Source organism: Mobula birostris, chromosome 2 (genome assembly GCF_030028105.1).
Source record: "Mobula birostris isolate sMobBir1 chromosome 2, sMobBir1.hap1, whole genome shotgun sequence".
Lineage (NCBI taxonomy): Eukaryota > Metazoa > Chordata > Chondrichthyes > Myliobatiformes > Myliobatidae > Mobula > Mobula birostris.
This window is the reverse complement of record NC_092371.1, coordinates 227148215-228168470: the sequence shown is the minus strand read 5'-3', so window position 1 is coordinate 228168470 and position 1020256 is coordinate 227148215. Positions and strand designations below refer to the sequence as shown.

At 41.9% G+C, this 1020256-nt stretch overlaps 5 protein-coding genes across 9 annotated transcripts; 4 read left to right on the top strand and 1 right to left on the bottom strand.

Moving 5' to 3' along the window:
- The first annotated feature begins 87473 nt into the window (after nucleotides 1-87473).
- On the top strand, nucleotides 87474-733799 carry nkain2 (sodium/potassium transporting ATPase interacting 2). The gene is made up of 7 exons (XM_072279168.1): nucleotides 87474-87978; nucleotides 329700-329837; nucleotides 376875-376955; nucleotides 607600-607800; nucleotides 693558-693618; nucleotides 708792-708873; nucleotides 732116-733799. The coding sequence occupies exons 1-7, from the start codon at nucleotides 87925-87927 to the stop codon at nucleotides 732123-732125; spliced, it is 627 nt and encodes a 208-aa protein (XP_072135269.1). The 5' UTR covers nucleotides 87474-87924; the 3' UTR covers nucleotides 732126-733799.
- Nucleotides 733800-761860: 28061 nt separating this feature from the next.
- Nucleotides 761861-884634, top strand: rnf217 (ring finger protein 217). Of its 2 annotated transcripts, XM_072251577.1 has the most exons (6): nucleotides 761861-762921; nucleotides 838443-838676; nucleotides 843926-844090; nucleotides 847654-847855; nucleotides 871332-871403; nucleotides 880822-884634. In XM_072251577.1, exons 1-6 carry the CDS (start codon nucleotides 762172-762174, stop codon nucleotides 880893-880895), a joined length of 1497 nt encoding a protein of 498 aa, XP_072107678.1. In that variant the 5' UTR covers nucleotides 761861-762171; the 3' UTR covers nucleotides 880896-884634. The 2 variants fall into 2 exon arrangements, with proteins under 2 accessions (XP_072107678.1, XP_072107680.1); XM_072251579.1 differs by lacking the exons at nucleotides 871332-871403; nucleotides 880822-884634 and adding an exon at nucleotides 855177-855242.
- Nucleotides 884635-917996: 33362 nt separating this feature from the next.
- LOC140210279 (uncharacterized) lies at nucleotides 917997-963492 on the top strand. Its single transcript, XM_072279156.1, has 11 exons — nucleotides 917997-918565; nucleotides 924315-924368; nucleotides 925042-925134; nucleotides 925225-925303; nucleotides 930293-930407; nucleotides 936554-936738; nucleotides 937421-937575; nucleotides 941486-941648; nucleotides 943873-944031; nucleotides 947398-947565; nucleotides 961957-963492. Exons 2-11 carry the CDS (start codon nucleotides 924343-924345, stop codon nucleotides 962152-962154), a joined length of 1341 nt encoding a protein of 446 aa, XP_072135257.1. The 5' UTR covers nucleotides 917997-918565; nucleotides 924315-924342; the 3' UTR covers nucleotides 962155-963492.
- Nucleotides 963493-976344: 12852 nt separating this feature from the next.
- On the top strand, nucleotides 976345-1003865 carry tpd52l1 (tpd52 like 1). 4 transcript variants are annotated; one of them, XM_072251575.1, is made up of 8 exons: nucleotides 976345-976545; nucleotides 983720-983820; nucleotides 985322-985470; nucleotides 995682-995783; nucleotides 996065-996097; nucleotides 999109-999199; nucleotides 1002631-1002691; nucleotides 1003193-1003281. In XM_072251575.1, exons 1-7 carry the CDS (start codon nucleotides 976488-976490, stop codon nucleotides 1002655-1002657), a joined length of 561 nt encoding a protein of 186 aa, XP_072107676.1. In that variant the 5' UTR covers nucleotides 976345-976487; the 3' UTR covers nucleotides 1002658-1002691; nucleotides 1003193-1003281. The 4 variants fall into 4 exon arrangements, with proteins under 4 accessions (XP_072107676.1, XP_072107673.1, XP_072107674.1 ...); XM_072251572.1 differs by lacking the exon at nucleotides 999109-999199 and having other exon boundaries at nucleotides 1003193-1003865; XM_072251573.1 differs by lacking the exon at nucleotides 999109-999199 and having other exon boundaries at nucleotides 983703-983820; nucleotides 1003193-1003865.
- An 11-nt stretch (nucleotides 1003866-1003876) lies between these two features.
- Nucleotides 1003877-1019928, bottom strand: hddc2 (HD domain containing 2). The gene is made up of 6 exons (XM_072251576.1): nucleotides 1019812-1019928; nucleotides 1018073-1018194; nucleotides 1015005-1015107; nucleotides 1011692-1011760; nucleotides 1009765-1009903; nucleotides 1003877-1004236 (listed from the first exon to the last, which is right to left on the bottom strand). Exons 1-6 carry the CDS (start codon nucleotides 1019881-1019883, stop codon nucleotides 1004121-1004123), a joined length of 621 nt encoding a protein of 206 aa, XP_072107677.1. The 5' UTR covers nucleotides 1019884-1019928; the 3' UTR covers nucleotides 1003877-1004120.
- Nucleotides 1019929-1020256: the final 328 nt, after the last annotated feature.

Genomic DNA, 1020256 nt, shown 5'->3' with positions numbered 1-1020256 from the left:
GGGTACGGCAGGGAGAGTTTTTCTTCCTTCTCCCATCTGCTTGAGATATGGGACATTTGAGAAACTTTGAACTTTACTGTGCTCATGGACTTCTTCATCAAGTTATGGTATTGTTGCACTGTTTGTAACTATATGTTATAATTATGTGGTTTTGTCAGTTTTTTCAGTCTTGGTCTCTCCTGTGTTTTGTGATATCACACCGGAGGAAATAATGTATCATTTCTTAATGCATGCATTACTAAATGACAATAAAAGAGGACTGCGTGTCCTCATAATCTAAAAACTATACACAATGCACAAGGTACAGGTTCACCAACCCCTGATGAAGCTGCAACATAGCATCCCATCTCCGACACTCAATGCCTTGTCTGAAGGCTAACATGCCAAATGCCTTCACCACCATGTACAGTTGTGATGCCACTTTCAGGGAATTATGTACTTGTAATGTTAGACACAAGACATTCTGCAGGTGTTGGAAATCTAGACTGAAGCACACAAAATGCTGGAGGAACTCGGCAGGTCAGGGCAGTATCCATGGAGGGAGATGTTCGGCACAACTTTGTGGGCTGAAGGGCCTGTATTGTGCTGTAGGTTTTCTATGTTTCTATGAGATGAACGGACGATGTTTCAGGCTGAGACAGTTACGAGGACTGTCTTGGCCCAAACAGTCAACTATACATTTCCCTCCACAGATACAGCCTGACCTGCTGAGTTCCTTCAGCTTTTTGCATTTGTGCTTGTGTAACGTTCCATTATATTGGTTCGTATATGTCTAGGGGAAATCCCACCCAGCACCTGCCTCAATGCTCCCCACAGGGTCGGTTGCCGCCCGAATCAAGCCCAAACATCAATCATCAGCCAGCACACCCAGTAAATTTTAACAAGTACACTTTATAGATATTACTAATTCTATGACATTAATATAAATTCGATACAGAAAGGGAAGTAATGAAAAAAAGGGCGCCAAGACTTATCAAAGTCCAAGTTCTTCGCGTACAACCGTCGGAGCTCAATCAATTCCTGACGACCACCCGGATCCTGTCGACTCACAGCTTGGGACCACCCGGAATGATCGACCGGAGCCTTTCCGCACGTCCGCCGTCCTCCCTGTCTCTCCTCCGACTCCCCGTCTCTCCGCCGTCCTCCCCGTCTCTCCACCATCCTCCTCGTCTCTCCTCCGTCCCCCCCATCTCTCCTCCGACTCCCCATCTCTCCTCCGACTCCCCGTCTCTCCTCCGACTCCTCATCAAAAACCCCGTCCACCGTCCTCCCCGTCTCACCTCCGGCTCCCCGTCAAAACCCCGTCTCCCCGTCTCTCCTCCAACTCCCCGTCTCTCCACCGTCCTCCCCGTCTCTCCTCCGACTCCCCGTCTCTCCTCTGACTCCCCGTCTCTCCTCCGATCCCCCGTCTCTCCACTGTCCTCCTCGTCTCTCCTCCGACTCCCCGTCTCTCGGCCATCCTCCTCGTCTCTCCTCCGACTCCCCCCCAAAAACCCATCCGCCGTCCTCCTCGTCTCTCCTCTGACTCCCCCTCCAAAAACCCCATCCACCATCCCCCCCGTCTCTCCTCCGACTCCCCCCCAAAAACCCCGTCCACCGTCCTCCTCGTCTCTCCTCCGACTCCCCGCCAAAACCCCCGTCCACTGTCCTCCTGGTCTCTCCTCCGACTCCCCCCAAAAACCCCGTCCACCGTTCTCCCCGTCTCTCCTCCGACTTCCCGCCAAAACCCCCGTCCACCGTCCTCCTCGTCTCTCCTCCGACTCCCCGTCAAAACCCTCGTCCGCTGTCCTCCTGGTCTCTCCTCTGACTCCCCCCAAAAACCCCGTCCACCATCCTCCTGGTCTCTCCTCCGACTCCCCCCAAAAACCCCCGCACGTCTGCCATCCTCCCCGTCTCTCCTCCGACTCCCCGCCAAAACCCCCGTCCACCGTCCTCGTTTCTCCTCTGACTCCCCGTCTCTCTTCTGACTCCCTGCCAAAAACCCGTCCACCGTCCTCCTCGTTTCTCCTCCGACTGCCCACCAAAATCCCGTCCACCGTCCTCCCCGTCTCTCCTCCGACTCCCCCCAAAAACCCGTCCACCATCCTCCCCATCTCTCCTCCGACTCCCCGCCAAAACCCCCCGCACATCCACCATCCTCCTCGTCTCTCCTCCGACTCCCCCCGAAAAACCCCCGCACATCCACCGTCCTCCCCGTCTCTCCTCCAACTCCCCCCCAAAACCCCGTCCACCATCCTCCCCGTCTCTCCTCCGACTTCCCCCTAAAAACCCCATCCACCGTCCTCCTCGTCTCCTCCGACTACCCCCCAAAAACCCCATCCACCGTCCTCCCTGTCTCTCCTCCAGCTCCCCCCCGAAAAACCCCATCCACTGTCCTCCTCGTTTCTCCTCCGACTGCCCGCCAAAATCCCACCCACCGTCCTCCCCGTCTCTCCTCTGACTCCCCCCCAAAACCCCGTCCACCGTCCTCCCCGTCTCTCCTCTGACTCCCCCCAAAACCCCATCCACCGTCCTCCTCGTCTCTCCTCCGACTCCCCCCCAAAAACCCCATCCACCGTCCTCCCCGTCTCTCCTCCGACTCCCCCCCAAAAACCCCGTCCACCGTCCTCCTCGTCTCTCCTCCGACTCCCCATCTCTCGGCCGTCTTCCTCGTCTCTCCTCTGACTCCCCGTCTCTCCTCCGACTCCCCACCAAAAACCCGTCCGCCGTCCTCCTCATCTCTCCTCCGACTCCCTGCCAAAACCCCGCCCACCATCCTCCTCGTCTCTCCTCCGACTTCCCCCCAAAAACCCCATCCACCGTCCTCCCCGTCTCTCCTCCGACTCCCCGCCAAAACCCCCGTCCACTGTCCTCCTGGTCTCTCCTCCGACTCCCCCCAAAAACCCCGTCCACCGTTCTCCCCGTCTCTCCTCCGACTCAGACACAGACTCCCGGGGTCAGACACAGAGAGGAGCTGTGCTGACTGAGCTGGGAGAAATCGAGGCAAAACTACTGGATAGAGTTCGTGGAATACTTTGGAGGTGGCTCTAAAAGTCTCTTGGACAACTGAGTGAGTGACAGCACTGGTGTGGAAACTTGGTGTGGAGTTTTACTGCCAGTTTGGGCTGGGTTTGTTGGCGGCTGCTAACTGTGTAGCTCCCAGCTGCGGCCGCTGGCAACTCGCCAGGAAGCCGGTTCGCTCCAAAACCGGAGGCAAACGCCGTCGTTCCCCCCAATTGACATCGGGGCAACGTTTCTCCTCCATTGTTTTCCTGATTTTCGTCCGGTGTTGGTGCCGGAACATCTGGAAGGACGTTTCGGCCTCTCTCGGCCTGGGTCTCTGCAAGTCCGACGGAGCCTTTCCTGGCGTCGAGCCAGCGAGGAACTGTCGACTGCAAACTTTCCCGGCCAGTTATTCGACTCGTTCCAGGACTTCTAACCGGCACCGCTGTAGGATTCTCAGACTGGAAAGAGCGCCAGCATGCCGGACCGGTCTCCAGGGAGTCGCGGGCCTTCGGGGAGTTACGCAAGGGCGGCTGCCTCCCCGGCCTCGGACAACGCCCTGTTTCGGTCGGTGAAGGTGGAACGTGGGGTGCAATGTATTTTGCGCCCTGGAATGACACTAGAAAAGTGTACGGAGGCAATGGAGGACCTTGTTGGGAAAGGTGGTATTCTGGCCACCGAGAAGGAGTTCGGAAAGGCGGTGTTTTATCTGGCGAATGAAGAGCTAGTGCACCGGACCCTAAGCAGGGGAGTCACGGTAGACAACATCTTTTTACCTATGGAGCTGGTGACGGCCCCCACGCAACGTATCGTGCTTGGGCATGTTAAGCCTTTCATTCCAAATGAGGACTTGCTTTCCCCACTGGCCCATTTAGGGCAAGTAAGGTCGGAGATCACTGCCATCCGACACAAATTTAAGAGACACACCCTCCGCACTGTAATCTCTTTCCGGCGTCAGGTATTCATGCAGCTGGAAAGGGAGGACGATGTTGAGGGCCGGCTTACTGTCCGGCATGAGGGAGTGGATTATCAGGTGTACTGGAGCTCCGAGCGCCCGCGGTGCCATGCGTGCAGGGAGGTGGGGCACTTTCGGAGGGACTGTCCTGCCGCCCGGAACCCGAGGGAGCCCTTTTCGGGCACCAGTGCCCCAGCTACCTCTGCCCCTGATCCTACTCCTGCGCGTGCGTCTGCGCCTGCATCTGATCCTGCCCCCGCCCGTGATCCTGCCCCAGCCCCTCACCCTGCCCCTACCCCTACCCCTGTCCCTACTTCTACGGTTGGGTCGGTCCCTGCTCCTCTCCCTGTGGTTCAGGTGGGGGACGGGGTAGAGTCTGTGCGGATTAAGAAGGCAAAGGGGAAATCCAAACACAGTAAGAAGCGGGCCTTTGAGGCCGCAGAGCTCACGCCCATTTCGCCTGAAGTGGAGCGTGGGGCTCGGGGAGGTGCGCAAGCAGACGGGGCGATGGAAACAGAAAGCGCCGCCCCATCGGTGAAGCCTGCACCTGTGTGCTCCTCCGGCGTGAAGAGGAGAAGGGAACGTTCCCGCAAGAGAGCAGGGGATGTAGATGCGGGGGAGTCCCAGGAAGGGTTGGGAATCCGGGTAGGGGTTGTTTCTAAACCTGAGTCCCCAGATGTAGCCACCAGTCCTGGGGTAGATGGTGTGGTTGTGCAAAAAGCTTGTGATAGCCCTGTTTGCACGAATGAGACAGCCCTGGAGGCCTCCACCCAGGACCTACAAGTCAGCGCCTCTCTGGAGGCCAGTGTACCGAATAATGTAAGGGGAGATGAGACAAAGCTCTCTCATTCTCAGCACCAGGCTGCTTGTAAATCCCTTGGACCAAAGGTACCGGGTTCCCCTCTATGCCTGCCCCCTGGGGAGGGTGATTTTCTGTGCACGTCGACCCCAGCAATTAATGACTTGCAGGGAGTCCCTGGGGATTGTCCCTCCACTGTCGCAAATGTGGATGAGGCTGATGCGACGGTGGAGCGGGCAGGTAAGAGCGAGGTGCCCGCTGCGCGGTATGGGTCACAAGCGCAGCCATCTATTGGAACATGCGGGGAGGCCGATGGGGATTCCGCCTGCAGTGACGGGTTGGAGGGGGACTCTTTCGATAGTGAAATAATGGACATCCTCACCCCTCCTGAGAAGTCCCCATTGATACCTGTAGAGGAAATTAAGCATTTTATTCTCACCTCTGAGGGTGCCAAGCACCGGCCTCAACTAGCCTCGCTACGCTGGCCCAGCATGCCGAGGCTGGTGAGGTCCCTGCGAGTCATCCTCGGACGAAAGGGAAAGGGAAAGAGGAATGCGGTGGCGGGGAACGACAGACGGCAACTAAAATCTTTCCTAGATGACCTAGTAAGGGACATTAGAGGGAGAAGCAGCCTTGCTCCTACGGGGGATGGTGGGTCACAGGGTGTCGCTGGTACCGCTCGAGCCCGGAAGGCAAAAAGTAACCTTGCTTTCTTTCCGGACAGTGTGGTGGAGGGTGCCTCCGCTCTCACCGAAATGGGCACAGCTGCTGAGACCTAGTGTGCTCCCGCCATGAAGCTTACCATAGCTAGTCTCAATGTAAACGGCAGCAGGGGTCCTCTTCGCAGGCATAACAATCTCTCAGCCCTCAGGGATGGGCGGTATACGGTGAGTTTCCTGCAGGAAACCCATACCATCCCTGGGGATGAGTCTGTTTGGCTCCTGGAGTGGCGGGGCGGGGTCTACATGAGCCACCTCAGCTCCATTTCTAGCGGGGTGGCGATCCTGTTGGCCCCGACCTTCCAGCCAGTAATTGAAAGAGTCCAGGACATTGTGCCCGGCCGTCTGCTCCACCTGGTTGTGCGCCTGGATGGCGTACCATTGCATTTTATCAATGTGTATGCTCCCAGGCGCAGTGTGATGCAGACGCGCCTATTCTGCCAGCTGTCCACCCTGCTGAGCTCCATCGATCCTGGGGATTGCGTCATCCTCGGGGCAGATTTCAATTGTACCCTCGAGGCGGAGGACCGTTCGGGCCTCCAACGCGACCCAGCATCGGCAAAAAAGTTAAAGGAGCTAGTCGGCTCCTTTGACTTGGTGGACAGCTGGCGGAATCTTCACCCCAACTCTAGCGCCTTCTCGAGAAGGTCTAGAGAAGGAGGTTCCAGGATAGACCGCTTTTACATCTCTCGGGCCTATGTCTCCCGGTGTCGTGCTCGGATCATCACCTTGTGTGGATGGAATTTATTCCACTACACGCTCGGGTGGGATCCGGGTATTGGCATTTTAACAACCGGCTGCTGGAGGACAGCCGATTCCGGGATTCATTCCGAGCTTTCTGGGTCTCCTAGAAGGAGAGGCGGAGAGAGTTCTGCTCCCTACGGCTATGGTGGGATGTGGGCAAAGCCCACATCCAGTTTTTATGTCGGGAGTACACTAGGGGGTCGACAAAGAGGCGGAGCTCTGAGGTTGAGCGGCTTGAGAGAGCGTTGCTTGACATGGAGTCCCGCCTCGGTCCGACCGCTGGAGACCAGCAGCTGTGGCAAGAATACCAGGAGAAGAAGGACGCACTAAGGAACCTGCAGCTCCAGCAGTCCCGAGGTGCGTACGTGAGGTCACGGATCCAAATGCTGCAGGATTTGGATCGTGGCTCACCCTTCTTCTACTCGTTGGAAAGGTGGCAGGGAGTTCAAAAGCAGCTAGTGGAGCTGCTGGCTGCCAATGGCTCCTCCATCACGGACCCTGATGGAATTAACAATGAGGTCCGTTCATTCTATCGGTCCTTATTCTCGCCTGATCCGTCAAATGCGGAGGCGTGTAATGAGGTCTGGAAGGATTTGCCTAAGGTCAGCCCAGAGGACGCAGTGCGTCTGGATGCCCCCCTGACTCGGGAGGAGCTGTCCACTGCCCTTCGGCAACTCCGGAGGGGCAAGTCCCCTGGTTTGGATGGACTGAGTGTTGAGTTTTATCAGGCTTTTTGGGATGTCCTGGGGGATGATTACAGCCTTGTCCTAGGGGAGAACCTAGCCACCGGAGAAATGCCCCTCTCATGGCGAAGAGCTGTTGTGCTCCTACTGCCCAAGGAGGGAGACCTCCGCCTGCTAAAGAACTGGCGGCCGGTCTCCCTCTTGTGCGCGGACTACAAGATCTTCGCCTGGGCAATGGCCAACCGTCTGGGTTTGGTAATTGGACAGGTGGTCCATCCTGACCAATCTTACACAGTCCCGGGCCGCTCCATCCAGGACAATGTCCACCTAGTACGGGACCTGATCCACCTACTCCAGGAGACTGGGACCCCGGCAGCGTTTCTTTCTCTTGACCAGGAGAAGGCTTTTGACCGGGTGGACCACAGTTTCCTGGTGGGCACCCTGCAGGCTTTTGGGCTCGGACCACACTTTGTGGCCCGAGTTCAGCTCCTGTACTCTGCCGCAGAGTGCCTAATTAAGATTAACGGATCATTGACAGGACCTATCCACTTCCGAAGAGGAGTGCGTCAAGGGTGCCCCATGTCCGGTCAACTGTATGCGATCTGTGTCGAGCCATTCCTCGGCCTTCTTCGGCGAAGGCTGACAGGTCTGGTTCTGCGCGAACCGGACATGGGGGTCATCCTCTCGGCCTACGCCGATGACGTACTCCTCATGATGACAGACCCCTGTGACCTGCGGAGGATGCGCGAGTGCCAAGATGTTTTCTCGGTGGCATCCTCCGCCAGGATCAACTGGGCGAAATGTTCCGGACTCTTAGTAGGCCAGTGGCAGGTGGACTCCCTGCCGGAGGAGATGAGAGCTTTTGAGTGGAGCACCAGACGTCTTCTCTATCTGGGAGTCTACCTGAGTCCTTCTGGGGAGACCTGGCTGGCGAACTGGCAGGACCTGGAGACAAAGGTCATGGCCCGGCTAGGGCGCTGGTCAGGCCTTCTCAGGGTGCTTTCCTATCGAGGCAGGGTGGTGGTCATAAACCAGCTGGTGGCCTCCATGTTGTGGTACCGGATGGTCACCTTGGCCCCCCCCTGCCCCTTTTGTCGCAAGAATGCAGAGGAAGCTAGTGGACTTCTTCTGGGGAAACAGGAAGCACTGGGTCTCTGCAGCAGTTCTGAGTCTCCCAGAAGGAGAGGGCGGACAGTCGCTGGTGTGTGTACACACACGACTGGCGGCTCTCCGCCTCAGGACTCTGCAGAGATTCCTGTACGCCGAGCACCCTCCCAGGTGGCACGTGTTGGCGACTTTCTTCCTCCGGAGGGGCTGCTGTCTTGCCGAAGATATGCAGCTACCACCGGCGGGCGTCAGCCGTGCTGCTTTGCAGAGGCTGCCCGGCTTCTATCAGGACCTACTGAGAGTCTGAAACATGGTTGCCTCAGGCCGGGAATCCCCTCCTCTGGCAGAGGGCGGGGTCCTGGCCGACCCTTGCCCTGTCTCAACGGATATCAGTGCGGCTCAGGTGTGTGGAACGACTCGGGCTGAGCTGCTCGTCAGGCCCAGGCCCCGCAGCCTTACCCGAGAGATGAATCCACACAACTTGAGCCGTCTTTCATCGACACCCACAATCCCATTCAGGGATGCAGGCAGGACGTACCTTTATGGGGTGCTGCTCCACACCCTCCACTTCCTAGCATTTGTCCACCGTCCCGACACGCCACGGCGGTCGGTCTTTCCACCTGGAGGTGAGGGGGGTCCCCAATGGAAGTCCCTCTACAAGGGAGTCCTTCCCATGCACCTTGGGGATCTCGGCTGGAGGGTGCTGCATAAAGCGGTGCCCTGCAATAAGTTCTTTAGTTTGTACACGGATCTCCCAGCCGCGTGTCACTTCTGCAGGCTGGAGGAGACCGTGTACCATATGTACGTGGAGTGTGTGAGGCTGCAGCCCCTTTTCACGTATTTGCATGGGCTGCTTCTCGCCTTCTGGTTGCATTTCAGTCCCACCCTATTCATATATGGTCATCCAGTAAGGAGGGGAGCACAGAGGGATGAGGATGTCCTTGTCAACTTGCTCCTGGGGCTGGCGAAAGTTGCCATCCGTGGCTCCTGGAAAAGGGTGGCAGGAGGTTCTCCACGGGCGGACTGCCTGGCTATGTTTAGGGGGTATGTTCGTGCCCGGGTGAATATTGAAAAGGAATACGCACAGTCCATGGCGACCGTAGAGATGTTGCGGGACCGTTGGACACCGCGGGGTGTAAATGCCATCATTGATGAGGATGGCAATATATTGGTTTAACATGTATTGTCTGTTTGTAGTGTAGTAAATGTGTTAGTCACTGGGTTTGTAAATATTGTATAGCACTGACATTTTTGTAATAAAGAATTTTGTAAAAAAAAACCCCGTCCACCGTCCTCCTCGTTTCTCCTCCGACTCCCCGCCAAAAACCCGTCCACCGTCCTCCCCGTCTCTCCTCTGACTCCCCCCCAAAACCCCGTGCACTGTCCTCCCCGTCTCTCCTCCGACTTCCCCCTAAAAACCCCGTCCACCGTCCTCCCCGTCTCTCCTCCGACTACCCCCCAAAAACCCCATCCACCGTCCTCCCCGTCTCTCCTCCGACTCCCCACCAAAACCCCCGTCCACCATCCTCCCCGTCTCTCCTCCGACTCCCCGCCAAAACCCCCGTCCACCGTCCTCCCCGTCTCTCCTCCGACTCCCCGCCAAAACCCCCGTCCACCGTCCTCCCCGTCTCTCCTCCGACTCCCCCCAAAACCCCGTCCACAGTCATATGATACAGCATTGTATCGGAAAACAAAACGATACATGACCACCCATTGGTTAACAGCATCCTGCTATCGCTAATAACCCAAGCAAACTGTCTAGTTAGAGACTTTCTCAGCATTCCCCAGAAAGCCATTTTAAATTTAACAAAAAAGAAAGACCCCGTACACTCTCCCCCCACCAATAAAAGTCATGCCCTCATGACGTTAACAGAGTTCACCAGTACTCCTTGTAAAACACAAAACCAACCCAGGTGCATAAAGCAGTGACATAACTTTCCAGGGCAGTAGAGATCACACCCTGTTCTCCTGGCGCTGTATAAGTTAGTCTCTCCAGGGGATGCCTACTCCTCTGAGGCCTCTGGACTTCCTCTGCTGACTCTCCCTGTTCGGACACCCCAGGTGACCCCCCGGACCTATCTGTCGGACCCTCCCCCTCACCTGGACCCCTCAGCCCCTGTGATCCCTCTGCCTCAGGTTCTGGCTCCACCCTCTCCTCCCCCAATCCCAGCTGTAATACAGGCGGCTCTGCAACACCCTCCCTCAGTTCCCCTAACTCTGTGATGGAAGGACCAGGAGCCTCTTCTCCTGGCACCAGGGAATCAGCGAACGGAAACAGGTACCACACGTCTGAATCATCATCTTCCGATGACGTATCCCTTTTCGGGGTGGGGACCAGCCCCGTCTCCTTCACAGTGGGCTCTTCCCTTGCCCCGCACCCTCACAGAGTCCTCGTACTAGGCGTAAACTCCCATTCGGGCTCTGGGTCTACCTTTACCTCCCGACCCAGAGGCAACAGGTGGTTCTGATGGAGTACCTTGACAGGCCCCTGCCCGCCCTCAGGTCTCACCCGGTAAACAGGGAGATTCGGCATCTGACTCTCCACCATGTAGGGGGTGGCTGCCCAACGATCCCCCAACTTGTGCTTACCAGGTAGTCCTATATTCCGGATAAGTACTCCATCTCCCAGCAATAGCTGTACAAACTTTACTTTCTGATCATACCTCTTCTTATTCCGCTGATTCTGCTTGGTGGCTGCCGCCTCAGCCAACTCGTACGCCCTTTTCAACTCTCTCCTCATATCGGACACGTACTTCAGACATGGCTTTGAAGGTATTTCACCCGCTTCAATCCCAAAACACAGTTCAATGGGCAACCTCGCTTCCCGTCCAAACATCAGATAGTAGGGCGAGTACCCCGTAGCATCATTGCGAGTACAATTGTAACAATGAACCAAATGGGCGATGTGCTGACTCCACTTACTCTTCTGTCCAATCTCCAAAGTGCCGAGCATGTCCAGCAGGGTCCGGTTAAACCTCTCGGGCTGAGGATCACCCTGCGGGTGATAGGGGGTAGTCCTGAATTTCTCAACCCCAAGCATACTCAGTAATTCATGGATAAGCCTGCTCTCGAAGTCCCGTCCCTGATCACTGTGGATCTGCCGGGGAAGGCCATAATGAACAAAGTACTTCTCCCATAACACCTTCGCCACTGTAGTCTCTTTCTGATCCTTAGTAGGAAAAGCCTACGCATATCTAGTGTAGTGATCCGTGAGGACCAAGACATTCGCGGTATTGCTGGTGTCCGGCTCAATAGACAGGAAATCCATACACACCAGGTCCATGGGTCCCGCACTCTGCAAGAGGGATAACGGAGCCGCCTGCGCAGGCAAGGTCTTCCTCCTGATGCAACGGCTACAGGTCTTACAGTATTCTTCCACCTCCCCCCTCATCCAGGGCCAGTAAAACCGGCCTTTGAGTAATCCATAGGTCTTCCCTACCCCCAAGTGCCCGGAATCATCATGTAGAGCCTGGAGCACAGTCCTCCGATACTTTTCAGGCATGACCAGCTGCCAGCGCCGGGGGTGGTCCGGAGGCGACGTGACCCGGTACAGGACATGGTTCTTCAGCTTCAACTGAGGCTACTCCTTCAGTAGTGGGGGAATAGAGGCATGCTTCGCCTTCTCCACCTGCCCCATATCACCCTGGCTAACCGTGTACCAGATAGTGCCAATGCTCGGGTCATCACGCTGAGCCCCCTCCACTTCCTGGGGGCTCTACTCCGGCAGCTGCCTGTTCCTCAGAGCAGTCAAATTACAGTAAACAGTGGGTAGCACGTCATTGTCAACCCCCAATTGATCTACTGCCTGATTCCTTCCCATCTCTGCTCCTACTTCCCCGTAGCTCCCAACTTGACACATGGCCTTTACTCCCTGGTTGGGGACACTCTTCCACTCCTCGGCCGTGCCCGACTCTTCATGCGCCCGACGAGACAGGGCATCTGCATCGATGTTCCGACTCCCCGGCCGGTACTTCAGGCTGAACTCATAGGCAGGCAAGGCCGCTAACCACCAGTGCCCAGTAGCGTCCAGCTTTTCCAAGGTCAGGATATAGGTGAGGGGGTTGTTGTCAGTTCTCACCCCAAACTGGGCCCCGTATAGATAGTCACTCAACTTGTCCACCACCGCCCATTTCAATGCCAAGAACTCCAGCTTGTGAGTGGGATATTTTCTCTCAGATGGCGACAAGCTCCGGCTGACAAACGCCAGCGGCCTAAATCCATTGCCCTGTTCCTGGTACAGGACAGCCTCCAGACCCTCGTGACTGGCATCAGTGTGCAGAACATACGGCTTCCGGAGATCAGCAAAAGCCAACACTGGGGCCTGAGTCAGCGCCCTTTTTAGAGATTGGAACGCCTCCTCACAGTGAGCATCCCACCTCGATCCAAAAGGCTCCCCTGGGTTCAAGTATCCTCCTACCTCCGGCCCTCAGTCTCCCTTCCTTTTCCTCCCCACAGGTGGATAACCACACAACAGCTGGTTCAATGGGTGACTTATTTTCGCATATCCTTTCACGAATCGCTGGTAATATCCGCAAAACCCCAAAAACGAGCGTAAGGCACTCACCTTCTGAGGTCTCAGCCAGGTGGTTACTGCAGTTATCTTACCCGGATCCGTGGCCATTCCATTTCACGAGATTATGTGCCCGACATAACTGTCCGATGTCTTACAGAACTGACATTTATCCAGGGGAAGTTTTAACCCTTCCTCCTTCAGCCAGCTCAGCACCTTCAGCAGCCACTCCTCATGTTCCTCCAACATAGATCCAAACACTATCAGGTCGTCCAGGTACACCAATACCTCCAGCTGGACTCCAGTTCTTTCCCACATCTTCTAGCTATAAATTCTACCTGTCCAATACCTTTAATCATACTCAACCCTCGCACTAGTACATCTGCCGGAATGTGAAACTCGACCCCACTTAGCACACATGCCTGATTCACCAGTACCTCCTCTAATTCACACCAACTTACAATCGTATCTCGATCCACCTTTGCACCATTTAACGCAACGACTATACAGCTTTACCCAGATCCGGACGGTAGCCCCCACCTGTACCGTCCAGTTATATTGGCTCGTATATGTCTAGGGGAAATTCCACCCAGCACCTGCCTCAACACTTCCCACAGGGTCGGTGGCCGCCGAATCAATCCCAAACATCAATCACCAGCCAGCACACCCAGTAAATTTTAACAAGTACACTTTATAGATGTTACTAATTCTATGACATTAATATAAATTCGATACAGAAAGGGAAGTAATGAAAAAAAAGGGCGCCAAGGCTTATTAAAGTCCAAGTTCTTCACGCGCAACCATTGGAGCTCAATCGATTCCTGACGACCACCCGGATCCTGTCGACTCACGGCTTGGGACCACCCGGAGTGATCGATTGGAGCCTTTCCGCACGTCCGCCGTCCTCCCCGTCTCTCCTCCGACTCCCCGTCTCTCCACCGTCCTCCCCGTCTCTCCTCCGACTCCCCGTCTCTCCTCCGACTCCCCGTCAAAAACTCCGTCCACCGTCCTCCCCGTCTCTCCTCTGACTCCTCGCCAAAACCCTGTCCGCTGTCCTCCTCGTCTCTCCTCCGACTCCCCCCCAAAACCCCATCCACCGTCCTCCCCGTCTCTCCTCCGACTCCCCCCAAAAACCCCATCCACCGTCATTCTCGTCTCTCCTCCGACTACCCGCCAGAAACCCCGTCCACCATCCTCCCTGTCTCTCCTCCGACTCCCCGCCAAAAACCCCCGCACGTCCACCGTCCTCCTTGTCTCTCCTCCGACTCCCCCCAAAAACCCCAACCACCGTCATTCTCGTCTCTCCTCCGACTACCCGCCAAAAATCCCGTCCACCGTCCTCCCCGTCTCTCCTCCGACTCCCCCCAAAAACCCCGTCCCCAGTCATATGAGACAGCATTATCATCCGAAAACAAAACGATACATGACCACCCATTGGTTAGTAGCACCCTGCTGTCTCTAATAACCCAAGCAACTGTCTAGTTAGAGACTTTCTCAGCATTCCCCAGTATAACATAACAAAAGAAGCCATTTTAAATTTAATAAAAAACAAAGACCCCATACACTTGCATTCCTCGTGCCCTCTGTTCTACAACACTCCCAGGGCATTACCATCCACTGTCAAAGCCCTACCCTGGTTAAACTCCCCAAAGTACAACTCGCAGCACTTAAATACATTGAACGCCAGTTACCACTCCTTGGCCCACTTACCTAACACTCCACTCTGCTCCTTAAAGCTGATCATAGAATCATTTACGGCAAAGAAAGAGACCACTTGGGTTCAGATTCATCATGTCCATCAAAACATACAGTGAACTATGTCATTTGCATTAACCAACAGCACAACAATGTAATTTTTCATTGATTCTATTTTATTCCTTTATTCTACTGTGAATGGCTGAATGAAAATGAATCGCAGGTTAGTAAATGCTGACATAAATGTACTTTGATAATAAATTTACTTTGAACTCTGAACATAAGGATGTACAGGGAAAGCTCACGTGTTGCCACACATTCTGGTGCCAACATAGGATGCCTAATATGTTCAGCAGAACAACACAGGCAACAATAATACAATACCATCGACTAAACAAAGCAAACCAACAGCAAAACAAGTCTCTTTTCTCCCTCCCACACATCCATTCAAGCTGCCTCCAGGTCTCCAGCTTCTAGTCCCTGGCCCGGACTCACAGAGACCAGCCTCCATCTTCCAGCTTCCCCTGACCAATTAGGTCTTGACTTCAACACTTCACGACTACGGCAAGAAGAGGCATCTACCCTAATCTCATTTCATAGTTTTCAATCCCTTGTCTTTTTGCTAATGGTTTATACGATCATCCAAATAATCTGAAAAGCAGTAACTATTCTGTCTTTATTATACTTACAAAATGTTTTCAGACCAAACTTCAGTGTGGAAAAGTATTATCCTCCTCTCCCTCTAATGTTCTAAGCAAATACTTTAATTATTTACTGTCTAGTTATTAACTTTTCTGCAATGCAAAATAGTTTCTACCCATTCTGTTTTTTAATTTTATACACCTTAATTAAATCTTCCCCCAGTACCCTTTTTCAGATATTAGCTCACCAAATCCTTTACGCTAACAGTATCTGCCAATTCTATGATATCAAACACCAAGAAAAAAAGAAAAAGACGTCAAAGTAAGAATTGAGTTTATTGTCACATGCACACATAAGGTTCAGAGGGCACAGCCTCAGAATTGATGAATGTCCACTTAGAACAGAGATGAGGAAAAATTTCTTTAGACAGAGGGTGGTGAATCTGTGGAATTCATTGCCACGGTTGGCTGTGCAGGACAAGTTGTAAGGTATATTTAAGGCGGAGGTTGATAGGTTCTTGATTGATCAGGGTGTCAAAAGTCACGGGGAGAAGGCAAGAGAATGGGGTTGAGAGGGATAATAATTCACCCATAATGCAGAGTCAATGGGCCAAATGGTTAATTCTACTCCAGTGTTTTACGGTCTTATGGTAAATTGAAAAACACAAGCAGCAGCAGCAGCAGCATAGACACACAAGGTCAGACAAAGAACATTCTTAAGAAGAACACAATTTAAATATAAATTAAGAAAGAACAGAAAAATATCAAGTCTATTGTGGTGCAAAGTGGTCAAACTGGCTACAGTGTCACTAAACTCAGGTGGAGAATTGGGTTATGCCAGTTGGTTCAAGAAACAAATTAATTGAATTGAATTGACTGTTTCTTACAGCCTTCACATACATGAGGACTGGAGGGAATTAGTGGGTTTTCAACCTGAAGTACAGCAAGTCAAAAGCCAACAGACTGATAGAAACTCCATCACTACATGCAGATTTGCTTCCAAGTCTTGCACTATCTCAACTTGAAAATACATTGCCTTTTCGTCTTCAAAGTCTGGTCCAAGTCCAGGAATGTTCAACCCAGCAACACAGAAGGAATAAGATGGACAGCAATGATTCAAGAAGGCTATTCATGACCACATTCGTATGAACAATGTAGAATAGGCAACAAGAACTGACCTTGCCAGTAATGCTCACATTGTGCAAATGGATAATTGAAATATACGAGCAAGATTTCTAAACCCCTCACTATGCAGGAGTCAACAGCCCATTTGGTTAGAAATCAAACATTGTTTACATTACAGCCAAGTGGGAGGAATGGAGAGAACAAACTCAATGTCTACGGTATGGTGGAGACCAAGAGAGATTAATTAACACAATCACAAATACAGGATTTTGACCCTAAACATCAACAATTCCTTCCAACCCCCTACAGATTCTGTTCGACCCATTACTTTCCTCCAGAAGATCGTTTCCTCCAGATTCCAGCATCTGTCACTTGCATCTTAAGGTACTTCTATACTCCTTGTCTGTTCTTCCCTGTTCTTCCCTGTCTATCTAATGGTCACACATCCTCTTCCTACTTGCACATACTTCAGCAATGTGGGGTGCATGAGGGGTAGCCAATGTTCAAGCAACACTGCAACAATTAGACACAAAATTCTCTGCAGACGCTGGGGTCAAAGCAACACGCACAACACGCTGGAGGACCTCAGCAGGTCGGGCAGCATCCGTGGAAATGAACAGTCAATGTTTGGCATGAACATTGAAATCTCCAACTTTTGGTAATTCCCTCCCCCTCCCTTCCCCTATCCCAGTTACACTCTGCCCCCTCCCCAGCTGCCTATCACCTCCATCATGGTTCCGCCTCCTTCTACTACCCATTGTGCTTTCCCCTATTCCTTCTTCACCTTTCCTGCCTATCCCCTCCCTGCTTCCCCTCCCCCATCCCTTTATCTTTCCCCTTACTGGTTTTTCACCTGGCACCTACCAGCCTTCTCCTTCCCACACTCACCCACCTTCAGTCCTGACGAAGGGTCTTGGCCCGAAACGTTGACTGTTCGTTTCCATGGATGCTGCCCGACCTGCTGAGTTCCTCCAGCGTGTTGTGCGTGTTGCAACAGTTAGACAAGTAGAAATGCATCAGTGGACATGTTGCAAAATGGAGGTGGTGAGGTATTGTGGGATGTGACCACAATCCTTTTGTAGTTTCATAAACAGAACTGATCAGCTAAGTCCCTTATCAGCACTAAGGCAGTTCAAACTGAATATACAAAGTCACCTGATGCACAGTCTGAACACTACAGCCTTTTGTTTTGGCTCTGGGACAGTGGACAGGATGATTGGTAACCAACATAGGATGACCTAGTGCTGTCTATCATCTACACAGAAAGTAATCAAAATATTATATGTCATTATGGGTATGCATGTAATCAATTGTTAGTATTGGTCTATAGCCAGCAGTGGATGAACTGGAAAAAATATATAATAAAAGATGCTTTCCTTTGTTCTGTAGAGAAGTCATCTAGAGCACACATCACTGTATGTGATATACACATTCATAAAAATACCTATGAAATAGAAGTTTGACGCTTGAAACAGACATGGGTCCCATATGATTCTCAGCCTTTGATTATCATAACTGGGGTCTTTCTTTCCGAATACATGAGCAATGTGGCTTCCAACCTTGTGAATACATTGCAGCAACTCTAGCAGATCCTCATATTCTGAAGCCTACAATTGCAGCTGATCCTTCCTTTGCATCCGTTCTCCTGGACACAAATAGAATGTTTGAGTCCCACATGGTGAAGATTGTGTCTTTAACAGTTCCATGGTACCTGATGTTACCTCAATATATCAGAGTAAACTAAGGTTTGCACAATCCTAAACATGGGAAAACCTGCAGGTGCTGGAAATCCAACGCAACACACACAAAATGCTGGAGGAACTCAGCAGGTCAGGGGAGCATCCTCAATGTCATTATTTCAGAGGACCTATCTTGGGCCCAGGACGGAAGTGCAATTACAAAGGAAGCGTGGTGGCACCTCTACTTCCTTAGGAGTCTATGAAGATTCAGCACGACATCGAAAAATTTGACAAACTTCAATAGATGTGTGGTGGAGAGTATATTGTCTGGCTAAATCACAGCCTGGTATGGAAACACCAATGTCCTTGAATTGGAAATCTTACAGAAAGTAGTGGATACGGCCCAGTCCATCACAGGTAAAGCCCTGCCCATCATTGAGTGCATCTACACGGAGTGTTGTCGCAGGAAAGCAGCATCCATCAGCAGGGATTCCCACCACCCAGGGCATGCTCTCTTCTCACTGCTGCCATCGCAAAGAAGGTACAGGAACCTTAGGACTCATACCACCAGGTTCAGGAGCAGTTATTACCCCTCATCCATCAGGCTCTTGAACCAAAGGGAATAACTTCACTTGCCCCATCATTAAAATGTTCCTACAACCAATCGACTCACTTTCCAGGACTCTTCATCTCATTTCTTGATATTTATTACTTAATTATTTATTATTATTATTTCTTTCCTTTTGTATTTGCACAGTTTGTTATCTTCTGCACTCTGGTTGAATGTCTAAGTTGTGTGGTCTTCCATTGATTCCGTTATTGTTACTACTGTATTCTATAGATTACTTGACCATGCCTAAAAGAAAATGAATCTCAACATTGTATATGGTGACATATACGTACTTTGACAAAAAATTTACTTTGAACTTTGAGATGTAAAGCGATACTGAGGGATGAAAATAACCGTTTTTGCTTGCACATTGCTGAGAGTGTTAATGATACAAAGTGTTGTGAGATGGAATAGAAATTGCTGATGATACTCACAATGTCAATGGAGAGAGAAAACATTTTTATAACATCATCAGAATATTAATCACTAATAAACAATTTAAATCATTGTAGCATGAGAGAAATGTATTTTTTTTGGAGATAGAAGATGGTAAGAGACCCTTTCAGCCTATCAAATCTGTGCAGCCCAATTACACCAATGTGGCAAATTAACTAACTAACCAGTACATATACACATCATCGAAGATCTTACCTGGACTGTACACACCGGCTGTCTGGTAAAATAAGCACAACAGCATCTCTTCCACCTTTAGCGACTGAAGAAGTTCAGCATGAGCCCCCAGTACTCAACAGCTTCTACATGGGCACCACTGAGAGCATACTGACTGGTTGTATCACCGCTTTGGACGGGAGCTGTACCAACCTTGATCGCTGGACACTGCAAAGAGTGGTAAGGACAACCCAGAGCATCTATGGACGTGAACCTCCCCCATTGAGAATATTTACAGCAGCAGGTGCATAAAGAAGGCCTGGAAGATCATCGGGGACACCAGTCACCCCAACTATAAACTGTTCCAGCTGCTTTCATCTGGCAAACGGCACCCTAGCATTAAAGCCAGGACCAACAGGCAGCTTCCTTCTACAAGCCATTAGGCTTATAAATTCACATCTCTGTACATTGCGATGAAGTCATAACGCAAAGATCTTTACTCCCTCAGGTTGTGGGATGGATGTAAGATTTAAATAAATTCAAATTAAAAATCTTTGGAATGTGGGAGGGAACCCACATGGCCACAGGGAGAATGTGCAAAAAGTCGTTACAAACAGTGATGGAATTGAACAAGGAGCACAAGTACTTGGTTATGCTAACTCTCTATGCTACTGTACTGCTCCCTGTATTGGGGAAGGGATTCTCTTCTAATAAAACATGAAATTAATGTCTCGAGTTTCAGTTATTACAGTATTTATTTTTTTATTGAGATACAGACATTTATTGAGAAGACCTTTCTAGCTGCGTCTCCGAGCAATCCCCCAATTTAATCCAAGCCTAATCAAGGGACAATTTACAATGACCTACCACCTACCAGCTGGTAGGTCTTTGGACTGTGGGAGGAAACCGGAGCACTTGGGGGAAGCCCACGAGGTCATGTGTTCGCAAAGGTAGCGACAGTAATGGAGCTGGAATTGCTGGTACGATAAAGTGTTATGCTAACCACGATGCTACCATGCCATCCCTCGGATTGATTTTAAATAATCTTATGATGCTGTTCACAGAAGGGGAGTTCCATCTGCTATACCGATTGCATTGTCTCTCAACCTAAATCAGTCCTGCCAAAGAGTTTCGGCCCGAAACGTCGACTGTACTCTTTTACATTGATGATGCCTGGCCTGCTGAGTTCCTCCAGAATTTTGTGTATGTTGCTCTTTAAATTCAGATTACTTCATGACTTGTTTGTACAGTAATTTATGGCTGGGTGAAAATTGGCTGCTACATTTCTGCGTTATAATAGCGAACATGCTGAGGAACTACAAGTACTTAATTGGCTGTGAATTGATTTGGGACATGTTGATAAATGCAAATGCTGCACTTGAAAGAATAACAATGCATTTCTATAGTCCGTCTAACTCAACCAAATTACCAGAAAAGCTTCACGTTACAGTTACCAAATACATTTTGACATTAAGCCACTTTCCAACTACGTGAGAGGTATTAAGATGGACGATCAAAAAGCTTGGTGAAAGGGGATGGTTTTAAGGAGAGTCTGAAAGAAGAATATGGAATTTGAGTGTGGAAAGATTAAGGGACACATTCCAGACTTTAAGGCCCTGGCCTCGCCAACCAGGTTAGAACCAGTTTAACACACAAAATGCTGGATGAACTCAGCAGGCCAGGCAGCACCTACGGAAAAGAGAAAACAGTCAATATTTTGGGCCGCGACCCTTCTGCAAGTGTCCTTTGCATTTTGTTTGTGTTGCTTTAGATTCAAAGTACATTTACTATCAAAGAATGTATGCATTATACAACCTTGAGATTTGTTTGCTTACAGGCAGCCACAAAGCAAGGAGCCTGAAAGAACCCAATTAAAAATAATAAAATGAAGACAAACACTTGATGTGCATAGAAATGGTGGGGGGGGGGGGGCGGGGGACACGCGAATCATGCAAACAATAGAAGCAAGCAGCAACATTATGAACCACATTGAGTCCTTAGATTTGAACCTTGAGTAGCCCAGAGCAGGCCCAAGCCTCAGTATCAGTCCAACATATTACCCGGCACAGATCACAGCAGCTGGGGGCAGTCTTCATAGCCTCAGTGCCATGAAGAGAGGAGTGAACGTCGTGGGAGAGTGGACGAAATCAGCTCTCACCTCCGAACCCAATGCCCTGTCTTTCCAGTATATTGTTTAAATTGTCCAAACAGCATATCATGCCTCACACTGGGACCTAGCCTCCGCTGCAGCAAAAGGTTCCAGGCCTAGAACACGTCAACCAGCAACTTGCTCCAGGTCCAGGTTTTGCCTCCCAGCCCGAAGCTGTTCTCGATTTCTCCAAATCGGCTCAGTGGTTAGAGTGATCCAACCTGACTCCCGGGCCAGTCGTACAGGCATTGGAACTTCTCTGCCTCGACTTCTCCTCTCCAAATGGCTCACTCCATCTGTGTTGATTCTGCAATGTACCAGCTCGGTTCATCCCTCGAATTCACCTCACCTTTGCTCATCTCTTCATTGTTTGCAGTGATGATTTACTACAATTTACTTCAGAAAAGATGTTATTAATTATTGTTTTTTGTCCAATTTCTTACTTTGTGAACTGATGCATGCGTTTGGTAGCGCCATATTAAACCCGATTTCCAACATCTGCAGATTTTCTCATTTTTATTGAACCTCCTTGACTGGAAAAGTTGCACCTAAAAACATGCAAATCCAGGAGATGGGGGAAATAGTGGGATTGGGAGATCCAATACTCCCTATTTCCAGTTATTTACTGCACTGTAAAAAGAAAGACTGCAATTCCTGGCATCTGAAACTCACTCAGAAGATGTTGGATACTCATAATGAATCAATCAACATCCACAAAGCGAAAAGATCACTTTGTGATTGGAATGGAGATATGTTGTCAGAATTATTCCAGGTTGAATTCATCCATTTTGTGTGTGTTGCTTTGGAATTCCAGGTCCTATTTATGAAATTATTCTGTTTAATGTGCAAAGCTCTTTTGATAACTTGTTGGGTAAAGGCATATCTTGGTGCAATAATATGTCATACAGACAAGATAGAGCAATATCTGATTTATTATTGTCCTGATTGGGTGAAATTCAAGGTTTTACAAGTGATCTCTATATTAGGATAATTGGCCAAGGCTGTTGTAATTGATGGCTATCTCATTATCTCAACTGTAAAGATTATTTATGTGAATTTTATGTTGAGGAGGTAAAAAGGGAAATTTTAAAATGGAAGTAACTATACAATACACGATGTTTTTATCACCATTCTCTGTTGTCCTCATCAGATTCAATGGTTGAGGGTACTGTGAGCAGATTATTGCTTAGTGTGCTACAGGCTTGCAACATACGACCTTGGCATGTTATTCTCTAGATAAGTAAGAACGACAGACGATGGGGAATGATAAGTGTACCACAATATCTGACACTCTTACTAATTTCACACTGAATATTTGATGTGGGCTTAATGTTGACAAAGAATCATATTAAAGCATTCATCTCCAAAATTTCAGATACTATAAATCTGGAAAAAAATTATAATGTATATTTAAGTAGAATCAGGTTTAATATCCTTTAATTTCTTTGGTGTCCACATTTCCGAGGATCTCACCTGGTCTCTGAACTCCTCCATCCTGAACAAAAAGGCATAACAGTGCCCTTATTTCCTGCGGAGCGTCAAGAAAACTCACCTCTGTCCCAGGGCACTGACGGACTTTTACCACTGTACCATTGAGAGCATACTCACCAACTGCATCTCAGTGTGGTATGGCAATTGTCCCGTATCGGACCGCAAAGCACTCCAGCGTGTGGTAAAAACTGCCCAGCAGATTATCGGCATGCAATTGCCCACCATTGAGAACATCTACCGTAAACACTGCCTGGGCAGGGCGAAAGGCATTATCAAGGATGCATCTCACCCTGACCATGGACTTCTAACTCTCCTCCCATCTGGTAGGCGCTACAGGAGCCTCTGCTCCCGCACCAGCAGACACAGGAAGAGCTTCTTCCCTGAGTCTGTGACCCTGCTGAACCTCACATCACAGCGCTAAGCAGTACTGCACTCATATTGTACTGTCTCGGTACTTTTATATTTGTGTGCTGTAGCACTTACTTTTTATTCGCAGTTATTTTGTAAATAACACTATTCTTTGCATTTCTGGTCAGATACTAACTGCATTTCATTGGCTTTGTATCTGTACTCGGCACAATGACAAAAAGTTGAATCTAATTTAATCTAATCTAATATCACTGACATACAAGGGGTGATTGATAAGTTCGTGGCCTAAGGTAGAAGGAGTCAATTTCAGAAAACCTGGTACATTTATTTTTCAACATAGTCCCCTCCTACTTTTACACACTTAGTCCAGCGGACGTGGAGCATACGGATCCCTTCTTTGTAGAAGTCGGCATCTTGGACCTCCAGTAAGTGGTCTACAGCAGTGATGATTGATAAATTTGTGGCCTAAGGTAGAAGGAGGTGAATTATACAGCTCCCGTTACATGCACGTGCAGTTCAACTCTTTGAGTGATTATACAAAAAGTTTGAAGTTAATAATTCATCTCCTTCTACCTTAGGCCACGAACTTATCAATCACCCCTGCTGTGGACCACTTTCTGGAGGTCCAAGACGCCGACTTCTACAAAGAAGGGATCTGTATACTCCACGACTGCTGGACTAAGTGTGTACCTGTAGGAGGGGACTATGTTGAATAATAAATGTGCTAGGTTTTTCAAAATTGACTCCTTCTACCTTAGGCCACAAACTTATCAATCACCCTCGTATATCATGAAATGTGTCCTTTTGCAGCAGTAGTGCATTGCAATACATAAGAACAAAAAACTATAAAATACAATAAGTGTATGTCTAAAATTAAATTAAATAAGTAGGGCACAAAGAGAGCAAAAACTATAGTGAGGTCGTGTTCATTGGTTCATTTTCTATTCAGAAATCAGATGGTGGAGGGGAAGAAACTGTTTCTGAAATGTGGACTATGTGTCTTCAGGCCCCTATATATCTTCCTTGATGGGAGCAATGGAAAGAGGACATGTTCTGGATGACGGGGGTCCTTACTGATGGATGCCACCTTTTGGAGGCATGGCTTTTTGAAGGTGGTCTCTGTGCTGGGGAGAGTTGTGCCCTGGATGAGCTTACAACTCTCTGCCACTTTTTACAATCCTGTGCGGTAGTCCCTCTGTATCAGCTGGTGACGTAACGATTTAGAATGCTCTCCATGGTACTTCTGTAGGCATTCATGAGAGTCTTTGCTGACATAGCAAGTCCCCTCAATCTCCTAATGAAATATAGCCGCTGTTGTGCCTTCGTTGTAATTGCATGAATATGTTGGGCCCAGGATAGGTTTTCAGAGATGTTGACATTCAGGAACTTGACACTGCTCTCCCTTTCCATTACTGATCCCCCAATGAAGTCTGGTATGTGCTCCTCGACTGCCCCTTCCTGAAGTCCACAATCAATTCCTTGACCGTACTGACACTGAGTGCGAGTTTATTGATGCAAGACTACTCAACCAGCTGGTCTATCTCACCCCTGCATGGCGCCTCATCACCATCTGAAATTCTGCCAACAACCTTGCACTCCGTTCTGTCATCAGCAAATTTATAGATGCACTTGAGCTCTCAGACCATAAGACATGGGAGAAGAGCAGCCACTCAACCCATCGAGTCTGCTGATTTATTATCTCTCTCAACCCCATTCTCCTGCATTCTCCCTGTAATCTTTGACACTCTGATTAATCAAGAAACTATTAACCACCATCTTATGTACACCCACTGACTTGGCCTATGAAGCATTCTGTGGCAATGAATTCCTCTTGCTAAGGAAATTTTTCTTCATCTCTGTTCTAAATGGATGTCTTTCTGTTCAGAGGCTGTGCCCTCTGGTTCTAGACTCCCCCACTACAGGAATCATCTTCTCCACATCCACTCTGTTTAGGGCTTTCAATATTTGATTTGCTTCAGTGAGATCCCCCTCATTCTTCTAAACTCCAGCAAGTATAGGCTCAAAGCCATCAAATGCTTTTTAGATGTTAACCCCTTCATTCCTGGGATCATTCTCGTGATTCTCCTCTGAACTCTCTCCAATGGCAGCTCATCTTTTCTTCAAAAAAGGGCTCAAAACTGCTCACAAAAGTTCATGTGCTGTTCGATGAATATCTTCTAAAGCCTCAGCATTATATCCTTGCTTTGGTAGTCTAGTCCTCTCTAAATGAATGCTAGCATTGCATTTTCCTTCCTTACCACTAACTCAACCTGCAAATTTTCTTTAGGGAATCCTATTCAAGGACTCTCAAGTCCATTGCACCTCTGGTTTTTGAATTTTCTCCTCATTTAGAAAATAGTCCATGACTTATTCGTTCTGCCAATGTGCATGACCATACACTTCCCTTCACTACTCTATATTCTATATTCAACTTTTTTGCCCATTCTCCCAATCTAAGTCCTCCTGCAGACACCCTGTCTCCTCAATACTATCTATGCCTCCACCTATCTTCATAATGTCTGCAAATTTGTCCACAAAGCCATCATTTCCTTCATCCAAATCATTGACGCATACTGTAATGTGAAAAGAAACAGACCTAACACTAACCCCTTGGGCACACAACTAGTCATTGGCAGCCAATGAGTAAAGATCCTTTTTATTCCCACTTTATGCCTCCTGCCAGTCAGCCAATCTTCTATTACTGCTGGTATCTTTCCAGTAATACTGTTAAGCAGCATCATGTGTGGTACCTTATCAAAGACCTTCTGAAAATCCAAATAAACACCTTCCACTGACTCTCCTTCATCTATCCTGCCTGTTATTTCCTCAAAGAACCCCAATAGACTTGTCAAGTGAGGTTTCCCCTGAAGGAAAGCATGCTGACTATGGACCATTTCATCATGTGCCTCCAAGTACCCGAAACCTCATCCTTAATAGTAGACTCTAACATCTTTCCAACCACTGAGGTCAGGCTAGCTGGCCGATAATTTCTTTTCTACTGTATCCCCCTCATCTTATACCGTGGCATGACATTTGCACATTTCCACTCCTCCAGAACCATTCCCGAATCAAGTGATAACTACTAATGCTTCCACAATCTCTTCAACTACCTCCTTCAGAACTCAGAAACTCAGGGGTGTAATCCATCTGGTCCAAGTGATTAATCTACATTCAAATTTTTCAGCTTCCCAAGCACCTTCTCCCTAGTAATAGCAATGGCACTTACTTTTGCCCCCTGGCACTCTCACATTTCTGGCAATTTGCAGTGTCTTCCACAATGAAAATTGATGCAGTTCATCCACCATTTCTTTGTCCCCTACCTTTCCCTAATCAAATCCGGCATTTTCCTGTGATCTAATATCCATTCTCTCTCTCTCTCTTTCATTTTTTATATATCTGAAAAATCTTTTTGTACTCTTTTGTATTATTGGCTAGCTTACATTCATATTTCATCTTTTCTTCCTTTATGACTTCTTTAGTTGCTTTCTAGTTGGTTTTTAAAAGGTTCTTAATCCTCTACATTCCCACTAATTTGTAGTACATTATTTGCCTTATCTTTTGCTTTTACACAGTCTTTGACTCCTTGCCATGCACAGTTGCCTCATCCTCCCTTTAGAATACTCCTTCATCTTTGGGACTTATCTATCCTGTACCTTCTAAATTCAGAAACTCCAGCCATTGTTGTTCTGTCCTCATCCCTGCTAGTGTCCTATTGCAATCAACTTTGGCCAGCTCATCTCGCTTGTCTCTATAATTCCCTTTACTCCACTGTAATACTAATACATTTGATTTTAGCCTCTCTTTCTTGAACTGCAGGGTGAATTATATCATATTATGATCACTGCCTCCCAAGGGATCCTTTATCTTAAGGTCTCTAATCAAATCTGGGTCATTACATAACACTTTGAATTGTTAACCCAATCCTGAATTGACATTGCCTAGTGGGCTCAACCACAAGCTGCATTGAATAGCTGCCTCGTAGGCATTCAACAAATTCCCTCTCTTAGGATTCAACGCCAACCTAATTTTCCCAGTTTACCTGCATATTGAAATTCCTCATGCCTATCACAGCATTGCCCCTTTACAGGAAAGGAGAAGATGGCAGCACGACGCAACTCACAGCGGCCGCTCCGGTGGTGATGTCTGTTATTTGTCAAGTAGGGTGCCGTGCACAATCCTGATTTGATGGAGACAGATGTGAGAGCACGGAGGAACATCTGGTGAAACTTCTGAAATACCTGCTTCGCTGCTGCTGCTACTGTGTGGTCCAAAATCTCCAGAGGAGAAGGCCTCGAGTCCTCTGCTTTGCTTGTTGCTTGGCGGCCGGGGCAGGGTTGAAGTGCTCGATGCTCGGTGTCAAAGGGCTGGTTGGAGGCTCGAAGTTTTCGGACGGACTCAGAGTCCGCTGCGGTCGAGTGCTTCCAATGGTGCTGCATCGGCAAGTTGGCGGTGCTTGAAGGTTCATGGCACGGAGAGTTTCTCCCTTCTACCATCTGCATGAGATGATGAGGCTATCGGAACCTTGAGACTTCTTTTTACCATGCCCATGGTCTGCTCTTTATCAAATTACGGTATTGCTTGGCACTGTTGTAACTAGATGTTATAGTTATGTGGTTTTGTCAGTTTTAGTCTTGGTTTGTCCTGTGTTTTCTTGTGATATCATTCTGGAGGAACAATGTATCATTTTTTAATGCATGCATTTCTAAATGACGATAAATGAGGACTGTGTGTCCTCATAATCTAAACTAATCTAATCTACATGCTTTTTCTATCTCCTGCTGTAGTTTGTATCCTGCATCCAGGCTACTGTTCAGAGGCCTGTATATAACTCCCATCATGGTCTTTTTGCCCTTTCAGTTTCTTAACTCTACTCACAAGGATTGTATATCTTCTGATCCTATGTCACCTCTTTCTGAAGATTTGATTTCATTCTTTAACACCCAAGCTGCCCCACCCCCTTTGCCTCTCTGCCTGTCCATTCGATACAATGTGTATCACTGGATGTTAATCTCCTAACTATGATCTTTTTTCGGCCATGACTCACCTATGCCCACTATATCATCGCTGCCAATCTCAAACTGCGCTACAAGATCATCTACTTTATTCTGTATACTGTATACATTCAGTATGATTCTACCCCCACGACTGTGTGTAGAGAGTAGAGCAGTGGGCTATGTGTGCTTCCTTGAGGTGCACCAGTGTTGATTGTCAGTGAGGAGGACGCATGTTTTCTGATCCTCGGACTGTGGTCTCCCAGTGAGGAAGTCAAATTTCCAGTTGCAGATAGAGGTACCAAGGTCCAGGTTTTAGAACTTATTGATTAGAACTGAGGGTATGATTGTGTTGAATGCTGAGCTTTAAATATAAATGGCACCTGATGTAGATATTGCTATTGTCCAGATCATCCAAGGTCAAGTGGAGAGCCAGTGACGTTGCATCCACTGTAGACATATTGAGGCGACAGGCACATAGCAGCAGGTCCAGGTCCTTGCTTAGGAAGGAGTTGAATCTGGCCATGACCAACCTCTCAAAGCACTTCATCACTGTAGATAAGAGTGCCATTGGGCAACAGTCACTGAGGCAACTTACCCTGCTCTTCTTGGGCACTTTTGTTGCATTTTTGAAACAGGTGTGAAGCTCTGACTGCAGCAGTGTGATATTGAAGATGTCCATGATCACTCCCACCAGTTGGTTGGCACAGGTCTTCACAACCATAGCAGGTACACCATCAGGGTCTGACTCCTCACAAAATTCTCCCTCTTGAAAAGGAAGAGTGGTCGGACATCAGCCTTCAAGACAGAGATCACTGAGCTACCAGATGCTGCAGGGATTCACACAGGTGTAGTTTTGTTTTCCCTTTCAAAGTGTGTGTAAAGGCATTGAGCTCATCTGGGAGTGAAACATCACGGCCATTTATTCTGTTAGGTTTCATCTCATAGGAAGTAATGGCCTGCTAACTGACCCAGAGCTGACGTGCATCCAAATCTGTCTTTAACTTTAATCAAAGTTGTTCTTTTTTTCTTAAAATAGCTTCCATAGTTCATACCTGGACTTCATATATAGTTTTTCATCATTGGTGTTGAATGCCATAAACCTAGCCCTCATCAGACTACGAATCTTCTGGTTCATCTACGGCTTTTTGTTTGAGTGTGTCCAGCATGTTCTCGAAGGCGCGCACTCATCCACATAGATCTTGATGAAGTCGGTGACGACTGAGGCGTATACATTCAGATTTGAAGATCAATCCCAAAATATTGTCTAGTGTGCTGACTCAAAGCAATCCTGTCAGTGCTCATCTGCCTCTTTTCTTAATCCTCACCACTGGTGCTTCAGTCTTTAGTCTCTTCTTATACACCAGGAGTAGAAGTACAGCCAGCTGATCGGACTTTCCAAAGTGTGGGTGTGGTATGGCACAATTAGCATTCTCGATGGTGATATAACAGTGGTCAAGAGTCTTGGCTCCTCTGGTTCCACAGGTAATACATTAGTGGTAGTTACTCAGAGACTTCTTCAAAATGGCCTGAATGAAATCTCCCTCAATACTGTAAATCCCTGGCTAGATGTTCCAGGTTGGATAAGCAGGATTGAGACAGAACTGTCACATCTGAGATGGAGAGAATGAACTTTACCAGTGAAAATGTGATAATTTTATATTCAAAAGCAGATATTTTTCCAAATGCATTGGTTAGAAGAGATTAACATAAAAATCATACATTTAGATTCCATTGCTTAATCAAATGTCATTTATTTTGTATTCATCATATCAGATTCAAGCAAAAAACAATCTGAAAAGTCCCAAGTATATGAAGTCACTGTTAAAATATTTGACACTCATTAAAGTATTTTGATAAATAGTAAAGTTATTGTAACAAATTCTATATGAATACTGGAGGTGGCAGTATTAGAATGGGCATAGTCAACCGCTGGTGCATACAGTATTTGTGCCTCTCTCAAAAATAGAATGAATTGTGTCAGCAACACGAGCAACGAACATTTGCCAAAAATAGAACTCATGGTTTGCAGAAAATTGCCAACATTATTTACATTGAATTTCAAGTTGTTACGTAAATATGCTCAGCAGGTGATTTCAACCCTTTTGTTAAGTTCTCTGTGATTATAAAATGTTTCTGACATCACCACACCATCTAAGAAGTTTTGTAACTGCAGAGTTTATTTGTGGTGTGTAAATTGAAACTTGGTTATTATAACTTAGAAATTCGAAACACGTAGGTAAGTATGCTCTAAAAGGGTTGTATCTTTCTCACAAGATATTCATGCACAAAGCTAATTTCTCTCAAGTATCAATCATTCAAGCTGTGCCAATTACAACCCTTTACCTTTGTGGACAAATTAACCACAAGTAATTTCATGACTTTTGTGCATTAAAAGAATGTGATCCATATAAATTAACATCATAGCTGCAACTCTGAAAAGGGAAGTGATTGGTTTTATCAAAGCACAGTAACCAGAATCTTTTCTCAAGCCCATCACTCCCACTGGGGCAACTTGCCGGTCATCTTTTGGTTCCTAAGTGTAAACCATCTTACGTCTTCTAAATGAAGATTCTTCTATTATTGACAGTTATTTTAGTGTTTGCACTTTGTCACATGAAACTTCTGTCACAATTTTGGGATTGTTACTTTAAATCCTAACACCGTAATCATCCCATAACAATAAACTTTTGTAAGAATTGACTAAAATTAGCTTTAATGCGCATTCATTAAAATAGACTTCATTAAGGTTCAAGTTTCAAGATTGTTTAATGTTATTTTCAGTACACAAGTGTAAAGGAGAACAAAATAATTGTTACTCCAGATCCGAATGTTGCAGATAAAAAACACACTTAGATAAAAGGATGCAACAATGAAAATAGCACAATACATATAGATATACAGTATAAATACATTATAATCTATTACGAAGTTTTACACTACCTTGTCTAGAATACAGAAGCTAAAAGTTTCAATTGGGAATGCTAATCACATCACATTTTCTTTCATAATGATGGGGAAATTGACAGCACTTTCTGGCATTAATCTGCAGTTTCTGGTGTCTACATAAGTGCAAATAAACACAGACAATCAGAAGCTGATGTACAACACAAAGGTATGAGTAAATAGCAAACTGAGTTATAATTTCTGAACGTCTGTGATTCTGGAAAAAGTAACATTAGTATCTGTATTATCACTTGTTAAGAATACCATTTGTCAATATAAAATAAAGAAAAATACTTTTACTTTTTGCATGCTTACAATATTTCAGCTTCTACCATATATTTTTTTAAATCCACTAATTGCCTGAAAGGTCAAATAAATTATAACTTTTTTCAACTTTCCAGTCTGCTGTCTTGGAGAATTCTTGCCTGGGCAGCTTGATGATATCACTATTTCTGGATGCACAAGTGCCCAACTGATGGTATGTGACATGTTTGCTGATATACCAGTCAATCATCAGAATATTAGCTTGTCTAAAAGCATTTGACCACAAGAGGGTGGCTCTTCTATCTTCATTACAGCTTACCAGAAAGCAATATTGTGTCTTTGATTGATGACTAATCTCACAAGTTTTGGAGTAGAAAAACAATCTTTATAACTGTATTGAGCCAAAACAATCCTGTTAAGTTTATTAGGTTGAATTCTCTCCCTGTAAGCATGTGGATTTTCTTTGGGTGCTCTAGTTTCCACCCACACTCCAGAGGTACCGGTTAGTAGGTTAATTGGTCATTGTAAATTGTCCTATGATTGCTCTGGGGTTAAATAGAGCAATCTCAGGACAATTCAGGTCACTGGGTGGTGTGGCTCATTAGGCTAGAAGGTCCTGCTCCACACTGTGCCTTGAAATAAAATAAATAAGTAATTTATAGATACATAAATAAATAAGTGATTTATAGAGAGATGTAGAGTCACAAAAATCATACAACATGGAAAAATACCTTCATTCATTTGAAAAGTGATTTACATGAATCTGACACAAATGCCATTTTATTCTCCCATGTTCCCATCAACTTCTCCCAGATCCTCCCATGAATCAAAACACTAGAAAGAATTTACATGGGCTAGTGAAGCTACCAATTTCCTTTTCTTTCGGGATTTAGGAGGAAATTGGAGCACCAGGAGAAAGCTGTTGGTCATTGGGAGAATGTGAAACCTCCACACAGACAGCTCTGTAGGATGGAATCATATTTGGGTTGCTGGAATTTTAAAGCAGCAGCTCTGTTAGTTGCTCTATTAGGGTCCCCTCTTCCTTCCCTTTCTCCTATGGTCCACTCTCCTCTCCTATTAGATTCCTTCTTCCCCAGCCCTTGTCCTTTCCCACCCACCTGGCTTCAACTATCTCCTTCCAGCTAGTCTCCTTCCCCCACCCTTATATTCTGGTATCTTATTCCTTCCTTCTCAGTCCTGAAGAAGGGCCTAGGCCCAAAATGTTGACTGTTTATTCCTCTCCATAGATGCTGCCTGACCTGCTGAGTTCCTCCAGCATATTGTGCGGAAGCTCTATTAGCTGCTGTTACTTTACTAATGAAACAAAAGAATGAATGAATTGTTTCTACCACACTGACTCCTAAATCTCTAGCTATTATGTACATCCCATTACCTGATTGGTACTCTATGTTCCATGGAAGGAAATATCAGGGAAATTACAATTTAAATTAGTAAATTTTACATTAGATTTTCTATAATGTGTAGCAACATCTTAACAACTGTAGTGTTTCATTGTGAAAATTAATGTCTCAGATTTTTCATAGTGAAGAACAGTGTGTATTAAAATATAACGGTATTGGGGGTAAGGTATTGGTGTGGGTGGAGAGTTGGTTAGCAGACAGGAAGCAAAGAGTGGGAATAAACGGGACCTTTTCAGAATGGCAGGTGGTGACTAGTGGGGTACCGCAAGGCTCAGTGCTGGGACCCCAATTGTTTACAATATATATTAATGACTTGGATGAGGGAATTAAATGCAGCATCTCCAAGTTTGCGGATGACACGAAGCTGGGTGGCAGTGTTAGCTGTGAGGAGGATGCTAAGAGGATGCAGGGTGACTTGGATAGGTTGGGTGAGTGGGCAAATTCATGGCAGATGCAATTTAATGTGGATAAATGTGAAGTTATCCACTTTGGTGGCAAAAATAGGAAAACAGATTATTATCTGAATGGTGGCCGATTAGGAAAAGGGGAGGTGCAATGAGACCTGGGTGTCATTATACACCAGTCATTGAAAGTGGGCATGCAGGTACAGCAGGCGGTGAAAAAGGCGAATGGTATGCTGGCATTTATAGCGAGAGGATTTGAGTACAGGAGCAGGGAGGTACTACTGCAGTTGTACAAGGCCTTGGTGAGACCACACCTGGAGTATTGTGTGCAGTTTTGGTCCCCTAATCTGAGGAAAGACATCCTTGCCATAGAGGGAGTACAGAGAAGGTTCACCAGATTGATTCCTGGGATGGCAGGACTTTCATATGAAGAAAGACTGGATGAACTGGGCTTGTACTCGTTGGAATTTAGAAGATTGAGTGGGGGATCTGATTGAAACGTATAAGATCCTAAAGGGATTGGACAGGCTAGATGCAGGAAGATTGTTCCTGATGTTGGGGAAGTCCAGAACGAGGGGTCACAGTTTGAGGATAGAGGGGAAGCCTTTTAGGACCGAGATTAGGAAAAACTTCTTCACACAGAGAGTGGTGAATCTGTGGAATTCTCTGCCACAGGAAACAGTTGAGGCCAGTTCATTGGCTATATTTAAGAGGGAGTTAGATATGGCCCTTGTGGCTACGGGGGTCAGGGGGTATGGAGGGAAGGCTGGGGCGGTGTTCTGAGTTGGATGATCAGCCATGATCATAATAAATGGCGGTGCAGGCTCGAAGGGCCGAATGGCCTACTCCTGCACCTATTTTCTATGTTTCTAACCAAATAGGCAACACTTTGAAGCAGAGCTTAAACATCTAGTGTTCAGAATCAGAAACAGGTTTAATATCACTGATATGTGTTGTGAAATTTGTTGTTTTACAGCAGTGGTACATTGCAATACATAAAATAAATGCTAAATCACAACAAGAAATAAATATTAAAAATTAAATTAAATATGTAGTGCAAATAGATGGAAAAAATAGTGAGGTTGTGTTCATAGCTTGGATCATTCTCCATTCAGGAATCTGATGGCAGAAGGGAAGAAGCTGCTCCTAAAACTTTGAGTGTGTGCCTTCAGGTTCCTGTACCTCCTTGCTGATGGTAGAAACGAGAAGGGGCATGTCCTGGATGATGAGGGCTCTTAATGATGGATGCCGCCTTTTTGAGGCATCACCTTTTGAAGATGTCTATGATGTTAGGGAGGCTAGTTTTCATGATGGACCTGGCTGAGTTTGCAAACCTCTGCAGCTTTTTCCTATCCTGTAGAGTGGCCCTCCCACATCATTCAGTGATGCCGCCAGTTAGAATAATCTCCATCATACATATGCAGAATTTGCAAGAGTCCTTTGTGACATGCCAAATCTCCTCATGCTCCTTATGAAATACAGCCTTTGACATGCCTTCTTTGCAATTGCATCAATATGTTGGGCCAAGGATAGATCCTCAGAGATGCTGACATCCAGGAACTTGAAGCTGCTTACATTTTCCACTGTTGACTCTTTGATGAGGACTGGTATGTATTCCCTTGACTTCCCCTTCCTGAAGTCCACAATCAATTCCTTGGACAAACAAGAGAAAATCTGGAGATGCTGGAAATCCAAGCAACACACACACAAACACGGGATGTTTCAGATCACGTCCATGATATCCTGCGGTGGGAGGGAGAACAACCCAGAGGTCGTGGTACATATTGGTACCAATGACAGAGGTAGGAAAAGGGAAGAGGTCCTGAAAACAGACTACAGGGAGTTTGGAAGGAAGTTGAGAATCAGGACCACAAAGGTAGTAATCTCGGGGTTACTGCCTGTGCCACACAACAGTGAGTACAGGAATAGAATGAGGTGGAGGATAAATGCAAGGCTGAGGGATTGGAGCAGAGGACAGGGATTCAGATTTCTGGATCAGTGGGACCTTTTTTGGGGTAGGTGTAATGTGTACAAAAAGGATGGGTTGCACTTGAATCCGAGGGGGACCACTATCCTGGCGGGGAGGTTTGCTAAGGCTACTGGGGAAAGTTTAAACTAGAATTGTTGGGGGTGGGAACTGAAATGAAGAGACTGGGGAAGAGGCAGTTGGCTCACAGATAGAGAAAGCTTGGAGACAGTGTCTGAGGGAGGATAGGCGGGTGATAGAGAAGGGATGCACTCAGACCAATGGTTTGAGATCTGTCTATTTAACACAAGGAGTATTGTGAACAAAGCGAATGAGATTAGAGCATGGATTCAGTACTTGGAGCTATGATGTGGTGGCCATTACAGAGACTTGGATGGATCAGGGACAGGAATGGTTACTTCAAGTTCCAGGTTTCAAACATTTAGGAAAGGACAGGGAGGGAAGCAAAAGAGGTGGGGGTGTGGCACTGTTGATCAGAGATAGTGTCACGGCCGCAGGGAATTGGGATATCATGGAGGGATTGTCTATGGAGTCTCTGTAGGTGGAGGTTAGGAACAGGAAGGGGTCAATAACGTTACTGGGTGTTTTTTATAAGCTGCCCAATAGTAACAGGGATATCGAGGAGCAGATAGGGAAACAGATCCTGAAAAGGTGTATTAATAACAGAGTTGTTGTGATGGGAGATTTTAATTTCCCAAATATCGATTGGCATCTCCCTAGAGTAAGGGGTTTAGATGAGGTAGAGTTTGTTAGGTGTGCTCCGGAAGGTATCTTGACACAATATGAAGATAAGCCGACAAGAGGAGAGGCTATACTTGATCTGGTATTGGGAAATGAACCTGGTCAGGTGTCAGGTCTCTCAGTGGGAGAGCATTCTGGAGATAGTGATCATAATTCTATCTCCTTTACAATAGCATCGGAGAGAGATAGGAACAGACAAGTTAGAAAAGTGTCTAATTGGAGTAAGGGGAATTATGAGGCTATCAGGCAGGAAATTGGAAGCTTAAGTTGGGAACAGACGTTCTCAGGAAAAGTACGGAAGAAATGTGGCAAATGTTCAGGGGATATTTGTGTGTAGTTCTGCATTGGTACATTCCAATGAGACAGGGAAGTTATGGTAGGGTACAGGAACTGTGGTGTACACAGGCTGTAATAAATCTAGTCAAGAAGAAAAGAAAAGCCTACAAAAGGTTCAGAGAACTAGATAATGGTCAAGATAGAAACCATAGAAACCATGGAAAAACTAAAGCACAGAAACAGGCCTTTTGGCCCTTCTTGGCTGTGCCGAACCATTTTCTGCCTAGTCCCACTGACCTGCACACGGACCATATCTCTCCATACTCCTCCCATCCATGTATCTGTCCAATTTATTCTTAAATGTTAAAAAAGAACCCGCATTTACCACCTCATCTGGCAGCTCATTCCATACTCCCACCACTCTCTGTGTGAAGAAGCCCCCCCTAATGTTCCCTTTAAACTTTTCCCCCCTCACCCTTAACCCATGTCCTCTGGTTTTTTTCTCTCCTTGCCTCAGTGGAAAAAGCCTGCTTGCATTCACTCTATCTATACCCATCATAATTTTATATACCTCTATCAAATCTCCCCTCATTCTCCTACGCTCCAGGGAATAAAGTCCTAACCTATTCAACCATTCTCTGTAACTGGGTTTCTCAAGTCCCAGCAACATCTTTGTAAAACTTCTCTGAACTCTTTCAATCTTATTTATATCCTTCCTGTAATTTGGTGACCAAAACTGAACACAGTACTCCAGATTCAGCCTCACCAATGCCTTATACAACCTCATCAAAACATTCCAGCTCTTATACTCAATACTTTGATTAATAAAGGCCAATGTACCAAAAGCTCTCTTTACGACCCTATCTACCTGTGACACCACTTTTAGGGAAATTTGTATCTGTATTCCCAGATCCTTCTGTTCCACTGCACTCCTCAGTGCCTTATCATTTACCTTGTATGTTCTACCTTGGTTTGTCCTTCCAAAGTGCAATACCTCACACTTGTCTGTATTAAACTCCATCTGCAGCCCATTTTTCCAGCTGGTCCAAGTCCCTCTGCAGGCTTTGAAAACCTTCCTCACTGTCCACTACACCTCCAATCTTTGTATCATCAGCAAATTTGCTGACCCAATTTACCACGTTATCATCCAGATCATTGATATAGATGACAAATAACAATGGACCCAGCATTGATCCCTGTGGCACACTACTAGTCACAGGCCTCCACTCTGAGAAGCAATTCTCTACTACCACTCTTTGGCTTCTTCCATTGAGCCAATGTCTAATCCAATTTACCACCTCTCCATGTATACCTAATGACTGAATTTTCCTAACTAATCTCCCAAGCGGGACTTTGTCAAAGGCCTTACTGAAGTCCATGTAGGCAACATCCACTGCCTTCCCTTCATCCACTTTCCTGGTAACCCCCTCGAAAAACTCCAATAGATTGGTCAAACATGACCTACCACACACAAAGCCATGTTGACTCTCCCTAATAAGCCCCTGTCTATCCAAACGCTTGTAGATTCTGTCTCTTAGTACTCCCTCCAATAACTTACCCACTACCGACGTCAAAATTAGCGGCCTATAATTTCCCGGATTAATTTTCGATCCTTTTTTAAACAATGGAACAACATCAGCCACTCTCCAATCCTCTGGCACCTCACCCGTGGACACCGACATTTTAAATATATCTGCCAGGGCCCCTGCAATTTCAACACTAGTCTCCTTTCCGAGGAGATACTCTGTCACTATTCCGAGGGAATACTCTGTCAGGTCCTGGGGATTTATCCACTTTAATTTGCCTCAAGATAGCAAGCACCTCCTCCTTTTCAAGCTGTACAGTTTCCATGATCTCACTACTTGTTTCCCTTAACTCCATAGACTTCATGCCAGTTTCCTTAGTAAATACAGATGCAAAAAACCCATTTAAGATCTCCCCCATTTCTTTTGGTTCCGCACATAGCCGACCACTCTGATCTTCAAGAGGACCAATTTTATCCCTTACTCTTAATATACCTGTAAAAGCTCTTTGGATTATCCTTCACTTTGACTGCCAAGGCAAACTCATGTCTTCTTTTAGCCCTCCTGATTTCCTTCTTAAGTATTTTCTTGCACTTTTTATACTCCTCAAGCACCTTATTTACTCCCTGTTTCCTATACATGTCATACAACTCTCTTCTTCTTTATCAGAGTTGCAATATCCCTTGAGAACCAAGGTTCCTTATTCCTATTCACTTTGTCTTTAATCCTGACAGGAACATACAAGCTCTGCACTCTCAAAATTTCTCCTTTGAAGGCTTCCCACTTACCGATCACATCCTTGCCAGAGGACAACCTGTCCCAATCCACGCTTTTTAGATCCTTTCTCAGTTCTTGAAATTTGGCCTTCTTCCAGTTCAGAACCTCAACCCTAGGACCAGATCTATCCTTGTCCATGATCAAGTTGAAACTAATGGTGTTATGATCACTGGAACCAGAGTGTTCCCCGACACACACTTCCGTCGCTTGTCCTAACTCGTTTCCTAACAGGAGATCCAATATTGCATCCCCTCTAGTTGGTACCTCTATATATTGATTTAGATGGGAAGTTGATTGGTGAAAGAGGCAGAAGGCCATGGAAGAAAAAAGAAAAGGTGGGGAGGAGCACCAGAGGGAGGCGATGGGCAGGCATGGAGATGTACTGAGAGAGAAAAAGGGGGATGGGAAATGGTGAAGAGCTGGGGGGGTATTACAGGAAGTTTGGGGAATTGATGTTCATCCCATCAGGTTGGAGGCTACCTAAATGGAATATAAGGTGTTGTTCCTCCAACCTAAGTGTGGCCTCATCATGACAGTGGAGGAGACCATGGATGGACATATTGGAATGGGAATGGGAAGTGGAATTTAAATGGGTGTCCACTAGTAAATCTCGCTTTTTCTCGCAGAGGGAGCGCATGTGGTCAGTGGAGCGGTCATCCAATCTACGTAGGGTCTCACCGATGTACAGGAGGCCACACCCGGAGCACCAGACACAGTATATGACCCCCAACAGAATCACATGTGAAGTGTTGCCTCACCTGGAAGGACTGTTTAGGGCCCTGAATGGTAGCGAGGGAGGAGGTGTAAGGGCAGGTGTAGCATTCGTTCCGCTTGCCAGGAGGTAGGTCAGTGGGGAGGGACGAATGGAGAAGGGAGCCGCATAAAGAGCAATCCCTGCGGAAAGCAGAAAGTGGGGAACGAGGGAAAGACGTACTTGGTGGTGCGTTCCTGTTGGAGATACTAGAAGTTTTGAAGAATTATGTGCTAGATGCAGAGGCTGGTGGGGTGGTCGGTGAGGACAAGAGGAACCCTATCGCTGGTAGGGTGGCGGGACGTTTGGTCTTACTGACATTGAGTGTAAGGGTGTTGTTATGACACCAGTCAACCAGCAGATGTACCTCACTCCTACTTGCCTCTTTGTCACCAATCAAGATTCTGCTAACAACAGTTGCATCATTGGCAAATTTATCAATGGTGTTTGAGCTGTGCCTAGCCACAAGGTCATGGGTATAGAGGGTAGAGCAGTGGACTAAACACATGTCCTTGATGTGCATCGGTGTTGATTCTCAGCGAGGAGGAGATGTTATTTCCAGTCCTTGGCTGAGTATCCAATTGCAATATAGAATTTTCAATGAGTATAAACAAACAGGGAAAAACTACATTTTCCAATTAACCTTTGTCGGCTTTACTGAGCACCATATAATGAGCAGCACATAAATATATGCTCAAGCTGAAATATATAAATGAACTTATTTAAACATTTTTATTGCTTTATTATCTGTTAGCCAAGAAATTCAATCACACAAGAAAATATAGTGTGTGTTAAAATATTGCCTTGCTGGCAGCCAGTGTTTGACTATCCTGGTGCTATCACTGTGTGATTTGCATTTCTTCACCTCTCATAAAGAGTTGAGAGCTAAGGGGATAATAACCACAACATATTTTCTCATTAAATTGTAAGTGCAAGTGAATTCAGGAATCACTACATTAATTCAAAATAACTCATACTAATACACATCATGACTTCACTTCTTACACGGCACTTAATCCGGCTCCTGCTGCAAGTCATTGTGCACCTTGGGAAGCACTATCGAGAACGTTAGCATGTCTGGAGACTTGGTGCAGCCACCTCAAGAGTTTGGTGGGAGAGGATCACAGTTTAGGGTTCTTCTGTAACTGGACAGGGTAGGGCTAGTGTGGGTGAGGAAGCCCTTCAATTATTGTGGTAGAGTACTATCCCTTAATGCCACATGAGCGGCATTGGTCCTATTGATTTTAGGAAATGTAATTGACATTAAGAATGAAAAGGCATTGTACAGTTTATTCTTGTAAATATATTTTTTATTATGAGTAAAGTTTATTTTGTTGAATAAAATATATCTTTAGCTCATTCCCTCAGGATTCTGGAGGAAAGTCAATTAACAAAACTTTGTTAAATCAAAAAACATACAGGCAAAAAGAAAGCATTCTGGCTTATAGGTTAAACTTAGATACCGTCCAGTTCTCCACTGGAACATTTGTGTCAACACACATTTGTTACGTGTTATAATTCTTAAGGGACTGCTCACCCAGTATGTTCTCAGTCAAGAGACCAAAATAACTGCCCAGGTTCTGTGCACTTTGACACCCAGGTACCAGGAATAACCCTGCAGGTAACAACTCCACAGCTCAGCAACAGGCAATGGGAGAACCACAACCAGATAGCACTGAGACAAAGTTTCTGGGTCAGGCTGACGAAAAAATCTGTTTGTGCATCACCACTGTTCAGAGTGGTTGTTGAATGCGTCACTCTCTCTGTTCATCCATGTCAAAACTGTACAAAGGCAGCCCTTGCCTGCATACCCACATCTGAGTCTGCAGCTGAATGTGAGTCCACTGGAGAATGGAAGCTGAAGAATAGAGACTGTCTTGGGGTTAGAAGATTGTATATACACATGGGTAGGAAGGAGGAATGGGGCTTATTTTGCTGTTTATATTGATTTACCTTTACAACCTATTGTATGAAAAGCATATTGAGCCTGCATCTAATGCATGAAAAGTGCTGTATAAATATAAGTTATTATTATTGTTTACAATTCTTCTCTCCTTAGTTTTCCATTGTAATTGTAGCTTATCCCTTTGCAACTTTCCTTGACCACCATTAGTCTGATTTGCTCTGATCTGCCTAGTCTTACACATAGAGTTCCTATATCCATGGTTGCAGTAATGAAGAGTTTCTTGTTATCATCACATACAGTGTCTGTAAAAGTATTCATCATCCCCCCACCCCCGCCCCCCTGGAAGTTTTCATGTTTTATTGTTGTACAACATTGAATCACAGTGGATTTAATTTGGCTTTTTTGACACTGATCAACAGTAAAAGACTCTTCTGTGTCAAAGTGAAAACAGATCTCTACAAAGTGATCAAAATGAATTACAAATATAAAACACAAGATAATTGATTGCGTGAGTATTCACCGCCCCCCCCACCTTAATATGACACTTCAAATCATCACTGGTACAGCCAATTGGTTTTAGAAGTCACATAATTAGTTAAATGCAGATCTGTTTTTGGAGACCTGTGTGCAGTCAAGGTGTTTCAATTGATTATAGTAAAAATACACCCCTATCTGGAAGGCACAACTGCTGGCGAGTTAGTATCCTGGCAAAAGCTACACCATGAAGACAAAAGAACACTGCAAGTAACTCAGTGAAAAGGTTATTGAAAAGCACAAGTGAGGAGATGGATACAAGAACATTTCCCAGTCACTGACTATCCCTTGGAGTATGGTTAAGTCAATCATCAAGAAATGGAAAGTGTATGTAAAACTGTCTAGAGCAGGCCATACTCAAAAACTGAGTGACTATGCAAGAAGGAAATTGGTGAAGGAGGCCACCAAGAGACCTGTGACAAATCTGGGGGAGTTACAAGCTTCAGTGGCTAAGAAGAGACAGACTGTGCATATAGTTGTTGCCCGGGTGCTTCACCAATCAAAGCTTTATGGAAGAGTGGTAAAGAACTGTTGAAAAAAACTCACATGAGGTCTTGGCTAGAGTTTGCCAGGAGCCATGTGGCAGACTCTGAAGTTACCTGGATGAAGATTCTATGGTCTGATGAAACCAAAATTGAGCTTTCAGCCTAAATGCTATGTTTGGCACAAGTCAAACACTGCACATTATCAAAAAGACACCATCCCTACCATGAAGTATGGTGGTAGTTGCATCATTTTGTGGGGATGCTTCGCTACTGCAGGCCCTGGAAGGCTTGTGAAGGCAGAGGGTAAAATGAATGCAGCAAAATACGGGGAAATCCTGGAGGAAAACCTGATGCAGTATGCAAAAGAATTGCAACTAGAGAGAAGATTTGTTTTCCAGCAAGACAGTGGCCAAGTCAGAGTCCAGACCTCAATCCGATTGAGAATTTATGGCTGGACTTAAAAAGGGCTGTTTATTCAGGATCCCCATGCAACCTGACAGAGCTTAAGCAGTTTTGTAATGGGGAAAAATTGCCGTGTCCAGATGGGCAAAGCTGATAGAGACCTATCTATACAGACTTAAGCCTGTAATTGCTGCCAAAGGTGCATCTACTAAATACTGACTTCAAGGGGTTGAGTAATTATGCAATCAATTATTTTGTGTTTTATATTTGTAATTAATTTAGATCACTGTCGAGATCTGTTTTCACTTTGACATGAAAGAGTCTTTTTCTATAAACATGCATATAACCATATAATTATAGGAAAAGGACAATACTTTATACTTTATACTTTATTGTTGCCAAACAATTGATACTAGAACGTACAATCATCACAGCGATATTTCCCGCTCCCTGGATTACAAATCGATAGTAAATATTAAAAATTTAAATTATGAATCATAAATAGAAAATAGAAAAATGGAAAGTAAGGTAGTGCAAAAAAACCGAGAGGCAGGTCAGGATACTTGGAGGGTACGGTCCAGATCTGGGTCAGGATCGGTTCAGCAGTCTTATCCAAGTTGGAAAGAAGCTGTTCCCAAATCTGGCTGTATGAGTCTTCAAGCTCCTGAGCCTTCTCCCGGAGGGAAGAGGGACGAAATATTTCTCTGAACCAGGGTGTAAAGCACAATAGTACACATAACACATGATAACATGAATATAAGGATAATATTTACATTGGAATAACATTAATAACAAACTAAAGTGCATTAATATTAAATATTGTAAGGTATGGAACAGACTAACCAGTGACACTTTGAATACGATGCAGCAGGGAGTTCAGAAGCCTAATGGCCTGAGAGAAGAAACTATCTCTCATCCTGACCGTTCCTGTTTTTATGCATCGTAGTCTCCTGCCTGATGGTAGAAAGAGGATGCTGGATGGGTGGATGGGATCCTTAATAATAGTATGCAGCGCTCCTGATAAACGTCCTCGTTGGATGATAGGGAGACCCCTAAGATCCTCTCAGCTGTTCTCACAGTCCTTTGTCGGGACTTCTGGTCCGATGCTCGACTGCTCCCATACCAGGTGGAGATGCAACTTGTTGGGATGCTCTCAATGGTGCTCTTGTAAAATGTATTTAAGATAGTGGGGGTGGGAGCCTTGCTTGCCTCAATCTTCTTAGAAAGTGATCTAGGTCTAGGTCAGGGGTTTCCAACCTGGGATCAACAGACCCCTTGGTTAATGATCCATGGCATAAAAAAGGTTGGAAACCCCCAGTCTTCATAGTATAGGAACTATTCCCATTGACTGAAGAGACAAAAACTAGAGGACATAAGGTGAAGGTGATGGGAAAAAGAAGCACAAGGAAAATCACTTGTACACAGTGAGTGTCAGGGGAATAGTGGAGATTGATTCAATTATGTGATTTTAAATGGAACTTGTTAGGCATTTGTAAGGAAAGATTTGCAGAGCTAGGAAAGGAGAGCATTGCATGGAGGATAAACTGCAGTGAATAGAGTCCACATCAAATGAATGGACTGAATGATGTCTGTCCACGTTCTAACATTGCTGTATTTCTATTGGGTTAGAGTCATAGAGTATGACTAAACAGAAAGAGGCCCTTTGAATTTATGGATCTGAATTTTCAGATCCCCTGTTCTACCACACACCATGTAAATCCTACCCTGGTTTGTCCTGCCAAGTTGTAACACCTCACACTTCCCTACAGCATCTGGCATACCTATGACTTCTGTCATACAGTTATAGAATCATTGAACAACAGACTACAAAAGCAGGCCCTTCAGTCCATCTAGTCCACGCTGAACTATTAATCTGCCTAATCCCATCGATGTGCACCTGGATCATAGCCCCCCCCCATACTCTTCCCATCCATGTACTTGTCCAAATTTTTCCTAAGTGTTGAAATTGACTCCCATTCTCCACATGCTGACAGCTCGTTCCACACTTGCACCACCTTCTAGTGAAAAAGACCCCCCCCATATTTCCCTTAAATATTTCACCTTTCACCTTTAACCCATGACCTCTAGGTGTAGTCATATTTGACCTCAGTGGAAAAAATCTGCTTGCATTTACCCTATCTATACCCCTCATAATTTTGCATACATCTATCAAATCTCCTCTCAATCTTCTCTGATCTAGTGAATAAAGTCCTTACCTATTCAACCTTTCCATCTCACGCAGGTCCTGGAGTCCTGGTAACATGCTGGAAATTTTTTCTCTTTCAATTTTATTTGTATCTTTCCTGTAGGTAGGTGACCAAAACCATACACAATACTCTAAATTAGACCTCACCAATGTCTCAAACGATCTTTACCATCTCAAGTACTGTACTCAATACATTGATTTATGAAGGCCAATCTGCCAAAAGTTCTCTTTACGACTCTATCTACCTTTGACACCACTTTGAAGGAATTATAGTCTGTTTTCCCAGATCTCTGTGTTCTACCACATGCCTTAGTGCCCTACCACTCACCATGTAAGACCTATACTGGTTGGCAATACCAAAGTTCAACCCCTTACATCTGTCTGCATTAAATTTCATCTGCCATTTTTCTAGCTAATACAGACCCTACTGCTAGCTTTGATCATCTTCATGGTTCACGACACCCCCAATCTTGTTGTCATCAGCAAATTTGTTGATCCAGTTCATTGATAAAAATGCCAAGCAACAATGCACCCAGCACTGATCCCTATGGCACTCCACTAGTCACATGCCTCCAGTCAGAGACACAACAATCTGCAACTACACTCTGGCTTCTTCCATGAAGCCAATGTCTAATCCAATTTATTACCTTATCTCGAATGCCAAGTGACTTGATCAATCCCTAATGCGGGACCTTGTCAACGGCCTTGCTGAAGTGCTTATAGACAACACCCACTGCCTTGCCTTCATGAACTTTCCTGGTAACTTCCTCCTGGTTAGAGCCACGTTGACAATCCCTCATCAGTCCTTGTCTATCCATCCAAATATTTACAGTACCTTGTATTCATGCCCCAACCCTTTGTTCACATAAATTTGATCAATTTAACTGAGAATTTTTATTTGTGAATCACATGCTCCAAAAAAACCCAGGAAAATTATAAAGCATGAAAAACTAAAAATTCAAAAGCTGAAATGTCAGAAGTATTCATCCCTTTGCTCAGTACTTAGTTGAACCATCCCTCACAGATACTACAGCCAGTAATCTTTTTGGATAAGTCCCTATTAGCTTTGCACAATGTGAAGGAGCAATATTTGCCCCTTACAAAATTGCTCAAGCTCTTCCAGGTTATTTGGGGATTGTGGGTGGGCAGCAATCTTGAGGTCATGCCCAATTGGATTAAGGACAGGACTCTGAGTGAGCCACTCGTGGACATCAATTTTGTTCATTTGAAGCCACTCTATAGTTGTTCTGGCAGTGTGCTTTGGGTCATTGTCCTGCTGAAAGACAAACTTCCTCCACAGTTTACACTTTCCAGCAAAGCCTAGCAGGTTTTTATTTAGGATTTCTCTGTTTTTAGCAGCATTAATCTTCCCATCAATCCTGACCAGATTTCCAGTCCCTGCTGCTGAAAAGCATCCCCATAGCTTGATGCTACCTCAATCATACTTTACAGTTGGGATGGTGTTACCTTTCTGATACACAGTATTAGATTTATGCCACATGTACCACTTAGTGTAGAGGCGAAAAAGTTCCATTTTAGACTCATCCAACCCCAAAATCTTCTTCCACGTATTTACAGTATCTTCTCAGAGATGCTTTGCAAAGTCTTGACAGGCAAGGAAATGATTTTCGTTGCCACTCTTCCATAAATACCATTTTTGTGCAAGACCTTAGGGGTTGTGAAACCATGGATCTCATCTCCAGTTGCAGCCACTGACCTGCTGCATGTCACTCAGAGTGAATGCTGCTGTTAGAGTAGCCTCTCTTACAAGTCCCATTCTTCTCTGGCAACTACATTTAGGGGTGTGGCCTGAACTAAGCAGTGTAGTTGTGGTTTCATATTTTTTCCACTTCTTCATAATGGTCTACACTGAGCTCTGAGGTATGTTCAGTACCTTTGAGATGACCGTGTACCCTTCCCCAGATTTGTGCTTCTCTATATTATCTTGAATGCTCTTTTGACTTCCATTTTGGTTTGGTCTGTTGAAAATTGACCATACTGTTGGAACTTACAGAGGGAGTATGAATTCATTGAAAACAGCAGATATCTCCAAAATTATGCATCAACAAATTGTGTAAGTTGGTAAGGTAATACACAGTATTGCATCTGAGGAAAGTTAGTGTAGGAATTACAAAAGGGATGAATACTTTTACAGTCTCACAATTTTGGTTTTTAATTTTTAGTAAGTTGTTAAGTGTTGACAGGTTTTGGAATTTATTCTTTTCATTTAACATTATATACAAATGTTTTGTAGATTAGCTCAAAAATCCTAATTCAATATATTTTAAATTTAGAAAATGTGAAAAGAGTTAGTAGGACTGAATACTTTTTTACGGCACTGTTTATATCCGGTATCGTAGAATATCTTCCAATAACTACCCACTACAGATGGCAGGCTTACTGGCTGACAATTTCCTGGCTTATTTTTAGAGACTTTTTAAACTATAGAACTTCAACAGCTTACCCTGCAATTTCTGCACTAGCCTCCCTCAGGGTCCAGAGGAACACCTTTCCAGGCCTGGTGATTTGTCCACGCTAATTTGCCTCAAGACCGCAAACACCTCCTCCTCTGTAATCTGTGTACTGTTCATAACCTCACTGCTACTTCGCTTCACTTTTATAGACTCGATGTCTATCTTCCACGTAAATACAGATGCCTAATATCCACTTGAGATCTCTTGCGTCTATTTCAGCTCCATATATAGATGACCACTCTGCTCTTACAGAGGACCAATTTTGTCCCTTGCCATCCTTTTGCTCTCAACATATCTGTAGAAACCCTTGGGACTCTCCTTCACCTTGTCTGCTAGAGCAACTTCATGTCTTCTTTTAGCCCTCCTGATCTCCTTCTTAAGTGTTCTCAGGCTCTGTGGCTCAGAAGGGGAGAAGAGGAGTAGAGTAATGATTGGGGATTTCATAGTTAGAGGAGCAGGCAGGAGATTCTGTGCACGTGAAAAAGACATCTAAATGTGTATGGAGCTGGAGGAGGTAGTGGAGGTACTTAATGAATACTTTGTTTCAGTACTCACCATTAAAAAGGACCTTGGCAATGGTGGGGATGATTTACAGCGGACGGAAACGCTCGAGTGCATAGACAGTAAGAAAGAGGATGTGCTGGAGCTTTTAAAAGGTATTAAATTAGATAAGTTGCCGGGACCAGATGAGATATACCCCAGGCTACTATAGGAAGCGAGGGAGGAGGTTGCCAAGCCTCTGGTGATGATCTTTGTATCATCAATAGGGACAGAAGAAGTATCAGAGGATTGGAAGGTTGCAGATGTTGTTCCTTTGTTCAAGAAAGGAAGTAGAGAAAACCCAAGAAATTATAGACCAGTGAGTCTGACTTCAGTGGTGGGCAAGTTGTTGGAGAAGATCCTGAGAGGCAGGATTTATGAGCATTTGGAGAGACATACTGTAATAGGATAAGGGATAGTCAGCATGGCTTTCTCAAGGGCAGGTCATGTCTTACGAACCTGATGAAATTCATAGAAACATAGAAAACCTATGCTGTGCCCACAATTCAGGCCCTTTGGCCCACAATTCTTTCAGTACATAACAAACACATTGATGAAGGTAGAGCAGTGACTGCAGTGTATATGGACTTCAGTAAGGTATTTGATGAGGTTCCCCATGCAAGGATCCTTCAGGAAGTAGGGAGGCATGGGATCCCTGGAGACCTTGCTTTGTGGATCCAGAAATGGCTTGCCAACAGAAGGTGGTTGTAGGTGGTTCGTATTCTGCATGGAAGACAGTGACCAGTGGTGTTGCACAGAGATCTGTTAGAAACATTAGTTTCAAAGTAATTAACATAGAAAACCTACAGCACAATACAGGCCCTTTGGCCCACAATGCTGAGCCAAACATGTACTTACTTTAGAAATTACCTCAGGGTACCCATAGCCCTCTATTTTTCTAAGCACCTTGTACCTATCCAAGAGTCTCTTAAATGTCCCTATTGCATCCACCTCCACCACTGTCGCCGGCAGCCCGTTCCACGCACTCATCACTCCCTGTGTAAGAAACGTACCCTTAACATCTCCTCTGTATCTGCTTCCAAGCAGCTTAAAACTGTGCCCTCCCGTGTTAGCCATTCCAGCCCTGGGAAAAAGCCTCCCACTATCCACACGATCAATGCCTCTCATCATCTCATACACCTCTGGCAGGTCACCTCTCATCCTCCATTGCTCCAAGGAGAAAAGGCCACATTCACTCAACCTATTATCTGGTAATTTTTCACACAAGAAGTGGTGGGTCCATGGAATGCACCGCCAGCAATGGTACTTCTATAGTTGTACTGTGGAGAGCATTCTGAAAGGTTGCATCACTGTCTGGTGTGGAGGGGCTACTGCACAGGACCGAAAGTGGTTGCAGAAGGTTGTAAATCTAGTCAGCTCCATCTTGGGCACTAGCCAATAAAGTACACAGGACATCTTTAGGGAGCGGTATCGCAGAAAGGCAGCATCCATTATTGAGGACGTCCAGCACCCAGGGCATGCCCTTTTCTCACTGTTACCATCAGGTAGGAGATACAGATTCAGGAACAGCTTCTTCCCCTCTGCCATCCAATTCCAAAATGGACATTGAAGCTTTGGACACTACCTCACTTCTTTTTTAATATATAGTATTTCTGTTCAATATACATAATTGATTTACTTGTTTATTTATTATTATATTTTATTTTATTTTTCTCTCTCGCTGCTAGATTATGTATTGCATTGAACTGCTGCTGCTAAGTTAACAAATTTCACTTCACATGCCGGTGATAATAAACCTGATTCTGATTCTGAGAGGCAGATATAATAGAGTCTTTTTAGAGACTCTTGGATAGGTATAAGGAACTTAGAAAAAAAGAGGACAATGTGCTAGGGAAATTCTAGGCAGCTTCTAGCGAAGGTTACATGGTCAGCACAACTTTGAGGGCTGACTGTCCTCTAATTTCTGTGTTCTTTGCTCTACGCTCTATGATGGTATTTTGTCTCCGAGGCACCAAGGTCAGGGATGACTGAGATCAGATTCATGCATTCTAAAGGGGAAGGGAAGGAGACAGAAATCATGGTACATATTGGCCCCAATGACATAGGTAGATAAAGGGAAGAGGTCCTGAAGAGAGATAGCAAGGAGTTAGGTAGATAGCTGTAAAGGAAGACCTCCAGGGGAGTAATATCTGGATTGCTGCCCATGCTACATGCCAGTGAGGGTAAGAATAGGATGATTTGGCAGACTAAGGTGTGACTGAGGAATTGGTGCACAGGGAAGGGTTTAGGTTTCTGAATCATTGGGATCCCTTCTGGGGAAGGTATGACCTATACAAAAAGGACAGTTTACACCTGAATCTGAGGGGGAACAATATTCTTGAAGGCAATTTAACTAGAGTGGTTGGAGGGGGTTTAAACTAATTTGGCAGGGGTATGGGGACTGGAGTGATAGGTCTGAGGGTGGGGCAGCTGGTATACAAGTTGATGCAGTATGTGATGTGACTGTGAGGAACAACAGGCAGATTATAGAGCAAAATTGCGATCAGTGGGAAATGTTTAAGTGTAACATGGGGAAAAAACTGAAAGGGGCACTGAGCATGGGACTGAAGGTATTATATTGAAAGCATGCAGTATACGGAATAAGGTCGATGAATCTGTAGCACAGATGGAGATTGGCGGGTACAACGTTCATTGAGCGTGGCTGACAGAAGAACATAGTTGGGAGGTTAACATCCAAGGATACACATTGTATTGAAGGGACAGGCAGGTAGGCAAGGTGGGATGGTTCTGGTGGCAAAACTTGAAATCTAGTTCTTTGAAAGAGGTGACATAGGTTGGGAAGACACACGAGGGGTGATTGATAAGTTTGTGGCCTAAGGTAGAAGGAATTAATTTTAGAAAACCTAGCACATTTATTTTTCAACATAGTCCCCTCCTACATTTACACACTTTGTTCAGCAGCCGTGGAGCATATGGATCTTGGACCTCCAGGGGTGATTGATATGTTCGTGGCCTAAGGTAGAAGGAGATGAGTTATACAGCTCTCATTACATGCATGTGCAGTTCAACTCTTTGAGTGATTATGCAGAAAGTTTGAGGTTAATAACTCATCAGGGGTGATTGATAAGTTCATGGCCTAAGGTAGAAGGCGATGAGTTACTAACTTCAAACTTTCTGCATAATCACTCAAAGAGCATGTGCATGTAACAGGAGCTGTATAACTCATCTCCTTCTACCTTAGGCCATAAACTTATCAATCACCCCTCATATAATCCTTATGGGTAGAGTTAAGAAGCTGCAAGGGTAGGAATGCACTGATGGGAGTTATATAAAGGCCCCTGAACAATAGACAGGTCATGGTATACAAATTTCAATGGGAGATAGAAAAAGTATGCAAAAAAGTCAATGTTACCTTGGTCATGAGAGACTGAATATACAGGTAGATTGGGAAAATTAGGTTGGAGCTGGATCCCATGAGGGGGAATTAATAGAATGCATCTGGGATGGCTTTTAAAGCAGCTTGTGGTTGTGTTCATTAGGGGAAAGGCAATTTTGGATTAGGTGTTATGTAGTGACCCAGATTTGATTAGGGAGCTTAAAGTAAAAGGACCCTAAGGAGGCAGTGATCATAATTTATCCTGCAGTTGGAGAGGAAGAAGATAAAGTCAGATGTATCAGTATTACGGTGAGGTAAAGGGAATGACAGAGGCATTAGAGAGGAGCTGGCCAAAGTAGTTTGGAAAAGGGACACTAGCAGGGACGACAGAAGAACAGGAATGAGTTTCTGGGGGCAATTCGAAAGGCGTAGGAGAGATATATGCAAAAGGTGAAGAAGTATTCTAAAGGGAGAATGAGGCAATTGTGGCTGACAAGAGAAGTCAAAGACAGCATAAAAGGAAAAGAGAGATTATATAATATAACCAAAATTAAAGGATTGGGAAGCTTTTCAAAACAAACAAAAGGCCACTGAAAAAGCCACAAGGAGAGAATAGATGAAATATGAAGATAAGCTAGCCAATAAAATAAAAGAGGATACTAAAGTTTTATTCAGATATATACTGTAAAGTGTGAAAGAGAGCTGAGAGTGGATGTTGGACCATTGGAAAATTATGCTGCAGAGGTAGTAATGCAGGACAAATAAGTGGCAGATAAGCATTTTAATAAGCATTTAATAGGAACTTAATAAGCATTTTGCGGCAGTATTCCCTGTAGAAGACACTAGTGGTATGCCAGAAATTTGAGAGAGTCAGGGGGCATAAATGTGTATAAATACAATTACTAAGGAGAAGGAGTTTTGGAAGTAGGAAGGTGAGATGGACCAGATGGACTACAGCCTAGAGTTCTGAAAGTGGTAGCTGAAGAGATTGTGGAGGTATTAGTATTATTTTTTTAAGAATCACTAGATTCTGGTATGGTTCTGGAGAACTAGTAAATTGCAAAGGTCACACCACTCTCTAAGAGGGAGTAAGGCAGAATATAGGAAACTATAAGTCAGCGAGTCTGACTTCAGTGTTTGGGAAGAGGTTGGAGTCCATTATTAAGAGTGATGTTTCGGAATACTTAAAGGCATTTGATAAAATAGGCCAAAGTCAGCATGGTTTCATTGAGGCAAAATTGTGGCTTACAAATATTTAGGAATTCTACCAGGCAGGCAGGATAGACAAAGGAGAGTCAGTAGATTTTGACAAAAGGCCTTTGACAAAGTTCCGTGCATGAAACTGCTTAAGAAGATAAGAGCTTAGGATCTTACAGGACAGATACCAGCATGGTTAGAAGTTTGTTGACTGGGAAGAGGCAACGAGTGGGGAAAAAGGGGGCCTTTTCCGGTTGGCTGCTGGTGCTAGATTTGTTCTTCAGGGGTCTGTGTTGAGACCACTTCTTTTCACATTATATGTCAATGATTTGGGTGATGGAATTGATGGCTTTGTGGCTAAGTTTGGGGATGATACAAAGATAGGTGGAGGGGAAGGTAGTGCTGAGGAAGCAGGGGGTCTGAAGAAAGACTTACACGGATTGGGAGAATGGGTAATCAAGTGGCAGGTGGATTATGGTGTAGGGAACTGTATGGTCATGCACTTTTGTAGAAGAAATAAAAGGGTAGACTATTTTCTAAGCTGGGAGAAAATTCAAAAATCAGAAGTGTGAAGGGTTTTGGAAGTCCTTTTGCATGATTCCCTAATGGTTAACGTGCAGGTTGAGTCGGCGGTAAGGAGGGCAGATGCAGTGTTAAAATTCTTTTCAAGAGGACTAGAATGTGACAGCAATGATGCGATGCTGAGTCATAACTAGTCATTGATCACACCATACTTGCAGTATCATGAGCTGTTTTGGGCCCCTTATCTAAGAAAAGATGTGCTGGCATTGAAGAGGGTCCAGAGGAGATTTACAAGAGTGATTCTGGGAGTGAAAGACTTATACATTGAGAAATGTTTGATGGTTCTAGGCCTGCGCTCACTGGAACTCAGAAGGCATAAAATAAAAAACAGTCACACCAGCTTTCAATTAGCAATAATTCTCCAGAAATTCCTAAGGGCGATCCTTTCTCTGCCAGGGATGAGGACTTTGGAGCTTCCATTGGTGTTTCTGTATCTCTGTGATTTTATGGGATGCGATTGCGAGCCTCATTTCCAACCCTCCTCCTTTCACAGCTCTGCGTGAGACTGTCCATAGCAGAGATATCGGAGAGTACACCAAGGGAAAAATTGGAGAAAATATTCCACAATTTGGGAAGAATACTTGGATATTTTGGGGAATTTGCACAGGAATGACTGGGGACACAAACATCTGTAAGAACAGCTCACCAGAATTGTTTTCCTTTTCGATTATTACGGGAGGCATTTTAGATGTACCTGTCTTGCTACAGTTAATTTCATCCAAGTTAATTAGCTTCCTCTAACCCAAGTAGTTTGTCAATGTCATGATAACCTGTCCACAGAACCTTCTGACGGGTATTGAAGGATTTCAGGGCCATCTATATTTACATATTTTATTTTCACCAGTAAATAAGCAGGCCACTACATTTACCTTTTCAATGTTTTCTTGAATACAATATTTACATTGGTAAGTTACTTACTTAAGCCCATCACCCATAATGAGGCAAAGGCCACTGACAGCAGCTCATCAGAGTCCTTTGTCCTGGGCCAGTCTTTTCAGTTGACCCCAGGTGTAACACATCTCCGTCTTCTAGACTAACATCTTTCCTCTCTCAGGGATGAGGTCTTTGGAGCTTTTGTGGCATTTCTGGTAGCTCTGGTTTTTATGAGGTCGCTCGCCCCATGTCCAACCGTCCTCCTTCCACAGCCAGGATTGAGACTGTCCATGACAGGGTTATTGGAGTGGACGCCAAGGAAAACATTGGGAAACATATACTACTGGTCATCTCGGGACATCGGAGTTCGGAGTTCAATTTCTCTAAAAAGTTTGTATTTAGAGACAGACCGGTTAATAGGTTATTTGCTCATTGTTGATTGTCCTGGGATTAAGCTCGGGATAAATTGGTGGGTTGCTGGGCATTGTTGCTCATTAGGATGGAAGTGTCTGCTCCATGCTGGTATCTCTAAATAAAATACTAAAATAATCTCAATACCAACACTATAACAAAGCAAAAATTGGCATTCTCCAGGCATTCATGGCAAAGACATTTGGCTATATACATGCAATTAGAATGATTACAGTTGGTAGAACAGATTGCTTTCTACATTATGCTCCTATAATGTTGTGAAGCTGAAAGAGCTCCTTACATTAATTCAGGAATATTGCTATTCAGAGCTACCTAGATCCCATAACCAACCATGATATTGCAGAGCAAACAGATTTTGTTGTGTAATCTTCTGCGTGATTTAGTATTACGCCAACTGTGCATTCAAGTACCCCAAAGCTCCATGGACAATAATTGAAGAATAAAAACAAATACAAGAAATGTAAATCATTTTAATATGCATTCTTCACAATGCCATTAACGCTTAATCCAAATGTTAATTTCCTGCTTCTGCAATTTACTTATTCATACCGAGATAAACGAAACTGTGCCATAATCACTGTTTAAAAACATAGTACTTCCCAAGCTTTTCCCCATAATGTTTGCCAAATGCATAGTGCTGAGCAAAAATGAACATAAATAATAACTACAAAAATGAAGAAGGTCTAAATATTCATATCCTTGATTCTGAATGTGGAATAAAATCTGTTCCAACTAAAGATTAATTGTAAGATGCACTGAGAAATTGTAACCAAATGTCATGAAAAAATGTAGCTGTAAAATTGTAACTTAATTAGCATATGCAGATATAAAATCTAATAAAACAGGCTGGCTATTAGCATATACAATTAGGGATGGAGGAATATGCCAAAGTTGTCATCTTTAAATTATTCATTATGCATCCAAGTTAAGTTTAACATCATCAATGCCAGTTGATGATATGAATGCTAGGCTAAAAGTTGGATCTTGTTGCACCAGTTTATGAATCTGAGCTAAGCTACTGAATGATAGAATGGAGAGTTAGAAGAATCTTAGTAAAGTATAGAGAAGGTTCTGAAAATAAAAAATACAAATTCTGGACACCTGAAATTTTTTAAAAAGCACTGGAAACACTTCAGGCAACTGGATCTGAGCAGAGAGAAGCGAAGTTAATATTTCAAGGTGGGGACCCTTTGTCAGTAATGAGAAAGACAGGTTAAGCTAGTTTTTGTTCACAGAAAATGGGGGAGGGTTGGATGGGACTCTAGAGCAGAAAAAGTTAACATTTCAGGGTAGAAACCCTTTGTTACAATAGATTTTTTAAAAAATCCTTTTTAACTCACTACCACATCACAGCCTTTCATGTGTTCTCCGTTTTCCCAGTTCCACCCAAGTGTTCAGCACAATATTGTGGACCAAATGGTCTGTTCTTGTGCTGTCCTGGCCTGTGTTCCATGTTTAAGTGTCTTTAACATGCTACCTGACTCACTGAGTACTTTAAACATTTTTCTGAGAATATCTCATACATTGTGAAAAGCAACATACCACTTTACTCGGAATTCTTTTATGTTTCATATGTACCTGGAATTATATCACTCAGTACAAACATATATATCTTACTAAATGTATCAGTGGGTGAAAGTGGGTAATTCAAATTAAATTCCCTCCTAGTAAAACCACAATGAGGTCTTGTACCAAGGAAGATCTCAGCTACAAGATTTTCAAAAAAAAAATTATAAAAATATCACAGTCTGCTTAGTTATTTTGAACAGAATGAATTGGTGTCTCAGAAGGGTCCAGAGGATACAAAACAAGGAATCGAAGGAGGCCTTACACATTAGGGAAAATCTGCAGATGCTGGAAATTCAAAGCAACACATACAAAATGCTGGAGGTACTCAGCAGGTCAGGCAGCATCTATGGAAAAAAGTAACAGTCAATGTTTCCGGCTGAGACCCTGCTCCAGGACTGAGAGGGAAGGGGGGAGATGCCTGAATTAAATAGCGGAGGGAGGGGAAAGAGGCTAGCTGGAAGGTGACAGATGAGGTCAGGTGGGTGGAGAAAGGTCATGGCTGGAGAAGAAAGAATCTGATAGGCAAGGAGAGTGGACAATAGGAAAAAAGGGAGGAGGAGGGGACCCAGGGTAAGTATTAGGCAGGCGAGAAGAACTAGAAGGCCTCAGTGGAGAATAGAATAAGTGGGGAGGGGAGGGGCTTTCTTATTTCCCCCTAACATAGACGGCAATTCAGTCCAGTGTGTCTCTCCTGGATTTCAGAGCATTTTTATTAGTCTCATTCTCCCATTGATAACCATGTAGTCTATTCCCATTCACATGCCCGTCAGCTCCCCATTGACTCATCCACCACCCAGCTACACTGGGGATAATTTACAGTAACTAATTAACTTAAATAGTATGGATAATGAGTTTGGGGAAACTTCAGCAATCGTGCAAACTCCGCAGACGCTACCAGATGTCAGGATCAAAACTGGGTCCCTGAAGTTGTGACGTAACAACTGCTGTACATCTGTGCTGCCCTTAGTATTTCATTTAAACAATATTTGAAACTGAAAGTGTTGTCTTTCAATTTATATTTCCTTCAGTCAATATGCGCTCTCTATTAATACTAGAATAACAACATAATTATATTATCATAAACAAGGGTGGAAACGAGCAAATTAACAACAAAAATCATTGTAAGGGAGCTAAGAAAATTATTTACAGGCCCCAGATGCACAATTATGTGTACGGTAAGATGAATGATTATGTCAGCAATATAAGCCACATAATCAAACAAAAAATGGATAATAAACTTATTATAACAAAAATCAATGACTTTTCTTATCACAATCTAGCTTGTACTCCCACTCCCTCCTCCTTCTTATTCTGACTTCTTTGCACTCACTGTGTTTTCAGTCCTGATAAAGAGTCTCAGCACAAAATGTCAACTGTTTATTCATTTCCATAGATGTTGCCTGACTTCCTGAGTTGCTCCAGCACTTTTTGTTACTCTGCAGATGACCCTACTGAGTATTTCTAGCATTTTCTGCTTTTGTTTTAGACTCCTGCTGTTTTTCAAAAATTTCACCTGGATATCCTTCTCAGAAAGCACATACGGTAGTAGGTAAATACATTTTATGCAATGCAAAGGCAGTCCTAACCTGAGATAAAGATTTATTACCAGGGAGATTTGTGGGCTAACAACTGATATTCTCCATTGGCTCCAATACATGCCCACAAAATACGCATGGCCTGAGAACTTTGATGACCATGAGAACTCAACTTTACATTTCCGCATTTCTGACACTTCTCTCCCCTTTCTCAATCTCTCTGTCTCCATTTCTGGAGACAAACAGTCAACCAACATCTTTAAAAAGCCTACTGATTCTCATGGTTGTCTTGACTACACCTCTTCCCACTCAGTCTCGTGTAAAAATGCTGTTCCATTTTCTCAGTTCCTTCACCTCCACCGCATTTGTTACCAGGACAAGACTTCCATTTCCAGGATCTGAGATGTCATCCTTCTTCAAGGAAAGGGGTTTCCCTTCGTCCACCATTGATGCTGTTCTCACCCACATCTCCTCCATTTAGAAACATAGAAGCATAGAAAATAGGTGCAGGAGTAGGCCCTTCGGCCCTTTGAGCCTACACCGCCATTCAGTATGATCATGGCTGATCATCCAACTCAGAACCCTGTACCAGCCTTCCCTCCATACCCCCTGATCCCTTTAGCCACAAGGGCCATATCTAACTCCCCCTTAAATATAGCCAATGAACTGACCTCAACTGTTTCCTGTGGCAGTGAATTCCACAGATTCACCACTCTCTGTGTGAAGAAGTTTTTCCTAATCTCGGTCATAAAAGGCTTCACCTTTATCCTCAAACTGTGACCCCTCATTCTGGACTTCCCCAACATTGGGAACAATCTTCCTGCATCTAGCCTGTCCAATCCCTTTAGGATTTTATACGTTTCAATAAGATCCCCCCTCAATCTTTTAATTTACACTCACCACATCTTTCTATCACATTAGTAGGGATAGGTTCCTCTTGTCCTCACCTTTGCACCCAACACATCATTCTCCACAACTCCTGCCATCTTCAACGGGATCCGACCATCAAACACATCCTTACCACCCCTACACTCTTTGCAGAAATGGCACCCTTTGTGATACCCTTGTCCATTCATCCCTACCCAATAGTCTGCCTCCTGGCATTTATCTCCGCAAGTGACAGAAATGGGAGGAGAAGATGGCAGCGCGATGCGGCTCGCAGCGGCCACTCCGGTGGCGATATCTGTTATCTGTCAATTAGGGTGCCATGCACAATCCTGATTTGATGGAGACAGACGTGAGAGCATGGAGGAACATCTGGTGAAACTTCTGAAATGCCTGCTTCGCTGCCGCTGCTACTGCGTGATCTAGAATTTCCGGAGGGGAAGACCCCCAGTCCTCGGCTTTGCTTGTCGCTCGGCGGCTGGGGCAGGGTCGAAGCGCTCGGCAGAGGATGGTGCTCGGTGCTCGGTGTCGGAGGCTCGAAGTTTTCAGACAGACTCAGAGTCGGCTGCGGTCGGGTGCTTCCAATGCATCGGCAAGTTTGCGGCACTTGGAGGTTCATGGCAGGGAGAGTTTCTTCCTTCTACCGTCTGTGTGAGATGGCCCATGCTCTGCTCTTTATCAGATGTTATAATTATGTGGTTTTGTCAGTTTTAGTCTTGGTTTGTCCTGTGTTTCTGTGATATCTTTCCGGAGGAACATTGTATCATTTTTTAATGCCTGCATTTCTAAATGACAATAAATGAGGACTGAGTGTCCTCAGAATCTAATAATCTAATCTAATCTAAATGCTACACTTGCAAATTTACCTCTTCCCTTACGTCCTTTGAAGGCCCCAAACAGTTCTTCCAGGTGAAGCAGCACTTCACCTGTAAATCTGTTGGGGTCATCTACTGAATTGAATTGATTTGAAATTGACTTTATTTCTTACGTCCTTCACATATGTGAGGAGTGCAAATCTTTATGTTAAATCTGCATGTGAATGTGCAATGTACAAATTATAGTAATTTGTTATAAATAGTATGTACAGTAAGATATACAACAAAACAGTCAATGAAGCTTAGAAGTACAATTGTGTCAGTATGAATTAATCAGTCTGATGGCTTGTTGGTCCTGGCTTTTATGCTGCGGTACCGTTTCCCAGATTGTAGCAGCTGGAACAGTTTGTGGTGGGGTGACTTGGGTCTCCAATGATCTTTCAGACCCTTTTTATGCACTTGTCACTGTAAATGTCCTGAATAGTGGGAAGTTTACATCCACAGATGTGCTGGGCTGTCCACACCACTCTCTGCAGAGCCCTGTTAACTGATGCTCCTGATGTGGCCTCCTCTACGTTCATGAGACCCAACATAAATTGAGGTATCGCCTTGTCAAGCACTTCGGCTCCATACACCAAAAGCAGAATTTTCCAGTGGCCAACATTTTAAATACCTATCCCCAATTCCACTTCTAACATGATGGTCCATGGCTCTTCTTTTGCCATGATGAAGCCATCTTCAGGGTGGAGAAGTATCACTTCATGTTCTGACTAGGTGAGCCTTCAACCTGATGGCATGAATTGAGGAGATGGAGCAAAGTTAAGATGGCGCTAAACGGCAACTCCTTTGCTTGCATCTTCAGAAACAGCTCCATTTCCATCTTTAATATCTTTATTTTTCCCTTCCAGGGTTCTTTTGAAGACCCTGACCTGGAGTTACGAGCTGACTTCAGTTCTTTGCAGGAATGGGACCTGTTCTCAGGGTTTCAGGACTGGCCATTGTTCGGCAGGCCAAGGGTTCGGCCTGAGAGCCCAGCCCAAGTTCAGACACCAAAGATCTCGGGGCTCTGGAGACGGGCAGATCAAGGGTCGTTGTCACAGCAGGAGACCCGTGTGTCGTTGGGGGACTCAGGATATCTGCTGTGGGCCCATAGACCCAGGATCCTTGTGATCTTCAGGCACAGAGCTCGAAAGGCGATGTAATGGACTTTTAACATCATAAACCAGTGCGTTGTTTGTTATGTCTCCCTGCTCGCTGGGAAAATGGAAACACCTTTCTCTCCCTTATTAGGAAGAGGGAGAATCTGCGGTATATCAAATGCCGGGTGTAACGCAAAGACTTTGAGGTAAGTACAAGTCTGTGTCTTTGCTATTGCTTTGCTCACGCTTGAGAGCTCGGTGACGGTGCCGATGCTCGCTTTTTTTGCCAGTGGGGGAGGGGGGATTGTTGCTCACTGCCGCTTACGTGTGGGAGGGGGGAGCTGGGGAGGGACTGTGGGGTTCTCACCTTTAACTGTCATTCATTCTTTGGGGCACTTCTCTGTTTTCATGGATGTTTGCAAAGAAAAAGCATTTCAGGATGTATATTGTATACACTTCTCTGACATTAAATTGGACCTTCGAACTTTTGAAACTTTGAACATCAACTTCTCCTTCCGGTAATTTTTTTCTCCTTCTCTTTCCCTCTACATTATTACCCCATTTTGGCTTCTTACCTCTTCTCCTCACCTGTCTATCACCTCCTCCTGGTGCTCCTCCTTCTTCCCTTTCTCCTATGGTCCAGATTCCTTCCTCTCCAGCCCTTTACTTTTCCCACCCACATGACTTTACCTATCACCTTCCAGCTGATCCTCCTTCCCCTCCTCCTATCTTTTTATTCTGGCATCTTCTCCCTTTCTTTCCGGTCTTGAGGAAGGGTCTCAGCCCAAAACATTGACTATTCATTCATTTCCATAATGTTGCCTGACCTGCTGATTTCCTCCAGTATTTTGTGTGTGTTGCTTTGGATTTCTAGCATCTGCAGAACCTTTTGCTTAAACTCAATGTTTCTTGAGCACTTCAGCCTGCAGGCTTCTTTAATTTCAATGAAGCTAAATCTATATGATATTTAGTAGCTAATCTGGGACACGTCAGCTTATGACCATGGGGTGATGTAGAGTGAAATAAATCTACTAATTATCAGAAAAATGGGAAAATGAATTAAAAGTCCTGAAACAGTAGAATATACTAATAGGCATCCGTTAGTCTCATGAGACCATGGATTTGCGCCTTGGAAGGTCTCCAGGAGGCAGGCCTGGGCAAGGTTGTATGGAAGACTGACAGTTGCCCATGCTGCAAGTCTCCCCTCTCCACGCCACGGATGTTGTTCAAGGGCACTAGGGCCGATTCAGCTTGGCACCAGTGTCGTTGCAGAGCAATGTGTGGTTAAGTGCCTTGCTCAAGGACACAACATGCTGTCTCAGCTGAGACTCGAACTAGTGACCTTCAGATCACTAGACCAACGCCTTAACCACTTGGCCACGTGCCAACACAATATACTGTACTGTGCAAAAGTCCAAGGCATATATACTGTATATGTTAAAGGTACTGTAGTAATCTTGTGCACTGTAGTGCACTATACTGGTGCCACAAAAAAAAACCCATGGCATATGTGAGGGATCCTACACCTGATCCTGATACGGGTCTCTATTGAGGACTGAGAGTGGGAAGGGGGCAGGGAGAGGGGGATCCTGATTGGGAAAAGGGGAAGGGGAGGGGAGGGAGCAGGAAGCACCAGAGAGATATTCTGTAATGATCAATAAACCAAGTGTTTGGAACCAAGTGACCTTGCCTGGTGTCTCAGGGTTGGATGTGTCTGTACTCATGGCACCCCCTGCCCCGGCACTCCTTCTCTGTCATCTGTCCCACACCCCTCCACCCTCGTCATTCCCAATATCATTTTCTCCCATCAGATTTACAAACTCACTGTCCACTCCAACTATATATGCCTAAGACTTTTGCACACTAATCTATTTGCTTTTATAACACAAATATTTATTTCCCCTCTGTCTTCACAAGAGAGAAAGCAGCACTCCACGTGCAGCCATTTTCCCAGTTTCCAGCAACTCAAGACACAAGCAAGGCTTGTACTTTACTAAAATAGCCTTTCATTAATACACCAATTTTAACACAGAGGCTCCTAGCAAGATGATGGTCATTTGGCAAACAATATACTCCCCATTCCACTTATTTTCCACATTTCCTTTTCGCTAGTCAGTCTGCTCTTTCTTAAACAAGTTGCTGGTGTTGTTCACTGACAAACGCAAAAAGCTCTCTTTGTCAAAGGAACTATGTAACTTGAAAGTAATTAAACTGTTTGCTTGTGTGAACAAATTTCTACTCAAATGACCATGATCTCATAATGGTGAAACCCCTTCATAACCACTGAAATAAAGTAATTTTCCATGGATTGCAAAACTCCATCAGGAAGAATCTGCAATAGAGACAGAAAATGCTTAAAAGACCCACAACCGCAGCCCGTATCCTTCATGGAAACAACTGCCCCCTCCCCTTTATTCCCCGTTCCTGTTTCCCTCTCTCATCTATCTCCTTACCTGCCTATCACCTCCCTCTGGTGCTCCTCTCCCTTTTCTTTCCGTTTTGGGCCCTTCATCTAAGAAAAGATGTGCTGGCATTGGAGAGGGTCCAGAGGAGGTTCACAAGGTTGATTCCAGGAATAAAAGGGTTATCATACAAGGATCGTTTGATGGCTTTGGGCCTGTCCTTGCTGGAATTCAGAAAGATGAGGGGAAGATCTCATTGAAACCTTTTGAATGTTGAAAGACCTAGACAGGGTAGATGTGGAAAGGATGTTTCCCATGGTGGGAGAGTCTAGGACAAGAGGGCACAGCCTCAGGATAGAGGGGCGCACTTTCAAAACAGAGATGCGGAGAAATTTCTTTAGGCAATGGGTGGTGAATTTGTGGAATTTGTTGCCACGTGCAGCTGTGGAGGCCAGGTCTTTGGGTGTATTTAAGACAGAGATTGATAGGTTCTTGATCGGACTTGGCATCAAAGGTTATGGCGAGAGAAGAAAATTTTTAAAAAGGATCAGCCATGGTTGAATGGTGAAGCAGACTCAATGGGCCAGATGGCCTAATTCTTCTCCTATATCTTATAGTCTCAGTATCTGAAGATGACATGTGGATTGCCTTCAAGAGAGTGAGTCTAAGAAAAGCATCCAGTCCGGATGGAGTACCAGGAATGAAGACCTGTGCTGACAACTGGTTGGTGTGCTCACTGATATCTTCATCCTCTTGCTTAGGCAATGTGTGATACCCACCTGCTTCAAGAAGGCTTCAGTCATACTGGCACCCAGCGTTCTCTCTAACTTGTAATGATCAGTGTGCGCAAAAATCTTGTGCTGTGCAAATTTTTTGCCCAGTCTAACAATGCGTGGGCACTGAATAATTTCTTTAATAAAAGTAGCATAAATAAGCCAGTCCTAAAATCTACAGACAAATCATTGCAAGCTTTACGTTGTCAACGCTGTCGGCATCAGAAACTGGAAAAGAAAATGTGATTGTATATGATCGTGAAATATACATAACATGCCAATGAAGTAGAGGGTGACAACCTTTCGTGCAGTTTAAATTCCTTTGCGTGCTAGTAGCAAAAAGTGAATGCACATGCACACCTTAGAGGGAACGTTGTTGTTACCCAATAAGAGCAGGGTAACCTATCTCAATGACTAAACACAAAACAATCTGCAGATGCTGGGGTGAAAGCAACACTCACAATGCGCTGGAGGAACTCAGCAGGTTGGGCAGCATCCGTGGAAAAGATCGGTCGATGTTTCGGGCCGGAACCCTTCATCAGGACTGTTCCGGCCTGAAACGTCGACCGATCTTTTCCACGGATGCTGCCCGACTTGCTGAGTTCCTCCATCACATTGTGACTATCTCAGTGACTGTTGTCCAGTGACACTACATCCACAATGATGAAGTGTTTTGAGAGGCTGATGTTGAAATGTATCAGCTCCTGTCTGAGTGGTGACTTGGATCCATTCCAATTTGCCTACCAGCACAAGTCCACAGCAGATGCCACTTCATTGGCTTTTCACACAACCCTGGATCATCCGGACAGCAAGGATGCATACATCAGGATGCTCTTTATTGATTACAGCTCAACATTTGATACCATCATCCCCTCAAAACTAATCAGTAAACTCTAAGACCTGGGCCTCAGAGCCCCCTTGTGCAATTGGATCCTGGATTTCGTCACTTGCAGACCCCAGTGAGTTCAGATTGGCAAAAACATCTCCAGCACAGCTGCACCACAGGGTTGTGATCTTAGACCTCTGCTCTCCTCACTTTACACAATATGGGTAACTACAGCTCCAACACCGTATTTAAATTTGCTGATGACACCACTGTTGTGACCATATCAAAGGTGGTGATCAATCAGCGTACAGGGAGGAGAATGAAAACTCGGCTGAGTGGCGTCATAACAACAACCTCTCACTCAATATCAGCAAGATCAAGGAACTGATTCTAGACTTCAGGAGAGGGAAACCAAATGTCTATGAACCTGTACTCATCAGAGGATCAGTGTTAGAGAGGGTCAGTAAATTTAATTCCTGTGTGTCACTATCTCAGAAGACCTCTCCTGGACCCATCATATAAAAGTAATTGAAAAGGAAGCATGACAGCACTTCTACTTCCTTGAGAGATTCAGCATGCCATCTAAAAACTTGACAAACATCTATAGATGTGTAGTGGAAAGTGTATTGGCTGGCTGCATTACAGCGTGGTATGGGAACACTAATGCCTTTGAGCAGAAAATCCTACAAAAGGTAATGAATTTGCACCAGCACATCACAGGCCCTCCCAATCATTGAGCACATCTACATGAAACTTTGTCATAGAAAAGCAGCACCCATCATCAAAAATCCTCACCACCCAGACCATGCTCTTTTCTCGCTGCTGCCATCAGTTAGAAGGTACAATTGCCTCAGGACTCACACCACCAGGTTCAAGAAAAGTTACTACCCCTCAACCATCAGGCTCTTGAACAAAAGAGGATTCCATTTCTGGTGTTCCTACAACCGATGGTCTCACTTTATGGACTGTTTATCTTGTTGTTTCATGCTCCCATTATTTATTTATATTTGCATTTGCACAGTTTGCTGTTTATTGATCCTGCTTACAGTTACTGTTCTACAGATTTGCTGAGTATGCGCGCTGGAGAAAGAATCTCAGGATTCTATGTGGTGAGTTGTATGTACTCTGATAAATTTTACTTCGAACTTTGAACCTTCTGTTTTATTTAGTTGTATAAGTCATTGCTGAGGCCTAATTTGGAATATTGTGTGTAGGTTTGGTCACCTACCTACAAGAAAGATGCAAATAGGGTTGAATTACAAGGATGTTACTAGGATTGGAGGGCCTGAGTTATAAGGAAAGATTGAATAGGTTAGGACTTTATTCCTTTGAATGTAGAAGATTGAAGGGAGATTTCATGCAGGTATACAAAATTATGAGGATTATAGATAGGATAAATGCAAGTAGGCTTTTTCCACTGAGGTTGGGTGGAACTATAACTAAAAGTCGTGGGTTTAGGGTGAAAGGTGAAAAGTTTAAGAGGAACGTGAGGGTAAACTTCTTCACTTAGAGTTTTGTGATAGTGTGGAATGAGCTGCCAAGGCAAGTGATGCATGCAAGCTTGATTTCAACACTTAAGAGAAATTTGAATGAGGACAGAGGTGGAGTTAAAATGGGAGTAAACAGCGCTTCCTTTGCTTGCATCTTCAGAAACAGCTCTATTTCCATTTTTAATATCTTTATTTTTCCCTTCAGGGTTCTTTTGAAGACCCTGACCTGGAGTTACACGCTAACTTCGGTTCTTTGTGGGAATGGGACCTGTTCTCGGGGTTTCAGGATTGGCCGTTGTTTGGCATGCCAAGGGTTTGGCATGACAGTCCGGCTCATATTTGGAAGCCTAAGATCTCGGGGCTCTGGAGACGGGCGGATCGAGGGTTGGTGTCACAGCAGGAGACCTGTGTGTCATTGGGGGAGTCAGAAAGTCTCCTGCTGTGGGCCCGAAGACCTGAGATCTTTGTGATCTTTAGGCACAGAGCTCATAAAAAGTGACGTAACGAACTTTTAACATCATAAACCAGCGAGTTGTTTGTTATGTCTCCCTGCTAGCTGGGAAAATGGAAAATGCAGACACCCCGTCTCCCTTATTAGGGAAAAAGAGAGAACCTGTGGTTTGTCAAATGCCAAATGAAATATGAAGTCTTTGGGGTAACTGCAAGTCTGTGTCTTTGCTATTGACTAGCTCACGCTTGAGTTTGATGCTTGCTTTTATTTTGCTGGTGGGGGGGAGGGGGGATTGTTGCTCGCTGCTGCTTACACGCGGGAGGACGGAGGGGGGACTTCTGGGGTTCTCACGTTTAACTGTCATTCATTCTTTGGGGCACTTCTCCGTTTTTGTGGATGTTTGTGAAGAAAAAGCATCTCAAAATGTATATTGTATACATTTCCCCGACATTAAAGTGAACCTTTGAACTTTTAAACTTTTGGATGTCTTGGTCCGGATCGGGGTCCCTTTTAAATTTACCTTGTTTACGTTACGATCCAGACCGTTGATTCCCTGTTTTCCCGTGTCCCTCAACTTTGGTGATTAGAGGCAATGAACGCTCGGCTGAACTGGTAGTTTATAGTCTCCGGCTTTCAGTCGTTCGGTGCGGGAGTGTTTGCAAAGTCATCCAAGGTACGGTGTGCCGATGTCATCTGGCCGGAGCAAGCCTTGTCTCTGCCGAAGCGAGTGCCGATAATTCGCCTTTCTTTACCGGAGCAACCCTGTCCAGTTACCTCGCCAAAGCAAGCCTGCAAAGTTTCCTCACCGAGGTGGGTCCGTCAGTTAACCCGCCGGAGGGAATCAAGAACCGCTGTCTACTGTTCTCGGGCCGAGCCGAGAGCTCGCCACGACCCGGAGGCTCCAAGTCAAGTCCTGGCCCCGGCGGCGTTCAAGCACCAAGTGAAGTCCTGGCCCCGGCGGCATTCAAGCATCAAGTCAAGTCCTGGCCCTGGCGGTCTGTGATTCCTGTCCTACTCCCTTGTCTGAATCCCTTCTCTGCCCCTCTCGCCTCTAGCCCTTGTCTGCAGCCCCCACCTGCACTTCGGTCTAGTTCCATCACCAGAGCTAGATAGGTACTGTCTGGTGTTCATTCGTGTTGGTCTTGTCTTGTCTTGTCTTGTCCTCGCCTCCGTGGGGTAGGTCAGGCCGTCTTGCCGTTGTCCTGCGGGGAGTCATGTCTTGACTTGTCTTGTCCTCGCCTCCATGGGGTAAGTCAGGCCGTCTTGCCGTTGCCCCGCGGAGGGTCATGAGTCCCGGCCCTATGTCCTGTACCCAAGGAGGGGTCCCGACTCTGTGTTCTGTGTATGTGTCCATGGTTCCATGTATCTGCTCTCCTGAGACCGAGGCTCTGTTTTCCATGTTCCTCCTCTCCCTAGCCCATGTCATGTCCATGCCTGGTTCTGGAGTCCGAGCCTGAGGCAAGACCCAGGTACTGGGTCCTTGCCCAGTCTCGGGCTCAGAGTCCATACCCTAGCCTCTTCATGTCTCCTCTAGTTCTGGGAGCCGATTCCGAGTCCTAGCCCAGACCCTTGGTCCCAGCCTGGTCGTAGTCCTCAGTCCTTGTCCAGTTCGCTACTCCTGCTCCTGCCTAGCTCTCATGGTATCGAACAATAAACTAAATCTAAGTAACCTCACAAGATGTGTCTTGCATTTGGGTCCACCCTTGCTCCCTATGCCCCCACCCATTGTGACATTGGAACATGAATTGTAGAGGTATGGAGGTGAATGGAGTAGTTAGCTTAAATGGTTCAGTACAGACTAGATGGGCCGATGGGCCTGTTTCTGTGCTGTACTTTTCTATGACTTTATTTCACAGTTTGTTGTTTGGCCACATCTAGAAACTCAGTTTTGACACACACTGTATTGCACAATAAGCAAAATACAAGGTCTTTGGCAATGAAACTGGGATGTAGCTGCTTGAAGAAGATTCAGGGCTGAGGTAAAAAAGAACAACGTTCACTAGGTAGAGTGCTAACATTGGCATGGGAGATATTTAGGGACTCAAAGGTATGAGAAACTGCAGATTGTGAATAGTGATTTAAGAGTTAGGATACAGTAGGTGTGATAGTCTAGTCCATGTTATGATTTTCAAAAAAGGTTTTTAAAGTTGCTACAATTGAGGTAACAAGGCAGGATACAGAACAAGGTTTACATGAAAAGAGAAAAACAATAATATTAATGGCAGTAAAACTAGGAACATATGGAACACCTGAGTGTTTATTAGTGCCACAAGTCCCTTGGGAGCACTTGTCAAAACTTTGAAGGAGCATGTTAATTTAGTACCTTCAAGCATTTTCCTGATTTATATTTTGACATATACAACCAGAAACCAGAACAAATGGTGAAGAGGTGCAGTAAAGAGTGATATTTTTTAAGATTATGTACTGTGATGTTGATTAGTGTGTAAATTGATTACAGAATTCAGAGCTGCTTGATGTAGACAGTTTCTGTTCAAGTGAGCATGTGAGTTTGCCTGTACTCTGAAAATGATATTCCAAAATATGGGATGAGCTACAGTTGTGGTGTAATTCAAGAGGAGAACGATAATGGTTGTGCTTCCTGTTTTTTTGCCTGCAGCATTGTATCAGGTGGTCACAAGAAGCATCTTTGGCATGATATTCTTGGGTCACAAAGACATGAGAAGCACTAAGGACCCATGCCTCCAGGTGGAAAGTCAGAGTCCATAAAGTAATAAAATTCATGCCAACCATTGCAATCTCCCTGTTAGTCCAAAATACGTGTGTTCTGCCCATAATCCTCAAAGTCCTACCCCTCCATGTACCTATCCAAATGCCTCAAATGTTGTAATTGTATTCACCTCAAGCACTTCCTCTGGCAGCTCATTCCAGGTACTCAGTACCCTCTGGGTAGGAAGTTACCCCTCAGTTCTCTTAAATCTCTCCACACTTGGCCTCCATGGCTGCCTAATTACCTATAATCTTCTTAATTTTATAAACTTCTGAAGTCACCTTCTTTCTGTGCTCCAGGGAGAAAGATCTATTGTGGCTAGCTAAGGTTCTCTCATCTGGATAACATCATTCTAAATCTTTTCTGCACCCTCTCCAGCTTGACAATGCCTTCCCTATAGTGTGTATGAGGTAAATGGAGAGATTTAAAAATGCTGTCATGACAACACCACAACAACAATGCTTTTTCTGCTTCTGCTTGGTACTACGCAAGCACTGCCAGACAGTTGTTACCAGGCGCAGTCGGTGCGAACGGCGTGAGGGTTAAATTGTAAAGTGAGCTTTTTTGACTATTTAAAAATGCTGTCATGACGTGCTGGAACAGATGGCTGCAGCAAGGCATTTCGTTGTTTTCTTGAACGTGACCCCCCACACACCCTAATGTAACATTGTATGGAAATACAAGATAACACTGATGCAGCCATGTTTTATACATTTAACAAGGTGCTTTATTAATGCAACAGAGTTAGTTAGTTTTTCAATGTTTGTCGTCAGCCGGGTCATACTGTCCGTGAATTCCCTGTCGGTTGTCTCCATACGCTCCAGTATTTGTTTTTATTTAGTTTTAAGTCCTTCTGCGTGAGAGCCAAGAGCAATTCCTTTTAAGTTTTTCTACTCTGTAACTGGGCAAATGTGCACTAAGTATACCATTTCCTCTTCGCTTGTTTTTTGTGTGTCCTGTGCATGCCCAGTAGAGGAGATTCGCCCAAGTATCTGTGTTAGTGTGGACAGAGATATTTTGAAAAATGCTTAGTGTGTACGCCTGTCGTTTTTACTCAAAACCAGCGTTTTCAAAGTTATCCGGCGTAGTTTGGATGTAGCCTAAGTTTATGTGACGCCTAACATTAGGAGGTGTTGATAGTGAAAAGGTTATCATAGATTAAAGAAGGGTATCTTGGGTGTGACAAAGGTCAGTAAAAAATCTCATCTTTGAGGCACTCAGATGAGATTGATCTAGATGAGATTAATGATAAGTATATCCAACTCCATCTTGAGGTCCTTCACCCAATCTGTCAGGAGCTGATGCTAAGGCACTTCCCACAGATGTAGTCATCAGAAAGACCACGAGTTTCCCTGACTTCCTACAACTTGCAGGAGGAGCATTCCACTACGTTATCTACTATCCTGCCAACACGGAATCTGGTACTAAGGATCAACAGCAAATTAAACCTTACCCGTGTATCCATGCCAAAGCCTTTTTAAAGATTCGCTCTCACTTCCTACTTTTGGGCTACTTGCTCAGCTCCTCCCAAGGGCTCAGCCTCCCACTCCTAGAATGGCCACTCTTCTTCTTGCAAAGTTTCATGGCAGTTGGCAGACCAACATTAGGTGTATTACCGCCACCTACTGAGTTGGAGTGTAGAGCAAAGAGACAGGAAGTATATCCACTAAATCACCCCTTCAGAAAAAATCTCAAATAATATCAAAAAGTCTAATGCTTTACCAAAAGTCAAACACACATATATACATTACATTGGCAGTGATATCCTATGTTAAACTGTGTCCATTAGACCATAGGATTAAGAGATGTAGGAACAGAATTAGGCAATTCAGCCTATCAGGTCTGCTTTGCCATTTGATCATGACTGATCCATTTCCCATTCAACCCCATTTTCCAGCCTTCTCCCCGAAGCCTTCTCTGACTTATTAGTAATCTATCAACCTCTGCCTTAAATCCACCCAATGATCTGGCCTCGACAACTGCCTATGGCAACAAGTTCCACAGATTCACCACCCTTTGGCTACAGGAAAATTTTCCCCATTTCTATTCTAAACAGATGTCTCTCTGTTCTGAGGCTGTGCCCTCTGGTCCTAGACACCCACACTATACGAAACATCCTCTCCACATCCATTCTATCTCAGCCTTTCAATATTCGAAAGGTTTCAGTGAGATCCACCCCCGCCCTATTCTTCTAAACTCCAGTGAGTACAAGACCAGAGCCGTCAAATGCTCCTCATATGTTAACCCTTTCATTTCTAGGATCACTCTCATGAACTTCTTCTGGACCTTCTTCAATGCCATCACATCTTCTCAGCTCACAATCCTGCAAGTGCAGTCTGACCAGTGCCTTATCAAGTCTCAGCACTGACACAATCTGCAAGCTAACCATTAAGAAATCATGCACGAGAACTCCTAAATTCCTTTACACCTCTCACTTTTGAATTTTCTCCCCATTTAGAAAATAGTCCTCACTTATATTCCTTCTACCAAAGTGCATGACCATACACTTCTCAACACTGTATTCCACCTGCCACCTTTTTGCCCAGTCTCCTAATCTGTCTAATTCATTCTGTAGCCTCCCTGCTTCCTCAACACTACCTGCACTTACACCTGTATTTGAATTGTCCACAAACTTGGCAACAAGCCCATCAATTCTGTCATCTATGTCATTGACTTATAACATGCAAAGAAGCAGCCCAAAACTATCCCTTGCAGAACACCACTGGTCACCAGCAGGACCAAAAAAGGCCCCTTTTATTCCCACTCTTTGCCTTCTGCCAGTCAACCTATCTTCAATCCATGCTAGTAACTTCCCTGTAATACCATGTACGGCAACATCCACGAATTCTCCTTTGTCTATCCAGCCTATTACAGAGTCCATAAAAAGTATTCACCACCCCCTTGGGTGTTTTCATATTTTATTGTCTTACAACATTGAATCATAGTGAATCTTGGCTTTTTTTGACACTGATCAACAGAAAAAGACTCTTTTGTGTTGAAGTGAAAACAGATCTCTATAAAGTGATCTAATTTAATTACAAACATAAAACACTAAATAATTGCTGCATAAGTATTAACCCGCTTTAGTATGTGGTTAGTATAGGGAGAAGAGTAACTGACATGTTTCAGTATCATCATGGAATAAAGGGAATTACAGAGGCATGAAAGAGGAGCTTGCCCAGGCGGGTTGGAGGAGGATACTGGCGGGGATGACAGCAGAGTAGAGAGGGCTGAAGTTTCTGGGAACAGTCCACAAGGCAAAGGATGGGTATGTCCCACAGAGGAAGAGGTTCTCAAATGGCACTGTGGCTGACAAAGGAAGTTAAGGACTGTATAAAAGCCAAGGAAAGGGCATATCATGTAGCAAAAGTGACTGGGAAGTTGGATAATTGGAAAGCTTTTAGAATCAAACAAAAGGCAACTAAAAAAGCTATAAGAAGGGAAAAGCTGAAATATGAGGGCACATTAGCCATTAATATAAAGCAGGATACCAGAAGTTTTTTTCAGTTATATAATGAGTAAAGGGGAGGTGAGAGGTGATATGGGACCACTGGAAAATGACGCTGGTGAAGTAGTAATGGGAGGCAAAGAAATGGCAGATGAAATTAATGCAACACACACAAATTGCAAACACAGATTGATTTCTGGGATGGCAGGACTTTCATATGATGAAAGACTGGATGAACTAGGCTTATACTCATTGGAATTTAGAAGATTGAGGGGGGATCTGATTGAAACATATAAAATCCTAAAGGGATTGGACAGGCTAGATGCAGGAAGATTGTTCCCGATGTTGGGGAAGTCCAGAACGAGGGGTCACAGTTTGAGGATAAAGGGGAAGCCTTTTAGGACCAAGATTAGGAAAAACTTCTTCACACAGAGAGTGGTGAATCTGTGGAATTCTCTGCCACAGGAAACAGTTGAGGCCAGTTCATTGGCTATATTTAAGAGGGAGTTAGATATGGCCCTTGTGGCTAAAGGGATCAGGGGGTATGGAGGGAAGGCTGGTGCAGGGTTCTGAGTTGGATGATCAGCCATGATCATGCTGAATGGCGGTGCAGGCTCGAAGGGCCGAATGGCCTACTCCTGCACCTATTTTCTGTTTCTATGTTAAAATGCTGGATTTTGTGTGTTGCTCGGATTTCCAGCATCTGCAGATTTTCTCTTGTTTGTGAGATAAAATTAATAAGTACTTTGCATCTGTCTTCACTGTGGAAGACACTAGCATTGTGCTAGAGGTCCATGAGTGTCAGGGAGCAGGAGTGAGTGCCATTGCTATCACAAAGGAAAAAAGTGCAAGGCAAACTCAAAGGTCTTCAGGTGCACCAGTCACCTGAACCAAATGAACTACATCTCAGAGTCATGAGAGAGGTTGCTGAAGAGATAATAGATGCATTGGTTTTGATCGTTCAACAATCACTTGATTCTGGCATGGTCCAGGAGGACTGGAAGATTGCAAATGTCACTCCACTCTTTAAGAAGAAAGGCAAAAAAAAGGAAATTACAGGCCAGTTAGCCTAATTTCAGTGATTGGGAAAGTGTTGGAATCTATTATTAAGGATAAGGTAATGGGGAACTTGGAGACTAATGATAAAATGTCAAAGTCAGCATGGGTCCTGTAAAGGGAAATCTTGCCTGTTAGAGTTCTTTGAGGAAGTAAGAAGCAGAGTGGACAAAGGAGAGTCGGTGACTGTCACTTACTTGGAATTTCAGAAGGCATTTGATAAGGTGCCACACATGAGGCTGCTTAACAAGATAAAATCCTGTGGCATTACAGAAAAGATAATGGAATGGTAGAATAATGGCTGACAGGCAGGAAGCAGTGAGTGGGAATTAAAGAGCCCTTTCTGGTTGTTTGTCGGTGACTAATTGGGACGGCTACCTTTCACATTGTTTGTCAATGGTTTGGATGATGGATTTGATGGATTTGTGGCAAAGTTTGTGGATGATACGAAGATAGGTGGAGGAGTAGGTAGTGGTGAGGAAGCAATGAGATTGCAGCAGGATTTAGACAAATTGGAAGAATGGGCAAAAAAAGTGGCAGATGGAATACAGAGTTGAGAAATGTATGATAATACATTTTGTTAAAAGGAACAATAGTGTGGACTATTATATAAATGGGGAGAAAGTGCAAACATCAGAGGTGCAGAGGGGCTTAGGAGTCCTTGTGCAAGATTTGCGGAGGTTAATTTACAGGTTGAGTCTGCGTAAAGAAGGAAAATGCAATGTTGGCATTTATTAAAAGGAGAATAGAATATAAAAGCAAGGAAATAATGCTGAGCCTTTATAAGAAGCTAGTCAGCCACTCTTGGAGTATTGTCAACTGTTTTGGGCCACATATCTCAGAAAGGATGTGTTGCCAGTGGAAAGAGTCCAGAGGAAGTTCACGAGGTTGATTCTGGGAATGAAGGGGTTAACATACAAGGAGCTTTTGGCAGCTTTGAGGCTGTAGTCACTGGAATTTAGAAGAATGCATGGAGATCTCATTGAAACCTACTGAATGTTGAAGGGATTAGATAGGGTGGATACAGAAAGGATGTTTCCTATGGAACTAGACAGCACAGAACTAGAGGGGAGACCCTTTAGAATAGAGGTAAAGAGGAATTTTTTTTGCTGGAGAGTAATAAGTCTGTGGAATGCTCCACCGCAGGGAGTGGAGGCCAGGTTCGCGCATATATTTAAGGCTGTAGTTGCTCGTTTCCTGATCTGTCAAGGCATCAAAGGATATGGCGAGAAGGCAGCTGTATGGACTTGAATGGGATCTGGGATCAGCCATGATGGAATAGCGGAGCAGACTCAATGGGCTGAATGGCCAAATTCTGCTCCTATATGGTTTTATGGTCTTACGGACATACTAGATCATCACTGGTGTAGCCATTTGGTTTTAGTTTGGTGAAATGGAGATCACCTGTGTGCAGTCAAGGTTATTCAATTGAATGTATTAAAAATACACCTGTATCTGGAAGGTCTAACTGCTGGCCAGTCAATATCCTGGCAAAAACTACACCATGAAGCGAAAAGAACCCTCCAAGCAATTCTGTGAAAAGATCATTGAAAGGTTACAATGACTGCCAAACATAAAACCAAAGATACACAGTAATGGCTTAAGTTAATGTCCTGGAGTGGCCAAGTCAGTCTAGACCTCAATCCAATTGAGAACTTGTGGCTGGACTCGAAAGGGGCTGTTTAATCATGGACCCCATGCAATCTGAGAGAGCTTGAGCAGTTTTGTAAAGAAGAATGGGGAAAAATTGCAGTGTCCAGATGTGCAAAGCTGATCGAGATCTATCCACACAGACTCAAGGCTGTTATTGGTGCCAAACATGCATCTACTAAATACTGACTTGAAGGGGGGAATACTTATGCAGTCAATTATTTTGTGTTTTATATTTGTAATTAATTTAGATCACTTTGTAGAGATCTGTTGTCCCTTTGATATGAAAAAGTTTTTCTGTTGATCAGTGTCAAAAAAGCCAAATTAAATCCACTGTGATTCAATGTTGTATAAAATTAAAACATGAAAACTTCCAAGGGGGTAAATACTTTTTATAAGCACTATATTTTCTCAAAGAATTCCAACAGCTTTGTTATGCAAGATTTCCTCTTAAGGAAACCTTGGTGATTTTGGCCTATTTCCTCATGTGTCTCTATGTACCCCAAAATCTCATTCTTGATAATAGACTTCAACTTCTCTCAAACCACTGAAGTTAGGCTAACAGGTCTATAATTTCCTTTCTTCTGCTTCCTTCCTGTCTTGAAGAGTAGAGTGATACTTGCAATTTTCCAGTCTTCTGGAAATATTCCAGAATCTAGCGATTCGTGAAAGATCATTACTAATGCCTCCACAATCACTTCAGCCACCTCTTTCAGAACCCTAGTGTGTAGACCATTTGGTCCAGGTGATTTTTCAGCTTTCTAAGGACCTTCTCCCTAGTAATAGCAATGACACTCACTTCTGTTCCCCGATAGTCTCACATTGCTAGCTTTCTGCTGGCAGATTCCACAGTGAAGACTGACACAAAATACTTAAGTTCATCTGCCATTTCTTTGTCCCTATTGCTACCTCTCCAACATCATTTGCTAGCTGTCCAATACCCACTCTTGTCATTTCATTTTTCAGTCGTTATATATCAAAAAATTATTTTGTATTCTCTCTTATTATTGGCTGGCTTACCTTCATACTTAATCTTTTCTTTACGATTTTTTTCAGTTGTCTTCTGTTGGTTGTTAAAAGCCTTTCAGTCCTCTACTTTCCACTAATTTTTGCTGTATTTTACACTCTCTCTTTTCCTTTTATGCTATCTTAGACTTACCGTGTCAGCCATGGTTGCTTCACCCTCCCTTCAGAATATTTTTTCATCTTTGGGATGTGTCTATCCTGTGTCTTCTGAATTGCTCCCAGAGGCTGTTCTGCCGCCATCTCTACTAGTGTCCCTTTCCTAATCATCTTTGGTCAGCTTCTCTCTCATAGAACATAGAACATAGAATAGTACAGCACAGTACAGGCCCTTCATGCCACAATGTTATGCTGACCCTCAAACCCTGCCACCCATATAACCCTCCACCTTAAGTTCCTCCATATACCTGTCTAGTAGTCTCTTTAATTTCACTAGTGTATCTGCCTCCATCACTGACTCAGGCAATGCATTCCAACCACTCTCTGAGTAAAAAACCTTCCTCTAATATTCCCCTTGAACCTCCCATTCCTTACGTTAAAGCCATGTCCTCTTGTATTGAGCAGTGGTGCCCTGAGGAAGAGGCGTTGGCTATCCACTCTATCTATTCCTCTTAATATCTTGTATACCTCTATCATGTCTCCTCTCATCCTCCTTCTCTCCAAAGAGTAAAGCCCTAGCTCCCTTAATCTCTGATCATAATGCATACTCTCTAAACCAGGCAGCATCCTGGTAAACCTCCTCTGTACCCTTTCCAATGCTTCCACATCCTTCCTATAGTGAGGAGACCAGAACTGGACACAGTACTCCACACGTGGCCTAACCAAAGTTTTATAGAGCCGCATCATCACCTCGCGACTCTTAAACTCTATCCCTTGACTTATGAAAGCTAACACCCTATCAGCTTTCTTAACTACCCTATCTACCTGTAAGGCAACTTTCAGGGATCTGTGGACATGTACCCTGAGATCCCTCTGCTCCTCCACACTGCCAAGTATCCTGCCATTTACTTTGTACTCTGCCTTGGAATTTGTCCTTCCAAATTGTACCACCTCACACTTCTCCGGGTTGAACTCCATCTGCCACTTCTGCAACCTATCAATGTCTCTCTGCAATCTTTGACAATCCTCTACACTACCTACAACATCACCAACCTTTGTGACGTCTGCAAACTTGCCAACCCACACATCTACCCCTACATCCAGGTCATTAATAAAAATCACGAAAAGTAGAGGTCCCAGAACTGATCCTTGTGGGACACCACTGGTCAAAACCCTCCAATCCGAATGTACTCCCTCCACCATGACCCTCTGCCTTCTGCAGGCAAGCCAATGCTGAATCCACCTGGCCAAACTTCCCTGGATCCCATGCCTTCTGACTTCCTGAATAAACCTACCATATGGAACCTTGTCAAATGCCTTACTAAAATCCATATAGATCACATCCACTGCACTACCCTCATCTATATGCCTGGTCACCTCCTCAAAGAACTCTATCAGGCTTGTTAGACACGATCTGCCCTTCACAAAGCCATGCTGACTATGCCTGATCAGACCATGATTCTCTAAATGCCCATAGATCTTATCTCTAAGAATCTTTTCCAACAGCTGTCCCACTACAGACGTAAGGCTCACTGGTCTATAATTACCCGGACTATCCCTACTACCTTTTTTGAACAAGGGGACAACATTCACCTCCCTCCAATCCTCCGGTACCATTCCCGTGGACAACGAGGACATAAAGATCCTAGACAGAGGCTTAGCAATCTTCTCCCTCACCTGATGGAGCAGCCTGGGGAGTATTCTGTCAGGCCCCAGGGACTTATCCGTCCTAATGTATTTTAACAACTCCAACTCCTCCTCTCCCTTAATATCAACATGCTCCAGAACATCAACCTCACTCATATTGTCCTCACCATCATCAAGTTCCCTCTCATTGGCGAATACCAAAGAGAAGTATTCATTGAGGACCTCACTCACTTCCACAGTCTGCAGGCACATCTTCCCACCTTTATCTCTAATCGGTCCTACCTTCACTCCTGTCATCCTTTTGTTCTTCACATAATTGAAGAATGCCATGGGGTTTTCCTTTATCCTATTCACCAAGGTCTTCTCATGCCCCCTTCTTGCTCTCCTCAGCCCCTTCTTAAGCTCCTTTCTTGCTTCCCTATATTCCTCAATAGACCCATCTGATCCTTGCTTCCTAAACCTCATGTATGCTGCCTTCTTCCACCTGACTAGACGCTCCACGTCACCCATGGTTCCTTCATCCTACCATTCTTTATCTTCCTCACCGGGACAAATTTATCCCTAACATCCTGCAAGAGATCCCTAAACATCAACCACATGTCCATAGTACATTTCCCTGCAAAAACATCATCCCAATTCACACCCGCAAGTTCTAGCCTTATAGCCTCATAATTTGCCCTTCCCCAATTAAAAATTTCCCTGTCCTCTCTGGTTCTATCCTTTTCCATGATAATGTATTCAGGAATGTTTCCTTTATCAGTACATGGAAGTCCTAATGAGATAGTGTGCAATACTAGGTCGGCTGTTGGGGGATGTGACAGGGCAGGTGACAGAAGTTTCTGTAGGGGAACACCTTACATCTAATGCTGACAATGCCATTAGTGTCTAGGTAATTATGGACAAGGATGAGATGCCAGAGTATTGGAGGGTAGCTAATGTTCCATTGTTTAAGAAAGGCTCTAAGAATAAGCCAGGGATTTAAAGGCCAGTGAGCCTGACATCAGTAGTGGGAAAATTGTTGGAAGGTATTTTAAGGAACCGGATATATAAGTATTTGGACAGACCGGGACAGATTAGGGTCAGTCAACATGACCTTGTGCATAGTAAGTCGTGTCTAACCAAACTTAGAGTTTTTCAAGGAAGTTATCTCGAAAGTTGGTGAAGGCAAGGCAGTGCATGTTGTCTACATGTAAGGCTTTTGACAAGGTTCCACATGGGAGGTTGGTCAAGAAGATTCAGTTACCTGACTTTCAAGATGAGGTAGCAAATTGGATTAAACACTGGCTTCACTGAAGAAGCCAGAAAATGCTTGTCGATGGTTATCTCTCTGACTGGAGACCTGTGACTAGTTGTGTGCTGCAGGGTTTGGTGCTGTGTCCACTGTTGTTTGTCAGCTCTATCAATGACCTGGATGTGAACTGGATCAGCAAATTTGTGGATGACATCAAGATTGGGGTTGTAGTGGACAGCGAGGAAGACTATCAAAGCTGGTGGCAGGATCTGGACCAGCTGGTGAAAAGGGCTGAAAAATGGCAGATGAACTTTAATGTGGACAAGTTTGAGAGATTGCTCCTTGGGAGGACCTACAGGGGTAGGTCTTACACAGTGCATGGTGTGGCACTGAGGAGTATGGAAAAATAGATGGATCAGGGAATACAGATCTATAATTCCTTCAAAGTGGTGTCACTGGTGATAGGGTCATGAGGAATGCTTTTGGCACATTTCCCTTCATAAATCAATGTATTGAATAGAGGAGGTGGGGTGCTAAGTTGAAATTGTATAAGACATTGGTGAGGCCTAATTTGGACTACTGTGTGCAATTTTTGTCACCTACCTACAAGAAAGATGTAAGTAAGACTGAAAGAGTACAGCAAAGATTTACAAGGATGTTGCCAAGACTGGAGGGCCTGAGTTATAGGGAAAGATTGAATATGTTAAGACACTAATCCCTAGAACGTAGAAGATAGAGGGGAGATTTGATAGAGGTACACAAAATTGAGGGGTATAGATAGGTTAAATGCAAGCAGGATTTTTCTACTGTGGTTGGTTGAGACTAGAATTGGAGGTGAAAAGTAAAATGTTTAAGGGGAACATGAGGGACGACATTTTCATTCAGGATGGTGTGAGTGTGGAATAAGCTGCCAGTGCAAGTGGTGGAAACAGGGTTGATTTCAACATTTAAGAGAAATTTGGATAGGTACATAGATGGCAGGAATATGGAGGGCAATGGTTCAGTGCAGGTCAATGGGACTTGGCGGATAATGGTTTGGCAAGGGCTAGATGGGCTAAATGGCCTGTTTCTGTGCTGTAGTTTTCTATGAGTCTATGATTGCATTGCTGGTGGTTGTAGAGATTGGTAAAATAGGAATATTTATGAGACACTTAGATGGACACATGGATGTAAGAAAAATGAAAATTTATGGGCTGTGTAGGAGGAAAGATTAATAGATTGTAGATTGATAGTGTAAATAGGAATATAAACCAGCACGATGTTGCATGCCAAAGGGTCCGTATTGTATTGTTCTATGCTCTAACTCTTCTTTAAGAATAATAGTAGTAATATATACTCAGTGGCCACTTTATTAAGTACACCTGCTTATTAATGCAAATATTTAATCAGCTTGTGTAGCCAAGTTTCCATTGAACTCAATATATAAGTTTGCTGATGACATCAAGATTGTAGGCCGTATCTTGGGTAACGATGAGTTTGAGTACAGAGAGGAAATTAAGAACCTGGTGGCATGGTGCAAAGACAGTAACCTATCCCTCAACGTCAGCAAGACGAAGGAATTGGTTGTTGACTTCAGAAGGAGTAGCAGACCGCATGACCCCATTTACATCGGTGGTGCGCAAGTGGAACAGGTCAAAAGTTTTAAATTCCTCGGAGTCAATATCACAAACGACCTGACTTGGTCCAATCAAGCAGAGTTCACTGCCAAGAAGGCCCACCAGTGTCTTTACTTCCTGAGAAAGCTAAAGAAATTTGGCCTGTCCCCTAAAACCCTAATTTTTATAGATGCACCGTAGAAAGCATTCTCCTAGGGTGCATCACAACCTGGTACGGAAGTTGCCCTGTCCAAGACCGGAAGAAGCTGCAGAAGATTGTGAACACTACCCAGCAGATCACATAAGCCAATCTTCCGTCATTGTACTCACTTTACACTGCACGCTGTCGGAGCAGTGCTGCCAGGATAATCAAGGACACGACCCACCCAGCCAACACACTTTTCGTCCCTCTTCCCTCCAGGAGAAGGCTCAGGAGCTTGAAGACTCGTACGGCCAGATTTGGGAACAGCTTCTTTCCAACTGTGACAAGACTGCTGAACAGATCCTGACCCGAATCTGGGCCGTACCCTCCAAATATCTGCACCTGCCTCTCGGTTGTTTTGCACTACCTTACTTTCCTTTTTCTATTTATGATTTATAATTTAAATTTTTAATATTTACTATCAATTTGTACTCCAGGGAGCGGGAAGCGCAAAATCAAATATCGCAGTGATGATTGTACGTTCCAGTATCAATTGTTTGGTGACAATAAAGTATCAAGTATAAAGTATAATCATGTGGTAGCCACTCAATGCATAAAAGTGGTTTTGATGTTTTTCAAACCAAACAGCAGAATGGGGAAGAAATGTGATTTAAGTGACTTTAACCATGGAATGAATGTTGGTGGTAGATGGGTTGGTTTGAGTATCTCAGAAATTGCTGATATTAACTCATAAGATGTAGGAGCAGAATTAGGCAATTTGGCCGATCCCTGATCTTCTGGGATTTTCAAACACAACAGCCTCTAGAGGTTACAGAGAATGGTGCAAGAAACAAAATACAACTAGTGGGTGGTAGTTCTGTGAATGAAAATGCCTTGTCAGGCAAGAGAAAATCGGCAGATGCTGGTAATCCGAGCAACACATAAAATGCTGGAGGAACTCAACAGGCCAAGCAGTACCTATGGGAAAAAAAAATACAATTGATGTTTCGTGAGAGAGGGAAATGGCATGAAGATTGATTTCTCAAAATTCTGGTAATGGTCCCCACTCCCCCCTTTCATTTCTCATACCCTTTTCCCTCTCTCTTTGCCTGCTTATTGCCTCCCTTTGGTGCTCCCCCTTTTATTTCTTCAATAGCCTTCTGTCTATTTCACTAATCAACTTCCCAGCTCTTTACTTCATCCCTCCCCCTCCTGGTTTCACCTATCACTTGGTCGCTCTCTCTCCCCATCCTCCCACCTTTTTAAATCTAGCCTCAGCTTTTTTTTCTCCAGTTCTGCCAAAGAGTTTTGGCCTGAAATGTCGATTGTATTTTCTTCTATAGACACTGCCTGGCCTGTTGAGTTCCTCCAGCATTTTGTGTGCGCATAATTGCCAGACTGGTTAAAGCCGACAGGAAGGTGACAGTAACTCAAATAACCATGCACTACAACAGTGGTGTGCAGAAGAGCATTGCTGAATGCACAACATGTTGAACCTTGAAGTGGATGGGCTACAGCAGATGAAGACCAAGAACATACATTCCGTCGCCAAGTTTCTTGGTACAGGAGGTATCTAATAAAGTGGCCAAAGAGTTTTCATGACACTATCTGCCAAAATCAACTGATAAAAGCATTTATTTACTTAAAGGTAAAGATACTGATAAAGTTGATACCAAAATCAACTGATAAAAGCATTTATTTACTTAAAGGTAAAGATACTGAATGCAAGGGTGGGTTGGCAAGTTTGCAGACGACACAAAGGTTGGTGGTGTTGTAGATAGTAGAGAGGATTGCCGAAGATTGCAAGGGGACATTGATAAGATGCAGGAGTGGGCTGAGAAGTGGCAGATGGAGTTCAACCCGGAGAAGTGTGAGGTGGTACACTTTGGAAGGACAAACTCCAAGGCAGAGTATAAAGTAAATGGCAGGATACTTGGTAGTGTGGAGGAGCAGAGGAATCTCGGGGTACATGTCCACAGATCCCTGAAGTTGCCTCACAGGTGGATAGGGTAGTTAAGAAAGCTTATGGGGTGTTAGCTTTCATAAGTCGAGGGATAGAGTTTAAGAGATGCAATGTAATGATGCAGCTCTATAAAACTCTGGTTAGGCCACACTTGGAGAACTGCGTCCAGTCCTGGTCACCTCACTATAGGAAGGATGCGGAAGCATTGGAAAGGGTACAGAGGAGATTTACCAGGATGCTGCCTGGTTTAGAAAGTATGCATTATGATCAGAGATTAAGGGAGCTAGGGCTTTATTCTTTGAAGAGAAGGAGGATGAGAGAAGACATGATAGAGGTGTACAAGATAATAAGAGGAATAGGTAGAGTGGATAGCCAACGCCTCTTCCTCAGGGCACCACTGCTCAATACAAGAGGACATGGCTTTAAGGTAAGGGGTGGGAAGTTCAAGGGGGATATTAGAGGAAGGTTTTTTACTCAGAGAGTGGTTGGTGCGTGGAATGCACTGCCTGAGTCAGTGGTGGAGGCAGTTACACTAGTGAAGTTTAAGAGACTACTAGACAGGTATACGGAGGAATTTAAGGTGGGGACTTATATGGGAGGCAGGGTTTGAGGGTCGGCACAACATTGTGGGCCGAAAGGCCTGTAGTGTGCTGTACTATTCTATGTTCTATGTTCATCTGTTAGTCTTGCAAGACCATGGATCTGCACCTGGAAATTCTTCACTCTCCAGGGTGCAGGCCTGGGCAAAGTTGTATGGAAGACCAGCAGTTGCCCATGCTGCAAGTCTCCCCTCTCCACGACACCGATGTTGGCCAAGGGAAGGGCAAGGGCCGATAGAGCTTGGCACCAGTGTCGTTGCAGAGCACTGTGTAATTAAGTGCCTTGCTCAAGGACACAACACGTTGCCTCAGCTGGGGCTTGAACTCTCGACCTTCAGATCGTTAGTCGAATGCCTTAACCACTTGGCCACGTGCCCACAATTCAGCAACTAAAAACAAAGGTGATATATTATATAAACTAGTCTAATCTACATGAATTTGATAACCAGTTTAGCATTCTTAATATAAAACTACCTAATGATGGACTTTTAATTTGTTATTACCTTGTCCAAGTTTTGGTTATGAATGTGTTCAACAAGATGACATGTTCCAAATGCATTTCACACTGACATCCTCTAACTAACCAAACACCAAAAAGTCAGAAAAAGTTTGCTAAGGTAAAAGCAATCAAAGCCTTTTGAAAATGTTGGTTGGTGTAGGAAGATAATGTTATGCTACAGAAATTTAACAAGCTTTGTGTAATATTAAATTATATACAAACGTAGTACTTGATTGGACACGAGCACTTTTGGTGACTAAAAGTTCACTTAAAATCACTTATTATGCATAGGTTCACAAAGAGCAACAACTTGTTTGATTAAGAAAAATCTAATGACTCAGATTTTCTCAGTCTGTTAATGTTAACTGCTTCTTTCTCAATTCTTGACTGGTTTATTATGGTCAGACTTAGCATTTGATATTTAGTACATTTGCTGCAATAATCATAGGCAAATGCACACCAGTCAATGCATGAATTTAATTTTTAGATGGCAAAACCAAACTCCAGAGAGTTGTTATAAATGTCAGCATGGTAGGTATGATAAGCTTACTTTATGCTGACCTAAGAAATCAAAGTGAAAATATAATTGCCAGAGCACAATACATTTATAGAAAAGCAAATACTGTTTTGATTCCAGCTCCAAACGTCAACACTTTCTTTCCTCCCACTATTGCTGTTCAAGTTCTTCCGGCAGATTGTATGTTGCATTCATACAAAATATCGTCATTCTATTTTAATAGAGATGTTAATTTATTTAAAATAATTGAGTTATAAATATCATTAAAACTGCAGGTGGAGGAACACATTAAATGTCAGTTTCATACTGGGATATAATTTCTACATGGTGATCTCATTCAACATATATCAGCCTTCAAGGTGCGGTGAGAAATCTTTCAGTGTATTTTATATAAAGCAGTCTTACTAATGCATTCTCATAATGCATAATACATCTAATATTTCCCGTATAAATCCTTTCAAGACCAAACTGGTTTTCTTATTAAATGCTTTCGCTAAAAGACTACAGATACAAAATGATTCTTTTCAATTACAGTACTAGAATCTAACCTTTAAATCTGTCCTCTTATGGTAACACTAATGCTAGATCGTTATTTTAGTGACAGCTAGTTAACAAGTACTCACTATAGGTTTATGATCTTGTGTAGATTGAAGCACAATTATTCTTACCAGCGGTTCTTTAAGATTGTAATGGGGACAAGCTCACACTAGATATTAAATGTTCCCGATGACGCGCGCCTCAAATAGCCTCTGACAACCAAGTCCAGCTTCTGGCCTTCACGTGTGGCTTAGCTACTAAGCCCCCTGGAACCGTTTCTACACTCAGAAGGGGCAAAGGCGGGTGAATGGCGCCTTGAAACCAGTCGCTTCGGGCAGTTAGGGCTCGTTAGCCGTGGTTGGCAGCTCATCTGGGAGAAGGAAAACTCTGGTCTCGAACCCCCGCTGCCTTGCGGCTATACCCACTTATGGGGAAGGCTTCACGAGTAAATCCCCAGGGAAAAATCCGGAGCTAGAGTCCATAAGGATATCCTACATTGAGTTTAATGCTGACTGGCAACTCCCGCGATGCTGCTGGTACCGAACTGAATCGGTCTCTACCGTTCCTTTGGGTTCATCAGATGGGTGGAGAGGGGAGCTTACTCGATGGGCAACAGCTTGCTCTCCATATCGTACTGCCCAGGCTTGCGTATCTAGACAGCTAGGACGCAAAACCCATGGTAACTCCGACCGACGGAGGCCCTCACCTCACCCCACCCCTCATTCTCACCAGCAGTGACGTTTCATTCACCACAGAATACAATCTTCCAGGAAATTTGACAATCTGATTACCAGAATTTAGCATGGTTGAACGAACAACACCCCATTTCTAAACCTACAGGGTAAATTTTTCATCATATATTTTCACAATTAATTCAACTGGGGTTTAAGTTGAACCAGTTCCCGTCTCTCGTGCTACCCCACGTTTATTAAGGCTGTTGTTTTGCTATTAGTTGTGATGTGTTGTCTGATTATAAGTGTAGCTGTAACGAAACATGCTTGCAGCTGAGCAACTGGGTCACAGTTTTTGGTCCTGCCGCCATTGGACTCTGAAAGACTAGGTCGTCTGTAACAGCCTCTCAAAGGCTTCAAATAATGCATTAAGGAGGAAACATGAGTGGTATTGGTAAGAGATTACATTGAGCTGATGGCACCCTGGCTCTTGAGAAAAACCGCTATCAATTGCATTCATTGTGAATGACGAGTATTTTGAGGGGGAAAACTGCAAGTAGATTGCATGCAGGGACGACTTCAATGGCGTTTTCCAATATTGTCAGTGTTGAAATGGCCGGGAGAGGTCGCTTTAACAATCAGAAGTAAACTGCGGCCTCGACTGACAAATAGTTTCAATCTGAACCAATCGATATCCACGATAGTCATTGATTATACGTAACTAAACGGCGTAGGATGTACTTAACGAAAGGACATCAATTACAAATTACTATACTGCATTAAGACAACAGAACAAATCATATATGGATTAGACAGTGGCTGATACCTTAAAGAACTAGACTCCAAGATCATTATGGTATAACACTGATAATATCGATATTATTCCAGGCAGTCATCTTTGATCAATCACAAACGATTACCAATTTGTTAGACATTTTTCGCAAGTTTGCTTTACTATTTATTTCTGCACTTTTTTTTGGGGGGGGGGTACTTAACTCTTCCGAAAGAACTGGACATTTAGCGTTTACGTGCGGAAGTAAGGATTAGACAAATCAAATCCTTTTAACACACGTCAAGTAGAGATGTACAAGCCGAACAGGCATTAAACAATGTACAGATATTTGACAAGAAATAATGTATGTACTCCGTTGTAAATAAACCCCTCAATAGGTGTGAAAAGGGATTTTAAGACTGGCATTCCCACGTTGTAATAACGTTCTGAAGCTTGATAAGTAATTTTCATGCAGAGGAATCAACGCTACATTTTCACTTCTTTTATCCTTACAAAAGATCGTGGAGTAATTTGGGCAGAACAGCATTCGTCATTAGAACACCTTTAAAAAGCATGATTTAATTGCTTTAAAAAAGTATTACAACTTTCTAGCTGGGGTTTCTGAGATGCACAGGAGTTCGGCGAGTCATTGGTTTAATTGTTCGTGATACAACCTCTCCATCATTAATAATGAAAACAGTACTGGATATGTTTCTGGATAAATAGTTAATTAAATGTGGTACTGACCATAGATTACGATCTAAAGCACACACGATACACGATCAATTTCTTGATTAACGTTCTTAATTGAAATTAGATAATCTAATTGTGGAAAGGGGTTTGCATCAGTGTGAAATATGTCCAAGACTAAAGATATCGCAATCGTAGGAATCTCACTTAGCTTCTTAAAACACTCGTGGAAACTGAAGACGATGGAATAATATATATTTTAAAAAAACTGTTCCATGCTATATGTTCCATTTCAAAGGCGTCCTATTACACTCAGATACGACGGCAAGACTCTGATTTCCACAAGGCGCTGACACTGTGTGCCTTTTGCTAATTTGTAGTGGCAGATGGCATATCTGCGGTTGCTGCATGGTGCCCCTGCCTGTGTTATCTCTATTGCTCTTCCTAGTCGGGTGAGAACGAAGAAGAAAATAACTGGAGGACATCGGACAAGCTGTCAGAGAGATTAATCCAGCCCTGCTAGCAGATTCGCTCCTGCCTGCCACCTCGGCAGGAGCGAGGTGGCAGTACACGGCTCCATTTCAGTGCTCGCACCAAGCGGCTCGAACAGAGCGAGAGGCTTGCAACAACCAGACAGACTGCGATCTGGGTTCGTTCAATCATCTCGCATCAGCCGTCCCCCAAATCCCCACGCCCCCACCCCCCTCTCCCGCCACCTCCGAGTCGCGGCGTCAGCACAGCTGCGAGCTGGGAAATAATTCACCCCACAAACCATCGCCAGCGGTTAGCGTCAAAAGATAAAAAAAAGACGGCTTGCCGCTGACACTCCTCTCTTAAGTAAATGATCGAGAAGTGGCCCAGAAACCAGCGTGGATGCTTACACAACAACAGAAAGAGTTTTTTTTTATACACATCCCAACTGCCACCTACCTCCCCCACGCCTTTCGCAACCCCCCGCTCCCAAACCCCTTTCCTCTTCGCCTGCCTTCCTGACGACTCCCGTGGCAGCGGTGCAGGTTGTGTGGCTGGCTTAACCCGGCGATGGTGAGCAGGAGCCGCTGCGCGCCGTAAGCGCCGCGGACGGCGGGCGCTGCCCAGCCCGGCGCTCGCTCGCTCACTCACTCAGTCGGCGCGCACACAGCCGCCAGGTGTTGCGGAGCCCGACAATCGGAGCGGCGGGGAAGGCGCAGAGGGAGAGACCGAGGCACCGGCACGGCGCGAGGGAACGGGTGCTCCGGACCCTCCCTTCTCCAACCATGGGCTGCTGCAGCGGCAGGTGCACTCTCATAGTCATCTCCAGCCTACAACTAGTAAGTGGAACCAGAAACTTTTTTTTCCTTAAAAAAAAATACATTGATATCTTCTGGCATATTTGAAAGAAATTCCGGGGTTTTTCCACTCTCTTACAACATTTATTCTTGTGTATCTGGTTTTAGCAAAGTGGATGAAATAAACACTGAAAACTTTTTACGATGTAATTTTCAGGGCTTAAATATAAAAGAATATGACATCTTTGTTACAAGCACGCTTGGTTAGTGCGAAAAACTGTTCTTTGTGTTAAAACGCAAACTCACGTAAAACAGGTATTCAGCGAATGTCGGTGAAGTTTACCAAGGAAATCTGATATAAAGTGAGATATAATGCGTGAAGTATTTATAAGAAGCGCTGATAATTTTTAGCTGTTTGCTTTTAGACAGAGACATCACGAATTTTACCGTTATCAATAACGTGGATGGTTTAGGTCCGGTCTTTTAGCAGGTCACATTTTGGACGATAGTACTGAGTTGTATAATAAGCACTGATAATGACGTTCGCTGTCCGGCCGCACAACTGTTTTATTTCCAGGTTATTTTAGTTTTGACTCGGGCACCTCAACAGCCACAGTGTAGATGGTAAATCTACACGCCAGCTTCCACTGATCTTCCGATTGGATTTGCTGTCAACTCTGACAGTAGCATTGTGTTGGTGCTCTATTGTATTGCAACTAAACGATAGATGTGGTCAAGTTGTGTACTGGCCATTCATTGCATAACACCTTCAAATAATATGTCTCCAGATACACATGCCTGACACCAAATTTCAGAAACATACATTGAAATCTGCACCTCGGCAAGAGAATTCCAAGAGGACTGATGATATGCTTTACACATCCCAAACTCCAAACAAAAATAATCAATTCATCAGAACTTGTGGACTCTGTTCAAGATAGAGATGGAACATCTAGGCCCAAGAACATTGAAGTCACTTTGACAAGGAACGCATGCAAACAATGGAAGGGTTGCAAGACATCCGAAATGAGCCCAGCCATTCACCCTGGTGAGCATCACCTGTTCCACTTGTGGCTGGGCCTGTGGATTACACATAGAATTCGTCAACCACCCCAGGACCCACAGAACTAGCAGGGAAGCATGTATCCTTGACCCTAATCCACTGCCTACCAAGGAAAATAGATAAAATGATGCAATAACTTGTAAGCTCATTCCATTTCTCCCATCCCACGGTAATTACATCATATATTATCTCCCAGGAAGCTGATGTTCATGAGACTAGAAAGTTTTAATGGTGCTTTAAATTAATTTGCTTGTAGCTGATGTAAAAATAGAAGATAACTTTCTGACATTTGAGACAACTGTAACAATTGATATTGCTGATTTGGTGCCAGGATAAGGTTTTTTTTGCCAAAGGGGACCTAAATTGTTAAAAGCACTTACCGATTTCTCGAAATACCAGGCATCGTAAATCTGGTCCTAAATAGACTAGGAGCAGTACAATGTTATTTTAAGCTGTCGTTTGCTCACTGAACCAAATTGATGCATCTAACTGTGCCTTATTTCTCTGTCAAAAGTTATTGCAATGGTGTCCTCTACATTTAAAAAACAGTAGAAGCAGTATTCATTTTGAGCCACAGGGGGCCACTTACTTCAGTCTTAAAACCACTTCACTTGCACAGTCTCCTGTAATGAGGACGTACTGGATAGATGAGTGGCACCCACTCAGTGGAAACTATCAGGCCATCTTGCTTTTTGTGAGGAAGTTTGTCTGTATAATCATGGCATATCATAAAAAGGAGCTGTGTGAAACTTGTTAATTCATGCAGATATGTTTGAGCACGAGATACTTGTCATTTTGCAAATCTTTGAGATGTTTTTGAAGTAAAACGTTGACTGCATCAAAAGCAAGTTGAAAACAAAGTTGTTGCATGTAATGTTCATTAAATTTAAGGTCTTTTTTTAATTTCTAATTTCTTTCTTTCTATGGATTAAATTATTGGAGTGCATGGCACCCTGGTTCTACAATTTGTCAAATAATCCCAAGGTATGAACTAATGATTTGAAAATGTGAGTTCAAAATCTTGCTCAGTTCAAAGGCAATTAGGAATGAATGATACAAGCTTAACTTGCCAGATCACACAAATTCAATGACTGAACAATAAAAGAGCACCAACTAATTCTGGTATTTAAAATGAATATTAGTTGTGATATAAATTATATATATTGAATTTTATATTTGTTGAAAAAGTAAAATGAGAACCAAAGTACATAGCATTATTATACATAGCAAATATGGAGGGGGAAAATGGTAAGTAGGTGTTTTGGCAAAATTCACAGAAGATCAAGAGGAATGGAGATAATGAAATTTGAACTTCATAGAAATCAGAATGCGAATTAAGTTTCTGGAAAATGAACATCCTGCAGTTATACTGACAAACAAGTTGCTTGCAGATCAACAGAATGTATGAAGCTGCTGTGAAATTCTATTATTGATATCAGCAACAGATATCTGTAGTCTCTTTCTGTGAAAGTATTTTGTCAGTATTATAGGCAGTTACATGGTGTGTGGATTTTGTTCTCTGTAATCACAACTTGCATCTTTCCTCTTCAGGAATCTCTTGGGATGGAGGATGATTTTTCTTCTGTTCTACTTCTGTGAGGTCTAAGGCGGTTCTTTCGGTATCTTCTGGGGCAGTTGTGTGGATAGTGCATGAGGTGGTTTGCTGGTTCAGCTACTTACACAGTGCCTCCGTAAGCCCCTTTTTCATAGCACTGAAGTTATCTATACTATCCCAAATTCTCCTTCTCCTTCTCCATTTTCAGTGGACCTAGATCACTAAAATCAGTAGGGATGTTGCATTTCTTCAAGAAGGACCTGTGCATAATATTTCCTCTTTCTGCCTCATAATTTCTTCGCGAAGTCAAAGTCGACAGCGCATGACGTTCATGAGTTACATCAATGGATGGATAGGCAAAAGCTTTGAAGAGTTTATTTTAACTTCTCAGATAAAAGACAGATAGAAGACCTTGATTGCCCATGTTATACGACTCATGTTATAATGAATGAATGAATCTCTTCCCATGACAAGAATTAGGATAGAGTGCCCATTTTGGTTATCTGGTGGCAGGAAAATGAATAACCTGGTCTGCCCTCCAGTGCCAACCAGTACAACTGCACCTTAGTACTGTGGGTGGTTGTCTGAAGATGGACACTCACAATTGTTCATTTGTTCTAACGATGAGCATGAAGGATTTTGCTGAGCTGGCACCAGCATTAATTTTTCCATTCCATATGATATCTAGTCCAGTGGTAACATGAGTTTTATGTTAGGTCTGTGGTCACGAGCACCGTACTGTCTTCAATCACACAAAGGCTGTGCTAGTGCATCAGAGGCAGGGGTGAGTTTCATCATTGGTATCTGACTTCACACAAAAAATGGCTTCTGATGTGTGAACAGCCCCATGTTATTTTTTGTCAATGTACTGTCATTAACTTTTATTGGAGGAGAATACTATGTGAATCAGGGGCAGGTTGTTAGAACATCATTTTATCTTTGGATGCTGAGTGTAAGGTTCATCCTCTTGTATACTTCAGTGAAAGCATTGACAATGGCTTGGAACTCAGTACTAAACATGCTAATGACTGGGTAATCCCAGGAGTAGACAAAGTGAATGAACTTGTCTGCATTCTTAGTGATTCGTCCTGCAAAATTGGTGAATGCCTTCAGCTCACTGCAGTAGAGAACCATATTACTGTACTGCTATCATCAGTGTATGCATCCAATCCTGGAAACTTCAATCAAAACCAGGAAGGGTTCCTACTCTGACTTTGAAAAGATACTGGGTGTTCCAAACAATGATTCGATGCTAGCTTAGGAAGGGACACAACCACCTTACAAGGATTGATCAACAGGGAACACATTGGAAAGGCTACTAAAGCAGGGTCCTCCCCAGGACAAAATACTTGTAGCATGACTGGCTATAAGGAGCACGTATTTTTATCAAGGAGTTAAGCAGTTTGTAGCATCTACTCAAAAAAAACAACCTTGATTAGAGTCCAAGCACAGGGAATTATTCTGTATGATGCACCCTCTGATCCAATCCAATAATGATGTTCAAATAGTCAAATAAATGTACTTGATCCTTTATTAGCAACTAGCAAAGCATACAATTTTGAAACAATTACACTAATGAAACTAAAACTGGTGATCGTAAGCGTATTTAGATGAAGTTAAGGGATTTCAAATGTAATTAGGTGGTCAACAAAAGATATGACACCCAGTGGTCCCCAGCTTAAAACAGCCCAAAACGAAGCATGAACACATAACTAAACTCTTCGGTTTTACCACGCCCCCACCCACATGACTAACTACTGTAATGAACGTATCAAATGCACAGCACAGAATACAATGCAGATAGAAAACAATGCATGGCTCCTTAACAGTTATTATTGTGGCAGCATCCTTTGTCTAAGTGAGAGAAAAAAAACAAACTGCTGGAGTAACTCTAGGCCTTCTAATCCAGAACATTCAAAATGTCACTGTTTTACAGAGAATGGAGTTTCCACCCCATTGCTATTGATAAAGCTCTCACACTCTGCTCTATCTCCCACACTTCTCCCCTCACCGCCCCCCCCCACCACTGAGGCATAAGAAGGATTGAGTTCTCCTCACTGTCATCCATTTCCACACCTGTCTCTATCTGCTCATCACAAACATTCCTTCCACTGGATACCATTCCCACCTCTCTCCCTTTATTCTATGATCTACTGCCCTCTCCTATCAGATGCCATCATTAAGCCCTTTGTCACTTCAATCTACCGCCTCCTAGCCTCTGCCATCATCCACATTCTCCTCCCTCTCATATTTGTCTATCCGCCCCCTCGCCTGATCAACCTGTCACCTGCCAGCTCTTGTTCCACCTCTTCACTCCAGATTTTTTAACAGTCCAGGCGAAAGGTCTCAACCTGCATCATCAATTGTCTATTTCCCTCCATGGATACTGCTGTGTTCCCCCAGTAACATTGTTGTGTTGCTCAAGGAACTTGATGATGGAAATGGACAGCCAATGTTGTGTTGAGACCCTTTATCTGGACTTGGTAGCTCAAGATTTTGGTTCCAGCTCTGTCTTTTTCTCTCTCCAGAATCCAGCTTCTACATTGTCTTGGACTCATCAAACCCTAGAATGGACCTCCTTATATAGGAAAGATGAACTTCTGATCTCTCAGTCTATCTCATCTCATTGCTCTTGTACTTTATTTGTCTACCTGCACTGTACTTTGCAACTGTAACACTGTAGTCTGCATTCTTTTTTTCCTTTTTATATGCCTTAGGGTACTTGAGTATGGAATAAACTGTCTGGGTGGCATGCAAACAAAAGCGTTCACACTGTATCTCAGTACATGTGACAATAATAAACTTATTACCTACCTCGCATGTCTCCATTGTCCAATCACTGGTATCTACAGAATTACACCATATCCAGGAGAGGGACTGCAAAGATATCTACACTCAGTGGCCACTTTGTTGCATACACCTGTAGGTTAGTGCAAATATCTAATCACCCAATCATGTGGCAGCAACTCAATGCATAAAAGCATGCTGGCATGGTCAAGAGGTTAAGTGGTTCAGTTGTTGTTCAGACCAAACATCAGAATGTGGGGGTGGGGAGAGAAATGTGATTCAATTGCTTTTGACCATGGGCTGATTGTTGATGCCAGACAGGATGGTTTGAGCGTCTGAAAACTTGCTGATCCCCTGGAATTTTCATCACAACATTTTCTAGAGTTTACAGAAAATGATACAAAAACAAACAAACAAAAAATCATCCAATGAGGAGCAATTTTTGTGGATGAAAATGCCTTGTTAATTAGAGAGGTCAGAAGGGAATGTCCAGACTGGTTCAAGCTGACAGGAAGGTGACAGTAGCTCAAATAGCCATGTGTTACAACAGTGGTGTGCAGAACCACATCTCTAAATGCACAAGACATAAAAACTGGAAGTGAATGGACCACAACAACAGAAGACCACACCAGGTTCCACTCCTGTAGCTCGTAGTGGCCACTGAGTGTCGTGTCAGTTGTGTGAGTGTATATCATCTGTGCTTTGGCATCACTGTAGTACTGACCTCAATTAATCCACTGTATTGTCCTGATCCAAAACCATCACCTTCTACCCAAAAAGTTCACTGTCAAAGCTCCCAAGATCCCAAAAGAGGCAGCTCTTCTCAGATTGTACCTCAACCAGCCTGTCAGCTCCACTGCCTACAGAAACAGTGATACGTCTGCAGCCTATGGACTGCTCTGAATTCTTTCATCTTTGAAGAGAATTTGTAGCTTTTTCTAACAAGAAGAATTAGATCTAATCTGATGAGAATTATCGTGAGATTAAGGAGGTAATTAATCACAAATGTAAGCATTCCTTGTTTCGAATAAGAAACAACTTGTGTATTATCCAGATGGCAGTTAATTTCATGAAGATATAATATTAACTTCTAAATAGAGCACTTTTCTCAATTACATTTTATCAATGATTATAACACTTTATACATTATTTAAAAATTTCAGACTTAAGAAGGTAGATAAATCTTTGACATAAGCTCCTTCAATTTCCTATGTGAAAATTGTGCCAATTCTCCTGCTTTTTCTCTTCACTGAACAAAAAATAAGACCATTGGCACTGCAGCAGATGTTTGTGGCATCCTGCTCCCAGTCATGACTGCAGATACTTGAAGGCATTGACTCTTAACTGGCTTCTGAATTCTGAATTCAGGGTGGCTGGAAATGGACATTAAATTCTAATTTTTGCCAGCAATGTTCAAGATGGCTGAATGCATGCATCAGCATGTGTGTGCAGAAAGTTATTTATCTATTTGTTGCTTCACAAACTACCATATGATTATGAAGACAAATTGTGAGGCATCTGTACTTTTTGTGCACCAACTATGTTGTTCAGATGACTTGAAGAACTTTGTTGCAGGTGATTATTTGACATTAAGGGATCTCATAAATGATCATAGACTATTGCTGAGCCTGTCAAGAATATATCCTATCTGTAGATTGTAACATTTACTTGCCGGATTGGTATGGTCATGCTCTTGTGGAGTATATAATATGTTAACATCTTTCATGGACTAGAATATGTTTGCTTAATTTGACCCTGTTTCAGATTGGGGAAAAACTCTGATAGTTGGAAGAAAACCTTAAAGTTGCTTCTAGATTGAGAATCAGAATCAGGTTTAATATCAGTGGCAAACGTCATGAAATTTGTTGCTTTATGGCAGTAGTACAGTGGAATAAGTAATAAAAAAATTAAGAAATATATACTGTTTTGGTCTTGCCCTCTTTTAGATAAATATTGGAAAGATATTTTTGATATTATTTCAACAGTTTTGGGTATTAATTTAAAACCTCACCCTATTACTGCCATTTTTGGATTACCAATGACAGATGTTGGTCATTTATCTTTTCAGCTTGCCGTTTGATTGCATTTGTTACACTAATAGCGAAAAGATCCATCTTACTTAAATGGAAAGGTTCTGATCCTCCTACTACTTTTCAATGGTTTTCTCAAACTATATTATGTTTAAACCTAGAAAAAATTAGGTGTGGTATGGTTGATTCTTCAGTTAAATTTGAAGAAACCTGGAGACGGTTTATTCAACATTTTCATATGATGTAAGTTGTGCCTTTCAAAACCCTTTTCTTTTTTAATAATCTTTTGTTTATCTATGGAGGAGCGGAGTTAATGACAAATAATGTTCTTATCCGAAGGAATAGGACATCCCAGCTTTGTTTTTTTTTCAGTTTAGGGGGTTCTCTATAAAATTCTTTTTTCATGTTTAATTACTTAGAGATCGGGAGGCTTGAATTATATATTTTACTTGAATTATGCTTGTACATGTTAACCATTATCAATGTTATACCAATCTCTTTGTATCATTAATATTGTTATGTATATTAATCTGAAACATAATAAAAAGATTATGTGGGCATGTGGCCAAGTGGTCAAGGCATTGGACTAGCGACCTGAAGGTCGTGAGTTCGAGCCCCAGCTGAGGGAACATGTTGTGTCCTTGAGCAAGGCACTTAATCACACATTGCTCTGCGATGACACTGGTGCCAAGCTGTATGGGTCCTAATGCCCTTCCCTTGGACAACATTGGTGTCGTGGAGAGGGGAGACTTGCAGCATGGACAACTGCTGGTCTTCCATACAACCTCGCCCAGGCCTGCTCCCTGGAGAGTGAAGGCTTTCCAGGCACAGATCTATGGTCTCGCAAGACTAATGGATGCCTAAAAAAAAAATAAAATGATTGAAAAAGAAAAAAAAATGAAATATATACTGTATAATCAAATTAGTGGAAAAAGAGAGCAAAAATAATAGTAAGGTAGTGCACATGTGCTTATTGTCCATTCAGAAAACTGATGGTAGAGGGGAAGAAGCTTCTCCTAAGATGTTGAGTCTGTGTCTTCAGGCTCCTGTACCACCTCCTTGATGGTGGCAAAGAGAAGAAGGCATGCCCTGGGAGAAGGTGATGCCTGCTTTTTGAAGATGAACTTGATGCCAGTCTGATAAGCCAGTCTGATAATGAGCAATTCCAGGCCTTGTCATTTTATTTTCTGATGTTTTGTGAAGATGTGTAGGTTGCTGGGGAGGCATTAGTAATAGTCTTCCATGAATCACTAGATTCTGGCATGGTCCTGGAGGGCTGGAAATTTGCAAGTGTCACTTCATATTCAAGAAGGAGCTAGAAGCTGGGAAAAAAAGGAAATGATGGGCCAGTTAGCCTGGCGTCAGTATTTGAAAGGTGTTGGAGTCAATTGTTATGATGAGGTCTCAGGGTACAGTACATGATAAAAATAGGCCAAATTCAGCATGGTTTCCTTTAGGGAAAATCTTGCCTGGCAAATCTATTGGAATTCTTGAAAGAAACAACATGCAGGATAAAGGAGAATTGGTGGATGTTGTGTAGTTGGATTTTCAGAAGGCCCTTGACAAGGTGCCACACATGAGGCTGTATAACAAGACAGGATCCTACTGTAAGACAGGAAAGATACTAGCATGGATAGAGCATTGGCTGATTGGCAGGAGGGAAAGAGTGGGGGAAAATGGATCTTTTTCTAGTTGGCTGCAGGTGACTAGTGGTGTTCTGTGGGGGTTGGTGTTGAACTTTTCACGTTGTATGTTTTAATGTATTTCAATGATTTGGATAATGGAGTTGATGGCTTTGTGGCCAAGTTTGGGGATGATATGAAGATAGTTGGAAAGGCAAGTAGTATTAAGAAAGGAGGGGGTCTGTGGTAGGGTAGGTTAGGAGAATGGACAAAGAGGTGGAAGGTGAAACAGTGTTGGGAAGTACAAGGTCATGCACTTTAGTAGAAGGAACAAAAGCATAGACTATTTTGTAAATGGGCAAAAAGTTTCAAAAATCTGAGGCGCAAGGGGACTTGGGAATTGTCAAGCAGGATTCCCTCAAGGTTAACTTGCAGGTTGAGTCACTGGTGAGGATGTCAAATGCAATGCTAGCGTTCATTTCGAGAGGACTAGAACATAAAAGCAATTGATGTAATATTGAGGCTTTATCAGGCACTGGTGAGGCCCCATCTGGAGTATCATGAGCAATTCTGGGCCCTTTATCTAAGAAAGGATGTGCTGGCATTGGAGAGGGTTTGGAGGAGGTTCACAAGAATGATTCCAGGAATGAAAGGGTTATCATATGAAGAGTGTTTGATGACTCTAGGCATGTACTTGCTGGAATTTATAATGATGAGGGGGATCTGTTTGAAATATATCAAACATTCAAAGGCTTAGAGCGGATGTGTAGAGGATGTTTCTTAGGACCTCAGAATAGAGGGACAGACATTTAGAACAGAGTTGAGGAGAAATTTCTTTAGCAGAGGGATGTGAGTCTGTAGAATTCATTGCCACAGGTGGCTGTGGAGGCCAGATGATTGGGTGTATTTAAGGTGAAGGTTCATAGGTTCTTGATTAGATGCGGCATGAACGGGAGAAGGCAGTACACCAATGTTGAAAGAGAGAAGGCAGTACACTAATGTTGAAAGGGAAAATGGATCAGCCATGATAAAATGCTGAGCAGACTTAATGGGCCAAATGGCTTAATTCTGCTCCTATCTCTTATGATTTTATGGTCTTATGGAAAATTCTATGCAAAATGCCCTCTCTTGAGCAGTCTCTATAAGATATTAAAACTTATTGTACATGAACTACATGAATTTAAAGCATCAAAATATTTCTTTTAATAACATAGTATAATTGTAAATGTTTTATTTATACTCATTATATACAAGATCATTTTATTTTACTTTCTTCCTGTGCTCTGTTTTACATAAACTTAGGGATGGACCTATGTATAAACACATCAAAAATTAGTTATGACCTCAGATTTGACCATTGCTTGATTCATAATTTTTATATCTCTAACCAATTGATTCTGCTGAAAACTTTCCTCACAGATAACTTTGTAGTGCTTGCCTGTAGTTAATCTGCACTGGGCTTAAAATGTAAGATTGAGTCTTTGCTTTTCTGCAGATTGCTGCCGAGGCTGATCTTTCATCCTGCTCTGCAATTTCTTAATTACTGAAAAAGGATTTATTAATGATGCCCAGAAACTTTTTAATCTTTTGAGGTTGTCCCTGTAATATTAATTTTTCCATTCCTTGGATTTGATTTACACACTTATTTTCTCTTCCACAAGGCTTCATTTGGAATATAAATAACAATACAATTAATTTAGTTTGACATATTCATTGCTATTAGCATAATACCCATCCTAACTGATACAAAACTGGTTTACAGTTTTATGCCAAAAGTTGGAAATCATCTGAACAATTGAATCAAAACATTTTTTCTGCTTAATATTATCTATGGACTAAGTCAAAAAAACTCAAGGAAAATATTTCACCCTGAATGTTATTGTTTCAGGGAAAACATAAAAGACTACCTTTTCAAAAATTATACAAAATACACCAAACCATATGAGGAAGATTTTAAGTACTCTCCCACAGATCACTGCAGTGAAACTGTGGTAAACCATGTATATATGTTGTAACTCGGTTACCTGTCTGGACACACACCTCTGCTGACTGCCCCTGTGGCTCCTCTGACTGCCCCTGTGGCTCCTCCCACAGAGTCCTGTATAAAGGTGTTCGCCTTGCCCCTCCCCCCTCAGTCCGGGGGCAGACACTCACTGTGGAGGTATTATTGTACAGCGAATAAAAGCCTTTCAGTATTTTACCAAACCTCAGTCTTTTGGAGTAATTGAAGGTGCTTCAGAAACATTGAGATGATTAGTTGGCTAAGTTAACTTGTCGACCCTATGGATATGTGCAAGTCTTATGCAGCGTTGTAGCTTATGGTGGTTAGTAACTATGATGGTAGACCATAAGACATAGGAGCAGAACTAGGCCGTTCAGTCCATTGAGTAAGCTCTGCCATTCCATTGTGGCTGATCCTGGATCCCACTCAACCCCATATACCTGTCTTTTTGCTATATCCTTTGATGCCCTGCAGTCAGGAAACTATCAACTTCTGCTTTAAATATACCCACAGACTTGATCTTCACCACAGTCTGTGGCAGAGCATTCCAGGGATTCCCTACTTTCTAGCTAAAAAAAAATTACTCCTTACCTCTATCTAAAAGGTTGCCCCTCAATTTTGAGGTTGTACCCTCTAGTTCTGGATACCCCCACCGTAGGAAACATCCTCTCCACATCCACCTTATCTACTCCTCTTAACATTCATAATGTCTCAATGAGATCCCCCTGCTTTCTTCTAAATTTCAGTGAATATAGGCCCAAAGCTGCCAAATGCACCTCATATGTTAACCCCTTCATTCCCGTGAATCATTCTCATGAAGCTCCTCTGGACTGTCTCTAATGACAATGCATCCTTTCTGAGATATGGGGCCCAAAAACATTGACAACAATCCAAGTTCGGCCTGACTAGTGTCTTATAAAGTCTCAGCATTATCTCCTTGCTTTTATATCTTATTCCCCTTGAAATGAATGCCAACATTGCATTGCCTTCTTTACCACAGACTCAACCTGTAAATTAACCTCAGCGAGTCATGCACAAGGATTCTTAAGTCCCTCTGCACCTCTGATGTTTGAATTTTCTCCCCATATAGATAATAGTCTGCACTATTGTTCCTTTTACCAAAATGCATTATCGTACATTTCCCATAACTGTATTGCATCTGCCACTTGTTTGCTCATTCTTCCAATTTGTCTCAGCCCTGCTGCAATTGCATTGTTTCCTCAGCACTACCTACCTCTTCAGCCATCTTCATATCATCCACAAACGTTGCCACAAAGCCATCAAATCTACTATCTAAATCATGAATAAACAAGGTGAAAAATAGGGTTGTCAGATTATGACTCCTCAGGAACATAACTAGTCACTGGCAGCCAACCATAAAAAACCACTTTTATTCCCACTCACTGCCTCTTGTCTGTCAGCCATTCCTCTATCCATGCCAATATCTTTCCTGTAACGCCAAATGCCTTCTGAAATTCCAAGTAAATGACATCTACTGCCTCTCCTTTGTCCATCCTTCTTGTTACTGGCTCAAAAAGCTCTTAACAGATTTGTTAGGCAAGATTTCCCTTTACAGAAACCATGCTGCTTTTTGCATATTTTATCATTAGTCTCCAAGCACCCTGAAACCTCATCCTTAAAAATAGACTCCAACACTTCCCCAACCACTGAGGCTCGGCTAACTGGCCTATAATTTGTTTTCTTTTGTCTTCCTCCCTTCTTAAAGAGTGGAGTGATATTTATAATTTTCCAGTCATCCGGAACCATGCCGGAATCAAGTGATTCTTCAAATCATGACCAATGTATCCATTATCGTCAGCAACCTCTCTCAAGGCTCTGGGATGCAGTCCATCTGGTCCAGGTGACTTTTCCATCTTAAGACCTTTGAGTCTGCCTAGCACTTTTTCCTTTGTAATAGCAATGGTCCTCACTCCTGCTCCCTGACAGTGACAGATCACTGGCACCCAGTGTCTTCCACAGTGAAGACTGTTGCGAAGTACTCACTAAGTTCATTTGCCATTTCTATGTCCCCCATTACTACCTCACCAGTATCATTTTCCAGTGGTCCAATATCAACTCTCATCTCTCTTTTACTCTTTATATAACTGAAAAAACTTTTAGTATCCTGCTTTATATTATTGGCTAGTTTTCCCTCGTATTTCATCTTTTCCCTTCTTAAAGCTTCTTTAGTTGCCGTTTCTTGGATTTTAAAAGCTTCCCAATCATCCAACTTCCCACTCACTTTTGCTACCTTATACAGTATGCCCTTTCCTTGGCCTTAATGCAGTCCATAGCTTCCCTTTTCAGCCACAGTTGCCTGCCCCTGCCATTTGAGAACAACTTCTTTTGGGTTCATATCTATCCTGCGCCTTGTGAACTATTCCCAGAAACTTCAGCCATCTCTGCTCTGCCATTATCCCTACCAGTATCCTCCTCCAATCCACCCGGCAAACTGCTGTCTCATGCCTCTCTACTTCCCTTTACTCCATTGTGTTACTGATACATGTGAGTTAGGCTTCTCCGTCTCAAACTGCAGTATGAATTCAATCGTATTATGATCACTGCCTCCTAATGGTGATGAAGTATTGGTGTCTTGTTTTCTTGGCAGATTTAAACGTAGCAAATTTTTGTTGTAAAATGAATATGAAAATTCAGAGGATGGAAAATGTCAGTGAAGGTTACCTTGGCACATCACAATAATTTGGAATTCCACACCTTTTATCATGAACAGGCTTTCTAGACAGGGAGCATAATTGAGGAAGTGATGGTGTGGATCAGGTAGATATCATTCTCACATTATTATTTCCTTGTAGGTGATATGAATTCTAGCGAAACATCACATTATGTACATGTAGATGTTATAAAAGGAATTTAATCTGCAATTTATATGTTTGAATTAATTTCACACCTTTGGGCTTTCAGTGGGAAGACTATACTGACAGTTAATATTAATATTGAGGCAGGCAATGTAATGTTCTAATGACTCCCTTAAGTTGTCAGAAAATCATTGTGGCTTGACTCAGCTTTCAGATGAGCATGAGCAGCTAAAGCTTTTGACTGAAAATTTCTTTTTAAAATTTAGTACCAGTGACACTATGAGAAATCCACACCAGGAGGAAGAATATGCAGACGTCATAAAATATTAACTTATTTTATTACAACATAATTTTTAAGGAGATGCAAGACTGCAAATGCTAGAATCTGAAGTCACATATGCTGGAAGTGGATGTTATTTGAAACTGGAAAATTGATTGTGTTGTAGACTATCCAGGCTGAATACGAGGAGTTATCCCTCTAGTTTGCTGTAAGCCTCATCCTGGCAATGGAGTAGGCCAAAGATGGGCAGGTCAGTGGTGGAATGGGAAAGGATGCATCTAGAACCTTGGAATGGCCATGGCAAAAAGAATGGAAGTAATGTTCAAGTTAGTCTCCTCCTCTGTGTTTGGTCTTGTCAAAGTAGAAGCTGCCACATGGTAAGCTTTTCAAAAAAAACCCAATAATTTTGTATTTAATTAGAATTTTCAGATAATAAAGTGTGTTACTGAAACAACTAATTGTTCAGTTAGCCAACACCAATAAACTATATTCTCTTCACTGGAATCTCAAAGTTTACAGACTACTTTCCTCCACTTCCCACAAGAGCTTCAGTTTTAAAAGTACTGACAATTTATGATCATGAGAAATGATTGCAAGATCACAATCAATAACAATTCTAGGTTACACTTCTAACATGGAATAACTATGGTTTGGAACTGTGCATTTCAATTTGTGTTATGTCAATGATTTCAATTATCAATGAATTTTATTTATATAATAATGTGATTCAGTGAGAGGATAAGTTGTGCTGCAGAGAGTCCTTGGAGAATTTTGTTTTAAGGTGCCTAATCCTTTACAACATCTATCCCCCTGCTTTTCTTAGTGAATACAATACAGACCCAGTTCCCATTCTGTCTGTAAAATGATCAAGTATGTTGTAATCAATGCAAGGCACTCTTTGAACATATACTATCTGTCATGAGTTGAGTTTGTTGTTTTCACTCTCCTTTGAACAATACTCTGACTTCTGTGTCCTATAGAGGAGCTCTTTGTTGTAGGATATGTGGAGGATTCTTGCAGTTTATACATTTTGTTGTCAAAGTTAAGGACCCCCACCACCCAGGACATGCTCTCTTCTCACTGTTACCATCAGAAGGAGGTACAGAAGCCTGAAGGCACACACTCAGTGATTCAGGAACAGCTTCTTCCCCTCTGCCATCGGATTCCTAAATAGACATTGAACTCATGAACACTACCTCACTACTTTCTCAATCTGTTTTTGCACTACTTATTTTAACTGAATTGTTTAATCTACATATATATAATTACTGTCATTCAGTTTTTTTTCCTTTATTTACCATGCATTGCATTGTACTGCTGCTACATATTTAACAAATTTCACAATGTATGCCAGTTATATTAAACCTGGTTCTGATTCTATACAACTTAACTTTTAGACTAGATAATGATCATAAAGCAATTCCAGCCCAAGGGTAGTAAAGCTAACCACATCCAAAATCTGGTGTAGTCTTTCCCTGAGCAGAATGCTTCAACTAAGAATGGTGTCAAACACTGCACTGGTACAAACGTCTCCATCTATAGGATGCCTTGTAATAAGATTATAAGATGAGGCATACTAATCATTATACCTTACAGCAGTAGCTGTGGATGGAATCTGCTAATTAAGGGTCAAAAGTATCGGAGTTTACTGCAGAGAAGGGGACTATTCAGTCTGTGTTCTCAGTGCCAGTTCTTTGTGGGAATAATCAGCCTGACTGCATCTGTATGTTTTTGCATCAAATGTGTATAAACAAAGAATATTGTAATCTATGCATCAGTGATTGCCTCTGGCAAGCTTTCAGTGCTGTAACATTTTTTCAGAAAGAAATGTCTCCTACTCTTTCCCCTTACTCTCTAATGGATAATTTGAAGCAGATAATTCCTCAGTGCTGATTTCAGTACTTCAGTACATTGTATTCAGTTGGGTATGTCACATATCCTCCCTTTCACTTATATTAGTATTTGGAAACTAGGGTGATAGAAATATACAGCACAGAAACAGGCCCTTCAGCCCATCTACTCCATGCTGGAATTTAAACTTCCTACTCTAATTGACCTGCACCCGGGCCATAGCCCTCCAAACTCCTACCATCCCATGTACTTATTCAAATTGCTTTTACACGTTGAATTCAAAGTTGCATGTGCCACTTGTGCTGGCAGCTCATTTCATGCTTTCACAACCATCTGAGTGAAGAAAACTTCCCCTTATGTTCACCTTAAACTTTTCACCTTTCACCCTTAACCCATGACCTCCAGTATAACCTGATCCAGGATGCTCGAACTTTTGAGCAGTGAAACATTAAAATATGTATGTAATGGAGCATGAAATCTTAGAAATTTTAAAAAATGCTATGTTGTAACAAAAAGTTTCTGCTTAATTGTAAATGAAAATTACTTTGGAAAAACAAACGAGAAGCCATACTAAAAATTTAATTAGTTCAGTTTTGTTTAAGATTGTGAGAAGGAAGCGGGAGAGATTTTTGTTGTTACATAATTTAAGAAGTAGACAGAAAGACAGAGACTAGCCATGTTGCATTTGGTTATATCAGGGGATGGACTCATCTGATCCAGAATGTCAATAGTATCTGAGTGGAGGGAATTGCATTTATACCGGAAAGGATATATTGACAAGGCACGGTGAAGGTTGAGGAATAAGAGTACACAGATAATTATAAAAATTCAGGTAGGTTGGGCAAATATCCACTTTCTGTGGTGTATGATGTTCAGGTCCACCATGCGTTCCCCCTCATTAATTGTCAAGTTCTCTAATTCACCATATTTAAATGCTTTTACCATATCATAGTATATGGTAATGTAGCAGTCAGTGCAATAGCTAGCAACAACTGATTAGGGATCTGATTCCCACTGTTGTCTGCAAGGAGTTTATACGTTCTCCCTGTCTCTGTGTGGATTTTCTCCAGGTGCTCTTGTTTCCTCCCTCATTTCAAAGACATATGGTTAGGGTAAAGCCTGATTTATACTTTTGTGTTAACTCAACGCCGTAACCTATGCAAGTGGCCTACGTGCGTGGTGAGCATTTATACTTGTGCGTTGGTGTACCTGCATCGCTCTGCAATTCGCGCATGTCATGCATGTGCACACAGCTGCTCTTGCAAGGCTTCATGGTCATGGTAGTCTTTCTCAGGGTAAACAACAAGTGAGCGTCTTTTTTTGTAAAAGCGAAGTGTGTCCTCCATAATTTCGGAGGTCTGTAAAACTTTATGGAAAGCATTGCAGCCAGAGTAGTTCCTTCCCTGCCCTTCAGTCGCCCAATGGGAAGCTATTGCAGCGTAGGAGGAAATGCAATGCTACCAAGCAGACCAATCACAGCTGTTGCAGTCTGCGTTGCTGCGACGCGTAGTTACATTTTAGGAGAGGTGCGCGTCGCAGCAACGCAGGCTCTCATGTACAGTTCCGCGTCAGCTTTGCGTAGGGTTTGCGGCGACGTAGTACTTACGGCGACGCGTTGGCGCAGAAGTATAAATCAGGCTTTAGTAAGTTCTGAGCGTGCCATGTTGGTGCCCGAAGTGAGGCATTGCACTGTATGTTTTCCAATCACAAGCATGAGAAAGTCTGCAGATGCTGGAAATCTGAACAACACACCCAAAATGCTGGAGGAACTCAGCAGGCCAGGCAGCATCTACGGAAAGAGTATAGTTGACGTTTTGGGCTGAGGGCCTTCATCAGGACTGGAGAAAGATAGGTGAATAGTCAGACTTAGAAGGTGCGGGGAGGAAAGGAAGAAACACAAGGTGATAAGTGTAACCGGTGGGGGAGGGGGGTGAAATAAAGTGCCGGAAAGTTTATTGGTGAAAGAGATACAGGGTTGAAGAAGAGGGAGTCTGATCGGAGAGGACAGAAGGCCATGGAAGAAAGAAAAGAGGGTGGAGCACCAGAGGGAGGTGATGGGCAGGTAGGATATAAAGTGAGAGAGGGGAATGGGAAATGGTGAAGGAGGGTGGGGGAAAGTTACTGGAAGTTCGAGAAATTGATGTTCATGCCATCATGTTAGAGGCTACCCAAACGGAACATAGTGTTGCTCCTCCAATCTGAATGTGGCTTCATTGTGACAGTAGAGGAGGCCATGGACTGACATGTTGAAATGGGAATCCAAAAGGGTGGTCACTGGGAGTTTCTGCTTTTTCTGGCAGACGGAGTGTAGGTGCTTGGCGAAGTAGTCTCCCAATCTATGGAGAGTCTCACTGATATGCAGGAGGCCACACCGGGTACACCAGACACAGTATATGACCCCCAACAGACTCACAGGTGAAGTGTCACCTTACGTGGAGGGACGGTTTGGGGCCCTGAAAGGTAGTGAGGGAGGAGGTGTAGGGGCAGGTGTGACAAGAGTTATGCTCCTATCCATTGGAAAAAGCTGGATCTTCCAGTGGGCACCCATTTTAATTCCTCTTCCTATTCCCATTCAGATTCCCATTCCACTGTTGTGATGAGGCTACACTCAGGCTGGAGGTGCAACACCTTATATTCTGTCTGGGCAGCCTCCAATCTGATGGCTTGAACATTGATTTCTCAAATTTCCGTTAATGCCCACCCCCCCCCACCCTCCTTCACAATTTAAAAGTTGCTGGTGAATGCAGCAGGCCAGGCAGCATCTCTAGGAAGAGGTGCAGTCGACATTTCGGGCTGAGACCCTTCGTCAGGACCCTGACGAAGGGTCTCGGCCCAAAACAGCGACTGTACCTCTTCCTAGAGATGCTGCCTGGCCTGCTGCGTTCACCAGCAAACTTTCTGTGTGTTGCTGGAAATTCCAGCATCTGCAGATTTCCTCGTGTTCGTTCCTTCACCATTTCCCCATTCCCTTTACCCTCTCTCACCTTATCTCTTTACCTCTTTACCTGCTCATCAACACCCTCTTCCTTTCCTTTCTTCCATGGCCTTCTGTCATCTCCTATCAGATTCACCTTTCTCCAGCCTTGCATCTCTTTCACCAGTCAACTTCACAGCTCCTTAATTCACGTCTCCCTCCTTCCCAGTTTCACCTATCACCTTGTGTTTCTCTCTCCCTCCCCTCTCCCCACTTTCTAACTCTGACTCCTCGTCTTTTTTTCTCCAGTCCTGATGAAGGGTCTGGGGCCCGAAACGTTGACTGTACTCTTTTCTAGATGATGCTGACTGGCCTGCTGAGTTCCTCTGGCATTTTATGTGTGTTCACTGTATGTTTTGAGGTTTTAAAGTATGTGTGACAAATAAAGCTAATCTGCATTAACTGTACTTTACATCTATTCCTTTTTGCTGTTTATTCAATGAATTTCTAGCTTCTAATGGACTTCTTTTGTATAATTTCATACCCAGGATCTACCCTTGGTATCCAATACTTCTAGACTTCTGTCATTACTTCCCTTGCTTCCAGACGTCTTTATGAACAATATTTTTTTTCTGCTTACCCAGGATCGGGCAACAGAAACTGCTACTAAGGTGCCTAAGCCCATGTTGTTGTATATCATATTAGACTGCATTCATCAAAGCCAATTGACAATTATCAATATAATTTATATTTTAGTAATTGCTATGCCCAGTAAATGACCAACATTCTGGTGGTTGGAGCCCAATCTTTGATAAGAAAGATGGTTGTGTTTCTTGCAGGTCATAATCTCCATTTTGGGAAATGACAGCAGAAGTTCAACCAATTTCAGCTGTTCCATCAATGATCTTCTTCCACCATAGGGTCAGATCTGGGGATGTTTGCTGATGTTTAGACTCTATTTGATTCCACTTGAAACTCCCTAGCTCAGGGATTCCCAACCTGGGGTCCACAGACCCCTCAGTTTATGGTAGGGATCCATGGCTAAAAAAATTTTGTAACCCCTGCCTTAGCTATTGATGTCAGAAGGCCTAAAAATCATTCAGGTATGGACTCATAAGTGGTATAACAATTGGCCATAAAAGTGCCAAGCATTGACCAAGCAAAAAAAAGAGAACCAAATCACCATCCGTTCACATGCAATAGCATTATTATCAGCAAGATCTCCAATTGTCACTCCTGACCACAAATTAATGGACTAGTCACATAAGTATCACGACTGAAAGAGCGGACAATAAAATGGATTTTCTATGTTGAGGGAATTTCCGTCACTAACAAGACATAAATTAAGAAACATGACTGCAGTTCTGACAGTTCACAGAAAATAATACCATCCTGGATAAAGCATTCGATTAATTGACACTCCATCCACAACTTAAGTATTTAATTTCCTCCATCATCAGTGCAACATAGCTGCAGTATGTACTGTCTACAGAATGCAATGCAGTTAATTAACTAGGTTACTTTGACAGCAGCTCCTTCTCCAGTACCAAGGACAAGCTCAGCAGGTGCATGGGAATACCACTTACAATAGTTTTCCTCTGAACTATGCATCAACCTATATTACTGTCCTTTTGGCTGTTGCAAGATATAAATCCTAGTATTTGCTCCTCTAGCATTATGGGGTACCTTTTCCAGAAGGACTTCGGTGTTTCAAGGAACTAGTTTAATACTATTTTTGTTTAGGGAGGGGAAATAAATGCTGACTTTTCCAGAGATGTTCTGAGCACGAATAAAGAATTGGATAAATATATATCTCTCACATAATGAATTTATTGTGGAATCCTTTAATAGATGATATTGTATAAAATTTCCTATATGGAAAAACTGGTTTGGCTTTAAATTGTACATGAGTTTCAGTTTTAAATTTATAATAAATACATCCCCATTTAGGATCCTTGTGCATTTAACAACACCATAAAGAATAGCTGAGAACATGAGTGGAAATTGTAATTGGGATTATGAGCACAGCTTTGCATGCTATCACTCTTGCATTGCTTTTGGCATCTGTTGCTGCTTAGAACAGAGTTAACAGATTTGCACCTATTTGTCGGCAATTGCTTATAAGATGTGACTCTAATGTTGCAGAAGTTCATTTTCAATAGTAGAAAGGTGTTTGACACAAAAACTTCCACACCATTAAAAGAAGAGTGCAAGTCATTTCCAGGTTACAAACAAATCTCTTATGACCACCTATCCATAGAATCGATCTATATTATTAAATTCAGAAGTCCAATGTGCAGTATATTTATTCCTTTGAATAAGTAAACTATTTTCATCTCTCCACTTTAGTAATTTGCTTTATTATGAGTCTTATTCATTTTGATGCCTTTCATTACAATACTGTTGAGGTATGGTTAATGTATTGAGTGATTTTTGTGTATTTTCCAAACTTCAACAAAATTTACTTAAAAATGGATAACCTCTTTCGCTGAAGTTTTCTTAAATCATAGCAGTAAAGGTATATCAAATTTAATGTTGAAATTACCCATCTAATATTAAATGACCAGTCTGTGAAATTAAATGCTCAATGAATTTTACCCTAAATCATTTTGTGTAATACATAAATCCTCTGCGGACAGGTAGAATTACCTCCAGATCCAGAAGTAACTGTTGTACAGAAGTAGTCATTCACTTCATCAGAACATTTTACTTTTCTAAATCAATCCTAATGATGCATGAAATTCAGCAGTATCTGTCCCATCTTTTAAAGTATCCAAAAGAAGGTAAAATGAGGCATTCACCAGCAACTTCTATGTGTCTTGCTTGAAATTCCAGCATCTGCAGATTTCCTCGTGTGTGCGTTTTTAAAATGGCGAAGTGTAGATTTAGAGGAAGCCTTTGGAGCAGTTGGCATCTCAGAAACTATGGATCTCTGGATTAAACTGATGTATATTTGCTGTATACTGCAGTGCAATTTACAATTATTGGGGTATTGTTCATCTCATCTTTATACATGCACTGAAATATGACCAATATTTCAGAGCTTCACACTAGTATTACACCAACTGATAAATATGATGCCTATATCCTTCCTCTTTTTCACCTAGAAAATTCATGGAGCTGTACCATGTCTGTGTGCTTTCTGCTTTCATCTTCATCACCTGCCTTCTCACAGTCCCCTTGGAATTTTTTTTTAACTGCATGTTTCCAGTTATGAATGACAAAGTAGTGGGGTGAACTGTGCTGTCATTCGCACTGATTCACTTTGGCATGTAAATATGGAGAACTTCCAATGGAGATAATTTAAGTTTTAAGAACTGTCAGAAATAGCAGGTTTGGTCTGTAATTTCAGTAAAAAGTGGCAGAGGTATTGTTCCAATATTGTTTAGAAACAGATTGTTTGATAGAAACAGGAATACTAATTTACATTTATACAGTATTTTTAAAGTAGCAAAATATTCCAAAGTGACTGACTAGAGCCATATATTTGTATTAAAGACAGATCTTAATTTCGCAATGAGGTATTTGAATGTAGAGATTGAAAACTATATTAAGGAGCATCTTAAAGAAGCGATAAAATAGCAAGTTCAGAAAACTCTTTCCAAAACTTCAGGCATCTGAAGCACAGCTTCAGAGCAATAATATAACATTGTGAATGTCAGGAATGCCAGCACTTGAAAGAGGCAGAGATTTGCGGAACTGGGGAGAGTAGGGAGGAGTGAGAAACTGAAAATGCGGGTGAAGATTTTAGTATTGAGTTGCTATGGAATCAAGAACCTAGTTAACAAGTGAAGGTTGGGATTATGCTGTTGATGTGGAGTTCAACCATAATCAAACTAAATGGCGGCACAGATGCACTATTTTTATGCTAAAAACCAACAAAAACAAATTTCTCTGATATTTTCTCTGACCAGAATTTCACAATCTATATGCTACTAAAACTCGCATGCTCTGTTTGCCTGTTTGTGACCTTCAATTAGCGCAAATGGTGCATTACAGCGGCACTTTTTTTGGCTAAATCTAATTAAAATGCGCTAATTTACAGAATGCAGGCAAAGTTCAGGGTTATATATTCCTATAAAATTGCTCATTCACCAAAAACCAACAGGCTGCCTTTCACCCGAGACCCTATCGGCCATCATGGAAATCGGGACGCCATAGCCTGACGCATGCGCACGGCCAGCCTCAGCTGCGCCTCACGACGCTCACAGAGCCGCTTCCACCTTCCATGGAGACCGCAACGCCACAGCCCGACACATGCACACAGCCAGCCCCACAATGCTCACAGCAGCCACACCAACCGCAGCAAAAGGGCAGGGCTATCATGTCCATTTAGGAGAGCACCAACCACATCATCAAGAAAAATCAGCATCCTTTGGTGTTACTGCTTCGTATCTTCTATCCAGCATAAGGGGTAAAAAAAAAAAAAAAGGTCAGCCTAATTATGCTGTGTGGAAAGGGAAAGGCGACATTACGGATTATGGTCAAGAGATGATGCCAAACGTCGTCGGGAAGCGGCAAGGAGAGCGAGAGACCAAGAATTGGATGAGGCCAGGGCCGCATGACTCCAGGACCAAAGAGTCAGGATGAAAAAAGATGAGAGAAGAAGAGACAGAGGAGGAGAGGCATGCACATCTCCAGGATCAGAGACAAACAACAAACAGCAGAAGAGATGAAGAGATGGGGGATGAAAGGACTGCATGTCTCCAGAATGACAACGAGAGGCACAAGGGTGGCAGATAAACCAGAAATGATGCCATCAAAAGTGTCCTTCGTTAAATGACGAGCAGCTATATTTGCTTTGCTATGTGTCATTCTTCTTTAATAAACTGAGGTTTTCTACTTTAGTTTCCAAAGCAAGGCATACCAGTAGCATTCAGGGAAATTTAATGTTCATTCTGGTCACATCAGACTGCACTACCCTTCTTTCAAAGGGTGCCCCAATGGGTCACTCCGTTGTCTAGTAGCATCTAATGTTTGTGTGTTTTCCACATATTTTTAAGGTCTGCATAGGCACCATCTTATCCATACATAGCCTTACTCTTTATGTCTCAAGGAATGTGTTGTCTTTAACCATAATTCAACCCCTACAATATTATACAATAGTAATATATTTTGATCTTAGTCCTGCACTGAGGTCTGTATTAGCTGAGGTTGGTGGCCTCGTGTGAAACATTTATCATTATCAAATTATTAGATTTTGTAACAGCTTCTTTCCCATCAGATTTCTGAATGGTCCATGAGCACTACTTCATCATTCCTTTCTTACGTAATATTTGTTTATTTCTTAATTTTTAATAATTTTTGTCTTTCGCATTGCACTACTGCAACAAAATAACACGTTGCACGTCATGTAAATCAGTAATTATAAACTTGATTCTGATTAAATTTTTGTGTTATTTTTGCAAGAGCAAGGTTTTTTTGGTTATATAGTAAGCACGGTGGTAGCTATTGTACTCATTATATTATAATCTCTGTAGTTTATAATAAAATAATTTTAAAAAACTATCTTCAAATTCCATGAATTGCAAAGTGAGCAACACAACTGAATATTTCTGAAATGTTAGGCTAAGTTGGAGAATAGCATCAAGTCATGTGTGCAAGGATAAAGGATCTGCCATCCAAATCACTAAGCACTCAATGTGAGGTAGAAGAATGTAAAATTGGCATTCCAGTTTAGTAATTTGGATACTTATTGCTTCAAAGGAGTTATCTTTTAAGAGAGTTACTGGTTAGATACATATACAAAAATATGTATGTACATTATTCAATCGGAGTAGAGCTATAGCTTTGTTCTCTGCAGTGCAAGAATTCTTGCAGTAAGGAAATAGAACTGAAAGTTGTATTAAGTAGAGAAGCTTACATATATTAATTATACATTATTAAAGAGAAATTTTAAAAAGTCACTTTTCAGGTAGTTATTTAGTCTGTTATCCCCATGATAAATGTTTAAAGAAAGCAAATCATAACAAAAGATGACTACCCAAAAGCTCTGAAATTATGCACCATCCTACTTGGAGGATTGAAATGCAAAATTAAATACCTTAAGATGAAATCTATTCAAAGTATAATTAAATTATTTTCTTGTGAGCAACAAATGAAATGTAATTTTAAAGCTGTAATAGTTATACAAGTTATCTTGTGGAGGAAAACATGGCTACTGTAAAAGTTTTTTAAGGCAAAATAAGCTCTAGTCGTATATTTGTTAAAACCATCGACAAAGCACATGAGAAATCTATCTTATGCCAGGACTGCTGAGTTCCAAATTAGATTAGAGTAGTGACTTGGATTTTCCCGAGAATTGTCAGCACTTGCACAACAACACCTTCTCCCGCTGGCGTCAGGAAATTCAGACAAGCGTGGAAGCCCTGAATTCTCTAATAGAAGTTTGCTGGGCTTCTGCAGATATCATTAAGCCCAGTGGTGGAGCAACAACTTGTAGTGCTGGAAAATTGATATGCTGAACTGTCACACTATCAGGGACCGTGGTAAGACCATATATTCTTTTGAATTGAGATTTCTTATATTTATGTCAGCTGTTTCAGCGTTTTAAAAATACTTTTTTAAATATATATTTTAATAATTTTGAAATATTTAAAATAGCTTGATTAATTTTTAAATAAATTTTGAATGACATGTTTCTGAACTTTATATGCAGCCTGCTAAGCAGGGGGATTATGCTCATAAATATGGGAAAGTTTAGGACTCCCATATGAATGTAGCAACTCTGAACTTACCGAACAAGCATTGCTGGTATTTATCCAGCTGAGTTCCGTTGTTTGTATTGTGGTAGCACGGTGGCATAGTGGTTAGCACAATGCTTCACAGTGCGGGCATCCTGGGTTCAGTTCCCACCGCTTCCTATAAGGAGTTAGTACATTCTCCCCATGATAGCCTGGGTTTTCTCCTGGTGCTCCAGTTTCCTCCTACAATTGAAAGATTTACTGGTTGGTAGGTTAATTATGTTTATTTTTAAAAAGGGTGATATTTAAAAATTGTTTTGTTTATTTTAACAGTGCACATGCCGTAGGAATGGTGAACAGTTTTAATAGACAGCAATTCTGAGCCTATGGTTTTACCACTTCTCAGAGATTCTCAGGGAAGTTTCATGTGTGGGGCTATATTGCTCAGCTACATCTTTCAAGACCTGCTGCTTGTAAGATTGTCCTTGGTATCTGAAACAGCTAAGTTTTAAATGGCAGCAGATGGGAATGACAAGAGCGAGTTGTGGACACCACTCAAGAAATTCCAGGCTTGAAAAGGATAAAGGTATTGACTTAGATTGAATCCAAGGAATCTTATGAAGCTGGATACATTTGATGTTGCCTCCCCTTGACCCCATCTATAAAAGCTCATGTGATACTTAAGCAGATCTAGTGCCTTGCTTTGTCATGGAATTATTAATTTGACATTAGCTGCAGGTAAGCTAAAGAAATGGGAACATAAAATGTTCTCTGTATAGTGACAGATGTTCATTACAAGCTAAGGAAACTACAGCTTTGAAGCTGGTGTGTTGCTGCTATCTTAATAAATTGTATCAGGTAAGTTATCTGTTGCAAAGTTACTATCACACGTTTGTGACTTCATTTGAAAACCTGCTGCAAGGATAAGATGAAGTTTGTTATTTTTAGCTCTCAATCTGAGTAAGTTACACATACACCAGTGTAGCAGAATCCAAAGTACATGGCACATGTGATGACAGTAGGGTATATGGAAGTCACAGGATTTTGGAAGAATGGTTGAATTTGTGAATTTGCAGAAGCATAGAAAAAATGGGAGATAATCCTTGAAATCAAAATTAGTGCATACAAAACTGAAATTCAATATGAGCTGGCAGGTAAAGTCATGTAGACTGTTTTGGAAAGATGAGGAAATATAAGAGCAAAAGGCATTAATGTTTATCTGCTGTAAAGGAGCATATTTTGATATTAACAATATTGTGGATAGTGTATATACTCAAATAATAAAATAAGGTAATCTATAAAAGGTCATTTATTAATCAATGAAAGCTCTAACACTTGGATCATTGTCCGTTCAGAAATATGATGGCAGAGGGGAATAAGCTGTTCATGAAACGTTGAATGTGTGACCTCACGCATCTGTACCTCCTCCCTAACAGTAGCAATTAGAAGTAGACATGTCCTTAATGATGGATGCCACCTTTCTGAGGCATTGCCTTTTGAAGGTGACCGTGATACTGGAGTGACTATTGCTGTTGTCTAGGTGGCCCAAGGACGAGGGAAGAGCTAATGAGATTGCATCTGCTCTAGACCTATTGTGTCAATAGGCAAATTGCAGTGGGTACAGATCCTTGTTCAGGCAAGTGTTGATTCTGGCCATAACCAATATTCACTTATGGCACTGGCTATAAGTGATTGATGAAGAACAAAGCATTTCATTACAGTAGATGTGATTGCAACTGGGCAATAGGTGTTGAGACAGCTCAAACTGCTCTCCTGGGTTTCGGTATGATTAGCTCCTTTTGAGGCAGGTGGAAATCTGCATCTGCAGCAGTGAGAAGGTGTTCTTCAACACTCTCGCCAGTTGGTTGGCACATGTTTCCAGTGGTATATCAGGTATACCACCAAGACCTGAAACCTTGAAAAATATGTTCTGTCATCAGCCTCCAAGACAATCTTAGAGTTTAAGGAAGTTGCCTGGAAAGTTGATGAAGAAAAGATGGTAGATGTTTACATGGACTTCAGCCAGGCCTTTGCTATAGTTCTGCATTGGAGAAGACAGTGGTAGTAAATGGTTGCCTCTCTGACTGGAGGCATGCGACTAGTGGTATGCCGCAGGGATCGGTGCTGGATCCTTCGTTGTTTGTCATCTATATCAACAATCTGGATGATAATATGGTAAACTGGATCAGCAAATTTGTGGGTGACACCAAGGTTGTAGGTGTAGTGGACAGCAAGGAAAAATATCAAAGCTTGCAGTGGGATCTAAACCAGCTGGAAAAATGGGCTGAAAAATGGCAGATGGAATTTAATGTAGGCAATGTGAAGTGTTGCACTTTGGGAGGACAAACCAGGATAGATCTTACACTCTAAGTGATAGGGCACTGAGGAGTGGGGAAGAACAAAGGGATCTGGGAATACAGATTCATAATTTCTTGAAAATGGTGTCACAAGTAGATAAAGTCATAAAGAGAGCTTTTGGCACATTCACCTTCATAAATCAATGTATTGAGTATCGGAGTTGGGATGTTATGTTGAAATTGTATAAAATGTTGATGAGGCCTACTTTGAAGTTTGGTATGCAGTTTTGGTCATCTACCTACAGGAAAGATATCAATAAGATTGAAAGAGTGCAGAGAAAATTTACAAGGATGTTGCTGGGACTTAAGGACCTAAGTGATGGGGAAAGGTTAGGACTTTATTCTTTAGAACAAAATGGTAGGGATGAGCCATGTTTTTGTGAAGCAAAGTACCTTGTAGTTTCTGATGTCCCTTTGGGACTGCAATCTTGCTCTCAGGACTTCAGTTTTATTTTCCAGAGACTATACATTCATCAACAAGATAGCAGGAAGTGGTGGTCTAAGGGTCGTGCATTTCAATCTTACTTGCAGCCCAGCATGCTTTCCATTTCCTTTAAGGGGCACTACAGTCGTGACCCGAGCCTACAGTCTGGGGATGGCGATATTGAGTATCAATAGGTTTTTTAAACTTCTTAAAACAATCTTGCTTACTGAAGTACCCCGGCTGTGACTGCGGATTTCAGCTGTAGTAGTTCTAAACGGGAATATTAGATGATTCCCTCTGGAATTGGCACGCAAAGAGTTGCCACTTTCTGGCGTCGTCTGATTATTTCAAATCATGAGCCCAACTTCTATGAATTAGGCTAGGATTAAATCGGGGTTGCTGAGCAACAGGACTGAAGGGACCGAAAGGGCCTAATCCACACTCCATCTCAATAAATAAGCAAACAAATAAATAAATAAAAGCTGATGTCATCAATTGAATTTAGATATACCAGCCAACACGTTAATTTTGTTGAGGAACTAATGTTAATATTATAACTAACGTTATAACAAGTATACTTGAAGTATAGTCATATGAGGAAATTTCCAGGAAGACAGGGTTATTGCTATCTAGGACATTTTTAAAGACTCTTGGAGTTCATGTACTGAATTGAATGAGTACTTATATCAACATATCTCAGTCATCATGGAGCAGGTAAAATAATAATAAAGAACAACTTACAGACACAGGAAATTCCGCAGATGCTGAAATCCAAAACAGCATACACAAATTGCTGGAGGAACTCAGCCTGTCAGGCAGTATCTATGGAAATGAACAGCAGTCAATGTTTCAGGCCGAGACCCTTTTTCAGGGCTGGAGACTCAAAACAAAGTCTTGACCCAAAATCTTGTCTGTTCATTTCATTTCCATAGGTGCTGCCTAACCTGTTGAGTTCCTCCAGCATTTTGTGTATGTTGCTTTGGATTTCCAGCATCTGCAGAATTTTTTGTGTTAATAAGTTGTTCTTCATTATTATTTTACCAGCTACACGATGACTGAGATATGTTGACATAAATCCCCATCCAATTCAGTACATGAACTAAAGTAGACTTTAAAAATGTCCTAGGTAGCAATAATGCTGTCCTCCTGGAATCTCATATGACCATAAGAAGAAGAAGAAAGCCCTTAACTCCGCATGGAGTCATCAGTAATCACAGGACGATTTACAATGACCAATTAATCTACCAACTAGTACACTACTAACTGTTGTGCAGGCAAACGGATGGTCAACATTTTGGGTGAAAACCCTGCATCAGGACTGGGAGTGCTGAGGGAAGACAGCCAGTAGATAGATACAGGAGGGATGTGTGAAACAGAGGCTAGTGGATTGTAGGTGGAACTAGATGATAAGGGAGGAGATTTTGGGCAGATGGAACTGGGTGGGGGAGGGGTAAGTGTTGACACAAGCTGATAGGAGATGGGTGGAAACATAAGAAATAAATGAAAAATTAGCTGGAGAGAACCAGTTGGTGCCAGAGAAGCAGGGAAGATAGAGACAGACATAACGTGGTAGGTGGAATCAGATTAAATTAGATGCTGGGCAGAAGATCTCAGATGGGAGAGTGAATAGGAAAGGTAAACAAAGGGAGGAGAAATTTGGATAAGCAAGAATGCGGGAAACAGGCAGATGGAACCTGAGGGAAAAGGAAAAAGTGAACAGATGGAGAGAAACTCCAGGGGGAACTGATGGGAGCGCAAAAGGAACACGGGGAGTATGATTCCAGATACTGGAAATTCCATTGTTCATACATGAGTATCGTAGAGGAATCTGAGTTGCTGTTCTCCTAGTTCAGGGATTCTACGTACTCCTTGCTTAGCAACTTTGGCCCATGGCATAAAAAAGGTTCAGAACCTCCGTTCTAGTTTATATTTGGTGTCACTGTGGCAGTAGAGAAGGCTTTGGATAGACAGGCTTTGGTGTGGGAATGTGAAAGGGAGTTGAACTGTAAGGAATTCATCTGATTCCATCACCTCCCCCACCTCTCCTAGAACTGTACTATGGATATCAACTACTTTCTTTATTTAAAGGAAAACCTTCCCCGCTGATCTCACTTAAAACTCCTTCCTTTTACCGTAACTCTCTTGTAAAAAAAAAAACCCCTATCAAGGCAAAAGGATCTATCTAGCCCGTCTGCACCTACTATAACTTTATGTACCTGTACCAAGCCACCTCTCAGCCTCTTTTGCTCCAGTGAATCCAAGCCCACCCTATCCAAGCTCTCCTCACGATCAAAGCACTCCAATCAAGGCAACATTCTTTGAATCTTTTCTTCACTCTCTCCAATGTAATCATATTCTTCCTATAGTGTGGCAGTCAGGCTGCACACAGTACTTCTAAATGTGGTAAATTGGCAATTTCATCTTTTGTGTTCTAATATTCTATGCTCTGATTCATGAAGGCAAGAATTCTACACATAATCTTTCACACCCTATTTATCTGTGTTGTCACTTTCAGGGACCTATGGAAATGAAACCTAAGATCCATATATTTGTAACTTATTTACTGTCGATGTCCTATCTTTCTTGATTTCTCAAAATGCATAATCTTACACATGTTGGAATTAAATTCTATCCATCTTGTCTTCTGCATGTGAGGCATACAGTACCAAACACTTCAAAGAAGAAGTCACTGAAATGGATAAATTGAAGTGCTGTCACCAAGTGTGCTCATATATAAACATTGTCTGCACACTATAATTTGATGATGGAGGTTGGAGTGATCTTGGTTCTGGAATGGATGGAGTCAGTGGAAGTTGAGCAGTTTCCCATTGGTCTTGTTGAGCATATCTACATGAAATGCTGTCGCAGCAAAGAAGCATCCATCTTCAGGGACCCCAGCCTCGCAGGACATGCTCTTTTCTCAATGCTGCCATCAGAAAAAAAAGGTACTGGAGCCTCAGGTCTCACACCACCAGGTTCAGGAACAGTTATTATCCCCCAACCATCAAACTCTTGAACCAGAGAGGATAACTTCAATCAACTTCACTTTTCCCATCATTGGAATGTTACCACAATACCCAATATTCTTGATATTTACTGTTTATTTATTTATTTATTATTATTTCTTTCCTTTTGTGCTTGCACAGTTTGTTGTCTTTTGTACACTGGTTGAACAGCCTAGCTAGTGCCGTTTTTTGTTGATTCTGTTATGGTTGTTATTCTATGGATTTATTGAGTGTGCTGCAAGAAAACGAATCTGTGGGTTGTATATGGTGATATAGATAGAAACATAGAAAACCTACAGCAAAGCAGTAACCCAGCTTTGGTGGAGCCTGGTCCACACTGGGATTAGGTTTGTGATTGACCTGATAGTTATGATGCACTTTTTTTCTCCGTACCACCATCAGGAAGGAGCCTGAAGATCCACACTCAGCATTCTAGCAACAGCTTTGTTCCCTCTGCCATCAGATTGGTGAATAGTTCTTGAAAGCTACTTTTCCATTCCTCTTTCACACTATATTTTGTAACTTATAGCCATATTTTATGTCTTGCATTGTACTGTTGTCACAGAACAACAATATCTGTCAGTAATAATAAATCTGTTTCTGATTATTGATTCAGATAAAGTTTCATAGGCAATATAACTTAAATATTATAGAGTTGGACAAATATGATGGAGAACAACTATTGTAGTTGTACTAAGTATGAGGTCCGTATTGACAAAACATTATTCAAAGGCAAACAGTAGCATTAGTGTCATGGTGCAATGCAATGTCAGGCCATTGACATCAAGTTGATCTGATTGCCTACAGGAGTAATATGGCTAATGTTGTTCTTGGCCACTTATATTGTGGTGGGGAATGTACTGATCCTTCTTCTGTCAGTACAGTGAACATGGAAACTATTTTTAAATGAGCGGCACAACGCTTTACGGTTCCAGTGACCTGGGTACAATTTTCACAGCTACTTGTAAGGGGTTTGTATGCTCTGCCCATGACCATGTGGGTCTTCACCAGGTGCTCCAGATTCCACCCCACAGTCCAAAGACATACTGGTTGGCAGGTTAATTGGTCATCATACGTTGTCCCATGATTAAGCTTGGATTAAATAGGGGAAATGCTGGACAGCGTGGCTGAAAGGGCCATATGGGCTTATTCCACACAGTATCTCAATAGTAAATAGATAAATAAATATGATGGTCTGACATGTATCAGCATACTATTTAAATAATAATGGAAAATGCAAATAGTTTTTACAGCTACCAAATAATTCCAAGGAAGCATGCAAGATCCTAAAGCTTTAATTTAGAATACTGTAGCAACCATCTTTAGCAAGAGACAGGAATAAAAATTGGTTTGAGATTCACTAAACAGAAATTATACCTATCATTGCAGCAAAGCATACAGCCTTTTGTCATTTGCAATTCTGAGAGATTGCATGAACTTAATTATATTTACAAAATCAATTTTCCAATCAAACCAGTTCAAACAGATCTAAGTTGAAGAACTGAATTATTGTTTACAGAAACTCTGATAGAGTTTTCTTTGTTATTGCTGTTATTATTGTTAATATTATTTTTATTATTGGGTGAGATGGAAAAAGTTGTATTTCTTTGTGATACCTTCAGAGTCACATTAAATTAATTTAATTAGAGAAAATCCATACAGTATTTTTGATGGAATCAACTCAACAATTTAAAAGAGAAAGATAACTTAATTATTAATTGTGAGGGCTTTGATACAAAATTTACTTCAATGTTATTAAGGCTTTTATCAATTGATTAAACTAATTGAAGTACCATGTGCTTTTGTTTGGCCTCAGGGTAATATTATACTAAGAGATATCAAGAACGCTTGTAACCCAGCTGATAGTTTGACTGGAATTCCATTTAATTTTGAGAATTAGATCTAATTTACAGTAGGTCAAAAGGTAGCAATTGAGAATTTAAAAAAAGCTTTTCAGCCTCTTCTGATTCACCTTGTAGTGTGTAGGATGTAGTAGCCACCCAGGCTAAGTCTGTGAAGTTCTGAGGAGCTCTTCTGTTTCTGGTCCCCACAAAGAAAAAGTAAAATCTTCTTTCATGTTTTCTTCAGCCATTACCAACTGATAGCACATGCTACATCTAAACCTGCAGAGGTTTCCAAGAGGGCAGCTAATCTTAACAATCACAGACACATGTCAATTAAATTGCAATATGCTTTATAGGGAGTGAGTGTTCACTTTTGGGACAGTGAATATGGAAGAACAAATGGTTAAAGGCATGCATTAAGTTCAACGGAGATGTGAAGGGCAAGTTTTTTTTTACACAGAGAGTGGTGGGTGCCTGGAAGGCACTGCCTAGGGTGGTGGTAGTGGCAGATACATTACACATTTTTAAGAGACCGTTCGATAGAAACATGAACAAGAGGGAAATGGAAGGATGTAGATTTTGTGCATGCAGAAGAGGATTGGTTTAGTTGGCAACTTGATTACTAATTTAAGTTCAAAAATAAATTTATAATCTAAGTACCATATAGAACCCTTCAATTCCTTTTCTTGTGGGCAATCACAATAAGTACAAGAAAAACAATAGAATCAATAAAAGATCACACCCAACAGGCCGAACAACAACCAACGTGCAAAAAAACCAATGCATGGTGCCATTACAAAAAAATAGGAGAAAATAAAATAATAATAAGTAATTAAGCAACAAAAATCAAGAACATGAGCTGAAGAGTCCTTGAAAGTGAGTCTAGTTCAGTGGGAAGAGTTCAGTGATTGGGCAAGTGAAGTTATCCCCTCTAGTTCAAAGCCTGATGGTTGAGACATAATAACTAGTCCTGAATCTGGTGGAATGTGTCCCGAGATCCTGTACCACCTTCCTGGTGGCAGCAACGAGAAGGGAGCACGGCCAGAATGGTGAAGGTCCTTGATGATGGATGTTGTTTTCCTGCGACAGCGCTCCATGTAGATGTGCTCAATAGTGGGAGGGCTTTACGTGTGATGGACTGGGCTGTATCTGATACTTTTTGTCAGCTTTTCTGTGCAAGGGCATTGTGAAATTTCAATACCAGACTGTGAGGCAACCAGCCAATATAATCTCCACCACTCATCTATAGAAGTTTGTTAAAGTTTTAGATGAGACATGCCAAATCTTCACAAACTTCTAAGAATGTAGAAGTGCTGCCATCCTTTCTTTGTAATAGAAAGTGCTGGAACCTTTGGCTATTGCACTTCGTGAAGCTAAGAATATTCAAGGAATTTCTATAAATGGGATGGTTCAAAAGATTTCCCTTTATGCTGATGATCTCTTAGTTTATATTTTGAATCCTGAAGTATCTATTCCTAGTTTATTGAAATCATTAAATGAATTTGGAAAGTTTTCAGGATATAAATTAAATCTGCATAAAAGTGAATTATTTCCTTTAAATGATTCTGCTTTTATATATGATATTCCTTTTAAAGTTATGGATTCTTTTAAATATTTAGATATTATCATCACTAAAAATTATGGAGACCTTTATGGACTTGCTTGCTGAACCCAGGACAGATCCTCTGAAATGATAACACCAAGGAATTTAAAGTTGCTGACCCTGTCCACCTCTAATCCCCTGAAGTGGACTGGCTTATGGACCTCCTGTTTCTTCTTTCTGAAGTCAATAATCATCTCCTTGTTCTTGATAACATTGAATGAGAGGTTGTTATTGTGGCATCTCTCAGCCAGATCTTCAATCACCCTCCTATATGCTAATTTGTAATCACCCTTGTTTTGGCCAATGATAGTGGTGTCATCAGCAGACTTAAATATGGAATTGGAACTGCGCTTAGTCTCTCAGTCATAAGTATAAACCAAGTAGAGCGGAAGATAAGCACACTACTTGTGGTGCACCTGTGCAGAGAGAGATTGTGGAGGAGATGTTGATACCAATTCAAACTGACTGGGTTTGCAAGTGAGAAAATTGAGGATGTATTGAGGTCTTGAAGCCTATTGATTAGTTTTGAGGGAGATGATAGTATTGAATGCTGAGCTATAGTCAATGAAGAGCTCCTGATGAATGTATCTTCAGATGTTCTAGGACTGAGTGAAGAGCCAATGAAATGGCATCTGCTCTTGACCCGTTTTGATGGTTGGTGAATTGGAGAGGATCCAAGTTGCTTCTCAGGCAGGAGTTGAAATATTTCATCACCAACCTCTCAAAGCACTTTATCAGAGTGGATATGTGCTACTGAATGATAGTTATTGAAGCAGGTTACCATGTTCTTCTTTGGTACCGGTATAATTGAAGCTTGCTTGAAGCAGATGGGTACCTCAGTTGGCCAAAGCAAGAGGTTAAAGATATCAGTGAACACTCCAGCTACTTGATCAGCGTACCCCATCTGGGCTGGATGTTTCCCAGCGGTTCACCCTCCTGAAGGATGCTCTCAAGGCAGTCTCATACACTGGGTTGTCGGAGGCTGATGAGAGTTTTGAAGGTCAATGGAAGCATAGAAGACATTGAGCTCACCTAGGAGAAAAGTCTTGTTGTCACCTATGTCGCTTGGTTTCACTTTGTAGGAGGTGACAGCATTCAAGCCCTGCCACAGCTGTTGAGCATCCCTCAGTGATTCACGCTTGGGCTGGGATTGTCACTTCACATGTGAGATGGCTTCCAGAGATCGTACTTGGACCTCTTATATTTAACTTTGTTGCCAGACCTAAATGCCACTGTTCTGGCCCTCAGCTGATTGTAGAGCTCAGGGTTCATCCAAAGAAGACTCTGAAATATTTTGTGAGGATACAGTTATATCTATAACTGTTATTATAAAGTCTGTGACAATCGTGGTGTAATTGTTCAGATCCTTTGATGAATCCTTTGTTTAGCGCAATATTGTGGGCCAGAGGGCCTGTTCCTGGATTGTAATGTTCTGTATTTATATCAATAAGCTGTTCAGTAAAAACTGTTCCATAATTTGGCATGATTGGTCCACCATCTCCATAATTATGGAAATGTTGCCTGTCAATTCCCTCTGGTAAGCAGCAGGCAGAGGAAGTTAAAGTCTTCCTCCTGGCTATGATAATGTAGATCACAAGCAATTCAGGCTAGTTATGGAAGTGATGTTTGGCATTGCTAATAATTGATCAGCCCTTTGGCCCACAAAGCTGTGCAGAACATGTTCTTATCTTAGAAATTATCTAGGATTACCCATAGCCCTCTATTTTTCTATGCTCCATGTACCTGTCCAGGAGTCTCTTAAAAGACCCTATCGTATCTGTCTCCAACACCGTCGCCGGCAGCCCATTCCATGCACTCACCACTCTCTGCATAAAAGAAACATACCCCTGACATCTCCTCTGTACCTACTTCCAAGCACCTTAAAACTGTGCCCTCTTGTGCTAGCCATTTCAGCCCTGGGAAAAACCCTCTGACTATCCACATGATCAATGCCTCACATGATCTTATGCACCTATATCAGGTCACTTCGCGTCCTCCATCACTCCAAGGGAAAAGGCCGAGTTCACTCAATTGTCATGGACCGGCAACAATGAATATAGAAATGAGTCAGGTTTTATAAACAAATAAACATTTATTAAATTCTGCTCAACATTAGTAAAAAGATAAACAAATGAAAACCTTAACTGGAAGTAAACTGCTATGCAGCCATTTAACAAACCGCCAAACTCAGTACTAGTTCTTAAAGCAGTAAATGCGAACACAGTATTGAAGTGGTAAATTGGAACACAGTTCTTAGAATGGTAAATTTGAAAATCCAAGAGATTTATAGAGTCAATTAGGAGAGATTTTCCTGAAGTAAAGAATTCCTCAAAGACTTGGCATTACTGCTGATACCAGCCGGAATCTGCTTTGTCCGCAGGATTCACGACGACGGAAATAAAACGGTTTGAAGGAACTGACCTTTTCCTCTGTAGAATAGACACTGCACAACCTTTTCTGCTTTAGCAGAGGTTATCTCATGCAGATCACTCTTTCTTGAACAGAGATTCAATAATGGTCAATCCTCTCCAATACTGCCGAATGATATCAGCTTTATGCGACTCATTCAGGTTCTGTACCTTAGTAATGTCTTCACTGTCCAATACTTCTGAAAAGGCACACCAACAAAGCTGGCAGCTATTGGTGAAACTGCCGGCCCAACACGTCTGTACCTTAAGTAAAACTCCATTTTAAAACCAAACTGCGTCACCAGGGGTCTCCCTTTTATATACCTGTTGAGAACAGATCATCATATGACCTCACTGGCAGGAAAATTACATCATATGACCTCCGCAAGACCATTACATCATCCTCATAAGACAGTCACAAGATATCCATGAAGTATGTAACACAATCTATTCTCACAAGGCATGCTCCCCAATCTAGGCAACATCCTTGTAAATCTCCACGGCACCCTTTCTATGGTTTCCACATCCTTCCTGTAGTGAGGCAACCAGAACTGAGCACAGTACTCCAAGTGGGGTCTGACCTGGGTCTTATATAGCTGCAACATTACCTCTCAGCTCCTAAACTCAGTCCCACAATTGATGAAGGCCAATGCACCGTATGCTTTCTTAACCACAGTCAAACTGCGCAGCAGCTTTGAGTGTCCTATGGACTCGGACCCTGATGTCCCTCTGATCCTGCACACTGCCAAGAGTCTTTCCATTAATACTATATTCTGCCATCATACTTGACCTACCAAAATGAACCAGCTCATACTTATCTGGGTTGAACTCCATCTGCTACTTCTCAGACTGACAAGTCAAAGAGATACAAGTTCATTGCTAATTCTTGGGGCTTCCCGAGTTTGGCACAAGAATATGCTATAAACTGAAGACCCCAGAATTAATCAGGTTGGACAAAAAACACTGAAGTTATAGGTAGTGCACTTTAATAATCTGCAAGATTTTAGCAGGTGAAACACTGCTGCAAATGCTTGACTCTTTTAAAAAAAAAATTAAATCTGATCTCTATGATCTGTACAAGTTGGATAACTTCAAGGAAAGATTCCATATATGCTCTTGTTTAGGTTTTTCAGTGGTTTATGTTGAATAAAAAAATTAGGGTAGAACTCAAAATTGTCAGACAAATGGCTCTCTTTAGCATATAATATACATACATACGTTTAGCACATTTTTAACATGGGATTCTGTATAAGTGAAATTACCTTAGCTATTATTTTGATGCAATTCTCTGGACATAAGAACCATGGCATAGAAGAAAATTTTACTGAAGAAACAAAAGTTCTGCACAAGTCTTCAGTGAACAAAAAGGCATTGTGAAAATTGGGGAAATTCCTCGGCTTTCATTCATTTATCTGGCACTTTCTATAACTGATTGAACAAAATATTGCAGGTGTATTGACTGCTTAGTCCAACGATTGTTTGTGAATTTAGACTGTAGGCATAATTTTGTAAGAAAACATACTCATTATAGTTTGGGTTTTATTTTCTGTATAAGAGTTAATTAACTTGCTTTGCTAAACAAAAGTATAGCGTACCTTAGCAATTAAAAATTGTAGATAAGAATATGTTCTATCATTTCACCCTGTTAATTGTGCTAATTTACTCTCACCAGCTCCGGCTGTAGTCATTACTGTCAGTTATTCTATTGAATAGTGACTGGAACCAACAGTAAATGCCCTATATAAAAGTTTACTGCATAAAAAGAACAGGTTATCACCAATTAATTTTATTTACATATGATTAATATTGCCACAATTGAGATGTGGATGCAATTGAATTATAATTCTCCAAAATGATCATTCATTCATGTCATGCAGCACATAGAATGCTCTTCATCCCATGATGCCTCAATTAGCCGTGATGCCAATTGAAATTAAATCCATCTGCCTGTGCATTGTCTAAATCTCTCTATTTCCTGTCTGTCCATATCCCTGATCTGATGCCTCTTCAGCATTATCATCATACCTGCTTCTGCCACTGCCTTTGGCAGCACATTCCAGGAACCTACCATTTTCAATGAAATAAAGGTTGCCTTGGAAATATTTAACCTTTCCTGTTCTCACATTAAAGCTCGAGTATTTGACATATACACCCTGGGAAAAAAATTGACTATCTAATCTTTTGATGTTCAGTCAAGTCCAACTCTTCGTGACCTTATGGACCACATAGGGTTTTTGTGGCAAGATACGGAAGTAGATTGCCAGGCCTTTCTTCTGAGGTTGGGACCTGGCTGGATTTGAACTCATGACCATCTGCCTTGAAGTCCAGTGCTGATGCTACTACACCACCAGCTGGCCTATCTATTCTACCTTTCCCAATTTAATACACTTTTATCTGAGATGGTTCCCATCCCTCTGCTACATAGCTTGAACCCTTCTGAGTGGCACCAGCAAGGGTATTAGTACCTGCCCCCTTAAGGTGGACACAATCTTTTTTTTCAGCTCTACTTTTCTTGGATAATCCAAATATCTGAAGTCTTACCTCCTGCTCCAGCTTTTTAGCTATGTGTTTAACTTTATTATCTTCCTATTTCGTGCTTCACTAGCACAAGCACAAGGAGCAATCCCAAGGTTACATCCATGGACCTGCTGGTTTTGAACATTCATCTTAACTCCTTAAATTCACTTCGCAAAATCTCACTATTCTTCCTGCTTATGAGATATACAGTGTTAAAAAATGCGAAATAAAATTAGTTACAAAGGTTTACTAAAAGTAAAAGATACAATTATTCATACAGATAGACATTAAACATTAATCTTATATCTTCATGGAAAAACAGACTAAGCAGTTAGCCTTCAAATTTAAAAAATCTTTGTGTTTCAGCATTCAAATGAAACCATTCGAAAGATCCATCTTCAATGAGATTCTCAGTCAAACTGGGTAGCCAAGGGACGGGTTAAAACCCTTATTAAAAAAAATTCCAACAGAGCTTATTTAAACTTAGCACATTCCTACATAACTTCAAGCGAATAATCTTCGAGAATCTTAATATTCCACCCTATAACCAATCATGCCCCTTCGACAGGATTTGCGAGTTAAAAGTTTCTCATTTAATCTTGTGTCTTCATGTAAGGAGAAACTAAACAGCTAGCCTTCAGATTTAGCCTTCAAATTTTAAAAACTTTTGCGCTTCAACAGTCGAGCGGAACCATTTGAAAGAACCCTTTTTATGTGTGATTCTGAGCTGGGGTGGGTAGCGAAGGGAAGGCTTGAAACCCTTATTAAAAAGCTCAGACATAACTTCTTTGAACTTAACACGTTCCTGCATAACCTCAAGCGAATAAACTTTGACAATTCTAATCTTGCGACCATTATAGTCAATCATGCCTCTTCGACGAGATTCGTGAAATGAGAGTTCCTTTGTTTTGAATTCCTGAAAATATATTATTACTGATCTTTAGACCTCTGTTAGGAGGTCTAAATGCAGGAGATCTGTGAACTCGATCGATCATAGGCACAAATGTCAAAATCTCCGGAAATAATCCTTGCAAAAAGTTTTCAAAAAAACTCCATAGGATAATGACCTTCGATTAATTCTTCGAGACCCAGAACCCGTAGGTTGTTCCTTCTACTTCTATTTTCTAGGTCGATAATCTTCTGTCTTAACTTTTCATTGGACTTTGATTGCTTTTCACAAAGCTTCTGCAATTCATCCATTACCTTTTCCAGAGTCAACAAATTTTCCTCATTATTTTACTTATTTTACTTATTTCTAAATGATTGCTAGTGATGGAAATCCAGCTGGATTATAATCAATAAGCTAGTTTTCAATAGACAGAGGAGGTATTGCAAATGCTGGAAATCTAGAGCAATATACACAATGTGCTGGAGGAGCTTGGTAGCCAGGTGGCATCTATGGATGGGTATAAGCATTCAATGTTTTGGGCTGAGACCCTTCATCAGCACTAGATTTTAAAACTCTGCATTAATGGAGTAGATACTGCTTCTCTCCCTGTCTTACCAAGCATCCTCCCCCAGATATCACAGGCTTGGAGCTGGCACCTTCCCTTCCTATTTTTGTGGGAGTTGATCAGACTTCCATGGTTACCTAGTCTTTAATCAGACATTTCAGGCAGCTTGGTACTAGATGCAATGTAAGAAAAACACACACCAGTTCTCATAGATGGGTCAGAAGTGGAAAAGGTGAGCAATTTTCCTAGGTTCCTATGTGTCAATATCACTGAGGGTCTATCCTGGACCCAACATATCAATACATCTACAAAGAAGACACAACACCAGCTACATTTCATGAGTTTGAGGAGATTTGGTATGTCATCAAAGACACTTGCAAGTTCTACAGATGTACTATGGAGTGCATTCTGACTGGCTGCATCACCGTCTGGTGTAAAGGATCAATATAAGCTGCAGAGAGTTGTAAACTAAGTCCGCTCCAGCATCGGCACTAGACTCTGTAGTAACCAGGACATCTACAAGGAGTGATGCCTCAGAAAGGTGGCATCCATCATTAAGAACCCCCATTTTCCAGGTCATGCTGTGTTCTCATTGTTACCATCAGGAAAGAGGTACAGAAGCCTGAAGGCCTATTTAGTGACAAATTGAACCTCGCTAACCTCCTAGGAAAGTAAAAGCGCTGGAATGTTTTCTTTCCGGATTGCATCTATGTGCAGGGCCCAGGACAGGTCATTTGATATGCTAATAGTCGAGAATTTGCTGCTTTGTAAAGCTGCCATTCTTTAACTGGATGGCCTTTGAATAAAGTTTAGATTTTAATGTATCCCAATCTTTAATCTTGTATTTACTGTCTCTGACAATCAGCAGGTTGACAAATATTGCAGTGTTTTCACACCATTCTGGGAGTCAATATGTGCTGCTAGGTTTGCACTTGAAGTGTAAGGTTATAAAACCACTATTTCTATTCTTCACAGGTCTGCTGAATTATGATTATATTAAAATGCTTAAATTGTCACATATTATCACAAAGAATAACTTGGCAACTGAGTTGCAATTTTGTTTATCATTATAAAGTATTTTAAATAATTGTTCTATCCATTTTTATTCTGAAATTCAAGTTATAACGGGAATTTAATATGTAACACTAAATAATGCTTCAACTCCCTGGTGTGCACCACAAAGAAATTCTCTTAACTGTCCATTTCTAACACTTTGCTTGCTGTAAGTCTTCAGTTTTGCTTTTTAATTACAAATAATATGCTGAAATGTTTTATCAAACAAGTAAATGTCACCTGGTGTTACTCACAATGAGTCATATATTTCACATTTCATAATAAGATTTCATCATTTTGAGGCTTGACTACTGACTTTTGGAGATTAAATAACTGATTCTATTTCTATTAGTACATATCCTGTGTTATGCTTGTGGTCCATTGGGATTTGATTGTATCCCACATTCTGCTATTATTCTATGATAACTGTAAAAGATTGACCTTTATACTTTTTCTACTGTCTCCTATTGCTTATAATTGGTGCGTTGGTGTTAATATGAATTGTTCACCATAGGTGGAGAATTGTGAGGCAAGTAATAGAAAGGCAAGAGGCAGCTGTGAGATGTCCTCAGCCTCTAGCAGCTGTGCAAATAGTCAGGCCAGTCTCCTTGTATAATTCCACATAATAGTTCCAAGATTTACTCTTATTTCAATAAGAGTCTGTTCTATTTATTCAGATAACATTCATACTTCAGAGATAGGTGAGTTATTTTGTAAAGTTAAAGTAGAGATTCGTAAAATTCCTCTAGGTTCTGGTACTTGGAAATAGTAGGGTGGGACAATGGATATTCTGGTCCCACTGAGACATTTCATGGCTGTGGTAGCATTAGAAAATACAGAAATTTGTTGTCCTGAAATTTGGTAGAGTTCTGGATTTTGATGCCACTGCATTAAAGCTGCTGCAATCTACAGTGGTTTGGTGGTGAAGGAAGAGAAGTCGGCCATTAGACTCTCAAGCCTCTTTGACAGTTCATGGCTAATCTACAACTCAACTCAACTTTTCTCCATTCCATTAATACCTCTGGCTAACAAAAATCAATCAGCTGCAATTTTAAATTTATCTTTTATCCCAAATCAAATTATGTTTGTGAAAAAGAGTTCAAGATTTTGAAGTTGGAAGCATTTCCTAATTTCACTTGTCAAAGGCCTGCCTTCATTTTGTGCACAATGCCATAGACTATATTTTCCTCAACAGGCAGAAATAATTTCCGTCTCGGATTGTGAAATTCTCAATTCGGCCATTCCTTTACCAAACTCAGGATCTGCAGCTTTTGTAACTTCTCATAGTATTTTACAACTTAGAATCCAAAAATGATATTGGTGAATCTGTGCCAATGCATTAAATAATATTCTGCTAATAGAGTACACAGGCATTGTTGGTGCTAGATCGGCAGATTACTGGACAGTTGGATATTAATTCAACTATTGCTCCAACACATTTTAAATTGCCTTATTTTAGATCAGGAGTTTCCAACATGGGTCCATGGACCTTTTGCTTAATGGTATTGGTCCATCGCATAAAAAAAAGTTTGGTGTCCCCTGTTTAGATATTACACATACAGAAGTGCAGTGAACTTTCACGTAAATAAGACCATAAGATATAAGAGCAGAATTAGGCCATCTGGCCCATCGACTCTGCTCCACCATTTCACCATAGTTGATCTAATTTTCCTCACAGCCCCAATCTACTGCCTTCTCCCCATATCTCTTCATGCCCTGATCAATCAAGAATCTTAACAACCTCTGCCTTAAATGTACATAAAGACCTGGTCTGCACAGCTGTCTGTGGCAAAGAATTCCACAGATTCACCACTCTCTGGCTAAAGAAAAGATGCTCCTCTATTCTGAGGCTGTGTCCTCTAGTCTTAGACACCCCCACATACAAAACATTCTCTCCACATCCAATCTATCAATGCCTTTCACCATTCAATAGGTATCAATGAGCTCCCCTCATCCCACCCATTCTTCTGAATTCCAGCAAATACAGGCCCAGAGCCATCAAACGCTCTTCATATGACAAGCCATTCAATTCCAGAATCATCTTTGTGAACCTTCTTTGAATCCTGTCCAGTTTCAGCGCATCCTTTGTACGATAATGTGTCCAAAACTGTTCACAATACTCAAAGTGAGCCCTCACCAGTGCTTTATAAAGTCTCAACATTACTTCCTTGCTTTTATATTCGAGTCCTCTTGAAATGAATGCTCACGTCACATTTGCCTTCCTCACCATGGACTCAACCTGCAAATTAACATTTTGGGAATCCTGCACAATGACTCCTAAGTACCTTTGCACCTCCAGTTTTTTGTATTTTCTCTCCATGTGGACAATAGTCAACCCTTTCATTTCTCCGAACAAAGTGCATGACCATACACTTCCCAATACTGCAGTCCATCTATCCATTCTCCTAATCTGTCTAATTCTTTCTGTAGCCTCTCTACTTCCTCAAAACTGCCTGCTCCTCCACCTATCTTTGCATCATAGGCAAACTTTGCAAAAGTGCCATCAATTCCATCATCCAAATCATTGACATATAATGTAAAAAGAATCAGTCCCAACTCAGACCCCTGTAGAGCACCACTAGTCACCACCAGCCAGCCAGAAAAGGCTCCATTTATTCACACACTTTGCCTCCTGCCAATCAGTCACTGCTTTATCCATGCTAGAAACTTTTCCTGTAATACCATTGTTAAGCAGCCTCATGTGTGGCACCTTGTCAAAGGCTTTCTGACAATCCAAGTATAGAACATCAACAGATTCCCTTTGTCTATCCTGCTTGTTATTTCTTCAAAGAATTCCAATAGATTTGTCAGGAAAGATTTTCTCTTAAAGAAACCATACTGACTATGGTCTGTTTTATCATGTGTCTTCAAGTACCTCAAAACCATATCCTTAACAATCGACTCCAACATCTTCCCAACCTTTGAGGTCAGACTAACTGGTTTATAATGTCCTTTCTTCTGCCTCTCTCCCTCTTGAAGAATGGAGTGTAATTTGCAATTTTCCAGTCTTCTGGAACCATTCCAGAATCTAGTGATTCTTGACAGCTCATTACTCTGCCTCCACAATTTCTTCAGCCACTTCTTTCAGATCCAGGTGATTTATCTACATTCAGACCTTTTAGTTTCCCAAGAACCTTCTCGCTAGTAACGGTAACTTCACACACTTCATGACCCCTGACATCTTCCAGACCTCAATTTGACCTCCACTGTTCCCGTTAATTGCCATCTCTTAATTACATTACGAACTGAGGAGACGGGTACCTGAAAACGCTTTGCTATCTTATAGCCTTCTCCTGCTTTGTGGGCATCATTTATTTTAATTTTCAGAGTGCTAGGCAGCTGCTTAGAGGAGCCCATGGCTGCTGACTGTTGGGACAAGGTTTGAGGAGTCAGGGTATTTAAAAGCTTTGAAATTTGCATCACCTGGCCTTTCCTAAAGATGGCTGTGAACAAGCCATAGTCCTAACAAGCTAATTAAGGTCTGAGGCCTTGGTAAAAGTTAGCTGAGAGCTCAAATCTCTAGGAGTGCCCAAACTTTTGCATGGTGCTCCTTTTTTTTCACTCTAAAATTGTACAAAACAAAAATAATACACTAATCTCTCTTAACATGTTACAAAGAATGTTTCATCTTTAACTTTATGACTTTTGGAGATCAGTTCATCTTCTACTCACTTAACTATTCACAGTAAGAGAAATTTTGACCGGGGTGCCCAAACTTTTGCATGCCACTGTATAATCTTTTTTCAGTCATGATTCAGTAATGCCTTCAACATCATGCTTGCCAATCTGTAACTGTGCTACAAGTTCATCGACCTTATTCCATATAATGTGTGCATTCAAATATAACACCTTCAGTCCTGTATTCACCGTTATTGATTTTGTTCACCTTTTACGTTGCAACTGATTCTGTTGACTGCAATTTTGCCCTATCATTAGCATCTTCTTGCTAGGAGTCTCAATACACATTGCCTCTGTTGTAAACCTACTATCTCATCATAATCTTCAGTACCCCAAATACTTAAATCCGTTAAGTTATTAATTTTCAACAGAACATAGGAACCAAGGTCCCACTGAGATGCCAGGGTGTGTGAGAACCAGAATTCCAGTGTGCTATTGTGATTGCAGGATCCAGGGCACTGGTGTGGTACAGTGAGTGGAGTATCGAGGGCTCCAGTGAACCAGAGAAAGTGGGGGAATCCAAGGTCCTCATATGTTATAGGGTGTCCAGGAACCAGGAGCAAGTGCGGGAACCTAAGGGTACTGGTGTGTTGAGGAAAGCATGAGACTGGGAGTGCAGAACGTTTTGAATACTTAGCTGGCCGATTTCCAGAACTTTACTGTATTTTGGACATAAATTGTCCCTCAATAATAACTCCATTCCTCTCTCATCAGGTACAGTCTGAACTGCTGATATTTCTAGCTTTCTCTGTTTTCATTTCCTATCTCCAATCATCAAGCGTCATTTAAGGGCATTATATCATAGAAACATAGAAAACCTACAGCACAATACAGGCCCTTCAGCCCACAGAGTAGTGCCGAACATGTCCCTACCTTAGAAAATACTGGTGTTACCCATAGCCCTCTATTTTTCTAAGCTCCATGTACCTATCCAAAAGTCTCATAGGAGACCCTATCGTATCCACCTCCACCACCGTTGCCAGCAGCCCATTCCATGCACTCACCACTCTGCGTTTAAAAAAAAAACTTAGCCCTGACATATCCTCTGTACTACTTTCCAGCACCTTAAACCTGTGCCCCTTTATGGCAGCCATTTCATCCCTGGGATCAATGCCTCTTATCATCTTATACACCTCTATCAAGTCATCTCTCATCCTCCCTCTCCCCAAAGAGAAAAGGCTGAGTTCACTCAATCTGTTTTCATAAGACATGCTCCCCAATCCAGGCAACTTTCTTGTAAATCTCCTCTGCACCCTTTCTATGGTTTCCACATCCTTCCTGTAGTGAGGCGACCAGAAATGAGCACAGTATTCCAAGTGGAGTCTGACCAGGGTCCTATATAGCTGCAACAATACCTCTTGGCTCCTGAACTCAATCCCATGATTGATGAAGGCCAATGCACCGTATGCCTTCTTAACCACAGAGTCAACCTGTGTAGCCGCTTTGAGTGTCCTATAGACTCGGACCCCAAGTTCCCTCTGATCCTCCACACTGCCAAGAGTCTTACCATTAATACTATATTCTGCCATCATATTTGACCTACTAAAATGAAACATTTCACACCTATCTGGGTTGAACTCCATCTGCCACTTCTTAGTCCAGATTTGCATCCTATCAATGTCCCGCTGTAACCTCTGACAGCCCTCCACGCTATCCACAACACCCCCAACCTTTGTGTCATCAGCAAACTTACTAACCCATCGCTCCACTTCCTCATCCAGGTCATTTATAAAAATCATGAAGAGTAAGGGTCCCAGAACGGATCCCTGAGGCGCACCACTGGTCACCAGCCTCCATGCAGAATATGACCTATCTACAACCACTCCTTTTCTTCTGTGGGCAAACCAGTTCGGGATCCACAAAGCAATATCCCCTTGGATCCCATGCCTCCTTACTTTCTCAATAAGCCTTGCATGGGGTACCTCGTCAAATGCCTTGCTGAAATCCATATACACAACATCTACTGCTCTTCCTTCATCAATGTGTTTAGTCACATCTTCAAAAAATTCATTCAGGCTCGTAAGGCATGACCTGGCCCTTGACAAAGCCATGCTGACTATTCCTAATCATATTATACCTCTCCAAATGTTCATAAATACTGTCTCACAGGATCTTCTCCATCAACTTACCAACCACTGAAGTAAGACTCACTGGTCTATAATTTCCTGGGCTATCTCTACTCCCTCTCTTGAATAAGGGAACAACATCCTCAACCCTCCAGTCCTCCAGAACCTCTCCCATTCCCATTGATGATGCGAAGATCATTGCCAGAGGCTCAGCAATCTTCTTCCTCGCCTCCCACAGTAGCCTGGGGTATATCTCATCCGGTTCCGGTGATTTATTCAATTTGATGCTTTCCAAAAGCTCCAGCATATCCTCTTTCTTAATATCTGCATGCTCAAGCTTTTCAGTCCACTGCAAGTCATCACTACAATCACCAAGATCCTTTTCCATAGTGAATACTGAAGTAAAGTATTCATTAAGTACCTCTGCTGTTTCCTCCGGTTCCATACGCACTTTCTCACTGTCACACTTGATAGATCCTATTCTTTCACGTCTTATCCTCTTGCTCTTCACATACTTGTAGAATACCTTGGGGTTTTCCTTATTCCTGTCCGCCAAGGCCTTCTTATGGCCCCTTCTGGCTCTCCTAATTTCCTTCTTAAGCTCCTTTCTGTTATCCTTATAATCTTCTAGATCTCTAACATTACCTAGCTCTCTGAACCTTTTGTAAGCTTTTCTTTTCTTCTTGACTAAATTTAGTACAGACTTTGTAAACCATGGTTCCTGTACCCTACCGTCACTTCCCTGTCTCATTGGAACGTACCTATGCAGAACTCCACACAAATGTCCCCTGAACATTTGCCACATTTCTTCCGTACATTTCCCCGAGAACATCTGTTCCCAAGTTAAGCTTACAATTTCCTGCCTGATAGCCTCATAATTCCCCATACTCCAATTAAACACTTTTCTAACTTGTCTGTTCCTATCTCTCTCCAATGCTATTGTAAAGAGATAGAATTATGAATCTCCAAAATGCTCTCCCACTGAGAGATCTGACACCTGACCAAGTTCATTTCCCAATACCAAATCAAGTACAGTCTCACCTCTTGTAGGCGTATCTACATACTGTGTCAAGAAACCTTCCTGAACACACCTAACGAACTCCACCCCATCTAAACCCCTTGCTCTAGGGAGATGCCAATTGATATTTGGGAAATTAAAATCTTCCACCATGACAACTCTGTAATTATTACACCTTTCCAGGATCTGTTTCCCTATCTGCTCCTTGATATCCCTGTTACTATTGGGCAGCCTATAAAAAACACCCAGAAGAGTTATTGATTTTTTCCTGTTCCTAACCTCCACCCACAGAGTCTCCATAGACAAATCCCTCCATGACGTCCACCATTTCTGCAGCCATGACACTATCTCTGGTCAACAGTGCCACGCCCCCACCTCTTTTGCCTCCCTTCCTGTCCCTTCTGAAACATCTAAAACCCCGCACTTGAAGTATCCATTCCTGTCCCTGAGCCGTGCAAGTCTCTGTTATGGCCACCACATCATAGCTCCAAGTACTGATCCATGCTCTAAGCTCATCCACTTTGTTCACAATACTCCTTGTGTTAAAATAGGAATATCTCAAACCGTCGATCTGAGCACATCCTTTCTCTATCACCTGCCTATCCTCCCTCTCACACTGTCCCCAAGCTTTCTCTATTTGTGAGCCAACCGGCTCTTCTCCAGTCTCTTCAGTTCGTTTCCCACCCCCCAACAATTATAACCATATAACAATTACAGCACGGAAACAGGCCATCTTGGCCCTTCAAGTCCGTGCCGAATGCTTACTCTCACCTAGTCCCACACATCTGCACTCAGCCCATAACCCTCCATTCCTTTCCTATCCATATATCTATCCAATTTAACTTTAAACGACAACATCGAACTTGCCTCAACAACTTCTACTGGAAGCTTGTTCCACACGGCTACCACTCTCTGAGTAAAGAAGTTCCCCCTCATGTTACCCCTAAACTTTTGCCCTTTAACTCTCAACACATGGCCTCTTGTTTGAGTCTTCCCTACTCTCAATGGAAAAAGCCTACCCACGTCAACTCTATCTATCCCCCTCATAATTTTAAATACCTCTATCAAGTCCCCCCTCAACCTGCTAAGCTCTAAAGAATAAAGACCCAACTTGTACAACCTTTCTTTGTAACTTAGGTGATGAAGCCCAGGTAAATTCTAGTTTAAACTTTCCCCAGTAGCCTTAACAAACCTTCCCACCAGAATCACAGTAGTTTAACTTCTATCACCTGTGTTCTCCACATCTATATATAAAATCAGCCTTCCAATAGCCACTTTATTTATTGTACCCTTGCATAATACTTTAATGAGGTATCTCAAGGACCACCAAGCTCCCTGGATTTGCAGTCCTTCTATCATTTAACATTTTAAGAACAGCTATCCGTCGTGGGTTACTTCACAACCTAGTGACTTAGGTTTTCTGAGAAACCTGATCAGAAGTCATTGACCTGACCAACACGCACACCACGCTGGAGGAGCTCAGCAGGTCGGGCAGCTTCCATGGAAATGATCAGTCAACGTTTTGAGCCGAGACCCTTCATCAGGACTCATTGACCTGAAACTTTTGTTTCATTATTCCATAATACTGAATGTTTTTGATTTTATATTTATTGTGTTTCTTTTTGTATCACCTGAATCTCCTGTAATCTTTGTCAATTTGTGTGCAATACAGCATATGAGTGGCAGTAAGAGAGGAAAATCATGTCATCTAGTGCTTCTTAAGAACTTTGTCAAGGAAAGCTGAGAACTTGCAGATAGTGGATTCCCAGTTTATTATCTGTAAGACTTCGAACAGATCTAACATTTGTGCAGTTGGAACTCCTTATATTCTGAAAATCTCTGTAAATATTAAATGCAGTCTTTTGTGTTTGGTCCTTTAATGTACATCTCTGAATGGGTTGGGTAGCTGTTTTTCAAGCAGAGCACACAATAAGTAGGTTGTGAATACTTCCTAGGGTTGCCAACTTTCTCACTCCCAAATAAGAGACAAAAGTAGCAGTCAAATACGGGATACTTGTGTTTACCCCTAAGAAAGACTACTATGACCATGAAACCTTGCGCGGGCACCTGTGTGCGCATGTGTGACGTGCGCATGTGTGACGTGCACATGCGTGTATGTGCCGATTTTTTTTTTTTCTCTACAAATCGGTTTCTGCTTAATCTTCCGGATTCTATTAAGTGAAACTACACTGTACATACATTATTTATACTTTATATAGGCTGTGTATTTATCATATCATTCCTGCTTTTACTATATGTTAGTGTTATTTTATGTTTTATGTGTTATTTGGTATGATTTGGTAGGTTATTCTTTGGGTCTGGGAACGCTCAAACATTTTTCCCATATAAATTAATAGTAATTGCTTCTTCACATTACACCATTTCGGCTCACGAACAGTTTCATAGGAGCGCACTACTTTAGCGGGGGGAATATGGGACAGGAGCGGTCCCATATGGGACAAACCAATTTAGCCTAATATACGGGATATCCTGGCTAATACAGGACAGTTTTGCAACCCTACCCAACATCCTTACCCCTACTACCACTTTCTCCATCTCCATTTCTCTCAGTTATTAAGGGATTACACATTCTGTTTGCTGACTAAAGACAACAAGAAGTAAGTAAAAATTAGAGGCTGCAATACAAACCTTTTAATTTAAAGAAAAGGCAATTTATCAGTTTTTATGAAGGCCTTTTGTCACTTTGTTTAATTTCAGCCTAATTTTCCTGTCTTTTTTGTGACTTGAAAATCATATAAAATTTATGCCATGTAGTTTATTATTATTTAATTTAAAAAGAGTACTCCAGCCTAATTTCTTCCCCCCACCCCCGCCCCCACCTTCCAACACTTGGTTTGTACCACCGCAGGTCATCACTCTTCAAGTGCTTCATCCATGTACTCTTTAAACATAATGATGTTTTCTGTTTCTCCAACCTACCTGAGCAATAGGTTCCAGACCCCCACAACCGCCTGGGAGAAAACAGTTTTCCTCATCTCCCCTCTAATTCCTCAGCAAATCCCTTTACATTTTTGTTCTCTTGTGATTAACTCTTCTGCTAAAAGAATTTTCTTTTAATCTCTCCTAATCTCTCATTTTTTTAAATGTCAAGACTGGCTTAAACCTCCCCTGATTCGAAAAAGACAGCATTAGCTTACCCAATCTTTCCTCTGAGCTACAATTTTTCATTCCTGACAAAATGATCATAGATCTCCTTTGCACTCCCTCTAGTTCAACTCTCTGTTATGAGATGAAAACTGTATGTAGGACTCAAGCTGTGGTCTAACTGTGCTACATAGTTCCAGCATAACCTGTTCCCTTTTTTATTTTATCCCTTGGATGTTGAAAGAAAACTTCTCCAAGAGCCTATCTTACTGACTCTTCCGAACAAACATTCCACAATCTCTATGTTCCTTAACAATGTTCTGCCACTTGTAGTGTGTTTCCTTACCTTGATGTACCTTCTTGAACGCGTTCCCTCTCCGTTCTCCGGAGTAAATTCCATTTATAATCAGCTCTTTAAAAATGGATGTATTGTTGTACTAGAGTAAACACAGGCAAGTGAGCATAGGGAAATGATTGAAATGTAGTTGAGATATGCAATGTGGAACATTATTTTGGTCGAGCTTAATTTAGTTCTGTCATCCTATTAGTCTGAGAAAATGGAAGCAATGAAAAGTCAAGGGAGAAAGTAGTGATCCCAAATGTGTCTCATTTCTTCATTAAATTTCATTTGCTGCTTTTTAAAGATTTAAATCATGAATAAATGTTACAGCAAATAAGGAACTTGGTATTGAACTCTATGTCACAAAAACTTTATCTTCTAGTCACAAAACACCTATCAATCTTTTCTTCAATTACTGTGTTGGTTTTGGATTTAAATTGGCACCACCCCATCCACACTGTGATCATTTACATTTTGATCAGCTTGCCATATGGCATCTTGTCCATAATCCTTTTCCTTTTATAGTCTTTACTTGGTCAGTGTATGAAATGGACAGCAATCTAAGCCTGTCAGTTTGCTTGGCTTGTTTCCTTAGTGTTTGACAGCTGCTAGCAATTAGAAATTTAATACATTCTATCTGTGTTTCTGGTAATAATTAGCTTGTTCTGTCAACACAACACAGATGATAATGCATTGATAATTAGTTATAGTTTATTTGGAAAAAAGTTACATATTTAAAGGGTAGACAACCCAAGACTTTGTGGAGGTGTGTGTCCGAGGAAGTTTGTTCATGATTTTTCAGAATGTGAAGCTATGTCACTGCCCATGCATCAAGAAACACAGTTTAGACAAAGGTACATTTTGTGTTTATGCACTTACTTTTCTTTACATAAATTCTGTGAGAGCACTTTTCATTCAATCTCCAAATATATTTGTGAATTTGGTAAGGGTGAATTTCATTACCTGACTAACTGTAGTGCTAGGTCACCCATAGAGTTAAATCATAGAATGTATTGAGAATCCAGTGATTTTCCCTGAGTGTAAAATTGGCCATCCCTGCCAGTTTTAAAGTCACTGCCTTTCAATCCTGATAACTTAAATAGGAGCAGCAAGCAGGGGGTATCTACGGCAATACAGGTCGACCTTCACTAATCTGACTACCTGTATTCTGGTTCCTTCGATAATCCGTACTGATTTCAAATTTTCCGCGCAACTGTAATATCAAGTTTTCCGGGCCACCGTACCAATCTGCTGCGCATTGTTTTGGTTGCGCTAGATCTGCTCACATGTTGGCATGCTCTTGTAAGCACAGACAGGTGATTCCTGCTTGTTTTCCTGCACTTATTAATATCATTTGCATGAGGCGTGGCCGCCGGGCACCCGCGCACTGCCCTCTGGCGTCGCCCAGCCAGCGTTCTGTTCTCTTCTGCCTATAACCTCAGATCAGACGTGGCGACCCACTGAATTTAAGCATATTACTAAGTGGAGGAAAAGAAACTAACGAGGATTTCCTCAGTAACTGCGAGTGAAGAGGGAAGAGCCCAGTGCTGAATCCCCCCTTCAGAAGGAGAAGTGCTCAACTGTTCTGTATAAGTTAATTCCTGTACATTTACCTGTACCCTTAATTTTATCTGTGCCTGTACAGAATATTACTTTTATTAAAATTTCACTTGCTGCTCATTTAATTTTCACTAATCCGGCACTCCTCAGGTCCCAATGGTGCCGGATTATAGAAGGTCGACCAGTATTTCTCATTCAGTAATGAAAATTAAAATTCATTTGTTTCTGAATACAGCATGTAAAGTTCAAAGAGCCCAAAAGCAAGTCTATCACCTGGGTGTTAAAAACACTTTTATCTCTTGCATCTATCTGCAGTGGAGTATGCACATGGGTGTTAATAAAATTATACAGGATATTTTTAAAGTTACTGCATTTGTATTGCAGAGTGTGAGCCGAAGGTGAAGGGCTGAGGTAAACCCCAGCGGCGAGGGGTAGAACAGCCCAGCCCGGGTGCAGAGCGCCTCAACGTCACCTCCTTGTCAGCTGTGGCTTCGTTTTGTTTCGCTCTCCTGTCTGTTGGGTTGTTTTTATTTTCAGTTTCATTTGCGGAGCGATGGTGGCAGCAGCCATTTGAAGGCCACGAACTGATCGATCACCCCTCGTACTCTATGTGTGCCCGAGATGGAGCTGGCTGAGCCTGCAACCGTCTGCAGCCTTTTGTGATCCACAGGAGTGATGCAGCCAGTCAGAATGCGCTCCAGTTGCTTCAGTCTGTATTAGTCTCATATACTATAAAGCAGCTGGGAGGTGTGGTCAGACATGCTGCATTCTGATCCCGGAATATGTGCCAGCAAAGGATTCGGGACAAACTATTCCAGTTTGCAAAAGTTAACCTTGTGGGAGATCCCCTCTGACTTCCCTGGAGCAGCACCTGTCCTTGCAATCGTCCCTTGGTCCTAACATGGTGATCATTTTCTCAAGGCAAATGGTGACCCACTTAACACTAAGACAACAACCCCATACAGGAGGGTGCTCATGTTCTCAGTATAATTTATACTGAGTTCATTCACTGTTGTTTGGTTCTCATTGGAACTTCAGCCTCTGCACCCATTGTATTCTTGTATTCTCCATGCGGCCTTCATGGAGCTGGGCAACACCAAGTTGGAGCTGCTGGGCGAGCGCAGCCCGCTCCTCGGCTTCCTCCGCAAGAACCCTGGCGGCGGCATCCACCACATTTGCCTGGAGGTGGACCACATGGCTGCCGTCCTTCAGCAGCTGCGGGCCCAGCAGGTGCGTACTCTGATGCCGCCTCTTGGTGAGGCCAGGGCCCGGCCCCGGGCCGCCCGCCGCCACTGCACCGTTGGCAGCCTGCAGCCAGTGCGAGGCGGCGGTGGGCGGAGGGGGCGAGGCCCGAGGCCTGGAGCTGGCCTGCCGCTCGTCGCGACCGCCGCTGCCCGCCCCTGCCACCTGGTACAGCTAGCGCAGCGGCGAGCTGCGAGCCCACTTCCATAGGCCAGTAACCAAGGTGATCATCCCAACGGCGGAGCAGGCGGAAGAGGAGACATCTCCCAACGGCTGCAAAGGCGGATGAGGATGCCCAACAATGGGTAGGGAGGCTTGCGAGCACGCCGCAAGAACTGCCGTAGACCCACAACACTCAGGGCTTGTCTACCTAGCGTGTGAAGCCTGGATTCGGCGGACTGCGCGGAAGAAACCATCACTGGTTCAACGGGCAGAAAGGCGATTCTCAGCAATGCATCGTGGAGCGCTAAGAGGGCACAGTGAGACACACAGAACACTGCTGGCCATCCACTGCATCCTGACCTATCTCCAGCCGTCTCGACTATGTCTTGCCACTGGGTCTAGATCGGCCGGGACGAGAGAGTGAGGCTGACGACGTGCGCAACTCTCCCTCACTTTAATCCAAGTCAAGCGCAAGTCATGACTTCAAACCCAACGCGCAACCTAAAGTCCTGTGGCGATGGGGGAGTGGCGAAGCAGCAGGTACGGATACACTGGAAGCTGTAGTCACAAACCTGCACACAGGCGGCCCAGGGCATAGGGTCGCTCTCTACTGGACTGAAGCAGCAGTTGAGTTCGGCAGCCCCCTGGGTGTCTGAGCAGCCCTCTTTAGGATCGCTTTGCTCACCTCCACGGAGGAAGGGGCTGGAAAAGGTGCCTCAAACATAGTCTGCTTCACTTCACCCTGGCCAGCTTGCCGCGGCTGGTGGGGATCCCTCATAGCGGTCGACCTACAACAGTGAAGAAGAAAGTGATGGTGCTCAACCTTGGCACATGGAACGTGAGAACTCTGCGAGATAACATCAAGGCAGACAGACCAGAGAGAAGAACTGCACTGGTTGCAAAAGAGCTAGCTCGCTACAACGTGGACATAGCAGCTCTCAGCGAAACGCGCCTAGCAGACAAGGGCCAGCTGACAGAACGTAGTGGTGGGTACTCGTTCTTCTGGAGCGGTCGCAGCAGTGCTGAACGACGGGAAGCAGGCGTGGGATTTGCCATCAATTCTAACCTCGCCCGTAAACTCACCAAGCACCCAGAGAGCATCAACGACCGCCTGATGACACTTCCGCTCCCACTTGCAAACAAGAAGAGTGCTACGCTGATTAGTGCCTATGCTCCCACCATGACCAACCCAGATGACATTAAAGACAAGTTCTGTGAAGAACTCGACGCCCTCATCTCAGCAATCCCACAGTCAGAGAAGCTCATCGTTCTTGGGGACTTCAATGCCAGAGTAGGGACAGACTACCAAACCTGGGAAGGGATCATTGGAAGACACGGAACTGGCAAGTGTAACAGCAACGGCGTTCTGCTCCTCAAGACATGTGCCACACACAACCTTGTCATCACCAACACCCTGTTCCGCTTACCCACCCGTAAGAAGACGTCATGGATGCACCCACGCTCGAAGCACTGGCATCTGATTGACTACATCATCACCAGGAAGAGGGACAGGATGGATGTCAGAGTGACAAGAGCCATGTGTGGTGCCGACTGCTGGACCGATCACTGCCTCATTGTGTCCAAGTTCAGGCTTCGCATTCTGCCCATGAGAAGACCCCAAGGGCAGAAGACTGCAAAGAGGTTGAATGTCTCCAAGCTGAAAAGCAGCAGGGTTGCAGAAGAACTTGCTGATGACCTTGAAGGAAGACTGCCAGACACACCACAGGATGACGGGACCAGCGTTGAGGAACAGTGGACGGCCTTCAGAGACGCTGTCTACACTACCGCCCTCGAACATTTCGGACCAGCAACCCGAAGAAACCAAGACTGGTTCAATGAGAATGATGAAGAAATGCAGGCACTACTAACAGAGAAACATCAGCGTTACAGAACGCATCAGAACGACCCCACGTCGCTAGCCAAGAAAGATGCTTTTTCCAACGCAAGAAGAAAGGTGCAGAAAAAACTTCGCGAGATGCAGGACAGCTGGTTCAGCAAGAAGGCCGATGAAATCCAGGGCTATGCAGACAGCCACGACATAAAAGCGTTTCTACGATGCGTTTAAGGCTGTATACGGACCCCAGTCCTCCGGCTCCTCACCTCTCCTCAACGCAGATGAGACGCAGCTGCTGACAGAGAAGAAGCATTCTGGATCAGTGGGCTGAACACTTTAACAACGTCCTTAACCGCCCTGCCAACATCAACAATGAGGCCATTGCCCACCTGCCCCAGGTAGAGATCAACAAGAACCTCGACACCCTCCCCACAGTAGATGAAGTCAGGAAGGCAGTGAAGCAACTCTCCTGTGGCAAAGCGCCAGGACCCGATGCAATCCCTGCTGAGGTATACAAAGCAGGAGGCCCTGTCATGATGCAAAAGCTGATGTACTCTTCCAGTCCATGTGGAAAAAGGGACAGGTCCCGCAACAGCTGCAAGATGCCAGCATAGTCCACATCTACAAGAAGAAAGGCAACCGCCAGTCTTGCGACAACCACCGAGGCATCTCCCTCTTGTCCATTGCGGGGAAGATTCTGGCCCGCGTCCTGCTCAATCGCCTTCTCCAACATCTTGAGCAAGGTCTGCTCCCAGAAAGCCAGTGCGGCTTCCGTGCTGAACGTGGGACCGCGTACATGATTTTTGCTGCGCGCCAACTCCAGGAAAAATGCCAGGAGCAACACAGCGACCTCTTCGTGACCTTTGTCCATCTAACCAAGGCTTTCGATACGGTCAGCAGAGAAGGCTTGTGGAAGATCATGGAGAAGTTTGGCTGCCCCAGCAAGTTCATCACAATCATCCGGCAGTTCCACGACGGTATGATGGTGAAAGTTCTGGATGACGGCGACGAGTCGGAGGCCTTCCCAGTGACAAATGACGTCAAACAAGGCTGCGTTCTTGCCCCGACTCTGTTCAGTATGGTATTCTCTGCCATGCTGACAGATGCCTTCCGTAACTACGAAGAAGGAATCCACGTCAGGTACAGGACTGACAGCAGGTTGTTCAACCTTAGGCGCCTGCAGGTAGTTACAAAGGTGCGAGAGACTGTCATCAGAGACTTGTTGTTTGCTGATGACTGCGCACTCAACGCCAGTACAGAGCAGGAGATGCAGCGTGAAATGGACTGCTTCTCACAAGCCTGCGACAACTTCGGTCTCACTATCAACACCAAAAAGACCGAAGTTATGTACCAGCCTGCCCCAGAAAAGCCATACCAGGAGCCGCGCATCACGGTGAAGGGCCAGAACCTCCAGGCAGTCGACAACGTCACCTACCTGGGCAGCATACTCTCTCGCGCAGTGAATATAGACGCTGAGGTTAACAACAGGATTGCCAAAGCCAGCGCCGCCTTTGGGAGACTCCGTGAGAACGTCTGGGAGCGGAGAGGACTCAACCTTACCACCAAGCTGAAGGTCTACTGTGCAGTGGTCCTTACCACCCTCCTTTACACCAGCGAGACCTGGACTGTCTACAGCAGACACGCCAAACAGCTCAACCACTTTCACCTGAGCTGTCTCCTCAGACTCCTCCACATCAGCTGGCAGGATAAAGTCCCCGACATGGAAATCCTGGAACGAGCTGGGCTCTGCAGCGTCTACACCCTCCTGCTGAAAGCCCAAGCCAGGTGGGCTGGACATGTGGTCAGAATGTCAGACAGCCGATTGCCTAAGGAGACGCTGTACGGAGAACTGTGTCAGGGCAAGCGCTCAGTTGGGGGGCAGAAGAAACATTACAAAGACTGCCTCAAAGCGTCCCTCAAAGTCCTGGGTGTCGACATCAACACGTGGGAGATGCTTGCCCTGGACCGTCCAGCTTGGCGCAGCAAGATCACCACAGGAGCCTGTGCAGCTGAAGTCAGGTGCATCATCGAGGCGCAACGAAAGCGTGCTGTGCACAAAGCCCGAGCAGCATCCACTGCCACGACAGCACCCACCCACTTGTGTCCCACATCTGGGAGAGCCTTCAGGGCCCGGATTGGCCTCATCAGTCACCTCCGGACCCACAGCCACCAATCTCCCATTTGACTTTGAAGCCAAGGTCATCTTCGACTACGAAGGACGAACAACAACAATATAAATGTGTGGCAGATTGCACATACTGCATAATAAAAACTGTTTTACATAATTCACAAACACCACCATGAGTTGCTGTGTTCACTTTAAGAGACAGTGACTGACACAATAACATCAGTGTAAGCCGACTGCTTTTGGTTTGTTCTTAATGGAAGTAAAGGGCTATGGCTTTTCTTCAGCACATAAAATAACTATCATATGTTTTATTCACAAAACCCTACAGTATGGCAGTCCTGAGCTTCCAGATTGTTAGAAAGGAATGGCAACAGGGAGGATTTCTGGGGAAAATTGGAGCCATTTAGTTTGCTGTCCACTGACACAACCTGCTTTATTGAGGTCTTCTATTTTCATTTCTAATCTTATGCCTTTCTTGAGGAAAATTAACTCTAGGATCAGAGTCTCAACTTGTACTGTAAATGCTATTCATATGGATTCAATTAAATTATAATCTCAATAAACTAGTTCCATCACAATTATAATTTGGACTTTTATGCAGAGAGATGTTTGAATAAGACTATACATTCCCAGTTCCATATGTACCTATCTAACTATAGTCAGTTACCTGAAATGTTGTGACTTCACTTTTCTGTGACACCCCAGCCACTTCCTAATTCTCATCTAGAGTGTCCCGTGAAAGTATTCAGCCCCCAACCCCTTGTTCACATAAATGAGTCTTACAAATCGGGAGTTTGATCAATTTAACTGAGAATTATTAGCTGTGAATCACATTCTCTTATTTTTCACAGTAGAGCCCAAAAAGCAGGGAAAATTGTAAAGCATGAAAAGCAAAAGATTCAAAAACTGTAATGTCAGCAGTTCAGAAGTATTTATCCCCCTTTGCTCAGCAGTTAGTTGAAACTCCTCTCATAGCTATTACAGCCAATAGTCCTTTTGGATAAGTCTCTATTTGCTTTGCACAATGCGATGGAGCAAGATTTGCCCATTCCCCTTTGCAAAAATTGCTCAAACTGTGGCAGGTTACTTGGGGAGTAGCAGTGGACAGCAATCTTGAGGTTTTGCCAGAAATGTTGGGTTGTGTTAAGGTCAGGACTCTGAATAGGCCACTCAAAGACATCAATTTTTTTTCATTTGAATCCACTCCATAGTTGCTCTGGTGGTGTGTTTTAGGTCATTGTCCTGCTGAAAGGCGAACTTCCTCCCCAGTTTTAAGCTTTCTGGCAGAGACTGGTTTATGTGTTGCTCCTCAGTTACGTGATCTGAAAACAGGGAATCATTTTCCTTCGCAAACACGAGGAAATCTGCAGATGCTGGAAATTCAAGCAACACACACAAAATGCTGGTGGAACGCAGCAGGCCAGACAGCATCCATAGGAAGAAACACAGTCGACGTTTTGGGCCGCGGCCCTTCGTCAGGACTAACTGAAAGACAGTTAGTCCTGAGGAGGGGTCTCGGCCCGAAACGTCGACTGTGTTTCTTCCTATGGATGCTGTCTGGCCTGCTGCGTTCCACCAGCATTTTGTGTGTGTTGCTGCAATCATTTTCCATGGTTTAAGTAGGCAACCCTCAGGTTTACCACGCCAGCAACAAATAGTCTGCCTGAGGAGTTCAGTGGTTGAGTAGCATCTGTGGGAGGAAAGGAACTTGTCTAAATTTCAACAATTCCCTTTCTCCAGTAAATTATTAGTTGCTCCAGATTACAGATTGAAGAGTCTCTTGTGTCTCTTCCTCACCAGCACCTCTTTTACTATTTTTGAATTATGAAATTATTGTCAGATATACAGTATTGGATGAGAATTAATTTTTCTCTGCTAGGAGTTGGGAAGGCTAAAGCTATAATTTTCTATGCCCATTATTGAATTGAATTGACTTTATTTCTTACATCCTTCACATACATGAGAAGTAAAAATCTTTCCGTCTGAATGTGCAATGTACAGATTATAGTAATTTGTAATAAATAGTATGTACAGTAAGATATACAACAGAACAGTCAATATAACTTAGAAATACTATTGTGTCAGTGTGAACTAATCAGAATTATGCACTCCGTACCCTACCAACATGACCTTATTTTTCTTCCTGGAAAATCTTGAGGCGAAAGTAGACTATCATGGTCGAGGTGTCATCCTTGATCCACATTTGAGAATCTGATCACAGATAAGCTGTTTCATCGCTGAAGTGCTGTTTCTAAAAATGTCTTGAGTTCTGCCTCAACTCATCTGCTGAGACTCCCACGAATATATTTTTGTCCTCACAATGTGGTCTCCACGTAGAACAAACCAGATGCAGATAGGCTACTTTGTGGAATCAATTGAGCTAGTTATTGACTGAAGGGGGAAGAAACCAGAGGCCCATAAGCCAGTCCTCATTATGGGATTGGAGGTTAATAGGGTCAGTTACATTAAATTCCCTGGTCTTTTCATATTAAATTATCTATCCTAGGACCAGCACATAGATGGCATTACAAAGAAGGCCTCTACTTTCTTAGAAGTTGGCACTGATTCAGCATAAGATCTAAAATTTTGACATACTTCCATAGATACTGGTTGCATCACGGTCTGGTATGGAAACACCAATACCTACAAAAACCTACAAGAAGTGGTGGATGCAGCCCAATTCATCACAGGAAAAGATCACCACACCATTTAGCACAGCTACAAGGAGCACTGCCACAAGATTGTAGCAACCACCATCAAGGACCCCCACCATCCTGGCTATGTGCTTTTCTCACTGCTGCCATTGAGAATGAAGTATAGGAGCTTGAGATCCCACACCACAAGGTTCAGGATCAAATCTCACCCTTCAAGATCAGGCCCCTGAACCAACGTGGATAAATTCACTCAACTCAACCTTGAACAGATTCAACAACCCATGGACTCACTTTCCAGGACTCTACTTTATACTTTATTGTCACCAAACAATTGATACTAGAATGTACAATCATCGTAGCGATATTTGATTCCACGCTTCCCGCTCCCTGGATTACAAATCAATAGTAAGTATTAAAAATTTAAATTATAACTCATAAATAGAAAAATTGGAAAAATGGAAAGTAAGGTAGTACAAAAAAAAACGAGATGCAGGTCTGAATATTTGGAGGGTACGGCCCAGATCCGGGTCAGGATCCGTTCAGCAGTCTTATCACAGTTGGAAAGAAGCTGTTCCCAAATCTGGCCGTATGAGTCTTCAAGCTCCTGAGCCTTCTCCCAGAGGGAAGAGGGACGAAGAGTATGTTGGCTGGGTGGGTCGTGCCCTTGATTATCCTGGCAGCACTGCTCCGACAGTGTGTGGTGTAAAGTGAGTCCACGGACAGAAGATTGGTTTGTGTGATGTGCTGCACCATGTTCACAATATTCTGCGGCTGCTTCTGGTCTTGGACAGGACAACTTCCATACCAGGCTGTGATGCACCCTAGAAGAATGCTTTCTACGGTGCATCTATAAAACTTAGTGAGGATTTTAGGGGACAGGCCAAATTTCTTTAGCTTAGGAAGTAAAGGTGCTGGTGGGCCTTCTTGGCAGTGAACTCTGCTTGGTTGGACCAAGTCAGGTCATTTGTGATATTGACCCCGAGGAACTTAAAGCTTTTGACCTGTTCCACTGGTGCACCACCGATGTAAATTGGGTCGTGCGGTCCACTACTCCTTCTGAAGTCAACAACCAATTCCTTCATCTACATCTCTACAACTCATGTTCTCAGTATTATTTATTTATTATTGTTTATTTCTTTTTGTATTTTCACAGATTGTCTTTTTATTATATATTGGTTGTTTATCAGACTTTGTGTAGTTTTTTCATTGATTCTATTGTATTTCTTAGTTCTATCATGAATGCCTGTAAAAAAGAAATCTCAGAGTAATATATGGTGACATATAGGTACTTTGATAATAAATTTACTTTGAATTTTGAGCTTTAAACAGTGGTGACCCTAAGCTTCCTTCCTCTCTTCAAATTAAAATGATCTGTTTCCTTTCCAGGTTGGATAAATGACCCTTGACCCTGATCTGTTTTTCTTTACACAGATGCTGCCTGATCTGAGTACTTTCAGCATTTTCTGCTTTTTTAACTTTGGATTTCTAGCACCAAAAGTTTGTTTTCATTTTCATAAACATCTTTGTTGCTAACAGCCATAGCTATTTAATGTGCAATTGATTGGCCTCCATCATTCAACTCTCAAGAAACTTGAGTTCATTTAAAACCTGTTCTACCCACTCTTTTATTGATTATTTGCTTTGCTGCAGTAGCTCCCATTTAAACAGTGCTCTAATGTTAAAATTTTCTTCCTTGTTTTGAAACCTCTCTTGGCCCTTTACCAATGCCTGTGTCATTTTCTCTAGCTGTACAACCATTTAGAGTACACTGCCTCTCCACTTCTAGCCTCCTGAACCTCCACAAATTTAGTTGCATCATTGTTGCTGACAAAGCCATTAGCTTGAGAGTTACCTCCTTAAATCTTTCATATCTTTCTTTCACCTTTCTCACATTGAAACCTAATTCCTTAGATTTTTAATTATCTGCCATAGTCTCTTTCTATATCTAGTGAAGCACTCGTGATAATTTCTTACATTAAATATACAAAGTAAATAAATGTGTTTGCAGTGCTATTCAATATCCACGAAGGTAGCTTTATTTCCCTTGATGAGAGTTATTTTTGCCTGCAGCTTGCATGGCATGAATGTTCCTGGCCATTTATCAATACGAGGTTGGATGTTGTCTGTGACTTGCCACAAGCAGGAATGGATTTCTGTAATATCTGAAGTACTTGTGAATGGAGCTGATTAGCAGAGCATCATCAGTAAATTTCCTCACTCCTAATCTTATGATAGAAAGATGATTGATGAAGCTGAAAATGGTTGATTGCTTGATGCTGGCTTATTATTGTTTTGACATTACCTGTAAGTGTGCCATCCTTTGTCAGTTTTCTTCATTTAGTTCAATTGTAATTTTTATTGCTTCTGCTGTCTGTCATAGCTGCAACAGCCACTTTGCTGCAGAAGATCTACCAGCTACTGCAGCTTAACATCATAGACTGCAGTAGCTTTTTCCAGAAGTTGCTTTGATTCGTTCCATGGAATATTTATTTTACTTAGTGACGCAACATGGTAACCGGTCCTCTGGACCAATGAGCCCACGATGCCCAAATACATTCATGTGACCAATTAACCTACTAACCCACACATCTTTGGAATGTAGGAGGAAACTGGAGCACACAACAGCAGAAACCCACATGGTCACAGGGAAAGTGTAGATTCTTCTTACAAACAGTGGTGGGAACTGAACCCTGCTTGTTGGCACTTTAAAGTGTTACATTACTATGACACACACACATGAAAAGACTGAGAGCAGGGAATGCTGCAAAGACAATGGGATCAGATAATATTCCAGCTATAGTAACGAAGACCTGCACTCCAGAACAAGCTGCTCCTCTAGCCAAACTGTTTCAGTCCAGTTGCAACACTCACCTCTATGGAAAATTGCCTCGTTATATCCTGTTAACAAAAAAAAAACACATTTGAAATAAAATCCAGCAAATTGGCATCAAATCAGTTTACTTTCAACCATCAGCAGAATAATGAAAGCTGTCATTGAAATTTTTATGAAGCTGCACTAACTTAACAATATTGTACACTCTGATAACACACATCAGAGTTGATGGTGAACACAGCAGGCTAGGCAGCATCTCCAGGAAGCGGTACAGTCGACGTTTCGGGCCGAGACCCTTCGTCAGGATTAACTGAAAGAAGAGCTAGTAAGAGATTTGAAAGTGGGAGGGGGAGGGGGAGATCCAAAATGTCTTCTCCTATCATTTTGGATCTCCCTCTCCCCCTCCCACTTTCAAACCTCTTACTAGCTCTTCCTTCAGTTAGTCCTGACGAAGGGTCTCGGCCCGAAACGTCGACTGTACCTCTTCCTAGAGATGCTGCCTGGCCTGCTGTGTTCACCAGCAGCTTTGATGTGTGTTGCTTGAATTTCCAGCATCTGCAGAATTCCTCGTGTTTGCGTTGTACACTCTGATGCCAAGTTTGACTTTTGTCTGAATGATTCAGCTCTAGGCTTCCTCAAACCTTTGACTAAATATGGACCAATGTGCTGAATTCCACAGATATGTTGAGAGTGATTATGCTTGACATCATTATTGATTTCGACTGAGTATGATATCAAACTGTCTGGTAAAACTGAAGTCAGTAGGCATGAAAAGAAAACACTCCGGTGGTTTGAGTCATTCCTTGCACGAACAAAATGGTTTAGATTGTTAAAGGTCAGTCAACCTTGCGGAAGTTCCTCAAGACATTGTCATGGATCCAATTATCAGCAGCTGTTTCATTAGTGGCCTTCCTTCCTTCAAGAAATAATGTACTTACTTACATATTGCCCATTACACCTCAGAAGGTGTTCAATCTTCCTTCATCATGTTGGTAGCTTCCTCTCGGTTTTCACTGATGTCAGTCATGCAAGTCCCAGGTGGACACTCAGGTATACCATCATACTCAGATATAGAGAGATTCTTCATTGCTGTTTCCACAACAATTTTGTTTTACCAGTCAAAGTTGTTAGCCCTGAGCTGAACCCCCAAACCTGGAGGACCCTTGGACCTCTCTTAGTCTGGCTTCTGCCCTTTGACCTGTTTGGCAAGGTTGACCCTGCCAAGAGCCAAAGCATAATGCCCTGGACTCAAGCCAATATTGCCCTGTGGGTCCTTAATGCACACAAGCCTCCAAACCGTGACAAGGTTGTGGACTTCTTGGACATTCAATAAGTAAGATGTGGGAATATTCATTGATGAATTCAGAGTTGTCATTCAACTGTTTTGGAATGCCTCAGCAAAGAAAATAGACTTTGCTGGCATGCAACAACACTCAGCTCAACATCCAGGCACAGGTTGAAATCATGCTGGTCCTTCATTATGTCTAGTCGTAGATTCTGTACTGCTCTCCTGCAGCACGTGGAAACATAGTGCAATGAATCTAAAACAACTGAAGGGAATTCAGCAATTCAAGAAGGCTGTTCACACCATCTCCTCAATAGCAATTAGTAATAGGAACTGAATGCTGAGCTTGCCAATGACACCAAATCCCAGATCACAGAAATGAATCAACAAAAATTACTTGGGTTAAATATTTTTGAAACACTTCTTTCCAGAATTTCAGGCCACCCCCAGGCTCCTGAAAACTACAGCATATTCTGTCTATTCTGCAGTGCAAAACAAACAAATGAAAGCTACTTTTGGCACTCTTGACGTTTCATCTCAGGAAACCATATCTCAACAGGAGACCAGTGAATGCAACAGCAGTGTCTAATTCATTGCTTTCAATGGAAGGCAAGCTGAGAGCTGAGAATAATGCCTTTCAAAAAAAGCTCAAAATTGAAGCAATACAGGAGGAGAAAAGTAAAATCCCAGTAACCAGTCCTTCCAGGGGAAAAATATTGACATAGAAAGGGTAATTTTCATTCAAAAATATTTGTCTTTTTTTCATTATATGATTGAAATATTATTGGATTAGTAGTTACCCTGCATATACAGTGCATTAAAAAGAATTCACCCTGCTTGGAAGGTTTAATGTTTTATTGTTTTAAAACATTGAATCACAGTGGATTTAGTTTGGCTTTTTTTGATACTGATCAACAGAAAAACTCTTTCGTCATGATGAAAACAGATCTCTACGAAGTGATCTAATTTACAATGAGAAAACACAAAATAATTGATTGTATAAGTATTTACCCCCTTTAATATGGCACACTAAACCATCACTGGTACAGCCAATTGGTTTTAGAATGTATATAATTAGTTAAATGGAGATCACCTGTGTGCAGTCACACTGTTTCAATTGACTGTAGTAAAAATACACCTCTGCATTTTGAATTCTCTCACCATCTAAATAATAGTCTGCCTATTTTAATTTCATTTGCCACTTCTTTGCCCATTCCCTTAAACTATCTAAGTCTCTGCAGGCTCTCTCTTTCCTCAACACTACCCGCTCCTCCACCTATCTTTGTATCATCGGCAAATTTAGCCACAAATCCATTAATCCCATAGTCCACATCATTGACATACTTTGTAAAAAAGCAGCGGTCCCAACATCGATCCCTGTGGAACTCCTCTAGTGACCAGCAGCCAGCCAGAATAGGATCCCTCTATTCCCACTCTGTGTTTTCTGCCGATCAGCCAATGCTCCACCCATGCTAGTAACTGTAATTCCATGGGCTCTTGTCTTGCTAAGCAGCCCCGTGTGCGGCACCTTGTCAAACGTCTTCTGAAAATCCAAGTACACTACATCTACTGCATCTCCTTTGTCTACCCTGCTTGTAGTTTCCTCTGAAAATTACAGTAGGTTAGTCAGGCAGGATTTTCCTTTCAGGAAACCATGCTGACTTTGGCACCTCTTCAGCATGTTACTGTATCTGCCTTCTGAACTCTATCAGCAAGTACTTTCCTGTCTGACACTTTGAAAATCTACCCGGTTGATCTATCTCCACCAACCACAATTTCCACCAGAACATTTGCTACCTAGCCCTCCTTCTCTATGTTCCCTGTCTGACATCACTACTTGCATCTTCCACAATCACCTTCCTTAATGAAATTTCAGATATAACTATCAATTCCCACCTATGCTGATGGTTCTACAGGCTCTCAAAGGTTCTTTACAGCAATTCGCAAGGAGTGCATCATTTTCTTGATGTGAAGCTCTTCAGGTTTACATCTTTCTGATGCTTTGCTTCTTGCAGGAAGTTGACAGGTTTGCTGAAGGAGAGATTAGTCTTCTGCTTTAACCAATGTAGTGTAGATGATTCAACATTGACAGGAAGTTCTAGACCAATAAAAATAAAGTTGGCAGGAGAAATTCTTGTTAATAAGGCTTGCCTAATTGGAAGAAACCTTGTGCCATTGTCTTGAAACAAAAACATTGAAGTGTCACAAGTTATTCAAGGGCATGGGATAAATATTCCTTCCTATTTTTATCAGCAGATGAGAATTTGCTGTTTAATGCTTTAAGTATCTTGTCTAACTAGCATATTTCAAACAACACTCACAAAATGCAGGAGGAACTCAGCAGGTCAGGCAGAAAATGAATAAACAATCGCTGTTTCGAGCCAAGATCTTTCTTCAGCACTGAGTAAGAATGGAGAAGAGGCCAGAATAAAAATGTGCGCCCCTCCTTTTTCAAACAACGTTTGTTTCAAACAATTCTGCTTAAAATCCTCATTTAAAAAGTATTGAATCAGAATCTGGTTTAGTATCACTGTCTTAAATAGCATGAAATTAGATTTTTTTAATGACAGGAACACAGTACAAAGACAAATTACTATAAATAAGAAAATTATCAAGTGCAAAGCAGAATGAAATAATAAGGTAGAGTTTGTAGGTTCAGGGATCATTCAGAAATCTGATGACTGAGAGGAAGAAACTGTTCTTGAATCATTGAGTTTGGGTCTTCAGGCTTCTATAGCTCTTCCCTAATGATGAGAAAGGGGCATGTCATGGATGGCTAGCGTCCTTAATGATGGGTGCTGCCATACCAAATCTCTTCAAACTCCTAATGAAGAAACACACACAAAATGCTGGAGGAACTCAGCAGACCAGGCAGCGCCTATAGAAAAGAATAAACAGCCAATGTTTCAGGCTGACACTCTTCATCAGGACTCAGAGCTGCTTGTGTGCCTTCTCTGTGATTCCAGCAATATGTTGGGCCGAGGACAGATCCTCTGAGATGTTGACAACAGGAACTTGAAGCTGCTCATCCTTTCTACACTGAACACTCAATGAGAACTGTTACGTGTTCTCCTAACCTCCCTTCCTGAAGTCCATAATTTACTCCTTGGTCTTGCTGACATGGATTACAAAGTAGTTGTTGTGACAGCACTCAACCATCCACTCTATTTCATTCCCGGAGGCACCTGGATGCCTCCTCATTGCCATCTGAGATGTTCGTGACAAGAGTGCTGTTATCTGCAAGTTTATAAATGGTGTTTGAACTCTGCTTAGCCTTGCAGTCATAGGTGTAGAGAGAGCAGAGCAGAGGACTAAGTGCACATCCTTAAGGAGTGCCTGTGTTGATTGTCAATGATGAACAGATGTTATTATCATGCACACTGACTGAGATCTCCCAATAAGAAAGTCGAGGATCCAGTTACAGAGGGAGGTACAGAGGCCAGGGTTCAGGAACTTGCTGATGGTATTGAATACCAAGCTGTATTTTATCTTACCAAAATAAAATTGTATTCACAAGTATAAACCATGCAATGCCTTCTCATTCTTTCATTCATAAGTATGTTAAATTAAATATTTTAAAACCAATGGCACCGTTGCCACCCATGTGGCCCCCTGAGGTGGTGCACTACTACAATCCCAAACCGGCCCAGGTGCTTCCCCACCGAGTCCTTATGGTAGCTGTTCCAAACTTCAGTGAAACCTTCAGAAAATACTCCTGTAGCCTGGAATATGCTGGTTGGCAGCATTCCTCTATGGATGTCGAGCTGTAATTGATAAACAACAGACTGATCTACGGCTTGTCTTTGTCAAGATGCTCCAGCGTGGAGTGGAGAGCCAGTCAGACTGCATCCATAATAGATTTGTATCCAGGTCCTTGCTCAGGCAGGAGTCAATTCCAGCCATAACCAAGTTTTACCAGTCGATTGTCATTGAGGCAGCTCGCCCTGTTGTTGGGCACTGGTAGAATTACTGCCCTTTTGAAGTAGGTAGAAACATCAGACTGCAGCTGTGAGAGACTGAGTATGTCTTTGAATGATCCAGCCCATTAGTTACCACAGGTTTTAGGTAACTGGCCAGGGGCACAGTATTCACCCTCTTGAAGAATGTTCAAACATCAGACTCCGAGCCAGAGATCACAGAGTCACTGGATGATGTGGAGATCCACACAGGTGTAGTGTTATACTCCCTTTCAAAGTATTCATGGCCTACAGAGAGGAAGTGGAAGAGCTCAAGGCCTGGTGCCGGCCAATTCATCTATTCCTTAATGTCAACAAGACAAAGGAGATGGTTATTGACTTCAGGAGAACTTGCACCACTCACACCTCACACCCCCTTAACATTGGTCACACAGCAGTGGAAATTGTGAGCAGTTTCATACATCTGGAAATGCACATCTTACACAGCCTCTTATGGTCCCAGAACACATCCTACACAGTCAAGAAAGCTCCTCAGCACCTCTACTTTCTGAGGAGGCTGAAGTGTTTACACATTCATACTCGCGTCCTTCTACAGATGAACAGTAGAGAACATTCTATCAAGCTGCATCACTGCTAGATACGGGAACTGCACAATGGTGGACAGGAAGGCTCCACAACGGGTAGTCAAAACTGCCCACTGGCACCAGCCTATCCACAATCAAGGCCATGTATACAAAACGGTGCTGGAAAAGGGCCAGTAACATTATGAAAGATCCCACACACCCTGCCTATGGATTGTTTGTCCACCCTTATCAGGGAGAAGGCTACATAGCATCCATAAACTCAAAGTCACTTACTTTCCCCAAGCAGTAAGTCTGATCAATACCTCCACTGACTAACTAATATATTATTTCCCACCAGTCACCTTATGTACAGCTGGTGTCACTTTATCGGCATACAATCAATCTGTGTAGATTTTTTCCATCCACTTCCCTCTTAATCTATTCCCTACTCTGTCCTCTTATCTCATCCCCCCCACCCGACTATTTCCACCCCCTGGTGTCCCTCCTCCTTTCCTTTCTCCCATTATCCACTCTCCTCCCCTATCAGATTCCTTCTTCAGCCCTTTACCTTTCACACCCACCTGGCTTCACCCATCACCTTCTAGCTAGTCCTCCTTCACCTCCCCACACCCTTTTATTCTGGCATCTTTTATTCCAGTCCTTGAAGAAGAGTCCTGGCCCAAAATGTTGACTGTTTATTCATTTCTATAGATGCTGCTTGACCTGCTAGGTTCCTCTGCCATTTTGTATGTGTTGCTCTGGAAATCCAGCATCTGCAGAAACTCTTGTGTTTATATTGTGTGTTTTTATATTAGTATTATTCTTGCATTCTTCATCTTTTCTATTATTTATGTTTTACATCAGATCCAGAATAACAATTATTTCATTCTCCTTACATTTGTGTACAGGAAATGGCATTAAACAATCTTGGATCTTGAATGCATAGAAGGTGCTGAGCTCATTGGGAAATGAAGCATCGCACCATTTACACTGTTGGCTTTAGCCTTATAGGAAGTAATGGTATGCAAACCCTGCCAGGCTGTCCTGCATCCAATTGTGTCTCTAATTTAACATAGAATTGCTGTTTTGCTCTCATGATAGGTTTCTGTAGGTCATGGTAGGACTTCTTGTAGGATTCTGTATTACCCGTCTTGAACATCACAGATCTCGCCTTCAGCAGACTGCAAGTCTGGGCCACTTAACTATAATAATTGATTCTTGTTTGCTGCACAGTTTAAAGGCAGAATTATACAACTAATACTGATTTATTTGATGAAATGCAGATAATATTAGTGCTGTAATTAATTTTAACATTTGTGATTATCTTCAAGGTAGCTGACATTTTAGATTTGTTAACAGAATTCAAATAATAATAACCGTGGCAGGAAACATTTCTGCAAGGTTCTGTTCAGTTGTATTTAATTACTATCTAATCAAATAACTTTAATGTACAGCATTACAGCACAGACAGGCTTCACTGTTCAGATTATAAAGTGGTATTGAAAAGCAGAAAAGCTCCAGATCCTCAAAGCCTGAAAATGAAGCAGAAGTTGCTGAAAAGATCAGGCAGCATCTGTGGAGATAGAAACAGAGAGTAGTTCAGTAACTGTAGATACTGTACAATCTGACCTGCTGAGTCTTTCCAACATTTTAATTTATTATAATGGTAGCAAAGATTTCCTTCTGCTAAATTTGTTCTTTGTTTGTAGTATCTCATGTGGTGAGACGCTGCTGATGCTGAGTATTTATGTTTCTCTTTTGCAGCTGTTTCCCCTCAGGAGTACACCCACATAGAATCATCTTTCATTGTGGTAATTTTAATTTTAGATGATGGAGTAGAAAGTTACTTCAAATCAACTTGCCATGAAAGACAGGAGAACAATATGTTATCACCTATTTTACCTTGCAGCTCTAAGCATAAACACCCCCCTTCTTCCACAGTCACTCTTTAGATTCAAAACTATTTTAAATATAAAATGTTTTTCTTGATCCCAAACAAAATTCAGTCAATTCCATTGTTTATAGGTCATGATGATAATCCACTTTTTATTATCACCAAAAATGAACAAGTATGAGGTTTTCAATTTACTCTCTCTCACTATTATCACTGGTAGTGATCTGCCTTCAGGTAATGAGGGAGAGTGAGTAGATTAAATACTACAGTGCTCTTTAGAGGAACAAATCCTTATAATGACATTGTTCTGTGGAGATAAAGCTGCAATGAAGCAAGAGCATGTCTAAAATAAGCACAAAGTACTCTCCATTGGGTGATGGAGTTTAGATTATGACTTAAATTCTTATCTTTCATGAAATAGAATTCCAACTATATATAAGATAAAATGTTTTTCAGTGTCACTTTAATAAATCCCAATTACTGGAGATTGGCTTCTCCTGGAGCCTCACTTTATTTTCAGTATAACTGAGCTCTTGATCTATCTCATTTGTTCACTGGTACTGTATATCCAAGTGGCCTATCATTTGGGAGTGTGAGGATTAAAAAGAGCTCATGAACTTTTGGAACTTTTCGGTGGGCTGAATCCTTCACACGAAGTCATTCGTTGGTAAGGCAGTATGAGGTTTAAAAAGAGGTCGGGGTCTTTCAGAACTTTTCCGTGGGCTGCAGTTATAACAATCTCTTGGGCACGCAGCAGGGGCCAATAAAAAGAAGCGAGGTGTAAGTAGAGTGGCCATTGTTGGAGTGGTTATTGCGTGAGTAGACAGTGTTAGAGTGGATAGGCTTTGGCTCAACAGGCTTCAGAAAGGGCAGGTGCATGCTACAACTTAAGCCTGAGAAGTTCGAGGTATAACAAGTACAGGTAGGATGGTAGTTAAGACCATGGAATGCTCCTTTTGGGGTGTGGTCAAGGAACTGGAGCTGGATGTACTCAGGACCATCCAAGGGACTGAAAACCTCATAGATGAGACTTTTAGTAAGGTGGGCACACCCAGAGTGCAATCTTAAGATGGTAGTTGGGTGACCACCGGGAGAAGGAAAGGGAGTAAGCAGTCAGTTCAGGGTTAACCTGTGGCCATTCTCCTGAGCAACAAGTATACCCCTTTGGATACTGCTGTGGTGGGGTTGAAGTACTTAACAGGGTATAGGAAGCAGCAACAGCCAGTTCAGTGGAACTGTGGACAGCTCTGAGGCTCAGCAAGGAAGGGTAAATTCAGACAGAATGATGGCAATTGGAGACTTGATAGTTAGGACGGTAGTTTTTTTTTGACCGCAGGCTGGCATGTTGACTCCCAGTTTTTAGAAACATAGAAAATAGGTGCAGGAGTAGGCCATTCGGCCCTTCGAGCCTGCACCGCCATTTATTATGATCATGGCTGATCATCCAACTCAGAACCCCGCCCCAGCCTTCCCTCCATACCCCCTGATCCCCGTAGCCACAAGGGCCATATCTAACTCCCTCTTAAATATAGCCAATGTACTGGCCTCAACTGTTTCCTGTGGCAGAGAATTCCACAGCTTCACCACTCTCTGAGTGAAGAAGTTTTTCCTAATCTCGGTCCTAAAAGGCTTCCCCTTTATCCTCAAACTGTGACCCCTTGTTCTGGACTTCCCCAACATCGGGAACAATCTTCCTGCATCTAGCCTGTCCAATCCCTTTAGGATTTTATACGTTTCAATCAGATCCCCCCTCAATCTTCTAAATTCCAATGAGTACAAGCCCAGTTCATCCAGTCTTTCTTCATATGAAAGTCCTGCCATCCCAGGAATCAATCTGGTAAACCTTCTTTGTACTCCCTCAAAGGATGTCTTTCTTCAGATTAGGGGACCAAAACTGCACACAATACTCCAGGTGTGGTCTCACCAAGGCCTTGTACAACTGCAGTAGTACCTCCCTGCTCCTGTACTCAAATCCTCTCGCTATAAATGCCAGCATACCATTCGCCTTTTTCACTGCCTGCTGTACCTGCATGCCCACTTTCAATGACTGGTGTATAATGACACCCAGGTCTCGTTGCACCTCCCCTTTTCCTAATCGGCCACCATTCAGGTAATAATCTGTTTTCCTATTTTTGCTACCAAAGTGGATAACTTCACATTTATCTACATTAAATTGCATCTGCCATGAATTTGCCCACTCACCCAACCTATCCAAGTCACCCTGCATCCTCTTAGCATCCTCCTCACAGCTAACACTGCCACCCAGCTTCGTGTCATCCGCAAACTTGGAGATGCTGCATTTAATTCCCTCATCCAAGTCATTAATATATATTGTAAACAACTGGGGTCCCAGCACTGAGCCTTGCGGTACCCCACTAGTCACCGCCTGCCATTCTGAAAAGGTCCCGTTTATTCCCACTCTTTGCTTCCTGTCTGCTAACCAATTCTCCATCCACATCAATACCTTACCCCCAATACCATGTGCTTTAAGTTTGCACACTAATCTCCTGTGTGGGACCTTTTTAGGGTCCAGGCTGTCCCAGAGTGGCTGTAGAACCAGAGATCATAGTGCATATTGACATCAATGAAATGGGTAGGAAAGAGGTCCACTGCAGTGAGTACAGGGAGCTGGAGAAGAGGCTGAAGAGCAGGATCTCCAAGGTAGTAATCTCTGGAATACTCCCAGTACTACGTGCTGGTCACAGCAGGAATAGGATGATAGTAACAGATGACGAAGTGGTGTAGGAGGCAGGGTTTCAGATTTCGGGATCATTGGGATCCCTTCTGGGCTGTTATCTATACAAAAAGTATGGGATACTTCTGAACCCAAGAGGGATCACTGACCTTGCAGGCAGGTTAGCTAGAGCTGTTGAAGAGGGTTTAAATTAATTTTGGAACTGGAGTGATGGGGTGCTTGGTATACAAGTAGATGCAGTGTGTAGCAAGTCTGTGAGGGAGAACAGGCAGAGATAGCAGAAAATTGCAGTCAGTGAGATGAGTTGAAGTGTAACATGGGGGCAAACTTGAAAAGGATGATGAATACAGGACTGAAGGTGTTACTTTTGAATGCACACAGTATACAGAATAAGGTAGATGATCTTGTAGTGCAGTTAGAGATTAGCAGGTGGGCATCACTGAGCCGTGGCTGAAAGAAGATCATACTTGGGAGCTGAACATCCAATGATACATATTCTATCAAAAGACGCAGACAGGTAGGCAGAGGGGATGCGGTGGCTCTGGTGGAAAAAAATGAAATCAGATCCTTAGAAGGAGGTGGCATAGGATTGGAAAATGTAGAATCCTTGTTGGCAGAGTTAAGAAAATGATAAAAAGACCATGATGGGCATATATAGGCTTACCAGTAGTATCCAGGATTATTAATTGATCAGGGCATGAAGGAATTCAGGGGGAAAGTAGGAGGTTAAGGGTGAGAGGAAAAATAAATCAGTCATGATGAAATAGCAGAATAGACTTAATGGGCTAATTAACCAAATTCTGTTCCTATATCTTATGGTCATATGGTCTTATTACAGTGAGGAAAAGGAAATTACAGAGCTATGAGAAGATCTGGCTATGGTTGATTATTAGGGATGATGACAGAACAGCAGTTGCTTGAGTTTTTTGGGTCAATTCAGAAGGCTTAGGATAGATACACCTGAAAGATGAAGTATTCTAAAGGGAGGATGAGGCAACTATGGCGGATGAGGAAAGTGAAAGGCAGTATAAAAGGAAAAGATAATGCAAATAACTTAGCAAAATTAGTAGGAAGTAAGAGGATTGGGAAGATTTTAAAAAGCAAGAGAAGAAAAGTAAAAAACCATATGGAGAGAAAAGATGAAATATGAAGATAAGCTAGCCAATGATATCAATGAGGATACTGAGAAGTTTTTTTCAGATATGTAAAGAGTAGAAGAGAAGCGAGAATGGATATCAGTGCTGATAATGACACTGGAGATTTCATAATTGGGGACAAGGAAATGGTGGACAAACTGAATAAGTGTTTCATGTCAGGCTTCACCATGGAAGACGCTGGCAGTATGCCAGAAACTCGAGAGCGTTGGGGCAGAAGTGAATATAGTTTCTGTTACTAAGGAAAAGATACTTGCGTAACTGAAAGGTCTGGACTAGATAGACTACACCCCAGGGTTTTGAAAGAGGGAGCTGAAGAGATTATGGAGGCATTAGTAATGATCTTTCAAGAATCACTAGTTTCTGGAATGGTTGCAGAGGACAGGAAAATTGCAAATATCACTCCACTCTTCAAATTGGGAGGGAAGCAGAAGAATGGAAATTATAGACCTGTTAGCCTGACGTCAGTGGTTGGAAAAAGTTGAAGTCTATTATTAAGAATGAAGTTTCAGGGTACATGGAAGCACATGAGAAAATAGACCGAATTCTGCATGGTTTCTTTAGGCTAAAGCTTGCCTGACAAATCTGTTGGAATTCTTTAAGAAAAGAATAGGCAGGATAGGGACAGGAGAGTCAATGCATGTTGCTGTACATGAGATGCTTAACAAGATAAGAGCCCATGGTATCCCAGGAAAGACGCTAGCATGGATATAAGATTGGCTCAACGGCAGGAGAAGGCAAAGATTGGAAATAAAGTGGGACTTTTCTGATTGGCTGCTGGTGATTACTGGTGTACAGCAAAGGTTGGTATTGGCACCACTTCTTTTCACGTATATGTCAATGATTTGGTTGATGGAATTGATGGTTTTGTGGCTAAATTTGCAGATGGTACAAAGGCAGGTGGAGGGGCAGGTAGTGTTGAAGTAGGAAGTCAGCAGAAGGATTAGACAGATTGGAAGAATGGAAGATGGAAGATGGAATATAGTGTAGGCAAGTGTATAGTCATACACTCTGGTAAAAAGAATAAAGGCATAGACTAATTTCTAAACTGGGATAAGTTTCAAAAATCAGAGGTTCAAAGGGACTTGGAAGTCCTTTTGCAGGATCCCCTGTAGGATAACTTGCAGTTTGAGTCAGTGGAAAGGAAGGCAAATGTAATGTTATCATCCATTTCGAGAGACTAGAATATAAGAGCAAGGATGTGATGCTGAGGCATAGGTCAAACTGCACGGAGTATTGTGAGCAGTTTTGTGCCCCTTATCGAAGAAAGTATATGATGGTATTGGAGAGGATCCAGAGGAAGTTCATAAGAATGATTCTGGGAATTAAAGGGTTAATGTATGAGGAGCTTTTAGTGGTTCTTGGCCTGTAGAAGCTGGAGTTTAGAAAATTGGGTAGGGGGAATCTCATTGTGACCTATCACATATTGAAAGGCTTCAATAGATTGGATGTGGAGTGGAGGTTTCCTGTAGTGGGGGAATCTAGGACCAGAGGGCACAGCCTCAGAACAGTGGGATGTCCTTTTGGAACAGAGATGATGAGGGATTTCTTTAGCTAGAGCAGGGGTTCACAACACTTTTTTATGCCGCGGGTCAATACCATTAAGCAAAGGATCCATGGACTCCAGGTTGGGAACCCCTGGAGGTAGTGAATCTTTGGTGTTAATTTCTATGGACGACTGTGGTCATTGTGTATATTTAAAGCAGAGGTGAGAGATTCTTGACTTGTCAGTGCGTCAAAGGTTACGGGGAGCAGATAGGATAATGCTATTGAGAGAGATAATAAATAAGCAATGATGAAATGGAGGAGCAGACTCGATGGGCTAAATGGCCTAATTCTGCTCCTATATGGTCTTACCATTTTTGATTTTTACATTAGAATGTAAGTTATAATTAGGTTATCCACTAACCTCTAAATTATTTTAACAATGGCTTGATTTTATTGCATAGAATTGAATGTTTCATGACATTTTGTTTTTATAAATAAACGTAGAAACATTAATCAGAAAACCTACCTTTTGCAGACCTCCTACTTCCTCAACACCACTCGCCCCTCCACCTACCTTTGTATCATCTGCAAATTTAGCCACAGAAACATCAATTCCATCAACCAAATCAAAAATATCTGAAATGGCTTTTGAAAGCTGCTTGCTTCAATATTGTTTTGTTTCAGTTACATTATATGGAAATGGATGCTGGGCAGTATACCCAATCCTTAATCTCATGAATCACAACACATGGTGAGTGAGTCTTCATACCAAAATACCTTGTGGAGAGAGATGTTGTTGGTTGCACAAGTGTGTAATGGTGCTTCAGAATTGAACAGATAAATATCTGTCTTTGTTGTGGCCTTTTTCCTACATTAGCATACACCATAATTGAGAAGGGAGACTCATTTGTAAGTAACTAAGTGAGACTACTGCAATTTATCCCAACTCCGATCTCTGCAGGCTGTTAATCTGATTCATGAATTGGAAAAATAACCAAATCCTTAATGCCTTTACTGGTTTCCCAAGTTTAGGGTGTTACAAATGGGGCCTACCCATTTGACTACATATCTTAATGCATTTAAAAAACAGACTTCTGGATTTGATGTGATAAAAATCTGAAACTACTGTAAATCTTTTGGCAAAAGCATAACCCTGATTATCAATCAGTATGCAATTGTTTGTGAATATCATTTAATGTTGTTGACTCTGACAGTCAGTTTATTAATATTGGGGAAATGCTGACAGCCAGTGATTGACCAAATTTTATTGGGTCTTTGCTGGACAGGACCTAACTAAGTTTTTTTTAAACATTGTAAGGCCAATTCCATTTATCGCTGTGCAGAAAGGTGACTGCTTAGAAGAGCCATGAAGGGTTTAGAAACATAGATCTGGAAAAGTACAACTGACATTTCTGTGTCCAGCGAATTTACTGTCATTTTTGAAATATCTAAATATTGCATCTATGTTAAGTACGTGTTCCATGTTTAATATCTCATAAAGTTAACTATTGTCGGGAAATATTTGATAGCTGACACCCAATAGTTAATATAGGATTTTACATTCATAATGCATTTAAACATAATACCTTGCTATGAATAGCCCTAAAAAATGCATTACCACAGTGCCTAAATTAGAATTTATGTATTTTCATGATTCTGAGGAGTTACTTGCAATATTACTTTTGTAATTGCAACAAGATTCCATGAAGCAAAACTGAGAAACTCCAGATGTTGGAAATTTAAAAACAATCAGAAAGTTCAAACTCAACTTTAATTATCATTCAACCATACATGAATACCCATGAATTCAGCCAAATGAAACAGTGCTCGTCCGTAGCCAAGTCAATCATTCGCTGTTAGACTGCAAACTGCCTTCGTGCATTGAATATGATGCCTTTCTGTAGAAGGCAGCAACACAGTCCACACAAGGTCAAACTCTTCTACTAACAAGCAACTGGCTGATGGGTTAGACCCGCAGTACTTGAAGTTCTTAATAACCGGTATTGTCTTGCCATCGTAAAAAGATGTTTATTGAATGGTGAAAGGCCTTGATAGAGTGGATGAGGAGAGGATGTTTCCTATGTTGGGAGAGTCCAAGACCGGAGGACACAGCCTCAGAAAAGAGAGGCCTCCTTTTAGAATGGAGAAGAGTAGGAATTTCTTTGGCCAGAGTGCGGTGAATCTGTGGAATTCTTTGCCACAGGCATCTGGGGAGGCCAAGTCTTTAAAGTCTTTAAGGCAGAGGTTGATAGGTTCTTGACTGGTCAGGGCATGAAGAGATATGGGGAGAAGGCAAAAGATTGGGGCTGAGAGGAAAATTGGATCAGCCGTGTTGAATGGCCAAATTCTGCTCCTATATCTTATGGTCTTTTTATAACACTATGATAAATGTACTTTGACTTTGACAAAAATGCCTTTGGTTGACCCTGGAGAGACTGTTGAACCCAAGCACACCGCCATCTTACTGGAAGTTAGATAAATATTCAAAAGGCAAACAATATTTCTGGGTAAAGAGAGATGACATTTCAGATCAATGATCTTTCAACAGAATTTCTTTTTATCTGAAATGTTAACCTGTTTTTTTTTCTCCTCATAGATACTATCTGACATGTTGAATATTTCCAGCATTTCTTGTTTTTACTTCAAAGTAAAGATGGAAGCAAATCTGTTTGATATCACAAGCTAATAACAAAAAAGTGAATTTTTGACTGACATCAGAGGGAAAGCTCCAGCAAATTTGACTATGGTTTATTTGCTACTATTCTGTGTCTTAATTCAGATTGACATTGACAACACCATTGTAGGTTGTACTCCACCAAAGCTGGAATATTTCTTTAGTATAGTAAATGGATAGTGACATTTTCAGTATTATGGTACCTGACTGAACAAACTTCCTTGTATGTTAAAAAGGCTAATTACTCAAGCTTGAACTATCTCCTTTTGTCCACTAGGATTTAAATTGAATGATATTTGAGTACATTCTCAGATGAATACTTCACCAATAAGTTCAAAAGAATGTAAAAATTGTTAGAATAATTATATTTTCTACAGACGAGGGAATTGGACGCAATTTGCATTTGATAATTGGTTCATTTCATGTTCAAATGGAAAGTATGGAAAGAATAGAATTATCAACAGCTATGAAATTTGTTGATCTACATAAGTTATGGCTGACTGCTGAATATGAGAATGCATTATGCCAGTAGCTTACCATATTTGAGCTTTCTATGTACGTAGGTAGAAATAAGTGGAATACAGACCCATGCAGGAATGCAACACAGCAATGTCCCCACTTGCACATTGTTTATAATTCTATTCCATCATGGCTGATTTATCATCCCTCTCAACCCCATTCTCCTGCCTTGTCACTGTAACCTTTGATGTGCTCACCAATCAAGAATCTATAACCTCTGCTTCAAATATATTCAATGATGAGGCCTCCACAGCTGCTCAGAATGAGTTCCACAGATTCACCACCCTCTGGCTAAAGAAATTCCTCCTCATCTTTGATCCAAATGGACGTCCCTCTAATCTGAGGCTGTCGCCTCTGGTCCTACTCTACGGGAAACTTACTCTCCACATCCACTCCATGCAGTAAGTTTCAATTAGATTCCCCCCCACCCCCCCCATTCTTCTAAACTCCAGTGATTACAAGCCCAGGGCCGTCAAAGACCGTCAGATGTTAACCCTTTCATTCCTGTGATCATTCTCGTGAACCTCCCCTCATACAGTGCCTTGAAAAAGTATTCAGCCCCCATGACTATTTTCACATTTTACTGTCTCATTTTCTAAATTTAAAATATACTGAACTAGGAATTTTTGAACTAATCTTCAAAACATTGTGCATCATGTCAAATCAAAAGTGCCAAAACCTGTCAACAATTTTCTAAAAATTAAAAACCAGAATTGTGAGGCTGAAAAAGTATTCATTATCTTTGTAATTACTATGCCAACTTTCCTTGGGTGCAATACTGTGTATTACCTTATGAACTCAGCCAATATTTTGATGTAGGAAATTGGAGGATCACTTGATTTCAATAGATTCACAAGTATGAAAACATCCTGTCTGTAAGGTCCAACATTATGGTACATTTTCAACAGACCAAACCAAAATTAAGACAAAAGAATATTCAAGATTCAAAAAACTAGGTAATGATAGAAGATTATGAGGCTAGCAGGAAGACGTTTAAGAATGAAATTAGGACAGCCAGAAGGGGCCATGAGAAAGCCCTGGCGAGCAGGGTTAAGAAAAACCCCAAGGCATGTGAAGAGCAAGAGGATAAGACGTGAGAGAATAGGACCAATCAAGTGTGACAGTGGAAAAGTGTGTATGGAACCGGAGGAGATAGCAGAGATACTTAATGAATACTTTGCTTCAGTATTCACTATGGAAAAGGATCTTGGTGATTGCAGGGATAACTTACAGTGGATTGAAAAGCCTGAGCATATAGACATTAAGAAAGAGGATGTCCTGATGCTTTTGAAAAGCGTCGAGTTGGGACCGGATGAGATGTACCCCTGGCTACTGTGGGAGGCAAGGGAAGAGATTGCTGAGCCTCTGGCGATGATCGGGCAATCACCGATGGGGACGGAAGAGGTTCCGGAGGATTGGAAGTTTGCGAATGTTGTTCCCTTATTCAAGAGAGGGGTTAGAGATAGCCCACGAAATTATAGACCAGTGAGTCTTACTTCAGTGGTTGGTAAGTTGATGGAAAAGATCCTGAAAGGCAGAATTTATGAACATTTGGATTAGGCATAATATGATTAGGAATAGTCAGCATGGCTTTGTCAAAGGCAGGTCGTGCATTACGAGCCTGATTGAATTTTTTGAGGATGTGATTAAATGCGTTGATGAAGGCAGAGCAGTAGATGTAGTGTATATGGATTTCAGCAAGGCATTTGATAAGGTACCCATGCAAGGCTTATTGAGAAAGTAAGGACGCATGGGATCCAAGGGGACCTTGCTTCGTGGATCCAGAACTGGCTTGCCCACAGAAGGCAAAGAGTGGTTGTAGATGGGTCATATTCTGCATGGAGGTTGGTGACCAGCGGTGTGCCTCAGGGATCTGTTCTGGGACGCCTTCTCTTTGTGATTTTTATTAATGACCTGGATGAGGAAGTGGAGGGATGGGTGAATAAATCTGCTGATGAGACAAAGGTTGGAGGTGTTGTGGATAGTATGGAGGGCTGCCAGAAGTTACAGCTGGACATCGATAGAATGCAAAACTGGGCTGAGAAGTGACAGATGGAGTTCAACCCAGATAAGTGTGAGGTGGTTCATTTTGGTAGGTCAAATATGGTGGCAGGATATAGTATTAATGGTAAGACTCTTGGCAGTGTGGAGGATAGGAGTGATCTTGGGGTCCGAGTCCATAGGACACTCAAAGCTGCTATGCAGGGAGTGGTGAGTGCATGGAATGGGCTGCCAGCAACAGTGGTGGAGGCGGATACGATAGTGTCTTTTAAGACACTCCTGGTAGGTACATGGAGCTTAGAAAAATAAAGGGCTATAGGTAACCCTAGGTAATTTCTAAGGAAGTACATGTTCAGCAGATGTATCAAGCTGTAGGTTTTCTATGTTTCTATGTTTCTCTAAGATAAATTATGGTAGAGAAGCACAAATCTGGGGAAGGGTACAAGATTATCTCAAAGACACTGAACATTCCTTGGAGCTTAGTGCAGTCCATCGTGTAAAAGTGGAAAAAGTACGAAACCACAGCCACACTGTGGTCAGGCCACCCCTTTAAACTTAGGCACCAGAGAAAAATGGCAGTTGTAAGAGAGGCTGCAGTGACGCCAGCAGTCACTGAGTGAGCTGCAGAAGACAGTGGCTGTAACTGGAGATGAAGTTCATGGCTCCACAATCTCTGAGGCTTTGCATTTAAAAATGTATTTATGGAAGTGTGGCAAGGAAGAAGCCCTGTCTAAAAAAAAAAGCATATTCTTGCCTGTAAAAATATGTTGGCAAGTGTTGATTAGAAGATGATGTAAAGATGTGGAAGAAAGTCTTGTAGTTGGATGGGACTAAAGTGGAATGTTTTAACCTGAACTCTTGAGTTGTACATGTGGCGTAAATCTAATACTGTACATCAGCCAGGTAATGCCATTCCTACTGGTAAAGTATGTTTCAGGTAGCATCATGCTTATGGGGATGCTTTTCAGCAGCAGTGACTGGCAATCTGGTTAGGATTAATGGGATGATGAATGCTGCTAAATTTAGAGATCCTGGATAAAATCCCATCAGCCTCTGCCAGAAAGCTTTAACTGGGCAGGAAGTTTGTCTTTCAGCAGGACAATGACCTCAAGCAATGCGAGATCAACGATGGAGTGGATTCAAATGAAGAAAATTGATGTCCTCGAGTAGCCCAGTCAGAGTCCTGACCTTAACCTGATCGAACCTCTCTGGCAAGACCTCACGATTGCTACTTCCCAAATAACCTGGCACAGCTTGAGCAATTTTGCAAGGAGGAATAGGCAAATTTTGCTCCATAACATTGTGATTGTAATAGACTTATCCAAAAAGACTACTGGCTGTAATGGCTGTGAGAGGTGGTTCAACTGAGCAAAAGAGATGAATGCTTTTGAAATACCAACATTTCAATTTTTGAATTTTTATTTTTTCAGGCTGTGCAATTTTTCCTGTTTTCTGGGATTCTACTGTGAAAAAAGGAGCATGTTCAAAGTACATTTATTATCGAAAGGTGTATACATTATACAACCATGAGATTCACCTCCTAACACCTTCTGGCTCTCCTAATTTCATTCTTAAACTCCTTAGCCTTATAATCTTCTATTTATTATCATTCAGTCACTTGCGAGGGGGGACATAGAATCAGGAGATGTAGAGTCAGTATGAATAGAACTGAGAAACTGTAAGGGCAAAAAGACCCTAATGGGAGTTATCTACAGGCCCCCAAACAGTAGCCTGGATATGGGGTGCAAGTCAAATCAAGAGTTAAAGTTGGCATGTTGCAAAGGTAATACTATGGTTGTTATGGGGGATTTCAACATGCGGGTAGACTGGGAAAATCAGGTTGGTACTGGACCCCAAGAAAGGGAGTTTGTGGAGAGACTCAGAGATGGATTCTTAGAGCAGCTTGTATTAGAGCCTACCAGGGAGAAGGCAATTTTGGATTTAGTGTTGTGTAATGAGCTAGATTTGATAAGGAAACTCGAGGTAAAGGAGGCAGTGACCATAATATGATAAGTTTTAATCTACAATTTGAGAGGGAGAAGGGAAAATCGGAAGTGTCAGTATTACAGCTGAACAAAGGGGACTATGGACCCATGAGGGAGGAGCTGGCCAAAGTTGACTGGAATGATACCCTAGCAGGGATGACAGTGGAACAACAATGGCAGGTATTTCTGGGAATAATACAGAAGGTTCAGGATCAGTTCCTTCCAAAGAGGAAGAAAGATTCTAAGGGGAGTAAGAGGCAACTGTGGATGATAAGAGAAGTCAAGGACAGTATAAAAATAAAAGAGAGGAATTATAACATAGCAAGGATGAGCGGGAAGCCTGAGGATTGGGAGACATTTAAGGAGCAACAGAAGATAACTAAAAAGGCAATATGGGGGAAAAGATGAGGTACGAAAGTAAGCTAGCCAAGAATATAAGGGAAGATAGTACAAGCCTCTTTAGGTATGTGAAGAGGAAAAAAATAGTTAAGACTAAAGTTGGGCCCTTGAAGACAGAAACGGGTGAAATTATTATGGGGAGCAAGGAAATGGCAGGTGAGCTGAACAGGTACTTTGGATCTGTCTTCACTAGGGAAGACACAAACAATCTCCCAGATGTAATAGTGGCCAGAGGACCTCGGGTAACAGAGGAACTGAAGGAGATTCGCATCAGGCAGAAAATTGTGTTGGGTAAACTGATGGGACTGAAGGGTGATAAATCCCTAGGGCCTGATGGTCTGCATCCCAGGGTACTTAAGGAGGTGGCTCTAGAAATCGTGAACGTATTGGTAATCATTTTCCAATGTTCTATAGATTCAGGATCAGTTCCTGCCGATTGGAGGGTTGCTAATGTTATCCCACTTTTTAAGGAAGGAGGGAGAGAGAAAACAGGCAATTATAGACCAGTTAGTCTGATATCAGTGGTGGGGAAGATGCTGGAGTCAATTATAAAAGATGAAATAACGGCATATTTGGATAGCAGTAGCAGGATAGGTCCAAGTCAGCATGGATTTACGAAGGAGAAATTATGCTTGACTAATCTTCTGAAATTTTTTGAAGATGTAACTACGAAAATGGACAAGGGAAAGCCAGTGGATGTAGTGTACCTGGACTTTCAGAAAGCCTTTGATAAGGTCCCACATAGGAGGTTAGTGGGCAAACTTAGAGCACATGGTATTGGGGGTAGGGTACTGACATGGATAGAAAATTGATTGGCAGACAGGAAAGAAAGATTAGGGATTAACGGGTCCTTTTCAGAATGGCAGGAATTGACTAGTGGGGTACCGCAAGGCTCGGTGCTGGGACCGCAGCTATTTACAATATACATTAATGATTTAGATGAAGGAATTAAAAGTAACATTAGCAAATTTGCAGATGACACAAAGCTGGGTGACAGTGTGAAATGTGAGGAGGATGTTATGAGAATACAGGGTGACTTGGACAGGTTAGGTGAGTGGGCAGATGCATTGTAGATGCGGTTTAATGTGGATAAATGTGAGGTTATCCACTTTGGTGGCAAGAACAGGAAGGCAGGTTACTATCTGAATGGTGTCAAATTAGGAAAAGGGGAAGTACAACAAGATCTGGGTGTCCTTGTTCATCTGTCACTGAAAGTAAGCATACAGGTACAGCAGGCAGTGAAGAAAGCTAATGGCATGTTGGCCTTCATAACAAGGGGAGCTGAGTATAGGAGCAAAGAGGTCCTTCTGCAGTTGTACAAGGCACTGGTGAGACCCCACCTAGACTATTGTGTGCAGTTTTGGTCTCCAAATTTGAGGAAGGATGTTCTTGCAATGGAGGCAGTGCAGCGCAGGTTCACTGGGTTAATTCCCGGGATGGCGGGAATGTCATATGTTGAAAGATTGAAGCGACTGGGCTTGTATACACTGGAATTCAGAAGGATGAGAGGGGATCTGATTGAAACATATAAGATTATTAAGGGATTGGACATGCTAGAGGCAGGAAACATGTTCCCGATGTTGGGAGAGTCCAGAACCAGAGGCCACAGTTTAAGAATAAGGGGTAGACCATTTAGAACGGAGTTGAGGAAATTGGCACTGAGCCTGGCGCTGTTGTGCCGGAGAAAAGGAGGGAGAAGAGAAATGCGGTAGTCGTAGGGGATTCCATAGTCAGGGGAACGGACAGGAGATTTTGTGAGCCTGATAGAGATACCCGCATGGTGTGTTGCCTCCCAGGTGCCAGGGTACGGGATGTCTCGGATCGGGTCCTGAATATTCTGAAGGGGGAGGGTGAGCAGCCAGTTGTCTTGGTACATGTTGGTACCAATGACATAGATAGGACAAAGGAGGAGGTCCTGAAGAGAGATTTCCAGGAGTTAGGAAGGAAGCTGAGAAGCAGGACCTCCAGGGTGGTAATCTCGGGATTGCTACCTGTGCCACGTGCTAGCGAGGGCAAGAATAGTAGGATCAGGCAGATGAATGCGTGGCTGAGAGAGACTGGTGTAGGGGGCAGGACTTCAGATCCTTGGATAATTGGGATCTCTTCTGGGGGAAGTATGACCTGTTCAAAAAGGACAGGTTACACCTGAACCCGAAGGGGACAAATATCCTGGCAGGAAAGTTTAATAGAGCTGTTAGGGATGGTTTAAACGAATTTGGCAGGGGTATGGGAACCAGAATGACAGAGCGGAGGAAGGGGAAAACAGAAATAAATCTAAGATAGTGAGCAGTAAAGATGTCAGGAAAGACAGGCAGGTGATGGGGCAAATTTGTAGTCATTGGGATGAGTTGCAGTGCAATAAAGTTGCAGTGAAATCAAAGTGAAAAGTATCAAATACTGGTCTTAAGGTGTTATACTTAAATGCACGCAGCATAAGGAATCAGGTGGATGATCTTGTCGTACAGCTGCAGATTGGCTGGTATGATATTATGGCCATCACTGCGACCTGGCTAAAGGATGCATGTCTCTGGGAGCTGAATGTCCAAGGATACACGGTGTATCGGAAGGATAGGAAGGTAGGCGGGGGTGGGGGGCATGGCTTTATTGGTAAGAAATGATATTAAATCATTAGAAAGAGGTGATATAGGATCGGAAGGTGCAGAATCTTTATGGGTTGAGCTAAGAAATAGCAGGGGTAAAAGGACCCTGATGGCAGTTATTTATAGGCCTCCAAACAGCTGCAGGGATGTGGACTACAAATTACAACTGGAAATAGAAAAGGCTTGTCAGAAGGGCAATGTTATGATAATTGTGGGGGATTTTAACATGCGAGTGGATTGGGAAAATCAGGTCGGCACTGGGTCTCAAGAGAGAGAATTTGTAGAATGTCTGCAAGATGGCTTTTTAGAATAGCTTGTTGTTGAGCCCACTAGGGGATCGACTGTACTGGATTGGGTATTGTGTAATGAACCGGAGGTGATTAGAGAGATTGAGGTGAAGGAACCCTTAGGAGGCAGTGATCATAACATGATTGAGTTCACTGTGAAATTTGAAAAAGAGAAGCCGAAATCTGATGTGTTGGTATTTCAGTGGAGTAAAGGAAATTACAGTGGCATGAGAGAGGAACTGGCCAAAGTTGACTGGAAAGGGACACTGGCGGGAAAGACAGCAGAGCAGCAGTGGCTGGAGTTTATGCGAGAAGTGAGGAAGGTGCAAGACAGGTATATTCCAAAAAATAAGAAATTTTCGAATGGAAAAAGGATGCAACCGTGGTTGACAAGAGAAGTCAAAGCCAAAGTTAAAGCAAAGGAGAGGACATACAAGGAAGCAAAAATTAGTGGGAAGACAGAGGATTGGGAAGTTTTTAAAACCTTACAAAAGGAAACCAAGAAGGTCATTAAGAGGGAAAAGATTAACTATGAAAGGAAGCTAGCAAATAATATCAAAGAGGATACTAAAAGCTTTTTCAAGTATATAAAGAGTAAAAGACAGGTGAGAGTAGATATAGGACCGATAGAAATTGATGCTGGAGAAATTGTAATGGGAGATAAGGAGATGGCAGAGGAACTGAACGAGTATCTTGCATCAGTCTTCACTGAGGAAGACATCAGCAGTATACCGGACACTCAAGGGTGGCAGGGAAGAGAAGTGTGCGCAGTCACAATTACGACAGAGAAAGTACTCAGGAAGCTGAATAGTCTAAAGGTAGGTAAATCTCCTGGACCAGATGGAATGCACCCACGTGTTCTGAAGGAAGTAGCTGTGGAGATTGTGGAGGCGTTAGCGATGACCTTTCAAAAGTCGATAGATTCTGGCATGGTTCTGGAGGACTGGAAGATTGCAAATGTCACTCTGCTGTTTAAGAAGGGGGCAAGGAAGCAAAAAGGAAATTATAGACCTGTTCGCTTGACATCGGTGGTTGGGAAGTTATTGGAGTCGATTGTCAAGGATGAGGTTACAGAGTACCTGGAGGCATATGACAAGATAGGCAGAACTCAGCATGGATTCCTTAAAGGAAAATCCTGCCTGACAAACCTGTTACAATTTTTTGAGGAAATTACCAGTAGGCTAGACAAGGGAGATGCAGTGGATGTTGTATATTTGGATTTTCAGAAGGCCTTTGACAAGGTGCCACACATGAGGCTACTTAACAAGATAAGAGCCCATGGAATTACGGGAAAGTTACATACGTGGATAGAGCGTTGGCTGATTGGCAGGAAACAGAGAGTGGGAATAAAGGGATCCTATTCTGGTTGGCTGCCGGTTACCAGTGGTTTTCCACAGGGGTCTGTGTTGGGGCAGCTTCTTTTTACATTGTACATCAACGATTTGGATTATGGAATAGATGGCTTTGTGGCTAAGTTTGCTGACGATACGAAGATAGGTGGAGGGGCCAGTAGTGCTGAGGAAATGGAGAGTCTGCGGAGAGACTTGGATAGATTGGAAGAATGGGCAGAGAAGTGGCAAATGAAGTACAATGTTGGAAATTGTATGGTTATGCACTTTGGCAGAAAAAATAAATGGGCAGACTATTATTTAAATGGGGAAAGAATTCAAAGTTCTGAGATGCAACGGGACTTGGGAGTCCTCGTACAGGATACCCTTAAAGTTAACCTCTAGGTTGAGTCGGTGGTGAAGAAAGCGAATGCAATGTTGGCATTCATTTCTAGAGGAATAGAGTATAGGAGCAGGGATGTGATGTTGAGGCTCTATAAGGCACTGGTGAGACCTCACTTGGAGTACTGTGGGCAGTTTTGATGGCCTTATTTAAGAAAGGATGTGCTGACGTTGGAGAGGGTACAGAGAAGATTCACTAGAATGATTCCGGGAATGAGAGGGTTAACATATGAGGAACGTTTATCCGCTCTTGGACCGTATTCCTTGGAGTTTAGAAGAATGAGGGGAGACCTCATAGAAACATTTCGAATGTTGAAGGGCATGGACAGAGTGGCTGTGGCAAAGTTGTTTCCCATGATGGGGAAGTCTAGTACAAGAGGGCATGACTTAAGGATTGAAGGGCGCCCATTCAGAACAGAAATGCAAGGAAATTTTTTTAGTCAGAGGGTGGTGAATCGATGGAATTTGTTGCCATGGACAGTAGTGGAGGCCAAGTTATTGGGTGTATTTAAGGCAGAGATTGATAGGCATCTGAGTAGCCAGGGCATCAAAGGTTATGGTGAGAAGGCGGGGGAGTGGGACTAAATGGGAGAATGGATCAGCTCATGATAAAATGGCGGAGCAGACTCGATGGGCCGAATGGCCGACTTCTGCTCCTTTGTCTTACGGTCTTATGAGGAAAAACTTTTTCACAGGGAGGATTGTGGATCTGTGGAACGCTCTGCCTCGGAAGGCAGTGGAGTCCAATTCTCTGAATTCTTTCAAGAAAGAGTTAGATAGAGCTCTTAAGGCAGCGGGGGGATATGGGGAGAAGGCAGGAACAGGGTACTGATTGTGGATGATCAGCCATGATCACAGTGAATGGCGGTGCTGGCTGAAAGGGCCGAATGGCCTACTCCACCTATTGTCTATTGTCTAACAGGTTGCCATGAAACAAAGAAATCGAGCTGCCTTGATTAGCCCTGTACCCAACCTTTACCCAGTGCTTAAATCATCATCTAGACATTGGGTTCAGTTGCTTCGATGTGCTCTGGGCCCTGGAGCCCGCCACGTCGATTCAGCTTATACCTGAACTTTCTGATTCAGCCTAGCGCTTAAATTGGGCATGTCTTCCTCACTCTCAGCAATGAGCCCTCCATCTCGCCTTGTCTCAGTTCTGCCACATCAAATTACCTCAAAGTCCAAAGGGAAGTTACAGACTATTGCTTGTGAAGATCGTCTGCCAGAAAAAGTGATTAACAAAGTATTTATTTGTTTTTTTTTTGTTTCATTGGCCACCATCCAGAAGTCGCTGAAATTCACCAGCACCATCTTACACTGCATTCATAAATAAAAATTCTCAGTTAAATTGATCAAATCAGAATTTGGTTTATTATCATCAGCATGTGTCATGAAATTTGGTAACATAGCAGCAGCAGTTCAATGCAACACATGGTAATATAGAAAAAAATTATATATTTAATATGTTAAATAGATTAAAAGTAATGCAACAATAGAAATAATATTATATATATTCTTTTAAAAAAGGTAAGGTTGTGTTCATGAGTGCAATGTCCATTTAGGAATTGTATGGCAAAGAGGAAGAAGCTGTTCCTGAATCGCTGAGTGCCTTCAGGCTTTTGTACCTCCTTCCAAGTGCCTTCAGGCTTTTGTACCTCCTTCCTGATGGTAATAAGAGAAGAGGGCATGCCCTGGGTGACGGGGGTCTTTAATAATGGACGATGCCTTACTGAGGCACCGCTCCTTGAAGATGTCTTGGAAATCCTTGGTTAAAAACTACTTATTTATGTGAACAAAGGGTTGGGGGGGGGGGGCGGTGAATGCTTTTAGAAGGTGTTGTACATTAACCCTTTCATTCCTGGAATCATTCTTGTGAACCTCCTCTGGACCCTCTCCAATGCCAGCACATCTTTTCTCATATAAAGGGCTCAAAACTCACAATACTCCAATACTCCAAGTGTTGTCTATTAATGCTTTATGAAGCTTCAGCATCACATCTTTGCTCTTATATTTTAGTCCTCTTGAAGTGAAAGATAACATTGAATTTGCCTTCCTTACAATCAACTCAACCTGCAAGTTAAATCTTTTAGGAAATCCTGCATAAGGACTCTCAAGTCTCTTTTCACCTATGGTTTTTAAATTTTCTCCCTATTTAACAAACAGACTATACCTTTTCTTCCTTCTACTAAAGTGCATGACTTCCCAACACTGTATTCCATTTGGAACTTTTTTGCCCATTCTCCTAATCTGTCTAAGTTCTTCTGCAAACTGTGTCCTCTCTGTTACCTTTAGAGCATGCAGGACTTTATATTGAATAACTTCTGAATTATCTGAGCATGGAATAAATTGGCATAGGACTGATAAGATTGGAGAAAAGAATGTTTGCCTTAAGGATTAGCATGGAATGAGTGAGTTCCAGCTTTAAGGGTGTCAGTAGTGGGGAAACGAGGAGCAGGAGTTTTGGACCCATGTTGGGACCAGTTTTCCAGCGGGCCACATAACTACGAAATAGGGAACTTTGAGGGTGGTGATAATGTGGAACAAGCTGCCAGTGGTTGTTGGTTCAATTTCAACAATTAAAATAAATTTGGAGAAGTGCATGTTTAGGAGGGGTACAGAGGGCTATGCCCCAGGTACAGTATAATAGTTCAGCATGGACTAGATGGTCAATGGGCCTGTTTCTGTGCTGCGGTGCTCTATGACTCCAAGCAAAAATATTTTGTTTTAGATTAATTAGCTGGAATAATATATCCAAGTTGTGAAAATGTGGTAAATGCAAGAGTAGATACAAAGCTAAAGAGAAAGGTACAAATACAGGAAATGATGAACTGATTGACAGGAGGAGACAGAGAAAACAAAAGTGAGAATACATCGGCAGACAAGGCTAGATGTTACAAAAACAATAAAAGAATACTGTAAAACTAAAAGGCCTATCTCTGAATGCACAAAGCCTTTGAAATAAAATAAAAAGAGTCCAAAGAAAAACAAATTAGCATGATATGCTAGTTATTAGAGATGACTGCAGGACAATGTGGATTTGGACCTGAGTACTAAGAAACATGCACTTAGGAAGGACAAGAAAAAAAAATAAAACAAGCCAAGGATCAAGTAGTGATGATCTTAAAGCAGTCTATAGGAATGCTAAACTCAGAATAATATGATGTAGGAGCACTTTAAGTAGAATTAACAATACAGGCAAGAATTCACTTGGAGCAATGTACAAAGCCCTTAACAGTAACCACACGGTAGGTCAGAGTACAAAGGAAGAAATAACAGAAGGTTGTTAGAAAGATATAATAATGATAATCATGAATTAGTGACCTCGTCGTGATGGCATACCTCCGTAGCAGAGATCATAGTATAATTAAATTTTTACATTCATTTTGAGGGAGTGAAGAATGAATTCAAGAAAGGTACTTTAAACTGAAATAAGGGCAATAATGAGGGCACAAGAGCAGAGTTAATTAAAGTGATAAATTGGCTAATATCCATCATGTAATATGTTAGAAGTTACTAATAAACACATTATTGCTGGACACTAAGAACATTCAAGGAAATCAAAGTCTCCCTGGTTTTTTGGAAGGGAATTGTGTTGGTCCAACTGATTGAAGTTCTTCAAACATCTTACTTCTTCAAAGATGTAAAGAGGAACTGCTGGATATACTATGCTTAGATTTCAAAGATATCTAATAATGTAACACATCAAAGATTATTGTATAAAATAAAAGCTCACAGTGTGAGAGGTAACATTTTGGCCTCAGAATCAAAATCTGGTTTAATATCTCCGGCATATGTCATAAAATTTGTTGATTTGTGGCAGCAGTACATTGCTATAGATAGTAATAGAAACATAAATTACAATAAGAATAAATAAATAAATATAATTAAATATGTAGTGCAAAAAGAGAAGGAAAGGAAAAAAAAACTGAAGAAGTGTTCATGTATTCAATGTCCATTAAGAAATCTGATGGCAGAGGGGAAGAATATTGATTGTGCGTCTTCAGGCTCCTGTACCTCATCCCTGATGGTAACAATGAGAAAAGGGCATGTCCTGGGTGATGGGTGTCTTTAATGATGGATGCCGCATTTTGAGACATCGCCTTTTGAAGGTGGCCCGAATAGAAGATTTGAAGACAGAATATAATATTAATTGTAAGACTCTTGGCAGTGTGGAGGATCAGTGTGGAGATCTTGGGGGTCCATATCCGTAGGACACTCAAAGCTGCTGTGCAGGCTACCAGTGTTGTTAAAAAGGCGTACGGTGTGTTGGCCTTCATCAACCATGGGTTTGAGTTCAAGAGCTGTGTGGTAATGTTACAACTATATTAAGACTTTAGTTAGACCCCACTTGGAGTACTGGGTTCATTTCTGGTCACCTCTTTACAGGAAAGATGTGGATAATATAGAGAGCGTGCAGAGAAGATTTACAAGGATGTTGCCTGGATTGGGAGAGCATGCCTTATGAGAATAGGTTGAACGAACTTGGCCTTTTCTCCTTGGAGTGATGGAGGATGTGAGGTGACCTGATGAGGGGGCATAGCTTTAAGGTGCTTGGAAGTAGGTACAAGGGGAATGTCAGAGGAAAAAATTTCACACAGAGAGTGGTGGGTGCGTGGAATGCACTACCAACTAAGGTGGTAGAGGCAGATACAATAGGGTCTTTTGAGAGACTCTTAGGTAGGTATATGGAGCTTAGGAAAATAGAGGGCTCTGCGATAGGGAAATTCTAGGCAGTTTCTATAGTAGGTTGCATGGTTGGCCCAACATTATGTGCTGAACGTCCTGTAATGTGATGTAAATTTCTATGTTAACTGATATGAAAGGGAGAGTGGATATACAAGGTATTTTTGAACTTCGCAAGTTTTAATGATTATGTGCCACACAACTGGGCGATGGTACTTTATTTTTTACGATTTGTATAAGTTACTGAAAAAAACTGAATGTGTTGTTGCTAAGTTTGGTGATGAGCAAAGATAGACAGGAAAGGAGGTTATGAGTCTTTAACTGACTGGGCAAAGACCTCAAAATGGAATATTACATAGATAAATGTGAAATTGTCCATATTGGCCTGAAAACTAGAAAAAAAATAAACATTTTATCTGAATTGTGAAAGATCACAGCATTCTGAGATGAAGAGGGATCTGGGCATAATTCACAAAAGACTAGTATGCAGGTAAAACAAGTAACTGGGAAAACTAACAGAAGGTTATTATTTATTGCAAAGTTTTTGCATACAAAATTAAGGTAATTATCTTTCAGTTTATATGGACTGCATCAGAAGTACTGTAAACATTATTGGTCGCCTTATTTGAGGAAAAAAGTAAATGCTTTGTCAGAGAGTCATAGTCAAGGTGTTATAAAGCAAAGAAACAGTCCCTTTGGCCTAATTCATCCTTGCCGACCAAGATGTCTACCTGAACTTGACCCATTTGCCTGTGCTTGGCCTATATTCTCCTCAATTTATCTTCTCTACTTATTTCTCCAAATTTCCTTCAAATGTTGTAAATGCACCTGCCTATGCTACTTCATCTGTCTGCTCGCTTCATGTACCCACCACATTCATAAGGAAAAAGTTGTCACTCAAGTCGCTTTAAACCTTTCCCTTATCATCTTAAAATTATGCCCATTGATTTTGGACTCCAATAAAGGAAAAAGAATGTGACAATTCACCTTACCTTTTACCTCTTATATGGTCACCCCTCACTTTCCCACAAGCCATGGAAAAAGAAAGGAGTCTCAGTTTGTCCAGCCTCTACTTGTAATGCAGACCCTTCTGTCCTGGTAAGATCCTTGTGAATCTGACCTGCACTCTTTCCACCTTAATTATACAGCTGGGCAATAAGAACTGCAAACGATATTCCAAGAGTATTCTCGCCAACAGATGTGTTATTGTAATATCTATTGTTCTAACTGCTCGAATTGATGAAGGCAAGCATTATAAATGGCATCATTATCACCACCTCTGCTTTCTCTGAAAGTGTAGGCATAAATAAAGATGGTGGTACTGAAGTGGAAATGTATATAGAGAAGTGTTCACCATACCAATTTTGTTTATTTATTTAGATATGTAGCATGGAACAGGCCCTTTTCAATGCAGCTCAGCAACCCACCTATTTAATGCTGGCCTAATCACAGGACAATTTACAATGACTAATTAACCTACTGTCTTTGGACTCTGGGAGGAAACCAGAGCACCCAGAGGAAACCCATGCGCACACAGGATGAACATACCAACCTTCTTACAGGGGTGGCCAGAATTGAACTCCTCACTCTGACGCCCCAAGCGGTAATAGTGTCGCACTAGCTGTTAAGATGCTGTGGTGCCCTAGTCACATCAACCGTGTGAGAGTGAACTGTGGACCCCGTGGATCCATTCAATGGGCCTAATTCAGTCTTATATCCCGTAGGCTGGCTCATCTTGACTCCATGTGATCTAAACTTCAGGGCTAGCCTACCATGTAGGACTTTGTCAATGGCCTTGCTAAAGTCCATGTTCCACCCTGCTTTTTCTGTGCTTCCTAGCAGGAGTTTTAAATATAGATTTTGTAAAAAAGCTTTTGGTGTTTTTAATGCTTTTAAGAGTCATTTTAGTCAGACACACAAGGTCAACATTTGCCTTTTCAAAAACGCAGTCAGATTTGTGAGACAGAATTTCCCATGCACAAAGGTTTGATGACTATTTCTAATCGATCCTTCTGTTTCCAAATGTTGATAGAATCCCTTCCATTAGCCTTCCCACCACTTATATTATGACTTGTGATTCCCTGGCTTGCATTATAGTATTTTTGAAATTAAACACATCTAGCAACCTCAAGTCTAATCCATAGCTAAAAAATGATTAAAAATGTACCTAACCCATGGCTAAAAAATAATGCAAGTATACGACCATAAGAAATAGGAGCAGGAGTAGACCATCTGGCCCGACGAGTCTGATTCACCATTCAATAAGATCATGGCTTGATCTTGAGGCTATGTCCCCTAGTTTTAGTCTCACCTATCAGTGGAAACAATTTTCCTGCCTCTATCTTATCTATCCCTTTCATAAGTTTAGATATTTCTACATGATCTCCTTTCATTCTTTTGAATTCCAGCGAGTACAGTCCCAGGCAACTCAATCATTCCTCATAGTCTAACTCCCTCAGCTCTGGAATCAACCTGGTGAACCTCCTCTGCAAAGTCAGTATATCCTTCCTTAAGTAAGGAAAACAGGACTGCGCACAGTACTCCAGGTGCAACCTCACCAGTATCCTGTATAGTTGCAGCATAACCTCTCTGCTCTTAAATTCAATCCCACTAGCAACGAATTCCAACATCCCATTTGCCTTCTTGATAGCCTGCTGCACCTACAAACCAACGTTTTGTGATTCATGCACAAGCACTCTCAAGTCCCTCTGTACAGCAGCATGCTGCAATCCTTTACCCTTTAAATAATAATCTGATCTTCCATTTTTCCTTCCAAAGTGGATGACTTCACATTTACTAATATTGAACCTCATCTGCGAGATCCTTGCCCACACACTTAACCTGTCTATGTCTCTCTGCACATTCTCCGTATCTTCTGCAGAATTTGCATTTCCACTCAATTTAGTATCATCAGCTAACTTAGATACTCGGTCCCCTCTTCCAGATCGTTAATGTATATCGTGAACAATTGCGGGCCCAGCACCAACCCCTGTGGCACACCGCTCACTATTGATTGCCAACCAAAGTAACACTCATATATTCCAACTCTCTGCTTTCTATTCGTTAACTAATCCTCTATCCATGCTAATACATCACCGCCAACTCTATGCATCCTTATCTTATGGATAAGTCTTTTATGCAGCACCTTATTGAATGCCTTCTGGAAACCCAAGTAAATACTGTCCATTTGTTCCCCTCTGTCCACTGCATTCATTATCTCTGCCAGTGCTCTAGCAATTTCATCTTTAGCTTCCCACAATGTTTCAGAATACCATTGTTCAAGCCTTAGGGATTTATCTACCTCAATATTGCTGGAAGAACACCATCACAGTCTCTTTTGCAATACAGATGCATTTTTAAAAAGTATTCTGGAATGATACCTGCAGGGGGAAAATTGTCATTTGAGGAAATATTTTTGAGGTTAAGCTTGCATCTGGTGGAGGGTAGAAGGATAGGAGGGTACTTGACCGAAACCTCTAAGATCATAAATGACCTTGTCAGTGAGATCACTGACATGTCAGCCACAAGCACACTATGACCACATTGAGGAAATGCAATAGACAGAAACAGAAACCAGTCACATGACAGCACCTCCTGAACATTTTTCCATCTGTACATGGTAAACCCCTAGGGCCCAACAAAGCTGCAGAGGAACTGATAAGGATGGGGAAGATTTTTCCTGTTATGTAAGTATCTAGAATTTGCTACTTTATCCATAAATATAAATAATCTCTATTGATAAATAAAATATCATTCAGTTCAGAGAGGTAAGATTTTTTTTGTTCCTTGGCAAGTTATGAGTCTTTGAAAATCTTCCAGAGTCAGCTGGAGGTAGAGTCTTTCCATATTTTTTTAGACAGTGGTAGAGAGATTCTCAATTAGTAAGGCAGATAAAGGCAAAAATATGGAGTTGATGTTACAGTGTCATCTGCCATCATATTGAGTGGAACAGCAGGTTCAAGGGACAAATGGTCCATTCCTGCACCTAGTTCACCTTTAATAAATGCAGAAAGAAGTGGAATGTGGGGTGAAATCTATTCATATGAAAGAATGACAAGGCTCTGAAGAATAATCAAAATTTTATTTTATAAAATGCTGTTTGGAACAGATTTAAATTATATGAAGCCTGTTTAACATTTCTAAATCTTTATTTATAACATCTGAATGTTTCAGGAATACAAGGAATAGTGGTAGTAGGGCATTTAGTCCTTCAAGCCTGTTATGCCATACAATGTTTCAAATGATAGCATCTGCTGTCTTTTCCTCATGCCTCCTAATACTTTGATTCTAAAAATTCTATCAGTTAAAATCTTAAGATTATCATGAGCTGTACTTTCAGTTGCTGTGTATAGAAGTCTGACAAAATTTCTACCACCCTCTACATGTAGAGCATCTCTATCTTCTTTTTGAATCAAAAGGGAATTCTCTTTATCTTCAACTTCCGAATCAGCAGAAATGCTTAAGCCTTCACAGCAGTTCCCTGTGAGATCCTGAAAATTTCAATCAAATCACCTCTTAACCTTCAAAATTCCAGGAAATATAACTAATTTTTGTCATCTCTTCTCATAGCATTATATCATCATTAAAGATCATGACATATGCCATTGATATTAAATCTGATTCTGATATTAAACTTGGTTCTGATTTACTGTGTTTCTTCATCCTGTCACTTCAAAGTTGTTACAAAGGATCGTCTATACAACTTCCATTGAAGTCCTAAATCCCTTTCTCCTACTTAATTCAACACATTAAATCGCTGCTGTAAGCTTAAGTTGCCATGGTAAGGAAAAACAAGTACCCATGCTAGAATGCACAAAGATGTGATTTTTCTGAAGTAGTTATTGTTTTTATTGCTTCTCTCTTCAGCATTTTTATTCCGTTTTGCAGCTTTTTAAATCCTGAGCATGCATGCTTATTTGAGATCCCTGTACACATAATTACATTTAGAATGTTAGTAATATTCTAGAATTGTATAATCATTGATATATTGACACCGAGTAAAAACTGTAGGAACAGACACATCACTGGTGACCTCTTAGCCTGTTTCTTGTCGCTATGTGATGAAAATAGGTAATCACATCAGTGCTGTTGCTTTTCTGTAGAACGGTAGATAGAAACTGGCAGCTTTGTTAAAATGTACATCAACCATTTGAGTACAATGGTCGAAACTCCAGATGATGCTTTTCCAGCCAGCAAAATACAGAGAGCATACCATTTCATCAAGCCTGTGAACTTACTGCCTCTGCCAGGATAAGGGATTGTGAAGAATCCTTGCCAAATTTGGCTGCCTAAAAAAATGTTGATGCTGCAGAGCTTTCTCAGTGTGAACAACTGAATGATCATGCAATTTTGGAACATTATATTCCAGAAAGTGCATTAGTCATTGGAAATATCCAGTCAACTTAATTATGTGTGTGAGATCATCACAATGTCTCATTCTCCATCTGCTGCATAATGACATACACGCTATGATCTTCACCAATGGTTTCATCATGTTTGTTCCCAGTTTAGACCATATCAATCCACCTACATTTTTTCTCCAGTTGTCCTAGCTGCAGCACTTTACCCTGTCTTCAACAAACATCCTGCTGGAGTGAAGTAAGTCTGCATATCATTCAACATTAATCTCTTCTTAAGAACCATCATCATTGTAGACTTAGTTATTGATTTACAGTTTAAAGACAGAACTTGAATGTGTGCACTTGGAGGTCAATTGCCAACGTTTGTTGTTGGTCCACTGACTATGGACCTTAGAATATGTATATGAAAAGACAAAGATGTTTTACTAACCTGCATGCAACATACAACCCCTAAGTTGAGATCCTGACCAAAATTGTTCACTTGCCATATATCTTTTGAACAACTCTTAGTGAGGTCAGAAATAAATGTCAAAACTCAACACCATTCCCAGTTTTCAGGTGTGGCTTTCAGATATCACAAAAATAATGGTTGAAGACTAAGACCTCAAACTCAACTGCAAGCTGAGTGTCTACTGAACAGTAATAATTTAATTTCCTTTCTATGCTGACAACTCAAAGCACTGTAGAAGTACCGACAATGGTAATTCAGCAATATCTTCGAAAGTCTTTGACAAACAAGACAACACTGTAACAGACTCTTACAGATGTACTGCTGAGATTATCCTGGCTGGTTGCATTATGGTCTGGTATGGCAGTTCAAATGTGCAGGATCATGAGAAGCTGCAGAAAGCAGTGGACTCTGTCCAAAACATCACTAGCACATCCTTTCCCACCATTGGTAGTATCTACAGTAGATGCTTCCTCAGGAAGGCACCATCCATCATCTGGGCCATATCATCTTTTTGCAACTACTATCAGGTAGGAAGTACAGAAGGCTGAAGTCTCACACCATGAGTTTCAGGAACAGATACTTCTCTTCAACTCTTGTCTCTTGAATCAACCAGCATAACCCTAAGCACAAGAGTTGAGCAACACCATAACCATTTTGATCATTTTGCACTAAAATGGATTTGTTTGTTCGAATTGTTATCCTTATGTAAAAATTGTTATGCCTATGTATAATTGTTTCATTTATGTTCTTGTGAATGTTGCTTATCTGATTCTATACTGTATGGCTGTGATGCTGCTGTAAGTAGGTTTTTCATTGTGCCTGTGCATGCATGTGCACGTGAAAATAAACTCGACTCTGAGCCATTGTCAATCATCTTTCCTGAGTCAACATCTTGACCATTGAGGCCGTGATCATGTTCAACCAGCTCAGCTGGGTAGGCTTCTTGATCCACATGCCTGATGCCCCAATCTCAAAACAAACAAAGTTCCATCAAAGAAAATGATTCTGAGCAGAACAGAGAAGAAATGTTTCAAAGGACCTATCAGAAGCACTTTTTAAATAAAAAGATAGCATCCGGTGTGAACATATAGAATCCAAGCAGAAGAAATGAACTAGAATCTAATTAATCCACCCATTCACTTAACATGTTCAACGTGCTATATACTAGGATCTACATACCCTGATCAGAACATAATCACCACAGAAACCGTAGTGAAAGCAATCATCCTTGATTTTGAGGGACTGCCTGAGAAGAAGATGGAGACTCGTGGTAGATTTTGGTAGTACTTCTTGCAAAATAAAAATGGCAGGAATCCTTAATAATCTCTGTGCCAAGACTCTGTGGAGATTACTGCCAGTGTAGATTAAGGAAGTCTCACCCGTGATGGTTGTTGAACTTCCTTGTGAGTTTTCTCCCTGAAGTATAGAAGTGTATCATTAAAAACATAGATGTAGTTATAAATTAGCCATTTCACAATGACGGAGTGTTTTTAGAGCTTTCTTACTGTTAGCGAAGCATAATGAGTACACTACAATATTATGAAGCAACAATACTCACCTAATTCTCTTTTCAGTTGTAAGCTTCCTGAGGTTATCTATACTGTCTGTTCATTATCCTTACTATTTGCATTGAAGCAAATGAACACATATGCCATCAAGGGTCTTTGGGTACAAAGGTGACATAGAGGATGAGATACCAGATTAGTAATTAAAAGGTCTTTTTATCCCCTGGCCAAGATGTTCCAGAATGAATTGCAATATAATATTAAACCAATAATCTTCTTGCTGATGCACAGTTCTGGTTACATCAATACATAGCCCTTAATAGTCTTAACAATTGATGGAATTGTCAGAAGGTCATTGTCTCAGAATCTAGCTGTAAGTGTTCCTCAGGGCAATAAATTAGGTGGCTGCAGCATTTAAATTCAGGTAATAGCTTTCAAATAAAATAAAATGCAGGTTTCCCCCGCCATCCGAAGGTAGAGCATTCCTATGAAATGGTTCATAAGCCGAAATGTCGTAAAGCAAAGAAGCAATTACCATTTATTTATATGGGAAAATTTTGTGAGTGTTCGCAGACCCAAAAATAACCTACCAAATCATGCCAAATAACACATAAAACCTAAAATAACAGTAACATATATTAAAAACAGGAATGATATGATAAATACACAGCCTATATAAAGTAGAAATACTTTTCCATAATCATTACTGAACTGTTCTCCGTAGCGAAAATCTCACTCAAGCACTGTCGGCAGAAAATCTCACGCAAGTGCTGTTGGCAAAAAAACGGCGCAAGCGCTCTCCAGTAACCTTTAAGCTATGAAGCCACCAAATCATACCAAATAACACGTAAAAATACACAGCCTATATAAAGTAGAAATAATGTATGTACAGTGTAGTATCACTTACCAGAATCGGGAAGACAGCGCCAAGCACACGGATGATGGTGTGTTAGACTGAGTCGTCGCAGGTTGGGTGGTGCAGTGGCCCCCACCCTCCAGGCTGCCGAGCGATTCATTGCCGCGAAGCATACAGGGGTGCAGCGGTAGCCAGGAGGCACACAGCACATCTTTAAGAAAAAAGCCGAAACAAACGTGAATTAATTAGGTGCTGCCCAGCACGTAATTGTTGGCCCAGATCAGTGCCGATTTCCGGCGGCACCTAATTAATTCGCATGTTTATTTCGGCTTTTTTCTTAAAGGTGTGCTGTGTGCCTCCCGGCTACCGTTGCATTCTCCGCGAATCGGTATCTGTCCGTGGCCTGGAGGTTGGGGTGGTGGGACACTGGGGTGTTGTCTGTTTCCATTAGAGCAGGCAGCTCACCTTCTCCTATGACTGCTCGCCTCGATGTTGAAGGTCGAGGTTTGTCGTCTGCTGTGGCTGATGTGGAAGGCTTGCTTGACTGCTGAGCCTCGTGCATTTTTCTATCACACAGTTCTTTGTAAGGACTCAAGACATCCTGCAAATATCCCCTAAACTGATGTACCCTTTCAAAATTAAAGTCGTACTTTATCATTACTTATTTGATTTCGATTGTTATCCTTTTTTCTTCCAATTGCATCAGCTCTTCATCTGTCAGTTCTTGGTCATGGGATGCCAAAACCTCTTCAACATCATGTTTGTCAGCTTCCACAAGCCAAACTCACTTTGTCCTTACTTCGTTCACCACGATTGAAACACTTAATTATGTCTAGTTTTATACTAAGTGTAACACCCTTACGAGCTCTTTTAGGCTTTTCTGATACCATAGAACTCATCTTGCAAACGGCTGCTCACAGGCACGTGTTAAAGCAATGCCGTTCCGAATCCAGGGAGAGCGGCTGCTCAGGGCGCGCGCTGCCTTTTATCGCGCGCTGAATTTTTTATCGCATGCTGCTTTTTTTATCGTAACAGTGAAAATGCCTTCTGAGAGCGAAAACAGGGTACTAATGTAGATCTTTCGTAACAGTGAGGTTTCGTAAAGCAAACGTTCGAAAAGCGGGGGACACCTGTAATTTAAAAATATGGACCACAAACCTACCAGATTTTAACTATTGTCATTCAGGGCAGGACCACTTGTGTAGTCTGGGCTAGATGGTGATTCCAGACCTGCCAAAGTTAATTGACTTAAATGTCCTCTGAAATAGCTGAGCAAGCCATCTGGGATTATCAATAAATGCCAGCCTTTCCAGGAATTAGTGGATCCTGAAAAATGAGTAATGGAATGATAGATTTTGTGGACATAGGACTGACAATAATTACAATGGTGAATCCACAACAATAACCTATAAAACAAGAAAATAATCAGAACACAGATCTGCACGATCAACATCAATGGCTCTTAGGGGATTTTCAGTATTTGTATTGGTTTTAGCACATATTTTATTGTGATTGCTTGCACAATAGACTTCTGTGAATATTTTTGTTTAACTATGCAATCTCTAACTGGGAAACAAACATTTTCCTATAACAGTTGTTTAGTTTTCTTAATAACAAAAAGGTAAGGAAACTAATAGCTACTGACCTATCGGTGAGGAGAATGTTGGAAGTAAAGTACTAGAGCACTTAGATTATTAGGCAAAGTGAAACATGGTTTTATGAAGGGGAAGTCTTGTTTGACTAAGTCATTGGAGTTACTGAAGAAGCAGCATATGTTGTGAATAAAAAGGAACAGGTGGATTTATTTTACTTGAAATTCCAGAACATACTGTACTTGACAAGGAGTGATGCAGTAAGTTCTTAAAAAAATCATGGTCTAGCAAGTAACTTATTCATGTGAATAGAAGATCTATTTTATTTCATGAAACACAGCGTAGACGAAAGTGGCTGTTGTTTTCTGGTTAGCAAGAAGTATAGTCATATACCACAGGAATCAATTTTTGAGTTTCAACTTTTGTTAATACATTTAAATGTCTGGGAGGAAGAGACAGTAAGTCTGGTTGCTAAATTTTCAGATGATGCATATATAGTAAGTTGTGAAGAGGACAGAAGGAGGCTGCGAAGTGGTATGGAAAGAATGTGCAAAGATCAAGAGTTTAAGTGGGAAAATAGGAAGTTATTTTAGATGGAAAATTATAACATTTAATATGTAAATATGACCATAAGACCTTAAGATATAGGAGCAGAATTCCTATATCTCCGTCACTTCATCGTGGCTGATCGAACTTTCCTCTCAGCCCTATCTCCTGCCTTCTCCCCATATCCCTTCATGCCCTGACTAACAAAGAATCTGTCATCCTCTGCATTAAATATGCCCGATGACTTGGCCTCCACTGCTGTCTGTGGCAGCGAATTCCACAAATAAAGTACAGAATATAGTGTAAAAGTGTAAAGAACACAGTGTAAAGTACAATGTACAGAATTCACAGATAAAATGTGGAGAGGTTGCAATACTCTGAGATGCATTGGTTCCTGGGAGCCCTGCTACATGATTTGCAAGAAGCTGCTGGTAGCTACAGCAATTCAGAGAGCAACTGGAGTATTATTGTTAATTGCACAGGAGATTGAATAGGCATTAAGGTATATGGGGAAATGGGTTAGAACACATTAGAAGTTGGATCCTTACTTGAGGAAATATGTAAATGCATTGGAAATGGGCGCCACAGTAATGTAACGGTTAGCCCAATGCTATTATAGCTTGGGGCATTTCGGGGATCAACTCTGGTGCTGTCTGTAAGGAGTGTCCAGGGAGGGGTAGCACCACTGGTGAAAGGGCTTGTCATGTCTATTCCAGGGCCTTACCTCAGGTCCACACTGGGTACTCATCTCTCACCTATGGTTCCAAGTAGCTGTTTGCATGCGACAGTGGCCACACCCTGGTATACCACTTCGACAGCTGGGCTAAAACAGGTGAGGGTAGCCGGTGGTCTCTTACCCTGATGAGGTAGGGACATGCCTGTCCTAGCATGTGAAGTCAGCTCTGACGGACTGAGTGAATAAGATCTACAGTGAGATCCTACAGCCAGGAAGGTGGTACTGTAATGCTACATGGACCGTGAAGGGCATGACAAGGTGCAGAAGACATCATGGTCATCCACTGCAACAAAGGAAGACCTCAGTTTGTGACGCTTGTTCATACTACTGAACTTCTGAGATCGAGAGTGGAACTGCCCCAGTGCAACAGTTTATCCGCTTTAAAAACTCTCACACACAGGTCACCTGACATCATTGGACACCATTGTTGTTACGGGTTAATCGGGTTTGTCAGGAGTTGCTGGGGCAGTGAGGCTTGAAGGGCCTACTCCACGCTGTATCATGAAATAAACAAATGAAATTACTAGTTAAGAGATGGTTTATTTGATTGAAATTGGAATAGGTATGTTGTCTTATGAGGAAGGATTAGATTAGATTATGAGGACACGCAGTCCTCTTTTATTGTCATTTAGTAATGCATGCATTAAGAAATGATACAATATTGCTCTGGTGTGATATCACAGAAACACAGGACAGACCAAGACTGAAAAACTTAACAAAATCCTCATAATTATAACATATAGTTACAACAGTGCAATATTACCATAACTTGATGAAGAACAGGCCATGGCACAGTAAAAAAGTTCAAAGTCTCTCAGAAGTCCCACATCTCACGCAGACGGGAGAAGGAAGAAAACTCTCCCTGCCATGCTCGACCACAGTCTGACCCTGAGTCGTCCGACAACTTTGAGCTCTGATCAGCCCTCCAACACTGAGTACGAGCACCATCTCTGCCGAACGCTTCGACCTCAGCCTTAGTCGCCAGCAGCAGGCAAAGCTGGGGAATTTTGGAGCCTTCCCTCCAGAGATTCTCGATTGCACAGTAGCAACGGCAGCAAACTGGGCATTTCAGAAATTTCTCCAGATGCTCCTCTGCTTCTCATGTCTGTCTCCATCAAATCAGAATTGTGCACGGCATCCTACTTGCAAATACGATACCATTTCACCGGAGAGCTGCGCGCGCTGCGTCGCGCTGCCATCTTCTCCTCCCGCCAATTTAGGTAGGCTAAATTGGATGCCCTTGAATAGAAAATCCTACACAAAGTAACGGATACAGCCCGGTCCATCACGGGTAAAGCCCTCTCCACCATTGAGCTCATCGACATAGATTTTTGCCGCAGGAAAGTAGTGTCCATCATCAAGGACCCCCAGCACTCAGGTCATGCTCCTTTCTCAATGCTGCCATCAAGAAGAAGGTGCAGAAGCTCCAGGACACATACCAGCAGGTTCAGGAGCAATTATTACCTCTCAACCATCAAGCTCCTGAACTAGAGGAGATGGCTTCACTTGCCCCATCACTGAATTGTTCCCACAACCCATGGATTCACTTTCAAGGACCCTTCATCTCATGTTCACAATATTTATTGCTTATTTATTATTATTATTATTATCATTATTATTTCTTTCTTTTTCTATTTGCAGTTTATCATCTTTTGAAGACTGGCTGTAGGCCCAGTAGGTGGGGTTTCTCTTTATTTCTATTATGGTTATTGGATTTTTTTTAATATGCCCACAAAAAAATAAATCTCTGGGTTGTATATGGTGACATATATGTACTTTGATAATATTGAAATGAATGTTCCTGAAGGTACCTGATAGGGTGGATGTGCAAAGGATGTTTCCTCATCCCAAGAAATTTGCAATGAGGAGCCACTGCTTTAAAATGGTTGTTCATTAAAGAGAAGATAAGATTTTTTTTTTTGCTTACTGAGCCACAAGACTTTGAAATTCTCTTAAAGTGGAATAGAAGCGAAGTCTTAGCATGTTTTGTCAAATATGACATTATCTTGACAATCAACAGAGCAAAATGTTATTGGGGATAGGTGGAATGCTTTTGGGTTATCTATAGATCATCCACGGTGTTATGGTGGAAGAGGTTTAGAGTCGTGTAGGCTATCTGAGTCTCAATTTGTATGTTCTTGTTCCTTTATGGCCACCATGCGCAATACATATTCAGAATCCTGGCTGTGGGATCATCTCATAATGCAAGAGCCGAAGTAGGTGCAAGCATGATTCCATCATAGTCATAGTCATACTTTATTGATCATGCACTTTGTTCAAGTGTATCTGTGTGTATGCAATTTCACGGAAGGTGGTACTGTGGCTGAGCTGGATTCAGGCTCCAGTCTCTGAGGGGGTGTGAATTCAAATCCCACCACTGCCTCAGTACAAATCTTCATTGTGCTTTTAGGCATAGTAGTTAGCGTAACACTATTACAGCACTAGCCACCCAGGTTCAATTCCCATCACTGCCTATAAGGAGTTGTATGATCTTCCTGTAATGTAGGTTAGTTGTTCACATAGGTGTAATGGGGCAGTGTGGGCTTGTTGGACCAGAAGAGTCTGTTACTGTGCTGTATCTCAGGGAAAAAAGGGATACGGTTCCCTTTCTGTGACTAAATTCTGACATGTGTAAGATCAAAGACTTTATTGATTTATTGCAGCTTTATTTAACTTTGTGGTTTTCTTTTGAGACTGTCTTTCTACTTGTGTAACTAATATGCTGTACTGTGACCTTTTCCTTATGATTAGTGGGTTGGTTGTAGTCATGGCACATCTGAGATTCACAGTGTGAAGAACTGACATCACAGCCAACTGAAATTATGTAGAAAGTCTTGTTAACATCCTAAAACTTGAATATCCTAATAACAGGATTCTTAGAACTGTCACTGATGTGGTACCATTGTAAGAGAATATTCTGGCATTTCCTCACTGACTTAGAGTAAAACAAAAATGTAAATCACTGAAGGTTTGTTTGCTAATGATGCAGCTGGGTACACTGATGTGCAAATTTCAAATGTAAACCTCTACCTGTAACTGGTAAGTGTCAGTTATGTGGATTCTGACCCACTGGGTCTTTTGAATGATAAGCCGTAGCAAAGTTGTCCAGCTTTTCACACAACCATATTTTAGCAGCACATTCCATTTTGTAAGGATAATTATCACCACCATTATAGCACTTTTTAATGGTTTGCTTATCTTGCTGATGATAATCATTCTCAGTGGCCAATTGTTTTGAGTAAAAGTTTCTGCCCTCCCTGATTCTACTCACAACTGTATCTTGTGGGGGTCTTCCTACATCTATTAGAGTCATAGAGTTGTAGAGCAATGAAAAAGGCCCATCAGCTCACTGCATCCATGCCAACCATCATGCCCATCTATCCTAATCCCACTTCTCTACATTAATCCAATATCCTGCTATGCCCTGCTCTCTCTGAAAGTGAAAATGAAGTACCAGCTAAAACAGCATGGGTAATTTGATTTCATTTCCATAGGCTTTCCATTGACGTTGCTTTACCAGGCAGATGGCAGAGAGGAACAGCAGTTGGCACTCCTTACTCATAGCTCCAGGGAGCCAGGTTCAGCTCTGACCTTGAGGGTTGTTGGTGTGGAAATTGCTCATTCTTCCTGTGACTGCATGGTGCTCCTGTTTGCTCCCCAAAGACGTGCTAGCAAGTTAGTTGGAGTTTATTTAGCTTAGTGTTTTTGTTTTCATGTTCAAATAACTAATATGCTCACCTGTGACCTTTTCTTAATAAAGAATTAGGGAAAGAGGAGGTGTTGGCTGTCTGGAGGCACATAAAGGTGGATACATTTGCAGGGCCTAGGACACTGTGTGAAGCAAGGGGGAGAAATTGGTGTTGGTTTATTATTATCACATGTATCAAGATGCAGTGAAAACCTCAGTTTTGCAAGCTATCCATACCGATCAATTCAAAGCAGAAGTACTTTGAGGTAATTGCAGAAAAAGTGCGGTTCAGGTAGACGATAAGGTGCAGGGACCATGATAAAGTAGACTGTGTGTCAAGCTATCCAGCCTTAACATACACAAGGTCTCATAACTGCCAGACCATGGTAAAGATTTTTATAGAGAAAAGAGATAAATTTTTTAGAGATAAGAGATACCAGAAGAATGGAGGTTGGCAAATGTTATGCCTTTATTTAAGATGGACTCTAAGAATAAGCCAGGAAACTATAGGCTAGTGGGTTTACGATCAGTGGTGGGAAAGATATTAGAGAGGTTTCTCAGTGACAATTTCTACCTGTATTATGAAAGTCAATTAGGGATAGTTAGCCTGGCTTTGTGTACATATCTATCCCAGAATAAAGAATTTCAAAAAGATGGTAACCAAACATCCAATAACCCTTTTGTAGCTCTGGAAATGTTGCTTATCAGGTCCTTGGGACTTATCAGCTTTCAGTCTCAGTAACTTCTCTGTTTTTTTTAAACTAATGAAGTCTCTCAGTTCCATTTTCTCACACGATCCTGGGTTCCTTAATATTAGTGGCAGTATTTTTGTGTGTTCTGTTACAGTAGATTCCGGTGAATTGGGACACATCAGGACCAGTACATTTTGCCCAATTACGCGGCTGTCCTAATTAGCCGAAGTGTTGTGGAAATAGAAACAGGTAGAAAGCTGAACAGCAGGACTTCCACAGTAACAATCTCTGCATTGCTGCCTGTAGCACACACCAGTGAGGGTAAGAATAGGGTGATCTGGCAGATGAATGTGTGGCTGAGGAACAGGTGCGGGGGGCAGGATTTCAGGCTTCTGGCTCATAGGGATCGCTTCTGGGGAAGGTACGAGCTGTAAACATGGGAAGGGTTACACCTGAACCCGAGAGGGACCAATATCCTTGCAGGCAGATTTGCTGGTGCTGTTTGGGAGGGCGTAAACTAATTTGGCACAGGTATGGGAAGCAGAGTGATAGGGCTGAGGATGGGGCAATTCGTGCACAAGTTGATGCAGTGGGCATTGAGGCTGTCAGGAAGGACAGCAGAATAAAGTGTAAAATTGAAGTCAGTGGGATGAGTTGTAGTGTAACATGGGGGCAAAATCAAAAAGGGTGATGAATACAGGACTGAAGGTGTTATATTTGATTGCACACAGTATACAGAATAAGGTAGATGATCTTGTAGCATATTTAGAGATTCGTAGGTATGATGTTGTGGGTATCAATGAGTTGTGACTGAAAGAAAATCATAGTTGGGTGCTTAACATCCAAGGATGCACATTGCATTGAAAGGACAGGCAGGTAGGCAGAGGAGGTGGGAAAGCTCTGTTGGTAAAAATTGAAATTAAATCCTTAGAAAGAGGTGACATAGGATTGGAAGATGTCGAATCCTTGTGGTACGGTTAAGAAATTTGTTGTTCCTTTCCACACCTTGTGGCGCATTGGGTGGCAACTTCGCCATTCCTTTAGTATTTGCCTGTTTTTATACAAGGCTGAGTTGTAGCTTGGTGCTCAAGCCAGCACAGGTGGAATGTGTGCAAAGATGCAGCCAGATTCAAACCTGCAACCATTTGTCTTGAAGTCCAGTGCTGATGCCATGACCCTACTAGCCAGTTATAGTTAAGAAACTGCAAAGGTAAAAACATCCTCATGGCAGTCATGTACACTAGCCAGGATGTGGGCTACAAATTAGCATAAGACCATAAGACATAGGAGCAGAATCAGGCCATTTGGCCCATCGAGTCTGCTCTGCCATTCAATCATGGCTGGTCCTTTTTTCCACTCATCAGCCCCACTCCCCATAACCTTTGATTTTGTGTTCAATCAAGAACCAGTCAAGCTCTGCCTTAAATACACCCAATGACCTGTCCTCCACAGCTGCCTGTGGTAATAAATCCAACAAATTCACCACTCTGGCTAAAGAAATTTCTCCACATCTCTGTTTTAAATGGACGCCCCTCCATCATGAGGCTGTGCCCTCTTGTCTTAGACTCCCCACTGTGGAAAACATTCTTTTCACATCTACTCTGTTCCAGGCATTGCAACATTCAAATGGTTTCAATAAGATCACCCCTCATCTTTCTAAAGCCCAGTGAGTACAGACATAGAGATAACTCTTTCGTTCCTGGAACCATCCTTGTGAACCTCCTCTGGACCCTCTCCAACACCAGCACATCTTTTCTTAGATGAGGGGCCCAAAACTGTTCGCAATATTCAAGGTGAGACCTCACCAGTGCCTCTTAAAGCCTCAGCATCACATCTGTGCTCTTGTATTCTAGACCTCTTGAAATAAATGCTAATATTGCATTTGCCTTCCTTATCACCTTCGGGGTGTTCTGCACAAGGACTCCCAAGTCCCTTTGCATCTCAGAGTTTTGGATTTTCTCCCCATTCAGACAATAGTCTGCACATTTATTTCTACTAGCAAAGCATATGACCATGCATTTTTTTGCCACTCTCTTGCCCATTCTCCTAATCAATCTAAGTCTTTCTGCAGCCTACCTGTTTCCTCAACACTACCTGCCCCTCCACCAATCTTCGTTTCATCTGTAAGCTTGGCAACAAAACCATCTATTCAATCATCTAAATCATTTGTATACAGCATTAAAAAAAGCGGTCCCAACATCGACCCCTGTGGAACACCATTAGTCACTGGCAGCCAACCAGAAAAGGATCCTTTTATTCCCACTCACTGCCTCCGACCAATCAGCCAATGGTCTAACCATGCTAGTAACTTTCCTATAATGCTCGTAACTTGGTAAGCAGCCTCATATGTGGGACTTTGTTGAAGGCCTTCTGAAAGTCCAAATATACAACATCCACTGCATCCCCTTTATCTATCCTATGTATAATTTCCTCAAAGAATTCCAACAGGTTTGTCAGGCAAGATTTTCCCTTAAGGAAACCATGCTGACTTTATACTATCTTCTCCTGTGTCACCAAGTACTCCATAACCTCATCCTTAACAATTGACTTCAAAATCTTCCCAACCACTGAGGTCAGGTTAACTGGTCTACAAATTCCTTTCTGCTGCCTTCCTCCTTTCTAAAAGAATGGAGTGACATTTGCAATTTTCCAGTCCTCTGGCACCAGAAATTATGTTTCTATATTTTTACAGTCAATCAACAGAACACGAAAAATGATTTGCGCTGTAGATAACTATCAGGAACTAATACACACTTTTATAGTACTGTAGAACACTACCAATACTTCTACAATACTATAAAATGCTTAACTGAGTAACAATTCATATATTTAAATGAAATAGAACACTACCAACAGCTGTAATTTGTTCTATAGTTCATTTAAATATATAAATTATTACCCAGTTAAACAGTAGTTTGTCTTTTTTGTACTTTTTAACTATTAGACCATAAGTCCATCAGTGATAGTAGCAGAGTTAGGCCATTCAGCCCAATGGGTCTGTCAGCAACTTCACCATGGCTGACCTATTGCCCCTCTCAACTCCATTCTCCTGCCTTCTCCCTCTAACCTTCCATTTCCTGACTAATCAGGAACCTATCAACCTCTGCCTGAAATACATCCAATGATCCGGCCTCTGTAGCTACCTGTGGCAAAGAATTCCAGAGATTCACCACCCTCTGGCAAAATAAATTCATCCTCATCTCCATTCTAAATGGATGTCCCTGTATTTTGAGGCCATGCCCAGTGGTCCTAGACTCCCCCACCAGAGCAAACAGCCTTTCCACATCCACTCTATCTAGGCCTTTCAACATTTCGTAGGCTTTATCGAGGTCCTCCTCCATACTTCTAAATTCCAGTGAGTATCAAACGTAGAACCAGAGCCATCAAACACTCCTTATGAGATAAACCTTTCAATCTTGTGAACTTCCTCTTAACACTCTCCAATATCAGCACATCCTTTCTTAGATAAGGGGCTTACAACTGTTCACAGTACTCCAAGTGAGGCCTCATGAATGCCTTATAAAGCTTCAACATTACATCTTTATTTTTATATTCTAGTCCCCTAATAAAAGCTAACCTTGAATTTGCCTTACTCATCACTCACTCAACCTGCAAGTTAACCTTGAGGGAATCCCGCACAAGGACTCTCAAGTCCCTTTGCACCTCAGATTTGAGAATTTTCTGCCTGTTTTGAAAATAATCTACACTTTTTTTCCTTCTACCAAAGTGCATGACCATACATTTCCCGACACTGTATTCCATCTGTCACTTCTTTGCCCATTCTCTAAATCAGACTAAGTCCTTCTGCAGCCTTCCTGTTTCATCAACGCTACCTGCTCCTCTATTTATCTTTATATCGGCCACAAATCTATCAATTCCATCATCCAAATTATTTTCACCAGCAGCCAAGCAGAAAAAGTCCCCTTTATTTCCACTCTTTGCCTCCTGCCAATCAGCCAATCTTTTATCCAAGCTAGTATCTTTACTGTATCACCATGGGCTCCTACCTTGTTAAGCAGCCTTATGTGCGGCACCTTGTCAAAGGCCTTCTGAAAATCCAAGTACACAACCACCACCAATTCTCCTTTGCTTGTTTTTTCCTCCAAGGATTCCAACAAATTTTCAGGCAAAACTTATCCTTAAGGAAACCATGCTGACTATGGCCTATTTCATCATGTGCCTCCAAGTACCCTGAGAGCTCATACTTAACAATCGACTCCAACATCTTCCCAACCACTGAGGTCAGGCTAACTGGCCTCTAATTTCCTTTCTCCTGCTGTCCTCCTTTCTTGAAAAGTGGAGTAGCACTTGTTCGGCTTGCAAGGATATGTGCCAGGAGGGAGATCAGTGGGGAAGAATGAATGGGCAAGGGAATCGCATACGGAGCAACCCCTGCAAAAAGCAGAAATTGGGGGTGGGGGGAAAGAGGGAAAGATGTGCTTGGTGGCGGGATCCCGTTGGAGATGGCAGAAGTTTGGGAGAATTATGTGCTGGATGCCGAGGCTGGTGGGGTGGTAGGTGAGGACAAGAGGACCCTATCCCTGGTAGCTGGGCGGGAGGATGGGGTAAGAGCAGACATGCGTGAAATGGAAGAGATGTGGTTGAGGTCAGCATTGATGGTGGAGGAGGGGAAACCCCTTTCTTTGAAAAGGAGGACATCTCCTTCATTCTAGAATGAAGAGCCTCATCCTGAGAGCAGGTGCGGTGGAGATGGAGGTATTGAGAGAAGGGAATGGCGTTTTTACAAGTAACAGGGTGGGAAGATGTATAGTCCAGGTAGCTGTAAGAGTCTGTGTGTTTATAATAGACATCAATAGATAAGCTAAGCTGTCTCCAGAGATAGAGGGAGTGAGATCGAGAAAGGGGAGGAAGGTGTTAAATGTTGAAGCTCCAGTCAGACTCACGACTTGCAGTTTGTAAGACCAGCGCTCTAACTTTTGAGCTACGGAGTCCTTCCAGGAGAGGTGACATTTCACCTGTGAGTTTGTTGGGGGTCAAGTACTGAGTCCGGTGCTCCTAGTGTAGCCTCCTGTATATCAGTGAGACCCAGCGTATATTGGGAGACCATTTCGCTGAGGACCTACATTCCATCCGCCAGCTGAAGCAGAATCTCCCAGTGGCCACTCATTTTAGAAGACAAACATAGAAAACATAGAAAAACCTGCAGTACAATACAGGCCCTTCGGCCCACAAAGCTGTGCCGAACATGTCCCTACCTTAGAACTACTTAGGCTTTACCCATAGCCCTCTATTTTTCTAAGCTGCATGTACCTGTCCAGGAGTCTCATAAAAGACCCTATCTTTTCCACCTCCAACCCCACCGCCGGCAGCCCATTTCCATGCACGCACCACTCTCTGCGTAAAAAAAACTTAACCCTGACATCTCCTCTGTATCTACTTCCAAGCACCTTAAAAATATGCCCTCTTGTGCTAGCCATTTAAGCCCTGGGGAGAGGCCTCTGACTATCCACACGATCAATGCCTCTCATTATCTTGTACACCTCTATTAGGTCACCTTTCATCCTCCATTACTCCAAGGAGAAAAGGGCAACATCCTTGTAAATCTCCTCTGCACCCTTTCTGTAGTTTCCACATCCTTCCCGTAGTGGGGTGACCATAATTGAGCACAGTACTCCAAGTGGGGTCTGACCAGGGTCCTATATAGTTGCAACATTACCTCTCAGCTCTTAAACTTAAACACGGTTGATGAAGGCCAATGCACCATACGCCTTCTTAACCACAGAGTCAACCTGTGTAGCAGTTTTGATGTCCTATGGACTTGGACCCCAAGATCCCTCTGATCCTCCACACTGCCAAGAGTCTTACCATTAATGCTATATTCTGCCATCATATTTGACCTACCAAAATGAACCACCTCACACTTATCTGCGTTGAACTCCTAGATAAATGAATAAAATGCAAATTGTAAATGAATAAAATCAGTGCAGACATCTAGTTCAAGTAATGGACTGTCTTCATACAATGAGGATGACTGCATCCTCAAAGTCTTCATTTTCATTTTAATGTTCAACATAATTGTCGATTCCTTCACAATTCCTCACTTGTTGAAGTAGTGGAATGGATTTATTTTCACTTCTAGCCTTTTCTGATGTCTCAAAGCCTGAATGTTTAACACCGCGATGAGCAAAACAGTTCAGAATTGTCTTACTGCTTATTTCTCACCAACTATCACTGACAAAAATCACTGCTTTATGGATACAAACACATGCAACTGCTGGTTTTTCAAAGCTGATTGCTCTGAGCATGATATACTGTCTAACAGCGTGTGTGACTGACACTAGTTAGAAACTGTTTGGCAATAGTCTCCTGTCCTAATGAAGCAGCATTGTGTCCCAAATAAGCAAAGGGAATCCAGGCTCAGTACTCAATTTATTATAGCTCTTTAAGAAATAAACAGCTGTCCTGATTAACCAGTAGCCCAATTAACCAGAATCCACTACATTTGTTGAATTTCTCTGCCGTTTCCTTATTCCCCATAATGAATTCTCCCTTCTCTATCTGTGAGAAACTAATATTTGCCCTTGTTAGTCTTTTTCTCAATATTTGAGTCTCTTGGTACTTCTGGCAAATTTATAAGCCTCTTGTTTTAATTTTAAACTAGTTTTAATTACTCCTATTCAGCCAGACAGACCATGCTCCCTGTTGGGCTTTTGTGCTTCGAAGAATAATATATCAACTACATTTAATTCTTCCCTATACCTTCATAGTTTGTGGTGATTTTAAAACTATTGGATTATCATAAAAGACAATCTAGTTCTCTGATGTTCCACTTCAGGGAAGTAAATTTACCATCCTTACCCAGTCTAGCTATATGTGACCCCAGACTGTCAATATGGCTGACTCCTTGCAGACATCTGAAGTTACCAAAAAAAAATCACTCTGTTTGAGAGGGTTATTTGGTTTGAACAGTAGAACTGACCTTGTCCAGTGTCATCTATATCCTGTGAATAAATAAATAAATAACATTGTTCTTCACACATTTTCCATTACAAAACAGGATAATGGATTATTTTCAAACCACACACTACCCAATCCAAATTTAAATATTTGGAATGGAAACCAATTAGTTTTATGGCAGATTCTTAAAGGAAAATATTACATCAAACTGATGCTAATTAGAGCTGTCCAGGAAAATTAAGTAGTGCATTGAGATTAACACAAAAATAAACTAAGACGTTGGAATTACATGACAGAGAACAATGGGCGCTTGAACATTTTGATCTGTGTGTGGCTGTTATTGTTCATGGAAAACAGGCTCCTCTCAGTTCAGTGCCAGACTGGGAGGTCTGTTTGGTATGTAGAGTAGAATTTTGAGATCCAAATTCCACCATCACTACATCAATCTACTTTCTCCCCCCCGCCACCCACCCCCCAACCTCCAAGGCATGACACCAATCCTTCAGTTCCTTTCTACCCATATCCTTCTCAAAAGCTGAGATCCTGTGCTTTCTTTCACCCTGACCATAAGACCCTGAGCCTTTGTACAATCTTCTCAGTACAGCAACAGAAATTAGATTATGAAGAGACGCAGTCCTCTTTTACTGTCATTTAGTAATGCATGCATTAAGAAATGATACAATATTTCCTCTGGTGTGATATCACAAAACACAGGACAGACCAAGACTGAAAAAAACTAACAAAACCACATAATTATAACATATAGTTACAACAATGCAACAATACCATAAATAGGAAAACAGATTATTATCTGAATGGTGGCCGATTAGGAAAAGGGGAGGTGCAACGAGACCTGGGTGTCATTATACACCAGTCATTGAAAGTGGGCATGCAGGTACAGCAGGCGGTGAAAAAGGCAAATGGTATGCTGGCATTTATAGCGAGAGGGTTCGAGTACAGGAGCAGGGAGGTACTACTGCAGTTGTACAAGGCCTTGGTGAGATCACACCTGGAGTATTGTGTGCAGTTTTGGTCCCCTAATCTGAGGAAAGACATCCTTGCCATAGAGGAAGTACAAAGAAGGTTCACCAGATTGATTCCTGGGATGGCAGGACTTTCATATGAAGAAAGACTGGATGAACTGGGCTTGTAGTCGTTGGAATTTAGAAGATTGAGGGGGGATCTGATTGAAATGTATAAGATCCTAAAGGGATTGGACAGGCTAGATGCAGGAAGATTGTTCCCGATGTTGGGGAAGTCCAGAACGAGGGGCCACAGTTTGAGGATAGAGGGGAAGCCTTTTAGGACCGAGATTAGGAAAAACTTCTTCACACAGAGAGTGGTGAATCTGTGGAATTCTCTGCCACAGGAAACAGTTGAGGCCAGTTCATTGGCTATATTTAAGAGGGAGTTAGATATGGCCCTTGTGGCTACGGGGATCAGGGGGTATGGAGGGAAGGCTGGGGCGGGGTTCTGAGTTGGATGATCAGCCATGATCATAATAAATGGCGGTGCAGGCTCGAAGGGCCGAATGGCCTACTCCTGCACCTATTTTTTCTGTATAAGTCCATGAGCACAGTAAAAGTTCAAAGTCTCTCAAGTGTCCCACATCTCACGCAGATGGGAGAAGGAAGAAAAACAACCCTGCCATACCTGATCACAGTCCGACTCTGAGTCATCCGAAAACTTCGAGCTCTGATCAGCTCTCCGACACCGAGTACTGAGCACCATCTCTATCCGAACGATTCGACCTCTATCTCGGTCGCCAACAGCAGGCAAAGCCGGGGATTTTGAGGCCTACCCTCCAAAAGATTCCCAACCGTGCAGTAATGACAGCAGCGAACGAGCGTTTCAGAAATTTTTCCAGATGTTCCGCTGTGCTTTCGCGTGATGGTCTGAGCATCACGTCTTTGTCTCTGAAAATGTGCAACATTCTACTGGGTGAACTAGATTTCTAGATACCGTAAATGTCTGGAAATTGTCAGGGAGAACCAATATTTTTAGGAAAAAATCAAAACATTTTGCTTTTGTTTTCTGAAACTGGATTTCTGTGTTTATATATTCTAGGAAGACAACTATTGTACTATTTCAGCATAGTGGATTTCCTTGTCAGTAGAAATACAACACAAAATATTTCCTGACATAGCTGTCAATGAAAGTTTGATGTACCTCAATTAGCTGGTGGTCCAAAATAATTACAGTACGTTTCTTACCAATAAATATGGACAACAGTAGGCATCTTTCCAGATGCTCACTGGCATACATTCCTGCTTTAAGCAGCAACATTCAAGGAATACCGAAATCTGCTACCTCCAAATACCAGAAAATGCAGCATGTGGCAATGTTTTGGTTGTCCTGGTTAACTAAGTTGTTTTATGAAGATATAACACTGAAGATTCATCCATCTAAGAGATTAGGATTTTAACAGTGTGTTGATGGCGTTTTTCAGTCCTTGAGCAGGGTCTAGCCTCGTGTGAGTTTCTATTCATCAACAGCTGCATTTTTAAGAACTTCAGGAAGTTGGTATGCTGACCAATGTGATAACAAAAACAGCACAAACAGTAAAGTTTCGATGTGGGGAGCTACCTCCACAGCAGGTTAATACCTGCATTATAAAGGAAATCAGATTTACCCTATTTTAGAGCCTCTCTTTTTCATAGATTTGAACGACACTTGTATTTTCACGACCTTACACCAAATCCTAATACATTCACGTCAAAAAACTGCCTCACTGGTGTTCACATACTTGCATTCTTGTTCACCACACACCCACACAGACTCGGGTATACTATTCCCTGACTCTCCCTGGGTTGAAGGTTTCAGATGTATTGCCTATCACTGGGGTATGGGACTCACAGACAGTAACTTTAACTGGAGTACAGTACCACACTGAATCCACTGGGAAGCAAGTCTACAGACATTAACTTACTGGGGTTTGGGCCCCACAGACACCAATTCTCATGCCTTCACATCTGCCTGTTGTCCCCCAGAGAAAGCAGGATCTCCCAGCGGCCACACATTTTAATTCCATATCCCATTCCCATTCTGACATGTCTATCCACGGCCTCCTCTACTGTCAAGATGAAGCCACACTCAGGTTGGAGGAACAACACCTTATATTCCGTCTGGGTAGCCTCCAACCTGATGGCATGAACATCGACTTCTCTAACTTCTGCTAATGCCCCACCTCCCCCTCGTAGCCCATCCGTGATTTATTTTTATACACACATTCTTTCTCTTACCCTCCTTTTTCTCCCTCTGTCCCTCTGACTATACCCCTTGCCCATCCTCTGGGGATCCCCCCCTCCCCCTTTTCCTTCTCCCTGGGCCTCCTGTCCCATGATCCTCTCATATCCCTTTTGCCAATCACCTGTCCAGCTCTTGGCTCCATCCCTCCCCCTCCTGTCTTCTCCTATCATTTTGGATCTCCCCCTCCCCCTCCCACTTTCAAATCTCTTACTAGCTCTTCTTTCAGTTAGTCCTGACGAAGGGTCTCAGCTTGAAACGTCGACTGTACCTCTTCCTAGAGATGCTGCCTGGCCTGCTGCGTTCACCAGCAGCTTTGATGTGTGTTGCCTGTTTTAGAATCCATTTGCCACAACTTGGCATAGTCATTTAATCTGAGTGCTTTTGTGCTGCAACTCGCTCCAGTTTTCCTGCCTGTAATAATTTCCTGCATGTTTGTTCTTCTTTCCAAAATGAATGGCACATTTTGTCAAGTTCTACTGCATTTGCCAAGTTTTGTTCACTCATTTAACCTTTCACTATCTCTCTGTAAACTGCCTGTATTCTCCATGCAACTGGCCTTCCCGTCCACTCTTGTGTCATCTGGAAATTTGGCTAATGTGAATCCATTTCTTTCCTCCAAGTCAATACGATGTATTGGAAACAGCTACGATCCCAGCAGTGTTCACTGTGGTATCCAATCTGAAAATGATTCTCTGATTGCAGTTTACAGCTTTCTGCTTGTTAGGCAATCCTCTATTCAAGCCAATGGCATACATTACCATGTACTTTTTTTTTCTTAATATTTTGTGTAATTGTGGAACCTTGTGCTTAAAATCACCTGCTGCATTTGCACAAATGCGAATAGAATAAAATGAAATTTCTTTTTAATGACAACTATCATCCAAAATTGAATTTTTGTTCTTCATCAGTTCTCAACAAATTGGCCCATTAAACATCAGAGCAGTCTTTTAAAACAACCTCTGCTCCACCTTGCTTTGAGAGCTAGACAAAATGTTTATGCAGTGTTTCATTGGATGACAGAAAAAAGATCTAGCAATCTTGTCATATTTTAACGAAAATGCCAAGGAATAGAATTAATGTTGGTCATGTGTTAATTTTTTGGTTGAATGCTTTATTTACCTTCTGTTCATCCAGGTTGTACGTGGAATCATAAGGGCTGACTGTACTTGCCAGTATTCCCAAACTGAAGGGAAGCACTAGATTTAATTTTCACACTTCAGGCCACTGACATCTTATGAAAGCATTTTAGAAGTGAAATCTGTCATGGGAGAAAACAAGCAGCGTTCTGCAGTGCACTGCTCTTTTGAATTAAATTTACTGAGTTTCCTGTATAATAGTTAGAAAACAAATTAATCAGAGCTTCGGAAAGTAAATTACAAATGCATTTTTGCATCTTAATTTACCACAACTAGGTATTATGTATGGAATTAAGGACAACAATGGTTCTTACAATATGAGACATTACAGAAGTATTTCCCAAGGCATTTCACTTGACAGGCAGAATTCACAGAAGGGGGCCGGTTTGAAACTACACAATAGTTTAACACCTCAAAATCAGTTCACTTTGCCTTTTAGGCTCCACTTGATGCCTCTTTCAAACAGGAAAAAACTTTCCATCCCTGTACTTATTATTTGCTTAGTAATACACGCAAAATGCTGGCAGAACTCAGACAGCATTTATGAGAATGAATAAACAGTCGACACTTTGGGCCAAAACCCTCCTTCAGGACTGGAAAGGAAGGGGGAAGATACCAGAATACAAAGGTGGGGGGTGGGAAGGAGTATGACAGGTCTCACGAATGTAGCAAAAGTCACATCAGGAGCAGCGGACAAAATAGGCAAACCCAGTAGATTCACAGATGAAGTGTTCTGTCACCTGGAAGTATTGTTCGAGGGCCTGAATGGTAGTGAGGGTGATGGTGAATTGTCAGTTGTAGGACTTTGGCCACTTGCAGTAATGGGCAGGTGTAGCACTTGCAATGAATTACGACTTCTCTCATGCACCTGTTTATACATTTTCTTCAGTTCCATAATGATTTTTCATAATCGAAGACCAGCAACTCCTTAAAACATCTGCCAAGTCTAGCATTGTTCAAAGCCTCCATACACAACACTCCTGTGCCTCCAACTTCATTTTTTTCTAACTTTTTTGCATTGCTGTACTTTACTGATATTTTATATGTGCTTGCTAGCTTGTATGTGCTATGTGTGCTTTGTATTATGTTTGACTGTTGGTATTGTGTCTTGCACCTTGGCCCCAGAGTAACACTGTTTCATTTAGCTGTATTCATGGGTATTAATGCATGGTTGAATGACAATTAAACTTGAATTGAACCATTATTGCAAGGTTTTAGACCCAACTACTATTGTACAAGTTATATTACCATTGCAAGCCTCATCTTGTTTGTTTGGAGATGGCAGTCAGGGCAGCTTTATGTTCTGTCTAGTGGATGTGGGTGATCAGGGTCATCGGTGATGATTCTTGTGGGAAATGTCCAGCTGCAGGTCCTAGCTGACCACATCAAGTGGCTGGAGCTGTAGTTGGACTCCCTCAGAAGCTATGAGGATGATAGATAGGAGCGTTAGTGATGAGGTCACACTGAAGGTACAGCGAGCAGGCAGTTGAGGGGATGATGGTGTTGAATACCAAGCTATAATCGATAAACAGCTGTTTGACGAATGTTTTGTTGTTATTTAGGTGCTTCAAAACCAAGTGGAGAGTCAGTGAGAATGCGGTCCGCTCTACAGCTTTTGTGTCAGTAGGTAAATTGCAGCAGATCCAGGTCCTCACTCAGCAGGAGCTAATTCTAACCATAACACACCCCTCGAAGTACTTCATCGTGGTAGACATGTGTTTTCCTGGTTGATAGTCATTGAGGCAGCTCACTCTGCTCTCGGGCACCAATATGAATTATGAAGCAAGTGAGAACATCAGACTGAAGTAGTGAGAAGTTGAAGACTTCCTTGAGTTGGCACTTATATTCAGTACACTACCAGACTCACGATTGAGGCCTGACCTCTTGAAGGATATTCTGACATCATCCTCTGAGGCGGAGATCACAGATCACTAGATGCTGTGGGGATTCGCACAGGCATAGTGTTATTCTCCTTTTCATAGTGTGCTTAAAAGGCACTGAGCTCATCCGGAAGTGAAGCATCAGTGCCATCTATGCTGTAAAGTTTGGCCTTATAGGGAGCAATGACATGTAAACCCTGCCACAGCTATCGTGCATCTGATTTTGTCTCTAATTTCACACTGAATTGCCTTTTTGCTCTCATAATGCCCACCCATCGGTCATACCTGAACTTCTTTTTCGGTTCTGGACTGCCAGTCTTGACAACCACAGATCTAGTCCTCAGCAGGCTGTGAATCTCCTGGTTCATCTATGGCATCTGGTTTGGGAAGGCTCAGTATGTTCTTGAAGGTAGGTACACATCCACATGGGTCTTGTTAAAGTCAGTGACCACAGGTGTGTTACAGGGATCAGTGCTGATCCCTTGTTGCTTGTCATTTAAGTAATTTGGATGGGACCGTGGGTGGCATGATTAGTACCAAGATCAGTTGTATGGTGGACAGTGAAGAGGGTCATCACAGGTTACACAATCTAAATTAACTGGGAAAGGAATGACAGATGGAACTTAACAGAGTTAAGCTGATGTCAGGATGCTGTTCGCAACTATAGCTCCGCATTTAACACCATCATTCCCTCAATCCTGATTGAGAAGTTACAGAACCTGGGCCTTTGTACCTCCGTCTGCAACTGGATCCTCGACTTCCTAACCAGAAGACCACAATCTACTGACATATGCCTCTGAATACGATTGCCTGCATGTTTATCTCACATACAGTACTGTATGAGACACATACATAGAACTAGGGTGCCTAAGACTTTTTCAGAGTACAGTGTTTGACAATGTGAAGTGCAGAGCGAATTTGTAAATCTGGTGGGAGCAAAAAATATTGGGAATGGTGAGGGTGGAGCACTGCAGGAGTGGTGTGGCATGGGTGCCAGGGAAGGGGTAATGGGGAAGTGGAGAGGCACGGGTGCAGACACACCCAGCCTTGAGACACCAGGCAAGGTCATTTGATTCCAAGTAATTGGTTTATTGATCATTACAGAATGTTTCTCTGGGGCTTGGTTACCCCTCCCCTTTTCCCTATCATGATTCCCCTCTTCCTGCCCCCTTCCCACTATCAGTCCACAACAGAGACCTATATCAGAATCTGGTTTATCATCACTCACATATCATGAAATTTGAGGCAGCAGTACGAAGCAATATGTAAAATTAATACAGTGCTGTGCAAAAGTCTTAGACACCCCAGCTATGTGTGTTTTTGCACAGTAATGTACATTTTTCTCTCAGTGATGAAATTGACATTTGCCTTGCTTGCAGATACTCTTTGTGACTTCACCCACACTCACGCCAACTCATGAACTTCTCAAATTTCTGATTTTTTTAAAAAATAAAGTGATATCTCCCTACTTAAAGTACCTTGGGTCAAGAATGATGAGTTCAGAGAAGGACATAAAGATACTGAAGGCACTGGCGTGGAGGGCTATGAACAACGTGAAGGAAATCGGGAAGTTGAACCTGACCAGAGGGCTTAAAAAGAGGATTTTCACAGCAGTCATAGAGTCCATTCTCACGTACGGATGCGAGACGTGGACACTCACCAAGACGATGCGAAAGTCTCTAGATGGTTGCTATACATGAATGCTCCAGATGGCTCTTGGTGTGAGTTGGCAACAGCACATGACGAACGTCTACCAATGCTCGCCACTAAAATCAAGGCGAGAAGACTGCAACCAGTGGGGCACTGTCTACGCCACCCCGAGCTACCTGCCAGCCTAGTCATCAAATGGGAGCCCAAGAATGGGAGGATGAACCGTGGATGCCCTCCCAAGACTATGGTCAACACGCTCCTAGAAGACAGCGGTGTGGCTAATGTAGATGAACTGAACACACTGATGAGGGAGAAGTGGAGAGTCCGTCATCGTGCCCGACGCCAGCCCCCTAGGCCTGAGTCGACGTAGTAGTAGTAGTCCCTACTTTCCTGCTAAGATTTTGAACTGCTTCATACAGTATATCCTTTTCTGGTGAATTTCTCATATTTCTGCATTAAAGTCACTCAGAAGTAGATTTTTGTTTGCTCATTGGGTGCCGAATAAAGGGAAAACTGTTCACAACTTTTTTGAGCCTATTTTTTTCTTTCTAAATAGCACTCTAACCTTCTCCATAACATTTACAAAGCAACTAATTCAACATGTATTTTGGCTGAAAAATAGGTATTGAAGGTCAGGATTCACTTCATTATTTCCCACATCAGATTTTCAGAGAAATGTGATGCTAGCCATATTGATTCAGCAAAGCTTGTATATACTTGGAGGACACCTGTAATAGCAGAAGGCTTGTTAATATATTAAAATATGACTCTGTAGTGTGTTCGTAATACCTTTTTAAATTGAACTTTTTCCATCCAATATTCCTGGCACAGGCAATTAATAATCTGGCACATTAAAGATATTTAAAGGGATATATTGCACTCAGGTCAATCCACATTTAATGATTTTCGACTGTCTGTGAACATGCATGTGTTCACAAGCTGCATTTGCCAAACTTACCAGTTTGATTTTAATTCCATATTGTTCTGCTCAACTTAGGATCATGGACTTTGTTGAAAGTATAGGAACTTATGCTGATCTTTTATGGAGCCCTGTTTTGCATTCAGTACTGGTCAATCTAATTTTGGTAAAATGTAAAGGTCCTGACGAGGATGCAAAGGAAGTATACCAGCCTGATTAGAAACAAAGAAAGCCTGCAGCACAATGCAGGCCCTTCAGCCCACAAAGCTGTGCCGAACATGTTCTTACCTGAGAAATTACCTAGGGTTACCAATATCCCTCTATTTTCCTAAGCTTCATGTACCTATCCAGGAGTCTCTTAAAAGACCCTATCGTATCCGCCTCCACCACCGTCACCGACAGTCCATTCCATGCACTCATCACTCTCTGCATAAAAAAACCTACCGCTGACATCTCCTCAGTACCTACTTCAAAGCACCTTAAAACTGTGCCCTCTTGTGCTAGCCATTTCAGACCTGGGAAAGAGCCTCTGACTATCCACACGATCAATGCCTCTCATCATCTTTTACATCTCTATCAGGTCACCTCACATCCTCTGTCACTCCAAGGAGAAAAGGCCGAGTTCACTCAACCTATTCTCATAAGGCATGCTCTCCAATCCAGGCAATATCGTCATAAATCTCCTCTGCACCCTTTCTATGGTTTCCACATCCTTCCTGTAGTGAGGTGACCAGAACTGAGCACAGTACTCCAAGTGGGGTCTGACCAGAGTCCTGTATAGCTCCAACATTATCATTAGGTTTTAGCTACATGTTTACTTCAAGGGTCACATGTTAATGTTTTTGGAAAAAATGAGTATGTATAACATTAGCGGTAAGAGTTGTGAACATTTACATTGAAGCTGGTCACAATCTTCCCTCAGTATGGGTCTTCTGCGGTGCTCATAGATCTAAACATACAGCAATGTTGTAATAGACTGCTTCCCTTCCTTAAATACTTTCATACAAATGGGGAAATTTAGCAGTAATTAGCAAAAAGTATGTAGGAACTGCAGAATGGTAGTTCAAAGTAGCTTCATTTGGTTGTGCTGTACTTTGGTGAGTAAAGGAAACGTGGGTAAGATGGCCAAGCTCTGTACAATGTTTATACAGTATTCTAGGCTTACTGTACACGTATTTTTTTGTGCCTGACCACATCGTGACCAGAATCTCTGGCAGCTTGATATGAAGGACGTTGGCTCACCTTTTTGTAACTGCTTCTTTTGGATGTGTAGATAGATTTCATGCAAACATGCAGTAGTTATGGGGGATTCCATAGTGAGGGGAACCGACAAGAGATTCTGCGAGCCGGACAAGGATACCCGGATGGTGTGTTGTCTCTTTGGTGCCAGGGGTACAGGATGTCTCAGATCGCGTCCAGAGTATTCTGAGGAGAGAGGGCGAGCAGCCAGAAGTCTTGGTACATGTTGGTACCAATGACATAGACAGAAAAAGAGAGGAAGTCCTGAAGGAAGATTACTGGGAGCTAGGAAGAAAATTGAAAAGCCGGATCTCCAGAGTAATAACCTCAGGATTACTGCCTGAGCCACGTGCTAATGATGGTAAGAATAGCAGAATTAAGCAGATGAATGTGTGGCTAAGTAACTGGTGCAGGGGGCAGGGCTTCAAATTCTTCAATCATTGGGATCTATTTTGGGGGAGGTATAACTTATACAAAAACGGTGGGTTACACCTGAACTCAAAGGGTACTAACATCCTCGCGGGATTGTTTAATATAGCTGTTAGGGAGGGTTTAAACTAAGTTGGCAGGGGGAAGGAAACCAGGGTGTTAGGGTCGAGGAAGAGGAAAACAGAAATAAATCAAAGATACTGTGCAGCAAAGATGGCAAGGACAGGCAGGTGAATAGACAGGATAATTTGCTGTGCGATAAAAATATAGCAAAATCAGTAACAGATACTGATCTAAATGTACTGTACTTAAATGCACGCAGCATTAGAAATAAAGTGGATGACCTTGTTGTGCAGCTACAGGTTAAAAGATATGACATTGTGGCCATCACCGAGTCATGGCTAAATGATGGATGTGATTGGGAGCTGAATGTCCAAGGATACACACTGTACAGGAAAGATAGGAAGGTAGGTAAAGGGGGTAGCGTGGCCCTGATGGTAAGCAACGATATCAAATCACTAGAAAGAAGGCGCATAGGATCAGAAGAGGTAGAATCCTTATGGGTCGAGTTAAGAAATGGCAAGGGTAAAAACACACTAATAGCAGTTATATACAGGCCTCCAAACAGCAGCTGGGATGTGGACTACAAGTTACAGCTGGAAATAGAAAAAACGTGTCAGAAGGAAAATGTCAAGATAATTATGGGGGATTTTAATATGAAAGTGGATTGGGAAAGTCAGGAAGGTACTGGATCTCAGGAGAGGGAGTTTGTAGAATGCCTACATGATGGCTTTTTGGAGCAGCTTGTCCAGAAGCCCACCAGCAGACCGGCTGTTTTGGATTGGGTGCTGTGTAATGAACCTGAGGTGATTTGGGAGCTAGAGGTAATGGAACCCCTTGGAAGTAGTGATCATAATATGATTGAGTTCAGTTTCAAATTTGAAAAGGAGAAGCTGGTATCAGGTGTATCGATATTTCAGTGGAACTGGGGAAATTACAGTGGTATGAGAGAGGAACTGGCCCAAGTCAATTGGAAAGGTAAGCTAGATGGAGGGACGGTAGAGCAGAATTGGATGAAATTCCTACAAGAAATAAGGAAAGTGCAGGAAAAATATATTCCAAGAAAAAAGAAATTCATGAATGGAAAAATGGCACAAATGTGGCTAACAAGAGAGGTTAAGGCAAAAATAAAAGCAAAAGAAATGGCATACAAGGAAGCAAAAATTAGGGGAAAACTGAGGACTGGATGACTTTTAAAAACTTTCAGAAGGAAACTAAGAAAGTCATTAGGAAAGAAAAGATGAATTATGAAAGGAAGTTGGCAATTAACATAAAAAAGGATACTAAGATTTTTTTAAATACATGAAGAGTAAAAGAGTGACACGGGTAGATATAGGAGAGATTGAAAATGATGCTGTAGAAATTATAATGGGTAACAAAGAGATGGCAGAGGAACTAAATGAGTATTTTGCATCAGTCTTCACAGTGGAAGACACTAGTAACATACCTGATAGCCAGAGGTCTCAGGGAATAGAATTAGATGCAGTCAAGATTACTAGAGAGAAAGTGCTTGGGAAGCTCAATGGACTAAGAATAGATAAATCTCCTGGACCGGATGAGGTGCACTCATGGGTTCTGAAGGAGGTGGCTTTGGAGACTTTGGAGGCATTGGAAATGATCTTCCAGGAATCAATAGACTCTGGCATGGTTCTGGAGGACTGGAAGGTCGCAAATGCAGTTCCGTTGTTTAAGAAAGGAGGGAAGCAGTAAAAAGAAAATTACAGACCTATTACAGGACCACAATCCCTTATCCGAAATCCTCGGGGCCCGTTGCATTTCGGAATTCAGAATTTTTCGGATTTAAGACTCCCCTCCCCCACTCACGATACCAAAAAACACGTATGCTCAAGTCCCTTATTTAACCTGGATCAGTGCAGTGGACTTTAGGACCCGGCGGCACACCAAACCTATGCACATCCTCCCGTATACTTTAAATCATCTCTAGATTACTTATAATACTTAATATAATGTAAATGTGATGTAAATAGTTTTTTATACTGTATTGTTTAGGGAATAATGACAAGAAAAACATTTATTTCCAACAAAAACATTCAATAAAACATAAAAATATACAGCTTCAAACGAACCGAATCAAACACATGGTAAATGGTTTATTGGAATAAATGTAGAACTTCACTGTCACTATCACTATAAAACTTCAGTAACTTGTCTTTCTGTTTATTTATTTCATATACAGTGGTAGTTCTGACACTATTTTCTTCAGTAAGATGCCGCACAGACACACCACGATCAAGCTTCTGCAATAACTCCACTTTCTGCGTTATTGATAATGATAGATGCTTCCTTCTCTTTTTCTCATTGTTACCCATAGGGGTATCTGCAGCTCTTTTTGACATTTTCACAGTGAAATTAAACACAAAGTCAACAGTGAACACAAAATATCAGCGAACAGCAAATGCATGTGTAACCAATACGAGTGCTGAGCCACATCCGACGTCTGGCGGCCTCTGCTAGTGCTGACACGTCACACTTGAGTGATATCAGCTGTTGGCAAAAAAAACTTTGGTTTTCAGAGCTTTTTGGATTTCAGAATTTCGGATAAAGGAGTGTGCACCTGTAGTTTGACATCGGTAGTTAGAAAGTTATTGGAGTCAATTCTCAAGGACGAGGTTATGAACTACCTCAAGGTGCATGACAAGATAGGCCCAAGCCTGCATGGTTTCATGAAGGGAAGCTCCTGCCTCTCCAACCTATTGGAATTTTTTGAGTTAATCTCAAATAAGATTGACAAGGGAGAGGCTGTGGATGTTGTGTATTTGGATTTTCAAAAAGCCTTTGATAAGGAGCCGCATAAGAAGCTGCTTAATAAGCTGAGAGCCCATGGAATTATAGGAAAGATATTGGAATGGGTGGAGCATTGGCTGATAGGCAGAAAGCAAAGGGTGGAAATAAAGGGATCCCATTCTGATTGGTTGCCGGTTACTAGCAGTGTTCCGCAGGGGTCAGTGTTGGGGCCGCTTCTTTTTACAATGTATATCGATAATTTAGATTATGGATTAAATGGTTTTGTGGCTAAGTTTGTGGATGGCACCAAGATAGGTGGAGGAGCAGGAAGTGTTGAAGAAACGGAAAGGTTGCAGAGAGACTTGGTCAATTTAGGAGAGTGGGCAAAGAAATGGCAGATGAGATACAATGTTGAGAAATGTACGGTTGTACATTTTGGAAGAAGAAATAATCGGGCATACTATTATTTAGATGGGGAGAAAATTCAAAAATCAGAAGTGCAAAGGGACTTGGGGGGTTCTTGTGCAGGATACCCTAAAGGTTAACCACCAGGTTGGAATCAGCAGTAAGGAAAGCAAATGGTATGTTGGCATTCATTTCAAGAGGAATGGTGTATAAGAGTAAGGAGGTGTTGATGAGGCTCTATAGGGCACTAGTGAGACCTGATTTGGAATACTGTGTGCAATTTTGGGCCCCCTATCTTAGAAGGGATGTACTGATGTTGGAGAGAGTTCAGAGAAGATTTACATAGTCATAGTCATACTTTACTGATCCCAGGGGGAAATTGGTTTTCGTTACAGTTGCACCATAAATAATAAATAGTAATAGAACCATAAATAGTTAAATAGTAATATGTAAATTATGCCAGTAAATTATGAAATAAGTCCAGGACCAGCCTATCGGTTCAGGGTGTCTGACCCTCCAAGGGAGGAGTTGTAAAGTTTGATGGCCACAGGCAGGAATGACTTCCTATGACGCTCTGTGCTGCATCTCGGTGGAATGAGTCTCTGGCTGAATGTACTCCTGTGCCCACCCAGTACATTATGTAGTGGATGGGAGACATTGTCCAAGATGGCATGCAACTTAGACAGCATCCTCTTTTCAGACACCACCGTCAGAGAGTCCAGTTCCATCGCCACAACATCACTGGCCTTACGAATGAGTTTGTTGATTCTGTTGGTGAATCATCTACCAGGATGATTCCTGGAATGCATATGAGGAGCGTTTGTCAGCTCTTGGACTGTACTCATTGGAGTATAAAAGAATGAGAGTGGATCTCACAGAAACATTTCAAATGTTGAAAGGGTTGGACAGAGTATATGTGGAAAGGCTGTTTCCCTTGATGGGTGAGTCCAGAACAAAAGGCCACAGTCTTAGAATTAGAGGGTACCCATTTAAAATGGAGATGAGGAGAATTTTTTTACCCAGACTGTCGTGGATTTATGGGATTGTTTCCACATACAGCTGTAGAGGCCCGATCATCGAGAGTGTTTAAGGAGGAGATTGATAGGTATCTAATTAGTCAAGGTATGAAGAGATATGGGGAAAAAGCCGAAAATTGGAACTAGATGGGAGAATAGTTTAGCTCATGGTGGAGTGGCGGAGCAGACTCGATGGGCCGAATGGCCTACTTCTGCTCCTTTGTCTTGTGATCTTGTGATGCAGGAAGAAAGAAAATCTTAAACACAAGCGATTTTGCAGATGCTGGAAGTCCAGAACAAAATGCTGGAGGATCTCAGAAGGTCAGGCAACATTTATGTGAGAGAGTAAACAGTCAACATTTCAGGCTGAGACTCTTCTTTAGGGGTCTCGACCTGCCATATTGACTGTTCATTAATTTCCTCAGAAAGAAAATGTTAGGTTGGGGCAGTGAAAGTTTCTTCATCTCTGCTTGTTCGAGCAGAGAGAAGTACAAATGGAGGGGAATAATATTATTAATTAAAAATATGGAACTCGCATTGAGTCTGGAAATAAATTCAGTAGACCAAGCAGTGTACTTGGAGAAATATAGTGGGTAGGAAAGTCTTGTGAATGCAAGAGAGTAAGGATTGTGAGAGGAAATACTCTAGATAATCTGGTTAGCTACTTGAATTCCAGCCAAATTTAGTTAATTTACATTGTCATAACATACCACATCTTTCAATTAGTAACACACAACTCATTGCTAGCAAGACCTCTCTTCTACTTTTTTTTAATTCACTTACAAAACCGAGGTCACAGCCTCTAAAGCAACTTAAGCTTGTCAAAATTTAGTTTGGGTGATGGGAACCAATCTATTCTTTCAGAGGTGACTCCCACCTTTAAATGATCAGATTCTACGCTTGCATCTCCCCTCAATAACTCCTGCGCACCGCTCCTCCCCGCACTCAGCACAGCTTGCCACTGGGATTCTGACAATAAACCAGATGATTCCAATAAGGAACTGTGGTTCATGTTGGTCAGACCTCCTTCTGAGGTGATTGAGTGCATATTCAGGCCATGTCATTCTGTCGGTGCTAAAATAATGGTGTTTTGGATTACTTGTGTTTCATCTCCTGCTTTAAAAAGACTACACCAATGGTTTAGGTATCATCATCGCCAAAAATAACAACATTACTTGTTATTTGTATCTGTGGACTCACTGCTTGCTCCAGTCACTCATTAACCCCACAGATGAGTTATGAATAAAGGGCTTTTTTCTGTATCAATTGTTAAGTCAGTGTTTGACAATGTTTTCTAACATATTAGTACAATATTGCTTCAGTCATCATGGTGATTTTCCTGTAAAGCTAAATAATTTGACAACTGGCAATAAAATAGCACTCAGAAAATTCACATCCATTTAATATAGGATCATATTACCATCTGAGAGATGAAAGGACATTGTTCCAAATGGAACAAAAATCTGCTGAAAAATAATTTTGCTGTAGCATCCACTCTGCTTAAGAACAGACTTTCAGAATTTATAATGATCAAAACTGGGACTTACATGGATCAAGTCCTCTTGAGTAATCTGATGTTGACTAGTAGTCACAACAAGCATATCAACAGTCTTAGTTGCTGACATGTATAAGGCCACAAAAGGCATATAAAGCGTAAAATGAATCTCTCAGAGTTATTAAGAATAGCTGAAGGGGCGATGAAGGGAAAATTGCTTGGCACTCATTTTGTTTTTTTTTGAGGAGAGAACAAAGACAAAACAAAGGCAAAAAGACATGAATTGAGGTAATTTCTGTGACAGTGACATACATCATGAACATTTCAAAATGATTAGAATAAGCCCATTGTGTATTTGCAAACAATAAACTTAAAGGAATTGACTTTTTCAGTATTGTGATTAGCATCTTGACTCACAATTAGCTAAAGTGGTTACAAATAATGGAGTGGTAACATTAATGTTACATTTATAGATGACAGCAGTTGAATTTCCATAGGGATTCTTTCTCTTGTCCGCAGTAACTTTGGTGTATAGAGTACAGAAACAGCAGAGAAAAGCAATGTTGCTATATTCCACTCGAAACCAGTCAGATTTTCCATCAAAGTAATGGTTAATCAGAAGGATGTCAAGGGAAATACAATTGGGACATGTTCATGGCAAAATTGATTGACTTTATAAATTATAACTTGTAAAGTGAATTGATTTAAAAATATGCATTTACTATTTTGGCTGTTCATATTATTTACAATTAAAATAATTGCCTCTTTTTACAGATGTTTTAAATTGAATAACATTATATAATTACTTTTAAACATGTCAATTATTAATTTCTAACCCTGACATAGAATTTCTGTCATGTAGTCCAGTAATTTATGCAATATGCTTTGGAATTTTATGAGAACTGAGCAATAAAGGTATTGGTGTACTTTGTGCATCAGTAATGGCAGTTCCAGAATTTTTTTCAGATTTCTCTGGATGTTCATATACAGTATAGGGCTGTCACTTGGGATATCAATCTGTGAATGCAGATTTGGCCCAAGCTGGCAAAACCCTGACCCTGCTCCATTGCCTTCACCTGTGCCATACCCAAACATGCAATCCATAGTCTAACTTGTCCCTCTGAGGTTTTTCAGCATTGGGAACCTGTAGAGAAAAGGCTTTTGCCTGTGCTCGTTCCTCTGGTCCTGATTATAATAGAAATTTACAGCCTCAGCTTTTTGGTAGAACAACAAAGGTCCTTTAAATAAAACTTCTATAAGGATCTTGTGTAAATTCTGTACGTGACTTGAGACCCATAAGACCTATGAGTTGAGTAATGTTGAATGGTCAAGGCCTATAACAACTATTTTAGATAGATAGATAGATATACTTTATTAATTCCGAGGGAAATTTGGTTTCGTTACAGCCGCACCAACCAAGAATAGAGCGTAAATATAGCAATACAAAAAACCCCAACAATCAAACACCAAAATGCAAACTATGCCAGATAGAAAATAGTCCAGGACCAGTCTATTGGCTCAGGGTGTCTGACCCTACATGGGAGGAGCTGCACGTTCGATAGCCACAGGCAGGAACGACCTCCCGTGCCGCCAAGTGTTGTATCACAGTTGAATGTGGCCGAAGTCCAACAGTAAAAAGTTCAATATCCAGTCTGCAAACACATTCCTCGATCGTAATATACCCCAGATTGCACCATCCGTTGTTAGCCAGAACAGTAAGCACCGAACTCCTTTACACTTACCGCTCTCAGTGCACTTCCGGTCAGTCGGAACGGTATTACCCACCGAACTCCTCTTCTCCAAAAGTCTCTGTAGTCTCGACCCGGTCTTCTTTCCTCGGGTTTGTGATCCCCCTCTGTGTGTTTTCCTCCAGATTTCAGCAGGGGTGTCCACCGCTCTGTTCGCTAAGCCGGCTGGTCTTTGCTGGTCCGTGAAATACACAATGCGACCTTGCTTCTGTCCCGCGTGTCGAGATGTAACCATTTCCAGCGCTAAAGAAAACCCAAATAAAACTCTCTACCAGCATGTTAGAGAGGGTGCAGCTTCGATGTGTGACCGTGAGAAAAAAATACAAAAAAATAACATCAATTAAAAAGTAAGAAGAAGAAAGTAAGAATAGATCGGAATGGCTGTACCAGGCTGCATGCACAACCGGCGCATGCGCACTAAGGAGTGGGTCTTCAGGATGGAGGAAATGTATAACATGCCAAAGAGAAATGCTATTGATGCCATGAAAGGTGTTGACCTTGATAAAATCCTGTCAATAAAGAAGTAGTGATGAGAAAACTTGTGTGTCTAATAGTAGGTGTGTTCCCTGGTCCTGATGGAATGCATTCCAGGGTATTGAAGGAAATGGCAGAAGTTATAGTAGATGCATTTGTGTTAATTTACTAAAATTCTCTGGACTGGCAGGTCCCAGTGGATTGGAAGACATCATTGTTTAAAAAAAAGAATGTAGGCAAAAGGTAGTTAACTATAGGCCAATTAGCTTAACATCTACAGTTGGCAAAATGCTTGAAGCTATCATTAAGGAAGAAATAGTGAAACATCTGAATAGTGTTGGTACACTCAGGCAGACACAGCAAGAATTCAGGAATGGGGTGTCCTTTTTGACAAATGTACTGGTGCTCATTGATGGTATAATAAGCAGAGTGGATAGAGGGGAACAGTCGGATGTTGTATACTTGGATTTCCAGAAGGCATTCAACAAGGTGCCACATGAAAGGCTTACCCAGAAGATAAGGACGCAGTGAGTTTGGGGTAATATATTATCTAGGATAGCGGATTGGTTAATCAGTAGAAGGAAAAGAATTGGGATAAATGAGTGTTTCTATGGTTGGCAGTCAGTGATGAGTGGAGTGCTACAGGATTTGGTGCTGCACCTGCAACTATTCATGATATACAGTACATTAACAATCTGGAAGAGGACACAGAGTGTAGCTTATCTAAGTTTGCTGATGGCACTAAGTTGAGCAGAAAAGCAAATTTTGTAGAGGATGCGGAGAGTCTGCAGAGACTAATCAAGTGGGCAAGGATCTGGCAGATGGAGTTCAACATTGGTAATGCTAGGTCATCCACTTAGGAAGGAAAATAAAATATTAGGTTATTATTCAAATGATGCAGCATGTTCTTATGTAAGGGTCTTGGGAATGTTTGTGTATGAATCAGAAAAGATTGGTTTTCAGATGCAACAGTTTATCAAATAGTACGTTGGCCTTCATTGTAAAGGTATTGAATTTAAAAGGAGGGAGGCTTTGCTGCAACTCTGCATGGTATTGCTGAGGCCACAACAATGTGCAGTTTTAGTCTCCTTACTTGAGGAAAATTACACTGGCTTTGGAGATGTTGTGGAGTAGGCTCAGGAAATTGATGAGATGACGGGTTAGCTATGAGGAAAGACTGAGTCACCTGGAACTATATTTACTGGAATTCAAAATTTTGAGGGAGAATCTTGTATAAATTATGAAAGGAATAGATAAGATAGAGGTAGGAAAATTGTTTCCACAGGTAAGTGAGGGTAGACTTAGGGGACATAGCCTCAAGAGTTAGGGGAACAGATTCAGCATGGAGGCTTTTCCTAGAGAGCAGTGAATCAGTGCAATTTTCTGCCCAAGGAAGCAATAGGTTGCTTTGACCTGGATGGTGTGAAACATTTTGGATATTGTTGGCTTGACACTCAATTTGATCAAGTGGAGAATTATTCCATCACCCTCCTAATTTGTACCTTGAATATGATGGAAAGGCTTTGGAATATCAGGAAAGGAGGCATTCACCACAGAATATCTATTCTTTTACCAGCTCTTAAAGATACTAACATGAGGAAATCTGCAGATGCTGAAATTTCAAGCAACACACTTAAAAGATGCTGGTGAATGCAGCAGGCCAGGCAGCATCTATAGGAAGAGGTACAGTCAACGTTTCGGGCCGAGACCCTTCGTCAGGACTAACTAGTTAGTTAGCCCTGATGAAGGGTCTCGGCCCGAAACGTCGACTGTACCGATTCCTATAGAAGTTCTTAAAGACACTGTTAGCTTGGCTGAAACAGTTGGTTTTCTGAGTCAATTGTGTCCCCAGAATGTTGATCACTCTGTGATTACAGTCAAGGGTAGGTGGTTTGAATCCTTTGGAGACTGTTATTGAATTTACTTTTTGCACAGATATTCCCTACTACCTATAAAATCTTGTCCTCATGTTCCATAAATGTTAAAATCAACACATCAGACTCAACAATGCATTTAAGTTTCTTTAATTGATGCTGGTGCAGGTTCAGAATTGTTTGGAGAGGTAATATCTTGCATTATTTCCAGCTTTGCATTAATGCCAAGAGACCACAGCCGAAACTAAACTTGGCTCAGGAGTTGGATCATCACTCCGAACAGAAGAGTGGACATTAGCGATCCCTTAGATTCAATTTAAGTCAATACTCTTTGAAAGAATAGATCTTATAAGCACACAAAATTTAAGGGAATCCTGTCTTAAATGGGAATGTTCTAGCTGTCGGAGAGTAAACAGTTTCCATTTCTGGCTAGAACAATTAAATCAATGGAAGTAAAATATCCCAGGTCTGTCTGCAGTGAATTTTGACTTAAAGTGCTTCCTCACCCATTCAAAACGTATACACATTTAATATTGAAATGTCTATCACAACTCCAGTGAAATATTACAGAGCAGTAAGATTTTCCCATTTAACCCTGGGCAATATGACATTACAGGCCATTAGCATTAAAGTGAATTTTCTTTCCAGTTAATCTGTCTCTGAAATGTTTTTTTTACTGTTCACTGGATTTGTAGCACACAATGGGAGTTGTTAGCCACTATTGATTGATTTTGATCATCTATAACAACCAGGTGGTGATGTTTTACTTCCCAATCATTTTGATCAATAATAGATCAATAATAGGGTAAACCTAGATGTCTGACATATATACAAGTTATTGAGGTTCTTTGATGTGAGCATAAAATTGATCAATTACTCACTAATACATTTTCTTTTGCTGATTATTCTTCCTAGTGCTGGTCCCCTATCCATCCTTTACTCCCTTTCTTCTCCCCTCTTTCCTCCTCCCAGAATCTCTTTATCTTGCATTTTAATCATTTTAGACCTGGTGATGTAAATATCAAAGGTTGATTTTATTATCAAAGTATGTATACAGAATACAATTCTGAGATTCGTCTTCTCTAGATACATGAAAAAGAAATGAAAACTCTCAAATCCCAACCCCATTTTTGCTCAAAAATTAATAGATCGCCCACCCAAAAAATGGCAGCTAGAACATTAAACCCCAAGCCCCCCCAAACCCCTTCGTCACAAAATACTAGCATTTCACCCGCAAGGAAGAGAAAACAGCAACAATAACATCAAAACCCCAACCACTTCTCTTGCACACAAAAAACTAACAGATCTCCCACATGGAAAAACACCGACAAGAACATCAGACCCCAAATCTCCAACCCCTCCCTCGCTTATCACCCACAAGGACATCAAACCCCCAACCCGCCAATCGGCAACTAGAAAGAAAACACAGAAATCTGAAGGAGACCAATATAAACTACAGTCCACTCTAATAATCACATAAAGCTCAGAACTTTGAAAACATCTTCCATCAGCATCAAGGAGAGTGATGCTTATAAGTTTTTATGTGGGGTATTATACTGAAATGGCTACACATATAGCAACTATAACTGGATTATCTCATGCTAACTAAAGAAAATTTGCATAACTCATCAGAAAGAGGAAGCATTAATTACAGAGGCGTTAACAGAATATGTTGGAATCAGTAAGATGAGATCACAGGCAGCATGTAGATCCAAAAGCGGTATGTTCCAAATGCTAGAAATCTAAATGGAAGAGGAAATGGAAACATGCAGCAAATTGGGAGCATTTCAGAACAATTCAAATTGAAGGTCAACCTCCTATGAAATCATAAAGCTTTCTTTGCCTCTGTAGAGGTGGAGGACTGATTGCTGATATTACACCATTGGAAGCTCAGTCTCAATAAAACCATACCTGATTTCTGATTTTAAGTTCAAGTTTAATCTTGAATACAGCCAAACAAACAGTGTTTCTCTGGGACCAATGTGCAAAACACAATACCAACAGGACAGAGCACACACCACATATAGTTACAATAGCAGAAAAAACATACAGTCACAAAAAGTAGGCATCAAAGTTGCTGGTGAACGCAGCAGGCCAGGCAGCATGGTGCATGGGATGTTTTTCTTATCCAGCTTGTCTTCCACTGAGTGAACACTGGATGACAGCACCAATGGGAGGGGCCAGTCCCGAATGCAGTACGGATTCCAGCATGCCTACAGAGGCCTCTGTTCTCCTGGCCAACTGCAAAAGGCAATGACCAAGGCAATGCAGTACTCCAGTTGTTGGCCGTTAGACCAGAAGCATTCAATTATATATGAATGCTTCTTGTCCAAGATCCTATTTCAGCCTTGAGTAAGGGCAACTGCCAAAAGGCAAACAATATCTGTGATCATTTAGAGCTATCCCACAACCCTACTGTGTGCTATCTCTGTTGTTTGATTGCTCTTTATATTCTAAACTTTGAATGTTACCTAAATAATTGCAACTGCACAATGACTTATTTTTAATTAGGCAGTATGGGTCAATTAATTAACTGCACAGGTTTGATATGTGCTGTTTGCAACAGCTGGTAGTCTGTACCCTATCATCTTGTGAAAACTATCAAGATAATGCTACCTTTCCACAAGAAAAGTAATCTAGATGTTCACTCTTACAAAGAGTGTCACTTCTTTGACGATGTTGTGCGTGGCAAACTCTGTGATGTTATTTTTTGAATATAGCTTGAAAGTATTTAATGATATGAAAGCTACATGATATATTATTATTCACTCCTACAGCAGGAACTATTTGTGTCGCAGTTGCTGTCTGCAGACCATCGTGCTGAAGGTAATGGAGTAATATGGCAACCTGTTTTGTGAAATGGAAGTATTGAAGGCAGATCAAACCTGATGTATCTGGATAAATATACAAGGGTCAATAAACGCATGTCATAAGTCCTGAAAAATGCCTATGAGGTCATCATAAACTCATTCTTCTTCCCTGAAGGATGCAGTACATTCATAAATGAACAAATAAGAAATTCCCATGTTGGGAAATTACTTGATACTACCAAAATGCCTACCACAAGTAGAAATACTAAAGGAAAGCATTGACAGCACGTGAAACTGGTAGAGTTTCCAGCAAAACAATGTATGTTCAAAATCTGTCTAAAAGTAGAAGAGAGTGCTGATCACAACACTCTCCTGTTGACCTATAGGAAAACAAGTTTTACAAAGTTAGAGACCTAAATCCTCGACAAACCCTTTGCATGTATGCTAAACAGCACAAGGTAGATATTCAGAGTCTTTCTGTTTTGTCAGAAGTTTGGTGTAAGAGACCTGTTAATTCTTTAGTTTAAGTTTAGCTCATATTTACCTTCAATTGGCTCCAGAAATCGGGCATTGGGAAACGAGGCAGGTTTTGAAATAGATTAATGTGACTGCATATTTAGATTTTTGATGAGCGCTTCAAGGGTTACTTCTAATCTTTCCCTGTAGGGGTTCCAAACCTGGGGTCCACAGACCCGTTGTTTAATGGCATTGGTCCATAGTATGAGAAAAAGTTTAGGAAATTTTTCTTCCCAGTAATGGAAAAAACAATGGCTTAGTCTTCAGATTCCACTCCTGCTTGGAGACAAGCGGATCACTACGTCACAAGAGTTCTCTAGCAATTCTGAATGCAGGAAGTATGTGTTGATTGAACCCCTTATGCTCCATTTGGTCACAGAAGCTTATAAAATATGGTAAACATTCAAAATGGACACCATTATGGCACTCTGTGGTTCCACATGACCTCTGGCTTCCAATTTCAAAAGATGGATGATAAGTTGGATTTAGAATGTATGCTGGGAACTGGGTAATTTTCCACACCACCAATAGCATAAAGGTTTGTCACCAATGAATACAAGATCAGGTGAAAAAATTTCATTGTAAATCAAACCATTCTCTAAGTTAAAGTTCCAGCCAAATATCAACAGAAGTTGTCGTGAGTAAAATTTACATACTCATTTCTAACACCAGTATTTATATGAAACAGCTATAAATCAACCACTGAATGTAGATTCATTATTTTGTCCCAGTATGGAACACCAAGTGAAACGTTTGGAGAGGTATAATATGATTAGGAATAGTCAGCATGGCTTTGTCAAGGGCAGGTCGTGCCTTACGAGCCTGATTGAATTTTTTTATCTAAACACATTGATGAAGGAAGAGCGGTAGATGTAGTGTATATGGATTTCAGCAAGGCATTTGATATGGTACCCCATGCAAGGCTTATTGAGAAAGTAAGGAGGCATGGGATCCAAGGGAACATTGCTTTGTGGATCCAGAATTGGCTTGCCCACAGAAGGCAAAGAGTGGCTGTAGACGGGTCATATTCTGCACGGAGGCCGGTAACCAGTGGTATGCCTCAGGGATCTGTTCTGGGACCCTTACTCTTGGTGATTATTATAAATGACCTGGATGAGGAAGTGGAGGGATGGGTTAGTATAAGTTTGCTGATGACACAAAGGTTGGAGGTGTTGTGGGTAGTGTGGAGGACTGTCAGACGTTGCAGCGGGACATCAATAGGATGCAAAACTGGGCTGAGAAGTGGCAGATGGAGTTCAACCCAGAAAAGTGTGAAGTGGTTCACTTTGGTAGGTCAAATATGACAGCAGAATATAGTATTAATGGTAAGACTCTTGGCAGTGTGGAGGATCAGAGGGATCTTGGGGTCCGAGTCCATAGGATGCTCAAAGCAGCTGCGCATGTTGACTCTGTGGTTAAGAAGCCATACGGTGTAGTAGGTAGCATCCGTTAGTCTTGCAAGACCATGGATCTGTGCCTGGATCCTCCAGGACGCAGGCCTGGACAAGGTGGTATGGAAGACCGGCAGTTGCCCATGCAGCAGGTCTCCACTCCCCATGCCGCCGATGTTGTCCAAGGGAAGGGCAAGGGCCGATACAGCTTGGCACCAGTGTCGTCGCAGGAGTTGCCAGAACGAGGTTGAAGGCAACGTCGGATTGCCTTAGGGACTCCAGCTCCGGATTTGCCTTCAGGGTTTACTCCCAAAGCCTTTCCTATGAGTGGGTATGGCCGCAAGGCAGTGGAGGTTTGAAATCAGAGTTTTCCCTCTCTTAGATGGACTGCCTTCCCAGGCTGACGAGCTCCATCTACCCAAAGCACTGGTTTTAAGGCACCAGGACCCGTCTTCGCCCCTTCTCCTGTCAGTAGAAACAGTTCCGCCGGGCTTAGAGGCTAAGCCACATGAGAAGGCCAGGAGTTAGAGTAGGTTGTCACAGGCTATTTGAGGTGCATGCCGTGAGGAGCACTTTTAGGTAGTGGGAGCTTGTCCTCGCTACCATTCCTCGGCTTGACCTTGGAACCATATGGTGTATTGGCCTTCATCAATCATGGAATTGAGTTTAAGAGCTGAGAGGTAATGTTGCAGCTATATAGGACCCTGGTCAGACCCCACTTGGAGTACTGTGCTCAGCTCTGTTCGCCTCACTACAGGAAGGATGTGGAAACCATAGAAAGGGTGCAGAGGGGATTTACAAGGATGTTGCCTAGATTGGAGAGCATGCCTTATGAAAAAAGGTTGAGTGAACTCGGCCTTTTCTCCTTGAAGCAACGGCGGATGAGAGGTGACCTGATAGAGGTGTACAAGATGATGAGAGGCATTGATCATGTGGATAGTCAGAGGCTTTTTCCTAGGGCTGAAATGGCTGCCAAAAGAGGACACAGGTTTAAGGTGCTTGGGAGCAGGTACAGAGGAGATGTCAGGTGTAAGTTTTTTTTACACAGAGAGTGGTGAGTGGGTGGAATGGGCTGCTGGCAATGGTGGTGGAGGCAAATATGATAGGGTCTTTTAAGTGACCTTTGGATAGGTACATGGAGCTCAGAAAAATAGAGGGCTATGGGTAACCCTAGTAATTTCTAAGATAGGGACATGTTCAGCACAACTTTGTGGGCCGAAGGGCCTGTATTGTGCTGTATGTTTTCTATGTTTCTGTAAATTTGATCATGTAGCACCATTTACTTCAGTGTGAGATAATTAAAGTTAATTTTTTCTGATCCAGTCTGGATGGTCCACTGGATGCTTCCATCTTGAACTGTGCATTCCTGATGTGATTTCAGTGTCTGATATTTGTCAGATTAATTCGCTTCCTGTGTACACGTAAAAATTAGATTATGTTGCTCCAAGGTGCTAAAGTCATCCCCAGAATGTTTTCAGTATATTGCCCCTGACTGCAAACTCACTAAGAGGGACGATTTTTTTTTTTTGGTTTTAGGGTGCTATCGATATCTTCTCCTCTCCTTCCCAACCGGCATTAGCATCAACCTTTCTCCCCAAATTACAAACCGCAGTTTACCCTCAATTGGTGAGGTCCTAATTTGATCTTCTCCACGTGCCTCATATTGTTAATTGCTATTCACAGCAATCTCCACCTTGTTCCACCAAACACACAAAGTGGCATTCAGTTAGCCAAGCCACCTCCCCTCATCATACTACAGACTCTTGTTCAGGCTTATGATGTCTTAACCTTTTCCAAGCCTTCAATATCTCTGCCTCCCCATCTCACGATGCCCCAGCTGTGCTCTAACTGCAATATTTTTCCCTTTCACCTTCCCTAACTCAACCCTCACCCAGCCCTGTTACCTTGTGCTGGTTGTGACTAAAGTTTGAAATGGTCGGGGTTCACTATACAATGATAAAGCTTATCTTTTATAGTTTTTCACCATTTCCAGGTTTGTCTTTGTGCCACTATAATGCTAGATATGTTGTTTGTAACTTAATACAGGTTCTTGGTTCTTGATCCTCCAAAATATTCCGCATGGAATTTAAACTGGGGGTGGCGGAGGGTGGGCTTAGGAAGGAGATTTTTGAAGAAGAAAAGCTGCCTTAAATTTAATTGGGTTTGATTGTATGACTGTGTTAGGATGAAGATGCTTTAATTGTGTGGGGGAAACTTCACTGACTAATTTCATTAGTTAGTTACTTAGCTAGCTCAAGATCTAATTGATCTCAATAATTAACATGTAAGAAGACAACCATAATGTCATTAAACTAATTTCATACCATTTACTGCTTTCTATTTAGATAATGCATTAGATATATAAATGTATTGGCATGCAAAACATCGTTTTAATTAGGAAAAGCATTAGTGTACTTCTACTGTTTCCTGAACTGGATCGACACATCTGCTCTTATAGAAGAATGTTCAATTGGCTATATGCTCACTGGTGGCTATAGGCAGCTATATTCCTGTTTCTCCCCCACAAGCAATGACTGATAACATAAACTGTTAAATTTAGTGTGTTCACCTTGCACCAGCTGGGCTTTCCAGAAAACAGTGGTGCGCTGTGCGCTGAGACATAGAACAGCAAGGTTCAGGTCCGCAGGAGGAACAGGGCACAGAGCTTAAATTAGCTGCAAGCAATTTCAAAGAGAACAATAGTGATGTGAGAATGCAGTGTTGCCTGCTTGCAGTGGATGCCAGGGATGTCCATATAAATACAAGATTCACTTAGGTTTATACCCATAGAGCTACATTGTAATCATAGTCAACAGCCAGTAGTTAGTGTGACCAAGCAATCACTTCTTGCACGTGTTCCACTCCACCCAGCAAAATCATGTATTAAAGATATTGACATACAAAATCACTTAGGAACCAAAAACAGGTGAAGTATACAGGTTAGTAGGTTAATTAGTCACGAGTCTAATTAGCTGGTGTGGGCTCATTGGACTGGAAAGGTTCTGATACCATGCTGTTTCTCCAAATTAAAAAAAAACAGAGCAACCTGCTGTTGTTTAAAAGGAGAGTAACTTTCTTTTGAAATCAACTCTATATAAATAGTAACCCTAATTGCATGTATCTCTCAGGCTCTCCATTAGCCGGGGTCGACCATGAACGTTGCATGTCAACTGTCTACGTGATTTGCAAGCCAGTATGCAAGTAAGGGCGGCATGATATGGAGAGCAAGCTATTGCCCATGCAGCAGGCTCCCCCTCTCCACACAGCTGACGAATCGGCAGAAACCGATACAGTTCGGCACCAGCAGCATCACAAGAATTGCTGGTCAGTGCTGAACTCAATGTAAGACTGCCTTAGGGACTCCAGCTCCAGATTTCTCCTCAGGGTTTACTCCTGATGCCTTCCCCGTGAGTGGGTACAGTCTGGGTTTGAGATCAGAGTTTTCCTTCCAGATGAGTTGCCAACCACGGCTGACTAGCTCTATCTGCCCGAAGCAACTGGTTTTAAGGTGCCAGTAACCCGCCTTTGCCCCTTCCCCTGTCAGTAGAAGCGGTTCCACTGGGCTTAGTACTAAGCCATATATGAAGGCTAGGGGTTGAATTGGTTGTCAGATGCTATTTCAGTCGCAGGCCATTGGAAACATTTAATATTGGGAGTTCATCACCACTACCTCCCATGTCTATAACAACCACAAAGATGTGCATACACTGTTCTTATACCTGTAAAATACCTCTATCATTCAACTACCTATTTATTCCATGCTCCTGTACAGGTCTAAAATCACTGACTGCTTTGGCTACCACCTTCTTTAATTTATTCATTTTTTTTACTGTGAGCATTATTGGTAAGGCCTGCATTTATTGAGCCAGTTGCCCATAACAAAAATTATAGTGACACAATGCTCTCAAAATTCTGCAGTCCTTCTGGTGAATGTGGTCGTATAATGCTGTTGGAGAGAGACTTTTATCGTTTTGGTCAATAGTAAAGGAGGAGTGATGTACACCCAGATTAGGGAGGTGAGCTACCTGGAAGGGATCTGGTCTTGTTCTCCTTGGTGGTACAGATCATGGGTCTCAGGTGATAACTTCAGTGCATTTTGTAAAAAGTACACGTTGAGACTGGTGTGGAGAGAATTAATGTTTAGGGAGGAAAATGGGATATTGGTCAAAAGGGTGACATTATGCTGGATGGTGTCAAATTTCTTAAATATTGCTAGGGCTGTACTAATTCAAACAAGCGAAGATTATTTTGTATTGTAAATAACGGTGAAGATGTTGGGGAGAAATCATTTACTACTGGATATATAGCCTTTGACGTGCTCCTGTTGCCACAATATTCATGTGGCTCATTCAGTTAAGTTCTAGACACTAATGTCACTAACACTGATGGTGATCATCAAGGGAAGGTGGTCAGGCTCAGCCTTATAGAAGGCAATTGCAGTCTAGCCTTTTGGTGCATAAATTTTCACTTGACATTTGCAAACTCATGCTAATTGAGTCAAGTTCTACTGCATAGATGGAAGACCATTGATGAAGCAGCTGGAGATCGTTTGAATTAGGAATATTTCCAATGTTGACCAGATACAGATCTTGTGTTTCTGTGATATCATACTGAAGGAACATTGTATCATTTTTTTAATGCATTCACTTCTAAATGACAATAAACGAGGACTGAGTGTCCTCATAATCTAATCTAATACTAAAATAATTGACTCCCCTCTTCCTTAATACAGTGGATAACTCCAAATATTGGAGTGTCTTTCTCATTAATGTCCATTGACTTCAGTTTAACCAGGGCACCTGGATGCTACATTCAGTGAAATGCTACCATGATATTAGGGGCATTTATGTTTTTTATCACATCTGGAATTCAGCTGTTTGGTTCATGTCTGAAAGAAGATTGTGATGAAGTCTGTACGAGTGCTGCCATTGAAGCAGACCTGTGTATCAATAAGCAGTTCATTGGATTGGAAGGGTCTTCAGAATCAGAATCAGGTTTATTATCACCGGCATATGTCGTGACATTTGTTGACTTAGCAGCAGCAGTTCAATGCAATAAATAATATAGAAGAAAAATAAATAAATAAATAAATTGCAGTATATGTATTTTGAATAGATTAAAAAATCATGCAAAAACAGAAATAATATGTTAAAAAAGAGAGGTACCGTTCAAGGGTTCAATGTCCATTTAGGAATCTGATGGCAGAGGGGAAGAAGCTGTTCCTGAATCACTGCGTATGTGCCTTCAGACTTCTGTACCTCCTACCTGATGGTAACAGTGAGAAAAGGTCATGCCCTGGGTGCTGGGTATCCTTAATAATGGACGCTGCCTTTCTGAAACACCTTTCTAAAGATGTCCTGTGTACTTTGTAGGCTAGTACTCAAGATGGACCAATTTGCAACCCTTTGCAACTCCTTTCGGTCCTGTGCAGTAGCCGCCCCCATACCAGACAATGCTGTAGCTTGTCATAATGCTTTCTACAGTACATCTATAGAAGTTTTTGAGTGCTTTTATTGAGATACCAAATCTCTTCAAACTCCAAATGAAGTATAGTCACTGCCTTGCCTCCTTTATAGCTGCATCGATATGTTGGGACCAGGTTCGGCCCTTCGAGCCTGCACCGCCATTCTGAGATCATGGCTGATCATCTACTATCAATACCCAGTTCCTGCCTTGTCCCCATAACCCTTGATTCCTCTATCCATAAGATACCTATCTAGCTCCTTCTTGAAAGCATCCAGAGAATTGGCCTCCACTGCCTTCTGAGGCAGCGCTTTCCACACCTCCACAACTCTCTGGGAGAAGAAGTTCCTCCTCAACCCTGTCCTAAATAACCTACCCCTTATTCTTAAACCATGCCCTCTGGTACTGGACTCTCCCAGCACCTGGAACATATTTCCTGCCTCTATCTTGTCCAATCCCTTAATAATCTTATATGTCTCAATCAGATCCCCCCTCAATCTCCTTAATTCCAGCATGTACAAGCCCAGTCTCTCTAACCTCTCTGCGTAAGACAGTCTGGACATCCCAGGAATTAACCTAGTGAACCTACGCTGCACCTCCTCCACAGCCAGGATGTCCTTCCTTAACCCTGGAGACCAAAACTGCACACAATACTCCAGGTGTGGTCTCACCAGGGCCCTGTACAAATGCAAAAGGATTTCCTTGCTCTTGTACTCAATTCCCTTTGTGATAAAGGCCAACATTCCATTAGCCTTCTTCACTGCACTTGCTCATTCACCTTCAGAGACTGATGAACAAGTACTCCTAGATCTCTTTGTATTTCTCCCTTACCTAACTCCACACCGTTCAGATAATAATCTGCCTTCCTGTTCTTGCTCCCAAAGTGAATAACCTCACACTTATTCACATTAAACGCCACCTGCCAAGTTTCTGCCCACTCACCCAGCCTATCCAAGTCACCTTGAATTCTCCTAACATCCTCATCACATGTCACACTGCCACCCAGCTTAGTATCATCAGCAAACTTGCTAATGTTATTCACAATGCCTTCCTCTAAATCATTGACGTAAATCGTAAACAGCTGTAGTCCCAATACTGAGCCCTGTGGCACCCCACTAGTCACCACCTGCCATTCTGAGAAACACCCATTCACTGCTACCCTTTGCTTTCTATCTGCCAACCAGTTTTCTATCCAAGTCAATATCCTCCCCCCAATGCCATGAGCTCTGATTTTACCCACCAATCTCCTATGTGGTACCTTATCAGATGCCTTCTGAAAGTCAAGGTACCACATCCACTGGATCTCCCGCGTCTATCTTCTTGGTTACATCCTCGAAAAACTCCAATAGATTAGTCAAGCATGATTTGCCCTTGGTAAATCCATGCTGGCTCGGCCCAATCCTATCACTGCTATCAAGATATGCCGCTATGAGGATTGGTATGTGTTCCCTTGTCTAACCTTTTCTGAAGTCCACAATCAGCTCTTTCATCTTACTGACATTGAATGCAAGGTTTTTGCTGCAATGCCACTCCACTAGTTCATGTATGCCTTCTTAGCACCATTCCACTGGTTGGCATATCTCACTCCTGTATGCCCTCTCGTCACCATCTGAGATTCTACCAATTATGGTTGTATCATCAGCAAATTTATAGATGGTATTTGAGCTATGCTTAGTCACATAGTCATGTGTACAATGGTATGCAAAAGTTTGGGCACCCCTGGTCAAAATTTCTGTTACTGTGAATAGTTGAGTGAGTAGAAGATGAACTGATCTCCAAAAGTCATAGAGTTAAAGATGAAACATTCTTTTCAACACTATAAGCAAGATTAGTGTATTATTTTTGTTTTGTACAATTTTAGAGTGAAAAAAAGACAAGGAGCACCATACAAAAGTTTAGGCACCCCAAGAGATTTGAGCTCTCAGATAACTTTTACCAAGGTCTCAGACCTTAATTAGCTTGTTAGGGCTATGACTTGTTCACAGTCATCATTAGGAAAGGCCAGGTGATACAAATTTCAAAGCTTTATAAATACCCTGACTCCTCGAACCTTGTCCCAACAATCAGCAGCCATGGGCTCCTCTAAGCAGCCACCTAGCACTCTGAAAGTTAAAATAAATGATGCCCACAAAGCAGGAGAAGGCTAAGACAGCAAAGCGTTGTCAGGTAACCGTTTCCTCAGTTCATAATGTAATTAAGAAATGGCAGTTAACTGGACCGGTGGAGGTCATGTTGAGGTCTAGAAGACCAAGAGAACTTTCCAAGAGAACTACTCGTAGGATTGCTAGAAAGGCAAATCAAAACCCCCATTTAACTGCAAAAGCCCTTCGGGAAGATTTAGCAGACTCTGAAGTGGTGGTGCACTGTTCTACTGTGCAGCGACACCTGCACAAGTATGACCTTCATGGAAGAGTCATCAGAAGAAAACCTTTCCTGCATCCTCACCACAAAATTCAGCATCAGAAGTTTGCAAAGGAACATGTAAACAAGCCTAATGCATTTTGGAAACAAGTCCTGTGGACTGATGAAGTTAAAACAAAACTTTTTGGCCGCAATGAGCAAAGGCATGTTTGGAGAAAAAAGGGTACAGAATTTCATGAAAAGAACACCTCTCCAACTGTTAAGCACAGGGGTGGATTGATCATGCTTTGGGCTTGTGTTACAGCCAGTGGCACGGGGAATATTTCACTGGTAGAGGAAAGAATGAATTCAATTAAATACCAGCAAATTCTGGAAGCAAACATCACACCGTCTGTGAAAAAGCTGAAGATGAAAAGGGGATGGCTTCTACAACAGGATAGCGATCCTAAGCAGACCTCAAAATCCACAATGGACTACCTTAAGAGGTGCAAGTTGAAGGTTTTGCCATGGCCCTCACAGTTCCCCAACCTAAACATCATCGAAAATCTGTGGATAGATCTCAAAAGAGCAGTGTAAGCAAGCCGGCCCAAGAATCTCACAGAACGAGAAGCCTTTTGCAAGGAAGAATGGGTGAAAATCCCCCAAATAGGAATTGAAAGACTCTTAGCTGGCTACAGAAAGTATTTACAAACTGTGATACTTGCCAAACGGGGTGTTACAAAGTACTGACCATGCAGGGTGCCCAAACCTTTGCTTCAGGCCCTTTTCCTTTTTTGTTATTTTGAAACTGTAAAAGATGGAAATAAAAAAGTAATCTTGCTTAAAATATTAAAGAAATGTGTCATCTTCAACTTTGTGCCTTTTGGAAATCAGGTCATCTTTTACTCGCTTAACTATTCACAGTAACAGAAATTTTGACCAGGGGTGCCCAAACTTTTGCATGCCACTGTATAGAGAGAGTGGAGTAGTGGGCTAAGTACACACCCTTGAGGTGCACCAGTATTGATTGTCTGTGAGGAGGAGATATTATCAGCAATCTGCACAGATTGTGGTCTTCTTGTTAGGAAGTCGAGGATCCAATTGCAGAGGAAGGTACAGAGGCCCAGGTTCTGTAATTTATCAATCAGGATTGTGGGAACGATGGTGTTAAATGGATAGTATTCATTACATTATCAATGAGGTTCAAGATTGATTTATGTCATTTTCAGTACACAAGTGTAAAGGAGAATGAAATAATTGTTAATCCAGATCCAAAGGAAGACGAAAAAACACAATAAGATAAAGAACACAAGAATAAAAAAAACACAATACAGGTGTCCCCCGCTTTTCGAACGTTCACTTTACGAAACCTCACTGTTACGAAAGACCTACGTTAGTACCCTGTTTTCGCTAACAGAAGGTGTTTTCACTGTTACGAAAAAAATCAGCACGCGAAAAAATCAGCGCGCGATAAAAGGCAGACACACCCTGAGCAGCCGCTTTCCCCCGGATTCGGAACGGCATTGCTTAAACACGTGCCTGTGAGCAGCCGTTTGCAAGATGAGTTCTGAGGTATTGAAAAAGCCTGAAAGAGCTCGTGAGGGTGTTACACTTAGCATAAAACTAGACATAATTAAGTGTTTTGACATGGTGAACGAAATAAGGACAACGTGAGTTTGGCTTGTGGAATCTGACGAAGATGATGTTGAAGAGGTTTTGGCATCCCATGACCAAGAACTGATGGATGAAGAACCGATGCAATTGGAAGAGGAAGGGATAACAATCGAAACCGAATGCAGTAGCGAAATGAACGTGAAGCAACTGCGTGAGATTTTTGCTGCAATGATAAAGTATGACTTTAATTTTGAAAGGGTACATAGGTTTAGAGGATATTTGCAAGATGGTTTGAGTCCTTACAAAGAACTGTATGATAGAAAAATGCGCGAGGCTCAGCAGTCAAGCAAGCCTTCCACATCAGCCACAGCAGACGACGAACCTCGACCTTCGACATCGAGATGGGCAGTCATAGGAGAAGATGAGCCGCCTGCTCTAATGGAAACAGACGACGAGATGACACCCCAGTGTCCCACCGCCCCAACCCCCGGGCCACGGACAGGTACTGATTTGCAGAGAATGCAGCGGTAGCAGGGAAGCACACAGCACATCTTTAAGAAAAAAGCCAAAATAAACATGCTAATTAATTAGGTGCTGCCCCACTTGTAAATCTCGGCCCAGATCAGAGGCGATGCAATCAGCAATCGGCACTGCTCTGGGCCGACAATTACGTGTTGGGCAGCACCTAATTAATTAGCATGTTTATTTTGGCTTTTTTCTTAAAGATGTGCTGTGTGTCTCCCAGCTACCACTGGACCCCTGTGTGCTTCATGGCAATGTATCGGTCAGCGGCCTGAAGGGTGGGGGCCACTGCACCACCCCAACCTGCGATGACTCAGTCTAACACACCATCATCAGCGTGCTCTGCACTGTCTTTCCAATTCCAGTAAGTGATACTACACTGTACATGCATTATTTCTACTTTATATAGGCTGTGTATTTTTACGTGTTATTTGGTATGATTTGGCAGCTTCATAGCTTAAAGGTTACTGGAGAGCACTCGCACCGTGTTTTTGCCAACAGCGCTTGCATGAGATTTTCTGCCGAGAGCGCTAGCGTGAGATTTTTGCTTCAGCGAACAGTGCCGGCAATGATTGTGGAAAAGTATTTTTAATTTATATAGGCTGTGTATTTATCATATTATTCCTGCTTTTACTATATGTTACTGTTATTTTAGGTTTTATGTATTATTTGGCATGATTTGGTAGGTTGTTTTTGGGTCTGCAAACGCTCACAAAATTTTCCCATATAAATAAATGGTAATTGCTTCTTTGCTTACGACATTTCAGCTTACGAACCGTTTCATAGGAACGCTCTACCTTCGGATGGCGGGGGAAACCTGTAAATATAAGTATAAAAGGTAACTTGTATACACTGATTACATGTCCATAAAGTGAAGTAGTGGTGGTTGAGGGGTGGAGGTGTTGATCAGCCTTACTGCTTGGGGAAAGTAACTGACTTTGAATTTGGTGGTCCTGGTGTGGATGCTTTGTAGCCTCCTTCCTGATAGGAGTGAGAGAAACTGTCCATAAGCAGGGTGGGCGGGATCCTTCATGATGTTACTGGCCTTCTTCCAGCCCCTCTCTGAATATATGTCCTTGAAGATGGGTAGGCTGGTGCGGGTGATGCATTGGGCAGTTTTGGCTACATGGTGAGCGCAGTTTCCATATCATGTGGTAATGCAGCATGATAGGACAATCTCTACTGCGTATCCATAGAAGGAGGTGAGTATGGATATGCACAGTCCAGCCTCCTCAAAAAGTAGAGGCATTGGTGAACTTTTTTGACTTTGTGTTCTCTGACCATGAGAGGTTGCGTGAGATGCACACTCCCAGGAGTTTGAAACTGCTCGCAATTTCTGCTGCTGTGCTGCCAATATAAAGAGGGGTGCGAGTGGTGTAAGTTCTCCTGAAATCGATAACCATCTCATTTGTCTTGTTGACATTAAGGAAGAGGTTATTTGCCTGATGACAGCCTTGAGCTCTTCCATCTCCTCTCTGTAAGCTGTTTCATCATTGTTGGTGGCAGACCCTTCCACTGTTGTGGTATTGGTGAACTTAACAATGTGGTTACTTGGGTGTCTGGCCGTGCAGTCATGTGTGAGTAGAGTTGTACAGCAATGAGCCTAGCTGACACCCCTGGGGTGGGGGGGCACCTGTGTTGAAGGTGATAGAGAGGGAGGAGAATCCTGTCTATCTGAGGCCTGTTGGTTAGGAAGTCCAACCCTTATTTGCAGAGTGGTGTATTTAGACTGAAGAATAAGAGTTTGTTCACAAAGTCCGTTTGACAATAGTGTTGAGTGCTGAACCGAAATCCAGAAATAGCATTCTAACATGTGTCAAGGAGGATGTGCCAATCAACTGTCCAGCTCTTGGCTCCATCCCTCCCCCTCCTGTCTTCTATCATTTTGGATCTCCCCCTCACCCTCCCACTTTCAAATCTCTTATTAACTCTTCCTTCAGTTAGTCCTGACGAAGGATCTCGGCCCGAAACTTCGACTGTACCTCTCCCTAGAGATGCTGCCTGGCCTGCTGCATTCACCAGCAACTTTTATGTGTGTTGCTTCTAACATGTGTCCTTGTTTTCTATCTGTGTCAGGACCAGGTGCATGACAGATGCTATGACAGCTGTCATAGAGAGGTCCTGTAGAGAGACATACTGGTGAGTGTACAGTGTGGCTAGAATAGAGTTTTTGATCTGTGCCACTCAGTCGTTCAGAGCATTTCATGATTATTGGTGCCACCGGATGGTAGTCATTTAGTTCTGTAAGTGTAGAGTTCCTTGGTACAGAGACGATGGTGGCTGATTTGAAGCATCTGAGGACTGCAGCCTGGATGAGTGAAGTGTTAAATAATGTCCGTGAATATGTCAGTGAGCTGGTGTGCACACTCTCTGAATACTTGGCCTGGGATGTTGCCCAACCAATGATTGGATGGTAATACAAATTGGATTTGTTTTGCCCTTTTTTTAAATGATGTACTTTGGCAATTTTTCACTGTTGAGTAGGTGCCAGAATTGTAACTGGAGTGGAATAGCTTCAAGAGATTAGTGAGAGATTGAACTAGTTTTGGACTACAAGTCCTCTGAGGATTTCATAATTTACTAGCCTGTACATAAAGATTTCATTTTAGTTGTCGACTGGCCCAAGGTTTATATTATGAAATACAGACTGTTCCTAGGATTTTATTTTGAAATAAAGTAATTTAACCTATTACATATTCCAAGCATTAATAAATATGAATCTATCCAGGTACGGTCTAATTTAAATGATGCTTCATTAATATTTGAAATGAATATTTTCTTATACAAATATTTGTTTTCAGTATTAATGCATTTAATGCACACTTTTAATCAAGAATCCAAGTAAAAGTAGAAATAATAGGTATATGACATTGTTCTCGGTTTCCTTTTCCTCTCCGTTAAGATGCTGAACAATAGATTGAAATTTGTAGTGGACTTCGTTTCATTTTGTTCTAATTGTGTTCTTTCTTGGCAAATAATGTGTATAATTTATGTTTCACTTGTGACTGCTGCTTATATGATGCTTAATGCCGTAACACATGGGAACAGAATTGGGCCATTTGTCCCATGGAGTCTGTTCTGCCATTTATTACCCCTCCATTAGGGCTGATTTATTATCCCTCCAAACCCCATTCTCCTGCTTTCTCCCTGTAACCTTTGATACCCTTGCTAAAGAAGAATTTATCAACCCCTGCTTTAAATATACCCAAATGACTTGGCCTTCACAGCTACAGTATCTACTGCAATTAATCCTACAGACTCACCATCATCTGGCTAAAGAAATTATTCCTCACCCACATTCTAAATGGATCTCTTTCTATTCCAAGTTTGTGCCCTGTGATCTTGGAAGCCTCTTTTATTGGAAACATTCTCTCCATGTCCACTTTATCCAGGCCTTTCAATATTTGATAGGTTTCAATGAGATCCCCATTCATTCTTCTAAACCCCAATGAGTACAGGCTTAGAGCAATCACAGCTCCTCATAAATTAACTATTTCATTCTCAAAATCATTCTTGTGAAACTCCTCTCGACTCCCTCTAATGCCAATACATCCTTCTTTATTTAAGAGCCCCAAAACTGCTCACAATGCTCCAAGTACAGTTTGGCCAATGACCTATAAAGCCTCAGTATTACATAGAAACATAGAAAACATAGAAAATAGGTGCAGGAGGAGGCCATTCGGCCCTTCGAGCCTGCACCGCCATTTATTATGATCATGGCTGATCATCCAACTCAGAACCCTGCACCAGCCTTCCCTCCATACCCCCTGATCCCCTTAGCAACAAGGGCCATATCTAACTCCCTCTTAAATATAGCCAATGAACTGGCCTCAGCTGTTTCCTGTGGCAGAGAATTCCACAGATTCACCACTCTCTGTGTGAAGAAGTTTTTCCTAATCTCGGTCCTAAAAGGCTTCCCCTTTATCCTCAAACTGTGACCCCTCGTTCTGGACTTCCCCAACATCGGGAACAATCTTCCTGCATCTAGCCTGTCCAACCCCTTTAGGATTTTATATGTTTCAATCAGATCCCTCCTCAATCTTCTAAATTCCGATGAGTACAAGCCCAGTTCATCCAGTCTTTCTTCATATGAAAGTCCTGCCATCCCAGGAATCAATCTGGTGAACCTTCTTTGTACTCCCTCTATGGCAAGGATGTCTTTCCTCAGATTAGGGGACCAAAACTGCACACAATACTCCAGGCGTGGTCTCACCAAGGCCTTGTACAACTGCAGTAGTACCTCCCTGCTCCTGTACTCGAATTCTCTCGCTATAAATGCCAGCATACCATTCGCCTTTTTCACCGCCTGCTGTACCTGCATGCCCACTTTCAATGACTGGTGTATAATGACACCCAGGTCTCGTTGCACCTCCCCTTTTCCTAATCGGCCACCATTCAGATAATAATCTGTTTTCCTATTTTTGCCACCAAAGTGGATAACTTCACATTTATCCACATTAAATTGCATCTGCCATGAATTTGCCCACTCACCCAACCTATCCAAGTCACTCTGCATCCTCTTAGCATCCTCCTCACAGCTAACACTGCCGCCCAGCTTCGTGTCATCCGCAAACTTGGAGATGCTGCATTTAATTCCCTCATCCAAGTCATTAATATATATTGTAAACAACTGGGGTCCCAGCACTGAGCCTTGCGGTACCCCACTAGTCACTGCCTGCCATTCTGAAAAGGTCCCGGTTATTCCCACTCTTTGCTTCCTGTCTGCTAACCAATTTTCTATCCACATCAATACCTTACCCCCAATACCATGTGCTTTAAGTTTGCACACTAATCTCCTGTGTGGGACCTTGTCAAAAGCCTTTTGAAAATCCAAGTATACCACATCCACTGGTTCTCCCCTATCCACTCTACTAGTTACATCCTCAAAAAAATTCTATGAGATTCGTCAGACATGATTTTCCTTTCACAAATCCATGCTGACTTTTTCCGATGATTTCACCGCTTTCCAAATGTGCTGTTATCACATCTTTGATAACTGACTCCAGCAGTTTCCCCACCACCAACGTTAGGCTAACCAGTCTATAATTCCCCGGTTTCTCTCTCCCTCCTTTTTTAAAAAGTGGGGTTACATTAGCCACCCTCCAATCCTCAGGAACTAGTCCAGAATCTAACGAGTTTTGAAAAATTATCACTAATGCATCCACTATTTCTTGGGCTACTTCCTTAAGCACTCTGGGATGCAGACCATCTGGCCCTGGGGATTTATCTGCCTTTAATCCCTTCAATTTACCCAACACCACTTCCCTACTAACATGTATTTCGCTCATTTCCTCCATTTGACTGGACCCTCTGTCCCCTACTATTTCTGGAAGATTATTTATGTCCTCCTTAGTGAAGACAGAACCAAAGTAATTATTCAATTGGTCTGCCATGTCCTTGCTCCCCATAATCAATTCACCTGTTTCTGTCTGTAGGGGACCTACATTTGTCTTTACCAGTCTTTTCCTTTTTACATATCTATAAAAGCTTTTACAGTCAGTTTTTATGTTCCCTGCCAGTTTTCTCTCATAATCTTTTTTCCCCTTCCTAATTAAGCCCTTTGCCCTCCTCTGCTGAACTCTGAATTTCTCCCAGTCCTCAGGTGAGCCACTTTTTCTGGCTAATTTGTATGCTTCTTCTTTGGAATTGATACTATCCCTAATTCCTCTTGTCAGCCACGGGTGCACTACCTTCCTTGATTTATTCTTTTGCCAAACTGGGATGAACAATTGTTGTAGTTCATCCATGCAATCCTTAAATGCTTGCCATTGCATATCCACCGTCAATCCTTTAAGTGTCATTTGCCAGTCTATCTTAGCTAATTCACGTCTCATACCTTCAAAGTTACTCCTCTTTAAGTTCAGAACCTTTGTTTCTGAATTAACTATGTCACTCTCCATCTTAATGAAGAATTCCACCATATTATGGTCACTCTTACCCAAGGGGCCTCTCACGACAAGATTGCTAATTAACCCTTCCTCATTGCTCAAAACTCAGTCTAGAATAGCCTGCTCTCTAGTTGGTTCCTCAACATGTTGGTTCAAAAAACCATCCCGCATACATTCCAAGAAATCCTCTTCCTCAGCACCTTTACTAATTTGGTTCACCCAATCTACATGTAGATTGAAGTCACCCATTATAACTGCTGTTCCTTTATTGCACACATTTCTAATTTCCTGTTTAATACCATCTCCGACCTCACTACTACTGTTAGGTGGCCTGTACACAACTCCCACCAGCGTTTTCTGTCCCTTAGTGTTATGCAGCTCTACCCAAATCGATTCCACATCTTCCTGGCTTATGTCCTTCCTTTCTATTGTGTTAATCCCATCTTTAACCAGCAACGCCACCCCACCTCCTTTTCTTTCATGTCTATCCCTCCTGAATATTGAATATCCCTGAACGTTGAGCTCCCATCCTTGGTCACCCTGGAGCCATGTCTCTGTGATCCCAACTATATCATAATCATTAATAACAATCTGCACTTTCAATTCATCCACCTTGTTACAAATACTCCTTGCATTGACACACAAAGCCTTCAGGTGCTCTTTTACATCTCTCTTAGCCCTTATACAATTATGTTGAAAAGTGGCCCTTTTTAATGCTTACCCTGGATTTGTCGGCCTGCCGCTTTTACTTTTCTCCTTACTACTTTTTGCTTCTACCCTCACTTTACACCCCTCTGTCTCTCTGCACTGGTTCCCATCCCCCTGTTGTGAACTAACCTCTCGCCTAGCCTCTTTAATTTGATTCTCACCCCCCAACCATTCTAGCTTAAAGTCACCTCAGTAGCCCTCGCTAATCTCCCTGCCAGGATATTGGTCCCCCTAGGATTCAAGTGTAACCCGTCCTTTTTGTACAGGTCACGCCTGCGCCAAAAGAGGTCCCAATGATCCAAAAACTTGAATCCCTGCCTCCTGCTCCAATCCCTCAGCCACGCATTTAACCTCCACCTCATCGCATTCCTACTCTCACTGTCGTGTGGCACAGGCAGTAATCCCGAGATTACTACCTTTGCGGTCCTTTTTCTCAACTCCCTTCCTAGCTCCCTCTATTCTCCTTTCAGGACCTCTTCCCCTTTCCTACCTATGTCATTGGTACCTAATATGTACCACGACCTCTGGCTCCTCACCCTCCCACTTCAGGATATCTTGAACACGATCAGAAATATCCCAGACCCTGGCACCAGGGATGCAAACTACCATCCGGGTCTCTGGACTGCGTCCACAGAATCGCCTATCTGACCCCCTTACTATCGAGTCCCCTATCACAACTGCCCTCCTCTTCCTTTCCCTACTCTTCTGAGCTACAGGGCCGAACTCTGTGCCAGAGGCACGGCCACTGTCACTTCCCCCGGGTAAGCTGTCCCCCCCCCAACAGTACTCAAACAGGAGTACCTATTGTTAAGGGGCACAGCCACCGGGGTACTCTCTATTACCTGACTCTTCCCCTTCCCACTCCTAACCGTGACCCACTTGTCTGCCTCCCGTGGCCCCTTTACATCCTTTGTTTCTCACTCTAAACCTATCAAAATGAATGCTAAAATTGCATTTGCCTTCCTTACCACTGACTCACCGTGCAAGTTAACCTTTAGTGAATCCTGCACAAGGAGTCCCAAGTCCCTTTGCACCTCTGATGTTTGAATTTTCTCCCCCATTTATAAAATAGTTTGCCTTTATTCCTTCTACCAAAGTGCATGACCATGCACTTCCCTACACCATATTCCATCTGCCACTTCTTTGCCCATTCGCCTAATCTGTATAATTCTTTCTGCAGACTTTGTCCTTCCTGAACACGACCTGCTCTTCCACCTATCTTTGTATAATCTGCAAAACTGGCCACAAATCTATCACTTACCCATCACCCAAATCATTGTTATATAACGTGATAATAAGTAGTCCCAACACTGACCCCTGCAGAATGCCAGTGGTCACCGGCAGATAACCAGAAAAGGTCCCCTTCATTCCCACTTTTTGCCTCCTGTTAGTCAGCCCATCTTCTATGACTGTGATGTAGTTAAGTTATTCACTGTACCTCTGCATACATGTACTTACCTATATGACGGTAAACTCAACTTTGACTCTAAATGTGACTTTAATTCAATCTAAGAACAAAGGTACTTTATTAATTAAAACAATTTTATTTTCCTTTCTGTAGCTTTTCCCTTAGTGACAGAAAGATTTTCCACACTTAAGCAATCTTACAAAAACACATGGAGCAGTTTCTCCCATGAACCAGTTATCTTAGTGTTTTTTAGAGCTCAGTACCAGGTCCTTCTTGTGCCACCCATTTACACCCATGTGACCAATTAACCTGCTGTTCCATACATCTTTGGAATGTGGGAGGAAACCAAAGCACCTGGAGGAAGCCCATGTGGTCATGGAGAGAACATACAAACTCCTTGCAGACAGCAGTGGGAATTGAACCTGGGTCACAGACGCTGTAATAGTGTTACACTAATGGTTATGCTACCATGCCACCCCAGTGCTGCCATGTAATATCATGCATGTTCTGCAATATTCAATTTTTGCATACATCAAGTAATTTCTAACTATAGTTCCAAATTTTAGATGACAGATCTAAACTCAGACCTGCTGTATAGAGTAATTTATTTCACTCTGTGTTGAGATTAGGAAGAGTGCATCTAAGTAAGAAAGAGCTGAGATTTCTTATCTGACTACTTTTATAAGATTACAATGTATGCTTGAAATTATGTGTGCCTCAGGTAAATTAGATTTTCTCATTATTGTTAAGTCCTTTCACACTTAATGAATTTTTAGTCTTTGTAAATGGTTTTTCAAAATTCAGGTAAGACTGAAATAATTATTACTGTAAGTATGCAGATCTCACTGTGCACTTTTTGCTTCTGCCCGTGAAATCAAATTTTTACAAAATCACTCATTTAATAAATGTCTGAATCAGGAATTTCATTAGCAAGTTATAAATAATGCAGTGGGAAAATGGCGATCAACAAATTTCAAACAAAGATTAAACATCAGGGGAGTATTTTCAGATATGGTGCTCCCAGCAGTAGTAGCATATTCAGATAGCAAATTTTACTAATTCAAGGGTGCAAACCTTATGATTTTCTCTCAATTAAAATTAATGGAAAGAAAATTGCAGAGTGCATGCATAAATTTTCCCAAGATGCTCTCTTATACAGTGGTACTCTCTGCAAGTAATGCCAATTTAATTATTGATTCTGACTGTTCATAAAAATGATGCAACATCAGTCAGTTGGAAAAACATTGAGAAAAGTTGCTGTAGCTAGTAACAACATCCTTCGTTGTGGAGTCTGGATGTGAATATGAAAAGCAATTCAGACTGCATGCAAATATGCTGTATTTTATAAGTTGCCACACTAGGTAGTATTATGAAGAAATTCTGTGGATGCTGGAAATCCGAAGCAATACACACAGAATTCTGGAGGAACTCAGCAGCATCCATGGAAATGGGGGGGTGGGGAGGGAACATAGACTCAGACCAAAAGAGGCCTGCGTCGGGCATTTTCATGCCTTACAAACCACAGATTGGAAGTCTGTGTGGGGCATCACTCCTCGCACAGACACTAGGGCAATGGGTAGTTAAGTGCCTTGCTCAAGGACACAAACACGCTGCCACAGCTGAGGCTCGAACTAGCGACCTTCAGATCACTAGACGAACACCTTAACCACTTGGCCACGTGTTCTGGGTCAAGACCCTTTCTGCAGGTATACTTCAGTATTTGCATAAATATTCTAATCACAAATGAATCAAAGTGAACCAATTGCCAGAACTATAAGAGGGATTAACCTTTGTGACCTTGTCCTTATCACTTTGCCACAGATAACATTTCAGGAAGGTGAGTCCACCACACAGTCCTTGGTTAGGTGTCACATTGGGAGGAGTGATAGGAGTCTCACTGGTAGGAGTGTACACCATTCCTCATCCATAAGTAGATGTCCCATTTTCTCCAAGGAACACCCTACAGGTTATGTGTACAAAATATGATAGATTTATAACACATCTGACAACTCACAGCTGGGGTTTCCTGAAGACCTGTCAGGAGCAGTATAATTGTATTCTGGTGATCTCATGGCTCAGCATATCCCTCAGTCTGCCATTACTAAGGAACCATCCTGGGCTACTGAGGAATGCAGAATAGCATTCTGGGAGCATCAACATGGATACATAAAAATGTGGAGACAACTTGCCAAAGCAGCAACAAAATTCAAAGTCCATGCTAATCAACAAAATAAGCATGCAATTAATGTAACAAGTGATCTCACAACTAATAGATCTGATCAAATCTATCCTGCCACATCCTATCATGAATATTGATGCTAAGGGGGAAGCTTGAAGTAACTTCTCCATCTTAAACATTAGAAGGGCCCAACTTGTGTGTGTTGAAGACAGACAAAATCATTCACAATCATCTTCAGCCAAACATGCTGAGTAGATAAGGTATGTTGGCTACTTTGCAAGAGTCCTATCATCTTGAGCCACATTGAGTCACACCACATGATATTAAAAAAATGACTGCCAAAATCAAAAGCTATATCCATCTTCAGAGCTGCAGAGCTGAAAGTCTGTGACCTTCATGGTTGTATATATATGACACTGTGTTCAGAAAATGAGATATTGATGTGAGGCTTGCAGAAGAGGTCTGTGTGTGATGTTGTGGTGGAACATGCAAATAGAGAATTTGTTTTAAAGTGATGGGGTGGGTGAATTCAATAACATGAGATGATAGTACTTAGTTAGTGGGTAAATGCATTTGAAGATGCATTGCACGTTGCTTGGGAACTCACGTAAAGTTAAGTTTTGGCAGCATCCAAATTCTTAGGACATGACTTTCTAGGAATAATAACTATAGTTATTTGCTTCATTGTCTGTTCACAAAATTGATAGGTAAAGGAGTAAAGGACTACTGTGAGAAGATTGGAGAATGTAGTTGAAAAAAAATCAGACAAGGTTGAGTGGCAGAACAGACAATGAATCAATTGGCTTAATTCTATTCCTAAATCTTATAGCCTTAGGGATTACCATGAGCCTGGAAGACCTCCAATTTGAGATTCGATACCTCTCATATCTTCCACCTCTTTCCACCATGAAGTGCACATATACACTGAACTTCCTTGTTTCATGCTGCACAGGTCAGATTCACTACCTGCATGGTCTGTGGTCACCTTCTAAAGTTTCTACTAAAACTACTACTACTACTACTACTACTACTACTACGTCGACTCAGGCCTAGCGGGCTGCCGTCAGGCACGATGACGGACTCTCCACTTCTCCCTCTCCCTCATCAGTGTGTTCTGTTCATCTACATTAGCCGCGCCACTGTCTTCTAGGAGCGTGTTGACCATAGTCTTGGGAGGGCACCCAGGGTTCATCCTCCCATTCTTGGGCTCCCATATGATGACTAGGTTGGCAGGTAGCTTGGGTTGACATAGACAGTGCCCTGCTGGTTGCAGTCTTCTCGCTTCGATTTTAGTGGTGAGCATCGGCAGGTCGTCAGGGAGCTCAACGTTCGTCATGTGCTGTTGCCAACTCACGTCATGAGCATTCGTGTATAGCAACCATCTAGAGACTTTCGCATGGTCTTGGTGAGTGTCCATGTCTCGTATCCGTACGTGAGAATGGACTCTATGACTGCTATGAAGATCCTCTTTTTTAGCCCTCTGATCTAAAGTTTCAATGCACCTATTCTTCAGAGACGCAGGCTAACTTTGAGCTGTGCAGGCTTGCTTAAAATATAGACAGCAACATGGATGGTAGCCCCATGTTATAATATTTTGTCAGTCAAGTTGGTGCTGAGGAATTGCAATTATTGAAATAGACTGGTTACATGGAATGGACATGCCAAAATGACCTCAATTTAATTACACTCCTATTTACAGAACTATTTTTGGAGAATATCAAGTATAGTTCCTAAAATTAAAATCATGAAGGGACAAGTCACCTGCATTGACAAACAGATTCCTGCAAGCATTCGTAACTGGTTATGCAAATAAGTGCTTAAAAAGGAAATTGCATAGAATTTCTTAAATTTTATGTGCAAATAGAACTTCTGGTTACTATGTTGTTTTAGGTTGTTATAACTACCCTACTGAAATGAGCCAGTCTGCATAATTTTTACCGTATATGTGACAACTGTTACACTGTACTATAGTGCACGTTGCACCACAGCCTTGGGCTTGTAGACCTTATGAACTTTGTCTTTGACATACGCACTAACGCCAAAGTCAGGTAAGTCTTGGTTTTAGGACTAGTTAAGGGCCATAGGCAATTGGGCAGTAGCAGGGAAGCTCTATAAGGTGGAGGTTGGATGGGAATTGGATAAAATATACCCAAAACTTGGCTGTGGACACCAAGTCCTTTGGGTATATTTAAGGCCGAGTTTGATAGATTCTTGATTAGTCAGGGCATGAAGGAATCTGGAGAAATGGCCTAATTCTGCTTCTATATCATATGGTCTTATGGAAAGTAGCAGAGAGAGGGAGGATTAATCAGGCAATTTTGGAATAAAACTGAGTTATTGGTGCGTGTTGGAAGGTAGCTAGCAGTCATGACTGCTGGAATTTGTTTGCAAGATTCAGCCCGATGAAGATGGGGGGGTGTGGTGATCAATGTAGTGATTGGTCAGTAGTGAAAAGGGAAAAGTGACTGCAAGGGCAAGGCTAGAGATTGTTAGAGGGCTGGTCTAGAGATGGTGGTGTCAAAGGAGGTTGGAGAGGTTAGGGCTGTGATTTGGGATTAGGATGTGAGCATCAGATTTTTTTTTTTTTTGAATTAGCCTAAAAAATACAGGCAGGTTCTATCAACATGTCATTTAATAAATGGCAGCACAGATTGTATAGCATCTGCCTGTCAACCTAGATCTTTGCATTCAAGTTTATAGAATGGGATAAGAACCCACAACTTTCCAACTCGAAGACAAAAGCATCTTGCTGAGTCACAGCCAACCCCTGATGCTATCGCTGTAAGTAACAACAAAAGCCCTAAATCTCCTTGTACCTTCTGCTGCAATGATCAAAAGTGTGGAGAAATATCTATTTATGTGTACATACCAGGTCTGAGTAATGTCAGCAGCAGAATGAAGTTTATTAATACTAACATATGTTATGAAATTTGTTGTTTTGTGGCAGCACTTTAGTGCAATACATAAGATTACTATAAGGTTCACATAGATAGATAGATAGATAGGTAGATAGATAGGGCAAAAGAGGTTGTGTTCACAGACAGTTCAGAGAGAAACCAGCTATTCCTAAAATGTTGAGTGTAGGTCTTCAGGCAATTTCACCTTCTCCCTGATGGTATGTCCTGGGTACTGTGGGTTCTTAGTGTTGGATGCTGCCTTCTTGAGGTGCTACCTTAGGAAGATGTCCACGATGGTGGAGAAGCCAGTGCCTGTGATGGAGCTGACTGAGTCCATAGCCCTTTGTGGCCTCTCTCCATCCTGAAAAAGTTACATTGATACTTTACTAGAAAAGTTCAGTAGCCTCCAGGACTCAGGGTTGAGGAGGCTCTCAAATCATGTGCCTTGAATTTTGATGTTTGAGTTTTGGTATTACAGTATTATTTATTTTCAAATTTTGATAATATAAATAGTTGGAGGAAGAGCCCGAGTCAGAATCAAGAAGAATGACTGATGACCTTTCAACAAAAAGGGTCTACAAGAAGGGTCAGAGCCGTCTCTATTTCCTGAGGAGACTGACGTCCTTTAACATCTGCCGGACGATGCTGAGGATGTTCTATGAGTCTGTGGTGGCTATCACGTTTGCTGTTGTGTGCTGGGGCAGCAGGCTAAGGGTAGCAGACACCAACAGAATCAACAAACTCATTCGTAAGGCCAGTGATGTTGTGGGGATGGAACTGGACTCTCTCATGGTGGTGTCTGAAAAGAGGATGCTGTCGAAGTTGCATGCCATCTTGGTCAATGTCTCCCATCCACTACATAATGTACTGGGTGGGCACAGGAGTACATTCAGCCAGAGACTCATTCCACCGAGATGCAGCACAGAGCGTCATAGGAAGTCATTTCTGCCTGTGGCCATCAAACTTTACAACTCCTCTCTTGGAGGGTCAGACACCCTGAGTCAATAGACTGGTCCTGGACTTATTTCATAATTTACTGGCATAATTTACATATTACTATTTAACTATTTATGGTCTATTACTATTTATTATTTATGGTGCAACTGTAACGAAAACCAATTTCCCCTGGGATCAATAAAGTATGACTATGACTATGACTATAATATAGGAATATCCAACACACATACCTCTCTGTACATTACTTCAGATAAGAGTGGTATCCCAGTATCATTCATTTATCCAAGAAATCTGCTTTCATTCGCTAACATTTATAAGAATGAAGTGATTGGTGTTACAGGCAACAACCTCACCTTTATAGTCATTTTCTCCATTTTTTCTGTGCAATTATGTGTGTTTTTGTCTTTTTGATTTTCACATCTTCCATTTGCCACTAAGTTCAGTGCACCAGCACACTTTGGTGATTGAGGGAAAGGTTAATCAAAGGTCAAGGCATCAGATCCGGTACAGAACCTAGTCTGTCAGGCAGTTACGATCATATCATTTTCTATTTGCTTGTGAGATTCAGATGGCACCAGATAAATTACCATTGGTGCTGTCTCAGCAAAAATCATCCACATTCACCAGAAGAAAGGAGAAACAAATCAACACCGGCGTCCTATCTCAGGCCAACATTCCAGTATTGAAGCACTAGCTATACTCTGGCAAATACATCAACAAGGCCACATTGTTTATATGCCTATTGCCAGATTTCCAAAACATATGCCCAAACTGCCTCATGGGAAGATATCACAAGAAGTACAGAGAAAAAGATTCCAGGATGTGTTGAAAGCTTCCTTGCAGAAATGCAACATTCTCCCTGAGTCCTGGAAAATTCTAACCCATGACAATTCAAACTGGGGAAGGGGGATTGTTCTGAGAACATCAAGCTATAAGTCAGTCGGACTCAACAGTCCTGCTGAAAGGAGCCACCATCCCTACTCATCCTATCACATGCCGAATTGGATATCAACTGCTCCATTAGTGGAAGAGACTCTGGTTCCTACATTAGTCTCATTTGCTATCTCAGAACCTACAAAACCAGAGTGAAAGCAAGTCTTCGTCAAATACAAGGCAGAATTAAAAAAGAAGATGGCTTACGCAAAACTGCATGTCACAGGGCTCTCCAAAGTGCCATGTATACCTTGCTGATAGATTAAATTTTACTCGTGTAAGATCATGATGCCTCTTTTGAGTGCTGCTGCAGAAATGATACTTATTGGTAGATGTGAACCAGTGGAAGCTTGCCTTGCTTTTGAAATGATCCTGTCCTAACAGATCATGTGAAAGTTGCTATTTTCTTTGTTTAAATTTTAGTTATGTACTTAACCAAGAAAGATATTTTTGGATATTCTTCAAAAAATATATTATCCATTGAAAATCCACATCATAAATCTAATTCCATTTTATCTACTGAATGTGGTCTTTTAGTGGGCAAGGTACTCTATTGTTGTAAAATCACCCAAGTGAACCAAAGGGTTTTTCTGACTTCTACATTTAAGAAGCACTAGTTAAGGGGATCTCTAAGTTTGGTAAATTTCTTAAGGGATTGGCACACGTAGGGCAGAGGAGAACATTACAGCTGCAGAATAACGTACCAGTCTCCCACTGGAAGGTGTAGTAGCCATGGATCTATTTCCTGTCTGTATTTGTGTTGCGCGTTTATTATGGATAAGTTGTCACCTGGGCTGAGACATGGTAGAAGTGAAGAATATGGTTACGCATTCATACTTTGTCCTTAGTCAGTTTTAGTTTGGTTGGTTCAGAGTGTAGGTCGGGGGAAATGATATTTTTTATTGATCACTAATCTTTTAAATACGCTAAAATCGCGAAAGCTCAAGTACATTTGAGTATGCTTAGACTACGTTTTTCATTACATCACTAGTTTTAGTTTCATTCATTTTTTTATCATGACAAGATTATTTGTTTTTGCTGGTATCTTAATAAAGGAAGAAACGTACTTTCTTTGTTATTCTTGGAACATGTCAGTGTCAGAGACACTCCCCTCCCCTCCCGCTCCCCCCACCCCCGTGCTTAGTCTCTGAGCAGTTTTGGTTTGTTTTAAATGCTGAGTTTCATTGTTAAAAGAGTGGTTTCATACCGGTAAGACAGATGGTTTCTTGTAATACAGTTCAATGTGATATTGTCCACTTGAATCATGCCACTATGACTCTGGAATATTAGAAGTATTTATCAGGGTGGCAAAATACACGTCACATTAGTTTTTAGGAAAACTCTAACTCTAGTTCTGGAGTTAGAAAAAGATGCACACTGTATTTTGGAAGATTCCTATAATGTAAAATTTTGTACAACTATACTATATATTCTTTAGATTGTTGTAACATGTACTCAGACTTTTTAGAAACTTGAGATTTTAACAAAGAGTAATAAATTAAATGTGAAAGTAGAAAATCATTCATTGTAATAGACATAATTGCATAGAAAAGACCCTCTGAAAATAGGTTATCTCCTTAAGCAGTCTTCATTGACTGTCAGGAACTGAGAAATTAGTGTCTTAATGATTGGTGACAATGATCTTGAAAAGTCACTGGGAATGAGTGAAATTACTTTCGTATTTTGGCAGTGACTGTTCTGTCAGTGCTCATATTCAATAGTTCAATAGTTCCATTTAATATCAGAGAATATATACAATATACAACCTGAAATTCTTGTTCTTTGCAGACGTCCACAAAAGCAGAAGAGTGATTGAGCTATTGTTACATTTGCTTTCTTTTCAAAACTTTTTGTTAACTACCTATTACAAAGGATTTGAGCATCTTATCGACTCACATTTTCGGTTTCTTTTACTGGAGTGTATTTTACTGAAATAGATAAGAGAATAAATTCAGGTATATATTTTTAAATACGTTCTTTGATCTTGCTCTGAGATACTTGTATAGTTTTGATTTGTTGTTCCATTTACCTGACTACGACAACACTACCCCCACCTTCAGTAACTTTTCATTGAAAATCTGTCTATTTTTGATGTGTAATTGAACTGAAAATGGTCATGGCAGTAAACATTTGACAAAATATTGTCTTGTGTGACTTAGAAAATTTTGATTCTGTGACTTAGGTAATTTATTTTTATCTATACTACCGCATTGCCCAAATGCCTATTGTCTAATACTAAACCCCACTAGTCATGCTGTAGGTCTTTAATCAGTACTTCTCAAATAACTGGAACACATCGAGACCAGTACATTTTGGCCCAATTAACTGTCCTGTCACAATTAGCGAAAATTTCATGGAAATAGTTAAAAAGGTATTTAAAAAAAAAGACAAACTACTGTTTAGCTGCGTGGCAAATTATGTACGTAAATGAAATACAGAACAAACTATAACACTGCCCATGTTACTACAGTACTATAAAGCTTTCTATTAGCTATCAATGGATGTATTTGCCCAGAGTATGCTCCCGTGTTCTGTAAATGAACAAAATCAGTACAGACTCTTAGTGTAAAAATGGACAGCCTTCATACAATGCTTTCAACAATTGCATCCTCCAAATCTTCATTTTTATTGTAACATTCAAGATGATTGTTGATACCTTCAAATTCTTTGTAGTTCCTCATTTGTTGAAGTAGTGAAATCATTTCATTTTTACTCTCGGCCATTTCTGACATCTCCGAGCCCAAATGCTTGAAACCATAGTGAGTAAAACAATTCTGAAGTTACTTACTGCTTATTTCTGACCAAATATCAGTGACAAAAATCACTGCTTTTTGAACACAAACACACACAACTGATGCTATTATGTAGGAATGCTGTTCTTGGACAGCAGTTTAGCATTCAACACCATTATTGCCCCCACCCCCAGGCTCGACAAGAAGCTCAGAGACCTTGGCCTGCGCCCCGTCCTGGAATTCCTGTCAGGTCACTGGTAGGTGCTAAGGATGGGCACCCTCACCTCTGTCCCTCTGCCCTTCTGACCCTCAAAACAGGAGACCCCCTAGGCCTGTGTCGTGACCCTCTCCTCTACTCTCTATACACCCACGACTGTGTTGCCATGCACAGGGCCAATCTCCTGATCAAATTTGCAGATGACACAACATTGCTAGGCCTTATTTCCAACAATGAAGAGACAGCCTACAGAGGAGAAGTCAGCACCCTGACACAATGGTGGCAAGAAAACAAGCTGTCCCTTAATGTCGAATAAACAAAGGAGTTGATCATGGATTAAGGGGGGAATGGAGACAGGCTAGCCCCTATTGACATCAATGGGATTGTATTTGAAAAGGTGAGTAGTTTCAAGTTCCTCGATATGCACATCGCGGAGGAGCTCACCTGAATTGTACATGGCGACAGTGTGGTGAGAAAAGTACAACAGTGCCTCTTTCAGCTGAAGAAGTTTGCTTTGAGTTCCCAAGTGCTCAGGACTTTCTACAGGGGCACCACTGAGAGCATCCTGACTGGCTGTGTCATCACCTGGTACAGGAACTGTACGACCCTCCATCGCAGAGCACTGCAGAGAGTGGTGAAGGCAGCCCTGTGGATGTGAATTTTCCTCTATTCAGGACATTTACAGCAGCAGGTGTGTAAAAAGGTCCCAGAGGATCCTCAGGGACTCCAGATACCCCAGCCACAAACTGTTTCAGCTGCTTCCATCTGGCAAACGAGACTGCAGCATTAAGGACAAAACCAACAGGCTCCGGGACAGCTTCTTTCACCAGGCCATCAGATTTATCAATACACAATACATATCCTCCCACATTTCCCTTCCTTAATGTTAGTACATTGCGACGGAGATGCATCATTACGAGTTTTACTCCCTTGTGTTGTGAGGTGGATGTGGGAAATAAAATAAATTCTAATTGTAATTCTAAATCTATTTAAAAACCATTTGCCCTAGCACAGTGTAGTGTTTAATGCACACAATGCTTGAGACTGATGTCAGTTAGAAACTGTTTAGCAACAGTCTCCTGCCTTAATTGTCCCAAATAAATGAAAGGAATCCTGGTTATTTTCTTGATTAGTTTTTTTTCTTTAAGAGTGGACCCAAAATAACTGGCTCCACGGATTAACCGATGGCCCAATTAACCGTAATGCACTGAAAATTGAATTTTGCAGAACTGATTCTTCAAAGGCACTTTATTCCACAGAAAAGAAAATGCTGGCAGATGTTTAAAGCTCTACCAAAAAGTCCATAATAAAATCTTGCAATGCAATCAGAAATAACAAGAAATTGTCTGACAGTATAAATTCAGTGTGAAACCATGCTATCATGAAACTTGACTGTTGGAAGTCAGTACAGAATGATACAAACTCGTCAAATGTCAGTCCCAGTTGTGATTGCCCTCTGTCTCTGCATCTAGTAACTTATAGTGGATATGAATTACTTTGAATCTATCCTGAACAACTGTGTTGAACAGAACTTTTTATTCTTGTTAACACTGCAAGTACAGGATTGACATGGTGTGGCACAGTAGCATAGTCATTAGAGTAATGCTATCACAGTGTCAGCAATCCAGGTTCAGTTCTGCTCCTCTTTGAGCGACAAAGGAAGTCATTCCTGCCTGCAGCCATCAAACTTTACAACTCCTCTCTTGGAGGGTCAGACACCCTGAGCCAATAGGCTGGACTTGTTTCATAATTTACTGGCATAATTTACATATTACTATTTAACTATTTATGGTTCTATTACTATTTATTATTTATGGAGCAACTGTAACAAAAACCAATTTCCCCTGGGATTAATAAAGTATGACTATGACTATTTCCCTCTTCTTTTATTCACCACACTGGCCTCTTATCACTTCCCACTGGTGCCCCTCCTCTTTTTCTTCCCCCTATGGCCCACTCTGCTCTTCTATTAGATTCCTTCCTCTCCAGCCCTTTACCTTTCCCATCCACCTGGCTTCACCTATCTCCTTCAAGATATTCTCCTTCCCCCCACCCCACATCTTTTATTCTGCCGTTTCTGCCCTTTCCAGTCCTGAAGAAGGGTCTCTGCTCAACTGTTTGTAAATTTCCATGGACGCTGGCTGACCTGCTGAGTTCCTCCAACATGTCTAAGGAGTTTGTATGTTCTCCCCATGACCTCGTGGCTTTCCTCCCGCATTTCAAAGAATGCATGAGTTAGTGGGTATATTGACCACATGAGTACATTTGGGCAGCACAGGCTCATTGGGCTGAAAGAATTGTAGCTATAAACATAATTAAAATCTGATATATAAGAAGCTCGTTCTGCTTAAAGTAAACTTAATGAAATAAGGTTATTTAGAAAACTTAGAAATAAGATTTCTAAATAATCTTAGAAACCTTAGAAAAACCCATGGCATTTAAAATTTACAAGGCTGATGAATTCTACAGTTGGTCAATTCACTGATCGAGCCCTGACACTTCCCAGCACTTACACTGACCCATCCCTTACACAGTCCCATTCCTTATACTGACCCACCCCTTACACAGTCCCATTCCTTATACTGACCCATCCCTTACACAGTCCCAACCCTTACACAGTTGCATCCCTTATACTGACGCAGCCCTTTCACTGCCCAGGTCTTTACACTGACCCAGACCTTACACTGACCCCGTCCTTATACTGATCCAGCCCTTACAGTGACCCAGTCAACATTATTTTCAAATAATACAATTGGCAAAGTAAAAACTAAGAACAAAAGAATTGTAAGAGAGTGGCTCACCTGGCCCATAAATAGCTTCATCAAGAACTCTGATGTTCTACTTTAGCTACAGTTTCCTATGCAATCCCTATATATCTCTTCATTCCCTTAAGTGTGTAGAAACCTATGGAAATCTACACTCAGTGGCCATGTTATCTGGTACACCAGTTTACATGCTCATTAAGACCATAAGATATAGGAGCAGGATTAGGCCATTTGGCAGGTTGAGTCTGCACCACCATTTCATCATAGCTGATCTATTTTTTTCCTCTCAGCCTCAATCTCCTGCCTTCTCCCCGTATCCCTTCAAGTCCTAACCAATCAAGAATCTTCTGCTTAAATATACATAAAGACTTGGTCTCTACAGCTGCCTTTGGCAAAGAATTCCACAGATTCTCCACACCCTAGCTAAGGAAATTCATAGAACATAGAAACACAGAAAACCTACAGCACAATACAAGCCCTTCGGCCCACAAAGCTGCGCCGAATATGTTCTTACCTTAGAAATTACCTAGGGTTACCCATAGCCCTCTATTTTTCTAAGCTCCGTGTACGTATCCAAAAGTCTCTTAAAGGACCCACTCGCTTCCGCCTCCACCACTGCCATCGGCAGCCAATTCCACGCACTCATCACTCTCTGCGTAAAATACTTACCCCTGATATCTCCTCTGTACCTACTTCTAAGCACCTTAAAACTATGACCTTTCGTGCTTGCCATTTCAACCCTGAGAAAAAAAACCTCTGACTATCCACATGATCAATGCCTCTCATCATCTTGTACACCTCTATCAGGTCACCTCTCATCCTCTGTCACTCCAAGAAGAAAAGGCCAAATTCACTCAACCAATTCTCATAAGGCATGCTCGCATTCCAGGCAACATCCTTATCAATCTCCTCTGCACCCTTTCTATGGTTTCCACATCCTTCCTGTAGTGAGGCGACCAGAACTGAGCACAGTACTCCAAGTGGGGTCTGACCAGGGTCCTGTAGAGATGCAATACCTCTTGACTCTTAAACTCATTCCCATGATTGATGAAGCCCAATCCACTGTTTGCCTTCTTAAACACAGAGTCAACCTGCTTCCTTCTCATCAGCGTTCTAAAGGGATGCCCCTCTCTTCTGACGCTGTGCCCTCTGATCTTAGACTCTCCCACTGGAACTATCCTCTCTATATCCAATCTATCAAGGCCTTTCATCATTTGATAAATTTTCACTTGGTCCATAAGACCATAATACAGGAGCAGAATTAGGCCATTTGGCCCATTGAGTCTGCTCCACCATTCAATCATGGCTAATCCTTTTTTTTTCTCCTGCTCAACACCAGTTCCCAGCCTTCTCCCTGTAACCTTTGATGCCATGTTCAATCAAGGACCTATCAGTCTCTGCCTTAAATACTCCCAATGATCTGGCCTCTACAGCTGTATGTGGCAACAAATTCCATAAATTCACCATCTTTGGCTAAAGCAATTTTTCACATCTCTGTTTTGAAAGGGCGCCCTTCTATCCTTTCCATATCAACTCTGCCTAGGCCTTTCAACATTTGAAAGGTTTCAATGAGATCTGCTCGCATCCTTCTGAATTCCAGAAAGTACAGACTCAGAGCCATCAAATATTCCTCGAATGATAACCCTTTCATTCCTGGAATCATCCTTATGAACTTCCTCTGGACTCTCTCCAATACCAGCACATCTTTTCTAAGATGAGGGGCCCAAAATTGTTCACAATACTCAAGGTGAAGCCTCACCAGTGCCTTATAAAGCCTCAGCATCACATCCTTGCTCTTGTATTCTAGATCTCTTGAAATAAGTACTAACATGGCATTTGCCTTCCTCACCACCAACTCGACCTGCATTAAACTTTAGTGTGTTCAGCACAAGAACTTCCAAGTCCCTCTGCATCTCAGATTCCTGATTTTCTCCCCATTTAGAAAATAGTCCACACATTTATTTCGCAAACAACAGGAATTCTGCTGGAAATTCAAGCAACACACATCAAAGTTGCTGGTGAATGCAGCAGGCCAGGCAGCATCTCTAGGAAGAGGTGCAGTCGACGTTTCAGGCCGAGACCCTTCGTCAGGACTAGGCCTGCTGCGTTCACCAGCAACTTTGATGTGTGTTGCACACATTTATTTCTGCTACCAAAGTGCATGACCATGCATTTTCCAATGTTGTATTTCATTTGCCACTTTCTTGCCCATTCTCCTAATCTGTCTAAATCCTTCTGCATCCTACCTGTTCCCTCAACACTACCTGCCCCTCCACCAATGTTTGTAACATCTGCAAACTTGGCAACAAAGCCATCTATTCCATTATCTAATTCATTTATATACAGCATAAGAAGAAGTGGTCCCAACACCGACCCCAGTGGAATACCACTGGTCACTGGCAGCCAACCAGAAAAGGATCCTTTCATTCCCACTTTCCACCTCCTACCGATCAGCCAATGCTCTAACCATGTTAGTAACTTTTCTGTAATACCATGGGCTCTTAACTTGGTAAGCAGTCTCATGTGTGGCACCTTCTCAAAGGCCTTCGGAAAGTCCAAATATACAACATCCACTGCATCCCCTTTATCTATCCTACTTGTAATCTCCTCAAAGAATTCCAACAGGTTCCTCAGGCAGGATTTCCCCTTAAGGAAACCATGCTGACTTTGTCCTATCTTGTCCTATTTCACCAAGTACTCCATCACCTCATCCTTAACAATTGACTCTAACAGCTTCCCAACTATTTTGGACAGGCTAACTGGTCTATAATTTCCTTTTTGCTGCCTTCCTCTTTTCTTAAAGAATGGAGTGACATTTGCAATTTTCCATTCCTCTGGTACCACGCCAGATTTCAATGATTTTTGAAAGATCATTTCTAATGCCACCACAATCTCTAATGCTACCTCTTTCAGAACCCTAGGGTGCAGTTCATCTGGTCTGGGTGACTTATGTACCTTTAGGTCTTTCAGCTTTTTGAGCACCTTCTCTCTTGTAATAGTAACTTCACCCACTTCTCTTCCTTCTTATACTACAACATCAGGCATACTGCTAGTGCCTTCCACAGTGAAGGATGATGCAAAATACTCATTTAGTTCATCATCCATCTCCTTGTCCCTCATTATTATTTCTCCTGCCTCTTTTTCTAGTGGTCCTATATCTACTCTCATTTCTTTTTTATTTTAAACATATTTGGAAAACTTTTACTATCCACTTTGATATTATTTGCTAGCTTGCTTTCATATTTCATCTTTTCCCTTCTAATTACTTTTTAAACTGCTCTCTGTAAGTTTTAAAAAATTCCCAATCCTCTATCTTCTCACTAATTTTTGTTTTCTTTTGCTTTTACAATAGCTTTGACTTCCCTTGTCAGCCATGGTTGTACTATTTTACCATTTGAGTACTTCATCATTTTTGGAATACACATGTCCTGCACCTTCCTCATTTTTCCCAGAAACGCATGCCATTGCTGCTCTGCTGACATCCCTGCCAGCAGTTCCTTCCAATTTACTTTGGCCAACTCCACTATCATACCACTGTAATTTCCCTTACTCCACTGAAATATTGCTACATCAGACTTTACTTTCTCCCTATCAAATTTCAAATTAAACTCAACCATATTGTGATCACTGGTTCCTAAGGGTTCTTTTACCTTAAGCTCCCTAGTTGCCTCTGGTTCATTACACAACACCCAAACCAGTATAGCTGATCCCCTAGTAGGCTCAATGACAAACTGCTTTAAAAAGCCATCTTTCAGGCAATCAACCCACTCCCTCTCTTGAGATCCATTACTTACCAACCTGATTTTCCCAATCGACCTACATGTTAAAATCTCCCATGACTACCATAACATCGCCCTTTTGACTCGCCTTTTCTATTTCCTGTTATAACCTGTGGTCCACCTCCCAGCCATTGTTGGGAGGCCTGTACATAACTGCCATCAATGTCCTTTTACCCTTGCAGTTTCTTAATTCAACCCACAAGGATTCAACATCTTCTGATCCTGTGCCACAACTTTCTACTGATTTGATGCCATTCTTTACCAGTAGAGCCACACCTCCCCCTCTGTTTACCTTCCTATCCCTCCAATCTAACACGTAACCTTGGACATTCAGCTCCCAACTACAACCATCCTTCAGCCACGACTTATTGATGGGTACAACATCATACCTGGCAATCTGTAATATTGCAACAAGATCATCCACCTTATTTCTTGTACAAACGTTTGTACTACGCGCATTTAGATACAACATCTTGAGTACCATATTTGCGATTGTTTCTGATTGTGCATCCCTAATGTTTTGACACTCAGCCTGTTGGCTGCAACTAAGTCCCATTACCTGCCTGTCCTTCCTGACAGTCTGACAGCATACTATCTTTACTTTTTTACCATCCATCCTATACTGAGTCCCTTCACTCCGGTTCCCACCCCCCCCCCGCCCACCAAATTAGTTTAAACCCTCCCCAACAGCTCTAACAAACCTGCCTGTGAGACTATTGGTCCCCCTCAGGTTCAGATGCAACCCATCACTTTTGAACAGGTCATACCTCCCCCAGCAAAGATCCCAATGACCCAAGAACCTGAAGCCCTGCCCCCTACACTAGCTTCTCAGCCATGTATTTATCTGCCAGATCATCAGGTCACCCCTCATTCTTCTAAATTCCAGTGAATACAGGCCTAGAGCCAACAAATGCCCTGCATGCAAATATCTAATCAGCCAATCATGTGGCAGCAACTCAAGGCATAAAAACATGCAGACAAGGTCAAGAGGTTCAGTTGTTGTTCAGACCAAACCTCAGAATGAGGAAAAAATGTGCTCTCAGTGACCTTCACTGTAGAACGATTGTTGGTGGTGCCAGATGGGGTAGCTGGATTATCTCAAATTTTCACACATAGCAATTTTTAGAGTTCATAGAGATTGTTGCGATAAACAAAAAAAAATCCAGCAAACATATCAAAAGGATGAGGTGTTTGGATGTAATGGATAGTGGGGTCTCTTCCTGCTGGTGCTGGGGTTGAGGACTAGAGGTCACAGGGATAAAACAAAAGAGAAGCAACATAACACTGCTGGAAACTTGAATCTACTCCTCAAAGATATGGTAAGGGTAGGTGTCATTGTGGCCATCAATAATGAACTGGAGAAGACATTCAGTGGGAGAAAATGCCTTGTTAATGGAAGGATGGTGGTCAGACTGGCTTAAGCTGACAGGAAGGAGACAGAAACTCAAATAAACATGTGTTGCAACAGTGGTGTGCAGAAGAGCATCTCTTAACACACAACTCGTCAAATCTTGAGTGGTTGGGCTACAGCAGCAGAATACCATGAAATACATGCTGTGGCCACTTTATTAAAGAAAGAAGTACCTTCTGAACCCCATAGTGACCACTGAATGTATTTTTAATGAATTGAAATGGCTAAGCCTCCACCGCCCTTTAGGATAAGGAATGTTAAGGATCCACTTTATGTCAGTCCCAGATATCCTTGTTCTGAGACAGTGACTCATGATTTTGGAGTCATCACCAAAAGGAGATATTCTTTCTACATCTGGACTGTGTTAACTCATAAAGACACTGACAGAAAAATCACCAAGTCAGACTAAATAAAATCCAGCAGACTAAAATAAGTAAAGCTCCCTGAATAGTTTTGATGAAATGTGGATGAAAGAAGCATAACAGAAGTCATAGGAAGAGGGAAATCATATGGAGGCATTAATAAACAAGGCAGAAGTGACTGTGTGGGATGAGCAGAATATATGTGATGAATTGGAGGAAGATAATGTATTTAGCAAGGAGATAAAGCTGAAAGTGGATGGTGAGGATAAGGATAATGGTGGGTGAAAATTGGAAAAAATGCTGCTATATAATGATAGAAACTAGATAAATAAGAACCAGAGGAAGATGCAGAAGATGATAGGAGGAAAACGTTGGTGATAAGGTAACACTTCAGATGGCAGGATGAGATTTAAGTTACATTAACAAATATCTGATAAAACTCACTAGTGTTATTTCATTTGTCACAGGATGCTGCATCCAGGTCAGATCCTTCCTATCAGCTATTTTACAGCTTTGGAAAAATCAGCTCTATGTAATTGCCACTTTAAAATACATACCTTTGGCTGCCTTCACCAATTATTTAGCACCACCACAAATTGGTGCAAAATGTGGCCCAAATTCTTGGCAATCTCCTCCTGTCCATTCCATTTGACCTAATATCTCCTGCTTAACAGATATCAACAAACAAAAGGAGAAAAAAACTAGAAGAAATCCAAACACTGTCAACAAACAAAACTATTTGTGCCGCTTCACAATACCTTTAGAAGTGAACATTTTTATTTGAAATTTTGATGTAAATTTTCATACACTTGTACAATTTCCACCTAATTGAAAACTCTGCAAAGATCAAAAATGAGACTCATAATGCAGTAAGACAGCAAATCACATTTAGTTGGAATTAGTATTCTGTTCTGTGCCAGAAAGAGTATTCTCATTAGATCCACAGTAGCAACATATAGAGACGCAGTAATGTACTTTACGAGTACCACTCTTTACAAAAAAAAGACACTAAATAGCATTGGTAAATAGTGTTTTGTACTAATCAATATGCTTCAATCCTGGGCCTTCATAGCTACCTCTGCAAATAGATTCATGATGTTGGGAGGCCACAGGTAATGAAGATCAGTAATAACATCTCCTTATTGATAATCAGCACAGGCACACCTCGATACATGCTTAGACCCTGCTCTACATTCATGACTCTGTGACTCAAACACCTATAAATTCGACAATGTTGTTGACAGAATCTCAGATGGCACTGATGAGGCATACTGGAGTGTGATTGATCAAGGTATATAAGAAAGGATGAGGTGCTTGGATAGTGGGGGGCTGTTCCTGCTGGTGACCCTGTTGAGGATTAAAGGTCACGGGTATAAAATACAGGATATTCAATATAATGCTGTTGGAATCTCAAATCTACTACCCGGAGATATGATTGGGGTAAGTGTTCCATTGTGACCATCACAAATGAATTGGATAAATATGTGGTTAAGAGAAATATTGAAAGAAGGAGATTTGGGTGGGTGGAGAGGTGGAATGAGAAAGTTGTTCTTGTGGAAAAATAGAGTGGATACAATGGGCTTGAATGATTGTCTGTATAAATTTCTCATATCCAACCATCGCAAACCTTAAATTCATCAATAACTTCGCTCTCTCTACCCTCAGTGGCCACTTTATTAGCTACCTCCTGTACCTAATGAAGTGGCCACTGAGTGTATGTTTTTAACCTTCTGCTGTGTATATACGTATACTCATCCTTATGAAAGGCAGAATTAGTTTCCTCTGTCTCTACCTTTGTATTTGTTATCAGTCTTATGTGCCCTTGATTCATAAAAACACTTTGGAAGTATGGTTACCATATTGAGTGATTTTCATATATTTTCTGATGTACAGGTAAAATCAACTTATAGATGTTTGTAAAATTGAAATCTGTTTTTTATCCAGGGACAGTCTGTACTTCTGAGGTTTTCTTAAAATGTAGCTGTAAGGAAATATCAAATTTAACTTTCAAATTATCTGTCTAATATTAAATGACCAGTCTCTGAAATTAAGCACTTAATGAATTTTACTCTAAATCATTTTGTGTAATATATCATATCAGTCCTCTGCTGACAGGCAGAATAACCTCCAGATTTAGAAGGATCCTTCATATTGAAATAGTCATTTATTTCATCAGAACATTTCACTTTTCAAAATCAATCCTAATGATGCCTGAAAACTGACAGCATGTGACCCATCTGGTCCAAGGGATGATTCAGCTATCTCTGAATCACTGACTCTCATAATAAGGTAGAGATATGAAAACTACCTTTCACTTTATGATATGGCTGGAAGGCTTCATTGTGACTCCACACATAATGTCATCACAGCGATTTAGAGAACACAGGAGAGCAACCACTGTTTTAAATTTGAGACATGCGGGCTTCTTTCATAGACAAATCGCTACTGCTTTTATTACTATTTTTATTTTGTTTCTTATTCTTCAAGGAAAATTAGCATCTAATTAACAGGTACAAAAATGCAAAGCAATGGTAGCTCTTTGAATGTGCTTAACAACAATTTCCATTTATAGCACACTTTTAACAAAAAAAAATGCCTGAGCCATTTCAGTGCAGTGTTGAGGCAGTAGCCCAAACAGGAAAGGCAAAGCAACATAGGACTTCTACTACGAATGGTAGGGCACTAGGGAGTGTAATGGAACAAAGGGACCTTGGAGTACAAGGTGTATAGTTCATTGAAAGTGGTGTCACAAATAGATAGTGTAATGAAAAAGGCATTTAGTACATTGGCCTTCATCAGAGAGAGGATTGAGTATAGATTTTGGGACGTTATGTTGTAGTTGTGCTAGTCATTGGTGAGGCCGCACTTAGGGTGCAGTGTACAGTTTTGGACATCCTGTTAAACCGGAAAGACTGTGGTAAATACTTACGATGATATTTCCAAGACTACAGGCCCTTAGTTATAGGCACAGGTCTTTATTCCTGGTATTGCAGGAGAGTGAGTGGTGACCTTATAGATTATGAGAGTAGATAAGGTGGATGATAGCAGTCACGGTAGGGGAGGCCAAAACGAAGAAGTATAGGTTAGGGTGAGAGGGGAAGAATTTAAATGGGATCTCAGGGGCAACTTTTTCATTCAGAGGGTGGAGAGTATATATAGTGTATTGCTAGCTGAGGGAGATACAACTGTATCATTTAAAAAGCTCTTGGCTAGACTTGTGGAGGGGCAGGGGTTAGAGAATATGGGCTGAATGCAGGAAATTGACATTAGCTGGGTGGGCACAATAGTCAGCATTGACATAGTATTCCTCTATGACTCTCAGAAGATTAGACCAGCTAATCAAATGCTTAGTTACAGAGCCAGATTTTAAGGAACACATTTAATAACATGTAAATATAATAAATTAGGTATTGAGAACTTAGGGCCAAGGTGACTGAAACCATGGTCACAATGTTGCAACAAAGGGAGTAGGAAGTGGACAAGGCACTGGAATTGGAGAAATCTTGTGTTGGCACTGGATGGCAGAGATTATAGAGACAGGTGAAGTGAACACATGGAGGTTGAAGAAATTAAAACTGAACAGTTGCCAAAATCAGTCAGCCAGTACAGGAGTGATGAGTGAATGTGAGTTAAAATATGCTCAGTGGCCACTTTATCAGGTACATTGGTACATATGCTCTCTAATTTAAATAGCTAAGTACTCAATCATGTGATAGTAACTCAATACACAAAAGCATTCAGACATGATCAAGAGGATTAGTTGTTGTTCAGACCAAACATCAAAATTAGGAAGAAGAAATATGATCTAAATGACTTTGACTGGAGAAGGGTTGTTGATGCCAGGCGGGATAGTTTGAGTGTCTCAGAAACCGCTGATCTCCAGAGATTTTCATGCACAACAGTCTCTAGAGTTTACAGAACATGCTGCGAAAAACATGTCATCCAGTGCATGGCAGCGCTGTGGGTGAAAATGTCTTGTTAATCAGAGAGGTCAGAGGAGAATAGCCAGACTGGTTCAAGCTGAACAGGAAGGCAACAATAACTTAAATAAACTTGTGGAGTGTAGGAGAGCATCACTAAACACACAACACATTGAATCTTGAAGTGGGCAGTCTACGGCAGCAGAATACCACACCAGGTCCACTCTTGAACTTAATGAAGTGGCCACTGAGTGTGTGTTGGACATGTGAATACTGGGTTGATGTCTTCTGGAAATCTGAATCTGACAGGAGAGCTGTGTTACATGTAAGGCTAACAATCATTTTTATTCAGTAACTCTGGGCATTATTATCAAATTCAGGATTTATTGACCATCACTAATCACCATTGAGAAGGTAATGAATGAGCATCCACAATGCTGTTTACTAAGATTCTCTCCCAAGTTTCCATCTCTCCTGTTTATTGCCTGTGTTTCATTTATCCCTGCATGGGAGAAAATTTAGTACGTGGAGCAGCTGATTAGTAATACTCAGTCTTAACTCGGGAGTTAGACAGTTCCAGATTCAGGGAAAGGGGCAATTGAGGTGCATCAAATGCAGCAGCAGTGTTCAAGCACTCCTGCTCACTTGTCAAGAAATAAATTCCTCCAGCAGATTTAGAATTAAATTAAATCAGTGCTGTGTTATTTAATTATAACATATCAAAATTCAGTTGTACTTGCAATTAATGTTGTGTTGAATGTGTGCAGTGCATTTTAAGATGCTTTATTTCAGTATTTTATATTCTGTTTAATGAGGGTATGTCATAGGTTAACTAAATTGTATGCATGGAATATAAAAGAAGCTAGTAAACTTTGATTGCATCTTTGCCACAAGCAAAGAAGAAAGTAAAGTATAGATTCAAAGTACATTTATTATCAACGTATATATGCAGTATATAGCCCTGAGATTCATCTTTCCACGGACAGACATGAAACGACAAACACCATGGAACCTGTTCAAAGAAAACATCAAACACTCAATGCGCAACATATTGCGCAAATGGCAAAAAAAAAGATCTTTATTTACCTGTTTAGCAAGAACCAATGGAAATGTGAAGAGACCAACTAGCCATTTTGATGACGTCCACAATAAGGATCAGCTGCATTGCCATGCAGTAGATACAATGGTCAAACGTGTGGGAACACCTGACAGATAGTTTCTATCTTATAAAGAACTGGTATAAGTTAGTTAAAAGGAAATAATTTCTTCAGGCATGGCAAGTCAGCATAGGTGGAAGTTCCTGAGAATGGATTTGTGCAGGCTCTTTCCTCTCGGAAAGTTGACAGCAAAAGCCTGCGAGACAACTAACAGATCAACAATTTGGGTTTGAAAGAACAGTGGTGCCTGCTGTCCAAACAGCGCACAAATGAGTTAACATTTGTCATGTATTGTATCTTTGCCCAGTTGATTATAAAAATTGCTTGCCTTAACCCTCCATAAATCCTTATTTCATCCAACTAAATTTATTGTCAGATTATTTTACAAAATCTGGGGTAATAATGGTATTGCATCTAGAATGCACAACAATGAATACCACCTTGCAAATTTAAATATGATTTCACCCAACTTAGGACAACAGCTCGGAAGTCTAATGATCGACACTTTGAAATTCTATGAAAATTCCTTACAAAAGGGTAATGAAACAAATTCTAACATTTTTTTTCTAAATATGAAGACTCAGTTGTTGGCAAAGTTGAAAAAGCTAGTCACAGGAAGGGACATCTGCCCCTCAAAATCAGAGCATTATTTCATCCAATGTAGCACGAGGTATATTCTAAAAATGAAAGTTTGTTGTGATAACTGGATGTCAATTTATATTGCTCTAAGATATTACTTAGGGAACCGCACAGAGAAATGTTTGTGGGCTAATCATCTTTCTCTGCTTTAGCAAGTTCTCTCAGCTGTAGTATCAAGAGTGAAGCAGTTTACAAACAATTTCAATGTTAAAATGAGGTGAAACAACCCATATATCAGCCCATGCTGATTTTGGAACTATCCAGGTTGGGTTGGCACTTAGTAGGTAACATGGTGCTCTCAAAGCTTAGTCATGATCATTTCAAAATTTCTCATCATTTTCAGTGGTACCATTCCTCACATATCCTGAAATCACTATTAACCAAGAATAGAAAGGACCTATTCCGTACTGTTTCTCTAACTAAAAATAAATAAAACCTTGGTTGGATCAGCTGCGTTAAAACTATAGCTGGAGGTAAAAGGCAGAGGCTAGGTACTTGGATTAGTAAAGTGAACCATGAGTTACAATATTCTCCTCACACGATTGATATCAGAAGCAAAATGGAATACTCACAATTTAGTCCAGTGTATGTTACTGCAACATTAATTGGAGAACTTCAACACCATTCAGGGTCGAATAGTTTGCATATTCAGTAACCTTGCCTCTAGATTCTATGTCCAACTCTTCCACTACTAACAAACAAGGTTTGCACAGTTTGCTATCTTCAGAATGCAATGTAGAAACCTAGCAAGTTTACATTGAAACTGTTACTTGCACTCTTTCAGCAAAAAGGACAAGAGAAGTAAAAGATGTGTGAAAGCAAGCAACTTTAAATTCCATTCAGAATCAGAATCAGATTCAGGTTTAGTATCACTGTATATGTCATGAAATTTGTTAACTTATTGGCAGCAGTACAATGCAATGCAAGATAATAGAGAAAATAATGAATAAGTAAACCAATTACAGTAAGTATATATGTATATTAAATAGTTATATTAAAAATAGTGCAATAACAGCTACAGCTTATTAGGAAAAGTGAGCAGGAGATAAATAGGAGCTACAGGGAGTTAGTCACCCTGAGGCTACAGGAGTTAGATAAGCGGGTGACTGTCAGGGAAGGGAAGAGCTCAGATATTAGAGAGTATCCCTGTGGCCATCCCCCTCTGCAATCATCATCTCGTTTTGGATGCTGTTGAGGGGTGTGACCTGACAGAGGACAACCACAGTGATCGGGTCTCTGGCACCGAGCCTGGTTCTGTGGTGCAGAAGGGAAAAAAGAAGATGAGGAATATGGTAGTCATAGGGGATTCCATAGGGAGGGGAACACACAGGAGGTTCTGTCAGCCTGATAGAGATGCCCACATGATGTGTTACCTCCCAGGTGCCAGGGTACGGGATGTCTCAGATCGAGTGCAGAGTATTCTGAAGGGAGAGGGTGAACAGCCAGAATTCTTGGTACACATTGGTACCAATGACATAGGTAGAAAAAGGGAGGAGGTCCTGAAGAGAGAGTTCAGGGAGTTAGGTAGGAAGCTGAAAAGCAGGACCTCCAGGGTAGTAATCTCAGGATTGCTGCCTGTGCCACATGCTAATGAGCGCAAAAATAGCATGATCAGGCATATTAATGCGTGGCTGAGAGACTGGTGTAGGGGGCAGGGCTTCAGGTTCTTGGATCATTGGGGCTTCTACTGGGGGAGGTAGGACCTGTACAAAAAGGACGAGTTATACCTGAACCCAAAGGGGTCCAGTATCCTAGCAGGCAGATTTAATAGAGCTGTTAGGGAGGATTTAAACTAATTTGGCAGGGTGATGGGAACCGGAATGATAGGGCTGAGGAAGGGGAAAACAGAAATAAATCAAAGATAGCATGTAACAGAGATGATAGAAAGGACAGGCATGACACATAATCATAGCCGGTGGGATAATTTGCAGACCAATAGAGGCATGGTGCAGTTAAAACAGAAAGCGATGAAAACTGGACTGAAAGTGTTATATTTGAATGCACGCAGCAAAAGAAATAAAATGGATGATCATGAAATTCAGCTACAGATTGGCAAGTATGACATTGTGGCCGTCTCTGAAACTTGGCAAATTGCAAATGTTACTCTGCTATTTAAGAAAGGTGGGAGGCAGCAGAAAGGAAACTATAGACCTGTTAGCCTGACGTCAGTGGTTGGAAAGTTGTTGGGATCGATTGTTAGATTAGATTCAACTTTATTGTCATTGTGCCGAGTACAGATACAAAGCCAATGAAATGCATTTAGCATCTGACCAGAAATGCAAAGAATAGTGTTATTTACAAAGTAACTGTGAATTAAAAAGGTGCTACAGCACACAAATATAAAAGTACTGAGACAGTACAATACAGATGTGATACTGCTTAGCACTGTGATGAGAGGTTCGGCAGTGTCACAGCCTCAGGGAAGAAGCTCTTCCTGTGCCTGCTGGTGTGAGAGCGGAGGCTCCTGTAGCGCCTACCAGATGGGAAGAGAGTAAAAAGTCCATGGTTAGGGTGAGATATATCCCTGATAATGCTTTTTGCCCTGCCCAGGCAGTGTTTATGGTAGATGTTCTCAATGGTGGGCAATTGGGTGCCGATAATCCGCTGGGCAGTTTTCACCACACGCTGGAGTGCTTTGAGGTCTGATACAGGACAATTGCCATACCACACTGAGATGCAGTTGGTGAGTATGCTCTCAATGGTACAGCGGTAAAATTCCGTCAGTATCCTGGGACAGAGGTGAGCTTTCTTCATGCTCCGCAGGAAATAAAGGCACTGTTTTGCCTTTTTGATCAGGATGGAGGAGTTCAGGGACCAGTTGAGATCCTCAGAAATGTGGACACCAAGGAATCTGAAGCTTGATTACACGCTCCACTACAGTTCCAGTGATGTAGATGGGAACGTGAGTGTGACTCCTGGCATACCTGAAGTCCACAATGATCTCCTTGGTCTTCTGGGTGTTCAGGACCAGATTGTTGTTGGCACGCCACGCAGCCAGGTGCTGGACCTCATCCCTGTAGGCCATCTCGTCATCCCCTCTGATCAGGCCAACCACCGTGGTGTCGTCTGCAAACTTGATTATGGAGTTAGAACCATGTACAAGAACGCAGTCATAGGTGAAAAGGGAGTACAGAAGAGGGCTCAGAACACAGCCTTGAGGCATGCCGGTGTTCAGGGTGAGAGTGGAGGAGGAGAGGTTGTCTAACTTAACTGATTGGGGTCTGTTAGTCAGAAAGTCCAAGGTCCAATTGCAGAGTGATACGCTGATACCAAGCTGGTGAAGTTTGGTGATGAGCTTGGAGGGGATCACAGTATTGAATGCCAAACGACTGTCAATGAACAGCATTCTGACATAAGAGTTGGGGCTGTCCAGGTGGGTCAGGGCAGAGTGAAGTGCCATGGAGATGGCATCATCTGTTGACCTGTTGGTGCGAGAGGCAAATTGATGGGGGTCCAGGGTAGAGGGCAGACAGGATTTCAGATGTGATAGAACCAGTAAGGATGAGATTATGGAATATCTGGAGGCATATGACAAGACAGGCCAAAGCCAGCATGGTTTCCTGAAAGGAAAATCCTGCCTGACTAACCTGCTATAATTTTTTGATGAAATTACAAGCAGGGTAGACAAAGGAGATGCAGTAGATGTGGTGTACTTGGATTTTTAGAAGGACTTTGACAAGGTGCTTCGCAAGGTAAGAGCCCATGGAATTACAGGGGAGTTACTAACATGGGTGGAGCATTGGCAGAAAACAGAGAGTGGGAATAAAGGATTCTATTCTGACTGTCTGCTGGTTAACAGGGGAGTTCCACAGGTGTCGAGTGTTGGGACTGCTGCTTTTTAACGATGCATGTCAATGATTTGGACTATAGCATTAATGGATTTGTGGCTAAATTTGCCGACGATACAAAGATAGGAGGAGGAGCAGGTAGTGTTGAGAAAACAGAGAGCCTGCAGAGAGACTTAGATAGTTTAGGGGAATGGACAAAGAAGTGGCAAATGAAATACAATTTTGGAAATTGTGTGGTCATGCACTTTGGTGGAAGGAATAAGAGGGGCACACTATTATTTAGATGGGGAGAAATTCAAAATGCAGAGATGCAAAGGGACTTGGTAGTCCTTGTGCAGGATTAAGACAAATGTAGGTCCCCTACAAACAGAAACAGGTGAATTGATTATGGGGAGCAAGGACATGGCAGACCAATTGAATAACTACTTTGGTTCTGTCTTCACTAAGGAGGACATAAATAATCTTCCGGAAATAGTAGGGGACAGAGGGTCCAGTCAGATGGAGGAACTGATGGAACTACATGTTAGTAGGGAAGTGGTGTCAGGTAAATTGAAGGGATTAAAGGCAGATAAATCCCCAGGGCCAGATGGTCTGCATCCCAGAGTGCTTAAGGAAATAGCCCAAGAAATAGTGGATGCATTAGTGATAATTTTTCAGAACTCTTTAGATTCTGGACTAGTTCCTGAGGATTGGAGGGTGGCTAATGTAGCCCCACTTTTTAAAAAAGGAGGGAGAGAGAAACCGAGGAATTATAGACCGGTTAGCCTAACATCGGTGGTGGGGAAAATGCTAGAGTCAGTTATCAAAGATGTGATAACAGCACATTTGGAAAGCGGTGAAATCATCGGACAAAGTCAGCATGGATTTATGAAAGGAAAATCATGTCTGACGAATCTCATAGAATTTTTTGAGGATGTAACTAGTAGAATGGATAGGGGAGAACCAGTGGATGTGGTATATTTGGATTTTCAAAAGGCTTTAGTCTGCAAACTTAAAGCACACGGTATTGGGGGTAAGGTATTGATGTGGATAGAGAATTGTTTGGCAGACAGGAAGCAAAGAGTGGGAATAAACGGGACCTTTTCAGAATGGGAGGCAGTGACTAATGGGGTACAGCAAGGCTCAGTACTGGGACCCCAGTTGTTTGCAATATATATTAATGACTTAGATGAGGAAATTAAATGCAGCATCTCCAAGTTTGCGGATGACATGAAGCTGGGCGGCAGTGTCAGCTGTGAGGAGGATACTGGGAGGATGCAGGGTGACTTGGATAGGTTAGGTGAGTTGGCAAATTCATGGCAGATGCAATTTAATGTGGATAAATGTGAGGTTATCCACTTTGGTGGCAAAAACAGGAAAACAGGTTATTATTTGAATGGTGGCCGATTAGGAAAAGGGGAGGTGCAACGAGACCTGGGTGTCATTATACACCAGTCATTGAAAGTGGGCATGCAGGTACAGCAGGCGGTGAAAAAGGCGAATGGTATGCTGGCATTCATAGCAAGAGGATTCGAGTACAGGAGCAGGGAGGTGCTACTGCAGTTGTACAAGGCCTTGGTGAGACCACACCTGGAGTATTGTGTGCAGTTTTGGTCCCCTAATCTGAGGAAAGACATCTTTGCCATAGAGGGAGTACAAAGAAGGTTCACCAGATTGATTCCTGGGATGGCAGGACTTTCATATGATGTAAGACTGGATCGACTAGGCTTATATTCGTTGGAATTTAGAAGATTGAGGGGCGATCTTATTGAAACGTATAAAACCCTAAAGGGATTGGACAGGCTAGATGCAGGAAGATTGTTCCCGATGTTGGGGAAGTCCAGAACGAGGAGTCACAGTTTGAGGACAAAGGGGAAGCCTTTTAGGACCGAGATTAGGAAAAACTTCTTCACGCCGAGAGTGGTGAATCTGTGGAATTCTCTGCCACAGGAAACAGCTAAGGCCAGTTCATTGGCTATATTTAAGAGGGAGTTAGATATGGCCCTTGTGGCTAAGGGGATCAGTGGGTATGGAGGGAAGGCTGGTGCAGGGTTCTGAGTTGGATGATCAGCCATGATCATAATAAATGGCGGTGCAGGCTTGAAGGGCCGAATGGCCTACTCCTGCACCTATTTTCTATGTTTTCTATGTTTCTATGTAATACTGAGGCTTTATAGGTCATTGGCCAAACTGTACTTGGAGAATTGTGAGCAGTTTTGGGGCCCTTAAATAAAGAAGGATGTATTGGCATTAGAGAGAGTCGAGAGGAGTTTCACAAGAATGATTTTGAGAATGAAATAGTTAATTTATGAGGAGCTGTGATTGCTCTAAGCCTGTACTCATTGGGGTTTAGAAGAATGAATGGGGATCTCATTGAAACCTATCAAATATTGAAAGGCCTGGATAAAGTGGACATGGAGAGAATGTTTCCAATAAAAAGGGGCTTCCAAGATCACAGGGCACAAACTTGGAATAGAAAGAGATCCATTTAGAATGTGGGTGAGGAATAATTTCTTTAGCCAGATGATGGTGAGTCTGTAGGATTAATTGCAGTAGATACTGTAGCTGTGAAGGCCAAGTCATTTGGGTATATTTAAAGCAGGGGTTGATAAATTCTTCATTAGCAAGGGTATCAAAGGTTACAGGGAGAAAGCAGGAGAATGGGGTTTGGAGGGATATTTTCTATGTTTCTATAGCCTAAAGGTTAACCTCCAAGTTGAGTTGGTGGTGAAGAAGGCGAATGTAATGTTGGCATTCATTTCTAGAGGTATAGAATATAAGAGCAGGGATGTGATATTGAGGCTCTATAAGGCTCTATAAGGCACTCGTGAGACCACACTTGGAGTATTGTGTGCAGTTTTGGGCTCCTTATTTTCAAAAGGATTTACTGACGTTGGAGAGGGTTCAGAGAAGATTCACAAGAATGATTCCAGGAATGAAAGGGTTACCATATGAGGAACATCTGGCAGCTCTTGAGCTGTATTCCCTGGAGATCAGGAGAATGAAGGAGAATCTCATAGAAACATTTTGAATGTTAAAAGGCCTGAACAGATCAGATATGGTAAAGTTATTTCCTATGGTAGGGGAGTCCAAGACAAGCGGGCACGACTTCAGGATTGATGGACGTCCATTTAGAACAGAGGTGCGAAGAAACTACTTTAGTCAGAGGGTGGTAAATCTATGGAATTTGATGCTATGAGTGGCTGTGGAGGACAAGTCATTTGGTGCATTTAAGGCAGAGATAGATAGGTTCTTGATTAGCCAGGGCATCAAAGGGTATGGGGAGAAGGCAGGGGAGTAGGGATGACTGGAAAAATTGGATCAGCCCATGATTGAATGGCGGAGCAGACTCGATAGTCCGAATGGCCTACTTCTGTTCCTATATCTTATGGTCTTAACAGAAATTATATTAAAAAAAATGAAGTAGTGTTCATGGGTTCAATTTCCATTTAGAAGTCAGATGGCAGAGGGGAAGAAGTTGTTCCTAAATCGCTGAGTGTGTGCCTTCAGGATTCTATACCACCTTGCTGATGGTAACAATGAGAAGAGGGCATATATTGGGTGGTGGGAGTCCTCAATAATGGACACTACCATTCTGAGGCACTGCTTCTTGAAGACGTCTTAGATATTACAGAGGCTAGTACCCAAAATGGAGCTGACTAATTTTACAACTTAGTGTAGATTATTTTAATCCTGTGCAGTAGTACCCCTCTGCACCCCAGCTCATACCAGACCGTGATGGAGCCTGTCAGAATGCTCTCCATGGTACATCTGTAGAGGTTTCTAAGTATCTTAGTTGACAAACCAAATCTCCTCAAACTCCTAATGAAATATAGCTGCTGTCTTGCTTTCTTGATAGCTTCATTATCTCATTCATGTACGCCTTGTCGTCACCATCTGAGATTCTACCAACAATGATTGTATTATCAGCAAATTTATAGATGGCATTTAAGATATGCCTAGCCACACAATCATGGGTACAGAGTGGGTAGAGTAGTGGGTTAAGCACACATCCCTGAGGTGCGCCAGGGTTAATCATCAACAAGGAGGAGATATTATTACCAATCCACACAAATCGTAGTCTTCTGGTCAGAAAGTCGAAGATCCAATCGACTTAGGCATATGCTTCTGTTCCTTTATTAAATGAGTTCCCATGAAAATCAAATTACTTTTAAGATTTCAAATGATTTTGCTAAAGCTCGATGGCTGTTTCTACTTCTAAGTGCTTACTTTGTTCACATAAGAATCATATTGCAAAGAAACCAAGTGAATCACTCTTCATTAGCATGCACAAAGATCAGAAGTGACAGATTAATTGAACATCTCATAGCCAATGATTTTCAAATGAACTTGTTAACTTGCAATACTGTAATTAAAAATTAAACTAGTTTATTATGATTTTACTTCTTTAAGCACTAAAACTATCTCGTTAAAATTCATTTGTTTTACTATCATGAGAATTGACAATTAATTTTAAAAAATACCATTAGGTAGCATTCAGTTAAGTATGAACAGTTAGGCTTTTCATTGTTCAAAAACTGGTTAAAATATATTTTTCATGAACTTTCATTGAAACAGTAATTATAATATCAATTTCAGATTAATATGCTTTTTAGAAGGAACATCAAAAATGTACCCAATTATAACACCTTTGTAGCATTGATATAAACATTTATGTAGGGTGAGACAGTCATAAGAATCATTCTAGATAAATACTTGATTCACTAGGCCACTGACTTGGTGAGAAGAAATGGGATTAGTATCGATAGGTACAAAGGGTGGCATGGATGTTTTGGCTGAAGGGACTGTTCCATGTTGTACCATTGTATGATACTATTGAACTGAAACTCATCAATTAACTAGGAGTTATTTTACAGATATACGATTGTAAATTTGTCTGTGGATTATGGAAAGAAACTTCTTGAAAATAACTGAGTAGCAATGTTGTAAAGTTAGTTTCTAATCATAACTCATATATAACTTTGGCATGAGAGATATATGAGCAAGCATATTTCTCTGCTTGTCATCTCCAGGCAATGTCTAGTTCAGCATAACTGGGCCTATGCTGAGAGTCCTTGAAACCAAGTTTCAGAAAAGCTGGTGGTCAATATCAAAGGGCATAGCTGAGCAGAGGGTTTTGCATTGCATTTATTTTCATTTCAGTAAAGCAGAAGAACGTTTCTTGTCAACACCAGTGGAGTGCTCCATAATGTTGCTGTTAGAAGTGATACACACATGAGCAACAGTTCTACACTAAAGTCACATGACTGTTTTGTCTGCACCTCATGTTTAACTTGGTAGGTCACATGCTAATAATGTAAAGGACAATCTGAAAAAAACTTAAGAGTCAAAGAGTCATTGAAAACTACAATATTGAAACAGGTATTTCAGCCCATTAAGTCCATGCCGAACCATTTAAACTGCCTATTCCCGTTGACCTGCACCGGGACTATAGCTCTCTGTACCAGTCCCCCATTAACCAATCCAAACTTCTCTTAAATATTGAAATTGAAATTGCATCCATTACTTGCACTGGCAGCTCCACACTCTCACCACCCTCTGAGTGAAGATGTTTCCTCTCAAGTTCCCCTCAAATACTTCACCTTTCACACTTAAGCTATGACCTCTCGTTCTAGCCTCACTCAACCGCAGTGGAAAAAGCCTGTTCGTATTTACCCAATCTATACCCTCGTAACTTTGTATACCTCTATCAAATCTCCCCTTAGTCTTCTACGTTTTAGGGAATAAACTTCTAACCTAATCAATCTTTCCTGCTAACTCTGGTCCTCAAGTCCTGGCAATATCCTTCTAAATTTCCTCTGTACTCTTTAAATCTCATTTACATCTCTCCTGTAGGTATGTGACGAAAACTGCACACGATACTCCAGATTAGGCCTCACCAATGTTTTATGCGACTTCAACATATCATCCCAGCTTCTGTACTCAATACATTGATCTCCGAATGCCATTGCGTCAAAAGCTTTCTTTCTGACTACCTACCCGTCACGCCACTTTCAATGAATTATGGTCCTGTATTCCCAGACCCCTTTCTTCGACCGCACTCCTCAGTGACCTACTGCTCACTGTGTGATACCTACCCTAGTTGGTCCTCCTACCTTGCAACACTTCACACTTGGCTGCATTAAATTCCATCTGTCTTTTTTTGCCTCTTTTTCCAGCTGGTTCAGATCCCACTGCAAGCTCTCCCACTACTAATGTAAGGCTCACTGGCCTATAATATCCTGGGTTTATTCTTAGAACTTTTCTTAAACAGCGGAACAACATTAGCTGTCCTCTAATACTGGTGGATGGACTATAATATGGCCCCTTTTCCATGGTTATAACTTTCTTATTCCTCATTTCCAAGCATAAAACCTCACTAGACAAGTTCTCTGTTCTGAGTGAGCTCTGCCATGACATTTTCCCTGACCAGTAATGCCACCTTTCCCCCTTTTAATCACTCCTGTTGTATCATGTCTAAAACAACAGAACTCCAGAATACAGAGCTGCCCGTCCTGCCTCTCCTGCAACCATGTCTCCCTAATAGCTATAATATCATAATTCCTTGTGTTAGTCCATGCCCTGAATTCATTTGCCTTTCCTGCAGTACTTCTTGCTTTGAAATATATGCAACTCAGGACACAATTCCCACCATGCTCAACATTCTGATTCCTGATGTTCTCTGCGGTCTTAACCACATCCGTATCCACAACCAGCCCACAATCTGTTCTGCCACTCTGTTCCCCATCCTCCTGGAACTCTGGTTTAAACCTTTCTAACCCCCTCCTGTACATTTCTAGCAAACCTTCCCAAGAGAATATTAGTCCCCCTTCACTTCAGGTGCAACCTGTCTCTTCTGTACAGCTTCCACCTTCCCTGGAAGGGAGCTCAATGATCCAAAATTCTACACCAACTACTTAGCCACATGTTGAACTGTATGATCTTCCAAGTTCTGGTCTCACTAGCCCGTGGCACGGGTAGCAATCATGGTATCACAATCCTGGAGGCCTTAACCCCCTGAGCTCACCCTGCAAACCTCAGTTCTCTTCTCATCTATGTCATTAGTACCTACGTGGACTATGACCTCTGGCTGTTCACCCTCCCATTTAAGAATCTGAGGACTCGACCCGAGATGTCCAGGACCTGGTGCCTGGGAAGCAGCATACCATCCAGGAATCTCATTCTCAGCACAGAACCTCCTTTCAGTACGCCTAATTAATCAATTCCCTATCGCCACAGCTCACCTTTTCCCGGCCTTCCCTTCAGAGCTACAGAGCCAGAGACCTGACCGCTGTGACTTTCCTCTGCTAGTACATCTCTTCCAACAGCATCCAAGGTTTTGAGGGGGATGGCCACAGGGGTTTTCTGCAATGGCTGTTTAGCTCCTTTCACCTTCCTGACTGTCATCCAGTTCCCTGTGTCCTGCACCTTGGGTGTAGCAACCTCTCCACATGTCCATAAGACAGAGCAGCAGAAGTAGGCCATTCAGCCCGTCAAGTCTGCTCCGCCATTCAATCATGGGCTAATCCAATTCTTCCAGTCATTCCCATTCCCCTGCCTTCACCCCATACCCTTTGATACCCCGGCTAATCAAGAACCTATCTATCTCTGCCTTAAATACACCCAGTGACTTGGCCTCCACAGTGGCTTATGGCAACAAATTCCACAGATTTACCACCCTCTGACTAAAGTAATTTCTCCACATCTCTGTTATAAATGGATGCCGGTTCAATCCTAAAGTCGTGCCCTCTTGTCCTAGAATCCCCTACAATGGGAAATAACTTTGCCATACCTAATCTGTTCAGGCCTTTTAACATTCTGAATGTTTCTATGAGATTCTCCTCTCATTCTCCTGAACTCCAAAGAATACAGCCCAAGAGCTGCCAGACATTCCTATAGGGTAACCCTTTCATTTCTGGAATCATCCTTGTGAATCTTTTCTGAACCCTGTCCAATGTCAGTATATTCTTTCTAAAATAAGGAACCCAAAACTGTACACAATACTCCACGTGTTGTCTCACGAGTGCTTTATAGAGCCTCAACATCACATCCTTGCTTTTATATTCTGTACACTAGAAATGAATGCCAACATTCAATCACCCCCTGAACCTCTTCCAGATCCAGTGCTAATTCCTTAATATGGAGTGTTAGAAGCTGCAGCTGGATGCACTTATTCCAAGTGAAGTCATCAGGGACATTGGAGGTCTCCCTGCCTTCCTACGTCCTGCAAGAGAAGCAGTCAGTTATCCTGTTTGGTGTCTCTACTCATATCTACTGCTCTAACTGTGTAATTCTAAAGAAGGAAACAATAAACAAACTGAAAATAAATCTACCTTCAGCTTTTCACCTTGTCTCACTCAAGCCACTCCTCGTTGAAGCCTTGAAGAGCGTAAAGCCTGAAATCCCCAATCTAACACGGTCCACTCTAACAAAGGCTGCTCTGCTTGCCCCTGCCTTATTTTTATTTGACCTTGGTAATGAATCCTGATCTCTGATTGGCCGCTGTTCAAACCCAAAACTCATGCAAAGCGCTGCTTTATAGTAAACACTCACCGACCGATGTGAAACCTCTTCTCTTTTTCCCAATCTCTGACTGCTATTGAAATGTTGAAACTCCTGAGAATTGCTGCTTTTTAATGCACTCTTGCTGACGTGTGAGTCACCTCTTCTCTCACTCCTGATCTTGGATTCGCCACTGCTCAAACACCGAAACTCGCACGAGCTGCTGCTTTTTGATGCACCCTCACTGACCTGTATGAATCACCTCTTCTCTCGCTCCTGAACTCGGATTACCTGTGAGTATGTTCCCAGGGTCTTTATGATATGTTACCTATGATCACACACCAACAGTGCATCAAGGGAGTAGAATTTATTGTTCCATAAAAATGACAGCATTCAAATCAGATGCACCCAAATTAATGTAGCTGTAGGTAACTTCACCCTGCAACTTTCAGTGCAATGAAGGTCATATGTCAATTTATCTCTGGAAACTGGGATTGAATTTAAACTGAAACCTGAGAAAATCTGAAGATGCTGGAAATCCAAAGCAACACACAGAAAATGCTGGAGGAACTCTGCAAGCTAGGCAGCATCTATGGAAAGGAGTAAACAGTCGATGTTTCAGTCCGAGAACCTTCTTCAGGACTGGAAAGGAAGGGGAGAAGTTAGAGTAAGAAAGTTGGGGGAGGAGAGGAAGAAGTACAAGGTGGCAGGCAATAGGTGAAATCAGGATAGGGGAAGGGGTGAAGTAAAGATCTGGGAAGTTGGTGAAAGAGATAAAGGGCTGGAGGAGGGGGAATCTGATAAGAGAGGATAGAAAACCATGGAAGAAAGGGAAGGGGGAAGAGCACCAGAGGGAGGCGATGGGTAAGTAAGGAGATAAGGTGAGAGAGGGAAACAGGAATGGGAAATAGTGAAGGAGAGGAGGCAGGAGCGATTCCGGAAGTTTGATAAATCGATGTTCATGCCATCAGGTTGCAGGCTATCTAGACGGAATATAAAGTGTTGCTCCTCCAACTTGGATGTGGCTTCATTGCTGCTGTAGAGGGGATCATGGACTGACATGCTGGAATGGAAATGGGAAGTGGAATTGAAATGAGTGGCCACAGGGGGAACCCGCATTTTCTTGCAGACAGAGCATAGGTGCTCAGCAAAGCAGGCTACCAATCTACGTCGGGTCTCACCGATATAAGTCATTGGTCCTACCAGTCTATGCTGGGTCACACTGGGAGCACCAGATACAGTAGATGATCACAATAGACTTACAGGTGAAGTGTCGCCTCACCTGGAAGATCTATTTGCAGCCCTGAATGGTAGTGAGGAAGGAGGTGTAGGGACAAGTGTAGCACTTGTTCCTCTTGCAAGGATAAGTAACAGGAGGAAGATCAGCGGGGAGGGATGAGTGGACAAGGGAGTCACTTTGGAAGCAATCCCTATGATCCCACCAGTAAGTTATATTTTTTAGATTATGAGGACACGCAGTCCTGTTTTATTGTCATTTAGTAATGCATGCATTACGAAATGATACAATTTGTTCCTCCAGAATGATATCACAGAAATAATACATATAGTTACAACAGTGCGAGCAATACCGTAATTTGATAGAAGAACAGACCATGGGCACAGTAAAAAAAAAGTCTCAAAGATTCTCGAAAGTCCCATCATCTCACGCAGATGGTTGAAGGAAGAAAACTCTTCCTGCCATGAGCTTCCAGTGCCGCAAGCTTGCCGATGCAGCATCCTGGAAGCACAGTCTGACTCCAAGTCCGTCCGAAAACTTCGAGCCTCTGACCAGCTCTCCGACACCAGGCACCGAGCACCATCTCTGCCGAGCGCTTCGACCCTGGCCGCAGCAACAGGCAATAGGCAAAGCCGAGGATTTGGGGTCTTCCCCACCGGAGATTCTCAATCGCACAGTAGCGGCGGCAGCAAAGCAGGCATTTCAGAAGTTTCTCCAGATATTCCTCTGTGCTTCTCACAGCTGTCTCCATCAAATCAGGATTGTGCACAGCATATGATATCAATTCGGAGCAGCCGCGCGCACTGCGTTGCGCCGCCATCTTCTCCTCCCCTCTAACTTTTTAGATTAAAGTTATGACAGGAGCAGCTGGGAGATTTCATGGCCTTTATTGGTGAAGGCATTTCAGATGTTGGTCTTCTTTGAGGTAGAACAAGAGATTTGTTCATTTACCTGTTGCCCATTTGTGGATATGACTTTGAGTTGAGTGTGTTTCTTTCACTCTTCCTCCTCCATCTCCTTGGAATCTGTTGAATTTGGCTTGCTCTGCTGTCTCAGTCATGCTCATTTTTTTTTTACATCAGATCATCTCAATCGAAACAGCAGCCTATTTCACTGCATATTTTTAAACAATTAAGTCAAGTCTACATCCAGTAAGTCGTCTGCAACTTTAGTGAAGCACAGGTGACCTCCCATACACCATTGTATACAGCCTGAAGAAATAAACAAGCTATTAATCAAAGATGCTTTCGAAGATTTTGATGTGGACAATGTGACCTTCAGAGCATGCTCAGCTATCAAAGGTTAAGACTAGGTAGGCCAGAATATACCATTTGAAATGAGTCGATGTTGTGTCAAATTGACTTTGCATACTGACAGCATTTTCTTCCTGTTCTGGAGACTGCAAGCAATCATTAAATGCATGAGTGCAAATTCTTTTATCACTTCCCACCAAAATGCACCTGCACATCTTGGATACATTTCACAAAAAAAAAAGACCAATTATGCCTTAAATAATGGAGCAATGAAGCCCAATTTGCCCTCCCCATCTGATGGTTTTTAGTTTTCTTTTTTTGCCATTTTAATCCCTGCACATTAAGGAAGATAGGAAATCTGGTCAGATATTTTGAAGGATACCATTAAATGCTGGCTTAACTTTTTTTTTAAATCATTGATAATCCTGATATAACTTTATAAAATTATGTGAGGTAAATATAGCATTTTTCCCCCAGGGAAGAAATATCAAATACCGTATGAGACGGAATAGTATTAAGTTGAAAGGGGGAAAGTTAACAGAAGTTGTGACAGGCAGATTTTTTGCTCAAAATGATAGATGCTTGAGCAGTGATGGTGACACAATAGTGAATTGATTAACTTGTTTATTTGTTATTATTAATATTATTATTATTTAATTTATTATTAGTAGTATTTTTTCTCTGCTAGAAATTTCAATGTCTGAAATTTCAAATTTCATGTCACATGCCGGTGATAATAAGGGAGGGGGGAGGGAACGTCGACTCAGACCATGAGAGGCCTGCGTCGGGCATTTTCATGCCTTACAAGGCGCAGATTGGAAGTCTGTGTGGGGCGCCACTCCTCGCACAGACTAGAGCACTGTGTGGTTAAGTATCTTGCTCAAGGGCACAAACACACCACCACAGCTGAGGCTCGAACTAGCGACCTTGAGATAACTAGACGAACGCCTTAACCACTTGGCCACGTGCCCAACACAATAAACCTGGTGATAATAAACCTGATTCTAATTCTATTTCTGAAAATTGAAGGCATTCAGAGACCTATGAACATGCAGTGAATGGGCAATACAGATCTCGTGTAGGCAGATGGAATTAGTTTATTTTGGCATCATGGTTGACAAAGGTACTACAGGTCAGAGGGCCTGTAACTGTGCTGTACTGTTCTATGAATATTCATGTAAGTATGAACAAGGGGAATCTTTTGTAAATAAGCAGTGGAATTCATTAAAAACCATAAAGTGGTATATTGCAAGCTAATATTATTGTCAATCTTTTTTCAAAATAAAACATTCACAATAAAACCATGCACAAGGCACGGTAGTGTAGTGGTTAGCACAGGATTACAGATTATAGCTCCAGCGACTTGGGTTCGATTCCCGCCGCTGCCTGTAAGGAATTTGTACGTTCTCCACATGACCATGTGAGTTTCCTCCAAGTCCTCCGGTTTCCTCTCACAGTCCAAAGACATAGCAGTTGGTAGGTTAATTGGCCATTGTAAATTGTCCTGGTGTCAGGCTAGGGTTAAATTGGGGTTACTGGGTGGTGTGGCTCGAAGGGCCAAAAGGGACAATTCTGCACTGTATGTCAATAAATAAAAAGTAACCAGTGAAAACTAATGAATTTTTCATGTAATAATGTAATACAAACTTAATTACAAAATTAGCAGTCATCAATAGGACAGAATGATAGACATGACATGACAAATTTTCTCAGGGAATGAAATGCTGCCGCACAGCTAAGGGAGACTAATGTCATGGAGAGATCTGACACGAAAAAAATCAGGTAAAGGTGTGCAAGGTGAAAAAGAATAACTGGAAATATGCATGGTTAAATTCAAGTAAGTCAAGTTTATTGTCATGTAACTATATACATGCATATAATGTATATAACCACATAATGTACATAGAAACGAGATGTTTCTTCGAACCAGGGTGTAAAGCACAGTAGTACACATAACACACATAGCAGACAATAACTTATGAAGGTAAGGATAAAATCTACAGTAAAATCACACATAAATAACTAAGGTGCATTAATATTAAATATTGTAAGGTGCAGAACAGATTAACCAGTGACAGTTCGAATATGATGCGGCTGACAGTTCAGAAGGTTAATGGCCTGAGGGAAGGAGCTGTTTCCCGTATTAACAGTTCTTGTTTTTAGGAAGCATTTGTAGTTTCCTGCCTGATGGTAGAAAGTCAAAGAGGCTGCTGGATGGATGGGTTTGATCCTTAGTACTAAATGTCCCTGATGAGTGGTAGGAACACCACAATGATCCTCTCAGCTGTTCGCACAGTCCTTTGTAGGGGCTTCTGGCTGCTCCCATACCAGATGCAGATGCAACTTGTCAGGATGCTTTCAGTGGTGCTTCTGTAAAACACAGTTAAGATGGCAGTGGGGGGAATCTTGCTTGAGTAAATCTCCTTAGGAAGTAGAGGTGCTGCTGAGCCTTTTTATTCAGGGAGGTGATATTAAAGGACCAGGAGAGGTCACCTGTGATGTGAACTCCCAGGAACTTGGTGCACTTAACTATCTCTGTAGGGGAGCCATGTATTCGCAGAAGAAGGTGGTTTGTCTGCACCTTCCTGAAGTCCACAATGATTTCTTTTGTTTTCTCCTCATAAAGGCTTAGGTTGTTCTCTCACACCAATCCACCAGTTGCTCCGCTTTCTCTCTATATTCTGTCTCTTCATGATTCTTGATGAAGCCAACCACTGTTGTGTCATCGGCAAACTTGATGACATGGTTTGAGCTGGGTCCTGTGACACAGTCATGCGTCAGCAGTGTGAACAGCAGCGGGCTGAGCATACAGCCTTGGGAGGTGCCAGTGCTCAGTGTAATGCAGACATCCCAACCTGCAAAAACTCATTTCAGGGAAGTAGCACCCCCGCCCCCCGCAACCCCATATTCCCCCCCCCCCCCCCCCCCCCCGGTCGACCTCCAAGAGTGTATGGAATACTTTGTTTGGTGATTTTGTCTAATCTGTAAACCAAGTTGGGTATATGCAGAAAATGTGACATTAAAATATGTACTTATATTATATTATCATATTTATTCTATTACAACTTTAAGCAAGTCTGCAGGGAGTTTGGCCTCATCACGTAGGACATCAATAGAGTAGCTCCTTAGCAGCTAGCCAGCTAGTTTAAATAATGTTAGCAATGCTAATGAACGAATGACATCTGTTAAACTCACCTCAACATGTCTTTTATATTTTAACCCACCATTGGCAATAGAAAAGTCACTGTTGCAAACAGTGCAGCGAGCAACACTGTCATTATTTTTGACGTCGACTATAAAGCCCGCCCACAGAGAAACTGATAGGTCTACTCAGCACAAAGAGACACTAATCAGGATGCTCCCTTTCCCTCTCCCTCTCCCTCATCGACTTCCAGGCGTCAGGGAGCCGCTATCAATATGCGGGAGACTCCCAGAACTTCCGGGAGAGGTGGGATGTCTGGTAATGTGACGAGAGATGTTGCTGCCCACACGGACTGACTGTGGCCTTGCTGTTAAGAAGTCCAGTATCCAGTTGCAGAGGGAGATGATGAGACCCAGCGAGGACAGTTTCCCCTGAAGTTTCTGGGATAGGGTGTGTTGAATGCCGAACTGAAGTCTATAAACAGCAGTCTGACATATGAGACCACATTTTCCAGGTGGGACAGGACAGAGTGAAGGGCAGAGGAAATGCATCATCAGTGGATCGATTTGAGCGATAAGGAAACTGGAAAGAGTCCGATATAACCGTGAGAAAGGCATTAATGTTCTCCATGACTATGTGCTCAAAGCATTTCTTAATGATTGATGTTCATGCCCCCGGATAATAGTCATTTAGGCAGGTTACCTTTGCCGTCTTTGGCACTAGAATAATGTTGAAAACCAAGGGGGCAATGGATTGTTCCAGAGAGATGTTGAATATATCTTTCAGCACCTTCGTCAGCCGGGCTGCACAGTCTTTCAGAACTCAAACTGGTATATTATCGGGCCCCACAGCTTTGCGTGGGTTAATTCTGGCCAGGGTCTTCCTCACCCCAGCTTCAGCCAGATGGGGTGGGGGTGCCTTCCTCACCAGCACTTTGTTCTGCACATGAAATCAAGTGTTGAAGACATTCAGCCTCTCAGTGAGTGAAGCATTCTGGTCACTGATGCACAGAGTAGTCTTGTAGTCTGTAATCCTCAGAGTTCCCTGCCACATGCACCTCATGTCTCTGGTATCGCAGAAGAGGCTGTAAATTTTCTGAAAATGCTCCCATTTTGCCTTCTTGATGGAATGGGAAAGCACAGTTCTTACTTCTTTGAGAGCTGTCTTTGCTTAGAAGGTTAAATATTGAAGAACTATTTTCTCTCTTTCTCTAGGGAGCACAGTGATTCCAATTGTGGATTTTGAGAGTAATTTTAATTAATGAGTTACTGTATTAGGGATTAGGCATCTGAATATTTCCTCAGGGGATGAAACAAGTGAAGTTGGCAGGGTTGATGTTTTCAAACAAACTCTGCATAAGGAATGTTCAGCCAAGTAACTTTGTCCATGGTCTCTATGCAAATAAAGTGGCATTTACATTTAGGTTGTGAAATTGAAGCTAGTTCTGCCTCAGTAAAGAAACTTTGAAACTCTTGATATGATTTAAGGTGAGTACCCCTTTAATGGTCTGAATAGGCTGATGAAGTGGAACTCTCAGGCCAACATTCACCCCAAAACCATGAAGAGTGGAGTTAAAATATCAATTAATGGAGTGGTTAAAGGGCATGATGGTTTTAAGTATGAAGGATGTCTAGTATGCAGTCAAAACAGTGAGGCAATATTACTTTCAGCTTAATTTGCTATTCATAGCCTGCTAAGGAACAGATTCATTATTATTAAAACTCCATTGGACTTAAAGCACTCTGTTAAACTTGGAGTACATGATGGTTTTTGCTTACTGTCCAGAATATTTTACTGAGCCAATTAGTGCTGAATCTGGGGCAGTCTCTCTTCTGCAGACGAACGTCCGCTGGGAACTGAATGGAGTCCATCACACTGATTTCACTTATGACTTTCATCCCATCTGTCTGTGTTGTATTCAAACTACTGTCCCAGAGGTAAAAGGACAGTTCCTAATGGCATATTTAACTAATCATTTTTCTAATTACATTTCTGAAAAGGTTAATCAATGCTGTCTGCTGTATGTCTATTTAAACAGCACAATTGTACTACTTTAATTCAGTTTCCAGGAGGCTGGTGTCCATAAACTATATTGTATACTGCTAATTGCTTTTCTTTATCCTAGCAGAGGATTAACATTGCATTCCAGAAGGCCAAATGTACTGGGATAACAGAGCCAGATTAATATTGACATCACTTTATGAATGCTAGACTTAAAAAAATCTAAGTTAAAAAAATTTTAAGATAAAATCAGAACCATAGCACAAGCCAAATCTGTCACACATTGTGATTCAATGTTAATAGCTCTGTTGTAATATATTTCATTACAGTACATAAAAAAGTCCTGACTGGAGGAGCGGAAAACAGAAGAGGCCCTTCCGGAGTATAGAAAATGTATGGAAGGCATAAAAAAAAGAAATTAACAGGGCAAAGAGGGGACACAAAATATCACTGGCAGGCAAGATTAAAGGAAATCCCAAAGCATTTTATATGTACGTTAAGGACGAGGATAACCAGAGAGTGTGGCCCATTAGGGATCAAAATGAATAGAGCGAGGACAAAGAAGCAATCTTAAATGAACACTTTATATCTGTACTCACTACGGAGAAAGGACATTGTAGTTTATGATGAAATTCAAGGACTTTTTATCATTAAAAAGGAAGAGGTATTAAATGCCTTAGTGGGCTTAAAGGTGAGTAAATCTCTAGCTCTGATCCAGGCTGCTATGAGAGGTAAGGAAGCAGATTGTTGGGACCCCAAACAGATTTTTTAATCTCTGGCCACAGATGTAATGCTATGCAAGATGACTGGAGGACTGCAACGTTTATTCAAGAGTGGCAGCAGGGATAAGTCAACAAACTACATGCCAGTGTGTCTAATGTCAGTGACAGACAAGTAATTCATCTACACTTGCAAATGGATGGATAAATCCAAGATAGACAGCATACTTTTGTTGGAGGGAGGTCCCATCTGACCAACTTGATTGAAGTTTTCAAAGGTATATCAAAAATGTGAGCAAAAAAATCAGAGCAGTGTGATTGATCAACATGGACTTCATTATGACCTTTGTCAATGTCTCACATGAGAAACTGGTCCTAAAGGTTACAGTCCATGGCAAATTGGATCCAACACAGCTTGATATAGGAGGCAGAAGGTGATAGAAGTAGTTGTGTCTATAAGCTTGCAATCTCTAATGTAGCACAGGGTTCAGTGCAGGCATTCTTGGTGTTTACTATAATACATTCTGACCCATCCAACACAGGTGCCCCTCAGGGATATGTACTAAGCCCCCTCCTTACTCTCTGTATACCCATGACTGTGTCGCCAATCACAACTCCCAAGCTGCTAATTAAATTTGCTGATGACACTACACTGATTGGCCTAATCTCAAATAATAATGAGGCAGCCTACAGAGAAGAAGTCATCACCCTGACACAGTGGTGTCAAGAAAACAACCTCTTTTTCAATGTCGCAAAAATAAAGGAGCTGGTTGTAGATTACAGGAGGAATGGAGACAGGCTAACCCCTATTGACATCAATGGATCTGGGGTTGAGAGGGTGAACAGCTTTAAGTTCCTTGGCATACACATCACCAAGGATCTCACGTGGTCTATACGTACTGGCTGTGTGGTGAAAAAAGCACAACAGTGCCTCTTTCACCTCAGACAGTTGAAGAAGTTTGGTCTGGTTCCCTAAATTCAAAGAAATGTTTATAGGGGCACAATTGAGAGCATCCTGACTGGCTGCATCACTACCTGGTATGGGAACTGTACTTCCCTCAATCGCTGGACTCTGCAGAGAGTGGTGCAGACAGCCCAGTGCATCTGTAGATGTGAACTTCCCACTATTCAGGACATTTACAAAGACAGCTGTGTAAAAAGGGCCCGAAGGATCATTGGGGACCCGGGTCACCCCAGCCACAAACTGTTCCAGCTGCTACCATCCAGGAAATGGTACTGCAGCATAAAAGCCAGGACCAACAGGCCCTGGGACAACTTCTTCAACCAGGCCATCAGACTGACTAATTCATGCTGATACAATTGTATTTCTATTGTAACCCTAGGTTCGGCTAGCGGCTTTATCCAGGGGAAGACAGCCACTGGCCCGGCCAAACTTAAGAAATCTTGTTTGTGTGGATGCTGCGTGATGTGTTCCCCTGTTACAAATCAGTACCACGAAATAATGAACAGTACACAATATGCAATTAAACAATTGAGCTTTATAATTCTAAATTTGACTATATGTTAGTAAAGAAACAAAAATGGAAAAGGGCCCATTCTCATGGAACAGTCTAATGCACAACGTTGGAGCTCACGGTTCCGTCCCCGTCGACCTCTTCCAGGCGTCACTGACCCTCGGATCCCCGCTCCAAGTCCACTCCGTCTACCAACTCTCTCCATTCATGTCTTCTGTCTTCATCTCTCACCGACAAAGTGACTGCAAAACCCTTCGCTCAGATGGAAAGAAACAACAGGCTTCTCATTGGATGGCGCACTTTCCAAAGCCCCTGTTATCTCTAGTCATAACCCAAACATTGCTGCTACAGAGAAACCATTACATTAGCAGTGAAACATTACAGAGTGGCCATTATATTAGCAGTGAAACCTTACATTGCGTTACACTATGTTATATTGACTATCCTGCTGTGCATACTATCTATTATAAATTGCACATTGCACATTTAGACAGAGACGCAACGTAAAGATTTTTACTCCTCTTGTATATGAAAGATGTAAGAAATAAAGTCAATTCAATTCAATTTAATCCAATATGAATGCAGAAGGTATGATTAGTAACACACACAAAATGGTAGAGCAACACAGCAGGCCAGGCAGCATCTATGGAAATAAATCAGCAGGCAACATTTCAGGCTGAGATCCTTCTTCAGGACTGGGAAGGAAGGGGGAAGAATAAAAAGGTGGGGGGCGGTGAAGAAGATAGCTGGAAGGTAATAAGCCAGGTGGATGGGAAAGTTAGAGGGCTGAAGAAGGAATCTGGTAGGAGAGAAGAGTAGAATGTGGGAGAAAAGGAAGGAGGAAAGACACAAAGGAAGCCTGTCCAGTTCTTTATACCACTCGTAATAAAGTAGTCAGTGAGGTAGATCACATAGAGGCTGAAGTAATTCTTTCCAAGGTTGAGTGGAGTTCATGAGCAACACCAGTAGTCCCAGTAGCCAAGAAGGATGGGCCTGTCTGGATCTATAGTGATTTTAAGGTTGCCATTCACCCAGTACTGAACATAAATCAATACCCTCTGCCCAGGATAGATGACATCTTTGCAAACCTTTCTTCAGAAAGATAATACAGCAAAGTGGAGTTAGCTGAGGCTGATCTACAGATGGAGATGGGAGAAAAGTCCAAAGTATTTCTCACCTTAAGCATTCAGAAAGGGCTTTGTCGCTATAATAGACTTATTTTTGGTGTAGTATCTGGACCTGGATTTTGGCAGAAGGCTATGGACCTGTTGCTATAAAACTGCTGAGGTAGTCAGTGTTACCTGGATGACATCATGTAAGGATGACAAGGAACATGTCCAAAATCTCAAGACAGTTGTTAAGAAGATTAGAAGATTATGGGCTTAGAGCTTGATGCAATGAGTGTGAATTCTTTAAACCAAGCATCACTTACTGTGGTCACGCCATTGGACACACAAGAATTACACCAGTAGGCTGAATAAATTTAAGTAGTGGCGGATGCCCTAAGGCCAAAGGATATATCACAGTTGCAGTCCTTTTTAGGATTTTTCAATTTCTATAATGAGTTGGGATGTAATGTTAAAATTGTACAAGGCATTGGTGAGGCCAAATTTGGAGTATTGTGTACAGTTCTGGTCACCAAATTATAGGAAAGATGTCAACAAAATATGGAGAGTACAGAGAAGATTTACTAGAATGTTACCTGGGTTTCAGTACCTAAGTTACAGAGAAAGGTTGAATAAGTTAGGTCTTTATTCTTTGGAGCATAGAAGGTTGAGGGGGGACTTGATAGAGGTATTTAAAATTATGAAGGGGATAGACAGAGTTGACATGGATAGACTTTTTCCATTGAGAGTAGGGGAGATTCAAACAAGAGGACATGAGTTGAGAGTTAAGGGGCAAAAGTTTAGGGGTAACACAAGGGGGGACTTGTTTACTCAGAGAGTGGTGGCTGTGTGGAAGGAGCTTCCAGTAGAAGTGGTAGAGGCGGGTTCGATTTTGTCATTTAAAAAAAAATTGGATAGGTATATGGACAGGCAAGGAATGGAGGTTTATGGGCTGAGTGCAGGTAGATGGGACTAGGTGAGAGTAAGCATTCGGCACGGACTAGAAGGGCCGAGATGGCCTGTTTCCTTGCTGTAATTGTTATATGGTTATAAGTTCATGCCAAATCTGTCTACTGTGCTCCACCCCTTGAAATTATTACTACAGATTGGGAAGAAGTGGCATTGGACAAATCAATGTGAAGTGGCTTTTGAAAAGGTAAAGGTAATGATACCATCAGACACTGTACTTACACATTATGATCCATATTGTCCAGTGAAACTTGCCTGTGATGCCTCACCTTATGGTATAGGTACATTCATATCATATGTTATGAATGATCAAAGTGAAAGCCCCATAGCTCTCACATCCTGTTCCCTTACTACTGCAGAAAAAAAATTACACACCAATTGACAGAGACGCTTCAAGTCAGATTTGGGATATAAAATATTTCAACCACTACTTCTATAGGAGAGAGTTTACCCTTGTTACTGATCATCAGCCACTAGTGTCCATTTTACAGTGATGGGCTGTTTTTTGGTGGAGAGAATTATAAGATTAACTTCAAGAAGACAACTAATCATGAAAATGCTGATGGATTGTCCCATTTACCCTTTGAAAGGGAAATACTTGAAAAATTTACAAAAGAGGACACTCTTCTTGACATATTCTCCCTATTGCACATAGGAAGTCTCCCTATGACAGCAGAGACGACCCAAAGGAAAGCCGGAAAAGATCCTACACTGTCTCAGGTCTACATGCAACCCCAAATCATTGGAACATGTAGCAGAAAAATCATTTCCCTCATCTTCACAGGTGCAGGGATGAATTTCCCTTGATGGGGGTTGCCTTATGTGGGGATTGAAAGGTGTTGTACCCTTCAAGCTGAGAGCTAAAGAGTTTGAAGGAGCTACTTGCCGGTTATCAAGGCATGGTCAAAATGAAAGCATTGGCTCAAAACTTTGTCTGGTGGCCTGGGACCAATCAGCAGATCGAGCAGCTTGTCATGCCCCATGGGCTTTCAAGAAGCCAACACATGCAGAAGATGCCAAGAACAGTTCTTCACCACATTGCACTGGCAGAGGATTCATGTGGATTTTGCTGGACCATTCCTGCGCACAAATTTCTTGGTAGCAGTGGATGCTACTACAAAATGGCTAGAAGTGGTATCAATGACATCTACAACAGCCTCATGTACTGTAGACGTTTTGAGAAGTGTCTGCTCATGAAGTGGTGTTCCAGAATACTTAGTCAGAGACAATAGAGCACAACTTGTTGTGGAACAGTTCCAGGTATTCCTGAAAGTGAATGGAATATGACATATTACATCTGCACCATAATACCCAGCTACAAATGGCTAGTTTTGTCCAGAATCTAAGGAATGTACTGCAAGCAGTGTCAGCAGAACACACCACATTGGTCAGAAGCTCACCAATTTCCTCCTTGCATATCGCAATGCAGCACAGTCCACAACCAACAACTCAGCAGCTTTGCTGTGCCTGGGTCATCTCTTGCACTCTGATTTGAATCTATTCAAACCAAACTCAGAAGGAGTATGCAGGACACACAGCTGAGGCAGATTGAGGGCTCTTCAAACAAGGTTCGATGTTTCACTGCTAGAGAAGCAGTCCTGGTAAGGGACTACAAAGGTGATCAAAAGTAGATACTTGGTAAGATTAAGGACAGAACTAGACCACTCTCCTACACAGTGGAGATTGCATCTGATGTCATCTGGAGATGACACATCAATTAGCTGAGGAGAGCTGAGTCAATTGCTGGAGAAGAATGGTATCCAAAGCCATCAGAAACACTTTCTGCAGCCCCTGAGTCAACTGCTACAACCACCACGGAGGAGGTCCCGGAACCTGAGATAGTTTCACAGCCAGGAGTTTCACCTGCCAAAGAGAGTAGGAAATCATCTAGTGATTAAATCCTTAAGCCTGATTGGGACAATTTAAAATTTGCTATGCTCTAGATGTCTATATAGTGGTTGTATTATATAGCATACTATGTATGTATGTACAGTGCCTATAAAAAGTATTCAACACCTCCCATCCCCACCCCAGAAGTTTCCATGTTTTATTGTTTTACATTATATCACAGTGGATTTAATTTGGTTTTTTTGACACTGATCAACAAAAAAAAGACTCTTTCGTATCAAACTGAAAACAGATCTCTACAAAGTGATCTAAATTAATTACAAATATAAGACACAAAATAATTGAATCAGAATCAGGTTTATTATCACCGGCATGTGACGTGAAATTTGTTAACTTACCAGCAGCAATTCAATGCAATACATAATTTAGCAGAGAAAAACATTAATAATAATAATAAATAAAATAAAAATAATAATAAATAAACAAGTCAATGGATTACGTATATCGAATAGATTTTAAAAATTGCAAAAACAGAAATACTGTATTTTAAAAAAAAAAGTGAGGTAGTGACCAAAGCTTCAATGTCCATTTAGGAATTGGATGGCAAAGAGGAAGAAGCTGTTCATGAATCATTGACTGTGTGCCTTCAGGCTTCTGTACCTCTTAACTGATGGTAACAGTTAAAAAAGGGCATGTCCTGGGTGCTGGAGGTCCTTAATAATGGACGCTGCCCTCCTGAGACATTGCTCCCTAAAGATGGCCTGTGTACTTTGTAGGCTAGTGCCCAACATGGAGTTGACTAGATTTACAACCTTCTGCAGCTTCTTTCGGTCCTGTGCAGTAGTCCCTCCATATCAGAGAGTGATGCAGCCTGTCAGAATGCTCTCCACAGTACAACTATAGAAGTTTTGGAATGTATTTGTTGACATGCCAAATCTCTTCAAACTCCTAATAAGGTACAGCCACTGTCTTGCTTTCTTTATAACTGCTTCGATATGTTGGGACCAAGTTAGATCCTCAGAGATCTTTACACCCACAGTCTTGAAGCTGCTCACTCTCTCCACTTCTGATCCCTCTATGAGTATTGATATGTGTTCCTTCATTTTACCCTTCCTGAAGTCCACAATCAGCTCTTTCATCTTACTGACGTTGAGTGCCAGGTTGTTGCTGCGGCACCATTCCACTAGTTGGCATATCTTTCTCCTGTACACCCTCTCATCACCACGTAAAATTACCAACAATGGTTGTATTGCCAGCAAATTTATTGATGGTATTTGAGCTATGCCTAGCCACACAGTCATGGGCATAGAGGGAGTAGAGCAGTGGGCTAAGCACACACACCTGTGGTACGCCAGTGTTGATCTCAGCGAGGAGGATATGTTATCTCCAATCTGCACAGACTGTGGTCTTCCGGTTAGGAAATCAAGGATCCAATTGCAGAGGGAGGTACAGAGGCCCAGGTTCTGCAACTTCTCAATTAGGATTGTGGGAATGATGGTATTAAATGCTGAGCTCTAGTCAATGAACAGCATCCTTACATAGGTGTTTGTGTTGTCCAGCTGGTCTAAAGCCGTGTGGAGAGCTATTGAGATTGTGTCTGTCGATGATCTATTGTGGCGATAGGCAAATTGCAATGAGTCCAGGTCTTTGCTGAGGCAGGAGTTCAGTTTAGTCATGACCAATGCCTCAAAGCATTTCATCACTGTTGATGTGAGTGCTACCGGGCAATAGTCATTAAGGCAGCTCACATTATTCTTCTTAGGCACTGGTATAATTGTTGCCTCTTTGAAGCAAGTGGGAACTTCCACCCATAGCAATGAGAGATTGAAAGTGTCCTTGAATACTCCCGCTAGTTGGTTGGCACAGGTTTTCAGAGCCTTACCAGGTAGTCCACCAGGACCTCCGCTTTGCAAGGGTTCAATCTCTTTAAAGACAGCTTAACATCAGCCTCTGAGACAGAGAACACAGGGTCATCAGGTGCAGCAGGGATCTTCATAGCTGTAGCTGTGTTCTCCTTGAATACTTGATTGCATACGTATTCACCCCCTTGAAGTCAGTATTTAATAGATGCACCTTTGGCAGAAATTACAGCCTTGCGTCTCTTTCTTGAAAACAGATCTTTCTTGAGACTTTATGTGTTTTTTATATAGGGAAGAGCTCCTCTACAACCCACAACTTCAATCTCATCTCATTGATTGGAACTGACTCCAAATAGCTTCTGTAGAAGGCATTACCCCAGAGGTTCACATTCTTTTTCCAACAAATGCATGTAATATTGGATCATTTTTCTCAATAAATAAATGAACAAGTATCATTTTTGTGTTATTTATTTAATTGGGTTCTCTTTATCTAGTTTTAGAATTTACATGGAGATCTGATCTCATTATTTATGCAGAAATAGAGAAAATTCTGCAGGATTCGCAAACTTTCTAGCACCGCTGTATATTGGTAATGCTTTCATTTATTGGCTAAGACATTCAGTATGAAAGTTGGGATATCATGTTACAGTTGGAAATAACATTGGTTAGGCCACACATGGTGCACTGGGTGCAGTTCTGGTTGTCACCCTGTAGGCAAGATGTAATTAGCTAAAGAGGGTGCAGAAAAAAAATCACAAGGATGTTGCCGTGACTAGAGGGCTTGAGTACTTAGGAGTGATTAAGTAGGTTCTGTCTGATTTCTCTGGAGTGAAAGGGGCCGAGAAATGTCATGGTATATCATTATGAGAGGCATAGATAGGATTGATAGCCAGAATGTGTTACCCATAGTGGAGTGACTAAAGCTAGAAGGCATAAGTTTAAGATGAGAGAGGTGTTGTTTAAAGGAGATTAAAGGATAGTTCTCGTTGTGGGATCAGTATAGATAAACAAGATGTAGACATGATGGCCCAAAAAGTCCGATTCTATACTGTACAACTCCATAACATTTAATTTGTTCCACTTTCTCACTCTTTTGCCATATCCTTGCATTTTAGAATCTTTGATCATTTATCCATTTCTATTTTGAAATTGCTAGTAATTTTCTCCCCCATTCTAATTCCCAATTAGTACCACATAGGAGTTTTTACCTATATCAATAGGTATTGATTCTTTAGTCACTCATTTGAAGACTGTGTCCTTTGATACTAATGCCTTTGCTAATGGAAATGGTTTCATTTAATTTTATTAAATTCTTCACGTGTGTAGGACCAGGGAAATTATAATCCGCTTTGGACCTGTTTCGCCATTAAGCAAATTGCATTGGGTTGAGGTTGCCTGGGAGGCTGGAGTTCTTAAAGCACATCATGATGATGGATGTCAGAGCCACCAGGCCATAGTCATCAAGGCCCATTACCTTATTTCACTTAGGTACAAGTATAATAGTGGTCTTCATAAATCAGATGTTTTCTCCAGGTTCATCTCCGTGAGACGGGTTTTTTTGTCTGCCAAACTGGCTGTAGTTTCAGAAGTTTTGAAGGCTGTTGGGATGTATGGTGACATTCCAATTCTTTTCTGTTCAAAGTATGCACAGGAAGGACTCTTGTCAGCAATGCCGCCTGACACGGTTTTGTAGCCATTGTAGAATGCAAGTCTGGAACAGCTGGTGGCTGATCTGAGACTTGATTTTGGGTTGGTATTACCTATTAGCGTCCCTGGTAGCACTTTGAGAATCATATCTTGATCACTTTTATAGGTCAGTGCAACCTGATTTGAACAACGCAGACCTGGACTTCAGTAGTGAGTAGATCTCCCAGTTCATCCATGGTTTCTGGTTTAGCAAAACCCAGAATGACCTTTGTTATACAATCCTCGACATGCTTTCTGATTAAATCCATGATTATCTTGGATGTTGAGCCTCTGAATCTGGACCAGTCTACTGATTCAACACTTTCTGTACCAGATCCTCATTTTTCAGCTTCTGTTTATATGCAGGGAGAAGGAGCAAAACCTGGAGGTCAGATTTATCCAAAGGTGCGTGAGAGATTAGCTCAATAGGCATCAATTTTCAAGGGTGTTTTCACGAACAGGAAGTGTGCTGATCATATTTTTGTAATGTACTCTTGAATTTGGCCTGTTTGAAGTCACCAGCTATGATGAAGAAGATCTCAGGGTGTTGCATTTCAAGACTGTTGATCATGGAGTTTAGTTCATTGAGTGCACATTTCACATCTGCATGGGTGGAACGTAGATTGCCATCAAGGGAGCTGAAGTGAATTCACATGGCAGATAGTATGGACGACACATAACTGCTGGATTTTCCAAGTCAGCTGAGCAGGAATTCATTAGCACTATCACATCTGAGCACCACAAGGTGTTAGCTGATAAGGATGCAGACACCTAGGACATGATACAGTCAATATAGTGAATTGAAACCACCTCAGGTTGCATGATGCAGTCAGCTGAAGCAGCTGTAAGCCATGTTACAGTGAGACAAAAGTTAGAGCAGACTCCTCTTAGTTCACTTTGATAGTTCAGTCACAGTTTTAGTTTTTAGCCTTGTTCCCAATAGCCTGGGCATTAGATATGTTGGCAGGTGGGGACTTGATGCCATGTTGCTTCAGTCTGACCTGCACCCCAGCCCTCCTACCATGTTTCTGAGGTAAGTGGCTACAACTGGTTGGTTCTGGAACTCCTGGAGTGGAGTTACCTGGAGAGGAAGGTAAGTGAGTGCTTAAGGACACACCTAGAAAACCTAGAGTGGATTCATCTGGATTGGAAGGCAAGTGATACCACCTACAATACTGAAATAGATTCAAGTCTTCAGTGTACATTGACAAAAAATTGTGATCTACTACTGAATTAGCAAGGAGATCAAAAGCAAAATGTAAAACACTGAAGGAACTCAGCAGGGCAGAAAACATCTATGGAGGGAAATAGACTGTCGAAGTTTTGGGTTGAAACCCTTCATCTGGACTGGAAAGAATAGATGAGATTCCTGATATAAACAGGTGAAGGGAAAGAGCGGAACAAGAGCACAGTTGTGATAGAAATCTAACAGGGAAGATACACATATCCTTTTGGGTTAAAATGGTAGGGTAGGATAACTTACAAAGAAGTTAACCAGTAAGGAAAATAGTAAGTATATGAAATACTCAACCGATCTAATACCAGAGGTTGGAAAAGGAACAAAGTTAACATTTGATGTCATTGAGTTATGGTCATAGAAAATTACTGCACATAAACAGTCCCTGCGGCCCATCTAGACCGTGTCAAATCATTTAACTACCTAGTCCCATTGACCTCCACCCAGACTGTAGCCCTCCATTCCCCTCCCATCCATGTACATATCCCAACTCTCTTCACAGTCTCATTTCCCTCTGAGTAAGAAGTTTCCCCTCATTTCCCTTAAACATTTCACTTTCACCCTTAACCCATGACTGTTATTTGTAGTCTCACCCAACCTCAGTGGAAAAGGCCTGCTTGCATTTACCCTATTATACCAGAGGAAATAATGTATCATTACTTAATGCATGCATCACTAAATGACAATAAAAGAGGACTACGTGTCTTCATAATCTAATATGTACTTTGATAATAAATTTACTTTGACTTCAACTTGAGAGGCTTGCTGGGTTTAGGCCTCATCAATCAGGTACAGCACTCTCTCAGTGTTACTACTGAAATGAGGGCCTCATTTCTGTCCTATGTGCAGTTTTAATTACCTACCTTCAGGAGAGATATAAACAAGGTTGAAAGAATTTGGAGAAAATTCACAATTATGTTGCCGGGTCTGGGGGACCTGAGTTGTAAGGAAAGATAGAATAGGTTAGAACTGTATTCTTTAAAACATAGAAGATGAAGAGGAGATTTGATAGAAGTGTACAAAATTATGAGGGGTATAGATAGGATAAATGCAAGCAGGCTTTTTCCACTGAGGTTGGGTGGGACTAGGACCAGAGGTCATTGGTTAAAGGTGAAAGGTGAGAAACTTAAGCGGAACATGAGGGGAAACTTCTTCACTCGGAGGGTCGTGAGAGTGTAGAAAGAGCTGTCAGTATAAGTGGTGATTGCAAGCTTGATTTCAACATTTAAGAGAAGTTTGGAAAGGTACATGGAAGGTACATGGATGGTACATGGAGGGCAATGGTCCCGGTGCACATCGATGGGAATAGGTGGTTGAAATGGTTTCAGCATGGACTATACCTCTCATAATTTTGTATACCTCTATCAAATCGACCCTCAGTCTTCTACATTGTAAGGAATAAAGTTCTAATCTATTCAGTCTTTCCTTATAATGCAGGTCCTCCCATCCTTGTAAATTTTCTCTGTACTCTTACAATCTTACATCTTTCCTGTAGGTAGGTGACGAAAACTGCATACAATACTCCAAATATCGGCTCACCAACATCGTATACAACTTTAAGATAACATCCCAACTCCTGTACTTAATGCTCTGATCTCTGAAGGCCAATCTGCTAACAGATTTCTTTACAACCCGATCTACCTGTGACACAACTTCCAAAGAAATTTGGACTTGTATTCCCAGATCCTCATCCTTTTGTTTTATACAAGCCACTTCTATTGCTAATAGCCATTAATGTAATAACTTTGGATGAGAATGCTTGGGCGAGAAAAAATATATACATTTTCAGAGAAATGAAGCAATGATAAATTACTTGGCCTAGCTAATGGAAGTTGAATTTAAACCAAGCCATGACTAATGGGGCAAAAAAAGCATTCACACACAATCCTTACAATCATGTCACTGTTAAGTGGTTTCAGCTTCAGGGCTGTCACACCTCAAGATGTTATATTCAGAATGTCACACCTCAGTTTATGACACATCTGTGCAGCAAAAATGGGAATGAAATAATCACATTTTTAATGTTTTAAAAATCTAATTAACCAAATGTGAACAGATCAATAAGTAGCAAAATGTACTGAGAAGGAACGAATAGATAGTCAGAAAAAAAGACCAAATCTCTTAATTTCTTTCAGACCTCCTGTTCAGTAATTAACTAGTTTTGAAAACGGATCGCATTGCACAACTAATTTCTAGAATCTATTTATGTTGGCCATTTTCATCCTTCTCAAAATTAAATGTTTAAAGATAAAAAAACATTAGTATAGCTAACTGAACTTGAAAAAAGAAATTGCACTCAAAATTACACATATTTATGTGCATTTTCTCCTTGAGTTAAGAGCATTTTTATAGATCATAACAATACATTCATATTGAAGAAAAAAACTATAGATTATAAAGATCATCATAAGAATGACTGCACTTATTATTTCTTTCAGTTGCCATAGTAATAATATTTAAGTCTTATACCAGCAACTACACAATATATAATCTTGTTTTGAACTCTTGAAGGCTTGTCTATAAAATGATGGTAACTGTCATTCAGACTTTTTACTTACATTGATAATTTGATGCATTGTAAATCACCAGGACATAATAGAACATAATAATAGTTGAAGACAACTTGGCCACTAATTGTTCAGTCTAAGTGTGAGGATTTTAAACCTTGGGTCTTTTGCAACACAGATAGAAGGGCACGAGGTTTTGTAGTGAGAACTCCCTCTACATTTTACTAATTGTTAACAATGCAAATTAAACTTTTACATGTTTAAATAAGACTAAAAGTTCAAGCGAAAGAATGGCTCAATTGGATTTGTAGATCAGCCAATTAGGTCAAAATAAATAGATGCTGTCTAAATAAATTTAAATGATACTTGTACAGAATATCAAATATTCTTTTCTCATTAAGCTCACCAGTAGCCTCCATACTTTAGAGGTGAAGTTTAACATTAGCACATTTAATATTAAAAAATGGTATTTAACAGAAGTAGACATCGATAGATTCCACATAGAAATGAAACAGAAAGAATGTTGTGCACTACATTAAATGGCACGTATTATGACTAGCAGGCATTGTTGACCTAGTCAGTACTGAGAGAATCAGAGAGATAGGGTTGAATAGGGAAGGGTGTGGGTAGAAATGACTTATATCTATAATGTTTGATATAGGAACCTCATTTTACACCATACCTCATTTTCAATAACTTTGACTTTGAAATAAACTCATTTCACTCACATAATTGGAATCTGTGATTAGAAACAGAAAAAAAAAACAGGCCCTTGGGCCCACAAAGCTGTGCTGAACGTGTCCTTGCCTTAGAAATTACCTAGGGTTACCCATAGCCCTCTATTTTCCTAAGCTCCATGTACCTATCCAGGAGTCTCTAAAAGACCCCATCGTATCCATCTCCACCACCATCGCCGGCAGCCCATTCCACACACTCACCACTCTGCATAAAAAACTTACCCCTGGCATCTACTCTGTACCTACTTCCAAGCACCTTAAAATTATGACCTCTTGTGCTAGTCCCTCACCAGAGAAACCTCCCCTTAATCGGACCATTCTGATTGGATGGCACACATTTCTCCTCTCTCTTATCTTCAACAGTAACCCAAAATGCATTGAAACAAAACAGTCTGCTCTGACAGAGCTGCCAAAATGTAATACATACAGCATAACAGTAAAAATATGAACTAGGGCATTACACTGGTAAATATTTCATGAACTTAGGTTGAAACACCTAATACCAGAGGGCATGCATTGAAGGTGAGAGGGGGTAGGTTCAGCAGGAGGTGAGCTGTAATGTTTTTATTCAGAGAGTCATGGATGACTGGAATGCACTGCCTGGTATGGTGGTAGAGGCAAATACATTAGAGCCTTTTAAAAGATGTTTGGATAGGCACATGAATGTAAGGAAAATGGAGGGATATCATGTAGGTAGGAGGGATTAGTGTTTGGGTGTTTTTGATTTGCTTTTTAGCTGGATCAGCACAACATTGTTGGCTGAATGGCCTGTTCGTGTTCTGTACTCTTCTATGTTCTATGAATGTCTTATAATTATTAGCAGAGCACAGATGACTTGCTTTCCTTGTTAGTTCTGGAAGTTTCACAGATTTTGCCACAACTGCTGTTGGTGGTGTTTACTGGGTGGATCTTCTTTGGAGTATTGTACAGTCTTTCTATTTTTTTGCCCATGACCATGACCTTCAAGTGCCCCTGTGTTACATACTTAATGTCCTCACTGTTCTTTTCCTGCTGCAAGATCATGGCATTGGTATTCCTAAGAGTCAGTGTGAATTCTGCACATTACAAGGAGACCTTCAATGCACATTTTAAATATTTATATTGTCCACCAGGATATCTTTAACTATATTGGAGCTCGGGATCAAAAACTTGTTTCAGGACGCTGGTGTTGGACATGCAGATAACGTGGCCCACCCACTGGAGATTGTTGATTATGGTTAATACCTCGATATGTATCCTAATACTGGTTCATCTGTGCTAATTTTGCAGAGACCGCATTGGTGGTGCTTCTCCAGTGATTAGAGAAGCATACTTTAAATTCTCTGTGACTCTTAAGGTTGTATGGAAGACTGGCAGTTGCCCATGCTGCAAGTCTCCTCTCTCCAAGCCACCAATGTTGTCCAAGGGAAGGGCATTAGGACCCATACAGCTTGGCACCGGTGTGGTCGCAGAGCAATGTGTGGTTAAGTGCCTTGCTCAAGGACACAACACGTTGCCTCAGCCAAGGCTCGAACTAGTGACCTTCAGATCACTAGATGAGCACCTTAACCACTTGGCCACGTGCCAACACAGTTGACAATGAAAAACACAACTATATAAATTCTTTAATTAAATAATTTTATTTTGCTCTTAGCTACAATAACAAATTTAACAACTAAAAGAATGAAATCTGACTTCTCTATTTGTTTCTCCACTAATAAATTAATATATATCATTCAACAATAGGCAGCTCTGCTTGCGTATACTTAACCACACAGCTTTTAGCCACTGGGGAGCCCCAGCACTTCAAGAATATAAGTACAACAGTCAGTTCCCACAAGTACACATTCTCCACCAGAAAAATCTAAAGTCATACTGTTTTGTAGTGGTACAGTCCTCAAAGCTACAACTTCAGCATTATTTTCATAGAAGCATTTGCTAACCCTTCTAGCAATCTGGCCAAACTGCACAATTCCATTATCACACTCCCTGTGCCAGACATACCTGCAGGAATTGCAATTGCAAAGAACATGTCCGTTTGACTGATTTCTCTCTTATTATGCTTTAGAACATGTAGGACTGTATAGGTATGGTATATACTCAGTATGGTGTATACTCAGTGTCTACTTTATCAGGTATACCTGTACACCTGCTTGTTAATATAAGTATCTAATCAGCCAATCATGTGGCAGCAACTCAATGCGTATAAGCATGAAAACCTGATTAAGAGGTTCTGTTGTTATTCAGACTAAATATCAAAATGGGAAAGACATGTGATTTAAGTGACTTTGATTATGGAATGATTGTTAGTGCTAGACAGGGTAGTTTTAGTATCTCAGAAACTGCTGATCTCCTGGGATTTTCACTCACAACATGCTTGCAGAGAATGGTGCGAAAAAAAAACAAAAAACAGTGAGCAGCAGTTCTGTAGCTATATAGGACCCTGGTCAGACCACACTTGGAGTACTGTGCTTAGTTCTGGTTGCCTCACTACAGGAGGGATGTGGAAACCATAGAAAGAGTGCAGAGGAGATTTACAAGGATGTTACCTGGATTGGGGAGCATGCCTTATGAGAATAGGTTCAGTGAACTCGGCCTTTTCTCCTTGGAGCGACGGAGGATGAGAGGTGACCTGACAGAGGTGTATAAGATGATGAGAGGCATTGATCATGTGGATAGTCAAAGGCTTTTTCCCAGGGCTGAAATGGTTGCCACAAGAGGACACAGGTTTAAGGTGCTGGGGAGTAGGTACAGAGGAGATATCAGGGGTAAGTTTTTTACTCAGAGAGTGGTGAGTGTGTGGAATGGGCTGCCGGCAACTGTGGTGGAGGCGGATACGATAGGGTCTTTTAAGAGACTTTTGGATAGGTACATGGAGCTTAGAAAAATAGAGGGCTATAGGTAAGCCTAGTAATTTCTAAGGTAGGGACATGTTCAGCACAACTTTGTGGGCTGAAAGGCCTGTATTGTGCTGTAGGTTTTCTACATTTCTATGTTTCAATAAAGCCTTGTAAATGAGAGAGGTCAGAGGAGAATGGCCAAAATGATATAAGCTGACAGGAGAGCAACAGTCACTCAAATAGCCATGCTTTATAACACTAGTGTGCAGAATAGCGTCTCTGAATGCACAAACACGTTGAACCTTGAAGTGGATGGACTACAGCAGCAGAAGACCACAATCATACAGAAATATCCCCAGTGATCAATTTATTAAGTACTACAAAACCTACATAACAAGAGGTTGTACACCCTTGTAGAAACTAGGGGTAGGTTTGATGTCCAGAGATAGAATTAACACCATTCAGAGCAGGTTATATAAAATAATAGTTGTGATCAGTAAGGATACCATCATTACAAGAGTTGTTCCCAAGCTGAAGTCAAGAATTGTTGGAGTTCTGAAAACAAAGGACCCTGTTGGTTGGTTGATCCCCAAGCCATTGGTCAGGAGTAGGGGTGGTGGAGTATGGCAGGTGTCACTCTGAGGGTCATACTATCCCTCAAAGTACCTTATTATTATGGGAGGACAGGTTTATTGGCATTGACGAGTGGCAACTACTATCAAAGACTAAACAAGACAACACTTCATCTCAATTGAGAGTGACAGGGTGCAGCTGAATGCCCCCTTCCCTGTAGAGTGTACAGGAATGAGTGCGTACCCCCGACAGCTGGTTAGGTCAGCATTCATACCCATACCATGCTTGGCCATTTTGTTATAATATATTCAGCCTTTTGATGGCTATTACAACAAGGAAATCACTAATTCTCCTTCATCTTACTGCAGAGTGCCCACTGGGATTCCAGTGGTCACAGTCCACCCAACCTGAAAATGAATCATTAATTTCTGTTCTGTCCATTAACCCATCCTCAATCCACACCACTACATTAGCCCAAGTATCATTCATGCTCATTTTGTTTAATAATCTTTTGTTTGACACCTGATCAAAGGCCATCTGAAAGTTCAAATGCACCACATTAATTAGTCATCCTTATCTATTCTGTTCAACCTGAAGAAAATTCCAACCCATTAGTCAACCATTATTTCACGTTCGTTAATCCATGTTATCTTTTACCAGTCCTAATATTATTTTGGTAGTTCCCTATTATCACTTCCTTAATAGTTCCCAGCATTTTCCCTGACTGATGTCAGGCTAACTAGTTTTTGTTTCTCTCCTTCCTTTGTTAACTATTGTAATTTTATTTGCTATCATTCCAACTTTGGAAATCATTTGCAGCTTACTTTATTCTGAATTAATACGTAGTTCAAAATTGAACTAAAGAACTTTCAAACAATATACAAAATTCCATCATTATGATTATACTCTAAAGGCCCCCTAACGAGCAGATGATCAATTAACCTTTCTCATTCCAAACCTACATTTGCTCATCTACATTCCTTTCTCATCTACAATCTACTGTAAATTCATTTACTTAGATCAGAGGTTTCCAACATTTTTAATGCCATGGACCAATATCATTAAGCAAGATATCTGTGGACCCCAGGTGAGGGTCCCCTGATTTAGATTATAGATCTAAAATAGCTTGCTCCCTCATTGGTTTTCAGCATACTTACTGGGGAAGTTCCATCTGATATACCCTGTGAACATATCTTTCATGCAATCATTGTCAATTTGGTGTGCCTAGAATTTATGAATTTTTGGAAGATGGCAACCAATATGTCCATTATCTTCACAGCTGCCTCTATAACAGTACTGCATGATGCACATCATTACGTCTTGGGGATTTAAAAGTCTTCAGTCGCATTCATTTCTCATGCTGAATTCTTCAAGCTTCTCTTTTTCTCTAGATCTGTAGCTGTCCGCCACTCCGAGGACATTTTCCATGTGAAGTTTCTTTGTCCTTATTCCCTGATACAAGTTCATCTGTCTCTTGGGATGCACACTAACATTTTCTTTTTATTTTCTTCTTATGTCTCTATGAAACTCTGATAGTGTGTGTTTATGCTAGCAAGTGACTACTCTCATATTCTGCTTTCTTTCCTTAATTGTGTCCTGGTCTTCAGTCACTGAATTTTGATTTTTTCCCCAACCTCTTTTTTTTGAAATCATAATATATTTACCCTTTGACTTAATACTATCGTTACCTTTAGCCTTAACGCAATTAATTTTCCTGCTGAGTTTCTTTGCCTTTAGAAAATGTACATTATGTTACTGGTATTAATTATTTAAATATTGTTTGTTACTGATTTACAATATTGCATGTAGTTTCAAAATCCACTGTCACATGCTTTTGTTGTTTACCTTATTCTGAATTAAGATAGTTGTTCCAGATTCAACTAATGATCTGTAAAAATAATTACAAAATTCTATTATTATGATTGTACTCTAAAGACCTCCTAACTGACAGATTATTGATAAAACTTCTTTATTCCATAATTGTAGATCTAAAATAGCTTGTTTCTTTGTTGGTTCTCAATATATACCACTTAGTGGGGGATTGGAAAAGCATTTAATACACTCTACAAATTTATCCTTCCTGCAATCATTGCCAATTTGCTATGCCTAATATATTCAAGTTTCAGCTTTGTTACAGCCAATGAATATTTAATCAAACACAATAATTATCTGACCATATATTTTGAAAGTCTACAATTAAACTAAAGTCCCCTGTGATTATTTAATTATCCATGTTGCATGTGATTCTAATTTCTTGATGTATACCGTTTTACAAAGCTGTTATTGTTTGAGGGCCAATGCACAAATTTCACTGATATTTTCTGTACCTTGCTTTTTCATAATTCCACCCAATATGATTCCACCAGGATTTACTGATTTAAGATCCTTCCAATCTATTGCATTAATGCTTCCTTTAATATTAAGCTATCACTCTTCTCTTTCTGTTTTGCCAATCTCACCTAGTTGAACTTTTTTTACTTAGTGGAATATTTAATTACTATCCATGGACACCTTGCAACCACATCTCTCTATATATTGCTTTTATATTGTACTGCTTTTTGAGTGATTAATTAATTCTTTTTAATTGCCTCTCTTGTTAGATAGTATTAATGTTCATGTAAACAGTCTTCAGTTTTGTCATTGCACCACTATTCCTTGCTCTGACTCTAATTGTCAGTTTACTGCTATCTTGACATATACTGTCCCTTGCTGAAAGAATCTGGTACTCGTTCGCCACTTTACCCCCCACCGCACCACCCTCTTGTTTCATCCTTCCTTTGCCTTTCTACATTTCCTCTCACCAGAAGCTTAAAATACCAGTCATTTGATTTATTTGGACAACAGGTTGCAGCCCAATTCAAAGGAAGAACTCCCTCTTTCCACAGTACTGGTATTAGTGCCTCACAGGTTGAAACCCATTTTCAATGTTTTATTTGAGCCATGTGTTGAGCCATGATGGATCTGATTTGATAGACTTATTTGTAGCTTTTTGATTTGGTAAACCAAAGGTTATCATGTACGTGGCCGTGTTTTATGGTTTGGGCAATAACTGCTGTTTTCACTTCAGTAGAACATCTCCCTTTATCTTATCTATGTCATTGGGTCCCATACAGATCATAACAGCTGGATCACTCCCTCTCACTCAAAGTTCTTGTCCAGGCCCAAGTAGATGCCCTTACGTCTGATCAATGTTGATGACATGGCCTTCATGGATAAGACATGTGGTTGCAGAGAATAGCATCTTCCCATCTAACTATAATGCATTTTCTTATCACCATATTCCTTTGTATATGCTGTACTAACTTGAACTGTACCCTGTACCACAGTGCTGAGATCACTAGTAAAAGTGACCATGCTGCAAAAATTTCATCAGTTTGGAGTGAGACCCCAAAGATCAGTATAATATCAATCAGCATAATACCCTAACATATGAATTAAAATGCATCCCCATATTTGGCTAGGTGTTCTACCTGTGCAGTATTATTTTTGGAAACAGCAGTGGGTGAGCAGACAGTTACCTCAAATATCTTAGATACATCTTATGTAGAACTTCAGCAGTAGTTTGATTACCAAAACAACACACACAAAATGCTAGAGGAACTCAGCAGGTCATGAATAAGGACATGAATATGCAGTCGATGTTTCAGGCTGAAACCTTTCTTCAGACCTGAGAAGGAAGGGGAAAGATACCAGAATAAAGATTGTCAGGGGAGGGGAACAAAGTGAGCTGGAAGATGATAAATTAAGCCAGGTGGATAGGAAAGGTCAAGGGTTAGAGAAGAAGGAATCTGATAGGAGAGGAGAGTGGATCATAGGAGGAAGGGAAAGAGAAGGGGATTCAGGGGCAAGTATAGGCAGGTGAGAAGAAGTAAAAGGTCAGAGTGGGGAATAGGGGAAAGGGGGGGTGGGGGCAGGTTGGAAATGTTTTTTATCAGAAGGAAAAATTGATATTCATGGTATCAGGGAAGGCTACCAAGATTAAATATAAGGTGCTGCTCCTTCACACTGAGGGTGGCCCCATCCTGGCACAAGAGGAGGCCGTTGATCGACCCATTGGAATGGGAATGGGAATCAAACATAAGATGTTTGCCCACTGGCAAGTCCTGCTTGTGGCAGATGGTGCAGAGCTGCTGGATGAAGTGGTCCCTCAACCTACAACAGGTCTTACCTACTGCTCACAGGGATAAATGTCGGGAGGACTTGCAGGTGCGGCACCAATTCACCCGTGAATCTGTTGGAGTTGCCTATTGTATGCTGTGCTCCGCTACATTAGTGAAAGCCATCATAAATTGGGGATCGCTTTGTTGAATACCGTCATCCCTTCAGCCAAAATCAGAATTGTCTGAGGGCTAATCATTTTAATTCCAATTCCTTGTCCTTTACCACCCACCTGGCTTCACGTCTCACCTTCCAGCTAGCCTCTTTCCCCTCCCCTCCCCTCCAACTTTTTATTCTGGCATTCTCCCCCTCCCTTCTCAGTCCTGAAGAAAGGTTTCAGCCCAAAACGTTGACTGTCTATTCATGTCCGTAGATGCCGTCACACCTGCTGAGTTCCTCCAGCATTTTGTGTGTGTATGCTGCTTTGGTTCTAGCACCTGCAGACTTTCTTGTGTTTATGCAATAGCTTGATATACAGTCTTCTTACAATTTAGAAGTTTTTTTAACCTTTGACGTAAGCTGATGGATCAACCGTTCATTTTAAATACCATTTAATTCAGATTTTTATCAGTTTGAATACTACAATGAATAGGGTTCCAGTATTTTTCCTTGTCTTCCTTCTGAAAGAGATTACCTCCACCTTTACTGAAATTTGGTCTGGTGGAAGAGAAAGGAATTCTTAACAAAGTATGATATAGGTTCCAACTTAAGTGCTATATATTCTGGTACAAATTAACATCACACTTTTCACATTTGATTTCAGAAACATGTTGCCTTTTCAGAATGTACTATGGGTTCAATGCATAAAATTCCAAAATATAACATTGATAAGCCACCTCATCTTTTAAAATATTGTTCTTATGAACTTGGTTCATTTTCTGACTAGTCTCTAAGTTCATTAATCAATAATTTGTAAGCAGCTATCATCCTTCAAAATTTGCAGTTTCACAAACTGAAATCTTAATCTTTGAACTGACATCTGTTTACAAAAACACAAAGAATTTGTAGATGTTGGTGCTTTGCTTCTTGTTACACTGCATTAAGCAACAGCTTGATTTTAAAAATGTGCAATTTCAATCAGCCTCAGGAGTGAAGCATATAATTCTTCTTGACAGCCAATCAGATACCTATATCTAGCAGCTAGATAAGGTCAGATTGTAACTATTCATTGTTATCAATAAGAAATGCATGTGTATATGATTTAGTTGAAGTTAAGATTTTAAGTTTCTTTGTAGCTTGTCATCTGTAAGAATCCAAGTGACTTATCTAAAACATAGAAAATTAATTGTTAATGACAGAGATTCGACAGAATAGTAGAGTAATTGGTTAACAGGCACAAATGAGATATTCAATAATTTCTACTGAGACAGCTAGTCAAAGTAAATTACTGTAATCATTGTGGATAGACTCTGCAAACAAGTGAGGGGAAATCTCCAGCAGGGACTGATGCCTTCTTCTATTTTGAAGGTCATTTCCTACACTTGCCTTGTTATCCAATATTATAATGAACTTGGTAGACCGCTGCCTGTAAGGAATTTGTACATTCACCCCATAACTACATGAGTTTCCTCCAGGTGCTCCAGGTTCCTTCCACAGTCCAAAGACATACCGGTTGGTAGGTTAACTGGATGTTGCAAATTGTCCCATGACTAAGCTGTGTTGAAATCGGGGGATTGCTGTGCAGCGTGGCTCAAAGGGTCTATTCTGCGTGGTATCTCAACAAGTAAATAAATAACCAAGTGATTGAAGTCCAGGATTACTGATAAATTATCTTCAGCATCAGGCATTGTTAATTTTTTTTTGTCAATGGACGAATATACACTTTCTCTTTACATGGGGATGAGAAATCACTCTTTCTCTGCTGCATTTGAAAGCTTATCCTCTGACTCCTTTCCCACTAACTCAGTGAATCCCTGGGGCTCTATATTGTTCACATTGCCTTCTTTCATCATATCAATGAGCACCTCCACTTGTTTTCATGCTTGATCTATTATCTTACTGATGATTACCCTTGCCATCACCTTTTTTTGTACTGCAAGCTCCTGGCTGTACAAAACCTCCAGTCACTTTTCCTTGCAGACACTGATTGTTACGGTTATTTCTTGCATGCTCTTTTCACATTTCTAACCAAGCACGATAAGTTCTCACTTGTGATGACTCTGCGCTTAGTACTTCTTCATTGACCATCATAATTCTTTGTCTCACTCTATTCTCAGATTTAACTTCCACATTTATTTTTTTCCAGTTGACAAGCTTTATTTTCATCTGGCCGTTTTTCTATCTCAATTCTCAACCATTTCTAATAAATCTACAGTACTATCCAAAAGTCTTAGGCATATATGCATGCATATATATCTATCTATTTATAGAAGTATATTTGCTTCTGTTCTTCTGTTTCCCACAACCTTCCTATTTTAATCAATATACAGTAATGGACAAAAGTCTTAGGCACCCGAACTCTATATATATATACGCTTAAGACCTTTGAACAGTACTATATGCATGCCCATTATTCAATGATTTGTCCCATATTTGTAGTATACCTACAAGAACATTCTTATTATCTCAGAGGCAATTTTTATCAAACGTGGCCTTCAATGTCTTCTAAAGTTATCTCTATCAATCTAATCAATGAGAGTAATCAGTATCCTGCACTGAATCTAGTTCCAAACTGCCTTGAACAATTAATCTAATGAATATATCAACAAATCTAGATGGCTGATAAATTTCTGGAGGCATTTTGCCACCTATGTTCATTCTCCATTTATTTTACTTTTTACTTTCTGTGGAGATACAGAATGGAACGGGCCCTTCTTGTGGAGATGGAGAAAGGAACGGGCTCTTCCTGTAGAGACAGAGAATGGAACGGGCTCTTCCTGAGGAGATACAGAATGGAATAGGCCCTTCTTGTGGAGATGGAGAATGGAATGGGCCCTTCCTGTAGAGACGGAGAATGGAACGGGCTCTTCCTGAGGAGATACAGAATGGAACGGGCCCTTCTTGTGGAGACGGAGAATGGAATGGGCCCTTCCTGTAGAGACGGAGAATGGAACGGGCTGTTCCTGTAGAGACAGAGAATGGAACGGGCTCTTCCTGAGGAGATACAGAATGGAACGGGCCCTTCTTGTGGAGACGGAGAATGGAATGGGCCCTTCCTGTAGAGATGGAGAATGGAACGGGCTCTTCCTGAGCAGCTACAGAATGGAACGGGCTCTTCCTGTAGAGACGGAGAATGGAACGGGCTCTTCCTGTAGAGACGGAGAATGGAACGGGCTCTTCCTGTAGAGACGGAGAATGGAACGGGCTCTTCCTGTGGAGACACAGAATGGAACGGGCCCTTCCTGTGGAGATGGAGAATGGAATGGGCCCTTCCTGTGGAGACACAGAATGGAACGGGCCCTTCCTGTGGAGATGGAGAATGCAACTGGCCCTTCCTGTGGAGACACAGAATGGAACGGGCTCTTCCTGTGGAGACAGAGAATGGAACAGGCACTTCCTGTGGAGACACAGAATGGAACGGGCTCTTCCTGTGGAGACACAGAATGGAACGGGCTCTTCCTGTGGAGATGGAGAATGGAACGGGCCCTTCCTGTGGAGACACAGAACGGAACGGGCCCTTCCTGGGGAGATACAGAATGGAACGGGCCCTTCCCGTGGAGATACAGAATGGAACGGGCTCTTCCTGTGGAGACACAGAATGGAACAGGCCCTTCCTGAGGAGATGGAGAATGGAACGGGCCCTTCCTGTGGAGACACAGAACGGAACCGGCCCTTCCTGGGGAGATACAGAATGGAACGGGCCCTTCCTGAGGAGATACAGAATGGAACGGGCCCTTCCTGTGGAGATACAGAATGGAACGGGCCCTTCCTGCCCAAAAAGCTGCACTGCCCAGCAACCCTCCTATTTAATCCCAAATATGGAAAAACCTGTAGATGCTGGAAATCCAAAGCAACAGACACAACATGCTAGAGGAACGCAGCACTGTCAGGCAGCATAGATGGAAATGAATAGATAATCGGACAGACACAGTCAAAAAGAAGGGTCTCGGCCCAAAACATTGGCATCTGTTCATTTCCATAGATGTTGCCTGACCCGCTGAGTTCCTCCTGCATTTTGTGTTTAACCACAACCTAGTCACAGGACTATTTACAATGAGCAATTAACCTACTAACCGATACGCCTTGGGACTGTGGGAGGAAACCAGAGCAACCTGAGGAAACAGATGCTCTCACAAGGAAGGAAGTATGAACTCCTTACAGAGAACACCAGAAATGAACTCTGAACTCCAATGCCCCGAGTCGTAATTATGTTGTGCTAACCGCTCTGCTTCCGTGGCACCCTACTTTATTTAGAACTGCAAGCAGCAATGCCATTTCTGAAGCTGGATCAGAATTCTGGTCATCGAGTATGTTGGCATTGTGTTGCAAGGCCTGAAGAAGCCCTGTCTATGTTGACAGTGGCTAAACTGTACTGATCACTGATTAGAATGCAAACAAGAACTATTTACATAATGCATCAAAACAGGCATATTAGACACGGTGAGATCCCATGGCTACTACTTTGATGTGGAAGAAGAGAGGAATTAAAAGAAAAGAGTGTTCAGTCAACCAAAGAAAAGCATTGTTAGAGGGGGACTGGTTGGCCCTCCATTGAAGCAACAAGCAGACACCAGGCCATCCTGGTACTGGATGAAGGTGTGAGGGGTTTTGACATCCTAAGTGAAAATGAGCCACTGTGACCAAGAAATTGGAACCTGTGAGAAGTCTAAAGAACACCAGTGATGTTACACATCAACATGGGATAAGGCTAAACAAGAAGAGGAAATAAAGTGTGAAATATGATAAGTTTTGTGGGACAAGAAATGCTTGCAACAATATGTAGACTCACACAGTCCTCCCTCTGAATCTTACAATTGAAAGATTCTTATGAAACAGGGAAAGGGCAGAGGAATAGAGTCAATTGGTTAACTCTTTCCAAGAGCAGTAGTAGGTAAGGTTCCAGTTTGCTGAGAACTATGATTCTTACGACCCTTTGAGCTGTGTTTGAATTTTCCAAGCTCCTCGTGAAATCCTAGGATTTGATTCTGGGACACTGATATAATTTATCTTTCTATATCTATTTTCCCAATTCAGCACTTGTCCCTGTCCCTGCTTTCAGGAAATTAATTCTTGCTGATACATCATTATCTGCCTGACTTTGATAATGGTCACCTTAATAATCTCTGAACTCCTAGAATTTTTAATTGGCTTTCCTTTTTGTTTTTTTAGTATGTGTGCTCTTTTCCTGTCTTTTTTGTTTTCCTTCCATTGAATTGTGTGTAAAGAAAGGTATTTCATATATTTCATTACTCCAAAAATTTATTATGTCAAGTTAGTCAATCTAATGATAATTTTGTTGCAAATATTCCTTCATTAGTGACCATCTTAAAATGACATTTATCATTTGTATATTTGTATACTTCCACTTTGATGGTGTCTATCAATTTGAACTGTTGTCCTAGAGAACTCTAAAAATTCCTGAAATAATTATAAGTAGGAAATAGAAACTGGAGTAGACTTTTCAGACCCCATGCTTGATCTAGCAGTCAGTAATATTGTGGCTTATGTTTTACCCCAGTATCACATTCAACCACCAAAAATTAGTTCTACTTGCAATATGTACATCAAAAGATACGAACAGTGAAATGTGTCACTTGCATCAAATCAGATCTAAAAATACACCTATTGCTTTATATCATTCAGCTAACATCCCAATTTCTTACATGTTCTGATCCACGTTGGTACAATAAGATGGCATTAACTTTGGGAACCACTATAATTAATTTTTCAGCAACATGCAAATAAAATTTGCTTATTTTCAGTGTGAAATGAAATTGTGAGCATTTCAGGTCAAAACATTTTACTGGAATTTAACTGGAAGCTAATTGTTGCACAGATAACTTTGAGGGTGCGATTTCCTTTGGAGAATGGAGCGACAAAATGTGCCACTCTCCACTCGCCCCTCTCCCTCAACAGTCACAGCGTAGCCATGTTTGTAAAGCAATGCCTTCAATATTTATAAAGGGATCCTAATAGAGTAAATCTCAGCCAATGGGAACCACACTCACCAAGCCCCCTTTGACATTTTTAAATGTAGCTTTTCTCACTGAGCCCCCAAATTATGTCCACAACCTTGCTGACCTTGTACTACTCTTCCATCATGCCAGCATTACATCCTAATGATATCCCTGATCTCTGGACACCCCTCTCATACATGAAAGTTCAAATCTCAATATAAATTTATTATAAAATATTGCCATATACTATGTTGAGATTCATTATATGGAGGCACTTACAGGAAAAAAGGAATACAATAGAATTTTATGAAAAACTATACATAAACAAAGACGGACAAAACCAACCTGAACAAGACTGAATCTTGTAATGGTGAACCTGTGACCAGAGCAGTCATCGGCATATTTAAAGGCATTGTGAGTTACTTAAAATTAAATGAGAAAAGAAGATGTTCTGTTGATAATCAACTACCATAGTCTTCTATTGTTGAAACAGTATCTTTTATCTGGAAAATAATCACAGACATCCCACCTCTCCGGGAAGTTCCGGGAGTCTCCCGCATATGAATTGTGGCTCCTTGTTGCCCGCAAATTATATACAATATCACGGAAATTAATTTTTTTGAGAGCGAGCGAGAGAAAGCAAGCGAGAGCGCAAGAGCAAGCAAGCGAGAGCACGAGAGCAAGCAAGCGAGAGCGAAAGCAAGTGAGAACGCGAGAGAGGGCGCGAGAGAGAAAGCAAGCGAGAGCGCGAGAGAGGGCGCGAGAGAGAAAGCAAGCGAGAGCGCGAGACAGCACACAAGCGACTACAAGAGAAAGAGAGCGTGAGCAAGAGAGAGAGCGAGAGCGCGCCATGGCAGAGTGTTCCAAAAAAAAAGAAAATATAAAACATATGTCACCCCAGACTACACTAAAGTGTACCCCTGCCTAATAGGGGTCAAAAATAATGACAGTGTTGCTCGCTGCACTGTTTGCAACAGTGACTTTTCTATTGCCCATGGTGGGTTAAGACTCTAAAAGACATGTTGAGGTGAGTTTAACAGGTGTCATTCGTTCATTAGCATAGCTAACATTATTTAAACTAGCTGGCTAGCTGCTGAGGAGCTACTCTGTTGCAGACATTCCACCTCTCCTGGGAGTCTCCCACAAATTGATGGTGCTACCTCCCTGAAATCAGTTTTTGCAGGGTGGGATGTCTGTAATCATATAATTCACAAAGGTTTTGAGGGCAAATAATCCTGCAACATACCAAACATACAAAATGGTGCTGGTGAAGCTTAGCAACTGTTTGTTGGTGGCAATTAAAAACAAAGAAAACAGCTAAATACTTTATTAATCATTCGTTTTCTGGGAAATGATCACTGCAAACAACTCTGTTACTTCTCTGACAGAGTTGAGCTTTTGAACAGCCTGTATGACCTGTTTTTTTTGCAGTGTGAACTGCAGTCTCAAAGGTGCAGGAGTTGTGGCAAAGTGTGTATAGGCGAATCGAGGTGGTGGGGTCCAGGCCTGACAATGGGGCATGAACCAATGTTTGGCCGTTGCTGAAGCGAACTTGGAGGCAATTTGATGGGGCGGAACCAAGGAGAGGTGAGACAGAGTCACAGCGGAGCCTCGGCCCAAGGGCAAGGGAAGACACGAGATTTAATCTATTTAAGCTCTAAACCGAATTGGAAAGGTCAGGTACAGGCCGAATTGAGCTAGTGGGGATCAGGCCCACCAACATATTGAAGCCCAGGTCCAATACTGAGGAATGAACAGAGAGTGGATAATTTAAGCGCTGGGCCAGATTGCAATGGTCAGGTTGTTGGTGCCAGAGGCAATGGACAGGCTGGTTCAGCTTACTGCTCTGCGAGGTTTGGTCACCTATGCACTGAATTTCAGTTCGGATGAGTAAACCGTGCACTGAACTGAGGTTGTGGCCTGCAACTAACGGGCTTCTGCGGACTCACTTTGGTGAATCTCAGCTCTGAATGCTATGTGCTTACTTTTATTGTTTGTGCAATCTGTTTTTTTCTCTCTGCACATTGGGTGCTGGGCAGTCTACTGTTGTTTTAATGGGTTCTGTTGGGTTTCCTTGTTTTGTGGCTGCCCATAAGGAGACAAATCTCAAGGTTGCATACTTTGTTAGTAAATGTAGTTTGAACTTCGAACGTGAAAGTTTGACTTTATTCTCAAAGTATGTATATGTCACCATATCCTCTGAGATTCATTTTCTTGCAGGCATTCACAGCAGAACAAAAAAATACAATAGAATCAATGAAAACTTTACTTTTCATTGATTTAATTGTCCATGATGGCATGAGATGTCACTGGTATTTTACTTTTCATTTGTATCTTATAAAAACAGGGCTCAAGAAGTTCCAGTATGTTTCTAGAATTCAGCCTGCTGATAAGCAATAATGGGTAAAAATTTTAAAAGTTTTTTTTTAGTTGATAAACATTCATATTCAAGATACAACAAATAATGATTCTTCAGCTTTTACCATCAGTTACGACTTGAAGTGGGGATTGTATGTAATATCCCAGTGTCTGCACAGATGATAAATAACATGTTCCAGTGAAACCAGCTGTGACCACAGTGCCATTATAAATCCTTGGAATTTATGTCCTGCTAAAACTTTGCTGCTATTGTATTCATCCCAATATATTTGTTGCATTTAAAAATCTACAGAAATGTCAGCCAAAGTTTACACCATCAATCTTCTCTGTAGTTGTTATATCCAGGCAACCAACACAGATCATGAAATATTGAAGATTCTTCCATGTTACTTGTTAAGTCCTTATGAGAACACATATGGGTTCAGTACATGTGAGTGAGTATGCATTTGATAAGTGGATCCCAGCTGAGTGTCTTGAACCAGATATCTTTGGTTGCCTGCATTTACTTGGGAAACAGATGGAGAAACATTCGTTATTCATTTGCCTTCTGTTTTTTTATAAGCAAATAAGACATGGGACCTCGACTATTAATTATAGAAGGTGTAATATTAGACGGGTATGCAGAGAGTGACAGATTTACTTTATAATTTTTTGGAAATTAGCTATATTTTGCTTTGTTTTGTAATACAATTCTATGATTTTATGGTGTTATTCATTTTAGATACAAAGTCATACTGTGTGTTACAATCTATTTCCTCAAATTATGGCAATTCTTGCTTAGCTAATGAATGGATGAAGAGACAAAGCAGCTGGTCTCTTGCAATTAGCTTCCTCCTGAGCAGTCTGGGAAAATGGCAGAAAGCTAATATATAATATTTGTAAATTATTCTTTTATGGAAACCTAACTTTGTTCATTATACCAATGCACATGCATAAACAATATATATGAAAATCATGAAATGTGTTATATCTGCTCGTTAGAGAAATGGTATAGTTGGACAGTCTTCTGCTCATTTGGAGAAATAGCACTAGTGTCTGAAACTACTTATTTCACAAGTCACAGTTAACCTTTGACACTATATATATTACACGTGACCATAAATTGACAGAACTGATAATGTTGCTTTGTTGACTTAAGCAGGCAAAAGACAAAGTTGATCTGTGTTTAAAATTTAACAGCGATGTAAATGCAGCATCCAAAACATGAAGATACAAATTTAAGTATGCATGTTCCTGTCAAATAAATTACTAGCAATGTTTCATCAGTCATAATCCCAAAGCATTTCCCTCATGCCTATACAGTTCCTGTTTAAAAGTCTTGATTGGTTCTGATTCAACCAGAATTATAGGCAGTAAATTCCAGATCATAACTATTCTCAGCATGATTTTAAAAGGATTTTTTTCTCACAGACCCATTGCCAACAGCAGTCCTTTTCCCCTCTGTATCATTTGCCCAAAACTATAAGTCAATGCTTGCTGTTTCTTAGCAATCTACTAATTGGGACAGTTTCTGTCTAATTACCCTAACTAAACCAGTCATGATCTTACAGCCTTCTATCAAATCTCCTTGGAACCTTCTTTACTCCAAGGACAAGCTTGCCTTCTCCAGCAAAAGCATCCTGTCCTTCAACATAACAATTATTCTGCTAAATCAGTTCTACATCCAGTACATTTTCATATCCTCTCTAAAACATTGGATGCAGTCATGAGTTGCAGTATAACCAGCTAGTTTATTTGGTTTAACTAATTCAATATCTTAACCCAGAAGATGAACTGTAATTGCAGTTCAGAAGGCAGATCAGGTCATTTACTTCTGAAATTAATTGAATTCTGTTGCAAAGAAATAGATTAGAAATCTCCCCTTCCTAATTGGACTGCTTCTGTAGAAACTGCTGTGAGTGAAAGGGAGAACCTTTCTTTTCCCTATATTGTGGAAATTCCAGAACCCATATTCCAGAATAGCACCACAGATGGGGTCTCTCAAGCAAGTCGTAGTCATAGTCATAGTCATACTTTATTGATCCCGGGGAAAATTGGTTTTCGTTACAGTTGCACCATAAATAATAAATAGTAATAGAACCATAAATAGTTAAATAGTAGTATGTAAATTATGCCAGTAAATTATGAAATAAGTCCAGGACCAGCCTATCGGCTCAGGGTGTCTGACCCTCCAAAGGAGGAGCTGTAAAGTTTGATGGCCACAGGCAGGTATGACTTCCTATAACGCTCTGTGCTGCAACTCAGTGGAATGAGTCTCTGGCTGAATGTACTCCTGTGCCCACCCAGTGCATTATGTAGTGGATGGGAAACATTGACCAAGATGGCATGCAACTTAGACAGCATCCTCTTTTCAGACACCACCGTGAGAGAGTCCAGTTCCATCCCCACAACATCACTGGCCTTACGGATGAGTTTGTTGATTCTGTTGGTGTCTGCTACCCTCAGCCTGCTGCCCCAGCACACAACAGCAAACATGATAGCACTGGCCACCACAGACTCGTAGAACATCCTCAGCATCATCCGGCAGATGTTAAAGGACCTCAGTCTCCTCAGGAAATAGAGACAGCTCTGACCCTTCTTGTAGACAGCCTCAGTGTCCTTTGACCAGTCCAGTTTATTGTCAATTCGTATCCCCAGGTATCTGTAATCCTCCACCAGGTCCACACTGACCCCCTGGATGGAAACAGGGGTCGTGAAGGACCCAATAGAATTCAGCACATTTGTGAATATAATAAAGGGAATAGATTGTCTATTTTAATTTCTCCACCCCTAACTTTCATCAATTTTCCAACAGCTAGCTGTCTATCTGCAGCTCTGGGTAATGGCCTCTGTTCCAATAAGAACAAATGGTTTGGGGATCTAATAATCACCTCCTTTTTGAAATGGCTCTGATAAGGCATTTGCCGATTGCTTTCATCCCCTTCTGGTAAGCATGCAAAATAGACTGAGATCGATAGAGATTGTGGATAGAAAGAGATAAACAGATCTGCTTAAGAGAAAATAACATCTATTTCTTTCCGTCTCTTGCTGCTCATTTTAGAAGGTTGTTTGACAAAAGGTACAAGTTATGAATATCACCAAATCTCTGAATCTTTAAAGAGTCAAAACTCAATGGCCTGTGGTGTTTATATGTTAGCAAGCAGCACTGAGAATGGATGGTTTGCAAATTGCTGGTTGCCCTGTTTATTTTATCACAAATAGAAGATCATCAAGTTATGCGCCATGATATTGCAGTTGTACAAGATGTTGACGAGGCTCCACCTGGACTATTGTATAAGTTTTTGTCACCCTGTATTAGGAAAGGTATTGTCAAGCAGAAATTTACAAGGATGTTACCTGGTCTAGAGGGTTTGCATTATAGGGAGAGGCTTGTCACGCTTAATCTTCATTCTTGGAGCACAGGAGAATGAGAGATGACCTCATATGGATGTGGATACAAGACAAGAAGAGAGAGATCTAAAAGATCTGAGAAGTAACTTCTTCACACAGAAGGTAGTGTGTAACTAGAATGAGGATGTGGTTGCAGCAGGTACAATTGCAACATTTCAGAAGCACTTAAGGAAGTACCTGGAGGGGAGGGCTTATGGGCTGAACGGGGAAAAACTGGAACTAACAGGGAAATGCTGTGGTCAGCATGGACTGGAAGGGCTGAAGGGCCTGTTTTAACCTTGCATTGCTCTATTACTCTCTCTCATTCTCCCATTGATGGGCGAGAGTTTGTTGCCGATTCTCAGGTCGGAGAACTTGGAGAGAAGCAATGTGGCAAACTTTAACACCAGTGAGTTGTTTTGTTTTTGGTGGTCTCCCACTCACTGTGTGGCACCAATATGTCCCTTTATTAGGGAGAGAGAGAGAGCTTGTGGGATGTCAAATTGTCAGGTGGGTGATCTGTACTGCAGATCATGGCCTCTCTTGGGGGCTTTGCTATTGCTTGCTTGGTGGGTGGTGGGTGCTGATGCTTCCTGCTGGAACAAGTGGGGAGGGGGGGGGGTTCATGCTTTGCTGTTGCTTGTGCTTGGGAGGGGGGGGAGAAGGGGGCTTTGTTCCGCCATGTGAAAAAGAGTGAGAATGTGAGAATGTGTCAGTGATTGCCTTAGTTTCAGTTCTCAGTGATCTGTCTTTTATGATCAGATATTTGACAGGGTGTGCACATTGATGCTTAGAAGTATGGACAGTAATACAATTGTACACGGTGTTGCTAAAGACAGTCTTGGAGTTCTGCATGCAATTTTGGTCCCGTTACCTAAATCGATTATTTGTACATAATAAGCTAACTCCTGGATGAGAGCAGTATTCTATCAGAGAGACTAAACAGGCTGGGTTTGATTTCAGCTTATGTCATTTAACAAAGTCAAGACTGATAAGCATCACACTCCATATTCCTGCCAATACCCTCTATTCTTACTACAATTTATGAAACAAAAATTATCTATCATAAATTTAAAATTAACAAAGCCGTTATCAGAAGACAAAGCTAATTATACATCTTCCCATTCATGTAGTATTTCTTTTTTAACATCAGTCCCAAAAGACCTAACTCCAGTTTTTAGTCTGTGCTATTCCTAATCTTCAAAACCTACAAAAATTATTTGTCTGTTCATTGAGTGACCAGTAGCCATCTTCTGTTCCTTATCATCTCGTGTTCTTTGATAAATTATTTGGTTTCATTTCTAGAAGACTCCATCCCTCTTACCTTGTATGAAATGGAATGGAACTATTCATAACCCTGATATTATGTTTGACAAAGAGTTAACTTTTGCACAACATGTTAGTGTTCTTGTCATGTTTGCCTATACCCATGGTGGTAGTATTTCCTAAATCAGCCCATGCCTTAGTGCACCGAAATCTTCAGATGTGCCTTCATTAAATCTGGGCTTGACTTACCTTGTCCAAAATTTTGGTACTCTACTCTATTATTTCATTACAGGCCCACAATATTCCTGTAGATGTTGGAGATCTGGATCAACGCTCGCAAAATGCTGAAGGAGCTCAACAGTGTGTATGGTGGAAAATGAACAGCTGACGTTTTGGGTTGCATCAAGTCCTGATAAAACAGTGATCATTTGTTTTCCTCCATGGATGCTATCTGACTGGCTGAGTTTCCTCCGGCATTTTGTATGTGTTGATTCTGATATTATGTGCTTTGTTGTCAATTTTATGTGGTTGATGACATGCCTATGAAGCATCTTCAGATATTTTAAATCTATTTTTAATTTACTTACTGAAATTATTGTCAAGTTTCAACTGTTATATCTGACATCATCAATACTTCCTGGAAATCTATATAAACAACACCTACTGATGCTCCTTACTCAATACTTTAGTCATCACTTATATAACAAAAATGAACTCTGCAAAGGGAATGTTTTGCAATTTCTAAAACATTCTTGGCTTTCTCTTATCCACTGAAACATCTCAAGATGTTCAGTCTTTCTGTCCTTAATTATAGATTCTTGTAAAATCCCAGCAGCAGATGCTGGGTTAATTGGTCCAATTCTCTAGTTTCCAACTCCCATTGTTCTTAAGTGAAATTGCAGTGGCAGTTTCCATATCTGAAGAAACATTTTCCAGATTGAAAGAAATTTGTGATATTGTTTTTGAGGCTTCTTGTAATTGCACATCACAATTCTAGTGGTTTGTCACTTGTTAAGTGAATACTACAATGATCTCCTCCCTTGTGTTTCTGAGTTGTGGAGGCTCCCCTGGTTACACTATGAAATGAGACATCTCTGCTCTATTCATCTCTTTAATATATCTTTGGAAAGTCACAGCACTGTGCTCTCTTCTGTTAAACCAATAGTCCTTGACAAGCCCCAATAAAGTGCACACTAGTTTCTGTGATCCAAGGCACTTCGCTTTTAAGTGGTACAGAATAGATTTGTACTTCACAGTTCAATATTAAGTAATGCTGAAACCACAAACAAATGGGTCACTTACCCCCATTTGACAACATGGTTGTGTCTGGTTGAATATTGAAACTCTTTCGATGAGTGCCACATATATTAGGCATTCTATCTTAATAAGAAAAATGAGCACTTGTTAATACATCCTTGTGCCCATTCGCAAGAGCTATCCAATATTGTCATTCTAAATATCAGATGAAAAGTCATGTTTTATTTACATTAATCTCATTGAATTTTCATGATAGACAAATAAAGCAGAAATAAAAGTGATATGTTTGAAGTGTAACACCAAGCGTTGGCGCGTGGCCAAGTGTTTAAGGTGTCAAGGTCTAGTGATCTGAAGGTCGCTACTTCGAGCTTCAGTTGAGGCAGCGTGTTGTGTCTTTGAGCAAGGCACTTACCCTCTGCGACGACACCGGTGCCAAGCTGTATCGGCCCTAGTGCCCTTCCCTTGGACAACATCGGTGGTGTGGAGAGGGGAGACTTGCAGCATGGGCAACTGCCAGTCTTCCATACAACCTTGCCCAGGCCTACGCCCTGGAAACCTTCCAAGGCGCAAATCCATGGTCTCACGGGACTAAGAGATGTCTATAACACAACTTTAATTATATATCACATTTGTTAACTTTTAGTAAGATGAAAGCCTTTCACTTATAATTCAAAATGTTAATGTTATTCATATTCCTATTTGAAAAATTCTTTATGAGTAATGCATTTTAAACTTGAGATATTCTTTGAAAACTAGTCTTAAAGAAGAAACAAAAGTGGTGTAACTTCTGAGCAAGATAGAAATGATCATGCTGTGATGTTGTGTGGTTTGGGATATCTGTCATTCGTGGTGCACCACAGGAATTGACCTTGGGACCTTTATTGTTTGTGGCATATTTTAATGTCTTGAATGTAAAAAATATGATTAGTAAGTTTTCAGATAACATGGAAGTTAGTGGTATGGTGAATAGCGAAGATGGTTCGTTAAGGCTACAGCAGAATATAAATCAGATGTTAAGCTAGTCAGTACCTTGACATTTAATATCGACAAGTATGAGGTGATGCTTTTAGGAAGTCAAGTAAGAGTAGGACATATAAAGTAAATAGTAAGTTGTTAAAGAATTTTGATGAACAGAGGGAGCTTGGTGTTCAAGCGCCTAATTCCCTGAAAGTGGCAACACAAGGAGATAGGATGCTTACCTTCATGGATCTGGATAGTGCATATAACAGTTGTAATGTCAAGTTGCTCCTTTACAAAATACTCCTTAGACCGTATTTAGAGTGCAGTTCTGGTCACGAGACTAAAGGAAGAATGTGTTTGCAATAGCGAGACTGCATGAGAGATTTAACAGGATGTTACCTGGGAGTTGGAGAAATTCAGTTGTGGTGTGGGATTTGCATCTACTAGGATGAAGGGGGCTGACAGTTCATCTGATAGAGGCAGAAGAAGTCAGAATTATTTCCCATGACTAGAATATCAAAAAAGAAGACAAAATTTTACGGTTAGAATAAGAAATTTTAAAGGAGATTTGAGGACATAGTTTTGTTTAGCACAGAGAAGTGATTAATATCTGGAATTTGCTGCCAAAGGAAGTGGTGCAGTTGTATACCATCACTCCAGTTAAGTGACATTTAGACAGACACTAAAATTAGGGAAGTCATAGAAGGAAAAAAGCCAAATGTGAACAGATAGAATTAATGTGAATGGTCAAGAAGATTAGCACCACATGCTGGGACAAAGAGGGTGATCCTCTGCAATACAACTCTACAATTCAATGCTAATGTTTCTTTACTATATTTTTTGAACAGGTGTTTGTGTTGGAGAGACAGATCTTTGATTTCCTGGGCTATCAATGGGCACCTATCCTGGCAAACTTTTTGCACATTATCACTATCATTTTTGGCCTATTTGGGACTATCCAGTTCAGACAGCAATATGTTATCAGGGTGAGTAGAACATTTAAAATTCTAAAGTCTATCAACTGTATCAAGAGATATGGAGGGAAATAGTTCAAAAAAGACTATTATGTTGAGTAGTAACTGGATTAGAAAATTAAGCAGAACACATCACATGTCTGTTTGCTTGGTCTTTGAGTTAGTCTCTTGAATCATGTTTTAATTTTCCATTAATTAAGTTTCAAATATAGTTAAACAATAAGATGCCTTCAAAGATTGATTATAGTTGTGTATTGTTGTGAATTATTATTTAAACTGGTTTCCATGAGTTTATAAGTAGATAACAAAAATTATTGAAGTTTCAAGGTATGATTTAAAATACATATCTATATATGTCAAATCTGAGTATTTGTAAGATTTAAGTTATTCACAACACTGAATTGCATGCAGTATCACTGCATTCAGTATTAATAAACAAGAGTATATTTTGCTGCAGAAACCGAAGTAGATGCTACTGTAAATGCTCAAAATGCACTGAAAAAACTCTGCAATGTCACATTGCTCAACATCCCACTCATGATATTTATTTATTTATTGGGATTCAACGCAGAATAGACCCCTCCGACCCTTTGAGCCGCAATGCCCAGCAAACCCTGATTTAACCCTGGCCCAGTCTCAGGACAGTTTACAATGACCAACTAACCTACCAGCTGGTTTGACTTTGGACCTTGGGAGGAAACTGGAGTACCTAGAGGAAACCTTGCAGGAATGGGGAGAATCTTAATGATCACCATAATGACCTATTTTTAAATGAAAATAATATGGTACATACTTGGCTTTTCTGTTCAGAGCAGTAAAATTATAGAATTCTAATACTGGTTGGGTTGATGGCAAATGTTTTACAATACTGGAAGACTCAGCTTAATTTTAACAATTCTTGTGTTGTAGAAATATTTTCATTTACTTTCTAATGTTATTTTCTAACAGCGATAGTTAAATTCATTTCTTTTGTGGATATCAATATTTATCAGTGCCAGAAGACTGAAATATAAGGAGAAATTTGGAATAAAATTCAAATTTTATAGAAGTCTTGGAATATTGATTTGGTGACATTGGAGATGTAGAAATACTTGAAATATTGATTTGGTGACATTGGAGATGAGAGAAACAGTCATTGGACTAAATTGAACTGACCCCCACCCATGCCTGACTGTTTCTACATGTGCTAGCCCAGCAGACATTGAACCCTTAGCAGCTGTGTGGTTTGTAATGCAGATTCAGGGTCAGTGAAAGGCACTTTCGTGCAACACGTTGGTCAGCAAGCATTGAAAAGGGCACTGACGATGGTAGTTAAGGCACAGCCTATGTGTGACTCTGATGTTCAACTGACAACTTATGTAATCAGAAGTCTTTTCATTGTTTAAACTGTCTGCGATGACCAAAAATATAATTTAAATATAAAATTATAAAAAATGCTTTTACTTAAAGACTAGGTTATTATTAATTTAGAATAAAAATTAACATTGAAATAAAAACACTGATAAATTTACCTGTGAATTACCATTTCAACTGAATGGAGCTTTGTTAATGCATCAGGTATGGCTGGCATGAAGCTGAGGTCCCAGGTACAAAGTGTACCTGGCTCTTTGGCAAATTCTGAAAGAACCATACCTTGGTTCAATTAAAAGTTGAGGTGTTAGGGAAAGGAGGTGTAAAGAAGTCCAGCATTTAGAAATAATAACTAAGCAGGGCACCACGGTAGCATAGAGGTTAGAGTGACACTAGTACAACTCAGAGGTCAAAGTTCAATTCCAGCGTCATTCTGTAAGGAATCTCTGTACTTCCTCCCTGTGGAATGCAGGGCTTTCTCCAAATCCTCTGTTTCCTCCCACAGTCCAAAGACATACCAGGTAGGTTAACTGGTGATTGTAAATTGTCCCGTGATTAGGTTAGGGTTAATTGGGTTTGTCGAGAGTTGCTGGGATGGCATGGCTTCAAGGGTCTACCCGACACTGTATTGCTAACTAAAACTTCATTAATGCTAGTGAATCTCCACATAAACTCTTCTTGGGCTTCATTACAAACTCTTCCATTTTCATCATGCCAAGGTATATCTAGTATGGTGATATATACGCTCCATTCCCATCATCCATCCCTGTAACCCACTCTGAATTTGGTGTCTCCACTGCAGAGGAGACTACGTTTATGAATACTGTATGCAGTCCAAAGATTTGAACGCGAGGCAAATGAATTACTACTTCATAAGGAAGGACAGTTTCGGACTCTAGATGGTAGAAGGGAAAAGGTAAAAGGGAAAATTGTATATTGGGTTCAAGATAAGACCCTATAGAAAAAGTTGTTCTCAGGCCCAGACTGGACTTTGGTTGACAGTGCTCAGATCAGGTTTGGATCGGGTTTTAATTTTGTTCCAACTTCAAAATTAAACTTGACAGATTCCCACTGGATTTCATAATTTTATCTCCTAAACAACATCAAAGAGATTTTGGGTCATGACTTTCTGTTTTCAAACTTTTTATTTTTCTCTTACGCTCCCATCTTTTTCATATTTTTGCTCTTTTGGGGTAATGCGCAGCAATGATTAAAAAGAAGCAAGGATTTTCATGATCACCTATGAACTTGTGTGCATTGCTGACACGGCCAGCATTTACTGCCCATTTCTAATAACCAGAGAAAATGTGCTGATGAGCTGTCACTTTGATTCGCAGTGGCTTGTGTGATGAAGATGCAGCTGAATCGGAAATATTTAGACCCACTGATGAAAAAGGATCAGTAACACATGTCCAAATCTAAATGGTGTACAGTCTGGATCAGAACTCACAGCTGTTCCCATATGTCTGCTGCTGTTGTACTTTCGGGAACACTGTTAGTGAAGCCTGTAAAAAAGTCTGGTTGCTGCATTTTGCAGATGATATACATTACAGCTATAATGCATCAATGATCGTGAGAGTAAATGGGTTTCAGTCAAACGGACTGCTTTGTTTTGTCTCCAGCCCCTTGGTATGAACATAGATTTCTCCAACTTCCGGTAATTCCCTCCCCCTCCCTTCCCCCCATCCCTATTTCACTCTGCCCCCTCCCCCAGCTGCCTACCACCTCCCTCATGGTTCTACCTCCTCCTACTACCCATTGTGCTTTCCTCCATTCCTTCTTCACCTTTCCTGCCTATCACCTCCCTGCTTCCCCTCCCCCACCCCTTTATCTTTCCCCTTACTGGTTTTTCACCTGAAACCTACCAGCCTTCTCCTTCCCATCCTCCCCCCACCTTCTTTATAGGGCCTCTGCCCCTTCTCCCTTCAGTCCTGACGAAGGGTTCCGGCCCGAAACGTTGACTGATCGTTTCCACGGATGATGCCTGACCTGCTGAGTTCCTCCAGCGTGTTGTGAGTGTTGCTTTGTTTTGGATGCTGTCCATTATTCTTGGAGCTGTGCTCATGAGCCAAGAATAAATGAGGAGCTCAAAGAAATTAGCGTTATGAAAAAAAAGTCTTGGAGAAATAAATTGGACTGAAAGCCAATCAGTCACCTCAAAGGTGACCTGCTTCCTGGGATTTTGAAGGAGGTAACCATGGACATAATGGAGGCACAGACGGTTGGGTCTAAAGGCCCAAGATGGTGCTTGCGAGGCACAACAACTTTTTGCAAGCAGTTAACAAAACTAATTATTCCACTAAATATAATTTTTCTGAACTATAATCACTGCAATTCATAAACTGCAATGTCCCTTTGGGAGTTGAGCTTTTGAACTATCTGTACAGCCTGGCATTTTTTGGTATCCTGAAGGATTTGGTGAACTGGACTCTCGAGTATGCAGGTACGGCCAGAGCGGCCATTGCTGAAGTGGACTTCGGGCCAGATTGAAACTTCGGGTCGGATTGAATTGGCATTGAACTGACGCTTAGCCAATTTACACACTGATCTAGATTTAAAACATTAAGGCATTGAGGCCGAGGGCGAAGAGTGAACCAGTGTTCAACTCACTACTCCGTGAGGCTTTACTGGCATCAGCGCTGAACTGAATCTGTGGCTCTGGACTCGCTTGTATCTGTGTTTCATGTATTATTGCTTTACATTTTTATTCTTTGCAGAATTTGTTCTTTTTCACACATTTGATGCTCGATGTTCTTTATAGTGTGGTGTTTTATGTAGATTCTACAATGTTTCACGGGTTTGTAGCTGCCTGAAAGAAGAAGAATCTCAAGGTTATATACAGTATACATACTTTAATAATAAGTGTACTTTGACTTTGACTGTGCATAGATTCTAAAGCATTTCTCACAGAATGGAGGTGTTACATGTCCAGCAACAATGGATATTAAATTGAGTCAGGTCTTATAAACAAACAACGATATTTATTAACCTCTACTCAAAATATCAAAAAGTAAACGAACGACTAACTTAACCGGAAGTTAACAGGCGACTATATCGAATGAACAGTCAAACTTATAAACTGTTCTTAAAGAGTTCTCATCTAAGCACATACTTAAAGTGCTAAATTCAAAAGTCCATGTGATTTATACAGTCATTAAGGAGAGACTTTCCCGAAACAAAGATTTCTTCGAAGCATTGACGAATCTGTTGATCTCAGCCGAGAGATGTCTTGTCCTAAGAAATCACGAGGAAATAAAGGAACTGGCCTTTTGATTGGAGGGTGGTCGCTGCACAAGCCTTCCTGCCTTGGCAGGAGTTTTACTCTAACGTGCATGCCACAATTCCAGAATGAAGATTAAAAAAGTCCATCATTCCCAAGAAGCTGAACGACATTAACGTAACCCAATCCTTTGCTCGGATAACTCTGGTAACGTCTTCACTCTCTGACACTGGACTGTAAAGGAGAACAAAAGTGCAACAAACAAAAACTGGCAGCGGTTTTCAAAACTGCCAGCACAACGTTACACTAAAAATAAAAATGAGAACTGCGTCACCATGGCAGCTTTTTCTTTTATACCGCGCCATCACGTGACATCACATCATCCCACAGTCACGAGACAATTACATCATCCCACTGTCCCGTGATCAAACTGTGGGCATGTAACAAGAAAAAACAATAAGCCTAACATTTCTGGAAACAGGGTGAGAGAAAACATGCAACTAAATCAGTTAGCTTTACCGCAGCAATAAGGGAGGTGTATGAATCTATTATAACTGTTACGTACCCCGTAACTGGGTTGCCAAACCAGCAGACATGGATCACTCAGTTGGAGTCTGGATTACTAGAACTAAGAAAGTTTTATTAAAGAAACAAGCAACACAGTACTCTAATCAAAAGGATAATAAATGCAACAGTTCAGCAATGATAAACACACATGTACACAGAATTAGGATAACAGAATCAATCAAGCTGTATTGTCGTCTAGGGGTAAATGACCAGTTTCAAAGTGACGCAAAGTTCAGTTCAATTAAATTCAGTTCAGTTCGCAGTAATCACGGCCATGGGAGATGGACAGTGGGGAGAAGGAGAGAGGGAGCAAAACGAATGAATATTCAAACGGCTTCCACACAGACCTTCGATATTCTTCGCAGTCAGCTTTCGGGCGAGCCCTTTGTGATGTCTTCTGAGGTCACCGACCGTGACCCCTCCATTTCCATATAGGATCGTTTCTCTGCGGTGAACCTGGCACCCAGGCAAGGGCGAACACACACACCAGGTTCCCGCCGATCGTGCCTTTTCACCCTGTGCGTTTATGGCTTGGTCCCGCGACCAGCCTTCCAAAACTTCTCACCGACTTATGGGAGGCGCACCGCTTCCAGGGTCTCGTTACCTCGTGGTGTTGTGTCTCTTAGCGAACCTGTCCCTTTTTATCTCCCTGCTGGGGTATTGCCTGTCCATCACTTCAAACAGTTCAGGGTTCAAAGGGGGAGCCGATCTTGACAGCTCTCCTTCCGTTAAACTCTCCCGTCCCTTCATTAACATCTCCAAATGCTGCTCCATTGTTTTCCTTATCTCTCTTTCTCCTGAAGACAGGTGGCAGACCAACTGCTGATCCCACTGGTGCCAGCACAGGCCAGCTAACATCTTAATCTATGTGTATTCTCATCACATAACCTATTGCTGAAGAAACTCTAAAAGAATTGGGAAGAGTTTTCTTTGATAAAAGGGAAAGAGAGGTTGACAAATTGTTTAGGACTATTTGAGGTTGTAACTCACAGAATAGAATGGATGACTTGGTTAATTGGTTAATTTTGACCTTCAGAAGCCATTGATAAAGTGCAGTGCGGGAGATCATTTAAAAAGAAACATCTTGTACAGTGTTGGAGCAAGGTATTGGTACCAATGTAGGATTGGTTAATCATAGAAACATAGAAAACCTACAGCCCAATACAGGCCCTTCGGCCCACAAAGTTGTGCCGAACATGTCTCTACCTTAGAAATTACTAGATTTACCTATAACCCTCTATTTTTCTAAGCTCCATGTACCTATCCAAAAGTCTCTTAAAAGACCCTATCGCCTCCACCACCATTGCTGGCAGCCCATTCCACACACTCACCACTCTCTGAGTAAAAAATTTACCCCTGACATCTCTTCTGTACCTACTCCCCAGCACCTTAAACCTGTGTCATCTTGTAGCAACCAATTGGCAGAAAACGAATCGGCAGAAAACTCAGATTGAGACATTTTCAAATTGAGAGGACGTGACCAGCGGAGTACCATTAGATCAGTGCTGGATTTCCATCTGTTCACAGCTTATTTCACTGGGAAAATGTAATCAAGCAATATATCTAAATTTGCTAATGGTACAAAATAAGTGCTCATGGGGAGGAGGTAAAAACGTTTCTAGGTGATTGAAATAGGCTAAGTACCAAGGATATTTCAAAAAGACTATAATGATGAAAATTAGGAAGTTGTTCATCTTGGTGAAAATAAAAACACACAGTACTTTCATAACTGATGAGAGCTAGAAAAGTGCTGCCTTTCTGGGGTGACATCAATGTCCTTGTTGACAAATCACAGAGAGTTTAATATGCACGATACCAGACAGCTAGGAATACTGACAGTATATTGCCCTTTATTGCAATATTTCCCTCTTGCTCCAATTATTTAAAGCCTTAGACATACCACACCAGGATTATTGTACAGATCTTTCACCCTATCTAAGTAAGGATGTACTTGTGAAAGAGAGGGTGCAGCATAGAATTTACTGTTTTTCTCCAAAGGTGGTGTGAGGAGAGTTTAGTGGTCTATACCTCAATAAAATCAGAGAATCATAGAGAGGTACAGCACAGAAACAGGCCATTCAACCCATCTAGTCTGTGCCAAGATTTTCAAACTGCCTACTCCCATCGACCTGCACCAAAACCATATCCCTGCTATCCATATACCTATCCAAACTTCCCATAATGTTGAAAACTTGGTCGCATGCGCCACTTGTGCTGGCAGCTCATTCTACACGCTCACAAACCCTCTGACTGAAGAGTTTCCTCTCATGTTCCCTTTAAACTTCTCACCCTTCAACCTTAACCTGTGACCTCTGGTTGTAGTTCCACCCAACCTCAGTGGAAAAAGCCTGCTTGCATTTACCCTCATAACTTTGTATACCTCTATCAAATCTCCTCTCAATCTTCTACGTTGTAAGGAATACAGTCCTAATCTATTCAACCTTTCTTTATAACTCAGGTCCCCCAGACCCAGCAACATCGTTGTAAATTTTCTCTGCACTCTTTCAACCTTGTTTACATCTTTCCTGTAGGTACATGACCAAAACTGTACACAATACTCCAAAATTGACCTCACCAACATCCCATGGAACTTCAACATAACATACCATCTTCTGTACTCAATACATTGATTTATGAAGGCCAATGAGCCAAAATCTTTCTTTATGACCCTATCTACCCATGACGCCACTTTCAATGAATTATGGACCTGTATTCCCAAATCCAAAGGTTGTCATAGCCGAGGGTTGTGGTGGGAATAAGTACCCACTACCTATAAAATGCTCCAAATGGCATGCATCATGAACAGCCTCTGACAACCAAGTCGAATTCTTGGTCTTCACATGTGGCTTAGCTATTAGGACCGGCGGAACTGTTTCTACTGACAAGAGAAGAGTCAAGGGTGGACCATTGGTGCCTCAAAACCAGTTGCTTCGGCAGGTGGGGCTCATCAGCCTTGGAAGGCAGCCCGCCTAGAAGAAGGAAAACTCTGATTTTAAACCTCCATTGCCTTGCGGCCATACCCACCCATGGGAAAGGCTTTGGATGTAAACCCTGAGGAAGAAATCCAGAGCTGGGTTCCCTAAGGCTCACAGTCATCAGTGCCCAACCATTCACTGTGTAAGACCTACCAGGGCTGGACTTACCTAAGTGGAAAACATTTCTCACACCTATCTGCATTAAATGTCATCTGCCATTTTTCAGCCTGTTTTTCCAGCTGATGCAGATCCCACTACAAGCCATGATAGCCTTCTTCACTGTCCACTACACCTGGCCATGGAATCCTTGCTTAATAGTATTGGTCCATGGCATGAAAAAAGTTGGGAACCCCTAATCTGCACAGTAAGATATATTCAATGTCTCTCTTGCCTGAGGCCTGTAGAACCAGGGGTCAGCCACTCAATACAGACTTGAGAAGAAACGTCTGCACGCGGAGAATTGTGCATCTATGGAGTTTGCTAACCAAGAAAGCAGAGCAGACTAAGTTGCTGAGAATATACAAGACAGAGATCAATCAACTTTTAGATATTAAAGGAATTGTAGATTAATGGTTTAGAGCAAAAAAGTGGCACTGAACATCAACCGTTGAATGGTTATTGAATGGTGCAGTAAACCCGAATAGCCCCAGCTGATTCTTTTTCATGTGTTGTTATGCTCCTATGAATGACTTTTGTAAATTCTAATGTTACATGCTAGTTGAACGGAATACTTATTTTCTCAATATCTTGAAGGTTTACTGTTGATTGAGATTCAATTTGTTTGACTGACCTGTTTTTTTCTTTAGAATGTTGAAGTTGTCATCTCTAGATACAGTGCCATGACTCTGGCTGAGCATGAAATCTTTAGTTATCCACTTAGCCTTTCAAGTTCTTTTAAACAACACGTGGTCAGGATGGGTTCAGTAGGAGGATGTAGGTGGTTGCAGATACCTTGTTGCAGCTAAGAAGTAGATTTCCCATGCACAATTAACATAGGCATTAATAGGATCAGCATGATCCAATCAGACAAGGCTAGCAGAAAGTTAATATTATATATTGATTGGTGCCATCCACTGCCTAGTGTGAATGCCTCCAGTGACGGTGCCAGGCTGGGTTGAGCTGTTTTCACTAATGTTAGTGTTCATGGTTCACAAATCAGGTTCAGAAGCTATTTGTTATCTGATACAATGATAAATCCAATGATAGGCTTCCCAGTGCTATAGTCTATATCTCACTACTGACACTGTTCAGTTGTAGAGACTCAAGCAATTCATGGTATTCAATGCAAGTTTTCCTTTATTTATTAATTTTAAATGGTTTTTCGGGGGAAAATGGTAAAAGGCAAAGTTCCTTCCCCCTGCACTTTGTTTGGCACATGGCACGGCAGCCTTGCCATTTCTCCAGTGTCTGTCTATTTGACAAAGCCACATTGGTAGCTCGACACTCAACCAGCACAGACTGAAAGGGTGCAGAGAGCCAGCTGCATTTGAACCCGGGGTCTCTTGTTCTGAGGTTCGGATGCAGATACCACTGTACCACTACACCACAAGCACATTTGGAAAATGGCAGCAATATTATATAACTTTATATAACTCATTTATATAACTTGATGTGTAATATTGGATGATTGCACTAAAGCACTAAAGTTCTCAACAGGTGATATGTTGACTATCTTCAGCATTTTCCAATTTTATTAGTAGAGTTTTTTGAAGATTCATAGGAAAATTAAGGATATCACCAGGCAGATCCACAGCAGACTAAATGTACTGCAACACACATCAAAGTTGCTGGTGAACGCAGCAGGCCAGGCAGCATCTCTAGGAAGAGGTACAGTCGACGTTTCAGGCCGAGACCCTTCCTAGAGATGCTGCCTGGCCTGCTGCGTTCACCAGCAACTTTGATGTGTGTTGCTTGAATTTCCAGCAACTGCAGAATTCCTGTTGTTTGCGACTAAATGTACTGCATAGCCTCATACTATTCTATCCGATTAAATGCTTGTGATTTGAAATAGAGGAAGAAGGGATAAATTAGTCCAGTTAATCCTGCTATCCTGGCTGCTGCTTATTAAGTTCCTGAAAAAAATCCTGCAAGTAAGCTCAGTTTTCATATGTTTCATTCTAAAACCTTCCACAACTAATCTATGTTATGATAACAGCAGGGGAAAAGGAGAGTAAAATAACTGTAGATTTTGTACTTGGACTGAGGAAATCTGCCCCTGACCTGTCATACATTTCAAACCTTTGCTATATTATTTTCCTCCAGCATTTTTGAATACTCTGTCTTGCACTTGATTCCCTATAGACCCCATACAACATTTACGGCTGGTTCTTGTACCGCTATGCTTAATTATGTAACTGCATCATTAGTGGTGTTTTAAAGCACACTTTACAATAGAATGTTAAATAAATTATCCATTCCATAATTGAAACTTAATTGTAGATTTCTTAAGACTAGTTCCTGTTACAATTTACTTTGAAGGCTTTACTATACACTTGCAATATTATTGGCCTATTGGTGTTCTGATGCATGCTTAGAGTTCTGTTCACTGGCATACAGATGAAAATGGCCTGTTTTGTTTACTTGTAATACAGACCTTTATTTTGTAATGGGTTGAGACCTCAGTGCTTTCAGATTTGGCTGTTAGGGTGGAGACAGTTTTGTGATCAGATAAGAACAAGAGGCAGATGACTGAGCATTAGGAGGGAGGCGGGTTGATAGTGGGCATGATTTTGCAGTCGAGGCTAGTTGCAGAATATAGTGTTGAGATTCTAAGGGCATGGTAACTTTTTAATAGAAAGCGCACTTGCAACTGGTTCAAAGTGCTGGACTCCACACACTGGAGGCAGCTTGGGCAGTACCCTTTTGGTGCTGTTGAAGCAGATTTCACAGTGGTAGGAATTTCTGGTTCTGTATGAGTGGACTACACTTGTCTGCAGGCCAATTATGTGTCATTGGGTGCCTCAGAAGTAGTGTCAAAACTCATATTTCCTACTTTTGAAGGTCACCGCATGTACAGTATCAGAATACATCCATACGTGTACCTGTCATTTGGGTTGCACAGTGGTTCAGAGGGAGATGCTGCCTGCTCTCAGCTCCAGGGATCCAAGCTCTGATCCTGTGAAGTATGTGTGAAGTTTGCATTGTTTCCCTTGCGATGACGTGGGTTTTCACCCAAGCATCTGCTTTCTTCCCATGTCCCAAAGCTGTGTTGGCAGATTAACTGGTGTCATTAAAATTTCCTTCTGAGAAAGTGGCTGGGAAGATAACCAGGGGACAGTTGATTGGCATGTGAGAGTAAATTGATTGCACGAAGAAAGTGAACGAAAAGGACCTAAGGGAATGTTCTGACAGCTGACATAGATTTGATGTTGCAAAAGCTCTTTTTCTGCATTCTGAAGGACTATTCAATATAAATATTAAATAATTATGGGAATTATGCTTATATGCCCAAACATAGTCAGCTTTTTCCTATAAAATCAGATCCGATAGAACATATAAATGCTGTGCTCTGCAATAAGCTATCTAAACGAAGGTGTTTAATGACACCAAGAATAAAACAAGATATGCAGAAATACTCGGTAGGTAAGGCAGCGGTTGTGAAGAGAGAAATATCTAATGTTTCAAAAGTGACCCCTTATCTGTTTATATCTCCACTGTTAGTGCCTGGCCTGCTGAGTGGTTCCAGCATTTTTACAGAACATGTTTTCAATGTCCATTACACTATCACATCAGTGAATAAGTTGCAGACTGGACAAAGCAAGACGGATGCATTATAATAAGTCTATGTTAATCTGTAAGACATAGGAGTAGAATTAGGACATTTAGCTCCATTGAGTCTGCTCTGTCGTTCCATCATGACTGGCATGTTATCCCTCGCAAACCACATTCTAACCTTCTCCCCATGACATTTGACACCATTACTAATCAAGAACCTATCAACCTTTGCTTTACAACCTCTGTTACATCAGAGAGTCTACATAACTATTGTATTAAGGCAAGTGAACTATGCAACATGCAGTGTCTACTTACAAAAGATCAGTTGCAAATTACAGTAAACTGAGCATGTGAACTGAAACTATAGTAAAGTCTCCAAGATAACAGCAGAATAATTTCTGCAGAAAATTATAGTCAATGGAGGATTAGTTACATAATGCAAATTGCGTGTGTAAAATTAATGGCAGATGTTTACAGCATCATGGGTTTTAGATGTGATTTGCAGGGATTTATCTACATTGGCCATGAAGATAGATGTCACTATGTATAGCCGTGAAAGCATTTAGTTACAAATACTTCACGAGGAAGTCATGCTTGTGTATATCAGGAAATCCCTACACCTGTTCACCCAGAGAATTTTATGCCTTAAGCAATTGCTTCGGGGAGGAAAGGAAGCACAGAGGTAGAATGGTGAAAGTGATGAGTGAAAATATAAATGAGCTCCCAAACGATAGACAGTATGGATGATATTGCAGTGAAGTTGCAGTTATTAAAATGTGTGAATCTTTTAATTAGTGTAAGCATGTCACTAAAATTGTAATGAAGTGGAATCACATACCAAAATGCCAGTCTTGTCAGAAATTATATGTAAAATATCTATGTCCCATGATGTACCGTATGAGGTATTTGTAATATTAGGAATACTGATCAAATTATTACTGTATAAAACCTGCCCATAAATTCAAAATAAAATACTGAATTATTTAGAGGTCGATCAGTCAGTCAGTCAGTCAGTCAGTCAGTAGGTGCCGTCCCGAATCCGGGGCTGGTGGCTATGCACCTCTATCTTCTTCGATCTTGCATTCTTTTTCTGGCCTCAGCATAACTCAACCCAGTCCATTGCCTCACATTATCGTACCAGGAGAAGGCTCAGGAGCTTGAAGACTTGTACGGCCAGATTTGGGAACTGCTTCTTTCCAACTGTGATAAGACTGCTGAACGGATCCTGACCCGGATCTGGGCCGTACCCTCCAAATATCTGGACCTGCCTTTCGGTTTTTTTTGCACTACCTTACTTTCCATTTTTTCTACTTTCTATTTATGATATATAATTTAAATTTTTAATATTTACTAATTTTTACTATTTTGAATATTTAATATTTGTGATCCAGGGAGCAGGAAGCGCAGAATCAAATATCACTGTGATGATTGTATGTTCTAGTATGAATTGTTTGGTGACAATAAAGTATAAAGTAAAGTAAAGTGGTTTGCTGCCTTCCTCTTTCCCTTTTTCCTTCTATCATCCCTTCCTATAACAATTTCTGCAGTCCACCACCTCTTAACAAGTGCCCGGCATATTCCAGCTTCCTTTTCTGCACATTCTTCAGCAACTCCTTTTCTCTCCTCACTCTCTTCAACACTTCCATATTACTGACCTTCATCACCCATCTAATTTTCTGCATTCTCCTTAAGCACATTTCAAATGCCTCCAGTCGTTGCTGCGCTTCCTTGCATAAGGTCCATGATTCGACTCCATACAACAGACTGCTCCAGATGCAGCATTTCCAAATTCTACAACGCAGCCCAAAGTCCAACCTCTTGCCACACAGCACGTCACTCAGGCTCCAGAACGTTGATCTTGCAATCTCAATTCTTCGTTTAATTTCTGTATCACATTTCCCATCCTCTGTGACCATCTGTCCCAAGTACACAAACTTCTTGACTTGCTCCATGCCTACGCCGTTAATTTTGATACTGATTTTGGGGACTTCTTTCTTCCGTGATACTACCATCATCTTTGTCTTTGCAGCATTTATTTTCATTCCAAATTATTCACCTTCAGCATTTATCTTATCTACTATTCTGAGTAACTCGTCCTCAGTCTCGGCTAACAACACTGAATCATCTGCATATCTCAAGTTGTTCACCGTCACTCCACCAATTTGGACACCAGCTTCATCGTTCAACACCCTGAGGATTACCTCTGAGTAAATGTTAAATAATAAAGGGGAGATAATGCAGCCCTGGCGAACCCCTTTTTGGATCTCAACTTCCGGTGAATTCCCACCACTAGTTCTTATTACTGCCTTCTGATGCCAGTAAAGACTCACAATCAGTCAAACGTCTTTCCCATCCAGCCCCAATGAGTTCAGGCAATTGACCAGCTGTTCATGATTGACTCAGTCAAAAGCTTTTTCGTAATCCAGGAAGCACATGTAAATGTCTTTTTTTTTCTAGGCCTCGTTCCACAATCATTCGCAAATTGAAAATCCCTTCATGGGTACCCTTACCCGGTATAAACCTGCTCTGGCACTCATTAATTTCATTAAGAACTGTCCTTTTTATTCTGCTTAGAAGTATTAATAACAAGATCTTGGAGGCATGACTTATAAAACTTATAGTTCTAAAGTCTGAGCATTTCATGCTCTTAATTTTCTTTGGGATCATGACAAACTCTGACACCACAAAATCTGTTGGCCACTTTCCTGTTGAGTAGATTGTATTGCAAAGCCTCGTGATCTCCTCAAGCTCTGAGTCGCCAAGGCATTTCAACATTTCAGCTGTAATACCATCTACACCACAAGCTTTACCAGTTTTTAACTTTCCAATGGCTGCTCTTACTTCGGCACCAAAACTTCCGGACCTTCCATGTTCTTCTCACTCACTTGATCATTTCTAGCATCGTAGTACAATTCCCTAATAGATTCCATCCATCTACTTTCCACCTTGTCATTCTCAAAGAGTAAGTTCCCATCTTTGCTTGAATAATGCCAGTCCTTGATTGTTTCTTGTTCCTGTTGGTCATCTCTGCAATCTCCCTGTGCATATCCCTTAATGGTGCAACATGTCCATGGTCTCTATCTTTTCACAAAAGACAGATATTTAGAGGTACAGCACAGTTAACAGGTTTTTCCAACTCAACATGTCACCATCATCCAAATACACTCATTGTCTGATGAATCTAATAACTCATAGGCGTTGAAATGTGGGAGGAAACTGAATCACCCAGAGAAAATCCATGTGATCATGGGGAAAATGTACAAATAAACTCATTACAGACAGCAGTGGAAATTGAACATGGATTGCTGGCACTGTTATAGCTATGCTGCAGTGCCAACCCAAATTCTGAAATTAATTATTTCAAACTTTTTTCATCCTAAATATGGGATGGATAATAGTGGTGACTACTTCAGGTCTATAAAACTATATAACTGGGAAAATTAGATTGGTGCTAGATTCCAAAAAGGGGAATTTCTAGAATGCCTGCGTGATGGCTTTTTAAAGCAGCTCGTTGTTGAGCCCACTAGTGGGTCAGCTATTCTGGATTGGGTGTTGTGCAATGAACCAGAATTGATTAGAGACCTTAAAATAAAAGAACCATTAGGGAAAGTGTTCATGATAGATTGAATTCACTCTGAATTTTGAAAAGGAGAAACAAAAGTCAGATGTTTCAGTATTACAGTAGATTTTCATGTTTGACAAATCTTATTGAATTTTTTGATGAGGTTACTAGGAAAGTTGACGAGGGTAAAGTGGTGGATGTTCTCTATATGGACTTCAGTAGGGCCTTTGACAAGATTCCACACCGAAGGTTAGTTAGGAAGGTTCAGTCGTTAGGTATTAATATCGAAGTAGTAAAATGGATTCAGCAGTGGCTGGATGGGAGACGCCAGAGAGTAGTGGTGGATAACTGTGTGTCAGATTGGAGGACGGTGTCTAGTGATGTGCCTCAGGGATCTGTACTGGGTCCAATGTTGTTTGTCATATATATTAATGATCTGGATGATGGAGTGGTAAATTGGATTAGTAAGTATGCAGATGATGCTAAGATAGGTGGAGTTGTGGATAATGAAGTAGGTTTTCAAAGTTTGCAGAGAGATTTACGCCAGTTAGAAGAGTGGGCTGAAAGATGGCAGATGGAGTTTAATGCTGATAAATGTGAGGTGCTCCATTTTGGTAGGACTAATCAAAATAGGAAATACATGGTAAATGGTAGGGCATTGAAGAATGCAGTAGAACAGAGGGATATAGGAATAATGGTGCATAGTTCCCTGAAGGTGGAATCTCATGTGGATATGGTGGTGAAGAAAGTTTTTTTTTGGTATGCTGGCCTTTATTAATCAATGCATTGAGTATAGGAGTTGGGATGTAATATTGAAATTATATAGGGCATTGGTGAGGCCAAATTTGGAGTATTGTGTACAGTTTTGGTCACTGGATTATAGGAAAGATGTCAATAAAATTGAGAGAGTACAGAGAAGATTTACTAAAATGTAGACTGGGTTTCATCTCCTAAGTTACAGAGAAAGGTTGAACAAGTTGGGTCTTTATTCTTTGGAGCGCAGATGGTGCACACACCAGGGTTCTGAGTAACGTGGCAGATGAGATTGTGGAGTCATTAGTAATGATCTTTCAAGAATCATTAGATTCTGGAATTGTTCTGAAAGACTGGAAAATTGGAAATGTCACTCCACTCTTCAAGAAGGAGGAAAGGCAGAAGAAACAAAATTATAGACCAGTTAGTCTGACCTCAGTGGTTGGAAAGATGTTGGAGTCGATTGTCAAGGAAGGAGTCGCATGGTACTTGGAGGTACATGATAAAATAGGCTGTAGTCAGCATGGTTTCCTCAAGGGAAAATATTGTCTGACAAATCTGTTGGAATACTTTAAAGAAGTAACAAGCAGAATAGAAAAAGGAGAACCAGTTGATGTGCATTTGGATTTTCCAGAAGGCCTTTGACAAGGTGCCACATGTGAGACTGCTTAACAAGCTATGAGCCCATGGTTTTACAGGAAAGATTCTACCATGGATAAAGCAGTATCTGATTGGCAGGAGACAAAGAGTGTGAATAAGCATAGACTTTTTTGGTTAGCCGCTAGTAGTGGTGTTTCATAGGGCTCTGTGTTGGGACCGCTTCTTTTTACATTATATGTTAATGATTTGGGTGATGGAAATTATGGCTTTGTTGCAAAGTTTGCAGATGATTCAAATATAGATGGAGGGGCAGGTAGTTTTGAGGAAGTGAAGAGGCTACAGAAGGGCTTAGACAGATTAGTAGAATGGACAAAGATGTGGCAGATGAAATACAGTATCGGGAAGTGTATGATCATGCACTTTGGTGGAAGAAATGAAAGGGCTGACTATTTTCTAAACAGAGAGAAAATACAACAAATAGAGGTGCAAAAGGACTTGGGAGTGTTTGTGCAGGGTTCCCTAAAGATTAATTTGCAGGTTAAGTCTATGGCAAGGAAGAAAAATATGATATTAACATTCATTTCAAGAGGACAGAAATATAAAAGCAAGAATGTAATGTTGAGACTTTACAAAGCACTGGTGAGGCCTCACTTGGAATATTGTGAGCAGTTTTGGTCCCCTCATCTTGGAAAGGATGTGCTGAAACAGGAGAGAGTTCAAAGGAGTTTACAAAATAATTCTAGGATTGAATGGTTTGTTATATGAAGAGTGTTTGATGGCTCTGGTCCTGTATTCACTGGAATTCAGAAGAATGAGGGGTGACCTCATTGAAGCCTACCAAATGGTGAAAGATCTTGATAGAGTAGATGTGGAGAGGATGTTTCCTGTGGTGGCTGAGTCTAAGACTAGAGGACACAGCCTCAGAACAGAGGAGTGTCCTTTTAGAATGGAGATGAGGAGGAATTTCTTTAGCCAGAGAGTGGTGAACCTATAGAATTCATTGCCACAGGCAGCTGTGGAGGTCAAGTCTTTATGTATATTTAAGGCAGAAGTCCATTGATTCTTGATCGGTCAGGGTATGAAGAGAAATGGGGAGAAGGCAGGAGACTGGAGCTCAGAGGAAAATTGGATCAGCCACTATGATATAACAGAGCAGACTCGATGGGCCATAGGACCTAATTTTGCTCCTATATCTTATGGTCTAATGCTCTTATGATATATGACACAAATTAATGCCACTGTTTATCCACATTTTTGGAGTGAATGGCAATGATTTTTATATACCAACTTATGTGCTTGGTAAATTGATTACTTCTGAAAGACATAATATTATGGATATGGAAATCAAAATTTTCTACTTGAAAGACTATCACAGTAGCTGGTTTGTGAGAGTGAGGGAGTGACCCTTGAGCCAGCTTCATTATTCTATAAGTCTACAGCTAATTTTCTATTTTCTATCTCTGTTCTATAACTCCTTGTTCCTCCAATGTCCAAAATCTTTTGATCTCAGTTTTGAAATGCAATTGATTACTAAGCATTTTTGATGAAGCATCTTCTGAATGAAGGAATATCCTTATTTCTGACCAGAAAGGCCAAATTTTATGTTCAGTGTATGACAATTAGTTTTAGACTCCAAAACTAGGGGACTATCTTACTTAATATGCTGAAATAGGCCATTTAACCCCATTGGGACAAGTTAGCTTTAGGTAGAACAATTCTACCCGTCCTCCTCAGAATCAATATCAGAACCAAAGAAAACCAAAAATGCCATAAATTTGAAAAAGAAAGTATTTGGAGGAATGTATATGGAGTGGGAATCAGTGGTACATTCTTTACGCAGAGTGGTGGGTGCATGAAACGCCCTGCCATGGTTGGTGGTAGAGGCATAGGGGTGTTTAAGAAACTCTTAGATAGGTACATGGATGATAGAAAAATGGAGAGCTATGTGGATTGACCTTAGAGTAGTCAAAAGTTTGGCACAATAGCATGGGCTGAAGGGCTAGTACTGTGCTATATTATTCTATGTTCTATGAAAGAAGTGCTGGGAACACTTTGCAAGTTGGGTAGAAAAATTGCTTTAAATCTGAGACACAAAATACTCTGCAGATGCTGGGGTTAAAATCTGAGATCTTTCTTCAAAGTTCAAAGTAAGTTTATTATCAAAGTACATATACATCACCATATATAACCCTGAGATTCATTTTCTTGTGGGCACACTCAGTAAGTCCATTATAGAACAATAATTATAATAGAAACAATGAAGGACCATACCAACATGGGTGTTCAACCAAAGGCACAAATTGTGCAAATACAAAAAGAAAGACATAGTAGCAATAATAATAATACATATCCACGTACAACTGAGACCACTCAAGCAGTTAAGAGAAGAAAGACAGGCAGAAATGCTCATTAGAAGTAAACTAGTAAATTAGAAGTAAAATAATGTATATATACTACCAAATAACGGAACTTGTAACTGATACGACAGGATACAGGGACAAATTTTATCAACAGTTTATAGTATATTCTCACTCCATGCAAGTAAATGCACGATGAACAGCATATCAATGAAGAGTGATAGTAAAAAGAAAGCTTAATCCGTATAGATATATTAAACCAAATAAAATATGAATTTCCACAAGAGCTAGAAATAAACCAACTTAAAGACCACAACAATACTACGCAAGAAAATAATGAAGTTGCAACCCACTGAAGCACTGATCAACATACAATTATTTCAACTGCTCCACACTCGGATGATAACAGCGATAAATGGTTCTAAAACCTCCACAAAATGTTGATGATGAAGCTGAGTTTACAGACAAAGTTATCATAATATATAACACCACACTAACAAAGTGCAAAACCCAACAAAAAGACCCTACATATGGAAACAAAATAAGTCATCAAAATTTACAAGGTTTGTTGATAATCTTAACAATATTATATTACTATAACATTTAGGAAAACTTGAAGCATTTGAAGAACTACACTCAATAACATACTGTGCAGCATTAACAGCAGTGCAGTGCAATGGCTCCGAAGTCGAGGCACTGATTAATAGAAACCCAAAACTGAGTAATGAAATGAGAACAACAAAATGACAGAAAAGATTAAAAAACAAAATTGAAACCTTAAGAGCTGAAATAGCCCACCTAATGGAGTCTAAAAAGGATAACCCAAGCAAGAAAGTTAAGAGAAAAACTAAGGAAATATAAGGTCCATACAAGATCAGCCTAACAAAAGCACAGTAGACAAAGAAAACAGAATTATCAGTTAAGAAACAATGAAAAAGGTTTGTGTAGGACATTTTAAACTAAAGTCATTGCACCAAAATGTTACCAACCCCAGCACAGAATTATCAACAAACACAAGAGATAATGAATTTTGATCCAATATCTTGTCAAACAGGGTGACGCATGATCAAGAAGAAAGCTGGATTAGCTGAAAAAGAATGTAAACACACGATTGAAGAAACGTAAATACCTGTGGTTACAATGAATATACTGGAAGAGGTTATAAAAATACCCCCAACTGATAAGTACTGGAAGCAATAATATTTAAAATTATCAAACTAAAAATTGTACTTGCCTTCATCCATACCTTTTAATGCATATCCACAATTTTCTTAAAAGTCCTGAAAAAGTGCCTGAATTTTTCACAGAAGGTAAAAAATATCTTTTACCTAAAGGGGAAATCACGAAAGATACATCAAAATATCATACTATCACTTGTTTCCAAACTATACATAAAATTGTAACATCATGTATCTCACAATTAATCATCATTCACTTACATAACCACAATATACTTACAAAAGAGCAGAAAGGATGCCGTAAGGCTATGAAAGGACGTACTGTAAGAACAACTGATAATAGATTCTGTAATTCTAAATCAAACCTGGCAGAGGAGCTGAAATCTTTCACGTTACTATATTGATTAACAAAAGACATATGACTCTGTCCCATACTCATGTTTAATAGAAGCTCTTAATATATATAAACTACACCCAATACTTGTGAAATTCCTGCAACATCTGATGAAACATCGGCGTACTGTAATCACCTTATCAAAATAATCCCAGGCATTTTCCAACACAACTCTCCATAGTCCCCTATGGTTCTGTCTAGCATTAAAGCCACCCTCTAATTTACTGAACTAGACAAAAATTGGATATCAAATTGGAAACAACAATGAGCTATACCTTAACACATATTTTATACGTGGATGATTTGAAACTTTTAGGCTCGTTCATCAGTTAAGCTAAAGTAATTAATTCAAGTAGTAGAACTATTTTCAAAAGATATAAAAATGAACTTTGGCCTGGATAAGTGCAGAACATTAAACATAAAGAAAGGTGTAACAGAGCTAATAGAATACATAACAGAGCAGCAGGATACAATACATATGATGGATGAATATTAAATATACGAGTATCTGGGATATCAACAAGGAAAAAAAAGATCATAGCATGATAAAGGAAAAACTTTTGACAGAATTTACTTCAAGGCTTAAGAAAATCTGCCAAACAGAGCTCAGCAGTAAAAATATAACAAAGGCAATAAACACTTTCACTATACCTATATTAATGTATTCTTTTGGCAAAATACCTTGGTTCAAAACCGATCTGGAAAATTTAAAATGAAAAATAAGAAATGAAATGACAAATTTCATAAATCATTATGCACATTCGAATGTGCTTAGATTGCCAGTACCTAGGACAGAAGGGAGAAGAGGAATAACAGACTTTAAAAATCTACGCAACAGTCAGATAAAACTTCTAAGCATATACTTTCATCAATGAAAACAGGAATCAGCACTCCACGCAAGCACATGCAATTCCAATAAGAAGTATACACTACTAAACTTAAATGAGACCATAACCCAGAAAAATGAAGACATTATCACGATTGATGAAAGGGTTATCCAATGGAAGAGCATGACACTCCATAGAAGACATCCCCATGACTGGAGCAGACTAGATGTTGACAAAGGAAGCATTGAATGCCTGGCTCAGAGTTGGAGTCCTTTTCTCAGGAACGGGAGGGTTTCTTGTGGCAATATAGGACCAGGTGGTTAACACAAAAAAAAAAATCAAAAATACATAATTAAAGTCCAACAAATTCAAGGTGGTAAATGTAGAAAATGCTGAGAAAAACCAGAAACAATCAAACACATTACAGGATCCTGTAGCAGTTTAACACAATCTGATCACTTACACAGGCACAATCAAGTAGCAAACATCATTATTCAAAAACTTGCTTTAAAATACAAACTCATAAATGAAATCACACCCTACAAGCCTGATCCAGATTTAGAATCAGAGTTCTACAAATTATATTATCTCTGATCAGTCATTACAGATAGGACAATCCATAATAATACAGGATAAACAAGCAAAGACAACTTATTAAATAGATATAGCCATTCCAAACACCGATAACCTACAGAAATCAGTAAGTGAAAAACACTACAAGTATACTGAATTAGAAGAGGAAATTGAAAGAGTTTGGAGCATGAACAAGGTACATATTGTTCAGATCTACAACTGGTGTCATCCCAAAGGCACTACACAACAGCAGTAGAATAGTACAAAAGTTCTTAGCAACTGACAAATGAGCATGCTTGGCTATGCCCATACCTCAGGTTTTACCAGCTTGAGCTGAGAAAAAACATAAAGAACAATAATAATAAATAGGAAATAAATATGGAGAACATGAGATGAAGAGTCCTTGAAATTGAGTCCATTGGTTGTGGAAACATTTCAATGATGGGGCAAGTGAAGTTGAGTGTTGTTGCTCCCTTTGGTTGAAAAGCCTGATGGTTGAGGGGTAATAACTGAATTTGGTGGTTTGAATCCTGAGGCTTCTGCACCTTCTTCCTGATGGCAGCAGTGAGAAGAGAGCATGTCTTGGGTGGCAGGTGTCCCTGATGATGGATGCTGCTTTCTTGCAACAATATTTCATGTAGATATGCTCAATGGAGGGGTAGGGCTTTACCGTGATAGATTGGGCTGTATCCTCTACTTCTTGTAAGATTTTCCATTCAAGGGTATTGATATTTCCATACCAGGCTGTGATGCAGCCAGTCAATACAGTCTCCACTACAGATCTATAGAAGTTTGTCAAAGTTTTAGATGACATACCGAATCTTTGCAAACTCTTCAGTAAGTAGAAGCATTGCTAGCTTTCTTCATAATTGCACTTACATTCTGGGCCAAGGATGCAAGAGGTTAGAGATCTCAGTAAACACTCCAGCCAGTTGATCAGCACAGTTTTTTAGTACTTGGCCAGATGCTTTTTGTGGTTTCACCCTTCTTAAGGGAGAAGTTCATCCGAACTTAGAAAAAGAGAAAACAGATTAGTTTTCAGTTGCAGACAAGGTGAGGGTTGGGAATAATAGGTGTGCAATTGAAAAGGAGGAGACAAACAAAAATTGTCCTTTTTTCAGTGTGATTAACTGTCTGATGAAAGAAATAAATACTAGTAATTGGTGAAAAACCATGCTACTGATTTTGATTATTATGTGCTATTTTCCAGTGAGTTTGTGGTATTCTGTGATTTCGTGGATTCATGGTTCAGAATTAATTTTTGACCTTTTTTTTCCAATGAGAAAGCTTGTATTTGAGTAATTCCTTTGATTTTCTCTGCTGAGTTGTGGAAGCACTGACAGATGTGGTCTTCCGAAATAATGAATGGACAGTTGTTTTGCATTGAAGCTAAGACATGAGATGACAGTGATGGGGTTCACCACCAGCAACAAGAAGCCAACATACAGAAAGGAGCTGGAAGAGCTTTAGGCCTGATGCCAGGCAAATAACCTCTTCCTTAATGTCAATGATTTTTGACTTCATGAGAACTTGCACCACTCACACCGCCCCTTTACATTGGCAGCATAGAAGTGGAACCTGATAACAATTTCAAACTCTTGGTAGTACACGTCATGCACATTCTTTCCTGGTCCCTGAACACCTCCTACACTGCCAAGAAAGCTCAGCAATGCTTGGCTGAAGAGAGCTGGACCTTGCACATCCATACTTATGTCATTCTACAGATGCACAGTAGAGAGCATCCTAACAAACCGCATCACTACTTGGTATGGAAACTGCACTGCGGCAGACAGGAAGGCTCTATAATGGGTAGTCACTGGCACCTTATGTACACCCTAGTGTCACCTTATGGACACCAATCAATCGGACATGTTGTTGATAGAACCATAGAACATCGAACATTACAGCACAGAAACAGGCTTTTTGGCCCTTCTTGGCTATGCTGAACCATTTTTCTACCTCGTCCCACTGACCTGCACCTGGACCAGATCCCTCCATACACCTCCCATCCCTATACCTTCCAAGTTTTTCTTAAATGTTAAAAGTGAGCCCGCATTTACCTCTTCATCTGGCAGCTCATTCCACACTCCCAGCACTCTCTGTGTGAAGAAGCCCCCCCTAATGTTCCCTTTAAACTTTTGCCCTTCATCCTTAACCCATGTCCTCTGTTTTTTTTTCTCCCCTAGCCTCAGTGGAAAAAGCCTGCTTGCTCTATCTATACCCATCATAATTTTATATACTTCTATGAAATCTCCCCTCGTTCTTCTATGCTCCAGGGAATAAAGTCCTAACCTGTTCAACCTTTCTCTGTAACTGAGTTTCTCAAGTCCTGGTAAAATCCTTGTAAACATTCTCTGCACTCTTTCAACCTTATTAATATCCTTCCTGTAATTTGGTTACCAAAACTGTACACAATACTCTAAATTCAGCCTCACCAATGCCTTATACAACCTCACCACAACATTCCAACTCTTATACTCAATACTTTGATTTATAAAGGCCAATGTACCAAAAGCTCTCTTTATGACCCTATCTACCTGTGACACCACTTTTAGGGAATTTTGTATCTGTATATCCAGATCCCTCTATTCTACTGCACTCCTCAATGCCCTGCCATTTACCTTGTCCTTCCAAAGTGCAATACCCCACACTTGTCTGTATTAAACTCCATCTGCCATTTTTCAGCCCATTTTTCCAGCTGGTCCAAATCCCTCTGCAAGCTTTTAAAACCTTCCTCATTGTCCACTACACCTCCAATCTTTGTATCATCAGCAAATTTGCTGATCCAATTTACCACTTTATCATCCAGATCATTGATATAGATGACAAATAACAATGGACCCAACACTGATCCCTGTGGCACACCACTAGTCACAGGCCTCCACTCAGAGAAGCAATCCTCCACTACCACTCTCTGGCTTCTTCCATTGAGCCAATGTCTAATCCAATTTAACACCTCTCCATGTATACCTAACGACTGAATCTTCCTAACTAGCCTCCCATGCAGGACTTTGTCAAAGGCCTTACTGAAGTCCATGTAGACAACATCCACTGCCTTCCCTTCATCCACTTTCCTGGTAACCTCCTCAAAAAACTCCAATAGATTGGTCAAACATGACCTACCATGCACAAAGCCATGCTGACTCTCTCTAATAAGTCCCTGTCTATCCAAATACTTGTCGATCCTATCTCTCAGTACTCCTTCCAATAATTTACCGACGTCAAACTTACTGGCCTATAATTTCCCGGATTACTTTTAGAGCCTTTTTTAAATAACAGAACAGCATGAGCTATCCTCCAATCCTCTGGCACCTCACCCTAAGATACCGACATTTTAAATATATCTGCCAGGGCCTCTGTCAATGAGCTATATTAGGTATTTATGTTTATTGGGTTTTTTATTATGTATTATTATTATTATGTTTTTTTATCTTTTGTGTGCTTTTTGTGCGGCATCAGGTCTGGAGAAACAATTATTTTGTTCTCCTTTACATTTGTGTACAGGGAATCTTGAATCTTCCTCTTAAATTTCTAGATATTGAAAAATATATTTCACACATTAATAAAACTGTGTACAGGGATGTGACTTTTCTTGAATGTAAAGATCTATTTGGAATCCAGATGCAGCAATGAAGTAATCAACAAATAGAAATGATTCTGGCTAAAAACACAAAACCAAATTCAAAACAAATTAACAAAAGCGTAGAATTGAAAAGTAAATCAAATTCTACTTCTTTCAAAATCTTCATTCTGGTTTTTAACATCTGAGCAGATTACTGAAGTGGTTGGCTTGCTGGATTGCTTCGCTTTTAACTCCTAACCTTATTTCCTGGTTGAGGTACAACACTACTGCCAGAAGATTATCCCTTGATACCTATACTGCTTAAATCTTAAACACCCTCCCATAAATTATTCAGCTTCCTCCCTTCCTTTAAAGATGTACATTTTCAATCATATTTTGGTCACTCCTAATATCTGCTACTTTAACCATCCATATTGTTAACTTTTTGTGTGCTTTGTAATGATTTTGTGCTTAATCTACAATTTAAACATGATTTTGTTGTGGTGTAATACTACTATGTGTACCAAGATCTTTGAATTATTTTAAGTAGTTAATGGAAGTCATAGAAAAACTATTTTATTTTGTCATTTCAAGGAGAGCTGCATTTTCTCAACTGCAGTATTTCCTTTCAATAATAATTTCTTTAAATAAAATAAAGCTAAATTGATTATTTATACTTTCAGTGAATACTATACATGAAAGTACCCGTAAAGCTTTCCGAAGATCAAAAATACACTCGTAAGAAATTGTCTAACAAATTAAAGATCACAAGGTGCAATTTTTAACATCTGGTCAACACAAGACATAGGAGCAGAATTAGACCACTTAGCCCATCGAGTCTGCTCCGCCATTTCATCTTGGCTGATTTACTATCCCTCCCAACCCCATTCTTCTGCCTTCTCCCAGTAAGCATTGTTGCCCTGACTAATCAAGAACCTGTCAACCTCTGCTTTAAATATACCTAGTGACTTGGCCTCCACAACCATCTGTGGCAATGAATTCACCACCCTCTGGCTAAAGAAATTCTTCCTCATATCTGTTCTAAATGAACCACCCCTATCTGAGGCTGTGCCCTCTGGTCCAAGGCTCCCCACTATAGGAAACAGTATAAAGTATGAAGTCAATTAAACATTCCCCATCCGAGATGAATATTGGGATACACACTGGATTTAGCTCCCCCACCCCGCCACACTGGTAGTGGGTCACTCACTATATCATAGAACATAGAACGTTACAGCAGAACACAGGCCCTTTGGTCCACCATGTTGTGCTGACCTTTTAACCTACTCTAATGTAAATTTAACCCTTCCCTGCTACAAAGCCCTCTATTTTCCTATCACGCATATGCCTATCTAAGTGTTGGCTGATGTCCAGATTGGGGATGCAGGATTTTCTCTCCTGTGTGAAGTCTCAATTGGTCGCCCTCGCCCCATAGTGCCTGCAAAGCGGAGGCGTACTATTTTTAACTCCATTCATGGCCTCTCGCATCCAGGCGGGAAGTCTTCACAGAAGCTGGCTGCTTTCAGGTTTGTGTGGCACGGCCTTAGGAAGCCGTGTGAGACTGGAGAGCAGCCTGTGTTGTGTGTCAGCGGGAGAAAATTAACCATGACGTTTGGACACCATCTGCACCTTTCAAGATCCCTGAGCCACATCAGTGTAGACCTCATTGGTTCTGTCCCCACCACCCACTCCCCCCACCCCCGTGGTTTCACACATCTCTTTACCATGGTGGCCAGAAGTTGTCCCTCTAGCTTCAACGATGGCTGCGGACATGGCTCGAGCATTCATCAAACCTGAGTCACTCGGTTTGGCACCCCATCTGATATTTCTTTGGACCGCAGCTTCCAATTCATATCAGACTTCTGGGTCTCAATGGCAAAAACATCAATATCTCCTTCCGGTATTTTTTCCCCTCCCCATTCCCTCTTCTCACTGGCCTATCACCTTCCCCTGGTGCCCCTCCTTCTTCCCTTTTTTAATGGTCTACTCTCCTCTCCTATCAGATTCCTTCCTCTCCAGTCCTTTACCTTTCCCACCCACCTTGATCTACCTATCACTTTTCCAGCTATCCCCTTTCTCCTCCCAAACCTTTTTATTCTGGCATCATCCCCTTTCCTTTTCAATCTTGATGAAGGGTCTTGGCTCGAAATATCATCTGTTCATTCATTTCCATAGATACTGCCCTGCCTGCTGAGTCGCTGCAGCATTTTGTGTGTGTAGTTGTAAGCTATGTTTAGGTTCCAAAATTCATTTGCCTAAGAAACCAAATTTCCAGGCTATGACTTGCACTTGCTATGTTATGTCAGACACTGCACTTCGGATTTTACCCCATTCATTAGTGAGTATAAATCCTGTTACTCTTCACTTCTGGTGCTGTGGGAGGAGCAAGCAGATTGCAATGGATCAAGAAGGCAAGTCACATCCAACTTCACTCGGAAAGTCTGTGATGGGTAGTGAATCATGGCTTTACCAGCAACACAGCCATTCCATTGACAAACAGAAAAATGTGTGTTCAGCACCACTAAATGTAAAATTTCATTTCTGGGAATGAAGCAAGCAGGAAGTCAAGAATGAAAGATTGGTGAAAGTGTGCATGGACTCCTGTTAATGCACAAAATTCCCATATGTGTGTCCCTGAAGACTGAAAACCCAGCTCATTGCTTCATTCTATAATCAGGATCATATCTCTGCATTGCATCAGGTGGTGCAATGGCCTGGTTAAGATTTTTACTGCTAATGCCGTAGGATACATCATTTAGTAGCTTTCTGTAGAAGCAGTGTGTCCTGCTGCTATAATATTTGGGTTTTAGCTAAAGATAAAGGGCTATGATGTTCAGCATAGGAATGACGTAGCAGCCGATCAGGATGGTGGAATTGGGAGAAGGTTCTAGAGAAAGCTGGGTGGAGAGACATTTGCAACTGACACTAGTGGGGTTTGTGGTCCTTTTGGCGGGAGATGCAGAGAGAAGATTGGGAGAGACGGCCATAGGATTCAATCTGACGGGAAGATGCGATTGCAAGGAGTGCTTCGCGCAATGTAGGAGTCCAAGATGGGAAGTTCTACTGGTGATTCGTGAGACAAATTCAATGCTGTGAGTAACGGTCATACCCAGCTTTTGGACAATAAGAGCTCCAGCACATGTGCACACTTAGACTGGTTTAACTAATACGGCAAGAGGTGGGAACCGGAATGATAGAACTGAGGATGAACCAGCGGGTTTACAAGTAGATGATAGGTGTAACATGAATGTAAGGAAGAACAAGCCAATAACTGGGTACAAATGCAGACGGAGCAAAGAGTTAAACTAGATTAGATTAGATTAGATTAGATTGAAGGTGCTGTATTTAAATGTGCGTAGCATTTGGAATAAGGTGGACAAATTCATGGCACAATTAGAGATTGGTTGGTATGATGTTGTGGGCATCACTGAGTCTTGGCTGAAAGAAGGCCATAGTTGGGGACTTAACATCAAAGGATATACTTTGTATCAAAAGGACAGGCAGGAAGGCATAGACGGTGGTGTGGCTCTGTTGCTAAGAGCTGGAATTACATCCCTAGAAAGAGGTGACTTAAGGTCAGAGAAAGTGGAATCTTTGTGTGTGGTGTTAAGAGATTGTAAGGGTAAAAAAAAACATTATGGGAATCATATATAGGTTTCCAAATAGTAGTCAGGATGTGGGGTTGAGATTGCAAAGGGACAGTCCAGTGGCTGTTAGCAGATAGTGTTGGGAAATATATGATAATGTATTTTGGTAAAAGGAACAGTATGCAAACTATTATCTAAATGAGAAGAAGGTTCACACATCAGAGATGCAGAGGAACTTAGGAGTCCTCGTGCAAAACTTCCAAAAGGCTAATTTACAGGGTGAGTCTGTGGTAAAGAAGGCAAATGCAACGTTGACATTTATTTCAAGGGGAATAGAATATAAAAGCAAAGAGTTAATGCTGAGCCTTTATTAGACGCTAGTCAGGCCGCACTTAGAGTATTGTCAACAGTTTTGGGCTCTATATCTCAGATGGGATGGGTTGTCATTGGAGAGAGTCTAAAAGAGGTTTACAAGGATGATTCCATAAATGAAGGAGTTAATATATGAGGAGCATTTGGCAGTTTTGGGCATGTACTCACTGAAATTTAGAAGAATGTAAGAGGGGATCTCATAGAAACCTACTGAATGTTGAAAGGACTGGATAGGGTTTATGTAGAGAGGATGTTTCCTATGGTGGGGGTATCCAGATCTAGAGGACACAGCCTCAAAATTGAGTAGCGACCCTTTAGGACAGAGTTAAATAGGAATTTTTTTTAGCCAGAAAGCAGTAAATCTGTGGAATGCTCTGCCACAGACTGCGGTGAGGCCCAAGTCTGCGCAGATATATATAAGGTGGAAGTTTACTTTTTACTTTTACTTTTACTTTACTTTATTGTCGCCAAACAATTGATACTAGAGTGTACAATCATCACAGTGAAATTTGATCCTGCGCTTCGCGCTCCCTGGATGACAAATCGATATTAAATATTAAAAATTTAAATTATAAATCATAAATAGAAAAGGGAATGTAAGGTAGTGAAAAAAAAAAACAAGAGGAAGGTCCGGATATTTGGAGGGTACGACCCAGATCCGGGTCAGGATCCATTCAGCAGTCTTGTCACAGTTGGAAAGAAACTGTTCCCAAATCTGGCCGTACGAGTCTTCAAGCTCCTGAGCCTTCTCCCGGAGGGAAGAGAGACGAAAAGTGTGTTGGCTGGGTAGGTCGTGTCCTTGATTATCCTGGCAGCACTGCTCCGACAGCGTGCGGTGTAAAGTGAGTACAAGGACAGAAGATTGGTTTGTGTGATGTGCTGCGCTGTGTTCACGATCTTCTGCAGCTTCTTCCAGTCTTGGACAGGACAACTTCCATACCAGGTTGTGATGCACCCTAGAAGAATGTTTTCTATGGTGCATCTATAAAAATTATCAGTCAGGGCATCAAATGATATGGTGAGAAGGCAGGTATTTGGGGTTGAGTGGGATCCAGGATCAGCCATTATGAAATGATGGAGCAGACTCGATTGGCTGACTGGCCTAATTCTGCTCCTATGTTTTATGGTTTTATGGTCTATCTGTAATGGGCCCTTTTCTTTTTTTCTTATTTTTCCCTCAAATAAGTGTCTGATAAAGCTGAAATTAGTAAATACTCTTCCTTTATAATAGAATGCAGTATACAATCTGTTATTTCTTGTTGACTGATAATTGTGTACAGGCAGTATTTACACAGTAATCGCTCAAATCGAGGTTCCGTTAATCGAAACATCCCAACTTTCTTGTTTGGTTGGACCCAAATCATGCCAGCCCTGGACATATATTGTTTAAGAAATGTGGCCTTCTCACCAATGAGTCCAGTGGCTGTTCGCAGAGCGGACTAACGAGTCAGGTTTGTATAGGAGTATGGTGATGGCGGGGGGCATATTTGTGAGGGCTATCATCCGGTGATTCACCGAAGGCTGTGTAATTGCAGTTAAGAACTGATTAAGTGGTTTGCGTGTTTAAGCCTGTGTTTAAAGTAATGTTGGGGAAAGTGATTCAGGTACCTTATTATGGATGCCACAGGGATTAAACTTTGGTGTGATTCAAAGAGATTACCCACAAATAATGCTTGTGGTCTGAGTGGGGTGGATACCTGCAGCCCTGATGAATTGCTAATTAGAGTGTTAAATTCTGTGAAAGTTACGCTGTTTGAACGGCGTTTTGATCAATCGGCGGGTAAGGATGTCGTGTTAGTCCAGACTAGCGGTGACGTGACTGACGTTGCATTGCCTAGTGAGGAAGAGCCATGGGCAGTCCATATTTTTAGAGAAGGGGGGCATGTAACTGAGGGTGAACACCTTAAAGGCAAGTTGTTCCCGTTTCTGCAAAGTGAGGGGAAGGAATTGCCTGACATGAAAAGTCTGATGAATCCTTCAGCTAGTGGTGAAACTTCTGAGCTGGTTTCGGCAATTATATCACTGGTAGATAAATACCAAAGTGTACCGGAGGAAAGTCAAAGTTATCGTAGGCTGAAAATGGTCTCGGGTGTCAAGCCCACCCTCAATGGGGAGGAGGAATGTGAGACTTGGGTGGTTACTGGATGAGAGGCAGTGCTCAGATTATATGAAAGAACAGTGACTGATAGAGAGTCTTAAAGGTCCAGCTGCTGAGGTATTGAGGGCCTTAAAGGCAGAGAACCCATTGGTTATGTCCATGGGCTATATGCAAGCTTTGGAAAGCGTTTTTGGCATAATGAACAGCCCAGCAGGGCTTATGATGAGGTTCAGGCACACATTCCAGAAGAAAGGGGAGAAACTTTCTGCCTACATCATCTGGCGCAGGAGGCAGCTGCATCACTTGTGTTATAAAGGGGCCATTTAATTAGATGAGATAAATCAATTAAGGATGGAGCATGTGGTGAAGGGGACACAGTTACGTGACATGATTACTTTAAGCATTCGAATGTCTCAGAAGATGTGTCCCTTGTTGAGATGATCAGAGAAGTAAGAGAGGAGGAAAACATGATGGAGAAGCGGGAGGCCTCCATCAGCAGGACAAAGCCCTCAGTAATAGCCTCAGTTGCTGAAGTGACCCCTGATGCCACACAAGCGGGGTTTTGCAGGAAGTAGTGAAAAGCCTGCAAGCAGAAGCATCTTGGTTGATGTCAGCTAGTGCTGCCACCAAGTGTGACAAGTCCGATAGGAAACTGAGCCCACTGGTAAGACGTAAGCAGAGAGCTGCTACTAACCAGGAATAGACCAGTATTTTCTGCTACAACTGTGGTGAGGATGGACATTTCAAGTGGGAGTATGAAGGACTGAAAAACCTTTGGAGAGGAACCCAATGGTTATTTTAACAGAAAAGGAAGTTGGGAAACTTCAGAGGGACCCAGTAAGGAAATGTCCTGGTGTCTTGGGGGAAACACATTGCAATCAATGTATCAAGGAAAACACTAAAGCGCAAAACCTTATTCCTGAAGGCTACTGGGGCCAAGCTCTGGTGTATCCATACGGATTAAGGGCAATTATGCCAGAGCTATACTTGACACAAGTTCTCAGGTTAATCTATAGATCCTTTTACAACTGGTATTTGACACATTTATCATTGACACCACTCAGTGCGCTAGAAATTTGGAGCCCTAGTACTGATGACCACCCTTATGATGGTTACTTGTCATTGAAACTGTAGCTTTTGGAAACATATGTTGGAGTAGCTGAGGTCTTTGATGCATCAGTGTTGGTCTGTCCAGACCCAGTTGAAAAACATGAAGCTTCCATTATTGTGGGAACAAATACTCCCATTATGAGAAAGCTTGTGGGAGCCTGCAAGGAGTGAAATGGAGAGAAATTTTTGAGCACCTTGTCTATCCACCCAGCGTTCAGAGCTGTTTTTGAAAAGGTGCAAGTTTGTCCTAAGCAAGGCCAGGGCATGATAGAGCTGTGGATCATTTGGGAGCTCCTGGCTGTGCCATTCCACAAGCCTATTACAACTTGACCGCAATGGATACGAAGCAGTTGCTTGTCTTGAGTCCTGCAGAACTCGCAGCAGTCCAGCCAGATGACCCTCGTATAGTTACCATTTGGTCATTTGTTACAAGAGATATGGCCCATGTTGAAAAGACGAAACACCTTACCATACCCTACTGATGAGATAATGGAACAAACTGGAGTTGAAGAACCAGGTTCTGTACAGGGTCACGTCTCCTCCAGACAGGCCTTGGTATTCCCAGTTGATTTTGCCTGAGAACCATCGGAAGATTGTGTTGAAGTCACTTCATGATGATTCAGGTCACCTGAGGTCATTTCCTTTCCATAGAGCCTGATTCTAGCAATGCTGTGAATGTCTTGGCCATCACGGATCACTACACTAGATATGCTCAAGCCTTCCACACAAAGGATCAGAGAGCATCCACAGTTGCCAAAGTATTATGGGAAAAGTATTTTGTTCATTATGGCCTCCTAAGAAGAATACACGGTAATCAGGGAAGGGATTTTTGAGAGTAGACTCATACATGGGTTGTTGAGCATGCATGGAGACGAGAAGTCAAGGACAGTGCCCTTATCATCCTCCGGGTGATCCCCAGTCTGAAAGGTTCAACAAGACATTTTTAGACATACTTGAAACCCTCAATATCAGCAAAAAGAATAAATGAAGGATTGATATTGGGCATTTGGTCCACTGTTGCAACTGTGCAGAGAATGAAGCAACCAGATACTTAACATACGATCTGTTGTATTTGGGTTTTTAGCGCTGGAAATAGTTACATTCCGACACGTCTCATTAGCGGGACAGAAGCATGGTAGCATTGTGTATTCCAGGGACCAGCTGATTACGCTTATGCCGGCCGGTTTAGCGAGCAGAGTGGCGGACACCCCTGCTGAATTCTGGAGGAAAACACACAGAGGATGCAGAGGGGGATCACAAAGTCGAGGAAAGAGGACCGGGTCGAGACAACAGAGACTTATGGAGAAGAGGAGTTCGGTGGGTAATAAAATGGACGAGTTCACGGCACTAGCCAGGCGTCAGAGAACATTTCGGGAGTGCAGTGTTATGTGTTTCACTGGAACGGGGCTGCACGAGGACATACTCGATCAAAACTTCTCTATGGACGGCTTCCAGACCGCTCGGGCTGACCAGAAGTGCACTGAGAGCGGTAAGAGTAGAGGAGTTGGGTGCTTATTGTTCTGGTTAACAATAGATGGTGCAATCCGGGTCATATTACGATCGAGGAACGTGTTTGTAGACCGGATACTGAACGTTTTGCTGTTGGACTTCAGCCATGTTCCACCGAGATACAACACTGGGCGTCACGGGAGGTCGTTCCTGCCTGTGGCCATCGAACTTGCAGCTTGTCCCGTGGAGGGTCAGACACCCTGAGCCAATAGGCTGGTCCTGGACTTTTTTCCATCTGGCATAGTTTGCTTTTTGTTGTTTGATTGTGGGATTGGAGCGGGATACTGGCGGAATAAAGGTGGCTGAATTTTCTGGGAATTGTTCGCAAGGCACAGGATGGGTATGTCCCACAGAAGTTGCTCTCAAATGACCGGCGTAGGCAACCGTGGCCAACAAGGGAAATTAAGGACTACGTAAAAACCAAGAAAAGGGCATATAAGGTAGTAAAAGTGAGCGGGAAGTTGGATGATTGAGAGACTTTTAAAATCCAACAAAAGGCAACTAAAAAAGCTATAAGTAGGGAAAAGATGAAATATGAGGGCAGACGAGTGAATCATATAAAGCAGGATACCAAATGTTTTCTTGTTATATAAAGAATAAAAGGGAAGTGAGAGTTGATATTGGACCATTGGAAAATTATGCTGCTGAGGTAGTAATGGGGGACAAAGAAATGGCAGAAGAACTGTGGAAGACACTAGCCAGTGGTCCATGACTGTCAGGGAGCAGGAGCAGGAGTGAATGCCATTGCTATTACAAAGGAAAATGTGCCAGGTAAACTCAAAGTGGGAATAGAAAGGGCCTTTTCTGTTTGGCTGCCGGTAACTAGTGGCATTCCTCAGGAGTCTGGATTGAGACTGCTGCTTTTCACATTGTTTGTCAGTGATTTAGCTAATAGAATTGATGACTTTGTGGCAAAGTTTGAAAATGATACGAAGATAGTTGGAGGGATAGATAGCGCTGAGGAAGCAATGCGATTGCAGCAGGACTTAGACAAACTGGAAGAATGGGCAAAAAGTGGCCAATGGAATACAGTGTGGTAAAAGGAACAATAGTGCCCGCTATTATCTAAATGCGGAGAAGTTTCAAGCATCAAAGGTGCAGAGGAACTTAGGAGTCCCTGTCAAGATTCCCAGAAAGTTAATTTACAGGTTGAGTCTGTGGTAAAGAAGTCAAAACAACATTGTCATTTATTTCAAGGGGAATAGAATATAAAAGAAAGGAGATAATGCTGAGCCTTCATAAGACACCAGCCAGGCCGCACTTGGAGTATTTCAACAGTTTTGGGCCCCATATCTCAGAAAGGATATGTTGTCATTGGAGAGAGTCCAGAGGAGGTTTACGAAGATGATTCTAGGAATGAAGGGGTTAACATATGAGGTACATTTGGCAGCTTTGGGCCTGTACTCACTGGAATTTAGAAGAATGCGTGGGGACCTACTGAATGTCGAAAGGACTGGATAGGGTGGATGTGGAGAGAATGTTTCCTGTGGTGGGGGAATCCAGAACTAGAGGGCACAGCCTCAAACTTGCAACCTTTTAGTACAGAGTTATGGAGGAATCTTTTTTAGCCAGAGAGTAGTGAATCTGTAGAATGCTCTGCCACAGACTGCGGTTGAGGCCAAGTCCGTGGGTATATTTAAGGCAGAAGCTGATTGTTTCCTGATCGGTCAGGGCATCAAAGGATATGGCAATATGTATGGGGTTGAGTGGGATCCGGGATCTGCCATGATGGAATGGCAGAGCAGTCTCGATGGGCTGAATGGCCTAATTCTGCTCTGATGTCTTATGGTTTTCTGGTCTAAATCAAGGAAATGAGAGAAGATATGATCAAAATGTTAGGTTCTCTCAACTGATGCCAGGAGACAGAGTTTTAATAAGGAATCTGGGGTTGAAGGGAATAAGGGGTGAAGCGAGAAGATAGGCATGGCCCTGTTAAAATTCTCCATTTGAATCACCTTTCACCCCTAGGGCAGCAGGTACATTATGACGCAGAGTCTGACATGGACCCTACACCTAGTAGGAGAAACCTACACCTAGTGCGCAGAAGGAAGAGAACAGAAAGGCAATCAGCAGAAAGTCCTGAAAAGGACCCGACCACTGATTGCTGTATGGACTCAGAGGACGAGGAAATGCTGCTGTGGTATATGTTATGTGACAAAAGAACCAGTTATCAGAAGATTGATGCCAATAAGAGGACAATGGGGGAACATGCAAGGTGCTAATAAGAGAGAGACGAGAGAGATTACCGAAAGGAGACACGGCTCTGAGTATTGTCAGAGACCGGTGACTTTGAACCCTGAACTGTTTGAAGTTTGATGGACAGGCGATACCCCAGCAGGGGGATAAAAAGGGACAGGTTCGTTAAGGCGAGACACACGACTCCACGAGGTAACGAGACCCTGAAAGCGGTGTGCCCCCACAAGTTAGTGGGAGTTTTTGGAAGTCTGGTGGCGGGACCAGCCATAGACGCACAGGATAGAAAGGTACGGGTCGGCGGGAACCTGGTGTGTGTGTCCGCCCTTGCCTGGGTGCCAGGTTCACCGCAGAAGAACAATCATATCCGGAACGGAGGAGTCACAGTCGGTGACCTCAGAAGACATTACGAAGGGCTCGTCCGAAAGCTAACTGCGAGGAATATCGAAGGTCTGTTTGGAAACCGATTTGCATATTTATTCGTTCTCTCTCTCTCTCTCTCCCCAACGGCACGACGGCGATTACTGCGAACTGAATTGAACTGAACTCTGTGTCACTTGATGACTGATCGTTTTACCCCTAGACTACGATAGAGCTTGATTGATCCTATTATCCTAGTTCTGTGTACATGTGTGTTTTATCACTGCTAAACTGTTGCATTTATATCCTTTTGATTAGAGTACTGTGTTGCTTATTTCTTTAATAAAACTTTCTTAGTTCCAGTAATCCAGACTCCAACTAAGTGGTCCATTTCTGCTGGTTTGGCAACCCAGTTACAGGGTACGTAACAGTTACCATATACAAACTCCCCAGGAATTAATGAAGAGATTCCTGAATCTTCCATGACTTAGGGGTATTTGGCAGGAACTAGCAGTGGACATGCAGACGCGATGCTAGACGGTGAAGGGGAGCTGGGCTACGATGTAATTGGCAGATAAAGCTGAGCTCAGTCAGGTAACAAGGGGAGCTGAGTTACCAGAAGGCATGAGTATTGGATCTATCTCCATAACGAGATTTGTTACTGCCATTTACAAAGGGGTTGGGGGTCCTGAACTCTCAAAATTCATTTGAATGCTATGTTATTAATAATGGTTGGATAAACTTCGAAGTCATGAGGACTTGGCTATTTTTGGTGGCAGGGAAACGTCATGCCCTGGTTAAAGTTTTTTCTCTAATGCAATGGGGTATTTTATTTAGTAGCTTTCTGCAAAAGCAGTGTGTCCTGCTAATAAAACATTTGGGTTTTAGCTAAAGATAAGAGGCTATAATGTTCAGTTTAGGAATGTTGTGTTGGCGAGTCAGGATGGTGGAACTGGGAGAAGGTTCGAAAGAAAGCTAGGTGGAGGTTTGTGAGGAACACTGGCGGATCTCATGGTCTTTTTGGTGGGAGATGACACCAAAGGAGAAGATCGGGAGAGACGGCCGTAGGGTTAGATCCGATGGGAAGATGCAATTGCGAGGAGTGCTTCGCGAGACGAAGGATTCCAAGATGGGAAGTTTGACTGGTGATTGGTGATGAGAATTCAGCACCATTGTCCAGCTTTTGGACTATACGTGCTTCAGCACATGTGCACGTTTAGACTGGTTTAATTGTAACCATCTCTTTTATTTTTTTCTTATTTCTCTCTTAATAACTGTTTGATGAAGCAGAAATTAATAAATCCACTTTCTTTATAATTGTTTGTGATGTACGATCAGTAATATCTTGCCTTTGGATAATTGTGTACGGGCAGTATTGACATAGCATTCACAGAAATCGAGGCTCCCTTAATCGAAACATCCCAACTTTCCTGTTTGGTTGGACCCAAATTATACTGTCCCTAGAGGTATATTGTTTAAGAAAGAAGGCCTTCTCACCACTGAATCCAGTGACTGTAAGCAGAGCCAGCTAACGAGCTAAGTTTGCATTTGAGCTCGGTGAGGGGGGGTACAGTGAGATGTTCAGTGGCAAACATGTAACCAATCAACACACTCAGAACGCTGGCAGAACTCAGCAGGTCGAGCAGTTTCTATGAAAAAGAGTAAACAGTCGACAATTCAGGCCGAGACCCTTCCTCAGGACTGAGAAGGAAGGGGGAAGATTCCAGAATAAAATGATGGGGAGGGGGAGAGAAAAGAGGTTAGCTGGAAGATGATAGGTGAAGCCAGGTAGGTGGGAAAGGTCAAGGGTTGGAGAGGGTCTGATAGGAGAGGAGAGTGGGAAAAAGGAAGGAGGAGGGGACCTAGGTGGAGGTAATAGCCAGGTGAAAAGCGAAAGGTCGAAGTGGGGAATAGAAGAAGGGGGTGGACCAGAAGGAGAAATCGATATTCATGCCATCAGGCTGGAAGGTACCCAGACAGAATATAAACGGCTGCTCCTCCACCCTGAGGGTGGCTTTATCTTGGCAGAAGAGGAGGCCATGGATTGACACGTTTGAACGGGAATGGAAATCAGAGTCAAAATGTTTAGCCAGTGTGACCAATCACTTATTTATAATTTTCACAGGCATATGCTATTTTTTATCAAGTATGAAATAAACACTAGTTGACATTCTTCCCTGGCAAATAAATAGGGACACTTTCTTGAAACAAGGAGTCAAAACCAACATCCAGTTATTTATAAACGCCCCCAGAAATCTGAGAGTAAGTGAACTCATAAATCTCGTTTTTCAGTAGAGAGAAACACTATTTTGTTCATAGCACCTTTGTTCCACCTTGTGCCATCAATGATATCGTTAAGAAAATAAAAGTCTTTGATAAATTATTTATTGTACAGTATTGGCATATGACATTATTACCATATGCTCAATGCCCACCTTTTTAGGTACATCTGTACTCCCTGTTAACACAAGTATCAGCTAATCATGTGGCAGTGACTCAGTACATAAAGAATTGATTCAGGGTTTAAGTTGTTGTTCAGACCAAACATTAGAATGAGGAAGAAATGTTATCTAAGTGACCTTGACCGTGCAACGTTGTTGGTGCTCAACGGAGTAGTTTGGGTATCTTAGACACCATTGATCCCCTGGGATTTTCACATGCAATTGTCTAGAGTTTACAGAGAATGGCGCAAAAAAAAAACATCCAATGAGTGGCAGTTCTGTGGGCGCGAATATGGTGGATCAGAGAAGAATCACGCTGAATCACACTGACAGGAAGGCAACGGTAACTCAAATAACTACACATTACCACAGTGTGTGTAGAAGAACATTTCTGAATGTACAAGTCAAACCTTGAAGACCACGAACGTACACTCAGTGGCCACTTTATCAGGTACAGGGGGTACCTAATAAAGTGCCAATTATTAATGAAAACTTATTTACCTGCCACACTTCTCTGAAAGTAGACTGTTAGAGTTAATCTTTAATATATCAAGGGAAGTTTCATAAGTTATACAAACAATTTAAATAATTATTGTTTAAATCTTTAAATAATAATACAGATCCATAATTCATTGAAAGTGGTAGATAGGGTCGTAAAGAAAGTTTTGGCACTTCATAAATCAAAGAATTCAGTACAGGAGATGGGATGTTATGTTGAAGTTGTTTCAGACATTGGTGAGGCCTAATTTGGAATATTATGTGCAGTTTTGGTCACCCACCTACAGGAAAGATGAAAATAAGGTTGATGGAATACCGAGAAAATTTACAACGCTGTTGCCAGGACTGGAGGAAAGATAAGTTATAAGGAAAAATTGACTAGTCAGGACTTTATTCCTTGGAACAGAGAAAATTGAGAGGAGATTTGATGGAGGCATACAAAATTATGATGGATATAGATAGGGTAAATGCAAGCAGGCTTTTTCCACTGAGGTTAGGTGGGACTACAACCAGAGGTCACGGGTTAAATGCAGAAGGTGAAAAATTTAGGGGAATATGAGGGGGAAACATCTTCATTCAGAGGGTCTTAAGAGTGTGGAATAAACTGCCAGCACAAGTGGTGCATGCAAGCTCAATTTAAGTTTGGATGGGTACATAGATGGTAGGGGTATGGAGGGCTCGGGTCCCACTGCATTCGAAGGGAGTCGGCAGTTTAAATGATTTTATAAACACAAGAAATTCTGCAGATGCTGGAAATACAAAGCAACACACAAAATGCTGGAGGAATTCAGCAGGTCAGGCAGCATCTATGGAAATGAATAATCTCTTGATTTTTCATGCCAAGACCCTTCAACTGGACTTCAGATATTGAAACTTTTTAATGTAGTGGGCCAAAGCTATTCAGTTCAAAACTGCTAAACCGATACCAAAAAGAATTTCCATTCTGACATGTCTATCCACGGCCTCCTCTACTGTAAAGATGAAGCCACACTCAGGTTGGAGGAACAACACCTTATATTCCGTCTGGGTAGCCTCCAACCTGATGGCATGAACATCGACTTCTCTAACTTCCGCTAGGCCCCACCTTCCCCTCGTACCCTATCTGTTACTTATTTTTATACACACATTCTTTCTCTCACTCTCCTTTTTCTCCCTCTGTCCCTCTGAATATACCTCTTGCCCATCCTCTGGGTCCCCCCCCCCACTTTGTCTTTCTTCCCGGACCTCCTGTCCCATGATCCTCTCGTATCCCCTTTTGCCTATCACCTGTCCAGCTCTTGGCTATATCCCTCCCCCTCCTGTCTTCTCCTATCATTTTGGATCTCCCCTTCCCCCTCCAACTTTCAAATCCCTTACTCACTCTTCCTTCAGTTAGTCCTGACGAAGGGTCTCGGCCTGAAACGTCGACTGCACCTCTTCCTACAGATGCTGCCTGGCCTGCTGCGTTCACCAGCAACTTTGATGTGTGTTGCTTGAATTTCCAGCATCTGCAGAATTCCTGTTGTTTACCAAAAAGAATTTCCTGATTTCTCAATTTTAAGGCATTTAACAGTAATTTGTAACCGCTAAAGTTAGATACTGTATTTGATTTATTCCATTTATCCTTACACTTCAAATGAATTGGAAAAATAATTCTCAGATAAATTTTTTTCATTAATCATGAGGCTACTAGAGGGAGGGAAACAATGGGCACAGTAAGAAATCACTTAATTTTTGTCAAAAGCAAAACACTGTGCATGAAGAAAATCTAAAATAATAACAAAACAAGCAGGAAGCACCAGATGGGTCCAGCATCATCTGTGGTGACAGAAAGTGATTTAAAATTTGAGATTGATAACCTGTCATCAGAACTTGAGGTTAAATTCAAGTTCAAATTTAACCATACACATATACAGTACTTATCGAAATATCTTTTCAATGTCATTATCGTACTTGCCTCAGCTACATCCTTTGACAGTTTATTCCATTCGCGTACCACCCTCTGTGTGAAGAAGTTAGCACTCAGGTCCTTTTTAATTCTTCCCCATCTCATCTTTTGACAGCAATTGATAGATCTAATATAGAAGTGAACTGTGACAGTGTCAACAGCATCAGAGACAACCTGTGCTACACGGAGCATAAACAAAAAAAACAAACAGAGCATCCGAGCAACAGCAGACCAATACCACAATCAGCGTCAAATGCGTGCTTTTGAACTGAAAAACACAAAACAAACCCACTGCTATTCGCATTACATAGACAGCAATACCAAAAGATACACCATTATTAAAGTCAAATAAGGCAAACAACAGATGCAGGGCTTTACCAGGAGTTGGACAAATCGTACCCTGACCATGCAATACCTCAATTAATTCGGCTTTTGAATTTAAAACAAAAATCAACAGAATCACCGCAAAACCAGTAGGCTTAGTAGCAGTAAGTGTAATGTTTTAGGATTTGCAGGAAACATAAGGACCATGGAGTATCCACCACAAAATAATAATAATAATCAGCCCAAATTTTTTTAAAAAATCAACCGCACTCACCATTAATGTTTTCAGAGAAGCACAACCCGTCTGTTGTGATTGGTGGCAAAAACATGAATAATTTTCTGGATGTCAAGTGCTTTGGTCCTCCAGCTGTTTATGGCCAACAGAGCCAAGTTGCTGTTCTGAGCATCGCCGCTGCTATTCCTTAAGTAGTCTTGACGCGTCTGAGGCAAGAGAAACTCCGTTTGCATGAGGCAGATGTAACAGGCAGAGTCAGTGATATGCAGATTAGTTTGTATAACTCTATAAATGCATCGCGGTAGGGTCTCATTAGAGCTAGAAATTCCACTGTGCCATTCACTGTCTGTCCTTGCTTTTGTTTTATTTCCAGCAGACGCCAAACCTGATGTAGCTCTGCAGTCAGGTTCACTTCAGTCACCCCATAGTATTGGGCCACTGGCTAAAGACAATTCTTGTCTAGGAAGTACTTGTGTTTGGGACTCAATGCTGAGACTCCAGTCAGAACACCCCCAGTCTCAATTGAGAACCGTCTTTTCATTTCAGTCAGAAGTCTGTCTATAACTGGATAGAAACAGTGGTTGCGAAGGTCATCAGAGGATATGACAAGTGTGCGTTCAGTTTGGGCCTCAACAACAAAATCATGTAGGCGGCGGGGTGGCTGGGCCTGTCTCCTTTCATGTGGTCTGCTCTGTATACCAGTCTTGACGCACAGGTCCCTAGCTCTTGTCTGAATTTCACTCCATGATTCCTCTCCCCGTTTTGCTGAGAGTGCATCGATAACAGACTGAGCCAAGTCCACAGCGGATGAAAGCTCCAAACTGGGAGATCGTAGCTGGTCTGACATGAACTTTGTGACTCGGAATAAATCCTCAAACAGAGTGAGAAGTAAAGCAAATCAGTCCATTTACAGCTCTGGCCTCCATTTTCCTCCGTGCATTTGGTTGACCCATAATATCCTGTAGTGTAGCTAGAATGGCAGGGAGTGATTTCCTTATAGCCCACAAAGCTGTATACTGCCATGCCCAGTGTGTATCTGACAATTTCTTCAACTCCACGGGCTGTGCAGTTGATTCCAGTCCTCTCTGTTTCTTCATGAAAAGATCGTGGGCAACAGAGATTGAAAAGAAGTTGTAAAGCAGCTGCACAGTTTCAAAAAACTCACCCGCTTGTGGTGCATTGCTCACAACATCCACTAAAACAAGGTTAGGTCTGTGAGCATGGCAGTGTATATGTAATGCCTGTGGGACCGCTTTCCTGAAACTCTCTTGTACCCCGTTATTTGCACCTGGACATCACTGCTGCACCATCATAACACTGACCTATACACGCGTTCTTATCAGTAACACACTGGGCGAGTGTCTGTTCAATGCTTTTAAGAAGCGACTCTGCGTCCAACCCTTCTGCTAGAGTGAAGTGCAAGAATTCTTCAAGCACTGTTTTGTTATTCAAATACCGCACCACCACTGATATTTGCTCCTTTTTACTCAAGTCTTTACTTTCACCCACGATGATGGCAAAATATCCAACCTTCTTGATTTCTGCACTTATTTGACGTCTGACCATATCTGCCATAATACCCATAATTTCACTTTGGATATCGTGATGAGTGTTTTTTGCATTTCCAGAATTGTCCTCTATTTTTTTAGCTACAGTCTTATCAAATTTCCCGATTACATTGAGTAACTCAACAAAGTTTCCCCTATCGCCAGATTCATCATTCTCCCGGTGTCCTCGCTGTGCAATGCCTTGGCACGCGGTATAGCGTAGAGACTCAACCACTGCTCACATATACTCACGATTTTCTTGGACAATCTTTGCATGTCCTTTATCAAGCATATTTCCCAATCTTGAACCATCTTGTTTTCTCAATCTGAATTCGGCCCATGCCTCTATAACAAACTTATGAGCTGCACTTACATGGTGGGTTTTGAAAGCTGTTGTAGCTTTCCGCCAGTTGCGGTAGCCGGTGACAGTAAAGGTTGACTCAGAATGGAACCCATGTCCTCCACACAGGAAATGCCTGCATGCGAAGCAGAATGTAGCATCTTTTGTGATTGAATATTCCAGCCAGGAGTACAGGTCAAACCAACCAGGAATACTCCTTTGCCGATTGCCAAACTGTTGCGAAGGGTACTTTTTCGCTGGCCGACAGGGTCCTTCCTCAGGCTGCTGGGTAACATCGCTAACCGTATTCCCACTCGCACTAAGAGCAGCTTCATCCACGTTCTCTTCCGAATCCCGCTCCATTTCTTGTTCCTCTACTTCACCCTCACACTCCTTCGATGAACTGCTGTTGTCCTCATCCGCACTTACTTTCTGCATGTCACTTTCAATTAAGACAGGTTCAGGCTGAAACGCCACTGATTCCTCTGGATAAGGTCGTTTTCTGACTAAAAATCGATCCATTTTTCATGCCGGCCAAAATAATGCATGTGCCAGGCCCATGCTCGCTTGTAAAAGCACAGTGTGCGCGTGTGGCATCCATTAGTCTCGTGAGACCATGAATCTGCACCTGGATGTAAACTATCAATCTCTCGCGTGGGTGAAAGTGAGTGACATTACCACCTTAAGTGATCTTAGATCAGCTTAACTGATCTGAGGATAGCAATGGCAAGACATTGCCAATGAACGAATAAGCAGAAGTGTAGAGTGGATCTGACAGAGTTTATAACGTTATTGCTGCGTGAGTGCTATGGTAATTGGGGGCGCTGTTTCACTAGATCAGCTGGAGAAACAAGCTGTATTCAAAACTATACAGAGAAAGCAAAGCAGCTGCAGTTAATTTCTTGGTGGTGCTATGGTGGTGCTATTGCAATTTCTGCTGGGGCTATAGCCCCAGCTAGCACCAGCTTAGCGCCGCCCCTGTTGACAGGTACTAAGATGCAGTGAAAAACTTATCATGCATACTTTTATACAGATAAAATAATTACACAATGCATTGAGCCAGAGTAAGGTAAACAATAGCAATGCAGCCTGAAGTGTAAAAGCCATCAAAAAAGTTCAGTACAGATGAACGATAAAGTGCAAGATCATACCAAGATTGATTGTGAGACCAAGGCTCCATCTTATTGATTCTACTGGAGCAAGTGGGGGGAGGTGGGAGGGAGGACTTTGTGGTTCTAATGTTTTCTGTCGTTCATTCTTTGGGGCTTTTTTTCTATTTTGTGGATGTCTGTGAAGAGTTAGAATTTCAGCTTGTATATTGTATGCATTCTCTGACATTAAATTAAACCATTGAATCATTGAAGAGGTTCATTCAAGAGTGTGATAACAGTGGAAAAGAAGCTGTTCACTACATGCAGATATTATTTATTCTATTTGTTTCTGAAGTGTAACGAATCACAATCCTATATCCAATAAACTAAAGGCGTTTTTACTGACATTAAGTTAATTAAGAAAATGAAGAAAAGTTCTATTCCAATGTTTATTAATGTCCATAAAATCCTTAGTTTTATTAAATTTTTACAATAAGATTTTTAAAGCTGTTCATAACATCCATAAAGTATGATTTTAAAAAATTACAAAATATTATAATATCTCCATCAGGATTGAACAGCTTGTCATATGAAGAGCATTTGATGGCTTTGGGTCTGTAATCAATAGAATTCAGAAGAATGAGGGGTGACCCATTGAAATCTATCAAATGGTGAAAGACCCTGATAGAGTGGATGTGGAGAGGATGTTTCCTTTGGTGGGAGAGTCTAAGACCAGTGGACACAGTCTCAGAATAGAGGGGTGTGAGAAGGAATTTCTTAGTCCAGAGAGTAGTAAATCTGTGGAATTTGTTGTCACAGGCAGCTATGGAAGCCAAGTCTTTATGTATGTTTAAGGTAGAAGTTAAAAGATTCTTGATTCGTCCAGGTGTGAAGGGATGGCGGGGGGGAGGCAGCAGATTGAGGCTGAGAGAAAAAATGGATCAGCGATGAAGAAATTATGGAGCAAATTCATGATGACTTAATTCTATTCCTGTATCTCATGGTCTTTTGGTCTTATTCCTCATATCAGTTTTACAGAATGAAACCAACATCTGTTTGAAAATTAATGTACTATGTAAAAGGCACATTGCATCAGTGATGATCCAGGGCCAACACATGTTGTACAATAGACCAACTGCAGCAATGCACCACTGTGTATGTGGCTGATTGTCTGGCACAGGAGAAGTGCATGAGACCTTTCCTTTGCTGGATTGGAACAGATAGATTAAGGATCTTGAGACTCAGCTGGGACTGTGTTTGAAAAGAGCTTGGGAAGGAGAAGGTGGCAAAATAGAGGGACAAGCTTCACAGAACTCGTATTGAACTGTTCAGGATTGATGGGGCTGTTAGTTGGATAGAGGTGCAATGCTTTCAGTCATGCTGATACGTGTGGTTAGGGTGGGCTCCAGTAAAGTTGGCAGATAGGTGGTCACGGCAAGGGGAGATAAGGGATGAGTTCAGATCTTAAAGGGGACGAATCATGAGAAGGACAAATGGTGAAGGAAAACTTCGGTGCTGCATGCTGGATTACCTCCTTGTGTAAGCATATTACACACAAGGTAAAGCAGAACAAATTTAGCAATATTTGTGACCCATGCAATAATAATTGCATTTACTTATCAGATTGTTGATCGCATACTTTCTTGTTACCCTCAGTAATGGGTATTTTAGATAATAATTTACATCTTTATATTTATAAGCAGCATGATCTTTTGTATTCACTGTAAGGCATCTTCAAATCAGTGACTTTACAATGTTTCTCTCCTTTTGTCCCCTCCACTGAAGTATGCCATCTGGATGGTCCTCTGGATCACATGGAACGTGTTCGTTATCTGCTTCTACTTGGAAGTTGGAGGCCTCGCAAAGGTAATTAACCACCTGACGTTCCATAGCTGTTCACACTCTACCATAAGAGAAACTACTAAATGCAAGTTTTGATTTCTTTGAAATGTTTTTTTTTATCCCCTGAGGTAATTTTAAAGGTGATCGTACTTCTGACTAAGTTCATACAATAGTATCATGGATTTGTTATGTGCAAACATTATTATGACAGGCAGATACAAGGTACTATAAACCTGTTCAAGCATATGAATCTGTAGGAAAAGAGTGCCTTTAAAACTTTTTGATGGTATAAGTTCTAAATATTTCATTGCATTGTGGTGGAATTGCACACATGTATTTTCTCCTTTAGGCAAAGAAGTTCCTTTGGTTGCTGTGTACAATGCTTTTATGTAGACAACTGGATGAGTGCATTAATGCTCGAGTGATAAGTGCCACTAGGGGCTGAGAGATATTGATGATGAAACCACAAAGCAATAAATTAGGCAGTGCAAATATTTCATTCAGTTACAATGAAAAAATAATGAATAGACTATAACTTAAAGCATGAATTGAGAGAAAATGGTCTGAAAAATCTAAGCTCAACCATCCTTAGTTAAGGGATAGTTCTGCGGTGATTTGTCACATGAAGTTGATTACTGTAATCAAGATCATATTTTTCAGTTGGTATAGTTCTTGCCAGATGTCTGTGATAAAGCATTCTGCTTTGGCAGGCTGAAATTTTTACCTCATCCTGCTCCACAGGTTTCTTCTGATGACTAACAAAAGCCTAGTGCCCAGAGAATGAAGTCCTAATCTCAAGCCAATTCTTCTTCATCTGACAGAGTGGCGCCTGATTACTTTGAGATGATACTGATTCAAAATAGTTAAACTGCAGTTGTCAATATTAAAACACATCTGCCACAGCGTTCCCCAATTGCTTCTCAATCAGTCTGTAATCCACTTTTTTTTTCAGCTATAGCTCTAAGACCTACACATATCTTCCTGTCAACCACAAGTCTCCTGATTGCATACTAGTTAGTTCCACAGGGATTAGAATTTAGGCTGTCACTCTTCATCTTTCATAAGATATTTTGCTGAAGGCACTGAAAAAAGCATTTGCAAATTTGTGGATGGGGTATAGATAGCCTTACTGAAAGTATTTTTGTGCTCTTTAGGGGTTCTATCTATACAGTTTCACAGAGAAATTGCTGCATTTGGGTTTTAAGCAGAACATGAAAAAATGTAGAGCAGAGTTCAACGTGTGGCAGGTGGAGAGTTGCACAGTTGGGATCTTTGAAGGATATGCAAGGGTGGATTCATTTGCCTTGCTGTATCGTTCATAGATTTATTGATTTATTTTTGTACACAAAAAATAAGAGCAGGAAAATACCACTAGTTCTCTCAAGCCTTCTATGCCATTCATTGTGACCATGGTTGACTTATGCTGCCTCAACCACTCTTTTGTTCCAGCTCTCTTTAAATCTTGGTTACTGGATCTTTCAAATACTTATCCATCTCCACCTTAAATTTATCCAGTGATCTAACCTCCATCACCCTCATTGACAAAGAATTTCAGAGATTAATTACCATCTGAGAGAAGAAATTTTCATGCAGCTCAGTTTTAAATGAATTGGCCCTTATTTTGTAGTTATGTTTCATTATTTGTGACTCTCCCAAGTGTATGATGTTTAGGACTTAAGGTTGCTTAGCACTATGGGCCAATTGTCAATAAGAAGTTAACTTTCTGAACAGTTGCTCATTAATATCAAGGGAAATACAGCTAACTCAGAAATAAGTTTCCACATTTAATCCTGGAATCTTCATTTTCTGAAGTCTGTACTTTTAGACAGGTGCTTTCTACTGCTCCCACACACAAGAAAAGTCAACAGTGATAGAAGAATTTTCTCTGTGCCCAAATACTTTCATGTATTCTGTATCAGTGAACAAAAACTTACATTACTGAAATCATGATGACAACTGCTTGAATTTAAAATAGCAAATTTCAAAAGATCCTCTTTTGAACTAGTGCAGAGACTAGCTGGTGCTTTTTTTTCAGTGATGGCAGAAAATATCAGAATTTTCTGGAAGTAATAATGCTTGTTACTTCCAAGGTATGTTTTGTTTTTCTTTAGTTTCTGGCTATTGCATAGGCTTTTTAGGTTAAGCAAGGCCAGAAGTCTTCTGAAGTAATCAAACCTTTGTGACATAATTCTGACCAAGATTCAGATATGATTTCATGACTCCATTCATCAGCAAACTGGGGGCACCACAATAGCATAGTAATTAGCACAACACAATTACAACGTGGGGCTCAGAGGTCAGAATTCAATTCTAGTATCCTTGGTAAGAAAATTTGTACTTTCTTCCCATGTGCACATGGGTTTCCTCTGGTGCTCCAGTTTCCTTCCACAGTCTAAAGACATCCCTGATTAATGTGTTAGTTGATCATTGTAAATTGTCCTGTAATTACGTTAGGATTAAATTGATGGGTTGCTGGGCAATGCAACTCGGTGGGCCAAAGGGCCTGTTCCATGCTGAATCTCTAAATAAACACAATAATAAATAAATAAAATGTTATTAGATTAGATTATGAGGACACTCAGTCCTCGTTTATTGTCATTTAGTAATGCATGCATTAAGAAATGATACAATGTTCCTCCAGTATGATATCACAGAAACACAAGACAGACCAAGACTAAAACTGAAAAAAACCACATAATTATAACATATAGTTACAACAGTGCAAAGCAATACCATAATTTGATGAAGAACAGACCATGGGCACGGTAAAAAAAAAGTCTCAAAGTCCCGATAGCCCCATCATCTCACGCAGATGGTAGAAGGAATAAAAACTCTCCCTGCCATGAACCTCCAGCACCGCAAACTTGCCGATGCAGCACCCTGGAAGCACCCAACCACAGCTGACTCTTGAGTCCGTCCAAAAACTCTGAGCCTCCGACCAGCCCTCTGACATCAAGCACTGAGCACCATCTCTGCCAGGCACTTTGACCCTGACCCTGGCCACCAAGCAACAGGCAAAGCCGAGGATTCGAGGCCTTCCCCTCCGGAGATTCTCGATCGCACAGTAGCAGCGGCAGCAAAACAGGTATTTTAGAAGTTTCACCAGATGTTCCTCCGTGCTTCTCATGTCCGTCTTCATCGAATCAGGATTGTGCACGGCATCCTACTTGATAACTGATATTCCTTCCGAAGTGCCTGCTGCGCGCTGCGTCGCGCCGCCATCTTCTCTTCCCTTATTCTCATTAAGTAGCTCTACCTCTGTTTAATTAGGTAATTCATTGGAATTACAAGTTCATAGCAGCACAGAAGGAAACCATTTGGCCCATGGAATCAATGCCAAGTATAAATTATTCCTAACTGTCTTCTCAGAGAAAATTTATTTCATTTTAATTCTTTTCCCTAATTAGAAAAATTATTCTTGGTATTTGTCTGAGGCTGCCATTTCTGTTCCAAAAAATACTATTCTTGTTAAGTTTTGCTCACAGGTGAAAATATTGCATAAAATGATTATAATTTTATTTTTATGAAATATGAGAGTTGAAAATTATAGAGGTAGGTTACTTAGGCAGGGGCACTGAGTTTCTGTTGGAGAATCTGACAAGCAAGCACACCCCTAATTCGGTTCCATTCTTTAAAGACACATTGCACTCATGAAAGTTAATTCCAAATCTGCTACACATTACCTTTAAGGCATCTGTTAGTATTGCGAGACTTCACTCTCCAGGGTGCAGGCCTGGGCAAGGTTGTATGGAAGACCAGCAGTTGCCCATGCTGCACGTCTCCCCTCTCCATGACACCGATGTTGTCCAAGGGAAGGGCTAGGGCCAATACAGCTTGGCACCAGTGTCGTCGCCGAGCACTGTGTGGTTAAGTGCCTTGCTCAAGGACACAACACGCTGCCTCAGCTGGGGCTCGAACTCACAACCTTCAGATCTCTAGTCGAATGCCTTAACCATTTGGCCACGTGCCCACTACACATTACCACCATGTCAGTAAATGGTACTCAAATATGTCAGATCAGCTGCAGAATTCCTTTAGTTGTCAGTGTAAAGGATATAATATCTCAAAGGGACATAAAATCATTGCTGACAGAGGAAAGAAGCTTATTGGTAATATCAAATCGACATGGATATAGGCTACACAAAAGTGCGCAGCTGCAGAAAAGTGCCTTGCCCATTTATGTGCCCTCAAAATTCTAATCCAACGTATTTCTCCTCACAGCAACTCAGCTTGTATAGACACCCTCTCCGGTGACCTTGCTGTCTCACAAATCCCAACATTTCCTGCGGAGGTATTTTCATATATTCTGTACTTGTATTGTATTTCCAACAAGACACTTAGAATGTCTTTCTGTGGCAAATACTCATTATTCCCTCCATTACCAATCTTCCTGCTATTATGAAACATCAAACTATCTGATTTCCATGTCTACAACATAAGACCATAAGATATTAGAACAGAATTAGGCTAGTAGGCCCATCGAGGCTTCTCCAGCATTTGATCATGGCTGATCCATTTCCCTCTCAACCCTATTCTCCTGCCTTCTCCCCATAACCTTTCACGCCCTGACTTACCAAGAATCTATCAACCTTCACTTTAAATACAATCAATGGCCTGGCCTCTACAGCAGCCTGTGGTAACAAATTCCACAAATTTACGACCCTCTGGCTAAAGAAATTCCTCCTCATCTCCATTCAAAAAGGGCTTCCCTTTATTCTGAGCTTGTGCCCTCAGGTCTTAGACTCCCCACTAAAGGGAAATCTTGGAAATGAACCAACAAGCTTTGAGTGCACATACACTTTGTAAGCACAGGTACCTGCTAAATTCTGCAATATAGCTTTCATCATGGAGGCTTAAAAGGCTGAAATCTGAAACTAAACAAAAAAAACTGAGCTGCTGGAGAAATTCTGCCGATCAGGCAGCATCTGTGGAGGGAAATGGGCTCTTGATGTTTCAGACTAGACCAGATGAAGGGACTTGGCTGAAATATTGACTGTCTATTTTGCTATCCAGATGCTGCCTGACCCATTTAGTTTCTCCAGAGGTTTGCTTCTTGCTCTTACTCTCATCATGCCTCTTTTTCATTGTCATACCATAATTGAAATGAATCGATAACTTCACTTAGCCCTAACTGACTCCAGCAATTTGTTTCAGAAAGTAGGTTGAAATACAACTGGTACAATTTAAAAGATTCTGTCTCCATAGTGCCTTTTCTCATAGAAGGACAATAGTTTACCTGTGACTTGATCTTGTCCATTACTTTCCTTTATCTATCCCTTATTACTGTACTTTACTTTATACTTTATTGTCGCCAAACAATTGATACTAGAACGTACAATCATCATAGCGATATTTGATTCTGCGCTTCCCGCTCCCTGGATTACAAATCAATAGTAAATATTAAAAATTTAAATTATAAATCATAAATAGAACATAGAAAAATGGAAAGTAAGGTAGTGCAAAAAAAGCCGAGAGGCAGGTCCGGATATTTGGAGGGTACGGCCCAGATCCGGGTCAGGATCCGTTCAGCAGTCTTATCACAGTTGGAAAGAAGCTGTTCCCAAATCTGGCTGTACGAGTCTTCAAGATCCTGAGCCTTCTCCCAGAGGGAAGAGGGACGAAAAGTATGTTTGGCTGGGTGGGTCATGTCCTTGATTATCCTGGTAGCACTGCTCCGACAGCATGTGGTGTAAAGTGAGTCCAAGGATGGAAGATTGGTTTGTGTTGTGCTGCGCCATGTTCACGATCTTCTGCAGCTTCTTCCGGTCTTGAGGAGGACAACTTCCATACCAGGTTGTGATGCACTCGAGAAGAATACTTTCTACGATGCATCTATAAAAATTAGTGAGGGTTTTAGGGGACAGGTCAAATTTCTTTAGTTTTCTCAGGAAGTAAAGGTGCTGGTGGGCCTTCTTGGCAGTGGACTCTGCTTGGCTGGACCAAGTCAGGTTATTTGTGATATTGGGGCCCTTATCTCAGAAGAGATACTTCGGCATTGGAGAGGGTCCAGAGGAGGTTCATAAGAATAATCCCAGGAATGAGGAACATTTGATGGTCTGGACCTGTATTCACTAGAGTTTAGAAAAATGAGGGGAATGGCATTGCAACTTATCAAACATTGTAAGTGGATGTGGAGAGAATATTTCCCATAGTAGGTTTGTCCAGAACCACAGGGCACAGCTTCAGACTAGAAGGATGTCCCTTTAGAACAGAGATGAGAAGGAATTTGTTTAGTCAGAAGGTGGTGAATCTGTGAAATTCATTGCCACAGACAACTGTGGAGGCCAAGTCATTGGGTATATTTAAAACAGAGGTTGACAGGTTCTTGATTAGTCTGGGCATCAAAAATTATGGGGAGAAGGCAGGAGAATGGGGTTGAGAGGGATAATATATCAGCCATGATGGAATGGTGGAGTAGACTCGATGGGCTAAATGGCATGTTTCTGCTCTCAAGTCTTATGGTATTGGTCCTCTGCACCAAATTGCTGATTGCAGTCAATCCTCCAAAAAAAATCTGATACTTGTACTTTCAGTTTTATGCTGCTGTTATGCCCTACTCTGTATGGTCTGAATGTGATGAATTCACTCATAACTGCACGCGCACGTGCGTACACACAAACACACACACACACACACACACACACACAAACAAACCTGCTTTGTAATACCTGTGTTGATCTTTTCCATCAGTTGCAAGTATTCCCCAGTATTTTCTGTGAAATTATTTTAAGGAATTCAAATTGTTACAATCAGTAACGATTAAAAATTAAAACGTAAGAAAATAAATTCATCTTTTTTTTAATAGTTGAAGGTTGCTGATCTACAGCTTCATTGTAAAAATTTATATAATTATGGAATTACTGCTAAAAATGTTACTGTCTCTACAACAAACACTTAATTAAGGTCATTCAATGACTGCAAGTCAGTACCACTGTCATATCAGTTACATTGAATGATGGTTCTCATCCAATTTACTATGGGTCATTCTCAGAGACATCAACCAATTATTCAGTGAACAACCACCCTGCATATTCCCTGAACGTAAAGTCACACTTAATGTTCAAAGTCAGAGCAAAAGGTTGTTAATTATGAACACTTTAAAATACATAATAAATCACCTTATTTTTACATAACACATTGTAATCTGCATCCTGCAATGTTTATCATCATCTTTTGATTGCTTGCAGCAACGTCCTTGATAACATGAATTTACTTGAGAAATTTGCAGAGGATATTTATTAATGATTCAGCTCATATACATTTACTTTGGTAATTTTTTAAAAAGTGAGCTCCACTTGCACAAGAATTAAATTGGGATGGACGTTTTTTAATTCTTCTTTGTTTAGGATCAGGCTATTGTTAACAATCTATCATTTTTTTTATTCACCTTTAATTGTTTGGGAGACGGTGGTGAAGACCTATCTCCTTGAGGTATTGCATGAAGGTGCTCCCTTAACAATATTAAAGTAGTTCCAGGGTTCTGACCCAGTGACAAAGCGAGAATGGCAATAATACTCTGTCAGAATGGTGTGTGACTTAGAGCGCAGGTTGATTTGGTATGTTCCCATATGCCCGAATCCCTGTCAGTTTTGTTTTTTAGGTATTACTGCTTTAATAATTGTTGTCATTATTGTTACATGTATCAAGATACAATGAAAAACAAGCTGTACATATAGATCATTTCATGGCATTGAGGTAGTACAAAAGAAAAGCAATAACAGAATGCAAAATACATGTGTTATGATTACAATTACAGAGAAAGTGTAGTACAGGTAGACGTAATGAGAGCCATAATGACGTAGACTGTGAGGTCAAGAATTAATTTTTATTGTACAATTTAATGGTCTTATAACAACTGGATAGAAACTGGCTTTTTTCTCTGCTGCCTTATGGACTAGGATAGAAGAGAAAATGACTGGGGCGGGAGGGGTCTTTAAGTGTTTTTTGGAATGCCTCTTATGCAGCTGGTGTTGAGGGCAGCAAAGAAGGTCCTCCATCTCTGGCAATGTACAGGACTTCCCTCATCATGTCAGTAGCTTCCTCTCAGTTTTCACTACTGTCAGTCATGCAAGTCCCAGGTGGAGACTCAGGAATACCATCATATTCAGATATAGAAAAATTCTTCATTACTGTTTCCATAACAATTGTGTTTACCAGCCCTGAGCTGACTCCAGCCAACATAGCTCTCCGGCTCATTCAGACACACAAGGTTGTGGTCCTCTTGGAGGGACTTTGATTATGTTTGCTGCTTTTGTGAGACAATGAGAAGTATAAACACAATTCATGGAAGGGAAGGTGGTTTTCATGATGGACTGAGCTGTGTTCTCATTTACCATATAACTATATAACCATTACAGCACAGAAACAGGCCATCTCGGCCCTTCTAGTCCATGCCAAACTCTTACTCTCACCTAGTCCCACCGATCTGCACTCAGCCCATAACCTCTCCATTCCTTTCCTGTCCATATATCTATCCAATTTAACTTTAAACGACAACATCGAACCTGCCTCAACCACTTCTGCTGGAAGCTCGTTCCACACAGCTACCACTCTCTGAATAAAGAAGTTCTCCCTCATGTTACCCTTAAACTTTTTCCCTTTAACTCTCAACTCATGTCTTCTTGTTTGAATCTCCCCCATTCTCAATGGAAAAAGCCTATCCACGTCAACTCTATCTATCCCCCTCATAATTTTAAAAACCTCTATCAAGTCCCCTCTCAACCTTCTACGCTCCAAAGAATAAAGACCCAACTTGTTCAACCTTTCTCTGTAACTTAGGAGATGAAACCCAGGCAACACTTCTGTAATTTTTTTAGTATCTTTGGCTCATTAGTCTCTTATGCATCTGAAAAAGATGATTCCTGCACTGCATCGATAAGAATTGGTAAACATCAACAGGAACATGCTGAACACGTTCACCCTGGAACTTAACCATTTCCACCTCAACACCATTGTTATGTGCAGGGATGCTTTGACCCACTTCCTCAAGTCAATGAACAGCTCTTCCTTTTTGCTGATATTTGAAGAAAAAGTTGTTGTCAGTTGTCTCTTCAGCTCCCTCCTGTACCACATCTCAAAAATATTTTGAATAGAGTTGTCAAGGTAATTTGTGTCAGTAACTGACAGAATTTTGGTAGTTGTGCACCCTACACCTATTGTGCCCTGGTCACAGAGGTAATGGATGTTTAAGGTGGTGAATGAGATGCCAATCAGGTATGATATTTTGTTCTGGATGGTGTTGTGTTTCTTGAGACTTACTGACACTGTACTCATCCAAGTAAATGAATTGAGTATTGTCCCCTTTTCAGGACACATATCCAATTCTGAAGTTTTGATAGAGAGAAAGTTGAAGGTAGTTGGCCCTAGGCCACTGTCTGAGGAACTTCTCTGAAGAGGCCCTGGGCAAGTCTGATTGATATCCATCAGCCTCTTCCTTTATGCAACATCTTAATCCAATCAATGGAATATTTTCTCCTTGATGTCAATTGATCAGTTTACCAAGGCTCTTTGATTCTTCAGTTCTCTTCAGACTCTTCAGTTATAAACTGTCTTGATTTCAAGAGCAATTGCATTCATCTTACCTATGAGAGTCAACTTCTCAAATCAAGGCAAGTGTGAGCTCTGAAGAGAAGTCATCCTGGCGAAAACCAAACCAGCAATCAGAGCAACTTAGTGCTGCATGATGGCATCATCAATGGTTGCAATTAATGACATCATTGATGATTGAGTCAGCTAATTGGGATGGTAATCCATCTGATTGAAGTTGGCTGGCTTTTATCTGAACAACATAACATCTCAGCAGTTTTCCTACCTAGCTGGTAGATGCAGTTTTGTAGCTGAACAGTGTAGCTAAGGGTATAACTAGATCTGAAGCTTCAGTGAAACAGATAAGATTTTGTATTTATTACTTACAGCTATTTCTTAAAATTAATTCAACATTTTTCCCAAAATTATGTTTAAGGGAATATGTCACTCCTGTCTGCATGGCCAAATATATATTCAAACACACGGTATATGGTTAATTGTTAAATGGCTCCTCAGCTGATGTAAGTTCAGAAATTCCATAATACGATCACTTTGGAAACATTGGGCTTGCAGAGTCTGAAGCCTTACCAATATTACTCAACCCAAGTACAAGTTTTCAGTCACTTTTCAGCCACTATCAACATATATTTATCCTTATTTCCAGAACAGACTTTAAATATGCAGTTTACTACTTTATATACTCATAGATTTAATTTTCAAAGGGTATGCCTCTGTTGCTGTTCATAAATTGACAAGAATACTGTGGACGGCATTCCATCTGGTTGCATCACCATCTGGTATGAGGGACCACTGCAGAGGATTGGAAAAAGCTGCAGAAAGTTGCAAATTTGGCCAGCTTCAGCATGGGCACCAGCCTCACCAGCGTTGAGAATGCCTCAGCATGGCAACATCCATCATTAAGGACCTCCATCACCCAGGACATACCCTCTTCTCATTGCTACCATCAAGGAAGAGGTAGACAATGTTGAAGACACACACTCAGCATTTTAGGAACAGCTTCTCCCCCACCACCATCAGATTTCTGAATGGACAATGAGCCCATGTACACGACTTCACTTTTTTTTCCCTCTCCTTTGGCATTACTTATTTAATTTTTGTGTGTGTGTGTGTGTATATATATATATATATTTCGTAGAAGAATGAGGGGAGATTTGATAGAGGTATATAAGATTGTGATGGGTATAGATAGAGTGAATGCAAGCAGTCTTTTTCCACGGAGGCAAGGGGAGAAAAAAACCAGAGGACGTGGGTTAAGGGTGAGGGGGGGAAAGTTTAAAGGGAACATTGGGGGGGGACTTCTTCACACAGAGAGTGGTGGGAGTGTGGAAATAGCTGCCAGACGAGGTGGTAAATGTGGGTTCTTTTTTAACATTTAAGAATAAATTGGACAGATACATGGATGGGAGGTGTATGGAGGGATATGGTCCGTGTGCAGGTCAGTAGGACCAGGCAGAAAATGGTTCGGCCCAGCCAAGAAGGGCCAAAAGGCCTGTTTCTATGCTGTAGTTTTTCTATGGTTTCTCTATATATATCTTATTGAAATTTATAGATTTTTTTATGTACTGCTGTCACAAAAGAACACGCGTCATGACATATGCCACTGATATTAAACCTGATTCTCATTCTACAACCAACCAACAATTTAACTATGCTACTGCAACGTATCAAAAGTGGTGCTGTTGCAAAATGCTGCTTTATTACAATATGATTCTCATCCAATCAGCATTTAAGTAAATTTTAGTACAGTATACAGTTAGTTACACAAGAACAGTTTACACTATTCAAGTAACTGGTTCTCTCATCTCTTTTCTGTCCATGGGTAAAATAAATGTAAGCGTCTTTAATGGCTCTTGAACAACTTGGCCCTGACTACAGTTTGAAAAGAAAGTTTGCTAATCAATGTAAGAAACAAACTGTTCTCAGGAGAAAACTTTGCATTCTCTCACTTCCCTTCTATTGTTGCAAAAGCAGCAGCAAATGGTTGGCATAAGACATAGGAGCAGAATCAGGCCATTCAGCCCATCGAGTCTGCTCCACCATTCCATCATGGCTGATCCCAGATCCTAATCAACTCTATAGATCTGCCTTATCACCATATCCTTTGAGGCCCTGACCGATCAGAAAACAATCAACTTCTGCCTTAAATATACCCACAGACTTGGCCTCCACGGCAGTCTGTGACAGAGCATTCCACAGATTTACTACTCTCTGGCTAAAAAAATTCCTCCTTACCTCTGATCTGAAAGGTCACACCTCAAATTTGAGGCTTTGCCCTCTAGATCTGGATACCCCCACCGTAGGACACATCCTCTCAACATCTACTCTATCTGAACCTTTCAACATTCAGTAGGTTTCCCACATTCTTCTAAATTCCAGTGAGTACAGGCCCAAGATTGCAAAACTCTCCTCATATGTCAACCTCTTCAGCCCCAGAATCATCCTTATGAACCTCCTCTGGACTCTCTCCAATGACAACACATCCTTTCTGAGATATGGGGCCCAAAATTGTTGACAATACTCCAAGTGCAGCCTCAGCATTATCTCCTTGCTTTTATATTTGATTCCCCTTGAAATAAATGCCAACATTGCATGTGCCTTCTTTACCACAGACTCAACCTGTAAATTAACCTTCTGGAAGTCTTTCACGAGGACTCCTAAGTCTTTCTGCATTTATGGTGTTTGAACCTTCTCTCCATTTAGATAATAGTCCACACTATTGTTCCTTTTACCAAAATGCATTATTGTAGATTTCTATGGTAGCAAATCAGTTAGTGCAATGCTATTCAATTCTGGCACCATTCTGTAAGGAGTCTCTGTCTGCCTTCTGTGGAATGCATGGGTTTTCCCCAGGTGCTCCAGTTTCTTCCCGCAGTTGAAAGAGGTACAAGATCAAGCAACACACACAAAACGCTGGAGGAACTCAGCAGGCCAGGCAGCATCTGCAGAAAAAAAGTAGAGTCGACATTTCAGGCCGAGATCCTTCAGCTGAAATGTAGACTGTACTTTTTTACATAGATGCAGCCCAGCCTGCTGAGTTCCTCCAGCATTTTAAGACCATAAGACTATAAGATATAGGAGCAGAAGTAGGCCATTCGGCCCATCGAATCTGCTCCGCTATTCAATCCTGTCATATCCGGATCCAGATTATAAATTGCGTTATATATACAGTACTGTGCAAAAGTCTTTGGCACCCTAGCTATATATATGGGCCTAAGACTTTTACACAGTAATGTATATTATATAACTACATTCCAGTAATATATTGGCAACACCTTCGCCCAGGGAGCAGGGAGGAGGGAAACCCAGTTACTTCTGTTTCATGGTGTCCTGAGATAGAGAGGGAAATGCATCTATGAATGTCACGCAGTCTGAGTGGATAATGTACCTGTCATCTTTGAGTAACTGGCACCGTGTCCAAACTATCAGATATGAATGTGAGACTTCGGAAACCTACGCATATCACCCTGTAGAACACATAATTCCAAGTCTTTATTTACAGAGATTGCTGTTATGTAATCACAGTTCAAAGTTAAAAGTAAATTTATTATCAAATTATCAAAGTATGTGTCACCATATACTATCCTGTGATTCATTTTTACAGGCATTTACAGGAAAATAAAGAAATATAATAGAATTTATGAAAAACTATAAAGAAAGAAAATGATCAACAACCCAATAGTACTGGGAACTTGTAGGTTGTAGAGTTCTCGAAAGTTAGTCAATCTGTTGTGGAGTCAGTTTGGTGTTGGGATGATGAAGTTTCCTATGTTGGTTCAGGAGCTTGATGGTTGTAGTTAATAACTGTTCCTGAACGTGGTGGTGTGGAACCAAAGGCTCCTGTCCCTCCTGCCCTATGGTAGTAGGGAGAAGAGAGAATGGCCCGGATGATGTGGATCGTTGATGATTGATCATGGCAGCACTCCTTATAAATATGCTCTATGATGGGGAGAGCTTTGCCTGTGAAGGACTGGGCTGTATCACCACTTTTTGGAGACTTTCCTGTTCCGGGACATTGGTGTTTCTATACCAGACCATAGTGCAACCAGTCAGGATACTGTCCGCTGTTCATCTATTGAAGAGTATCCAAGTTTTAGATGACATGCCAAACTTTTAAGAAAGTAAAGATACTGCCATGCCTTCTTCATGATGGCACTTATGTGCTGATCCCAGGACAGATCCTCTGATATGGTAATGCCAAGGAATTGAAAGACTCCCCCCATCTCTGATCCTCTAATGAAGACTGGCTCATGGACCTCTAGCTTCTTCCTCCTGTATTCAATTATCAGCTTTTTTGTTTTGCTGACATTGAGTGAGAGGCTGTTATGGCATGTTACGTACCAGCAGCAATAGACTACAAACTAAGTTGGGGTTTAATGTTAAACCACTGTATTTATTAGTATCTACTCAAAATATAGAAAATTAAACAAGCTACTTTTCGAAACAGAAGTTAACAGTGTTATGCGCTTGTGGTTCCCAAACCATCAAGCTTAGGAATAGTCCTTAAAGTTTTAAGATGGCAAGCTGAAAAGTTTCAGCTATCCACGGAATAGGTGAGGGGAGAAACTTGTAAATCCACATTAAAATGCAACGAGGAGGCGATCACGAAGAATTCCACAGGTTCCATGCTGGGAAAACAGAGTAACAGTCTCAGAAGATCTCAGCCGTTGAATTGTATTCTGAAATCCACGTAGAGATATTACAAGGTGACAGTCAGAAAATATTCCTTAGCACAAGTGGACACCAGATAACACATCTGAATCCATGTAAGGGTTAACGAAAGTGGTTGCCACAGAATACTCAAAAAAAATCCACGTATGGATCATAAGAAGTGACAGTCACATATCCAATATGCACTGTGTGCCACTCATTCACCCAATTCTTTGGGCATGGGAAAGTATCAAACTTCACCCATTACTGTAGCGAGCTCCTGCTCGCAGTCCGAATTCTTAATTGTCATTCATTCATTCTCTCTCTCTCTCTCTCTCTTTCTCTCTTCCCCCACCCCACCCCCCCCAGCAGTCTGTCCACATTTTGTTATACTGGCATCATACTCCCACCTCATCCAGACACTTAAAGTGATGCCCACTGTAAACAAAACCCGTGGTCACCTAACAGGTATCACTCAACTAGATCTTCATTCTCCCTCCTATATGCTGATACATAGAATATAGAACATAGAACAGTACAGGCACTTCGGCTCACAATGTTGTGCCGACCCTCAAACCCTGCCTCCCATATAACCCCCCACCTTAAATTCCTCCATATACCTGTCTAGTAGTCTCTTAAATTTCACTAGTTTATCTGCCTCCACCACTGACTCAGGCAGTGCATTCCACGCACCAACCACTCTCTGAGCAAAAAGCTTTCCTCTAATATCCTCCTTGAACTTCCCACCCCTTACCTTAAAGCCATGTTCTCTTGTATCGAGCAGTGGTGCCCTGAGGAAGAGGCCCTGGCTATCCACTCTATCTATTCCTCTTATTATCTTGTATACCTCTATCATGTCTCCTCTCATCCTCCTTCTCTCCGAAGAGTAAAGCTGTAGCTCCCTTAATCTCTGATCATAATGCATACTCTCTAAACCAGGCATCATCCTGGTAAATCTCCTCTGTACCCTTTCCAAAGCTTCCACATCCTTCCTATAGTGAGGTGACCAGAACTGTGGCCTAACCGGAGTTTTGTAGAGCTGCATCATTACCCCGCGACTCTTAATCTCTATCCCTCAATTTATGAAAGCTAACACTCTATAAGCTTTCGTAACTACCCTATCTACCTGTGAGGCAACTTTCAGGGATCTGTGGACATGTACCCCCAGATCCCTCTGCTCCTCCACACTACCAAGTATCCTGCCATTTACTTTATACTCTGCCTTGGAGTTTGTCCTTCCAAAATGTACCACCTCACACTTCTCCGGGTTGAACTCCATCTGCCACTTCTCAGCCCACTTCTGCTTCCTATCAATGTCTCTCTGCAATCTTCGACAATCCTGTACGCAATCCACAACACCACCAACCTTTGTGTTGTCTGCAAACTTGCCAACCACCCTTCTACCCCAACATCCAGCTCGTTAATAAAAATCACGAAAAGTAGAGGTCCCAGAACCGATCCTTGTGGGACACTACTCATCACAATCCTCCAATCAGAATGTACTCCCTCCACCACGGCCCTCTGCTTTCTGCAGGGAAGCCAATTCTGAATCCATCTGGCCAAACTTCCCTGGATCCCATTCCTTCTAACTTTCTGAATAAGCCTACCATGTGGAACCTTGTTAAATGCCTTACTAAACTCCATGTAGATCACATCCACTGCACTACCCTTATACGCTACCACCTTTGATTCAGCCAACAACAGTGGTATTATCAGTATGCTTAAATATGGCAATCATAGGTATTACATAAGTAAAGCAGGGTGCTAAGCACACAGCCTTGTGATGCCACTGGTCTGATGGTGATTGTAAAGGAGATGTTGTTGCCAATCTGTTCTGACTGGTGTCGATGGGTTGTGATGCATTTCGCAATGTTCACAGTTGTTGGTGTTGGTGATGCAACTGAAATTCATAAAATATGATCAGAATGTTTGCCATCCAGCATCTTGGTCCTTAGTGCTTCTCTCTTGACATTGAATGCCATGGTCAACCTCTGTCAAAGAGAGACAGGAGGGCCCACAGAAATAGAACACTTCCCTTCTCCTCAAACTCCCGAACCTCCAGAGAACAGAGCAGTCCACTCTCTGTGCAATGTGTCATTTTCAAAAGGTCAGCCTCAAGGCTCGAAAGCCAGGCATCTGCTACAGTTCGAGGTTTCACAGGATCCTGGGTTTTATTGTTGATATCTTCATCATATCGCTCAGAAAAATTATGTGGAAAGTCATATTGGTCAGACTTTCTCCTCTACAGTCACAGTGCACCTCCTTCCTTATGGAGCAGGAGTAACTTTATAGCCATATAACCATATAACAATTACAGCACGGAAACAGGCCATCTCGGCCCTTCTAGTCCGTGCCGAACTCTTACTCTCACCTAGTCCCACCGACCTGCACTCAGCCCATAACCCTCCATTCCTTTCCTGCCCCTGTAGCTGTCCAATTTAACTTTAAACGACAACATTGATCCTGCTTCAACCACTTCTGCTGGAAGCTTATTCCACACAGCTACCACTCTCTGAGTAAAGAAGTTCCCCCTCATGTTACCCCTAAACTTTTGCCCTTTGACTCTCAACTCATGTCCTCTTGTTTGAATCTAACCACTCTCAATGGAAAAAGCCTATCCACTTCAACTCTATCAATCCCCCTCATAATTTTAAATACCTCTATCAAGCCCCCCCTCAACCTTCTACATTCCAAAGAATAAAGACCCAACTTGTTCAACCTTTCTCTGTAATTTAGGTGATGAAACCCAGGTAACATTCTAGTAAGTAGCTGGTTTTAAGGATACAGGAAATCTCAAAAAAGTCAAAGTCAAAATAAATTTATTATCATAGTACATACAGTATACGTCACCATATACAACCCAGAGATACGTTTTCTTGCAGGTAAGTACAGGAAAATAAAGAACGAAATACACTTAAACAAAAACTGATAAACAGCCAATGTGCAAAGGAGGACAAATTGTGCAAATTAATAAAAATAAATAAATAATGCTGAGAACACAAGTAGCAGAGTCCTTCTACATACCCTCAGCAGGTAAGGACAATATATCTTTCTCCAGTCCTGCTGAAGGGTCTCGGCCCGAAACTTCGACTGTACTTTTTTCCATAGATGCTGCCTGACCTGCTGAGTTCTGCCAGCATTTTGTGTGTGCCGCCTATATCTTTCCCTTTTATTCTTTGTCCATTTTGGACAATTATCACTCTCTTCAATAGACTAGGTCATCTAAGTCTAATCCAGGGGTTATTTCTCAATAACCAATAAAGAGGAATATTAAATAATAATACATTCTCATTCTCTTAGAGGTTCCAGCCTCCTGTCTAGTTGGAGTGGATGTAAATATACAACATATGATCTTGACATGAGGTTATTTACTTTCTCTTTGCACTACCTCAATTCATCAGAGACGTGAGCTTTTCCCAACTTGGTTTTCAATTCTTTGATGCTCAGTGGTTCAAAGTTTGGACACAGTATTACCAGCACACACTTCTTTTCACAACAGCTACACAGTTGTAATGATAGCTGATGGATTTTGCAGTAAATAAAAATAAAGATTGTTGGGCAATAAACACAAATAATGACACAACTTAATCTATTTATTTAAAAATACATACTGAAAATCTTCTTGCTTTGAAAGCTTGTGCTGATGTACATAAATGAATCCATGAATGATCTATAATAGTTGTTGTTGCTTCTCTAGCTGCAGAAGTATCCAGTCTATGAAACAACACACACAAAATGTTGGAGGAACTCAGCAGGCTAGGCAGCATCTATGGGAAAAGAGTATACAGCCTCAGGACCTGATGAAGGGTCTCGGCCCGAAATGTCGACTGTTTACTCTTGTCTATAAATGCTGCCTGGCCTGCTGAGTTCCTCTAGCATTTTGTGTGTGTTGCTTGGATATCCAGCATCTGTGGATTTTCTAGTGTTTGTCAGTCTATGGAACAGTTTTATCATTGATGGACTGATTCTAAAGTAAGTACATGTTCGGAACAGCATTGTGGGCTGAAGGGCCTGTATTGTGCTGTAAGTTTTCTATATTTCTATTGTAGCCCCCCCCCCCACCAGCCACCCTCAGAGTTGCTCGGCTCGCTGTCATCTCGGGAAACAGCCTCGGCCCCGCCAAACTGGGTAATTAGTTTGTGTGGATGCTGTGTGATGTACCCCACCCCGCCCAAATAACAGACAATACACCAGATACGATTAAATGATTTACAGTTTATAGATATTACTGGAACTATATAATTAAGAGAGAATAAAATATAAAAGGAAAATAAAAGACGCCACACTTATCAAAGTTCAATCTCTTCATGCACAAAACAGTTGGCGCTCAAGGACCTTCTTCTTCACCCTGCGACCCCCCTCGGACCACCTCGACCGGCCGCCTGGGACCAACAACGGTGGTCGACCAGACGCTCCACACGAGTCAGTCTCCGTCTCCTCGCCGAATGCCCCTCTCGGGGTCCGACCCTGTTAGCGGACTCACAGCACATCGTCAATCCTCTGTCTCCCTCTCCCGCCTTCTGCCCCCAAAACCCCGCGCATACAGTATCTTCAAATACACCAAAAACGTAACAATTATCCCAATTAGTTAATAACATATTTCTTATCACACTGGAAACCAAAACAAGCTGCTAGCGCAAACTTTCTCAGTGTTTAACACAACAAAGCCGCTTTCCCCACATTAACATAACAAAGATGCCATTTTAATTAGCCTCCGCAGTAACATAAAAGTCGAAACCCCCTTACACTCTCCCCCCACCAAATAAAGTCATGTCCTCATGACTTCTAAATAACTCGCCAACCAGTCCTGCAGACACACAACACACACATACACAGATACACACAGTGACAGTGCTCCCCAAACAGTGGACCTTACTCCTGTCCCACGGGCGCTACATAGGCCAACCTATCTGGGAGCTTCTTAACCCTCCAAGACCTCCGTACCCCCTCACCTAAACCCAAAAGGCTCAGACACTACTAGGGATACCTCGGGCCCGCTTGCCAACTCCTCTCTCACTCAGGCCACCACTATAGCTCGGGGCCCCCTGTCCCGTGTCCGGAGCCCCGCCTCTCCTCTTTCCTGATCCTGCCATAACTCAGGCTGCCCACAGCTAGCCCTCCCCACTACACCTGACTCAGTGGGAGAAGAGCCAAGGGTCTCTCCCTCAATCACGGGGAAGTTAGCGAAAGGCATCATGTACCACATGTGCAGCACATCTTCCTTCGAATCCGTATCCTCCCTCATTCCTTCGATCGGTAGCTGCTGTTTGAGTTTCTCCAAACTGAAACATTTAGCCGGGGCTACCCCTTCAGCCTCCTGCAGTCGAGACGTCAGCTTCTTCGGGGACTCCTTCAACTGTCGCCACAGCCTCAGCAGTTCTGACTCAGGGTTCCCGGCCATCTCAATCTGGGACGCAGTTACCCCACAAGCTTCTTCCACCCTGACCTGAAAAGCAGCAGTTAAAGAATGTTCAGCCTCTGGTTGTTTCTTCCCGAGGACGTCTTCCAGGTCAACTTTCAGTTTTTCCACTTCATTTAAACTCGCGATAGTCACCTTCAGGTTCCTTTCAAGCGTCCGCCTCCATTTTCCGAGATCTGTCCTCCATTTCTTCACCTCCTCGGGAGTGTAGTCAAACTCCCCTCCCTGGGCTCTCGGTTTTCTGTTGACCTTAGTCAGAACACTTCCTTGATCTTCCCCAACTTGTAAGTCTTCCAATCTGTTCTGAATGGACGTCTTGAGTTTCTGCTGATCCCTTCGAAGGTGGGTCATTGTTTCTTCTCGCTGGATTAATTCATCAGTACATGACCGCAGTGTGATGCAAATCCCCTTGCTTCCCTGTCTCTCATTCAGATTGACGACCTGGGTTTCCATCCCCCGGTCCACCACCGTCTGTCCCAACACCAGGAAGTTCAACTGGTATGTTGGGTCATTTTTTTCACATTACACCAAACTTCTCTGGCCAAAAACTCCTCCACATTTGACACTTCGCTTCGGTCGCCCGGGCTCAGCCACTCGCCTCGCCTCATAGTCCCCGCAGGCGAATCCAAGCTCTAAGCGGTCATCCACATACGTCAAAACTCCACACACCTTCACTTCCCCCATGGTTTTCCTCATGCCCCGCGGGAAGGATGCAGGGGCTCCAGATATGCCCTTGGGCATCTTTTCGGATCAGAAGAATCCTAGGGAACTAGTAACAGCCATCTTCAGCTCAACAGCCGCACTCCTCAGGATCTGGCAACATCCACCCCTCAGATGCAGCACATTAAACCACATCACGTAATCCACACACACGCTGCCTTCATCTTCCACGCTGCTAGGGTACAGTTGCCACGACCTCCCTCTCACTGAGCTGTCTTCAGCATCAACTCCCCTCCCTCGTGGTGGTTCGGAGCATCTACTAAGAAGGTCTCACCCTCAGCTACTTTCCCCAAGCCGTACCACCGCTGGGTCTCGTATAAATTCGGTACCAGCTCAAGGCTGCTACACACGTCCTCAGAAGCAACTCGACACGCTGGGTTCCCAGCAAATGTCTCCATGACTTCCAGGGTCATTAACCAATCATCGTCTTCTGGATAACTACTGCCACTAGTACCCAAAGTCTCTGGTGCCCTTGTGGTTGTCAAGGATAAATGCTTCAGACACCGGTTGTAAAACGAACTGTACAACAACTTGATCTGTGCCCGGGGTCGAGGATAGCTTTAGCATCGCTTCCCTCTATCCATAGCGACACCCTGGGGCATGGCCCCTCTAAGCCTTCAGGAATAGGGTCTTTTCCTTTCGGAAGTTCATTGGTACATTGCTGGGAGCGTGCTTCCCCAGAGACCCCAAGCCGTTCCCCCCACTGGGCCTCCACTAAGTTTCTCGATCCCTCTCTGATCAGCTGAACGACTGAAGGAGGGGCTGATCCCCTGAAATGATCCCCCTGGCACTGCAAGCAATTTAGCCACCCTCCTAGCCAGAGAAGACACACTGAAAACTTTCCCCCCTCTTTCAAGTAACTGACAGCTGTCACTACGGTGTAAGTGAACCTGACAGGTCTAACACCGTCACCAGCCCGCCTACTGAAACTTTCAACCAATCTCTGTCGCTCTTCCTCAACCGAGCACTGCCACTCATCTAACAACTGTGAGATCCGCTCCACCCACGTCTCACACGCCTCCTCCCCTCTTGGGGTGGACACTATCCCAAGTGCCAGGCAGAGCCTGCCAGAGCTAGAACATTTATTCGCAGACCCTAACTCCAAATCAGACCACTCTTTCCTCTCTCTCCCAACCACATGGACAGCCCCGAGTGCCACCTCCAGCTCGTCAATGCCAACCTGAACTCAACCAAAGACCTCACCCACAACGCATACAGCAATCACCAGCAAATAACCCACAGAGACACACATTACAGATTTAAACAGGGCACCCACACAGCATACCAGCAGACTCAATCCCGGACGAGGCCCCACAATGTAGCCCCCCCCCCCCCCCCCCGCCCCAAGCCACCCTCAGGGTCGCTGGGCTCGCTGTCATCTCGGGAAACAGCCCCGGCCCCGCCAAACTGGATAATTCATTTGTGTGGATTCTGTGTGATGTACCCCACCCCGCCCAAATAACAGACAATACACCAGATGCAATTAAATGATTTACAGTTTATAGATATTACTAGAACTATATAATTAATAGAAAATAAAATATAAAAGGAAAATAAAAGGCGCCACACTTATCCAAGTTCAATCTCTTTATGCACAAAAACCGTTGGAGCTCAAGGACCTTCTTCTTCACCCTGCGACCCCTTGGACCACCTCGACCGGCCGCCAGGGACCAACAACGGTGGTCGACCAGACGCCCCACACGAGTCCGTCTCCATCTCCTCGCCGAACGCCCCGCTCGGGGTCCGACCCCGTTAGCGGACTCACAGCACCTCGTCCATCCTCTGTCTCCCTCTCCCGCCTTCTGCCCCCAAAACCCCGCGCCTACAGTATCTTCAAATACACCAAAAACATAACAACTATCCCAATTGGTTAATAGCTCCCTCTTATCACACTCTAAACCAAAACAAGCTGCTAGCGCAAACTTTCTCAGCGTTTAACACAACAAAGCCGCTTTCCCCACAGTAACATAACAAAGACACCATTTTAATTAGCCTCCGCAGTAACATAAAAGTCGAAACCCCCTTACACTATGTTTCTATGACTGTTTATTATAACAAAGAAGATTCCCAGGATTCCCACTTCTGCTCTGGGTGTCAGCTGTGGGAATCTTGTGAATCTTCCAGTCTCCCAGATGGCCACATCTGCACCAGGGCACTGAGATGCAGCTTCTAAGAGACTGTGTCAGGGATCTGGAGCTGTGGCTTGATGACCTACAGCTTAATAAATTACCAGTAGGCTTGAGGAAATTACAAGTAGGCTAGACAAGGGAGATGTCAGTGGATGTTGTATATTTGGATTTTCAAAAGGCCTTCACACGTGAGGCTACTTAACAAGATAAGAGCCCATGGAATTACAGGAAAGTTACATACATGGATAGAGCGTTGGCTGATTGGCAGGAAACAGAGAGTGGGAATAAAGGGATCCTATTCTGGTTGGCTGCCGGTTACCAGTGGTGTTCCACAGGAATCAGTGTTGAGGCAGCTTCTTTTTACATTGTACATCAACGATTTGGATTATGGAATAGATGGCTTTGTGGCTAAGTTTGCTGACGATACGAAGATAGGTGGAGGGGCCGGTAGTGCTAAGGAAACGGAGAGTCTGCAGAGAGACTTGGATAGATTGGAAGAATGGGCAGAGAAGTGGCAAATGAAGTACAATGTTGGAAAGTGTATGGTTATGCACTTTGGCAGAAAAAATAAACGGGCAGACTATTATTTAAATGGGGAAAGAATTCAAAGTTCTGAGATGCAACGGAACTTGGGACTCCTCCTACAGGATTCCCTTAAAGTTAACCTCCAGGTTGAGTCAGTAGTGAAGAAGGCGAATGCAATGTTGGCATTCATTTCTAGAGGAATAGAGTATAGGAGCAGGGATGTGATGTTGAGGCTCTATAAGGCACTGGTGAGACCTCAGTTGGAGTACTGTGGGCAGTTTTGGTCTCCTTATTTAAGAAAGGATGTGCTGACGTTGGAGAGGGTACAGAGAAGATTCACTAGAATGATTCCGGGAATGAGAGCGTTAACATATGAGGAACATTTGTCCGCTCTTGGACTGTGTTCCTTGGAGTTTAGAAGAATGAGGGGAAACCTCATAGAAACATTTTGAATGTTAAAAGGCATGGACAGAGTGGATGTGGCAAAGTTGTTTCCCATGATGGGGGAGTCTAGTACGAGAGGGCATGACTTCAGGATTGAAGGGCGCCCATTCAGAACAGAAATGCCAAGAAATTTTTTTAGTCAGAGGGTGGTAAATCTATGGAATTTGTTGCCACGGGCAGCAGTGAAGGCCAAGTCATTGGGTGTATTTAAGGCAGAGATTGATAGGTATCTGAGTAGCCAGGGCATCAAAGGTTATGGTGAGAAGGCGGGGCAGTGGGACTAAATAGGATAAAATGGATCAGCTCATGATAAAATGGCGGAGCAGACTGGATGGGCCAAATGGCCTACTTCTGTGTCTTATGGTCTTAATAGGGAAAGTAAGCAGGGGATAGATAGGAGCTACAAGGAGTTGATCACCCTGAGGTTGCAGAAGTTAGATAAGTGGGTGACTGTAAGGGAAGGGAGGGGAAGAGCTCAGTTAGTAGAGAGCACCCCTGTGGTCATACTCCTCAGTAATTGTTATCCCTTTTTGGATGCTGTTGAAGGGGGTGACCTGACAGAGGACGACCATGGTGATCGGGTCTCTAACACTGAGCCTGATTCCGTAGTGCAGAAAGGAGAGAAGAAGATGAGGAATGTGATAGTCATAGGGATCTGTGGCTAAATTTGCCAATGGTACAAAGATAGGTGGAGGAGCGGGTAGTGTAGAGGAAACAGAGAGCCTGCAGAGAGACTTAGATAGGTTAGGGGAATGGACAAGGAAGTGGCAGTTAAAATACAATGTTGGAAAATGCATGGTCATGCACTTTGATGGAAGAAATAAATGGATGGACAGACTATTATTTAGATGGGAGAGAATTCAAAACGCAGAGATGCAAAGGGACTTGGGAGTCCTTGTGCAGGATACCCTAAAGGATAACCTACATGTTGAGTCAGTGGTGAAGAAGGTGAATGCAATGTTGGCATTCATGTCTAGAGGTATAGAATATAAGAGCGGAGATGTGATGTTAAGGCTCTATAAGGCAGTCGTGAGACCGCACTTGGAGTATTGTGTGCAGTTTTGGGCTCCTTGTTTTATAAAGGATATACTAACTTTGGAGAGAGTTCAGAGAAGATTCACAAGAATGATTCCAGGAATGAAAGGGTTACCATATGAGGAACGTCTCGAAGCTCTTGGGCTGTATTCCCTGGAGTTCAGGAGAATGAGCGGGGATCTCATTGAAATATTCTGAATGTTAAAAAACCTGAACAGATTAGATATGGCAAAGTTATTTCCCATGATAGGGGATTCTAGGACAAGAGGGCACGACATCAGGATTGAAGGACATCCATTTGGAACTGAGGTGTGGAGAAATTACTTCAGTCAGAAGGTGGTAAATCTGTGGAATTTGTAGTCATGAGCAGCTGTGGAGGCCAAGTCCTTAGGTGTAGTTAAGGTAGAGATAGATAGTTTCTTGATTAGCCAGGACATCAAAGGGTATGGAGAGAAGGCAGGGGAGTGGGGATGACAAAGAATTGGATCAGCCCATGATTGAATGGTGGAGCAGATTTGATGGGCCTAATGGCCTACTACTCTTACATCTTATGGTCTTATGGGTAAAGTTCAACATCTGACCTTTTAAATGGTCTTGACCGCATTTCTCTAGCCTACAGCTCAACTGAGATATCGCTGGCCCACTTTATGTATCTTCAGGCGGATAATCAGATATTGCCTGAGTTATGATGATCTCAAACTTACCTATTGATCGCAGCACTTGAGGTTGTACCTAAACAATAGGCAATTGACCTTGGTCGTTAATCCATAATGAAAATGGTAGAAGCAGATCAAATGAAAAAGAAGTGTAGACAGTATCGAGCGGAATATCTGAACTATGAATTTATACCAACACCAAGCAAACAGCAGCAGCCAATGTGTCTGCTGTGTGAAAAAGTTTTTTTTTTCAAATGAGGCAATGAAACTATTCAGTCTCCTTGAACATTTGAAGAGATCAAGCAAACAAGAACTTGGCTTATTTTCAGTCGCTTCATGAAAACGTTGAGAAATGAAAACAAAAATTAAAGCATATTTGCAAGCACTTCACAACAAATCAGTGATGGTTTGCATGCTTCCCTTAACATTTCATTGCTTATTTCTAAATCTGGACAGCCCCAAACAACTGAACAAGAACTGATTCTGCCAGCAGTAAGGGAGGTTCTGAGTATGGTTTTGCATAAGTCAGCAGACTGAAGCGATCCAGCTCAGTGAAAACTGTACAAAGATGAATAGATGAAATGTCTGAGAATGTGGAAGACACATTGTGCAACATATGTAGGACAACAGAATTTGCTCTGCATTTGAATGAGTTGACTTTTCTTCTTGGTTATGTTTGCTTCATAAAAGATGAAAGCATTGTTCAAGAGTTGTTCAAGGAGTCTAGAAGCAGATATGAGGGGGGAGTCAATATTTTGGATGATTCAGCAATTTTTCAAAGAAAGACATTTTGCTCACCATCATTTTTGCTTGTGGAACAGATGGGGCACCATCAATGACAGGACACCATCTTGAAAAAAGCTGCAACTAACATATTTACCATTCACTGTGTAATTCACAGACAACATATTGTTTCAAATAAACCCAAGTCACCAGCTGCACGAATCATTAAATACTGTTATCGACAGCCTTGCATTGAGAATGATGAAGAGCTTGAACGCTTGCTGTTGCACACAGAAGTCAGGTGGCTCTCAAAATTAAAGTACCTGAGACACTTTTATACCCTTTTTAAAACTGTGATATAATTTTTTGAAGACTCAAATACTTCATTCAGTAATCAGCTGAAGAGTATCAACATGGCATTGCTTATTTCAAAGGTCCAAGGTACAATTTAATGTCAGAAAAATGTATGCAATATACATCCTGAAATGCTTTTTCTTCACAATCATCCACAAAGACACAGGAGTGCCCCAAAGAATGAACGACAGTTAAATGTTAGAACCCAGCTCTCCTCCTCTCGCGCGTAAGTGGCAGCAAGCAACATTCCCCCAGCCCCACCGGCAAATAAAAAGCATTGGCACTGCCACCGAGCACTCAAGCGTGAGCAAAGCAACAGTAAAGACACAGACTTGCAGTACTCCAAAGACTTCGCGTTTCACCCGATATTTGACATTCCACAGGTTCTCTCTCTCCCTAATAAGGGAGAAAGCAGTGTTTCCATTTTCCTAGTGAGCAGGGAGACATAACAAACAACCCGCTGGTTTACGGTGTTAAAAGTCTGCTATGTCACTTTTCTCAAGCTCTGTGCCCAGAAAATCTGGGCACACATTCACAGATATTCTGAAACTCCGACGACACACAGCTCTCCTATCGTGACACCGCCTCTTGATCCACCCATCTCCAGAGCCCCGAGATCCCAGGCTTCCAAATCCAAGCCAGACTCTTAGGCTGAGCCTTTGGCGTGCCAAACAACAATGACCGGTTGTGAAACCCTGAGAGTGGGTCCCATTCCTGCAAAGAAACCTAGTCAGCATGTAACTCCAGGTCAGGGTCTTCAAAAGTACAGGAAAAATAGAGATATTAAAGATAGAAATTGAGCTGTTTCCAAAGATGCAAGCAAAGGAGTTGCCGATAGGCGCCGTTAATCCTCCTAAACTCCACCTCCTATTTATCAGAATTATTCAAAAGGTTTAGTTGCAAGGAAATGATGTGGATCTTATCAAAGATGGCAGATGGAGTTCAACCCGAAGAAGTGTGAGGTGGTACACTTTGGAAAGACAAACTCCAAGGCAGAGTACAAAATAAATGGCAGGATACTTGGTAGTGTGGAGGAGCAGAGGGATCTGGGGGTACATGTCCACAGATCCCTGGAAGTTGCCTCACAGGTAGATAGGGTAGTTAAGAAAGCTTATGGGGTGTTAGCTTTCATAAGTCAAGGTTTAGAGTTTAAGAGTCATGATGTAATGATGCAGCTCTATAAAACTCTGGTTAGGCCACACTTGGAGTACTGTGTCCAGTTCTGGTCGCCTCACTATAGGAAGGATGTGGAAGCATTGGAAAGGGTACAGAGGAGATTTACCAGGATGCTGCCTGGTTTAGAAAGTATGCATTATGATCAGAGGTTAAGGGAGCTAGGGCTTTACTCTTTGGAGAGAAGGAGGATGAGAGGAGACATGATAGAGGTGCACAAGATAATAAGAGGAATAGATAGAGTGGATAGCCAGCGCCTCTTCCCCAGGACACCACTGCTCAATACAAGAGGACATGGCTTTAAGGTAAGGGGTGGAAAGTTCAAGGGGGATATTAGAGGAAGGTTTTTTACTCAGAGAGTGTTTGGTGTGTGGAATGCACTGCCTGAGTCAGTGGTGGAGGCTGATACACTAGTGAAGTTAAGAGACTACTAGACAGGTATATGGAGGAATTTAAGGTGGGGGCTTATATGGGAGGCAGGGTTTGAGGGTTGGCAAAACATTGTGGTCCGAAGGGCCTGTACTGTGCTGTACTCTTCTATGTTCTATGTGAAGTCAAGTTAGTTGTCTCCATATTTCTGTCCAAGTTTACCCTATTTAAGTACAACATTGGCCGTCACAACCTTTCCCAGTTTCCGAGGCTCTCAATTGGAAAAATTCCAGATGATGATCTTCAAGTACACTGTGCACACCTGGGTAAGCTGCCGAAAGAACGGAGAGATTTCAGCATCTTCTCTCAGTCCAAATTCCAGATTGGGCAATAAATCTATTCCTGAACACTTGTAATGAGGAATTAACAGGAAGGGTGGGGGAAGAAGTGAACTCCCTACAAAACGACTGAGCTGAAGCCGACATTCAAAAAATCATATCAAGACTTTTGGGTGCAGAAAGCTCTGAATGTTATCCTGCACTGTGGAAAAAGGTCAAGATGTTCTTGATTGCCTTTCCAACATGATATTTAGTGGAGCACAGTTTCAGTGCAGTCACTCAACTTCTTTCAAAGGAATGAAATAGACTGCAAATTACTGAACGTGGGGATCTGAGACACCTTCTGAGTGACATTCAGCCTGATGTTGAAAAGCTGATATCACTGTACCAAGCCCATCCATCTCACTGAAAGGTGAAAAACCAATGCAGTTATGAATAGTTAGACTGCTATTGTACTCTCTAAAATTGTTAATGAAAATTGCTTTTACTGTAATTAAATAAAGAAATAATTTTATTTGTAGCTTTAAATAGATTTAATTTTTTTTGCAGTTATTTGTCACTGCTTTGAAATTACAGTTCCTGTTTTCTTTCACTCTGTATTGTAAATCAAAATCTTTCATAGTTTTTGTGTAATGGCTGGAAAGGGAGTGGATGTGGATGTGCTCTGGGAGTTAAGGGTGCAGTAATACAAAAGAAGTTTGAGAACCACTGATTTATATGAATACCTTGAGCATGCAAGACCTACACTTGGTAATTATCCAAGACGGGAGGAGAAGATGGCAGTGCGATGCAGCGCGCGCAGCTCTCCGGTGAAATGATATCGTATTTGTAAGTAGTACGCCATGCACAATTCTGATTTGATGGAGACAGACATGAGAAGCAGAGGAACATCTGGAGAAATTTCTGAAATGCCCGGTTCGCTGCCGCTGCTAATGTGCGATCGAGAATCTCCGGAGGGAAGGCCCCAAAATCCCCAGCTTTGCCTGCTGCTGGCGACCGAGGCTGAGGTTGAAGCGTTGGGCAGAGATGGTGCTCGGTACTCGGTGTCGGAGGGCTGATCAGAGCTCGAAGTTTTCGGATGACTCAGAGTCGGACTGTGGTCAGGCATGGCAGGGAGAGTTTTCTTCTTTCTCACGTCTACATGAGATGTGAGTCTTTCGAGAGACTTTGAACTTTTTTACTGTGCCATAGCCTGTTCTTCATCAAGTTGTGGTATTGTTGCACTGTTGTAACTATATGTTATAATTATGTGGTTTTTGTTAGTTTTTCAGTCTTGGTCTGTCCGGTGTTTCTGTGATATCACACTGGAGGAATATTGTATCATTTCTTAATGCATGCATTACTAAATGACAATAAAAGAGGACTGCGTGTCCTCATAATCTAATCTAATCTAATCTAACCATTTTTTTCTTTCCTTGGATGTTTGTAGCAACTCAGTCATACCAAATTATGGATTTCTGGCTCTTGATTGGATAATTACCCTAATGAATCAGGAAGCTAGGGTTATTCATGGTCTTATTCCAAGAATTTTTATAGGTTTTAAAGAATTGTCTTAGTGAGTCAGCTAATGTCTTTATCTGTAATTTACAGCCTAAAACTCATTTCAGAGCTCGAATTGGACAACAGTTGATAACTAGAAATTCCTGATGACTGTATCTCTGGAAAGTATACTCAGCTATAGCTCCTGAACATGTGACAATAATAAGCCAATTCCACTTCCAGTTCTAGCCACGATTTCATTGAATGGGGAGCATGTTTTAAGGGGCTGCATGCCCTAGCCCTGCTCCTGTTTCCTGAATTCTCTTAATTTCTCAAGTAGCTATAAAATGTTATATTTGGGAAAAATGATATTTATATTATACTCTTCATGGGAGAAGTTTTCTTTGATTGCTGTTTCTAAATGTGTCCCAGAACATCAAATGTTGTAGAAGCTCAAGACATACTGATAGATTTTTAGATAGTAAGGCAATCAAGGAATGTGGCATAAGTACTGTAAAATGGTGTTGATGTAAGCATAATGATCTTCATGATCATTAACAAAGAACAAGGAGCTATTTGGCTTACTCTTGCTTCTATTTCTTAGGTCTTTAGTCAGTGGAAGCAAATATGAAGTGGCTAAAAACAGCAGTTGATAATCTTGCAAGCGTAGCACAATGCACAAAGACTATGATTTACTTCTGATTTTGTGTGGCTAAATCTAAATAACTAATGCAAATACCTTCATATCTGATGGCCTACCCTTCCCTTAGAAGGATTGGGTTGTTCGCTGGCAAAGTTGTACTTGTTAAGTGGAAGGCCTTCAATAGTGAATTTTTCCAGAGTATGTTATATGTTCCTATCAGATTAAAAGGCAAGGATAACAGGTTTAGGGAACCTTGGTTTGTGAGAGATATTGAGGCCCTGGTTAAGAAAAAGGAGGAGGTACATAGCAGGTATAGGCAGGTAGGAACAAACGAGGTGCTTATGGAGTATAAGAATTACAGGAGAACTCTTAAAAGAAGGGATAAGGTTGCGCTACAGAGAAGGTGAAAGAGAATCCTAAGGGTTTCTACAGATATATTAAGAGCAAAAGGATTGCAAGGGACAGTGTTGGTCCTCTAGAAGATCAGAGTGGTAGTCTATGCATGGAGCTGGAAAAGATGGTGGGATCTTAAATGGTCATGGACCCGAGACAGAGTATAGTAGAGGAGGTGTTTACTGTCTTCAGGCAAATTTAGGTGGCTAAATCCCCAGAGTCTGACATGTGTTCCCTTGAACCCTGTGAGAAACTAGTGCAGAAACTACAGTGGCTCTAGCAGAGATACTTAAGACATGTTTAGCCACAGGTGAGGTGCTGGAGGATTGGGGGACAGCTAAAGTTCTTCTACTGTTTAAGAAAGACTCTAAGAATAAGCCAGAAAATTATAGGCTGGTGAATCGGACATCAGTAAGGGGAAGTGGTGGACTTCCAGCAAGATGGCGGCCCGACTGCTTACAGCGGCTTCTACAGGGTCAACAAAAGCTGCCACTGTTCCACTTAAACATGCTTCTAATAATTGCAAGATCTTCCTATACATTAAGAACTTGAAATACTGCAGGTTTACATCATCGGCGGGTTGCTCGTCTGTGGAGATAATGAAGGAGCTGCACAATGTGTTGCTGCCTGACTCGATGGAGGCTCACAGTCGTAGCAAATTGCTGTCATGATCGCTTTTCTTGTGATCACAAGACCCCTTTGGACATTGTTAATCTAGCGTGCCACAAGTTCAATTCCCTGATTTATTAGATGAGAGCAGGAGTGGATGGAGGAGGGGCCTACCTTGAAGAAGTTTAGATTTCCCTTCGACGGGAGTTCAGTGAAAGCCTTTCTCACTGCTCCCTCTCTGTGATCTCTGCTGCTCTCCGACTCTTTGACCACGTGCTTCTCTCTCCCCTCCACCCACCGTTTAAACCCACTCCTCATCTTTCTTTCTCCAGTCCTGCCGAAGGGTCTCGGCCCGAAACGTCGACTGTACTTTTTTCTATAGATGCTGCCTGCCCTGCTGAGTTCCTCCAGCATTGTGTGTGTGTGTTGCTTCGATTTCCGGCATCTGCAGATTTTCTCTTGTTTTTGAGGTGACCCCTGGCCCCAGTCATGGCGAGGACTTAGGCCCGAAGGCCCGAAGCCCCGGTGCCACCTGGAGCAGGGGGTCAAAGCCAATGCACTTCACCGGGGCTGGTGAAGTGAGTCCAGAGTGGTTGGAGCTGCCCTCCCAGGGTTTCGCTCGGCAGAAGACAAGATCTGTTGTGGTAACTGCAGATTTTTTTTTTTGGCTACACTCATTGGGCTCAGGGACTCAAGCTGTGGGGTCACTTGCTTTTCAGCCGCCGTGGGAAGAGGCGTCCAATGCAGTGCACTCTACCAAGGGCGGCACAGCACAGTTCAAATGGACTGAGGGGTCTGGACTATATACATATATATTTGTCTGGTGGGGTTTTTACTAATAATTCTATATGTGCTTGTATATGTGAGGATTGGGCCTCAAACCAATGGATTTGCCTAGTGGGAGTCGGGTGGCAGGGCGAGGACTGGGCCTGAAAGCCATGGTGTCTCTAGTGGGGGTTGGTGGCCAGTCGACAGATGATACTGGTGGACTGGAGGGTATCTGGACTTTATATATACATGCATATTCTGTGTCATTGTATTTTTACTGATATTCTATATGGGTTTGTTGACTTGTATGTGCGAAGACTGAACATCAAGCAGTGGCGTCACAGGAGGAAGGGTGTGGGGGGCATCAGGACTCTTATTATGTGACTGTGATCTTGTGTGTGCTTACTGTGTGTCTTGCGCCTTGATCCCGTCGTAACACTGTCTCCTTTGGCTGTAATAATGAGTATTCATGTATGGTTAAATGACAACTAAACTTGAATTGATTGGAAGTTATTGAAAGGTACTCTGAAGGATTAGATATGTAAGTATTTAGATGGACATGGACTGTTTAAGGATAGTCAATATGGCTTTGTGCATGGTTGGTTGAGTATAGCCAAACTTACTGAGTTTTTCGAGGAAGTTGATGAAGGCAAGGCAATGGATGTTGTCTACCTGGACTTTAGCAAGGCCTTAGGCAAGGTCCTGCATGGGAGGTTGGTCAAGAAGGTTCCATCACTTGGAATACCAGATGACGTAATAAATTGGATTAGACTGGCTTGGCGGAAGAAGACAGAGAGAGGCTGTACTGTAGATAGTTGCCTCTCTAACTGGAGGAAATGACTAGTGGTACGTTACAGCATTCAGCGCTGGATCCACTGTTGTTTATCATCTGTATCAACAACCTGGATGAAAACGTGGTAAATTGGATCACCAAATTTCCAGATGACACCAACACTGGAGATGTAGTTGACAGCAAGGAAGACTATCAAAGCTTGCAGCAGGATCGGGAACAGCTGCAGAAATGGGCTGAAAAATGGCAGATGCAATTTAGTGCAGACAAGTGAGAGGTGTTGCACTTTGGGAGGACCAACCAGGGTAGTTCTTACAGAGTGAGTAGTAGAGCATTGCAAAGTGCAGTGGAACAGAGGGATCTGGTAATACAGGTCCATTATTACTTGAAAGTGGCATGACAGATAGAGTCATAATGAAAGGTTTTGGCATGTTGGCCTTCATAAATCAATTCATTGAGAACAGGAGTTGGGATGTTTGTTGAAATTGTATAAGATGTTGGTGAGGCCTAGTTTGGAGTACGGTGTGCAGTTTTGGACACCTCCCTACAGGAAAGATGTAAATAATTGAAAGAGTGCAGAGAAAATTTACAAGGATGTTGCTGGGATTGGAGGGCCGGGGTTATAGGGAAAGGTTGAATAGGTTAGGGCTTTATTCTATAAAATGTAGAAGATTGAGGGTAAATTTGAAAAAGGTATATAAAATTATGAGGGATATAGGTAGGGTAAATGCAAGCAAGCTTTTTCCACTGAGGTTGGGTGAGACTAGAACTAAAGATGACAGGTTATGGGTAGAAGGTGAAATGTTTAAGGGGAGCTTGATGGGGAACTCCTTCTCTCAGAGGGTAGCAAGAGTACGAAACGAGATGCCAGTATAAGTGCTGGGTTTCAAGAGAAATTTGGGTAAGTACATAGGTGGGAGGGGTATGAAAGGTGCAGCTCGATGGAACTAGGCAGGTTAATGGTTTGTCATCACCTAGATGGGCTGAAGGGCCAGTTACTGCGCTGTAGTGGTCAATAACTCTTTGAGACCCCCCATTGATTTCCTGAAAGGGAGGAGATTGTGAGACGCTTCCCTTCAACTATACATTCAGGTCTAGCTGAGAAACTGCAATCCCGTTTATTTGAATTAGGTCACTAAGCACTGCAGAAACATTTGTCCAACTTCAATTTATTTGTTTTTTTTTAAAATTATATCTGTTTGAATGTTTTTAAATTAATATTTTGATGTTTTGCAACGTTTTATTTTTTAAATTATTTACACGTATATCAATTGTTTTTTTTTACCCTTTAATTGTCATAGACACTTAAAAAATGGCCCTCCACACTTGTCATTGGTGATTGCACTCTTCCCCTCTTCAGGCACTTTTAGTGTACAGATCAGTTCATCTGGTCCTTTGCACTTGTAGGTGGGTGTTTGGAGAGCAACAGAGGTGAGTCTGAGCAGTAGGTTAGTTCTAGCATATACTAGCAACGGGGTGACCCGCTGGAACACCCCTTGAGAGAAGGGTAGTGCAGTCTGATGTGACCAGAATGAACATTAAATTTTCCTGAATGCTATTGGTATCGCTTTGCTTTGGAAAGTGAAGTAGAAAACCTCAGTTTATTAAAGAAGAACGACACGTAGCAAAACAAATATAGCTCTTCCTCATTTAACAAAGGACACTTTTGATGGCATCATTTCTGGTTTATCTGCCACCCTCGTGCCTTTTGTTGTCATTCTGGAGATGTGCAGTCCTTTCATCCCCCGTCTCATCATCTCTTCTGCTGTTTGTTCTTTGTCTCTGATCCTGGAGACGTGAATTTATCAGCTCCTTTTTCTCTTCCTCTCTCCTCTTTCTGTGCCTGTTTCTGTCATTCTGGAGACGTGCAGCCCTTTCATCCCCTGTCTCTTCATCTCTTCTGCTGTTTGTTGTTTGTCTCTGACCCTGGAGATGTGCATGCCTCTCCCCCTCTGTCTCTTCTTCTCTCATCTTTTTTTGTACTGACTCTCTGATCTTGGAGTCGTGCGGCCCTGGCCTCATCCAATTCTTGTTCTCTCCCTCTCCTTGCCGCTTCCCAACGACATTTGGCGTCATCACTGGACCATAATGTCGCCCTTCCCTTTCCACGCAGCATAATTAGGCTGACCATTTTTTTTTACCCTAATGCTGGATAGAAGATACGAAGCAGTATCACCAAAGGATGCTGATTATTCTTGATGATGTGGTTTGCGCTCTCCTAAATGGACATGATATAGGCACCACTGTCCTTTGACTGCAGCAAAGGGTTTTATGGGTACCTTGAAGTACGTCACTACAATAAGGTTTAATTATCTCTTATTGATGGGTGGTAGTTAGACCTGTCCCAATCCTGCACATGCTGATGGTGATTAGCAGAATGTGACCCCTCAAAATAGAGCTGCCCTGCCCTTATGCTCCGGTAGGTGTCGCTGCTGAGGCTGGCTGTGCGCATACGTCAGGCTGTCGCGTCCTGATTTCCATGATGGCAGATCAGCTCTCAGGTTAAAAGGGAGCCTGTTGATTTTTTTGCAAATGAGCAATTTTATACGATATATAACCCTGAACTTTGCCTGCATTTTAATTCGATTTAGCCAAAAAAAGTGCCGCTGTAATGCACCGTTTGCGCTAATTGGAGGTCACAAGCAGACAAACAGACAGACAGAGCATGAGAGTTTTAGTAGTGTATAGATTCAATGTGATCATAAGCTCTAGACATCATATTAACTTATTCATTCACAGGACATGAACTTGCAAGTGCACCAGATAGGACATTTTTTACACATACAAAACAAAATTTCCTCATAGTCACATTGAATACCATCCCTGATCCTGTGAAAATCTGGGATCAGTAACTATCCATAACTACTTCTCTCTTACCATTTTTAAAAAGAAGAGCAGCTTTAGGAGAATCAAATGAATACCAATATAATACAATGAAGTAAAATGTAGAGACAAGTTCTGATGAGAAATTGTTTCACATACTGTATTTTCCTTTTCAAAACTGTAAAGAATCAGACTTTCTATTTACAATAAGAGCTTAACTTTGGGTATTGCCCTTGAGTGAGACTGCTCCTATGAGAAGGCAGCTGTCTTTGATTTATGACCTCTGGGCCATGTGACTGTTTCAATAAAACTCCAGGTACAAACTACACCTAGACTGAGCTCTGCAGGAGCCTCTGTTGAGGGCATTAGTGGATTAAAGTCCTATGATCAACTTGAGTTGGTGCTTAATTAAACTTGCTTCATGAGCCTTTGGTAGCTAGTGGACAGTCACGGATCTATTTGGTTTGGGAACAGAACAATGTATTGCAATTGTTATTGGTATATTGTTATCGCCTTGTACCAAGATCCCTCCCCATCCTGTCTTCTCCTATCATTTTGGATCTCCCCCCCCAACCCCACTTTCAAATCTCTTACTAGCTCTTCTTTCAGTTAGTCCTGACGAAGGGTCTCGGCCCGAAACATCGACTGTACCTCTTCCTAGAGATGCCGCCTGACCTGCTGCGTTCACCAGCAAATTTTATGTGTGTTGCTCGTAAAAAGCTTGTCTTGAGTACTGTTCATACGGATCAATCAATTACCTAGTGCATTGAGATAGAATAAGCTAAGCCAATAGCAGTGCACAATGAAGTGTAAAAGCTACAGAGAAAATGCCATGCCGGTAAACAATAAAGTGCAAAATATTGATCATCATCATTATTATGTGCCTTGTTGTATGAGTCTATCCATGACCATGATTGTTCTTGGGAAATATTTCTGCAGAAGTAGTTTGTCATTGCCTTCTTCTGGGCAATGTTGTTACAAGACAGGTGACCCCCAACCATTATCAATTCTCTTCAGAGACTGCCTACTTAGCATCAGTGGTCACATCACCAGGACTTGTGATATGCACCAGCTGCTCATGTGACCATCCACCTGACCTTGATCGGGAGCAGCGTGGGTGGGGGGGTCCGCAGGTACTACACCTTGTCCAAGGGTGACTTACTGGCTAACAGAGGGAAGGAGTACCTTACACTTCCATGGTAGAGATGTATTTCCACCCTGATACTAACAAAGTAAATTGCAAGGTCAAAAGTTGATCTTACTATAGAAGTGCATTCAAAAGTCTGATATCAGTGTGATTGGAGCTGTCCTTGAGCCTGGTGGTAATGCTTTCAGGCTTTTGTATCTTTTGCCCGATAAGAGAGGGGAGAAGAGAGAATGTTTGAGGTGGGTGGGATCTTTGATATTGTTGGCTTCTTACCTAAGGCAGCGAGAAGTATAGACAGAGTCCATAGAGTGCAGGCAGGTTTCCATGATGTGCTGAGCTGTGTCTGCTATCTTGCAGTCACATGCTGTGCATTTGCCATACCAAGACTTTATGCATCCAAATAGAATGTTTCCAATGGTGCATCAATAAAATTGGTAAGGGTTAATGGGGATAAGCCTCCTATAGAAGTAGAGATTGGTGACTTTTCTTGGCTGTGACATCAGAGTGGTTGGACCAAGACAGGTATGTACCGTATATGGTTGTATCAGGCAATATTAAGTTCAGCCTGATTGGGTCACCCAAAAGTTGTTTTCAGAGGGGACTGTGGCTGGTGACAAACAATCATTAAACAATGAGTCTGCTCAGATTCACTTACTAAGTTTGATATAACCCCAGGAAATCTAGCAACGGTCAGGACAAAACAGAGCTTAAATATTTCACAACACCTTTAAACTAACATATGGCTAGAGAACATTGATTAGAACAATAGAACCATAGAACACTACAGCACAGAAAACAGGCCATTCGGCCCTTCTAGTCTGTGCCGAAACTTTATTCCGCTAGTCCCATTGACCTGCACTCAGTCCTAACCCTCCAGACCTCTCCCATCCACGTATCTATACAATTTGTTCTTAAAACTTAAGAGTGAGCCCGAATTTACCATGTCAGATGGCAGCTCATTCCACACTCCCACCACTCTCTGAGTGAAGAAGTTCCCCCTCATGCTCCCCCTAAATCTTCCCCCTTTCACCCTAAAGCCATGTCCTTTCATGTTTATCTCTCCTAATCTAAGTGGAAAGAGCCTACTCGCATTTACTCTATCTATACCCCTCATAATTTTGTAAACCTCTATCAAATCTCCCTTCATTCTTCTACGCTCCAAGGAATAAAGTTCTAACCTGTTCAATCTTTCCCTGTAACTCAACTCCTGAAGACCCGGCAATATCCTAGTAAATCTTCCCTGCACTCTTTCAATCTTAATGATATCCTTCCTATAGTTAGATGACCAGAACTGCACACAATATTCCAAATTTGGCCTCAACAATGTCTTATACAACCTTGCCGTAACATCCCAACTCCTATACTCAATACTTTGATTTACGAATGCCAGGATGCCAAAAGCCTTCTTTACAACCCTGTCTACATGTGACACCACTTTCAGGGAATTATGTATCTGAACTCCCAGATCCCTTTGTCCCTCCGCACTCCTCAGTGCCCTACCATTTACTCTGTATGTCCTACCTTGACTTGTCCTTCCAAAATGCAACACCTCACACTTGTCTGCATTAAATTCCATCTGCCATTTTCTAGCCCATTTTTCCAGCTGGTCCAGATCCCTCTGCAAGCTTTGAAAGCCTTCCTCTCCATCCACAACGTCTCCAATCTTAGTGTCATCAGCAAACTTGCTGATCCAATTTTCCACATTTTCATCTAGATCATTGATATAGACAACAAACAACAATGGTCCCAGCACAGATCCCCGTTAATCAGGACCGGAATATAGGTGATAAGTCAACTGTAAGTCACTTTTAAGTGGCTAATGCACTCAATTTTGTTTCTAAAGGGGTTTATCTAACAAATTTAATAACAGTGATTCCCAAACCTCCGGGACACGAACCGATACATTGCCGCAAAGCATGCAGTAGTGCAGTGGGAGCCGGAACGCACACAGCACATCTTTAAGAAAAAAGCAGAAATAAACAAGCTAATTGATTAGGTGCTGCCCGGCACGTAAATGTCGGCCCAGATCAGAGGCGATGCAATCAGCAATCGTTTCTGATCTGAGCCGACATTTACGTGCTGGGCGGCACCTAATGAATTGGCTTGTTTCTTACTGCTTTTTTCATAAAGGTATGCCAGGTGCGTTCTGGCTACCGCTGCATTCTTCGCGGCAATGTATCGGTCTGTGGCCCGGAGGTTGGGGACCACTGAATTATAAGTCAATAGCATCATAACATTTTAAGTAACGTTTGGATATTAAACACACAGTGCATATTTTCCTTGTACGAACATAAAATCATTGCAACACACCAATATCGCTGAATCAGTGGGAGCCCTGGGCTTGTTTTCCTGCAACAAGTTGGTCCCATCGAGGGGTGATGGGAGACAGCGATACTCGAAGGGGGTTCCTTATGTCCAGTCTATTCCGCAATTTAGTTTTCGTTGCATTTATTGCAGAAAACTCCGCTTCACAGCGATATGATGTTGGAAATGGAAGCAATGTTTTCAGTACCTTCGTGGCTATCTCAGGATATTCAGCCTTGACTTTGATCCAGAATGCCAGCAGAGATGTTATGTCAAACACAAACACGAGGAAATCTGCAGATGCTGGAATACTTTTCAGCCCGTCGTCATTTGCAAGCTCGAGGAGTTGATCTCTTTCCCGCGCTGACATGGATGATTCACCAAAAACATTCACAAATGGGTCACGGACCCATTCCTTTGCACTTCTTGGGTCACTGATGACCTCGCGTGCATAATGACCTCACATGCGTTCAAGTTCAACAGTGGGCGTCACAGGAAATGAGGAAAGGTGCAGCTGACTCATATCGCCAAATCATATTGTTTTCTCGCCGCCCGGTAGCACATACTTTGCGGCCCGGTGGTTGGGAACCACTGTTCTAGGGGACTCATTTTGTCCCTTATTATCCTTTTACTCTTAATATACTTGTAGAAACCCTTCGGGTTTACCTTCACATTATCTGCCAAAGCAACCTCATGTCTTCTTTTTGCCTTCCTGATTTCCTTCTTTATTATTTTCTTACATTTTCTATACTCTTCAAGTACCTCATTTGTTCCTAGTTGCCTATACCTGCTATACACCTCTCTCTTTTTCTTAACCAAATTGCCAATATCCCTTGAAAACCAAAGTTCCCTATGCCTGTTAAATTGGCCTTTAATCCTGGCAGGATCATGCAAACTCTGCACTCTCAAAATTTCGCCTTTGAAGGCCTTCCACTTACTGAACACATCCTTGCCAGTAAACAACTTATCCTAATCCATTCTTCCTAGATCCTTTCTCATTTCCTCAAAATTGGCCCTTCTCCAATTTAGAACCTCAACTCGAGGATGAGACCTATCCTTATCCATAATTAACTTGAAACTAATGACATTATGGTCACTGGACCCAAAATGTTCGCCTACTCATACTTCTGTCACCTGACCTGTCTGGTTCCCTAACAGGAGATCAAGTGTTGCATCCTCTCTCGTTGGTACCTCTATATATTGATTTAGAAAACTTTCCTGAACACATTTGACAAACTCAAAGCCAGCCAGCCCTTTCACAGTGTGGGAGTCCCAGTCAATATGTGGAAAGTTAAAATCCCCTACTATTACAATGTTCCGTTTCTTACATCGGTCTGCTATCTCTCTGCAGATTTGCTCCTCCAATTTTCTCTGACTATTGGGCGGTCTATAATACAACCCTATTAGTGTGGTCACACCTTTCCCGTGCCTCAGCTCCACCCATATGGCCTCTGTAGACAAGCTCTCCGGGCTGTCCTGTCTACGCACAGCTGTGATATTCTCCTGACTAGTAATGCCACTCCTCCCCCTTCATCCCTCCCCCTTTGTCACGTCTGAAACAACGGAACCCCGGAACATTAAGCTGCCAGTCCTGCCCTTCCTGCAACCACGTCTCAGTAATAGCAATAATGTCGTAACCCCACGTGCCGATCCATGCCCTAAACTTACCTGCCTTATCTACAATACTCCATGCATTGAAATAGTTGCACCTGAGAACATTTCTATCACATACAAACCTTTGATTTCTGTCTATACTTGCAGTTCTCGCATGACCTTTATCCTCCTCCACTTCACTATCTGTTCTAACACTCTGGTTCCCTTCCCCCTGCAAATCTAGTTTAAACCCCCCGGAGCATTACTAGCTAACCTTCCCACAAGGGTGTTAGTCCCCCTCCAGTTCAGGTGCAACCCATCCGGTCAGAACAGGTCCCACCTTCCCTGGAACAAGGCCTAATTGTCCAGAAACATGAAGCCCTCCCTCCTGCACCAACTCCTTTGGCCATGTATTTAGCTGCACTATCTTCCTATTTCTAGCCTCACTAGCATGTGGCACGGGTAGCAATCCTGAGATTGCAACCCTGGAGGTCCTGTCCTTCAACTTTGCACCTAACTCCCTAAATTCTCTTTGCAGGACCTCCTCCTTCTTCCTATCCACATCATTGGTCCCTACATGGACCACGACATCTGGCTGCTCACCCAACCTCTTGAGAATACTGAGAACTCGATCCGAGATATCACAGACCCTGGCACCAGGGAGGCAACAGACCATCTGGGATTCTCAATCCCTCCCACAGAACCTCTTAGCTGTCCCCCTAACTATTGAATCCTCTGTCACTACTGCTGTCCTCTTTTCCCTCCTTTCCTTCTGAGCTGAGGGTCCAGTCTCGGTGCCAGAGACGCAACCACTGCAGCTTGTCCCTGGTAAGTCATCCCCACCAACAGTATCCAAAACTATATACTTATTATTGATAGGAACGGCCACAGAGGTACTCTGCTAATTCTGTCTATTCCCCTTCCCTCTCCTGACAAGTCACCCTGTCTCCTGACTTTTTGGGGTGACTATCTTCCTGTAACTCCTGTTTATTTCTGCCTCTGCCTCATGAATGATCCGAAGTTCATCCATCTCGAGCTCCAGTTCCCTGACTTGGTTTGTCAGGAGCAGCAGCTGGATGTACCTTTTACAGGTATAGTCATCAGGGACAATTGTGCTCGCCCTGACTTCCCACATACTGCATACGGAGCACTCGACTGTCCTAACTGCTGCCTCCGTTACCTACTTCTAAGTTAATTAGATTAATTAAAGGAGGTTACCCGGCCTTTCCTTCCTACTCTTGTCTCCCACTTCTCCATTGCCTGCTCCTACGACACCCGCTCCATTAATCTGCTCGCTTTTTAAACTCTCCCGCTGTTCTCTCAGGCTGACCTTCACGCGCTTGCGCAGTCGTGTCCCGTTCAAACTGCCGAAGGAATGATTATCTCACAAGGCAGAGGAAAACATACCCTAATAAATGTCTTACTTTAATGTTAATGTCATTTGTAAAAAAAAGCAGAAAGGTGTATACCTTAAATGAATGAAGTGACCCACTTTTGCAATATCCTGGAAAAGAAAGATGAAATGTCTGGTCAGCATAAATTAAGTTTTCAAAACAGAATGGCTCATAATTTTAAAATGCTAAGTGCATATTTTGCAGATATCATTAAATTCAGGTTCAGACATCAGGTTTTGTTGTCTATAAGCACAAAACAAATATAATACATTCCATCAGCATCAATCCTCACAGAGAAAAATAATTTCCTATTATAATATTGACAATAGTAGCCCCAATGCCATATTTAAGTTTGTCAATGACACCACTATCATTGGCCGAATCAAAGGGTGTGATGAATCAGCACATAGGACGGACATTGAAAATTTGGCTGGGTGGTGTCACAACAGCAGCATCCTCTCACTCAATGCATGACAGCAGCTCTACTTTGTAAGAAGCTTGCAAAATTTGGTATATCATCTAAAATTTTGACAAATGCCTATGGATATGTATTGAAAAGTGTATTGACTGGTATGGAAACGCCAATGTCCCTGTTTGGAAATGCCCACAGAAAGTAGTGGATATGGCCAGGTCAATCACAGAGTGCTGTCACAGGAAAGCAGCATCCATCATCAAAGAGCCCCACAATCCATCCATGCTCTTTTCTTGCTGCTGCCATCAGGAAGAAGGTACAGGAGCCTCAAGACCTGCGCTACCAGGTTCAGGAGCAGTTAGCACCCTTCAGCCATCGGGCTCTTGAACCAGTGGGGATAACTTCACTCAACTTCACTTGCCCCATCACTGAACTGTTCCTACAACCTATGGACTCACTTTCTAGGTCTCTTCAACTCATGTTCTCGATATATAATGCTTATTTATTGATTTTTTTCTCTTTCTTTTTGTCTTTTCACCGTTTGTTGGGTTTTCTTCCACATTTGTTGTTGTCTGTCATTTTGAGTGTGACCGTTCATTGATTCCATTGTGTTTCTTGTAGTTACAGGTGTCCCCCGCTTTTCGAACGTTCGCTTTACGAAACCTCACTGTTACGAAAGACCTACGTTAGTACCCTGTTTTCGCTTTCAGAAGGTGTTTTCACTGCTACGAAAGAAAAGCAGTACGCGGGGAAAATAAGTGCGCAAAAAAATCAGCGCGCGATAAAAGGCAGCGCGCGCCCCGAGCAGCTGCTCTCCGCCGGATTCGGAACCGCATTCTTGCCAGCATTGCTTTAACACGTGCCTGTGAGCAGCCGTTTGCAAGATGAGTTCTAAGATACTAGAAAAACCTAAAAGAGCTCGTAACAGTGTTACACTTAGCGTAAAACTAGATATAATTAAGCGTTTCGATCGTGGTGAACGAAGTAAGGACTAAGTGAGTTTGGCTTGTGGAAGCTGACGAAGATGATGTTGAAGAGGTTTTGGCATTCCATGATCAAGAACTGATAGATGAAGAGATGATGCAATTGGAAGAGGAAAGGATAACAATTGAAACTGAATGCAGTAGCGAACGGACCAAAAGTGAAGTCGTCCAGGAACTGAATGTGAAGCAACCGCGTAAAATTTTTGCTACAATGATAAAGTACAACTTTAATTTTGAAAGGGTACGTAGGTTTAGGGGATATTTGCAGGATGGTTTGAGTCCTTACAAAGAACTGTATGATAGAAAAATGCGCGAGGCTCAGCAGTCAAGCAAGCCTTCTGCATTAACCACAGCAGACGACAAACCTCAACCTTCGACATCGAGGCAGGCAGTCATAGGAGAAGATGAGCTGCCTGTTCTAATGGAAACAGACGACGAGATGACACCCTAGTGTCCCACCACCCTGAGATTCACGGAGAATACAGCGGTAGCCGGGAGGCACACAGCACATCTTTAAGAAAAAAGCTGAAGTAAACATGCTAATTAATTAGGTGCCGCCTGACACGTAATTGTCGGTCCAGATCAGAGACAACGCAATCGGAAATCGGCACTGATCGGTTGTATAGGATGACATATATGTGTGTGTGTGTGTGTGTGTGTGTGTCTGTCTATATATATAGTAAATTTACTTTGAAGTTTGAACTCTGATTCAGTTTTATGTATACATGAAGAACCAGCTTTAGGCATTTTAAATGCATCTTTTTGTTTGTGATAGCTGACAGTCTGATGCATTTGAGGTCATGGATTGTGTATGTCAAGAATTTTCCAGGGTGTTTATCTGCCTGGATAAGTAATGTCTAGGGCAGAGCTGTCAAATGATACCTAACTCATTCTGAAAGTAAAATATGATTAGCGTGAAAGGAAACCTTAGGGGCCAGAGAAACAACATTTCAGTGCAATATCCCCTCAGCTGTTTTTAGGTTTCTGCACGCGTCAGTGACTGAGACAGACATCAGAATATAGATCTATGTTGGAATCATGGAATTGGGTGCAGAGGGATTTAAGATTTAATAAAAATAGACTGTACCAAGGTTCTACAATATTCAAAAATAAAGCCTGCAATATTTGTTACAGAGGTGAATGCATCACGGGTATGCCATGCATTTTCTTTAAATGCCTTTTTTTTATTATTGTTATAAATTTATCCTTAAGGCTACATGTAGTGAAATACAGTTAGATTAGCTTCAAAATTAATGGCCACGGAAATTAATTTGAAATGGTTAAGGTTCTGGTTCACTGCCAGTGATGAAGAATTTTGCTAGATAAGTTTCCTAACAATATGTTTTATTAAATATTTTGGGGCATAGTTAATTAAAACGTTATGTGGCAGAAAGGCCAGTATAATTGATTAAAAAGATGCTGTTGGTGGAGCTAAGAGAGGACAGTGTGTGTAAAATGTTCTTCCTGGTCAACATTTCTTTGGTGTAGGCCAATAAATCTTTTCGACCATGGTAACTCTAACCATTGCATCTTCCTCCATAACACAGGACAGATAGATTGGTGGGATTTGTCAGAATTGCTATGATATTTAAACTTTTTGCCATCAATGTAAAGCATGTCTGTGTGAGATTGATTTACATTACTTTCCAGGCTTGTATTTGTGCTGTAGTTCACACTGTACTTTGAAGGGATCATTTGCTGACCACAGCCAATGACTTCAAGGAAAAATCTTTTTAAAAGGCACATTTATCCAGGCCTCCATCCACACTGATAAACAAGCATACAAATGTAACGTTAAACTTGAAAGCTCATTGGATAGATATAGATTTAGTATTCTTTCAGTTTTGGCATAATAGTGGAAAAAGGTCCAAAAACTCATCAGTCTCTACTCAGTAGCTGAACACGTGCACTCTTCTGTAGAATAGAATTCTAAAGTTTGGTCAAACGTCAGTTAACTGAATTTGCAAACTAAATTTTTTATCTTCTACCTAGTTGATCTATTTCATATCTAAAAGTAAATCTCACATATTTCCAACTCAGCAGGTCAGGCAGCATCTATGGAGGGAAACGAGACAGTCTGAGGTACCCACCAGCTTCAAATAGGTTTCAGTTATACCAGTGCCTAAGAAGAATGTGCTAACCTGCCTCAATGACTATCATCCAGTAGCACTTGCAACCAGAGTAATGAAGTACTCTGAGAGGTTGGTGATGAAACACATCAACTGCTGTGTGAGAAGTGACTTGGATCCCCAGCAACAGGTCAACAGCAGATGCCACTTCATTTGTTCTTCACTCAACGCTGGAACATCTGGGCTACGAAGATGCATGCTTCAGGATGCTCTTCATTGACTACAGCTCAGCATTCAATACTATCATCTCCTCAAAACTAATCAATAAACTTCAAGAACTTGGCCTCAATACCTCCTTGTGCAACTGGATCTTTGATTTCCTCACTTGCAGACCCCTGATTGGCAACAACATCAACAGGACCCACACCACCAGGTTCAGGACAGTTATTACACTGTAACCATCAAGCTCTTCAATCAGTAGGGATAACTTCATTTGTCACATCACTGAACTATACACACCTCCCAGAACTCTACATCTCATGTTCTCGATATTTATCACTTATTTATTTACTGTTATTATTATTATTCTTTTTTCCCCTCATTTTTTTTATATTTGCAGTTTGTTGTCTTTTACATAGAACATAGAATAGTACAGCACACTACAGGCCCTTCAGCCCACAATATTGTGCCAACCCTCAAACTCTGCCTCCCATATAAGTCCCCACCTTAAATTCCTCCATATACCTGTCTAGTAGTCTCTTAAACTTCACGAGTGTACCTGCCTCCACCACTGACTCAGGCAGTGCATTCCACGCACCAACCACTCTCTGAGTAAAAAACTTTCCTCTAATATCCCCCTTGAACTTCCCACCCCTTACCTTAAGGCCATGTCCTCTTGTATTCAGCAGTGGTGCCCTGGGGAAGAGGCGCTGGCTATCCATTCTATCTGTTCCTCTTGTTATCTTGTACACCTCTATCATGTCTCCTCTCATCCTCCTCCTCTCCAAAGAGTAAAGCCCTAGCTCCCTTAATCTCTGATCATAATGCATACTCTCTAAACCAGGCAGCATCCTGGTAAATCTCCTCTGTACCCTTTCCAATGCTTCCACATCCTTCCTATAGTGAGGCGACCAGAACTGGACACAGTACTCCAATTGTGGCCTAACCAGAATTTTATAGAGCTGCATCATTACATCGCCACTCTTAAACTCTATCCCTCGACTTATGAAAGCTAACACCGCATAAGCTTTCTTAACTACCCTATCTACCTGTGAGGCAACTTTCAGGGATCTGTGGACATGTACCCCCAGATCCCTCTGCTCCTCCACACTACCAAGTATCCTGCCATTTACTTTGTACTCTGCCTTGGAGTTTGTCCTTCTAAAGTGTACCACCTCACACTTCTCTGGGTTGAACTCCATCTGCCACTTCTCAGCCCACTTCTGCATCCATCAATGTCTCTCTGCAATCTTCCACAATCCTCTACACTAACTACAACACCACCAACTTTTGTGTCGTCTGCAAACTTGCCAACCCACCCCTCTACCCCCACATCCAGGTTGTTAATAAAAATCACGAAAAGTAGAGAACAGATCCTTGTGAGACACCACTAGTCACAATCCTCCAATCTGAATGTACTCCCTCCACCATGACCCTCTGCCTTCTGCAAGCAAGCCAACTCTGAATCCACCTGGCCAAACTTCCCTGGATCCCATGCCTTCTGACTTTCTGAATAAGCCTTCCGTGTGGAACCTTGTCAAATGCCTTACTAAAATCCATATAGATCACATCCACTGCACTACCCTCATCTATATGCCTGGTCACCTCCTCAAAGAACTCTATCAGGCTTGTTAGACATGATCTGCCCTTCACAAAGCCATGCTGACTGTCCCTGATCAGACCATGATTCTCGAAATGCCCATAGATCCTATCTCTAAGAACCTTTTCCAACAGCTTTCCCACCACAGACGTAAGGCTCACTGGTCTATAATTACTTGGACTATCCCTACTACATTTTTTGAACAAGGGGACAACATTCGCCTTCCTCCAGTCCTCCGGTACCATTCCCGTGGACAACGAGGACATAAAGATCCTAGCCAGAGGCTGCGCAATCTCTTCCCTCACCTCATGGAGCAGCCTAGGGAATATTCTGTCAGGCCCCGGGGACTTATCCGTCCTAATGTATTTTAACAACTCCAACATGTCCTCTCCCTTAATATCAACATGCTCCAGAACATCAACCTCACTCATATTGTCCTACTATCATCAAGTTCCCACTCAATGGTGAATACTGAAGAGAAGTATTCATTGAGGAAGTATTCATTTTGAACATAGATGTCCTGTTAGGTCAGTCTTTCATCAATTCTATTGTGTCTGTTGTATTTACTGTGAATGCCCACAAGAAAATGAATCTTTGATAATAAATTTACTTTGAACTTTGAAATGAACAGTTGACATTTTGATCTAAGACCCTCTGCAGGATTGGAAAGAAAAGGAGCAGAATCCAGAATAAAAGGGTGGGAGCAGAGGGGGATGAGCATGAGCTGTTGATTTCAGACGAGAGTGGGAGGTAGGAAGGTGGGGACTGTGCGAGAAGGGAATGATATGAGAAGATGCAGGGTGTTAGGTAGAAGAGGCAAAGGGCTGAGGAAGGAAAAAACCTTCAGTCAATTGCTTCTTCAGCCCTGTTATTTTGAAAAATTCCTTCTTAAACTTTTTGCCTCTATTCTTTATCCTCCGATTCACTTAGTATCCAAAAATTGATCAGTCTCAGCATGAATATTGTCAACCATAGAGCACTCTGAGCCTTCGGAAGTATAGAATTTGAAGGAGTTCTATCTTTCTCATCCTAAATGCCCATTTGCTTTTCCTTAGACTATGCTCCTGGTTCTTGACTCTCCACTGAACAGAAATGATTTTTTCAACAACTGCTTTATCTCTCAGTGCAGCTGATGTATTTCAATAGATCATTGTTCATTCTTCTAAATTCTAATTAGCACAGGTCCAGCTTCCTCAATCATTCTTAACAGGAGACACCACCTAATCTGAGGAACCAGTCTTGTAAATCGACTGCTGCTGGCTCCAAGTCCAAAAACTGTTCTCTCAGCCTTTGAAAGTTAGTCTCCACAAGAGGTCTCACCAAAACCCTGTGGTGAACAAACCCATTCTCCCCACCCCCACTTACTTTAATACTTCAAACCTTTCTAATAAAGATTAGCACATGAACATTCAATTAGCTTCCATATTGCTTGTTGTATTTGCATAATTCATTTATGTGTGTGAGTTGACAGTCAATGTTTGCATGTACACTAGTTTTCCATTGTTGAAAAAAATCTGCATTTTTTTTTCATATCGAGCACAGCATACCCATGTGATACTCCGTTGGCAATTCTTTCACCTATTTGTATGCATTGCAGCCTTTTTGTTTTCTCCTCACATATTTTTTTCCACTGAGCCTTGAATCATCAGCCACCCTGAAAAATTCCCAATCTGTTTTTTCATCTAATTTTTAGCAGCTGATGATACCTCTGTAATACATATAGCAGTTCCCTCAGACGAGATTTTTATGCATATGTGTGCAGTAATGTGGATCGAAGATGTCAAGTTCAAGTTCAAATTTAATTGTCATTCTCCCATACATGAATACCCTTGAATACAGGCAAGCAGAACTGCATTACTCTGGGGCCAAGGTGCAAAACACAGTGTCAAACACAGCATAAGGCACCTATAGCATATTTAAGATAGGAAGCATACATAAGATACCAGCAAAATATGGTCATACAAAAAATATATATAGTCCAACACCCTGAGTCCATGAATGCTGCAACAGTTTGCAGTTGAACACAATAAACTTGTCTTCTGCCAAGTAAACACTGGGGGGCAGCATCAACTTCAACTCGAGCACCACACCACAACCCTGGCACTCCAGTGGAGCACACCGACGCCAATGTGTCTCTCCTGGGCATACACAACCATGTAAGCCATCACTCCAGTGGCTGTGTCAAAGCTTCAGTAACACTCTATTGTGTTGAAATCAGCCATTCAGCAGCTTCAGAAAATGAGGCATTGGAGATCAGCAGAGCTTTAATCTCTACCATTGGAAACCTTCAGATTACCTGGTAATAACATCAAACATAAGACAGCAATATGGCAAACACCATTCAAATTCTGAAGGTTACTTTCATTGCTGAGCACTGTAAAATCTGAACAGTGAACTGAATTGAATTGAATTGAATGGAATTGAATTGACTTTATTCCTTACATCCTTCACATACGTGAGGAGTAAATATTTTTACATTACATCTCTGTCTAAATGTACAATGTGCAATCTTAGTAAGTTATAATAAATTATAATAAATAAAACAGTCAATATAACAGAAATATACTCAAATCAGCGTGAGTTAATCAGTCTGATGGCCTGATGGAAGAAGCTGTCCTGCAGCCTGTTGGTCTTGGCTTTTATGCTGCGGTACCATTTCCTGGATGGTAGCATCTAGAATAGATTGTGGTTGGGGTGACGTGGGTCCCCATTGATCCTTTGGGCACTTTTTTCATACCCATCTTTGTAAATGTCCTGAATCATGGGAAGTTCACAACTACAGATGCGCTGGACTGTCAGCACCACTCTCTGCAGAATTCTGCAATTAATGGAGGTACAGTTTCCATACCAGGCAGTGATGCAGTCAGTCAGGATGCTCTCAATTGTACCCCTGTAAAAAGTTCTTAGGATCTGGGGACCCATACCAAGCTTCCTCAACTGTCTGAGGTGAAAGAGATGTTGTGTCTTTTTCACCACACAGCTGGTGTGTTCAGACCATGAGATGTGGATGCCAAGGAACTTAAAGCTGTTTATTGTCTCACCCCAAATCCATTGATGACAATAGGGGTTAGTCTGTCTCCATTCCTCCTGTGATCCACTACCAGCTCCTTTGTTTTTGTGACATTGAGGGAGAGGTTGTTTTCTTGACACCACTGTGTCAGAGAGATGACTTTCTCCCTGTAGGCCACCCCGTTGTTGTTTGAGATTAGGCCAATCAATATAGTGTCGTCGGCAAATTTAGTTAGCAGATTAGAGCTGTAGGTCAGGGTTCCCCAACTTTTTTTGCACCGCGGACCGGTTTATTATTGACAATATTCTTGCGGACCGGCCGAACGGGGGCGGGGCAGTAGGGTTGCCAACGGACAAGAGTAGCAGTCACATACGTTGTGTTTACCCCGATAAAGACTACCATGACCATGAAGCCTTGTGCGGGCACCTGTGTGCGCATGCGTGACATGTACGTGCCGATTTTTTTCTACAAATCGTTTTTGGCGATTCCGTTCAGTGAAACTACACTGTACATACATTATTTCTGCATTATATAGCCTGTGTATTTATCATATCATTCCTGCTTTTACTATATGTTAGTGCTATTTTAGTTTTTATGTGTTATTTGGTATGATTTGGGAGGTTATTTTTTGGGTCTGGGAACGCTCAAAAATTTTTCCCATATAAATTAATGGTAATTGCTTCTTCCATTTCCACCTTAGCAGGGGAAATACGGGACAAGGGCAGTCCCGTATGGGACAAACCAATTTAGCCCAATATACGGGATGTCCCGGCTTATATGGGACAGTTGGCAACCCTGGGGGGGGGGGGGGGGGCGGGCGGGGGATGTGGTGTTAATCACGACCGGAATATAGGTGATAAGTCAACTATAAGTCACTTATAAGTGGCTAATACACTCAATTTTGTTTCTAGAAGGTTTTATCTAACGAATTTAATATTAAAAACACCGCATATTTTCCTCGCATGAATATAGTGATAAGTCAATTATAAGTCACTCATAAGTCAATAGCATCGTAACATTTTAAGTAACATTTGGATATTAAACACACAGCACATATTTTCCCCGTATGAACATGTAAAATCATTGCTACACACCAATATTGCTGAATCAGTGGGGAGCCCTGGGCTTGTTTTCCTCCAACAAGACAGTCCCATCGAGGAGTGATGGGAGACAGTGTTACTCAAAGGGGATTCCCTATGTCCAGTCTATTCCACAATTTAGTTTTTGTTGCTTTCATTGCAGAAAACCCTGCTTCACAGAGGTATGTTGGAAATGGAAGCAACGTTTTCAGTGCTTTCGTGGCTATCTCAGGATATTTAGCCTTGACTTTGATCCAGAGTGCTGGCAGAGATGTTATGTCAAACATACTTTTCAGACCGTCGTCATTTGCAAGCTTGAGGAGTTGATCTTCCTCCCGCGCTGACATGGATGACGCGTACATAATGACCTCGCGTGCGTTCAAGTTCAACAGTGGGTGTGACACGGAATGAGGAAAGGTGCAACTGACTCGTATCGCCAAATCATATCGTTTCCTCACGGCCCGGAGGCACAGGCTTTGCCGCCCAGTACCGGTCCACAGCCCGGTGGTTGGGGACCACTGCTGTAGGTGGTGACACAGTCATGAGTATACAGGGAGTAAAGGGGGGTGAGACCTAGTACACAGCCCTGAGAGTCTCTTCTGTTGAGAGTCAGAGGGGTGGAGGTGAGAGAGCCTATTCTTACCACCTGACAGCGATCTGAGAGGAAGTCAAGAATCCAGCTGCACAATGCAAGGTCAAGGCCAAGGTCTCTGAGCTTCCTGTCAAGCCTGGATGGAATTATGGTGTTGAATGCTGAACTGCAGTCCAGGAATAGCATTCTCACATGAGCATCCCTCTTCTCCAGCAGTTCTATCTGTGTACCATGCATACCAGAAGGAGACGTCCATCTCATGCATGAATGGTATTCTTATATGGTGATATTTGCTTGGATAAATGCATGGAGCATTGTGCCGGAATTAGACAAGTCCATGCAGACTTTAAAATGTGGGTTGCATGTTGTTCATATGAGTACAATATTAATTAGGTAGAATAGTACTCTTGGCACAATCTTCCATTATCCAACTGATCTGCAACTAAATGTGAGGCTGAGAAGGTGTCTAGTAAATAAGGAAAAGGTTTAGAATTGGCCACTCAACTCAAATCATTCCCACATCCTACTTGCTTTTCCCCAATCTGCCCACTCCCAATCAATTACCTACATTCAGCTTCCTGTTCTAGTATCCTGAATGTCAAGTACAGATTTACCAGACCTTAACAGATGTTTTCCAAAGCGATCATAGCAGTCAGAGCAGGGCTCCAACAACCCTCTGCTTCTGCTGAACAAGACAAAGTGCTAAAAGGCAAAGAGTAAAAATTTATATTTGCACAAAGGTGTGCACACATTTTTTTTCTCTACCCTGTGTGACTGATATATTTCATTTTTCTACTTGTGCCACATATTTTTGCTCATTTTGCTCATTTTTAACTCGTAGCTTGTCAGTTGTGTGGTTAAAATGGCTTTTGTAAGCGATTGTCAGATGCTTGCATTGGTGGAGTATAGGTGAATCTTGCACTTATGAGGGCATCCCGGGCAGCGGTGTGATGCATTGTATATTCTTGCTCTTTTTCTCCTCTTCAGAACTGTCAAGCGGGCAAGTAGGAATCCAGTTCCTCGTTGATATTGTGTTAGAAACGTAGAAACATAGAAAATAGGTGCAGGAGTAGGCCATTCGGCCCTTCAAGCCTACACCGCCATTCAGTATGATCATGGCTGATCATCCAACTCAGAACCCTGTACCAGCCTTTCCTCCATACCCCCTAATCCCTTTAGCCATAAGGATAGAAGTTGACAGTTGACCTTGTTCCAGCAAGTTGCAAATATCTGTCAACTCCCAATGCTATGGGCTTGGCCATCTGAGATGCTAGGGTTCTGGCACTTTATGGTCTACTTGTTCAGCAGAGGATGGTTATGCTTTTCAGATCTACACCAACTACATAGGCCAGCATGCTTTGCACCATTTTAAAGACAATCTAATGACTGTTATACCTGTAATTGTCATTAAGGTACTTGAAACAAGGCTGAATGTAAAGTGTTGATTAGGAGTGGATAGGTTGAATTGGATATGGGGCATTTCTTCTTCTTCTTGGGCCCTTAGCTCCCAGTGAAGCATAGGCCATCAATGACCTCCCATGTCCATCGTCCAAATGGTTGGAGTTCATCAATATTTCTACAATCCATTCATTGTACCTACTGTACAGGGGATTGGCCTATACAGCTTCAGCAGAGCTCTGTTGGCTGGCCTTACCCATTTCCACCCCTCATGACGGGCGTGTAGGGTTGGACTTTGAGAGGTGAGACATTTTAGACTGTGTTAAGAATTGGCTTTATTGAGCAGCACCTCTCTGGTGTGCTCTCCGACCTCTGGAGATACAGGTCCATGATGAGCAGGCTGTACTGTTTCCTGCTGCTGGTGTGGCTGCTTGACGTCTTGGTCCAAAATAAGACAGCACACCCAGAACCTTGCTGATCGGACCAACAATCTGTAGATCCAAGCAGCAAACCTCTAAAGTACACCAAAGGCCTCTAAAGACTTCAATCAAAAGTACATAAAGCAACCAGTCAGCACAAATACTGTGAATAAAATCTGGCAAAGAAGCAGATTAAAATAGTCAGTATTTAATGACATATTTCCCTGTGAGGACTTCAGCTCCATTCAGTTGCCCTGGTAGTCTCATCTAACTTTAACTGGTCACTTCCAGGATGCCCAGTAGATGCACGCAGCTGAAGTTAAGCTCGGGAATCAATGTCACCATTGCTCTAATTGAGTGATTACCTTGCTGAAATTGACAGCTTTCCTCTACTAAGAGATTGTGCTGGGCAAACTGGAATGAGCCTTGGAGGCTGAGAGCTAAAGCTGGCTTCTTGATGCTTTCACATCTTTTCAGCATTTTGACTCTTACCTGCAAGCAAACTCACTAGTGCGCCCACGTTAAATTGTATCCCGTGAGTCAGCAACAGAAATCACACATAATTAGACTCATTGAAAAGTCTCTAGTCCCTGGATTGTCTAATGTAATAAATACCTGAACAACGGGACACAGTCATTGCAAGCTCACCGTTCTGTTATCTGAAATACCTGAGCTCGGGCCCCAGCAATTCCTAATTAGGTGGATGGTTTCTGTGTCTTTTGGACCAGATGATCAAGATTATTAAGTGACTGTTAAAGAAAAAGAATGCTTTTTTTTTCTGCTCTTCTGACCAAAGTGCATTATCTCACATTTTCTTAAAATATATTCCATCTGCCAATTTTTTCTCTGCATGCTTGACTTGTCAATAGTCCTCCGCACACTTTGTGTTCTTCTTGTAACCTATTTTTCCATCTAGCACTTCGCAATCAGCAAAGGTGGATGTATTACACTTTATCTTTTGATCTAATTCGTTAGCATAAATTGTGAATAGCAAAGGGAACTGAGAAGATAGTTGATAGGAAATGATATCTATATTCAGCTTTTACTAGAGCTGTAGCTCATTTGTTTTTGTGGTCTATACTGACAGCAAGATTAACTATGGGGAATTTTATCATTTTCAGCTGATGCTTTATTAAATTCTATCCTTCATAGGCAGTTGAATTTAATCAGAAAGGAGCAAAAGGTGCATTTAATGTCAGAGAAATGTATACAATATATATCATGAGATGTTTTTCTTCGCAGACATCCACAAAAACAGAGAAGTGTCCCAAAGAATGAATGACAGTTAAAATGTTAGAACCCCAAAGCAGCCCACAACTCCCTCTCCCACACACAAGCAGTAGCAGGGCAACAACCTCCCCCCCACCCCCACCAGCAAAAAAGCATCAGTACTCTCCACCGACCACTGAAGCGTGAATCAGAGCATCAATAACAACACAGACGCGGTACCCCAAAAACTGCTTGTTCACCCAATAATTTAACATATCACACGCTCTCTCTCTTCCTAATACGCAAAAAAGAGAAGTTCCCATTTCACAGCGAGAGCGGAGTCATAGCAAACAACTCACTGATTTACGATGTCAAATAAGGAGGTAGGAAAACAAATTGTAAGAGATATTGGAATCAATTCAAAAGATGTTTGAAGTTTTGAAATTCAGGAGCAAAGTGGGCCCGACCATAATTAAACTGTAAATGGAAGGAAGGTAACAGCAGGCTTGTTGAAATAATTACTTTGCACTAATCATGTCCACAGAGGAAAAAATTTGAATACTGGATAATCCTGGGAAACCTGATCTGAATTAGTGACAGAGATCAGCAAGGTTATTGAGAGCTGAATCGCAATATGGAGAAACTTATGCCATTATTGAACAACATTTGAAAAACAAGTTCATCAGTAGTTAAGAATCTTACTGTTTTCTTGGCTAGGGAATGTACTATTAGTTTGGAAAAATGGAGATGTCATTCTGCTTTTCAAAGGTAAGAAAGAGAAAAAAAAAGGGAATTCTACTTGAGGCAGCCAGACATTATGATTGGGGAATGAACTTGACTAGAGTTAAGGATAGAGTGACTGAATTCACAGGTGGAGAGGGTAGCAACTATAAGTTCCTCGGTGTTATTATTTCAGAGGACCTGCCATGAGCCCGGTATGTAAGTGCGCTCATGGCAATGCCTCTACGTCCTTAGGAGCTAGCAAAGATTTGGCACGACATCTAAAACTTTGACAAACTTCTATAAATATGTAGTCAAGAGTATATTGACTGGTTGCATCACAGCTTGGTATGGAAACACCAAGGCCCTTGAATGGAAAATCCTGCAGAAAGTAGTGGATGCGACCCAGTTCATCACGGGCAAATCCCTCCCTACGACTGAGTTCATCTACATGGAGTGTTGTTGCAGGAAAGCAGCATTCATCATCAGGGACCCCCGCCTACCCAGGACATGCTGTCTACTCACTGCTGACATCAGGAAGAAGGTACAGGCGCCTCAGGATTCACCCCAACAAATTCAATTATTACCCCTCAACCAACAGGCTCTTCAACTAATGAGGGGGATAACCTCACTCAACTTCACTTACCCCATCATTGAAATGTTCCCACAATATCTCATTGATTCTATTCTGGTTATTATTCTATTTTGGAATTATTGAGTACACTTGCAAGAAAATGAATCTCAGGGATGTAGGTGGCGACATAGAAGTACTCTGGTAATAACTATTCTTTGAACAGTGAACCATACGAATTTTTCAGATGATCAGTAAGGTACAATAGATTTGTAAAGGACACCATCTTTTGAAGAGATGACAGAGGGATAAAGATGTTAATTATGTTAATTTCAAGAATTCACTTGATAAAATCCCTTGGATTTGCTGAATTTAAGAAATTGGAAGCAAATCATTGACTGAGTTAAGATATTAACTAGAATACTCAGATACTCAAATTAGTAGGCTATGACTAGAGATGTACCACAAGTATTTGTGTTGGACCATAATTATTTACCATATTTATGAAGAACATAGATGTTGAAATAAAAACCCACGTATCTGGGTTTAACACTAAAAGTAAAATAATCGTTATTGTAAGGAAAGCAGCTGAATGTGTTATATTGCCAGATCATTTTAAAAGTTTGAAGTAAATAAGGAAGCTGATAAATATGATAATGATATCTGACTCAGGCCTAAAGAGGATAAATCTTTAAACCTGATTAAATACCAGATGCCAATAGACTTGCAGATCTGTATATAAAGCTCATTAAGATCTCAAGGGCCAGTACAAAAACTAATCAACAAATATGGATTACAAAGGGGTTGGAGTTCAGCTAGAGTTCTACAAACCCTTAGTTAAGCCAGACTTGGAAAAGTATGATCAGATCTGGGCACCACACCCTAAAGGAAAATAGCAGTGTCAATAACATCTGTACTCCAAGAGTTATCAGATGAAATTGTTGGAATTATATTCGCACTTTATGGTATTTGACTGATAGTGAAGTAATTTGATTCTGTTTTTTTTTAATTTTAGAAGGAAATGTAAATAGATAATGACACTCTCAACACCCTGGAGAAACTCAGCAGGTCAGGCTGCATCCGTTCCAACAGGACCCCACCACCATGCACATCCTTTCCCTCTCCACCCCTCTCCGCTTTCCGCAGGGATCGGTCCTTCCGCGACTCCCTGATCCACACGTCCCTTCCCACGGATCTCCCACCTGGCACTTGTCGCTGTAAGTGCTACACCTGTCCCTACATTTCCTCTCTTGCCACCATTCAGGGCCCCAAACAGTCCTTCCAGGTGAGGCAACACTTCACTTGTGAGTCTTTTGGGGTCATCTATTGCATCCGGTGCTCCCGGTGCGGCCTCCTCTACATTGGTGAAACCCGACGCAGACTGGGGGACTGCTTCGTCGAGCACCTCCGCTCCATCCGCCACAACAGACAAGATCTCCCAGTAGCCACCCACTTCAACTCTGCTTCCCATTCCCATTCCCATTCAGATATGTCCATACATGGCCTCCTCTACTGCCATGATGAGGCTAAACTCAGGTTGGGGAGCAACGCCTCATATACCGTCTAGGTAGTCTCCAGCCCCTTGGTATGAACATAGAATTCTCCAACTTCCGGTAATTCCCTCCCCCTCCCTTCCTCTATCCCTATTTCACTCTGCCTCCTACCACAGCTGCCTACCCTCTTGGTTCCACTTCCTTCTACTACCCATTGTGTTTTCCTCTATTCCTTCTTCACCTTTCCTGCCTATCACCTCCCTGCTTCCCCCCTCCCCCACCCCTTTATCTTTCCCCTTACTGGTTTTTCACCTGGAACCTACCAGCCTTCTCCTTCCCACCCTCCCCCCACCTTCTTTATAGGGCCTCTGCCCCTTCCCTCTTCAGTCCTGACGAAGGGTTCCGGCCCAAAACGCCGACTCATCGTTTCCACGGATGCTGCCCAACCTGCTGAGTTCCTTCGGCGTGTTGTGAGTGTTGCTTTGACCCCAGCATCTGCAGGGTATTTTTTGAATAGATAATGACATTTTTTGCGTGTACTTTAGAAGTTGAGAGTATTATCTAAAATTTAAAGCCAGGCCTTGCCAGAATATGTTTAGGTAATACTATGGCACATCGCTATGCTTGTAATATTCTTCCAAAAGGAACAACTGATGATATGGAAGTTTGTACTTAGATATTTGCAAATTAAAACAAAATTTGCAAGTGGCGCAAAGACTAGTATATGAAATTCAGTCACTGAGCAGCCATGATCTCACTGAATGGTAGACAGGCCATGGGGCTAAATGGTCTGTCCCTAGTCCATGATCTTGTAATACACCCATGGGCCTTAATTGAAAGAACACTTGCTCCAGTGGCTCAATAAATGACATCAGGTCCAACAGTTATTAAGAATTCCTTTGGAGTTATACAACTAAGTATAAACTGTGATTTATATAGTGCTAAGAATTCTGATGATGTGATTTGAAGCAGATCTTTTGGATTGATCTCTTCATGGCTTTTCCTTTTGGATTTCTCTCAGGAAAAACATGAAAAATAGTAGATTCGATACTCCATTTTCTTTATATAAAGTCTTAGCTATGGCATTTGTCAATGTGGAGTGGAGAGTGCATTCGTAAATCTGGTGGGGGCAAAGGATGTTGAGAATGGTGAGGATGGAGCACCACAGGGAGGGGTGTGGGTCAGATGGCAGAGAAGGAATGCCTGGGATGGAGGGGTGGCATGGATGCAAAGACACCCAGCTCCAAAACATCAGGCAAGGTCATTTGATTCCATACTACTGGTTTATTGATCATTACAGAATGCCTCTCTGGTGCTTCCCGCTGCCTCCACTGTCTCTTCCCCTTTTCCCAACCATGATTCCCTCCCCACTCTCAATCCACAATAGAGACCAATATCAGAATCAGGTTTATCATCATCCACATATATCATGAAATTTGGATTTTTTTTTGCAGCAGTGGTGCAGGACAACATATGAAATAACTGTGCAAAAGTCTTTGACACCCTAGCTCGGTATATGTGCCTAAGATGTTTGCACAGTACTGTATAGGCAAGGTCCTTTATTTTTAAGTTAGGAATATGTGAAAGTGTTGCCATTGTATCTATTAAAGCAAGCTGTCCCACATATAACTTAAATTGAGAAAGCCACAGTTCTGCTAGTTGTTATTACAGTAACAATAGGTTATAATCCCAGTGCTTTAGTGATATTAAAATAACTGAAACCTAGCTTATATTTAAAAAGCAATAGCAAGTCAATTAACAATCTGCATCACATACGGTATATTTCTTGAAATAAGTCACATGCTTCTCCATCTGCACTGTGAACTGAAATCAGGGATGGTTATGTTGATCAAGGGATATTGTCTTCTGTTGTCTTGAATTTTAAACCATTATAGATTGCAGCAATTATTTAATATTGGTTTAAATGAAATTAATTTGATAGATGAAGTAAGATTTGAAAAATTGCATCTGTTGAATTACACTGCAATCAGCTTTACAATGTGAATGCCATTGTGAATTTGTTACTTCTGTTAATTCCGAAATGTATCAGAATCAGGTTTATTATCACATCCTGATATGACATGAAACTTTTTGTTTGCGGCAGCAATACTGAGCAAAGACATAAACCAGGTTTCGGTTACAAAATAAATTATATAGTGCTAAGGAGGAATAATGAGTTGGTGTTCATTCAGAAGTCTGATGGCAGAGGGGAAGAAGCTGCCTAACTTGTTGAGTTCCTCCAGCATTTTGTGTGTGTTGTGATAAATGACTAAGGTTAAGCATCTCCAGTGCTAGACAGAAGTTGACAAGAAGTGATCAGTAAATTATTGGACAGAGCCATTGGAAGTTCAAAGGTTCAAAGGTTCATTTGCTATCAAAGTGTATAACTCTGAAATTCTTCTCTCCAGGTTAATCACTGTTTTATGCAGAAAATTATCAGATTAAGATTTTGCATAGTTACCTTAATTCATTAACTTATTCATTGAGATACAGTGCAAAATTGGCCCTTCGAGCTGCACTGTCCTGCAATCCTCCAATTCAAGGAACAATTCAACTACCTTAATCAAGGGGCAATTTACAATGGCCAATTAACCTACTAATATGTACATTTTTGAAATACGGAATAAAACCTTAGCACCTAGATAAAACCCACACATTCCATGGGGAGGATGTACTGACTCCTTACAGATGCCACTGGAATTGAACTCCAAACTCCGACGCCCCAAGTTGTAATAGCGTTGTGCTAACCACTATGCTACCGTGGCACCCATTAATTGCTGCGGCTTACAGCATAGAAAAAGACCATTTAGTCAATCAGTGCAAGTAAGGTGATTGATTCATGAGCAAAGGAAAAGCAACTTCATAATGTTATATTATTTAGGTGGCGAATAGCGTAACACTACTACAGTGCCAGTGACCCGAGTTCAAGTTCACCACTGTCTGTAAGGTGTCTGTGCATTCTCCCTGGGATCACATGGGTTTGTGCTGTGTGCTGAGTTTTCTCCCACATTTCAAAGATGTGCACTTAGTAGGTTAATTGGTTACATGAGCGTAAATGGGTGGCGCAGGCTCACTAGGCTGGAAGAGTCTGTTACTGTGCTGTATCCATAAGTAAAATAAAATAAATCATCTAAGCAAGTTCTGCAGATTTTATTAAGTAAATATTGTCATACCAGTTCTATGTACAATGCCATAAATTTTGTTCTTGTATCTGAAATGCCTGAAAATAGGAGCACACATAAATTATAATATTTTTTCATAATGATTATGTCAATAACTTTGCAGGTCACATGACTATCAGTGACATTATTCTTGGAGTATCATATTTCTTTTGTATGTCTGCATACTCCTTCTACGGATAAAGTTTCAACTTAGTTCTACAATTCAAATTTCCCAGTTTCCAAATGAGTTAAAATCAGTCCATCCTTTTGTTACATGTCATGTCGCATGACGCAGCGATCATGGTCTTTTCATGACCATGATTGTTCTCGGCAAGTGTTTCTACAGAAGTGGTTTGTCATTGTTTTCTTCTGGGCAATGTCTTTACAAGAAGCGTGAACACAGCCCTTTATCTTCAGAGATTGTCTGCTTGGTGACAGTGGTTGCATAGCCAAGGCTTATGATATACACCAGCTGTTCATATGACTGTCCACCATCTGCTTCCACAGCTTTACTTGACCCTGATCGGGGGGCTAAGCAGGTGCTACATCTTGCCCAAGGGTGACCTGCTGGTGAGCGGAGGAAAGAAACGCCTTGCACCTCCTTTGGTAGAGACGCATCTCCACCCCGCCACCCAATGGAGTCAGTAGTTTACAGGAAAAGAGTTAACGGTTTTAGTTCAGATGCCACCATAAAACAAGTAGAAATAACAGAACATGTTAAGAAATGGAGATTAAATTATGCCAATTTTTTATTCTAAAAAGAGAAAGAAAACAGTAAATGTTTTCAAACATTAATTGACTAAAAAGGCTTTGCCTCCTGTGGTTGACACTAAGAATTGAAAAGAAAAAGAAAGTACAATTCCTTCACACATTAATCTTGCCTTCCAGAATGTGAGATGAGATATACTTGATATTGGCAACCATGATCTCCTGCTGGAAACACGCTTGACTAGCCTCATGTTGTGAATTCTGACAGCACAAACACCAGACAGAAACAGCTGTCAAAAAAAAATGCAATTTCTTCAACATTCAATGCAGATTTTGCAGCTTTTTCGAGTGGTAATGATGTTGTGAAGGACTTGATGTAGGCAGGACAGGAATGAATAATTTGATCAAAACATCTTGCTATTTATTTCATTTGTAACTGATGTATAACCAATTGCTTTCTAGCTACAGCTGAATGTAGGAAAAGTAGCTGTAGTGTTTTTTTCACTTTCCTGCCACTTTCTATCAACATGAATCGCATACATTGGCATCAGAATTAATCAGGGTATAGACTTGGCTCCATGTGAGCCAAGGCCAATAAGATCAGCAGGAAATATTTTTCTGTCCTTATTGAAATACTCACTTCACGATACTGGTGTTGATCACTTTACCATGTGAATGTCTCAGTTTTGAGTCTAGCACCTTGCATTAGCTCTCAGGTTAAGTCCTGTGTCACAAGTTGCTACTAGCTGTGGAGAATTGGATCATAAAACCTCTATTAGGTTGATATCTGGAATGGCAAACAAAAATGCTAACAAATTTAGAAGTGTGAGTACAATGCAAATTGATTGGAAGCCATACCATACTGAAGCAGAAAGCAGAAGGCCCTTTGTGTCCAGTCTGGCAATTAAGTAAGATCATGGCGAATCTGTTTTGACGTGCTACTTGCCTGTACTAATCCTATCCCTTAACATCCAAAAATCTATCAACTCTTTCTCTGCTATTTAAGAAGGGTGGGAGGCATCAGAAAGGAAACTGTAGACCTTTTAGCCTGACATCAGTGATTGAGAAGTTGTTGGAATCAATTGTGAGGCATGAGATTACGGAGTACCTCGAGGCACATGACAAGATAGGCCAAAGCCAACATGGTTTCCTGAAAGGGAAATCCTGTCTGACAAACCTACTTCAATTCTTTGAGGAAATTACAAACAGGGTAAACAAAGGAGATGCAGTAGATGTGGTGTACTTGGATTTTCAGAAGGCCTTCGACAAGGTGCCGCACATAAGGCTGCTTAGCAAGATAAGAGCCCATGGAATTACAGGGAAGTTATTAACGTGGGTGGAGCATTGGCTGGTTGGCAGAAAATAGAGAGTGGGAATAACGTGATCCTATTCTGGCTGGCTGCTAGTTACCAGTGCAGTTCCAAAGGGGTTGTTGTTGGGACCACTGCTTTTTACGATGTATGTCAATGATTTGGACTATGGTATTAATGGATTTGTGGCTAAATTTGCCAATGATACAAAGATTGGTGAAGGAGTGGGTAGTGTTGAGGAAACAGAGAGCCTGCAGAGAGACTTAGATAATTTAGGGCAATGGGCAAAGATGTGGTAAATGAAATACATTGTTGGAAAGTGTATGGTCATGCACTTTGGTGGAAGAAATAGACTATTATTTAGATGGGGAGAGAATTCAAAATGCAGAGATGTAAAGGGACTTGGGAGTCCTTGTGCAAGATACCCTAAAGGTTAACCTGCCAGTTGAGTTGGTTGTGAAGAAGGCAATGTTGGCAGTCATTTCTAGAGGTATAGAATATAAGAGCAGGGATGTGATGTTGAGTCTCTATAAGGCACTCGTGAGACCACACTTGGAGTACTATGTGCAGTTTTGGGCTCCTTATTTTAGAAAGAATATACTGACATTGGAGAGTGTTCAGAGAAAGTTCACGAGAATGATTCCAGGAATGAAAGGGTTACCATATGATGAACGTCTGGCAGCTCTTGGGCTGTATTCCCCAGAGTTCAGGAGAATGAGGGGGGATCTCATAGAAACACTCAGAATGTTAAAAGGTCTGAACAGATTAGATATGGCAATTTCCCATGGTCAGGGATTCTCGGACAAGAGGGCACGACTTCAGGACTGAAGGATGTCCTTTCAGAACAGAGAAATTACTTTGGTCAGAGGGAGGTAAATCTGTGGAATTGTTGCCACGAACAGTTGTGGAGGCCAAGTCACTGGGTGTACTTAAGGCAGAGATAGATAGGTTCTTGATTAGCGAGGGTGTCAAAGAGTATGGGGTGAAAGCAGGGGAGTGGGGATGACTGGAAGAATTGGATCAGCCCCTGATTGAATGGCAGAGCAGACTCAATGGGCCGAATGGCCTCCTTCTGCTCCTATATCTTATGGTCTTAAACCAAGGAGATGATCGTCGATTTCAGACGGTCTCAGCCTGAGCACACACCCCTCAGCACCAGCGGCTCCACAGTGGAGAGAGTGGAGAGCATCAAGTTCCTTGAGGTGCAGATCTCGGACAATCTCACCTGGTCCAGGAACACCACTGGGATTGTGAAACGGGTCCAGCAGAGATTGCACTTTCTGAGGAAGCTTAAACAAGCATCACTCCCCACTAACATCTTAACTACATTCTAAGAGGGGTGGTTGAGAGTGTGCTGACCTTTTGCATCACAACGTGGTACTCCAGCTGCAGTGCTGTCGACAAAAAAGCCTTGCACAGGGTGGTTAGGGGAGCAGAGAAGGTTATTGGGGTCTCCCTACCTTCTGTACAAGACCTCTTTCAGAGTCGATGCCTCCAGAAGACACGGTACGTCATTAAAGACCCCTCACACCCTCTCCATGAACTGTTTGTTCTTCTGCCATCAGGCAAATGTTACAGGAACATCAAAACTATAACCACAAGACTACTAAACAGCTTCCTCCCACAGGCAGTCAGACTGCTAAATAGCTGCTCCACCCGACTCTGCTTTGGACACTTTTAACTTGCACTGGACACTTATAACTTGATTTTAACTGACATGTGGCTGTTGTGTTTTACTATTTTATTATGTTTATTATTTAGTGTTGCGTTTGTTATGTTATGATTGCACTGCTCCTGGGAAACGCTGTCTCATTCTGCCCTGCAGAGCTGATGTACGGTTAGAATGACAATAAAGTTTTTTGAATCTTGAATCTTGAATCTTATGGTCATATGGTGTTTCTTGCATATATCCAGCAACTGAGACTACATGATATCTTGGTTAGAGAACTCCAAAGATTCATAACCCTCTGGATGAAGTTATCTTTGTCGATCTCTGTCCTGAATGGCTTTAAAATCTCTGGTTTTAGATATCCTGCACTGCATTTATCTTGCATCCACAAAAAAAAAACTGAATATGCTGGGTTCCCATTGTACAACAACACAAATGAACACAATATATACAAATTGGTACTTCATTTTCAAGTACACATTGTTCTAACACCATCAGCATTTCAAAATCACAATGACATTTAGAAAGTGACGAACTTACTGTGTAAAAGAACAGAAATGGATATTTTTATCAGTTAACATGACATGTCAATGTGATTGTTTTTTTGAATAATAGAAACCAGTATTTCTAGCAATTACTAACGTACAGAGATATGGGCAATACATGCTTTTCATTTCATTTTTTATATAATTTTGTTGTTCCTACCTTTTTCAATTCTGTCATAATCACAAGATTGAGATTTTTAGAACAGAGATGAGGAAGATTTTTTTTAGACCAGAGCTGTGGGATCTGTGGAATGCTCTGCCGCAGACTGATGTGCAGGCCAAGTCCATGCATGTATTTTAGGCGGAAGTTGATCATTTCCTGATTGGTCAGGGCATCAACGGATATGGCGAGAAGGCAGGTGTATGGGATTGAGCGGGATCCATGATCAGCCATGATGGAATGGTGGAGCAGACTCGATGGACTGAATGGCCTAATTCTGCTCCTGTTATGAACCATCTGATAGTATTGTGGAATGCTGTTCAAAACACAATGAAGGAAAAAACGGCAATGCCATTCTACAAGATAAAAATAGCAAACATACTTGTATGTAGAAACATCGAAAACCTGCAGCACAATACAGGCCCTTCGGCCCATAATGCTGTGCTGAACATGCACTTACTTTAGAAATTGCTCGGGTTTTCCATAGCCCTCTATTTTTCTAAGTTCCCTGTACCTCTGCAGGAGTCTCTTAAAAGACCCTATTGTATCCCCGTCACCGGCAGCCTATTTCCATGCACTCACCACTCCTGTAGTGAGGAGACCAGAAATGAGCACAATACTCCAAGTGGAGTCTGATCAGGGTCCTATATAGTTGTAACATTACCTCTTGATTCTTGACCTCAATCCCACAATTAATGAAGGCCAATGCACCGTATGCCTTCTTAACCACACAGTCAACCTGCATGGCAGCTTTGAGTGTCCTATGGACTAGGACCCTACAATCCCTCTGATCCTCCACACCATTAATACTATATTCTTACCATTGCTAGAGTCTTACCATTAATACTATATTCTGCCATCACATTTGACCTACCAAAATGAACCACCTCACACTTATCTGGAATGAACTCCTTCTGCCACTTCTCAGCCCAGTTTTGCATCCTATCGATGTCCTACTGTAACCTCTGACAGCCCTCAACAGTATTCACAACACCTCCAACCTTTATGTCATCAGCAAATTTACTAACCCACCCCTCCACTTCCTCATCCAGGTTATTTATGTTAAAAAATCACAAAGACAAGGGGTCCCAGAACAGATCCCCGAGGCACACCACTGGTCGCCGACCTCCATGCAGAATATGGCCCGACTCTTTGCCATTTGTGGGCAAGCCAATTCCGGATCCACAAAGAAAGGTCCCCTTGGATCCCATGCTTCCTTACTTTCTCAATAAGCCTTGCATGGGGTACCTTATTAAATGCCTTGCTGAAATCCATATGCACTACATCTACAGCTCTACCTTCATCAATGTGTTTAGTCACATCCTCAAAAAATTCAGTCAGGCTCATCGGCACAACCTGCCTCCGACAAAGAATTGCTGAGAATTCTTAATCATATGACATCTCTCCAAATGTTCATAAATCCTGCTTCTCAGATCTTCTATATCAACTTACCAACCACTGAGGTAAGACTCACTAGTCTATAATTTCCTGGGCTGTCTCTACTCCCTTTCTTGAATAAGGGAACAACATCTGCAAACCTCCAATCCTCCAGACCCTCTCCCGTCCCTATTGATGATGCAAGAATCATTGCCCGAGGCTCAGCAATCTCTGCCCTCGCCTTCCATAGTACCCTTGGTTATATCTCATCCAGTCCTTGTGACCGATGTGGCAGATAAGTGAGGTGGTTCATTTTGGTAGGTCAAATATGATGGTAGAAGATAGTATGGATGTTAAGACTCTTGGCAGTGTGGAGGATCAGAGTGATCTTGGGGTCCGAGTCCATAGGACACTCAAAGCTGCTACGCAGGTTGACTGTGTGATTAAGAAGGCATACAGTGCATTGGTCTTTATCAATCGTGAAACTGAGTTCAAGAGCCGAAAGGTAACATTACAGATATATAGGACCCAGGTCAGACCCCACTTGGACTACTGTCTGCAGTTTTGGTCACCTCTCTACAAGAAGGATGTGGAAACTATAGAAAGAATGCAAAGGAGTGCAGAAAGAGTGCAAGTATTGTTTATTCCAGGGACCAGCTGATTGAGCTTATGACCGTCCGGTTTAGCGAGCAGAGCGGCGGACACCCCTGCTGAAATCTGGAGGAAAACACACAGAGGACGCAGAGGAGGATCACAAAGGCAAGGAAAGAGGACTGGGTCGAGACTTATGGAGAAGAGGAGTTCAGTGGGTAATAAAATGGACAAGATCACGGTGCTAGCCAGGCGTCAGAGAACATTTCGGGAGTGCAGTGTTATGTGTTTTACTGGAACGGGGCTGCACGAGGACATACCCGATCAAAACTTTTCCATGGATGGCTTCCAGACTGTTCGAGCTGACTGGAAGTGCACTGAGAGCGGTAAGCGTAAAGGAGTTGGGTGCTTACTGTTCTGGTTAACAACGGATGGTGCAATCCGGGTCATATTACGATCAAGGAACGTGTTTGTAGACCGGATATTGAACTTTTTGCTGTTGGACTCCGGCCATATTCCACCGAGGTACAACACTGGGCATCACAGGAGGTTGTTCCTGCCTGTGGCCATCAAACTTTGCAGCTCCTCCCTTGGAGGGTCAGACACCCTGAGCGAATAAGCGGGTCCTGGACTTATTTCCATCTGGCATAGTTTGCATTTTGTTGTTTGATTGTTTGTGGTTTTTGTATTGCTATATTTATGCTCTATTCTCGGTTGGTGCAGCTGTAACAAATCCCAATTTCCCTCGGGATCAATAAAGTATATCCATCTATCTATCTATCTATCTAAGTATGTTGCCTGGATTGGGGAGCATGCCTTACGAGAATTGGTTGAGTGAACTCAGCCTTTTCTCCTTGGAGCAATGGAGGATAAGAAGTGACCTGATAGAGGTGTATAAGATGATGAGAGTCATTGATTATGTGGTTAATCAGAGGCTTATTTCCAGGACTGAAATGGCTGACACAAGAGGTCACAGTTTTAAGGTACTTGGAAGTAGGTACAGAGGAGATATCAGGGGTAAGTTTTTTACGCAGAGAGTGGTGAGTGCGTGGAATGGGCTGCCAGTGGCAGTGGTGGAGGTGGATACAATAGAGTCTTTTAAGAGACTCTTGGAGCTTAGAAAAATAGAAGGCTACAGGTAACCTTAGGCAATTTCTAAGGTAAGTACATGTTCAGCACAGCATTGTGGGACAAAGGACCTGTATTGTGCTGTAGGTTTTCTATGTTGCTATGTTTTTATCCAACTTGATGCTTTCCAAAAGCTCCAGCAGATCCTTTTTCTTAATGTCTATATGCTCAATCTTTTCAAACCACTGTAAGTCATCCCTATAATTGCCTAGGTCCTTTTCTTTAGTGAATACTGAAGCAAAGTATTCATTAAGTATCTCTGCTATCTCCTCCAGTTCCATACACACTTTTCCACTGTCACACTTGATTGGTCCTATTCTCTCACATCTTATCCTCTTGCTTTTCACTTACTTGTAGAATGCCTTTGGGTTTTCTTTAATCCTGCTCACCAAGGCCTTTTCATGACCCCTTCTGGCTCTCCTAATTTCCTTCTTAAGCTCCTTCCTATTAGCCTTATATATTCTAGATCTCCTACAATACCTAGCTCTCTTAGAGATGGTATATATAATTATCTGGATAGACAGGGTCTGATTAGGAACAGTCAACATGGATTTGTGCGTGGAAGGTCATGTTTGACAAATCTTATTGAATTTTTTGAAGAGGTTACTAGGAAAGTTGACGAGGGAAAAGCGGTGGATGTTGTCTATATGGACTTCAGTAAGGCCTTTGACAAGATTCCACATGGAAGGTTAGTTAGGATGGTTCAATCGTTAAGTGTTAATATTGAAGTAGTAAAATGGATTCAGCAGTGGCTGGATGGGAGACTCCAGAGAGTAGTGGTGGATAACTGTTTGTCAGGTTGGAGGCCGGTGACTAGTGATGTGCCTCAGGGATCTGTGCTGGGTCCAATGTTGTTTGTCATATACATTAATGATCTGGATGATGGGGTGGTAAATTGGATTAGTAAGTATGCAGATGATACTAAGATAGGTGGAGATAGGTGGATAAAGAAGTAGGTTTTCAAAGCTTGCAGAGAGATTTAGGCCAGTTAGAAGAGTCGGCTGAAAGATGGCAGATGGAGTTTAATGCTGATAAATGTGAAGTGCTACATTTTGGTAGGACTAATCAAAATAGGACATAGATGGTAAATGGGAGGGCATTGAAGAATGCTGTAGAACAGAGGGATCTAGGAATAATGGTGCATAGTTACTTGAAGGTGGAATCTCATGTGGATAGGGTGGTGAAGAAAGCTTTTGGTATGCTGGCCTTTATAAATCAGAGCATTGAGTATGGGAGTTGGGATGTAATGTTAAAATTATACAAGGCATTGGTAAGGCCAAATTTGGAGTATTGTGTACAGTTCTGGTCACCGAATTATAGGAATGAGGTCAACAAAATAGAGAGAGTATAGAGAAGATTTACTAGAATATTACCTGGGTTTCAGCACCTAAGTTACGGAGAAAGGTTGAACATGTTGGGTCTTTATTCTTTGGAGTGTAGAAAGTTGAGGGGGTACTTGAGAGAGGCATTTAAAATTATGAGGGGGTTAGATAGAGTTGATGTGGATAGGCTTTTTCCATTGAGATTAGGAGAGATTCAAACAAGAGGACATGAGTTGAGAGTTAAGGGGCAAAAGTTTAGGTGTAACATGAGGGCGAACTTCTTTACTCAGAGAGCGGTAACTGTGTGGAACGAGCTTCCAGCAGAAGTGGTTGAGGCAGGTTCGATATTGTCATTTAAAGTTAAATTGGATAGCTATATGGACAGGAAACAAGTGGAGGGTTATGGGCTGAGTGCAGGTCAGTGGGACTAGGTGAGAGTAAGCGTTGGGCATGGACTAGAAGGGCCGAGATGGCCTGTTTCCGTGCTGTAATTGTTAAATGGTTATAAGCTAACAACCAATCAACATCGGAAGAACAAACTTTCCAATCATTATCATGTCATCTTTGAGAGATTGGTGTGTGAGATTCGGATCCCAAGTTTTTCACATTAGAACTAAACTTTGAAACACTTTGCCTGTCACTTTGGAAACACCTTTAAAAGGCAGCAAAGTATTTCAGTGATTTCCACACATAAATATATAAGCACTATTGTTACATCTTTTACAATGGATTTCTGACACAATTAAGTATGTATTTATATAATCCAGACATCCCACCTCTCCCGGAAGTTCCAGGAGTCTCCCACATATTAATAGTGGCTCCCTGATGCCCACAAATTATATACAATGTCCCAGAAATTGATTTTTTTGAGAATGAGTGTGAGAGAACGCGCGAGAAAGAGCGAGAGAGCGAGCGCAAGAGCAAGAAAGCAAGCGTGAGAGAGAGAGAGAGAGAGAGAGAGAGCAAGAAAGTAAGCGCGAGAAAGCGAGCACGAGTGAGAGCGACCAGGAGAGAGAGCGCGAGAGTGAGAGCAAGAGTGAGAAAGCAAGTGCGAGTGAGAGCAACCACGAGCGAGAGAGCGCGCGTGCGAGAGAGAGAGAGAGAGAGCAAGAGCAAGAGCGAGAGAGTTCCAAAAGATGTCAGAGTGGCAGACTGTTCCAAAAAAAGAAAATATAAAACGTACTTCACCCCAGACTACACTAAAGTGTACCCCTGCCTAATCGGGATGAAAAGTAATGACAGTGCTGCTCGCTGCACTGTTTGCAACAGTGACTTTTCTATTGCCCATGGTGGGTTAAGACTGTAAACGACATGTTGAGGTGTGTTTAACAGGTGTCATTCGTTCATTAGCATAGCTAACGTTATTTAAACTAGCTGGCAGCTGCTCACGAGCTACTCTACTACAGACATCCCACCTCTCCCGGAAGTTCCTGGAGTCCCCCGCAAATTGATGGTGCTAACTCCCTGAAATGAGTTTTTGCAGGGTGGGATGTCTGATAATCAAAGCTGGGTATTTTGAGGATCTCCTGTAGGCATCCATTTTCTGTCAAATTTATATTAAGTTGCTTTTAGCTATGTGTTCTGAGTCTTGGTACTGAGCTTACAGAATTTGTTGATATATGCATTGAGAATTTTAGATGGTTAAATCTATTTGAGCAGGGTTACAATTGATAAGATCAAGATCTTGCAACGCACATCAAGGTGGCTGGTGAATGCAGCAGGCCTGGCCTGCTGCGTTCACCAGCAACGTTGATGTGTTTTGCTTGAATTTCAAGCATCTGCAGAATTCCTCGTGTTTGCGAGATCAAGATCTTCTCTTGCTGGAAGGCTTGGTTCAAACAGAAAGAGGAGATGTGGAATTGAATTTACAAAACTTTAAACTCCAATTGTTTCTGGACTTCTGAATTCTGATCATGAAGTTACTGAATGAGAACAATGGTTGTCTAGCATGTAACCTCAGAGCTGACATTTTGTCACCTCAACAAAAAATCTCACTGTGCTTTGAAACAATGTGTGTTTGCGCTGCTTTAGTGTGGCTAGAAATTCCTGGATGAAGGATGTCCTACACAACTGGTGGAAAAAGTTTACACTCTATAATTTTTTTGTGAATTGCATCTGTGATGACAAGTTTTCTTTCTAGTGTAAAGTAGTAATAAGCTTATTTCATTACTGATTCAAAGGTAGGAAATAAAACTTGACACAGGAATAAGTACACATTTAATGGCAGCTTTGAATGATGTGTTAGGAGATACAAATATAAATAGAAAAGCTGTAAAAATATAACCTTCAGCAAAAGATGTTTGGGACTGTGAGCTCATTGATAGTGAAAGGTCTTTTCCTGTGTTTCATTATTTCAATTCAATCTCTTGATAAAAGATTTAATTAGACAGACCACACATAGGAAACAAGTTTCATCTCAGTGTCACAGATATAAAGATGAGAACTTATTCTTGCTCCAAACGGGATGGAGTTTTTCATTATAGTAGAAACATACCTGTCACTACTACTCAAACATGATCAAAATTTCTCACCACCTTTGAAATCATAAACAAAATCGGACACCCAGCCCTCGATGAGACAAAAATGAACAGCAAACCTCTGTCATAAAAGTGAAAGTCCATGTTGAGTTTGCCTTCATCTTAAACATGTCAGCTAGAAAGTACAACTACAGATTCACACAGCATAAAAACAGGTGAATTTGCTACCTTCACCTATTCTATTTTACCTGTCTAACCATCGCATGGTGTAAAATCTCAAACACCCAGAGAAGCTTAAATTGACAGATTTCCTGAGGAAAAAGCTCCCCCACCCCCATCTCTTCTCCCCCTCCCATTCTGGCAATGCATTTCATCCTGTCAGGATAACTTGGATCTAGTTTCATGGTGCCCAGACATTTTGATGGTTTTAATCTCCCATTTACAGTCACAACAATAGATTAATATTTCTCTCCTGTAGAATAATAATATAATTCCTGTGCAGAGTTCTGTTTGTCCTTCACGTCTTTAAAACCTCATATTTGTTAACTAGTGTTAAACACTTCGTGATTCCTGTTACAGTCTAAAGCCAGACCATTACTACTCAAAAAAAAAAGATGGTGAAAAGGTGGAGTCAAATGGAAGGGTCTTTGGCCGAAACATCAACATTTTATTCTTTTCCATAGATGCAGCCTGTCCTGCTGAGTTCCTCTAGCATTTTTTGTATGTCAAGGTGCTGAAAATATTTTGATAACTGACTCTTCAAACAGAAATATTATGACATTGAAAGAAAAACCACCTTTGAAAGAATAGTTATGAATTTTTCATGCATCTCCTGTTGTCAACTTTGAGTGACTATTCCCATGTTAAAATGGATTGCACATCATTCATATAAAATTTCATCAAAATCAGTTGAAGAATTTGGAAGGCTGCAATGAATTTGTGTTTTAATTATAGCTAAGTATTATTGAAGTCAAGTGCTGCCTGCTACTTCTCGGTCTTTTACGTCTGTGGAGCTATTTCATTTTACACTAGGAAGATGCGTTGGACCAATTACCATTTGAGCTGGCAGATGAATCAGGTCACACAAAGTTACTGGAAAATAATTAGTTAGTCCTGGCAGCCCATGCTACGTGAGCAATTACTACTTCATAGCTGATAGGGGTCTGCATACGAAATAAATATTTCTTTGTCTGAGAACAGATTAAGGAAGATAGTTAAGTTTTGTAATTTCAAAACATTAATTTTATTCAAGAAAGACACTGGAGTCCGAAAATGTGGATCTATCTTAGAGTTTACTTTAAGTGAGGTGCACATATATCACGTGGTGGTGTGATGATGTATGCAGATAACATATTTTTACATATAACCCAAAATAAATTATTTAAATGAATAAGAATGCTTATTCTAATACAAGATTACTCAGTGTTACTTAAATACACAACAAAGATGACCTTTATTTTAAATGGTACCCAAATTAGATCCCAAAAAACAAAATTCTAGTGTTTGGTTTTAGAAAGTTCTTCTGGGTCTTCCAGTTGAATCTTGAATGTTTAACAGTGTTTGGAGTGGGGAGCTGCCAGGATGAAGTTTTTTGAATCAGCAAGTCTGGCTGTTCAAGTTTCCATGCAAGTTATAAAATCTTGTCTTCATGGCATGTGTAGTTGTGGTTTGACAGGTTTCCTGCCTGCTACTCAGTCCAACTGACACTGTTCCAGAACAGGCCACAATCACAGCCAAAGGATAGGAACTACAAAACAACAAATTTCATGACATCGGGGAGTTGTGATGCTGGGAATTCCTAGCCAGATTGATCTTCCATGTGGCATCCAGTGATGGACCAAAGAGATACCTGGCATTCAATAAATTCTGATTTACGGTGGATATAGTCAGTGTTATGTACTTTCGGCCACAACCTATGAAATTCAACCCAAAAATCTTCATTTGTCATTTGTCCTTGTGACATATAGTGGTTGATAAAGAATCCCCATGATTTATACAAAGGATGTTGATAAAGATGTTTAGAATCACAACCTCGAGCATAAAATTTTCTTATTTCCTTTGAGCATAAAATTTTCTTATCTCCTTTGAGCATAAAATTTTCTTATCTCCTTTGATTATGCAACTTTATTTCATGAAGAGGAAGTACAGTTGGCATTTTTCAAACTCCTGAACAAATCTGGCAGACATTACTTGAGTTACCACCACACCACATTTATATAAAACCTAATGTTTGATAGAAAACACTAGATTCATATTTTTATCGTTTAGTTCGCAAACCATAACTACAACAATTGTTCATCCCAGTTTGGAAAAAGAATAAATCAAGGAAGGTAGTGCACCCGTGGCTGACAAGAGAAATTAGGGATAGTATCAATTCCAAAGAAGCAGCATACAAATTAGCCAGAGAAAGTGGCTCACCTGAGGACTGGGAGAAATTCAGAGTTCAGCAGAGGAGGACAAAGGGCTTAATTAGGAAGGGGAAAAAAGATTATGAGAGAAAACTGGCAGGGAACATAAAAACTGACTGTAAAAGCTTTTATAGGTATGTAAAAAGGAAAAGACTGGTAAAGACAAATGTAGGTCCCCTACAGACAGAAACAGGTGAATTGATTATGGGGAGCAAGGACATGGCAGACCAATTGAATAATTACTTTGGTTCTGTCTTCACTAAGGAGGACATAAATAATCTTCCAGAAATAGTAGGGGACAGAGGGGCCAGTGAGATGGAGGAACTGAGCGAAATACTTGTTAGTAGGGAAGTGGTGTTAGGTAAATTGAAGGGATTGAAGGCAGATAAATCCCCAGGGCCAGATGGTCTGCATCCTAGAGTGCTTAAGGAAGTAGCCCAAGAAATAGTGGATGCATTAGTGATAATTTTTCAAAACTCGTTAGATTCTGGACTAGTTCCTGAGGGTTGGAGGGTGGCTAATGTAACCCCACTTTTTAAAAAAGGAGGGAGAGAGAAACCGGGGAATTATAGACTGGTTAGCCTAACGTCGGTGGTGGAGAAACTGCTGGAGTCAGTTATCAAAGATGTGATAACAGCACATTTGGAAAGCGGTGAAATCATCGGACAAAGTCAACATGGATTTGTGAAGGGAAAATCATGTCTGACGAATCTCATTGAATTTTTTGAGGATGTAACTAGTAGAGTGGATAGGGAGGATCCAGTGGATGTGGTATATTTGGATTTTCAAAAGGCTTTTGACAAGGTCCCACACAAGAGATTAGTGTGCAAACTTAAAGCACATGGTATTGGGGGTAAGGTATTGATGTGGATGGAGAATTAGTTAGCAGACAGGAAGTAAAGAGTGGGAATAAACGGGACCTTTTCAGAATGGCAGGCGGTGACTAGTGGGGTACCGCAAGGCTCAGTGCTGGGACCCCAGTTGTTTACAATATATATTAATGACTTGGATGAGGGAATTAAATGCAGCATCTCCAAGTTTGCGGATGACACGAAGCTGGGTGGCAGTGTTAGCTGTGAGGAGGATGCTAAGAGGATGCAGAGTGACTTGGATAGGTTGGGTGAGTGGGCAAATTCATGGCAGATGCAATTTAATGTGGATAAATGTGAAGTTATCCACTTTGGTGGCAAAAATAGGAAAACAGATTATTATCTGAATGGTGGCCGATTAGGAAAAGGGGAGGTGCAACGAGACCTGGGTGTCATTATACACCAGTCATTGAAAGTGGGCATGCAGGTACAGCAGGCGGTGAAAAAGGCGAATGGTATGCTGGCATTTATAGCGAGAGGATTCGAGTACAGGAGCAGGGAGGTACTACTGCAGCTGTACAAGGCCTTGGTGAGACCACACCTGGAGTATTGTGTGCAGTTTTGGTCCCCTAATCTGAGGAAAGACATCCTTGCCATAGAGGGAGTACAAAGAAGGTTCACCAGATTGATTCCTGGGATGGCAGGACTTTCATATGAAGAAAGACTGGATGAACTGGGCTTGTACTCATTGGAATTTAGAAGACTGAGGGGGGATCTGATTGAAACGTATAAAATCCTAAAGGGATTGGACAGGCTAGATGCAGGAAGATTGTTCCCGATGTTGGGGAAGTCCGGAATGAGGGGTCACAGTTTGAGGATAAAGGGGAAGCCTTTTAGGACCGAGATTAGGAAAAACTTCTTCACACAGAGAGTGGTGAATCTGTGGAATTCTCTGCCACAGGAAACAGTTGAGGCCAGTTCATTGGCTATACTTAAGAGGGAGTTAGATATGGCCCTTATGGCTACGGGGATCAGGGGGTATGGAGGGAAGGCTGGGGCGGGGTTCTGAGTTGGATGATCAGCCATGATCATAATAAATGGCGGTGCAGGCTCGAAGGGCCGAATGGCCTGCTCCTGCACCTATTTTCTATGTTTCTATGTTTCTATAAATATGCTTCAATCTTTCCAAAAAGTGATTGCAGTTGCTTATTCCTGAGACCAAATGCAAGGTGCCAGACTGAAAACTGAGACATTTGCATGTAAGGTGACTGCTGCAGCACCACCACCACCATCGTGAAGGGAGTATTTCAATAAGGACAGAAGAATATTTCCTACTGATCTTACTAACCTTGGTTCACATGTAAGCTTGTCGCATGGGGCCTAATGCTGTTTACATTTCAGGATCGAATAGAAAAATACATTGGTTAATACTTATGTATAAGGCATTCCCATGACAACTAATTTAAGAATTGCATTTAATATAATCACTCAGATGACTTTATTTACATGCAGTTTTTGTCTCTGAATCAAATAGTGTTGTTTTTGGTCTCATCAGCCTTCATCATAATACGAATAATGTTTATACGGTTAATATTTGCAGTGAATTTGTAATAAACCATTCTGAACAATATGTTTCATTATAATGCAAGGTTTGGTTTGTTTCTCAATCTTTTGACTGGAAAAAATAGATTTTACTTTCTCCTTTCACCTTTAGTTTTCATTTCCAAAATGGTTGGTATACTCTGCCAGTTTGGTTTTAAAACTGTGGAAGGTGGAAATTACCTCTCACCCAACTCACCTGTTGTGACCTTGCATGTCCATTAGACCATAAGACCACAAGACATAGGAGCAGAATTAGCCCGTTAGTCATGCAATTTATTATTTGTTGCTATAAATTGAAACTACTGTGCAATCTAATGCTTGAAGAATGATTATTATCTGTCAGACATCAAGTTGTGGGTGTCAAACGTTTTCCCAATTTAATGCTAACAATACTGAAGATCACTCGTGCTACTTCAGAGGGTGGCAGGGAAATGCCATAATTTTGCTCCTAAGCACTGACACCCTGAGCTGATCTGCAAATCACATTCATCATTTACCAAGGCTGCTTATTTTCACCTTCCAGATATCCCCTTCTAAAGCAAATGACACCCCAAAAAGAGAAACTTGTGTTCGTGCTGAACATCTCATACACTGATCATATCCAAAAGTGATATGCAGCCTGTGGATTAAATTGGAAATTTAGTCAATGGTGTAAAACTCAAGGCAGTTGCCGTAATCAAAAGAAAATCTCTCAAATGCCAAGATGTTTCAAAGTGCTACACAGACAATGGAATAATTAGGGAATTTTGTCAGTGGTGTAAGATGTGTAGCAGCTAATTTACTCAAAAGAAAACCCCACAAACAGCAGGATGATAATGACTAGGCAATCTTCTAAATAATACTGAATGATGGATAATTATTGGCCAAGACACGAGGGAATCTCCCCTGCTTTGCTTCAGAATTTTGCTCTAGGATGTGTTTCTCTTTCCCCTTAAAAAGCTGTCAGGTCTCTGTTAAATATCTCATTCAGAATACAATAATCCCATCAAAACAATGCTGCATTTGTCTGACAGTCTTGATTTTTTCTATTCAATTCGATGAAATGGGTATGAATCCACAATTCTTGAATTCTTATACAAGAGTGCTACCAACTGGGCTTTGTCACAAACGATCCTCCCCCATGCCTTTGCCACAAATTGACATATTCAGTCTGCATTTAACCTGATGGGGGTTTACTGTGAGAACATCCTGGGTATAATCATCCTAATCTTTATTGGTGAGCCCCTCTGCTGCAACAGGAACTTCTACAATATAAATCCATATGTAAGGGAGAGACACAAGCATTGAACATGAAGAAATAGTAAAAATCAATCAAGCTATGAAAATATTATAGTGATTAAATTTTTAAGATAACAGTTACAATTAACAATAACATAAACATGTTCAGTCATTTGAATCAAAGCTTAAGAAGAATGTAGATTCTGTTTAGCGATCTTTTTAACTTCTTTTCCACAATCACCTGTGAATATTTTGTTCCACAGAAGGCTTAGTGCCTCATGGATAACTGAAGGGGTCTTGAATCAGGAAAAGCCTTGCAATCATGCACTCTGCCGTTATGTTCCATGTGAAGAAAATCAGAAAAATCGAGAGGTAGATTGCAGGGATTGGAATATGTCACCCACAGTCATGGGAAAGTTGGGACAAGGGGTCTTAAATTACATGGAGAGTCAGTGATCGAAAGCTTTGATGAATGATATTTTCATAAATGTTGGCTCAGACAGTTCCAAATCATTATGTGCTTATAATGATGCAGTGTGGAAGAGAGACAGGAACATAAGTTATGTAGTTAGGAAAATACAAGCAGCCTGTATTGAAATAGAGGACGGGGGACATTGGGGTGGGTTAAGATTTTCTGTTGCAAAGACTCAATTTATTTGTTTTTCTTAAAGGAACTTTACACCCTTAATAGATCTCAAGTTACATGGTAAAACTATTAAACAAGAGTCAGTGGTAACATCTCTGGGTATATGGATGGACAGAAGGCTAACATGGAAAATGCATGTGAATAAAATTCTGGAGAAGTGTAAAAAAAGCCCTTAATGTGCTCGGATGTTTAGTTGGGTGTGGCTGGAATGCGAGCAGGGGGTCATTTAAACAAATATATATTGTGTTAATCATATCTGTCTTTCATTTTGGATGTGTTGCTTATGGATTAGCCTCACCAGCGGTCTTAAAGCCCCGAGATAAAGTCCCATCACAAGCGTTGTTGTGGTGCTGTCCCCAATTTAAAAATGGTAAAAATGGATGAAGTACATTTACATCTATGCAGGGTACAGATAGCAATGGTTTATTGGGTTAATGTAAAAGGACACAAATTTGGTCATCCAATATCGCCAATGTTAATAGAGTGCTGGGAGCACTCTGTTTGCAAGGTTTTCAATTTTGGATGGATAGGAAATGAATGGACAAAAAATATTGGGTTGTCTAATGTGGAATATGGTCCCAGTGTACCCCTTTCTATTGCATCTCCATGGTTTTCCCATTTGTCTGTGATTGATTTGAGCTTTCAAGAAAAGATCAAGATGAGAAGTGATTATGTATTAGTGGCACAGGAAATTCAGCAATATATGCAAGGCAGGATTTATCAACATTTGGAAAGGCATAATATGATTAGGAATAGTCAGCATGGCCTTGTCAAAGGCAGGTCGTGCCTTTGAGGAGGTGACTAAACACATTGATGATGGTAGAGCAGTATATGGATTTCAGCAAGGCATTTGATAAGGTACCCCATGCAAGGCTCATTGAGAAAGTAAGGAGGCATGGGATCCAAGAGGGCATTGCTCTGTGGATCCAGAACTGGCTTGCCCACAGAAGGCAAAGAGTGGTTGTAGACGGGTCATATTCTGCATGGAGGCCGGTGACCAGTGGTGTGCCTCAGGGATCTGTTCTGGGACACTTACACTTCGTGATTTTTATAAATAACCTGTATGAGGAAGTGGAGGGATAGGTTAGTAAATTTGCTGATGACACAAATATTGGGGGTGATGTGGATAGTGTGAAGGGCTGTCAGAGGTAACAGCGAGACATCAGCAGGATGCATAACTGGGCTGAGAAGTGGCAGATGGAGTTCAACCCAGATAAGTGTGAGGTGGTTCATTTTAGTAGGTCAAATATGATGGCAGAATATAGTATTAATGGTAAGACTCTTGGCAGTGTAGAAGATCAGAGGGATCTTGGGGTCCGAGACCATAGGACATTCAAAGCTGCTACGCGGGTTGACTCTGTAGTTAAGAAGGCGTACGGTGCATTGGCCTCCATCAATCATGGGATTGAGTTTAGCAGCCAAGAGGTAATGTTGCAGCTATATGGGACCCTGGTCAGACCCCACTTGGAGTACTGTCCTCATTTCTGGTCGCCTTACAACAGGAAGGATGTGGAACCATAGAAAGGGTGCACAGGAGATTTACAAGGATGTTGCCTGGATTGCGGGGCATCCCTATGAGAATCAGTTGAGTGAACTCGGTCTTTTCTCCTTGGTGCGATGGAGGATGAGAGGTGACCTGATAGAGGTGTATAAGATGATGAGAGGCAATGATCATATGGATAGTCAGAGAATCTTTCCCAGGACTGAAATGGCTAACACAAGAGGGCACAGTTTTAAGGTGCTTGGAAGCAGGTACAGAGCAGATGTCAGGGGTAAGTTTTTTCCTGCAGAGAGTGGTGAGTGCATGGAATGGGCTGCCAGCAACGGTGGTGGAGGCAGATACTGTCAAGTCAAACTAGAGTTTCTAGAAAGTATTGGGACCCAGAGACAAAAGAAAATAAAATATAAAAGTAATAGCAAGAATCCACTGATAGATCGGATGAAACCCTCTGCCTGAGTGCTGCTTCTGCCCGGAACATCGGGAGGACCTGGCAGCATCACAGCGGCAGTCTGGGAACAGCGTTGGAATCTGCGGTAAGATGCTGAACTTTAAATAACTCGAGAGACTGTTTCATGGAAAAGAGCACTGCTGTTGCTGTGTTTTGGTTTAGCGCGAGCTTCAAGTCACGGGGATCATCACACGCAGGCGCTTCTGGGAAATGGCACGAGGTTTAAGAAGAGCTCGGGAACCTTCGGGAAGGGTCGCCCGGTTTGAAAACATAACGGTCTATTAGAGAGCGAAGAGGTACAGGTTGAATCTGTCTACAAAGTCCGGAGAGGCAGCCAGTTTTTTCACCCAGTGACTAATGTCTAAAGGCTGATTTATACTTCTGCGTCAAATGGATGCTGTAACCTACGCAAGTGGCCTACGCGCATTGTGAGCATTTATACTTGTGCGTTGGTGTGTCTGCGTCGCTCTGCAATTCAGGCACGTCACGCATGCGTACACACCTGCCCATGCAAGGCTTCATGGTCTTGGTTGTCTTTCTCGGGGTAAACAAGTTTAAAGCGAGTGTCTTTTTTCGTAAAAGCAAAATGTGTCCTCCATAATTTTGGAAGTCTGTAAAGTTTTATGGAAAGCACTGCAGCCAAAGTTCCTTCCCTGCCCTTCAGTCAGCCCAACGGGAAGCTATTGCATTGTAGGAGGCAATGTGATGCTATCAAGCGGACCAATCACAGTTGTTGCGGTCTGTGTTGCCGCGATGTGTAGTTACATTTTGGGAGAAGTGCGCGTCAGGCTATGGCGTAGGGATCCGCGTAGGCTCTGCATAGGGTTCACGGCTCCGCCATAGCTACGGCATCGATTTGACACAGAAGTATAAATCAGCCTTAATAACTAACAACTAGTGACTAATGTCTAATGTCTAGTGACTAATGCCTAATGACTAATGTCTTATGACTAATGTCTAATGGCTAATGGCTAATGGCTAATGGTTGATGGAAATGATGGAACTATTAAACAGCTGCACTTGTGGAAAATAAAAGGAGGTAAAAGGAAAAGTTGTTTGGTCATTGAGTGGAATCCAGTTAAAAAAACCTTCGGGTTAGCACATTCGATCTCTTTCAAGTGGGGAAGCTGCACAGGTTCAAAGAAGGAAACAAAATCCAACTTGACAGTGAAAAAACTGGTTGACCAGGAAACTGGAGGACCAGGAAACAGAAATCTGGGAGCTTTGAGCTGGAACAGCAGGAGCAATAACCCGGAATCCTGAAAAAGGAAGAAAATCAAGTTAAGATAAAACAACATCAAAGCACCATTAAAAAGTTGTCCTTACCTTCTCACTTGTGAACAGCCTGCAGAGGAAATCAAACATGGCTGATCAAGCTATTGGGAAATCAGTTGAGCAACTCAAGGTAGAGTGAATAACAGCAAGAAGATTATTTTCTCATCTAGTCAACAGTATTACCAGGACCTATGAAGACATGTCTGAAGAGGAGCTCAGAGTCAGTTTCAATAAACTCACGATAGAAGACGAGAAAGTCATGGAAGCCAGTGATGATGTGGAGGCCGGACTCATTGCAGAACTGGAGGTGGAGCTGAACACAGAGGAAGTAGCTGTGATAACTGAACAGCAAAAAGCCAACCTGGCAAAGACAGCAGATGAGTGTGAGTTTAAACTAAAGGAGGTCAGAAGCCTAATCCAGGAGACTCTTTGGACCAACTTTGGAAATGTTGAATTGTTCACAGCACTACAAGCAGCAGAGGATGAATATAAAATCGTCGCTGCTGTACAACTCGATAGCAACCAGGAGGCGTATGACTTCATGCTTAACCGTCTGCAAGGACTGGTAAAGACGGCGAAGGAGGTGCATGCTCGGTGGAAACGATGGATCCCGCCAGAAGGACCTTCAGAGTCACCTAAAGGGGTTCGAACTCCACATCCCCAAGTTGGTTTCCAAGAAGGCCCATTTCGTACAGGCAAGGAGAAAGGAGGATGCTGAAAGACCAATACCGACGGCGTTGGGCATTACCTCCAATTTTCCCACATGAGCCATCAGATTGAAACCGACAGCCCTTCCCAAGTTTACTGGCAGCAAACATGATTTTCACAGGTGGAGAAAGGACTGGGAAGCCCTCCAGAGGCAGGGAGAGCTGACCAATTCAAGAGAGATGAAAAAGGTTCAACTACTGGACAGTCTTGACGGAAAAATCAGAAGGGCCCTTCGCCTCACTACTTACAACACTGCAGATGACATCTTCCGTGTTCTAGAATTCTGCTATGGAAATCAAACGTGCATTGCTATTGAAATAGTGGAAGAGTTACAGAAAATGCCAGCTGTCAGATGTCATCAGTCATGGAAAATAGTGGAATTAATTCAAACTGTGGAGAAAGCACTTCAAGACTTGAGTGACCTTGGAGACACAGGTGCTATCAAAAGTCTGCTGGTGACAAAATCAATTGAAAAGAAACTTCCAGAAACTCTCAAAAAGGAATGGCCGGTCTGTGTCGCTGACAGGAAAATTGCTGTGGCACCAGATAATGAGTTTGACAGTCTCTTGGACTTCCTCAAAGGGCAAGACAGCATATATGAGCAGCTCGAGCAACTGAGGGATGGAGAGCCAAGTAGAAGAGAAACCAAGGCTGAGCCAAGACATGCCATGACCAAGTCTACCAAGTCAGGCAATGACCATGCAGAGTGTGTAGTCTGCGATGATGGAAAGCACAAAAGGAAGCTCTACTTTTGCAAACAGTTTCGAGCGCTAAAGCTACCAGAGAAAAAGGCTGCAGTAAGAATGCAAACAACAGGAATTCTGCAGATGCTGGAAATTCAAGCAACACACATAAAAGTTGCTGGTGAACGCAGCAGGCCAGGCAGCATCTCTAGGAAGAGGTGCAGTCGACGTTTCAGGCCGAGACCCTTCGTCAGGACGAATGGAAGGAAGAGTGAGTAAGGGATTTGAAAGCAAGAGTCTTCCTTCAGTTCGTCCTGGCGAAGGGTCTCGGCCTGAAACATCGACTGTACCTCTTCCTAGAGATGCTGCCTGGCCTGCTATGTTCACCAGCAACTTTGATGTGTGTTGTTATGGCTATCAAACATTCTTTGCAAATAGGATCGGAGAGTTTCAAAACAGCACAGGGATCCAGGACTGGTGGTGGACTCCTGGTCCGCAAAATATTGCTGATGTAATCACCAGAGGAGCCAGCCCTCAAAACCTGGATGAAGACTCAGAGTGGCAAAATGGGCCAAAGTTTTTGAGTTTGCCATTAAATGAGTGGCCGATGAAATCAGCCAAAGAACTAGCAGCCACCACCAGGGAAAGCATCAACAAGTTGCAAAAGAAGGCATTTGTTGCTGCTTTGACAAGGGCCAAGACAAAGAAACAAGAACCAGCACAAAAACAGTACCAGGTCAAAACAGAACAATGGAGACCGCCTGCAGCGTCAGCCATCCAAAGCCTTGTGGACATCAAGCGGTTCAGTGTTCTAACTCGACTAGTCAAAACAGTTGCATGGATCTGGAGAGCAGCAAAAAATTTCATTGGACAAAATCAAGGCGTGGACAGTCCTAAGTGGGAGGCGGTTTCTTTGGCAGGGGTCATCTCAGTAAGGGAACGAGAAGATGCTCTAAGAGACATTTTTCTAGCAACACAAGAGGGCACAACCTTCCCGAGCACCACTACAGAAAGGTTGGTAGTCTACAAAAACCAAGGCTCTGAGCTGTTGGTTTGCGGTGGCCAAGTGCAAATCTTCAAAGAAGATCAAGTTGGTGTCCCCATCTTGCCCTATGATGCCTGGGCGTCCACAGTGTTAACTCCGGAGGCCCACAATGAAAGTCATGATGGAGTGGCTGGAACCTTGCTCAAGATGAGAAGAAAGGCATGGGTCATAAGGGGAGGAAAATTGCCCAAAAAGTTGCCGATGGCTGCATGCTCTGCCGGAAGGCAAAAGCAAGGAAATGTCAATAAGTAATGGGTGACTTGCTGCCAGAAAGAACTGAACCTGCTGCAACGGTGAACCTCTTTGGATCCTACCAAGTAAAAGATGACATCAAGAAAAAAGTAATACTGAAAGTCTGGGGAGTGGTCTTTTGCTGCATGGCCAGCAGAGCCATCCACACAGAGTCAGTAAACACGCTATCAGCCGAAGGATTCCTGGTGGCCTATCAAAGGTTCACAGCAATCAGGGGACATCCAAGAAAGATCTGGTCAGATCCAGGCATCAATTTCATTGGAACAAAACCAGTCTTGGAGGAGCTGTACAGATTTTTGGACAGCCTGAGCAAAGCAGCCCTGCAGGAGACCGTGGCAAAAAATGGAACAGAATGGATGTGGAAAATCCTTCCGCCTGATTCTCCACACAGGAATGGTGCTGCAGAAGCCGCTGTATGCATTGTAAAGAGAGCACTCCAGAGTCTTGGGAAGGAGCCTGGGCTCAGTTACAGCGAGTTCCAGACAACTCTTCACATAGCAGCCAATCTTGCCAATGAGTGTCCAATTGACACCAGGGTACGAAGCCGGGAAGACTGTATTCAATATATCACAGCCCACACTCTTCTACTCGGTCGAGCATCTCAAAGCGGGGATTTCAGAACCTTTTACTTTTCCAGCTACCCCTACAAAAGACTCCGAGCAATGCAGTTAGAGGTGACCAAGTTCTGGAGGTGCTGGAGCCAACTCGCTGGTCCTAATTTGTTTGTCAGGAGCAAGTGGCATACCGCACAGAGAAACGTCACTGTTGGGGACATCATCTGGTTAAGCGACCAAAATGCACTGAGAGGACATTGAAATTGGCAGAGTCGTCAATGCTAATCCAGACAGCAAAAGCATCATGAGGGACATCAACGTTAGGATCTTTCCAAGCTACAGTGTTCCTGTGACAAAAGCTCTGAAAATAAAAACAAGGCATCCAATCTCTGATGGGAAAAAAGACAGGATCCAAGCCATCATCCTTCACAGGGACGTCAGACAGCTGGTTGTCTTACTACCTGCTAAGGAATAAATGGAAAGTCAAGTCAACAATACGTCGTAAGAACACCGAACTGGAATGACCAAGTTTGCCTTTGAAGCTGGCGATCTCCCCGGTGTCTCCAAGGGAAGATCGAGTAGGAGGTGTCAAGTCAAACTAGAGTTTCTAGAAAGTATTGGGACCTAGAGGCAAAAGAAAATAAAATTTAAGAGTAATAGCAAGACTCCACTGATAGATCGGATGAAACCCTCTGCCTGAGCGCTGCTTCTGCCTGGAACATCGGGAGGACCCGGCAGCATCACAGCGGCAGTCCGGGAGCAGCGTTGGAATATGCGGTAAGATGCTGAACTTTAAATAACTCGAGAGACTGTTTCATGGAAAAGAGCACTGCTGTCGCTGCATTTTGGGTTAGCGCTAGTTTCACGTCACAGGGATCATCACGCACAGGCGCTTCTGGGAAATGGTGCGAGGTTTAAGAAGAGCTTAGGAACCTTCGGGAAGGGTCGCCCGGTTTGAAAACATAACAGTCTGTTAGGGGAGTGGAGAGGTGCAGGTCGAATCCGTCTACAAAGTCCAGAGAGGCAGCCAGTTTTTTCACCTAGTGACTAATGTCTAATAACTAGTGACTAGTGACTAATGACTAATGTCTAGTGACTAATGTCTAATGACTAATGACTCATGACTAATGTCTAATGACTAATGGCTAATGGCTAATGGCTAAAGGTTCATGGAACTAATGGAACTATCAAACTGCCGCACTTGCGGAAAATAAAAGGAGGAAAAAGGAAAAGTTGTTTGGTCATTGAGTGGAATCCAGTTAAAAAACCTTTGTGTAGACGCATTCAATCTCTTTCAAGTGGGGAAGCTGCACATGTTCAAAGAAGAAAAAGAAATCCAACTTGACAGATACAATAGGGTCTTTTAAGAGACTCCTGGATAGGTACCTGGAGCTTAGGAAAACACTGCTATGGGTAACACTGGATAATTTCTATAGTAAGTACATGTTCAGCACAGCTTTGTGGGCCAAAGGGCCTGTATTGTGCTGTAGGCTTTCTATGTTTCTATGATTCTTGATCCACTGACAGGTCATTCAGGTAACTATTAAGAAAAGATTATGAAAGAATCCGTTTCCATGACTGAAATGGTTGCTATCAGTTTAACCTTAGAATGGTTCGAAAAAGTATTGATTATGTACTTCTATGCTCGGATTCGTTCTCAGTCTTGATAACTATTAAAGCAGCCATTTCAAATTGTAGGTCAGACATTCTTCTTGAGATTTGACATCGGGTTAAGGCTGTAGGGTCTAGGATCGTGTATACAGAAATGAGGTGGCAGACATCCTAGCCAAGCAATCACTTAAAATTAAGGATATAAATACAGTGGTACTTTTGCATAAAGGGAGGTGAAAGTCATAATTAAAAAGTATGTTCAATCATTGTGACAACAAATTTTGGATAAGGAATATAAAGGATACCATTTATATAAAGTTCAGAGAATGGTATAAAAGGAGGGAAGAAGCTATTCTGACATGTTTGTGTATTGGACACATTAGTTTGAGAATTAGTGTGCAAGATACAGGCATTTGTAGGGAGAGCACTTGTCAAGAAACAGTGCAGCAAATATTGTTTGATTGCAGTTTCTATGAGGTGCATAGGAAACATCTAATTGTTAAATTGAGATTTTTGGGCAGACACAGTATAACATGGAAAGTTTGTTAGGCTATCACTGCCTTCATAGTGTATATACTGTAAGTGTGTATTTGACTTTCTGAAACACATTAGTCTTTTTAATATTATCTGAGTTTTTTGGGGGGATGGTGGAGGAGGGGGTAATTTAGTGAGTATACTTCCTGTCTCTTTGTTTCACACTCCAATTTAGTAGGTGGCAGTAATGTACCTTATGTTGTTCTGCCAACTGCCATTAGACTTTCACAAACATGAGAAAATCTAATGATGCTGGAAATCTAAAGCAACGCACACTTAGTGCTGGAAAACTCATCAGGCCTGGCAGCATTAAACTTTACAAGAAGAAGAAAAAGGAGAGGATCAGAAGATTAAAATATCAGCCTGAGATCAGTTGGTAAATACGTCAGAGCTAATCAACTGACAGATAAGTTGAGAAAGAAATTAACAAAAGGTTTGGGACCAAGAAGCTGGCAGAATAGTTGAGATAAGGGTTTTAGGATTCCATTTGGGATTTGTGGTTACTTGAGCTTCAAGATTTTGATATAATTTTTCACACAATGCACAGAACTGATGTGGTTGTTTTCATTTGTGCTTGGGTGTACATTGCGTCAGTCACTTGATGTGTGTGCTATAGTCAAATTTGGGCTAGGATTGTAGGAAGGTCAAAAGATGTCCATTGTCGGTTTGGGAGCAAGGTATAAGTAACAATCTTTAAGGGGATGATCATATCATAGTCATAGTCACACTTTATTGATCCCGGGGGGAAATTGTTTTTTGTTACAGTTGCACCATAACTAATTAAATAGTAATAAAACCATAAATAGTTAAATAGTAATATGTAAATTATGCCAGGAAATAAGTCCAGGACCAGCATATTGGCTCAGGGTGTCTGACCCTCCAAGGGAGGAGTTGTAAAGTTTGATGGCCACAGGCAGGATTGACTTCCTATGACGCTCTGTGTTGCATCTCAGTGGAATGAGTCTCTGGCTGAATGTACTCCTGTGCCCAACCAGTACATTATGTAGTGGATGGGAGACATTGTCCAAGATGGCATGCAACTTGGACAGCATCCTCTTTTCAGACACCACCGTGAGAGAGTTCAGTTCCATCCCCACAACATCACTGGCCTTACGAATGAGTTTGTTGATTCTGTTGGTGTCTGCTACCCTCAGCCTGCTGCCCCAGCACACAACAGCAAACATGATAGCACTGGCCACCACAGACTCGTAGAACATCCTCAGCATCATCCGGCAGATGTTAAAGGACCTCAGTCTCCTCAGGAAATAGAGACGGCTCTGACCCTTGTAGACAACCTCAGTGTTCTTTGACCAATCCAGTTTATTGTCAATTCATTTCCCCAGGTATCTGTAATCCTCCACCATGTCCACACTGACCCCCTGGATGGAAATAGGGGTCGCTGGTACCTTAGCTCTCCTCAGGTCTACCACCAGCTCCTTAGTCTTTTTCACATTAAGCTGCAGATAATGCTGCTCACACCATGTGACAAAGTTTCCTACCATAGCCCTGTACTCAGCCTCATCTCCCTTGCTGATGCATCCAACTATGGCAGAGTCATCCGAAAACATCTGAAGATGACAAAACTCTGTGCAGTAGTTGAAGTCCGAGGTGTAAATGGCGAAGAGAAAGGGAGACAAGACAATCCCTTGTGGAGCCCCAGTGCTGTTGATCACACGTACTGTGATCTGCCAGTCAGGTAATCAAGAATCCAAGTCACCAGGAAAGCATCCACCTGCATCGCTGTCAGCTTCTCCCCCAGCAGAGCAGGGCGGATGGGGTTGAACGCACTGGAGAAGTCAAAAAATGTGACCCTCACAGTGCTCGCTGGCTTGTCCAGGTGGGCGGAGACGGTGACATCCTCAACTCCTAGTCGGGGCTGGTAGGCGAACTGGAGAGGATCTAAGTGTGGCCTGACCATAGGCTGGAGCAGCTCTAGAACAAGTCTCTCCAGGGTCTTCATGATGTGGGAGGTCAATGCCACCAGTCTGTAGTCATTGAGGCCGCTGGGGCGTGGCGTCTTCGGCACAGGGACGAGGCAGGACATCTTCCACAGCACAGGAACTCTCCGGAGCCTCAGGCTCAGGTTGATGACATGGCAAAGTACTCCACATAGCTGAGGAGCACAGGCTTTGAGCACCCTGGTACTGACACCATCTGGTCCTGCAGCCTTGCTTGGGTTGAGACGTTTCAGCTGTCTTCTGACCTGTTCAGCTGTGAAACCCACCGTAGTGGTTTCGTGTGGGGAAGGGGTATAGTCATGAGAGCAGGGTGGGGAACTGTTAGGAGGGGTAGGAGGGGAGAGTGGAATATGTGTTGGTTGGGGGCTGACAACAGATGACTCATGTGGGGGATGGGCAGGGGCCACAATGTCAAATCTGTTGAAGAACAGGTTAAGTTCATTGGCCCTGTCCACACTGCCTTCAGCTCCTCTGTTGCTAGTTTTCCGGAACCCAGTGATGGTCCTCATCCCACTCCAGACCTCTCTCATGTTGTTCTGCTGGAGTTTCCAATCAAGCTTCCTCCTGTACCTGTCTTTAGCCTCCCTGATTCTGGCTTTCAGGACCCTCTGCATTGCCCTCAGCTCCTCCCTATTTCCATCTCTAAACGCCCTCTTTTTAGCATTCAGGATGTCCTTAATGTCCTTTGTTACCCATGGCTTGTTATTTGAATAACAAAGGACAGTTCTTGTCGGAACATTGCAGTCCACACAGAAGTTAATGTAATCAGTGATGCACTCTGTGAGCCCATCAATATCCTCTCCATGTGGCTCACAGAGCACTTGCCAGTCTGTCACATCAAAACAACCCTGGAGCGCCTCATAAGCCTCCTCCGACCATTTCCTCACTGTCCTCGAGTTTGCAGGTTTACTCTTCACCAGAGGCACGTTGCAGGGTTTTAGATGCACCAGGATGTGATCTGACCTTCCCAATGGGGGGAGGGGAGAGGACTGTATGCATCCTTAATGTTAGCATACATCAAATCCAGAGTCCTCTCCCCTCTGGTTGTACAGCTCACATACTGTGTGAAGTTGGGCAGTGTTCTAGCCATGGTAACATGGTTGAAGTCACCCGAGATGGTAATGAGGGCACTCGGATGCTGGGTTTGTAGTCTGGCTATGACGGTGTAAATGATGTTACACGCCGACGTCGGGTTGGCAGAGGGAGGGATGTATACAACAATCACAATTGCATGCGAGATTTCCCTTGGCAAATAATATGGCCGGAGCCCAACAGCAAAAAAGTTCAATATCCGGGCTACAAACACGTTCCTTGATCGTAATATGACCAGGATTGCACCATCTGTTGCTTACCAGAACCGCAAGCCCACCTCCTTTACGCTTACCACTCTCAGTGCAATTCCGGTCAGCTTGAACGGTCTGGAAGCCCTCTATGGAAGCGTTTTGATCAGGTATGTCCTCGTGCAGCCACGTTTCAGTAAAACACATGACATTGCTCTCCCGAAACGTTCTCTGACTCCTGAGAAGCGCCGTAAATTCGTCCATTTTATTACCCAGCGATCTCACATTGCCCATGATGAGAGAGGGGAGACACGGCTTATAACTTCTCTTCTCCATAAGCCTCTGTTGTCTCAACCCAGTCTTCTTCTCTTGCCTTTTTGATCCCCCTCTGCATCCTCTGTGCGTTTTCCTCCAGATTTCAGCTGGTCCCTGGAATAAACAATGCGACCATCCTGCTGCCACGCTAATAAGATGTGACAGAATGTAACTATTTCCAGCGCTAAAAGACAAATAAAACTCTCTCCACCAGCATGTTAGAATGTTAGAGAGGGTGCAGCTTCAACGTGTTACCATGAGAAAAAAATACAACAAATAACCTAAGTTAAAAAAGTTTAAAAAGTAAGAAACGGAGCAACTGTAACAGGCTGCATGCACGACCGGCGCATGCACACAAAAAAAATGTGTCCGATATTATGATTGAAACCTAGATTGGCTCATCTAAATCACTTTCTTTTATATGTGCAGTCCATCATGCTTGCTGATCAGACAGATACAAATGGATTTTACACAGTTGTTGTCAAAAGATGTGTCTTTTGCTATTATTTCACATGTATGAAGCCTCCATGTATAATGCATCATTTGACGAGACCTCCAGTAAAAACTAGAGCTTCAAGATTTTGATATAATCCTTCATGTCGTGCACAGAACTGGTGTGGTATATGGAAGAACTTATAGGTTGTAATCTTGATCTTTCACTTCTTCATAAACTTTAACCAGGTTGGTTCAGGAGGTCACGAAAGGAGCAAAACTCAGAAGCTAGAGTGGAGATTAAATGTGTATTGGTTATTCACATAATATCTGTGAATTAATTCAAATCTTGACACTTATAAGGGAAGAAACGTTTGTACATATTTTTCAGGTAGTTAGAGGGTAGAGTAGCATCATGTTTGAATTAATCACTTAACCAGAGACATGACTATGACTCCACATGTCAACAGGGGAACTTATATAAAAATTAAATAAACCTGGAAAAGTTAGTTTCCCTTAGCAATGAAGGCCATTCATTTTCTGGAAGTTATCCAAAAAATACTCACTCGGCTAACATTGCAGGCAGCTGAAATTGGATCAGAATACTTTGAAATTTAGAAGATTAAGGGGTGATCTTATAGAAAGATGTAAGATCCTTAGAATGTATGATAGAATGGAGATATTTCCAGTAGTGGGAGAGTCTTGAACAAGAGGTCATAGCTGCAAAAATGTGGTCATTTAAAATGGATCTGTGTGGCAAATCTCTGGTGTTCTCCATTCCAGAGTATTATGTTGGCTGGATGCTAAAAAGAATTGATAAGGTTTTTGAAAGATTGGGGAATTAAAAGCTATGGAGAACTAGCACAGAAGAGGAGTCGAGATTTAGGGAGATTAGTCATGATCACTTTGATTGGCAGGACAGGCTCCAGATGCCAGATTGCCTTGTCCTTTCCCTATTTTCTTCTATACTTTATTGTAATGGAAGAACCATTTGGTTAACAGATCTCCTTTGGTGAAAATAATCTTCTATCCTTACCTATTCTCTTCTACATGTGAAGTGAGACTTGCATGATTATGATTGACTTGTAACTATATCCTCATTTCAGCAACCAGCCTGGACTGAACGATATATGCTGGGTTTTGGCAATGCATCCACATTCTGTGAGCAGAGAAATAACATTTCACAAATCCCAGCTACTTACTCAGTAAGTAGATTTTGTCACCTTAACTGCCAGTCAACCAAAACCCCGATGTGAGCTGACACAATTACTTAATTTTGCAATTATAAGCAAAGTGAAGTCTTCTTTGCCTGTGAGATTATGGTAATTAATAGATGATAAATGATAGTGATAACAAAATAAAATCATGAAAGTGCATTTTAATTTGTTGTATAGACTACTAATAAATTAAACTTATTTGTATGCTGAAATTGCTCTGGCAACTTGAAAAGAGAATCGAAGCAAAGTATAAAATGGCAACAACCTACCAATGGAATAGTGCCACTACTTCCAGGTAAAATTCTCTATCAGTTATTAATTGTCCTATAAAATCAATTCATTAAATAAAAGAAATGATTAAGTGTACCATAAAGTTGAACTCCTCCCCAAATACTCTAATCCCTGCATTGAATGCATACCATTTATGACAAAATAAACTTCAATTAAGAGTAAATGGCTTTATTTAACCAAAGTCCACAAACAGAAGGAATGATATAAGACTTGACATTTTCTGAGAGTAATTTTCAGACTTGTTAGCTTCGAGATAGGATTCTCACCCGTCGGAAGAGATTCATTTTCATGTGGACATTTAGAATCAGAATCAAATTTAATATTACTGGCGTATGTCGTGAAATTTGTTAAATTTGTGGCAGCAGCACAGTGCAATACATAATAATAGAGGCAGTGCTCATGGTTTCAATGTCCATTTAGGAATCAGATGGCAGAGGGGAAGAGGCTGTTCCTGAATCACTGAGTGTGTGCCTTCAGGTTTCTGTGCCTCCTTTCTGATGGTAACAATGAAAAGAGTGCATGCCCTGTGTGGTGGGGTTCGTTGACGATGGAAGCCACTCCTCTGAGGCACCGCTCCTTGAAGATGTCTTGGATTCTATGAAGGCTAGAATCCATGATGGAGCTGACTAATTTTACATCTCTCTGCAGCTTACAACAATCCTGTGCAGTAGCTCCCACTCGCACCCCCATACCAGACAGTGATGCAGCCAGTCAGATAACATCTGTAGAAGTTTTGATGACAAACCAGATCTCCTCAAAATCCTGATGACATGTAACCGCTGTTTTGCCTTCTTTATAACTGCATCAATATATTTGTACTAGGTTAGATCCTCAGAGATAGATCCACAAGTAAATACAAAAAAAGCAGTAGAATTCATGAAAAACCACACACAGCAAAGACAGACAAACAACCAATGTACAAAAGGCAACAAACTCTGGAAATACAAACATAGAAAAAAATAATAACAGATTATAACTATCAAGGACATTCATTGTGGGTGAGTGAAGTTATCCCCTTTGGTTCAAGAGCCTGATGGTTGAGGGGGAATAACTTTTCCTATCTGTGTACTTGAATTTCCAATATCCGCAGATTTTCTCTTGTTTGTAACTTTTCCTAAGCTTGGTAGTGTGGCACCTGAGACCCCGGTACCTCCTTCCTGATGGCAGCAGTGAGAAGAGAGTCTGGCCTGGATGGTGGGGGTCCTTGATGATGTTTGCTGCAATCTTGTGGCGGTGCTCCTTGTGGATGTGCGAGCTGGTCCCAATTTCCTGGATTCAGCTCATACCTTCCCCTCTGCCATCCAATTTTTGAATGGACTAATTCATCAACACTATATCACTGCATTATTTCCTTTCATTTTGCATTACTTATTTATGTGGAGAGAAGAAAATAGGAACTTAAGCAAATTGGTGCCTGATGGTCAACATGGACTCAATACACCGAAGGGGTTCTTTTCTATGTTGTATGATACTATGACTCTATACATGAGCTAAGTGGAGGGGTTAAGCTTACGTGTCATAATTCCCATGGAGAAAATACTATTGGCCCTTGTTAGGATGATGATTATAGAGGCTGTGTCCAACTATGCAGCAGTAAGGTTGTTCTTTTTGAAGAGCAGAAATATCACATGTTGCTCATCAGTGCCAGATAATAGAATTGCTCCCTGAGCAATCTGTGCAGAGTTGGCCTTAACCAGAGAGCTCTCCTCTCCTTTCTCCCTCTATTCCTCCTCCTCCTCCTATTTCTGTCAGCAACTACTCCTGCCCTGCATACCCCTCCAGGTCATTGCATGTGAATGAACTTGGTATTAATCATTCTACTCAGTATCATGGGAATATATTGCAAACTAGCTTCACTTCTTAAATATCCAAATCTTAAAATATGACAGTTTTTGTCAATATTTCTTCCAAAATATTCAGTAGTCCTGTTGACATAACATTCATATTATTATGCAACAGAACGTCCATGGACCTAGAAACATAGAAACATAGAAATCTACAGCATAATACAGGCCCTTCAGCCCACAATGATGTGCCATACATGTACTTACTTTAGAAATTACTTAGGGTTGCCCGTAGCCCTCTATTTTTCTAAGCTCCAGGAGTCTCTAAAAAGACCCTGTCGTATCTGCCTCCACCACCATTGCTGGCAGCCCATTCCACACACTCACCACTCTCTGCATGAAAAAAACATGCCCCTGACATCTCCTCTGTACCTATTTCCAAGCACGTTAAAACTGTGCCCTCTCATGTTAGCCATTTCAGCCCTGGGCAAAAGCCTCTGACTATCCACATGATCAATGCCTCTCATCATCTTATACACCTCTATCAGGTCACCTCTCATCCTCCATCGCTCCAAGAGAAAAGGCAAAGTTCACTCAACCTATTCTCGTAAGGCATACTCCCCAATCTAGGCAACATCCTTGTGAATCTCCTCGGCACTCTTTCTATAGTTTACTCATCCTTCCTGTAGTGAGGTGACCAGAACTGAGCACAGTACTCTAAGTGGGGTCTGACCAGGGTCCTATACTGCTGTAACATTACCGTTTGGCTCTTAAACTCAATCCCACGGTTGATGAAGGCCAATGCACTGTATGTCTTCTTAACCACAGAGTCAACCTGCGCAGAAGCTTTGAGTGTCCTATGGACACGGACCCCAAGATCCCTCTGATCCTCCACACTGCCAAGAGTCTTACCATTAATACTATATTCTGCCATCATATTTGACCTCCCAAAATAAACTACCTCACACTTATCTGGGTTGAACTCCATCTGCCACATCTCAGCCCAGTTTGGCAACCTATTGATGTCCCACAGTTACCTCTGACAGCCCTCCACACTCTCCACACCCCCCCACCCCCCCAGCCTTTGTGTCATCAGCAAATTTACTAACCCATCCCTCCACTTCGTCATCCAGGTCACTTACAAAAAGCACGAAGAGAAGGGGGTCCCGGAACAGATCCCTGAGGCATACCACTGGTCACTGACCTCCACGCAGAATATGACCTGTCTACAACCACTCTTTGCCTTCTGTGGGCAAGCCAGTTCTGGATCCACAAAACAAGGTCCCCATGGTTCCCATGCCTCCTTACTCCTTGCATGGGGTACCTTATCAAATGCCTTGCTGAAATCCATATACACTACATCTACTACTCTACCTTCATCAATGTGTTTAGTCACATCCTCAAAAAATTCAATCATGCTCGTAAGGCACGACTTGCCTTTGACATAGTCATGCTGACTATTTCTAATCATATTATGCCTCTCCAAATGTTCATAAATCCTACCTCTCAGGATCTTTTCCATCAGCTTACCAACCACTGAAGACTCACTGGTCTATAATTTCCCAGGCTATCTCTACTCCCTTTCCTGAATAAGGGAACAACATAAAACATAGAATAGTACAGCACAGTACAGGCCCTTCAGCCCACATTGTTGTGCTGACCCTCAAACCCTGCCTCCCATATAAGCCCCCACCTTAAATTCCTCCATATACCTGTCTAGTAGTCTCTTAAACTTCACTAGTGTATCTGCCTCCACCACTGACTCAGGCAGTGCATTCCACGCACCAACCACTCTCTGAGTAAAAAACCTTCCTCTAATATCCCCCTTGAACTTCCCACCCCTTACCTTAAACCCATGTCCTCTTGTATTGAGCAGTGGTGCCCTGGGGAAGAGGCACTGGCTATCCACTCTATCTATTCCTCTTATTATCTTGTACACCTCTATCATGTCTCCTCTCATCCTCCTTCTCTCCAAAGAGTAAAGCCCTAGCTCCCTTAATCTCTGATCATAATGCATCCTCTCCAAACTGGGCAGCATCCTGGTAAATCTCCTCTGTACCCTTTCCAATGCTTCCACATCCTTCCTACAGTGAGGCGACCAGAACTGGACACAGTACTCCAAGTGTGGCCTAACCAGAGTTTTATAAAGCTGCATCATTAAATCGCGACTCTTAAACTCTATCCCTTGAAAGCTAACACTCCATAAGCATTTCTTAACTACCCTATCCACCTGTGAGGCAACTTTCAGGGATCTGTGGACATGTACCCCCAGATCCCTCTGCTCCTCCACACTACCAAGTATCCTGCCATTTACTTTGTACTCTGCCTTGGAGTATGTCCTTCCAAAGTGTACCATCTCACACTTCTCCGGGTTGAACTCCATCTGCCACTTCTCAGCCCACTTCTGCATCCTGCCAATGTCTCTCTGCAATCCTTGACAATGTGCAACCCTCCAATCCTCCGGAACCTCCCTCATCCCCATTGATGATGCAAAGATCATTGCCAGAGGCTCAGCAATCTCCTCCCTCGCCTACCACAGTAGCCTGGCGTATATCTCATTCAGTCCCGGAGACTTATCCAACTTGATGCTTTCCAAAAGCTCCAGCATGTCCTCTTTCTTAATGTCGATATGCTCAAGCTTTTCAATCCACTGTAAGTCAACCCTACAGTCGCCAAGATCCTTTTCTGTAGTGAATACTGAAGCAAAGTATTCATTAAGTACCTCAGCTATCTCCTCCAGTTCCATACACACTTTTCCACTGTCACACTTGATTGGTCCTATTCTCTCACGTCTTAACCTTTTGCTCTTCACTTACTTGTAGAATGCCTTTGGGTTTTCTTTAATCCCTCACCAAGGTCTTCTCATGACCTTTTCTGGCTCTCCTAATTTCATTCTTAAACTCCTTCCTGCTAGCCTTATAATCTTCTGGATCTCTATCATTACCTAGTTTTTGGAACTTTTCGTAAGCTTTTCTTTTCTTCTTGACTAGATTTTCAACAGCCTTTGTACACCACGGTTCCTGTACCTTACCATCCTTTCCCTATCTTATTGGAATGTACCTAAAAAGTACCTATGCAGAACGCCACGCAAATATCCCCTGAACATTTGCCACATTTCTGCTGTACATTTCCCTGAGAACATCTGTTCCCAATTTATGGTTCCAAGTTGCTGCCTGATAGCTTCATATTTCCCCATTTCTCTATTTGTAAGCCAACCGCCCCTTCCTCCATCTCTTCATTTCGGATCCCACCCCCCAGGAATTCTCGTTTAAACTCTTCCCAATAGCCTTAGCAAACCTCCTGGCCAGGATATTAGTCCCCCTTGGATTCAGGTGCAACCTATCCTTTTCGTACAGGTTGCACCTGCCCCAAAAGAGGTCCCAATGATCCAGAAATCTGAATAACCTGCCTCTTGCTCCAATCTCTCAGCCATGTATTTATCCTCCACCTCATTCTATTCTTATACTCACTGTCGCGTGGCACAGGCAGTAATCCCGAGATTACCCTCTTCCCTTAGTTTGGTACCAATGACATAGATTACTCTCTATGTCATTGGTACCAATATGTACCACAACCTCTGGCTGTTCACCTTCCCACTTCAGGATATCGTGGATGCAATCAGAAGCATCCCAGACCCTGGCACCTGGAGGCAAACTAACATCCATGTTTCTTTCCTGCATCCAGAGAATCATCTGCCTGACCCCCTAACTATAGAGTCCCCTATTACTGCTGCCTTCTTTTCCCTACCCTTCTGAGCCACAGGGCCAGACTCTGTGCCAGAGGAACGGCCACTGTTGCTTCCCCCAGGTAGGCCATTCCCCCCCCAACGGTACTCAAACAGAAGTACTTATTGTTAAGGGGAGTAGCCACAGGGGTATTCTCTAGACTCCTCCCCTTCCCTGTCCTGACTGTTACCCACTTATCTGTCTCCCGAGGCTCCGGTGTGACTACTTGCCTATAGCCCCTCTCTATCAACCCCTCATTTTCCCCGACCAGAGGAAGATCATCAAGCTGCATCTCCAGTTCCCTAACATGGTGCCGAAGGAGCTGCAGCTCAACACACCTGGTGCAGATGTGGCCATCCGGGATGCTGGGAGTCTCCCGGACATCCCACATCTGGCACCCAGTACAGAACACTGGCCTCACGGACACACTTCTTTTTTCTATTCCTCACAGGCAACTTACCTCACCTCAACCTATTTTCGCCAAAGCCCGATTGAGCCAAAGCCCCACCTCTCTGCCCAGATAACTAGGTCAATGGTCGCTCCTTTGATAACCACTCTGCTAGGCAGTGTCTCCCTTTTATGCCTGAACCTTCCCTGCTATTTAACTCACGATTAGCGCACCGGTTATAGCTACTGATAGGCCACGTACAATGGATTAACACTCTCCTTTTTAAATAACCACTGCTGACCTGCGAGAAATCCCTCTTGCTAAAGCTCTCTTGACACCGCTGACAGACCACGTACAAAGATATTCCCACAGATCTTCTACGAAAAGTATGCAGAGAACATTTTACTGAATAGTTCATGAAAATAACTGGAAAGGGTCTCATAGGATGGCCATATTTTAATGTAGACCATACATTAATCTCTATTAATCATTTTGTTTGCAACATTAGAGTATAATCAGAAGCTTAACTATTATGCAGGTGGATTGGTAATCTTCAGCACTTAGCATTCTTACCAAAATAATTGAAAATTAAAAAGTCAGTTTCAGAGTCAGAATCAGGTTTATTATCACTGGCATGTGTCATAAAATTTGTTAACGTAGCAGCAGCAGTACAATGCAATACATGATAATATAGAAAGAAAAAATATAAATAAGTAAATCAATTACAGTAAGTATAATATGTATATTAAATTGTCAGGTTAAAAATTGTGCTAAAAAAATTGAGGTATTGTTCATTGGATAAAGGATGGCTGCCATTGGGAGTTGAATGTCCAAGGGTATATGGTGTATCGGAAAGATAAGCTCGTAGCTAGAGGGGTGGTGTGCCCTGTGTATAGGAAATAATATTAAATAATTAGAAAGGGATGGCATGGGATCGGAAGGTTTAGAGTCTCTCTGGGTTGAGTTAAGAAATAGCAAGGAGTAAAAGGACCCTAATGGCAGTTCTGTACAGGCCTCCAAACAGCAGCCAGGATGTGAATTACAAATTACAGCAGTAGATAGAAAAGGCATGTCAGAAGGGCAATATCGTGATAATCACTGGGGATTTTCACATGAAAGTGGATTGGGGAATTCAGGCCTGTACTGGGTCTCAACAGAGAGAACTTGTAGGATGTCTAAGGGATGGCTTTTTAGAATAGCTTGTTGTTGAGCCCACCAGGGAATCGAGTGTGGGGGATTGGCTGTTATGCAATGATCTAGAGGTGATAAGAGAGCTTAAGGTTAAGGAACCTTTAGGGAACAGTGATCATAACATGATCGAGTTCACTTTGAAACTTGAGAAGGAGAAGCTAAATTCCAATGTGTCGATATTTCAGTGGGATAAAGGAAATTACGATGGCACAAGAGGGGAACTGGCCAAAGTTGACTGGAAAGGGACACTGGCAGGAAGGACAGCAGGGCAGTAACGTCTGGAGTTTCTGCGAAAAATGAAGGAAGTGCAGGGCAGATATATCCCAAATAAGAAGACATTTTCAAATGGAAGACGGGCACCACGGTGGCTGACAAGTGAAGTCAGAGCCAAAGTAAAAGTAAACGAGAGGTCATACATGGAAGCCAAAGCTAGTGGGAAGACAGAGGATTGAGAAGCTTTTAAAAACTTGCAGAAGGAAACTAAGAAGGTCATTAGGAAGGAAAAGATGAATTATGAAAGGAAGCTGGCAACTAATATCCAAGAAGATACTAAAAGTTTTTTTAAGTATATAAAAGGTGAAAGAGAGTTGATGGTAGATATAGAACCAATAGAAAATGATGCTAGATTCTAATGAGAGATGCAGAAATGGTAGAGGAACTGAATGCGTATTTTGCATCAGTCTTCACAATGGAAGACATCTGCAGTATACCGGATTCAAGAGTGTCAGAGGAGTGAAGTATGTGCAGTGAAAATTACAACTGAGAAGGTGCTCAGGAAGCTTAATGGTCTGAGGGTGGATAAATCTCCTGGACCTGATGGAATGCACCCTCAGGTTCTGAAGGAAGTAGCTGGAGAGATTGCAGAAGCATTAACAATGATCTTTCAAAAATTGATAGATTCTGGCATTGTACCGGATGACTGGAAAATTGAAAGTATTACTCCGTTATTTAAGAAGGGTGGGAGGCAGCAGAAAGGAAACTATAGACCTATTAGCCTGATATCAGTGGCTGGGAAATTGTTGGAATTGATTGTTAGGGATGAGATTACGGAGTACCTGGAGCCACATGACAAGATAGGCCAAAGCCAGCATGGTTTCCTGAAAGGAAAATCCTGCCTGACTAACCTACTGCAATTGTTTTGAGAAAATTACAAGCAGGGTAGACAAAGGAGATGCAGTAGGTGTGGTGTACTTGGATTATCAGAAGACCTTTGTCAAGGTGCCACACATGAGGCTGCTTCGCAAGAAAAAAGCCCATGGAGCTACAGGGAAGTTACTAGCATGGGTGGAGCATTGGCTGATCGGCAGAAAACAGAGAGTGGAAATAAAGGGACCTTATTCGGGCTGGCTGCCGGTTATTAGTGGAAATCCACAGGGGTTGGTGTTGGGACTGCTGCTTTTTATGATGTATGTTAAAGATTTGAATTGAATTGACTTTATTTCTTACATCCTTCACATACATGAGGTGTAAAAATCTTTATGCTACGTCTCCATCTAAATGTGCCATGTGCAATCATAATAATTTATAATAATTGATAATAAATAGAACAGTCAATGTAATATAGAGCACACCCAAATCAGCATGAGTTCATCAGTCTGATGGCCTGGTGGAAGAAGCTGTCCCAGAGCCTGTTGGTCCTGACTTTTATGCTGTGATACTGTTTCGTGGATTGTAGCAGCTGGAATAGATTGTGGTTGGGATGACTTGGGTCCCCAATAATCCTACAGGCCCTTTTAACACACCTGTTCTTGTAAATGTCCTGAATCATGGGAAGTTCACAACTACAGATGCGCTGGGCTGTCTACACCACTCTCTGCAGAATTAACGAAGGTACAGTTCCCATACCAGGCAGTGATGCAGCCAGTCAGGATGCTCTCGATTGTGCCCCTGTAGAAACTCCTTATTGATTTGGGGGCCCATACCGAACTTCCTCAACTGTCTGAGATGAAAGAGGTGCTGTTGTGCCTTTTTCACCACACAGCTGGTATGTAGAGACCACGTGAGGTCCTCTGTGATGTGGGTGCAGAGGAACTTGAAGCTGTTTAACCTCTCAACCCCATTTCCATTGATGTCAATAGGGGTTAGCCTGTCTCCATTCCTCCTGTCATCCACAACCGGCTCGTTTGTTTTTGCGACATTGAAGGAGAGGTTGATTACTTCACACCACTGTGTCAGAGAGATGACTTCTTCCCTGTAGGCCACCTCATTGTTGTTTGAAATAAGGCCAATCAGTGTAGTTTCATCGGTAAAACTATGGGATTGATGGATTTGTGGCTAAATTTACTGATGTTGCAAAGATAGGTGGAGGAGTGGATAATGTTGAGAAAAAAGAGATCCTGCAGAGAGAGTTGGATAGTTTAGGGGAATGGGCAAAGAAGTGGCAAATGAAATACAATGTTGGGAAGTGCATAGTCAGGCACTTTAGTGGAAGAAATAAACGGGCAGACTATTGTTTAGATGGGGACAGAATTCAAAATGCAGAGATACAAAGGAATTTGGGAGTCCTTGTGCAGGATACCCTAAAGGTTAACCTCCAGGTTGATTCGGTTGTGAAGAAGGCGAATGCAATGTTGGCATTCATTTCTAGAGGTATAGAATATAAGAGCAGGGATGTGATGTTAAGGCTCTATAAGGCACTCATGTGACCACACTTGGAGTATTGTGTGCAGTTTTAGGCTCCTTATTTTAGAAAGGATATATACTGACACTGGAGAGGGTTCAGAGAAGGTTCACGAGAATGATTCCAGGAATGAAAGGGTTACCATATGAGGAATGTCTGGCAGCTCTTAGGCTGTATTCCGTAGAGTTCAGGAGAATGAGTTGGGGGGTGGGGGGGAAGGGATCTCATAGAAACATTCCAAGTGTTAAAAGGCCTGAACAGATTAGATACAGCAAAGTTATTTCCCATGGAAGGGAAGTCTAGGACAAGAGGACACAACTTCAGGATTGAAGGATGTCCCTTTAGAACAGAGATGTGGGGAAATTTCTTTAGTCAGAGGGTGGTAAATCTGTGAAAACTGTTGTCACAAGTGGCTGTGGAGACCAAGTCACTGGGTGCATTTAAGGCAGAGATAGATAGGTTCTTGATTAGCCAGGGCATCAAAGGGTATGGGGAGAAGGCAGGGGATTGGGGATAACTGGAAAAATTAGATCAGCCCATGATTGAATGACAGAGCAGACTTGATGGGCTGAATGGCCTGCTTTTGTTCCTCTATCTTATGGTCTTATGGTCTTATGGTCTTGTGGTTCAATGTCCAAATCAGATGGCAGAGTCGAAGAAGGTGTTCCTTAATCGCTTAATGTGTGCCTTCAGGTTTCTGTACTTCCTTCCTGGTGGTACAATGAGGGCACGTCCTGGGTGATGGACGGCATCATTCCGAGGCACCACTCCTTGAAGATGTCTTGGATACTACAGAAGCTAGTATCCAAGATGAGGCTGACTAATTTTAATTTTAACTTTCAATTTAGTGAATAATTTCAAAATTCCACCAGAATAAAAATACCAGTAAACCAAGAAAGAGATTTTTTCTGAATTTCTTTTTCAGATTTTGCTTCTAATAGTGTTAATAAAAATAACACCCTCTAGCAAAAATGCTTTATGTACATGAAATGAAAAAAAAATGTTGGAGACGATAGCAGAATCAGTGGAGAAAAAATAAAGTTAATGTTTCATGTCTATAACCTTTCATTATACTTGAAGTGAGAGGATTAAGTCTTAATGAAGGGGAGGGATGGAGAAAACAAAGGGAATTATCTAATGGGGGTGCAGTTCACAACAGTCCAGATGACATGAATGCTGTTGGTAGCTTTGAAGAGAGGATGCTGAATTTTTGCTAATCACAGCGGACCTGTCTGGAGAGCACAGTAACAGAGAGAGATGACTGATGGAAGAAGAGAGGGGAGAAAAAGCAAGAATTGGAATACAAGATGCACAACACAACAGATATCTGAAATGGAAAGAGAATGATGAAAACACCTGGCAGATCAGGTCACATCTGTGGAGAGAATAAAACTAAACTTATATAACTAACACACACACACACACACACACACACACACACACACACGTCCTGATGAAGGGTCTCGGCCCAAAATGTCAGCTCTCTTTATTCCTCTCTAGAGATGTTGGTCTGACCAGCTGAGTTCCTCCAGTATTTTCTGTGTCTTAGTCCAGATCTCCAGGGTCTGCAGAATCTCTAGTGTTCATATCACGGGTAGACGACCACTCCTCAGAATTGACCAGTTTTGATACAACCAGGAAAGATCGGTTATTTGAACTTGATGAATTCAATGTTGAGTCCCAGGGACTTTCTGGAAGATGGGATGCTTTTCAAAATTTTGGCAGGTTTCATTGAAACCGTCAGAAACAGAGGAATGTAGATGACTTCTCCCATATGTTAAATTGAGGTTTTAGGCAAATGTATTTTGTTATGGGCTCTATAAGTATTACCAAACACTGTTGTTGTTGTTGTTGTTGTTGGTGGTGGTGGTGGTGGTGGTGGTGGTGGTGGTGGTCCTTCGTAGTCGAAGATGACCATGGCTTCAAAGTCAAATGGGAGATTGGTGGCTGTGGGTCCGGAGGTGACTGATGAGGCCAATCTGGGCCTTGAAGGCTTGCCCACATGTGGGACACAAATGGGTGGTTGCTGTCGTGGCAGTGGATGCTGCTCGGGCCTTGCGCACAGCACGCTTTCGTTGCGCCTCGATGATGCGCCTGACTTCAGCTGCACGGGCTCCTGTGGTGATCTTGCTGCGCCAAGCTGGACAGTCGAGGGCAAGCGTCTCCCACGTGTTGATGTCGACACCCAGGCCTTTGAGGAACGCTTTAAGGCAGTCTTTGTAACGTTTCTTCTGCCCCCCGACTGAGCGCTTGCCCTGACACAGTTCCCCGTACAGCAGCTGCTTAGGCAATCGGCTGTCTGGCATTCTGACCACATGTCCAGCCCACCTGGCTTGGGCTTTCAGCAGGAGGGTGTAGACGCTGCAGAGCCTAGCTCGTTCCAGGATTTCCGTGTCGGGGACTTTGTCCTGCCACCTGATGTGGAGGAGTCTGCGGAGACAGCTCAGGTGAAAGTGGTTGAGCTGTTTGGCGTGTCTGCTGTAGACAGTCCAGGTCTTGCTGGCGTAAAGGAGGGTGGTAAGGACCACTGCACAGTAGACCTTCAGCTTGGTGGTAAGGCTGAGTCCTCTCCGTTCCCAGACGTTCTCACGGAGTCTCTCAAAGGCGGCACTGGCTTTGGCAATCCTGTGGTTGACCTCAGCGTCTATGTTCACTGCGCGAGAGAGTATGCTGCCCAGGTAGGTGAAGTTATCGGCTGCCTGGAGGTTCTGGCCCTTCACCGTGATGCGCGGCTCCTGGTATGGCTTTCCTGAGGCAGGCTGGTACATAACTTTGGTCATTTTGGTGCTGATAGTGAGTCCGAAGTTGTCGCAGGCTTGTGAGAAGCAGTCCATTTCACGCTGCATCTCCTGCTCTGTACTGGCGTTGAGTGCGCAGTCATCAGCAAACAACAAGTCTCTGATGACAGTCTCTCGCACCTTTGTAACTACCTGCAGGCGCCTAAGGTTGAACAACCTGCAGTCAGTCCAGTACCTGACGTGGATTCCTTCTTCGTAATTATGGAAGGCATCTGTCAGCATGGCAGAGAATACCATACTGAACAGAGTCGGGGCAAGAACGCAGCCTTGTTTGATGCCATTTGTCACTGGGAAGGCCTCCGACTCGCCGCCGTCATCCAAAACTTTCACCATCATACCGTCGTGGAACTGCCGGACGATTGTGATGAATTTGCTGGGGCAGCCAAACTTCTCCATGATCTTCCACAAGCCTTCTCTGCTGACCGTATCGAAAGCCTTGGTTAGATCGACAAAGGTCACGAAGAGGTCACTGTGTTGCTCCTGGCATTTTTCCTGGAGTTGGCGCGCAGCAAAAATCATGTCCGCAGTCCCACGTTCAGCACGGAAGCCGCACTGGCTTTCCGGGAGCAGACCTTGCTCAAGATGTTGGAGAAGGCGGTTGAGCAGGACGTGGGCCAGAATCTTCCCCGCAATGGACAAGAGGGAGATGCCTCGGTGGTTGTCGCAAGACTGGCGGTTGCCTTTCCTCTTGTAGATGTGGACTATGCTGGCATCTTTCAGCTGTTGCGGGACCTGTCCCTTTTTCCACATGGACTGGAAGAGTACAGTCAGCTTTTGCATCATGACAGGGCCTCCTGCTTTGTATACCTCAGCAGGGATTGCATCGGGTCCTGGCGCTTTGCCACAGGAGAGTTGCTTCACTGCCTTCCTGACTTCATCTACTGTGGGGAGGGTGTCGAGGTTCTTGTTGATCTCTACCCGGGGCAGGCGGGTAATGGCCTCGTCATTGATGTCAGCAGGGCGGTTAAGGACGTTGTTAAAGTGCTCAGCCCACCGATCCAGAATCTGCTTCTTCTCTGTCAGCAGCTGCGTCTCATCTGCGTATACAGCCTTAAGCGCATTTTCTACAATGCTCTTAAGGCTGTATACGGACCCCAGTCCTCCGGCTCCTCACCCCTCCTTACCAAACACTACAGTGGTAATGAAGTCAGCATGATGTTTACAGAGCAGGACGATTATCATTTTGGTTACTGTACAGCTCAAGTTTTATGATATACTGCTGTTTGAATTGCAAGGGTGCAGCCAGCTCTTCCTCTTCATATCGGAGAAGTGAATGGTGTGGTATATTTGTAAGGCATATGATGTAAAATCATCACTATTTATGTGAAGTGAGCATGTATCAGTAGTTAATATTCCAGAAAAAAATCACAAGAATATTACCAGGAATGGAAAGCCTGAGTTAGAAAGAGGAACTTGATAGGCAGGGGCATTTTGCCTGGAGCATTGGAGATATTCCACAGTTTAGAAGGATGTAATGTCATGAACCGTCCAAGTTCCAGGCTCCACAATGAGTTGATGAGTTTGTGTGAGCACAAATAATTAAAAAATGAGGAAAGTTTCAGGCATCAGTAACTTCTAATGATAAAGCCAAGGGACATGCTTTAAGGTGATTAGAGGAAAGTAATAGGAGTAGGCAGTTTAATTGATTCGACATGGACTAGATGGGCCAAAGGGCCTGTTTCCGTGCTGTACTTTTCTATGACTCTGAGATTTCAGGTTTTTTTACACAGGGAGAGGTGTGTTTGTGGAATGTGCTGCAGAAGTGATGGTAGATACAGATACATTAGGGACATCTAATAGACTCTTAGATAGATAAAGGTTAAAACCAGTGTAGCACAGTACGGGCCTTTCAACACAACATCGTTCTATGTTCCATTTTCTAGTCTGCATCTTAAGGGGAAGTGTTGGGTATGGGAATTTTTTTTAAGTTGGAAACTTGAGTGTAGTGTCGCTGTTAAGGGTGGAAATGGGATGAAATGTTGACATAATCACAGATAGGCTCAGAAGCCATTGAAGGGTGTATAATTCAACATGTGAGTCATCAGAGCCTGCCCAGAAAGGATAGAATTTTCTTTATGGCACCTCAGTCCTGGACTATTTTTGACTATCACCTTCAGCATAGATTCGTGTGAAGCATAAATAATAAATGAATCCGGTGTGAGTTGTTAGCCACAAAGTACCGCGATTTGATCTGGCTTGCAGGATTGCAACCTTAATGGAAAAAGACTACAAGTGCGAGAAGCAACAAAAAAATCCAATCCATCAGTAAGCACACATAGTTTTGTGCCTATGGTCCAAAGTCAGTCAGTATGTTCTGCTTCAGAAATACCACATGGACACAGGGGCCATCAATCTTTGTTACAGGTAGAACTGCAGCTTTTTTCCCAAGGACATTTCTTAATAACCTGAGCTGTTATCTTTCTGGATATCCATCCCATAGGATGATGATGGTTCCTTTCAGTCAGTTAGTGGGGTTTGATATGATACCTCACTCCTCAGAAAGGAACAGCATGTGCGAGTGGATTTTAGGTGAGTAGGGGTTGCACAGGTCCAGACCCACCCTCTTGACATCCCCTCCCAGATCCAGCGGCATGGTGGAGTCCAAGATGGCTGGGGGAAGTTCTGTTGCAGAGAATGGCCAGACCAAGCTTCGATACAAGGGGTGCCCTTTCCGCGCTTCACGGCATGCGTTTGCTAGATGGCCGTTGACCTTACGAGGGGGTTCATCCGCCCTTTGACAGGTCTTGTTTTCCGTCCTGCAGGGTGTCCAGCCACCCTCCTCGCCAGGCAAGTCTGGTGGGGGAGCCTGTTTAGTTGCCGACCACCTGACCATGCGACAGGTAGTACTGGGTTACATGGTACCAGTAGCACTCAGATGAGTGACCTGACTGAGATGTTATAAAAACCAGAAGAAAAAGCATATAATAGTTTGCAAATCCAAATAAGCATCAATGAACAAAAGCAATTTTATCAATGTAATACAGATACAGTGAGTAAGACTGTACCATATCAAAACCCTGCAAACAATGCATAATGTCACGTGTGCAGCATCAATGCCATAAGTGGCAATGGTGCGAAAGAACAATTTTAAAGATTCACTTGCCAGTTTTGATGATTGACACGGAGGCAGTTGATTCCACCTCCTTCAGAAGTGGAGTGAAACCAATAGAAAACCCATGATCCATGAAGCAGAAGTGAAGTGCTGAATACCTACTGTTTCATGACAGTACTGCTGGGGTATTGAAGCTGACGTGTGATACCTCAAATGATAGAGTTACAGATTATTTAATGATGATTCTGATGAGGGTAGTGAAGGCATTATTTTCACATCAAAGCTCATGGATAGCCCAGCTGTAGAAGTTACTCAGGTGACACAGGAAGAGGTGTTCCTTGAACAAGTCTCTAATATGCTGTCTGAGACTGAACAGCGTTTTCCAAGGTAACTATTTGTAAATCACCTCTGAATACACTACAACCACATTTTTAGCAGTATGAAGGTCCTGCCAAAGAAGTTAGTTAAAGGAAGCATTAATGAGATCTGGTTGAGATATAGAATGTTTTCTTCCAGGCATGGTTTTAATTTTAAAGGTGTTTGCTAGTCTTATTTTGTTTCCATTCATAGAAGTTAAAAGGGAGCACTGTGGCAGCATTTGACTTCAAAGTGTGGTATATACTGGAAATATTCTCTTGACGGTGCAAAACAAATGCAGTGTATATATGCCCCTCCGACAGTTTAGTGGAAGAAATAATTTTATGAAACACCTGCTGTAGGTCATGCTCTCTTTTCACTTCTGCCATCAGGAAGAAATTATAGGAGCCTCAGGATCACACCACCAGGATCAGGAACAGTTATTACCCCTCCACCATCAAGCTCATGAATGAAAGGAGATAACTTCACTCGCCCCATCATTGAACTGTCCTCACAACCTATGGACTCACTTTCAAAGACTGTTCATCTCATGTTATTGATATTTATTGCTTATTTATTTATTTCTTATTATTACTTCTTTCTTTTCTTGCATTTGCAGCTTGTTGTCTTCTGTACACTGGTAGAACACCCAAATTGGTGTGGAACTTCATTGATTCTATTATGGATTTATTGAGTATGCCCACAAGAAAATGAATCTCAGTGTTGTAAACAGTGACATAATGTAGTATGATAATAACTTTAGTTTGAACTTTAGTTCATTGACCAAAGATGTCTAACCTGGAGATGAAAATTTTCAGTGCACTGTTGATGTCTTCTCGTATGGTGACAAAATATTTGCAAATGGATTGCCAAGATCAGAGAACACCTCAACCCAACCATGAGAAATTTTTGTTGTGAACAAAACATTTCGGTATTGTAAATATGAACGCTCAACAAACCAGACGTTACATCTTCCATGATGCTAATTGTGAGAGAAATATGGTCAAGAATAGTAGAAGCATTATACATTGTTTCTCCAAAAAGGAAGAGTCTGTAATGTCCACAGTATGTTCTTGTATAAGGAAATAATAAGGTTAGAATGTCAAAGAAGTCCTCCTTTATTGAAGATAAAGCAGCACTCAACTAATTTAATGTATCAAAAGTCATATGACGAAGTACATATAGATGTTATAGGTGTAGACGTACCCAGTATATGCAGTGAGGACGCAGGGAGGGCTTGATCCAACAGAAATCATTTTCTGGAGAAAGAGTGACAAAGCAATCTTGTTTGGCTCCTGAAGTCTCTGGAAGGGCTCCTAAACCTACTATCCCCTGACAGTGAAGTGCGAGCCATCACATTGAGTGTTAGCTGACTTATAAAAATAAATGAAAATAGAGAAAGGTAGCTAAGAAACAAAAGAAATAGGAGCAATGGGAGGCTGTATAGTCACTTGATCTTACTCCACCATTAGGTGGGATCATAGCCGACATTCTACACTAAAAAGAATATTTCCCTTGATTTCTTCAATGCCCAAAAAGGCATCAGTCTTAAATATACTCAAAATTTGAGCATTAGCAGCTATTTGGCATTGAAGTTCAACAGACTAAATACTTCCTGGTTATCCTCACTTTAATTATGAATGGATGAGCCCTCATCCTAGATATACGGGCCAGAATTAGTAATCAGAGTTTAACTACCCTCGTTTGTCACAGACCTGCAAGAGAAAAAAAAATCTGTTTAACTACACTCATGTGGACCGTTCTCCCTGTACGTGTGTGTAGGGAGACACCACAATTCACAGCGAGGCCATGTGTAGCAATGTGTAGCCCAATGCACAAAACAGTTGAAAGAAATAATTCTAAACCATTAATAATCTTTAACAGAGTAACAGATTAATACCATTTGAAAAACAAGTACTGACACAATTATGTTTAAATGATCTGAAATCAGATTTTTCTTTTAAACTTTTTATTAGTTTATAGAAGAATACAGAGTACAAGAAGGTGTATATAAAAGGTCAAAAAAAATTTTAAGAACTACCAATTGCATTATATTTATTCATAATAACAATCTTATTACCCTGTATTCATGTAAGTTAGTCCAGTGATGTTGTGAGGATGGAACTGGACTCTCTCACGGCGGTGTCTGAAAAGAGGATGCATGCCATCTTGGTCAATGTCTCCCATCCACTACATAATGTACTGGTTGGGCACAGGAGTACATTCAGCCAGAGACTCATTCCTCCGAGATGCAGCACTGAGCGTCATAGGAAGTCATTCCTGCCTGTGGCCATCAAACTTTACAACTCCTCCCTTGGAGGGTCAGACATCCTGAGCCAATAGGCTGGTCCTGGACATTTCATAATTTACTGGCATACTTTACATATTACTATTTAACTATTTATGGTTCTATTACTATTTATTATTTATGGAGCAACTGTAATGAAAACCAATTTCCCCCGGGATTAATAAAGTATGACTATGACTAGTCAATAGTTATAATGAAATATACTAATTTATTACAAAAAAAGAGTCTAACCCCTACCGAAGCTGTTTATTAAGGAGAAAAAAGGTAAAATAACTTCTCATATAATAAAAAATTAATAATAGCCAACATCTGAATTTAAACAACGAATTGAGGGTTTTGAGAGTTTTGAAAATAATTCAGAAAGGGTCCCCACAATGTTTGAAAGTCTTGACGAGATTCAGAAATTGAACAACGAATCTTCTCTAAATCTAAGCATGACATAACGTCGCATAACCATTGAGCATGAGTAGGAGGAAAAACATCTTTCTATTTAAACAAAAGCGCCCTCCTAGCTATAAGAGAGCTAAAGGCCAAAATATGTAAATCAGATGTCTTCAGCTTGATATTTTGTCCTGCAACAATACCGAATAGGGCCGTCAGAGGATACGGCTTAAAATTGACTTTGAAAAGTAAAGAAAAAGTTTGAAAAACTCCCTTCCAATATTTTTCAAGACACGGACAAGTCCAAAACATATGAATTAATTAAGCTCCTCCATTATTACATCTGTTGCAGTGGGGAGATATATCCGAATAAAAACGAGATAGCTTATCGTTAGTCATATGGACTCTATGTACCACCTTAAATTGTATGAGGGAATGGCGAGCACATAGCAATGAAGTATTAACAGTTTAAAAATTTCATTCCAAGTTTCCTCAGATATTGATGTCTGTAAATCTTGTTCCCAGAGATTCTTAATTCTGTCTAAAGGGACCTTCCTCGTCTCCAGTAACATAGCATAAATATTAGAGATTGAACCATTATGAAAGGGTCTCAACTTAAAAATTATGTCTAGTAAGTTCTTGTCTGAGCTTATAGGAAATGTGCATAATTGAGATCTTAGAAAGTCTCTGATTTGTAGATATCTTAAAAAGTGAGTTTTGGGTAAGCTATGTTTAGCTGACAATCGCTCAAATGAGAAAAGAGTTCCTCCAACAAACAGATCCTAAAAACATTTAACACCCAACCTGTCCCATTCTTTAAAAACTAAATCAGGGTTTAAAAAAAATTAGAATAAATGGGACTAGAAAGGAGAAGTCTCAATAAACCAAAATGTTTTCTAAATTGTATCCAGATCCTCAGTGTATGTTTAACTATTAAATTATCAGTTAGTTTACTTACAGGTAAAGGAAGCGAGGATCCAAGAAGAGAAATAATAGAAAATTTATTAACAGAGTTAGCTTCTAAAGAACCCCATACCGGATAGTCTACATGATTAATATAATATAGCTAAAATGTAAGATATCATATATTAACTGCCCAGTAATAAAACCTAAAATTAGGTAAGGCTAAACCTCCAGACTTTTTAGGTTTTTGAAGATGAACTTTATTTAAACGAGGATGTTTATTTTTCCATATATAGGAGGATAAAATAGATTGAAGAGAGTCAGAAAAGGATTTAGGAATAAAAACTGGTTAAGCCTGAAAACGATATATAAATTTAGGTAGAATATTCATTTTAATAGAATTAATTCATCCAATCAATGATATTGAAAGAGGTGACCAATTTAAATTACTGTTTTTTTCAACTACCAGCATTCTTCAAACCCTTCCCAAAGTTCTTCCTTCAGTCCTGACGAAGGATTTCGGCCCGAAACGTAGACTAATCTTTTCAACTGATGCTGACTGACCTTCTGAGTTCCTCCAGCACATTGTGAGTGTTTCTTTGACAACAGCATCTGCAGATTATTTTGTGTCTAGACAGGTAACCCAGTTACAACCTATATAAATATGGTTTACCACAAGTCCCAAGGTTGCAAGTTCCCAGGCACAGATATATGCATCCCTCTCCATCTTATGAACACGGGACATGCCAATGAACATTTAGGAGTCCAGTGGGGTGGATTTGCCCAAAGATGCAGAGCTGCAGGCATCTTCTGCTCTGTGGGGTATTTGGTTCATGCCACTTTTCCAACTTCTGCACTGCTTGGGTTATAAACATTTCAGAGGAACAGGATCCTGTTGTAAACCGGGGATGATCTGTATCTCCTTGGGTGAGCAAAAAAAAATTGATGCAATGGGTCTCAGGAAAACTTCCCTACTCTTAGAGCTTTGGTCTCCTTTATCTGAGGATATACTTTGTGTATGAAGAAGAACGTACTTGCTGTGGAAAGAGTGTAGCAAAGTTTTACGGAACTGATATCTGGAATGACAGGACTGATGTAGGAAGGAAGTTTGGACAATGCGAGAGTTTAGAAGAAAGCAAGGGAACCTGAAGGGAGATAATAAATTTCTGTTGGGACTGGACAGTCTAGATGCAGGAAGGATGTTGCCAATAGGGTGAATGGTGGGAAAACCCTGTACTAGGGTTCTGAGTCTGATGAAGGGTCTCGGCCCAAAACATCGACTGTTCATTCCTTTCCATGGATGCTGTCTCGCCTGCTGAGTCCCTCTAGCCATTTGCGAGTGTTACACTGGATTTCCAGCGTCTGCAGAATCTCTTCTGTTTAGTGTGCAAGATTATGAGTAAGCCATTTAAGGCAGTGATAATGAAAAATTTCTTCACCCACAAAGTAATTGGCCTGTGTAATTCTCTGGCACAAAATACAATTGAAGTTAACTTTTAAAATATATTCATTTAGGACTCAACTAAAGTTCTCGTGGAAAAATAAATCAAGGGATATGGGAAGAACGCAGGAGGGAGCGCTGAACCCTTTTGTTTAAAGATTAGCTTTTTTGTCTCATGTGCTTATATTGAAATATACAGTTAAAAATGTCATTTGCTTCAATGACCAACACAATCTGAATATGTGCTGGCTGCAGCCCACAAGTGTCACCATGCTTCCAGAGCCAACACAACATGCCCCCAGCTTACTAACTCTAAACTGCACGTCTTAGGAATATGGGAGGAAACTAGAGCACCCAGAGGAAACTTTCATGGTCACGGGATTTCATGTTGAAATGTGGAACAGGATCAAAGGGTAGACTGGCCTTTTCCTATTCCTGTTTTGTATGTTAACCCTCCTACAATTGATGCTATCATACTATTTGCCTTTTTAATTGCTTATGTCTTTCAGTATGAAAGAGGACTGGAAGAATGCAAGTGTCACTCCACTCTTTAAAAACAGAGGAAGGCAAAAGAAAGGAAATTATAGGCTAGTTAGCCTAACCTCAGTGGTTGCGAACATGTTGGAGTCTATTGTTAAATATGTGGTTTCAGGGTACTTGGAGACTAATGATAAAATAAGTCCAAATCAGCATGGTTTCTATGAAGGGAAATCTTACCTGACAAACCTGTTAGATTTTTTTCGAGAAAGTGACAAGCATGGTGGACAAAGGAGAAGCAGTGATTGTCATTTACTTGGATTTTCAGAAGGTGTTTGATAAGGTGCCACAGATGAAGCTGATTAACAAGGGAAAATCCTATGGTGTTACAGGAAAGATACTGGCATGAATAGAGAATGGCTGGCAGGCAGGAGGCAGCAAATGGAAATAAAGAGGGCCTTTTCTTGTTGACTGCCAGTGACTAGTGGTGTGCCTTAATGGTCAGTATTGGAACCACTACTTTTCACCTTGTTTGTCAGTGATTTAAATAGTGGAAGTGATGGTTTTGTGGCGAAGTTTGTGGAAGATACAAAGACAGGTGGAGGGGGGAGGTGGTGCTGAGGAAGTAATGCGATTGCAGCAGAACTTACACAAATTGGAAGAATGGGCAAAAAAGTGGCAGATGGAATACAATGTTGGGAAATGAACCATAGTGCATTTTGATAAAAAGAACAACAGAAACCATAGAAAAACTACAGAACAGAAACAGTCCTTTTAGCCCTTCTTGGCTGTGCTGAACTATTTTCTGCCTAGTCCCACTGACCTGCACACGGACCATATCCCTCCATACACCTCCCATCCATGTATCTGTTCAATTTATTCTTAAGTGTTAAAAAAGAACTATTATCTAAACGGGGAGAAAATTCAAACATCAGAGGTGTAGAGGGACTTAGAAGTCCACCTACAAGACCCCCAGAAGGTTAATATACAGATTGAGTCTGTGGTAAAGAAGGCAAATGCAATGCTGATATTTATTTCAAGAGGAACAGAATATAACAGCATCTGTTAATCATAAGTTGGAACAATTTGATTCATACTGGGAAAAATGGTTTAACTACATAACACCTCATAGGCCTGATTTTATTCTCACAAGTCAATGAATATGTTGTAAAAAAAAATCACTCCCTACTTTGTACATAGTTTTCTTCTTTTGATTTTTCTTTCTTTCCTCTCCTTTCCATAAGTGTACACCTCAGATAAATATTATGTGGAGAGTTGTGACAAATATGACTATATGATATATATGTACAGTATCTGAAATACATCTTATGGAAATGTTTGTTTGATGATGAACTTCAATTAAAACTAAATTACAAAAAAAATATAAAATCAAGGACATAATGCTGAGGCTTTATAAGACAATAGTCAGGCCATACTTGGAGTATTGTCAACAGTTTTAGACCCCATATCTCAGAAAGGATGTGTTACAGTTGGAGGGAGTCCAGAAAATGTTCACACAAATGATTCTGGGAGTGAAGGGGTTGACATATGAGCAGAGGTTTGCAGCTTAGAAGAATGCGGGGGTGGGGAGATCTCATTGAAAGCTATTAAATGATGAAAGGACTAGCTAGGGTGGAGAGGATGTTTCCTGTGGTGGGGCAATCCAGAACCAGAGGGCACAGCCTCAAAATTGAGGGGTGACCTTTTAGAACAGAGGTAAGGGGGAATTTAATTAGCTAGTGAGTAGTGAATCTGTGGAAAGCTCTGCCACAAACGGCAGTGGAGGCCAAGTCTGTGGGTATACTTAAGGTGGAAGTTGATAGTTTTCTAATCGGTCAGGGCATCAAAGGATAAGGCAAGAAAGCAGGTGTATGGGGTTGAGTAAGTTCCAGGATTAGCCATGATGGAATGGCAGAGCAGATCCGATGGGCTGAATGGCCTAATTCCACTCCTGTTTTATGGTCTTATGACTTTCATTATCAGATAGGCTGAATAGCCGAACAGTATACAGTTATTATGTCCTTCAGATTTATATTATTAGTAAACTAAAGGCTTAAATGTTTTGAAAAAATATTAATAAGAGAAAATTGATATAATTTGCAGATTAGAAGCAGGACTTAATCTAGAATAGTAACTACTTGGTTATGGTTATGGCGTAATTGGACTTATTTTTCAATAGTATAAGTGTTAAATGAATCTTTCATTTGTCTCTTTTACTGAACAATTGTCACTCAACACAGAGCCTTAGTAGAGGAATACATCAAATGTTCTTCAGTGTTGACTAAGGATCACCCAAGTATGCTAGCTGCATTGCAAAACTGTCAGAAATCTTAAGTTTATACAATGCATACTTAAAAGGCGAGTAGCCCATAAATTTCAGGTTGCAAGATACTGCAGATGTGGCAAATGCCATAGGTATATGAAAGCTTGCTAATGATTGAACTATATTTGACTACAAAAATGCTTATGGCACACTACAAGTGATTCAGAAGGTCATTAAGGAATATAGTACTTGAAGTTTTCTCTGCAGTGCGTTGAGAAGTAAGCCCAAATATTTCAGATGGTCAAAATTGTTAATAGGAGCTCATCCACACACTGAAAACTGAATGAGAAAGAATTCTCTGAGCTCAGAAAAGATAGCTGAGATTAAGCTATCCTATGGTTGAGCAAGGCATAGATATCATAAAATTGTTACCACAAACCTGTTGCATCTAGATTGCTCCACATGCAAAGCACACAGATAATCTTCAATCACTCAGAATCTGAGCCAATTTGCTGAGGAGCCTGCTTAGTTATTTTCCCATTGATAGATCATAGAAGAGAAAATGAATATTTCAATTTATTTGTTGAGTTATTTTCAAACTCTTAATATCTAAAAATTACTTCAGGAAAAAACAGCAAATGGCTGAGGTGAGTTAGATATAAGGACTGTATTCGTTGAAGATAATGAGTGCAATGAAATGTTCACTGCAAAAGATGAACATCAGAAAAAATGTACATTTTAACATATTTTTGTAAAGTCAGAGAAATACACTGACTACACACAATCCTTCTAATACTGAAACTTGTCACTTAATATAAATTGTTACCCTGATGCTGCTCTAAGGGTAAGTGCACCTTTTGTAAGAGGTGCGAAACTTCACTAAAATAAATGCAAAACATCCCAATTCACTTCCAGTGAAGAGCATGTGGCAGCATTTGTCCCTCAGGCAGTATAATCAAAATTTACTGGATAACACTTCATCAACTTTCTAACATTTCATTATATTCTGGAATATATATATTGTGTTTATTTCTGAAGGAACAGTGATTCTATTTGAAAGTAATTTGTTGCCTCTTTGCACAAAAATATCAGGATATATCGGAACAAAATCAGAAAATAAACAGCAAGAAAACTGAAATAGATGAGTTGGAGGTGTTCATTTAAAATCATGAGTTTACTCCATCATTCATTGACCATGACTGATCTATAACCTAACTTTATAGACTTAGATTTATTTTTGTACAATAAATGTAAAACGTTTGGTTAAAAAAAGCCTTTTTCAGATATTATTAAGAAAGCATAAGCATCAAAAACATTGGTCATAATAAAATATCTTTTTAAATTTACCTTTATTCCATAGCATGAATTTTAAGTCATTTCACAGGAAAGAATGATAATTAGGACTAGAACATAAAAGCAAGGATGTAAAGATGTAATGTTGAGACTTTATAAAGCACTGGCAATGCTTCACTTGGAGTATTGTGAGCAGTTTTGGTCCCTTATAATAAAAAGGATATGTTGAAACTGAAGAGGGTTCAAAGGAGGTTCACAAAAATGATACCAGAATTAAATGGCTTGTCATATGAAGAGCGTTTGATGGCTCTGGGCCAGTATTTACTAGATTTCAGAAGAATGACCAGAAGACACAGCTTCAGAATAGAGGGGCATCCTATTAGAATGGAGATGAGGAGGAATTTCTTTAGCCAGAGAGTGGTGAATCTGTGGAATTCTTTGCCACAGGCAGCTGTGGATGCCAAGCCTGCATGAATATTTAAGGCAGAGGTTGATTTCTTGATTGGTCAGGGCATGAAGAGATACGGTGAGAAGGTAGTAGATTGGGGCTGAGAGGAAAATTAGATCAGCCATGATGAAATGGCAGAGTGGACTCAATGAGCCAAATGGCCTAATTCTGCTCCTATATCTTATAGCCTTAATTAAAGCTAATAAAAATCGCAATGAAGAATTTGAATGCCAGGATCAGGCAACTGTCATTAGTATTTCATGATTTGTTTTCAAATCTCCTAATCTGTTTCTATCTTCTGAAATCTAATTGCCACTTTAAATTAATTTTTCAAATTCAAGAAAATATAACTCAAGTTTATGCAATTTAACTAATTTAATATTTTATCCATGCTGTTATAGTCAATCTGCATTGTACTGTTTCAGGTGAATTGTGATCGCTTTGCAACAGAGTCACTGTGTTCAAAATCCTGGAATTATACACATCGGAACCTGTCATTACATTCCCTTACAGTCCAGATTTGCTGGGATTTCTGTAGCTTCATTGCAAAGATTCATCTCAGCAAAGCCTTCTGTCGAAACTTGACCCAGCATTCCTGGGGTAGAGCCTGAGTCTACTGAACTGCCAGTCATCTGCTGTGATTCTAGCTGCTCTCTTAACGAAGCTAGAAGAACAGTGAGATAGGTCATGTTCAACAAACCTATGGAAATGAGTATTATTGACGAGCTGAGGGTAGTGATTCCAAGAGCTAACCACGGTCAAGTACAATCTCCTTCTTAGGTATCATGCTCAGATCTGGACATGATATTCTAAGTGGTGCTTTATGATAGTTGTCCATAACTGAAGATATCTGAGAAACATGGCCACTTTATTAGATACACCTGTACACTTACTCATTAAAGCAAATATCTAATCAGCCAATCACGTGGCAGCAACTTAAATGCATAAAAGCATGCAGACACGGTCAATAAGTTCAGCTGTTGTTCAAACCAACCATCAGAATGGGGAAGAAATGTGATCTAAGTGCTTTTGACCATGGAATGACAGGTGGTGCCAGACAGGGTGGTTAGAGATTTTCAGATACTGTTGATCTTTTGGGATTTTTCACACACAGTAGTCTCTAGATTTTACAGAGGACAGTGCAAAAAACAAAAAAAAAATCCAGTGAGTAGCAGTTCTGTGGTTGAAAATGCCTTATTAATGAGAGAGGTCAGAGGAGAATGGCCAGACTGGTTGAAAGCTGACAGGAAGGCAAGAGTGACTCAAATAACCATATGTTACAACAGTGGTATGCAGAAGAGCATCTCTGAATGCACAGCACATCAAACCATGAAGTAGATGGGCTACAGCAGTACAAGAATCCCACTTTATTAGGTATAGGACATACAAATGGAAAGAAGAGAAAAGATGTTAGTTTTAACTGGCAAAGTGGCTGGAGAAGAATTAGAAGGATAAAGGAACATTTCTGTTAGGCTGAGACCTGGATGAAGATTTATCAACCATAAATATTGATTCTGTATTGCTCTGCACAGATGCTGCCTAATAATTTGCTGAGTATTTCCAATATTTTCAGTTTATATTTCAGATTTAGAGCATTAGCAGTTGCTTTCGTTTATTTTGAAGTGCTTTAAGAAGTTCCTATTTTCATGGATGTAGGACCATGGTTCAATGTAATTCTTTGTGACTTCAGCCGAGACCTATCCTGCATCCTCTTCTGACAGGTATATCTGCTCTACGGGCCTGCACTTTAGCTTCTTTTTGACATGGCACATATGAATCAGCTATCAAAACCTCATGATTAGCAGTTACAGGTTTAGAACAATAAAGCATAAATGTGCCATAACCTATATTACTCCCTTTAGACATCCCAATAGTATATTTCCACAACCAATTGCTCCTCTAGTCAATCATCAACAAAGCTTTTTAATCTGGGGCAGACACTCTGCTGTCTTGATACTGTCGGCTACTCACCACACTGTTTCTTCCTGTAGGACCTGAGCACATTGCTCAGCTGAGAGCCCAGTCCCAGCACATCACTGTGAAACAGCTGAGTAAAGATTAAAGACTACACATACAAAACGCAGGATGAACTCAGCAGGCAAGGCAGTATCTATGGAAAAAGAGTAAACCATTGACGTTTCCGGCCGAAACCCTTCTTCAGGACCCTGATTAGTTGATTTGTCACATGTACATTGAAACGTTCAGTGAAATTGAATTGAATTGACTTTATTTCTTACATCCTTCACATACGTGAGGAGTAAAAATCTTTACGTTACACCTGTCTAAATGTGCAATGTGCAATTTATAGTAACTTGTAATAAATAATATGTACAACAGGACAGTCAATATAACATAGAAATACAATTGTATCAACATGTATTAATCAGTCTGGTGGCCTGGTGGAAGAAGCTGTCCTGGCCCCTGTTGGTCCTGGCTTTAATGCTGCGGTACCATTTCCCGGATGGTAGCAGCTGGAACAGTTTGTGGTCGGGGTGACTCGGATACCCAATGACCCTTCGGGCCTTTTTAACACACCCACCTTTGTAAATATCCTAAATAGTGGGAAGTTCACATCTACAGATGCGCTGGGCTGTCTGCACCACTCTCTGCAGAGTCCTGTGATTCAGGAAAGTACATTTCCCATACCAGGCAGTGATGCAGCCAGTCAGGATGCTCTTAACTGTGCCCCTATAGAAAGTTCTTAGGATTTGAGGGCCCATACCAAACTTCTTCAATCGCTTGAAGTGAAAGAGGTGCTGTTGTGCCTTTTTCACCACACAGCTGGTATGTACAGACCACGCGAGATCCTCGGTGATGTTTATGCTGAGGAACTTAAAGCTGTTCACCCTCTCAACCCCAGATCCATCTTTGAAATCCACGTACGTTAAAGGAAACAGGAGCACCTGAAGAAATCAACATAGTAACCGAGAGAATGTACAGAATCCTTACAGGCAGCAGTAGGAATTGAACCCCTGTAAAGCATTAGGCTAACTGCTATGCTAATATGCCACCCCATATATAAAAGCTAACTAGTTACTAACATCCTGTCTGGACTTGCAGAAACACTTTGACAGTCAGTGAGGCCCTGCAGCCGGGAGCTAAAAGACACACCTGGGAACCATTTAAAAAATTATAATTTAGAAACGAAGATGCTAGAAAATAACTGCACGCACTTAAAAGCAATCAAACTAAATTAAATTAAACTAGATTTAGGTTAAATTAATTCAATCAAATAGAAAGCTCTGCTTATCTTTCTCTTGGCAGCTGATTTATTCCATTTAATGGGATTGCTGCACTTGCACCAGGTTTAACCTGGCGCAGGCTCAGCTGGCAGGCTTTCCACTCCGAGCTGGTAAGTCTGTGCAAGTTTGCACTTGCCCCTGAGGTGCCGTGCGAAGACAGCTGACGCCACAGACTGTAGGAAGGAAGACTTAGGCTGCTTCAGGATTGGATACCAGGAATTCTACTGATTAGGATGGTAATTTCTGATATTGATGTCCGTGTCCCATAATTTTTTGGCAGAATGTCTAATAAACTAACCTTCTGTGATCCAAGAAAAGCATTTTTGCAATCACAGCCATCATACTGTCTTCTGTTAATTTATGAACCAAATTGATAGAGTGCATTTTAAATGCCTTTCCCAGAAGTTACCTCCTATTCAGCTGTAACATTTTTTGAGGCTTTCTCTTGCATCGGAAGTATCCATAACCTAGGCCTGTGTACCTCCCTCTGCAACAGGATCCTTGACTTCCTCACAGGGAGACCACAGTCTGTGCGGATCAGAAATAACATTTCCTCGCCAACAGTCAACACCAGTGCACATCAAGGATGTGTGCTTAGCTCACTGGTCTGCTTTCTCCACATCCATGATTGGCTAGGCACTGTTCAAACACCATCTATAAATATGCCAATGACATAATTATTGTTGGAATAACTTCACATGGTGACGTGGAGACGTACACGAGTGAGAAAGATCAGTGTCGCAGTAATAACCTTGCACTCAACGTCACTTAGACTAAGGAATAGATTGTGGACTTCAGGAAGGGGAAGTTGAGGGAACACACACCCGTCCTCATCGAGGAATCAGAAGTGGAAAGGGGGAGCAGTTTCAAGTTCCTGGGTGTCAACATCTCTGAGGATCTATCCTGGGCCCAACATACTGATGAAATTATGAATGTACCATATAGCCTACTGTATAATATAGGACTACTTTATGTTGTAGTAATACTTCGTATTGAGCATGCACTATTAGGCGCGTATTGATCTGTACATGTGTGATCAGTTCAGTTTCAGTTAGTAAAGAACCCTGTTGATTTAGCTTCCGTCTCCAGCACTTTATCTGTAGTTTTGTTGTGTAAACCGGCCACATACACAACAAATTGGCGACGAGGTTAATGAACCTACATCATATCGGAATGCCGCGTTATAAGTGATAACGACACTTGGAAGAAGAGAGCAAGGTATGAGCCAAGGAGCGGGAGAAGGAGACCGCGAGTCGGAAAGGAATTGGAGACACAGTTGGAGCGGCAGCACGTCAGGAGACCAAGAGACCACAGCCAGCGCTGACCCCAGGGGCTGAGGGTCTGTCTGCCCCAGAAGGGAGGTAAAAAAAAAAGGAGCGACACACGTATCTAGCCAGAGTACGCTTGCGACGCTAACAAAAAAAAGTCACGTGAGTCAAAAAGAAAACAAGGGACCGGGACTAAATTAACAAGGGACTGAGGCTAAATTAACATAACAAGGATGGCATTAATTGGAACCATTACAGCATTTGATAGTGGCATTGAAGACTGGGCAATTTATATTGAAAGAATACAGTTATATTGTGATGCTAATGATATTAATGAAGAAAAGAACGCCAGCGTCTTACTTAGTGTAATGGGCACGAAAATGTACGGCCTGCTACGGAGCTTGTTCAAAAGCCTGAAAAGCCAGCTGACAAAACGTTCAAGCAAATGGTAGACATTCTCCAACAGCATTTAAACCCCAAACCGCTGGGAATTGCTGAAAGATTTAAATTCCATAAATGGAATCAGAGCAAAAATGAAAGCATTTCTGAATATTGTGCTGAATTGCGCAAATTATCAGAACATTGTCAATTTGGAGCTGGTCTATCAGACCCATTGAAGGACAGATTAGTGTGTGGCATGCACTGTGAAACCACAAAGAAGCAGCTCCTGCGTGAAAAAGACCTTCCATTCGAGAAAGTGCTAAACATCTCAATATCATTAGAAACAGCAGTACGAGGTGCTTCCGAGATACAACAAAAATCTATAGAATATGCCACAAATAAAATGTCACTGAACAGAAATGAAGGAAAGAAATGTTACCGTTGTGGGAACAGGTCACATGACCCTGATGATTGTTGGTTTAAAGATGAAGAATGCAGAAACTGTGGCAAACAGGGCCACATTGGCAGAGTATGCAAAGCTAGTAAACAGCAGAAAAAGGACAAAATACAACAATGTGCACAAAATGAAAGAAAATAATGCTGATGAAAACTACTCAAACAAAAGTGAATTGTCTTGTCTGCAACTTCACAGTGTGAAAGACACAGATGATCGAAGAGTAATATGGATCACTCCACAAGTGGTGGGCGTGAGACTGAAAGTGGAGTTGGACACAGGTGCAGCTTTAACAGTAATCTCTGTACACAACTACAATCGACTGTTTTCTCACATACCTCTGAAATGAACTAAACTACTGCTAGAGACTTAGACAGGACAGAAAGTGCATCCCGAAGGTAAAATTAATGTGACAGTGACCTATGGAGACAAAACACAGCAGCTGAACCTCTATGTACTGAAGAATGGAGGACCACCATTGCTGGGACGTGAATGGCTCAGGAAAATTCAGTTGGATTGGCATACCATCAAGGCACTAGATGTGTCAGCAAAGGAGGGCAGCAAGACCACATCTGAGAGACTGTCACAAATACTTGCTGACTCTGAGGAAGTTTTCATGAAAGGAATAGGAACACTTCGGGTCATGAAGGCAAAGATTGAGATTAAGGAAAATGCATGTCCAAAATTTTACAAAGCCAGACCAGTGCCATATGCAATCCGTCCTACAGTAGAGGCAGAGCTGAAAAATCTGGAGCAGACTAGGGTCCTATTAAAGGTTGGATTAGAGTGCATGGGCCACACCCATTATTCCAGTGATGAAGAAAACCTCCAGCACAAAACCAGGAAAACCAAGCAAGGTGCGCATATGTGACTGTCAACCCAGTTCTCCGCACAGTACAGTATCTCGTACCCTGTACTGAGGACATTTTTGCTTCCCTATCAGGAGGGGAACATTTCACAAAAATTGATTTGACCCAGGCTTACTTCCAAATGGAAAACGAGGAAGCATCCAAGAAATAAGTGACAATAAATACACACAAAGAACTTTACCAGTACAACAGGTTGGTGTTTGGGATAGCATCAGCGCCTGCAATCTGGCAAAGGGCAATGGACCAGGTCCTGCAGGGGATTCCAGGGACTCAATGTTACCTGGATGACATCATTGTCACCGGCAAAGATGATGACGAACATCTTTCTAACCTAAAACAAGTGCTCACCAGGTTACGAGAATGTGGGCTCAGAGCTAATTGACAGAAGTGTGAGTATTTCAAAAAGGAAATCTCATACTGTGGGCATGTGATCAACAAGGATGGCTTACACATGTCCCAAGACAGGATAGAAGCGGTGCTTAAGGCACCACCACCTGAAAATGTGTCTCAGCTGAGAGCATATCTTGGACTAGTTAACTATTACCACAAGTTCTTGCCTAACTGATCCACAGTCCTACACCCACTAAACGTACCATTACAGACAGGAACACAATGGAAATGGACTGAGAGCTGTGAGAAAGCGTTTCAAGAAACTAAAAGACTCATAACTTCAGAAGGAGTGCTCGCGCACTTTGACCCTTCCTTACCAATTCGACTAGCATGTGATACCTCGCCCCATGGGATAGGAGCTGTGTTATCACCCAAGTTTCCAGATGGCTCAGAAAGACCAATAGCCTTTGCCTCAAGAACGCTAACTTCAGCTGAACACAACTACACACAGATTGACAGAGAGGCCCTAAGCCTCATGTGGGGAGTCAAGAAATTCAGTCACTACCTGTATAGCCAAAAGTCTGTTGACTCACCATCAGCCTCTCATGTCAATCTTCAACCCAAGGAAAGGTGTTCCAGTGATAGAAACATAGAAACATAGAAAATAGGTGCATCAGTAGGCCATTTGGCCCTTCTAATGACAGTACAAAGGCTACAGTGATGGTCCCTTTTCTTAGGAAGTCACAGGTATGACATTGAACACAAGGGGACCAAGCAACATGGCAATGCAGATGGTTTTTCACGTTTACCACTGCCCATTTCTGAGGTAACTACGCAAATGGATTCAGCACGGTCTTTCACACAACACTGGTTGAACAATTACCAGTAACAAACAGCCTCATTGAAAGGGAAACATGCAATGACCCTATGTTGTCAAAAGTGTATGACATCACGGTAAAGGGATGGCCAGCGCGGGGTAATGCACTGTTTCCAGCCTTTTCAGCGAGGAAGGAGCAGTTGTCAGTGTCGAAGAACACTAATGTGTGGCTCACAAGTTGTGATTCCTCCCAAGCTACACTCCAGAGTGCTGGAGGTACTGCACGAAGATACTGTGAAGATGAAAAGTCTTGTCTATGCCTATGTATGGTGACCAGGAGTCGATAAACAGATTGAGGACGTGACCAAGAACTGCTCTGGATGTCAAAAGATCCAGAACACACCACCACAAGCCCCCCTCCATCCATGGGAGTGGACCTCATCACCATGGCAACGAGTGCACATTGACTTTGCTGGACTATTCATGGACTCTATTTTTTTAATCGCCATCAATGCACATTCCAAATTGGCCAGAGGTCATCAAAATGAAGTCAACCACATCAGAAAAGACCATTACAGTTCTGAGGACCATGTTCACCAGGAATGGCATACCAGAACAAATCTGCACAGACAATGGACGACAATTTGTCTCTGAAGAATTCCAAAACTTTATGCAGAACAATGGAATCAAGCACTTTACATCTGCCCTTTATCATTTATCCACAAATGGCTTGAAAGAAAGATTCATACAGACATCCAAGAAAGCCATCAAGGCAATGGACAGCGAAAATTGACCACTACAACACAAGATAGACAGCTTCCTCCTTGCCTATCGTAATGCAGTACAAGCAGCCACTAATCAGACTCCAGCGATGATGTTTCTGAACAGGAACCTGAGGTCCCACATGGACCTTCTCAAACCAGATGTACGGCATGAAGTGGAGAACAGACAGTTCAAACAATTGAAGTCAACATGGAGTTTCAGTGTAGGACAGTCAGTTCTTGCACTTGATTACTAGACTGAGAAGTGGCAGCCAGGTATAATTTCCGCCATAGACGGACCACTGATGTATAGAGTACAGGTGGGATAGAACGTATGGAGATGTCATGTGGTCCAAATCCTGGATGCTCAGGTGAAAAACTCAACAACACCTTGCCCGGACTCCCATGACATAGAAACACATCATGTGGATCCAATCCTGAATGCTCTGGTGAAAAACACAACACCTTGCCCGGACATAGAAACAAATGCTCCTGATGTGACCACATCAGCCTCCTCCACAGATAAGCCTGTCATCAGTGCTGAGGACCCACCTGATGTACCTGTGGAGACTCATTCCCCAAAGCAAACGTTTCAGGGCAGATGTTACCCGAGGAGGCAGAGAAGACACACCCCCTCTGCCACCAAAGACTTGAGTTATAATTGTTATTATTATTATTACATTACTTTATTATAATTTGATATTATTAAGTTACTAAGTAAACAATTGGTAAGCATTGTATGTTAAGGGTACACATATTTGTTTAGTGTAGTGCCCCCAGTAAAACAAAAGTTGATACACTATTAAAATAAAAGGGGAGGAGTGTACCATAGTATAATATAGGACTACTTTATTTTGTAGTAATACATCGTATTGAGCATGTGCTATTAGGAGCGTATTGATCTGTACGTGTGTATTCAGTTCAGTTTTAGTTACTAAAGAACCCTGTTGATTTAGCTCCTGTCTCCAGTGTTTTATTTATAGTTTAGTTGTGTAAACCGGCCACATACACAACAATGAAGAATACACAACAGCGGCTACATTTCATTAGCAGTTTGAGGAGAATCGGTATGTCACCAAAGGCACTTACAAATTTCTACAGATGTACCATGAAGAGTATTCTAACTGGTTACATCACCGTCTGGTATGGAGGGGCTGCTGCACAGGATCGGGAAAAGCTGCAGGAAGTTGTAAACTCAGCCAGCTCATTGGTGGGCACCAGCCTCCCCAGCATCCAGGACACCTTTAAAAAGGCGCCATCCATCATTAAGGACCCCATCACTCAGAACACACCCTCTTCTCATTGCTACCATCAAGGTGGGGGTACAGGAGCCTGAAGACACACACTCAAACGTTCAGGAACAGCTTTCTCCCTTTTGCCATCAGATCTCTGAATGAACAATGAACTCATGAACGTGACCTCAGTATTTTCCCTCTCTTTTTGCACTATTTATTTAATTTATTTTTATATATACAGGTGTCCCCCGCTTTTCGGACATTTGCTTTACGAAACCTCACTGTTACGAAAGACCTACATTAGTTCCCTGTTTTCGCATTCAGAAGGTGTTTTCTCTGTTACGAAAAAAATCAGAACACGAAAAAATCAGCGCGCAATAAAAATCAGAGTGCGCCCCAAGCAGCTGCTCTCCTCCAGATTCAGAATGGCATTCCAGCCGGCATTGCTTAAACACGTGCCTGTGAGCAGCCGTTAGCAAGATGAGTTCTAAGGTATCGGAAAAGCCTAAAAGAGCTCGTAAGGGTGTTGCACTTAGCGTAAAACTAAACATAATTAAGTGTTTCGATCGTGGTGAATGAAGCAAGGACAAAGTGATCTTGGCTTGTGGAAGTTGACAAAGATGATGTTGAAGAGGTTTTGGCATCGCATGACCAAGAACTGATAGATGAAGAGCTGATGAAATTGGAAGAGGAAAGGGTAACAATCGAAACCGAATGCAGTAGCGAACTGAACGTGAAGCAACTGCGTGAGATCTTTGCTGCAATGATAAAGTATGACATTAATTTTGAAAGGGTACGTCGGTTTAGGGGATATTTGCAAGATGGTTTGAGTCCTTACAAAGAACTGTATGACAGAAAAATGCACGAGGCTCAGCAGTCCAGCAAGCCTTCCACATCAGCCATAGCAGACGACGAGCCTCGACCTTTGACATTGAGGCGGGCAGTCATAGGAGAAGATGAACTGCCTGCCCCAATGGAAACAGACGACGATGAGATGAAACCCCAGTGCCCCACCACCCCAACCCCCAGGCTGCAGAAAGATACCGATTCGCGGAGAATGCAGCGGTAGCCGGGAGGCACACAGCACATCTTTAAAAAAAGCTGAAATAAACATGCTAATTAATTAGGTGTTGCCTGACACATAATTGTCGGCTCAGATCAGAGGCGACGCAATCGGCAATCGCCTCTGATCTGAGCTGACAATTACGTGCTGGGCGGCACCTAATTAATTAGCATGTTTATTTCGGCTTTTTTTTTAAAGGTGTGCCGTGTGCCTCCTGGCTACCGCTGTACCCCTGCATGCTTCGCAGCAATGTATTGGTCAGCGGCCTGGAGGGCGGGGGCCACTGCACCACCCCAACCTGCGACAACTCAGCCTAACACACCATCGTCAGTGTACTCGGCGCTGTCTTCCCGATTCCCATAAGTGATACTACACTGTACATACATTATTTCTACTTTATATAGGCTGTGTATTTTTACGTGTTATTTGGTATGATTTGGCAGCTTCATAGCTTAAAGGTTACTGGACAGAGTGTTTTCACCAACAGCGCTTGCGTGAGATTTTCTGCCAAGAGCGCTTGCACCATGTTTTTGCCAACGGCGCTTGCGTGAGATTTTCGCTACGGACAACAGTGCAGCAATGATTGTGGAAAAGTATTTCCAGTTAGGCTGTGTATTTATCATATCATTCCTGCTTTTACTATATGTTACTGTTATTTTAGGTTTTATGTGTTATTTGGCATGATTTAGTAGATTATTTTTGGGTCTGCGAACACTCACAAAATTTTCCCATATAAATAAATGGTAATTGCTTCTTCGCTTTACAACATTCTGGCTTACCAACCGTTTCATATGAACGCTCTACCTTTGGATGGCGGGGGAAACCTGTACTTTTGATTGTAATTTATAGTTTTGTTTACTATGTATTGCAATTAATGCAGCCACAGAACAACAAATTTCCCAACATATGCTTGTGATATTAAACCTGATTCTGATTCATTTGCAATGCTGAAATTGGACTTTAAGTAGAACTAATTTCTGATGTTGCTGCATGAGTCTTTTTCTTTCACAATTATCTATTGTTATTCTGCCCCATCTCTTTCTTACTGTCTCAGGCACATTTCAAATTTCTGCTTAAAAGCATTAGTGCTTTCTGCTTCAGCCACTTTATGTGTTTGCAGGCTCCATGTTGTCTTCATTCTTATCGGATCGGCACCTTTCCTTGTTGGAGAGGCTTGTGAGTTCCTGATCCCAAGAGCGAAGCCGTCTGGATCTTTGCTGCTGGTAAGGTCATCCATGGTGGTGAGATGGAGACAAAAAGCAATCCACCCAAGACCTCAACATGTTGGAAAATGATGACATCACAACATCAGTGAAGGAGGAAGGTTGCACCAGTGAAGACTACTTGCACTCCAGTCAAGTCAATGACCATGTAGTAGCTGCCACACATCAGCCTCCCCACGTTAAACAAAGTCATGCACAAGTGTTCTCTGTTAAGGGAATAGCCCCTTTGGAGACCATCGTACTTAACTCGAGTGATTGCAGTTCTACGACTTCTACTATTGTATCATCTGTTTGGAGAAATTTCATTTCAGTTGTTTTTCTGATCTACTTGTGGCCTTTTTAATTGCTTAATTCTAGACGGGCCACAAAACTACTCAATTGATGTAATTTGTTTATTTGAACATCAATGTCATCTATACATATATAGATACATAGAATAGTACAGCACAGTACAGGCCTTTCGGCCCACATTGTTGTACCGACCCTCAAACCCTGCCTCCCATATAACCCCCCGCCTTAAATTCCTCTATATGCCTGTCTAGTAGTCTTTTGAATTTCACTAGTGTATCTGCCTCCACCACTGACTCAGGCAGTGCATTCCACGCACCAACCACTCTCTGAGTAAAAAACCTTCCTCTAATATCCCCCTTGAACTTCCCACCCCTTACCTTAAACCCATGTCCTCTTGTATTGAGCAGTGATGCCCAGGGGAAGAGGCGCTAGGTATACACTCTAGTCATTACTATAATGAGAACTAATTCACAATTGCAGGACTGGACCTAACATTGATGAGATTTTATTCAATATTGATTGTCTAGATTTGAAGTTCAAAGGCCCTGGTTTTGTGTGGTAGTCAGTTCGGTTTACAGACAACTGCATATTAATCAAAGACTTTCAGAGTTTGGATGTGAATTGCTCACAAATTCTTTGGGGACGTAAGAGATTGCAAATACTGAAACTGGAGTGAAAACACAAACAGCAGGACAAACTCAGCAAATCAAACAGCATTAATGGACCCTCCACAGATGCTGTTTGACCTGCTGGGAACATCTAGTAGTTTGTTTCTTGCTGACAATTTTATTCCTTTTTCCAGCACTGCAAACAGTATTTCAAAATTGTATTTTTGTTATTTTATATATTTGTCATGTGACATTGACTTTGCTTCCATCTGAGATATAATTCTTTCAACAGTAAAACCATTAAAACCACCAGTGGTGTTCATCTCCCACATATTGCATCAGGATTTGCTGAATATTGCTATTGAAACTGCATCTGATCCTGGATTTCCTCATATTTGCTGTTGAATGCACAAGGTTTACACATGCTGACAGACATGGAAGGTCCAATCCATCAATTTGCTCCACCACTGAACCTGGTGTGCGTCTCACAATGGAGCTTAATCTTGCTTGGATTCCCCAGCATTACAACTGTGAAATTATTTCCCAGACTTTTGCCTTGATACAAGCTCCAAAATCCGATTTATTTCTGTGGAGAATATAAAGCTGATATCTTGGAAGTAAAAAAATCAATTACTTCTTTTTCAGTATTTGGTCATTTTACTATATTCATTTTTAAGATTGTTTTAAATGTTTATTTGAGTGTACTAGTTTATTAGCTAAACGTCAATTACAGAATTTTACAACCAACCCAATTTTGCTTTTGCTGAAATTCTTTCGGAGGAAATTTGGGCGTGGGCTTCTTCACCCCACCTTAGAACATAGAACAATAGAGCAAAGACCCTTTGGCCCACAATGTTGTGCCGATCTAATTAAATTAGTGATCAAATAGGCAACCTAAGTAATGCTTTCTATCTAAACATCTCTAAGAGTCTGTAATGTATCTGCCTCTACCACCAGTCCAGGCAATGCATTCCAGGCACCCACCACACACTGTGTAAAAAAAAACTTGCCCCTCACATCTCCTTTGAAATTACCTCTCTTACCTTAAATGTATGCCCTCTAATATTAGACACTTCAACCTGGGAAAAAGATACCGTCTGTCTACTCTATCTGTGCCTCACATAACCTTTTAAACCTCTATCAGATCTCCCCTTAGCCTCCGCCACTTCAGAGAAAACAACCCAAATTTGTCCAACCTCTTGTTATGGTACATCCTGTCTAATCCACACATCGATTGTTTTGTTGAGTTCAGGAGTTGGAAAGCCCTAAAGTTAAACCCTCTGCAATCAGTCCAGGTAAGGGCAGGGTTGGAAAGACTATTTCTAAGCAAAGAAAACACTTCAGCAAAATTCAGTTCCATAGTTGTCAGTAAATCCAAATATGCAGGAGATAAATGAAACCATTGACTGATCTTACTTTTACAACTGATGACCAAAACTGAACTTCTGACCCCACAACTCTAAATTTTGACTCTAAATCTTTTCCCCTTGTCACTTACCTGCAACAAATTTAATCATGATGGCATTGGATCCAATATATCATTCACAGATAGAACGTGTAGTACTTACACATGTATTCCCTTGGCACATCTTTGTATTTTCTCTTCCAGAAAATGAATTATTGGTTTTATTTCCAACTTTTGTTGCTAAGCTTTTCTCATTCCATCTTGACATTTGTTTCCTTTTCCATGAGTATTGCTCAACTGCTCAACAGGGCATTGATAAGACCATAGGTCAGAGGACAGAATTTAGCCATTCAGTCCATTGAGTCTGCTTCGCCATTCAATCATGGCTGACTTATTATCCTTCTGAACCCCATTCTCTTGCCTTCTCCCAGTAACCTTTTAGGCCCTTCTTAATCAAGAACCTGTCAACCTCCTCTTTAGCAAGACGTATTATTACATATATTATGTCACCATATTTGTCCAAGCCACAATAGTGTAGCCATTAACACCACAAACAATCACCGACAGAGTCCAACTTTGGCCATTGTGGGTAAGGAGATTGTATGTTCTCCCTGTGACCATGTGGAGTTTCTTCAGGGGCTCCGGTTTCCTTCCACTTTCCAAAGACAAATTTAGGGTTCATAAGTAAGCTTTTCTGATGATACATTCAAATCTGGAGCAAGAGAGGAGGAAACTCACAGGTCCATGAGTGAGATTTAAAAAGGAGCATTTGTGGGCTTTTGGCATTTTCCAGTGGCCCAATCAAATCACGATTCATTAGTAAGGGTAATTAAAAATAAGGAAGGGACAAGTGGAATGGCTATTCTATGAGTGAGCCAGTGTTAGAGTGGAAAAGATTTGGCTCATCGGGCTTCAGCAAGAACAGGCTTAGGCGAGGTAAGTATCTAATAAGTTTCTTCTTTATTCTTCGTCTGTTTGTACTTAGTTGGAGCAGAGAGAATGGCTCCCTGGGCTGTGTTGTGTTCTTTGTGTGAGACGTTGGAATTCTGGGAGACCTCCAGGTTCCCGGATTAGCACGTCTACAGCAGGTGCACAGAGCTACAGCTCCTCAGAGAATGTGCTAAGGAACTGGAGCAGCAGCTCGATGACCTTCAGGTCATATCGGAAGCTGAGGAGGTGATAGACGGGAGCTGCAGGGAGGTAGTTTCCCATAGGTTGCAGGAGGCAATTACCATGATGACTGTCAGGAGAGGAAAAGGAAATGAGCCTCCAGAGCAGAGTGCCTTGGTGGTTGTTCCCCTCAATAATAAGTGTACCATTTTGGATACTTTTGGTACTGTTGAGGGAAGCTGCAGCAATTGAATCTCTGAAACTGAGTCTCAGAAGGATAAGGGGGAGAAGAGGACTGCAAAAATGATGAGGGATTCCATAGTAGGAGGAGTTAGACACGAAATTCTGTGGGCACGATAGAGACACCCAGATGATATGTTGCCTCCCCAGTGCCAGAGTCAGGAATGTCTCAGATCAGGTCCAAGGCATTCTCCAGGGTGAGGGTGAGCAGCTAGAAGTCTTGGTACAAATTGGCACCAATGAAATAGGTCACAAAAGGGAGGAAATCATAGAGTTATAGAGTCACAGAAAACTACAGCACAGAAATAGGCCATCTGGCTATTTCAGTCTACACCAAACTATTTAAAATGCCTAGTCTTATTGACCTGTACCCGGTATATATCTCTCCATACTTCTATGTACCTATTCAAACATCACTTGAATGTTGAGATAGAAATCTCATTCAGCACTTGCTTTGGCAGCTTATTCCACACCCTCACCACTCTCTGAACAAAGAAGTTTCCACTCATGTTTCATTTAAGCATTTCAACTTTCACCCTTAACCCAGGACATCTGGTTGTAGTCTGACCCAACCTTAATGGAAAAAGCCTTCTTGCATTTACCCTATATACATCTCCCATAATTTTGTGTACCTCAATCAAATCTCCCCTGAATCTTCTATGTTCTAGGGAATAAAGTTCTAACCTATTCAATCTTTCCTTACAACTCAGATCCACCTGAGGTCCTTCAACAACGTCCTTGTAAATTTTCTTTCAATCTTATTTACAACTTACCTGTAGGTAGATGACCAAAACTATACTCAATACTCCAAATTAGACCTCACTAACGTCTTATACAACTTCAACATAACATCCCAACTCCTGTACTCAGTACCTTAATCCATGAAGGCCAATATGCCCAAAGCTTTCTTAACGACCCTATATACGTCTGATGCCATTTTCAATGAATTATGCACCTGTATTGCCAGAACTCTTTGTTCTACCGCACTCCTCAGTGCCCTACCACTCATTGAGTAAGGCCTACCCTTGCTGGTCCTCCCAAAGAGCAACACACCACACTTGTCTGCATTAAATTTCATCTGCCATTTTTCAGTCCATTCAGATCCCGTTATAAGCTATGATCATCTTCCTCTGTGTTCACTTTTTGTATTATCTTTGTGTCTTGTCATCCGCAAATTTGCTGATCCAGTTAACCACACTATCATCCAGGTCATTGATGTACAGTGCCCATAAAAAGTTTCATCCCCCTTGGAAGTTTTTATGTTTTATTGTCTTACGACATTGAATCAAAGTGTATTTTTTTACACTGATCAACAGAAAGAGACTCTTTCATATCAAAGTGAAAATAGATCCTACAAAGTTAAAATCGCATGATTAGTTAAATGGAGATCTTTTTTTGGAGACCTGTGTAGTCAGGTGTTTCAATTGATTGTAGTAAATATACACCTGTATCTGGAAGGGGCAATTGCTGGGTGAGTCAGTATCCTTGCAAAAACTACACAATAAAGGCAAAAGACCATTCCAAGCAACTCGGCGAAATCATTATTGAAAAGTACAAGTCAGGAAATGGATACAAGAAAATTTCCAAGTCACTGAATACCCCTTGGAGCACAGCTAAGTCAATCATCATGAAATGGAAAGAAAATGGCACAGCTATAAATTTGCCTGAATGACTGTGCAAGAAAGGGACTACTGAGAGAGGCCACCAAGAAACCTATGACAATTCTGGAGAAGTTACAAGCTTCAGTGGCTGAGATGGGAGAGACTGCGCTGACAATAACTGTTCCCTTGGTGCTTCACCAGTCACAGCTTTATGAGAGGGGCAAAGAGAAAGCTACCATTGAAAAAAAACTCACATGAAATCTCAGCTGGAGTTTGCCAGAAGACATGTGGGAGGCTCTGAAGTCAGCTGGAAGAAGTTCTACGGTCTGATGAAACCAAAATCTAGCCTTTTGACCATCAGATTAAACTCTATGTTTGCTGTAAGCCAAATGCTGCACATCATCAAAAACACACCATGCCTGCCGTGAAGCATGGTGGTCGCTGCATCATGTTATGGGAATGCTTCACTGCAGCAGGCCCTGAAAGGCTTGTGAAGATAGAGAGTAAAGTGAATACAGCAAAATACAGAGAAATCCTGGTGGAAAACACAATGCAATCTGCAAGAGAACTGTGACTTGGGAGAAGATTTGTTTTCCAGCAAGACAGTGACCCCAAACATAAAACCAAAGATACACAAGAATGGCAAAAAAAAACAACGAAGTTAATGTAATTTCTTGGAGTGGCCAAACCAGAGTCCAGGCCTCAATCCAATTGAGAATTTGTGGTTGGACTTGAAAAGAGCTGTTCACTAACAATCGTCAAGCAATCTGACAGAGCTTGAGCAGATTTGTAAAGAAGAAAATTGCAGTGTCTGTTGAGTGAATGAAGTCACGGGAGAAAATTATTGGTAGATACAAAGAAGCTTATTTTTTCGACAAAACAAGGTGCAGCAGGCATCATACAGAGATGTTTTTGGTTAAAAGGTCTACTGGCCCGATGTTAGGTTTGATATTTTATGTGCCAAACATCAAAGAACAACTCCATATTTACAATTTATGAACAATGCTTTCTTTGAAACTACATACAACCTTCATACCTCTTGCATGCATACCATAGGCATCCAAATTAATTTTTATTAGCATTGTCTGGACTGGGATTCACAACTTTTAGGAACCCATTGTTTACAGCTGCACTCCAAATTAAATCCAAAACGCATTTTCAGATGTGAAGATAACTATAAAAATCCAAAACCCAAAAATCACTCTAACAGTGTCCAGATGTGCAAAGCTGATAGAGACCTATCCACACAGACTCAAGGCTGGAATTGCTGCAAAAGGGGCATCTACTAAATACTGACTTGAAGGGGGTGACTTTTTATGCAATCAATTATTTTGTGTTTCATATTTGTAATTAATTTAGATCACTTTATAAAGATCTGTTTTCACTTTGACATGAAAGTATTTTTCTGTTGATCAGTGTCAAAAAAGTCAAATTCAATCCACTGTGATTCAATGTTGTAAAACAATAAAACATGAAAACTTCCGGGGGGGGTGGTGGTGAATACTTTTATAGGCACTGTAGATGACAAACAACGGACACAGCACCAATTCCTGCAGCACTCCACTAGTCACAGGCCTCCAGTCAGAGAGGCAACCATCTACTACCACTCTCTGGCCTCTCCCCAAAGCCAATGCCTAATCCAATCTACTACCTCATCCTGAAAGCCAGGTGACAGAACATTCTTGACTGACCTCCCATGTGGGACCTTGTAAAATGCCTTGCTGAAGTCCATGTAGACAAAATCCACTGCCTTGCCTTCACCAACTTCCCTGGTGATATCCTTGGAAAAGCTCTATTAGATTGGTTAGACTCAACCTACAACACACAAAGCCATCCTGAATATCCCTGATCAATCCCTATCTATTCAACTACTCATGTATCTGATCCCTTAGGATACCTTCCAACAACTTTCCTACTACTGATGTCAGGCTCACCAGTCTATAATTTCTTAAACAGCGGAACAACATTGGCTATCCTCCAAACCTCCAGTACCTCACTTATTGTGGATGATTTAAATATCTCTGTTGCAGCCTCTGCAATTTCTGCACTTGCCTACCACAGGGTCTAAGGGAATACCTTGTCAAGCCCTGAGGATTTTTCCACCCTAATTTGCCACAACACAGCAAACACCTGCTCCTCTGTAACCTGTATAGGGACCATGAACTCGTTGCTGCTTTGCCCACTTCTATAGAGTCTGCGACCATCTGCAAAAAAATCAATTTGAGATCTCCCCCATCTCTTCCAGCTCCATGTATAGGTTACCATTCTGATCATCCAGAGGTCTAATTTTGTCCCTTCTAATCCTTTTTGCTCTTAACATATCTGTAGAAGCCCTGAGAATTCCCCTTTATCTTGTTTGCTAGAGCAGCTTCATGCATTTTTTAGCCTTCCCGATTTCTTTCATAAGTGTTCTCTTGCATTTCTTGTACTGCTCAAGTACCTCATTTGTTCCTACCCCACCCCCATGCCTGCGATGCACCTCCTTTTTTAAAATCTTAACCAGGGCCTCAATATCTCTTGAAAACCAAGGTTTCCTAAACCTGTTATCTTTACCTTTTATTCTGACAAACCCATACAGGCTTTGTACTCTCAAAATTTTACTTTTGAAGGCTTCCTGCTTACCAAGTACACCTTTGCCAGAAAACATCTGTTTCAATCTACTTGCCAGATCCTTTCTGATACCACCAAAATTGCCCTTTCCCCAATTTAAAATCTCAAAATTTCATGAAGAGAGAATTTAGGCAGCTAGGTAGAATGCTGAAAAGCAGGACCTCCAGGGCAGAATTCGCTGGATTGCTGCCTGTGCCACGCGCCAGTGAGGGTAAGAATAGGATGATTTGGCAGATGAAAGTGTGGCTGAGAAACTGGTGCAGGGGTCAGGGTTTCTTATTTCTGAATCATTACCTCTTCTGGGGAAGGTATAGCCTTTACAAAAGGGACGGGTTACAACTGAACCCAAAGGGTACGAGTATCCTTATGGATAGATTTCCTAGAACAGTTGGGGAGGATTTAAAGTAATTTGGCAGGGGCATGGGAAACTGTGTGATAAGGTTGAGAATGGAGCAGTTGGTTTACAAGCAGAGACAACGTGCAGTGAAACTGTCAGGAAGGACAGGGATATGATAGGGTAAATTTGCTGTCAGTAGAATGAGTTGCAGTTAACAGGGGAACAAAATCAAAAATGGTGATGAATACAGGACTGAAGGTGTTATATTTGAATGTACGCATTATAAGCAATAAGGTAAGATGATCTTGTAAAGCATTTAGAAATTGGCAGGCATGAAGTTGTGGGCATCACTGAGTTGTGGCTGAAAGAAGACTGTAGTTGGGAGCTTAATATCCAAGAGTAAAAGTTGTATCAAAAGCATAGGCAGGTACTCAGAGGGGGCGGTGTGGGTTTGTTGGTAAAATATGCAGTCAAATCCTTAGAAAGAGGATGTTGTTAAGGAGCTGCAAGGGTAAAAAGACCCTAACAGGAGTAATATACAGGCCTCTGAACACTAGTCAGGATGTGGACTACAATTACAATGGGAGATAGAAAATGCATGTCAAATGAGCAATGTTACAATAGTCATGGGGTATCTTAATATGCGGGTAGATGGGAAAATCAGGTTGGTGCTGATTTCGGTTCCTCAGAGAGAGAAATGGAGAATGCCTATGAGATGGCTTTTTTAGAGAAGCTTGTGGTGCAGTCCACTAAGGGATCAGCTATTCTGGATTGAGTGTTGTGCAATGAACCAGATTTGATTAGGATCTTAAGGTAAAGGAGCCCTTAGGAGGCATAATGTGATCAAATTCACACTGCAATTTGAGATAGGGAAGCTAAAGTCAGATGTATCAGTATTACAGTGGAGTAAGGAGAATTACAAAGGAATGAGAGAGGAACTGGCCAAAGTTGATTTAAAGGGGACACTAGCAGGGATGACAGAAGAGTAGCAATGAGTGAAGTATCTGGGAGCAATTTGAAATGTGCAGGATAGATGGATCTCAAAGAAGAAGTATTTTAAAGGCATGGTGACATAGCTGTGGCTGACAAGGGGAATCAAATCCAACATAAAAGCCAAAGAGGAGGCATATAACCGAGCAAAACTTAGTGGGAAGTTAAAGGATTGGGGAGCTTTTAAAAAATAACAGAAAGCAAATAAAAAAGCCATAAAGAGTGGAAAAACGCAAACACGAGGAATTCTGCAGATGCTGGAAACTCAAGCAACACACATCAAAGTTGCTGATGAACGCAGCAGGCCAGGCAGCATCTCTAGGAAGAGGTACAAAGGGGTCCTGACGAAAGGTCTCGGCCCGACTGTACCTCTTCCTAGAGATGCTACCTGGCTTGCTGCGTTCACCAGCAACTTTGATGTGTGTTGCAAGAGTGGAAAAATGAAATATGAAGGTAAGCTACTCAATAAAATCAAGGAGGATTCCAAAAGTTTTTTCAGGTATTTAAAGAGTAAAAGAGAGACAAGAGGAGATATCGAAACACTGGAAAATGACACAGGAAAGGTAGCAATGAGGGACAAGGAAATGGCAGATGAACAAGTATTTTGTATTCACTGTGGAAGACACTATCAGTATAATGGAAGTTCAAGAGTGTCAGGGGACAGATGTAAGTGCAGTTGATATTACTAGGGAGAAGGTACTTGAGAAGTTGAAACTTATTAATGTAGATAAGTTACCTGGACCAGATGGGTTCAAAAAGAGGTAGCTGAAGAGATTGTGGAGGCATTTGTAATGATCTTTGTTTCTTCACAGTATTCTGTCATGGTTCCAGAAGACTGTAAAGTTGCAAATGTCACTCCACTCCTTAAGAAGGCAGGGAGGCAAAAGAAAGGAAATTATAAGCCATTTAGCCTGACCTCAGTGGTTTGGAAGATGTTGGAGTCGATTTTTATGGATGAGTTTTTTTCATACTTCGAAGCACATGATAAAAGGGACCAAAGTCAGCATGGTTCCCTCAGGGGAAAATCTTGTCTGACAAATCTATTGGAATTCTTTGAAGACATAACAAGCAGGATAGGGAAAAGAGAATCAGTGGATGTGTACTTCGATTTTCAAAAGGCCTTTGACAAGGTACCACGCATGAACCTGCTTAGCAAGATAAGAGTCCTAATATTATAGGAAAGGTTGTAACATAGAAAGAGCATTGGCTGATTGGCAGGAGACAAAGAATGGTATAAAGGGAGACTTTTCTGATTGGCTGCCCTTGACTAGTGGTCCACAGTGGCTGGTGTTGGGACCACTTCTTTTTACATTATATGTCAATGATTTGGATAGTGGAATTGATGGCTTTGTGGCCAAGTTTGCAGACGATACAAAGACAGGTGGAGGGGCAGGTAGTGCTGAGGAAGTGGGGAGGATACAAAAGAACTTAGAATGCTTAGGAGACTGGACAAAGAAGTGGCAGATGGAACACAGTGTCAAGAAATGTATAGTCATGCAATTTGGTAGAAGGAATAAAAGCATAGACTATTTTCTAATTAGGGAGAAAATTCAAAAATCCAAGTTGTAAAGGGACTTGGTAGTCCTGGTGCAGGATTTCTACAGATTAATTTGCAGGTTGAGTCAGTGGTGAGGAAGGCAAATACATTCATTTCCAGAGGGCTGGAATTTCAAAGCAAGGATGCATGAGAGGTTAATAATCAAATTACAAAAGGTGGGGATTCACTGTAAGGTATATGAATTGGTGCCAAAAAGGCTCAGAAACAGAAAACAATGAGTTATGGTGAGAGGATTATTTTCACACCTAGAAAATGTTAAAAGTGGTGTTCCGGTTGGTTTTGGGGCCGCTGCTGTTTTAATTTGCATTAATTACTTGGATAAGCAGACAACAAATAAACGAATGAAGTTTGCCGATGACACAAAATTAGGGGAATGGGCTGATAGCATTCAAGCAGCAGAATCAATACAGTTAGATCCAAACAAAACCCAGATGTGGGCAGGTAAAGGGCAGATGAGATTTAATGTAAGTAAATGCAAAGTACTACATATAGGAAGCAGAAATATTAGATTTAAATATGCAATGGGGTGGGGGTCTTGAGTTAGAAAGTGCACTGTATGAGAGGATTTGGGCATCCTGTTAGACTCATGCAGACAATGCACAGTAGCAATTAGGAAGGCTCATCGAATGTTAGGCTATATAATGCGCTCAGTGGAGTTCAAGTCAAGAGATGTTCTCCTTAAGCTGTATAATGCGTATGTGAGGCCACAACTTGAATACTCTGTATAATTTTGGTCCATATTGTGTGAGGGATGTGAGGGCACTGGAAGGAGTCCAGAGAAGGGTGACTAGACTCATTCCAGATCTGCAGATTATGAGCTATGAAGAAAGATTGAAAGAATTAAAGCTTTTTAGCGTAAGTAGTCATGGAATGAGAGGAGACATGATAGAAGTGTTCAAAATTATTAAGGGTATAAGTAAGGTGGATACCAACTGTTACTTCAGAACTTATCCATCAACAAAGACACGTGGCCATAGGTGGAGACTGGTTATAGGGAGATTTCAGACTAACATCAGAAAGCATTTCTTTACACAGTGGGTTGTGGACACAGGGAACAAACTACCTAGTTACGTAGTTGAGAGTAGTGCCTCAGAGACTTGCAAATCTAAACTTGATTGTTATTTCAACACACTATGTAAACAGGAATTTGGCAAGCTTTGTTGGGCCAAAGAGCCTGTTCTTGTCAAAAACTTTCTAATGTTCTAGTGGTGTTAAGGTAAGTAGTGGCCATGCTATGTTGTGACCTGAAGCATCGCAACACTTCAATAGGTTTCTTTCTTTTCAAATCTTTTTATTATTATATTATTCAAAAAAGATACACGAGTACATCGAAGTAACAACACTTACAATGTCTTAAGGAAAAAAAACTATATTAAAGATTGGAAAATTTTGTGACAATAAAAAAACCCTACTAAGCATGGGGGAAAAACTCCATTAGGTGTACAACCCCGGAGCCATGCGTCATGCAAAAAGCTTCTAAAAGTAAACATCAAACCGCCAGCAATAAAGAAAAGTATACCAAAAAATTTACAATTAGATCATGAAGAAAATCTATCGATTAGCTCAAATGATAATAACGAGCAAATGAGCCCCATCTTTTCTCAAAGTCAAATAACTTCAATAGGTTTCAATAGGTACATATAATGTCAGAGAAATGTATACAATATGCATTCTGAAATTCTTTTTCTTTGCGAACATCCACGAAAACTGAGGAGTGCCCCAAAGAATGAATGACAGTTAGATGTACACATAAGCAGCAAAGCAACGTCCCCGTCCCCCACCAGCAAAAAAGCATCGGCACCCTCCACCGAGCACTCAAGCGTGCAGCAAAGCATCAATAAAAACACAGACTTGCAGTACCCCGAAGACTACTCGTTCACCCAGTAATTCGACATACCACTGGCTCTCTCTCTCCCTAATAAGGGAGAAAGAAGTGACCATGTTTCACAGCAAGAGGGGAGACATAACAAAACAACTCACCGATTTATGGTGTTAAAAGTCTGTTGCATCGCTTTTTTCGAGCTCTGTGCCCAAAGAACTCGGGTCTCTGGGCACACAGCCAGCAGCCAGCTCACTGCTTTCAATCCTCGATGTACTCCCATGATATATCAGGCGGCGGCACCGACTTCATATCTGCCTGCCTCCAGAGCCATGAAAATCAATGACCCTGAAGACGTGCTAGACTTCCAAGTTGCATCCTTGGGATATCGAAAAGTTGTCGGTCGTGAGGCCCTGAGAGTGGGTCCCATTCCCACAAAGAACTGAAGTCAGCATGTCGCTCCAGGTCAGGGTCTTCAAAAGAACCCTGAAAAGGGAAAAAAGAGATATTAAAGATAGAAATACAGCTGTTTCTGAAGATGCAAACAAAGGAGTTGCCGTTATGCACCATCATCCCAAGCTCCGCCCTCCGGAGCTGTAGATTCTTGTAGGCTGCCCCTTGCACATCCTCAGATTGTGTTGGTCATTGATGCAACAATGCGTTTTATTGTGTGTTTCGATGCTTTGAAGTACATGTGACAAACAAAGCTAATCTTTAGAACTTTATCTTTAGTCATGAGTTCACACATGACATACAATTATCATTATCATTCCCTTTGACGTAATATTCAAGAGTTGACAGTGAAGCAGATGGTACGTAGTTTGCAACTCATCAGGGTCGCACATCAGTAAGTAACTGCTACTGTAATTCAGTTGCTACTTCATTGATTTTCAACCACTACCAGTAGCATAAAAGTAATTTGAAGTATTCTGCATTCACCATGCTTCAAGGACTCCAGCTGGACACTGCGCCGTCCGGCAATGTGACTTAGGAACCATAGAAACCATAGAATAACTACAGCACACAAACAGGCCTTTTGGCCCTTCTTGAGTGTGCCGAACCATTTACAATACAAAAGTATTCTTCAGTTGTAAATTTGTCATTCTTCTGGTTCTGGAGTGGATTTCGCTGATGGTGTATAAAAAGCTAAGTTGTTATCAGTCAGCACTGGGCCATATTGCGCAGAAACAACAAAAGGTAAGTAAAGCAGCTGAATGTAAAGCATTAAAGTACCACTGGAGTAGTCAGTTGGATTTTTAAGGTTTGTGCTTCTGCTTAATTTGCCTCTTATTGCTTAGATGATAGTCATTCTGAATACTCCAAAGACAGTTGTTTTAGTCATATTGATTGTAAGAATCATAAAAATATCAATAATTTCTTTCATTTAATCCATCATAAATTTAGAATCCATTCCCATAAGTCCTAAATGTTGCAGAAGTTCAAAGTAAATTTATTATCAGAGTACATATATGTCACTATAGCAGCAAGCACAAAATGCTGGAGGAACTCTGCAGGTCAGGCAGCGTCTACGGAAATGAATAAACAGTCGATGTTTCGGGCTGAGACCCTTCATCAGGACTACTTCTTCCTGAAGAAGGATCTTGACCCAAAATGTCTGCTGTTTATTCATTTCCATAGATGCTGCCTGACCTGCTGAGTTCCTCCAGCATTTTGGGTCTGTTGCTTTGAATTTCCAGTATTTGCATAATTTCTTCTGTTTATGATATCTCACTGTGTACTACCTTGAGATTTATTTCCTTGCAAGTATCACAAAGAAATACTACATCATCAATGAAAAATTACCCACAAATAAAGGCTTACAAATAACTAATGTGAAATGAAGACAAATTATGCAATTATAAAAATAAGACCATAAGACTTCCCATCTCTGTTCTGAATGGGCATCCTTCGATCCTTAAGTCATGCCCTCTCGTACTAGACTCCTCCACCATGGGAAACAACTTTGCCACATCCACTCTGTCCATGTCTTTCAACATTCGAAATGTTTCTATGAGGTTCCCCCTCATTCTTCTAAACTCCAAGGAGTACAGTCCAAGAGCGGTCAAACGTTCCTCATATGTTAACCCTCTCATTCCCGGAATCATTCTAGTGAATCTTCTTTGAACCCTCTCCAAAGTCAGCACATCCTTTCTTAAATAAGGAGCCCAAAACTGCCCACAGTACTCCAAGTGAGGTCTTACCAGTGCCTTATAGAGCCTCAACATCACGTCCCTGCTCCTATACTCTATTCCTCAAGAAATGAATGCCAACATTGCATTCGCCTTCTTCACCACCGATTCAACCTGGAGGTTAACCTTAAGGGTATAGAAACATAGAAACATAGAAAATAGGTGCAGGAGTAGGCCATTCGGCCCTTCGAGCCTGTACCGCCATTTATTATGATCATGGCTGATCATCCAACTCAGAACCCTGCACCAGCCTTCCCTCCATACCCCCTGATCCCCGTAGCCATAAGGGCCATATCTAACTCCCTCTTAAATATAGCCAATGAACTGGCCTCAACTGTTTCCTGTGGCAGAGAATTCCACAGATTCACCACTCTCTGTGTGAAGAAGTTTTTCCTAATCTCGGTCCTAAAAGGCTTCCTCTTTATCCTCAGACTGTGACCCCTCGTTCTGGACTTCCCCAACATCGGGAACAATCATCCTGCATCTAGCCTGTCCAATCCCTTTAGGATTTTATACGTTTCAATCAGATCCCCCCTCAATCTTCTAAATTCCAACGAGTACAAGCCCAGTTCATCCAGTCTTTCTTCATATGAAAGTCCTGCCATCCCAGGAATCAATCTGGTGAATCTTCTTTGTACTCTCTCAATGGCAAGGATGTCTTTTCTCAGAGTAGGGGACCAAAACTGCACACAATACTCCAGGTGTGGTCTCACCAAGGCCTTGTACAACTGCAGTAGTACCTCCCTGCTCCTGTACTCAAATCCTCTCGCTATAAATGCCAGCATACCATTCGCCTTTTTCACCGCCTGCTGTACCTGCATGCCCACTTTCAATGACTGGTGTATAATGACACCCAGGTCTCATTGCACCTCCCCTTTTCCTAATCGGCCACCATTCAGATAATAATCTGTTTTCCTATTTTTGCCACCAAAGTGGATAACTTCACATTTATCCACATTAAATTGCATCTGCCATGAATTTGCCCACTCACCCAACCTATCCAAGTCACCCTGCATCATCTTAGCATCCTCCTCACAGCTAACACTGCCTGCACGAGGACTCCCAAGTCCCATTGCATCTCAGAACTTTGAATTCTCTCCCCATTTAAATAATAGTCTGCCCGTTTATTTCTTCTACCAAAGTGCATAACCATACACTTTCCAACATTGTATTTCATTTGCCACTTCTTTGCCCATTCTCCCTATCTATCCAAGTCTCTCTGCAGACTCTCTGTTTTCTCAGCACTACCGGCCCCTCCACCTATCTTTGTATCATCAGCAAACTTAGCCACAAAGCCATCTATTCCATAATTCAAATCACTGATGTACAACATAAAAAGAAGAGGCCCCAACACGGACCCCTGTGGAACACTACTGGTAACTGGCAGCCAACCAGAATGAGATCACTTTATTCCCACTCTCTGTTTCCTGCCAATTAGCCAACACTCTATCCACGTATGTAACTTTCCCGTAATTCCATGGGCTCTTATCTTGTTTAGCAGCCTCGTGCTGCACCTTGTCAAAAGCCTTCTGAAAATCCAAATACACAATGTCCACTGCATCTCCCTTGTCTAGCGTACTTTTAATTTCCTCAAAAATTGCAATAGGTTTGTCAGGCAGGATTTTCCTTTTAGGAAACCATGCTGAGTTCTGCCTACCTTGTCATATGCCTCCAGGTACTCCGTAACCTCATCCTTGACAATCGACTCCAACAACTTCCCAACCACCGATGTCAAGCGAACAGGTCTATAATTTCCTTTTTGCTTCCTTGCCTCCTTATTAAATAGTGGAGTGACATTTGCAATCTTTCAGTCCTCCAGAACCATGCCAGAATCTAATGACTTTTGAAAGATCATTGCAAATGTCTCCGCAATCTCCACAGCTACTTCCTTCAGAACACAAGTGTGCATTCCATCTGGTCCGGGAGATTTATCTACCCTTAGACTATTCAGCTTCCTGAGTACTTTCTCTATCGTAATTGTGACTGAGCACACTTCTCTTCCCTGCCACCCTTGAGTGTCCGGTATACTGTTGATGTCTTCCTCAGTGAAGACTGATGCAAACTACTCATTCAGTTCCTCTGCCATCGCCTTATCTCCCATACAATTTCTCCAGCATCAATTTCTATCGGTCCTACACCTACTCTCACCTGTCTTTTACTCTTTATTTACTTGAAAAAGCTTTTAGTATCCTCTTTGATATTATTTGCTAGCTTCCTTTCATAGTTCATCTTTTCCCTCTTAATGACCTTCTTAGTTTCCTTTTGCAAGCTTTTAAAAACTTCCCAATCCTCTGTCTTCCCACTAATTTTTGAAGTATGCCCTCTCCTTTGTTTTAACTTTGGCTTTGACCTCTCTTATCAGCCATGGTTGCATCCTTTTTCCATTCAAAAATTTCTTCTTTTTCAGAATATATCTGTCTTGCACCTTCCTCACTCCTTGCATAAACTCCAGCCACTGCTGCCCTGCCGTCCTTCCCACTAGTGTCCCTTTCCAATCAACTTTGGCCAATTCCTCTCTTATGCCACTGTAATTTCCTTTACTCCACTGAAATACCCACACATCGGATTTCAGCTTCTCTTTCCCAAATTTCACAGTGAACTCAATCATGTTGTGAGCACTGTCCCCTAAGGGTTCCTTCACCTCAATCTCTAATCACCTCTGGTTCATTACACAATACCCAATCCAGTACAGCCGATCCCCTAGTGGGCTCAACAACAAGCTGTTCTAAAAAGCCATCTCGTAGACATTCTACAAATTATCTCTCTTGAGATCCAGTGTCAACCTGATTTTCCCAATCCACTTGCATGTTAAAATCCCCCACAATTATCATAACACTGCCCTTCTGGCAAGCCTTTTCTATTTCCTGTTGTAATTTGTAGTCCACATCACTGCAGCTGTTTGGAGGCCTGGATATAACTGCCATCAGGGTCCTTTTACCCCTGCGATTTCTTAGCTCAACCCATAAAGATTCTGCACCTTCCGATCCTATGTCACCTCTTTCTAATGATTTAATATCATTTCTTACCAATAAAGCCACGCCTCCCCCTCTGCCTACCTGCCTATCCTTCCGATACACCGTGTTTCCTTGGACATTCAGCTCCCAGAGACATGCATCCTTTAGCCACATCTCAGTGATGGCCACAATATCATACCTGCCAATCTGTAGCTGTACGACAAGATCATCCACCTTATTCCTTATGTTGCCTGTATTTAAATATAAAACCTTAAGTCCAATATTTGGTACTTTTTGCTTTGATTGCACTGCAACTCATCCCAATAGCTGCAAATTTGCCCCATCACCTGCCTGTCCTTCCTGACATCTTTACTGCTCACTATCTTAGATTTATTTCTGTTATCCCCCTCCTCCACTATATCATTCTGGTTCCCACCCCCCTGCCAAATTAGTTTAAACCCTCCCTAACAGCTCTATTAAACCTTCCCACCAGGATATTGGTCCCCTTCTGGTTCAGGTGTAACCCATCCTTTTTGAAGAGGTCATACTTCCCCAGAAGAGATCCCACTGATCCAAGAATCTGAAGCCCTGCCCCCTGCACCAGTCTCTCTGCCAGGCATTCATCTGCCTGATCCTATTATTCTTGCCCTCACTAGCATGTGGCACAGGTAGCAATCCTGAGATTACCACCCTGGAGGTCCTGCTTCTCAGCTTCCTTCCTAACTCCTGGAAATTGCTCTTCAGGACCTCCTCCCTTTTCCTATCTATGTCATTGGTACCAACGTGTACGAAGACAGCTGGCTGCTCGCCCTCTCCTTTCATAATATTCTGGACCCAATCCGAAACATCCCGTACCCTGGCACCTGGGAGGCAACTCACCATGCGGGTATCTCTATCTGGCTCACAGAATCTCCCGTCTATTCTGCAAGTAAATAATTCTGAGAACATGTGTTGTAGAGTCCCTAAATGTGAGTCCACAATTTGTGGAAACAGTTCAGAGTTGAGGTTATTCGCGGTGGTTTAAGAGCCTGATGGTTGAAGGGTTAACAAGCATTCCTGAACCTGAAGGCTCCTGAACCTGTGGGACCTAAGGCTCTTTACCTCCTTCCCAATGATAGCAGTGAGAAGAGAGCATGGCCTGAATGCTGGGAGCCCTTGGTGGTGGATGCCACTTTCTTGTAACAGTGCTCCTTGTAGATTAGATTATGAGGACACGCAGTCCTCTTTGATTGTCATTTAGTAATGCATACATTAAGAAATGATACAACGTTCCTCCAGTCAATGGTGGAGAGAGATTTACTACTTTTTGTAGGCATTTCCATTCTTGGGCACTGGTATTTCACAAAAACTTCGGAAGTTTCTGGAGTTTTTCTGCATGTGTGAACCTAATACTGATCACCTGCAATAGCTTCAGTTAACTTTTCCTTTACCATTTGTCTCATGTTTCCAAAATCAAATACCTGTAATTTATTTTTCAATTCCATCACAAGGCATTCCCAGTTGCATTAAATTGAAGTCTCAAATCTACTTACATCAGATACCTTGAAAGTACCTTGTTCTGAGTTTTTCTAAGTTCTTTATCTTTTTAAACTTTTTTTTTAAATTGTCATGAAATTTGCTCCCCTATCCTTTTGACAAGGTTTGACTGCATTCCGTTTTACTTCTCTGATATTTTTAAGAATCGATTCTCAATTTATTCTCTTTTTTCATATCTGTAAAACCCAAATTACTGTCCTGCTCTGCACAGTTTCTGTTTAAACACCCTCAACCATTCAAAGTTCAAAGTAAAAGTTATTATCAAGGTACCTATATGTCACCGTATACAACATTGAGATTCATTTTCTTGCGGGCATACTCAACAAATCTACAGAATAGTAACTATAACAGGATCAATGAAAGATCAACCGGAGTGCAAACGGCAGCAAACTGTGCAAATGAAAACATAAATAAATAGCACTAAGTAACAGGGACATGAGTTACTGAGATAAAGAGTCCTTAAAGTGAGACCATTGGTTTTAGGAGCATTTCAATGATGGAGCAAGTGAGTGTAGTTACCCCTTTTTATTCAATAGCCTGATGGCTGAGGGGCAGAAAATGTTCTTGAACCTGGTGTTACAGTTGCTATACAACTGTAAAAGATGTTTACGAAAACAGAAGGGCTTAAATTTAAGGAGGGAGGCAAAAGATTTAAGGGGGATTTTTGGGATAATATTTTCAATACAGTAATTTTTGATATCTTGAATGTGATGCTAAGGAGGTGATGAAATCAATTACTATGTTTAAGAAACACTTAGGCAAATAGTTTATAGGCAAGTACAATGCAGCTAAAAGGATACATTCCTAATGCAGGCAAATAGAATTAGTATCATCATTGTTATTGTGTGCCATGTCATATGACATAGGCAATCATGGTGATCATGATTGTTTTCAGCAAATTTTTCTACAGGAGTGGTTTGCCATTGCCTTCTTCTGGGCAGTGTCTTTACAGGACGGGTGACCCCAGCCATTAGCAATAGGCTTCAAAGATTGTCTGCCTGGTGTCAGCGGTGTGGCGGGGGGGGATCTTAGCAGATGCCACACCTTGCCCAAGGGTGACCTGCAGGCTGGAGGATTTAAGGAGCACTTTACACCTCCTTTAGTAGAGATGGATCTCCACCCCGCCACCCATAAGCATAGTGGGCAAAAAGGTTATCTCGCATGTGGTGGGCTTGAGGATCTGTTTCTGTGCTGTGTAACTCTATGACTCTCTCACTAATCAAATTTAGCTGATGATCTGCCTAGCAATTTACCAACTAATATCTGATGATCTTCTCTGATACAGTAACCTTGGTATTTATAGTCAGAAAATTGTATCAACTTTCCAGCATTGATTCAAGATTCAAAAAACTTTATTGTCATTCTAACCGTACATCAGCTCTGCAGGGCAGAATGAGACAGCGTTTCCCAGGAGCAGTGCAATCATAACATAACAAACGCAACACTAAATAATAAACATAACAATAAATAGTAAAAAAACACAGCAGCCACATGTCAGTTAACATCAAGTTATAAGTGTCCAGTGCACGTTAGAAGTGTCCAAAGCAGAGTCAAGTAGAGCAGCTATATAGCAGTCTGACTGCCTGTGGGAGGAAGCTGTTTAGTAGCCTTGTGGTTTTAGTTTTGATGTTCCTGTAATGTTTGCCTGATGGCAGAAGAACAAACAGTTCATGGAGAAGGTGTGAGGGGTCTTTAATGATGTACTGTGTCTTCTGGAGGCATCGACTCTGAGAGCTATAACTTCTCCCAGCCAGGCTGGTTTTATTTGAACCAACTTTGTGTTATAAAATATAGTGATTTATATCAAAGATCTAGGAGTAAAATTCAACTTTGGCAGGAGTACAAAATGCATTGCTAAAAGATCAATTACTCATTCTGCTCCCTGCCTGATTTTCTTTCCCGTTACTTCTGCTCTTAAAAAAACAATATGTTGTGCAGGTTGATTCATACTTTCTGTTCTGAACCCCCAGCAGTATTACCACATTTGGAGAATCCATGTTAGTATTGTATCATCACCATCACCATCTGAGGAATATATCTCTACTACTGTCATATTTAATATCCTTTCTCTAAACCATGTAGAATTCAACCATAGGGATAATAACATTTGTTAAAAGCACCATTATGAAGCTCTTTACTATTTTTTGACAAACAGCCAGCACTTAAGCAAGCATAAGTGAACACTGACTCATTGGCATACAGGTGGCAGTAAATCATTTTGAAATGTTAAGTGTATTTACTTATTAGAACTGTTTAACGATCTTTCAAAGCTCCAGTTCTTCTCTATTTTATCAAAGCTACAGGTGTTCCTCTGCCTCACGAAAATATGATTGATTTGTAAATTTGTGTTACTCAAGCTTTAATGTCACTGCTGGAATATGTTAATTAATTTTATATTTTATTGATGCCAATTTTTTTCATCCATTTTTCTTCCCACTCTGCTCTGTCCTGTGACCAGGGGTTCCTGCCGGGGAAGAGTTAAAGGGCAGTAGTTACCCATCTTCTTTATCTCATGCTAAATTAATGCATGCCTTTTGTTGTACCAAAAGGTTTGCTTCCATGCTGTATAACTCTACAACTATGACAAGTCCTTAACTTCACCTATCACTTGAAAATGTGCCAAAATGGAACAAAATATATTCTCTTCACACAGAATATTGATGTTTACATTATAATACTGATCTATATTTTATTGGGAGAAACCTGCTAGCTTACTTGTTGCTATTTTATGTAGTGCTGCCACTGACTGTTCAAAAGACATTAATTACAATATCCATTCTCACAGATATATTACCCACCTCTTTTTAAGTTCCTACAGTTTTGCTAGCTTTATCCATCATGGGCCAAATGGAGTATTATATGCCTTTGTGGTCACTCAGCTATAGAAAGGTTGTCATTAAACAAGAAAGAGTGCAGAATAGATTGGCAAGGATGTTACAAGGACCAGAAGGATTGATAGGGTGGTAGGAACAGGAGGAAGAAGTAAGAAGCTGGGAGGCAGAGGGGAAGGACTGAAGAAGAGGAGAATGGATCATGGGAGAAAGGGAAGGAGGAGGGGCACCAGAGGGAAGTGATGGGCAGGTGAGGAGAAGAGAAGGGGTAAGAGGGGAGCCAGAATGAGGAATGGAAAAGTAGAGAAAGGGGAGAGGGGGAAAATTACTGGAAGTTAGAGAAATTGATGTTCATACCATCAGGTTTGAGGCTACCCAGATGGAATATCAGGTGTTGCTCCTCAAACCTGTGTGTGGCCTCATAGTAGATGATAGCCTCATATCCATGGATTGACATGTCAGAACGGGGAAAGAAATAAGAATCTTGTCTACTTTGAAGATTCTTACTGGTTTACTGCAACAAAGACTGTTAATTGTATATGAAGAGATAAGAATGCAGGACAAAAAGCATCATGTCAATGGAAAATCTATTGAAGGATCTCTTTCATTATTATTAACAAATACTGAAACAAGTAAATCTTAAGGATAACAATTTTCTGTCCTTTTGCTGCAGTGAAACTTGAGGGTTAGCTAAAGTATTGGCTGCATCAGAGTGAGCTTTTGTATAACTCATGGAAGATTAGTACTTAACTATGCTGAAAGCAAATAAAACTGTACTTGCAATTACCTCATTGAACCAGTGTAAATTACTAATCAAAACTACCCTATGTATCCTGTGTTGGATGAGATCTACTTCTATTACTAATTTAGGTGCTTTTAAAGGAATTGGTGCATTGCGTAATAATATTAATCTTACACAGCTTTTAACCTTTAGCCTGCTTAACAAATACAATTTCTGTTGAGCTCACGTTGCACACAGTGATTAATATTTTGGCCGTAAAACAAAATACATGAAATAAAGTGTTTTATGTCAATGAAATGACATCATTATTTTAAAACAGGTGCAACTGCTCCTTCAATTAACAAAAAACACTTCAACAAACTGAAGCAGAAAAAAATATCACATTATTTTCACCATCCAGACAGTTGCATTTCCTGCTGTTAGATTTTTTTTACTGCCAGTATCAAAATTTAAATACATCAGAAAACTGAGGAGAAACCAAATATGTGAAGTGTAAAATCCAAATGGAATAATTGAAGCTTCACGGACAAGAAGCATATTTGCAAGGATAACCAAATGGGAATTTATTTTTTGCTTGAACCATTTTAAGTCCTTAATTTCATTTCCACCAGTGGTACTGAGTGTATATATTCTAATGGACTGATAATGCATATTGCATTGGTTTAAAGAGAGAACACTGAAAAAGAGCAATCACCATTGTTGATAATGCAGTAAATGAATCTTCTCTGCATGATTAGAGTCCTTGAGAATGAGTTTACAGCTCACGGTGCACATTAGATTTAATAAAACTGGATTACGCACTAATATTTCCACAAACTCATTTCATTTAAAGCCTTTACTTCCACCAAATCCCACCAGTCTGTCACCTTTAATAAAAACAGAAAATGCTGCAAATAATCAACAGGCCAGACTGCATATGTGATAAGCAAAAAGGTCTGTAACCTTTTCCCTAATTGATATAAAATTATTGATTTTTAAAAACTGTCTCTTCGATAGTTTAATGTCGTGAAGTTTTAGTAACTGACTAAGTTAATTGTTCTTTTTCTCATACATGGAATGTTTAACAGATTTTGTTGTGTGGGATTTTCATGGATTCAATTGTTTCTTTGTTTTGTGACTGCCTAGAAGAAGATGAAACTCAAGGTTGTATGTGGTATTCATACTATAATAATAATTGCAATTTGATCTTTGGGTTTTCATCTGAAGTACTTCAGCAATGACTCTAGTCCCATTACGCTGAACACAGACACTCCCCAGAGTTGTGTGCTCGGCCTGCTGCTGTTCACACTGCTGATGCGTGACTGCTGCAGGGTCCCAACAGGCAGGATAGACAAAGGAGAATTGGTTGATGTTTTGTACTTGGACTTTCAGAAGGCCTTGGACAAGTGCGACATCTGAGCCTGCTTAACAAGCTAGAAGCCCAGGGTATTACAGGGAAGTGTCTCACATGGATAAAGCAGTGGCAGGAAGCAAAGAGTGGCAATAAAAGGAGCCTTTTTTGGTTGGCTGATGGCGATCAGTGAAGTTCTCAGGGGGCTGTGTTGGGACTGATTATTTTTATGTCATATGTCAATGATTTGGATGATGGAATTGATGGCTTTGTTGCAAAGTGTGCAGGTGATATGAGGATAGTTGGAGGGGCAGGTAGTTTTGAAGAAGTAGGTAGGCTACAGAAGAACTTAGACAGATTTGGAGAATGGGCAAAGAAATGGCAGATGGAATACAGTGTAGGGAAGGGTTATGATCATGCACTTTGGTAGAAGAAATAAAAGGATAGACTGGTTTCTTAATGGAGAGAAAATACAAAAAACTGTGGTGCAAAGGGATTTGGGAGTCCTTGTGCAGCTTTCCCTAAAGGTTAATTTTCAGCTTAAGTCTATGGTGAGGAAGGTAAATGCGATGTTAACATTCATTTCAAGAGGACCAGAACATAAAAGCACGGATGTAATGTTGAGACTTTAGCTCAAACTGTGTTATCAAGTTGGCGGTGACACAACAGTGGCTGGCCTCATCAACAACAGCAATGAGTCAAAGTACAGAGAGGAAGTGGAGTGGACTGCTGCGAGAAGAGCAACCTAAGTCTAAACATGGAGAAGACCAAGGAAATCATTGTGGATTTCCGGAAGGTGCCGATGAATCATCTCCCTCTGTGAATCCATGGCTCCTCTGTAGCGAGAGTTAAATGCACCACATTTCTGGAAGTTCACGCTAGGGATGACCTCACCTGGTTCCTAAGCAGATTGAGGCAAGTGAGGCTCCCCTGCTCCATCTTAACTGAATTTTACAGGAGCACCAAAAGAGCGCCCTGACAAGCTACATTTCCAACTGGGTATAGGAGCAGCCGAGCATCGGACTAGAAGTCCCTACAAAGGACTGTGAGAACGATTGAGAGTATCATAGGGATCTCTCTACCATCCATGGGGGACATTTTCAGGAGCGCTGTGTATGCAGGACCCTTAGTTATTAACAAGGATCCCACTTATCCATCCAGCATCCTCTTTGACTTTCTACCATCAGGTAGGAGACTCCAATGCATAAAAACAAGAATGGTCAGGATGAGGAACAGTTTTTTCACTCAGGCCATTAGGCTTTTGAACTCCCTGCCACATCACATTCAAAGTATCACCCATTAATCTGTTCCGTACCCCACATCTAATTTTTATAGATGCACCGTAGAAAGCATTCTTCTAGGGTGCATCACAACCTGGTATGGAAGTTGTCCTGTCCAAGACCGAAAGAAGCTGCAGAAGATCATGAACACAGCGCAGCACATCACACAAACCAATCTTCTGTCCTTGGACTCACTTTACACCACACACTGTCGGAGCAGTGCTGCCAGGATAATCAAGGGCATGACCCACCCAGCCAACACACTTTTCGTCCCTCTTCCCTCCTGGAGAAGGCTCAGGAGCTTGAAGACTCATATGGCCAGATTTGGGAACAGCTTCTTTCCAACTGTGGTAAGACTGCTGAACAGATCCTGACCCGGATCTGGACCGTACCCTCCAAATATCCGGACCCGCCTCTTGGTTTTTTTGCACTACCTTACTTTCCATTTTTCTATCTTCTATTTATGATTTATAATTTAAATTTTTAATATTTACTAATTTTTACTATTTTTAATATTTAATATTAGTAATCCAGGGAGCGGGAAGCGCAGAGTCAAATATCGCTGTGATGATTGTACGTTCTAGTATCAATTGTTTGGCAACAATAAAGTATAAAGTAAAGTAACCTCTCATACTGAACCAATGGCAAAAATTGAGGCAGAATGTCATTGTTCATTAAGTCAAAGTAAGTTAAAGTATTTCAGAGAGGAACCTTGGAGTAAAGAGGAAGCATGGATAGAAGATTTCCATAATTTATTTGTGAAATCCAGTAAAGTGCCTTAAAGCCAAACCCCTCATAGAAGATCTCCTTGGCTTCTATCTTCCCAGCTTCTGGTTATTTAATGTATGTACTAATTCTGGCATATCTGAGAGACCTAGGATGGATGAATGGGAACACTAGCATCCTTCAGCAGAGTGATGACAAACATGGGGTCATTGATTCAAAGAAATTGGTAAAAGATTAAAGGGAAAAGGGTGATATTCTTCTTCATCCAGGGAGCTCGCTGCCTTAAAGAATGTTACCTTGCAGCACTGTTTATTTAATCATTGTTCATGCTCATGGAAAGTGTATGATATATCAAATTCAGTGCTGGTTGAGATAGAATTACTCAGTCTAATTCCAACTCTAGGCCTATCACTCTGCAGGTCATTGTTGTTCAAGCACAGATCCTAGTCCCTTTTTAAACATTTCTGCTTCTAACGTACATTCAGATAGTGAACTTCTCTGGTTGGAAACTAAGTTTATCCTTTCCCTTTTAACTTTCCACTAATTTCATTAAATCCATGCCTCTCTTATTTGTGATTACTCCACAAAGAGAAATAGATGTTTCTATTTACTCTTCCTAGTTCCCTCATAACATTATGCACCTCATTTAAGCATCTCCTCAGACTCGTTTATTTCAAAGAATACAGGAATCAGAATTAAAATCAGGTTTATTATCACCCTCATATAAAGTTCAAGTTCATGTCAAGTTTACTGTCATTTAACTATACATGTATACCATCAAACAAATCAATGTTTCTCCAGACCAGGGTGTAAAGCACAGTACACATCATACACATATAACACACAGTAACTTTAATAAGGGTAAAATATACAGATGACTTCTGCATAAATAAACATATTAAAGTGCATAAATTACATATTGTAGGGTACAGAACAGATTAACCCAGGGTGCTTCGAATGTGATAAGGCAGGGAATTGGCCTGAGGGAAGAAATTGTTTCCCATCCTGACAGTTCTTGTTTATATGCATTGGAGTCTCCTGTCTGATGGTAGGATGTCAAAGAGGTTGCTGGATGAATGGGTAGGGTCCTGATAATTGTCCCTGATAGGTGGGAGGGACACCCCTATGATCCTCTCAGCCATTCTCACAGTTCTTTGTAGGGACCTCCATCATATCATATTTCATATTTTGTAAAATTTGTTGTAATTATGCTAGCAATACAGAGTAATGCATGTAAGATTATTGCAAAACTACACTGAGAATTACAAAACAATATATAAGTATTGCAAAAAGGGAGCAAAAGTGAATTAGTCCATGGTCCATTCAGAAATCTGATGGCAGAGGGGAAAAAGCTGTTCCCAAAACATTGCAGTGTCTCATCAAGTTCCTGTATCTCCTCCCAGATGGCAGTAATGAGAAGAGGGCATGTCCTGTTTGTAAGGGTCCTTAATGATGGATGCCACCTTCTTGAGGCATCGCCTGTTGAAAATATCCTCGATGGAGGACCCTGTGCAACTGTTTCCAATCCTGTGAGGAGACTGTGGTCAGGTGGTTTTCTTCACAGCGTCTGCTTACCAGTCCTGTACACATCTGCAGTGCAGTCACAAGTTTCCACAGGACCCATGTGAAATCAACAAGTTATTACTGGTATTGGTATTGGTTTATTATTGTCACATATACCAGGACACAGTAAAAAGCTAGTGTTGCATTCTGTTTATACAAATCAAATCATTACCATAAGACCATAAGACAAAGGAGCAGAAGTAGGCCATTCGGCCCATCGAGTCTGCTCCGCCATTTTATCATGAGCTGATCCATTTTCTCCTATTTAGTCCCACTGCCCCGCCTTCTCACCATAACCTTTGATGCCCTGGCTACTCAGATACCTATCAATCTCTGCCTTAAATACACCCAATGACTTGGCCTCCACTGCTGCCCGTGGCAACAAATTCCATAGATTCACCACCCTCTGACTAAAAAAATTTCTTCGCATTTCTGTTCTGAAAGGCCGCCCTTCAATCCTTAAGTCATGCCCTCTTGTACTAGACTCCCCCATCATGGGAAACAACTTTGCCACATCCACTCTGTCCATGCCTTTTAACATTCGAAATGTTTCTATGAGGTCTCGCCTCATTCTTCTAAACTCCAAGGAATACGGTCCAAGAGCGGACAAACGTTCCGCATATGTTAACCTTCTCATTCCCGGAATCATTCTAGTGAATCTTCTCTGTACCCTTTCCAATGTCAGCACATCCTTTCTTAAATAAGGAGACCAAAACTGCCCACAGTACTCCAAGTGAGGTCTCACCAGCGCCTCATAGAGCCTCAACATCACATCCCTGCTCCTATACTCTGTTCCTCTAGAAATGAACGCCAACATTGCATTTACCTTCTTCACTACTGACTCAACCTGGAGGTTAACTTTAAGGGTATCCTGTACAAGGACTCTCAAGTCCCGTTGCATCTCAGAACTTTGAATTCTTTCCCCATTTAAATAATAGTCTGCCCGTTTATTTTTTCTGCCAAACTGCATAACCATACACTTTCCAACATTGTACTTCATTTGCCACTTCTCTGCCCATTCTTCCAATCTATCCAAGTCTCTCTGCAGACTCTCTGTTTCCTCAGCACTACCGGCCCCTCCACCTATCTTCGTATCGTCAGCAAACTTAGCCACAAAGCCATCTATTCCATAATCTAAATCGTTGATGTACAATGTAAAAAGAAGCTGCCCCAACACTGATCCCTGCGGACCACCACTGGTAACTGGCAGCCAACCAGAATAGGATCCCTTTATTCCCACTCTCTGTCTCCTGCCAATCAGCCAACGCTCTATCCACGTATGTAACTTTCCCGTAATTCCATGGGCTCTTATCTTGTTAAGTAGCCTCATGTGTGGCACCTTGTCAAAGACCTTCTGAAAATCCAAATATACAACATCCACTGCATCTCCCTTGTCTAGCCTACTGGTAATTTCCTCAAAAAATTGTAATAGGTTTGTCAGGCAGGATTTTCCTTTAAGGAATCCATGCTGAGTTCTACCTATCTTGTCATATGCCTCCAGGTACTCTGTAACCTCATCCTTGATAATCGACTCCAACAACTTCCCAACCACCGATGTCAAGCTAACAGGTCTATAATTTCCGTTTTGCTTCCTTGCCCCCTTCTTAAATAGCGGAGTGACATTTGCAATCTTCCAGTCCTCCGGAACCATGCCAGAATCTATCGACTTTTGAAAGATCATCGCTAATGCCTCCGCAATCTCCACAGCTACTTCCTTCAGAACACAAGGGTGCATTCCATCTGGTCCAGAAGATTTATCTACCTTTAGACTATTCAGCTTCCTGAGTACTTTCTGTATCGTAATTGTGACTGTGCACACTTCTCTTCCCTGCCATGCTTGCGTGTCCGGTATACTGCTGTCTTCCTCAGTGAAGACTGATACAAAATACTTGTTCAGTTCCTCTGACATCTCCTCATCTCCCATTACAATTTCTCCAGCATCATTTTCTATCGGTGCTATATCTACTCTCACCTGTCTTTTACTCTTTATATACTTGAAAAAGCTTTTAGTATCCTCTTCGATATTATTTGCTAGCTTCCTTTCATAGTTAATCTTTTCTCTCTTAATGACCTTCTTGGTTTCCTTTTGTAAGGTTATAAAAACTTCCCAATCCTCCATCTTCCCACTAATTTTTGCTTCCTTGTATGCCCTCTCTTTTGCTTTAACTTTGGCTTTGCCTTCTCTTGTCAACCACGGTTGCATCCTTTTTCCACTCGAAAATTTCTTCTTTTTTGGAATACACCTGTCTTGCACATTTCTCATTTCTTGCATAAACTCCAGCCACTGCTGCTCTGCTGTCTTTCCCACCAGTGTCTCTTTCCAGTCAACTTTGACCAGTTCCTCTCTCATGCCACTGTAATTTCCTTTACTCCACTGAAATACCGACACATCAGATTTCAGCTTCTCTTTTTCTAATTTCACAGTGAACTCAATCATGTTATGATCACTGTCTCCTAAGGGTTCCTTCTCCTCAATTTCTCCAATCACTTCCGGTTCATTACACAATACCCAATCCAGTACAGCCGATCCCCTAGTAGGCTCAACAACAAGCTGTTCTAAAAAGCCATCTCGCAGACATTCTACAAATTCTCTCTCTTGAGATCCAGTGCTGACCTGATTTTCCCAATCTACTCGCATGTTAAAATCCCCCACAATTATCATAACACTGCCCTTCTGACAAGCCTTTTCTATTTCTAGTCGTAATTTGTAGTCCACATCCCTGCAGCTGTTTGGAGGCCTATAATTAACTGCCATCAGGGTCCTTTTACCCCTGCTATTTCTTAGCTCAACCCATAAAGATTCTGCACCTTCCGATCCTATGTCACCTCTTTCTAATGATTTAATATCATTTCTTACCAGTAAAGCCACGCTTCCCCCTCTGCCTACCTTCCTATCCTTCCGATACACTGTGTATCCTTGGACGTTCAGCTCCCAGAGATATGCATCCTTTAGCCAGCTCTCAGTGATGGCCACAATATCATACCTGCCAATCTGTAGCTGTACAACAAGATCATCCACCTTATTCCTTATGCTGCGTGCATTTAAGTACAACACCTTAAAAGTATTTGATACTTTTTGCTTTGATTACACTGCAACTTTATTGCACTGCAACTCATCCCAATGGCTACAAATTTGCCCCATCACCTGCCTGTCTTTCCTGACATCTTTACTGCTCACTATCTTAGATTTATTTCTGTTTTCCCCTTCCTCCGCTCTATCATTCCGGTTCCCATCCCATTACGCAACGTGTTGAGCCAGTATTAGGTCAAGCGATAACAATGGAGAATAACATAAAAACTACAAAGGAGTGCATTGCAGGTAAACCATGAAGTGCACAAGGTGGATTGTGAGGCCAAGAGTCAAACTTGTCATACACGAGGTCTAAGAACAGTGGGACAGCAGCTGTCCTTGGATCCGGTGGTGTGTGCTTCCAGGCATTTGTTTTATCTACCCGATGTGAGAGAGGAGAAGAAAGATGGGGGGGCAGAGGGGTGGTCTTTGATTATGCTGGCTACTTTACTGATGCAGCAAGAAGATCTTACGGAGTTCATAGAGGGGAGGCTATGTTCTGTCATGTGCTGAGCTGTTTTGTCATGTACAGGGTAGTTTCCATATTAAGCTGTTATGCATCCAGACAGAATCTTACAGCATACTGTAGGGCCCCTGATCCATTCACGGACTTCGGGATTTTACATTAAAATGTAATGCCTTACTGCTCAAAAATAGGATATGATGTGATCTAATTTCTAGTTTCAGGGTTGCCATCAATCTCACCCTGTTAGAATGTGAGTGCTGTTACTGTTAATGCAAATTCTAGGTCAATGTAATTTTTGAAATAATGTCATCCTTCATCACTTCAAGTACATTATCTGATATGATTGTCATTCTCCTGTATTGCTCAGTTACGTCTTTGTGTTCCAGTCGTGCAGTCTTCTAATGGATGAAGAGGAACATTCACAGGATATGCGATAAAGCGGATTGTAATAACTGAATATTCAACATGGCTCAGATCGTAGTTTTCTTGTCCCACCAGTGTGATGCTTGTGGGACAACATCCACTTTAGTGGCTGAGCATTAAAAATTGAGGTGAATACTTTGGTAGGGTAAGAGGTCATTTTTAAAGGTAGGAAAACAATCTAAAGCCCTATCTGGATCTGCCACTTAGGACTATAACCTGTGCAACACAGACACAAAATGCTGGATGATTTCAGCAGGCCCATAGGACATAGGAGCAGGTTTAGGCTGTTCAGTCCATCTGTCTGCTCTGGCTGATCTATTACCCCGCTCAACTCCATTTTCCTGCCTTCTTCCCTCAACTACATGCACAAAAATGCTGGAGGAACTCAGCAGGCCAGGCAGCGTCGATGAAATAGAGTAAACAATTGATGTTTTAGGCCAAGATCCTTCATCAGCTATCACCTTCTAGTTCACCCTCCTTTTTATTATAGCATCTTCTCCCTTCTTTTCCAGTCCTGAAGAAGAGTCATGCTTCTAAACTCCCAGCAAGTACAGGCCAAGAGCTATCAAATGCTTCTAATATGTTAACCCTTTCATTCCTGGGATCATTCTCATGAACCCCTTCTGGACCCTCTCCAATGCCAGAACATCTTTTCTTAGATAAGGGGCCCAAAACTGCCCTCAGTACTCCAAGTGAGACCTCACCAGTCCTTATAAAGCCCAACCATTACATACTTGCTTTTGTATTCTAGTTCTCTCAAAATGAATGCATTTGCCTTCCTTACCACCCACTCAACCCAGAAGTTAACCTTTAGGAAATCCTACGCAAGGATTCCCAAGTCTCTTTGTACCTCTGATTTCTTAATTTTATCTCTGTTAAATAAATACTTTATTCCTTCTACCAAAGTGAATGACCATGCATTTTTCTACACTATATTCCATCTGCCACTTAATTGTCCCCATTCTAAATCCTTCTGCAGACACCCTGTTTCCTCAACAATACTTGCCCCTCTACCTATCTTTGTAGCGTTCACAAACTTGACCTTAAAGCCTGCAATTCCTTCATCCAAACCATTGACATATAATGTAATCAGAAGCGGTCCCAACATTGACCATTATTTACTGGCAGCCAACCAGAAAGGTCCCAGTATTTTCCCCACTCGTTGCCTCCTGCCAGTCAACAAGTCTTCTGTCCAAGCTCTTTCCTGTTCAACCGTGGGCTCTTATCTTGTTAAGCAGCCTCCCTCAGACCTTGTGAAAGGCCTTCTGAAAATCCAAATGAAAAACATCCACTAACTCTTCTTTGTCATCCTGCCTGTAACTTCCTCTAAGATTCCAAAAGATTTGTCAGGCAAGATTTACACTTTAGAAAACCTTGCAGACTTTGACCTGTCTTATCATGTGCCTCCAAGTATCCTGAAAACTCATCCTTAATATAGACTCCCAACATCTTTCCGACAACTAAAGTCAGGCTAACTAGCCTATAATTTCCATTCTTCTGCCTCCCTCCCTTGGTAGAAAGTGGAGTGACATTTGCAATTTTCCAATCCTCCAGAATCATTCCAGAAGCTCATGATTCTTGAAAGATCATTACAAATGCCACAACAATCTCTTCAGCTATCTCCATGGTCCAGATGACTTAACTACCTTCGGGTTTTTCAGCTCCCCAAGCACCCTCTGCTTATGAATAGCAATGACTGTCACTTCTGCTCCCTGACACTCTCACATTTATGGGATTCTGCTAGTGTCTTCCTCAATGATGCAAAATACTTGGTAAGTTGTTAATAAGATTAGGTCCTTATGGAGAGAAATAAACAGTTGGCATTTTGGGCTGAGACCCTTCATCAGGACTAGAAATGAAGGGGGCAGAAGCCAGAGTAACCCTCCCATCCTAAACCTCACTCTGCTCCCACAGTTTTGCGTCACTTGCTGTTTAAGACCTTCATATTCTAGTTTCTGCCCCCACTTCTTTTCCAGTCCTACTGGAGGGGCTCAGATCGAAACATGGACTGCCTATTTTCCTCCATAGATGCTGCTTGTTCTGCTGAGTTCCTCTAGCATTTTGTGTGTGTTACTCCAAGAATTCCGGCATCTGCAAAATCTCTTGTATTTCTCTAGGGCTGTAACTTAAAGTCCAATTTAATTTTTAAAATCCCATGCTATTATTTTGAAGGAGAGAAGATGAGCTGCACAGCATTGTAGCTGATATTAATTCCTAGATCAACATAAAAAATTCCTAATTGTTTGATCACTTGTAAGTTGATGTTAGTGGATTTGTTGTGTTTAAGTTGGCTTCTTTTGTACATTGCAATAGTAACCACTTTCATAAAGAATTTATTTTGCTGTAAAGCATATTGGAATTGTCTGAAGCATGAGAAAAGCACAGCAGTTATGGAGTTGTACAGCATAGAAACAATCTTCAGCCTATCACATCCATATTGTACTTATCACCCATCTACTCTATTTGCCTGCATTAGGATTGGATCTTTCTATGTATTTAAGTATCTGTCTAAATGTCTCTTAAATGTAGAGATTGTATCTTTTACCACCACCTCATCTGGTGGCACATTCCCAACATCAACTGCAGTCTGTGTAAAAATACTTCACCTTCAAATCTCCTTTAAGCTCCTTCAGCTCACCTTAAATCTATAGACTCTTGTTTTTGATGTCAAGGTAAACGTTAAGTTAAAGTCAAATCATAATTGCACCACGGGGAAAAAAAAGGTTTTGATTATTTACCCTATTTGTGCTTCTCGTGATCATTTCTACTTGCATCAGATCATCCCTTAGCTTGTTCAATTTTGCCCCATAACTAAAGTTGTCCAATCCATGCAACATCTTGGTGAAGCTCCTCTGCACCCTGTCCAATACAATCACATCCAGAACTATACATGTGTGGCCTAATCAGTGTTTTTCCAAAGTTGCTGCATAATATCCCAACTCTTGCATTCTATATCCCAAACTGTGAAGGTTAGTATGCCATGGCCTTCTTTACCACCCCGTCGATCTGTGGTCCCCCTTTCAGGGAGATATGGACTTGGACCCCAAGCTCTTGCTAGTCATCAATATTCCGAGTCATCAAACACCTTTGTCTTCTTTGCACGGATGTGCTCTAGATTATCTGTGTAGCCCTCCTAAACTTACTGTGAATACAGGGAAGTGTTCAGTTCATATCTGTTATTTATGTGTGAGAAGTATCTTTATATCTTGTTTCTCAGAGGGTTGGATTTCAATGTTTAAGAGAAGTTTGGACGGGTAGATGGAAGGCTATAGTCCCAGTAAGGGTTGATGGGAATAGGCAGATTAGATGATTCAGTGTGGTCCAGATGGGCTGAAGTACAGTGTGCTGTACTTTTCTATGACTCTATGATTCAAATCACTCCATCTGGCACCAACAATTATTCCATAGTCAAAGTCACATAGGTCACATTTATTCCTTATTCTGATATTTGGTCTGAACAACAACTGAATCTCTTGGCCATGTCTGCAGACTTTTATGCATTGAGTTGCTGCCACATGATTGGCTGATTCGATATTTGCCCCAATGATCAGGTTTACAGGTGTACCTAATAAAATGGCCATGGAGTATAAGAACTATATGTAACTTCTTCCTGAGTGTATTTAATAATTTAACTTCAAATTCTTTGAGTGGTATAGAATGAAAACTGAATCACTGTCAGGGAAAAGAAATTCCTCCTCATCTCAGTCTGAAATAGCTTCCACTTATACATAGAAAGTGACTCCTCCCACGATCTGAAGTATTCTTTCTGCATCTAATCTGTCCAGTGACGTTAGAATTTTGTAGTTCCCTTGAGATTCTTTCTCATTCTTCTAAACCATTGAGTGTAGATGACTGAGAAAGTACTTTCTTCACCACTGCATGGGTATGGAGAGGCTAGGAGAGATTGTTGGTGATAGGGTTGCCGAGGAACTTGAAGCTGTTGACCATCTCTACAGCAGCTCTGTTGATGAGGATAGAATTGTGTTCACTACCCTGGCTCCTTCAAGGCCAACAACCTGCTGTTTCATTTTGCTGACATGAAGAGTGGGATTGTTGTTCTGACACCATGACACAGGATCTCTTTTTTTGTACTCCACCTCATCCTTTATGTTGACCTGGCCTTTGACAGCGATGCCGTCTGAAAACTTGAAGATCAGGTCAGTGCTGTATTTGTTCACACAGTCATGGGTATACAGGGAGTAGAGCAGGATACTGAGTGCACAGCCCTGGGAAAAACCAGTGTTGAGTGTCAGGATAGATAAATTGTTGCAACCAATTCTAACTGCCTTTGGTCCTCCAAGAGGACCACAACCTTGTCATAGTTTGGAGGCTTACATGCCTCAATGATCTGAAGAGCTACATTGGCTGGAGTCAGGGATTTATGCTTTGACTCCTGATAGGGTTACTCATGCCATACAGGTCAAAGAGTGGAGGCCAGACTAAGAGTGGTCCACTGGTCCTCCAGGTTCTAGGGTTCAACTAAAGTCTAACAACCCTGACTGGTCAAACAAAACTGTTACGGAAACAGCAATGAAGAATTCCTTCTACATCTCTGTGCGGCAGTATTCCTGAGTCTCCATCTGAGATTTGCATGGTTGACAGCACTGAAAACCGAAAAGAAGGTACCAGCACAATGAAGGAAGCTTTGAACACCGCCAGAGATGGAGGACCTTCATTACTGTCCTAAAAGCTAGCAGGCATAACAGGGAATAAGTAAGTTTGGTCTGCCAGTCAGAAAGTCTAGAAGCCAGATAGGGGCTTTAAGACAAAGGTCAATAGTTTCAAGCTGAGCTTACAAAGTATTATGGTGTCAAAGGCTGAGTTGCATTCAGTGAATAAAATCCTTGGTGAGTACAAGGTCGGTCAGTGGTTGTTTTCTATGCACCATGATTTTGGGTGAGCTTGGAGGTGGATGGCTTATCAGTTATTCTAGTGCTAAGTACTAAACTTAATGAAGAGCTACCTGTGCTGAAATATCAGCACCAGATTCTCTGGCTTAACACCTGGTCGAAGAGATCCCTTTCATGCTCTGTTGAAGCGGGTCTCATTATGGGAGTTTTGAATTGAGTCATCCAACTCAGAATCCTGTACCTGCCTTCTCTACATACCCCCTGATCCCTTTAGCCACAAGGGCCATATCCAACTCCCTCTTAAGATTAGCCAATGAACTGCCCTCAACTGTTTCCTGTGGCAGAGAATTCCACAGATTCACCACTCTCTGTGCGAAAAAGTTTTTCCTCATCTCAGTCGGAAAAGGCTTGCCCTTTATCCTCAAACTGTGACCCCTCGTTCTGGACTTCCCCAACATCGGGAACAATCCTCCTGCATCTAGCCTGTCCAATCCCTTTAGAATTTTATATGTTTCAATAAGATCCCCCCTCAATCTTCTAATTCCAGAGAGTATAAGCCTAGTCGATCCGGTCTTTCATCATATGAAAGTCCTGCCATCCCAGGAATCAATCTGGTGAACCTTCTTTATACTCCCTCTATGGCAAGAATGTCTTTCCTCAGATTAGGGGACCAAAACTGCATAAAATACTCCAGGTGTGATCTCTAAGGCCTTGTACAACTGCAGTAGTACCTCCCCGCTCCTGTACTTGAATCCTCTTGCTATGAATGCCAGCATACCATTCACCTTTTTCACCGCCTGCTGTACCTGCATGCCCACTTTCAATGACTGGTGTACAATGACACCCAGGTCTCGGTTCACCTCCCCTTTTCCTAATCGGCTACCGTTCAGATAATTTTCTGTTTTCCTGTTCTTGCCACCAAGTGGATAACCTCACATTTATCCACATTAAATTGCATCTGCCATGAACTTGCCCACTCACCTAACCTATCCAAGTCACCCTGTATCCTCTTAGCATCCTCCTCACAGCTAACACTGCTGCCCAGCTTCGTGTCATCTGCAAACTTGGAGATGCTGCATTTAATTCCCTCGTCTAAGTCATTAATATATATTGTAAACAACTGGGGTCCCAGCACTGAGCCTTGCGGTACCCCACTAGTCACTGCCTGCCATTCTGAAAAGGTCCCGTTTATTCCCACTCTTTGCTTCCTGTCTGCCAACCAATTCTCTATCCACATCAATACCTTACCCCCAATACCATGTGCTTTAAGTTTGCACGCTAATCTCCTGTGTGGGACCTTGTCAAATGCCTTTTGAAAATCCAAATATACCACACCCACTGGTTCTCCTCTATCCACTCTACTAGTTACATCCTCAAAAAATTCCATGAGATTCGTCAGACATGATTTTCCTTTCACAAATCCATGCTGACTTTGTCTGATCATTTCACCACTTTCCAAATGTGCTGTTATCACATCTTTGATAACTGACTCTAGCATTTTCCCCACCATCGATGTCAGGTTTACCAGTCTATAATTCCCCGGTTTCTCTCTCCCTCCTTTTTTAAAAAGTGGGGTTACATTAGCCACCCTCCAATCCTCAGGAATTAATCCAGAATCTAAAGAGTTTTGAAAAATTATCACTAATGCACCAAAGGATGCAATACTTGCCACATGAGGGGGGATCTCAATTAAACCTATCGAAGGTTGAAAGTACGAGATAGACTGAATGTGGAAAGGATGTTTCCAATGGTGGGGGAATCTAGGACTAGAGGGCACAGGCTTGGAATAGAGGGATTTCCATTTAGAACAGAAATGAGGAGGAACTTCTTGAACCAGGTAGTGGTGAATCTGTGGAATTCGTTGCCACAGATGGCAGTAGAGGCCGGGTCACTGGGTATATTTAAGGAGGAGGTTGATAGGTTCTTGATTAGTCAGGGCATGAAAGGTAACAGGGAGAAGGTGGGAGAATGGGGTTGAGAGGGAAATGGATCAGCCATGATGAAGTGGTTGAGCAGACTCTCCTATATCTTATGGTCCTTTGGACTTATCATATGCCACAGTGTATGTCCAGTCACCTCCTTGTATCTCAGGTTCACTTGAAATTTCACAGTAAGTTCACAATTGATTTTTCTTTTAAATTAAATCACGTAACATTCATAAGTATGCCATTACACAATTCAATCTTTCAGCCAATGTGGATCTGTTGCTAACTAAATTGGAGAAGCCTCACTGAAATGAGCAGAGTCAGTAGCAGGAAAGTATTTAATTTGATGTCAAAGCATATATTGAAGGCAATCAATGAGAGAAAAGAAGATACAGTTTGATACCATCTGATTCAGAAAAAGACGTAAACACTGTATTCTCAAATTTAAATTGATTTAAGAAGTGCTCCTTAATAATAGTGAATGACTCTCTATTATTTTTGCAGTGTAATCTACACCAACCTTGTCTCTTCAGCTTGTGAATTTTATCCCCTCTTGTGTACAATATTGCATAAGCATGGAAAATGTTCTTCAAAGGAAAAGAAAAATTAATCATGAATAGCTTGTGCTTAGTCACTCAGCAAGCTCCTCTGCGGGATTTTTACACATGGGCTAATGGTTGTGCAGGGCCAGCACTGTTGCCCAAAATGTGTGATAGCCCAATCCGTTTCAAGCCAACTTGTTGGTTTCATAGACGTAACAAGCATAACAGAACTGTGGAGTTGGATAGGACAAGATAACAAAATCTTTCCATCCTGTTGACTTCACACATGGAGGGTGTGGAGCAGGAGCAAGAGATCCTGAAAAAAATGAAACCTTGAACTAGAATTAATGAAACACTTTAGTTTCTTCCTGTGACAGGTTCTGTTAGACGTACAGTTAATAAAATGAAAACAGTCTATTAAAGTACTTGAATTTATATAGCTTTTTCATGATATCATGCCACCTAACACTTTATTTCCAATGAAATATTTTGAAGTACAACTATTATTGTACTCAAAAGTAATTTCCAGGACCAGCAAGTGCACTGCAGTTTTTCACAAATTGCAATTAACTTATCAGATCATCTGATTTACTGATAAAGGTTAGTGGGTAATCAAAACTGTTGGCAAGAAGCTCCCTTCTTAACTTTGAAAAGTACTTGAAGAAGCTTATTTCCACCTGAGGGCATACGTAGGGCTAGCTTTGTTGCTTCTTTGGAAATTATTTCAGACAACCGTGCATTTTTTTCAATAGCGTCCATGCCTTAATACATTTTTTAATATTACTGTTGTTTTAGATCTAACAGAAATAATGACTAAGTTTTCATTCATGGGGAAGGAAAAAGACAAGATTGAAACATGTTTGTCGAAAACTCAAATAAAGAAATTCCGAAGTTTCTTAGCCAGAAATGGTGAAACTCCAGAACTGAAAATTAGGGCGCTGTGGATGAAGGTTGAAGAGATACTAGAAAAGTCACTGAAAGCACGTGGGGTGGCGCAGTAGCATAGTGGTTAGTACCTGCAACCCTGGTTCAATTCCCACCACTGTCTGTAAGGAGTTTGTATGTTCTCCACTTGACCCCATGGGTTTCCTCCCACATTCCGAAGACGTACCAATTGGTAGGTTAATGGTCTTGTGATTAGGCTGTAGTTAAATCAGGGGTTGCTGGGCAGCGTGTGTCAAAGGACACACTGCATCTGAATAAATAAATTAAAAAGAACGAAGGCTAAATTGCCTGGGTAAAATGAAGAAGAAAAGGATTTAGATAAAGTAACCTATAGAGCCCATTACTTACTAGACTAGATAAAGGCATGTGGCATATATTTTATTTAGTACTGAAATGCAAGTCTATGATATAGTCACCTTCTCTCCACCAACCACTGCTTCAGGGCTAATTGTGGGTCTACTTGTCCAAAGCTGAAGCCAGTGAAACCAATTATAAATTAATACCCCTACAATTAACACATTGTCCCTGCTGATAATGAATCGCATTAATAAAGCCAGAAACACAAGAGATTCTGCAGATGCTGAATATCCAGAGATCCAAACTCAAAATGGTGGAGGAACTCAGCAGGTCAAGCAGCACCTATAGAGGGGAATGAATGTTGCCCTTTCAGTCTGATAGTCCTGATGACGAGTCTTGCCCCGGAATGGTGACTGTTCAAAACAGAAAGCTAATTTCAAAAGAATTATCCTGCCCATAGTAGGAACAGCTGTGATTCTGATTAGTGTATAAGTTTTTAAAATTCTAAGTATCAAAACGGCGGAGTTGATACTGCCTGTGTTTCTGCCAATGGATTTTTCTTTCCTATTCTCAGCAAATGGGTATGTAGCAAAATTGTAAGTATCGACCATAACCAGTTGCCCAAAGGATATGGTATTGACTCTCTTCTTCAAGCACTGTAATCTTTGTGGTCACGATACTCTCACAATAGTATTAGTGAATTACAAGGTATTGATGTAGGAACTCCAATAAATCACAAAGGCAAAATAGTATGAAATTTAAAGTGAACTTCAAGGTGATGGTATTTGCAAGGTAATGCTGTTCTTGTTCTTCTTGATAGAGTATGTAATCATATTCCTCATCGCCCTCAGTACAAATGTCACAAAGAAGCAACTTCAAAACTGTCAAACCCATTTTACACATAATCTAACTCTAATAACTTACACTCCAGATATTTTTTTTGCTGATTTTTTGAAAAGGCTGTATATAGTGACAACACTTTTAGCCAAAGTGGAAATGTTTTGAGTAATCCTCTGTCAATTAACTGTTGGAGTTGGATTTATGTAATTGAAGTTTAATCATGCTCTGCAGGTTGTATTTTTCTGGAGGTGAGTTTCTGTATTTTATTTTTCCACCACTCTGTAAGTTAATAGACCACCATGCAATAGATTGTTGCCATGTACTACCTTATTGACACTCCAGTTCACTTATGCATTGTTGCAATAGATATGCTTTTATAAAAGTTGCCTTGTCTTCTCAGTATTTTATCATTTGCAGTTGTTGTGCTGCCCTTCTTCATACAACCTCTCCTTTGATGCTTTCTCATGGTATCTGCACTACCAATTTTAAATCAGAATACACTCTATTATGCTGCCTTTAGAAACGCATTTCAATCACAGTCGGCCTCCGTATCCACGGGTTCCGCATCCGCAGATTCAACCAACCGCGGATCGAGATCGGAAAAAAAACCCGAAAGTTCTCTCTCTTTCTTCTTATTCCCTAAACAATACAGTGTAACAACTATTTACATAGCTTTTCCATTGTACAGGTTTCCCCCGCTATCCGAAAGTAGAGCATTCCTATGAAACATCTCGTAAGCCGAAGTGGCGTAAAGCGAAGAAGCAATTACCATTAATTTATATGGGAAAACTTTTTGAGTGTTCCTAGACCCAAAAATTAACCTACCAAACCGTACCAAATAACACATAAAACCTAAAATAACGCTGACATATAGTAAAAGCAGGAATGAACGACAAATACACAGCCTATACAAAGTAGAAATAATGTACGTACAGTGTAGTTTCACTTACCAGAATCGGGAAGACAGCGAGCACACTGGAAGGTTCACACATTTTTCTATCATACAGTTCTTTGTAAGCACTCAAAACATCCTGTAAACCTGCCCTAAACCTACGTGCCCTTTCAAAATTAAAGTCATGCTTTTCTGCAATCATTGCAGAACTGTCAATCATAGCGAAAATCTCACGCAGTTCAAAGCTATGGCGGCTTGATAATGAGTGTTTGTTTTGCTGAGAGCAAAACAAACGCTGAATGCTATTTTCGCTTTTCGCCACTCTCGCTACTCGGGGTGCGGGCTGTCTCTATAACAGCTCGCTGCAAAACAAACGCTGAACCCTAGTTTCGTTTTTCGCCACCCTCACTGCTCGGAGTTCGCGGAAGAGCTACGATGGTTGCGTCTGTACTGAACATGTACAGATTTTTTTTCTTGTCATTATTCCCTAAACAATACAGTATAGCAACTATTTACATAGCATTTACATTGTGTTAGGTATTATAAGTAATCTAGAGATGATTTAAAGTATACGGGAGGATGTGCGTAGGTTATATGCAAATACTACGCCGTTTTATATCTGGGACTTGAGCTTCCACGGAATTTGTTATCCACGGCGGGGGGAGGGTGGTTCTGGAACCAAACCCCTGCAGATACGGAGGGCTGACTGTATTTTAATACCGAAGTCCTGCACTCTCACAAATGATTGCCTACCCATTAATAAATGTAGACACTGAATAATACAACAGACTTAATTTCTTTCATATTTTAGTTTAATCACTTCAGAAAAGGATTAGGCCAAAAACTGAAATAATTGGAAGTGCTCATATTTATGTGTACATTTGTGTTTAATTTTTGCTACCATAAGCAATAGTGTGGCTTTTGGAGCTACACTATAAAATAATAGTGCTCCTCGGTCCCTGTGTCTCTGATGTCATGGTAACTCACCTCAGCAGTCTGTATTTTTCTTGACCTCACTAACAGTGGTAATTTGTCATTAGCGAACACAAATGGCATTGTTGCCACCATTGTTACTGCGGGCCGTAGTTCTGAATGGGAGAGGTTAACATTTTGTTTAACATCAGGCTAGATTTTCCCAGCTAAAATGGTAGTGTGAATAGAATCCAAATTGGCTTCACCAAATAAAAAGCAGATGAAAACAATTGAAAACGAAATTTTTTTAATGGAATTGGAAGAGGAGGACCCGATTAGATACCTATTTCAGAATGCTGGCACAGGTGTAATGGAGTGTATAACCTCATTTAGTGCTATAAAATTCAGTGATTCTTTGAAAGTTAAGGGCACCAGCAGAATCAGAATCAGGTTTAATATCATCGACAGATTTGTTAACTTTGCAGCAGCAGGGCAAGGCCACACATGATAATAGAGAGAAAAAGCAAACTGTGAGTTACTGTGTGTGTATATATAACATTACAGAAACAAATGTGGTTAACTTAAATTAGTAGTTCAAAAATAAAAATTAAAAAAAAGTATTAAGGTGGCGTTCATGGGTTCAATGTCTATTCAGTATTCAGAGGGCCAAAGGGAAGAAGCTGTTCCTGAATCGCTGAGTGTGTGCCTTCAGGCCTCTGTATGGTAGCAATGAGAAGGGGGCATGTCCTGGGTCGTGGAGGCCCTTAATAATGTACGCGGCCTTTCTGAGGCACAACTCCTAGAAGATGACCTGGATACTTCAGAGGCTAATGCTCAAGATGCAGAGTGACAGAGCGAAGCCTAAATTTAAACCTCTATCTCTGGCATTGGCCAATTGATCACTACCAAAATCCATTTAGAGGTAATTATAGATTACTGGTTATTTACCAGTCTGACTTTTAAGGGAAAAAAGTTCTTTAAAGTAGGAAATAAATGCAGAAACTGTGACAAACAGTTACTGTGGTTGTTTTAATATTGTGCTTGTTCTATTTGCTTGCAGTATATTGGCGAGTCATTATCTTGCATGGATTGTTTTAAATTAACTTCAGTTTAATTGGCGAGAATATTATTCAGTGCTTTTGCTAAACAGCCAAAAGGATTAGATGGAATTCCCTTCAGAACTCAACCTTCTGCAAAGAACATCCCTGATGTGCCACTTTCATCAGTTGCCATGACTACGTTAGCAAATGGCTGAATTAGAAAGTTGCTGTTTCAGAGAACATTTGCTAGCAGAATACATTAACAAATTTGAAATTTAGATTTAAATTTGTACACAACAAAAAAATCAAATTATGCTAAATCATACTTAGAACTACAGATCTTTTTCTTACTGGACTGTACTCCTGGGCTTACAAATGTTCGGACTACACATTCCTGTACCCCCCACCAAATAAATACCTGAACACATAACTGCTGGTTGGCTAGCAGTTCACTTACGTTTCTGAAGAAGTGGCTGCAGCCTTCATGGATGATCAGTTGTGATCTTTTACTAGAATTTGCTTAAGTTCCAGAAAGGTCCCAGTAAGACTGGAAACACACATCTCTATCATCATTATTGAAAAAGGGGGGTGAGATAAATAGGCTGGTAGACCCAGCATTTCTCATTTGAAAAATGCTGGACCCCATTATTAAAGAAGTAGTAACAGTACTTTCTTATTTACTTACTGCCCTGTACACTGTTGGCATTGAGAGCAACAATGAAGTTTCTCAAACTCTGGCAGTGTTCAGGGCTTCCTTCATCACATCAGCAGCTTCCTCACAGTTTTCACTTGTTAGTCATGCAAGTCCCACCTGGAGTCTTAGGAATACAGCCACACACAGATGTAGGAGGATTCCTCGTTGCTTTTTCTGTAACAATTTTGTTTTAACAGTCAGGTTTGTTAGCCCTGAGGTGGACCCTTGAATCTGCAGCACCAGTGGACCAATCTTAGGCTGGTACTTACCCTTTGACCTGTTTGACATGGGTGACCATACCAAGAGCAAAGCATAAAGCCCTGACTCCAGCCAACATAGCTCTCTGGGTCATTGAGGCATGCAAGCCTCCAAACCCTATGGCAAGTGTGTGATCCTCTAGGAGGAGTAAAAGTACACTTAGAAAATAATAACACAATTTGGCAGAATCATCATGATTTATAAAAGGAAAATCATGTCTGAATTGCATTGCAAATATAAGTCACTGGTTGGAAAAAGGGGAACCAATGGATGTTCCAAAAGGAATTCAGGGTTGTTCTACAAAATAAAAGTTTACTCCACAAGAAGAGGACTCAGTATATTAGAGACACAAGAGAATGCAAGTGATGTAACCTGCAGAAAAAAAAAACAAACTGCTGGAGGAACTCAGCAGGTTAGGAGCATCATTGCAGGCAGAGGGATTGTCAACATTTCAGCTCGAGATGCCACATCTGGACTTGTGGTATTGCAGGTAATATAATAATAATAAGTTCTTTATTGATCATGAGTGGGAAATTATTTCATTACAGCAGCAACACTTAAAGACACACTTAGCAATAATAATAATGATAATAATAATAATATTGAATAAGACTCATGACTATTGCTCTAGGATTGGTGAGATGACACAAAGTAAAGCACACAAAATGCTGGAGAATCTCAGTTGGTCAGTCAACATCTATGGAGAGAGGAATAAACAGATAATGTTTCGGGCCAAGGTTCTTCATCAGGACGGGAAATGAAGAGGCAAGAAGCTCTGGAATAAGAAGGTCGGGGAAGGGGAGGGGGTAACAACAGGCAAGTGATAGGGAAGTCAGGGTGGTGGGGGAGGAGGGATGAAATGAGAAGCTGGGAGGTGATTGGTGGACCAGGTAAGAGGCTGAAGGAAGAACGAATCAGATAGGAGAGGAGAGTGAACTATAGAGAAAGGGAAGGATGAGGGGCACTAGAGAGAGTGAAGGAGAAGGGAAGGAGTAAGAAAAAAAGATAGAAGAGGGACCCAAAATGGGAACTGAGAAAAGAGAGAAGAGGAAGGAGAAAATTTACTAGAAGTTAGAAATATTGGTGTTCATGCCCTCAGGTTGGGGGCTACCCAGACGCGTCGTATTCCATCTGCTGGAGGTGACAAAGGGCAGAAGAAGAAGGAATCTGATAGGTGATTACCCCTTTACCTCTTCCACCTATCAACTCTTAGTTTCTCACGTCTCAGTCCGAAATGTCAACTGTTTATTTCCCTGCCCAACTCACCGAGTTCCTCCAGTATTTGTGCGTGTTGCTCAAGATTTCCATCATCTGCAGAATTTCTTGCATCCCCAAGATTTTGATTGATGGACTTGTTGCCACATTTTCGGTTTGGTCCCAACAGGAATAGCAGTATTCCACTGAGTATTATGCAGGATGCGTCTATAGTCCATCATTCTTAGTTTTATTTGAGACTTTCAGTTTTGTCTTCAGTTTCATCGGTTTCGCACAAAAAAGAGTCTGCTGTTTTTTGTTTGTTCACCAGCTTTGAAATTCTGTAAGAGTTGTCTCTGCTCTTATAACTCCATTGAGATCACTACAGCAAACTAGTAAAAATGTGAGTTTCCAGCCATTTATTCTACTGCTTTGGAAATGTTTCCAGTTCCCTCTGCAATTTTGGCAAAAGATTACTCCAAAATCTACTTTCAGAAGCCTAATAGTTCCTTCTTACAATGCCAGAAAAAAAGTGATGTTTCTTTGAAATTAGCCTGAACTCGGTGAGCAACACACACAAATACTAGAGGAACTCGGTGAGCTGGGCAGGGAAATAAACAGTTGACCTTTCGGACTGAGATATGAGAAACTAAGAGCTGATAGGTGGAAGAGGTAAAGGGGTAAGCACCTATCAGATTCCTTCTTCTTCTGCCCTTTGTCACCTCCAGAAGATGGAATACGAGGCAGGTGGGTAGCCTCCAACCCGGGGGCATGAACACCAAATTTTCTAACATCCAGTAAATTTTCCCCTCCCCCTTCTTTCTTTTCTCATTTCCCATTTTGGGTCCCTCTTCTCTCTTTTTTTACTCCTTCCCTTCTCCTTCACTCTCTCTAATGCCCCTCCTCCTTCCCTTTCTCCATAGTTGTGAAACTGCAGATGCTGGGAATCTGAAATAAAACCAGGAGTGTTAGAAACACTCAGTAGATCAATTATCATCTGTGGAAACAGAAACAGACTTAACATTTGTAATAATTTAAAACAGATCCTTTTACTTGGAATAGGATTGTCTGTTCATAGAACTCATAATGAGCAAGTAAATAAGTAAAACATAAGGTCTTAATTCCTCCATGAGGTATAGAAGCATACAAATGTAAGCCATTAAGGAAATGTGATAACAATTTCTTTTTTAAAGATGAGCATTCCAATTGGTAAAGTCTTGGCTGATAAGGTTGTTGGAAATTGGCAAGACTAGCTCAGTAGAAACATAGAATCCTCCCTAGATATCTATAATAAAGAAATAATTAATTTTAAAATTGTAGCTGATTGGTATGCATAGATTAGAAAAGAATTGCAGGCTTTCTGGATTATTTAAGTGTGAACAGTGATCAAGCTCATCAGACTTCTGTCCTCGGAGCAGAATTGCAATCAGTGGCCAAGAATATCTGAGTCTTTAGGCCAGGCCTAATAAATTGGAGTCCACAATGAGCAGGAAGGCATGAGACTTGCTACTGTATGAATTATTCTGTACGCTTCTTTAGATTTCATGTCTTGTTAATGGTTTGCATCACTTAGTAGAAGGACATGGGACTTGTCCTTGTATCAATTATTTTACATATTGTTTTAGACTTACTGTTTCATATATACTTATGTTTCTTTTTCTTTATCACTTATCATACACTAGTAAAATACTCTGCAGCAAATTTGGAGTATTCCTTCTACTTCATCAATCTGAATCCTCAAAAACCTGTTTATCATTCCCTTACAATGTTTCTGAAGTCTGATATAAGTGATTAACCTTTCCTTTGTCCACATTTGCTGCCTGATCTGTGAATTATTTCAAGTGTTGTCGTACCCATTTACAGGAAGCTTGAATCTGGATTTTCCTGTGGAATTTTCATTATATTAGAAATGCTTTTCTAATTAAGTCTCTCAAAAATTACATTATCACTTGTGTAAGATGCAAAATTTATCTCAATTTCACATTTCTGAAAAACAGTAGTTCTAATCTACTCAGAGAACTACTGTCTTTAACTAACTCTTCAGGTGCTCAGCTGGGCATCCCAAGTAGGAGGATCAAGAAAACAGGACTGTTAATGGGTTGAATATTTGAGATATTGGTACCTTGAGGGTATTAATTTTATCAGAGGGATGGAACTTTGAGAATCAGAGAAGTGGAACCTCAAGAAATGAGAGGACCGGACAATCAGGGTATTAAGGCATTGGAGATGGTCAAATCATCTCAGGCTTCAGGATAGTTGATCATATGGTTAGGGAATCAATGTCAGTTGGAACCAAAGGATCAGAAGCAGAAAAGATAAGAGTTATCCAGAATTGGAGCCTGTCATGTTTATTCATAAAAAAGGACAAACAGTGTGGGTCAAAACTAGCACATCTTTATTCACAAAAATGGCATCAGCCAGATACAAGCACATGCAACCAACTCACCAATGTCACTTCCAGTTCCAGGTGAACCATGTGGATAGCACGCTGGGAACTGAAGTTCTTTGTTATGTATGCAAATAATAACACATCTTCCCCCTTTAAAGACTAGTCTCCAGCCCCTTGGTATGAACATAGAATTCTCCAACTTCCAGTAATTCACTCCCCCTCCCTTCCTCTATCCCTATTTCACTCTGCCCCCTCCCCCAGTTGCCTATCACCTCCCTCATGGTTCCGCCTCCTACTACCCATTGTGTTTTCCCCTATTCCTTGTTCACCTTTCCTGCCTATCACCTCCCTGCTTCCCCTCCCCCACCCCTTTATCTTTCCCCTTACTGGTTTTTCACCTGGAACCTACCAGCTTTCCCCTTCCCACCCTCCCCCCACCTTCTTTATAGGGCCTCTGCCCCTTCCCTCTTCAGTCCTGACGAAGGGTTCTGGCCTGAAACGTTGACTGATCATTTCCACGGATGCTGCCCAACCTGCTGAGTTCCTCCAACCTGTGCATTTTTCCTCCAAAATGAACTACCTCACTTATCTGGATTGAACTCCATCTGCCACTTTGCATTTTTTTTATAGGCTGCCCAATAGTAACAGGGATATTGAGGAGCAGATAGGGAAACAGATCCTGGAAAGGTGTAGTAATAACAGAGTTATCATGATGGGAGATTTTAATTTCCCAAATATCGATTGGCATCTCCCTTAGAGCAAAGTGTTTAGATGGGGTGGAGTTTGTTAAGTGTGTTCAGGAAGGTTTCTTGACACAATATATAGATAAGCCTACAAGAGAAGAGGTTGTACTTGATCTGGTATTGGGAAATGAACCTGGTCAGGTGTCAGATCTCTCAGTGGGAAAGCATTCTGGAGATAGTGATCATAATTCTATCTCCTTTACATTAGCATTGGAGAGAGATAGGAACAGACAAGTTAGAAAAGCATTTAATTGGAGTAAGGGGAATTATCAGGCTATCGGGCAGGAAATTGGAGGCTTAAACTGGAAACAGATGTTCTCAGGGAAAAGTACGGAAGAAATATGGCAAATATTCAGGGGATATTTGTGTGGAGTAGTTCTGCATAGGTATCTTCCAATGAGACAGGGAAGTTATGTTAGGGTACAGGAACGGTGGTGTACAAGGACTGTAATAAATCTAGTCAAGAAGAAAAGAAAAGCTTACTGAAGGTTCGGAAAGCTAGGTAATGTTAGAGATCTAGAAGATTATAAGGCTAATAGGAAGGAGCTTAAGAAGGAAATTAGGAGAGCCAGAAGGGGCCATGAGAAGGCCTTGGCGGACAGGATTAAGGAAAACCCCGAGGCATTCTACAAGTATGTGAAGAGCAAGAGGATAAGACGTGAAAGAATAGGACCAATCAACTGTGACAGTGGGAAAGTATGTCTGGAACCGGAGGAAATTGCAGAGGTACTTGATGAATACGTTACTTCAATATTCACTATGGAAAAGGATCTTGGTGATTGTAGTGATGACTTGTAGCAGACTGAAAAGCTTGAGCATGTAGATATCAAGAAAGAGGATGTGCTGGTGCTTCTGGAAAGCATCAAGTTGGATAAATCGCCGGAACCGGATGAGATGTACCCCAGACTATTGTGGGAGGCACTGAAGGAGATTGCTGAGCCTCTGGCGATGATCTTTGCATCATTAATGGGGACAGGAGAGGTTTCGGAGGAGTGGAGGGTTGCGGATGTTGTTCCTTTATTCAAGAAAGGGGGTAGAGATAGCCCAGGAAATTATAGACCAGTGAGTCTTACCTCAGTGGTTGGTAAGTTGTTGGAGAAGATCCTGAGAGGCAGGATTTATGGACATTTGGAGAGGTATAATATGATTAGGAGTAGTCAGCATAGCTTTGTCAAGGGCAGGTCATGCCTCACGAACCTGATTGAATTTTTTGAGGATGTGACTAAACACATTGATGAAGGAAGAGCAACAGATGTAGTGTATATGGATTTCAGCAAGACATTTGATAAGGTACCCCATGCAAGGCTTATTGAGAAAGTAAGGAGGCATGGGATCCAAGGGGACATTGCTTTGTGGATCCAGAACTGGCTTGCCCACAGAAGGCAAAGAGTGGTTGTAGATGGGTCATATTTTGCATGGAGGTCGGTCACCAGAGGTGGGCCTCAGGGATCTGTTCTGGGACCCTTACTCTTCATGATTTTTATAAATGACCTGGATGAGGAAGTGGAGGGATGGTTTAGTATGTTTGCTGATGACACAAAGGTTGGAGGTGTTGTGGATAGTGTGAAGGGCTGTCACAAGTTACAATGGGACATTGATAGGATGCAAAACTGGGCTGAGAAGTGGCAGATGGAGTTCCACCCAAATAAGTGTGAAGTGATTCATTTTGGTAGGTCAACTACAATGGCAGAATATAATATTAGTGGTAAGACTCTTGGCAGTGTGGAGGATCAGAGGGACCTTGGGATCCAAGTCCATAGGACACTCAAAGCAGCTGTGCAGCTTGTCTCTGTGGTTGGGAGGGCTTATGGTGTATTGGCCTTCATCAATCGTGGAATTGAATATAAGAGCCGAGAGGTAATGTTGCAGCTATTTTATATAGGACCCTGGTCAGACCCCACTTGGAGAACTGTGCTCAGTTCTGGTTGCCTCACTACAGGAAGGATGTGGAAGCTATAGAAAGGGTGCAGAGGAGATTTACAAGGATGTTGCCTGGATTGGGGAGCATGCCTTATGAGAATAGGTTGAGTGAACTCGGCCTTTTCTCCTTGGAGCGAAGGAGGATGAGAGGTGACCTGTTAGAGGTATATAAGATGATGAGAGGCATTGATCGTGTGGATAGTCAGAGGCTTTTTCCTAGGGCTGAAATGGTTGCCACAAGAGGACACAGATTTAAGGTGCTAGGGAGTAGGTACAGAGGAGATGTCAGGGGTAAGTTTTTTACTCAGAGAGTGGTGAGTACGTGGAATGGGCTGCCGGCAACGGTGGTGGAGGCGTATACGATATGGTCTTTTAAGAGACTTTTAGATTGGTACATGGAGCTTAGGAAAATAGAGGGCTGCAGGTAAGCCTAGTAATTTCAAAGGTAGGGACATGTTCGGCACAACTCTGTGGGCCGAAAGGCCTGTATTGTGCTATAGGTTTTCCATATTTCTATGTTTCTAATTTATCCAACTTGATGCTTTCCAAAAGCTCCTGCACATCCTCTTTCTTAATATTTACATGCTCAAGCCTTTCAGTCCACTGCAAGTCATCCTACAATTGTCAAGATCCTTTTCCGTAGTGAATACTGAAGCAAAGTATTCATTAATTACCTCTGCTATCTTCTCCGGTTCCATACACACTTTTCCACAGTCACACTTGATAGGTCTTATTCTCTCATGTCTTATCCTCTTGTTCATCACATACCTGTAGAATGCCTTGGAATTTTCCTTAATCCTGCTCACCAAGGCCTTCTAGCCCCTTCTGGCTCTCCTAATTTCATTCTTAAGCTCCTTCCTGCTAGCCTTATAATCTTCAAGTTCTCTATCATTACCTAGTTTTTTGAACCTTTCGTAAGCTTTTCTTTTCTCCTTGACTAGATTTACAACAGCCTTTGTACACCACGGTTCCTGTACCCTACCATCCTTTCCCTGTCTCATTGGAACACGACTAAATATCCCCTGAGTATTTGCCACATTTCTACCGTACATTTCCCTGAGAACATCGGTTCCCAATTTATCCTTCCAAGTTCCTACCTAATAGCTTCATATTTCCCCTTACTCCAATTAAACGCTTTCCTAACATGACTGTTCCTATCTCTCTCCAATGCTATGGTAAAGGAGATAGAATTGTGATCACTGTCTCCAGAATGCTCTCCCACTGAGAGACCCGACACCTGACCATGTTCATTTCCTAATACCAGATCAAGTACAGCCTCTCCTCTTGTAGGCTTATCTACATATTGTGTCAGGAAACCTTCCTGAACACAACTAACAAACTCCACCCCATCTAAACCCCTTGCTCTAGGGAGATGCCAATCAATATTTGGGAAATTAAAATCTCCCACCACGACAACCCTGTTATTATTACACCTTTCCAGAATCTGTCTCCCTATTGATGCCCCTGTTACTATTGGGTGCTCCTTTTCTGCAGCAGTGACACCATCTCTGATCAGCAGTGTCACACCCCCACCTCTTTTGCCTCCCTCCCTGTCCTTTCTGAACCATCTAAAGCCTAGCACTCGAAGTAACCATACCTGCCCCTGAGCCATCCAAGTCTCTGTAATGGCCACAACATCATAGCTCCAAGTACTGATCCATGCTCTAAGCTCCTCCGTTTTGTTCATGATGCTTCTTGCATTAAAGTAGACACATCACAAACCATCAGTCTGAGCATATTCCTTCTCTCTCACCTGCCTCTCCTCCATCTTGCATTTTCTCCAAGCTTTCTCTATTTGTGAGCCAACTGCCTCTTCCTCCGTCTCTTCAGTTCAGTTCCCACCCCCAGCAAATCTAGTTTAAACTCTCCCCAATAGCCTTAGCAAACCTTCCCGCCAGGATATTGGTCCCCCTCTAATTCAAGTGCAACCCGTCCTTTTTGTACAGGTTGTGCCTGCCCCAAAAGAGGTCCCAAATGATCCAGAAATCTGAATATCTGCCCTCTGGTGCAATCTGTCAGCCATGTATTTATCCTCCAGCTCATTTGATTCCTATATGCACTGTCACGTGGCACAGGCAGTAATCGCGAGATTACTACCTTTGAGGTCCTGCTTTTCAACTTCCTTCCTAACTCCCTGTAGTCTGTTTTCAGGATCTTCTCCCTTTTCCTATCTATGTCATTGGTACCAATATGTTCCACAACATCTGGCTGTTCACCTTCCCACTTCAGGATATCGAGGATATCGTGGATGCGATCAGAAACATCCGCAGACGCTGGCACCTGGGAGGCAAACTACCAACCGTGTTTCTTTCCTGCGTCTACAGAATCACCTGTCTGACCCCCTAACTTTAGAGTCCCCTATTAAAGCTGCCTTCTTCCTTTCCCTACCCTTCTGAGCCACAGGGCCAGACTCTGTGCCAGAGGCATAGCCACTGTTGCTTCTCCTATGTAGGCCGTCTCCCCCAACAGCACTCAAACAGGAGTACTTATTGTTAAGGGGGACAGCCACAGGGGTACTCTCTAGTATCTGACTGTTGCCCTGCCCTCTCCTGATTATTACCCACTTATCTGTCTCTTGAGGCCCTGGTGTGACTACTTGCCTATAGCTCCTCTCTATCACCTCCTCACTTCCCCTGACCTGACGAAGGTCATTGAGCTGCTGCTTCAGTTCCCTAATGTGGTCCTTAAGGAGCTGCAGCTTGACATACCTGGTGCAGATGTGGCCTTCCGGGAGGCTGGGAGTCTCCTGAACTTCCCACATCTGACACCCAACACAGAACATCGGCCTCACAGACATACTTCCTGTTTCCATTCTTCACAGGTAACTTACCTCGTTACAACCCATTATCGCCGAAGCCGGAATGAGCCAAAGCCCGGCCACTCTGCCTCAGATCACTCCGTCGATGACCGCTCTGCTGGGCAGTGTCTCCCTTTTACCTGAACCTTCCCTGCTATCTAGCTCACAATTGGTGCTCTGTTGACATCACTGATTGGCCATGTACAATGGACAAATGCTCTCAAAGCTCCCTTGTTAAATAACTGCTGCTGACCTGTGAGATTAGAAAGGCAGGCTCTGTTATAGGAGTCAAACTGAACACATGGGAGAATAAAGGACCCTACAGAAAATCCTGGCAATTCTGGACAAAGTTCCTCACCCTCTGCATGCCACCTTGGCTGAACAGAGGAGCACTTTTGGTAACAGATTAAGACAACTGTGCTGCTCCAACGAGTGCTATATGAGGCCATTCTTGTCAATCGGCATTAACAAACCTTCCCGCCAGGTATTTGTCGTCCTCCAGTTCAGTGTCAAACTGTCCCTTTTGTACTGGTCCCACCTTCCCTGGAAAAGAGCCCAATGGTCTGAAAATCTTATACCCTCCCTCCTAGAGCAACTTCTTAGCTACATATTGAACTGTATAATTTTCCCAGTTCTGGTCTCTCTAGCAGATGGGATGGCTGGCAATCCTGAGTTCACAACCATGGAGGTCCTGCCCTTCAACTAAGCACCAAACTCCCTGAACTTCCTATGCGGAACCTCATTATTCGTCCTACCCATGTCATTGGTACCTACATGGTCCAAAACGTAGACCATAAGGCCATAAGACATAGGAGCAGAATTAGGCCATTCAGCCCATTGCATCTACGCCTCCATTCCACCATGGCTGATCCCAGATCCCAATCAATCCCATACAACTGACTTCTCGCCAAATTCCTTGATGCCCTGACCAATCAAGAAACAATCAACTTCTACCTTCAATATATGCATGGACTTGGCCTCCACCGCAGTCTGTGGTGGAGCATTCCACAGATTAACTATTCTCTGGCTAAAAAAAATTCCTTCTTACCTCTGTTCTAAAGAGTCACCAATCAATTTTAAGGCTGTTCCTTCTAATTTTGGATACCTCCACCATAGGAAACATCCTCTCCACATCTACCCTATCCAGTCCTTTCAACATTTGGCAGCTTTCAATGAGATCTCCATGCATTCTCCTAAATTCCAGTGAGTACAGGCCCAAAGCTGCCAAACACTCCTCATATGTTAACCCCTTCATTTCCGGGATCATCCTCGTGAACCTCCTCTGAACTCTCTCCAATGGTAACACATCCTTTCTGAAATATAGGGTCCAATTTTTTTGACAATACTCCAAGTGCGGCCCGACTAGTGCCTTATAAAGGCTCAGCATTATCTCCTTGCTTTTATATTCTATTCCCCTTGAAATAATTGCCAACATTGCATTTGCCTTCTTTACCACAGACTCAACCTGTAAATTAAACTTCTGGGAGACTTACACGAAGATTCCAAAGTCCCTCTGCACCTCTAATGTTTGGCCCTTCTCTCCATTTAAATAGCAGTCCACACTGTGTATTTTCATACATTTCCCAACACGGTATTCCATCTGTCACCTTTTTGCCCATTCATTCATTGTCTAAGTCCTGCTGCAATCGCATTGCTTCCTCAGCGCTACCTACCCCTCCATCTATCATCCCCAAATTTTGCCACAAAGCTATTAATTCCATTATCTAAATCATTGGCAAACAGTGTGAAAAGTAGCGGTCCCAATACTGATCCCTAAGGAACACCTCTAATCAATGGCAGCCAACCAGAAGAGGCCCCTTTTGTTCCCACTCATTGCCTCCTGCCTGTCAGCCATTCCTCTATCAATGCCAGTATCTTTCCCGTAACACCATAAGATTTTATCTTTTTAAGTGGCCTCATGTATGACACTTTATCAAATGCCGTCTGAAAATCCCAGTAAATGACATCCACTACTTCTCCTTTGTCCAACCTGCTTGCTACTTCCTCAAAGAACTCTAACAGATTTGTCAGGCAAGTATTCCCTTTACAGAAACCATGCTGATTTTGACTTATTTTATAATTGGTCTCAAAGTACCCCAAAACCTTATCCTTAATAATTAGATGCCAACACTTTCCCAACCACTGAGGTTAGGCTAACTGGCCTATACTTTCTTTTGCCTTTCTCCTTTCTTAAAGTGTGGAGTGACATTTGCAATCTCACAGTCTTCCAGGACCATGCCAGAATCAAGTGATTCTAGAAAGATCATGACCAATGCATCCATTACCTCTTCAGCAACCTCTCTCAACACTCTGACATGTAATCGATCTGGTCTAGGTGACTTATGCACCTTAAGCCTTTTGAGTTTGCCTTGCATGTTTTCCTTTGTAATTAGCAATAGCACTCATTTCTGCTCGCCGACACTCACAGACCTCTGGCACACTGCTAGTGTCTTCCACAGAGAAGACAAATGCAAAGTACCCAATAAGTTCACCTGCCATTTCTTTTTCCCCCATTACTACATCACCTGCATCATTTTCCAGTGGTCCAATATCAACTCTCACCTCCCTTTTACTCTTTATACAACTGAAAATTTTCTGGTATCCTGCTTTATTTTATTGGCTAGTCTGCCCTCATATTTCATCTTTTCCTTTCTTATAGATTTTTTAGTTGTCTTTTGTTGGATTTTAAAAGCTTCCCAATCATCCAACTTTCCACTCACTTTTGCTACCTTAAATGCCCTTTCCTTGGCTTTCATGCAGCCCTTAATTTCCTTTGTCAGCCATGGTTGCCTACCCCTGCCATTTGAGAACTTCTTCCTCTGTGGGACATATCTATCCTGCAGGACATAATTTCTGGCTGATCACTGTCCCACTTAAGCATGCAGAAGACTCGATCTGAGATATCCCAGACCCTTGCACTCCCACCTTGGCTGAACAGAGGAGTACGTTTCGTTGTAGACTAAGACAACTGCGCTGCTTCAAAGAGTGCTATATCAACTCATTCTTACCCTTTAACCTTTCTACTTCTCTTCTCATATTGGAGGTACATGGAGCTTAGAAAAACAGAGGGCTATGGGTAACTCTAGGTAATTTGTAAAGTAAGTAAATGTTCGGCACAGCATTGTGGGCCTGTATTGTGCTGCAGGTTTTCTATGTTTCTCTGTTTCTATAGAGCCTGTTGGCATCACCTGAGTTGATGCCATTGCCCCAGAACACCACCACATAGAAGATTGTACTGACCACGACAGATTGGTACAACATGTGAAGGAAATGCCTGAATACTCCAAAGAACCTCAGTCTCCTCAGGAAGCAGAGGTGACTCTGGCCCTTCTTGTACACTGCCTGTGTATTGGTGATCCACTCAAGTCTGTCATCCAGGTGCACCCCCCAAGAATTTGTGGGTCCTCACCACATCCACGTCCTCACCATCAATAGTAATAGGGAACAGTGTAGGCTTAGAATTCCTAAAGTCCATCACCATCTCCTTTGTCTTACTGACGCTAAGTTGCAGATGATTGGGCTTGCACCATTTGACAATGCTGAAGTCAACAAAATGAGTTGCAGCATAAAAGGCAGGCAAAATTGAAAAGGGTGAACACAGGACTGAAGCTGTTGTATCTGAAGGAATGCAGTATACAGTATAAGGTGGACGAACTTGCAGAACAGTCGCCGAATGGCAGATATAATGTTGTAGGCATCACTGAATCATGGCTGCAAGATTATATCTGGGAGTGTAACATTTAAGGACACATGTTATATCGAAAGGTTAGGCAGGAAAGCAGAGAGGTCAGCGTTGCTCTGTTGGTAAGAAATGAAATCACATCATTAGAAAGAAGTGACAGGGGGTCGGAAGATGTTGAATTATTCTGGAACTGCCAGGGTAAAAAAAGCCCTGATGGAAGTTGTATACAGCACTCACCCAGACCCCACTCTCTCACCCTGAAAAGTAGTAAGGATGTGGTCAACAAATTATAATGGGAGATAGAAATGCATGTCTTAAGGACAATGTTACCAATTGTCATGGGGTCTTCAATATGCAGGTAGATTGGGAAAATCAATTGGTGCTAGATTACAAGAGGGGAAATTTCTAGAGTGCCTACGAGATGGCTTTTTAGAGCAGCTCATGGTTGAGCTCACTAGAGGATCAACTATTCTGGACAGGGTGTTGTGTAATGAACAAGAATTGATTGGAGAGCTTAAGAGGAAAGTGATCATAATATGATTGAATTCACCCTGAAATTTGAGAAGGAGAAGCTAAAGTCTGATATATCAGTATTATAGTGGAGTAAAGGGAATTACAGAGACATGAGAGAGGAGATGGGCAGAATTGATTGGAAAAGAACACTGGCAGGGGTGATGGCAAAGCAGCATTGACTGGAATTTCTGGAAGCAATTTGGAAGTCACAGGATGACACAACAATGGCTAACAAGAGAAGTCAAAGCCAACATAAAAGCCAAAAAGAGGGCTTATAATAGAGCAAAAATTAGTGGAATGTTAGAAGATTAGGAAGCTTTCAAATGCCAATAGAGGCAACTAATAAAGTCATTAAGAAAGTAAAGATGGAATACGAAAGTAAGCTAGCCAATAATATTAAAGAGGATACCATAAGTTTCTTTAAATGCTTAAAGTGTAAAAGAGAGGTGAGAATGGATATCAGATTGCTGGAAACTGATGCTGGAGAGGTAGTAATGGGGGAAAGGAAATGGCAGACGAACTGAATAAGTATTTTGCAACATTTTTCGCTGTACAAGACACGAACAGTGTGGTGGAAGTTCCAAGTTTCAGGGGTTATGAAATGTGTGACATTACCATAACTAGAGAGAAGGTTCTTGGGAAACTAAAATGGCTGAAAGCAGATAAGTCACCTGGAAGAGATGGTATACACCCCAGTGTTCTGAAAGAGGTGGCTGAAGAGATCATGAAGGCATTATTAATGATCTTTCAAGAATCACTAGAGTCTGGAATGGTCTGGAAGACTGGAAAAATGCAAATGTCACTTCACTCAAGAAGTGAGAGAGGCAGAAGAAAGGATACTATAGGACAGGTAGTCTGAACTTAGTGGTTGGGAAGATGTTGGTGTAAATTATTAAGGATGACATCTCAGGGCACTTGGAGGCACATGATATTTAGGCTATAGTCAGTATAGTTTCCTCAAGGGAATATCTTGCCTGAAAAATCTGTTGGAATTCTTTGAAGAAATAACAAGCAAGATAGCCAAAAGAGAATTGGTTGATGTTATGTACTTGAATTTTTAGAAGACCTTTGACAAGGTACCACACATGAAGCTGCTTAACAAGCTACAAGCCCATTTTATTACAGGAAAGATTCTAGCATGGATAAAGCTCTGGTTGATTGGCAGGAGGCAAAGTGTAGGAATAAAGGGAGCCTTTTCTGGCTGGTTGCCAGTGACTAATGATGTAGTACAGGGGTCTGATTCTATTTATGTTATATGTCAATGATTTGGATGATGGAATTGATGGCTTTGTTGCAAAGTTCGCAAATGATATGAAGATCGGTGGAGGGGCAGGTAGTTTAGAAGAAGTAGAGAGGCTACAGAAGGACCTAGACAGATTTGGAGAATGATCAAAGAAATGCAGATGGAATACAGTGTTGGGAAGTATATGGTCATACACTTTGTAAGAAGAAATGAAAGGGTTGACTATTTTCTAAATGGAGACAAAATACAAAACGTTCAGGTGCAAAGGGACTTGGGAGTCCTTGTGCAGGATTCCCTAAAGGTTAATTTGCAGGTTGGGTCTGTTGTGAGCAGGACAAATGCAATGTTAGCATTCATTTCAAAAGGATTAGAATATAAAAGCAAGGATGCAATGTTGAAACTTTATAAAGCACTGGTGAGGCCGCACTTGGAATATTGCGAGCAGGTTTGGGCCCCTTATTTTAGAAAGAATGGGCTGAAACTGGAGAGGGTTCAAATCAGGTTCATGAAAATGATTCCAGGATTGAACGGCTTGTCATATGCAGGGTGTTTGATGGCTCTGGGCCTGTATTCACTAGAATTCAGAAGAATGAGGGCTGACCTCATTGAAGCCTATCAGATGGTGAAAAGCCTTGAATGAGTCGATGTGGAGAGGGTGTTTGCTCTGGTGAGTCTAAGACCAGAGGACATGCCTCTGAATAGAGGGGCATCCTTTTAGAATGGAGCTGAGGAGGATTTCCTTAGCCAGAGAGTGAGTGGTGAATTTGTGGAATTCAGGCATCTGTGGAGGCCAAGTCTTCCTGTATATTTAAGGCAGAGGTTGGTAGATTCTTGAATTGTCAGGGCATGAATTGATATGGGGGGAAGATAGGTGATTGGGGCTGATAGGATAATTGTATCAGCTGTGATGAAATTGTGGAGCAGACTCGATGGGCCAAGTGGCCTATATCTTATGGACTTATGGTCCTATGGTTAATCAAGAAATGAAAAAGAGTGAGGTCAATGCAATGATTTGAAGACAAGACCTGAAGGTTATAAGTTAAATTTTCAAACAAATAAGGTGCTATGCAGTAAATCATGCTTGTCCCAGAAACAACCAAAGACAGCCTTAACAGCAATATCATTTGATATGATTCTGATGTATAAATCACTGCAATCTTTCAAATATGACTGGCAGCAGCTGACAAGCATCAAATATTTCTGCAGTGATGTAAGGCAGTGCTACGCAATCCAATTTCTAGGCTGTATCTTTCTCTTTTTTTTACAATAGATGAAGAGGTATTCATTTACTAGATGTTCCTAATGTAAAATTTCATTACCAACAAGACCAGTATTTGGGTGAGATTTTTCTTTTATATTAGGTAAAATAGCATTAATACAAAGTAGTAATTAATTGATTTCTTTAACCATTGTTTCAAGTATTTTAAGACGAATGGTCCTTCGATATTTTTCCCTGCTTTTCTAGTATTTCTAACAACTTGTTTGATGTAGGTAGTGTTTTTTTTAAAATTATATGACATCTATTTTTTTTTACCATTTGGTATCTGTTAGATTCACAAATTTCCTGTCATCACACTTGGCAGATTTGAAATTCAGAATCAGAATCAGTTTTATTATCTCTGACTTAGCACCTACTGCCTGGTGTTTTGGGCAGCAGTGAAGGTCCTCCATCTCTGGCGATAGTTAGGGCTTCCATCATCGTGTCACTAGATTGGTTTTCACTGCGGTCTGTCAAGCATGTTCTGAGCGGAAACTCAGGAATACCATCACACTCAGACGTGGAAAGATTCTTCATTGCTGTTTCCATAACAATTTTGTTTTACCAGTCAAGTTCGTTAGCCCTGAGCTGAACCCTTGAATTTGAAGGACCGGTTGACCATGCTTAATCTGGCCTCCACCCTTTGACCTGTTTAGCATGGCTGACCCTACCAAAAGCCAAACCATAAAGCCCCAACGTAGCTGTCTGGATCATTGAGACATGCAGACCTCCAAACCACGACAAGGTTGTGGCTCTCCTGGAGGTGTTTGGCTTATAACAGGTGGTAAATGGTAAAAAACTAAGGTTCAGTTTAATCATGCAGAAACAAAACACAATTTGCATAGAAGTATAGCAGGTTCCCTATTGATTGCTCCTTATGTGAAACTAGTTAAATAAATGGTTACATTATTATAAGTGGAATTGATGCTTTTCATTTGCCACAAGCTGCATTGAATCACTGTTAAATTGTACCTGTGTGCAGCAATTGTTATCTCAATGTATACTGTTCATGAACTTAGAAAATCATCAGAACCTCAATCATAATTGAAAGCATTGATAAATTTGGAGAAAATTGAGAAAATTAATTCGTGCTCAAGAATCACATGTTCGTTCTCCTATTCTCAAATATTCAAGTGCTTTTATCACGAGCATTGCTGCAGCAGAGAAATGCACCATTGGCTTACTACGTGTGCTGGAACAATTATACTTCCAATATTAATGAGCTGTATTTACATAAAACTGCTAACCAAATAAATGTTCCAATATGTTTCATAAAAATGCACAGAATCAGAAGCTGAAAGAGGGCAGCATTGATTAAGAGAGGTGTCAAATGATTTGGCGGAAGAGATAGCTTTTAAGTGGTGAGATAAAGAAGCTGTAAATATTAGAGGAATTTAGAGAAAAGAACAGAGATTAAAGTCTCTACCACGAGATGTGGGATGAAATTTTGTGGAATGTCATGAGAGGTCTAGGTGAGGATGATAAGGACCCAAGTGCTGGAGTATTGAAGACGAGAATCGAGACACAATTTTGAGACTGAGACAAGTACAGGGTTCTTGACTAGATGCCAGAAGAGAACCTGATGAGAGTAGACAAGAATCCAAATGAGACAGAAATTCTAAATGCAATCGCAGACTGAACCAAAGTTGAGCTGACGATTGAGCACCGAACCTGAGTTCAGTTGCTCTTTAAATATCCAAATCTTGGCACCAAATCATGACCGCCAATTAGTGGAGCAGGCCTGGATCTTTAAAGGAGCCGCGCCACTTATCCATACTCTGGAGAATCGGATAACTAAATCATGGAGGCTGGCACATGTGGGTGCGTACCGTAACACAGAGGGCTTGAATCAAAAGACAAATGATACCTGCAAAGTCAACCAGGGAACAGAATGGCCTTGAATTTAATTTAATACACAGAAAGGCAGGTCGTCCTTGAAAATCAGAAAGCATGGTTATAATAGCAAGTAGAACTTAGACTAGGAACACTTTTAAAAAATTGGTAGGTGGTGTGCAGTGAGGGTGGGAAATCAGGGTAAAATGAAATAAAAGCTGGAACAGAAATAACTATACTGTATTTTCATTTGAGATCTGTATAAAAATTCCAAGAGGTATAGACATGCATTTCTTCTCCCTGTTGATCCATCTCATGATCAGTTGGGTCTTTCATCAGTAAGACTACTTTAAATACAGAAGGGAGTAGGAATGAGCCTTCTGTTTATGTAATGCTTCACAGTGCCAGCTATTAGTGATCAGGGTTCAATTCCTACTGCTGTCTTTAAGGAGTTTGTATGTTCTCCCCCGTGACTGCATGGGTTTCCTCCGAGTGCTCTGGTTTCCTCTCACATTCTAAAGACGTATGGTTAGGGTTCGTGGGTTGTGGGTATGTCATGTTGGCAGCAGAAACATGGCGACACCTGCGAGCTTCTCCCAGCACAATTCTCAGACTGTGTTGGTCACGTACATGTGACTAATCTGTTTAACCCTATCGATGATATGTTAAGTGTCAAACATTGTAGGTCTGCTTTTTGTTCAGTTATTTCAAACACCCTCCAATGTACGCTAAGCTCTTGTCACTGGACAGGAGACACTCACTTTTGTTCCATTTCCATACTCATTAGACATAGGAACAGAATTGGGCCATTTGGTCCAGCAAGTCTACTCTGCCATCCAATCATGGCTCATTTACTATTCTTCTCAACCCCATTCTCTTGTCTTCTCCCCATAACCATTGACGTCCTTACTAATCAAGGAACTGTTAACCTCCACGTTAAATATATCCAATCACTTGTAACCAATTCACATTTAACACAAAATCTATACCTTAAACCAAATCGTTCTTGTCATATCAAAATAATTGATTCAAGGAAATGAGCTATTTGATCTCGATCAAAGACGTCAAGAGTGATTGTGTGAATGCAGGCCCCAACCAGTGAATCTTTCAGGTGGGGCCACATACTGGGCAGTAATGGCTGTGCTTCCCATGGTGTTCTGTCAATTATGAGTGGAAAATTGTAAAGAGCGGATGTGATTTCCTGATGTGCTCTATTAGGCAAACCTCCCTGCAGGATCATAGATTCATAAAATTGACCCTGTAGAGTAGTTGTTAAATAACTGAAATAGAAATTCAATCTTTGCAGTGTGTGGCAGAGTTCAACTTCCAGTATCCCTTCCAAAGAAGTCAGACAGTTTAAAACTAAAACAGAAAAAGCTGGAAACACTCGGCAGGTGAGGTCGCCTCTGTGGGAAGGGAAAGATAGTCAAGGTTATCTATTCAATAACTGAATGAGAGTATAGATAAGATGTTACAGCTGGCTGGACTCAGTGTTGGATTCTAGTACTTGAAGTAACTTGAATTCTTCTTCTGTATCAGTTTTTCCCATCCTCGTTTTTGGGAGTGAAGAAAAAACCCAACTGGACATGTGAGTCATGTCGTCCTACTCTGCATTTTGAACTCCCACATCCTTTTATCCAGGACAAAGAAAATAAAAACTGCATTAGTATTACAAATTGAAAACACACACTCAACATTATTGGAACAGTTTCTTTCCCCTCGCCTTAAGATTTCTGAACGGCCTATGAACTCATGAAAACTGCCACACATTTCCTCTTCTGCACTACTGATTTATTCTTTACAGTTATTTTAACATATAGTCATAGAGCACTACAGTGCAGAGACAGGCTCATTTAATCTATCAAAACTATTATTCTGCCTGGTCCCATTGACCTGCACCTGTACCATAGCCCTCCATATCCCTCCCACCTATGTACTTATCCAAACATCATCTGCACTCTTTCCATTGATTTTCACATTTGACAATTATAGTTAAAAGCAGCTGTGAAAGAGCTGCAGTTATAACAGGATGCATAACACAGGTTGAGAAACTGGGAGCAGCAGAGGAATGAAAGATCAATCCACCCCTCCACAATATAGCTTTTGTATGAAAATATCCACTCCAATTGTTCTTAATGTACAAGAATGTCATGGTTTACATTTCATCCTCTACAATTACACCATATTATTTGAAAAAGAATGTTGCAAAAGAACTAACTGTGTGGATGAGTGTGTGCCCACAAAGACTTACTGTACATTCCCAAACCAAAAGCCGTGGATGAACCAGGAGGTACACCGTCTGCTGAAGGCTTGATCTGTGGCATTCAAGTCTGGCAACCCAGGCCTGTACCAGAAAACCAGGTATGATTTGCAGAAGACTATTTCAAGGGCAAAGGGACAATTTCAAATGAGGTTGGAGGTGACATTGGATGTATGACAACTCTGGCAGGGTCTGCAAGACATTACTTCCTACAAAGCAAAACCAAATAGCATGAATGGCAGCGACGCTTCACTACCAGATGAACTGAACGCCTCTATGCACGCTTTGAAAGGGAGAACACAACTACAGCTGTGAAGATCCCTGCTGCACCTGATGACCCTGTGATCTCTGTCTCAGAGGCGATGTTAGACTCTCTCTAAAAGGAGTGAACCCTCGCAAGGCAGAAGGTCCCGATGGAGTACCTGTAAAGGCTTTGAAAACCTGTGCCGACCAGCTATCAGGACTATTCAAAGACATTTTCAACCTCTCACTGCTACGGTTGAAAGTTCCCACTTGCTTCAAAAAGGCAACAATTATACCAGTGCCTAAGAAGCATAATGTGGGCTGCCTTAATGACTATCGCCTGATAGCACTCACATCGACAGTGATGAAACGCTTTGAGAGGTTGGTCATGACTAGACTGAACTCCTGCCTCAGCAAGGACCTGGACCCACTTCAATTTGCCTATCGCCACAATAGATCAACGGCAGATACAATCTCAATGGCTCTTCACACGGCCTTAGACCACCTGGACAATACAAACACCTACGTCAGGATGCTGTTCATCGACTATAGCTCAGCATTTAATACCATCATTCCCACAATCCTGATGAGAAGTTGCAGGACCTGGGCCTCTGTACCTCCCTCTGCAATTGGATCCTCGATGTCCTAACTGGAAGACCACAGTCTGTGCGGATTGGTGATAACATATCCTCCTCGCTGACGATCAACACTGACACACCTCAGGCGTGTGTGCTTAGCCCACTGCTCTACTCTCTATATACACATGGCTGTGTGGCTAGACATAGCTGAAATACCATCTATAAATTTGCTGACGATACAACCATTGTTGGTAGAATCGCAGATGGTGACGAGAGGGCATACAGGAGTGAGATATGCCAACTAGTGGAGTGGTACCGCAGCAACAACCTGGCACTCAACTTCAGTAAGTGGAAAGTGCTGATTGTGGACTTCCGGAAGGGTAAGATGAAAAAGCACATACCAATCCTTAAAGGGATCAGAAGTGGAGAGAGTGAGCAGCTTCAAGCTCCCGGGTGTCAAGATCTCTGAGGATCTAACCTGGTCCCAACATATCGATGTAGTCACAAAGGAGGCAAGACAGCGGCTATACTTTATTAGGAGTTGAAGAGATTTGGTATGTCAACAAAAACACTCCAAAACTTCTATAGTTGTACCATGGAGAGCATTCTGACAGGCTGCATCACTGTCTGGTATGGGAGGGGGTGCGGCTACTGCACAGAACCAAAAGAAGCTGAAGTGTGTCGTAAATTTAGTTGGCTCCATCTTGGGTACCAGCCTACAAAGTACCCAAGACATCTTCAAGGAGTGGTATTTCAGAAAGACAGTATCCATTATTAAGGACCCCTCAGCTTCTTCCCTTCTGCCATCCAATTCCTAAATGGGCATTGAACCTGTGAACACTGCCTCACTTTCTTAAATATATATTATTTTTGTTTTTGCATAATTTTTAATCTATTCAATATGCATTATTGTTTTACTTGTTTATTTTTTATTTTATTTTTCCTCTCTCTGCTAGATTATGTATTGCATTGAACTGCTGCTGCTAGGTTAACAAATTTCACGTCACATGCCGGTGATAATAAACCTGATTCTGATTCTGAAGACCATAAGACTATAAGATATAGGAGCAGAATTAGGCCATTTGGCTCATCAAGTCTGCTCCACCATTTTATCAAGGCTGATTCAATTTTCCTCTCAGCCCCAATCTCCCCATATCTCTTCATGCCTTGACGGATCAAGGATCTATCAACCTCTACCTTAAATATGCTTAAAAGCTTGGCCTGCACAGCTGCCTGTGGCAATGAATTCCACAGATTCACCACTCTGGCTAAAGAAATTCCCCTTCGCCTCCATTCTAGAAAGACACCGCTCTATTTTGAGGCTGTTTCCTCTGGTCTTAGACTCGCTCACCACAGGAAACATCCTCTCCTCATGCACTCTATCAAGGCCTTTCACCATTTGATAGGTTTCAATGAGGTCACCCCTGATTCTTCTGAATTCCAGTGAACTACCTAGCCTTTGAACACAAGAAGCTAGAATCTTTTTTTAATAGACATGCCGAAAGTTTATTGTTTGAAGAAACAGTACTGAATAAATTGCAGAAGTCTTAAGTTCGCTCCATATTGATACAGATCCATAACACAACACTGAAAGGCAGTGTCCGTTATTAAGGACCCCCAACACCCAGGGCATTCTCTTTTCTAATTGTTACCTTCAGGTAGAAGGTACAGAAGCTTGAATGTACACACTCAGCGATTCAGGAACAGCTCCTTCCCCTCTGTCACCCGATTCCTAAATGGACATTGAACCCATGAACACTACCTCACTTTTTAAATATATATTGTTTCTGTTTTTGCACAATTTTTAATCTATTCAGTAATTGATTTACTTATTTATTTTTTTTTACTTCCCCCCCCCTTCTATATTATGTATTGTATTGAACTGCTGCTGCTAAGCTAACAAATTTCATGACACATGCCAGTGAAAATAAACTTGATTCTGATTCTGATTTGAACTGTCCTTAAGTTGAGGGTCACTCAAAAACATTGCATGGCTGAGTCTCTTGCATCCTAGAAGGCATCCACAGGTTAAGGTACATTATCATGAACCTATGGTGAACTCCACTCCATCTGGCAGGGGAACACAAGATTGTCAAGCTGAAATCTTTTTTTTCTAGTACTGCAGTTTAATAAAAAAATTCAGGTCCAGAATTAAATCAGGATTTGTTATGGCCAAAGGAACCCAATTTAAGGTGGAATTTATCAAGCAATAGTAAAGCAAGGCAACTGGATGTGCTGTGTTGTCGAGAAGACATCCGAGAGTTAACTGAAGAAGCCTCTCAGGTGAGTGGCAAAACATCTTCTAGACAACACAGCAAGTCTAGTTGCCTTGATTTACTACTGCTTGATATACAATGACCTGGATGACTGAGAGCCTCCATAGACCATGGGTGGAATTGGATCCATCTCTATTATTAACATCACCTCTGCAGCAAAAAAAAAACTTGAATCAGTATCTCCCTAGTTCTAGGGTGTACAGTAGATTGTACTAAACCCATGATTTACCCTCACTTCAAAATTACAGTACTGAACAGCTGACTAAAACTAGTTCATACAGTAACTGCGTTTAAATAAGATACCATTGAATGGCATTAGTATTTTGAAAATATGCTTACTGCAGAACATGAGCAATATTGTGCTGAATTACTATATTGTTTGAATTTTAATGAAGATGACAATAATAAGAAATATAATACAGAACCTAATAATGTAATTCATATGAGAGTGCTTAGGACCCTCTGGACTATAATTCTTCATTTTACATTCATCAAACAGTAATTATAACTGACCCTTCCTAGTCTTTAGTAATTACTGCTGTGCTGCCTTTTCCCTTCACGTAGACTCAAATTGCTATAGAGATATGACAAGCCAGAACAGTCAAGTCACTAAAAACAGACCATTTTTCAATGGCTAACTGACCTTGACGTGTTGTGAATGCATCGTGAATTTCTCTGAGGAAAGTGATTAATCCTGTCAGTTGTGACTTAGACTCCAATATTACTCGACACTAGGCGTTTTGTAAGTTTCAACATTATTGAGGTGAACAAAACTTGGGAACCATGGTGGCATACCAGTTAGTGCGATGCTGTTACAGCTTGGGGAAACAGAGTTTGGAGTTTTCTAAGGAGTTTGTACGCATGATTCCCCGTGAATGCACGAGTTTCCACTGGATGCTCCAATTTCCTCCCACAGTCCAAAGACACTCCAAGTTGGTAAGTTGATTGGGCATTGTAAAATGTCCTGTGATTAAGTTGGGCTTAAAACTGGTGAGTCGCTGGTGGCAGAGCTCGAAGGGCCATATCAGTCTATTCCATGCTGTATCAATCAATCAATCAATAGATAGATAGACAGATAGATAAATAAGTAAGTAAAGAGAAGGCACTTGCCAAACCTACAATCTACAGTATATTGTCTTCACTCTTTTGTAACAATTGAAAGTATAGACTAGGCTGTCACAATGCTGCATCATATATTGGCAAACTCACGTTGGAATGAGATTTTTAAAATAATGCAGTAAATTAGGTTAAAACTATATTATAATAATGTGATAATGGTTTCAAAGTTTAATGTAAATAAACTGACAATGCTGGATATTCTCATCTGGTCAAAGTGTATCTACACAATCTCAAAGTAGAAGGACATCCCTTTAGAACATAAATGAAAACGAATTTCTTTAGCCAGAAGGTGGTAAATCTGTGGAATTCATTGCCACAATGGCTGTAGAGGACAAGTCATTGGATATATTTAAAGCAGAGGTTGATAGGTTCTTGATTAGTAAGGCTATCAATGGTTAGAGAGAGAAGGCAGAAGAATTAGGTTGAGCAGAAAAGTTAATCAGCCATGTTTGAATCACAAACATGAGAAAATTTGCAGATGCTGGAAATCCAAAGCAATACACACACAATGCTGGAAAAGAGTAAATAGTCCACTTTTGAGCTGAGGCCCTTTAGATGCTGCCTGACCTGTTGAATTCCTCCTCTATTGTGTGTCTGTTGCTTAGGATTTCCAGCATCTGCAGATTTTCTCTTATGTTTGTGGTCTTAAATCTAATAAAATGAGAAATAGAAGCAGGTGTAATCCATTTGACCCCTCATGCCTGCTCCACCATTGAAAATGATTACGGCTATTCTTTTGATCAGCACCATTCTTCTTAATTCCTTTGTTTGCGAACAGTTGAACTTCACCTGCTATTCTTGCAAGGAGGGAGTATGTTTTGATACTTTCTCAGAGCTGGGTTGACAACTGAATTTTGGCAGAATTGAAGGACATATCCATCAGAAATTGGATATTATGGAATACAGGGTCCAACCTGAGGAACCAGCTGCTCTGTGAAGCAAAGTTTTCAATAGAAAACTGTGTGCAGAGAGGCAATGCTGTGGTGCTTTCCAAACCCAGGCTAGGGACATTGTTAAAAACAAGGAAAATTCATTCAGTCAAGCACAAGATAAAAGGCCATAGCAAATATTTTACAACTACTATGGACAACAATATGAGAAAAAGTATACATAATGTGGACCAGAAGATCATTATTACAAAAACTGCACTATGTAGAGGGCACTGAAAGCCTGTTGAGGGGATGATATGTGCAATGTAGTGCTATAACAAGAGTCAGATTCAAAGTATTAGTTGAACGCATTGTGTGTAGTACCAAATAATGCAAATTCTGTGGAAGGAACACTCGGTGAATATATCTTAATTAAGATATTATATCAAACACATCCACTCATGCTTCAGCTTGATTCTGGAGTATTGTATAACATCTTCTTAAAGCAATGCAACAACCTAAAGGCTCTTAAGTTAAAATATACTGTCTGTTAATATAAAACAGGTTTACGCTGATGCTACCTGGGAAATGCTGTGTGGAGATGATGAGACATATAGATGAATTTCATTGCAGTACACCAGAAGTATATCACACTCTCTTTTATAGGTAATGTATGGTGGTGGTGGTGGTTGGTTGTCCATCTCATCCAACGATGAGAAGAAACCTGTGCTAGAGAGTTTTTAAAGTGGAAAAGCCATTACGCAGGGCTGGTTCCACTCTCCCAATCTCAGAAGACTAGGTCCAGAGGTACAATCAAGTGTTACAAACTGGGGTCTCCCTTAGTTTTGCAGCGGATGACGATGTCTCGTTCTGTGCCTTGTCATGCCCTTCACTCTCCAGGGAGCATTGCAGAACCACATTCCTGGCTGCCCAGTCTGCCAGAGCTGGCTTTGCAAGTCCCTGTCTTCACTGGAGAATGAGGCCACTGGCTACTGTAACCTGGTTTAGCCTACCTGTCAAAGTGGTGTGACTGGGTGTGGCCACTATTGCATGCAGGCAGCTTCTTGGAGCCACAGGTGAGAGCTGAGTGTCCGGAGGGGATCAAAGGTGAGCGAGCTGCCCCAGAATGGACACAACAAGCCCCTTCACCAGAGATGCTAAGCCTCCCTGGACACCTCATACAAGGCAATATATAAGGCTGATAAAGGGACACTGCAATAGGATCCTGCAGGTGCCCAAAGGAAGACAAGCACAGTACCACCAACAGTGAGAACTGGCAGCATTGTGAGGATTAAAACACTCATCAAACTGAGACCTGAGAAGTCAGAAAGCAATTGTAATCCAATCTGCACCAAATTTCAGTTCATACAAGACAGCAACACAAACTGGGCCAAATCCGGAAAGATGATCCATTGACCCCAGTATTATCTCGAAGACTCTCTGCCAAAGTAAAGCAATGACTAGACAGATATGTTGGAATTTTTTCATTATTATAAAACAGATAAAATATCTGTCCTTCATGTAATATACATCTCTGTATATCATAATGATGGAGAAGATTTCAGATCACTCTGTTTAGAAACTGCCTGCTTGTCCCTATGAAAAAGCAATAGAGCAGAGAAGGGAGACATATTCCTTTATACATTCTGTTTATCAAGCAGTTTTGTTTTGTATATATCTTACTGATGTATACTTCATTCTCTCAATTATAAAGGATGAAATTTTATTTGCCTTTTTAGAAACTTTCTGCATCTATCATTAAGTCATAGAAAAATACAGCACAGAAACAAACCCTTCTGTGCCGAAGCATTTAAACTGCCTACTCCCATCGACCTACATCGGGACCATAGCCTCCCATAACCCTACTATCCATGAACCTACCCAAACTTCACTTAAATGTTGAAATTGAGCTTGCATGCACCACTTGTGCTGGCAGTTCATTCCACACTCTCACAACACTCTGAGTGAAGAAGTTTCTGCTCATAAGCAACACACACAAAATGCTGAAGGAACTCAACAGGCCAGGCGGCATCTATGGAAAAAAAGTACAGTCGATGTTTTTGGGCCAAGACCCTTCGGCAGGTTTCCCCTCATGTTCCCCTTAAACTTTTCACTTTTCACCCTTAACCCATAACCTCTAGTTGTAGTCTCACCCAACCTCAGTGGGAAAAAGCCTGCTGGACAGTTTAATGATCCATGGCTCAATGTCTATTTGGGTGTTAACTTTTCACCTTTTCAGAATTACTCCATTTTGTCTTTTTTAGATCTAATTATATGTGCTCAGACTTGCCTCTATTAATATGATTTGCCCCGATTTTCCGCATTTACTTATTCTATTAACTCCTCTTCGTGACTTAATTCTTCCCTAAATTGCTTCCAATGCCACCTCCCCTTGTGTCATTGGCAAACTTAGATATTTCCACCTCCAATACAGCATCAGTTCAGTTATAAGTGCAGTGCATTGCTGCAATGCAATCCTAGCAACGACCCTTGAAGAACATCACCAGGGGCGCTCAGAGTTTCTGCCTATTATCTCTCTTGACTCCTGTCACTCAGTCCCGTTACAAGTCAGGTTATTAATCTTCCTTCACTTCCATGGGTTTCAGTTTTAAGTCACAGCCTTTTATGAAACCCCTTATCAGTTGCCTTGATCTACATTCGTTTGTCCAGTACTGTCCAATAATTAATAACTTCTTTAAAAAGTCATTGTTCGTGACCTATCCACTAGCCTCCGTAATATCCAGCACATCTTCAAGGAGCAATGCCTCAAAAAGGTGGTGTCCATCATTAGTGACCTGGCTCCACCCAGGTCATGCCTTGTGCTCCTTGCTACCATCAGGAAGGAAGTACAGAAGCCTGAAGACACACACTCAACTATTCAGGAATAGCTTCTTCCCCTCTGCCATCCAATTTCTGAATGGACATTGAACCCACACATTTATTTATATTTTTTCACTATTTATTTAATTTAACTATTATCGATATATGTGTGTAGATATATATGTAATTCAGTTTTTTTCTATTATTATGTATTGCATTGTACTGCAGCCACAAGGACAACAAATTTCACGACATATGCCAGTGATATTAAACCTGATTCTGTTCAATGTTTGCTCCAGCATAATATACAGAATGCTCTTTCTGAATATAAATATGAATGCAAGGTAATCATTCAGTGTGTGGGCAGTTTCTGATTTTCATTTACATTGCTGTTACACTTACACTGCAATCCAGTTTTAAAAAGCCTTAATTTCTTCTAACCATACTCATTTTCCTTTTGTCAATTATGAAATGTGTCCAAAATGCTCAGTGATGACTGCAGATTGTCATTTTAAAAAATCTTCAAAGAAGAAATTATCAGACCAGAGCCAAAAAACAGTAAGTGCCCATTTCTAAAAGCATTCGCTTAATTGGAGCATTTGTTTGAGCATATATTTCTTTGAATGCATATGTTAAAAATAGCAGTTGGCCAAAAAACAAAATTGATCTATAAGGAATGCTCAAACATATTTATTAGATTTTGCGTGCAAAGAGCTAGAAGAGATAATCATTCTATATCCATTACAATTTTCAACCAACAACAACATATTGAGTTTCTCAGATGCCTCCTTACATTCTACGCAGCCCATTTCAGGCCTGCCATTCTTTGAGCATCAGATATACACATACAGTAGTATTATTCCCCAAACAGATCTCATGAAAAAATGCATCCATGTGCTTTAGAAGAGACAAGATATTATATTAATTTGATACATTCCTAGTATCCTATAATTTATCTTCATTAAGAGTCCTGTAGTATATATTATTCCTTCTCAATAGAGCAACATTCTGCAAATCATATGAAGGACACAGCATACCTAATTTTCCCAAGAGCTCGGACTTGGCTACATTTCCAATTCATCACAAAATAATGCCATGCATTCTTTCTGTTGTCCCTGAAGACTTGGGTTAAAATATTTTCAGTAAACTAAGTTTGATTATTCTGTCTAGAAGAGCACTAAACAAAATATGCTGTTGATATTGAAAACAAGAATGTACAATGCTTAATTAAAGAAATTATAAACAGAGGGGGAAAAGGACTAAGCTCACTATTTTCACACAGATGAAAGGAGAAAGTAAGCTGGTTTGGACCAGTACGGGTAAGAAAGTGGCTGACTCACTTAATACAAGCAACATACACAAAATGCTGGAGGAACTCAGCAGACCAGGCCCCATCTATGGAAAAGAGTAAACAGCCTATTGATGAAGGGTCTCGGCCTGAAACTCGACTGTTAACTCTTTTCCATAGGTGCTGCCTGGCCTGCTGAGCTCCTCCAGCATTGGACATGTGTTGCTTGGATTTCCAGCACCTGTAGATTTTCTCTTGTTTGTCATTTAATACAAGTTGGTTAAATAAGCACTATTAATAATACAACTGTCATGTAACAAAATTAAGTTATTTTCACTCCTATCTCAATGTCAAACACAGCTCCTATCCTCTTTGCAGTAATCTTATAATGTAATATTACCATATGATTATGTTGGTGTATTGATATGTTAATATTAAAATTTTAATCCAAACTTACGTTCAATGGTATTGAAGCATCATCAAATATTTAAAGGCTCTCTTTCACAACAGAATTAGAACAGACTCAGAAGGGCTTTCTTCAAATAAATCAGTTGAAAACTAGATTTAACAATCGGCTCAGAAGTGTGTGCATCACAATAAGTTCATGGTGTGGTTTACTAAGATCCTATTTCAGTCATCCTCCTCCATCCTTTAGCAATTTTTCCCAGCAACTGTAGAAGGTGTAGTTTGTGGCTGTACAATTTCTCACTTTCCACCATCCAGTGACCAAAACTTTATACTTTATAATTTGTTGTCGCCAAACAATTGGTACTAGAATGTAAATCATCACAGCGATATTTGATTCTGCGCTTCACACTCCCTGGATTACAAATATTAAATATTAACGATATTAAAAATAGTTAAATTAGTAAATATTAAACACTTAAATTATAAATCATAAATAGAAAATAGAAAAATTGGAAGTAAGGTAGTGCAAAAAAACTGAGAGGCAGGTCCGGGTATTTGGAGGGTACGGCCCAGATCTGGGTCAGGATCCGTTCAGCAGTCTTATCACAGTTGGAAAGAAGTTGTTCCCAAATCTGGCCATACGAGTCTTCAAGCTCCTGAACCTTCTCCCAGAGGGAAGAGGGACGAAAAGTGTGTTGGCTGGGTGGATCGTGTCCTTGATTATCCTGGCAGCACTGCTCTGACAGCGTGCGGTGTAAAGTGAGTACATGGACGGAAGATTGGTTTGTGTGATGTGCTGCGTGGTGTACACGATCTTCTGCAGCTTCTTTCGGTCTTGGACAGGACAACTTCCATACCAGGTTGTGATGCACCCTAGAAGAATGCTTTCTACGGTGCATCTATAAAAATTAGTGAGGATTTTAGGGGACAGGCCAAATTTCTTTAGTTTTCTCAGGAATAAAGGCACTGGTCGGCCTTCTTGGCAGTGAACTCTGCTTGGTTGGACCAAGTCAGGTCACTTGTGATATTGACCCCGAGGAACTTAAAGCTTTTGACCTGTTCCACTTGCATACCACCGATGTAAATTGGGTCGTGCGGTCTGCTACTCCTTCTGAAGTCAACAACCCATTCTTTCGTCTTGCTGACGTTGAGGGATAGGTTATTGTCTTCGCACCATGCCACCAGGTTCTTAATTTCCTCTCTGTACTCAAACTCATCATTACCCGAGATACGGCCTACAATTGTTGTGTCATCAGCAAACTTATATATTGAGTTCGGTGGAAACTTGGCTACACAATCATGGGTGTACAGTGAGTACAGCAGGGGGCTGAGTACACAGCCTTGTGGGACACCAGTGCTCAGAGTGATTGTAGAGGAGAGCTTGTCCCCTATTTTTACAGCCTGGGTCCTATCTGTGAGGAAGTTGACGATCCAGCTGCAGATCTGAGTGCTAAGATGAAAACAGCTCTTCAGATGAAAATTATCATGTGCACCTCTTCCATCCTCATCTACTGCTTTTGGCAAGGCCACCATCTACATCCTGTTTATATTTCGCTGTCCATTTTAACTCTTCTTCATGTTCCCACACTGACTTGTCAGCTCTTCTCCACTCCCATTGCCAGGGTGAGGGGTCAGGCCAAACAAGAACAGTACCTCATATTCTACAGCCCAACGGTAGGAGTATTCAATTTTCCAAATTCAGGTTACGCACCATGGGTGAAGAACATACAGTAACATTTTTTGACCGATGGTGGGGGAAGAAAATACGCTGGAACGTTCATTATTGTTGAGTTTGCAAGTGCTAACATTCGCACCAAACTATGATCTGAGGCACTAACTGCCCTCTCAAGCTGCTAATTCACTTTCTTTGGAAGAAACACTTAGTGATCTAGGCAACATTAATCTCTCAGACAAGATCAGTAAATCAAATTATTTGAGTATAGGGATTGTGTTCTTCATGCACTTCTTACATAAACAATATGCAAAAGACAAGAACAATATGGCCTTTCTATATCAGTGTACGTGGAAGTATAGGATGCCTATAAGGTGCTACATTCATAGTGACTAACTATACACTGAGAGGGATAACATACAGCATTGACACCAGAAGTTGTTGCTACAATAAATGGATGACAAGAAGGAAACCCAAGTACATTGAAAAACAAATATAAATGTGGTGAAACACCATTTTAACATATCTGTACAAAATGGACGACAAGCGATGTTGCAAACTTAGTCAAAAAGAAAAAAGTGTTTAGGAATCTGAAATCTGTTAGACCCTTGAGAAGTAGGAGATGACTTTAACGGAGAATTGGAACAGCTGAAAGAAGGAATGAAATGTCTCTGGAAAGTGGAGTTAAAGAGAATCTTAACGCATTTGATGCATATATTGAAAACAAGGGAGAGGTGAGGACCACTCAAGGAGTGGAGTGCTGGGGGTGCTAGTATACTGTTTAGAAAAAGTGGGAATGGTTCCGAAATGAGTAATTTGCATCCCTATATATCAAGGAGGAGAGGGAGGACAGCAAAATCAAGAAGGAATATACTGATATTCTTTGTCTATTTCTCTCACTTCCCTGCCTGAACTTGACCTGTCAAAATGCCTCTTGAAAATTACTATTGAATTGAATTGACTTTATTTCTTACATCCTTCACATACACGAGTAATTGATTCATGAGCAATCATAGTAATTGATAATAATTTATAATAAATAGAACAGTCAATGTAACAGAAATACACTCAAATCAGCGTGAGTGGATCAGTCTGATGTCCTGGTGGAAGAAGCTGTCCCAGAGCCTGTTGGTCCTGGCTTTTATGCTGAGGTACCATTTCCCAGATGGTAGCAGCTGCAATAGATTGTGGTTGTGGTGACTTGGGTCCCCAGTGATCCACCGGGCCCTTTTCTCACACCTGTCTTTGTAAGTGTCCTGAATCATGGGAACTTTAGAACTACAGATGCGCTGGGCTGTCCACACCACTCTTTGCAGAGTCCTACGATTGAGGGAAGTACAGTTCTCATACCAGGCAGTGATGCAGCCAGTCAGGATGCTCTCAATTGTGCCCCTGTAGAAAGTTCTTAGGATTTGGGGGCCCATACCAAGCTTCCTCAACCATCTGAGGTGAAAGAAGTGCTGTTGTGCCTTTTTCACCACACAGCTGGTGTATGCAGAGCACGTGAGGCCCTCAGTGATGTGGATGCCAAGGAACCTAAAACTGATTACCTTCTCAACCCCAGATCCATTGATGTGTCCACCGAGATACAACACTGGGTGGCAAGGGAGGTCATTCCTGCCTGTGGCCATCGAACTTGCAGCTCCTCCCGTGGAGGGTCAGACACCCTGAGCCAATAGACTGGTCCTGGACTTATTTTCCATCGGGCATAGTTTGCATTTTGTTCTTTGATTGTTTGTGGTTTTTGTATTGCTATATTTATGCTCTATTCTTGGTTGGTGTGGCTGTAATGAAACCCAATTTCCCTCGGGATCAATAAAGTATATCTATCTATCTATCTATCTGTCAATAGGGGTTATCCTGTCTCCATTCTTCCTGTAATCCACAACCAGCTCCTTTGTTTTTGAGACATTGAGGGAGAGGTTGTTTTCTTGACACCACTGTGTCAGAGAGATGACTTCTTCCCTGTAGGCCAGGGGTCCCCAACCTTTTTCGCACTGCGGACCGGTTTCATATTGTCAATATTCTTGCGGACCGGCCGACGGGTCGGGGGCGGCAAGGGTTGTCAACGGACAAGAGTATCAGTCAAATACGCTGGGTTTCAACGAGAAAGACTACAATGATCATGAAGCCTTGCGCGGGCACCAGTGCGCATGCGTAACTTGCGCATGCGTGTACGTTATTTTCTACAAATCGTTTTTGGCGATTCTGTTCGGGGGGAGGTGTTAATCACGACCGGAATATAGATGATAATTAGCTAATACACTCAATTTCATTTCTAAAAGGGTTTATCTACCGAATTTAATATTAAACACACAGCGCATATTTTCCTCACATGAATATAGTGATAAGTCAATTATCAGGGGAGCTTGAAGTAAACGTTGAACGAACTTCCAGCAGAAGTGGTAGAGGCAGGTTCGATATTATCATTTAAAGAAAAATTGGATAGGTATATGGACAGGAAAGGAATGGAGGGTTATGGGCTGAGTGCAGGTCAGTGGGACTAGGTGAGAGTAAGAGTTCGGCATGGACTAGAAGGGCAGAGATGGCCTGTTTCCGTGCTGTAATTGTTATATAAGTCAATAGCATCATTACATTTTAAGTATCATTTGGATATTAAACACGCAGCACATATTTTCCCCGTATGAACATATAAAATCATTGCAACACACCAATATCGCTGAATCAGTGGGAGCCCTGGGATTGTTTTCCTGCAACAAGACGGTCCTATCGAAGGGTGACGAGAGACAGCGATACTCGAAGGGGGTTCCTTATGTCCAGTCTATTCCACAGTTTAGTTTTCGTTGCATTCATTGCAGAGATACGTTGGAAATGGAAGCAACGTTTTCAGTGCTTTCGTGGCTATCTCAGGATATTTAGCCTTGACTTTGATCCATAATGCCGGCAGAGATGTTATGTCAAACATACTTTTCAGCACCCCGTCATTTGCAAGCTTGAGGAGTTGATCTTCGTCCCGCGCTGACATGGATGACGCGCGGGTAATGACCTCACATGCGTAATGGCTCAACAGTGGGCATGACAAGGAACGAGGAAAGGTGCAGCTGACTCCTATCGCCAAATCATATCGTTTCCTCGCGGCCCGGTAGCGCATGCTCTGCGGCCCGGTGGTTGGGGACCGCTGCTGTAGGCCACCTCATTATTGTTTGAGATAAGGTCAATCAATGTAGTGTCATCAGCAACTTTAATTAGCAGGTTAGAGCTGTGGGTCTAATCGTTACCCATGACTGTGGCGACACAGTCATGGGTAAAGGAGGGGTCAGTACACAGCCCTAAGGGGCTCCTGTGTTGAGAGTCAGAAGGATCCAGCTGCGCAAGGCAGGGTCAAGGCCAAGATCTCTGAGCTTCCTGTCGAGCCTGGATGGAATTATGGTGTTGAATGCTAAACTGTAGTCCAAGAAGAGCATTCTTACATAAGCATCCTTCTTCTCTAGATGTGTAAAGATGGCATGTAGAGCAGTGGCTAATGCATCATCTGTCGATCGGTTGTGTCGGTAGGCGAATTGTAGGGTGTCCAGTGTGGGTGGTGGCATGCCGCAGATGTAGTCCTTGATCAGCCTGTCAAAGCATTTGCCTACTGTTGAAGTGAGTGCAACAGGACGCCAGTCGTTCAGGCATATTACCTTGGTCTTTTTTGGTACAGGGATAATGATGGATAATTTGAAGCAGGAGGCCACTCTACACTGGGAGAGGGAGAGATTAAAAATGTCTCTAAACACACCTGTCAGTTGTGCTGTGCACTCCCCGAGTACTCACCCTGGGATGGCGTCTGGTCCCGCAGCCTTGCGACTGTCCACTCTTTGGAAAATTCGGCATACCTCAGCCTCAGAGATGACCAGGTTGCAGGTTGTAGCAGTGGCTTTCCTCGGAGGCTCAGAGTTAGCGACATTGAACTGAGCGTAAAAGCAACTGAGCTCATCTGGGAGAGAGGCCGTGATGTTGGCAACACCATTACGTTTGGCTTTGAAGTCTGTGATGGTATGCAACTTTTGCCATAAGTCATGTGTGCTATTTGTTGTGAAACTTGACTCAGTTTTGTCCCTGTTTCACAGCCTTGATAGCTTTGCGCAGATCGTAGCTGCTTTACTTGAGCTCCTACTGACTGCCGGCAGCGTAAACTCTGTGTCACATGGTAAGTGCTGTTCCCAAGGAATTATTGATTCAGGGTTTCTGCTTCAGGAAGACCCTGACTGACTTCTGGGGGACAACATCATCAATGCGTTTCCGAACGAAGCATGTGACGCCATCCGTGAACTCGGAGACATTCTCATCATGGAAAACATTCCAGTCGACGTCATCAAAGCAGTCCTGCAGCATGGAGGCCAATTGGTTGGACCAACAGTGGATGGTTTTAACTATGGCCACCTCTTGTTTCAGCTTCTGTCTGTACTTCAGCAAAAGCAGGATCAAAGAGTGATCTGATTTTCCAAAAGTTGGGCGAAGGAGAGGTTTGTAAGTGTTGCAGAAGGGAGTGTAGCAGTGGTCAAGTGTATTATCTCCACGAGTGCTCACCTTGATGTGCTGACAAAACTTCGGAGAGACTTCTGTCAGCGATGCTCGATTAAAGTCACCGGCGACGATGAAGGCAGCCTCTGGGTGTGCAGTCTCCAGCATACAGTTCCTTGAGAGCCAGGTCAGTATCAGCCTGCGGTGGAATGTACACCGCTGTGATGATAACAGCTGTGAACTCTCCAGGCAGCTAGTAGGGTCTGCACAACAGCACCAGGTATTCTGGGTCTGGGGAACAAAAAGATTTGAGGGCATGCACATTCTGGGGGTTGCACCAAGAATTGTTGACCATAAAGCATACCCCTCGTCCTTTACTCTTCCCAGAGAGGTTTCTCGACCTGTCCGCCTGGAACAGGGAGAACCCAGAGGGTTCGATAGCGTGGTCTGGTATCTCCTCCTACAGTCAGATCTCCACAAAGCACAAAACATTGCATTCCTTTGTTTCCTTCTTATAGGAGATTCTGGCTCTCAGTTCACACAGCTTGTTGTCCAGGGACTGAGCGTTAGCCAGGAGTACGTTAGGGAACAGCAGCCGATTAGTACGCTGTCTCAGTCTCACCAGGACGTCAGCACTTTTCCTTCGCCTCTGGCACTTCTTCCGAGGTGGTGGCGGTGTAAGAGATGAGTGTCCCATGGATCACGCAAGCAGAGGTTCCCAGTGTAGGAAAGGCGGCACATAGTGAGTAAATGCCATCTTTCCGATGTTCAGAAGGGTCAGTCTATCGTATCTGATGTGACTATCAGCTACTTGAACAGAAAATGCAAAGAAAATTGTAGAAATTAGTAGTATATTGTAGATTTGGGACGGAGCTCCCAACACGGCCACCTTACGTGGCACCATCTTGGATGACACTATTATATTTGCTTCCACCTCTTCTGGCAGAGTGTTCCAGGCACCAGCTACTCTCTGTGCATATAAAATAAAATAATCTGTTCTACGTCCTGTGTTCAATATCCCTTGCTAAAATTCCATGCTAATTTTTAATCATGCAATGCTTGGTTTCCTTTTAGGAGCCTACGATTTAGAGCGAAAGTAAACAACTAGAGAAGAAACCCTTTCCATCAATTTAAGACCATAAGACATAGGAGCAGAATTAAGCCACTCAGACCATCAAGTTTGTGCCGTCATTCCATCAAGGCTGATTTGTTATCCCCCTCAATCCCATTCTCTTGCCTTCTCCCCATAACCTTTGACACCCTGATTAACCAAGAACCTACCAACCTCTGCTTTAAATAAATTCAATGACTTGGCCTCCACAGCTGTCCATGCAATGAACTCCACAGATTCACCATCCTCTGGCAAAAGAAATTCCTTCTCTCTCTGTTTTAAATGGACGTCCCTCTATTCTAAGGCTGTGCCCTCAGTTCTTAACTCACCCACTAGAGGAAACATCCTCCCTACATTCACATTGTCCAGGCCTTTCAATATTTGATAGGTTTCAATGAGATCCCCTTTCATAAACACCAGCAAGCACATGCGCAGAGCCATCAAATGCTCCTCATACGTTAACCCTTTCATTCCTGAAATCATTCTTGTAAACCTCCACTGGACTCACTCCAATGCCATCACATGTTTTCTTGGATAAGGAGCTCAGAACTCCTCACAATACTCCAAGTGTGCTCTATAAAGCCTCAACATCACATTGTTGCTCTTACATTTTAGTCCTCTCAAAATCAATGCGAATATTGCATTTGCCTTCCTTACCACTGACTCAACCTGCTGTTAACCTCAAGGAATTGAGCACAAGGACGCCCAAGTCCCTTTGCACCTCTGAGTTTTGAATTTTCTCCCATCTTAGAAAATAGTCTGTACCTTCATTTCTTCTACTAACGTCCATGACCATACACTTCCTTACACTATATTCCATCTGCCACTTCTTTGTCCATTCTCCCAATCTGTCCAAGTCCTTCTGCTGACTCCCTGCTTTCTCAACACTACCTGCCTCTCCATGGATCTTTGTATCATCTGCAAACTTGGCCCCAAAGCCATCAATTCCATTATCCAAATCATGGACATATAACATGAAAAAGAGCAGTCTAAATACCAACCACTGTGGAATACCACATGTCACCATCAGCCAACCAAAATAAGCCCCCTTTAATCCGACTCTTTGCCTCCTGCCAATTAGCCGCTCTTCTATCCATGCTAATATCTTTCCTGTAATACCATGGGTTCTTATCTTGTTATGCAGCCTCATGTGTGGCACCTTGTCAAAGGGCTTCAGAAAACCAAGTAAACAACAGGCATTTTTTGAATGTTGTTCACTTTGTCTATCCTGTCTATTATTCCCTCTGTAACACCTCCTGAGATCCTTATTTTCATGAGTTATAAACCAGTAGGGCATGTTAACTGAAGGGTTTGTTTTGATTAGCCTAGCTAGTGATTGTCTTACTGTTGGGGTTGTAAATGGTGAACTCCCAAGAACTGCAGAATGATAGGGTAATGTCATGGTCCGGTCCGAAGTCCTCATTCAGGTTCATGGTCCGGTCCGCAGACTCCAGACTCTGGGTCTTCCGGCTGTCCCTGGTTTCGGTTGGACTTAACCATAAGCACCTGATGCTCATCTTGGGTCTGGAATATAAGTCGCCCTGGGATCCACTGTGGTTCCTGGGTTGTCTGGTTGGTCTCCCCTTGGAGCATTCCATGGTGGAAGGCTAGTGCAGTCATTGGGATATGGATTTGGCTGTTCTGTAGCCTGCTGAGATTACTGGCTGCCTTGAGTCTTGAAGCCACCCTGGACCTAATTCCCTTCCTGTCCCTTGCCTCTGTTGGGTAAGCCAGGCTGATTGCTGTTACCCTGTGGTTGGGTCTGTCCCTCCCTGTCCCTTGCCTCTGTGGGGTGGAGTCCTGTGTCCTGCCCAAGAGTTGCCTTGAAGTACCCTTGCCCTGTCAAGCCCTTGTCTAGCCTCAAGGAACCTAAGCCTTGAAGAACCCCAGCCTCGCCACGTCTTTGCCTGTTCTCCAGGAACCCCAGCCTCGTCATGTCTTTGCCTGTTCTCCAGGAACCCCAGCCTCGTCACATCTTTGCCTATTCTCCAGGAACCCCAGCCTCGCCACGTCTTTGCCTGTTCTCCAGGAACCCCAGCCTCCAGCCTCAAGCCTTGTCCAGTTCTGTAGTCATGTCATGTCGTTGCCTAGTTCTGGGGTCTGAGCCTGAGGCAACACCCAGGTTCTGGCTCCTTGTCCAGCCTCTGGCTTGGAGTCCAAGCCCAGGCTCCTAGTTCATAGTTCCTTTTCTGGGTTCCCTGTTCCTAGCCAATGTCCTAGCCCAAGTCTGTGTTCTTGTCCCAGCTAGTCTGCATCCAGTCACATCCCTACTCTGGTCCTAGTCCTGTTCCTAGTACTTCAGTGTCTGTGTCTTGCATTTGGGTCTGTTCCCTATGCCCCCCACTGTGACAGGCAATGTGTGTGAGCTACTGAGGAAATGAGACCAGGGACTGAACGAGGAGGAGTGACTAACCAGGCAAAGGGGCAAGGTTTGCGAGAGAATTAGCATTGCCAACATGTTCTGTCATATCACTTCCCACCTCTTTTGGATTGTACAAGGTGGGCAATCGGGAGAGATAGTCTGCCATGACGTGGTGCTGACCTGCCTTATGACGGATGTTGAAAAGGAACGGTTGTAGAACCAGGTACCATCTCATGATGTGTTCATTGTGGTATTTCAGAGTGGATCCAGGTGAGTGCTTTGTGGCCAGTCTCCAGAACAAATTCTCTGCCTAGCAGGTAATACCGGAGGCTCTCCAAAACCCATGTTATGGCAGGAGCTTCCTTCTCAACAGTAGAAAACCTTGTCTCTCATGATAGCAGTTTCCGACTAAGGTACAATACCAGCTGTTCTTCTCCCCCTTCCCCCTGGGCCTGGACTGCTCCAATCCCCACTGCTGAGGTGTCCACTTGGATGGTGAATGATGTGGTGATGTCTGGGCTGCTGAGGAGCAGCCAAGAACACTAAACCTCCCTCAGAGTCACAAAGGCTTCCTCACATTCTTTAGTCCACTGGACCGGATTCTTTGCAGACTTCAGCATCAGTCTGTTAGTGGGACTGCCAAGATGGAAAACTGAAGGCTAAAATACCGATACCACCCGATTAACCCCAGGAAGGATCAGACCTTTTCCATCGTGTAGGTCCGGGGTTATTTCTGATAGCCTTGACCTTGTTGACGAGGGGCTGAACTCGTCCTCGCCCTAGCTGGTAGCCCAGGTATCATGTCTCAGCGCAGGCCCACTCGCAGTTCTGAATGTTCAGTGTCAAGCCAGCGGCTGCAATCTTCTTCAGGACATCTTCAAGATGCTTCAGGTGGTCCTCCTGGCTGGTGCTGAAGATGACCACATCATCCAGGTAGGCTGCACAATGCTTCTCACATCCTCTCAGCACACGGTCAATCAGCCGTTGGAAGATCGCTGGGGCTCCGTGCAGCCCGAGCGACATGACAGTGAAATGAAAGAAGCCAAGGGGAGTGCTAAATGCGGTGTATGTACAAGAGTCTTTTGCCAGCTGTATCTGCCAATAACCCTTGCAGAGGTCAAAGGTGTTATAAACTCGGCATGGAACCTTTCCAGCAGCTCATCAATCAGTGGCAAGGGGTAGGCATGGAACTTGGAGATGGCATTAATTTTTTGGAAGTCAATGAAAACCCTCAGGGACCCATCAACCTTTGGCACACTCACCACTGGGCTGCACCACTCACTCTCAAAGGGCTCAATCACTCCCAGGTCCAGTATGGTGCGGATCCTAGCCTTGAGTGGTTCCACCAACCTGTCTTGGACTTGATAAGGTTGCTGCCAGATGGGGTTGTTGTCCTTCAAGTGAATGGTGGGTGCTGCCATTGGAGTTCAGCCAGAGTAGGACTGGAAGTCTTGGTTCAGCCCCTCCTGTTGTTCAGGGGTCAGACGGCCCAGGTTGGCATTGGAGAAGCACTCCAAGACTGCAGGTCTTCAGACATCTCTCCCCCATCTTCCTCCACTTGTTGGACCATCAAGGAAAACCAGGCCCCCTCTTTTCTTCCACTCCCTCAGCAGGTTGACATGATATGCCTGCGGAGCCTTTCCTTTCCCCAGATGGAGCACTTCATAGGTGACTGGACCTTACTGCCTTGGGACTCCAAAAGGCTCTTGCCATGTAGCCAGGTTTGTTGGTGGAGATGGGAAGTAGCAGAAGGACCTTCTGACCGAGGTGAACTCATAATGCCGTGCCTTACAATCATACTATCTCTACTAATTCTGCTGAGCTCTCTCCAGATTGCACCAAGCCTCCACTCTGTAAGCCTCCAGGCAATCCCTCATTCATAAGACATAAGAAAAAGCCCTCACCTGTGCTGCCTTGGGGCTTGTCCTCCCACTGGTGGCAGAGCAAATAGAGGGGGCCCTGGATATCCCACCCATACAGGAGCTCAATCAGGGAGAAGCCAGTCAATGCCTGGGGAACCTCCTGATTTGCAAAAAGGAAGAAAGGCAGCCAATTATCACAGTCTCTTCCTGTGTCAGACACAAATTTCCTCGGCATGTTCTTGAGCTTTTTAAATTGGAGCTTTTAAATATGTAGGTAAGCAAGTGGTGTGAGATCAGTTGGAAATTTAGATCACAATAGTGACTCCCTTGTTCAGAGTTTAATATACAAGCTTACTTGTTCTGCTATTAATTTTGAAGATTGATGGATATACGAAACCCCCATGATACTTAATGAAGACAACAGCTGGTGTGTTCCTTGTGAAAGTATTGAACTTTCTCCGACACTACACTGCAATCCTGGAGGTGAGAAGGGTGTTATTTAATGTCACTGCCATTCCCCTCCACATAACACATGAGACACCTTTCCATTATTATTCCTATGGGCACCAGTACTTTGCTGCACTATGAAGGTCACTTTGATGTGAGATCATTCTTTTTTGCTTCCTTTCTTTTGATGACATTGTCTACATCTATACTTTTTTTTTTAACTGTGCTGCAAAATTGCTTTATGGATACCTGCCAGTCAATTCACTCTGCCAAGATTAACTCCTCTTAAACAGTTGATGTTTCAGGCAGAGACCCTTCATTAAGACTGTCTATTCCCCTCCATAGATCTTTGAAAATTACTTTTTAAACAGCTCAGGAATAAATATGCAGCCAAATCTTTAGTCCTTGGCTATCACAAGTCTGAAATTAGGTCTGTCAATGAGCCAGCATTTTATCGTACTGCAAGAAAACTGGATATCACTGATAAACAGAAATAATCCGAATTTAATGTCTCATCAGCCACATTCATTGATTGCTTTCAACATCTTTCTTTGCTTGTTTTATCCATTTTGTTTCCTTCATCTTTTTTGTTCCACACAAATAAAATTTATGAGCTGTGGTTGGAAAAATAATAAATTAACTTTACCAGCATATTTATTCCTGATCTGTTTAAAAGTCATTTTTAATAGGCCTTTGGGAGGGAGTAAACAGTCATTATAAAGGATCTTGGCCCAAAATGTCAAATGTTTCCTCCATATATCCTGCCTGACTTGCTGAGTTCCTCCAGCATTTTGTGTGTGTATTGCTGGTAGAAAATCTTATAAGTCACACAGAAAGCGTGAGAAGCATCCCATGCGGAAACAACTTCAGTGTTTCAGGTCAAGGACCTTTGATCAGATCTTGAGAAAGGAGAAACGAGATACAGAAAGGGAAGAAGAGGAAGGATAGGAAGGAAAGCTTGTGAAAACATGCACACTGAACTTGTCTAGGCAACAATTACTTTAAAAACAGCAGTTAGAAAGGAAGGAGAAAGAAATCGAAACAGAAAGGTACAGATATGTACATCTGTGGAGGGGTAAAGAGGCTGGTGAGTGCCAACGAAGGGTCCCGGCCGGAAACGTCGTCTGTACCTCTTCCTATAGGTGCTGCCTGACCTGCAGCATTCACCAGCATTATTTGTGTGGTTAGTCAGTATTGAGTTAAGGGAGAGGTCAGGTATCGAGGTCTTAGTGAAGCATCTTATTGGGGCATCAGCCAAATGTTGGAATCTCGCACTCGGTCTGGAGTTCATAAGACAGTACCGGGTCCTGTTGGCAATCATGCTCTTTTGTGTCTTCAGGTTAGTTCATTATTGGTATGTGAGAATGGAGGGAGATTAACATTTCCTGCATAAGGAGTAGTGTACAGACATAAGCAAAAAATATTTGTGAAAACTGCCACTTGGTTAATTAGATAGTATGACAGGGTGGACATGTGACCTTCTGTCAACCACATCTCTATGACATTTTACGTGATATGTTCTGAGAAGTCATGCATTGCAATCAGTACATTCCATTCTTTTGATATCAAGCAACTGATAAAATGTTTAAATGTAAGTTACTACAATCTTCAGCAGCACCCCATACATCAGTGAATAATAATTTCCTGAACATTGTATGACTTAGGTTGTTTTGTTCTTCAATAATAACAAAACAACCTGTGAAATCTTTTACTCAGGTTCTAACTTAAGACAGCAAAGAAGCTTTTCTACTGAACTCTGGCCCAAATTAAATTTTATCTTTCTTCATTCATTTACTAACTTAAACATCCAATTATGATTTTTTTTCCGGAAACTCGCTAAGTAATGACTCCTGCTTGCCTCATGCTAGTTGTGAATTAACCCATGGAAGACGACCCTGTAGTTTGTCAAAGACTTTTTCTACACTGTGATCCCACATAATTCTTGAGGTGTATTCCCATGTACAATGGAGCTTTAAACTGTCTCAATATAGCATCAGTCATGTAGAAAAATGCATTACAGGCAGTGTTATTATGCAGGAACTCTGGTGTGAATCCAGCAATAAATTGTCCCATGGCTCAATGTTGAGATGCTGCCAGTTGAAGCTACTGTTCGGCTGGCCAGGGCTGAGATGTGGACCATCATTGGTTGGGACAGGGAGCTGCAGCATGTATTGACAAACCATAAGATATAGAAGCAAAATCAGGCCATTTGGCCCATCAAGTCTGCACTGCCATTTCATCATGGCTGATCCAATTTAACTCTCTGCTCCAATCTCCTGCCTTCTCCCCATATCTCTTCATGTCCTGACCATTCAAGATTCTGTCAACTTCTGCCTTAAATGTACATAAAGATTTGGCCTCAACAGCTACCTGTGGGAAAGAATTCCACAGATTCAGTACTCACTGGCTAAAGAAATTCCTCCTCATCTCTGTTCTAAATGGACACTTCTCTATTCTAAGGTTGTGTCCTCTGATCTTAGATTTTCCCACCATAGGAAACATCCTCTCCACATCCACCCTATCAAGGCCTTTCACCATTCAAAAGGATTCAAAGAGGTCACTCCTCATTCTTCCGAATTCTAGTTAATACAGGCCCAGAGCCATCAAACACTCTTCTTATGACAAGCTATTCAAACCTGGAATCATTTTTGTGAACCTTCTTTGAACCCTCTCCAGTTTCAGCACATCCTTTCCAAGATAAAGGGCCTAAGACTACTAATAATACTCCAAGTGAGGACTCAGCAATCACATCTTTGCTTTTATATTCTAGTCCTCTTGAAATTAATGTTAACATTGCATTTGCCTTCCTCACCACATACTCAACCTGCAAATTAACTTTTAGGGAATCCTGCACAAGGACTCCCAAATCCCATTGCACCTCAGCTTTTTGTATTTTCTCTCCATTTAGAAAACAGTCAACCCTTTCATTTCTTTTAGAAAAGTGCATGACCATACACTTCCCAGCACTGTATTCCATCTACCATTTCTTTGGCCATTATTCAAATCTGTCTATGTTCTTCTTTAGCCTCTCTGCTTCCTCAAAACTGCCTGCTCATCCATCTATCTTCATATTGTCTCCAAACTTTGCGACAAAGCCATCCATTCCATCATCCAAATCATTAAGCTATAGCATGAAAATAATCGATCCCAACACAGACTTCTGTGGAAAACCACTAGTCACTGGCTACCAGCCAGGAAAAGACTCTTTGCCTCCTGTTTTATCCATGCTAGAATATTTCCTGCAATACCTTGGGCTCATAGCTTGATAAGCAGTCTTATGTTTGGTACCTTGTCAAAGGCCTTTTGAAAAGCCAAGTACACAACATCAACAAATTCTCTTTGGTCTATCCTGCCTCTTATTTCGTCAAAGAATTCCAACAGATTTGTCAGGCAAGATTGTTCCCTTAAGGAAACCAACCTGACTACAGCCTGTTTTATTATGTGCCTCCAAGTACCCTGAGACCTCATCCTTAATAATAGGCCCAACATCTTCCCAACCACTGAGGTCAGACTAATTGACCTATAGTTTCCTTTCTTCTGTCTCTCTCCCTTCTTGAAGAGTGGAGTGACATTAGCAATTTTCCAGTCTTCTGGAACCATTCCAGAATCTAGTGATTCTTGAAAGATCATTACTAATACCTCTACAATCTCTTCAGCCTCCTCTCTCAGAACTTTGAGGTGTACAGTATCTGGTCCAGGTGACTTATCTACCTTCAGACCTTTCAGTTTCCCAAGAATGTTTTCTCTAGAATCATCTGGATCCTCCTCTCACTCGCAGCAGGCTAAGATGAAAACTGCCATCTCCCTCTCTTTCTGTTTTGGTTTCGCAGTTCACCAAAGCCTAGAGATTGCTCCATGTTAACGAGGTCAGTTGCCACCACTTGGCTTATAACTCAGGAGGTATCCTTGGAGTTGGACAGCCAAAGAGCTGAGGAAGCAGCAACTTTCATCACATCCAACAAGAAACCGTATGTCCCGGGCAGTCTGTTAACACATAGAAGAGGTGCTGTCAGTTCTTCACCATGTTGTCTACGGTACAGTCAAAATCACACGTCTCAGCAATGAGTGGCTACACTGACCCATGCAACATCAACCTTCTCAGGAGGGCAGCCTCTCCATACTAAGCCTTGGGGATTCAACTCTGGGAGAATTCCTGTGGAGGGAAAAAGTGATTTGCACCAGATTGCCAGTACTGCAATGTACAGTGCACAGGGTTATTTTCGGAATCAGATTCAAGATCAAGTTTTTTGTCACTGACATGCGTCATGAACTTTGTTGTCTTGTTGCAGCAGTGCAAAGCAACAAACAAAAATCATTATATGTTACCATAAGAACAGAAGATCAGAAGATATAGGAGCAGAATTAGGCCATTTGGCCCATAGACTCTGGTCCGCCATTTCATCATGGCTAATCCAATTTTCCTCTCAGCCCCAATCTCCTGCCTTCTCCCTGTATCCCATCATGCCCTGACCAATCAAGAATCTAATTATAATAAAGATGTAAAAATATAAATAAATGGTGCAAAGAGAAAGCACAAGGTAAGGTAGTGTTCATGGTTTCATAGACTATTCAGAAATCCGATGGCAGAGGGGAAGAATTTGCTCCTAAAACGTTGAGTGTGTGCCTTCAGGCTCCTGTACCTCCTCCTTGATGGTGGCGATAGGAAGAGGATATGTCCTGGGTGATAGGGGTGTTTAATGATGAATGGCACCTTCTTGAGGCATTGCCAATTGAAGATGTCCTGGATGGTGGGGAAGCTCGTGTCTACGATGGTGCTGGGTGAGTTTGCAACCCTTTGCAGCTTTTCCTAATCCTGTGCAGTGCTGTCTACATACTAGATGGCGATGGGACCACACAGAACAACCTCCACGGTACATCTATAGAAATTTTTCTAAATTTTTTGATGACAGACCAAATCTCTCAAAGACTTTTAAAGTAAAGCGAGGGCTGGAGGAGCAAAAGATCTGTAATAAGTTGGTAACACGAGGAATTCTGCAGTTGCTGGAAGTTCAAGCAACACACATCAAAGTTGCTGGTGAACGCAGCAGACCAGGCAGCATCCTTTCTCTCTCCTTTTTCTCCCTCTGTCCCTCTGACTATACCCCTTGCCTATCCTCTGGTTTTTCCCCCCTCCCCCTTTTCTCTCCCTCCTGTCCCATGATCCTCTCATATCCCTTTTGCCAATCAACTGCCCCGCTCTTGGCTCCATCCCTCCCCCTCCTGTCTTCTCCTATCATTTTGGATCTCCCCCTCCCCCTCCCCCTCTCAAATCTCTTACTAGCTCTTCTTTCAGTTAGTCCTGACGAAGGGTCTCAGACCAAAACGTCGACTGTGCCTCTTCCTAGAGATGCTGCCTGGCCTGCTGCGTTCACCAGCAACTTTGATGTGTGTTGTAATAAATCGGTACTCTGTGGGAGAGCGCTAAGCAGGGTACTTGTATAATTCATCGCAGCTCATTTTAAGATTTTTCCCAAAAACCTTGTGATGTTCCCTGCATTTTTCTGCTTCTAATGGCTGCTGAGGAAAATAGGTGCAAATACCTTTTTAGACGTGGCTGAAATGTCATTGCAAGTTTTGAAATTTTAGGTGGTGGCCTTTACAGCTACTCTGGCTGTTCAGATTACTTTTTGATAAGTTTAGTACTTAAAGCTGTGTGATTTTTAACAAGCTTCATTTTGCCATTCTGTTAAATGCATTTTAAGTTTTGTAGTTCTAAAAGAACCCTGTTTATGGAGTAACATGGTTGCATTATGGTCAAGGTTTTTTTCTTGTTGTAAATGTTCACAGAACACCTCATTACCTTTATCTGAAGGGCAGTGTGGTTTCTTTTCAAACTGACTGAACGAGTTTAATTCTCTTAAAATTTCTTCCATTTTCTTACAGCATGTTTATTTTTTCATGTGTTCATTAACACAAATCATTTTCATTATATGCACATTGTTTAATTCTTTACAATATTTCTTGAACTACTTTACACCTTTTAGTTGCAAGAAGGACAAAGGAATTATGATAATTATTTATCACTTAGTTATATACAATAGCGCTTATGAATTTGAGTAAATTTTCACAAGATGTCTTCCAGAATTGCTATGACAATATTTTCAGCACTTCTGACCACTTAAGGAAAAATAATTACCAGCCTTCTAGATTTGGTTAAAATTGACTCAGCGCATGGGAACTGTTTTCATTAAAATACGGTCTGTTATAGATCCCTGGCTGGGTGTTCACATCAAGTAGAAAAACTATTTATTCAATGTTTTGATCTTTTACTACACCAACACATGAATTCTATCAAGTAATGCCTTTAAATGAAAGTTTAACTGTATGAAAAGTTGTATGAATAAATTATATCATGTACAGGAAAATCACATTAAATATATGAAACTGGCATATTTTTATGAAAGCAACTCTATTAAATGATCTTTCAAAATCACTTCCTTGCTTTGAACTATCAAACAAAATGATAAATAATTTTTTTGAAATTGTATCAACAAAATTAAGAATTTTTTGAAATTCCATTGTGAATTCAGTCTGTTTTGCAAAATCCATTGAATTATATTACCACTCACTAATTTAAACTGGCAGTCATTACTTTTTTGTTTCAATACTGAACAATGGGACATCAGGGCAACATAGTGGGTAGCACGATGCTGTTACAGCCTGGGGCATCAGAATGCAAAGTTCAAATCCAGCGTCCTCTTTGTACGTTCTTCCTGATGAGCATCTGGATTTCTTCCCGGAGCTCCAGGTTTCCCCCACAGTCCAGAGAGGTTAGTTTGTCATTGTGAATTGTCCTGTGATTGGACTAGGGTTAAGTCAGTGAGTTGTTGTCAGCAGAACTCAAAGGGCCAGAAGAGTCTGTTCCACGCTGTGTGTCTAAATAAATAAACGATTGCATTATTGGGCAGAGTTATGAACTGATATTAGTACATTATCTGTATTTTCAGTTTGATTTTTGGTTAAAATGAACATAGTATCATTATGCAGCCTAGATATTTGGTTTGGGATGATAATTACATTTTGTGCATCATTTCTATTTTTCACACCCTGAATTATTTTTGCTGCCATATCTTATATCAGATCAATGGATGAAGGATAGATCTGATTTCCTGCTGTATCTGATTACACTAGACAGAACCTTTTGAATGGGTAGATTCTCTCTAATATCTCCAATTATATTGTGCTTTGTGCACCAGCCTGAAGCTATATTTATAGTTCCATAGCCTCGGACCCTGCAGATCTCCTTCCGTTAAATGTTAAGAATACAGCAAATAACTCAGCTGGTTTACAGAATCTAGCATTTCCTAATGGGTGATTGAGCTTTTATTTTGACATCTTAGCTTTATGAGGTTAGCAGCTTCCCTTATCATTCCACATACCTAGGAAGATAGAGAAATATATGGTCTGATTCTTGATAATATTTATTGTGTATTAATTTTCATTTATGCTGCAGTTTGAGAGGTATACCTTTAGAATAATCCTTGCACTTAATTCCTTGGACAGGAAGTAGAAGATTCTCAGTGACATTGAATTCTAATATAAAAAAGAATTGTGTTAGGAAAAGCAGAATTTTGTGTGGAATCTTCATCCAGTATGGTGGTGTGAGTTTTTCTTTTGCTCCCCTGATTATATTAACCAAATAATCTTGATTTTTTTTACTGTGCCATGAAAAAGTAGTCAGCCCCCACAGCTCTTTTCACATTTTACTGTCTCATTTTCTAAGTTTAAAATGATATTGAAGTAGGATCTTTGAGATAATCTACAAAACATTGTGCATCATGTCAAGTCAAAAGAAAAGTTCGAAAGCTTGTCAACAATTTTCAAAGAAATGAAAACTGAAATTGTGAGACTGAGAAAGTATTCAACCCCTTTGTATTTACTACACTAACTTTCCTCAGGTTTCCTTACTAACACACCCAATTTGTTGATGTAGAAAATTAGAGTATCACTTGAATAAATGCCCCTCTCTCTGTAAGCTCCGTTGTCTGGTTCATTTTCAATAGACCAAACCAAAATGAAGACAAAAGAACATTCAAGGCAAGTCAGAGAGATGAAATGGGAATGGAAATTCTGATTCCCATTCCTGTTCCAACATGTCTGTCCATGGCCTCCCCTGTGCAATAATGAGGTCATCATCAGGGTGGAGAGCAACACCTTATATATTCCGTGTTGGTAGCCTCCAACCTGATGGCATGAATATTGATTTCTCCTTCTGGTAAAAAAAAATTCCCTCCTCCTCCCCTCTTCTTCTATTCCCCACTCTGGCCTCATACATCTTCTCACCCGCCTATCAACTCCCCCCCCCCCCCCCAGTGGCCTTCTCCTTCTCTTTCTCCTATGGTCCACTCTCCTCTCCTATCAAATTCCTTTCTCTCCAACCCTTTACTTTTCCTACACATCTGTTTTCACCTTCTAGCTATCCTCTTTCCCCCACCCCACCATTTTATTCTGGCATCTTCTCCTTTCTTTTCCAGTCCTGAAGAAGGGTCTCGGCCCAAAACGTCGACCGTTTATTCATTTCCATAGATACTGCCTGATCTGAGTTCCTTCAGCATTTTGTATGTGTTGTCAGGGAAATGATAATAGAGGAGCACAAATCTGGGGAAGGGTACAAGATCATCTCTTTCTTTATTAATCTTTTTATTGTGGGCACGTGGCTAAGTGGTTAAGGCATTGGACTAGCAACCTGAAGGTCGTGAGCTCGAGCTCCAGCCGAGGCAACATGTTGTGTCCTTGAGCAAGGCACTTAATCACACATTGCTCTGCGACGACACTGGTGCCAAGCTGTATGGGTCCTAATGCCCTTCCCTTGGACAACACTGGTGTCGTGGAGAGGGGAGACTTGCAGCATGGGCAACTGCTGGTCTTCCATACAACCTTACCCAGGCCTGCGCCCTGGAGAGTGAAGACTTTCCAGGTGCAGATCCATGGTCTCGCAAGACTAACGGATGCCTTTACTTTATTCATTTAAAAGGAACATAATTCTCCTCTTGTTTGTGTTTATCGCAAATATATATATCAATAACAATACCAACAGAGATTGAAATAGACATTATCAAAATCATACATAGTGTTAAGCTAGTATATAATATATAATAAAAAAAGAAAACGGCAATTCTCCTCTTATCAGTTCATGAAGAGGAAAGAAAAAAAATTAGAATTTTAAATGAAGAAAAAAAAGACCCCCACTACACTATACAAAAAAAGGAAGAAAAGGGACTGGGCAGTCCATTCTGAGGAAACAACCAAAAAAAAGAAAAACCTTCTGATCAAATCTAAAACTTCGAAAAAAAAATTGGAGGAGTAATAAATCAAATTAAATGAAAATATTGAATAAAAGGTCACCAGATTTGCTCAAATTTAAAGGATGTATCAAATGTCTGACTTATTTTCTCTAAACTTAAACAGGACATAATGGAGGAAAGCCAATAAAAGACAATAGGTGGATTAGCAAGATCATCTCAAAGGCACTGAACATACCTCGGAGCCCAGTGCAGTCCATCATGAAAAAGTGGAAAAATTATGAAACCACTACCACACCATGTAGGTCAGGCCACCCCTCTAAACTTAGTCACAGGAGAAGAAGGCACTTGTAAGAGATGCCAACAGTCACTCTGAGTGAGCTGCAGAAGTTAGTGGCTGTAACTGGAGATGAAATTCATGGCTCCACAATTTCTAAGCCCTCACACAAATAGGGTATTTATGGGAAGAAGCCTTGGCTAAAAAAAAACATTTCCTTGCCAGTAAAGACTTCACACAGCATCACTTAGAAGATACTGTAAAGATGCAGAAGGCCTTGTGGTCATGAGACTAAAATGGAACTTTTTGGCCTCATCACTAAGTGGTACTTGTGGTGTAAATCTAACACTGTGCATCAGCCAGGTAATGCCATCCCAACTGTAAAGTATGGTGGAGGTAGCATCATGCTGTGAGGATGCTTTTCAGCAACAGGGACTGGAAATCTGGTCAGGATTGATGGGAAGATAAATAACAGAGAGATCCTGGTAGCCTCTGCTGGAAAACATAAACTGCAGAGAAAATTTATCTTTCAGCAGGACAACTACTCAAAGTCCACCATGAGAGCAACCATAGGGTGGCTTCAAATGAAGAAAATTGATGTCCTTGAGTGGCCCAATCAGAGTTCTGACCTTAACCCATTTGAACATCTCTTGCAAGACCTCAAGGTTGCTGTCCACCACCACTCACTAACTAACCTGGCACAACTTGACCAATTTTGCAGGGAGGAATGGGCAAATCTTGTTCCATCACGTTTTACAAAGCTAATAGAGACTTATCCAAAAGGACTACTGGCTGTAAAAGCTGTGAGAGGTGGTTCAACTGAGTACTGAACAGAGGGGGATGAATACAAATTTTCTTGTTTTTTGGACTCCACCGTGAAAAAAGGAGCAAGTGATTCACAAATAAAAATTCTCAGTTAAACTAATCAAAATCACTGGTAGTAATACTCATTTATGTGAACAAAGGGTTGGGGACTGAGTACTTTTACAAGACAATGTAGAGGGAGTTTCTTGTCATTTTCTTTGGAATTTGTCATTTCCTTTGGAATTTTACCAAAGGCACTCCAATGGCTGAACATTTGTCTGGTCAGAATAAACATTGATTCAGCTTCAGTCTTTACCCAATGATTGAACATTCAGAAAAGATAATTATTGGGACATTTAAGAGGCACAGACATACTGCATGGAAATAGGCGCTTCCACCCACCAAGTCTGTGCCCACAATCGTACACCCATTTATACAGATCTCATTGCCAGTCTCAATCTATTCTCCCCCCTCCATCCCATCAACCCTTCCAGATTGCGCAACGCAACAGGATAATTTACAGTGATCAGTTCACTTACCAGCGTATATGTTTTTGGGTTGAGAGGGGAAACTGGAGCAGTCAGAAGAATCTAGTGCAGTTACTCTAACTACACCAGAGGTCAGAATGAAACTTGGTTGCTGGAGTGTACACCAAGAGATTGATAGCCTTTCTATAAACAATCCAAGGAGCCTCCCTCTCAGAAAGGGATGCTTCACTGTGCACTCTGATGCTACATCACTGGATTTCAAAGTTCAAATTACATTTATTATCAAAGTATGTACACATGTACAAAGTATGTATACAACCTCAAGACTTGCCTCCTTACAGGCAGCCACAAAACAAAGAAACACAAAAGAACCCATAAAAAAGATCAATGTGCAAAGGGGAAAAAAAAATTGTGCTAATAATAAAAGTAAGCAAATGGCATTTAGAATGAATGTGAGCCCTCAGACACGAAGCCCAATGCAGACCACAGCCTCAACCTCAGTTCAGCATAGAGCAGAGTAAACATCATGGAGCCCACAGACACGAAGCCCAGAGCAGACCCAACCTCAATACAGTACAGAGGGGATTAATGTCATGGAGTAATGAACAAAAACCAGCCCGACCCATGCCTCTGCTCCCGACACCCTGCCTTTTCAACCTATCTGGTCAGGCGTTTAAACCCTCCAAACATCGGGTTGTTAATCATTCTTTATTATTTTATATTTCTGCAGTCTTTTACAAGCTTATTACTCATTGAATTTGGTAATGAGGTAAATCATGAGCCCAAAAAAAGGGGACATGAGATAGTGACAGAGAGAATTAAGGAAAATCCAGAGATTTTGTCAGCATAGTTAGGGGTAAAAGAGTAACTAGAGAGAGAATAAGGTTGTTCAAAGTCAAAGAGGATATCTTTGTGTGGAGCTAAAGGAGATGGATGAAACCCTTAATAAGTATTTCTCCTGTTTCTACCATGGAGAAAGATATTAGAACCTCAGAACTACGAGGGGTGATTGATAAGTTCATGGCCTAGAGTAGTGGTCAATTTTAGAAAACCTAGCACATTTATTTTTCAACATAGTCTCCTCCTATATTTACACACTTAGTCCAGCGGTCAAGGAGCAAACGGATCTTGGACCTCCAGAAAGTGGTCCACAGCAGGGGTGATTGATAAGTTTGTGGCCTAAGGTAGAAGGAGATGAGTAAGAGTTGAACTGCACAAGCGTGTAACAAGAGCTGTATAACTCATCTCCTTAGGCCACAAACTTATCAATCACCCCTGCTGTGGCCCACTTTCTGGAGGTACAAGGTGCCAGCTTCTACAAAGAAGGGATCCGTATGCTCCACATCCGCTGGACTAAGTGTGTAAATGTAGGAGGGGACTATGTTGAAAAATAAATATGCTAGGTTTTCTAAAATTGACTCCTTCTACCTTAGGCCACAAACTTATCAATCACCCCTCACAGGTGAAATAAATGGAGGCGGAGGGGAATCTTACAGATAGTCTGTGTTATAGTAGAGAAGGTGCTGGATGACTTAAAACGTATGAAGGTACACAAACCTCCAGTGCCTCGCCATGTACAACCAAAACAGTTGTGGGAGGCTACAGAAGAAATTGTGGGAACCCCGGCTGAGATATTTACATCATCATTAGCCACGGGTGAGGTTTTGGTAGAATGGAAGGTAGCAAATGTTGTGCCTTTATTTAAGAAGGACAGCAAACATAAACCTGGGAACTATGGACCAGTAGGTCAAATATCTACAGTGGGTATGATAGGTAAGTTCCTGGAGAGGATGTTATGGGGTAAGACATATGTGCATCTAGAATGATGGGTTCATCATCGTGAGGGTATCATGTTTTACAAATTGATTCAGTTTTTCAAAGTTCGAAGTAAATTACTTATCAATGTATAAGTATATGGTATTGTCACCATATACTACCATGAGATTAATTATCTCGTGGATATTCTAAGAAATGCAGTGGAATCAATGATAGAACTAGGGACATAGCCTCAAGATTCGGGGGAGTAGATTTAGGATGGAGATAAAGAGGAACTGCTTTTTCAACGGGGTGATGAATCTGTGGAATTCTCTGCCCAATAAAGTAGTAGAGGCTACCTCAGTAAATATAATTAAGACAAGGCTGCGTAGATTTTTGCACAATGGGGTTTTGGGGGTAAAGGCAGGTAGGTGGAGATCAGTCCATGGTCACATCAGCTGTGATCTTATCGGACGGCGGAGCAGGATTGACGGGCCAGATGGCCTAGTCCTGCTCCTATTTCTGATTTTCTTTATGTTCTTAATACCAGACCCAATAAGACAGACTAACAACAAATGGACAAAATGATAACAAACTGTGATAATGTATGAAAGATAATAAATAAGCAAAAAAAAAGAGAACATGAGATGAAGAGCCATTGAAAATCGATTGTGGGAACAATTCAGTGATGGAGTGAGTGAAGTTGAGTGACATTATCCCCTCTGATTCAAGAGCCTTAAAGAACTTAAGTAGCAACATTTTTCGCACAAAATGGGGTTCAAAAAAGTTCAAATGAAGCGATTTTCTTGTTGTTACTTCATTGTACTTTGTGAAGATAACTCTTCAGAAAGAAAATAATCTACACATAATTATGTTGCCTTTTGAAGAACAAAACAAGTTCTCAATCTTAAGTGATACAATGAAAGATGGGAGTGCTTATAATGTTACATTTGTCACAAAAAAAACTTTATACAAGGCATATACAGTATAGTTTAAAAGCTTCCATTTCTAACTTTAAGCAGGAAAAAAAATCAGATTAAGAAAGTTAAATGTTTCACCAATTTTAATGACACCCACATTGACTCTACAGCACATTTCCTTGTTTCTGATGCCTATTTGCATCCAATTGTCTATTGCGGATGAACATCACTGAATTATTTTTTTTCAAAGGACAAATAGCTTTTTGCCACAGGGTTTATATCAGAAGAAAAAGCAAAATAATGTGATATATAAAATTTCTAGAATATTTGATTAGAAACTTTGGGCCACACGGTAATGTGGCAGGTAACATAATGGTATTACAGTGTCAGCAAAACAGATTTAATTCCATCGCTCTCTGTAAGGAGTGGGACATTCTCCCCATGACCATGCAAGTTACCTCAGGGTGCTTCAATTTCCTCCCACATTTCAGAGACGAATGAGTTAACAGGGTACAAACATGACAAAATCTGCAGCTGCTGAAAATCCAAAACAACACACACAAAGAGCTGGAGGAACTCAGCAGACCAGACTGCAACTATGAAAAAGAGTAAACAGACAATGTTCCAGGTCGAGACCCATCTTCGGGACTCAGGTTAACAGGTTAATTGGCCACAGAATTGGGTAGAGTGAGTTTTTTGAGCTGGAAGGGGCCTGTTACCATGCTGTATCTCTAAATAAAATAAAAATCCTATTTATGGCCAATAATGTGCGGAGATGAATTTAATAATAATGAGTGATAAGTTAACTTAACTAATTCAACAAGGGCTTAAAACCATTGTATTTTTCTTTTGCAGGATACCAACCTGATTATGACCTTTAACATATCCAAGCATCGTTCCTGGTGGATGGAGAATGGACCAGGATGTGTGGTGGTGACAATAACAGATACCCCAGAATGGGTGCCAGAGGATCATCGTTACATTTATGTCAGAGGCTGCCTGCTGGGATACCAGTATATAGAAGTGGCACACAGTTCACTACAGGTTATCCTTGCAGTAAGTACCAATGTCTTTCAGTAGATCATGTAATATAATTTATATGGTGAGGGAGACTCGGCCATTTAACTGCTGTAACTTTGGCAGAGGAGACACGGGTATCCTAGAAGATTAATCTACGGAGATCCTGCAGTTTCCTCACCAAGGTCACTTTAGTCAAATGGAAGAATCAACTACCAATCCACCTGAAATTCAGCCCTCATGTTCTGTTCTTCCATTGAAGAACCCTGGTGAGAATCTAACATTTCCATTAATTCCATTGCATTTCTTTATTCCACTGCAAGTGCCTGCAAGTAACTATATCTCACTGTAGTATATAGTAGCATATCCATTCTACTGCCCTTGCAGTGCGCATCTACAGAGCTATGCAGTGAGTTAAACAACTTCTCAGAAATCACCCTTGACAGGAGATTTCTTCAATGTTTATTTTGTGATATCTCTTACTTGTGGAATTGCAGAAAGTAAAATAAAAATTAAGTTCAGTACAGAATTGTTGTGTGCCAGAATATACAGATACAACCAATTATTCTAACAAGCAGTGTTAGCCAAGGTAACACAAAATACTCCATAACTATACCATGTAAACAAGAGTAAACCTATGGTGTAACAATAGCTTAACAGTGATAAACAATAAACATAATACTTTCTTCAAAATATCCCGACAAAATGTTTACCATTATCATCAATAACTTAAAACTCACAGATACTGCTGTTTCAAGGGCAAATAAGTAGAGGATGGAGATGTATGTCTTTCCAGCACGTGCTTCAAATTAAATCAAAAACTAACCCACAGAAACTAAGCCGCGCAGGATAAGATATTTAAAAAAACTAAGTACAGAAAGTAATGTTCCTACAAACCAAACTGTGCCTCTAGAGGCCAGAACATAGGTACTTTGATAATAAATTTACTTTGAACTTTGAACTCATTGTTGTAAGAGGTTTTTCCAAAGTGTATATGAGTTGGAAAGGTTTTAAAAATTATGCAAGTTAGCAAATGTGATTATGCAATATTTAAGAGAGTTATAGAAACAGTAAACGACAGACTTTGGTGGGTAACTAGTTTTGTCATCTTGGAAGTGATGAGTCTGTTGTTAGGATTTTGTTTTGGCGGTGATATTCTGGCAGAGCCAAACTGGAATATTCTGGTTAGTTTTCTGCCATTGACAGAGAACCCACCATGAGCAGAATATTAGAGTCCATGCCAAACTGTTATTCTGCTTAGTCCCAGCAACGTGTACCAGGACCAAAGCCCTCCTTACCAGTCCCATCCATGGATTTATCCAAACTTCTCTTATTCCCACCATGGTTCTCCCCGTGACCACATGAGTTTCCTCTGATTGCTCCGATTTCCTCCCACAGTCCAAAGATGTACCAGTTCATAGACTAATTAATGATTGTAAATTATTGCAGGTTGACTCTGTGGTTAAGAAGGCATACGGTGAATTGGCCTTTATCAATCGTCGAATTGAATGTAGGAGCGGAGAGGTAATGTTGCAGCTATATAGGACCCTGGTCAGACCCCACTTGGAGTACTGTGCTCAGTTCTGGTCGCCTCACTACAGGAAGGATGTGGAAGCCATAGAAAGGGTGCAGAGGAGATTTACAAGGATGTTGCCTGGATTGGAGAGCGTACCTTATGAGAATAGGTTGAGTGAACTCGGCCTTTTCTCCTTGGAGCGACAGAGGATGAGAGGTGACCTGATAGAGGTGTATAAGATGATGAGAGGCATTGATCGTGTGGATAGTCAGAGGCTTTTTCCCCAGGGCTGAAATGGTTGCCACAAAAGGACACAGTTTTAAGTTGCTGGGGAGTAGGAACAGAGGAGATGTCAGGGGTAAATTTTTTACGCAGAGAGTAGTAAGTTCGTGGAATGGGCTGCCAGCGACAGTAGTGGAAGCGGATACGATAGGGTCTTTTAAGAGACTTTTAGATAGGTACATGGAGCATAGAAATATAGAGGGCTATAGGTAAGCCTAGTAATTTCTAAGGTAGGGACATGTTCAGCACAACTTTGTGGGCCAAAGGGCCTGTATTGTGCTGTAGGTTTTCTATGTTTCTATGTAAATTGTCCTGTGATAAGGTTAGGGTTAAATTGGGCGTTACTGGGCAGTGTGGCTTGAAGGGCCTATTCCGCACTGTATCAAAATAAACTTAAAAGTAAATAAATAAGTTAACTAAAATGTTGCAATTGAACCTACAACCGCCTCTTCCGCTGGCAGCTCATTCTACTCTGGCACTAGCCTCTGAGTGAAGAAGTTCCCCTTTCTTTTACTGATTGCACTGCAGTAGGATCACTTTACATACCAGAAGCACACGTGACTGAGCTTAAAGACAAGAAACCAGATCCCAGTGATGTCCTCAGAATCTCTCTGGAGGTGTAAGAGGCCACTGACCTTCTAATTGTTACTATTTGCATCTCCTGAGAACTTGCATCCTCCATCGTATATTGGCTGAAGGAACCAATGGCAACACTGGTATCAAGGAGAGAAGTGCAGTCCCTATGTCTCCATTACCATCATTTATAAATCTTGGAGAAATGAGAAGCCATTAGCAATCCTATTTGAGACAGAGAAGTAGTTTAGGTTCTTTCACATTCTCCTATGATTCTAAACAAGATAAAATCTGCAGATGTTGGAAATCTAGCCAACACACACACAAAATGCTGGAGGAACTCAGCAGACCAGGCGGCACAGTCGACATTTCAGACTGAGACCCTTCAGCAGGACTGTGATTATGCTTAGTCTTGATCAGGATCATGGAACAGAATCCCCATCTTGGACAGATTACAGCTTTAGGGACAGGAAGGAGAGTGTAAGATGGTGTGCTTGAAGCTTAGCATGAATATGGTATATTTAAAAGATGCCGTGTGAAATTGTAATAATATGGTCACAGAGAGAAAGATGTTGGAAGATTGGATCTATAACAGAATCAATGTTGAAATGATAAGAGGATTGAAAATATCCATGTAGTAATTTTAAAGGAATTGTTGGAATTATGGGACATTTAATCGGAGCTGGGGTCCCAGCCTGATGGTATTTGCACTGGATTTGTAAAAGAGCAGAATCTTGCACAAACATTGAAGTATTACAGAAAGTGAAGCTGGAGGCTCCAGAAATTCTGAATTCAGCAATGTCCTAAGAATTGAGACCCTTGCACTTTCAGGCTGATGTTCAAGAATTAGGACTTCCTAAGGCAGGGGTTCCTAATCTGAGGTCCATAGACCCTCGGTTAATGGCATGTGTCCATGGCATCCAGAAGGTTGGGAACCCCGGTCCTAAGGCAAAGTAAATGTTTTTCCAAAGTTGGTCCTGCCACGGCTGTGAACAGTATCAAGACATGCTCCATAGCAAGCTGGTACAACATTCCTCCTGGGATTTGGAACAAATTGTGTCTTTGAATATGGTGTCCTCTCTAGAGATTGGGACCAATTTGAGATCCAATGGACACTTGATTGTTGATCATCCAACATCTTGCAGCAGGCAAGGTAACAGCAAGTCAGTCCCCAGTGAATCTGTTCCATGAGTTTGCTGAGTGTTTTTTTTTGTCCTTGTATCCTATTCAAGTGTCAGAGAATAACCTATTGTCAAATTGTTAAGGAATATCAATGCCAAAAGCTTCTGATGGATGAATCAAATACCAGAACTGCAAGGTAGGGGAGGTAAATTATGACAAATATAAATAAACGACTATCTCATTTATTGGCTTCAGTGCAAGGAGTTTGAAATTCAGCCAGCAACAGGAGTTTATTCTGAGCTATGTTCAGGTTAAAGATCATTTCAATTTCAGGGATGAGTAAATAGTTTTGTATATATTTCAAACAAGCTCCTCAGTTGATGAACTTTGATTGTCTCAAGCATTAGATTTCTATTTTAAAGTACATCCCCACATTATGCCTATCATTATATAGGTATCCCATTAAACAGGGTACTGGGAGTAATGCATTCTTTGTGTCCTAGAATCATCTGTCAATCACTTTCTAACGTACTGTAGGGTAGACAAAACTCTCTAGCAAGTTCTATGCCAAAGTAATGAATCAAGACAGCAGGCAACAGTTAGTCGTATGTCATAATTGTTAAATGGCACCAGCCAATATAGCATTTGTTGCATTCTTCCCTTCATAATGAAAAGGAAAACGTCCAGGGTAATTGCTCTCTCTGTGAGTTGTTTACTTTAACATGGCTTTTAGAGATACTAGACGGTCCTTCTGGAAATGTTCCTGCAGCAGTTCCTTTCATGTACAGTACTTTGTAAATCTGACAGGAGCAAAGGATGTTGGGAATGGTGAGGGTGGAGCGCTGTGGGGGGGTGGTGTGGGACAGATAACAGAGAAGGATTGCCGGTGGGGGTGAGGGGTGGTGCAGATGCAGACACCCCCTGCTCTGAGACACCAGACAAGGTCATGTGATTCCAAACTATTGGTTTATTGATCAGTACAGAATGCCCCCCCACCCCCCAGTGCTTCCCACTTCCTCCCCTCTCCCTTCCCCTTTCCTCAACCGTGATTCCCCTCTCACTGTCCCCTTCCCACTCTTAGTCCTTAATAGGGACTCATATCAGAAACAGGTTTATCATCACTCACATATGTTATGAAATTTGGTTTTTTTGCAGCAGTACAGTGCAATACATAAAATACTACATTATTGTACAAAAACCTTGGGAACCCTAGCTGTAGATATATATATATATATATATACACATCAGACTTTTGCACAGTACCGTGGATGCCTTTTTCCATTATGACCTCATCTGATAACAGGGTGTGATGTGCTGGGTCGCCATTGCCTTCTTCTATAACAGGTGTCAGTCTGACAAAGGCTTCATTCTCTTTTTTTCAGCGCTGAGCCATCGTTATCTCTGCCTTCCTTCTTTTTAGCCATGTCCACTTGTATTCCTGATCCATTTTACATCCCTGGTCTCCTAGTTCCATAAACAACATCTGCAAATTCTCTTGTAAAATTTGCAGCCAAAGTGGACCTTTATCCATTCCACCTGCTACCCTGTACTAATTTCAGATGTCAAGTGTTACCTTTCTGGTCAATTGCAATCAGCTTCACTTCAGATCTCTCTAGATTTCTGTGGGGATAACCACTGTCAGAGACCATCTTCCAGCAGGCTTCAGTGTAGTCTTTTTAAAAGTTTGACAGCATTTGTTGTAGCTGTGTATTCTCAGGGTGGATGTCCTGCTTTAGAAGGACATTGCTTACTGCTCCACGTCAAGCAACGGTGATATTAGTTGTCTATAAAGAATGTGTCCCTGTTTGACTTCTAGGAAGATTGCAATATACTGTAACATATCTAATGTATTCTTTAGGGCCTCGTTTGAGGGCTATTATGTTTTGGTTTAATTACCTTCCCTTAATGAAGAATAATTTGCTTTCTTCTCCTCTGCTTATCTGCAATTGCTTGATATTGAATGCAAGCTTTTCACCCCCATTCTTTAGATGGCTTGTTTTCCTCAAAATCTTACAACTTGGGCATCTTTTATCTGTTCAATTGTTCATAACCTCCAACGAATGATAGATCTTTATATTCTTCAGCCTGTTTCCACACGTTAATCAGATTGGGAGGAATCACATCTGTGTGATATTTCAATTCAGAATCTAAGTTTCTTCACCCAATACATTGACATCATGTCACAGTATCTTCTTCCCTTCACTGTCTACGTCACTGCAGGTAGTCACTTAAACTAACAGCCAAAGATATTTTGTTTAGAGACGAATTAATAGAGGCAGAAAGCAGTTTTCTGCTGCACATCTTCTTCAGAGTTAAACACCCTCCAGCAATTTCTGCACTAAAATAATGTTTCAATTACACAGAGCAGTTAGTCATATGCTGCAGTTCTTAAAGAGGTAATGAGCAGAAAAATACACTTGAGACAACAAAGGGCTCAGAGCAAGCTGTGGCCTCTTTATTCAAGGGTTCCTCTCAGAGTGCCATTCTGCCAGCTTATATGATTACTTGCATACAAGCAATCTTCGCAACCCTGGAACGAGTCAGCCTTTTAGTCCCATGAGCAGCCCAAGAGTACTTCCAATTAGTGGAGTGGTATATAAGCTATAGCAGCTGGCAGTTCAGTTTGTCATATGACAATTATTTAAGGATTAGCACCCATACACCAACAATTATCATTCATAACCAGTACTACATATAAAGCATGCACAAACTATGGAAATTATGCCAGGTGACATACTTCTATATTCAAAAGCATTTTAGTTCTGTTCAGTTCCTTTAGTTAGGCATATTCTTTTGCTTCCATACCCCAGAGTCACATTGTATTCCAAACTACCTCAGAAAATTCTACAAGGAAAGCACTCAGTAAACTGTGCTATTCAAAATGGTCTTGGCTGATTCAGTACCCTATTATACCCAACAGTATCTAACTCTTGCTTGCATATTTTTAGTGATTTGTCTTCAGCTACTTTGTGGTAGAGCAGTCCAAATGTTTAACACAAGAGGATCTGCAGATGCTGTTAACCCAGAGCAACACACACAAAATGCTGAAAGAACTCAGCATGGCAGGCAGCATCTATGGAAAGGAATAAACAGTCGATGTTTCAGGCTGAGGAACTTCATCAAGACCCAAATAGTCGACGTTTTGGGCCAAGGCCCTTCGTCATAACATTATTCCACGTTTATCACCTTCTGGATGAAGAAATTTCTCCGCATCAGTCTCAAAGGGCTTATCCATTATCCTTAGACTACAACCATGGTCCTAGATTCTGCTGCCATTGGAAACATCTTTTAGCCAGTTCTTATGAAATCACCTCTTATTGAACTTCTAATGAGCAAAGGCCCGATGTGATCCAGTCTTCATAATATGCATAAGGAGGTCTCCACTCTTACAAAAAGAGAATTTCTACTGGGATTTGAGACACTCAATATTCTTACACAGATCCAGGGAAAAGTTAAGACCAGTAATCTGGAAAACTTAAAAGAAATATGAAATTCATAAAGGAAACCATGCTTTGGAGGAATGTCAATTCAAAGATAACATCAAAATCAGCCTGAAGAAATTCAACATTACATCTAAAAGCTGGGAAGGCATCACACTTAATGGATACACTTGGAGAAAATCAAGAGGGAGCTGCAAGAGGGAAATCAAGAGGTTCACCTCCTGCTCAGAGCAAAAGATTCAGCCTTCGTGTCTGGAAATCGGGAGACTTACAGCTCAGCCAGGGCCAACCTGAGGAGGGGAATCTTTCAGGCTGAACACATATACAAACAGAGAATCGAGGAGCATTTCAACTCCTCGGATCCCGGGCGCATGTGGCATGTCATGCAGGTCATTACAGACTTAACAAACCACCTAGTACTGTGCCCCCCTTCCAGCTCTGCTTCCCTCTCTGATGAACTCAATTACTTCTACGCTGGCTTTGACCGAGAGAACAAGAAGGTCACCCTCAAAGCGGATCTCTCACCTGGTGAACTGCCTCTCTCACTTTCCACCTCCAATGTTTGCACCACCCTGAGCAGGGTGAATGTACAGAAGGCAGCTGGTCCGGATGGAATACCTGGCCATGTGCTCAGAGTCTGTGCAGGGCAGTTGGCCAGGGTCTTAACAGACATTTTTAATCTGTCCCTGGCCCAGGCAGTTCTCCACACAGGCCTCAAGATCACTACCATCATGCCAGCGCCGAAGGATTCCACTGCCACGGGCCTGAATGACTTCCGTCCAGTTGCACTCACCCCCATCATTGCAAAGTGCTTTGAGAGACTGGTTCTGCCACATCTGAAATCCTGTCTGCCCACTACCCTGGACCCCCATCAATTTGCCTATCGCACCAACAGGTCAACAGAGGAAGCCATCTCCACGGCACTTCACTCTGCCCTGACCCACCTGGACAGCCCCAACTCTTATGTCAGAATGCTGTTCATTGGCTTTAGTTCGGCATTAATACTGTGATCCCCTCCAAACTGATCGCCAAACTTTGCCAGCTTGGTATCAACTCATCCCTCTGCAATTGGACCTTGGACTTTCTGACTAACAGGTCCCAATCAGTTAAGTTAAACAACCTCTCCTCCTCCACTCTCACCCTGAACACCAGCGTGCCTCAAGGCTGTGTGCTGAGCCCTCTTCTGTACTCCCTTTTCAACTATGACTGTATTCATGTACATGGTTCTAACTCCATAATCAAGTCCGCAGATGACACCACGGTGGTTGGCCTGATCAGAGGGGATGACGAGACGGCCTATAGGGACGAGGTCCAGCACCTGGCCCATAACAACCTGGCCCTTAACACCCAAATGACCAAGGGGATCATTGTGGACTTCAGGCATGCTAGGAGCCACACTCACGTCCCCATCTACATCAACAGAGCTGTAGTGGAGCGTGTATCCAGCTTCAAATTCCTTGATGTCCACATTTCAGAGGATCTCACCTGGTCCCTGAACTCCTCCATCCTGGTCAAAAAGGTGCAACAGCGCCTTTATTTCCTGTGGAGCATCAAGAAAGCTCACCTCTGTCCCAGGAAACTAACGGACTTTTACCGCTGTACCATTGAGAGCATACTCACCAACTGCGTCTCAGTGTGGTATGGCAATTGTCCCGTATCGGACCACAAAGCACTCCAGCATGTGGTGAAGACTGCCCAGCAAATTATCAGCATCCAATTGCCCACCATTGAGAACATCTACCATAAATGCTGCCTGGGCAGGGCGAAAAGGATTATCAAGGTTGCACCTCACCCTAACCATGGACTTTTTACTCTCCTCCCGTCCGGGAGACACTACAGGAGTCTCTGCTCCCACACCAGCAGGCACAGGAAAAGCTTCTTCCCAGAGGCTGTGACCCTGCTGAACCTCACATCACAGCGCTAAGCAGTATTGCATCCATATTGTACTGTCTCAGTACTTTTATATTTGTGTGCTATAGCACTTTTTATTCACAGTTATTTTGTAAGTAACACTGTTCTTTGCATTTCTGGTCAGATGCTAACTGCATTTCATTGGCTTTGTATCTGTACTCGGCACAATGCCAATAAAGTTGAATCTAATCAAATCTATTTATACGAGAACGAATCTCCGTTATGCTATGGAGAATAAGCAGCAGCTGCAAAAGGAGAGAATGAACAACCAAAATATGCAATCACTAACCACAGCCACAACTTACTCTTGACAATGCTGCACCAGAATATGTGGGTCCCAGATCAGCCTCTACAACCACCCGAGGATCCATCAATAGACAACCCCTTAAGTCAGGGATTCCCAACTTTTTTTAATACCATGAACCAATACTGTTAAGCACGGAGCCACTGAACCCCTGCCAGATGAACATCATACTCAATTCAAGTGATCACATGACTATGAAGCAATTGAAGCACTCACTGTGTGGCACTAACATCACATTGATTGAAATCAGCTCAGAGCTGATCTGCCAACTCAGATGCAGGCAATGTGTCATCAGCATTAGGAGAATGATATTCCACCATAAATTCATAAGACCATGGGACATAGGAGCAAAATTAGGCCACTCAGACTATCACATCTCTTCTGCAATTCCATCACAGCCGATCTATTATCTCCCTTAACCCCATTTTCCTGCCTTCTCTTCATAACTTCTGACATCTTGACTAATCAAAGAACCCATCAACCTCTGCTTTAAATATGCTCAATGACTTGGCCTCCACAGCCATACAGGGCAATGAATCCACAGCTTCAGCACTCCCTAGCTAAAGGAATTCCTTCTCATCTATTTTAAATGGACATCCCTCTATTCTAAAGCTGTGCCATCTGGCCCTGGACTGACCCACTATAGGAAGCATCCTCCACATTTTCACTCTGTCTGGCCCTTTCAATATTCAATAGGTTTCAAAGAGATCCCCCACTCGTCCTTCTAAACTCCAGCGAGAACATGCCCAGAGCCTTCAAACATTCCGCATGCATTAACTTTTTCATTGCCAGAATCATTCTTGTGAACCTCCTTGGACCCTCTCCAATGCCAGCACATCTCAAAGCTAATGGCATGCTGGCCTTCATAACAAGGGGAATTGAGTATAAGAGCAAAGAGGTCCTTCTGCAGCTGTACAGGGCCCTGGTGAGACTACACCTGGAATACTGTGTGCAGTTTTGATCTCCAAATTTGAGGAAAGACATTTGCTATTGAGGGAGTGCAGCGTAGGTTCACAAGGTTAATTCCCGGGATGGTGGGACTGTCATATGTCAAAAGATTGGAGCGACTGGGCTTGTATACTCTGGAATTTAGAAGGCTGAGTGGGGATCTTATGGAAACATATAAGATTATTAAAGGATTGGACACGCTGCAGGCAGGAAGCATGTTCCCGCTGATGGGTGAGTCCAGAACCAGAGGCCACAGTTTAAGAATTAGGGGTAGGCCATTTAGAATGGAGCTGAGGAAAAACTTTTTCACCCAGAGAGTGGTGGATATTTGGAGTGCTGTGCCCCAGAAAGCTGTGGAGGCCAAGTCTCTGGATGCTTTCAAAAAAAAGAGATGGATAGAGTTCTTAAAGATAGTGGAATCAAAGGTTATGGGGATAAGGCAGGAACTGGATACTGATAGTGGATGATCAGCCATGATCACAGTGAATGGCGGTGCTGGCTCAAAGGGCTGAATGGCCTACTCCTGCACCTATTGTCTATTATCTTTTCTCAGATAAGCTCCTCACAATACTTTGTGTGGTCTAACCACTGCCTTATAAAGCTTCAGTATCACATCATTGCTCTTATGTTCTAGTTCTCTTGAAATGAATGCTAAAATAGCATTTGCCTTCCTTAACACTGACTCAACCTGTAAGTTAACCATTAGGCAATCCTGCACAAGGACTCCCAAGTCCCTTTGCACATCTGATTTTTGAACATTCTCCCTGATTAGAAAATAGATTAATACCTTTATTCCTTTTACCAAGGTGCATGACCATACACTTCCCTACACTGTATTCCATCTGCCACCTGTTTGAACTTTCTCCCAATATGTCTAAGTCCTTCCATAGACTCCCTGCTTCCTCTACACTAACTGCCCCTCCATGTTTCTTGGTACTGTCTACAAACCTGGCCACAAAGCCATCAATAACATGAAAAAAAGTGATCTCAATACTGACCCTGCAGAACACCACTAGTCACCAGCAGCCAACCAAAATAGGTCCCCTTTGTTCTCACTCTTTGCCTCCTGCCAATCAACCAATCTTCTATCCTTGCTGGTATATTTCCCTTAAAACCATGGGCTATTATCTTGTTAAGCAGCCTTCTGTACAACACCTTGTCAGAAGCCTTCTGAAAATCCAAGTAAACAATGTCCACTGACTCTCTCTTGTCTATCCTGCCTGTCATTTCCTCAAAGAACTCCAGCAGATTCGTCAGACATGATTTCCCCTTAAGGAAACCATGCTTGCTTGTGCCTACTTTATCATGCCACCAAGTATCCAGAAAACCCATCCTTAATAATGGATTCCAACACCTTCCCAACCAGTGGGTTCAGGCTATCTGGCCTATAATTTACTTTCTTCTGCTTCCCTCCCTTCTTCAAGTGTGGAATGATATTTGCAGTTTTCCAGTCCTCCAGAGGCATTCCAGAACCTAGTGATTCTGGAAAGATCATTATTAATGTCGACACAAACTCTTCAGTTACCTCTTTCAGAACCCTCAGGTGCAGTCCATCGGGTCTAGGTGACTTATCTACCTTCAGACCTTTCAGCTTCCCTAGCACCTCCTCCTTAGTAATAGGAACTGCAGTCACTTCTGTCCCTCAACATTCTCAAATTTCTGGCATACTTTTAGTATTTTTCCACAGTGAAGACTGATCCAAAGTACTTATTAACTTTGTCTGCCATTTCTTTGTCCCCCATTACTATCTCTCCAGCATCATTTCTCATTAGTCCAATATGTACTCTCACTTCACTTTTAATCTTTATATATATGAAAAAAAATGTTGGTATCATCTTAATATTACTAGCTAGCTTACCTTCATATTTCACCTTTTCTCTCCTTCTGGCTTTTTAGTTGCCTTCTGTTTGTTTTCAAAATCTTCCTAATCCTCCATCTTCCCACTACTTTTTGTTATATGTCCTCTCTTGCTTTCATGCAATCTTTGACTTCCCTTGTTGGCCATGGTTGCTTCATCCTTCCTTTAGAATACTTCTTCATCTTTTGGATGTGACTGTCCTGCACCTTCCAAATTCCCTCCCGGAAACTCAAGCCTCTGCTGTTCTGCCATCAACCCTGCTAGTGTCCCTTTCATTCAGCTTTGGCCAGCTCCTCTTTCATGTCTCTATAATTCCATTTATTTTAACACTAATACACCTGACTATCTTCTCCCTCTCAAACTGCAGCTTGAATTCTACCATATTATGATTACTGCCTCTTTTAGAGCCCAACAGATCTCATTCTACAATTAATATCAAGGAAGAGGACTGACTTTATTTCAGTGAGTGCAAAAGGCATTCTAGGAGCAGCACCAATTATATCTAAAAGGTGTGCCAACCTGGGCAAACTTCAGCACAGGATAGATTGTACGTTAAACTACAGAAAAAATCCTTGAAAAACAATAGTGATCCCACAACCAATGCCAAAGTTTCTGCCATTTAAATTCTGAATTATGGTGGACAGTCTACAACTAATAAAGCAAAGCATTTTCAAGGATGATTCCATCTTCAACTACAGCAAAACCCAGCATAGGAGTGCAAAAGACTTGCAACCCTCTTCAGCCGCAAGTGCACAGCTGTTAATCTATCTGAGCTTCCTACCAAGGTCACCACCATCATAGAAGCCAGTCATAAAGAAATGGGTTGGAGCACTGGATTCGGCAAAGGCCACAGGATTAGACACATCCCATCTGCACTACCTAACACATTCTGCAGAACTAGGTTCACCTCCAGCCAAACCATTCCAGTACATTTACAACATTGGTATCTTCCTGATGGAAAACTGTGGAAAATTGCTTGGTTACTTCCCATCCACAAAAAGCTGGTCAAAACCAGACCAACTAAATACCCTTACTAATAATATCCATCCTTGCTCACACTGGGGTTTAACAAGTCCAGCCTGGGTTCAAGTGTGTACAATAGAACTAAATTCCAAAGCTGAACCGAGAGCAGCTGGTAACAAGGAAGTCAATGGGAAACAAGAGCAAAGATTCCTATTGGCTGGTTATAAAAGCTCCTGATTGTGATTGTTGGAGGCCATTTCCAGGATTGTTGCAGGATTTCCTCAGGGGAAAGTCATATGACCATTGGCCCTCAGTTGTTTTTTCTATAACCTTCATTGACTGATGATTAGATGATCAATTTCATTCCAGCCCCCTTAGCAAATGAACTAGCCCATCCCTGCATGCAGCAAGACTTCAACAATAAGCCTCAGCTGAAAAGTGACAAGTAACATCCAAATTATAGCAGGTGTCTTCTCCTCAGGTTGGGTGAGAATAGAACTAAAGGACATAGGTTTAAGGGGAAAGATGCAATATTCAAGGTGAAATTGGTAGGTACACAGAGGAGAAGGGTTTGGAGGGTTATGGTCCAGGTGCTGGTAGATGGGTCTAGGCAAAAGATCAGGTCAACATGGATTGATTGGGCCAAAGGGTATGTTTCATTTTTGTAGTCAAACACTCAGTATCACAACTGAATATCGAGCTAGAATTATCCACGTTTAATATTTTATGGTATTAATATCATTGAACCAACTCCACACACCCCCACCCACCGTCCCATGACTAATATTGTGAATGTCTCCATTGACCAGAACTCAACTGTATCAGTCCACTAAATAACTTAACTACAAAAGCCAGTCAGAGATTTGGTGACTAAGATAACTAACATACCTCTTGATATCTCAAAGCCTACCCACAGCCCATTCTAACAAAGGGTCATTGACCTGAAATTATTCCTATGTTTCTCACTCTGCAGATCCTGCCAATTTTCAGTCTGGTATCCAAGTAATGCTTTTCCTTTAAGCAGGACAAAGTCTGCAGATGCTGGAAATCCAAAGCAACGTAGACAAAATGCTGGGCTGAAGGAAGGCCTCAAAGCACTAACTCTAGTCATTTCCACAGATGCTGCTCGACCTGCTGAGCTCCTCCAGAATTCTGTGTTTGTCTTCTTTCTTTTAATCTGTCTCCTCCCCTTAATAATATATGTGATGTCAGAGCCTAAGTAAGTTCACTATTATTTTGGCTATTTGCATTGGGGTACAAAATATGAATGTTGCAGTAACATAAGCAAAGAAAAATGGATCATATTAAGTAAATTGTAAGAAGGATCCCCTGTCGTGATATGGGTTTACTCCAATCATGTTGATTAATTTGCAGCCAGGGTGTTAATTTCAGTTTTGTCAGTTGCTAATTACAATGTTAGCTATAAATCAGAAATGCTGTCATCGTGTTCACTGGAGGCAAACAGAATTAGGGGTCCCAATGTCATAACTTCATAGCACCATGTAGAGGCAGGTTGCACTCATTAAAAGAGAAGCATATTATGACTGTTTAAGGTCATGAGTTTATTTTCCCCTTTGGTGGACTGCAGAAGACAATGCTGAACAGTTAGGTTTATGGAAGTTTCTCTGGAAATCTTGAACAGATAGGTTGAATGAAGGAGAGATGTCCTGTCATCTTAGGAGGCTGGAAACTCTCCAGACAAATGACAGTGTCAACAGATAATGCCAAGAGATTAGTTCTACGGAGATGGATGGAACGCAAGAGGACCTTAATGACCTTATACAAATGGTCAAAATCAGAGAATGCATTTTCAAATGCCATTCCTCAGCAACTGCACCACTTGATTCATTAATTGCTCCATTTATCCAATTAGTCATGACTCATCTTCCAACAATTTCTACTAATTAGGATTCATACTTGCATACTTTTAGCCTCATGTACTTAAACGGTGCAAACATCAAACCCACACCTCACCGCTTGTGTGATAGCCACTTGATCAGAAATTACTGCACAGTGGGAGGTAACAGGGAGTAATAGGATGGGGAGAGCTGTGCTTGCATGTTCTAATCCTCCAGGGGGAAATGAAGCTGGTCCCTATGTTGTGGGTTATTGTTGAGGTCCATGGCCTCCTCTACTGCCATGATAATACCACACCAAGTTGGAGGAGCAACATCTTATATAACATCTGGGTGGCCTCCAACATGATGGCGTGAACATCAATTCTTTAATTTCTGGTAATTATCCCTTCCCCCTTTCCTTCACCATTCCTCATTCGTGTTTCCCTCTCACACTTTCTCTTCTTACCTGTCCATCACCTTCCTCTGGTGCTCTTCCCCATTCCCTTTCTTCCACAGACTTCTGTCGTATCCTATTAGATACCCCTTCTTCAGCCCTTACCTCTTCCACCAATCAACTTCCCAGCTCATTTCTTCACTCCTCCCCCCTCTCCTGGTTTTACCTATCACCTGCCACCTTGTACTTCTTCCTCCACTCCCCCCGCCTTCTTAATCTAACTTCTCCCTTCTTTCTAGTCCTGCTGAAGGCTCCCAGTCTGAAATCTGGACTGTTAACTCTTTTTCCATAGATGCTGCCTAGTCTGCTGAGTTCCTCCAGCATTTTGTGTGCGTTCCCTTGAATTCCCAGCATCTGCAGATTTTCTCATGTTTGAGGGCATGCTATGTTGGCACCAGAAGCGTGACAACACTTGCGGGTTGGCCCCAGTGCAATCCTCACTGATTTGATTTGATGCAAAACAACACATTTCACTGTGACAAATAAAAAACTAACCTCTTAATCCACTATGATATGGAATATGAATGGAAATCCAAGAACCTGTGTTTTGTTTTATAGTTTCCAAAACCATTAAAATAACTCAAAGGAAGATGCGGGGAGTCTGAAAAATGGGTCTTTACTTTAAGTGAGGTGTGCATGTATCACGTAGTAGTGGGATGACATAAACATGTAGGAGAACTGTGACAGATGGACATAGTCAGTTGTGTTATCAGTAACCTCTCATTCTCCCTCTTTCTGTATCTGCATGTGATTTTTTTAAATATAACCTGTAATTAATTATTTAAACAAACAAGAATGCTTAATCAAACAAACATTTATATATTTATACAAAATTGAAATATTAAATACACAACAACTTGGAGGAAACTAACTAGTCAAAAGAGAGCACACCAACCCTCTACATACAGCAGGTAAGGAACAAACCCAGGTCATTTTAGCCATGCTTGCAGGTCCAGCGTGCTACCCATCTGCTTTATAGAATTGCTTGTGGCAGCACGTCACTTGTTCCACGCCTGTTCCGCTTGTGAGTGAGAAGTGGTTTTACACTGGAGTCTTGAGCCATGTGTTAGCAAAAAGCCATTTTCACGCAGCGATCTGTTACGTGTTGGCGGTTTACACAAAGCACACCCATGAAGTGCATCAGGACTGCTTCCAGAATGCTATAGAGTAAGTAACTACCTTTGTTTGTTAACAGAGCAGTTTTCCATTAAGGCAGTCAAATCCGCTTTAGTTTGTTACGTGGCAGAGCGCACATGACAGCCATGCAAGACCAAATTCATGTACTCAATGCCATCTGGCTGTATGGAGAATCTTGAACCCTTTAGAAACTCTCAAGGTTTCTGCACTTACTTCTCTCTGACAAGAAGAAGTGACATCATTTGTTTCTGCATACAGGCCCCAGCAGTCACTCTGAAGCAAGAGTGCACTGCAACATAAACGATAATTGTTTAATCTCCAGCAGCAGCTTGGAAGGAATGAAGATCTTAACTGTTCAGAAGCAAAGGCACTACGGCAGTCCTCATCTACTCTGTCTGAGGGTTTAGTTCTGGGCTGCAACATGTGGCAGGTTTTAGAAGAAACTTTTTTTTTCATAGTGTGCATTCTTCAAACTTTGGTTATTGCCGAAGCCTGGGTAGGGAAATTACATTCTTAATAACCACTCTGATTATACCTCTGTCTGAAAACCCTATTGGCTCTTCTTCCATTTAAAAATGTTATCCTGCTCTGCAAAGAGTATGTTCATTCTTCAAGCCATGCTTAATATCAAGAGGAATCTCTTTTTGTCCCTCACTTCTAAAAACTTTAAAGATATCAAAATCATACTTCAGTGCTTGCATGTATAAAGTTTACTAAGTTTTTAAAAATTTTTGTTGTTGAGATACAGCAGGGGATAGGCCCTTTGAGCTATGCTGACAGCAACCCCTGATTTAATCCTAGCCTAATCAGCGGACCATTTGCAATAACCTATTAACCGCCAACCGGTATGTCTTTGGACTGTGGGAGGACATGGGGCGAATGTGCAAAGCCCAGGCAGTGTCAGGAATTGAACCCAGTCACTGGTACCGTAAAACATTGTGCTAACCACTACACTACCATACCATCCCAAGACTGCAGCAACAGACTAAAAACACAGTAAATTGTGAAGATCCTTTCAAAATCACTTGTCATCGTTAATCATTGTTCAGCTACAGCAGGTTAAGAAAGTATATCGCCTGGAGCATAGAGCTCCAATATGTCAGGGCTGGAAACTGATTGACATCTTGATCTGCCTTGTCCGCATGCTTCCGGCAGACAGGAGGTATGCACATGCTGACTTCTTCACAATTGCAGCATTGGCTACACCATCCATCATATGTGCACTAACCGCAGAGATCATTTTTGGGATTTAGCAAATATCCCTCAAGAATTTAATAATACAAGTAAGAGAACACACACAAAATGCTGGAAGAACTCAGCAAGTCTGGCAGAATCTGCAGAAAGGAATATATAGTCAATGTTTCAGTCCAAGACCCTCCATAAGACTAATGATTATTTTTAATTTTTTGACGTAATTAAATGTGCGGGGTGGGGGGAGATATTGAAGTGAATTGAATTGAATTGAACTGACTTTATTACTTATATCCTTCATGTACATGAAGAATAAAAACTTTTACATCTCTGTTCAAATGTGCAAAGTGCAATTATAGTAATTTATAATAAATACTATGTACAACAGAATAGTCAATATAACATAGAAATACAGTTGTGTACGCATGAATTAAACAGTCTGATGGCCTGGTGGAAGAAGTTGTCTCGGAGCCTGTTGGTCCTGGCTTTTATGCTGCGGTACCATTTCCCAGATGGTATTACAGATATGTTAATGTTAATTTCTTCTAATGTACCATGTACCATGGAGAGCATTCTTACTGGAATCATCACCGTCTAGTAGCGTGGGGGTGGTGCCGGTGGGAGGGGGACTACTGCACAGGATCAAAGTAAGCTGCAGAGAGTTGTAAAATGACTCAGCTCCATCCTGGGCACTAGCCTTCGTAGTGTCCAGGATATCTTCAAGGAGGCAGCATCCATCATTAATGACCTGCTCCACCCAGGACATGCCTTCTTCTCATTGCTACCATCAGGAAGGAGGTGTAGAAGCCTGAAGGCAAACACTCAATGATTCAGCAGCAGCTTCTTCCCCTCTGTTTGAATGGAGATTCAACCCATGAACACTACCTCACTACTCTTTTATTTCTATTTTTTGTGCACTACTTATTAATTTAACTATTTAATTATATATATTCATACTGCAATTCAGATTTTTTCTGTTATTATGTATTGCATTGTACTGCTGCCACAAAGTTAACAAATTTCATGACATGTGCTGGTGATAGTAAACCTGATTCTAAATCTGACTAAGTCTGCAAATGAGTAACCATTATGGGTCATGTCATTGCATAGATCCTGGACCCAGACAGAACCAAATGGACCCAAATAGTCCTGCCAAAAGGTCACGGCCCAAAATGTCAACTGTTTACTCTTTTCCATAGATGCTGCCTAGCCTGCTGAGTTCCTCCAGCATTTTGTGTGAGTGTTGCTTGGATTTCCAGCATCTGCAGATTTTCTCTTGCTCCCAAATAGAAATAGTAGTTTTACCTTCATTGTTACCAGATGTCCAAATCTTGAAATCCTCAATATTTAATACCCACATAGAGGGTTTGGCTTCCCTACCAGAAAACTATAGGATTGGTTTGATGAAAACGTCTGCAATATCCAGCAGCACATGTAGGCACTCAATGCATGGCATTCTGGTGGCAGTCCTGATGATACATCAGTTCTATAGACGTGGCCTGTAGGAGTTACATTTCCATGTAATAAACACATATATGAGCTGGAAATTCCATCATGCATTTTTTGTGAATAAAAATAGTTATACACACTTCTGAAAGCTGACATCCAACAAAAAAAATCTCGACCTAAGTCGCAGGAGGTGGGTGGAAACAGCAAAGAAAATCGAAAGACTCACTGTTACTCATGACGCGTGTATTTTTCAGTACTTTCAAGACATCCACAGCCCACACACTGAAAGGTTCAGCCACGTAAAAGCTAAGAATAGAAGAAAGTACCCACTGGAAGGAGTATTTTGGAAAATTCCTCGTGAAGCTCCTCAAATGATGCAATTCTTCTTGACTCACTTCCTTAGCACGTTATCTGGTCCAGTCTTGCTGTCTCTGAATTTCTCTTGCCTCTTACCAATTTTTACTGATGTGCCACAGAAAATATCCAATCAAGATGCCTTATGAGAATAGGCTATGTGAACTTGGCCTTTTCTCCTTGGAGCAGCAGAGATGACCTGATAGAGGTGTAGAAGATGATGAGAGGCATTGATCGTATGGATAGCCAGAGGCTTTTTCCCAGGGCTAAAATGGCTAACATGAGGGGGCATAGTTTTAAGGTGCTTGGAAGTAGATACTGAGGGAATGTCAGGGGTAAATTTTTCACACAGGGAGTGATGGGTGTGTTGAATTCACTGCCAGTGATGGTGGTAGAGGTGGATACAATAGGATCTTTTAAGAGACTCTTCAATAGGTACATAGAGCTTGGAAAAATAGAGGGCGATGTGGTGGGAATTTCTAGGCAGTTTCTAGAGTAGGTTACATGGTTGGCACAACATTGTGGGCCGAAGAGCCTGTAATGTGCTGTAGATTTCTATGTTCTATGTTCTCTGTAAGATGCTCTGCAGCTTGGTATAGCGGCTGCCTACACCTAAACCACAGGAAATTGCAGAGAGTTATAACCACAGCCAGAGCATCATTCAAACTAGTCTCCCCTGCATTGACTGCTGCCTCAGAAAAGCAGCAAACAAAATCAAGGACCTCTTCCACCCTAGTCATTTTCTCTTCCCATCCTTCTGGTCAGGTAGAAGATACAAAATCCTGGGAACACAAACAACCAGACTTAGGGGCAACTGCTATTCCACTATTAGACTACTGAATAGACCTGCCATGCACTACATATATGAACGCTTGAAATGTTGATCTCCCAATCTACCTCACTGTGGACTGCACTACAATTTGTCTACCTGCACTATACTTTCCCTGTAAATGCAACACAGTATTCTGTACTATCCTTTTTTCTCCCTCAATGGAATTGTATATGGCATGATGATCTGTCTGGATGGCATGCAAGACAAAAGCTGCAAGGTAATGCTTTAGTGCGATAATAGTCCAGAATATTGTGTTCATGTCTGGTCACCTCATTAGGGGAAGGATGTGGAAGCATTCAGAAGGTGCAGAGGAGATTTACCAGAACACTGCTGGATTAAAGATCATGTCTTTTGAGAATCGGTTGAATGAGCTAGGGCTTTTTTCTGTGAAGTGAAGGAAGATGAGACGTGACTTGATAGAGGTGTACAAGATGATAAGAGGCATAAATCAATGTTATTGATTGATGCCATGGACTTTCTCCTAGGGCAGAAATGGCTTATACAGGTGGGCATGATTTTAAGGTCATTGCAGGAAAGTGTTGCGGAGATGTCAGAGGTAGCCTGCTTACACAGAGTGGTGGGTGCATGAAACACCTTGCCAAGGTGATGGTAGAGGCAGATACATTTGGGACATTTCAGAAACTTTTAAATAGGCACATGGATGATAGAAAAATGGAGGGCTACGTAGGGGGAAAGGGTTAGATTGGTTAAAAAGTCATCACAACATTGTGGGTTAAAGGGCCTGTACTGTGCTGTAATGTTCTGTATGACAATTAAAATATCAATACCCAAACTGACAAGACTTTGAGAGGGCAATATGACAATTGTAAAATACCAAAAAGTCTGGATCACACAGTTTTTAGAAGACATTCTAAAGCTTATCAGAGAGGAACTTTAGATACAAATTTATAGCCTTATCTCCATCATCTGGGAACAGGAGGATACACAAGGGGACCTGAGAGGTTCCATAATCAGGGTCATCTTCAAGAAAGGTTATCACTCTCATTAATATCTGCCACAGGGAAAGTTATCATAAGAATCATCCTCATCCCATTGGTGAAAGATCTTGTCTCTGAATCCCAAAGACAGAACCCACAAAACTAGTAGAAGCAAATTAATCTCGATCCACAGGGAATGCCTCAAACGGAGACCTGATGATGACTTTAGCTGGCTTCCATTTATTGCTTTTCTTTCAGCTTCACTTGTCTCATCATATCTCAGTGGACTTCCATTTTTCTGCAACGATAAAGCTTCATTCTGGTTTACATAAATCTGTTCATTACTGATGCTGAGGATGGGAACCTGCTGCAAATGTAATTAGCTTTTGAAGCCAAGTGTAACATGCTGTAATGTAAATAAGTCCCAAATACCAAAAAACAACCAGCAACTATCCCTGGTGTTCCACACAGAAAACCGAATTGACTCTCTCCGAAAAGGTTTTTACAGAATTAGTCCTGACCAAGGGTCTCGGCCTGAAACGTCGACTGCACCTCTTCCTACAGATGCTGCCTGGCCTGCTGCGTTCACCAGCAACTTTGATGTGTGTTGTTTACAGAATTAATATTGTTTTAAGTAAATGATATAGACATAAAAAACAAATACGGCATGCCAAAATGCATCTTGGCTCAATTATTTTCTAATTAAAATGGGAAACTATGTACCAAAATGAACTAGAACCAGCTGATTGTAAATGTGCTTATTGCTCATTCTCTGAAGGTTAGGTTATCATGATTATGATGACTCTTTTGATATTTGTCTGATGTGTAAAGTTTTCAGTGAGAAATGTCACCAATCTGATTGACAAAGTAGATCTTGTGGGAATAGTGGGCATAATGTTTTTCAAGGGCAGAGCCTACTTTATATTGGTGATGAATCAGACTGTGCTGATAAGAGATGGGGATTATGCTGTCTGATATGTGGCATTTCCTTTAGGATAAAAGGAACACCCCATGCTTGCAATATTCTTACTTCTCGCTCATTTGTACAGCTGTACACGATAGTCAATTCTTTCATTTTCCACTTGCCTCAGGACATAATTAAATTACTGCATGAAGCTTATGTTATTGATGTGAGGGATAGAAATTCAGAACATCAGAAGGCAAAGCTTTGGAGATAGGATTTTAAAGTTAATCCAAAATAAACCATCTGCCTAAATTTCTATAAGCATGAAAACTGCATGGCATATTTATACTTCATAATTTATGTGGTATTACTTTCTTAATGTTGCCTTGTTATGAACAGACAGAATATAGTTAATGTTTCTGTTCCAATATTGCTTCAGAGCAAACAGTCTGCTGCTGTAAATTCTGACAGAAGTAACTTTCATATCTACTCTTCTTAATGAGATTAGTAAAAATGAAATGTGTATGCTTTGTTAGCATACTTACAGCACATATCTTCATTGATATACAAATCAAGATCCAGATTACAAATCTAATCTATTAAACCATATCAAATGTGACAGAAAGCCACGGTCTTACAAGAAGCCCTTAAAGATACTCCAGTCATTTGCCTGCCAGTTGGAACCTTACCAGATTGCCTCGTGCTAGTCAGTGGATCTGAAATGAGAATCAAATCTAAATTTGATTCAGGAGTCATACTAGCGCACGGCTTCCCAATGTGGACCCCTTGCTTAATAGTTTTGGTTAGGAACCACTGTATTCGCGCATATAGATCTGCTGAGCATCCCTTCACCAACTGCAAACACATTTTGACCAGAAGTTGACGTTATTGTGTTTAAAATAATACTGGTATGAAATCACTGTGCAAATATACTTCAATACCATGTATGGGAAATCTTTAACTTCCACACATATTGTTGCTAGCTGCAATCCACATGAGTGAAGCCCACGCTCTTCTGAGATTGAAACCTGACATGAAAGTCACCTGATTTGCCCAGTGCAGCTCAGCATTTGTGCAAAGGCAAGAAATTCTTTGGCTCCTAAAACCTCCAACTGTTCAGGTTTGCTAATGCAGTAAGGAAGAGCATTCACGGTGCTTACAGCCAAAAAGCACAATAGAAATTATCTGCCAGTCTGTGAGCAGCAGTCACTGTGGAGAAAACTGATAATTTTGAAATTCATTTGCACCGATTTCAGGGCAATTAACTGTTGTTACACATCTCGATGATTTTATTTTGAAAGGTTCTGAAAAGCTTGCGATGTTCAGCAACAATGTTGAAAGAAGTGTTGCCCATCTCTCTTGTTCAGTGCCACACGGTTTTAGAACAGCGTGCTTTACTGACAAGCTCTAAATCCATTCCTCGCAGCTGCACAGCAGCGACCTCATCAGGTAATCTTTAAAGGTACAGATGCACAGAACACAACCAGCTCTCTTCCAGTTGCACAGGACATCCTTGAAGATGGGGAGCACAAGACCTATTGGCACAAACAAATGATAGTAGTCAAGGTGAGTTGATGCTATTTAAGACTGTGCCTTTAAATTTGGAGCTCTTGTTTTCTGACACCTATACATGCAATATAATTGTTTTTTCTCTCACACAAAACCTGCTCCTTTCTTTCTTCTCTTTTGTTCTGCATTTCACACACATCAAAGTTGCTGATGAACGCAGCAGGCCAGGCAGCATCTCTAGGAAGAGGTACAGTAGACGTTTCAGGCCGAGACCCTTCGTCAGGACTAACTGAAGGAAGAGCTAGTAAGAGATTTGAAAGTCGGAGGGGGAGGGGGAGATCCGAAATGATAGGAGAAGACAGGAGGGGGAGGGATGGAGCCAAGAGCTGGACAGGTGATTGGCAAAAGGGATATGAAAGGATCATGAGACAGGAGGCCCAGGGAGAAAGAAAAGGGGGAGGGGGGGATAACCCAGAGGATGGGCAAGGGGTATAGTGAGAGGGACAGAGGGAGAAAAAGGAGAGAGAGAAAAAGAATGTGTGTATATAAATAAAGAATGGATGGGGTATGAGGGGGAGGTGGGGCATTAGCGGAAGTTTGAGAAGTCAATGTTCATGCCATCAGGTTGGATGCTATCCAGACGGAATATAAGGTGTTGTTCTTCCAACCTGAGTGTGGCTTCATCTTTACAGTACAGGAGGCCGTGGATAGACATATCACAATAGGAATGGGACGTGGAATTAAAATGTGTGGCCACTGGGAGATCCTGTGCCTCTCTCCCTCTCCCATGTCGTGCTGCCCTACCTTGTGTTCCCTTTCCCATAATCTGCTGCTGTCTCACACTCTCTCTCCCATCACCTGCTGCTCTGCCACTCCACCTCTCTATATCTCTCTATATCTCACTCTATCTCTATATCTATCTCTCTTTCACTCTATCACTCTCTCTATTTCTCTCTCTATCTCTCTATCTTTATCTCTATTTCTCTCTATCTCTTTATCACCCTCTCTGTCTCACTCTCTCCAACTCTCTCTTTCTATCTCTATTTCTCTCTCTCTGTCTCTCTCTATCTCTTTCTCGCACATCAAACGGCTCTGCCCTCTTTTCTTGCTCCATTCCCTGCTATGTGTCTTTCTTCTTCTATTCACAATTCATTCACTGGACCAGCATATTCACTCACACATCGAACATTTTGTCCAATTTATGATTCGGATTCTCTCACTGAAACCCAGAAAATCAAGAATCAACTTTATAATAGATAGAGGGTGTGGTGGGGGGGGGCACTAACTAAAATGGATGATTAGATTACTTGTCTGGGGGAAGAAACTTTTAAGATGGTGTGTGTGACGGGATCCTGAATTATTCCTTATGAACTGTGCTTTTTAAAAAGAGAGAGAGAGAGCCGCACAGCACGAACACCTTGTTATTAAGAGAGAGAGAGGTGAAGACTGCTCACAGTTTGTTTGGAATTTCTGCAAGGACACTGCCAGCTTCTGAGAGAGAAGGGAGGAGCTACTTGATGGACGGCTGGTGGTCAGCATGCTGAGATAACTACAAGGTCATCTGGTAGACAGACAGACACATGATTTTGGACACTGGTTGAGCTTTGTTGTGCCCACAGAAAGGTGGGTTTTTGGAGGATTTATTAGGAGAATCGATCAGTGGCTCTCGCAGCGTGGAAAAGATGTGACGGGTGGGAAGTTATTAGTGTGTCCAACCTTCACCTGGGTTGATAACTCCCTCACAGAAGACGGTCCCCTTGTTGTGGTCACATCCAGTGACTTCTAAAGGATTTCGGAGGACAACAGGAAGAATCAACGGCATCGGCTTATTCGAACAACCACAACACCTCTCTCTCTCCATCTCTACTCAATACCACGAACTGAACTGAATTTTACCCATCACTGTAAGACTGTATCCATTTACCCCGAGGCTGAAGAAGCTTGGTTTTTATATTTCCACATTTATATACATATAATCATTGCTACCCTGTTTGGTATATCTGAATTTATATTACTGTATTGCGTAGTTACTAATAAATAGCGTTAGTTAACAGCAATACCAGACTCCAAGGTGTTTTTCACTTCTGCTGGTTCTTTAACCCGTCACGGGGTACGTGACAGTGTGAAGTTATTGTTTAATAACCTGATAATGCTTTTCAGAAGGGAGCTTTTGAAAAAGGCAGTGGGTGGTGTCTGCAATGATTTTTCCTGCCCACTTCTTTGTCTTGAAAACCCTGCAGTGATGGTAGACTGCAGCCATTTACCTTTTCTGCTGACCTGACAGTTTGCTGTGGTATTCGTAGACTGGTTATTTGTCAGTCTTTTTTTTAATGGTTTTTTTTCAATTATTCTACTTTATTCCTTTGTTCTACTGTGAATGCCTGCATGAAAATAAATCTAGGTAGTGTAGGGTGACATATACATATTTAACAATAAATTTACTTTGAGCTTTGAGCTTTAACAGTAAAATGCTAAACACGGCCATATCTGTTTCCTCAGGTGGATGAAAGGCATAATTTTCAGGCACCTCAAAGTTCAAAGTGAATTCATTATCTAAGTACATATATGTCACCATGTACCAGCCTGAGATTCAGTTTTTTTTTAGATTATGAGGACACGCAGTCCTCTTTTATTGTCATTTAGTAATGTATGCATTAAGAAATGATACAATGTTCCTCCGGTGTGATGTCACAGAACCACAAGACAGACCAAGACTGAAAAACTGACAAAAACCATATAATTATAACATATATTTACAACAGTGCAAGCAATACTGTAACTTGATGAAGAACAGGCCATGGGCACGATAAAAAAGTTCAAGGTCTCTCGAAAGTCCCATCATCTCACGCAGACGGGAGAAGGAAGAAAACTCTTCCTGCCATGAGCCTTCCAGTGCCGCAAATTTGCTGATGCACCATCATAGTCATAGTCATACTTTATTGATCCCGAGGGAAACTGGTTTTCATTACAGTTGCACCATAAATAATAAATAGTAATAAAACCATAAATAATGAAATAGTAATATGTAAATTATGCCAGGAAATAAGTCCAGGACCAGCCTATTGGCTCAGGGTGTCTGACCCTCCAAGGGAGGAGTTGTAAAGTTTGATGGCCACAGGCAGGAGTGACTTCTTATGACGCTCTGTGTTGCATCTAGGTGGAATGAGTCTCTGGCTGAAAGTACTCCTGTGCCCAACCAGTACACTATGTAGTGGATGGGAAACATTGTCCAAGATGGCATGCAACTTGGACAGCATCCTCTTTTCAGACACCACCGTCAGAGAGTCCAGTTCCATCCCCACAACATCACTGGGCTTACAAATGAGTTTGTTGATTCTGTCGGTGTCTGCTACCCTCATCCTGCTGCCCCAGCACACAACAGCAAGCATGATAGCACTGGCCACCACAGACTCATAGAACATCCTCAGCATCGTCCGGCAGATGGTAAAGGACCTCAGTCTCCTCAGGAAATAGAGACGGCTCTGACCCTTCTTGTAGACAGCCTCAATGTTCTTTGACCAGTCCAGTTTATTGTCAATTCGTATCCCCAGGTATTTGTAATCCTCCACCATGTCCACACTGACCCCCTGGTTGGAAGCAGGGGTCACCAGTACCTTAGCTCTCCTCGGGTCTACCACCAGCTCCTTAGTCTTTTTCACATTAAGCTGCAGATAATTCTGCTCACACCATGTGACAAAGTTTCCTACCGTAGCCCTGTACTCAGCCTCAGCTCCCTTGCTGATGCATCCAACTATAGCAGAGTCAGCAGAAAACTTCTGAAGATGACAAGACTCTGTGCAGTAGTTGAAGTCCGAGGTGTAAATGGTGAAGAGAAAGGGAAACAAGACAGTCCCCTGTGGAGCCCCAGTGCTGCTGATCACCCTGTCGGACACACAGTGTTGCAAGCACACGTACTGTGGTCTGCCAGTCAGGTAATCAAGAACCCATGACACCAGGAAAGCATCCACCTGCATTGCTGTCAGCCTCTTCCCCCAGCAGAGCAGGGCGGATGGTGTTGAACGCACTGAAGAAGTCAAAAAACTTGACCCTCACAGTGCTCGCTGGCTTGTCCGGGTGGGCGTAGACACAGTTCAGCAGGTAGATGATGGCATCCTCAACTCCTAGTCGGGGCTGGTAAGCAAACTGGAGGGGATCTAAGTGTGGCCTGACCATAGGCCGGAGCAGCTCCAGAACAAGTCTCTCCAGGGTCTTCATGATGTGGGAAGTCAATGCCACCGGTCTGTAGTCATTGAGGCCACTGGAGTGCGGCGTCTTCAGCACAGGGACGAGGCAGGACATCTTCCACAGCACAGGAACCCTCCGGAGCCTCAGGCTCGGGTTGAAGACATGGCAAAGTACTCCACATAGCTGAGGGGCACAGGCTTTGGGCACCCTGGTACTGACACCATCCGGTCCTGCATCCTGGAAGCACCCGACCACAGTCTGACTCTGAGTCATCCAAAAACTTCGAGCCACCGACCAGTTTCTTGCAGGTTACTCAGTAATTCCAAGAACCGTAATAGAATTGGTGAAAGGCCTCACCCAACAGGATGAGCAACCAGTGTGCATCAAACCAGTCAGTAATGGCTAATGTGGCGATGTTCTCTATGATGATAGTGTAGAATTGTATATACCACCAAGTTCTGGGGAAGACGGAAGATGGAAGATGGTCGTGGTGCACATAGGTACCAACAATATAGGAAAAAAACAGGATGAGGTCCTACAAGGTGAATTTAGGGAGTTAAGAGATAAACTAAAAAGTAGGACCACAAAGGTAATAATCTCTGGATTACTACCAGTGCCACGTGCTAGTCAGAGTAGAAATAGGAGGATATATCAGATGAATACGTGGCTTGAAAAATGGTGCAAGGGGGAGGGATTCAAATTTCTGGGGCATTGGAACCAGTTCTGGTGGAGGTGGGACCGGTACAAACAGGACGGTCTGCACCTGGGCTGGACTGGAACCAATGTCCTCAGGGGAGCATTTGCTACTGTTGTTCAGGAGGATTTAAACTAATGTGGCAGGGGGATGGGAACAAGTGCAGAGAGACAGAGGGCTGTAAAATGAGGGTAGAAGCAAAAAGTAGTAAGGTGAAAAGTAAAAGTGGCAGGCCGGCAAATCCAGGGCAAAAATCGAAAAGGGCCACTTTTCAGCATAATTGTATAAGGCCTAAGATGTTGTAAAAGCGAGCCTGAAGGCTTTGTGTGTCAATGCAAGGAGCATTCGTAACAAGGTGGATGAATTAAAAGTGAAGGTTGTTATTAATGAATATGATATAGTTGGGATCACAGAGACATGGCTCCAGAGTGACCAAGGATGGGAGCTCAACATTCAGGGATATTCAATATTCAGAAGGGATAGACGTGAAAGAAAAGGAGGTGGGGTAGCATTGCTGGTTAGAGAGGAGATTAATGCAATAGAAAGGAAGGATATTAGCCGGGAGGATGTGGAATCGATATGGGTAGAGCTGCATAACACTAAGGGGCAGAAAACGCTGGTGGGAGTTGCATACAGGCCACCTAACAGTAGAAGTGAGGTTGGGGATGGCATTAAACAGGAAATTAGAAATGCGTGAAATAAAGGAACAGCAGTTATAATGGGTGACTTCAATCTACATATAGATTGGGTGAACCAAATTGGTAAGGGTGCTGAGGAAGAGGATTTCTTGAAATGTATGTGGGATGGTTTTCTGAACCAACATGTCAAGGAACCAACTAGAGAGCAGACCATTCTAGACTGGGTATTGAGCAATGAGGAAGGGTTAATTAGCGATCTTGTCGTGAGAGGCCCCTTGGGTAAGAGTGACCATAATATGGTGGAATTTTCATTAAGATGGAGAGTGACATAGTTAATTCAGAAACAAAGGTTCTGAACTTAAAGAAGGGTAGCTTTGAAGGTATGAGAGGTGAATTAGCTAAGATAGACTGGCAAATGATACTTAAAGGGTTGACAGTGGATATGCAATGGCAAGCATTTAAAGATCGCATGGATGAACTACAATAATCGTTCATCCCAGTTTGGCAAAAGAATAAACCAGGGAAGGTAGTGCACCCGTGGCTGACAAGGGAAATTAGGGATAGTATCAAATCCAAAGAAGAAACATACAAATTAGCCAGAAAAAGTGGCTCACCTGAGTACTGGGAGAAATTCAGAGTCCAGCAGAGGAGGACAAAGGGCTTAATTAGGAAAGGGAAAAAAGATTATGAGGGAAAACTGGCAGAGAACATAAAAACTGACTGTAAAAGTTTTTATAGATATGTGAAAAGAAAAAGATTGGTTCAGACAAATGTAGGTCCCTTACAGTCAGAAACAGGTGAATTGATCATGGGGAACAAGGGCATGGCAGACCAATTGAATAACTACTTTTGTTCTGTCTTCACTAAGGAGGACATAAATAATCTTCTGGAAATAGTAGGAGACCGAGGGTCTAGTGAGATGGAGGAACTAAGGGAAATACATGTTAGTAGGGAAGTGGTGTTAGTTAAATTGAAGGTATTAAAGACAGATAAGTCCCCAGGGCCAGATGGTCTGCATCCCAGAGTGCTTAAGGAAGTAGCCCAAGAAATAATGGATGCATTAGTGATAATTTTTCAAAACTCTTTAGATCCTGGACTAGTTCCTGAGGATTGGAGGGTGGCTATTATAACCCCGCTTTTTAAAAAAGGAGGGAGAGAGAAACCGGGGAATTATAGACTGGTTAGCCTAACATCCATGGTAGGGAAAATGCTCGAGTTGGTTATCAAAGATGTGATAACAGCACATTTGGAAAGCAATGAAATCATCAGACAAAGTCAGCATGGATTTGTGAAAGGAAAATCATGTCTGACGAATCTCATGGAATTTTTTGAGGATGTAACTAGTAGAGTGAATAGGGGAGAACCAGTGGAGGTGGTATACTTGGATTTTCAAAAGGCTTTTGACAAGGTTCCACACAGGAGATTAGTGTGCAAACTTAAAGCACACGGTACTGGGAGTATGGTATTGATGTGGATAGAGATTTGGTTGGCAGACAGGAAGCAAAGAGTGGGAATAAACGGGACCTTTTCAGAATGGCAGGCTGTGACTAGTGGGGTACCGCAAGGCCCAGTGCTGGGACCCCAGTTGTTTACAATATATATTAATGACTTAGATGAGGGAATTAAATGCAGCACCTCCAAGTTTGCGGATGACACGAAGCTGGGCGGCAGTGTTAGCTGTGAGGAGGATGCTAAGAGGATGCAGGGTGACTTGGATAGGTTAGGTGAGTGGGCACGTTCATGGCAGATGCAATTTAATGTGGATAAATGTGAGGTTATCCACTTTGGTGGCAAAAACAAGAAAACAGATTATTATCTGAATGGTGGCCGATTAGGAAAGGGGGAGGTGCAGCGAGACCTGGGTGTCATTATACACCAGTCATTGAAAGTGGGCATGCAGGTACAGCAGGCGGTGAAAAAGGTGAATGGTATGCTGGCATTCATAGCAAGAGGATTCGAGTACAGGAGCAGGGAGGTACTACTGCAGTTGTACAAGGCCTTGGTGAGACCACACCTGGAGTGTTGTATGCAGTTTTAGTCCCCTAATCTGAGGAAAGACATTCTTGCCATAGAGGGAGTGCAAAGAAGGTTCACCAGATTGATTCCTGGGATGGCAGGACTTTCATATGATGAAAGACTGGATCGACTAGGCTTATACTCACTGGAATTTAGAAGATTGAGGGGGGATCTTATTGAAACGTAGCAAATCCTAAAGGGATTGGACAGTCTAGATGTAGGAAGATTGTTCCCGATGTTGGGGAAGTCCAGAACGAGGTGTCACAGTTTAAGGATAAAGGGGAAGTCTTTTGGGACAGAGATGAGGAAAAATTTCTTCACACAGAGAGTGGTGAATCTGTGGAATTCTCTGCCACAGGAAACAGTTGAGGCTAGTTCATTGACTATATTTAAGAGGGAGTTAGATATGGCCCTTGTGGCTAAAGGGATCAGGGAGTATAGAGAGAAGGCAGGTACAGGGTTCTGAGTTGGATGATCAGCCATGATCATACTGAATGGCAGTGCAGGCTCGAAGGGCTGAATGGCCTACTCCTGCACCTATTTTCTATGTTTCTATGTTTCTATTACCAACTGCAACATCTCCTGCTGAGCCTTTTGTTAGTGAAGGTGATATGGTCCTCCCACATTAGGAGATTTGCTCCATATTGTCATGTATTGCAGATAAATAAGTCCTTTTCTTATCCAGTAATTTTCACAAAGTCATTCACAGGAAAGGATAATAAGCCACCTATGTGAGGACAATCTAAGATGCCACGTCCTGAAGAAAGAGACTCTCAAGTCCAGCCTAAATAGCAATCAGTGCTACAAAAGACTCTTCTGTGCCATGTTGGTTTTATATTAGCTGTGACAGTGAACTCATACAAAGAACTCATGCAAATAGGTGGCCATAATGATGAGAGCAAAGAAATGGTTTCCCAGAAGTTGTGCAGTGTGCAATGATGAATGCAGATTATCGGCACACAATTGCCCATCATTGAGAACATCTACCATAAACACTGCCTGGGTAGGGCGAAAAGGTGAACGTCTCATCACAGCGCTAAGCAGTATTGCATCCATATTGTACTGTCTCAGTACTTTTAGTTTTGTGTGCTGTAGCACTTTTTTTATTCACAGTTATTTTGTAAGTAACACTGCTCTTTGCATTTCTGCTCAGATGCTAAATGCATTTCATTGGGTTTGTATCTGTACTCGGCACAATGACAATAAAGTTTAATCTAATCTAATCATAGTCAGAGTTAATAGCCAGTGAGCTGAGATGCCTTTGGAAAACTACAATAATCACAAATTTGAAATTCACTGAAAGATTGCACACGATAGAAAGCCATATCATGTGTCGTGACTTTCAGTGTAGGAATTCTGTTTTGAAAGTCATTGATGTTTGAACAGAAATGTAACCGCGTTTGAAGCTTTAATGCATTGCTTCTTTTGTAGATGGTTTGTGAAAGCACTCTGATTAGAGTATAGCTCTCAAACTATTAAGTTGTGCCTGCAATTGAAAGATTGATATGCCGAATGGGCTACATTGTTAGAGGTTTGGCTGCAGTTTCTAATGATGCAGTGGAGCCACTGAGAATATGTCATGGTCAACTGACTTTGCGACTATTCATATCCACTGCTCAAATATTAAATTGAAATAATTTATTCCTTGGAGCGTAGAAGAATGGTGGGAGATTTGATAGAGGTTTACAAAATTATGAGGAGTATAGACAGAGTAAATGTGAGTAGGCTCTTTCCACTTAGATTAGGAGAGATAAACACGAGAGGACATGGCTTTAGGGTGAAAGAGCAAAGGTTTTGGGGGAACATTAGGGGGAACTTCTTCACTCAGAGAGTGGTGGGAGTGTGGAACAAGCTGCCATCTGACGTGGCAAATGCGGGCTCACTCTTAAGTTTTAAGAATAAATTGGATAGATACATGGATGGGAGAGGTCTGGAGGGTTATGGATTGGGTGCAGGTAAATGGGACTAGTGGAATAAAGTTTCGGCACAGACTGGAAGGGCCGAATGGCCTGTTTTCTGTGCTGTAATGTACTATGGTTCTATGGTTCTGAGAGATGAAGAGTGCCCTTTGACTTCAGTGAGTTGTCGTGATACTTTGTACTATTTGTATTGTATTATACTAAACATGCGTTCTTATTCTGTACTCAAGTGTACCATTTGATGAGCACTTGTAAAATTTGCAAATGGGAATGCGTGAAGATATCCAGCCTGTGAGATTAATTCAAAATGTAGCAGGTGCTAGGTTGGAGAAGAGAACAGCATGTATTGAAAGGGTGAATTATGATGACAATCAACTAATCTAATTAAATCTGCAGCTCTGAGAAAGCCCTTAATGTAATGTTTAGCTGAGTGTAAAAGTGACAGTAGGAGCCTTAGTTTGCTGTTTATGCAAGATAAAAACTGCATCTTCTTCAAGTAACTTTCTGAAAATCATTCATAATTGTACTGTGGTGACAGTGTAAGGTGGTAGTAGCTGGATGTATCACACTGTCTGAAGACTATTTGCAAAATATTCTGGTGGTTTAAGTTACTGTGCCATATGTGAGTGTTGTGAGACTGAGTGGTTACCAAGAGACAGATGTTATCAGTCAGTGAGAAGCTTTTGTAAATCCACCAATGCCTAACAGCATCTCCAGAAATGTATTCTCTTTTGGTAGTACCTGTGCTGGGGATTTGGACTGAGTTCCTCTGTACCTGCACCTCCTTCCTCTTCCTTTAAGTCCTCTTGGTCTTCCTGGAGTTGTTCTTCACTGAAATGCTTCTGGTGTTTTGGCTGCTAGTCCCCTGCTTGCTCCATCTTGGTCATCAATATCTGAGATTGACTGATGGGCAACTTATGCAGTGCTCAGAAGACTACAACAAAGTGAGAAGCTGAATGATGGATATTATAGGGTCTTAGACTCACTCACCAGAGGAGACATCCTCTCTACATCCACTCTATCAAGGCCTTTCAACATTTGATAGGTTTCAATTGGGTCAGCCCTCATTCTTCTGAATTTTAATGAATACAGGCCCAGAGCCATCAGACACTCTTCATACAGCAAGCTGCTCAATCCTGGAATCATTTTCGTGAACATCCTTTGAACCTTCTCAAATGTCAACACATCCTTTCTGAGATAAGGGGCCCAAAACTGCTAACATTACTCCAAGTGAGATCTCACCAGTGCTTTATTAAGTCTTACATTACATCCTTGCTTTTATATTCTCATCCTCTTGAAATGAATGCTAACATCGTATTTGCCTTGCTTACCACCAGCTCAACCTACAAATTAACCTTTAGGGAATCCTGCACATGGACTCACATGTCCCTTTGCTCATCAGGTTTTAGTATTTTCCTTCCAATAAGAAACTAGTCAATATTTCCAATTCTTCTACCAACATGCATGACCATATACTTCCAGACATCATACATGCCACTTCTTTGCCCATTCTCCTAATCTATCTAATTCCTTCTGGAGCTTCTCTACTTCCTCAAACTACCTGTCCCTCCAACTATTTTTGAATTGTTTGCAAACTTTTCAACAAAGTCATCAATTCCATCATCTATATCGTTGACATACACCGTAAAAAGAATGGATCCCAACACAGACCCCTGTGGAATACCATTGGTCACCAGCAGCCAGCCAGAAAAGACTCCCTTTGTTCCCACTCTTTGCCTCATGCCAATCAGCCACTGCTTTATCCATGCTAGATCTTTCCTGTAATACCATGGGCTCATAGCTTGTTAAGCAGCCTCATGTATGGCAGCTTGTCAAAGGCTTTCTGAAAATCCAAATATACAACATCAACCGTGTCTCCTTTGTTTATCCTTTCTGTTATTTCTTCAAAAAATTCCAACAAATTTGTTAGACAAGATTTTCCCTTGGGGAAACCATGCTGACTGTGGCCTATTTTATCATGTGCCTCTAAGTACCCTGAAACCACATCCATATCAATTGATTCCACAATCTCTTCAACCACCTCTTTCAAAACTCTGGGGTGTACATCACCTGGTCCAGGTGACTTATCTACCTTCAGACCTTTCTGTTTCCCAAGGACCTTCCCACTAGTAATGGTAACATCACACACTTGACGCCTGACATCCGGAAAGTACACCTTACCGCTCATGTCTTCCACAGTGAAAATTCTAGAGAATGTATGACCTGTACAAAAAGTGATGGGTTACATCTGACCCCGAGGAGGATCAGTATCTTTGAAGGCAAGTTTGCTAGAGCTGTTTGAGAGGGTTTAAGCTAATTTGGCAGGGGGATGGGAAATGGAGTGAAAGTGCTGGGGATGGGGCGGTTGGTTTACAAACAGAGGCAATGTGTAGTGAGACTCCTAGCAATGAGAGGGTGATGATTGAGCAAAATTGCAGTCTACAGGATGAATTGCGACATAAAAGGGGGACAAAATTGAAAAGGGTGATGAATACAGGACTGACAGTGTTATATATGAATGCACCCAGTATATGGAATAAGGTTGATGAACTTGTAACACAGTTACAGATTGGCATTATGATGTTGTGGGGATACACTAAATCATGGCTCAAAGAAGATTACAGCTGGGAGCTTAACGTCCAAGGATACACATTGTGTCCAAAGGGCGGGCAGGTAGGGGTGGGGTGGCTCTATCGGTAAAAAAAAAAATAAATCAAATCCTTAGAAAGAGGTGATATAGGGTCAGAAATTTAGAATCTTAAGAAACTGCAAGGGTCAAAAGACCCTGATGAGAGTTATATACAATCTGTAGGACAAGAGCAGAGATGTTGACTACAAATTACAACAGGAGGTAGAAATGGCATGACAAAAGGCCAATGTTATGATAGGGAGAATTTCAATCTGCGGGTAGATTGGGAAAATCATTACTAGGGGGAGTAAGTAGAATGCCTACAAGATGGCTTTTCAGAGCAGCTTGTGGTTAAGCCAACTCGGGGATAAGCTGTTGTGGATTGGGTATTGTGCAGTGATCATAACATGATAGAATTCACCCTGCAATTTGAGAAGGAGAAGCTAAAGTCAGATGTATCAGTACTAAAGTGGAGTGAAGGGAATCATGGATGCATGAGAGAAGGGCTGGATAAAGTTGATTGAAAGCAGACTCCAGCAGGGATATGGCAGAGCAGCAATGGCTGGAATTTCTGGGAGCAATTTGGAAGACGCTGGATAGATATATCCCAAAAAAAAATTCTAGAGGCAAGATGACACAACCATAGTGACAAAGGAAGTCAAAGCCAAAGAGAAAGCACATAACAGAGCAAAAATTAGAGGCTTGGGAAGTTTTTAAAATCCAACTGAAGGCAACAAGAAAAGCCATAAGGAACGAAATGTAAGCTGGCCAATAATATTAAAGGGGATACCAAAGGTTCTTCAGATATAAAGGGTAAAAGAGAGGCAAAGGTAGATACTGTACTGCTGGAAAATGATGCTAGAGAGGTAGTAATGAGGATAAGTAAATGGTAGGCTAACTGAATAAGTGTCTTCACTGTGGAAGACAATAGCAGCATGCCAGATGTTCAAAAGTGTCAGGGGCAGAAGTAAGTGATGTTGCTATTACTAGGGGAAGGTGCTTCAGAAACTGAAAGATTTGAAGTTATATAAATCGCCTGGTCCAGATGGTCTACACCTCAGGGTTCTGAAAGAGGTGACTGAAGAGATTGTGGAAACATTAGTAATGATCATTCAAGAATCAATAGATCCTGCCATGGTTCCAATAGGACCCAAAAATTGCAATTGTCACTCCACTCTTCAAGCAGGGAGAGGGAGAAGAGAGGAAATTATAGGCTAATTAGTCTGAGCTCAGTGGTTGGGAAGATGTTGGAGTCGATTGTTAAGGATGTGGTTCAGGGTACTTGAGACACATGATAAAACAAGTTGAAGTCAGCATGGTTTCCTTAAGAGAAAAGCTAGCATGAGAAATCTGTTGGAATTCTTTGGGCAAATAACAAGCAAGATAGACAAAGAAGAATCAGTGGATACTGTGTACTTAGATTGTGAGAAGGCTTTTAACCAGGTGCCCATGATAAGAGCCCATGAAATGATACCGGCATCGGCTGATTGGCAGGAGGGAAAGATTGGGAATAAAGAGAGCTTAGTCCAGTTTTGTGCCGGTATAGGTCAATAATATAGACGAAGGAATTGGGTGTCCTTGCTCAGGATTCCCTAACGATTAATTTGCAGGTTGAGTCTGTGGTGAGGAAGGCAAGTGCAATATTAGTATTCATTTTGAGAGAACTAGAATTTAACAGTAAAGATGTAAGTTGAGACTTCATAAAGACACTGGTAAGGCCCCACTTGGAGTATTGTGAACAGTCTAGGGCCCCTTATCTAAGAAAGGATGTGCTGATGTTGGAGAAGTTTGAGAGGAGAACATTTCTGGGAATGCAAGGGTTATCATACGAGGACCAATTGAGGACCAATTAATGGCTTTGTACTTACTGAAATTCAGAATAATGAGGAGGGATCTCATTGAAACCTATCAAATGTTGAAGAGCCTCATTGCAGTGGATGTGGTGAGAATATTTCCTGTGGTGGGGGAGTCTAAAAACAAAGAGCACAGCCTCAGAATAGAGGGATATCCATTTAGAATAGAGATGAGAAGGAATTTCTTTAGCCAGGCTTGGAATCTTTACCAAAGGCAGCTGTGGAAGCCAAGTCTGGGTATATTTAAAGCAGAGGTTGACAGGTTATTGATTAGTCAAGCCATTAAGGGTCATGGGAAGAAAGCTGAAGATTGGGGCTGAGAGGGAAGTGGGTCCACCATGATAAAATGGCGGAGCAGATTCAATGGGCTAAATGTCCTAATCCTGCTCCTATACCTATGCTTTTATATGTAACTCTCGCTTTGGCTAGTAGCTTAATATAGGGGTGATAACCCCCAGCCCGGCCAAACTTAAGAAATCTTGTTTGGGTGGATGCTGCGTGATGTGTCCCCTGTTACAAATCAGTACCCGGAAATAACAAACAGTGCACAATATGCGATTAAACGATTAAGCTTTATTATAATTCTTACTTTGACTATATGGTGTGAGGGGATCCTGAAGTACCCCTGTTAACTGTGCTTTTGAAAAGAGAGAGGGAGAGTTATTTAACACCGACTTGTTTGTAAGAGAGAGAGAGAGAGAGAGAGAGACGAAGACTAACTGGTTGAACTGTCACTTTAAAGCATGAGAAAGAACTAGTTAACTTTTGAATTTCTGCTGAAGTTGGAGACAGCACCGAGCAGCCCGTAAGTTGCTATGGTGACCGAAGGCAGTGTTATTTAATGGACATTCGATGTTATGATTGTTGACTGGTGGGGAGTTGTCCATGTGTCTACCCTCGCCTGGGGGATAGCTCCACCACAGAAAACCGGTCCCCTTTGCTAAAGTCACAGTCGGTGACTTTTAAAGGATTTTGAAGGACAACGAGAAGATCGACGGCGTCAGCTCACCTGAAGACTCAAATCTCTCCCTCTCCCTCTCTCCATCACTGCTCAACTAAATACCACACTGATCTGAACTTTACTCATCATCGTAAGACTGTATCTTTTTACCCCTAGGCTTAAAGAAGCTTGGTTTTTCATACATATATTTCCACACTTACTGATTTACTTATATATATAATCATTGCTAACCTGTTTGATTTATCTACATTTATATTACTGTATTGCATAGTTACTAATAAATATTATTAGTTAATAGCAATACTGGACTCCCAAGGTGTTTTCCATCTCTGCTGGTTCTTTATTCCCATCACAGGATTCGTGACAATGGTTAGTAGAGAAACAAAATAAAAGAAAAAGAAGGGTCCAATCTTATTAAACAGTCTGTTGTGCAAAGTTGGAGCTCACTGATAAATCGATCGTTCACCATCGACTACCTCCGATCGTCACTGCCCTTCAGACCCTCGCTCCGGCTCCACCCCATCTGGCGGTCTACCAAATCTGTCCATTTGTGTCTTCTCTCCTCATCTCTCCCTGGCAAAAGCCTGCAAAAAAACTCCTTCCAGATTCACAAGACAGGGCAACAAAATTAGATTATTAGATTAGATTAGGAGGACACGCAGTCCTCGTTTATTGTCATTTAGTAATGCATGCATTAAGAAATGATACAATGTTTTCCCAGAATGATATCACAGAAATACATGACAAACCAAGATTGAAAAACTGACAAAAACCACAAAATTATAACATATAGTTACAACAGTGCAAAGCAATACCGTAATTTGATAAGAACAGACCATGGGCACAGTAAAGTCTTAGAGTCCCTCGAAAGTCCCATCATCTCACGCAGACGGTAAACCTCCAGCACCGCAAACTTGTCGATGCAGCATCCCGGAAGCATCCGACCACAGTCCGACTCCGAGTCCGTCCGAAAACTCCGAGCCTCCGACCAGCTCACCGACACCGATGCACAGAGAACCATCTCTGCCAAGCGCTTCGACCCCGGCCCCGGCAACAGGCAATAGGCAAGGCCGAGGATTTGAGCCTTCCCTCCGGAGATTCTCGATCGTACAATAGCAGCCGCAGTGAAGCAGGCATTTCAGAAATTTCTCCAGATGTTCCTCCATGCTTCTTCACGTCTGTCTCTATCAAATCAGGATTGTGCACGGTATCCTACTTCACAGATCTCATATCAATTCGGAACGGCCACGCGCACTGCATCGTGCGGCCATCTTCTCCTCCCTCCGCATCCTGATTGGCTTACATGCATAACCACAATCCTGTTATCTCCAGCCATAATCCAAACATTACTGCTGCAGAGAAACCGTTACCTCAGCAGTGAACATTACAGAGAAGCCATTTCATTAGCCTTAGCAGTGAAACATTACAGAGAAGCCATTACCATGCATTACATATATATGGTGCATATCGGCAGTTTAGTCGAGAATGACTATGAAGCTACAAAGCTAAGATGCCTCCCAGGCAATACATGCACCTGTGTGAGGTTTGTGCTTGAGGTTTGCCGAGGTCAGCTTTTGACCCTGCAGCTTATGTAGTATCTGCTCTTGCAAGACATATTGCAGAGCATGTTGTACTGTGGTGACTTGTTGATGCTGAGCTCTTGAATATCTCCCTGGATATGGTTCTCATGGATATCTGTAATACCGAGGAAACATCAATTATATGTTTACGTCATTCATGAAGAACAGAGTCAGATCTACACAAGTGAACGTGGGACTGCATTTTTGTTTTCCACATGTTCTTTGAAAATGCAAGGAAGGCTCTATATTCAGGGTGAGCAATGTGCTTAGCAAAATGGAGACATGAAAGTCTGCAGATGGTGGAAATCTAGAGCAACACATAAAATGCTGGAGTGTAGTGTATTTAATATTTCAGCAATATTTGAGAAATACTATAAATATTTTGTTACTGTTCTTTTTTGTAACTCCAGAAACTAATCAAAAGAAAAAACATGGGAGCTGGGAGAAGGTATTAGAAACATAGGAAACCTACAGCTCAATACAGGCCCTTCAGCCCACAAAGCTGTGCCAAACTTATCCTTACTTTAGAAATTACCTAGGATTACCCATAGCCCTCTATTTTTCTGAGCTCCATGTACCTGTCCAGGAGTCTCTTAAAAGACCCTATCGTATCTGCCCCCACCACCGTCGCTGGCAGCCCATTCCACACACTCACCACACTCTGCGTTAAAAAAAACTTACCCTGGCATCTCATCTTTACCTACTTCCTAGCACCTTAAAACTGTGCTCTCTCGTGCTAGCCATTTCAGCCCTAGGAAAAAGCCTGTGACTATCCACATGATCAATCCCTCTCATTATCTTGTACACCTCTATCAGGTCACCTCTCATCCTCCGTCTCTCCAAGGAGAAAAGGCCAAGTTCACTCAACCTATTCTCATAAGGCATGCTTCCCAATCCAGGCAACATTTTTGTAAGTCTCCTCTGCACCGTCTCTATAATTTCCTCATCCTTCCTGTAGTGAAGTGACCAGAACTGAGCACAGTACTGCAAGTGGGGTCTGACCAGGGTCCTATATAGCTGCAACATTACCTCTTCTGCTCCTAAACTCAATCCTACAGTTGATGAAGGCCAATGCCCACAGTCAATCTGCAGAGCATCTTTTAGTGTCCTATAGATTCGGACACCAAGATCTTTCTGATCCTCCACACTGCCAAGAGTCCTGCCATTAATGCTATATTCTGCCATCATATTTGACCTACCAAAATGAAGCAACTCACACTTATCTGGGTTGAACTCCATCTGCCACTTCTCAGCCCAGTTTAACATCCTAGCAATGTCCCACTATAAACTCTGACAGCCCTCCACACTATCCACTACATCCCCAACCTTTGTGTCATCAGCAAATTTACTAAACCATCCCTCCATTTCCCCATCCAGGTCATTTATAAAAATCACAAAGAGCAGAGGTCCCAGAACAGATCCCAGAGGCACACCACCGGTCACTGGCCTCCATGCAGAATATGACCTGTCTACAACCACTCTTTGCATTCTGTGGGCAAGCCAGCTCTGGATCCACAAAACAAGGTCCCCTTGGATCCCATGCCTCCTTACTTTTTCAATAAGCCTGGCATGGGGTACTTTGTCAAATGCCTTGCTGAAATCTATATAGACTACATCTACTGCCCTAGCTTCATCAATGTCTTTAGTCACGTCCTCAAAAAATTTAGTCAGGCTCATAAGGCATGACCTGCCTTTCGCAAGGCCATGCTGACTATTCCTAATCATATTATGCATCTCCAAATGTTCATAAATCCTGCCTCTCAGGATCTTCTTCATCAACTTACCAACCACTGAAGTAAGACTCACTGGTCTATAATTTCTTGGGCTATCACTACTCCCTTTCTTGAACAAGGGAACAACATCCACAACCATCCAATCCTCTGGAACCTCTGCTGTCCCCATTGATGATGCAAAGATCATCACCAGAGGCTCAGCAATCTCCTCCCTCACCTCCCTCAGAAGCCTGGGGTACATCTCGTCCAGTCCCCGTGACTTATCCAACTTGATGCTTTCCAAAGGATTCAGCACATCCTCTTCCTTAATATCTACATGCTCAAGCTTTTCAGTCCGCTGTAAGTCTTCCCTACAATTACCAAGGTCCTTTACCGTAGTGAATACTGAAGCAAAGTATTCATTAAGTACCTCTGCTTCTCCTCTGTTTCCATGCACACTTCTCCACTGTCACACTTGATTGGTCCTATTCTCTCACACCTTATCCTCTTGCTTTTCACATACTTGTAGAATGCCTTGGGGTTTTCCTTAATCCTGTCTGCCAAGGCCTTCTCATGGCCCCTTCTGGCTACCTAATTTCCTTCTTAATTTCCTTCCTGCTAGCCTTATAATCTTCTAGATCTCTATCATTACATAGGTTTTTTAACCTTTCATATGCTCTTCTTCTTGACTGGATTTACAACAACCTTTGTACACCATGGTTCCTGTACCCTACCATCCATTCCCTGTCTCATTGGAACGTACCTATGCAGAACTCCACACAAATATCCCCTGAACATTTGCCACATTTCTTCTGTACATTTCCCTGAGAACACCTGTTCCCAATTTATGCTTTTGTTCCTGTCTGATAGCCTCATATTTCCCCTTACTCCAATTAACTGCTTTCCTAACTTATCTATTCCTATGCCTCTCCAATGCTATGGTAAAGGAGATAGAATTGTGATCACTATCTCCAAAATCCTCTCCCACTGAAAGATCTGACACCTGACCAGGTTCATTTCCCAATACCAGATCAAGTACAGCCTCTTCTCTTGTAGGCTAATCTACATATTGTGTCATGAAACCATCCTGAACACACCTAACAAACTCCACCCCAGCTAAACCCCTCACTCTAGGGAGATGCCAGTCAATATTTGGGAAATTAAAATTTCTCACCATGACAACCCTGTTATTATTACACCTTTCTAGACTCTGTCTCCCTATCTGCTCCTCAATGTCCCTTTTGCTATTGGGTGGTCTATAAAAAACACCCAGTTGAGTTATTGATCCCTTCCTGTTTCTAACTTCCACCCACAGAGACTCCATAAGCAATCCCTCCATAACTTTCTCCTTTTCTGCAGCTGTGACACTATCTCTGATCAACAGTGCCACGCCACCTCTTTTGCCTCCCTCCCTGTCCTTTCTGGAACATCTGTAGCCTGGCACTAGAGGTAACCATTCCTGCTCCTGAGCCATCCAAGTCTCTGTAATGGCAACAACATCATAGCTCCAAGTACTGATCCACACTCTAAGGTCATACACTTTGTTCATAATACTCCTTGCATTAAAATAGACACATCTCAAACCATCAGTCTGAGCATGTCCCTTCTCTATCACCTGCCTCTCCTCCCTCTCACACTGTCTCCAAGCTTTCTCTATTTGTGAGCCAACCGCCTCTTCCTCCGTCTCTTCAGTTCGGTTCTCAACCCTCAGCAATTCTAGTTTAAACTTTCCTCAGTAGCCTTAGCAAACCTCCCCACCAGGATATTGATCCCCCTGGGATTCAAGTGCAACCCGTCCTTTTTGTACAGGTCACACCTGCCCCAAAAGAGGTCCCAATGATCCAGACCTCTGAATCCTTGCCCCCTGCTCCAATCCCTCAGCCACGTGTTTATCTTCCACCTCATTCTATTCCTATACTCACTGTCACGTGGCATAGGCGTTAATCCCGAGATTACTGTCTTTAATCCCAAGATTACTTTACTACCTGTTGTTGTTAGTCTCTTCTTTAGTGAAGCACTCATGTATGATATGGTGGCATAAAGAATGCTTAATCAAACAATATTTACAATATTACTCAAAAATAACTGAAATATTAGATACACTACACTCTTCCTTATTTAGCTATCAACAACTCAAAATAGAATGCATCTCAACTCAAATATTACTGAAGTATTAAGTGCACTATAGGAGGAACTCAATGGGCCAGGCAGCATCTGTGGAAAGAGATGGACAGTCCATCTCCGTCATTTATTGCACTTGATGCTCCCTGTTTGGCCATCTCTGCATTTGAGAGATCTGGTGCAGGTTGGAGGATCACTTTGTTGAGCACCTTTACTCTATCCACTGTACCAGCCCGAATCTCTCAGTGTTCAGCCATTTCAAATCCACTTCCCATTCCCACACTTACATGACTGACCGCAGCTCCTCTACTATCTAGTTGAGGCTAGATCCAGTTTAGAAGAAGGTCATCTCATACTTCACATTGGTAGTCTCCAACCTGATGGCACAAACGCCAATTTCTCCAACTTCTGGTAGCCATTCCCCTCCTCCCCCCTTTTTTGTCCCTGTATCTCATCCCTTCTCTTTCCCCTCCCTTGCCCTCTCAAACTGTCCATCACCCACACATTCTTTCCACCTCTCCCTCTCCTCATCTCCTCTTTGTTCCATGGTCCACTGTCCTTTCCAATCAGATTTCCTATTCCTCAAACTTTAGTCTCTTCCAAGCATCACTTCCCAGCTTCTTACATCATTTCCACTCTCCACTTCCCTCATTTGCCTTTTTCTATCCCTCCTTCACCTGGATCCACCTGCCAGTTCTTGCTTCATTTTATCATTCCCACCTTTTTACACTAGCTATCTGCCCAATTACTTTCCAGTCCTGATAAAGGGTCTCAACTTAAAGCACCTACTGTCCATTTCCCTCCAGAGATGCTTCACTGTCAGTGAGCTCTTCCAGCATTTTGAGTGTTGTGCAGAGCAAGCTGCAATTATGTAGAGTGATGTGAACGCAACTTCTTTTGTAATTGCTTTGAGACAATCTTATTTAAAAAGCCAATCAGGGTAAGTAAAAGCTGGTTTATTTGAATGAGCAGCAGCTGTCATTTTTCAGATAAATATAGTGGAAAATCTTGCAAATGATGAATTTTGACTAATGGTATCATTTGGGTAAGTCTCATGCTGCAGAAGCAATGCTAGTAAATTCAAATATATACCAAAAGAATGAATATACCACATTATCTACAGACACAAAAAAAGTGTGCAAATTTTATTGGTATTAAAATAAAACACAATTTCAACACAATAATCACCTCAGCGAGTCGCCTTATATCCTTTATGTGTTACACATCAGCAGCAATAGATATGAAAATGAGTCAGGTTTTTATAAATAAACAACAAAATTTATTAACCATACTCAAAAACATCTAAAAGTAAACAAACGACTAACTTAAACGGAAGTTAACAGTGTTATGCATTTATAGTTATCAAACAGTCGAACTTAAAGACAATTCGTAACAGTTCTTACTTAAGCACAGTCTTAAGGTGGTACTTTAAACAGTCCAAGTGATTTATGAAATAGAGGAGAGACTTCCCGAACCAGCGATGAAGAAAAGACTAAACTGCTGATGCAGATCCCAACCGAGAAATGCCTTGTCCGAAGAAAACATGAAGAACAAGATTTCTCACAGTTACTGACCTTTCGCAGGAGGTGGTCAATACACACGAAACCTGAGACCATGCAGGGGTTAACCAAAAGTGTGTGCCACAATGCCTGTATGGACCATACCAAATGTCAGTCACATTCACGGCACACAGAACTCCGTTGATTTCTTAGGTTCGTACAAAGCTGGCAAATTCTTCACTTTCGCTCTCTCTCTTTCTTCGATTACGTAACCACCGACTGTGACTCGCAACAAAAAAAAACCTACGCAATAAACTGCGGTTTCCCTTTTATACCAGAAGGAACCTGCCATCATGTGACATCACGTCACCCTGCTATCATGAGACAATTACATCATGCCCATCATGAGATAATGACCTAATGCTCACAAGAAAATAACATCATGCTCACAAGATAATTACATCATGCTCACGAGACAGGTAACATATGTAAGTTAAATCTTCTATCTTCCTGTCAAAATGGCAAATAAAATGGAGCAACATCAACTCTGACAAAAACAAATCAGTTCACAAATCAATTCACAAAGCTCCTACCACTACTGCCGGGAAGGCGGATGAGTTGAGGGCGTGGATTGACACGTGGAATTATGACGTTATAGCAATTAGTGAAACTTGGCTACAGGAGGGGCAGGACTGGCAGCTTAATATTCCAGGGTTCCGATGTTTCAGATGTGATCGAGGCAGAGGAATGAAAGGTGGGAGAGTAGCATTGCTTGTTAGGGAAAATATTACAGCGGTGCTCAGACAGGACAGATTAGAGGGCTTGTCTACTGAGTCCTTATGGGTGGAGCTGAGAAACAGGAAAGGTATGGCCACATTAGTGGGATTGTATTACAGACCACCCAATAGTCAACGAGACTTGGAAGAGCAAATCTGCAGGGAAATAGCAAGCAACTGCAGGAAACATAAAGTTGTGGTGGTAGGGGATTTTAATTTTCCATATATTGATTGAGACTCCCATACTGTTAGGGGTCTAGATGGTTTAGAGTTTGTAAAATGTGTTCAAGAATGTTTTCTAAATCAATATATAGAGGGACCAACTAGAGAGGATGCAATATTGGATCTCCTGTTAGGAAACGAGTTAGGACAAGTGACGGAAGTCTGTGCAGGGGAGCACTTTGGTTCCAGTGATCATAACACCATTAGTTTCAACTTGATCATGGACAAGGATAGATCTGGTCCTAGGGTTGAGGTTCTTAACTGGAAGAAGGCCAAATTTGAAGAAATGAGAAAGGATCTAAAAAGCGTGGATTGGGACAGGTTTTTCTCTGGCAAGGATGTGATCGGTAGGTGGGAAGCCTTCAAAGGAGAAATTTTGAGAGTGCAGAATTTGTATGTTCCTGTCAGGATTAAAGGCAAGGTGAATAGGAATAAGGAACCTTGGTTCTCAAGGGATATTGCAACTCTGATAAAGAAGAAGAGGGAGTTGTATGACATGTATAGGAAGCAGGGTGCTTGAGGAGTATAAGAAGTGCAAGAAAATACTGAAGAAAGAAATCAGGAGTGCTAAAAGAAGATATGAGGTTGCATTGGCAGTCAAAGTGAAGGATAATCCAAAGAGCTTTTACAGGTATATTAAGAGCAAAAGGATTGTAAGGGATAAAATTGGTCCTCTTGAAGATCAGAGTGGTCGCCTATGTGCGGAACCAAAGGAAATGGGGGAGATCTTAAATAGGTTTTTTGCGTCTGTATTTACTAAGGAAACTGGCATGAAGTCTATGGAATTAGGGGAAACAAGTAGTGAGATTATGGAAACTGTACAGATCGAAAAGGAGGAGGTCCTTGCTGTCTTGAGGAAAATTAAAGTGGATAAATCCCCGGGACCTGACAGGGTGTTCCCTCAGACCTCGAAGGAGACTGGTGTTGAAATGGCAGGGGCCCTGGCAGAAATATTTAAAATGTCGCTGTCTACACAGTGAGGTGCTGGAGGATTGGAGAGTGGCTCATGTTGTTCCGTTGTTTAAAAAAGGATCGAAAAGTAATCCGGGAAATTATAGGCCGGTAAGTTTAACGTCGGCAGTAGGTAAGTTATTGGAGGGAGTACTAAGAGACAGAATCTACAAGCATTTGGATAGACAGGGACTTATTAGGGAGAATCAACATGGCTTTGTGCGTGGCAGGTCATGTTTGACCAATCTATTGGAGTTTTTCGAGGAGGTTACCAGGAAAGTGGATGAAGGGAAGGCAGTGGATATTGTCTACATGGACTTCAGTAAGGCCTTTGACAAGGTCCCGCATGGGAGGTTAGTTAGGAAAATTCAGTTGCTAGGTATACATGGAGAGGTGGTAAATTGGATCAGACATTGGCTCAATGGAAGAAGCCAAAGAGTAGTAGTGGAGAATTGCTTCTCCAAGTGGAGGCCTGTGACTAGTGGTGTGCCACAGGGATCAGTGCTTGGTCCATTGTTATTTGTCATTTATATCAATGATCTGGATGATAATGTGGTAAATTGGATCAGCAAATTTGCTAATGATACAAAGATTGGAGGTGTAGTAGGCAGCGAGGAAGGTTTTCAGAGCCTGCAGAGGGACTTGGACCAGCTGGAAAAATAGGCTGAAAAATGGCAGATGGAGTTTAATGCAGACAAGTGTGAGGTATTGCACAGTGGAGGGACAAACCAAGGTAGAACATATAGGGTTAATGGTAAGGCACTGAAGAGTGCAGTGGAACAGAGGGATCTGGGAATACAGATACAAAATTCCCTAAAAGTGGCGTCACAGGTAGATAGGGTCGTAAAGAGAGCTTTTGGTACATTGGCCTTTATTAATCGGAGTATAAGAGCTGGAATGTTATGATGAGGTTGTATAAGGCATTGGTGAGGCCGAATCTGGAGTATTGTGTTCAGTTTTGGTCACCAAGTTACAAGAAGGATATAAATAAGGTTGAAAGGGTACAGAGAAGGTTTACAAGGTTGTTGCCGGGACTTGAGAAACTCAGTTACAGAGAAAGATTGAATAGGTTAGGACTTTATTCCCTGGAGCATAGAAGAATGAGGGGAGCTTTGATAGAGGTATATAAAATTATGACGGTTATAGATAGAGTGAATGCAAGCAGGCTTTTTCCACTGAGGCAAGGGGAGAAAAAAACCAGAGGACATAGGTTAAGGGTGAGGGGGGAAAAGTTTAAAGGGAACATTAGGGGGGGCTTCTTCACACAGAGAGTGGTGGGAGTATGGAATGAGCTGCCAGACGAGGTGGTAAATGCGGGTTCTTTTTTAACATTTAAGGATAAATTGGACAGATACATGGATGGGAGGTGTATGGAGGGATATGGTCCGTGTGCAGGTCAGTGGGACTAGGCAGAAAATGGTTCGGCACAGCCAAGAAGGGCCAAAAGACCTGTTTCTGTGCTGTAGTTTCCATGGTTCTATGCTTCTATGGTTCAGGGTTTTGCAGCTCTCCCCTTTTAAAATTGTAAGCTTGTTTGGGGAATTTTTACAAAAACATTTTATTGAGACAATTTTGTAAAAGACTCAAGACCCTAATTTAAGAACTGGAGTTTTATTTTATTATTCAAGTGGTATGTACTTTGATAGCACATTTCCTGAGTGTCATGATGAGATTCAAAATCATTTCTGAATCAATTGCCCAGAACTCTGGTGCTAGTCCAGCAAGGTAAGTACTACACTATCATTCTCAAATGGGACCACTCTACGGGGTGCCTTCCTTCATCACTGGCTCCTCCTGCTGTGTACGTTTGCATAATGATAACGTTTGTGCAAAATGCAGGCATGATGCAATGAAGTAAGGGGTATAGTACAATCATCTGAGTCATTGTCTGAGAAGCCTGCACTCTATTTTTTATGGCTGTGTGACTCTGACTTTCACTGTAAGACAACACTGACTGAATTCATGAGCAATGTGAATGTGGGAAGCCTACATATCAAATTGGTGAACCTTCTTATCTCATCTCCTTACTATTTCTTGCCTAGATGACTGAGTTAAATAGAAGGTAGTAACAATGAACGGGCAAAGGTGAAGCACTTGGAATGCTGCAGTTCATCATCTTAGTTGTGCATCTCCGTATAATTAGCCATAAACATTATTTTACGAGCTGATGAGCTGCACTCTTTCTTTTGAAAAAGATAGCAGTGAATGCGCGAAAGAAAATTTCAGAATCCAAATATTTGTAAAGAAGCTAGGCTTTTTTTTTGTTTACAGTTTTGAGTGGACTGGAGTGAAATGATCTTCAGAGAACTACTCTGTCAGGGCTCCCAAAACCAGGAGAGAATTTGGCATTGGAGAAATCAAATGCAGATCAAGTGCCAACTTGGAGAGCACCATCCACTGTGCAGGGATGACCTGGAGCTTCCAATTAACATCACTGTCATTCTTCAACCTCCTTCCACTCTAACCTGTCTGAAAGTGGTCTCCAGCTCAGTTCCAAATAAGGACCATAATAAATCTGAGGAACTTCTGTCTGGGCATTTTGCAGATTTTTTGACTCAATTCTAATTCAACAATTTTGGCTTACTTGGTTTCTCTGAATTTCAACAGGCTGGTTTTGGTGTAAGCTAACAAACTGTTATATTAGTTTCTTCTCTACTGACATTCTCTGATACCCTCGGCATACATGTTCTCCCATATACTGTATGTTCTTAATTTGGTTTCAGTTCTCTGAAAAAGCTATGATCTGTGTTTCAGCTGTTATGTGTCGTTTTGTTTGTTATCTCTCCAGCAACAATCATTCATAAGCAAGATTTCACCATGGCCTCACCCTATCAGAAATATTACCTAAACCCTCCTTTACCTCTCACAAATTAAATTAACTTGTTTTCTCATGTTTTCAGTTCTGATGAACAATTTTTGAAATATGAACCATAAACTCAATTTCTTTTTCCACGGAATCTGTCAGCATTTCATGTGTGTTGCTTGGATTTCCAGCAGCTACAGATTTTCTCTTGTTTACATAAATAGTGCTGTGCTTGCAGGCAGCATAACTTTGCTAATATTTATTGTCTGATTCAGAGATAGGACATGGTTATAAGCCTTCCCTGCCCAATGACCCCATTGTAGGAGCTATGTATTCTGTGTTGCACATTTACTATGTTTATTATGGTAACGAGTCACATGAGTGGGGGGGGTGCAGTAAAAGCAAAGGGAATAAGTTTCACCTTCTTGCTTATTTTGTGGTAGTTTGTGGCTTGGGACCACTAAGGTCCTATCTTTGCTGACCACTGAGATAACACTCAATAATGCTCAATTGTATGTTTGCTAATTGCTAATAAAGGATCGAAATAGGGAATTCAACTCTTTGCAGCAATTGTTGGAGCTGTGGGCATATCATGCAAGTATACCAATTCCGTTTGCTGGTGACAATTGTTTTGTTTTGATTTTTGGATCAAATTTTGCCACTACACCCATGTTGCCCATTTACTCACAAGACCAATTAACCTATTAACCCATCCGTAATTTGTGTAGAAATTGGAGCATCCAGAAGAAACCCACATGATCACAGGGCGAATTAACAAACCCCGTACAAACAGCGGCAGAACTGAACCCAGTCACTAGCGCTACTGTGGCACCCCAATTTTGATTTATTTTGTGTCTGTTCTTGTCTCCATAACTAAATCATTTTTGATTTAACCTAATAATTAGCATTTAAAATTATAAAATTATTAGTTCTTTTGTCAAACAGAAGTGTCACTAGTTAAAATAATTTTGGATGCAATAGATGTTCTGTTCAAATACTCAGAATTTAATATTTGTTAATATATGTTCTTGTAAAGAATTAATTTGCACATGGGTATGTGAGTGTGACTTCCCTGTCTTTGTGGATCTGATTGACTAACAGAGACTTCTATTCTCATCAAATTCTACAGAGGAAGCTTCCATTAATACTATAACAAAACTAACATCACAGGAAATCTGTCATTAAGGAAGAAATAGAAAGGAGTGGTTCCATTAGCTAGACGCAGCATGGATTCAGAAAGGGCAGGTCCTGTTTGACAAACTTACTGGAGTCCCTTGAGGACATAATGAGTGCAGCGGATAGAGGAGAACAGATGGATTTTGTATACTTGGATTTCCAGAAGGCGTTTGATAAGGTGCCGCGCAAGAGACTTATAAATAAAATACAGATACATGGAGTCGGAGAAAGTGTATTGGCATGGATAGTGGATTGGTTAACCAATAGAAGACGGAGAGTTGGTATAAATGGGTGTTTCTCCGGTTGGCAGTCAGTGGTGAGTGGGGTGCCGCAGGGGTCGGTGCTGGGCCCGCAGCTGTTTACCATTTACACTGATGATTTGGAAGAGAGGATTCAGTGTAGCGTAGCAAAATTTGCTGATGACACTAAACTGAGTGGAAAAACAAATTACGCAGAGGATGTGGAGAGCCTGCAGAGAGATATAGATAGGTTAAGTGAGTGGGCCAAGGTCTGGCAGATGGAATACAACGTTGGTAAATGTGAGATCATCCACTTTGGAAGGAATAATAGAAGAGCAGATTATTATTTAAATGGTGAAAGATTGCAGCATGCTGTTGTGCAGAGGGACTTGGGAAAGCTTGTGCATGAATCACAAAAAGTTGGCTTGCAGGTACAACAGGTTATTCAGAAGGCAAGCAGAATGTTGGCCTTAATTGCTAGGGGGATTGAATTCAAGAGCAGGGAGGCCATGCTGCAACTATACAGGGTACTGGTGAGGCTGCACCTGGAGTACTGTGTGCAGTTCTGGTCTCCATACTTGAAGAAAGATATACTGGCTTTGGAGGCAGTGCAGAGGAGGTTCACCAGGTTGATTCCAGAGATGAAAGAATTAACCTATGATGAGAGATTGAGTCGCCTGGGACCATACTCTCTGGAATTCAGAAGAATGAGAGGGGATCTTATAGAAACATACAAAATTTTGAAAGGGATAGATAAGATAGTAGGAAAGTTGTTTCCATTGGTAGGTGAGACTAGAATTAGGGGACATTGTCTCAAGATTCAGGGAGAAGATTTAGGACGGAGATGAGGAGAAATTGTTTTTCCCAGAGAGCAGTGAATCTGTGGAATTCTCTGCCCAGGGAAGCAGTTGAGGTTTCTTCACTAAATATATTTAAGAAACCGTTAGATAGGTTTTTACATAGTAAGGGAATTAAGGGTTATGGAGAAAAGGCAGGTAGATGGAGCTGAGTTTACGGACAGATCAGCCATGATCTTATGGAATGGCGGGGCAGGCTCGATAGGCCGGATGGCCTACTCCTGCTCCTATTTCTTATGTTCTTATGTTCTTATGAAATTAAAATTGTTCAAAAAGACTGAACAGGTGAGGCAGCATTTGTAGAGAACGAAACAGAATTACCTTTAAGGAGATTGACCTTCAATCATACTTAATGAAGTTTCAGCAGAATAAAAGCAGAAAATGCTGGAAATGTTCAGCAGGTCTGGCATGGTCTGTGGACGGGGGAACAGAGTTAACTTTTCAGGTCAAAATCAAGAGAATTCAGAGGAAAGAGGAGTAGAGTGAAATGTAGGAAAGAGCATAAAGTGAAGTTATCATGATATGGATGATATTAATGATTAAATGACAAAATGGCAAGGCAAGGGGGATGGAACAAGTATAGAGACAAATGCTGGGCACAGGGAGGGTATAACTGTTTTCAGAAGAATAGTTGGGAGTGAAACATCTGGCTTTCCATTGCCCAGAACAGGTTCAGTAAAGCTATATTCACTGGATCCATGTGAACTATTCTACTGATCACAGATAATAATCAGAGAATTCATTACTTACAAGTTGGTTATTTCTGGGAAATTGCTGGGTTTTACAATTCAGTAATATAATTGTCTCTGCAAGAAATTTAATTAGTATTATCTTTATAAAAGCAATACACACAAAATGCTGGGGGAACTCATCAGGCCAGGCAGCATCTATGGAGTTATGCACAGTCGATGTTTTGGGCCAAAAGCCCTTGGCACAACTGGAGAAAAAATGCTGAGGAGCAGATTTAAAAGGTGGAGGAGGGGAGAGAAAAACACTAGGTGATAGGTGAAACTTGGAGGGGGAGGGAAGAAGTAAAGAGCTGGGACGTTGATTGGTGAAAGAGACAGAAGGCCATAGAAGAAAGAAAAAGGGGGAAAGGAGCACCAGAGATAAGGGATGGGTGGGCAAGGAGATAAGGTGAGGGAGGGAAAGGGGATGGGAAGTGGTGAAGGTGTGGGGGAGGTGGGAGGCATTACCGGAAGTTTGAGAAATTGATATTCATGCCATCAGGTTGGAGGCTATCCAAGTGGAATATAAGGTATTGTTCCTCCAACTTAAGTGTGGAGGAGGCCATGGATGGGCATATCGGAATGGGAATGGGAAGTGGAATTAAAATGGGTGGCTACTGGGAGATCCCACTTTTTCTGGCGGACACAGCATAGATGCTCAGTGAAGTGGTCTCCCATTCTACGCTGGCTCTCACTGATATGCAGGAGGCCACACCGGGAGCACAAAACACAGTACATGACCCCAGGTGGCTCACAGGTGAAGTGTCACCTTACCTGGAAGGACTGTTTAGGGCCCTGAATGGTAGTGAGGGAGGAGATGTAGCACTTGTTTTGCTTGCAAGGATAAGTGTCAGGAAGGAAATCAGTGGGGAGGGATGAATGGACGGGGGGAATCGCGTAGGGAGCTGTACCTGCAGAAAGCAGAAAATGGGGGGAAAGAAGTGCTTGGTGGTGGCAGAAGTTTTGTAAAATTATGTGCTGGACATGGAGGCTGATGGGATGGTAGGTGAGGACAAGAGGAACCCTATCCCTGGTAGGATGGCGGGAGGATGGGGTAAGAGCAGACATGCATGAAATGGAAGAGATACAGTTGAGAGCAGCGTTGATGGTGGAGGAAAGGAAGCCCCTTTCTTTGAAAAAGTAAGACATCTCCTTCGTTCTAGAATGAAAAGCTTCATCCTGAGAACAGATGTGGCGGAGACAGAGGAATTGAGAGAAGGGGGTGGCATTTTTACAAGTAGCAGGATGGACAAGGTATAGTCCAGGTAGCTGTGAGAGTCTATGGGTTTGTAATAGATATTGATGGATAAGCTGTCTCCAGAGACAGAGACAGTGAGATCGAGAAAGGGAAGGGGGGTGTCGGAAATGAACCAGGTGAATTTGAGGGCAGGGTGGAAATTGAAGGCAAAGTGGATGAAATTGATGAGTTCTTCTCCTACCTTTATAAAAATTCATCATATTAAAGCCAGTTTCTTATGACTTCTTGTACACTAAGTTCACTGAAGCCATCAATTATGTATTAGGAAAAAGGAAAACAGAAGCTTTTAAAAAATATTTTAATAGTGAAAGTTTCCCTGTAGCATTTGGATGAGGATTGAGTCAGAATTAGTTTAAGATTTCCACAAAATCAGAAGAGTCCTGCTCACACATGCATGCGGAAATTCATTCCTATGAGAACATGTATTGACAAATTTTATTTTGATTTCATAAATTCACTGAGGCTATTGATTCCATATTTTGGGTTACAGGAAATGAGATGCACTTACTGAGCTATATGCATCTTTAATACATGTTACTCCATCGTTTTGCTTGAATTTTTTTATTGAGAAGAGATAAAAATGGTTTGAGAAATAAATATTTTCTGTTAAACCTGAAATTGAAGCCTTGTGGCAAATCAACTGCACAAGACCTTATCAGAGGATTCTACCAATGTCATCAACAGGGAGATTTTTACTCATGAAAGTATTGATACTTTAAAAATGCACATCAATGTATGCTACTCAGAATGTAGCAATGATTCTTCTTTCTCTGAGGCAATATACAGTATATCAAATATATGTGTTGCTTAACCAAAGGCAGCTTGCTAAGAAGGCAGTTAGCAGACGAGATCCCTCTGATTCTGTCATGGTTGATGACACAATCCTTCAAGGGCAGAGGCCAATATCTAATAAATTGAAGTACAGAGTATTAAACTCAAGCAGACAATAAAATTCTCTTTCATTACATGTAAGAGGGTAAATGGACTCTGACAATGCAACCCTGCAAAGTTTGCAGCATGCTTCCAAAGTCGGCAGTCAATAAAATTCTCTTTCATTACATGTAAGAGAGTAAATGGACTCTGACAATGCAACCCTGCAAAGTTTGCAGCATGCTTCCAAAGTCGGCAGTTAAAATGCTGTTGAAACTTCTTCCAACACAAAGTGGAAAATGTCAAAGTTAACCAAGTTGTCTTATCCAGTGACTCATTGCTGCCATCTCAAGCACAATTAAGAATAGGCAGTAAATGGTGGCCCTCCTGGTGGTGCCCAATCCCATATAGTACATTAAACATAAACAACAGGAATTCCGCAGATGCTGGAAATTCAAGCAACACACATCAAAGTTGCTGGTGAATGCAGCAGGCCAGGCAGCATCTGTAGGAAGAGGTACTGTCGACATTTCAGGCCGAGACCCTTTGTCAGGACTAACTGAAGGAAGAGTTAGTAGGATGAATTTTGGATGTTATATCGAGATTATCTTTAATTCAACTAACCTACAGAGAAGAAGTCAACACCCTCACCCTGACACAATGGTGGCAAGAAAACAACCTCTCCCTCAACGTCAAAAAAACAAAGGAATTGATCACGGATTACAGGAGGGATGGAGACAGACTAGCCCCTATTAACATCAATGGTTCTGTAGTTGAGAGGGTGAGTAGTTTCAAGTTCCTCGGTATACACATCACCAAGGATCTCACCTGGACAGTACATACAGACTGTGTGGTGAGAAAAGCACAATAGCACCTCTTTCATCTCTGACACCTGAAGGAGTTCAGCATGAGTCCCCAAATCCTCAGGACTTTCAATAGGGGCACCATCGAGAGCATCCTGACTGGCTGTTTCATCGCTTGGTATGGGAACTGTACTATCCTCAATCACAGGGCACTGCAGAGAGTGGTGTGGACAGCCCAGCACATCTGTGGATGTGAACTTTCCTCTATTCAGGACATTTACAGCAGCAGGTGCGTAAAAAGGGCCTGAAGGGTCATCAGGGACTCCAGCCACCCCAACTACAAACTGTTTCAGCTGCTTCCGCCTGGCAAACAGAACTGCAATGTTAAGGCCAGGTCCAACAGGCTCCAGGACAGCTTCTTTCACCAGGCCATCAGACTGATTAATACACATTGATCTGATTGCATATCTGACTATACATACATGTATAGAAAACAATTCTGTAAACAATCTTAGAGTTCGGGTAATATCTTTCTATATTTCCATAATGCCATAATACCATAAGACATAGGAGCAGAATTAGGCCATTTGTCTCTTCGAGTCTACTCCGCCATTCAATCATAGCTAATCTTTTTTCTTCCTCCTCCTCAACCCCAGCTCCCAGTAACCTTTGATGCCATGTCCAATCAAGAACCTATCAAGTTCTGCCTTAAATATACCCAATGACCTGGCCTCCACAGCTGCATGTGGCAACAAATTCCACAAATTCAACACCTTCTAGCTAAAGAAATTTTTTCTGCATCTCTGTTTTGAATGGAAATCCCTCTGTCCTGAGGCTGTGCCCTCTTGTCCCAGACTCTCCCACCATGGGAAACATCCTTTCCACATCTACTCTGTCTAGGCCTTTCAACATTTGAAAGGTTTCAATGAGATCCCCCCTCATCTTTCTAAATTCCAGCGAGTACAGACCCAAAGCCATCAAACTTTCCTCGTATGATAACCTTTCATTCCTGGAATAATCCTTGTGAACCTCCTCTGGACCCTCACCAATGCCAGCACATCATTTCTAAGATGAGGGGCCCAAAACTGTTCACAATACTCAAGCTGAGGCCTCACCAGTGCCTAATAAAGCCTCAGCATCACATCCCTGCTTTTGTATTCTAGACCAGGGGTCCCCAACCCTTATCGCACCGCGGACCTGTTTATTACTGACAATATTCTTGCGGACCGGCCGACCGGGGGTGGGGTGGGGACGGGGATAGGGTTGCCAACGGAGAAGAGTAGCAGTCAAATACGTTGTGTTTACCCCGAGAAAGACTACCTTGACCATGAAGCCTTGCGCGGGCACCAGTGCGCATGCGTGTGCGTGCCGATTTTTTCTACAAATCGTTTTTGGCGATACTATTCGGGGGGGGGGGGTGTTAATCACGACCGGAATATAGGTGATAAGTGGCTAATACACTCAATTTTGTTTCTAAAAGCGTTTATCTAACAAATTTAATACTAAACACACCGCATATTTTCGTCACATGAATATAGTGATAAGTCAATTATAAGTCACCTATAAGTCGATAGCATCATAACATTTTGAGTAACGTTTGGATATTAGACACACAGCACATATTTTCCCCGTATGAACAAATAAAATCATTGCAACACACCAATATCGCTGAATCAGTGGGAGCCCTGGGCTTGTTACCCTGCAACAAGACGGTGCCATCGAGGAGTGATGGGAGACAGCGATACTCGAAGGGGGTTCCTTATGTTCAGTCTATTCTGCAATTTAGTTTTCGTTGCATTCATTGCAGAGATATGTTGGAAATGGAAGCAACACTTTCAGTGCTTTTGTGGTTATCTCAGGATATTTAGCCTTGACTTTGATCCAGACTGCCGGCAGAGATGTTTTGTCAAACATACTTTTCAGCCCGCTGTCACTTGCAAGCTCAAGGAGTTGATCTTCTTTCCGCGCTGACATGGATGACGCATGCGTAGTGACCTCGCGTGCATTCAAGCTCAACAGTGGCCATGACAGGGAATGAGGAAAGGTGCAGCTGACTCCTATCACCAAATCATATCATTTCCTCAGGGCCCGGTAGCACGTGCTTTGCGGCCCGGTGGTTGGGGACCGCTGTTCTAGACCTCTTGAAATCGATGCTAACATTGCATTTGCCTTCCTTACCACCAACTCAACCTGCAAGTTAACCTTTAGGGTGTTCTGCACAAGGACTCCCAAGTCTCTTTGCATCTGAGATTTTGGATTTTCTCCCTGTTTAGAAAATAGTCCGCACATTTATTTCTACTACCAAAGTGCATGACCAATGCATTTCCCAACATTGTATTTCATTTGCCACTTTTTTGCCCATTCTCCTAATCTGTCTGTCCTTCTGCATCCTACCAGTTTCCTCAACACTAGCTGCCCCTCCACCAATCTTCGTATCATTTCCCTTTCTTATCACTTGTATATTGCAACAAAGATGCACATAAAGATTTTTACTCCCCCATGTTATGAAATGGATGTAAGAAATAAAATAAATTCTAATTCTAAATTCTAGAAAGTCAGTTTAATCTCTTTTCATCTGACAAATGGCATCTACCCAGAATCTATCTAATAAATATTTAAGACCATAAGACCATATGTTATAGGAGCAGAATTTGGCCATTTGGCCCTTCGAGTCTGTTCCACCATTTCATCATGGCTGATCCATTTATCCTCTCAGCTCCAGCCTCCAGCCTTTCCCCCCATATCCCTTCATGACCTGACCAATCAAGCATCTATCAACCTCTGCCTTAAATATATTTGTTATACTTCCTCCATCGCAAATCGATCCATCTTTCGGAAGGAATACCAGACCTGTAAACAATATTAAAGGTGCCCCAAGTCCTGATATAATTGTAGTAAGACACCTTGATTCATGTTATCAATTCTCTCACAATAGGAAAAACATACCATTTGTATTTTGAATGGCTTGCTGTACTGATATGCTAATTTTCAGTGACCCATTTCCCAGGACCACCTAAACACCAAAATCTTTCAGTTTCTTGCCATTTAAAAAAAACTTACTTTTGTAAAATTTAACATTTTTTACTTTATTAATCTTGCTCTTGCCTATATTGATAGCCTGCCTATAATACTGATGAAGCATCTCAGCCCAAAATGTTGACTGTTCATTCCCCTCCATGGATACTGCCTGACTTCCTGAGCTCCTCCAGCATTATGTATGTTACTCTCTGTAGCTTTTCTGCACCATCTGTCCCAATGGTTCTCAATTTTTTTCTGCTTGTGGCCCACTTGTGACTTGCATTTACCTCTGTGCAGCCAACAATTCAGGCTAAAACCCTTCAGTAGGACTGATGGTTTTGGCCCAAAACATCGACTGTACTCTTTTCCTAGATGCTACCTGACCTGCTGAGTTCCTCCAGCATTTTGTGACTGATGCAAACTGGTGAGTTTTTGACTATTTGGTTGCAACTTGGTTAGAGAGAATCAAAGATCACCTCTTTTCACAACATCAGGATGGTTAGCAACACACATCAAAGTTGCTGGTGAACGCAGCAGGCCAGGCAGCATCTCTAGGAAGAGGTACAGTCGACGTTTCGGGCCGAGACCCTTCGTCAGGACACGTTAAGATGGTTACGAGTTTATGAGAGCAGGTGAAGAGCCTGACTAAAACCACATTCAACTACATAAGAGATAAAAAATGCAATTGAAAACTACTTTGCTTTCTCCCAGAGCTCTGGAAACTTATTTTGAGTACCTCTCCTTATCCAGAAATGTTGCTTGCTGCATTTGAATTTTGTTTGAGCTGTTCTGCCACGCTGCAGCTCCATTAGACATTCCTGCAATGTGGTGTCAGCAGCAAATTCACATTCATGTTCACCCCCAGTGGATCCACCGCCCAATCTGGAATATGCATCTCCAGCAGCTCCCTGAATCGAAATATGTCCAATCAGTGTGCAGATGTTTCAAATGATCAAGATACACAATCAGATCATCATCTTCCAATTCTATTTTAGAATAGAAGGAAATTGCATAAACTTGTGATGTCCAATATTGATGCTGAACAGTAGCAATTCAATTGTGAAAGTAGGTGCTATGGAAAATTAATAAACATTGAAGAATTACAATAAGTATAATCTCATGGGAATAAGAATCAGTATTGAATATACATGTAAAAATAAAGCTAGCTTTTAAGTAGCATTTTTTAATTTAATCTTTTTAGGAAAATACTTTTGATTTAAATGCTATTATAAATGCAAATCCTATGTGCCGATAAAGAATGTGTACTCACCAAGAAAAGCAAATTGAACTTCCTTTTAAATTATGACAACTATCTGGGATTTAATGGAAGTGCCATTGATAGATAGTGATGCAGTAGTAGACTTCACAGCGTTCTTGACTCTCTTTAGCTTAGAATTTTCAGCATCTTCAGATTTCCTTGTGTTTGTGCTTGCCTGTCTTTAGTTTAGCCATTTCTGGCAGATGACCCCACTACAGTATCTGCAGCCTTCATGTCACATTTTACAAGTCTGATAACACGCAGGGGCCAGTGGAAGACAAACAGAACCAGCCTCCTGCTACACACTCGCTGATTGCCCTTGCTTCAGACAGCCCCACCCAATCTGCAGTTTGTGATGTGGAGCACGGCTCAGCTGGCCCACCTTGCGGGGCTGTAAATGGCGATTTGTGCGTGGTCAAGCAAGAGCAGAGATTGCGATTGACATGCCGCACCCACTCTAACCATCCCCCCACATGCATGCGCGTGTGCGTGCACACACACACACACACACACACACACACACACACAAAACAGGCTAAGGTATTTTGCTGCCTCATTTGCATCACCTATCATATTTTCCCATTCATTTCATTCAGGGTTCCAATTAAATCGACATATTTATGTATTTTTTTATTTATATAGTTCAGTAATATTTCACTAAAACAGTTATCTTATCATGGCCCATTCACAAACTCCTGTGGGCCTCCAGTTTCTTGTCTTTTACTTGCAGCCCCCACAAAATCTGGCATGGCCCCCTGGAGGGCCATATGGCCCATGTTGAGAACTATTGCTTTGTACAACCCACATGAACATCTGCTTTGTTTCATCACCAGACTAAACTATATTACACTTGATCTCCTCGGGCATATCTAAGATACATGTAGATTAAGAACAAGCTGGTGCCCTGCCTGTGATCCCAACAGCCTCCCACTGATCATAGCCTCCAAAAATGGCCTATTTGTTTCTACAGAAGAATTGAAATCTGAAACATGACCTTATTGAATTCCAGGGTCTTCCTAATGGATCAGGTGGACAAACCCTTCTCCTAATTTCTTGTGTTCTCTGTTTTATGCCCATTGACCGGTTTTCAGTCCACACTAGTCTCTCTGCTGCCTATAATGCCGCTGATGTTTAGGGCAGCAATGAAGGTTCTCCATCACTAGCGGTGTTCTGGGCCTCCTTCATCGTCTCTGTAGTTCGGTTTTCACCACTGTCTGTCATGCAAGTTCTGGGTGGAGACTCAGGAATACTGTCACACACAGATGCAGAATCAGAATCAGGTTTATTATCACTGGCATAGGTTGTGAAATTTGTTAAAAAGGCAGCAGCTGTTCAATGTAATACATGATAATATAGAAAGAAAAAAAGAAATAAGTAATCAATTGCCGTAAGTATATATATTTACATTAAATAAATTAAAAATGGCACAAATCAGAAATAATATATGAAAAAAAGTGAGCTAGTTTTCATGTGTTCTATGTCCATTTAGGAATCATATGGCAGAGGGGAAGAAGCTGTTCCTGAATCGCTGAGTGTGTACCTCCTTGCTGATAGTAACAATGAGAAAATGGCAAGTTCTGGGTGATGGGGTCCTTAATAATGGACGCCTCCTTTCTGAGGCACCGCTCCTTGAAGATGTCTTGAATACTACAGAGGCTAGTACCCAAAATGGAGCGGACTAACTTTACAACTTTCAGTAGCTTCCTTCGGTCCCGTGCAGTAGTCCCCTCCTCCCAATACCAGGCAGTGATGCCTGTCAGAATGCTCTCCACTATACATCTATAGAGGTTTTTCGGTGTTTTAGGTAACAAACCAAAGCTCTTCGAGCTCCTAATGAAATATTAAATGAAGGATTCTTCATTGCTGTTCCCATAACAATTTTGTTTGACCAGTCTGGATTGTTAGCCCTGAGCTGAACCTCTGAACCTGGAGGACTGGTGGACCACTATTAGTCTGCTCTCTATCCTTTGACCTGTTTGACATGGGTGACCCTACAAGAGCCAAAGCGTAAAACCCTGACTCCAGCCAACATAGCTCTCCAGGTCATTGAGGCATGCAAACCTCCAAGTCTTACAGCAGAGTTGTGGTCCTCTTGGAGGCCACACTAGTGAGGTGAGGTGAGGGCCTGTATTGGTCAAATTTGACCATGGATATTGCATCCTAGTTGTCTAGATTCACAAGCCTGGGCAGTACGATATGGAGAGCAAGCTGTTGCCATGTAGTAAGTTCCTCCTCTCCACGATTCTGATGACCCAAAGGAATGGCAGAGACCGATACAATTCGGTACCAGAAGCGTCGCAGGAGTTGCCAGTCAGCATTGAACTCAATGTAGGACTGCCTTAGAGACTCCAGCTCCGGAATTTTCCCTCAAGATTTAGTCCCAAAGCCTTCCCCATGAGTGGGTATAGCCACAAGGCAGCAAAGGTTTGAGATCAGAATTTTCCTACTCCTAGATGAGCTGCCAACCATAGCTAACATGCCCATCTGCCTAAAGCGACTGATTTTAGGGTGCCAGTAACCTGTCTTTGCCCCTTCTCCTGTCAGTAGAAATAGGTCCATTGGGCTTAGTAGTGAAGCCACACATGAAGGCCAGGAGCTGGACTTGATTGTCAGAGGTTATTTTGAGGCGCACACCATTGGGAGCTTTTAATTCGTAGTTGGAGCTTATCCCCATTACCACCCCCAGCTATAAAACTTTAAGGAACCACTAGTATGTATATTAATCTAATCATATGCGCTGTAATATTGTTTAATAATTCATATCAAAGTCTCATTGAATGTTCAAATACATTACATACTTGAGTGGATAAATCTTACTGCAGTTATGGAGTGCCTGATGAAAGTGCAGCTGGAATTCAATGTATTTTTTTGGTTTCCTTCTTAAAGCAAGTATATGCTGCAGAAAGCAATGAAGGGTCACCAGAGTGATTTGTTCTATGATGAGAGAGTAGGCAGAGTGGGACTATGCTCCTGAGAGTTTAAAAGAAACCTACAAAATTCTGACAAAGCTAGACGGATGCAAAGTTGATGTTTCCATTGGCGGGATCACAGTCTCAAAATAAAGGGCTGTCTTTTGGTAAGATAAGAGAAATATCTTTGTCTTCTTCAGAGAGCAATGAAACCAGATTATTTTTAACCCAAGAGGACTATGAAAGCTCATTTATTGAATATATCTGAGACAGAGACAGAAAGATTATTGTATATTAAGGGAGTCAAGGGATGTGGGGTTAATGCAGGAGAGAGGTACTTAAATAAAAGAATACCTGTGATATTATTAAATGGTAGAGCAGGTGTAAGAGGCCAGATGATCTATTCCTATTTATACTTCTTATGTTCCCTATTCCCTACTGGTTACGGACTCATAGAATGAATTTTTAAAATATGATACCTCTTTCATAAATCTATGTTGACTCTTCCCTATGCTGTTATTATCTTCTAAGTACAAAGTTAACTACATTCCTAAAGGATTCTAGTTGATGTCAGGTTAACTTGTCTGTTGTTTCCATTTTTCTCTCTCCTAAGTAATGGGTCTTTATTTGTTACCTTATAAAACACAGAACATAGAACAGTACAGCACAGTACAGGCCATAAGGCCCGTGAGGTTATGCCAATCTTTTCACCTACTCCAAGATAAATCTAACCCTTTCTCCCACATAGCTCCCCATATTTTTTCAACCATGTGCCAAACTAAGAGTCTCTTAAATGTTTCTAGTGTATCCACCTCTAACACCACCCTCATGAACTTACCACCCTCTGTGTTAAAAAATCTCTCACTGTTACCCCCTATACTTTCCTCCATTCACCTTAGGAAATGCCCTCTCATGTCAGCCATTACTACCCTTGAAAAAAAGATGCTGGCTGTCCACTTCTATCTATGCCTCTATCACTTTATGCATCTCTATCAAGTCGCCTCTCATCTTCCTTCGCTCCAAAGAGAGAAGCACTACCTTGCTCAACCTGTCATCACAAAACATGTTCTTTAATCCCAGGTAGCATCCAGTTAAATCTCCCCCATGCTCCCTCTAAAGCTCCCACGTCCTTCCTATAATGTGGCGACCAGAACTGAACACAATACTCCGTTTGGCCTAACACACCTTTCCAGATTGAACTCCAATTGCCTTTTCTCATCCTAGCTCTACTTCCTGTCAATATCCCGTTGTAACCTATGACAACCGGCTACACTATCCACAGCACCACCCAACCTTGCGGCATCTACAAACTTACTAACCCACCTTTCCACTTCCTCATCCAAGTAATTTATAAAATTCACAGAGTAGGGGTCCCAGAACAGATCCCTGTAGAACACCACTTGTCAACTGTAGATCACGATCTCTGACAGGACCCCAGCCACCTTGAAAAAGAAAAAGAGATACATGAGAAGTGGAGAACTAAACTGTTTTGCGGATGAACTAGAAGTCACCCAGGTCCGCAAAAACCTCTGGTGCCATCTTTAGCTCCTCCTATGCTGGTGCCGGAGTCTTGGGTCTTGGGCAAGGTTTAATCGATGCAGTTTCTGGATTGGACACTGCCATTTAGGTTATATGTGTTTCTGATTTCTAATTACTCCTCTTTTTATTGCTATTTTGTGTAATTTTGATTGGGACAGAGGGTTAGGCATGGGGCTAGCAACTCCACCCCATAAAAACTCAACAGAAGCTCCAAAGACCTCATCCCTGAGAGGGGAAGAATCTTCGCCTAGAAGACGTATGAAGTCATGAGGAGAAAACAGAAGCCACTGGGATGATCAAAGTTCTGCCCAGGACAGGGGACTCCAGCGAGCTGTTGTTAGCGGCCTATGCCCTGTTAGGGGCGATGGTCTTATGAAGAAGAAGAATTGATATCTGGAACTTACTGCCAGAAGAGGTGGTGGCAGTCAAATAGCATCACTACATTTCAAAGGCCTTTAGAGAGACATATAGACAAGGCATGGAAGGCGATAGTCCTAATGTGAGTAAATGGAATTAGTGTAGATGGGTAAAAAGTGATAGCATAGATGTATGGACTGAAGGGCCTTTATTCTACACTGTGACTATATTTTAAATTACTGAAAGGAGCTTGTGTTGCAGCTTTCTGAGTGGTTGCAGGACTAAAAAGGTAATGTACAGCATCAACAAATCTCAAAATAGATGGGTTATAGAAGATTCTTTACTCTCTACTGAGCAACAGATAACCAGAACAGACTCCCAGCAGATGCAGATATTGTAACTTTAATTACCCTCTCTAATAAGAACTTGATCAATATCTCAATAAGAATGTGATTAAAGATTATATTAAAGTATAATCAAGTATTCCATGGAAGTTATGCCGCTGAAATATGTCCTTTGAGGCAAATGCCTGGGTTAATTTCATTAATTATATGAACAGACTAGTGAGAAAATTTCTCCCAAATTAAAAAAAAGTATATATGGCTATTAACGACCCTCCACAAACTAAATTAAAAGTACATTGCACGTTGCACATAGAACTCCAATAATCTGACACTCGCGGGACTTTCATGGAACCAGAATAGCAGATTTTTTCAAAATAATGGATGTTATTCTTTTTTCTTTTTTTTAGGTTACACAGTAAGATATTAAATCTGTCAATGAGCTCAGCTGGTATGAAAGGAAATAGGACCCTGGTTGATTTAAGGAGAACCGTTAAAAATGAGGTAGTGGGAACAAAGAAACCAGAGTCCTGGACAGCTGGAAGGGAGCACTGGATACGAGGCCCTGGTGAGATGCAGGAGGCCACGGTTCCTGAGGCTCTAACAAGCTGAAAGGAAGCACAGGAAGCATTACCGAATCATCACAAGGGAAGATAGTCTAGAGCAGATTGTTGGGAGTTTTACGGCCCTCATTCCATTAGAAGATTTGTTCATGACCAGTTAGAACTTTTAAACTCTTTATCACGTCGAGCTTTTATCGAAGTTCTCCTTACTGGTTAAGATGTTTCACCTTGAAAAAGTATTCGACCTCCACAACTATTTTCACATTTTATTGTCTCACTTTCTAAATTTAAAATATATTGAAGTAGGATTTTTGAACTAATCTACAAAACATTGTGCATCATTCAAATCAAAAGAAAAATTCCAAAACCAGTCACCAATTTACTAAAACTTTAAAACCAAAATTGTGAGGCTGAGAACATATTCATCCCCTTTGTAATTACTACACTAATTTTCCTCAGGTGCAATACGCTGTGCTACCTTACCAACTCATCCAATTTGTTGATGTAGAAAACTGGAGGATCACCTGTTTTCAATTAATTCATAAGAATAAATACCCCCTCTCTCTGTAAGGTCTAACAGTACGGTAAATTTTCAACAGACCAAACCAAAATATAGCTGAGTATGTTTACAAAGTCATGTATTTCAGTTTTTGAGAAAACTTCACTATGGAGAATAATGTGCCACAACAGATCATTTCAGCATGAGGATGACCAAGAATGTTTAACTCTCGGACAGTGTTCAGTGTAAATAGTTCCTTCATATGGAAGCAAAGGAAGGGGTGGGAAAATGCAAGGAATACTTGTAAGGCCTGAAGGAAAATTCATCCTCTTGACCTTTTTTAATATACACTCATTGGCCACTTTATTAAGTACAGGAGTTATGCCTAATAGAGTGGCCACTGGGTGCATTTCTGTATGTTTGTGGTCTTTTGCTGCTGCTACCCACCCACTTCAAGGTTCAAAATGTTGTGAATTCAGCAATGTTGTTCTGCACACCACTGGTGTAACGGGTGGTTATTTGAGTTACTATTGACTTGCTGTCAGCTTGAACCAGTCTATTATCCTCTGACCTCTATTATTAAGCCATTTCCACCCACAGAATCTGCACACTGGATGCTTTAGTAAACTCTAAAGACTGTTGTGTGGGAAAATCCCTGGAGATCAGCAGTTTCTGAGATACTCAAACCACCCCATCTGGCACTAACAATCATTCCACGGTCAAAGTCATTTCAGTCACATTTCTTCCCCATTCTGATGATTGGTCTGAACAACAAGTAAAACTCTTGTCCATGTCAAGATCGATGGGGATGGGAGAGGTTCCGGAGGATTGGAGGGTTGCGGATCTTGTCCCTTTATTCAAGAAAGGGGGTAGAGATAGCCCAGGAAGTTATAGACCAGTGAGTCTTATCTCAGTGGTTGGTTAAGTTGATGGAGAAGATCCTGAGAGGCAGGATTTATGAACATTTGGAGAGGTATAATATGATTAGGAATAGTCAGCATGGCTTTGTCAAGGGCAGGTCGTGCCTTATGAGCCTGATTGAATTTTTTGAGGATGTGACTAAACACATTGATGAAGGAAGAGCAGTAGATGTAGTGTATATGGATTTCAGCAAAGCATTTGATAAGGTACCCCATGCAAAGCTTATTGAGAAAGTAAGGAGGCATGGGATCCAAGGGGATATTGCTTTGCGGATCCAGAACTGACTTGCCCACAGAAGGCAGAAGAGCAGTTGTAGACGGGTCATATTCTGCATGGAGGTCAGTGACCAGTGGTGTGCCTCAGGGATCTGTTCTGGGACCCTTATTATTCGTGATTTTTATAAATGACCTGGATGAGGAAGTGGAGGGATGGGTTAGTAAGTTTGCTGATGACACAAAGGTTGGAGGTGTTGTGCATAGTGTGGAGGGCTGACAGAGGTTACAGCGGGACATTGATAGGATGCAAAACTGGGCTGAGAAGTGGCAGATGGAGTTCAACCTAGATAAGTGTGGAGTGGTTCATTTTGGTAGGTCAAATATGATGGCAGAATATAGTATTAATGGTAAGCCTCTTGTCAGTGTGGAGGATCAGAGGGATCTTGGGGTCCGAGTCCATAGGACACTCAAAGCAGCTGCGCAGGTTGACTCTGTGGTTAAGAAAGCATACGATGTATTGGTCTTCATTAATTGTGGAATTGAATTTAGGAGCCGAGAGGTAATGTTGCAGCTATATAGTACCCTGGTCAGACCACACTTGGAGTACTGTGCTCAGTTCTGGTCGCCTCACTACAGGAAGGATGTGGAAGCCATAGAAAGAGTGCAGAGGAGATTTACAAGGATGCTGCCTGGATTGAGGAGCATGCCTTATGAAAACAGGTTGAGTGAACTCGGCCTTTTCTCCTTGGGGCGACAGAGGATGAGACGTGACCTGATAGAGGTGTATAAGATGATGAGAGGCATTGATCGTGGATAGTCAGAGGCTGAAATGGTTGCCACAAGGGGACACTGATTTAAGGTGCTGGGAAGTAGGTACAGAGGAGATGTCAGGGGTAAGTTTTTTTACACAGAGAGTGGTGAGTTCGTGGAATGGGCTGCCGGTGACAGTGGTGGAGGTGGATATGATAGGGTCTTTCAAGAGACTTTTGGATAGGTACAAGGAGCTTAGAAAAATAGAGGGCTATGCGTAACGCAATGGGATCCCACCACTAAGCACATCTTTCCCTCCCCCCCACCGCTTTCCGCAGGGATCGCTCCCTACGCGACTCTCTTGTCCATTCGTCCCCCCCATCCCTCCCCACTGATCTCCCTCCTGGCACTTATCCTTGTAAGCGGAACAAGTGCTACACATGCCCTTACACCTCCTCCCTTACCACCATTCAGGGCCCCAGACGGTCCTTCCAGGTGAGGCAACACTTCATCCGTGAGTCGACTAGGGTGATATACTGCGTCCGGTGCTCCCGATGTGGCCCTCTATATATTGGCGAGACCCGACGCAGACTGGGATACCACTTTGCTGAACACCTACGCTCTGTCCGCCAGAGAAAGCAGGATCTCCCAGTGGCCACACATTTTAATTCCACATCCCATTCCCATTCTGACATGTCTATCCACGGCCTCCTCTACTGTAAAGATGAAGCCACACTCAGGTTGGAGGAGCAACACCTTATATTCCGTCTGGGTAGCCTCCAACCTGATGGCGTGAACATCGACTTCTCCAACTTCCGTTAATGCCCCACCTCCCCCTCGTACCCCATCCATTATTTATTTTTATACACATATTCTTTCTCTCACTCTCCTTTTTCTCCCTCTGTCCCTCTGCCTATACCCCTTGCCCATCCTCTGGGTTCCCCCCCCCACTTGTCTTTCTCCCCGGACCTCCTGTCCCATGATCCTCTCATATCCCCTTTGCCAATCACCTATCCAGCTCTTGGCTCCATCCCTCCCCCTCCTGTCTTCTCCTATCATTTTGGATCTCCCCCTCCCCCTCCCACTTTCAAATCTCTTACTAAATCTTCCTTCAGTTAGTCCTGACGAAGGGTCTCGGCCTGAAACGTTGACTGTACCTCTTCCTAGAGATGCTGCCTGGCCTGCTGCATTCACCAGCAACTTTGTTGTGTTGGGCTATGCGTAAGCCTAGTAAATTCTAAGGTAGGGACATGTTCGGCACAACTTTGTGGGCTGAAGGGCCTGTATTGTGCTGTAGGTTTTCTTTGTTTCTATGTGTCTGCATGCTGTTATGCATTGAGTTGCTGCCATATGACTGGCTGATTAGATATTTGTATTAACAAGCAGGTCCGAATCAGAATCAGAATGAGATTTATTATCACTGGCATGTGATGTGTAAATTTGTTAACCTTCAGCAGCAGTTCAATGCTATACATAATCTAGCAGAGAGAAAAAATAATAATAACTAAAATAAAAAAATAGTAAATAAACCAGTCAATCAATTACATGTGTTGAATAGGTTTAAAATAACGTGCAAAAACAGAAATACTGTATATTTTTTAAAAAGTGAGTTAGTGTCCAAAGATTCAATGTCCATTTAAGAATCAGATGGCAGAGGGGAAGAAGCTATTCCTGAATCACTGACTGTGTACCTTCAGGCTTCTGTATCTCCTACCTGATGGTAACAGTGAGAAAAGGGCATGCCCTGGGTGCTGGTGGTCCTTAATAATGGACGCTGCGTTTCTGAGACATCGCTCCTTGAAGATGCCCTAGGTACTTTGTAGGCTAGTACCCAGGATGGATCTGACTACACTTACAACCTTCTGCAGCTTCTTTCGGTCCTGTGCAGTAGCCCCTCCATACCAGATGGTGATGCAGCCTGTCAGAAAGCTCTCCATGGTACAACTAAAGAAGTTTTTGAGTGTATTTGTCGACCTGCTAAATCTCTTCAAACTCCTAATAAAGTATAGCCGCTGTCTTGCCTTCTTTATAATTACGTACATCAATGTGTTGGGACCAGGTTAGATCCTCAGAGATCTTGACACCCAGGAACTTGAAGCTGATCACTCTCTCCACTTCTGATCCCTCTATGAGGATTGGTATGTGTTCCTTTGTCTTACCCTTCCTGAAGTCCGCAATCAGCTCTTTCGTCTGACTGACGTTGAGTGCCAGGTTGTTGCTGCAGTACCATTCCACTAGTTGGCATATCTCACTCCTGTTCGCCCTCTCGTCACCACCTGAGATTCTACCAACAATTGTTGTATCATCAGCAAGTTTATAGATGGCATTTGAGCTATGCCTAGCCACACAGTCATGTGTATACAGAGAGTAGAGCACTGGGCAAAGCACTCTGCATACAGTGGTATACAGTGTACTTAATAAAGTGGCCACTATGTGTACATTTCCCTTCTATTTTCTCTCACATCCCTGTCTTGAAATGGAGATACTCAGGAGTTGTGGCTGATAAGCTTAACATCACACTTCATATGTCATGTAAACCATCTTGTGTTATACTGACCAGAATTAATTGATTGAAACATAGTCAATACTCATGTATGGTTGGCAAGTGGCTATTGCATAAAATTGGCGATGAGGATAATTTACCCACAGAGCACAATAACTTTCAAAGTTTCCACTGGACAGGGTGGATATGTTGTGAAAGAAGTTAGGCTACATTTGAATTTTTAAAGACTCCACCCAAACCAGGGTGCTCCTTTAAATTCCATTTAGGTGTTCTGGGTGATAAATTAGCTCTTGCTCCTACATCCAGCACGTGGCCTTGGAAGTCATGTACAGCTGTTGTTATCATTTATTCTGTCCCATATGCTTTCTTAACCACAGAGTCAACCTGCGCAGCAGCTTTGAGTGTCCTATGGACTCAGACCCCAAGATCCCTCTGACCCTCCACACTGCCAACAGTCTTAGCATTAATACTATATTCTGTCATCATATTTGACCTACCAAAATCAGCCACCTCACACTTATCTGGGTTGAACTCCATCTGCCACTTCTCAGCCCAGTTTTGCAACCTATCAATGTCCCGCTGTAACCTCTGAAAGCCCTCCACACTATCCACAACACCCCCAACCTTTGTGTCATCAGCAAATTTACTAACCCATCCCTCACTTCCTCATCCAGGTCATTTATAAAAATCACGAATAGTAAGGATCCCAGAACAGATCCCTGAAGCACACCACTGGTCACTGACCTCCATCTGACCTCCTATCTCCTGCCATTAATTTGATGTTGGTGATTACTGGAACATCGTTCCTGATGAAGGGTCTCGGCCCAAAACATCAGCTGTACTGTTTTCCATAGATGCTGCCTGGCCCACTGAGGTCCTCCAGCAGTTTGTTTATTCTCTTGTTTGTGACTAGAACATCATTCAGATTCTTTTCTTATTTTTCTTTCTATTTTCTGTTCCTTTCTCTCTATATATCAAGTCTTCCACTCTAGTTGTCTCTCCCTGATTGGCAGTTGAATTCCTCCATTTTAAACTGCCTTCTTTCTCACTTCTCCCTTTGCTTATTTTTCTTCATTTACATCTCTGTCGTTTCGGAAGATTCACTGTGGGGTCTGGGTGGAGGAAATAATCCAGCAGAGGGGAAGTATAATGGGGGTGCGTGCTGGGTGAAGACTGAGTGAGTGTGCATTGTAGAAAGTGGGGATGTATTATAGAAACAGTGGAGATGGGGTGAACAGCAATGGAGACAATCAAAATTGAGTGGTTGTCCATAGAGACGATCAGAGAGCAGTGTTGAACTTTGACCTTGGAGAACATGATCAGGAGGCATTTGAGATGTTTAGGTGAATGAAGTTGAAAAATTAGGAGAGGCTGAGGGTATGACCCATGTAGATGCAGTTGGAGAACTGACTGACTGAATAGTTGGAAGAGATGAACAGCTTATTTGACTATGGAAATAATAGGGAGCCAAGCCTAAAGATGTGAGCACCAAAATTAAGCAGGAGGCGTGGTGGTAGTGAGGTGAGAGAGGTGATTAGAATGTTATGTAACATAAGGAAAAACCTACCTTAAAGAAGATGGACTCTGCCTTCTGAGAAGAGACCATGTAGGAATCTATTAAGTAAATTTTCCATTTTGGGTCTGTATCAATGATTGGCACTGAGAGTTTTATAAGAATGGTAGAAATGTCAGGTAACATCAAAATGAGTGCTGCAAATTATTTGATGGTACTGCATATAAGGCACTGAACATGTCTCATGGCTTCATTTCATACAGAATCTATGTCATATGCATGTATGTTGTGAATCTAATTCAAGTCAAGTCAAGTCAAATCACTTTTTATTGTCACTTCGACCATTACTGCTGGTACAGTACACAGTAAAAACGAGACAATGTTTTTCAGGACCATGGTGCTACATGAATAATACAAAAACTACACTGAACTACGTAAAACAACGCAAAAACTACACTAGACTACAGACCTACCCAGGACTGCATGAAGTGCACAAAACAGTGTAGGCATTACAATAAATAATAAACAAGACAATAGGCACAGTAGAGGGCAGTAGGTTGGTGTCAGTCCAGGCTCTGGGTATTGAGGAGTCTGATGGCTTGGGGAAAGAAACTGTTACATAGTCTGGTCGTGACAGCCCGAATGCTTCGGTGCCTTTTGCCAGATGGCAGGAGGGAGAAGAGTTGTATGAGGGGTGGATGGGGTCCTTCATAATGCTGTTTGCTTTGCAGATGCAGCGTGTGGTGTAAATGTCTGTAACGGCAGGAAGAGAGACCCCGATGATCTTCTCAGCTGACCTCACTATCAGCTGCAGGGTCTTGCGATCTGAGATGGTGCAATTTCCGAACCAGGCAGTGGTGCAGCTGCTCAGGATGCTCTCAATACAACCTCTGTTGAACGTGGTGAGGATGAGGTGTGGGAGATGGACTTTTCTCGGCCTTCGCAGGAAGTAGAGATGCTGCTGGGCTTACTTTGCTATGGAGCTGGTGTTGAGGGACCAGGTGAGATTCTCCACCAGGTGAACACCAAGAAATTTGGTGCTCTTAACGATCTCAACGGAGGAGGCGTCGATGTTCAGCGGAGAGTGGTCGCTCCATGTCCTCCCGAAGTCAACAACCATCTCTTTTGTTTTGTTCACATTCAGAGACAGGTTGTTGGCTCTGCACCAGTCCATTAGCCGCTGCACCTCCTCTCTGTATGCTGACTCATTGTTCTTACTGATGAAACCCACCACGGTCATGTCATCGGCGAACTTGATGATGTGGTTCGAGCTGTGTGTTGCAGCACAGTCGTGGGTCAGCAGAGTGAACAGCAGTGGACTGAGCACACAGCCCTGGGGGGCCCCTGTGATCAGTGTGATGGTGTTGGAGATGCTGCTTCCAATCCGGATTGACTGAGGTCTCCCAGTCAGGAAGTCTAGGATCCAGTTGCAGAGGGAGGTGTTCAGGCCCAGTAGGCTCAGCTTTGCAATCAGTTTCTGAGGAATGATTGTGTTGAATGCTGAACTGAAGTCTATGAACAGCATTCAAATGTACGTGTTTTTTTTATCCAGGTGGGTTAGGGCCAGGTGGAGGGTGATGGCAATGGTGTCATCTGTTGAACAGTTGTGACGGTACGCGAACTGCAGGGGGTCCAGTGACGGGGCAGCAGGGTCTTGATGTGCCTCATGACGAGCCTCTCGAAACACTTCATGATGATGAATGTGAGTGCAACGGGACGGTAGTCATTGAGGCAGGACACTGAAGACTTCTTCAGCACAGGGACGATGGTGGTGGCCTTGAAGCAGGTTGGAACAATGGTGCTGCTCAGGGAAATGTTGAAGATGTCAGTGAGAATCTCTGCTTGCTGGTCTGCACATTCTCTAAGCACTCTGCCAGGAATATTCTAGGAAATGCACTAATAACACACCAAGTAGTATGTTTTAATTACTTTGCATATTGCAGGGTAGTATCATATTCAGGCTTGTCTCTATTGGGACAAATGGCCTTGTTGTTAAATATATTTTATTGTGATCTTACAAGCTGGAGTAGTTCACAATTCTGCCATTGTCATATATCATTCTGTCTGAGGAGTAGCTGACTATCTGCCTTTGATGGAAAAATAATTTTGTTAAATTTAGTTCACTAAATCTGCCTCTTCCTTATGAAATTTGAAATTTATGTTTCCTTTATCTTTTTATCCATTTAAAATGAGCTATGTGTTTATATTGTTTCAGCTTGCCTTCCAAAATGCTCTCATGCTGCAAATGCATAACATAATTTATTTTGATTAGAACAAGTAATGGTTTCTAACACCAATCAAGAACCTTGGAAATGAAATGTCATTTGACATTACCGAGTGTTGCATACATCACATCACTGCCTGATGTTTCTTGCTGACGAAAATCGATTATCTATTGTGCTTTGACAAAGCTGAGTACAGCATTCTTATCAGACCTGACAGCAAATGAAGTCTTGTAATCGTTTATTTGGATACTGGAGGTTTATTATAATGAATGAATTCATTGAAGTTAATGTATGCTTTTAATAGATAGAACACCTAACGAGGGAAGATAAATTAGAAAATTGGAAAAGGATTGAGCGCAGCAGAATTTTTAGAATACTGTCACCTCCCAGTTTTCTCTCATCATCATTGTCGCATCTTGTGTGAAAATCTACAAGACGTTAGATGGATTCTGTATCGGATGTCACCAAATGGTAAACCAACTCAAGGTATGAATGAAGGAAAACACAGGGAAGGATAAGACCACAGAAGGATTTGAACACAATAATCAGAATGTTAAATTTGCTCTTTCTCTTAAGTAGGGTTGATCAAAGACAAAGTCAAAGTAACATTTATGATACGTGAGTTACCATATACCACCTTCAGATTCATAAATTCAATAGAATTTATGAAAACTATACATAAACAAAGACTGACAAATAAACAATGTGAAGACAAATTGTGTAAATAAAAATGTAAATAATGCTGAGAATCAGACTCGTAGATTTGTGTTATGGGTGAACAAGACATGCTGAAATGTGACATCTGGGAATCCGACTCAGAGGCGAACTGAATATACTGTACGAAGGGATGGTACACAAGCCGGGAATGGGCAAGTTTAGAGATACAAAGAATGGATGATAGTTTCAAAATTCAAAGTAAATTTATTATCAAAGTACGCACTGTATCATCATTATCATCATGTGCCATTTTCGTGTGATGTAGGTGATCATGGTCCCATGACAATAACTGTTCTTGTCAAAGTTTCTACAGAAGTGGTTTGCCATTGCCTTCTTCTGGGCTGTGTCTTTACAAGACCGTTGACCACAGCCATTATCAACCATTATCATTATCAGAGGTTGTCTGCCTAGCATCAGCGGTCTCATAACCAGGAATTATGATATGTACCAGCTACTCATACTCATACAGCCATCCACCAGCTGCTCCCATAGTTCCACATGACCCTGATCAGTTGGGGGGGGGAGTTGAGGGTGATGGTGTGGAGACAGGTGCTACATCTTGACCAAGGGTGACCTGCAGCCTAGTGGAGGGAAGGGGTGCCTTAAACCTCCTTTGGTAGAGATGTATCTCCACCCCACCACCACCATGTACTATATACATGTCCTTCACAGTAGAACAAGGAAAATACATAGAATCAATAAAGAACTACATGTAAATACTAGCAAACAGCCCACACAAAATGCTGGAAGAACTCAGCAAGTCAGGTAGCACCTATGGAAATGAATGAACAGTCAGCTTTTCAGGTTGAGAGCCTTGATGAAGGGTTTCAACCCGACCGTTGTCTGTTCATTCGTTTCAATAGATGCTGCCTGGCCTGCTGAGTTCCTCCAGCATTTTGTGTGGGCTGCTCTGGGTCTCCAGCATCTGCAGAATCTCTTGTGTTGCTGACAAACAACCAAAGTACAAATACAAAAAAAAAGCAACAAGTGAATAAATAATACTAAGAATATGAATTGTACAGTCCTTGAAAGTGAGTCCATAGGTTGTGGAATCAGTTCAGGGTTGAGGTGAGTAAAGTTACCCACACTGGTTCAGGAGCCTGGTTGTTGAAGGGTAAAAACCGTTCCTAAGCCTGGTGGTGTGGGACCACCATATTCAGCAGTAATTGAACAAGGTGGAGCAGAATGAGGGTACAAAGGTGGTCTTGATGTTAGAAAGTCATTGGATATGATCAAAAGCTCAAATCAGGTCAAGTTATCTGTTTAGTATCAAACAGTAACCAAAGGGCAGCATTGAATTCCTGTAAAGGGAAATACGCAGGTTTCAAGGATTTTGATCAATGAGGAAGAAAGAACACTTCAATGTTGCTACAAGGTACTTATTTAAAGTATAGCAATAAATAAATAATAAATAAGTATTCTTTCTTATCTCTTGTTATATTTTAAGTGTAACAAGTGTATACATACATACACAGGTATATATAAAATTATGTTGTAGTTTAATTTATTGAAATTACTTTTTTAAGCCTTCTTTGAGTGGTCCAACTTTTTTACTTTGGAAAAATAAAGGTATTAATTCTGTTTTGGATTTATTTAAAGAAGATAGATTGATGTCTTTTGAACAATTAATTGATAAATATTCTCTTTCATACACTTTCTGCAATACCTTCAAGTTAGACATTTTTTACAAAAATATTTAAGTAATTTTCCTTACATATTGGAAGCTGACCTGTTAGATACTATTATGAGTACGAACCCTTCGATCAAGGGTTCTATTGGAAGAATTTATAATTTATTATTACAATGGGAGAAGCGTCCTTTATCTAAGATTAAGCAGGATTGGGAAAAGGAACTCAATTTGACTTTTAGGACAGAGGATTGTATGCGGATTTTGAAGTTGGTTAACTCTTCTTCAATTTGTGCTAGCCATTCACTGATTCAATTTAAAATTGTACATCGTTATCATTTGACGAAGGAGAGACTTTCTAAAATATTTTCTAATGGTGATAGTTATTGTGATAGATGTAAAACTGTGATAGCTACACTAGCACATATGTTTTGGTCTTGTTCTATATTGGAACAGTTCTGGAAGTCAGTTTTTTCAACAATTTCTAAAGCACTTAAAATTAATCTACAACCTAATAAATTAACTGTGCTTTTTGGAATAATTCCTCAAAATATTCATGGTATTTCTGTGCCTGACCAACATGTTATTGCATTTGTTACATTGATAACTAGGAGGGCCATTTTGTTGAAGTGGAAGGATACATCGGCTCCTACTTTGTCACCATGGTTCTCTCAAGTGATGCTGTGTCTTAGTTTGGAGAAAATTGGAAGTCGAACCTTTGAATCTTTATTTGATTTTGAGAAAAGATAGGGCTCATTTGCTCATTATTATCATTTGAGCTAATTGATAGATTCTTTCCACGATCTAATTGTAAATTTTTTGGTATATTTTCTTTGCTTGCTGGTGGTTTGATGTTTATTTTTAGAAGCTTTTTGTATGACGCATGGCTCCAGGGTTGTACACCTAATGGGGTTTTTTTCCCACTTTTTCTGCTTAGTAGGTTTTTTTTGTTATCACAACTTTTTTTCCAATCTTTAAGATAATGTCTTTTTTGAGACATTTTAAGTGTTGTTCCTTCAATGTACTCGTGTTAATTCTTTTGTATGATATAACAATAAAAAGATTTGAAAAGAAAGAAAATTATGCAAAAATCTTCGGTACATACGTATACAGTATATAACTAGGGTGCCAAAGACTTTTGCACATTACTGTATTTGTCCATATGGAGCAGAGAGTGAATTTGTAAATCTGGTGGGAGTAAAGGATATTGGGAATGGCAAGAATGAAGTGTCATGGGAGGGGTGTGGGACAGGTGGCAGAGAAGGAGTGCCAGGGTTGGGTGGTGGCATGGATGCAGACACACCCCGCCCTGAGACACCAGACAGGGTCATTTGGTTTATTGATCATTACAGAATGACACTCTGGTGCTCCCCTACTCTCCTCCCTCTCCCTCCACCTTTTCCCAACCATGATTCCCCTCTCCGTACCCATTCCCACTCTCAGTCCACAATAGAGACCCATATCAGAATCAGGTTTATCATCACTCACTGTGCAAAAGTCTGAGGCTCCCTAGCTACAGTGCCTATAAAAAGTATTCATCTCCCCCCTTGAAAGTTTTCATGTTTTATTGTTTTACAACATTGAATCACAGCGTATTTAATTTCACCTTTTTTGACACTGATCAACACAAAGAAACTCGTGTCAAAATGAAAACAGATCTCTACAAAGTGATTTAAATTAATTACAACTATAAAATGAAAAATAATTGATTGAGAAAGTATTTTAGAAGTCACATAGTTAGTTAAATGGAGATCACCTGTGTGCAGTCAAGATGTTTCAATTGATTGTAGTAAAGATACACCTGTATTTGGACGGTCCTACTGCTGCTGAGTCAGTACCCTGGCAAAATCTACACCATGAAGACAAAAGAACACTCTAAGTAACTCTGCAAAAAGGTTATTGAAAAGCACAAGTCAGGAGATGGACACAAGAAAATTTCCAAGTCACTGAGTATCCCTTGGAGTACAGTTAAGTCAATGATCAAGAAATGGAAAGAATATGGCACAGCTGTAAATCTGCCTAGAGCAGGCTGTCCACAAAAACTGAGTGACTGTGCAAGAAGGGGATGAGTGAGGGAGGCCACTAAGAGACCTATGTCAACTCTGGAGGAGTTACAAGCTTCAGTGGCTGAGATGGGAGAGACTGCATATACAACAACTGTTGCCCAGGTGCTTCACCAGTCACAGCTTTATGAGAGAGTGGCAAAGAGAAAGCCACTGTTGAAAAAAGCTGACATGAAATCTCAGCTAGAGTTTGCCAGAAGGCATGTGGGAGACACTGAAGGTTCTATGGTCTGATGAAACCAAAATTGAGCTTTTTGGCCGTCAGACTAACTGCTATGTTTGGCATAAGCCAAACACCACACATTATTAAAACCAGACCATCCCTACTGTGAAGCATGGTGGTGGCTGCATCATGTTGTGGGGACGCTTCACTGCAGCAGGCCCTGGAAGACTTGTGAAGGTAGAGGGTAAAATGATTGCAGCAAAATACAGGGAAATCCTGCAGGAAAACTTGCTGCAGTCTGCAAGAGAGCTGAGACATGGGAGAAGATTTGTTTTCCAGCAAAACAATTGGAGTAATGTGGAGATGCATCCAGAGTGTTCCCAGGCAGGCCCAACAAAGGGCTTGAAAAAGCAGCACGTTTTTCAATGGGAGTCGTTGATTGGAGTTGTGTGCACATGCAGCAGGAGCGTTCCAGCACAGGCCTGACAAAGAAAAAACCCAGTCTTTATAAAAGAGACGTACCACCTAGCGGAGCGGTAATCGTGGGAGAGGTCATTGTCAGAATACTCTGAGTCAGCGTAGTGAGCTTTGCTCAATGGGGCTTCAGCAAGAACAGACGGAGGCAAGGTAAATAGGGATTTCCAGGAGACTCCCAGCCTCCCCGATGGCCACATCTGCACCAGGTTCATCAAGATGCAGCCCCGTAGAGACTGTTTTAGGGAACTGGAGCTGCAGCTCGATGACGTTTGGCTTATTAGAGAAAGTGAGGCAGTGATAGACAGGAGCTACAGGGAGTTAGTCACTCCAAGGCTACAGGAGACAGATGAATGGGTGACTGTCAGGAGAGGGAAGGGAGAACATCAGATAGTGGAGAGCACCCCTGTGGCCTTCCCCCTCAACAAAAAGTACTCCAGTTGGAGTACTGTTGGGGAGACGTAACTGGGAGAAGCAGTAGCGGCCGTACCTCTGGCACAGAGTCTGCTCCCGTGGCTCAGAAGGGCAGGGAACTCAAGAGGATGGAGGCAGTAATTGAGGACTCTATAGGCAGGGGGATGGACAGGTGATTCTGTGGATGCAAAAAGGAAATGGATGGTAGTTTGCCTCCCAAGTGCCAGGGTCTGAGATGTTTCTGGGTGCGTCTTCAATATCCTGAAAAGGGAAGGTGAGCAGCCAGAAGTCATGGTACATATTGGTACCAATGGCATAGGAAGAAAAAGAGATAAGGTCCTGAAAAAAAGAATACAGGGAATTAGGAAGGAAGGTGAGAAGCAGGACCTCAAAGGTAGTAATCTCAGCACTGCTGCCTGTGCCACGCAACAATGAGGATAGAAATAGAATGAGGTAGCAGATAAATGCGTGGCTGAAGAATTGGAGCAAATTTCTGGGTAATTAGGACCTTTTCTGGGGCAGGTGGGACTTGCACAAAAGGGACGGGATGCACTTAAATCAGAGAGGGACCAATATATCCTTGCAGGCAGATTTACTAGCGCTGTTGGGAGTGGTTTAAACTAATATAGCTGGGGGATGAACCAGTATGATAGAGCTGAGGATAAGCCAGCAGATTTACAAGTAGATGATGGGTGTAACATGAATGTAAGGAAGGACAAGCCAATGATTGGGTACAAGTGCAAACAGAACAAAGAGTTAAATTGTACCACAGAGGCAAAATTTAAAAGGATGAAGAATGTAGGACAGAGGGTGTTATATTTAAATGCGCGTAGCATTCGGAATAAGGTGGACGAACTCGTGGCACAGTTAGAGATTAGTCGGAATGATGTTGTGAGCATCACTGAGTTGTGGCTGAAAGAAGGTCATAGTTGGGAGTTTAACATCAAAGGATATAACTTTGTATCAAAACAACAGGCAGGAGGGCCTCGGGTGATGGTGTGGCTCTGTTGGTAAGAGATAGAATTAGAACTTCAGAAAGAGGAGACATAGGGTCAGAGAATGTTGAATCTTTGTGGATGGAGTTAAGAAACTGCAAGGGGAAAAAATATTATGGGAATCATATATAGGCCACCAAATAGTAGCCAAGATGTCGGGTTGAGAAAGCAAAGGGAATTGGAAAAGGCGTGTAATAAAGATAATGACATAATTGTAATGGGGGACTTCCAATATGCAAGAGGATTGGGAAAATCAGGTTACTATTGGATCGTAAGAGAGGGAAATTGTTGAATGCCTACCAGATGGCTTATTAGAGCTGCTTGTGCTTGAGCGTACTAAGGGAAAGACTATCTTAGATTGGGTGTTGTGTAATAATCCAGATCTTATTAGGGAACTTAATGTAAAGAAACCCTTAAGAGGCAATGATCATAATATGATTGAATTCATACTGCAATTTGAGAGGCAGAAGCATAACTCGTGTATCATTATCACAATGGAATAATGGGAATTACATAGGCATGAGAGAGGAGCTTGCCCAGGTGAATTGGAGGAGGATAAGTTTCTGGGAATAGTTCAGAAGGCACAGGATAGATAAAACCACAGAGGAAGAGGTTCTCAAATGGCAGGGGTAGGCAACCATGGCTGACAAAGGAAGTTAGGGACTGCATAAATGCCATGGAAAGAACATATAAGGTAGCAAGAGTGAGTGGGAAGTTGAACGATTGGGAAGCTTTTAAAATCCAACAAAGGCAACTAAAAAAGCTATAAGAAGGGAAAAGATGAAATACAAGGGCAGACTAGCCAATAATATAAAGCATGATACTTTATGAAAGAATTTTCAGTTGTATAAAGAGTAAAAGGGAGATGAGAGACGACGTTGGACCACTGGAAAATGATACTGGTGAGGTAGTAATGGGGGACAAAGAAATGGCAGATGAACTTATTGAGTACTTTGCATCAGTTTTCACTATGGAAGTCACTAGCAGTGTGTCAGTTGTCCGTGAGTGTCATGGAGCAGGAGTGAGTGCCGTTGCTATTACAAAGGAAAAAATGCTAGGCAAACTCAAATGTCTTAAAGGTGGATAAATCATCTGGGCCAGATGGGCTATGTCCTAGAGTCCTGAGAGAGACTGCTGAAGAGATAACAGATATATTGGTCATGATCTTTCAAGAATCACTTGATTCTGGCATGGGCCCGGAGGACTGGAAGATTGCAAATTTTATTCCGCTCTTTAATAAGGGAGGAAGGCAAAAGAAAGGAAATTATAGGACAGTTAGCTTAAACTCAGTGGTTGGGAAAGAGCGGGAGTCTATTATTAAGGATGTGGTTTCGAGGCACTTGGATACTTGTGATAAAGTAAGTCAAAGTCAGCATGGTTTCTGTGAAGAGAAATCTTGCCTGACAAATCCATTGGAGTTCTTCGAGGAAGTAGTAAGCAGGGTGGACAAAGGAGAGGCAGTGGATGTCATTTACTTGGATTTTCAGAAGGCTTTTGATAAGGTGCCACACATGAGGCTGCTTAATAAGATAAAATCCTATGGCATTACAGGAAAGGTACTGGCATGGATAGAGCAATGGTTGACTGGCAGGAGGCAGCAAGTGGGAATAAAAGGGCCCTTTTCAGCTTGGCTGCCAGTGACTAGTGGTGTTCCTCAGGGGTCAGTATTAGGATAGCTACTTCTCACATTGTTTGTCAATGATTTAGACAATAAAATTGATGGCTTTGTGGCAAAGTTTGTGGATGATACATAGGTAGGTGGAGGGGTAGGTAGTGCTGACGAAGCAATGGATTGCAGCAGAACTTAGACAAATTGGAAGAATGGGCAAAAAAGTGGCAGATGGAATACAGTGTTGGGAAATGTATTTTGGTAAATACATTCCTCATTGAAACCTACCGAATGTTGAAAAAACTATCCGCCAGAGAAAGCAGGATCTCCCAGTGGCCACACATTTTAATTTCACATCCCATTCCCATTCTGATATCTCTATCCATGGCCTCCTCTACTGTAAAGATGAAGCCACACTCAGGTTGGAGGAACAACACCTTATATTCCGTCTGGGTAGCCTCCAACCTGATGGCATGAACATTGACTTCTCTAACTTCCGCTAATGCCCCACCTCCCCCTCATACCCCATCCGTTATTTATTTATATACAAACATTCTTTCTCTCCCTCTGCCTATACCCCTTGCCCATCCTCTGTGTTTCCCCCCTCCCCCTTTTCCTTCTCCCTGGGCCTCCTGTCCCATGATCCTCTCATATCCCTTTTGCCAATCACTTGTCCAGCTCTTGGCTCCATCCCTCCCCCTCCTGTCTTCTCCTATCATTTTGGATCTCCCCCTCCCCCTCCCACTTTCAAATCTCTTACTAGCTCTTCCTTCCGTTAGTCCTGACGAAGGGTCTCGGCCCGAAATGTCGACTGTACCTCTTCCTAGAGATGCTGCCTGGCCTGCTGTATTCACAAGCAAATTTGATGTGTGTTGGTTGAAAGGACTGGATAGGGTGGATGTTTCCTATGGTGGGTGTATCAAGAACTAGAGGGCACAGCCTCAAAACAGAGGGTGACCCTTTAGAACACAGATATGGAGGAACTGTTTAGCTAGGGAATGCTCTGCCACAGACTGCGGTGGAGGCTAAATCCATGGGCATATTTAAGGTGGAGGTTGATAGTTTCCTGATCGGTCAAGGCATTAAATGATACGGCGAGAAGGCAAGTGTATGGAGTTTGAGTGTGATCCGGAATCAACCGTCATGGATTGGTGGAGCAGACTCGATGGGCTAATTCTGTTCCTCTGTTTTGTGTTCTAATGACCCCAAGCATAAAGCCAAAGCTAAACAGGAATGGCTTATAAACAACGAAGTTAATGTCCTGGAGTGGTCATCAGATTCCAGACCTCAATCCAGTTGAGAATTTGTGGCTGGATGTGTAAAGGGCTGTTCACTCACAATCCCCATGCAATCTGACAGAACTTGAGCGTTTTGTAAAGATGGATGGAGAAAAATATGTGCCCAGATGTGCGAAGCTGATGAGAGACCTATCCACACAGACTCAAGGTTGTAATTGCTGCCAAAGATGCAGCTACTGACTTGAAGGTGGTGAATACTTGTGCAATCAATCATCTTGTGTTTAATAATTGTAATAAATTTATACCAATTTATAGAAATTCGTTTTCACTGTGACATGAAAGAGTCTTTTCTGTTGATCAGTGTTTTAAAAAAAAGCCAAATTAAATCCACTGTGATTCAATGTTGTAAATCAATAAAACATGAAAACTTCCAAGGGGATGAATGCTTTTTATAGGCACTGTATATATACTGCACGTGCCTTCCAACCCGCCCTCCCACCCCCATTTGTCATGGACCCCAATTTATGACGACTGGCCTGCAGAATCTCAAATGCCTATTCAAATGAGAAATAAACCATTATGCTTCATAAAACCTTCACAGTATTATGTTAAATGTATGCACTTAAATTGTAAACAGTTGCAAATGCTTTATTGAAAACCATGTATACCTGTCAAATACTGCATTCAGCTCCACAGACCTCTAAATCCATAACAGTTTATTGCGAGTTATACATTTTTATCTCTTCCCACATTCCCACCCAAAACATGCTACATTTGGAAATAACTTCATCAATTAATTCTAAATAGAGATGTTTAATCTACCATTGTAATATTCATGCCTGTTTTGGGATTTCTAAATTTAACCCCCGTTGTCTGTGAGATATAAGATTGCAGATGTGAGATTGTTTTGATTATTCACAGGGGTCTATTCACAGAGAACTGAGGCTAAATGTGGTAGTCCCAAAACAGACATGAATATTACAATGCTTGATTAAACTTCTCTGTATAGGAGAGATGTGAATGGCGAAGGGCTCACTGGGCAACCCAGTACAGTTGGGCTGAAGAATCTGTTTTTATTTTGTATCTATGACGAGATAGTCTAGAATGCTGACAGCACCTCATTATGCATCTGCTAAACTGGGCTCCTAGGCTGCTAGAGGTATTAGCAACGACAATAAAAAATTACTCTTGACGGTTAGGAAACATTTTGAGATATTTTTGTTTTGGTGAATTGTCTTAAACTGGAAACAAGAAGCCCACTAATTGGTAAACTATCGACACAAATGTATTTCAGTATCCTTATTTAAGATCCTTCCACCAATGATGAAAAATAACTGAGACCATCTTTTCCATTCCTACCTTATTAAAAAAAAACAAAGCTGGTGAATTGAAATGAATAATTTTACATTCTGAGTAATGGATTATCATTTCACAGACTATAATTTTGACGTTCATGAGTGAATGCTCCAGAACAAAATAGATTTCTCTACTTAAAATTTATGTTAAATCTCTATTTTTAAAGTGTTAATGGCATTGAAATGCCATGTGAGCCAGGAAATACTGAGCCTGGGTAACAATACAAGAAAGTGTCTTCACAAATTGAAATGCATTTTAAAGGAAGGAAGAGAGCATGAAAAATCTTCTAATGATACAAACAATGTCTTGGGCACATGTTTACCCAGGTGCTTTTCTGGTTTCTTATTGCTTGTAAATGTGAATTATTTCCCACTCTTTATTTTCACATTCCAAATTAAACAAGCAGCTTTGCTGGGAGGGGCAATTACATCCACTATTATAATTGTACAATGATTTCATTTCTCTATTGATTAATTTTGACCATTGTGTGTAATGGACTTTTTGTTTCTTTTGCAGCTACTTGGGTTTATCTATGCCTGTTACGTGATCAAAATTGTTGCTGAGGAGGAAGACAGCTGTAAGTACTTCAAATGGCAATAATGCTGAAAACCTGGTCAAGAAGTATATATTTATCGACTTCCCAAAGTTCAAAAAGTTCCTCCCCGTACCTAGTTAGTGCATTAGGCAGCAACCATGCCATTTCTCTTGTGTTAATCTGTTTTATGAGGCTGAGTTGCTAGCCCGCCGCTCAACCCAGCACGAGTAAATGTTCAAGAAGCTGGCCGGATTTGAAACTGGGACCTCTCGCTCAAAAGTCTGGTGAAAATCCCACCACCATCAACATAGAAAGTTCAAAAAGTTCAAAGTAAATTTATTACCAAAGTACATATATACAACTATGCGATTTACTGTCTTGCAGGCATTTTCAATAAACCCATAGATTAATAACCATAGCAGAATCAATGGGCATTCAACCAGTGTGCAAAAGACAACAAGCTGTGCAAATACAAAAAAAACAAATAAATAAGCAATGAATATTGAGAACATGAGATGAAAAGTCCTTGAAAGTGAGTCCAGAGGTTGTGGGAACATTTCAATGATGGGGCAAATGGAGTGAAGTTATCCCCTTTAATTATAACTTGAGTTCATCTGAATTTTTTACTGAAGTAAATGATGAGAGAAATTCCCTATTTCAGTTCACCTTGCATCCGGAAGTTCATTGGTCATGGGGCGGCAAGGTAGCATAGCAGCTGCTGCAACACTATTACAGCACCAGCAATCGGGGTCCAATTATTGCCATTGTCTGTAAGGAGATTGTGCATTCTCCCCATTACCATGTGGGTTTCCCCCTGTACTCCAGTTTCCTCATATAATTCCAAAGACATTCAGTTTGGGTTAATAAGTTATGTTGGCACTGGAAGGAAGCATGCTGACATGTGCCGGCAGCCCCCAGGACATACTTAGATTGTATTGGTCATTGGCGCAAATGATGCATGTCATTGTACATGTGTCAAATAAGGTTAATCTATCTAATTCTAATGAGTATATCAAATTAATTCCATAAGATATAGGAGCAGAATTAGGCCATTTCATCATGGCTGATCCATTTTCCCTCCCAACTCCAGTCTCCTGCTTTCTCCCTGTATCCCTTCTGCCCTGATCAATCGAGAATCTCTCAACCTCTGCCTTAGGTACACCCCATGACTTGGCCCCCACAGCTGCCCGTGGCAACAAATTCCACAGATTCACCACTCTCTGGCCAAAGAAATTAGATGGTTAAATAACTGTTAAGCTTTTGTATTTCAACGTGCCATGGAAAAATAAACGTGCATTAATGTACCCTGTCTCATGAGTTAGTTGGGCAATCAACAAATACCAATGTTAAATAATTGCTCCCAATACTTAAAGGGGTTGGGGTTATCAAGAAGAATGGGATTGCTTCAAATGATGTGGAAGATAAATGAATAAGCAAGTTGTATTTAAAAAGAGTAATGATAAATTATAACTCCTGTGCTCGCTGGAACATTTAAGCCATGTCCTGAGGGCAAGCCTAATGCAATTGACCAGGTGAGATGTCCTTATCAACTTTCTACAGGATCTATATGGCACTTTGAGTTTTAATATTGTGACTATATTCAAAAGTGCACACGAAGTTTGGATATCATCCTTTCAAAGGAGGAAAATAGGACTTCCCCTTTAACATTGACAAGTTTGTGAAAAGCTCAACTCTAGTAGGTTAATAAAGATGAAGCATCAAAACCATTGGATTTTTTATGAGTTCTGTTGGAAAAGTGACAAAAGATGGTCCATATCACATCAATCGTGTTGCCATTCGCATGATTTGTTTTTTGCGTATATGGGGTGGGGGGGGCTGATGTTCTTGTTGCCATTTGCATGATTGTTTTTTTTTGTGCATGGGAGAGGGTTGATGTTTTTTTCTTTTCAATGGCTTCCTTGGTTTTGTTTGTCTCATTGCTGTCTGGAGAAGACGAATCTCAATAGTATACTGCTAACATACTTTGATAATAAATGTACCTTGAACCTTGAAATAATCCAAGTACCTCAGGTGCCTGAGGTGCAATACCGCACAAGATTAACCAATAAATAAAAAAGATGTTTGACTTAATTTTTCTCTCAGTTTTATATTTTCATTCGGCAAAAAAATCCAGTTATTTAATTTATATTCTGCTCCAGCTACCCAGAATGCACATCACGCCAACTATTACTACAACACAGAAACTTGACTTAGCCATGTGCAATACTCTTGGCTGAATGGAAATCACCAGAAAATCATATAATATCTATTTTAACACCATATGTCTGAGCTTTTTCAATTCTTCTGTCAAAATTATAACAACTACAGAATTCAATAACCTATGTCCTCCCCCACAAATTATCTATTTTTGAAGATTATCCAACTGGAAATAAATTTGCAACCTTAGACTGATTTCACGCAATAATTAATAGAGGTATGTACTTCACCCACATAAATTAACATACATCATCACTGGCATTATACAATTAATTTCAATTATTAAATCTCTGGTGATGTAAGATCTCTTTGAACCATTTTCCAAAAACCTAAAGGAGAGGGTTTCTAAGAGAATTTATCAAATTTGTCTGGATTACTGATTCCATTACAATGAGAAAATTAATTTGGTTTAAAGAATAAATTTAGACAGTCTTGGGAAATAGAAGATAGATAAAAAGCTGGATTAAATTTACAATACCCTTGTATTTATAAATAACCTCCAATGTTTTTCTGCTGAAGGCCTTAGCACGTATCGAGAACAATCTTGACATGGGAGGAAAATTTGTTATAGATTGCTGCTTTCATAAATAATGAAACTATTGCAGAATGCTCTCAAGAGGGAACGGCATATTGTTATTTGCAAAAATTATTTGGGGCAGAGGAACTTTGCTTGCTTTTACTTTTCAATTTCACTTCCTGTAGGATTTGGCTTGTTTGGTTTTAGGGCAGCTAAACAATAATCTTTAAATGACAGTGGCCTTTTTAGGGGGAGGAAATTATCTTAATGCATTCAAGTGCTATTCAAGACTGATAATCCTTATCTGATGAAGGAGGTTGAATTCATGTTTTCTTAATCATTAATTTAATTAAACAATTATTTCTGCACTTTATATGATTTCCACAAAAATTACAGCTGTACTTTTAAAGATTTACTTGCAACTGAATGAAATTAAGTTTAAATTAAGGCTGATTTTCTCCTAGGTACCAAATGAAGTTTTATTTTCTCGTTACCATGCCCAACTTAATTAGGAGTATAGGAACAAATGAAGTGGAGAATCTATTTAGCCTCCCAAGAATTCAGTCAGATGTTCACTGATCTAGCACCTGGCTTTTTAAAAAAAAATAAATCAGTGGTGGTTAATTAAAGATCTTGTATTGAAAATTTAAAAATTAACAATGAACGTCAATTGCTATTTGCAGAACAGAGGTCTGTACTCCTCCGAATCTGGATAATTAAGGAGCAAGACCCTACCTGGAGACCACCAGAGTAAGGGGTCATCATTTCCATCAAATTCTTGATCTGAAACACTGGCCCTTTAGTCCTAGACCACTGCCTACCTCAACTAGTCAATCCCGATCTCTTTTATCAGTTCCTACTAAGAGATTGAAAAGTTTAAACAAAATGCCTCTGCCTCAACTCCTCCTCTCCAAATCATTCACTCCAACTCCATCTGTGTCAACACACCAACCATTTGTAACACACCAACACAACTCATTCCTCAAATTCGCTTCGCCTTTGATCTCCTTTTCATTGTTTGCGGAGATAGTTTACCACAATTTACTTCAGAAAAGGTGTTATTGATAATATTTTTAGTCAAATTTCTTGTCTTTTGAACTACCACTAAGCTGTCACATGCCTTCAGTAGTGCTATCTCAAACCCATCTCAAATATCCTTCGATTGACTCAGCCTGAAATGTCGACTGTTTATTCCTTTCGAATGGGGGTGTCCAATCTTTTTTGTACCATGGAGCCTTGCCACTACCTAAGGGGTCTGAGGACCCCCGGTTGGGAGCTCCTGCTGTCCATAGATGCTGTGTGAGTTGCTGAGTTCCTCCAGGATCATGTGTGTGTTGATGAAGATGTCCAACATCTGCAGAATCTCTTGTGTTTTTGATTAGCGTCAAAAAGTCAGTCAATACCTATCTTGGAAGGTACTCCACAATAGAGTATCCACAAAGGCACTGAATTCTAAAGTCACCAAGCAAAAAAAGTAATTTCCATCCTAAATGTCTAACTCTTTGTTCTGAGACCCTGACCTTAGCCTCTGGACTCCCTAGCCAAGGAAGGCATTCTGTCAACATCTTTTGATTTTCAATAAGTCCCATAATATTTCTTTTAAGCTTTTAAGAATTTCAGGATGTAGCTACTGTATAGAAGTGCAGTTCAAACAGTCAGTGTTCACCATCATTACTCAGTGAACCTAAAGCTTCTTTACAATGAACACACTTGCACAGTAATTCAGTGCTTCTCTGCAAAACCCATTGTTCGTCTGCCATTAGTACAAGACATTCAGGTATTTACAAACTATTCTCCCTGCAAAGTATCTTGTAAATGGTTTTTTTTTGTTGCAGGATGTGTAACTTGTTTTTTAATGGTATTTTAAGCCGTGATTACAGTTTAGTGGACCAGTTTAGTGATTACTGTTTGGCACCAGAAAGTTAATGTAGGTGAATACAATTCCCTTACGTGAATATTTTAAAATGTAATTATTTTTTATAAGATTGTTATAATAATTCAACTTTTGCCTCAGTAGTATGTTCATCTTGCAGTCTTTATTATGTGCTTCTGATACACTGGCATTTGAGGCAATTGAGAAGAAACTTGTAAGACTAGACCCTGGGATGAGAGGGTTGTCCTGCTAAACAAAAGTGTTGGATCTGCGTTCGTTGGACCTTTGAAGAATGGATGATGATCACATTAAAACATATAAGGTCCCAAGGGGCATGACAAGGTCGATTTTGAGAAGGGAGACACAAGAGAGCTTAAATCTGGAGAAAAAATAAACTACTGGAAGAACTCAAAGGGTCAAGGAGCATTCATGGAGGCACAGGGATGAGTAACATTTCAGGTCAAGTCCTACATCAAGAAGCATATAGAGCAGGGGTTCTCATCCTGGGGTCCATGAACCCCTCAGTTAATGGTAGGGGTCCATGGCATTAAAAAGGTTGGGAACCCCTGATATAGAGCCTTGACCTAACATGTCTACTCTCCCTTTACCTCCACAGATAATCTCTGGCCTGCCGAGTCCTGCCAGCAGGTTATTAGCCATTGAGTTGTACCCTCTGGTGGGGACATAATTAAAAGAAACAGGAGCCATAGGTCGCATAATGTCTTCTTGCTGAAATTCTTGAATCTCTGATATATTCGATCCCAGAAAACTATGAAGGATAGATTATTGGACAATAGCTATATTGGACAATGGAGCAGACCTGAGAAGCCTGCTGGTGAACACTTGCTCCTTTCCGTTCTGTGTTTCAAAATATTGAACATTCTCCTTCCTGGTTTCCTACCTGTCAATGCCCGTCAAAGTTACCATTGTTCACCAAAATGTTTGACATGAAAGATACTGCTTGATCAGGATCTGATTATAGTAGTTAAGTTATGCTGCTTATTTGAACTTCATGCATCTGAAGATATACTCGTGAAAAGGGATCGTGACCATTTTTCCAAGTTGTTTTCTGTCACTCTGGAGATCCATGGGATCACATGGGATGTCCTCATCAGACATGGATCAAATTGTGCAATTTCCCAGATATGTTTCTCTTTTCATGTTGTGTTAAAATTAATGCAATCCATTTCGGAGCAACCATTGTTAACAATTCCCTGGACAACCAGCTTTCACTACACCATGCCAAATTGAGATCCAACCAATTAAGCCCAGTACTTGCCCATTGTGTCTGACAACTGTGCCTGCTCATTGATCTCTTCCTCAACCCTTTGTTCTTACTTACCGCCCTCCTACTCAACTAAATGATTGCCAAACTGGATTTCTCATTGCTTTTGGCCGGTCACTTGGTTGCAGATGCCATCTCAGAACCAGGATCTAATCATGACTATCATTACAAGACTCATCCAAGCTAGCCTTGGTCTCAGATGCACATTTTCAATCATAAGACCATAAGACATACGTCATCATCATCACCATTATATGCCGTGTCGTACGATGTGGGCAATCATAGTCTTGAGCATGATTATTCATGGAAAATTTTTCTACAGTAGTGGTTTTCCTTTGCCATCTTCTGAGCAGTGTCTTTACAAGACTGGTGATCAATACTCTTCAGAAATTTTCTGCCTGGTGTCAGAGGTCGAATAACCAGGACATGATATGCACCAGATGTCCATACGACCATCCAGCACCTGTTCCCATAACACCACCAGACATAGGAGCAGAATTAGGCCATGCAGCCCATCGAGTCTGCTCCGCCATTCCAGCATACCTGATCCAAGATCCCACCAAACCCCATACACCTGCCTTCTCGCCATAACCTTTGATGTCCTGACCAATCAGGAAACTATCAACTTTCAATTTAAATATACCCATGGACTTGGCATCCACAGCAGTCTGTGGCAGAGCATTCCACAGATTCACTACTTTCTGGCTTAAAAAATTCCTCCTTACCTCTGTTCTAAAAGGTTACCCTCCAAATTTGAGGCTCTGCTCTCTAGTTCTGGACACCCCCACCATAGGAAACCTCCTCTCCACATCCACCTTACCTAGTCCTTTCAACGTTCCATAGGTTTCAGTTTCAGGTGGGACCTGTGCAAGAGAGACGGGTTACACTTGAACTACAAGGGGACCAATATCCTTGCAGGGAGATTTGTTAGTGCTATTAGGGAGGGCTTAAACTAGATTTGCAGGGGGGTGGGAACCAGAGTGCCAGAGCAGATAGTGGAGCAGGGGTGAAAATAAATGATGTTAAAAGTTCATGCAAAGTCACAAATATAAGGGTTGTGTGTGGTGCTAATAATCTTCTGAGGTGTGTCTATTTCAATGCAAGGAGTATTGTGGGGAAGGCTGATGAGCTGAAGGTGTGGATTGACACATGGAGTAACGGCATTATAGCCATTAGTGAGACTTGGCTACAGGAGGGGCAGGACTGGCAGCTTAATGTTCCAGGGTTCCGATGTTTCAGACGTGATAGAGGCAGAGGAATGAAGGGTGGGGGGGGGGGGGGCGGGTGGCATTGCTAGTTAGGAAAAATGTTACAGCAGTGCTCAGGCAGGACAGATTAGAGCGCTTATCTACCAAGGCCATATGATTGGAGCTGAGAAACAGGAAAGGTATGACCACATTAATGGGGTTGTATTATAGACCACCCAATAGTCAGCGAGAATTGAAGGAGCAAATCTGCAGAGAGATAGCAGACAACTACAGGAAACATAAAGTTGTGTTAGTAGGGGATTTTAATTTCCCACATATTGATTGGGACTCCCATACTGTTAAAGGTCTAGACGGGTTAGAGTTCGTAAAATGTGTTCAGGAAAGTTTTCTAAATCAATATATAGAGGTACCAACTAGAGAGGATGCAATATTAGATCTCCTATTAGGAAACGAGTTAGGACAGGTGACGGAAGTGTGTGTAGGGGAACACTTTGGTTCCAATGATCATAACATCACTAGTTTCAACTTGATCATGGATAAAGATAGATCTGGTCCTCGGGTTGAGGTTCTAAACTGGAAAAAGGCCAAATTTGAAGAATTGAGAAAGGATCTAAAAAGTGTGGATTGGGACAGGTTGTTCTCTGGCAAGGATGTGATTGGTAAGTGGGAGGCCTTCAAAGGAGATGTTTTGAGAGTGCAGATTTTGTCTGTTCCTGTCAGAATTAAAGGCAAGGTGAATAAGAATAAGGAACCTTGGTTTTCAAGAGATATTGGAACTCTAATAAAGAAGAAGAGAGAAATGTATGACATGAATAGGAAACGGAGCAAATAAGGTGCTTGAGGAGTATAAAAAGTGCAAAAAAATACTTAAGAAAGAAATCAGGAGGGCTAAAAGAAGACATGACGTTGCTTTGGCAGTCAAGGTGAAGGATAATCCAAAGAGTTTCTACAGGTATATTAAGAGCAAAAGGATAGTAAGGGATAAAATTGGTCCTCTTGAAGATTAGAGTGGTCAGCTATGTATGGAACCAAAAGAAATGGGGAAGATCTTAAATGAGTTTTTTGCATCTGTATTTACTAAGGAAACTGGCATGGAGTCAATGGAAATAAGGCAAACAAGTAGTGAGGTCATGGAACCTATACAGGTTGAAGAGGAGGAGGTGCTTGCTATCTTGAGGCAAATCAGAGTAGATAAATCCCCAGGACCTGACAGGGTATTCCCTCGGACCTTGAAGGAGACTAGTGTTGAAATTGCAGGGGCCCTGGCAGATATATTTAAAATGTCGATACCTACGGGTGAGGTGCCGGAGGATTGGAGGATAGCTCATGTTGTTCCGTTGTTTAAAAAAGGCTCTAAAAGTAATCTGGGAAATTATAGGCTGGTAAGTTTGACGTCAGTAGTAGGTAAATTATTGGAAGGAGTACTAAGAGATGGAATCTACAAGTATTTGGACAGACAGGGACTTATTAGGGAGAGTCAACATGGCTTTGTGCGTGGTAGGTCATGTTTAACCAATCTATTAGAGCTTTTCGAGGAGGTTACCAGGAAAGTGGATGAAGGGAAGGCAGTGGAAGTTGTCTACATGGACTTCAGTGAGGCCTTTGACAAGGTCCTGCAGATGATACAAACATAGATGGAGGGGTGAATACAGAAGGACTTAAACAAATTGGAAGAATGGGCAAAAATGTGGCAGATGGAATACATAAGACACTAGTCAAGCCGCACTTGGAGCATTGGACTCTATATCTCAGTGTTGTCATTGGAGAGAGTTCAGAGGAGGTTCACGAGGATGATTCTGGGAACAGTATGGGATTCTTGGGAGTTTAATTAGGAAGATTCAGTCGCTAGGTATACATAGAGAGGTAATAAATTGGATTAGACATTGGCTCAATGGAAGAAGCCAGAGAGTGGTAATGAAGGATTGTTTCTCTGAGTGGAGGCCTGTGACTAGTGGTGTGCCACAGGGATCAGTGCTGGATCCATTGTTATTTGTCATTTATATCAATGATCTGGATGATAATGTGGTAAATTGGATCAGCAAATTTGCTGATGATATAAAGATTAGAGGTGTCGTGGACAGTGCGGAAGGTTTTCAAAGCTTGCAGAGGGATTTGGACCAGCTGGAAAAATGGGCTGAAAAATGGCAGATGGAGTTTAATACAGACAAGTGTGAGGTATTGCACTTTGGAAGGACAAACCAAGGTAGAACATACAAGGTAAATGGTAGGGCACTGAGGAGTGCAGTAGAACAGAGGGATCTGGGAATACAGATACAAAATTCCCTAAAAGTGGCATCACAGGTAGATAGGGTCATAAAGAGAGCTTTTCGTACATTCGCCTTTATAAATCAAAGTATTAAGTATAAGAGTTGGAACGTTGTGGTGAGGTTGTATAAGGCATTGGTGAGGCTGAATTTGGAGTATTGTGTACAGTTTTGGACAGCAAATTACAGGAAAGATATTAATAAGGTTGAAAGAGTGCAGAGAAGTTTACAAGAATGATGCCAGGACTTGAGAAACTGAGTTACAGAGGAAGGTTGAATAGGTTAGGACTTTATTCCCTGGAGCGTAGAAGAATGAGGGGAGATTTGATAGAGATATACAAAATTACGATGAGTATAAATAGAGTGAATACAGGCAGGATTTTTCCACTGAGGCAAGGGGAGGAAAAAAAACCCAGAGGACATGGGTAAAGGGTGAAGGGGGAAAAGTTTAAAGGGAATATTGGGGGGGGCTTCTTCACACAGAGAGTGGTGGGAGTGTGGAACGAGCTGCCAGATGAAGTAGTAAATGTGGGCTCACTTTTAACATTTAAGAAAAACTTGGACAGGTACATGGATGAGAGGTGTATGGAGGGATATGGTCCAGGTGCAGGTCAGTGGGACTAGGCAGAAAAATGGTTTGGCACAGCCAAGAAGGGCCAAAAGGCCTGTTTCTGTGCTGTAGTTTTTCTATGGTTCTATGGTTCCCCCACCAACATTCTTCTAAATTCCAGTGAGTACAGGCCCAAAACTGCAAAAACACTTTTCATATGCTAACTCCTTCATTCCCAGAATCATCCTCGTGAACCTCCTCTGAACTCTCTCCAATGACAACACTGAGATATAGAGTCCAATGCTCCAAGTGCGGCTTGACTAATGTCTTATGTATTCCATCTGCCACATTTTTGCCCATTCTTCCAATTTGTTTAAGTCCTTCTGTATTCCCCCCTCCATCTATGTTTGTATCATCTGAAAACTTTGCCACAAAGCCATCAATTCCACTATATAAACAATGTGAAAAGTACCAGTCCCAGTACTGACCCCTGAGGAGCACCACTAGTCCCTGGCAGCCAACCAGGAAAGGCCTCTTTTCTTCCCATTCACTGCCTCCTGCCTGTCAGCCATTCCTCTATCCATGTTATCTTGTTATGCAGCCTCATGTGTGGCTCCTTATCAATTGCCTTCTGAAAATCCAAGTAAATGACACTTAAAGGATTAACGGTGGATATGCAATGGCAAGCATTTAAAGGTTGCATGGATGAACTGCAACAAATGTTCATCCCAGTTTGGCAAAAGAATAAATCAAGGAAAGTAGTGCACCCGTGGCTGACAAGAGAAATTAGGGATAGTATCAATTCCAAAGAAGGAGCATACAAATTAGCCAGAGAAAGTGGCTCACCTGAGGACTGGGAGAAATTCAGAGTTCAGCAGAGGAGGACAAAGGGCTTAATTAGGAAGGGAAAAAAAGATTATGAGAGAAAACTGGCAGGCAACATAAAAACGGACTGTAAAAGCTTTTATAGATATGTAAAAAGGAAAAGACTGGTAAAGACAAATGTAGGTCCCCTGCAGACAGAAACAGGTGAATTGATTATGGGGAGCAAGGACATGGCAGACCAATTGAATAATTACTTTGGTTCTGTCTTCACTAAGGAGGACATAAATAATCTTCCAGAAATAGTAGGGGACAGAGGGTCCAGTGAGATGGAGGAACTGAGCAAAATACATGTTAGTAGGGAAGTGGTGTTAGGTAAATTGAAGGGATTGAAGGCAGATAAATCCCCAGGGCCAGATGGTCTGCATCCCAGGGTGCTTAAGGAAGTAGCCCAAGAAATAGTGGATGCATTAGTGATAATTTTTCAAAACTCGTTAGATTCTGGACTAGTTCCTGAGGATTGGAGGGTGGCTAATGTAACTCCACTTTTTAAAAAAGGAGGGAGAGAGAAACCGGGGAATTATAGACCGGTTAGCCTAACGTCGGTGGTGGGGAAACTGCTGGAGTCAGTTATCAAGGATGTGATAACAGCACATTTGGAAAGCGGTGAAATGATCGGACAAAGTCAGCATGGATTTGTGAAAGGAAAATCATGTCTGACGAATCTCATAGAATTTTTTGAGGATGTAACGAGTAGAGTGGATAGGGGAGAACCAGTGGATGTGGTATATTTGGATTTTCAGAAGGCTTTTGACAAGGTCCCACACAGGAGATTAGTGTGCAAACTTAAAGCACACGGTATTGGGGGTAAGGTATTGGTGTGGGTGGAGAGTTGGTTAGCAGACAGGAAGCAAAGAGTGGGAATAAACGGGACCTTTTCAGAATGGCAGGCGGTGACTAGTGGGGTACCGCAAGGCTCAGTGCTGGGACCCCAGTTGTTTACAATATATATTAATGACTTGGATGAGGGAATTAAATGCAGCATCTCCAAGTTTGCAGATGACACGAAGCTGGATGGCAGTGTTAGCTGTGAGGAGGATGCTAAGAGGATGCAGGGTGACTTGGATAGGTTGGGTGAGTGGGCAAATTCATGGCAGATGCAATTTAATGTGGATAAATGTGAAGTTATCCACTTTGGTGGCAAAAATAGGAAAACAGATTATTATCTGAATGGTGGCCGATTAGGAAAAGGGAAGGTGCAACGAGACCTGGGTGTCATTATACACCAGTCATTGAAAGTGGGCATGCAGGTACAGCAGGCGGTGAAAAAGACGAATGGTATGCTGGCATTTATAGCGAGAGGATTCGAGTACAGGAGCGGGGAGGTACTACTGCAGTTGTACAAGGCCTTGGTGAGACCACACCTGGAGTATTGTGTGCAGTGTTGGTCCCCTAATCTGAGGAAAGACATCCTTGCCATAGAGGGAGTACAAAGAAGGTTCACCAGATTGATTCCTGGGATGGCAGGACTTTCATATGAAGAAAGACTGGATGAACTGGGCTTGTACTCGTTGGAATTTAGAAGATTGAGGGGGGATCTGATTGAAACGTATAAGATCCTAAAAGGATTGGACAGGCTAGATGCAGGAAGATTGTTCCCGATGTTGGGGAAGTCCAGAACGAGGGGTCACAGTCTGAGGATAAAGAGGAAGCCTTTTAGGACCAAGATTAGGAAAAACTTCTTCACACAGAGAGTGGTGAATCTGTGGAATTCTCTGCCACAGGAAACAGTTGAGGCCAGTTCATTGGCTATATTTAAGAGGGAGTTAGGTATGGCCCTTGTGGCTACGGGGATCAGGGGGTATGGAGGGAAGGCTGGGGCGGTGTTCTGAGTTGGATGATCAGCCATGATCATAATAAATGGCGATGCAGGCTCGAAGGGCCGAATGGCCTACTCCTGCACCTATTTTCTATGTCTCTATGTTTCTAAATGACATCCACTGCTTCCCCTTTGACTAACCTGCTTGTAACTTCCTCAAAGAACTCTAACATATTTGTCAGGAAATATTTCCCTTCACAGAAATCATGCATACTTTGACTTATTTTATCATTAGTCTCCAAGTACCCCGAAACCTCATCCTTAATAATAGACTCCAACACTTTCCCAGCCACTGAGGTTAGACTAACTGGCCTATAATTTCTTTTCTTTTGCCTTCCTTCCTTCCTTAAAGAGTGGAGTGACACTTGCAATTTTCCGGTCCTCTGGACCCATGCCAAAATCAACTGACTCTTGAAAGATCATGCATCTGCTATCTGTTCAGCAATCTCTTTCTCTGGGATGTAGTCTATGTGATCTAAGTGACTTATCCACCTTAAGTCCCTTGAGTTTGCCTTTTTCATTTATGGTAGCAATGGCACTCAGTCCTGCTCCCTGACACTCACAGACCTCTGGCACAGTGCTGGTGTCTTCCACAGTGAAGACAGGTGCAAAGTACCCATTAAGTTCATCTGCCATTTCTTCATCCCTCGTTATGACCTCACCAGCATCATTTTCCAGTGGTCCAAAATCCTCTCACCTCCCTTTTACTTTTTATATAACTGAAAATACTTTTAGTATCATGCTTTATGTTATTGGCTAGTCTGCCCTTGTATTTCATCTTTTCCTTTCTTATAGATTTTTTAGTTGCCTTTTGTTGGATTTTTAAAAGCTTCTCAATCATCCAACTTTCCACTCACTTTTGCTAACTTGTATGCCTTTCCATGGCTTTCATGCAGTCCTTAACTTCCTTTGTCAGCCATGGTTGCCTACCCCTACGATACAAGTGCAACCCGTCCCTTTTTTACAGGTCTCACCTGCCCCAGAAGAGGTCCCAATGATCCAGAAATCTCAATGATCCAGAGCCCCCTGCTCCAATTCTTCAGCTGCACATTTATCTGCCACCTCATTCTATTCCTATCCTCACTGTCGCATGGCATGGGCAGCAATCTTGAGATTACTACCCTTGAGGTCCTGCTTCACAACTTCCTTCCTAACTCCCTGTATTCTGTTTTCAAGACCTCTTCCCTTTTATTACCTTTGTTGTTGGTACCAATTTGTACCACAACTTCCGGCTGCTCACCCTCCCTTTGCAGCATATTGTGGACATGTTCAGAAACATCGCGGATCATGGCACCTGGGAGGCAAATGACCATCTGTGTTTCTTTTTCACGTCCACAGAATCTGTCCCCCTAACTACAGAGCTCCCCGGTACTGCTGCCTTCCTCTTTAGTTCCCTACCCTTCTGAGCCACAGGGCCAGACTAAGGGCCAGAGGTATGGCCGCTATCGCTTCCACCCCTACCCCCCCCCCCCCACAGTATCAAGATGGAGTACTCAACAAGACTTAACGTGACCCTGATCGAGAGCTAAGCAGGTTCTGCACCTTGCCCAAGAGTAACCTGCAGACTTGCAGATGCAAGGAGCACCTTACACCTCCTTCGGTAGAGACGTATCTTCACCCCGGCATCCAATCAGACATGCAGTACTGTGCAAAATTCTTAGGCACATATATACACAGTTAGAGTGCCTCAGACTTTTGCATAGCACAGTATATTTTCCAGTTACCAAGTAACACTAATACTACTGAGCCAATACAAAGCTAAGTACTCTTGTTTCTGTTTCCGTAACCCCTTCCTATTTTAACCAATATATAGTACTGTGCAAAATTCTTAGCTGCCCTAGCTATATCTATCTATGTGCTTAACACTTTTGCACAGTATTATTGGAATAGAATTGGGTCATTCAGCATATCGAGTCAGCTCCGCCATTCCGTGATTTGTACTTCATAAAATGTAACATCCTTCAGCCACAGGCACTACTGAAGTTTGCATCAGTGGCCATTTGACCAAAACTATCAAGGACATGCAACTGCTGCAAATATCTAGCGCACACTAACAATTCCACTCCTTATACGGTTGCTTCATTTGTAGCATGAAGCAAATCAAAATGCTTCTTTAATATTTTAGGAACATATTTATCACTGTGAACAGTGCTGTTGTGGTTATCCTGCTGATAGTGTTTGAGCATTTTGAATTAGACACACAACATAAACTATTCCTTGGCTTATATATTATGATTGGAGCAATTCTGCAGAGTACTCTGAAAATATAGTTGCATCAATTCTGCCTTTTATTAAAAATAGCACAAATAAGAAAATAAATTAAATAAAGCTATTGTTGAGGGAATTCATCTGGGAAACATTTATTCTCCCATTTTCGAAAATCCCATACCTTGCAGAATAATAATCAGGCAGACAATCCATTCTACCAAATTACAAGCTGAATAACCCAAGAAGACAGTTGTCGAAGTTAGGATATGGATTGCTTCTGCTTGTGCCTTGCCAAAATTCTGTTGTAGTACCTTGTATTGTTAGATACAATCAGGGATTAGATCATTAATACACCCACTGGAATATAATTGTATTTCTTTATCCCCGAACAGTCGATTTCATCGGAGGATTTGACTCGTATGGCTACCAGGGGCCACAGAAAACATCTCATTTACAACTGCAGCCCATGTATATGTAAGTAGATCTTGTAGCTGAATTTGCTTTGGAACTTAATATTCCATAATGTCTTCTTGAATATTTTATTGGATTTAAGTACAAAGACTGTTATAAACTGCTGCAATCCTCCCTGAGAGGGAAAGTTAGTATTCTTTCCTTTTTTTTTTGCAGTGAACTTCTGTAGGTTTCTTTCAACTGCTTCAAACTCAATTGAGAATTCAGAGAAACCCCAGAGAATTAAATTCCACCCATGTGTTTAGTTTTATGTACATGGTTTGTAACTATTTCTACACATTGCTAAGACATAGTAACTCTGACAGAATGCTTATAATCATATCCTTCCAATTTAAGATCATAAGACCATAAGATATAGGAGCAGAATTAGGCCATTTGGCCCATCGCATCTGTCCACCTTTTCATCATTGCTGATCCATTTTCCCTCTCAGCCCCAATCACCTGCCTTTTCCCTGTATCCTTTCACAGCTGGTCTATCAATGTATGTCTTAAATATAGTCAATGCCAGCCTCCACTGCTGCGTGTGGCAAAGAATTCCACAGATTCACCACTCTCTGGCTAAACTAATTTCTCCTCATCTCCATTCCAAAAGGACGCCCCTCTGTTCTGAGGCTGTGTCCTCTGGTCTTAGACTCTCCCACTATAGGAAACATCCTCTGCACATCCAGTCCATCGTAGCCTTTCAACATTCGATAAGTTTCAATGAGGTTACCCCTCATCCTTCAAGTTTCCAATGAGTACAGGCCCAGGGCCATCAAGCACTCTCAGCTGGCAAGCCCTTCAATCCTGGAATCATTCTTGGCAACCTACTTTGAACCCTCTCCAATGTCATCACATCCTTTCTAAGGGGCCCAAAACTGCTCACAATACTCCCAAATGAGGCCTCACCAGTGCTTTATAAAGCCTTTAGAACTGGTCTGATGAAGGGATCATAGTTGTGAAAGGAATCGACGTCTATCATCCATCTGGGCTTCAGAAAGTTTCGGAATTCTATAAAGGGACATTGAAATACAGCAATCTCGGATGAAATGATGTCATCCAGTCCACGGCTCAACCCTGCGTGGAAGACTGACAGGCCACATAAACTGTCATGGTTTCTAAATAAAAAAGTATCAAATTTGTTTTTTTTTTGTTATGTTTCAACAGCGTATTTAGCCTTTTGAAAATAGTAAAAAGTGTGCTTTGCCCCATTGAGAGTGCCTTGCAAGATCACAACATTTAAAACGGTGGCATAGCATCAGTTCATTTTGGCGTAATAGGGAGTGATGTATGGTTTACATACATATTCATATTTTAATAAAAATACTATGTACTCTACTTATAGGACCACATACTAAAACTGTTGCATGAAATATGCGCCCCAGGCCATCAGCAGCAGCAGAATTGTACTCAACAACAATCTGTAACTTATGGCCCGGCATACCCCCAACTCCAATTTTACCACCATGTCAGGGGATCAACTCTGGTTCAATGAAGAGTGCAGGAGCGCGAGCCAGGAACAACACCAAACATACCTCAATATGAGGTGTCACCCTGGTGAAGCCACAATACAGGACTATGTGCATGCCAAGCTCCATAAGCAGCAAGTACTAGACAGAGCTAAGTTGTCCCACGACCGACGGATCAGGTCTAAGCTCTGTAGTCCTGTCACATCCAGCTGTGAATGGTGGTGGACAATCAAACACCTCACAGGAGGAGGAGGCTCCACAAATATCCCCATCCTCAATGATAGAGGAGACCAGCACACCTGCACAAAAGATAAGGCTGAGGCATTTGCAACAATCTTCTATCAGAAGTGCTGAGTAGATGATCCAGCTATGCCTTCTCCTGAAGTCTCCAGCATTTCAGATGTCAGTATGCAGCCAATCTGATTCACTCCACATGATATCAAGAAAGGGCTGAAAGCACTGGATACTGTGTAGGCTATGGGCCCAGACAAAATCCTGGCAATAGTCCTGAAGACTTGTGCTCCAGAACTTGCTGCGCCACTAGCCAAGCTGTTCCAGTACAGCTACAACACTGGCATCTACCCAGCAATGTGGAAAATTGCCCAGGTGTGTCCTGTACACAAGAAACAGGACAAGTCCAACTCAGCTAATTACCTCCCTATCAGCCTATTCTCAATCATCAGCAAAGCAATGGACAGGGTCATCAATAGTGCTATCATGCAGCACCTACTCGGCAAAAACATGCTCACGGATGCCCAGTTTGTGCTCCATCAAGGCCACTCAGCTCCTGACCTCATCACTTCTTTGGTCCAAACATGGACCAAAGAGCTAAATACCAGAAGTGAGGTGAGAGTGATAGCTTTCGACATCAAGGCAGCATTTGACCGAGTATGGCATCATGGTGCCCTGGCTAAAATGGAGTCGATGGGGATTAGGGGGAAAACCCTCTGCTGGATGGAATCATACCTGACACAAAGGAAGATGGTTGCGGTGGTTGGAGGTCATCATCTCATCCTCTGGACATCACTGCAGGAGTTCCTCAGAGAAGTGTCTTGGACCAACCACCTTCAGCTGCTTCATCAATGACCTTCCTTCTGTCATAAGGTCAGAAGTGGGGATGTTCACAGGTGACTGCACAATGCTCTGCAACATTCATGGCTCCTCAGATAGTGAAGCAGTTCATACCCAAAAGCAGCAGGACCTGGACAATATCCAGGCTTGGGCTGACAAGTGGCAAGTAACATTCAAGCCATGCAGGTGCCAGGCAATGACCTTCTCCAGCTTGAGAGGCTCTAACCATCGTCCCTTGACATTCAGTGGCATCACCATCACTGAATCCCCTACTATTAACATCCTGGCGGTTACCATTGACAGGAAACTGAACTGGTCTAGCCATGATAAGAGGATAGCCAGCGTCTCTTCCCCAGGGCACCACTGCTCAATACAAGAGGACATGGGTTTAAGGTAAGGGGTGGGAAGTTCAAGGGGGATATTAGAGGAAGGTTTTTTACTCAGAGTGGTTGGTGCGTGGAATGCACTGCCTGAGGCAGTGGTGGAGGCAGATACACTAGTGAAGTTTAAGAGACTACTAGGCAGGTATATGGAGGAATCTAAGGTGGGGGCTTATATGGGAGGCAGGGTTTGAGGGTCGGCACAACATTGTGGGCCGAAGGGCCTGTACTGTGCTGTACTATTCTATGTTCTATGTATGTAAACACTGTGGCTACCAGAGTAGGTCAAAGGCTAGGAATCCTGTGGCACGTAACTCGCCTCCTGACTCCCAAAGCCTATCCACCATCTACAAGGCTCAGGACAGGAGTGTAATGGAATACTCACCACTCACCTGGATCAGCTCCATCAACACTCAAGAAGCTTGACACCATCCAATCCAAAGCAGCCCATTTGATTGGTACCCCTACCACAAGCATCCAATCCCTCCACCATAGACGAACAGTTGCAGCAGTGTGTACTATCTACAAGACGCACTGCAACAACACACCAAAGTTCCTAAGACATCATCTTCCAGACACACGACCACTACCATCTAGAAGGATGAGAACAGTAGATACTTGGGAACACCACCACTTGGAAGTCCCCCACCAAGTCACTCACCATCCTGACTTGGAAACATATTGCTGTTCCTTCAGTGTTGCTGGGTCAAAATCATGGAATTTCCTCCCTAACGTCACTGTGGGTGTACCTACACCTCAGGGCCTGCAGCAGTTCAAGAAGGCAGCTCATCACCACCTTCTCAAGGGCAACTAGGGATAGACAATAAACGCCAGCTTAGCTGACACCATCCACTGTCACAATAGCGGGGGCATAGGGAGCAAGGGTGGACCCAAATGCAAGACGCATCTTGTGAGGTTACTTAGATTCAGTTTATTGTTCGATACCAGGAGAGCAAGGCAGGAGCAGGGAATAGCAAACTGGACAAGGGCTCAGGACTACGACTAGGCTGGGACCAAGGGTCTGGGCTAGGACTCGGAATCGGCTCCCAGAACTAGGGGAGACATGAAGAGGCTAGGGTATGGATTCCGAGCCCGAGACTGGACAAGGACCCAATACCTGGGTCTTGCCTCGGGCTCGGACCCCAGAACCAGGCAAGGACATGACATGGGCTAGGGAGAGGAGGAACATGGGAACACAGAGCCTCGGTCTAGGGGAGCAGGTACATGGAACCATGGACACATACACAGAACACAGAGTCAGGACCCCTCCTTGAGTACAGGACATAGGGCCGGGACTCACACACAGAACAGAGAGCCGGGACTCCTCCTTGGGTAGAGGACATAGGGCCGGGACTCGCACACAGAACAGAGAGCCGGGACCCCTCCTTGGGTACAGGACATAGGGCCGGGACTCGCATACAGGACAGAGAGCCGGGACCTCTCGTTGGGTACAGGACATAGGGCCGGGACTCATGACTCTCCGCGGGGCAACGGCAAGATGGCCTGACTTACCCCACGGAGGCAAGGACAAGACAAGACAAGACATGAACCCCCGCGGGGCAACGGCAAGACGGCCTGACCTACCCCACAGAGGCGAGGACCAGACAAGACAAGACATGACCCCCCCCGCAGAGCAACGGCAAGATGGCCTGACCTACCCCACGGGGGCGAGGACGAGACAAGACAAGACAAGACCAACACAAATGAACACCAGACAGTACCTATCTAGCTCCAGCAATGGAACTAGACCGAAGTGCAGACGGGGGCTGCAGACAAGGGCTAGAGGCGAGAGGGGCAGAGAAGGGATTCAGACAAGGGGGTAGGACAGGAATCACAGACTGCCAGGTCCAGGACTTGACATGGTGCTAGACTGCCGCCAGGGCCAGGACTTGACTTGGTGCTTGAATGCCGCCAGGGCAAGGACTTGACTTGGAGCCTCCGGGTAGTGGCGAGCTCTCGACTCAGCCCGGGAACAGTAGACAGCGGTTCTTGATTCCCTCCGGCGGATTAACTGACGGACCCACCTTGGTGAGGAAACTTTGCAGGCTCGCTTTGGCGAGGTAACTTGACAGGGTTGCTCCGGTGAGGAGAGGTGAATTACCGGCACTCGCTTCGGCAGAGACTAGGCTTGCTCCGGCCAGATGACATTGGCACACCGTACCTTGGTGACTTTGCAGACGCTCCCGCGCCGAACAGCTGAAAGCCGGAGACTATAAACTACCAGTTCAGCCGAGCGTTCATTGCCTCTAATCACCAAAGTGGAGGGACACGGGAAAACAGGGAATCAACGGTCCGGATCGTAACATAAACAAGGTAGATTTAAAGGGACCCCGATCCGGACCATGACACCCACATCCCATAAGTTAATTTTTAAAAATCTTCTTGATTTCTCTATGAAAAGAGCACGTGTTTCAGAATGTCCACAACTGTCTTGTAATATCACCAAATAGTAACACTAAATATGAGGATAATACCATATTCATTAAATTTAAAGAAGTCCTTAAAATATTTGTTGCTTTAAAAACATATTTTTGTAACTATCATAAAATTGGCAATGTAGCAGTTCACACAGTTTAACAGTTTATCTTGCCTTCTAACTGTGCAATACATTTCAGATACAGTAGTGTGTAAAAGTCATTGGCACATGTATATAGCTAGGATGCCTAAGACTTTTGTACCATACTGTATTTGTCAACGTGGAGCGGAGAGCCAGTTTGTAAATCTGGTGTGACAAGAGGATGTTGGGAGTGGCAAGGGTGGAGTGCCATGGGAGGAGTTTGGGACATGTGGCAGAGGAGCGCCGGGGCAGGGGCGGATGATGGGTGTAGACATAGACATACCCAGCCCTGAGACACCAGGCAAGATCATTTGATTCCAAACAATTAGTTTATTGATCATTACAGAATGTCTCTCTGGTGCTTCTAACTCCCTCCCCTCTCCCTTCCCATTTTCCCAACCATGATTCCTCTCCCTGCCCCCTTTCCACTCCCAGTCCACAAGAGAGACCCATATCCGAATCAGGTTTATCATCACTCACATATGTCATGAAATTCGTTTTTCTTTTGTGGCAGCAGTAGAGTGCAATACATAAAATTACTACAGTTCCGTGCAAAAGTCTTAGGCATTCTAGCTACAATATGTATATGTCTATATATATATAAGACTTTTGCACAGTGCTCTAAATAGTGCCTTTATATTTAAATGCTGTCCCAAGCGCTAAAAAGAAGAATAAATAAGGATTCTGAAGTGCACATGTTGGTTTCTGTGCTAGCATGATGCAATTGGCAGCTGAATTTGCGGGTTAAATAGATGCCAAGATTGCAGATAATATCATCAGCTTGTAGTAGCCATGGAAGGGGAATGAATTTGCAGTGACCAGAGAGTGTTTAACACACTGACAAGAATAATCACTGCGATCTTTGCAGTCCTTAACAGGAACTCATTCAAAAAAGAGCAAACTGATGCACTAGAATTATCGGAGGGGTTTAGAGGGGGTGAAAAGTTGAATGTCACCAAAGCCCATTTGCAAGTTGATTCCATGTCTGATGATGATGTTGCAAGGTGGCGACAATTAGAAAGAGAAAAGAAGGATGTTGCGTATGAATATTTAGAGAGGGCTTCATTGGTACTTGGTGGAACCTTTTCTGCTGACATAAGAAGGGGAAAAGGTGGGGTTCTGGCACCTTAAAACCAGTCACTTTGGGCAGATGGGGCTTGTCAGCCATGTTTGGCAGCTCATCTCAGAGTAGGAAAGCTCTGATCTCAAACTTGCACTGCTTTGCGAGAATACCCACTCCTGGGGAAGGCTTTGGGAGTAAACCCGGAGGAAAAACCCAGAGCTGGATTCCCACATTGAGTTCAACACTGACTGGCATCTCCTGCGACACAGCTGGTGCCAAGTGCTATCGGACTCTGAGTTTTATCAGATGCATGGAGAAGGGGAGCTTGATGTATGGGCAACAGCTTGCTCTCGATATTGACTGTCCTGGCCTGCAGATCTAGACAGCCAAGACGCAACGTGTGTGGTCAACCCTGACCTATGGAGGCCTCTTACTACATGACAGGAAAGCATTGAAAGGGCAAAATCAAAATAACAGGTATGATGTGTCGGATAGTTTGAAGTGTGTATATTTTAATACTAGAAGCATTATGTGTAAGGGTGATGAACTTAGAGGATGGATCAGTATATGGAACTATGATGTTGTAGCCATTACTGAAACTTGGTTGAGAGAGGGCCTGCAATGAGTGATTAATGTTCCAGGTTTTTGAAGTTTTAGGAAAGGTAGGAGGTAAAAGAGGTGGGGTGGAGTTGCACTACTGATCAAGGAAAACATCACAGCTGCACTCAGAGGAGACATAATGGAGGGGTCAGACACTGAGTCCATTTGGGTGGAACTCGGGAATAAGAAGGATGCAATCACACTGATGGGGTTGTACTACAGACCCCCTAATAGCCACCAGGACATTGAGGAATAAATATAATCAGATTAAGGAATTGTGTAAAAGTAGTAGGGTTGTTGTCATGGGCAATTTCAACTTCCCCAATATAAACTGAGACCTTCTTAGTGTAAGAGTTTTAGATGGGGCTGAACTTGTTAAGTATAACCAGGAAGGTTTCCTAAATCAATATGTGGACTTCCCAACGAGGGGAAAGGCCATACAAGACATGGTGTTGGGTAATGAGCCTGGCTAGGAGAGTGACCTTTCAGTGGGTGAATAGTTAGGGAAAGGTGACCCGAATTTCTTATCTTTCGGGATAGCTATAGATAAGAATGGTGGGTACGGTCGTTGTGGGAGAGCTTTAAATTGGAGTCGGGCAAGTTATGAGGGCATTAGGCAGGAACTTAGAAGCGTTATTTGAAACACCTTTTCTCTGGCCAGTCCACATCAGAGACATGGAGGGTGTTTGAAGATCAATTACTCAGAGTGCAGGAAAGGTATGCTTCTGTTAGAAGGAAGGACAGAGATGGAAAGATAACAGAACCTTGGATGTCCGGAGAGGTGATGAATTTAGTTAAGAATCTTCAGAAGTCAGGATCAAATGAAGCACATGAGGAGTAAAAAGAAGCCAGGAAAGAACTAAAGAAGGGAATTAGAAAAGGCAGGAGGGGCCATGAAAACTCCTTGGCAAGTAGGATTAAGGTGAATCCAAAGGCATTCACTTAACAGCAAACAGATAAGAGAGAAAAGATTAACTATGAAAGGAAGCTAGCAAATAATATCAAAGAGGATACTAAAAGCTTTTTCAAGTATATAAAGAGTAAAAGACAGGTGAGAGTAGATATAGGACTGATAGAAAATGATGCTGGAGAAATTGTAATGGAGCTAAGGAGATGGCGGAGGAACTGAACGAGTATTTTGCATCAGTCTTCACCAAGGAAGACATCAGCAGTATACCGGACACTCAACGGTGGCAGGGAAGAGAAGTGTGCGCAGTCACATTTACGACAGAGAAAGTACTCCGGAAGCTGAATAGTCTAAAGGTAGATAAATCTCCTGGACCTGATGGAATGCACCTTCGTGTTCTGAAGGAAGTAGCTGTGGAGATTGCGGAGGCATTAGCGATGATCTTTCAAAAGTCGACAGGTCCTGGCATGATTCCAGAGGACTGGAAGATGGCAAATGTCACTCTGCTATTTAAGAAGGGGGCAAGGAAGCAAAAAGGAAATTATAGACCTGTTAGCTTGACATCGGTGGTCAGGAAGTTGTTGGAGTCGATTGTCAAGGATAAGGTTACAGAGTACCTGGAGGCATATGACAAGATAGGCAGAACTCAGCATGGATTCCTTAAAGGAAGATCCTGCCTGACAAACCTATTACAATTTTTTGAGGAAATTACCAGTAGGCTAGACAAGGGAGATGCAGTGGATGTTGTATATTTGGAATGTCAGAAGGCCTTTGACAAGGTGCCACACATGAGGCTACTTAACAAGATAAGAAAGTTATCATACATGGATAGAGCATTGGCTGATTGGCAGGAAACAGAGAGTGGGAATAAAGGGATCCTATTCTGGTTGGCTGCCGGTTACCAGTGGTGTTCCACAGGGGTCCGTGTTGGGGCCGCTTCTTTTTACATTGTACATCAACGATTTGGATTATGGAATATAAATGGCTTTGTGGCTAAGTTTGCTGATGATACGAAGATAGGTGGAGGGGCCGGTAGTGCTGAGGAAACAGACAGTCTGCAGAGAGACTTGGATAGATTGGAAGAACGGACAAAGAAGTGGCAAATGAAATACAATGCTGGAAAGTGTATGGTTATGCATTTTGGCAGAAGAAATAAACGGGCAGACTATTATTTAAATAGGGAAAAAATTCAAAGTTCTGAGATGCGACAGGACTTGGCAGTCCTCATACAGGATACCCTTAAGGTTAAACTCCAGGTTGAGTCAGTGGTGAAGAAGGCGAATGCAACGTTGGCATTCATTTAGCGTATAGGAGCAGGGACGTGATGTTGAGGCCCTATAAGGCGCTGGTGAGACCTCACTTGGAGTACTGTGGACAGTTTTTGTCTCCTTATTTAAGAAAGGATGTGCTGACATTGGAGAGGGTACAGAGAAGATTCACTAGAATGATTCCACGAATAAGAGGGTTAATATATGGGGAACGTCTGTCCGCTCTTGGACTGTATTCTTTGGAGTTTAGAAGAATGAGGGGAGACTTCATAAAAACATTTCGAATGTTGAAAGGCATGGACAGAGTGAATGTGGCAAAGTTGTTTCCCATGATGGGTGAGTCTAGTACAAGAGGGCATGACTTAAGGATTGAAGGGCGCCCATTCAGAACAGAAATGCGAAGAAATTTTTTTAGTCAGAGGGTGGTGAATCTATGGAATTTGTTGCCATGGGCAGCAGTGGAGGCCAAGTCATTGGGTATATTTAAGGCAGAGATTGATAGGTACTGAGTAGCCAGGGCGTCAAAGGTTATGGTGAGAAGGCGGGGGAGTGGAACTAAAGGGGAGAATGGATCAGCTCATGATAAAATGGCGGAGCAGACTCGATGGGCTGAATGGCCGACTTCTGCTCCTTTGTCTTATGGATAACTAGGGGGAGGGTGAGGTCACTCAAGGATAAAGGGAGGAACATTTTGCTTGGATGCAGAGAATATGAGTGCAGTACTAAATGAGTACTTTGCTTAAGTATTTACTGTACCACAGAAAAGGATATGGAAGACCAGGAGATCAGTGCTGAATATATAAATGTGTTAGGCTATTTAGAGGTCAAGGAGGAGGAAGTGTTGGGCCTCCTAAGGACCATTAAGGTGGATAAGTCCCCAGGATGTTATGGGATTTACCTCAGGTTATTGAAGGAGGCAAGAGACAAGATTATTGAGCCCTTAACCAGTATCTTTGCGTCCTCTCTAGCTGTAGGCAAGGTCCCAGGGGACTGACAATTGGCTAATGTTGTACCTCTATTTAAGAAGGGAACAAAGGAAAATCCTGGGAACTTAGACCAGTGAGGCTCAGCTTAGTTGAAGGGAAATTGCTGGAGAAAATTCTTGGGGATGGGATAGATGAGCATTTGGAAACTCATGGCCTAATTAGAAAGAGCCAGCGTAGCTTTGTGCACAGGAGGTCGTACCATACCAACTTGATTGAGTTTTTTGACAAGGTGATGAGAGAGATTGATGAGGTTAGGGCAGTTGGTGTTGTCTGTATGGATTTTAGTAAGGCATTTGACAAGATCCCTCGTGGGAGGCTAATCCAGAAGATTAAGATGTACAGGATCTGCAGTGAATTAGCTGTTTGGATTCAGAACTGGCTTGCGATAGAAGATAGAGGGTAGTGGTTGAAGAGACTTATTCGAGCTGGAGGACTGTAATTAGTAGAGTTCCACAGGGATCTGTGCAGGGACCTCTGCCGTTTGTGACATATATAGATGACCTGGATGAAAATGTAAATGGGTGGGTTAGTAAATTTGCAGATGTTCCCACGATTAGTGGAGTTGTGGATAATGTAGAAGACCTGCAAAGGATATAGCACGATATAGACAACTTGCAGATATGAGCTGTTTAACTCAAATTTAACTCAGGTGGAGTTTACCTCAGAAAAATGTGAGGTATTGCACCTTGACAGGACAAATGCAAGGAGACAGTATACTGTTAATGGGGAAGTCCTTAATAGTGATGCTGAGCAGAGAGATCCTGGGATCCAAATTCACAGCTCCTTGAAAGTTGCTCCACGGGTCAATAAGGTGGTTAAGAAGGCTTATGGAATGCTTGCGTATAGTAGTCAAGGCACTGAGTTCAAATGTCAGGAGGTTATGTTGCAACTTCATGAAACTCTGGTTAGGCCACATCTGGAGTACTGCATACAGTTCTGGTCGCCCCTTTATAGGAGGGCGCTGCTTGATTCGGAGGACATGTGTTATCATGAGAGGCTAGATAAACTTGGGTTGTTTTCTCTGGAGCGTTGGAGGCTGAGGGGAGATCTGATAAAGGTTTACAAGATTATGAGAGGCATAGACAGAGTGGACGGAGAGTATCTGTTTCCCAGGGTAATAATGTCTAATACCAGATGACAAGCAGTGAAGATGAGAGGGTGCAGGCTCAAGGGCACTGTGAGGGTTAACTTTTTTACTTGGAGAGTTGTGGATGCCTGGAATGCACTGCCTGGTGGTAGAGGCAAATACAGTAGAGGCTTTTAAGAGATGTTTAGATGGGCACATGGATGTAAGGAAGATGGAGGGATAGGGACATTGTGTGGTTAGGAGGGATTAGTGTTTGGGTGTGTTTGATGTGCTTTTTAGCTTCTCGACACAACATTGTGCATGGAATGGCCTGTTCCCGTTTCCCTTCTCTCCTATGTTCTATGCAAGAACAAACAGAAAGGACATGCTCTAGATTTGACATATACAGCTAAATGAGCTCGGAGATGGGCATTGAAAAAGGTCCTTGTGCTTGTTCAGAAGGAATAAGGGCAAAGGTTTACAAGGCCAGCCAGCTGTAATGGTGGTGGGGATGGGAGGATGGAAGAAACAAGACAGGAATTGTCAAGTGAACAACTGGGGGAACACGTGGATAACATGAGATCACAAAGGGTATGATGTAAAATGGAGAAACTAAGGTAACGCTGAGAAATGTACAAAGTTGTAATACGTCACCTGGGAATCAAAAGAAAATCAATAATCTGAAAAGGGAAAGAAAATAGAAATTTGAATGTCAAAGGTTTGAATAGAGATTAGCATGACTTTAAAATCAAAGACATCTTTAAAATGACACCACATAAAACACAGCCTGGAATCTCAGTTATCAGTATGTTTACATTTCTTTTAATATCACAGTAGCTAGTACAGTGAAATGTAGTGTAAAAAGATTGAAAGATAATTTATATAAAAATACCTGTCTCCACCATTTCATATTTTATTAACAGCACAATCTAACACAAGGGTAAAAGGATTATGATGAATTTGTATGGCAATTTTGGACCACATTTACAGCAATGCATTGTGTTTTAGTTCCTTCATTGTTGAAAGAACGTTACAGCTGCCAAGAACATGATTTAAATATGCAGGATGATTCCGAAGAATCACAAATTATATGAATTAAACACTTTTCCCTTTTGTTGGCTGGCCAGATACATTGCCCTACACTAAAATATGGAATTTTTACAAAAGAGTGCAAAGAGAAGTTAGGATTTAATATAGTCTTTACCTTTTTTACAAGTATAGGAAACTTTGCTGCAGGATTGAGTTGAAGTAGAAAGCATTGTGCTTTTAAGAACATGCTCAAAAGTATGAACTATTAACACCTAAAGGAAGAGCAAACCAAGAGAACTGATTTGCTTTGATCGAGCAAAGTGACATTGACGAAAAAAGCCAAATTTGATAAACTTCTGTTATATTATGTTCCCAAAGTTTTTTCCAAAAATAATTATTTTGCATCATATTAGCTTAAGCCCACAAATGTTAATCTCTTGCAAAGTAACATCTACAGCTTTTCACTCCATTTGTAATAAATGTATTCTCATTTGCATGTTTATGTATTGTACTTTTCTGAGTCTGCAGCTAACTCCTCAACCTCCCCAGTCTTCTCTTGTCTTCTTCAAAGAGAATGGTGGGGCAACAGTGGACTAGGATTTCACTTGCAAGAAGTAGTCTTCTGTAATCATTAATGGTCAGCAGTTTGTGAAAAGTCATCAGATGATCCACCATCTCTGAATATATCTTTCTTGGAGTCTTCTTAAGTCATGCCATAATTAAAATTTCTTTTGTTACATTAAGAATTAACATTACAGGGGATTGCACAAAAAATGGTGTGCAGTTAATTAGACAGATGATGCATCACATGAAGGTCATTGTGTAATTTGGCTATAACCAGATGTACATTGACAAGGTTCACCTACAGAACATTATACCATGAACTTGGCACAGTTGGGAGAACAGATGGGCCACACTACTGCACATTTCTGTCTCCTATGGTTGTGAAGTCCCTCTGCAAGAAAAACCCATATTGAGTCCACAGATGGCTATTGTGACATTTTTTCGCATCCCATCCTGCCCACAATCCCAGTTCCATCCATCAAACCACCATGTGGAGCCACCCTGCTAATATATCAACATGAGCAAGCAGAACAGTTTATTATTTGGTTAAATTGTTGATATCTTACCTATACTCTGAAGTTAAACCATTAGACATAGGGGCAGAAATAGGCCATTCGAACTGTTGTGGCTGCCCTACATTCAATCATGGCTAATTTATTACCAGTCTCAACCCCATTCTCCTGCCTTCTCCCCATAACCTTTGGCACCCTTACTAATCAAGAATCTTACCTACTTCCAATTTAAATATACTGAATGACTTGGTCTGCAATGAATTCCACAGATGCACTGCCCTTCGGCTAATGAAATTCCTCTTCATCTCATCTAAAGTGCTATCTTCTATACTGAGGATGTGCCTTCTGATCCTAGACTCCCCCACTGTAGGAAACATTCTCTTCACGTCCACAAGTTAAAGCAAACTACATTGAAACAAAAGTAAATATTTGATGGCAGTTGAGGTTAAAAATATTTATTTCTACTGTAAAAAAAGGATAGATAACCTGTATTAGTTTTTGAATCATTAATGTAAAATATATGTGTTCTTCTTTTCCCTATGTCAACCTTTCAGGTATTAGACTGTACCTTCAATGTTACACTGTTATAATTTTCAGGAATGTTTTAGAATCTGATTTGGAGCAGTATTTTTGCCACATGAGGACATCAAAGTTTTCATACACAGCAACACACTTCCAGCATCTGCAGAATATCTTGTGTTTTTCATACATAGATTGTCTTATTGGTTAAATTTACGAATCCCATCCACACACACATTGCAGAAGTTTTCCATTCAAAACGAAGCACCACACCTACTGATTTCAGAAGCAGACGTTTCCAAGTGGAATAAACCTTTAAATGTGGCACAAGTTAATTAAATTGCTTTAGCAATCACTTTTAGGAACTTTTGCTTCATATATACAGATACAGAGTAAAATTAAGAATAAAATTATGCTAAACCTTCACAAATTACTGGTTAGGCATTACAAGAAGTATCATGTCTAGTTATGAGCACCATACTGTAGGAAGGAGGATGACTATGGGGTTTATTAGTTTGTACAAGCAATGAAAAGACCATAGAAGCCATGTTTGGATCTCCTAAAAAGAGATTAAAGTGAGAATTGATACAGGTATTCAAGGCGATGTTGGGGAGTAAATGTTTCCATTAGCAGTGAGATTGGTAACCAGAGGTTTCAACTTCAAATTAACTGGAAAAACACAACCCAGAAGTTTCAATGAGGTAAAATTTAATTGGTTGTTTGCTACAATAATGTGTAACTTGTTAGAAATGGATTCAACATTAACTTTTGAAAGAAAATTGGATAAGCAACAGAGATTGCTGAGGTAGGTGGAAAAAGCAAAAGATTGGAACTAATTGGATGGATTCTTCAAAGAACTGGAACAGGCAGAAAAAACAAATAGCTTCCTCCTTTGTTTTTAAAGTCCATGAATGTGTATCATTAATATTAAATGATAAACTGGTTTTGACTATAGTCACTGCTATTCAGATATTACAGTTTAGTGTCCAACTTAGTGACAATAATGTATTTAGTTCACAAAATTAAGTTCTACAACCCAAACACTGTATTTGATCATTTTAACATTCAGTTTCTGCCTTAATTTGCAACAATTTTCACATTGTTGCAATGAACGAGGCGAACCCAAACGCAGGACACAGGCACAGAGATTGAGTTAGGATGCAGACGCGGGCGTGAGTGTTGAATGGCAAACAGGAGGGAGTGCAGGAAGGCAGGAGGCAGGCAGGACTTATCCTGACATGGAGCGTAGAAAGGAAAGCAGCAGACAAAACTTTTCTTAGCACGGAGAGACGGAGTTACACAGTTAAACCTCAATGCTGAAGTAAAACTTAGAACACACAATCCTAAGCAGCCGGGAAACCTTAATTACCACACTAGGAAAACCAATGAATTGGCAACTAGTGGGTGCAAAGCCGGGGTTCTTATGCTGCAGCTCTTGCCGAAAACCAGGTGTGCCACCATCAAAGGAAATTAGGAGAAAATGGGGAATTAATGGTCGGAACCATGGCACAATCAAAGGGAATTAGGAGAAAATGGAGGATTAGTAGTTGGGACAGTGACAGTACCCCACTCAATGGGAGCCTCCAGGCTAACCACCAGGGTTGTCCGGATTGTCTTGATGGAAATCTCGGATGAGGGAAGGGTTATGAAGTGGATGGCTTTGGAGAAACGATCCACCACGGTGAGTAACAGCAGTGTTCCCATGTGAAGGGGGTAGTCCAGTAACGAAATCCAGAGCAACGTGAGACCAAGGGCAGCTAGGGACAGGTAGGGGATGAAGCAGCCCAGCAGGTGGCTGATGGGAGATTTTACTGCGGGCACACACAGAACAGGCAGAGACGAAGGAGCAAGTGTCAGCATCCATGGTGGGCCACCAGAAATGTCGCTTCAGAAGGGACAGAGTTCGATCGATTGTGGGATGGCAGGCAAACCAGGAAGTGTGCCCCCACTGGAGAACCTGAGACCAAACAGAGTCAGGCACGAAGAAGCGACTGGGGGGTCCATTGCCTGGGTCAGGTTGGGTCCGTTGGGCCTCTTTGACTATGGATTCGATCTCCCAGGTGAGGGCAGCCACAACACAGGATGGTAGAAGGTTAGTATCGGGGTTGGGAAAGCCCTCCTCGGAGACGTATTGACAAGAGAGAACATCGGGATTCCCGCTCTTGGAACCAGGACGATAGGTGAGAGTGAATTTGAAATGACCAAAAAATAATGCCCAACGGGCTTTACAGGAATTAAGGTGTTTAGATATATGCCAGGTTCTTATGGTCCGTCCAGATGATGAATGGATGTTCAGCTCCCCCCAGCCAGCAACTCCCAATTCCCAACGTCGTAGTTCCGTTCAGCCGGGGATAGACAGCAAGAGAAGAAGGCGCAGGGATGGAGCTTTCGGTCTGGGACGGAGCGTTGGGAGAAGACCGCTCCCACCCCAGAGTCGGAGGCATCGACTTCCACAATGAATTGGCGAGAGGGGTCGGGTTGGACCAGGATAGGAGCAGAGGTGAAAAACCTCTTCAACTCCAAGAAGGCTGAGTCCGCTTCGGGGGTCCAATGAAAAGGGATCACAGGAGAGGTGAGTTGAATAAGGCGTGCTGCCACCAGGCTGTAATCCCTGATGAAGCGACGGTAGAAGTTTGCAAACTCCAGAAATCGCTGGAGTTGTTCGAGCGTCGTGGGTTTTGGCTACTCTGCCACCGCCCGGATCTTTTCAGGATCCACCGTCACTTGCCTGCTCTCGATGATATACTCCAGGAAACTGACAGAACGGGCATGGAACTCGCACTTCTCTGCCTTAACGAATAGCTTGTTCTCCAAATGCCTCTGAAGAACTTGACGGACATGGTGGGTGTGTTCCTGAAGACTATGGGAGGTTAGGATGTTGTCCAAATAAACGAAAATGAAACGGTTAATAAGGTCCCTAAGGACGTCGTTTACGCGGGCTTGGAAGATGGTGGGGGCATTGGTGAGACCGAATGGCATGACCAGATATTTGAAATGACCGAGGGGGGTATTAAAAGCTGTTTTCCATTAATCTCCCTCCCTTATCCTGACCAGGTGATAGGCATTCCGCAGGTCCAACTTAGAGAAAATTGTGGCTCCGTGAAGGGGCTTGAAAGCAGAGTTGATGGGGGGGAGGGATATTTATTCTTTATGGTGATGCTGCTCAGGCCACGGTAGTCGATGCAGGGGCACAGTGAGCTGTCTTTCTTCCCCACAAAGAAAAAACCTGCTCCTACAGGGGAAGATGAAGGTTGGATAATGCCAGCCGCGAGAGAGGCTTGTTCTGGCGGGAGGCGGTAATGAGTGCCACGGGGTGGCCAAAGGTGGTGGACAACCAGTTCTTTCTCTATGGCGTTCTCGGAGGCGATTGTCCAACCTGGTGGCTAGGGAGATCAGGGAATCCAGGCTGTCGGTATCGTCTCTTGCCGCCAACTCGTCTTTCACCATGTCACCGAGACCATTCCGAAATACCCCTTGGAGTGCCTCATCACTCCACCCCGATTTGGCCGTTAACGTCCAGAACTCCGCAGAATATTCGGCAACACTGTGTAAGCCCTGAGGGAGAGTGAGTAGACACTTGGTGGCGTCTTTACCACGGATGGGGTGGTCAAAGATCTTTCTCATTTCCGCCATAAAGGTGGCGAAGGAAGAGCAGATATCCGGTTGGTTATCCCAAACAGCTGTGGCCCACGCTAATGCACTTCCCTGCAACAACTCCATGATATAAGCAATCTTTGACTTATCCGTGGAGTACGTGGACAACTGCTGTTCGAACACCAAGGAGCACTGAAGAAGGAAGGCCCAGCACTTCCCCAAATCCCCAGCATAGTGCTCCGGTTCAGGTACGTGAGGCTCTCTTGGTGGGGACATTGCTGACATGTGGGGGGTTGCTGCTACAGGCTGTCTGGGCTGGTTAGACAGAGTTCCAGGAGTGGGTTGAGTAAACTGAGTGGATACACGGTCCACCTGGTCACTGATCTGCGTGACGTGAGCAGACAGGGAACGGAGGTTCTCCATGACCCCCCGGAGGAGTTGGTCATACTGTCCCAGTAGGGAACCCTGGCTGGCAAGGGCTTGTTGAAGGGTATTTGTGTCCGCTGGGTCCACAGTGGCCAGATTGTTCTGTTGCAATGAACAAGGTGAACCCAAATTCAGGACACAGGCACAGAGATTGAGTTAGGATGCAGACGCAGGCATGAGCATTGAACGGCAAACAGGAGGGAGTGCAGGAAAGCAGGGGGCAGGTAGAACTTATTTTGAGCAGCATTTACAGTACGCTGGAGGAACTCAGCGGGTCAGGCAGCATCAGTGGAAACGATGAGTCGACGTTTCGGGCCAGGACCCGTCGTCAGGACTGAAGAATGAAGGGGGGGAAAGACTTGAAGAATGCTTGTAGGTTCGGTTGAAAGACCAGTAATTTGAAAGACAAAGGAGTGGGGGAGGGGAAGCATCGACCTCATAGGCTGGAAACCAATGGGTAGTAGAAGATGGAGGTGGAACCATGAGGGAGGTGATAGGCAGCTAGGGGAGGGGGCAGAGTGAAATAGGGATAGAGGAAGGGAGGGGGAGGTTATTACCGGAAGTTGGAGAATTCTATGTTCATACCAAAGGGCTGGAGACTACCTAGACAGTATATGAGGTGTTGCTCCTCCAACCTGAGTTTAGCCTCATCATGGCAGTAGAGGAGGCCATGTATGGACATATCTGAATGGGAGTGGGAAGCAGAGTTGAAGTGGGTGGCTACCAGGAGATCCTGTCTGTTGTGGCACAAGAACTTATCTTGACACGGAGCATAGAAAGTGGCAGACAAAACTTTTCTTAGCACAGAGAGATGGAGTTACACAGGTAAACCTCAGTGCTGAAGTAAAACTTAGAATAATTATCTTGACATGAAGAGACTGAGTTTCACAGGTAAATCTTGGTACTGAACCAAAACTTAGAACACACAATCCTAAGCGGCTGGGAAGTGTTAATTTCCACACTGGCGAAACCAACGATCTGGCAACTAGTGGGTGAAAAGCCGGGGTTCTTATGCTGCAGGTCTTGATGAAAACCGGGTGTGCTGCCATCAAAGGAAATTAGGAGAAAATGGGGAATTAAGGGTTGGAACCGTGACACACACATTATTCTGTATAAAAACATTAATAGGATAACTTAGTGACTGAATAACTTAGAATATTTGGGTAATGTTTAAAACATGCAAAGATTGAATCAGAACAGTCACGTCAAATCGTTAAATCTAAACCGTGCTATCCAGATTTTCTTGGCATATCAACTCCATGTGAATGTTCACAAGTACAAAAGGAATTGTTGCACTAATTTTGCTTTAGTGTGGTGGAGCATAGGATTTTCATGAAGGCTAAGTTCATGTAGTTAGAGGCAAAAACTACTACCACCATGGAGAACACGAGAGTTGTCCCCATGAAAGCTCTCAGCCCGAAACATCGACTATTTACTCTTTTCCATAGATGCTGCCTGGCCTGCCAAGTATCTCTAGCATTTTGAGCTTGTTGTTCTTGATCATGGGGAATCTCATCTCATTGGTTACTCAAAATTCAAGTTAATTTACTCAAACTTCAACATTGGTGCTAATAGAATCACTTGAAATTAACTAACAGGAAGAATATTTGAAATAGCATGAACATGCTAATGAAAATCTAACAATATTACCACTCCAAAAATCGCTTTTGAGGCATTGCAATCTTTTATCAAACACAACAAAAAATAATTTATGAACTGCCATTAATGTTAACATTTGAAGAACTGTAAATACAATGGTGAATAATCCCTAAATTATGTTTTGCACAATAATGTTTAATAATTTGGTTACTTTCTAAAGATTTAGACTTTGAACAATAGGATTGATTTTGCACAAAGGGAATGGTGCAGCCCACTGAATTTATGGTGGCTCCGAGAATAGCAATTCCAACAACCCCATTCCCCTGTCCTTTGCACAGTCCTGCAAGCTATGTTCCATCAATTTCTTATCCAATTCCCTGTTGAAAGGCCTGATTAGTTTCCTTTCCACCACCCTGAAGCTCTCTGTGTGAATGAAGAAACACATAACTTTTGGCCAAAGATTTTAATCTGTGGCCCCTTAAGGAATCAGCTAATGGGATTAGATTCTCTCCATTTACCTTATCTACAGCTGGCACGATCTTGTACATCTCTGTCAAATCTCCTCTCAACAGCACCTCTTCAGGGGTTTTCAGGAGATTGACAGCGGTGTACAAGATAGTGCACAGTAAATGCTGGCTTGTTCAGTGATGCCCAGATCCTGCGAATAGGTAAAGCAAGCACCATGGTTTAAGAAATTTTAACTAACCAAAGACCATGATCTCTAATGTAATTCCAGCAAATCCCTTCTACATCCTCTCCAACCTCTTAAATGAGCACAATACTAAGCTTGGCATAAATTTCTTGTTTAGTACTCAATCCCTCTATTCATAATGGCAAGAACTTACACTTCCATATTGCAAAAAGTCTTCTCAATTTGTCCTGTTACTTTCAAAGTGTTAACTGTTAAACCACAGGTGAATCTGTTCCAAAATTCATTTTAAGAGTACCCAGTCCTGAAGAAGGGTCTCAGTCTGAAACATCGACTGTTTACTCTTTTCCTCAGATGCTGCCTGGTCTGCTGAGTTCCTCCAGCATTGTGTGTGTGTTACTCCAGATTTCCAACATCTGCTGATTTTCTCATGTTGGGAGTGTACTGTTTAGTTGTCTTCATTTTTCCATCCAGATCCCATCAAATTCCTGAAATCGACCAATCATTACCTTATTTACAGGTTTGCATTATGTGCACACCTTGAAAAGATATCTAAGACCATGTCCTCAATATAAATCTGAACGATCAGTGGTCATAATAAGGTAACCTGCAGAACAGCTCTGCAGTCTGTTCAATAGTCGTCACCGATCTCTGGTTTCTGTCCTTCAGTCATATAATCGTTGTCCCTCTAAATTTAAGTCCTGTGCATCCCAAGTTTCTTGTGATCTCTGTAATGTTCTCTATTGACATAAAAGCAATGGATGAGCATTTTCTCCGTCTTCATTCGCATAGCTGTTCCAATTTTAATTTCCAGTACAGTACGTACCAATGTCATTGCTGTAAAACTGGGAGTTCTACCACTAAACTTAATGATTGAAGCTGAGACCCTGCTGAACTTCCTAGCAGCTGCTCCCAGTCTTCTGCGCATCTTTGCTGCAGGTTGACAAACGTAAAGGGGAAGGTCTGCTGTGCTTCCAGCAAAGTTATGGTGGCATGCTCGGAGTAGTTCCAAGAAAGTCCTAGCCCAATCCAATATATGCCTACTGTGTTGGATAGAGACCAGAAGGAAAAGATAATGGGCCTCCTCGCCCACCAGAATTCAGCTCCCCTAGGCTATGTGAGAGATACATGCAGTCTTGCTGTCTGTCCGGGATTTGTTGATTGACTGGTATTAGTGCTCCTCTCACTGTGCTCTGTCAGTGCTTTCCATTTAGCGACAAAACAGCAGACTCCAATAGAGGTTAATTGGCATCAAAGCAATGGATGACCATTTGTTCTGTTTCTCAATTTTCATCACAGTTTCACAGTTCCAGTTTTCATTTTGTGTGTGTGTGTGTGTGTGTGTGTGTGTTAATCTGGAATTCCAACACACACAGAATCTCTTGTGTTTACACCCCAACAGAGCAGTGACTGCCCAGCTTTTTGGGGCTATTCTGAAGAGTTTCTCAAAGTTATCACTGGTCTATGTAAAACTCCACAACCTTACCAGTTCTGACTGTCACTGCAGTTCACTACTTTAGCATTTAGGAAGCAAGGTAGAAGAGTGGTCAGTGCACAGTAATAACTTTATAGCGCCAGCTGTAAAATCGATGTCCAAATCCCTCCATTGTCTGTAATCCCTCCCCATGACCCTGTGGGTTTCCACCGGGTGCTCCGGTTTCCTCACACATTCCAAAGATGTATGAGTTAGGTTAGTAAGTTGTGGGCATGCTGTGTTGGTACCGGAAGCACTGCAACACTAGCAGGCTGCCCCTGTACATCTCAGACTGCATTGGTCATTGACATAGGCAACACATTTCACTGTAGGTTTCAATGTTTCTGTGTATGTAACAAGTAAAGCTAATCCTTTATCTTTTTTTAAAAATGACAGATATAACTTTCTGTGGTTATTTAAAGTAGTTATCTGATAGTCTAGCACATTAAACCCGAATCCCTGTTACGTACCAGCAGCAATAGACCACAAACTGAGTCAGGGCTTAATGTTAAACCACTATATTTATTAGAATCTACTCAAAATATAGAAAATTAAACAAACTACTCTTCGAAACAGAAGTTAACAGTGTTATGCGCTTGTGGCTCCTAAACTGCCAAGCTTAAGAACAGTTCTTAAAGTTTTAAGAGGTCAAGCTGAAAAGTTTCAGCTATCCACGGAATAGATGAGGAAAGAAACTTGTAAATCCACATTAAAATGCAACGAGGAGACGATCACGAAGAATTCCACAGATTCTACGCTGGGAAAATGAAGTAACAGTCACAGAAGATCTCAGCCGTCGAGTTGTATTCCGAAAAACACGTAGAGATATTACAAGGTTTTTTTCTCTTTCTCTTTCTCTCTCTCCCCCCCCCCCGCATTTTGTTATGCTGACGTCATACTCCCGCCTTGTCCAGGGGCTTAAAGTGACGCCCACAGTAAACGAAACCCGTGGTCACGTAACAGTTCTTACAAATGTGCTGACTGCTTTAGTTGATAAAACCCCAGTAGTAACTGCAGAAGGGTCTCAGCCCGAAAAGTCAACTGTTTATTCATTTCCATAGATGCTGCCTGACCTGCTGAGTTCCTCCAGCATTTTGAGTGTGTTGTAACTGCAGTTTGTTTTTCAGGATTTCACTTGTCATTGAAATTGGGGGAAAATAATGGAAGCCACTAAGTTAAAATCAGAGTACGTGTGCTCGTTTTTGATCTGACCGTCTGACCCTGAATCGCAATGAGGAATGTGAAAAATAGTACCAGAGTAGCAAAATGCATCCAAAACCAGTATTATTACCTGAAATCTGTCTCTCACCGCTTCATTTAAATATCCCTGTAAAACTACTTTGATTTCTCTAGTCCTGTATCTTGTTAATACATGTTGCTACTGGATAGCAAGATTTAGAATCAAATCCCTCAAGTTCTTTGCCTTGTATCAAACGCATTGACATGCAATTTTTATTAAATCTCTTTGAAGCTTAGAAAAATACTGTAAATTTTTATATAGTAATTTATATCACTTCTAATTTATCATTTCAGGTCAAAATAAGCAGGAAGCTGGATGCCTTAAAATTATCCTGACTTCAAACTTTTCATACCTTAATTTCAAAGAATCTGGTGGTGGTGGCTTTTGTATTGATCAGTGTGGAACACTGATCATGTTTGAAGTGATGTCCTAACTCAGAGATTTGGAATAACAGAAGACCCAACTAAAATGCAGACAATATGAAAGACTTCGAAGTTTTAAAACTGCACACAGTTACCAGCAAAAGTTCTGCTCTGTGTTTCAACTGTAAGTGAAAGTGTGGTGCCTAAAAGGTTGAACTAGAGTACTGGCGCCCTCTGCAGGGTAATGTGGAAAAATGACTGCACAGTTTTCCTGTCAGATTGCCAACTATAATAACTGTAACTGTTCATCAACAAATTAGATTAACAGTTTATATTTAGAGGTCATTATTAAATAAGAATTTCTGCTGGATAAGATGCAAATGGTGAATTGAACTAGTGCCATGATTTTATTAGAGATTGGGTGATGCTACCAAATGTGAGCTAATTCTTGTACTAGCTCCACATTTGCCTTAATATATTCAGGACTAAGCATCTCTAAGTAAATTAAAAATGGGGTTATGGAGGATGGATGTAATAATGTTGAAACTTTTTCCCTGTCTGACTGCTGATGGAGTCTATCTTAGTCATGTTGCTACCATAGCCTCTGCAGGAGGTGCTTCAAATTCCCCTGGCTCTTTGGTAAATAATCCTCTTCATCTTTTACTGTCCCTACACAAAAAAAATATGAAGCTGTGGAAGAAATAGGCTGTAGTAGTGTATATGAATAGTTGAAAGCCTTTGTAGGTCACATGAAAAATAGATGAAAGGCAAGAACCAAGCAAACATTGGTAATAGAGTGTAGTCAAGAGGCTTTTGTTTCTATGTTCCACTGCTTCCGCTGTAACCCACTAAAGCTGTCTACATTTTAATATCTGAATGTATACAGCAGCTGTTATGTTTTAACACAGGGATACATGTACATTATGTTCATTAATGCAAACTAAAGGCTAGAAATTGTATTTACTGTTATTTTTTAATGCACTGGTCTATTGATGTACTTTGTGATAACCATCTTTGTTACTATCTGTATAAAAGGAACACGATTTTATTATCTGTATTAACACTCTGTTGGTCCCATGGTGTTTTTGGAATCCAAATCTGCTATAGACTATGTCTTAAACATTATATCTTAGCTATAATTGTGGCTCATGTTTGTGCTTTCTTTGGTAGCTTGGGGGATGTTATTAAGAACTAAATTATAGTAAATTGTGCATATATTAACATTCTATACTTGCCTGATCAAACGCCTGTTCTTGCCGAGTGCTTGCATTTGATGCCAAATGTCACAGCCTGGAGTTACATTTCAGTTTATTTATCTGTGCTTGTAATACTATAGGGCACAGTGATTGTTTCATTATTTTTACATGTCACCAGAGCACTTCAACTATATCATTTTTCTTTGAGATGGAGGTTGGATGAAATGGTGAGTAAAAACATGTTTTTAATTTTTTTTGTTGATTACGTTGGGAACGGGTCCAAATACTGGGGAAAATGTTGCCTGGCAGGGAATCTACCATCTGTGCAATTATGATGTGATTCCCCCAAGGCCAGATAATGTCCAGATTGAGATCTTTATTAATACAAATAAAATTAATAGTTTATTAGGTTCTAAAAAAGCTGCATTCAATCTCAGATTTTGTTGATAACATTTGTAAAATGAAAGCCTGAACTTATTATTGTTATTGGCCCCGAGATTGACTGGGCCGGCCGGTGGCAAAATGGCATTCACACCGTGCTTCGAGGCGAGTGATCCCGGTTCAAATCCGGCTGGCTCCTGCAGGTTTTCCATCCGTGCTGGGTTGAGCATCGAGCTAGCAACTCGGCCTCATTAAAAAAACTGAAAAATCAAAAGAAATGGCAAGGTTGCCACCCAATGTGCCACAAGATGCGGAGAGGAACAACCTGAGATAGACTGGAGATCAAAGGATAAAAATTCATCATGGGTCGATGCATAAAACATCCACGTCCACAAACACAACCCAACTTGGAAGTGCTTCATTTACTAGAAAGTTGAATCAGCACATTGCACTCTGGAATGAATTTTAAACTGTGTGCAATGCAGTGACCATTTAGAGTTACCAATTGTTTGTCAATCTCTGAACAATCGTAACTGTGTGGCCTCTCATGGTATGCTCGGCTTGATCTATTCATTGAGTTCAGTGGAGTAAAATATGATGACTCACACTCAAGGTGAATTTCTACTTCAAAGGATGTATCACAATTATCAAAGTTACAGGGACCATATTAAGAATGATTTATTTTCATTTCATAATTTGTAAGGATTATAAGAATCATTAGTAAGAAATATATCACTAAACAATGACTTTGCCCTACATTATTAAGCCAATTGTTTTGACTGTCAATATATACCACAGGCAGGTTGCCAGAAGGAACAGTAGGAAAATAGATTTTCACCTTCACTACCAGCTGAAAACAATGGCAAGAAAACCTGGCAGCTCTTTAAAGGCTAGATAATCATTTTCACCAGATTAGTGGCCAGGTGGTGGAAATAGAACACTATTCTTTCTTTTTGTTACATATTTTAATGAAATATTTATTTTTATAATTGTAGATAATGTTAAGGAAATTTTATTTCATGTTCAATTATAAAAGTAAATTTGAAGACTGATGGATTTACATCGATGAAGAAAATCGATGACTGGAATCAAATTTAGTGCTATTATTTGCCTCTTAATGTCTGACTTTTATTGTCTAATCTCTTCTTTGAAGGGGAGCATAATCCCTGTTTACTTGAACGCCCTTGTGCTGTCGGCACTTTTGAAAAAGCCTTTTTATTTGAATGAAATAAATTTTTTCAGGATTACCAAGTTGTTGTGGGAAATGGTTTAATATTCTATTACAGTAGTGTACAAGGGTATATGTTTACCTTTAAAATGTACCAATATTTTCTTTCACTAACATCAATGACAATTGATCATTTGCCTCTTTTGTCAACAGCTGCAAAATCAATTCACAGGTAATTATAAACTCCAAGTGAATGACAAACTGATGGAATGGGAGAAATTTCTCTTGCTCCTCGTCAGTCATATCAATGTTAATTTTTAATAGTACCACATCTGATAGAATTATAGATTCCCTCAGTTAGATTGAACCTAATGTTGTTCATTCAAGAAAAGCAAGTTACCCTTCGCTTGCTTCAGTGATCTAGCTTGACATTAACCTTGGTAACTACAGCTATTTTACTTGCTTTCCATGCACATGATTTTATGATGCCAAGTTTTAGTCCAATGATTTGTTCCAGTCTCTAGACAAATAAATATGCTCTCCATTTTAAACTTATATTGAAGGAAGAGGGTCATTTTCCACTTCACATTCATGACAGATGTGTTGCAGGAGGTAACTCACTCCATTTTAACTCAGCTGTCCAAAGGTGGGGGGAAAACATAAGAACAGAAATACCTCTTTTAAGCATATAGGATGTCTTGGGTGTCATCTAAGCATTGTGAGATAGGGAAAATCATTCACATTAAAGTTTAAGGTTCAAAGCAAATTTTATTGTCAAAGTACATATACGTCACCTGAGATTCATTTTCTTGTGGGCATACTCAGCAAATCTCTAGACTAGCAACTATAAAAGGATCAATGAAAGATCAACCAAACTGCAGGAGACAACAAACTGTGCAAATGCAAATACAAATAAATAGCAATAAATACCGAGTCTGCTGAGATTTCTTACATTACCTTAAGTGGATGGCAATCAGGCAAGCTGCATTATGTATTTCGGAATCCCTCACATCAGATTAGCCATCCACACTGCACTTGAGTGTTCTTTTGCCCCTGATATTATTAACAGTAAAACATTTCCCAGTCCTTCATTCACAAAGTACAGTTGCTTCTCAGGCATAGATCTTTTGATTTAGTTTTGTTCTTGTAGGCAATGCTTCCTTTAATTGAAGCAGTTTTAGCTTCATATTTGGACATAAGTTTTGAAATGGTATTAATCACTAAAGTCATTTTTCACCATCCACAAAAATAGAACTTTGCAGCGGAGTGCCGTGCTGATAAATATTCAGCCAACAGAGTGAATCCTGCAATTGGGTTTGCATCCATTCTTCCGGCTTCATTAAAAGTTAAGGCCCAAGGGTTTGTTTGCAGAATTTTGAAAGAAGTTTTCTTTTTGGTTTACATGTTTTTGGGGATTCTAGAATGTCCAAGTACCAAAATCCAGGTTTATGTATCGGTCTAATTTTCCAGCTTTAATGTCCTCAAATTTTCAGAATCTTATTCTGCAAGGTACAGAAAAACAAATCGTATGTACCTCCAGTAGAGGCTAGGTCTCATCCTAAAACTAGGAAATAGACAACAGAAAGTAATATAATTGGAACATGAAACACAGCGCCATTTCCATCCAGTTTAGTTTTTTTCTGCAGGAGTGCAGCCCGTTAGCACTGTACTTGTTGTAATGCTAATTCAAAGGAGATTGCAGAATTCATTTGTCCTGAAGAATCAATTTCAAATGGACGATTCTATTTTTTTCAGCAGTCCCCGAATAAGGAAATGTAAAATTAGTTTAATGATACCCACCCTTAATTTAAAAAGAGCAAATATGAGAAGAGAAAATCAGGTTTATTTGTACTGTACCTCACTATAATGGGAAGTAGTTCACAAATCTAAGTCACCCAGACTAGATGAACTACAACCCAGGGTTCTGAAAGAGGTAGCGGTAGAGATTGTGGAGGCATTAGAAATGATCTTTCAAAAATCTTTGGTCTCTGACATGGTGCCGAAGGACTGGAAAATTGTAAATGTCACTCCACTCTTTAATTTCCTTTCTGCTACCTTCCTCCTTTCTTAAAGACCAGTTGGCCTGACCTCAGTGGTTGGGAAGATGTTAGAGTCAATTGTTAAGGACGAGGTGACGGAGTAATTGGTAACACAGGACAAGATAGGGCTAACTCAGCATGGTTTCCTTAAGGGAAAATCCTGCCTGATGAACCTGTTGGAATTCTTTGAGGCGATTACAAGCAGGATAGACAAAGGGGACGCAGTGGATGTTGTATATTTGGACTTTCAGAAGGCCTTTGACACGGTGCCACACATGAGGCTGCTTACCAGGTTAAGAGCCCATGGTATTACTGGCATGGTTAGAGCAATGGCTGACTGGTAGGAGGCAATGAATGTGAATAAAATGATCCTTTTCTGGTTGGTTGCCAGTGACTAGTGGTATTCCGTAGCTATCAATGTTGGGACCATTTTCTTTAAAGTGTATATCAATGATTTAGATGATGGAATAGATGGCTTGGTTGCCAAGTTTGCAGATGATACAAAGATTGGTGGAGGGTCAGGTAGTGTTGAGGAAACAGGAAGGCTGCAGAAGGACTTACAGATTAGGAGAATGGGCAAGAAAGTGGCAAATAAAATACAATGTTGGAAAATGCATAGTCATGCACTTTGGAAGAAGAAATAAATCTGCAGACTATTTTCTAAATGGGGAGAAATCCAAAAATCTGAGATGCAAAGGGACTTGAGAGTCCTTGTGCCTAACACCCTAAAGGTTAACTTGCAGGTTGAGTTGGTAGTGAGGAAGGCAAATGCAATGTTAACATTCATTTCAAGTGGTCTAGAATACAAGAGCAAAGATGTGATGCTGAGGCTTTATAAGGCACTGGTGAGGCCTCACCTTGGGTATTGTGAACAGTTCTGGGATCTTCATCTAAGAAATGGAGAGTGTTCAGAGCAGATTCACAAGGATGTTTCCAGGAATGAAAGGGTTATCATACAAGGAATGTTTGGAGGTCTGGGTCGGTACTCACTGGAACTTAGAAGGATGGGGGAGGGGAATCTCATAGAAATCTTGTTGAAAAGTCTAGACAGAGTAGATATGGAAAGGATGTTTCCCATGGTGGGGGTGTCTAGGACAAGAGGGCACAACCTAGGGATACTGGAGCATCCATTTGAAACAGATGCAGTGAAATTTCATTAGCCAGAGGGTGGTGAATTTGTGGGATTTATTACCACAGGCAGCTGTGGAGGCCGGGTCATTGGGTTTATTTAAGGCAGAGCTTGATAGATTCTTGATTGGACACAACATCAAAAATTACAGGGAGAAGGCTGGGGTGTGGGACTGATGAGGGAAAAAATGGATCAGCCATGATTGAATGGCAGAGCAGACTCGATGGGGCAAATGGCCTAATTCTACTCCTCTGTCTTACGGTCTTATGGTAATATTCACATTTAGATCCACATATAAAGATTAATCCCTTGGGTCGAAAGTCAGAGGGCACTATCAAGCATATAAATGTATCCCAGCATCCATTTGTAGATAACTGGAGACAAGAGATTGAAGGTTTTATGTAAAAATTCTTCACTGTCTTCAGGGTCCATTAAACATCCACTGAGCAGTGAGCGACTGACAATTTTAGTGAATCGGGAAATACAGTCACACTTCAGGTCTAGGGCAGTACATCTGTTGGCAATGTCTACTGTATCTGGTCCTCCCAGCGTGGCCTTCCCTACACTGGTGAGACCTGACATAGATTGGGGGACCACTTGTTGAGCACCTCAGCTCCATCTGCAAAAAGCCGAATTACACTTCAATTCCTAGTCCCATTCCATTCCGACATATCGGTTCAAGGCTTTCTCTTCTGCCAAGATGAGGCCAGTCTCAGGTTGGAGGAGCAACACCTTACATTCTGCCTTGGTAGTCTCTAAACTGATAACATTGACATTGATGTCCCCAACTTCCAGTACTTTTTTCCCTTCCCCTTCCCTCTTCATTTCCCTACTCTGGCCTTTTACCTCTTCTCCTCAGCTACCCATCACCTGGTGCCACTTCTCCTTCCCTCTCTTCCTTAGTCTGCTCTCCTCTCCTATTAGATTCCTCCTTCTCCAGACCTTTGCCTTTTCCACCTTTCACTGCCCAGCTTCTCACTTCATCCCATCTCACCCACCTACCAGCCTTCACCTATCACCTTCTAGCTTCTTCTCCTCCTCCTCCTTCCCCCAACTTCTTCCCCCTCCCTTCGCAGTCCTGATGAAGGGTCTCATCCTGAAACACCAACTGCTTATCATTTTCATAGATGACCTGCCAAGTTCCACCAGCATTTCGTACGGGTTGTTCTGAATTGGCCATATCTGAGATATGGTCATTCCTTTGAGGAGATGCACGTGAAGAGTATGCACTGGAAATCATTTAAGTCGGTGAGATTATAACTGTGTAGGAGTGGGTCAGGGATCAGTGGAGTTAAGGCACAGGCCTGCTCCCAGTGATTGGAGGGGATGGGATCCGTTATCAATGGTAGGGCCAGCAATGGTTACAAGATTTGGGGGAAGGGGATTGGGCATCCATACAATGTATGGGAAGTAGTGAGGAACAGGAGTGATGAATTGCTGAAGTGGACCCTACATGAATCATAATCCCAGCAGTGAAGTAGTTCAGGGAGGTACTCCTCATATCACCCAGAAGGCGGCTCCATGGGTTTGGTGAAAGTTTTCTCTGCAGGTAAAGTGAAGCCTACATCAGCATTATAAATCATTGGAGGCTATTTGTTACGCTTTGTAACTTCAAAACATTAAGGACACAGGAGTCCGAAATGGGAGTCTAACTTCGTATTTACTGTAAGTGAGGTGCGCAGGTATCATGTGGTGGTGCAATGACATATACAATTCACACATTTTAATATATAACCCATAATGAATTATTTAAATAAACAAGAATGCTTAATCAAGCAATATATTTACAATATTACTCAAATATTATGAAATGGTAAATACACAACACTATTTATGTAATTAATGCTCCCGGTGCATTCAGTGACAAATGCATGAAGGAATCTGGAACTGTCTACAGACATTGCAATACAGCAAACACAGAATCTGTGTTCATATTTTGTTATTCATTGAAATTGGATCCTGTGGCAGAATGTGTTTCTGAGAATTTGCTCAGAATTCCATAAGGTGATATCCTCTCCTAGATGCACAGTGAGACTCGAATTAACAACATATGTAGACATATTTCATTGCAGTTAATGCCATTTTTGTTATAAGGCTTCAAAGAAACTGAGAAGATTTGCAAATAATTCACATTATTGAAAAGCTATGAGATTCCTAAAGCACCTTAAGTTGAAAATGGAGACAATGTATGACTTACAAGAGGGACGCATGTCATTGAGGTTGACGCTAAGGACTTATGAAAATGCAAGTGCAGCATTCAGCCTTGTTCAAAACTCACACAGACATCAAAGGGGTTATTCCATTAAGGTCATTCACTCCTGAGCTGAAAGGAGGAAAGTACTGCTACATATAGGAAAGAGTTCTGTTACAATGCTAATGTCCCCAAGCACCTGACCAATTGCCAATTGAACTCCTTCAAGTCATGTTGCAAAAGATGCGATTATTTCTGGTTCTGTCGGAAAAGGAGAGGCAACACCACTATGTAAGTGCAATATGGATGACATTATACTGTCTTTGATTGTGAATTACAGGCATCTCAAATCTACTGTAAACCACCTCCAAGTTGATCACTGGTTATCTGAATGCCTTCATGACATATGATGCACAATATACAATGCAATTCAGAACATAAATCAAAAGCCACCTATACTGAGATCGAAATTTTCTTTCACTGATGGGTTAGGAAGATTTCAAAGGCTGAATGTGTAGCCGAAAACTCAAACTTGATAACCCAAAACTCCCGATCAAAACAAAATCTACCATATTTTAAACTCTGACTGACATTTGTTACTCTTACACTTCTACTAATTAATTTTATGGTACAGGTATTGGAATGAAACACCCCAAGGTAAAAGTTGTTTCAAAGCTATGTCACTGAAATTATTTTTTTAAAAATGCATTGAAAGTTAGCTTGTAATTTCTTTAAAGAACTATAATCACGATGGCTTGCTGGCCAAAGCCCTTTTGAATTTACCAAGTGGATGGAAGCAAACAGATGGAGAGGTATGATAATGAACAAAGTCCGAGAGATTAAACATTGATTAGGGTAAACCTCCTGCCTCCAACATCCTAATGAAGCAAGTAAGAGAGATAAGGTATAACCTTAAGTTGGCATATTCCATGAATTCCTTTAAAAATATTAGTTTGGGCTGTTAGATGTTTGAAGAAGCTGACCAGAATATGTATGAGGTATATGCCTGGTGTAGAACAAACCAACTAAACAACTTCCATGGAATTCAATGTCTTGCTGAGGGATGTAACAAACTTTCACTCAAGACCTTTCATTGATTCTCTCATTAAGCACAGAAACCAGTCCAAATTGGCATCCAACTGGTCTTTGGCAAGGGTGCTACTGTCCAAGTCACTGCTTCAGTCCTTGTTAATATTAATGAAGTGCCTATCATAGAATGAAAGAGCTGCTTACCTCTGCGAATTTGATGTTTGAATTCCCTCCACTCTTTTATCTCCAGCACAGCATTATAATGTATCCGTATGACATGACAGCAAACATTCTTTTATATACTTAGGCCCACACTGAAAAAGTATACTAAGACAATCAAAAAGTTTCAAGCAGATCAAAAGAAGTGTAGGATAGTGCAAATGATATATTGCCTAGTTCCAACAAGCAACTGCAGTATTTTTTCAGTCAGATGTTCCTTACACAATAGCAAGAAAGAAAAGATTGATCTGGAATGGATGAAATACAGAAAGAGCATAATTATTAGAATAGGGTTGTAACACTTCCTCCTTTTCATATAAATTGATACAAAATATTAAACAGGGAATGAGCTTATCCTTTGTGTCTGGTGCAGAAATCACATCAGATGCACAAGAGTTAATCTTCCCAAGATTCCCAGAATATGTTTTTCTAAGGACTGATCAAAGTTTAGATAGGGCAGCACAGTGCATTACAGTACAGATGACCCAGGTTCAATTCCCATCACTTTCTTTCAAGAGTTTCCTCCAGATGCTTCAGATTTCTCCCAGAGTCCAAAGATGTACCACTTAATAGGTGAATTACTCATTGTAAATTGTCCTGTGATTAGGCTAGGGTTAAATCGGGGGTTGCTAAGCAATCTGAACTGAAGGGCTGGAAGGGCCTGTTTCATATCGTATCTCAATAAACAAAAAAAAACACAGAACTACTGAGTTGTGCTGTAGAATGGATTTTTCAGAAATTCAGTACACTACATGAAGTATTATAGCAAATAAAATACATTTGATCTGTAGTTAGAGTTTTATGAAAGGAAACACTGGAGCCAATTTAGGCAGAGCATAATCTTAGAGAACAGCAATAAAGCAACCGATTAGATGAAACTTGTTTCTGCCTAAAGTTCTGTGAAGAACTCCCCATCTCTGTTTTCAGTTTCAGTGTAGTGTTACACATGGGAGCCTAAAAAAAACTGCTTTTATTTGAAACTCCCAATAGAAGCTCCAGCTCTTTCACCAGTTTTCACAAACTGCCTAGACAAAGCTTGAACCAGAACAAGGCCAGAAAACTGGAAGAGAAGGGGATATGTCCCAATCGATTACAAATGCTTTAGAAACATCCATGAGAAAAGTTAGCTAAAGAACTTCATTTAGTATGCTTAACTTGTATCCTTTACAAGGAACAGTGGGAGGGCATTTGGCCCATCAAGTTCAAGTTGGCTCTCAGAGCATCCCACTAATTCTATTCTCGCTGTTTCCCTGGAAACCATTCTCTCTGACATGCTCATTAGCTCCATTTTAGCAGTTTCTTACCGGGCCAATTAGAATCAGAATCAGTGGCATATGTCGTGAAAATTGTTGTTTTACAGCAGCAGTACATTGCACTACATAATAATGAAGACTATAAATTATAATAAGTATATATAGAATATTGAATTTATTTAGTAGTGCAAACAGAGGGAAAAAAAAAAGAGGTAGTGTTCATTGTCCATTCAGAAATCTGTTGGCGGAGGGAAGAAGCGGTTTTTGAAATGTCGAGAGTGTGTCTTTATTACCCGTACATCCTTCTTCATGGTAGCATTGAGAAAAGGGCACTTCCTGGGTGATGGATGCCACTTTTCTGAGGATTCACCCCTTCTGAAGGTGTCCTCAATGCACGTGATGGAGCTGGCTGAGTTTACAACTTTCTACAGTTTCTTTCCCCGATTCTGAGCAGTGGCCCCTCCATGCCAGACAGAAATGAAACCAGGATGTCAGACCCTGATAGTGTACCTGGTAAGGCTCTCAAAACTTGTGCCAACTAATTGGCGGGAGTGTCAAAGGGCATCTTCAATCTCTCACTGCTGCATTCGGAGGCTCCCAACTGCTTCAAAAGGGCAACAATCATACCAGTGCCCAGGAAGAGGAGGGTAAGCTGCCTCAACAACTGTCACCCAGTGGCACTCACATCTACAGTGATGAAGTGCTTTGAGAGGTTGGTCATGGCTCGAGTCAACTAGTAATAATGGGACAATGGTAATACTATACTGCTGTTTATTGATTACAGCTCAGCGATCAACACAATCATACCCTCAGTTCTAATCAACAAGCTCAAAAACCTGGGCCTCTGTACCTCCCTCTGCAAATGGATCCTTGACTTCCTCACTGGGAGACCACAGTCTGTCAAGATTGGAATTAACATCTCCTCTTCACTGAGAATCAACATGGCACACCTCAAAGCTGCACGTTTAGTCCACTATTCTACTAACATACACATCTCCGGCATGTGGTTGGGGGGGGGGGGGGGGGAGCCACTTGTCCTAAGGGAGAACATGCAAACTCCACACAGACAGCACCAAACACCAAGATCAGGCTGGGTTCCTGGAGCTGTAAGGCAGCATCTGTGCTACTCAGATGCTGAGAATGAATGAACAAATTTTAAGCTGTAACAGAATTACTCACATGCCTCTTGTCAGCACCAATGATATGGAAGAGTACATTTATTCGAGGATTACAGAGGCTTATTGTAAAAGTAAAGCTTTTTCAAGCAATAATTTCTAAAACCAACAAGAGAACAAGGTGCAAAAGGTTTACTCATGTGCCTGGTTTAGGTTTTAATCTAATAGGGAACATTTACCCAGCAGGCATTATGATCAGATTCAACACTATTTAAAAGGTAGAATTTTATCACAGTAGCTAGGTAAGATGTTGGTAAGGCTAACTTTAAATTATTTATTGAGATGCAGCACAGAGTAGGCCACCCAAGCCATGCCGTTCAGCAAGCCCTTATTTAACCCTAGTTTAATCATGGGACAATTTACAATGACCAATTAACCTAGCAACCAGTATGTCTTTGGACTGTGGGAGGAAACAAGAGCATCCGGAGAATTGGAAAAGAATTCGGTAACATTAAACTAAAGGACTGAAGTACAATAACAATCTGGATCTTAAAATGAGTCTTGGACCTGGAATTTTAATCCTCTTTCTCATTCCACAAATACACGAGATTTGCTGAGCACCCGATTCATTTTATGATCTGGATTTACCTTTGTGCCCCAGCATGATGGTGAGCTTTCAAGTCAGAAGCACATCGACTTTTACCGTGCGGTGTTCCTTTTGGAGCACTGTAGGAGAACGTGGACCATGTTGTCCCTGTTGTTGGGCAGTTTGGGCTTTACATGCACAGTAACCAGCTAAGATTGGGAACAGCTTCTTTCCAACTGTGATAAGACTGCTGAATGGATCCTGACCCGGATCTGGACCGTACCCTCCAAATATCCGGACCTGCCTCTCGGTTTTTTTGCACTACCTTACTTCCCATTTTTCTATTTTCTATTTATGATTTATAATTTAAATTTTTAATATTTACTAATTTTAACTATTTTTAATATTTTTAGTATTTAATATTTGTAATCCAGGGAGTGTGAAGCGCAGAATAAACTATCGCTGTGGTGATAGTACGTTCTAGTACCAATTGTTTGGCAACAATAAAGTATAAAGTATAAGACATCAGCTAGACAAGGTAGTTGCACACTTTCATCAATCAGTGACACCTCGTCATCACTGCCCCGAGGTAAGTCAGACTCTGACCCCTCATTCAGAGAAGCCCTGATCAACATCAATTCTGTCACCTCCCTAATCACCATCACCCGCGCGTGCACGCACACACACACACACACACACACACACACACACTTACTTCCTTGGACAGTGCTAATCCTCTCCCTCTTCTGGAGAGTGAGGTTCTGATGTCTGATGCGCCCACACCTACTCTCAGCAACTTTGGATTGAGGAAATAAAGGTTCAAATTACCTCAAGCTCATTGAATGGATTGAAGGGAAGAATAAGATACTTCTTTTTCTAAGATTCCTGAAAAAAAATTAAATTTGATTGTCCAGTGACAGATCAAGGTGTGAGTATTGAAATAAATCAATATAATCTGAAAGTTCAACTTTGAACTTTGAAAGTTTAAAGGACAACTATAGGGTAAAAATGATTGAGAAGGAACATGTGCTACTGCAGTGGTCCTATCTCCAATGGGATCCTACCACTAAGTACATCTCTCCCTACCCTCCTCCACTTTACATAGAGCTCAGTCTCTACACAATGCCCTTCTTCACTCTTCCTTCCCCACTGATCTCCCTCCTGGGACTTATCCCTGCAAGCGTGACAAGCCCTAAACAGTTCTTACATGTGAGGCAACACTTTACCTACAAGTTTGTTAGGATCATCTATTGTTTCTGGTGCTCCAGGTGCAGCCATATCTACACCAGTGAGACCCAACACAGATTGGGGGAACTGTTTTGTCAAGCTCCTGCAAGAGGTGGGATCTCTCTGTGGCTACCCATTTCCTTTTGCCATCCCATTCCCATTTTAACATGTCTGTCCATAGCCTCCACTTGTGTTATGTAGGTAAATAAGTATAAACTTAAACTTTTCTGTACCCACTGCTCAATGTAAGGTAGAAATAATTTTATAACTAAATCTACCCTGTTCTCCAGGCCATGAAACAAACTGGAAATAATGAATATAATCTGCAGGTCAGACAGCACCTGTGTATGGAAGAAACAATGTCATGTTTCACATCAATGCCTTTCACTGGAACCCATTCACTCTAATTATGGATACCATATTTCTCCACTTTAAAATCTGTATTCACCAAATTTTCTGTTACATATTCCACCATCAACACCATCGCAACATTAAGCATAATTTCTAATTGTAGATATCCTCTTCCTGCACTTTCATTACAATGGCAGGATACACAATATCTTATGTGTCTTGTCTCATTCCACTCTTAGTGTTCAAGCACTTCCTGTTCAAGTTATTTACATACGCTTACCAATCTCGTAGGTTGCATTTAGATTAGATTATGAGGACACTTAGTCCTTGATTATTGTCATTTAGAAATGCATGCATGCTTTAAGAAATGATACAATGTTCCTCCAGAGTGATATCACAAAAAAAACAGGACAAGCCAAAGACTAACACTGACAAGGCCACATAATGATAGTTAATATAGTTACAGCAGTGCAAAGCAATACCATAATTGGATAAAGAGTAGACCATGGGAATGGTAAAAAGTAGTGTCAAAGTTCTGATCAGCTCCCAATAGTCCCCAATAGCAGGCGGTAGAAGGAAGAAACTCTCTCTGCCATAAACCTCCAGGCACCGACAACTGTCGATGCATTGGAAGCACCGACCACAGCCGACTCTGAGTCCGTCCAAAAACTCGAGCCTCCAACCAGCCCTTCGACACTGAGCACCATCTCTGCTGAGCGCTTCGACCCTGTCCTGGCCGCCGAGCAACCAGTAAAGCCGAGGACCCGGGGCCTTCCCCTCTGGAGATTCTGGATCACACAGTAACAGCGGCAGTGAGAAAGGCATTTCAGAAGTTCCTCCAGATGTTCCTCCGTTCTCTCATGTCTGTCTCCATCAAATCAGGATTGTGCACGCCACCCTACTTGACAGATAACAGATATCATTCACCAGAGTGGCCGCACAAGCTGTGTCACGCTGCCACCTTCTCCTCATTTGTATTCAGATTGAAGTTTCCTCCGCCATTGGAAAACCAGTGCAAATATATGATTATTTCATTGACCGTATTCTACAAAATTAACATTATGTACTATAGTTTATCAGCTTAACCCCATTCCCATTCCGGCCTTTTTAGTCGTTAGGCTTTAATCACTGCCCCAGGGATAAGGTTGTCATAGCCCAGGGATGATAATGGGGACAAGTTCCCACTACCTATTAAGTGGTCCCAATGTGTGCGCCTCAAATAGCCTCTGACAACCAACTCCAGCTCCTAGCTTTCACATGTGGCTTAGCTACTAAGCCCAGCAGAACAGTTTCTACTGACAGAAGAAGGGGCAAAGGCAGGTTACTGGTGCCTTAAAACCATCGCTTCAGGCAGATGGAGCTTATCACCCATGGTTGGCAGCTCATCAAGGAGAAGGAAAACTCTGATCTCAAAACTCCGCTGCCTTGCAGCAATACCCACTCATGGGAAAAGGTTCAGGAGTAAACTTGAGGGAAAAATCCAGAGCTGAAGTCCCTAAGGCAGTTCTTCATTGAGTTCAATGCTGACTGGCAACTCCTGAGATGCTGCTGGTGCCGAACTATATCAGTCTCTGCCGTTGCTTTAGGTTCATGGAGAGGGGGAGCTTGCTACGTGGGTAACCGCTTGCTCTCCATATTGTACTGCCTTGGCTTGCGTATCTAAACCACCAGGATGCAACATCCATGATTGACTCTGACTAACGGAGGCCAAAAAATTGAATCTTAATACAGGATTCCAAAGAGTTCCTCTGCCATAGAAATTTAACTTTTAACATTGTATTTATTGTAGGGCTACCTGTGATGCAGAGTGAATCCGTGATTATCCAGATGAAGAAGAGATAAGATCCTATTTGGTTGATGATCAGACAGAAGATCAGAGTACAATGTCTATGGCAATGGGCTGCTTCAATATGAAGGACAGTGTGAGGAGACTCATATCACACTGTTAAACGACCTCTGTACATAACTATCTTGCAACAAGATGAATCAGAATGAACGATCAATAGCAAAGTTGGCCAGGTGACCTGAACAATGGCATCCTGTGGGGGAAAGCCTGCTGTATCTCTCATGGCAGGAATGGGTCCCTCTATTACAATGAAGCCAACCCGAACAAGTGCACAAACATTACTCTCCTTGCATCAAAGCCTACCTGTCGGAGGATCTCATTGTGGATGCCCTAATGCAGTTTGTGGTGGGTGTCAAGCGGGAGGATATCTCCACAACTCCCACACTGAACTCCATGAAGACATCTGGACAGCATGCAGTTGACAAATAATTGATCACTCTTAAGAATTTATACAGAAGTAGAAACCCTAAAGTTGTTGATGATTACTCAGGGAATGTCAGCAGTCCACATAAGATCCAGCATATTTACTATTTTTCTTGATTCTAAACCCTATGGTTTTCTCATTTCTTTGCTTCTTTTTCAACTTTGTTCAGTTCATTGCTTTTTTAAGATGAACATCAATTAATATTGTGAGGCAAGGGATCCATGGAAGTTTGGCAGTGTGGATTTGGAATTTCTTTCGCCCACAGGAGGCAGGGGGTGGTAGTAGATGGACCGTATTCTGCCTGGAGGTCTATGACCAGTGGTGTTCTGCAGGGATCTGTTTTGGGACCCCGGCTCTCCGCGATCTTCAAAAATGACTTGGATGAAGAAGTGGAAGGGTGAGTTACTAAGTTTGCAGATGACATGAAGTTGTTGTGTTGTGGATAGTGTTGTGGCTGTTGTAGGCTGCTATGGAACATAGACAGGATGCAGAGCTGGGCAGTGGCAGATGGTCCAATGGTTCCATTTAATATCAGAGAATTTATACAGTATACAACCTGAACTTCTTACTCTTCACATCCACGAAACAGAAGAAAATCCCAAAGAATGAATGATAGAATAAAGTTAGAACCCCAAAACACCCCCACCCCCCTCCCACGCACAAGCTGCAGTGAAGCATCCACACCCACCACCCACCAAGCAAGCAATAGCAAACCCCACCCCTCCCCCACTACCCAAAGAGACCATGATCTAAGTCCATCCAAAACTCTGGTTAGACTACACTTGGAGTATTGTGTTCAGTTCTGGCTACCTCATTATTGGAAAGACATGAAAGCTTTAGCAAAGGTGCAGAGGAGATTTGCTAGGGTGCTGCCTGAATTAGAGAAAAATATGTTAAGTTTGAGCAAGCTGGGCTTTTCTCTTTGGAGCGAAGGAGGGTGAAAGGTGACTTGATAGAAGTGTATAAGATTATGAGAGGCCTATGGACAGCCAATGCTGTTTTCCCAGGGCAGCACTGGCCTCTACCAGAGGACATTTTTTAAGATGAGTGTAGTGCTGATGATTAGAAATGCAGGAGCAGGCTGTCAACCACACTCCCCCCCCCCCCCCACCCAGAGCATCACACTGCCCCCAACCGAGATGTCACCCATCTTTGGCAACACCAGAGTCCTTAACAAAGTCCAAAATTTCCAGTGGGGGTCGACGCTGCTGCCTGGGGCACTGGGGGGGGGGGGGGGGGGCGTGTTCTGGAGCTCCCTTCAGGGGAGGCCTTGTGGCCCTGTTTGTGTGAGGCAAGAGGCAGGGCAGCTGGACTGTCACTTCCTTCCTTCAGCCTCGTTCGGTTAGTGGTGGCCAAGGGCTGGCACGGTGCCAGCCGGTCCCGGTGCAGCACCACTGCCTTCTGCTGCTCAGGCAACCGTACCCAATATACCACATTGGAGATGTGGTCGAGCACCTCTCCCAGCCCCTTCCAAGCCTGGGGGATAGTCCTTTCTTCCAGGAGGGGCAGTAGACTGTCGGCCTGACCCCTTCTGGGATGTGTAAAGGCTAATTTATACTTGTGCATATGGGCTACACCATAGGCCTGATTTATACTTTTGCATAGCCCTACGCCGTAGCGAGCATGCGCAGTTGTGTCTGCGTTGCTCTGCAATTCACTGCCAAAACACTAGTTGGTGGTGGGGTTTCTATGCCACTGTGTTGAGTTTCTTCGTGGGAGACATGGAGGAGGAAATGTATTTCAAATATTTTCGGATGTCGGCAGGTAGATTTGACGATTTGGTTCATCGTCTCCAACCATTTATTTCGCTTCGGTGTACAGACATGACGGAGAAAAGCAACCGGAAATGCGTAGGAGGAAATGTGATGCCACCAAGTGGACCAATCACAGTTGTTGCAGTCTGCGTCGCCACGATGCGTGAGTTACTTTTTGGGGGAGGTGCATGTCACCCCATGGCATAGGGTACGCGGTACCTACGGCGTACATTTGACACACAAGTATAAATCAGCCTTAAGTGTCGTTGCAGTCCCCAAACAGCTCCACATCCTGCCTGTACCCAGGCCGGTAGAAGCACTCATACAGCTTGTCCAATGTCTTTGCAACTCTGAAATGGCCGTCCCCCACCACTCTGTGCACCGACCGCAGCACCATGGCGCAGAGCCCCCAAGGGACCACCAGCTGCAAAAGGTGTCTGTCACCGTTAGGTATCTGCCACCGCCAGAACAGCAACCCGTCATGCACCTCCAGCGTTCCCACTGTGAGTGAAGGGCTTTGGTTTCTGGATTCAGGGTGGAGACCTCCGCCCACTCCGGCCATTGTCCAACACTCAGCCGTCCCCTCACCTGGGCCAGCACGGGATCGCTCACCTACTCACCACGCAGCTGTTTGTGGAATTCCGGACTTTGTTAAGGCCTCCATGGTGGGGAGGTCTTCACCGGCTGTCACCTGAAGCGCCATCACCGTCGCTTGCCCCTGGTTCAGCTATGTTGCATTGGGCTGCTGTGGGGTGTGTGCGCTACCACGGGGGGGCTGTGAAACCGGCGGTAGTTGCTGCTCCCGCTGGGACCGCTTCCTGGAGCTGCCCTGCCAGAGAGCCACGGCTTCAGCACCGAGTTAGAGTGTTGCCCCCGACACATCCACACGGGCCGCCGAGTGGGTCAGCAGGTCCAGGCCAGTGATGCAGGACTCTCGGATGTCGGCGAGCCACACCTCGTGCCCCACTGCGATGCGCAGCCACCTCCTCCCTCTCGTCGACGCACAGTCGCCAGCGACCTGCGCCAGCTGGACCGCCGGTGTTGTTCACTCAGGCGGGGATGGCTGGTCCGTGTCGGGGAGAACACTAGGATAGATGGTTGACCCTTTGTCCACCAACGCCCGGCATCTGATGCCCTCCCCCACACAGTCCACATATAAGCCTCTGTGGAGGGGTTCTGCTGGAGGTCACAGGCAGGGCTGCCCACTTGACACTTCTCCATGGCCGCGCTGGGCTGTGGCATGGTGCTGGTGCGGGACAGTCCCAGGTCATATGGCCCACCTCACTGCACCAGTAGTGGAGATTGTTCCGTGGCCCACCAAGCAGTGGCAGAGATCTGCTACAAGAGCCCCCAGGCTTTATCCCCACACAACGCCATCTGCTGCGCAGCTCTTCCCTCAATGGCCTCTGCTCAAAACATCGCTCCAGCACCCTGTAGTCACACTACTAGGCCAGCGCTAGTTTGAGGAGTATCCACTGGGCATTTCCCTCCAGTGCCAGGGCAAGGTGCACCGCCGTCTCATAGAAAACCTACAGCACAATGCAGGACCTTCGGCCCACAAAGCTGTGCCGAACATGTCCTTACCTTAGAACTACCTAGGCTTACCCATAGCCCTCTATTTTTCCAAGCTCCATGTATCCATCCAGGGGTCTCTTAAAAGAACCTATCGTTTCCACCTCCAGTAGCCCATTTCACACACTCACCTCTCTGCGTACAAAAAAACTTAGCCCTGACATCTCCTCTGTACCAACTTCCAAGCACCTTAAAACTATGCCCTCTCATGTTAGCCATTTCAGCCCTGGGAAAAAGCATCTGGCTATCCACACGATCAATGCCTCTCATTATCTTGTACACCTCTATCAAGTCTCCTCTCATCCTCCGTTGCTCCAAGGAGAAAAGGCCGAGTTCACTCAACCTATTCTCATAAAGCATGCTCCCCAATCCAGGCAACATCCTTGTAAATCTCCTCTGCACCCTTTCTATGGTTTCCACATCCTTCCTGTAGTGAGGTGACCAGAACTGAGCACAGTACTCCAAGTGGGGTCTGACCAGGGTCCTATATAGGGGCAACATTACCTCTCGGCTCCTAAGCTCAATCCCACGATTGATGAAGGCCAATACACCATATGCCTTCTTAACCACAGAGTCAACCTGCGTAGCAGCTTTGAGTGTCCTATGGACTCGGACCCCAAGATCCCTCTGATCCTCCACACTGGCAAGAGTCTTGCCATTAGTGCTATATTCTGCCATCATATTTGACCTGCCAAAATGAACCACCTCACACCTATCTGGGTTGAACTCCACCTGCCACTTCTCAGCCTAGTTTCGCATCTCATCAATGTCCCGCTGTAACCTCTGACAGCCCTCCACATTATCCACAACACTCCCAACCTTTGTGTCATCAGCAAATTTACTAACCCATCCCTCCACTTCCTCAACCAGGTCATTTATAAAAATCACAAAGAGTAGGGGAACCAGAACAGATCCCTGAGGCACACCACTGGTCACCAACCTCCATGCACAATATGACCCATCTACAACCACTCTTTGCCTTCTGTGGGCAAGCCAGTTCTGGATCCACATAGCAATGTCCCTTTGGATCCCATGCCTCCTTACCTTCTCAATAAGCCTTGCATGAGGTACCTTATCAAATGCCTTGCTAAAATCCGTTTACATCTGTGGCTCTACCGTCATCAATGTGTTTAATCACATCCTCAAAAAATTCAATCAGGCTCGTAAGGCACGACCTGCCTTTGACAAAACCATGCTGACTATTCCTAATCATATTATGCCTCTCCAAATGTTCATAAATCCTGCCTCTCAGGATCTCCTCCATCAATTTACCAACCACTGAAGTAAGACTCACTGATCTATAATATCCTGGGCTATCCCTACTCCCTTTCTTGAATAAGGGAACAGCATCTGCAACCTTACAATCCTCCGGAACCTCTCCCGTCCTCATTGATGATGCAAATATCATTGCCAGAGGCTCAGCAATCTCCTCCCTCGCCTCCCACAGTAGCCTAGGGTACATCTTGTCCGGTCCCAGTGACATATCCAACTAGATGTTTTCCAAAAGCTCCAGTACATCCTCTTCCTTGATATCTACATGCTCAAGCTTTTCAGTCCACTGCAAGTCATCCCTACAATCACCAAGATCCTTTTCCGTAGTGAATATTGAAGCAAAGTATTCATTAAGTACCTCTGCCATCTCCTCCAGAACCATACACACTTTTTCACTGTCCCACTTGATTGGTCCTATTCTCTCACGTCTTATCCTCTTGCTTTTCACATACTTGTAGAATGCCTTGGGGTTTTCCTTAATCCTGTCTGTGTGACTCCACCCATTGTGCAATGCAGCAAATTTCACTTGCGCCAGGTAAGCCTCCAGGCGGCTAGTACCGTTGTATTTGGGGAGCTTCAGGGTGGACCTTGAGGCACAAATCGTCGAGGCCCTTTGGTCTTCCTGTTGGACCGGCAGCATCTGCCATGGTGCCCATTCTCTCATGGCTACATCGTCTTGGGTTCCCCTGTGCAGGTCGCTACAGAGGCTCTGTCCCCCAGGTTGGGGAGCCTGGGTACGCTCGTTCTGTCGGGGCTCCCTGGGAAGGCACGACGCCAAGTTCCCAGGTCCTCCCTCCAGCTCCTGCCTTCATGAGCCCAGCCTAGGGGCGCAGGGGAAGCATACTGCTTGTTCCCTTGTCTTATCCCCCAGTCATAGCTGTTCAGTATCCTGACACCAAATTGGCGAGCGTTTGGTCCATTATGACAGTCTAGGCAGCTTGTTAAACTCAACAACAGTTTTATTGTGATAAACACAAAAACAAAGCAGGCACCATGATCTGGAAAGAGAACCCAACCAGTCTCATACAGACAGGGGAGGTGACCGTCACACAGCCCCGCTACAGGTAGGGTGACCCACAAATACACAAGTGAATAACTGTATAACCAAAGCTAAAATGAAACAATAAATGAACTAGAACGTCCCACCATAATCCCACAAAAGCATTTTAACACAAGAACAATAAACAGTGCTGGTCATTAGAAACACGGAGTGGTCTGTCGACCACGCCCAACCCTGGAGCGTCACATGAGTCTACGAGACTCTTAGATAGGCAGATGAATGTAAGAAAATTGGAGGGTTATGGGCTGTGTCAGAAGGAAGGGTTTGATTAGCTTTATGTAGGTTGGCACATTGAGGGCCAAAGGGCCGATACGCTTCTATAATTGTTCTATGTTCTGTTCTGTGTACTTTGTAGTGACAGTTTTGGCCACCAGAAGGTGCTATTACATTCATGAAAGTTGTTTTCCTGGATCTTATTTTAATAGGTTTGAAGCAGCGGTTACTCAGCATTTCCTCAAAACATTCTCTACAATAAACCAAAAGTTGTAATTATACTACAATTGATGTCATAAATTTGGATGATATCAGCTAAGTATTGATGCAGGAGTACAAAATACTAATTTGGGGAAATAATCAGAAAAGTCAGCTGAAATTAAATTAATTTACATTTAATGCAAATGTAAGGTTTTCAACTTCCCACAAATAAAATCAAAAGAATTATATTATTGGAGATGCCAAAAGCTGTAATCTGGTAGAATACTACAATATCAATATTCACATAGTTACTGTTGTTGTCATAAGAATATAAGACATAGAGACACAATTAGGCCATTTGGCAAATAGAGTCTGCTCTGCCATTCCAACAAGGCTGATTTATTATACTCCTCAATCCCATTCTGCTGCCTTCTTTTCATAACCTTTGATGACCTTACTAATCAAGAACCTATCAAGCTCCTCACAAAAAAAAAGTTCTCCAATGCCTTGTCCTCCACAGCCATACATGGCAATGAATTCCACAGATTCACCGTCCTTTGGCTAAAGAAATTCCTGCTCATCTCTGAACATAAGGAACATTCTTCTATTCTGAGTCTGTGCCCTCTGGTCCGAGACTCCCCCACGATAGGAAACACCTACTCAACATCCAGTGAGTACAGGCTCAGCGCCATCAAACGCCACTCATTCTTTAACCCTTTCATTCCTGGGATCATTTTCATGAACCTTCTCCAATGCTAGTACGTCCTTTCTTAGATAAGGGACCCAAAATGAACAAGAGGCCTTTACATGAGTGCTTATTTACACAATTTATGGCAGATATGATCTATTTTGTCAGTCTACCTTTTTAAAACAATTCCAAATCTAGCACTTTTCTTACAAGTAACTGATTTAATTCAACATAGGGTGAATAGTAGGTCAGGTTTCTCAGTTTTCATAAGAATATGTATAGAAGTCAAGTATGTTTTGAACCAGGTAGGGTGACACATACTTGTTTGTGCTAGCTTGGTTGTTAATTAATATTTCCCTTTCATCTGTGATGTAATTCTCCATTCCTATGTTGCAGACGAGGATTCAAAGGTCAAACCACAATCCAGGAACAGGTAGGAGTTGGGAGTGACTCAAAAATCTGAAATATGTATGTTGCAATGCAATTTGCTTTACATCAATCCACAGGGAGGTTAGACACACACAATCAAACAGATTAATGACAGCATAATCTGGGATTATGTAGTCCTTCCTAATAATGACAGTTAAACTGTTTTTTTTGTGAAACGTGTCACGGGCACCAGCCTACCCAACCATATATACAGAAAGGTAAAAAGAAAAAGACCAGCGATATTACGAAGGACCCACGCACCCTGCTCATGTACTGCTGTCCCACTGCCAGCAGGGAGGAGGCCACATAGCAACCACGTCAAGACCGCCAGTTACTTTCCCCAAGCAGTAAGGCTGATCAACACCTCCACACACCAAACCACCCCACCACCACTACTGTCATTTCCTATCAAAGTCAACTTACGTACAGACCCTCATGTGCTTAGTGTCCCTTTATGGACAAGCAATCAATGTAAGACCATAAGACAAAGGAGCAGAAGTCGGCCATTTTATCATGAGCTGATCCATTTTCTCCTATTTAGTCTCACTCCCCCGCCTTCTCACCATAACCTTTGATGCCCTGGCTACTCAGATACCTACCAATCTCTGCCTTAAATACACCCAATGACTTGGCCTCCACTGCTGCCCGTGGCAACAAATTCCATAGATTCACCACCCTCTAACTAAAAAAATTCCTTCGCATTCCTGTTCTGAATGGGTGCCCTTCAGTCATGCCCTCTCGTACTAGACTCCCCCATCATGGGAAACAACTTGGCCACATCCACTCTGTCCATGCCTTTCAACATTCGAAATGTTTCTATGAGGTCTCCCCTCATTCTTCTAAACTCCAAGGAATACAGTCCAAGAGCCGACAAACGTTCCTCATATGTTAACCCTCCCATTCCCAGAATCATTCTAGTGAATCTTCTCTGTGGAATCATTCTAGTGAATCTTCTCTGTACTGTATATATAACTTATACTGTACTGTATAAGCTACCTATGCATTTATATTTATTGTGTTCTTTACCTTATTGTACGCTTATTCTGCTGCATCAAATCCGGAATAAAAACTATTTTGTTCTCCTTTTACACTTGTGTACTGGAAATGACACTAAATGATCATGAATCTTGAAATCCTATCAGGTTTCTCTTATGGAAGGAAGTCTACCATCCTGGTCCAGTCAGGGTTACATGCAGCTGCGATCAGCATGGTTATTGACTCTTAAATGCTATTTGAAAAGGCCAACCAAGCCATTCAATTCCAAAGCATTTAGAAATGGGCAATATCTGTTGGCCTTACCAGCAAAGCCCAGATTCTGATTTTTTTTTAAAAGCAAGTAAAATGACAAAGCTTGGAAGCTGGCCAAAGTTTAATTCCCAACAACTATAATGGCTTCGAGTGCTTTGTTGTCATGAAAGGCAGAATTCGATAGAAGTAAGGACGAAAACACTTTGAGGAGTCTGTGTGAGGGCAATTCTGTTCTACTAGAAGTTGATCAAAACTTCTGTCTAACGTATATCCAGACTTATTTCAAAAGATCTAAAACTTGTTGAAAAAAGCATGTGGTTTGATGCCAATGATGATCTTCTAGTGGGATGACTCACTTATAGAGTCCAAAAGCAGAGGAACAGGTCCTTCAGCACATCACCGCTATCAAAAATATATGACGTTCAGGTGCTGACCTTAAATATTTCTGAAATGTTTATATAACATCCTGAGGGAACAATTTGCTCTTCACCTCAAATGAATAATTTGTCACTTAGACACCGCTTTATTTCATGACCATGCCTCCTAGTTTTAACCTTCATGACCCGGGAATAATATATTACCTTATTAAACTGCCCCTCAGAATACATGGCCGTTCCTCATTAGACAATTTCCAACCCTCCACCCCCATTCCACTAATCAGTCTCGTTCATCTCTGCTGCACTATCTTGCAGGAATCTCATCCATCTCTATTGCCTGTGGAACCGAGATCACATCAACTTCTGTCATCAACTTCCAGAACGAGTTGACACTTGTGTGTGTGCACACTCAGGGTCTGGCCCTTCAATGAAGTGTACAGGAAGATGGGCCCCAAACTGGATATTCAGAAATCAAGTGACCTTCACCATTTCCTCAGCAATCAGCCAATCCCTTGGCCAAAGTGAATTATTTTCCATACCTCAATACACCTCCCGGTAAATGCAGGCATAAGTGATTGTAATGTACCATGAACATTTGGAAGAAATGACCAAATCCAACACTAAGCTATCCATTGAGTGGCAGTGAACAGAGACCTGAGGAACTTGCAGTAGGCATCGCAGAAGACAGTGGAGTACTTATAAATCAATGCCAAAGTTTCTCCTAGTCTGACATCACCAGTACCGTGTCTCTGATCACATTCAACCCATTCTTGTGAGCAAGCCACATTGTCCATATGCCTGATAGGACTCCCAAAGCCTCACTTTACGCCAAGCTCTATCACAACACTACATTTCTATTCAGGAGACACAGAAAACATTTCAAGGATGGTCTTCCAAACCTTCTTGAGAAAATCTTACTGGCTCTGGGAAATTCCTGGTCCACATCTGATCAAACTAACAGAGAAGCACCTGGATTGCACCTCGTATTTTGCGCCATTCAATAAGAGATAATACGGAGGCCATCTGCAAGGAGGAGCAGAAAAATCCCAACAAACCTACCCTCAGGTTTTGCCATTGTGGTAGAGTCTGTAGATACCACATCAGTCACCCCTGAACCTGGGCAATGGAGCTGAAGCAAGAGATCTTTGTCCCCATGTAACTTCTCAAAAAAGAAATCTCAAAGGCAAGTGAATATCTCCTTTAAAAGGTACAAGAATCATATTTCTTATTCGCACCCTTACTCACTTAGAGTCCATCTTTTGTAATTTCTCATTGAACTTGCATTGCAAGTTTTAAAATAATGCCTTTCTTGTAACTTCTAAAAATGTAGCCCCTTTGGCTGCAATTGTATCACTTACACAAAAGTGTGAAAAGCCCCAAAACTCACCTGCGAGGCAAGATCATCAATATCATATTATATCCTATCCCACTAAGATAAATGGAGATTTTGTGTTGTATCTTGCTGCCTTGTTGCACAGTAAAGGCCCTGGAGCTATTTCTTCACTAAGTCTTGGTAATAATGTTCACCTCTTGGAAATGCTGAAACAATACCTGTTATGCTGATGAGTCAAGTTAATTCAGTATTAATTCCACCCTGACTCAACTGGTATTGCTGTCAGATTCCTTCTTATTCAGCCTTTTATCTCTTCCACCAATCACCTTCCAACTTCTCAATTCATCCCCACCTAGTTTCACCTGTCACCTTATATCCTTCCCCCGCCCGATCTTTTCCAGTCCTGACGAAGGGTCGCCGTCTGAAATGGCAACTGTTCATTCCTCTCCATAGATACTGCCTGACCTGCTGAGTTCCTCCAGCATTTCACATGTCTTGATCTGGATTTCCAGTATCTCTTGTGTTTATAATACTCAACAGGAGCCGTGAATGTGATGGGTCTGATTCCCTTTTGTGCTGCTCAAGGACCATTTAACAAGCTTGTGCTAAAAAGTTGTTAAAATCCCACCTCCCTCCAGTTTCTCAGTCACCTCGCAACCTTGTCTTAGGATAGGACTCTAACCTGGTTACCCCGCAAATAAAAATTCATATTGAATTATGAGAGTCCAGGGCCAGGGACTAGGGGGCTCGTGGAGGCCAGTGTGTGAGGGAGGGGGAGTGTAAGAGTAAGAAAGGATCTTCTTTTGCTGTTGTTGTCTTGTTTTGTTCTGTTTTTGTTGGTGCTTGTGTTGGTCTGCTGAACATTATGGGCATGCTATGTTTTTTAAAGAAATACAACTGGTATGGTGGGCATGTGGCCAAGTGGTTAAGGCATTGGACTAGCAATCTGAAGGTCATGAGTTCGAGCCCCAGCCGAGGGAACGTGTTGTGGTCCTTGAGCAAGGCACTGCGACGACACTGGTGCCAAGTTGTATGTGTCCTAATGCCCTTCCCTTGGACAACACTGGTGTCCTGGAGAGGGGAGACTTGCATGGGCAACTGCTGGTCTTCCATACAACCCTGCCCAGGCCTGCGCCCTGGAGAGTGAAGACTTTCCAGTCGCAGATTCGTGGTCTCACAAAACTAACGGATGCCTTTACTTACAACACAGTAGTAGGCCCTTCTAGGCCAATGAGTATGTACCACCTGATTACACTCATGTGACCAATTAACCCGCGAACCCTGATGTCTCTGAGTGTGGGAGAAAACCCATGAGGTCATGGGGAGAAGGTACGAGGTCACGGGCAGCAGTGGAATTAAACCTAGGTTTCTGGTGCTGTAATCGTACAGTATTACATTAACCGCTATGCTACTGTACTGCCCTGGAGTGGAGCACAGGAGTGTGTGGTGACACTTGTGCGCTGCCCCCAGCACATCCCAAGGTTCTGTTGATTGTTAACAATGCCACATTTCACTGTATGTTTTGATGTACATGTGATAAATGAATCCTAGAGTCATAAAAAAGTACAGCACAGAAACAGGCCCTTTGGCCCATCTAGCCTGTGCCGAACCATTTAAACAGCCTCGTCCCATCAACCTGCGGCGGGACCACAGCTCTCCATATCCCTACTGTCCATGTGCCCCTCCAAACTACTCTTAAACATCGAAATCGAGCTTGAATCAGAATCTGAAACTTAAACCAAATATTGTCGGATGTTCAGCGAGCAATGAACCAATCATGGAATGAACTGTGAGCGAAACAGCAATCAGTCTGAGAGCTTTAGAGGCGTGTAGAAACCAGATGGTCTGATCAAAAGTTAGGGCATGGACGTTAGTCCATCTGCATGAAAACATATAGTAGTACTAGGCAGCCGTCGATCCCAGGGGATCATGGGTTTGCGCCTCTGGTGGACTGTGTCCTCTCCAGGGCGCAAGCCTGGATGAGAAGATTTGAAGAACCGGCTGTTGCCCAGGCAGTGGGTTCCCCCTCTCCGCGTCACCGATGTAGTCGAAGGGAAGGGCAAGTGCCAATACAGCTTGGCACCAGTGTCGTCGCAGAGGTTGCCAGCGTGAAGTTGTAAACAACATCAATCTGCCATAAGGACCCCGGCTCCATATCTCTTCCTCAGGGTTTACTCCCAAAGCCTTTCCCATGGGGGGTATGGCCGCAAGGCAGCGGAGGTTTAAAATCAGAGTTTTCCTTCTCCTAGCCGGGTTGCTGTCCAAGGCTGACCAGCCCCACCTGCCTGCAGCAACTAGTTTTGAGGTGACAGTGGTCCACCTTTGCCCCTTCTCTTGTCAGCAGAAACAGTACTGCCGGGCCTAGTAGCTAAGCCACACGTGAAGGACAAGAGTTGGACTTGGTTGTCAGAGGCTGTTAGAGTTGCACACTATTTGGAGCACTTTATAGGTAGTGGGAGCTTATCCCCACGACCACCCCAGCTATGACAACCTTAGGAACCAAGAGAGAACAGACACAAAAAGCCGGACAAACTCAGCAGATCAGGCAGCATCTACGGAAGAAAGTGAACATTTCAAATATGTATAGACAAAGTGCCGAAGTTTTCCAGTATGATAATTTAGGTAAGTACCCAGCAGTCACGACAATACTTTTCTATGATTCTATGACAATATACAACTGTCAGGGACACAGAAACCAAGAGTCTAATTCACTGTTTAAGCCAGGGGTTTCCAACTTGGGGTCCACAGACCCCTTGTTTATTAGTATCGGTCCGTGCATAAAAAGGGTTGAAAACTCCTGGTTTAAGGCATCAGGATCACTGAAACTAGTTACTCTGAGTGCCCAGGGCACGTACGGCAAACGAGGCAGTACTCACATCGATTCAAGCTCTATCCAAGATGACATATAAAGTAACTCTTACACTTCCTTATTATGGATGGTTTGAGTGATAAGGAGCATTTAATATTGACACTGTGTTTTTTCCCTGCTGTGCAATTGCTCCGTCCCTTCCTCTCGGGCTCTGCTATCAGTTCCCACATTGCTACAATGACCATTGTTTCGACCTTGGCACTTTTTTTTCGCGACAAGGAAGCACTGCAGAATTTCGATTGCACTTTTGAATTTTAGCTTGCAATTCTGATTTTGCTTGTCAAATTATTATTTGTTTGGAGAATTGTTAGTTCCATTGTCCTATTTACTTGCAAAATACTTGCTCAATTCTATCCATAAAACTTTTTGATCGGTACTACAATCACTGCTATTCGGTGTATTATATGAATTTCCCGATATCTTTCTATAATTAATTCTACTGATATTTACGGTAAATTCAACGTGCCCATTTATCACGGTAATTACAGTAAACCCCGAACAGTTGAATCGACCCGACTTTGTTGTGAAAGTATGAATGTCGGAAACAGCCTGCACGATAATTTCTGGGAAGGTCCGGGTTCGTGAAATCGTTCCAAATCTGCCTTTTGTAAATCGGAGTGAAGTGCGTTCCGAGAATGAATGCCTCGGGAAAAGGAAAGACGACATTCCCGAAATCTTGCTTTTGAAAGGTTTGACTTGCAATCCCTCCTCCCGGGGAAAACATGAACGAGTGAATGTTATCAGTGGCGATCGCGAAAAAAGGGGGGAGTGGGACCCGGAAGCAGATGCGGGACTAAGCTTGTTTTGAGCCGTGCCTATGGGATTGGAGTCAGGAATGGAAGATGAATGTGTTAGAGATGGGGGAGACCTGCTTACGTCCAGCGAGGATGAGGACACGGCCGAGGTCGGCCGGGCCACGGACCGCCCGCCCCATGGAGTGGAAAGCCCTGATGCCGTTGCAGCCGGCCAGCGGCATGAGGAGGAGCACTCCGCCCGGTTCGGGACCTGCCCTCCACCCGCTGACCAGTGCAACAATGAGGAGTGCCCCGCCGGGCTCGAGTCTCGCCCGCCGTCCGCTGGGCAACACCACCGCCGGCGTTCCTCCGGGTCCTGCCCGGCGCCCGGAGATCTCCAGGACAATGAGACCGGACCTCCGCCGGCCGCCCAGCAAACACGCCCGCAGCCGGGCTCGGAGCTTTCGCAGCACGTCTACTGCACTGTCTATTGCGTGGAGAATGAGAACAGCAAGAACTCGGAGCTGGGAGGCGAAGGTGAACAGAGTAATTACCCTCCTGACTCGGGCCGATCCACACCGACCTCCCTCAGCCGCCGGACGGACCGGGACACTGCACATTCCCCGACACCAGAAGGACCTTCCATTTCAGAACCCTTTAACATCTCCCGGCAGATCGACATTAATTCGCTGGGAAACCTTTACGTTGGGGAGTATAAACAGTTAGTTATTTTGACCTGTCGAGTTTGTCTGGATGAGAAACCTATCCGACCACTTCCTTGTTGCAAGAAGGCTGTATGCGAAGAGTGTTTGAAGAGATACCTCAGCAATCAGGTAATTCTCATCCGTCATACTTAATAGGAATAGGAACTACAGGCGTTCACTTTAGAGCAGAGAACCCCGCGGAATCTGATACTGAAATCCTGGCTACTAACTGAGGTACTACACCACCAACAGTCCGGTGCCATGGTTGTCTTTTTCCCCCCAACAAACTTGTTTGTTAACACAACTAAAACTTCATCCTTTGGCTTTCGGATGCACTTGTGACTGCTAACATATCTTAATTCCCCCAAGCACTATCAAGGAAGATTATGGCACACGCGGTCCTTCAACCCAACCTAAACCCACCCTTCCAACATTTGGTTGACAACCCAGTAGCTCAAGTCCAGGCATTCCTTGCCGGGTCTTCCCGCCTTGACCGCCCCGCCAGGCAGCGAGTTTCAGACTGCTGCCTGCCACTTTGAATGGAATCACCGCCAATCCTACAAATAACTTAAAATTCAGGTTTAGATTAGTTTAGTGTCATACCAGGACGCAATGAAATACATCAATATATAGAGCAGCCAGTCCAAAACAACATAAAATCTCTGTGAATAGCAACGAGACCTGGGTGTCATTATACACTAGTCATTGAAAGTGGGCATGCAGGAACGGCAGGCGGTGAAAAAGGCGAATGGTATGCTGGCATTTATAGCGAGAGGATTCGAGTACAGGAGCAGGGAGGTACTACTGCAGTTGTACAAGGCCTTGGTGAGACCACACCTGGAGTATTGTGTGCAGTGTTGGTCCCCTAATCTGAGGAAAGACATCCTTGCCATAGAGGGAGTACAAAGAAGGTTCACCAGATTGATTCCTGGGATGGCAGGACTTTCATATGAAGAAAGACTGGATGAACTGGGCTTGTACTCATTGGAATTTAGAAGATTGAGGGGGGATCTGATTGAAACGTATAAGATCCTAAAGGGATTGGACAGGCTAGATGCAGGAAGATTGTTCCCGATGTTGGGGAAGTCCAGAACGAGGGGCCACAGTTTGAGGATAGAGGGGAAGCCTTTTAGGACCAAGATTAGGAAAAACTTCTTCACACAGAGAGTGGTGAATCTGTGGAATTCTCTGCCACAGGAAACAGTTGAGGCCAGTTCATTGGCTATATTTAAGAGGGAGTTAGATATGGCCCTTGTGGCTATGGGGGTCATGGGGTATGGAGGGAAGGCTGGGGCGGGGTTCTGAGTTGGATGATCAGCCATGATCATAATAAATGGCGGTGCAGGCTCGAAGGGCCGAATGGCCTACTCCTGCACCTATTTTCTATGTTTCTATGTTCCTATGTTTCTTCTACTCCCCATTCTGGCCTATTACCTCTTCTCACCTGCCTATCACCTCCCCCTGGGTCTCCTTGCTTCCTGCTCATAACAGAGGTTGACCTTCACTAATGCAACACCATTGGGACCTGGGGAGTGCCGGATTAGTGAAACTGCCGAATTACAGAAGGATCACATTAAGCATAATCAGTGCCGGATTATCGAAGGAACTGGATTACAAGTAGTCAGATTAGTGAAGGTCGACTGTACTCCAAGTGAGGCCTCACAAAACCTCAACATAACATCTTTGCTTGGCTAATGAAAGAAAGCCCTTTTCACTGCCTTATCTACCTGTAAATATTAATGGCATTATACTCTAAGGTCTCTCATTTCCTGAACATATCTCAATAATCCCCTTTTGCCTTGTTTCCACATATCTCTAGATCAAAATCAGGTTTAACATCACTGGCATATGTCACGAAATTTGCTATTTTGTGGTAGCAGCACTTTGAAATACACGATGATAGAAGCTGTAAATCATAGTAAGAAGTACATATATATTAAAAAAGTTAAATAAGTAATGGAAAAATAGAAAGAGGAAGTAGTGAGGTGGTGTTCATGGGTTCAATGCCCATTCTGAAATCTGATGGCAGAGGGGAAGAAGCTGTTCCTGAATTGTTGAGTGTGTGCCTTCAGGCTCCTGTACCTCCTCCCTGATGGTAGCAATGGAAAGAGGGCCTATCCTGGGTGATGGCTGCCCTTGGTGATGGGTGCTGCCTTTTTGAGGCATTGCTCCTTGTGAAGATAACCTGCCCACCTATATAAATGTAAATTGCTGCCTCTTTGCCCAGCCTGACCATAATAACTAATGTCAAAAGTTTTCCACTCAGTCCCGCAACTACATGCCATTTAATTACTTTAAAATGTATCAAATACAAATGTTGCTTCCTATGTAAGTCCAAAAGCAAAATACTACAGAGACCAAGAAATTGAAGTAAAAGCAGTAAATTCTGAAGTATTCAGAGAGTAGTGCCTACATTTTTTTGTTCCTACTTCCTATTTTGTTTACGTACATTTGGGAGTGTTGCAAAATCATTTTGGTGCCATTGTAACTATTGAAACCAGCAAATTGTTTTTTGTTTATCAGATTAAGTTGAATTGAGGGAAGTTTGTTCAAAATACATAATTGATTGATGAGGTCAGTCTACAACCAGTAGTGCATTTGGTTTGACAATGGCAGTATAATTGTGGTATTCTCTTTTATATTTCTTACAATGAACTATAGAATTTTACATTGCAGTAATTTAAAAGTATGTATAATATTTTTAAATCAATAGCTTTGTGACTTTGCTTAAATAAATATGTATGTTGATTAACAACGTGAATGATTCTGCAGATGCTGGAAATCCAAAGCAACACACACAAAATGCTGGAGGAACTCAGCAGGTCAGGCAGCATCTATAGTCCTGAAGGCCCAAAACGTCGACTGTTTATACCTCTCCATAGATGCTGCCTGACCTGAGGAATGTTGATTACACTGTTGAATTAATACAGAAATATAAGCACGAGCATTTTTTCCTGGAAAAACTGATTGCTCTAAGATTTAGAAGGAATTTATTTCAGAAGAAAGATAAGGAATTTATTTAAATTATTGGGTGGCGGGTGGAGATCTGTCTCTACCAAAGGAAGCACTCCTTCCCTCAGCGAGCATGCAGGTCACTCTTGGGCAAGGTGTGGTATCTGGTTAGCTCCTGATCAGGGTCATGTGAAGCCATGGGAGAAGGTGGTGGCTGGTCGTATGAGCAGCTGGTGCATATCACGAGCACTGGTTCTGTGACCATTGACCCCGGGCAGACAATCTCTGAAGAGTATCGATCATGGCTGGAGTCACCTGTCTTGTAAAGACATTGCCCAGAAGAAGGCGATGGCAAACTACTTCTGTAGAATTTGCCAAGGACAATCATGGTCATGGGAAGACCACGATCACTCACGTCATATGATATGGCACATGATGATGATGATTTAAATATGTATATATTAAAAAAGGAGGAAAAGATCAAGTTTTCCAACTAACAGCAAGTTAGTTCGAAACACTCGCATTCACAAAGGCAAATCCTAGACCACACATTGTCTGTCAGATACCATATCCGATGCGGACATTGGTGACCATGGTTTTCCATATGGATCTATCCTTTGGTTTTTAGATGACTTCCATTTCCACACATTAATTAAATTCTAATTAAACAAATATGTGAATTACAAACTAAATCAAGAATGAAACTAGGTAACTAGGACAGCACGGTAGTTCAGCGATTAGTACAACGCTATCCCTTGACATTCAGTGGCATCACCATCACTGAATCCCCTACTATCAATATCCTGGGGGTTACCATTGACAGCAGACTGAACTGGTCTAGCCATATAAACACCATGGCAACCAGAGCAGGTCAAAGGTTAAGAACCCTGCGGCATGTAACTCACCTCCTGACTCCCCAAAGCTTGCCCACCATCTACAAGGCTCAGGTCAGGAGTGCAATGGAATACTCACCACTTGTTTGGATGAGTGCAGCTCCATCAACACTCAAGAAGCTTGACACCATCCAGTACAAGGCAGCCCACTTGACTGGTACCCCTTCCACAAGCATCCAATCCCTCCACCATCGACGAACAGATGCAGCAGTGTGTACTATCTACAAGATGTACTGCAACATCACACCATAGTCCCTAAGGCAGTACCTTCCAGACCCACGACCACTACCACCTGGAAGGACGAGAGCAGCAGATACCTGGGAGCACCGCCACATGGAAAATCCCCTCCAGGTCACTCACCATCCTGACTTGGAAACATATCACCGTTCCTTCATTGTCGCTGGGTCAAAATCATGGGATTCCCTCCCTAACAGCACTGTGGGTGTACCTGCACCTCGGGGACTGCAGCCCATCACCACCTACACAAGGGCAACTAGGGATGAGCAATAAGTGCTGCCTTGGTTGGCAACACCCACATCCCATAAATGAAAAAAAAAGAAAAATTACACTCGGCGTCGGAGTTCGAAGTTCAATTCCAGCGCCACCTGTAAAGAGTTTGAACATTCTCCCTTTGACTACTTGAGTTTCCTCTGGGTGCTCTGGTTTCCTTGCAGTCCAAAGATGTTGTAAATTGTCCTGTGATTAGGCTAGGGTTGAATAGGTGAATTGCTGGGTGTTGCGACTCGTTGGGCCGGAAGGGTCTGTTCCTCAAATAAATAAAAATAATCATTCCCAGTGTGTGTCTATTGCGGCTTTGGTCAGTCATGTCATCACAACAAGTGTGTAGTTATAATGTATTAAGATACTGGAAACTAGACACCAGTTTGTGAGTGGGTGATGTAAATTGATAGCTGGGAAAGTAAGTCAATCAGCCTATTCATAATTACAGAAGTTTACATTTGATTTCTGTAGATGTTATCCTTTTTCACAATCCTCATCTTTTAGTGTTCATTTCAATTCATGATTAATTTGACTTCCAGACTAATAGTCTTAAAGGTAAAGGTCAGAAAACATCAGCCTGCATTAAACAAATGTCATTTGCTATGGATCACTGAAGTGATTATCTGATTGCAATCACATAGAAATGTTACAGCACCAAAGAAAGTGATTTGATCCATTAAATCCATTGATGCCAGTTCTATGCAATCACTTCCAATTCCCCTTGTGTTTTGGTGAACCTGCAAGTTTATTTTTTTCCAGATTCTCTATCCTTTTTTTAGATCAATCTAATACTGACCCTCCATTAGCTTCAATTTTATTAACCAGACTTTTGATGTGACAAATTGTTAAATATCTTTAATAAACACGGGTCAACTCCATTTTCTAAACTCCTTTCATCCAAAAAAAAAAGTTAAAATATGACCTAGTACCATTCCTTGCTGAATTAACCCTTAGATCTTGGAAGACAAGATGTATTGTGTTCGACTGCAGGCTGCTGCAACAATCATGGACTCGGGCTTAGACTTTTTTTTGTGTGACTGTATTTTACTGCTATCTTATATGTGCTTTGTGCTGTGTATGACTGTTGGCGCTGTGTTTTGCACCCTGGCCCCAGAGTAACACTTTTTTTTGTGCCTATATTCATAGGTATTCATGCATGGTTGAATGACAATTAAACTTGAATTTGAACTAATTAATTTAAACCTCTTTGTGCATGCCATTTTTCCACAATCTATAGAGAAGATTGGATTACTATGCCAACACTTTGTGCTATCTGCATTCGCACTCTCCCATGGCAAGCAGACTGACAAACCATTCAGATTATGCAATTTATACAGTCGAAACACAGCGAGCCTTTCCAGTATATCAATCAATCCAGTTTTCACCCCACCTTTTGCTCTCCCTTCTCCCCTTAAGATTATATGTTGTCTGTAGCCTCTTACAAAAAAACTACTCGTAGTTCCTCCTCTTGTGCCACATTGGGGCCACCCTCAAGATGGAGGAGCAACACCTTGTGTTCCGTCTGGGTTAGCCTCCAACGTGATGGCATGAATGTCAATTTCTCTTTCCAGTTTAAAAAAAAACCCTCTCCCCTCCCTTCCTCTTCTCCCCATTCTAGCCTCATACAAACCTCTTCTCACCTGCCTATCACATCTCCCTGCTTCCCCTCCTGCTTCCCTTTCACTGTGGTCCACTCTCCTCTCTTATCAGATTCCTTCCTCTCCAGCACTTTACCTTTCCTACCAACCTGGCTTCACCTATCACCCTCTAGCTATCTGTCTTCCACTCCCCCCCCACCCACATTTTTATTCTGGCATCTTCCCCTTCCTTCCCAGTCTTGAGGAAGTGTCTGTGCCTGAAACATCGACTGTTTGTTCATTTCTGTGGATGTTGCCTGACCTGCTGAGTTCCCCCAGCATTTTGTTTATAATGGTTTGCTTAATTTGCCAATCGATTTGTGGCATTGGTTGTACCTTGCAGGAGTAGTGATGTGTCTGATGCATGTTTTTGACCCTGAGAAGTACGTAGGTAGGCAGGGATTGTGGTTTATCTGGGATTGAGGTCATCATTTTAGAGCATCCGTTTCCTTTGCCAATTAAAGTCTGTGCTGCTGCACTTTAGGCTAATGGTGCATTCAAACCTTGTTGCCTGCAATCACTAAGAGGTGGCTCTCGAAGTATGGGAAGTGGTTCACATTTTCCAAGGTCTCTCTGTGCTTACAGATGCGCAGCTATACAAGCATAATGCATATAATACAACTTGATTGCTGAGTCCTGAAATGGATTATGTAAATTGAACGGTTTCCCATTTGTTCTGTAAGAAAGTGGAGGTGAGGTGCAACTTAATCGGGGGTGAAAAGCTAAAAAGAAATGTCAGGGCAGTGAGGCAGTGACATGGTCTTGTTTGAAACCAATCTGCTCTGAGAATGAGTTTGTTATGGACCCATTGGTCTGGTTAAATGACCAAACAGCTGTGTATTTTTGTGTTTTTAGGACCTTTATCCCATCTCTTTCTGGTGCCTCTCCTATTTATCTGCATCCCATTTCCTCTCCTATCAGATTCCTTCTTCTTCAGTCCTTTTCCTTTTCCACCTATCACCTCCCAGATTATTTTCTGTCTTTAGGGCTTCAGTGCTGAGGTTGCCAAGAACTGCAGTATTGAGTCCCTAATTGCAGTCCGTCATTGGTGCTTTGATCACATGGTCACCAACAGACTTCCAAACCAGACATTCACATCTGAGTTCCGTCACCAAGGTAACTATCAGGTAGAGTGAGGAGAGGATTTGCAGAAGTTAATCCTGACTGGCAGTGGTATGGGGATTCTCATGGGAACGCCTGACCCATGACTATGCAAAGCGGTGAAGCAGCTGTTGGGATTGCACAGAAAATCTCGAGTCCCTGCATCGGAAGCACACAGAAGGCAGAAGGAGCACATCACCTCCCAAACTACCTGGTTGCCATCACACCAAGTCCCTTCTGTCTAATTTATGGCAAAACCTCAGTTTCCCATATTGGTGTCATCATTTAACGTGCAATCCACAGAGTCCGAGACATCCTTGTCCTTGGTGAACACCAAAGAGAAAGGAAAGACTAATACAAAGAGCTGATTAAGCCTTGCATAAACATAAGAGATTCTATTTCTTCTCCCTCCTCCTTTTGAACTTTTCCATTCCCAATTCCGGCTCCCCCCTCACCCCTTCTCCTCACCTGCCTATCATCTCTATCTGATACCTCACCTCCTTCACTTTATGCCATGGTTCAATCTCCTTTCCTATCAGATTCCTCCTTCTTCAGCCTTTTCCTTTTCCACCTATCACCTCCCAGCTCCTTAATTCATCAGCCCATCCCCCATCCACCTACCTTCCCCTTAACTTGGCTTCATCGTACACCTTCCAGCTTGTACTTCTTCCCCTCCCCCCACTTTCTTATTTGGTTTCTTCCCCCTTCCCTTCCAGTCCTGATGAAGGGTCTGGGCCCGAAATGTCAACTCTTTATTCCTTTCCACAGGCGCTGGCTGGCTTGCTGAATTCCTCCAGAATTTGATGTGGGTTACTCATTAAGCTTTTCCCTTTGTCCCACCTGGATTCTTATGACCCTGTTATGAGTTATGTGCTAGTAAAAGATTTTCCAATTTCTTTATACACACTGTGGCCATTTTATTAGGAACCTCCTGTACCTAATAAAGTGGCCACTTGAGTGTATGTTAATAGTCTTCTGCAGCCGTAGCATATCCTCTTCAAGGCTCAACATGTTGTTCATTATTAACTCAAATAACCACACCACTTGGAACACCTGGATATTTAAGTTGCAACATTCTCTGGCAACTCTGGACACTCGTGTGTGAATATCTCAGGGTATCAGCAGTTTCTGAGATACTGAAACCACCCCATCTGGCACCAGCAATCATTTCATATTCAGAGTCACTTAGATCACATTTCTTCCCCATTCCCATGTTTGGCCTGAAAGGCAGATGAACCTCATGACCATGTATACGTGCTTTTATGGATTGAGTTGCTGCCACATGATTAGATATTTGCATTAATGAACAGTTGTACCTCATCTAAAGTGGCCACTGAGTATAAGCTGCTAAGACTGGTTGCGGACAAAATGGTGCAAATTTCACTTGACCTGTGGACCTGGAGGTTATGGCACTTTTTAACTACAGCATTTACGTTTCTACAGAGCAGTTCAAAGTACATTTTGTTATCAAAGTATGTATGCAGTACATGAACCCTGAGATTCGTCTTCTCCAAAGACGGCCACAAAACAAAGAAAACCATGGAACCCGTTGGTAGTAAAACATCAACACCCCCCCCACATGCAAAAAAACCAATGCGTAAATGGCAACAAGAACATCAACACCACCCCCACTCACAGAGAAAAAATAAAATTACACGTAACTTAAAAATAGTTTGACTATAAAATTCAAAGTGTTATTTATATATCTGCCTCAAAACCATGATGAACTGATATATACTGCAATTTTCTAAATTTTAGGAAGCATTTGTGTCTCTCTTTTGTGTTTATCCTTTAAATATAATTGCACAAGTAATGTTCTTCATTGGTATCTTGTTATTGCTAAGAAAAACATTACATCTTTCCATTCTGTACCGTATAATTTGTTACAGTGATATGTCAAGTACATAATGTCAGGTAACATACTGACCAGAACACGTTACCAGAGGCAATCTGTCTCACTTCTCATGTCTGTCTGAATGAGCTTGCTTCTTTAAATTTTTAGGGATTGCCTCCACAGTGTTTCGTTTTTAAGTGAGTAACCATTCCTAATATGGGAGTAATTTTCACATTGATAATAACTGCCAAAAAGCAAAGTAAAATTGTTTGCCCTTCAATACAAATCTGAGAGGTTTTCTAATGAGGAATGATTGAACATGCTGGGAAAAATAAGTTTAATTTGACCTAACACAGTGTGTTAGGTCACATTAAGCTTCCATCTGCCAAAAGCAGAAGTTCCCGGTGGCCAAACATTTTAATTCTGATTCCCATTCCCGTTCCAACATGTTGGTCCACAGCTTACTCTTGTTCCAAGATGAGGCCAACCTCAGGGTGGAGGAGCAGCACCTTATATTCCGCCTGGCTAGCCTCCAACCTGATGGCATGAATATCAATTTCTCCTTTTGGTAAAAGTAATTTCCCTCCCGTTCCCCTCTTCCTATGTTCCCCACTCCAGCCTCTTACCTGTTCTCACCTGCTATCACCTCCTCCTTCCCTTTCTCTCATGGTCCACTCTCCACCCCTATCAGATTACGGCTTTTCCAGCCCTATATCTTTCCCACCAATACCTACCACGTTCTAACTATCGTTCTTCCCCTCCCTCCACCTCTTTATCCTGGCGTCTTCCCCTTTCCTTTCCGGTTCTGAAGAAAGGTCTCGGTCCAAGTGTCGGCTATTTCCACAGATGCTACCTGACCCACTGAGTTCCTCCAGCATTTTGTGTGTGTGTTACAGTGTACAAAGAAGTGAACAAGTTTGAAATAACAAAAATGGGAGGCATGTTTCAAACAAGGGAGGAGGGGAGGGGGAGGGAGGAAACGTCAACTCAGACCATGAGAGGCCTGCGTCGGGCATTTTCGTGCCTTACAAGGCGCAGATTGGAAGTCTGTGTGGGGCGCCATTCCTCGCACAGACACTAGAGCAATGTGTGGTTAAGTGCTTTGCTCAAGGACACAAACATGCTGCCATAGCTGAGGCTCGAACTAGCGACCCTCAGATCACTAGACGAACGCCCTAACCACTTGGCCACGTGCCCAACACAAGGATCAAACAAGGATCACATAGAAAGAATTTATTCAAGGTTATCCTTTATATAAAAAAATAAAGAAACATTGATTTATTCCCAGATTTCTAATAATACCTAGCTCACAACCACAAGAAGTTGTATAGGAAAATGATATCATTGTAATAGAGAAGGTCGATTGTCAGGAATAAAGAAATAGAAGAATATATCTCCAGAATTGATTATGTTGCGTTCATGTGAGTATAAAGGTCACTCAAGTCAGTTGCATCAAACGATTGGAAATTTTATGTAATTCACATTGATTTGCACAGAATTCAGAGACAAATCTTCATTAAAATGACATATCTAGAGCAGAGAGTTATGGTATTAGTGGTGAATTGCAATGAGATAACCTGATTGTTTTAGATTTTAACTTTATAGCCCCAAATTAGCAATTTGTTTGCTTTTACCATAATTCAGTGACTGATTCACTTGTCACATACTTGCAAATGTCTAGGTCTTGCACGTGACTCCCATTTCCAAACCATCAATGCTTGGTGCTTTAAACTTAATTAGTTTTGAGAGTTGCAGCTACATTTAGATTTGCATGTATTTGAAGCTCATTTTGTTAACATCAAGCAACACACATCAAAGATGCTGGTGAAAGCAGCAGGCCAGGCAGCATCTCTAGGAAGAGGTACAGTCGACGTTTCAGGCCGAGACCCTTCATCAGGACTAACTGAAGGAAGAGCTAGTAAGAGATTTTAAAGTGAGAGGGGGAGGGGGAGATCCAAAATGATAGGAGAAGACAGGAGGGGGAGGGATAGAGCCAAGAGCTGGTCAGTTGATTGGCAAAAGGGATATGAGAGGATCATGGGACAGGAGGCCCAGGGAGAAGGAAAAGGGGGAGGGGGGGGAAAACCCAGAGGATGGGCAAGGGGTGTAGTCAGAGGGACAGAGGGAGAAAAAGGAGAGAGAAAGAATGTGTGTATATAAATAAATAACGGATGGGGTATGAGGGGGAGGTGGGGCATTAGCAGAAGTTAGAGAAGTCAATGTTCATGCCATCAGGTTGGAGGCTACCTAGACGGAATATAAGGTGTTGTTCCTCCAATCTGAGTGTGGCTTCATCTTGACAGTAGAGGAGGCCGTGGATAGACATATCAGAATGGGAATGGGATGTGGAATTAAAATGTGTGGCCACTGGGAGATCCTGCTTTCTCTGGCGGACAGAGCGTAGGTGTTCAGCAAAATGATCTCCCAGTCTGCGTTGGGTCTCGCCAATATATAGAAGGCCACATCGGGAGCACCAGACGCAGTATCTCACCCCAGCCGACTCACAGGTGAAGTGTCGCCTCACCTGGAAGGACTGTCTGGGACCCTAAATGGTGGTAAGGGAGGAAGTGTAAGGGCTAGAGATGCTGCCTGGCCTGCTGCGTTCACCAGCAACTTTGATGTGTGTTGCTTGAATTTCCAGCATCTGCAGAATTCCTCGTGTTTATGTCGTTAACATCAAGTTGTTTACTCCGCTCTTCACTGTGTTGGGCCTGAGGCTTTGGCCCTGCTCCGGCTCCTCTGGGCTTTGTGTCTGAGGACTCAATTTCATTCTAAATATTATTGGCTTACTTTTATTTGTAAGCACGATTTGTTTTTTTCCCCCTCTCTCTGCACATTGGATGTTTGTCAGTCTTTTCTATGGGTTCTTCTGGGTTTCTTTGTTTTGTGGCTGCCTATAAGGAGATGAATCTGAAGGTTGTATAATGTATACATTCTTTGTACTTTGAACCACCAAAACAAAGGTCTGGAACTTGATAAGAGTGAATTATTATTTATATAATATTACGGAATAGTGCATTGAAATTAGAAATTACTTTTTTTTTGTTTTCTAACATTAGTGTGCAGGGGTGGGGAAAATTATTGTCTTTTTATGTAATGGAGTATAGATGGATAGATCTCTCACTTATTTGCCTCTCTGATTTTTTTTGGAGGAGGACTATGCTTATAGTTTAGATTTCAGAGCAATGATCCAGCAGTACACCATGCACTTCTAGTCGCATTCAAAATATGTATGACCTCAAGATCTCACTACCAAATGCCAGCTAATAAGTTATTAGCTGATGTAAATTACTAAGTAGATTTTATAAGGTCTGTTGCAACAGAACTTTGAATTTTTAACAAGGCTGAACACTTATCAGAGCTCTTTGAGGTGGTCATAAAGTATTCCAATATCCTTGACATCTGCTCTTAAATTGCATTTAAAATTCAATAATAAATGGTTCTAAAAGCCGAACAACTTGATAGCAGTTCGCTTTTGTCGTTGCTGGTTAGTCAGCAGTGAGTCCTGTGATCTAACTCGTATTCTTCTGATGTTTTTCTGCAGATGGTGTTAACTTGTACAAAGTTTTGCTCACTGGTTTTTAATAACAGGGGATTTATCTAATCCTAGGGAACAAGCTGAAAGAACGGTCAGTGAATGAAAAATATATTTTTAAAAACTGCAGATGCCGTTACGAAATAAAAACAGACTTCCAGAAAGGCAGTAGGTCAAGCCACATATGTGGAAAGAGAAGCAGTCAGCATTATGGGTCTGTGATCCTTCATCAATTTATTATGAAAGAAGTCAGTTTTATTTAAAGAAACATGTAGACAGTCCAGCCGGTGGTGTAATAGCATCCCCACCAAACTTCTAGGCAAATGGTCCTGGGTTCGAACCTGACAGGATCCCTGCACACTTCCCAACTGTGCTGAGTTAAGCATCGAGCTAGAAACTCAGCCTCATATAAAAAAATAGACAACATGCTAAAGAGGTTTGCCACCCAATGTCCCATAAGGCACAGAAAGGAACAATGAAGACTGTCCAACACATTCAATTTGACTTTGAAACACAATAGATACAGCATCAAATGCTCTTTTAGGGAGTTTTGCACTGAAGATAAAATGGTAAAATATCTGTTCCTCTGCTATAAATATCAATTTGCACTAACATGGTATATGGTATCTTGAATTGTACATAATTGCTGCAGGATGTCCCAGAGGTATAATCAGAGATCTGTGGCTGCCATGCAGAGAGGGGAAACATTCAGAGGGTTTTGTTACAGACAGATTTCAGAAGGTTGTAAAGGAGGAGTATAATTGATGAGGAATAAGAGATTGTAGTACCTGCATTCCGGCCAGATAAATGGAAAGGGAAAGCAACAGTGTACACAAAAGCTAAATTAATCCATAATCATGGCAGCAAATCTTTGTCAGTTGCAGTTTGAGGTGCCTGTTGTTTTTGTGTATGTTGGAAAAATCTTATACATATATTTCATCTATGAAAGAGCACACTTAGAAGGCTCATGTTCCTGTATGTACCAATCATGCTAAAGGAGATATGGTTGAGAGCTCAAGTCAATGCTGACTCTTGTCTGATGCACAAGTACATATATGCACTGGTGCAATAAAAAAAATGTATTTGCAGCAGCATCACAGGAACGTAGCATCAGACAAGAAAAACATAAATTAACAACGATTTTCTTAACAAGAAGGAACACATTTAGACCAAAGAAAAGCAGAGTCCATTGTAGTGCAAAGTGGCACAGCATAATCGTTTGCAACACACACAAAATGCTGAATGAACTCAGCAGGCCTGGCAGCATCTATGAAAAAGAATGAACAGTCGATGTTTCTGGCTGAGTCAGAGTGATGAAGGATCTTGGCCTGAAACATCGACTGTTTACTCTTTTCTATAGACGCTGCCTGACCTGCCGAGTTCCTCCAGCATTTTGTGTATGTTGCTTGGATTTCCAGCATCTGCAGATCTTCACAGCATAACCACCTGTCCAATTCCAGTTTTACATCAACAGTGCAACATATTTAAACAATGATTACTCAAAAAAACACATGGCTTTGAAATTCTTGGGGCTACATTGACTTTTCCTAAAGCTGTGGGTTCCAGCTGTACTAAAGAAAAACAGGTCTGGGGTGTTCCTAACCAGAGATCTGTCTACCACAATTAAAATACATATATTGACTACGTGTGGAATTGGCAGCACATCTCCCCATCTCTCACCAAGCAGCAAACAGATCAATGAAATAGATTGTAGGTTGTTGTCTGTTTATACTTGTGAATCAAGTAGTTGGGGAATGTCTGACGGGTTCCCCTTAGTGTTTGTAGTACTTGGTAGAACAGGGCCCCATGTGTGAATGTTATCAAACACGTTCATAGAAAATGAGTCTAATTTAGCTTCTCATGTTGTTGGTGTGCCAACAGAAGTGACACAGCAGAGATAACCAGTTCTTAGTAATTTAGTGAACCATAGGGCAAACTGTATTTCTTAATCAAAGCTTTTAAATACTTCTTAATCGAACGTGTTAAATCATCTGAGACAAAACAAGGAGGTGGAAAGGGTAGGAGGACATATTGGGTGAATTTGCTGTCAAGTCAGGTATGTTAAAAGGAGTAGAGATAGATTGTTTTTATTTCCCTCTCTCCCTTCGCACGAAGGCACAAAAAATTAACATGTAAGATTACAGTATTTTTAAAATCTTATGTGATAAGGCATAGACTAAAATTATAAGGTGGATTATTTCTGGGACAGAGAGACTAAGTGACAATCATTAAATATTACCACTTCATCATTAAAGTTATATACGCTAATAATTACAGAGTATGGCGTTTTCGCAGCTCACTGGGTGATTAATCTGGGAGTATGGTAACCATGAAATTTCTATAGTTAAGGACACAATGATATTTTGCAAACTTGAATGAAAAAGAGTGCAAATTGGCTAGCAACATGGTGAATCAAAGGAGTTTAATTCACATTCATCTTCTGACAGTATTTCAATCATTAACGATATTGGAGAGAACTAAACAGGCAGGGCTAATTTAAATTTGCCACTTGCTGATTGATAATTTAATCATTATCCAACAGCGTAGCACAATTGTACAATAATTATTCAGAAAATTAATAAGTGTTTGATGTCAAGAATCCAACAGAATCTTTCAAGTGTGCTGTATTGCTTAATACAGCAGTAATAAATGATGCAAATGGAGGCAGCATCTCTGATTAATGGTTAGGGTTGGGAAGGTGGGTATGAGGGGGCGGGGTTGACCAAGCTCTCTGGATTCTACAAGTATGTGAAGAGCAAGGGGATAAGATCCGAGAGAACAGGATGAATCAAGTGTGACAGTGGAAAAGTGTATGGACCCGGAGGAGATAGCAGAGGTAATTAATGAGTACTTTGCTTCAGTATTCCCTATGGAAAAGGATCTTGGCGATTGCAGGGATGACTTACAGCGGACTGAACAGCTTAAGCATGTAGATATTAAGAAAGAGGATGTGCTGGAGCTCTTGGAAAGCATCAAGTTGGATGAGTCACTGGGACCGGACGATATGTACCCAGGCTAATGTGGGAGGCGAGGGAGGTGAGACTCTGGCATCATCAATGGGGATGGGAGAGATTCCAGAGGATTGGAGAGTTGCAGATGTTGTTCAAGAGAGGGAGTAGAGATAGCCCAGGAAATTATAGACCAGTGAGTCTTACTTCAGTGGTTGTTAAGTTGATGGAGAAGATCCTGAGAGGCAGGATTTATGAACATTTGGAGAGGCATAATATGATTAGGAATAGTCAGCATGGGTGTGTGAAAGGCAGGTCATACCTTACGAGCCTGATTGAATTTTTTGAGGATGTGACTAAACACATTGATGAAGGTAGAGCAGTAGATGTAGTGTATATGGATTTCAAGAGATATTTGACAAGGTACCCCATGAAGGCTTATTGAGAAAGTAAGGAGGCATGGGATCCAAGGGGATATTGCTTTGTGGATCCAGAACTGGCTTGCCCACAGAAGGCAAAAAGTGGTTGTAGATGGGTCATATTCTGCATGGAGGTCGGTCACCGGTTGTATGCCTCAGGGATCTGTTCTGCGACCCCTACTCTTCATGATTTTTTTAAATGACCTGGATGAGGAAGTGAAGGGATGGGTTAGTAAATTTGCTGATGACACAAAGACTGGAGGTGTTGTGGATAGTGTGGAGGGCTGTCAGAGTTTACAGCGGGACATTGATAGAATGCAAAACTGGGCTGAGAAATGGCAGATGGAGTTCAACCCAGATAAGTGTGAGGTGGTTCATTTTGGTAAGTCAAATATGATGGCAGAATATAGCATTAATGGCAAGACTCTTGGCTGTGGGGAGGATCAGAGGGATCTTGGGGTCTGAGTCCATAGGATGCTCAAAGCTGCTGCGCAGGTTGACCCTATGGTTATGAAAGCATACAGTGCATTGGCCTGCATCAATCGTGGGATTGAGTTTAGGAGCCGAGAGGTAATGTTGCAGCTGTACAGGACCCTGGTCAGACCCCACTTGGAGTACTGTGCTCAGTTCTGGTTGTCTCACTACAGGAAGGATGCAGAGGAGATTTGCAAGGATGTTGCCTGGATTGGGGAACACACCTTATGAGAATAGGTTGAGTGAACTCGGCCTTTTTCATTTGGAGCGATGGAGGATGAGAGGTGACCTGATAGAGGTGTACAAGATAATGAGAGGCATTGATTGTGTGGATAGTCAGAGGCTTTTTCCCAGGGCTGAAATAGCTAGCGCGAGAGGGCATAATTTTAAGGTGCTTGGAAGTAGGTACAGAGGAGATGTCAGGGGTAAGTTTTTATGCAGAGAGTGGTGAGTGCATGGAATGGGCTGCCGGCGACAGTGGTGGAGGCGGATATGATAGGGTCTTTTAAGAGACTCCTGGACAGGTACATGGAGCTCAGAAAAGTAGAGGCCTATGGGCAACCCTCGGTAATTTCTAAGGTAAGGACATGTTTGGCACAGCTTTGTGGGCTGAAGGGCCTGTATTGTGCTGTAGGTTTTCTATGTTTCTATTTCATCTGGGGTCCAAACCAACTGAAAATATGAATGCCTGCATTTGTAACAAAAACTGTATGATGATGCCTGTTAACAAGCGTGCTGTTGGAATAGTTATTGAAAGGCTGGTAGACCTGCAAGAAAGTTGCCAGCATCTTCAGGAGGAGAAAAATTGCTGAAAACCAGAGGTGACTAACTAGGGAAATTATAAAAAAAAAATTTACATGGACAATTACTATATTAGGAATGTGATTAAATGATCAAACTGAGAGGGGGGAAATCAGTTCAAAAATTTGCTCTTGAAATTTTCTTATTGTTAGAAGATAAGGCTGACACAGCAAATAATATTTCTGAGCAGTAGAGTAAAAAATCATCTAATGTGATTTGATGTGGATTTTGTCTGGGAATAAAGTTAAAACTAAATTAATCTCAGTTTATAAGTAATCAGAATTCCTGTCTCCTCTGGTTTTGTGGGGAAGAGTTTTATTTCTATTTATTTATTTATTGAGCTACAGCACGGAATAGGCCCTTCTTGCCCTGCGAGCTGCATTGCCCTTTTCAAACCTAGCATAATCATGACCAATGACCAATTAACCTACCACTGGTAGGTCTTTGAACTGTGGGAGGAAACCAGAGCACCTGGAGGAAACCATGTGGTCATCAGGAGAACGTAGAAGCTCCTTACAGTCAGCAACAGGAATTCAACCCAGGTCACTGGTACTGTAAAGCATTGTGCTAACCACTACGCTGCAGTGCTGCCTTCTCACTATCCACTCCATCCATACCCTCTATAATTTTTCAGATCTGTATCAGATTCTGCTCGGCCCACTCCACTCCTAGGAAACCAGTAGCCTATCCAATTTCTCCTGTTAACTCTGCATTCTCTCTGAGGCAACATCCTAGTAAATCTCCTCCTCACTCCCTTCGGTGTAACCTCATCCTTCCTCAAGTTGCACCATAGCCTGCATGTAGAATGTTGTAAAATGCTACCTAGGTTATGTGACTGTAGAGTGCCTCTCCCTGAGCTCCCTGCCAGTGAAATCCAGCCAGGCATGTTCTGCGATGGAATTCCCTACTGCCTTCTGTGTAATGCAGTATTGCTGAATTGGCATCTGTAATTGGTCCAGTTAAATGCAGTGATGTGAGATCTGCTGGTGGCAGAGAGCGCTGTCCAGTCTGATCCAGGCCATAGTTTCCTAAATTTCTGAGCTGAAATCTGAATCCTGAGCAGAAATTTTTCTTTTTCCTGGAATGATGCATCAGTAAAGAGGTATTTAGGCAGGCACAAGCAGGGATTGGAGGGACATTTGACCATCCACAGACAGATTGGATTAGTTTAAACTGGCTTCAGGGTCAGCACACACATCAGAGGCCTAAAGGCCTAATCTTGTGCTGTACTGTGTAAAGGAGACTTGTTGGTCCACCATGCCTCGCTGGTTTGCAAGGACTAACTAATTAGTCCTATTTCACTGGTCTTTTCCAAAAGACCTGCTGTTTACTGTGCTTCATGGTTATTAAGCAAGGATATATTTTACAATTTTCCCCTATCTTCTTAAATTTTCTTGTCACATCGACTTCACAGCTTCCCTTAATTTAGCAAAATGACCCAAAGCGATTCACAGGAATGTCACTAAATAAAAATACTGTCAAGCCATTTAAGGAGGTTTCAGGGTATGTGATCAAAGATTGTTCAAGCAATATTTAAGGAGGAAAGTGAGCTGTGAAATAAACAGTCTTATAAAAAGAACATTAACACTTCGGAAGTTTAAGTAATGGCCTAGGAGAGTGGAATTCTGTAATTCAGCAATAAACAAGAGCTCATGATTGAGGGGAAGCTGATATTTTTGGTTATAGGGACAGAGGTTAAAAAAATAATGAAGGAGGTATTTGTAAAAGAAGATGAAAAATTTAAGATCAAGACATTGCTTAGCAAGGTGATGGAAGAGTAGGGCATGTGAATTAGATCAGTGGCAACACAGTGTTAAACAAACTTGAGTTTACAAAGAGTAGAATGAAGAAGACAATTTTTGCAATGGAATATTGGAACTAAAGGTGATAAAGACATATACTTAGTGTACCTTTATTAGGTACACCTGTATATCTGCTTGTTAATGCAAATATCTAATCAGCCAATCATGTGGCAGCAACTCAATGCATAAAAGCAAACAGACATGGTCAAGAGGTTCAGTTGTTGTTCAGATCAAATATCAGAATGGGAAAGAAAAGTGACTTTAATCGTGGAATGAGTATTGGTGTCAGACAGGGTAGTTTGCTGATTTCCTGGGACTCTTAACCGTTTTTGAAGTTTACAGAGAATGGAGTGAAAAACAACAAGCATCCAGTCAACGGTGATTCTGAGGGCAAAAATGCCTTGTCAGAGGAGAATGGCCAGACTGGTTCAAGCTGATGGGAAGGTATAAATACAAATAGCCTCAAATTACAGCAGTGGTGTGCAGAAGCTCATCTCTGAAGCACAACACATCCAACTTTGAAATAGATGGGCACAGCTGCAGAAGATCATACCTGTGATGGTCTGAACCTCAGGCTCAGCTTTGGATCAGTTGTGATACCAAGATGTCAATAAATCTGAGGCACCTTCTTGCAAATTGCCAGAGAAATGGATGGAGTTAATAATTCGTGATGTGTTTGGATGATGAGTGACATTATCTCAATAATAATTAGATGGCCAATCACAAACAAGAGAAAATCTGCAGATGCTGGAAATCCAAGCAACACACACGCAATTTTGCGATAATTAGTCGGATGAAGTTTTTTCCTCATCCACTACTAAATGCCAAATAGAAATTAGAGAAATGCATTGATCAGTAGAGATGATGATAGGTAAAGACAGACATTTTCTTATTTAGATTATGAAGGCACCTAGTCCCCTTTTATTGTCATTTAGTAATGCATGCATTAAGAAGTGATACATTATTTCCTCCGGTGTGATATCACAAAACACAGGACAAACCAAGACTGAAAAAACTGACAAAACCGCTTAAGTATACATATAGTTACAAACAGTGTAACAATACCATAACTTGATGAAGAAGTCCGTGAGTACAGTAAATTTCAAAGTTTCTCAAATGTCCCACATCTCACACAGACGGGAGAAGGAAGAAAAACTCTCCCTGCCATGCCGACCACAATCCGACTCTGAGTCATCCGCAAACTTCGAGCTCTGATCAGCTCTCCGACACTGAGTACTGAGCCGCATCTCTGCCGAACGATTCGACCTCCTTCTCGGTCGCCAAAAGCCGGCAAGGCCAGGGATTTTGAGGCCTACCCTCCAAAAGATTCCCGACCACACAGTAACGACAGCAGCGAACGGGCGTTTCAGAAATTTCTCCAGATGTTCCTCTGTGCTTTCACGTCCATTCTCCATCAAATCAGAATTGTCCACGGCCCCTATTTAACAGTTACAACATCATTTTTCACCGGAGAGCTGCGGAGTCACTGGCAACGCCAGCCTTTATTTCCCATCCTAATCAATGAAATCCTTCATATGAAGGTACCCTTGCTCTATACTTCAACAGTAGTGAAAAAGCAAGAATATGTCAGGATGCTGTGCAACTTGGAGGGGGAATGTACAAGTGAATGCACAGCTCCTTGATGTAGAGATTCTGGATCTGGGACGTTCTGTCAAAGTAGCCTGGGTAACTAACTGCATTATATGTAATGCATACTGGAGCCATGGTGAGTTGACTGTGGAGAGGGTAGATGTTTAGGTTTACAGTATTAGTTAAGCAATCTGGGTCTAGCAGAGCTGCACTAATGCAGATAAGAAGATGTATTTCCTCATTCTCCTGACATGTTGCTTTTTTTAAGGAGCTGTGCGATTATTCACTCACTACAAGAAACCTATCCCCTGACTAATCCTTGTATTCATATTATTTAGGCATCTGGTCCAATCATGCTTTTCACTGATACTGGTCCATGGCTTTCCACACCCACTCCCTCCCATCCCATCACCATGCCCAACTCACAGGCTGTGGGTGATGGGGATATCAGCAATAGTCATGCTTCTCCGTAGCTTCTCCGTGGATTGTCACCTTGTCGTGGTGGAGAAGCTTGTGTGGTCCTGTGATCCCGAGAGCAATGCCGTCTGGAGCTATGCTCCTGGTAGGGTCACCCATGGTGGTAAGGTCGAGGGTGAGGTCCCTGACAAAGAACAATCCAACCAAGACCTCAACGGTGGAACAGGCGGACAAAGTTACTTCGAACTCAATGGCTGTGAAGGTGGATGAAGGCTGCAACAAATCCATCAGCTCCAATCGTCGTGGTTTCCATGCCATTGGAATCAGTTGGTTGATTTGTGAAGTATCGTGTGCTTCTTGGAGTGCAACATCAAGTACACATTAAAAAAATACAGGCTCAGGCATCTTTGCTCTGTGGGCTTGGGGAAGAACTTTCAAAGCCAAGATTGGACTCATAAGCCACTTGAGAGCCCATAAGTAGATGAACAGAACGAAGACCATCGTCCTCGACCTCGAGGGATAGCCACGACGACGACGAATGCTATTGCATTTCAGAGTTAGTATGGATTCTTTCTTACCGAGTGTTCCTAGCTTAACAGTTGTTACCTGCTTTTATCTCCCCATATTTGAATATTTTCTTTACAGTGCAGGGAAAGGCTGGTTCGTTTACTGAGTGATTATATATGGTGTAAACATGACCTTATGATGGAAGGAAGGTATTTGAAGAGGCAGTCGCAGATCATTGGGACTAAAGCCACTTCTCCAAAGGATGTGCTAGGTCTGGAAGTATTAATATTTGAAAAGTCCAATTAGTTTTCTTCAAGAAAGGAATATTCCCTTGTTGCCTGTGATCAATTGCTCCCAATATGTCAATGTTGAAGTCGTGTTTATTGTCATCTGCACAAAAGTGTCTGTACAGGTGCAATGACAAACTTTCTTGCAGCAGCATTAGAGGTACATTGCATCATATAAGCAGCTTTCATAAGTAAAATATAAACATAATTAAACACAATTTCTACAAGAAAACACAGAATGAAAAAACATCCATTTTGGTACAATGTAGTCAAAGTGGTCATAATCTTGCTTAGTGATTAGGGTGATGCAGGTTGGTTCAGGAACCGAATAGTTGAAGGAAAGCAATTGTTCTTGAACCTGATGGTGTGGAACTTCAGGCTTCTGTACCTCCTGCCCAATGGTAGCTGCAGAAAGATGGCATCACCCAGATCGTAGGGATCTTGGGTAATAGATGTCGCCTTCTTCAAACAACGCCACTGGTGTGATAGGGTGTGCCTGTGACGTATTGGGCTAAGTTCACTACTCAAAGGTTTCAAAGGTACATTTAATGTCAGAGAAATGTACACAATATACATCCTGAAATGTTTTTTCTTCGCAACCGTTCACGAAAACAGAGGGGTGCCCCAAAGAACGAACGACAGTTAAATGTTAGAACTGCAAAGTCCCCCCCAGCTCCCCTCCCTCCCACGTGTAAGCAGCAGCAAGCACGATCCCCCCTCCCCACCACCGGCAAAAAGAAACAACGGCACTCACTACCAAGCACTCAAGCATGAGTAAAGCAAAAGCAAAGACACCAACTTGCAGTACCCCAAAGACTACTTGTTCACCCAATATTCAACATACCACAGGTTCTCTCTCTCTCTCTCTCTAATAAGCGAGAAAGAGATGTCTCAGTTTCACAGCAAGAGGGGAGACATAGCAAACAGCTCGCTGGTTTACGATGTTAAAAGTCAGTTGCATCGCTTATTCCAAACTCTGTGCCCAAAGATCTCAGGTCTCTGTGCACACAGCCAAAGGTCTTCCAGCTCCCATGACACACTGGTCTGTCAGGACACTGACCTTCGATCCGCCCATCACCAGAGCCCCGAGATCCCAGACCTCCAAAGGCGAGCCCTTGGCATGTCGGATAACAACCAGTCATAAAATCCCGAGAGCGGGTTGCATTCCCGCAAAGAACCGAAGTCAGCTTGTAACTCCAGACCAGAGTCTGCAAAAGAACCTTGCAAAGGAAAAATAGAGATATTAAAGATGGAAATAGAGCTGTTTCTGAAGATGCAAGCAAAGGAATTACCGTTTAGCACCATCTTGACTAAGCTCCGCCCTCCATTCCTGCGCAACCAGTTTGCCATATCAGAACATTATGTTGCCTATCTCCTGCAAAAATTGAAAATATGACTTAGAAACATAAAAGTAGATAATTTGATATATTCAAAAGTACAGTAGGAACAATACTGGCTCTAGGATACTAAAAGATGCTTCCAGTTTGGAAAAACAATAATTTATCTTTATTCCAACCAATTGCATTCAATTTAGGCATCACTGGTGGGAAAAAATATTATATGATACTTTATCAAATTTATTTTGGAAATTCACTTTTTCTATCTTTGTAACATATTCATAAATGCGTGAAGAAATAGTATGTGTACACAAAAGAGGTGGTGCTTTATTTACAAGACATATTATTGACTAAAAACACTTGAGTCTTCAAGCTCTTGATTGCGACTTGCATTCCAAGTCATTGTAATAAAACAGACACATCACACACCAGGCCTTTCCAACGGCATAACTGCATGTCCATGCGCATTGGAGAATGTCCATGTACTTAGATAAACAACGATCTCAAATGTCATTTTACCTGTAAATGTCATTTTACCTGTCAATGTCAGGGTAAGCAGAACGCCCATTGTAATTACTCTTTTTTTTACGTGAAGATTTACTTCTCACTCCCCTCCCAACTTTTGATAGGTTATTGAATAGATGGGCATCATGGTAGCACAGTGGTTAGCCTAATGCAATTACAGTGCTAGTGACCCGGGTTCAGTCTCGCTGTTGTCTGTAAGGAGTTAATATGTTCACCCTGTCACAAAATGGATTTTCTTTGGGAGCTCCAGTTTCCTTCCACATTTGAAAGATATGTATGGGTTAATAGGCTAATTAGTCACATGGGTGTAGGCTTGTGGGCCAGAAGAACCTGTTACATAATGTATCTCTAAATAAAAAAATCTAAAACTTGCAGCATAATAAGTCCACCATTGTTCCTTAATTCTAACTAAACAGATTTTATTTGAATGCCTAAGTATCCAACCCTTTCCTCTATTGTAACAGTGTTTTTTGGATTCATAGCTCCCACTCTCTTAATAATGGAAAAGGCTTGCAACTCATCATGGGTGAGACCCAATGGATATGGCCTTGTGCATTTAGTACTCACCGAAGCTCTCCTCCTAGCATGGTGGGAGAGGAATGTGAGTAAATCGCAGAACTCTGGCAATGAAAACATTGGCAGGAGGAGAGGGGATTTCATATTAGGCCATCAGTTTTGGGGACACAGGCTTTAGAGGACAGTTCACAGTCAGCTGCCTGGGATTGAAGTTAGGCTGCCATCAAGAGGAGTTCAGGTCTGAGTTTGGTAGTGTGGGGAGTGAGGCTGAAATATTTTTTTGTAGCAGCAATTGGTGCATCAAAGTGATAGAGTGTCTGTGCTTAAGGATGAGATTTTGAATTTGACTTTGGGGTAATGTTCATACAAAAGCTTGGTTACTTTGTCTCCACTAATAAATCGAAGCCAGAAAGCAACTTGCATTTAGCACCATTTAGTCCCTTTTATATTGTTCTGGTTTAGCACTGCATTGCAAGCTCCACAAATAGTTGTGCTAACAGCCAGATTATCTGCTAAATCATCTACTAAAGCTGTCAAGATATGCTTTGCTAACCATGGAACTGCTTCAGTTTTATTAGTTTGGTGACCAATTATTGATCTCCTTGTTTATGAAATTCTCAGATCATCCATTGATCCATTCAGTTCTCGCTTCGCCATTCCAATAACTTGCAGCACAAAATTTACTTGAGGTGAAGGTTGAGGGGGCTGTTAGAGCATTTTTTGGGGGTTAGTACATATAGCAAATAACTTCAGCAACTGGCTTTAGCCACCAGTCTTCAAATATGAATATAAACCGTAGATTTATAACTGAATAATGTGTTCCTAAGAACCATGAAGCACAGTTAATTGGAAGACTGGACAATGCTGATTTACATTTGTTTTTTGGGTGTCTGTAGTGTGGATGTGAAGAGGGAGGTGTGAAAGTTGTGTGTGGTTCAAAGGAAGCATTGTGGATGCATTATAAATATGGAATTGTCTTTTGATCTTTAGCATATAAAATTTCATGTAGTGTTGGGTCAAGGAGGCCTTTATCCTCCAAAATGATGCCTGCCCGGTCTCATTCTATTGAATGAGGCGGTCTCTTTAAATCTCCTAGTACTTCTCTCTGTTGATTTCATTCACTCAACAATGGGGTATAAAGCAACTGTGAAGCATTCAGAAATTTTCTTGGGATGGGATTGGCTGAAGTAGATTTGACTATGTAGCTCCAGTACAAATGGCTGGATTTCTTAGCCTGTCACATATACAAATATTTCTGTGGACCGAAATCATTTTAAAGCTGAATTAATGATGCCTGATGCACTAATATTAAAATAGTATTCTGTCTAAGTAGATAGAATTGCATCAATTAGCCTAATCAGTTGATAAGATTGAGTAGTTTTTAAAAAAATTTCTGTAAGCTTATTTCGGGATTGCGAGAATATTATTGCTTTTGGGCAATGGCTCATAATTGAGGAAACGTTCAGAAAACTAGGTTGGTTTTCTTCCTAATCTAATTTGCATGTTACATTATCAAGGGAATTAAAATTGATTCCATAAATAATGAAAATGGAACGTTTTGCTAGATTTTTTTTTAACCACTGAGTTTGCAAAGCAAGTAAAAACTGCAGGGTTTGACACCACAGTACACCGTGCTTCTGGAGGAAGATAACGAAGGCACATGATGAGTTGATGAGTGAACGTCAGTAAGACGAAATAGCTGCTTGTAGACTTCAGGAAGGGTAAGACAAAGGAACACATACCAATCCTCATAGAGGGATCAGAAGTAGAGAGAGTGAGCATCTTCAAGTTCCTGGGTGTCAAGATCTCTGAGGATTGAACCTGGTCCCAACATATCGATGTACTTATAAAGAAGGCAAGACAGCAGCTATACTTTATTTGGAGTTTGAAGAAATTTGGCATGTCAACAAATACACTCAGAAATTTCTATCAAATCTATTCAGTATATTTAGTTGATTTACTTGTTTATCTATTATTATTATGTTTTATTTTATTTATTATTATTTTTCTCTCTGCTAGATTATGTATCATATTGAACTGCTGCTGCTAAGTTAACAAATTTCTCGTCACATGCCAGCGATAATAAACCTGATTCTGATTCTGAAACTAGGTAGTCATTTTGGAGAGGACCTACATTTTCTTCTCCAGATTCCAATATCTGTAATTTATTTTGTCTTTGGACTAAAAGCGATGACAAAAATGGATTCTTGAAGAAATTGGTTCAAGAAACAATTATATTTGCAAAGTGAGATGTTAAACTGGAAGATAAATGAGCTAAATGGATAACCTAAAAGAACCAAGTAGGACAGGAGTTGACTGTAGGCTCTTAAATGGTCAATAAAGCATACAAGAGCAAATATGTGAGCAAATTTCTCTGGAGAGATCATCATCATGGCTCCGTCTGTCTCCGGGGCGCAGACCTGGGCGATAAATATGGAGATCCTGGGCTGCCCAGACATCAAGATCCTCCTCTCGGCCTCACGGACGTGATCCAAAGGACTGTGAAGCAATACATTCGGCATCAGCTTGGCTGCAGGAGCTGCCGGGAGGTGACGTGATATGTCATCCAACTGCCTTAGGGGCTCCACTCCGGATTTGTGTGGGTTTACTCCTTCGCCTTCTCTTCTCCTGAAGATACCCGCAAGGCAGTGGAATCCATAACCCTGGATAGGGGCCCAAACCGGGTACTGTCAGCCGGAGCCAGCTGAGCCCTGGACTCGTGTAAGGCAGGGTTGTCACGCCCGGTAGTAGTGACATATGGAGCCACTACCCACTACCTGGAGAAATATAGCAGTCATTTTAGGCATCAATCAATTTCTGTTCCAGGAGACCAAACCTCTTAAAAGTTAAAGAAAGTGCAGAATGCTTAAAATACATTCGAGTAGTATTTTAGTTAGTGTTAAGAGAGGGTAAGGCTCTGGACTGAGTTCAAGGGAAGTACTTTGAGAGGGAGAAGGGGGTAAATCCAGAATAGCATTCTGGAGGTGGTGAATATGTGAAAAGATTTACTAAACTAAAAGGCGAGAGAAAATCCGGAAATGCTGGAAATCAAAGTAGTAGACACAAAGTGTTGGAGGAACGTAGACCAGCTAGCATCTATGGAAAAGAAGAAACAGTTGACGTTTCGGGTCAAAACCCTTCATCAGGACTGGAAAAAGAGATGAGAAGTCCAAACTAAACTAAGCTAAACTAAACCTTTGAAAAATACCTAGAGCAGTACAAGTTTTCAAGTGCAGAACTGTTATTTGTACTGAGTGAACCAGTCTAGTGCCAGGGGATGGGGATAAGTAGCTGGGAGTGATGATCAGCCCAAGGAGTTCTGAAGAGAATGGTCCCTGTACAAGGCAGGTTGATTTTCCAGTATACCATGTGCCTTTCCAATCAGTTTTTATGCCTTCATGTTGGCTTTCCATTCCAATCCGTCATCATTTCTAAATGTACAGCATGCTCCATTTTGTGTTCGGTTTCCATTTTGTAATCCATCTGCCCTGTTTTTGCCCCTTCACAACGTTGCCTTATCCCTTTTAGGGGTCTTTGCATTTTTCTCCATTATCACTATCTCATAGTGAAGTTGTGCTTTAGTATCAACATCAAGTTTGTAAATATGTCAAAGGATCCTTCAATAAAATGTCAGTATAGAGCTGGTGCCCAATCACCCATTGGCATAGTGCCCCATGAATTGCACACTGTAAATTTGAAAAGGGTTAATTTTTATCACAGCTTATTTCCTGTACAATTATCAGTTCTCAGTCTCCTTGGACCAAAACCTATGAGAAATAGAGGAAGATTCTTTTCTACGCACCACAAGTTTTGTCCATAATCTTTAAATGTTTTTCTTTTTGCATTGTAGTGCTTTAGATTTTAGTTCATAATAAGTCTTGTTGAGACATTGTAATACAGTCAGCTCAGACAACGAAATATCTAGGAAGAAGTACTGGGTAACAATATTTTAACTGCATCAATATTGATTTAAGTTGCTCTGTAGATGAGGCTGCAGAAGCATTTAAAAACGTTTGAATTAAAATAGCCATTTCAAAGCATGAAGCCTTTGCCACCCTGGTTCCCATCTACTCTTCCATGTTTCAGGACTTTGTCGACAGCCTGTGTTTCCAGTTTATTATAATAGTGACCCTAAACCAGTGGTCAAGGCTGCAGTGGCACATTTCCACATGAAACAATGCTCTGTCCATCAACACACATCAAAGTTGCTGCTGAAGGAAGAGTTAGTAGGAGATTTGAAAGTGGGAGTGGGAGGGGGAGATCCAAAATGATAGGAGAAGACAGGAGGGGGAGGGATGGAGCCAAGGGCCGGACAGGTGATTAGCAAAAGGAGTATGAGAGAATCATGGGACAGGAGGCCCAGGGAGAAGGAAAAGGGGGAGGTTATTTATTTATATACACACATTCTTTCTTACTTTCTCCTTTTTCTCCCTCTGTCCCTCTGATTATACCCCTTGCCCATCCTCTGGGTTTTCCCCCCTCCCCCTTTTCCTTCTCCCTGGGCCTCCTGTCCCATGATCCTCTCATATCCCTTTTGCCAATCAACTGTCCAGCTCTTGGCTTCATCCCTCCCCCTCCTGTCTTCTCCTATCTTCTCCTATCATTTCGGATCTCCCCCTCCCCCTCCCACTTTCAAACCTCTTACTAACTCTTCCTTCAGTTAGTCCTGACGAAGGGTCTCGGCTTGAAACATCGACTGTACCTCTTCCTAGAGATGCTGCCTGGCCTGCTGTCGTTCACCAGCAACTTTGATGTGTGTTGCTTGAATTTCCAGCATCTGCAGAATACCTGTTGTTTGCTCTGTCCATCAGTTGGCTTTGACCAATTTGCTATGGAATGGGTGACTTTCTTCCTGACCAACAGATTGTTGAACAGGCCATCAATGCTGGCTGAGTTTCTTTCTTTATTCACATTCTCTCAAGAATAAGGATAAAAAATACTTCCATTTTACTTTTTCCTATTTTGAGATACAGCGTGGTAACAGGCCGCTCCAGCCCAACAAGCTCACGTAAGTTGGTGCATTCCAACCTAAAACTGTTTTGTACTCGAGGAAGCAAGCAACCAGCTTATACAGGATGTAGGTGTCAAAGATCACCTCCTTGATCTGTTGGGAACAGACGTGTTTTTCACGTTTAGTTAATGACACAAACAAAGCTGTTGATTGATATATTTCTGGTGCTGATAGTGTGCACTCAGAAAACTACTGCAGAGATATCTGGAATGGCTTCTTACTCTGTTCTGCAGCCAACAAATGGACAGTTCTTTTCCAGTTTGATTATTACCTGAACATGAAGGATGCTTGCTTTGTACAGTGTCGTCTTGCTAACAAAAAAAACTATAACCATGAGTTTATATTCCTCAGTAAATGTCAAATGATTTATCTACCAACCAACCAACCAACCAGAACAGGCCCTTCCGGCCCTTCAAGCAACACCACCCAGCAACCCCCAATTTAACCCGTAGCCTAATTACGGGACAATTTACAATTGCCAATTAATGAATAAGGTTAATGAAGTTTCAATTCTTTTTCAGCAGAATTTTTTTGATATTCAGCTATTCTTTTGACTTCTACAAACCAAAAATAGACCTTTGTTTCTGATTATTGGTGAACATTTTAATGGCGTAAAATTCAGTTGTGATGGTGAAGTTAAAATGTCTGTGGGGAAAAACTGCAGATGCTGGAAATCTGAACTAAAATTTCAATATGCTGGAAACACTCAGCAGGTTGAGAAATGTGTGGGGAAGAAAGAAACTGAGTTATTGTTTCAGATTCGACGTCTTCCCTCAGCTCAACACTGAACTGATCATTGAACACAACCCTCGGACTCACTTCCAAGGAATCTACAACTCATGTCCTCAGTTTTATTTATTCATTTATTTATTTATTTTCTCTCAGCCAAAATGGGTGAAACCTGAGATATGGGCATATTCATCTCTTAATTGCTTGCAACTTTCGGACTTTTCTGGTGGTGTTTAATATTGTGGCTTTTCTGGAGGTTTACATAAATATTGCTGTGTAGGCCTAATTGTTTAATGCTATTATATAGTGACTTCGGGATGATACCAGTTATAGATATTACTATTGGGACAATGTATGTCCTGCTCATGTTCCATAGTCTTTCAATTTCCTCTCTTAATTCAGCAAATTTCTAGTGTTTTTTTTAACTTATTTATTTCTGTATGTTATGTGCTTGGATTGGCTATATCTTATAAGTAAGTTCTTGCTTGCTTATCCTATAATATTATATCCAGAAAGTTATTACAGATTGCCCTATCTGTAATAATTGATCAGTCATAATATAATTTGTAGGACTCTGACTCTAAAACTGGATCAGGTGTATATTTATAGTAAGGTATGGTGTCTGTCATGAGTGGGTAGTTCAAAGCAAGACTTTAGTGGATGATGCTTGCCACTTGATTGTGTCTGTGTAAGTAATCAGATTAAGTTAAACTGCTACAAGATCCTGTGATGTGTTGGATTGTTTCTAGTTTCTCTTGGCATTTTCTGCATTTATCATCTTGAACTTGTTGGTCTTTTATTACATACTCTTGATAATATTTTTGTGTTAACCACCTGGTCCTGAATTGCCATGAGGAACCCTTTATTATTTTTTTTCTGTATTTCTATAATTTGTCAGTTATTGTTTGTGTTTTTCATTGATTCTGTTGTAATTCTTTGTTCTACTGTGAATGTCTGCAAGAAAATGAATCTTGGGGTAGTATATTGTGACATATGTGTACTGTGATAAGAAAACTAATTTTGAACTTTGAGGTCAAGGAGCCTGCGGAATCAAAGTGTTACTTGTTTGTGAATAATTTTAAACCTCTGCATGAGTTGCTCATTTGAGCATAGAGGGTTGTGATCATGGTGGAAAGGTGTGATGCAATTGAGATTAGTTTAATTGTATATAAAGTTCTCGGGATGTTGCTTTTTATATAATGTATGTAAGATCTGCTGGTATATCCCATTGTCCTATTTATGCTGTCAGCTTTACCTCATTCTAAAACAGTTACGTTCTCCAAGCAGTAAGGCTAATCAACACCTTCACCCACAAACCCACCCCTCCACACAGCCACTACTGTATCATTTCCTGTCAGAGTCACTTCATGTACTGACATTCCTGAGCCTGGTATTTACTTTAGGACAGGCAATCATTTTATATATACATATAAGCTATCTTATATGTTTATATTTATTATGTTTTTCATCATTGTACTCTTTATCTAATTGTGTTTATTTTGTGCTGCATCGGATCTGGAGTAACAGTTATTTTGTTCTCCTTTACACGTGTGTACTAGAAATGCCATTAAGCAAACTTGTATCTTGAATTAACTAGCAAAAGATTTTAATATAGCCGATCCATATGATATAACCATAACAATTGGTGTAACTGTGGCAATGATACTTAAATATGGAAGATGGTAAGTGTATACCAAAGGCACTTCTTTGTACTGATGTTTTCAAAATCCTGTTTATTAGCAAATCTGTTTATTTTATTCTAATTTTGAAACCTCTCAAATGTTTGACAATATTGTCATCTTTTCTTTCTTAACTGTCTCTTTGTCTCTTCTTCCTTCAAAGTTCAAAGCAAATTTATTATCAAAGTACGTAGATGTCACCATATACAACCCTGAGATTCATCTTCATACTCAATAAATCCATAATAGAATAATAATCATAATAGAAACAATGAAAGACTGCAACAATTGGGTATTCAACCAAAGTTCAGAAGACAATAAACTCTGCAAGTATAAAAAGAAAGAAATAACAATTGATAAATAAATAAGCAATAAATATCAAGAACATGAGATGAAGAGTCCTTGAAAGTCAGTCCATAGGTTGTGGGAACATTTCACTGATGGGACAAGTGACGTTAACACCTTTGGTTCAAGAGCCTGATGGTTGAGGGGTAATAACTGTTCCTGAATCTGGTGGTGTGAGTCCTGAGGCTCCTGTACATTCTTGCTGATGGCAGCAGCAAGAATAGGCCTTGTCATGGGCGGTAGGTGTCCCTGAGGATGGATGCTGCCTTCCTGTGACAGTAATCTGTCAATGTGCTCAGTGGTGGGGAGGGCTTTACCCGTGATGGACTGGGCCGTATCCACTACTTTTTGCAGGACTTTCCATTCAAGCGCATTGGTGTTTCCATACTAGGCCATTATGATGCAACCAATGAATATACTCTCCAGGGCCCAGCACAGATCCTCTGGAAATGATAACACCGAGAAATAGAAAATTGCTGTTCCTCTTCACCTCTGAGGAGAATGGGCTCATGAACATCTAGGTTCCTCCCCCTGAAGTCAATGATCAGATCCTAGGTCTTGCTGACATCGAGTAAGAGGTTGTTGTTGTGGCATTTCCAGAACTGATGATGCAGGTTTGCTGGGTTCAATACATTATCCAATTGAGCTTTAGTCACTCAGACAACCAGTTTATTTCCCGTCTTGTTCTCAGTCTACCTTCAAGTGAATCCAACACAAATATCAATACACAGCAAGAGAAAATCAGCAGATTCTGAAAATCAAAGGAACACACACAAAATGCTGGAAGAATTCAGCAGGTCAGGCAGTGTCTATGGAAAAGGGTAAACAGTCGACATTTCAGGCCGAGACCCTTCATCAGTCCTTGTATTCCGTCTGGGTAGCTTCCTCCCTAAAATAGACACCACAAAAAGCTCAGCAAAGACCAGAATTCAGGTCGTCGTCTGAGAGCTTGCTACTCTGCATTGCTCAGTTATTTCTTGTGGAAGCTGAGCTTTTTGTATTAAATCTTCCAAATCTAAACCACAATTAATGCATCTACTGAGCACACTTGTACTACTGCAGGTGAAAGCACAGGTGACTCCCTCCTCTGTGATCTATCAACATCACTGAAAAAAGCAGAAGTTTGTCAAAGTATTTTTTTTCTTCCCCTTTTAGGCTGGTGCATCTAGCTGCACCAGTAATTATAAGGAATACTTATAAATAGCATACACAAACTGGTTATTTTTTTTTAAGCGTGTCGCACCAGACAGTCAGCCATTCTTGTCTGGCATGTGGTGTCAGGATTGGTCTCCTTTCGGATTAACTGGGTCACGATATGAACGTCCCTGACTCAACCTTTTCTTAAAAAAAAAACGAGGCCGAGTGGCTAGCTCGATGGTCAACCCGGCACGGAATGGAAAGCATGCTCGGGGGTGGGGGGGGGGGGTGGCCTGACTTGGATTCAAATTCTGGAGTCTGGCACTGATGCCATTGCACCACCAGCTGGCCATAGCAAGCTGGTATGGGCAAAAAAATGCTAAAGACCACAACAAAAACTAATTAAACAAAATTCTGGAAAACATTCTTGATTGTGGAGAGAGGAATAATGTTGGCAGCTCATGTTGATGGTAAAGACAGCCACAAGGTAGAATGGTGGTTAGCACAAGATTTTACAGTACCTGTGACCCAGGGTCATTTCATGTCCGTAAGGAGTTTGTATTCTCTCCCTGTGACCATGTGGGTTTCCTCCAGTTGCTCCAATTTCCTCCCACAGTCCAAAGATATACCGGTTTATGGGTTAATAGGTCATGGTAAATTGTTGCATGATTAGGCTAGGGTTAAATCGGGGTTACTGGGTGGTGCGGTTTGAAAGACTGGAAGGGCCTGGTCCGTGATGTATCTCAATTAATAACTAATAAATAATAAATAAATATTTAAAAATTAAAAAATCAATTAACATTAATTCTCTCTCACAGCAAACGCAGCCTGTCTTACTGAATGTTCCAAGCCTTGTACTGTGTTGTTTTTAAAGTTATGTGTTTTGATTAGATTGTCAATAGAAACATAGCAAACTTGTGATCTTCCACATTTTTGAAAAATTAAGCTGACAGCTCTTAATTTCTATTCTTAATAAAATGTGGAATCTTCTTCCTTTTGAGGCAAGGTGAATCAAATTTTAAAAATTGACAATACTGGTAGCTAACACAAGTTAGATTTTAGTAATCCCTGCCCTTTTAATCAACATTTCATCCGCATAGAAAACAAGACCTGAGATTTTTTATAAAATGGAAGAATCCGTGATTCAAATGTTTGACAATATTATTGTATGTTCTGTATAAATAAAATCTGTAGTTTTATGTAATATAAGGCTGTGAGAAAGCGCATTATTTAAAAAGACAATGGGATAATCCTGAAAACAATGCAGACTGAGAATGGGTAAAATGGGTAACGTGGCTCTTGAGTCGAAAACCATTGGCATAGTTTTGATATATCTCTGTTCACAGAATCAAAGAATCACTAACAGGAGCACAAACTTGTTCCTGTTAGTAATTCTTTGATTCTGTAAACAGATGGATAGTTACAAAGATGAAATTGCTTGTGAAAGGATGTCAGAGATATTTTGAAACCATTCATAGAGTCTTGGTAACCTTTCCAGCAGGAAGTGTCGGCTATCAAAACAAACACACTGTATTCATGTATAGCAACAAATATAACAGGCAAGAAGCCAATTTCTACAAAAATATGAACACCACGTTTTGAGAACTCTGTTTCAAATGTTCGTGCTAAGGTTAGGAATGTGTAAATCACCAAACTCTTAAGTTTAAGATATTAATCTTACTCTCTAACATGGTTTATTTATTTTATGAAATTTTGATTAAAATTACACTGTCTGATGTAAACTGAAAATGTAGATTTCAGCAAGATCCACATCACATCACATTACTTGTATATCTCATCAATCCACATCACATTTACTTATATGTTTTTTTTGCAGTATTTTGTTTACTTGCAATGAATTTACTAATACTATATTCATATATTATGTGAATTAATTTGTAATGTGGATTCACCAGATACTTTTCCGTAGTTTTCTTCATTTTGACTATATTATCATCCAAGCCTCTCTCTTGCTTTATTTGACAGTAAATTGCAAATACCCCTCATGTCACGGGTTCTTTTGTACGTCCATCTGCACTACACTGGCACTTGTCAAACTTGTATTATGGTTGGGCAAGGTTTGGCAGTAATTTGTATATAATTCTAGTACAAAGGTAATACCGTTTTACATAGAAGCATAGAAAACCTACAGCACAATACAGGCCCTTTTGCCCACAATGCTGTGCCAAACATGTACTTTCTTTAGAAATTTCCTAGGTTTACCCATAGCCCTCTATTTTTCTAAGCTCCATGTACCTATTCAGGAGTCTCTTAAAAGACCCTATCATTTCTGCCTCCACCACAGTTGCCAGCAGCCCATTCCATGCACTCACCACTCTCTGTTTAAAAAAAAAACTTACCTCTGTCATCCTCTCAGTACCTCCTTCCAAGCACTTTAAAACTGTGCCCTCTCGTATTAGCCATTTCAGCCCTGGGAAAAAGCCTCGGACTATCCACATGATCAATGCCTCTCATTATCTTATACACCTCTATCAGGTCACCTCTCATCTTCTGTTGCTCCAAGGAGAAAAGGCCAAGTTCACTCAACCTATTCTCATAAGGTAAGTGGTTAAGGCATCGGTCTAGTTCAAGCCTCAGCTGAGGCAGTGTGTTGTGTCCTTGAGCAAGGCACTTAACCACACATTACTCTGCGATGACACTGGTGCCAAGCTATATCGGCCCTAGTGCCCTTCGCCTGGACGACATCAGTAGCATGGAGAGGAGAGACTTGCAGCATGGGCAACCTTGCTCAGGCCTGCGCCCCGGAAACCTTCCAAGGTGCAAATCCATGGTCTCACGAGATTATAAAAACACACACACACACACACACACACACACACACACACCATCATTGTCTATCCACTCTGCACCTTTTCTATAGTTTTTACAATACTCCAAGTAGGGTCCTATATAGCTGCAACATTACCTCTTGGCTCTTGAGCTCAATCGCATGGTTGATGAAGGCCAATACACCATATGGCTTAACCACACAGTCAACCTGCACAGTAGCCTTGACTGTCCTATGGACATGGACCCCAAGATCCCTCTGATCCCTCACACTGCCAAGAGTCTTACCATTAATACTATATTCTGCCTTCATATTTGACCTATCAAAATGAACCACCTCACACTTATCTGGGTTGAACTCCATCTGCCGCTTCTTAGCCCTGTTTTGCATCCTATTGATGTCCCGCTGTAACCTCTGACAGCCCTCCACACCATCCACAACACCCCCAACCTTTGTGTCATCAGCAAATTTTCTAACCCATCCCTCCACTTCCTCATCCAGGTCATTTATAAAAATCCCTGAGGCACAACGGTGGTCGCGAACCTCCATGCAGAATAAGACCCTTCTACGACCACTCTTTGCCTTCTGTGGACAAGCCAGTTCTGGATTCACAAACCAAAGTCCCCTTGGATCCCATGCCACCTTACCTTCTCAATAAGCCTTGCATGGGGTACCTTATCAAATGCCATGCTGAAATCCATATACACTACATCTACGGCTCCACCTTCATCAATGTGATCTCCTTTCTTGTATTTCCTTATCAATGTTTGTCACATCTCATTACACACAAGTATCACTGTGAAAACTTATTTGGATCCATTCTCTTGAATTTTCTGTCCTTGATTTAGATTAATTTGTTTTAATTTTATTAAGGTGGAGTCATAACTACTGTTTAATTTGCCTATATATTCACCTGTCACTGCAGTATTTAAAGGCTACTAAGTAACAAAAACAATATTAAAATGTAACATCCTTTTATTGCTTATCTAATAGCGGTGCTTATTAACCAGACCTGGATTTCAGCACTTGATTTCCTTTATTTTTAGATCACCCAACTTTATTTGATCTTATACTGTGCCACATTAAATCTCGGTCAGATGTAACTTTATTCTTGCTAGTACACACTTCCTTAACATGCTACTAAATATTAAAAAACACTCTCCTCAAATCCCTCCAGATCTTACTGCTCTGCATTTATTTTATCCTTAAATTGCGCTACAAGGCTGTGTGCTTAGCCCGTGCTCTACCCACTTTGACTGCAAGGCTAAGCACAGTACCAGTGCCATATTTAAGTTTGCTGATGACACCACTGCCATTAGCCAAATCAAAGGTGGTGACAAATCAGCTTATAAGAGGGAGATTGAAAGCCTGGCTTAGTGGTGCCACAATAACAACAACCTCTCATTTAATGTCAGCAAGGTCATGGAGCTGATTATTGACTTCAGAAGCAAGAAACTGGAGGTCATTGAACCAGTGCCTCATCACAGTTTCAGAAGTGGAGAGGGTCAGTAATTTTCAGTTCCTCAGTGTTATCATTTCAAAGGATCAGTTCTTGGCCCAGCACATAAGTATATTTATAAAGAAAGCACAGCAGCTCCTCTATTTCATTTGAAGCTTGCAAAGATTCTGCATCATCTGTAGAAGTTTGACAAACTTACAGCTATGTGGTGGAGAGTACAGTGACTGGCTGCACCATGGCCTGGTATAGAGACACCAGTGCCCTTGAACGGAAAGTCCTACAAAAAGATGTGGATACGTTCCAGTCCTTCACAGGTCAAGACCTCTCTGCAGTTGAGCACCACCCAATCCATGCCCGCTTTTTGCTGCTGCCATCAGGAAGAAGGTAAAGGGACTGCAGGACTCATACCACCATGTTCAGGAACAGTTATTGCCCCTCTCCCATCTGGCTCTTAAACCAGTGGGGATAACTTCACTCACCCCAAGACTGAACCGTTCCCACAGCATCACTTTCAAGAAATATTCATCTTATGTTCTCAATATTGGAGTATTGTGTGCAGTTTTGGTCCCCTAATCTGAGGAAAGACATCCTTGCCATAGAGGGAGTACAAAGAAGGTTCACCAGATTGATTCCTGGGATGGCAGGACTTTCATATGATGAAAGACTGGATGAACTGGGCTTGTACCCGTTGGAATTTAGAAGATTGAGGGGGGATCTGATTGAAACGTATAAGATCCTAAAGGGATTGGACAGGCTAGATGCAGGAAGATTGTTCCCGATGTTGGGGAAGTCCAGAACGAGGGGTCACAGTTTGAGGATAGAGGGGAAGCCTTTTAGGACCGAGATTAGGAAAAACTTCTTCACACAGAGAGTGGTGAATCTGTGGAATTCTCTGCCACAGGAAACAGTTGAGGCCAGTTCATTGGCTATATTTAAGAGGGAGTTAGATATGGCCCTTGTGGCTACGGGGGTTAGGGGGTATGGAGGGAAGGCTGGGGCGGGGTTCTGAGTTGGATGATCAGCCATGATCATAATAAATGGCGGTGCAGGCTCGAAGGGCCGAATGGCCTACTCCTGCACCTATTTTCTATGTTTCTAAGTTTAATATTTATTGCTTTTTTATTATTATTACTTCTATTCTTTCGTATTTGCACAGTTTGTTGTTCTTTTGCACACTGGTTGTTTGTCCTGTTGGGCGCAGTCTTTCATTGATTCTAGTTTGTTTTTTGGATTTCCTGAGTATGCCCGCAAGAAAACAAATCTCAGGGCTGTATATGGTGACATATATATACTTTAATAATAAATTTACTTTAAACTTTGAAAATCTTTGATTTCCTTAAAGAAAAACTTACTGAGAAGCATCTGTTTACATATCTTTTATACTGGTTTCTTTAGAACCATAGAACACTACAGCACAGAAAACAGGCCATTCGGCCCTTCTAGTCTGTGCCGAAACATTATTCCTCTAGTCCCATTGACCTGCATCCAGTCCATAACCCTCCAGACCTCTCCCATCCATGTACCTATCCAATTTATTGTTAAAACTTAAGAGTGAGCCCGCATTTACCACATCAGACAGCAGCTCGTTCCACACTCTCACCACTCTGAGTGAAGAAGTTCCCCCTAAACCTTTCCCCTTTCACCCTCAAGCCATGTCCTCTCATATTTATCTCTCCTAATCTAAGTGGAAAGAGCCTACTCGCATTCACTCTGTCAATACCCCTCAATTTTTTAAGCCTCTATCAAATGTCCCCTCATTCTTCTACGCTGCAAGGAATAAAGGCCTAACCTGTTCAAGCAACACACACAAAATGCTGGTGGAATGCAGCAGGCCAGGCAGCATCTATAGGAAGAGGTACAGTCGACGTTTCAGGCCAAGACCCTTCATCAGGACTAACTGAAAGAAGAGATAGTAAGAGATTTGAAAGTGAGAGGGGGAGGGGGAGATCTGAAATAGTAGGAGAAGACAGGAGCCTGAAGACCCGGCAACATCCTAGTAAATCTTCTCTGCACTCTTTCAATCTTACTGATATCCTTCTTATAGTTAAGTGACCAGAACTGCACACAATACTCCAAATTTGGCCTCTCCAATGTCTTATACAACCTCCCCATAACATCCCAACTCCTATACTCAATACTTTGATTTATGAATGCCAGGATGCCAAAAGCCTTCTTTACAACCCTGTCCACCTGTGACGCCACTTTCAGGGAATTATGCATCTGAACTCCCAGATCTCTTTGTTCCTCCGCACTCCTCAGTGCCCTACCATTTACTGTGTATGTCCTTCCTTGATTTGTCCTTCCAAAATGCAACACCTCACACCTGTCTGCATTAAGTTCCATATGCCATTTTCTCGCCCATTTTTCCAGTTGGTCCAGTTCCCTCTGCAAGATTTGAAAGCCTTCCTCGCTGTCCACAACACCTCCAATCTTAGTGTCACCAGCAAACTTACTGATCCGATTTACCACATCATCATCCAGATCATTGATATAGACAACAAACAATGGTCCCAACACAGATCCCTGAGGCACACCACTCATCACAGGCCTCCAGTCTGATAAGCAAACATCCACTACCACTCTCTGTCTTCTCCCACACAGCCAATTTCGAATCCAGTTTACAACCTCTCCATGGATACCTAGTGTTTGAACCTCCCATGTGGGACCTTGTCAAAGACCTTATAAAGTCCATGTAGACAACAAACACAGCCTTTCCTTCGTCTGCTTTCTTGGTAACCGCCTCAAAAAACTCTACAAGATTCGTTAAACACAATCTATCACGCAGAAAGCCATGTTGACTATCCTTAATCAGCCCTTGGCTGTCCAAATACATGTATATCCGATCTCTCAGAACACCTTCCAATAATTTACCTACTACTGATATCAGGCTCACCGGCCTGTAATTACCTGGTTTACTTCTACATAGATAGATAGATAGATAGATATACTTTATTAATCCCGAGGGAAATTTGTATTCGTTACAGCCGCACCAACCAAGCATAGAGCGTAAATATAGCAATACAAAAACCACAAACAATCAAACACCAAAATGCAAACTATGCCAGATGGAAAATAAGTCCAGGACCAGTCTATTGGCTCAGGGTGTCTGACCCTCCGCGGGAGGAGCTGCACGTTCGACGACCACAGGAGGAACGACCTCCCGTGCCGCCAAGTGTTGTATCACGGTGGAATGTGGCGAAGTCCAACAGTAAAAAGTTCAGTATCCAGTTTGCAAACACGTTTCTCGATTGTAATATACCCCGGATTGCACCATCCGTTGTTAGCCAGAACAGTTTGGAGCTTTTCTTAAAAAACGGAACATGAGCTACCCTCCAATCCTCTGACACCATACCCGTGGCTAAGGACATTTTAAGTATTTCTGCCAGGGCCCCTGCAATTTCTGCACTAGTCTCTCTCAAGGTCGGAGAAAATATCATGTCAGGCCCAAGGGGATTTATCTACCTTTACTTACTGTAAGGCAGCAAGCACCTCCTCCTCTTTAATCTCTATATATTCCATGACACTGCTGCTTGTTTCCATTCCTTCCATATAGCCTATGCTAGTTTCCTGAGTAAATACTGATGCAAAAAAATCATTTAAGATCTCCCCCACTTCGTGAGGCTCCACACATTGACGACGACTTTGATCTTCTAGGGGACCAATTTTGTCCCTTACTATCCTTTTACTCTTAATACACTTGTAGAAACCCTTCAGGTTTACCTTCACATTATCTGCCATTCTTTTTGCCTTCCTGATTTCCTTCTTTAGTATTTTCTTACAGTTTCTATACTCTTCAAGTACTTCATTTGTTCCTTGTTGCCTATACCTGCTATACACCTCTCTTTTTCTTAACCAGATCACCAATATTCCTTGAAAATCAAGGTTCCTTATGCCTGTTAACTTTGCCTTTAATCCTGGCAGGAACATGCAAACTCTTCACTCTCAAAATTTCACCTTTGAATGCCTTCCACATACTGAACACATCCTTGCCAGAAAACAAATTAGCCCAATCCACTCTTCCTAGATCCTTTCTCATCTTCTCAAAATTGGCCCTCCTCTAATTTAGAAGTTCCCTAACTGGGTTTGTCAGGAGCTGCAGTGGGATGCACCTTTTACAGGTGTAGTCATCAGGGGCAATTGTGCTGTCCCTGACTTCCCACATACTGCATACGGAGCACTCGACTGCCCTAACTGCTGCCTCCGTTACCCTACTCCTAAGTTAATTAAATTAATTAAAGGAACCAGCCTCAAAGTTCCACTCCTATCCTGAACCACTCACACACTGGCCACTCCTTGCTAGCCACTCCTTCTTCTTCTTCTTCTTCTATTTCCGGCTGTTTAGACGATTGCAGCTCAGCAAAACATGCGGGACTGTCTCTGGACTACCACAGTCACATAATCCAGTAGGATTAAATAATAGATTAGCCCACAATGCTCCAACCTAAATCTTGTAAATTTCACCATATCTCTACGACTTAAAAGGTTACAGTCTGAGACCTTTTTAACTAATGGGTAACTAGAAAAATAATGCCTGCCCTTTAATTCATTTTTCTGATCCTCCTGCCACTTCTTCTCTATACCTTTTTTTAATCCTACTTCTCAATTCTGCTCTGCCTAGGGGAACTCAAATTTCTACTTGCCTGCTCTGTAAGGAAGACTTTGCAGTGCCATCCACAATTTCATTTCCCTCCACCCCTGCATGCCCAGGTATCCGTGAAAATCTAACTGCACAATCCATCTTCCCTACTCTAAACAACACTTAAGAGAATCTCAATAACTATGTCAGGACGAGCTTTTGATTTACTCCCTTTTATAGACTTTAAGGCAGCAGCAGAATCCAAACAGATGATCACCCTACGTGTTCAAGAGTCTTCTATCCACCGTAAGGCCCAGAGGATTGCCAATAATTCTGTTGCAAAGACAGAAACACCATCTGAAACCCGGTGACCAATCTTAACTCCAAGTTGAGACACATACATCCCAAATCCTGCCCTGTTGCCCTCTGGGTCCTCTGAGCCATCAGTAAAAATCATCAGATAAGATCCCCATTTGTTATTTAAATATTTATTTGTGACCAATGCTGATGAAATTGCACTGCTTCCTTTAAGCTGAAAAAGGAGGAATAGGTCTATTTCTGGTTCTGGAAAGAGCCAAAAAGGGACAGGTGGCAAGCAAATTTGGTCAACTATGTCTTCCTCAGTCAGTTTCAATTTCGCAGCCCGGTTATTAACCAAATCAAAAAATGGGTATCTTTTCATTTTACTTTGGCGCTCTGACTTCCCCTGCAAAAGACACTTTGATGGACAGCTGTGATTGAACCCATTTAGTTTTACCCAATACTGCAGGCCCAACTGAATTTGTCTTAAATGCACTTCTCCCATCTCCACACACAACAGCCACTCCTCTTTAGTTACCCCTCCTTTTATTTGTCCCTGCCTTTATCTCACGTACTCACTCCCTCTAATCAACTAATCAACACTGTTTAACCCTTCAGTTGCCCTCCACGCTCCTTTTTACAGCACACTCACCTGAGCTGCTTCCCAGCACTCAGCAACCGTTGCTCAATCAAACTTATGTTTGTAAAAGACCAAGTACTCTAAACTGGCAACTGAAGCTGCCCAAAACGGCTGGAAGACCAAGATTTTCCCTGTAGAACTGGGATGCAGGAGATTCGTTGCTACATCTACGACCAGTCTATTGAAGAAGATGGGGGTGAGGGGTCGCTCCCTCCAACAAGCAATAAAGTCCTTGTCAAATGCAGCAGAAGAAAGCAGCAATTGGATTTGGATTAAAAGGAAAGACAACAACTGGGCTGCAAGATGAAGACAGGAGGGTATGGAACTGAGGGGAGGTGTATCTGGGACGCCAGGTAGCACCATTGAGCCCTCTGGAGACGTCATGGGCTTATCAACGAAACGTCAAAGAAGGAGGGTGCCCAGCTGATGACCCCGATGACGTACCTACTCTCCCTCCTTGTCACCACTCCAAGCCCACTGCCAACATCAAGAGTCCCAACTTACCATAGGGATTGAAACATCAAGTCCTAGTAGCTGTACTGTGAAACAGATTTTCTTTGTTTCAGGGAACTAATTAAATGTTCACAGATTTTCCTAGTGTTTCTTCCAGAATGATCTGAAATTGTACATCTGCCCTTGAAAGTGTTCTTATTTGGAGACTTGTAGACAGTTTTTAATACTGATCTGGACAACATCCCAAAAACATCAGTTCAAATCTCTTCAAGAATTTTCAATTGAAGAACAATGGGAAAATAATAAGCTGGCACTTGCTGCAGAACATGTTGTATGGAGCTCTTGGGGTACTTATCACTATTAGTCTCAGAAAGTTCAGAACATCTACGTAAATATGAAGTCAGGTTGTTCCATGCTCTGGTTTTCCTGACCTATGCTGCTATGTTGGTGCAGGAACAGTGGCCCATTTGTTCCTGCTGGGAAGTGGAAGGGCAGCTATAAATAAATTTATATTTAGTTTTGTGCTCTAAGATTTCTTCTAAAAATAATCTTTCTTTGATACATTAACTTTAAATTTTTTTATAAGTGTTGCTGAATGTCAGAGTTCTTAGCTACATTTATTGCCCCTGCCAGCTTTCATAACCAACAGGTTATGGAAGCATGGTTTAGCCAGCTGGCAAAGTTAATTTTGGTCTGGTTTTTATTATCTGTTAATTATGACACAACCTAATTGTATATAATAGAACAGTCGCTAGGCATTGACTATTAATGTCTGAATGAAAATGTATTACGTAATTTATTATTTAAATAACTTTTGATTATTAATATTAAAATATTGAATACAAAAATTGTAGTCAGTTTCATGTTGATTGAAAAGATTAATGAGACCCATAATGAGAACCATATATAGCTTTGGTGCCTTAGATTTTTGTATATTAAGTCTTTCCAGTTACCAAATAACACTTAATACTACTGAATCTAATACAAAGCTAAGTTTCTTATTTCTATTTTCCAACCATCTTCATATTTTAACCAATATATAGTACTGTGTAAAAGTCTTAAGAACCCTAGCTGTATATACTGTATGTGCCCTAAGACTTTTGGACAGGAGTGTACCAGTGTTCAATAGATTTTTGTTTCATTCAAATACAGAGGAATGAGACCCCCTCTACCCAGCATCTTGTCAGCAAATGTGCTGTCGCTGGAGAACAAAATTGAGGGCCTGAGGGCAAAATGGATGTATCGGAGAGATATGAGAGACTGTTGTGTTCTATGTTGAATCAAGATGTGGCTTAATCCCAGCATGTCAGATGCGGTGATCAGACCCAAAGGCTTTTTGGTTTATGGGATGGATTGAACTGCTGATTCAGAAAACTCCAACGATGTAGGTGTGTGGCTCATGATCAGCTCTCGGTGGTGCTCCAGTATGGTGATTTTCCCCGACCTTGAACATCTAATGATCGAAGAGAATTCTCCGTCATCCTGACTACAGTTTGCATATCACCAGTGGCCGACTATAATCAAGTGCTTGAGATACTGCATGATGTTGTCTTTCTCCAAATAAGAAACAGCCAATCCTGATCCATTTCAAATCATAGTAGGGGGCTTCAACCAGGCTTGCTTGAAGAAAGCCCTGCTCAATTACCATCAGCATATAACCTGTAGCACCAGATGTCCCAACACACTAGACCACTATTATACTAATATAAGGACTGATACCATTCCAAGTCCAGGTAAATCTGATCACTTGGCTGCCCTTCTCCTACCTGCATACAGGCAGAGGCTAAAGAGTGGGGCTCCAGAGATTAGGACAATGGAGAGGTGGTCGCAAGAGGCAGAGGAGTGACTATGGGATTGCTTTGAGTCGGTGGACTGGGCCATGTTCAAGGACTCATCTGTGGATCTGACTGAATACACCATGGTTGTAATGGACCTTATTAGAACTGTTGTTGAGGAGAGGGACTGCACAAAATCACTCACAGATTCTTCCCAGCCAGAATCCCTGGATGAACCATGAGATCCATAAACTGCTGAGTGCCAGGTCAGAGATATTCAAGTCCGGTGACCAAGAAAGTTACTAAAGGTCCAGGTATGATCTCCAGAAAGCCATATCATGGGCAAAGTGGCAATTCTGGTCTAAACTTGAATTAACGAAGGATGCCCAACAGTTGTGATAGGGCTTGAATGCTATTGTCTCTTACAAAGTAAAATCAAGCAACATAGGTGACATCAGGGCTTCACTTTCAGATGACCTCAATGAGTTCTATACTCACTTTGACCATCAAAGCATGGAAGAACCATCACAATCTCCTGCAGCCCCTGATGATCCTGTGATTTCCGTCTCTGCGGCTGACATGTGAGCATCCTTCAGGACGGTGACCCCCTGAAAAGCATCCTGCCCAGATGGGGTATCTAGCCAAGCACCAGAGACCTGCGCTGATCAACTGATCACTGATATTTTTAACCTCTCACTTCGGCAGTTGAGGTACCTACCTGCTTTGCTTCACTTATACTGGTCCCTAAGAAGAATGTCAGAATCAGAATCAGGTTTAATATCACCGGCATATGTCGTGAAATTAGTTAATTTAGAAGCAGTATAACAGGATAATATAGAAAAAAACTGTGAATTATAGTGAGTATATATACTGTGTATATTAAATAGTTAAATTTAATAACCAGTACAAAAAAAAGTAGTGAGGTAGTGTTGATGAGTTCAATGTCCATTCAGAAATTAGATGGCAGAGGGGAAACAACTGTGCCTGAATCACTGTGTGTGTGCCTTGAGGCTTCTGTACCTCCTTCCTGACAGTAACAATGAGAATAGGGCATGTCCTGGATGATCCAGGTCCTTAATAATGGGCAAACACGAGGAATTCTGCAGATGCTGGAAATTCAAGCAACACACATCAAAGTTGCTGGTGAACGCAAAAAAAAAGTTCCTGATGAAGGGTCTCGGCCCGAAATGTCAACTGTACCTCTTCCTAGAGATGCTGCCTGGCCTGCTGTGTTCACCAGCAACTTTGATGTGTGTTCCTTAATAATGGGCGTCGCCTTTCTGAGGCACTGCTCCATGAAGATGTCTTGGATACTACAGAGGCTAATACCCAAGCTGGAGCTGACTAATTTTATAACTTCCTGCAACTTACTTTGGTCCTGTGCAGTAGCTCCCCATACCAGACAGTGAGGCAGCTGATGCAGAACATGGTAACCTGCCTCAGTGACCATCGTCCAGTAGCTCTTGCTTCCACAGAGATGTAGTGTTTTGAGAGGTTGGTGATGAAACATGTCAACTCCTGTCCGAGAAGCAATTTGGATCCACTCCAATTTGCTTCCCAGAGCAACAAGTCCACAGCAGATGCCATCTCATCGACTCTTCACTCAACCCTGGGACATCTGGATAGCAAAGACACATACATCAGGATGCTCTTTATTGACTACAGTTCAGCATTCAATAGCATCATCAGCTCAAAATTAATCAATAAGCTTCAAGACTCTTGAATCAAAAGGGATAAATTAACAACATTGAATCAATGCCCCACCATTGAAATGTTCCTACAACTTATGGATTCACTTTTAAGGACTCTTCATCTCATATTCTTGATATTTATTATTATTATTATTATTATTTCTTTTTGTATTTGCACAGTTTGTTGTCTTCTGCACACTGGTTGAATGCTCAAGTTGGTTCATAGATTATATTATGATTATTATTCTATTATGGACTTATTGCATATGCCCAGAATAAAATGAATTCAGTATTGTATATGGTGACATGTATGTACTTTGTTAATAAATATGCCTTGAACTTTTAATCGAAACGAAAGAATGTGGGGCGATACAGGACCGTGCCTTAAGATTAAAAAAACATCTGTAACTTTATTGAAGAGTGGAGTATATGTGAGCAGATAAATGCCTTACCCTTATTTCTTTTTTGTATATTCAGTGCACATCATCGTGCTATGGAATAAATCAAGTACATTCAGGAATTTGTGGTTGCATTTCAAAAGAAATCTGCAAAGGAGGCCAGTATGGACTGAAAGATTTACTAATTTAACTTGCAACCTTGCTTTTCAATTTTGTTTGGTTTCTCGCGCCCTTTCCTCAAAGCTGTGAATTAATTCTCCAAGCCCGCTACGTTTTGATGAGTGTGATGTCTAATCATACAATTTTGAACCTGCTCAGTCTTTTCCCAGTGAGAGTCCCAGGCATTATTGTGTTCTTGTTTTCTTCATTTGCTCACCTATCTGGTCAAGGAAGGAGAGCCCAGTTCAACCATAATACTTTAAAAGGTTTATAAGTGAGGTAAAAATTACTGCCATCAGTTTTCTGCACACTTTGTACTGGTGCATGAAAACAGAAGTATAGTGCTGATCTGACATCACTTAGACACAATTATTCCGTGCACTCATGATCATCATTACATCCTCGGTCTCAAGACCAAGATTATTCTTGGCAATTTTTTCTACAGAAGTGGTTTGCTATTGCCTTCTTCTAGGCAGTGTCTTTGCAGACAGGTGAACCCAGCCATTATCAATAGTCTTCAGAGACTGTCTGCCTGACATCTGCGGTTGCATAACCAGGACTTGAGATATGCACCAGCCAACACCTGCTCCCATAGCTTCACATGATACTGATCGGAGGCTAAGCAGGTGCTGCACCTTGACCCTGTTATCCACCCCTGCGCTAGAATACTGAAAAAGGGCTCACCAGGGCCATATGGAGCTTCCAGTTTCCAGCCATTTTAACTCTCTTACCCATTCCCACACCAATACATCTGTTATTGGCCTCCAATGCCAGGATGAGGCCAAAAGCACACTTGACACATCTCATACTCTACAAGCCAAAGGCATGAACATTGAATTCCCCAATTTCAGGTACACCTAGTTATCCTTGCACTCACCTTATTCACTGTATCCTTCCCCTCCTCCACCTACTCCATATACCCACCACATCCCCCGGTTCTTTTGCTATTCCATCTCTCTTCTCCTCCGTCTGCTTATCCTCCCTCCTCACCTCGATCTACTGTCGCTTGCTGCTTCACCCCATCCCTTCACCTGTTTATAATGGCCATCTCCCCTCTATCTTGCATCTTCACCCAGTAAGTTGCTAGTGTTAGAAGCTCCAATTTCTCTTGGCCTGCAGCTTGTGTGTTTGAGGAGGCCAGTTTCCTTAAGAGAGGCTTTTATAACCTCTGCTTGACTTCTCCTCTCCCTCAGCTGCAGTCCTCTCCTGAACTGCTTTCTCACGTCTGTGCGATGAGGTTTATTCTCACATTTATGGTGGCTACGACTCCTTGCGCATCTTGACATAGGCACAAATCCTTCTTGAACACTCCTTTGGCAGGCTGGCAAGAATTAACATAATTACTTTCTAGCCAATGGCATGGTCAGTTCTTGGATAACAAAACTATATCCACCACAGTCCTGGTGTTCTGCTGATACATGTTTAGTGATTACAGAAGCATTTGAGTTAACTTATCTCCATGATACCAGAGCAGAAGGATATTTTTCTCTGACCCCATCAGTAACCATAGTAACTTCAGAATAAATATTTGAATGCTACATTCAGAATGGCACACTGTTTGTTGAGTGTTGTTTTAGTATGCTCTGTGCTTACAATCATCAACCCGCTGGTAAAGATATTTGTGAAAGTAGATTAGTTATTTCTCTCTAAACTGAGCCAATAGAATCAGAAGCTTAGAATATATCATCGACATATTTTCAAAAGTTGAGAAATGTATTCGATTAATTTGCTTCATTCAATTAAGTATTTATAAAAGTAGTAAAACTCTTATAACCTCATGGTATCACTGATTATGTGTTCAAGTCAATGATAATTTATTTTGCCATTTTACTGAAGAATAATGTCTCAATCACCTTCACTGAGGTAAGTGGTTTTAAAAAAAGCAACTGCATTGTAACTTAGGAAAAGCAACCAGACAGAAACTTCTTTAAAAAATTGGTTTTATAGAGAACAGGAACCTTGGAAATAGATCTAAGAAGATTGATTCAAAACTTTGAAACAGCCCATATTGGTGAGGTAACGTAAGGGAGTAATTTGTAAAATATCAGGATTGAACAGCACATTTGGGAGAAGGTGAAGTGATTCAGATTCAGATTTATTTATCACATGTCCGTGGAATGTGTCATCTGCCTTAACAACACAAGGATGTGCTGGGTGCAGCCTGCAAGTGTCGCCACAAATTCTGGCACCAACATTGCATGGCCACAGTGCTCGGCAGAACAACACAGAATGCAACAAAGCGGAACACAACAAGCAACAAAACAGCAGGAAAAATAAACAGGCCCATTTCCTTCCTCTCACCCACCCCCACACACTGATAGGCCTCCAACTCCAGGAGAGGCCTTTGGTTCTCCAGAATCCAGGACAGGGCTCTGTGCCTTCAACTCCTAGATAGGCCTCTGGACCTCCAGACTCCTGGCTTGGGCCATTGGATTTCTCATTCCAGACTTAAGACTTCATTCTTTGATATTGACTGAGGCTCAGGGCTTGCCATCCGACTGCCCTCATTCCCAATCGTGGGACAGACCAACCCAGGACAGCCCAATCCCAGGATGCACCGACCTGGAACAGCCCAACATCCGTGGATGTCCTTGGTCAGCAATCCACATCATTGACCTTGCAGTTTGGCGGATATGAAAATGAAGACTAGAATTTTACTCTTTGAAGATGATTAATATAATGGATAAGTGGACTGTGGGCTGGACAAGATGAAATAATTTGAAGTGATAGAAGATCAACCATGGAAATCTGCAAGAAAAGCGTTTTAATAATGATGGTGGCATATGTTTGTAGGGTTCATTGAAAGATGGATTGGAGGTAGAAGTTGTTGTCTTTTATGTAGGGTCACATGGAGATGTTCCTTGTGATGTAACAACCTTGGGAATACAGACTGGCAGTAATTGAGAAGCTGAGAGTCAGAACCAACTAGAAAGGTAGTTGGATCTCCTGATCAGTTTGATCCTGGGCCTGGCCAAGCTGGCCATTCATGGATCCAGGAGACGAAGAGTCAAAGGCTCTGCCTAAGCCAACAGCCGGCTTGCGCGTCTTCCAGGATTACAAGGGCTTTGCCCGAGTTGATTGCCCACCGACTGCAGTTAATGCAGAGATGTTCAATAGTTCTGTTTAATATCAGAGAATGTATACCCGAAATTCACACTCTTAAAGATAGCGGAGTGAAGGGAGGTGGGGAGAAGGCAGGAACAGGGTACTGATTGTGGATGATCAGCCATGATCACAGTGAATGGCGGTGCTGGCTGGAAGGGCCGAATGGCCTACTCCTGCACCTATTGTCTGTTGTCTTCACAGACATTCTCGAAACAGAAAGTAAACTCCAAAGAATGAATGACAGAAAAAACGTTAGAACCCCAAAGCCCCCTCTTCCCCAAGCAGCAGGAAAGTACCAACCCTTCCCCGCTCCCTTTCCCCCACTTGCTCCAGCAGAAAATGACAGCCCACCAGCACCACCTACCTAGCAATAGCAAGCCCCCAAATAGCATGATCTGTTGTGCTTCAGAAGCTACAGTCCATAAGACACCACTTCAACATGCCACAGGCTCGCTCTCTCTCTTGCAAACAAGGGAAAGAGAGATATCACTCCTTCCACAGTGAGAGGAGAGATCAGTAGCTCATAGTTTCAATGTTAGTTGTTATAGTCATTGCTAATTTTTTTATAAAAGAAAAGGCAGATGGAGCCATAATTTGTGACTGGCAGTGAAGGAAGAGACTTCAATATTAGCTCAGTTTGAAACAAGATAATATGTTCATACTTTTATGTATGGTGCAGTAAGTCAAATCAAGTGGCTTTTTATTGTCATTTTGATCATAAACTGCTGGTACAGTACACAGTAAAAACGAAACGACATTCCTCCAGGACCATGGTGCTACATGAAACAACACAAAACTACATTAGACTAAGTGAGACAACACAAGACTACACTAGACTACGTAAGACAACACAAAAACTACACGACTACAGATCTACACAGGACTACATAAAGTGCACAAAATGGTGCAGGGCAGTACAATAAATAATAAACAAGACAATAGGCACAATAGAGGACAAATTACAATATAATAATAAATGATGTAGATGTCAGTCTAGTCTCTGGGTATTAAGGAGTCTGATGACTTGGGGGAAGAAACTGTTGAACAATCTGGTCGTGAGAGCAATTTTTAATTTAAAAAATTAAAATACATAGTGTCAACCACGTAGCTTTCCATTGGACTTTTGCAATGAATTATTCCAGGAACACAAGCTTCATGAACTTTTGTTTCAGTAATAATGTTCTTCCACAGAGTATGTACTAAATTATTCAAGCAAAGAACTTGGCAATATTTCTGCAAAGTTCAGTTACAGTGTTTATTTTCTACATTTGTTTTCTGGCAAATCTGACAGAGCCGAGAGTTCTCAAAAGATCATTCCCTTGCATGGAATGTAAATGGCTGCTCTTGGTGGCTTTGTCTATCCTGACAGTACAATAACTCTGGTTTCTGACTGCTCAACTACATCTCCCAGGGAGACCATCTAACTGGGAGTTCGCGGCTACAACGTTCAGTGAACTTTATTTTCTTTCTGCCTCAGAGCTCCTCAGAACTTAACCTGTAATGTGGAAAAATAAACAGAGAGATAACCTGGCTAAGAAAAAAAAAGACACTATTGGTTTGAAGTGGTTTTATACAATATTACTTCTTACATTACTGTCTATTTTGGGTATGAATTCAGGAATACATCATATATGTAAGAGTTTCTGCCGATGCTGGAAAACCAGAGCAACACCAAGAAAAGATTTAAACTTCTTCACGGTGGGCATACCTTGAAGAGACTTTACAGTGGAGCAGCAAATCAAAAGCATGAGATTCCAACCAGACTTGCTACCACAGCTACGTGTTCTTCCTGAGAACTTGTCTTATTTCATCTCCCCTTCCCCCACCAACCCACCGTCTCCCTCAGCCACAATAATGCCATTGAATGTGAATGGTATGTGGTGAGATTTCCCCTTGTTGTTGATGGCCACCGTCTGCCACTGTGTGATGGAAATGCTGTCTTTTTACATATATATGCAGAATAAATAAAGTGGGATGAAATGTACCAAGACTTAGCATGTTGTCTGTAAGGTAGATTTCTGTAACTACAACTGTCAGGCTGAATACTGAGACCCCCACTTGCTCTGTGAACCACAGTCTTTATACAGTATGACTGATTCTGTCCAGTTTCTGTACAGTGGCAATCTGGCAATCTTGTTATATTGATGGTTTGGCCTTGGCAATGGTCAAACTATTGAACACTAAGGAAGGGAGTTTAATTGTTGGAAAATATTGCCAGCCACCGTTTAACATGGATGTTATTTACCGCCTATCGGCCAAATCTTGAATATTATCCCAGTATTGATGTGTGCAATATTGGACCGCTGCTTTATCTCAGGAGTAATGAATGGAACTGAACTCTGTGCGATGGCCAGTGAATGTCCCCACTTCTAATATTGATATTGAATCACAGCAAGGTTATAACATGACGGGGGCCATTTGGCCAATTGAATCCATTGTTAGTGATATGAGTAGAATCCGTCTGGTTCCTTTTACCTGCCCTTATATATATTTTAAGTTCTTTCCTTTGAAATATTTACTCATTTCCTGTTTGGTGCATCTTTAAATTTGCTTCTGCTTCTACCCCTTTCAGTGCATTCCACACCATAAATATTCACAATGTACACAGAGTTTTCCTTTCTTCACTTCTGGTTGTTTTGATAATCATCTGTGTCCTCTGCTCATAGGAATAATTTCTCTCTTCATTTCAACTAGACCAGGGGTTCCCAAACTGGGGTCCATGGACCCCTTGCTTAATGGTATTGGTCCATGGCATTAAAAAAAGGTTGGGAACCCCTGGTCTAGACCATCTATGATCTTACACACCCCTTTACATTCCTTGTAAGGCCTTCACAATTTTCTCAAAAGTGTAGTGCCCAGACCTGAAGCAGTTCTCCATTTGTGGTTGAGCCAGTGGTTCATAAAAGTTCAACAAGATCTCCTCGCTGTTTTGCTGTTCTTCTATTTATAAAGCCAAGGATACTAAATGCTTTTATTAACCATGTTCTCAAACTTCCCTGCCCCTTTAAATTATTAGGGTAACACTCTCCTTGCCCCTTTCAAATTATGTCCTCTAGTTTATGTTGTCCTTCCTCATTTTATTTCTCCATAAAAATTTCATGTCTGTCCATTACACCAAATGGACTTTTTACACCACTTACTTTTTGCCCCTCCATATTTGAAAATTGTGCTGTTGTGGTAAACCATGTATATATGTTGTAACTGGGTTAACTGTCTGGACACACCCCTCTGCTGACTGCCCCTGTGGCTCCTCCCACAGAGTCCTGTATAAAGGTGTTTCGCCTTGTCCCTCCCCCTCAGTCTGGGGGCAGACACTCACCGTGGAGGTCATATTGTACACCGAATAAAAGCCTTTCAGTACCTTACCTAACCTCAGTCTTTTGGAGTTATTGAAGGTGCTTCAGCTGTACACTTCCAAGACCAAATCTTTAACATATTAAATAAAGCAGGAGATACTAGTCCCTGGTAAACTCCAATGAACCTTCCCTTCTGTCTGAGAAACATGCTTTCTTTAATGCCCTCGGTTTCCTGTTACATAGCAAGGCAATTTATACTTACACTGATACTTTACTTTATTGTCACCAAACAATTGATACTAGAGCATACAATCATCACAGCGATATTTGATTCTGTGCTTCATGCTCCCTGGAGTACAAATCGATAGTAAATAGTAAAAATTTAAATTATAAATCATAAATAGAAAAGGGAAAGTAAGGTGGTGCAAAAAACCGAGAGGCAGGTCCGGATATTTGGAGGGTATGGCCCAGATCCGGGTCAGGATCCATTCAGCAGTCTTATCACAGTTGGAAAGAAGCTGTTCCCAAATCTGGCCGTATGAATCTTCAAGCTCCTGAGCCTTCTCCCAGAGGGAAGAAGGACGGAAAGTGTGTTAGCTGGGTAGGTCGTGTCCTTGATTATCCTGGCAGCACTGCTCCGACAGCGTGCGGTGTAAAGTGAGTCCAAGGACGGAAGATTGGTTTGTGTGATGTGCTGGGCTGTGTTCATGATCTTCTGCAGCTTCTTCCGGTCTTGGACAGGACAACTTCCAATTTTCTGCCCATACCATTACTGACCCTTTTATTCCATTTGGTTCAGTCTTGTTGAGAAGCTAATAATGCAGCATTTTCTGTGATGCTTTTTAAGAATCCATATGCACTGCATCAATTGCAATTCCAATCACACTTGTTTATATCGAAAACTCTGTGAAATTATTTAAACATGATTTGTTTTTAATTAGTCCATGCTAGCTTTCTTGAATTAATCAATACTTGTCCAAATGAGTATTAATTCTGCCCTAATCATCATTTTGTAAAGTTTCCCCACCAATAAGGTTAAATTAACCAGCCTCTGGTTGCTCAATTTATCCTTGCATCTTTTTTGAACAGGACAGTAACATTCCCAAAACCTGGGGAATAACTACACCACTCATCATCACACCCTATGTCTTCTCGACAAGTTCTGTATCTTCACTATTTTCTGGCCTATGGGTTAATTCCAGTAATCTACGTGTTACTTCAATTGAATAAATTTGTTGTGACCACTCCAGGATGTCCTGTCTTCTAATTTTGGAATTTTTTTCCTTAATCCATGCTTCCACCTCCTCCTTCCTATCCTGAACACAGTATATTCTGAAATATTTTCGACCAAATCCTGCCAATTTATTTTGAAGAGATCTTTCTTTTTGCTGCAGCAACATAATCCCATGTGGTTAAACATAGAAACGTAGAAAACATACAGCACAATACAGGCCTTTCAGCCCACAAAGCTGTGCCGAACATGTCCCTAGCTAAGAACTACCTAGGCTTTACCCAAAGCCCTCTATTCTTCTAAGCTTCATGTAGCCATCCAAAAGTCTCTTAAAGACCCTATCGTATCCGCCTCCACCACTGCCGCCGGCAGCCCATTCCACGCACTCACCACTCTCTGCATAAAAAAACTTACCCGACATCTCCTCTGTACCTACTTCCAAGCACCTTAAAACTATGCCCTCTCGTGCTAGCCATTTCAGCCCTGGGGAAAAGCCTCTGACTATCCACACGATCAATGCATCTCATTATCTTTTACACCTCTATCAAGTCACCTCTCATCCTCCATTGCTCCAAGAAGAAAAGGCCGAGTTCACTCAGCCTATTCTCATAAGACATGCTCCCCAATCCAGGCAACATCCCTGTAGATCTCCTCTGCACCCTTTCTATGGTTTCCACATCCTTCCTATAGTGAGGTGACCAGAATTGAGCACAGTACTCCAAGTGGGGTCTGACCATGGTCCTATATAGCTGCAACATTACCTCTCAGCTCCTAAATTCAATCCCACGATCGATGAAGGCCGATGCACCGTATGCCTTCTTAACCACAGAGTCAACCTGTGTGGCAGCTTTGAGTGTCCAATGGACTCGGACCCCAAGGTCCCTCTGATCCTCCACACTGCCAAGAGTCTTACCATTAATGCTATATTCTGTCATCATATTTGACCTACCAAAATGAACCACCTCACACTTATCTGGGTTGAACTCCATCTGCCACTTCTCAGCCCAGTTTTGCATCCTATTAATGTACCGTTGTAACCTCTGACATCCCTCCACACTATCCACAACACCCCAACCTTTGTGTCATCAGCAGATTTACTAAACCATCCCTCTACTTCACCATCCCTCTACTTCCTCATCCAGGTCATTTATAAAAATCACAAAGAGTATGGGTCCCAGAACAGATCTCTGAGGCACACAACTTGTTACCGGCCTCCATGCAGAATATGACCCATCTATAACCACTCTTTGCTTTCTGTGGGCAAGCCAGTTCTGGATCCACAAAGCAATGTCCCCTTGGATCCCATGCCTCCTTACTTTCTCAATAAGCCTTGCATGTGGTACCTTATCAAATGCCTTGTTGAAATCCATATACAGTACATCTACTGCTCTTCCTTCATCAAGGTGTTCAGTCGCATCCTCAAAAAATTCAATCAGGCTCGTAAGGCACTTTGACAAAGCCATGCTGACTATTCCTAATCATATTTTGCCTCTCCAGATGTTCATAAATCCTGGCTGTCAGGATCTTCTCCGTCAACATACCAACCACTGAAGTAAGACACACTGGTCTATAATTTACTGGGCTATCCCTACTCCCTTTCTTGAGTAAGGGAACAGCATCCACAAACCTCCAATCCTCCAGAACCTCTCCCATCCTCATTGATCATTCAAAAATCATTGCCAGAGGCTCAGCAGTCTCCTCCCTCGCTTCCCACAGTAGCCTGGCATACATCCCATCCGGTCCCGGTGACTTATCCAACTTGATGCTTTCCAAAAGCTCCAGCACATCCTCTTTCTTAATATCTACATTCTCAAGCTTTTCAGTCTACTGCAAGTCATCCCTACAATCACCAAGATCCTTTTCCATAGTGAATACTGAAGCAAAGGATTCATTAACTATCTCCTCTATTTCCTCTGGTTCCATACACAGTTTTTCACTGTCACACTTGATTGGTCCTATTCTCTCTGCGTCTTATCCTCTTGCTCTTCACATACTTGTAGAATGCCTTGGGGTTTTCCTTAATCCTGTCCACTAAGGCCTTCTCATGGCCCCTTCTGGCTCTCCTAATTTCATTCTTAGGCTCCTTCCTGCTAGCCTTATAATCTTCTAGATTCCTATCATTACATAGTTTTTTGAACCTTTCATAAGCTCTTCTTTTCTTGACTAGATTTACAACAGTCTTCATACACCATGGTTCCTGTACCCTACCACTCTTTCCATATCTCATTGGAACGTACCTATTCAGAACCCCACGCAAATATCCCCTGAACGTTTGCCACATTTCTTCCGTACGTTGCCCTGAGAACATTTGGTCCAATTTATGTTTCCAAGTTCCTGCCTGATAGCCTCATATTTCCCCTCACTCCAATTAAACGTTTCTCTAACTTGTCTGTTCCTATTCCTCTCCAGTGCTATGGTAAAGGAGATAGAATTGTGATCACTGTCTCCAAAATGCTCTCCCACTGAGAGACCTGACACCTGACCAAGTTCATTTCCCAATGCCAGATCAAGTACAACCTCTCCTCTTGTAGGCTTATCAAATATTGTATCAAGAAACGTTCCTGAACACACCTAATAAACTCTACCCCATCTAAACCCCTTGTTCTAGGGAGATGCCAATCAATATTTGGGAAATTAAAATCTCCCACCACAACAACCCTGTTATTATTACTCCTTTCCAGAATCTGTCTCCCTACCTACTCCTCGATGTCCCTGTTACTATTGGATGGGCTATAAAAAACACCCAGTAGAGTTATTGACTCATTCCTATTCCTAACTTCCACCCACAGAGACTCCGTAGGCAATCCCTCCGTGACTTCCTCCTTTTCTGCAGCCGTGACACTTTCTCTGATCAACAGTGCCACACCCCCACCTCTTTTGCCTCCCTTCCTATCCATCCTGAAACATCTAAAGCCTGGCACTTGAAGTAGCTGTTCCTGCCCGTGCACCATCCGAGTCTCTGTAATGGTCACAACATCATAGCTCCAAGTGCTGATCGACGCTCTAAGCTCATCCCCTTTATTCATGGTACTCCTCGCATTAAAATAGACACATCTCAAACCATCGGTCTGAGTTCATCCCTTCGCATCTGCCTATCCTCCCTTTCGCACTGTCTCCAAGCTTTCTCTGTTTGTGAGCCAACCTCCCTTACCTCTGTCACTTCAGTTTGGTTCCCACCCCCCAGCAATTATAGTTTAAACTCCCCCCAATAGCCTTAGCAAACCTTCCCGCCAGGATATTGGTCCCCCTCGGATTCAAGTGCAACCTGTCCCTTTTGTACAGGTCACACCTGCCCCAGAAGAGGTCCCAATGATCCAGAAATCTGAATCCCTGCCCCCTGCTCCAATCCCTCAGCCACACATTTATCCTCCACCTCATTCTATTCCTATACTCACTGTCACGTGGCACAGGCAGAAATTCCAAGATTAGTACCTTTGAGGTCCTGCTTCTCAACTTCTTTCCTAACTCCCTGTAGTCTGTTTTCAGGACCTCCTCCCTTTTCCTACCCATGTCATTGGTACCAATATGTACCACGACCTCTGGCTGTTCTCCTTCCCACTTCAAGATATCATGGACGCGATCAGAAACATCCCATCCCTGGCACCTGGGAGGCAAACCATCATCCGCATTTCTTTCCTGCATCCCCCTAACTATAGAGTCCCCTATCACTACTGCCATCCTCTTCCTTTCCCTACCCTTCTGAGCCACAGCGCCAGACTCTGTGCCAGAGGCACGACCACTGTTGCTTCCCCCAGGTAGGCCATCCCCCCCAACAGTCGTCAAGCAGGAATACTTATTGTTAAGGGGAACAGTCACTGCGGTACTCACTAGCACCTGCTTCTTGCCCTTCTCTCTCCTGACTGTTACCCACTTCTCTGTCTCCTCTGGTCCCAAGGTGACTATCTGCCTATATCTCCTCTCTATCACCTTCTCACTCTCCCTGACCAGACGAAGGTCATCGAGCTGCATCTCCAGTTCCCTAACCCGGTCCCTAAGGAGCTGCAGCTCGATACACCTGGTGCAGATATGGTTGTCCCACATCTGACACCGAGCACAGAAAACCGGCCTCACACACATACTTTCTATCTTTATTTTAAACAGATAATCTACCTGGCCTCAACCCTTTATCACCGATGCCCCGTTGAGCCAAAGATTTCCTACTCTGTCTCCCACTACTTGTTGCCCGCTCTGTAAATCTGTCTTCCTTTTAAACTCTTCCTGCTGTTCTCACTGGCCGACCTCCACGCGCTTGCACAGTCATGCCCCATTCAAACTGCTGAAGATATAACCGTCACCTTTTCAACTCCACTCGCTTTCAAACTCTTTCCGCTGTTATCACTGGCCAACCTCCATGCACTTGCACAGTCATGCCCCGTTCAAACCGCTGAAGAAATAGCCTGCTGTTCTTTCATGTTGTCTTTACAACAATGTGCAAAAGTCTTAGGCACATATCTGTAGCTAGGGTGCCTCAGACTTTTGCACAGCACTCTATTTGTCAACATGGAGTGGAGAGCAAGTTTGTCAATCAGGCGGGAGCAAAGGACTTTGGGAGTGATGAAGGTGGAGCGCCATGGGACAGGTGTGGAACGGGTGACAGAAGGAGCGCCAGGGGCAGGGGTATAGCATGGGTGCAGACACACCCAGCTCTGAGACACCAGACAAGGTTATTTTTTTCCAAACAATTAGCTTATTGATCATTACAGAGTAACTCTGGTGCTTCACGCTCCCTCTCCCTTCCACTTTTCCCAACTATGATCCCCCTCTCCCTAAGCCCTTCCTACTTTCAGTCCGCAATAGAGACTCACATCAGAATCAGGTTTATCATCACTCACATATGTCATTTTTTTTTGCAGCAGTACAGTGCAATACATAAAATTACTATAGTAATGTGCAAAATTCTTCAGCACCCTAGCTATATACTGTATATGTGCCTGAGACTTTTGCACAGAACTGTGTTTACTGTATGTTCATTTATGCATGTGCACTGGAAACGCAGTTTAGACTTTCTTTTACGCTCTGTAATCTGGGCCTAAAGTCATACCTTTTATCTTTTTCAAAGGTCAAAGGTTCATTTATTATCGAAGTATACAACTCTGAAATTCTTCTTCTCCGGGTAGAAAGAAAAGAAAAGCGGCACGATCATCAGCCCCCACAATCCCCCTGTCCCGCTCAAAAAAAATGAACAAAAACAACAGGAACATCAACCCCAAAATCCCTCCTCCCCACACGAAAAAAATGAACAAAATCAAGCAGGCACATCAACTCCCAAATTCCCCTCCACTGCACAAAAAAAAAGAGAAAGATCGGGCGAGAATCAAAATATTAAAAAACTATAAGACTGAACAAAAATGTTCAAGTCTGTAGTCCAATTCCATATCGAAAATGCAGAAAACCACGGTAACATTCTACAGGCACAGCGGCAGGCTCTTTATCTGTTCTTATCATTTCTTCTCTTTTGCTATCTTATCTGGAGGCGGAAGAAGAAGATGGCAGCGCGCGCAGCTCTCCGGTGAAATGATATCGTATCTGTTAAATAGGGTCCGTGGACAATTCTGATTTGATGAAGACAGACGTGAGAAGCAGAGGAACATATGGAGAAATTTCTGAAATGCCTGGTTTCGCTGCCACTGTTACCGTGCGATCGAGAATCTCCGGAGGGGAGGCCCCAAAATCCCCGGCTTTGCCTGCTGCTGGCGACCAAGGCTGAGGTCGAAGCGTTTGCATAGAGATGGCGCTCCGTACTCGGTGTCGGAGAGCTGATCAGAGGCTCAAAGTTTTCGGACGACTCAGAGTCGGACTGTGGTCGGGCATGGCAGGAAGGGTTTTCTTCCTTCTCCCGTCTGCATGAGATGTGGGACTTTCGAGAGACTTTGAGCTTTTTTACTGTGCCATGGACTGTTCTTCATCAAGTAATGGTATTGTTGCACTGTTGTAACTATGCGTTATAATTATGTGGTTTTGTTAGTTTTTCAGTCTTGGTCTGTCCTGTGTTTCTGTGGTATCACACCGGAGGAATATTGTATCATTTCTTAATGCATGCATTACTAAATGACAATAAAAGAGGACTGTGTGTCCTCATAATCTAATCTAATAATCTAATCTAATCTCCCTGCCTACCCACCACGAATGTCTCTGCCAAGCACGAATTGTACACTTGAGTCCAGATTGAGATTGAGAGACAAGTGTTAGAAGCTAATCTGAATTATGATAAACCAGACAATGAAGTTCAATAGATATTACTATTAACTGTTTTCTCCATTACTTTGATTGGCAGTATATGGATTGTGTAGGTTAACTGCATTGGATTTGCTTATCTATTATGGATCAGAATTGTCTTGTAAATTTTCTAACTTGTTAATTAGTAGCCTGGGTTTAGCTGACTTCGATAAGTTGGCTAGGAACATGGCTAAATCTGGATCATGGTTCTTCTGTGTTAAAGCCTTTATTTTCTGACTAGGTTTCCCCTTGTTTTCCTTCCTGCTTTGCTGACTGTCGATGTTCACAATGTTCACCATCCTTTCTGTTCAGGATATATCAAATAAACCAAATCCTCTCGCAGGAGAATAGTCAGGCACATTATACAATGATTGCTTATTTAGAACTTTCTCAATCACAATTGATGTGGTTATTTTTGTCAATAAGAAGCAACATAATAAATGGCTCAGTGTATTATAAAGCCATTTAAAATTTTCATTTTAGAATATAACATTTTGAATTGACTCATTACCCTTTTAGTTGTTCAAACAAAAAGAATCTGGATTCACTGTGTAATGCTACACGTCTTGTCAAAGGTCCTTTAGCTTGTCATTTCCTTCCAACTGTTAAGCAGCTGCAGTATAACATCCTGTTTGAGTTCCTTCAATCAGTTTTCCCTCTCTGACACAACACAATCAGTCACCAATGACGTTCTGCTATTTTGACTTCTTGTTCTTTCTGGTATTTGACCTGTGCCTTAGTGCTCTCCACACACTGCTCACAGCCTTTTCTGGTATCTTTATAATTATCTACACTGATCGCATATTTACAGCTGATACCTTGTTGATAATAGTTTGATTATATGTACAGGGTTCGAGCAATTATTTACAAAAAAGAAATTAGAATTACAGTCCTCAATGACATTTTTCTAAGTTCTTCACTTTTTTTTTATTCACCTTCCTTCCTTGTGTGGAATCTTCTACACAAAATTGCCTTAGAGACACCTGGTATATATGCAACAAAAGAAACTTGCATTAGAATTTGTCCAGATGCAGTTTCTTATAGAATCAGAATCGCATTTATTATGATGGACATATGGTATGAAATTTGTTGTTTTGTGGCAACCTGTACAGTGCAATACATAAAAATTAATGAGCTGCAGTAAATGAATGAGTAAATAAATAAATGGAGTAGATAGTGTGAAAGAGGAATGGCGAGGTGGTGTTCATGGATCTATAGACCGTTCAGGAATCTGATGGCACAGAGGGAGAAGCTGTTCCTGAACCATTGAGTGAGGGTCTACAGGCTCCAGAGCATTCTTCCTGCTGGCAGGAGCAAGAAGCGGGCATGTCATGGATATTTAGGGTCCTTAATGACGGATGCCGCCGCCTTGTGGCTCTGCCTTTCAAAGACGTATTCTGATGGGGACTGTTCTGGCCGGGATGGAGGTGGCCAAGTCTATATTCTCTGCAGTCTCTTTCCATCCTGCACATTGGATTTTCCCATCCGTCTCCATAATGCTGTTCATTTTTGGCTCTGTTCTCATCACAAGGATTAGCTTAATGACCAATTTTGTACTGACCTACTGTAATTAAAAGGTAGCCCTGGGTTCAGGAAGCTGAATAGGCTAAAGGTCGATAAATCTCCTGGATCTGATGGAATGCACCCTCGTGTTCTGAAGGAAGTAGCTGTGGAGATTGCGGAGGCATTAGCGATGATCTTTCAAAAGTTGATAGATTCTGGCATGGTTCCGGAAGACTGGAAGATTGCAAATGTCACTCCGCTATTTAAGAAGGGGGCAAGGAAGCAAAAAGGAAATTATAGACCTGTTAGCTTGACGTCGGTGGTTGGGAAGTTGTTGGAGTCGATTCTCAAGGATGAGGTTACAGAGTACCTTGGAGGCATATGACAAGATAGACAGAACTCAGCATGGATTCCTTAAAGGAAAATCCTGCCTGACAAACCTATTACAATTTTTTGAGGAAATTACCAGTAGACTAGACAAGGGAGATGCAGTGGATGTTGTATATTTGGATTTTCAGAAGGCCTTTGACAAGGTGCCACACATGAGGCTGCTTAACAAGATAAGAGCCCATGGAATTACAGGAAAGTTACATACGTGGATAGAGCGTTGGCTGATTGACAGGAAACAGAGAGTGGGAATAAAGGGATCCTATTCTGGTTGGCTGCCGGTTACCAGTGGTGTTCCACAGGGATCAGTGTTGGGGCCGCTTCTTTTCACATTGTACATCAACGATTTGGATTAAGGAATAGAGGGCTCTGTGGCTAAGTTTGCTGACGACACGAAGGTAGGTGGAGGGGCCGGTAGTGCTGAGGAAACGGAGAGTCTGCAGAGAGACTTGGATAGATTGGAAGAATGGGCAGAGAAGTGAGAAATGAAGTACAATGTTGGAAAGTGAATGGTTATGCACTTTGGCAGAAAAAATAAACGGGCAGACTATTATTTAAATGGGGAAAGAATTCAAAGTTCTGAGATGCAACGGGACTTGGGAGTCCTCGTACAGGATTCCCTTAAAGTTAACCTCCAGGTTGAGTCGGTAGTGAAGAAGGTGAATGCAATGTTGGCATTCATTTCTAGAGGAATAGAGTATAGGAGCAGGGATGTGATGTTGAGGCTCTATAAGGCACTGGTGAGACCTCACTTGGAGTACTGTGGGCAGTTTTGGTCTCCTTATTTAAGAAAGGATGTGCTGACGTTGGAGAGGGTACAGAGAAGATTCATTAGAATGATTCCAGGAATGAGAAGGTTAACATATGAGGAACGTTTGTCCGCTGTTGGACTGTATTCCTTAGAGTTTAGAAGAATGAGGGGAGACCTCATAGAAACATTTCGAATGTTAAAAGGCATGGACAGAGTGGATGTGGCAAAGTTGTTTCCCATGATGGGGGAGTCTAGTACGAGAGGGCATGACTTCAGGATTGAAGGGCGCCCTTTCAGAACAGAAATGCGAAAAAATTTTTTTAGTCAGAGGGTGGTGAATCTATGGAATTTGTTGCCACGGGCAGCAGTGGAAGCCAAGTCATTGGGTGTCTTTAAGGCAGAGATTGATAGGTATCTGAGTAGCCAGGGCATCAAAGGTTATGGTGAGAAGGTGGGGCAGTGGGACTAAATAGGATAAAATGGATCAGCTCATGATAAAATAGCGGAGCAGACTTGATGGGCCGAATGGCCTACTTCTGCTCCTTGGTCTTATGGTCTTATGGTTATTTAATTGGATGAATGTACCTGTAGCAACAGTCAATGAGGACTGGCTCATGGATCTCTGGTTTCCTCCTCCTGTAGTCAATAATAAACTAGGTGAAGGTATTCCTGCAGTATGGTAAGGTAGCAGATTCAAAAAATACCATTTATAAATTTGCTGATGATACAACCATTGTGTTAGAATCTCATATGGAGATGAGAGGGCGTACAGGGGCAAGATATACCAGCTAGTGGAGTGGTGTTGCAGCAATAACCTCGCACTCATCGTCAGTAAGATGAAAGAGCTGATTGTGCCCCTTAGAAAGGGTAAGACGAGGGAAAGCGTACCAATCGTCATAGAGGGATCAGAAGTGGAGATAGTGAGCAGTTTCAAGTTCCTGGATGTCAAGATCTCTGAGGACCTATCCTGCTCCCAACATATCGATGCAGCTATAAAGAAGGCAAGACTATACTTCATTAGGAGTTTGAAGCGATTTGGCATGTCAACAACAACGCTCAAAAACTTCTATAGATGTACCGTGGAGATAATTCTGACAGGCTGCATCGCTGATTTGGGGGAAAGCTACTGCACAGGACCAAAAGAAGCTGCAGAGGGTTGTACATTTAGTTGGCTCCATCTTGGGTGCTAGCCTACAAAATACCCAGGACACCTTCAAGAAGCGGTGTCTCAGAAAGGCAGTGTCCATTATTAAGGACCACAGCACCTGGGGCATGTCCTTTTCTCACTGTTACCATCAGGAAGGAGATACAGAAGCCTGAAGGCACACACTCAGCAATTCAGGAACAGCTTCTTCCCCTCTGCCATTCAATTCCTAAATGGACATTGAACCCATGAACACTACATCTCTTTTTAAATATATATTATTTCTGTTTTTGCACGATTTTTAATCTATTCAATATACATATACTGTAATTTATTTATTTATTTATTTATTTACTTCTTCTATACTCTGTATTGCATTGCTGCTGCTAAGTTAACAAATTCCACAACACATACCAGTATAATAAGCAATACACATAAAAATTGCTGGTGAACGCAGCAGGCCGGGCAGCATCTTTCAGAAGAGGTACAGTCGACGCTTTGGGCCGAGACCCTTCGTTCTGAATTTGGCTTAATGATAATGGAGCAAAGGCAAAACTTTTCTGAGTTGGATGATGTGTGACGTGTAGCCGAGTACTGAATTTGTTAAGCACTTTTTGCCCTTGTCCTTCTAATTAGATAGATTTGGGAGGTGCTGTTGAAGAAACCATGAATTCAACACTAATATCTTCTTAAAGTTTGAAAGCAATGCTTCCTTGAGTTAACTCTACAGCCCATGGTACCCCAGTGCTGAATGGATGCTTATGGTTATGTTCAGTGGTGGCAATACTATTGAAAGTTTAGGAGGGGTTGTTAAACCGCCTCCCTTTAAAGAGATGATCACTATGTGACACAACAAATTCCTCAATGATTTTATGCTTGTGTGTGTCCCATTAAATGGAGTAAAATGTGGTGTAATCAGCAATGAATGTCACCACATATAGAATTATGACAAAGAGAGTGACTTGTGAAACACTTAAAGGCACTTGGATGAATGACAATACGCTTTGGCCCTTTTACAGCAATATATTTTTAAAAAGATGATTAGTCTCCCACAGTCTTCAACCAATACAGAGCTGTATCTTAAACAGGAGTGATGTGTCTCACTTCTGTGTGTGTGTGTGAGAGAGACAGGCATGTCGCTGTTGACATGAACAGTTGTTTTTGATGGATCATGGTCTCTTTTGTGGCTTTGCCGTTGCTTACATGGCTGGTGGTGGGGGCTCATGCTTTTGTTGAGGCAGATGGGAGGATGGGGAGGGGGACTTTGGGGTTCTGATGTTTTACTGTCATTCGTTCTTTTGGGGTTTTTCTTCTGTTTCATAGATGTCTGCGGAGAGTAAGAATTTCAGGTTGTATACTTATACATTCTCTGATATTAAATTGAACCATGAAACAGGGATTCTGCAGATGCTGGAAATCCACAGCAACACAGGAAAATGCTGGTGGATCTCAGCATTTGTGGAGAGGATGAAGGGTCTCAGTCCAAAATGTCGACTGTTCATTCCTTTCCATAAATGCTGCTTGACCTGCTGAGTGCCTCCAGCATTTTTTAAGAGCTGCCTCCTATTTTTAAAACTCTTCAATTTTCTTGGAGCACCTTGATTTTTTACTTGATCAAATTCTAACTTGATGTCAAGAATGATTACTTTCCCCTCACCTGAAATGCAATGTATTGTCATTGTTTGCTGTAATATAGTCTGAAGCCATGTTCTCTGAGGAATCCAAATGAACCATCAGGGAATTTGTTATTGTTGGTACGACTCCCTGGCATTTTCAATGACATTTAATATTTTGCAAATTGAAGGAAAGCTGATTAAGTGGTAAATGGGCCTATTAGATTTGACCGGCCTCATCTACTGGTTAATTGCATAGACCAAACTATAAGTATCTCAGCATTTTACTCAGTGCTTTTTATGCTTAAATATGGATTAATTCTCAGCTCCCCTAAAAGAACAGCACAGATTTGTTGGAATGATATAGTTTATTTTATTAAGATAAATTATTAAAAATCATTGTGTTCTTAATCACCTCTTAAATGGAAACGTGTGGATGAACAGCTGATCATTCTGTCCAGCTAATTCTCTAAAATAAAATATGTCTAGATGTCTGTTGTCCTGCCATTGCTTATATTCATGATATGGTTACTATGAAAAAAAGAGGTCATTCAGCCTTTGAGGTATGAAATAGTCATATGTAAGAACAAAGTAGCTAGTCCCTTTCCCTCACGGTCCTGCAATTTTTTATACAACAGATATTTAGCTGCCTTTTATTTTTAACAATGTTATTGTACCTGCCTCCCCACTGCCCAAGCAGTGCCTAACAACAGGGCCAGTTCCACATCCTAATCACTCAACATGAGTGTTTAATGTTTTACCTCTTGTCATCTTTTGATTCTTTTGGCAATCATCTCCATTCTATAGCCTCTAGTTAATGACTTTTCCATCATAGCGCTACCAAGCACTACAAGTAGAGAAACAGATCCTTCAGCCCATCTCCCTGCACCTGGACCATAGCCCTCCTTACCCCTGTCATCCAGGAACTTATCCAAACTTCTCTTATATGTTGAAATCAAACCCACATCCGCTAATTCCACTTGCAGCTCGTTTCACGCGTGGACTTCCCTCAGCGTGAAGAAGTTCCTCTTAAATATTTTACCTTTCACCCTTAAGCTATGACGTCTAGATCCAGTTTCACCCAACCTCAAAGGAAAAATCCTGCTTGCATAAACGTGTCTAAACTTCTCTTTATTTTGTTTAGCAGCGGGAACAATTTCTTTTTGTCTATCCTGACCAGACAATTCATGATTTTAAATACTTCCATCAGATCACTTGTTCCAAGGAGAAGTGTCCTAACTTCTGCATTAAACTAATGTTCCTTGTCTCTGGAATCATTTAATTAAATCTTTTATTTGTCCTTACTAAAGTGTATATAGGTAGGGTCCCTAAGTCTTTTGCACAGTACTGTAGTGATTTCATGTATTGCACTCTACTGCTGCACAAAAACACAGACTTCATGACATATGTGAATGATGATAAAAATGATTCTGATGCGGGTCTCTATTATGGACTGAGAGTAGGAAGGGAGCAAGGAGAAAGGAATCATGGTTAGGAAAAGGGGAAGGGAGAGGGGAGGGAGCGGGAAGCAGCAGAGAAACACTCTGTAGTGTTCAACAAGCCAATTGTTTGGAATCAAATGGCCTTGCCTGATGTCTCAAGACTGGGTGTGTATGCACCTGCTGCCCCACCGCCTCCGCTATCTGTCCTACACCCCTCCCATGACACTCCACCCTCGCCATCCCCAACATCTTTTGCAACCGCCAAATTTACAAACTCGTTCTCCCCTCCACGTTGACAAATACAATACTGTGCAAAAGTCTTAGGCAACCTATAACTATATACAGTTGCAAGAAAAAGTTTGTGAACTTGTTGCAGTTGCCTGGTTTTCTGCATTAATCACTCATAAAATGCGATCTGATCTTCATCTAAATCGTAATAATCCACAAATGCAATCTGTCTAAACTAATAACACACAAACAATTCTACTACTTCTCGTCAATATAACATTTGAGTATAACATTTAAGGAATCACAGTCTAGGTTCAAAACAGTGGGTGAACCTCCTAGGGTAATGCCTTCTACAAAAGCTATTTGGAGTCAGGTGTTCCACTCAGTGAAATGAGATTGGAGGTGTGGGATGTAGAAGTGCCCTGCCCTATAAAAAGACACACAAAGCCAGGTTACTGACAGAGTCTGCTCTTCTCAAGAAAGATCTGTTTATGCACATCATGCCTCGATCAAAACAAATTTCAGAGGACCTTAGAAGAAGATTTGTAGAGAGATATGAAACTGGAAAAGGATACAAAAGCATTTCTAAAGACCTGAGTGTTCATCAGTCCACAGTAAGAGAAACTGTCTACAAATGGAGGAAACTCAGTATCTTTGCTACGCTCCCTAGGAGTGGGTCTTCTGCATAGATTACATCAAGAGCATAACATGCAATGCTGCTGGAGAGGAGAAATAACCCAAGGATAACAGCAAAAGGTCCATAGAAATCTCTAGAACTTGCTAAAGTCTCGGTTCATGTGTCCACTATAAGAAAAACGCTGAACAAGAATGATGTTGATGAAAGGACACCACAGAGGAAATCACTGCTCTCCAAAAAAAAAGCATTGCTGCAGAACTGAAGTTTGCAAAAGGCCAGTTGGATGTTCCACCATGCTTCTGGGTCAATGTCCTGTGGACAGATGACAAAAGTTGAACTTTTTAGCGGAAATGCACTCTGCTACGTTTAGTGTAAAAGGGGCACTGCACACCAACACCAAAACTTCATCCCACCTGTGAGGCATGGTCGAAGGGGCATCATGGTTTAGGGCTGCTTTGCTGGAGGACAGCTTGCAATCACTGAGAGAGCATTTTAGAATGGCCAAGTCAGAGTTCAGATCTTAACCCAATTGAGATGCTGTGGCATGACCTGAAGAGGGTTGTTCATGCAACGTATCCCAGAAATATTGATGAACTGGAACAGTTTTGTGTGGTGGAATGGTCCAGAATTCCTCCTCGACATTGTGCAAGTTTGATCAGCAGCTACAGGAAATGTTTGGTGGAGGCTATTGCTCCTAAAGGAGGTTCTGCCAGTTATGAAATAGAAGGGTTCAAATACTTTGTCCAGCCTGGACTGTGAATGATTAAACAATGTTTTCAATAAAGACGTGATAAGTACAATCGTTTGTGTGTTATTAGTTTAGGCAGATTGTGTTTGTCTATTAATGTAACTTAAATGAAGATCAGACCACAATTAATGCAGAAAACCAGATAATTGCGAAGGGTTCACAGACTTTTTCTTGCAACTGTATATGTGCCTAAGACTTCTGTACAGTACTGCAGTACTTGACCTTAACGAACTTCATGATGACATGCTCACTGAAGCTTAGAAAGCTCAGGATCCCATTTGCTATTTCAACCACGTTCTTAGTGTGCCCAAACTTTGAACACATTCCTTCAGATCATTCTGTCCTTTAACACCCTTTTAGAATTAGCTTATGTTGCTTCTTCTCATTTTTCTTCCCAAAATGTCACACTGTGTATTTTACAGCAATAAATTTCATCTGCCATCTGTCCATCACCAGTACAACCACATATAATTCCTTTGAAGTCTGTTGCTTTCTTCCTCAGATTTACTGGTCTTTCAGGTTTTGCATGATATATAGATTTAGAAATAGTGCCTTTTATGCCTGAGTTCAAACCATTAAAATACGAAGGAAAGCAATGTTCCCAGCAATGACTGTGGCGGCAGCTCCTTTGAACACTTCCCTCCTATAAGAAAGATGAGTTTGGTCCAATACAAGAGAGACTGCGGGTGATGAGAATCTGGAGCAGCACACAAAGAGCTGGAGGAACTCAGTGGGTCAGGAGGGAAACCAACAGTCAACTTGTTCGGCTAAGACCCTTCATCAGGACTGGAAAGATAAAGGGCAGAACCAGAATAAAAGGGTGGAAGAGGGAGAGGAGTAAAATTTGGCAGATGATGGGTGAATCCAGGTTAGGGGAGAAGGCAAGAGGGTGGAGAAAAGGGAAAAATGGGAATGATATGGGAAGCAAGGAGAAGATAGGTGGAAGAGTCAAAGGGCTGATGGGAAAGGACAGCAGACCATGAAATAAAGGGAAAGGGGTGGGAAATAGAGGGAGGAAGTTGTAAATGATAGGCAGGTCCTGAGTGTGAGGGAGGGGAAAGAGAAAGGCTTAAGGAATCAGAATCAAGGGTCCTGCTAAAGGGTCTTGGCCCAAAATGTCTCGACTGTACTCTTTTTTCCATAGATGCTATCTGGCCTGCTGAATTCCTCCAGCATTTTGTGTATGTTGCTTGAACTTCCAACATCTGCAGATTTTCTCTTGTTTGAGAATGCGAATCAGAGTTGGGTTTAATATCACCGGCATGTCATGAAATTTATTAACTTAGCACCAGCAGTACAATGCAATACATGATAATATTGAAAAAATAAATAAGTAAATCAATTACAGGAAGTATATGTATATTAAATAGTTAAATTAAAAATAGTATGTAAACAAAAATAATAGATACATTTTTGAATTGATGAGTGTGTCCCTTCAGGCTTCTGTACATGCTTCCTGAAGGTAACAATGAGAAGAGGGCATGACCTGGGTGATGGGGGTCCTTAATGATGGACACCACCTTTCTGAGGCATTGCTCCTTGAGAAGTCTTGGATACTACGGTGGCTAGTACACATGATGGAGCTAACCAGTTCTACAAGTTTCTGTAGCTTCTTTTGATCCTGGGCAGTAGCCTCCCCCATACCAGACAGTGATGCAGCCTGTCAGAATGTTTCTCCACAGTACCTCTGTAGAAATTTTCGAGCGTTTTAGGTAACAAACTAAATCTCCTCAAACTACTAATGAAATATAGCTACCTGGACTATTCCTCTTCCCACCCTGTCTCTTGCAAAAATGCCACCCCTTCTCGCAATTCCTCTGTCTCCACCGCATCTGCTCTCAGGATGAGGTTTTTCATTCCAGGACGAAAGCGTTGTCTTCCTTTTTTAAAGAAAGAGGCTTCCCTTCCTCCACCATCAACTCTGCTCTCAAACACATCTCCCCCATTTCACGCACATCTGCTCTCACTCCATCCTCCCGCGCCCTACCAGGAATGGGGTTCCCCTTGTCCTCACCTACCACCTCACCAGCCTCCGGGTCCAACATATTATTCTCCGTAACTTCCACCACCTCCAACAGGATCCCACCACGAAGCACATCTTTCCCTCCCCCCTCCCTCCGGCTTTCTGCTTTCCGCAGGGATCACTCCCTACGCGACTCCCTTGTCCATTCGTCCCCCCCATCCCTTCCGATCGATCTCCCTCCCGGCACTTATTCTTGTAAGCGGAACAAGTGCTACACGTGCCCTTACACTTCCTCCCTCACCACCATTCACGGCCCCAGACAGTCCTTCCAGGTGAGGCGACACTTCACCTGTGAGGCAGCTGGGGTGATATACTGCGTCCGGTGCTCCCGGTGCGACCTTCTATATATTGGCGAGACCCGACACAGACTGGGAGACCGTTTCGCTGAACACCTACACTCTGTCCACCAGAGAAAGCAGGATCTCCCAGTGGCCACACATTTTAATTCCACATCCCATTCCCATTCTGATATGTCTATCCACGGCCTCCTCTACTGTCAAGATGAAGCCACACTCAAGTTGGAGGAACAACACCTTATATTCCGTCTGGGTAGCCTCCAGCCTGATGGCATGAATATTGACTTCTCTAACTTCCGTTAATGCCCCTCCTCCCCTTCACACCCCATCCCTTATTTATTTATTTTATATATTTTTTATTTTTTATATTTTTTATTTTATATTTTCCCCCTTTTTTCTCTCTCTTTTTTCTCCCTCTGTCCCTCTCACTATAACTCCTTGCCTGCTCTCCACCCTCCGGGCTCCCCTCCCCCCTTCTCTTTCTCCCCAGGCTTCCCATCCCATGATCCTCTCCCTTCTCCAGCCTGGTATCCCTTTTGCCAATCAACTTTCCAGCTGTTGGATCCACCCCTCCCCCTCCTGTCTTCTCCTATCATTTTGGATCTCCCCCTCCCCCTCCCACTTTCAAATCCCTTACTATCTCTTCCTTCAGTTTGCCCTGACGAAGGGTCTCAGCCCAAAACTGCAACTGTACCTCTTTCTATAGATGCTGCCTGGCCTGCTGCATTCACCAGCCTTTTGTGTGTGTGTTGAATGAAATATAGCCACTGTCTTGCCTTCTTCATTGCTGCATCAATATGTTGGGACCAGGTTACATCCTCAGAGATCTTGACACCCAGGAACTTGAAATTGCCCAGTCTCCACTTCTAATTCCTCAGTGAGGATTGGTTCGTGGTCCCTCGTCCTACCCTAATTGTATCCATTGAGCTGGTCCGCATCCAGTTCACCTTAGGGTGCCCCGGAGTCCGAGAGATAAAGCAGAACAGTGTGCGGAGCGTAACCGAGGGGCATGGTTGCTGTAAGTTAGAGAAATTTAAATTGTTGCCATCAGGTTGGAGATACAAAGATGGGAAATGAGGTATTGTTCCTCTAATTTGCATCCAGCGTTAATGGGAATAGAGGAGGTTGTGGACAGACATATCAGTGTGGGAATGGGAAATGTCTGGCTACCAAGAGATCCTGGCTTTATGGTAAATAGATCACTGCAGTTTCTTTGCAAGTCCTTTGACCATTTAAAGAAATATGTGAGAAAAGATCAAGTAAGGATCAGGTGATTTAACAAATTTAAGTGAATTAGTCTATGTAATATCTTTATCATTTTTAACGTATTCAGCATTTCAACTACATCTTTCTGAGATTACATCAGCACCTTCTCAATAAAGTTTGATGTTACCTGCTTATTTAGGACCTCAGCTGTGCCTTCTCCCTCCAAGAAAATCGTCAATCCAGAAGTTAATTAAGTTAAATAATCGAAGGTTTCAAAACTTAATTTAATGTTAAAATACTTCAATTGATTTCTCAATGGAAGTATAGAAGGGGATCTATTTAATTTGTTCTTTATCCTTCTACTATCACAGATCCTCTCCCAGCATGTTTGTAACCACAAACAATGATTGTTTTCATTAAAAACATTCAAATATATTTTGGCAATAGTTTAACATGATCATTCCTTCTCAATCTTACTTCTTCCCTCTTCCTTTCCAGTTCTAATGAAGGGTCTCGGCCCAAAACGTCAACTGCTTACTCTTTTATATAGATGCTGTTGAGTTCCTCCAGCATTTTGTGTGTGTTACTGAGAAAAGTATTTGTTTCATTTGTGCTAAAGCAGTTTTGAATGAGCTTGGAAAGTAAGTATGTTGTAAGGTTAGACAAGAGAAAGAAACAAGTTCAAAGAATTATTTTCTGAAAAATTTCAAAAATTAATTTTGGCTTCTTACGGAATAATGAGGTCATTCCACATCTAAAAGAAATATTTTTGCTTGTAAACATTTACTGCACTGGGAAAGAGAGTTCAAGCTGCTGAGGAACATAATAAGCTTTTTGCCCCTGAGGATTTTCCTTAGTTTATTTCTGTGCTCCAGAATTTTAATAAAGCTCTCAAATGATTTTAAATAAAGGAAGTATTTCTGATGTTTGACATTAAACTGTCATGCTCTTTCAAATGTTGAGTATTTTAACATGTACATTCAATATTCAGTGCATGATTCCATATTTTTGCCTTCATCTTTCAAGGAAAAGAGAAACTGTTAATGACGAACACTGAACAAGAGAAGCAGTTTTTATTTATCTTTTCCTCACAAAGGACATTATCATAGTTGCTTACAACACACACAAATGCTGTAGGAACTCAGTATGTCAGGCAGCATCTATGGAAATGAATAAAAAGTTGGCATCTTGGGTCATGACACTTAACCAGGACTGGAAAGAAAGTTGGGGGGGTGGGGAGAAGCCAGAATGTGGGGGACAGGAAGGAGTATAAGCTTCTTCTTATAACAACACACATCAAAGTTGCTGGTGAACACAGCAGGCCAGGCAGCATCTGTAGGAAGAGGTGCAGTCGATGTTTCAGGCTGAGACGTCGACTGCACCACTTCCTACAGGTGCTGCCTGGCCTGCTGCGTTCACCAGCAACTTCGATGTGTGTTGCTTGAATTTCCAGCATCTGCAGAATTCCTGTTGTTTGCGTTAAAAAAAGCTTCTTCTTATTCTGTTTTTTGTCCTTCCTTTCCAGTCCTGATGAAGGGTCTTGGCCCGAAACTTCAACTGTTAATTCATTTTAATAATTCCTGTCTGACCCACTGAATTAAGATCATAAGAGGTAGAAACAGAATTAGGCCATTCAGCCCATTGAGTCTGCCCCGCCATTCCATCATGCATGATACCAGATCCCACACAACCCCATACACCTCTCTTCTTGCCATAATATTTGATTACTCTGACCAATAAGGAAACTATCAATTTTCGCTTTAAACACACGGTACCCATGATCTTGGCCTCCACAGCTGTCTGCAGCAGAGCGTTCCACAGATTCACTACTCTCCGGCTAAAAAAAATTCCTTCTTACCTCTGTTCTAAAGGGTTGTCCTCAATTTTGAGGCTGTGCCCTCTAGTTCTGGGCACACCCACCGTAGGAATCATCCTCTCCACATCCACCTTATCTAGCCATTTCAACATTCGGAAGGTTTCAATGAGATGCCCCCGCATTCTTCTAAATTCCAGCGAGTACAGGCCCAAAGCTGCCAAGCACTCCTCATATGTTAACCCCTTCATTTCTGGAATCATCCTGGAGAACCTCCTTTGGACTCTCTCCAATGACAACACATCCTTTCTGAGAAATGGGGCCCAAAATTGTTGACAATATTCCAAGTGCGGCCTGACTAGTGTCTTGAGGACCCTGTCCACAATGCAAAGTTCCTCCAACATTTTGTGTGCATTGCACTAGGTTTCCAACATCTGCAAAATCTGTTTGGTTGATTAAATTTTTTAACATTATTTTCTTTTTTGTGATGAGGAGCCTGTAGTTCACACCTTAACCTGCTCATCTTTAGTTAATTCTAACAAGTGCTTTAAAAAGGTGTCAAGTCACAATTAACATTTGATAGACTTACCGATGATGTACTTGGGCAGGTGACCGAATTGGGCTGGGTACAGTTGAACAGTTGCAGGTTTCATTCTACCTGCCTGTACTCAAGTTGTCAATCCTAACCACATACATGCTATTGCAAAAAGGAAACTATGTGAGTGTACTGCAGTTTTGACTCGTTATGTATTCTACATACCTAACTTTTCCAAACCATGTCTTCCATGAATGCAGGTACAGCTGGGAAGAGCGGAGATAAAATGTCCTATTACTGAATGCAGCAAGTATATGGATGAAAGCACTGTTATCTCCAATTTGCCTCGTGATGACATTGTCAAGTACAGTTACTTCCTAGAGCTGAGCAGGGTTGATTCCAGCACAAAGCCCTGTCCTCAATGCAAGCATTTTACTACTTACAGACGGAAGAGCAACATTCCAACCCCTACAAAATCAGAGAGCAAGTTCAAAGTGAGTAGTGTTCTGTCAAATTCTCAAAGCATTAATTTAGTGATTATGTGTAAATTCCTGCTGCGTGTGGTTAAAATACTTGTCTAAGATATTACTTAGAATTGTAGTAAAGCGTGGCATGGGGGAGTGTTCTGTGTGCAATGAGTGTTTGAATTTATTGTTTCTTTTTCCTCACCTTTCTAAGTAAATTTATTATCAAAGTACAAGGAGGATGTGAGGGGTAAGTTTTTCGCTCGGAGAGTGGTGGACGCCTGGAATACACTGTCTGGTGTGGTGGTAGAGGTAAATACATTGGAGGCTTTCAAGAGGTGTTTGGATAGGCACATGGATGTAAGGAAGCTGGAGGGATATGGACATGGTGTAGGTAGGAGGGATTAGTGTTTGGGTGTTTTTGATTTGCTTTTTAGCTGGTTTGGCACAACGTGGTTCCTGTTCTATGTTCAATGTCAGCATATACCACCCTGAGATTAATTTTCTTGTGGGTTTTCACAGTAAATAAAAGGAAACGGTAGAATCATTGAAAAAAAAGATGCAAATAACAAAGACAACAACCAATGTGCAAAAGACAACAAACGTGGAAATACAGAAAGAGAAAAAGAATACGAATTTCATTGGTTGGTCAATGTGCTTGAGGCGTTTTGTAATAATCCTAATGTGCCTCTTGGGTCAATGAAGCAATAGCAGTGGTGCTGTTTATAGACAGGGCCCCTTGTCCATTCAGCCTGGAGTGGTCGTAGAGTACACTTATAAGAAAGTGATGCTCATGAAGTGCTCATTCCAAGGGGAAAAGAAGCAGTGAGCATTGTTATGTTGCAGTTACAGAAAGCAAGAGAAAAGTTCACGAGAAAGAGAGGTTCAAGATTCAAGTTTATTTTTCTCATAGACATCAAAACACAAGGGTGTGCTGGGGGTAGCCCGCAAGTGTTGCCGCACATTCCAGCGCCAACATAACATGCCCACAGTGCCGGGCAGAACAATACAGAGCACAACAAGCAACAAGGCAGCAGCACAAAACAAGCCCCATTCCTCCCTGCCTCCCATGCACATACACAGTCCTTTAAACCCAGAACAGGTTTGACAAAAAGCGGGATTTCCCAGAGGCCAAGCGTTATAATTCCTATCCCCATTCCTGTTCCAACATATCAGATCACAGCCTCCTCTTCAACCACAATGAGGCTGCTCTCAGGGATTGGGAGCAACACCTGAAATTCCATTTAGGTAGCCTCCAACCTGATGGCAGGAATATTGATTTCTCCCTCCAGTCATTTTTTTTTCCTTTTTTTTTCTTTTCCCCTCCCCCCTTCCCACTTATATTATTCCCCATTTGGCCTCTTAGCTCTTCCCCTCAACTGCCTATCACTTCCCCTTGCTTCCCCTCCTTCTTCCCTTTCTCAGTTGGTCCACTCTGCTCTCCTATCTGAATCCTTCTTCTCCAGCTATCACCTTCTGGCCATCCTCCTTCCCCTCCCTCTAACTTTTTATTCTGGCGACTTTCCCCTTCCTTTCCAGTCCTGATGAATTGTGGCAGGCCAAAACGTTGACTGTTTATCCATTTCCATAGACGCTACCTGACCTGCTGAGTTCCTCCAGCATTTTGTATGTGTTGTTCTGGATTTCCAACATCTGCAGAATCTCTTGTGTTACAGGTTTGATCAGTTATAAAGCGTCACAGAGTCATGTACGTGTACAGCACGAAATTTTCACTTGCAGAGTTTTGTTTCAGAATCAGGTTTAATATCACCTGCATATCTCATGAAACTTCTTGTATTTGCAGCAGCAAAGCAATAGTAAAAGTAAATAAAAATAAAACAAGTATTGCTAGTGTTCGTGTTCAATGTCCATTCAGAAATCTGATGGCGGAGGGGAAGAAGCTGTTCCTGAAACATTGAGTGTGTGCCTTCAGGCTTCTGTACCACCTTCTTGATGGTAGCAATGAGAAGAGGGTGTGTCCTGGGTGATGGGGGTCCTTAATGTTGGATGCCATCTTTTTGAGACATCGCTCCTTGAAGATGTCCTGAATGCTGGGGAGGCCAGTGCCCATGGCGGAGCTGACTAAGTTTATAAGACTGTACAGCTTATTTTGATCCTGTGCAGTTGCCCCTCCCTCATACCATATGGTGATGCAGCCAGTTAGAATGTTATCCACGATACATCTGTAGAAATTTGCTAGTGTCTTTGTGAATCTTCTGAATCTTCTGAAGCTCCTAATGAAATATAGCACCTGCTATGCCTTCTTTGTAGCTGCATCGATATGTTGGCCCAGGATAGATCTCAGAGATATTGACACCCAGGAAATGGCTCACCCTTTCCATTTCTGATCCCACTATGAGGACTGGTGAATATTCCCTTGTCTTACCCTTTCTGAACTCTACAATCAGTTCGTTGGTCTTACTGATGTTGAGTGCATACCATTTTTTGAGTTATGCGTACTAGTTTCAATATACTTCTATCAAATTGGAGCAATAAACAAACCAAGGCAATTTGTTTATTTGAGGGAGTAGAGAAGACAACATTGCAGAGGATGGCCCGAGCCATTTCATGAGTGCAATGTGAACAGAAGGACTATTTTAAAGTAGCAGTTGAGCTACTTGGGTAAGTGACTCTTGACTGAGTGCCACATGTTACCAGTTTACATAGGATTTCAAATTTATCTACAGCTGGATCAGCAGTGCGAATCTGGGCGCCTTCAGCACTCAGCTGTCCATTGACCTCCTCCTGAACGGTGACATTTAGATACAGGAGGCAATGGTGTTTTGGATAGTATCCAGGACATCCTCAAGAAGTGATGCCTCGAGAAGGTGGCATCCATCATTGAGGACCCCCATCGCCTAGGCCGTGCCTTGTTTTCATTACTACCATTCAGGGAGGAGGTACAGAAGCCCGATGGCAATCATTCAATGATTCAGGATCAGCTTCTTCCCCTCTCCCATCTGATTTCTGAATGACCATTGAACCCATGAACACCACCTCATTTCTCCTTTATTTCTGTTTTTGCGTCACAGATTTCCAACTCTTGAGTTTATGTGCTGCCGATAAGCAGTCGTTGTCTTACACATGATCATCACACTTATGTACTTAACAGTAAAAATTACCACATAGCATTAATATAATGAAAATATATGCTGTGGGCACATGACCAAGTGGTTTAAGGCTTTCGACCAGCGACCTGAAAGTCGTGAGCTCGAGCCCCAGCCGAGGCAGCGTGTTGTGTCCTTGAGCAAGGCACTTAACCACACAGTGCTCTGCGACGACACTGGTGCCAGGCTGTATTGGCCCTTTCCCTTCCCTTGGACAACATTGGTGTCGTGGAGAGGGGAGACTTGCAGCATGGGCAACTGCCGATCTTCCATACAACCTTGCCCAAGCCTGCGCCCTGGAGAGTGAAGACTTTCCAGGCGCAGATCCATGGTCTCACAAGACTAATGGATGCCTTATTATTATAATATCTGCTAAGTAACAAAAGCAACACAGCAGCCTGGTGAGAATACCTGAATCAGCTGTTAAACAGCAAGCTTTCAGTTTCCGCCTACAAGGTCGTGTTTTGATTAAAAGTTTACAGTACACTGTATTTGTATTTTTCTGTTTTTAGATTTATGTAAGGTATATAAACAATTAGCATTGTAGACTTGTTTTGTTGTTAGATGTTCACCAACAATTATCTTGCAAACCCATCAATGAATTTCTCTGCTGCTTTTTGATCAGCAGAAGCTTTAATGATTTAAAGTCCTGCCTTTTCTTAAATTTCTGCAACTGGCCTGCTGAATATTCACAAAAAGTTTCAATTTTCCATTCGTTATGATAGATCTTTGCTTGTTTCATGATCAGCATACTGTTAAGCCGAATATGTTCACTCTGACGCTGACAAATCCACTCTTTCAATACAAAATCAAGACCTTCATTTTTGCTTTATGCGGTGTTTTTTTCTATTTTTCATTAACTTCTGTTCATTACATATGTGAGGTCACAGGACTGTCTGTGGTGCACAAGGACCTGCACCTCACCTGGGAACCTTCCTGCTGCCCTGTGGAATTTTCCATTTGTGACGTCATGTCAGTGCTCAAAAAAAATTTGATTGGATTTTCGGATGAGGGGTGCTCAACCTGTATTACTCTGGATGGTATGCTGTGCGTAACTGGTCAGTGGTAAATTAATGGATAGGAACCCCTTCCTGTTCTAGATTTCAAGGCCATTGAAGTATACCTACTTACTGTGCTTTTTTTTTTATCTTTTTATATTTGGAAATATAGCAAAACTGTAAAATTTGAACAGTCCTTCACACTGTTTCATATGAAAAGGAAAAACAAATAGCACTATCAGAGGAAGGAATGAAAATTGGGTTTTGTGCTGGCTGTACCACCCCACTGTGGTGATAGGTGCATATCTCTCTCTCTCTCTCTACTAGATTGTACATCGCCATAATTGCTTGCTTGCTGAAACAAAACCTGAAGTAATGCTGCTTCTGGAATCACTCAACTGACTCACCGATTCCCAGTTTCTTGTTTCCTTCATTTGCTTTTATAACCGTTTTTACAGCTGCTGACAGATCTCTCAGCCCTCAGCACCACAAGTGCATTTCACAGACTGTCTGTGCCAACTTTCTACCGTTGACTTTATACCCATTCTCCTCCCCTTCCTGCCGCCTCATTGTTAAGTCCTGGTCTTTGGAAGCAAACTCCCAGTGTCACCCTTTAAAACAGCTTTAAGATCGTTGACAAATGCTTCGTAAATGGGTGGCACTGTAGTGTAATGGCTTGCACAACCCAGTGACCTGGGTTCAATTCCCATTGACACTTGACCACATGGGTTTCCTCCAGGTGCTCCGTTTTCCACCCACAGTCCAAAAAGGTAACGGTTGGTAAGTTAATTGTAAATTGCCCCATGATTAGGCTAGAACTAAATCGAGAGATTGCTGGGCAGCACAGCTTGAAGGGCCAGAATGGTCTGTTCTGCACTGTATCTCAATTTAATAAAAAGAAGTAATTTTTCCTGTTCTAATAAGAGTATTTCCAAAGAAAACATCACATGTTTTTATGGTTCTGACCACATAGTCCCTTCCCGTAGACTTCATCAAGGCAGATTTAGTCACAGGCTGCTGGGAGCTTGATATTTTTAACTGAGCAGATGCATGTTTATCTAAAGTGTTCTACTTTTAGATCTGGCTCTTCTTTTGCAGACATCTGAAGAATTTCCCTTCCCCTTCATCAGGGTGTGAATGTACTAATTTTTTTTTCTGTTCCTTGATTCTACAGATTCAGTGTTCCGTGTGCCAATTTGTTTGGTGCTTTAAGTGTCACTCTCCTTGGCACGAAGGTTTAAACTGCAAAGAGTACAGAAAAGGTGATAAGCTGTTACGCCACTGGGCCAGTGAGATTGAGCATGGGCAAAGAAATGCTCAGAAATGCCCAAAGTGCAAGGTGGGTTCAGACATGTTTAATCATTCGTGCTTTCTAACTTCAGCACAGAGTACAGGTGTGTTTTCATCTAGGATATTGCTGTTTAACTGATAACTCCATAATCTGTGCTGTGCTTTTAACAAGGTTCATTTTATTGTCAAAGTATGCATGTACAATACAGCTCTGATATTTACTTCTCCAGATAGCCAGGAAACACAGAAAGATTATGCAAGTTGTTGAAAGAAAAGACCAACCCTGCCCCCCCCGCATGAAAAAGAAACTAAACTCACAAAACCCAAACCCCCCCAACCCCTCCCTCGCACAAAAAACAAACAGATCACCCACACGGAAAAACGATAGCCAGAATACGAAAAGCCAGGCCCCCAGCACCCTCCCTCGCACAAAAACTAACAGATTGCCCACCCAAGAGACAGCAGTTATGTAACCCCCCTGGCCACCCTCAGGGTCGCTCGGCTCGTTGTCGTCTAGGGAAACAGCGCTCGGCCCCGCCAAACTGGGTAATTAGTTTGCGTGGATACTGTGTGATGTACCCCACCCCGCCCCAAATAACAGACAATACACCAGATACGATTAAATGTTTTACAGTTTATAGATATTACTGGAACTATATAATTAATAGAGAATAAAATATAAAAGGAAAATAAAAGGTGCCACACTTATCAAAGTTCAGTCTCTTCGTGCACAAACAGTTGGAGCTCAGGACCCTTCTTCGTCACCCTGCGACCCCTTGGACCACCTCGACCGGCCGCCTGGGACCAACAACGGTGGTCGACCAGACGCTCCACACGAGTCCGTCTCCGTCCCCTCTCCTCACCGACCGCCCCGCTCGGGGTCTGACCCCATTAGCGGACATCACAGCACCTGGTCCATCCTCTGTCTCTCTCTCCCTCCAAAACCCCGCGCATACAAATCTTCCAGATACACCAAAAGCATAACAACTACACCAATTGGTTCATATCATCTTCTTATCACAATCTAACCCAAAACAAGCTGCTAGCGCTAGAACTTTCTCAGCGTTTAACATAACAAAGAAACATTCCCAAATATAACATAACAAAGAAACCATTTTAATTAGCCTACACATTAACATAAAAGACGATACCCTCTTACAGTTAGAACATCAAAAACCCAAACCCCCAACCCTCCCTCCCTCACAAAAAGACATCAAGCCCCCAACCCCCTCCCTCGCAGTGACAATAGCATGAAATCCCGAACCCTCGCTCTCACATACAAAAAATTAACAGATCGCCCAAGCAGCAAAGCACCAACAAGAACATCAGGCCCCAAATCCCCAACTCCTCCCTCACACAAAGCATTGAAACAGCAAATTGCTATTGTAGATTGAGGTCTGGGAACCATTTAATGGTGTCAGGAGTTGCTACATGTAAATCACTAAACCCTACGGATAGGTGGTTCATATAGCAAGATTTTACAGCAAGATCAGTTGTTTGAGTTTAATATTTACAATTGCACATGGGGGTGTTTTTGTTCTCTTACGGGGAATTACATCGTGCTGTTGTTACAGTCAAGTTTAATTACATGTCAAATGTCAAGTTAAAATACCAGATTGCAGCAAGAGTAATTCAAATGTGGTCTATTTAGGAGTGTTGTACGTAGCCTGCAGAACATCACTGTGGTTCACCGGTGCCATGTTATTCACATCTTCTTCTTGGCCCAAAATGTTGACTGTTTATTCCCCTCCATAGGCATTGCCTGACTTGCTGAGTTTCCAGCATTTTGTCTGTGTGTCTTGCTCAAGTATCGACCTCTTATTTTATTGTGGGCCGTAATTCCTTCCAATAAGTTGTCAGCGAATGACCCTGTGATCTAAGGCTTTTTATACTAGACCAGTGGAGCCAGGAGAATTGCCCTCTGCAATAGAAAGAAGCTTGTATGTAATTGTCAATTGGCAACAGTTGATTGGCTGTACAGTTCGTTAATGGACTGCTCATTATAAAAGTAATGGCAGATCAATATGCACAAAGGCAGGGAGCACCTGATCAGGACCAATTTTAAGGCTTAGTTGATCTCCAATGGACATCAGTGATTTGTGTGTATCATTGTTTGCCCATATCAAGCACCAGTGCTGCTGAATTAACTAATAAATGTGCAGTGGCTTGCATAGTGTTTGCTTTACTCCTCCATGTAGTATCAGCTGGTTGCTATATGACATGGGACGGCGATATCTTGGTCAGTCAATCGCTTTTTTTGTTGTAAGGATCAAATGCTGTGTTACCAGTTCAAAAGGTTGTGGATTTTTTTTTTTCTTTTTGTGAATTGTGTTTGGCTTAGATCTTATTTTTTGGTATCGGTTAAAACTAGTTTGGGTCCAAAATTGTACATGAATGAATGAATTAATCGCCATTCAGAGTTAACATCAATTGTTAATTGTTAGCCCGGACGAAGGGTCTCAGCCCAAATCGTCGACTGTACCTCTTCCTAGAGATGCTTGGGGAAGTCCAGAACGAGGGGCCACAGTTTGAGGATAGAGGGGAAGCCTTTTAGGACCGAGATTAGGAAAAACTTCTTCACACAGAGAGTGGTGAATCTGTGGAATTCTCTGCCACAGGAAACAGTTGAGGCCAGTTCATTGGCTATATTTAAGAGGGAGTTAGATATGGCCCTTGTGGCTACGGGGGCAGGGGGTATGGAGGGAAGGCTGGGGCAGGGTTCTGAGTTGGATGATCAGCCATGATCATAATAAATGGCAGTGCAGGCTCGAAGGGCCGAATGGCCTACTCCTGCACCTATTTTCTATGTTTCTATGCTGTCTAGCCTGCTGCATTCATCAGCAATTTTTATGTGTGTTGCTTAACATCAATTGTGCTTGTTCACAAGATTTTATAGAGCTTATAAAATAAAGTTAGTTAAGCAGGAATTGAGAACTGTTAACCAGTCTAGTATAAAATAGTTAATAAGTTATTTTAAATAAACATTCTCAGTTTGACTAAAAGTGCAAATTTTTTGATGAATTTATTTTCACCCACATTAGTAAAATGCTCCTTATTAGTATCTTTAGTTAGATTAATTTTTTTTAAAAATTAAAACAATTCTAAAAAGATATTTTATAAAGCTGTCCAATTCTGATGGGTCACAGGAGATTTAGTTTTCCCTCCTGGTGATTAAATAATTAAAATTATCTAAATGATTAAAAATGAGTGCTTTATTTGTAAATATGAAATTCAGTAGAAGGTGCCCCACCACATCTATTCATTTTAATCAACTTACCAAACTGGAGAAGAACATGATTAAATGCTGTGTATTTATAGCCTTAAATTTTTCAAGTTCGAGTTTATTGTCATGGGTATGCATATGTGTGATATAAATACCGTAATAATTAGGTTTCAGCAGCAACAGCACAGTACATTGCAAAGTTGAATTACAATAACATAAGTTATAAATAATTTGCACAACAAAATAAACAAAAATAATTCTCTGAAATATACTTTTAGAAAAGGGAAGTCTTTGATTTATTTTATCTTTACTATTTAAAATGAGTTGTACCTCTGCCAAAATCCTTTATTTTTAAATTAACATGCTTTTTTTTCCCCTTACAATTAAAGATTCATATCCAGAGGACAGAAGGCTGCGATCACATGAATTGTTCACAATGCAACACTAACTTTTGCTACCGCTGTGGGGAGACGTACCGGCACTTTCGATTCTTTGGTGACCATACTTCCAATTTAAGCATTTTTGGATGCAAATACCGCTACCTCCCTGACAGACCACATTTACGAAGATTAGTCCGTGGTTCTGTCTGTGGTAAGCAAAGCATTTTAATATGCAGGTTGTGTGGGAAATATACAAAAATATTTTTTGTGCCCTTTGGATTTTATTTTATTTAGAGATACAGATCACCATCACCATCAGTGTGTCCTGATTCCTTACAGAAACAAAATTTTAAGGGAAATTTTGAAAAAAGAATAGGTTAGGTACCTTTTCTGATTCCTACATCTTCACTAGTGCTCCCACAGATCTTGCAGTTGGAAAGGGTGTAAAACCCTGATAGAAACAATCAAAGAATAAAAATAAAATTGGGGACAAAGCTGTCTCTCAGCTCTTGGACCTCACCATTATCCTGCAGCATGTTCTGACTTCCATTATCCTGCCAATGAGGCCCCAGGTATCCCAGGGCGGTAGGGATATGGCTCTGCGTAGATCTTCTGATTTTTTGTCTGGGAAATGGATGTCCTCAAGGAAAATGACCGGTCAGGTTGCCCAATAGTGTTGCCTCTCAAGCAAGATTACATTTCTGTTGCCAGAAAATGGTATATATTTGCAAGAAGAGTCGTCAGATGAGCATGCGAAGAAAGCCTTAAAGAAATATTAACCACTTTGTGATCTGAACAAATTGATATTGATATTGAAATGCAAAGAGCAGGGTTACCAAACCTTTAGACTGGTTACTGTTTTTGAATGTTGTGTGTTTGTTCTCCCGCCTTCCCAGCTGAACTGTGACCTTCACCGAGCAAAGGTTAATGTCAGGAAGAAAGTGAAAAAAGACTGGGCGAATCTAGCTAGTTGTCTCAGATTCTTTTTGAATTCAAAAATTATTGTGTACGAGTTAAAGGTGGCAACTCATTATTTCACAATATATCAACTAAACTTTGCTGCCATGCACGTTCAAACCTAATCTCTGGATGAAGGAAGATAAATAATACAAGATTTGTTTGTGGCGTAACTTAATATAAAACATTGCCATTAATATTTGATTATGGCATCATGGCCTGGCACGATTAATTTTAAACTATGTGTAAACAGAAGAAGGTGCACACTGTAATTAAACCCTTGGTTCTAATCTTGATTTCAGTATTGGATACTTGAAATCAGGTTTTTGAAATTCTGCAGACTTGAGTTACAAGTTATCAATATTTATGAATTTCTTTTTGCTTGTTCTATTTCTGATTGGTTGCACAGTTGAGTAATTAGTTAGACATGAAAGTGTAAACTGTGTCAAGTTTTAGTTACTTACTTACTGCCATTTACATCGCTGGCGTTTAGGGCAGCAATGAAGGTCCTCCATCTCTGGCAGTGTTCAGGGCTTCCTTTTTCATGTCAGTAGCTTCCTGTCGGTTTTCACTACTGTCAGTCATGCAAGTCCCGGTTGTTTTATATTAACCCTGGGCGGAAACTCAGGAAGACCATTGCACTCAGATGTAGGTGGATTGTTCATTGCTGTTTCTGTAACAATTTTGTTTTACCAGAGAGGGTTGTTAGCCCTGAGCTGAACTCATGGAGGTATGGTGGTCCACTCTCATTCTAGCCTTTACTCTTTGACCTGCTTGGCTTGGGTGACCCTACCGAGAGCCAAAGCACAAAACTCTGACTCCAGCCAACATGGCTCTCTGGGTCGTTGAGGCACACAAGCCTCCACAGGTTATAGTCCTCTAGGAGGATTTTGTTTATAATTTCCATTATATGTCCACAACCCACCAATTTTATTTGCACATATTCATGATAGTCAGGAGTTCGATCAATATAATAAGTTGATTTATGACATTTGCTGACCTCATAGGCAAATGCATCAATGGATCAGCAGAACTGGAGCACATCCCAGTGAATATTGGATGTTAAAGATGTGATTTTCATATTTAATCATTTTCTCATTACATTTGGCACATAAGGTTGAAAGAGTACAGAGAAAATTTACAAGGATGTTACCAGCCTTAGAGGACCTCAATAGGTTAGAATTTTATTCCTTAGAACGTAGACAATTGAGAGGAAATTTGATAAAGGTATACGAAATTTGATAGAGGTATACAGAATTTGATAGGGGTATACAAAATTCAGAGGGGTATAGATAGAGTAAATACAAGCAAGCTTTTTCCGCTGAGGTTGGGTGGGACTAGAATCAGAGGTCATGGGTTAAGTGTGAAAGGTGTAAAGTGTAAGGGGAAACTTCTTTGCTCAGCGGGTCATGAGAGTGTGGAATGAGTTGCCAGCACAAGTGGCATACGAGCTCAATTTCATTTAAGTGAAGTTTTGAGAGGTACATGGTTTGGGGGGCTGTTGTTCCAGTGCAGGTCGAATCCTTAGATCAACCATGTCCATCTAGTACCTGTCTATAGAAATCCCTTTTCTCAGTGCTTTATCCATAGTCTTTAGCTACTCAAGGTCTCCTCGACACTCAGCAAACACTCTTTAAGGTACACCTGTACACCTACTCATTAATGCAAATATCTAATCAATCACTCATGTGGCAGCAGATCAGTGCATAAAAGCATGCAGACATGGCCAAGAGGTTCAGTTGTTCAGACCAAACATCATAATGGCGAAGGAATGCAATAGAAAGGAAGGACATAAGCCGGGAGGATGTGGAATCGATATGGGTAGAGCTGCATAACACTAAGGGGCAGAAAACGCTGGTGGGAGTTGTGTACAGGCCACCTAACAGTAGTAGTGAGGTTGGGGATGGTATTAAACAGGAAATTACAAATGTGTGCAATAAAGGAACAGCAGTTATAATGGGTGACTTCAATCTACATATAGATTAGGTGAACCAAATTGGTAAGGGTGCTGAGGAAGAGGATTTCTTGCAATGTATGCGGGATGGTTTTTTGAACCAACATGTCGAGGAACCAACTAGAGAGCAGGCTATTCTAGACTGGGTATTGAGCAATGAGGAAGGGTTAATTAACAATCTTGTCGTGAGAGGCCCCTTGGGTAAGAGTGACCATAATATGGTTGAATTCTTCATTAAGATGGAGAGTGACATAGTTAATTCAGAAACAAAGGTTCTGAACTTAAGGAAGGGTAACTTTGAAGGTATGAGATGTGAATTAGCTAAGATAGACTGGCAAATGACATTTAAAGGGTTGACGGTGGATATGTAATGGCAAGCATTTAAAGATTGCATGGATGAACTACAACAATTGTTCATCCCAGTTTGGCAAAAGTATAAATCAAGGAAGGTAGTGCACCCATGGCTGACAAGGGAAATTAGGGATAGTATCAATTCCAAAGAAGAAGCATACAAATTAACCAGAAAAAGTGGCTCACCTGAGGACTGGGAGAAATTCAGAGTTCAGCAGAGGAGGACAAAGGGCTTAATTAGGAAGGGGAAAAAAGATTATGAGAGAAAACTGGCAGGGAACATAAAAACTGACTGTAAAAGCTTTTATAGATATGTGAAAAGAAGAAGATTGGTTAAGACAAATGTAGGTTCCCCTACAGACAGAAACAGGTGAATTGATTATGGGGAGCAAGGACATGGCAGACCAATTGAATAACTACTTTGGTTCTGTCTTCACTAAGGAGGACATAAATAATCTTCCGGAAATAGTAGGAGACAGAGGGTCCAGTGAGATGGAGGAACTGAGGGAAATACATGTTAGTAGGGAAGTGGTGTTAGGTAAATTGAAGGGATTAAAGGCAGATAAATCCTCAGGGCCAGATGGTCTGCATCCCAGAGTGCATAAGGAAGTAGCCCAAGAAATAGTGGATGCATTAGTGATAATTTTTCAAAACTCTTTAGGTCCTGGACTAGTTCCTGAGGATTGGATGGTGGCTAATGTAACCCCACTTTTTAAAAAAGGAGGGAGAGAGAAACTGGGGAATTATAGACCGGTTAGCCTAACATCGGTGGTGGGGAAACTGCTAGAGTCAGTTATCAAAGATGTGATAACAGCACATTTGGAAAGCAGTGAAATGATCGGACAAAGTCAGCATGGATTTGTGAAAGGAAAATCATGTCTGACGAATCTCATAGAATTTTTTGAGGATGTAACTAGTAGAATGAATAGGGGAGAACCAGTGGATGTGGTATATTTGGATTTTCAAAAGGCTTTCGACAAGGTCCCTCATAGGAGATTAGTGTGCGAACTTAAAGCACACAGTATTGGGGGTAAGGTATTGATGTGGATAGAAAATTGGTTGGCAGACAGGAAGCAAAGAGTGGGAATAAACGGGACCTTTTCAGAATGGCAGGCAGTGACTAGTGGGGTCCCGCAAGGCTCAGTGCTGGGACCCCAGTTGTTTACAATATATATTAATGACTTAGATGAGGGAATTAAATGCAACATCTCCAAGTTTGTGGCTGACATGAAGCTGGGCAGCAGTGTTAGCTGTGAGGAGGATGATAAGAGGACGCAGGGTGATTTGGATAGGTTAGGTGAGTGGGCAAATTCATGGCAGATGCAATTTAATGTGGATAAATGTGAGGTTATCCACTTTGGTGGCAAAAACAGGAAAACAAATTATTATTTGAATGGTGGCCGATTAGGAAAAGGGGAGGTACAACGAGACCTGGGTTTCATTATACACCAGTCATTGAAAGTGGGCATGCAGGTACAGCAGGCGGTGAAAGAGGCGAATGGTATGCTGGCATTTATAGCAAGAGGAATCGAGTATAGGAGCAGGGAGGTACTACTGCAGTTGTACAAGGCCTTGGTGAGACCACACCTGGAGTATTGTGTGCAGTTTTGGTCCCCTAATCTGAGGAAAGACATTCTTGCCATAGAGGGAGTACAAAGAAGGTTCACCAGATGATTCCTGGGATGGCAGGACTTTCATATGAGGAAAGACTGGATCGACTAGGCTTATACTCATTGGAATTTAGAAGATTGCGGGGTGGATCTTATTGAAACGTATAAAATCCTAAAGGGATTGGACAGGCTGGGTGCAGGAAGATTGTTCCCGATGTTGGGGAAGTCCAGAACGAGGGGTCACGGTTTGAGGATAAAGGGGAAGCCTTTTAGGACCGAGATGAGGAAAAACTTCTTCACACAGAGAGTGGTGAATCTGTGGAATTCTCTGCCACAGGAAACAGTTGAGGGCAGTTCATTGGCTATATTTAAGAGGGAGTTAGATATGGCCCTTGTGGCTAAAGGGATCAGGGGGTATGGAGGGAAGGCAGGTACAGGGTTCTGAGTTGGATGATCAGCCATGATCATACTGAATGGCGGTGCAGGCTCGAAGGGCTGAATGGCCTACTCCTGCACCTATTTTCTATGTTTCTATCTAAGTGACTTTGACCATGGAATGATTGTTGGTGCCAGGCAGGGTAGATTGAGTATCTCAGAGACTGCTGATCTCCTGGGATTTTCATGCACAACAGTCTCAGCTTACAGAGAATAGTGTGAAAACCAGAAAAGATCCAGTGAGTGGCAGTTCTGTGGGCGAAAATGCCTTGTTAATGAGAGAGGTCAGAGGAGAAGGTACAGGAGCCTTAGGACTCTCACCACCAGGTTCAGGAACAGTTATTACCCCTCAACTATCAGGCTCTTGAACCAATGGGGATAACTTCACTCAACCTCACTGTCCCACAACCTATGGACTCACTTCATCTCACACTCTCAATATTTATTGCTTATTTATTTTCTTCTTATTGTTCATTTTTTTTCTTTTGTATTTGCACAGTTCGTTATATTTTACACATCTGGTTGTTTGCCATGTTGGGTGTGGTCTTCCACTAATTCGTTTACGGATCTTGGATTTACTTAGCAAGAAGGCAAATCTCAGGGTTGTGTATGGTGTCATATATGTGCTTTGATAATAAATTTACTTTGTACTTTGAGAATGGCCAGACTGGTTCCAGCTGACAGGAAGGTGACGGTAACTCAAATAATTGTGCGTTACAATATTGGTGTGCAGAAAAGCATCTCTAAACACACAATACGTCCAGCCTTGAGGTGGATGGGCTACAACAGCAATACATACTCAAACATACACTGCATGTAGATAGTTGTTAACCGTGGCAACAGTACTTGGTTTCACCACCCAGTCAGGCCTTGTGTTCCAGATTCCCACCACATTCTGTATGGTTTGTGGATTGCAGTTCATGTTGTATGTGTTTCTGGTTTCTGGTTACTCTTTTTTATTGCTGTTTTGTGCGATTTTGATCGGGGGGTACTGGCTTTGCAGCCTACAGTCAACGAGCGACAGGGAGTTAAATTAGACTGGACTGAACTAAACTGAGCATTCCTAGACTGCTTCAATGTGTCTGGATGTTTTATATTCTGTGTCCTTCGCTTGGTTTTTGCCACTTGCTCAAATTGTTCTTTCTTTTTGCGCATTTGGTGTTTGTTGTTTTCTTGAGCGGGTTCTAAGGTGTCTCTTTGTTTCGTGGCTGTCTGTGGAAAGACAGATCTCAGGGTTATATACTACATACATACTTTGATAATAAATGTAGTTTGAATTTTTAAGTGCTCTCCACTCTCTCTATGTCCTACATAATTGTATACATGTCCATCAGGCACCCCCCACGTGCTCCACCTCAACCTCAAGGAAACAAGATCCAGCCTTCCTCGTAACACACACAAAATGCTGGAGGAACTCAGCAGGCCAGGCAGCATCCATGGATAAAAAGTACAATTGCAGTTTTGGGCCGAGACATTTCATCATTTCTCAGCCTGAAATGTTGACTGTACTCTTTCCCATAGATGCTGCCTGGCCGACTGAGTTCCTCCAGCATTTCGTTTGTGTTGCTTAGATTTCCAGCATCCGCAGATTTTTCTTGTTTGTGTCCAACCTTTCTTGTTCCTCCTTGTAACTGAAGGGCTCCATTCCATGCAAATCCTGGTAAATCTCCCCTGCAGTTTGTCCAGTGTAATCAGGTCCTTCCTATATTAAGGTAACCAAAACATAGTACAGTGAATTCAGGTTAATTGGAAGTGGTTAAAAAGACAAAACAAGTAACAAATTATGTCTTAAATAAAATACAAAACAAATTAGGACACTACCAATACTACTACAGTACTATAAAACCAGTGTGACCCTTGCTGCAGAGAAGCTTCTAATAAAATAAAGAATCTGCTATACAATAGTTACTGAAAAATCTCTGAACAATTACATGTACGTGATCATATGAAATTACAAGCATACTTCGGAAAAGTTGAATGACAAGGAAAATAACAGTTTTACATTCCAATCCAATACTACTGATCACAGGTTTCCAGTGACAAAAATAAATCTGTAAAAAGTTTGAAGTACATTTATTATTGAAGTGTGCACAGTGTTTCTTTGTTTCGTGACTGTCTGTGGGGAAGGTGAATCTCAGGGTTGTATACTGCGTATATACTTTGATAATAAATGTACTTTGAATCTTTGAATACTGTATACAACCTTGAGATTTGTCTCCTTACAGGCTGCCACAATACAAAGAAACCCAATAGAACCAATTGAGAGAAAAGTTGTCAAACACCCAATGTGCAGAAAATAAAAACAAATCGTGCAAACAATAAAAATAAGCAAATAACATTCAGAACCGAAGTTCATGAAAGTGAGACCACAGCCACGAAGCCAGTCATCACCGCAGCTGAAAATCTACATCCAAAATCTGGGCATTCCTGGAAAGGTGAGCACCTCACCATTGCAGTTGTTTCTGGTGAAGATGCTAGTGGGTTGGGGCTTCAGGATTTGGACTCATCAATAAGGAGGTCTCGCAGCATGAGTAAATGTCGAAGATGCTTAACGGAGGTGCAAATCCCCTCAGCTGCCTTGAAAGGGAGCTTCTTGAGTGTTGTTTTTTTTATAATATAATTTTTATTGAGTTTTCAAAAAGAATACATGAAAAGATAAAATCTACCCTCCCCCTCCCCTTAACCCTCCCCCCCCCATATATAGTCCTACCTAAAAAGAAAGAAAAGAAAAAAAAAGAGCCGCCTGGGTGTTGAAAGGTTTCCACATGCTCCATGGGATTCAAAATAAATTAGGTATAATTATTCGTTACTTTCCCCAAGGGACCAAGATCTTTATCGGAGCACTTAAATATGCCATCCTATCCTTTGTAAATAAGGGCGCCAAATATTCAAAAATGTTACATATTTATCTCTTAAATTATAAGTAATTTTTTCGAGTGGAATAGAACTAGCCATTTCATTGTTCCAACGATCCATACTTAAATACGAATCAAATTTCCAAGTAACAACTATAGTCTTCTTAGCTACTGCCAATGCAATTTTTATAAATTCTTTCTGATATTTATTCAATTCAAGTTTCGGCTTAATCCCTTCAATATCACCTAATAGAAATAATACAGGGTTATGTGGAAGTTGAGTTCCAGTAATTTGTTCCAATAAGACTCTTAAATTTATCCAAAAGGGTTGAATTTTAAAACAAGACCAAGTAGAATGTAAAAAAGTACCAATTTCTTGATTACACCGAAAGCATTTATCGGATAGATTTGAATTTAATCTATTTATTTTTTGTGGTGTAATATATAATTGGTGTAAAAAATTATATTGTACTAATCTAAGTCGAACATTTATTGTATTTGTCATACTGTCAAGACAGAGTCTTGACCAATTTGTTTCATCAATATTAATATTCAGATCTATTTCCCATTTTTGCTTTGACTTATGGGTTCCTTGTTTAATTGTCTGTTCTTGAATCAAATTATACATACAAGAAATAAATTTTTTAATTTTCCCTTTTTGAATTAAAATTTCAATTTCATTAGGTTTTGGCAAAAACATTGTTTGACCCCGCTTACCTTTTAAGTAAGCCCTTAATTGAAGGTAACAAAAGAAAGTATTATTTGATATTTTATATTTATCCTTTAATTGTTCAAATGACATCAATATACCTCGTTCAAAACAATCTCCTATAAATTTAATCCCTTTTTGGTACCAATTATATAAAAGTTTATTGTCCATTGTAAAAGGAATAAGTCTGTTTTGGAGCAAAGGTCTCCTTGCTAATAGAGCTTTCTGTGTTTCATTATCAACATTTATCTTATTCCATAGATCAATCAAATGTGTTAATATAGGAGACTCTTTCTTTTCCTGTATCCATTTAGATTCCCATTTATATATAAAATCTTCAGGTCTATTTTCTCCTATCTTGTCTAATTCTATTTTAATCCATGCTGGTTTTCGATCATCGAAGAAAGATGCAGTAAATCTAAGTTGATTTGCTTTATAATAGTTTTTAAAGTTTGGAAGTTGTAACCCTCCTAACCCAAATTTACATGTCAATTTTTCCAATGATATTCTTGACATTTTACCTTTCCAAAGAAATTTTCTCACACATTTATTTAACTCTTGAAAAAATTTCTGAGGCAATTGTATTGGTAATGTTTGAAACAAATACTGTAATCTAGGAAATATATTCATTTTTACAACATTGACTCTGCCTACTAATGTTATTGGTAGTATCATCCATTTGTCAAAATCTTCTTGAATTTTTTTCAATAGTGGTAAATAATTAAATTTATATAAATTCTTTACATCATTATCAAGTCTTATACCTAAATACTTTATACCATTTACCAGCCATCTAAATTGGGTTACTAATCGACAGTGACTATAGTCTCCTTTAGTAAGAGGTAAAATTTCACTTTTATCCCAGTTTATTTTGTAACCTGATACCTTCCCATATTCATTCAATCTAGAAGATAATTTATGTAACAAATGTTGTGGGTTTGTTAAGTAGATCAAAACATCATCGGCAAAAAGATTAATTTTATATTCCTCCTGATTAACTCTAAAACCCATAATATCTGGATCAATTCTGATTAGTTCTGCTAATGGCTCTATCGCCAGTACAAATAAAGCAGGTGATAATGGACAACCTTGTCTAGTTGACCTTTTTAACTGGAATGGTGTTGAAATTTGAGAGTTTGTCACTACTTTAGCCTTAGGGTTAGAATTTAAAGTTTTAATCCAATTTATAAAAGATGTTCCTAACCCATATTTTTCTAATACTTTAAATAAAAAAACCCATTCTAATCTATCAAATGCTTTTTCTGCATCCAAGGCTACTACTATACTCTTCTCGTCCCTTTTTTGTGCCAAATGAATTATACTGAGTAGCCGGGTTACATTATCTGCCAATTGTCTATTTTTAATAAATCCTGTTTGATCCATATGTATTAATTTTGGTAAATATTTAGATAATCTATTTGATAAAATTTTTGCTATTATTTTATAATCCGTATTCAATAAAGAAATAGGCCTTTCAATAAAGAAATAGGTTGGTGTTGCTCTCATCCAGACAGGAGGAAAGTATTTCATCGTGCTTTGGACTTGTGCCTTGTGAAAGGTGAAAAGGCTTTTTGGTGTCAGGAGGTGAATAACTTGCTGCAGGATACCCAGTCTCCGATCTGCTATTGTTATTGTTATTTTGGCTGGTCCAGTCACTAGTCACTTGTGACCTCAGGACTATTGATTGTGAGAGACTCGATAATAGTAAGGTCATCGAATGTCACGGACAGCTGGTTAGATTTTCTCCTGCATCTGCCTAGAACTGTTATGGTGCAAATGTTACCATGACAGTGGCTAATCGGGCCATTGGCTAAAAGATGTCCTGTTCAAACATATCAGATAATAAGGGGCTTGACAGAATAGATACTGAGATGTTGAAATGCTTTGAGAACTTGTTGTTGAGCTAAAGGGAGAGTCACAAACAAGGGGGCATGGTGACAAAATAAAGGGCTGGTCATTTAAAACTACGATGTGTTGTTTGTTATCTATGGAGGGCAGTGAATCTCAGGAATTCCTTGCCTGAGAAAGTTGTGGAGACTGCCTGTGAGAATTTGTAGATTCTCTCCATGAATGTGTGGGTTTCCTCAAGGGGCTCTGGTTTCTGCCCATAGTCCAGTTGGTGGGTTAATTGCTCAGTGTAAGTTGACCTGTGATTAGGCTAGGATTAAATCGGGATTGCTAGATGGTGCGTTTCAAGGGGCCGGAAGGGCTTATTCCATGCTGTATCCTAATAAATAAATAAATGCGGATTTAAAGTGGAGATAGAAAAAATATTTGTAAGATTGAGGAACTGAAGATTAAGGGGAATTCTATTAATTATGATCATATTGAATGGCAGGACAGGTTTTTGAGGGACCTGGTGACTACCCTGTCTGGTTTCCTGGCATTCTTGTTTATGTCTTGGGGCATGCAGACATGGGCTGGTTTACTTGTATGGATTTGGGAATAAAAATTAACATTGTGAAATCATTGGTGAATGGTCCCACCTTTGACCTTCCTTGTGATGGAAAGGGTAAAGCAGCTTAAAATGGCTGTGCTTAGGCTGCCACCTTTAGCAGCTCTTGCAGGGGTGTTCTGGGACTGAGATGATTGGCCTCTGACAACCACAACCATATACAAGTTTGCTGATGACACGCTGTTGTGGGCTGTATCAAAGGTGGTGATGAATCAGCATAGAGCAGGGAGACTGAAAATTCGGCCGAGTGGTGTAATAACAACAACCTTTCACTCAATGTCAGTATGACCAAGGAACTGATTGTGGACTTCAGGAGAGGGAAACCAAAGGTCCATGAGCCAGTAATCATCAGAGGATCAGAGGTGGAGAGAGTCAGTAACTTTAAATTCCTGGGTGTCACTAACTCAGAGGATCTATCCGGCACCCATCAGATAAATTTAATTGCAAAGAAAGTACAGCAGCATCTCTACTTCCTCAGGAGTCTGCGGAGATTCGTAATGTCATCAAAAATCTAGGCAAACTTCTATAGATGTGTGGTGGAAAGTGTGCTGACTGGCTGCATTATGGCCTGGTATGGCAACACCAATGCCTTTGAGCAGAAAATTCTACAAACAGTAGTGGATTCGACCCAGTACATCATAGGTAAAACCCTCCCAACTATTGAGCACGTCTACATGTAACGATGCTGTAGAAAAGCAGCATCCATCATCAAAGATCCTCACCACCCAGGCCATGCTCTTTTCTTGCTGCTGCCATCAGGTAGAAGGTACAAGTGTCTCACGACTTGCATCACCAGGTTCAAGAACAGTTACTACCCCTCAACCATCAGGCTCTTTAGCAAAAGGGAATAACTACACTCATTTAAGGACTCTTTTATCTTGTTATTTCATGGTCGTTATTTATTACTATTTACTTATATCTACATTTGCTCAGTTTGTTGTCCATTGATCCTGTTTACAGTTACTATGATTTGCTAAATATGCGTCAGAAAAAGAATCTCACGGTTGTAAGTGGTGACATGTATGACAATAAATTTTACTTTCAACTTTGAACAACCATCTTCCTTTCTGCAAGGTGTGATTCCAACCACTGGAGTTTTTTTCCCTCCTCTTGATACCATTGTCGTTATTTTTACCAGAATATCGTGATGCCACATTCAGTCAAATGTTCTTTTAAGGCTATAAGATATAGGAACAGAAGTAGGCCATTCAACCTATCGGGTCTGCTCTGCCACTCAATCATGGGCTGATCTAATTCTTCAGGTCATCCCCACTCCCCTGCCTTCTCCCCATACCCTCTGATGCCCTGGCTAATCAAGAACCTATCTGTCTCTGCCTTAAGTACACCCAATGACTTGGCCTCCACAGCCACTCGTGCCAACAAATTCCACAGATTTACCATCCTCTGACTAAAATAATTTCTCTGCATCTCTGTTCTAAAAGGACGTCCTTCAATCCTGAAGTCGTGCCCTCTTGTCCTAAAATCCCCTACCATGGGGATTTTGGCCATGGATATGGCTTTGCCATATCTAATCTGTTTGGACCTTTTAACATTCAGAATGTTTCTATGAAATCCCCCCTCATTCTCCTGAACTGCAGGGAATACAGCCCAAGAGCAGCCAGACGTTCCTCATAATGTAACCCTTTCACTCCTGGAATCATTCTCATGAATCTTCTCTGAACCTTCTCCAATGTCAGTATATCCTTTCTAAAATAAGGAGCCCAAAACTGCATACAATACTCCAAGCATGGTCTCACAAGTGCCTTATTGAGCATCAAAATCACATCCCTGCTCTTATATTCTATACCTCTAGAAATGAATGCCAACATTGCATTCGCCTCCTTCACAACTGATTCAACCTGGAGCTTAATCTTTAGGGTATCTTGCACAAGGACTCCCAAGTCCCTTTGCATCTCTGCATTTTGAATTCTCTCCCCATCTAAATAATAGTCTACCCGTTTACTTCTTCCCCCAAAGTGCATGACCATACACTTCCCAACATTGTATTTTATTTGCCACTTCTTTGCCCATTCCCCTAAACTATCTAAGTCTCTCTGCAGGCTCTGTGTTTCCTCAACACTACCCGCTCCTCCGCCTATCTTTGTGTCATCGGCAAATTTAACCACAAATCCATTAAAACCGTAATCCAAATCACTGACATACATTGTATAAAGCAGCGGTCCCAACCCCTGTGGAACTTCATTGGTAACCGGCAGCCAGCCAGAATAGGATCCCTTTATTCCCACTCTCTGTTTTCTGCCTACCAGCCAATGCTCCTCCCATACTACTAACTTCCCTGGAACTACATGGGTTCTTATCTTGCTAAGCAGCCTCATGTACGGCACCTTGTCAAAGGCCTTCTGAAAATCCAATTACACCACATCTACTGCATCTCCTTTGTCTACCCTGCTTGTACTTTCCTCAAAGAATTGCAGTAGGTTTGTCAGGCAGGAAACCATGCTGGTTTTGGCCTTTCTTGTCATGTGCCTCCAGGTACTCCGTAATCTCATCCCTAACAATGAACTCCAACAACTCCCAACCACTGATGTCAAGCTGACAGGTCTATAGTTTCCTTTCCACTGTCTCCCATCCTTCTTAAATAGCAGAGTAACATCTGCAATTTTCCAGTCATCCGGTACAATGCCAGAATCTATCAATTGTTGAAAGATCACCGTTAATGCCTCCACAATATCTCTAGCTAGTTCCTTCAGAATCCGACGGTGCATTCCATCAGATCCAGGAAATTTATCCACCCTCAGACCATTAAGCTTCCTGAGCACCTTCTCAGTCATAATTTTCACTGCACATACTTCACTTTCCTGACACCCTTGAATGTCCGGTATACTGCAGACATCTTCCACTGTGAAGACTGATGCAAAATATTCATTCAGTTCCTCTGCCATCTCTGCATCTCTCGTTACAATATCTCCAGCATCATCTTGTATTGGTCCTATATCTACCCTCAACTCTCTTTTACCCTTTCTATACTTAAAAAACTTTTAGTATCTTCTTTGATGTTAGTCACCAACTTCCTCTCATAATTCATCTTTCCTTTCCGAATGACCTTCTTAGTTTCCTTCTGCAAGTCTTTAAAAGCTCCTCAATCCTCTATCTTCCCACTAGCTCTCGCTTCTTTGTATGCTCTTTCTTTTGCTTTTACTTTGGCTCTGACTTTACTTGCCAGCCACATTAGTGTCTTTCTTTCCTTTGAAAATTTCTTCTTATTTGGAATATATCTGTCTTGCACTTCTCTCATTTTTCTCAGAAACTCCAGCCAATGCTGCTCTGCTGTCCTTCCTGAAAATGTCCCTTTCCAGTCAACTTCAGCCAGTTCCTCTTTCATGCCATTGTAATTTCCTTTATTCCACTGAAATACCAACACATTGGATTTTATTTTTTTTTCTCTCAAATTTCGATGTGAACTCGATCGTATTGTGATCACTGTTCCCTAAGGGAACACTGTTTTGATGCCAAAGACAGTGACTTTCACCTCACCTTCGGAACTCAGCTGTTTGGTCCATTTTGAACCAAAATTTAGATGAGATTGGAGCTAAAAATCCAAGCTGGGAACTAGCGAGCAAATTATTGGTGAGTTACTGCTGATGATAACATCGCTGATGCTGATAATGGAGGGTAGACTGATTGAATGGCAATTTGCCAGATTGTATTTCTGTTGCTCGTCTTGAAAACAATATATCTGGATAGGTTTCCATTACAGTTTTTGAGTGTAGGTCTTCAATATTACAACTTGGCATGCATTCTGATCCCCCAGCCTTTGTTGTATCTAGTGCTCCTAACCATTTCTTAATATCACACAGATTTTATCAAAGCACCTATTTACAGCCTGTTATGCCACTGGCATTTAGGGCAGCGATGAAGGTCCTCCATCTCTGGAGGTGTTCAGGGCTTCCTTCATCATGTCAATAGTTTTCATCTCGGTTTTCACTACTGTCAGTCAGGCAAGTCCTGGGTGAAGACTCAGGAATACCGTCACACTTAGATGTAGAAGCGTACTTCATTGCTGTTCCCGTAACATACATAGAAACATACATAGAAAATAGGTGCAGGAGTAGGCCATTCGGCCCTTCGAGCCTGCACCACCATTTATTATGATCATGGCTGATCATCCAACTCAGAACCCCGCCCCAGCCTTCCCTCCATACCCCCTGACCCCCGTAGCCACAAGGGCCATATCTAACTCCCTCTTAAATATAGCCAATGAACTGGCCTCAACTGTTTCCTGTGGCAGAGAATTCCACAGATTCACCACTCTCTGTGTGAAGAAGTTTTGAATCTGTGTAACAGTTTTGTTTGACCAATCAGGATGGTTAGCCCTGAGCTGAACCCTCGAACCTGGAGGACCAGTGGACCACTCTTAGTCTGGCCTCTAACCTTTGACCTGTTTGGCACGAGTGACCATACCAAGAGCCAAAAAGCATAAAGCCCTGACTCCACCCAACATGGCTCTGTGTGTCATTGAGGCATGCAAACCTCCATACCACGACAAGGTTGTGACCCACATGAAGGTTATAGATTTAATCAACTTGAGTCAAAAATGGCTTCTGAGATAAGACTGTAAGGCATAAGAAAAGAATTGGGCCTTTGGCCTATCAAGTTTGCTCCACTATTCCATCATGGCTGATTTATTTTCCCTCTCATTCCCATTCTCCTGCCTTCTCCCTATAATGTTTGACACCCTTAATAATCAAGAACCTGTCAACCTCAACTTTAAATATACCCAATGTATGACTTGGCCTCTGCAGCCATCTGTGGCAATGAATTCCACAGATTCAGCACCCTCTGTCGAAAGAAATTCCTCTCTGTTCGGAAGAGACATTGTTTTGTTCTGAGCCTGTGCCCTCTGGTCCTAGGCTTTCCCACAATTACAGATACCTTCTCTGCAACCACTTTAAGTTAACCTTTCAATCTACAGAGTAATAACTACAACAGGCTCAGTGAAAGATCAACCAGAGTGCAGAAGACAACAAACTGTGCAAATGCAAATATAAATGAATAGCAATAAATAACGAGAACATGAAATAACAAGATGAAGAATCCTTGAAGTGAGGTCATTGGTTGTGGGAACATTTCAATGGATGGGCAAGTGAGTGTAATTAACCTCTTTTGTTAAAAAGCTTGATGGCTGAGGGATAGTAGCTGTTCTAGAACCTGGTGGTGTGAGTCCTGAGGCTCTTGTACCTTCTACCTGATGGCAGCAGCAAGAAAAGAGCACGGCCCTGATGGTGAGGATCTCTGATGATGGATGCTGCTTTCTTAAGACAGCGTTTTGTGTAGATGTGCTCAGTGGTTGGGGGTGGGGGGGGGGTACTGGGCCATTCAAAAGCATTTGTGTTTCCAGACCCCAAGTCGTAATGCAGCCAGTCAAAACGCTCTCCACTATACATCTGCAGAAGTTTCTCAAAGTTTTTGATGTCGTGCCGAATCTCCGCTTACTCCTAAGGAAGTAGAGGTGCTGCTCTTTGTCTTTCCAACCCACCTGGCTTCATTTGTGACCTAATGGCCTCCTCCCATCAGCCTCTTTATTGTCACCCCTGTCCATAACTAGATGCAATAGGATTGCTGAGTTTTGAACTTATCGACTGGTTGTGATATTATATAGGGTTAATTCCTAAACTACTTCCATATCTAAAGAGCAGCACAGAGATCTGCGGTGAAAGTGACCTCTGGGCTGTATGTCCAGTGCACACAGAGTTCCCTTCACTTATCACCACGGGATGCTGCAGGCACTAAGGTTTTTCATCGCTAGGTTCTGGGTGGGTTCATGAATCAATTTGGTAAGTGCATATTTCAGTGCTGCATCATTGACACGACAGATTGTGTTTCCCATGGCGGTGTTCCAGTTTTACAGGTTATATAACATCACTGTAGTGTGGGACACGGGCATGTGACCATCATGCACCTGCAATCAGTCACCTCCCTTCTACTAACCGAGCATTTTTGTCCTTTCAGCATTCAGTTGCATTTGACCTGCAGCTAAAAAAAAGGGAGTAAATATTGCCGCAATCACTGAAATATTAAGGGAGTCAAGGATCAGTTAAGTGTCAAGCATGGCTGATAGGCAGTTTGCTTATACAGGTTAAAATTCACGTTCTATCTGCATGTGTTAGAACTATTTATGAAACTCTTCAGAATGGGCCTATAATGAAGCATATTTGCAAGGAAAAACAATACCAGTACAGCATTTTAAGATATTTAAAGTTAAGATGATTCTTCTAAGGTATTTATATTTGGAGCGTGTTGCAACTTATTGTAGCATAAGAAAACAAAACATTAAACAATGATCTTGCTTCAAAAGTGCTTCATTGGTTAAAAAGCACTTTGGGATGCCAAAAGCAATGCATGCCAAATGCTGGAGTAACTGAGCAGGTCAGGCAGTATCTCCAGAAATGAATATAGTCAATGCTTTGGGCTGAGACCCTTCATCAGGACTGAAAAGGAAGGGGGAAGACACAGTGGGAGTAGTAGGAAGAGGATAGCTCGAAGGTGCTAGGTGAAGCCAGGTGGGTTGGAAAGATAAAGGGTTGGAGAGGAAAGAATCTGATCGGAGAGGAAAGTGGACCACAGGGGGCAAGGGGATGAGGAGGGGCACCAGAGGGAGGTGAGAAGAGGTAAGAGACCTGAGTGGAAAATAAAAGAAGTAGAGAGGGAGATGGATTTTTTTTTTAGCAGATGGAGAAATCAATATTCATGCCATCAGGGTGGAAGCTACGCAGACAGAATATAAGGTGTGGCTCCTCCTCCCACATGTTTAGGAAAAGTGCAAGTCTTTTATTAATTTGAGCAAGAGAAGAATTCTCTTTTAAAATCCAAAGTAGGATCTTATTTATATCAACTTATGATTTCCAGCATGGTGATTTTCAATATCTGACTAACTTGGTGAAAGAAAATATTTGAAAGATTGAATGAATGGAGAAAGCTAAAGAGCAGTCAAAGTAATTCGGTGTGGGTGCTTCTCTCATTTTCTCAGACCTATTCTTAAGGCAGTGATTTTCATCTGGATTTGGCACCGATAGGTCCACAACAAACAAGGGCTGCTCTGCAGTCAAGTCATCTGTTGAAGTGTGGCACCTAACAGAAGTAGCTAATCGAGAAACTGTAAGGTTTAAGATGAGCTTTATTTATCACATGCACATCGAAGTGTACAGTGAAATGTGTTGTTTGCGTCAACAACCAGCACAGTCCGAGGATGTGCTGGGGGCCGGTGTCGCCATACTTCCAGTGCCAACACAGGAATGCCCAGAACTTTCTAATCCTAACCTGTACATCTCCGGAAAGTGGGAGTAAACCAGGGAACTCAGAGAAAACCCATGCGGTCACAAAAGAAAATACAAACTCCTTGCAAATAGTGGCGGAATTGAATCCACTACAATTCCGCTAACCACTGCACAGCTGCGCTGCACCAACCTTGCAGATCCAACCTTCACATTTCAGTATTTGAACATAAATGCCTTTAAAATCAAGGCCTGTAATTACCTAATCCCAATTTACCAGCCAACAGTCACTATCAGTAGTAACGTACACAAAATGCTGGAGGAACTCAGCAGGCCAGGCAGCATCTATGGAAAAGAGTACAGTTGACGTTTCAGGCCAAGACCCTTCAGCAGGACCTGCTGAGTTCCTCTAGCATTTTGTGTTCGTTGCTTGGATTTCCAGCATTTGCAGATTTTCTCCTGTTTGTCACTATCAGTAGTAGTTATTATGAGAACTATAAGCTAGCTTTCTAGTCTCCCTAGAATGTGTATTATCTTCATCTTAAAAAGATGAAAATTAGGAACCATGCTCTTTACACAAGTACATGACAGTAATCATGGACTATTCTGATCTTGCATTGAATGAGACATTCTTATGGTGACCTAACTAATCCTGGGCAGATGGTAGTAATTTCCATTGAAGATAGTACAAGAAAACATAATACAAATATACAAAATGCTGAGAAACTCAGCAGGTCAAACAGCCTCTGTGGAAATAAAAAAACAGTCAAGCTTTTGGGCCGAGACCCTTGTTCAGGACCTGAAGGAGGGTCTTGGCCCAAAACGTCGACTCTTATACAGCATTTTGTGAGTGTTGCTTTGGATTTCCAGCATCTGCAGAATTTCTTGTGTTTATTAATACAAATATATACAAATACATATTCATTTATTTTTGTTAAAAGAAAGGGAAAAAGAAATCATTTCAGATTTATAGAGCTCTCTTTGTGGAAAAGAAATCCGTCTGATTTAGGCAACACACATAAAAGTTGCTGGTGAACGCAGCAGGCCAGGCAGCATCTCTAGGAAGAGGTACAGTCGACGTTTCGGGCCGAGACCCTCATGTTTCAGTCTGATTTAGGCTCTCTGAATCTGTGAATTAATGAGTGAGCTCACCTAAGTGCTCATTACAGAGTGGTAGCAGATTGATCCTTGTTCTGCGAAATTTCTGGTCCATCTAAGTCAATAAAGCTGAACATTACAAGTGACCATGATGAATTCCTATCCCTCAGAATTTTAGAAGTGGGATATATTCTTTAGCATGGTTTAGTAAAAATGGAAATACTAAGAGCAACATGAACTGTTTTTGTGGGTGGAGAGAGCTGAGCAGCCAATTGAAGAGGGGAGGAACAGCTTAGGAAATGTTGTGCCAGTCAGTAGGATCTGACAAGCTGGGGGTGGGGGACCCGTGGATCATTCTCACCAAGGTGTAGCCCAGAGATCCAGCACCGCAACCCCTGAAACTCTGGTGAGAAACAAGAGAAAATCTGCATTTGCTGGAAATCCAAGCAATACACACAGAATGCTGGAGGAACTGAGGAATTCAGCAGGCCAGGCAGCATCCATGGAAGAGAAGAAACAGTTGACACTTTAGGCCAAGACCCTTCATCAGATTTCAGTCAGATTCAGGTGAGAATGGAAGCAGATAATATTCAATAATTTATTTGAAGACCATTATAAAGTTATTATTGAACTACATAATTATTATTGAGCTGCATAATTAACAGGATATCAGGACTCAAACTAAATGGCATGTTTTTATTATTAACTTCAGTATTCTTACAATTCATTTTTTTGTAAATGCTTTACCATGTATGGAGATTTTCTCTATCCAACTAAGAAATCCCCAACTTCAAACCTAAACCACACTGAATCAATTAATACCAAATAACAGTGGTAAATGACTCCTAATTCCTGCCCTGCCGGATGTTGGGAATGGTGAGGGGTGGAGCTGTGCAGGAAGGGTGTCGGATGGGTAGCACAGAAGGAGTGACAGGGGTGGGAAGGTGGCACAAATGCCAGCATACCCAGCCGTGAGGTACCAGGGAAGGTCATTTGATTCCAAACAATCAGTTTAGTGATCATTACCGAGTGTCTGTCCAGTGTTTTCTCTCCTATCCCTTCCCTTTTTCCCAACCACGATTCCCCTTTCCGTGCCCCCTTCCCACTCTCAGTCCACAATAGAGACCCATATCAGAATCAGGTTTATCATCACTCACATATGTCATGCCTGTATAAAGTATTCACCCCCGCCCCCAGAAATTTTCATGTTTTATTGTATTATACCATTGAATCGCAGTGGATTTAATCTGGCTTTTTTGAGACTGATCAACAGAAAAAGACTCTTTCATGTCAAAGTGAAAACAGATCTCTACAAAGGAATCTAAATTAATTGCTAATATAAAACATAAAATAATTGATTCTATATGTATTCACCCACCTTTAATATGACACACCAAATCATCACAGGTGCAGCCAGTTAGTTTTAGAAGTAGCAATTAGTTAAATGGAGATCTGTTTTTGGAGACCTGTGTGCAGAAGAGGTGTTTCAATTGATCGTGATAATACCTCTAACTGCTGGTGAGTTACTATCCTGCCAAAAACTACGCCATGAAGACACTCCAAGCAAATCTGTGAAACGGTTATTAAAAAGCACAAGTCAGGAGATGGATACAGGAAAATTTCCCAGTCTCTGAATATCCCTTGGAGTACAGTGCACAATCATCAAGAAACAGAAAGAATATGGCACAGCTGCAAATCTGCCTAGAGCAGGTCATCCTCAAAAACTGAGAAAGAAGGGGACTAGTGATGGAGGCCACCAAGTGACCTGTGACAACTCTGGAGGAGTTACAAGCTTTAATGGCTGAGATGGGAGAGACTGCACTGACAATAACTGTTGCCCGGGTGCTTCACCAGTCACAGCTTTATGGGAGAGGGGCAAAGAGAAAGCCACTGTTGAAAATAGCTCACATGAAATCTTGGCTAGAGGAGGCTTGTGGGAGACTCTGAAGTCAGCTGGTAAAGGATCTATGGTCTGATGAAACCAAAATTGAGCTTTTTTGGCCATCAGACTAAATGCTATGTTTGGCATAAGCCAAACACTGCACATCATCAAAAACACACCATCCCTGCCATGAAGCATGGTGGTGTCTGCATCATACTATGGGAGTGCTTCACTGCAGCAGGCCCTGGAAGCTTGTGAAGGTAAAAGGTAAAATGAATGCAGCAAAATATACAGGGAAATCTTGGAGGAAAACCTGATGCAGTCTGCAAGAGAACTGAAATTTTGGAGAAGATTTGTTTTCAGTAAGACAATAACCCCAAGCATAAAGCCGAAACTACACAGTAATGGCTTAAAAACAACGAAGTTAATGCCCTGGGGTGGCCAAGTCAGAGTCCAGACCTCAATCCAATTGAGAATTTGTGACTGGACTTGAAAAGGGCTGTTCACCCACGATCCCCATGCAATCTGACAAAGCTTGAGCAGTTTGGTACAGGAAAATGGGGGAAAATTGCAGTGTGCAGCTATGCCAGGCTGACAGAGACCTACCCACACAGACTGAAGGCTATAATTGCTGCCAATGGTGTATCTACTAAATACTGACTTGAAGGATCATGATTGGTTTGTTTTTTGGCAGCTGTAGAGTGCAATACGTAAAATTACTGTGCAATTGTTTGTCAATATGTGGCAGCACTAGCAGGCAAGTAGGAAAAATGCCTTCCAGGGATTAAAAAAGGAAAGTTTGGCTCATATTTAAGCCTTGTAAGAATACTTGTAAACTATTGTGTAAAGAGGTTATGCTGGTAATTCTCCTGCAACCCACTTTGCAAGATCTAGATTGATGATAGTGTTATTTTTAAATTTGCTTACATTGGCAACAATTCACATTGTTGTTGGAACTGTTTAGACCAGTAAATCTCAACCTTTTTTTGTCCACTGCCCCCTTAGGAGCTCTTCTCTGGTTCGAGGGCCCGCCTTTCAAACAGGAGTACAACACAAACAGATAGACAGAAAATCATTTATTATTGAACACCAAGAAAACATGAACATTCCGGCATACTGGACAGAACTTAAAAAAAAAGACTGTATGAAATTAAACATCTATCAGGCCTAATGCGATCCCTGAGCTTGGTGCTTTTCTGCAAGTTTCATGATAGCGGGCTCCAAATTAGACACTGACAGTAATAAACACTTTTCACAACTTACCTTAACATATAGTATATCCAAACACATATACTTTAAAGTTACTAGGCTAAAATAGGCCTAGGAAGACACGCTGATCTTCGGAGAATGAAGTATGGTAATAATGGATGCAAGAACCCCTGATTGAATACGTTGACCCGGTGCAGTCTGATTCGCGACTGACTCTGAAGTGAGGCTGTGTGGGAGGAGCTTGAGCAATGAATTTACCAGGTGCGCCGAATTCAAACGGTGTGTTGGAAAGATATTATAAATAGGAGGGAAACTATTGACTCCAATGAAGGCTGCTGCTTGGGTATTTCATCGGTTCAGTTACCAGAGCCCCCATAAACCCTTGGAGCTCCCCTTCTCACAGTTTTCAGTTGGTGACCCCCTTCAAATGTGCCAGGGCCCCCATTGAGAATGGCTGGTCATTATCTTTGACCCTTACACTGAACTGAAATATAATGCGAGGAATACTTGGGGCGCCACAGTCTCGCAGTGGTTAGCACAACGCTGTGACAACTCAGGGCATCGGGGTTCAGTTCCGGCGTCTGCTTTAAGAAAGTTTGTACATTCTTCCCGTGAGCCTCCAGGTACTCCAGTTCTCTCCCACAGTCCAAAGACATGGCTGTTAGTAGGTTAATTGGTAATTGTAAATTGCCCTGTGATTAGGCTAGAGTTAAATCGGATTACTGGGTGTTGGAGCTCATTGGGCTGGAAGCGCCTGATCCAAGCTGTATCTCTAAATAAATAAATACTGACTGCTTCTGCCTCTGTGTGCACCTACTGTCTGTTCTCAAAGTGCACACCCATTGATAGGCAGATTTGCACCACACCACAAGTGATCTAGGAGAAGAAGAATGTGTCCTTATGTACAATTATTCTAACAGGTTTTTTTTTCATCTTACAGCTGGAAAGTTACTAATTGCTCCTTTGATGCTGGTTTTGGTTGTGGTGGTTGGAGCCATAGCATTTGTAGTAGGTAAGAAATAATGGACTCTCCAATTTCAATTTTCCTGTTAATTATGAACTAATTTTTTGGTAAAATTGTCGACTTTACATGAAATGATTTCAGCAAATATCTTTATGTCACCGATTGTACAATTTTCCATGTTTGCCTTGCAAATTATTTTATATAATGGCATCTTAACTTATTTTGGTTGTTAGAAAACTGATAATGTGGAAATACAGCTATTTCACATTAAGCTGTCACAACTGAAAACTCAGAAACACTTGTATTTCTTGTTAGCTTTGACAAGCAGCTAAGCCAATGAACGTTGCTTGGCTCTCTGTTTAGCCTCTCAGCAATTCTTGGCCAAGATGTCAGCCTACCCACCTCCCCACACCTGCACATGGTTTTTTCATCATAGCCAGCTGTCTGAGCTCAGGGTTAATCATTCAGTAAGATGCCCTCCAGTGAAACGGCAAAGTAAGTGCAGACTTTAGTTTTTAATCCACAAACCGGAAATGGTACAGTCATTGCCTCACAGCACTGCAGGCTATTCACTACTCACTTTGGGCACTGTCTGTGATTTGTCTGTACATTCTCCCTGTGGCTGTATCCAGGTGCTCCAGTGTCCTCCAATATCTCAAGAATGCTGAAGAGATTACAGAGGAATTAATAACGAGCAAGTCAAGTCAAGTCACTTTTTATTGTCATTTCAACCATAACTGCTGGTACAGAACATAGTAAAAATGAGACAACGTTTTCCAGGACCATGGTGCTACATGAAACAATACAAAAACTGCACTGAACTACCTAAGAAAAAACACAAAAACTGCACTAGACTACAGACCTATCCAGGACTGCATAAAGTGCACAAAACAGTGCAGGCACTACAATAAATAATAAACAAGACAGTAGGCACAGTAGAGGGTAGAATAGGTTGGTGTCAAGCCAGGCTCTGTGTATTGAGGAGTCTGAGGGCTTGGGGGAAGAAACTGTTACATAGTCTGGTCGTGAGAGCCCGAATGCTTCAGTGCCTTTTGCCAGATGGCAGGAGAGAGAGGAGTTTGTATGAGGGGTGCGTAGGGTCCTTCATAATGCTGTTTGCTTTACGGATGCAGCGTGTGGTGTAAATGTCTGTGATGGCGGGAAGAGAGACCCCGATGATCTTCTCAGCTGACCTCACTATCAGCTGCAGGGTCTTGCAATCTGAGATGGTGCAATTTCCGAACCAGGCAGTGATGCAGCTGCTCAGGATGCTCTCAGTACAACCTCTGTAGAATGTGGTGAGGATGGGGGGTGGTCGGAAATGGACTTTTCTCAGCCTTCGCAGAAAGTAGAGACGCTGCTGGACTTTCTTTGCTATGGAGCTGGTGTTGAGGGACCAGGTGAGATTCTCCACCAGGTGAACACCAAGAAATCTGGATCTTTCAAGAATCAGTGGGTTCTGATATGGTTCCAGAGAACTGGAAAATTGCAGATGTTACTCCACTCTGCAAGAAAGGAGGGATGCAGAAAGGAAATTATAGGCCAGTGAGCCTGACCTCAGTGGTTGGGAAGATGTTGGAGTGGTTTGTTAATGATGAGGTCTCGGGGTACTTCGAGGCACATGATAAAATAGGCCAAAGTTAGCATTATTTCCTTTAGGGAAAATCTTGCCTGACAAATCTGTTGGAATTCTTCGAGGAAATAACAAGCAAGATGGACAAAGAAGAATTGGTGGATGCTCTGTACTTGGATTTTCAGAACACCTCTGATAAGGTGCTACACATGAGGCTGCTGAACAAGATAAGAGCCCATGGTGTTACAGGAAATATTCTAGCATGGATTAGAGCATTGACTGACTGGCAGGAGGAAAGAGTGTGAATAAAAGGAGCCTTTTCTGGATGGCTGCTGGTGACTAGCGGTGTTCCACAGGGGTCACTGTTGGGACTGCGTGTTTTTCCATTGTATGTCAATGATTTGGATGATAGAATTAAGTGCTTTGTGCCCAGGTTTACAGACAATATGAAGATAGATGGAGGAGCAGGTAGTGTTGAGGAAGTGGGGAGGCGGCAGGAGGATTTAGACAGATTAGGAGAATGGGCAAGGAAGTGGCAGGTGGAATACAATGTCAGGAAGTGTATGGTCATGCACTTTGTTAGAAGGAATAAAAGCTTAGAACATTTTTAAAGCAGGGATAAATTTCAAGGACTGGGGTGCAAAGGAAGTCCTTGTGCAGGATTTCCTAAACATTAATTTGCAGGTTGAGTTGGTGGTGAGGAAGGCAAATGCAGTGTTAGCATTCATTTTGAGAGGACTAGAATAGAAAAGAAGGGATGTAATGCTGAGGCTTTATAAGGCACTGGTGAGGCCTCACTTGGAGTATTGTGAGCCGTTTTGACCCCCTTATTAAGAGCAGTTGTACTGTCATTGGAAACGATTCAGAGGAGATCCGGGAGAATGATCCTGGGAATGAACAGGTTATCATATGAGGAGCGTTCGATGGCTTTGGGCCTGTACTTGCTGGAATTTGGAAGAATGGTGGGGAGGGTGGAATCTCATTGAAATCTATCAAATGTTGAAATGCCTAGATAGAGTGGATATGGAGTAGATGTTTCCCATAGGGGGGAGGTCTTTGATCAGAGAGCACAACCTCAGAATAGAGGGACATCCATTTAAAATGGTGATGAGGAGGAATTATTTTAGCAAGAGTCAAGTCAAGTTTATTGTTGTTTAACTATATACATGTATACCATCAAATGAGACAACATTTCTCCAGACCAGGGTGTAAAGCTCAGTAGTACATATTACATACAACAACTTAGGAAGATAAGAATTAAATATATAAGTGAATTCCACATAAATAAACACAGTAAAGTTCATAAATTAAATATTGTAGAGTACAGAACAAATTAACCAGTGATACTTTGAATGCAATGCGGCGGAGAGTTCAGAAACCCAATGACCTGAGGGAAGAAGCTGTTTCCCATCCTGGCAGTTCTTGTCTTTATGCATCGGAGTCTCCTGCCTGATGATAGAAAGTCAGAGGATGCTGGATGGATGGGTGGGATCTTTGATAATCCAAGAGCCCTGTGTACTCGGCACTCGTGATAAATTTCCCTGATGGATTGTAACGAGATGCCTATGACCTTCTTGTCCATTCTGACAGTCCTTTGTAGGCACTTTCATTCTGATGCTCTTATGCTCTCATACTAGATGAAGATGCAGCTTGTCAGGATGCTCTCAAAGATGCTCCTGTAAAATTCAGGTGGTGGGGGGTCTCACTTGCCTCAGTCTGTGGAATTAATTGCAACAGGCAGCTGTGGAGTCCAGGTCACTGGGTGTATTTAAGGTGGAGGTTGATCGGTTATTGATTAGTCAGGATGTAAAAGGTTACGGGTAGAAGGCAGGATAATTGGATTGAGAGGGAAAATGGATCAGCTGTAATGAAATGGTGGAGCAGACTCAATGTTCTGAATGGCCTGATTCTGCTCCTATGTGTGTGGTCCTATGACTATCTCACAAGCAAAGTTACATCAAAGTCTCCCCACTTTTAGACTCATTACTGGATGCAATAAAACTCTGAATTCCATTGGCTTCCCTCACTGATTTCTGTACCTACAGACTAACACTTAATCTACCATTTCCCGTATAATGAACCCTTAACCTGGTTTACAGCAACCTTTTGTAGGGCAACTCTAGTTATATACTTAAACACAAAATAATCTGCAGATGCTGGGGTCAAAGCAACACTCACAACACGCTGGAGGAGCTCAGCAGGTAGGGCAGCATCCGTGGAAAAGATCGGTTGACGTTTCGGGCCGGAACCCTTTGTCAGGACTGTAGGGGGAAGGGGCAGAGGCCCTATAAAGAAGGTGGGGGGAGGGTGGGAAGGAGAAGGCTGGTGGATTCCAGGTCAAAAACCAGTAAGGGGAAAGACAAAGGGGTGGGGGAGGGGAAGCAGGGAAGGGATAGGCAGGAAAGGTGAAGAAGGAATAGGGGAAAACACAATGGGTAGTAGAAGGAGGTGGAACCATGAGGGAGGTGATACAGGATGAACTCCATCCTGATGAAGGGTCTCTGCCCGAAACATCGACTGCTTACTCTTTTCCATGGATACTGCCTGACCTGCTGAGTTCCTCCAGCTTTTTGCGTGTATTACTTCGGATTTCCAGTATCTGCAGATTTCCTCAGGTTTGTTGAGTGAAGTTATCCCCTGTGGTTCAAGAGCCTCTGATAGTTTAGAGCTAGTAACTGTTCCTAAACCTGCTGGTGTGAGTCCTTTCTTGATGGCAGCAGCGAGAAGAGAGCATGTCCTGAGTGGTGGGGGGGGGTGGGTCCCTGTTGATGGATGCTATTTTCCTGGGACAACGTTTCATGTTGATGTGCTCAATACTGGGGAGGGCTTTAACTGTGACGGGCTGGACACCCTCCATTTATAATTTCACAGGTCAAATAGTTGCCATGTGGCAAAACCTAGACCACATAGTCATAGTCATACTTTATTGATCCCGGGGGAAATTGGTTGATTGATTTCACAAAGTGTCTAAAGATAACCATTTCAGCAAGAGAACCACCGATGACAAGCGCACAGTATTTAAAGGATATCCCAAGTTTCTCTGACCATAAATTCAGCAAGATCAATTGCAAATAAAAAGACAATGCTGTAAAAATTCAACAGCTCAAGACAACATTTTGGAAAATAGGAAAAAGAGCATGTACAACACCATCACATCATCTTCTATGAAGTGCAACAAAAATTATACTCGTTTACACATTGAAAGAGTATAATTATCATTAAAGACTATCATTGTTAACCCTCAACCATCAAGCTCCTGAATCAGGGGGGATAACTTCACTCAACTTCACTTGCCCCATCACTGAATAGCTTTCCTCACTGATAATTATTCTTAGAATTAAACTGCAGAATAACAATTCCATGTTTTAACCATTCTATAATGAAACTATCTTCATTTCTGAACTGAATGTTAAACTTGCTGACCTTGGAGCTATCAGTAAAAGGACTATTGTATTAGTTTCAAAAGGAGCAGTAAACTTTTCCATCATGTTGCTAATTCTAACTGGCCTCCTTTTCGTTACTTGGTATGAAGGTCAGCTAATCAAATAGTTTTGTTTCTGAAAGTACAGTTTTTATCATCATACTGAAATGTTTCTTTTGAATTCATTCAGGTCTCTGGCAGCCTGTTACCTATCCTTAATTACTTGCAAATTGAGTGACTTTCCCTGCAATTAAAGGTGAACTACACGTCATTACCCTGGAGACTCAAATCAGTTACAGGCATCAATTTTTCGTGCATAAACAACATAACTGGATAGCTTTTTAAGACAACGTAGTAGGTTGAAGTTACCACGGCCAACACTGGCTTTTTAATTCCATACTTATTTAAATAATTTAAATTACCACACTGCGCACCTCCCCCCACCTTCCAGCTGCAATGATGTGATTTGAACTCCTTTTTCCAGATTATTCATTTCTAGGTTGCTGATTGAGTGAAAAATGTTAAAACTACAGCACTAGGTACAAAAGTCTTGGGCACATATATATAGCTAGGTTATCTAAGACATTTGCGCAGTACCGTATTTGTCAATGTGGAAGAGAGAGCAAGTTTGTAAATCTGGCGGGAGAAGAGGATGTTGGGAATGGAGAGGGTGAAACACTGCGGAAGGGGTGTGGGACAGGAGGTGGAGAAGACGTGCCAGAGGGAGGGTTGCAGTTACACCCAGCCCCGAGACACCAGGCAAGGACATTTGATTCCAAACATTTGGTTTATTAATCATTACAGAATGTCTCTCTGGTGCTTCCCTCTCCCTCCCCTTTCCCCAACCATTATTCCCCTCTCCCTACCCCCTTTTCACTCTCAGTCCACAAAAGAGATCCATATCAGAATTGGGTTTATCATCGCTCATATATCATAAAATTTGTGTTTTTTTAGCTACAGTGCAGTGCAATACATAAAATTACAGTACTATGCAAAAATCTTAAGCACCCTACCTATATGGTCTTGTGTATTTAACAAAGTTAACAAATTTCACCACACATGCTGGCGATGATAAACCTGATTCTGATATATATGCTTAAAACTTTATACTCCAGTGAAGTATACCAGAAAATACTCTTCTTGGTTTAGTCACTGTGAGGTATTGAAATGGGTGATTGGGATGAGGAGTAGGAAAATTCCTGGGTTTTGCAGTTTAGGGCAAATTTACTGCTTCTGCTGACTGAATTTTTTCAGACTACAATACTGCCAACATGCTTAAGATGACGTGATTGGATTTCACCTTTTATTTAGTTTAGAAGTTTAGATGTTATAAAATGGCAACATTGGAAATCTGCAAACATTACTGGAGAGAAGTACAAAGGTCAAAATGAAGCAACATTTTAATTTTGTCCATGTTTTGCCAGTTTTTATGAAGCACAATGCCCAAAGATGCTAGCATCTGCAGTTCTCGTGCTATCTGACCCTGCTCTTGTTGAGGTCATGGGTTAATTTGACTTAAACAGGCATTTTTCAGTCTCATATATCAGGCAAGTGAACCCAAAAGAAATAGAGATCAAAAAATAGCACTGAAGCACTGACTTCAACTTACAGTATGGCTCCGTCCTCAGTCTATACAGTCAGAAAAAAATACTTCACAGTGCTTGTAAAACTTCAGTCCTGTTAAAGATATGTATGTAGTACATTAAAAAAATTATCACTTTTGGAGCACAATTGTTTCAGAAGTTTGAAAGTACTTCAGTAGCTTTTAAAATTCGGCATATGACTCCGTCCCATGGTAAATTGCAAATTATTGGAAATTTTCCATTTTCATATGACAACAACAATCTCAATTATTCATAAACTATTCTTAAAGAGGTGGTGTAATGGTTGCACTTATTACATATTAATCTTTCAAAAGATTACTGGAGTCATTATGCAAAACATAAGACTATAAGTTATCAGGGCAGAATTAGGCTGTTTGGCCCATCGATTCTGCTCTACCATTTCATCATGGCTGATCCATTTTTCCTCCCAGTCCCAATTTTCTGCCTCCCCACCCCCCACCCCTGTATCCCTTCATGCCCTGACTAATCAAGAATCTATTAACTTCTGCCTTAAATATACATAAAGACTTGGCCTCCGCAGTTGCCTGTGGCAAAAAATTCCACTGATACACCACTCTCTGGCTTAAGAAGTTCCTCCTGGTTAATTTCTTTTCCCCATCATATATCACAAATGAAAAGTAATTATTTTATATTTGTACTTTTCCTGTGAGGTGCTAGCCTGTAGGCATTAAATGGCAACATAGAATAAAATTGGATAAATGTTGGATTATTATAAATGAGTACATGAAGAGTCCACTTGGATTCTGCGGGTGAAAGGACCTGCTTCCTTGCTGTATGATTGTATGACTCTGAGAAAAAGTGATCTACATTAAATAGAACAAGAATGAGATATTATAGCACAATAACAGGATTCATGTCCTATCTAATCACATTGTGCTACTTTGTGTAATTACAAGAGCATATTTTAGTATACTATTCAAATTATTTAACAAAAGCAATTTTGTGAACCAATGTAACTACCTAATGCCAAACATTTTTTTTTGTGCTTCACTACAATGTGCACTTTAATGTTTTGTCGATTTACAATCATTTAGTAATACGTTTATCTTAAACCAGTTAAATTTTTATTACTACTTAGTCTGTTCTAATCAGAGTTAGGTTTAATATCACCGGCATATGTCACGAAATTTGTTAACTTTACGGCAGCAGTACAATGATAAATAAATACGTGACACACATAGGAAAAAAATGTGAATTACAGTAAGTATATACAAGTATTTTAAATAGTCAAATTAAATAAGTAGTACAAAAACAGAAATAAAAATGTGAGTGAGGTAGTGTTCAATGTCCACTTAGAAATCCAATAGCAGAGATGAAGAAGTTGTTCCTGAATCGCTGGGTGTGCGACTTCAGGTTTCTGTACCTCCTTCCTGATGGTAACAATGAGAAAAGGGCATGCCCTGGGTAATGGGTGGCCTTACACCACCTATCTGAGACACTGTTCTTTAAACATGTTGTGGATACTGTGGAGACTAATACCCATGATGGAGCTGATTCATCATAGGACTTTATTAGCAAGGGGTTAACAAATGGCTTTTTAAAAAAAATAAATTCCAAAGATTTAGAACCGTAGAACATTACAGCACAGAAACAGGCCTTTTGGCCCTTCTTGGCTGTGCCGAACCATTTTTCTGCCTAGTCCCACTGACCTGCACCTGGACCATATCCCTCCATACACCTCTCATCCATGTGTACCTGTCCAAGTTTTTCTTAAATGTTAAAAGTGAGCCCGCATTTAGCACTTCATCTGGCAGCTCATTCCACACTCCCACCACTCTCTGTGTGAAGAAGCCCCCCCCCCAATGTTCCCTTTAAACATTTCCCCCTTCACCCTTAACCCATGTCCTCTGTTTTTTTTTCTCCCCTTGCCTCAGTGGAAAAAGCCTGCTTGCATTCACTCTATCTATACCCATTATAATTTTACATACCTCTATCAAATCTCCCCTCATTCTTCTATGTTCCAGGAAATAAAGTCCTAACCTATTCAACCTTTCTCAGTAACTCAGTTTCTCAAGTCCCGGCAACATCCTTGTAAACCTTCTCTGCACTCTTTCAACCTTATTAATATCCTTCCTGTAATTTGGTGACAAAAACTGCACCAATACTCCAAATTCAGCCTCACCATAACATTCCAACTCTTATACTCTGATATATAAAGGCCAATGTACCAAAAGCTCTCTTTACGACCTTATCTACCTGTGACGCCACTTTTAGGGACTTTTGTATCTGTATTCCCAGATCCCTCTGTTCTACTGCACTCCTCAGTGCCCTACCGTTTACCTTGTATGTTCTACCTTGGTTTGTCCTTCCAAAGTGCTCACACTTGTCTGTATTAAACTCCATCTGCCATTTTTCAGCCCATTTTTCCAGCTGGTCCAAATCCCTCTGCAAACTTTGAAAACCTTCCTCACTGTCCACTACACCTCCAATCTTTGTATCATCAGCAAATTTGCTGATCCAATTTACCACATTGTCATCCAGATCATTGATATAGATGACAAATAACAATGGACCCAGCACTGATCCCTGTGGCACACCACTAGTCACAGGCCTCCACTCAGAGAAGCAATCCTCACTACCACTCTCTGGCTTCTTCCATTGAGCCAATGTCTAATCCAATTTACTACCTCTCCATGTATACCTAACGACTGACTCTTCCTAACTAACCTCCCACGCGGGACCTTGTCAAAGGCCTTACTGAAGTCCATGTAGACAACATCCACTGCCTTCCCTTCATCCACTCTCCTGGTAACCTCTTTGAAAAACTCTAATAGATTGGTTAAACATGACCTACCACGCATGTTAATAAATGAATTCTAATGCAGGTTTTTTATTCTTTTTTCATAGGTTTGTTTGTCTTTCCTATCTATTACATTTGTAAAAAGCAAAGGAAACGGTCGCAGACTGGTATGTTTACATAAATGAAAGTCTCACTTACACGGGTAACGGCGGATGTGTCAGGGTCTTCACAGAACTCCGCAGTGAGAAGCAATAGCACGTAACAAACAACTAGATATCGAACAAATGTGAAACTGGGAATGTTGCCATGAATTATTATCTTTTTTTTGGCCATATTACCAAGCAGTACACTATTCTCAGAATACTTCCAAAGACCTGGCTACAAGCACTGTGATGTACAACTCAAAGAAAGAAGAAAATAATCAATTTGTTGTGAAGTGGCTGCATCAGGAGTAAAACATAAGCGTGCTGATGAAGGGGCTGTCTTACCATTTTGCACATGTTAGTTATAATCATGGATGGTGCGAGCTTCTCGTAATGTTTGCACTTCCTGTATTGTTCTAACACTGTCTTAATATCTCAATTTCTGAAGAATACTTTTCTCTGCACTATATGACACTTCTGTTCCTTTTGTAATGGAAAAATATCATCTCAAGGAATATTCACATGTTACATGCTCCACTTCATTTGGCCCTCGTCTGTATGGATATATCATCCACTTGTTAACAGCCGTCATTTTTAGAATTGCAATTATAATTCAGCTGATCCATGAAGAGATAAACTGGGGAGTTTTAGAAGGGAACTCAAGTTAACTCTTCTATTTAGTCCAAAGAGCGAGCAATCTTTATCATTATAATACTCAAGGAGCTTAAACTGTAGCCAAAGTAATGTATATACAGTAGTCTGTTTTTCCCCCCTAAATGAAAAACTGCCCTTTATTTTAGTAGTGGGAATTATTAGAAACTGGTTGAAGCTAACAGTTTGCTGAAATGTGAATGGCAGAGATCTTGCAAAAAGCGAACATTTGATCTGTTGTTATTGATTCAGTGATTGGTGTCATCAATATTTAAAAGTAAGCTGTTGGGGGACCAGAAGCAGTAGGTGTAAATAATTTAAAATGCTGAAGGAATTTTTGTTTTTGGGTTTTAACAATCCACTTCGGTAGCTCTGATCACTGGTCACAGATAGACTCAAGTGTTTCAGTGAGCACTACCTGCTTCTCCTCTTGGGGCATCCTGCCACGGGAAGAGACCCGAGGTGCCAAGTGCGCTCTCCCCATCCTGGATCCATGAGGAGCCACAGTATATTAAATGAAAGTATGAGTTCATGGCAGCCTGGGATTTTTCCACTTAGCTAAATTGCCTCATGCTAATTGTGACTAATTGCCAGGAGAGCAGAAAAGGAGGAAGTTCTTACTCCAGCAGCTTGCATTCCATCTAACATCATCAACTGATGCCATACCATATAAGGTAACTTTTTGTGCCTTATTAATTTTTTAAGAGGAGATCCCTCTGCTGCTGATAGCCAAGCTCTATGTAAGATGTATATTAACTCTGTACTGCAATAAGATGAGTCACGTGGTTGTCATTATCATAATTTGAAAATAAGAAAACTTAATGTCGACTTTTGCAGAGAACTGCAAAAAAAGTTATAAGTTTGGGAAGATGTGGTTTTGCTAGAAATGTTTCCTCATAGGTACCTCCTTTCACTAGCTGATCCAATAATATGAGAAGAATAGTTCTGACATTGTAATATCTTACAGTTATTAACTATTTTGGACTTCTCCGTTTAAACCAATTCAAAGTTCAGTACTTTATCAAAACTCTGTGCTGAAGTGTTTAAAAATCAATGTTTTATAAATTCTTTGTTTAAATATTAATTTGTAGTGAGTTATTTTTCAATTAAAATAATAAGAAACTCAGTATTAATCTAACCAGTCATATCCTGCACACCTGGCAAAGTTGGCATTTTATTTTACTGGATAGCAAAAAGTGGTTTGAGATTACTGACTTTCAGTTTTATAACTTCTATAAGCCCAATAAAATACTTAGGTGAAAATGTTGATAGATACAGTATAACTCCAGCAAAACTTGACATCCAGTTGTGTTAACATCTTTTTGAGTGTAAAACGATGTTTTTGTGATTGGCTGAATATTATGATAACATTATACAAATTGAGTGTTACAGTTTCTGTGAAGTATAAGACCATAAACCAGTTACTAGTGAGAAAAATTCAAGTTCCAAACACCTCTTTGCAAACAAGGCTGAGAAAATAATGAGCAATGAATTGGATCCATGAGGAAACCAAACTTGCACAGAACACAAGCAGCACAATTAAAATTTCCTCTCATACTGAGCTCACAACAAGGAAGTGCGGGTCATGGAATTAACCTATAATCTGTGTCCAATTAAAAGCAACATTCTTTTGGTTGATTTGTTTTTATTAACCACTGGACCTTTATCAGTTTTGACCTGATTACATTTGCAAACTTTAATTCAGAACAAAAAGGACTTCCTTGGATATGCAGAATTTTTGTTGTTATACAATATGGATTTTAATAAAACCAAAGATATTTTATTTAGTTCCATGAAGTCATATATAATAAATGATGATGGTGGGCTTTCACATCTCTTCATCCCTTTTTAAACTTCATCAAGTTTAAAAAACTGCCCTTGCTTTATTTTAGTAGTGGGAATTATTAGAAACTGGTTGAAGCTCACAGGTTATTGAAATGTGAATGGCAGAGATCTCGCAAAAGGCAAGATTAATTTGTTGTCAATTAAGTAACCTAAACAAGAGACAATAAGTCCATCTTTCAGTTTGCACAATAATCTCCTCCTAAAAACAGCAGGCTGCTTTTTAAAGCAGCATTCTGGCCAAGTCTGGCTTGTCTAAGCTGGTACACGACTGGCATGAGAAATGAAACAAAATTTGAAATTGCTAATAATTTGAGAGTCATTTTTTTTTATCTATTAAGGGGCTAATTTAGCAAAACCACAACCCACAAAAATATTTTGTACAATATACTTCCTTTTGCAATCAGTAATTTCCACTCAGGTCACTCTTTTGTTCTATTTCCTTTCATGTGCCCTTTATAACAAGACAGTTAATTTTCCTCAAAATGTTACGAAGTTAACTGCAAGAGCAAATTGATAACTGAACAGTTACAGATTTTCTTATTTAAGTGATTTTTGATGTTGGCAGTGTATTTCTGTTTCTAAATAGCTACAGAATTAATGAAAACTGCATAGTGCCCTTAAATGTCTGTATTAATAGACAATTCGTTACCAAAGGATGTGCCTTTTTTATTTGACATGATTTCATCATCTTTTCACAAAGCAAATTGCATAAAATTTAGCTAATTAGCAATGATCCAAAGTGCAAACACGAAGATGTTCATATATTAATGCCAAATTAAATTTCCTTTATTTCCTCACCACCACCACATACATGTATAAGAAAGCAGAGAAAAACTTGAAAATAGAGGTACTTTGCACTTGTTTATTCGTCTTCTGTCAATATTAAGATCCTGCTGGCCAGGGTCAGGGAAATAATCAAAAATGTTACTTTTACAAGCTGTTTCTGTGGATTGTGCTGCGAAAGTATATTTAAGCTTATTCACATTCATTTTCTTTAGTTTTTTAAAAAAGGAAAATGTAGTTGTTAAGCCATTTTCATATTAACCACTACTTGAGTCAGATGATGGAAGTTACTGTGCATAAATTCTATGTAAATGTGTCTGATTAATGGCTCATCAGCATCCAACAACTAGAAATAACTGCTTGGGTAATTCATTGTGACTGGAGCAGAAACAACTACCAGTACTACTTCTGATAGCTTTTTTTGTGCAAAACAGTAGCCGAAATAATGTGATTAAGTATATCAAATGTACTATTCTATAGAGAAAGAAATAAAATGAAATTACATTGTGTTGTGTTTTTAATTTTAGGTCAAAACTTGTGTTTTCTCATCGGGTTTGAATTTTTTTGGTGCTTTAATTAGAAGTACTTTGAGAACGTAAACTTCATTTCATGCATGTGACAGAAATTGCAATCCATATGCTTAATTTCTTTACGTTCAGACTACTTTACAAATCTAAATTTTAAAAAATTAACATATATACAGTGGTCACCGAGGGACCTCCTATACCTAATAAAGTAGCCACTGAATGTACGTTTGTGATCTTCTACTCCTGTAGCCCATCCACTTCAAGGTTCGATGTGTTGTATGTTCAGATATGTTCTTCTGTACACCACTGTTGTAACACATGGTTAAGTCAGTTTCTGTCACCTTCCTGTCTGCTTGAACCAGTCTGGGCCATTCTCCTCGGACCTCTCCCATTAGCAAGGTGTTTTTGCCCTCAGAACTGCTGCTCACTGGACGTCCTGTTTTCCACACCATTCCCTGTAAACTACAGAGACCTGAGCATGAACATCTCAAATCAGCAGTTTCTGAGAACTCAAACCACCCTGTCTGGCTCATACGATCATTCCACAGTCAAAGTCACTTCAGTCACCATTCCTCCCCATTCTGATGTTTGGTCTGAATAACAGCTGAACCTCTTGACCATAAACACGAGTCAGTCTGCAGATGCTAGAAATCCAAAGCAACACACACAAAATACTGGAGGAACTCAGCAGGCCAGGCAGCTCTATGGAAAAGAGTAAGCAGTCAACATTTTGGGCTAAGATCTTTTCCAGGACTGGGCCATGTCTACATGCTTTTATGCCTTGAGTTGCTACCACGTGATTGGTTGATTAGATATTTGTATTGATGAGCAGGTGTACGTAATAAAGTGGCCACCCTCAGTGTAAACGCTGTGTTATACACATTACATCTCAAGAGCTTTGAGCCAACCTGGATTGATAGTCTGAGCAACAATGTTGAATGTGCTGATCTATGTGGAAGGTGAAGGATGGGATGTCATTCAGGAGAGCATTGAATCAAAAGTCTTTGGAGGTGACAAGGCAAAGGTGACGAAAAAGGATCTCATGCTTTCCTGGCATATATGACGCATAAACTCATTTCGGGCTTCCAGCCAGTCCAGGTGTCGATTTTAACTGAAGTTTCAATGACGAGCTCCACCATCTTCGTCAGGGATGTCCAGTCTGGTAGTAGTTAAATCCCGTCGTCCATCCCTACTGATTGGTTAGTCCTCAACCAATCAGGTTTCCACTGTCCCACCTTGTTTAAAATCGTATTCCAGTTCTTGCTTAGAATGAGACTTTCGACTTTGTTGAATGATGAAAGTAAAATGCCCTGCGTTCTAATTGTGTTTTTTAAATCTATAAAGTGGCATTTTATCAGGGGCATTCTGGAAAATGGAATACACCTCATCTGATTTCATTTTGTCTTTTCTGGTGGTTAATAATAATAGGCATCCGTTAGTCTTGCGAGACCAGGGATCTGCGCCTGGAAAGTCTTCACTCTCCAGGGCGCGGGCCTGGGCAAGGTTGTATGGAAGACCAGCAGTTGCCCATGCTGCAAATCTCCCCTCTCCATGATACCGATGTTGTCCAAGGGAGGGGCATTAGGACCCATACAGCTTGGCACCAGTGTCATTGCAGAGCAATGTGTGGTTAAGTGCCTTGCTCTGGTGGTTATGATCTCCAAAATTAACCAATCCAGCAGGCACAATTCACCCTTGTTGACTGCCCAAACTGAAGACTATTTTTATATACGTAAACACGAGGAATTCTGCAGATACTGGAAATTCAAGCAACACACATCAAAGTTGCTGGTGAACGCAGCAGGCCAGACAGCATCTCTAGGAAGAGGTACAGTCGACGTTTCAGGCCGAGACCCTTCGTCAGGACTAACTGAAGGAAGAATGAGTAAGAGATTTGAAAGTGGGAGGGGGAGGGGGAGATCCAAAATGATAGGAGAGGACAGGAGGGGGAGGGATGGAGCCAAGAGCTGGACAGATGATTGGCAAAAGGGATATGAGAGGATCATGGGACAGGAGGCCCAGGGAGAAGGAAAAGAGGGAGGGGAAAGCATCCAGAGACTTGGCCTCCACTGCCTTCTGGGCAGAGCATTCCACATATCCACCACCCTCTGGGTGAAAAAGTTTTTCCTCAACTCCGTACTAAATGGCCTACCCCTTATTCTTAAACTGCGGCCTCTGGTTCTGGACTCATCCATATGCTTCCTGCCTCCAGCAAGTCCAATCCCTTAATAATCTTATATGTTTCAATCAGATCCCTTCTCAGCCTTCTAAATTCCAGTGTATACAAGCCCAGTCGCTCCAAGCTTTCAACATATGACAGTCCCGCCATCCCGGGAATTAACCTTGTGAACCTACACTGCACTCCTTCAATAGAAAGAATATCCTTCCTCAAATTTGGAGACCAAAACTGCACACAATACTCCAGGTGTGGTCTCACCAGGGCCCTGTACAACTGCAGCAGGGCCTCTTTGCTCTTATAATCAATTCCCCTTGTTATGAAGGCCAGCACGCCATTAGCTTTCTTCACTGCCTGCTGTACCTGCATGCTTGCTTTCAGTGATTGATGTACAAGAACACCTAGATCTCGTTGTACTTCCCCTTTTCCTAACTTGACTCCATTTAGATAATAATCTGCCTTCCTGTTCTTACCACCAAAGTGGATAACCTCACATTTATCCACATTAAGCTGCATCTGCCATGCATCCGCCCACTCACCCAGTCTGTCTAAGTCACCCTACATTCTCATAACATCCTCCTCACATTTCACACTGCCACCCAGCTTTGTGTCATCTGCAAATTTGCTAATGTTACTTTTAATCCCTTCATCTAAATCATTGATGTATATTGTAAACAGCTGCAGTCCCAGCACTGAACCCTGCGGTACCCCACTGGTCACCACCTGCCATTCCAAAAGGGACCCGTTAATCGCTACTCTTTGTTTCCTGTCAGCCAGCCAATTTTCAATCTATGTCAGTACTCTGCCCCCAGTAACATGTGCCCTAATTTTGCCCACTAATCTCCTATGTGGGACTTTATCAAAGGCCTTCTGAAAGCCCAGATACACTACATCCACTGGCTCTCCCTTGTACATCCTCAAAAAATTCCAGAAGATTAGTCAAGCACAATTTCCCCGTCGTAAATCCATGCTGACTCGGACCTATCCTGTTACTGCTATCCAAATGTGTCGTAATTTCATCTTTTATAATTGACTTCAACATCTTTCCCACCACTGACATCAGGCTAACAGGTCTATACTTCCCTATTTTCTCTCTCCCTCCTTTCTTGAAAAGTGGGACAACATTAGCTACCCTCCAATCCACAGGAACTGATCCTGTATCTATAGAACATTGGAAAATGATTACCAATGCGTCCACGATTTCTAAAGCCACCTCCTTAAGTACCCTGGGATGCAGACCATCAGGTCCTGGGGACTTATCAGCCTTCAGACCCAACAGTCTATCCAACAGCATTTCCTGCCTAATATAAATTTCCTTCAGTTCATCCATTACCCTAGGTCCTTTGGCCACTATTATATCTGGGAGATTGTTTGTGTCTTCCCTAGTGAAGACAGATCCAAAGTACCTGTTCAACTCGTCTGCCATTTCCTTGTTCCCCATAATAAATTCACCCATTTCTGTCTTCAAGGGCCCAATTTTGGTCTTAACCATTTTTTTTTCCTTTTCACATACCTAAAGAAGCTTTTACTATCCACCTTTATATTCTTGGCTAGTTTACCTTCATACCTCATTTTTTCTCCGCATATTGCCTTTTTAGTTGTTTTCTGTTGCTTTTTAAAAGTTTCGCAGTCCTCTGGCTTCCCACTCATCTTTGCTATATTATACTTCTCTTTTATTTTTATACTGTCTTTTACTTCCCTTGTCAGCCACGGCCTCCCCTTACTCCCCTTAGGATCTTTCTTCCTCTTTGAAATGAACTGATCCTGCACCTTCTGCATTATTCCCAGAAATACCTGCCATTGTTGCTCCACTGACATCCCTGCTAGGGTACTGTTCCATTGAACTTTGGCCAGCTTCTCCCTCATAGCTCCATAGTTCCCTTTGTTCAACTGTAATACTGACATTTATGATTTTCCCTTCTCCCTCTCAATTTGTAGATTAATACTTATCATATTATGGTCACTACCTCCCAATGGCTCCTTTACCTCGAGGTCCCTGATCAAATCCGGTTCATTTCACAACACTAAATCTAGAATTGCCTTCTCTCTGGTAGGCTCCAGTACAAGCTGTTCTAAGAATCCATCTTAGAGGAACTCCACAAACTCCCTTTCTTGGGGTCCAGTACCAAGCTGATTCCTCCAGTCTACCTGCATGTTGAAATCCCCCATAACAACTGTAGCATTACCTTTGCGACATGCTAATTTTAACTCTTGATTCAACTTACACCCTACATCCAGACTACTGTTTGGGGACCTGTAGATAACTCCCATTAGGGTCTTCCTACCCTTAGAATTTCTGAGTTCTATCCATACTGACTCTACATCTCCTGATTCTATGTCCCCCCTCCCAAGGGACTGAATATCATTCCTCACGAACAGAGCCACCCCACTCCCTCTGCCCATCAGTCTGTCCTTTCGATAGGATGTATACCTTGAATATTCATTTCCCAGGCCCTGTCCACTTGAAGCCATGTCTCTGTTATTCCCACAACATCATACTTACCAATTTCCAACTGTGCCTCAAGCTCATCCACTTTATTTCTTATACTCTGTGCATCCATATATAATACTTTTAATTCATTACTCCCGTCACCTCCCATATCAATTCCTATTTCACTTGGCCATACTGTACAATCCCTTCTTGAGCTTTCTGCTCCGTTGATTCTGCTGTCATTCTTAACTTGTCTTATTCTCACTTTCCCTTTAACTCCATCCTTATATTTCCAGTTCGTCCCCTCCCCCCACCCCCACTACTTAGTTTAAACACACCCGTGCTGCAGAGGCAAACCTGCCTGTCAGAATGCTGGTCCCCCGCCTATTAAGGTGCAACCCGTCCCTTTTGTACAATTCATCCTTACCCCAAAACATACCCCAGTGGTCCAAGAATGTAAATCCTCGCTTCCTGCACCAGTTCCTCATCCACACATTCAGATCCATTTTCTCCCTGTTGAAGGAATTTGAAGTTGCTCACTCTCTCCACTTCTGATCCCTCTCTGAGAATTGGTATGTGCTCCTTCGTTTTACCCTTCCTGAAGTCCACAATCAGCTCTTTCATCTTACGTTGACGTTGAGTGCCAGGTTGTTGCTGTGGCACCATTCCACTAGTTGGCATATCTCACCACTGTATGCCCTCTCGTCACCACCTGAGATTCTACCAACAATGGTTGTATCATCAGCAAATTTGCAGATGGCATGCCTAGCCATACAGTCATGTATATACAGACAGTAGAGCAGTGGACTAAGCACACACCCCTGAGATGCGTCAGTGTGCCATCAAATATCCCAATTTTGTATCAATTACTTGTCTAAATGAATTAAATGTTGTATTTCAAAATTTGCTGATGAAACAAAAATAGCTTCTCATCAAATCTACAGGCAAGGATGTTGGTTTAGCAAAAAAGAAACCAAATGTCAGCTTATGGCATCAAAGTTAGTCATAGGTCACAGAAGCAGGTTCCTTGACCCACCAAGTCCATGCTGATCATTAAGCAGCCATTCACGTTCATCCTGTATTGGTTCCATTTTTATTCTCTCCACATCCTCATCGACTCTGCCTTCCCCAGTTTCTGCTACTCATTTACACATTAGGAACAATTAATGAATTAGCATTCCAAGAGGTTCCTTCTTTCTTCTGCACCATTACTTGCCCTCTACCTTCCGTTCCACCACAGGAGATGGAGTTTTAAAAAAATACTTCCTACCATTCAAGAAGCCAAGCATCTTTCCATATAAAACACAAATTCCTTGTATTTTTTTTTCCAATCTCATGTACTGCATTCAGTAGTCACAATTTGCTATTCTCAAAGTTGGAGAAGCTAGGTGTAGATTGGGACACTGAAGAAAACCTCTATTTGGTTATCACATTTTCAGTGACCTGTCAATTTGATTCTCCTTCACAGTCCACTTGTTTGTCTTTAGTCTTTTACACTCTTCTTACAAAAACAAAGTTGAAAATGAAGCACAGCAAATTATTTCCCATCTCAACACATTGCAGCCCTCATGACATGAATGTGTTCAAATAATAACCATTCTTTCTAGGGTGTATTATACTTGGACAGTCCTGATGTAAGACATCATATTAACCTGTCACACTAACTCAACTTTTCTTTCTCCACAGATGCTGTCAGTCCAGCTGGTTACTTCCAATATTCTCTTATTTGTTTACCCAACATTTGTTGTGTACTGAATCTCACTTTTCAGCATTTTTCTTCTTCTGACTTTTAATGGTGATTGGCAGTCCAACTTAAAAGGTACATTACAGCCACCAAATCGAATGGAGTGTGGTGTAGAGAGTTGCAAACCGAAGAAGAATCTGAACAAATTACAACTTTGCAAGGACAAATTTCCTCCACTTAGAGCATAGATCAATACATGGAACAGCTGCTGAGTGTGCCAGGCTTTAGATGTTTCAAAAAGGACAGGGAGGAAGGCAAAAGAGGTGGAAGTGTAGCATTGTTTATTAAGGATAGTGTCATGGCTGCAGGAAAGGAGGAAGTCATGGATGGATTATCTACTGAGTCAGTGTGGGTGGAAGTCAGAAACAGGAAAGGGACAATAACTCTAATGGATGCTTTATAGACCCCCCCCCCCAATAGTAACAGGGACATCGAGGAGCAGATAGGGAGGCAGATTCTCGAATGGTGCAATAATAATAGGATTGTTGTGATGGGAGATTTTAACTTCCCTGATATTGACTGGCATCTCCTTAGAGCAAGGGGTTTAGATGAGGTGGAGTTTGATAGGTGTATTCAGGATTGTTTCCTGAACAAAATATGGATTGCAAAAGGAGGAGAGGCTGTACTTGATCTGGTATTGGAGAGATAAACCTGGTCAGATGTCAGATCTCTCAGTGGGAGAGCATTTTGGACGTAGTGATCACAACTCTTTCTCCTTTACCAAAGTGCTGGAGAGGGATAAGAACAGACAATTTGGGGAAATATTTAATTGGGGTGGGGGGGGGAAATGATACTATTAGGCAGGAACTTGGGAGTAGATGTTCTCAGTGAAATGCATGGCAGAAATGCATCAAATGTTCAGGGGACATTAGCATGGGGGTGGTCCACATAGGTTTGTTCCACTGAGGCAGGGAAAGGATGGTAGGGTAAAATAAAACCATGGTGTACAAAGGATGTGGAAAATCTAGTTAAGGAAAGAAGAAAAGCTTATGAAAGGTTCCAGAAACTAGATACAGATAGAATTCTAAAAAATTACAAGGTTGCCAGGAAGGACCTTAAGAATGAAATTAGGAGAGCTAGAAGGGGCCATGAGAAGGCCTTGATGAGCAGGATTAAGGAAAACCCCAAGGCATTTACAGGTCTGTGAAGAGCAAGAGGATGAGCCGTGTGAGAATAGGACCAATCAGTTGCGATAGTGGAAACGTGTGCATGGAGTCAGAGGAGGTAGCAGAGGTACTTAATGAAGACTTTGCTTCAGTATTCACTTGGACCTTGGTAATTGTGGGGATGACTTACAGCGGACTGAAATGCTTGAGCATATAGACATTAGGAAAGGGGATGTGCTGGAGCTTTTAAAAAGCATTAAATTAGATAAGTCACTGGGACCAGACAAGCTATACCACAGGCTACTGTGGGAAGTGAGGGAGGAGATTGCTATGCCTCTGGCGATGATCTTTGCATCATCAATGGGGAAGGGAGAGGTACCGTAGGATTAGAGGGTTGCAAATGTTGTTCCCTTGTTCAAGAGAGTAGAGATAACCCAGGAAATTATAGACCTGTAAGTCTGACTTCAGTGGTGGGCAAGTTGTTGGAGAAGATCCTGAGAGGTGGGATTTCTGAGCATTTAGTAATTATCTGATTACATAATCTGATTAGGGATAGTCAGCATGGCTTTGTCAAGGGCAGGTTATGCCTTACGAGCCTGATTGAATTCTTCAATGACATAACAAAACACATTGATGAAGGTAGAGCAGTGGATGTAGTGTATATAGATTTCAGTAAGGCATTTGATAAGGTTCCCCATGCAAGGCTCATTCAGAAAGTAAGGAGGCATGGGATCCAAGGAGACCTTGCTTTGTGGATCCAGAATTGGTTTGCCCACAGAAGGCAAAGGGTGGTTGTAGATGGTTTTTATACTTCATGGAGGACAGTGGTGTTCCACAGGGATCTGTTCTGGGACCCCTCCTCTTCATCATTTTCATAAATGACCTGGATGAAGAAGTAGAAGGGTAGGTTAGTAAGGTTACTGATGACACAAAGGTTGAGGGTGTTGTGGACCATCTGGAGAGTTGTCAGAGGTTGCAGTGGGACATCAATAGGATGCAGAACTGGGCTGAGAAGTGGAAGATGGAGTTCAACCCAGATAAGTGTGAAGTGGTTCATTTTGGTAGGTCAAATTTGAAGGCAGAATGTAGTATTAAAGGTAAGACTCGTGGCCATGTGGAGGATCAAGGAGATATTGGGGTCTGTGTTCACAGGACACTCAAAGCCACTGCACAGTTTGACTGTGTCATTAAGAAGGCGTATGGTGTTTTGGCATTCACCAACTGTGGGATTGAGTTCAAGAGCCAAGAGGTAATGTTACAGCTATATAAGACCTTGGTCAGACCCCACTTGGAGTACTGTGTTCACTTCCAGTCACCTCACTACAGGAAGGATGTGGATACTATAGAGAGAATGCAGAGGAGATTTACGAGGATGTTGCTTGGATTGGAGAGTGTGCCTTATGAGAATAGGTTGAGTGAATTCGGCCTTTTCTCCTTGGAGCGATGGAGGTGACCTGATAGAGGTGTATAAGATGATGAGAGGCATTGATTGTGTGGATAGCCAGAGGTTTTTTCCCAGGGCTGAAATGGCTAACACGAGGGGACATAGTTTTAAGGTGCTTGGAAGTAGGTACAGAGGAGTAAGTTTTTCCACACAGAGTGGAGGGTGCATAGAATGCGCTGCCAGTGATGGTGGTGGAGGCGAATACAATAGGGTCTCTCAAGAGACTCTTAGATAGTGGAGCTTAGGAAAATAGAGAGCTATGAAGTGGGGTAATTCTTGGCAGTTTCTGGAGTAGGTTACATGGTCGGCACAACATTGTGGGCCGAAGGGCCTGTAATGTGCTGTAGATTTCTATCTTCTATGTTCACCCACTGTAAGACAAAAATGATGACAAACAATTTTGTGTATACACTGATAAATGTAAGACATTTCTTTATTGTCACCTGTAATTCAGGCACAAAAAGAGCCACACCAACATCCCCAGTTAAATTATCTTTTGATTCAGCAGTAAAAATGGTTAACCGATCACAATAATTTTCCTTAACATATTGATGAACCAACAGACTGTCAAGCATATCGGGATCCTTGGACTTCATTAAATCGTATAACCTAAAATCAGCTAAAGTCATTGTGAAAAAAAACCAAGGTGGGGTTACTGAAAAAGCCACAGTGGGACATATTGCATAATGCAATAAAACCATATTCCTAGCGTGATAAGAACCCAGCCATTCAAAACAAAAAAAACACACTTCTTGTGAGTCTTCTAACACACTTGGGTGATCATTCCTCTGCCCCCTTAAATTAATCTGGTATGTTACTAACAACTTCAACCTTCGCAACTGTAAGGGTAATTGTCCCATTTCAACCAGTAAAGCGGAAACAGCAGAAAACCTTACTGCACCACAATGCAGTCTTAAACCCTGTGCTTGTATCACATCCAAACATTTTAAATTTGAAGATGAAGCTGATCCCTAAGCCACACAGCCATCATCAAGTACAGATCTAATTAAACAAATATAAATGGTCAGAGATTTTCGTGTAACAGCCCAAGAATTCCCACATAGACACATGAGGATATTTAATGCTCTTTTACATTTATCAATTATTTTACTGATATGGTGCTTCCTTGTCAGCTTATAACCCAGCCACCTGCCGAGAAACCTTACCACTGATGCTTCTTCAAGAGTTGGACCATATAATTTCAAATCAAGTCTGGGTCTATTGATTCTTTTCGTAAAACACACAACCTGTGTTTTAGCTACTGAAAACTTAAAAGCCCATCTACTTGCCCACTGTTCAACCTTATTAATTGCTACCTGCATCCCATATACAGTTAAATTGAAATTTCTTCCGCTAATCCATAAACTTCATCATCTGCAGAAAGTGGTTTACCCAGCCCAGTGTCTATCTCAGAAAAAATATCATTAATCATAATATGAAATGTTGAAGGGCTACAAATACTACCTTGTGGGGTCCCATTTTCTATCTTATAGAAGCCCTAATATACTGCACCAGGTGGAAAATCTAGTCGGGTGGAAGAAGGCAGCATACATGAGGTTTAGGAAGCAAGGATCAGATGGGTCTATCAAGGAATATAGGGAAGCAAGAAAGGAGCTTAAGAAGGGGCTGAGAAGAGCAAAAAGAGGGCATGAGAAGACCTTGGCGAGTAGGGTAAAGGAAAACCCCAAGGCATTCTTCAATTATGTGAAGAAAAAAAGGATGACAGGAGTGAAGGTAGGACGATAAAGGTGGGAAGATGTGCCTGGAGGCTGTGGAAGTGAGCGAGGTCCTCAATGAATACTTTTCTTCGGTATTCTCCAATGAGAGGGAACTTGATGATGGTAAGGACAATATGAGTGAGGTTGATGTTCTGGAGCATATTGATATTAAGGGAGAGGAGGTGTTGGAGTTGTTAAAATACATTAGGATGGATAAGTCCCCGGGGCCTGACGGAATATTCCCCAGGCTGCTCCACGAGGCGAGAGAAGAGATTGCTGAGCCTCTGTCTAGGATCTTTATGTCCTCATTGTCCACGGGAATGGTATTGGAGGGAGGCGAATGTTGTCCCCTTGTTCAAAAAAGGTAGTAGGGATAGTCCGGGTAATTATAGACCAGTGAGCCTTACGTCTGTGGTGGGAAAGCTGTTGGAAAAGATCTCTGGGCATTTAGAGGATCATGGTCTGATCAGGGACAGTCAGCATGGCTTTGTGAAGGGCAGATCGTGTCTAACAAGCCTGATGGAATTCTTTGAGGAGGCGACCAGGCATATAGATGAGGGTAGTGCAGTGGATGTGATCTGTATGGATTTTAGTAAGGCATTTGACAAGGTTCCACATGGTAGGCTTATTCAGAAAGTTAGAAGGCATGGGATCCAGGGAAGTTTGGCCAGGTGGATTCAGAATTGGCTTGCCTGCAGAAGGCAGAGGGTGGTGGTGGAGGGAGTACATTCAGATTGGAGGATTGTGATTAGTGGTGTCCCACAAGGATCTGTCTGGGACCTCTACTTTTTGTGATTTTTATTAACAATCTGGATGTTGGGGTAGAATGGTGGGTTGACAAGTTTGCAGACGACACAAAGGTTGGTGGTGTTGTAGTTAGTGTAGAGGATTGTCGAAGATTGCAGAGAGACATTGATAGGATGCAGAAGTGGGCTGAGAAGTGGCAGATAGAGTTCAACCCGGAGAAGTGTGAGGTGGTACACTTTGGAAGGACAAACTCCAAGGCAGAGTACAAAGTAAATGGCAGGATACTTGGTAGTGTGGAGGAGCAGAGGGATCTCAGGGTACATGTCCACAGATCCCTAAATTTGCCTCACAGGTGGATAGGGTAGTTAAGAAAGCTTATGGGGTGTTAGCTTTCATAAGTCGAGGGATAGAGTTTAAGAGTCACGATGTAATGATGCAGCTCTATAAAACTCTGGTTAGGCCACACTTGGAGTACTGTGTCCAGTTCTGGTTGCCTCACTATAGGAAGGATGTGGAAGCATTGGAAAGGGTACAGAGGAGATTTACCAGGATGCTGCCTGGTTTAGAGAGTATGCATTATGATCAGAGATTAAGGGAGCTAGGGCTTTACTCTTTGGAGAGAAGGAGAATGAGAGGAGACATGATAGAGGTGTACAAGATAATAAGAGGAATAGACAGAGTGGATAGCCAGCGCCTCTTCCCCAGGGCACCACTGCTCAATACAAGAGGACATGGCTTTAAGGGAAGGGGTGGGAAGTTCAAGGGGGATATTAGAGGAAAGTTTTTTACTCAGAGAGTGGTTGGTGCGTGGAATGCACTGCCTGAGTCAGTGGTGGAGGCAGATACACTACTGAAGTTCAAGAGACTACTAGACAGGTATATGGAATAATTTAAGGTGGGGGCTTATATGGGAGGCAGGGTTTGAGGGTCGGCACAACATTGTGGGCCGAAGGGCCTGTACTGTGCTGTACTATTCTATGTTCTATGTTCTTACCTACTCCTACCTACATAGACCATCCAAACAAAGAAAACTCAAAAAAATTATATAGCTTTCCTCTCACTCCTAATTTCCAGAATTTAATTAAAAGACCTACCGTCCATAACATATATGCTTTTTCAATATCAAAAAATTCTGCTGTTACAACTTCTTTATTTACCTGTGCTGTCCTAATATCATCTTACAAACATAAAACTGAACCCAATGTCATTCTACTCTTCTGAAATCTGATAAAATACTATATTGTCTTTTTCCAAAATATAATTTAACTGCGCTATTACCATACGTTCCATAAGTTTATGCAAATGGGATGTTAATGATAATGGTCTATAACTGGAAGGATCCAACGGGGGTTTCCAGGTTTTAGAATAGGCACTACTACTGCCATTTTCCATGAGGAGGGAAGATGGCCTAATCTCCAAATATGATTCAAAAATGTCAATATTATCTCAAGGGAGTTGTCAGCCGTATGTTTAAATTTACAATAACATATACAATTCTTTCCTGGAGCTGCCTGACCTGTACAATTAATAGCTTTCTTAAGTTCACACAAAGAAAACTCTACATCTCTAATACTATCAATGCTACAGCTGGCTTCCAACACATCAGGGTATTCAGATAAAGCATTATCCCTACATTTTTTAGCCTCTTTACTTACATTATCTTGATTATGAATTGTATTAAATGATTTAGCTAGTCACTCAACTTCTCCATTTCAGGAACAATCATGACCTTCTTTAATCAATACTGGAGTGTTATTAGCCCTATAAATCTCCCCATTTCTTAATCATTCCCCAAACATCTCCAAGTTTAATATCCCTCCAGTAATATGACCTCCGGCAAACCTTTCTCACAACCTTTACCACTTTCCTTACCACAGCCGGTGCCCTTTTATACTTAATAAGGTAACTCGAAGAGTGATACTACTTAACTTCCCTAAATGCCTTATTTCTCTCTCTCATTGCCTCTGCACACTCCTCAGTCCACCTTGCTACAGCCTGTTTTCTAATAGTGCCCATTTTAATAGGAATTACTTCCATCGCAGTTTGATGAATAATGTGACCGTAGAACCATAGAACCATAGAAACTACAGCACAGAAACAGGCCTTTTGGCCTTCTTGGCAGTGCCGAACCATTTTCTGCCTAGTCCCACTGACCTGCACACGGACCATATCCCCCCATACACCTCCCATCCATGTATCTGTCCAATTTATTCTTAAATGTTAAAAAATAACCCGCATTTACCACCTCGTCTGGCAGCTCATTCCATACTCCCACCACTCTCTGTGTGAAGAAGCCCCCCTAATGTTCCCTTTAAACTTTTCCCCCCTCACCCTTAACCCATGTCCTCTGGTTTTTTTCTCCCCTTGCCTCAGTGGAAAAAGCCTGCTTGCATTCACTCTATCTATACCCATCATGATTTTATATACCTCTATCAAATCTCCCCTCATTCTTCTACGCTCCAGGGAATAAAGTCCTAACCTATTCAACCTTTCTCTGTAGCTGAGTTTCTCAAGTCCGGGCAACATCCTTGTAAACCTTCTCTGCACTCTTTCAACCTTATTTATATCCTTCCTGTAATTTGGTGACCAAAACTGAACACAATACTCCAGATTCGGCCTCACCAATGCCTTATACAACCTCATCATAACATTCCAGCTCTTATACTCAATACTTCGATTAATAAAGGCCAATGTACCAAAAGCTCTCTTTATGACCCTATCTACCTGTGACGACACTTTTAGGGAATTTTGTATCTGTATTCCCAGATCCCTCTGTTCCACTGCACTCTTCAATGCCTTACCATTAACCCTGTATGTTCTACGTTGGTTTGTCCTTTCACGTGCAATACCTCACACTTGTCAGTATTAAACTCCATCTGCCATTTTTCAGTCCATTTTTCCAGCTGGTCCAAGTCCCTCTGCAGGCTCTGAAAACCTTCCTCACTGTCTACTACACCTCCAATCTTTGTATCATCAGCAAACTTGCTGATCCAATTTACCACATTATCATCCAGATTATTGATATAGATGACAAATAACAATGGACCCAGCACTGATCCCTGTGGCACACCACTAGTCACAGGCCTCCACTCAGAGAAGCAATTCTCTACCACCACTCTCTGGCTTCTTCCATCAAGCCAATGTCTAATCCAATTTACCACCTCTCCATGTATACCTAGCGACTGAATTTTCCTAACTAACCTCCCATGCGGGACGTTGTCAAAGGCCTTACTGAAGTCCATGTAGACAATATCCACTGCCTTCCCTTCATCCATTTTCCTGGTAACCTCCTCGAAAAACTCCAACAGATTGGTCAAACATGACCTACCACGCACAAAGCCATGTTGACTCTCCCTAATAAGCCCCTGTCTATCCAAATGCTTGTAGATTCTGTCTCTTAGTACTCCCTGCAATAACTTACCTACTACTGACGTTAAACTCACCGGCCTATAATTTCCCGGATTACTTTTCGATCCTTTTTTAAACAACGGAACAACATGAGCCACTCTCCAATCCTCCGGCACTTCACCCGTAGACAGCGACATTTTAAATATTTCTGCCAGGGCCCCCGCAATTTCAACACTAGTCTCCTTCAAGGTCTGAGGGAACACTCTGTCAGGTCCCGGGGATTTATCCACTTTAATTTTCCTCAAGACAGCAAGCACCTCCTCCTTTCATTGACGTAACCTTTCATTGCAGAAATCCACATCATCCACACCATTCAGCCCAGACAGATGCTCATCACATAAAACCATAAACTTCTCCCAATTTGCTTTACCAAAACTCCTAAAAGTGGCCTCCTGTCTGATTTAAATCCAAACCCAAGCTTATAAATATAGGAAATGATCACTCCCCAATGTTTCATCTCCCATGACATCCCACTCACTCACTCCAGCCAGAATGTTCGAAACTAGTGAACATTAAAACCTCAAACCCCTCCCATCATTAAGACACACAAAATGGGAAATATCTAAAAATTCTTCTACACTGAACAATGTGCATTAAAATCCCCACACCATACAACCCTTAGTGAGTTAGAGCTACATATACTTCCCAACAAATCAATTGGAAGCTTTCCACAAGGGTTGTAAAATTTATCACTCTAATACCCCTACCTGTTGAATCAAATATTTTCAACAAGTGCCTCACACACTTTATTCACATCCACAACTCTGTATCCTATCCCTTTTCTTATAAAACTTGCAACACCATCCCCTCTACCAACTAGCCTAACACACCTAATTACAATATAATCCTGCAAAGAAAAACTTAAGTGTAGTAACAATCAGGTTTCCTGAATATATAAAACATCGGGTAAATTTGATAAATCAGAAATAAACTTCTTGAAGTCCTGACCATTAGAGATCAGACTTCTCACATTCCATTGCAATTTTCATAATCCTATTATGTACCTTCACAAGGAGACTGAAATACAGATATACTACCAATCAGAGCTTCATTTACAGCTTCCCACATAACATCAGTTAGGCGAAGAAACTTTTCAGTAGCTTTTGCAATAATCTTGTTTTTCTCAGTACAACTAGATGTCTGGGCAGTACAATTCACCACATCCATTATAAATATCACAAACTTCATTTTATCAACTCGTAAAGTATCTTCCGTAAGAGAACTGTGATGCCAACATATAGCCACTGACTTCACATTCTGTTTTCTGACTGGTAATACTTTATCAACACTTGGTTTAACTCTTTGCAAAGCCTCTGCATAAGCCACACCCAACTGTACTTTAAACTGTTGAACTTCAGCTGCCTTCTTAAGCACTTCACACCCTCTGTCAGCTGCACTATGTTCTTCTCCGCAGTTACGACAATTAAACTTTACACCTTCACAATCTTCATATTTATGTTCTCCACTACACTTACTACACCATAGTTTCCCAAGACATTCTGCTGCAACGTGCCCAAACCTCTCACATTTGTAGTATCTAAGCGAAGGTGGAATATAAGCTTATACGTTATAACTAACATAGCACAAGCTAACTTTATCAGAGAGCTTCACCTCATCAAAATATATCAATACAGATAAACTACCCATCTTTTCCCCATTTCTGACTACTTGCAATCTCTTTACCTCCATAACCTTGCCTCCCAATAAATGAGATTTAACCTCTTCATATCGAGATCTCCAATGGAACGCCCTTTATACACCACTAATGACATTAAGCAACATAGATACTATCTTTTTGCCAAGTAAAGTCTTCCAATATAATGCCTTCTCACACTGTTCCTTATCCTTTCAAACGATTAACACATTACCTCCTCTTAAAGTACGAACAGAATCTATATTCCCCATAGCAGATTTCAACTCTGTAGTTAATTTCATGGGATTGATAGAAGGCGACTGTTCCAGGTCAAATTTTAAAAATACCTTCAATTCCTCTTTCTTTTTTTTTAAATATCCCACCCTTCCTCTCCATCACTGGAAATGATTCCAATATTATGTTTCTTTTCCTGTTTTCCAGATATAATTCAACTTCATTCCAACCTCCCCCCCCACCAACCCACACACCTCCCACACTCCGCTCTCCAAGCTGAGCTGGGACCCTTTCCAGCATTTCCCCCTCTTTTCTATCTTTATAAAACTCTATTTGCATCTTCACCAGACAGATCAGCAACAGTTAGTAATCACCACCTGACATCAATACCATTTGTGTTATTCATTTTCAAAGTTTAAAGTAAACATATTATCAAAGTACATATATGTCACCAAATACAGCCCTGAAGTTCATTTTCTTGTTGGCATACTCTATAAATCCATAATCAAAACAATGAAAGACCACATCAACTGGGCGTTCAACCAGGGTGAAAAGGCAACAACTGTGCAAATACAAAAATAATTAATTAATTAATATAGATATAGATATTAGATGTCGAGAACATAAGATGCAGACTCCTTGAAAGTGAGCTCATAGGTTATGGGAACATTTCAATACTGGGGCAAGTGAAGTTAAGTTGTTAACCCCTTTGGTTCAAGAGTCTGATGATTGAGGGGTAGTAACTGTTCCCCAACATGGTGGTGTGAGTCCTGAGTCCCTGGCATATCACAGTCGCTCTCTTGATTCTCTCCAGCCCTCCCCCTTCTCTGATACTTAATACACATTTGCTTTCTACATTTGCCAGGTTTTTGTGAAAAGTTATTGACCGTAAAGGCTAGTTGTTTCTACATAGATGCTATTTGAACTGGTCCATATTTTAAGTACTTGCAATATTTCTTTGAGATCACACAGTAACGTAGCAGTAAGCGGAATACTTTACAATGCCAGATGTAACATCAGTGTCAGGAGTTTGTACGTTCTCCCCGAGACCACATGGATTTCTTCCAAGTGATCCAGTTTCCTCCCACATTCCAAAGATATACAATTAAGGTTAAGGAGTTGCAAGTGTGCTGGTTGGCCTCAGAAGTGTGGCAACACTTGCAAGCTGTCTAGTACATTCCTCACTGGTTTGATTTCACACAAATGATGCATTTTACTATATGTTTTGATTATAAAGTAAAGTTAATCTTTTCTTCTTTGTTCTATCACGCTTCTTAGTTTTCTTTTGTTTTATTTGGTATATCTTACAATGTTTGCCCTCTTCTCATGCCTGGACTTGACTTCATTTTGGCAAGGCAAGGCAAGTTTATTTGTGTAGTACTTTTCAAACACAAGGCAGTTCAAAGTGCTTTTACAGAATTGAAAATACACTTAGACTAAGATGTTAACTGTCCTGTGCTATCACCAGCGGGATCATCAGTTGATCTGCCACCTGTCTTCAGAAGTTTTGGCCCGCTTATGATCAAGACTCTCTCGAGGTGGTGGGTCAGCAGTGCTAAAGCACCACCTCCCACTGGTGAGCTTAAAAACTTGGCATCTGCCTCTATCAGAGTTGTTTGTCACTTCCATCCAACAGATAGTCTGCTCTTCAGGTGTCTATGCAACTACTGAAGGGTTTGCAAAAGATAGATACACTGTCCGAATATCTGCTGGTCTGGACGTACTTGGTCCACACCCAAGCTGATCCTGTCTCTGCTGCCTCAGCTACAGCCCTGCTGGTTGACTTGATCTCTCTTCTAGTGAAGCCAGGGTCACGCAGCCACTTCTGGAAAGTGAACGCAATAAAACCACAGCAGCCTACTTCAAATGGATAGCATGAGACCTTCCACACTCTGTCTCTGCACTCTGATCTTAATTCTGCATACCTGGTTAACTTGCACTCATGGGCTTCATCGATGTTGTCTCCCCAGGGGACTGTGAGTTCACCAATAACCTCTTTACTGGTATCAGACCATATGATTATATCTGGACACAATGTGGTGAAAGCTATTTGCTCCAGGAAACTGTCTTTCCCATCCAGGTCGGCCTTGACACACCAATCATTGGCTGAAGAAAATATTCTTGATCGTGGGCCTGCACTGTACACCCTTGACTTGGAGCCTTCTTTCACAAATGATATGCGATGTTCTGTGCAGCATGGGGCATGAGATAAGTTGTGCTGCAGTACTCTCTGCTCAACTTTGAGAACGTTGTTATGTCTCCAAGTGCACATGCTGCTGGAAAGATTGACTCTGCGTGCACTCAAAATATGTTGAAGTGTTCCCTTCTCGCCACAAGCAGCACACCTGTCTGTCTTATCTTCATACCAGGTGCTGAGGTTGGCAGGTGTTGGGAGCAGTCTTAGGCTGCTCTGCATAGAAAAGAAATGCAGAGTGGTTCCATCTGCCACAGAACATTCCAAGATAGATGTCATTGTTCAACACTTTGCCACCAGGTCCAAGTCCCTTGTTTGGCCAGGCCAGCTGTGTTAGCTAACCTCTTCCCCTCTTCTACCTCTCATATTTCTTGCGTTACAAGCTCATGGCGCTCCTTACCTGTAGAAGATGACCACCACTTGTGGGTTGTCCATCCAAGTCCCTGGCAGCCTAGTTGGGTAGCCCCAACCATCTCCTTGTGCTTCAATCTAAACTCTGCCTCATCAACTGCTACACGGGCTGACCACTCCCTACCTGATCTCACATCCGGCTGGGTGTTCTTGACGACAGGGTCTTTTGAGTCTCAAAGCATCAAGAATGATTTTACTTTGGCTACCTTGACCTCTTCAACAAGGGATTGCACTGGGATGGTAAGCTTTGTCTGGCTACTGTGGATTGCAACATTGGTGAGGCTGCTCGGTACTCCAAGCCACTTCTTCACATACTTTTTGATCTTCCGTTCCATTGCCTCAACATGGGACATTGCCACTTCATAGACAGTTAGCAGCCACATTATCCGTGGCGTCAGTCCGTACTGCAAGCACCACAACTTCAACTTGCCAGGCAAGCCACACTTGTCAACAGACATCAGACCTCTGCTGATCTGTTCCCCTGTCTCTTGAACCCTCTTGGTGTCTCTCAGCTCCTCTGTGTACCATCGCCCGAGGCTCTTAACTGATTGGTCCTGAATGGATGGAATCTCCTCTCCACAAGGGGTGAAATGAAAGTCAACCAGCTTTCCTCTCCTAAGAACAAGGCTCCTTGACCTCTTGGTCTTGAACTTCATTCTTCCCCAATCCATTAGCTCCTCAAGTTTAGATAGTTCACCTTCCACTGCCTCCGTGCTAGGATGCAAAAGGGTGAGATCATCCATGAACACTCATATTGGTGGTAACTCCCCTCCACCATCAAGTGCGACACCTGGTCCCATTTATTCTGCAGCCCTCACAATGACCTCCATGGCTAACACAAAAAGGATTGAATTCCATTGGGATTCCAACATCCAAGCTCTGCCACCTAGTTGTAAACTGCTGAGTGGAAAACCTCATCCAGAAATCATTGTAGTACTGCATAACAAAGTTCCTCGCCTTAGCAGGAATCCAAAGGAATTCCATCGCAAACTCAGTCAGGGATTGAAGAACAGAATCATGTGCATTTGCCAGATCAAGCCAAACCACAGCCAGATTTCTTCTCAACCTTTTCGACTCCTGGATGGTATGCCATATCATACGAGTATGTTCAAGGCATCCCAGGAAGCCTGGTATTCCTGCCTTCTGCACAGATGTATTTACCAATCCATTCTCTATCACAAATGAAGATATCCTTTCTGCAAGAATGCCAAACATAATCTTCCCCTCTACATTCAGGAGTGAAATTGGTCGGAACTGATTCAATGTAGTAGAATTCTCTTCCTTCGGGATGTATACTCCTTCAACCTCACTCCATGTCAAAGGAACAACACCTTGTCTCCACACCACCTTTAACAATCTCCACAAGTATTTCCTCAGCTCTTCACACTTCTTGAACATCTTATAAGGCACTCCATTAGGTCCTGACCTTGCCTTTCTGATGAACCGTTCGACTTCTGCCAGCTTGGGTTCTGACAGATCGAACTTCACTCCTGGCTCGGTAGGCTTCACAAGCCCCAAAATGTCAAGTAAAGGAGCCTCCCGCTGTTTGTTAGAGTAAGTGCTTGCTAGGTGATCCTCAAGTTCTTGATGAGAGATGTTAAGCTGCCCACTCTTACTTTGTTCAAACAATTTCTTTGTGAACTGGTGAGGGTTCTCAAAGAACAACATTCTTGCATTCTCTCTCTTCTTTCTCTTCTTACGTTGTGACTCTGCACGATGGAGTGATGCTAACTTTAATTGAAAATGCTCTCAGAGATCAGCAAGCCCTGGCTTGTCACCCTCACTTGCTACCTTCCACCTCTGTCTCAATGATCTAAGCTCTCTCCTCAACCTACTAATCTCCTTCTGGCGCCTGCTTGGTGTCTGTGTAGGCTTTGCTTTCTTCAACTCAACCAAACCAAACCGGTACTTTCCAACATCGTAAATCATATCGCCCATCACTTCCAACTTTCTCCTTGACGTTTCCATGAGAGTGTTCTCCAACATACTGATATCCCCATCAAACACATGCCAAGTCTTCTCATCTGCCATTGCTGGCCACGACCTTCCTCTTCTTCTCTATCTCCTCACCACTGCCATCATGCAAAGGATCTACCTGGATACTGTGGTCTGACACCTGACCTGGGTTATCTCTCGTCTGACCTGGAGTATGATGACTCTCTCCAGAGCGAATCGCTGTGGCTTGTAAATCAGTGGTTGAAAAGACCACATCATCTGTGCTTGGTGAAGATGTAAAACAAGATATAAAAATCAAACATCAATTCTCAAACAATATAAAGGGAATAAAATCACACATCAAAAATAAAGAAATAAAAGTTACAATGCAAAAGATTCTAATTAAAAGCTACAGCAGAAAGAAAAGCTTTAAGCTTCGAATTGTTTCATCTTAACTAAATTAGTTCTCAGTGAGTGAAACACTGACTTCTAACCTGATGCAGAGACACTGACAGCATGTCTAATCTTCTGAATTTTGTCTGTAAAAAAGATTGCAAGGTCGTTACATGACTTTGTTTATAGTAGTTCAGGTGCTACTGATACAGGAGGATGTGTGAGCCTATCGACTGTACAAATAAGACACATGCATTATTGCTGTTTTTGTTTTTTTAGATTATGAGAACACTCAGTCCTCGGTTATTGTCATTTAGAAATGCATACATGCATTAAGAAATGATATAATGTTCCTCCAGAGTGATATCACAGAAAAACAGGACAAACCAAAGACTAACACTGACAAGACCACATAATTATAACATAGTGTATAGTTACAGCAGTGTAAAGCAATACCATAATTTGATAAAGAACAGACCATGGGCATGGTAAAAAAAAAGTCTCAAGTCCCAATCAACTCCCAAGTCCCTGATAGCAGGCGGCAAAAGGGAGAAACTCCCTGCCATAAACCTCCAGGCACCGTCAACTTGCCGATGCCTTGGAAGCACCCGACAACAGCCAACTCTGAGTCCGTCCATCCGAAAACCTCGAGCCTCTGACCAGCCCCTCCGATACCGCCTCCTGAGCGCTATCCTCCACCGAGTGCCTTCGACCTCACCTCGGCCGCCGAAACAAGCAAAGCCAAGGATTCAGGGCCTTCTGCTCCGGAGATTCTGGACCACACAGTAACAGCGGCAACAAAGCGGGCATTTCAGAAGTTTCTCCAGATGTTCCTCCATACTCTCACGTCTGTCTCCATCAAATCAGAATTGTGCACGGTACCCTACTTGACAGATTACAGGTATCAATCACCGGAGAGAACGCGTGTGCTGCATCACGCCGCCATCTTCTCCTCCTCCTCCTTCACTTTATAATACCAGAGAGGAACTGCCTTGCATGTCTCAACTCTAAGTTCTAGTTGCTTTATCAGGATAAACATAAAAGGAGGTTTGATAGGTAAATAAGGAAGTAGTATGTCTTATATGACTTTTTAGCAAAGTATTAGTCCAAGTTCCACATGGCAGATTGCCCCAGGGAAGTAAATGCCTTTTATGTTTATCCTGACAAAGCGACTATCTTTCTATCAGGGTAATTCCAGGATATAGCATTTGGTCCAGTATTATTGCTGTAATCACAGAAATATCATAGCTCTCCCTTTAACCTTAAAGTTACTTTGCTAGCATTAGGGTCTCAAGTTGATTTTTTAAAGTCTTATTTAAAGATTTTTTTTAAAAAGCCCAGCAGACCACAACGACCACGATTTAACCCTAACCTAATCATGAGACAGTTCGCAATGACCAATGAACCTAGCCGGTACATCTTTGGATTGTGGGAGGAAACTGGAGCACCCGGAGAAAACCTGAGGGAGAACATACAGAGACTCCTTACAGAGGATGCCAGGACCGAACTCTGAATTTTCGAAGACGCGAGCTGTATTAGCGTGTTGCTAACCGCTACGCTACTACAGTGTCGTTAAATGGATTTTAAAAAACAAGAATTTGGTTTGAAGGTAAATCTTGTGCCCATTATGTATGAAACCACCACATTACAATCGGTTATCTTTTTCAATAATTGTGTTGTTATTTTATGATATCCATTAAAACTCAAGGATAACGTTATTGAATCAAATGTAATATACTTAAAATGTTCTGCTTAACAAACAAATAAGTTTTATATGTCTGTATTGATCATACTTCCTTTAACATTTTTAAAGAATGTGATCAGCAGTTTTCAAAATAGATGCAAATGTTTCTGTGTCAATAACCTTATGCAGGTCTCATAATTATAGTCAGAGGAGGAATGGGATGTAAGGCAAAGAAGTGAACACATCTATTGTGATCCTGCTCAGGGCTTCTCAAAAGTTCTGACCCATGCGATGCACTATCAATTACTCCAAAAGGCTGGAAGTAGAGTAAATACTGAAAGGCTTTTATTAACAGTAAATGGACCAACGTCCATGCTGAGTATCTGTCCTGGACTGAGGGAGGAGCAGTGACACAATCGCCTTTATTCAGGGGTCTGTGGGAGGAGCCACAGGAGCAGTCAGCAGAGGGGCGTGTCCAGGCATGTCCAGACAGGTAACCCAGTTACAACCTAAATACATGGTTTACCACACCATGGTCACTTGTAACAGCTCAAAGCTATGTCAATAAAACGGTGAACAAAGGAATACACATGAGAGATTCTGCAGATGTTGGAAATCCAGTGCAACACACACACACCAAAATGCTGGAGGAACTCAGCAGGTCAGGCAGCATCTTTGGAAATGAATGAATTGTCAGTATTTCAAACCCTCAGACAGAGTAGATGTGGAAAGGATCTTTGGCAAAAGTTTAGGGGTAACATGAGGGGGAACTTCTTTACTCAGAGAGTGGTAGCTGTGTGGGACGAGCTTCCAGCAGAAGTGGTTGAGGCAGGTTCGATGTTGTCATTTAAAATTAAATTGGACAGCTATATGGACAGGAAAGGAATGGACGGTTATGGGCTGAGTGCAGGTCGGTGGGACTAGGTGAGAATAAGAGTTCGGCACAGACTAGAAGGACCGAGATGGCCTGTTTCCGTGCTGTAATTGTTATATGGTTATATAGATGTTTCCCATGGTAGGGGAATCCAGACAAGAGGGCACAGTATCCAATTAAAACAGAGATGCAGAGAAATATTTTTAGCCAGAGGGTGGTGAATTTGTGAAATTTATTACCACAGGCAGCTGTGGAGGCCAGGTTGAGTGGTGTATTTAAGGCAGAGATTGATAGGTTCTTGATTGGACATGGCATCAAAGGTGACAGAGAAAAGGCCAGGGAGTGGGATGAGGAAGGAAAACAAAAGGTTCAGCCACGATTGAATGGCGGAGCAGAATCAATGGGCCAAATGGCCTAATTCTGCTCCTATGTCTTATGGTCTTCATCGGGACTGGAAAGGAAGGCGGGGGCGGGGGGGGGTGGAATGGCAGAATAAAAATGTGGGAGTAGAGAAAGGGGGAAATGCTAGAAGGTGATAGGTGAAGCCAGGTGGGTGAGAAAGGTAAAGGGCTAGAGAAGAAGGAATCAGATAGGAGAGGAGAGTTGGCCATGGAAGAAAGGGAAGAAGGAGGGGTACCATGGAAATGATAGGCAGGTGAAGAGAAGAGGCAAGAGGCCAGAGTGAGAATTGAAGGAGACAGAAGGGGGAGAGAAAAAAGTTACCAGCAGGAGAAATCGATGTTCATGTCATCATGTTGGAGGCTACCTAGGTGAAATATCAGGTGTTGCTCCACCACCCTGTAGGTGGCTTCATCGAGGCAGAAAAGGAGGCCATGGCCCCACCTCCCCCTCGTACCCCATCCGTTATTTATTTATATACACACACTCTTTTCCTCTCTCTCCTTTTTCTCCCTCCGTCCCTCTGACTATACCCCTTGCCCATCCTCTGGGTTTCCCCCCCTCCCCCTTTTCCTTCTCCCTGGGCCTCCTGTCCCATGATCCTCTCATATCCCTTTTGCCAATCAACTGTCCAGCTCTTGGCTCCATCCCTCCCCCTCCTGTCTTCTCCTATCATTTTGGATCTCCCCCTTCCCCTCCCACTTTCAAATCTCTTACCAGCTCTTCCTTCAGTTAGTCCTGACGAAGGGTCTCAGCCTGAAACGTCGATTGTACCTCTCCCTAGAGATGCTGCCTGGCCTGCTGCATTCACCAGCAACTTTTATGTGTGTTGCTTGAAATTCCAGCATCTGCAGATTTCCTCGTGTTTCCATGGACCAACATGTCGGAATAGGAATTAACATGGTTGGCCACTGGGAAATTCTGCTTTTGGTGGATGGGGCAGGGGTGCTCGACAAGGCAGACCACCATGCTTCTGTCTATATCAACTCTAACTCAAGATATATGTGATTAAATCAGAAATAAAAGAAACAATTGAGGAAATCCAAATTATGCACAACTGACAGAATAAGTTATTTGCATTTCAAAGTAGGGGAGCATGACTTTTCTTTAATCTTTTTCCCTAATATTTACCACTTCAATGATAAAGGAGGGGAGAGACTTCAATTGGAGCTATGGTTTTCAGTAGGGCACAGAATGCTACCAAAGCAGTCAAAATCTGCAAAGCCATTGAAAACTATTTGAATACAGTTCATAGAAAATAGTGATCTAACTATCCAGTTTTCTGCTCAAAGGATACCTTTGATGTGCTGGGAAATTCCTAATTGCTAAAGGACATGTACAACAATTGAATAATTTGAGCTAGTACAGAGAAATATATTGTGTAATAACATGCAATCTACCTACACTGGGTTGAAGGTATGCTGGTATACCACCAGTTAAACAGCAGGGGGTGCTGAGAGGAGGAAAAGTAAAATGACTACGGATAGGATTTTGCCTCCTCCCATTTTCTATTATTATAATTAAAGTTATTGGAGAGATGAGATAAAACTGGCTTAAACTAGGTATTGCAAGCATTTGTTACATTGTTTGGAATGAGGGTATAAGATTTAATTGCAATTAAAACTCATGAGAAACAAATTCTGCAGATCAACAAAATGGCAACAATTGTGCAGGTACCACAGAAAGGGGACGAACAGGGGACTTTGATTCTTCTATGGAATGTTTTGAATTATGCTTAGTCTTAAATGGTCCTGGAGACATCAGCAAACACCCCATCTTCAGAAGCACACTTCTCAAATAAATGCCACAAAAACACAATCAAAGACACCACTTCTGTGATGGAAACCACAAATAAATTTTGTGTCATTTTGCCAGAAAATCGAAGTTCAAAGTAAATTTATTATCAAAATACATGTATGTCACCATATACTGTACAACCCTGAGTTTTGTTTTCTTGTGGGCATACTCAATAACTCCATAGAATAACAACCATAATAGAATCATTGAAAGACTGCACTGACTTGGGCATTCAATCAGTGCGCAAAAGACAACAAACAGTGCAAATACAAACAGAAAGCAGTAATAATAAATAAATAAACAATGAATATTGAAAACATGAGGTGCGCCCTTGAAAGTGAGTCCACAGGCCGTGCCAACGATTGTGGGAAAAGAGTATGCAAAAGTTCAAAACAAAAGTTTTGCAGGGCTTTGGCCTTGAAGGTTGACAATTCCTTTCCCCCCATAGACATTGCTCAACCCACTGAGTTCCTCCAGCATATTATTATTATTATTATTATTATTCCTTTCCTGTTGGCAATATGTGACTGAGACCAAAGGGAATACTGAACTAAAGGAATAGCAATCTGGGTCTCACTGCTCAAGGGTGAGGAAATAGGAAACTGGAAATAATATTTACCTTAAGACGGACCCAGTGAGAACACCAGTGAGCATGCAGCTGGACACCAACCCTTCTCTATCACTTTTGCCAGAGCATCTATACTGCAAAAGGAGTATTAAGTGACCATACTACATTACCCTTGCATCGCTGAACATGTACTGAAGACATAATTCCATTTGTGGGAGTGATTCAAGTGAAGCACATAGATGATAGTCAGATCATTTCCCTGGTGGTAATGCAGAGCTCAGAAATAGTTTGGTAAGAACTCAGTAAAGATTTGCAGCTCACAAATCTAAGGCAGTGTTCTGCAGGAAGTGTAGGATAGATATGTGTTAATCTGTATTAAAAAAAAGGGCATCCATTAGTCTTGCGAGACCATGGATCTGCGTCTGGAAAGTCTTCACTCACCAGGGCGCAGGCCTAGGCAAGGATGTACGGGAGACCGGCAGTTGTCCATGCTGCAAGTCTCCCCTCTCCACGACAACAATGTTGTCCAAGGGAAGGGAAAGGGCCAGTACAGCTTGGCACCAGTGTCGTCGCAGAGCACTGTGTGGTTAAGTGCCTTACTCAAGGACACAACACGCTGCCTCGGCTGGGGGCTCGAACTCACGAACTTCAGGTTGCTAGTCGAACACTTTAACCACTTGGCCACGTGCCCACACGTAATCTGTATACAGGCTATGGAAACAACTTGTCCACCTGGAAACCAAGATGCATGCCAAGTTTTCATCAGCCCTAACTTCTGCGCTAAGCCTTGAACAAAGTACGTGAGAATGAGCTGGGTGATCAAGCAAGACATTCAGTCACACTTAGAGAGCAGTGACTCGGCAGCTGCTATTATTATTCATTATTAATTAAGGGCCTGTAGGTGGAGAGGGTCAGAAGCTATAAATTCCTAGGCATTATCATACCATAGGATCTATCCTGGGATCAGAACACAAGTGCCATCACAAAAAGGACACAACAGCATCTCTACTTTCTTAGAAGTGTGCATAGATCTGGCATATCAATTAAAACTTTGATAAATTTATATCAGTGCATGGTGGAGGATATTCTAACTGGTTGCGTTACATCCTAGTCATAGAACATGACAGCACAGAAACAGGCCTTTCGCCCCATCTAGTCTGTACTGAACCATTAATCTGCCTAATCCCATTATCCTGCAATGGGACCATAGCCCTTGATACCCCTCTCATCTATATACCTATTGAAATTTCTCTTAAATGTTGAAATTGAACCGCACCCACCGGTTGTGCTGGAAATTTGTTCCACACTCTCGGTGAAGAAGTTCACCCTCATGTTCTCCCTAAACATTTCACTTTCACCCTTAACCCACAACCTCTAGTTGTAGTCTCACAGAACCTCAATGGAAATAGTATGCTTGCATTTGCTCTATCTAAACCTCCATCAAATCTCTCAATCGTCTACATTCTAGGGGATAAAGTCCAAACCTATTCATTTTTTCCCTATAACTCAGATCCTCAAGTCCTTGTAAATTTTCTCTCTGTACTCTTACAATCTTATTTGTAACTTTCCTGTAGGTAGATGATCAAAACTGCGCACAATACACCAAATAAGGCCTCACCAATGTTTTCTAGAATGTTAACATAACATCCCTACTCCCATACTGAATACGTTGATTTATGAAAGCCAATGTGCCAAAAGCTTTTCTTACAACTCTTCCTACCTGTGATGCCACTTTCAAGAAATTATGGATCTGTATTCCCTAATCCCCCTGTTCTACCACACTCCTCAGCACCTAACCACTCACCGTTTAAGATCTGCCCTAGTCAGTCCTCCCAAAGTGCAACACCTCACATTGGTCTGCATTAGATTCCTTCCGCCATTTTTCCAGCTGGTCCAGATCCTGCTGCAAGCTTTAATAATCTTCCTCCTTGTCCACTATACCCCCAATCTTGATGTCACTGCAAATTTGCTGATCCACTTTACCACATTATTATCCAGATCATTGATATAGATGACAAACAACTGCAGACCCAGCGCTGGTCTTTGCGACATTCCACTAGTCACAGGCCTCCAGTCAGAGAAGCAACCATCTACTACCACTCTCTGACTTCTTCTGCAAGCCAATGTCAAATCTACTACCTCATCTTGAATGCCAAGCAACTGAGCCTTCTTGACAACCTCCTATATGGGACCTTGTCAAAGGCACTGCTAAAGTCCATGTAGACAACATCCACTGCTTTGCTTTCATCAACTTCCCTGGTAACTTCCTCGAAAAACTCTTTAAGATTGGTTAGACATGACCTACCATGCACAATGCCATGTTGACTATCCCAAATCAGTCCCTGTCTATCCAAATAATTATATATCTGTTCCCTTAGAATACCTTCCACCAACTTTCCCACTACTGATGTCAAGCTCAGTGGCCTATTATTTCCTGGCTTATTCTTAGAGCTTTTCTTAAACAACAGAATAACATTATATATCCTCCAATCCTCCGGCACCTCACCCATGGCTAATATATCTGTAGAAGCCCGAAGGATTCTCCTTCAGCTTGACTGCCAGAGCAACCTCTTGTCTTTTTTAGACCTCATGATTTCCTTCTTAACTGCTGTCTCCCACTCCTTATACTCCCTCCCGTTACAGCAGTAGCAAATCTTTCTGCTAGAATATTACTCCCTCTCCAGCTCAAGTATAAACTGTCTCTTTTGTATGGTGGTGGTGGCATCCATTAGTCTCGCAAGACCATGGATCTGTGCCTGGAAAGTCTTGCTTCAGGAGTGTCCTCTCCAGGGCGCAGGCCTGGGCAAGTTTGTATGGAAGACTGGCAGTTGCCCATGCAGTAAGTCTCCCCTGTCCACAACACCGACGTTGTCCAAGGGAAGGGCAAGGGCCGATACAGCTTGGCACCAGTGTCGTCGCAGGAGTTGCCAGAATGAGGTTGAAGGCAACATCGGACTGCCTTAGGGACCCCAGCTCTGGATTTGTCCTCAGGGTTTACTCCCGAAGCCTTTCCCATGAGTGGGTATGGCTGCAAGGCAGCGGAGGTTTGAATTTAGAGTTTTCCCTCTCTTAAATGGACTGCCTTCCCAGGCTGACGAGCTCCATCTACCCAAAGCACTGGTTTTAAGGCGCCAGGACCTGCCTTCGCCCCTTCTCCTGTCAGTAAAAACAGTTCCGCCAGGCTTAGAGGCTAAGGCACACGGGAAGACCAGGAGTTGGACTTGGTTGTCAGAGGCTATTTGAGACGCATACCGTGAGGAGCATTTTTAGGTAGTGGGAACTTGTCCCCACTACCTCTTCTCCGCTTGACAACCTTGGAATTTTGTATAGGACTCACCTTTCCTGGAAGAGAGCCCAATGATCTAAATACCTGCAGCCCTCCCTCCTGCACGACCTCCTTGCCACGTGTTAAACTGGGTGATCTTTCTATCTCTGACCACACTAGCACGTGGCGCAGGTCACCATCCTGAGATCAGAACTCTGAAGGTCCTGTTCTTTAACTTATCACCTAATTCCCTGAACTCACTTTGCAGGACCTGGTCACTCCTCCTACCCATGTCATTGGTATCTACATGATCCACGACCTCTGGCTGTTCGCTCTTCTACTTAAGTCTGCTGTAGACTCAAAACGAGAGGTCCCTGACCCTGGCACCTGGGAGGCAATATACCATCTGGGAATCTCGTTCTCGTCCACAGAACCACCTTCCTGTTCCCTCAACCAAAGCATCTTCTATCACTACAGCTCACCTCTTCTCTTACCTTTCTTTATAAGCCATTGGGCCAGACTCAGTGCGGGGGACCTGTTCTCTGTGGCTTCTCCTTGGTAGGTCATTTTCCCCAACGGTATCCAAACAGTATACTTATTATTGAGGGGAATGGCCACTCGCTGGCTGTTCCCTTTCCTGACAGTCACCTGGGTAACTTCCTCCTGCAACGTAGCGTTGACAACATCCCTGTAGCTCCTCTCTATCACCTCCTCATTCTCTCCCTCGAGCCAAAGGTCACCGAGCTGCAATTCCAGTTCTTTAACACAGTCTCTAAGAAGCTCAGTGCACTCCAGGCAGATGCAGTTATCAGGAAGTTCCCACATTTCACACAAGGAACATACCACTAGCTCTGGACCTGTTTTCAGCGCACTACCTATGTATTAACAAAAAAAAACACTAGAAACTTACTTAGAGCTTACATCTATACTTGACCAAGCCTGTTGAGCCAAAGCCAGACCACTCTGAAGTTCAAAGTTCGAAGTAAATTTATTATCAAAGTACATATATGTCATCATATACAACCCTGAGATTTGTTTTCTTGAAGGCATATTCAGTAAATCCAAGAACCATAATAGAATCACTGTGGCAGAGCTTAGATCATTCTTTAAGTTATTGAATTATAACACACTTCTTTGCACATCTGTTAACCCTTGCTACATTCACTATAATTGGTTTGCACAGTATCAAGATGCATTACAGAGAGCTTATATCAGATAACAGTCCTCTGTTTGTTGCACACAACTTGGAGCCCTTCCTGAAATGAAGTTGGATCAACCACATTTTGCTCCCATGTCAGTGGTGCACCAGAAGACAGCTTGTACACTGACCAAAAGGATACCAGTTAAGTTGCTTTTGCAACATCAATTTCACTCTCAACCGTACTCCCTCGAGCCTAACTTGATCCCCACTAGTTCAAGCAATAACTGCAGCAATTGACAGATGATTTGAGATGACCAGGACTGCCCAAATATCTCATGTTGGAAATGAGGTGACGATCCAGGGTTTCAGACATGCAATGTGCGTGTGGATTTCTGAGGTGGTCAGGAAGTATAACGGACCTTTGAGCTGCAATATAAAATTCAAAAACAGGCATATGTTTTGAGACCATTAGTAAATGGTTTCCAGATAAAGTCATTCAAATGTACAAATGTACTCCTTCTGAAACTGTGGCAGAACCTTTTACACATGTTAAAGGTTATCTGCTCTCATTTTATTCCGTAACAGTAGGTGCCAGAGAGACCTGATCTTTAGATTGAACATATTGTATATGTGTTTTGTGAGTTAGCAATAAGTTCTATAAGTGGATAGAATACTTCCCTGAATTTGTTCTAGGAATTGTCTAGTTATGTTTTGTGTTCTTATAATCTGTGTGCTCTTGTTACAGGATGTTCAATTTAAAGGGAGTTGCAGTGCACGGCTCCTTATCTCTCTCTGTTATGAGTGAGGTTATTAGAGAGGCCTGCAAGTTCTTATCCCTTTGTATCAGGGGTCTCAGCTATGGCCTGTAAAGGTAATGTCATAGTGAACGTAAGATGATACTGTAAATGCTATGGGGAGTGTTCATACATGATACTATTTTAAATTAAACAGTGAGGATTACACACTTTGAAACACATATTTAAATAGGGAAAAGGTAAATTCTAATTTGCCACCAGAGCTTCTTCCTGCAGCGTGATTAGCATTTATTCGATAAGCCATGAATGGCGAAGGTGACGTACAGAGCGAAGGGTTGCTTGCGATGGACAGAAAAAAATCTTTTAGCGGCCTTAACTGGGATAGAGTTCCTCTTGTCCTCACTTAGCAGCCCATGAGTCTTCATATCCAACACATCACACCCTGCAACTTCTGTTATCTTCAACGGGATCCTACCACCAAACATATCTTTACCTCCTTCCACAGGCAATATTCCCTCTAGTTTTCCTTTGTCTTTTGTACCTCCCCACTAATCTTCCTCCTAGCACATGTCCCTGACAGCAGCAGAAATGCCACACCTGCCTATTCACCTCCTTCCTCTCCTCCATTCAAGGTCTTGCAGGTAAGGCAACATTTCACATGCAAATCTTTTGGGGTCTTCTTCTGTATCTGATGGTCCCATTGCAGCCTCCTCTGCATTGGTGAGACCTCATGCAGACTGAGGGGCCGCTTTGTCAAGCACCTCAACTCCATCTGCAAAAAGTATAATTTCCCGGTGGCCAACCACTTTAATTCCTATCCCCATTCCCATTCCGACATGTTGGTTCACGTGGTCTTCTTCTGCCATGATGAGGTCATTCTCAGGTTGGAGGATCCACACCTCATATTCCATCTAGGTACCCTTCAACCCTGATGGCAAAGACATCCATTTCTCCAATTTCTGGTACATCCCCCAGCCCCCCTTCCCTCTTCTTCATTTCCACATTCTGGCTTCTTGCATCTTCTCCTCACCTGCTTATCACCACCCCCTGGTGCCTCTCCTCCTTTCCTTTCTCCCATGATTCTCTCTCCTCTCCTATCAGATTCCTTCCTTTCCAGCCCTTTGCCTTTTCTACTTCTCACTTCATCCTCCCTCCCTCCCCTGCCCTCCAGGCTTCACCTATCACTCTCTATTCTAACAGCCTCCTCCTCCTCCTCCTCCACCCACCCTCTAATTCTGACTTCTGCCCCACTTCCTTTCCAGACTTGATGAAGGGTCTCCGCCCAAAATGGCCATTGTTTATTCTTCACATAGATGTTGCCTGATGGGCTGAGTCCCGACAGCATTTTGTGTGTTGCAGAGAGAATAAAAATAGTTTAGTTCCTACTTCCCGTTCCTAAATCTCTTGTGATAGAGGGAAATACGTCGAAAAACACTTTGACTTCTATCTGCAGAATTTGGACCTGAAATAAACACGAATAGACAAGAAACCGATCTATAGATTGGTATCGGAAAGGAAAATTGCGATTCATTGATTTTATAACTGAAAGCGGCGGGTTGAACCGTATAAATGGAAAGTTCTAAAAGTAATGAGAGCGGAGCTCGGGCAGCACCCAACAGTTTAGGAGTTGAGGGACGTTAAAGATCAAAGCGGGAAAGAAATTCAATCAAAGATCGACAGTGCCAAGGAAGTAATCACTTGGATACTGAGTCCGTTTATCCACACGATGACTTTGAACTAGCACCACAAAAAAACAACAGAAGTTTCTCAGTCAGACGGAAGTTTGCGTTCACCTTGGTAACGATACTTTGAGGCTGGAACTCGAAGACAATCCGGAACTTGCAGGTACGTGTGTTTTCAAGGGGAGTAGGGCAATTGGTTCGCTTATTGCAATAACTGCAAGGATTCACCTGTGTTTTCTGGTCTATAACAGCACAGGGATATCTTAGAAAATCATTATCATTTCAATCCGCAAGCTGATTTTGAAGCAGTATTTTTAAAGCAAATTGATACTGATAAATGGCCTGAAGGTTGTATTTAAATATTTAAAAGATGTACATCAGATGGTTCAGATCAAGCTAATAAGTGAATTGCTGTTCGAAGCCTGCAAATGAAGAAAAGCTAAGAACTGGTCCAATGTGCAAACGATGTAATTAGGTTTGAGTTCTGACGAAGGGTCTCGGCCTGAAACGTCGACTCTACCTCTTCCTAGAGATGCTGCCTGGTCTGCTGCGTTCACCAGCAACTTTGATGTGTGTTGCTTGAATTTCCAGCATCTGCAGAATTCCTGTTGTTTGCATAATTAGGTTATATTTATTTGTTTTAAGGATAGTGTAGAATAGTATAAAAAAAGACAATTTTTGCCATTGGCTAATGAACTTTAGTATAGATTAGTAAGGAGAAGAGACTGTACAAGAATTGGAATTATTAAGTACACCCACTCTTTAAGGCAAATATCTAATCAGACAATCATGTGGCAGCAACTCAGTGCATAAAAGTATGCTGACATGGTCAAAAGGTTCATTGTTGTTCAGACCAAACATCAGAATGGGGAAGAAACGTGATCTAAGTCATTCTGATTGTTGGTGCCAGACAGGGTGGTTTGAGTATCTCAGAAACTGCTGATCTCCTGGGATTTTCACAGACAACAGCCGCTGGAGTTTATAGAGAATGGTGCGAGAAACAAAATAACATCCAATGAGTGTCAGCTCTGTGGGCAAAAGTGCTTTGTTAATGAGAGAGGTCAGAGGAGAATGGCCAGACTGGTTCAAGCTGCCGGAAAGTAACAGTAACACAAATAACCATGCATTACAACAGTGGAGTACAGAAAAGCATCTCTGAACACACATGTTGAACCTTCAAGTGAGTGGCTCCCAAAGGCAGAAAAGTACAAACATACACTCAGTGTCCACTTTATTAGGTACAGCGGGTACCTAATAAATTGACCACTGACTGTCCATTAAAATGGAGGGGAGAAGAGCAAAAAAAAACTCGGAAACTAGCTACTGAACATTTCAGCTAGTGAAATGTAACAGTTCAGTAAAGACATAAATAAGCAAAGTTCAGCATTTATTTTGTGAGTACTAGAACTTTAAGCACAAAAAATGTCTTGAAATTGTTGGAAATCTTCTTTAGAACACACAAAGTATTCGAATTGCCTAAAAAGAAAGTCTTGTGTACAACTCTGATCTCCATGTTATAAACAGAATATATCATAATTTAAGAAAATTCAAAGGACATAATTAATTTGCAAGATATGGGCACCATCCATAAGGCAAGTATTTATTGTCAACCCCTAAGCAATTGTTTTCTAGACAATTTCGGAGAACAGTTGTGAGTCAAATTTATTGGAGTCACAATCCTTTTAATAAGGACGGCAGGTTTCCTTTCCTAAAGGTCAGTTATGAGCCAAAAGGGTTTTTAAATCCAATAGTTTTTTGTTTAATAGTTTTTTTTCCCATTCAAGATTCATTAATGTTTGCCTGGTGTTATGGTAAAATTCATTTTTAGATCAATAGCTTAGGCCTCTGGATGCTAATCCCCTAAACATTTTGCTACTCTACTGTAAGCATAGAACTGAGAAATTATACTAATCTGAAAATATTGAACAGGCTGGGTCTTCTCTGGCACTCGGAGATCAAAGTTGAAAGTAAGTTTATTATCAAAGTACATGTATGTCACTATATACAACATTGAGATTCATTTTCTTGTGGGCATAATCAATAATCCATAATAAAATAATAACCAATGAAAAACTGTACCGGTTTCAATCAGTGTGCAAAAGACAACTAACTGTGCAAATTCAAAAAGAAAGAAATAAATAGCAATAAATATCGAGAACACGTAATGAAAAATCCTGGAAAGTGAGTCCATAGCTTGTGGGAACAATTCGGTGAAGGGGCAAGTGAAGTTATCCCCTCTGGTATAAGAGTCTGATGGTTGAGGGGTAATAACTATTCCTGAACCTGGTGGTGTGAATCCTGAGGCTCCTCTACCTTCTTCCTGATCGCAGCAGTGACAAGAGAGCATGTCCTGGGTGGTGGCGATGATAAATGCAACCACACTCGGTGTAGATCTGCTCAATGGTGGGTAGAGTTTTACTTCATGATGGACTGGGCCATACCCACCACTTTTAGTAGGACTTTCAATGGGAAAGATTTAGGTGGGCAAACAAATCCCAAGAGGTTCCTACTATTCAAAATCTCCAACCTGACAAGCTTCTGAATGAATAGCTCAAAAGGACCTTCAAGGCTTGCTCATCATCTGGAGTTTAAGGTCTGTGCTGAGAGGTTGCCATCCATAGCTTGTGATTCTCAATGGTACCTATTTATGAGAGAGGAAAGATGCTGTGAGTCTTGTAATAAAAGCAAAAAAAACGTTCTTACAAGTGAGGAATACACAACTTTCTGGAGCAGAAGACAAGAAATAGAGGTGCAGTATTTTAAGTATTTTATTCTATGACCAGTGATACATTCATGGGTTACAGAATATACAGGGTTGGATTTTCTGAAAACTGCCCTGGAATACAGTACTCTGAAGGGATTGAATGAAGAAGCACACATTTCATATACAGCCACAAAACTGGTAGAGGTAGTAGGATAATTCAATATAATGATTTAAGAAGGTACTTGAGATGTTTAATAATTGCTGGCGAATGCTGCAGGCCAGGCAGCATCTCTAGGAAGAGGTACAATCGATGTTTCAGGCCGAGACCCTTCGTCAGGACTAACCCTTCCCTTCTTTCAGTTAGTCCTGATGAAGGGTCTCGGCCCGAAATGTCGACTGTATCTCTTCTTAGAGATGCTGCCTGGCCTGCTGCATTCACCAGCAATTACTAAACATCTCAAGTGCCTTCTTAAATCATTTATGTATGTTGCTTGAAATTCCAGCATCTGCGGATTTCCTCGTACTTGAGATTTTTTTTTAACAGCCAAGGCACAGAATGTAAGAGCAAAGACATTATGTTACCTCAATATTTAGATCACAACATGATCTACAATCAGGTTCCTTAAAGGTTAATTTGTAGGTTGAGTTGGTGGTGAGGAAGACAAACACAATGTTAGATTTATTTTGAGAGGACTAGAATATAAAAGTGAGGATGTAATGTTGAGGCTTATAAGACACTGGTAAGGCCTCACTTGGAGTGTTGTGAGTAGTTTTAGGCCATTTATCTAAGAAAGGATGTACTGACATTGGAGAGGGTTCAGAGGAGGTTCCTAAGAATGATTCCAGGAATGAAAGGGTTACCATATAAGGACCAATTGATGGCTCTGGGCCTGCCTGTACTCCATAGGATTCAGAAGAATGAGTGAAGATCTCATTGAGACCTGTTGAAATATCTCAATAGAGTGGATGTGGAGAGGATGTTTCCTATACTGGGTGATTCTAGGACCAAAGGGGCACAGCCTCAGAATAGAGGAACATCCATTTAGAATGGAAATGAGGAGGAATTTCTTTAACCAGAGATTGGTGAATCTGTGGAATTAATTGCCACAGGCAGCTGTGGAGGCCAATTCATTGGCTATATTTAAGGCAGAGGTTGATAGATTCTCCATTAGTCAGGGCATGAAGGATTTTTGGGAGAATGCGGGAGATTGGGGCTGAGAGGAAGATGGATCAGCCATGATGAAATGGTGTTGGAGACTCTATAGGCCAAATGGCCTAAATCTGCTCCTATATTTTATAGTCTTTATGGACTTGATCATGACTATTGTTCTACTCCCTACATTGTCACGGCACTGAAGAAGATGCAGAGGAGACTGTTGAGAATACTGTCAGGATTGGAGCTGTCAGGAAGGATTGGATAACCTATGGTTATTTTCTAGGCAACAGAGAAAGCTGAGAGGAAACAATTGAAGTACATAAGATTTACAAAGGGCTGTGTTAAATCCTCTCTATTGGTTTTCCTTGGCAGAAACATCAAAAGCCAGGTGATAGAGATTTAATATAAATCGACACAGTAGAGAGGAGATGAAGGAAATAACTTTCACTCAGAAGGTGGAAAGAACCTAGATTTTGCTGACTGAAAGGGTGGTAGAAGCAGGAATCCTCAACATAATTTAAGAAGTGCTTACATTTAAAGTGTGGTGACCTGCAGGCCGCCAAGTTAGTGTTACATTGCACTGTTTCGACCAGCATACACGATGGCCTGAATGGGTTCCGAGGAAGGGACTTGGCCCAAGACGTTGACAGTACTCCTTTCCATAGATGCTGCCTGGCCTGCTGAGTTCTGCCAGCATTTAGTGTGTGGTTTGGCTTTCTATGTAATGACTTTTCCATGATTCTCTAAAAGGAACTCAAGGATAGGATGCACTGAGGCAGAAGACTGCTTATGCGAGCTGCTGTGGTGAGTTTCTCAGACTTTTCAGAGCCCTGGTATGGGGAAAGGTAGTAACTGAGAAACAGGTGATATCCATTGCTAGAAGTACTGCCTGACCTCAAGTAAACAGGTTGCTACGTTGAATTTCTATTAGTAAGATTCCACGATCAGATTCCCAGGTTGACTTTTCATTCAGTCCTGGCTAATGTCCTCCCTCTTTCATATTTTTTTCACCCAAGTCATCTCCTTCATTATAAGGCATAATTTCTTTGTCATTAAATTTGTTGTTCGGGTTCGGCAATGGATTATTGATGACCCCCACAATGAGTTTGGTGCAATGTTTCATAATGCTGATTGAATGCTGGGCTTTCCTTTTTGGGGTTACTAATGATGAAGCCAATGGAATGGCAGAGACTAATACAGTTTAATACCAGCAGCATTGCAGGAGTCACCAGCCAGTGTTGAACTCAATGAAGGACTGCCTTAGGGCTCCAGCTCTGAGTTTTTCCCTTGGGGTTTACTCCCGAAGCCATCTTCATGAGTGGGTATAGCTGTAAGGCAATGGAGGTTTGAAATTGGAGTTTCCTTCTCCTAGATGAGCTGCCGACCACATCTAATGAGCCCCATATATATGTGTGTGTGTGTGTATATATATATATATATATATATACACACACACATATATATACACACATACACAAACACGTATATATGGGGCTCATTAGATGTGGTGGCAGCTCATCTAGGAGAAGGAAACTCCTGCATATATATACACACACATACACCCACTCACTACGGTTCACAGTTTTGTTCATGTTTGCATTGTATTGCTACCATATTTTATAGCATATGCAGGTGATATTAAAGGATATTACAGGAGCATCAAAACTAAAACCACAAGGCTACTAAACAGCTTCCTCCCACAGGCAGTCAGACTGCTAAGTAGCTGCTCTACCTGACTCTGCTTTGGACACTTTTAACTTGTACTGGACACTTATAACTGATTTTAACTGACATGTGGCTGTTGTGCTTTGCTATTTATTGTTGTGTTTATTATTTAGTGTTGCGTTTGTTATGTTATGGTGCACTGCCCCTGAGAAACACTGTCTCATTCTGCCCTGCAGAGCTGATGTATAGTTAGAATGACAATAAAGCTTTTTTGAATCTTGAATCTAATTCTGATTCTGATCATTATGGAATTGTGATTGAACGCAATGTGGAGCAGACCCATTTCTAATCTTCCTATTTTTTTATTTCTGTTCTTCATTGATTTAGGTGGAAAATAAATCGACTCCCAATCAACATGAGCACTTTTTCAAAGGAATTCATGTAAGATTGTAGGATTATACAGTAAATATTGGGTTTTGGTATGTATGTATCCGTATCTTGCTGAGGGAGTGTTCAGTGGATGTTCATTTGTGAGGTTGGTTGCATAACCCATCATTGATAACGTTGCAAGACAGAAACTGCTTCTCTTATCAGTGGAAATAAAGGATTTAAGACCATAAGATATATGAGCAGTATTATACCATTTGGTCCAGTGAGTCAGCTCAGCCATTTCATCATGATAGATCCATTTTCCCTCTCAGCCCCAACCTCTTTTCTTCTCCCCATGTCCCTTCATGTGTTGACAAGAAATTATCCACTTCTGCCTTCAATATACTCAGTGACTTAGCCTCCACGACCACCTGTGGCAATGAATTCTACAAATTCAACACTCTCTGGCTAAAGAAATTCCTCATTTGCATTCTAAAAGGACGTCCCTCTATTCTCAGGCTGTGTCCTCTGGTCTTAGACTCTCCCACCACAGGAAACATGCTCTCCACATCCACTCTCTTGAGGCCTTCCAACATTTGATAGGTTTCAATGAGGTCACCCCTTTATCTGATGAATATTCCAGCAGCTTTTCTTCATGTTGTCAAAATAATATAGTGGGTTCTTTGTTTAATGATGTGTTGGTGTGATTTATATGTTGTATAAATGAGCTCCTTTCCTTCTCTAGTTCTGCAGAAAGCTCTTTAGCTTGTGTTGAAGCTGAATTTATAAAGAATCTACAGCAACAGATCTACTATCTGGAGCTAGAAGCCAATTTTCTATATCCTTTTCTCAGCACGAAAATCCTGTAATTATATTAATATCTATAAAATCTACAAAGTGTTTCTTTTAATACCTTAACCAAATGTACTCGTGAGCAAATGAAAAAGTCCATCATTCTTCAGCCAAAGGTGGAGTCAGAAGCAGAGATAATGTCACGGAAACTGCGGGTAAAGTTAAACTTGTTTGAAAATGTATTTAATTCATTGTTGCTTAGCATAATTTCAAATGTAGTGTTGATGAAACTGCAGAGAGGAAATCTGCAGATGCTGGAAATTCAGGCAACACACACAAAATGCTGGTAAACGCAGCAGGCCAGGCAGCATCTCTAGGAAGAGGTACAGTCGACGTTTCAGCCCAAGACCCTTCGTCAGGATTAACTGAAAGAAGAGCTAGTAAGAGATTAGAAAGTGGGAGGGGGAGGGGAGGTCCAAAATGATAGGAGAAGACAGGTGGGGGAGGGATGGAGCCAAGAGCTGGAAAGTTGATTGGCAAAAGGGATACAAGGCTGGAGAAGGGAGAGGATCATGGGATAGGAGGCCTAGGGAGAAAGAAAGGGTGAGGGGAGTGTCAGAGGAGGATATAGTGAGAGGGATAGAGAAAGAAAAAAGAGAGAGACATTGAACATTGACTTCTCTAACTTCCGTTAATGCCCCTCCTCCCCTTCTTACTCCATCCCTTATTTATTTATCCACCCCCTTACTTTTTCTCTCTTTTTTTTCTCCCTCTGTCCCTCTCACTATATCTTCCTCTGGTGCTCCCCTCCTCCTTTCTCTCTCTCTCTAGGCCTCCCATCCCATGATCCTCTCCCTTCTCCAGCCTTGTATCCCTTTTGCCAATCAACTGTCCAGCTCTTGGCTCCATCCCTCCCCCTCCTGTCTTCTCCTATCATTTCAGATCTCCCCCTCCTCCTCCCACTTTCAAATCTCTTACTAACTCTTCCTTCAGTTAGTCCTGGCGAAGAGTCTCAGCCTGAAACGTCGACTGTACCTCTTTCTAGAGATGCTGCCTGACCTGCTGCATTCCACCAGCATTTTGTGTGTGATGCAGTATACACCTCTGGGATTCATTTTCCCATATACTGCCACGAAACAGAGAAAAATATGGAGCCCGTACAAAGAAAAGCATCAACCCCACCCCTCGTCCCCCCCACTGCCATGTGCAAAAAAAACACAAATTGCACAAAAAGCAAAAAAGGCCGGGCATATTCAGTTCAGCTCAGTTCCGTTCAATCTAGCACTGTGTCATTCATTATATGCAGGCTGCCCCAATCAAAAATCGCACAAAATAGCAACAAAAAAAAGAGTGACCAGAGTCGAGAAACACATCATAACGTGAGCTACAGAGCGCGATCTGCAAACTCTCGATTAAGCCTTGCCCAAGACCCAGAACTCTGGCTCCATGCTCCAACAGCATCGAGGGAGAGAGAAAGATCATCTGAACGCAGGGACCTTCCTCTGGGAGGAGCGAGTGAGGTGGAGGGAGAGACTGTTACATGCAGCCACCTTCCTCCAGTAGCTGTGAGAGGCTGCTAGAACATCCTGGCTGTGTCAGTAGGATGCTTCAAAAGCCCTATTTTAAAAAAACGCTAAGAAAATGTGCAGTGATAATAGATGGAATTGAGCTGAAAGGGTTATGAATCAAATTCCACCTTTGCAAAGCCAGCCTTATAGCAAAGTGAGTTGGGGGGTGTCTGTAGAAGTGCCACAATGGAAGCTGTGTAGAAGCATAGGAACGAATCACAGGTTTAGTCAATTCTCTTCTACTATTGCTCAACAAAATCATAGCTTTTGCATCCTAATTTAGTTTAACACACACAAAATGCTGGAGGTGTTCAGCAGGACAGGCAGCATCTATGGAAAGCAATAAGTAGTCACTGTTTTGAGCTGAGACTCTTCATTAGGATTTCATTAGTACCTTGTTCCTGCTTTTTCTTCATTTATTTATCCTTGATTATAAGGGCAGGGTGAACTGCCTTAATGACTATTATCCAGTAGCACTTGCATCCAGACGATGAAACCCTTTGAGAGATTCATTATGGCTAGAATTAACTCCTGACTCTAAAAGGACCTGAACCACTGCAATTTACCTATCACCACAATAGGTCTATGCCAGATGCGATCTCATTGGCTGTTCACACGGCCTTGGATCATCCAGCCAATACAAATACAGGATGCTATTTATTGACTCTAGCTCAGCATTTAACACAATCCTTCCCATATTTCTGATCAAAAAGCTCCAGAACCTTGGCTTGTGTACCTCCCTCTTCAACTGGATCCTCGATTTACTAACCAGAAGACCACAATCTGTGCAGATCAGAAACAACATCTCTACCTCGCTGACAATCAATATTGTCGCACCTCAGGGATGTGTGTTTCGCCTTCTGCTCTACTCTCTATACACCCATGACTGTGTGGCTAGGCAGAACTCAAGAGCCATCTATAAATTTGCTGATGACACAACCATTGTTGGCAGAATTTCAGATGGTGATGAGATGGCTTGAAGGAGCGAGACATATCAACTAGTTGAGTGGTGTCGGAACAACAACTTAGAACAGAAAGGTGAAGATGAGAGAACATACACCAGTCCTCATAGAGGGATCAGAAGTGGAAAGAGTGAGCAATTTCAAGTTCCTGGGTGTCAATATCTCTAAAGATCTCACCTGGACCCAACATATTGATGCAGCTACAAAGAAGGCATGACAGCAGCTATATTTCGTTATAAGTTTGAAAAGAATTGGTATGTCACCAAGAACGCTTGAAAATTTCTACAGATGTACCATGGAGATCATTCTAACTGGCTGCATCACCGTCTGGTATGGGAGGGGAGGGTGGTACTGCTAAGGATCAAAGTAAACTGCAGACAGTTGTAAAATAAGTCAGCTCGATCAGGGGCATCAGGACATCTTCAACAGAGAAGCCTCAAAAAAGCAGCATCCATCAGACCCCCGCCCCGTCATTCAGGATATGCCTTGTTGTCATTGTTACCATCAGGAAGGAGGTACAGAAGCCTGAAGACACACACTCAGTGATTCAGGACAGCTTTATCCCCTCTGCCATCCGACTTCTGAATGGATATTGAACCCAAGAACACTACCTCACTACTTTTTTTTATTTCTATTTTTGCACTATTGATTTAATTTAACTATTTAATATAAATATACTTACAGTAGATCACAGGTTTTTTTCTTTTTTATTATTGTGTATTACATTGTACCGCTGCTGCAGTATTATCCTAATTTTGATGTGATGCTGTGGTTCTATAAGGTATTGATCAGACCATATTTGGAATATTGTGAGCAGTTTTGGGCCCCATATTAAGAAAGAATGTGCTGGTATTGGAGAGAGTCCAGAGGAGGTTTATGAGAATGGCTCTGGAAGGCTGCAGTTCTGTACTCGCCGGAGTTTGGAAGAATCAGTGGGGATCTCTTTGAAACCTATTGAATATCGAAAAGCCTAGATGGAGTGGACATGGAGAAGATGTTTCTCATAGTAGGGGGAGGCCAGGACCAAAAAGCACAGCATCAAACTAGAAGGACGTCCCTTTAGAACAGACATGAGAAGGAATTCTTTTTAGCCAGAGGGCAGTGAATCTGTTAAATTCATTGCCACAGAATGGAAGCAGGACATTGAGTATATTTAAAATGGGGGTTGAAAGGTTCTTGATTCGTAAGCTTACGGGGAGAAGGGAGGAGAACAGTTTGAGAGGGAAAATAAATCAGCTTTGATCAAATGGTGGAACAGACTCATTGGGTCAAATGGCCTAATTCTGCTCCCTTGTCTTATGATCTAAATAAAGGAATCTTTCACGAAGTCCAGTGGTATTAAATATTTGGAAACACCTCACTGCAGATGTTTAGCCTTAGTCTGGAGGGTGGGATCCAGAATGCTAGGTAGGACATAATTTAAAGTAAAGTCACATTGGTTATTTTATTTTGAGAAGAATCAGAAGAGAAATTTTCAGAATAACAAAATAAAAGATATTGAAGAGCAAAGGGTGTTTTGTAAAGGCAGGGTTAGATTGGTTAGACAGTGTAGTTCAACATTGAATGAGACCTGAGTGTGTTTGGGTATCAAGACATAAGGGAGTCAATCCTGCATTTTAATGAAGAAACACAATACTGTTAATATTATGTACACTTTTATGATGCAATATCCATCACAATTACCTTTTTCATTTATGTTTTCAATCTGTTACTATAGCATTTACACTGAAGTTGTATGTTAGGGCTTTCATTGCAACTCTGGTAGAGTTTTATCTTTGAACTGGAAGCATATGCTTTCAAGCCTTAACCCATCTATTTACACCACATTAATGCTTAATGAGTCTACCTCATTAAATATATTTCAGGCATAGTTCGATAGATTTATGCATAGCTGGGGAATTAAGCATAATGGGGAAAAGGCAAGTAGGTGTATCAGAGCCTATGGCCAGATCAGGCATGATCTTAGAGATGGGCTCGATGGGCCAGAGGGCCGACTCCTGCTCCCATTTCTTGTGTTGTTAAGACATCTACACTTCAAGTTGGAAGTGGTATTGTAGAGATCTATCTCCTCCCTCCAATCCATCAATTGAGCACACATTGTTAATAAAAACATGGGATTTTTTAGGGTCCTAGCCAAATATTATTTCTCACTCAACACACACAATGCTGGAGGAACTCAGCAGGTCAGGCAGCATCTACGGAAAAGTATAAACAGTTAACGTTTTGGGTCGAGAGCCTTCTTCAGGACTGAGAAGGAAGAGGGAAAATGCCAGAATAAAAAGGTGGGAGGAGGGAAAGGAGGCTAGTTGGAAGGTGATGAGTGAAACCAGGTAAATGGGAAAGGTCAAGGGCTAGAGAAGAAAGAATCTGAAAGGAGAGGGGAGTAGACAACAGGAGAAGGAGAAGGAGGAGGGGACCCAGAGGGAAGTGACAGGGAGGTGAGAAGAAGTGAAAGGTCAGAGTGGAGAATAGAGGAAACAAATGATCAGGAATTTGTTCCATTGCTGTACCCAAACTATTCTTTCTACATCTTCACATCGTAGAAGAAACTTTTTTGAATGCAGGTTTTTTTGTTTGTCAGTAAAATTACACAATGCGAATACTGTGGGGGGTGGCGGGGAAGTATTGTATATAAGCATTCACTTCTGTTCTCCGTCTGTTTGTTCTTTTGCAGGAGCTACGTTGCCAAGCTGATGGTTTGCGCTTGGAACTGAAGCGGAAGGATGCCTATTTAAACACACTGCAGACTGAAAAGGAGAGGCTCAGCAACCAGATTAAACAATCAGATGGCAAGTTCTGTGATTGACGTGTGCACCAATACCATTTTGCCGGGGTGGTTTTTATTTTGTCTGGAGAAAGCCTCTAATTAATAATCATCATTATTACGTGCGGTGTTGAATAACATGGGTGATCATGGTCTTTCCGTGACCGTGATTGTTCTTGGCAAATTTCTCTACAGAAGTGGTTTGGTACTGCCTTCTTCAGGGCAGTGCCTTTACAAGATCGCTGGCCCCAGCCATTATCAATACTCTACGGAGATTGTCTGCCTGGGGTCTGTGGTTGCATAACCAGGACGTGATGTGCACCAACTGCTCATACGAACATTCACCACCTACTCCCATGGCTTTACGGTACCCTGATCGGTGGAGGGGTGGGGTGGGGGGGAACAAAGCAGGTGGAGGTTAACACCAAAGCTACTTAATATTCAAGGTATATGGAGGAATTTAAGGTGAGGGGTTATATGGGAGGCAGGGTTTGAGGGTCGGCACAACATTGTGGGCCGAAGGGCCTGTAATGTGCTGTACTATGGTCTTATTCTATGTTTTATGTTCATTAAAATTTCAGCCTTTTCATTTGTCAAAAGCAGAATGACATCATTAACTGCAGAGGAAACTCATGTCTTTCTTGCAAGGTAGTCACAACAACTGCGCATAGTGCTCCAGTGGTCTAGCTGTTGTTTTAAAAAGCTGTATCATAAACTCCTTGCTCTTCCATTTGGTGTCATGGGTAATAAAACCAGGTATCCCATGAGCCTTCATCAACACCTTAACTACTTTTGCTGCCACCTATAAGGATCCTTGGATTTGTACACCAAATTCATGAGGCCTCACCTGGAGTACTGCGTGCAGTTCTGACCTCCTTACCTGAGGAAGGAAATACTGGCTTAGGAGGCAGTGCAGAGGAGGTTCACCAGATTGATTCCAGAGATGAGGGGTTTAGACTATGAGGAGAGATTGAGTCGCTGTACTCAATGGAATTCAGAAAAATGAGAAGAGATCTTATAGAAACATATAAAATTATAAGGTAGAGGCAGGAACGTTTGCACAGGTAGATGAGATTGGAACTAGGGAACATAGCCTCAAGATTCGGGGAATAGATTGAGGAGGAACTGTTTTTCTCAAAGAGTAGGGAATCTGTGGAATTCTCTGCCCAATGAAGCAATGGAGGCTTCCTCAGTAAATATATTTAAGACAAGGTTGGATAGATTTTTGCATAGTAAGGAAATTGAGGGTTATATGGAAAATGCAGTAGGTGGAGATGAGTCCATGGTCCATTCGTTGTGTATGTCTCACCCTGTTAGCCTACTTAAAGCATATCATTTCTTACTAATCAGGATTAAATTCAGTCTCCTATTACTCTGTCCAACTTACAACATCAATTTTTATATCATAAGACATAAGACATCAAAGCAGAATTAGGCCATTCAGTCCATCAGGTCTACTCTACCATTCCATCATGACTGATTTATTTTCCCTCTCAAACAATTCTTCTGACTTCTCCCTATAACTTTTGAGGCCCTTACTAATCAAGAACCTATCTACCTCTGCTCTAAATATACCCAATGATTTGGCCATCAGAAGTGAGACCCTTCGAGAATCAGAGGGAGAAAAGAGTAGAAGGAAATGGTGAAGGTACTGTAGGTGGAGGTGACGCACAAGTAATGGGTGAAGCAACCTAGTGCTAGATGGTTCTGGAGAGCTCCATGTGAAAAGCAAATGTTCAAAAACTCCTTTCAGTTCAGAATGTGTGTTAAGAGGCTGCTTATTGAGGCCTCAAAGTTTGTGGGACCTCACCCAAGTAAGGCACAGGAGAGGAGAGATGGATGAAAAAACCTTGGGATCTTCGGTGCGTTCATAGAAATGGTGGTCAGGACCCGTTCTACGACCTTGTCTGAAATGGCACAGAAGCTGGGATATTCAGGAAACATTAGAATCACTGGGTCTTCTTTATCTCGTCTGCCTGCAGAAGACAACACTGAGTCCAACTTCTAAAGATACTGAAAACCTGACAGATGAGAATGTTATGGAGTGGTCACACCCAGAGCGCAGGCTTCAACTAGTAGATGGGTGACCAGCAGGAGAAGTCAGGGGAATAAGCAGGGTTCCTCTGTGGCCATTCCCCTCAGCAATAAGTATACCCCTTTGGATAATGCAGGGGGCAAATGAGCTTTCAGGGCACAGCAGCAGCAGCCAGGCCAACAGCACTGTGGCTGGCCCTGAGGCTCAGCAGGGAACGTAAAGGCAGGTAATGCAATAGAGATGGGAGACTTGACTGGGGTCAAGGACATCTCAGAACAGCAGCAGAATATTCTCAAGAGGCAGGGTAAGTAGCCAGAGGTCATAGTGCACATTGGCACCAATTACATGGGCAGAAGAGGGAAAGTGGTTCTGTGCAGTGAGTATAGGGAGTGAAGGAAGAGGCCAAAGAACAGGACCTCCAAGGTAGTAATGTCTGTTTTACTCCCAGCACCACACGCTAGTCAGGGCAGGAGTAGAATGACAGCACAGATGAATGACTGGCTGAGGAACTTCTGTAGGATTTAGGGTTTCAGATTTCTGGATCATTGCCAGATAGGAGCGACAGCTGGAAACACTTCCTACAAATACAGTCATCAGGGTAATTGAAATCCAACATCTCACAGGAGGCATAGTCCTCCACTCCTCCACCTGAACTACCAACACTTGTTACACCTCTGACTTCTCAAGCTTAAATTCTGGCCAGTGCCTGTTCTCACCTAAGCCTGACCACTCTAATACTGGCCCCCTCCAAAAATTGCGGCTCTACTTATACCTTGTGTTATGCCTAAAAGATCACAACGATTGCAATGTGCCAAAATGTTCCAAAAGGCCCCAAGCTCTTTTAAAACCTTGCACAGCCTCTCTAACGAATGATTGCAGTCTGCCAAAATGTTCTGAAAGATCTCCAGCTCTTTTTAAACCTTGCACAGCATCACCAGTTAATGACCCCGCTCGATGATCACACCTCCTAGGTTCATATCAAGATTATTAATGTATGTGACAAACAGCAAGAAATTGTAGTGGTACGCCATTTGTCAAGGGTTTCCATTCCAAAAATAATGACCCACTTTTTCACTAAGCCAGTTTTAGATCCAGTTTGCCAATTTGCCTTGAGTTCCATAGGCTCTAATTATTTTGGACCAGTCTCCCACATACAACCTTGTCAGCAGCCTTTCTGAAGATCTGGAGGACTACATGAACTACAACTGCCCTCATCAACATATTCCATCATTTCTTTGAAAATTTTTTCAAATTGGTCAGGCGGGATCTCCCCTTATAAAGCTATGCTGACTGTCTTTGATTGATCATTGCCTTTCCAATGTAAATTAATACTGTCCCTCTGGACTTCTTCCTAATAACTCCCCAACCACTCTCAAGTTAGTTACCAGGCTTGTATCCTTGTTCTGCTTTTCGGATAGAGTTACCACTTTTCCTGTTCTCAAATCATATTTAAAACTCTTTGTCAGAGTGCCAATATGCCCTGCTTCCTGTAGCAGCCTGGCCCATACTTCCTTAAGCCCTGTACATAAAAAATTAGCTTTATTTGTTACATGTTCATTCAAGCAGACAGTGAAATGCATTGAAATGACCAACATAATCCACGGATGAGCTGGGGGGCAGCCGGCAATCTTCGCCATGTTTCTGGCGCCAGTGAAGCATGCCCGTATGTCTTTGGAAAGTGGGAGGGAAGTGGAGCACCCAGAGGAAACCAATGGAGTCATGGGGTAAATGCACGAACTTCTTACAGAGGGCAGTGTGAAATGAACCCTGATCGCTGGCACTCACAGGCGTTAAGCTAGCCACCATGCTGCCTAACCACCCACTATTTCATTTTTTTCCATTCTTAAACTGCCTAATACCTCCATTTCCATGCTATTGTGTTCTAGAATTTCACCGTGTCCTCTCCCTGAATTTTCCACCTCAGTGAATGCAGGTGAAGACTGTTCACTTAGGACCTCCCTGATACTCTGGCTCCACACATACTAGCGTTTTAGCCACTAATGAGCTCCAATTTTTCCCTGGTAACTCGCTTGCTCTTAATCTGAGGTTTTCCTTAATTCTGCCTGCTGTGATATTCCATGCCATCTCTTTACCCTACCAACCACTTATTAAGTACCCACATCACTTTCTGTTGTCCTGAAGGGGCGCCTTGTTTTCAGTTTGTTTTTCCTGGACTCTATAACTTATGAGACTACAGCTCATGTTCTCTGTATTATTTATTTTTTTATTTGCACGTTTTGACTTCTTCTGCACTCTGGTGTTTGTCAGGCTTTGTCTCTGTATAATTGTTCATAAACTCTATTATACACTAGGGTGGAGGGATGAAGATACGTCTCTACCAAAGGAGGTGTAAGGCACTCTTTCCCTCCGCTAGTCCCTGCTTAGATCCCCGATCTGGGTCATGTGAAGCCGTGGGAGCAGGTGGTAGATGGTCTTGTGAGCAGCTGGTGCATATCACAAGTCCTGGTTATGCAATCACTGACGAGAGGCACACAATCTCTGAAGAGTATTGATAATGGCTGGGGGGGGGGTCACCTGTCTTATAAAGATACTGATCAGAAGAAGGCAATGGCAAACCACTTCTCTAGAAAAATTTGCCAAGAACAATCATTGTCATGGGACCATTATTGCCTACCACCCCACTAGCTTCCATGGCCACTACATAATTCTACGTAACTTCCACCTTCTCCAACGGGATCCCACCATCAAGCACAACTTTCCCTCCCCCCCAACTTTCTGCCTTCCACAGGGATCGGTCCCTAGACGACCCCCTTGTCCATTTGTCCTTCCCCACTGATCTGTTTCCTAGTACCTACCCTTGCAAGCGGAATAGGTGCTACACCTGCGCCTACACCTCCTCCCTCATTCAGGGCCCTAAATGGTCCTTCCAGGTGAGGCAACACTTCAACTGTGAGTCATATACTGTGTCCTGTGCTCCTGGACCGGCCTCCTGTAAATTGGTGAGTCCCGACATAGATTGGGAGCCTTCTTTGCTGAGCGCCTATGCTCCGTTCACCTGAAAAAGCGGGATCTCCCAGTGGCCGCCCATTTTAATTCCACTCCCATACCCATCCCGATATGTCCATTCATAGCCTCCTCCTCCACTGTCATGATGAGGCCACACTTAGGTTGGAGGAATAACTCCTTATATTCCATTTGGGTCGCCTGCAACCTGATGGCATGGACAGTGATTGATCGAACTTTCAGTACTGCTCACCCACCCCCTTCCCCTTCACCACTTCCCATCCCATTTTCCCTCTCTCACCTTATCTCCTTATCCGCCCATCGCTTTCCTCTGCTGCCCCTCCCCCTTTTTCTTTCTTTCATGGACTTCTGTCTCTTTTACCAGTTTACTTCCCAGCTCTTTACTTCATCCCTTCCCCCTTCAGATTTCACCTATCACCCTGTGTCTCTCTCTCCTTCCCCCTGCCTTTTAAATCTACTCCTCAGCTTTTTTTCTCCAGTCCTTCCAAAGGGTTTTAGCCTGAATCATTGACTGTACTCTTTTCCCAGATGCTGACTGGCCTGCAGATTTCCTCCAGTATCTTGTGTGTGTGTGTGTGTGTGTGTGTGTGTGTGTGTGTTTTGCAGGATTAGGCCAATCGGCCCATCAAGCCTGCTCTGCCATTCAATAAGATCATGGCTGATCTGACAATGGACTCATCTCCCCAACCTGCCTTTTCCCCATAACCCTTAATTCCCCTACTATGCAAAAATATATCCAACCTTGTCTTTAATATGTTCACTGCTTCATTGGGCAGAGAATTCCACAGATTCACCACTCTTTGGGAAAAGCAGTTCCTCCTCATCTCTGACCTAAATTTACTCCCATGAATATTGAGGCTATGTACCCTAGTTCTAGACTCACCTACCAGTGGAACCAACTTTTCTGCCTCTTTCATAATTTTCTCTGTTTCTGTAAGATCTCTCATCTTTTTGAATTCCAGCGAATACAGTCCCAGGTGACTCAATCTCTCCTCATAGTCTAACCCCATGCAAGAGGTGAGCATGGTCCAGCCCATAGCCTTTAGCAATATAAATTATTACAAGAAGTATGGCAATTCATCCTGCGGTATTCTCACATAGATAGGCTTCCTCAGTAATATTTAAGAATGTTGCTTATTTACAAACCACAGATTCCCATTCAAAGGAAAAGCAATCCCTTGTGGAGGAGATTATACAGCTAAAGAAAATGAAGGAGCTTACAGACAGGGAGCTCTCACACAAGGAAACAGAAATACTACAGAGCGAGCAGGAACTGGAACGGCAGATCTCTGAACTAACGAACACTGATCACAAGGTTATAACGTTAAAAGAACAAGTAAGTTCAGCAAGTCTGCAGTAGATAGGTTTAAATCACTGACCATTCAAACTACAGGGGGAGGCATCTGAGTGGAGATTAAATTTGTGTAAAGCGAGAAGCGATATGTTTGATTATTTCCAGCGACAGATAAACTTGCAAATCTGGCTTCACCTCCTGATTGTGGGATGCTGATTTCAAATTTGACCTACACGTAAACTTCATCTAGTCAATGGCCCTTGAAGGTCTCTCAAACCATGTGCTTGGAGAAATTATAGTCTCTTGAACCCCAGTGTTTGGAGGAAGTGCAAAGTCATCTTCAAAAAACACACCAATAATACAACTAATTATTTTAGGTTAAATTTATTTATTTAGAGATACAGCACAAAAGAAGCCCTTCATGCTCAATGAGCCACACTGCCCAACAACCCTCTAGCCTAATCACAGGACAATTTACAATGAGCAATTAACCTATTAATCAGTATGTGTTTGGACTGTGGGAGGAAACTAGAGTACCTGGAAGAAACCCAGAATGTACAAACTCTTTACTACGTCACCGGAATTGAACTCTGAACTCTGGAATGCGGCAAGCTGTAAGAACATCACGCTAACTGCAACACTACCAAATTTTAGACACAAGTGATTAGTTGACTTTGAAGAGCCATGTAAATGTCATTCATTTGTTAAAATTGGCTCTTTCCAGATCGGGCAAAGATCAGATCAAGAGAAAGTGATTGTGACGCAACTTGAGGAAAAGCGCCTCATGCTTTTAAAAGTGCAGTCAGCTCTCCAGGAGACGGAGGGAAAGCACAATGCCAACACAGCTGCCATGCAGGATAAAATCACACATGATTACAGGTACCGTCTCAGACACAGAAAATCAGTCAGCTAGGAGATAGCTAGTCAAAGACGTTGGATTTTGTTGCTTTTGCTACCCCAAAACCACTGTATTAATAATCTGCACTTTACTACCACCTTAAAAACTCCTTTCAACATTCAACATTTTAACGTGTAAGCTACTCCACACCAGGAAACTGTGAAAATATACCATACAACACAGGTGAGTAATTTTCCACATTTTCCTGGCAGTGTGTAGCTCACAATGAGAGCAAGTGCATGCTGGCAAATATACAACCGTCAGGCCCCATATGCATAGCTATCGGCTTTCAAATAGCAATGTGCAGATTATTTTTGACAGTAATGATAATTAATGCAAGTACAGAGGCAGAGCCCAATCCAGTCTAAACTTGCTCCTCTTCATCTGCATTGAGTGTTTCATGAGCCACTTCCCATCACTCTCCTCCACCGACAATAATGCTTCTTTAATTCCCTTAACGTGAATGATGATATGATATCCCAGTATTCTCTATATAATTGCTGGCATGCAGTCTATAGAAAAAAAGTCTACCATGTTCCTTTCAGTCCAATAGCTGAGTGTTCTTTTAAATTTGTTCTTTGTTTTTCAAAGTTATCCATTTATGTATTACTACATGGCAGTAGAGCTCAGAAATCGACAATGTCTTGCAGTTCACAAAAAGAAAAGATTCTTTCTTTGGAAAGCTGTGCTTTTGGACATGCAGCCATAGTGCGTGACTAGTCCCTTCAGCCATGTGACCAAAATATGTATCCAAGCTAGTCCCAATTGGCTCACCTATCTCTGAACTTTTTCTATTCGTGTCCCTGCCTAAATATCTTTTGCTCTTTGTAATTGTTCTCACCCTGACACAGTGGTGTCAAGAAAACAACCTCTCTCTCAATGTTGCAAAAACAAAGGAGCTGGTTGTGGACTACAGGAGGAATGGAGACAGGCTAACCCCAATTAACATCAACGAATCTGGGGTTGACAGGGTGAACAGCTTTAAATTCCTTGGCATGAACATCACAGAGGACCTCGTGTGGTCTGTACATACCGGCTGTGTGGTGAAAAAGGCACAACAGCGCCTCTTTCATCTCAGACGGTTGAAGAAGTTTGGTATGGGGCCCCATATCCTAAGAACTTCCTATAGAGGCGCAATTGAGAGCATCCTGACTGGCTGCATCACTGCCTGGTATGGGGACTGTACTTCCCTCAATCGCAGGACTCTGCAGAGAGTGCTGCGGACAGCCCAGCGCAACTGTAGACGTGAACTTCCCACTATCAGGACACTTACAGAGACAGGTGCAAGAAAAGGGCCTGAAGGGTCATTGGGGACCTGAGTCACCCCAACCACAAACTGTTCCAGCTGCTACCATCCGGGAAATGGTACCGCAGCATAAAAGCCAGGACCAACAGGCTCTGGGACAGCTTCTTCCACCAGGACATCAGACTGATGAATTCATGCTGATACAATTGTATTTCTATGCTGTATTGTCTGTCCTACTGTACATACCATTTATTACACATTACCTTAAATTGCACATTGCACATTTAGATGGAGATGTAACGTGAAGACTTTTACTCCTCACTTATGTGAAGGATGTAAATAATAAAGTCAATTCAATTCAATTGATCTCTACGGCTTTCTCTTCACTTCATTCCATGTACCCACCACCATTTGTGTGGAAAAAAAAAACCCTCTGGTCCCATTTAGATCTTTTCCCATTCTCCTTAAGTCCCTGTCCTCCAGTTTTAGATTTCCCTAACCTGGGAAAAATTATTGTGACCATCTACCTTGCCCATGCTTTTCATGAGTTTACATACCTTTATAAGGGCACCCTCAGCCTCCTACATTCCAGGGGAAAATGTTCCCACCTATTCAACTTCTCCTTATTAGATTATGAGGACACGTAGTCCTCTTTTATTGTCACTTAGTAATGCATGCATTAAGAAATGATACAATATTCCTCCAGTGTGATATCACAGAAACATAAGACAGACCAAGACTGGAAAACTAACAAAAACCACATAATTATAATGTATAGTTACAACAGTGCAACAATACCATAACTCGATGAAGAACAGGCCATGGGCACAGTAAAAAAGTTCAAAGTCTCTCGAAAGTCCCACATCTCATGCAGACGGGAGAAGGAAGAAAGCTCTCCCTGCCATGCCCGACCACAGTTTGACTCTGAGTCGTCCGAAAACTTCAGGATCCGATCAGCCCTCCGACACCGAGTACCGAGCACTATCTCTGCCGAACGCTTTGGCCTCAGTCTCGGTTGCCAGCAGCAGGCAAAGCCGGGGATTTTGGGACCTTCCCTCCGGAGATTCTCGATTGCACAGTAGCAGCGGCAGCGAACCGGGCATTTCAGAAATTTCTCCAGATATTCCTCTGTGCCTTCTCATGTCTGTCTCCATCAAATCAGAATTGTGCACGGCATCCTACTTACAAACATTTCAATTCACCGGAGAGCTGCACGCGCTGTGTCGCGCCGCCATCATCTCCTCCCGCCTATAATTCAAGCCTTCCAGTCTTGGCAACATCCTCATGAATCTTCTGCATCCTTACATCCTTTCTAAAATAGAGTGATCAGATCCTCATGAATCTTCTGCATCCTTACATCCTTTCTAAAATAGAGTGATCAGATCTACACGAGAGATTCTGTAGATGTTGCAAATCTTGAGCAACACACAAAAGAAAAATGCTGGAGGAACTCAGCAAGTCAGGCAGTATCTATAGAGGGGAATAAATAATCAAGATTTCAAGCTGAGAACCTCATCAGGATGTTCAACAAAACTGCGTGCAATGATGCAAAAATCATTTTGTACAGTGGAAACGTGCATCCCAATTTCTGTACTAAGTGCTCCAGACTGGTGAAAGCAAACATGCCAAACACATTCTTTGCCTGCCTGCCTACTTGTGTCACCACTTTCAGAAGAACCTACCTGTCTCCTGGTCTTGCCCTGATTTAACTTTGCAAAGTGCAACACCTCACACCTTGTGCATCTTCATTTGCACCTGAGCAGTGAAGTTTGTGATTCAGATTGAAATTCTGTGCACCACCCCTGCCACAACTTTCCCCTCCCCTACTTCATTTTGAAACACCTCTTACTCTGAGATTAGGATTCAATATCCGAATTTGAGACGCACCGTGCAAGATTCCCTAACGATTACTTTGCAGTTGAATCAGTGGTGAAGAAGGTAAATGCAATGTTAGGATTTATTTCAAGAGGGCTAGAATGTAAAAGCAAGAATTTAATGCTGAGGCTCTGTAAAGTACTGGTGAGGTGTCACTTGGAGTACTGTGAGTAGTTCTGGGCCACTTATTTAAGTGGCCCAAGAGCTGATATTGGAGAGGGTTCAAAAGAAGTTCATGAGAATGAAAGGGTTATTATATGAGGAGCGATTGAAGGCTCTGGGCCTGTACTCGCTGGAATTTAGCAGAATGAGGGGGAAATCTCATTGAAACCTATCGAAAGTGATAGGTCTTGATGGAGTGGATGTGAAGAGGTTATTTCCTTTGGTGGGGAAGTCTAGGACCACAGTATGGAGGGATGTCTGTTTAGAATGGAGATGAGGAGGAATTTCTTTAGCCAGAGGGTGGTGAATCTGTGGAATTCGTTGTCACAGGCAGCAGTGGAGGCCAAGTCATTGGGCACATTTAAGGCAAACGCTGATAGGTTCTTGATTAATCAGGGCATGAAGGGATACGGGGAGAAGGCAGGAGAATGAGGCTGAGAGAGAAATGGATGAAATAGCAGTGCAAACTAAATGGGCTGAATGACATGATTGTGCCTCTATGTCTTACAGTCTTAATGCCATTTTCAATTTTCCATTATAATGGATATTAAAATTTGGAGAAGTTCCGGTACAGCATAAGATATTGTGGCATCCTCTTCCCCCACCAGAGATGAGATCCGTCTTCTTCATCAACAGCTGCGTGAGAAAGAGATGATGAGGGAACAGGACCGTTGCCTCAGAAGCAAAATGACGGATAATTGTGCCCCTTTGATCAAGGAAAATGCCCAGCTACAGTCACAGATTCTTGAGCTCAAAAAACAGTTAGACAGGGTATGTAGAAAATCTTTCTGTGTTTAAAACTAGCTTGAGTACCCTGTGCTGAATATTTGAATGAGGTTAGATTTGGGTTAATGTTTTTGACGACTATAGTTTGTTTGATAGAGTGAAGGAAAATTTGGATCAGCGATACTTAGGTTGATGATCTACAATATTCAATGGTAAAAGCAAAAGAAAGATATTTTATCTGTAGTGTTTACTTCAGCTTTAAAATATGGCAAAGTTTTTAAAAAGTGCTTTACATGATCCAATGTAGGTATAAATTGCTATCAACTGTTTATATTCAGCTAACTTAGATTCACATATTACAAGGTCAATATTTTTTAATTGCTATTGCCCATCTCTAATCATATACTAACCTCTTCAGAAGAAATTAAAAATCAGCCAAAATGGTCAGCTTAGCCTCGGAAGACAGATCAGAGCTGTGCAGAATGGAAGATTCCCTTCTCTGAAGAACATTAGAGAACTACATAGGTCTTTTTACAAGAATTAGGTATTTTAATAGTCACGATTGTTGGTATTTTTTTTTCATTGCAGATTTTATTTAATTTAATTAATTTAAATTTCCCAGCAGCCCAGATCAATAATCCAGCACTCCAGATTCTAATCCAGAAACATAACTTTATCTTACTTTATCAATTTCACTGAGTATTGGTAATACGGGAGTCAGTGGAATATAGTGGGAGGTCTAGAAAATTCTTTGAAAGGAAGAGAAATGTAGTAATTTATGAACAAATGAGAATATCAATCAGTAGAGAGGAAGCTATAACATCATTCTAAAGTGCTAGCACATAAAAGGAGGGCCAGATGAAATGTTGCAGTTTTCTGAATACGTATTTTTCAGGTTTTAACTTGGCTGTCTAAAAATAGCAATGGAATTCGAAGACAGGTTACAGAAAAATAATGAATTCAGCTGGCCATCCCACATTGTCGGAGTGGCAGAGACCTCTCATGGGACACCAGGAAAGGGAAGAGTTACATGACCCTACAAACACAGCAAGAGTGAGAGATCCTGCAGGCCAACTCTCTTCTTGAAAATCATACAACGAAAACATTGCTCCATAATATTCCCAACCAATGTTTTCAAGAAGTCTGTGACTGCAATCTGGTAGGCTGTGATTGTACCAAGATTAATTGTCCAGGATTGCCTCATGATTAAAAAATTGATGGGTTCCTTTATAGAAATTAATCCAGCAAATTAACTCCTGATTATTTTCTAATCTTCCATTCTAATCTTGTGCTATTAGTTATGTTTCATTCTCTCCCACACCACAGTGAGTCCCATTAGTTCTTGAGTATTTTACTGCAGGAACTACTTGATCTGAGTCATGTTATCAACTGATTGAAACTTTCCACCCGTTGACAAGCTCTGCCAAAATTTGGATTTCACAATCCTAACCCCAGTAGTACAGAAGACAAACATTACTTTAGTTGAGATTGACCAATTTAAAGAATCCAATTATATCCCATGTTTACCACCTACGGCATTGGGGATTTCCAAATGGTTGCATTCCTAGTTTGATTTCATTGAAGAGACTCTTTCTGTATGGCATGCAGTAAGAAATAATAATCGTGTTTTATGGAAGAAGAGATTTTTCTCCTTTTTATTGATGTGTAGTGGAGAGTGTATTGATTGCTGCATCACAGCCTGGTATGGGAACACCAATGCCTTTGAACATACGTTCGGCCCTGTACATCACGGGTAAAGCGCTCCCAACCATTGAGAACATCTACATGAAATGCTGTCGTAGGAAGGCAGCATCCATCATCAAAGATCCTCACCACCCAGGCCATGCTCTTTTCTCACTGCTGCCATCAGGCAGAAGGTACAAGAGCCTCAGGACTCACAGCACCAGGTTCAAGAACAGTCACTAACCCTCAACCATCAGGCTTTTGAACAAAAGGGGATAATTACCCTCATCTGCCAATGATCTCACTTTAAGCACCCTTTATCTTGTTACTTCATGTTCTCATTATTTATTTGCTATTTATTTATATTTGCATTTGCACTCATTGTTGTCTTCTGCACTCTACTTGGTTTTTCATTGAACCTTGTTATAGTTACTATCTTGTAGATTTGCTAGTATGACTGCAGGAAAAAGCACCTCAGGGCTGTATGTGGTGACACACTGTATATGTAATCTTATAATAACATTTACTTAGGACTTCTGAACTTTGGTGCTTTGTATTGATGACTTTACTGCACGATGCATTGCAGGAGAGGATAGTGAAAGAAGAGACAGGTCTTTGGCGTACCTCAAGGGTGGTTCAACTGATTACTGTAAAGGATCATAAGCAACAACTGGAATATGAGTTGAAGAGACACAAGGAGCTCCTGGAAATTAAGAAAAACAAATTTAAGGAACTTATGGAAAAGGTAATTGGGGAAAAATGTATGGAAAATGGAATATATCAGTAAATAAATAAATTCAGATTTTGATTTATTATTGTACTCAGATGTTCTAAATAATTCTGAACTGTGTTATGTTTATGCTACTCACCTGTTCAGTACTGATATCAGAATCAGGTTTAATTTCACTGGCATATGTCGTGAAATTTGTTGTTTTTGAGGCAGCAATACTCTGCAATACATAATTTAAAAAATTAGGTTACTATAAGAAATATATATATATATAATTAAAAATTAATTAAATAGGTAGCCCAAAAAGAGAGAAAACCAAATAATGAGGTAGTGAACATGGGTTCAATGTCCATTCAGGAATCGGATGGCAGAGGGGAAGAAGCTGTTCCTGAAACGTTGAGGTGTGACTTCAGGTTCCTGTATCTCTTTCCTGATGGTAACAGTGAGAGGAGAGCATGTTCTGGGTGATGTTCAAAGTAAATCAAACTACGTATATGTCACCATGTATAACCCTGAGATTCATTTTCTTGTGGGCATACTCAATAAATCTATAGAATAATAATCATAACTGAATCAACAGAAGACCGCCCATCTATGGCATTCAACCAGAGTGCAGAAGACAACAAATGCAACTACAAAAAGATGAAATAATAATAATAAATAAATAAATAAGCAATAAATATCAAGAGCATGAGAAGAAGAGTTCTTGAAAGTGAGTCTATCAGTTGTAGGAACATTTCAATGATGGGGTGAGTGAAGTTATTTCCTTTGGTTCAAGAGCCTGATGGCTGAGGGGCAATATCTGTTCCTGAACCTGGTGTTTTGGGTCCTGAGGCTTCTGTATCTTCTTCCTGATGGAAACAGTGAGAAGGGAGAATGCCCTGGCTGGTGGGGGTCCCTGACGATGGATGCTGCTTTCCTGAGACAGTGTTTCATGTAGATGTGTGTTCAATGGATGGAAAGTTTTAAATATTGTGCCAAATCTCTGCAAACTCCTAAGGAAGTAGAGGCACTGCCATGCTTTCTTCATAATTGTACTTATGTGCTGGGTCCAGGACAGATCCTCTGAAGTAATAACACAGAGGAATTTCAGAATCCTAATCAGGTTTATTATCACTGGCATGTGTCATGAAATTTGTTAATTTAGCAGCAGCAGTTCAATGCAATACATAACATAGAAGAAAAAAATAATAAATCAATTACAGTATGCGTATATTGAAAAGATTAAAAACCGTGCACAAATAGAAATAATATATATTAAAAAAGTGGGGTAGTGTTCAAGAGTTCAATGTCCATTTAGGAATAGGATGGCAGAGGGGAAGAAGCTGTTTCTGAATCACTGAGTGTGTGCCTTCAGGCTTCTGTACCTCCTAACTGACGGTAACAGTGAGAAAAGGGCACGCCCTGGGTGCTGGAGGTCTTTAATAATGGACGCTGTCTTTCTGAGACACTGTTCCTTGCAGATGTCCTGGGTACCTTGCAGGCTAGTACCCAAAATGGAGCCGACTAAATTTAAAGTTGCTAATCCTCTCCAGCTCTGATTCTCAAATGAGGACTGGCTCATTGACTTCCGGTTTCCTTCTCCTGAAGTCTATAATCATCTCCTTGGTCTTGCTGCAGTAAGAGGTTGTTGATATGACAGCACTCAGCCAAATTTTGAGTCACCCTCATATATACTGTTTCATCACCATCTTTGATTCAGCCTAAAACACAGCAGTGTCATCAGCAAACTTGAATATAGCATTGGAGCTGTGCTTAGCTGTGCTCAGTCATTGACAATGGATGCAACGTTTTATGAGGCATCGCCTTTTGAAGGTGTCCTTGATGCTTGGGAGGGCACGATGGAACTGGCTGAGTTTACAACTGTCTGCAGCTTTTTCCGATCCTCCATACCGAATGGTGATGCAACCAGTTAGAATGCCTTCCACAGTACATCTGTAGAAAGCTGCAAGGGTGTTTGGTGACATACCAAGTTTCTTCAAACTCCTAATGAAATGTAGCCACTCTCATACCTTCATAGTAATTTGATTAATATGTTGGGCTCTGGAGAGATCTTCAGAGATGTTGATACCCAGGAGCTTTTAATTGCTCACTCTTTCCACGGCTGATCCCTCAATAAGGACTGATGTGTCCCTTCAAATTCCTCTTCCTGAAGTCTATAATCAGTTCCTTGATCTTGGTGACATTGAGTGACAGGTTGTCATTGTGGCACCACTCAACCAGCTGACCTATCTCACTTCTGTATGCCTCCTCGTCAACATTAGAAATTCTGCCAATAATGCTCGTGCCGTCAGCAAATTTATAGATGGTATTTGAGGTCTGCCTAGCCACAGAGTCATGGGTATAAAGAGAGTAGAGCAGTGAGCTAGGCATGCATCCTTGAGGTGTGCCAGTGTTGATTGCCAGCGAGAGCGTTATTTCCGACCTGCGCTGACTGTGGTCTCCCTATGAAGAAGTCAAGGATCCAGTTGCAGATGGAGATACAGGGGCCCAGGTTTTGGAGCTTGTTGGTTAGAACGAACAGTATGATTGTATTGAACGCTGAGCTATAATCAATAAACAGGAACCTGATGTAGATATTGCTATTGTCCAGGTGATCCAAGCTGAGCAGAGAGCCAGTGAGATTGCATCTACTGAAGACCTACTGTGGTGATATGCAAATTACAGTGGGTCCAGATCCTTGTAGGTGTTGACTCAGGCCATGACCAACCTCTGAAAGCACTTTGTCACAGTTGATGTGAGTGCAACTGGGCGACAGTCTTTAAGGCAGCTCCCCCTGCCCTTCTTGGGTACTGGTATGATTGTTGCCCTCTTCAAGCAAGTGGGAACCTCTAATTGCAGCAGTGAGAAAGATTGAAGATGTCCTTGAACACTTCCTCCAGTTGATTTGCCCAGGTTTACAGAGCCCACCAGGTTCACCATTGGGGCCTGATGCTTTGCGAGGATTCACCCTTGTAACAGATGTTTCAACGTCGGCCTCCAAGACAGGGATCAGAGGGTCACCAGATGCTGCAAGGATTCGCGCAGGTGTTGTTTCGAAAGTGTAGTGTAATCTCATTTTTGAAATGTGCGTAAAAGGCTTTGAACTCATCTGGAAGTGAAGCGCCACAGCCATTCATGATGTTCATTTTCACTTTGTAGGAAGTAATGGCCTGAAAACTCTTCCAAAGCTACGTGTATTATTTCTCTTTACAAACAGATTGACAAACATTAATGAAATATGATGAGAAAGTGATGAATTCTTTGTTTTCTGTTTGCTTATTCAAGACGAAATCTTCATCCGTTCTAGATATATCAAAATATGTATTTTCATGATTTGTGAGATAGGTTGAGGACAATGTCTGAAGTAATTATAACTTTGCTTTAAATGGCTTCCCACAGATTCTGCTCCTTGAACAGGGGAAGACCTCGCTGGAACTGAACAAAGACACTCTGCACAGTCGCATAGCTGAGATACAAAGCAGAATTGCAAATATCGAAGAAGAGAACCTTCGTTTGCAAAGAGACAAGGTTCTGCTGATTGACCTAATTACCGATTTACAGAAGCAGGTATCTTATTCTTAATCTAAATATTCATTCTCCATTATTAGTCATAAACTAAAGAACTCTCTTTCTTCATATTACAGAGGCTAACTGCATTTATTTATTGAGATATAGTGCGTAATAGGTTCTTCCGGCCCTCCAAGCTGCAAAGCCCAGCCACCCCCGATTTAACCCAGCACCCAGAGAAAACCTATGCAATCATAGGGAGAACGTACAAACTCCTTACAGACAGAGGCAGGAATTGAACCTGAGTTGCTAGTACAGGTCGATCTTCACTGATCCGGCACCACTGGGACCCGAGGAGTGCCGGATTACAGAAGGATCACATTAAGCAATAGCTAACCGCCTCTTCATACCTTTAAAATATGATGTAAATCAGTACAAGTTAGATAATAATGAAACAGAAATATTAAATGAGTAGCAAGTGAAATTTTAATAAAGTAATATACTATACAGGCACAGATAAAATAAAGGGTACAGCTAACTGTACAGGAATTAACTTATACAGAAAAGTTGAGCACTTCGGCTTCGAAGGTGAGACGTTTAATATACCTTCAGGCAAAGTTACATGTCTGCAAGTGTGGGGTTGTCAGAATCATCAACACCTTCATTTTGAAAATGAGTGAAGCAACAGGAACTGGTGCTGAAACTGGTTGGTGGCAGCACATCTGGGTGAGCAGAAGTTGATGGCTCTGGATTTTGAAGTGTTAGCTCCCCTGTTGCACTTTTTCTAGCAATTTTTTTGAACGTATCTTCCAAGGTAAGCTGTTTTGTATATTTTGGTCTCTCTCTGATTAGCTTATGCTGCAGCATATAAACAGTCATTATTTCTTGCTCAGTTATAAAACTTTGTTGCTCTAATCCTTTCAGCAATTCACCTGTCAATTTAATTAGCCTGTCAATAGAAAGTGTCTCTGCTACAATTTCCTCATCTTAATCACTGCTTTCTCCTCCAATATCTTCCTTCTCTGGACGTACAACCATCTGCACAATTTCCGAGTCAGTATAATGATGAACAGTAGGCTCATCCTCATCTATATTCATCCATTCTTCAACATTGTCATCATTGAACCTTGACACAAGATCCTTGGCAGCAGGATTAGTTAGCTCTTGAGCAAAAGAAAGCCGTTCACGTATATTCTGTTTTTCTTTGGAAACTCTAAAGCCTGTAAAGTCATTTCCAGTATCTTCACCAGGTGCAGACTCAAACATTAAACCTGGCCATAATCTATGCCAACCATTCTTCAGTGTGGGTGGCTCTACAGACCTCCAAGCATTAGCAGCACAGTAAATCATCTCTTTCATATTAAAATCCTTCATAAATTCCTTTACTGGTCTGCTAGCATTAACTGCACTCAAAAGGCGCCTCATAAACAGGGAACGGTACTCCAACTTGAGAGGACGTAATAAGCCATTGTCCAGGGGTTGAATTAATGACATACAGTTAGGTGGCAGGAAGATACCAAAAACATTGTCTTTTACCAGGAGTTCTGCTTTCCGGTGTGCTGAACAGTTGTCTAAAACAAGCATTATCTTAATGTTGTGGTGCAGGCCTACAGAGTCACAGTGAGCTCGTGCTTCGGGAATGAAATAATTTTCAAACCAGTCTAGTGTGACGCTAGTTGTAATCCATCCGTTTTTGTTAGAATGGTAAATTACAGGAAATTGCGTTATACCTTTGAAGGCCCTGGGACGTAAACTTTTGCCAATGACCAGTAACTTACATCTGTGGGTTCCTGCAGCATTAGAGCAGCCTAGCAAAGTCACACGATCTCTCGATGCCTTATACCCTGTGGTCGATTCTGCAACTGCTGTTGTTAGTGTTCTTCTTGGTGTTCATCTTCAATACAAAGCAGTCTCATCAGCATTGTACAGCTGCTCGGGGCTTAATTTTTCATCGGAGACTAACTTGGCGAACTCGTCAACAAACTCTGCTGCTGCTTCCTTGCCTGCTGAATGTTTTTCACCACGCACTGCACGAAACTGTAAGCCATGACACTGCTTGAACTGATGAAGCCAGCCTTCACTATAGTCACACTCATAAGCTAGTCCTAGTTCTTCATGAAACACTTTTGCTTGTTCCTTCACCATATCTCCAGATAGTTCAACACCTTCACTTTACACGAAGATTAAACCACGTTATCATCACTTTATCTAGTTCCGAACTTCTTCCGTCTTTCATTGTTTTTCTTACGCACATCTATTTCTTTGAGCCACTATCAGCAAAAAAAAATGTAGCAGTTTTTCTTTCTGTTTCTTTATATCATTCACTGTGGAAGAGCCAATGTTGTAACAGTCACACAAGCTTTTCACTGATACACCACTGCCCAGTTTTTTTCAAGAGTTCAACCTTATCTTTAATGGATAATGTGCGGTGTTTTTGCTCACAGCATGAGGTGCATTTCCTTTACTCACTGGGGCCAAAATTGGGGCCAAAAAAGAGCCAATGATATTAATAAATGCAGGAAAATAAGCAGGAATTGCCTGTCTGTGCTTACAAGAGCGGGCCAACACGTGAACAGATCTAGCGCAACCAAAACAATGCGCAGCAGATTGGTACAGTGGCCCGGGAAATTTGAAATTACAGTTGCGCGGAAAATTTGAAATCAGTAATGGATTATCGAAGGTGCCGGATTACAGATAGTTGGATTAGTGAAGGTCAGCCTGTACTGTAAAACCGCACCGCCCCTTCAGGTTGTAAAGGAATTTTATTAATTCATTTACACCCTCTATCATTGCTGATGGCAGTTGGGAAGAATATTTCTTTTTAATGTAGAAATAAAGAATGCATAGTTACAGGTGTCTGCAATGCAGATCACAAAGATTTGCTTAGTTTTCACATTACAGGTTGAAATTCTCTATTACAACATTTTGTAGTCTGCTAGCTCTCATGGACCATTGTGTTTTGAGTCTGTAGTATCTACCAATCAATATTAATTAACAGTGCATGGCCTCCTCTACTGCTGCGGTGAGGTCACACTCAGGTTGGAAGAGCAACGCCCTGTATTCCATCTGGGTAGCCTCCAACCTGACGGCATGAATATCGATCTCTCAAACTTCCGGTAATTGCCTCCCCTCCCACCGTCTCCTTCACCATTCACCATTCCCGTTTCCCTCTCACCTTATCTCCTTACTTGCCTATCACCTCCCTCTGGTGCTCCTCCCACTTCCCTTGCTTCCATGGTTTTCTACCCTCTACTATCAGATTCCCCCTTCTCGAGACTTTTATCTTTTTCACCTCACAACTCCCCAGCACTTTACTTCACGCTTCCCCCTCTTCCGGTTTCACCTATCACGTGCCACTTTGTACTTCGTCCTTCGTGATGGTGAAGGATTGTTCTTGTGTCTGGAAGCCTGTGACCATAGGGATGGACGTGGGATCCTTGCGGCTTGTAATATAAAGTAACAATCTCGATGCTTTTCTAGGAGCAGCTGTTAATAAGACTATTGGATTATGGTGGAATGAAAATTGGAAGTATCGTAGACTTGGGCTAAAGAATGATAGCACTGTGTTGGTAAGAGCAATGACACATGGAAGTTAGTCCTGTTAAATAATAAACCTTGGAACGTACAAAATGAATGGTAAAGTACTATTTACCATTATAACGGTATAAGACTATTGAGGAACGGAGGAACCCTGGAATACCAACCCAAGGATCCCTGGAGGTGGCAGCAGAGTACGTAAGATGATGAGAGGAATTTTGGGTTCATAGCATCGAATATGAGTGTGGAGATGTTATGGTACAATATTATAAAAAATTAGTTACCTTACAGCTAGACTACTGTGGTCAGTTGTGGGAATCATGATATAGGACGAATGTGATTGCGCTGGAGACGGTGTTGAGGAGAATCGCCAGGATGTGAATACAGTGAGAAATTTGGTTTAGCACGCCATCCATACAGGTTGTGTCATCATATGAGTGCGTTGAGGTAGTACGAGGGAAAACAACAACAGAATGCAGGAAGAAAGTGTTGCCGTTACAGAGAAAGTGCAGACAATAAGGTGCGAGGCAGTAATGACATAGATAGTGAGGTCAAGAGTCCAATGGTCTTATAGCAGCAGGTTAGAAGCTGCCTTTGAGTCTACTGGTACATACTTTCAGGTTTTTTTTAATCTTCCACCCAGTGGAAGGTGGAAGAAGAGAGAATATTTGGAGTGGGTTGGGGTCTTTGATTATGTTGGCTGCTATGGTAACTAGAAGTATAGACGGAATCCATGGAGGGGAGGCTGGATTCTGTAACATGCTGAGCTGTGTCCACAACTCCCTGCAGTTTGCTGTGGCCCTAGGCGGAGCCGTTCTCATTCCAAGCTGTGATGTATCCAGATGGGATGCTTTCTATGCAGCACTGATAAAAGTCTCTGGTTAATTCTGTTTCCCTCTCCACGGATGCTGCCTGATATGTGTTTTGAGCTTTCTCTCTTCTGACAACAATTACCTGCTGCTTCTTGTGCCCAAGGCAATTCTGAATCCAACTTTTCCCTTTCCTTCGGGCATTTTCACTCTCCATTCTGCTACATGGAACCCTTCCAATAACCTCCTTAAAGTCCATGCAAAACTTAATGCTAATATGTTTAAAATGTTAGCATACATTTGACATCCACTTGAAAGGGCAGACTTCAATTGAGACAAGTCAATTAGGAGAATTTTGTGCTTAGTTAAACAACTTAATCCATTAACATCAATAATTAAGAGAGTCTCTCGAATGGTTGAAGAAAGATAATTTAACCCCATGTTTGACAAACACTCAGTTGCCATTTTATTAGGTACACCGCTACACCTGCTTGTTAATGCAAATATCATCAAGCCAGTCATGTGGCAGCAACTCAGTGCATAAAAACATGCAGACATGGTCAAAACGTTCAGTTATTGTTCAGAACAAACAGTAGACTGGGGAAGAAATGTGATCTAAGTCACCTTGACCATGGAATGTTTGTTGGTGCCGTTGGGGTGTTTTGAGTATCTCAGAAAATGCTGATCTCCTGGGGTTTTCATGTACAAAAGACTCTAAAGTTTACATAGAATAGTACAATTAACAAAAAAAGTCTAGTGAGCAGCAGTTCTGTGGGTGAAAATGCCTTGTCACTGAGAGAGGTCAGAGGAGAATGGCCAGACTGGTTCAAGCTGGCAGGAAGGTGACAGTAACACAAATAACCACACAAGGCAACAGTACTGTGCAGAAAAGCATCTCTGAATCCACAGCACTTCAAGGTTCAAAGAAGTGGATGGGCTACAGCAACAAAAGATCATGAACGTACACTTTATTAGGTACAGGAGGTACCTAGTAAGGTGGCCACTGAGTGTATCGAGAGTGAATTCTATTATTACTGCCATTGTGGATTGACGATGCCAACAGGTTTCAACCGAAGTACATTTGCCGACAATATATGAAGTTCTTATCCGACAATACTGGAAAATATCTAGTGGCCTAAGATTGTAATTGTCAGCAAATTATTTAAACAATTATTAAGCAGTGAATCAAAGTTTAAAAATGGAAAAATTGTAACATGGCTCAGCTATTTAAAAGGAGGCGACTAAAACATCATGGACATGTGTTGTTCAAATAGTTCAATTTAATATCTGAGAATGTATACAGTATACAACCTGAAATTCTTGCTCTTTACAGACATCCATAAAACAAGAAGCCCAGACCCCCTCCCCCCCACACACACAAGTAGCAGCAGAAGAATTGATCCTCCCCCATTTGCGCCAGAATATATGGCAACACTAACAAGCTGGCCCCAGCATATGCATGTGTTGATTCTTAATGCAAAATGACACATTTCACAGCATTTTTAATGTAGATGTGATAAAGAAATGAATCTGAATCAAAACTAGTACAGCCTGAACATGCATCAGAATTACTACTTTCATTGAGTTTATTATCTCTACGCAGGTGGATTGGAAGAGAAGCTTACTGGGTTTATGATAATTCAAAATACTAATTTATTCTTTTTATAGGATATATATATATATATAAATTAAAAAGAACACTGAGTTATCATGTGTATATCTAATATAATTTTTAAATATTATTTGGGGCATTCAATGGAAAGGGAGAACAATATGGGGAAAACAAGCTTTATATTTCATACCTTCTGATCGCAGAGCTAATTGGACTGAAATTCTTTTCAACACAACAAAACGCAACAATCAAGTTTAACATTTCAATGCAGTCAAATCACAAACAAGAGAAAATCTGCAGATGCTGGAAATCCGAGCAACACACACACAAAATGCTGGAGGAACTCAGCAGGCCAGGCAGCATCTATGGAAAAAAGTGCAGTCGATGTTTCAGGCTGAAACTCTTCAGCAGGACTGGAGAAAAAAAGCTGAGGGGTGTTATTGTGCAATGCAGTATTGAGATGGTGCTGCACTGTTGGTCTGCTATATCTTGGATAACGTGTTACACCAAGGCCCTCACAATTATAACAAGATGAGTGTTGCGCATTTTTTTCTGCTGTTGCTCTATATGTTTAACATCCTTTGTGTAGGTCAGATGCGTGGAGGACTACAAGGGAAAATTATGCACAAAATTAGACAGATCAGGTTCCTTATTTTCCATTACAGTTCATCCTTATTTGAAATCAAAACATTTTGTGTACCCAAACATGGTGCTACATGCTCCAGCAAGGAAGGTTTTCATTGCTTTTCTTTAATAGTTCACACTTTCTTGATTGGAAAAACAAAGATGCAAATGTAATTCAGCTCTCAGGAAGTCTTGTGCATTTTCACTGTCAGAGCTCTGATCAGACATTGATCCATTCTAACAAGTCAAAGGCAGAAAACATCCATTTTGTTTACTAGGAGTATTTTGTTAATCACTGATGCTGGACTGCTTAGAAATTTGGTTCAAAGTCCTAAATGGTCACAACTTCTGAAACTGATTTCAGATCCCTTTGACATTCATTCTGTCCAAACTGAAATTCAGCAACTTTGCCAAATGAAATTAAGTGTGCCTCAGCATTTTCTTACTGCCATCCTCTCCAGAAATTCCTAAAACATTGACAGGAGGTTGTAGAAACATAGAAACCTCGAAAACCTACAGCACAATACAGGCCTTTCAGCCCACAGCTGTGCCGAACATGTCCTTGCCTTGGAAATTACCTAGGGTTACCCATAGCCCTCTCTTTTTCTGAGCTCCGTATACCTGTCCCGGATTCTCTTAAAAGACCCTATCATATCCGCCTCCACCACCATCATCGGCAGCCCATTCCACGCACTCACCACTCTCTGCATAAAAAAAAACTTACCCCTGACTTCTCTTCTGTACCTTCTTCCAAGCACCTTAAAGCCATCTCATGTTAGCCATTTCAGTCCTGGGGAAAAGCCTCTGACTACCTACACAATCAATGCCTCTCATCATCTTATTCACCTCTATCAGGTCACCTCTCATCCTCCATTGCTCCAAGGAAAAAAGGCCAAGTTTACTCAACCTATTCTCATAAGGCATGCTCCCCAATCCAAGCAACATCCTTGTAGGTCTTCTCTGCACCCTTTCTATGGTTTCCATATCCTTCCTGTAGTAAGACGACCAGAACTGAGCACAGTACTCCAAGGGGGGTCTGACCAGGGTCCTATATAGCTGCAACATTACCTCTCATCTCCTAAACTCAATCCCACAATTGATGAAGGCCAATACACCGTATGCCTTCTTAACCACAGAGTCAACCTAAGCAGCAGCTTTGAGTGTCCTATGGACTTGGACTCCAAGATTTCTCTGATCCTCCACACTGCCAGGAGTCTTGCTATTAATACTATATTCTGCCATCATATCTGACCTACCAAAATGAACCACCTCACCCTTTATCTGGGTCGAACTCCATCTGCCACTTCTCAGCCCAGTTTTGGATCCTATCGATGTCCCACTGTAACCTCTGACAACCCTCCACACTATCCACAACAACCCCAACCTTTGTGTCATCAGCAAATTTACTAACCTATCCCTTCACTTCCTCATCCAGATCATTTATAAAATTCACGAAGAGAAGGGGTCCCAGAACAGATCCCTGAGGCACACCACTGGTGACCGACCTCCATGCAGAATATGACCCGTCTACAGCCACTCTTTGCTTTCTGTGGGCAAGCCAGTTCTGGATCCATAAAGCAATGTCCCCTTGGATCCCATGCCTCCTTACTTTCTCAATAAGCCTTCCATAGGGTACCTTATCAAATGCCTTGCTAAAATCCATATACACTACATCTACTGCTTTATCAATGTGTTTAGTCACATCCTCAAAAAATTCAACCAGGCTCGTAAGGCACAACCTGCCTTTGACAAAGCAATGCTGACTATTCCTAATCATATTATGCCTCTCCAAATATTCATAAATCTTGCCTCTCAGGATCTTCTACATCAACTTACCAACCACTGAAGTAAGACTCACTGGTCTATAATTTCCTGGGCGATCTCTACTCCCTTTCTTCAATAATGGAGTAACATCCGCAACCCGCCAATCCTCCGGAAGCTCTGCCATCCCCATTGATGATGCAAAGATCATCGCCAGAGGCTCAGCAGTCTCCTCTCTCGTCTCCAACAGTAGCCTAGGGTACATCTCGTCCAGTCCCAGTGACTTATCCAACCTGGTGCTTTCCAAAAGCTCCAGCACATCCTCTTTCTTAATATCTACATGTTCAAGTTTTTCAGTCCACTGTAAGTTATCCCTACAATTGCCAATTTTCTTTTCCATAGTGAATACTGAAGCAAAGTACTCATTACGTACCTCTGCTATCTCCTCTGGTTCCATACACACTTTCCCACTGTCACACTTGACTGGTCTTATTCTTTCACGTCTTATCCTCTTGCTCTTCACATACTTGTAGAATGCCTTGGGGTCATCCTCTATCCTGTCCACCAAGGCATTCTCATGGCCCCTTCTGGCTCTCCTAAATTCTTTCTTAAGCTCCTTCCTGCTAGCCTTATAATCTTCTAGATCTCTATCATTACCTAGTTTTTTGAAACTTTCATAAGATCTTCTTTTCTTCTTGACTAGATTTACACCAGGTTTTTGTACACCACGATTGCTGTACCCGACCATCCTTTCCCTGTCTCATTGGAACATACCTATGCAGAACTCCACACAAATATCCCCTGAACATTTGCCACATTTCTTCCATACATTTCCCTGAGAACATCGGTTCCCAATTTATGCTTCTAAGTTCCTTCCTGATAGCCTCATATTTCCCCTTACTTCAATAAAATGCCCTCCTAACTTGTCTGTTCCTATCCCTCTCCAATGCTATGGTAAAGGTGATAGAATTGTGATCACTATCTCCAAAATGCTCTCCCACTGAGAGATCTGACACCTGACCAGGATCATTTCCCAATACCAGATCAAGTACAGCCTCTCCCCTTGCAGGCTTATCTTCAAATTGTGTCAAGAAACCTTCCTGAACACACCTAACAAACTCCACCCCATCTAAACCCCTCACCCTAGGGACATGCCAATCAATATTTGGGAAATTAAAATCTCCCACCACAACAACCCTGTTATTATTACACCTTCCCAGAATCTGTCTCCCTATCTGCTCCTTGATGTCCCTGTTACTATTGGGTGGTCTTTAAAAAAACACCCAGTAGATTTATTGACCCCTTCCTGTTCCTAACTTCCACCCACAGAGACTCAGTAGACAATCCCTCCATGTCTTCCACCTTTTCTGCAGCCGTGACACCTCTCTGATCAACAGTGCCACACCACCACCTTTTTTGCCTCCCCCCACCCCCCCCGTCCTTTCTGAAACATCTAAAGCCTGGCACTCGAAGTAACCGTTCCTGCCCCTGAGCCATCCAAGTCTCTGTAATGGCCACAACATTATGGCTTCAAGTACTAGTCCACACTCTAAGCTTATCTGCTTTGTTATAATACTCCTGCATTAAAATAGACACATCTCAAACCATTGGTCTGAGCACGTCCCTTCTCTATCTCCTGCCTATTCTCCTTCTCGTATACTGCCTCCAAGCTTTCTCTATTTGTGAGCCAACCGCCTCTTCCTCCGTCTCTTCAGTTTGGTTCCCACCCCCCAGCAATCCTGGTTTAAACTCTCCCCAGTAGCCTCAGCGAACCTCCCTACCAGGATATTGGTCCCCCTGGGATTCAAGTGCAACCTGTCCTTTTTGTACAGGTCACTCCTGTCCCAAAAGAGGTCCCAATGATACCGAAATCTGAATCCCAGCCCCTGCTCCAATCCCTCAGCCAAGCATTTATCCTCCACCTCACTCTATTCCTATACTCACTGTTATGTGGCACAGGCAGTAATCCCGAGATTACTACCTTTGTGGTCTTGCTTCTCAACTTCCTTCCTAACTCTCTGTAGTCTACTTTCAGGACTTCCTCCTTCCACGACCTCCGGTTGTTCACCTTCCCACTTCAGGATATCGTGGACCATCCCGGACTCTGGCACCTGGGAGGCAAATTACCATCCGTGCATCCTTCCTGCGGCCACAGAATCGCCCGTCTGACCCCCTAACTATAGAGTCCCTTATCACTGCTGCTTTATAAATAGCAGTTAGCATGACATTATTACAGCGCCAGGAACCTGTGCTCAATTTTCACTATTGTCTGCAAGGAGTTTCTACAGTCTCCCCATAATCTTGTGGGTTTCATCCAGGCGCTCCAGTGTCCTCCCGCATTCCAAAGACATAGGGTGGGTTAGTTGGTCACATGGGGGATTTGGGCAGTGTTGGTTCATTGGGCTGGAAGGGCCAGTTACTGTGGGAGGGAAGGAAGGAGGGAAGGAGGGAGGGAAGGAAGGAGGGAAGGAAGGAAGGAAGGGAAAAAAAACATAATTAAGACCGGATCTGGAGTATTGCATTCAGTACTGGTCACCCCATTATAGGAAGGAATGGAGGATGTGGAGAGAGTGCAGAAGAGGTTTAGCAGGAAACTGAATTGACGAGAGTCATCTACTGTAAGGAGATGTTGTTCAGACTAGGGTTGTTTTTTTTCTGGAGTTATGGAGGCTGAAGGGAGACCTAACAGATGTTTATAAAGCAACACACATAAAAGTTGCTGATGAACGCAGCAGCAGGCCAGGCAGCATCTCTAGGAAGAGGTACAGTCGACGTTTCGGGCTGAGGCCCTTCGTCAGGACTAACTGAAAGAAGAGCTAGTAAGAGATCCCCTCCCACTTTCAAATCTCTTACTAGCTCTTCTTTCAGTTAGTCCTGACGAAGGGTCTCGGCCCGAAACGTCGACTGTACCTCTTCCTAGAGATGCTGCCTGGCCTGCTGCGTTCACCAGCAACTTTTATGTGTGTTGCTTGAAATTCTAGCATCTGCAGAATTTCCCCATGTTTTAGATGTTTATAAAATTACAAGAATCATAGATAGGGTAGACAGGGTCAAAATGTCTAATACTAGAGGCCATGCAGTTCAGCTAAGAGGGGAAAGTTCAAAAGGAGGTGTGTGAGGTATGTTTTTGCACAGACTGGACAGTGCCTTCAATGCATTGCCGGGGGTGTGGAGGGGGAGGGGTGATGGATATCATAGAGGCTCCTAGGTAGGTACAAGAATATTGCAAAGAATCAGAATCAGGTTTATTATCACTGACATATGTCATGAAAGTTGGTGTTTAGTGGCAGCAGTACAGTGCAATGTCCTGAATGGAGAGTTACGGACCATGTGAAGGTAGAAGGGATTAGGTGTCATTAGCTCAATTATTTCAGCACAATATTGTGGGCCGTGTGGTCTGTTCCTCTGCTGTACCATTCCATTTCTATGTTCCCGATGCTGATTTGTCCCCTTCCTGGAATCTGAGACAGCTTCAATGCCAGGGCAGAATATAGTATATCTGCCAAATATCAGTGAGTTTTAAACCTGAGATTAAAAATTCAATGTCCTGCTCCATATTCATTAATGGAGATCAAATTCTGGGAAGTCCTATGTCATCGAATTCTTTAATTGGTTGGAAGAAATATTAACTTTATGCACTCAGTGCACTTTTCAATGCCTCTAGGAGTAATCTGAACTTTTGGCCTTGTGTGAAATGGGCACAATCAGATTGCCAATCCTTGTGCGCCTCTCTCAATCTAATGAATCTGTTACAATTGATTTTCCTCTTCATATTGTTTGTGCGGGAGCACTTTGCGGTTTATAGCAACAATCTGCTAAAGATTTGTTATATGAGCAGCGATGCAAGGTTATTGGGCCTGTACTCGCTGAATTTTAGAAGAATGGTTGGGTGGGGAGGGAAGGATCTCATTGAAACCTATTGATGTTGTAAGACCTAGATAGAGTGGACGTAAAGAGGGTGGTTCCTTTGGTTGGGGAGTCTAGGACCAGAGGGCACAGCCTCAAAATAGAGGGACGTCTATTTGAACAGAGTTGAGGAGGAATTTCTTTAGCCAGAGGCGGTGAATCTGTGGAATTTGTTGCCATAGGTGGCTATGGAGGCCAAGTTATTGGGTATATTTCACACGGAGGTTGATCGGTTCTTGATTAGTCAGAGAGTGAAAGATTATTGGGAGAAGACAGTTTAATGGGGTTGAGAGGGAAATGGATCAGCTATGATGAAATGGCGGATCTGACTCGATGGGCCAAATGGCCTTATTGTGCTCCTATGTCTTATTGGGTCTTAGGGTTTTGATCACTTTAATGGAGGACAATAGGATGTTTTAAAGAATAATATTTTAATTTTTCCAGAGGAGGTTCACAAGGATGATTCCGGGAATGAAGGGATTAACAATAAGGCATGTTTGGCAGCTTTGGGCCTGTACTCACTGGGATTTAGAAGAATGTGTGAGGATCTCATTGAAACATTCTGAATGTTGAAAGGACTAGATAGGGTGGATGCAAAGAGGATGTTTCCTATGGTAGAGGTATCCAGAACTAGAGGGTACAGCCTCAAAATTGAGGGTGACCTTTTAGAACAGAGGAAGGGAAGAATGTTTTTAGCCAGAGAGTAGTGAATCTGTGGAATTCTCTACCACAGACTGCGGTGGAGGCCAAGTCTTTGGGTATATTTAAGATGGAAGTTGATCATTTCCTGATTGGTCAGGGCATCAAAGGAAATGGCAAGAAGGCAGGCGTTTGGAGTTGAGTGGGATCCAGGATCAGCCCTGCTGGGATGGCGGAGCAGACTCAATGGGCTGAATGGCTAAATTCTGCTCTTATGCCCTATGGTCTTAATCTGAAAATGCAACCAGTTTGATGTGTGAAATTAGTCTTCATCAGTTCAACCATTAGATTTTGTCATGAATTAGTCAGTTACAGCAGAACTTTATAATATGGATAATTCAATTGGCTCAGTGTTGGTAACACAAGAAACACTAGAGGGCAACAATAACAATCTTATTTAAAATTATCCTGACACATTAGTATTTTTAACTGCATCTGGAGCTTTAAGAACATCTATCACTAAAAGCAGTCACCATTATGACATCATACTTGCCTCTTGGTCAAAAATCTTGAATTCAAATCACAGTGTCATTTGAAGATGAAACTTTAGGGGTTGCTGTATTCTCTGCCAGATGCCTGATCTGTAAAGCTACTGTTAAGATAAATCAGCTTGTTGAAAATGTTAATTGTTAAATGGTTCAAATGGTTCTGCTTATTATCAGAGAATGTACACAGTATACAATCTGAAGTACTTAGTCTGTGCAGACATCTGTGAAAAGCAGAACCCCCCCCCCAAAGAAAGAATGACAGAAAAATGATAAAAACCCAAAACACCTCTCTCCTGGGCAGGCAGCTGCAGGCATCAACACACCAACCTTCCCCCCACCCCACACCCATCTCAGCAAAACAGCGTCTGCGCCCACCACCTGTTAGAGTGGAAACCTTACTGCTAATCTATTTCATTTTGAACCAAACTTAATTTAAAGGAGAGACAGGAAACTGCAGATGCTGGAATCCGGAGCTAAAATAAAAACCACAAACTGCTGGAAGAACTCAATGGGCTCAGACAGCTTCTTTGGGAGCAAAGGAATGGTCAACATTTCAGGCCAAGCCCCTACATCAGGAATGAGAGTGTAGACAGAAGGTAGTTAGCATATTGACGTAAGAGGGTGGAGTGAGACACAACCTTACTGCTGGAAATAGATAGGAAGGGAGGGATGATAGCCAAGGGAGGGTTAGGGGATAGGAAAGGGAGAAAGTAAAAAGTCACCACATACAACCCTGAGATTCTTTTTCTGTGGGCATACTTAGCAAATCTATAGAACAGTAACTGTAAACAGAAGAAACTCAAGTGGATTATTAGATGATGGGCAGATGGAACCAATTGGGGGAGGGTAATTTAATAAAGAGAGTGAGAACATGGTGGACAGGTGGATTAAATTGATTTACTGAAATTTTGAATTGGAGGGTTCATTCTTGACCAGTCACATTGTTATTTATTGAATAAACAAACCTAACATGAATCGATATTTACGAGGCACAAATATCAACTCTTTATCACAGTTTTCAAGTAAGGAAGAAGAGCTCTCTCGTGTCTACTCTGAGATACATTTAATGGATGAAGACATTTCCACTCTGAAATCCCAGAATGCACTGCAACAGTCCGTTCAGTCTGAAAAATGGCAGGAACTATCCAGAGTTTCTGGTTTGGCAAAATTAACTGGGTCAATAAGCAGGAATGGTAGAAAATATGCTCAATAATGTTTTAGTCAATGTGTAGAGTAACTTATAGCTCTATATACAGTAGATGAAATAAATAAGCTTGAAAATGTGTATTTTTCTTTGGATTTGATGTGCAATTTGTAAAAGACATGTTTTGTTTCACATAACACTATAAAATGCTACTTTGTAACAAATGCTATGAACAAATAACATTGCTGTGTTTGTTTCCATGAACAAACTCAAGTTTTTTTGGCACCCAGCTAGTTCCAATGTCCAGCATTATATAAGGGTAGAGTGTAACTCTAGAACTAACCGTTTCGGAAATTATAGAAATTCTTTGCCCCAAGACAATCCATCTCTCAACTCAAATCACCCTCAACTCTTCAGTGCCAAACCCTCATTATTTTTTCTGTCTGCAAGTTAGTTATTATCTATTTTGCTCTCCTTCCTTTCCTGTTGCCCATTAAGTCAAACACATTTTACAGAACTAGCTTTAAATCTGAATCCTGCTTGCTAATTTTACCTCTTCTCTCTGCATGCATATCATACATAAGCATCACTTCACAGAAGCAAATCATCCTATTGCTACAGCCCATCAAGTCTATACCATCAGTCAAATTATCCCACATTTTCCCCAGAGCTCTGCAAATTAGCATTGATTGATTCTATTTCTGCTATCTCTGGAGGCAGTGAATTTTAGATAATTACTACACTTTTTGTAGTATCTCTTACCTAAAGTCTTAAAACATTTACCCCAGACCTTGATCCATCCCTTAATGAAAATGTTCCTTAATTTACTTTACCCCTCCCCTTCTCTCGGTTTCATCTATCACCTGCCACCTTGTACTTCGTCCCCTCCCCTCACCTTCTTACTCTGGCTTTTTCCCTTCCTCACCAGTCCTGATGAAGGGTCTCAGCCCGAAACATTGACTGTTTACTCCTTTAAACATACTGGGGAATCTGCACAAACAAGAGAAAATCTGCAGATGCTGGAAATCCAAGCGACACACACAAAACGCTAGAGGAACTCAGCAGGCCAGGCAGCATCTATGGAAAAGAGTACAGTCGACATTTCGGGCCAAGACCCAATCCATTTCGGTAAAACTCCCCAACATATTTTTCGTTATTTTTGTTAATTTTCTGTGACAACGCCTTGTGGTGAGTTGTAACCATTTTCACGTCACAAGGTGATCTTTGACCAAGATCTTGTTTTAGAAATTCAAACTTTTTCCTATATTCTGCCAAATACTTGATGTATTGAAAAATGCATATTCTAATTCAACCTACTATTAATGATAAATAAATAATTGCCTTTTTAATTTGCAGTTTGTTATTATTATGCATTGCAATGTACCGCTGCCACAAAGCAACAAATTTGATGACGTATGCCAAAGATATTAAACCTGATTCTGATTCTGATCCTGATTTATATCCAAATTCTATTTGTTGTTAATTTAACAATAGCACATTGGCTAACATTTCATCTTCTGCAAAATTTCACAAAAATATTGTACAGATTGGGTGATGCACAGCTCCAGGCAGTGAAAATAAAATTCTACTCATCATATCTTGGACGACATATGACAACAAGTTCTCCTCTGCGCACTTGTGAAGATGTGAAAGATCAAATAGTAGTGTTTTGGGAAAGGAACATGCGAAATGCTAAGGAAGATGGTAGTATTTTGGAAAAAGATAATTCTGTTTTCCCCCCTCCCCATCAAAGACCCTTCAACTCAAATCCAGGATTTAATAGGGAAATGCTTGTACAATTAACTAAGTTCCTTTCTGCTGTTTACCAGGGTGTTTCAGGCTGTGCTTCAGTTTTGCAGTGCAAAGTGAGGAAACAAAGTTATGTCAGTCCCTCATTACTCAGGATGGGGAATTCACATGAACAATCTATGCCAGGTTAGACTAGTGCAGCAACGGCTTCGCGTACTTGAATTGAGATGATTGGCTATAAGAAACCAAGGTAATGATTAATTTAATGTTTTGAATTCTTTTTGTTTATATAAATTATTAAATTTTAAGTAAATTTACATATTTAATTTTGCAACAAAATTATGATATTTCGATATGTTTAATGGTTTGGTTATTTTCTAATATTTGTTGAATGCTGTGGCAATCAGCTAATTTGGGGATGCGACTTAGCTAATGTCAAACTTACTTCCAGCATTTTGTGTCAGGGGCTTATTCATGTAACTGGATTTGTGCAGATGAGACTCAGGGCTTTGCCCCTTCATCAAGCCAGCTCCCGTAGAGAAATTGTAGGTCAATGATAGTTGTAGGGCTCACTCCTGACTAAAAATTCTACATCACCATTAAAAGTATTGTTAGTTTTGCAGCAAGGTGATCAGAGTCCAGGTCTTTTCAAATGGTAGTTGTATCAGGGCATGTATATACTTCTGGTAAGATGGCAGCACGTTCGGATGCAGCAGTCCCCTTGGGCCAACCAGAGGTGTTCTTTTCTTTGTTAAATGTGCTTTTTATTATCGTCAGACTGTACTGGACTCCAAGAACTATGGTGCACATGTCTACCGCATCAGTGAGCTGCTCGTTGTTTGGAGTAGCCAGCCGGGGTGTCGTAGGAGCCGGCTGGCAAGTTGGAGAAAGAGAAGCCGGCCAACGGGACAGAGAAACAGAGACCAGTTGGCGGGTCAGGGAAGCAGGAGCTGGTCGGTGGGCCGGAGAAGGGGGAGCTGGTCGGCGGGCCGGAGAAGGGGGAGCTGGTCGGCGGGCCGGAGAAGGGGGAGCTGGTCGGCGGGCCGGAGAAGGGGGAGCTGGTCGGCGGGCCGGAGAAGGGGGAGCTGGTCGGTGGGCCAGAGAAGGGGGAGCTGGTCGGCGGGTCAGGGAAGCAGGAGCTGGTCGGCGGGCCAGAGAAGGGGGAGCTGGTCGGCGGGTCAGAGAAGGAGTAAGCCAGTGGGTCAGAGGAACCAAATTGGGTTCGGAGGAGCTGACCTGGGCCCAGGCCATGTTGCTGCCAGCTACCCAAAGGCATTGGAGTTGGTGCGTGAAAGCAGCGTGCACTGTAACTGCGAGTGACTGTCCAGGACGTTTCCCTTGACCCTGTTGGACGTTGATAATGTCAGATGCAGCAGGCCTGTTTCCCTTGTTTGGTAGCACAACAGACAGTGAGGCAGTAGCATGGACTCAGTTGTAGCAAGGACTAGGCCTGAAACCAGGGGCTTGCCTGCTGCTGTAGCCTAGGTGAGGAGACACCGGCGATGATGTACCATGACGTCCTACTAGATTAGGGCTGGCCTCTCCTGCCAGTGCTGCCCTCCAGTGTTTGATCTGTGGATTGATAGGAACTGTACCATCAATTTGCGGGACACGTCATTCAGGGTATTGGACTACATATGCCTTTTCTTACATGACTATGGTTTTTTTCCTCGCTGTTTTGAATGTGCTGTATATGTTTTGCACCTTAGCCCCAGAATTGTTCAGCTGTATCCATGTATGATTAAATGATAATTAAGCTTGATTTGATTTGTATATAGGCACATCTTTGGTTACTAGTAGTAAACATAAAGTCTTCAAATTCAGTCCAGTAGATCAGTGGATCAATTATTCAGGAGGTGAGTGCAACCAGGAGCCAATGCTCAGACACTCAGCACGGGTGACCAAAGGTGGATATCTCTGCCTAAGTGTAGCTATTGTAGCGGTATAGATCAGGTGTTACTTATAAGACAGGACACAATGTACTCTTTGAGGCTAATCATTTAAGACAATGTCATTATTTTAGCAATATTGTAGACTGAATAGTCATGAATCAGTCACCATTTTACATTTCACATTTTTCTACAGTACATATAAATCAGTCTGATAATTCACTATCATCTATTTTATTATACAGCTGAGATCATTTACTTCATGAACTCTCCACAGATAATTTGAATAATTGCTTGGCTAATTTGCAAAGCATTTTGAACAGAAGAACATAAGAAATAGGAGCAGGAGTAGGCCACCTGGCCCATCGAGCCTGCCCCGCCATTCAATAATATCATGGCTGATCTGTCCGTGAACTCAGCTCCATCTACCTGCCTCTTCTCCATGACCCTTAATTCCCCTACTATTTAAAAGCCTATCTAACTGTATCTTAAATATATTTACTGAGGAAGCCTCAACTGCTTCCTTGGGCAGAGAATTCCACAGATTCACCACTCTCTGGGAAAAACAGTTTCTCCTCATCTCCATCCTAAATCTTCTCCCCTGAATCTTGAGGCAATGTTCCCTAGTTCTAGTCTCACCTACCAATGGAAACAACTTTCCTACTTCTATCTTATCTATCCCTTTCAAAATTTTGTATGTTTCTATAAGATCCCCTCTCATTCTTCTGAACTCCAGAGAATATAGTCCCAGGCGACTCAACCTCTCCTCATAAGTTAACCCCTTCATCCCTGAAATCAATCTGGTGAACCTCCTCTGCACTGCCTCCAAAGCCAGTATATCCTTTCTCAAGTATGGAGACCAGAACTGCACACAGTACTCCAGGTGCGGCCTCACCAGTACCCTGTATAGTTGCAGCATGATATCCCTGCTCTTGAATTCAATCCCTCTAGCAATGAAGCCCAACATTCCATTTGCCTTCTTAATAACTTGTTATACCTGCAAGCCAACTTTTTGTGATTCATGAACAATGGGTATATTTAAAGCAAAGATGAATAGGTTCTTGATTAATCAGGGAGTCAAAGGTTACGGAGAAAAGGCAGCAGAATGGGGTTGAGGGAGATAATAAATCAGCCGTGATGGAATGGCAGAGCAGACTTGATGGGCCAAATGGCCTAATTCTGCTCCTATGTCTTATGGTCTTTATGGTTCACTGCTGATAGGAGTTGGATCTGCAGGCAGAAACCTACACCTTTGGTTATTTACTCTCAAGAAAAAATAGGAGCACCCAATTGGGAAGGGATGACGTCAATTAAAACTTCCGCCCAGTCACTACACATTCTGCAGCTTCACAGTTGATAATTCCCTGGAGCTCCCTGCAGTGGCCACAGACTTTCTTTGAAATTACTTGTAATCTGCATAGATCAGTCATTGACCTTTGAGCAACCTGCAGCGAGGGGCCACGCACCACAGGAAAGGTTTAGGTCAGTCCATTGTAAAGGAAGAAAGCCAGATGTGGAGAAAAATACCAGGTTCCCAACTTCACTCCCAATTTTACTCTGTTCCGTGGATGCGATGGAGAACACTCCTTGAAGTGTGATTCACTTCCCAGCCATCAGCACAGCAATGATAGCGAAGCAGCAAACTCTGCTGACATACTGTATGTCATTGGGAACTCAGGTAATGCATCCCTACATGGCTCAAAGTGTAACTGTCCTAACAATGTTCAACTTGCTCTCTTGCCGGGGTGGGTTTTGCAAGTCACCTGACTGACCATTAGCGTTATAAAGAATGTTGGTTTAAAGCACACCAATAAAGTGACTAATTTTGAGTCAACTTTCTTCCAAGCCACCCAGCTTTATTCCCTAAATCTAAATCCAGATTTTTCTACCGACCAATAATTTTCAGCTTCTTCCCTACCAACAGCATCACCACCTCTGGTCTTTTGTCGGGTTGATAATGGAAATAAAAATTTACAGAGATCCCCTGGTGCAACTGTCCTGTTGTTTTTGTGCTTCTCAGAAATGTGCCTAGAAATTTGCTCTTCTTAAACACAGGAGAGTCAGCAGATGCTGGAAATCCAGAGTGCTGGTGGAACTCAGCAGGTCAGGCAGCATCTATGGAAAGGAATAAACAGTCGATGTTTTGGGCCGAGGCCCTTCATCAGGACTATGTGTTACTTACTCTTCTCTCGCCCTCCAGTGGTTTGGAGGTCCTCCCTACATTCCCGGCTTTGTTCTTAAATTAACCAAAGTAGCCTCATTTGATGATCTTCCAACCATTTCATTGAAAAATTGTATTTCCCTCTTTAGCCAATGTTCCTTCCTCACTCCTCCTCTGATTCCGCTGTGCTGTCTGTAACTGGGAATTACGATCTAGCATTGTTGTCACTGTTTGAGATATGTTTCAGTCATAGTTAAAGTATCAAACTTTCATGTTCTTATACGTCCCCTCAACTCAGAGGCCTTACTCACCATCGTCCTTGCATTTAGATTTATACTGTTAATTACGCACCCACTGTTTTTCTTTCTAGCTACTTTCCCATCTTTGTCCCTAACTGGTATTTTAGAATCAAACAATTTCTATGATAGCACATTGAGTTAAAGGAATTGCAATTTATTTACCTTCAGACCCTTCAGCTTATTAGAAACCAATGTCCTTGCAGGCAGGTTAGCTAGAGCTGTTGGAGAGGATTTAAACTAATCTGGCAGGGGGATGGAACTGGAATGGTAGGGCTAAGGATAGGGCATTAGTCGATGCAGAGTGTAGAGAGACTGTGAGGAAGGGTCAGGAAGATGACAAGAGCAAAACTGCAGTCAGTGGGATGAGTTGAAGTGTAACAATCAAAAAGGATGATGAATGCAGGACTGAAGGCGTTACATTTGAATGCTCGCAGTATACAGAATAAAGTGGATGATCTTGAGGCGCAGTTTGTGGATGATAGGAAGATAGGTGGAGAGACAGGTGGTGTTGAGGAAGCAGGGAGTCTGTAGAAGGGCTTAGACAGCTTAGGAAAATGGGCAAAAAAAGTATCAGATGAAATAAAGTGCCGGGAAGTGTATGGTCATGCACTTTGTTAGAAAGAATAAATGTGTAGTTTATTTGCTAAATTCAAATATTCAAGGTGCAAAGGGACGTGAGTCCTCATGCAGGATTATCTGAAGGTTAACTTGCAGGTTGAGTTGGTGGTGAGGAAGCCAAATGCAATGTCGTTACTCATTTCAAGAGGACTAGGATATAAAAGTAAGGATGTAATGCTGAGGCTTAATAAAGCACTGTTGAGGCCTCACTTCGAGTATTGTGAATAGCTTTGGGCCCATTATTGAAGAAAGGATGGGCTGACATTGGAGAGGGTTCAAAGGAGATTCACAATACTCCTCTACTGTAAAGATGAAGCCACACTCAGGTTGGAGGAACAACACCTTATATTCCGTCTGGGTAGCCTCCAACCTGATGGCATGAACATCGACTTCTCTAACTTCTGCTAAGGCCCCACCTCCTCCTCGTACCCCATCTGTTACTTATTTTTATGCACACATTCTTTCTCTCACTCTCCTTTTTCTCCCTCTGTCCCTCTGAATATACTTCTTGCCCATCCTCTGGGTCCCCCCCCCCTTGTCTTTCTTCCCGGACCTCCTGTCCCATGATCCTCTCGTATCCCCTTTTGCCAATCACCTGTCCAGCTCTTGGCTCTATTCCTCCCCCTCCTGTCTTCTCCTATCATTTTGGATCTCCCCCTCCCCCTCCAACTTTCAAATCCCTCACTCACTCTTCCCTCAGTTAGTCCTAACGAAGTGTCTCGGCCTGAAACGTCAACTGCACCTCTTCCTAGAGATGCTGCCTGGCCTGCTGCGTTCACCAGCAACTTTGATGTGTGTTGCTTCACAAAAATGATTCTGGGATTGAAAGGGTTATTATATGATCAGCGATTGAAGGCTCTATTGTAAGGCCTAAGTAGAATGGATATTCTATAGTGGGTGAATCTGGGACCAGAGGGCATGGCCTCAGAATAGGCAGGAATTCACAACCTGGTGTCCATGGGCCCCTCAGTTAATAGTAAGGTTCCATGGCATAAAAAAGGTTGGGAACCCCTGGAATACATAGAGGGACCTACGTTTACATCAGAAATGAGGAGGAATTAGCCAGAGTGTGGTGAATCTGTGGAATTCATTGCCACAGAGGGCTGTGGAGGTCAAGTCATTGGGTATATTTAAGGTGGAGGTTGATCGGTTCTTGATTAATCAGGGAGGTAAAGGTTACAGAGGGAAAGCAGGAGAATAGAGTCGAGAGGCATAATAAGTCAGCCATCACAGAATGGTAGAGTAGACTCCATTGTCTAAGTGGCCTAAATCTGCTCCTATGCCTTATGGTCTTATTTGAAAATGGCTACATAAACGTGGTGAAGGTGTTACATTTGATTGGTGGCAACCCTCCACAGATGAGTTCTGTGATATCAGTTTCAGCCAAATCGATGTACATCTGACCGGCCTTGCACGTTCTATTCTCTGTAAAAAATCACACCTCAACCCATTCACACACCATCCTATTTTTGATGGACTACTGATTTTGAAAAATCCCATGAGAGTAAAGTTCCCACCTTCTTGTCAAATCCTTCTATGGTCTTACCCTTTCCTATCACTGAGTATCACCTCTATGACCATATAACAATTACAGCACAGAAACAGGCCATCTCGGCCCTTCTAGTATGATGAAGTATCTGCAATATTTCTTCCACCCTGCGCTCTTGAGCATCTTGAACTTAATTACTATGATTGGCAGATATTCCTTCTATGCACAGACCTCAAGATCATTTTCTCTCCCCGTTCTGCCTTTCCAAGACCATAAGACATAGAAGCAGAATTAGGCCATTCAGCCGATCGAGTCTGCTCCACCATTCAATCATGACTGACCTAAGTCTCATTCCTGCTTTAAGACTGCGATACATTATACCTAATTTGACCTAATTATGGTTATGTGGCTCCAGCAAGTCCTCTTTGGCAATTAGCCTGTAAAACATCTTGGAAAGATTTAGCACTTTAAAGGTTCTGTAACAAATGAGTTGTTGCCGTTACAGAATATCGACACTATTAAATTTAATATGTTGTATCAGAGGCCATCGCCCTTCTCACAACAGAGGTCATTTTCAATCAGCAGTAATGTAAAGTGTGATAGCTAATCAGCTGCCTGTTTTATTCCCATGGATACAATTTCATCACATGCTTTATGTTAACAATGACCTACTCAGCTGATATAGAGCTTTGTACACGTTCAAATTTATTGATAAGTGCTAACACGTTTGAAATAACATTATTGCATTTCATGGCACTGTTAAAATAGGTAGATGGAAATTGTTGAAAGAGCCTAGCCATAAACTGTTTCGGCATTTTTAATTACTAGAAGAGAATTGTGTGACTTGAGTTATGACGTTGATTTATATAAGGTGCCTATAATGTAATTAGGACCACAAAGTTATTTTTAATGAGTTACCAGGACCAACATCTACCATGGTGGAATCTATTGACCGGGAAGCAGTTATGTTCAAAGGTAGGTGAAAAATAGCTTTTGCAAGGAAGGCAAAATTCTGCTGTTAAGCCTCTCGTAGTCTCAGCTTTGCTTTCTAAAAGTTTGCAAATGTGTTCGATCAGTGGAAGAAAAACAGAGCACAGCAAAGGTCCTCCAAACATTCAGTTTTTAAAGTTTAATTGGATTTTTCTCTGATCTTAAGTAATTATTTCAGCAGGTGTTATCCTTTATGAATCTCATCCTCTGATTTCCAATGACTGTGACAAAGATGAAGAGAGAAAAATATTAAAGACAGTTTCTTTCCTCAATCTAATAGTTTTAAGTTAAATTTTGAAAAATGACTTTTTGAGGGAAATAGATGATAGGAAAAACTGAGAGCTTTGGGTAATAAGGGTGGCGGGGTCGCTGTACCCTGCCAATTTTAAAGATATTCCTCAAAAGATCTGAATATAATGAAACCATGTGCACAATCTAGGGGTTATTGCTAATACTAAAGGCTGATTTATACTTGTGCGTACTAGCGTGCGCCATAGCCTACGCAGGTGGGCTATGCCATTGTGAGCATTTATACTTGTATGTTGTTGTGTGCATCACTCTGTAATTCAGGCACGTACACGCATGTGCACATCAGGTATTCGCACGTCATGCATGCACACAGACTTGCCCACCCAAGGCTTCATGGGCATGGTAGTCTTTCTCGGGGTAAACAAGTTTAAGGTGAGCGTCTTTTTTCGTAAAGTGAAATGTGTCCTCCATAATTTCGGAGGTCTGTAAAGCTTTATGGAAAGCATTGCAGCCAGAGTTCCTTCTCTGCCCTTCAGTTGCCCAATGGGAAGCTATTGCAGCGTAGGAGGAAATGCGATGCTACCAAGTGGACCAGTCACGGTTGTTGTGGTCTGCGTCGCCGTGACACGTAGCTACATTTTGGGAGAGGTGCGCTTCAGGCTACGGTGTAGAGATCCGCATAGGCACTGCGTAGGGTTCGCGCCTACGCCATACCTACGGTGTCAATTTGATGCACAAGTATAAATCAGCCTTAAGATTGAAGACTGCATCCAAAAAAAGAGGAAAGGGAATTTCCTCTTAATCACTGGGAACAATACACCAATCCAACAACTACAATCTGTTGTAAGGACCATGCCATGGTAGCGCAGACAACTGCAAGACTCTGTTACAGCTCAGAGTATTGGAGTTCAGAGTCAAATTGCAGCATCACTTGTAAGGAGTTGGTACATTCTCCCCTTGGAATGCGTGGGTTTCTCCCGGTGCTCCAGTTTCCGTATGACCATAAGACACTGAAGCAGAATTAGGCCATTTGGTCTATCGAGTCTGCTCCGCCGTTTCATCGTGGCTGATCCAATTCCCTCTCAACCCCATTCTCCTGCCTTCTTTCACAGCCTGGCTTATCAAGAACCTACCAACCTCTGCTTTAATGACCGCGCTTCCACAGCCACCTGTGTTTCCTTCTACAGTCCAAAGACATACTGAACAGGTTAATTGGTCATTGTAAATTGTCCCATGAATAGGTTAGGGTTAAATCCGGGTTGTGGGCCGGTGTGGCTCGGAGGGCTGGAGATGGCCTACTCCTCGCCATATCACTAAATAAATAAATAATAAAACCGATGAGCAGTTTTAGAACAATCTTCAACAGCTAGCTACCTTCAACAGAAAGATTAAAGGGAAGTACACATAATTTAAATGTCTGTTTTTGACCAGGATAGACACAATGTTCTTCTTCTGTGCTATGAATCTGTGATCCTATGTTTGTACATCCTTTTGTGAAATGAAGCGCATTTTATTCTGCTAAGACTTTTAAGTGCAATTTCTTTTTTAAGTGAATGTGCCTTTGATATCACTTGATTAATGTGGCTAATCTTAAATACACATTAGGAGACTCTTACCACTGCACAGAGGGTGACATTGCCCAATCATAATGGATGACCTTCAAAAATGTCTTTAGACCTGCACATTGCATGTTTGTGATGTCTTTGTATTTTAATCATTTTCAAGTCAAGTTCAAATTTATTGTCATTCAATCGTACACATGTATACTGCTAAACATTGTCTCTCTGAGGCCAAGGAGCAAAACACAGTCACATGCACCACACACAGTTACAATCCAGCACATAGTCACATCTGGCTGAGTAGATCCACAGCAACAACAACAGCCTCTCACTCAATGTCAGCAAGACCAAAGAACTGATTATTGACTTTAGGAGAAGGAAACCAGGGATCCATAAGCCAGTCCTTATTGGGGGATCAAAGGTGGAGTGGGTTCTATGGACGTGTGGTGGACAGTGTGTGTGTGTGTGTGTGTGTGTGTGTGTATATATATAAAAGACTGTCTAACATTTCTATAGATACATAGTGGAAAGTATATTGACTGGCTGCATCACAGCCTGGGATGGAAACACCAAAGCCCTTGAATGGAAAATCCCACAAAAAGTAGTGCATATGGCCCAGTCCATCGTGGGTAAAGCCCTCCCAGCCATCTACACAGAGTATTGTCGCAGGAAAGCAACACCCATCAGTTTGGGAAACACCTACCACCCAGGTCATGCTCTCTTGTCGCTGTTGCCATCAGGAAGGTGGTACAGGAGCCTCAGGACTCACACCACCAGGTTCAGGAACAGTTATTACCCCTCAACCATCAGGCTCTTGAACCAGAGGGGATAACTTCACTCATCCCACACATAGATTCCCACAGCCAATGGACTCACTTTCAAAGGCTTTTCATCTCATGCTCGTGATAATTATTGTTTACTTATTTATGATTATTAATCTTTTTTCTTTTGCATTTGCACAGTTTGTTGTCTTTTGCACGTTGGTTGTTTGTCCGTCCTGTTGGGTGCGGTATTTTATTCATTCTCTTATGATTCTTGGATTTCCTGAGTATGCCCACGGGAAAATGACTCTTAGGGTTGTATATGGTGACGTACATGTACTTTGATAATAAAATTTACTTTCAACTTTAGTCACAGCCTGCCAGCTTCTGAAGGACAAATAGCATGTAGTTACAGAGCTTGTCCTTTCCTCTAATTTTAAACCATAATAAATATACTGTATTTCTAAATAATAGTCCTTCAGTACTCTAGCATCATCTCTCTAGCCAGGGATGATTGAAACCTGAGAGTCAGAACATCAGCACCAGCATTTTTTGTGCGTGTTGCTTGAATTTCCTCCTTTGTTTCTTTTTGTACTTTTTAATAATTCCAAGCAAACTCACTCCAAACTCCTAGTCCTAGGACTCCAAGCCACTCTTTGCAGCTGGATTCTTGACTTTCTGTCCAAAAGAACACAATCAATAAGAGCCAACGGAAACGCCTCCACTGTGATTATCCTGTATGCTGGTGCCCCACAAAGTTGTGTCCCCGGCCCCCTACTCTACTCTCTTATCACTCACAACCACATGGACAGATTCTGCTCTAACCTCATCCACAGGTTTGCAAGTAATACCTCTGTAGTGGGCTGTATTGCGAATAACGATGAATGGGAGTACAGGAGGAAGACAGTGAACCTAGTAACAAAGTGTCATGACAACTATCTTTCCCCTTGATGTCAATAAAACAGAAGGGCTGATCATTGAATTCAAGAATCGTGGGGGAGAGGTGCTATGCTCCTGTGTTTTATCAGTGGTTCTGAGGGTGAGAGGGTTGAGAGCATGTCTTAGTCTAACCACATTGATGCCCTGGCCAAGAGAGCTCACCAGAACCTTTCCTTTCTCAAACAGCTAAAGAAAATTGACGTCCCCTTTCATTCTCACCAATTTTCATTGATGCTCCCTAGAAAGCATCATATCCAGATGCATCCCAGCTTGGTGTGGCAACTGTTCTGCCTACGATGGCAAGAAATTGCAGAGAGTTGTGGGCGCAGTTCAGCACATCACAGAAACCAGCCTCCCCTCTATGGATTCCATTTACACCTCTCGCTGCCTCAGTAACACATTATCAAAGATCTCACTCCCTGGGGCCATTCTGTCTTCTCCCCACCCCATCAGGCTGAATGTACAAAAACCTGAAAGCACATACCACCAGGCTCAAGGACAACTCTTATAATAAGGCAATTGAACAGATCCCTAATACAATAAGATGGACTCTTAACCTCATAATCTACCTAGGCACGTTATTTTCTGCCTGCACCGCACTTTCTCTGTAACTGCAACACTCCATTCTGCATTCTGTTATTGTTTTACCTTGTACTACCTCAATGCACTGTAGTAATGCATTGATAGTATGCAGGCAGTTTTCACAATATGACAATAATAAATCAATTACCACTGTGAACTAACTTTCCAGTGATTTATTTATCTTCAGTTCCTTGATATTTCCTCTTTTATAATACCTATCCTATTCAATATTTCACAACCTTCCTTCTGTGAAGGGGTAAGAGCAGAGATGCAAAAATATAGATGAAAAGCAATGAAGGACTTGGTTAAGTATGTAAACGAAAAACAACACACACACAATGCTGGGCATTAGGCAGCATCTATGGTGGAAAATGAACAGTTGACGATGATCTCTCAGCTGTCTACTTCATGACAGAAGGGTCTCGGCCCGAAACGTCGGCTATCTATTCATTTCCATAGAATTTTTTTTAATTAAGTGCAATCGTGAACAATAACCAGATCAGAAATGCTGATCAAGTCAATTAGTTCCCAAAGAGAACTCTGATAGGCCACTCAGATGGTTCACTGCTGCTCAGCAATAGCACACAAAAAAATCATATGTCAAGTACATAGAACAGGCACAAGGGTCGCTAGCTCCTGTAATCCAGAAACACACCTGAGCAGTGCGGCGGAGATGTGTGCTATGCATGATCTGATCTGAAAGCATCATGTTGACTCATAACAGATCGTGTTCACGGTGGAACAGCTTAGTCCAGGATGGGAACAGCACTGTTTTGCCCCTCAGACCCAGGTCCTCCGAGTGGTTAGAGCCCTGTTTTGCCCCTCAGACCCAGGTCCTCCGAGTGGTTAGAGCCCTGTTTTGCCCCTCAGACCCAGGTCCTCCGAGTGGTTAGAGCCCCGTTTTGCCCCTCAGACGCAGGTCCTCCGAGTGGCGGCGGCGCTGTTGTGTCTCTCTGGCGCAGGTCCTCCTAGCGACGACGTCGCTGCTGTGCGTGTCAGGTCGGTGTGAGTCCAGCTGTGGCCGGGCTTCAGTGGACGCTTGGGTGCACAGAACCGGGAACCGAGCTGAGCGGGAGTGGTGCGGGACAAAAAAATCGTTGCTCTGGACGGAGAGGCAATGGATGTTACAGAGCGAGGATGGATCAGCCGCTGGGACGACACCGGCTGTCGGCGCAGTAAGTTTCTGCGAGCAGGCAAGGGGTCGGTTTGTGTCCGAGGCTCTGACATCTTGCGGCCCAACGTTTGCCGGCCTGGGTCACCGAATGCCCTGCCGGGCCGGAGTACTGGAGTGCGGGAGGAGTTGTGATGTGTCCCTGGGGGCGTGCAGTACAGTTGATGTTGGAGCCTGTAGGAGGGCGGGGTTGGGTAGCGGTGGAGGTTGGTTGCCGGGAGGAAGTAAAGGGGCTATCGAGTGCTAGTATGAGAGTCAAATTCAAGTTTATTGTCATTCGACTGTACACGTGTACTGTATACCGCTAAATGAGACAACGTCCCTCCGGACCAAGGTGCATCACATACTCACAAACACAAAGTAAAATTACTACAAATGAATTAACAAATAATAAGGTTCATATATCATACGAGTTTAAAAAGTGAACAGTATAACTCTACTGGCGCTTCATGAGTGATGAGACCTGGGTGGTGGCAGGGAGTTCAGTAGCTGTTTCCCATCCAAACAGTTCTTGTCCTAATGCTAGGGTACTCCTGCATGATGGTAGGGGAGTCAAAGAGATTATTGGACAGATGGGATGGACCACTGACATTGCTAAGGATCCTGAATGCACAACACTCCACGTAAATACTCTAATTCGTGGAATGATTCTGGGACCCCAATGACCCTTTCAGCAGTTTTTGCAATACTTTGTTGGGACTTCAAAGGCGTTCAGATGCCTTTGCAATTCCCATACCGAATGGTGATACAGTTGGTCAGGACACTCTCAATGATGCTCCTGTAAAATTAATTGAAATGGGAGGGGGTGGAGAGCCTCACTCACCTCAATCTCCTCAAGATGTGGAGACACTTCTGTACTTTTTTGACCAAAGTGGTGGTGTAGAGGGACCAAAAGTCCCAAATCATCTCTTTGGTCTTGACCACGTTGTGACTCAGGTTGTTGTGCTCGCAACATCCTACCGGCCGCTCTACCTCTCCTTTGTACGCCCTCTCAACACCGTTGATGAGGTCAACTATTGCTGCGTTACCAGTGAACTTGATGATTCTGTTTAAACTGGATCTAGCGATGCAGTCATGCATTAACAGCATAAGCAGCAGCGGGCCGAACACGTAATCCTTGGGAGAGCCGATGCTCAGCATGATGGAGCTTCAGATGTTTCTGCCACCATGGGCAGACTATGGCCTTTCTGTCAAGAAGTCCAGGATCCAGTTACAGGGAGAGGTACTGAGACCCAACAAGGATAATTTCCCCACCAGTTTCTGAGGTATGATCATATTGAATGCTGAGCTGAAGTCAATAACCGGCATCTTGGCATATGAGGCACCATTTTCCAGATGGGACAGGATGGAGTGCAGAGGATTTGAGCAATAAGCAAACTGAAAAAGCAGGAAGATGGGATTTAATCCATAACCAGCCACTCAGAGCACTTCATTATTGTTGAGGTCAGTGCCACTGGACAGTGGTCATTGAGGCAGGTTTTTGTTGCCCTTTTGGGCACCAGGATGATGGTGGCACCTTGAAGTCTGACGAGACAGTGGACTCTTCCAGAGGGATGTTGAAGATGTCTGTTAGAACCTCAGTTAACTGGGCTACACAGTCCTTCAGCAGTTGACCTAGTATGTTATGAGGCCCCACAGCTTTACATGGGTTGACCCTGACTAGGGTCTTCCTTACATCAGCTGCTACCAAAGTGCCTGCTCCTCAGGGGAAATGGCTGCTTTCTTTGCCATGCATCAAGCCAAGCGTAAAAGACATTCAGCCTATTGGAAGTGAAGCATCACTGTCATTGACTTGTAGTCCATTATGGTCTGAATGCTCTGCACCTTGTGTTTCTGGTGTCACATAAATGACTGTATATTCTCTGTGAGTAATCCGGTTCTGCCTTCCTGATGGCTATTACTGACCTGAGAGCTATCTTTATCCTGATCTGAAGACAGTATCCCAATCTCTCAGCCGTGCTCAGACCTCTGCTTTGCCCTCACAGAGACGTCTTTAATAATTAATAACAGTGATGTCCTCAATGCTTGCATATTCATCGATGCTAATGATATGAGCATAGGTAGCCACCTCCTAGAACATGTTCCAGTTGTTTTCAGAACAGTCCTGTAACACTGACTGCTGTTGCTTCGTTGAGCCAGGTCTTTATCTCACTTTGAACTGGTTTGACATGTTTAATCAGTCGCGGTCAGCAGGAATTAGCATAACAAATAAGTGGTCAGAGAATCCGAAGTGGGGATGAGGAGCAACTTTATATATACTAGGGGATGTTGGTATAAACCAAGTCTAACGTATGAAAGTCAAGATGCTGATAGAATTCAGGCAGGGCTGTTTTTGAGTGAACACAGTTGAAGTCACCAGTAACAATAAAGAAACCATTGGGGTGTGTGGTTTGCAGGTCACTGGTGGCGCTGTAGAGCTCACACAGTGCTTCCCCAGCATTAGCTCGGAGGGGAGGTGAGGTGGTATGTATACAGCCACAATCACAATAGCAGTGAACTCCCTCGGTAAATTTCTCCATTATGAACTCTACCATAGCTGAACAGTGGGTCGTCTCTACCAAAGCATACACACACCAGTTCTTATTAGAGTTGATACATACACCTCCACCGCGGGGCTTGCCAAGGATGGCAGGAATTCTGTCAGCTCGAAGAAAGATGAAACCCTTTAGCTGGATGGCCACTTCAGAGATAGTATCCTGGAGCCATGTTTCTGTCAGAATGAGCACGCAGCAGCCCTTCATCTTGCGCTGATTCAGTCTCAGCCGTAGGTAATTGTGTTTATTTTGAGCAATTGAACGTTTGAAAGTAGAATCTGCAGGAGAGCTGGCCTGCAGGGTCTCACCTTTAGTCTCACACGAATACCAGTGTGTTTTCCTCTCTCTTGTTGCCTCGTGCACAGCTTCCAGCAGCACCTCCCCTGGGTGGTTGTAGCAGATGGCAACACAGAGCGCAATAAGTCCATGTTGTGGAGCGTATCTGCTATCCAACAACTTGCTAGTGAGGTAGGCTTGCAGTATTTTGTGTTTTTAATTTCCAGCAGCGCCTTGTGATCATAGGAAAGATATACAGGTACGAACAATTATACCTTTGGTTTAGCCAGAGTGGCCACTGCATCAGGAGGGAAGACTGTGTTAGGTGTCAATGTGAAGGTGGAGGAGTGTTCTAGATGCCGGGAAAGGATGGAGTTAAGCATTGCTGTAAGTGGCAACAAAATGGCTGAGTTTGCTGCTACCGTTAAAGAAGTAGATAGGTGCCTGGCTATGATTTTTGGGGGTAAAATGGGAAGTTGTAGATTAGGAAAGGAAGTAAGTACCATGGGGTGGTAGAATAAGATATCAGGAGGTGCTGTTTTGGGATAAAGTTGGATTCTTGTGTGTGGTCCCAGTCTTTGAGAAAGTCTAACCTTTGTTCTTATGCTAACAGTTAATCAATGTCTAAGTATAGTAACTAATCAGTGATATTGTACATATTGTAAGATCATTTCCTAATTTAAGTTTGATTTAATTTAGTTCAGTTTTAGCTCCATTTATTTTGAAGACAATATCAAGTATTAACTTTGTTGCAATATTGAACCATTTCAGGTACAATAACCAGTAAATATGTTCACCACTGGACTTCTTCCGAACCTTTACATTGTAGGGAAAGGAGCCCCAATCTTTGCACTGTTTCCTGACTGGCATAATATTAGTTTTGGTGTCATGAATGAAAATGTTTTTTTTAAATCTCTGAAGCAAATTAGCATGGATTTGATAAATGCTTTTGACATTGTAGTAAATATTTCAGTTATAGTGCGTTTTTAAGGATCCATTCTATAGTTTTAATCACGCTATCACAATTTCATGAATATTTTGTAAAGGGGGGGATTTAAATATGCCATAATAAATTGCTTCATTCTCATCTAATTCTCTCTGATGTAGACTATTAGGAAAGGAATTAGGCTGTTTGGCCCAGCGAATCTGTTCTGCCATTCGATCATGGCTGATTTATTTTCACTCAACCCCATTATTCTGCATTCTTCCCATAACCTTTCATGTCCTTATTAATCAATGGCTGCTTTAAACATACCCAATGACTTGCCCTTTTGTATTTATCTGATGCCTCAGAACATGGCATTTAGAATGCAATTAAACTAGGATTCAGAAAAATAAATTGTGATTAAGATGAATATGTCATTGCAGCTCGGTAGAAAACTTTAAATGTTTTGTACCAACTGTTAGAACTGAACAGTCCACAAAGTGATGTTTTATTTTCCCAGTTAAAATACCATGTATACAAAACATGTTTCCCTTCACCTTTCCAAACATACTGATGTATGAAAATGTGTTGTAAGCCATGGCATGAGCACATTTCCTGTTCAGTGAGTTATTTAACCTCCCATTTTTGCTGGCATCAGAAATTGTGGCTGATTTTTAAGTTTAAATTATAATATCTTTGAGAAATAATTTATGCTCCTCATGCGTTCTCTCTCCTACTACGCAGTACGGTTAGCATGCATACTTTATGGTGTCAGAGATCACGTTTCAATTCCCACTGCTGTCTGTAAGGAGTTTGTGTGTTGTCCCCGTGACTGTGGGTTTCTCTGAGTGCTCTGGTTTCCACCCACAATCCAAAGACATATGGGTGAGGGTTAGTAAGTTGTGAGCATGTTATGTTGGTGCCCGAAGCATGGCAACACTTATGGGCTGCCCCCCAGCACATCCTTGGACTGGGTTAAACAGCACGTTTCACTATATCGGCGTACATGTGCCAAATAAAGCTAATCTGTACTCTCTTCCTGCTGTCAACATTCCTTCCTTTACCCTTGTCCAAGCAGTGTTTATCTAACATCTGCTCACGTAATCTGGTAGTTACTTTAGTTACTTGTACATTCCATAGTCCTACCATTACAGGTTACAGACGTTCCTCCCAAAGTCACTATTTCAGGTACAATAACCAGTAAATATGTTCACCACTGGACTTCTTCCGAACCTTTACATTGTAGGGAAAGGAGCCCCAGTCTTTGCACTGTTTCCTGACTGGCATAATATTAGTTTTTTGGTGTCATTGATAAAAAAATGTTTTTTTTTTGATCTCTGAACCTTATGAGGGATATACGTAGGTAGGATAAATGCAAGCAGCCATTTTCCACTGGCAGGCTGGGTGAAACTAGAACTAGAAGTCATAGGTTAAGGGTGAAAGGTGAAATATTCAAAAAGAACCCGATAGGGAACTTCTTCATTCAGTGGTGCAAGTGTCGAACATGCTGCCAACAGAACTTTGGATAAATACATGGACAGGAGGGGTATGAGGGTTATGCCCAGGTGTGGTTGATGGGACTAGGTGGAATAACAGTTCAGCATGGACTAGTTGAACCACCTCTTGCAGCTACAGGTATTCAGCCTTTTTAGATAAGTCCCTATTAGCTTTGAACAATGTGATAAGCAAGATTTGCCCATTCCTCCTTGCAAAATTGCTCAAGCTGTCCCAGCTTAGTTGGGGAGTGGTAGTGGACAGCAATTTTGGCGTCTTGCCGGAAATGCTTGATCAGGTTAAGGTTAGGATTCTGACTGGACCACTCAAGGACATAATTTTCTTCATTTGAAACCACTCTATGGTTGCTCTGTATTGTGCTTAGTGTCGTCATTCTGCTGAAAAATGAATTTTCTCCCCAGTTTCTGGCAGAGGTTAGCAGGTTATCTCAGGCTATCCAGGATCTCTCTGTATTTAGCAGCATTCACCTTCCCATCAATCCTGACCAGATTTCCAGACCCTGCAGCTGAAAAGCATCCCCAGAGCATGATGCTACCTGCACCATATTTGACAGTAGGGACAGTGTTACCTTCCTGATGCACAGTGTTTGGTTTACGCCATGCGTACCACTTAGTACTGAGGACAATATTTAGTCTTTAGTCTCATCCAATCACAAAACCTTTTTACATAGCTTTACAGTATCTTCTAAGTGGTGCTTTGCAAAGTCTTATCGGCAAGCTTATGCTTTTTTTTTAGCCAGGGCTTCTTTCTTGCTACTCTTCCATAAATACCCTTTTTTGTGCAAGGCCTTGGAGATTGTGGAGCCATGAACATCATCTCCAATTGCAACCGTTATCTTCTGCAGCTCACTCAGAGTGACTGTTGGCGGTACAGTAACCTCTTTTACAAGTGACATTCCTCTCTGATGACTAAGTTTAGAGAGGGCCTGACCAAGGCAGTGTAGCTGTGGATTCATATTCTTTCCACTTTTTCTTGAGGGACTGCACTGAGCTCCGGGGTATGTGCTGTGCCTTTGAGATGGTTTTGTATCCTGCCCCAGATTTGTGCTTCTCTGACTTGTCTTGAATGCTCTTCATTCTGGTTCGGTCTGTTTGTAAATTTACCATACTGTTGAACCTTACAGGTAGAGGGGGTATTTATTCTTATGAATTCATTAGAAACAGGTGATCCTCCAATTTTCTACATCAACTAATTGGGTGAGTTGGTAAGGTAATATTCAGTATTGCACCTGAGGAAAGTTACTTTAGTAATTACAAAGGGAATGAATATGTTTTCAGCCTCACAATTTTGGTTTTTAATTTTTGGTAAATTGTTGACAGGTTTTGGAATTACTCTTTCGATATGATGCACAATGATTAGCAAAACAATCCTACTTAAATATATTTTAAATGTAGAAAATGAGACAATAAAAAGTGAAAATAGTTGTGGGGTCTGAATACTTTTTTTCTAGGCTCTGTAAGTATTGTGTTGGCAGAAGGGATTGGTTTAGTTAGGCATTTAATTACTCGTGTAATTTTTTTCACATCATCTGCATTGATATTATCCTCTATTCTGGCAGCTGTCTGGTTCTGTCACACAACCTATTATCATGGCCTGAAAATCATGTTAATGATAATTATCAATGTTCTTTGTATTTAAATTATCATTCAAAAAGTCATTTATTTAATACTTCTAGCTTTAACTTGGAATATTCGATAAGTTAAATTATTTATGTTTGGATAATGATTTCAGTGTTCAGTCTCATTTAAAACACAGCTGATAATGAGACATGACTTGCTGGTTTGTAAGGTTACTTGCTAAGTGGAAATGCTAACATTTAATTGGTTTCTGAATGATTGTAGTCCAAATATGATGGTGGTAATCAAACTTTGATCCAATTGCTAAGGAGCTGATTAATTCGGTCTGTCACAGTATTCTTGTTTTCTCAGCTCTTCTTGAAACTGGATGTTTGAGTGATCCAGGTGCCAATGTTGACATTGGTACAAAGCCTGAAGTAGAAAAGGAAGAACTTCATATAGAATTGGCCAAGGTAAGCTGAGATAAATATCTGATTTATTATGTTAAGTCACTTCCTTTGAGGAAAACAAAACATTGATAAATTATATAAATTAATTTTTTCTAACGGAAATGCAGTTACAGATAGGGTGGAGGGAGCACTGCAAAGATCCATAAATAATGATAGATTCTTGTCTGATCTCTCAGAACATAGAAACAGAAGGCAGAAATATAATTTATCAAATGCAGTCCAATCTTAAATGGGATTATGACTGAAATGTGATCCACCTCCATTTACCCTATTTTCTCCCTTACCCTTAAATCTTTTTGTTAATAAAAATCTGTGATTTCAGATTTAAAACTGACCATTGATTGACATTCATGGCTATTGAAAGAGAATTTATGCCTCTGTGTGTTGCATTGTTTATTCCTGAGAGAGTTGTTTTACTTTTTTTTGACTATGTGTTTTAGTCCTCAACTGGTGAATATACTTCGTAAATGCTTCCTAATGCTCTGAAAACACTATCAATTCAACTCTGTTTCATCATCATAGGCATAGATAGAATTTAGTTATTTATGTAGTGTTTGAAATCCATTTCTTCCCTAGCTCTATCTTGTCATTTTCCTTCTGCATTAGTCTATGAGAACATGTCGACAACTCTATCCTTTAGTTCCCATATGAGTAACCTTTGAATATTATGTTTATTGGATTGTTCAGCTACATAATGTAAAACAAAATAAAAATTATCACTTTTTTTAAATAATTGAAAAAAATCACATTGAAAGAAAAAATAGATTTCAAATTACAACTATGCAGGAAAGGTTAATATGTTGTAGGAGTATTTTCAGCTAAGTGTGTCTTAAGGTTGAAATTCTCATGCTGATGATATATTGGAAATGAGCTGAGTGGGTAGGGAAAAAAATAAAATCAAGTACACTTGTTCTCCATTTCCTGTTGAGTATATATCTCAATTGTACAAAATATTATTAGAAAATCAGGTGCTGCACTTATCCAGCTGTCATGCATGAGAGCTCAACGAAAAGTTTCCCATTGACATCGAGCCTGAAGAATCATTCTTTACACATTTGTGGATCGACGAACCCTGAATTTTTCACCTCTGCTTAAGGCATGAGTAATATTACTTCAAAAAGATACAATGAGCATGATCCAAGTTTCATGCATAAATCTTTTTAGCTCCACATACTGTGTAAAATTACTTTCAAATTACTACATTTATTAATAGCCATTTTCTTTTTGTATGTAAAAAAATTAATTGTGTTTGTTGAACTAACATTGCTAGGCAAGATCAATAGAAAGCAAAAAGCTTTTCTAACCATATTTTTAAAAATATAAAACTTTAGCCATTAACATTTTGGAGGCAAAAATGTAATGATGTTGAATTGTAAACTGATTGCATTAACTTTACTTAGTGGTCTACCTAAATAGATTGATAAAATTACAGTAATTCGGGTGGAAAAATACATATTACTGAAATGTTAGTTTAGTATATGTAAATTGTTCTTTTTAATACCAGCTGGAAGATGAAATAGCAGCATTGCGGCAGACACTGATTGCCAAGGAGAAACATCTAATTGAAATAAAACAGAAGATGGGTATTACTCCACTGAATGAAATAAAGCATAACTTAAGCAAAAGTTGGCATGAAATGCAGACTTCTGTGATGTAAGTTTTTGAGTAATGGAGCTTGCTACTTTATAATGTAACCTTAGAGTGTACTTTCTGTTTCATATGCTGAAATACCTGACTTGAAATTTTTAAAAATTTCATACGAAATAATAACTGCATTAATAGATTTCATACGATTTATTATTGGATACTGAATAAACTCTGATGGATAAAAGGATCCTCTTATGCCCATTGGCCACTGGTCAGGTAAATGGTCTTCAAATGTATAGAGAAGTTAGAAACTGTACAATGTGTATTGGGTGAGAATAGTTTTGAATTGAGCTTTTATGGATGCTTATTACCCTTAATGGTCAAAGTATTAGTTGTGTTATAGTACCAAAAAGCTTTATAAAATCAATAGAATGTTCATTTTGGATTTTTTTTTTGTTTCGTGGATGTCTGTGGATTTCAGGTTGTATTCTGTATACATTCTCTGATTTGAACCATTTGATTTTTTAAATTTCTATGTAATTTAAAAAGAATGAAATACATTGAGACTTTGACTATTAAACTTTTTTTCAAAGTATTTTATTCAAAATTACATGGATAAATAATGGAATAAAAATTGTAAAAACGACTCCAGATTGCAGCTGAGAACAAAATTAGCATCATTATCCTCACTTCCTGTTTTTGAATTGTTCTAATAACTAGTCTCAACCCAAGCATTAACACTCTTTTGCGTTATGAAAAGAGATAATTTTAATTTTGAAATAGAATGTGGTTGTCCTCACTTCCAGTATTAGATTCAGTGAACACGCTGACAGTGATTTTAACATTTTGCCTTTCAAGTTTGTACATGCAAGCATAGCCTGCATGTTTAACTAATGAAGTTGGGATGTTGATTTTGGAGTGGAAGTTGCCTTGAGCATCACCTTGCAGACATGGAAAGATGGGATATTCCCATTCCTACAATACATTGTTTTCAGGATAATTTGGAATAAGGCCTCCATTGACTGAGACCATCTAAATTGATCTTGCATCTGACTTTTTGGTGTTTTCAGCAATTGCCTGGACTATGAAACTGATCAGTTGTTTTTTTTAAAACCAAACTTCCTTTTAATGCTAAAATATTGAAATTCTTGAAACATGAAGATGATAAAATGAAACATGTAATACATTGCTTAGATTTCAAATCTGAAATTCTAAGCATCCATGTTATAAGCTGATTACTGTTCTTCTGCATGGCAACGCTGTAGGTGGTTTGTTGTCCCTTTATTAAGTCATAGAACATTGAAAACCTACAGCACAACGCAGGCCCTTCAGCCCACAATGCTGTGCTGAACATGTACATACTTTAGAAATTACCTAGGGTTACCCATAGTCCTCTATTTTTCTAAGCTCCATGTACCTATCTAAGAGTCTCTTAAAAGACCCTATCCTATCCACCTCCACCACTGTCACCAGCAGCCCATTCCACGCCCTCATCACTCTCTGCTTAAAAAAAAACTAACTCTGAAATTTCCTCTTTATCTACTTCCAAGCACCTTACAACTGTGCCCTTTCATGTTAGCCATTTCAGCCCTGGGAAAAAGCTTCTGACTATCCACATGATCAATGCCTCTCATCATCTTAAACACCTCTATTAGGTCACCTCTCATCCTCCGTCGCTCCAAGAAGAAAAGGCCAAGTTCACTAAACCTATTCTCGTAAGGCAAGCTTCCCAATCCGGGCAACATCCTTGTAAATCTCCTCTGCACCCTTTCTATGGTTTCCACATCCTTCCTGCAGTGAGGTGACCAGAACTGAGCACAGTACACCAAGTGGGGTCTGACCAGGGTTCTGTATAGCTGTAACATTACCTCTTGGCTCCTGAACTCATTCCCACGGTTGATGAAGGCCAACGCACCGTACGCCTTCTTAACCACACATTCAACCTGCGCAGTAGCTTTGAGTGTCCTATGGACTCGGACCCTAAGGTCCCTCTGATCCTCCACACTGCCAAGAGTCTTACCATTAATACTATATTCTGCCATCATATTTGACCCACCAAAATGAACCACCTCACACTTATCTGGATTGAATTCCATCTGCCACTTCTCCGCCCAGTTTTGCATCTTATCAATGTCCCACTATAACCTCCGATAGCCATCCACACTATCCACAACACCCCCAACCTTTGTGTCATCAGCAAATTTACTAATCCATGCCTCCACTTCCTCATCCAGGTCATTTATAAAATTCATGAAGAGAAGGGGTCCTAGAACAGATCTCTGAGGCACATTAGGTTACTGACCTCCATGCAGAATATGACCCGTCTACAACTACTCCTTGCCTTCTGTGGGCAAGCCAATTCTGGATCCACAAAGCAATGTCCCCTTGGATCCCATGCCTCCTTACTTTCTCAATAAGCCTTGTCTGTGGTACCTTATCAAATGTCTTGCTGAAATCCATATACACTACATCTACTGCTCTACCTTGTCACGTACACACAATCCTGTAAAAGTATCAGCAGCAATAAAAGACACCTGGAGTCTGGTTTTGCTGTTAAAATCCACTATCTTTATTAGTAACTACTAAATCACAAGTTAGCAGTGTTTTGCATATATAGGTGTATAGATAAAGTTCCCAAACTTATTCAAGCTCTGGTGGCAAGAGTTACAGTCTTACGATGGTATGTAAGAAAGTTCAGTTCAATCTTCAGGTTAATTAATGTGAGATATTTGTAATCCAAAGGTGAATGTTGTGGGAAGGCAATTACGTCGATATTCCACAGATTCCACGACAGCAATACAAAATAACAATAGCGGTAGGTTTTGTCTCCAAAGTTGTTCCACTCCACACACGAAGTATCACCGACAGTGATCTTCAACGAATATCCCTTCAACACAAGTGGTGCCACACACGAATTCAGCTACGGGACATCCCAAAGTGGTGGCCAAAGGTTACTCAAACCGAATCCATGTATGGATTATCACCAACAGTAGCTTATCATAAAGGGGACCCTCTTCCAGGGAAAACTACCACCCAGGCAAGGGTAGACACACTGGTAGATTCCACACAGTTACCCCAAACACGCAACATGATAGCCACTTATCCAGTTCCACGACATACGAAATAACTCCAACAGTGATTTGCCACAGGGGTACTGTCTTCCAGTGAACTACCACACCCAGACAAAGGATAACACACACATGGTATTCACAAAGGTCTCCCCTCACCAGAGAACCCACTCCTATGGATTAACTATGTGACAATCACACTTTCGTATTCAAATGGAATCAAACTCGCCCCTTACAGGCTACTTGGAGAGAGTCCAAACAGTGACCTCTTTGTCACTAGGTCTCTTCTGTTTCAAACCTTCCTCTCCCCTCCCCTCTGCCAACTTCTAGTTGCAGCACTTGTCAGAGTCAATTATCAATACTCTGGATCAATCTCAACTCACCCCTTTAGGGCTACTGAAAGTTTAAACCAGCAACCTCACTCACTGGTGCCTTTCACTGACCGAATCCATCGTGACTATGAGCATGTGTCTCTCTGTGTCTGTCTGTAAGAGGATCATCTGACCTTGCTTATTCAAAACACACTGCAGAGTAGACAAGCTGCTCACCATAGCAACCAAGCAATTTTGCAGACAGCAGAAATCCAACAGTGTCCCAAAAGTCAGTCGCATTCTCTTGGCACTTTAAAGTGACAGTCCACAGAAAGAATGAACCCTAAAGGGTATATAGCAACCTTTACTAATGTGATGTGTTTAGTCACATCCTCAAAAAATTCAATCAGGCTCGTAAGGCAAATCCATGCTGACTATTCCTAATCATATTATTCCTCTCTGAATGTTCATAAATTCTGCCTCTCAGGATCTCCATCAACTTACCAACCACTGAAGTAAAACTCACTGGTCTATAATTTCCTGGGCTATCTCTACTCCCTTTCTTGAATAAAGGAACAGCATCTGCAACCCTCCAAAGCTCTGGAACCTCTCCCATGCCCATTGAAGATGCAAAGATCATTGCCAGAGGCTCAGCAATTTCCTCCCTTGCCTCCCACAGTAGTATGGGGTATATCTCGTCTGGTCCTGGTGACTTATTCAACTTAATGCTTTCCAAAAGCTCCAGTACATCCTCTTTTCAGTCCGCTGTAAGTCATCCCTACAAACGCCAAGATCCTTTTCCATAGTGAATACTGAAGCAAAGTATTACATACCTCCGCTGCCTCCTCCAGTTCCATACACACCTTTCCACTGTCACACTTGATTGGTCCTATTCTCTCACGTCTTACCCTCTTGCTCTTGACATATTTGTAGAATGCCTTGGGGTTTTCCTTAATCCTGCTCGCCAAGGCCTTCTCAGGGCCCCTTCTGGTTTTCCTAATTTCATTCTTAAGCTCCTTTCCGCTAGCCTTGTAATTTTCTAGATCTCTATCATTACCTAGTTTTTTGAACCTTTTGTAAGCTTTTCATTTCTTCTTGACTAGATTCTCAACAGTCTTTGTACACCATGGTTCCTGTACCCTACCATTCTTTCTCTGTCTCATTGGAACATACCTATGCAGAACACCATGCAAATATCCCCTGAACATTTGTCACATTTCTGCCGTACATTTCCCTGAGAACATTTGCTCCCAATTTATGCTTCCAAGTTCCTGCCTGATAGCTTCGTATTTTCCCTTTCTTCAATTAAACATTTTCCTAACTTGTCTGCTCCTATCCCTCTCCAATGCTATAGTAAAGGAGTTAAAATTGTGATCACTCTCTCCAGAATGCTCTTCCACTGAGAGACCTGACACCTCACCAGGTTCATTTCCCAATTCCAGATCAAGTACAGCCTCTAATCTTGTAGGCTTACAAACATAGAAACATAGAAAACCTACAGAACAATACAGGCCCTTTGACCCACAAAGCTGTCCTTACCTTAGAAATTACCTAGGGTTACCCATAGCCCTCTATTTTTCTGAGCTCTATGTACTTGTCCAGGAGTCTCTTAAAAGACCCTATTGTCTCCGTCTCCGCCTCCACCACTGTCGCTGGCACGCACTCACCACTTTCTGTGTAAAAAAAAAATCTTACCCCTGACATCTCTTCTGTACCTCCTTCTCCAAGCACCTTAAAACTGTGCCCTCTCGTGCTAGCCATATCTACATATTGTGTCAGAAAACCTTCCTGAACACACCTAACTAAACTCCACCCCATCTAATCCCCTTGCTCTAGGGAGATGCCAATCAATATTTGGGAAATTAAAACCTCCCATCATGACAACCCTGTTATTATTGCACTGTTCCAGAATCTGTCTTCCTATCTGCTCCTTGATGTTCCTGATGCAAACTTAATGTTGCACGATATAGTCAGATACTATTCTCTCAGAGTAGATTATTGCTGCCAGGGAAACGTGCAGTGCCTTGACAAAGTATTCACCCTACAACTATTTTTACATTTTACTGTCTCATTTTCTGAATTTAAAATATATTGGTCAGATTATTGAGCTAATCTACAAAACATTGTGCATAATGTCAACTCAAAAGAAAAATTCCAATACCTGTCAACAATTTACAAAAAAAGTTAAAAAGCAAAATTGTGAGGCTGAAAAAGTATCCATCCTCTTTGTAATTACTGAGCTAACTTTCCTTAGGTGCAATATTTGTTGATGTAGAAAATTGGAGGATTATCTGTTTTCAATGACTTCATAAGAATAAACTCCCCTTCTATCTGTAAGGTCCAACAGTATGGTAGATTTCCAACAGAGCAAACCAAAATGAAGACAAAAGAGCATTATAGCCACATAACTACAGCACAGAAACAGGCCATCTCAGCCCTTCTAGTCCGTGCCGAACTCTTAATCTCACCTAGTCCTGCCAACCTGCACTCAGCCCATAACCCTCCATTCCTTTCCTGTCCATATAGCTATCCAATTAAATGACAACATCAAACCTGCCTCAACCACTTCTGCTGGAAGCTTGTTCCACACAGCTACCACTCTCTGAGTAAAGAAGTTCCCCCTCATGTTACCCCTAAACTTTTGCCCCTTAACTCTCAACTCATGTCCTCTTGTTTGAATCTCCCCCACTCTCAATGGAAAAAGCCTATCCACGTCAACTCTATCTATCCCCCTCATAATTTTAAATACCTCTATCAAGCATTCAAGACAAGACAGGGAAATGATAACAGAGAAGCACAAATCTGGGGTATGGTACTAAACCATCTCAAAGGCACTGCACATACCTTGGACTCAGTGCAGTCCATCATGAAAAAGTGGAAAAAAATATGAAACCACGGCCACAGTGCTTAGGTCAAGCCACCCATTTAAACTTAGTCACCAGAGAGGAATGTCACTTGTAAAGGAGGTTACAGTACTGTGCCACCAGCAGTCACTCTGAGTGAGCTGCAGAAGTTGGTGGCTGCAACTGAAGATGAAGTTTATGGCTTCACAATCTTGCACAAAAGGGAAGACTGGCAAGGAAGAAGCCCTGGCTAAAATAAAAAAAAGTGTCACTTAGAAAATACGGTAAAGGTGTGGAAGAAGGTCTTGTGGTCGGATGACACTAAGGTGGAACTTTTTGGCCTCAGCACTAAGCAATATGTGTGGCATAAATCTAATAATGCACATCAGCCAGGAAACACCATCCTTACTGTCAAGTACAGGGATGCTTTCCCGCAGCAGGGACTGGAAATGTGATTAGGATTGATGGGAAGATGACTGCTGCTAAATACAGAGAGAACCTGGATAAAAACCTGCTAGCCTTTGCCAGAAAGCCTAAACTAGGGAGGGAATTCATTTTTCAGCGGGACAGCAGCCCAAAGCACACTGCCAGAGCAACTGTGGAGTGGCTTCAAGTGAAGAAAATTGATGTCCTTGAATGATCCAGTCAAGAACCCTGACCTGTACCTGATCAAACATCTCTGGCAAGACCTCAAGTTTGCTGTCCATTGCCGCTCCCCAACTAAACTGGCACAACTTGAGCAATCTTGCAAGGAAGAATGGACAAATCTTGTTTCATCATAATGTTCAAAGCTAATAGGGACTTATCCAAAAAGTCTGTAATACCTTTAGCTACGAGAAGTGGTTCAACTAAGTACTGAGCAAGGGGGATGAATACTTTTGAACTGCTGACATTTCAGTTTTTGAATTTTTAGTTTATCAATTGTTTGTTTTGGGCTCTACTGTGAAAAAAGGAACATGTGATTTACAAATACAAATCCTCAGTTAAATTAAAGACCTAAAGGTACATACGTCACCCTGAGCAGATGAACTGCACCCTAGGGTTCTGAAAGAGGTGGCGTTAGAGATTATGGTGGCATTAGAAATGATCTTTCAAAAATCATTGGACTCTGGCATGGTGCCAGTGGACTGGAAAATTGCAAATGTTACTCAACTCTTTAATAAGAAGACAGCAGAAAGGAAATTATAGACCAGTTAGCCTGATCTCAGTGGTTGGGAAGATGTTAGAGTCAATTGCTAAGGCTGAGGTGATGGAGTACCTGGTGACACAGGACAAGATAATACAAAGTCAGCATGGAAAATCCTGCCTATGAACCTATTGGAGCAACACACATCAAAGTTGCTGGTGAACGCAGCAGGCCAGGTAGCATCTCTAGGATGAGGTACAGTCGACATTTCGGGCCAAAACCCTTCGTCAGGACTCACCAGCAACTTTGATGTGTGTTGCTTGAATTTCCAGCATCTGCAGAATTCCTCGTGTTTATGAACTTATTGGAATTCTTTGTGGAGATTACAATTTGGATAGATAAAGGAGATGCAGTAGGTATTGTATATTTGCACTTTCAGAAGGCCTTTTACAAGGTGCCACACATGAGACTGCTTACCAAGTTAAGAGCCCATGGTATTACAAAAAAGTTACTAGCATGGTTAGAGCATTGGCTGATTGGTAGGAGGTGGCGAGCGGGAATAAAAGGATCCTTTTCTTGTTGGCTGCCAGTGACTAGTGGCATTCGCCAGGGGTCGGTGTTGGGACGACTTTTTTTATGTTGTATATAAATGATTTAGATGATGGAATAGATGGCTTTGTTTCCAAGTTTGCAGATGATATGAAGATTGGTGGAGGAGCAGGTAGTGTTGAGGAAACAGGTAGGATGCAGAAGGACTTAGACAGATGAGGAGAATGGGCAAGAAAATGGCAAAGGAAATACAATGTTGGAAAATGCATGGTCATGCACCTTGGTAGTAGAAATGAACATGTGGACTATTCTCTAAACGGGGAGAATATCCAGGAATCTGAGATGCAGAGGGACTTCGTACTCCTTGTGCAGAACACCCTGAAGTTTCACTTGCAGGTTGAGTGGATGTCATTTTAAGAGGTCAAGAATACAAGAGCAAGGATGTGGTGCTGAGGCTTTATAAGGCACTGGTAAGGCCTCACCTTGAGTATTGTGAACAGTTTTGGCCCTTCATCTTAGAAAAGATGTGCTGGCATTGGAGAGGATCCAGAAGAGGTTCACAAGGATGATTCCAGGAATGAAAGGGTTATCATACGAGGAATGTTTGATGGCTCTGGGTCTGTATCGCTGGAATTCAGAAGGATGAGGGGGGGATCTCATTGAAACCTTTCAAATGTTTAAAGTCCTAGACAGAGTAGATATGGAAAGAATGTTTCCCATGGTGGGAGAATCGAGGATAAGAGGGCACAGCCTCAGGATAGAAGGGCTCCCTTTCAAAACAGAGATGCGGAGAAATTTCTATAGCCAAAGGGTGATGGATTTGTGCAACTTGTTGCCACATGCAGCTGTGGAGGCCAGGTTGTTGGGTGTATTTATGGCAGAGATTGATATGTACTTGACTGGACATGGCATCAAAGGTTACGGGGAGAAGGCCAGGAACTGGGGTGGAGGAGGAGATAAAAAAGAGAATTAGCCATGATTGGATGGCAGAGCAGACAGAATGGGCCACTTTTGCAAGGTGCTGTATAATTTTAAGGTGAGTACTAAGATACAAGAGCACTGACCCAGAGAAATTAAGCAGATCAACCATAGCTCATGGTTCTGGTCTCTGAGTCTGTAGTTCAGATATTGACCTGGTCACTTGCTTAATCTTATTAAAGAAGTCAAAGAAGGAGGCGGGAGGAGAAGATGGCGGCGTGCCTGCGTGTGCGCAGCCCTCCAGTGAAAAATGATATCGTATCTGTTAAATAGGGGCCGTGGACAATTCTGATTTGATGGAGAATGGACGTGAAAGCACAGAGGAACATCTGGAGAAATTTCTGAAATGCCTGTTCGCTGCTGTAGTTACTGTGTGGTCGGGAATCTTTCGGAGGGTAGAACTCAAAATCCCCGGCCTTGCCTGCTTTTGGTGACCAAGAAGGAGGTCGAATCGCTCGGGCAGAGATGGCGCTCAGTACTTGGTGTCGGAGAGCTGATCAGAGCTCTAAGTTTACAGATGACTCAGAGTCGGATTGTAGTCGGCATGGCAGGGAGAGTTTTTCTTCCTTCTCCCGTCTGCGTGAGATGTGGGACATTTGAGAAACCTTGAACTTTACTGTGCTCATGGACTTCTTTCATCAAGTTATGGTATTGTTGCACTGTTGTAACTATATGTTATAATTATGTGGTTTTGTCAGTTTTTTCAGTCTTGGTCTGTCCTGTGTTTTGTGATATCACACCGGAGGAAATAATGTATCATTTCTTAATGCATGCATTACTGAATGACAATAAGAGAGGACTACATGTCTTCATAATCTAAACTGGAGAGGGTTATTTTTCTCAAGTATGTTGTACAGTTGTTTTTGAAAGAAGTGCAATTTTGGAAACATTTTCTCAGTTATATTTTTTTAAATGGAAGTGAATGCTGTCCAGCCTATCCCATTAATTAGGAATAAATGAAATAAAATTTGTTCGCATTCATTGGACTTACAATAGGTGTCCTACTCTTACAGAACAAGCAGATGCACAAAAATACATTCAAATAGGGGCTGTCCTTTTTCATAGTGATGACTGACAACATTGCATACAAAAAATAATGATATTTGGTGTATTTTGTTACTGCTATATGTCCAGGAAGCTTTGGGTAATTTCTGAGAATTCCTGCCCTCCTCTCTTCCTGCTTCCTGTTCAGTGAATTGCTTTGGAATTTTTTTTTTAAAGAAATTTATCATATTACCTTTCCTAGGATGGATGAAAGGACTTGACAGGGTCAGATGAATTGAATAACTGGTGTTTTCCTCTATGTTCTTATACTCTTCATTGAAGTACAATTAAATAGAGACTAAACTCTTTCTGTAAAGCATTGTGTCAAATCTAAACTATATTTATTTTTTCCAAAAAGATACAAAAAAACACAGGAGACGCTCAATAACACTGGACAGAAGGCATCAGCAGCTTTAAATAATGTAAGCTCAACGCTTACTAAGAAACTAGGAGAGATGAAGTAAGTTAAAGAAAATATTCTAATTTAATAATTGTGAATGGATAGAATTTTACACAAGTCTTATAAAGTACATTGGACTTTTTATTCCATTTAAATCATGTTAGGTTTTTTCCCCTGTTAGGTTGTTTCTGTATGTTCATGTTATTCCAAAAGTAGGATTATGAAAATGTTTTTAGTATCTGTAAATATATTAACTTGCGTGTTTTCAAATGTATTGATAATGCATTCTTTAATTTGCTGTTCTGTATGATATTTACAATTAATTAACTGTTTTGCTGTAGCTTGCATTACCTAAGGCTACTGTTCCCAAACAGGTGAGATAAAATAGATCTTTGTTTTTAAAGTATCAATATAATTTAACTTAAGGTTCTATGTTTTCATTTTGGATAATGTGTTTATGCATATATAAATGGTCAACTGCAATTAATTTTGAGTGAGCATTTCTTTAAAAAATTCTTCCTAACATTTCTTTTTATAGTATAATAGTTTCTATATGGCAATCTGGCACAAGATTATTTTATAACCCAAGTATGTTCTTACTAATATAAATAATCAGTTCATGCCTTTCTATGACAGGAGTCCGGTCTTGAATGTGCCAACAATATGGCCTACCCAACAGAATTGATTAGAAGTAATTTTTGTCTGGGAGAGAATACTGCCATTGGTTTGCATATCCTTCCAATGAGAATCTTGGGACATAGTGTTGGGAGTTTTTTTTCCCTGTGCTTTGAAATGCCTGCTATGGGTAATCATGTTTCATCACTATTTAGGAGGGGCAGGTTTTGTGCCAGATCTAAGGTTTTGATTTTTAAATATCCTTTTCCTCAGTCCATCAAAGGCAATGGCGAATTTCAACATCAGTGACCGTTTTTGCTGAGAAGTAGCTGCCAGGATGTGGGAAATGGTCTGTGATTTCCTTGGATTCACCATACCCTTTTACTGTCAAAGATAGTGTAGGGCAGCAGGAACAGGTTGGTAAAGGGCCTCCATCTCCAACCTCCAGCATAATTTTGATGACTGTCATTTTTATCTTGAAGTTTGACCTCTAAACACACAAATGCAACGTTGTCTGCAGATTGCAGCTGGACTGTTGAGTGATCTTGATTCTGCACTGTTCATAATTGTTTCCTATTGCAGAAGATCAAAGCACTTGTACACTTCATGGGCACTAGAAGGATACCACCAGTACTGTACTGGGAAAACCTTACAGTTCCACCAATCAGATAAGTGAACCGATGTTAGCAAGCTCTCCTAGGCCAATATACTCAACATCAAGGTTTTGAAGGGCAGGCCTCATTCCCTTGCCAGACACCAGTTTCCAATAAAGATACACTATGAGCTGTACAGAGGAGATTAGGAAGACCTTTAAGAGTGTTCTCAAATCCATCTTGGAAAAAGTCTATACCAAAAACTTCTGAGAATCCCCAGTTCATTGCTGATCTTTGTGCGAAAGGATGGCACTGGGATTCTCAAGGAGGATCTGTGGATCATCAGCCCCTGAGAATACATGTAACTGAAGTGAAGGCAGTCAAGCTTAACATCAAGGTTAAAGATATTTGAGAAGATTCAGATAACGTGAACTCATCCTGAATAGTTTTGAAGAAAGGTATTCACTTATGTCATTAGGTAATTAAATCTGATAAATGTGGCAGGTAAGTCTTTCAGGTGATAAGTTAGGAAACACTTCGAACTACAGAACAACATGCAATACATTGAAATTTGGAATACTGTTCTGAAAAAGGCAACTGATCCCAGGTGAATTATTCTTTTTGTTAACCATTAAGGACATGGTCCCAAAGTAAGTATGTTGTGTTGGATCACAAGTCAGCCATGATCTTATTAATATTGGAAGGACCTTCTGTTCCTGTGTTCCTTTGCTAAGTTTACATTCTTGGGAAATGCCTGACAAAAAATGTCATTACTCTTGTTTTTTTACTTGTCGTTGTCCCATTGTGTCAGATGATTAATGCAACTGAGTTGGCCTTGATTTTTCAAGATCTTATCCTGTCCATTGGGGAGAAGATATCCAAAACTGGGGCCAAATTGTGGAACAGAAAGCATTCTTTTCACTAGGGTTTGTCCTTTATCTTGAGCAAAGAAAATCACAAAAACTATTGGAATTTTAGTTTCGATTTATTCGACTGAGGAAATAACGTACTTCAATTTTATTTTGTCTCTTTATAATATAATTTGCTGTTTTTGAAACTTGATAATATTTTTGCAAAATATTGGTTTCCAGATTTTTGAAAACAGATTTAATTATAGAAAGCTATGTGCTCTATATTGCCAGTGTACAGAATAAAATTCTAAACATACCAAGTATTGGTACCATCATAACAACCATGAAGATGGACCTCTTGATCAAAAGATTATATACTCCCTTTCCATTCTCGTATAACACTAATAGCTACTGTTTCCCAAGAGATTACAGGTAAATGAAGGCAATAGGTTTACAGTTCTGAGTGTTTAATCATTGTATGCTTAAAACTGCATTATTTTAACACCTGATTTTGTTGCAAGGAAATATTGAACATAAAGTGATTTCTTTTGAAGTTGTTATTTTATTTCAGCTCAGTCCATTTGTACGACCTTAATAGTAAGGAAATCCAAGCATAAATTTGACAATAAAGTAAAAATAACATCCACGCATTAGTTACGCAAACTTAATAGCTGATAGCAGACTTTGGGAATCAGTGGGATAGCCCAGCACCACGATGACATGAGAAGTTTTTAGGAGGTACCTAGTTTATTGTTTGAGAACAAATCAGACTATATTTCAGTAAGGACAAGGACCACTGACTGATCTGTTTGACTATAGCTTTTAGATATGTTCCAGTCTATAGTCTAAAAGTAATATTTGAAACATGGTTTTGAAGTCGAGAAAGAGATCAGTTGTGAGTGAGGTGAGCTATGAAAGTCTTCCAGGAAGACATGGATTAGTGAAGAGGGGTGTGATGTGTGTGTGTAGTGTATTAATACAGTTAACTTCAATATAATTGTATCCTTCACATAACTGCTTAAACCTGGAGTGTGTGACTACTCCACTACTTGATGCAGTTTACAACTCCAAAGCTTTGTGAAACTCAGAACTTGTGTCGAGTACATTGAAACCCACTTTGTTAAAGATCCATTTTGACTATGTGCTGTCTAGGAGGTAGACAGCCTGCTCAGGCAGATTACACTATGAAGGAATTCTAGGGAACATTAATAATATTTAAAATGCCTGTGTAAGATTGGGCATAATGTTTAGTCAACAATGTTTATTTACCTGGTGTGTTGTCTGCACTTATCCTTTATTGTGATTGGCTGCTGAGCCAACTTGAAGACATTCATTGTGGCTGGATGTCAGGAATCCTCTAGAAATGAAGTCTAAGCATCCAAAAATGGAAAAGGAGGAAGGTCTACGCATCTTCAAGGTCAGCTGTGAGCTGTGTATTTTGGTGATCTCTATCTTGTCTACTACCTCTGCTTGGTAATTTTGACATGATTGATTAACCAATTAAGCATGTGTAGAGTCAGGGTGCTGTGGGAAACCTCAGTGCATTTACAAACCCCATTTCCAGAAAAGTTGAGATATTTTCCAAAATGCAATAAAAACAAAAATCTGTTATATGTTAATTCACGTGAACCTTTAACTGACAAAAGTACGAAGAAAAGATTTTCCATAGTTTTACTGACCAACTTAATTGTATTTTGTAAATATACACAAATTTAGAATTTGATGGCTGCAACACACTCAACAAAAGTTGGGACAGAGTTAAAATAAGATTGAAAAGTGCACAGAATATTCAAGTAACACCGGTTTGGAAGACTCCACATTAAGCAGGCTAATTGGTAGCAGGTGAGGTATCGTGACTGGGTATAAAAGTAGCATCCATCAAAGGCTCAGTCTTTGCAAGCAAGGATGGGTCGTGGCTCACCCTTTGTGCCAAAATTCGTGAGAGAATTGTCAGTTCAAAAGGAACATTTCTCAACGCAAGATTGCAGAGAATTTAGGTCTTTCAACATCTACAGTACATAATATTTTGAAAAGATTTAGAGAATTCAGAGACATCTCAGTGCGTAAAGGGCAAGATCGGAAACCACTGTTGAATGCGCGTGATCTTCGAGCCCTCAGGCGGTACTGCCTAAGAAACCGTCATGCTACTTTGACAATTATAGCCACCTGGGCTCGGGAGTATTTCGGAAAACCATTGTCACTCAACACAGTCTGTCACTGCATCCAGAAATGCAACTTGAAACTGTATTATGCAAGGAGGAAGTCATACATCAACTCTATGCAGAAACGCCGGCGAGTTCTCTGGGCCTGAGCTCATCTCAGATGGACTGAAAGACTGTGGAACCGTGTGCTGTGCTCAGATGAGTCCACATTTCAGCTAGTTTTCTGAAAAAACGGGCGTTGAGTTCTCCGTGCCAATGATGAAAACGACCATCCAGATTGGTATCAGCAAGAGGTGCAAAAGCCAGCATCTGTGATGGTATGGGGGTGCATCAGTGCCCACAGCATGGGTGAGTTGCATGTATGTGAAGGTACCATTGACTCTGAGGTGTATATTAGGATTTTAGAGAGACATATGTTGCCATCAAGGCGACGTCTCTTCCCGGGACGTCCATGCTTATTTCAGCAGGACAATGCCAGACCACATTCTGCACGGGCTACAACAGCGTGGCTTTGTAGACACAGAGTGCGTGTGCTTGACTGGCCTGCTGCCGGTCCAGATCTATCTCCTATTGAAAATGTATGGTGCATCATGAAGAGGAGAATCAGACAACGGAGACCACCGTCTTATATCAAGCAAGAATGGACAAAATTTCCAATTGCAAATCTACTACAATTAGTATCCTCAGTTCCAAAACGATTAAAAAGTGTTATTAAAAGGAAAGGTGATGTAACACAATGGTAAACATGCCTCTGTTCCAACTTTTGTTGAGTGTGTTGCAGCCATCAAATTCTAAATTTGTGTATGTTTACAAAATACAATTAAGTTGGTCAGTAAAACTATTGAAAATCTTTTCTTTGTACTTTTGTCAGTTAAATAAAGGTTCACGTGAATTAACATAGCACAGATTTTTGTTGTTATTGCATTTTGGAAAATATCCCAACTTTTCTGGAAATGGGGTTTGTAGATCAGTTTTGAGTTGCTCTAACACCGCGGGACTGAATTGTTGAATGTGCAATTGAATTTGTGGTTCACTAACTTTTTTGATGTTGACTAAACATTATGCTTTAGTATTTTGAATTAATGTTGTACAGGTGGCTTATTTCTTCACTTATTGCTTGACTGAAATATGTTTATTGTTTTAATTTAATGCTTTCATGCCAGTTATCCTGTCCTGCATGCAATTAGTATGCCAGCTGTGAGGTAATGTGTCTTGTATTGATAAAGCATAATTAATAGTTTTGATACTTGCCTATACCTTGTTAACCATTTGATAAGTGTATATTTACAATTTTAGGAAGAAATTAGGTATAATAAATCTTACTGCAGAAGTTCAGTACAAGCGCATTCTAATCAGTTATAAAGAAAATACTGGAATCAAACTTAAATAGACTTTATTTTGGGTTTTGTAATATTGTAATATTCATTACTGTGCCCAACAAACTGAACAAATGAAATTACCTTCAGTACCCTGTTTATGGTTATTGGAATTACTGACACAATCAGTCCACTTGCTCAGAATTACTGATCCCAGCAATTTTTGAGAGCTGAGTTACTACTTGCAGATATTTGCAGCTTTCTTTGTAAATATTATTTATTTCCTCTAAATTGTCATTGTGCATATCATAAACCAAAGGTGCAAATTTAAAAACCAGCTTTAAGATAATTTGGAAATGTACTGATTCATTTAGGATGGATGCAAAAACATCCATCAGAAACACTCTTTGATTAGACTGATAGCCTCTACTCTGATCCTCTTTGTAATTTGTTTTGAAACCCATCTACTCATACCATTTGTATTCCTGTTTAGTTTTCATTCCAGGATAATAAAATGTATCTAGAAACATGAACTCGTGACTTTTTAAGTGATGTTAACTGATAAATCTAACAGATTCATTACATAATTCTTGTTCTATTGTAATTAAGACGACTAAATATTATACTATTAGTTCCACTGAAATAATGGACAAAATATACATAATCTGGTAGATATTCATCTAGTAATACTGGCAATGTAGAAGTATTTAAAATAGTAGTTGTTCAGTCGTTTTAGTCGAGTCCGACTCTTCGTGACCTCATGGACCATAGGGTCCATAGGGTTTTGGCAAGATACAGAAGTAGAATGCCAGGCCTTTCTTCCGTGAAGATACTGTTGCTGCCCAGGTTGGGACCTGCCTGAGTTTGAACTCAGGACCACCTGCCTTGGTCCAGTGCTGATGCTACTACATTAAACTATATCTCCCAATATATTAGCTCAGTATAGGAACAATTTTAATTTGTGATTCAAAAAGTGATTTGTTCAGAGTGGTATCAGCATTTGATTTGGCAGTTGCCATGAGTCCTGTCCACACTGGTGTCATTGCTGGCAAACCTTCACTGCAATACCATTTCATGTACATATCAGTTGATAAATTTGCAATCTGATCTTTGAAATGTTGTAACTCTTGTACGTAAATTTTATTGTTTAAGTTTAATTTTAAGAGCATTGTTCCTATTTAATCATCTTCAGCCTTTTGAATGGGAAGTGACTTGCTCTGGCATCAATAGTATGGTATTACATTAAAGTGAATTCAGCATTATATTAATAATAGTAAATGTATGTGGCAGAATAGTTGATATAAAATGATTCTTAATCTACTTATTTGCTGAAAAATGACAGAGTATAAATCAATCTTTTCCTGTTGTAGAAATTCTCCCACTTTAAAGTCCTTTGAAGAGCGGGTGGAAACTACTGTCAGTAGCTTAAAGGTAAGTTTTACTGTCAAATGTTGCTGAACCGCTCCAACCTACTCAATCATAGTGATTTGATCTAATTAAACTGTATTTAGTATTGCTGCTGTTACAATAAAAAATTGACTTTACCTTTGCATATGAAATTCCATAATGTCATCAATTAATTTGTAACTTAAAATCTTGACTAAGAATTCACTTTCTCTTAAAAAACAAGAATTACCCTATTTCTAATTTTACATACTAAGTTGAATGGCCGTGAAAATTGGAAAGAACAAATTCAGTGGGTAGAAAACAGGCAAATAGAGTAGTCAGAAGATGCAGGGTGGTAAGGTGATAAATGAAAGTAGATGGACTCTGTTTTGCATGCTTGGGTGTTAACCTATTCTACAAAGCAAAGTGAAGATGAGAGTTAAGAGATGTGTTATGTGACAATGGGAGCAGGAAGCAGCCCCGTTACATCAACTTGGTTGTTTCTCAAGAATTCGGCCTGATCTTAACCACGTTTCTGCCATTTAGTGTAAAGTCGGTGTACCTACCCGCAGCAGTGGAAGTTTTGAAGATGTGTTGAACTCTGCTGCTAATGCCAGTGTTCAAGAATCAAGCCCGGGGTATCAGCAAGCTAAAGACTTTGGAGCGTTTTAAATCTTTACGTTTGAATGTGTCAATTTTGATGGTGTAAGATTATCTTAAGTAAACTTGGGAATAAGCTGCAACTACTCAAAGTAATAAGTAGAAATTCTACCCAATGTTGTTTAGGTGAATAAATGTTATTTATAAAATACATATTGTAAACATTATTTATAATTTACATTATAACAGAATCTGAAGTTCACAGCAGCTTCTCTGACCAAAGGACTTGGTGTTGTACAAAAGAAATGTCCAGTTACTCAGTGTTTCTAATTTGTGTTATTTTACTTGACTTAATATAAATTATTCTAATATTGTTAAATAGAGAAATTTAAGCAAGAACTTGTTCTATTGCAATATTAAGGCACTCAGTTGCTGTGCAGTAACTCTAGTTCTGTTAATGTACTATAAATGGGATCTTGGTCAGAATTTTGCTTCTGTGCTGTTTAACCTTAATGTTGAAAACTTTATATGTAGTATCGCTCAACATCTAGCAACACTACTTTGTGCACTAAAAGTTAAATTACCAAGATAATATTGGTGCCTTAAATAAAAAGATCAAATGGAGTCATTCCAGAAATTTTGTTTATTTTACTGCACATCACCATATACAACCCTGAGATTATATAATAATAGAAAATTAATATCCCTTTCAGTACTATTGGAGAACACAAGGAGGAAACTGATCTGAGGCCTTTTTCTTTTCTCTAACATTTGAATTTCCTTATTCAGAATGAACAATGGTAAAATTATATTTTAAAAAAACATTGATGTGTTTTAAGTTCTCAGGTCAATGAAGTCGTTGAATTTTATATTCTCAATGCATCAACTCACACTCTTGCCAAAACTCTGGCTGGCTTTTTTTCACTCTAGCATCCCTTTCCGTATTCAAAGTTGTCACAAGTTGCAGAATTTCAGGGTGACTAAATTTTCCTGCAGGACAAGCAGATAAAGATTTATGAAGTAAATGCTTTAAGTTAGTATGGATCACTAATGGGCAAATAATGGAAACAGTTTTTTCAAAGTACGAGATGGTATAGCATAAATTCAGAACAGTCTATCATCAGCAAAGATGCACTTCTCCCTATAACTATAAATTTAAAATATTCTACCAAGAGAAGCAGCAGTTTATCAGGTTCGACTGCCATGATGCTATCCAATGCATTTTCCTACGACACAAATGACTGAAAACACGCAGTGGGTCAAGTAGCAACTATGGAAGAGAATTAATGTTTCTGTCAACATCTACGATTCTAAGTGCCCTGTTAAGGTAGTAACTCTAATTGTTTCCCTTGGTTGAGAAGTCTTGAACTAGACAGTGCAATCTCAAGCAACATCTTATGACCAAAACAAACATATTTTACACCCTCAATTTTAAACATTGATGATATGCAAGATTAACATCAATTGAGGAAGCTCAAAATCACAGTTTATGCAGGTCAAAGATGACTTGGGACTCAGGTCAGCTGGTGTTTACAGGATTCCCTGTGAATGTGGAGCAGTGTATGTCAGCCAGACATACCAACTACAAGGAGCACAGGTGATAAATCCATTTGGGTCACTGGGAGAAATCGACGGTAGCAGAACATTGCATTCAAAATGGTCATAGGAATGACTTTAATGGCACAAAACTACTGTGCCACCTGTAAAGGAAGCCATTGAAATAAAACTAGAGGAAAAGAATTTTAACAAAGATGAAGGTCTCGCTCTAAGTAAGAACTAGAATTCGATTGTAAGCAAGGTGGGATAGCGGAAACCGGATGAGGACTAACCAATCAGGAGAGATAAACTACGGGGCTATAAAAGGTGATGATTATCTCTTCAGTGGTTTGAATGGAGCATGACTGCGCAAGCGCGTGGAGGTCGGCCAGTGAGAACAGCGGGAAGAGTTTAAAAAGAAGGCAGCTTTACAGAGCGGGTGCGTGAGTAGAGAGACGAGTAGGAAGGCTTTGACTCAACAGGGCTTCGGCAATAACGGGTCAAGGCAAGGTAGGTTATCTGTTTACATAAGAAACAGGAGCAGGAGTAGACCATCCGGGCCATCAAGCCTGCCCCACCATTCAATAAGATCATGGCTGATCTGTCCGTAAACTCAGCTCCATCTGCCTGCCTTTTCCCCATAACCCTTAATTCCCCCACTAAGTAAAAACCTATCTAACTGTTTCTTAAATATATTTAGTGAGGAAGCCTCAAACGCCTCCTGGGCAGAGAATTCCACAGATTCACCACTCTCTGGGAAAAAGTTTCTCCTCATCTCCGTCCTGAATCTTGAGGCAATGTTTAGGATACAGACAGAAAGTATGTGTGTGAGGCTGGTTTTCTGTGCTCAGTGTCAGATGTGGGAGGTCCTGGAGACTTCCCAGCCTCCCGGACGGCCACATCTGCACCAAGTGCGTCGAGCAGCAGCTCCTTAGGGACCATGTTAGGGAACTGGAGATGCAGTTTGACGACTGTCTGGTCAGGGAGAGTGAGGAGGTGATAGAGAGGAGCCATAGGCAGGTAGTCACTCAGGGGCCACAGCAGACAGAGAAGTGGGCAACAGTCAGGAGAGGGAAGGGCAAGAAGCAGATACTAGAGAGTACCCCAGTGGCTGTCCCCCATATTAAGTACTCCTGTTTGAGTACTGTTGGGGGAGATGGCCTAACCTGGGGGAAGCAAAAGTTGCTGCGCCTCTGGCACAGTCTGGCTCTGTGGCTCAGAAGGGTAGGGAAAGGAAGAGGATGGCAGCAGTTAGGGGTTCAGAGAGGCAATTCTATGGAGGCAGGAAAGAAAGACGGATGAGAGTTTGCCTCCCAGGTGCCAGGGTCCGGGATGTTTCTGATTGCGTCCACGATATCTTGAAGTGGGAAGGAGAACAGCTAAAGGTCGTGGTACATATTTGTACCAATGACATAGGGAGGAATTCCTGAAAGCAGACTGCAGGGAGTTAGGAAGGAAGTTGAGAAGCAGGACCTCAAAGGTAATAATCTCGGGATTACTGTCTGTGCCACATGACAGCATAAGAATAGAATGAGGTGGAGGATAAATACGAGGCTGAGGGATTGGAGCAGAGGGCAGGGATTCAGATTTCTGGATCATTGGGACCTCTTCTGTGGCAGGTGTGACCTGTACAAAAAGGACGGGTTGCACTTGAATCTGAGGGGGACCAACATCCTGGTGGGGAGGTTTGCTAGGGGGACTGAGGAGAGTTTAAACTAGAATTGCTGGGGGGTGGGAACTGAACTGAAGTGAGGGAGGAAAGGGAGGTTGGCTCACAAACAGAGAAAGCTTAGAGACAGTGTGAAAGGGAGGATAGAGAAGGGATACACTAAGGCCGATGGTTTGAGATCTGTCTATTTTAATGCGAGGAGTATTGTGAATAAAGCAGATGAGCTTAGAGCGTGGATCAGCACTTGGGAGCTACGATGTTGTGGCCATTACAGAGACTTGGATGGTACAGGGGCAGGAATGGCTACTTCAAGTGCCAGGCTTTAGATGTTTCAGAAAGGTCAGGGAGGGAGGCAAAAGAGGTGGGGGCATGGCACTGTTGATCAGAGATAGTGTCATGGCTGCAGAAAAGGAGCAAGTCATGGAGGGGTTGACTACGGAGTCTCTGTGGGTGGAAATTAGGAATAGGAAGGGGTCAATAACTCTTCTGGGTGTTTTTTATAGAACACCCAATAGTAACAGGGATATTGAGGAGCAGATAAGGAGACAGAGTCTAGAAAGGAGTAATAACAACAGGGTTGTTGTGGTGGGAGATTTTAATTTCTCAAATATTGATTGGCATCTCCCTAGAGTGAGGAGTTTAGATGGGGTGGAGTTTGTTAGGTGTGTTCAGGAAGGTTTGACACAATATGAAGATAAGCCTACAAGAAGAGAGGCTGTACTTGATCTGGTATTGGGAAATGAACCTGGTCAGGTGTCAGGTCTCTCAGTGGGAGAGCATTTTGGAGATAGTGATCACAATTCTATCTCCTTTACCATAGCATTGGAGAGGGATAGGAACAGACAAGTTAGGGAAACGTTTAATTGGAGTGAGGGGAAATATGAGGCTATCAGGCAGGAACTTGGAAGCATATATTGGAAACAGATGTTCTCGGAAATGTATGGAAGAAATGTGGCAAATGTTCAGGGGATATTTGCATGGAGTTCTGCGTAGATACGTTCCAATAAGACAGGGAAAGGATAGTAGGATACAGGAACCGTGGTGTACAAAGGCTGTTGTAAATCTAGTCAAGAAGAAAAGAAGAGCTTACCAAATGTTCAAAAAACTAGGTAATGTTAGAGATCTAGATTATAAGGCTAGCAGGAAGGAGCTTAAGAATGAAATTAGGAGAGCCAGAAGGGCCCATGAGAAGGCCTTGGCGGATAGGATTAAGGAAAACCCCAAGGCATTCTACAAGTATGCGAAGAGCGAGAGGATAAGACATGAGAGAATAAGACCAATCAAGTGCGATAGTGGGAAAGTGTGGATGGAACTGGAGGAGATGGCAGAGGTACTTAATGAATACTTTGCTTCAGTGCTCACTATGGAAAAGGATCTTGGCGATAGTAGGGATGACTTGCAGCAGACTGAAAAGCTTGAGCATGTAGATATTAAGGAAGAGGATGTGCTGGAGCTTTTGAAAAGCATCAAGTTAGATAAGCCACCGGGACCTTACGAGATGTACCCCAGGCTACTGTGTGATGTGAGGGAGGAGATTGCTGAGCCTCTGGCGATGATCTTTGCATCATCAATGAGGATGGGAGAGATTCCGGAGGATTGGAGGGTTGCAGATGTTGTTCCCTTATTCAAGAAAGGGAGCAGGGATAGCCCAGGAAATTATAGACCAGTGAGTCTTACTTCAATGGTTGTTAAGTTGATGAAGAAGATCCTGAGAGGCAGGATTTATGAATATTTGGAGGGGCATAAGATGATTAGGAATAGTCAGCATGGCTTTGTGAAAGGCAGGTCATTCCTTATGAGCCTGATTGAATTTTTTGAGGATGTGACTAAAGTCATTGATGAAGCTAGAGCAGTAGATGTAGTGTATATGGAGTACAGCAAGGCATTTGACAAAGTACCCCATGCATGGCTTATTGAGAAAGTAAGGAGGCAAGGGATCCAAAGGGAACTTGTTTTGTGTATCCAGAACTGGCTTGCCCACAGAAGGCAAAGAGTGGTTGTAGACAGGTCATATTCTGCATGGAGGCCGGTGACCAGTGGTGTGCCTCAGGGATCTGTTCTGGGACCTCTACTCTTCGTGATTTTTATAAATGACCTGGTTGAGGAAGTGGAGGGATGGGTTAGTAAATTTGATGATGACACAAAGGTTGGGGGTGTTGTGGATAGTGTGGAGGGCTGTCAGAGGTTACAGCAGGACACTGATAGGACGCAAAACTGGGCTGAGAAGTGGCAGATGGAGTTCAATCCAGAAAAGTGTGAGGTGGTTCATTTTGCAGGGTCAAATATGATGGCAGAATATAGCATTAATGGTAAGACTACTGGCAGTGTGGAGGATCAGAGGGATCTTGGGGTACAAGTCCATAGAACACTCATAGCTGCTGTGCAGGTTGACTCTGTGGTTAAGAAGGCATACAGTGCATTGGCCTTCATCAATCGTACGATTGAACTTAAAAGCCGAGAGGTAATGTTGCAGCTATATAGGACCCTGGTCAGACCCCACTTGGGAGTACTGTGCTCAATTCTGGTTGCCTCGCTACAGGAAGGACGTGGAAACCATAGAAAGGGAGCAGAGGAGATTTACAAGGATGTTGCCTGGATTGGGGATCATGCCTTATGAGAATAGGTTGAGTGAACCTTTTCTCCTTGGAGCAACGGAGGATGACAGGTGACCTGATAGAGGTGTACTAGATAATGAGAGGCATTGATCGTGTGGATAGTCAGAGGCTTTATCCCAGGGCTGAAATGGCTAGCACGAGAGGGCACAGTCTTAAGGTGCTTGGAAGTAGGTACAGAGGAGATGTCGGGTAAGTTTTTTTACGCAGAGAGTGGTGAGTGCGTGGAATGGGCTGCTGGTGACGGTGGTGGAGGTGGAAACAATAGGGTCTTTTAAGAGACTCCTGGATGGATACATGGAGCTTAGAAAAATAGAGGGTTATGGGCAAAGCCTAGGTAGTTCTAAGGTAAAGATATGCTCGGCACAGCTTTGTGGGACACAGGGCCTTATTGTGCCATAGGTTTTCTATGTTTCTGAATGCCACTGGACTAGGTGTGCCCAGGCATCATCTCTGATGAAGATGGCAGAGTTTGTCATCGAAATGTCGGTTATAATATTTACCTGTCCCCAGCTGGAAGCCTGAGAGGAGTTTACTCATAACATCAATTGTTATGGTTATATGGTAGGAAAGTAGTGTTGAAGCCAACGATCAGATCAACCAAGCTGGCTCAGGCAAATGTCCTACTCGTATTCTTATTTATTATGTTACTAAATGATATGACAATAATGCCTTACTTAAGACAAGACAATAAGATTAACCTTTTGTTGAATCAAAAAATTCCTGTAAGTGCCCAGGTTTTTCTTCCATCTCTTCATATTCAAATGCCTGTGCAATCATTTCAAACCGATCCAGTTCTTTCACATATTTGGCTTCATTACTTGACTGGTTTTCGTATTCCTGTAGAAAGATACATTCAAACAAAAATACCTTTTACTTTCTGCATGGTATCTGTACCACACTGGTGACAAAAGATGTACATAAATAGAAATGTACCTTGAATTTATAAAACAATGTAGATTATACTGTCTAAACGAAAGTGATGCAGGTCCTGCAGTCCCATCACCATCTCCAAGCAAGCTTGTTTATATGGGCAGATTTCTCATTTTGAGTTTTAAAGACATGCAAATCCTGGATATGGCATAGTGATGGAAGAGTTAGTCTGCTGACAGGGGTGGGGGGTGTATCATATTAAAGAGAATAGGTTACAAGGAAATATGTGGGGGAAATGCTCTAACAGTTGGCCTACACTCAGTGGGCTAAATAGCCTCTTATGTCACAAGAACAGTTATAAATTTCTAAAGTGTGCATGTCTCGTGATCCAGCATTTTTACATTTAACTCATCCAATTGAAACTTCAGATATTTGCATCATATACCCACAAACCTCACCATTATACTATCATTTAGTTTTAACGGTAATATTAAATTATCCAGAATTCTCTCTTTTTACTGATTTTTGTTATTGCTCCTTTGAACAAGGTCTGCATTCCTGCAATAAGTTAACTTTAAAGATGTGATGGCTATCTCTGGAACCCACTGTTTTCTCTATAAAATTTGTAAATTTTGAAGCAATCTAGCTAGCAAGATATTTTTAAAATCTAAATTTATTTCTTTTTTTTCATCTTGCTTCAGAATTCAGGCTTGGCTCAAGCACCAGTACATTTGAACTCAATATAAACAGTAGAAACCTGAGGGAATACTGCACTGCCTTCTGACTGAGACCATGTTCTTAGCCTGTTATGTGGGTGCAAGAGAATAAAAATTTTTTTTACCCTGTTGTTATTTTTTCAATCCCATCATCTCTCATGAACTTGATCTCTGATGAGGCCATTGCCATTTCCTTAAATGCTCACATCCTAATAACCTATAAACCAAACCTGTCCTCTAGCAGCCTCACAAACTCCCTCAAATTTCACTTTTTTTCTGGTTGTTTCACTTGTAAAATGATTCCAAAATAGTTATTGATCCATTAACACTTCCGTATGTAACTTTGTTCCTCATCTTTGCGTCTGAAAGTTAGAAGCTGCAACCATAATGTAAAATTGGTTACTCAACTATCACATTTGGAGAACCACCTCCAATTTGAAAAATTCCACCATCAGCCCAAACAAAAGAGCAAGCCCACCCCCTAAAACCATTTTCTCCATCTTCTTCTCAAAGGGTTCATAGGCCATACAAATCCCACTTCTATTCCTATATTAAATAAGATGATAGCAGACCTGATCTTTGGTCTTATCATACTCATCCCTAATGAATCTGAATTTTTTTTCTTTAACTACAGTATACTCAATACCCACAACATTCTGAAATAAAGAATTGCAAGCCTGAGAGAAAAGATCTCTTCACATTGCAACCTTTAATAGAACAGCCTCAGCCTGAGAATATGCTACTCTCTACCAAATGAAACATCCTCAGTATCTACCCTGTCTAACCTTACAGCACATTATGGTTTGTATGATCTACAGTAGCAAGATACTGAACTCAAGCAATATACATAATGGAAATTTAAAAGTGACAGAAACTTAAAAAAGGCAATGATACAAAGAGTCTTAACTATTATCCTAGTAATAAAAGAAATATAACATTTACAAACTTGAGAAAACCTACACTCTCATAAAACAATGAAGAACAAGAGAGAATTCCTGTTGTAACTTACAACAGAAATAATATTCAGTCAGTAACTCACCTGCCAAAGCTCCTGGATCTCTTTACTTGCATCATTGTTTAAGAGTGCTGTTAAACATTTCATAGCCTCCTACCATAAAACATATACAATTTTGCATTAATGCATATTATCCAAAGAAAGCAATAACATAACTTATATGCAATGATATTTAATGTGCACTGGGGAGTAAGCCCACAGTCTGATTATTTTCTTTTTGAAAATGGGAAGCACAGAGTATTGCCAGCCATTTTTTCATGTTTATAAATTAGTTTTTCCTCATTTTCACATTTGTGGATCATTTTGTTCTTTCAGTATCAGGAAATTCTTATTGTCCTCTTATCGTCCCCTGATGACCTTTTACATTCTGTTTTCCCCATAAAGTAGTCTATAGGTCAATCAGTCCCTTTTGATTATAGAATAGCACAGCACAGTACAGGCCCTTCGGCCCACATTGTTGTGCCGACCCTCAAACCCTGCCTCCTATATAACACCCCACCTTAAATTCCTCTATCTACCTGTCTAGTAGTCTTCTAAACTTCACTAGTGTATCTGCCTCCACCACTGAATCAGGCAGTGCATTCCACGCACCAACCACTCCCTTAGTGAAAAACCTTCCTCTAATATCCCCCTTGAACTTCCCACCCCTTACCTTAAAGCCATATCCTCTTGTATTGAGCAGTGGTGCCCTGGGGAAGAGGCGCTGGCTGCCCACTCTATCTATTCCTCTTAATATCTTGTACACCTCTATCATGTCTCCTCTCATCCTCCTTTCCAAAGAGTAAAGCCCTAGCTCCCTTAATCTCTGATCATAATCCTCTTTTGCCCTTTTCAGTTTTCAGACTTAAGCATCACTATTTATATTTTACCTTTAAACTCGAATAAAGGATCCAAGCTCAAAATATAAAAATACCTTTGGATGCTACATTTTCAAGAATTTTGTTTCAACATTTGAAGCTTTTCTGTTTTAATCAAGTCAGATTGTTGTCAAGATCATTTTTAAACAGCTCCATGCAAGAAATGTGGGAGAACTAAAGAGAGAAGCTGGAAGATGCAGCAAAACTTGCTTTCAAAGATCACAGGGAGTGCTTAATTAAACTAGGATATTGCTGGAGTCTCTCTCCCTCTCTCTCCCTGGCTATCCATCCCATAGGATGAAGATGGTTCCTTTCAGTTATATTGCTGGAGTGCAGTAGTATCAGAGAAAGAAAAATGCTGGGTTGCAGTAACACTTGTGGAAGAACTGCCCAGCTAAGAAATACCATTTCCCAATTAGTTACAGGAAAATGAGTCTATTTAAAGTAATATGAAAACTTGATTATACGATGAAAAAGGATCTAGCGCTTTCCCGGTGTATATGACGAAGTGGCCATGGGATCACCCTTGTCGCCAGCTATTGCTAATTTCTAGATTGAGGACTTTGAGGACAGGGCTCTGAATTAATCATTCTTATGCCCCTAATGCTTCTTCAAACGTGTCGATGACACCTTCATAGCGTGGCTTCATGGACTCCAGGCACTCCAACAGTTCCATGACCATCTCAACAGAATACATTCAAACATTCAATTTACAATGGAGATGGAGAAAAATGGTTGTCTCCAATTAGAATGTCCAGGAATACGACACAAACTGGACATTAGCCTCCGACATGGCGTCTATCAGGCTTATACCTCAACAATAACAGCCACTATCATGCCTCCCAACATACAGCAGTTCTATTTTGATTAACAGTGCGAAAACTATTTAGGAACCAGCGAGTCTCCCCAAGGAAATAATAAGATTATGCATGACGTTCCTACAGAATGACTACAAGATGAAGGAAATCAATCGGGCCCTTAAAAGGTAACCTAATGACGAGGAACCCGTCACTACCACCTATTTTCCCTATATTTCTACAGCTTCTGGAAGGATCACCAGGATCCTGAAGAAATATCGGATTAATACCACCCACAAACCCACAAGAGGATTCGAGTACAAGAGCAGGGAGGTACTACTGCAGTTGTACAACACCTTGGTGAGACCACACCTGGAGTATTGTGTGCAGTTTTGGTCCCCTAATCTGAGGAAAGACATCCTTGCCATAGAGGGAGTACAAAGAAGGTTCACCAGATTGATTCCTGGGATGGCAGGACTTTCATATGATGAAAGACTGGATCAACTAGGCTTATACTTGTTGGAATTTAGAAGATTGAGGGAGGATCTTATTGAAACGTATAAAACCGTAAAGGGATTGGACAGGCTAGATGCAGGAAGATTGTTCCCGATGTTGGGTAAGTCCAGAACGAGGGGTCACAGTTTGAAGATAAAGGGGAAGCCTTTTAGGACCGAGATTAGGAAAAACTTCTTCACACAGAGAGTGGTGAATCTGTGGAATTCTCTGCCACAGGAAACAGTTGAGGCCAGTTCATTGGCTATATTTAAGAGGGAGTTAGATATGGCCCTTGTGGTTAAAGGGATCAGGGGGTATGGAGGGAAGGCTGGTACAGGGTTCTGAGTTGGATGATCAGCCATGATCATATTGAATGGCAGTACAGGCTCGAAGGGCCAAATGGCCTACTCCTGCACCTACTTTCTATGTTTCTATGTAAGCAGCACAGGATGTGTATCCATTTGGGTTACCGTATCCGGCAAAAATCAGCAGTAGCAGAACACTGTATTCGCAATGGCCTTTGGGACCGCCTGGTAAAGGAAGCCATTGAAATAAGACTAGAAGAACAGAATTTTAAAAAGACGAAGGTTTCACTCTAAGTAAGAACTGGAATTCTATTGTAAACAAAGTGGGAGAGCGGAACCCTGATTGGATGAGGATTAACCAATCAGGAGGGACAGACTATGGGGGTATAAATACCACTGGACTAGACATACCCAGGCATCATGTACATATGAAACTGCATACTTCATTTGTGATACAAAGCAATGTTTAATTGAGCACCATGTAAACTTGGATAGTTATGATCAAACTAGCCTTCAAGGTATGCATGAACTAATGCACACAGTATTGGTTAAACAAAATGACTTCATAAATGGAGAGCTCTGTTCCTGATCGGTCCTGCAAAATGGGTCCTCTCCCAACCGGTTTCCCATTCCTTACAAAAATCACCTTAATGATCCAAACCTTACTTTATTCAGAAGGCAAAGAGGGAAGAATATGAAATAAAGTCAGAGTGGGTTTTGAAAATTGTCCCAACATCTGTAGCTGCTATCTGTTAACATTTGATTTGAAATGTAGAAACACACTGTATTCAAGACACGAACCCGAAAATAAGAAATCCCAGCAGTACCCAAAACTATCCACTTGGGAAGTAGTTCAACCAGTGAAGTCTCCATTGGAACCTACTTCTTCTCTTCTATGTTTTTCCTCTTTACTAATATTGTCTGCTGGCGCTATGTCACCCACAATGCATTCTGCCATATCATGAACGAGGGCTAATTTAATGCATCTGCAAAGAAATAGATAGAAGAACATAAGAGACGGGAGCAGAAGTAAATGATCACCCTCTTGTTTGTGTTGTTCTACTGAAATTTATGGGCATGCTATGTTGGTGTCGGAATGTGTCGCAACACTTGCCCCCAGCAAGTCCTTGTGTGTTATTTGTTAATGTAAATAACACATGTTTCAATGTACATGTGACAAATAAATCTGAATTTGAATCTTCAGACTGTTCCACTATTCAATGCAATCCTAACTGATCTTCCTCAGCCTCAATGCCACTTTCCAATCTCTCCCCATACCCTTTGACTCCTTTGTATTTATTTAGTTAGTTAGTTTTAATTTATTTAGTGATATAGCACGGAGTAGGCCCTTCCAGCCCTTCAAACCACACTGCCCCATCAACCCCACACCCCCAATTAACCCTAACCTAATCACAGGACAATTTACAATAACCAATTAACCTACTTGATATATATTTAGACTGTGGGAGGAAACTGCAGCACCTGCAGAAAACCTATGCATTCCACGGGGAGGACGTACAGAGACTCCTTACAGAACAGCATCCGGAATTGAACTCTGCAACGCCAGGAGCTTTAATACTGTAGCACTAACTGCTACATTACCATGGTGCCATTGTGTGTACAAATATCTGTCAGTCTCTACATTGAATATATTCAAAAAGCCTGCCTCACAGCTCTTTGGGCTAAAGAATTCCAAAGGTCCACAACCTCCTCTCTTGCCTGAAGTATTCTGAAACTATGCTTGAAGTTCTAGATATTGCATAGAGGGAATATACTGTGTGGATTCCCCTCCTTAGCCCCTTTTTAGATCTGGCATAATTTAATGTGATCATCGTCTCTCATTCTTCTGTACTTCATCCATGAATCAAGTCATCCCAGAAACTAACACAGCAAAATTACTCTGCACTACTGCCCACGGAAACGTATCCTTAAATTTGGAGACCAAAACTACATCCAGAGCTCCAGCTGCAGTCTCAACAACTCCTTGTAAAGTCGTATCCTCCATACTTCTTGGAAAAAGGGCAACATTTCCATAACCTCTCCTAGTAACTGTTGCACAGACAAGCTAACTACTTGTGTTTTGTGTGAGAAGATCCCCAGATCGCTTTGTACTGCAAGATTTTATGTTCTCACTCTTTCTTCATTTTCATTCTAGCCTCCACAGTTGATGACATAAACATTTTCCCACATTACATTGCATTTGACAGCCTTTTTGCCATATCACTACCTTTAGATTCTTTGTGACCTCCTCACAAACTTCCTACCCTATCTTTGTATCATTAGCAAATTTGACTGCAATCAAGTCTCCAACATTCACCACCATCCTAAGTCTCTAATATAGATTATTAATAGCTGAGGCCCTCAAGCATGCTGATAGTTATGATTGCCAATTCACACTGATCTATTCATCCTGACACAGTTTGCTTTTAGTCATCCCATTGCCAGGCCAATATGTTATTCCCAACCCTGGGTCATTTTGTATGCACAATAAACTATTTTGTGGCAACTAATCAAATGCCTTCTGGAAATCCAGACACACTGGGTCTTCTAGTTCCCCTTTATCCTCACTGTTTGTTATAACACAGGGATTTTACAGATCAAACATCTGCCAAATATGACTGCCTTATCATAAATCCATGATTATCTTTTAACATTTTAGATATTATGCTTCATAATTAGTTCCAGTTTTCCCAATGACAGGCATTTGGCTAACTAGCCTATAGTTTCCTGCTTATGGACTCTGATTACAGGCATTACATTTATGGTTTTCAAAACCCACCTTCCCTGGGACACAGAAAGGGGCCGCTGGGCCACTCCAGAATCCAAGGGATTTTGGTTAGCTACCCAATATGAAATCACTATCTCTGCAGTCAAAATTATTTTTAAGACTTTTGGCCCCTTTACAGGCTACTGGACTGAGAGTAATTGTTGCCATATACCCCTTTAACTTGCCCGTATGTTATTATATAGCAATAGAAACGAGAAAATCTGCAGCTGTTGGAAATCCAAGCAACACACACTCAAAATGCTGGAGGAACTCAGTCTGGCATGCTGAGTTCCTCCAGCATTTTGTGCGGGTTATATAGCAATAGAGATTATTTTGTATTCTCCCTCTGGAGTTCCCATGATCAGAATATTTTTAGTATTTTTTACCATGAAAACAAATTTTTAAAAAAATGTTTTCAGAACCTCTGCCATTTCTCTACTTCCCATTATTGATTCCTTAGTCTTATTATCAAAGTGACTGACATTAAATTTAGTTACGTTTTTATAACTGCTGGATGCTCTCGCTGTTTTTATTATTTGTTGGTTGATGCTCATATTATTTTTAAAATATTTTAGTTACCCTTTGCTGATTTCCAAAAATTTTCCAATCCTTTGATAATGCTGTCACTAATGTGATTGACACTGTACGCCTTTTTCAGTTTGACGTCATCCTTAAATTCCTCAGAACAAAAAAAAGCATAATCTGTTGAGTTATTTTCCATTCAAATAAACAGGTCCCTTGAAGAGGCTCCAAAACTTTACCATCTCCAAAACAAAACAGATTTTACGAAGATTTAGTACATCAACAGAGAATTAGAAAATAAATCAGTAATAGATGAACCATCCAAAGAAAATGATTGCATTATAAAGTACCATTGTTTCAAACGTCTCCAACCACTTCATATCCAAACAAACATGGGTTACAGTGGCCTGAATCTTAACAAGCGACATCAATGACAGAATCACCAGAATGGGCTACTGTGAAAAAAAAGTTGTTCTAAGATTCAGAGAATTTATGATATTAGTCTTTTAAAAATTAATTTAATCTGAATGTGTACAATCTATTTGATATACACTTAAAAGAAAGAATGGCTGACTATTAAATCTTCAAATAGCAAAACTTCATTTCAACATTACACTTTTAATAAACTTAAGCTTTGAAGACATGATTCTGAGGTACTATACCTTTCTTTGTTGAGGTCTGGATCTTCAATTAAGAATGCCATAACAGCCATCCGGTACATGTGGTCTGACACGCTCTCCGGGTTTTTCACATTTCTATAAACCCAACCTGTTCGGGATACTCTCTACAGAAACAAACAGATTATTACTTTCTTCAACCAACACACACAAAAAATGCTGGTGAACGCAGCAGGCCAAGCAGCATCTATAGGAAGAGGTACAGTTACTTTCTTCAGATTAATTTCAGTATATTATATTCAACATACATCTACAATTTACTCTAACTGCTCTTGATACTCTAAATTCCTCAGATGAACGAAAAGCCTCCACAGGTACTTCACTTCACCCAATGTTAATCCAGCAGGTGAGCTCATGGATACTCTAGAAGGTGGTACCTACTTTACTGTCCTACACTATAAATTTCTGACCGACAGCATTGCCCCAGTATCACCAGTTAAAACACCAAAATGCTACTTTCAACAGGGTAGTAGCTTAAAAGAGGTCCTGCAAAATGAAAGAACTGTGCCTAAGGCGTAAAATGTCAGCTGACAGAAAGTGTAGGAAGAGTAACACACTGTCACTGTCAATACACTGAAACGATCTACTGAGTTTTGCTTCTTTCTTACTGTTTGTTTATTAATTTATTTATTGAGATGCAGCGTGAATAGGCCTCTCCTGCCACAAAACTCAGCAACACCGATGTGGTGAGAGGTGAGAAGTGACCTGATAGAGGTGTATAAGATGATGAGAGTCATTGATCGTGTGGATAGTCAGAGGCTTTTTCCCAGGGCTGAAATGGCTGCCACAAGAGGGTATAGGTTTAAGGTGCTTGGGAGTAGGTACAGAGGAGATGTCAGGGTTAAGTTTTTTTTTATGCAGAGAGTGGTGTGTGTGGAATGGGCTGCCAGCAATGGTGGTGAAGGTGGATTCAGTAGGGTCTTTTAAGAGACTCCTGGATAGGTACATGGAGTTCAGAAAAATAGAGGACTATGGGTAACCCTTGTAATTTCTATGGTAGGGACATGTTGGGCACAGCTTTGTGGGCCAAAGGGCCTGTTTTGTGCTGTAGGTTTTCTATGTTTCTAATTTAATCTTAGCCTGTCACAGGTCAATCTGTATTTATAATGACCAAGTAACCTACCAACCGGTAGGTCTTTGGACTGTGGGAGGAAACCCACGCAGCCACCGGGAGATCGTTTAAACTCCTTACAGGACAGCGGCGGAAACTGGACCCGGGTCACTGGTACTGCAAAGTGTTGTGCTAACCACCATGCCACCCCGCCGCGAATGTTAATGTTTTGCCAAAGTGACCCCCATTTTTAAAAAAATCAGTTGTGATGGGCACTGAACTACATATCAAATGGTAATAGCTGGGCCAAATGACCCTTCGGCAGGAATGAATTTGCAACACAGGATGAGTGCAGCCCGAGGGTAAAAGCAGGTCTCCCGACAGGGTGGCGTTGGAGCGGTGGGACGCCACTCGAAGGGGGTGGGGAAAGCCGAGTGAACAGGAACGGCACGGCACGGGAGGGTTGACGGTGCCTCGGGACGCTAAAGCGGGGGTGGCTGAACGGTGACCTGGAACGCCGTGTGAAAGGGATGGTTGTGATGGGTGAACAGTGCTTTGGACCGCCACGTGAACCGGGGGGGTGACACTGTGGGACGCAACGAGAACGGGAAGCAAAGCGCGGGGTTGCAGCTACCCCGTCCCGGGACCCGCACGGCTCTCGGCCGGCACTCACCTTCAACTGCCCGATAAACCGGATAAACTGCAGCAACTTGGCCGCGTCCCCAGAACCAGCGCGCACAGCCATGGCTTCAGCTCAGACCCGGAACCGGCGTCACAACCAACGCCGGAATACGCGTGTCCAAGCCGGTCCCGGGCAAGGCTTGTCAACGGGATTTAGAGTTACTGCTGAATTGCCCAGGTTATTGAGTTAGGATGGGTGATGTACGGAGCAGGGAATGAAATCAAAGGGCTGGATTGAATATCGGCACAAATGCAAAACACTGCATTTGCTGGAAATATAAAATACCCTTCAAACTGAATACAGTATAGAATATTTGCTGCCTGCACAGCGGCAACACAGAACACAATTTACCTACATAGATTGATCGGAAAGCCGATTTCGAACAAAGTTTGCTGAATTGAATAGGACTTAAAATATTGATTGGAGACGCAAGATA

What these genes read in the sequence shown, in the direction of transcription:
- rnf217 (XM_072251577.1), top strand. Translation starts at nt 762,172, where the DNA reads ATGGGATTGGAGTCAGGAATGGAAGATGAATGTGTTAGAGATGGGGGA. An exon ending in AGAGATACCTCAGCAATCAG is followed by an intron (nt 762,922 to 838,442) that starts GTAATTCTCATC and finishes CCATGAATGCAG; the next exon opens with GTACAGCTGGGAAGAGCGGA. An exon ending in AGCCATAGCATTTGTAGTAG is followed by an intron (nt 871,404 to 880,821) that starts GTAAGAAATAAT and finishes CTTTTTTCATAG; the next exon opens with GTTTGTTTGTCTTTCCTATC.
- hddc2 (XM_072251576.1), bottom strand. Translation starts at nt 1,019,883, where the DNA reads ATGGCTGTGCGCGCTGGTTCTGGGGACGCGGCCAAGTTGCTGCAGTTT. An exon ending in AAAAACATAGAAGAGAAGAA is followed by an intron (nt 1,011,761 to 1,015,004) that starts GTAGGTTCCAAT and finishes GTTTTATGGTAG; the next exon opens with GAGGCTATGAAATGTTTAAC. An exon ending in AGATCCAGGAGCTTTGGCAG is followed by an intron (nt 1,009,904 to 1,011,691) that starts GTGAGTTACTGA and finishes ATCTTTCTACAG; the next exon opens with GAATACGAAAACCAGTCAAG.
- LOC140210279 (XM_072279156.1), top strand. Translation starts at nt 924,343, where the DNA reads ATGAGCACTTTTTCAAAGGAATTCAT. An exon ending in TTATAACGTTAAAAGAACAA is followed by an intron (nt 936,739 to 937,420) that starts GTAAGTTCAGCA and finishes GGCTCTTTCCAG; the next exon opens with ATCGGGCAAAGATCAGATCA. An exon ending in TTACCGATTTACAGAAGCAG is followed by an intron (nt 947,566 to 961,956) that starts GTATCTTATTCT and finishes TCTTTATCACAG; the next exon opens with TTTTCAAGTAAGGAAGAAGA.
- tpd52l1 (XM_072251572.1), top strand. Translation starts at nt 976,488, where the DNA reads ATGGATGTTACAGAGCGAGGATGGATCAGCCGCTGGGACGACACCGGC. An exon ending in GAAATGCAGACTTCTGTGAT is followed by an intron (nt 985,471 to 995,681) that starts GTAAGTTTTTGA and finishes TTTTCCAAAAAG; the next exon opens with ATACAAAAAAACACAGGAGA. An exon ending in AGGCTACTGTTCCCAAACAG is followed by an intron (nt 996,098 to 1,002,630) that starts GTGAGATAAAAT and finishes TTCCTGTTGTAG; the next exon opens with AAATTCTCCCACTTTAAAGT.
- nkain2 (XM_072279168.1), top strand. Translation starts at nt 87,925, where the DNA reads ATGGGCTGCTGCAGCGGCAGGTGCACTCTCATAGTCATCTCCAGCCTA. An exon ending in GACAGCAATATGTTATCAGG is followed by an intron (nt 329,838 to 376,874) that starts GTGAGTAGAACA and finishes CCTCCACTGAAG; the next exon opens with TATGCCATCTGGATGGTCCT. An exon ending in TGCTGAGGAGGAAGACAGCT is followed by an intron (nt 693,619 to 708,791) that starts GTAAGTACTTCA and finishes ATCCCCGAACAG; the next exon opens with TCGATTTCATCGGAGGATTT.